Below are 930,792 nucleotides of genomic sequence, written 5' to 3'. Positions count from 1 at the left end.
ATTATATACGTATTCATGTATGCAAATGTACATATGTTTGTATGTACACGTACATCTCCCAAGGAGTTTTTTTTTTTTTTTTTTTTAATTTTAATTTTCTTTTTTCGCAACTCCCACTTTTTGTTTCGATAGAGCTTATCCCTATTTCAAGTGGAGGAAAATGCAGCTGAGCGGTAAAAACGAGAGAAAAAAAAAACTAATTATATGTACATATTTTATTAATTTATAATTAAAAAAAAAAAACGAAAAAAAAAAATGAAAGTAGTCTTCGGTGCTCTTCCTACACTTTGAAAATCACAGACAGAGATCAAAACTACTACCGTTTCGTGTTCACTCGAATTTTTATCTTACACCCCCGCCTTTTTCTTCGTTTAATATTTCAAGTATTTCTTAAAAGTTCTTATTTTTTTTATATTTAAAAGCTTCACAAACTCTATATTCTAAAATTCGAAGCTTCGATCAGAACTATAGAGAACTTTCAAATTACATGCTCTATATTGTGCAAAGCTTAGTTAATAATTGTGTTCGTTTCCCTATGCGGGAAACAAAAATTCGTATCGTTAAGGCGAAGAATAGGTTTTTTTTTTCTTTACAAATTCTAATCATCTACCTTCATCTACAATTTTACAAGAAAACTAGAAATATTACACGAAGAATGACATTTTTTTGTTTTTTAAAACCAAACAACGCTTAATTTTAATCAATTAATTAATTACCATCATGATTCTAATAAAAATAATTATTATACAATAAATATATTAATATAATAAGTATAATATTTTTAATATTTTTTAAGTATTATACATATTATATTAATTATATTATTATATAATAACTGTAAATTAATTTTATACTATAATAATAACAATAATAATAAACATTAATTAATTGATTAATCAGAATAATTAACTAATTCGCCCATCATCAATCATAATTTCTTATCAAATAAAAAGAACTCTAAACATTATTAAATTTTTAAAAATTTTCAATCCAAAATAATATAAAGTTATAGTAAAAAAAAAATTTTTTTTTAATTAAAGACAATTTTTTTAATATCATATTATCAACAAACTTAGAAGAATAAAAATGTAATTTACATTTATCAATAAGAACAATAATAATAAAGAACATAGAAAATACGTTATAATTTTTTTTTTTTTTTTTTTTTTTTTTTTTTTGACAAAAAAAAACATAAGAATAGTTATTTTATATTAAAAAAAAGTTAAATTTTCAAAAATACTTGACAATTTTTGCAAATATTTTACAAATATTTAGCAATAATTGCATGCGTTAATTATTATAAGAGAAATTAAATTTTAATAAAAAAAAAATATATTTATAAATACAATTTCTAATAAATTTTGCTAAAATATATATATATTTTTTTAATAAAGAGAAAAGTATTCTATATTTTGACAAAGAATACAAATATTTATATATTTTTTTTTCAATTAAAAGAATTCAATAAATTAAAAAACATCATGATCCAAATAAATTAAAAACACTTGAAAAAAAAACAAAATTACAATTTCAATTAAACAATAATTTTTTTTTTAGAGAAAAATTTTCAATTGTTCGAGGAACACGATTCCTTTGTCTTTATCAACACAAAACTCAGCAACCGACGTGCATTTTCATCCAATCTTGGATAAAAGCCAATGTCATTTAAAAAAAAAAAAAAAAAAAAAAAAAAAAAGAAAAAAAAGATATTTCTCCTTATATAGGTGAACGCAAAATAATGCAGTTACACCTACACATATATAATATTATAATTATGAACATCTCTATAATTAAAAATTTGTTTTTTTTTTTTTTGTTTTTCATTTGTGTTTTAACAACGGTATGTCGTTTAGAAGTAATTTAGTGTGCATCTAAGATCTGAAAAAGAGAATTACCGAGCTATGCAAAATAGAAGGTCGATTTCTTTTTCTTCCATACACGAATATATACATTTTGTTTTATTTTTATTTTTTTTTAAACGCAGGGTTGTCCAAAAAATATATAATATATAAACACTCTTTTCTTTCACTGCCTTTTTTTTTTTTTTTTTTTTTCTCTAAAATCGGAATTTCCCCCGGGGTGTTCGAGAGAGAATTAAATTAAACGTTTTTGCGAGCGTTGAGTCTCAAAAAATCCGCGACAATCGGACTCAAGGTACAAATAAAAAACAAAAACAAACATAATAAAAAAAAAATACACGAAAAAAAAACGATGGTCGATATGTCTAAAAAAGAAAAAAAAATATTCTATTCTTGCTAACGCAAACTCTATTATCTTAAAAAAAAAAAAAACAGCTTTTTCGACCATCGAAACACAGCCACATGCAAAACCGTAAATCGACATGTAAAGGGGGAGAGGGGGAGATTAAAAAAAAATTTCAAGGAATAAATCTTTTTTTTTCCCGCAAAATCGCGAAAAGGCGGCCAATTGAATTTTCTTTGTCCGTTTTGCTCCCTAAGAATTATGCCGCATTTTCAAAAAATAAAATTACGAAAATTTTTTAGACCACCCTGCTTGCGAAAGGTACCCTTACTATCGAATAGAAATATGCATACGCCAAGTGTTTCACAATATTAATAGTAATATAATAATTAATATAATATAATATAATATAATAATAATATAATAATAAAATAATAAACCTTACTATTATAATAATAATAATATTGTAGTTGTAACAATAATATTGGTAATAATAATAATAATAATAATAATAATAATAATAATAATGATAATGATGATGTCAATAAAATAATAGTAATAATCGTTATTATAATCATATTAACAACAACAAGTATTCTTTGTCACATTTTGGTTGCAGATTCTTACAATCACAAATATATTATTCATAATATAATAGTCAAAAAGATGTTAAATTAAGGGAAAACATGATAGTGCTCTATTTTTTTTCTGTGTACAATAATTAATCCTATTTAATAGTTTCTATGTTCAACAGCCAGTGGTATAGTAAAGTATACCTTTGAGGTACCTACGTAGTTTTTTTTTTTTTTTTTTTTTTCTTTCTTTTAAATGGTACCAAATACAATGCCAACAAAAAATAAAAAAAAAGAACGTAAATAACATGCAAAAATAAGAAGAAAATGTTTTAAAATAAAAATCCTCTTTTTTCAAAAAAAAAAGCTTCCGGGCTTTTTTTTCTGCATTTTCAAGAATAAAACTACTTCACCTTTTTTTTATTTTTATAAGCATTTTTTTTTTCTTTGTACATCCTGAATAAATTCGCTCGGATTTGAACTTCGGAACAACAGCCTTTTTCCCTGAAAAGCTTCTCTTCTTATTTCGAAAAAACAATTTTCCAAGAGATTCTCTTTTTTTTTTTTTTTTTTTTTTTTGGAAAAACATAAGAATTTAAAAAAAGCTAATTTTTTTATTTCTTTATATAGTAAATTTAATTTGTTTTCCAAAAAATTTTGTTTTTCCAAAAAAAAATAATAATTTTTGTTTTACAAAAAACTGAATATACAGTTTCTCGTAAAAAAAATTATTGCTAACAAATATCCTTCCACCAGAAAAAAATTTTGTTTTCCTTTTTAATTAATTTTTTGTTGTACTTACAAAAAAAAAAGTATCCTCTTCAATTTTTTCCTCTTCATTGATAAAAAGATTTTCAATCTCTTGGAAAGAATTTTTTTTTTCTTTCATTTCCTTATAACATGAGAAATTTTCACATTTTCTCAGAGGTACAATTTTTTCTCTTCACATATGGAAATTTTCGTTTTCACGAGAAACTTTCATTTTTCTCTCTCAAAAAAATAATTTCTTCACGCCGCAATTTTTTTTTTTTTTTTTTGTTTTCCTTCAGAGGGAATTTATCGCTTTTTTTTTCTTCCTTTTAAAAATTTTTGCCCGTAACTATAGGATTCACTACTCTTTTTTTTTTTTTTGTACAGAAAAATATTTTTCTGAAAACTTGATTTTCACGGGACAATAAAATTCTTCTCTCGGAAAATATTTTTATCGAAACCTTTTGTGTGATTGTTCGCATTGTACTTGGGGATACGTATTTGTATACTGCTTTTACGTGTAGTATTACATATAATACAATAGTATCCGTAACGTATAGTGTTTTTTTTATGTAATGTAGGTGTGTTTGTATATACTCTTTCCATCACTCAAATATATATTACATATATTTCCTTCATTCGCGAGATGCTAGCCAGCAGTCACTCGGATAAAAGTTTCTGCAACAGTGACGCTTTTGGATCACCTTGGGCCACTTCTTCGATAGTAGTCTGAAATCAAAACCAAAGATATATTCAATTTTTGTTTGCGTTTATTTTTTATTTTTTAAATTAATGCTGAATTTAAGAGAAAAGAAAAAATTTTCTTTTTAATTTTTATTTGTATGAAGCCTGAGACAAGAACAAGGAACTCTATCGTTTTCTAATTATTGCATATGCAAAACTATCGATGAAAAAATTCACTGCTTTCTGCGAAGCAACTAATAGAAACAATAATAGCAGTGTTTGAAAAGCAACATAAACTTTTAGTTTCATGAACCTGTCTTAATTTTTTTTTTTTTTGAAACAAGGTAACGTATCTTTTTTTTTTATTTTTAGTGATGGGAATAATTGTTATTTGGATAATTGTTTATGACTTTTATGAATTTAAAAGTTGTCTTTTTTTTAATTAAATTAATTATTTAACATAAATTTCTAAATTAATTCCATTACTGAAAATTAATTAACTGGTAAAAATTGTTTAATAAAATAATTTAAAACTGTTTTTAATTGTACTATTAATTATTTATTAAGTAAAAATTTTATTATTATTAACTAATTAATAAAAAAAAACATAAATTTAGAGTTCCTCTTCTATTAAAATTTTTTTATTGCTTACCTGTTTGCAAAAAAATTTAATAATCATGCATTTTAAGAACTTATATTTGAAAAAAATAGAAATAAAGAAATAAGCAGTAAAAAAAAAGAATTATCTAATTTTAAAAAGAAAGTGTTACGTTTTTTTATTAAAAATATTACTCAAAAGTTGCATTTTTATTTCTAATGATGAAATAAATGTTAAAGCATTCTGAACCATCACCATAATATTCTAAACTAAAAATTTCATTGCAATAAGAATGTTTAAAAAAAATTAGTGATCTAATTAGAGTAAGTCTGAAAGTTTCCATAAGTTTTTTTTTTTTTTTTAGAAAAACCTTAATTAGTATCATTTCAATTGTCAAAATATTTTCACCAAAGGTGTTTATTCAAATTATAAAAAAAAATTCTCCTTCTGTAGAATTAAACTTTAATTTAAAAAAATATTTCAATTTTCTTTTAAGAGTGAAAACTCTCAAATAAAATTTTATTTTAAAAAAGGAATAATTTCCCAGTATTGAAAATCCTAACGAAAAAAAAAGTATTTCTCAAAATCAGATGAATCTAAAATAAAATAAACTTAACAACCCCTGTCAAAATTAAAAAAAAAAAATTAAATACACATAATTTTTACCAATTCGAAAGACAAAGGAAGATATATTTATTCGATAAAAAATATATCATCTGATACACCCCTTTTCCTATTCTAAAAATGAACCACAAAAAAATTATACGCATAGGAAATGATTATTATCATCATTCTCAAAAAGAAATTTTAATTTTATTAGCAAAAAAGAAAAAAATAAAAATAAAATGAACCTAATTTTTTCGTGTCGCGGATGAAATTAGTACTTTTTTAAAGCTGTTACGTGAAGAAGATTCGCTTTACTGAATTCTAAATGTGAAAACTGAGTGTAAAGCTTGATTCAAAATAGATCTTGTCATCGAATTATAAAAAAGTCTTAAATACAATTAAGAACCGCATATAGCTATGGAATTTCAATTAATGCGAAATTTAATAAAGAATTTTAAATAGGAAGTTGAAAAAGAGATTTTTTTTTTTTAAAAGGCTAAATTTATTTCATAAGAGACTGATTTATTATCAATCACATAATTATTATTATTATCACAGATAACTTATTAATTAGTTCAATTAATTTAAGCAAATTTTTTTAATTCTTAAGAGAAAAATGCAAATTTTTCCCTAAGATTAGAAATTTTCAAAAGAAATTATAATTTAAAAAATACGATTCGTAAAAATAGAAAATTACTATTCTAATTTTTAGAAAAAAGTGAAGCAAAAAAAAATATTGTATCCAAAACCAAAACCAAAAATACCTCATCCAATTTTAATTAAAAAAAAAAAAAATAAAAAAAATAAAAATGTTTTCAGTTAATTGAAATTAGAAAATTAATCTAAAAGTAAAAAAAAACAAATATGAAAACAATGACAATTTTTGCAATTGAAATTAAATCAATATTATTCTAATATGAAATAAATTTTGTCATAATTTTAGATTATAAAAGATAAAAATGTCTCTTATCAGCTATTTAAAACTCAAGCATGCAGAATAATAATAATAAGTATACAACTACCCTCTACAAGTTTTACGCTCAGTATATCTGAAGAAATAATTAACATGTCGTGCACAATGAGTATTGTTTTTTTTTTTTTTTTTTTTTTTCTAAAGCCAAGCAAAGAGGGAAGACAGAGCATACAAAATCAAAAAATACGTAAAGTAATTGTCGGAGGGGTCTTACCCTGGAGGAAGAGGGGGCGCTTCCGGCACTCCCAATGGCCCAGCTCTTTGCAGGGCCATCGCTAACCACAGGCTCACCTGGTTGGGACATTGTAACAATACTTGTTACCATAATCTTTAAACAACTGTTGCCTTTTCTTACAAAATGCACGCATGTTAACACGCTCTATCGGATTCTAAGGCTTTTTTTTGAAAAAAAAAAAAAAAAAAAAAACGCGACGTATTTTCTATATTTGTGGTATTATTGTCTATATTAATTTTTGTACTCCTAATATTCATTAATTTTTTCTACTAACTATATTCAAAATTTAATCAACTCAACGCCCTTGGTGAAAAAACTTTCTTCGTAACCAATTTTCTAAAAAACTTTTTTCTTTTTGGATTTTTAGTTAAATATTTTTTCCTTTAAATCAATGTATCTATTTTCATTTTAAAATGAAGGGTTTTAATTTTTTTTATTTCTATTTCTTTCATTTGCAAAAAAAAACTATACATTCAATAATGTAATAAATTCGATCAAAAAGTTTTAATTTCCTAAAAGTAATTATTTTCGAAAAAGGTCATAAATTTTAAAATCCAAAGTAAAAATTCTCTAATAATTAATAATTTTTGTGAAATATCCACAAGAGCGTAAATTTCAATTAACCCCGAATTTCCCATGTGTAACATTTTGCAGAAATAATTTTATTTCTCGAATTATTTTTCAAATTTCAAATTCTTAAAAAACCGTATAAAATATTTTGTTTTTTTCAAAAATAAAAAAGAATTGAACCTACCTGCAGAAGACATTTCAAACGTAAGTCCAAGAGCATCGAGATCATCCTGAGAAACTTGACCAGACAAGTTATTCTGAAGACTATTAGGCACCCTTTGCTGTTGTTGTTGCGTCCTGGCACCAACAATTGCTCTCAATTCTTGACGAACAAATTCCGATGTCATACTAACAGTACTGCTTGCATTTCCTGAAAACAATTGTTAATTTCAATATTTACACTTTATTTAAATTAATTACCTGTTGTAACGAAAAAAAATTTTTTTTTTTATTTATTTACACTATCCATGAATATTTGCTCGAGATAAAAAAAAATAATATTTTTTTAATGAAAAATTAATTGGCCAATTCAATAATTTAATTAATATAAAATACATATGAAAATTTATAGAGACAAAAAATTAAATCTATAAACTCGTAAATATTAAAAGAATTCTAAAGAGCAAATCCAAACTCCAGAATTTTTAATAAAAATATTTATGGCATTCTAAAAAAAAATTGCACATAATCTAGAAAAATGCAAAAAACTCTAAAAAAAATATCTCATTAATGAAAAATATAGAAAAAAAACAATGCTATCATCTAAAATTCTACATTATATACACATAAAAATCGAGAAAAAATTCTAATTCTAAAAAAGAATTAAATCAAGTTCTAAAAAAAATATAAAATTTTTACATATATATAAAAATGCAATAAAAATACTAAATTTCTACAAAAAAAAAACTACAAAATTTTAAGAAATGTTAAAAACTTTTCATAACGTATTTTCTAAATATAATAATAATGTGTGCTATAATAATAAATATTCTCAGAAATTTCATCATCTTCAACTGGATGAAAAAGTAAATCTGCAATTGTCTATGAAGAAAAAAAATAACAAGAAATATTACATGGATTTTCTTAAAACTATTTGATAAATTTTTTTTTTGAATACATATGACAGTGAAATTTTAGACACTGATGAATTATTGTTGGTTATAATAAAGTTAATGTCACAATATGCAATAGCAACGAATGAAAATGAATTTGAAATAAATGACGAAGCTGCAAACAATTTTTTCAGGATATTGGTGTGTGCACTGACTCTGATTTTTCTTCCAAAAACACTATATACAAATATATATACAACTAGAATTTTTCTCCAACATACATTTCACGTGTTATTATTAATTTTTAATTTTCTCTTTCACTTGAATTTAAGAATATTTTTAATATTAGTAATAAAATTCAATTTTTTATTTTATCATATTTTTTTTATCCAATTTATATTATTTCTGATTAATATTATTTTTGATATTAATAATTGATTATTGATATTAATATTAATTATATTATTAATATTAATATGAAACAATTACATTTTTTTGTTACTAAATTTTTCAAGTAATTTTTTAGTATTAATTTTTTTTTAGTAAATACCTATTTTAATGTATGTTGGACAAAAAAAATTCTGTTAAAATATTACCACTAAATTATCAACTACGTTCAATAATGATTTATTGATTATCGAAAACTCCTTCATTTTTCTATCATAAAATCGAGTGAAGTTCACAATATTTAAAATAACGAACGAATAATATTATACCAAAAAAAATTAATAATTTCGCTTTTTAAATCTTGAAAACTTCAGCTTAATTTTTCAATCAATTGAAAGAACTTCTTTGTTTACATTTATTAATTATTCAATTTTTATTTTTAATCAAATCTGATTTTAATGATAAAAATGAATTTTATCAGAAAAATTAAATAGATTTTTTGAAAAAAAAAAACTTATTTTCACTAAGAAATTCTTTCAATTCGAAAATATCAAGAAAAAAAAATTGAAATATTGCTACGTAAGAAAATATTGTGGTAATTGTATAAATATATGATTATCAGATGAGAAGACAGCGCATCCAGTGGGCATGGTTATGACACATGTGGTGCTGGAAACTGTGAATAAAGCGACATGCAACACGTAATAATAATAACAGTAATAAATTATTTTTTTTTTTTTTGAAGAAGAAGAAGAAGTGCCATTGCAGTTCTAGTAGTTTGTTGTAATTTGCAATTTGTTGACGATACTGCAAAACAAGAAAATGCCTAGAATAATTGATTTTTTTTTTTTTTTTGCTAATTCCTTTCCAAGAAATGATGTCAGGAAATATTTACCAAACGAAATGAATTTGTCTTTTTCTCTCCTCAAGAGAATTTCCAGAATATTTAACGGGATACACATCAGAGAAATAGTTTTGGGGATGATGTATGTAATTGAAGAACTGACAGAAAATCTTCAATTAGAATGATATGATTTGTGTATATAAAAAAAATGACGACACAATCCGACCGTGGTTTATGAACATAAAAAGTTCTAAAATTAGAGTACGAATGTATGTCAGTGAGGTGTAATGATTTTTTTTTTGTTCAGTGAAAAACACGCATTATGGTGAGAAAAATGTAAAAAAGGCCAAAGACCTTGAAAAATAAAAGTTTTATCCAATATTTACATTTTTTTTCAATGAGCATAAATTGCATATTTTGGAAAAGTGCTTTTACAAGGGGGTTAGAAACTCGAGAAGCATGCGAATCAATAATTAATTACGTATGTTTAACTTTCAAAATTGAATTTTTTCTAATAATCAGATTTTTTAAATTCGAATGACTTTCATTTCTTTTAGAAAATTTAGACCTTTCTCTTCTTACGTAAGTTTTTAAAAATTTTAAATGTAATTAAAAATTAATTTCAACAATACAAATAGAAAAATACTTGTAAAAATCTTACGTAATAGCTTCTACCCCAATCCCCTAAAAACCCTTACGTAATTAATGAATAGCCCCTGAATTATTTAAGATTCCAATAAGTCATTCTAATAAAAGTAATCTGCAAAATTAAAAGAAAATCATACGACTAAATTTTTTTTAAAGTGCAAAGTGAGACATGAAAATTTTTGTTCAAAATGATTGTGTTAGCACGTTATTTTAAAAAAAAAAAAAAAACGAAACAAACAGGCAAAATACATCGATGAAGACGATAACACAAGGGGATGAAAAAGAGAGAGAGAGAGAGAGAAAATGAAAAATGTTTCCCCAACAAATAAAATGATGAATTTTTTTAGTTAGGTGGCATTTTTAAAAAAATGAGAGATGATTTTTTGTAATTCGGAGATCCATGCCTGAAATATGCGTGATTTTTTTTTTTTTTAATTAAACAACGAGTGAGGGAATGATGACATAGCGAAGGTCACATGACATGAAGAGGTCACATGACTTACCACCCATTTGGTGACTAGCAGGATTACTGGGAGGCAGAGGCCTAGTGTCCTGCGCATCCCCAGGCCCCATTTGATAGAGTGGAACGGACGTCCGATCATAACAGTACTGATTTTGATTCTGTACGTCAGCAGTGTTGATTGTATTGGCGGTGTTGTGATATATCATAGATGAGTGTTGCTGATTCGAGAAGTGTTGGGTATTGGTGACGTTATGTTGATTATGGGTCGCGGGACAACCCGAATGGGGATGACTAGGTGATAAAAGAGCCTGTTCCTTATTTACTCCACCATAATGACGTGGTGAACCAATTCCACCTGTAACATTAATAATGTCTACCTCCTTTCCTTTTTCCACACACAAAAAAAAAACACAGTAATTCATTAACTTTTATTTCATTTTTCTTCTCGATTCCTTTTTTATCTGGAGACTGTAAAAAAAATGTTTCTCAAAAAAAGAAGTACATCTAATTGGAAAGACCTATTTTTGTGTCCGATATCGCGAAAGCACAAAATACAATTATGAGAAATTCACTTATTTGCTATATATATAAATATGCATAAAAACGTTATTTGACAAAAATTCTGTTTTTCTAATTCATAATATACTTACTGCGAATTAGGGTGTCTACTTTTTTTAAATTATATTTTCATTAAAACAATTTTGTTTATTAAAAAAAAAAAAAGTTGAATAAATAAATTTTATATATCAGTAGACGCCCTATAAAAAAAAATATTAAAAAATCGTGCTAAAAATTGACACACAAAAAAGAAAAGAGCAAGTAAAAAGTAAAAAATCACACACATTTCTCTAAAACTAAAAAAAGATCAATCGGCATTTCAAGTGAAAACAAAAATTGAATGGGGGAAAAAAATTACCTGGCAATTGTGTTGTAGCCGAAGGAGTAGACGTGGTTCGTTGAAGTCTGTACTGCGTGGAAGGGTTGTTAGCATTTTGGATTTGAACAGGGGGAAACTGGCTTGCAGTGGGACTTGCAGGTGGAGGGAAAGTTTCAGCGGGAAATGGCGACTGTCGCGCCGACGCTGGTGTTCCAGGTGAAGGCATCGATCTCTGTTGTTGTTGAAGTTGTTGCTGGGTTGTTGGTTGTTGCTGTTGTCGTACTTGATTAACATTAAACATTCTTGGACTGTTACCATAATTTCCCTACAAGAAAACATTTTTTTTTTTTTTCATTAAAATAATCTTAATCTATCATTAATAAATAAATAAATCTATCATTTCGTTTATTTTTTTTTTTACCTGCGAGACTCGAGGCGACAAAGGTTGAGGATGAGAGAAGGAGAGAATGCCAGCAGGAGAGTGCGGCGATAGTCTCGCCGTCGCGGAAACTTGCTGACCACTACTGAAGTTATTATTTACGGGGCTAAAAATATGTTTTAAATTATATTTCGCTAATAAATAATTTCGAAAAAAGGCAATGAAAAAATAGAACAGAGAGTAAAATAAATAAAAAACATCACTAAAAGAAGGAAATTTTTTTTTTTAAAAGAACTTACTGCTGAGATAACGTGGAAGGATGAGAATAGGAGTGAGCAAGCCGGTGCCCAGAAGGCATTTGGACGGAACCCCCATATCCTGGGGACACTTGCGAATCCGTTACACTTGACCTCTAAAAGAAGGAAACTCAATTAATTTAATTCTTTTAATTTCATTAAATGAATTTTTTAAATGAAATTTTCAAATGGAATTTTCAAATGGAATTTTAAAACGAAAAATTACCTGTAAAGATACATTTGGAGCAACAGTGTTGTTCAATAGACTGTCAATGTTATGAATTCCAGTGTTTATTTGGTCCGTAGCTGTAGCATTGGAAGGTATAAGCAACTGTTGTTGTTGCTGTTGCTGAAGCAATCGTTGTTTCATTTGATGTTGTTGAATAAGATTACTTCTCTGTTGTTGCTGTATGTGTAATTGTTGTTGGGGCGTAAATTGCGCAGCGCTTTGTCTAATTCCCGGTTGGGCATTAAATCTCATTCTTGGCTGTTGTTGCTGTTGATACAATGCTGCCGCTTGATAATTGTGGCTTGTTGTAACAACTGGCGCGTTGCCCAACTAGAAATTGTTTAAAAAAAATTTTTAATTACAAAATTAACATCAATTTTTGAATTTAAAATCACACAAAACAAATTTTCAAATAATAATAGGAAAAAATTTAAATTACCAAAAATTTAAAAAATTATCAAAGAAAATTAAAAATATCGAAGAAATTAGAATAGAAAATTAGTTTCGACGAGAATTAATTAACGAGAGAGAATTTCGTAAATTAATTTACTAATGAAGGAAACGTACCGCTGTGGAATAAGCTGGAGGTGTACCCGGTATCGTGATGCTGGAAGACGTAGAATTGACTTTAGCCTCGATAAGCATTAATGACTTTTGAATGGCGTTGATCGCCATTGTTTCATTCACGACAATGTCATGTGGTACTTCAGCAACACTCAGCAAATCGTTGGTTGTTTCAGACGAATCTGAAATTTCATTACATTTAAAATTCAATTTGAAATTAATTTTCATCAGAATAATTAATTACAAAATCAAATTGCAAAAATAATTTTAAAAAATCAAATATTTCTATATCTATGCAAATATAAATATATATTAATTTTGAAAATTTTACCTTCATTGGTCTGATTGGAAGTAAAGTCGACAAACTGCTCCAAAATATCATTAAGATCGGGATCCGTTGATTGATTATTCCAAATGTTAGGGTCCGTGTTTGGTTGTCGATATTCTCCGCCACTTATAAATTCCGAATCTATTTGTTCTACTTGAGGCCTTTGTTGCTGCGTCTAGAAAGAAAAAGAAAATAAAATTAATTAATTAAGAAGAGAAAGAAGAAATTTTTTTTTTCACACTTTACTTACTTGACTCACTTGACTTAGCATATGACTGAGGTAGACATTGGCTGCTTGGCGAGGTAGTTGTTGTCTAGGTAGATTTTGGAGAGGAGTACGGGCCGAAGTTGCAGTTGTGGTAATAGTATTATTGCCAATTGGCTGTTGCATTCTACTAGCAGTCCATGGCTGCTGCTGCTGCTGTTGTTGTTGTTGTGGCGGTTGCTTCAAGCGATCCGTCACTCGAGGGAGTTTATCCTGAAAAAGGAGCTAATATTTTTTTTAACAAAGGCCAATCGGCAAAAAATATAATTATTTCTCAAAATTTAATTTAATTTTCAAAAAAATTTTCTAATTAAAAAATAAAATTTTTACCTGTGGAGTCGCTGATATCACAGATGCATCGATCGGTGGAATTTTGGTTGGTTGCTCAGGTTGCTTGGCCAATAGTGAAGCAAGCATTTTGTTCTTCTCCCACAAATGTTTGTTCGTTGAAGTTGGAGCAGACGCTGGGGGATGCGTACCGTCCCTTGGTCGTTTCATCGATGAATTCATATTCATCTCTTCACCCGATCTTTTACGCGGAACTTGAGAATTTTCATTTGGCTGCGACGGTGATGGTGTGGTATTTTGAAAACCAAGACTTCTCAACAGAGGATCATCCTCTTGATTCTATTAGAAATTTTCAAAAAAAATTGTTTGTAAAAAAAAATTAGATAAAATTTTTTTATCTAACTTATGCAAGTTAATTCAATTGTTTTTATATTTTTTGGAAGAAATTTAGAAAATTTTGAAAAATTTATATCGAGACTCATACCGTTTGTTCTTTCTGTTTCCTCTCTTCGTCTTGGTTTTTCAATAGCTTTTGAAGAAGTTCATTACTCTTCTTCAATCCAACCCTTGCCTCTTCATCGTCGTCGTCGTTTTTCTCATTTAATAACTTAAAATGCAAAAAATTTAGTATACAAGGATTTTTGAAAAAGAGCAATTTTTCGAAATAAGGAATTAACTTGCAATTGAATTGAGAGTGGGATACTCTGAATATATTAATTTAGTGAAAAATGAAATTTAAAAAAAAAAAAAATAAACGCATTACCTGGAGAAGCATAATGTTGGGCTGTTCCGTGTTTGGTTTTGGCGCACTGCTTGGACTTGTACGCACTCTAGTACTATGTTCCGAATGATATTCATCGTCGTCTTGTTGATTCAACAATGTTTTTAATATCCTATGCTTATTCGGTTTATCCGCGTCATTGTCCTGACTATCCTCACTAGCACTGGCTCCCTTGGTTAACAAGTTCCTGAGCCTAACCGACTCGGTTGACACAACACTATTTTGAGTCTCAACACTTGGCGTATTTGGAGCGCTCGTTCCACTCGTACTTGGACATCCCTTGACGTCCTGATCAATTCTCTTGCAAATTGTTGAGGCGGCAACGGCTGCAGTTGCACCTCCACCACCATTGGCACCGGCGTTCATCGGCGTTGGCGATTCCTGAAGTGGACTGAATGGGAACGAATTACTGAAGGTGTGAGCAGATGTTGGACTGTACGCACGCAGGGGACTGCAGTGTGATGCCACCGCTGAATTTGACGTGAATTGCGTTCCCCCCTGGGGACTTGGAGATGCGGCGGTTGCAGCCGGTTGGGAAGGTGGTCGTGAATTTGGTGGCCCGCTTTGTCTCGATTCGGGCCTTTCAACCCACCCGCTGCTACTGTCCAAGTCCCACGTGGAACTTGGGAAAAGTTCAAATTCCAAGTCCATATTGCCCGAAAATTGATTGAATGGATTTTGCGACGTTAATGAATTGCAATTATCGTTTGTGCTAAATGTTACCGAATTATTTGATGTTGTCGCTTGCGATGATGTCAAACCACGACCACTGACACCACTCACTTGACCGTTTAGATGCGCCACCGACATTAGCGGGCCACCCACATTATTATTATTGTTACCATTATTATTATTACTATTATTCGCACAACGATTACTAGAGTGTCCTGAGCACAATTTGTTGTTGGAAAGCTGACCACCCTCGAGAGGCGTTAAATCATTGTCCCTATCATTGGACAAGAAAACAAAACATTTCATTTATTGACAATCCTCACACCACCATTATCCCATTTTTTTTTTTTTTTATTTTTCTCCCTTATAGAAATTTCGAAAATTTTTTTTTTCAAATCCATATAGAAAACTCAAATTTCAAAATTATTTTTTAATCAATTTTTTTAAAAAAACTTTTTTCTAAGTTTTCGACAAATAATATTTTGGATAACATCTGTTTATAATTTATAATGATAACGATTTTCATGAGCATTCAAATGATACTTTTTAATTCTTTATTTAATGATCTGATTTATTCAATATGTTTATTTAACACAATTTATATAAATCACGAAAACTTTCATTCATAATTTTGCTCTATTAATGAGAGTATTAAAAATTTGAATGTATAAAAAATTAGTATTTATTAATTTTTAGAATTTTTTAAACTATAATTTCTTTGAATTAACTTAGAAACTCTTGAAATATTTATAAATTACACAATTATAAATTATGATGATGAAATATTTTTTCAATATTTATTTAGTTGGAAAAACACGATTTCAGAGGAATTTTTAAACATACATATTATTGATAAAATATTCACGTTTTGAATATGTAAGTTTCCACATGAAGGATTTGAAAAAAAAAAAATGATTTTTTTTCGAACAATTCCATATAGGACATTATCTAGCCATTAAAAATTATTCTTATAGCGAATTCAACCAATTTTTCATTAAATAATTAATTAATTATAAAAAATTATTAATTTTTATTTGTATTTTTAAATTATCAAATTAATATTAAATTATTATAGAGAATTAATTTCATAATTATATGAAAATTAAATTCACTTTCTAAATTTGAAATTTAAAAAAATTAGTTTTATTTTTTAATCATATTTACTATCTATTGTTTTAAATTTATATTATTTCATATTATTAAATAATTCTATTTTCTATTATAAGAATTTAATTTCTCCACATTTAGCTTATTAAATATTTTCATTATCAATTTTTTTTTTAAATTTCCGAATCTTATTACATAAATGTAAAATTTCTTTTTTTTTAATGTAATTAGTCGAATTCGCTTTTTTTTGCTGTTGCAATGAAACTATCTATTAATGAAGCGTGATGTTAAATTTATAGTGCAGACACTTAATTAATGATTACTGCAATTTAATAAAAAAAAAAGCTAATTTTCAATATTTGCACATTTATCACATTTTTCCAACAACTATATTTAAACACTATATTTTTAATTTTCTTCTTTTATATTTCTCGTTTATACTTTCTGTACTATTTTTTTTTATTATAATTTACTTTGTCTTGTTATTAAAAAAAAATAAAAATAAAAAAATTACTAGAAAAGTAAGTCTAATTTTTTTACTCTTAAAATGAATTAAAATAGAAATTTATAATTTAACGATTATTGTAATTACTAAAAGTGATAATAAATAAAATTTACATTTTTCATTCACGCTTCAAAAAATATTTCTCTCCCACACTAAAAAAAAAAAAAAACATCAAAATGAAGAAAATTTCAGTGAATCAGTGTTGTGTGTGTTAAGGCGTCGCATATAATTAAAAGTGCTCTGCATTCATGTCACATTAAAATTAATAGTGAGACTATAATTATTATTATTATTATTATTAAATTAATAAGGAATTTTAAATTACAAAAATTAATGACATATTTTGATGATAAAAAATTATGGAAAATTTCGATTACTAAATTTATAGGAAATTTTTGTTTATTAAATTAAATGTTAATTATTAATCTGAAGATAATTTTATAGATGTAAATTATTAAATAAAGAAAATGTTAATTATTTAATAGAGAATTTAAATTAACCAATTACCAGATAATTTGAATTAATAAAATTTTTAATACAATTAGTGAAAAAAAAATAATTATGAGGGTAAATGATAAATTGCAATGGTTAAATTAACAATCAGCCGTCTAAATTTTCTTGAAATTTAACATTAAAAAATAGGGAAGCAGCATCATAAAAAAATAAAAATAAATAACTGTACACTTGGTTTTTATTTTGCTTTCTAACAGTTTAAGATGAGAGAAAGATAGTTTTGTATATTCAAGAGTGGCCAGATCTCCAACACCGACGAAAAACGCCCTTTATAAATGCATGCAAATTAAATATTATTGCATTTTGTTTCTGTTTTTTTTTTTTTTTTTTAAATTTAAAGCCTGTAAATTAAATTCACCGTCGCTTCAGGCCAGTGTCAATAAGCAGTGCAACGATAAACTTATTTCGAAATGTGAGCGATGGGTATTCCAAAAAAAAGGAGAAACACAATAAATTTTGGAAAAAAAATAAAATAATTTCAACAATTGTAAAAAAAGTATTAAATAATTAGAAATGCAGTAAATAATCAATAATTAAATTATAAAAAAAATTTAATGCTAAATTAATAATTAATTAATTATGTTTCTCCTTTATTGGACGTAAAAAAAGTAGATATTGCAGTAATAATTGTTATAAAAAAAAAAAAAAAAATTGTGTACTGTGCATAAATGCTGTGAAACTTAAGGCATTAAACCCGCGCCGTTTAAAAAAAAAAACACCTAAAACTAGTGCGAAAATTGATGATGAAAAAAACCCTCGGCTGAATATTTGGAGGAACGAGTGGATTAAAAAAAGGAAACCTTCATGCAAAATGTAGCTCTCGCACCACATTGTGTATAAGAGTTTCACACTTATCCAATAAAACGCATTTAAAGTTCTCTTCGTCAGATTCAACAATTTCATAAACAAAAAACAGAATTTTCAAATATAACTAATTTCAAATTTTAATTAAAAAAAAAAGAACAGTAAAAATAGAAAACTATTTTTTTTGAAACAATAGATGAAAAAAAGTGACTTTTTTTTGAAAGAATATTATAATTGAAGAGTGTTCGTGACCGAGGAAGAGAACTTGGCGCGTCTATTGTTCTAATCTCTCGCTACTCGAGATTGGTCTGTCTCCACTTACCCTATAATAGAGTTGATGGACATCACGTAGTCCGTGTCGTATCCACTCATCTCACTCCCTTTGAATAATTTTGAATTTGCTTTAACGTTGAGAAATTTGTCTTGACTGACGCAAAGTCGATACATGGGACTTGAACGTTCGCCGCCTTCCAGCGTGCCCTTCAAATGAGCAGTCAGCTCACTGAGATCAAGCGGGTGACACAAGTCCTGAATTGCAGTTCCAACCAGATCCTTAAAAAAAAGAAAACAAATTATTTCCTTAAATTCAGTTTTATTTTGACAAATAAAATTCCAGGACTTTTATTTTTCTTTTATTTTCAAAAAAAAAAAAGTTTTCCAGGTCTTTAGATCTAATTAAATCCATTACTGATTTATTTAAATTAATATAAAAGAAATGAAAATTAATAAATTATAATTAAATTTAAATAAAAATTAATTTCAATGAAAATTAAATTAAAAAAAAAGAAGTAAATTTTTATTTTACCTTGTTTAGGTACGTAGAGTAAGATTGTGATAACCAACTGTTATCTAATGCGAGAATTTTTCCAGAAGGGTCCAATTTAACAGTGAATTGTTGAATTGCGGTGGTGATGGGTTTTTCATTATGGGGAATTCGTCGGGCAACGCACATCACGCATGGACCAATGTCTGATGATTCTGATGATACATCGCCACTCTCAAGACGATCACTATTATTTGTAAGAAGCGCAGAACAAATTTGCATAGTCTCGTATTTATTTACGCGTTGTTGCTTCTCTTCCATAGTCTCTTCTTTGTCATCGGGAGGCTTCACCAGAAAGCGACAATTGAAAACACGATTCTTTGTTTGCGGTTGAGGCTCGCTCGTCCAGCCTATTGATTTTAAAAAAACAATCAAAAATCTAAATAAAAAAATGTATTTTATAATTAATAATAAATATAAAACATTTATTTAATTCTATTTAAAATTCAGAAATTCGCGTATTTTTTAATTTTGCAGTTCAATTTTTGAATTTTGTAAAAGAAATTGCATTTAAGAAAAAAAAAAAAAAAAGTGTCTCAAGTTAATAGAAATTTTAAGATGTCTTAATTGATAGATTTAATTACGTTTAGCAGAAGCGAGATATTATATTAATAAGGACGGCAAATTCGTAAATCCACCTCTAGGAACTTAATCAAGTTTTCCTCATCAGAACTTATAAATTGTTAAATTTTAGTTGAGCACAAATTCAACTTTATGTTCCGAAACTTTTAGTTTCGAAATTTTCGAAAGAAATAACTTTTAAATTACTGGAAATTTCCAATTATTCAAATTGTTGATTAAAAAAAAAAAAAAAAAATTTTTTTAGATTTTTGAAAATACAAACCTAATGATGACATTGGCAACAAACTAGGCATGAAGGTGTTGTGATCTCCATGATGAATTATATTATAAATATCCTTTCCAAACACATCTTCTTTAGTATAATTTATATACTGGGATATATTATCCGTAACGTACTCAACGCGCCCCTCAGTGTTTACAACAAATAGAAAGCCATCTAACGCCTAAAAAGAAAAATTCATTTTGTAAAAAACAGAATTTTTTTTTTTTTTTTTTTAATTTAATGTAACAGTTAAATAATTTTATTTTTATTAAAATATGTATTTTCCTGATGATAAATCAATAAAATGATTATCTCATTTCTACAGTGATAACGGAAAATAAAAAAAAAATAAAAAATTACCAAAAATAAAATTGACAATTATTTGAATGTTTTTTTTTTGAAAAATGAGAAAACTTATTTTAGAGTTTAAAGACAAGAGAAACTACATATTATGTGTTTTTATTTTCTCAATGGAGAATAAAACAAAAAGAACTATTTAATGACTGAATGATAATATTTTCTGGGTCACTGGCCAAAGGTTAAGAAATTTTTTTTTTTTTTTTTTTGTATAAATGAGCTGCAAGAGAAAAATGTTTATGAAATATAGATAGTTCTCTCTTATCGTTAAACTGTATCTTCAGGCGATTTTCATTTCCTTTTTTTTTTCTTTTTGGTTCTAAAATTTCATTATCAATGCGATAATATTGTTAATTAAATTCAAAATTAATTTAAAAAAAAATCTATTATTCGACAATTTACCCGTAATTTACAAAAATCAATTATTTACAAAAAGAAGAAATCTTGATTCCAAAAAAATAGCTAAGAAAATTTATATCGTAAATATGAAATGAAAAAAATTTTTTATATCGTCCAGATAATAAGAATTTCGATAAGAAAAAAATGATCAATTAAAAAAAAAAAAAAACGTACGTACCTCAAGTAACATAGGGCCAACTTGATCGTTGGAAATAATGTTAGGATTCGACGAGGAAACTTCTCCCTGCTGAACAGCATGACTGTTGGAATTCTCTTGTTGCCTGATGTGCCGAATCTAAAAATAAATAAATTTATTAATAAATTAGTTAAAAAAAATAAATTTATTTACTGTGTAATTTTTTTTTTTTGGAGAAAAAAATATCGAAACTTTCCAAAAGTTCCCAAAACACAATTTCATTATGAAAAATTAAAATTTTATTCAATATTAATAAATAATATTTATTTATTAACTCACAGGACATGACCTTTCTTTCTTACATAATATTTAGCCCTAGAAATTTTCTTTTCTTCAAATTAATAAATAATAATAATAATAATAATAATAAAAATAATAATAATAATAATATTATTATTAATGATTAAAATCAATAATAAAATTAATAATAAATAAATTCATTAACACTTTTAAGCCAACAAAATATTTATAGCAAAATTTCCATATAAATAATTTAATACATATTTTATTTTCTAGGGACCATTGGCCTGTTTAGACTATATGAATAATGCTGATAAGAGGGTTCTGAATTCTTTTCTCATTAATCATCCTCGAGGTATTCCGGTTTGGTTCCGTAGTGTGTTTCCGGGGTGTAACAAAGGAATCGTTGAAATTAATGGTTTTTATTATTATTATTGTTATTATTATTCAATAAAGCTGTCTATTGATTTTAGAATAATGTAATACCTCAAATATTAACCACTCTTAATATTAAATGTAATTTCTTGCTAAAAAAAAAAAGTCCTCGTGTGGTCAATAGCCCCCACATATAAGTTTCAATTTTTTTTTTTTTTGTCAAAAAATAAAAGGGAAATATTCGAAATATAAATTTTTCCAAAAAAAAAATCGTTAAATTTACAAATTAAATAATATCAGCGAATTTCGTCAATATTATATGCGCTTATTTGTGATGTAAATCATTTGGACGTTATATAGCCTTGACTTTTAATTGGAATTTTATCTCAAAAAAAAAAAAAAATTTTTCATTAAAAAATATATATATTATTCAATCTTATAATGAAATTTCATCCAAAAATGAAGGATATCTTCTTTTATTTTTTGTACATATAAATATATTTTTTTTATTTAACTATTTCAAAATTCTCTTGCAAAATTTAAATTTTTGAAATAACAATTTTTTTTTTATTTTTGATAGAGAAAAATATATTTGATTTAAAGAAATATTTTTTTGATGGAAAAAAATGTTTTTGATATTTAAAAAAAAAATGTTTCGTAAATCAAAAACATTTTTTAAACAAAAATAATTTTTTTCGTTACAAAAAAAAGGTTTTATACATAATTCCAAATATACCAAAAACATTTTTTTTTACTAAAAATAATTTTTATCCAAAAAAAAGAAAATGATTTGTAGGTAATTCAAAAACATTTTTTTATTAAAAATGTATTTTTTTTATCCCAAAAAAATGTTTTGTAATTGAAAAACTTTTTTTAAACAAAAATAATTTTTTTCGTTACAAAAAAAAAGGTTTTATAATTCAAAATATGTCAAAAACATTTTTTTTACTAAAAATAATTTTTATCCCAAACAAAAAAAATGTTTTATAATTCGAAAACATTTTTATTTTACTAAAAACAATTTTTATCCCAAAAAGAAAAAAATGTTTTGTAAATCAAAAACATTTTTTTTTACTAAAAATAATTTTTATCAAAAAAAAAAAATGTTTTGTAATTCAAAAACATTTTTTTATTAAAAAAATATATTTTTTTATCCCAAAAAAAATGTTTTATAATTCAAAAACATTTTTTTTTACTAAAAATAATTTTTATCCAAAAAAAAAAAAAAATGGTTTGTAATTCAAAAACATTTTTTTATTAAAAATATATATTTTTTTATCCCAAAAAAATGTTTTGTAATTCAAAAACTTATTTTTATTCAAAAAAAAAATGTTTGATTCAAAAAATGTGTAGGCATTATAATTAAAAAATATTTTTCTAATTAAAAAAAAATACTTAAAAAAAAAATTCTTTAAATTAAAGAATTTTTTTCTTTTTCTACAGCAATAAAAAAAAAATTTTCTTTGATTCTCTTCCCCTTAAATATTCAGATTGCAAAAATTCTTTTCTAAGTAGAATAGTCAGTTACGTCAGACAAGGTTTATTCCTAAGTAGATAAAGTCGTTTTGACAGGGCGACATTCGTTTTCCAAGTAGAAAATGCAGTAACCGTCAGACACGATTAATTCCCCAAGTAGATAAAGTCATTTTGGCAAGCCAAATTCTTTTTCTTTTCTAAGTAGAAATTTTTTTGAATTAAAAATTTGATTTACAAATGAAAAAAAAAAAATCTAATCAAACTGAACCAAAATCAAAATATTGTCAAAAAAAAAAAGAAAAAAAAAGAAATTGCAATTTTTCCCGCAGTGAAAAAGAATGTCTAACTTCGCGGTTAATCTATCTCAGCGGGTCATTGAATCCAAACCTCCCTTTTCCGGAGTCATTGACCCCAGAAATGAAGAAAAAAAAAAAACTAAACTTGACACCCTTAATTGAAGTTCAAAAAAAAATTAATTAAAAAAAAAGGAAATTTGAAAAAAAAATAAGAAAAAAGAAGGAAAGCCTTTTGAAGTCTAAGTCATAAGTTAGCATTTTCCGTAATCGCGAACTCGTTTCGATATATATATATATATGAAGGAAAAGGAGGAGCAGTATAAGAGAATGAGTTTTTCGAGTTAAATGCAATCTCTGCTTTACCGTCGGGGGTTCACGGTCGATTCGAGGGAATGACCTTGAGCTCGTATTTCCCGCGGCCGACAGATCGCGTCGTAATCGCAATGAGTTAACATGTGGCCTCGAAAAGTCGGTGACTTCGCCGATAGTACAAGGAGTTCGACTGGCGGCATGATGCGACGTTGCCAAACACACTATTTTTCACGGCTGCTTATTTCGTGCATCGTTGTGCTGCGATTTTGTGTTGTATAAAAATTCTTCCGGCGTCACCTTCTTTTACCATGTTGTATTTATTCTCCTTTTTTTTTTTGTTTTATTAATCCAATTGTCTAAATAAACTAATTTTTCTATTTTTCAGATCGAGACCAAGTGATTTTTGAAATGAAATATAAATAAAAATCAGGAAGGAAGATTAGATTTGACGTTATTCACACCTGAAAGACGCAATTTTTGTGTGATAAAAAGAAAGAGAAACTTGATAATTAATATTATGACGAAGGCAGAAACAGTTATTATTCAGAATGGCGAATTTTTTTTTTCGTAAGGTCAACAATTTTTGAAGAAATGAATCAGAGATATTAACAAACGAACATTGTTCTACTCCTACGAGGCAGTGTTTTATGAGCGCGTTAACATTTACACTTCCTGTGCCAGTATAACTTGTTTGCGCAATCTGATTATAAATTGTATTCAACTATATATGTAATACAATTACTTAACGAGAGGACCATCATCGTTTTTCAGAATGGTTTCCAGCAAACCATTTTGAAAAAAGATTATATTAGAAAACCGAATCGTACTATAAAATATCATCATTCATTCTGAAGCATTGTTATAATTAATAACAAGAAGTATAATTAACAAGTAGAGAAATTACTATCAAGTAGATTAATTCCTAACAAGTAGATTAATTCCTAACAAGTAGATTAATTCCTAACAAATAGATTAATTCCTAACAAGTAGATAATTTCCTAATAAGTAGATTGATTAGTAGTAATAGTACTAACACAGAAAATTAAAAGGTATTAAAATAAGCTGCAACGCTTATTATTTAAATTATAAATTATTAAATTATTCTTAAATTATAAATTATAAATTTTAATTATTTAAATAATAAGCGTTGCAGCTTATTTTAATGCCTTTTAATTTTCCGTGAATCAGTTTGTTGTAGTAATAATAGAACTAACACTAGTGATTTAACTACACTGAAAAAAAAATTTACTTGATTCAAATAGTTATTTAACTATTATCAAATAAATATTTACTTGAAGCAAGTAATTTTTATTTGAATTAAACAAACTGTATTTGAATCAGTAATTTATTCACTTAAAAAAATTCTGGTTAGGCTATATTTAACATTACTTTCTAGTTATGTTAACCAGAATTCTAGTTGAATTAACTAGAATTCTCGTTAAAATAACCAGAATTCTGGTTAACCTAACCAAAATCAAAATGTTAAATATGCCCTAACCAGAATTCTGGTTATTCTAACTAGAATTCTGGTTATTCTAACTAGAATTCTGGTTATTCTAACTAGAATTCTGGTTATTCTAACTAGAATTCTGGTTATTCTAACTAGAATTTTGGTTATTCTAACTAGAATTCTGGTTATTCTAACTAGAATTTTTTTTCAGTGTTTATTTGAAACAAATACAATTTAATTGATTCAAATAATAATTATTTTACACAAATAAATATTTATTTGATAATAATCAATCGATTATTTGAATCAAATTTTTTTTTCACTGCAGTAGTTTAACCCAAAAAAAGCCCAGTTTCTTTTTTTTGGTAACGAAATATATTTATAATCTGTTATTTTTGTTGAATTTATTCGGGTTGTTTAAGAGAAAAGAGTTGTTCGAAAAAGAATTTGATAAAAAAAAAAATAATTTACCGGGAAAAATTCTTGTCACAGAGAGACAGATGGTGAAAAGAAGAAACGTTCTTCTTCTCCTGCTGCGATTCCTGGAATAAGGAATGAATACTGAACACACACACACACACACAGTCAATTATTAAAAACAACTTGAGATTCGACCCCCGTAGTGGAGGAGCCTTGCTCCAAATTTCATGAAGAGGGCATTAAAAAAATATATTTTTGAATATACTTATTTATAAAATTCCAAGTATCATAGTAGGATGTATTTGGTGACAAAAATACAAATATTAATGCTCAAAAATATAAAACCTACATCGAAATTTTAATCTTATTTTAAAATTGTGATTTTAAAATTTCATTAAGTAAAATCGTAATTTTGACGAAAAAAGAATTATAATTTTACTCAAATTTTCAATATGGACCAATAAATTTAAAATTCTCTTTTCACGACTTATCGGAATTTATCATTCACGCCTTTCCGCCTCAGCTTCATTTATATAAAAGAGGAAAAGAGATTGCTGAAAAGGATACAACCAATTGTCACAACAGCATCGTATTGTGTGAAATTGAACATTTTTCCCCCAGCATCACAAATATTCGCGAATCTATTGATATTTTTCATAAAGTATAAAAAAAAGAATTTTGTTGAATTACACGCAGAGAAATGATTTATTTGAACCAAATAAAATATATTTGAGTTAAATAAACGTATATTTGTCTCAGAGCCTACTAACTTATTTATTTGGCGTAAATAAAAGTTTTATTTGTCAGAAATAAATTTTTCTTTGCCTCAAATAAATTTTTTATTTCAATAAAATAAAATATATTTGCAACAAATAAATGAGTTAGTAGGCTCGGAGACAAATATACCATTTCTCTGAGTGTAAACCACAATTTTTAATATCAAAATTCAAATTTTTATATTACATTATTTTGTAATAAAAATAAAAGGTAAAAAAAAGTTATAAATACAAATTATCTACTTAATAATTAATTGTTGAATATAGAATCTTTAGTGGTTTTTAATTATTATTCTATCTTTGATAGTCTAATTTCAGAAACTGTTTCCTGAATAATGGAATTTTAATTATTAAGAAAAAGAGGACACCTATAATAATAATAAAGAAAAAAAAAATGTTTTTAAAATACTCACATCTTGACTGTAAAGCAAACAATGGAACCTCTCTTCATAAAAAAAATATATATATAATAAAGAGATTAGTCAATAAATATTACGCGTAAAACTTGAGTGACGATAGTTGGATTGTTTCCATGGTCGACACATATATATGCATATATATATGCAACTTTATGAGGCGATAACTAATCATCACTTGATCATAAGCACAATATGTTGCATCGTGAAATACATTTCACTTTTCTTCGTGCTCTTGGGGAAAAATATTTCTATCTCTTTCAACGCTCTCACACGAGTTACTCGATTGGTCGCATATCAGCAAGTATTACGTTGGCACAGTTTCACTATATGAACTTCAAAATTAAGTGTCATAAACGTATACACACACATATATATATATTTAAAAAAAAATATACTTCAAACAAAATTTTACTGTCAGAGAATCTCGTACTAAGAAAAATTTACGAGGTTTTCTTCTTCTTCTTCAAAAAAAAAAAAAATACAACTATCTTTAAGGTCATGTGATTGTTGTGATTTTACATTTAAATATTCTCCGCAGGTTTTTTCGGCAAAATAAATTGATAAATTGAATTAAAAAATTTTGTCGAGAACACAAAAATAGTATAAAAGAATTGCAGAGTATTAATATTTTGGCAAAATAAAATTTATTTAAAAAAAAAAAAAAATAACATATTTTAGAAAAATTCAACATGGCGGCAATGATTTTAGTCATTTCGACAATATTATGCAATTTTTTCAGAACAAATTTTTTTTTACGAAATATTAATTATACTCTAGCATATGACAACGAATAATTCAATTATTTTTGAGTACTATAAAAAATTTTAGCTCAATTTTAAAATTATTTTGCGCGAAAATTTGCGGAGAATATATTTACACGTGAAATCGTCTCACATGACCTTAAAGTCAAAGACAAAATTTGTTTCCAATTATCTTTATACAAAATTTTTTTTCACGTATTATTTTAATAATAATAAATTATTATTAAAATTAAAAATTATTATTATTAAATTAGGAATAATTAAAAATAATTAATTATAATTATAATAATTGTATTATTATTATTATTAATTAATAATATTTTATTAAATATTTATATTAATATTATTTATGAACGATAATAAAAAATAAATTAATAAAAAAAAAATTAGAATAACATCTATTTGGAGGAAATTAAAAAAAAAATTATTGCGTGGGCGAATTATAATTTTTTGTTCTCTCGCGAGTTTGATTTAAGGACCTGCAATTAATTATTTGAATTCAATTCTAATTATTTTCGTCGTAAATTAATAATTATTATTAAATATTAATTAAATTAATTATATAATAAATATTATATATTATTATTCCAGTTTAAGTTGTATATATATTATTTTATATTTATTATAGTTTATATATTAATTTAGTATAAATAATATTATAATTATGTATATAATAATTATATCATAATATTTAATAATTTAATTAAATAAAAAATATTAATTAAATAATAAATATTAGCGAATTAAATAAATATCTAAATTACCGTATTTCCAATTTAATTTTTTGTTAAACTTACAAATTTTTCTAATTATTTAAAAAAAAAATAATTAACTAGTAATTAATTAGTAATATAAATATCAAATCAAAATATTCATTACTTTCCAAAATCAAAAATTTCCTAAAAAATTTCCCCACTCATTTTTCTCTTAATTTAAAAAAAAAGTCATTTAAAAAAATTTTCACATTAAATTCCGAAGAAAATAATTTTCTCGTTAAGAGAGGTATCACCAAGGGAAAGAGAGTGAGAGAGAGAGAGAAGCTGGAAAAATGACGTCTCAACGAAGAGAAGAAAAGTCGTCATGGCAACGAGCCATGATCTCTACTCAATCAAGGACTGTTTACTACTTTTTCTCATGGTCCTCAAAACGCGTCTCGCAAGGATAAGAAAAAATAATTTTTTATTTTCTCAATTTAATTTAGAAAGAAAAAAAATTTTTTTTTTCACAATCGAGAGAGAGAGATTCATATTCAATATATATATATATAAAAAATGTACGTTTTAATAATGTTTCTTTCGAAGAAAATATTTACACGCGTAGTATATAAAAAAAAAAAAAAAATTCATGAGCCCTTTTATCAAAGAAAACAAATCGATTGGGCAAACTTTTTTTTTACGCCCTCACACCTTAATATATATATATATATATAGTATATTATTATTCTACTGCGCAAAAATTTTCATCTCTCGAGATTGTGGAGAACATCAATATATAAACATTATATGGAATATATTAAAAGTATAGTTAATCATATTTGGCCAACGCCCACAACTAAATATCTATGTCTGATGACTAAATAAATAAATGGACGAGCAAATTTTTATATAGGATTATCTTTGGAAAAAAAAATATTTTTAAAAATAAAAACCCTGTTTTAATTTTCCCAAATTCAATATACAATTAATTAATTATTATAAATTAATTAATTATTAATAATTTAATATAAATTAATTATTAATTAATTATTATAAATTAATTATTAATTAATTATTATAAATTAATTATTTATTAATTAATTACTAATTAATTCATAATTATTTATTAATTTTTAATTAATATTTCTAAAATTCGGATTTGAGTTTTTTTTTAATTTTTATATTAATATTAGTTTTTTCTTCTTATTTCAAAATTTGAAAAAAAGTATCAGGAATTTAATATATTCTTTAACGGTGTTAAATAGAAAATTTTCAAGGAGATTAAAATGGGGGGAAAAAAAATTTTTTTTTAAAAAATGATTTTCTCACCTGATCGACGGTTCTCTGGAGGATTTGACATTTATCAGTCTTGCCAGAGCTCATATCCGTGGCGGAAATCAGCTCGGCAAGCTCATCGATATACTGGTTCTCCTGGGTCCGTCGTCGTTTCTCGTTAAGGCACTTGTTACTAAAAAAGAACAAATTATTCAAATGTCAATGAAAATCATTTATTATACAAATATCTTATCTAAATTATATACTGTAACTAATTAAATAATCAGGATAAAATTTCAAATTTTATTTTTTCACAGCTGATAAATTGATTTGACAACATTATCATTTATCAAAAATTATAAAATAATTATTATTATTACAAAAGGACAAATTTATTACTTCTTTTTTAACATTTACTATACATTTAATGTATCTTTTTTTAAATTATTTTTTCTCAAAAAAAAATCCAGTTAAAAAAAGAGGTTTTTAAAAAAAATATATTTTTTAAAATTATCGAAATCTATCAATAGACGATATTGACAATTTGTAATGATTTGCGTCGTAAATTCAGAGTTGGTCAATCGACGTCATTATATATATATATATATATATAAATTCTTTAATAAATAAAAAGAAAGTTCAAGAGAGATCTCATATTGAAATAATCTTCCATACCGAAAGGAGAATACGACTCGTATTTCAATCTTGACAGATGAAAATATTCGAGAAAAATTATTCAAACGTAATATCCAGTTTCTATATCTTCAATGTCACAATGGCATATCATTTCTTAATGAAGCTCAAAGTTCGAACTTTTCTTTTTACAAACAAATATATAATCACAATTATATCAGCAGTGAAATTATAAAGATCATCCCTTTCATTTTTTTTTTCAATATAAGTTCACACAACTTTAAATTTTAGTTCAATTTTTTTAGTTTAGAAACTAATTTTTTTTCATTTAAATTTAATCTATAAAAAACAAAGGTAACATTTAATTACCAGTTAATTAATAAAAAAAATATATTTAAAAAAAATAAAAATATAAAAAAATGTAATAAAAAATATTTCCAAAAATATTAAAAAATATATTTTAAGAAAATGTGGTTTTGAATTTCGAATTTTAATTTTCTACATTGTTTTATATTACTATTGCACGGAAAAAAAATTTTTTTTTTAAACAGCGATAAGTTTCTCTAGAATAACGAAAACTTTTACTGTTTTAGTAAAAAATATCGCTGTTTCAGGTAAAAAAAAATTTTTCCGTGTAATTTCTTAAACTTGAGGGGGAAAAAAATTGTAAAACTTTGTAATAAATAAAATTTTTATTTAAATCAAATAAAAATTTATTTGCAATAAAGAAATACTTATTTGAAACAAATAAAAAAAAAATTTGGAACAAATAAATATTTATTTGGCTCTGAGAAAAATATATAATTTCACTGGGTTTATATTTAAAAAAAAATAAATAAAAAGATCATTATAGAATTAAGAAAACTTGCAAAATTCTTTGTTTCTCTTTTTGAGAACCGTTAATATAGAATTTATAATTTCTCAAAAAGAAAAAAAAAGAAAAAGAATTTTGCAACGTCAAAAGAAATAGAACACTCGATAAAAAAGGAAATGACGTTTCGAATATAATATATATATATATAAAAAGCAGAAATAAGAGAAAAACTTACATTTGTGACTGTGGCTTAGCATCTGATTTCTTTCTCTTCTTAGTGACACTGCCAGTAATTGCACTCATTTTGACCCACAATGGGTCCTGCAGGTCACACGGGCCAGGCCTGCAAAAAAAAAAATGGAAAACAAAAATTAAAATTTTAGAAATACCATAAATATATACAATTTAAATTTCACTTCAAAAGCGTATGCATTTCCATCATTATCATTTACACACACGGTCTTTGATCAAGATAAACTAGTAAAACAGTTTTGCTGTCGATATACCTGGTGCCATAATATACCAGAACAGCAGGTCGATAAATATCTAAAGAATGAATTTTTTTTCTCGTATCAGAAATTTTCCTAAATTTTTAGCACAACTGTAATAAATATTTTCTGCAGCAAATATTTTTTTAACAAATAATCATTATTTTGCAGCTAATTTATTTTTATGTACAATTCATTAAGAAGTAATTTTTTTTTCTTATATTAAAAATATATTTATTATAATATTTGACTAACGAGAAAAGGGATCTTCTAATCAAGAAATATTAGGTTATGTTTAGTAATAGTTTTATCTTGATAAAAAGTTTCTAATTAATTAGATAAAATTAAAAAGTAGTTTTTATTGAATTTTTGCGAATTCACTCTAGCAGTGAAACTAGCAGTCAAGTTCAGCAGCGCCTCATAGTCGTCACCAAACGATTTTCTAAAAAAAACCCAAAAAATTTCACATTTACCCCACGCTGCTAGGCATTAATTCTTGTAATAAAAAATGTTACTATTTTTTTTGTTACTTGTTGTTACCTTAAGTTGACAAATATCGTATTCCGATCGTTTCCTACCACCCTAAATTTTTTTCTACACTCGATTTTCTAAAAAAAACCAAAAAATTTCACATTTACCCCACGCTGCTGGGCATTAATTCTTGCAATAAAAATTGTTACTATTTTTTTTGTTACTTATTGTCAACTAAAGTTGACAAATATCGTATTCCGATCGTTTCCTACCACCCTAAATTTTTTTCTACACTCGATTTTTTAAAAAAAATCCAAAAATTTCACATTTACCCCACGCTGCTGGGCATTAATTCTTGCAATAAAAATTGTTACTATTTTTTTTGTTACTTGTTGTCAACTAAAGTTGACAAATATCGTATTCCGATCGTTTCCTACCACCCTAAATTTTTTTCTACACTCGATTTTCTAAAAAAAACCAAAAAATTTCACATTTACCCCACGCTGCTGGGCATTAATTCTTGCAATAAAAATTGTTACTATTTTTTTTGTTACTTATTGTCAACTAATGTTGCATATTTATATAAATATATGCTCGTGTTTACCAATTGGGACGCCCTTTATATATGAGGCTCATCAGGAGAATTGATACCGGAATCATATGGGAGATGAAACGGATGAATACAAATCAGCGTAATGCGCGCGCGAGAGATAGGGGAGTGCAAATGAAAAAGAGGTCGGGAAAAGCGTTTTGCAAGTGCATATATATATATACATATAACCCACGTGTCGTATCAAGAGCACTAAGCACGTGCCGAATTCTCTCGTTCATCCGGAGTAGCAAATTAATCCATTTCAAAATATAAGAGAAAATTTATTTCAATTGAAAGGATTTTCATAAATGTAAAATCCAATTTCATTTGTAAAAAAAAAAACTCTCTCTCATTTTTATTAAAATCATTAGAAAAAAATTGTTTTCCCAAACAAATAGAAAATTTTCTACTTTTTTTTTTTTTTTTTATACAGAAGTGAACTTTATAAAAAATACACTTTATATAAAATTCACTATAAATAAATATTATATAATGGAATATAATAAAGGTCATCATTTTTTTTATATTTGTATTTAGAATTAGCAAATGATAAAAAAATTGTTTTGACCTTGCGAACAAATATGTGTGGGTGTCAAATTTAACAAATTCATCCTCATCGTTTAACTATTATTTTTATCATTGAATTTTTATGCAATGAAAACAAAAAAAAAACTCGAAAATTGAAATAGGGAGAAAAAAATTAAATATACACCAAAAAATGAAACTAAAATTTAAGAATAAATTTACGCCAATTAAAAATAATTATTTTACTTTTAAAATTAGAATATGCCACGAAAAAAAATCTTCATCTAGAACAGCGATAAGTTTCATTGGAACAGCGATATATTTATTTTAAATTTAGAATTTCGTTTTTTCATTATTAAAATTATCAAATTGATACTTTTTTAAATTAACTGTGAGAAAAAAAAGTTTGATGATAAATATCATTAACAGTGGAAATTTATATTAATAAATAAAAATTTAAATTCACTAATGTGTATGTTTATTTAGAGGCTGTAATTTTTGAGACTCCTTAAAATATATATATATATATGTCCAGTTTGTAAAATTTACGATCAGAAATAAATCAAATAAACCTGACCCAAATCGCATAGTTAAATAATCACGCCACGCCCGGAAGACGATGTGAATATTCATATATTCTCCAAAATACACTTATCAGCAGTCATTATAAAAACCTTCAAAAAAAAAAAATATTACTTTCTTTTCACAAAAAATAATTCGCAACAAAATAACATAATACACTAATTTAGAGCGAAAATAATTATTTTAAAAAAGAGGGGGAGGCGGGGAAGTGAGATTAATTATTATATATCCTATTATTTTTCACATTTTTAAAGTTTTATAAATATTCTCAAAATTTTTGGTTGATAACCACTGCTTGAGAACACTTCTCAGACTAGAAAGGAAGAGGCCCATCAAAAAATCCAGCCTAGATCCCTCTCGCGAAACTCGTCGAAGCAAGCGAGCTTCGTTGATTTTTGGGCCGCCGGAAGCGAGGATTTATATATATATATATTTTTTTTTTACCCACTTTTTATTTAACATTTCGCGAAATACTTTCTCGCTTTCAACCTTGTTTCAGAATTTCAGAAAATAAGACAAACTCTAAGAAATATATATATATTTTTTTTTTTGCCTGGCAATTGCAAGAAGAAAAAAAATTTTGTACGAGACAAAAAAAAATTTTTGCTTTAGGTTATTTGAAAATATAATACACAAAAAAATGTTTGCTTCAGATATTTGAAAATATATAGTATATAATTTTGAAAATTTGGAAAAAATTGCGAAAAAAATACATTGTAATATTAATGGAGTATAAAAAAATAATTAATAATTATTATAACTAATATTATTATTATTATTACATATTATTATTATTATTAATAAGTAATTAATTATTATTATTATTATTATTATTATAAAAATATTATTTAAAAATAGTATAAATAAATATAGAAATAATAATAAAAAAAATTATAATAATAATAAATTAGTCAAAAATTGTATGAAAAAGTTGAAACAATTATTATCGCAATGAAATTATAGAGAAAAAAATTTTTTAAAATTCGATAAACGTCAAAAGAGGATAAAATTAATTTTTTCTCAGATTGCAAATACCTCAAACAATTAATGTAAATGGTGTATAATATGTTTATTGTAAAGCACGCACATACAATTGCGTCCTTACGTGAGTGTGATTATTTCTAATCTAAAATAGCATCTAAGCACACTTATCAGTATATATACGTTCTTGTCTCTTTTATATACATATACAAGACTCGCGAGATAAAAGTTGAATCACAACGAATCATATAAATATATATATGTTTGAAACATAAATTTGAATTTTACATTATTACTTTTAATTCTCATTGTTATCTTTTTTTTTTCTCATTATGCTTTTTAATCAGAAATTAGTTTAATGTTTCATAGCATTCTTTTACAATGCATCACGATGTTTCATTAATCTTCTTTTATAAATATATATATATATATAAATTATATAGAGAGAGATTTAAGATAAAGAGAAGAATCGTCTTTTCAAATTAATCTCTCAGTTTATAAAAAAAATATAATTTTTTAATGCAAAATATAATTTTTCGCCTACATAAGTTGGCTTTTTTTTTTTTTTAATGACAAGAAACGCCCCTTAAAAAAATGAATCACAATAAAGAGTGATAAAAAAAAATTGCTACAAAGTGATATGATATTTAATATATGAAGTTCTTAACCCCTTTTTTTTATAAATCATATGTTACTTTTTCTTTTATCTTTCCGTTAAAATGATCATTAATTTATTATCAACAAACATTCTAGGCCATACTTCCAAGGTATATAAATATATGTTTCTTGTTAGTTCTTTCATAATCACCTAATTAAAAAAGTAAAGGCTAATGAACATTAAGTCCTTGAACTAATTGATTTCAATCTACGCTTAAAAAAAAAAAAAAAAAAAAAAAACAATGTCTTAAACTTTCCTTACATTTTCAAGTTATCATCATTTTGATCAATAAAACTTTTTTCTTAAAAAAAAATTTTTTTGGTAATTTTGTACAATTTTTTATTTTGTTTTTGAGTACATTAAACTTTTACTTTTTTTTTACTATTTTAATTATAAATAAAAGAGTTTCGAAAATTTTTAAAGAACTCTGATTATATATTAATTAGATTTTTACTGTAAACTTTCACTTTTTTTAAATGTATACTGTTCTATACAAAAGTTATTTTTTCATAACAAAAAAAAAAAAAAAAAAAAGAAATTGATGACAAGAGTTTTTATAACATTTACGAATGTAAATTGCAAGGAAAGCAAATTTCAAAGTGTGGCAACAAGAATATATGTCTGTTCATGACTGATTCTTACTACTTTATATTTCTTATGGAATAGAAATATATGTAACAATTTTTTGTAATAACAAAAAATATTATAACATTTTTTCAATTAAAAAAAAAATTAATGTATTCATTTTCTACACTCAGAAAAAAATTCGTTTGAAGCAACCAAATTTTGGTTAAATCAACAAAATAAATGCATTAATATACAGTTAACCAAACATTTGGTTGCATAAACCAAACGTTTATTTAGCTTAATTTTTTTCTTTGTTCAAAAAATTTATTAAAATAAACCAAACAGTTATTTAGATCAAATAAATATTTATTTGAATTAAACAAATTTTGTTTCAACTAACCAAAAAATTGGGTAAATATAAAAAAATGGTGAATTTGGTTCAAACATATCTTTTTTCTGAGTGTAAATTAAAAAAAAGAAAATTAATGTTAATTTTTCTAATTAAAAAAAAAAATAAGAATTAATGTTACTTTTTTTCAATTAGAAAAAAAAATTTATTTGATTCAAATAATCGCTTACTTGACTATTATCAAATGAATATTTATTTTATACAAGTAAATATTTATTTGTATCATATAATTATTATTTGAGATGATATTTGTTTCCAATAGAGAAATTATTAATTCAAAATACAGTTTATTTAATTCAAATAAAATTTATTTGCTTCAAGTATAAATATTTATTTGAAAATAGTAAAGTAAACCAATTACTAAATGAAATAAATTTTTTTAATCATTGTAAAAAAAAATTAATTAAATTATTTCCTCCCCCCCTAAGAATTTTAATTTTATTATATTGTAAAATGTTACACGACAAAAATTCGCTGATATATATATATATATAATAATTAATTCATGGAATTCAAAAGCAATTAAAAGTAATACGAATAAATTAGAAATTCCAATGAAAATTCAAAGTACACGTTTTAATTAAATTTCGATTAATTAAGCGGCAAAATTTTGATTTTCAAAATTCGCTGTAATTAATTTTAATTTCCGTTTTTAATTAATACAAAAAATGATTTTTCACTGAATTAAAATTTTTCCTCAACTGGAACACTTCCAAATGGATCATTTTTCAAAAAAAAAGAGAGGGAAAATTTTCCCAAAAAAAAATCATTCTCTTCTTTTTGAGAAAGAGATTTTTTTTTGGGGAGAAAAACTTTCACTAGGACTATTATAAAAAAAAAAAAAAAAAAAAGCGAAAGAGTGTGTAAATTGTGAACGAGGAAAAAGCACCTTGCATCACAATCCCGGTATACACACGCGGCCGTCACCTAGTTGCTGTAAAGCCTCCTCTCTTTTCGTTTGCATCGGCGTACCACCACCACCACATTTCTCTCAATGCGCCCGCCATCGCGCCACCCCCGCCAACGTTTCTCTCGTCATTCGTTCACTCTCCGTTCTCATCGACACGTCGTCTTGCCACCACTTTTTTTTTTTTTTTTTTTTTTTCAAATTCTCAACAAATTTTCATCGCCCAGGAAATATTTAATCCACTTTTCAGCAAAAAATCCACTTTCCAAAAAAAACACTCAAAATTTAAAAACAAAATCACCAAACTTGAAATTCACATATTTTCTATCCACGTTGTCACTCACACACACACGCGCGCACACACACACAAAAAGAAAGAAAATCAAGTTCATTGAGGAAAAAAAAAGAAAAAAAATTAGTTTGAGGGGTGGCAATTTTCGCGGGGGGGTTTTTTAAAAAAAAATTTTTTTTTTTATGACGTCAATATTTCCGGAGCAACGTGGCCCGCGTTCTCGAGTATGTTGCTTGATACTTACATCATGGTTGGTCCGACTTGTATGCGGGACCTGTACCCGTGTATAATATAGGTCAGTGGGCCAGGGCGATCATGGCAACGCGGACATGCGCGCCTCCGTGGTGGCCCACCGAGGTTTGCGAACCGACAGCGACGAGTGTACACCGCGTATAGAGACTTTCCTCAACTATACATACAACCACCACCCATTCGAATATACCTTTCCTAGTGTCTACCTACGTGTACATATATATATATATATATATATGTAATATATAATGCCTACTCTACTGGCTGATGCCGCCACTCTTTTTTAGCAAATGGACTTGCCTGACTTCTATCCGATCTCAACAATCATCACACAGGTGCACCGACTCAGTGCGCATCACTCTGCCGTCGCTAACACGCATTTTTATAATAAATTTTTATTTAAATATAGTCATACACGCGCTGAAATTGGAAAAATACTATGAAAAAAAAAAAAAAATTATTTCATTCTAATAATCGGTTACTTTAATCAAATCAAATAAATATTTATTTGTATCAAGTAAACATTTATTTGCATCAAGTAAACATTTATTTGCATCAAGTAAACATTTATTTGCATCAACACAGAAAATTATAAGGTATTAAAATAAGCTGCAACGCTTATTATTTTAATCCAATTTTGCTTATTTTAATACCAAAATGGATTAAAATAAGCAAAATTGGATTAAAATAATAAGCGTTGCAGCTTATTTTAATGCCTTTTAATTTTCTGTGAAGTAAACATTTATTTGCATCAAGTAAACATTTATTTGCATCAAATAAACATTTATTTGCAACAAATAAATAATTATTTGTTACAAATAAATATTTATTTGTTGCAAATAAATTTTTTATTTGCTCTCTAAATCTGAATTAGTAAAAATGTTTACTAATTTATAAATTAGTGACTCACTTTTTGCTTTAGAATTAGTTAAATTTTACTAATTGTTAGTAAAAGTTACTGATAATTTGGTAAAATTTTACTAATTCAGAAGCAAAAAGTGAGTCACTAATTTAAATTAGTAAAAATTTTTTACTAATTCAGATTTAGAGAGTGATTTAATTAAACATATATTTGCATTAAATAAATATTTATTTGTATCAAATAAATTATTATTTGATTCAATTAAATTGGACACATGAATATCCCATAAAAATCATTAGCTAAAACTTTCATTTGTAAGAGAATTTTATTTGACAGAATTTCGTTTTGGATGAATTTTTCATTTTTCGAATTAGTACTTGAGTGTTACTTTTGTTTGTAAACGAAATTTTATTTAAAATAATTTTTAGATAGGGTAAGTGTATATGAATTACTGCTGATGCGCCAATTAAAGCGATTTTTAAAAAATTAGTAAAACTTAGTAATTGAGAACATAAAACTGTTTCAAAATAACTTTAAAACTTATTCCAAATAATATTTTTGATATTATATCCACTAATGATGCATATTTCGACTATTATCAAAATATTTATTCAAGTTACAATTAAACCTATCACAGTAATTAGAGCATGCTCTCTAAATCTGAATTAGTAAAAATGTTTACTAATTTGAATTAGTGACTCACTTTTTGCTTCTGAATTAGTTAAATTTTACTAATTGTTAGTAAAAGTTACTAATAATTAGTAAAATTTTACTAATTCAGAAGCAAAAAGTGAAAGTTAAAATTCGATACCTAAAAAATATGTTAAATAAAATTTCGTTTACAAAGAATGTAATTCAAATACTAATTCGAAAAATGAAAATTCGTCCAAATAGAAATTCTATCAAATGAAATTAATACAAATGAAAATACTAGCTAATGATTTTTATGAGATAATTATGCGCCCCAATTAAATGTATTTGTTCCAAATACAGAAATTATTGGTACAAATACAGTTTATATATATTTAATTCAAATAAAAATTATTTGGCTCAAGAAAATATTTATTTGCCAATCAAGTAATCGAGTATTTGAATCAAATAATTTTTTTTCAATCTAGTTTTCTTTTACAAAAAATTTTCCTTGAATTTCAAATTAAAAACAATAAGAAAACCATTTATTTTATTAAAATAAGTAAATTCGAATGGATATTATTTTTGGATACAAAATTTTTGGGAGCGCATTATCCCATTAAAAATCATTCATTAGAATTTTCATTTCTAATAATTTTATCATGAAAAAAAAATGTTCATCTGGTACAGCAAAATATGTTTCTCTGGATTAGCAAAAATTTTCGCTGTTTTAGTACAACATTTTGCTCTTTTCCTAGTCTCGAATTTTAAATTAAAAACAAAAATTTTGTTTTTTGTTAAATTATTAATTAGAATTTTTAATTGATATAATTTTTATAGACGTCGAATTCTCATTTGTCCGAAATTATAAAAATGACCGAACAAACAAAAGATTTCGGCGCAATTTTTCAAAATTGACCAATTCATTGAATCAAACAAAAATTTATTTGACTTAATCAAATTCATTTCTTCATTGGAAAGATTTTTTAAAGAAATCAAACGTTTTTTTTAATAATAAATATTATTTATTTATTATTTATTAATAAATATTTTTTTGAATTAAACTAACTTTGTCTAAATAAAAAAAAACTTTATTTCATTGAGACAAATTTTGTTTTAATTAAACAAAATAAAAATAAAATAAAAAAATAAATAAATTAGCTAAAGTCTGTTGTTAATACAAAAAAAATTGTATATTTGGTTCAAATATATATATATATATATATTTTTTTATGATAAAATATTTTAAAATTTTCTATTTTAAAATACGAATTAATTTTCTAATCGTTGATCATAAATATTGTGGACTTTCAGTTATTGAAATTAGAATAAAATTTCTCTCACAAACTTGATTAAAAAAATAATAACAGAAATTAATTAATTTATAATAATTTATAAATTCAATACAAAATATCACTAACCAGTATAAAAAAGAAAAAAAAATAATCAAATTTACTTAAATTTTCTAAATTAAAATCTTGTTAACTGGAAAATTATTTCCTGCGAGGAAATAATATAAATTTTTTTATTATTAAACATGTGTATGTGTTATTGCGCACGTTCCAAGGTAGGTGCTATTGATTTAAAAACAATCCATAGAATTGAGAATATATTCCCATCAAAAGAAATAAACTTCATATTATTTCAAAATCAATATAGATTCGTATTTAACAAAAAAAAAAAAAAAAAAAAAAATTGCTCCTCTTTTAAAAATATAAACTAAAGAAAAAATAACTTGAAAAATTTACAACGGAATATTTCCCCAATTTCACCGGAACATCATCGTGTGTCCCCCCTCTAAATTGAATTTTATTTCTGATTTATTTTAAAACGGAAGCGGATCTTAAAATAAAATTGTATTTTCTCATGTTCTCAGATGCATAACTGATGATTGTATCACTATAATAGTTATAATATATATATATATATATAGGAAGAGGGGAAATCAATTCAAAATAATATAATTTCTAAAATAACAAAACATTTCCTTATATATTATAAATAATAAAAGAAGAAAAAAAAATTTTTCATTATTTTATAATTGAAAAGAGTTTACAAAATGAGATAATGGACATTTTCAAAACACGAAAGTGTATCTTAAAATATTGACCCAGTCATCAATAATAATAGAAGCTTATGCATTATGTACAAAAATAAAATAATTTTTTTTTCTTTTTTTTCAAAATAATATATTCGCACATTTTTTATAGAAACAAAATTGATAATTTTCCAAGTCATAGGTACAATGAAAAAAAAAAATTTATTTGATACAGATAAATATTTATTTGAATTAAATAATCATTATTTAATTAAATGATAAAATTATTTCAATAGTTTTTGTTTCAAATAAAAAAATTATTTATTCAAATACAATTTATTTAATTCAAATAAAAATTTATTTCATTCTAGTAAATATTTATTTATTAATAGCTACACTCAGAAAAATGGTATATTTGTCTCCGAGCCTAATAACTCATTTATTTGTTGCAAATATATTTTATTTTATTGAAATAAAAAATTTATTTGAGCCAAAGAAAAATTTATTTCTGACAAATAAAATTTTTATTTACGCCAAATAAATAAGTTAGTAGGCTCTGAGACAAATATACATTTATTTAACTCAAATATATTTTATTTGGTTCAAATAAATCATTTCTCTGGGTGTAAGTAAACGATTTTTTGAATCAAATAAATTCTTTTCAGTTTACGTTCACGAATGAAAAAAGTTTCTAAAAATCACGAATTTCAAGGGGGCCGTAAGAGTAAAGTAATTTTTAAAAAATAAATAAATTTTTTTTGCTTTTTGTATATAAAAAAAGAAAAAAGGAATAAAGCACAAAAGAAGAGAAAAATGAAGTTATCATTTAAATGCGAATAATCCTTTTGATGAAAATTTGAATATACATATAACTCTTATTATTATGGGTAGAGATTATCCTTTCAAAATCTCTTTTACTGAGAGCTTTATTAGTGTTAACTGAGCACATTCCACTCTCTTTCTCCCTCGTTCATCACCTTTATGACTCAGTAAAAAAAAAAAAAAGTAAAGATCGTTTACAACACTGCGCGAGAGTTTCATTGCTACCACCACAAAATTTCAATCTTGACGATGTAGCTTCCTGCTACAAATATAAATCTCGTGCAAAAAAAAAAAAAAGAGGCAAATTTTCCCTTTTTTTAAAAACTTGTCTAATTAAAATATAACACATACAAAAATTCTTTAAATAAACTAAAAAAAAAATTTTTTTTTCCCTCAATTCACTTCCTACAGTGAAAACAAAAATTTGATTCAACTTCTCGATTACTTGACTATTTTCAAATAAATATTTATTAAAAAATTAAAAATTTAACTAAAGTCCACATTGTTTATAATCAACGATTAGAAAACAAATTATTTATAAATATAAATAAATATTCACCTCGAACAGCTATATGTTTCACTAAAACAGCGAAATTTTTTTTTTTGCTATTCTAAAGAAACATATCGCTGTTCCAAAGAAAGTTATCGCTGTTCCAGATAAAGATTTTTTTTATTTTTAATAATAATTATCATTTATAAATATTCTATTAGTTAATAAAATTTTAAAGTTAAAACAAATTTTTCCTTCATTTGAAAGTTCAAAATTAACAAATTTTCTGTTATAAAAACAGAAAAAGAAAATTATTCAACTTCACATCTGACATTTTTAATAAGATTTCGAAAACTCTTAAGAGCATTTGAACCTTCGTGACGTCACAAATCATGGCGCATGACACGCAAACTTCTCAGGTATGTGAAAAGCACAATTTTGAATATTTTTTAAAAAAACCTTTTGGAAAATGTTCAGAATAACATAGACTCTGTCTGTTATGTGCGGAAAATTCAAAATTTTGCGTTTAAAACGTTTTTTAAACAATGTTTAAGTCACAAATCATGGCGCATGACACGCAAACTTCTCAGGTATGTGAAAAACACAATTTTGAATATTTTTTAAAAAAACCTTTTGGAAAATGTTCAGAATAACATAGACTATGTCTGTTATGTGCGAAAAATTCAAAATTTTGCTTTTAAAACGTTTTTTAAACAATGTTTAAGTTGGTTGTCACAAGTAAGGAAAAATACACGAATTGCTTATATGTAGGCATTGTTTAAAAAACGTTTTAAACGCAAAATTTTGAATTTTTCGCACATAACAGACAGAGTCTATGTTATTCTGAACATTTTCCAAAAGGTTTTTTTAAAAAATATTCAAAATTGTGCTTTTCACATACCTGAGAAGTTTGCGTGTCATGCGCCATAATTTGTGACCTTAACATTGTATAAAAAACGTTTTAAACGCAAAATTTTGAATTTTCCGCACATAACAGACAGAGTCTATGTTATTCTGAACATTTTCCAAAAGGTTTTTTTAAAAAATATTCAAAATTGTGCTTTTCACATACCTGAGAAGTTTGCGTGTCATGCGCCATGATTTGTGACGTCACGAAGGTTCAAATGCTCTTAATAAAACACAGTTGTTCATTTTGAAGAAACATATTTTTAAACAAAAAAAAGCCAAAAAAAAATGTTCTCAATAAAAAAATGATTTTTTCAAATTGTTTTTTTTGAAAATGAAAATTAAAAACAAAATGTATAGAGAAATAAAAAAAAAGTTTAAAAAACACTCATATAAACAAACAAAAAGTTCACCTGTAACCTAATTAATAATCACGGTGTATAATTGGGAACATAATTTATTATATAGTAATAATATTGAGTAAAATATTTTTAAAAAAATATTACACAATTATAATAGAAAAAATAATAATTGTTATATTAGGAAATAATTTCCAAATATAATACTGAATTTATTTCAAATAATTATTTACTCAAGTGTTTAAAATTAAAAAGTGATGGTAATTTTCACATAAAAACGATAAAAAAAAAAGTTTTTGTTTTCTAAATAATGGGTTTCGGTAACGCAACATCGTTTGAAAAAAAAAAAAAAAAAAATTTTGACATAACCTGTGTATATGAAAAAGGCAGAGAATTACGGCGTTGCCATGTCGACGAGAGCACGACGCGACGTCCCTCTCGCTTCCAATGACGTAACTTGCGTCTTTGCGTCAAAGCCAGAGAGAAGAGAAAAAGAGAAAGGGAGAGAGAAAAAGAAAACTTATTACAGTTGTTTAACTCATAAAATTATCAGAATCACCCAACGTTCTTTCTTTTTTTTTCTCTCTCTCTCTCTCTCTCTTTCTCCATATCAAACAGGGTGAAATTATCTGGATTACCAGAAAGCAAATAAAAAGAAGAAAAATTCCCCCCTCCTCAACAATTTTGTTTGTGTGTGCCAATATTTCCCAGCCCACGCAGAATACCTTTATTGGCAATCAGAGCAAAGTCATTCAGACGTAAAATAACGTCCGATATACGACTTTTTATCTCCTAAAAAAAATTCTCTCAGATAGAAAAACAGTTTTCAATCATGAAAAAAAAAATTTTTTTTTTCTTTGAAATATCAAAAAAAAAAAATTCCCCAAATAAAAATTTTTTAATTATTTAATATTTTTATATTCTTCAAAAAAGGAAATTATTTTTTGACATAATCTCTCTCTCTCTCTCTCTCTCTCTTGGCATTAAATTTATGTAATGATTAGTACTTTCTCGTCGCCTACATACATTTAATTATAAGCAAAGCAAGGTCAGTGTGATTCACTGCTATACGCACTTAACGAGAAAGTACTTTATTGTCATCGTCCAAAAAAATCGGATCTCCGTTCAAAAAAAAAAAAAAAAAATTTTAAGATTAGAAAAAAATTATATTTACACAGAGAAAATTGGAAAAACGAATAAAATAACTTTTACTATACTTTAAAAGTAAAATAAAGTCCAAAATTTCTGCGCATTTTCAGTAATTTTTATTACTCCAAAAATAATAAAATTTACCATTTCCGAAATAATTTTTACTATTTTCAAAGTAAAAATTACCAGAAATGGACAGAAACTCCCGGTTTTATATACTTTTAAAGTAGTAAAAGTTACTCTATTCGTTTTTCTCCATATAAAAAAAATTATATTCCTTTCAAATTCCAATTAAACGTAACAAAAAAACTACACACAAAATTTTTGTGTGTGAATAAAAAAAATTAGAAAAAAAAAAATAATCGAATGAAAGTGCGTAAAACATACACACGTGTGTGTGTGTGGAGAAACGCGAAAGTGTTGCGACGAACCCTGAAATCAGGCAGAAGGGCATATTCGTTACGCAAAAGCGAACATGAATTGTATTGTCGACACGATTATTTTTGGTATCCATTGTAAAAAAGAAAAAAAAAAAAAAAAAAAAAAAGCGCTGTTTGGGCGGAAATCAATGACCCAGATATTTAAAAACAAGAGACATGCACATATATATGAGTCTCTCTCTCTCTCTCTCTCTCTCTCTCTCTCTCTCTCTCTCTCTCTTTCTCTCGTCGCGTTGCAATCTTCAAGAAATGAGAATTTTAATTCTACCGCAATCGTAACAGGAAGCAGATAAGTTTCGTGTATCGCGCGCTTAACCATTGCCGCTAAACTTTAAGCCAAATCATTTAAGATTTAGGTTTTTGATTAGGGGAAGGTTACTATTTTCAGAATTTTCTACGACCACAAAGTTTTCAGTTATAATTTTCCTTCAATGTTTCTTAAATTACAATTGTATGACATTATTACACATATTATTATTATTATTATTATTATTATTATTATTATTATTATTATTATTATTATTAATATCATTATTATTATTATTATTATTATTTTTATTATTATTATTATTATTACTATTATTATTATTATACGCAAAACCTGGAACAGCGATAAGTTTCACTGGAACAACGATATGTTTCACTGAAACAGCAAAAGTTTTCGCTATTTTAGAGAAACATATCGCTGTTCCAGATAAAGAATTTTTCTGTGTATTATTATTATTATTATTATTTTATTTATTATTATTATTTTACTTCAATTACAATTGAATCGTGAATTTCGAAAAGGGCTCAACTCGAAAAAACGTAAGTGTCATTTTCGCATAACAAACGATAGCGAAAATGACACTTACGGTTTTCAGAGTTGAGCCCTTTTCGAAATTCACGATTCAATTATATATATATATATATGACATTATTATTACACACCTAGAGGAATGATTTCTTTGGTTTAAAGAAACCAATTTTTTTGACTTGTTTTTTTTTCATTTAAAATAAAATTTTCTTTGAAACAAAAAAAAGCTTCTTAGTTTCAAAGAAATTTTTTTTATATACAAATATACACTTTGTATATTTATTTATTTATTTATATTATTAAATATATAAATAAATAAATATATATATATATATATATATATATAAATATTATATTAGTATATTTTTAAAAAAATATTTAAAAGGTTTATAAACAATTATTAAATGTAAAAATTTAAAGATTATGCAGTTATTTTGTTATCACAAACAGTTCAAACTATTCAAAAAGTGTTGGGTGATTTGTAAGCCAACGTGGCTGTGCGGTTAGAGTACAAGGCTCGCGTTCCAAGGGTCCTAGGTTCGATCCCCCATGAGTGCGAGATTTTTCCAAAGTGTTCGTAAGTGTTTTTATATGTAATAATCATTAATAATAATAATAATAATAATAGTAATAAGAATAATTATAAATAATAAGAAACTATATGTAATAATTGTAAATAGAATATAAGTAACAAATTGTACTGAAAATAAGAATAATCACAGGAAATAGGTCAATTTATAGGAAAACTGACAAGACAAGAAAATCGGAAAACTTGACACAATGAGTTTTTCTCCTAAGGATTCGAAGATGCACAAAAACCTCAAAGGGCACACTACACTTGCTCTATGAAGAGCCAAAGTGATAGGAAAATCTAGCCAAGTACTCCTAATTTCAATCTCGAAATTGAGAAAGAAAATGTACAATTAAATAAATTACATATAAAAAATTTGAAAGAATAATTAATTCAATTGTTAACATATAAATAAATCGAAATATAAAAATTTGAAAGAATAAATAAAAATTATTTACAATAAATAATTCGAAATCAAGAGGAGAGAAATCAGAATACTGTGTGTGTGTGTGGTCAAAAAAAAGATACCGTAAGGGCTGACCTGCCCTAAAAATCAAGTTGGCTGCTCTTTTAGAGAGTGCAGGAGGGCGACCATGCGTTGCAACTGCATATATGTGATGACCATGTATATATAAACACGTGGCGCCCGCAGCCGATCACATAGATAGTAAATAGAAGGGCACACACAACATATGCAGGGCCGGCACTCACGCAGGTGTCGATCGAGAGATTAAAACACAAGAGGAGAATTAACTTGACTCGCATGACGCATTTCACCAACAACATAAGGTCATTTTATAAACAAGGGAAGGTGGAATTTCCAATCGCATCCGGTTTTTTTTTCTCTTCTTTATATTATATATACATATATATATATATATATAAAAGCAGCATGGTGCCTTCACTTAAAGTGCAATTTGTGCGCTACTTCTTTTCACAAAACCATCAATTTAAAAAAAGTTATCATTTTTTTTTTGTTTTAACATTCTCGCATATATATTCAATTTAACAAATGAGATATATCTAGCGCGGTGAAACTAGCGAGCCGCCAGCCGGCAGACAGCAGACAAAACCATAGGCGTCGACACTACACTAAACGCCACCACTAGCAAATCGGGCAGCAACGTATAAATAAAAATAAAAACAGTTCTAATGATTCACACATTACATTATGATACTACATGAACATAAATATGATAATATGATTAATATAATATGATTATTAATTATAAAATATGATTAATTAACAAACAATTTACACTTACATAATCAAACAATAATAATTAATGAAAAAATATTGTCTGCTACAAGCGGCTGGGGCTGCTGGCTATTAATTTTTCAAAAAAAAATTCTTGCGTATATAAAACTTGTTAATAAACATTCCTAGAAGATTTTCCAAAAAGAAAATCAAAAATTCATTGAAAAATACATTTTTTGAGTCGGTTTTAGTGAAAAAAAACCAAAAAAACGACTGTCTGCTACAAGCGGCTGGGGCTGCTGGCTATTAATTTTTCCCAAAAAAATTCTTGCGTATATAAAACTTGTAGCTTGTAGCAGACAGTCGTTTTTTTGGTTTTTTTGATTTTTTTTCACTTAAACCGACTCAAAAAATTTATTTTTCAATGAATTTTTGATTTTCTTGTTGGAAAATCTTCTAGGAATGTTTATTAACAAGTTTTATACTTGCAAGAATTTTTTTTTGAAAAATTAATAGCCAGCAGCCCCAGCCGCTTGTAGCAGACAGTCGTTTTTTTGATTTTTTTTCACGTAAACCGACTCAAAAAATTTATTTTTCAATGAATTTTTGATTTTCTTTTTGGAAAATCTTCTAGGAATGTTTATTAACAAGTTTTATATACGCAAGAATTTTTTTTTTTTAAATTAATAGCCAGCAGCCCCAGCCGCTTGTAGCAGACAGTCGTTTTTTTGGTTTTTTTTTCACTAAAACCGACTCAAAAAATTTATTTTTCAATGAATTTTTGATTTTCTTGTTGGAAAATCTTCTAGGAATGTTTATTAACAAGTTTTATATACGCAAGAATTTTTTTTTGAAAAATTAATAGCCAGCAGCCCCAGCCGCTTGTAGCAGACAGTCGTTTTTTTGGTTTTTTTGATTTTTTTTCACTTAAACCGACTCAAAAAATTTATTTTTCAATGAATTTTTGAATTTCTTTTTGGAAAATCTTCTAGGAATGTTTATTAACAAGTTTTATATACGCAAGAATTTTTTTTTGAAAAATTAATAGCCAGCAGCCCCAGCCGCTTGTAGCAGACAGTCGTTTTTTTGATTTTTTTTCACGTAAACCGACTCAAAAAATTTATTTTTCAATGAATTTTTGATTTTCTTTTTGGAAAATCTTCTAGGAATGTTTATTAACAAGTTTTATATACGCAAGAATTTTTTTTTGAAAAATTAATAGCCAGCAGCCCCAGCCGCTTGTAGCAGACAGTCGTTTTTTTGGTTTTTTTGATTTTTTTTCACTAAAACCGACTCAAAAAATTTATTTTTCAATGAATTTTTATTTTTCTTGTTGGAAAATCTTCTATGAATGTTTATTAACAAGTTTTATATTTGCAAGAATTTTTTTTTTTTAAATTAATAGCCAGCAGCCCCAGCCGCTTGTAGCAGACAGTCGTTTTTTTGGTTTTTTTTTCACTAAAACCGACTCAAAAAATTTATTTTTCAATGAATTTTTGAATTTCTTTTTGGAAAATCTTCTAGGAATGTTTATTAACAAGTTTTATATACGCAAGAATTTTTTTTTGAAAAATTAATAGCCAGCAGCCCCAGCCGCTTGTAGCAGACAGTCGTTTTTTTGATTTTTTTTCACGTAAACCGACTCAAAAAATTTATTTTTCAATGAATTTTTGATTTTCTTTTTGGAAAATCTTCTAGGAATGTTTATTAACAAGTTTTATATACGCAAGAATTTTTTTGGGAAAAATTAATAGCCAGCAGCCCCAGCCGCTTGTAGCAGACAGTCGTTTTTTTGGTTTTTTTTCACTAAAACCGACTCAAAAAATGTATTTTTCAATGAATTTTTGATTTTCTTTTTGGAAAATCTTCTAGGAATGTTTATTAACAAGTTTTATATACGCAAGAATTTTTTTTGGAAAAATTAATAGCCAGCAGCCCCAGCCGCTTGTAGCAGACAGTCGTTTTTTTGATTTTTTTTCACGTAAACCGACTCAAAAAATTTATTTTTCAATGAATTTTTGATTTTCTTTTTGGAAAATCTTCTAGGAATGTTTATTAACAAGTTTTATATACGCAAGAATTTTTTTTGGGAAAAATTAATAGCCAGCAGCCCCAGCCGCTTGTAGCAGACAGTCGTTTTTTTGGTTTTTTTTCACTAAAACCGACTCAAAAAATTTATTTTTCAATGAATTTTTGATTTTCTTGTTGGAAAATCTTCTAGGAATGTTTATTAACAAGTTTTATACTTGCAAGAATTTTTTTGGGAAAAATTAATAGCCAGCAGCCCCAGCCGCTTGTAGCAGACAGTCGTTTTTTTGGTTTTTTTGATTTTTTTTCACTTAAACCGACTCAAAAAATTTATTTTTCAATGAATTTTTGATTTTCTTTTTGGAAAATCTTCTAGGAATGTTTATTAACAAGTTTTATATACGCAAGAATTTTTTTTTGAAAAATTAATAGCCAGCAGCCCCAGCCGCTTGTAGCAGACAGTCGTTTTTTTGATTTTTTTTCACTTAAACCGACTCAAAAAATTTATTTTTCAATGAATTTTTGATTTTCATGTTGGAAAATCTTCTAGGAATGTTTATTAACAAGTTTTATACTTGCAAGAATTTTTTTGGGAAAAATTAATAGCCAGCAGCCCCAGCCGCTTGTAGCAGACAGTCGTTTTTTTGGTTTTTTTGATTTTTTTTCACTTAAACCGACTCAAAAAATTTATTTTTCAATGAATTTTTGATTTTCTTGTTGGAAAATCTTCTAGGAATGTTTATTAACAAGTTTTATACTTGCAAGAATTTTTTTTTGAAAAATTAATAGCCAGCAGCCCCAGCCGCTTGTAGCAGACAGTCGTTTTTTTGATTTTTTTTCACTTAAACCGACTCAAAAAATTTATTTTTCAATGAATTTTTGATTTTCTTGTTGGAAAATCTTCTAGGAATGTTTATTAACAAGTTTTATACTTGCAAGAATTTTTTTGGGAAAAATTAATAGCCAGCAGCCCCAGCCGCTTGTAGCAGACAGTCGTTTTTTTGGTTTTTTTGATTTTTTTTCACTTAAACCGACCCCAAAAATTTATTTTTCAATGAATTTTTGATTTTCTTTTTGGAAAATCTTCTAGGAATGTTTATTAACAAGTTTTATATACGCAAGAATTTTTTTTGGAAAAATTAATAGCCAGCAGCCCCAGCCGCTTGTAGCAGACAGTCGTTTTTTTTCACTAAAACCGACTCAAAAAATTTATTTTTCAATGAATTTTTGATTTTCTTGTTGGTAAATCTTCTGGTAATGTTTATTAACAAGTTTTATATACGCAAGAATTTTTTTTTGAAAAATTAATAGCCAGCAGCCCCAGCCGCTTGTAGCAGACAGTCGTTTTTTTGATTTTTTTTCACGTAAACCGACTCAAAAAATTTATTTTTCAATGAATTTTTGATTTTCTTTTTGGAAAATCTTCTAGGAATGTTTATTAACAAGTTTTATATACGCAAGAATTTTTTTTTGAAAAATTAATAGCCAGCAGCCCCAGCCGCTTGTAGCAGACAGTCGTTTTTTTGGTTTTTTTTTCACTAAAACCGACTCAAAAAATTTATTTTTCAATGAATTTTTGAATTTCTTTTTGGAAAATCTTCTAGGAATGTTTATTAACAAGTTTTATATACGCAAGAATTTTTTTTTGAAAAATTAATAGCCAGCAGCCCCAGCCGCTTGTAGCAGACAGTCGTTTTTTTGATTTTTTTTCACGTAAACCGACTCAAAAAATTTATTTTTCAATGAATTTTTGATTTTCTTTTTGGAAAATCTTCTAGGAATGTTTATTAACAAGTTTTATATACGCAAGAATTTTTTTGGGAAAAATTAATAGCCAGCAGCCCCAGCCGCTTGTAGCAGACAGTCGTTTTTTTGGTTTTTTTTCACTAAAACCGACTCAAAAAATGTATTTTTCAATGAATTTTTGATTTTCTTTTTGGAAAATCTTCTAGGAATGTTTATTAACAAGTTTTATATACGCAAGAATTTTTTTTGGAAAAATTAATAGCCAGCAGCCCCAGCCGCTTGTAGCAGACAGTCGTTTTTTTGATTTTTTTTCACGTAAACCGACTCAAAAAATTTATTTTTCAATGAATTTTTGATTTTCTTTTTGGAAAATCTTCTAGGAATGTTTATTAACAAGTTTTATATACGCAAGAATTTTTTTGGGAAAAATTAATAGCCAGCAGCCCCAGCCGCTTGTAGCAGACAGTTTTTTTTTTGGTTTTTTTGATTTTTTTTCACTTAAACCGACTCAAAAAATTTATTTTTCAATGAATTTTTGATTTTCTTTTTGGAAAATCTTCTAGGAATGTTTATTAACAAGTTTTATACTTGCAAGAATTTTTTTGGGAAAAATTAATAGCCAGCAGCCCCAGCCGCTTGTAGCAGACAGTCGTTTTTTTGGTTTTTTTGATTTTTTTTCACTTAAACCGACTCAAAAAATTTATTTTTCAATGAATTTTTGATTTTCTTGTTGGAAAATCTTCTAGGAATGTTTATTAACAAGTTTTATACTTGCAAGAATTTTTTTTTGAAAAATTAATAGCCAGCAGCCCCAGCCGCTTGTAGCAGACAGTCGTTTTTTTGATTTTTTTTCACTTAAACCGACTCAAAAAATTTATTTTTCAATGAATTTTTGATTTTCTTGTTGGAAAATCTTCTAGGAATGTTTATTAACAAGTTTTATACTTGCAAGAATTTTTTTGGGAAAAATTAATAGCCAGCAGCCCCAGCCGCTTGTAGCAGACAGTCGTTTTTTTGGTTTTTTTGATTTTTTTTCACTTAAACCGACCCCAAAAATTTATTTTTCAATGAATTTTTGATTTTCTTTTTGGAAAATCTTCTAGGAATGTTTATTAACAAGTTTTATATACGCAAGAATTTTTTTGGGAAAAATTAATAGCCAGCAGCCCCAGCCGCTTGTAGCAGACAGTCGTTTTTTTGGTTTTTTTTCACTAAAACCGACTCAAAAAATTTATTTTTCAATGAATTTTTGATTTTCTTTTTGGAAAATCTTCTAGGAATGTTTATTAACAAGTTTTATATACGCAAGAATTTTTTTTGGAAAAATTAATAGCCAGCAGCCCCAGCCGCTTGTAGCAGACAGTCGTTTTTTTTCACTAAAACCGACTCAAAAAATTTATTTTTCAATGAATTTTTGATTTTCTTGTTGGTAAATCTTCTGGTAATGTTTATTAACAAGTTTTATATACGCAAGAATTTTTTTTTGAAAAATTAATAGCCAGCAGCCCCAGCCGCTTGTAGCAGACAGTCGTTTTTTTTGGTTTTTTTTTCACTAAAACCGACTCAAAAATTTATTTTTCAATGAATTTTTATTTTTCTTGTTGGAAAATCTTCTATGAATGTTTATTAACAAGTTTTATATACGCAAGAATTTTTTTGGGAAAAATTAATAGCCAGCAGCCCCAGCCGCTTGTAGCAGACAGTCGTTTTTTTGGTTTTTTTGATTTTTTTTCACTTAAACCGACACAAAAAATTTATTTTTCAATGAATTTTTGATTTTCTTTTTGGAATATCTTCTAGAAATGTTTATTAACAAGTGTTATATACGCAAGAATTTTTTTTTGAAAAATTAATAGCCAGCAGCCCCAGCCGCTTGTAGCAGACAGTCGTTTTTTTGATTTTTTTTCACTTAAACCGACTCAAAAAATTTATTTTTTAATGAATTTTTGATTTTCTTTTTGGAAAATCTTCTAGGAATGTTTATTAACAAGTTTTATATACGCAAGAATTTTTTTTTGAAAAATTAATAGCCAGCAGCCCCAGCCGCTTGTAGCAGACAGTCGTTTTTTTGGTTTTTTTGATTTTTTTTCACTAAAACCGACTCAAAAAATTTATTTTTCAATGAATTTTTATTTTTCTTGTTGGAAAATCTTCTATGAATGTTTATTAACAAGTTTTATATTTGCAAGAATTTTTTTTTTTTAAATTAATAGCCAGCAGCCCCAGCCGCTTGTAGCAGACAGTCGTTTTTTTGGTTTTTTTTTCACTAAAACCGACTCAAAAAATTTATTTTTCAATGAATTTTTGAATTTCTTTTTGGAAAATCTTCTAGGAATGTTTATTAACAAGTTTTATATACGCAAGAATTTTTTTTTGAAAAATTAATAGCCAGCAGCCCCAGCCGCTTGTAGCAGACAGTCGTTTTTTTGATTTTTTTTCACGTAAACCGACTCAAAAAATTTATTTTTCAATGAATTTTTGATTTTCTTTTTGGAAAATCTTCTAGGAATGTTTATTAACAAGTTTTATATACGCAAGAATTTTTTTGGGAAAAATTAATAGCCAGCAGCCCCAGCCGCTTGTAGCAGACAGTCGTTTTTTTGGTTTTTTTTCACTAAAACCGACTCAAAAAATGTATTTTTCAATGAATTTTTGATTTTCTTTTTGGAAAATCTTCTAGGAATGTTTATTAACAAGTTTTATATACGCAAGAATTTTTTTTGGAAAAATTAATAGCCAGCAGCCCCAGCCGCTTGTAGCAGACAGTCGTTTTTTTGATTTTTTTTCACGTAAACCGACTCAAAAAATTTATTTTTCAATGAATTTTTGATTTTCTTTTTGGAAAATCTTCTAGGAATGTTTATTAACAAGTTTTATATACGCAAGAATTTTTTTTGGGAAAAATTAATAGCCAGCAGCCCCAGCCGCTTGTAGCAGACAGTCGTTTTTTTGGTTTTTTTTCACTAAAACCGACTCAAAAAATTTATTTTTCAATGAATTTTTGATTTTCTTGTTGGAAAATCTTCTAGGAATGTTTATTAACAAGTTTTATACTTGCAAGAATTTTTTTGGGAAAAATTAATAGCCAGCAGCCCCAGCCGCTTGTAGCAGACAGTCGTTTTTTTGGTTTTTTTGATTTTTTTTCACTTAAACCGACTCAAAAAATTTATTTTTCAATGAATTTTTGATTTTCTTTTTGGAAAATCTTCTAGGAATGTTTATTAACAAGTTTTATATACGCAAGAATTTTTTTTTGAAAAATTAATAGCCAGCAGCCCCAGCCGCTTGTAGCAGACAGTCGTTTTTTTGATTTTTTTTCACTTAAACCGACTCAAAAAATTTATTTTTCAATGAATTTTTGATTTTCATGTTGGAAAATCTTCTAGGAATGTTTATTAACAAGTTTTATACTTGCAAGAATTTTTTTGGGAAAAATTAATAGCCAGCAGCCCCAGCCGCTTGTAGCAGACAGTCGTTTTTTTGGTTTTTTTGATTTTTTTTCACTTAAACCGACTCAAAAAATTTATTTTTCAATGAATTTTTGATTTTCTTGTTGGAAAATCTTCTAGGAATGTTTATTAACAAGTTTTATACTTGCAAGAATTTTTTTTTGAAAAATTAATAGCCAGCAGCCCCAGCCGCTTGTAGCAGACAGTCGTTTTTTTGATTTTTTTTCACTTAAACCGACTCAAAAAATTTATTTTTCAATGAATTTTTGATTTTCTTGTTGGAAAATCTTCTAGGAATGTTTATTAACAAGTTTTATACTTGCAAGAATTTTTTTGGGAAAAATTAATAGCCAGCAGCCCCAGCCGCTTGTAGCAGACAGTCGTTTTTTTGGTTTTTTTGATTTTTTTTCACTTAAACCGACCCCAAAAATTTATTTTTCAATGAATTTTTGATTTTCTTTTTGGAAAATCTTCTAGGAATGTTTATTAACAAGTTTTATATACGCAAGAATTTTTTTGGGAAAAATTAATAGCCAGCAGCCCCAGCCGCTTGTAGCAGACAGTCGTTTTTTTGGTTTTTTTTCACTAAAACCGACTCAAAAAATTTATTTTTCAATGAATTTTTGATTTTCTTTTTGGAAAATCTTCTAGGAATGTTTATTAACAAGTTTTATATACGCAAGAATTTTTTTTGGAAAAATTAATAGCCAGCAGCCCCAGCCGCTTGTAGCAGACAGTCGTTTTTTTTCACTAAAACCGACTCAAAAAATTTATTTTTCAATGAATTTTTGATTTTCTTGTTGGTAAATCTTCTGGTAATGTTTATTAACAAGTTTTATATACGCAAGAATTTTTTTTTGAAAAATTAATAGCCAGCAGCCCCAGCCGCTTGTAGCAGACAGTCGTTTTTTTTGGTTTTTTTTTCACTAAAACCGACTCAAAAATTTATTTTTCAATGAATTTTTATTTTTCTTGTTGGAAAATCTTCTATGAATGTTTATTAACAAGTTTTATATACGCAAGAATTTTTTTGGGAAAAATTAATAGCCAGCAGCCCCAGCCGCTTGTAGCAGACAGTCGTTTTTTTGGTTTTTTTGATTTTTTTTCACTTAAACCGACACAAAAAATTTATTTTTCAATGAATTTTTGATTTTCTTTTTGGAATATCTTCTAGAAATGTTTATTAACAAGTGTTATATACGCAAGAATTTTTTTTTGAAAAATTAATAGCCAGCAGCCCCAGCCGCTTGTAGCAGACAGTCGTTTTTTTGATTTTTTTTCACTTAAACCGACTCAAAAAATTTATTTTTTAATGAATTTTTGATTTTCTTTTTGGAAAATCTTCTGGGAATGTTTATTATCAAGTTTTATATACGCAAGAATTTTTTTTTGAAAAATTAATAGCCAGCAGCCCCAGCCGCTTGTAGCAGACAGTCGTTTTTTTGGTTTTTTTTCACTAAAACCGACTCAAAAAATTTATTTTTCAATGAATTTTTGATTTTCTTTTTGGAAAATCTTCTAGGAATGTTTATTAACAAGTTTTATATACGCAAGAATTTTTTTGGGAAAAATTAATAGCCAGCAGCCCCAGCCGCTTGTAGCAGACAGTCGTTTTTTTGGTTTTTTTGATTTTTTTTCACTTAAACCGACACAAAAAATTTATTTTTCAATGAATTTTTGATTTTCTTTTTGGAAAATCTTCTAGGAATGTTTATTAACAAGTTTTATATACGCAAGAATTTTTTTTTGAAAAATTAATAGCCAGCAGCCCCAGCCGCTTGTAGCAGACAATATTTTTTCATTAATTATTATTGTTTTATTATGTAAGTGTAAATTGTTTGTTAATTAATCATATTTTATAATTAATAATCATATTATATTAATCATATTATCATATTTATGTTCATGTAGTATCATAATGTAATGTGTGAATCATTAGAACTGTTTTTATTTTTATTTATACGTTGCTGCCCGATTTGCTAGTGGTGGCGTTTAGTGTAGTGTCGACGCCTATGGTTTTGTCTGCTGTCTGCCGGCTGGCGGCTCGCTAGTTTCACCGCGCTGATATATCTCTCTCATTTCTTCGATTTACATAATTTCGCGATTATCTTATGATACCATAAATGAAAAAAAAAAAATAATAATGATACAATTTGTATATTGTTCCTAAAAATATAATGAAAATTGCTGTGCAATATTGAAGAGAAATACAATTAAGAGTAGTACAAACAAAGATTCAGTTGATTAATACTAATCTCAAAAGAGATAGTGGCTTTTAACCCTGACATGGACAACATCGATAACCGAGAGAGAAATATCAGTATTATCATTATCAATAATTGCAAAACTATCTAAATTGAGGTTATTTAAAATCTTTTTAAGGGTTTTCAAAAAGCTAATGTTTTTAGTGGTAGAGAAAAAATTTACTTAAAAAAAATGGTTATTGATAAAAATATAGAAAAACAAAAATACAGTAGAACCTCGATAAGTTTGACTTACACCTTACGAGGGTTCCAGTGTAGTAAAATACTAATTAATAAAAATTTAGCAATTAAAAAAGTACTTAGATAACTGTAGGAAACGAAAAATACAGTAGAACCTCGATAAGTTTGACTTACACCTTACGAGGGTTCCAGTGTAGTAAAATACTAAATAATAAAAATTTAGCAATCAGAAAAATACTTAGATAACTATAGGAAAAGAAAAATACAGTAGAACCTCGATAACTTTGACTTACACCTTACGAGGGTTCCAGTGTAGTAAAATATTAATTAATAAAAATTTAGCAATCAGAAGAGTCTTTGATAACTGTAGGAAACGAAAAATACAGTAGAACCTCGATAAGTTTGACTTACACCTTACGAGGGTTCCAGTGTAGTAAAATGCTAAATAATAAAAATTTAGCAATCAGAAAAATACTTAGATAACTATAAGAAAAGAAAAATACAGTAGAACCTTGATAAGTTTTGCTTACACCTTACGAGTGTTCCAGTGTAGTAAAATACTAATTAAAAAAAATTTAGCAATCAGAAAAATACTTAGATAACTGTAGCTAACGAAAAATACAGTAGAACCTCGATAAGTTTGACTTACACCTTACGAGGGTTCCAGTGTAGTAAAAAAATCTAAATATTAAAATTATTTTCACCAATCGAATTAAGAGTAAAAAAAAACAATTTTAATGTTTTTCTTTTAAATGTAAAGAGCATTTAGAATATGACAAATTACAAGTTTCCAAAATTTTCAAGGGGTATTCACCTCACGTGGGTGGCAATTTCCGGTATTTGTCAAGAATTGTGTGAGTTCATCTTGCAAATGCATTTTCGACGAACTGTCCTCTTTCTCTGCAGATTTGGCACTAACCTCAGTCACTGCTCTAAGAAACCACGTCATTCTATATACCTTTTAAAACATACTCTAAATTTGAATTTGTAAATTTTTTTTCAATTTTAATTAGTATTACTCTCTTTGCTATATCAATCAGTTAAAAATTTTGCTATCAGTTAAATTTTTTCATTACTTAAATTTTGCCATCAGTTAAATTTTTCTATCAATTATTTAAAAATTGCTGAGAATTAATTAAAACTAAACAATTAGTAAAAAAAAACTTTAATTAATAAAATAAATAAACGATAATTACATTGTGTACAAGAAAAATAAATACAAAAAAATATCTCACACACACAAAATAATTATCACTGTCATTATTAAACCAGCGTGGAAAAAAAAGAGTAACAAAATTTTAGCTTCTAAATGAAGAAACGTGGCAACGTCTTACTGGAGAGCCTTTCATTTTTACAAGTTTGCTTCTCTCTCTCTCTCTCTCTTTCTACTTTACTCAGCTGCTTTAGTTGACAGAAATGTGAGGTTATTAATGTCGAAAAATTGAAATTCTTTTTTTGCCAAATATTTTCCCAAAAAAAAATTTTTTTTTTTTTTAAATCACGTGTCGCACTAAAAAAAAACCTCTTTCTAAATATATAATTTTAAATATATAATATAATCCGAACATTGAACACTTATAATATTAACACCTTTCAGTCTATTTAATTATATAGGCAGAAAAACTAGTTTTAGATTACAATACAATAATATATACACTAATGCCGAGATATATGAGTGGAATATATATTCAAAGACTTTCGACGTTGCCACATTTTATAACTTTTAATAAAAGATAAAATATATATATATTGTTCCATTTTTTTTTATTCATTAATTTATGTAATAATAAAACAAATTGAAAATTTATTGTATAACATTTTAATTTAATTTTAATTTATATTAATATTTTGTAATATTATATAAATTATAATATAATATATATAAGAAACTAAAAATGAAAAAAATTATTTTCTATGTAATAAATCAAAATTTACAAGTTATTTATAACGATTTAAAGAAAAAAAAATTATGTCTAGACGTGTGAATTTTTAATAATATATCTGTTTTTATTGAAAAAGAACAGTTGTCTAAAAGTGTCACAAAACTTTACAAATTAAGTTGTCTCTATTACTGTCAATAATGGTTACGAGTGTTTAAAAATAAAATTTTTCCTATAAATCTCTAACAATTTTTGCAAATGAATATGAAAATTTGTTTGGTACAAATAAAAACATTTATTTGCTACAAACAATTATTTATTTGCTACAAAGAAATATATTTATTTGCTACGGACAAATATATTTATTTGCTACAGACAAATATTTATTTGAATTCAAATAAATATATTTTTTATACTACTACTACAAAAAACAAAACCTGCAATGATTTACACAAATCGGAATAAAAAAAAGAAGAAGAAATCGAAAAACGCACTTTTATACATGAGTATACTTATTAAAATTTCTAATTAGTCAATTTTTGAAAATTGCGCCGAAATCTTTTATTTGTTCGGTCATTTTTAATTTCGGACAAATAAAAATTCGGCGTCGCAAAAATTTGGACAAATTAAAATTCGGTGAATTGAAATTTCTGTCATTAAAAAATTTGAATTCAAATAAAATTCAATTCAATGAGAATTCTATTAATTTAAAATTCAATTAAATTAATATTCTCCTAAATAAAAAGTCATTTAAATTAAATAACTATAAAATAAAATTCTGCCGAACAAAAAATCGGCTACACTCAGAGAAATGATATATATTTGTCTCCGAGCCTACATTTATTTATTGAAAATATATTTTATTTCATTGAAATAAAAAATTTATTTCAGCTAAAGAAAAATTTATTTTTAACAAATAAAATTTTTATTTACGCCAAATAAATAAGTTAGTAGGCTCTGAGACAAATATACATTTATTTAACTCAAATATATTTTATTTGATTCAAATAAATCATTTGACTTGCACCTTACGAGGGTTCCAGTGTAGTAAAATATTAATTAATAAAAATTTAGCAATCAGAAGAGTCTTTAATAACTGTAAGAAAAGGAAAATACAGTAGAACCTTAATAAGTTTTGCTTACACTTTACGAGGGTTCCAGTGTATTAAAATATTAATTAATAAAAATTTAGCAATCAGAACAGCCTTTGCTAACTGTAGGAAAATAAAAATACAGTAGAACCTTGATAAGTTTTGCTTACACCTTACGAGGGTTCCAGTGTAGTAAAATACTAAATAATAAAAATTTAGCAATTAGAAAAGTACTTAGATAACTGTAGGAAACGAAAAATACAGTAGAACCTCGATAAGTTTGACTTACAGCTTACGAGGGTTCCAGTGTAGTAAAAAAATCTAAATATTAAAATTATTTTCACCAATCGAATTAAGAGTAAAAAAAACAAGTTTCCAAAATTTTCAAGGGGTATTATAATATATATATTATAAAAATATATTTTATTTGATTCAAATAAATCATTTCTCTGGGTGTAGATAAAATTATTTTGTTAAGTACAAATTTGTATAAAAAGAAATTCTCTCAAATGCAAATTTGAAAAATGAAAATTCGTCTAAAAAATAATTATTTCTAATAAATTATTTAAAAAAAAAAAATTTTTAACCAGATAAATCTAGTAACAGAACTTTTTTTTCCACATATATGTTTGGTCCGAAATGGACCTTACCGAATATGGAGTGATTGTCTTTTGTATGGCATTAAAACACTCATATTTAAAATGAGAAGTATGTTGTCAGGATGAACGAAAAAAAAAAGAAGGAAAGAGGTGAAAGGGAATATAGACAAGATGTATTTTTTTTTCTCTCACTCTATTTTATAGATAATAATATATAGCGGATGTTCAACCGGTCAACGGGGGAAGCATCTTATAAGAACACTGATTGCATTTGGTGACGAGGAGACGTAAGAATTCCTGGATGTTTGCCAACGTCGCGTGCAAGGATGATAACGGTGTTAAATGCCCTTCTTGGCCGATATAATAAAGAGTTTGCGCGCCGATGGGATCTGGAGTCCATCTGTCGGTCAGGAATAAGGTCACTAAGAATGAGCAGCCTGTCCTGATTCTCTTTTGCATTTGTTTGGCGCCTTCGTTCTGAAATGCGAACGACGGTATAAACGCACGATCGCTATGCCGACTCTATACGAGAAATGCCGGGAGATGCAGAAAAAGAACCCTCTCTCTCTCTCTTTCCTACGTCCATTATATTACGTTCACTATGACTCAACAAAAATATATTTTTAAACATCGGATCAAAAAAAAAAAAAGTGAGAGAATGAAAAAAATTGGATTATTTTTACAAATATTTATACGAATCAAAATCCCTTACAGGGAAAAAACCAAAACTTAATTAAAAATTTTGACTTAATAGAAATTGAATGGTGAATTTCGAAAAGACAGAAAAGTATGCTAGAAATGGTACAAAATTTTTTTGATTCAAATAATCGTTTCACTATATTATCAAATAAATATTTACTTGAAGCAAATAAAATTTTTATGTATCCCCTTAAAAATCAGTTAAAATTTTAATTTTCAACAATTTTATTTGATATACTCTCTAAATCTGAATTAGTAAAAATGTTTACTAATTTGAATTAGTGACTCACTTTTTGCTTCTGAATTAGTAAAATTTTACTAATTGTTAGTAAAAGTTACTAATAATTAGTAGAATTTTACTAATTGAGAAGCAAAAAGTGAGTCACTAATTCAAATCAGTAAACATTTTTACTAATTCAGATTTAGAGAGTAATTTTATAATTTTTAGACGAATTTTCATTTTTCAAATTCACATTTGTTGGAATTTTTTTTTAAAAGAATTTTTTGGTAATTTTTATTTAATAGAATTCTTATAAAACGACGAATTTTTATTTGTCCGAAATTGCAAATGTCCGAACATAGAATCGATAGAAAGATTTCGGCGGAATTTTTAAAAATTCACCAATTTTCTTCGATAATTTGTAATTGGTATTCACAGAAAATTATAAGGTAATAAAATAAGCTGCAACGCTTATTATTTTAATCCAATTTTGCTTATTTTAATACCAAAATGGATTAAAATAATAAGCGTTGCAGCTTATTTTAATGCCTTTTAATTTTCTGTGTAATTTTTAAAAATCGCGACGAAATTCTTTCTGTCGATTGGTTTCTTCGGCCATTTGTAATTTCGGAAAAAATAAAAATTCGGCGTCTTAAAAATTTGGTAGTTAAAAATTTTATTTAGTACAAAATTCATATAAAAAAAAAATCTTTTAATTTTTGAATTTGAAAATTCGTCAAAAAAATAATAATTTCTAATAAAATTCTTTAAAATAAAAATTTTAACTAATGATTTTTATGGAATAATCATATTCATTCTTTTGAATCAAATAAACTATATTTGTATACCAATAATTTCTGTATTTGAAGCAAATACCATCTCAAATAATTAATTATTTTTGATACAAATAAATATTTATTTAATAATATTCACCGATTATCAAATAATTTTTTTTTCAGTGTATAGTTAATGGCACTAAATGGTAATTATAATCGACTGTACTAATTAATATCATAATAGTAGTGTCAATTTCAAAAACAGAGGGTAATTAATAAACTTTACAAAAGTTTAAATATAATTTAAATATAATTAAAACTTTGTCGTTAGAAATTTTCATAAATGGATCTTTACTGTACTATAATGAAATTACAAAAAAGAAAAAAAGTTGCTCGAAATACTTGGAAATTATTTATAATTCTACAAGAATATGAAAAGCAAGGAATGCAATATATGCAAAGTGTTCTATATATAAAAACCGTTTGAGAATTTTTTTGTTTGATAACATTTTACATAGTGTGATGATATTTAATATTGTCCGGTGCTAAAAAAAAAATGCGAAAAATATTCTATTTTTCGTGTTTAGAATTTCCTTGCCAATTGAATTTTTACTCAATTTAAATTTGACTATGACGGAAGGCAGATGGTTTTTTTAAAAAAAAAATATTTCATCCCAAACACTTCCTCTGTTCATAATCTTAAATATGCGGTCTTGATCATTCGCTACTTTTAAATAAACAAATTCTTTCCTCTTATCACGTGATAATTTCGAAAAATTTATTTCCAACACGGAAAAAAATATTTATCTCGAAGAGCGATATATTTCTCCAGAATAACGAAAACTTTCCCTGTTTTAGTGAAACATATCTCTATTCCAGTGAAACTTATCGCTGTTACAGGTGAAAATTTTTTTCTATGAATATTTAAAAAAAAAAATCTAATTTATATTTTTCGGGCAAAAAAATATAAAATTAAATATTTTTTATGGTAGTAAAAAATCTAGTTTTTTAGCTCAATAGTAGAATTTGAAAAAAAACTATATGTTTAACTAGCGTCATGTAAAGGACACAGTTTAAGGTTTCACTTTATAAAAACAGTGCGACAAAAGAACGGAATTCTATTGTTTGTCACACGTGAAAAAAGTATCAGAAAAACACATTCGGCATAACTGTTAAATAACTGTTAATTACTCGACTTTCGATAAAAAAAAAACCACAATTTTCACGTTTAGAAAAAAAATTTTTTTTCAATTTTCCAAAAGAAAACTAAAAAATTACAGATTTTTTTTGTAGACTCTTTTTTTTGGAAAGGAGAACAATATAATGAATATGAATATATTATAGACAGGGGGTTTAGTGAAAAATTGATTCGTTCCTGACTGCGCACTTAAATTCAAATGTTGGCCTCGTATAAGAGGAAAGAGAGGCTACATAAGAAAAAAAGGAATAATTTTTTTATAAAAAAAAAAATTAAAAGAAAAAAAAACAGTACCAAAAATTTTTCCTAAAAAAAATATTTCCAAAAAATGAAAATATATTTCATGAAATATTCTTTGAGACAGTTTTTTTTTTTTTTTAATTTCTATTTTTCCAGGTAATATATAGAAAGGGAAAATTGCGTTAGAATGAAATATACAACAGCATAGGAGGCAACCCCGCGAAAATCCAGTCATGTCTACGTCGAAATCGATACAAAACGCGCACAATCACCACGAAGGGAATTTTGCGGTGGCTCTCTACGGTTGTCAACTGCTCTGGTGTGTCGAGAAAGAGAGAGAAAGAGAGAGAGAAGATAAAATCGAAACTTGGTGTGAATGGTGTAGTAACTATAATGTATGTATGAACCAAAGCTTTTGGTAATTTGTCCGCTGAGTTGACTTCCATCAACGGAGTCAGTTAACTTAGTCACGTGGAAGAGCACGCATCATCGCCTGTCCATTTTTTCATGGAAATTTCTCTATTATACATCAGATCGAATTATTCGCTAACAAACTGCGTCGCCATCGCTCATATAACTATAATTAAACTCTTCACACAGCCTTCGAATAATCGAAAAAAAAAATATTTTTTTACTTTTCATTTTTTATATATATTTTTTTTATCAATTAATTTTAATAATTCCCCTTTTTTTCCCGAATACTATCGCGAAGAAAAATTACACTGACTTGTTAATATAGAACAAAAAAATTAAATAATTAATTAAAAAAAATTGTAATAATAAAAAAATAATTATAAATATAGCTTTGGAATGATAATTTGGATATAAAATCAAAAAACAAATTAAATATGTTCTAAATTGATAAAATTCCATTCGTTTGAATTCTCTCTTATCTACCTTTGAAAATCAATTTTTTTTTATAGTAACAAATATAAATTTACAGTTTTAAAAAGGGACAAATTTTTTTTTAAAAAAAAAAGTACTAAAAATAATACTAGAGAGTCAATTTCTCGCGGAGTTATTGTTTTTCATTTTTAGGATTGTATAGTATTTATCTCATTTAATTGACCTTGAATTTGATAACAATGCTCGGAGCAAATGAAATTCTCAATAATCAAACATGATTGCGTCACTCCGGGATTCGATAAAAATAAAATAGTTACACTTTATAATCACGACGCAACATTGAGAAATCTTTCAAGATTCACATTTCACTCTACAAAAAAAAAAAAAAAAAAATATCTCGTGTTTTATTTTATAAAACCTATATATAAAAAAAGGGATTTTAATTATACAAACCCTTGATTTCATAATAGCGTTTTTTATAGAACAAAAAAAAAAAAAAAAATACTATCCAAACACGTGTTTACTTTTCAAATTGAATACGAATTATAATTATTTATTTTTAGATTGTATTCTATAAATAAACTAGGGGTTTTTTTTTTGTTTTAAAAATATAACCAATTGGAGAAAATTGATACGATAATATTGTCAATAATAATTATTATTGCAACTATTATCGCAATAAAAAAAATTTATTTGATTCAAATAATTTGTTACTTTTGTATCAACATTTGAATTAGTGAGAATTTATTAACTAATAACTTCTACACTCAGAGAAATGGTATATTTGTCTCCGAGCCTACTAACTCATTTATTTGTTGCAAATATATTTTATTTCATTGAAATAAAAAATTTATTTGAGGCAAAGAAAAATTTATTTGTGACAAATAAAACTTTTATTTACGCCAAATAAATAAGTTAGTAGGCTCTGAGACAAAAATACGTTTATTTAACTCAAACATATTTTTTTTGGTTCAAATAAATCATTTCTCTGCGTGTAGTTAGTAAGAATTTTCACTAATTTTTATTAAAATATTACTATTTGATTTAGTAATATTTTTTTTTTACTAAAGTTTTAGTGAAAAATTAGTTAAAAATTTTAATTAATTTTTAGTAAAATATTAATATTTTTTTTATATTAATATTATTTTAATATTTTTTTTTGTTTTACTTAAAAAACTTTAACAAAAAATAAAATATAACTAAATCAAATAGTGATATTTTACTATATAAAAAAAATATTACTAAATCAAATGGTTAATATTTTACTAAAAATTAGTGAACGCATTCTCAATAAAATTCTATTTCGCGAAAAATAAAAAAAATAATATACGAAATAAATTTTATATGTCCTCTCTTTTGAATTAGTAAAAAAAATTAACTAATTTCACTAATTTCACTCCTTGCATTTGAAGTAGTAAAATTTAACTATAATAGTAAAAAAAAAATATACTATCAAAATACTAAAATTTAACTAATAATAAAAAAAATTTACTATCGAATTGAATAGTGAAAAAAAAATTTATTATCATTAATAAAAATTTAACTATTTAAAAATCAAAAAAGTTAACTAATTGAAATTTATTAAAATTTTTACTAATTCAAATCATATTTTTCTCGAGTAATTCAAAAAGGATCCTATCGTGGTATTTTCTCAAAAGAATAAGAAATAAATAAGACCAATATTAATAATAAAAAAAAAAAAAGATCAAGAGAGTTGAAAATCAAAAAAAATTTGTATTTGTCTCATAAAAAATTCAACTAAACAAGTTTTGAAATTTGTGCCCTTGATAACTGGTAGCAGTGTGTCCCAGTGGTACCAACTTGAGTCTCTGGGTAAAATAGAGGGGATATCATAAGAAGGGGTAGTTTTCGGGTATAGAACAAATATATTGTGAAATAGAGAGGGAAAGAGAGAGAAAGAGAGAGAAAGAGAGAGAAAGATAATGGGAGAAAGAAAGAGAGAGATATATATACCAGTACAATATCGATCAGTCTACTCTACAAGAAACAGGCGTGAGTTGAGGGCAGAGGTCAAGGTCGCGGAATCTACCGCGCCTGCCTAGGGTTCTCTCTATCACAATGTTGCTACCATCGTCGTCGTCGTCGTCGTCACCCAGGAAAATGGATTTTTCTCTCCCTCTCTCTTTTTCTCTCTCTTGTGACGTACTCAATTCTTAGGAAAGAACAAATCGCTACTCCATCTATAACACCCCGCCAGTATTGAATTAAGGAGAGAGAAAAAGAGAGAGAGAGAGAAGGGGGGGGGTCTATTGGTCCAGGCCGCGCAGCTCCGGTCACTGACGTAGCCTGCATTTTACTCTGCAAACTTTTATCTCCCAACTTTGCAAATTTTTATTCCCTTTTTTTTTCACCTCAAAATAAGTAATTACCCTATTGGTAAAACAGAACCTTTTTTATTTTTGATTTTACTATTTTTAATTTTCCAATATTAACTAAATAATTGAATTACAAAAAAATGAACGCACAACCAGACAAAAAGAAAATTCCTTTCATTCAAAGAAATACAATTTATCTTTGAGACAAACTTTTCTTTAATACAAAGAAAATTTCTTTCTTTCAAACAAATTATATTTGATTCAAAAAAAAAAAAAATATCTTCGTTTCAAAGAAATTTTTTATTTAATTCAAATAAATATTTATTTGTATCAAATAATTATTATTTAAAATTATATTTGTTTCGAAAGTTTCGAATATAGAAATTATTGGTTCAAATACAATTTATTTAATTCAAAATAAAAATTATTTGATTCAAGTAAATATTTATTTGATATAATAGTCGAGTATTTGAATCAAATAAAATTCTTTTTTTTCAGTTAACACAAATAATATACGTTAATTAAAATACTAAATCTCACGTGAAAATTTAGTTGACAGAAAAGAATAATATATTTTGGAGTTGAAGAAAAAAAAAAAAAAAAAAAACGGGGGAAGAAGAAAATGTCCTAGATTTGCAAAAACCTCTTAAAAGACAATTCGTGGTCCAGCTATTGCTTTGATTTACGCTCCTGACTGTCGGTTATGTGCGGCCTAAAGTATCAGTGAGAGAATGAGTGTGTGTACTCTTGGAATGAAAATTTACGACGAGTACAAAAATACATTCTCGCGAATATTGAGACTATGTATTTAATCTCTTTCCCTCTCATATATATATATATATTGGGGGACTTGGCGGTCCATTCCCTCGTGTTTCGGAAAATTGAAAATCCATTCACAATTTCGAATAAATTATTATCATTGATAAATTATTTTATCAAAAAAAAAAAAAAAAAAAATTAGAAAACTTTATCCCTATCAAAATTTACGCTCAGAGAAAAGTTATTATTTTTTTTTTTTTAATCAAATATATCAATTTTTTTCTTTTGCCCAGGCGCGAAGGGACGCTGGGTTCAGGCTTTTTAAAGACTCGTTGAGCATTGGCCAATATTGACTGAGCCTTGGTCAGTCAGCGGGAATAAGACTCATCCAAGCTAGAATGTAACACCGATTCCGACCTGAAGCTCCACTCTTGATTCAGCATTGGTGACCAAGACTCAATCAATCTTGCCGAATGCTGATTCAGGCTCGCTCAAGACTGCTCCCACTGTTACTTACTATTCTCGCGTTCAATAATTCTTAATAATAATAGTAATAATAATAATCCTATTAATATTTCGTATTATTATATTTATAGATAATATTAAAACAACATTAGTATTCATTAAAAATATGATTTTAATTTATTAATAATAAAGAGATAAGTTGTATTGGAATCTTATAAGAGTCAATACAACTTATTTCCTTTAATTATTATTAGTAATTTCAAAAAAAATGTACTATTATTTAATTAATTTAATCCGCAGTTTTTTACTATTTTTGTATCATCACTTAAGATTAATTAACAACACCTGTCGAAATAACACCTAATCTAATTTGAAAAATCTCGCTCGCACTGGGCACCGAACCCACGACCTAACGCTCGCGCTCGCAAACCTACTACGCTAACCACGGGGCCACGCTGGCTACTTGGCGGCATTCTGTTAATACCTGTGATGTTTTTGGCGCGCCTTTAAGCTAAATTTAAAATTTTCTTATCGTTAAATTACTTATATATTTTTAATATTATTATAAAATTATTTTAATTTATATATTGCTATTAATTTAAATAAATTATATTACAATTTTTTTTATTAATGGAATAAAAAAACTTTGTAATGAATGTATAAACTTTTATTTTTATTAAATTAATAACTTATATATTTATAAATACAATAAAAATATAAAATAAAAGCATAATATAAATTTGAAAATATTTCAACTGTTGTATTTTCAATTATTTGTATTTTTGAAAATACAATTATACTAAATATTATGTTTTTTACGTTATATTAAAGATTTATTATCTTCATAATGTATTAAATAATAATTCTTTAATTATTACAATATTATAGGTATATTATAATATATAATAATACATAATAGAGATGATAAATTATTATAATATAATCTTAAAAAAACAAAATTTATTAAAAGAAATTATTTTCAAAAATGTGTTGAATATAATTATTATGATTTTTATTGTATTTACAAATATAATATTTATAAAATATTTATTTATAAAAAAACAAAGAATACTTTCATTGAAATAAATAGCAATATATTAGTTTAAATAATATTAATTAATAATTATAAAATATATTAAATTGTATTTAACAAAAATTGTAAAAAATGTGTTATTTAATTTGTATTGAACGTATATAAATAATTACTCAATACAACTGTTTTTATACAAGATAATAATTAATATTGAATTAAGCTGCGAATATTAAGTCGAATGTTGATTCAAGATTGAATCTAGACTGGACTCCTAGGCTTTGCTCATGAGGATTCAACTAGTCTTGAATCCAGCATGAGACGAGCATTGGTAACCAATCTTGAACCAATTTTGATCGACAGTGGTATAAAGGCTGCTTTCAGTCTGGGTTACCCACACTGGGCGTTCAATCTACAATCAAGCCTCAACCCATCGTCAGCATTGGTTTTTCGCGTCTGGGTGATACAATTTTTCCTTTTTTTTCAATTCTAAAAGAAAATTTGTTTGATTCAAATAAAATTTGATTATTCTATTAAAATTAAAATTTGTTTGATTCAAATAAATATATATTTTTTTAATGTAAATATAAAAATAATTATTTATAATTATGTAAATAAAAATTATTTTTTTATAAATATGTAAATAAATATAAAAAATAATTATTAATAATAAGTAAATATATATATAATATGTTTATTTTAATAAATTTTTCGAATGAAGCAAGAATTTAATTGAGCCAAATGAACTTTTGGTTAATTCAACTAAAAGCATGGTTAACTGTACGATTTGATCGATTCAAAAAGTTTTCAAAATTTAATTGTTTCAAATAAATTTTTTTTTTCCCGATATAAGTCGTAATTAATTTTTCAAATTTCATACTATACTTAAGAGAACAATTAGAGATCATAATATTTCACTCACCCATGAGAAGATATCATGCCAAATAAGTAGTATCAAAAAAACTCACCTGAAACAAACAAAAAAAAAAATCATTAAATTTTTAAACAAAAAAAAAATTTTCACTAAAAAATAATAAATTTTTAAAGATATAATTTTTGCAAATTCATAATTAATTTGTTACAAATTAAATTTTATTTTAGAAATAAAAATTCTCATTTGATTTTCTAGGCAGACGCGGGGGTTTTTGATATTTAAAAAAAGGTGGCCGGGGATTTAGGGAAAGAAAGAAAACAAAAAAGAAAAAAAAAAGGGTGGGATATGGAAGAGAAAAGAGGGGTATATCAAAGGAAAGGGAATTGCGAAGAAAGTCGTAGGTTGGTGAAATATCCACACTATCGTTGCTTCTCGATGATTTATCGCGTCCTCTAAAGAGATTTGCACATTTTGCTTCGTCTGCTTTCCACACACTCAGGATGAAAAAAAAATGACAACATAATAAATTGATTTTTTCTTTGCATTTATGAAGATACACTCAAAAATTTAACCGAAAAAATATATAGAAACGAAGGAAAAATTATTTTAATTCTTGAAAAAAATATCGATATTGTATTTAATTGAAAAAAATTTGCTTTTAATTAAAAAACTTAGTGAATCGATGCTAAAACTTTTCGAATAATTTCGGTTTTTTCAAAAAAAAAAAAAAATTAAAAAATTTTGAATCGAGGAAGTGAAAATTGGGGAGAGTTAACGAAGAAAGTTACGTACAGAATTTAACAGTGCTTGAAATAAATTTGTAGAGAGCATCATGCCAACTAAGTGTCTGAGTTGAGGTTAGCGACCGTATATTGTCGCATAAATACTGCGTCAGGGATATTATTTATTACTTTGCCATTCTGTCCAATTCTATATCACAGCCAAGATTTTTCACTCCTGTTAGATGAATGCAACATTTTTCCTTTGATTCTCTTTTGTTCCTTACAATATTGTAACATTGAAAATTTCAAAGAAAAAAAATACTCTTTAGCAGTATATTGAGTATCAAATTTTCAAAAAAAAAAACATCGAAAAAAAATTGGAGCTTCTTTTATCCTTAAGGATATCTAGTTTTTCTTGCTAATGGCACATTTGTCTTAAATGTCAAAACATCTTTATAAATAAAGGAAGTGTCATGTCCTGAGAGAAGCTTTTTATTTAAATGGTCTTTCAATATATATATATATATATATATATGTATTGTTGTGACAATGTCTCAGAAAAAAAAATTATAAAAATCATTGGAGTGAGTCGACTATAAATATAAATCACAACAAAGAATAAAGATCAGGTGGAATATTAAATTCAGATAATATTGATGATAAAATAATGTCCAAAAGGTACACGAAAAAAAGTGATTTTCTATATGTCTGAACTCATCAGAGGTCACATGGTTATATTGACCCCAAGGGTGAAGCTTTACGATTGAAGCTGCTATATACATATATATATATACATCTAAAGACTGCTTGACTACTTTGTATAGCCTTCATGATTAAAATGATTTAAATGGAACACTCGTTTGTACGTAATTAAATTTTTCCATACTGCATAAATTATATAACTGCTCTAGTAGAGAATTCTCATTATATGGCGCTAAAGCACATCATTAAAATGGATATTATTATATATATATATATATATATATAGTAATTATTTTCACTTTATGTTATCTAATTCAATTATATTATATATATGTATATAAATTAATTATAACAACAAAAGATAAATTTCATAACAATAATTCAATTAAAAAATAACTTTTTATACTTCACTTTTATATTCTTTAATAGAGACGGAAACATAACCTTAAAAAATGAATTTTACTTTAACGCAAACTAAAATAGAAAAATTAATTTTAATCTTTGGAAGAAGTAATTCTAAATACAAAAATTTATAATTATATAATTTAATAGTTTTATAATTAATTTTATAATAATTAAATTACAGAAAAAATAAATATTTTCTATCTATTTTTCACACCAAAAAAAGACGTGACTTTAGCCAAATGTCTAATTTCACGCCGCAAAAGACGTGGCTTTAGGCAATTGTCTAATTTCACGCCGCAAAAAACGTGACTTTCGCCAAATGTCTAATTTCACGCCGCAAAAAAGACGTCCCTTAAGGCAATTGTCTAATTTCACGCCGCAAAAAAGACGTCCCTTAAGGCAATTGTCTAATTTCACGCCGCAAAAAACGTGACTTTAGGCAATTTTCTGATTTCACGCCGCAAAAAACGTTACTTTAGGCAATTTTCTAATTTCACGCCGCAAAAAGACGTGACTTTAGGCAATTGTCTAATTTCACGTCGCAAAAAACGTAACTTTCGCCAAATGTCTAATTTTACGCCGCAAAAAACATGACTTTAGGCAATTTTCTAATTTCACGCCGCAAAAAACGGGACATTAGCCGATTGTCTAATTTCACGCCGCAAAAAAGACGTCACTTAAGGCAATTGTCTAATTTCACGCCGCAAAAAAGACGTCACTTAAGGCAATTGTCTAATTTCACGCCGCAAAAACGTGACTTTGGCCAATTAGCTAACTGGCTATTTTCACGCAGCTAAAAATGACGTGAGTTTATACTAAGGACTAATTTCACGCCGCAAAAAGACGTCACTTTAGGTAATTGTCTATTTTCACGCCGCCAAAAGACGTTACTTTAGGCAATTGTTTAATTTCACGGCGCAAAAAACGTGACTTTGGCCAATTATCTAACTAGCTATTTTCACGCAGCGAAAAGGACGTGAGTTTAGCCTAATGTCTAATTTCACGCCGCAAAAAGACGTCACTTAAGGCAATTGTCTAATTTCACGCCGCAAAAAACGTGACTTTAGCCTAATGTCTAATTTCACGCCGCAAAAAAGACGTCACTAAAGGCAGTTGTCTAATTTCACGCCGCAAAAAACGTGACTTTAGCCTAATGTCTAATTTCACGCCGCAAAATGACGTGACTTTAGGCAATTGTTTAATTTCACGCCGCAAAAACGTGACTTTGGCCAATTAGCTAACTGGCTATTTTCACGCAGCTAAAAATGACGTGAGTTTATACTAAGGACTAATTTCACGCCGCAAAAAGACGTCACTTTAGGTAATTGTCTATTTTCACGCCGCAAAAAGACGTCACTTTAGGCAATTGTCTAATTTCACGCCACAAATAGACGTGACTTTAGACAATTGTCTAATTGTACGCCGCCAAAAGACGTTACTTTAGGCAATTGTTTAATTTCACGGCGCAAAAAACGTGACTTTGGCCAATTATCTAACTAGCTATTTTCACGCAGCGAAAAGGACGTGAGTTTAGCCTAATGTCTAATTTCACGCCGCAAAAAGACGTCACTTAAGGCAATTGTCTAATTTCACGCCGCAAAAAACGTGACTTTAGCCTAATGTCTAATTTCACGCCGCAAAAAAGACGTCACTAAAGGCAGTTGTCTAATTTCACGCCGCAAAAAACGTGACTTTAGCCTAATGTCTAATTTCACGCCGCAAAAAGACGTCACTTTAGGTAATTGTCTATTTTCACGCCGCAAAAAGACGTCACTTTAGGCAATTGTCTAATTTCACGCCACAAATAGACGTGACTTTAGACAATTGTCTAATTGTACGCCGCCAAAAGACGTTACTTTAGGCAATTGTTTAATTTCACGCCGCAAAAAAGACGTCACTAAAGGCAGTTGTCTAATTTCACGCCGCAAAAAACGTGACTTTAGCCTAATGTCTAATTTCACGCCGCAAAAAAGACGTCACTAAAGGCAGTTGTCTAATTTCACGCCGCAAAAAACGTGACTTTAGCCTAATGTCTAATTTCACGCCGCAAAATGACGTGACTTTAGGCAATTGTTTAATTTCACGCCGCAAAAAACGTGACTTTGCCCAATTAGCTAACTGGTAATTTTCACGCAGCGAAAAGGACGTGAGTTTAGGCCAATTGTCTAATTTTACGCCGCAAAAAGACGTGACTTTAGCCGATTGTCTATTTTCACGCCGTGATTTCATTACTATTTATTATTATTACGATAAATACTGTTAATATATTAAAATTTTGGCAAGTTTGAAAAATAATTATTATCTAATTTTTGTATTAAAAAAGGGGGACTTTAATCTATGATTGTCGTCGCGTCAAGTGTGCAAGGGCCTGTTACAAACGAATACACAGAGATCAGTTTCATAATTTTTCAGTAACGTTACGCACCTACACACACATACACCTGTATAAAGATATACCTGAGGCAAAAAGAAAGAGAGAGAGAGAGGGATCTTGTCAGTTTTTTTTTCTTTTTTTTTTTTTTTTTTGCTAAAAGAGCGACAACGACAGTGGACAACAGTAAAGTCTCCTCTCTCGTAACACTCCTCCGGCTATCCTATAGTCGACACGTAAGCTTGTGTAACGCGTAATCATTTCCACGGCCTTCCAATGTGCAACTTTCTAAACAAAACTGCTCCCAGCAATACACCGTACGATCGTATATCGCATCCTACTTTAGCGCGTTAACGGGGCTATTTGGGATCGATACACACAACACTATACATATATATATATATATATATATATATTGAGAGACCTGGGTTATCGCAGCAAAATGTCGAATCGATAAAGTTGGCTTGAATTCGGGAGAACGGAGCAAGCATAAACCCACAAGAATAATTCAATAAGTCTCGATACTAATGATAATAATAATAATAATAATAATAAATGTCCCTTCATTCTGCGTTTATTAATTTCGACCGCGGATTTAAAGTGATCGTGTCCTCATCGATTGTCCATGTCATTCATTATTGACATTGACAATATCTTTTTTTCTTTCTTTTAACTGACCGTAAAAATAATTTCCACTCGACAATCACGTGAATGTTAATTTAAAAAATAAATTCCCTTTTTCCAATGTTTTTGTAAATATTAATTCAAATTTTCATTAATATTCATTCACTATAATAATAATGAAGTGAATATTGTTATAAATAAATTAATTTATAACCACAAATCTAATTATTAACAGAAACTAAAATCAGATTTTAGTAAAATTTGCTTGAAACTATAGTTAATAAATAAATAATATAAATATTAATATAATATAATAAAAATAAATTTTTGTAATAAAAAATTTATTAATTTTTATTAATTAATTATAATATTAATTTATTATTAAATGATCAAAATTGTCTATAAAATTTGTTTTCCATTATTTTCAATGAACATTGCTATTGTTATTATATAAAATCATTGTTTCAAAATTATCGTCAATTTGTTATCAGCATTGAAACTATCATTGATTGTTGCTATGTTATATTTTTAAAATATACATTTAAACAAAATTAATATTAAAATTTTCAAATAATGTATATGTATTGAGTACATATAAAAAAAGGGCATGTCCCGTTTATTTTTGAAATAAAAAAAAAATTTTTTATCAAATTATATTTTACCTTCAGAATTAATAACAATCGATAATATTTTTTAATCGATGATAATTTTAACAATCATTACGTCATTGAATCTAAAACACTGAAAAAAAAAAATTTATTCAATTCATATAATCGTGGTTACTTGACTATTATCAAATATTTATTTGTATTCAATAATTATTATTTGAGTCAATTATAATATTAATACTAGGTAATAATAATAATAATAATAATAATAATAATAATAATAATAATAATAATAATAGAAATAATAATAGTAACAATAATTTTTATTATTATTAATAATAGTAACCGGTTATTTAAATAAAAAAAAATTTTTTTCAGTGATCTGATTGAAACATAATCAATCAAAGTTAATACCAATTGAAACAACTACTAATTGATCAACTGTTATATATTAACAACATCTATTTGTAACTATTAGTTTTATGTTCCTGTCTATTGATTCACTTTTAACTGTTTTGTTTTTTTTTTTTTTTTTTTTGTTTAAACGTTTCGTCAATTTTTATATTAGGATTATGTAAAAATAGTGATAGGCGATTTATAAAATAATACATAATTAAAATTATAATAATAATATAATTATTATTATTAATAATAATAATAATTATAATTATAATTATAATTATAATTAATTATTATATAATAATTATTATAATAATAATTATTATTAATAATAATTATCTATAGAAAATTTTGTTCAAAGTGAAAAGAATTTTTCCTCTCCGCATATATATATATAATTGAAAATGAGAATTTAATTAAGGTCGAAAAAGAATTTTCATCTAGTTTTGTGAAATGTCGAGTGTCACGAGCGTCAAAATAAAAAGCTAATTGGAAATTGAATAATTGAATTCTGAAATTTAAATTCAATTAATAAATATATAATGAACTTATTCTCAATTTAATATACCTTATATTAATAAATAATAAGAAAAAAGTTGTACAATATGAATCAGTATTTAAAAATGATTTAAATAATTAAATATCCAACTGACGTTGAAAATCGAAATAATAAAATAAAAATAATAAATTATTGAAATAAAAAATTGTTTAAAAATTACAAAATTTTTAATTTTTCAACCATAAATTATTAACACTCAAAGTCAAAATAATTAAATAAAAAATTTAATTGTCTCTTGCAAGTATTTGTTTAAATTTTTTTTTCCTCTTTTTTTTTTTTTTAATTTCTGCCATAAACTGCTTTATGAGAATTTTAAATTTAATGATAAAAATAGTAGAAATATTATGAGTAAAAATGTAAATTCCAAAATGAAAATAGTTCAAGGTCTGACAAGCCTTCAATGGTTGACTAGCAAAAAGTCCTTCTATGATTGCGGAAAAGATTGAGCAATTCTCCCAGTTAGGACAATATTTAAAATTACATTTCACAAAATTCCTATTTCTTTTTTTTTACTAAAAAAAAAAAATTTTACAAAGCTTTTTAAAATTATTCCAACAGTTTTCTAATAAAAACTAGTCTCACTTTTTTTTTTATTTATTTAATGTTTATACTGATCCTTTTCGCTTAAAAAGGCAATAACAAAGATTGCTTTATTTTTCTTAATAAACTTGGCTTTTATTTTCTTAGAAATAAAAAAAAAAAAAAAAAGATAAAGAAGAAGAAGAAGAAAAAAAAGCAAACGATTAAAGAGGATGCTCAACCTTCAGAATGATTCATCATTATTTTCTGGTAATGATCAGTTCAGCAATAAAATTCCTCTTGTGTATATATTCTAAAATTAATTAATTAGAAATATTTGCAGTTGGCAATTATAGAACGAGAAAAAGACATTTCATCTCTATTATTTCAGAACTGTATAAGAGTAGGTTAAACATTAGTCGTTTATTGCAAATTTTTTTTTTTTTTTTATTTTCTTTTATATATATTCCATTAAAATGTTATTAAGCAAGTACAAGTTGGACAATTAAATTTATTCATTTTTATTTCATCTTCAATTATAATTTTATTACTTTCTTCAAAACTAATAAATGTCATCGATTGAAAAATAATTAACAAAACTGTATAATTTTCATTAATTTTACGACCATTTTTCTTTTTATAAATAAATTATTATTTCCAATTTTTTATTTGAAATTCTAGATTATATTTTTTAAAAATAATTTCTTTATATAAAAAATTTTTGTTATTCATTTTTTTATTATAAAAAAAAAAATCTGATTTCAGTCTGTTGACATTCGAACCCAATTATTATGTCTTAGACATGACCCTGTTTGATTCACAAATACCTATATACAATGTGCGCGGCATTGCAAGAATACACGAGATGTAATTCGTTACGTAAATCAAAGCCGCTAAAAGCTAATAAGTAACATTGTAACGCGAGCATTTCTCTCTCTAGATTCAAATAAAAACAAGCAAAAAAAAAATCCACTATACAATTTTTTTTTAATATTATTTTAATCACATAAAAAAATTTGTAAAAAAAAAATTATTCAAAAATTCTTTATTCAAATCGTTTATAAGTTAAATTTCATTTATAAACATTTTAACGACAATTTTGATAATAAAAATTTGGCGCAATAAAAACGGTTTTATTAATTTTTAATTCTGAAATATGGATTTTTTTTTTCAAAGAATCGAACCATCAAAAATGTATTTAATTTTTTAGTACTTTAATAATTTGTATAGAAAATTTACATCTCAATCGCTGTTAAATTAAGCAGCAATAAAAGTCAAACTTATAAGGATCAAGAGAGAAGAAATTTTGCGATTCGACTTATATTTATATGATATGGGACGACAAACATAAACCAATGTATCAGTAAACGCGAACACGTTTTATTGTGCAATTTTTGCGTATATATAAATAATGACAAAACGCATCGATTGGAATATGTATCTGTTAGAGCTGCAACATCACATTACATAAAAGAAATAAAGCAAAAAAAAAAAAAAAAACAATTTATATATATATATATAATTCTACTTCGAAACCGGATCGTAATATGTATACTATAAAGCTTCGATAAACTTTCTACCGATTGAAAACGATCAAAGTTCAAACTGATCTGCATTTTGAGAAACAGATTTATCTCAATTTTTGGGAATTTCAATCTTATTTATATACTCAAATAACATCGATTTTTACGTAATATAATTATGTTCATCAAATTTTAATCATAAAAAAAATTTATTAATAATTATCGTTTATAAAAAATTTATTTGAATCAGATAAATAATTTATTTGGACCAAATAATTTTTTAATTGAATCAAAATAAACTCTATTCGAATCAATTATTTCTGTATTTGAAACAAAATATAGAAATTAAATAATTATTTAATATAAATAAATATTTATATAGTCAAGTAAACGATTATTTGAATCAAACAAATTTTTTTCACTGTAATTAATATATCGGTTATTATTCAGCCGAATTTTTATTAAACACCTTTAATTAATAGAATAGTTCTGCTAAATGGAAATTATGTTCTAAATGTAAGTAATTTAAATAAATATTAATTATTATTAATTATAAATTTTAATTAATACTTTATAAAACTTCAAAATTATAAAAATTCGATTCTACAAATTACGAAATAATGGAAATTCGATGATTTTAAGTTCTCCGCCTCTAAAAAGAATGAAAAAACTTAATTATCAAGAATTTATTACTTTTAATTATTGATATATTCAGATAATTATTGTATCCATAATAATTATATTGCCAAAAATAAATAATTAATCATAGTTTCCATCAATATTATATAATTCGAAATAATTTTTTTCGATTCCCTCACAAAAAAAAGGAAAAAAAAATTGCACAATTAATTCACAAATAAAATAAAAACTTAATTTCTTCCTATAAATCATTTGTGTTAAAATATGCGGTATTAAAAATTAAACTCGTGATTTAAAAAATGCAAGATTACAGCTTTTATATTGATTCTGATTAACAAATGTAATCGATATCTGATAAAAAAAGGTACCAATTTATTGCAATATTGTACACATTTATTTGAAATAATTTTTTTCCAAATTTTACAACTTTTTAAAAAATAGTTTTTTAAATTATTTTTTCTAAAAATATTTTTTAAAAAATAGTTTTTTAAATTATTTTTTCTAAAAATATTTTTTAAAAAATAGTTTTTTAAAGTATAAAAAATTTTATTAATATTTAAAAACAATTTGTTGACCTTTTTTTTTAAAAAAAAAACGTTTTTACGATTCTGAATTCTATTGCAACGTTCTTTCACTTTTACAATGCTTATCTTTTTGGTAATAAATTAAATGATGAACATAAAAATATTCGAAAAGGAATCTTTGCCTTAAAAAAAATAAAAACCTACTGAGACTTTCATACCGGAAAGAATATTTTGGAGATAGGGTGTAAGAGCATCAACGCAATAAATAAATAATTGAGTGGACCTTGACTAAAAAAAAAAAATTGCTCGCATAATATATATATATATATAACACAAACGAATCTTATATTAATTCATATACACACACGAGTTATCAATAAAGAACTTGGAAATTTCAAAGCAATAAATTAATTTTTAGCAATGTAAGTCATATATTCAATTACGTAATTGCATCATTCATGGTCAGTTTAATCATTACGAAACATATTTATAGGGTCAGCAATATTATTGAGCGTCCAGGAGGAACAATAGAAAACTGTAAAAGGGTTAAGATTTCAAATACGATTCGATAATGAATATTTCCTATAATATATACAATAATAACAAAACCTATTATTAACTTTCATAAAAAAAACTTAATAAAACAATCGAATTTTCTTTCTCTTAAAAAAAAAATTCTAACATCTCATTAAGTGTAAAAATAAAAAATATACACATGAACAGAAAATTCCATATTCGAAAAGAGAAATCTTCCCGTATATATTACGAAACAATTATAAAAACATTAAACTTGACTTTTTTGCCAAAAAAAAGAAAAAGTAATTAAGAAACAATAAAGTATTAACTTTTTTTTAAAAATAAAATAAAAAAAAGAAGTCTTGGAGATTCGAATTAAGTAGAAAATGAAAGTAAAGAAAGTTGTCTACCACGTCCTACTTAGTGTCAGCTGAGCCCAGGAAGAGTTTACAAATTATGATGAGGTCACTCGTAAATTGTGGGTGGGACTTTTACATCATTTACATTACTATTCAATACCTACGTAACGTGAGATCATTTAAAATTTCTGAATAAATCCATTTAAGGCTTTCTTTAAATACAACGAATATATTTTCCATATACCATATTGCATTACTTTAAAAGAAAAATTATTATAATATTTAAATTATAAATAATTTTTTTTTTTTTTCAAAAATCACAACTTTCACTTTCTTTTTTCAACTCTTTTCTTTTTGAGAATAAGAGATAGAAAATTGAATATTATTTTCATATTATTACACAATATTTAAAAAGCACAAATTATCCCATAGATCCGAAAATTAAATTCCTAAAATTCAATATTTGAATTATAAAATCTGATTCGGAAGTATTAAAAGATAAAGAAAACTAAATATAAATTAAAATGAAATTCCCAAATAATTCAAAATTAGGAAAATTAAACAGAAATTATATTATTAAAATACCAAATAACAAATATTGGAATTTTTCTTTCCCCTTTTTCTAATTAAAAGTTTCGTCTATAAATAATTATATAAACCTTACGAAATCTTTCCCCCCCCCCCCAAAAAAAAAATAAAGAATTCTTACGTCAATATTAATTACATTTCAAAAATTAGATTGTGAAAGTTTTATAAGTTGACAATTTAAATTACTTTTATTACTGAAATTGATAATCCACTTAATAACTGTCTTCTAAAGAATTTAATTTAGCAGACTCAATTAATATTAAAGACAGTTCTGTCCGAACATTATTCCACGGAATGAAAAAGAGAGAGAGAGAAAAAAAAAATACACGAAACGAAGGAATTTAATTACTAACATTTAATACATGAGGGAAAACTTCATTTTTATGAAAAAGCTCTGTAAAATTGAAAATCACGTTTTACAAAGAGAAATAGTCAAAAAAAAAAAAGAAAGAAACGAATGAGGGCTCGACTAATTTTAAATACAACTTGTTTCAAAAGGCTCATTAACATTTTTTTTTTCATTTTTTTCAGAGAGAAAGAGAAAAATTGGTTATATGAATATTTACGGTTCAACTAATAACTAAAATTATATTCTTCCGCAAAATTATTCGTATATCTGGCCTCGTGCCTCGCGATTGTCGGCGTGCGTAAATTCTTGAACCCAACAAAGTTGCAATTTTATGACGATCAAACGGCTTCGCGATAAGCGACCGAGTCTCCGATGCAAGCCACACACCAGTGGTCAACAACACTTTAATTTGCATTAAGTGTTATATGAATGCATTATACGACTATATTAGCTCGTTAAATAAGAAAAAAAATAAAAAAATAAACGCAATATTGCAACTGCCAAAATTAATTAACTTCTTATATTACTGATAATCTATATATATATATAAATAAATATTTTTCCTATCTCCTATTATAACACGATTAATTAATTTTATTTCATTAATAATTTTCTTTTATCTATACCTTTTTAATTAAATCCTAATCTCTAAATTTAAATCAATGAATTTTTATTAAAAATTATGATTTTTTCCAAACAAATTTTCATTTAACCGAATTTTATGTGATTCAAATTTTTAAATGACAGAAATTCCAATTAACCGAATTTTTATTTGTACGAATTTTTAAGGTGCCGAAATCTTTTCGTTTGTTCGAACATTTGTAATTTCGGACAAATGAATATTCGGCACCTTAAAAATTCGTACAAATAAAACTTTGGCGCCTTAAAAATTCGTATAAATAAAAATTCGGACAAATAAAAATTCGGCGCCTTAAAAATTCATATAAATAAAACTTCGGACAAATAAAAATTCGGCGCCTTAAAAATTCGTATAAATAAAAATTCGGTGCCTTAAAATTTCGTACAAATAAAAATTCGGCGCCTTAAAATTTCGTACAAATAAAAATTCGGCGCCTTAAAAATTCGTACAAATAAAACTTCGGACAAATAAAAATTCGGCCCCTTAAAAATTCGTATAAATAAAACTTCGGACAAATAAAAATTCGTACAAATAAAACTTCGTACAAATAAAAATTCGGCGCCTTAAAAATTCGTATAAATAAAAATTCGGCGCCTTAAAATTTCGTACAAATGAAAATTCGGCGCCTTAAAAATTCGTATAAATAAAAATTCGGTGCCTTAAATATTCGTACAAATAAAACTTCGGCGCCTTAAAAATTCGTATAAATAAAACTTTGGACAAATAAAAATTCGGCGCCTTAAAATTTCGTACAAATAAAAATTCGGCGCATTAAAAATTCGTACAAATAAAACTTCGGACAAATAAAAATTCGGCGCTTTAAAATTTTGTACAAATAAAAATTCGGCGCCTTAAAACTTCGGACAAATAAAAATTCGGCGCCTTAAAAATTAGTGCAAATAAAACTTGGATCAAATTAAAATTCGGTGATTTGAAATTTCTGCCATTTAAAAATTCGAATCACATAAAATTCAATTGAAATAAGAATTCTACAAAACAAAAATTCGGTACCAAAATTTTGTTATAAAAAAATTCGTATAAAAACAAATTCTTTCAAATGCTAATTCGAAAAATGAAAATTCGTCTAATAAATTATTTCTATAATAAAATTTTTTTAAAATAAAAATTCTAATTAATGATTTTTCTGGGAAATTCATTAAAATTAGTAGAAATTTTTAGTTTAGTTTTTTTTTTTAGTTAAATATAAAATATTACTATATTTAATTAAGTAATATATTTTTCTACCATAGTTTTAGTGAAAAATTTCTCTAATTCAAAAAAAGGTTTACTTTCGTAAAAATTGGTTTTTCGGCACGAGATTAAAAAAAAAAGAGTTTCTTTAGAATTTTTTTTAGTGAAAGATTGAGAAGTGACGTAAAACGATTCTGAATTTGGTAAAGACCGGAATGGCTTCTTGGCCTCTAAGCATGACGATTACCTAACCTAGTTCTGTAATACTAATTACTGTGTCACTGCCATTGTTTCTACAGAGAGTGGCATAAGAGATGAGAAGAGTAACGCATTCTCATGTGTATCGTACACAACAAATATTCTCTTCTCTCTCTCTTTTTTTTTCTCTCTCTCTCTCTTTCTCTCTTCTATATCAACTCTCAAACCAAGTCCTCAGCAAATAACAAGAGTTTCTCAAATTAACTTTTACTTCCCTCGTTTACTTTTCCTAATTTATCCATTTTTTTCATTTCTTCTACTATTAGAATTATCTCAAAAAAAAGAAATTAAATTAAAAATTAACTTTTAGTTAAAATTTTTACTAAATTAGAAAATTTAATTTAAAAAAAAAAACATTTTTTCGAACAAAGGAAAGTGAGCTCAATAGGAGAAACTGTAAAGATCAATTTGGAGAAACGTTGTTTCATGTGTGAACTGCCCTTTTGTTGATGCATTAAGAATATAAAAGATTTGAAATCTCTCTCATAGAAAGAGAAAAAAAAAGAGAGGGGGGGGAGTATTTATTTACGAAATTTATATTGAAAAAAAAAATTATTAACAACTGACATATTAACCCATAAGAGGGGGAGGGGGGCAAAGTGTGTATGTACTCTCGACAACGCCCAACAATTTCTTTGTAATTACTTCACGGCCAGTTAGCAATGTGCATTCGTAAAAAGCATTTCTGCCTTCCTGTCATAATAAGGCTTTGTTCATGACCTCTCCAAATAATACAATATGCAAGTGCGCAAAGAAAAAAAATTTGTTAAAAAATTCAATATAAATATTAAAATAAAAATAAATATTTCAATTTTGTTTTAATAAAAAAAACTTTTCATGACGAGAATATTAAAAAAAAATTAAATAACATCAAAATCAGAGAACAATAAGTAAATTAATTTTTATTAGTCATTTGACTTTCGAAAAATATTTCAATGATTTCACTTTTTAGTTTACAAAATATAATTTCACTTTCTTTAATTGAATTTATATATATTTATGACTTTATTTTCTCTTAATAATTTTTTTTTCTCCCACAAGAACAGAAGTTTTTTTTCTCTCTTTCTCGCTATAAAAATTTATGTTTTGGTTTCTTATCAAACAAATGACTATTTTATCTTATCTTTTGTAGAAAATTCTCAAATCTCAGTATTTTTTTTTTTTCTTCTTCTTTTCTTTAAAATAGCGATTGGCGCCTATCTTATATAACTGTTACAACTTTCTTGTGATGACAGTCACGCATTCTATATAATTTCCCAAGCAAGAAAAATACAAAAATGTCTTGTCTATATTCTATAAATAAATTTTATTTTCAAATAGTTCACTAGACAAATATAAGGAAAAAAAATAATAGAAAAGTATTTTTATATCTACAAACAATTTAAAAAAAAAAAAAAACCCCTTAACCAAAAAAATTAAATTTACACCAATAATAAAACTGGTTTTTAATAATAAATTTCAAGTGAGAAAAAGTTTTACATCGGTCATGGGTCGACGCGCGCAAGTAATTTGAAAAATATGCTAATTAAGTAAAATCTGTGTCGACTGTATCAGAAGAGAACCTTCCCTCCCTCCCTCCTCACCAAACTGCCTATATAACACTTGAGAAGTTTCAGTTCGCGAGCTCGCGCGCTTCTATTTTTTTTCTCTCTCTTTCTGCACACTCACAAATATCCAAGGAAATCAGCGTGACCCTTAACATTGTGACGAAGTGTGCTGCTATAATGGAAACTTGGACAATGTTTTATTTATCGGCAAAAGACGCGAGGAGAAAAATCTGATCACGACTTTACGTGCGCTCATTGTAAATGGAAAAGTGGTTCTCAACTTCGAAAAAAAAAAAAAAAAAAAATTCTCCATCAGAAAATAATTACGTGATTTATTTCTATCTTGATTTTCTCAATTAGTATTTATGATGACAGAATTACTTTTTACAAATGCACATATACACTGAATCATTCTTCTTTATATTAAAACATTAGAAAAAAAATATTTAATTCAAATAATTTACTTAATAATTCTTTTTTTCGAAACAAATAATTTTTGAGTCTAAATATACAGAAATTATTTTTTTTACAATTTATATTTGATACAAATAAAAAGTCATTTGATTCAAGTAAATAATCATTTGATAAAAATAAAAAATCATTTGATTCAAGTACATAATCATTTGATAAAAATAAAAAATCATTTGATTCAAGTAAATAATCATTTGATAAAAATAAATAATTATTTGGTACAAGTAAATAATCATTTGATATACAAATAAATAATTATTTGATGCAAATATATATTTTATTTGATACCAATAAATATTTATTTTTAAGTCAACCGATTATTTGAATCAAATAAAAATTTTTCAGTGTAATACTAATCATTAGTCGAAACTATCACTAATTTAAATTACAAAACCAAAAATTATAAAATCAATTTTTATTTCTCAGAGCTTAAATATTTTTTTTAACTATTTTTATAGATTAAAAATTAAAAATGTATATTGTATACACTCAGAGAAATGGTATATTTGTCTCCGAGTCTACTAACTCATTTATTTGTTGCAAATATATTTCATTTTATTGAAATAAAAAATTTATTTGAGCCAAAGAAAAATTTATTTCTGACAAATAAAATTTTTATTTACGCCAAATAAATAAGTTAGTAGGCTCTGAGACAAATATACGTTTATTTAATTCAAATATATTTTATTTGGTTCAAATAAATCATTTCTCTGGGGTGTACCAAAGAAATTTTCCATTTAATATTAAATATAAATAATATTAAACATTTTTCAAAATTTGTTACAATTTTTGAAATCGTCTATGAAAAATTTTTGAGGACTTTCCGTGCGGAAAATTGCTATAACTGTGATAGTGTTTTCGACTATATAACGTTTAAAGTTATTACATAAGTAATGAACAATTGCCGTTATCCGCACACTTCTGATAACAGTAGCAAAGCCGACCGTATATATATATATATATATATATATATTTTTTTTTTAATATTAGAACACAAATTGAGCTTCTTATCTAACACTTCTCACAATCAAATTACTTCACTCTAAATGGTTAATTGCTAATACTAATCGTTTAATTTCGATAATTAAACAAAAAAAAAAACTAATGTAAATTCCAGCAATTACTTTATAATTTTTTTATTATTATTTTTCTAAATTATAGAAATTAATTTTTAATTATAAATAATTTTTCATATATTCAATATTTGAATTAAAATAGTTAAATTTTTTACTAAAAAGATTTTTTCTAAAAAGAAAAGAGATTTGGCCTAGAAATTTTCCGCGACGAAATATTTTTCATCATTTTTGTTGCCAATTTCTACATACTTTGTATAACCACGTGTTTTCCTTCACTGATATATTTTTTTATGTTTTATTGATTCCTAACACACTTTGACTAAATAAAATCATTTCGTAAAGCGATTAACATAAATTAACGTCAACAACCATTTTCCTTTGCTCCATATATATATAACCAAAGAGAGGAAATGAAAAAAACAATTTTTCAAACATCCAAATGACATAATTTTTTCAAATTTAAAAAAAAAATCTCATTAGCAAAATAAAATTCTACACTATTGAGTTACAATTACAAATGAAGTGAAAGACGAGTGATTTGAAATCTTCACGTAAGTCCATGTGTAAGCCTTAGCCTCGATGTATATCATATTACAACGTCTCCCTTATCAAGCGCTCATTATTTTCGTAATTTGAGATGTCAAAAGCGTATATATATATATATATATATATATATATATATACGCTTCGTTGATCTTCCCCTAGTTTTCTTGTAGAGCAATTTACCCTGATCGGATTCGAGGTGATGGGCGCACACACTCACTTTTGTGTTTAATACCAGGAAAGAGAAATAATTAATTCCTCGAATATAAAAAAAAATATATATACACTAACATGTGGTGGTCGGTTCATCCGGACCTGTGAAGAAGAAGAAGCCAAAAAAGATTCAACTTTGGGAGAACACTGGAAGAACGTAAAATATATTGTTACCTAAAATAATACAAGAAAGGCGACAAAGCGAAAAATTATAACCCATAGTTTTTTTTTTTTATACAAAAAGAGTGAAAAAAGAATTGATACCAATTTCCTTCATTTATTATTCTCTCTTAAAAAAAAAAAAAACATAGTAATCGGTGTCCGCTTGAAAATTTCAATATTCAAATCACCTGTATATATTGTTTACTAAAAATGCCTTGAAAAATAATTTATCGCTACGACAATCAAAGAAAAATATTATATTTACAATAACTAAAATCGAAACAAGAGCAAAAAAAAAAAAAAAATTATGTATTTTCATTTTGACGATTGAAAATATGAATTTTTTTTTCTAATTATATTTAATTAAAAATTTATTTGATTACTTGAAACACAAATTTGTTTCTCAAATATTAGTATTGCAAAGAAAATAAACAAGAATAATAAAGCTTATATGATAAATTTTATTTGGAACAATATTTCATGATAACTGAAACAATTTTTTTTTATTTTGCTAATTTAAATGAAATTTAATATTAATTACATTAAAAATTAATTAAAAATTATTATTTAAAAAAATTAAATTACGAATTTAAAAGCAATATAATTTATTTAAATTCTTTTCTTAAATAAACAATAAGATGTATAAAAACTATTTTAATAAATATTATTTAAAAAAAAAAAGGAAACGAACTGTTGCAAATTAAATCAATTAATTTTCATTGTTATTCAATTCGTTAATTTAGAAAATTAAAATTCAAAATATGAAAATTTAATGACAGTCGGAAGACCGTGAATTGCACGCGTATTGCTAATTAATTTTAATTTACAATTTGTTCCACTCTTTAGGTTTTTTGTTACGCCCCTGCCCGTATTCTCTCACATCATGTTTTGTTGGATTCGTATCTTATCCTTTATACGGGCGATCAATGTCGAATTTACAAATAGAAAAACTTTTAATTTAGAATTTAGATATGTATATATATAGTCTAAATCATAAAATTAAAATACAAAAAAAAAATTCTATCTTTTAATTGATATATTTTAAAAATGTTTCAATCTAATTTATTCTTTTTATATATATATATAACTTGATATAAAAACCAATATTAAAAATAAAATTTACTTCCGGATAATCTTATATTATTTCAATTTTTTTTTTAAATTAAATTTTCAATTTAAATTCTTCTAATTAATAATTTTTTTTTCAACTTATTAAAATTTTAATAAAACAAAAAAGAAAAATTTATCTGATAAATCGTTTTTACAAAATTTCGTGAATTTAAAAAAAATCATCAATAATTTTTTCCTCAATTTTTCTAAACGTCTTTTCTCGAATCAATGAACATTTGATGCTAACAACAATTGATATATATTAATTCATAAAAATCATAATAATGATTTCATTAATATTTTGATGAGACTTCAAGATACATTAATTTGAAGACAAAGGTTTAGTGAAGAAAGTCAAAAAGGAAGAAAAATTACATAATTTTTTTTTTAACTATGAATATTTTTTTCCTAAAACTCCGTATAATTGCTACTATATCAATAGTACTAAACTATATTATAGTGTTAATATTATAGTACTAATATTAATTAATCAATTAAAAAATTAAATTAAATAATAAATAATATTCAGTACTAATATACTACACTGAAAAAAAAATTTATTTGATTCAAATAATTGGTTACATAAACTCAGAGAAATGGTATATTTGTCTCCGAGCCTAATAAATCATTTATTTGTTAAATATATTTTAAATAAAAAATTTATTTGAGCCAAACAAAAAATTTCTTTATGACAAATAAAATTTTTATTTCCACCAAATAAATAAATTACTAGTCTCTGAAACAAATATACATTTATTTAATTTAACTATATATTTTATTTAGTTCAAATAAATCATTTCTCTGGGTGTGATTATTAAATAAATATTTATTTGTTTCAAATACAGAAATTATTGGTTCAAATACAATTTATTTCATTGAAATAAAAATTATTTGGTTCAAGTAAATATTTATTTGATAATAGTCAAGTAATCGAGTATTTGAATCAAATAAATTTTTTTTTCTACTATAATTCAGTTTCTAGTTTAAATTAGTCTAAAATTCGTCTTTTTTTACAAAAAAAGACAAATCAAATTCAAACATTAACAAGGGCATTTTGTTTATTTAAAAAAAAAAAGATGGAAGACCAAGGCAACAATGTTATTTTTCCTACGACAGATTTTTAAAAGAGACAGACAAACTTCATCGCACGACACAGTGTGATGATGAGAGAAGAGAAGAAGGAAACGTGGCAACATTGCAACGACGAATCCATATTCCTCAACCGCGGCCACGTGACTCACTCACTATTCGGGAAATATCAGCCCAATAGCGCCTTCGTTTCTTTCTCGACGAATCGTCGTTTTCTTTGTGGCTTGCATTCACACGACGTGCGCCTTTAAGGAATCTCTTGGAATTTAGAAATTAGCTCGCACAATATATCCCAGACAACAACTGACTATTATAAATTTATATTAAAAAAAAATAAAATAAAACTCTTTTTAAAAAGTCGTAAAACGTGTCTCTCTTCTCGCGCACAAAAATACGTCACACACAATTATATTCCAAAACCAGAGAATCCGGAACGAGATTGTAAATAAAGTTGAATTTTCAGGTCCATTAAACTCTATTTAGTGGGGGAGGTAAAAAAAAAATTAAAAGAGAAGAAACAACTTTTCTTCAATATGCAAAACTACTTCTTTTATAAATATCGTTGACAGTTTCATGTTCTAATATTTCTATTTAATCTTGCTAAAGGAATTTTATACCCGAAAATAGCAAATCGGTCATCAAGCATTTCCAAAACGATATATTTTTAAAGGACATTAAATATTTTAATATCGAAATAAATTTTCAAATAGAAAATAATATTTATAAAAAGTATCTCTTCTTATATTTATAATAAATCATTTTTTATCTAATCGTTATTATATATATATATATACTTGACATATATTATAAAATATTAAATTTCAATTGCAAAAAAAAAAAATAAAATAAAACAAAAGAATAGTTATAAACGCATAATAATAGGTCGTCAAAAGCAAATTCGATAACGCATTTAGGCGTTTGATAAGACATTACCGCAGAACTGAACGTGCTGAATAAATAAACAAGTTAATAATCTCTCCGCGGTTAAACGAATTTATGCAACGCTTCGCGAGACAGTTTTGCCTTATATGCGCGAGAAAGTCGAGAGTCGAAACTTGCTACTGATAATAAAATTGTGGAAGATTTTACAAGATAAGGGGACAAAATTCATTTCTTAATCAGTTCATAATAGCAAACGTGTCTTTTTAAAAAATAATAATAATATATTATTACGCAGAATTTTCACTTCCTTTCAAAGATAAGGTATTTTAAATATTTTTTATTCAAAAAAAAAAATCACAAATCAAGTTACCTACAACTAGCGAAATGTTTTATATTTGAACCAAATATAATCTCAAAACCTAATAACCCATTTATTTCGCGTAAATACAAATTTATTTGGTATCAAAATTTCTTTGAATCAAATAAATATTTGTCTCTGAGACAAATAAATCATTTCTCTGGGTGCACTGAAAAAAAAAATTTATTTGATTCAAATACCGATGTATTTGGTTATTATCAAATAAATATTTACTTGAATCAAATATTTCTTATTTGAATCAAATAAATGGCATTTGCTTCAAATACTGAAATATTTGATTCAAATACTATATATTTGATTCAAGTAAATATTTATTTGATAATAACCAAATACACCGGTATTTGAGTCAAATAAATTTTTTTCTCAATGTGTAGAGAAAGATATTTTGATTATAAAAAAATTTAATATGCAACTAAACTTGAAAAACAATTTTAAATTTAAAAAAATTAAAAACAAATTTTTATAAAAAATTGAAATGTAAATTTCAATAGAAGGGATATTAAATTTTTTTTCTATTAATTTAATTTCTCAACATTGTTGCAAAGTTCAATTTCATTGATCAACTCGAAATGATAAGTTACAATGTATAATAAAATGATTAATCTCAACATCTGTGAAAGTGGGATGAACTTCCTTAGAGTATTATATATTCAATGGCAATTTTGTTATTCCTATGACCCATTCTATAGAAGTTTCTAATATACAATCACGATTAATTAAATGTCAAACCGTGGTATTGTTACCGAAAATCTACCAATAAAAACCAATTAAAATAATAGGATTTTTCTCAAAAAAAAATCTCCGCAGATGCAAATGAAGAAAATTTAATTTAATCAAGAGAAAAATATGGCGAGCATTAAAAAAAAAAAAAAAAAAAAAAAGGAGAAAAGTGTAAGATTCTCACAAATTAACCCCAGGAAACACTCTACATGTGAACATATCTCTTAAGGCACACACAACGTCCGTTACGAAGCAGAAGCAAAGCCTAATAGGTTCAAGGACGAAGGAGTCGTTCACACTGGCAACGAAGAATCGTCCGACTCGACGGCGCATAAAGATGACGAACCGACAAAGCATAAACTGCAGTATAAAGTCGCGATACAACATCAATTTCAGTAAATGAATTCTCACTACCAAGACGATACATGATCTGATATTAAGATAGTCATCATTGCATCATTATTGGGCCTATAGTAGAAAAAAAAAAAATTTTCCTCCAAATAATCCAACAAATAAAAATTTCCCTTCGAATATGATTCTATTAAATAATATTAAGAATTCGTTTTCGAAAAACAAAAATATTATTCAAAAGAATGCGAAATATAAGCTTTAACCTATGTTTTACGTCTTAACCTATATATGTATATAATATATCTATTGTTCATTATTAACCTTGACAATTCCCGGATATATAACTTAATAGTGTAAAAAGCAATTGTATTTTTTTTATAACCCCCCTATTAATGAAATTTCGTATATCAAAACTGTTACAAAGTTTTTTATAAAACCAATTTTTTGGTTAATTTTATCGTCACAGAAAATTAAAAGGCATTATAATAAGCTGCAACGCTTATTATTTTAATCCACACTGAAAAAAAATTCTAGTTAGAATAACCAGAATTTTGGTTATTCTAACTAGAATTCTGGTTAGGGTATATTTAACATTATGATTCTGGTTAGGCTAACCAAAATTCTGGTTATTTTAAAAAGAATTCTAGTTCAACTAAAATTCTGGTTAACTTAACTAGAAAGTAATGTTAAATATACCCTTACCAGAATTTTTTTTCAGTGCAATTTTGCTTATTTTAATCCATTTTGGTATTAAAATAAGCAAAATTGGATTAAAATAATAAGCATTGCAGCTTATTTTAATGCCATTTAATTTTCTGTGATTCTATTTTATTAAATTTATTTATTTATTGAGCATGAATAAACGCTAAAACTAATTTGTTAGAATATTGACAGAATTTCTCTAAATTTCTATATATTACAAAATTGTTATACATTATAAACTAATTTTAAATCAAAATTTTTATTTAATCGAATTTGAATTATTATTTTAATGAAAATAAGAAGCTCTAAAGAAAGGGACCTTAGAATGCAAATTATGTTTATGGTAGTTTTACTTTGATTAAAAGTTTATTTTCATATTTATGTAAAATTAAAATCAATTTTTATTGAATATTTTCGATATAATGGAGACTTAATTACAATAATTTGTGTCTATTTTCACTTAAAAATTTCAAAAAAAAAAACCTTTATAATTTTTTTGCTTCTAAGGTCCCTTTCTTCAGAGCGCGTTCCAAATAATAAATTTTTTTAAAATTTAAATAAAGTCCGCAAAATGAAAATTTAAGGAATAATTCTGTAATATATAGAAATGTGATTTAATGGGCGAATTTTTGTTTTGAATAATAATTCGAAATTTGGCTAAATTTACAGATATCAAAAATTCTGTCGAATAAAAATTCCAATAAATTTTAGAATTTATTCATCATACATTTTATTTATTAATAAAAAAAATATGAAAGAAATAATATTCATAATTAAATTTTAGAACAAATGTCAGTGAAATTGTAATTTTTTTGTTAAAAACAAAATTTTTTTTGTATATCTCTTAACGAAATTATAATTTTTTAGCTAATAAAAAATGCATTGAACATGAAAATAAAATAATTTTTTCTTTATATATAAACATGATATATATAAAGATCTCTTATGGAGTCAACAGAAAGCTACATCTATTTCCATGATTTCTGGTGAAGGGCCTGTGGTTAGCCTCCTCTCAATTTTCTCTGTAGTGTGGTGGTCAGTATCGGTTGCATTATATACTATATATATATATATATAATGCATATTACATTTATAATAGCAATTTCACTTGTAAAGAGAAAAAGCCTGAAAAAAACTCTCAACTGATAGACTTTGTAAAACCCTATATTTTATAATTTTCTCGACAGTATAGTATTTTTTTTTAGCATCCTCTTAAGTTATAATAAATAATATAGGGAGTTTAGTTGCATTGTGTGTGAGCCACTTTTGCCTTCTTTTTCAGTTTCAACTTAAAGTCTCTTTAATATACGTGAGCTGTGCGTTGAGCCTTCAACTAAGTTATGTTGAATTTTATCAACTTTATTATGTCCCCCGTTGTGTGACTGTTTGCATTTGAATGCTGCTTGTGCTGATTGTGGGTTTGTAAAACTATTATTTCACTCTCTCTCTCTCTTTTTTTTCCCCCCTCGATGAAAAGAACAACATTTATAAAACTTTTATCAAAATTATATAATTTCCAAAAGATCGAGTAAATAAAAAAAAAAATTAAATAATAATAAAATACAAAAGAATGTAAAAAAATAGCTTTTTTTAAATTTTATTTTTTTTCCGATAAATACTACTATTTTTTATATATTATAAAAAGGATTCGTTTTATTTAAAAATATATCAAGGTCAAGAATAATTTATATGAGTTTTGCCTTGCATTTTATCAAATAGGGCTTCCACTTATAATGAATCATTTTGATTTTTCAGAGGCAAAAGAAAAAAATATGATTCACAATGTATATAGTGAGGGAGAGAAAATTGTGTTCTATCAACATTATATTTTCCATTGGAATTAGATTTTCTTTTTTTTAAATTTATAATAGAAATTCTCGGAAAAATGTAAACCAATGACGTTTCAAATAATAAACAAATAACAATGAACACCATTAAAAAGAGAAAATTTACTTTAAAGAATTCTTTCATCAGAAAATAATTTATAATTTCTATTACGTAATATTATAAGAAAATTAAAAAAAACTAAATTTTTAAATCATTTTTTTATTTTTAAAATATATTTTAAAAATATGCTCAAGCAAATATTTTGACAAAAAATATACCAATGATATCGAGAAGAAAAATAATACTAGATTAAAAAAAATATTTCATATATATTGATTATTCGAAATCCCGGATCGTCGATAACCCAACGTGTTATTCCAAAAATCAAGTTTTGTATTTGAGAAGAGAATTTTTATATTCTATTAAAAGTGAACGAAATTTTTCTGGGAAACACGAAAATCAGCATCCGTTTAGAGTATCAAGTTCAGCATAGAGAGGGAGAGGGAGAGAGAGAGAGAGATGGAAAGACATTTGTTGAGAGTTTAATAGTGTAGAGTCTACCGTTGAATGTAAAGTCAAGGTGCCTCTCACTCTCGTTTCTACTCCACGAAAAGTAAACGCGAATCCATGTAATCAGATACTTTTCGATATCACGTGGAGTGGCGTCACGTAGCGTGTTTCCACCTTAACTCTATGGGGTCCCAGTGGACCCCACGACGTGCCCACGACACTGATCTCCAGGGTTAAGCCGCCGTCGGATCCGGGCCAAGGCTTCCCCTTCCTGGCATTGCCCCCCCCTCTCACTCTTTCTCTCAGCGGCGCCCAACCATCACAAAGTTCCCTGTTCCAATCTCTAATAATTTTCTCTTACCAATCTAATCCACTATATTCATCTGTCCTTCTTTACATTATCATTATTTCTTCTACATCCTTTTCTCGCCTTCATCACTGTAATTCCATCTCTATTCCAAACCTCTTTTTTTTTTTTAAGTATCTTTCGATAAATTCCTTTTCCTTTCTATTCTATCCACATCTAGTGAAATAATTCAATTTATTTGCACCATCATTTAGCTCATATATATATCTTGAGAACTAGTTCAAAACTAGACTAGAATTAGTCTAGACTAGCGTTGCAAAATAAAAATATACTAATTCTTATTCGGAATTAGAACTGTTTTTACAAAAGAAAAAGTAATTTTTACTACTTTCATAGTAAAACGGTAACTGTCCAAAGTTTCTGCGCATCTCTGACAACTTTTACTTCAAAAATAGTAAAATTTACTCCAGAAATATAGTAAAAATTACTACGGAACAGTAAAATTTACTAGAAAAATAGTAAATTTGACTATTTTTCGAGTAAAAGTTGTCAGAGATGCGCAGAAACTTCGGATAGTTCCCGTTTTACTGTAATAAAAATTATTTTTTCTTTTTTTCCGTGTAAATTAAGGTTATGTTAGCCTAATGTTTTTTTTTCTACAGCGCATGACGACTATAAACCACAAATTAAGTAGTTCAAGTTGGGTGGGGGGAAAATTCAAGATGAACGTGATTATCCCATAAAAATCATTAGTTAGAATTTTGATTTCAAAGAAATTTATTATATTTATTTTTTAGACGAATTTTCATTTTTCGAATTAGAATTTGACACAATTTCTCAATATTTTTTACTATACCGAATTCTGAAAACACTGAATTTTTATTTGTCCGAAAAAATTCGAATACGTTCATCTTGAATTTTCCCCCCCACCCAACTTGAACTACTTAATTTGTGGTTTATAGTCGTCATGCGCTGTAGAAAAAAAAACAGTAGGCTAACATAACCTTAATTTACACGGAAAAAAAGAAAAAGTAATTTTTATTACAGTAAAACGGGAACTATCCGAAGTTTCTGCGCATCTCTGACAACTTTTACTCAAAAAATAGTAAAATTTACTATTTTTCTTGTAAATTTTACTGTTCCGTAGTAATTTTTACTATTTCTGGAGTAAATTTTACTATTTTTGGAGTAAAAGTTGCCAGAGATGCGCAGAAACTTCGGATAGTTCCCGTTTTACTGTAATAAAAATTACTTTTTCTTTTTTTCCGTGTAAATTAAGGTTATGTTAGCCTACTGTTTTTTTTCTACAGCGCATGACGACTATAAACCAAAAATTAAGTAGTTCAAGTTGTGTGGGGGAAAATTCAAGATGAACGTAATCGAATTTTTTCGGACAAATAAAAATTCAACGTTTTCAGAATTCGGTTACAATAAAAAAAATATTGAGAAATTGTGTCAAATTCTAATTCGAAAAATGAAAATTCGTCTAAAAAATAAATATAATAAATTCCTTTGAAATCAAAATTCTAACTAATGATTTTTATGGGATCATCATGTCCCATCTTGAATTTTCCCCCACCCAACATGAACTACTTAATATTTAGCTACACGGAAAAAAAAATAGTTCGTGAAACTTTCCTAAACTAGTTGTTTACTTTTGGACGTGCCCAAAATTGGGAAATCTTTCATTAACTTTATTCAAGATTCCACAAATTTTTTTTTGTGCACGTGCGCAGACATTGAAAGATTTCTAAACTTTGCACTGAAAAAAAATTCTAGTTAGAATAACCAGAATTCTAGTTAGAATAACCAGAATTCTAGTTAGAATAACCAGAATTCTGGTTAGGTTAACCAGAATTCTGGTTAGGTTAACGAGAATTCTAGTTAATTCAACTAGAATTCTGGTTAACATAACTAGAAAGTAATGTTAAATATAGCCTAACCAGAATTTTTTTTCAGTGTGGGACCGTCCAAAAGTGAAGAACTAGTTTACAAAAGTTTCGCGAACTATTTTTTGTCGTAAAAAATTATTCAAAAAAAAAATTCCACTATATAACGTATATATTCAGTAATTTTGATAGCTTCAGAAAAGAATCTAGGGCGCCAAAATTTTCCAAACAATTTTTATAATTTCTGTTGTTTTTTTTTTTTATAATTCAGGCAGAAAAATAAACATTACGAATTTCATTGACATTTTTTTGAATTCATCTATCTCATCATTTTCAAAATGAGATGCGAAATCAGCTGTATTAAAACCATAGCAACGATATAAACCAATGGTGAAAGACTTACCCTGCATTTTCAGCGGCAGCAATGGACATGTGCCTCCTCTCATCGAGGGTGGGCGTGGCGTGAAACTCCTAAGGGGTGATCCTTGATAATGGATGTTGAGGGCAAATGATGATCACGTGGTTATCCCTCTCAACGGCTTGACCAGAACCAGAAATTAAGCCAGGAACAACAACAAACACCAACTTTGTTCTCTTAGAGACACTCGCGCACTTTTTTTTTCTTACTATTCACCCCGAATTTCAACTTTTAAAAACTTCACTCAGTTTATAAATCCACTTACACACAAACACATAAGAAAAGAAGGAGTTTTTTTGACGCACCGGCACACTAGTCTGGCAACATTCGCCCTTTTTCTGTTTCCCCTTCTCACTTCGTCTTTGTCTCGCTATTCTGGGCCCTAGGACCAGTATTTCAAGCTAGAATCGAAGCTAGACGGGAGAGAGAGAGGCTTCTCTCTTTTTTTTTAAAAAAAAAAATGGTCTGCCCGTCCACTTTGTTCTTCCTGAAACGTTAGCAACGAAGAATCCTTCCTGGAAGTTTCTCGCCAGATGCGAAGGGAAGCCTTCTTTCGTTCAAAAACCAACCTCTTTCTCTTAGAGGAGAGATAGACTCAATCCTTTTCTCTCTCTCTCTTTCTCTCTTACTCCTTTTTCTTCACCGCCTACTTATTTCGGCTTTTGTCCGCCGGGTATCCAAACGGCCTCTCTCTCTCTCTCTTCTCGTTTTTATTTCTCCCTTGATTCTCTTTAGACCTTTGTTTTCAAAGACGTCGAACCTCGTGAAAAATGAGTTTTGTGTCGTCAGGAAAGATCTCACTTGTCGATGTCCGAGTTCCTGACCCTTCTTCTTCTTTTTTTGTTTTTTTTAACCACACACACGCACACTTTCTTGAATATTCAAGTTCAGGGGGAGACGAGTGTCAATTTTCGTCAATCTCTCTCTCTCTTTCTCTTTCACGGAGGTCGTGATTCTTGTCTTGATCATCAGCCGTTCCGTCTCAGGAAACTTTCAAAAACTGGGATGAGGTACTCTTGATAACGCTTCTGATCCTGTGGATAAGAAAAGAAATTAATTAGCAAAAATTGAATAATAACATCCTAATGGGATTATTTTTTTTCTAATTATTAATTATATATATTCTTTTCTCTTTTTCATCTAACAAAACTATTTACTCTCTAAATCTGAATCAGTAGAAATTTTACTAGTTCAATCAGTACTTTTCATTTGAACTGAAGTTTTAGTTATTTTTTTTTAAATTTACTAATATAATTAGTGAATATGCAAACAATAGAAAATAACTTATGTAAATCAGTAATTTGTATATAACATAACCTTTAAAATTAACTGTTAAATCAGTAGATTTTGCGGCCGTTGCCATATGTTTATATTACTGATTCAATCAGTAATTTATATTTTTCATAATTGAATCAGTAAATTTCTACTAATTATCAGTTGCTCAATTCTCGCTATGCACTGAAAAAAAAATTCTGGTTAGGCTATATTTAACATTACTTTCTAGTTATGTTAACCAGAATTCTAGTTGAATTAACTAGAATTCTCGTTAAAATAACCAGAATTCTGGTTAACCTAACCAGAATCAAAATGTTAAATATACCCTAACCAGAATTCTGGTTATTCTAACTAGAATTCTGGTTATTCTAACTAGAATTCTGGTTATTCTAACTAGAATTTTTTTTCAGTGTGGCAATTAGTAGATTTCTACTGCTAATCAGTGAAATATGACTGATTCAGATTTAGAGAGTATATCCTCTAAATATTTTTGTCAATTCTAATTTTTTTTCATTTTAAAAAATTAACAACTATTTTTTAAGAAAAAAAAAAAATTAATCGCATAAGGTCATGGATAACGGACGAAAAATTTGCCGCAAAACAATTTTTAAATAAGCTTTTTTTTTTAAATTATCTCTGATGTCACTACACAGTGAATGATTGATAAAAATTACAAACACAACATGATAAATAAAAGAAATTTTTAAAAATAAAAAAGAATATATATTTTTTTTGGTTGCCGACATACATTAGAAGAAGCATTCTTTATAATTGATTTAAACGTTTCATCAAGAGACGAGTCATAAATCACTTGACGAATTACGCGTTATCATAATAAACCCCTCTTCTTGCTTAAGTGAAATTAACTGGAAAAATTGACCCACCTAACGTTACTCTATCGGTAATAGAGAGAAAGAGAGTGGGACACAATGCAATGTCTGAGCCGTCGGTCTCTAAGAAGTAAATCTAACGGAGCCCCCCCCCCTTCCCGCCCCCAAGTAGTAGTAGTCCGATATTTCTATCGTCTATCTATGACTATCCCGTTCTACTGCATGAAAATGCGCGACAGTACGATGTTAAGTAGTAACAGTCAGTTGCACCGTTAGAAATTCACTCTATATATCTATATATGTGTCCATGTGCACACTCGTGTTCCAACTCTTCCATTCCGAGTGCAATATCAACAGACTTTTACGATTCGATTTTATGCCTCTTCGCTTCTTGTATAAACGAGCAAACATCTATTTCAATCCATTTCAAAGTCTATACTCTCTAATTCAAATTTACCACTCATTACAATAATTTTCTCCTTTTTTTTTTTTTATCTCCGAAAATTTAGATTAGGGAAACGAAGTTGAAAAAAAATAAATCTAAAAAAATAATTTCATTATTCAAATTACTGATTTAACTAATTCGAAAGCTTTTTTATGCGCGCCAAGTAAAAAAAAAAAGATAAATCCCTTTCTTTCAGGAGGTTTTATTGTCACAAAAGCACCATATAGTCATATAATGCACATAATAGGGCTTAGTAAGCACAAAAGAATTTCAGAGCCTTCGCCGGAAGATCATACACCGTCGTTTCTTGAGAAACTCGTTGGATATCGTGTTCCCTTCGAAAGTACCTCTTTGAAACATGCTGACCATTGCGAAATATCATAGGAAGGTTATCGATAGCGTTTCTAATTGCATTATAGTGCACGTGTATAATACCAACAGAAGAATGTGTTGAAATATAAGAAATCGGAAAACTACTTGTTGATTTAAAAAAAAAAAAGAATTGAAAATAAAATTTTTATTTGAAACCAAAAATAAACAATAATTGCGAGTTATTAATAACTTCTTTTTTTTTTAATAAATAAACTGTGCTTCGTCAATCAAGCCAAAGATACATCGCATAACAGCTGTTTCTTTCAGAGCTCAACACTATAACCTTGAAACGAAATGAAAATGGAAATTTAAAAGCTAAGAACTAAATATGTCTTCCATTTATTTTTCTTCAATTCGGATTCCTTTTTTTTTCTAAAATTATGATTCACAGAAAAATAAAATATTTCCCCCCTGTTAGAAAAATACAGTACAACCTCGTTAAGTTTCTTCTTTTTTCCTTTCCAAACCCTTTTTTATTCAAACATTTTCTATTAAAATACACTGTTGAAAAAATAAATTACAAAATTTAAAAACCGAGGTTCTACTGAATTTGGAAAAAAAAATTCGAAAGGAACTTGACACGTGAGTAAATTTCACTAAAAAAAAAAAAATAGGACAAACCTTATGAAACTCAGGGATTGAATTTTTATAACACACATAATTGTGTACTATAATTGAGACATATAAAGAGTTATCTAACAGAATATACGAATCTATTAAGGTTAATGAGATCTTTAATTATAAAATATTTCCCTCGTATCGAATCAAGATGATCACGAGTTTCCTTAACCTTTGTTTCTAACTTTGATAACGAATAATAAAAATTTTACAATTTAATTGAGTGGAATTATTTTAAATATTTCTTTAAAAAAAAAATCATAACCTCCAAGCTAATCAATTCTTACAATATTGAATTTAAAAAAAAATTGTAATATTACTTAATTTAAATCACCATATTGTCATTTAAATGATTTACATATATGCCAATTTAAATCACCAAAATCTCTTGAAGTTCAAATAAAATAAAATCTTTTTTGATTAATATTACAAAAAAATAGTTAACTTTACTTATCAATTTTTGATTTAATTTTAAAAAAATCACAAACATTTTTCACTTTATAAAAAGAATTTTTACCAATTTCAAAGGAGAAAAAAAAAGAAAAAGCCAATTCAATAGATGAAAAAGAAAAGCAATTATTGTTCCTGCTTATATTAGAGGCGAAGTGACGTTGCTGAATCGTCAACTTCTACGAATCGATCGCAGTATGCAACCTCGTCGCAGTTTTTAGGTTACCCCGTTCTCTCTAATTCTATCTCTATCTGCACTATGGTTGCTTGAATCAAACACTCACCTGAATCTCCTTTGAATTTTACGTCAGCGTTTGCGTCTCTATCTCAACTCCAGTTGAAGGATCTTTTAAAGAAATCACTAATCTTCAGGGGCGCATCAAGTAGATAAAAACTCAACACTATATATAGAAGAAAATGAAAGAAACAAAATATACTAAAAAAAAAATAATAAAAATAATTCAACAATTAGAAGAAATTATATTTTTTGTCGCGCACTCGTTTCAATTTTTGTTCCAAAGCGCGACGAACTTGACTTAATCCTTATCCAGCGACCCGTCCCGGGGCGTACAGGGTCCACGCGTTGTTCTCCTTACGCGAAACACTCGTCTCACCGTTCACAGAAGACATTTCGAAACACATGCGCTTCGTTGCGCGCGTTAATAGTCCTCACAATTCAACGACACACACAACACTGTCAAAATACACGACCTTCTCTCCACGAGCGACAATCTACATTTCTGTCAATCGATTTACCCAGGCCTGCTTGTAGGTTATGGACAATTTTTATTCGCAAAAATGAAAAAAAAAAAAAACCTCACGAATTTAGAGCAATGATAAAATTAAAACTGACAGTTAAAACACGAGGGAAAATTTTCGCGTGTCGTCGATCCCTGGCAAAGAAGTGAGGACGTCGTCCTCTTGGCGAGCGGTATGTTTTTTAGGTTGGACGCCTGCGTGTGAGAGCTGTCCTTCACTAAATAACTCCCCAACTTGTCCTTTCTCTCTTGTATCTATTATTTCTTCAATTCTTATCACTGTATTTCCTTTTTTTTAAAAAACTTTTATTCTTCTTTCACGAAACAAATTCTTTCCTTTTTTATACAATTAAAAACGCATTTTAAACTGATGGTAACACGCGTGTGTCTGTGTGTTGTGCACTTGATTAGCCGTGTGACGTCACGACACGGTTACATTGCTGGCAATGTGTTTTACAACTAGATTAATCAATTTATATACACGAATTAGTCGACATTTTTATTTAACAACACTCACTACGCAATTATCACATATTTTAGGCAATTCAACAACAAAAATTGCTGTTAAACAGCAATAAATTCCCGGTAGAATCGCCTGCGCCAACTGACTCGAACGCAACCAAACGCAACAAACTACAAAATCAAAACGCCACCAGGTGGCTCTGTTTTACATTTATATGTATGTGTGTATTTATGTGGCCGGGATAAAAATTTCTTTGACACACAACGGCTAACGAAGAGTAACGAAAATTAACGAATTCTCACGAATATATTCAATATCAAGTGCACCAACTGCTGACACGAAGTGAACGCTAGCGCCGTCTATTGGCACACTACTGAACTTACATCCGGAAAATTCCTGATTTAAAATTTGCCGCGAATTTTGAATATCTTCTTTTTGTAAAACTAATTTAATAATAACCAAAATGGATTAAATATTTATTTGATTAAACGAAAATATTTACTAATTTGAATAAAAATTCTTTTTTTAAAAAAAGCAATAGAAAAATTCGTTAAAAAAAGGAAAATATCTTTAAAATACTACGAAATAAAATAAAAAATCGATAACGTGAAACGTAATTTCTTCTAATTGTTGATATTTTTGCAAATTAATATTTTATATATATATTAGAAAATTTGTAAATTAAAATTAAAAATATTTTTGCAAAATGTGTATTGCAGAAAAATATTTTTAAATATTCTGAAAATTAGTAATTTTTTTTTTTTTTGAATATTTTTTTGAATACCTATTTTGAATTTATCGATGAAAGTTATTTTTGAAATAAATCAATAATTTGTTGATTTCCTTTCTCCTCGGCTAATTGAATTGATGTACGTCCTTTGTTATCCACAATTTTTAAATCAGTATTTGACATCAATAATTTGCAGACTGATACAAAATTAGAGATGACTGCACGATGAAGAGCTGTATATCCATCTGCGTCACGAATATTCGGATCAGCTCTTGATTTTAATAAAAATTCTGTGATCTCAATGTGTCCTTGAGTCGCTGCTCTATGAAGTGCAGTTGCATGGCCCGATCGAGTTAATGCATTGATATTAGCACCATTTTCTAACAATAACTTACAAATTTTCATATGTCCATTCCTTGCACCATAATGAAGCGCCGTATATCCTGAACAATCTTCAATATTTACTGGAGTACCTTTTTGCAATAGACAATTAACTCGATTTACATCATTGGATTGAGCTGAAAAAAAAATCAATTTTCTTTATTTTCAAAACTAATATTTTATAATTAGTTAAAAAAATATATATTTCACTAATTATTATAATTTTTCCTTTTTTTTAAGTCTATAATTATTATATCATAAAAATTCTCTTACCCGCATGCCAAATTCCTCTTTCAAATTCCATTTCCGATAAAGTTTGTCGAACACCAGAATTATTTTGAGAATTACAGCAACTTCCATCGTGTGAATGACTAGAGTCCATACTTTTTTTTTTTATCTGAAACTCACTAAAGAATCTTTACTTGTATTATTTATTAAAAAAAAAATGATGTATAATATATAATAAAAAAATAGTTTTTAAAAGAAAAAATATGTATTAAATAATTAAAATATAAAAAATATTTTTTTAAGGGTGGAATGAAACAATCGAGTGACATCAAAATATTCAGTATATTGTTACACTTGATATTTGTTAATACAAGCATTAATTAAAAATGCAAAAAAACACGTGAATGATCAATCATATACAATATATTTGATTATGTATTTAAGTGCATGATATTGAATATCAAAATAAAAATATATATATGTCACAAATTCCACAAAATAAATCGAAAAAATAAAAAAATATGATTTTTTTTAAATCAAAAACTTAAAAATACAAAACTTTTAAGTACTTTTCAAATACTTTTTGTTTTTAATTATTAAAATTTAATTCAAATTTTGAGATAAAATCTCCCATTAAATTCATTCTTGTAGAATTTTTTGTAACTTTGATTAATATTTGTTACACTACAAACATTACAAATAAATTATTTCAGGGAATGTTCAGTAATAAATCTTAATTATTTATAAATATTTCATTTCAATGATTATTTAAGACTGGAATGAATTATGAATTCATTTTCGATATTTTTAATTGAAACAATTTTGTTTGAACAAAAAAACTGATAATAGTGAAAAATATCCCAAAAGAGATATTAAAAAAAAAAAAACAAATTATAAACTTTAAATTTATTTTGTAAAACAGAAAAAAATAGTTTCGAAACAAAGTTTACGAAAACTTGTTTCAGATAATTTTCCATTTCATAAAAAACAAAAAAATAATCCTTTCTCCAAAATAGTAAATAGTCAAATATCATAATTTTCATTATGAAATTTTATGAATTAGAAAAAAATCTCATTAATATATTTTTTTTTTTCTATTGCTTTCTAGACTTTCTCTTCAGAAACCATTTTAGTTTCACTATATATTTTAACTAGATTAGTATATTATATGAAATTATTTCTATAGAGAGTAATACTTTATTATTTTAAAACAAAAAACTTTCATTTTTTGTTTTTCCGATAGTCGAAAAAAAAGAGTATATGAGAAATAAATATTTGTACATATAAAATATGAAAAAAAAAATAAAATAAAATAAAGTCTGACCCATATGTGATTACTATTATATGAAATAACAAAAGGTCCTTACTTTTAAATTTAACAAAATATTCTATCTCATGATTCGTTTGGTCCACACACATTTCTTCTGTTTTGTGTAAAATTTTTCTATAGACAATAAAAATTTAAAAACAAAAAATCAAACTATAATCTGATAAATTAATTTCCCCCGCGTACCAGCACGAATTTCTCATTTTTTTTTAAATCATTTCGAAGAACGTCGAGTGCAATTACATTTACACACTTAAAAAAATCAACAATTGAAAAAAAAAATGTAAAAGATTTTACGAAATTTAAATTTCTCTTTGAAGGGTCCATAAGATCTCAGCTTCCCCAGTGGAGCAGATAACACGGTAGCCTAATTCTGCTAAAGCATTGATGATATTTAGTGGAGCTCCTGAAATTATTTAACAATTTGAATTTTTTTTTTTTGAAAATAACAAATGATTAAAACAAAAAAATTGAAATAAAAACCTTTAATTAATGCGCCGTTAATAACATCTGTTCCAGAGTTTGGGAAACGTTTAGATAATGCAAGAATTTCATCTTGACCTAAGCCAAAGACAGTAGAATCGCTGGCAAAAGGAGATCCTTTAACAGCAACGTAATAATAATTCTCAGTACCAATATTTACTAATTTTCCAGACATTTTTCGTCCTTTTCCGTTTGATTGATCGTCAGACATTTAATAGAATTCTTAAACCTCGTTGTCTTTCAATTCTAAAATAAAAAATATTAACATAAATTATAAGCGAAAAGTAAAAAAAAAAACATCTACTCTTCATTTCTTCAATAATTTAGAAACTAATAAAAAGTAATATTTTTACTTTGACCTTTTTTTATTAATAAATAAAAAATTGTAATGTAACAAAAAAATTTAAAAAAAAAATATATATATATGAAGTTTATAGCATGAAATAAATACAAGAATTTTTTTTTTTGAAAGAATTAGAAAAAAATGAAATCGTTTAAAGAAAATACTTACGTCTATATCGTTAATAAAAATATTTTGCCAATTGGAGAATTAAAAAATAATGAAAATTACTTTTTAATTTTGAGGTAAACTTTCCTTTTTTTCTTTTTGAAAAATTAAAATAATTATTTTCCAAAAACAAATGTAAATTATTATATTGATTATCAATAGATAATCAAGAAAATTAATAAAATGTTTTTAAAAAAATAGAAATTTAGGATTTTTAATAATAAGAATTATTGTATTCAAAAAGTAGTATATTCTATGAATTATTGAGTTATACAGTTTATCAGATTTAAGAAATACAATCTGTTAAAACAAAAATTCGGATTATTACGCATAAAGCTTTACATATTATATATAACTTACATATTTTTGCATAATATATGTATCTATCACATAAATATCGATGGGTCCTAAACGAAAATATTTATTGTTCACGAAAAAATAATATAATAAATATTTTTCAATTTTAGTAAAGAATAAAATATCTCAAGTCTCTATGAGAAAAAAAATACAGAAATCTTATTTTCATAAACAATTTCTTTTTCATTTAAAGCCCATTAAAGTACTCTTTCCAAGCATCTAAAAAACTACATAATAAAATAACTTTTTAAAAGATTATTTAAAAAGAAAACTAAAATATGTAACTGGTTTTTTTTTACAAATGATATACAACCATGTAAATAGACCATTTAACTAATAATTCATTAATTATATTAACATCAAAATAATTAATATCAAAAAATTTATGAAAAAGAAAGAATCGTAATTATAATTGGAAAATTGTTGAAAAAAAAAATTTTTAATAGTAGCGAAACTATTAAAATTATTTTTCTATTTAAATGTTTAATTTAGGAAAAAAATTTAAGATTTATTTACTACAACGGTATATATATATAGTGTATCACCAGTGAAATGTAATTATGGAACAAAATTGAAAATGAACAATTTAAGGAGATGACGATTGTAATGTCGTGCAATTTATAATCCGCGGTAATCCAACTCGACTTTGTTCAATTAATTGTCGTTCACGTTCCTCTTTTAATTGCATCATTCTTGTATCATGGGCCCATTTAACTTCACTTTGTGCTTTATCTCTTTCATATTCCCATTGAAATCTCTCAAACTCCATTGTTTTTCTACGTAATTCAAGTTCGGCAATTCTTCTTAATGCACGTTTCTCTAAAAGTTGTTCCTGATAAATTTTACTCTGTAAAGGCGAATGAGTTGAATGCGAACGTGGCGTAACAACTGGCCACTGTGAAATTCTTCTCGGTATGAAAACTTTCCTCTGCGTTGGTCGTGGTTGTTCTTGTGAAGAAGCTGAGAAAATTTTTGTCAATTATTTCCATTTTAAAATAAGAATTTCTATTTTTTCACTCTTGACAATTTCAGAAATTGTAGAAATTCTTCTGCAATACTAATTTAAGCAAAATGAATTCTTTAATAATAATAAATAATAATTTTAATTTCCAAATAAATAATTTTTAAAATGTACTAACCTTTAGAAAAAAAAAAAAATATAAACACCGAATAAGCATTCTTATAAGAATAGCAATAAGAAGCATTTGAATCACAATTGAAAAATCAAATTCAATTACTTTTTCCGAAATTAATCTTCTTTTCAAATTTTTCTCAATTTAAATAAAAATGACAAACCATTCCATGCCCCAAAAAAAAAAAATATTTTTAAAAAAACACATTCTTACCCAGATACTGAAAAATCTAAAAAGAAATTTTTAGTCTATCCAGTTAAATCTGGACATGGAAGAGTTATAATTATTCTTTAAAAAAAAAATTACCATTTGATTGTCCACTGCCTTGGCTAGCTATCCACTCGGTTTTTGTAATTGTTTCCTCGTGTTCGGTATTTTCTAATTCGGTTTCACGGCCAACCCACGATTCATCATCCTGCATGATTAGTTCAACGGTTTGTGGCGCATTACTCGAACCTTCATCTGCATAATTCTGATTTCTGTATTCCCAGTTTTCTAATTCTTCAATTTCGGTTTCGGTAATATTACCTTCAATTGTATTATCTTGCTTCACCCAATTCTCCATCGAATTGCCAAGAATTCTTGCTTTTGACCTCTTTGTAACGCCAACTTGTATGAACTGCATTTTAATATCCTCCGGACATTTTGGACAACGTTCCATATGTTTTTCCATACGTGTTGCATTTTGTGTATAAGATTGATCACAAAATTTACAAAAAGCAATCACTTGTGTACCATCAACTTTTTTCTCAAAATAATTCCAAACAATGCCACGTTTCTTCACCATGATGATAACGTGTAGATTTTTTTTTTTCAACTTTCCTCGTGTATAATTGAAATCAATTTATCGAACCGTCTAAAAAAAATGTTTTAAATTAATTACTATTTAAATTCCAATTTAAAGAAAAGCGAAATTAAATGAGCCGAAAGTTTTCAACGTTCATATGAAAGAAATTTTTTTTTTCAATCTATAAATTATTAAAAATTATGATGACCATGTAAAATAAAACAGTAAATTAAACAATTATTAAATAAATAACATCTTTTTAGATATTTTAAACAATATTTTGTAATAAAATTCGTACTTAAAGAAGTTGCAAAAAAAATTTTATTCATATGAACGTTCAAAACTTTTGGCTCATGAAATTTAAAAAATTGTCATAATTATAGAATTTTTTAGATCCTCAACTTTGCAAATTTCAACTTTATAATTATATTCTAATTTAATTGCAATATAAATATAAGTAATTAATAAAATACTAAATAGAATACTCTCAAAATCGAAACAATATATTTTTTAAATAATTTTTATTTCCTAACATTGTTGAGCATAAGGAAACAATTGTTTATGTCTTTATTTTAACAATAAAAATAAGTATTAAAAACAAAAGAAAAAACAATAATTACTAATCAAAAAGTATCACGGTTTTCTTTTTTATTTACATAATTTATTAAAGCCGCAAATTTACAGAAAAAGTAATTTTAGACAGGAAATTTATTCCTAGCGAAAATAATGCAAAAAAAATTAGGCAAATTTAAAAAATTGCTCTCTATCAGGAAATTTGTTGAAATATTACAAGGAAAGATATATACAATATTCACATAATGGTGGACAAACCATCATTATAATTGTTAAAGATGTCAGAGACTGAAAATTTGTATAACCTAAAAAATTTGCTAAACAATTTTTTTTACATTTCGAGGAATTTATTAATTGAAAAATAAAAGTATTTCTGAAAATTCTTTATAAATTACCGTTTGTACGTTAATGAGAGTATTCGAATGAAGCTTATGAAACATACCTTATCACAAAATTACGGTTTTCAAGCACTTGGAAATTTCTCAGCTTCCACCATTTCACACAAATCGACTCGCCGAGAAAAATGACGCATTTCATTAAGGAACACACAAACACAAAGACGTCGGGGCGTCATGTTACAAATGGATTTCAACCAATCAGAACGTTTAGTTTACTTGAAAGATGTTTTACAATTGGTTGTTCCAATTCCACTTTTGAATATTCAATTTATTTATTTATCAAATGTATTTTTCTTCTTAAATAATTTAAAGTAGACAAAACATTCGAAAATAGATAAGAATAGTCTCATCGTGAAAATCATTAATTTCTTTATTAATCACTATGTTAATGTCGGTAAATATCTTGGTAATTTAACACTTTACCGCCATTTGAAAACTAGTTTTGAGCGCGAAATTTTAAACGCGAAATTCAATTCAAAAATGAAAATTAGGGAAATAATTTACATAAGTTTCATTTAAATTATAAAATACATAAAATATTAATTAATTAATTATCTGTTAATTTCAATTTATAATTTAATATAAAAAAATATAAAATCTGTATTAATAAATAAATAAACCCTAATTATAAATTAAATCAAAACTATTTGAAATGAAAAATATTTTTTAATGAAAAAAAAACAATTTTTTTTGGGGAAAAATGTAATAATAAAAAATAACAAACTCACCAGCCTTTATAACAGGTACAGGTACAGTATCGGTTTCAGGTTCTTCAAAATTTTTTCTCATAGTCCACATATATTCATTATAATCTTGCTTAACACTCGTACTTGAAGAAGCAACAACTTTGTATCCGAGAAGTTCCAAAGCAGTTAAAATCACACAAGGATGTTGTAAATAAACTATCGTCGAATCGTCACAATATCCACCAGAATCAAAACGATTTAACTGCTCCGTATCTTCGGCTGAAATATATTAATAATAATAAATACATCTCTTTTTTTTATTGTAATGAGAAATACTGAAAAAAAATTTTCTAACAAAAGAGAAAAAGCAATTTTTCTAAAATTGTTTTTTTCCAAGTTGAAATAAATTTCAAAGTTAAATAAAATAAGAGAATAAATCCCTATAGATTGAATAATAAATGTGCGATAAGAAATAAAGGTATGGACTAATTTTTAGGATATAAAATGTGCAAGGGGGCTAATGAGAAAAATAAGATAAACAATGGAAAATAAGAGTGCTTCGCAACAAAATAAACAGCAATTTTCAATCGTATCACATGAATACCTTTAAGACCAGATACAAGAACTCTCCAAGGATACCTATGACCATAGGAAGCAAGGTTACCACGTACCAGAATGTATGGCATCTGTGATATTGAGCTACAACAAACTGCAACAATTGCCACTTCTATTTAATATAACAATTAAACGAATTTAATCCGAAAAACGTTGTAATTTTTTCTAAAATAAATATTTATCAATATCCTTCCTTGCACTAATAAGTTGATAATACAACTCTTAAAAACATGTTTAAAAAAAAAAATTAGATGCCATACAATCAAAATGAAATACATAACCTATAAATCCCTTTTTTAATTGAAGATCATTTAATATAAACGATATATAAACTTAAAAAATCTTTGAAAACAGAAACCGATAAAATTGATATGAAAATATGAGACAACTATCATGTTCAATTAAAAGACAATAATAAAGTATTAAATGCGAAAAAATAGCTAAAGTAATTATAAGGGTAATTAAACATAAGAAGTGAAATAATATTTAAATGAGAAATATTCACCATAATAATTACATTATTATTGTCAATAGTAACAAAACAAATCCTAAATTTCCTAACCTCAAAATATACATAAAAAATTTGAGTCACTGAAATGAAAGAAACTTTATAACATACCATAACAATTATATGTAAAATAATCGATAAATAGACTAATTAAATGAAAAATACGAATAGTTTCAATAAATATGTTATAAAATATATATGAAAACTTTTTGGGAGACATGAAATGATATTGGATTTTTGTCATCACTATTTACCTTATAAAAAAACATAAAATTTTCAAATAACTTTATAAATATTGTAAAAGATAATTATAATATTTGTTTCTTACCTGAATTAAATGATTTTATATTGAATAAACATGTGATTTTAATGCAAAAAGTTGTTACAAATTCACGAAATCATCTCAATTGTCATTTTCCTGGAAAAATACGCACCTTCTTTTCATTGGCCGGCGAGGGAGAAAAATAAAAATGGCCGCCACAGTGTTACCAACGTATCATTTTACATTTATTTTAAAATAAAATAAATTATTCTCTAAATTTCTTTAATTTTTCAAATAGCTAAAAATAATTCCTTAAACATTTTAAATTATTTTTTGTATTTTATTTCTAATTTGTTTTAAAATTAAAGAAATAATTTGTACATTTAAAATTTTTTTAACTTACGCCATTTGGGAGCACTGATAGTGTCATGTTTTGACAGTTGCCAACCACTTCTTCTTGGTGACGTAATTTGTGTTATTCCATAGTTCCATACAATTGTTTTAATCATATATATATTTTATTCAATAAATAATATAGAATTATTTAATAGAAAAAATGTCGAATACTAAGCAAAATTCAAAGAAATTAAAATGGGCCCTGGATTTTGGAAGCAAGTATGTTAAAAATGTTCTTATTTTCCTAACCTCAAATTTTTACTTTAATTTTCAATGTATTTTTTATTTAAAAAAAAATATATATTAATTTTCTGATAAATAAACATGAATTTTTGAATAATTTAATTTTCAGAAGTAAACAATATAATGAATTGGCATCACCACCAGGTTTAATTCCTGGATATGCTTTAACTTCAGAAAATATGAGCACGTCAGAGGAAAATGACTCGAATCATTTAATAATTAAAAAGTCATGGGATCTTGCATTGGGACCTTTAAAACAAGTTCCAATGAATTTATTTATTATGTATATGGCAGGAAATTCAATTTCCATTTTTCCAATAATGATGGTTGGAATGTTAATTATTCGACCTGTTAAAGCACTTTTTTCTTTACAACAAAGTGAGTATTTTCTTTTCTTTTTCAATAAATTTAAAAAATTTTGTTTTAATAATATAAGTAAATAATTTTAATTTTTCCGTACAGCTTTTAAAGTAATCGAAGGAACACATGCAATTGGACAAAAATTTGTCTTCTTTCTAGGGCAAATTGTTAATATTGCATTAGCTTTATATAAATGTCAATCAATGGGTTTATTACCAACACACGCATCCGACTGGTTAGCATTTGTTGAACCTCAAGCTCGAATCGAATATTCCGGTGGAGGTCTAATTTATGTATAAATTATAATTTTCTAGATGTAAGAAATTCTCATTTTGATTACCAAAAAAAAAAAAATAAAAAGATGAAAATAAATAATTTATTGATAAGATAAAAAAAATTGTTATCACATTTCTTTTTTATTCCAGTCAAGATTTTTATTTGTCTTTTATTTTACAAAAAAAAAATTTATAAAGAAAACGTAATTATTTATTTATATATATAATTAAAAGCTATTTATGTACAATTATTTTGCATACAATTCGGATTTCAATATATCTGGTCATCACACAATTTTCTATATTTCAATTCTATTTCTTTTTATGATCGTCTGCAAATTGTTTTATTCTTTCAAATATTTTACTAGGTTCATCGACACGAGGCACCTAAAATTATAATAATTTTATTATATTATTTCTAAAATAGTTATTAAAATTTTAAAAACAATATGTAGTGATGACAATACAGTTTCAATAACAATTTGTAAATAACAAAAGATAATCAAAATATTGGAAATTTTTGGTAAGATAAAGAATAAAATCAAATAATTGCGTTGTATTTAATTTAGAAAACAAAACTTACTTCATAATTTTGGCTGATGTAAATTCCAGCATAAATTCCTACTGATAATGTAACCTTAAAAATAATAGTATAGTATTAATAATTCCATAAATAAAAAAGAGGAAAAAAAAAACAAATATATTGTACTTACAATGAATTTAATCATTTTTAAAGACAAAGGCAAAGTGTCACACGAATATTACGAAAAACAATCTAATTTTGAGTTAATTGTATATATACTTTGTTGCTTTGTTAAATCTTACACGAGCTGTCAAAATATTTCCCACCAAGGTTGATATAAAAGTCAAATTTTCATTCCAAATAAAGAATGGTCCATGCTGAATGTATTCAACGAATCAAAAGACGAATCAGCTGAGTTATTTTTTTTGACGTCATGCGCAAAAGGTTAAGATTTTGAAAAAGTGACAAGACTGGTATATATATTGTTTTTTAATATGTCACTTTTGTCAAATAAGTACCGTTATTATTGAAGAAAATTAATAAAAAAAATAGGTTACAATTCACGAGGATATAATTGTTTTTTTCTCCCGTAAATACATTGATTTTGAAAATGATGTAATGTAAATAATATATAACTTACGTCACTTTTTATAATAACCTGCGTGTGTATATCTTTTGTAGTTTCTTATGACGATGCTGTATCATTTGTTTGTTTATAAAATTAAAAAATAGAAATGTTTCACGCAATCTGAGAATATATACTTATATTTGCTGCTGTTGCTTTTCTTTCTCAACTTTGTTGACTGATGGTCAGTCTCTCTCGACATCTAGCATTAAATACCTCAGGAAGTGTGAGTATATTTTTTTTGTTTTAAGAAACTATTTCTATAATCTGTTTAATTTTCCTTTTTTTAATTGATTTAATTATAATTAAATAATTCTAGTTTCTGTCTTTGAGATTAAAGTATGCGTCATTACTATTATAGATTAATAAAAAAAAATTCTAACCTAAAAATTGTGTAGTTATATTTATTAGTAATTTGCTTTAATTTTTTAGTGTATTTTTTACGTATTAGTAGATTTTTATAATTATAAATAAAATTTCCCATGAGAGAGAAAGAGAATTACGTAATTGTTATTTTTTTTTTCCCAGGGTGTTGTGTTTTTTGATTCTTCCACAAATATGGACGACGACGAGTATCTTCAACCAGTTATCTCCTCCGAGGAACAAGATAATTTTCAAAAATTAGAAACTATTCCTATTGTCGGTGTTCCACTTATTTTTAGCGTAAGTAATTATTAATATAATTTGATTTTAATTTAGTTATTTTTTAATAAGTTGATATAATTTTTTTATGCAGGTTGCTCTGGAAATTAGTGGAATTATTTTCGTATCTCTTTGGCCAAAAGAGATAGACAAATGTGAAACTTATTTTATACTTTTATATCTTCATTGTGCCTATTGGATTATTATTATGGTCACTGATCATTTTATAAAAGCACAACATCATAATCTTCGAATATCTGGTTACTTAGATTTTTATCAATCCACGTATCAACATATAAGAACGCCACTTTTTATCGTATCCCTTTGGAATACTATTTATCTTTTTTTGGCAGTAGTTTTACATCAAATTCATAAAGCAGATTATGAAATTTATTGCAAATCCTCGGAATTATTTACGCCACTTAATTATATTCTTTTTTTTACAACTGTCGAAGTTTTCATCATTGTGCCTACATACGTGAATTATATCAGTGAGTAAATAAAAAAATAAAAAAATGTAATATTAATAATTATAAATAATAATAAAAAAAATATTTTATTTTCAGAACGAGTACATAGATTTAATAATTTGAAACCACCACCGGATGTAACCCAAGAGGAATGGTTGACATCATTTAATCAAGATTCGTACGCGGGGGGAAGTGGAATTGGTTTTCATCAACGTGGTTCTAATGTTACAGAACTGCTTGAAAAGCAAGCCGATTTAATAAGGTATTTAAGAGATCATAATGTGAAACTAAGCCATCGAATGATGCTTCTTGCTTCACAACGTTCGGCTCCTCAGACGTAAATTTTTATTATTATTATTATTATTATAATTAGAAATAGAAGTCAATTTTTTAATATTGCAGACTGATAAGACGAAAAGAATCTTTTTTTTATATTTTATTCAGCAAAGCATTTTTTGCTTATTGTACAGCTTTAATTAGAAAATTATTCAATATTTCAAAAGAAATTAGTTTATTAATTTAAGAATTGTGACAAAAATTATTTTGATAATTAGAGTAAAAGTACTTTCAATCCTTCCAAGAATTTTCATTATTAAATAAAATAATTTTTACATTTTTCTTTATTCAAAAAAATAAATTATTAATTAATTTTCATTGCAGGGCGATTCATTAATTAAATATTTCGAAAATTTTTATTATTTTCACATATTTTAATTATGTACTAAACAATTTATCTACGTTTTTAAGCACTTTATTTTTATTATATCTACGTTCTAAAAAATTTAATTGTTAATTATTTTATTTTTGAACAAAACTAATAATTTAGATTACGAGAAATCTTTTTATAAATTACGTATTTTATTTTATAAATTAACAAAGCAATCGTTTTTATACGATTTCTATATTTTTTTTTGTTAACTTTTCTAGAATAGAAACATTATTCTAGTCCCTAATGGCTCATGGACTGGATTTTTAGATATTAAGATTTTTATCTATCTTTCGTAAATCGATTACAAAAAGATTGTGAAAAAAAAACATTTTAATTTTATTTTACTTTCCCGTATAGAGTGAAGATTAATGAAACATAATGTTAAAATACCAAACATAAAAGCAGATCGAGTTTTGATGTTATTAAGATATTTCAGGAAAAAATTTATTGCTGAATGTTAATCATTACTCATTACTGTGATATTATTGTGTATATATATAATTTTTCTAATATTCTTTAAAACTAGAATATGTATACTTTTTTTCATTCGAAATAAAAAATTATTTAAATCTTTGGAAAATTTCTGAATTTGCCTTATTGCTTAAAACAGAAAACAAAAAAATAAGTTTTATCAGTTTTAAAAATATCTTTATTTATTGAGATAAATTTTTTTTTTTTAAGTTTCTTATAAATAACAAAGTATTGCACATTTTATTAACTCACCAAACTGGAAATGATAAAATTTCTTCTAAATTAACATTGAAAATAATCTTAAAATATATTGAGAAAAAAAAAATGAAACATTTCTCGCCTTTAAAAAAAAAAACAAAAAAAAACTCAATATTAAAATAGAGAATTTATTCTATATACTAAAATAGCAATCAATCGTCAATTATTACTTAGAAAAATTGAACGAGAGCTTTGAACTGAAAAAAAATTTGTGAAACAAATCTTTCAAATCGTACATTCTCATATTAATATTTTAATGTACAATATTTTCGTAGAGACACATTAACAAACACGTTATATGGTTTATCTTCTCCATATATATCTTTGCTTATTTTTAAGATAATACTCTTCATAATTTTCATAAAATATATTTTTCACGTGTACAAGAAAATAAACTTTATTTCTAAATAAAATTGTTTAATTGCAAACAAACTAGAATTTGATTTATTAATTAATAAAAAATTATTGTAAAATTCAATTAATTAATAATTAATATTTTTTAAATTTTATTTTGTATTAAATTTTTTTTTTAAATTTCCTTTCTAAATTATTTAACAGTAAAAAAAATTTTTGATTTTTAAAAATGTACTAATCATTTTCTACTTGATATTATTTTGTAAATTATTTTCTAAATACCAATTGTTTTTTGAAATGATAATTCCACAAGGGAATTAGAGAATGAAAAAAAAAAAAAAAAAATGATTTACGAATTGGAGATGGGAAATTTACGCATCTTCATCTTCTGGTTCCTCGACAGATTCTTGACGACTGGAGAAAACTTCTTCAACCTGTGGTGAATCTTCTATCGTTTCAACCATTTCATGATGACTTTCTGGTCCTTGGAAATCGTCGACAATTGGTTCAGAGCCATCGTGTTCAATGTCCTCTTCTCCTTCTTCTTCAACCTAATCAAAGAAAATTGATTTAATTTAATTATAAAAATTGTTTTTTAAAATTATTTAATTATTTTTTTTTCTTTTTACCTGAGTATTGTCTTCGACAGTTGCATCATCTGGATTTTCTTCTCTCTCATGATCGGAGAGATTACGATGAGCATAAGTATCTTCAGTACGATCATCGTATTCTTTAACTTCATCTGAGCTTGGTACAACATTTGTAACAGTGGCTAATATCTCTTCTTCTTCCTGTCGTTGATTGCGATTTTCTTCAGCCAATTCCTTAGCAAGACGTTCTTCTTCATCTTCAGCTGCTGCATCTACAGCATCTCTATACATTCTGCGGAAAAATTCAATCATTCTATTAATTTTTTTTAAAAAAATTTATTCACCTTTCAAAACAATTGAAAATGAAAACAAATTTTCAATTTCAAAAAAAAAAAATTTTTTAATTTAGAAAAAAATGTAATTAAAAACCTTTCTTCCTCGGCTCTTCTTTCAGCAGCTTTACGTGCCTCTTCCTCTAAACGCAATCGTTCTTGAGCTGCTTTCCTTTTTTTGTATTAGAATTTTTGTTAATAAAATTAATTGCTAATTGCTATAATTAAACTTATGAATGTGGTTCAGTAAATGAAAAATTATTATATTACTTTTTTTATGCATAAAATAAAAACAATGCTTGATAGAAATGAATATTATTTTTCATGAATAAAATATTAATAAAATTGCATAATTATAATATTAAAATTTATATTTATCAAGGACAAATTTATACCTTTCGGCTTCAGCCTGACGTTCTGCTTCCAAACGTGCTTCTTCTAATCGTTCTTCTTCGGCTCTTCTTAAAGCTTCAAGCCTTTCTTGTTCTGCAATTTCAGCTAATCGCGCTTCTTCCTCTGCTTTTAATAAAGCCAATCTTCCAGCTTCTGCAGCTTCTTCAAGCCTTTTTTGCTCCGCCTCTGCTGCCAAACGTTTTTCTTCTTGTACTCTGAAAGAAAAAAATTCTATTTATAAAACTGTAGTAATAATAAAATTTTTATTATATTAATAATGTAATTTATCATTTTTTTTTTTTAAATCGAATTATGTCAAAAAAAATTTTACCTAGCTTCTTCAATTCGTTTTGCCAAAAATTCTTGAGCTCTTCGAATTGCTTCTTCTTCTGCCTTCTTTCGACCTATAAATAAAAAAATAAAAAATTAGTCTTTTATTTAAAAAAAAAATTTTCTCTATAAATTGTAAATATAGATTAAAATATATTTTCTTAATTAAAAACTATGACAATTTCAAAAGAATCACAAAAATACAAACATGGAAACATTTAAACTAATTAAGACTTGATACAAACATGTGATTAGAGAACAGAATTCATTTTCAAAAAGAATAACAGGGTACATTTAATATTTTCTGAATTTGTAATTTTTTTTTAAATTTTCCTTTATATAACTTTTCAGGGCAATTTTTTTTTTATAAATACCTTCTTCTTCTTCATTTTCAGCTGCTGCTGCTTCTTCTTCTTCCTTACGTTTCTTTTCTTTCTTTTCCTTCTTTTCTTTTTTTTCCTTGACTTTTTCACGTACGAATTCAATTTCTTCTTGTTCTGGTTCAATTTCTTCAAGTGTGGCTGATTGCTCTGATGCTGATAATATAAGGATGACACAAGGATATGGATACAAAAAAGAAAAAAAAAATTTAAACAAGAAACAAAAATCAATTTTTAATCTTACCTTTTTGTTTCTGGGCAATTGACCATTCGGTTTCTAAGGCACGAGCTAAAATTAAGGGATCAAAATGAAACTCAGTTAAATTACAGACGGTAAATTTTTTTTAAATATAAATTATTTCAGTAATCATTTTCATAAAAAAAAAAATCTAAAAAGACGACAAATAAATAATGTAATATAAAGAAATTAATAAAAAATTACAAAAATATAAAAGTAAAAAAAGAGGAAAGAAATATTATTCATATAGAACATTCATACAGAATTTAATAAAAAAAAATAAGCAACCAAAGATATAAATAGATTTTTACTATTAAAAATAGTACAATTTTGAAAAATAAAAAATAATTTTTTTTAAACAGTGAAGCTACTAACCCTTTCGTAATTCCCTTTCGGTCATAGGTACTTCAGGCACTAAGAGAGAAATTTACAACATTTAAACAATATATTTATACATATAAATAGGCGATTTTTTTTGTGGCAATGTCAAGTTTACCAAAAAAGTAACAAAGCACACAAAAAAAAGAAATAAGAAGTATAGATGATGAAAAAAAAAATGGCGCAAAAATTAAAAAATTAGAGAAGCAGAAAATTTACAATAAAAGAGTAACTCCATAGTAAGAAGCAAAATTTAATTAATTTTTGATTAGATTCAATTTTATTTCAACAAATAATTACGAATAATTGTGAGAAATAATTTTACTATACGCAATTTCGTTATTTTGCTCATTTTAATATATCAAAAAAAAAAAAATTAGGTCAATGATTTATATGAGATTCTTAAATGGGAGTTTTATAATGGTCCATATGAATGATTTTCATACACGCAATTATTTCTTCTTCTTTATTAAAATTTTGTAATTATATTATTTTTTAAATTATTATATTAATTTTTAATTAATAATTAATTAAATTAAAATAATTTTTAATTAATCATTAATTCAATTTAAAAAAAAATTTATTTGAATTGATATTTAATAAATAAGAGAGAAAATTGCAAGATGCCTGAGAAATCTTCAAAAATACATTTTAATGATTAGCAGGTCAGCTGTCCGAAATTGAGATGATGTTTCGTAATTTTATATATATAAATATGTATACTAAACCTTGGAGTCACACTTAATTTTTTCTAATATAGTGGATCCAAAATAAAACAAAAATTACATGTTAAGATGAAAATGTTGTGCCGCTTTTCTACTAAATTACAAATACCCAGGACACTAATTAAGCACATGTAAATAAGCTTACCTCCAAAACGCATTCATTTTCTGAGATATCTTCTATAGCTTCGTGCAAAGTGAGTAAATATTGTCTTCAAATTTTAATGGGTCTTTTCATTTTAATGTCATGTATGTTTTTTTTTTCTTTTTTTTTTAAATCAACTTTCACAAATTTTCGTGCGGGACACATTCAGTGTAATTTTCATGTTAGTGTCATTTTTATTGTTTATTCTCAATATAATTAGAATATTATTTATTTTCAATTTGAGTGTCGTTTTTATTTTCTAGAAAGAAAAATTCTTTTCTTTGAAAATCAATATTATTTTTCAAAAATCTAATAATTTTTTTCGTTTTTTCTTGTTGGGGAAATAATTTTTTCGTTATTAAAATAAATTATAGAAATTTAAATGAAATTGAATTTTGCAATATTTAAATTTTAAAAATCAGATAATTAAGTTACATTGCAAACTTCAAATTCATAAATTTGAAACTAATTTTGTAAATCAATTTTTATTGAAGAAATAAATTTGAAGAATTCAAAATACAAATTTGAATTATTTCAAAGAAAATGATTCTTTCTTAATAAGATACATTTTGATGAAAAAAAAAATATATTAATTTTTCGAGAAAATGTTTCTGTTTTAAAATAAATTTTTTTTTTTTTTTGAGAATAGGTAATTTTGTTTAAGGGCAAAAAAAAAGTATTATCTTTGTGGGAATTAATTTTCGTGAGAGGAGGGAAAATATTGTTCAATCCTCCAAAGGCTCGGGTGGGGCGTCTTCTTCTTTTTTGGATTTACTGGGATCCTCATTCAACTCTGGAACGCGATCTCTCCATCCCTGGCCTGAAATATTTAAAATACCCTCTGGTTCTTCTACTTATATCGCGAGAGCATCCATAAAGTTGGTTGCCTTCATGTTTCGAACTCGTTTTTATTTGTGAATTTCCAATTTTATATTTATTAATTATTATTAATTTTTTTTTCCTTTAAAATACGCAATAATACATAAAATTGTATATAAAGAAACTATAATAGAAAATCCCGGTTTTCCTTTTTCTTTTTTATATCGAAAAATTCAAATCGTCCACATTTCTTCTGCTGACACTTTTTTTTAAATTTTAATTGTTCAATTTCTTTTTTTTTTTTTTTTATTCAACTTTTATAAGATTAAAATTTTAAATATGGGAATTTTGATTTTTTTCTTTTAAATTGAGCAATTATTTTATTAGACACAATGTAACAGAGAGAAAGAGACAGTAATAAAAAACGAAGAAAGGAGAAAAATAGAAAATAAAAAAATATGCACGTTTCACATACACAAAAAAATCTCTCAGACAAGAAAACGTCAAAAAAAAAGGACAGAAAACCAAAAAAATTCACACAACGGCGTCTTAAGGCCATTTTTTTTTCACAAAATTTTCATAATACTGACTGATCATAATATTCTAATCACGAGTAAATTGTCAACCATCATCACGAGTTTAAAAAAAAAATCTTTTTTTTTTAATCTATTTAATAAAAACTCATGAGTATGATTTTATTCTATAATTTCTATTTAAATAATTTCTAAATTAAAACAATATTAATTGATAATTGTGGGTAAAAATTTTCAATAAGCTTTGAAAATTAAGAATTTTAAATTAGTTTAGAGAAATTAATTTCACAAAAAAATATTTGCATCCATTATTCATAGGCGCCAAGTTTTAATGAATAACTTTTTTTTAAATATAATATTTCTTGTTAAAAAAATACTATTTTAATAAGGATTAAACTAATTACCAACAAAAGTTTTTTTTTAAATCTAGAAATAGAACAGGAATAAATAAATTCATGTTTTTTCCTATTTCCAAAATCAAAAAAAAAAAATATTAAATTAATAATCGATTTTGTAAAAATTGATTTTCAAATTAGTTTTGTTACAAATTTTTTAGCAATTAATTAATATTTTAATTTTGTAATAACAATTAATTAATACTTTAAGACAATATTAAATATGAAATATTTTCAAAGCGGATTTTCTCGATAATTTCAGAAATTTTAGGCGCATTTAAATTAATTATTTTTTTCTATCGGATCGCAAAATTCAAATTAGAAAGAATCTAATGTCCATTTATTTTATTAATTGTTTTAATAAATGAAAAATTCATTAATAAAAAAATGAAAAACTCGTTAAATAAATGAACATTGACTTTTTTTTTAGAAAAATAATTTACCCACTGATAAAATAGAATAAATAATATTTGTTTTACTTACAAGCTTTGTCTGCAGCTTGACGATTTTTACGATAATAGCTGAGAAAATTGACATCATTTCTAACATCGGTGGCAGTTAAATCGGCAAGTTTATAATAAGGTCTTCTTTTTGATTGAGGTTTTCCTCCAACATATTTTACACAAGCCAAATGACCTTCTCCCAAATTACGACATTCTGGCGTTTGATACCAAAGATTCAAATATTCAAGATCCTTTCTGATGTGTTCCCTCGTATTTAAAAGACGTCTAATGTAATCACTTCGTAGACTTTCATCGATGTAGTCGCTGCGTGTCGATGGAAAATAAACGAAAAAAAAACGTCTAATTTTATCCGTAAAAAAAAAATTTTCCAAACAAAAATAGGAAACAGAAAAGAAAATATTCTATATCAATATAAATCAAAGTCGAAATTTCCCAAAATTGATAAAAAAAAAAAAATAGTAAGCATGAGAAAAACTCATCTGTGACATCTTAGTTTTTTTTATGATGGCAATAATTATTCTTGTTACTTGATCGACGATGATAGCTGCTTTTGCGTGAATCCTAATTTTTCCCCTCATTATAAGATTTTATTAGAAGCTTCATATTAAAACGTTAATAGAAAATTAATTGAATTTTAATTAAAATCAATTTAAAAAAATTTATTTCAAAAACTTATACTTATTAAAAAAATCTTTTCGTAATTTTAATTATTAGATTGAAAAAATTTTAATTAAAAATTTTATTTAAAAAAACATATTTTTAAATTAATAAATATAATATAAATTATATTTAAATATTTATATGAAGTTTTAAAAATTATGTACTTTGAATGAAAGTATTAATTTATGAGCTTTTGTTTTTAAAACACATTAATGCTGACTCTGTGGAACTGCAGATGTTGAAAATGTCAAATTAGGAATATTAATAATCTGCACAGCTTTCAGAATGAATTTATTTGATTATGAAAATAAAGGAGAGAAAAAAATTTTAAAATACCTGGGCGACGGTTTTGGAACGAAGACGTGAATTCTGCGAAGAAGTGCATCTGCTCGTGCTCTAATTTCTCTGGCTTCATCATCGAATTCCTGGAGGGGAAAAAAAATTAAATTTAGTTATTATAAAAAAAGTTAATTTATATCATTAACATTTTAAATTCCTAATTTTTAATATTATAAATTTAATGCAATTAAAAAGGCATTAATTTAAATAATAGACAGATTGAAATTAAAAACGTGGTTATAAATGGGAAACTAAAATTAAATTTTGCTTCTTAATAAAGGAATTTTCCTAAATTTTTCCTTTTTAAGATGATAAAAATTTGATTTTTCTCTGCAAATTATGACGCTTTTTCTCATATTATCTTTGTGATAATTTTCTTGTTTGTAATTTAATATTTCCTATTAAATTATTCGTTTAATATGAAATTTGAAAAAAAAAAAAAAAAAATGAAAATTCGGATTTGCGATAACTTACAGTGTTTGGTCTGGAGTTAAGATATTTTTCAGTGTACGATACAGAAGAAGGTCTCTGTCGATTCACAATTCTGTTGATTTCTGCTGCGAGGATACTGGGCCTTACTCGCGAATGTACTCTCACAGTTACGGGTGATAATGGAGATCCAGTGTAATAAGTGTGAGCAGGTGTATGAACAATGGTGACGAGCCTCTTATGTGCCACATATGGCAAATAAGGTATTGTCCTCACCTAAAGATTAAATTCACTAAAAACGTTTCCTCATTCATTCGAATATTATTAATTTTTTTGTTTCTCTCTCACTCACTCAAAAAAGTATCCCAACAGCAGCAGAAGCAACAGCATTTAGATCAGTCAGTGAAAAAAAATTCTTATTTTTGAATTTTTTTGGTATACAGATTCAATTTTAAGATTTTAAAATTCAACTGATTGATAGCAAATTTTATCCAAGAAAAAGGTGATTATTTTTTCTTTTTTTTTTCAAAAAGAATCGATGATGAATTTTTGTGTATAATTCGTGTATTATGAGAGAAAAGAAATTTTTCCTGCAAAAGCACAAAAATGTTAGTTTGCCGTAAATATTATAATACATGTTAATTTATGTAATTATTATTGAAAGATAAGAGTAAAAAAAAGCGTCATTATTTGCTAAGCGCATTTTTTCAAATATTCGGAGAAATGAACTTTATTTAAATAAAATTTCTAATTAATTTTAAAAGAATTGCTCGAAAGCTATTTTTTTCACTCACCTGTATATTAGAAGAGATGGGGATTATGTAGGGGGTCTGGACCAAGTTGATCAGTGAAAATCAGTTTTTTTTTTTTTTTTTTTTTTTGAAGACCCGGTGGCGGCGATGGACGAGTAGTCACATTGAGAGGCAAAATGAAGATAAAAAAAATAAGAATACTCTATTAGTATTCAATTTGTTGATTCTATTTCTTCAATATGATGATAAATTCGAATTTTTTATATTATATAGAAAATGCAAATTTTCTTTTTAAATCAGGAATTTTGAAAATTAGTTGCAACTATCCACTTTTATACTTTTTCTAGTTTCAGTAAATGAAATAAATTTCAAAAATTTTCCAAATTTTTGAAATTTTTGGCCAATTTTGCGTTGTGTGTCTAAAATGAGATGATGGGATTTTAGTTAGTTATTCTGATTTGACTAAATCAAAATACAAGTGCTGTGATAATAAAAAGTGAAATGATAATTAATTTTCCAATTGTTTTTAAAGAAATTATGATTTTATTTTTATTTTCAAGGTGTAAAATGGAAAACAATATAAACGTGCGGAAAAGTCATCACATAGTGATAATTTTTATTTCTGCAATTCTTTTTTTTTTTTTACAATCAAAAACATTGGTTATTAAAACTTGCAAAGGACTATTACACAGCGTAAGAAAACATTTTTTTTTTTTTTTTATCATCGTGAGAGAGCCACACGTGAATTAAAAAAAAAAAATCAATTATATAAAAATACAATAATTGCGCTCGTGACTCGTTTGGCCAGTTAGATATTATTATTTAAATTCTTTAATAATAATTCGATTTATATAATAAAAAATAAAAATTTTTTATATATATAATATTCGTTTTATTACTAATTGTATTTTTTTTTTTTTACTTAATTCGTTAATAAACAAATATTTTGTCAACAAAAAAAAAGAAAATGCGTCGCGTTTAGCAAAAACTAGGTTTTAGTTTTTCTAAATGCAGCAAGAAAAAATTCACAAAAAAAAAATCTTGTACGTACATTTCTCACATTTTTCTTGTTGAATTCCTACATTTTTTTTTGTATTTATAAAAAAAAAAGAAATGTACTATTTTATTGCTGTAACTAAATTCGATACTATGGCAATTAAAAACATGTCAACAAGAAAAATGTTTGTTTCGATTTCAAAATTTTTTTCTATTGATCGAAATAAAAAATTCTAAATTGCTCGATAAAAAGTGTTTGTTTTTTTTTAAGTTTTAAAAAGGCGAAATAAAAATTTACAATATATAATTTTTAAAAGTAAAATATATAATGAAATAATTGAAATCGAAAGCAAAATAAGAGAATAAAAGTGTGGTGAAAAACTTAGACGCGGTACGAGAAATGACGATAAGAAGTGCCACCAGGTAAACGACCGGAAGAATGAGTCTCGTATGAGGAATGATATCCTCCAGGGCCACCGCCGGTTGATGATCTTGATGATCTTTCCGTGGAATATGAGCCATAAGGTCCACTATCACGTTTGTAGACATTTTCCGTTGTGTAGGATGTACGTTGAGGACGCGAATAGGGATCTGACGAACTTGATGAATTGCTGTTGGTGTAAGAGTAGCTGTACTGTTCCTGGGCTGATCTCAATCCAGATGATGGATAATCACGGACCACATAGTGTCGAGGCGTCTAAATTCGGAACGATATAAGATGAACTTTTTTTTTTTTTTTTTTTGATTTTTTGAAAGAAGCTATTTCTCGAAAACAAAACCTCTCTAATCACATTCTTACATTTTTTTTTTCTATCATTCGGGCTCTTGTCTTCCGTCTCTTTGTGTAATTTTTTTTTTATGTTTATATTTGTGTCAAGAATTTTAATTGATTTTTAAAATGATAAAAAAAAAGAATAAAAAAAAATTTAGATGATTTTTTAAAAAAAGTATCGTAAACAAGAATTTAATATTGTATTTACGATACTTTTTTTTGAAAATCGATGGTTTCTCAAAATTAATTTTAAAATTGACAATAATAATTTTTGAGCAGCAGGTAAGAAATTAAGCACGATCGAGGCGAAATGAAAATAAAAATGGTTAGTACGTATTTTTATATTGCCAAACGAGCTTTTTTTCACGAATTTTGTATGCAAGAAAAGAGAATTTTTTTTTTCTGTAGACACACAACGTGCGGGCCAATTATAACGCATTAATTTTATAATAAAAAAAAAAAAAAGTCTCCTTGTTGAAATATTCAGGACATTCTGCTACAACGTTAGGCAACTTTTGCATCCCTTGCCAAAAGGTATCTATTTGCTTTTATATAATATATGTATACATTTATAAACGTATGCGATTTAGTGGCACTCGGTGTCTCGACCTGGCATAGATTTTCTTCAATTAAAATTTAGATTAAAAAAAGGGGTATTTTGTTTTGCAAAAAAAAAAAAAATCTCATTTTTCCAGAAATTTTATCAATTTCTTTATTGATTTTTTTCCCTTATTACACGAGTCGCTGATAAATTTATCAATCACTAATAATACATATTATGTTTGTGTGTATGAAAAAACATCTATCAAAAATTTATGGAAATGTGAAGCATCGGACGGCAAAAATTGCAAGCGAAAAAAAAAATGTTCAAAAAAAGAGCACAATTTTTTTTTTACAACGAAAATCAGAAGAAACAAAATCAAATCTATTGAGAGAAATTAAGAATAATAAATGCAAAGCGAAGGGGGGTATTCGATACACAAAACCCCCGAGTTCTAAAAACTAAGCGCGAATCAAAAAAAAGGAGGAAATTGAATGTTTGATTTAGTGTCTATTATTTATTTGACAGATTATTTTTTATCAGAGAAATTAATTTCTGTCGAGAATAAAAAAACAGATAATCTAAAATGTATAGATTTATAAAATGTTTATTAAAATAAAAAAAGAAACATTTTAAATTTAAACTAAAAGTTACGTTTGAAAAAGGCTACTTTAATTAATAGCAATATTAATTTTTAATTTACGGTAATTTAAAAAAATTAATTAATTAATTAATTTAAAATTATTTCTTTATTGGATTTAAATGCTGAAAATTGTTTTTATTAATTATTGATATTTTAAAATAATTAGAAAAGTTTCTTTTCCTCGCAAAAAAGCAATTGTCAAATAAACAATGGATAAAGCTAAATCACGAGCTAGTCAGCTAATTTTTTTGCGATAAAAAAAGGGAGAAAAGCAGCGTTGTCCGAGAATACAAAAAAAAAAATACTTGTTTCGAAGTCGATTTTTTTCTTTCTTTTCTTTTTTTTTTTAGAATCGGTACCAAGACGGTTTTTCGAGAGCCATAATGATCTTGGTGCGAGTGGATGGTGGAATGGCAGGTCGTCGATGACTTGTCAGTGGCCTTGCAAGGACACCTTTCTCAAAGACATGACCCTTGAGAGCTAATTCGGAGGCAGCATCCAATCCAGCTTTTTCAATAGCGCCACTCTCAATTAATTGACGTGTATGATCATCTTTAGCGGGATTTTTTCCACGTACAATTCCCTCTTTTTCACGAATTGTTGCATACTGATAAAATTCCTTTTGTGGATCCTGTTTTTTACGTCCCCAAACGGTGAATGGCTCGGGAACCAAAGATGGCCGAGGAACATCTGGTACCTTGTCCCAGGGGAAGGTGTCTTGCTTCTGTAATCGTAATTTTTTTTTTTGTTTTCGTTGGGATCGTTTTTTTCCATTATTATTTTTTTAAAGAGTATTTTTTTGTTTTCCAATTAGTTCTTTTTTTAGTGAGGAGATTTTTAAGTGTTTTTGTTTTGTTTGTCTCTCGCCTTCAGATGACGTCTTCACTTCCACACCGCACTCTTTTGATTTTAATTATTTTTTTTTTTTGATACTTTATATCAGCTCACACAAAAGTTCTCACTCGCGGGGCTTCTCTCTCTCTCATCGTTTATTCTCATCATGTAAAAATAGAATTGTGAAACGTTCAGAACTCGTTACGTTATAGATCGCATGTTGAGACTCAAGGATAAAAGGAGTTTGAGGCACTTTTTAAATATAGAAATGCCAAACATTAGAACCATTTTTCTACGTCTTTTGTTATTAATTTTTTTTTTTCCAGTAAAAAGATTTTATTTTTGTTTTAAAGATAAAAGAATGAAATAAACAATTTTCTTGTATGGAAAATTTCAATTTAAGAGAAGATTCATAATTTTCGAATATGATTGCTTAAGATATTTCTCATTTTCAAAATGTGCTGTGTAACTTCTTAAATTTGTTGATATACTTCAGCCAACGTTTAAGACGCGCCAATTTATTGCTGTTTCATAAAAAAAACATAATTTTGAAACTGTTTTGCAAGAATGACATTTTTGAAATGAATTTTGACAATGAAAATTATATTCGAAAGTAAAAATCTGAATTGAAAAAAAAAATTCTTTTTCTAATTATTGACTTCAGTGGAAATTTAATTTTTGGAGAATGATATGAAATAGTTTTTCCTAAACTAATAATATTTGACGTGAATTAAAGTCAAAATTTATTAGTTTTACTTACATTTTTTTTTTGATTAACAAGGGCTTTTTTTTGCAAAAAAGAAAATATTTTCTCTTTCCCCCTTCGCGAGTATGAATTTCTCTGACGAAGAAATTGAAGAGTGGGAGAGGCGTCGGGACGCTGTGCGTCTAAATTAGGACACGGTAACGCAACACCGACGTTTGACATTCCTATTACCCCACCGCTCTCAGATGAATACAAAAAAAATTTTTTTTTTTTTGATCCAAAAACCAAACATTTCAATTTATTAGCAATTTCATTTCTTCTTCTGATTCGTTAGTCAATTTTTTTTATTAACTTTCAAAAAAGGTAAATTTTCATCCAATTCTTAGAAATTAAATCAGTTTTATTGAAAAAATATATAAAAAGACAAAAAAACCTTATTTTTTAATAAAATTTAAGAAAATCGTTACAATTGTATTATAAATTAATTATAATTGAAAAAATCGACTTTTAATTTTTTATGAAATTTTAAAAATAAATTTATAAATCAATGTTTGGCATGTTAAATAAAAAACATATGTAATAAAACTTGTGAATAAAGATTTATGAAAATTATTAAAATCAATTCACACCCAAATGGTGTTCAGTAAACAAACCTTGTTTGTTTACATTGAACCGAAATTATTCCAGGATATAATTATAGTAACATTGAGAGAACAATTTGGCACTGACCATGTTATTTAACGATATGGCTCAAATCCACTCTCAGTCGATTTGACGCATCGACTCGAGGTTGAATTGGTGGAATTAAAAGATTAATTTTCTTATTCCGTTAATTCAAGATTTACCGGGTCGTACAACGTCTAAGTTTAACACTTTCAGAGTCCCGGAAAATGGCTCCTCTGCTATGAATAGTCTTTGCTCTGACCCCACTGCTTTTTTTTTAAATATTAGATTTTCTTTCGAAAATTAGACATTTTTTTTCTTCGAAAATATCGCATTTAATAGGCGCGAAACAATTTTCATTGTTTTACTGTATTCGAAAATTTTGCTACTTTAATTTTAGTATAAAAATTAATTTAAATTTAATTATATTTTATATTAATTTATAAAATTAATTTTTTTTTTTTGTAAATAATCTACTGTCAATTTTGAATTTCAATAAATTTTGTTAGCGATTAAATAATAATTTTGTTTATAAATTAAATGTTGATTATAAATCATTTGCGCAATGAATGAGAGCGGCCAAAATAAATTTTTATTAATAATCACCTGTACGCGCGAAACAAGTCGGAAACAATTATAAAGTGACGTCTCATATTATAAAAGTCGACACCCACATCTTCCGGAATGCAAATTCTGAATCATCATTCTCTTCTCGATGCTCTCTTTATATAAAAATTCTATTTTCGGAAAAACTAAATTTGGTTAACTTATTGTGTTATAAATTATGCAGTTCGCATCTCTCTCAAACAAAAAGAAATAAAAAAAGAAATTAATAAGAAGTAGTCATGAAAAATTAGCTACTAAAACAGATAAAAATTCAAAAGCAAACGAAAAAAAAAAAAAATGAAAATCAAATAACTACAGAAGTAAATGAAATTTTTTTTAAAATAAATGTCGATAAATAAATTGAGTATAAAAGCAAAAATAAAAAATTCAAATTTCTACAAATATTCTTGATGAGTCACAATTGTTGATAATTGAGGATTTAAAATCAGGGATTGTTATCACAGCATTATAAAAAAAAACACGATTCAATGAAGTAACATTCTGATAGAAAATTATGAAATTCAAATATTTCATTTATTGAAAATAGAATGAAGTACTAAAGAAAAAGAAATATTTGTGAAATGATATCGAAAATTTCCTGATATTTCGCAAAGCCCAACTGAGACACCGAGTGCACGTTTTGAATTCGGAATAAATATTTAGTAGTGCTAGTAGTAGCAGCAGAATGAAAAAAAAACCCTTCGAATTTTGCATTCATATTTTAGATAACAGACATTTTTTTTAATTTAAATTTTTAAGTTTCAAAAATTAAATGATTTTTTTCAAATATTAATATTAAATTTTTGTTTGAAAAAAAGGAGATAATTAATTAAAAATTCTAATAATGGTAAATTATTTAAATTGTCAATTTAAATAAAATGAAAATTCAAAAAAATATCAAATTCGAAAGTTTTTTTTTTTTTTTTTTAATTTTTCTGGTCAATTGGTAGTAGTTTTTATAAAAGTAGTATTGATGTTGATGATAAGAGTATATAGTGTGGAAGTTGAGACTTCGAGACGCTTTTTGAATTCAAATCTACGAGAAATATCGATCTTCCAATAATAATATTATCATTAATATTGATTTTTAAGGAAGTCGATTTTTCTTCCGCTGATCGAATTCGAGACTATAGCGGTCAACAGAGACGTATCAATCATTTTCAAAATTCATGAAGTCAACGTTTCGTGAGAGATTCCACCAATTTGATTTATTTTCTAATTATAATTTATTTACATTCAAAAATGTATTTAATTTATTTAAAGAAGCTTTGATCTTTTTTTTTGAATCTCTCACGTCGGGGGAATCGTCACTCGAATCTTTGACCCTTTTTTTGATCGCACGTTAACACAAGCTCAAGATGTTAAAAGTTCAATAGCTGATTTGCATCTCTCACAGAAAAAAAAAAACTAAACGTTTATTGAAAAAAAATAATGTATGTAATTTATAATTTTTAAATTAAAAATTTACTTTAATACAAAATCATAAATTTTTAAACTTATATAACTAGAACGAAATAAATAATTTATAATGAAAATTAAAATTTAAAAAAAAAAACCAATCATCTTTTTTTGATTTTCTTTCTTGATTCCAATAATTTTTTAAATTCTTTTTTCAAGATGAATCTTTACAAAAATCACTTGATTTTTAACTTTTATCACAATTCACTTGGTAAAATTAAAATCCGTTTCCTTGATTCACTTTGAATTTTCACTTTATAAATATTTTTTTTTCTTGAGAGATGCAAAAATCAGCTTTTGTGTGAAACAGAAAAATCTTGCAGAATAATAATGATGGAGTACTGACCGTGACGCTGTAAGAAGACACGATTGGCCGCGTGTAGGGTCGTCGGGTCGTGTAGAAATCGCTCTCGTAAACCATTTTCGCTTCACTTGGAAAATTAGGTTTTTCGATTAAAATATGTATTTAATTCGTTTGTAATTTCGCGTGTTAACTTTGTTAGTGGCCTGTTTTTGTTTCCTTTTTTTTTTTTTTGAAAAATTAATTTATATGCAGATGCGGCCGCGATGGAAGTTCGTATGATTCTGATTTTTGAAGATTAGTTCGTGGGGACGCTTAGCGTCGCGACGCCTCCCACCATGAAAAACAGCGCGACGTTAAAATTGCGTCAGACGTGTGATATACAAAAAGTTGATGCATCGAAAGAAATAGAATCGTGTTAAGGTTACAAGAGATATTTACCTCTATTTTTCTTCCTTGTCGTTTTTCCATCTCCCCCTCGTGTTCCTCAAGTGCTTTTTGCTATCCAGAGCTTTTATTTTCTTCTTTTTTTTTCATCACAATTTGCCCACGCACTTTGCTCAGAATATTCGAGGACATCGTTTCACGTTCTCCAGCGCGAGGCTCATCGCAAATCACTCCCTAAAACAATTCAATTTTGAAATAGTACAAAAATATAAGAAATTTGAGTTAATTTTTTTTATTTCAAAAATTAACTGTATAAAAATAATTACGAAACAATGGATTTTTAACTTTCCTTCTGAAAAACAAATTAATTATTAATTTTATTAATCGACATACTTTTTTTCTTTTATTATTACATTAAAGAAATATTATAGTATTATATTATTTATTGAAATAAAAAGTAAATCACTACCTTTTGATTCTTGATTTGATAAAAATATTAATCTTAGTATTGAAGAACAATTTTCTGGCTTTTTTTTAAACAATAAAAATTTCATATTTTTGTCTCCTAGTTTTTCCATCGGGTCATGAAAAATATGACAATAATCTAGTTTCTTGAACTCAACCTTGGCAACTCGTATATATTTCAACAAGAAATTTATGGGACTTTAAATTTGTGTCACAGCCACTCATCGGCAAATAATTTTTAGTCACCAGACAACTCAACAAATGTAGTTATTCATAAAATTTACGAATTGATATTCTTCACATTTTAGCCAAGAATCGATTCCAATCGTAGATATACTGAAAAATTAATGAAAATTTAAAATCAATTTTTAATTTTGTTACCAAAAATTTAAAAATAATTAAATTTTTCTCAATTTTACAATTCTAAGACGAACATGAAGCATTTTTACTTTTCATCTCTTTGTTATTGAAGAAATAGCACAAGGTCTGTGTTGTCTTAAAATTACCTTGACTCTCAAAATATTAAAAAAAAAACAAATTTATAATCGTACAAATAAAACTCTAAACACAAGACACATGTGTGAAGAAATAAACTGTGAAAAAAATTTTTAATATAACATTTCTGATTATATGATTTTTAAATTAAAAATAACAGAAATTTCATTTATACCAAAAATTTTTTTTGTCATAAATTATATAACTGATATAATTTTGACAGAGTAGAAATTATTTGAAAATTTTCTTTTGGAATGTTTGCAAACACGTATAAAAAAATAAATTATTACATATATAAATTAGAATAATTTTCACGCTTATTACGAAAGACTTTATATTACTGCGGGCATATTTCCAAAGATTTGCAAAATAATAATATTTTGGTGGAGTTCCAAAGACCAAAATTTTTTATTCTAAATGCTGATAATATTTATAAGAATTAATTTTTACAAAATTAATACAAAAATTGTAATAAAATAAATTGTTAAACAATTTTTTTGAAATTTAAATTAAAAAATTACTTTAATAAATATTTTTAAATGTTGAAATAATTCTTTAGACATATTTTTCCACGAAAAAACAACGGAAATTGTGACGTCAAAATAATATTTATAGAAAAACGTTCGAAATAAGCTTCTTTCCAAATATAAAATAAATTGCAAAATATATAGGAAGGAAATGTTAAAGAAAGTGAAAACTCAAATTAAAAATGAATTAAATAAATAAAATAATATTACTTTTGACATTAATATAATTTAATTAAATTATGTGTTCTAGTTGAATATAATTTTATAATGTACTAATTATATACAGAAACAAATAAAGCTGAAGAAAATAACAATTCCCATATATGTAAACTTAACCTCTCTAGACAATGTTTACAATGAAAATATTGATTTTCATATTTAAAAACAATCAAAACATTAAAAATCAATTTATTTGATAATAATTAATAAAACAATAAAAAACAAAACAAAAAATAGTATTATTGTTATCGAAAAACTTACCAATACATATTTTGGAAAATTATAAGTTCAAATTGTGACTTGCATCCGAATATTAGCAAGGAGAAAAAAAAGTATTTTTCGAAATTTTATTATTGAGCAGATAGAATAAAAATTATAGAATAGATTACCTTTTTTTTTACTAATTATAATTTAAACTTCTTATATTTTTAGAAAAAATGATAATGTTTACACACGAGAATAATAAACAACAATGGCGTCTTCACCGTAATTCTCGTTAAGAATTTAAAAAGAAAGCTTGCTTCATTTTAATTGGTTGATAAATAGTTTTTTGGACAATTAATTTTTAATTTACAAATAAAAAATTTATCTTCAGAATAAAAGATTTTTTGAATAGGGTTTTGACTTTAGTAGTGACGGCACTGTGATCTAGATGACGTTTTTAAAAATGGCCGCCTTCAGTAATTTTTGACATTTAAATTGGCTAGATAATGTTTACATTGTGATAAAGTTATTTATGGTTCGTAGCCTACTATCTTTGGTGAAATAGAATAAAATCAAAAAATTTGCAATTCAATGAATTAATAAATTATTCAATTTTTTTGTTAATTAGAAAGAAAAATAAAATTAGTTTATCAATTTCTAACCTATAAGTGAATATTTAGAATTTTTATAAGAATTGTTTTCTTACAATCTGTTAAAATAGTTTTATAATTTCAATATGTTTTCTAATTTTATTATTAAACTAATTAATCATCTATTAGAGCTTTTAATGAACTTTTTTTTATTACAATTAATTGTTTAAAAAACAATGTTTGTGTATATGTTTACTACTTTTATAAAGCTACAATTTAAAATAATAATCTACGGATTTTTTTAATTAAAATAGTTTCAATAGTGTGAGTATTTTTCTAATATGACAAATTTATTTACAGCTTCACAAAATCAAGGATGCTTTTGAAGATTTAAATTTCATTTTTATAACGATTATTAAAAAAGAAAAAAATTCAAGATGCGTTCGAGAGAAGATACAAATGTAGTTTTCAGTAATTCTAATAATAGTAATCAAGTCGATTGGTCAAGATATGGTTTACATTCGGAAAATCATAGTGAACAATCACAAAATAGAAGTTATGATGAATTTGGTCCTGAAATGTATCAAACAGGGACAAATGAACTTTTTGCTCAGGAATATGTATGTAATTTTTCTTATTTTTAATATTTTATTTTTATTAATTAAAATTTGTGGTATTAATTTTAATTTTATTCACAGAATGCTGATCCATGGTGGAAGTCAAATTTTTTTATATCTCAACCAGTTTTATTTGGCACATGGGATGGAGTTTTTACTTCATGTTTAATTAATATTTTTGGCGTAATTGTTTTTTTGCGATCAGGATGGATTGTGGGTGAAGCAGGAGCTTTACATGCAGTTTTAATTATTTTAGCAACAGGCAATTATTAACTTTAAATTATCAATTATTAATTTAATTATTAACATAATATTTTATTTTTATATAAATTTATTTTATAAATTATATTCTCTTCTTTTAATTATTAACGTAATATTTTATTTTTATATAAATTTATTTATTTTATAAATTATATTCTCTTTAAATTAGTTATTAATTTTTGTAAATTTATTTTAGTTTGTGTCGCTTTGGTGACAGTTTTATCAGCAGTGGGAATTTGCGAAAGATGTCGAGTTGAAAGTGGTGGAGTTTATTTTTTATTGTCACATGTTCTTGGATCAAGATTTGGTGGATCTATTGGATTATTGTATTGCTTTGGACAGGTAAAATTTGTTTAAAAACAATTTTTGGTATCAATTTTTTCATATTTCTTTTTTATGTTTTTTTTTAAATTTCTGTGAAATTTTTAGGCCGTTGGTTGCGCTTTAAATGTTTTGGGTTTTGGTGAATCAATGGCCGGACTTGTTGGTCTTCAAACACCATGGGCGGAACAAGGTTTCGCGTGTGCTGCAGTCATTTTACTTTCAGTGATAAATGTCGCTGGAGTAAAGTGGGTCGTGAAACTACAATTTATTCTATTGCTTATTCTTCTTTTGGCTGGCGCCGATTTTATGGTTGGCTCATTTACTCACGAAAATCCTGGTACATAAAATATTTAATTAAATTAATTTATTTTTTAATGTTTTATAGTTTTATTAAAATTTAAATTATTGAACTTTTTTTCAATTAGAATCTGGTTTTGAGGGTTGGCTGTCGGGAAATTTGAGAAATAATACTTTTCCCTCTTATGATAAAGATAATGGATGGTTTACGACGTTTGGAGTATTTTTTCCAACAGTTACTGGAGTTTTAGCGGGAATTAATATGAGTGGCGATTTACGACAACCGTCGACTAATATACCAAATGGAACATTGGCAGCTCTAGGAACAGGGTATTTAAAACTAAAAAAAAAATATTAATTAAATTAGAAAATTAAAATAGAAAAATAGTTATATTTTATATTTTTTTTTTTACAGAACGTTCCTGTATTTGATTTTTTCCCTTTTTCTTGCATCAACTTGCACGAGGGAGGTTTTGAAAAATAATTTTATGATAGCTTCGACAGTATCGGCTTTTTCTGTTTTACTTCTTGCGGGACTTTATGTCTCTTCATTTAGCAGCTGTTTAGGAGCAATGTATGGTACTCCAAGAGTATTGCAATCAATCGCTGGACAAAATGTTATTCCTGGAATTAGTTGTTTACAAAGAGGCGTGAGTATTTTCTTTCTAAATTCTTTATATTGCACTTTTTCTATACTAGTAAAATTTTTATTATAAAATTCTTTTTATCGAAATTTCAAAAGAAACATTTTTTTTATAGAAAGGACCGAATAAAGTGCCAATCTATGCAATGTTGGTGGTGGCTGTTATCACATTGGCTTTTATCATTAAGGGACAAATTAATACACTCGCTCCAATTGTAACAATGCCATTTTTGTTGACCTATGCTTGTATGGATTATGCTTATTTTGCCTTAGCTCAAACATTTGATTTACGACATTCAAGGGAACAGAGATTTTCTTCACAAACACCAACTTTTGATAGAAATTATGGTGCTGCCGAGAGAAACGATGGTATAGAAACTGAAAACGATTTAGATACTTTATTTCCTGAAAGAATTCGACATAAAAACATTGCAGTAAGTTTTTCATGTTCTGTAAATATTTGTTTTATAGTATAAAAATAATTTACCCTAATAAAAAATAAATAAAAAAAGTAAGTAAAAAAAATTAATTACATTTTTTTCAGTCAAATCCTAATTTCTCCGACAATGTGAATATCGATTCATCACCAAGTTTAGATGAAAATAGCAGTGTAGCTGACTCAATTGCAAGAAGAGTTCATATTCATAACAAATTAGGGAATTGGTACAGTCCCTTTTGCAATCGATGGTTCTCTCTCCTCGGTGTAAGTTATTTATAAGAATTTTTTAAAAATAAATAAATTAGTTAAAAAAAAATGATAAATTTTTCCACTTTTTTTCTCTACAGGCGCTTGTAAAGCTTTTAATAATGTTCCTCGTCAATTGGGTGTACGCTACAGCAAATATTATTGTTGTTTTCCTTGTTTGGAGTTATATTGGCCACGCAAATCCTGCTGTGAAACCTGGTGTTTCTGCTGAATTTAAACTCTTTAAATGGCTTAAAAATTCAATTCTTAAATTAATGGGGTGAGAAAAATATTAAAACTTAATTTTAATATACAAAATTCAGTTTTCTGTGATATTAAAATATTTAATTTTTTTTTTTTCAGAAGAAAAGTTTACGACTATGAACAAATAGTTGTGACACCAGTTCCACCTGGTGTAGAAACATCTTCTGCACAATTAAATGAAGAAAATGAAGATTTCTCCGAAAGAAGGAGATATCATCAAACTTCAACAGTCACTGGACAATATGTTCACGTTGATTAAGAAACAAAACCAAAAAAAAAAAAGAATAATTAATGCTTCATTTAAAAAAATGGCAATAATTAAATCGGTAACGATTTAAAATTTAATTTGATTTTGCTTTCTCGTAAAGTATTTTAATTTTATTAATTAATTAAATTATAATTAATGTCATAGTTTCCGCACAATTTAATAGACGTTTACGTCTATTGTTAATATTAATTTGCTTTCTCTAACAGAGGATATCAATTTTGAAATTAATATTTTTCATTTTTTATTGTTTTTTTTAATAAATTTAAAAAAAAATTGTTTAAATATAAATTCGGCGTTGCTCTAGTACTTGAAATTGGAATGATTTATTATTTATAAGACATTCCAGACATTTACTTATTTATTTTTTATTTTTTTTTTGAAATGACTTTTAATGTGAGAATTAATGTTAACTGCACGTTGTGAATTTTATAGCAGCTATATATTATTTTATTGAAAATTTTAAAGCACATTCTACAAGATATACTTGGACTGACACATTCTTTGATTATATCAAAGAAGAAATTTGTGAGATTAAGTTTTGTAAGATTTTTAATGGAAAAAAAACAAATTCTACAGACTGCTGACGAACAGAGTTATAATAATAAACTCTTGATTTTCGTTCGTCACTTCAGATACTCTGTACATAAATAATTTATATATTTATATACATGTAGCTTTTTAGGTTTTTATAAATGTCATAACCAATATGAATAAACTGTGAAAAACACTTTAAATAAAGTTTACTTTAATTATTCATAATATTTTATTGTAATTATTAAAAAATTTTATTTCAATTTTTAAATAATTATTTTAATATAAAAAAAATAATAATAATACTGTTATTTTTAGTTTAATTACCAATTTCTATATAAATATTTTATTTATTTAATTATTCATTAAATTTAATTAATTAACCTTTATTTAATTTTGTTCAATACACTTTGAAAGTTGTACTGTTGTTTGAATTTGTAAATATTTGCCGCTCTTTTAGAACAACCAATGAGAACGCTGCATTTGGTATCACGTGTTTTGTTCATAAAGTTCACTTCATTTCCGGTTGAGCGGACAGGCTGAGCACATCGCGTTCCTTTTAGGTGGTAAATTTATTATATTTTTTGTTTAAAAAGATTAATTATTATACAATTTTCATAAATTAGAGTTGTTTTTAGTTATTTTTAATATAAAATACGTGAGAATTGCATAAAAAATTAAGTATATTTGAGTAAAAAAAGAATTTCGCCATGAGACATCGCGTCGCATGATAACCAAACTTTTTTCTCTTGCATCCGTCTATTTTTTTGTAGAATCAAGTAAATTTTTCTATTAATCGTGAAGTATGGTATATAAAATATTAGTAAAAATACTAATTTTTGTAGTAAAATTAAAATTTAATCGTAGGTTAGGCAATTTGTAAAAATTTTCATGTATTCGACGCCATCTTGGTTTTTCGTTCGCGGCATTCATGATCACGTGATTTGCGTAAGTTTCTTCCTGTTGAGCGGGCGAACATCGGACGGAATCCGCTTTCGGTGTTGATTTTACATCATTTTTACTCTAAAATAGTGATTATTTTATAAAATTCGTGAAGTTTTTACAAATTAGAGTAGATAATTTAACTATTGTCAGCATTAGACTCGTGTCGCGTTAGTTGAAAGCATCGGGTATTGGCGTCAAAAGAAAAATTTGTCAAAAACATCATTATTTTGACGACTAATTCGTTCTTTTTCTTTCCATTTCTTTGATTTATTGATAAATTTAAGTAAATTTAGTATTATTAGCAAGTTTTGGTTGAAAAAATAATTGACAAAATTTTATTGTGCAAACCTAACCTAAAAATTTCGTGTGACCTATGAAGGTGTTGAATAAATTGCAATATTTAGTTAACTAACTTTCGGTTTAAGGTTATAATAGTAATAATATTGCCAAATTTCTATAAATATTGGTTTTGTACATATTTTTATTAAATTAATAAGTCTTAAAAAAAAGTAGGCATAGTTTGTGAATTAAATCTGCTCCGATCGTCGCCTTGAAAGCTCGACTGGAAAATTTTTATAAAGTATTTATTTGTCCTCCCTTGTTTTTTTTTGTAAAATTTTAATAACTTGTGTGTAAATTAGTAAATTTTCTATCCCAATTTAATTAGAGTCAGTGAATTATTAATAATTTTACATTGTTATCGAACCTGTTTAAAGTGCATTGTTCTATTCAGAATTTCACCAATTTAGGTAAGCATTTGTAATTTTTATTTATTATATATATATATACATATTATAGCTATAATTTCCTAATGATTTATTACTAATAATTAGTAATATTAATGTTTCGAATAAATACGAGTTTGAATAAATAATATTGTTGAGGTCTATTTGTGAAATTAATAATTAAAAATATAATATGTATTATGTGTATATTATCAATTTCAGTATGATTTCTATTTAAATTTTATTTCTATTTTGATTTTTCTCTTAAATTAGCTAATGTAATTATTTCAATGAAATTAAAAATAATTAATATGAATTTTTTTTTCAGAATAGAATTAGTGATTCTAATTTTTTTAAATTTTCTAGGTTATCTAAGAAGAATTTGGAATATTTTTGCAATCTCAAAGGACTTCCTAATTTAGAAACATGGAAATTAATCAATCTTGGATCATTTATATTTTGGTATTTATGGGAATTAGAGTGAGTTTATTTTTCTACTATAAAATTTTAGTGATATTTTATATTTTATTGTTCATATTGAAATATTTGTTTTGTTTAAAAAAAATTGATGTTTTCGAAACATCCTTTTTTAAAAATTAATCCGTGATTAAATTCAACTAAATCGTTTATTATAAAATTAAAAAAAAAAATCTAAATTTGAAAAATATTTTAGAAAAATAAATTTTCGTTGGGAATTTACTTCCTCTTTTTTTTCTGGTTAATTTTTCATAAATATTTTTTAATATCTTTATCAGTGTTCGACTTTAGTATATCGAAAATAATTTTTGAAAGTTTCAAGTTAATTTTCTTGTATGAATTGTGAGTAAATATATATAAATATAAATAATTCTCTCTTTAAGAGGTGAAATTTACTAAAGCTAATCGAATTTAGAGATTATTTTCGTTTAATCAAGAATTGAGGGGTTGAATGTTAGGTCGAAAGGGGTACACACAGGGTGTTTATGTGTATGTGTGTCTGCCGTTGGGGGGTGGGTTTGTTCGGATCTGTCGGATTCGCGTTCAAACTTCAGTGCGCGACCAACCACCGACGTGTGTATATGTTCGGAGCGGTTCTCGGAGGCTGCGCCTTGTATAATCTTGATAAGAACTCTGCCAAAAATCTGCCAATTTTATTCACTTCTTTTCAACTTCCGCCAGCTGCGGTGAGCCCCAAATTTTCATATATGTTTTTTTTTTCCTCTTCTTTGCCCTTTGAAAATTGAATTTTTTTTTCTGCAAATCCCCCCCCAAAAAAAATACAAGGAATATATTTTTTTCCTATTAAAGAAATTTTTTTAATAAATAAATATTTATAGATAAATACTAGGTTTAGTTTTTTTTGCGAAAATATGATTTAAGGTTTTAGTTTTTAATTTTGAAATAGAATTTATTTTTTTTGAAATGCCTTATCGAACTTGACTGAGAAAATATTATTGAGATTCTAATCTGAAAATTCCTGAAGTGCTTTTGTGAATATTAAAGGTAGTTTTATTTACTTTTGAGATAAATTCCACTTCTGCGAAGAATTTTACGCACGTGCAGATAGTTTTTGCCGGTTCGCTACACGTGAGGATAAATCTTATATACGAATAGTTCTTTTTTTTTCTTAATATAATTCTTAAAATTAAATCGATTATTATGGAATATTGTTTATTATTCTTTTTTTAATTTTAAATCCTATAATTTATTTAATTATTCTTCGTCGGAGAATTTTTTTTTTAGCTGACTATAAAAACGAGAATAGAAAAGCATATTAGAAAAATATTGACTCTATTAAATTTTTATTATATTATTTTAATGAATAGGGAATTATTTTAAAGCTTATTATATTCATTTTATGTATGAAATATATTTTGTTTATTGAAGCTTATAAAATTTATTTTTGATGGTTGAAATTTTGTTTTTATCGGTTAATAATAAAAGGTTTCCTCGTTTACTAAAAATAAAAATTTTTTGAACAAAGCAATTTAGTTTTTAATTTAAAAAAAAAATGCGCGGTATAATACATGGTTTGATTAAAAAAAAAAAGAAATTTATTTTTTCATATTTTAAAGGGATTTTAATTTAATTAAAAAAAAAAAAAATTTTTTAATTATAAAAGGTAGTAAAAATGTGGTTTTAGTATATTAAATATAATGGTAATTATACAGTCAATGACTCTGATAAAGAGGGAAATCTTTTCAAGTAACTGATAATTTTGAACCGATTCTATAAATGTAATAAACGAGTAATGCGAATTTACTTGCGTCTTATTTATAATTTTTTAAATTATTTTTATAATAAATACATAGAGAAAAAAAATTAACATAATTTACGTTTTACATCATTAAGAAACAATTCGAAAAAAAAGTTAATTAGAAGTCATTTTAAACTTGTACATAAAAAAAAATGCAGTAAAATCTTGTGCGGCAGTTTCTTTTTTTTTTACATAGAGGACAGTTAAGAAAGTTGATAGTTGAAAGTTTTCTTAAAGTTTATCGAGTTGTACTTAAGAAAGTACAAAGTGCGATATTTGATTTTATTCTAAAGAGATGTTGGCGCGAAAATTGTAGGTGTGTGAGAGTAATAGTGAGACGACAAACGACTTTGAGTATATAGTGTATAAGTAGTATCGCGTAGAAGGCGATATAGGCGGTGTGGCAAAACGATGGGGGTTGCTTTATAGTAGTGGTGTAGTATTTCATGAATGAACGAACCAACTCACTTTCGCGTAACCGCTAATGGGCTTCTTTCTTGCATATATATATATATACGTATAGAGTAAAAAAAAAATTTATTTGATTCAAATCTTAATCGGTTACTATTTATCAAATAAATATTTATTTGTATTAAATAATTATTATCTGATACAGATAAATATTTCTTCGTATTAAATAATTATTATTTGATTCAGAAAAATATTTATTCGTATTAAATAATTATTATTTGATTCAAATAAATTTTTTATTTGTATTAAATAATTATTATTTGATTCAGATAAATATTTATTTGTATTGAATAATTATTATTTGATTCAGATAAATATTTATTTGTATTAAATAATTATTTCAGTATTATTGTAAATAGTATTTATTTCAAATACAGAAATTACCTTGGTTCAAAAATTTTATTTAATTCAATTATTTAGTTCAAGTAAATATTTATTTGATAATAGTGAATCGATTATTTGAATTAAAAATTATTTTTTCTGTGTAATTTTTCTATTTAAATAAATACCAATTCTTTTTTTTTGTATTAAAATCAATATATCACTAAACATTAAATTTGTATTTAATTTCAAAACAGAATATATTCATTTCAATTTTAAAAATTGTCTTAACCAAATAATTAGAATAAGAGAAATAATATGATCGCAGAGTGTAGAATAATGAAATATTTTTCAAGAATTGACAATCCTTATAGATAACGATAATTAAACATGATGATATTAATTGAGTTACAAGATAAAAATTTTAAGAGAAATAATATTTGCTCTACTCTTGAGAATATAATGAAGCCTCTCTTTTTCTCTTCTTTGTTGATTTTTCTATTTGATTGAGATTCTTCATATATATATATAGATATAAAAGAGACAATTACATTTACGTTGTTTCAATAAGGTTCTTTACCAACATAAAAATTTCCTATTGTGACATTTTGCGGATCAATTTTTTTTTTTTTGATAATTGAAGAATTTATTGGAAATTCTTTTTTTTTTTTATTATTTAAAGTATATGCTAATTGACACCGCGAAGAAGTTGAAAAGTCGAGTGGAAACGAGAGTAGACGACGCAAAGGGTCGAAAGAGTATACAGAGGGTCCATTATCGTAATTAATAGGTACCATTACAATTAACGCGTTGGAGACGCGGCGCCTGGGGCGAGGATTCCTTTTACGGTGCTTTTATCGTGGCTGCAGTTTCACTATATATAGAGAGAGAGAGTTGCAGGCGCGCACAAAATGGACCGTATTCTTTTGCGAACGTATATATATATATATATTCACTTGAAGATTTCTTTTGTTGATATGTGTGTCTCAAGCAGAGTGCAAGTAGAATTTTGGTCTGTCAATTGTTGACTTTGAAAAATTCTTCTCATTTATTAAAAAATTCCCTTTTGAATTATTTTTGTTAGTTTAAAAGAATAAAAAAGCTTCAAAATTTTAGGAATTAAAAATAGTAAAAACAGGACAATTTTTTTTTTAAATGGATATTAATGTAGAATGACATGAGAAAGGTGAATCCTGATGTTTTTTTTATTCTTATTTTCTCTTGATGATGGTGTACAGATGCAGGACCCATGACAGGATTTGCTGCTTAAATATTTACACCATCAAACCCGTCGCACCACTGGGAAACGCCTTCGACTCTCTTTCTCTCTCTTCTTTTTTTTTTTTTTACATCCCTTGGTTGTCCCCTTCCCTACATTTTGCCCTGCCGTCACACTTGAGACCGGGAAATTAGATTTCCCGGGGAAAATGTCACCGGCTTTCGTAGACGGGGCTTCTCCTTTCAAAGCTTCGCCTTCGTCGTCGACGTCGTAAAGGCGAACTTAAAGGCAACTCCCTTCTTCTTCTGCCAATCCAGTGTCCCTCTTTCCTCTTTTTTTTGCAACTCACACCGAAGCTTTTATCCACTCTGGTCATTTTTCTTGATGGTAATAGTAGAAGTAGAAATGGTAGATATTTCTTCTATACAGAAAGAAAATTCATATATGGTTTGGGCTATATCAATTCTTGTTTTCTGATGCTCTAAATATATCAGTAAGGTAAAAGGAGAGAAATTTTATATCACTACATTGAAGAAATGATTTTAGTATACTTGTAAAGCATTCTTTTTATGATGCAATGTATTCTAGGATTTTGATTTTATACAGGAAAAGAAATACGCTTAATAATAGTTGTTATGGTTGGGAATTGTTTGAGCTGTCCTTAAATTAAGGTAACCTATCGTTTCTAGTATTCATTTCACCAACTTCGATTAAAATTGTTAATTAGTGATTAAATCCCTAACCGATTAATTTAACCGCTTATGATTGGTTAGGGATTTAATTTTTTTTTTATCTGTAACAAAATATTGAGCCCACAGTCAAACCACCATTAAAGGGCCACCATTAATTATATTATGAATACAAAATTAGAGATTTATTTATAAACAAAAATAAAATATTTCATCGATTGTACGAATAAAGGAAGAAAGAAAAATGATCTAATTACGATTACATTCTATTATAGATTCTTAACGTCGAGCAATGATATAATCTTTAATAACGCTCTTGAAAGTGTTAAGAGACATCTCCAAAAAGATCTTTATTTTTATCATGATGAAAGCACATTACATTAATTTTATTGCACTTAATTCTTAATTGAAGTTGGTTGAAATAGTCAGTCTAATTTTAACGATTCTGTTTAGTGATAATAATTGATTTCCGCAGATGAGAAAAATATGCTATTGAATCATTTTTAATTTTGAATTTCAATCCTACCCAACTCTGCTTTGGACGAACATATTTTGGACTCTTGTTTTCCGTTTGTTTACAAATGTCATATATGTCGATTATGATATTGTGTAATAGGAAATTATTAATTGCATTAATTGACAACGCATTAGAAATATTTATCAAGCGTGCATTACTTAAATTTTGTTCATTTATAATAAATAAATTATTGATAATTATTTGAACCACAAAAATAATTAAAAATTTTCAAGTGTTGTGATTGTGAACTTAACTTAAATCTTATGTGATAAACATAAATAAAGGTTAGTGGTATCAAATGATCCCATATTCTGGATCATTTCTTGATATTTGGATCAATTTGATACCTTATATCGAATCAAAACGTTGCATTCCAAAATGATACCATCAAGTTTACAGTGATATGTATTTACTTTGGGATTTGGATTTTGTTGTAAAATAAATTTTGATTTAGACTTGGAATATTTGCTACTATAAATACCAAAGTGTCCCTCGACGTGCGTTCACTCAAGTTTTGAAAAAAAAAAAAATCGTTTCGAAAGAAGAGGGTTTCGGCGTGAATCAGGATAATGTATTGAAGGTACATTGAGAGAAAAACGAACGTCAAGTTAAAAATGTTCGTCGGCTAGTGCAGTTCGTTTCCCGTGAGTTTTCCTAAAGAGTTGGAAAAGGATGAAAAGGGGGGGGGGTGGTTTCGTTGGGTCGTTGTTTCCCCTGGTATCGGACTAGGTATATACAGGATACGAGGGATTTGGCGTCTCCATTCGAAGCGTAAAATCGTCCATCGGTGCATTTTATACATCCTCTTCTTTCTCTCTATATATTTCTTTTCTGTCTCTCTTTATCCGCTTTTTTTTCCTTTCTTCATTTTCCCCTGTGATTTTTTTTCAGCCTTCTCTCTCTCTCTTTCTCTGTCACTGTACTGATCCTTTCTCTTCTTTTACCGGAGGCAATGACTTTCCATATTGATTCCACATCGAGAGAGAACCGAGGGCGTGAAGAGGGAAAGAAACATTGAACTGGTTTCATTATCCTCTCTATATGCATGCTTCAAAGAGCATGTGTTTCGACAAAACGGAACAAAATGGCACTAATGACGCTAATCAAAAAGTATAGAGGGGTGGGGGTGGTTAGGGATGTGATGGCGAATTACAATTGATAGAGAATAATAGTCGAGATGAATTTCCATTGAAATATCATACCTGACAGATTAGCTGTGAGATGAATAGCGATTGTTTGGAAAATTATACTTTTACCAGGAACAAAGATATGATTTTATACTAGATCAATATTGTAAAAGTTTTGCTGTACTTTTTTTGAGGGGGAATTTTTCTACATCTCGATGAAATCTGTGATTATTTATTTCTTTTCTGTATATATAAAAATTTGGAGAGAATTTTTTGAATTTCTCAATAATTCGGAAAGGGGTTTTTGGGGGGGATTTGGGTTCGTTTTCAAAAAGAGTGATCATAATCTGTTTATAACACCGCGTGGAAGGTCTCAAACCATTTTCGTTGAACCGCAAATTCAATTGCAACCGGGGAATGCGATTCAAATTGTTGGTAATTGTATTACAACCCACTCGACGGAACCACTAGCTACTCCTTCTCTTTCCCTTCGTCTGCATTTCTGATTGAATTCCGTTCTTCCCACTCTTCCGCTCGATCTCGCGACGTCAAGGTAATCATTGTCGGGAAATGTCTTCTCTTTTGGAATGCACTGATAAACTTTTCCAAATGTATATTTCGTGAACTAAAATAATATTATATATCTGGGCATTTTTGATAATTTTGTTGTATAAATTATAGTATTAGGGATAATAAAAGATTAGTGCGTGAAAAAATAGGGGTAATATGGAACATTAATTTTTCCAATAGAATTTCTGTCATTTATTTGAAAATAATTTTTCTCTATCTTTAATTTTTCTTGAAAATTCCTGTTTTTTTTTCTTGTACCTTTTTTGTAAGTTTGTAACTAGAAAAACTTAAGCTTGATTTGTATAACTTGGGGGGGATTTGAAGTTTGAGGAATTATTTCCTTTTTTTTTTATTTTGGCTCCCTCGCTCTCTCTATTCGTTTCTCGTCATTATTATCTCACTTTCCAGTCTTAACCTAACTTTCTTTTTCTCGACACTTACTCTAAATCACTTCTGTCTTTATATTGCCCCCTATTTTATTTTTATCATGCTCTCTATCACTTTAACAGTTCACCTATCTTTCCCTCTTATTTTTTTACTACCTCAAGTATACTATTACCTATCACCCGTTTTATGCCTCATTTTTCTTTCGCCTTTCCTCTTTTTTCGAATTTGTATCTTTGTTTTATTGTCCAACTTATAGATAAAAAAAACCTGGACTTTTGCAATTCTTTTTTTTTTTAAATAAAATTTATAAAAAATGAGAGATAAGATTTTTTTTTTTTTTAACAAAAGATGATGGGGAATTTTTTTCATAGAAAAAAAAAATGTTGTTTGGTAAATTTCAAGAGTTTTTGAAAAAAAATGTCGTTCATTTTAAGAATGAACGGCACTCCATTGCGCGAGAGCGAATAATCTCGGGGTGTCTATGCGTGGCCTATTGTAAGGCGATACAAAGGAAAAGATGTTCGTGTATATATGCATGTGAGTGAGTAGAAAAGAAAGGAGAACAAGGAAATCAAAGAAATAAAGGGAACAAACGAGAGAGAGAAAAAAGAGAGAGAGAGAGAGAGAGAACAAGTGTCGCGTGTCTGTTCAAACACACTTGGCTTTCCCACTCTTTTTTTTGTATACGTGTATGTGTACTTCAGAGCTTCAGGTATGCCATAGGGTGTCAAAGAGTTTCGACGCAGTGTGAAATTGCATCACATGTGGAAATTTAAATGCATATATATCATGAGAGTTAATTAAAAATGTGAATATCATCATATTCTTTAAATTTATCTTCATATATAGTATTCTTTCATAATTTTGTCAATGTTTCTGAACTTTTGAAAGCTCTTCTAAATATTCCTATATACGAATCAAAAAAAATTTTATTTTCACATTTTTTCTTTTTATTTAGTCAAAAATCGGTTTTTTTTTTGCTGACGATAAATTTTTATACACGGAAAAAAAATTGCTTACAGATGTTAACTGATTTTTGCTATCGGATCTATCAAAATTAGTAACCACAGCTAAATTTTTTTCTATGACAACGAAAAAGTTTGCTGTGATAAATAATATCAGTCTTAATTTTTAAAAATTTACTGTCACAGCAAACTTTTTTGACCCTACAGTAAATTTGTTCGCTGTCTCTATATTAGCTAACGTAATTTGCTGTGACAGCAAAATTTTTCTATGCGTGTATAAAACAAAGAAATCGCTTTCTATTCCCTCTAAATTTTTACTAATTTTTAGTAAAATATTACTATTTGATTTAGTAATATTTTTTTTTAACTAAAATTAAAAAAAAAAAATAGTGAAAATTTTCATTAATTTTTAGTAAAATGTTACTATATGATTTAGGAATATTTTTTTTTACTAAAGTTTTAGCAAAAAATAACTAATAAATTATTTATCATTTTTAATAATAAATAATTGCGATTAGTCAAAATTTTCACTAATTTTTAGTAATATATTATTACACTGAAAAAAAATTTATTTGGTTCAGGTAAATATTTATTCGACAATAGTCAAGTAACCGATTATTTAAATTAAATAAATTTTTTTCAGTATATTTGATTTAGTAATATTTATTTATTTATTCAAGTTTACGGGTTTACAGACACAAGTATATTTTTTTTTTTACTAAAATTGTAGTGAAAAATGACTAAAAATTAGTAGAAATTTTCACTAATTTGAATTAGTGAACGAATTTTCACTAATTCAAAAGAGAGTATATCAGTTTTTTCTAATTAGATTTCATTGAAATTTGCAAAAAAAAAATGGTGTAATAGAGTCTCGATTTTAGAGATGGTAAAAATTATTTGTCCACTTAAAAAAAGATATAAAAAGCCAAACTTTCTCGTATATATATATATATAAAAATAAATATAGTGACGCGAGCGCTAAACGCTATTATAAGGTAAATTACTATTTTACGATTTTCGTGGTTGAATTTTACAACAAAGCGCTAAAACGAATTGCAATGAGAGGTAAATGGGCTTCGTGTGTTGATGTTGTAATAGTTTTAGCAGAGTGCATAAGCAGTGAAATGTTGATGAATAATAGTTTTCTGAATTTAAACACTTCTACATTAAATTTTCAATGAATGAAATAAAAAAAAATTATATTTTTATACATAAAAGGTGTATAACATTTTGAATAGTTTCTGTTTATATACACTTAAATGAATTTCTCTCATATAAATTTATAAAGTAATTAACATTTAGTAAAATACATTAAAATTTTTTTAAATTAAATTAAATAAAAAATTAAATGTTTTTTTTTTGTAACAAAGAATCAATATAATTTCAAATATGAATAGTAAAAATTATAATATAAATTATTTTTTATTTATATAATAAAAAAATTTATTATTTTATTATCAAAAAAAAGTTATTGTTTAATAATTTTAGATATAAAAAAAGTTGAAAATTTATATAGAGAATGCTGAATCGGTTTTGAAAACGAAATAGTAGCAGTGGAAAAATGAAATGTATAAATCACAGTAGTTAGTGTCGTTATTGGTCAGCCGCTTGACTGAAAAGCAATAGGTGTACTTCAAGCGCACCCAATCAACTTTTGATCGATACTGATTCGTTGTGCCGAATGAAAGTCCATTGCTTTTAACTGATAGCAATCGATCTTTGCTACATGAAATTTCCAAAAAAGTAAATAACCAGAGAGAGAGAGAGATTCATAAAGTTGATAATATTTTGCTAATTGTTTATTAATTCAGTTCTATTCCAATCCCTTTGAAAGACAATTTTCAATTTATAAATTTTCATTCAGTAGATTTAAAAATCAATTTTTAATAATTATTTTGACAATTGTTTTTACATGAAAAAAAAACAACTTTTTTTTGTAACAGCGAAAGGTTTCACTAAAATAGTGAAAGGTTTAACTGAAACAATTAAAACTTTTCCTATTCTATAGTGAAAGCTAACGCTGTTCAAATTATTAATTCATATTCTTTTAAGTTGATTAAAAAATAACAAAGCTATTGCGATTGATTTTTATTTTGTCAAATATATGTATTTTATAACTAAAATGAGATGAAGTTATTTTTAATTTACTTAATTGCAAATTGTTATAGAGAAATAAAGATTTTTAGTGAATAAATGAAAATTTTATCGAAAATGAAAGTCACGCAATTGCCTTGAGAGAAAAATTGGCTCGAGGGGGTGTTTCTTAATTGGATCGAATCTAGCCAAACGTTGTAGAGGGAAGAAAAATCACGACTTTCGTTTAACCTCCTAAATCACAATATTATTACGAACCCTTGAATCCTTATCCTTCGCAGTTAATTTCTTAGCTCAGGCTTATACAAACTTTCATTACGTTTAATATATATTTGACTGATCTCTAATTTCACGCTGACTGAGAAAATTTTATATGAGTTTGATGAGAAATTATAAAAAATTTCGGATTTTTAAAATTTAAGAACCTTTGAGCTACAATGAAAAAAAAATTAATTTGGTTCAAATAATCGATTACTTGATTATATAAAAATTTACTTGAACCAAATAATTTTTATTTGAATCAATTAAATGGTATTTGCTTCAAATAAAAAAATTGTTAATTCAAATACAGTTTATTTGGCTTAATTAAAAATTATTTGGTTCAAATAAATACTTATTTGGTTCAAGTAAATATTTATTTGATAATAGTCAAGTAATCGAGTATTTGAATCAAACAATTTTTTTTTCATACTTAAATTTTAGATTTTTGAAAAAATTTTCTGGATATTTTCTCTGTAATTTCTGTTCTGATTCTTTTTCTTCTTCTTCTTCTGCAACAATAAAAACTTTTTTAATTTACTCTATCATGACTCGGGAAATCCTACTGTCGATTTTAATTCAATATTTCAATAAAAAAAAAAAAAAGATATATATCTTTGTTCGTTTCAATTTTGTAACATACGGCAAAAGATAATTACCTTTTTTTTCTGTAACTAATTCGCTATAAGAAAGTTAAGTTGATAATGTTAGAAAAGTTGTCAAAGAAACTGTAAAAACTTATAATTAGTGGAAATTTTTTTTTTTTTTTGCACAAAAGTCTAAAGTATTTTTTGATGTAATTCTTTTATATAATTACATTTTATATTTTTTGTTCATTTGTAATTAGGATATTTTTTTTATACTCTTCGTTTAAAAGAATTCTTCACGGAAAAAAAATCTTTAAACGGCGATACATTTCTCTGGAATATAGCGAAAACTTTCGCTGTTCTAGTGAAACTTTTTGCTGTTTCAGGTGAAGATTTTTTACCGTCCTTTTTAATTTTTTTTCGATTCGAAAAATAATAATAGTAATTAGAAATATCTTTTTAAAAATTCCAATAACATTCTTTTATTTATATCATTAAAGATATTTTGATTGTTTGGGAATCGGAAGTTTTTTTTTTTTGTGTGTTTTCTTATCTTCATTCTACTTTTTATTGGGAATTTTTGCATATACGAAGTTATTGATCATGAAAAAAAAATCTTTTTGTATCCTCATCCAACGTAAACCTATACCTACTTTCTCCCATATAACTTTGCTATCTTCTTATGCTTGCGGAGGTAACGAGCGTGAAGCTTTTCGATGGAGGGTTGAAAGTATATACGAACCCCTTCATAACTGTCAACTGCGCATCGTTGATATTGACATTATTCTACGCTATTTTCAAAAGGACGATAAGGTGCGGAAATTTTGTTATCTTGCGTGATTTATTTAAACGGTTGCATTTCTTTAAAAAAAAAAAAAAAAATCGATCATAGAAATAAAGCTTCATTAACTCTCAACAATGGTTAGAATTAAAAAATTATCTGATTTATAAATAATCGCGGTTACTATCAAATAAATATTTACTGATAAATTTTATTTGAATTAACTAAATTGTATTTGGACAAATAATTTTTGTATTTGGACCAATAATTTTTGTATTTGGACCAATAATTTTTGTACACAGAAAATTAAAAGGCATTAAAATAAGCTGCAACGCTTATTATTTTAATTCAATTTTACTTATTTTAATCCATTTTCCCAGATAGCACGGAAACTTGCAGCAAGCTTGCAGCAAGCTTACCGTGCAAGCTTGTCAAGCTTGTCTGAGCTAGCGAATTGTCCCACCCAGGGCAAGCTTGCCGTGAAAGCTTTCTGTAAGCTTTCCAGGAAAGGTTGCTGCAATCTTGCCATGAAAGATTGCTACAAGATTGCTGCAAGCATACTAAGAATGATTGCGGCAAGCTTGCGTGAAAGATTGCTGTAAGCTTGCTACGTAAGGTTGCAGGGGAATTTCAACAAGCTTCTGGAAAGGTTGCCGCAAGCTTGCTGCAAGTTTCCGTGCTATCTGGGAAAATGGATTAAAATAAGCAAAATTGGATTAAAATAATAAGCGTTGAATTTAATAAGTAAATATTTATTTAAATAAAATTGCCCAATTATTGAATGTTATAAACAAAAATTTTTTAATATATCTCGATCAAATTTACATTAGATATTAAATTCATCTTTTTTTCGTTCGTGAGAAAACAGTGGAAAGAAGATCATAGAGCGCAGTCTTAAAATGATTATAGAGCAGTAATTACATACTTTCTTTTTTTTTCCTTTTTTTTTTTGCGCAAACTTAGGCGCCAAAAGCAAAATTACCAATTCGTGTTATTATACTCATCCTTGAAGCAATTAATTATACGATAGTCAGGAATTTTTTAAAGAATTTCCATCTTCAATTCTTTCTCGGTGAAAAAGGATTAAATTGGATAGTTTTTTTTTTTTTTAAACGAATCAATATTTTTTTTCATCTACTTTCCATAAATTAAAATTACAGCATAGATTTCGGCTTTTTGGTTATAAAATTTAAAAATCTTCTCTTGTAATCAAAAATCAAATTAAAGTTTCTTTTTTTTTTGTCAATTTCAATTAAGACATTCGATTTTTCGTCTCTTGATTATCATTGCCCAGAGCACAAGAAATGCAAATTCAGGATAGAGTTTACTAAATGAGATGACTTGAAGAGAGTGCGATGTAAACAGAAATCGGTAATAAAGTCTGATTACTTTTCGCTTCGATCTATTTATTCTATCAGAGGTTTGTTTTATTCGGATTTTTTACTTTTTGAAATCAATTTATCTACATATATAGTTTGGAGTATAAAATCTGCATCTGGACGGGCGCAAAGGATGTGGATAACGACAACGACGACGACGACGACTTCACTCGACATTTTACAGTGACTGTCGTTGGACTTCTCGAGGGAAAACTTTTCGCTCGTTATTTACCGCGAAACTATTTTGCAATTTAATGCAACCACCCTCCCCCCTTCTTTTTTCCATCTCTTTTTCTCGAACCCTTCAGCAACCTCCGACCGCACACCGTTTTCGTCTGTACCGTTGCAAATGACATTTAATTGCAAATATATATATATATATATATATATATAGTCTAGAAAATGAGTTGTGATATCATATCGCAGACCCGCAGCAATGATAACAAAAATTCAATTGATAATATAAAATCGCCAAATATGCAAATAAATTAATTACATGATCAATATATTTGCATTTTTTCTTATCGGAGATATTATCTTCATTAAAATGAATATATAATTATCCGCAGATAAAGTTATCTCTGTAATTGTCAATTGAATTTTTATATTCATCAGTGACTTTTTTTTTTTATCGATTTTACAAATATTCGAATTCTGTTAAAATACACATATTAAATAAAATTTGGAACAAAAGGCAAATTAGAGTCTGAAAAGTATTTGCATGACTTGATTCAATGGTTTTGTCGTTAGCTATATATATAATTTAATTGGTTTATTTTCATGAATTGTGAATTTCCACCAATAGATTTGATGAATACGCATAATTTTGAAAAAAGTTAATTTTTAGAAAAATATTTATTGAAAGAATAATTTTTTTTTTAAATTATGCATAATTATCTTCAAATTTTCTATGGTTGATTTTTAAATTAATTTATAGTTAATTATTCGGTGGTTGTTTTTTTTTCTTTTTTTTTTTTGATAGTTTCTCGATATTCGGTGAGAATCCATTGTTGTGCGACACACCCTTGAAAAAGGACTATTAATCTACTTTTTCTCTATTTCTCTGTTAGAAGAAAATCTCTTTCAGTGGTAATTTAGCTTCTTTTTTTACATTCCGAGTGTAAAATAGTTAGTTATTTCATTTTTGTTACATTTTCGTAAGAATGTCAAGTATTTTATGTGTTAGAAAAAAATTTATTTGATTCTATTATTAAATAATTAATAAAATAATTAATATTAATAATAATTAATATTATATTAATAATAAATATATTATTAAATAAATATTTACTTGAACCAAATAATTTTTATTTGAACCAATAATTTCTGTATTTAAAACAAATAGCATTTCAAAAAAAAAAATTATTTAGTTCAAGTAAATTTTTATTTGGTTCAAGTAAATATTTGTTTGGTTCAAGTAAATATTTATTTGGTTCTAGTAAATATTTATTTGATAATAATCAAGTAACCGATTATTTAAATCAAATAAATTTTTTTTACACCAAATCAAATAATTTTTATTTGATGAATCAAATTGTATTTAAATTATATTTAAACTAATAATTTTTGTATTTGTAACAAAAATTTGATTCATTAGAAAAAAAAATATTTATCTGAAACAGCGATACATTTCTTTAGAACAGCGAAAACTTTCCCTGTTTTAGTGAAACATATCACTGTTCCAGTGAAACTTATCGCTGTTCCAGGTGAAGATTTTTGTTCTGTAAAGGAAACTGATAATTTGAATCAAGTAAATTTTTTTGCTCCAGTTTTTTGTTTCTTATTTATTTCTCGTTCAATGATTGGAAAATTGAAAAAAATTAGGTCCACTTTTCTCGACATTATTTTTTATATTAGAAAAACAAAAAATTACAATCGTTGAATAATTGGCTGTTAATGACAAAAAACCATATATATTTCATGAATTTTTTTTTGAAAATATAGGAAAAAAAAAAAAATATAAAAAAGAATGACTTTAATTCGTGCATAAATTGGGGTTTAAAATATCGTAATTAAAATGATGTGCCTCCTAGCGCATGATGTGAAAGCATCTCTTTTACGTTCTCGTAACGCTTCAAGCTCAAAACTCTCGTTATTATGAAAAAAGTTTGCGAGCTGCCATCTCGGGGTAGTATTCGCCTATTAATTTCACCGCATCTCTACCCCATGACGTTGTGCGTGCAATTGTGCATATCTCCATGAACGTGTTCAGTTGCAAGTTGCATGTGCAAGCAGGATATCATCCCCACCCTGCAATAAGTACGTCTATATGTATTCATTTAAGTAGATAATACTAATGTATACATGTAGTATTATTCAAACAGATATTTCAGTATTATTATATTATCCACAATTATTATTATTATTATTATTTATATGAATTAATCATTTCCTCTATATATTATTGAGTATATGATACATATGTCATCAACACTCAATATTATCATTTCGAAAAGTTGTTATATATGGAAAAAAAATCATTACATCTGTACTGCGGCAACTTTTTTTTTTTTTTTTTTTTCTGTATATACCGTATCGCTGATTGAGAATGTCGAGAGCCATTCAATGGCGAAATATAAAAACCATATGTAGGGTATATACTCACTCGTCAGTGACAAGATTCTTTTTTGACTTGTAGCAATTTCCAGCTTTTTTTTTTTTTTTGTCAAACCTGACTATCGATTCGCGGGAAATGGGAAATCATAAAAGTAATGAACCCTCTGCTTGACGTTTGCTGGGGGGAAAAATAATTATTTCACGAAAAAAAAAAAATTTCAAGTATCCACTTTGATATATTCTTTATATTTATTTCCTACATGTAAATATTCTACACATTTCGTATATTTTAAATATTTTCTAAAAATTTGCAGAGTTCACTAACTAGTACCGCGCCAGTACTGCGCCAATATTGAATTTTTAATAGGGCAATTGTTCTGCACCCAGAGAAAATTATATATTTGTTTTAGAGCCCAAGAATTATTTATTTGTTGTAAATAAATAATTATTTGTTGCAAATAAATAATTATTTGTTGCAAATAAATAATTATTTGTTGCAAATAAATAATTATTTGTTACAAATAAATTTCATTTAATTTAAGTAAAAAAAAATTTAATTACGACAAATAAAATTTTCCCCTACGCCAAATAAATGGGCTGAGACAAATATACGTTTATTTATAATTCAAATATATTTTCAAACTTGACACTATTCTTACAAAATGTAAATTTTATATTATACATAAAAAATTTTACAACAGGAAAAGAAATGTATATACCTAATTGGAAAATATATTTCCATTTGAATGATTTAAAATTTAAAATAGGGTTCCAATTTGAAATGTTGAACTGCTCTCTCTCTCTCTCTCTTTCGCGCGCGCGATTCCCAACTTTAGAGTGTGTATCTTTAGCACAAGCGACGCGATAGAATCAATATCATTGCAACCCGATATTTCATTCGCTAATGCACTCCATTTTGATTCTGAATAATTTTATATTCAAAAAAAAAAAGAAGAAGAAAAAAATTGAAAAGCTTCAGAATATCAATATTTTTCACTGTCGTGAATTCAGCAAATGGCTTTCTTCCTGTTTTCTTATGCGTTCTGCAATATCGATGAACAAGAAATTCAAAGATACTTGTGCTGCATAAATAAATTTGCAATTCCTAAAAAGAAACAAGTATAATAAAGCAAAAAAAAAAAAAATTTTTTTTTTTATTGTTAAATATAACAAAAAATTATGTTGCTTTGAATTTTTTTTACTTTGATATTTGGCTCTAACCTGGATGAAATAGGGAAAACTCGAATGGAGCCACATCAGGCCCTATAGTCTGGCCTCGGTTTTTCATCGATTTTAATAGGATTAAAATTTTCTTTGGCTTCTTACCCCGGTGTTGAAATTGCCCTACCATGTTCCTAGTAGGGAATGAAACGCCACACCTGATCAGGGCCAAATCAGGGCAGCCAGAAAATATGGATTTTCTAATCAGGGCCACATCAGGCCCTGCGTTTCATTCCCGCCTGATTCGGCCCCGATCTGGGCCTTGGCAAAAATTCTGCACGGGACTAAATTTTTTTTTTACGAATGTGGCCAATTTGCCCCTTATCTGGATGAAATAGGGAAAACTCGATTGGGGCCACATCAGGCCCTATAGTCTGGCCTCGGTTTTTCATCGATTTTAATAGGATTGAAATCTTCTTTGGCTTCTTGACCCCGGTGTAGAAATTGCCCTACCATAATCCTAGTAGGGAATGAAACGCCACGCACCTGATCAGGGCCAAATCAGGGCGACCAGAAAATATGGATTTTCTAATCAGGGCCACATCAGGCCCTGCGTTTCATTCCCGCCTGATTCGGCCCCGATCTGGGCCTTGGCAAAATTTCTGCACGAGACTAAATTTTTTTTTTTTACAAATGTGACCAATTTGCCCCTTATCTGGATGAAATAGGGAAAACTCGATTGGGGCCACATCAGGCCCTAAACGGGCCTCGGTTTTTTTTTGTCGATTTTAGTAGGATTTAAATATACTTCTGTGACTTCTCGACTAGATTTAGTGTTTTTTTTCACGAATTTTGCCAATTTGGCCCTAACCTGGATGAAATAGGGAAAACTCGAATTGGGCCAAATCAGGACCTGATCGGGCCTCGATTTTTAATCGAGTTTAATAGGATTGAAATCTGTGGCTTTTCGAAAAGATTAATTGCTTTTTACGAATTCGGTCAATTTTGCTCTAACGTGGATGAAACAGGGAAAACTCGATCGGGGTCACATCAGGCCCTGATCGGGCCTCGGTTATTTTATCGATTTTAATAGGATTTAAATCTTATATGTAATATGCTAAATTGTAGTGTATTATATTAGGTATATTATATTATAGGATATATATTATAATCTATTTTATATATATATATATATATATATATATATATATATATATATAAAATACAGTGAAACGTGTATAATATCAGGTTCTGTGACTCCCGTGAACAGTGATCCAATTACAGAATGGTGTATAATTAGTATCGATTCTTGCAAATTGACTCCTCTATTTGATTAACTTGATCCTTAATACTGTTTCTCTCTCTCTCTCCCTCTCTCTCTCTCTCTCTTTTCCTCCCCTCTCTGACGATTTCGTCGTCTAAATTTGGCATCACACCGCATGAAATGCGAGTGGATGTTAATCTAACAATATTAGGGGGATAGTTTTGTCGAGTTATCGAAAATGTAGGTCGTTCCTACAGTGCAGCCACCGCGACCATTGAAATAATTACGCTCATTGCCCGTTAATTTTGAGGTTCGCCGCGAAATAGAGGTGTGCAACGCACACACCAATGAATGTGAGTAACACACAATACATATATAAATATATAAAGGCGAATAGTAGTGTATATTCTCGGTGTGCATATTCCGTGAAGGTAGTTTAACTCTGGTTTACCTGTGCAGGTGTTTTGTGAAGCATGCTAATGGTAGCCGCGTATATATAACATATATATATAAAATGGCCTCTCGTTAAATATATATGTATATATGCAGAAATGTGTATGATATTGTCTATGTGTGTGTGTATTTCTGCAAGTGTATATATATATATATATAGATATATTTTCGAATATGTACAAATGTATACATATATATAGACATTGTATGTACACCCGAAAGTGGTATACATCTATACAAAATGCATTGTACAGTATTAAATGCACTCGGACTTGTCCTCGGGGTATCCCGCAATTTCCGCCGTATGCATAGAAACTGACAAAACATAACTAATACATATAATTTGCCTTCGCGCCTGCGATCAAAGACTATGTTTAATAGATATCAATTGGTTAAAATTCAAGTTATTTGATTGACTTCACTCTTATATATATATATATATATATATATATATATATATTTTATATTGTATTGTATAATTTTATTTACACTGTTTTCAAGGAGAAATTTTTATTATATGAATAGATTAGAATTTATGTAAAAAAATTAAATTCAGATACATTTGAGTCTTAATTATTTAAAAAGTATTGTCTTAAATTCAGCATATTAGTGGGGGAAAAAAATTATGATTTTTAAACATGTAACTGTGAATAGTGAGAAATAATGCATAATTTTTTAGTAAATCAAATTGGTTTAAGTCAGACATAATAACTAAATTAGAAAATCAGTGATACAAGTAAATATGTAGTCAGACTTTTTAAATTTTTATTTTATCAGTAGTAGAAGTAAATATTTAGTCAGAATTTCTAAATATTTTTAATTTTATCAGTAGTATTAATGAATATTTAGTTTTTATTTTTTCAGTAGTATAACTAAATATTTGATCAGTTTTTCTATGATTTTAATATTTTATTAGTAGATGAAATCGGTTTTAGTCAGACGTAATAACTAAATTAGAAAATCAGTGATAAAAGTAAATATTATGTCAGACTTTTAAAATTTTTATTTTATCAGTAGTAGAAGTAAATATTTAGTCAGAATTTTTAAATATTTTTAATTTTATCAGTAGTATTAATGAATATTTAGATTTTTAATTTTTTCAGTAGTATAACTAAATATTTAATCAGTTTTTCTATGATTTTAATATTTTATTAGTAGATGAAATCGGTTTTAGTCAGACGTAATAACTAAATTAGAAAATCAGTGATACAAGTAAATATGTAGTCAGACTTTTTAAATTTTTATTTTATCAGTAGTAAAAGTAAATATTTAGTCAGAATTTTTAAATATTTTTAATTTTATCAGTAGTATAAGTGAATATTTAGTTTTTAATTTTTTCAGTAGTATAACTAAATATTTAATCAGTTTTTCTATGATTTTAATATTTTATTAGTAGATGAAATCGGTTTTAGTCAGACGTAATAACTAAATTAGAAAATCAGTGATACAAGTAAATATGTAATCAGACTTTTGAGGTTTTTGTAATTTTATCAGTAGTACAAGTCAATATTTAGTCCAACTTTCTAACTATTATTAATTAACTAATTTATTAATTATCAATTATTGATTATTGATTATTAATTATTAATTAGTTACTATTAATTATTAATTATTAATATTAAATTAATCGTTTAATACAGAAAAAAGTAGTACAAGTAAATATTTAATAAGACTTGTCAAATTTTTACTAATTTTATCAGTAGTAAAAATTTAGATTTAGACATAGTTAATCATTAAAACAATTTTTTGATTTTCTGAGATTCTTTTACTGTCAGTGCTTTTAATCTATGTTGAATTTAAGACAAAATTACATCGTAAAACCAGAATAGAAATAATCTCATTTCAAGATCAGTTAAATTTGTTTAATTTTAATAAAATTATTTCTTGATTTTACCGAAAAATTACATTATTCTTATTTTTATAAGAAAATCATATTTTTATTTTAGAAAAGTTTCTTTTTAGCACATAGGTATATATATATATATATATATATATATATATATATATATATATATATATATGTTAACAATACATCTTTTAGAAAATAAAAATGTAAATTCTAACGCATTCATATTTAAACGCTTTTGCTACTATTTTTTTTTATTATTGCTTTTGTTCATACTCTCTTATTCTGAAAGTCACAGATTTATGAAAAATATAATATATATATATAGAGAAAATATTCTATTGATCGCAGGATACAAAGGCACTCATGATGAACACTAATACGTGAATCATTTGAGAATATACGATGAGAAGAGAAAAAAAAGGAGAAAAAGAGGTTGTGAAAAAAAGTATACTGATGGGATTTAAGAGAAGTATATATAAAACCAAATGGGAAAAATGGGAACGTTGAGTAGGTAGGATCGGCGTTATATATATGTATATATTCGATTGTATAGATCGCAAATTACAAATTGCTAAGTAAACCTTACAAATCGAGCCTCGGGAATAACGTCAATGACAAATATACGCAGTTCGTGCAAACGGCACATTATCCGGTCATGCGAGATTCGGCAATTAATTCCGTAATCATATGCAAAATTTTCACATCAATTCGTGTCATCGAATAATTTCATGTTTAATGCTCTCAATTATTATATTTGCCTATATATAAATATATATATAGTTATTAAAAAATTATAATTTTTCTGTTTCCCTTGATCTGGCGTATCGATGATATTTCATTATTCCATAAAAGATTTTTCTTTCTATTTTTTATCGTATTTTTAGAACTTTTTTCCTTCATATTACCATTAACGATTTTTTTCGGGATTTTTATATATACATTTTTCTGCGATGATATATATACCCTTTCACGTTAATTAATATCATTAATTACTAACGAAAAAAGAAAAATTCTCCCATAGATTTGAAGAGTACTAAAGTTAAGAGTTCATTTCATACAAATCTAACAAAAGGCTTTTGTGATTCGTACACGTAGTTAATGCTAATCTAAGGATCAGTCGTTTCTTATTTTTCTCTTCTTCTTCTTCTTTTTTCACGACTTTACTTTTTTTCCCCTCTTCTTTCAAATTTGCTCTACTTTTCATATTATCTTTCTCATTAATCTCGTGCTGTTTTTTTTTTCGTTACGCCTTAATCTACTTTTTTTTCATCCTCCTCCTCCTCCTCCTATTCGCATTTCTCATTATTTCATCCTTTTGGCAGATTGTTGAAATTTATATTCATTTTCATGATAAACGTTTATTTGTGCTTGAAATGCAAAATTCAATGTTTCTCTTTCGTATCAGCAATGGACCATTTACCCTCTTGCTCTATAAAATACGATTTAGAGAATAATTTTGTTAAAACATTTAATTTTTTATTCATTATATAATTTAATTAGTTGTAGAAAAAATAATAGAATATTTTTATGTATAGGGAAAAAAAAGAAGTTTTATATTAGTTGAGAGAGTTTATTTTTTAAGAAAAAAAAAAAAAAATGAAATCAGAGAAAATTTAATTCTTTGGAAATTATATGACGAATGCAGCTTTTTCAAGCGTGGAATATTATATTGTTGGAAAATTTTTCGAAGCTCTCGCCACTAATGCGAAAAGCAGAAAGCGGAACTGTGCAGGCAAGTGTAGAATTTCCATTGGGTCTGTTAAGTCCTTAAGCGGCTTACGATTTCTCTACTATACTCTAGGAATCTATAGTTGGGTATGGTAACTCTTCCATGTCAGTCCAACTCGACCCAGGTTTCACTACTTAGCAAGGTACAATGAACATTTTACCTTGAAACTCAATTTTCGTTTGTTATTGTATCATTTGTTTTTTTTTTATTTTTTTAATTCGAAACATGAAAATCTTTTCTTATTGATTTGAAAAGTAGCTAGAAATTTGGTTTAATTTAGTTATTTCGTTGAAAATAATTAAAATTGATTATTATTTTATACAATTTTATAAAATAATATAAAATCTAAATTTTGTAGTTATCCATTGAATCCATTGAATTTTTAAAAATATATCCGCCATTTTGGATCCACCATTTTGAATTTTCAAAATCTGACTTCAGATTCGTAATCAGCGACCCCAAAAACCCCCAACTAACAAGTTTGAAGCGAATCCATTGAATTTTTAAAAATATGTCCGCCATATTAGATCCACCATTTTGAATTTTCAAAATCTGACTTCAGATTTGTAATCAGCGACCCCAAAAACCCCCGAGTAACAAGTTTCAAGCGAATCCATTGAATTTTTAAAAATATATCCGCCATATTGGATCCACCATTTTGAATTTTCAAAATCTGACTTGAGATTCATTATCAACGACCTCCAAAAGCATAAGAGTGACCAATTTTTCAACTTGTTAAATAGATTTTTAAACAGAGCTCTGGGCCGATTAACGTAAAACCTCCCAAATGTATAAAACATAATATACAAAAAAAATAGTTCAAAAAAATTCTGATTTAACAAACAGTATCGAGAAATTTAAAGTAAAAGTTCTCTTTGATAGAAGAAAAATATAAATACGAACAGAACTTTCATCAAGTCTTTTATTTATATTTATTTGCAAACAAAATTATATGCAATAAAATTCTCTTTTTGAAAAAGTAGAAAATTTATATAAAGATGAAAGTGCTCCTCATTAAAATTCTTCTACCCTTAAGGAGAGAAAAAAAAGTTTCATATATTTAAGTTGCATTTATGTCAACAGTTTCTTCTTTTGATTTTAATATATAAATTTTCTTTTTCGTGAAAAATTTTATTCAGAAAAAAATATGATTTCAAGTAGTATAGTTACTTTTAAAAAAATAACTATGCCTCGTAGGTGGCGCCACGTGACTTTACAATATTTGATCAGTTATATTTGTTTTTAGAACTCATCAGCTCGTATTTAATCTCTTGAGGAATTAGAGTATATTTTTTTTTTAAAACAGAAATTTAATATTTGAAAAGTAAGGGGAGAAAAAAACCTATTTTTTTCTTTTATAATTATTCAATTCGGATGAATTTTTTTTTTTTATATTGAAAAGAATAAATGAAATAAATCATTTTCTGGAGATTGAGAGTGGAAGTCTAGTGGCTAGTCTGCGTCGGAGTAATGACACGACACGGTGGATCCTACCGCCTTCATGCTCGACCTAGCGTGTATTTGGTCATTGGCTATATCCATACGCTGTGATGGAATGCATGTCCGCGCACATTTGCCCCTAGAGAGCGAGAGAGAGAGAGAGAGATCCATACCTGGCAATCGCATTCATATACGTGGTTGACCACGTGCGCAACGTTTGCCAGAACAGTCTTTTTCTCACATTTGAAAATTTATTACAGCCGACAAGAAAATTTTCCAAATTTTTTTTTCCTTATTAATATTTCTATTTTTCTGAAAATAATTCTTATTAGAAACATTTTGGTTTGATTATAATTTTTCCAGTGATGGAATATTCAGGTAACTATGATGATGGGTTAATGGATTGTTTAATTGAAATGAGAGAGAAGGAGGAGGAGGAGTGTTTGTAACAAGGGGTGGAATCGCAAAGTCGAAAACCATTAGCACATCATTTGTGGTCACTGTGATGCAGGTCAAGTGAGAGAGAGAGAGAGTGAGAGAGAGAGGGAGGGAGGTTCGATGTTGGCCATTGTTAGGAAGCACAATACGTGAACGTTTGATCTACACGATGCCCGTATATATACAACACACCCCGGGATAATTACATCGATATGGCTGCTCCCATCTATACACCCCCTTGTCAGATACGTGTGTGTTTCTGCAGCTCGAATGCTACCAATCAAGTTACTTAATACCTTCCACAGAAACCCGAGATCGTAAATTAAACAATTTCACACGTTTGCCGTCTATTATTATAGGAACGATCTTAAAGATCAATTTCAAGAGGGATATTATTTAATTAAATATTAAATTTTTCATTACTGTGAAGTAGTAAACGTGTGGAAATTTTGTAACAGACTTTCCCATGTTGAAATTTATATTATATTTTGCCTAAAAACGGCTCATTGGGTTTGGCCCCGGTTTGGGCCATGGCAACATTTCTGCACGAATTGTAAGCGCCCAAGTTTAGAATCTCAAAATTCGTGGGAACCATTGAATTCTAGGAGCCACAGAAGGTATTAGAACGATTAAAACCGGGGCCTGACCAGGGCCTTTTGTGGATCCGGTGCCCTGTTTCAGCCAGGTCAGGGCCAGGTTGGCAAGTTTCTGCACGGGTCGAGCTGATATAGGACTCCTGGACCCAACCGAAATCAGTGCTTCCTGTGCAGAAAATTGACAACCTGGCCCTGACCTGGTTGAAACAGGGCACCGGAGCCACACAAGGCCCTGGTAGGGTCTCCGGTTCAAATCGATTTTAATCAAAATAGTGCTTTCTTCTGTGGTACCGATCTGGTTCTCTGTTTCATGCGGATTTGAAGCTTCCTGACTTTGCGCCCTTCCAAAGCCCTACTTGGGCCCTACCGGGGCCATAACAGTCCCTAGTCAGGCCTTGGTTATAATCTATTTTAATTCTACTAAAATCTTCTTCTATTGAATTTAGTTTTTTATGCTCCCTGATTTGGACCCTGTCAAATTGATTTTCTAATCTAAACAGTTTATTTTAATTTTATCATAGAATATTTGAATAATCGAACGTATAATTAAACGTATTTGTATGTGTGTGTATAGTTTTGGGTGCGATAGCGCGTTTGGAAATTGCGATTGAAAGGGGGTCTTTCTAGTCAAAACAAAAGCAGAGCCACGTCGTGGACCAATCAATTGGACTTCGAGATAAAGGTTTTTGCTATTGAAAATGCCTCTGGCTCTCACGAACAGCTAATTCCAGTGAGCAATTGATATACGTCAATGACATACAATTTGCAATAAAGCCTTCTTTTCTTTTTTTTTCCTCCATTCGTATCCTAATTTCGAAAATATTTCAAAAAATTTAAAATGATAAAGATGAATTGAAAATAATTTTTAGGATTAACAGTGATGTTACTATAAAGGGATAAAACGTGCGAGAGAGAAAGAGATGGTTTATGTTGTGGTTTTAGAGTGTTGGTTTTAAACAGATTGATGATAACGGAGCGTAAAGGAGAACAAGAAGCTTATCTTTGTAGTAGAGACATATATATACAATTAGAATTTGCAACACGTTCAAAATGTTGTTGCTTTATAAACACGACTGACGTTTTGTTAGATATCTCGCGCGCGGCAAGCTCTCTGACACTTTTGTCGGTATTATTTTACTTGTGGCGCTTAAACACCCGAGCATTTCTCATTTCAGCGCATTACTTGAATATGCATATACACGTGAATCCCTTCGCGTAAAAGGAAATATTGGCCATTTACTTTGTGCAAGAACATTACTTATGTGACACTAACGATTTTAAAACCATATTTGATGAGAGAGTTACAATTTTCAAATAAATATATGCTCTGTAAATCTGAATCAGCTACAAAATCTACTGATTTAATAGTTAATTTTAAAGGTTTATGTTATATACAAATTACTGATTTACATAAGTTATTTTCTATTGCTTGCATATTCACTAATTATATTAGTAAATTTTAAAAAAATAACTGAAACTTCAGTTAAAATGAAAAGTACTGATTGAATTAGTAAAATTTCTACTGATTCAGATTTAGAAAGTGAATATTTTTCTTTTAAAATTTTTTTTTTCCAATTGGGGATAGAAACATTTTTAGCCTAATTTTAGCCCCACTAGAGCCCAGTGTTGCCTCTTCTTCATTTAGAAAATTAATGATTTTAAATTATAAAGTTTTATTTGAATGAAAAATAAGGAGAAATATTGATAATTATTTTTTGATGTTTCACACTCAGCTTTCTATTTTAACTCAATGTGTTATTTGAATTACACGCGCTAGAGAGGCCGTAATGCAGCATGAACCACCATGCTTTGATTGCCCTTGGGGAACAGTACATGATAAATCCTCCTATTTATGGGTGCCGTGCTTTTGCAGAGGGTGGCAAAGGGTCAAGGGGTCGTACCGTACGTGATTTGGCGTTTAATAGCCCGCAAGCGAAAATTTCGTTAACCACACATATCATTCGTGATTCTTTCGTCACAAAATTGAAAAATAAAAAAGCTAATTATTCCAATCTGAAAATGACAAAATTAATTTTATCATTTCATTTTTAAATGTAGTTAAAAATATTTTATTATTTAATAGTCATTAATAGGTATTTTAATATATTTTGGTATTTTTTGCGAAAATTGTAAATAGGCCCTGGCAGGGCCTAAAATTGGGAAGCCCCAAATCCGTAGGAAATAGTAATTTTGGTTGGGATGATAGAAGAAGATTTTAGTGAGATTAAAATTTGTTGAAATCGAGGACTGAGTAGGTGTCGTGCTGGTGGGGTTCCGGTTCATTCAGGTCAGGGCCAGATTTGTGAATTTCTGCACGAATTTTTGTTACAATTGTAACAAATTTTATCAACACTTTTCTATCGCTACCTACACTGACAAAAGGGTTTGGTATTGACAACCAAACGTTTGGTTGGTATTTAAGCAACCAAATTTTTTTTTGTTGAATCAACAAAATTTTGGTTGTCCCAATCAAACTTTAGTTAGGACAACAAAAATCCTTTTTTTCTAATTTTGGTTGTGTCAAACAAATTTTGATTGAGACAATTAAAATTTTGTTGATTCAACAAAAAAATTTTGGTTGCTTAAATACCAACCAAACGTTTGGTTGTCAATACCAAATCCTTTTTTCAGTGTATTTCTTCTAGAATATTAGTTTATTTACATTTAATTAAAACATGGCTTCAATTAGGTCCTTCACAGTTTTCCCTGTTTGAAATAAATGTAAATAAACTAATATATTTCAGAAGAAATAGAGCGCGATAGGAAAATTTTGATAATATTTGTGTAGAAATTTGCCAATCTGGCTCTGACTTGTACGAAACAGTGGTCAAACCAGGTTCTAATCGGGCAATGGTTTTAATTGGAACCCGGGTAGAAATTTTGTCATGGTCCAAACCTGGGCCAAATCGGGCGTTCATAAAATTGGCATGAAACGCCTTATCCGATTTGGGTCACAAGATGAAGCCATATTTTGACGCTTCCCAGATCTGGGCCTATATTGGGTGAGGCGTTTCAAGACATTTTTGGGTCAAATATGGCAATTTCTAAACGGAAAATTTTCTATCGCTTACAAAACGTATTTAGTGTTTTTTGGGGATTCGAGGCTTCCTCACTTGGACCCTGCTTGGCTCCGATCAGAATTAGAATTTATTTTCTTAGATTTTTATATAGAAAAATATTGTTTCTTGCAAGTCAGGTGAAAATTAGATAAACGTATGTGTCTTTTAAATATTACTGTTGAATAAATTTTCTGTCGATAAGTTGTATGAATATAATTTTTGGCACGTTCGCGTGTACTTCATCAGTATATATATATATATGTGTGCTATACGGTTTTGAACGTACGTCAGAGCGTATATAGTCGAGGAGGGATCGAGTGGACGGTCAATCGGAATTTTAAATCGACAGTCCTGGATGTTTGTCCAAAAAGCTTCCGCCCTGTAAATTATTCATAGTTCCTCCACATACACAGTGCTGTTATATATATAAAGAGAGAGAGAGAGAGACAGAGGTTTTAAGGGGTTTGCGAGAGGTTGGCTTACTCACGAATATGTACGATCAGAGCCTGCAACCGACACGTATTCCTCCATGTTTTACAGTTTGCAACATACCACACGGTATGATACATATATATATATATATGATGAAGAACATAGATAGGACTCAGCTATTCCATGTGTGACGATGAGATATCGAATATATTGAAAGTTCGTTTTTTTTTTTTTTTTTTGCTGAGGATTTGTACGAGGCTGTGATGTAAAATAATGTCAACATTGTAAAAATCAATTTTACTATCACAAAAATAGATGATGCATTTCTGAATAATTCCTTTTGTTTTTTTTTCTTTTTTTGGATGTATGGAAAAAAAACATGCAACAACTTTCCCTATTTTACACTGAAAAAAAATTCTAGTTAGAATAACCAGAATTCTAGTTAGAATAACCAGAATTCTGATTAGGGTATATTTAACATTTTGATTCTGGTTATTTTAACGAGAATTCTAGTTAATTTAACTAGAATTCTGGTTAACATAACTAGAAAGTAATGTTAAATATAGCCTAACTAGAATTTTTTTTTTCAGTGTAGTGAAACTTATTGCTGCATTGAAAAGAAAATTTATTTAACTCAAATAATATTGACTATTATCAAATAAATATTTATTTGTATCAATTAATTATTATTTGATCTGATATTTGCTTCAAATACAGAAATTATTGGTTCAATTATTTGGTAAATATTTATTTAATAATAGACGATTCTTTGAATTAAATAAATTTTTTTTTTTCAGTTTGAAAATATTTTTCCCTAATGTTTGTTTCATTTTTTCACAATCGGAAGGAGATTATTTTAGAATCATATATTTTCCATTGGAAAATAATGTGGAAAAGGGAGTTTTTTCTTCTCAACTTTGAATATTTAATCTCGTTGTTATTAAAAACTGGAGAGAGAGAGAGAGAGAGAGAGAGAGAGAGAGAGAGAAAGAATAGCGAACAATGCAATTTAAAATTTATTATTAGCGTCAAAAAATGGCATTCAATGTATGAGTGAAAAATTAATGATTCCTGTTTCCATAAAGCTTCGCTGGAGATATCATCTCTCTCTCTCTCTCTTTCTCTCTTGTTCACCAGGTAGATTATTGATGGTGTCAGGTACTATTGTGAGTGAAATTAATTTTTCAGAGAATCGCTGCAAATATCATTGTTCACGTATATTTCTGCCGCAGATCCTAAAACACTTTTTCCACAATAATTCAACACCTCCGGTTAGGGGCAGGAGGGTGTTATATTCCGTAATATATATATACATATACTATATATATTATACAGAGAGAAGTAGTTGAAAAATAGGCGTTTTTTTCGAAGTAGTTGCGGTATTAATCAAGCTTTTTTGTGCCCGTGTTAAAAAAAAAGATAACTTTCCGAACAATTGTTCTATTATGGGTTTTATTATTATGAAAACTGTTTTTTTTTTTTTGCTATTTCTAAACTGTGAAAAAAAATTAATGGTTAAAAACACTGTTAATTTTGAAAGTATCAAATTGCAACGAGTTGATACCAAAATAATTTGATCCAAATATTGATATCAATTTGATCCAATTCGGTATCAAATTGATACTTTTAGGAAAACAGTGTAATTATAGTTTTTAGGGTTTCGTGGCCCTGGCCCGAAAGCCTTATAGTTTTGCTTTGGCGTCCATCCGTCCGTCCATCCGTCCGTCCGTCCGTTGTACACTCGTACAGTTGCCATGGTAACAGTTACCATAACAACTGTAACCATGACCCTTTTTTTTCTTAGCAACCGTTGCTGAGGATTTTTTTTTCCTTAAAATCGGTTTCTATGGATTTTTTTTTCATCAAAAAGAATCTTCTCATACAATGTTATAATTAATCATCACCTCTCTATTTTGCAATTGCATTAAATTACGGTTTAATTTATATCAAAACGTGAAATGCGCGCTTCGAATTGGAGCTCATTAAAATAATCATTATCGTTTAATCTAAATACAATCTCATGAAGTGCAATCACGATATATTGGTGAATTAAAAAAGGAATGCTAATTTTCATAATATTACTGAGATTTTAAAAATTATAATTTGATAGATTTTCGGATTTAATCTGTACCGAAAATGAGTCTTCTTGGTTTTTCCTTTTTTTTTGTGGATATGGGAGAGTAGCGCAAGTAGAGAGAGAGAATAGCTCGATCGGTATATACCGTCAGGATCGTAATTCAGCGAGAATGGCCGCCACGCCATCAAACGCGACGATACCATGTGTATATATATAGACGTGGTTCGCACAAAATCGTCTCTCTGTGTGTGACTCTGTCATTAATGTATCGCCACATGTAGGTGGGTATTACCCTATATGTTGGTATTTGTATATGCATGTGGAATATATGTATATATATATATATATATATAGAGAGAGAGAGAGAGAGAGAGAGATGTTGTACGTTGGTACAAACACCAATTCAGTGCCACGGTAAACACGTGGGGGTTTGTGCATTTGTGGCGTGACGCCGTAGTGTGTCGCTACGTAATGAATAGGACATAAATCTCTAGAGGCTATGGCTGGTCGCTGCAAAAGCCCCTGGCATGGTCGTCGCCAGAACTAGTAACCCTGGGGGTGTACCACCCACTTTTCCCAAATCCCCTGACCTATCCCTTCTTTTCTTTCTCTTTCACCCAGTTTCCTCTCTCTCTCTCTCTAACCAATTTTCACTCCAATGGGCCTTTTCTCTTTCTCTCTCTCTCTGTTTCTGTATTTCTCTTTTTGGTTTCATTTAGCTAAAAAGAGTCACTAGGTCTCAACTCTTTGTGTCACAAAACAACCGCGTCCGGTTTCCTCTCGATGGATGGAAAAAAAAATTTTTGCTTTCCCATCCGGACTTGAATTTCATCCCCTAGTGACCAGAACACGTAAATCTCTCTCTCTCTCTCTCTCCGAATCTGCATTCGCTTATCATGAAAATTTCAGGTTTATATAACAGTGCAAACCAGTCAATAGGGAGATTCTTCTTTATCCTCTGTATATATGTGTGTGTATATATGAATATTGAATAGGAAAAAGAGGTACAAATGGATTTTCGGTTTCCTGTATATGACCTAAATTTTTTAACTTCTTGTTTTCCTTCAATTGAGAAAACAAATATTATTGTTATTTGCTTTTAGTGATCATAGATCCCTTTTTTTTTATTGAAGCATAGAATCATAAAATTGAAATGTTCTGTTGGGGTTCTGACTGGGTTTTTTCTGTTCTTTACGGTGAAGAAATTTTGAACGGGCCCTGGAAGGTTTTACTTTGTGAAGCCCCAAATCTGTGTGGAACAAAGAACCCTAGTGGGGCCGCAGAGAAAAGCCCTATTTTAACCCAATCACACGAAAAAAAGTAGAATTTTTACCCCAAAATCGATATAAAAACACAGAAAATTAAAAGGCATTAAAATAAGCTGCAACGCTTATTATTTTAATTCATTTTGGTATTAAAATAAGCAAAATTGGATTAAAATAATAAGCATTGCAGCTTATTTTAATGCCTTTTAATTTTCTGTGAATTACCTGCAACAAATTTTATCCTAGTTGAGGGCGCCACCGTCTATGTAAATTAGCATTGGTAAAAATTACCTGCAACAAAATTTACTCAACGTTTTTTCTGTGATTAGAACCGGGTTCCTAGTGTGACCCCAGTTGGTCAGGGATAGGTTACGATTTTTCTAAATGCCCTATTTAGTGAAAAACTTAGGATCTCGTTAGTTTTCCTTTTCCTTGTCCTATTTCGTAAAATTATTTTTATTTCAAATTAGTTTTTACAATTTTTTATTTTTAATTTATACTTAATATTTATTTAAATATTTATTAAGATTATGAAGTACATAAAACACATGAATAATTTTTTTAAAATCTCGCACGCATGGAGGATCGAACCCATGACCCTTGGGACGCTAGTCATGTACTCTAACCGCACACAGCCGCAATGACTTAGAGATTTCTATTTACCTAAACTAATGTTACAGTTTAGTTTACTAAAATTTTTTTATTTATTTAATTTATCTTATTTTCTAAATAGTTTTTATTAGTATTTTCTTATTGTTGAAACATATTTCTTTAAAATTGAGTAATCCATATATACCATTCAAGAGATAAAATATTTCATTTAGACGTTTATCGAATTGACATTTTTCCACTTTTTAAAAATGCATTATTTCTATATTTAAATTCGTAAATCAATATCACTTGCAATATATTTTTAGATTCAGAGTAAGTGGTCGTTCCAGTTTACTTTTCTCTCTCTCTCTCTCTTTTATAGGGGTCCATCCGCAAAGAGAGAGAGAGAGGGGCAATCGATCGATTTACAAAATTCGCGTTTCGAGAGTTTCTTCCTAGTTGCGCTGAAACGAAGATAGGCCGGAAATTGAAACTGTCGTTGTGCGGCTATAGAAGCGACGAATCGGTTTTTGTATGTGTGAATTCTCACAAGATCGGACCCAATCCTCTTCTCTTGATTTCAATTATTTTCACTCAAAGTGGATTTTATTTTCCTTTAAAGTTAATTTTATTTTCAGTTACAGTTAATTTTATTTTCAGTTACAGTTAATTTTATTTTCAGTTACAGTTAATTTTCTTTTGAAATAGGGGGAAATATTTTTAATTTTCAAAATGATTAAATACAAAAGAGAAATTAAGAATATTAAAAATAGTTTATAGCAATCTGGTCACTTTCATTATCGGTGTAGGGGTTTTAATTTTCTTCTTCTTCTTCTTTTTTTTGCCTTGTCTGGAAAGACGCTTTCTAGGAGAAAAGCTAAGAAATCGTAATGGTTCTTGGACGCTAATCAGCACTTTGGTGAGTAAACGTTGATGAAAAATTCCTTCCAGTGATCTTGCTGCCACTATTACTCTCGTCGTGACGAACAATATCTTTTCTTTGCGACGTTGTAGAAAATCGAAAAGTCAGGTTTAGGGGGGAAAGAAAAGCTGAACGAGTGATAAAAAAGAAAGAAGTGACGTTCTTCATTCAACAGTGGCTTAACAATCTATCCTTTCAGTGCAACATTTTTCCTTCTTTTTTTTTTTTTTCATTAACCCCTGCCAACAAATAAATTTTTACCCTTTCCTAGTCTTGATTTTACCATTATTAAATAATAAACTCGAGAAAAAAGGAAATAAATAAATTTTGTTTATTTATTTTTTTGTCTAGTGAATTTTTCGGTCATAAAATTGATCTGAGGAGATAATGATCTTCTTTCTACCTAATTCAGTTCGTATTTCTTCTTTCCTTATATGCTAATGCACTACCACTATAGATTTTTCTTCAGGACTTTGGGAAAATAATGACGCTAGTCGTGCCTCTATCGCTCGCTTTCAAGAAACGAAAATGGTTCACTTGTAAGGAGAATTTTATTTGTGATTTTTAAGCCAATTTTTTCATTTATTGTTGATTTTAATTTTCAAACGATTGAAAGGTTTATTATTGATTCTACGTTTCTTGTTGAATATTCTTCGATAATTGGATTTTAAAATTTAATTCAGATATAGTTGAATTGGCATTTTTTTTCACGTTTTCTACATGTGAGAAAGTATTTTTTTTATTTAGATATTTTTTAATTTTCAATTAAAAATTTGGTAAATCGGATTTTTTTCAAGATCATTGAATGGAATATTTTAATATTCGATGGATTAAAGCGTAAAATTGTTATTTTAATCCATTTTGATATCAAAAATAATTCTCCATTGCAAAATCGGTATTTCTGAATTTATTTTCAAGTTTATAAAAATAGATGTACTATAGAAGGATTTCGATTTTTTCTTATAGAAAGAAATATATTACTTTTTTCGTGAAAACTATATTTGTAGAAAATCTTACACCGAGAAGTAGTGTATTTATAGCTTCTGGAAAAATCGTTTTATTTTTTTTAAAGTAACTTTTCTATTTTGTTGTATAAAAATATTTTTATTATTTTGCCAATGAAAAAAGAAATTAAAAATAATTTATGAAAAGTATAAACATGTTTTTTTGGAGTATAATTTCTATAGAAAATGTTTTTGAGATATAATATTATATGATAAACCACATTTCGAGGGTAAATATTATGAATGTTGAGAGAAGAGAAAAGCGTGCGGTTATTTGCTAAAAGCATATCGTGACTTGTCAGTAAGGTTTTCTATTCAAGGCAGCTTATCGTATGCATATCCAAAGCTACAAATTAAACCGTTATATGGTGACACTTTTTTTTTTTTTTTTTTTTTTGCGCGCGAAGGGATACACATATATAAAGAAAACAGTGAAAAAGAATATTATCTCATTTCTCCATCTGTTTATACATGAATTCTATGGTTACTTCTCCTTTTTTTAAAAACATTCCTTTTGCGTTTGTGTAACTTTATTCAACCATTTGCTCCAGTGGCGCCTTTTTTCTTTTCGGATGTGTTGTATAGTATCTTCATTTTGTTTCATTTGACGTACCTAATTATCTTGCTTTTGTGCTGTAAAATTTTTAAAAAGCTTAAAATTCGGTTTTAAAAAAAAGTGTAAAAATTGTATTTTTAATTTTATTACACTGCGACCAATTACTGGTTTGTTTCGTTTTCTTCTTTATATATAGAAAGTTATCCAATCGATTTTCAATGATACAGAAGTAGACGTTTCTAATTTCAGCGACCCAACACCCGACGTAAAATTACGTCCATTAAATCGAATAACGACCAATAGCAGTGGCGACCTTTGCCAATAGCAAGAGGGTTGTTTTTTTCTCTCTCTTTTTTTTTTGGTTCTTCTTTTCGACAAAGTAAATTAAATTAAAAGGACAAAAAATACTTTTTTGATATAGTACTTTTTAATTATCAATCAAGAGAATTTATTATTAGCTTTTAAAAATATTTTTAAATTTGTGGAGAAATTTTTATGTTTAGAAAAAATCATGGTAGTCGTGAAAAACTTATATTTTTTTTATTAGAAGTTGAATATTCTAGAAAGGTTGAGCCTCCAAGGGAAGATATACGCGGATCACATTTTAAGTTGAAATGTCCCTTTCTCTAATTCACCTATATAAGCCGATAAGTTAGCACACGTTGAGATTGCTGAAACGAAAATTCATGCTATCATCTTGTAATATAGTGCTTGAAGCGAATCTTGAAGATTTGTTTCCGTATGGTCTGCACGCCAAGGCAGTAAATTCTATTGTAGCAAAGTTTTCAGCAAACTTTCAGCACCCTCTCAAGTCCATATCGACTTTATAATTGAAGGAAGACACGAGTAAATTGATTTTCTTTTTCGAATTTTATTTTTCACTTCCTTTTCTTACTTTTATTTTCTTTTTTATATTTTACAAAATTTTATGTATTTGGATTGGTAGTTTTCATTTTAAAATTTTATATTACATTTCAACTGTCATATTTGCGAATTTGTGTGACGCTTTTATTAACTTTTATCTTAAGTCAAGGTAATAATTATTTTCTGAGGAAAATTATTCTCATAATTATTATAATGAATGTTTTATGAAAAATGAATAGTTTATGAGAAGTTTATTTTCTTCTTAATAAAAACTTGGAAGTTGTTATAATTTTCTAAATTAAGTGGTTTAAAATTTTATGAGATTTTTCGTTTTCATTTGTTTCGATATTTTTTTGCTAAATTAAAAAATACATTGTAAATTATTTTTGTTTTTATTTAAATAAACGGCAAAAAAAAAATTTTTTTTTATTCAAATAATCGGTTACTTGACTATTATAAATTAATTCCTATCAAAAAAATTAACCACTGGCGAAGTACTGCGCCAGTAGTGAATTCTGTCAATTTTTGGTGGGGATATATTTAAACTTAATATCGTTATTATTTTGTAATTACTTTGGAAATTTTGTATATTTTGGAAAAATGTATTTTTCTGTTTTTAACTTTGAATTTTTTTCTTGGAAGTTTAGACTTTGATTTTTTGAGTACTTTTGTACCGTAAACAAATATTTACTTGAACCAAATATATTTGAATTAAGTAAACTTTATTTGAATCAATAATTTCTGTATTTGAACCAACAATTTTTGTATTTGAACCAATAATTTCTATATACACGGTGAATAATGGAAAAACGAATAAAGTAACTTTTACTACTTTAAAAGTAAAACTTAAACTATCCGGAGTTTCTGCGCATTTCTGGTAAATTTTACTTCGAGAATAGTAAAATTTACTATTTCCGGAATAAAATTGACTATTTCAGGAGTAAATTTTACTATTTTTGGAGTAAAATTTACCAGAAATGCGCAGAAACTCCGGATAGTTTAAGTTTTACTTTTAAAGTAGTAAAAGTTACTTTATTCATTTTTCTATTTTTCTCTGTGTTTGTATTTGAAACAAGTACCATTTAATTGACTCAAATATAATAATAATAATTATTTAATGTAAATATTTAATTGGTAATAGTCAAATAATTGCGATTATTTGAGAAAAAAAAATTTTTTTTTTCAATATTTAGAAATTAAAAAAAAAAAATGTACACTCTAAAATATTAAGTAATAATCTCTTGTTGAGGCAAAAAGAAAAATGTCATCTCTGGTATTATAAATTTGAAATTTAAAAATAAGTGAAAATGTTTTTTTTTCATATAAAACTCGTGCTTGAAAATTTTATTACATTTCATTTCGAATGAAATTCAGTGAGTGTAGATGCACTTTTATAGATCTCGAGAACTCGCAGGGACGAGGTACTTAATAAAGAGACGAAAATTCTCATTCCACGTTCGTGTTCTCACCGTTAACGTGGATGGCACTCATTACCGACGGTTTATCCTCTTCTTAATTCAGTAGTAGCGCATTCGCTCGATATGATAATCGACTGAATCGTAGATGAGCCGGCAAACCGAGTTCAAGTGTAGAATGAGAGAGAAAGAGAAAGAGAGAGAGAGAGAGAGAAAAGGACATCACAAAGTGAGACAGTCTGAAGAGACAAAGAGGCTTTATTATAATGCTTGGACCGTGGAAATTGAGAAGCGAGAGAGGGCCAAGTAGACGAGCTTTCAGGATCGTAGATTTTAGAGGAGAAAAGAGGTGGAGGGGGCGGGCACCTTGGGAAAGCTCGCGATTTATTATGATTCCACGTGAACTTTGTGCGGCGTTGGACCTTTTCTTTCGTTCCGTTTTTGCCCTCTCCCTTCTTTCGTATCTCCATTCCAAGAATCCCACATTTTGGAAACTGCTAATTTATATACAGTAGAGAGAAAAAGGTTGTGTAGATAAAGGAGAGATTATTGTTGAAAAATTGCAGTATTTTTTTTTGTTTTTTTTTTTTGGTGCTTGTAAATCGTATTTTTATTTTCTTATTCCAAAATTTAAAAAAATTATATTTAGTTTTTTTATTATAGTGAATTATAAACAATTGTTTTCCTAATTTTTAGCAAAATATCAGTCACTAATTCGTATTAATTAAGATTAAGAGAATATATATTTTTTTTTTGTTTCAATTTCATATAATAAATGTCAATGTAAATTTTTTGTTAATATGAATTTTCAAGTCTTTTTATAAATTGAAAACATTTTAACTGAAAAAAAAAATGAATTTCAGAAAAATATTCGCCTATTTGAAAAAAGAGCCGTGAATTCAAAAGCGTTTTTGTTCGAAATCTGATCGAGTTAAAATGGATTATAAACTCGCGCGAGTGTCGGAAAATTCAATTTATTTAATTCCGGGAAAAAAAATATATATTGATAAATTCAGTATATTTTTATTGTATTAAAAACACACACACACAGATAGATTTTTATTGGAAGTGATTTTTTCCAAAAAAAAATTTCAATTCAATTTTTGAAAAATTGAAAGTTTTATTATTTATTTTGATGACAATTCATGGGGTGAAAAAAATTGAAATAAAAAATGGAATCAGATGAATGATAAATAGAATTTAAATAATGATTTTTCACTTTTTGAAAAAGTTAATAGTTGATAAAAAAAAAATATATATATATAGCTGAGACAGAGGGGAAAAAAGTGAAATATTCAGACGCGAGAAAATTCTCCCCCATGTATATATATATGACATATTTTTTTCTGAATTCTTGTCATCATATACCCTCTGACACGTGCCACCTCGACGCCAAACAATACACTCCATCATGTTGTCACTTCTTTGATAGGAGTATTCAAAAGTAAAAAAAAGAAATAATAATGAGGATAGATGACGTCTATACTAGAGTGCGTTAATGAAACGTACTTTGAAGGTACATTACACTTTGACCTAGTATAAAACTGCGTTGAACCTATTTTGGACCTACATTGTAGTTAATTTGACCCTATTTTGAAGTTTTATTAAAATTACTGTAAGGTACTTTGAACTAACATAGAAACTATTTTGAAATCATTCTGAAACTATTCTGAAACTATTCTGAAACTATTCTGAAACTATTCTGAAACTATTCTGAAATTAGTTTAAACCTAGTTGGAAACTATATTAGATCTAGTTTGAAACTATCTTGAACCTAGTTTGATCTGTATTGAATCCACTTTGAGTCTACATTGGACCTAGGTTGAAACTATTTTGACCCTATCTTGAACCCATATTAAAATTACTGTCAACATTCATTGAACATATTTAATTCTACATTGAAACTAATTTGTACCTCAATTTGAGCCTTCATTAAAACTACTTTGTACTTACTTTGAAACTACTTAGAACCTAATTTTGGCCTAGATTGAACCTATATTGTACCTACTATGACATACTGTGACCAACATTAATTCTACGTTGAAGCTAGTTTGAACCTACATTAGACTTTCCTTGACCTACAGCAGACCTCGATTGCAATTACTTTAAACATTAATTGGACCTACTTCTATTTACATTTGACATACTTTGACCAACATTGGACCTACTTTTAACCTATATTAAATCTACATTCAACCTGCATTGCACCTACTTTGACCTACATTAGACCTCTGTTGAAACTATTTTGAACATATATTGGACTTACTTCAATTTATATTAGCTCTACTTTGGCCTACATTGGACTTACTTTGAACCTACAATAAACCTACATTGGACCTACTTTAAACCTACATTGAACCTGCATTAGACCTATTTTGACCTTTGTTGAAACTATTTTGAACATACATTGGACCTACTTCAATTTATATTAGCTTTACTTTGGCCTACATTGGACTTACTTTAAACCTACATTAAACCTACATTGGACCTACTTAAAACCTACATTGAACCTGCATTAGACCTATTTTGACCTCTGTTGAAACTATTTTGAACATACATTTGACCTACTTCTATTTATATTCGCTCTACTTTGGCTTACATTGGACTTACTTTAAACCTACAATAAACCTACATTGGACCTACTTTAAACTTACATTGAACCTACATTGAACCTACTTTAAACCTACATTGAACCTGCATTAGACCTATTTTGACCTCTGTTGAAACTATTTTCAACATACATTGGACCTACTTCAATTTATATTAGCTTTACTTTGGCCTACATTGGACTTACTTTAAACCTACAATATACCTACATTGGACTTACTTTAAACCTACATTGAACCTACATTGGACCTACTTTAAACCTACATTGAACCTGCATTAGACCTATTTTGACCTCTGTTGAAACTATTTTGAACATACATTGGACCTACTCCAATTTATATTAGCTCTACTTTGGCCTACATTGGACTTACTTTGAACCTACAATAAACCTTCATTGGACCTACTTTAAACCTACATCGGACCTACTTTAAACCTACATTGAACCTGCATTAGACCTATTTTGACCTCTATTGAAACTATTTTGAACATACATTGGACCTACTTCAATTTATATTAGCTTTACTTTGGCCTACATTGGACTTACTTTAAACCTACAATAAACCTACATTGGACTTACTTTAAACCTACATTGAACCTACATTGGACCTACTTTAAACCTACATTGAACCTGCATTAGACCTATTTTGACCTCTGTTGAAACTATTTTGAACATACATTGGACATACTTCAATTTATATTAGCTCTACTTTGGCCTACATTGGACCTACTTTGAACCTGCATGAAACCTACATTTGACCTACATTGAGCCTACATTAGACCTAAATTGGACCTTCATTAAATCTAAAATTGAAAATAATTTACCAAACTGAAATTCCATTTTAATATTACATAAAATAGAGTCGAATGTCAAAGTCACTATCATATTAGAGGGAAGGGATCATCAAAGTCGTGTGAAATCGACAGAAGAATAATAATTTGAGGGTGGAAGATGGTCGTGGTTATATTCAAGTCGATTATCTGAATCGGGGGTGGTGGTGGTGGTGGTTTCCACGAAGGGTTGGAAGGTGAAGGAGAGTGAGAGTTGAACCACGAGACTACCAAGTATAGTATGGAAAAAGGGGGATGGGACGCTAGTAGGGGGGGGGGACAAGACAAGGGAGACCAAGAGTTATGCATTATGATTCGTCGTTCGCCCCCGCCTACCTAATAATATCACTTGTTGCACGAGCCACCGACGACGCCGTGCAAAACTATATTGCCTCCAATTCTTGGCTAGAAAGTAGTACTATATATATATATTAAAAAGACGCGTGTCGTTTTATCGTTTTTTGTATAACTATTCTGGGCTATTTCTGGAAAAACTGACTACCCGTGAAGAAATTTTGAAAGGGCCCTGGCAGGGCCCACGTCAGGAAGCTCTAAATTCTCATGAAACAGGGAATCGGGGCCACAGAAGAAAGTCCTATTTCGATTAAAATCGGGGTCAGAACAGGGCCTAGTTTGGCTCCAGTCGGGTTCCCTGTTTCAACCAGGTCAGGGCCAGGTTGGCGAATTTCTGCACGAGTAGTTCCTGACGCTAGTTGCACTGTTTTTGATATTCTTCTTTTGGGGAAAACTTATCAGGGCCTTGTTAGTTTTTCTTTAAATTGCCCTATCCCTACGAAAAATCGACTATTGTACTGTTACAGTACTACGCCAGTACTGCGCCAGTAGTCAATTTTTAATAGAGATTTTGTAAGATTATTGTTATTTTAACTTTCTGCCTATTCATGTGACATATACAGTGTTCCGTGTAGAAATTACCCTATCAGGGCCCTAGTAGGGAATTTCCTTATCAGGGCCACATCAGGCGTGGCGTTTCATTCTCTAATAGGGCAGCCCGATCTGGGCCCTGTCAAAATTTTTACACGGAGTATAGAATACTTAAAAATAATTTTGAAAAATTTCCCACGTACGGGGAATCGAACTCAGGACCCTCGGGACGTGAGCCATGCACTCTGACCACGCAGCTATGTTTATATTTTCGTTTGAATATTACTTTTTTCAAACAATGAAAACTAGAGGCCCTTATTTTATTTATATTTATATTTTATCTGCTTTAAATAGGGCAATTTTTGCACGGTTTTAAATTAGAAATGCACTCTTTTTTTACTTTTTTTTTCCCTCTTAGTTTTTATGTGAAATGTAAAGTATTTTTTGTTATTACAGAAAAATTTAAAAAAAAATTTATTTTTTTAATTTAACAAACATTTGTTAAATAACGAAACTTATTTTTATTTTTTACTTGAAAACAGAATTTAATTTTCCCGCACATTGTTGAAATAATCGTGTAATAATAGGGAATATTTAGTGGATTGTTGTATATATATATATATATGAAATATTTTATACTTTCGAAATATAAAATTATTTAATGAACATTTCCATATTAATTAAAATAAGAATTTAATTATTGTGAAATTCACTTTGCTCGCGACTATTCATATTATGGCTTTTGTTATATTTAACTGTAAATGCAAAACGAGAAATGCAATTATTGCAGGCACTTTTATAATTAATATATATATATATATATATAAAAAAGAGAAACTTTTTTTTAAAGGGCTTTTTAGCATTGAGAGTTTTAATATAAAAATTATATGACGCAAATCAGGCGCGAGGGTATAAATGATAAGTGAAAATGCCTGAATGAAATCCTTTTTTTTTTGTCCCTTCTCTCTCTATATCCAATTTAGCTTCGCGTGATCATATATATATAAGAAGCATATATAGAAGGGTGAGAGAAAAGCGCTCAGGGCACTTTAACAAGATTTCCCCTTTTTCGTGTGTTCTCTTTATCGATTCTCACGGGGGTTTATACCTTTTCGTTGCATCTCTATGCTTTTTCGCTTTCTTTATTCTTTTCTTTATTTATTTCAATTCCCTTAATCTTTCCACTGTTAATCTATTTTTCTCTCTCTCTCTCTCTGTCTCTCGATAAAGTGACATTCATCTCATTTTTTTTTTGCGAAAAAAAATTACTAGTTATTTTTTTGTTTTCGCAAAAAAAGTTATAATCATTATGAGATTTTTTTTGTGAAATTAAAGAGAAGAATCTTATCCATTATTGGATAAGAATTGCATTTCACAAAAGTTGAGGGAAAATTATTTTTTTTCCCCAGGAGTTATTTTATTATTAAATATTTCATAAATATAATGAATTTATTAAAAGAGTAAAATGATGCCTTTTAAAAAGGGGGTGTCTCTTATTATTGCTGTATATATATATATATTTTTTTTTTCTTTCTCCTCTTTGCTGTGTCTATATAACAAGGAGGGCGGTGACTTTCTTTTTAATTCGCATTGTTAGGGCTTCTTTTATTTCAGTAGTAACCTTATTTATTTTTTTTTTGGAATTGAATTTTTATCCGCCTCTCGAAGAAGCATCAAAAGTATGAAATTTCTAATATATTTCATCGAAAAAAAAAAAAAATTATCAATGACTCTTCGTATATTTGTAAGCTGTGAAGAAGAGTAAATTTTCACATCAGCATAGTTTTTTACTTTGACGATATTTTTTCCCAGTGCTCTGTTTCAGCCAGGTTAGAGCCAGGTTGGCGAATTTTTGCACGCGATTTATTATTTATATTATATATTATAATATACTACATTATATAATATTACATTTTTATTATATTATATTATATTTTTATCCACAGGTTGATAAAAAAAAAATATTCTAAATTTTAATAGAATTTTAAAGTTAAATTTAACAATATCCAAAATGGATAATTGACAAAAGGGGGATTTATATTGAAAAACGTATCATGTACCGGCAAAGGCGATTTGAAAAGATTTCAAATCTTTGTTAAAAAAAAAAAAAAAAAAAGTTCCGTCTTTAGGGGGGTATATAGTATAAGAATTACGTAGATTTCAGTGTTAGATTCGATGCGATTTCGTTGCTCTTTTAAGCTGCTTTTATCGAACCGTGAAAGGTTTTTGCTCAGACCGAGACTCGGGTTTTAAAAAGTCTCTTTCTTTCTCTCTCTCTCTTTCTCTTTTTATGTGTATATATATATATAGGAAAAAAGTATTGCAACTCTGTAGAAATACATCAGAGGCAAGCATCCTCCTTGGGTCTATCGAAAAAATTCTTATCACGACTCTTGCGATTTCAATCTTGAATTCTCTTCACGTGTTGATCCGATTTTCTTTTGATGAAACTGTGTATGTGTGTGTGTGTGTGTGTCTTTTGACGTTTTCAAAAATATTTAAATATCAATTCTTGTTTTAAAATTAATTCCAATTTGGTATAAGAGAAAAATTATTGAAAAAAAAACGATTTTTAAGTATTATTTTTTTAATTTTTTAGTCAGGAAACAAAAATTATAGTGCCTTGTATAAGTAAAACTGATAGAAATTCGCAAAACTGGCCCTAACCTGGCTGAAGCAGGGCAGCGTAGTCAAGCAAGGCCCTGGTCGGGAACCCAGGTTCTAATCGATTTTAATCGAAATAGGACTTTCTTCTGTGGCCCCCCATCGAGTTCTTGGAGCTTCCTGACCTGGGCCCGTTCAATATTTCTTCACTTGGTCGCTATTGATTTCCAATTAGGAGAATTTTCATCAACATAAAAAATATGTAAATTAAAAAAAAAAAATTTAATTATTGAAAGAAAATTATTGAAATTAAAGTAAAAAGTATATAACTATTTTTAGATAGCAGAATAAAATATGTGAATTGGCACGTTTCTTATTAAACTAAAAATTCTCTCTTAATCGTATTCTGTCTGCTCTGGTTATTTTAAATTTTAATCTGAATTTTTAGTTGATCGATATATAAAATCCGTGTGAAAAATATTGTCAGAAAAAAAAATTTTATATCATAAACACATTAGTATGTTAATTAAAGATTTTTCCTTTTTAATAATTTGTTGAATTTTTAGAATCTTTTTCTGAATTTTCATAGTAAAACTGAATTTTTCAGTTTAAGAAATTATTTTAATTTTTTTTTTCGTTGAGACAAAAAAGTTTTAAAATTTTAATTAGGAAAAAATTAAGAGAAGTAATATTTTGCCTTTATTTATGAAAAGAGGCCTTAAAGATCTTTTTTTTTTATATATATATATAATATAAAAAAGGGAATATTTGAAGCGATGAAGTAATTATATCACCATTCAGGAACTCACTCTAGTGCATTTCTGGACAAAAGCTCCAAAGGATAATACGTAATTACAGAGCGAGACAAATAGGTTAATTTCAAAAGCAATGCGGGAAAAGCATATCGAGTTAGTAAAAGTTGCAATTATTATCAAATAATAAAATTCTATTTTGGCAATATTAGTTTAGATAAACTATAATTTAAAAAAAAAATATAAATATGAATAAATAAAAAATTATAAATAATATAATACATGGGAAAAAAATCTTTTTCTGAAACAGCGATATTTTTCTCTAGAATAGCAAAAACTTTCGCTGTTTTAGGTAAAGATGGTTTCCTTGTATTTATTTATAAATTTATTTTTATTAATTATTAATTTATTATTGTATTTTCATAAATATTCATAAGATTATTATAATTTTTTTTTCAAAATTTTTCATTAATAGTTATTAAAAATTATAGAATAAAATTTTTAAATATTGATTATGAATTTTAAAATTCTTGAAAGAAAAATTGTATATCGTTGGTTTCTGGCGATAAAACAAGAATGAGCGAATGAGCGTCAGAGACTATATTTACTCTTCTTTTTCTCTCGCATATTTCCTGGTCCCCCTCCACATTTTTGTTTGTATTTCGCGGTGATCGCAGACCGGAAACGGATGTCCGTGCTGTGAAAAATGGCCGCCGTCACGCTTCCGGTGCAAGCTACATCTCCCTCCCTGGACCATTTCCATTCCATTCTCTCTCTCTCTCTCTCTCTCTCTCTCTCTCTCTCTCTCTCTCTCTCTCTCTCTCTCTCTCCTCTCACTCTCTAGGTTCTCTTTGCAACTGATCTCCAACACCATCCACCATATCCGGACCACCTAGTACCTGATGCAATGCTCCTTCCTTTTGCGGCCAATTCGGCTTTGATATATATATATATATATATTTTTTTATAACTCGGATATATATTTATGTTGCACATGGCTGAGTTTTCTTCTATCAGATATATTTCATATCTAAAGGTACAAGATGTCTTGTATGACTCGTATTTTTCATCCATTGACAGGTTATTTTCATTCGTTACGAGAGATAGTTGCACTTTTCTTCAAGAAATGGTGTAAAAAATTTATTGTGGAAATTTTTAGTATCTTTTTTTATTTTTAGAAAATATTGTTTAAATAACAATTTTAGATAGAAATATTCGTAAGAAGTATTCAATAGCTCGAAGTAGAAAAAACCGTCAATAGTCAGACAAAATTATTTTCTTTAATAAGAAAAAATTGCCTTTACTCTCTAAATCTGAATTAGTAAAAATGTTTACTAATTTAAATTAGTGACTCACTTTTTGCTTTAGAATTAGTTAAATTTTACTAATTGTTAGTAAAAGTTACTAATAATTAGTAAAATTTTACTAATTGAGAAGTAAAAAATGAGTCACTAATTCAAATTAGTAAATTTTTTTACTAATTCAGATTTAGAGAGTAAGTAAAATTAAAAATCGTAAGTAGAAAAAAAAGTTAGACAAATTGAAAAACAGTGGAAAAAACCGTTCATAGTCAGACGAATGTATTTTTTTTTAGTAAGAAGTAGCAAAATCCTTTAATACTGAGACGAAATTATTTTCTTGATTAAAAAAATTTGATTTTAAGTAAAATTAAAAATTGTAAGTAGAATTTTTTTTTTTTGATCAGACAAAAGTAGAAAAATTCGTGAATAGTCAGACGAATTAGTAAAAAAATTGCCTTTTAGTAAAATTAAAAAGGAAAGTAGAAAAAACGATTTGGTCAGACAGTAGTTATGGCAAAAGTAGAAAAGTCGGCCAATAGTCAAACTCAATTATAATTCTTCGATGAGAAAAATTTCTATTTCAGTTCAAATAACAATAATACTTAAATTTTAATTAATTATTGTTACTTGTTATTAATTTTAATTAATTATAATTACTTTTTCTTAATTATAATTACTTTTAATTAATTATAATTTCATTTTTATTATTTATAATTAATTAATTAATTTTAAAAGTGAAATATTGCACATATTTTTTTTCCATAAAAATTGTATAATTTTTCAAATTGAAAAAAATAATGTAGCATATTTGAAACACATACAATTAGTAAATGAGAATTGTTTGAAATATTTCAAAAAAAGGAAATCAGAAAAAATATTTTACATTGATTGCTCTTTTTTATACATATATATATAAAAAAAGTACTTTATATATTTTCTCTGTATTTTTTAAACGTGATTGTGTTTTAATCATGTATATAGCTTCTTTAATTGACAATAAAAATGCACGTAAAACAAAATGGAAAATTAGATTAGATAACATATACATATATGTGTATGTAAAACAGATTGTTATAATAATAAAATTGAGAAGCAATCACACGAGATAATTACAAGTTGATAGTCTCTCTCTCTCTCTTGCTGCGAGAATTTAATATTTATAGTGTACTTATTACTGAGAGTTTGGAAGGAGTCATTCTTGGTGTTAGAGAATAAGGGTTTGGGCTTAATCTAAAATGCAGCGATAATGAGGACTGGTTAAACAGCGGAGAAATCGCCCAACGATGTAATGTAATCCTTGTTTTCTCTCTCTCTCTCTCTTATTGCTGACAAAAACCCTAAGAATTTGCTCTCTTATACACACAATTCATTTCTATTATATAAACTGTTTTTTTTTCTAATGCAGTACAAATATTTAATTTTACTGATTTCACAGAAAATTAAAAGGCATTAAAATAAGCTGCAACGCTTCTTATTTTAATCCAATTTTGCTTATTTTAATACCAAAATGGATTAAAATAAGCAAAATTGGATTAAAATAAGAAGCGTTGCAGCTTATTTTAATGCCTTTTAATTTTCTGTGTTTTTTTAAAAATTTATAGTAATTTTATTTTATCTATCATGGAAAAAAATTTTCACCTGAAATAGCGATAAGTTTCATTGGAACAGAGATATGTTTCACTAAAATAGGGAAAGTTTTCGTTATTCTAGAGAAACATATCGCTGTTCCAGATAAATATTTTTTTTCGTGATATTTAAACACCCATTAGAGAAATGATATATTTGTCTCAGAGGCAAATAAATGTTTATTTGATTTTAATAAATTTTTATTTGATTTAAATATATATGTCATTATGCAAGGAAAAATGAGTATATTTAATAATTTCTAAACTTTTATGATCCCCATTGATTAAAAGTGTAAGTCGTAAGAAGTTCGAAGTTCAAGGGCCATTCCTTACGGCTTTTCACTCTCCTTCTCATAGACTTGATATCTCTCTCTCTCTTTATCTCTCTCTTGACCGCATATTTCCTTTCTCTTATTTCAGGAAACTTTCAAGAATGCGTTGAACCGACCTTGCCTCGTCGAACTTGGACCTCGGGAATGGATTCGACCTCTCTGCTGGTCCTCCTGATCGGTGAGTCAATATATATATATATATATATTAATTTAAAATCCCATATTAATTAATTATTCTAAATATTACATTTTCTCAATATTGAAGAAAACAATTTTTCTTTCTGTCGATTAAAACCCACTTGAAAAAATTCCCTGGAAAGTGCCCCTTGGAGATTCTATCAGAATTCCGCCGGAACTTCCAACGTAATTCCGTCGGAATTATATCGTAGTTCCAAAGAATTTCCGATGGAATTCCGACGGAATTCTGATGGAATTCCGACGGAATTCTGACGGAATTCCGATTAATTTTTTCAAAATTTTTAGAGTCCTAATTCCGTCGGAATCTCATCGGAAATTCTTTGGAGCTCCGATGGAATTCCGACGGAATTACGTTAGAAGTTTCAGCGGAATTCTGATAGAACCTCCAGGGGGCACTTTCCCCGGGGAATCTTTTCAAATGGGAATGGAATATTATTTTATAACACGGAAAAAAAAAATTTATCTGGAACAACGATATGTTTCTCCAGAATAATGAAAACTTTCGCTGTTTTAGTAAAACATATCTCTCTTTTAGTCAAACTTATCACTATTCCAGGTGAACATTTTTTTTTCTCTATATATAGTAAAAATTTATTTTTTTTTTTTTTTTAAATTATTTTTCATATATTAACGAGAAATACAATTTTTCTTTTATTGAACGAAATGTCGTAATAGTTTTACGAATTTATATAGAGAACATAGAAAACTTTGTTTCTCAGCGTGTTTTTACAGTTATTTGAACGATAAAAATGGAGAGGGGGGTGGGGGGTGTAAATATACTTATATATATAGCAGTTATTATTAACCATAAATTTTGTATAGCCACAAGCATATAATCAGGTCTTTTTTTTATTATGTTCTTTTGCGTATACGCAAAGAATGCTGGGAAATATTTTCTTCTTATATATATATATTGTAATAACCCGCGAGTTATAATAATAAAAAACAAGAAAGAAAAGAAAAATTCCAAGTCAAATATATAAAGTTTAACACGATCATTATTTCAGTAATATAAAGGAATAATATTACTGTTATGTTTTGAAAAAAAAAAAAAAATTGCTCATGAAAACATTGTAAGTATAATGGAACCATTATTATACTTATAATGTAAAAAATACTATATTACCACTCTGTATATATGTAAACTAAGGTTCTTTTTCATTTTGAGGCTTAATTTTTTTTTTAAAATACTTGCAAATATTAAAATTTTGAGGTTATGTTCGTTTTTTGATTAAAGGCCAAAGGAGAATAGAAACGTAACTGGAATCGTAACCGGAATAATGAGTTAGAGAAGGACAAACAATATATCTATCCTTTTCTAACTCATTCTTTCGGTTGCGTTTGCGATTACGATTCCGGTTACGTTTCTATTCTGCTAAGGCCTTAAGGGAGTTTAAGGTTATATTTGTTGGACATAGTCTTGAATTCAGCGGAAATCTTAGGGACTTGCGGCTATATTCACAGTAACAATTCATATAAATTTTGAGGTTATATACGCTTATTTGTTATCGGGGGCGATTTACAGACAAAATTTGAGGTTATTTCGATTATAGCCTCGAACTCAGCGGCAATTCATTTGCGGCTGTATTAACAGTCAAAATTCACATAAATTTTTAGGTTATGTTCGTTTGTCCGTTAGGGCGGGAGGTATTTCCCGCCAAAATTTGAACTAAATTTTGAGATTATGATTGTTTCTTAATTAGGGGAGGAATTTCACGTCAAAAATTTTGAATTTGAGGTTATGTTTGTCGAATATAGCCTCGAACCCAGCGGCAATTCATTTGCGGCTGTATTAACAGTCAAAATTCACATAAATTTTCAGGTTATGTTCGTTTGTCCGTTAGGGCGGGAGGTATTTCCCGCCAAAATTTGAACTAAATTTTGAGATTATGATTGTTTCTTGATTAGGGGAGGAATTTCACGTCAAAAATTTTGAATTTGAGGTTATGTTTGTCGAATATAGCCTCGAACCCAGCGACAGTTCTGGGGAATTTCTTTGGCTATATTCACAGTTGAAATTTACATAAATTTTGAGATTATATACGCTTATTTATTAAGGGGTGTGATTTCCCGCCAAAATTTGATATTAATTTAAGGTTATGTCTATCGAAAATAGCCTCGAACCTAGCGGCAATCCCTATGAAAATTTGCTATATTTGTTTTATTGTATTTCTTGATTTTTAAAGATTAAAAGATGAAGTTTCCTCTAAATGTGAGATTAATCACAACAAAACTGTCAAGAATGAAGAATATTTGTAGTAGCTTTGAATCAGGAAAAATAGAAGCGATTCGAATCTTTTTCTCTCGTTCCTCTTAAACCACATGTATATATATATATATATATATATATATACGTATAAGGAGATAGACAAGTCGCACCTCGATTGCTGCCAATTCTCTATTGTCGTTGGCAACTGTCCATTTTCCTTCGCATCCTGCAAACGTGTAACCTTTTGCCCCCCCCCCTTCCTCCTTTGGACACGTTCACTGCACACGTTCGAACGAGGGAATTCATCAGAATTCATTTGATGAGTAAAACGAGCATTGCAGCCGAATCTTCTGTTAAAGGATTTTTCCGCACACTCGTGACACTATGTGAAATGAAGTTTTCACGATCTCTGTATAAAGAGAGAGAGAGAGAGAGAGAGAGAGAGAGAGAGAGAGAGAGAGAGAGAGAGAGAAAGAGAGAGAAGTTCTTTTACGTGTTGTTGTCTCAACGCGCGAAGCACGAGCTGAAAAATATCTCACTGTCCTTATATATAGAGAGCTGTGTGGTCCCCCCCCCTTTTTTTTCCTCCCAACGTCCATAAAGTTCGATAAGTATTTTCCGAGTCAGTGAGCCTGCCACTTCCTTTTTTTTCAGCTTTTCTCTCTTTTTTTTCGGCGTCTCTGGAATTTAGGAGACCCTCGTTTTCCTTGAAATTTCCACTGGACACTCCATGTTTGTCAAGCCAAATGACAAATGGATTTTATTCGTTTTTCCATACAAATGAAGAGTGAAATTTTGATTTTTTTTTTTTTGAAAAAGTAGAATTTTCAATATAATAATTATTGTGATTAAATTTTATTTTATCCATAAAAATAGATTAACTGAAAAATATTTATATCGAAATAATATAAATATAACTTGGTGTTGGTAAAAATAAATTTACGAAGGAATGAACGAATTTTCTCTTGACCGGAATGAAATTGAAGTTTATACATGAGTATTTTAAAGTGGAAAATTTAGAGGAAATTGACCCTAAAAAATATGAGTTTCCCGTAATAGGAAAATTTTTATACTCTTGAGATTTTTGATTTCATGTTCCACTTTTTTTTTCCATATATAGAAGATTTTAAATCTCAAGAAAACTTTATCTCTGATCTGCTTTTATCTTTTTGGAAAATAATTTCATTTTTTGTTTTTGTTCTTTTTAAACATACAACATATATAAAATACTCTAAAATACCTTTAGGTACTATGAGTTATCTTGAAGTATCTTAAAGTACTTTAAATTATTTGAAGTTTTATGAATTATCTGAAGTATTGAGAAGTATTATAAATACACCTTGAAGTACTCTGAAGTATTTTAAATTATCTGAAGTATCGAGAAATATTCTGAAATACCTTGAAGTACTATAAGTTATCTTGAATTATCCTCAAGTACCTTGAAGTACTTTAAATTATCTGAAGTATTGTGGAGTATTCTGAATGCACCTTGTAGAACTATGAGGTATTTTAAATTATCTGAAGTATCCAGAATTATCTGAAGTATCGTAAAATACTTTCAACTGCGCCTCGTAATACTCTGAATTACCTTCAGACATTTTCAAATATCCTGAAGTACCTTGAAATATTTATAATTATCTGTTGTATCCTGAATTATCTGAAGTATCGTAAACTACTTTAAAGTGCCTCTTCATACTTTGAATTATCTTTAGACATTTTCAAATATCCTGAAGTATCTTGAAGTATTTTGAATTATCTGAAGTATTTTGAATTATCTGAAGTATCCTGAATTATCTGAAGTATCTTGAATTATTTGAAGTATCGTAAACTACTTTGAAGTGCCTCGTAATACTTTGAATTATCTTTAGACATTTTCAAATATCCTGAAGTATCTTGAAGTATTTTGAATTATCTGAAGTATCCTGAATTATCTGAAGTATCTTGAATTATTTGAAGTGTCGTAAACTACTTTGAAGTGCCTCGTAATACTTTGAATTATCTTTAGACATTTTCAAATATCCTGAAGTATCTTGTAGTATTTTGAATTATCTGTTGTATCTTGAATTATCTGAAGTATTATGAATTATCTGAAATATCGTAAACTACTTTGAAGTGCCTCTTAATATTTTGAATTATCTTTAGACATTTTTAAATATCGTGAAGTATCTTGAAGTATTTTGAATTATCTGAAATATCCTGAAGTATCTTGAAGTATTTAGAATTATCTGTTGTATTTTGAATTATCTGAAGTATCCTGAATTATCTGAAGTATCTTGAATTATTTGAAGTATCGTAAACTACTTTGAAGTGCCTCGTAATACTTTGAATTATCTTTAGACATTTTCAAATATCCTGAAGTATCTTGAAGTATTTTGAATTATCTGAAGTATCCTGAATTATCTGAAGTATCTTGAATTATTTGAAGTGTCGTAAACTACTTTGAAGTGCCTCGTAATACTTTGAATTATCTTTAGACATTTTCAAATATCCTGAAGTATCTTGTAGTATTTTGAATTATCTGTTGTATCTTGAATTATCTGAAGTATTATGAATTATCTGAAATATCGTAAACTACTTTGAAGTGCCTCTTAATATTTTGAATTATCTTTAGACATTTTTAAATATCGTGAAGTATCTTGAAGTATTTTGAATTATCTGAAATATCCTGAAGTATCTTGAAGTATTTAGAATTATCTGTTGTATTTTGAATTATCTGAAGTATCCTGAATTATCTGAAGTATTGTAAACTACTTTGAAGTGCCTCGTAATACTTTGAATTATCATTAAACATTTTCAAATATCCTGAAGTATCTTGTAGTATTTAGAATTATCTGTTGTATTCTGAATTATCTAAAGTATCCTCAATTATCTGAAGTATTCTGAACTATCAAGTATCGTGTAGTCAATGAATTATTTCGAACTATTAAAGTAGGTGTACACTGAAATTCTGAGTTTATCCTTCGCAAAATTCACCGATATTTATCAATAGGTATTCCTTTATTTCCCAACATTTAAAATAAAGATGAAAACAATTTTGTTTTACGTTTCATTCTTGCGCAAGGATTATTTCACTGAACTCGTGCGGGTATTTCTGGTTTATGAAAGAGAGGCGATCGTAAAAAAATACGTTTGGTTTGGCAATGGGTGGTGGGCGTCGAACACGGGACACATCGGATGACGAGTAATCGATCACGAGTACTCTGCCAACACTCCGCGGCAAAGAGCTCAGCGGCTCTCCACCGATCTTGATTGTATATATATATATAAATATATACAAAAAAAAAAGAAACCCCAATCATTTACAAAATTTTCTATCAGCTGGGAAGGAAAAAAATTAAAGAAAATAAAATATTAAAAAAAAGAAGGTTATTAACCTCAGGTCAAGGAGAAAAAAATAATTTTTTCCTCCCAGATTCAATTGACACACGAGAAGAACAACGAGGAATTGAGTTGAGAACCACGATCAAGAGATATCTGCGGGCGCGTTCGTAATGCTTTCGTGAAAAATACAGACAGAGGCCCCTGGTACCTCCTCCTCCTCCTCTTACCATTCATCCCCCCTGGACCGTCCCTGTATCGATTTCTGTCCGATGGAGTATCGCGATACTCCCTCCCCCTTTGAACCATCCCAGCATCCCAACCCAGAATCCCTCTTTCTCTGTGTGTCCCTATCACACGGTCCTCCGTACCATATATATATATATACGCGTCATGTCCGGTCGAAGTGACCGACGAGGAGGGACGTGTGTGTGTGTTTCCAACACACTAGGAGGAGGCACCGATTTTTCCCCGAGGATGACTCTTACCCTTCGTAACCTCCTTGTCCCATTCCACTCTCCCTTAACCCACCTTACCAACCTTTCTCAATCCCCTGTCCGATGACTTTGCTTCTTCATCGTCTTTTTTTTCCCCCCCCTCTTCTTTTCTTCGAGAGTCGATCGAATCTCGAATGGGACTCGTCGCTCTCTTTTATATATAGATATATATGTGTTTGTATAGTTGCTTTTAAAATAGGGATATATGAATATGTCCGTAGTGAAACTTTGGGAAAAGTGTGATTGCTTCGGGAATTGCTCTCGGAAAATGTATATATCTCTCTCTTCTTTGAATATATATGCGGGAGCCAAAAGTGGATTAATGAGATAATTTTCACGCAAATGTTTTCATTTATTATTTTCTCGAGTTAATTATCAAGGAAGAATCATTTAGGGGTGAAAAATTTCAAATTATAAAATTTCTTTGTGGCATAAATTTTTCTATATAGTATACCGAGAAAAAAGATCCGCCATTTTGAATTTTTAAAATCCAACAAGAAATTTGTAATTAGCCACCCCTAAAACCCTCGAGTAATAAATTTTAAGCAAATCTAATGTATTTTTTCTGTCCGACATATTGGATCCTCCATTTTGAATTTTTAAAATCTGATGTTACATTCGTATAATCATTATTGGTTGAAATATTCAAAATAGTGTAAGAAAAATAGGTTATTGTATTTTTATTTTCGAAAAAAGAATAAATAAAAACTTCAATTAATTTTGAGAGTTAAAATTTTTAAAACAATGCATTTTCGGAATTGAATTCATAAATTGCAGTGAAAATTAAAATGTAATATTCCCTTTTTTTTCTTTTAAAGAGGAGAATTACCATTCTGATGCTGGGAATCAAATCTCTAATTATAATGAATGAATTTAGTGCTCGTGAATTATAATTAATTATGTTGCGCGTATAATTGATGATTCGATTTTGAAGCTCGCAGCTTCTGCACACTAGTATATTAATATGAACCAAAATTTGGCAATATCATATTATTTGATATATATATATATATATGAAATTCTACACTGAAAAAAAATTATTTGATTCAAATAATCCTTTACTTGACTATTATCAAATAACATAATAATTAATAATAATAATAATAAATGACATAATATTTGTTTTAAATATAGAAATTATTGGTTCAAATACAGTTTTATTTGATTCAATTATTTCGTTTTAAAAATTATTTGCTTCAAGTAAATATTTATTTAATAATAGTCGAGTATTTGAAACAAATAAATTTCTTTTCAAAGAAATTTTTTTAATGTTTAATTTTTAAAAATTAAAAAAAAAAATTTATAAAAAATAAATATAAATATAAAATATATATATATATACATATATAAAATATAAATATAAATTTTATAAAAATTTAATTTTTAAATGTATTTGTAATTTTTTGCAATATTTTTTTTGTTTATAATATTTTTGTTTATTAATCATTTTAAAATTCGTACACAATTTTAAATAAGTGGAAACGAATATACACAGTAAATTCGATAAATCTTAAATTCTCACTCGATCAATGAAGTGCCTTTAAGTGCTCAAGCCGTTAGGACGATGAAATTCTTAAGGGACCTTTTCTAATCTCTTAAGAACTACTAGAATCAGCTGTGAACTTTTAGAAGCGATAAAAATTACACTTAACTAAATGAACCAATTGAATATATATGTATTTAAAATTGACAAATTTTGTTTTCAAAATAACATTAAATTTTATTAGTAATTAAATATTTACGATATTACTAAATTCCATTATCTAATTAAAAAAAAAATAAATAAAAGAGAAAGTAAAAATTAAAATAAAGTAAATAGAAAATTGTATTTAAATAATTATTTAAATAATTTCTATAAAAAAAAATTATATTTATAATCTTAAATCTCGTTTAAAAATATCTGTGACCTAATTATCTAAAAAGTATATAATTTTCATTTATTCATTTTTAATATTGTCATATAGTGAATATTTCTTCCTAAATTTCAAAATGAAATTTCTCGTTAATTTATATATATATATATATATATATATAATATTTTACTCTGGCAACCTGATTTTGCTTTTTATATAATATATTATCTATAATATGTTTCATTTCGATGGGGGAAATTTCAAACGAGAAACAGAAAATGCATTATAATGTCAATCCATAAAATTCAAAATGAAAATCTCGGGTCTTGTTAATAAGCTGTTATCCGCACCAAATATTTCACAATATACATTAAATTATTATTCATATTCTATTTACAAATTAATTTATTCCAATGCATAAATTAAAAAATTTCTATTGGTTTACATTAATTCATTATTTAATTGTTTGTTATAATAATGTAGGATAGTAAATTTTTTTTTAAAGAGGATTATATTCGTAATAGTTTTTACAAAAATAATAAAAATTTTTTTGATTAATGTTGCATAAGGGGCAAAAAAAATTGCCAGACTTTTCAAAGGGAGATTTGTATTTGTTTTTTTGAGTTGAGAGAGGTAAAGAGAAAGAGGACCCCCGCGTTTGTTTACGAATTATGGGACAAGCGCTTTTGATGAAGTAAATTAATTGAATGTGTTATCAATTAATAAATTGGGTGCAGGAAGCTCACAAGTTCGGTCACATTTTACACTGTAAACAGGCCACGAAATTGATATTATTTGAAATTCATTTCGAATATTACGAAAATGGATTTTTTTTTTTAAATATTATTTGCGCTCAAAAGCACTCTCATTTTGTTTAATAAAAAACATGTATTTTATTTCATAAATATCGTAATATTTTGAGAAATATTTTATTTCACTACCGACACACATTTTATGTACGTAAATTATTTTATTTTCTTTTTTTATTTATTTTTTGTGTTTTATAGATAATAATTTAATTAAAAATATTAAAATTATAGAATATATAATCACGTGGTTTTGTTTCCCTTAGATTTGATTATTAAAAATATGCTTTGAAATAAAATTAATTATCAGCATAGTAGGTTTCAATGAGTCTTTAGGAAAAAAAAAAAGTTAATTAAACGACGTCTGATATTTCTGGAATTGACAATATTTCTGTCTCGACAGAATCGATTCATAATATTTCATTCTGTTCTATGTCGCTTCGTGATGATGATTTTTTACTTTCGTCATGTACGTTAAGTTTTTTTTTTTCCTTTTTTGCTGCTTGAGAAAAACTATTTCTGAAGTTGTAGGCTTTTTTTATGGCACTAGTTTTTTTTGAAGAATATTTAATTTTTTTTTTTTTTAATTAACAACACAGCTGTTACTGTTATTGCAATTTCTTGTGTCAAGATCCACTTAAACTGATCATACCTTGCTGTGTGAGCATTATTTCATATCTTTCTCTCTTTCTTTTTATCTCAATATATATTGACGCCTGTCGGTTTGCGACAGATAGAAACGAACTCACGCCGGGAGCGTTTCTGGCTCACAAACACTCCAACGAACCTTTGTGTTCGCCATGCGAAAAGATCGTTTCAATCCAGATATTCGGAGCGCTGAAAAGCATTTCCTACCTAGACATGTTATTCGGTCGAGACTCTCTCTCTCTCTTTCGACTACCACTGAAATCTTCCACTTCAACTCGAAAAAAAATAAATGTACCCATCTCATATTTTCATTCAGCAAATAAGTCACATTCACAAGTCACTTTTGGAATTTCGTCTTTTTGCAAAAAATTTTTCAAAATTTTTAATGGAATTTTTCTTACAAAAAAAAAAACCAGAAAATATTTTCCGAAATATAAATTGAAATTGGTTATATATATAAAACTTTGAATAGTCTTTTATTAAATCAATAAAGTTGTAATGTCCAAACATTTCGAAAAGCACTTTTTAATAAAGTAATCAGCTACAAAACTTTTCGACCATATTCGATCAGCACTTGAAAGTTTCTTCTTCTTACCTTTCCAACTGATGCATAAATTACCCAAAGAGACGAGGAGGGGGTTTTTTTTTCTGAAATGCTACAAAGTTTTTACTATCGACTAGACGCGGTACTTTCATCAATCTCTCGTCGTGTTCTACGATTGAACGAAAGAACCATATAGGTACCTATATACATATAGAGTCATGCAAAGTTAGGTTGGTCCATGAAGAATGGTTTTAGCATAGAAAAGAATGGTAACTGTAAAGAAAAGTAGAGAGAGAGAGAGAAAAATATCTCGTTTCTCATGTACGTCCCAATGGATTGATGTGCGGTATATATATACGTAGGGAATGTGTCACACCAACAAATCCCAACCACATATATACACGACAAAGAAAAAAAACAAGAATTCAACGCAGACGCACAATCTGGGATTGGTTAAACGTGCGAGAGAAAAGCGAGAATGCACACATGAGAACTTTGATATATGAGCGATTCACACCGCAAACCGTGTGACTACCAATAATCGAACGTTATTGCGTTACCACGTTGAGATTTCCGTATCCTATCTCTCCATGCAAACAGAAGTGGACAGGCTTTCAAGTCGATTTGTCACCACCTTCAATACTCACTCTCTCTTGTCTTCCATAATCTATTTGATTCGATCCTATATTTAACGAAGTGTATTTGGTCCTTTGATTAATGCCTTTCATTCTCCATTTTATTTTAATGAAATGAAAAAACATTTTTGTATGAAAACACCAGAAAAGTGATTTTTTAAGTTTAGGGTGTGTTATTTGTAAAAAGTGTCATAAAAGGTGTGGTCTCTTCTTAAGGGCGTGTTTCTAGTATAGGATACTCCCTTAGAGGGCGTGGCTTTATAAAGTATACTCCTCCGAAAGGTGTGGTCCTAACTCTAGGGCGTGGTTTTCATACAGGCACACCTTTAAAAGGTGTGTTTTATTCTGGAGGGCGTAGCTTATTTAAGGCCACTCCTGCTAAAGGTGTGGTTTCTTCTTTAGAGGCGTGGTTTTATTAAAGGATACTCCTCAAGAAGGCGTGGCTTTATAAAGTCACCACTCCAAGAGGTGTGGTCTTAACCCTAGGGCGTGGTTTTCGTACAGGACACACCTTTAAAAGGCGTGGTTTATTCTGGTAGACTTAGCTAATTTTAGGCTACTCCTCTGAAAGGTGTGATCTCTTCTTTAGGGGCGTGGTTTTAATAAAGGGTAATTCTCTAGGAGGCGTGGCTTCTTCTGAAGGGCGTATCTTAATAAAGTATACTCCTCCGAAAGGTGTGGTCTTATCCCTGGGGCGTGGTTTTCGTACAGGATACTCCTTTAGTGGGTGTAATTTATTCTGGAAGACGTATCTTATTTAAGGCTACTCCTCCGAAAAGTGTGATCTCTTTAGGGGCGTGGCTTTAGTAAAGGACACTCCTTTAGAAGGCGTGGCTTCTTGAAGGAGTGTTTTAATAAAGAATTATTTTCCGAAAGATGTTTTTTCCGAGGGCGTGGTTTATTCTGGAGGGCGTAGGTTAATCCTTCGAAAGGTGTGGTTTAATAAAGGTTACTCCTCTAAAAGGTGTGGTTTCTTCTAGAGGGAGTGGCTCGTAAAGGACACGCCTATTTATTTTTAATACATCAACTTTCACTACAGTAAAAATTCAATAATAGAAGTGGTTAGAAAAAGTCTCGAAATAGAAGGCGTGGTTTAATTGACCCACCTCTTATGGGCGGAGTTTGTTAAATTACCACCCCCCTGTAAAGAATATTTTACCATTTTTTTTTGTAAATATTACAGAATATATTTTTTTTTAGAGAATTATTTAGTGATATCGAATTTCTTCATAGTTTAGACAGTTTTGCCTGTCTTGCAAAACGATTGGCGGTGATGCCACTACCACACCAATGTAGTTGAGTCTGTCAGCCAAAAGCCATTTGCTGATTTGGCGGAAACTTTTCTTTCGATGCAAGTTTCTTTTCGAATACCTCGTTTATTCTTTATTTTTATGGTGTGCACTTACTTTACCAAGAGGGACACTTCCTGAAAATCGAACTTTCTTTTTGGGGGGGTCAACACAAATATACACCTGTCATGAAAATAACAGAGAGAGAGATGACAAAAATGTTTACGTTATACATGTTTTCATCTCATCGAAATGCATTTTCCCCTGCTCGGATATATAGAGAGAGAGTAAAGTCTAGTGCAATTTGAATAAAATGTTTTATAGATGATAAGAGATGAATGTATATATATATATATATAGTTGGATATGAGCCAATAATGTAACGAAATTCTTCAATTGATATCGATTCAATTTACTCGATTAAAATGTAATTTATGAGTAAATTTAATCAGCGTTGAGGTCACATTGAATATGGATTATTATATTGAATTTTGTTTTCTTGATTAAAATCGAGATATTAAAAAATATTTTTGTTAATTTTTTTTTTTTTTGAAAATTTTGTTTTTGCGAAAAAAATGGGAAAAAAACGATTTCGATTAACACGATAATTTGGTTGATGTTTTATGCTCGTATTGAGTCAAAAGACTGAGTTAATTGCATAAATGCAATGCGTTTTCGGGTTTGCGCATTCATCCGAATTGGAAGCTTATAGTGAAGCTTTCATCTCGAATTTGCCCTCGAATTCTCCTCTTCGTTTCTCCCTCGACCTCGAGAGCAATGTTCTCTCTCTCTCTCGGGTTGTTTTGCCACTCTATCCCTTCGATCCTGTGGCAATGGGGTTCATTGCACCGTTTCGATATAATCGGCTTAGAGCGTCGCAACCTGACGGACCTGTGTGTGGGCACAAGTTGGACTTGATCCTCGAAAGCCTTTGGTATTTGGGCTAACCTATAACGACGCTTAGAGTTGAACCGAAATAAGGACAAGTGATAGGACTGACTCTTGATCCTTGTTAATCTGCTACTCTCATTAATCCTCTATAATATACTTTATGACCCGAGTTTCAACCTATATATATATATATATATATATATATCTCAAGATTAGGATTTCAACTTTTCTCTTTTTGACATTGGTAATAAATAATTATTTTATTACTTTTCAAATGGAGTTTGCTTTTGAAACTTCTCTCTTTGAATAATTGAGGTTCTTAACCCTTTCGTGCTTAGAGAACGTACACTAACGTCAATTAATTACTACCACAAACTCGAAGTGGAAATTTCGTCATTTAATTTAAAAAAATATTCGAGATTTTTATTTATCTAAAAAATATACCGATTTTCAACAATATATTTATTTGAAATAAATACAAGTAATAAAAAAAACAATTTATCAGATTTATGCTCGAAAGTGAGGAGGAAACAGTTACATTTCAAATAAAAAAAAAAGTAATTTTTATTATCCAAAGGAAAATAAAAATACAATTCGAATTAATAATCTTTTGTAGATTTTTTTTTTGTCCTCATTAAATTAATTTGCATATTTCTCTCTTGGACTCTTAATTGAAAAACAATGCAAGTATATAACTAAATGGAGGAAAATTTAAACAATTATACACATAAATTTTGTACAACTTTTATTATAACCATTATAATGCACACATATATACATACATACATACATACATACAGAAAGCTTTAAAAGCCATCGTTACGTTTCAACGTTCTGTGCGCTCTGTGAAAAGTAGGACGAAATCCGATTAGTTCGGATTTGGTTTTGATCTTAATTAAAAAAATTCGCTTAGAGAGTCCAGTGGGAAACGACGTCATAAATTTTGTCGAGGCAGCTGCACGACACTGAAGCGAATAAAATCTGTTTCAATGTCCGTGCGGAATATCCCTGAAATATACGACAACCACGAAAGCTGCGTTTGTATATATATATATATATATGGTATCAAAGAACAGTATATATAAATTCTTTGACGAAGGGAAAATGCAAAAGAGGAGGCACACGCGGTGAAAAACTTTTATATTTGTTCGTTGAATCGTTGCGCGCGAATATCTGTCTTCATTTCTTATACACGTTGATTTTGTATATGACTCGTTATATCAATTCCCCACAGATTATATATAAATATATATATATATATATATATATAATAATAATATATATATATATATATATATATATATATATATATATATATATATATATATATATATATATATATATATATATATATATATATATATATATATATATATATATATATGGAAATTTTCTATAATTTAGAAAAAAAAATTTCTCATTAATTCTCATCATTTGAGAAGATTTTTCCACATTTCTTTGATTTAAAGAAAAGATTTTTGGTAAAAATTCTTTTTCTTACATTTCTTCTAAATTTTTTTTATCTCATTTATTTTTTAGTATTCATTAATGAAATAGTTGGAATTATTCAACTGAATCACTTTAGTAAGATTTGGATTGAAATTCAGATTTCACTGAAAATCAAACTGAATTCTGATTTAAAGTCATCTGTATTGTCATTAATCGGTAAAACAGATTTTAATGTTTTAAAGAGTACAAAAAATTCGACATTATTATTAGTCGGTAAAACAGATTTGACTGTTTTAAATAGTAAAAAAAAGTCCTATATTATCTTTAATCGGTAAAACAGTTTTAACTATTTTTAAAAAATTCTACATTATTATTAGTCGGTAAAACAGATTTGACTGTTTAAATATTAATAAGAAGTCCTACATTATCTTTAATCGGTAAAACAGTTTTAACTATTTTAAAAAAATTCTTTATTATCATTAATCGGTAAATAGGTTTGAATGTTTTAAATAATAAAAAATCCTACATTATTATTAATAATCGTTAAAACAGAATTGACTGCTTTTAAATAGTAAAAAATTCTACATTATCATTAATCGGTAAAACAGGTTTGAATATTTTAAGTATTAAAAAAAATTCGACATTTTCTTTAATCGGTAAAACAGATTTAACTATTTTAAACAGTAAAGATTCTTATTTCCAGTGAAATATAACTTTTCAGTCAATATATCTTACTAAATTGATTCAGTTTTTAAATTTCAATATGAATTTAAAAACTAGATATTAATTGGTGGTTTTTTAATCCCTAATTTTTTTCAATATAACTATTTTATTGATTTTTAATATTTATGAATAGTGAATGAAATGTTTGTTTGTTGAATAAATAATTTTTGCGTGTGAAAGAAAAGAAAAGAAAAAAGAAAAAAATTTTGTGGAATTTGATGAAATTTTTGGTGAACACTGGGTATAGGAGAGAGACTCTTGGTGACGCGTGCCCGCGGGCCGACACCCAGAAGAATAGCGTTGGCGATGGGATCCACGCCCGGAGAGGACAAGCTTGGAAAAGGAAAAGCTTTTTTTCTTTCTTTTTTTTTTTTATTTAATTAGCGAGATGTACGAGCTCAAAGAACTCTCCATTCCATATAATTCCCTCTCTTTCTAGCAACCCGTATTTCTACAACTCCTTTACTTTTCTCACCCCCCCCCCCCCTACCTCCCCCTTCTTTCTTTATTTCTCGCTCATCTCTTCTCGATTCGAAAGTTCAAAGACGATTCTTTTTTTTTTCTCCAATGTCTTTTGCAAATGATAATTTTTTTTTTTTATTTTAATTTTGTTTAACAAGTTTTTTTTTTTCTTTTAAATTTAGAAATGATTTTGTTTAGGTGAAAAAAAATCTTTATCTGGAACAGCTAAATGTTTCTCTAGAATAGCAAAAATTTTCTCTGTTCCAATGAAACTTATCGCTGTTTTAAGTGAAGATTTTTTTTCCAAATAAATATTGTAGAGAATTTTTGCTGCTATTTATAGTTGAAATTTTCAAACCAAAATATTTTTCCGTAATGGTTTTTTTTTTTTTGGGGGAAAAAGACAAAAGTTGGGTATAAAAAGTGTCGAGGTATTTAGATTGTAAATTTTGCTCGGAATAGTTGGGAAATGGACTATTGGGGGGAGGGGAAAGAGGAAAAGAAGAGAGGAAAATGTTGAAGTGTTGCTGCATTTTGCCGCTGTGTGAAAAAAAAATCCAATGAGAAAAAAAAAGAAAGGGAAAAATAGAATTCCAATTACGTGTTCTGACCCTGTGAATTGGCATCGGGACTGCAATTATCCGTTTATCTAGAGTTCGTGTGTATGAGGTAACCTAGCAAGATCTTTCAAATCCCTTCATTCTATGGCTGAGGCCCTATTCGTATTGATTTTGCCATAAAGTCGATTTTCTTGAATAGTTTTCTCTCTCTCTCTCTCTCTCTCTCTCTCTCTCTCTCTCTCTCTCTCTCTCTCTCTCTCTCTCTCTCTCTCTCTCTCTCTCTCTACTATATATTGCTGTGGTTACAAAATTAGAAATATATTCCCAATATATATATATAGTGATTTAATAGGATTTCTCTTTTCAATCGAAAATACATATATTTTATAATATAGAACTTCAAACACTATATTATTCTTTTTATTCAAATTTTCATTATAAAGAATTTTAATTAAATTTTTTGCCAATATTTTTACATTATATGTGAGAAATTATTATTTTAATTACAGTGATTTTTTTCATGATATACGGAAAAAAAAATCTTTATTCTGAAACAGCGATATATTTCTCTAGAATAACGAAAACTTTCACTATTTTAGTGAAACATTTTCCTGTTACAGTGAAACTTACCGTTGTTTGAGGTGAATTTTTTTTTCCTGTACTAAATTCTGTCAAATTTTGTTAAAGTTATTACGAAGAATTTTCCTAGTTATATATATATATCAAAAGAAAAAAAAATCTGATCAAATGATATTCCACTGGGATTGTTTTGTGAGAGTGGAGATTTTAAAATTCATCTCTATTCTTTATGCATTCATTTTATATATAAGAATATACATCATGCTTTATATTCTCCTGTATATATTTTCGGATAAATCTACATTTTTTTGACATGTAGATATACTTTAAGTATCTGATTTTTTTTTCTTTTTTTTTTTTTTTTTTTTGATTCTCGGTGCCAGACTTATTTAGACTATTTTTCGCACTTGTATATATATACAATATGAACTCTTCTTTTGTTTCTGTCTTGCTCCCCTTTTATGCTTTTCATATACACATGTATCTCTCTATAAAGGTCCTCGATACAAACTGCATTCTCAACACGTCACACGTGCGTCGTGGGGGCGTTTCGATTCTGATCCCCACCCCCCCTTATCAAACCGTTGAACAATTGCGATTCAGTTGTCGATCTGGAAACTAAATTCGAGAGAAAGATATCGGTATTGTTTTGCGACGTATTGTTTCGACGTCCCTATCAAGGCACCTCTCATTGTCTCAAGTGGCATTGTTTAATAAATGCACACTATTGTCCTAGTGGTTTATCGGGGGGGTGACCTGAAGTCGTTTGCTCTCTCCCTCACTGTGTTCGACCGACTTACCAGATTTTGTCCAATTTATTTCTTATTAGTCTGGTCGCGTGTCTAACCTCTATATCTTTTATTTTAGTCGATTATATGTATAAAGTCAACTATAATTTTGCAGAAAACTTTTGGCTCGAGTGGAAAATTTATGACCTTTTGATTTTATATTTACTGTATTGTATTAGAAATTGTTATTGGTACTATATTAATTATTGCTATATTATATTAGAGATTACTGTACTATATATTAGCAATTACTATATTGTATTAACCAACACTATACTGTATTAGTAATCACTATAATATATTAGGAATTACTATAGTCTATTAGCACTTATTGTATTGTATTAGCCATTACCATACTATATTAGCAATTACTGTACTATATTAGTAATTACTCTAGTATATTAGCAATTACTATACTACGTTAGTAATTACAATACTATATTTGTAATTAATATATTGTATTAACTAATACTATACTCTGTTATTAATTACTGTAGTATAGTAGCAATTACTATTTTACGTTAGTATTTACAATACTATAATAGCCGTTTCTATATTGAATTAACCATTACTATACTATATTAGCAATTACTAAGTAATTACTCTAGTTTATTAGTAATTACTATACTACGTTAGCAATTACTATACTACGTTAGTAATTACAATACTATATTAGTAATTAATATATTGTATTAACTATTACTATACTCTGTTATTAATTACTGTAGTATAGTAGAAATTACTATACTACGTTAGTAATTACAATACTATATTAGCAAAGACTATATCAGTAATTACTATACTATATTAATCGTTTCTATATTGAATTAACCATTACTATACTATATTTGCAATTAGTGACTAATTACTCTAGTATATTAACAATTACTGACTAATTACTCTAGTATATTAGTAATTACTATACTACGTTAGCAATTACTATACTATGTTAGTAATTACAATACTATATTAGTAATTAATATATTGTATTAACTATTACTATACTGTGTTATTAATTACTGTAGTATAGTAGCAATTACTATTTTACGTTAGTAATTACAATACTATATTAGCAAGTACTATATCAGTAATTACTATACTATATTAGCCGTTACTATATTGAATTAACCATAATTACTATACTATGTTAGTAATTAAAATACTATATTAGCAATTACTATATTGTATTAATTATTACTACATTATATCAGTAATTACTGTACTATAATTAGCAATTGCTTTACTACGTCAGTAATTACTATAGTATATTAGGAATTATTATATTCTATTAGCCAATAGTATACTAAATTAGGTATTAATATACTAGATTAGTAATTACTGCACTATATTAGTTGCTACTTTATTTACTATACAAATACAATTACTAATTATCGAGTTTTATTTCTAATTTTGAAATCACATTGATTTGCATTCAAACATCAGAAATTCTGAAACAGAAAAAATCCACAGTATCGAAGAATCGAACCCTGGTCCTTTGTGTTGCAATTCCAGTAGGGATGCCACTTAGCCATCTCACGTGTTGAGAATAAAAGTTCTATCTAGTTTAATTTCCTCTAATTTTTATGTTATTTTACACTGAAAGTAAATAAATATTTATATTTAATACAAGTAATTACTTATATATTCGATAATATCTATATATAAATATTATATACTTATTTATATATATAAATATTATAATATAAATATTATAATATAAATAATGAAGATTAATTTTCCAAAAAAAAATTTTTACCAATACAGTTGATTAAGAAAAGTGTTTTTAATGAGAGTGAAAAAAAACACGAAAAGTTATTTATAGCGTAAAATTTTTATAATCTACTAATAATAATGAAGATGGAAAATATTTGTAGGAGCTACGTAACGAATCTCTATATTATTAGGAATTCCTGTGAGGATTATTAAGTTCTCCATAATTTCTCAGACTTTCTCTCTCTCTCTCTCACCCTCTCTCTCTCTATTCCTCTCCCTGTATCCAAATAGCGACCACTTCCGACGTCGTGGTAATTCAGACGCGACGTTGGGTGGTAATGGTTTGTGGTGGTAGCCCAGTTCTCAAGTGGAATTCGAGAAACGCGTTCTACCATAATCAACGAGTTTCTCTCTCTCTCTCCTTCTCTCTCTCTTATTCACGTTGCTTTCCTTATGTTAACGTTAACTTGATGTTGCAGCTGTCGCTTTTCCAGTATATGTATACACATATATAATATATCCACTTTCGCTTCGACATTTATTAGGTAATTATTGTGTTCACAGAAAAATTTATTTTTGAAAATATAATTTGTTTTTTGATTCTTAATTTTGATTTTGAAAATAAGAAACTTTATTTTTCCTGGTACAAAAAAATCTTGCTATTGTTATAAAAAAAAAATAGGAATAGTCTATTTTTAGTTCTTGTCATACAAAAAGGAAAAAAAATAAATCCGTGATTCTTTTTTTTTTTTTTTGTGAATAGAAAGAAAATCCCATTGAAGATCATTAATGAGAAATAACGGCGCGCATATGCGATTGGACGCTAATAATAAAGAGAAGGCAAATACGAGGGTGAGTCCGAGTAGTACTGTTATGGAAAACAAAGAGAAACTGCAATAAAAAACTTATTAAGGGGTCTTCACAACGCGAAGACCTGGTAAATATTTGACTGGCCTTTAGATTTTCTCTCTCTCTCTCTCTTTCTCTCTCTCTCTCTCTCTCTCTGACTATCCACGAATCTCCGGACGTTTATGAGGAAACTAACTATTTCTCCTCCTTTTTTTTTCTGCAAAAGTCGCTTGTGTTCCTTATATTTTTTCAACTTTTTCATTCGTTTCTCGTGTTTTTTTTTCTCCTCGCTCCATCAGAAGCACTCTCGTCGTCGTTTGATTCGTTACCTCCTACGCACACGATCCTTTTGATGCAATGTCTCCTGTTCATATGCTTCTTGTAAAAGCTCTCAAAGGTTGAATGCCCGAGCAATTACACACAAATGGAACCTTAACATATATATATCTATCTTGGATTTACATCTCTGCTTATGCTTCATTATTCATGTAATTAATGTGTCTTTCCTTTTTGCTCACATTGTAATTTTTTTTTCCTACGGTATTATATATGAATTATGGACATTGTATAATGTTTTTCTTTGATATGAATTTGATACAATTTTTATATGATTATATTATAAAATTAAAAACAAGGAAATTTTGACAAAAATATAAAATTATATCCCGTGCAGTAATTTTGAAAGGGCCCTGGCATGGCCCAGATCGGGAAGTTGCAAATTCGCATGAAACAGGGAATCGGGGCCACAGTAGAAGCCCTATTTTAGCCCGATTAAAAGCGATTAAAGCCGGGGCCCCTGTTTCAACCAGGTCAGGGCCAGGTTGGCGAATTTCTGCACGGGATATAAATGGAGGAAATGAATTTTTACACTGTTAATTGGTTTTTAATATAGAACTAATAAATCTGATTTGTGGTGACAACAAATTTTTTGTCTACCTAATAAATCTGTTATGTTTCCGTGTAGAAATTTTTCCAGGGCCCAAATCGGGGCCGGATCAGACTGCCCTATTAGGAAATGAAACGCCGTGCCTGATATGTGGTCCTGATTAGGAAATCCAAATTTTCTAGTCGCCCTGATTTGGCCCTGATTAGGTGTGGCGTTTCATTCCCTACTAGGGCCCTGATAGGGGAATTTCTACACGGGAATTGTTGAAACAAATTTTGATGATAGTTGTGACAAACCCAATTTGTTGTTGCTACAATTTTTTGTATTGTTGATCTAACAATTCTGATTTGCTGTGTAACAATTCTGTTTTATGGAACAAATCCGGTTTGTTGTTACAACAATGTTTTTGTTTGTCCATTTTAGTACTTAGCAAAAAGTACTAAAACAGTACCGATTTTAGGCATCAAAATAGAACCAAATGACAATTTCGTACCTGAAGTCGGTATTAAATTAATACCTTTCTTTTTACAGTGAGGGAAAAAAAAGATTTTTGCTGGAACAGCGAAATGTTTCACTATACTAGCAAAAAGTTTTACTTGTTTCAATTAAATCTTTCGCTCTTCTAGTGAAATTTATGGGCTGTTTCAGATAAATCTTCTTTTTTTTCATACTGTACAAAATTTAAAAATTGAAAATATTCTTAATTTTAGTATAAATTGGAGGAAAATATTAATATTTTTGCGCTGATGAAAATTAATGTATTTTTCTAGTAGAATATTGAAACAATAGTGATTATCCTCTCTTTTTCCCTCTCTCTTGGAACGAGGAGGCAATGTCAAATTGATTTTCTGACACCTGTTCATTAACTATTCCGTGGTCTCAATCGCTATTGAGTACATGTCGCCTGCAGGTGACATTGATTAGTTGGCAACTTTTGTATTCCCTTATATATTCACGCACGCACATTATATAAACACACACAGCCAAATATATATATATATATATACAAAAGCAAGCAATTAGCCTGTAGGAAACAAAAGGGGCTTTTCGCGCGCTCGCCGCAGGTAGCACCTCTTCGCAAATATATATATATATATATATATATATATATATTCTCTCATCCACTCGTATATATATGTATGTATAATATTTATCACACCGTCATTAATTATGTGCTCCAATTAAAATTTTTAACGTTACCTTTTTCTGTCTCTTCTCGTTCTTTTGGAATTCCAGAGAGTGTCTGTGTTGTGCGCGACACGTTTGAAAACGTGAAATGACACTCTCTGCAAATTACGAAATTTTTTTTTTTTCTTTTACTTCTTTTTTTTCAACACTCACATACATACATACACACACATTGCTTTGCAAAGCAATCAAGTCCAAATCGATCTCCGGCCTGGACTATAGTTGAAACCCAGGTGGGCAAAGTTGTATAATGGAATTCAGTGTTGGATTAAATTCATCGAAACCATGAATAAAAGTCCTTGAATCGTTTCTTTTTTTTTAGAATAAGTGCCTGTGTAATATGTATGTATGTGTGTAAAGAATAAAAAAAAAAATGTTCTCTACCTTAGTGTGGAAAATATTAATGAAAAGTAATTCAATTAATAAGGGATAAAATTCAATTTTTGGCTGACTGAAGATTTACTTGTACTACTGATAATATTTTTTAAATTCGTTAAAAGCCTGACTAAATATTGAGTTGTACTACTGATAAAATTACTGAAATTCGTAAAAAGTTTGACTAATTATTTACTTACACTACTGAAAAAAGTTATTAAAATGTCTGACTAAATATTGAGTTGCACTACTGACGGATATTAAAAAAAATTATACGAATGCCTGACTAAATATTGATTTGTACTACTGATAAAATTGCAAACGTTATTAGAACGTCTGACTAAATATTGAGTTGTACTACTGGAAAATATTACGAACGTTATTACAATGCCTGACTAAACATTGAGTTGTACTACTGTTAAAATTACAAAAATTACAGAAAGTCTGACTTAATGTTGATTTGTACTACCAATAAAATTATACAGAACTATAACACATACTACTAAATATTTACTTATACTACTGAAATTTTTTTTTAAATGTCTGTCTAAATATTGAGTTGCACTACTGACGGATACTAAAAAAATTATAGGAATGCCTGACTAAATATTGATTTGTACTACTGATAAAATTGCAAACGTTATTAGAACGTCTGACTAAATATTGAGTTGTACTACTGAAAAATATTACGAACGTTATTACAGTGCCTGACTAAACATTTTGTTGTACTACTGTTAAAATTACAAAAATTACAGAAAGTCTGACTTAATGTTGATTTGTACTACCAATAAAATTATACAGAACTATAACACATACTACTAAATATTTACTTATACTACTGAAAATTTTTTTTTTAAATGTCTGTCTAAATATTGAGTTGTACTACTGACGGATATTAAAAAAAATTATAGGAACGCCTGACTAAATATTGATTTGTACTACTGATAAAATTGCAAACGTTATTAGAACGTCTGACTAAATATTGAATTGTACTACTGAAAAATATTACTAACATTATTAGAATGCCCGACTAAATTTTGACTTGTTCCACTGTTAAAATTACAAAAATTACAGAAATCCTGACTTAATATTGACTTGTACTACTAATAAAATTATAAAAAAAACAGTACGTATTACTAAATATTTACTTGTACTACTGAATTTTTTTTTAAGTCTAACTAAATATTGAGTTGAACTACTGATAAAATTCACAAATAATTTTATTATGTCTGACTAAATATTGACTTTTACTACTTATAAAACCAAGTAAAATTTATTTAATCTAATATATTTGAAAAATAATAAAAAATTTATTTTTGAGAAAATTTTTCATTCAGACTGATCTTCCGTTGAAGGTTGTTATAGGCGAAGGGGTTGAAAGGGTGGAAGAAGAGGGGAGTAGGGGGTTAGTAATGTGAGTGAGAGGATGAGAGGACGAGGACCTGGCAGGCGGTCTCAAGTGTCTTGTCAATATGTATAGTGTCATCGATGTCTCTCCAATGGGCGACTATCCTTTCCCACGTATGTGTAGATGCATACACTTATACATATATAAATACATGCTTATCAGTGATGTATATATATATATATATATATATATATATATTCATCTATATGTGTATGTATAAAGAGAGAGAGAGGGATGCTGCAACCTGCATCTGCGAAGCGCAAGCGTATCATGAACACCACCAAGCATAGGATTATCTGTCGCATGCAATCTCCGTCCTTGCTGCCACTAAATAATTCAAACGATTTTCATCCTGACCGAAGATGCTGTTCATATAAATTCTAAATCCTCGACAATAACCTTAAATTTAATGACCCGCGTGATATATATATGTGTGTGTTTTATCAAATTCCCTTTATAGTCAAAATTACTATATGTATCCCGTATAAAATCGCCTGATGAGGAACTAACCAGTTTTCCCTATTACGTCCCCTTGGCTGAAAAATCGATAAGTAAATTAAAATGTTATTTACGTTAAATATGCCACTTATTTTTTAATCATATGAAAATCTGTCGAGGTCCTATTTTGAATCCAGTAAACTTACCCGTGCAGAAATGTTGAAAGGGCCCACGTCAGGATGCTTCAAATTCGTAGGAAACAGAAAAGTCCTATTTCAGTCCAATTAACATCGATTAAAACCGGTGCCCGACCAGGCCATGGATTTGGCCCCGATGCCCTGTTTCAGCCATGTAAGAGCCAGGTTGGTCGAAATTCTGCACGGGTTGTATAAAATCATCTCCTTTAATTGTTAAATTTTTTCTTACCAAATGTAATTTTTAAACAATTCATTTACGTTTTTTTTTAATCTAGGAAAACTGGTGAGGCCCTGACTAGTCCCTCTTTTAAATCTAATAAACATTTGGGGTTTTACGAAAATTATCTTTTATTTACAGTTATTTTTTTATTCAATATACACTTAGCCGAATTAAGTATATATATATATATATATATATATATAGAGTGAGAGAGAGAGAGAACTTGACAACATTCGAACCTCTAAGTAACGACCACGTGTCTGACCAAACATTGACGTTAACTACTTAGAAACTAGGTGTACTCTCGCTGCATACAAAATAATTTAAATTTTCCATCGATTTATGTTATATATATATATATATTTTGGGGCTAAATATAAATATAATTTTAAAAGCCTTTTAATTCCTTTTTTTGCGCCCCGCTAAAAATTATATAAAAATATTAATATTTAAAAAAAAATTTAATAATATTTTTACATTTCTAATTAATATATTTTTTTTTTGTTTCAGGTGAGTTTATTGTAACTAAATTCTCATTTGTCCTGACGTCATTTACGTGAGTATTTTTAAATTTTCTCACAAAACTGAGTATAAAGAAAGAAAATTTAACTATAATTCGTCAATTTTCCCCTGATAAGGAGATAACAGGGCAGCCTGATCCGGCCCCGATCTGTGCACTTGCAAAATTTCTGCACGATCTATTTAATCAACAAATTAAGCTTTGTTAAATTAATATTTGATTAATTATTTAATTTTCAAATTAAGATTTGTTAAATTATCATCACAGAAAATTAAAAGGCATTAAAATAAGCTGCAACGCTTATTATTTTAATCCAATTTTGCTTATTTTAATCCATTTTGGTATTAAAATAAGCAAAATTGGATTAAAATAATAAGCGTTGCAGCTTATTTTAATGCCTTTTAATTTTCTGTGATTTAATTATTCAATTAACGAATTAATATTTGTTTAATATTATTTAGTTAATTTTTAGTTTTTTTTTTTGTAATTTTTATACACGGAGAGAAATCTGGTGCGATTTACGCATGAGCATGTCCTTAGGAATATAGTAACAGACGCTTTCAAGCAAAAATCCTAAGTGAGCGAGGTATTATTGCATGAGTCTCACCTGATATTCAGATGGAATCTTATGGTTTTTGCTTGGAAGTGTCCATGCTATATTCCTATGGACATGCTCATGCGTAAATCGCACCAGATTTCTCTCCGTGTATAATTTCAATATTTTTCCAAGTAGAATATTTACAGCTGTAAATATGAAAAAAAAAATAAGAGCGCGAATTTAGTGTTTTGCCACGAATAAAAACATAGAGGGAGTTCACAGTGGAAATAGGAAAAAAATAAAAAAAAAAGAAAAAAAAACGAAAGTCGATAATGAAAATAAGTCTCGTTAAGTCAGAAGAGAGCGCATCCGATCCGTCCGATAATTGCGACCGCAGGAGTAATTAAGAATTATTTCCTATCGACTACAACGACGACGACTGCTGGGAAAACTTGGCGACGACCGGGATTAGGAGTTGGAAGTCTTCTTGGCCTTCCTGTTTTGCCAAGAGTTCTCCTTTTCCTCGTTATCCAACATTAACGCGGTTGGAATCGTGGGTTGGTCGGGGGCGGCAGGGGGGGGGTCGATGTCAGACCACAAAACTGGAAATTGCGGTAGTTATATTCCACACGTAAATTCTTCTCCCGAGCTAAAGAATAAATATATAATTTATTATTAGGATTATTATTATTATTATAATATTATATTATATTATATTATATTATATTATATTATATTATATTATATTATATTATATTATATTATATTATATTATATTTACTATTACAATTTTATTTTTCTTTTAATGTTAATTGCTATATAATTATATTATAATAATATATAATATTATAATAATTATAATAGACTGTGCAGAAATTCGCCAACCTGGCCCTGACCTGGCTGAAACAGGGCACTGGGGCCAAACCAGGTCCTGGTCGGGTCCTAGTTTTAATCGATTTTAATCGAAATAGGTCTTTCTTCTGTGGCCCCGATTCCCTGTTTTAAGCGAATTTGGAGCTCCTCGACGTGGGCCCTGACAGGGCCCTTTCAAAATTTCTGCACGGATAGTAATTATAATAATTGTTAATTGACAATACAATAATTGTTATATATATTTTTTTTTTTTACAATTATTATTACAATTTTTATTAATTTTTTCTAATCTTTATTATAATTATAATATATAATATAATATTATAATAATATTCCAAATATCGTTTGCAAAAAAAATTTCAACCATTTTTCAGAAATAATTTATGTATTCTTTTTTTTTTAAATTACCGCAGGAAAAATATAGCATTTTTTTTCGAAACGTGCAACTGAAAATTATTACCAGATTTATGGAGTTTTTTTTGTTTTCTTAATTTTTCATCATTTACAATGAGCAATTAGAAACATTTATATTGTATACAATGTCTTTTGTTATATATTTATAAAGTTTACTTTATGTTCAAGACAAGATGTAATAATTTACATAAAGAACATTTTTAAGCTTATAAGAAAACGAAGTGAAAACTCCTTTGAAGAAAAAGAGTGAGAGAGAGAGAGAGATAAAGAAAATGTGAGGGAAGGGAGAGAAAGCGAATTCCAAGCCGCAACAGAGTAGGTAGTCACGTCGACGTGAAAGATCGTAATTGCGAATTCGTTGACCCGCGAGTCGAGTGAGCTTTCCGCGACTGTTGAAAGTGAGTGAGAGAAGGGAAGGGGGTGGGGTGGCACGGACTATGGAGAAGAAGAAGAAGAAGAAGAAGAAAAAAAAGAAGTGGGGGTGAGGGAGGGAGAGATTGGCGACTTGAAAAACGAGAAAAAGAGTAAAGGCGAGAGGCGCGAGCAAACAGACTTTGCAATCGTTTATTTTTCTGGCAATTATATTCTTCCGTGAAAAGAAACCCAAGCCCCCTTTTCACTGGGTATTTATTTCTGTCGTGAATGCATCGTGAAACGTTGGTACTTTTCACTGTCAGTGATTCTCATCTTATTTACATTTATTATATAATATCCTTCTAATTCTAATAATAATAAATTAATTATTAAAACATTATTAATCAACTACTCTCTAAATCTGAATTAGTAAAAATGTTTACTAATTTAAATTAGTGACTCACTTTTTGCTTAAAGAATTAGTTAAAAGTTACTAATAATAATTAGTAAAATTTTACTAATTGAGAAGCAAAAAGTGAGTTACTAATTGAAATTAGTGAACATTTTTACTAATTCAGATTTAGAGATTATTAGTATAATTATAACTATTACAATTATTAGAATAAATTTTATTTCTTGAAAAAAAAAATTTATTTGATTCAAAGAAATTTTAACTAAAATTGTTTTTATTGAAAGAAAATTTTCTTTAATTCAAATAATCGGTTACTTTGACTATTATTAAATAAATATTTACTTGAATCAGAATTCCGGCGGAACTTCCAACGTAATTCCGTCGGAATTTCATCGGAGTTCCAAAGAATTTCCGATGGAATTCCGACGGAATTAGGACTCTAAAAATTTTGAAAAAAAAATTAATCGGAATTCCGTCGTAACACCGTCGGAATTCCATAGGAAATTCTTTGGAACTCCGATGGAATTCCGACGGAATTACGTTAGAAGTTTCGGCGGAATTCTTATAGAACCTCGAGGGGGCACTTTCCGGGTAATCTTTCCAAGTGGGTGTTATAAATAATAATATAAATAATAATGATAAAATTTATTTGATTCAAGTAAATATTTATTTGATAATAATCAAATAACCGATTATTTGATTCAAGTAAATATTTATTTGATAATAATCAAATAACCGATTATTTGAAACAAATAAATTTTTTTTTGCAGTGTATAAATTAATTCCGTAAAAATTAAATCGACGACAAATTGTAATAATTGTTTTTGAAATTACCCTCTTTTTTTGTAATCCAAGACACTAATTTCCTCGTTTTCTTATCTTTTTCATTTTCTTAACTCTTTTTTTTTTTTTTCTTTTTTTTTTATTCTCTGAAACTTTTGCAACGACTCTAAACAAGTATATTACACACACTTTGAAATCAAGTACTTAATTTTACGCTCAATTAAATTACAGTGTCTTGACTTAAATTGAAAAAGTAAATTAAATTTAAAAAAAAAATGAAGTACTAATTGGCAATAAAATTATTATAAGTATTTTTTGATTAGAAGGGGAAAAAAAATTATTTTGTGCAAAATAATAATTTTATTATAGACATATATTTTTTATTTTCTATATTTTTTTTTTTTATTAACAATTTTGCCATTAATTTTTATTCAAAAAAGTTAATTACATTTATATATTTTAGATAAAATACATATTTATATTATAATCTAGATATATGCAAAAAAAAAAGAAACTTTCGGAAACTATAAAATTTCACGCCACATAAATTAACTTATAACGCTTGTTTTTTTTTTTTTTTTTTTTTTTTTCACGTGTTAAAATTCAAAGCTTTCAAATACGTGTCACAAAATGTTATTTCCGTGGCGAAAAAAAAAGCATTGACCGGAAGCATCAGCTGAAAAGAGGGAAAAATCATCTAGTTTAGATGTAAATGCGGTCGAAGATAAAACGAAAAAATTCCTGAGTGGTATTTGCTCTTCGAAATATACGATTTGTTCGTTGTGTATATATTCTCGTATGAGCGAGCGACAAAATGAGAGTAAGAGAAATATATATATATATATATAGAGAGAGAGAGAGGGAAAATGAGGGTAAAACGGTAGCGCACCTTCAGCAAAACGAAAAAGCACTTTTTATCTAATGTAAATAAACGCGAAACCGGATAGGGAACGATTGAAGAGAATCTGAAGTAGCCTCGTAGAGCCTCACTTCCTCTCTCATCATATAAAGAGAGAGAGAGAGAGAAAGAGAGAAGAGGCGTCGGCGTCGTTCTCGTTTTCTCGCTTGTTTACGCCGGGTAAATTCGTTTTTCATTTCGAACGCTCCTGTCCACCGACACATTTTTATCTTTCGTCCGTGACAAGCTCTTTTTATTAAGCTTGAATGTATTTTCAGTGAGAGAGAGAGAGGGGGAGATAGCTGTCCTGCAAATAAATCCCGCATCTGAAAACTTTTTCGGCAAACAAAATATTTAACAGCATCACGTTTCAAATAGCTTTTGTTTTTTTTTTTTTTTAATTGTTTTTTTTGCAGTAAAAATAAAAATAAATATATTGCTTTACGTATATAAGATAAAGTTTATTTCGTAACGTATATATATGTATGTGGGTAATAATTCGTAATTTGTCTATTCGTTTTCCTCTTGATTTTAGAGTTTATTTTGAAAAGAGAAAAAATTTATTTGGTTCATTCAACCAAAATTTTGTTTCCTTCAAACAAATTTTTTTCTACGTGTAGTTTATTCCCTATATATCAAAAATCAGGTTCAAAGCGACTACATCTAGGATTTCGTAGCTTTTTAAATTCAGATCAAAAGTTCTTTGCATATAATAAATAATTTATAATTTAATTATTTGTGAATTGCTATGGATGCTATTGAAAGAGTTGCCATAGTAACGGTTGCCATAGTAACGGTTGCCATAGTAACTGTTGCCATAGTAACTGTTGCCATAGTAACTGTTGCCATAGTAACTGTTGCCATAGTAACTGTTGCCATAGTAACTGTTGCCATAGTAACTGTTGCCATAGTAACGGTTGCCATAGTAACTATTGCCCTAGTAACTATTGCCCTAGTAACTGTTGCCTTAGTAACTTTTGCCATAGTAACTATTGCCCTAGTAACTTTTGCCAAAGTAACTATTGCCATAGTAAGTAACTGGTGCCCTAGTAACTTTTGCCAAAGTAACTGTTGCCATAGTAACTTTTGCCATAGTAACTATTGCCCTAGTAACTTTTGCCAAAGTAACTGTTGCCATAGTAAGTAACTGTTGCCATAGTAACTTTTGCCATAGTAACGGTTGCCATAGTAACTGTTGCCATAGTAACTGTTGCCATAGTAACTTTTGCCATAGTAACTATTACCCTAGTAACTTTTGCCATAGTAACTATTGCCCTAGTAACTTTTGCCATAGTAACTATTGCCCTAGTAACTTTTGCCATAGTAACTATTGCCCTAGTAACTTTTGCCATAGTAACTATTGCCATAGTAACTATTGCCATAGTAAGTAACTGTTGCCATAGTAACTGTTGCCATAGTAACTTTTGCCATAGTAACTATTACCCTAGTAACTGTTGCCATAGTAACTGTTGCCATAGTAACTGTTGCCATAGTAACTATTGCCATAGTAAGTAATTGTTGCCATAGTAACTGTTGCCATGGTAACGGTTGCTATGGAAACAGTTGCCATAGTAACTGTTGCCATAGTAACTATTGCCATAGTAACGGTTGCTATAGTAACTGTTGCTATGGAAACGGTTGCCATAAGAATGGTTGCCATGGTAACACTTGCTATGGAACTATAAGATTTTCGGCCCTGGTCAACGAAACCCTAAAAATTGACTACTGGCGCAGTACTCTGCCAGTACTGGTGCGACACTGGTGCCAGTACAGCGCCAGTAGTGAACTGTGTCAATTTTTGGTAAATTTCGTTAATTGAGGGTTAAAAATAATCGTATTGGTAATTGTAAATATTGATAAAGTTATGTGTCAGAAATTCAATTTACCAATTGATGATTATTACAAATTGTTATAATTGTTGTAATTAATTGTTATAATTGTTGATTGACAATTGTTGATTGTTACTATATTGATGATAGTTGCAATTCACAATATAGTTACAGTCAATGAAATTTATTAGAAACAATTTTCTACATATGTGTGTGTGTGTGTTTCATAATAATAATAATTGATGGTTAAAATTGTCGCGGTATAGGTGAAAATCAATGGTAGTTAAAATTGGATGATTATAATTATGGTCAATAAAATTTTCCGATTGTGTGGTTGTACGGAGTTTGCAATAATAGTGATGGTAGTTTAGTTTAATGGTAGTTTATATATATACACTTTCGACGTTCTATATGTTTCTAATCAGATTTATAAGCAGTAGTACAAGTCAATATTTGATTCGACTTTATATATGTTGTACAAATTTTTATCAGTGGTACAAGTAGATATTTTTTTAAAAATATTTTTAATATAATTTTACTGTTGTCTTATAAGTTAATATATATTCAGTTAGATTTTCTGGATTGTTTTTTGTAATTTTTATCAGTATTATAACTCGTGTTTTAGTCGAACATAGTGTAAAACGTATAAAAACAGTAGTAATAGTAAATATTTAGTCAGACTTTGTTGTTCGTTTTTTATTATTATTTTCTAGGTGAAACAAATCGGTTTTAGTTGGACATGAGAAATAAATTATAAAATCAGTAGTACAGGTCAATATGTAGTTCAACTTTTTAAATTGTTTAATTTTAACAGTAGTGCAAAGTAAATATTAAGTCAGACTTTATTTTTGTATTTTTCTCAGCCGTACAAATTTGTGTTTTAGTTAAAAAATATAGTCAAAAACTAATAAAATCAGTAGTAATAGTAAATATTTAGTCAGACTTTTCTTTTTGTTATTACTAAATATTAAAATCAGTAGTACAGATAAATGTCAAGTCAGACTTATTATAAAAAATTTATCAGTAGTACAAGTAAATATTTAGTCAGACTTTAGAAAATTCTAGTAATTTTGCCAGTAGTACAAGTAAATATACGATTAGACATTGTACGAATTTTTACTATATTCATTAGAGTAGTACAAGTAAATGTTTTTTTTTTCTTAATTGAACAAAAATTACTTTTTAGAATTATTTATTTAAAAATAAAATTATTTCTGCAAAGAAAAAAAAAATTCCACCACGCATTTATAATTGATTTAAAATAAAATTAATCGCACACGAGTATATATAGTAGTAGTAGTAGTAGTTTGCAAATTGGTTGTGCAGATGAGATCAACTGATCTCGAGGACATATAGTAGAGAGAGAGAGAGAGAGATAGATATATAGAGGTGGTGGGTAGGCTAACATTCACATGATGAAAGTGTCAGCCTGATAGTCAAACCGGTGCCACAGTAATCTCGTAGTCATGTTCCATCGCATCGACGTGGTATACCTGTGCATTGATGTGTGCAATTCTGTTTTACGCAAGTGGTGTTTGTGTGTGTGTGTGTGTAAACTCAAATCCTCCTATACATGTTCGGACTCTGTGGCTTATATAAACACACATACATATATTCATTTACAAATATACTTGTGTACATTTATAAGAATACATTTACAAGTATATATATATATATATATATATATACAATTGACAAAAGCGTTTGAAAAGGGCCGAGTATTGTTTTTACTTTGCATTGTCACTGTTTTATATATTTCAAAGCGTGTCAAAAGAGTGTAAATGCGTGATATGTGACGCATTGCCACGATCGCTTTTTTCATCTTGAGTATATCACGCACATTTTTTCTCAAGAGAAAAAAATTGTTTTTTGTCGTATTTGATTTGTAACATTTATTGACGTTTGATATTGCCAAAGTTGAAGCGCAAATTCGATTGGAAATTTGAAAAAAAGTATTTTTTTTTTAGAGTAACCGTTTCCATAGTAACCGTAACTGTATTAAGAAAAAAAATTTTTTTACATCAATTTTTGATTACACGCAAAAAAATTTTCACCTAGATCAGCGATATGTTTCCCTAAAATAGCGAAAGTTTTCGCTATTCTAGAGAAATATATCGCTGATCCAGAGAAACTTATCACTATTAAAGGTGAAGATTTTTTTGCGTGTAGGAATAGAAATATAATTTTGAAAATTAAAAATTGATAAATAGAATTTTTTTTGTTTAAACACTGATAATTTTATGTAATATAAATTATATGATTAATAAATTTATGTTAATTAATTTATATATATATATATATATATATATATATATATATGTAATTTATGTTCGTTAATATATTAATAACTTATTATCATTTTGCAAAACAAAAGATAATGATTTTAATTGAAAATAATTTCATTTATCATTCCCCTAATTGTATCGTTTGCATTTCAATTGTTTCCGCACTCTAAAGATAACTTCATTTGACAATTTCCAAATGAAATATATGTATGTGTGTGTGTCGTCGTCGTATATATATATATTTTCAAGTAAATTTAACAACATGGCATTGTCACTTCATATTTTCACATTTTACATATCAGGCTAAATTTTAATATATACAAAAATTTATGATATTTAAATATAGATTTATGTAAATTTAATTTTTAATTTACCTTCAATTTAACGCTTTTATATAATATAATTCTGTGGCAATATATTTCTATTTATTTATTATATATATTATAATAAATTTATTATAATAAATAATAATCTAATATTTAGTTAGGTATAAAATTATAATTATTATATTATAATTAATATTATATAATAATAATATAATATAATATTATAATTTTATTATAATATATATGGGTTTAGCAAAATTTTATAAAAGTAAAATAGAAATTAAGGTAAAATTTTTCATTCCGATTTTTTATTAAATTGAAAAAAAAAATTAAGAATTTAAAAAAAAACAAATTTTAGTTGAGTATAGTTAAAAATCTCTTGGTTCATTTTTACATTTTTAAATAAATAAATATAAAAAAAATATATATATATATACCACATGTGTCGAAGGTGAAAGCATAAAAAGGACATGTTTCTGTTTTGAAATCGATTTGCAATTTAGTCGCGAGTCACATTCGACTCTCCACCACGCTCTATTAATCGAATCGACGATAGTAACAAAAAAAAAAAAAAGTAAACTTCGTTCTTTCACCCTTGATCAAAAAAAAAAAAATAAAAACTCTCATACGCTCGTTTCGCGTGTGTTTCATTGAAACAGAGATGTAAAGTATTTCGATATACAATAGGTGAAATAAAATTTATATATATATGGAAAATAGATTGAGCTCGAAGTTCAAACAAAAGAAATTTCCCATTCATGTGCGCCTTTTTTTTTTTTTTTTTTACTTCTTCACTGGATTTTAATTTCTGCTTGTCATTGTTTTCAATTAAAACAAAAAATAATAATTTTTTTTGATGAATTTTTGTCACACTTGAAATAATTTTCAATAAATATTTTTTTTATATTAGGTATTATTATTATTAATTTACGATTCTCTATAAGCAATAAAAAATATATTAATAATTTATTAATAGTTAATTTTTTTTTTTTTTTTAAATTTCAAGAATTTTCTTTTTATCTATTTTTTTCGTAATTCGCGAAAAATTTCTCTTTAAAAAGTATAGAATTCTCTGGAAATGAAGACATAAAAAATTTTTTTATAATAAAGATGATATGGTTAACTATATATATATATAGGGATATTTTCAGGATAGGATTTATTCAGTCTTCTTTTCTTGACTTTTCTTTGAATGTTGTCGCGTATATATATTTTTAGCAAGCTGCTCAGGAAAAATTAAGCTACATTCTCCGAGGCTCTGAGCAATGAAATTGATGAAAATGGAAGTGTGCCGTGAAGCAAGAAATTTGCGAGACGGCACAGCTTATAAGTGAAAGACAAACTACAAACATTTTTCTTGACTTTTATATTCTTATATGAAACAAATGAATTTTCGTATTAATATCACGAATAAGCCATTTTTATACTCGAGTGATATTTCAAAAAAAAAAATTTTATCTCGATTAAAATTTTTTTAAACTTCTATTTATTGTAGTTTATTTTTTACGATCTACTATATTAATTCTATTGTTTCTTTATTTGAATTTTATTTATTTATTTAATTTAAAAAAGACAACTAATTTTATTTAAAATTAAATTATTTAATTGAATTTTTAAATAACATTAATAATATTATTGGCATTAAACTTTTTTTTTTTACTATTAGTGTAAAATTAAAAATTATTCTTAATAAAAAAAGAGAGAGAGAAAGACAAAAAAAATACAAAAAAAAAGCTATTTGAAAACTCGGCCCTTTTTAGAAATGAGTCAAGTCTAGTAAACTCTCATTCTCAAATACTTGATTAAAAGATACAAAGGGGAGTTAAAACTTCATAAAAAGTGACTTTCACAGACCTAAGTTTCATCGACATTCGCTACTCGAAAAGTTTTATTGAAAATCTAACAACCCATTCTACCAAGTCGTAAAAAAGTCTTAAAAAAGAATCGTACCTTCAAGAAAACTTTTTCCATATTACAAATCTATTTTCGATTAACTTTCAAATGAATGTTGATCTTCAATGTTTTCTAGTGAGATGTCTCTTTCATTCTTAAAAAAAAAAAAAGAAAATTCACATCTGGTTATTTATTTCTCCAAAAAAAATATGTTTTTCAAATAAAAATTTATAGTACTTTAATAATTATTAAATATAACTACTATACATTTTTATTTGAAAAATATATTTTTTTTTCAATGTATTATAATGTACTAAAAACCATATATTAGATAAAAATAATAAAAATAAAAAAAGTAATAAAAATAATAATTATAATAATGATAATAATGATAATAATAATAATAACAATAATAGTGGTCAAGATGTTAGTTGTTTTTGGTAAAAATCTACATTTTATTTTTAAAATTCTTATTAAATGAGCTATCGCCCGTCAACGTCGGGCCTCATCAGATTTAAATACTGAAATTAAATTTACATTTTTTCACTTTGTTATAAAAATAAAATTTAATTAAATTGATAAACATAATCTGAAAATCACCAATATAGATTTCCACTCTCATTTAATAATTTTAAATAAAAAAATAATTAAAAATTGTAATAGAAAAATAATTTTCCCAAAAAGGGAGTGCTTTTGTGAAACCAAACATAATTCAAATTATGTGGTATGATGTTTATGTGTCGATATGTGTTCTACAAGACACGTGTTTCAATGGATACTAATATAAGTTTAAAAGAAATTAAATTTTGATAAAAAATTAAAAATCTACTTTATCATTTATGGGTATGATTAATGATGTAAAATCAATAATGTTCACATGAGTTGATAACTGAGTGATCTACTATATCACTTTAGTGCTCTCTAAATCTGAATTAGTAAAAATGTTTACTAATTTTAATTAGTGACTCACTTTTTTCTTCTGAATTAGTAAAATTTAAAGCAAAAAGTAAGTCACTAATTTAAATTAGTAAACATTTTTACTAATTCAGATTTAGAGAGTGCGTGTGATTCAAAATTAAATTAAAATAACAATATCAATAATAATAAACAAAAATCAATAATAGCAGCATTAACATCAATTATATTATTAATTATAATACAATCAATGTTGAAATACCATACTACCATATTATCATCATATTATTATATTATAATTGTTATATTAGTATTTAAATCTGCTGAGGCCCGACGTTGACAGGCGAAAGCTCATTTAATAAGAATTTTAAAAATAAAATGTGGATTTTTACCAAAAACAATTAACATCTTGACTAAATTATATAAATCCAAAAAAAAAAATTATCATCTATACTAACCTGCCGTAAAAGTAAAAAAGTATATGATTAACAATAAAAACATTGTTATTTACGGCTTTTTTACTTTGCACGGCAGTAATAACAATAATATTAATAATAAATAATAATTAAAAATTCGTGGTGTGAGATACGCCAGTTGCAATTTTGCAATTTCTCGCCATCTTCCCGCATTTCGCGATTGCTACCACGCTGTCACCCGGAAATTAGAAATTGCGTAATTCATCGAGCTCGGGTTTTAGGTGCATGTTCACTAAACCGCCGTCGCTCGCACAAATCATCGGGTAACGGTGCGAGATTCTGGTTCATCCTGATTATTTCGCCGTGACTATCTCTCTCTCTCTCTTTTTACCTTAGTACTACTTCTACCACATACGCTAATTTTATGAGATTTTGGGAGTAATTATTAAATCTTTAATTTTCATATAATAGAATTTTTATTTAACAGAATTTTCTGTGGCACAAATTGAAAGTAATTTGAATTAAATTAATTTGAAATTAATATTTACATATTTCGCCTTTCTTTATAGAGAAACTAAATAGCACCCTGCAAGTTACGATATATTTTTTTACTGTAACAAAATTCACGATTAACGAAAATTTTTCCAAAATATTTTTGAGTATAGCTCAGCATCCGCTGGACCAATCAAAAAGTGCGCCATACATTTTATGTTCGAGACTCCCGGGTTAAGACTTTGGCGGTATTCCCGATCAATTATCTCGCAAATTTAATTTTTCGAATTTTTATAAAAAAATTTATCAGAGTGTAGCTCAGCATCCGCTGGACCAATCAAAAAGTGCGCCATACATTTTTTGTTCAGAACTTTCTTCTAACTACTTTGGTGGTATTCCGAACCGATTATCTCGCAAATTTATTTTTTCGAAATTTTTTCCGAATTTATTTTCACTGTAGCTCAGCATCCGCTGGACCAATCAAAAAGTGCGCCATACATTTTTGTTCGCTACTTTTTGCTTAAGAATTTGGCGGTATTCCCGAACTATTAATCTCGCGAATTAAATTTTTCGAAAATTTTTTCCACGATTTTTTGAGTGTAGCTCAGCATCCGCTGGACCAATTAAAAAGTGCGCCATACATTTTTTGTTCGAGACTTTTTGCTCAATTTTTTGGCGGTATTCCGAATCGATTATCTCGCAAATTTATTTTTTCGAAATTTTTTCCTAATTTATTTTCACTGTAGCTCAGCATCCGCTGGACCAATCAAAAAGTGCGCCATACATTTTTTGTTCAGAACTTTCTTCTAACTACTTTGGTGGTATTCCGAATCGATTATCTCGCAAATTTATTTTTTCGAAATTTTTTTCGAATTTATTTTCACTGTAGCTCAGCATCCGCTGGACCAATCAAAAAGTGCGCCATACATTTTTTGTTCGAAACTTTTTCCCTATTTTATTGGTGGTATTCCGAATCGATTATCTCGCAAATTTATTTTTTCGAAATTTTTTCCGAATTTATTTCCACTGTAGCTCAGCATCCGCTGGACCAATCAAAAAGTGTGCCATATATTTTTTGTTCGAAACTTTTTCCCTATTTTATTGGTGGTATTCCGGAGCGATTATCTCGCGAATTAAATTTTTCGAAAATTTTTTCCGAATTTATTTTCACTGTAGCTCAGCATCCGCTGGACCAATCAAAAAGTGTGCCATACATTTTTTGTTCGAAACTTTTTCCCTATTTTATTGGTGGTATTCCGGAGCGATTATCTCGCAAATTTAATTTTTCGAAATTTTTCCCGAATTTGTTTTCTAGTTTTGCTCAGCATCCGCTGGACCAATCAAAATGTGCGCCATACATTTTTTGTTCAGAACTTTCTTCTAATTACTTTGGTGGTATTCCGAATCGATTATCTCGCAAATTTAATTTTTCGTAATTTTTCCCGAATTTGTTTTCTAGTTTTGCTCAGCATCCGCTGGACCAATCAAAAAGTGCGCCATACATTTTTTGTTCGCTACTTTTTGCTAAAGAATTTGGCGGTATTCCCGAACGATTATCTCGCGAATTAAATTTTTCGAAAATTTTTTCCACAATTTTTTGAGTGTAGCTCAGCATCCGCTGGACCAATTAAAAAGTGCGCCATACATTTTTTGTTCGAGACTTTTTGCTCAATTTTTTGGCGGTATTCCGAATCAATTATCTTGCAAATTTTTTTTTTCGAAATTTTTTCCGAATTTATTTTCACTGTAGCTCAGCATCCGCTGGACCAATCAAAAAGTGCGCCATACATTTTTTGTTCGAAACTTTTTCCCTATTTTATTGGTGGTATTCCGGAGAGATTATCTCGCAAATTTAATTTTTCGAAATTTTTCCAGAATTTGTTTTCTAGTTTTGCTCAGCATCCGCTGGACCAATCAAAATGTGCGCCATACATTTTTTGTTCGCTACTTTTTGCTAAAGAATTTGGCGGTATTCCCGAACGATTATCTGGCGAATTAAATTTTTCGAAAATTTTTTCCACGATTTTTTGAGTGTAGCTCAGCATCCGCTGGACCAATCAAAAAGTGCGCCATACATTTTTTGTTCAGAACTTTCTTCTAACTACTTTGGTGGTATTCCGAATCGATTATCTCGCAAATTTATTTTTCCGAAATTTTTTCCGAATTTATTTCCACTGTAGCTCAGCATCCGCTGGACCAATCAAAAAGTGTGCCATACATTTTTTGTTCGAAACTTTTTCCCTATTTTATTGGTGGTATTCCGGAGCGATTATCTCGCAAATTTAATTTTTCGAAATTTTTCCCGAATTTGTTTTCACTGTAGCTCAGCATCCGCTGGACCAATCAAAAAGTGCGCCATACATTTTTTGTTCAGAACTTTCTTCTAACTACTTTGGTGGTATTCCGAATCGATTATCTCGCAAATTTAATTTTTCGTAATTTTTCCCGAATTTGTTTTCTAGTTTTGCTCAGCATCCGCTGGACCAATCAAAAAGTGCGCCATACATTTTTTGTTCGCTACTTTTTGCTAAAGAATTTGGCGGTATTCCCGAACGATTATCTCGCGAATTAAATTTTTCGAAAATTTTTTCCACGATTTTTTGAGTGTAGCTCAGCATCCGCTGGACCAATTAAAAAGTGCGCCATACATTTTTTGTTTGAGACTTTTTGCTCAATTTTTTGGCGGTATTCCGAATCGATTATCTTGCAAATTTATTTTTTTGAAATTTTTTCCGAATTTATTTTCACTGTAGCTCAGCATCCGCTGGACCAATCAAAAAGTGCGCCATACATTTTTTGTTCGAAACTTTTTCCCTATTTTATTGGTGGTATTCCGAATCGATTATCTCGCAAATTTATTTTTTCGAAATTTTTTCCGAATTTATTTTCACTGTAGCTCAGCATCCGCTGGACCAATCAAAAAGTGTGCCATACATTTTTTGTTCGAAACTTTTTCCCTATTTTATTGGTGGTATTCCGGAGCGATTATCTCGCAAATTTAATTTTTCGAAATTTTTCCCGAATTTGTTTTCTAGTTTTGCTCAGCATCCGCTGGACCAATCAAAAAGTGCGCCATACATTTTTTGTTCGCTACTTTTTGCTAAAGAATTTGGCGGTATTCCGAATCGATTATCTGGCGAATTAAATTTTTCGAAAATTTTTTCCACGATTTTTTGAGTGTAGCTCAGCATCCGCTGGACCAATCAAAAAGTGCGCCATACATTTTTTGTTCAGAACTTTCTTCTAACTACTTTGGTGGTATTCCGAATCGATTATCTCGCAAATTTATTTTTTCGAAATTTTTTCCGAATTTATTTCCACTGTAGCTCAGCATCCGCTGGACCAATCAAAAAGTGCGCCATACATTTTTTGTTCGAAACTTTTTCCCTATTTTATTGGTGGTATTCCGGAGAGATTATCTCGCAAATTTAATTTTTCGAAATTTTTCCAGAATTTGTTTTCTAGTTTTGCTCAGCATCCGCTGGACCAATCAAAAAGTGCGCCATACATTTTTTGTTCGCTACTTTTTGCTAAAGAATTTGGCGGTATTCCCGAACGATTATCTCGCGAATTAAATTTTTCGAAAATTTTTTCCACGATTTTTTGAGTGTAGCTCAGCATCCGCTGGACCAATTAAAAAGTGCGCCATACATTTTTTGTTTGAGACTTTTTGCTCAATTTTTTGGCGGTATTCCGAATCGATTATCTTGCAAATTTATTTTTTCGAAATTTTTTCCGAATTTATTTTCACTGTAGCTCAGCATCCGCTGGACCAATCAAAAAGTGTGCCATACATTTTTTGTTCGAAACTTTTTCCCTATTTTATTGGTGGTATTCCGGAGCGATTATCTCGCAAATTTAATTTTTCGAAATTTTTCCCGAATTTGTTTTCTAGTTTTGCTCAGCATCCGCTGGACCAATCAAAATGTGCGCCATACATTTTTTGTTCAGAACTTTCTTCTAACTACTTTGGTGGTATTCCGAATCGATTATCTCGCAAATTTAATTTTTCGAAATTTTTCCCGAATTTGTTTTCTAGTTTTGCTCAGCATCCGCTGGACCAATCAAAAAGTGCGCCATACATTTTTTGTTCGCTACTTTTTGCTAAAGAATTTGGCGGTATTCCCGAACGATTATCTCGCGAATTAAATTTTTCGAAAATTTTTTCCACGATTTTTTGAGTGTAGCTCAGCATCCGCTGGACCAATTAAAAAGTGCGCCATACATTTTTTGTTCGAGACTTTTTGCTCAATTTTTTGGCGGTATTCCGAATCGATTATCTTGCAAATTTATTTTTTCGAAATTTTTTCCGAATTTATTTTCACTGTAGCTCAGCATCCGCTGGACCAATCAAAAAGTGCGCCATACATTTTTTGTTCGAAACTTTTTCCCTATTTTATTGGTGGTATTCCGGAGCGATTATCTCGCAAATTTAATTTTTCGAAATTTTTCCCGAATTTGTTTTCTAGTTTTGCTCAGCATCCGCTGGACCAATCAAAAAGTGCGCTATACATTTTTTGTTCGAGACTTTTTGACTATTTGATTGCTGGTATTCCAGTATTCTAATTTTTTTTACTTAACACTTTTATTGATATCAAACTTTCAAAAAAATATAACAAAATATTTATGATACTAAACCAAAAAATAGTTTTAATATTTACATTTTTTGTAAACTATGAAAACTGATAAGGCTCTCTTTTGAATCTAGTCAACTGGTAAAAATTTATCCCCTAAAATAGTTAATAAATTTTTTTTACAAAAACGTAATGTTTATTTCAATTTTTTTTAAAACGGAAAAACTGTCGAGGCCCTGACCTGTTGTTGTCGACCTCTTTTTTTTTATTAATATTTAGAGAAAAAAAAAATTAATATTCTGATATAAAAAATCAGACATGGATGGAATGTCTAAGACGATATCGGTATATAGAGGAGGATCGATTCTCGTTACCTCAAGAGCAGCTTGAAACAGAAATAATTCATCTCAATGAATTATTTAGCAGTGGTTTCGTCCCACCTTGCCTTCACGTTTCTGTGGCTTAAAATTCGATTTGACGCGGCCAAAATTGTACTAACCGAAAATATCATTAGTTATTATTTTACAATATTTACGAGAGAGAGAAATTAAGTTAAAAAAATTTTTTTATTTGAATCAAGTAAAATTTTATTTGGTTCAAAGTAAATTCTTTATTAATTATAACGAAATGTTTATGAATTGCAAATAAAAATTATGATTTTAAAACAAAAGAAATTTTTTTTTTATCTTTCAGCATGGAGTTGGACCGTAAATGGGCAGCAGGGGCCGGTCTTTGTCCTGGAGCCCCCGAGCACTCTTATTTTCTCCAATACAACTGGATCACAATTGAGTTGTTCGGCTCATGGGAGTCCAACACCTGATGTCATCTGGATAACCAGCTCAGATCATAGGTCGGTCACTGCAGTTCCAGGACTTCGGTGAGTTAACTAAAAAAAAGTATAATTTTCTTTTTTTGGAAAAAATCTAATTTTTTTCCAATTTTTATTATCAGTAGTAAAAGTTAGTTATACTGACTTATTATTATTTTCCCGCACAAATAATAAATGTTAAAAAATAGAAAAAAATTTCAAATACATTTTTTCATTATTTTTTATGTTATAAAATGTTCGAGTCAGATGAAAATAAAGAAGGAACTTTACCATTTGCCAGTAATAAATAATTCAATTTAACGTCTGTGGGTATTTTATTGGTCGAAATAACGATTTTATTGGTTGCTATAATTCTTGGACGTTGCAATTAGTTGAAATTACACTTTAATAAATTAACTAACTTACATCCTTTAATTAACTGCAATTGTAACAACAATTAAATAGTTGCCACACGTAATTTTATTGTGTCAAATTATAATAAAAAATAAAATCCCAGTTAGAAATAAAATAAAAAGAAAAATCTGACTTATAAAAAAAAATCCCTGAATAATTGTTGCCAATTTAAAAAAAATTTTATTCCCATCCAGAGAATGATAAGGTTTATGACTTTTCAAGTGATAAAACTCAATACCGAGGAAAAGTAGTAAAGACAAAAATAAAGTAAAACTCTGAGGAAGAGAGTGAGCAAAAGAGAAAAAGAGAGAGAGAGAGAGAGTAAGAAGCGTTTCGATTAACGGGAGGAAATGGTTTTTCCAGGTGCAGTAGTGCTTCAACGAACTTCCGACCTCAGATGTCCTTGCATCTTTCTGGGGACGACTAAAACGAATCTCTATATATTTTCTCTTTTGCAGCTCTCAATGAATAAACTTGACAAAAATTTCATTCATTTTTCATATCTTGTCTCAATTTTGTTTTTTTTTGTCTTTCTCGACTTTTGAAATTTGAAAGTACTACTTTAACTACTGGTACAAAAAAAAAATACAAAATGTAGTGAAAGACTGACAAAATTAAAAAAAAATCCGTCTGACTAAAACCGACTTTTACTACTGATTCGGTTTCTTGTCTCACCTAAACTGCTTTTGTACTACAAAAATTAGTAAAATTTCCATTTTTTAGAAATTTACAATAAGATAATTAAAGAATATTTCGTCTGTCTAAAAATGACCTCTACTAATATAAAATTCGAAAAAATATTTCTTAATAATCACTGAAACAATTTATTTCTTTTTCTCTCTCTTTTTTTTTTTCTTATTTCTCTGTCATTGAGGGTATTATAAAAATTTATATCATCTTTTATTTGAAAGAAACCACCTCTTATGTGGCTCTTATGAGACCAAAAACCTTAGCAATTTTGAGCAGGTTCCACCGTCGTTAATCTCCCATATCACATCATACACACATATATGTGTGTTTTTCCTCAACGTAAGTAGAAAATTCACATACAGAATATAAGTGTGTGTGCGAGAGAGAGAGAGAGAGAGAGAAAGTGGACACATTTGAAACGTGAACACCATCCCATGACTTGGGACAAACATGGCCGCACCTTTCATATCCTCGTGCAATTCTTCTCCGTCCGTACCTTCGTCTTTCGTTCTGTCAAGTGCAACCTCTCACACAGTGTGTTAGTATTATACGTATATAAACGTTAGGTTAAATGTTTGTGCGTGGACACGCTTCTCTCATTACCTGACATGTTGAAAATTAATGACTATCCTCTCCCCTGCCAACAGGAAATTAAACGTAAAAGCCTTGAAAAATTGCAATCTTTTGTATGGACCATTTTTTTTTGTATCTAGTAACGCCAAAGGAGAAATTTTGTACCTAATGAGGTACTGACCAGATTTCCCTATTTGGTCCTTTTTTAGAGAAACTAACTAGCGTTATACAAGTTACGATAGTTTGTACTGTAACAATATTCCCTATCAAAGCCCTAGTTAGGGAAAAACTCATCAGGGCCTTGTCAGTTTTTCCTTAAATTGCCCTATTTCGTTAGGTTTTTTTTTTGAATAAATTTTTTTTACAACGCCTAATGAGGTACTGACCAGATTTCCCTATTTGGTCGTTTTTTTAGAGACTTTTTTTTGTAACAGTATTCCCGATTAGCGCCCTAATTAGGGAAAAACTCATTAGGAACTAGTCAGTTCTCCCTTAAATTGCCCTATTTTGTTAAGGTATATTTTGAATAAATTTTTTTTTACAACGCCTAATGAGGTACTAACCAGATTTCCCTATTTGGTCCTTTTCCCGTGCAGAAATTTCGCCAGGGCCCAGATTGTAACCGGATGCCCTATTAGGAAATGAAACGCTTCGTCTGATGTGGCCCTGATCCTCATTTTTCTGGTCGCCCTGATTTGTCCCTGATCAGGTGTGGCGTTTCATTCCCTACTAGGGCCCTGGTAGGGCAATTTCTACACTGGTTTTTAGAGAAACTAACTAGCGTCCTGCAAATTACGATATTCTTTTACTGTAACGATATTCCCGATTAACGCCCTAGTTAGGGAAAACTCTCACCAGGACCTTGTAAGTTTTCCCTGAAATTACCCTATTTCATTAGGTTATTTTTTGAGTAATTTTTTTTACAACCCGTTTAGAAATTTTTGCCATGGAATGAATCGGGCCTTTCTATTAGGGAATGAAAGACCACGGCCATGATGTGGCCCTGATTAGGAAATACACATTTTCCCCTTGTCCTAATCTGGGCCTGACCGGACGTGGCGTTTCATTTCCTACTAAGGCCCTGATAGGGAAATTTCTACACTGAAATATTTTATTTATATTTTATTTACAATATTTTTTTTATTTTTTTTAACAATATTTTATTCTATTTGAAATTATTACATAGACAGTAGATATAAAACACACGGGAATATTTTCGAAAAATCTCGCAAGCATGGGGAATCGAACCCAGGACCCTTGGAACGCGAACCGTATACGCTGACCACTCAACCACTTTGACTTACAGATTTTTTGTTTTAATCTTTTGAAGGTTTTAATGTAAAAATCTCAAATGTTAAAGATAGATTATTTAAATTTTACTGAAAACTTTCGAGGACCTGATTAAAGCCCTAATTAAAATAGGAAAAATTGTGTTAAATTTTACATGGAATTTAGTTTAAAAAAAAAAAAAAATTTATTTAACATTAGTCGCAACTGATTATTTTATAATTAAATAAATTTTGTTTTCAGTGTGAAAACATTTTTTCTAAGTATATATTTATATAAATTTCAAAAGTTCAATGACCTCAATTCAGATATCAGTTATTTCATCTAGACCTAGAAAAGTTTTCCACGGGGATGATGGCCAATCTCCTTTCCAATCGAGATAGAGAAAGTCCGATAGTTCCGTCAAATCGAATCCTCTATTCTGCTTTCTTAGGTGGTTCCTGATTTTATTTTCCAAAATGGATTTCTTTCAAATTTTATTAAACTCAGTTATATATATATATATATATTTAGGAAGATGGAAAAAATTTATTGATCTCGCAAAAAAAATTTAGTGCTCTCGCATTTTTATATTTTACACTGAATCGTTTTTTTTTTTTTTTTGTAACTCCATCAATATCTTTATTCAAAGAAATGGATCATTGATCTTTATACACCGAGAGAAAAAGATTTCTTTGATTTAAAAAAAATAATTTCTTTGATACAAAAAAAATTTATCTGTTTCAAACAAATTATCTTTAATTAAAAAAAAATTATCTTCTTTTCAATGAAATTTTTTATTTAATTCAAATAAATGTTTCTTTAACCCTATATCAATGTTAGAATTTCTTTGATTTAATCTTTGATTTAAAGAAATTTTAATTAAAAAGCTTTTTTTCAATGAAAATTTTGCTTTTGGATGCAAGAAAATAAGTGAAATAAATTGGTTTCTTTAAATCAAAGAAATCTTTTTTCCAGATGTATCAAAGGTTAGAAAACTATTTTTTTAGTAAGCTTATTTGTCAAAAAAACTGATAAATAATGGGAATATAAATAAATAAAAAAAATGGTATTATTTGAATAAAAAAAATATATATATAAATCAAAGAAAATAGAAATGACATTCATTTTACAATGCACAGGAGGTCGGGTCACTTTAATATCGGAAATAAAGCCCAGATCTCTTCATAGAAACAAAAGCACTCTTTCATGAATGTCCGAGTTTTCCAAAGCTGTACACATACATATATATATATATATATATATATCAGAATGGTCTTTAATCTCCGTTCTTTGAAATTCGATCGCTCATAGAGACAAAATCTTTATGGCAGGATTTTAATTTTCCAAGCTTTGCTTTTATTTTATTACTATATAGCAACTGGCTAAATAAATTATAATTTATTTAGCTTTTATGTGAATTCAATTTTTACAAGACAAAAATTATAATTCACCTAATTTTAAATTGTACGAATTTTTGCGAAGCCAAATTTTCATTTGTCCGAAATTACAAAAAAATAATCGAACAAACAATCGACAAAAAAGATTTCGGCGCAATTTTTGAAAATTGACCAATCATAATTTTCTTGATAATTTCTAATTGGTGAATATTCAAAAATTGCGCCGAAATCTTTCTATCGATTATTTTTTCGGTCATTTGTAATTTTGAACAAATGAAAATTTGGCGTCGCAAAAATTCGGTGAATTTCTGTCCTTTAAAAAAATTCGATTTCACATAAAATGACGAATTATAAGATTTTTCTGTACACTGAAAAAAAAGTTCTGGTTAAAGTTACTAGATGCGTTTGGTTAAAAAATTTCTAGTTATTTTAACAAGAAAATATAGTTAAAAAGACTAAACAGTTCTAGTTAAATAAGTATGGTTAAATTATTCTGGTTAAAATAATTCTGGTTAAAAACGCGCGTTCGCGGACACTGCATAGCGTCTGTTGTTCTTTTTCGAATAGTTTATCGTGCGGATCGCAAGAATGGATGAAAAAGTTAACCAAGCTCTGGAAAATTTGGGTTTGGGAGAATTAAAAGATCTGTTTAAAGGTTGGTTAATTAATTTTATAATATAAGTGAAAAAATTGTTGACGAACGGCAAACCCGTTCGTGTGGAAAATAGTTTGAAGGTTATGTTGAAAACGTGCTCGACACGTTTTATCAGAATTTTAGTTCTGAATAATCATATTTAAATAAACATTATTAAGAGAATTGCAGTGTAAAGGTGTTATTGTTTGATTGCATTTATATGTACATAATACAAATTTTTTTAATTCATATTTTATAATATTTTATAATATAATATAATAATAATAAATTTAATTAATTCTCTGATTAACTAGAATTTCTGGTAAGATCAACCAGAAATTTTTTTACCAAAAATTTTTAACTAGAAAAATTCTAGTAAGATTAACTTGAAATTCTGGTAAAATTAACCAGAATTTTTTAACCAAATTTTCTAGTACTTTTAACCAGAAAAAGTAGTAAGGGTATATATAACTTTTTATTCTGGTTAGATTAACCAGAATTCTGGTTATTTTAACCAGACTTTTTTTTCAGTGTAAATAAAGTAAATAAAATTTTTAATTTTATGATTGAAAAAAAGGGGGGTGGGGGTGAAAATCCTTTTAGTTTCGGTCAACACTAAAAGGATCACTTATTTTTCATTGGTACGTGCGAGAATGATAAGAAGAATGAAATCGATCCGAATGACCATCGACTATCTAATACGTGTCTGTCGGAAGATAAATGACGTTTGGCCACCCGTCACGTTGAGAAAAGAGATCATTAGTCTTGTGTGTGAGAAACTCGCTTTTCACACCTCAACTATAAAAAGACTTTTTCGTTCTCCCTTTTTTTTTTTTTTTTTTGGCAACGAAAAAAAAAATTAATTCCATTCACTTCATTTTTCCTGATTTGTGAAAAGGCGCTCTAGAAAAAAAAGGGAATTCATATAAATAACTAATTCCAGAAATTATTTGGTTCAATTAAATATTTATTTAATAATAGTCAGAAAATGTATATAAAATAAAAAAAAAAAAAAATATTTGTTTTTAAAAAAAGGAACTTTGAAAAAATAGGACTTTACTTTTAGACTAGAAAATGTTATCGTATCGTAAAAATCCATCTGTATAACGTGATACTGTGCGTCATATATATTACTTTACTCAGATTCTCGTTATTTTCGCTTTATTCTCTGCTCACGTGATAATTGATATTTTGTTGTTGTTGTTGTTGTTGTTGATTTTTTTTTCCTCCCATCAAATCAATATCAATTTCAAATTGATGTGCAGTATTTGCATCTCCAGTTTTCATATCGATTACTCATTAATTAATCTTTTCGTGAGGAAAATTTTTATTGCAATTTTACAATAAACAAATTCGACTTTAAATTTATCATCTTTTTTTTTCTGTCGTTTATTTGAAATATTTTTAAAAAATATTCGCAGCTATAAATTTATTAATATTGACGTATTGCGTTTGAAAAATTAATTTAACCGAGAAAAAAAAATTAATTTTGAAATTAAAAAAAAAAAATTGAATTATTATTTTTATATCTACATAATTTCGCGAGATAAAAAAAAATTTTTATATGTAATATATGAATTTAATTTAATTTCACCTTTATGATGAAATATGTTCCATCGAATTTGAAAAAAAAAATATATATGAAATGCTGGACAATGAGGTCTCGTTATAGGGTTTCGTAGAACGGAAAATGTAAAAATGGACACTTTAGAGAAGGAAGGAGGGAAAATGAAAACTAGAAAGAAGAATGCAAGAACACAATGAACCTGATAGAATTCTATACATATTGCAGTGGCATATATAGTACACGACGGTTTTTTTTCTCTTCTTCTTCTTCTTTCTACTTTTTCGTTTCTCCATTATTTCTTTCCACCTGACATTTTTCAGATCTTACATTCTTTATGACGGAAAGGACATCTCGCTTTTTTCTATTTTTTTCTAATTTTTTATTTGACCATTTCACAGACTATATATATATATATATGAGAGGAATGAAAATTTATTTCCGGACATTCAATAGATTTTTTTTGTCTCCCCATTTCTGTTCAATTTGAACTTTAAAATTATTGAAAAAAATTTTCCTATGCTATAGTTTTAGTTGAAAAAAATTGAAATTTACTTTTTTTATGACAATTACTAATACTAAAACTTTTATTATACTACTACTATTAATACTATTATTATTATTCTTATTATTATTATACTATTACTATGACATTACTATACTACTACTATACTACTAATATTGTTACTATTACTATATAATTGCAATACTATTATTACACTACTCCAATTATTACTATTACTGTACTATTATTACTATTACTATTAACTATTACTATACCACAACTATTATACTACCAATACATTTACTATTATTATTATTATTATTATTATTATTATTATTATTATTATTATTATGCTACTACTATACTACTACTATTATTACTATTACTACTATTACTATTAACTATTACTATACCACTACTATTATACTACTAATACAATTACTATTATTATTATTATGCTACTACTATACTACTACTATTATTACTATTACTGTACAATTACTATTAACTATTACTATACCACTACTATTATACTACCAATACAATTACTATTATTATTATTATTATGCTACTACTATACTACTACTATTATTACTATTACTGTACAATTACTACTATTACTATTAACTATTACTATACCACTACTATTATACTACCAATACAATTACTATTATTATTATTATTATGCTACTACTATACTACTACTATTATTACTATTACTATACTATTGCAATACTATTACTACACTACTACTATTATTACTATTAATCTACTATTACTATTAACTATTACTATACCACTACTATTAAACTACCAATACATTTACTATTATTATTATTATGCTACTACTATACTACTACTATTATTACTATTACTGTACAATTACTACTATTACTATTAACTATTACTATACCACTACTATTATACTACCAATACAATTACTATTATTATTATTATTATGCTACTACTATACTACTACTATTATTACTATTACTGTACAATTACTACTATTACTATTAACTAATACTATACCACTACTATTATACAACCAATACAATTATTATTATTATTATTATGCTACTACTATACTACTAATATTATTACTATTACTATACTATTGCAATACTATTACTACACTACTACTATTATTACTATTAATTTACTATACTATTATTATTATTATTATTATGCTACTACTATACTACTACTATTATTACTATTACTATACTACTACTACTACTACTACTACTACTACTACTACTACTACTACTACTACTACTACTACTACTACTATTATTATTAATACTATACCACTACTATTATAGTATTATCACTACTACTAAACTATTACTGTACTATTACCACTATTACTATACCACTACTATTATATTACTAATACTATTATTATTATTACTATGCTACTACTATACTACTAATATTATTACTATTACTATACTATTATTGTACTTCTACTACTATTACTTTTATACTATTACTATTATTATTATTATTATTATTATTATTATTATTATTATTATTATTATTATTATTATTATTATTATTATTATTATTACTATGCCACTACTATTATACTATTACTATACTATTACTGTACCATTACTATACTGGTACTATTTTTTTTATTTATTTGTACCATTTATTTGATTCATATACTCGATTACTTGACTATTATTAAATAAATATTTATTTGTATCAAATAATTATTATTCGAGCTAATTAATTTGTATTTGTTTTAAATAATAAATAAAGAAATAATGGTTTCAAATAAAATTCATTTAATTCAAATAAAAATATTTATGTTTAAGTATATATTTATTTGATAATAATCAACTAATCGAGTATTTGAATCAAATAAATTTTTTTTCAGTATATTATTATTATTATTATTAATATTATTGTTACTAATATAAAATAAAAGATTTCATAATTTAATTTTATTATTCACTGAAACTGTGCCAGTAATTAAATTTACATTAAATATTACATTTTCATGAAAAAAAAAAAAATTGGTTAAGGAAAATTGAGTTTTATTAGAATTAGAAAAGTGAAAAAGTAGAATATATATATATTTTTTTTTTCAATTCGAAGTGTTACATGCAACACACTCATCGCACTTGGCAAACACTGAATTGTCATTTTATGGGGTCGTTTCAGGCAGCTACTCGGAAACGGAACTCTGTCCTTTCCGGCGTTTTTGCCTCAAGATTTCCGAGCTGAAGTTCACAACGCACGCTACAGATGCAGGGCGACAAACTCCATGGGCAGTGTCTTATCACGAGAAGTCACTCTTCGAGCCGGTGAGTCAAATCTTCTTCATTTTTTTTTTAATTTTAATTATTTTTAAAATATAATTTTCTTCTATCAATTATATATATATATATTTCGTTTGTGAAAATATTGATAGAGAAAAAAAATTATATTTGATACTCCACGAGAGAAGGGACCTAAAGCAAAAAAATTTTTTATGTTATGTTTGAGATTTTTGGAGTGAAAATATTATATATATTACTATTTATAAAATACTAATATAATTTAATTTCTAAATTACTATATTTAGAAAAATAATAATAATAATAATTAGAAATCATTTCAAGAGGAAATTGATTCTAATTATGGAATTTTTCTCATTAAAGTAGAGAAAATATTTTTTCTACAAGAAAATTTATAAAGAAGATATAATTTCTTTTTTTGAATCAAAGATAATTTATTTGAAACAAATAAATTTTCTTTGTATCAAAGAAATCTTTTTTTCTCGAAGTAGAAATAATATTTTTTGGTTATATTAATTTTTTTGTTAAATAATTAAAAATTTGCAAATAAGAAAAGTAGGAAAATTTATTATTATTATTATTATTTTTTGAGGGGGGAGGGGAACAAAGTTTTCGTGAGTGATTCTTTATAAGACGCACAAAGTAGCTTCTCTTGTCTGGCCATTCAAAATCTTTCGTTCCTTTTCCCTTATTCTCTTCAACCTACTCGGATGTGCGCGATACTATTATTCGAGGGAGAATAGCGCCGAATACCCTCGTGAATACCCACGCTTGTCCAATAAAGGTTCCCTCTTCGTCAGCGGTTTCTTCTTTTTTTCCCTATATTCGTTTTCTTTTTTTTTTCTTCTTTTTTTTCTCACTTCTTTTTCCTTTCGCGCGCGAAGTAACTTCCTCCTTAGGTTCATACATATGTATGCATAACGTTATCTATCACAAGTACATCGAATAATGTGGATCCGGTTTAGGTTTCTTTTTTTTCTGTTCATGAAAGTGAAACGAATACTATAAGAGATTAATTTTTTTTTTCAATCTTCACTATTTATATTCAAAATCGAATATAAATTTATTTGCTAAAAATACAAAAATTATTTAAACAAAAAATTGTTTATTTCAAGTAAATATTTATTTGATAATAGAAATCGCCAAACTTGGAAAGTTTCCCCGGAAAGTGCTGCCCCCTGGAGGTTCTATCAGAATTCCGCCGGAACTTCCAACGTAATTCCGTCGGAATTCCATCGGAGTTCCAAAGAATTTCCGATGGGCTTCCGACGGAATTCCGATTAATTTTTTTTTCAAAATTTTTAGAGTCCTAATTCCGTCGGAATTCCGGCAGAATTCTGTCGGAACTCCGTCGGAATGTCATCGGAAATTCTTTGGAACTGATGGAATTCCTACGGAATTACGTTGGAAGTTCCGGCGGAATTCTGATAGAACCTCCAGGGGGCACACTTTCCGGGAAATCTTTCCAAGTGGGCGTTTATTGAAATTAAATAAATTATTTTTTACTATATATATATCAAAAGAGGGAAAGTAATATTAAAAAATTATTTTTTTAAAAACAATTTTGTTTAAATAAAAAAAATTTATTTTTTATTTGAAAAAAGCTATTTCGAGAAAATAAATGAAATAATACATTGTAAAATGAATCATATAAAAGAATTTAAAAAATCTTTATTGAAAATTTTCTAAAGAATTTGAGAAATTTAAGCGATTTAATTTGTAAAAAAAAATTTGAGATTCTTTTTTTTTAAAAATACTTATATGTTTAATAAATGCACTTGTGTAAATTTTCAAAGTAAATGCAATGTTATTATTAAAGAATCTTTTTGTGTGGAAATTTTTACAAGAGTATTATAAGAATGTATATATATATATATATATTTTAAAGAGACCTCTTAAAAAAAAAAGTTTTGACATATTTCAAAAAGTATATAGAGTAAACAGAATTTATATATAAAAAGCTTAAAAGATTTTATCGCACATTCTTTAACAGTTTTCCCACTAAGTTTTTAAGTAGTTCACTAAAGATTTAGAAGAAAAACTCCTTTCTTTCAATTTTCCATTAAATTTTTTTTGTTATTAATTACCATAAAATTTTTATTTTTCCTTTTTAATTGAAAACTAAAAAAAAAAAATTAATTTTTTTGAATCATACACTAGAGAAAATCTTCACCTGAAACAGCGATACATTTCACTAAAACAGCGAAAATTTTCTCTATTCCAGAGAAACATATAGCTGTTCCAAATAAATTTTTTTTTTCCCTCTTAAATAAAAATTAAATATTTTAATGCACAGAAAATTAAAAGGCATTAAAATAAGCTGCAACGCTTCTTATTTTAATCCAATTTTACTTATTTTAATACCAAAGTGGATTAAAATAAGCAAAATTGGATTAAAATAAGAAGCGTTGCAGCTTATTTTAATGCCTTTTAATTTTCTGTGTGATTATTAAAAAATCGTATAGATTTTCTATTTTTTTTTTGTAAAAATTAATTAAATTATAATTTCTTAAACAAACAAAAAAAATATATATGTGAAATTTGCGCGTAGAATAATTTTAATTGGAACACATATATATTGGGAGTGTAGGAGTGGGGGGGGAATTCAATTTATATGCATGACGCATTTTTGATTGAATCCTCTTAAAACTTGCACCGATCGGTCTTTGGGCGGCAACCAACTTAACAACCCTCATCTATTTGATCCTCTTTGTTACACCTGATTAAACAGCAATCTATCACAGATCACTCGATTTTACAGTCTACAAATAGAATTCGATGCCATCCACGTTCATCAATTTAATATATAAATTAAAAGAAATTGAATTTATCATTTCAAAAAGGACATTAACCTACAAGTTAATTTCACGATATCGAATTTCAATATAATATTATATATAGCAAAAAAAAAAGTCGACTCATTTTCATCAATTCGATTGAAATATTTATAATAAATTTTTTTTCCACTGTCAAAAGTTGCATCTTGGGAAAAAAAAGATATATATGTTAAAAAAAACCTTTTTTTATAATTTTAATTTCATTTTATGCAAGAAAAAAGAAAATAATATTAATGTGACCTAATTTTGGGAAATTGTGATAATTATATAATAATAGGTCATGTGAATTGTATACAAGTGATATTGTATATGCGGTTTATTTGGAAATAAATCCTGTGCAATTTGGAAATTAGGTGAAATTCAGTGAAACGCTAAGTGAATTAAATCATTATATTTGAATATTGAAATTAGTTGGACTAAAATTTATTTTTACTACTAAAGAAAAAAAATTTGAATAAATTAGATTGGCATGTCTGACTAAAAAAATACTTTTACTACTAAAAAATAAAGTTACAATAATTTAGAATATTCTGTCTGACTAAAACTTACTTTTACTACTGAAAATTAAATATTAATATTTATACTGTACTGTCTGACTAAAAAACACTTGTACTACTCTATCTGTCTGACTAAAACGGACTTTTACTACTTAAACACAAATTACAATAATTTAGATTGACCTGTCTGACTAAAAAATACTGTTACTACTGAATATAAATTAACGAATAATTTATCTTATTCTGTATGCCTTAAAATAAATTATACTACTTTCAAGTCTGACGAAAACTTTCTTCTACTACTGGAGAAAAATATTCCAGTAATTTAGACTGCCCTGTCTGCCTAAAAAATAGTTTTACTACTGAAAATAAAGTTACAATAATTTAGAATATTCTGTTTGACTAAAACTTACTTCTACTACTGAAAATTATTTATTAATAATTTATACTGTACTGTCTGACTAAAAATCTCTTATACTACTTATCTGTCTGACTAAAACGGACTTTAACTACTGAAACACAAATTACAATAATTTAGATTGCCCTGTCTGACTAAAACTTACATCAACTACTGAAAATTAATTATTAGTAATTTATACTGTACTGTCTGACTAAAAATCACTTATACTACTTATCTGTCTAACTAAAACGGACTTTAACTACTGAAACACAAATTACAATAATTTAAATTGTCCTGTCTGACTAAAAATTACTTTCACTACTAAAATACAGTAACAATAATTTATATTATTCTGTCTTTCTCAAAATAAATTATACTACTTGTAAGTCTGATAAAAACTTTCTTCTACTACTGGAGAAAAATATTCTAGTAATTTAGACTGCCCTGTCTGACTAAAAAATAGTTTTACTACTTAAAATAAAGTTACAATAATTTAGAATATTCTGTCTGACTACAACTTACTTTTACTACTGAAAATTAAATATTAATATTTATACTGTACTGTCTGACCAAAAAACACTTGTACTACTCTATCTGTCTGACTAAAACGGACTTTTACTACTGAAACACAAATTACAATAATTTAAATTGTCCTGTCTGACTAAAAATTACTTTTACTACTAAAATACAGTAACAATAATTTATATTATTCTGTCTTTCTCAAAATAAATTATACTACTTGTAAGTCTGACAAAAACTTTCTTCTACTACTGAAGAAAAATATTTGACTAATTTCGACCGCCTTGTCTGACTAAAAAATACATTTACTACTAAAAATAATGTTACAATAATTTAGTATATTCTGTCTGACTAAAAGCTTAATTTTACCACTGAAAAACAAATTATAATAATTTATTATGTCCTGCCTGACTAAAAATGACTTATACTACTTATCTGACTGATTAAGAAGGGCCTTCACAACTGACATGAAATTTAAAATAATTTTACAGTTAAGCCCGACTGAAGCTGATTTTTACTACTGATAAAAAATTCAAAATAATTTATAGTAAATTTAGTAATTTATAATTAAGTCCTAAAACTGACTTTTACTACTGATTTTAAAATTATATTAATTTAATTTTTTTCCTCGTGGAAAAATGAGTTTCCTATTATATGGATAGCGAATTGTTAGCTCTGGTAACTAATATTTAGCTGCCACAGCAAAACATGTTAGCTATACAAGCTAATTATTAGCTATATCAGCTAACAATAATTGCTATCCATATAATAGCAATTGGAATTAGTTAAGGTAACTAATTTTTAGCTAATTTTGCTATTTTTCTCCGTGTATACCAAAAATAATAGAACAAAAAATGTTGAAATTATTAAATGCGTTACTGGTAAAAATATGTGAAAACTCGAGTTGAATGAAAATTTTTAAGTTCTAAAACATTGTTGTAAAAGAGAGAGAGAAAGAGAGAGGAGGAGTGAGAGAAAGACTCAAGAGAGAAATGTTTGTTTTCCTCTTTTTTTTCCACATTATTTTGACTAACGGAAGAGCATTTCTGTATCTTTCGTCGACGCGACAAGTTTCTCATGAGATGTGGGAGTCGCACGCGTGTGCTTTCTTTCATCGTGAGCTTTTGTCCTGTCGTTGTCGTCGCGCAGGAAAGACTCGCGGATGAATCTCTCTTGGGACACACAACGTAGAGAGAGAGAAAGAGTAGTCGTTGCAACTTGAGAGGAGGAAAACACTCACCACAAAAGTTTTTCTTTTGGACTTTCGCCTAACTTCCGGTTTTCTCTAACGTGACACACAACGTTGGGATGAGAGGTAGAGAGAGAGAGAGAGAGAGAGAGAGTCGGATCGTTACTATATCCAAAGGACTATAATACCCCAATGCGATGTGCCGAACATTCACGTTCCAAACATAAAACGTGATCGAAGCATCATAAAAGTTCCTAATTTACTCCCTCCTTTCGTTCGAAGCACGTTTTTATCTTTTGATGGCTTTAGATAAGAATATTTTTTTTTTTTTTTATATTCTTTCAACTCTTCCCATGGAATTCTTTATTTTATTTACTTTACTCTTCATTGTTCTTTTTATTAGTGTCTTTACTATTTTTCACTTTATATTTCTTTTTACCATTTTATTTTTTTATTTTCATTTCCTTATTTTATTTTCATTCTTTTCTTTGCGATTTCGATGGTATTTATTTATTTTTTATTCTTTTTGTTTTATTCGCATTTTATTTTATGTTTTTTTGCAGTATTGTCTTTCTTTAATTTTTTGTTTCTATATTTTTTTCTTACCTTCCATTTTTTTTAATTTTATTATACTAAAAAGTGTATTGAAAATTTTCTTTTTATACAGTGGTCTCTCAATAAGGGTTTGCGTAAAATATTATGGTTGGTAATATTAGAAAATATTACTTTTAAAAGTAAAAACGTAAGTTTAAGTATAAAAAGATAAATACAATGGAGCCTCGATAACTGAGACAGGACAATAATGCAGTAAACAAACGATAAAGCCCCAAAAAAAGTACTCCCCAATTGAAATACGTGATGAAAATAGAAAAAAATTATAAATGCAACCGAAAAACATAAATACAGTGGACCCTCGATAACTGAGACAGGACAACAATGCAGTAAACATGCGATAAAGGCAAAAAAAATACTCCCTAATCGATGAAAATAGAAAAAATTCATAAATGCAACCGAAATACATAAATACAGTGGCCCCTCGATAACTGAGACAGGACAATAATGCAGTAAACAAACGATAAAGGCAAAAAAAGTACTCCCCAATCGATGAAAATAGAAAAAATTCATAAATGCAACCGAAATACATAAATACAGTAAACTCTTGATAACTGAGACAGGACAATAATACAGTAAACAAACGATAAACCCCAAAAAAAGTACTCCCCAATTGAAATACGTGATGAAAATAGAAAAAATTTATAAATGCAACCGAAAAACATAAATACAGTAAACCCTTGATAACTGAGACAGGACAACAATGCAGTAAACATGCGATAAAGGCAAAAAAAATACTCCCTAATCGATGAAAATAGAAAAAATTCATAAATGCAACCGAAATACATAAATACAGTGGACCCTCGATAACTGAGACAGGACAATAATGCAGTAAACAAAGGATAAAGGCAAAAAAAGTACTCCCCAATCGATGAAAATAGAAAAAATTCATAAATGCAACCGAAATACATAAATACAGTAAACTCTTGATAACTGAGACTGGACAATAATACAGTAAACAAACGATAAAGCCCAAAAAAGTACTCCCTAATCAATGAAAATAGAAAAAATTCATAAATGCAACCAAAAAAACATAAATACAGTGGACCCTCAATAACTGAGACAAGAGAATAATTGAGAAACTATAGAAAAAAAATTACGATACCGATTTGGTTTCTTCAAAGCTAGTGAAAAATAAGAAATACAGTAAATACTTAACAATATAATAATACACTAAACCCTTGATAACTGTGTCGAACTTAAAATTCTCAACCTTTGTTGAGTAAAGACAATATAAGGTAAAGAAACATTAATTTTCGATCTAAATAAATAAAGAGACACTTATTGAGGTACGACTGTATCAGAAAATAACAAAAGTCAGAGATAAGAGATTATTAACCGCAGAAAATTAGTGTTTGAAAACCGTGTCTTTGGAAAGTAGGGTTTCGCCTATACCTTTTTTAGACGCACCCTTTTTTATTTTCTAGAGAGAGAGAGAGGGGGGGGTGGGGGTGGTTTCAAGTGGATCGAGAGTGGAACGGCTAAAACCGAAGAGCCGTTCGAGTGGAGTGGCAAGAGGGTCACCTGGCAGGGTCACAAAGAAGGGCGACAATGCCTGCCTCTTCGGAAATAAGCCCTTTGGTGTATTTCCGAGGGTCCAACCGATGTCATTTCAGATAAGTTCCTTCATAGCTTTTCATACAGTTCCTAACTAGTAGAGCTCTCTCTTTCGCTTCATCCAGCCTTTACTCCATACACACATACACAGAGATCAGAAAATGAGAGAGAGTTGCTTACGATGTCATCCTCTCCTAATTACGTATGCCTTTTTTCAAACAAACTCTCGTCTCGTCAAGATTAAAGGGAAAAAAAAATTGTTCATCCAAAAATCATTTTTTTTAACAGTAATGAAAAAAAAATTCGAAAAATCAGTGTTTTAAAACCTTTTTATAGAAATATTTGTTGTGAGTTTACTGATTGTCTCAGTTATTGAGGTTCCACTGTATTTATGTTTTTAGAGTTAAACTTATGGCGTTTTTCCTTTTTTAACACGTATCTAGATTGAAGAGTATTTTTTTGGCTTTGTTAAACGTTTATCGTTTGTTTACTGCATTCTTGTTCTGTCTCAGTTATCGAGGTTCCACTGTATTTATGTTTTTAGAGCTAAACTTACGGCAATTTTACTTTTCAAACAGATATCTCAAATTGAGAGTATTTTTTTGGTTTTTCAAACGTTTACTGCATTATTGTCTTGTCTCATTGTCAGTTATCGAGAGTCCATTGTATTCGTGTTTTAAAGTCTATTTCGAATTTTTACGGCATTTTTTTTTATTTTTAAACAGGTATCTAGAACTTAAGGGTACATTTTGTTAAGAGTTTACTGCATTCTTGTTCTGTCTCGGTTATCGAGGGTCCACTGTATTTCTATTTTAAAGTCTATTTCAAATTCTAACAGCATTTTTACTTTTTTAAACAAGCATCTAGGTATTTTTTGGTATGTTTACTGTATTATTGTCTCGTCTCACTTACCCAGGGTCCACTGTATTTACGTTTTAGAATGGCATTTTTTCCCTTTTTTTGCATACATTTCTTAATAACTGCAAAACAAAATGAAGAATCGTAAGTGAAAATTATTAAATTTAAAATTTTTGTTGTCTCCTATAAATACCAATAGAAAAAAAGAAACTAAAATACAGATAAAATTTAATTGTCCAAAAAGTGAAATAAAATTTGTTTTTTTTTTTTTTTCATTGAGACTTTTATATATAACGTGAATTTACCGCGAGTTGTGGGAAAAGGATGTGTGAGTCGAACAAAGTTAATTTAAAATGATTTCTAGAAATTTTTGCAATGACGAGTGCGAAGCTCCGTGAAATGGAGGAGTGAGGGTGGGGGGGGGAGAATATCGTTGTCCGGATGGAGATATGGCTGGATGGAGACGACGCGCATATTGGCTTCATTTGCACATTTCGTTTCATCCATCCCGTTTCATCTCAATTTGATCGCTGCACGCTCTCTCGTGTGTATATATATATATATATAAGTCTCGCAACGTGCGCGGCTCCCAATTTTCAATGTCCCGTCAAAGAAGTGGAACGATGCCATTCACCGTCAGTCGTGGATCCGAGATAGGAATCCATTTTCCCTAGGTACTTTGCCACATTTTCGCATCTATATATCTCTCTCACTCTTCTTTTATATATATATATATAGATCGTCTTGCGTTACACTCGCAACTTGTCGCAAAATTATTTTTTTTTTCCCCATATAAATATCGTTGAAATTACATTTTTATGTCCTAATATTTTTTTTACTGATTAGCTTGAAAATATATATATATATATATATTTTAATAATAAAATAAACAAATTGGCCAATTGTAGAGGTTATACTGTAATTTGTGAATTCAAGTATTTTTCATCTTTTATTAATATAGACCAATGGTTTAGACTGTAATTTATTAGATTATTTATATAGGAAGTATTTTTAACTTCTTTTTTAAAAATTGGCCAATTGTCGAGGTTTTACTGTAATTTCGAATTTGGTTATTTTTTTTTATTATTTTTTATTCTACAATTTACGTTACTTACATCGAGATTTTACTGCAATTTTTTTTATGGAAAAATTCTCTAAAGAAAATTGCAGACAAAAAAAACAATTATCAAGAGTTGACTGTATCTGATGAATTATTTTTGAATTCGTGTATTTTTTTAATTATTAGTAATTATTTTCTACAATTTACATTACTTACAGCGAGGTTTTACTGCAATTTCATTTAAGAAAAATTCTCTAAAGAAAATTGCAGACAAAAAAAGACAATTATCGAGAGTTAACTGTATAATATAGAAAGAAAATTTTTAACTAATAAAATAAAATTCGACAGTAATTTTTTTAAAATTCCCATTTCCTGAAAAAAAAATGCCCGGTATAATGAATTATAGGAGAAATTAAATGCGAATTTTCCATTCATATAAAAATACGAAAACTGACAATAAATTAATGGATAGGTTGAAAAAAAAAATTATAAAATGTAAAAAGGAAATATAGCGAAATGTGGAAATATGAAAGCTTGATGAATATATAAAGAAAACTGGCTTATAATTAAAAATGCATAATTACCGTAGAGCGAAGGGTGTTTTAATGAATGACATGAAACCACACTACAAACATTTTTCACCTACGAAAAAAGAAAATATGCCACTGATGATAGATGAATGTACCAAAAAAAAAAAAAAAAACATTTTCTACGTCTAAGAAGTTAAAAACTTTTTTTTTTCTAACCGGACAGTTTTTCGAGGAGTGTGATGATTCTAAAAAAAAGGAAGTATCTAAGTTGTAAAAGGATTTCAAGACGCGAGGAAAAAAGAAGGGGTTACATATATATATATTTAAGGAAGTAAAAACTTTTCTTAAGGAGAGTTTCTTTTCTCGATGCAACTTTTGATGTGTATGTTGAGAAAATTTAGTCGATACTTTCTCTTACTTTATAAGTTTATATATATATATATATATATATCTATCTAATAGTTTATATTTATTATATATTGCGGATGACACGTGGAGAACTGGAAGCCAATTAGGCGAGTGTGACATAACTATATACTTGGGGGAAAAATATTTTTCTTCTTCTTTCTCTCTTTTTTTTCAAAATTAACTTTTGATATTTCATATTACATTTTTTTTTCTGAAAAAAAAATTATTTGATTCAAATACTCGATTATTTGACTAATTATTAAATAAATATTTACTTGAACGAAATAATTTTTATTTGAATTAAATAAATTGTATTTGAATCAATAATTTCTTTATTTGAAACAAATATAATTTAATTGACGAAAATATAATAATTATTTGAAACAAATAAATATTTGTTTTTTTATTCTAAAAAAAAGAGAAATATTGAAATTAGGTGTAATTTAGATTGAAGATGATTCTGTCTTCAGGTGCATAAAGCCTATAATGTAATCTCATTAAATCATACTCGATTAGATGGTTCCGCTGTATAATAGAATATGCAGTATAGTAGAGAGCCGCTGTAATATATCAGAAGGCCGGATTAACATTGTCTGACCAGTGATTGCTGTTTCTACTAGTTACGTTTGCACTACTGAAATACATCTAAATTTTCTTTTTTTCCCTCCTGTAATAAAAAAAACAAGTTGTAAATTCAGATGTTCATTACATGAACATTTTGCTTCCTCTTTACGATCAGCAAAAAAAATTTGCTTCCTCGTGGTGAAAGCAAAATTTTATTGACAAAATGTGAATTTTTGATTTTTTAACTTTCATTAATTCTTTAAATTTACCTCAAATGTATACTTTATATATATCGATCGATTCGTCTTGACGTAAGGAATACGATTTTATTATATATAACCTTAAATTTTTCTATTTAAAAATTTTCTCGATTAAAAACAAATTTTTGGAAAAAAGACCATAAAATTTTTTTTTTGAGTATTTTTCAAAATCCTTTGGTCAGATTTGAGATATTAATATGATAAATGAGCCTACTAAATTTTATCTAAATCCATTAAAACCTGTTAAAGTTATCTTTAAAGTTATCTTTGTTTCCGCCACTTTGAAAAGTTTTATAAACGAAAGGACTACAAAGCTTCCTCCACGAGGAAGCAAAATCACACGAACTTGGCAATAATTTTCCAAAAAAATTACATTTTAAAATCAATTGAATCATTTACTGAAGTAAATAGTAAATTTTCATTATTATCAATCGGTAAAACAGATTTTAACTGTTAAATCTTCATTATCAGTAAGTGGTAAAACAGATTTAAACAGTCAAATCACCATTACCATTAATTGGTAAAACAGAATTAAGAAGACAAATCTTTATTATCAATGAGTGGTAAAACAGATTTTAGAAATTAAATCTTCATTATCACTAAGTGGTAAAACAGATTTAAACAGTCAAATCGCCATTACCATTAATCGATAAAACAGATTTAACTAGTCAAAATTGCACTATCATTAAGTGGTAAAACAGATTTAAACAGTCAACTACATTATCATTAATCGGTAAAACAGATTTGCAGTCAAATCGGTAAAACAGATTGAACTATTTCAATCAGTAAAAACAATTCTAATTTTCAGCTTGAAAATCTTAGTGATATTATTTTGAAAAAATGTTAATGTTTGAGAATTTTCTCTTCTCTAAGCGAAATATTATCGCTTTTCAGCAAGATTATTATCTATACGCAAAACAAGTGATTGCCACTTTCGTTTCATTACAATGAAAGCGCGGCATTTATCCCCTTTATTCCAATCTCTCGCCATTTACTGATCTACTTGAGTTTATACGAAAGTGTATATATATATATATATTCTTGAAACTAACCCTATAAATACGAAATCGGCGTAAAAGCGTTAAATTGTAATCGATTTAGCTACGCGAGATAGTTGTCGACAAAAAAAAAAAAAGAAAGTCCAAAGGAAAAAAAGAAATAGAAGAGAAAACAAGAGGAAAAAAAAGGAAAAATAGATAAAAAAAGAGAGACAAAAAAAAGAGGGGGAAAAAATAAGAGAAAACGATATATAAGAAAAAGAAAATTCTGAATTCGAGAACTTCCTTCTGAGACCTTGGAAATAATGACTCTCGGGACAAAACTTAAACGGTTCGTGAAACGTGAGACACCGTTTAAATGGCTGATTTTAAGCTTGGTGCGAATAACACACCATTCCTTTGCTTAATCTCCACACTCTACTTTCATTGGCTATGCCTTCACAGCAAATAACTGTCTCTTGAAAAACCATGGGTACAAGCTTTATCGGCTTTTTCTTCTTTTCTATCTTTTTTTTTTCTCATTTTATCTCCCTCGCCTCTCACATTATTTTTTTTTCTCCTTTTTTCTTAACACAGGTAAACATCCTGTGTGGATTTTTTTTTTCTTTTCAGTGCTGCTAATTTTTACACCTCCCTTTTGCCGAGTTGGCAATTCACTTTTGAAATCTTGTTAAAAGCACTCGATTTGCTTTTATCTTTTTCTCAAAAATTTTTTTTTCACTTTTTTTCCCTCAAAAATTATTTATTTAATTTTAAAATCAACACGAAATGTTTTTTTTCTATACTGAAAAAAAATCGGTTACTTTATAATTGTAAAATAAATATTTAATTTTTTTATTTAAGTTTTTAGTTGAAATTTTGCAACTGAAGCAGTTCAATAAAATTTCCACTGAACTTTAATCATTTTTCACTGAAAATTAGAATGCTTTAAACGATTAAAATTGTCAAATCTGTTTTACCGATTAATGTTATGATGAAAAAAATTTTTACATCTGTTTTACCAATTGATGATAATAGTTTTGAATGGTTATAATTCTGTTTTACCGATTAATGATAATGTAATTTTGACTCATTATATCTGATTGAAATGAAAATTATTTGCCCAGATCGGGGCCGGATCAGGCTGCCCTATTAGGGAATTAAATGCCGAGTCTGATTTGGCCCTGATTGGGAAATCCTCATTTTCTGGTCGCCCTAATTTGGCCCCAATCAGATGTGGCTTTTCATTCCCTACTAGGGCCCTGATAGGTCAATTTCCACACGGGAATATAGATGATTGTTTTTATAATTTTACTGAAAAAAGAATATTCTAATCTTAAGTAGTTCAAACATTTTCTTTTTGAACGAATTGTGCGCAATTTCATTAAAATATAATTGCCGCATCAGAATAATATTTCAATTTAACAAAAGATTTTAATTGTAAAATTTTCCTTGTATATGGAAAATTCCTCACCATAAAATGCAATTTTAGAGAATTATTATTATTATTTGGCTTTTTTTGGAAGGTGAAAGCAATTTAATTATTCTACTAACATTAATATTAGATATAAAAGAGATAGTTTTAATTTGCGAATAATTTTAGAATATTGAAGAGCTAGGTATACTTTAGCTGACAATGCAACAGTATTATAGTACAATGTGCGATAGAAACAAGGATTGTCGAGTACAAATTATACAGACTGTGTGTGTGTAGCAGTGAAGCGGTTTTGGTCAGCCAATCGTCGACAGCGATATATTAGTCACGCGGAATGAATATGATTAAGAGTGAACATTGAACATAGTCCTGAGAGTTTACCCCCTAACCATGATGATACCCCACTTCTAAACCGTCCGGCTGACCTAAATTGCCCATATATATTTGTACATGTAACTGCAGAATTTGCATTCAGCACTTTACCAATTCACTTGCAACATCTGATTTTGAAATGAAAATAGGAAAAGTCATGATCAAAACTAATACACACACGAGACATTTATTACAAAAGTGTAATGAAACAATTAACTAGTAATAACTTGTAATATTTTTTATATTTTTTTTAAATTCCACCAAAAAATGGGCACTGCGTGTCTGTAATTTTGTAGTACCGTGAGTTAGTAATTTTGCGCAATACTATGTAGTTTTTGTGTAATACCTTGTAACATACCTGTAATGAACGGTAATACCCGTAATAACGCGTAATAACGCGTAATAATGCGTAATAACGTGTAATATTTTGAATATATTTTTTTTAAAATCTTCCAAAATAATCGGTATTTTGTTGTACGGTGAGTTTGTAATTCTGCGCAATACTATGTAGTTTTTGTGTAATACCTTGTATTATACCTGTAATGAACGGTAATACCCGTAATAATGCGTAATAATGCGTAATAACGCGTAATAATGCGTAATAACGTGTAATATTTTGAATATTTTTTTTTAAAATCTTCCAAAATAATCGGTATTTTAATGTACGGTGAGTTTGTAATTCTGCGCAATACTATGTAGTTTTTGTGTAATACCTTGTAATATACCTGTAATGAACGGTAATACCCGTAATAATGCGTAATAACGCGTAATAATGCGTAATAACGTGTAATATTTTGAATATTTTTTTTTTAAATCTTCAAAAATAATCGGTTTTTTGTTGTACGGTGAGTTTGTAATTCTGCGCAATACTATGTAGTTTTTGTGTAATACCTTGTAATATACCTGTAATGAACGGTAATACCCGTAATAATGCGTAATAACGCGTAATAATGCGTAATAACGTGTAATATTTTGAATATTTTTTTTTAAAATCTTCCAAAATAATCGGTATTTTAATGTACGGTGAGTTTGTAATTCTGCGCAATACTATGTAGTTTTTGTGTAATACCTTGTAATATACCTGTAATGAACGGTAATACCCGTAATAATGCGTAATAACGCGTAATAATGCGTAATAACGTGTAATATTTTGAATATTTTTTTTTTAAATCTTCAAAAATAATCGGTTTTTTGTTGTACGGTGAGTTTGTAATTCTGCGCAATACTATGTAGTTTTTGTGTAATACCTTGTAATATACCTGTAATGAACGGTAATACCCGTAATAATGCGTAATAACGCGTAATAATGCGTAATAACGTGTAATATTTTGAATATTTTTTTTTAAAATCTTCCAAAATAATCGGTATTTTAATGTACGGTGAGTTTGTAATTCTGCGCAATACTATGTAGTTTTTGTGTAATACCTTGTAATATACCTGTAATGAACGGTAATACCCGTAATAATGCGTAATAACGCGTAATAATGCGTAATAACGTGTAATATTTTGAATATTTTTTTTTTAAATCTTCAAAAATAATCGGTTTTTTGTTGTACGGTGAGTTTGTAATTCTGCGCAATACTATGTAGTTTTTGTGTAATACCTTGTAATATACCTGTAATGAACGGTAATACCCGTAATAATGCGTAATAATGCGTAATAATGCGTAATAACGTGTAATATTTTGAATATTTTTTTTTAAAATCTTCCAAAATAATCGGTATTTTAATGTACGGTGAGTTTGTAATTCTGCGCAATACTATGTAGTTTTTGTGTAATACCTTGTAACATACCTGTAATGAACGGTAATACCCGTAATAATGCGTAATAATGCGTAATAACGCGTAATAATGCGTAATAACGTGTAATATTTTGAATATTTTTTTTTTAAATCTTCCAAAATAATCGGTATTTTGTTGTACGGTGAGTTTGTAATTCTGCGCAATACTATGTAGTTTTTGTGTAATACCTTGTAATATACCTGTAATGAACGGTAATACCCGTAATAATGCGTAATAATGCGTAATAACGCGTAATAATGCGTAATAACGTGTAATATTTTGAATATTTTTTTTTAAAATCTTCCAAAATAATCGGTATTTTGTTGTACGGTGAGTTTGTAATTCTGCGCAATACTATGTAGTTTTTGTGTAATACCTTGTAATATACCTGTAATGAACGGTAATACCCGTAATAATGCGTAATAATGCGTAATAACGCGTAATAATGCGTAATAACCTGTAATATTTTGAATATTTTTTTTTTAAATCTTCCAAAATAATCGGTATTTTGTTGTACGGTGAGTTTGTAATTCTGCGCAATACTATGTAGTTTTTGTGTAATACCTTGTAATATACCTGTAATGAACGGTAATACCCGTAATAATGCGTAATAATGCGTAATAACGCGTAATAATGCGTAATAACGTGTAATATTTTGAATATTTTTTTTTAAAATCTTCCAAAATAATCGGTATTTTGTTGTACGGTGAGTTTGTAATTCTGCGCAATACTATGTAGTTTTTGTGTAATACCTTGTAATATACCTGTAATGAACGGTAATACCCGTAATAATGCGTAATAACGCGTAATAATGCGTAATAACGTGTAATATTTTGAATATTTTTTTTTTAAATCTTCCAAAATAATCGGTATTTTGTTGTACGGTGAGTTTGTGATTCTGCGCAATACTATGTAGATTTTGTGTAATACCTTGTAATATACCTGTAATGAACGGTAATACCCGTAATAATGCGTAATAACGCGTAATAATGCGTAATAACGTGTAATATTTTGAATATTTTTTTTTTAAATCTTCCAAAATAATCGGTATTTTGTTGTACGGTGAGTTTGTAATTCTGCGCAATACTATGTAGATTTTGTGTAATACCTTGTAATATACCTGTAATGAACGGTAATACCCGTAATAATGCGTAATAATGCGTAATAACGCGTAATAATGAGTAATAACGTGTAATATTTTGAATATTTTTTTTTAAAATCTTCCAAAATAATCGGTATTTTGTTGTACGGTGAGTTTGTAATTCTGCGCAATACTATGTAGTTTTTGTGTAATACCTTGTAATATACCTGTAATGAACGGTAATACCCGTAATAATGCGTAATAACGCGTAATAATGCGTAATAACGTGTAATATTTTGAATATTTTTTTTTAAAATCTTCCAAAATAATCGGTATTTTGTTGTACGGTGAGTTTGTAATTCTGCGCAATACTATGTAGTTTTTGTGTAATACCTTGTAATATACCTGTAATGAACGGTAATACCCGTAATAATGCGTAATAACGCGTAATAATGCGTAATAACGTGTAATATTTTGAATATTTTTTTTTTAAATCTTCCAAAATAATCGGTATTTTGTTGTACGGTGAGTTTGTAATTCTGCGCAATACTATGTAGTTTTTGTGTAATACCTTGTAATATACCTGTAATGAACGGTAATACCCGTAATAATGCGTAATAACGCGTAATAATGCGTAATAACGTGTAATATTTTGAATATTTTTTTTTAAAATCTTCCAAAATAATCGGTATTTTGTTGTACGGTGAGTTTGTGATTCTGCGCAATACTATGTAGATTTTGTGTAATACCTTGTAATATACCTGTAATGAACGGTAATACCCGTAATAATGCGTAATAATGCGTAATAACGTGTAATATTTTGAATATTTTTTTTTAAAATCTTCCAAAATAATCGGTATTTTGTTGTACGGTGAGTTTGTAATTCTGCGCAATACTATGTAGATTTTGTGTAATACCTTGTAATATACCTGTAATGAACGGTAATACCCGTAATAATGCGTAATAATGCGTAATAACGCGTAATAATGAGTAATAACGTGTAATATTTTTAATATTTTTTTTTTAAATCTTCCAAAATAATCGGTATTTTGTTGTACGGTGAGTTTGTAATTCTGCGCAATACTATGTAGTTTTTGTGTAATACCTTGTAATATACCTGTAATGAACGGTAATACCCGTAATAATGCGTAATAATGCGTAATAACGCGTAATAATGCGTAATAACGTGTAATATTTTGAATATTTTTTTTTAAAATCTTCCAAAATAATCGGTATTTTGTTGTACGGTGAGTTTGTAATTCTGCGTAATACTATGTAGTTTTTGTGTAATACCTTGTAATATACCTGTAATGAACGGTAATACCCGTAATAATGTGTAATAATGCGTAATAACGCGTAATAATGCGTAATAACGTGTAATATTTTAAATATTTTTTTTTAAAATCTTCCAAAATAATCGGTATTTTGTTGTACGGTGAGTTTGTAATTCTGCGCAATACTATGTAGTTTTTGTGTAATACCTTGTAATATACCTGTAATGAACGGTAATACCCGTAATAATGCGTAATAACGCGTAATAATGCGTAATAACCTGTAATATTTTGAATATTTTTTTTTAAAATCTTCCAAAATAATCGGTATTTTGTTGTACGGTGAGTTTGTAATTCTGCGTAATACTATGTAGTTTTTGTGTAATACCTTGTAATATACCTGTAATGAACGGTAATACCCGTAATAATGTGTAATAATGCGTAATAACGCGTAATAATGCGTAATAACGTGTAATATTTTAAATATTTTTTTTTAAAATCTTCCAAAATAATCGGTATTTTGTTGTACGGTGAGTTTGTAATTCTGCGCAATACTATGTAGTTTTTGTGTAATACCTTGTAATATACCTGTAATGAACGGTAATACCCGTAATAATGCGTAATAACGCGTAATAATGCGTAATAACCTGTAATATTTTGAATATTTTTTTTTAAAATCTTCCAAAATAATCGGTATTTTGTTGTACGGTGAGTTTGTAATTCTGCGCAATACCATGTAGTTTTTGTGTAATACCTTGTAATATACCTGTAATGAACGGTAATACCCGTAATAATGCGTAATAATGCGTAATAACGCGTAATAATGCGTAATAACGTGTAATATTTTGAATATTTTTTTTTTAAATCTTCCAAAATAATCGGTATTTTGTTGTACGGTGAGTTTGTAATTCTGCGCAATACTATGTAGTTTTTGTGTAATACCTTGTAATATACCTGTAATGAACGGTAATACCCGTAATAATGCGTAATAATGCGTAATAACGCGTAATAATGCGTAATAACGTGTAATATTTTGAATATTTTTTTTTAAAATCTTCCAAAATAATCGGTATTTTGTTGTACGGTGAGTTTGTAATTCTGCGCAATACTATGTAGTTTTTGTGTAATACCTTGTAATATACCTGTAATGAACGGTAATACCCGTAATAATGTGTAATAATGCGTAATAACGCGTAATAATGCGTAATAACGTGTAATATTTTAAATATTTTTTTTTAAAATCTTCCAAAATAATCGGTATTTTGTTGTACGGTGAGTTTGTAATTCTGCGCAATACTATGTAGATTTTGTGTAATACCTTGTAATATACCTGTAATGAACGGTAATACCCGTAATAATGCGTAATAATGCGTAATAACGCGTAATAATGAGTAATAACGTGTAATATTTTGAATATTTTTTTTTAAAATCTTCCAAAATAATCGGTATTTTGTTGTACGGTGAGTTTGTAATTCTGCGCAATACTATGTAGATTTTGTGTAATACCTTGTAATATACCTGTAATGAACGGTAATACCCGTAATAATGCGTAATAACGCGTAATAATGCGTAATAACGTGTAATATTTTGAATATTTTTTTTTTAAATCTTCCAAAATAATCGGTATTTTGTTGTACGGTGAGTTTGTAATTCTGCGCAATACTATGTAGTTTTTGTGTAATACCTTGTAATATACCTGTAATGAACGGTAATACCCGTAATAATGCGTAATAACGCGTAATAATGCGTAATAACGTGTAATATTTTGAATATTTTTTTTTTAAATCTTCCAAAATAATCGGTATTTTGTTGTACGGTGAGTTTGTAATTCTGCGCAATACTATGTAGTATTTGTGTAATACCTTGTAATATCCCTGTAATGAACTGTAATACTCGTAATAACGTGTAATAAGCATACAAAAGGTTCTGTTATACAGCTTTAAAACCAGAAAATTCCCTGTCGTTCTTATATTATTAATATTAATTACATTACTTTTAATTGTAAGTAATTTTTTATATTCTTTATATGATTTTTATTTTTAATTATATAAATTGTAACCCATGCCACAATAAGAAAAGTTTAGGTTAAAACAAATTCTTTAAATCTAAATTGACAAATAGTGTAAACAACATAAATCATAGCCAGCAAAAATTTTTAAAACTCTCCGATAAAAGTTCAATTTGATAAACGCGTTTCTTATATTATTTCTTTTTATCAAATACACTTAGGGAAAATTGCAATTCTCTTTTTAACGTTCTCGATACCTATATACATATAATATATAATATATTTTTCTCAAGTATTTCAACGTGAGTAATCCCAAAAAAAAAAAATTTTCAATTGATCGAATTGAAAATTCCATATACATGTATAAAAAGAAAATTCAAGTGAAAGAGAATCAAACAAACAAAAAAAAAGTCAAATTCTCAACAGAACAAGTTCGTTGAGTGGAAAATCGATCAAATGTGTCGCACTAGAGAGAGAAAAAGGGGGTGTTTTGTGACAATGACCGGCGCGATAAGTAGGTGCCACGTTTACCGATCACGCTCGGGGGAAAACAAACCCGAAATGAATGACGGAAGTGTGAAAAACCCGAAGAGGTCGTGAACCTTATATATAGAAACTCCCTGAAGCTTTTTTCCCGGGTTCCTTTTGTTAAAATTCTCTCTCTCTCTCTCTCAATCAGTACAAAAATTCTTTTCTCTCCCTCCGTGGAAAATATAAAAAAATTTCAAGCTCAAATATATATAGTAAACCTTTTTCAATTCGATATTCGGCTGTGTCCATCACTGTCATGAGAATTTACTGCCTTCGAACACATTGATTCCAAAATTACTTTTTCCCAACTTTATCCCTTATTCTCTCTCTCTCTCTCTCTCTCTCTCTCTCTTCTTCTTCTTCTTCTTTTTTCGCTAAGCGTATTTATTTTTATTTCCCGCAGTTTCGTTGGAGAGGAAAAAGATTTCATTTCTCTCTTCTTTAATTACACAAGAGAATCAAAAAATAAGAAACAGAAAAATTTTTATTGGAAAAATGTTTTTCGATATAAAGTGGAAAACATGGAAAATATAAAAATTATTCTTTATAATAGAGATTTCATTTAAATAAAAAAATTTATTTAAACAAAAGAAATATTTATTTATGCCAAATAAAATTTTTATTTACGCCAAATAAAATAAGTTAATAGGCTCTGAGATAAGTTTCACTGAAATAGCGAAAGTTTTCGCTATTCTAGAGAAATATATCGCTGGTTCAGATAAAAAATTTTTTCCATACAAAAAAATAGTGATGAATTAGTAAATTATTATTTATTTATACTATATACATAGTGTTTACATTTTCAAATCCCTTACATAATAAAATACAAATAAAGTAATAAAATTTTAATAGATGTATATTATAATTCAAATAAAAATAAAATAAAACGTAACATTTCTAAATGCTTTGAATGATAATCACACCTTTAAATTTGCTCTCTTGCCCTTCTTTCGAACTCACTTGTATACAAATACAAGCCCACAATTGGCCTTGATTTAAGGCATTGTGCTAAGAAACCCTTTCCTTCTCCTTGACTCAGCCAATCGTCATAGATAAATTAGTAAATAATTTAATTTTTTTTTTTGTAATTTTATAAACTTGAAAATATTTTTTTTTTCAATTTTTGCAGTTTTAACAGCTCCAGGATACGATGTAATGGTGAATAGATCTCCCGTTGTTGTTGGTAATAATGCAGTTCTTTCTTGTACGGCACGAGAAGATGTCAAGGAACATCTCACAGTTGCATCCTGGTATCGAGACGAAGCCATTCTTTTACCTGGGAACACCGATACTGGTAAGTTTATTTATTTTTTCATTTTTCACATAAAATTTTAATATAAAAAAAAAAAAATTACACACCCTCTCAATGAAAAATATTTCCCTTAAAAATTTATTTACTCTCTAAATCTGAATTAATAAAAATATAATTACTAATTTGAATTAGTGACTCACTTTTTGCTTTTGTATTAGTAAAATTTTACTAATTATTAGTAACTTTTACTAATAATTAGTAAAATTTAATTCTAAAGCAAAAAGTAAATCACTAATTTAAATTATTGAACATTTTTACTAATTCAGATTTAAAGAGTATTAAAAACAATTTGTTTAAATAATTGAAACATTTTTTTTTCATTTTTAACAAATACAAATTAATTTTTCACAAATTAGCCAAAAAAAAAGGTTTAAATTAATTAACAATACAATTTTTTTTCAAAATTGTTTACAATTTCTTTTTGCGCTATTTGTTCCTCTTTTTCGTTATTTCTGTTTAATTTGTAAGTTGACGAATTTTTTTTTTTCTATATTGTTTTTATTATCTTTTCATCCTTAAAAAAAAAAAAAAATATTTCTAGTTTACGAACAAATATGAAAAAATATTTTCACGTTGGAAAATTTGTTTCCCCACTGTTATTTAAATAATTATACATTCTGGTTGTGTAATTCCATTAAAATGTGTAAATTGCAACAAATTCACTCGTCCACACTGTGTGTTCACTTGTGCGTGAATCGTAAGCGTTTTATAAAACAATAAACACACACATATATATTGGATATTTGTCCAAAAATCATCAGGCATCGATAAAATATTCTATGTAATTAATTAAAATTATTTAAAATTTGATAACAAATTAAATCAAAATTGACAAAAAATTTTCTTTTCAAATTAATCGGCAAAAAATAAATATTGTGGTACAAAAATATTTTTGTCCTTTTCATAATTTTTGTTTATAATTGAATTTCCTTTTCGGATGTTTGAAAAGTTTTTGCACTTTTAGTTTTTTTTTTTTTTTTTTTTTGATATATTCTTTCACTAAAGTAACATTTTATGATGTATATATACTATAAGTGGAACGGAATATTTACATTTTTAAGAAGAAGCTTTTTACCATGGAACTTCTTAATCTAAATAACAAAGCCATACCTTAACCGAAATTTAAATATTAATTGATGCAAATTCCCTTCGTGGAGGTCATCAGTGAGACTTGAGAACGAATTATATGGAAAAGTTCATCTCACACTTTTCTCTCACTGGACTAATTACTTGAAAAAGTGTAACTGTCTTTATTTACGATTAAATAATCCTCTTCTTCTTCTCTGATAGTTTTTTTTTTTTTTTTTTTTTTTTGAAAATAATTATCATCGTTTTTTTAATACGAATTTTACAGGAAAATTTTTAGATATCCAATTTTTGATTTGGTAGAATATTTATTTTGTGCATTTAATTTACATAATATGACTTTTTAATTAAGGGAATTTTAATTTAATAAAATTTTAATTTAGTAGAATTAAATTTTCATTTTAGGAATTTTTTTTTAAAATGCCGAATTTTTATTTGTCCGAAATTACAAATGACTGAACAAAAAATCGACAGAAATATTTTGGTGCAATATTTGAAAGTTGACCAATTAGAAAACAATTAAGAAAATTGTGATTGGTTAAATTTTTAAAATTACTCCGGAATCTTTTTGACAATTGTTTGTTCGGTCATTTGTAATTTCGGACAAATGAAAATTCGGACAAATTAAAATTCGATGAATTGGATTTTCTGTCATTTAAAAATTCGAATCACATAAAATTTAATTGAATAATGAAAATTCTGTTAAATTAAAATTCGTTTCAATTAAAATTTCTTTAAACAAAAAATCAATTTAAAATTAAATTACTGTAAAATTAAAATTAAAATAAAAAATTTGGTAGCTAAAAATATTTTTTACATAAAAATTCGTAAAAAAAAGAAATTCTTGTCATTTGCTAATTCGAAAAATGAAAATTCGTCTAAAAAATAATTATTTCTAATAAAATACTTGAAAATAAAAATTTTAATAAATGCATTTTTTGGGGGGGGGGGTAATTATGCACTCCATTATGAAGTGTTTTGCAAAAAAAAAAAAAAAAAAATATTTGCTATGAGAAAAAATGTAATTAACAATTGGATAAACGAGGAATGCATTTCATATAAAAAATAGAAAAAATTTAATGAGGCATTGTATAATATGTATGTATTATAATTGAGAGAGAATATTGTGGTCGTTTTGATGAGTTTACTCTCTCTCTCTCTCACTCTCTCAGCGTAATCTACGCTCTACGAGAATGAATCTCTGGGCAATCAGCGGGAAGCGAGAGATTGTGCACATATATATATATATATATAGTCAAGTAGAGCGATGCATATACAATAATATATGACGCGAGATGTGACGATGTGTTTTAGTTAAGATCTAAATTTTAGTACCTGCCACATGCAATTCGTTAGTATAAAATAATATCCCAAGACGCCTCTCTCTCTCTCTCTCTCACTCTCCTTCTCGATTATCGCTTTACATTTATTTTGATTTGAAATTCCATTTTCCACAACACAAAATACTTTTTTTTAATAAAAAAGTTTTCATCAAAAAAGTATAGAAAAAGAAAATTAATTAACTCTTTCATCTTGTAAATTAAATTTTATTTCGATTTGTAAATTGGGTCAAACTATTAAAAAGAAAAAATTAATTCTATTTTCTCAATATTTTTATAAATTAATTACTAAAAATATAATATTTAATTATATTATATTAATTATGAAAAAAATATTTTCACATGATAATTAGTTTACGTCTAGATTTTTTTTTCTTCTTCATTGACTTATTTTTTTATTTTATTTTATTTTCTATCCTCTCTATCATATATATATATATATATATATATATATATAAGGATACAATTCTTAAATCGAGAATATTGTGCAATTTATCATGTCATGTATATATATCTCATATCGAAGTAAATGTCAAAACGTCAACTTTCACGTACAATTCAACGAAATTGCTCATCCCTTTTATAATCCAAAGGGGGGTTAACACTTCTTTTCATTTTACTGACGTGAGACTATTTTTTTCCCTCTCTATCTCTCTCTCTTTTGACATTAATATTTTCCAATACATAAAATTTCATTTTTATTATCTCTTTTTGATTTTACGTAAAAAATATCAGCTAACAATTTTTTACGATGATTTTTATAAATTTATTATTATTATTATTATTATTATTATTATTATTATTATTATTATTATTATTATTATTATTATTATTATTATTATTATTATTATTATTATTATTATTATTATTATTATTATTATTATTATTATTACTATTATTATTATCATTATTATTATTATTATTACTATTACTATTGTTATTATTGTTATTATTATTAATATTTTTTATTAGTAGTAGTAGGAGTAGTAGTAGTGTTAATTAGTATTAATATTATTATTTTTATTATTATTATTAAATTGTTATAATTTATAATAAAAAAAAAATGACAATGTCAAATTTTGCATTTAAAGATTAAATATTCCAAGAGGTGAAATTTGAGAAAAATCAATATAATCAATGACTCTCTTTTATAGTTAATTAAAATGTTGAATGCTGCGCTTTATTTAATTTCCGGCTTCTTTACAAATAGAGATCAGTTTCGTTTTCAATTTGTTGAGAGTAAAGTATAAAACTTGGCATCAGGGTTTCTTCATTAAGTTTCTCAATTTTAATCCAATATTATTATTATTATTATTTTTTTTTTATTTATTATTTATTCATTATTTATTTTATCAACAATTAGATTATTTTAATAAACTATAAAAACAATTATCATCTCCTAAAATTCGATATTATTATTATTTTATTTGCAAACAATTTTAAAAATTATTTTAAACACCAAAAAAAAGGTATTTTTTATTTTTTAAAAACAATTAATTACAAAATAAATAGAAATTAATTTTTTTTTCTATATATATATAAAACGGAAAGAAACGAATTCGTGGCAAACTAATTTTTACGCATGTTAAAATGAGCCAATAACGGGGCGCATGATTATTTCATAAAAGTCATTAGTTAAAATTTTCATTTTAAAGAATTTTATTAAATATAATTATTTTTTAGACGAATTTTTATTTTTCCAAATTAACATTTGATAGAATTAATTTTTTCAACAAATTTTTACTTAACATAATTCTTATATATCGAAATTTTATTTGGCAGAATTTTTATTTGTCCGAAATTGCAAATGGCCGAACAAACAATCGACAGAAAGATTTTGGCGCGATTTTTAAAATCAACCAATCAAAAATTATCCATAAAATTGTGATTGGTTGATTTTAAAAATTCGCGCCAAAATCTTTCTGTCGATTGTTTGTTCGGACATTTGCAATTTCGGACAAATAAAAATTCGGCGTTTTAAGAATTCTGCCAAATAAAATTTCGGTGCCTAAGAATTCTGTTAATTAAAAATTCTTTAAAAAAGAAATTCTAACAAAATGTTAATTTGAAAAATGAAAATTCGTGTAAAAAATAATTATATATGTAATGAAATTGTTGAAAATGAAAATTCTCACTAAAAATTTTTATGGGATAATCATCCCCCCCCCCCAGTAACGAGAAATATTTGCCAAATCAAAAAAAAAAAAATGATAACAAAATGTTTAATAGCAAAAAAAGTTTAGAAGCAAAAAAATTTTTTTCCCTCTGTATTATATCAAAGAAGTGTATTTTGCTGTGACTGCAAACAAAAATTTGCTGCCACAGTAAACTTTTTTCTATGCGTTTGTATAAATTAAAAAATAGAAAATAAAAATTGATTTTTACCTTTTTTTTGGGAAATTAAAAACAACTAAGAATAAATTCCCCGCAATAAGAATGTAAATGAGATATGTGAAAAAAAACTTATATTTTCCTCTATTTTTCCACTTGGGATATTATTTTCATTTTTTTCAATATATATAGATATATATATATATATATAAAGAGACGCGGTCAAAAGCGTTGCAGTTGCATTCTCAAATTCTCCTACATATTGCTTTGGAAAAAATAATAAAAAAAAAAAATAAATAAATAAAATAAAAAAATAGGTTCTGTGTGACATGCACTTTTATCGAAGATACATATATGAATATCGCGGTGATATCTACGTGCCGCATTTCTATCCTTTCGTGCGTTTTAATATCGAGAATGGGGAAAACAAATATGGGCATATGGAAATTCGGTACATGCGGGAATAGTCAGACTCGGCATTGCTATACTTTTCTTCTTCCACCTCTTTTTATTTCATATATATATATATATAAAAAAAAATACACAACACGGAAGAGATAGTAATATAACGCTTCTCCTCTGCCATGTAGAACTATTCCGATTCTATGGTAAATAGTTCCTCTTTTCTATATTTTATTCCGATCCCTACAAAACGTATTTTATATTCCCCACTGTTGCCTCTAAGTCGAATCTCAAATCTAAATATCCTCGCAAACTGACAAAAAATGTCTTTATAAAGTAAACAAAAAATTTTTTTTTCATGAAAAAAATGAAATTAAAAAAATTTTTTTTTTTACTGATTCAATTGTAAATTTATTTATTTTTATTTTATTTATTACACTGAAAGAAAGAAAAATTTTATTTTTTTCAAATAATCTACTTGACTATTATTAAATAAATATTTAGCAAATAATTTTTGAAACCAAATAATTTTTATTTGAATCAAGGTGGAATTTACTCAGGTAGTTTCCTGTAATACTTATGTAATAATGTGTAATACCGTGTAATAATGCGTTATTACAGTGCTGTAATAACGCAAAAAACTCTGTAATATCTCTGTAATAATGTGTAATACTCTGTAATAACGTGTAATACTTAGTAATAAGAGTAATATGAGGTGTAATACCGGTAGTCAAGTGTACACGTTTTTAACTAGTAAATTCCCCCTCGCTTTTTTCATTTCAAACCAATAAAATGTTTTCTTAAAAATAAATTTTTATAAACTTTTAATTTGATTTTTCGTCTGACTATTGATGAAATTTTCTACTTATTTTATTGTTTGAAAATAATAAGTAATAAAATATAAAAGTTTTAAAATTAACTATGCGAAACGAATACGATTTTTTTTAAAAAAAATTTTGAATCCGATTAAATTTTACAATTTCATTCTACAGATGAACGGGTTTTTAAATATCGAAATTTCCCAAGCAATTATTATTCACAGTTAAAATGAAATTTTAACTTCAAAAGCTCTTTTGAGCAAAAATTTTTGTAAGTTTTTCAATTTAAATCACAACCAATTTACAAATAAATTATTCAATTTATTTTCTATGAATACATTCAATGGAAATATATTTCATTTTATTTTAAATTCGCATGTATATTTTATTAACATTTTATATCGATATTAATTAAATTTTATTATTATTAATTTACTAAATTTTAATATATTAAATATAATTTTCCATTAATTTTATAATAAAAGCAAAATATGATAATAATTTTAATATTAAATTTCAATAAAAGTTATGAAAATTAAATTTAATAAAATAAAATTAAAATTTTTTTTTGCAAAAATGATATAATTCTTAATTAGAAAATGAATATAATATATAAAACGCGAATTAAAAAGCGGATTAGACATTCTTCATCATAGAATGGAAATTTAAAGGATTAATAATTTAATCTTCATAAAAGAAATCTTCTTGAAATTGGTCTGATTAAAATTTTACAGTTTCTCTCATCTCGAATTGCAATGGAATTTATTTCAAACCGACACTTTCTTTTTTTTCTCTCTCTTTCTTTCTCTCTCTCTCTCTCTCTCTCTTTGTCATCTCTTTACATTCAACGTTGGAGCTCAAAAAGAATCGATGATTTGAAAGATAATATTTTTTCTATGTTCTCTGGCAATTTTTTTTTAAACTCTCTCTCTATGTTGAGTGCAAGAAGTGAACTTGAAAAACGAGAAAAAAAAATCATCATTGAGTTAGTTTTACTCTCTCGTCATGAAAACGTCGCTATTGATTCAAATTTTTCAAATGTTTATGTTACACTACAAAAAAGGAAGGAAAATAATCTTTTGTATTTAAAAAAAAAAAAAATACAGTTTTTCTCATTTTCCAAATGGGATATTTTTTTTTATTTTATAATTAAAAGGTTAATTTTTTATTTTTTAATTATGGAAAAAAAATTTTTTGATAAGGAACTTTAAACTATTCGAAACTATTAGGCGGGAAATATAATAATTATAATATTAATTACCTAAAACAAAAATAACGCTTTTTACTCTCTAAATCTGAATTAGTAAAAATATTTACTAATTTCGAGGGGGAAGTTACTAGTTAAAAACGTGTACACTTGACTACCGGTAATACACCTCATATTACCCTTATTACCAAGTATTACACGTTATTACAGAGTATTTACACATTATTACAGAGATATTACAGAGTTTTTTGCGTTATTACAGCACTGTAATAACGCATTATTACACGGTATTACACGTTATTACACGTTATTACACAAGTATTACAGGAAGAGTGTACACTTGACTACCTGAGTAAATTCCCCCTCGGAAAAAAGTAAAATAATACCTTAATGTAAAAAGAAATTTTTCTTTTTATCAAAGTATATAAGTTTCACATTATGCGCAATATAAATAAAATTTTCCTTCTTTCAATAATAAAATTGGTTGGTGTATATTTTTCACTATTGGCACAATTTTTTAAAATATATATACATATAAAAATATTCTGTCGTAGTAAATTCAAAAAAAAAAAAAAAAAAAAAATCCACAATATTTTACATATTGAAAGCGCGAAACGAGAAAGTAGTTTTTCAAGTCAAAAAGCACACACGATTCCTAAGGGGTTTTTCTCTGCATAAATGTTGTGAGAACATATAAATATATATATAGAGAATAAAAAAAGCCTTAGGACAAAAAATTTTTTTTTTTTAATAATTTTTAATCTTAATAAAAAAAATAATTTAAAATTTTCGACAAATTGATAATTTAAATAATAATGATAATATTTAAATTAAATATAACCTATAATTTTTTACTTCAAAGGTCCCTTTCTTCAGAGAGCGTCACAATAATAATAAATTTAATATTTAACTAAATATCTAATTTTTTTTGCAAGTAATTTAAAAATTTATTTTTTTAGTTTAAAGAAAAGTTGTATGAGAGAACTTTTTCTTGAAGAAGCCATTAACGATGGAAGAGATGTAAGCTTTTCAAAGTGGTGATAAGTGCGCATCATACTGTCGACAACATTTGATGTCGACATCGAAACGACATTGACATAAAGCTTCGATATACACATTAATGTGTACCAAAAGTCATAATTGTATATATATATATATATAGATTAGAGAGAGAGAGAGAGAGAGAGAGAGAGAGAGAGAGAGAGAGAGAGAGAGAAGCTCTAGAGAATAATGAAAGCTGCAAAGATAAACATCTCCACAATATAATCCTCTAAAGCAGCCACTCGGCAAATAAACCAAGAATTACAAACTTATTTGCTCCTATTATTTCAGTCAATTTTCTCCTCTATAATTTCGCTGAATCATGAATTTAGTATTTTACTACGTACCATATAAATGAAGTAAATTATATATATATATATATATAATATATCGTTCAAATATTAAATTTATATACTTGAATGATAATTAATGGAAAATAAATATAATTTTCGCCTCTTATCAAGTGGAAAAGAAATATTTCTATTTTGAATCATATGTCTGACTATTGAGGTATTTGTTCTACTTGTAAAATAGTTTCTGGAACAAAAAAGATTGTTTTTACTTGAAATTCATTTTGAATTCAACGCTTTTATACTTTATTAGGGGGCCGTTTAAATCCATGGCAACGGTTACTTTGGCAACTATTACTATGGTAATTGTTACTATGGTAATTGTTACTATGGCAACTGTTACTATGGCAACTGTTACTATGGTAACTGTTACTATGGTAACTGTTACTATGGTAACTGTTACTATGGTAACTGTTACTATGGCAACAGATCGTTACTATGGCATTAGTTACCGTGGCATTAATTACTGCGGCATTAGTTACTGTGGCATTAGTTCCTGTGGCATTAATTACTGCGGCATTAGTTACTGTGGCATTAGTTATATTGTGGCATTAGTTACTGTGGCATTAGTTCCTGTGGCATTAGTTCCTGTGGCATTAGCTACTGCGGCATTAGTTACTATGGCATTAGTTACCGTGGCATTAGTTACTATGACAACGGTTACTATGGTAACTGTTACTATGGTAATTGTTACTATGGTAATTGTTACTATGGTAATTGTTACTATGGTAATTGTTACTGTGGCAACTGTTACTATGGCAACTGTTACTATGGTAACTGTTACTATGGTAATTGTTACTATGGTAATTGTTACTATGGTAATTGTTACTATGGTAATTGTTACTGTGGCAACTGTTACTATGGCAACTGTTACTATGGTAACTGTTACTATGGCAACAGATCGTTACTATGGCATTAGTTACTGTGGCATTAGTTACTGTGGCATTAATTACTGCGGCATTAGTTACTATGGCAACGGTTACTATAGTAACTGTTATTATGGTAATTGTTACTATGGTAATTGTTACTGTGGTATCTGTTACTATGGCATTAGTTACTCTGGCATTAGTTACTATGGCAACAGATCGTTACTATGGCATTAGTTACCATGGCATTAGTTACTATGACAGTAGTTACTGTGGCATTAGTTACTGTGGCATTAGTTACTGTGGCATTAGTTACAATGGCAACTGTTACTATGGCAACGGTTGCTATGGGAACTGTTACTATGTCAATAGTTAGTTACTATGGTACCAGTAGTTTTCTACTAGCAATTAGTAGTTTTTTTTTAAATAAAAATTAGTCAAAACTGTTACTAATTCAATTGATAAACGAATACGCACTCTTTCATTAGCAGAAAACTACTATAATTCAGATTTAGAGATTATTAATTGTACATCATGGTGAAATTTTTTTCATTAAAACGCCATATACAATTTTATAAAAGAAATATATCGCGCTATCTTTTAAATAATAAATAAGTAAAGAAAATTCTCTTAGTGGAATGAGGTGTATGTTGGGAATAATTGCTTTTGGAAGGATATGTCGTGAGCCACAGGAGTGTCGTGATGTTGTCCGGAAGCGACGATAAATGTATGTCTCTGTGTTTCTGTTGCAAACCCAAAAGGTATATGTATATATATATATATATATATATGATGCGCACACGTATTATGGAGAACACCTGCTTGATGTTTATTATGTGTGTGTGTGTGTGTTACCCCACCTAGTTACGAAACAAACGTATCACGCCTCGACACGACGTGATGCGCCCTGTGATATCCCAACGTACATACGTTCGCGTATACCTGTTACGTGCAAACCGTCTGGTATAAATATGTATGGGACATGAATGCCTGAGCGTGTACAAGGACGAACCAAGCTTCTAGGAGAAACGCGACTTGAATCGAGAACTCGTACACCGAGAGTATCGTTTCCACTTTCCATTGCGTAAAATATCAGTCAATTCATTATATTATACACTGAAAAAAAGGGTTTGGTATTGACAACCTAAACATTTGGTTGGTATTTAAGCAACCAAAATTTTTTTTTGTTAAATCAACAAAATTTTGGTTGTCCTAATAAAACTTTAGTTAGGACAAGAAAAATCCTTTTTTTTTCTAATTTTGGTTGTGTCAAACCAAATTGAGATAATTAAAATTTTGTTGATTCAACAAAAAAATTTTGGTTTAAATACCAACCAAACGTTTGGTTGTCAATATACCAAACCCTTTTTTCAGTGTATGAGTTTACTCATGGAAAATTGAATTTTATTATTTATTATTGTGTCAATTTTTTTAAGAGAAGTTATAATTTAAAAAAAAAATTTTTTAAAATGTCCTTTTCTGATAAAAAACAATCTACAAGTAGAATGATTCTTCAATAGTCAGACGGATATAGTGGAAAATCCTCAAAGACAAAATTACATGGAAAAAAAATTGCTTACAGATGCTAACTGATGTTTGCTATCGGATCTATTAAAATTAGTAACCACAGCTAAATTTTTTACAACAACAACGAAAAAGTTTGTCTGTGATAAACAATATTAGTTTTAATTTTTAAAAATTTACTGTCACAGTAAACATTTTTGACCCCACAGCAAATTTGTTTGCTGTCCATATATTAGCTAACGTAATTTGCTGTCACAGCAAATAGTTCGCTGCCACAGCAAAATTTTTCTATTCGTTTAACTAATTAAGAATAACTTTGCAATTAATATATTTTCAAGTAGAAAACATTTTTTTTTTTTGTTAGACAAAAATAAATTTAAAAGTAGAATAATTCTCCAATAGTCAGACAAATAATTTTATAAGTTAATATTTTAAGTAGAAAAATCCCCAAAAAAAGACAAAATTAATGAAGAAAAACTTTAGGATTATTTTTTAAGTTATTTTTAACTAGAAAAAAATATTTTTTTAGACGAAGGAAATTATAAGTAGAATGATTCCACATTAGTCAGACAGATGGTTTATATTTTAAGTAGAAAAGTTCATTAATAGTCAGACACAAGTTTGCTTTTGTCAAAAATAAAGTTTGATTTTAGTTTAGAAATTTTTAATTTTAAATAAAAAATCGTTTTGTGCGAAAAAAAATAAATTTTATAAGTAGAATGATTTGACAAATAAATTTATAAGTAGAAAAATCCACAAATAGTCAGACAAAAATACTTCTAGTTAAGAAAAACTTTACAATTAATATTATTAAATTTTTTTTTTTACAGTAGAAAAATCTTTTATGGTAAAATACAAAATTCGAAAGTAGAATGATTAGAGAATAGTCAGACAGATAACATTATAAGTAGAATAGTCTGACAATAGTCAGACAAAATTAACGCATCTTTAGTGAAATAAGTGTAAAATAAGTTTATATTAATTTACATTATAAAAAGTAGAAAAAACTTTTTCTTCGTACATAACATTTAGAAAGTAGAAAAATATCTCAAAAGTCAGACAAATGATTTAAGTAGAAAAGTAAATTAATAGTCAGACAATACTTTTTAATTAAGAAAAAAATGTTGGGAAGTTTAAAAAATTATTTTGAAATAGAAAAAAAAATTTCCTTTGAAGATATATATTAATTTCTAAGTAGAGTGATAACTCAATAGTCAGACCGATAGTTCGTCTTTTAAGTAGAAAATTCTCTTAATAGTCAGACAAATTTTTATAATTAAGAGAAAATATTTTTAAGTTTAAAAATTTATTTTTAAATAGAAAATAATTCATTTTTAGGTAGAAAATAATACATTTTTAGGTAGAAAAATTTTTTTTCCCTGAAAATATATTACTTTTTAAGTAGATTAATAACTCAATAGTCAGACTTATATTTGTCAGTAGTAAAGGCCGAGAATAGGCAGTCAAAATTTTCTAATTAAATATAAAAGTTAGTAATATATTTTCAAAAATAATTTTACTTTTATTTTTAAAAATCATTTTACAAAGTTTTACATAGGAAAATAGTTTTGTCTACCTAATTATTAATGACATTTTCTACTTATACAAATATTTGTCCAACTATTGAGAAATCTATTCTACTTGCAAAATTTGTTTTTTTTAAATACGATTTTTTCTATTAAAAAATTCCATGTGAAAAAATTACCAGAAAAATTCCAAAAGCTATTTCTGGAAAAATTACTTATTAAAAATTCCGAGAAAAACTTTCGGAATGTTTCCGAAAATCCTTTCCACATGGGATATAAATAAAAAAATTTTTTTACTTATGTTTATACATGAATTTAATTTCTAAAATAATGTTTTTTAAATTAAAAAAAAAAATCTCAATTTATTTTTCTATTTTGAATATATTGACTTAAAAAAATAAAATACCTGTAAATTTCTCTTTTAACGAAAATTACTTGCGTAACTTATTTTACGAAGAAAAATTTCCAGAATACAAAATTCGATCATTGATCTTTTGAAGAGGTAAATCGAAAAGCGCGCTCTCTAACTTTGGCTACAAAAAACGAAAAAAAAAAAAAAAAAAAAGTGGCATCACGTATTCCCGTTGCAACGACGGGTCGAGTTAGGAGAATATGGGGCTATTTATTTCCGTATTTTTATTCCGTCCGCGAAGACGATATTAAATTGCTTCTTCGTATAGCTTTTTGCAAGAAAACGTTGCTTCGTCTTCTCTCTCTCTCTCTCTTTTTTCGCAATAGTTTTTCTTATTTCATCCCCTACAGTATATATATATATAGTAAGTTCCTTCTAGAGACGGTACGTGAGGTGTGGGAAGATTTTACCCCATCGTGTTTATGTTAGTCATACACTTGAACGTCAATTTATATGTGTGTGTATGTGTATCGGAAGTGGGGGAGGGAGGGTTGCGGTACGCCAACCTCGTTCACTGGATTAGGTGGCTGTAGAAAACGTTGTTAGAGGTCTATTGATGGGAAGGTGTCGACTATAGTTAAACGTGAGCTTTCTTTCTATTTATTTTATAAACAGGTTTTTCTGAAAAACGTTTTTTTTTTTGTCAGAAATTACAAAATTATTCAATTGACATGAAATTTCTCTCAAATTGCTCCCCTAAGAATAATACATTTCTAATTGTAAAATTTGCAAAAAAAAAAAAAAAAAAAACTATAATCAAATTAAAAATGACCTCCCTTTTATATTTATATAATCATCTTCAAAAAAAACCCTACCAATTGAACCTAAATTGCAAGAGAATAAGAACAATCAATTTTTTTCCATTTTTTTGAATAGAATGTTTTCCTGGAAAATGAAAAAATCCCTTACAAAGTCAAATAAAATTAATCAACATGTTTCTATTATTTTTTTACCTTAAAACAACACGTCATAACCTTCAACAAAACCTACCAATTGAACCTAAATTGCAGTAGACAAAGAATATTCAATTTTATTCCATTTTTTGAAATAGAATGTTTTCCTGGAAAATGAAAAAATTCGAAAAAAATTCAAATAAAATTAATCAGCATGTCTCTATTATTTTTTACCTTAAAACAACACGTAATAACCTTCAACAAAACCTACCAATTGAACCTAAATTGCAGTAGACTAAGAATAATCAATTTTATTCCATTTTTTGAAATAGAATGTTTTCCTGGAAAATGAAAAAATTCATACAAATTCAAATAAAATTAATCAGCATGTCTCTATTATTTTTTTAAGTTAAACCAACACGTAATAACCTTCAACAAAACCTACCAATTGAACCTAAATTGCAGTAGACAAAGAATATTCAATTTTATTCCATTTTTTGAAATAGAATGTTTTCCTGGAAAATGAAAAAATTCGAAAAAAATTCAAATAAAATTAATCAGCATGTCTCTATTATTTTTTTACCTTAAAACAACACGTAATAACCTTCAACAAAACCTACCAATTGAACCTAAATTGCAGTAGACTAAGAATAATCAATTTTATTCCATTTTTTTGAATAGAATGTTTTCCTGGAAAATGAAAAAATTCATACAAATTCAAATAAAATTAATCAGCATGTCTCTATTATTTTTTTAAGTTAAACCAACACGTAATAACCTTCAACAAAACCTACCGATTGTACCTAAATTGCAGTAGACTAAGAATAATCAATTTTATTCCATTTTTTTGAATAGAATGTTTTCCTGGAAAATGAAAAAATTCATACAAATTCAAATAAAATTAATCAGCATGTCTCTATTATTTTTTTAAGTTAAACCAACACGTAATAACCTTCAACAAAACCTACCAATTGAACCTAAATTGCAGTAGACAAAGAATATTCAATTTTATTCCATTTTTTGAAATAGAATGTTTTCCTGGAAAATGAAAAAATTCGAAAAAAATTCAAATAAAATTAATCAGCATGTCTCTATTATTTTTTTACCTTAAAACAACACGTAATAACCTTCAACAAAACCTACCAATTGAACCTAAATTGCAGTAGACTAAGAATAATCAATTTTATTCCATTTTTTTGAATAGAATGTTTTCCTGGAAAATGAAAAAATTCATACAAATTCAAATAAAATTAATCAGCATGTCTCTATTATTTTTTTAAGTTAAACCAACACGTAATAACCTTCAACAAAACCTACCGATTGTACCTAAATTGCAGTAGACTAAGAATAATCAATTTTATTCCATTTTTTTGAATAGAATGTTTTCCTGGAAAATGAAAAAATTCATACAAATTCAAATAAAATTAATCAGCATGTCTCTATTATTTTTTTAAGTTAAACCAACACGTAATAACCTTCAACAAAACCTACCAATTGAACCTAAATTGCAGTAGACTAAGAATAATCAATTTTATTCCATTTTTTGAAATAGAATGTTTTCCTGGAAAATGAAAAAATTCGAAAAAAATTCAAATAAAATTAACCAGCATGTCTCTATTATTTTTTACCTTAAAACAACACGTAATAACCTTCAACAAAACCTACCAATTGAACCTAAATTGCAGTAGACTAAGAATAATCAATTTTATTCCATTTTTTGAAATAGAATGTTTTCCTGGAAAATGAAAAAATTCATACAAATTCAAATAAAATTAATCAGCATGTCTCTATTATTTTTTTAAGTTAAACCAACACGTAATAACCTTCAACAAAACCTACCAATTGAACCTAAATTGCAGTAGACAAAGAATATTCAATTTTATTCCATTTTTTGAAATAGAATGTTTTCCTGGAAAATGAAAAAATTCGAAAAAAATTCAAATAAAATTAATCAGCATGTCTCTATTATTTTTTTACCTTAAAACAACACGTAATAACCTTCAACAAAACCTACCAATTGAACCTAAATTGCAGTAGACTAAGAATAATCAATTTTATTCCATTTTTTTGAATAGAATGTTTTCCTGGAAAATGAAAAAATTCATACAAATTCAAATAAAATTAATCAGCATGTCTCTATTATTTTTTTAAGTTAAACCAACACGTAATAACCTTCAACAAAACCTACCGATTGTACCTAAATTGCAGTAGACTAAGAATAATCAATTTTATTCCATTTTTTTGAATAGAATGTTTTCCTGGAAAATGAAAAAATTCATACAAATTCAAATAAAATTAATCAGCATGTCTCTATTATTTTTTTAAGTTAAACCAACACGTAATAACCTTCAACAAAACCTACCAATTGAACCTAAATTGCAGTAGACTAAGAATAATCAATTTTATTCCATTTTTTGAAATAGAATGTTTTCCTGGAAAATGAAAAAATTCGAAAAAAATTCAAATAAAATTAACCAGCATGTCTCTATTATTTTTTACCTTAAAACAACACGTAATAACCTTCAACAAAACCTACCAATTGAACCTAAATTGCAGTAGACTAAGAATAATCAATTTTATTCCATTTTTTGAAATAGAATGTTTTCCTGGAAAATGAAAAAATTCGAAAAAAATTCAAATAAAATTAATCAGCATGTCTCTATTATTTTTTACCTTAAAACAACACGTAATAACCTTCAACAAAACCTACCAATTCAACCTAAATTGCAGTAGACAAAGAATATTCAATTTTATTCCATTTTTTGAAATAGAATGTTTTCCTGGAAAATGAAAAAATTCGAAAAAAATTCAAATAAAATTAATCAGCATGTCTCTATTATTTTTTTACCTTAAAACAACACGTAATAACCTTCAACAAAACCTACCAATTGAACCTAAATTGCAGTAGACTAAGAATAATCAATTTTATTCCATTTTTTTGAATAGAATGTTTTCCTGGAAAATGAAAAAATTCATACAAATTCAAATAAAATTAATCAGCATGTCTCTATTATTTTTTTAAGTTAAACCAACACGTAATAACCTTCAACAAAACCTACCAATTGAACCTAAATTGCAGTAGACTAAGAATAATCAATTTTATTCCATTTTTTGAAATAGAATGTTTTCCTGGAAAATGAAAAAATTCGAAAAAAATTCAAATAAAATTAACCAGCATGTCTCTATTATTTTTTACCTTAAAACAACACGTAATAACCTTCAACAAAACCTACCAATTGAACCTAAATTGCAGTAGACTAAGAATAATCAATTTTATTCCATTTTTTGAAATAGAATGTTTTCCTGGAAAATGAAAAAATTCGAAAAAAATTCAAATAAAATTAATCAGCATGTCTCTATTATTTTTTACCTTAAAACAACACGTAATAACCTTCAACAAAACCTACCAATTGAACCTAAATTGCAGTAGACTAAGAATAATCAATTTTATTCCATTTTTTGAAATAGAATGTTTTCCTGGAAAATGAAAAAATTCATACAAATTCAAATAAAATTAATCAGCATGTCTCTATTATTTTTTTAAGTTAAACCAACACGTAATAACCTTCAACAAAACCTACCAATTGAACCTAAATTGCAGTAGACAAAGAATATTCAATTTTATTCCATTTTTTGAAATAGAATGTTTTCCTGGAAAATGAAAAAATTCGAAAAAAATTCAAATAAAATTAATCAGCATGTCTCTATTATTTTTTTACCTTAAAACAACACGTAATAACCTTCAACAAAACCTACCAATTGAACCTAAATTGCAGTAGACTAAGAATAATCAATTTTATTCCATTTTTTTGAATAGAATGTTTTCCTGGAAAATGAAAAAATTCATACAAATTCAAATAAAATTAATCAGCATGTCTCTATTATTTTTTTAAGTTAAACCAACACGTAATAACCTTCAACAAAACCTACCGATTGTACCTAAATTGCAGTAGACTAAGAATAATCAATTTTATTCCATTTTTTTGAATAGAATGTTTTCCTGGAAAATGAAAAAATTCATACAAATTCAAATAAAATTAATCAGCATGTCTCTATTATTTTTTTAAGTTAAACCAACACGTAATAACCTTCAACAAAACCTACCAATTGAACCTAAATTGCAGTAGACTAAGAATAATCAATTTTATTCCATTTTTTGAAATAGAATGTTTTCCTGGAAAATGAAAAAATTCGAAAAAAATTCAAATAAAATTAATCAGCATGTCTCTATTATTTTTTACCTTAAAACAACACGTAATAACCTTCAACAAAACCTACCAATTGAACCTAAATTGCAGTAGACTAAGAATAATCAATTTTATTCCATTTTTTGAAATAGAATGTTTTCCTGGAAAATGAAAAAATTCATACAAATTCAAATAAAATTAATCAGCATGTCTCTATTATTTTTTTAAGTTAAACCAACACGTAATAACCTTCAACAAAACCTACCAATTGAACCTAAATTGCAGTAGACAAAGAATATTCAATTTTATTCCATTTTTTGAAATAGAATGTTTTCCTGGAAAATGAAAAAATTCGAAAAAAATTCAAATAAAATTAATCAGCATGTCTCTATTATTTTTTTACCTTAAAACAACACGTAATAACCTTCAACAAAACCTACCAATTGAACCTAAATTGCAGTAGACTAAGAATAATCAATTTTATTCCATTTTTTGAAATAGAATGTTTTCCTGGAAAATGAAAAAATTCGAAAAAAATTCAAATAAAATTAATCAGCATGTCTCTATTATTTTTTTACCTTAAAACAACACGTAATAACCTTCAACAAAACCTACCAATTGAACCTAAATTGCAGTAGACTAAGAATAATCAATTTTATTCCATTTTTTTGAATAGAATGTTTTCCTGGAAAATGAAAAAATTCATACAAATTCAAATAAAATTAATCAGCATGTCTCTATTATTTTTTTAAGTTAAACCAACACGTAATAACCTTCAACAAAACCTACCAATTGAACCTAAATTGCAGTAGACTAAGAATAATCAATTTTATTCCATTTTTTGAAATAGAATGTTTTCCTGGAAAATGAAAAAATTCGAAAAAAATTCAAATAAAATTAACCAGCATGTCTCTATTATTTTTTACCTTAAAACAACACGTAATAACCTTCAACAAAACCTACCAATTGAACCTAAATTGCAGTAGACTAAGAATAATCAATTTTATTCCATTTTTTGAAATAGAATGTTTTCCTGGAAAATGAAAAAATTCGAAAAAAATTCAAATAAAATTAATCAGCATGTCTCTATTATTTTTTACCTTAAAACAACACGTAATAACCTTCAACAAAACCTACCAATTGAACCTAAATTGCAGTAGACTAAGAATAATCAATTTTATTCCATTTTTTGAAATAGAATGTTTTCCTGGAAAATGAAAAAATTCATACAAATTCAAATAAAATTAATCAGCATGTCTCTATTATTTTTTTAAGTTAAACCAACACGTAATAACCTTCAACAAAACCTACCAATTGAACCTAAATTGCAGTAGACAAAGAATATTCAATTTTATTCCATTTTTTGAAATAGAATGTTTTCCTGGAAAATGAAAAAATTCGAAAAAAATTCAAATAAAATTAATCAGCATGTCTCTATTATTTTTTTACCTTAAAACAACACGTAATAACCTTCAACAAAACCTACCAATTGAACCTAAATTGCAGTAGACTAAGAATAATCAATTTTATTCCATTTTTTTGAATAGAATGTTTTCCTGGAAAATGAAAAAATTCATACAAATTCAAATAAAATTAATCAGCATGTCTCTATTATTTTTTTAAGTTAAACCAACACGTAATAACCTTCAACAAAACCTACCGATTGTACCTAAATTGCAGTAGACTAAGAATAATCAATTTTATTCCATTTTTTTGAATAGAATGTTTTCCTGGAAAATGAAAAAATTCATACAAATTCAAATAAAATTAATCAGCATGTCTCTATTATTTTTTTAAGTTAAACCAACACGTAATAACCTTCAACAAAACCTACCAATTGAACCTAAATTGCAGTAGACTAAGAATAATCAATTTTATTCCATTTTTTGAAATAGAATGTTTTCCTGGAAAATGAAAAAATTCGAAAAAAATTCAAATAAAATTAATCTGCATGTCTCTATTATTTTTTACCTTAAAACAGCACGTAATAACCTTCAACAAAACCTACCAATTGAACCTAAATTGCAGTAGACTAAGAATAATCAATTTTATTCCATTTTTTGAAATAGAATGTTTTCCTGGAAAATGAAAAAATTCGAAAAAAATTCAAATAAAATTAATCAGCATGTCTCTATTATTTTTTACCTTAAAACAACACGTAATAACCTTCAACAAAACCTACCAATTGAACCTAAATTGCAGTAGACTAAGAATAATCAATTTTATTCCATTTTTTTGAATAGAATGTTTTCCTGGAAAATGAAAAAATTCGAAAAAAATTCAATTAAATTAATCAGCATGTCTCTATATTTTTTTCACCTTAAAACAACGTAATAACCTTCAACAAAACCTACCAATTGAACCTAAATTGTAGTAGACAAAGAATATTCAATTTTATTCCATTTTTTGAAATAGAATGTTTTCCTGGAAAATGAAAAATCCCTTTCAAAGTCAAATAAATTTAACGGAGTGGCTATTTCGCCCGTCGCGGGCGAACTAATTCATTTCTGTTATTTCGCCCGTCGCGGGCGAAATAGATACGACTGTGTGAACTGGCTATTTCGCCCGTCGAAATGAATGTGTTTTAGAAGACGGGCAAAATAAGAAAAATAGATTATTTCGCCCGTTCAAGATAAAATCGAGTATCTGGAAGACGGGCGAGTATATTATTTCGTCCGTTAAGTATAGACAGCTGTTTTTTAGATAATGAGAAAAAATAATTTTACTTTTTTTAAATATAACAAATAAGATGAATAGAAAAAAGACGTCTGAGTATAGGTCTAATATTATTTATTTATATCTTTTGGAGTATTTGGTTTAATAAAATAGAAGAAATTTAAATAAAAAAAAAGTTCTTAAAAATTCTTTAAATTCTTAAAATTAATACTTAATTATTTTCTATTTTTTTTCAAAAAATTTTATTAATTAAAGTTTTGAGAATATTTGTAACATAAAATTTGTTTGTAATTATTAACTTGAAGATTTTTCAAATATTTATTTTACGCGTTTTTGAGACGTGACTTTAAAGAATAATAATTATTTTATCTAAGAAATTGTATTGGAAAAAAAATTAATATATTTATAAAGGTATTAATTACTCTTATTAAATAATTTAAAAAATTTAATATTTTATAGTAATGGTAAACAAATATAATTAAAATTATAAAAAAATTAATCTAATATTAAAATTATAAATTATAATTATTAAATTTAACTAATTAAAATTACGATTTTGAAGTCGAAAACAATTAAAATTGATCGTCATCGATTTAAAAATATTAATATTTTTTCAAATAATTAATAATATTTCTTAATATTTTTTATAAATTTTTCTTTTAAAAATTGTTGACGAAAAAATTGCAAAAAATTTTTTCTTAAAAATTGAAAAAATCATTTTAAAAAATTTTTTTCATGAAAAATGAAAAAAAAAATTTTTTTAATTTTGTTTATTAAACTTTGGTAATAAAAATTGTGGATTTTAATTTTGTAATTTAAATAAGAATTCAAAAATCGACTATTTCTGAAATTTTTGTATATTTGCATCTCTAAATTCAACGAGTAAATAAAATTGAAGACTATCAAAATAAAGAATGTCATATGAACTACTTTCGATACCAAATAGATTTTCAAACAACGCACCGTCGTTTTCAATATTTAAAGAATATACTATACGGAGTATAATCTCACATTGATATATAAAACCATGATTCTGCTGAGAAAGAAATCATAAAAACCCTTTTTTTTATCGAAACACAAAAAATAAATGAGACCATCAAATTTGTTTATCAAATATATGATATTTAACATAAATTGCAAAATAAAAGTTAAAATAATTTTAGTTTGTAAATTGAAATATACAACAGCTGTTTATACCTAGCGGGCTAAATATTGTATTTTGATTATTTCGCCCGTTTTTGTTTAAACATTTCACGGACGAAATAATATACTCGCCCGTCTTCCAGATACTCGATTTTATCTTGAACGGGCGAAATAATCTATTTTTCTTATTTTGCCCGTCTTCTAAAACACATTCATTTCGACGGGCGAAATAGCCAGTTCACACAGTCGTATCTATTTCGCCCGCGACGGGCGAAATAACAGAAATGAATTAGTTCGCCCGAGCGGGCGAAATAGAAACAGCCTAAATTTAAACAGCATGTCTCTATTTTATTTAAAAAAAATTTATAAATATATTTTTTTTAAATTATTTAAAATTTTTGATTCCTTGAAATGTCTTTGAATTTTATTTTTATACCTAAAAAACCTGAAAAAATTTTTTGAATTTTTTTTTTTTTTATTTGGTCCTTGAATTTTCTATTTTGTGTAAAAATTTGTTTCCAACTGCAAAATTTGGTAAAATAAAAAATACATTCGACTAATTTCCCCACTATATAAATGAGTAATAAATAACAAGGCTTATTTTTAAAAAATTTAAAATTATATGAATTTTTTTTTCAATTTAGCTAAAAAAGTTGTTTTTAAATAAAATAAAAAACATTTTATAAATATTTTATGTCGAATTAAATAATTTTGTTCTTTTTTCTACTAATTCGTTTGATAAAGAATTCCCCTTCCACATATATATATAAAAGCATCTGCACGTACTCATATTGAACTGACCTTGATTTCGAAGGTGGAATCAAGATGAGCTTAAGTTTCTTGAAATTAAATGAAATTTTTATACCTTCGCCGGTAACTTCCAACGAGGCTTGAAAAACTTTTCTCGTTTCGTTTAGTGTCTAGATCTATCGCCGCACTTGAAAAAAAAAAAAGTTCCTTTATTGAAATTCAACACCGCTAAAAGTATTTTTATCCGCTAAGAGAAACGATTTTTTTACATTTGCGGTTCAATTTTAAAATTCTATTCATTTCACAACATATTTTTATTTTTACAATTTAATTATTATCAGTATGAAATTTTTCCTAGGATTAAATTTTCAATTTTTAGATTAAAATAATTTTGAAATATTTGGTATTTTTTTTTTATTTAATAATTTATTCTGGATAAAAATAATTTTTGTTGGTATCAAAACGGGGAAAATAATTTATTTCAATTAATATTTTTAAACTAACGATAATTATTTAATAAAATTAAATTTTTAATTTAAATGTAAATAATAAAAATAATAATTTTAATAATAAATAAGAAATATTTAATATAAGGGAAATTTGTTTTTTGAAAAATAAATAATAATTAAATTTGTTTTCAGGCGGAAGATTTGTGGTGACATCGCAGGGTGATCTTCATATCAGAACAGCGAGAGAAGAGGATGGAAGAGCTGTATATTCTTGTCTCACTTGGCACGCATTAACAGGAGAACGAAGAAAAAGTGAACCAGCAACATTGACAGTCACAGGTAAATAATCCTTTTTTTTTTTTAATCGTTTGCAAATGTGTAAAAATTTGATTTTTTTTCATTCAAGAGACTTTTTTTGATTTTACAATTTGTAAAAATTAATTTTTTTTCCTTCGATGAATTTTTTAAAATTGTTTTCCAATATTCAATATTTTCCAAATTTCAATTTGTAAATATTTTTTCAGAGTTTTTTTTTTTTATTTTACAATTTACAAAAATTAATTTTTTTCCTTCAGTGAATTTTTTTTGTAATCATTTTCTAATTTTTTTTTCCATTCAGAGATTTTTTTTTGATTAGTTCAGTAGTATACAATTAAATTAATGAAAAAAGGATAATAAAAATAAACATAAATTTCTTGTACATTCCACAGAACCAAAGGATCTTTTGCCTCCGAGGCTGATGCAGCGCTCTCAGATCGCAATTTCTGCTGAAAGGGATTCAGATGTGCATCTTACTTGCTCAGCACAAGGAAATCCTCCTCCACAATTTACCTGGTATAGGGATATAAACGGTAAATTTAACCGATATTTTCTATATATATATATATACACATAGATTTCAAACCAGACAATTTTATTACTTATTGAAAATTCTAAAGAGAGCTTAACAATATATTTCTCATTTTTTGTTGAGAAACTTTTATTTTTCAAATAATAGCAAAAAAAAAAAACTGAAATGATAACAGAATGGAATTAATAAAAAAAAATTATTTTTAATAATTTAAATTATTTTTCTAATAAAAATTATTGAAAACGATGATCAAAACAACGAAATTGATATTAATAATATTATAATATAATTATATAATATTAATTTAATTATATTAATATTAATTTATTAATATTATATTGTAATACAATATTAATATAAATTAATTAAGCAATTAATTTTATTCCAATTTTTTATGTTAAATTTTATAAATATAATAATAGGAAACTTATACATAAAACATATTCTATTTTCACCAATATGAATGAATTTACAAAAATTTGTTTACAAAATATTGAATATTATTTTTAAAAAAAATTTTTTTTTTATAAAATGCTAATCTCTATAAATGTTATGATGAGATTTGTTTACAATGGAATTTTGTTTCGCGAAGTATATAACTAATTCATTTAAAAGCAGTGAAACAAGAGAAATCTGTCTGAAAATTATTATCGTCTTTCAGGAAGTTCCGTTCGTGTTGAATCTTACGGTCGGATTCAACTTTGGGGAGATTTGATGCAAATTCGCCGTGTAGACGCTCAGGACGCAGGAAGGTATATTTGCAATGCGAGTAATCAGTTAGGTGTACAACGAGCCGAAACACACCTGGCTGTTACGTCAAAACTCAATGCTCGTATTCAACCACGACTTCAGGTAAAAAAAATTTTATTATTAATTTTATTTATTTTTTTTAATAATTTTTGCTTTTGAAAAATTTTATTTTTAAAATAACGTGTCTATTTATAATAAATAAAATTTTCAGAAGTGATTTTTCAGTAACAAATTAAAAAATTCTATTAATAATTCACTATTGCAAATAACAGAAAGAGCTTTTTAAAATTCATTTTATCATAGAAGTTTTAATCTAAGCCGATAAAAGTTTCCCTTTTTTTTCTGCTTTGAATTTATTTTGAAAGCTATATACACGCAGAAAATGAAAAACATTGTCAATTTATATAAAGAAGATGTATAGACAAATGTTTTCCATTATTTCCATTAGTCTATATATATATATATATAAAAGCTTTTAAACGTTATGAATTATTTTTCATTTTTTAGAAAATTAATTTTGTTTTTCATTGAATTTTTTTAATAATTTTATAATAATTTTATAATAATTCGTATATGATTTTTAATTGAAAATTAGATTTTTTATATTTAAAATAAATTTAGAATTATTTTTGTAAAATTAATTAATATAATGAAAATTATTTAATTTTATTAAAAATTGATTAATTAATTTTTGTTCTAGGTAATAAATTCAGGTGAAACGGCAATTATGAATTGTACAGTCGAAGGATATCCGGTGGAAAGTGTCGAATGGTTACACGATGGTGTGCCAATTTTAACAGCACATGAGACGAGAATACGTTTATTAACACCACTTGTTTTATTGATTGGCTCAGTGGGAAGAAAAGATAAGGGAATGTATCAATGTTTAGTTCGTAGCGATAAGGAAAATGCCCAAGCAACTGCTGAATTAAAATTAGGAGGTAAGTGTTTTTTTTTTTAATAAATCTCTCTAGGATTAAATTTCAGAAAATAGAAATAAAAATTTATTATCTCGTAAATTTTTCCCCTAACATTGCCAAAAATGTGTTGCAATTTGTCTTAAAGATTCATTTTTTTTTGTAGATACCGTGCCAGAATTGCAATATACTTTTATTGAGCAGGCATTAAGGCCTGGTCCACCTGTTTCACTTCGTTGTTCAGCGACAGGTTCACCACCGCCTTCGTTTACCTGGTTCCTTGACGGAGAACCATTGGGCGAAATAATGTCTGGTCATAGGTATTAAAAATTATTTTTCGAATATTTTTCTTATTAAAACAAATTTGTCATTTAGAATTATTGTTTCTTTTTTCAGATATGCTATCGGACAATATGTCGATCAATCAGGAGATGTGATAAGTCATTTAAATATTACATCAGCATCTTCCGAGGATGGAGGTCTTTATTCTTGTGTCGCTTCGAATTCTCTTGCGTCAACAACTCACAAGGCTAGACTCAATATTTATGGTATTTCCATTTTTTTTTTTCGAAATTTAAAATAGAAACGAAAGAATAAATAAATTTGAATGAGTAATTTTTCTTAAAGGTGCGCCTTACATTCGATCAATTGGACCAATTCGAGCGATAGCTGGAGTGGATACAACAATTGCATGTCCCTATTCTGGATATCCAATAACATCTGTAGAATGGTCGAGAGATGGAATATTATTACCTCTCGATATGAGGCACCGAGTGGACAATGGTCACTTGACTATCAACGATGTAGATCCTCACGATGCTGGAATTTACACTTGCACAGTCCGTGCCACAATGGGTCAAACAGCAAGCAGGGATATTCAATTTTTTGTCAGCAGTAAGTATTTTTATTTTTCTTTTTTTAATTCACCTCATTCAATCTTTTAAACATAATTTGAACAAAGCCAAAAAAAAATTCAAAATTTGATAAAAATAATTTTATTTGTTAAAATTAATTAATTGGCTATTGTTAATTAGAAAAAATTAATTTTTCTTTCAGGTCCACCAGTGATGAGTCCAATTTATTTTCCGGCTGATCTTCAAGAAGGCAGCAGAACACAAGTCTCTTGTAGTGTCACTTCCGGCGATATGCCAATTCATTTCTCATGGCTCAAAGACGGCGAACCATTGCCATCGTCTCTTCGTGTAAAAAAATTTATTTAGCAAAAATTTCTTAATTTATTATTTTGAATTATATAATTAATTATTTTATTTGCAGATTGAAGAAAGAGAGGAAGACTTTTTTCACTTTTTGATATTTAAAAATATTTCCTCAAAACATAGTGGTAATTATACATGTATTGCATTGAATACAGCGGCGAAAGTTAATCAAACAGCTGAATTATTGGTTCGTGTTCCACCTCAATGGGTATTTGAGCCACAAAATGTATCAACACTCTTGGGAAGTCTTCTTATTGTTCATTGTCGAGCTGATGGCTTTCCACCACCATCGATAACATGGCTAAGAAGTCGTGGACGAAGTACAAATAATTATCAACCATTGATTGCCGGTCTTGATGGAAGATTGGCAATTTTACCAAATAATACATTATGGACAGCATCGGCTGAACCTCAAGATGAAGGCCATTATCTTTGTCGTGCAAACAATAGCATTGGATCTGGTCTCAGTAAAGTTATCTACGTTTCTGTAAATGGTAAATTTTTTTTAAATTTAATTTATATTTAATAAATTCTGTTTTATTGTTTCTTCTGTTTTTATAATAAAATTTTATTCTAGAACCAGCGAGATTTGAATTTCAAAGCAAGAATGTGACAATTCGTCGAGGTGAATCGGTTACTCTCGATTGTACCGTGATTGGCGATGATCCAATTGAGGTACAGTGGCTTCATAACAACAATCGAATGAATACAAATGGCCTCAGACTGAGCATCAGTCAAGTAAAGACAGATAATGGTCTCAAGTCACAGCTTTCAATTCGAAGTAGCGATCGTCAGGATTCTGGTGTTTACAGATGTACCGCCGACAATGCTTATGGTAGAAGCGAGCATCTCATTTATCTCGCAGTTCAAGGTCAGTAAATTCAATTTTTATCATTAAATTAAATTTCATTGAAAATCACAGATTAAATTTCAAAATATAAATTAAATATATAATTTATAAATAACATTTTATTATCAAATAGAAAAACCAGATCCACCGACAAATCTCGAAGTAATTGAAATTGGTTCGCGATCAATTCGTCTTTCATGGAAAAAGGCATTTGATGGTAATACACCAATTCACAAATATGTTATACAATATCGTCCTCTTGGTCATGGAATAACTGATGATTGGGATCCGGCAAAAGCTCATAATGTTTCATTTACTCCTGGATTATTGAATTTTGAATCGTCAATGAATCCAACGCAAAATGGTTAGAACTTAAAAAGAAAATAAATAATAATTTCTCAACTTGAAAAAAGGAATTTAATTCAAAAATTATAATTTTTCACAGGTTTATCACATTATGAAGTGTCAAACGAAGAACAAGAAGTTGTTTTAGTTAATGGATTGCATCCAGCAATTACCTATACTTTTCGAATTTTTGCCATCAATAATATTGATGCAAGTTCACCGACTGATCCGGTCGTTGCTAAAACTCAAGAGGAAGGTAAAAATTAAATTTAAAAAGATTTAAAAATTTTTTAAAAAGAAATTTTTTTTTTTATTAAAAATTCTTTCAGCACCTACGGAACCACCGCAAAATATCAAAGTCAAATCAGCAGGACCTGGTGAATTAATAGTCAGTTGGCAGGTTAGTTTTTTTTTTTTTCTCTTCTAAAAATTAATTTATTTAAAAATTTTTTATTTATTAATTTTTTAAGGCGCCACCAAAAGAATCGTGTAATGGAGATTTATTGGGATACATAATAACATGGTCTGAGCATTCTTCATCGACGTCAGGTGTTAATCAGAGCAAAAGTTTAACAGTAAACGGTTGGGCGACAACTAAAGTTCAATTGACTGGTTTAAGAAATTATACAAAATATGATATTTCCATTAGGGCTTTTAATAGCATTGCAAGTGGACCGGCAAGTGTTCCTGTCGTTGGAACAACACAAGAAGGAGGTGATTAATATTAATAGTAAAAAAAAGAAAAGTAATTTACAAGTTTGAAAAAATTTTAGACAAAAAAAAAAATTTTGTTTTTCAGTGCCAGGCGCTCCGCCAACTCAAGTCACTTGTAACCCACTTTCGTCACAAAGTATTAAGGTTTCTTGGCATCCACCACCTTCTCATCAACACGGGGGAGTCATTATGGGATACAAAGTTTATTACAGGCCAGTGCCTACTGAGAATAGTGAGTAAATTTTTTTTTCAGAGCTTTTTAAATAATAATAGTTTATATTTTTTTTAAATTATATATTCCTTTTTGTAGAGTTGGGTAAGTCAGAAATATCAGAATCTGCAAGTGGTTCTTCAATTTTAATGATACTTGGTAAAATTATAGCTTTATATAAGAGCAATGTGTAAGTAAAAGGAATTTTTAAAATATCTAAAATTGTAGGAGTTATATCACTTTTAATTTTGATACTGCATTTTTTTCTTTCCTTTATATCTCGGTCAATTTTCAACCGATTTTGATGAATTAAAAACGATTTTTTTCAGAAAATTTTAAAATAAAAATAAAATTTTGTTATTTAAATAGAAAAAAGTAAAAAACAAAATTTCAATTAGATTTTTTTTCAATTTCGACCTCTTTTTTTTAATTTTTAAGTTTTTAATAATATTCCTTTTTATTTTATCTTTAATTTAAAACAAAATTCATCCCGGAGACTTTTTTAGATCTCGTGATATCGTCCTTTAAGTATTATAAGTCTTCATCAATTTGAAAACCGCAGGACTTGCTTCTATCATTACTTTCATTTGTTTGTTGAAATTTTTTATGGTTATGAATAACTATTTGTTTTAGAATCATCTAAAAGAAAGCGCTAAAAACTTCAGCTACAATTTCAGGTTGCATTGTTAAGGTTTCATTACAATTTATTTTAAATTATAAATATTACAAAAAATAAAAACTTTGCTTCAAATCTATTAATAAAATATTGAATTTTCACTTGTTTTAGTCAAGTAATTTAAAAATAAAAACATTATTACGCGAAAGTTTCTAGTTTGTAACAATAATATTATAAAACAAATGAAAGTAGAAACACAAATCTGGATGCTAGTTTTCTTGAGATGTGGATATTTAAAGAACGATATCACGAGATCTAAAAAAGTCTCCAGGATGAATTTTTTTTTAAATTAAAGATAAAATAAAAAGGAATATTATTAAAAAATTAAAAATTAAAAAAAAAGAGGTCGAAATTGAAAAAAAATCTAATTGAAATTTTGTTTTTTACTTTTTTCTATTTAAATAACAAAATTTTATTTTTATTTTAAAATTTTCTGAAAAAAATCGTTTTTGATTCATCAAAATCGGTTGAAAATTGACCGAGATATAAAGGAAAGAAAAAAATGCAGTATCAAAATTAAAAGTGATATAACTCCTACAATTTTAGATATTTTAAAAATTCCTTTTACTTACACATTGCTCTTATATAAAGCTATAATTTTACCAAGTATCATTAAAATCGAAGAACCACTTGCGGATTCTGATATTTCTGACGTGGACTTACCCAGTTGTGAATTTTTTTCAATAGAAAAAAAGAATTTCTTTTCCTTTGTGAAAATCGCTTGTTAACAAAAAGAATATCTTTTTTTTTCCCAGTGGAAATATCGACAATCGGTGAAGTAAAAAAGACTGCAAGCGATGATACGTACCTGCATACTTTGTACAAATATACAAATTATTCAATTAGAGTCTTAGCATACACAAGTGCCGGTGATGGGGTTCTTAGTTCTTCAATTTATTGCGCAACTGATGAAGATGGTATGATTTAAAAAAGAAATAGTTATTAAGTAATTAAAATTTTATTTATAAATAACTTTTTTTGCGCATTAAAATCGAGCCTGAATTTATATTTGTAATGAAAATTATATTAATCGTTTATGAAAATTAAAATTTAAATGTTTAGTTCCAGGACCACCAGCGGGAATAAAAGCACTGGCTCTTACAAAGGAAAGTATTTTAGTTTCATGGCTACCGCCATTACAGCCAAATGGAAAAGTATCACGTTACACTGTTTATAGTAGGGAGGCTGGTTCTCCACGACAAAATAGTCACGCTATGCATGAATCGCCTTTATCTTCGACTGATACACTTACAATGGAATTGCGTGGTTTAAACGAACGGTAAATATTTATTTATTTAAACCAAAAAAAAATCCCGAAGGATCAAATATATATTTATATAGAGAATTTATCATTAAATCACTAATTGTAATTTTTTTATTGAGCTTTTTTTTGAAAAAAATTTTATTGCAATTATTTGTAGGCAACTTTATGAATTTTGCGTATCGGCAACAACAAAACTTGGAGAAGGTGAATCGACAACTATTGTGACACAAACGACAAATACAAATGGTATTGTTATTATCGTATTTTAATTTCCTCTTTTTTTTTTACTATTTTTTTTTTTTTTTTTTTTTGTCTAGCTCCAGCGAGAGTGGCTTCATTTTCTCAAATTTTGAGAAGACCTGTAAAATCCTCAGTTGTTTTGTCATGTCTCGTGGTTGGAAATCCAACACCTCGACCTGATTGGACATATAAAAATAATAAAGTCTCTTCTGGAAGGCATTATGAAATAACAGCTGATGGTCATCTCAATATTCACGGTAAAATTTTTCAACAATGCAAAATTAGTAGCTAATTATTAATTAACAATTATTATTAATTAATAATTAAAAATTTTTCAATTTTAGGCCTAGATCAATCAGTTGCTGGAAATTATACATGCTCGGTGAGCAATTTATTTGGAGATGATTCTATAACGTATACGTTAATTGTTGTCATGCCCCCAAGAGCACCAATTCTTGAACTTCAATATACAACGACTGATAGTATCAAATTTTGTTGGAATCATCCCGATAATGGAGGAGCGACAATTCAAGGTTATTTTCAATTAATGTATTTAAAAAAAATTGAAAATAACATTTGTTATTATTAATTTAATATTGTTTTTAGGATACGTTTTAAGTTACAAAAGAGATCAAGGTGGATGGGAGGAAATGACCCTATCGCCAGAACACACGGAATTAACATTAAGTGGCTTAAAATGTGGATCATCTTATCATGCTCATTTAACTGCCTATAATCGAGTTGGTACTGGAGATCCAAGTTCATTGATTAGCGCTACAACAAAAGGAACAGGTAATATTTATGAATGAAAAAATAATTTTTATTTATAATGAAAATTGAAATTTTTATTTTTTTAGCTCCACTTTTGCCGAGAGAACGTGATATTGTATCAACGAATTCAACGTCAGTACGTTTAAATTTATCAGCATGGCCAAATGGTGAATGTTTAATTCATCATTATACTGTTGAATATCGTCGGCGAATAGGAACGGAACCATGGATTTTGGTTGCGAGTAGAGCAACTGAAAATCTGTTGATTAGAGATTTGAAACCAGCGTCTTGGTATAGTTTACGTTTGACTGCGCACAACGATGCTGGCTCAACTCAAACTCTAATGGAATTTGCAACAACAACTCTCAGTGGAATTAGCATTGGCCCGCCTAATGATTTAATTATGGACGATGATACTGTCAAGGGAATTCCCAGTTATAAACTTCTTTACATTGTTGTACCACTTATTTGCGCAATTGTTCTCATTATATCTGCCATTGTTCTTGGTTACGTTATGCTTAAACGTGGAAGGTGAGAGTTTATATATTTGATTGAATTTTTCATTTTAGTAATTAATAATTTTATTTTTTAGATCAAGTTATTTAGGTGATATGTTACAAGGACAACCACAACCACCGGGTTTAGGATTAAATCAAAGTCATCAATCGCATCATCATTTATCAAATTGTATGTCGACTGTTCAATTGAAATCAACTGCCGAGAGGGATAATAGAAGAAATCATCAAGTTTACACAAGTTCGCCAGTCAAGCAAGATAATCACAAATCAAATGATCATGGTTCAGGTGAAAAATAATAATATTTATTTTTATTTTTTCCTGTTTTAATAAAAAAAATTTATTTTAGAAATGTATGAGATTAGTCCTTATGCAACGTTCAGCGTTCCTGGAAGGGATAATCGTTCGGTGACAACGGCAACATTGGACTATACAATGCAATTTAAAACGTTTGGTCATTTGGAGAATGAGGATATCAATGCAATTGATTACGAGAGATCGAGCGTGGATTTTGAAAGGTATTTTCAAAAAAAATGTGATAGTTTATTTTTTTTTTCTCGGTGTAGTTTTATTTAAGCGCACTCGTCAACGAGATTTTTTTTTCCTCGACCATTTTCCGCACTTATCATTTCCCATAATTTCCCTTTGTCTTTTCTCTTCCTCGTTCTCTTTGTCTCTTACGCGCAGGTCAAAAACACCAAGATGGCATAAACAAAGGTACTTTCCAAGCATCGCCGAAGCTGAGAGTAAACTTCGTTCCAGTCGACAGGGATCTGGTAGCGATACATCCGGCAGTCCTTGCGGCGAATGCGCTGGACCAAGTTATCGAGTTCCTGTTAAGCCATGCAGGGGTAATTTTTATTAAATTTTATTTTAGTTTAGTTTAATTTATTAACGGTATTTTATATTTGAATATTTGCAAATTTATTTCTATTTTAATAATGTTTTTATAATAAAAAATGTTTTTTTTTTTAGATATTTTCTCGCGTGGCGTTGAATCAAGCACAGAATCTAACAACGAAGGCTCTCCGTCGCTAGCGAGAAGACGCAATAGACAGTTGAGCAGGTCCATTCGCAGGTAGCCAAGGTTTGTTTGATTCAACTTAGCACTCACAAGTCCATTTTTTTTTTTATCTCAACGTCAAGTTATCGAAAAGTGTTTCAAACAAAAATTATACATAAAAAGGAAACTAATCGAAACACTTTTTGATTTCGATTCATTCACCAAAAAAAAAATAATTGTTTCAAAACCTTGTCAACTGGGAATTCTGAATATTTAATTTCTAATGTAAAAATTAATTTTTTAAATACGGAAATTACTATTTCGTAGATTTTTTAAAAAATTGTTTATTTGAAATATATTTCAAGAATTCCTTTGCAGTAGAGATTCTAAATCTTGGTACGAATCTTCGTATTAATTTCAGGTGAAATTATAAATTCTTACTTTGGAAAAAAAAAACAATCTGAAGTATTACAAAGATTCTAGATTTTATTTCGCTAAAAAAAAAAGTGAGATATAATTTATTTCGCAAGGAAAAAATATGAATGTAATGGAAAATTAATAATCTGAGCTAGGTTTTAAATTTTTTGTTTTAAGTTCGGTAGAGACGCTGTTACCACCAACTGGATTCAGCGACAGTCGTGAATTGAGCGAGGCAGAATGTGATCGTGATCGTGATCGTGGACGAGGACGAGATTGGCAAAGTTTATCAATTGCCACACGTCATGGTGGTAGTCTTGGCCGTCTTCCTATTGAAGCTGTTGAAACAATGCTTGCAAGGTAAAAAATATAGGTAAAAATAATGTTCCCCGCTTAATTTAATGCCAATAGAATAGAATTGATTTCTGATAATGAGTTGATAAGAAATATTAATATTTCAGGTATCAACAAAGAAAGGAACAAGAAAGGCAAGAATTCACTATTCACGTATGATTATAGGACAAAGAAAAAAAATCATCACACCAAAATCATCGTGCGGTAGTAATATCTAAATTTTGACGAGCTTAGGCAAAATAAATAAAAATTATGTAAGTTTTAAAAACAAATTAAATTTGGCGCACATTTAAAAAAAAAAAGCAACGTTGTTAGAGAAAATAATTTTTTATATATTGGCAATTTTAATTTTTTAAATTTTACTTTAGAGAAAAAATTTATAATTAAATTTCAAAAATGATTCCAAATAGAAAATTCATTAATGGAATTTATTTTTAAAAAAACGTGAACCTTTTTTTGCAAATAAAAAAGGTAAACGAAGTAAAAAAAAAAATAGAGAGTTGTAGAAGAACGTTTTTATAGAAATTACATTTCTAAGAAAACAAAATAATTGTTTATATGCGTGTTTTTAAATTTGTCTATTGACTTTATTAAAAATAAAATAATAAATCGTTTCTTCTATTTGACTCTCAGAAATTCTATTATAAAAAAAAAAAGAAATAGACTGTCCACGATTGGAAAAAACGAGTTTAAAAAAAAAAACTGCCAAAAAGAAACTCGCTCTCCATTTGTAAATATCAGTGTTATGTGCAATGGCACAAATTTCGTATTGGCATATAAAAAAAAAAGTGCGGTACTCGTTACCATGAAAACTACCGATTTCCGTGTCATCGGTTTATTGTATAGATAAGAAAGTGTTTCGAAAAAGGGGAAATAATGAAAATTCATGAGAAAAGACTACAACAAGAATAATATTATTATTAAATGTTAAAACATATTTCAATCATCTGAGACATTTTTTTGCATTTGAATATAAATTAATATACTAATATTGATTAATTTTAATAATAAATACTTTTCTTTACATATAAAAAAAATATCAATTATTTCTTAATAATAATAACAATTATTAATGTTAATTAATATTAGCTGATTTTAATAAAATATATTAAAAAAATTTCCTGACTCGGTAAATGTTTTTATATATTTACAGTTGAAAGACTTTAAATTGTTAAGAAAGAAAAATATTTCTGTTGAACTCAATTGAAACATTCGTCGAGTCAGGTAAAAGCAGATGGACTTTTTTATAACTTGTTTTTTAAAATCCTTTTTCAAATTTACAATTTTGTAAATATAAATTTTTTATACCAACTCATTTTTTTTAAGTCTCGAAAAAGTGGAAAAAAAATATTCTAATTTGTTTTCGCAATTTAATGAGAAATAATTTGTTATTTATTTCGACTGAGAAAAACCCACTGCCAATTTTCTATAGTTATATCGCTGCCAAAAAAATTTTTTTCGTTCGACTATTTGAAGAGATGAAAAAATAATTAACGACCTCTCCTGATCGTTATATTTAATTAATAATATCGTTTTTGATAAACAAAAAAAAAGCTCAGAAATTTTTACTTATTTCCTAGATACGTATTTATAAAAAAAAAAAAAAATTGTATCACGACGAAAACTGGTCAATAGAAATTTTTGACAATCTTTTTTTAATTAAAAAAAAAAACAACTTTGATATATTATAATTATATAAGGAGAAAAACAACGTCGTTGTACAAATTATTATCTTAGGAAATTTACTAAAAAAAAAAAAAAAAAACTTTTCTATTGAATCCACAATGAGATCAACTCTTATATTTATTAGAAATATTTTATATTGATTTATTTAATACTCATTTTTTATGTAAATGAATGAAAAAGAAATTTTACACTTGATTTTTAAAATTTTGTAAAAATATTTTTAATGTTATTTCCAGGAAACACATTGATGGATAATAAATAATTATCATGTGTTTATAAAAGGGAATTTTTTCCTACACTTTCCTGAATAATTTTTAAAATTTGATTTATTATTATTATTATTATTATTATTATTTATCCATTATTTATAATTTATTTATTTTGGAATAATGGTTTTTTGTTTGATTTAAATATTTTTAATTGGATTTTTTATTTTCGTGTAATTTTTCTTTTTTTACATTTTTATGGCGTATATACGATTTCAGCATTTGAATCGTCATCTGTTATAATTATTTTATAATCTTTATAATGCCACAGGTCATCTTCGCGAACAATTGTCCAGAGATCTAGAGCCTTTCTGAAAATATGTGGAATTGATTCGAATCCAGCTTCATGTGCCAATGAATCAAAAAGATCATATTGAGAAAGAAATAATCGGTGAGCGTGTCTTTTTTTGTTTCCTTTGAGTTGCGCGTCATCTAACATAATTTTCCTTGAAGGCAATTGAAATCTTTGTTTTAGCAAGTATAAAAAAAATAATGCCTGAAAAAAGAGAATTCACAAATTTTATTTTATCAAATCTTTTCAAAAAAAAAAAAAATTCAAACGTTTAAAAAGAAATATCAATTTTAATTGCCTTTGGAAATTTATTATTTAATTAACAAACTATTCAAATATTTAACTAATAACTAATTAACTAAACTAATTTAATTTATTGTTTTTCTTTTTTTAAATTTTAAAAATTAGTTAATAAATTTTCAACTATTTGAACTATTTATTAACTAATTTACTGAAATATTTGAATAATTGCATGATCGATTATTTAAATTATTTCTAATTAAATTAGCTTATTAAAATACCTTCACGTGAAACATGGGAAAAGTTATTACATAACTGTTAATTCCCAAAAAACACATTGTTGGTTGATTTATATTAATTGTATGTTTATAAAGTGGATAGACAAAATTATCGTCAACAGTTATACCACAGGATTTATCCAAAAATGGAAATTCCATTAAATATCCTGTACAATACATAAAAACATTGACAGAAACAGAAGTTCCGTCAATGAAAATAATTTTATTTCCCTCCACTCGTTCAATATCCGGAACTTGAATGATAATTGAAGGAAGTTTACTTGTTATTCTGTTAGAGAAACAAAAAAAAATCATTAAATCATAAGTCTAATATTTTTAAAAATAAATTAAATTTACTTTTTTTATAAAAAAAATGACCAAATATTTTAATAATTATATATTGACCTTTCACCTCGATTGCTCATGTAAATGGAATTGGCATAAGTTGACAATTCAACTCCAATGTCAGTAGCCGAAAATGCAGAGCCAAAAATTAATATATCTTTACCGGTAAATTCTTCTGGTTTTCTGTACTCGTGACTGTGTAAAATTTGTCCGGAAAATTTCTCAAGTCCATGTATAATTGGCATATTTGGTCGTGAATAATTTCTATGTAAAAAAAAAAGTTTTCTCTTCTCAAATCTTTATAATTTAAAACAATTGATTATAATTATTGAAAATATTTTTTTTTTTTTTTTTTTAAATTAAACATACCCCGTACAAACCATAATTGCATCAAATTCTTTAAATTCAATTTGCTTTGTCTTCAGATCTTTTATTTTCACATGCCAAGTAGTAATAATTTTGCCATCAGATTTGATTATTTCGGCTCGAACTTGTTCTATTTTCTTAAAAAACTGAATAAAAATTTTTTTTTCTTTAAATCTATTTTTTTGAATTCTTTTTTTTTTCTTACGTATAATTAATTTTTTCTCATACCTTAATGAAATGAAGAATTTGAAAATGATTAGCGTAATCATGTAAATATGATAGAAGTATTTCTCGATGTACTCCACTTCCTTTATTCGCTTTCATTTTCCGAAAATCAGGGAAATTCATTAATTCACAAGGAGCATTGGATCTATAATTAAAGTTTTCTACTTAATATTCGAAAATTATTTTCGATAAATAAAAGAAATTAAAAATATTTAAAACAGAAATTCTAAAATTTTTTAAATGGAAAATAATTTTTTTTTTGTTATGATTATTTTAGTAATTTTAGTAATTATTTTCATGTAATAAATTTTTATTTATTTACTTTTCATTTTGTAGTAATTTAATAAATAAATTAAAAAATTAAATTTAAAATTAAATTTAAAATAAATTTCAAAATAAATAAATTAATAATTCAAACCTAAGATCTCTGTACATGCTGGTGTGAATTGGAAGATCATTTTCATCTACTCCAATTTTTTCAGTATAAATCCAAGTGCCTCCAATTTCTCCAGTTTGTTCGAAAGCTTCAGGCACGAAATAATTCAAATCTGATGATAAATGTCTCAAGGCACATAATCCAGCAGCACCACTACCAATCACACAGACTCTTTTCTTTGAATTCATTTTTGAAAAAAAAAAAAAATAAAATTATATTTTCATTTTTTTTAATTAATAGTAATCGATTAACTTTATATATGAGAGGATGCAGCATTAAACTGATTGAGAATAAATGTTTATTAAAATGTCTATAAGTTGTTCTACATCGTTATCAATAGCAGTAATAAACTTTAAGTTTTGATATCGCATTAATAGGGTCAAAAAAAAAATTAAATAATTTGTTGGGGGAAATTTTTTTCTTTTTATTTCACAGTTCATTGTAAAAATTATTTGAGATAATGATAAAATGATATTGAGAAGAAAAAATTGAAAAATAGAATTAAATTTTTAATAAATTAAATTTTTAATAAATTAAATTTTTAATAAATTAATTTCTTTAATAAATTAATTTTGCTATTTAAAAAATAGGTCAAACAGAATAGAAATTAAAAAAAGGAGTGGCGGGAAAAAAAATTCCACTGCTATAATATATTTTGGTTTATTTCTTATTCTTATTTACAAGGTCCAATATGTATATATGTATATATTTATATATTTTATATTTTCAATAAAATATAATGCGCACTGCTCCGCCAGAAAGTTCGGTAAGCCGAAAGGAAATATTTTAATATAGAAGCGATGTGATCGGCTGTGGAAGTCTGATATTAGGAATATTCTATTTCGAAAACTCGAGTTTATTGGGCAGGGATCAGAAACAATGATTCTTTTTTTTTTTATCATTCATATAATATTGATAATTAATAATTAATTAATTATTAATAATATCAATATCAATGAAATATATAACTCATTTGAATTATTTATGTATTGTCGGATGTACACCGCCATCTTAATATTTTTTTTTTTGTGATTTACCTTCGAACGCGAAAGGTGATAATTCGTTATAATCAATTTTCATATTTTTTTTTCTTTCTGTTTTTGTTAAATATAATATTATATATTTCTTTATAATTCGCTGGTTCGACATAGGAACTAACAAGTTGCTAAATTTTTTTTTTTTTTCATTCATCAAAACCCCTAAAAGGCGAGCCTGCGGATTCGCTACGAGTTTTCATTTTTGAATTTATATTTTTTTTTTTTGTTTTTTGTTTGTTAATAATAACATTTACAACGACGATGACGACGACGACACAGCTAGACATCAAAAACGTAAAGTGTATATGTTTTGCTCTTTGTTTTCTTTTTTTTTTTTAATTTTTTAATTTTTTTCAAGTTTTTTTCTCAATTTATTTTTATTTATGCATGTTCAATCCCTGCAGTCAGTCTGAATCTAATTGACAATGTACGCAAAAAAAGTTCCCGTTGTTCTTGGTACTTTTTTTTTATAACAATGGACGCGCAAGAAAAAAGATCGCGCTTCATTATTGGTCGCTGGGATGATTTTACAATGATGTTGTATCTTCTCTAAAACGTATCAAAAGAAAAAAAAAAATTTTTAATTTTTTTCAATCGGCTTCTTTTTGTAAAAGAAATTTTTTAAATTAATAAATAATTTAATAAATTAATGTTTTTTTATTTTGTTAATAAATAAAACATATTTTCAAATGAGATTAGATTTTTTTAAATATAATTTTCTTTTTTTTAAATAATTAAGTTCACTTATACATAAAAATAAAAAAAAGTTTTAGAAATTTTGTAAAATTTCTTTCAAAAAAAAAAAAGAAGATTGGAAAATTGTTTAGAAAAATTTGCAAAAACAAACTTATAAATTACAAATACGCGTTAATTTGATCGTCAATTAAATGATCAAATTACTAATATCAAGCACCCATGCTTTTTGAATAATAAAAACAGATACAAAAAAAATGAAATTCATTCATTTAATGAAATAAATCAATAATTCAAAAAAAAAAAACAGATTGACAAAAAATTTCTTATTTCAAAATTATATAAATATTATTAATTGTCAAAATTATTAATTAAATAGAAAATTTAATATATAAATTTAAGTTCACAGGTGCTTGAAATAATTTTGATTTATATTTTCAAAAGAATGCTTTTCAGATTGAATTTTTTTTTTTTCTAAATTTTCATAAAATAAAAAATTGATATTTAATTATTGATAAATATACTTAAATTAGTGAATTTCGCCTTCTGCAAAATTGGATATATTTTCCCACTACGTACAAATTGGATGCTTTCTGTGCCGTAATCAATCGATAATGAATAGAAACAGGACCATAATTTTTTTATAAGAATTCTATTTCTTAATTCAATAAATTTTTCTATCCTAATATTTTTTTTTCAATTTTTTTCTCAAATTTGCAACGCGCAACAACAATATATATATATGTTGTAAAATTGACTAGAAAATCAAATATTCTTAATAAGCTAAGTGGTTTTTTTTTTCTTTGAAAAGATTATTTGAAAAATTTTCTAATATAAAAATGGGACGTACCTGAAATTTTCCCGGTACCTTTTTTCTATTTATCACAATGTTTACAGGTACCTGGATTTTTTTAGGTACTAATTGACATCAGACATATTTTTAACGAAACAAAACAAAAACAAACAAAAATTGTACAATAATTGAAAAATCTCAACAAAAAAAAAAAATTTAATTTTTATTTAAATTTTGTTATGGTCCTGTTTGAAGAAAAATTTTTTGCTAATAAATGTTCCAACAAGATTTTTTACAGCAAATATGCAACAATTGTTTGACACATACAGAGATATTTCATATTTTATAACTCACAAGTACAATTAATTTTTTTTTATTATAACAAGAGACCAATTTTTTTTATTTTTCCATTGAAATATAGCAAGAAACTTTTCTTCCATCTTCGATTATTTTTAGCCAGTCGAAAAAATCTTCACACAATAATCATTTCTCATTGTTTTTTTTGTTTTTTGTATCGAGGAACGATCGATTGCCGCTTATTTTTTTTTTTTTTTTTTTTGAACTCGTCGTATGTAAAATATGAACCGAACGAGTCAGATATGACAGTTATTTATTATTTTTGTTGTGTTCGCAACGACACCTTTTATTAGCAAAGTGTTCAATCGCTATCGAACTCTAGAAGGTTACACTAACTTTACATCTTTAGGTTTTTTTTTTTTTTTATATAATAATTATTTAACATAGCGCCGTTTCGCCTTTTTTTTATATCATTTCCATTTCTTTCACATCGACTCTGTTTTTACAAATTCGCATTTAAAAAAAAACAAAGAAGTGGATTTTCTTTTTTTTTCTGAAAAAATTGAAGCGGTGGGATTATAGTTTGAAAAAAAAGAGAAATCAATTTTTTTTCTTTTTATTTTGCTAACTTTGCCTCTTTTTGTTAATAAATAAAAGAAAACTTTGTTCAAAACTCGTAAAACTTCACGCTACAAATATAAAAATTATTCTAAAACTATATATTTATATTTAAATATAAATTAAAAGAAAATCATAAACCAAGTTACATATATGGCACTAAATTTGCTTGAATCCAGACAAAAAATTGAGAAAAAATAAAGAATCTTCCGTATCGCTTCAATTTCCAAACTCACAATTTTTTTTTTGGTAAATTCGATCCACTGATATGATTTCAAACTAAAGAACGCTTTTTAATGCCGGAAATATATATATATTTTTTAAAAATAGTCAAAATTAATTTAGTACTTTAAAATATGTTTTTTTTTTTATTATTTTGCGTTTTAAATTTTAATTTTCCGCATTTAGGAGGAATCCTTTAGTTTGAGGATCGAAAATCCAGAAATTATCATAAAAATATAAAACGAAAGCAGCTCGTTTTTCCGCTTAATTGCAGTTTTAAAGAGACAATTCAAAGAGGATTTTTTTTGTTTTTCTTTTTTTTTTGAGACGTTTACGTTTTAATTAAATTTTTTTTTTTTTTGCACTCGATTCATTTCTACGCCGACGTGCTTTCGGTTGCAGTTAAAGAGCTCGCTTCAAGATTTAAATCGGTCTCGACCATTTATATATATAATATATATTTTTGTTTCTTGACTTTTCTTGCAAATCTACTCTACGGAAAATAGTGTTTCTCTCGGAGTAAACGCTATTTAGTATCACAAGAGTATGTCTAGATTTTTCTAAAATTACATCTCTAGATCTCTAGACATGATTCTAAAATCTTTATTAACACGTCATACAGCGTTTTTTTTTTTCTTGTTTGTGTTTTGTGTGTGTTTGTGTGTTAATCCAAAGCTAAGCTGCCATCTAAGCAATAAATTATTTTGTGCTCTAATTCATTTATTTTCGCGCCGACTTCTCGCTCTCTCTCTCATCAACAAAGCAGGTAAAATGTCCAAACTTTTTTTTTCTCTCTCTCTCTCTCTTAAAAAACTATTTTCAATAATTTCGAATACACAATTTTTTTTCCATATTTTAAATATTTTATTTCATTGAACCTTTTTTTCAGTCTCTAAAAAAAAATCAATTTGTTCCTTATTTTCAGTATTCAAATTAATTATTTTCAATTAATCTATATTCTTTATTTTCAAATAATTTCGTTCGTAAAATTATTCTTTTTTTTTCTTCTATTTTCAAATTTATTTCATTAAAATTTCGACTTTCATAAATAAAATTGATTAAAAAAGAAAAAATCAAAAAAAATATTTAAAAACGCAACAAATTTGTAAAGAAAACAAATTTTATTATTATGATCAAACCAAGATAATTTAAAAACAAAAAAAGAACAACATTCTCACTGGACAAAAAATTTTTAAAATCACGAAACACTTCGTGCTCGTTGATCTGTACATAAATATTTGTTCTAAATAAAAAGACAAAAAAATAATTTAATAAAAAAGAAAAATGCCTCGCGTTTCGCATTCTCGATTATATATAGATATATATATATAAATATTTTTAAAAAAAACGATACAATAAAATCACAGTCGTATGTACAATAAATTTCTCATTAAAAATCGTTAGGCTCGATAAAAACTTAAAAATAAAAATTGTACCGATTTTCTTCTTTTTTCCATATATTTTTTTTTTTTTTTGACTATTTAAGAAAAGAAAACTTTTCTGTTTGAAGAAGAGAGGTCCGAGAGTGCGATGCGAGGCACAGGCGAGTTTTCGTTGTGTGGTCTGTTTTTTTCTTCTTTTTTTTTTTTATGACTCTACGCTTTTTTTCACACGAGCTCAGACAAAAATCTCAAAAAGTACGAAAACAAATTGATCTTCTTGGATTTTTAGTCCTCGCACTAGGCTTTATTTTGTTATTTTTTTTTTCTTTATAAGAAACACAGCAAAATACAAGATATTTGTCTTTTCCACTCAGTGCAATGTTTTGTTTTTTTATTTTTTATTTTTTTTTTATATTTTTTTTATTATTTATTTATACGAATCCTCTAATTATGTATAGCTATATAATCTGTTCAGATCTTAAATAATGAGAAGAGGCACACGCTGGCTAAAATGTCATTTCATTTTTTTTAGAATAAAATGCAATTTTTTCCGCGCGACTTTCTCCGGATTTGTATATAGCGCTCATCGAAACAATCACTGTAACACGATCGTAATGTATGTATATATTTACATTTACTATCTACAATTATCTACACATCGAAAAACAATTAGTTTTGCTTGATTTGTTTTTTTTTCATCTCATCGTGATAGCCGCGACATTGATCATTTTTTTTTTATTTTTTAAAGCATTGTTTGAAAAAAACACTATTTTTTTTTTTAAATAATAATCTCAGAAAAATCATTGGCAAACGGAAGAGAATGAATTTTTTTTCTTAAAAAGAAAAAAAAAATATGATGATGAGAAAAATATCTCTTCTCGTAAAAATAATTTCGTGTGTATGTTACTTGGTAGATGAACGCGCGAGAATATATTATATATATATAGTACAACGCAAGTATATAATGAAAAATAAAATAAATACTGCTAAATTAGAAAAAAAAACGTGAGGAATTTAACAAATAACAAAAGTCTATGAGCCGAGGTCTATCGCAAGAAGAGGCGAGTCTCGCTCTCTTCACGTTTCTTTTTTTTTTTTTCTTGATCCTTTTCTTCGCCAATTATCGATAGGAATAAAAATTGAATTTTTTTTTTGTCGACATAGTATTTTCACTGGGCATTTCAATCCTTCGACAATTGTTTATTTTTCCCCCTTGGTACCGGCTCTTAGAGTCAATTTTTTTTTTAGTCTTCATCTGGTCTCTCCTGGTACTGGGTGCGAGGTCGCCGCTCAAGGCCCTGAATTTTTTCAGGTATAATTAGGCTGCAGTGACGACAAAGATTACGGCGTAAAATTCAAAACCGAATCCTATATGAATGCCCAGCATTCCAATGTTTTCACGACGAAATCTTCACGAGGCGCCAGCGGCTCGTTACCATAAGTGCTGCAGGACTGTGTCCTACCCTGGTACAAATCGCCGTCCAACCATAAACCAAACTTGCCACTATAAAAAAAAAAATTAAATATTTTTTATTACAGATATTCAAACCAACAGAATGTCTACTAACCGAAGAAACCAGAAATTTATCAGAAATTTTATGTCACACTAGTAAGTTTCTTAATTTTTATAATTTCAAAAATAATAAAAATGTAAAAAAAATGTTGAACAATTTAAGACTAATAAAAAATCTTATTTAAACATTGTCTTTAATTATTTAAAACACCTGTGTTGTATTTTTTATTATTTAACCTGCTTTAAAAAAAATCATGTAAATAACTGCGGCTGCCTATATTTTAATATTTGATATTTTAATAGGTTTTGTGCTAAAACTTCGAAGAAAATTTTAAATTTCAGATATTAGGAGAACATGAAAAGTTATAATTAAAGTTGACTGCGCATGCGCCTATTTAAAATATTCATTATTTTGGTACTTTTTCAATGAAATTTTGAAGAAATCTTAAAATTTTAAAGTATCAGGAGAACATGAAGAGGTTGGAGTAATATCAAAATGCAATTCCCGCCAAATTTGGAATTTCAAATATAATAGAAATGCAAAAGCACGTGTTTAAATAAAGAAATTTTTAATTTTAAGTATCAGGAGAACATGAAGAGGTTGGGGTAAACCTATTTTCGTTGATGGCGCATGCGCATTTCGAATATTCATTGTTTTGATAGATTTTGAATGAAATTTATTTAATTTTAAGTACCAGGAGAATATGAAGATGTCGTGGTAATTTCAAAATGCAATTCCCGCCAAATTTGGAATTTCAAATATAATATAAATTCAAAAGCACGTATTTAAATAAAGAAATTTTAATTTTAGGTATCAGGAGAACATGAAGAGGTTGGAGTAATCCTATTTACGTTGATGGCGCATGCGCATTTTAAATATTCATTGTTTTGTTAGATTTTCAACAAAATTTAAAAGAAATTTTTAATTTTAAGTATCAGGAGAACATGAAGAGGTTGGGGTAAACATTTTTTGATGATGACGCATGCGCATTTCAAATATTTATTGTTTTGATAGATTTTCAATAAAATTTAAAAGAAATTTTTAATTTTTGGTATCAGGAGAACATGAAGAGGTTGGGGTAAACCTATTTTCGTTGATGGCGCATGCGCATTTCGAATATTCATCTTCAAAATGCAATTCCCGCCAAATTTGAAATTTGAAATATAATATAAATTCAAAAGCACGTGTTTAAATAAAGAAATTTTTTAGGTATCAGGAGAACATGAAGAGGTTGGGGTAAACATTTTTTGATGATGACGCATGCGCATTTCAAATATTTATTGTTTTGATAGATTTTCAATAAAATTTAAAAGAAATTTTTAATTTTTGGTATCAGGAGAACATGAAGAGGTTGGGGTAAACCTATTTTCGTTGATGGCGCATGCGCATTTCGAATATTCATCTTCAAAATGCAATTCCCGCCAAATTTGAAATTTGAAATATAATATAAATTCAAAAGCACGTGTTTAAATAAAGAAATTTTTTAGGTATCAGGAGAACATGAAGAGGTTGGAGTAATCCTATTTACGTTGATAGCGCATGCGCATTTTAAATATTCATTGTTTTGATAGATTTTCAACAAAATTTAAAAGAAATTTTTAATTTTAAGTATCAGGAGAACATGAAGAGGTTGGGGTGAACCTTTTTCGATGATGACGCATGCGCATTTCAAATATTTATTGTTTTGATAGATTTTCAACAAAATTTAAAAGAAATTTTTAATTTTTGGTATCAGGAGAACATGAAGAGGTTGGGGTAAACCTATTTTCGGTGATGGCGCATGCGCATTTCGAATATTCATCTTCAAAATGCAATTCCCGCCAAATTTGAAATTTGAAATATAATATAAATTCAAAAGCACGTGTTTAAATAAAGAAATTTTAATTTTAAGTATCAGGAGAACATGAAGAGGTTGGGGTAATCCTATTTACGTTGATGGCGCATGCGCATTTTAAATATTTATTGTTTTGATAGATTTTCAACAAAATTTAAAAGAAATTTTTAATTTTAAGTATCAGGAGAACATGAAGAGGTTGGGGTAAACATTTTTCCATGATGACGCATGCGCATTTCAAATATTTATTGTTTTGATAGATTTTCAACAAAATTTAAAAGAAATTTTTAATTTTTGGTATCAGGAGAACATAAAGAGGTTGGGGTAAACCTATTTCGTTGATGGCGCATGCGCATTTCGAATATTCATTGTTTTGATATTTTGAATGAAATTTATTTAATTTTAAGTACCAGGAGAATATGAAGATGTCGTGGTAATCTCAAAATGCAATTCCCGCCAAATTTGGAATTTGAAATATAATATAAATTCAAAAGCACGTATTTAAATAAAGAAATTTTAATTTTAGGTATCAGGAGAACATGAAGAGGTTGGAGTAATCCTATTTACGTTGATGGCGCATGCGCATTTTAAATATTCATTGTTTTGTTAGATTTTCAACAAAATTTAAAAGAAATTTTTAATTTTAAGTATCAGGAGAACATGAAGAGGTTGGGGTAAACCTTTTTCGATGATGACGCATGCGCATTTCAAATATTTATTGTTTTGATAGATTTTCAACAAAATTTAAAAGAAATTTTTAATTTTTGGTATCAGGAGAACATGAAGAGGTTGGGGTAAACCTATTTTCGGTGATGGCGCATGCGCATTTCGAATATTCATCTTCAAAATGCAATTCCCGCCAAATTTGAAATTTGAAATATAATATAAATTCAAAAGCACGTGTTTAAATAAAGAAATTTTAATTTTAAGTATCAGGAGAACATGAAGAGGTTGGGGTAATCCTATTTACGTTGATGGCGCATGCGCATTTTAAATATTTATTGTTTTGATAGATTTTCAACAAAATTTAAAAGAAATTTTTAATTTTAAGTATCAGGAGAACATGAAGAGGTTGGGGTAAACATTTTTCCATGATGACGCATGCGCATTTCAAATATTTATTGTTTTGATAGATTTTCAACAAAATTTAAAAGAAATTTTTAATTTTTGGTATCAGGAGAACATAAAGAGGTTGGGGTAAACCTATTTCGTTGATGGCGCATGCGCATTTCGAACATTCATTGTTTTGATAGATTTTGAATGAAATTTATTTAATTTTAAGTACCAGGAGAATATGAAGATGTCGTGGTAATCTCAAAATGCAATTCCCGCCAAATTTGGAATTTGAAATATAATATAAATTCAAAAGCACGTATTTAAATAAAGAAATTTTAATTTTAGGTATCAGGAGAACATGAAGAGGTTGGAGTAATCCTATTTACGTTGATGGCGCATGCGCATTTTAAATATTCATTGTTTTGTTAGATTTTCAACAAAATTTAAAAGAAATTTTTAATTTTAAGTATCAGGAGAACATGAAGAGGTTGGGGTAAACCTTTTTCGATGATGACGCATGCGCATTTCAAATATTTATTGTTTTGATAGATTTTCAACAAAATTTAAAAGAAATTTTTAATTTTTGGTATCAGGAGAACATGAAGAGGTTGGGGTAAACCTATTTTCGGTGATGGCGCATGCGCATTTCGAATATTCATCTTCAAAATGCAATTCCCGCCAAATTTGAAATTTGAAATATAATATAAATTCAAAAGCACGTGTTTAAATAAAGAAATTTTAATTTTAAGTATCAGGAGAACATGAAGAGGTTGGGGTAATCCTATTTACGTTGATGGCGCATGCGCATTTTAAATATTTATTGTTTTGATAGATTTTCAACAAAATTTAAAAGAAATTTTTAATTTTAAGTATCAGGAGAACATGAAGAGGTTGGGGTAAACATTTTTCCATGATGACGCATGCGCATTTCAAATATTTATTGTTTTGATAGATTTTCAACAAAATTTAAAAGAAATTTTTAATTTTTGGTATCAGGAGAACATAAAGAGGTTGGGGTAAACCTATTTCGTTGATGGCGCATGCGCATTTCGAACATTTATTGTTTTGATAGATTTTGAATGAAATTTATTTAATTTTAAGTACCAGGAGAATATGAAGATGTCGTGGTAATCTCAAAATGCAATTCCCGCCAAATTTGGAATTTGAAATATAATATAAATTCAAAAGCACGTATTTAAATAAAGAAATTTTAATTTTAGGTATCAGGAGAACATGAAGAGGTTGGAGTAATCCTATTTACGTTGATGGCGCATGCGCATTTTAAATATTCATTGATTTGTTAGATTTTCAACAAAATTTAAAAGAAATTTTTAATTTTTGGTATCAGGAGAACATGAAGAGGTTGGGGTAAACCTATTTTCGTTGATGGCGCATGCGCATTTCGAATATTCATTGTTTTGATATTTTGAATGAAATTTATTTAATTTTAAGTACCAGGAGAATATGAAGATGTCGTGGTAATCTCAAAATGCAATTCCCGCCAAATTTGGAATTTGAAATATAATATAAATTCAAAAGCACGTGTTTAAATAAAGAAATTTTTATTTTATGTATCAGGAGAACATGAAGAGGTTGGGGTAAACCTTTTTCGATGATGACGCATGCGCATTTCAAATATTTATTGTTTTGATATTTTTGAATGAAATTTAAAATCTTTTAAGTACCAGGAGAATATGTAGATGTCATGGTAATCTCAAAATGCAATTCCCGCCAAATTTGGAATTTTAAATATAATAGAAATGCAAAAGCACGTGTTTAAATAAAGAAATTGTTAATTTTTGGTATCTGGTTTTGATATTTTGGAATGAAATTTTGAAATTTTTTATCTTCAGGAGAATCTGACAATTTAAGACTAATAAAAAAGCTTTTTGTATTTATATTTTTTTTATTATTTAACGCTCCTGTGTTGTATTATTATTTTTAATTAACTCTTTTTGAAAAAATAAGGGCGCACTCACACCTCTGGCTGCCTGCACAGGCAGCCTCCCACCACGCAGAAAACGTACAAGAGTAAGAGAGACAGAAAATTCAAATTTAAATCTACTGACTCTCTGATTGGCTCTCACTGGCTGCCTGTGCAGGCAGCCAGAGGTGTGAGTGCGCCCTAAAGCATTTAAATACTTGTCTATGCCCACAATTCAAATATTTACTGTTTTGTTATTTTTTAGGCTAAAATTTTACAGTAAATTAGTTAAAATTTTTAACTTTTGAAAGTAAAATTATTTGAATTTTTGTCCAGTTCACAACAATCAGATAACTTTTAGAAATAGTGGCGAAAAATGGTACTACTGAACGTAGGATAAACTGCTAAGCCACGCCTCCAGCGAACATCCCAATACAGAAATTTCTATTTACGTTGAATTTGCATGCGATTAATTAAAATATTTATTGTTTTGATATTTTTTAATAAAAATTTTGATATATTTTAAAATTTAGATTCAATAAAAGTATTATATAATAATATCAATAAAAGAATTATATAAATATGAAAAAGAATTATTTCCATAGAATATAGTCGATTTTCGTAGATATTTTTAGATTTATTTATGTTTAAAATAAAAAAATTTAAATTTGACAAGAATAAAAACTAGGAAATAGCTGGGAAATGACCGGGAATTTTGTTAAACGAAATTAGTAGACATCCTGATTAATTTTTGTAAATTAATTATTTTAAATTTTATTTTATCATTTATTTCTAATCAGTGTGCTTATTTCTGAATTTTTTGTATGATTTAAGCATAGATAGTATATTTATATTTTTTAAAATAATTCGAAATTTAGGGAAAATTGTTCATTAACTTACTCTCCAGCGCCAATTGCTAAACTCTCATTATTTCCTTTAATGAAGTAAAGATTGTCCCCGGTCCAGTTGAAGGCCTGGAACCTTGGTGTGAATCTGAACAAAAGAGACTCCCCAGTTCCATAGAAATGATCACTTACATGTAGAGAACAAGATGTCAAAGCTCCAAACACCTGCGAAAAAAAAATGCAATTTTAAATCAAGTACTGCGGAAAAAAAATCCAATTCAAATTTTTTCTAAGATTTATCAATTTTGATTTTTTGTGATTAAAATTAAAATTCTAATTCCAAAAGTTCAATTTAATTCTAAGAAATGAAAAATTAAATTTTCCTAAAAAAATTTAATTTTTTCAATTTTCTTTATCAATTTTTCTCTTTATATATACATTGACATTATCTTTTGCTTGGGTTATTGGATGTGAAAGTAAAAAGCAACAAGGAAATTGATATGTTGCACAATAATAATCATTATGCAAGCTGACAGTCTATGAGTGAATAAGATGGACTGAATTATTAATTTTACACGCTTTGTTTTTGTTACTTTTCCACTTGTGATGATAATAAATAATTATATGTAAATCTAAAGATTGAAAATGTCATGTAAATCTATACGAGAAAAAAAAACTCAACAGACTTAAATTATTGGTTGAACGCGCTTGAATCCCTATAAAGCTTTCTCATTCAATAAAAAATGAACACGATATTGCATTTATTTGGCGAGGTCAAACGACCTTTTTTTCAAAAAAAAAAATCAATCCTCTCGAGATGATAATTAAACGATTTAAAAATCGAACCAACTTTTAAAGTCAAGTATATTACTTTAAAAAAAAAGAAATTATTTTTAATAAAAAAAACGCCGTCGTTTATAATTAAAATCTGTCGAGTTTTTTTTAAAATTAAAATCAACATTTTACAAATTTAAATTATTTTTAAAAAAGTGTTTTAAAAATGAAACAAAATTTGTTCAGAGAGGAAAATAAAAATTCGGAAGAAATTATCAAAAAAAAAGAAAAAAAAGAGGAAAACTCACATTTCCTTCGGTATCTTCGATAACAAGAAGAATTGGGCTTTCAACTTTGGCCATTTTTCTATACATGCTATTGAGACTGAATCCATGTTGACTCGTGCTAAAAACAAGTGTCCAAACATAGCCCTCCGCCCTTGCTGGCAAATGCCGACAAAGATGTTCTCTGTGATCATCACCGAGTATTTCTGTGGTACCGACTAAATCTGGTACAATAATCTCCGTATCCAGAGAAACTGCACTATTTGCATAAAGGGCTCTTCTGAGCTCTTCACTCATAGACAGCACCTGAAAAATTATCGAAAAATAATCATTATTCTCTTATAATCACAAATTTTTCTCATTCTCTAATTATATAAACAACATTCATTTGTGAATCTTTTTTTAAAAAAAAAAAAACAATTATACATTAAATTTTCAAAATTCGTTATATAAAATTAAAAAATATAATTAAAAATTAATTTATAATTTTTTTATTTACTTTCCAGAAACTTAATATTTTATTTTCTATTATTTATTAACATGTAATTAAAAAAAAAATTAAGTATAGAAATAGAAGATAATAAAAAATTGTTTCCCCCCGCCATTAATTTTATACACAAATTGTGAATAATAATTGTGATGAATTTATCAACTAGAGCAAAATTTTATAATGATGTCAATGCAATCAGTCAATCAATTGCATCAGCGTGCAACGATCGTTTTTTTTTTTTTTTTGCATCTATTATGCGAAAAAAAAATATATTTTAAATTCTATTACTCACTGCCAACGCATTTCCTTATTAGTTTTTAATGTTATTCTTATTTTTTGGACAAAGAAGATAATCTCCTTTATGGTGAAGATTACCATTTTTTTTATCACAGAAAACAAGTTTTTTAATTAATCAAAAAAAAAAAAATAATAATTAAAAATTCGTTGCAGGCTGAAAAAAATATTTGGAGAGACACCTCGAGGATATCTAATTTCTAGGGGTTCACCTAAAAAAAAAGTCTAATTCTAGGTCTCTACGTCTAGACAATAACATTGGCACATCTACTGAGAGCATCAAGTGTCGTGTATTGAAATATTGTCAGTGTCGAAGTAATTTTTAATAACAAGACGTGAACAACAAAAAAAAGTACTTCATTCACATTCGTTTATTATTTATATATAAAAAAAAAAAAAATTTCCATTTATGTAAAAAAAAGGTGAAAAAAAAAAATTTTTAAAATCATTCTCAAAATTCGATTTTTTGGAAAATATAATAATTAATATAAAATAATAATAATTAATGAAAGAAAGTACATAATTAATAAAACAAAATATAATAAAAATAGACGTATCAAGATTGCGATAGAATCGCCTAGGACAACAATAATCATCATCGATAAAAAAAGAAGTATTGCTTCAGATGCGACATTGTTCAGTAAATAACATATATATGTAAATAAAATATAAATTTATCAAAAAAAAAATGTAATCCTTGTATTTTCTCTAAAATATAAAATAAAAATTATTAATTTCTAAAAAAAATCAAATAGAAAATTTCTCAATTGCTTTGTAAAAAAAGACAGTAGAAGATCAGAAGCTTGAATATACATCAATTATCGCGTTATCTTTTTGTTGTCATAATGATAACAATTCCTAGAAAGGTATTCCAAGCAAAAATCATTTTTAACAAAAGAAAATCTACTGAATATAAACAAAAGAGATAAAAAATAATTTTTAATAATTTTATTCAATCGTTAACCCCTTTGAGAGATCTATTAAATATTATTTGTCTTTTAAAAATAAATAATTGAAAAACAATTTTTTTTTAATATTTAAATTAATATTAATATATTACTGAGAAAAAAAAATCATCTAATCTTGTTTTGTATAACCCGTTGAAAAGGGATAATCCTATTCAATGAAACTTTTGCGACTGCAACAAATAAAATTTTTTTTTTTTTTTTTTTATTATGCATTCTCATAAATCTTCCGAGACAGATTAAACAGATCAGATTAGTGTGGTCCAGCTGCATCATCCGCTTATTTGAATATTCATCACAATAGGAAAATTCCCAAATTAAGAGACTCGACATTGTTTATTCTCTTAGAATGGCGTTGAAAAAGAAAAATAAAATAAAGTTTCAGTTCAATTAATGACAATTAAGAATTTATCAAATAATATTTTTGCATTTTGCGTCAAAGATAAATTTTTTCATATGGGATTATGGATTATATTTTTTAATAAATCAGAAATATGTACGTAGTCTATTTAAATATTCGTGTGCAATCTTTAAATTATATAAATAATCATCACGTTCAATGCAATAATAATCATTCTCCTAAGAATTTAATTTTATAATACTTTTTTTTTTATTCTTTATATACACGTGTATGATATTTTTAATTTTAAATCTATTTTAGAATATAAATAAAATTTTTGGATTTTACTATAAAAAAACTAATTGCAAAAATTATTTTTCAATAAAAATTTCTCAGTAATTCCATTTTGTAAAACCTTGATCAAATGAAAATCAATAAAAAAAAAAAAAAAAAAAATTCTATAATCTACATTTTACAAGTTCAAACTGGTAATATTATGGTATTTACATTTTTCACTGATTTTTTTGCCACTTGAACCGCGACTGATTAGAAAATTATTGCGTATACGAGAGTTTAATGTTTACAATGATAAAAATTCGATAACCAACGTGATTATCACGTGTAAAAAAAATTAATAGCCAATAATTACAAAAAAAAGTAAATAAATATAAAAATAAAAATTTAAAAAAGGAAAAAAAAGAATTTAATCAATTTTCGTGACTAAAAATTTATTATCTTTCTTGATCGTGAATTAATTCACAATTTGCGTAATCATGTTAAACGTATGTTAATGTATCAAAGTTTTAAGGTCATGTGGAAGAAAACCACGTGAGCTACTGTTTGCCACTTTCGAATTTTTTTTTTTCATTTTTTTTTGACAAAATTAATATTTAGAATAGCAAAATTCTTTAGACCCTCTTTTATAATCACATTTTTGAAAATATTAATTCTACGAGAAAATTTGAAGACTTGATGGATTTCTCCCACATGGCCTTAAGGTCAAACATTTTGAGTAGCTCGAGTTCATATTTAAATTGACCTTGTTTTTCTTCTCGTTTCATCTCACGGCTAATATAAAGATAAATGACTTCTGATAAAGTGCAATTTCTTATCATTATAACCGTATACTACGTAAATGTGTTATTATTTATCAAAAATTAAAAAAAAAATGATGCACAATATACTCGTTTTGCACGTGTTAAACAGAATGAATGATTTATTAACCCTGACATGAAACAATCTAAGTATTACGTGAAAACAAAAAATAACAATAACAAAAGTAAATAGTCAATTTCTTTCTTTTTTTTTTTTTTACTCTTTTGTGGTTCGAAAATTGGCAATCAGCCAATAAGTTATTTAAAAAAAATATATATATATATAAGATATCAAAATAATGAATAGTATACGAAATTAATGATAGAAAAAAATATATATCACTAACGGGAAAAATATTTTGATGAAATTGTATTATTTTTGTAAACAAAGCAAGAAATTTAAAATAGAATTCAATTTGGCGTGAGAAAAATAATTATATAATTTCTTTTAGAATCTGGAATGTTATTTTAAGAAACAAAACAACAAACCAATTATCTGTACAGACGAGAATTGTCACATCACTGACCTAAGTCACTCACAATATAACAGGTATTTTTCAAAAGACAATAACGCTACTTTTTCTAATATTAAAAAATAAATTTAAAGAAAAGTAAAAAAAAAAAAATTTTTATTATTTTCTTGAACTCGGATTCTATTTTTTAATAAACAAATAAAAAAATTGAGAAACTAGATAAAAATAAAATATTTCTCAAATTTCTAAATGAAATATCGTTAAGAAATTTTAATCCTCAATTGCTTAGAAGAAAAATAAATTTTCTTATTAGTCTCAGCAAAATAAAAAAATAAAAATACAAAGAAAAAAAATTGTTAAAAATCTAAATTTACATTTCAAGAAATTGTCCATCAAATAAAATTCAATTTCAAAAAGAAAAGCAATATTTTAACTCGGGAATACGCGAGCTGAATTTAAAAATATCTATTTTTACTATTATTAAGTAATCTTGGATGTGATCCAACAATTTATTTTTCTCTAATAGAATTTTTGCCTGGTGAATATTATCAAATTAAAATCACATCGTCAATATATATATAAAAAAAAATTATTATAATTACCGAGAGCATTCTCGATGAATGTTGAAAGACATAATTTAAAATTGAGCATGTTTCGGCAGTCATAATTGAAATTAACAAACACAATATTTAAAAAAAAATTTAGGCTTCTCACGAAAAATACAAATCGCAGAGACAAATATCAGATAGATAAATATTTAACGTTTCAAAAATTTACGATTTCACTATCATATATTCATATAATATATATATATAGCAAAATCTTTCTTGCACGAGAACCGAAAATCAACTGGATACCAAACGAGATTCACGGCTGTTATTATTCGACGAAAGTTTTGCAAGAAAAATAACTAAAAAAAAAATAAAATAAATACGAGTTAAAAATAAATAAAAAAAAAAAATATATCCCTTTCCTTCAACTTTCCTTTCACACCCCTTCTACCTTGTGAATACAAGATCAAGAAACTGACTTGGCCTCGGGATTTTATTATAATGTTCGACCAATACACGTTTTATATGAGAAATATTCCCCTTTCGCGGTCAGATATTTTTGGATTCGATTTGAGAGAGAGAGAGAGAAGAAGAAGAAAAAATACCAAATACCTATCCGGAAAAGACGAGGGACACAGAAGGCTTATTTTTAGTAAAGATAACTGCATTTGTGATGAAATTATTTCTTTTCCATGCGATAAGATAAGTAACATAACAACCAAGCAATATTCTTTCGTTAAATAAATATAATAAAAAGAAAAAAAAAAGTTTTACTATATTGAACCAATTTTTGCTCATTACCAAAAAAAAAGAATATAATTTCAAAACCAATTGAATTCTAAAAATTCCATAAATAAAATTAATGAAAAATATTCCCGTAAGAAATAAATTTTCGAAATAAAAATATTTTTCTAAATAGATTTCAAAAAACAAAAATCGAAAAGACAATGAAAAAAAACTGGGAAAATCATTAAATATTTAACTTCAATTGATATGAAAATTGAGGGTTCGAGTTTTTTTTCTATTTTAAATTCTCTTAATAGTTGATAACATATGCAAATTTTTTGTATTAAAAAAAAAATATTACGAGGACCCTAGTATTTATTTCCGTAAATAAAAAAACACAACACTAGAAATTATTATAAATGAATAATAATGAACGAATTCCTAATAGAAACTATTACCAATGGCAATTAAATTCCTTTTTTTTATATTTCAAATTAAATATTCATATGAGAAACAAAAAAAAAAAAAAATGAAGTAATACTATAGCAAATTACGCACTGGGGAAATTTTTTTTTCTAATTTGACATTTAAAAAAAATATACTAATATTTGAGTATTTAGTTAAAATAACTAAAAACTAATTTTTTTTTAATAGGATCAAAAATAAAAGTTTTAAAATATTTTTTCCCAAATAATAGCGAGAAATATTATGCGCAATTTTCTAAAGAATATACAATCTTTTAAGTGATACTAGTTTATAAACGAAATCTGAAGCACGTGGGTGTGACGCACAACGAATAAAATCAGTCCCCCTTTTATTATTATCTGCAATTTTCTAAATTAGATAATTCCCCCTATAAAGAAATAAAATTCACTCGTGACCTTCTTCCTGATTTTTCATTTCATTTATAATAATCATCTCTCCCCCTGTGATCAAAAAACTAAAAAAAAATAGATTGAGACTTTTTTTTTGATTCAATAACACTTTTAAAAAATTGATAATTGATAATTAAATATATTTTTTTTTAATATTAATTTAAAAATAATTTATAATTTCCAAATCACTTGTAATTGTGAATAATATTATAAATTATTATACTATGGTGAATATTAATTTTACGATTGTTCGCGATTTAGGAGCTATTTCTCGTGGGGTTTACGAGATATTCTCTCAAAGTGAAATATCGCCTGGAATAAGGACAATGAAAAGGATAAAAGACTAATTTCCGTCGGCGGTCGGTAAATTTCAGTGTGAAATTGATCGTTGCGACCGCGAAAAGATCGCAAAAGGCACTTGGCAAGTTTCTAAAGTGGCAATTCAAGGAGACCGGGAAGAGATTACCAAAAGTAACCTCAGCAATGTTATTGAAAAGCAACACCAAAAAATACCCAAAAAAAAATAATTACTATTATTATTTTTTATTTTTATTATTAATATTTATTATTATTATTATTAATATTATTAATTTCTAATATTTTATTATTTCCTCGAAAATAGGAAAAAATCTTCAATTACTAAAGGTCAAAAATTAAGAGATTACTTCAATAATTGCAAATTGCTCAAAGCAAAAATGTCAGACAATTTTTTTTTCTTTTTCTTTATTATTGTCCTCGAACTTGAGAAAAATTTCAATTGTTCAAATTAAACGTTTAACTGAAATTAAACTTTTTGATAAATTAGTCTCAAAATGGTGTATAATCAACGTACACTTAAATAATTTGTTCACTTAAATAATTTAAGTTGAAAAATCTAAAAAAATAAAGGTTTAAAAATTTCCAAACTGATTTTAATATAAAAGTCAATATTCGTTTATGATTTCTTTTCGTATAAAATATATATTCTTTTTTTTTGTGGACTTGACGTCAGTGTCACGGAAGTACCTTTTTCCTTGAGCCCTAAAAATAGTATTGAAACACCATAAAAAAATCTTGACTCTCATTAAACGATCATTAACCACAAGAGAGGAGAAAAAAAACTAAAATTAAATTTAGCTGTAAAAAAAAATCTACATTTATTATGCATATATTTTAAAAGTGATGAAAATGGGGCAATATTTCAAGTTCCTCTTTAAAATAGTTACGAAATCTTGTATTTTGTTTTCTCATTATTATCAAAGATCAAGATAAAAATTACTTTAACAGAAAAGAAGGGGTATAAAGTTTTTTGATAAAAAAAAGACAAATTTTTAACGACGCAAAAAAAAAAATTCAACAACGCAATTTCAAATAAAAAAAATACTCGAGTCTTAAAATTTATCTAAATATTTAGAAATGAAAATTAATTTCTCCCGTTATATATATATATGTGATAATTAATTTTTGGTTATTTTTAGTCACATTTTTCTAAATTTAACACTGACAATAATTATCTTATCATATAAGAGATAATGCTCTTTGCTTTACCTGCATGAACAATTAAGCTATTCTTTATAAATTAATAATATAGAAATCTAATTATAGCCATATATCTTGATCACATTTAAGAAAATATTATATACAATGATAAAAAAGAATTATATGGATTCTATTTCTTTAAATCGAATTGATAATAATTGATGTTTCATCATTAATGAAAGATAAAAAAAAAAATTACCAGGGGTCATTTAGTGATTTGATAAAACAAAAAGAAAAAAAAAATATTATACAAATTATAAATAATCTTTGTAAACGAATTTTTATGAGGAAATTGTGAAAACGAATTTCATGAGAATAGAATGATAATTTTTTTTAACTTTTTAAAAACATATTCCGTTTTATCAAAAATTTGATTTATTTCAATGTAAAAGAAATAAATTATTTTTTAATTATAAAATTTGAAAAATTGCTCTACATTTCTTATTGTGACACAATTTCAATAATTCCACAAATATCTTTTGAGCAAAAGTCAATCTTTTTTTTCCTCAAAAGACAAAAATTAAAAAATATTCACTAAAAAGAAAAAAACAGGAATTTTTTTTGATAATTTAATAACGTATAATCGTTATATTAAATTATTATAAATAGTTTAAGCAAAATAGAAAAATTCTTGAAAATACATTTTAAATTGAATTATTTACCTATATTTTACATTTAAATTTTCACGATTAATTTTTATCAAATTTGTATATTTAATTTTTTTTGATAATTGATCTTTTATAGTTTACTAAATATATGTTTTTTTTTTAATGGCAAATAATGCTAGTTAATAAATTATTTTTCAATTGACGTCCATAAATTGGGTATTGATCCATCAAGAGAATTTGCATATAATTTTATTTATTTATTTATTTTTTTTTTTAAATTTCTGCAAGTTTGTATCTCATTAAAAACGAGTACGACATCTTCCTATAATGAAATTCAATATCGAGAGGTTCAACCAGTTTTATTCATGAATTGTTAATAATAATAATCACACATCTGAATCTGCGTATTGAAAAATTAAAAAAAAATCTTCTCTTGACAAATATAAATTATAAAAATTTTAATTATTTGACAAAATTGTTTATTGTAATCAAATATTTTTTCAAATGAAAAACGTTAAAAATAATAATTTCACTTTTTGTTTGATTAGAAATAAATTAAATTTTTTAAATTTATTTTTAATTTTTGAAAGTTATTTTCCAAAAAAAAGGGTATTTTTTTTTTCATTTGCGCACTTGCTGAAAATATTGTAATTTTTTAATAACGAGAAAAAATGTACCTTTGTCTTTCGTTTAAGATATTTAGTAATCTTGGAGATTGGATTTGTAAACTTTGGCCTGGCCATCTTGATTAAATTAAATTTAAAATTCATTGTTGAAACTTCATTGCTTCGACTCGCCGTGGAATGCAATTTTTCCCGTAGCTTTTGCATTTTTATTTTTTTTTTGTGATCAAATTATTCACAACACCACTGCACTTGAATATTTTATTCAAATGGGGGGGGGAGGGAAAACAAAAATTACTAAATTATCCAGAAAATTCTCAATGGCACTATTTCAACAAAAAAAAAAATTCACTTTTTCTTCCATTAATTTAATTTGAAAATTAATATTTTCCAAAAATTAGAAAAAATTAATTAATGTTTATTATATTCGTTAAAAATCAATTACAAATTTTTTTTTTCTTCCGATCAGAAAAATCAATCAATTTGAAAAAAAATGATTGGATATTTTTTTTTTTCTCTAATTATTGTCTTTTGGAGAGATTACATCTCGCAAATGATTTGTAATGACTTTGTTTACTTTTTTTTAATTATAGAATAGAGTATTTATCTTTTTTTTTATTCCGACACACTTCACTTGTCAGTGACTAAAGTCGTACTGAATCTTCTGTTGTCGTTGAATTGATTCATATAGGGGCAAGGAATTGTTAGCTAATGCGAGTCGCGGTTTAAGCTCATCTATCGCGCATTGCCGGTCGCGCAACACGTGTTTATAATCAACTAGAATTTATTTACCCGTGTGACAATGCACGTAGCCAGGTAAATTTTTTTTTGCAATAATTGCCATTTTAAAAAAAAGTGACTCATTATCACAAATGAAATATGATGGTTAATTTTTTTTTCTCATCGCAAATTCGGTTAAGATTTAAAAAAAAAAAATAATTTTTTTTACCCCTGATTATTAAATTTAATTATAATAATGAATTACATTAATTATTGATTAATGTAGCTTATTTCATATTAATTAATAATGTTAACTGTTAATTAATTTCTATTTAGTTCAATAGTTTTTTTTTTAAATTAAAATTGAATTTTAAAAATTGAATTCACAAATAGAAAATGATTTTTTTTAATGGTATTTAAAAAAAAACACATAAAAAATATTAAGCGCAAAAAAATAAATCACACTTTTTCAAAGAAAAGAAAACTTTTGAAAAAGTTTGTTACAAAATGATAGAACTTATCAGAAAGCAATAAATTATGTGACTCACATTTTTATTGTAATTATTCTTTTGTTTAGAGAATAATTTTTTAATAAAATATATATGTTAATGATCTAACCCTGAAAAGTAAACTATTTTCTTTTTTTTTTTTTATCCAATATTTTGAAATGACTTTAAAAGCGAAATAAATTAAATAATGAGACTCGTGAAAAAATAATGTTCATTTTTGAAAAGTTTAACAATTTATGTAATATAAATTGAGGTATTAATTTTTCAAATAATTGAGTCTAATGCACTTGAGATTGCTTTAAAGTGTTTAAATTTCAAAATTTATACGAATTTACATCCAAACAGAATAATTATCGAACGATTCAAGAAACAAAAGGTTGGGAAATTAATCGACTATTCATGAGATCATGTCTGAAAACAAGTGTCGACTGGCAATGAAGAAGTTTTAATCTCTCTCTCTTTCTCGTAATGAGATGATAAATGTCTATTACATTAAAATGAGAACTTCCACCTAGGCAGACCTTGAAAACAATTATTTACTTCGAAATTGTATAATAATAATAATAATAATAATACTAAAATAATAATTCACTAATTATCAAAATTATTTTCGAAATCATTTTTTTTTCAATTAAAAAAATTAAAATTGAAAAAACTATAGGTAATACTTTAAGATAATCAGTTGATTTAAACCAATTATTCAAATTTGTTTAATAGTAATTAATAAAAGACAATAAAACTTTTTAATCTGATTACAATAATAGCGTAAAAGTGACAATGAAATTATGAGGGAAAAAAAAAATTCTCATTTGACCCAGATTGTAATTTGCGATATTTAATGATTATTAAACTAGATTATTATTATTATTATTATTAAAAAATACGCTCCAGATAGATCAAAATCTTCGGAAAAATTGTTTACAAAAACGAAAGTAAAATAAAAAAATAATTTTTAATTACGAATTATCAGCTGATTTTTATGGGTGACAATAAAAAAAAAAAATCAAACTCGTGACAAGTTACCCGAATAAGAAAAACTTATGTATTCGTTTACACAATTACGTATAGAATATGTAAACATTTAACAGAAATATTTACCAACTTGTGAAAAAAATAAATTTTATCAACTCTAATTCTCTTTAAGAGAATATCATTTCTTTTTTTTTCACAAATTAAATAAATATTTAAATAATATCTAATGAATGAAAAATTAATTTGACCAAAAAAATTGTAATATAATATAAATAACGAATCATTAAAAATGACACTAAAAAAAAAAAAATTCGACGCTAATTAGATAGAAATGAAAATAATTATATGACAAATTATATAGCTGCCATATATTATTTAACACCTCTTTGCTAATGAAAGAGAACAAAATTATCTAAATGAAAATTTAAACTACTACAAATGAGTCGAGATATATATATTTTTTTTTCTTTATATCAGAAACAATAGAAACGGAAAGAGATACACGCAAAAAAAAATAAATAAATAATCGCATGTGAGATTGTTACTTTCTTTAACAAGCAGGAAATTGTAACCGGAAATGTTTACAAAAACACATTAATGCTGATATATATTTTAAAAGATGATAGTCAAGTGCATTATTCTCAATGAATGATCAATAGAGATATATTTTTGTTGCGGTAGGACTGGAAAACTAAAACCCGTTCACCTTTCCAAGTAAAGGGGGGGAAAAAAAAAGAAAAACACATCGACAACAAGTGTATAAAATTATTTTAAATAAAAAATTAACAAATTTGATAGAAAAAAAAGAGAAATTTTATCTCAAAGAATTAAAAAGCTACCATAAATTCGGAACTTATAATTTTGTAATTATAATAATTGAAAAAAATAAATTACCAACTAACTATAAACGATAATAACTAATCTATGAAAATTCAGTTAAACTATACTTTAAAAAATTTACTTTTAATTCAGCTAAAATCGATATGAAATTTATCATAATTTTTAGAATCTAATTTATATATCGAATTTTTTATTTTCTGCAATTAAAACTATTTTTTTTTGCTATTCTATTTGTTTTTTCAAATGAATTTCACGCACAAAAGAATCTGTTTTAATCTATAAAACGAATTATCCGTTTCATGAGAAGTATATATATATATATATATACTTAATATAAAGATTAATATTTTTCTCTATTAATAATCGTGCAATTGAAACAGGTCTTTGAAAAGTGTAATGTGTTATTGTTGTTTGTATTCCAGCATGCTGTCCCAAGGCAATTACCTTGGAGCTTAAGTAACGTACAAAGGTTTCCACACACTACAAATCGTATAGTGAAAATGTTCCAAAAGGATAATAAAATGCAAAATTACATCCAGACATATAATATATAAATATTATATAAAAAAAAATATATATATATATTTATATACATACATGCACAACAGTATGTGAAGTGCAATATTGGGCGACGAAATTTTGTTAACATTTTTTTTTTTTTTTTTTTTTCATCAAATTGCCATATAAATATATATATAGCCTGAAAAAGGGGATAACTATCATGTGCGAGCGAAAATCACCAACGGAAGTAAAGTTATGTGGAGAGTTCACGTAAGAATAATCGTTCATCGAGATTGATACTCCGAGAGATATTTTCGTCCATGAAACAATTACCTTGAAATTTCAGGTTAAAAAATATCACATTACCAGATACAAATCAAAATCAATTTTTAAAAAAAAAACAAGCTAATTTACTTTTTCTTCTGTCATCAAAAATATGTTACTCGACAAAAACAAAAAAAAAATTAATTAATACAATTTACATAATAAAATCTAAACTAAAATTTTTATTTTCAACTTCAAATTTAATTATCTTTATTATAATTAGATATTTTAAATGATTAGGTATATAATTAATTCCTTCAAAATAATTAAACAATGATTAAATAATCTCAAAATGAATTATGTAAATCGAATAATTTATCAGTTAATAATTTTGTATATTTAAAAATCAATTTTGTCATTATATCATGATCTAAAAATAGAATAAAAAGATCGATAGCTTTTTCTCGTTTTATTAACAAAAAGATAATTTATTTTTATTTAAAATTCTTTTGTAAAATTAATTATCGTTCGGAGTTCAATCTCGAATTTTTTTTTTTGATGATCAATGAACGATAAAGATTTCGTGAAAGGCATACACGGATATACGTTTACAAAAAAACTAATTTTTGCAAATCAGATCATTGACGAATAATTTTTCTATTTTTATAAAGATGAAAAAGAAATTATTACATTTTTTTCGTCAAAAATTTGAAATGCAAAATTTTGCAGCTAAAAAAAAGAGTGTGAAGTGACATCAATTAATTATTATTAGGGTGCCTTTCGAATAGCCAAAGAGGTTATACCTCTGGATCCTGTGGCTGCTCATAATAGTCGGCTGATGCTGTTGTCTTCAGGATGCTGTAGAGTTTTACGTATGGAGCCTTGATCAGCTGTGATACGAAGGCAACCCCAAATGTCAAATTCATTTCTCTTACAAATAATAATCTCTATAAAATTATTGCATTAAGGAATTTGTTTCTTAAATTTCTTTTTATTTAACTTTTCTCCCTTATTAATTACTAATTATTAAAAAAGGAATTTAGCTTTACATTTTTCCAGAACATTTTTTTATTAAAAAAAAATCGAAATTTTAATTTAGAATAAGAAACAAATTCTCATAATGCAAAATTTGTATAAAAAAAAAAGTGAACATCAGCCAATTTTTTAAAAAATAAAAATTGATTTAACACAAAAAATAACTCACTAAAACGCTGATTTCACTTATTCCTATTTTTTTCTCGTATTTTTCAAACAACTAATAAAAAGTCTTTTTTTTTAAAAAAAAAAAGGATCAAAGAAAAAAAGGGATTCTCCTCAAGGACGTATCGCGAAATAAAAATGAAATTTTTCCTGTCCCGTAAATAGATAAAATTACAGGAAAAAATATTTACGAAATATAAATTAGAATAGAATTTTAAAAAAAGACTTACCTCCCAAGACTCGCGTGTTAATTCAGAAATATCATCACTGTCACTGTTACGATTTTTATCGTCCTCGGTATTTTCACCACCTTCAGCGTCGTGTGGCGATAATTCCGGTGAAAGATCCGTGTCCGTGTCCGACAAAATATAACCACGTTCCCTCCAATAATTCTCGTCCAATTCACCATAAAGCGATGGCACCCAAGCGTGGATAAATTTATAAAGATCGTCCACTCTAAAAAAAATAAAAAGAAATTAATTAAAATTCCAAATAAAACGCAATTCACAAAAATACAAAATATATTAAATTAAAAATAGTAAAATTACAAATAAAATTTCAAATAACAAAAATATAATATTATTTAACAATGATAAATGAAAAATTATTTTCTAAATGAAAAAAAGGGTAAAATTTTGCAAGAAAATAAAATGAAAAATATTTTAAAAATTTATAAAAGAATTAAAAAATAATATGATAATTGTGAATAATATTACTTTTTGGGGGGGGGGCAGAGGGGCAGTTATGAAGATTCTTAAGAGAAACAATTGATGCATTACCTGCGAGTTAAAAACAACTGAGCGTTTCCAACGAAATCTGGCATGTTGAGATAATCATAGAAGCGAGACATTTTCTTGACTGTAATGATCGTCAACGAGTCTATTTTGCGAGCAGCTTTAAATGAATTTACGAGAAATAGAAAAGGATGAATATGTAGATGAAACGACTACGACGACGACGACGACTGCCAACTAATATTAATGTGCACTTGCACGGTTCAACGTCATTTGCATTCCTATGTTATAACTATATTCAAAATCTCGTCTTTAACATGACTTTTTACTCATGCCACGTGACTTGGATTCATTAATAAATATTACATTAACTCAAAATCAATGGCAAGCAAAAGCGCCAACATTAAATGCTAATTTTATTCTAATTGAGACGAAAATTGCCTTTAAATGCGTTCAACACTTGTAATCTTATCTTTTCTCCATTTATACATATCTTTAAAAAAAAAAAAATTGCAAATTAACAATTTTTTAAATACATTATCAATTCTGATAATTCTTTTTTAACAAATTTTTTTATTTCCCCCCCATTTCAATTTTGTATAGAAAAATTTATTTTATAAATAAAAAATAAATTTTATCATTTTAAAAATAAAATTAAAAATCACAATTCGATGATATTTTTTCTTTAGAATTAAAATCGAATTTTTGTTTTTGAAAGAAAAAAATAAAAAATTGTCCAGTCATTTCCCGGATCTTCAATTCAGTGGATAGAAGATAAAAGTCATTTTATTATTACTTAAAATTGATGAGAGAATAAAAATTTCATTGGCAATGGAATATTGTAAAATAAAAATTATAAAATAGAAAATAATATAAATTTACATTAAATATTATATTTTGAAGGACAATTTTTTAAGTTTAATAAAAAAAAATTAAAATACTTTAAGTATAGTGTTAATCTAGGTTAAAACCTGATAATCAGAAAACGATTATGTTTGTGTGAATAATTATTTCTGAATGATCACTGGTTAACACTAATTACATCTAATGACGTCAAATATTAATAAGAGAAAATTTTTTTTTCAACTATTGGAAATGAATTTTATTTTTTGTGTAGAATTTCTAAAAATTATTGACACACGCGTTATCAGAGGAATAACAATCGAACATGAAACACGCGTTACTAGTGAGATTTCCAAATTTACAATTGACGAGAGAACAATTAACTTTTCACATTGTCATTACGTGGCTAACTGATTATACTTGAGTAAATACACCTGACACTCTCACAGCTTTTTCATAGGTTCGTGTGATTCGCGCCAACTTTTAAAATTTGCAACAATAAAAAATAAACAAACAAAATATAATTATAAAAAAATTAATATTATGCAAAAATAATTCTACTTTATTTTATTTATCTTGCCTATTTTAATCTATTATTAATTTTTTTTTTTGCTATAAAAAAATCAAATTTCAATTTTGTTTCCACTTTTTTCAGTAATATTCTTTTAAAGTAGAATTTCTTAATTATATTGAAATTTTAATTTAAAAATGTTGAGAAGAAATGAAACTCATTACAAGTTAAATCAAAAGATAAAAGAACAGTAAACGAATAATATATGAAGAGAGACGAAACTCATTAAATGGAAAGAAAATGAAAAAAGTCACAAAATGAAGAATGAGTATAAAGGAGTGTGATTTTGTAAAAAAAAAAAAATGAGAACAAAATGAAAAAAATATTTTTCTCTTACCTGTTGCGTGGAACACTGAACCAATATTCAGGTCGTAATTTCTTTTTCCCATAGCTCATAATTGGAGTCGATCTTGGGATTTTCTTGTCCTTTGGCCTTCCAGTTCGAAGCCTTAAATATAATGGTGGATCCTCACACGATCGAGCCGGTCGTGGAATTAATTCTATTATAAGAAAAAAAGAAAAACAGAAAATATTGTCAAATTTTTTTTCAATATATCAAAAAAATATATATATTACAAAAAAAACTGAATTTTAATAATCAGTAGCGCATTAGCGTACAAATAATTCACTGAAGCTCACAGCTTTTCACAAGACGTCCACCGAAAACTTTCACAATTCACATGAAAAAAAAAAAAATCCACATTGATCAATAAATATAATTATGTATGTTTCAATAAATGAAATCAGTTTATTTAATATTAATGCACGAATGAAAAAGGATGATGAGCGAAAATGAAGCGACAGTTCTATATTAGAAAAGTAAATGAAAATGTTTAGCACAAAATAAATAATAAGGAAATTGCATATTATAATTCACAAATAAACAACACTGTAAATAAATTAATTATAATTTAATTAAATAATAATTAATTACGCTTAAGTGAATTGAAAATACGCTACTGATAGAGGAGGCTACGATTTTCTAAAGAAACTCAAAACAACGTCTTCAATTCAAATGAAAAAAAAAAACAAAAATTTTTGTTAAATATTACAAAAATAGAAGACGGCAAAATTTCTATATTTAGAGATCGAGTTTACTTATTTTATTTATTATTTATTCAAAATAGGATTAAAACTTTCAGTTTTTTCTATTAAACCTACATTAAAAAAATTCCAACAAAAAAAGAATAAAAATTGTACTAAATATTCATCCGATTATAATACTAAATAATTAAACATATATAATCAAATCGCTACAAATTTCAATTTTAATTACAGTGTCTACAAAGAATTATTTAATCATTATCTTACGTGCCCTTTCAATTGATTGAATATACTAAAGTTCTACATTCGAAAATGATAAATAACTAAGTGCAATCGAGATAATAATACCTAATTCCATAAAATGCAGATTGTGATAATGACAAAGTGAAAGCAAAAAGCATTAGGATAGTACCGAAAACTCATATAAAGAAAAATCGAGCAGAAAATGAGAAAAATTTTGAAATAAAAATTAGAAAAGCAAAAAAAAAAAATATGTTTTATTTATATTTAGTTTTTTTTTGTGCGATTTTATCACGAAATTTCCAAAAAGCGTTTAAAATAAAATAAAAAATCACACGAAGCTCAAAAAAAGAAAAAATGTAATAAAAAATTGACAAAGAGACAAAAAAGCAAAATTTCTGGAACGCAAATCGCGAAAAAAAGGGGGATTACAAATGCAATTACAATATGAACCTACCGAGGCCTTCAAGTTCGGGAAAATTAGGTGCTTGGACTAGAGGGACAACAGAAACAAGATGATATTTTAGCATTAGTAAAATGAAATATAAAAGATCCCACGTTATTATGAAACTTGTTGATGAAATAATGATTCTCTAAAAATGAATTTATCAATGATTTTTTTTTTGTTTTTTTTTTAATAATGTTAGTGTAAAATGAACAACAAGTTTCAAAATATGAAAAATTTAAGAAAATGATTTTCCACATTTTTTTTACCAAAGAATTTCAAAAAAAAAGTCACATCTGCTTTATTAAAAAAAAATTTTAAAAACGCAACATTATTATTCTTCTAAATCCGATTTACTATTTAAAAAAATAGAATCGTAAATGCAACGGAGGATCTAATCGTGAAAAACTGATCTCTGAACAAGATATTAAAATTGAAATATATAAGAAATTTGAAAAAAAAGAGGAAAAAATTTTTTTATCGAAACTCACTGTCAAAACTGACGAAAAGTTCAGGCATATCGTCCACCGAAACCATACTACGATAATCCAATTTTGGTGGTGCTGTCGATGTTTTACTTCCTCGATTACTATCCACACTGCTACTTCCCGATGAATTCAAAGGCTGCTGACGAATAAATGTTCCAACCGAAGATCGTCTGGAAAAAATAAATTCTCAATATTTCTTATATTTAATTAATAACAAAAAAAATTGCACTTCAAAATTACGATTTAATATATTTTTTCAATTTTCATTTTACAGAAATGTTTCTACACATTTTCTACAACAATAACATACAACAACAACAACAGTAAATATTTAAATTAGAAAAAAAAAAAAACTTATTACATTTTATCATTATTCAATAAAAAGAAGTGAATTATTGAAAGCTCGTAATTTTGAAGCTCGATTTAAATAGCTGACAACACTGAATGAACAATGATTGAACAAATTCAATGCCAGCGAGAAAGAATGAAACAAAAATTTACAAATTCGTAGGCAAAAAAAAGCTGTTTTTGTGTCAGCCGTGTTAGTAAGCTAAAAGAAACTGCAATAGTTGCAAGTGAAGACTTACAAACCCTTTGTTTAAAAATAGTATTGTTAAATCATTATTTATAATTCTAAATAGAATTTTCTTAAATTATAAAAATTTTAATTATATTAACAATTAGTTAATTAAAATATTAAAAAAAAATGATTTCCTCCACTTGTAATTAATGCGTAAGCGAAATCCTAGTGTAAGCGCATTGTATTTAAAAAAAAAAATTGTCCTGTAAAATCGTTGTTTTCCCACATGTATTTTTCATTATTTCCAGTTTTATAAAAAATTTCTAATAAAGCCGAATGACAAAACTCAAAAATAGTAAGAACGATGAGGAATTTTTTTTTATTATTATTTTCTATTAAAAATTTTATATCACAAAAAATAAATTTTAAAACTATTGTTCTGTGGTAATTAAAATGAGCTATTTTTTTCTATTACTAAGTCTAGATAAGGTACTTTTCTTTATAGAAAGAAGACTTTTTTTTTTTAGAAAAGAAACGATGTGAAATAACTAAAAAGATCCTCATTTTTCTTCCTGTGGACAAAGTTAACTTGATATAGTTGAGTTTGATATGACGATGAGATTAAAAAAAAAAGAGAGAGGAAAAAAAGGTAGATAATTTCACTGGACGAAGTTGGATGGCGAAACAACTCACCCAATAATACTTGAAGAGATATGAGGATTGCCGAAGGCGTCCTGAGAGAGTGAGGAGGCAGTGAGTGGAGGTGTACCTCCAACTCGACCACCTCCGCCGCTCTCTTCGCTGGGGGTTTTAGCGAATAGGCCCGAGCTAAAGTCACTCACCAGGTTGATCGGCGAGCTTTTTTCCACCACCATTACACATTCTTAGTTATTCACATGATGAATAATTTCGACAGTACTTTAAAAGCATTAATTTGCCCGCTTTATATAACAATAAACATTTCTCATTTCGTTTCCTTATATATTTTTTCTCCTATTTCTTAAATTAATTAATAATAATTCTTCAATTTTATTTATTTTATTCTTTAAATTTTCCTTTTTCGAAATTGTGAATAAAACTCAAAACCAAATGAGAGATGCATTTTTAATAATATTGCTTATTCGGCTTGCAGCGAAGTTCAATTAAATTCAAGTGAATTTGATAATCGCCTCATGCATTTAAAAAAAAAATTATATATTTTTAATTAATGTCAACTTCGTGTCTCGTTCGATTAATAGAGAGAGCAATTTAATAAGGCGCAGCCTAAAATTCTATATAGAAAAATATTTTCGAACGAGAACGAAATTTTTAACAATATTTTTTCGAATTATATTTGCGAATAAGAAAAAATCTCACCTGGAGAAGACCTTGCTAAAAACGGAAGAATGCTGACTGTCGGCACTATTTGGTAGGCTTGACATTTTTTCACTCGATCTACTGTCCTCTTCTTTATCACCAGTTAGGCCCTCCATCCAAGTCAATGGATACGATAGTCGTTTTAACATCTGCAAAAAATTAAGATTTCTATAATTAGAAATTAATTAATTTAAATTAAAATGATTTCTTTTTGGCATTTTTTTTTTAATATTTTGTTTAAATTTTGTTCATTTATTTTACCTTATTTTTCCTTGTCTCTTGTTTATCTTCCTCCTTGTGCTCGTCATCCTTCTCGGTCTCTTCGGTGTTACTGTCTAAACTAAATGACACGGAACTTGCCTTTTTCCTACAAATACCAGAATCAGCGTCAAGTGTTGTTGTAACATTCGTTGGCGCGATCGTAATCGGAGGAACCCAATCTGTTGAGAGAACAATGTCCGCATCCGAATAGACTTTCTTCGATGGAATTTGCTGTACAATTGGAAGAGGAGGATTTGGATCACGAATATCGATACCAGAATCGTGGCACGATTGTTTGACTAGAGATCCTTCTTCCTCGGGAATCGAATTTGGTTTTCCTCCATCCACCTAAAAAATTCAACAAAAAATCAATTTTTTTTTCTTAATGTATCTTATTAATTTTCTTTTATTCAATTAGCGATTTATTCTCTAGCGATTTTAAATTAAAAAATTTTCATTAACAATTTTATTCAAAATCATACTTTATCGGAATTAAGAGAGTCTTGCTGCTCATCGTCCACTGACAACGAACATCGATCTTTGCTAGGAACGGCCCAATGATGGTCCAACATCGAACGCCTGCGTTCTTCCAAAGTTTTGCCCGCCTGACCACCGACAGCCTCATCGCTATTCTTTTCCTTATCTTTGGTCGAATTTTCATCCTGAAACAAAAAAATTTAAATTTAAATATTTATTATTAATTAATTACAATATAAATTTTAAAAAAACAAAGATAAATAAATTTTTTTTTCTTACGGTCTGTAGATTTGTTGGTGTGACGAGATCTCTCTCGAATGCTTTGGGAAAAGCGTCACCTTCACGTTCAGCACAACTGCAAACACTCTCACTATCGTCAGCTGTTAATTCAGGGAAATTCTCATCTTTTCCAGGTGATTGACATTTACTTGCTCCTGATTGTGGAATTTTTTTCATATAATATATTTCTGGTTTTTTATCTTGATTATTTGACTCTGTATGACTGACGCGCATATGTGCAATATCATAATAAATCGCGGCATTCACGACAAATTCCATTGGTGCAATAACACCATAAGATTCCGCTCCATGCTCAATGACAAGTGGATCCGAGACATTTGGATCAAACATCACAGCGTTCGGTGTCACTAATAAAACACCACCAACGACTCCCTAAAAAAAAAAAAGAATATAAATTATTAAAAATTAAAATATTTAATTTAATATTAAAATTTTTTAAATTATCAAAAAATTAAATCTCACCTGTCCATCTGTAATATGACGAACATTGATTTTAAGAAACCTCTCCTTATACGGTCCATCTTCGTCCATGACTGTACTATTTTGAGGTGTTCTAATCCTTTCCAAATGTCCTGGTTTGGGAGAAACAGGTCTCAGGTTACCCAAAAGTTCTACAAAATTTAAAAAAATTTAAAATGACATAATTTTTTAATAAATATTTAATTATTAGTCCATTTTTTTTCATTACTACGTTTTTTTCTGCGTATTTTAAAAACTTGTAACATTTTCGTTTCAAATGAAACTTTATTCTCCATATGGAAAATATTGACAATATTTAAGACTGTTGTAAAGTGTCATACACTGCGTTTTTTTTTTTTTAAAAAAGAGTTGAGTCATAAAACATCACATCTATTTTATGGTATATAAACTGTGCGATTAAACGTTTTGTGATTACGTTTTAACGATTCAACGAGTTGTTGCCTTTTGCAGGTCATTTAAAATTTAAATAAATTAAAATAATTCTCGTCATTATTGGCTTATAAAGAAAAAAAAATTAGAGAAAAACTATTATTTAACAATGGAATGAAAAAAAATTTTTTTTTTTTTTCGTGAAATATAATTTTTCTACTTTTTCTATAATTTTTTTAAATTAAAATTAGAAAAATAAAATACCTGACTTCTGAAACATAACCGCACAGTGTTTCTTATATTGGTCCTATCAGTTGAATAGACAGTTTATGAATAACTATTTCTAGACAATTGTGAGAGAGAGAGACTCTTATCAATTCGGTAGTTATTTGAACAGATGCAAAACAAAACTGATAAGCTTCTGAAGGTGATATATTCACATTTAGAAGAAACTCTACACTTTTGTACTCGCAGCATTCAAACGCAAAGTAACAAAAGATGCCAGTAAAAAGATTTTTTTTTTTTTTTTTTGTAGAATCAGCTGATCGAAACAGAATAATTTCTACTCTAATGCTTAATAATTACGCAATTAGACTCAAAGATGCATAATTAAACCTGGATTTGTAATTTACAAAAAAAAACCTTGCTCAACAATTCTTTTCACGATTTGACACCTGTCGATATTTTCCTACATTTTTTAATTATTTAATTAATTATGATTAATTTTCATTTACTTGTAATTTAAATTTTTTAATGCATTAATTACCAATTGGTATTTTTTTTTATCAATCAAAGAAAGTTGATTAATTACTAATATTATTAAATTAAATAATAATTAAATTTCATTATTAATATTAATCTATTAATTAAATTAAATATTCAGAATAAATTAATATTACCTTGTTAAAAAATAATAAAAACTTAGAATTTTAATTACTTGCATTGTTTACTTTTGTTTAGATCTGAAGTAAAAAGAAAAAAATGTTTTAAAATTGAAAGTAATAAAAAAGCCAATTAAATATTTACTTAATTACACTAAGTTATTACATAATTTATTACACTGAGAATAAATATTACGTTAAAGGCATTAAAATTAACATATTCTAGCCAATATATACAAGAGTCAAGTTTACACTTATCGAAATTTAAAATATAATAGTTCTTTGAAATAATAAAATTTTATGTACAAAATTAGCTTTTTTAAATTATTCAATTTACTAAAAATAAACTAAAATTTTGTCATTAAAATTACTTTCTTTGATTAAAAGAATAAAAAATACCAGAATAAATTATTATTATTCTTTTTATTAAAAACTATAGTTTCAAAAAAAAAAAAAATCTTAAAAATTCGAATAAAAAAAAATTCAAAAATCGGTAAAAAAGAAATTCTACTCAAAAATCACCGAAAAAAAAAATCAATTACCTTTTTCTTCAGGTGGAAGATCATCCTGAGAATCATGATCATGAGCAAGATCAGGACTTGGTGCTTCGGCAGTCGTACCTTCTCCTAGACAACCTTCACCTTTTGTTGGTACCCATAATTGTTGACCGGGATAAATAAATGTACTTCCAAGCCTATTGAGTTTGCTTAATTCTGACGGGGTTGTGTCGAATCTTGCAGCTACCGATGTGAGTGTATCTCTATCGCCCACCTAAAAAAAAAGAAAAAGAAAATATCAATCATCTCTTAACTATTAAATAATTCATTCGGCTCTTTATAAAAAAAAAAAATTGCTTCACAATGTCAAGTTATTGTTTTCAAAATAAACAATTTTTACAAGAACAATAATTCAATAAGAAACTGACAAATATCATAAATCAAATATTAACAATTGCGTCAATACTTTTATCATCTTTTATAGTATTTATACAATTATTTATTAAATTAATTAATTTTAACATTAATAAAACATATTAAAGACAAACAAGATATAAATATAGAAAAAAAAACAAACAGAGAAATAACATATTTATTTAGGGAAAAAAATAAAATATGAGAAAACAAAGCTTTGATTTGCGGAAATCTAAAAAATCGACTTAAGGATTTTTCTTTTTTATATATAGTATTAAAGAATTTTGTTCGGAAATGACCCACAAGTAAATGGACGGATAATCGGATTTAAAGATCAAGCAAAAAGCATCTTCAAATGGCATTAATCCAAAGGTGAATGAATATTTTTCAACTGTAAAATACTGAAAACTTGAATTTCAAATTTTCTTTTTATTATTATTTAATTTAAAATAAAAATAAATCGTTAAAATATAATTTCTTCATTTAAAACAATTATTTTTAAAAATTTTTCAAAATAATTTTTCTACCAGTTAGAAAAAAAAATATATATTTTCAAAAATATTCATCAAACTGTTTCTTTTTATTAAATCAGTAATCAATATTCAGGTATTTTAATGTGATTTTAAAATTTTTTCAACTCTCATCACTCTTTAAAAAAGGAGAGAGAAAAAAATAAAGTTATTATTTAAAATCGAGTCAGGATTCACATTTTGCTCGTTACGTAATGCTATATATATATATATATATATAAATATATTAATTAAAAGTGGACAACCGTTTGATCTGTCAGAATTCACATGCTGAATATCGAAATATATTAAAATTAAATTTGCATCATGACAACTGCAGTGAATAATAATCCATAATTAATAATTACATTATATGAAACAATTTCGTGTTTTCTATAAATGAATTTATATATACCTATATATATATTATATGAAATTATGGTATTCGACGTTGAAAAATCGAGTAATTTCAATTACATTTTAATAAATTTTGCCATTAATTTAGTATCATTATTATAAATTAACGTAAGCATTATTTTCAATATAATTAATATTAATAATAAACTATAATTAAAATAGTTTATTAAACTAAATTATTATACATAGAAATTCATCGTATAATTTAAACAATGAACTAAAATAAATTGAATTAAAGTGAGAAATTAAACACTAATTAAATTGAAATAATATTTTTGATTAAAAATTATTCTCAAAAATTTGATTATTTAAAATAATCCAATAAAAATTTATTATCTTTGTGCGTTTTATTTAGTTCTACATTTAATTTTGATAAACATTTTTTGTAAAATTTTTATTTCATGAAAAAAAAAAAATTTCGAACAGAAAATTCAATTTATGGAAAAATTTAGTTTAAATTCGAACTTTATTTTTTTGGAAAATATTGCGTCTTAAAAAAATTCAATGTCTGGTAATTTTGAACAGCAAACGAAATCAGTACACATCGTGAACGAAATAAAACGACCGAATCAATAAACGCGACTAATGTTCTGTAAACGTAATAATTTTATCCTTCTTGCTGTTAGCCTTGTTCCTATACGAAACTATATAAAAGTCAATAATAAATCTTTCATGGATTCTTTAGCATGCCAACTCTATTCCTCATATCTTTGCGCTGTTCGAGGTGAAGAGCCCGATCCATATTATATACATATATATATTAGAATTCCTGTCCCACATAAAGTCATTGTTAGGAAAATGATGGTCAAAAAGAAAAGAAAACCCATTACTCGAGTTTTTGTGAAATATTTAAATATTAAAGCAAAAGAGAAAAATAGGCTTTAAAGCCAGAAGAAGAAGAAGAAGAAATGGACAACTGAAAGGTGAAAAAAAAAAAAGTTGACACTGCTCTATAAAATAAAAAGACGGAGATACTGTATTATTTTTCATCCCCCTTTTCCCTGCTAAGTTTCACAGCACAAAAGTGTTTCTCTATCTCTGTTTCTATACGTGCAGATTCTCTGAGTCCCAAAGAGAAAAATTTATTATTGAGCGGAAGCCTCTTTCAGAAACATCAGACAATTGAAATTCTCTCGGTGCTCTCATTTTTTTTTTTGCTCCTTCTCAGCTAAATTAAAAAATAATAAATTTTACTGCAATTTTTTGATAATTCTTTCGTGAATATTTTCGGTTATTTAAATTTACGAATAAAATTTTTTAATGTAGTTAATTATTTTTTTAAATATTGTACAATAAAATTTAAAATGAAATTAATAATAATTATTGAAAATTGAAAAATATTTAAAAGAAAATTATAAAAGAAATGTCCCATGAGAAGTTTATTTTATTAAAAATAATAAATTTTAGTGCAATTTTTTTGATAATTCTTTCGGGTTTTTAAATTTACGAATAAAATTTTTAAATGTAGTTAATTTTTTTTTTAATTTTGTACAATAAAATTTAAAATGAAATTAATAATTATTGAAAATTGAAAAATCTTTAAAAGAAATGTCCCATGAGAAGTTTTTTTTTAATTTTAAACAAAAATATAATTTTTAATTTAATAATGAAAATGCCTTGTATTTATAAATAAATAATACAAGGCTTTTTTGTATTATAAATAATTAATCGGTTTTAACAAAAAGAAAATTATTTTTTGGATTAATTGGTACATTTACCATTTTGCGTACTAAAAAAAAATTGGTACAATTTTCTCTAAATAATATTTTGCACGCCTGTCGCAAGGGAATGACGAGGGGGTCTGATTAGTGTAATCAACAGCAATTAATTCATCGACAAGGGAGCATGGCATACGTAACCTAGAAACACGCGGACACGTATTGCAAGGGTCAAGTCAATCCTAATTACAGCTCCGATTAATTAGAAGGGTCAATTCTGTGAATATATATAGATATCGAAATAGCAGATGTGCCTAAATCACAAATCGTAAACGTCAATGACAACCGCGTGTGTTCGTATAAATAGATTGAAAATATCGATATTTTCTTTTTTTTTTTTTTTGCAATCCTAATGACAAAGCATTTTAACTTCCTGCTTTGACAGATTATTTCCTCTCTGATATAATAAATGAAAATATATCCATAATTTTTCCTCTTTTTTTTTTTTTTTATCAATGAGAGAAACGTGTCTCGATAAAATCTCTTTATCAGTGTATAAAAGAAATTCTGTTTTCATCTGCTTATCAAAATTTCATATCTTATCTGTGATTGCAAATTTTCAAATTAGTAATACAAAAGAAGTGATTTCATTTCTGTATATACTTCACATAAAAAAAATCGATTTCTATTTTATTTAATTTTTATATAATATAATAATTAATATTAATTTTTATAAAGCAAATTTTTGTTTCAGAAAAAAAAATTTCGTAAAAATCGAATTTCTAATGGATTTTTAAAAATTTTGCAACAAATTGTAAAGAGGAAATAATGATTGACGAGAGTAGATATATTTTGGTATAATTTTGGCTGCCACAAGTCATACATAGTTCGCGTTCACGTGACATTCCTTGATTCACCCCTTGAGCTCTAGAATTTCGCAAACGCTCTAACGGAAATTTTCCTCGTTCCATATATAACAAGAGATGAACTATCTTAATATTGGCATATGATAAAATAAACTAGAAATTAAATTTCAACTAATTAATTTTCCAAAGACAAACTTCTATAATATAATAAATTTGCTTTATTAAATATTATTATTTAAGAGTTTATTGACTTCAAATTAATTAATCGAATCCAATAAAAAAATCCGATTTTTTAAATCTGTTTTTAAATCCGATTATTTTAATAATTCCTGATAATTTCATTATTATTATTATTATAATCACTGTTCTTGTGATAATTTATCTATAAAGTTTTTTTTTCTCTCTCTTTCTCTTTTTTTTTATCAATTTGATAAATGATTAAAAATAAATTTATCGATGAATCACGAGATTCTGTTTACCAAGTTGGATCGATATAATATACCTTTTGTAATTAATCAATTTTCGTTATGATACGTGTATATATATATATATTTTCTAGGAACGTTCATGTAATCATGTTACAACAAATTATGAGCCGTGTAGCCAGATGTGGAGAATATCCAGCAAAGTACGCAGCAGGTAATTTCATTAAGCAAATTAATATTACCCACGGTCTATTACCCATCCTCTTAACGGATAACTCACATTATTGCGGATTTACTAAACATCGCGCGCTCTCGTCCTATGGCTCCACTACTAGTTATTACTATCTATTAATTCCATGGCAAATACTATTATACTGAACGATGCCTAATTTCACGGAAAATCAATCGAGCGAAAATAGATGTTTTTGAAATTTAAAATTTCTTTTTATTTCAATTTTGATATTTTTTTTGATTTTTTAATTATAAAAAAAAAATTGAAAATTTCGAAAAATATTTCCATCTCTTTTATCTCTGGTTAAAGGAACCAAAAATTTCCGTTCGCCGAAAGGAAATGTCACTTCCTATCAGAATGAAAAAAGCAAATTTTTTTTTTATAATTTATGTTCGAGATTAGAGTACAATCATAAATTATTAAAAAAAATGTAGCTGCTCTTGTTCTATGATTTTATATAATTACTGAATTATTAATTAGCTGAAATGTTATTTTTTTATATACGAAAACAAAAATGGTAGAAAACAAAAAATTGAGTAAAAAATTTCAATTAGTTAATTCTTTTTTAAATACAATTTTATAGTAAAGAATTTTAATTAAAAACGAATTCCATCTGTTTGCCAGGAAACTTTTTGAATTAAAAGAAGCTTTGATGTCTGTTTGAACTTTAGATTAAGAGACATTTCTAAGTTGCGGCCTGGTTGCAGAGAGAGAGAGAGAGGGAAAGAGAGAAAGCAAAATTCTATTGAATACAAAATGATAAAAGAAAATTCGAGTTACAAATTACTCACCGTATAAGCGGTGGTGCTAATGGGTTGTGATACCCGGCCATGTTTCTTTTCTTGGGCTGACGAACTATCCTTGCTGTCATTATCGGAATCTGGAAAATAATTAAACATTATTTTACAATTTCAGAAAAAAAATTTAATTTTTATAATTCAAATAATTGAATATTTTATTTATTATCTTAATATTATTTTATTAATATTATTTATTAATATTATTTATTATTAATAATAATAATATTAAATTAAAAATAATTAAATAACCGTAAATTATTATTAAACAATTCTCCCAATCATTTGTTTCTTCCACCAATTGAAATTAGAATCAGAATGAGCCAAAAATTTTGAACGTTCAAATGAACGAAATTTTTTTTGCAACTACGAATTTTGTTTTAAATATCTAAAAAGAAATTATTAATTTAATAATTGTTTAATTTACTGTTTTATTTTACATGGACATCATCAGTTTTAATAATTTATAGATTGAAAAAAATATTTCGTTCATTTAAACGTTTAAAACTTTTGGCTCATGAATCAGAGAAAATTTTCCGTTATTATTATTTTAATAGAACCATAAAATTAAACTTGTTTATACAATGTTTGAAAAATTTTTTTTTTTTGTGTGATAAACAACAGATGAAGTCTCGTGATGAATTTATATTATAAAATAGTTGATGAGAAGAGACAATAATCTTCAATTTATCGCGGATTGTTTTCTCAATATAAATGAGTAACGATACGTTTTCTTTTGATTTCTGCGAGCACGAGCTTTTGTCATATTATTATTATTATTATTATTTTATACAGGACTGTTATTCAAATGGCAATTAAAATTATTTAAGCGAATGTCCTTCTATTGTCAAATCCATCATTTTCAGGGACATATATTTTTTTTTATTATTTGCAAGTTACATTGTTATTAAAACATAAAAATAATTCAATATTATTGTTTGTCATTATGTTAGGAAAATATTTTTTTCTTTATAACGTTAATTTTCCAATTTTTGAATTTTAATTTTGGAAAAAAATTAAATTTTTCAAATATTTGTTATTTAAAATCTAAATTAGAAAAGTGAGTTATTATTATTGGTAAATAATTTTGGTGATTCAAATTTAAATTTAAATTAGAAATTTAATAAAATCTGATTAAAAAGATTTTTGAATTAAAAAAAAAACTGTAACCATACCGAGATATAAAAAATATTGAGGTGTTCCACGGACTACGTAATAGACTACGTAATTTTGCAATTCTTTCTTAAAGATGTGAACATTCTTGGCCTCATATTCCCCATTTTCCCACTCGGATGCTGATACAGGAAATGTGCAATCCATATTCCTTAAATTTGACCCCCTTTTGTGATAATAATTACATATATTCACCATAAAACACTCACAATTTTCTTATACATTTTTTGATTTCACTTTTTTAATTAAAATTCTTCAAAAAAAAAAAAAATAATTCATGTGTCACAAATTTTTGAATTTTTTTTCTGAAATAAATAGGAAATTAAAAAATTTTTTTAAAAAATAAAATATTAAATTTCCACTTTTAATTTTAAATACAATCTAAAGAGAAAATATTTAAAATATAAAATATTTATTTATATTTTAATTTAATTATTTTTTTTTTAAATTATAGAGAATAAATTTTTTTTATCACACAAAAATTTCAAGTATGGACAAATTCATTTATTTTCTATATAAGTCACATGTGCTTCAGTTGAGAAGTTGAAACTGGGACTGAGAGTTTCTCACACCTCAATTATCAGAAGCAGGACCGTCTCTCACAAAATTGCGGACGAAATTAAAAATCCATTTTTAGATAAATATTCCATTAAAATTATTATTTTTTTTTTACAAATATTTCTATTTAATATGGCGAATAAGAATTTTTTCAATAATTCATAAGAGTAAAAAATATAACATTTTTTAAAAAAAAAAATTGAAATAAAATCACAGAATAAAAATAAAAAAACAGAAAATTTTAAATAGTCACTAAAAAAAAAAAAAATTGTTTAAAATATAATAAAAATTCTTGAATATATTTTTAATTGTCGAATTTTATAATTTAATAAAAATAGAAAATTTCTTTTTTCAAATGAAAAAAAAAAATTCCATTCTCAGTATTTATAATATATTTTACGGAGGTATTTGAAAATTACGAGACGGTCCTGGAGACGTATTAAGTATCTACAGATCTTTTTGCATGCGTCTGTTAATTACAGACGGTATTACTTACAAGTCGATTAGTTAAAGCAGACTCAGAAAATGAGGTTCCTAATTGTTTTTTTTTTCAAAACTATGTATATTACAAAAAAAAAAATTTGAAACAATTTTTTTTTTTTTTGTAGCCTATTGCTAATAATTTACAAAAAAAAAAAAAACTTAACACTTCTATAAATACTGTTTTTTTTTTCTTCGAATTCTATATTTTATCTATATAGAAACGTTCGATAAGATAATATTAAAAAAACGAGGTTACATTATATTGATAATTAAAAGTGTTTAATAGACACGCACTGATAACGATTTCCAATAATAATATAGGACTGTAAAAAAGTTCTAATATATATATATTATTTTATTGATTAGGTCACTGAACTAAAAATCAAAATTAAAACGTCAATTTATAAAAAACAAAAATTACTTGCGTAAAATGTGAAAAAATTAACACGAGATAATAAATAAATAATAAATTAGATTAAATTAAATTGTAAATTTTAATACAGAATTTTAATTTTATTTCCTTTTTTTTTCTAAAACATTAAACGCACGAGGTTATAAAATAAGTCTGGAATCTTTTACAGTGTGGTTATTGAAGAATGACAGGTAAGGTATAACATTTACGATATTTTTAGTTTTACGATCACTTTTAACAATTTAAAAACAAAATTAAAGCATTAAACCTCAAAAATAACGTAAAAATTGTATTTTCTTACATTTTTCATGCTTGAGAAATTTCTTCAAAAATAATTAATTTAAAAAAAATAAACCACTTTAAAATCTAAATTTTAAATCTAATATCTTTTAACTGCAATGCAAATTTAAATCCTGCAGGTGTTGTTTTATAATATGAATATTATTTTTCACAATTAAAAAATATCTCACGTCAATGCGAATATTATAGATAACAAAAATAAAGATAGAATTATTAATAATTAAAATTATTAGAATTAGAATTAAGAATTTTGACGTTAAGTTGTTACATAACCTAAAAAGCATTTATATAATTGTTTCAAACTTATTTATATCTTATTCATTAATTATTTATTATTGTAAATAAAGTAGAAAATTACTAGTGAAATAATGCAAATTATATCCATAGTTAAATAATGTCAGTTCATTAAAAAAAAAAATACAAAAAACAATTTAAAAAAAGAGGAAAAAATTACAAAAAAACATGTTTAAAAACAAACCATTGTTTCATATATCAAAAATTTCCCATAGAATTCTCTTCTAAATATAATTGCACTAAATTCATTTTAATTAATTGAGTAAAAAGAAAACTTGAAAAAAGATTTAAATAAAAAACGTCAAATTAACACATGTGACTTGTTTATAATTTGTTTTGCAAATTTTAAGCATCGATTAAAGCGCCACACTGGGGGAAAATGGCGAACTATTGAAATTTAAAATTCAAAATTAGGACACTAATTAAAAATGATAATTATGTAAAAAAAAGAAAAATGCTTTTAAACACACAATAAAAGCGACTGATAATTATTGAACGATATATATAAATGACTGAAAGAGAGGAGTCACGAGACTTTACACGTGACACAAGATTTGCGGAGTGAGAGCGAAACTTGACTATACTGCTGAGAGAGCAACGAGAACCTTGGCGGCCATATTATATTTTAGAATTACGTCACAATTGGCGCTTTTATTTGATTTTACATTAGTGTGTATGTTTATAACAATGTCACTGACAGTGTATTACTCGTTCGACACTTGACTATTTTTAAAATATACTTAAAACAAATTAACTGGTTAGTCATTCTTATAATAAGTCCAATTATCATTCGATTTAATATAGTTTTAGTAATTTCAGGGCCGTAATGAGTAAGAAAAATTATAAATTAATTTCATGAATATTAAACATTATTTACAATTTACAATAATAAATAATTAAATAAATTTTTAAAATAATTCCCATCCCATGGAAAATTTTAAGTTTTGTCACTTTTAAAACTTGCACTTTTTTTTACTAAATTTATAATAATATATAATTAAATAATTATGTATTATGTAATTAAATAATATTATTATTATTATATTAAATAATTATGTTTAAAAATAATTAAATAATAAATTTTTGAAAAATAAATAAAAAATTATTTTTGAAACTAAAAATTATTATTATTATATTAAATAATTATGTTTAAAAATAATTTAATAATTATGCGTAAAAATAATTCAATAATTATGCTTAAAAATAATTTAATAATTATGCTCAAAAATAATTTAATAATAATGTTTAAAAATAATTAAATAATAAATTTTTAAAAAATAAATAAAAAATTATTTTTGAAACTGAAAATTAGAAAATAGGAGAAAATATTTTAGAAATATATTTTTAAATATAAAGTCAAAAGCAATTTATTTAAAAAGAATTTTTTACTACTATATGAAAAGAATGAGAGTGCTTTAGAAAATTTTAAAACTTTGTAATTCAATACGTGACTTTTTGTAGAGTAACACACGTGTGACTTGGACTTCTGTTTCCAAACAGACTCACGTTTCGTTTTCAACTACGATATTCTTATGAGCCAGACTTTTATTTATATATTTATATACGTGTCAATAGTTATTAAATTTATCACAATCAGTGCAAATATTTATCTTACACTTGATAGCAAATGCAGTTTATCGCATGTGAGAAAAATGTAATCCTTACTTCAATTTTTATTTAATTTTAATTTATTATTATTTATTTTTAATTTTTTTAAATTCGTTTTTTTAAAAATAAAAAATATATTTAAAATTGTAATTTAAAAAAAAGTAACTGCAATTTAATTTAAAAAATTAATTACAGTATTCTTTTTTATCTTTTTGAAAAAAAAATTCTTTATAATTATTGCAATTTTTATTTTCTTAGAAAAGGAATTTTTTTTTTTTTTAAAAAAAAAGAGAGATAATTGTATTTGTACACGCGCGATTTTAAAATATCACAATTTTTTGCAATACTTGGGTATACTTTGCGAAATTAAATTTCAACTTAGTTGATAAAAAATATTTTCAAAATTATATTCTTTTAGGTAAAAAATTAATTTTATTTTCATTTAATATTTTTTCTGATACTATATATATATTTATAGAGCAAAAAAATAATAAATTTCTCCCAAAAAAAAAAATGTTTAAAAAAAAAAAAAAAGAAATTAAATAACTCACCTCTGGAAACTTTGTCGATGGATTCAAATCGTCCTTCAACTTTATTTCGCAAAGAATCGAGATCAAATGGAGTTGTGAATCCATGGTCCACACTGCGACTTTTGCTCCTAAAAAAAAGCACAAATATTATTTTCCATTTTTTTCTTTTTTTTTTGAATTATTAATTTTCATATTTCCAAAATTTGTATACAATAATTTGCTATTAAACTTTCTTTAGTGGTGGAAAAAAAAAATTTATATTAATTATAAAAAATTTTTATAAAAAAATAATTAAAAACTTTTTTTTTTTTTTTTTCAAAAACTAATTTACACTATAGTTGAATATGCATATATAATCAAACTATACGAGTTATTGAACTGAGCTCAACAATTTAATTTATTATCCCCCTAACAACAAACTATGTTTAAGCAATATTACAAAAGCGGAGAGTTTCAACACTCTAATTAACATCGTGGAACGTAATAGTGACCTAATTTTATAAATTAATTTAATATTTTCAGTACCTGCAATAAAAAAAAAAATAATAATTGATTCAATTTTGGAATTTTCAATATATTGATAAATGAATTGATATATATTTAATAGAAACTATTTTTAAAAAAAAAGAACAATTAAAATGAGATAATTAAATTTTGTGAAAATGAAAAACGATTGAAATTAAATTTTTACAATAAATTATTAACTAAACAATTACACGCAAGCAATAATAATAATATATCAAAGGTCAAAAAATAAATTCAAAATTATTGCATCATGCAAAAAAAAAAAAAAATTTATAATCTAATATTAAATATCAAGCGTGCAATATAATTCTAATTTTTATATATGTTCCACAAACCTTCACGAGAGAATGTTTTAAAAATACGAGGCGGCCTATAAAAGTTTAATAAAAAAATATATATATTAAAAATTTCATTTTGTTTTCATTTTTTTTTTTTTTCTATTTTTATCCAAAAGAAAAAAATAACAAGTAATTTTTGTCACTCTTATCATAAAAATGACAACATACAAAGAAAAAAAAAACTAATAAATTTAAAGTCAATAAAAGAATAAAAAAAAGGAATTATAATCTTGTAATTGAATCGAAAAAAAATTTATTGATTCACATTTATTTAAAAAAATTATTAATAAAATAAATCAATGACATTTTTTAACCGAATTTTTAATAAAATATTTATTTTACTGAATTTTTTTTCCATTTTCCAATTGGCTTTATTTCTAATTTATTTTCTAATATATAAAATTATTTGTATTTATTTTTAATTGAAAAAAATTATTTTTATTTATTTATAATTAAAAAAAATATATAGAATAAAATAAAAATTAAAAATTAAAAATTAAATTTTTTTCTAAATTACAAACCTGAAATAAGTTGCTGTGAGATTTTCCGTGGATCTTGTATGTAAGACATCCTGGGACATCCGTCGAGATCTATATGACAACAAAAAATGCAAAACAAAACAAAAGTGAGAAATACATGCTAGCAAAAGTGCAAAATAAAAACTAATTAGAGCAAACTAAATACAAATTAAAATTGCAGACGAAGCAAATATATATATATATATATATATATATATATATATATATATATAAATACGCAGTTAAGTTTAATTAAGCTCCTAGGAAATGCAGCGTGCAATTCCTCTTTATATATATAAATATAAAATACTTTATGCTGTTTTATAATCAACGAATGCAAAAATTATTGGGAATTTTATCCTGAAAAATAATGATCGAATGGTGAATTTTTTTTTTTTTTTGCTCTAAAAGGTAAATGAAATTTAATAAAAAAAATTGTTTTTATCAATTTAAATCAGATTGTGTGGAGTAAAATGAATTTAAATGGGTTTCAGATAAAATATATGATTTTAGAAATACGAATTTTCAAAAATTATTTTCAAAAAAATTATGAATTTTTTTATTCAAATATGTTTTTTAATTAAATATGTAAAAAGTGGAAATTAAAACTATTTTTTAATTTTATTTCAAAACAAAAAATTTTCTTTCGCACAATTATAATTTTTAATTGAAACAAATTAAATTTATATTTGAACCGAAATAAAAATTTATTTGAACCTAATGAAATTTATTTGAACCGAAATAAAATTTATTTCAAGTAAATAAAATTTATTTCAAGCAAATAAAATTTATTTGAACGGAAATGAAAATTTATTTGAACCTAATGAAATTTATTTGAACCGAAATAAAATTTATTTCAAGCAAATAAAATTTATTTGAACCGAAATGAAAATTTATTTGAACCTAATGAAATTTATTTGAACCGAAATAAAATTTATTTCAAGTAAATAAAATTTATTTCAAGTAAATAAAATTTATTTTCACTAAATAAAATTTATTTTTAAACAAATAATTAATTTATCTATTCGAGAGAAGTATTAATTTTTTTTGGGTTTAGAAGAGAAAAAAAAAATTTTTCTATTTGTAAAACAATATTATTATTCTTCAACTATTTTCAGGGTCTAGTGCAAGCACCTTGGTTTTGATATAATATATGTTTAAATTTTCTATACGAAGTTTACCATTTTCGTAATCATTGAGAATTTCGAGATGCCTCGACAATATATGTATATGTAATCTGCATACAAATCAGCTCGTTGTCAAGTTTCATGCATACGAATGTTCAACTCATTTTCCCTCGCACTATTCTTAATGTGGATCTTCAACTTTTAAAATGAAACCCATTAAATTATAATTTCATAATAATTATCAAAAAAAAAAAAAAATTTAAGACCTATTCACCTCTAAATTCATATATTTGCAAAAAAAATTTTCTAAAATTTTTTTCCACTAAATTTTACCAAAAAATTTATTTTCATTAAATACAAAAAGAAATTTTTTTCTACTTTTCAGTGAAACAAAAAAAATTCCAAATTCTATGACAAAAGAGAAAATGGAACATTAATTTTCATGTAGTAATTATACTTAACTAAATTGTCTGCAGTTAAAGTGATTTTATTTCAGCCATTAAAATCGGTTAATGAAAGCTTCTATTAACATTTCAATTCAAAGTCTCTTTTGAGAGAGAGAGAGAGAGAAAGAGCTGATCCACTATCTGAGATTTCGCAGCTTAATTCAATGGAATGCTCAATGGTAGATATATGAAAAGAGAGAAACCAACTGGAGAATTATTGGTTTAATATGGTGTATGAAATTCAAATATTCTACAAATGTTGAAAATAACATGGTTTAATTAGAATTCTAACTATACTGAGAGATAATAAAAATTTTTTAAAAAAATAATTCCAGTAAAATAAGAATTTTTTCAAAAATTAAATTTTTTAATTTCACTTCAAAAAAAAATCCTGCCAATTATTTATTATAAATAATTAAAATTTTTTTTTTTTGTTTAATCTTTGAAATTATTTTTCAAACTAAAAATTATAATTTTTTTGGAAATTATTATTTAAACTAAAAATTATAATTTTTTTGGAAATTATTATTTAAACTAAAAATTATAATTATTTTGAAATTATTATTTAAACTAAAAATTATAATTTTTTTTTTTCAATCTTTGAAATAAATTATAATTTTTCTTTTTTTTAATCTTTGAAATTTACGGTTATAAATCTTTGAAACGTAAAAAGAACGTGACAATGTACTTTTTCATGCATAAATTTCCTGTTACGTCAATATAAACTCGCGAGTTGCTTGAAATAATTGAAAAATACGTTTTTGTTTAGAAGTATAATATGTAAAATATATATATTTTTTTTTTCAAAAAGAAAAAGTTGTCATTCGTGATGAAATCGCGCGTATAACATATCTATAATAACAAGTGAAAATTATCAAATTTGGCATGCATAACTAAATGTTTTGCCAAAAGGAAAATCGATGAGATATAATTTTCTGTGAAAATCTGTTGCTTATTATAAATTACAAAACTTTATTGAATTTATTTTTAGATTTTTTTTTTTTTATTTATTATTAGCTTTCTATTTGTTATTCAAAAAAGCGTTATTTTAAAAATAATTTTCAATTTTATAAAAAAAATATCTGAAATTATTTATTTTATTATCAAATAAATATTTATCTGGACGAAATAATTTTTAATTTTCAAATCAAATAAATTGATAATAGTAAAATTATTAATTTTCTTTTTCTCTTTTTATTAAATTACGTTTTATTTTCAATGCATGTTTAAAAATGACGAAGGAAGAAATTTATAAAATAAATTAAAAGAAAAGAATACAAAAAGAAAAAAAATTAGGTTGATTAAAAGAAAACAGTCCTGTGTTTGAAGAAGAAGAAAAAAAAGAACGATTTTCTGCTTCTTGTTTCAAAAGAAAGTAGATAGTTTCCTTTGATTATCTCTCGTGTGAGAGCAATTTGCTCTATTTTGTCGCCACAACGAGCAGGTGTTTTCAAGAACCTATTTTAAAGCACTCTTGTTTGGAATAATTAGACTTTTTTTTTGTTCATTCTAAATATTTTTTTTTTTTTTTTGAAAAATAAAAATTCACTTTCCAGTAAAAATCCAATACAAAAGGAGAATAGAACAAAATTATCAAAAAAAAAAAAAAAAAAAAAAAAATGTCACAAAAAAAATCTTTTTAACTTCTAATTTAAAATTTTATATAATAAACATGAAAATTCTCTACACAAATTTTAATATGTAAATTATTTTGTCTTTTAATTAACTTTTCATACACTGGGAGAAAAATATTTAATTTCCCTTTGTGTGATAATGAAAAAATTAATTTGAGAGAAAAAATACATTTCTGCCCCCTTTTTTTAAGATTTATTTTTAACACAAAAAAAAAATATTTATTGCAATTTTTTTTTCTTTGACTAGGTATATTATAGAATTAATCAGTGATTTTCTAGAATTAAAAAAAATAAACTAATTATTATTAATAATTAAATATTACTAAATAATTAATTATTATTAATAATTAAATATTACTAAATAATTAATTATTATTAATAATTAAATATTACTAAATAATTAATTATTATTAATAATTTTAATAATAATATTAAAAAAATATCAAATTTTTGAAAAAAAAAAAATATGAAATTTTTCGTGAAAATTAAACGGTAAAATGACATTGTCATTTATATAAACGAGTTACCAAACTTGTTTGACAATATTTATCGTCTTTTTTCCTGTTTTTTTATATTTTTTTTTTTTTTTAAGAAAACGGTGCAGGAAAAAGAATTTTTTTTTATAAAAAAGGGGGAGTACTTCTATACTCTCGAAATTCAAATTAAACTTGGGAACCAGTAACGTCGACCTATTTTGCCATTTTAGAGCGACAACGCATTCCCTCGCAATGCGGTTTAATATTCTCTGCAAATACTGTTGTATTTACACAGAACAACGTACCTCAAGCGTGCCCGATTTTTTTTTTTTTTTTGGTTTAAATTTCACTAGGGATTCATTTCTTTTATAAGGAAAATTTACTTTTCTTATCATCTTTACCAATATATATATATTTGGAAAAAAAAATTTCGTATTTTTAGATAAAAAAAAAAAAATATATTTAATTAATACTTAAATTTATCAGTTAATTAATTAAAATTATTAATTTTCGAAATTGGAAAAAGTTAATTAAAATTTTAAAAAATGTAACAATATCGTATATATGAAAAAAGTCATAGATTTTAATGGATGTTTAGCGTTAATTAAATTAGATGTTAATGTATATAGGGGATTGTTGTCTTTGGTCCATAAATGGAGCTGTGCCATTTAAGATGATGATAATACAAAAACTACAACTAAGCTTATACTCTTAAATATAAATAAACCTACTTTTACGAGAAAATCCAAATGACTTTTTTAATGGGTTTTATAAACTTCATTTTACACAATTACTTTAAATTCTATTGTATTTATTCAAGAATTTTAATCAGGCAAAATAATCAAGATATTCTAATTTTGAAATTCTACCAAAAATATATTTAATAAAATATTTAATAATTAATTTTATTATTAAAAATATTATATATAAAAATATTAATTAATTATTTTATTTTGAAAAATATTAATTTATATAAAATAAAAATTCAATTTTTTTTATATATATATAAACAAAATTTAGTTATTTATTTATTAATTAAGCTTCAGCCTTTCGGTCCAGAAGTGGACTTGGTTTAATACAAAATTAAAAATACAAACAAAATTTAGTTAAAAATTCAACATTTTTTGATTTTATTTCTAAGACAAAAAATTTTATACAAATAAAAATGTAGTTTTTATATTTTAAATGGGAAAAATTTATTTATCCCCCCCACCCCGAAAAAAAGTGTAATCCCGGAAACAAATTGCCATTGTGTCATGAACAAATAATTGAGCTTGTGTGTGACACTGCGCTTCTTTTTTTTTTCTCTCTCTCTCTCTCTCTGCTCGTAAAAGATACTTGAATGAATAAAATTCACCTTTTTCGCGAGGAATAAAATAAGCTCCCTAGACTACTTTGCGGTTATTGCTTCTTTATCCGATTAAACTTACGTAAAAGCGTCCTCTATAGTATGGCAAAAGTTTTGTTTCAACTTAAAAGCACCTTGATTCACTTTTCAATTTTATTCATTTCCCAAACTTGAAATTGTTCTTATTATTTCCTTTATATTTAAACGAAAATTAATAATTTATTCAGATTCACTATAGAACAATACAAATTTAATCGTAATTCTTAAAAAATAAAAAAAACAATATAGTGAAAAAAATTTTGATTTGATTCAAATAATTGTTTACTTTACTATTAACAAATAAATATTTATTTGATACAAATAATTGTTTACTTTACTATTAACAAATAAATATTTATTTCATTCAAATAATTGTTTACTTTACTATTAACAAATAAATATTTATTTATATTAAATAATTATTATTTGAGATGATATTTTTTTTAAATACAAAAATTATTGGTTCAAATACAATTTATTTAATTTCAAATAAAAATTATTTCCTTCAAGTAAATATTTAATAATAGTCAAGTAATGGAATATTTGAGACAAGTAAATTTTTTTTTTTCAGTGTAAGAAATTAAATGAAATATTTCTTAAGATTTAAAAAAAATGATTTTATTATTTTTAATAACTAGTAAAAATGAAAGATAAATAAATATTTTATATTTTATTAATATTTATTATTATTTATTATTATTTATTATTATTTATTATTATTATTATTTATTATTATTATTATTATTATTATTATTATTATTGTAACTATTATTAATTATTATTTTATTATTAAATATTTATTAATATTTTATTAAATATTTTATATAAATAAAAATAATAAAATATAATTAATTAACTAGGCTCTCATATAACAGAAAAAATGTTATGATTAATTTGAAACAGAAATTATATAAACTAGAAAATTCACAGAAATAGAAAATAAATCGCACTATCATTCCTTAACTGCAATTGATTAGAAAATAATCATTTTAACAAAGTGCCGAATAATTCGAAGAGAAAATTCCATTTCGTGTGTGTATATATATATATATATATATATATGTGTACTTTCAAATAAACCGGCACGATGCCAAGAAATTTTCGTCACAAGTTTGTTTATTTACGATTCTATTTTTGAATTTGCATGCAATTTGACGATCGCCAACAGGTGAATGAAACGAAATTGCAATGTGCAAGTTTATCAAATTTCAATGATGAAAAATAAATACAAAAAAAAAAAAAATGAAATTTTTCTACCATTTTTCGAAAAATATTTTCACAAATTTTAAATGATTTCATTTTCTATAAAAAAAAATTCTAACAATTACACGATCAATTTAATTATTACTCAATTATACTTATTTATTACTGAAATAATATAAAAAAAAAATTTTACATTGAGTAACAAAAGTTTTTAACTTGTAATAATGAAATTTAGTTTTTTTTTTAAATACATTGCAACATTCATTTTTTATATGTAAAAAAAAATCATAGTTACGTGATCGGACTCACATCTTACATAGAGAAATGTATCCACAAAATTTTCAGGGTCACATTTTATATCGTGAACGAATCACATTTTAAAGATCAAACTTCAATATAATATTAAAAAAAAAAGAAAAGAAAAAAAATTCTCTTTCACAAAGGAATAGAAATTAAAAATTAACTTATTAATTATAAAAAATTATTTATTTATTTATTATTTATTTCAATTAATTTATAAAAACATAAAATTATTATTATTATAAATTATAAAATATAATAATAAATAAATATAAAATAATTTTTTTTTTTTTTTTTTTCGCAAAATTATCCAACTAATAAATATATTGTCGATCGAATAATAACAAACTGTATATTTGTTGTAAAAGTAGTATAATAGTCCAGTACTCCAGTTAAGCAACACAGTTCTATAGCGCGTTTCCGGATAGCGATAGATCGATATTCCAGTGAAGTTTGTGGCAAATATCCCGCATCAGGTCACAGCGTACGTCAAACTAGATACACTTTGCAATTTCACTTTGTTAACTCAACATTCACTAACCGGAGCGTGATGGATCCCTCTATACGCATACGTAAATATATTTTAATAATTATCCATCCATTACATGGTTTTTTTATTTTTATTTTTATTTTTATTTTTTTTTTATTTTTATAATCCGTTTTTGCAAATTAAACTTTCCCTTCAATTATAATTTAAAAGATACTATTTTTTAATTAATTACTATTTTAATTTCAAATAGCGTATTCTATGCGAAATACTCACGGAAAAAAACCACCGCCAGTGGGAATCGAACGTTGAACCTATTGCGCACGAGTCAAGAGTCCTAACCGCTAAGCCAATTTCTACATAAATTTTTTCTTTCTTAAAAAATGAAATATTTTACAAAAATCGAAGTTTTTTTTATAAATAGTTGTTTTAAATAGTTTTAGAAGTAGTTTTAAATAGTTTTAAATAGTTTTAAATAGTTTTAAACAGTTTTAAACAGTTTTAAACAGTTTTAAATAGTTTTAAATAGTTTTAGAAATAATTTGATAAAAAAAATACCGAAAAAACAAGATGTAAATTCAGATGTTCATTGCATGAACATTTTTCTTCCTCTTTATGATCAGCAAAAAAATTTGCTTCCTCGTGGAGAAAGCATTAACATTAAAATAAACATACATTAATAATATAATCATTTGAGTATACATTTGATTTATTTATTTCTAATTTATTTATTTATACATTTCAGTTAAATTTAAAAAATTAATGGACGTTAAAAAATCAAAAATTCACATTCTAGCTGAAATTTCTAAAAATTAATGAAAAATAATATATAATTTATAATTATTTACAATTATATCGATTTGTTTCAATGCAAGGAACACAATTATTTTATATTTAAACTTGAATTTAAATAAATACAAAATTTTTCAACTAAAATGTGAATTTTCTATTTTTTAACTTTAATTAATTTATTAAATTTACCTCAAATGTAAATTTTATATATACCCTGGAGGTTCTATCAGAATTCCGCCGGAACTTCCAACGTAATTTCGTCGGAATTCCATCGGAGTTCCAATTAATTTTTTTCAAAAATTTTAGAGACCTAATTCGGGCAGAATTCCGTTGGAACTCCGTCGGAATCCCATCGGAAATTCTTTGGAACTACGATGGAATTCCGACGGAATTACGTTGAAAGTTCCGGCGGAATTCTGATAGAACCTCCAGGTGGCACTTTCCAGGGAATCTTTCCAAGTGTGATATAACATGTTTCTATATATAGAGAAAAATTTGTTTCCGACACTTTGAAAATTTTTACAAACGAAAGGAACTAAAAAACTTCCTCCACGAGGAAGCAAAAGAGAAATATATTATTTTTCCAAATGGAGATTTTTTCCAATAAACACTTTTGCCATCTGGAAAATAAACGGAAATAAAAATAGTCTTTTCCATCACTAGTGGGGTTGAATAAATACAGAGGAAAAAAAAAAACTGTATCTTTCGATCATATAGACCATTATATATAAAAAAAAGCCTTTGGGCGAGGCCGAACAAAATATCCGCAAACGAATCAACAAATTGGAGTCGATTACACACGTATATGGGTATTATAGCTTTAATAATAATGGAGATCGTGAAGAGGGAACAAAAATACATACAATATCCATTTCAATATATATAAAAAAAACGAAATGAAAAATCACGCTAAAAAAAAAAATTATAGAATTACAATTTTCCAAATTATTATTCTTTATGTGTTGATTTCGAAAATTAAAAATGGATTTTTTTTTGTTTCATTTTTTGAATTTTTTTTTCTAATCAAAAAGAGAGAAGGAAAAATAAGGTCATATTCATATATAGTTGAATTATTATTTATCTGAGGTCAACAAAGCGGACTGAATTTTAATGTTATGAGCCTTAAATTCAACTGTATATATAAACTATAAAATCGTCTGTAAAATTTAGTTCCATTTACGGGTAAAACCTCTTCCGTAAAGACTCTCTCGCGCCAATCGAGCCATTAAATTAGGACAGAGATTTCCGGCAAGAGTCCTTCGTCTCTCTCTCTCTCTCTCTTTCTCTCTCACTCTGTTATATTTATTAAGGCCAGGTTATGCAAATATTGCTGTCGAAAGACATTAAAAAAAAAAAAAAAATTCGGTCCAAATTCACATATATATTAATTATATTAATTTATCTCAGAATAAAAAATTACCATAAAAATAGCTTTTTTCAATTGTTTTTTTCCTAAATATCTAATCTGAAATACTTTTTTTCCATTCTGCGAAATAAATGTAATATTTACTCGTTTAAATAAATAATATAATAATTATAAATAATAAAAGATAATAATAATAATAATAATATTTTCAAAAAAATTCAATATTTATTTACTCAAAATTAGAAAATTATTTATAAAAAATAGATTTGAAGTCAAAGTGCAATGAGTTATAAGAAAAGAGAAGTTAATGAACTTAATTATCGTTTGATTAACAACTATAGTGAGAGACGAAGGTTATTTGCACCATTCACAAGATTAAAATAGTTATAAGTCTCTCGTGAGAGTTTGAGATTAGAAATAACATTTTTTTTTTTTTGTTTTTTTTTGTTTAATAAATAAAATTAAATATTCATATATAGATCCGTTTTAACGCTGCCAATGACACAAAAAAATGCCATTTAATTTATATTCATCGGTTGTATTCTAATCTTGAAAATCGTTAAATCTCATTAATAATTATAATTCATTGATTCGTTACTAGATCTAGGAAATTTGAAGCAGGTCAAGGCAGACGAAAGCAAAATCACTTACATATTTCATTTATATAAAAAAAAAAAATAGTTATCTAACAATGTTTATATTAATTTACATTAAATAAATTTAATTACTTTTATAAAATTAATTTTATAACATTTTTTTTTTAGAAAATTACTCTTATAAAATTACATTTATAAAAGTAATTTAAAAAAACAATTAAAAACCGATTATAACAGAAAGCAAATATTTAATTATTTCGAATAGATAATTAAAATAATATAGAAATACTAAATATAATAATAGAAATTAATAAATTCAATAAAAAATTAATACACACCCAGAAAGAAATGATGTTTCTCACAGAGCCAAATAAATAATTATTACTTGTAAATAAATTTTTATTTACTTCAAATAAATCGATAATTAATAAATAAATTAATCAAGGAAATAAAAAAAAAAATTATTTTAAAAATAATTCTCATTTCAATGAAATATTAATATTCATAAAATGAAGCGTCGAAGGCTATAAAAAAAAGTGATTTTGCTTTGGTGGCAAAGTAACAGAGTCCAATGACCTTAAATCTCATTTTTCAAAAATGGCACTTTCAATGTTCATTCGAAGGTTAAACGATGAATCATCATTTTTTTCGCTGAGAAATTTTAAAAAGTAATTTTAATCTCTCTCTCTTCACTCATAATGAATCAAAGCCTTCAAGAAAAGATCTTTTACTTCGAACAAAAAAAAAAAAAAATAAAAAATCAAATCAAAAGAGACAATTTTTTTTTTGCTTATGGAAAAAAATTTATTGTGGCAACCACAACTCAAATTCTAAATTAGCAAAATTGTAAAAAAAATGTGCTTTAAACAAAAAAAAAATTGTATTTCCAACAGATAGGTTTCCCACTTGGAAAGATTCCCCGGAAAGTGCCTCCTGGAGGTTCAATCAGAATTCCGCCAGAACTTCCACCGTAATTCCGTCGGAATTCCAAACAATTTCCGATGGAATTCCAACGGAATTAGGACTCTAAAAATTAAAAAAAAAAATTAATCGGAATTCCGTCAGAATTCCGTCGGAATCCCATCGGAAATTCTTTGTAACTCCGATGGAATTACGTTGGAAGTTCCGGCGGAATTCTGATAGAACCTCCAGGGGGCAATTTCCGGGGAATCTTTCCAAGTGGGAAATAATTATTTATTTGCACCAAATAATTATTTATTTATACTAAATAATTATTTACTTGTATCAAATAATTATTTACCTGTACCAAATAATTATTTACCTGTACCACATAATTATTTACCCGTATAAAATAATTATTTAATCGCATCAAATAATTATTTACTTGTTTCAAATAATTATTTACTTGATTCAAATAATATTTCCGATGGGAATCCGACGGAATTCTGACGGAATTCCGATTAATTTTTTTTTAATTTTTAGAGTTCTAATTCCGTCGGAATTCCGTCAGAATTCTGTCGGAATCCCATCGGAAATTCTTTGGAACTCCGATGGAATTCCGACGGAATTACGTTGGAAGTTCCGGCGGAATTCTGATAGAACCTCCAAGGGGGAACTTTCCGGCGAATCTTTCCAAGTAGGTTGGACAAATCACAAACCAAACTTTTTTGTTCACAAAATTTTGTCTTGTTCACAAGTCCGATTTGTGTATTACCCAAAATCAGCTGTTTTGTGAAGACTACAACTACAGTTTGTAGATAACACAAGAAATTTTTTTTTTCCCCGTTTATAATAAATAATAAAAATAAATAGAAAAATTTGAAAATATCAATTTTTGATTCTATTTGAAAAATATTTATATATGTATGTATATTAAGAAAATGCAAATTGATGTTAATGTTACAGTACCATTATTACAATGTGCAATCTTCTACTATAACTTTTCACCGCACAATGTATTTCAAAGAAGCGGAAACAATTTCCATGAACATTTGTTTTTACTGGTCTTTTAGGTTGTAATGAAAAAAAAAAAGAAAAAAAAAACGTTATGGCAGAAAGCTTTTAAGTGAACTTTAAACTTTACGGAATGCAACAATGTTTCATTGCTATAGCTATTACAATAAATTCTTACTTGCGAAATATAATTTTTTCTATTTACCCAAAAAATTGACAATTTTTTTTTTATTTTAATTCAATTTTTTTTTAAATATTTCAAAAATATTAAATTCAAAATATTTTTTAAATAGCAAAAAACTATTAAATTTTAATTCAAAATAAATAAATAATTAATATTTTTAAATAATTAAAAAATATTAATAATTATATAGTAGTATATATATATACATACTACTAGTAATATATATATATATATATATATATATATATATAAATATCATGGAAATTGTAAGATAAAGAATTATGATGTAACGATAAACATTTTTCTGGCTAATATTTTTAAATTTATTTAAAAAGAGACAACGTTTCTCTCTATAAAATTCGACCTTAACTATACACACACATTTATATATATATATATATATATATATATATATATATATATATCTCGAAAAAAACATGTTTAAAAAAAATTAACATATACCCCTAAGGCTATTCCGTTGTGTACTGTGGAATTTCTGGCGCATTCTTATAGACCAAGACAAAAAAAAAAAAGAAAAAAAAATCTATGTCGGGATTTACTTCAAGTTTTTGCATAATTCATAAACCCCTTCAATTTCTCAAAACAATTCTAATTAGAAATTAAAATATTGTAATTGAGTTTTTATGTTTTTTTAAAAAAGTGCTTTGTTATCATTAATAAAAAAGCTGAAATATATTTTTTTTTAACGATTTAAATGAATTTTATTTAATGAAAGTATAGTTTTCGTATATATATATATTAATATTTATGAAATCTGATTGAAATATAAATATATTTGATGAATTTATAATTTATGAAATTTTGTTAGCAGGGGGGGGGGCGTTTTTTTTTAATCGCGTAAAAATAAATGTCAAAAGAAACTTTTGATAAAATCAAATAATATCTTTTTGATATTCGCGGCATAATGTTTGTTAAATAAATATACAGATTGGTTGCTTTTGAACATATATATATATATATATATATATAAATTGAACTGAAATTCCATCTGAATAAATTATAAGTAAATTTACCATTTTTTTTACCTTTTATTAAATAAATAATTAATAAATAAAATAACAATAAATAAATAATAATTTTTTACAATCTTTAAATTAATTTCAATATTGATTACAAAGAAAAAGTAACAAAAAATATTATTTTTAAAAATATTTTTGATTATAAATTAAAATATATATATATACTCTCTACACTCAGAGAAATGGTATATTTGTCTCCGAGCCTACTAACTCTTTTATTTGTTGCAAATATATTTTATATCATTTAAATAAAAAAATTTTTTAAGCCAAAGAAATATTTATTTATGACAAGTAAAATTTTTAATTACGCCAAATAAATAATTTAGTAGGCTCAAATATATAAATATTTAACTCAAATATATTTTATTTGGTTCAAATAAATCATTTCTCTGGGTGATAAATCTGAATTAGTAAAAATGTTTACTAATTTAAATTAGTGACTCACTTTTTGCCTCTGAATTAGTAAAATTTTACTAATTATTAGTAAATTTTACTAAAAATTAAAAGTTAAATTTTACTAATTTTTAGTAAAAGTTACTAATAATTAGTAAAATTTTACTAATTCTAAAGCAAAAAGTGAGTCACTAATTTAAATTAGTAAACATTTTTACTAATTCAGATTTGGAGAGTAATACAAAAATTTTTTAATAAAACAAAATTGTATATATAATTTATAAATTTAATTTAATTTATTTAATTTAATTTATTATTATAATTATATATTAAAAAAAATTTTAAACTATTTGAATTTGCAAAATCAAAAATCACTTGTATTTTTTTTTTCTCTTGTTGTAATGAGACAATTGAATTTTAAATATATGAAAAAATCGTTTTACTTCTTTCAACATTATTTTCTGAATATTCCCAGGGATGCAATTTCAAGATTGAAAACGTTGTTTTATATATATATATGTCATTTCCCAAAGCGAGGGTAAAAGAACCAGACCGTGACGATGTCGCCTATACTTTGGGGACACACATATGCAAAGAGAGATAGAGATAGTGAGAATTTAACAGTTACACGTGAGTCGTATGCAACTGCACGTGCACTTTGCCCAACGAGAAACAACAATAAATTGCCTGGGGCACGCGTGCGACTGACCGTCTCGTCTCAAACGCGCGATATGAGATGATAGCGATAATTATTTTTCTTCACGGGATCGTCGCACGATGTGGAAAATATGGCCCTGGCACTTAATAAATATATATACAGCTTTCCTGAGGCATACAAATTATTATACAAAAAAGAAAAAGAAAAAAAAAATTCCCTCATAAATCACACTTTTTGCGTCACAGCTGTACTTGATGAAAATTCCATTGTAAAAATATTGTCTAATTTTATTTTTTATTAATTTATTTTATTCAAATAATCTGTTGACTAATATTAAATAAATATTTATTTGAAACAAATAATTATTATCTCTTTGTGTCTATCCACTTGGAAAGATTCCCCGGAAAGTGAGCCCTAGAGGTTCTATCAGAATTCCGCCGGAACTTACATAATTCCGTCGGAATTCCATCGGAGTTCCAAAGAATTTCCGATGGGATTCCAACGGAATTCTGACGGAATTCCGATTATTTTTTTTTCAAAATTTTTAGAGTCCTAATTCCATCGGAATCACATCGGAAATTCTTTGGAACTCCGATGGAATTCCGACGGAATTACGTTGGAAGTTCCGTCGGAATCCCATCGGAAATATTATTTGAATCAAGTAAATAATTATTTGATACAAGTAAATAATTATTTGATGCGAGTAAATAATTATTTGATACGGGTAAATAATTATTTGGTACAGGTAAATAATTATTTGATACAAGTAAATAATTATTTAGTATAAATAAATAATTATTTGGTGCAAATAAATAATTATTTCCCACTTGGAAAGATTCCCCGGAACATGCCCCCTGGAGGTTCTATCAGAATTCCGCCAGAACTTCCAACGTAATTCCGTCAGAATTCCATCGAAGTTCCAAAGAATTTCGAATGGGATTCCGACGGAATTCTGACGGAATTCCGACTAATTTTTTTTTTAAAAAAACTTTAGAGTCCTAATTCCGTCGGAATCCCATCGGAAATTGTTTAGAACTCCGATGGAATTCCGACGGAATTACGCTGGAAGTTTCGGCGGAATTCTGATAGAACCTCCAAGGAGGAACTTTCCGGGGAATCTTTCCAAGTGGGAAATAATTATTTATTTGCACCAAATAATTATTTATTTATACTAAATAATTATTTACTTGTATCAAATAATTATTTACCTGTACCAAAAAAATTATTTACCTGTACCAAATAATTATTTACCCGTATCAAATAATTATTTACTCGTATCAAATAATTATTTACTTGATTCAAATAATATTTCTTCAAATCAATAAATTTCTATATAAAATAAAATTGATTTAAATAAAAATTATTTTATTATTTAATTCAAGAACATATATTTATTTGATAATAATCAATCGATTATATTTAAATCAATTAAATTTTTTTTTTCCCACGCATATAATTATAATTAATCGTAAGTAAAAAAAAAAAATTTTTTTTCATATATACAAAAGCAGACACATAAAACAAAACAAAAAAATAATAATTTTTATATAAAATGTTATGTGATGTTTTAAGAAATTCATTATCAAAATGCGAATTATAAATAAATTTCATTGAACTATATTTAGTTTATGAAATATAAATAATAATTATTATCATTATCATCGTTATTTGATCGTAAAATGGAAAAAAAATATTTCTCTCTGATTTGATATGAGACTTTTATTTTAATTGAATGTCGTTTTCTGTCGTCGACCTTCACCGTGAACAATATACTTATATTTCACCGCGTGTATTTTGTCGCATGATTAAGATCAATGATTCTCCATCAGTCTTATTTAAAATGTATTAACAATCTATGCACATGTGTTAAATGTGATAATAATAATAATAATAATAATAATAAAAATATATCATTTTATGATATTAATATATGAGCAATGAGTTAATAATCTATAAAAATTATAAAAGCAAACAATTTTAAATTAAAAAAATATATATATATATAAAAAACCTCCAAAATTGAAAAAAAAATTCACTGTAATAATAATTATATTTATAAATTAATGTATTAAAATATTGATAATTTAAAACCTGATAAATTATTATAAAATGCGAACAATGAGACAAAACGTTTTGATGTAATAATTTATTATAAAATAATTATGTCTGTAATCGAATAGTATATCATTTCGTTATTTAAAGTTCACAAAATCAGAAAATTTATAATACCGAGATAATTGATTATATATCAGTATAGGAATGTCGATAAAATCAATATCAATAATACATTATATATATATATGACTGTCATCTACAATGATATGTAAAATGATCTGTATATATATATGTATATAATAATAATAATAATAATAATAATAATAATAATAATAATAATAATAATATTCGGTTTAAACAAAGACAAAGAATTTACTTGCATATCACACAGCAGACAGTTAATATCGCTTTGGGTGTCCCATTTTCATAGGAAAATAGATTTCCTACCTCTATGACATTTAATTAAATTTTTTTTTATCTGATTCAACGTGAGCGAATTGCTAATTCAATAATTAAATTATATTATCAACACTTATTATACAGCTTGGAGAAGTAAATTCACTTTAATCAAAAACATATTCCCTAAAGTGTCAAATATTCGTCATTTCATTTATAACGAATATAATTAAAAAACAATTTTTACCTATATTTATATTTACAATTCATCAATATTTTAATTATAATTTATCAAAATTGCAATCAATTATTGTTATAATTGACAAGTTATAATTAAAAATAATTATCATGAACAACATTTATAATTAACCTTAGTTATAACTGACTAAAGGTATCATTAATCATAATTATATTTTGACTTTTGTTATAATAAACCAGAATTATAATTAATCTTTGTTACAATCAACCAGAATTATAATTGACCTTTGTTATCATCAACCTAGAATTATAATTAACCATGATTTGAATTAACCATAATTATAATTAACCATAATTTGAATTAACCAAAATTATAATTAAACGAAATTATAATTAGCCATAATTTAAATTAATTACAATTATAATGAACCTTTGGTAACATCAACCATAGTTATAATTAATCGGAATTATAATTAACCATAATTATAATTAACCATATATATATATATATATATAATTAACCATTGTTATAATTAACCATAATTATAATTAACAAGTTATAATTAACCATAGTTATTATTAACCATAGTTATAACTAACCACAGTTATAATTAACCATAGTTATTATTAACCATAGTTATAACTAACCACAGTTATAATTAACCATAGTTATTATTAACCATAGTTATAACTAACCACAGTTATAATTAACTATAGTTATAATTAACGATAGTTACAAATAACCATAGTTATAATTGACCATAATTATAATTAACTATATTTATAATTAACCATAGATATAATTAACCATAATTATAATGAACGATAGTAAAATTAACCATAGTTATAATTAACTTTGCATTTAATTAACCATAATTTTAATTAACTATAGTTATAATTAACTATAATTATAATTAAAAGTAACCATAGTTGTAATTAACCATAGTTATTATTAACCATAGATATAACTAACCACAGTTATAATTAACCAGAATTTTAATTAACTTTAATTATAATTAACCATAATTTAAATTATAATAATTATAATAAACCTTTGGTAACAACAACTCTATTTATAATTAACCATAATTTAAATTAACCATAATTTAATTTAACCATAATTTAAATTAACCATAATTTTAATAAACCAGAATTTTAATTAACCAGTATTATAAATAACCGTACTTTATATTATCCAGAATTATAATTAACCGTAATTTAATTTAACCATACTTATAAAAGACCAGTGTTATAATTAACCAGAATTATAATTAACTTTAATTATAATTAACCATAATTTAAATTATAATAATTATAATAAACCTTTGGTAACACCGTAATTTAATTTAACCTTATTTATAATAGACCAGTGTTAAAATTAACCAGAATTTTAATAATTAATCTTAGTTATAATTAACCACAGTAATAATTACCCATAATTAAAAATAACCATATTTTGAATTACTCATAGTTGTAACCACAATGAAAATTAACCATATATAATTATAGTGAAATCATTTTTCACCTGATAAAACCACTTTTTACAGTTAACAATAATACTTATTATTAATGTAAAAAAAATATATATATATTTTGTGAAAAAAATGCTTCTCTGAATGCATATAAGAAATATGAAACTATGTAATAAAAGTTTTAAAGAGGAATGCGATAAAGGAAAAACTTTTGAGTTCAAAAATGTTGGTTGTAAAGAAAGGATATTAAGATTCTTTGGGGGGGAAAAAAAAAAAAAATTTTTTTTATGACAAGTGCGTTGGACAGAAAACTCCGTATTGTTTATGAATAAAAGAAATAATACTACACCGGTAGTAAGATCGTCTGAGATATTTTGAGACGTGCAACCGGTTTATGTGACTGGCACTATATATGTATGTGAGAGAATTTTACCGTCAAAAGAGATAGGTGCAATGAATTCCCACTTCATAAGAAATTCCGCGGAATGGTCGTTTTTATACTGAACTTCTAAATATATATATATAGCTGTATATAACAAGGAGGATATGTTTGTCATTACGAGCATTATATGTGGTTAGATAAAAAAAAAAAAAAACTCGCCTTTCATACCAAGAAGATTTCTTGGTTCATTCGACTTTGATTGAAACAAAATCAATATATTTTAATTATTTTCACAAAAGAAAGAAAGAAATAAAAATATAAATGAAAATTAATTTTCGATTATAGGCAAATTATTTTCAACGATACAGTCAACCCTCGATAAGTGGACACTTTGGATAACTTGTCGAGAGATTACTGTATACTTGATATTCGCTTACTTTCTAAAATCAATAAAAATCACTTATAAAGAATTTTTTCCAAAAGATAAAAATTTCTAAAAAAAAGCAGTCGTCTCTCGATAAGTAATTTATTTAGTGTCCAACTTATCGAGAGTTTACTGTATACTTGATATTCACTTACTTTCTAAAATCAATAAAAATCACTTATAAAGAATTTTTTCCAAAGATAAAAATTTCTAGAAAAAAAAGCAGTCGTCTCTCGATAAGTAATTTATTTAGTGTCCAACTTATCGAGAGTTTACTGTATACTTGATATTCGCTTACTTTCTAAAATCAATAAAATCACTTATAAAGAATTTTTTCCAAAGATAAAAATTTCTAAAAAAAAAAAACAGTCGTCTCTCGATAAGTAATTTATTTAGTGTCCAACTTATCGAGAGTTGACTGTTTACAAAAATTTTCAATTCTCTAAAAAAAAATGTATAAATAATTATTTCTCTTTTAATACAATATACGAGATAAAGTGACAATAATGAAATATAATTATAATGTCTAAGAAAATAAAGATACTTCAATGGAATGCACTGATGATGATGATGAAAGAAATATATTTTTAAAATACTGTAAGATTTAAGTTTTTCTCTCTCTTTTTTTTAAATAGTAAATAATGGGACCTGTAAAATAATAAAGAGTGCAATCATGATAAAAAAAAAAAAAATGTTGTAATTACCACGTCGCAAGTTTTATAGCACAAATATATTAAAAATGACGTGTAACTTATTGCAAAATGAGATATGCAAGGCGTACCGCTAATTTTCAAGTTGACGGCATTTTCACTTTGCGCCTGTATAAAGTTCGGTGTCCTGACTGTCGACATTTCTCTCGTTCTTACCGACTAACTATATATATATACAGTTACCTCAAACCAATTATAAATAGCTATCACACAAGATTCTCACTCTCAAGATGAGAACAAACTTGTACATATTATAACTCTCAATTTAAAGAATTAAACAAATATAAAAAAAGGGAAAAAGAAAAAAAAATAAAAGAACAAAAAAGAAAAATAAATAAATTAAAAGAATAAAAAAATGACTATAGAAATATTACCAAACTAAGAAAATATTTATTTAGTTTAAATAAAAATAAAAGAAAAGAATAAAAAAAATGAATATAGAAATATTTCCAAACTAAGTAAATATTTATTTGGTTTAAATAAAATTTAGTTAATTTTAAACAGTAAATTTTATCACAATTATTTGGTGGAAAAAAAAATAGAAATCGTCTCGACATGAAAGAAAATATTTGACTAAAGTTCGATAAAAATTTAATCACGAGCAAGATCACGGTTATGATTTCATAGAAAAAGTGCACGAGTCCATTATCTTAGAATGTTTCCACTTGTAAATTAGGTTATATTGCTTATAGTTGAGGACACTGAACCAGTGTGTTAATTGTTTCATATAATCATATATTATGTATACGGAAGATGTATAAAAACTTTCGAAATTGATTATGTGAAAAGTTATAATTTACTAAAAAAAAAACTATTTAAAATACTAGTTGAAAAAAAAAATTATTAAAAAAATAACCATTATTTGCTTTGTAAAATTTTTACAAAAATTTGTAAAAGAAAAAACCAGTTCAATTATAGTTTGGGGAAACAAAAACAATTGAACCGGTTTTCTAAATAAATAAATACTCAATTCCGGGATACATATAACTGTTTTACCAATTTAAACAATTTCTATTTCTATTTTCGTTTATTTATTTATTTTAGTTTCAATAATAATAATAATATGTAATTGAAAAAAAAAATTCCGAAACACCATTTTAAGAAAAAAAAAATTTATATCCGATAATGACGTAGAAAACATTTTCATTTTAATCATTAAAATTGAGAGTACATATATATATATATATATGCAATGTTCATAATTTGTATATGTAATTGATGAATTAAAATTATAAATTGAGGAAAATACGGAATTTTGACCGATAAATTTATGCAGAATAATATACGCGAGCAATTATTATAATTTTGTATCAATATTGAATTAACCTAGTAACATTTTTTTTTACGAAAGAAGAGAAAAATGCATTTCCTGCAAAAAGTGGCTTTAAGAAATTTACTGGATAATTTGAATATGAGGTTTTCTCCCAAGCATATATAAATAAATTTAGATTTTTATATATATCTATAAAAATCGAATTCGAAAAATCAAATTTTCTAAAATATAAATAAATTAATAAATAATAGTAAATAAAATATCATCAGAAAATTTCCGTTTCTGAAAAACAAAATACTAATTCAAAAAATAAACTATTACAATTATGGATAATTAACTAGTTATAATTATGGTTAATTATAACTACAGTTAATTATATGTATAGCTAATTATAACTATAGTTAATTATAATTATAGTTAATTATAATTATAGTTAATTATAATTATAGTTAATTATAATTATAGTTAATTATAATTATGGTTAATTGTAATAATTATACGCCATCATATTTATAATTATAATAATAATAGTAATAATAAACTAGAGTTATAATTAACCATAAAATAAATCGGCTAATTAACCATAACCAGTCGTCATAATTACGATTAATTAAAAAAAAATTAAATTATGATTCTGCTTACTTATAACAATAATTATTTACAACTATGATTAATTATAATAATGGTTAATTATAATTCTGGTTAATCAAAATTATAGTTTATAATAACTATGGTTCATTATAATTATGGTTTATTATAACAAAAAAAATTAATGATAATTATGATTATTAATCATTAACGATAATCATAATCAACTAGTTATAATTAACTACAGTTGTAACTAGAATTAACCATAGTCAGTTATAATAATTATTCATAACTATAAATATTTATAACTATGATGAATTATAATAATGGTTGACATTAATTATAGTTAATTGTAATTATAGTTGATTATAACAAAGATTAATTATAATTATTATTAGTTATCAATAAAGATCAATATAATTAACTAGTTACAATTAACTATAGTTATAACTAGAATTAAACATAGTGTTATAATAATGGTTAATTATAACTAGAAAATTAACCACAGTTAAGTATAATAATTATACTTATCCATAGTTAGAATTAACCAAAGTTATAACTAACCATAGTTAGAACTAACCATAGTTATAATTAACCGTAGTTATAACTAACCATAGTTATAATTAACCGTAGTTATAACTAACCATAGTTATAATTAACCATAATTATAATTAACCATAGTTATAATTAACCATAATTATAATTAACCATAGATATAATTAACCATAGTTATAATTAACCATAATTATAATTAACCATAGTTATAACTAACCACAATTATAATTAACTATAGTTATAATTAACGATAGTTACAAATAACCATAGTTATATTTAACCATAATTATAATTAACCATAGTTATAATTAACCATAGATATAACTAACAATAGATATAATTAACTATAGTTATAATTAACCATAATTATAATTAACCATAGTTATAATTAACCATAATTATAATTAACCATAGATATAATTAACCATAGTTATAATTAACCATAATTATAATTAACCATAGTTATTATAAGCCATAGTTATAACTAACCACAATTATAATTAACTATAGTTATAATTATAATTATAATAACCATAGTAATATATAACAATAATTATAATTAACCATAGTTATAATTAACCATAATTATAATTAACCACAGATATAATTAACCATAGATATAATTAACCATAATTATAATTAACCCTAATTATAATGAACGATAGTAAAATGAACCATTGTTATAATTAACTTTGCATTTAATTAACCATAATTATAATTATAATTAACAATAGTTATAATTAAAAGTTACCATAGTTGTAATTAACCATAGTTATTATTAACCATATTTATAACTAACCACAGTTATAATTAACGATAGTTACAAATAACCATAGTTATAATTAACCATAATTATAATTAATTTGACTAATTAATTAACCATAGTTATACTTAGTTAATTAACCATGGTCAATTATATCAATAGTTAATTACATCTAATGTGAGTTTTAACATATTCAACAAAAAGAAAATATGATGGTTAATTATAATCAAAGTTTACCAAACATGGTTTATTAAAAATCAATTAAAAATATTTTAATCAAAATTATGATTATATCTATAGCATAAAATTATGGTTATACTATAATTTTTTGATAGCACACAAAAGTACCATCTCACTATGATAATAATTAAATTGTCTGAAAAATATCCTAATCATCAGGAATATGTGTGTATAATGTCAATGAGAGATAGAAAAAGAAATGAATTTTTTTTTTTTTTTGTTTTTACCTCACAACAGAATCAGGTACAAAGATATTCCACCAAGATGGTCTCTTTTGTCTCGTATGAAGGCCTTCAGTGCTACCAACATCAGACGGTCCACTCGTGGTGCCCTTTCTCCTTTTGCGATCAACCTTGGGATGTTTAGCAAGTGGATGCCACGATTTCCTTCTTTCTTTTTTAATTTCATTATTATGATTATGATGATCAATTGCCTTTTGATCATCGTCCTCCTCCACAAGATTAATATCACGATTTTCCTCAAGAAGATCCTGCGATACATAAAATACTGAACCACGTCTTGCACCCTCGCTACTTCTTCGTTTATCCTTTAATTTATCCTTATCTTTATCCTTTGATTTTTTCTCCTTTTCATGTGAATTTTCCTTATCCTCAAATATACTACTTCGTCTTGCACGTTGAAAAAGACTATCGCGTTTTGCTTTTAAATCATCAAAAACACTATGTCGACGTGTTGTTGTTGTTGCTGCTGCTGCTGTTGTTGTTTTATTATTTCTCATAATAACAATTGGTGATTCCTTATTCATTTTATCATTGTCAATTGATGGACAACTTTCAACCAATGATGGTATTGAATTTGTTGATGCAAACTTGCCAACTTTTTGGCAAGTTGTATTATTCCTATCGTCACTGATGTACATCCTGCTTTCCATAATACGATCTCAAATAAATTCTATCGGAGGGATGTGTACCTTCCTCAAAGAATTGACGTAGGTAGATTCACGCTGAGAGAATCCTCCCACTCCTCCTTCACTTCGTTCGCCTTTTTAAATTCTACGGCTTGTGTCGCATATTATTCTGAGGGAAATCAGATTTCAATTTTAGAGCGGCTTTCAACTGAGTTTCAGAGAAAATTGCTTTTTTCAGACCCAAAAAAAAAAAAAAAAAAGAAGAAGAAAAATAAAAATAATTTTTAAACCTTCAGATGGGTGACAAATATTTTAGATTATTATCAAAAGGTTTTAGAAACAAATATATATTAACTTGATTAGTTTGAAATTTTTAAAGTTCGACTCTTTGGTTTAGTCGAATTTTTAAATACAATTTTCAATTGACCGAATTTTTATTTGCACGAATTTTTAATTTGGACTGAGCCGAATCTTTAAATATAATAATTTTCAATTGGCCGAATTTTTTGTTTACACAAATCGGAATTTTTTTTGAGACTAAGCCGAATTTTTAAACACCAAAATTTTCAATTAGCCGAACTTTTTATTTGCAAAAATCGGACTTTTTTAAGACTGAGCCGAATTTTTAAATATAATAATTTTCAATTGGCCGAATTTTTTGTTTGCACAAATCGGATTTTGTTTTAGACTAAGCCGAATTTTTAAACACAAAAATTTTCAATTAGCCGAATTTTTAAACATCAAAATTTTCAATTGACCGAATTTTTATTTGCAAGAATTTTTATTTTGGTCTAAGCCGAATCTTTAAATACAATAATTTTCAATTGGCCGAATTTTTTGTTTGCACAAATCGGATTTTTTTTTGCCTAAGCCGAATTTTTAAACACAAAAATTTTCAATTAGCCGAATTTTTAAACATCAAAATTTTCAATTGACCGAATTTTTATTTGCAAGAATTTTTATTTTGGTCTAAGCCGAATCTTTAAATACAATAATTTTCAATTGGCCGAATTTTTTGTTTGCACAAATCGGATTTTTTTTTTAAACTGAGCCGAATTTTTAAACACCAAAATTTTCAATCAGCCGAATTTTTTATTTGCACAAATCGGACTTTTTTAAGACTGAACTGAATTTTTAAACATCAAAATTTTCAATTGACCGAATTTTTATTTGCAAGACTTCTTATTTTGGACTAAGCCGAATCTTTAAATACAATAATTTTCAATTGGCCAAATTTTTTGTTTACACAAATCGGAATTTTTTTTTAGACTAAGCCGAATTTTTAAACACCAAAATTTTCAATTAGCCGAATTTTTTATTTACAAAAATCGAACTTTTTTAAGGCTGAGCCGAATTTTTAAACATCAAAATTTTCAGTTGACCGATTTTTTATTTGAACGAATTTGTCTTTTTGGACTGAGCCGAATCTTTAAATATAATAATTTTCAATTGGCCGAATTTTTTGTTTGCAAAAATCGGATTTTTTTTTAGACTGAGCCGAATTTTTAAACACTAAAATTTTCAATTAGCCGAACTTTTTATTTGCAAAAATCGAACTTTTTTAAGGCTGAGCCGAATTTTTAAACATCAAAATTTTCAATTGACCGAATTTTTATTTTGGACTAAGCCGAATCTTTAAATACAATAATTTTCAATTGGCCGAATTTTTTGTTTGCAAAAATCGAACTTTTTTAAGACTGAGCCGAATTTTTAAACACCAAAATTTTCAATTGACCGAATTTTTATTTGCACGAATTTGTCTTTTTGGACTGAGCCGAATTTTAAAATACCACAATTTTCATAATTTACAAAATCTTTTGTTTGCACGAATTTGAATTTTTGACTGAGCCGAATTTTTAAATACCAAAAAATTCACTGAATTTTAAACACAAATTTTTATTTAATTTCTGATAATTTTGAAAATTCACACCGAAATGTTTATTCAGTAAAAAAAAAAAAAAAAAATCGTATCCTTATAAGAATTACAATAAATTCGTACAAATAAAAATTCAGTGCAAATTTGAAAATTTCACTATTCGGATCAAATACAAACAATAAAAAATTCAAAAACTTTTATAATCAATGAAAAAAGAATTATTTTTTAATCAAATTAAATATTGAATAATAATATGAATAATTGAAAGAAATTGAAAATAATAAAAGTAACGTAATCTTCAATATTATTTTCTGCATTACGTCAAGTTTATTTGCTTCAAACTAAAGTGAAATTTGTTATATAAAAAAAAAAAAAATTTACTTTATTTTTAGTACAGAAATAGCAGTTTTCTTTTATTTAAAATAATATTTGATTTATAATCTATTTAAAATTATTTTCAAAAATTATTCATTCTTTTTCTTTTTTTAAAGAAATAAGATACAATTAAAGTTTAATTGTACATGTTTTGATTAAAAAAAAAAAAAAGAAGAAACAAAATTTATACGTTTTGCATTTGTTTTTTTTTTTTAAATGTCACGTTCACGTTTATAAGATTATATTTGTTTAAAAAACGATAAAATTGACAAAAAAAACAAACAAAATTAATTAGTTATATTGCGCATAAATTATTTCTATTAAAATTTAAAAATTTTGCAAAATTTAAAATTCAAAAAATTACCAAATAATACAATTATTTAAACTTTAATATTATTTCAATTTTGTTTATATATTTGTTTCTATTTTTAAATCCTGTATTTTTTTTTGCTATATATATAGAAAAACACCTTAAAAAAAAAAAACTTTTAAATGTCTCGGATAATCAGTGTTATATATGGTGAAAGCAGCAGCCGCCTCAGCACGACCGCCTTTTCACTTCATGTTAATCCAACAAACAGCGTTAAAGAATCTTAGAGAATTTTTTTTTTTTTTTTTCAAGAGCGAAAAACGGAACTTTATATTCCCGATTTTTGGCACTTTTTTTAAAAAAAGAATTTCTATTTTATTTTTTTTTCTATATACGAGAAATAATGATAATATATCCTCATGTGTGCAATTAATTTGTGTAAGATATAAAAAAAAAAAAAATATTACCGATAAAAGCACGTGTGTTTTAAAGAGACACGGAACTTGGTTTATTCGATCACTAACACAAAGATCATTAATATATATATATATATAAAACACTCGCCTTTTATCAAACAACCTGCGACTTTTCAACCACCTGCTCAATTGCAATCGAAGTAATCTTTAATCCCGTTTGGATAATCCAATTTATTGACCTCAATGTTGATCTCTTTCCTTTCGAATTGTCTTTACTTCCGATATAACTCTTTTTAATGATTTTTTATCATTTCCTCCATTTTAAACTTCCGGTATTTTTTTTTTATCTCTAATTGTAAATTAATTCTTTAGTTAAATTAATCCTTTTATTCTCCTATTTTTTGAGTTTTTTAAAAATATTTTTTTAAATATAATTTTAAAATATTTTTAAAATATTTTTAAAATATTTTTTTTTTAATATTTGTTTTAAATATTTTTTCGCAAATATTTTTAGTTTTGAGATTCATCTGTTTTTATAATAAACTTGAATATTTTTCAATACTTTTCGGTATTAGAATTATTATGTTTAAAATAATTTCCGAATTGTCTTGCAATTTTTTTTTCTTTTCCTCTTGTATGCGTTAATTTCCCTTTTTTTTCTCCTCTATCGTTCAATACTTTCTATTGATTTTCAATACTTTTTCACATTTGCAAAATTTCAAAAAAAAAATTTTATTTGCTTCACTAATTATTATTTTTTTTCCTTCTTTCACAAATAACAAAAACTTCACTGGGATTTAAAAAATCATTATTTCTTCACTATTTCAAAATTGTTCACTAATTTTTTTCCCCCTTTCTTCCTTTTTCACAAAATTTTTTTTTGTAAAATTCACAAATTTGAGTTTTTTTTTTTAATTTTACTAGAGGAATTTTCACCGATTATTTATAATGATATTTTCACCGCCGATCGACCTCGCAATCGGCGAATGTGAAATGCACTGAGTTGGCGACATCGGTGAAGTCGCGCTAGGCAAAAAAAAAAAAAAAAGCGTTGAGATGTACACTTTCCGAATTGCACACTAATAAAAAAAAAACACTCACATATATAAACACGCACACGCGATTTACCGCGGTTCAAGTTGAAGGTTTAAAAAAAAAAATTTTGGAGTAATTTTCTTTTTTTTTTTTACACAAAAAAAACCGAATTTTGGAAAGTATTTGTTTTTTTTTAAATGATTAAAAAAAAGGGGAAGGGACAACAAAAAAAAAAACGTAAAATCGTCGTTTCGTTTCGAGCATGAAATACTACAGAACTAAGAAGCAGCGAGCGAGGCCGCTTGTATTTATACAGTGAGAACGTATAGAGAGACAGTCTCTTTGCTTCGAGTCGCTCTCTCACACTCTCGTGATATCGTGATCTTTTTTACTCATGTTTTAAAAGAGAGTCTCTCCTCTCTCTTTCACGTGCGGACGATACACTATAATATGTGTATATCTATATATATATATATATATATACTCGCACTCCCACTCATTATAGCTTGAGGAAACTATATAGGTTCGTTGAATTTGTGAAATGGTATTTACAATGTTGCCAAACGAATAGTATTTTTGTCTCTGTCTCTCTCTCTCTCTTCTATTGTCAAATTAGGGATAATTTTTTTTTCTCCTTTTTTTCTATTTTTTTTTCTTTTTTTCTTTTCTCTCAAAAATACGACAAATACACATCATTCATCATTATTATAGAAAAAATTTGTTAATTTTTTTGACAATGTTCGAGGTTAAAAAATATTTATACGGAAAAAATAAATGGGTCAAATTTTTTCCTAACTAAAATAGTTTTAAATTTGTAAACAAAAAAATTTCAAAAGAATTCAATCTATTTCAATATAAAATAATATATATTGATTATTAACACTTTTTCACCTTCAATTTTTAATATTGAAATAATTGCGAAAAAAAAAAAATTTTTATATATTTTCATTTAGAAAACGAAAAAATAAATTTCATGTTACAATTTTGAATTATATCATTTTCAGAAAGAATTTTGTCAAATCGAATAAAAAAAAAAAAAAAAAACAAATTAATTTTTTTGAATTATATCATTTTCAGAAAGAATTTTGTCAAATCAAATCGAATAAAAAAAAATAAAAAAACAAATTAATTAATATTCATAAATAGGCAATTAACTTTTTTAGACTTTAAATTATAAATAATTTAATTGGTAAAAGAATCTAAAAAAAATCTAATTGCTAAAAAATAAGGAGAAATCTGCGAAATAATATAGATAATAAATTATAGTCTTCGTGGCTGCGTGGTAATTTACTTGTTCTTCGCCTCGAAGGACCGGGGTTCGATCCCCCATGCGTGCAAAAAAAAATGAACGATAAATAATAATAAATTAAAAAATATTAAATATTTGTATTATTAATAACTAATATTAATAATTAATATTAATAATTAGGTATAATTAATATTATTTATTTATAATAATAATATAATTATTACCATTAATTTATTTTCATGTCCGCTCACGATTTTACCTAATAATTTATAATTTATTTAATAATTTAATATAATTATAGTTATAATTTAATAATTAACAAATTACAAATAATAATAATAATAATAATAATAATAATAATAATAATAATAATAATAATAATAATAATAATAATAATAATAATAATAATAATAATAAATAATAATAATAATAATAATAAATAATAATAATAATTAATTATCTAAAAATAGTAATAGTAATTTTTTTATTATAATTATTAATTTAATTTCAAATGAATAATAATTTTTAAAGTACCTAATTGAATGAAAATGATTATCAATTTTTTTAGAATTACATTAATTTTTTTCCTAAATCACAGAAAAAAAGAATCCTTTAATTATTATTATTTTTAAAATTTAATTTTTCTTTTTTTTAATTAAATTTAATGAGATTAAAATAATTAATATTATTCTTATATTATTATATAGAGAGCAATAATGTTTTAATTTAATAATATACAGTTTTATTTGCATTTCTTTTTTCTTTTTTGAAATAATTTAAAAACGACATATTATGAAGTTACTGACATTAAAAAATAAAGTATGGACATTTTAAGTGGTCACTAAAGTGGGTTAAACTGATAATTAAACTGATTGTCACATTCTCCTTGAAAATAGTGTCTAATTTAATATCCTTGACGATTATTTCATATATTTATATATGTGTATTATTCAGAACAATAATTGACATTACTATACCTTTGCAATTAATTCAAAAAAAAAAAAAATCCAAATTTTAAAACATTATTATTTATATTTTTAAAAATTTTTCATAAAGAAAATATTATTAAAAATATTATATATTTTTATATATATTAATCTAAAAAATTTATTATTTTTTATTAATAATTATTATTAATAATTATTACTAATAATAATAATAATAATAATAATAATAATTATTATTATTATTATTATTATTATTAGAAATATCATATTTTTTAAACAATCTAAAAAATTGATTATTTGTTATTAAAATTATTATTATTAAAATTGGTACTTTGAATTTATTATTGGTCAGAAATATATTAGTCATTGATCATTATTCATAAAAAAGAAAATAGATATCCGACAAGTTAATTTAAAAGATAGGTGCACACAAACAATTTTATTGATAAAGAAAAAAAAAAAAAAAAAAAAAAATTTTTTCTACTCCTTCATTAATGACTCACTAATAAAACATATAGGTTCGTCAATTTATATATAAATTGTGAAAGAGTAATTCATATTTCTATTTACAATGACTAATATATATTATATGGTAAAATAAATTTCTTTCACCTTTATATTCATTTCTTTTTCTTCTACCTTTTCATAAATTTCTTCTTTTTTTTATACACCACCAAAACTATAATGTATATTTTTCCTTGTAGTAATGTGTTGATAAAACAATAATACATTAATTTTTATTTTATGTGTGAATTTTAATTGAATTAAAATATTGACCTTGCGGAATTTAATTAACAAACTAAAGGTTTTTAACCTTAATAAATTTGTTATAATAAAATTGTGAGTGAACATTAAAATAATGTTTTTAAAGTGTTTATTTAATTTATGATTATTTTTTTTTTTTCTTAAAAATTTTTGATGTTTATTTGCTCGGTTTAATTAATTTTATATAATGAAAATTGCACTTGACCGATTAATATATGTGTATATATATATATATATATATAGTCAGCTTTAAATCAAGATTTGCGAATGGACCTTGACGAGCAAGGCTTTCTTTATAATCCCTCGCGAGAATCCCTGACTGGGCCCTTCTCTCAATTTTTTATTTATTTATTTTTTTTTTTAGCATTGGAACATATATAAAGAAACAAGACATATATTTTTATATCTTCATTATAATGAAATGAATTTTTAAATTTTATTTTCTAATTATTATTTAAAAATTTATTAAATTAATTAAAAATTTATTAAATTAATTAAAAAATTAATTACAATAATATTCAAAGCTTAAAGACTTTAGAATTTGATTATTTCTTTTTTATTTTTAATTTTACATTCGGACAAAAGTTACATATAATTATATTTTCAGCTAAATTATTTTATAATTTACACTGAAAAAAAAAAATTTATTTGATTGAAATACTCGATTACTTGACCTATTATCAAATAAATATTTATTTGAACCAAATAATTTTTAAATAAATTTTTCTTTCAGTGTATATATATATATATATATATATAAAATAAATAATAAAAATAAATAATAAATAAATAAATAATAATTAATAATGAATTAATAAAATAAATAATTTAAAATTACCCTTAGGAAAAAATTGAATAATTTTTTTTCTATAAATTTCTAACGTTGCAATGATTTTTTTAAAGTAGATCGAAAAATTGAGGAGTAAAAAAAAAGAGACATACGAGACGAATTTGCCACAGTAAAATTGAATTAAGAGAGCCACTGTATTTTTGTCCGGACAAATACTCTAATTGGTCGTCTACAAATTGACAAATTGTCACGTACGTCTCTCGTTAAAAAACATCATTTAGGGTTTTTCCCCTCTTTTTTTTCCTTTCTTTTTAATATTTCAATAAAAAAAAAAAAAATAATAATAATAATAATTCCAACACTATACTGCGATGATACAAAACAATAATTATACACGAAAATATATATAAAAAAAAAAAAACATACGCGTATATGAAAGAGAGGGGAGGGGGTAAAAACAATAAAACAATATTCGCGCATATAATAGCGAAGACAATAAAGGAATGCAAACGAGGCAATGCGGCTGCAAGACCACGGGATCGTTTTTGTTCAACGGATGCTTGCCTCGCGTTACAAAATGTAGGTCGTTCAATGGCAAAAGGAAATATCGATATTTTATTTGCAAAAAAAAAAATATATATATAAAATAAAAACTAGAAATAAATAAATAGAAAAAAAAAATTTATCAGAAATATGTTCCAGATTTAATATGTAAATAATGTCATGTATTGTTTTGTCCTTCCATATATTTGAGAAAGAAAACTGTCGGAAAAAAACTAAATTTTTTTAAAAGATATCTGCTTTAAATATAATAGACTTTCATTATAATTTTTTAATAAAACCTATTTTTTGGAGCTAAAATTTATTTCTTAAACGGAAAAAAAATTTATCTCGTCCAAATAATCGATTACTTGGCTCAAATAAATATACATATCTATACTTTAGGAATTTGCATCAAATAATTTTTATCTGGACCAAATAATTTTTTGAATCAAATAAACTGTATTCGAATAAATAATTTTTGTATTAAAAAATAAATACCTTAAGTCAAATATTAATTATTTGTTACAGTTAAATATTTATTTGATAATAGTACATATATATTATTCAAAATTTTTTTTTTCTATCACACCCATAGAAAAATGATTTATTTGAACTAAATAAAATATATTTGAGTCAAATAAACGTATATATTTGTTTTACAGAGCCTATATTAATTTATTTTATTTGGCGTAAATAAAAATTTTATTTGTCATAAAGAAATATTTCTTTGGCTCAAATAATTTTTTTATTTAAATAAATTAAAATATATTTGCAACAAATAAATGAGTTAGTTGGCTCTGAGCACAGAAAATTAAAAGGCATTAAAATAAGCTGCAACGCTTATTATTTTAATCCAATTTTTCTTATTTTAATACCAAAATGGATTAAAATAAGCAAAATTGGATTAAAATAATAAGCGTTGCAGCTTATTTTAATGCCTTTTAATTTTCTGTGAGTGCACTTCATGAGATTTAAGATTTAATTTGAAAATAATTTAATAATTTATAATAATTTACTATAATTTAATTTTTTTTTAATTAAACATTAATTATATTTAATTAACAATTAATAATATTAATTAATTAATTATTTATTAATTATTATCAGGTCTCGGATCGACTTTAAGACACAAAAAAAAGTCGATTTATATTCCAAAAAAAGTCGATTTTTATTATTTTAACAAAATTTAATTGGTTAATGAATATTTTACTTTAAATAACTAATGTTATTAGATATTAAATTCATTTTATTAATTCAGTAATGAGAATAATTCTATAAAAATATTATCAAGAAAATTTATTTACAATATTTCACAATTGAACTAATTGTATGGCAAATTTTCAAAAATTTCATTTAAGTAGAACAAATTTCCAAAAAAATTCTTGAAGTTACATTTTTATCATTTTTTGAAGTCTGATTTTAGCAATTTATTCGAATTAAAAATTTTGTCACAGTTTTTTTTTAGTTTTAATGGTCAAAATAATTCAAGTTTTATAGATTTTAAAAAAAAATTTTTTTTAAATAATAATAATTGTGGAAGAGTTAAAGTTGAAATTTTTAGAAATGATTGAATTTCAAAAGAATTGGTTATAATTTTCAGACAATAATTAAATTTTACAGAACTAAAAATAATTTATCAAGTGATTTTTAATTTAAAATTTTTGATGATTTCTGTTACTAAAAAATTTATTAGAAATTAGAAATTACACAAAATTTTAGATGGAAATTTTTAGAAATAAATAAATTTTAGAAAATTTTAAATTGAAATTTTTGAAAATAATTAAATTTCAATTGATATTGAATTGAAATTTTGGAAAATAATTGAATTTTAGTTGAAAATTTTAAAAATAATAAAATTTCAATTGATATTGAATTGAAATTTTGGAAAATAATTGAATTTTAGTTGATATTAAATTGAAAATTTTGAAAATAATGTAATTACAATCGAAATATTGGAAAATAATTGAATTTTAACTGATTTTGAATTTAAAATTTTGAAAATAATTGAATTTCTATTGAAATTTTTGAAAATAACTGAAAAGTTTATTAGAAATTACACAAAAAATTGAACTTTAAAATTTTTTTCATTTGCAAAATGCTTTCAGATAATTGAATTTTCGAAAAATATTATAAAAAATTCTTAAAAATAATTAAAATTTTTGCAAATAATTTAATTTCAAGTGATTTTGAATTAAACATTTTTGATAATTATATTTGCTAATTTTTTTTTTTTTTTTAATTATAAACAATTATTAAATTTCATAAAAAATTTTCATTCAAAAATATAGTTTAAGATAATTGAATTTGTGAAGAATTTCAATGAAAATTATTAAAAATAATTATAATTTAGTGAAGAATTTTAATTAAAAATTTGTTAAATAATTGAAATAAAGAAAATCTAAAGAAGATTTGCATTGTATTCTAAAAAAAAAACGTATTTTGTTTAAAAAATTTTTGTAAAAATAATTTTTTTTAAAAAGTCGAAAAAGTCGCATTTTATTAAAATAAGTCGAAAAAAGTCGTATTTTTGAAAAAAAAAAAAAAAAGTTGGTAAAAGTCGAAAAATTCGTGTAATCCGAGGCCTGTATTATTATTATTATTATTATCATTACTAACTTAAAGAGATAAATTATTAAATATTTAATGAAAAATTGATATTTAATTAATTAATACACTCCTAAAAATGATAACATAATGTAATTTTACATCGAAAACAAGTTTAAAATGTATCTTAAATCTTTTGCACTTGATGCAAGGATGTTAAGTGCACACCAACTAAACTATAAACCTGTTCGTCGAGTTCTCGTCTCCGAGTTTACCCATCCACTCGTTTGGAATCTTGACTTAAATCTCTATATATATATATATATATTCTAGTTTAACTCGATTTAAATGGAAATAGACGAAGCGAGTGTACGTGGATTAACAAACGTCAACTTCCGTGGAGAAAGGGCGAAAAATACAAAATGGGAGAAAAAAAATCTTAGAGAAATATATATATATATATGTATACATCATTTGCACTAAGAGAGAGAGAGAGAGAGAAAGAAATGCGCGAAGAGTTAGTAATTGCGGCGCCAAGTCTGACGTTAACAGTCTTTTCATTGCTTTCTCCTTATTTTCTCTCTTTCAAAAAAAAAAAAAAGAAAAAGAAAGAAAGAGGCAAAAGATAAAAAAGAGCAAAGAAATTCGAAGGGAAAAAAAAAAGAAACAAGACTCAAAACTTGGAACATTGAAGAATATTTATAACACTTAGAGAATTATTTTATGAACAAAAGAAATCACAACTTGAAAAAATGTCCTAGGAAAAGCAACTTAAAAAAAAAATATATATATAATTTGAAAACAAATTTAAAAACTAACGAAACGATTATAATAAAAAAAACTATTATTACAAAAAAAGTGGAACTATTATTTTATTAATCAACAAATATTTGGAAAAAATAAACATAATTTAAATATTATGATTATTTGATAATAATATTAATAATAATATTAGGCAAATAAAATATTAATCCAAATTAATATTTATATTTTTTGTATCAAATAAATATTTATTTGTATCAAAATAAAAATTGTACGAAATAATTTTTAATTGAGCCAGGTTAAATTTTATATAAAATAAAAAATTGTTAATTTATTGAAATAAATAATAAATAAAATTCAAATATAAATTATTTTTCCTTCATATGGAAATATAATAATAGTCAAGTAAACGATTGGATTAAATAAATTTTTTTCTATAGTTTGATTTCTGGACCGATCATTAAAAAAAAAGGAAAAAAAAACTTTATCACAATGTCACATATGAAGAACGCACAAATCAACTTTAAATATCTAGAAGCAAATTACGATATTATTTTTCATGTGAAATTTTTTTTTTTTTTTTTTTTTTATATAGACTTTGCACTTGCATTTAATACTCTGTTATAAATTAAACACATCAAAAGATAAATTTTATTAAAGGTAAATTTAAAAATTGACTCATATCATTATTTAAATCGCGAATCACAATTATTATATCTTTTTTTTTCTTTGGTTATTAACCATTGAGGTAAAAAAAAAAAATTCATTCATATTGTAACTGTAAAAAAAATTTTTTTTTTTTATCCAAATAATCGGTTACTCTTGACTATTATCAAATAAATATTTATTTGTATTAAATAAATATTTATCTGTATCAAATAAATATTTATTTGTATTAAATAAATATTTATCTGTATCAAATAATTATTTCAGTCAATAATTATATAATTCAAATAGAGAAATTATTGTCTCAAATACAGTTTATTTAATTGAAATAAATATTATTTGGTTCAAGTAAATATTTATTTAATAAAACGATTATTTGAATCAAATAAATTTTCTTTCATTGTAAAAATTATTATTTTCTGTATAATAATAATTTCTGTTTTCTATAAATAAAAAAAAATTTTATTTCCTGCTATAAAAAATATTGTTTTCCATATAAAAAAAATTGTATTATTTAAAAAAAAAAAAAAAAAAAAATAGTTCCCTGAATTCGTTGTTAGTTATTTTCTTTTGATTCTATAAATATATAAAGTTTTCCACGGTGTGTTGTCTTATTAGCTTTCGTTTATGAGTGACGTAAAATTATGTTATTCTTTCAGAATGTGTGTGTATTATATATTTATAGTTTAATTTCAAAGAAGTCTCTTTATATATTATATGTGTCTTTAATAATTATAAAGGTATTTTTTTGCACACTTGTCTATATATATACCATATGGAGAAAGTCGATAGAGAAACCAGTCCGAAACTAATGAAACGCGCTCATATATACTTTTGACGCATTTACGCAAGAACTGGAAACAAAATGTATATCCAGGATTAAAATTATTTTCAACAAATTAAATTTCTTTTCTTGCACTGAAAAAAAAAAAAAAAATTATTTCATTTCGACTATCCAAAAATTTGACTATTATCAAATAAATATTTATCAAATAAATATTTATTAAATAAATATTTCATAAAAATATTTATTAAATAAATATTTCATAAAAATTATTTGAAACAAATAAAAATTTATATGATCCAAATAAAAATTATTTGGCCCAAATATAAATATTTATTTGATAACAGCCAAGTAATTGATTATTTAAATGAAATAATTTTTTTTTTAATGCGCATTAATATTAGAAAAATTATTTTTTAAATTGTGATATTGAAAGAAATTTCAATATTTTGAAAGAAGTCTCTTTTCATATTTGGATTATTTTCAAATCAATCACGATATGTAATAGATATAATTTTCAATATTTCATATAGAAATACAGGTAATATAGTAAATAAAAATTATATTACTATATAAAATATTATTGTATGTGTAATAAAAAATTATCTCCATTAAAGTGAAGTAAATAAAATGGAAACAAAACAAAAAAAATCAAAAATTTTTATGGGTTTTTGGGTAAATTTAAAATATACACAACGATGACATTCGGAAACAAGAGTAATGAAATTTTTTTTTTTTTTTTTCAACTGAACACACTTTGTTAGCAGTAATTGGTAATGTTTCAACTGTTATATATGTAATATTCACTAACGAGCTTTGACAATAATAATAAAAATAATTGAATGATTTTTTGTAAAAAAAATTTGTTTTTCGTCAAAAATAACTTTTCTTTTAATTTATCACTTCTCAAAAATATTTTTTTTACACTTTTTTATTATAAAATTGTTTCAAAATTATTTCCGCAATTAAAGTACATTTAATGTTTATCTAATTTATTATTATTATTATTATTATTATTATTTGTTACTATTATATAATTATATAATCTTATATATAGTATAATTATATATTATACAATAATATTATTAATATTAATTAATAGTAATAATTAAAATAAATTTAATAATTTTTTTTTAAAAACCGAATGAAAAAAGGAATTTAAAAAAATTAACATTGAAAATAAATCAAGTTTTTTTTTTCTCAATATTTCGAAAAAAGATTTTGCTGATTCAGGTGATTGTTATTAATTTTTTTTTTTTTAATGGATTGTTATGAGAGTCGTTTAAAAAACAAAACAAAACAAATAAAAGATAACTATTTTCATTTTTTTAAATGACAGATTTGATTGTAATCATATACATGATTCGTGGAATTTGGCACTTTAAAAGCAAAATTTACGACTCTAAAACTAATCTGAAATGCATCAGTTAAGCTATAAAAATCTGTTGCGTAATTCCACATGTGCGAGAGCAGGTGGCGAAACTAATACTTGTTTATCGAATCAGAATCATATACTAGCATTGAAGCAGAAATTTAATAAAAAAAAAAAAAAAATCAAATTATTAAACAATAGAAAATGATCATCAAAATCATATCAGAAACCAACATCCGGTAGGCTGTATATATATATTTTTTTTTTATCAAAAATCTTTATCTTTTATCACATTGATAAAAAGCAATTTCCTCTAATTGTCAAAAATTATTATGTAGTGAAAAATAAAAAAAAGGAATCAACAAAAAAAATAAATAAACCAGAGAACAGTTAAAAATTTTACATCCAGAGAAATCTTTTATTTGAGACAAATAAAATTTATTTACAAAAAAAATATATATTTGTCACAGAGATTTTCTATATTTGTTTTAAATATAAAAATTTAATTTAACGCCAATAAAATTCTGTTTAAAAATTGACTGTAAATCCAAGTAAAATTTTCATTTTATAAAAAAGGTAATTTTTAATATAAATCAAATAAAATTTATTCGAAACGAATAATTATTTCTTTAGAATAAATAAATATTTCTTTGATACAAATAATTATTTCTTTGTAATAACTATTTCTTTGCAAAAAATAAATATTTATTTGAAACAAATAATTATTTCTTTGTAATAAATAAATATTTCTTTGATACAAATAATTATTTATTTGTAATAACTATTTCTTTGCAAAAAATAAATATTTATTTGAAACAAATAATTATTTCTTTGTAATAAATATTTCTTTGCAAAAAAGAAATATTTATTTGAAACAAATAATTATTTCTTTGTAATAAATAAATATTTCTTTGATACAAATAATTATTTCTTTGTAATAACTATTTCTTTGCAAAAAATAAATATAACATAAATATATAATATAAATATAATAAAAATAAATATTTCTTTGATACAAATAATTATTTCTTTGTTATAACTATTTCTTTGCAAAAAATAAATATTTATTTGAAACAAATAATTATTTCTTTGTAATAAATATTTCTTTGCAAAAAATAAAAATATTTATTTGAAACAAATAATTATTTCTTTGTAATAAATAGTTTTTTGAAATAAATATTTCTTTGATATAAATATTTCGTTGAAACAAATATTTATTTAAATCAAATAATATAATATTTGGCTCTGAGACAAATATATATAATATTTTCTCTTGTAAATTTAAATATTCTATTAATGCTTACTTTTTAAATATTATCACAAATTTATATTAAAACAAAATAACGAAGAGTGTTTTTGACATGTATTTTTCTTGTAATTTAAAGTTAAGAAGGTTTTGACATTTTATATTAATGAAAAAAGAAGAGAATATAAAAAAAAAGAAAAAAAAAGAAACTCGATTCAGTTTAGCAAAGTTTTTGAGTTAATGGTTAGAAATTGGCAAAGAGTAACTTTAGTAATACCATCGATGGTATGATGTGCCTGCCAGATACTTGAAAGTTTCTGATATGCTCTCAATGTTCAAGAGTATATATAGGGGAATGTTCACTTGTTCGCTTCTAAACATGTTTTCGAGTTATATACGAGTTTATTGTGCAACAGCTGTGACCATAGAGTATGATTACTTTTATATAAAACAGATTGGTTTGGATCCTATGCGCGCATGTAAAATATCATTATCAATTATCAAACAAATTTTCATCGAAAAAATTGTTTTTCTTTTCTTCAAAATTTTATTACAAAAAATCTGTATTCCTTCAAATTTTTTTTTAAAACAAAATATTTCCAATTTTCATCTTTTATTATATTTTCCCAAAATTAAAAAAAAGAAATTATTTTTTCATTGATTTATATAAAATAGAGGTGAAAAAAAAGAAACAATTCATCATCTCTTTATAAAGGGAAACCAGTGTAACTTTTGTGCAATGATTATTGAGGTCAAGGATTATTCGTTATCGTTGAACATCTGTATTTTTTTTTTTTTTTTTTTTTTAATTATTATTATGCATATATCATCTCATGTGTGAAAAAATTTTAATTATTTTTAAAAATAAATAAAAATTAAACGAAAAAAAAAATGCAGAAATTAAATAAAAAAATATATTTTTGTTAACAAAAAATATGTTTTCCTCTGAGAAAATAAAAATAACATTTTTTTTCGATTCTACGCTTTATTGCAAACAAGAAGAAACACAAATGTGACGACTGGTTTTCCTATAAGATAGTTTACGCAATAATTTTTTTTTTTTTCTTCTTTTCACCCGAATTTATTTTACGATTCCTGATCTTGTGCACGTCTCCCTAAAATCTGTTTTTAGATTTTAAATTTTGGTCAATGAACTGTATATGATAAATAAATTTGAAACAAAGACGAAATTCTTTTTTAATTATTCAAATATTTTTTTTTAAAAATCAGAAAAGCAAAACTAATTTTTACACCGAAAAAATGAAAAAAAAAATAATAATAAATAATTTATTGCTAACGAATCAAATTTTTTGTTGCAAAAAAATTGATAATAATTTAAATTAATTAAATAAAACTACTCTTTTCATTATTTTTATATTAATCTCTGGAAAATTTCCAACACTTGTAAAATCATATCTTTGCTGATAAAACAATGTAATCTTACATGCATTATAGACTTTTTAATAATTTTTCTTCAAACAATCAAAGTTGCTACCTTTCTTCGAATTTGTTTATTCATTGCTTCTGGATTTTAGAAAAAGAAACCAATATTTTCATAAAAAAAAGTACTTTTTGGAAAATTTTGCATCTTTTTTTTTTGAGAAATCAATAAATAAAAACAAAACTATTTTTGCCAATTGGAAAAGAAAAAAATTTGCATTTCTAATTTAACAAATGTCATTAATCTTTTTATTGGCAAGAAAAATAAATGAAGGAGCAAAAAAAAACTGGAAATATCAAACAATAATAAAAATATCAATATTAATTCAAGTCACAAAAAAAAACAAGTTAATGTTGGTATGTTACGAGCTTTGCTTTTATGTTCTACGCAATTTACGTTATGTATAATATTTCTCTATATTATATTTTGTTTCATCTTCATCTTTTTACCCTTGAAAAATAAATCAGAACAAAAGTAGCAATTTTTTTTTTTTCTATATTTCTAACAAGTATTTAAAAAGACTTTAATATGAAGGTCAATATCTATATAAGAATTTAGCAAATATTGTTCGTTTCTTTTATTACTAAAAAAATGAGAGAAAAAAAAACAATTATTTAAAGTATAAAAAAAATTTTCATATGTAAATTAAAAATTAAATAAATTTATAATTTAAGATGATCTGAAAATTATTATTATTATCAAAGTTTTGAATTTTTTTTTCCTGTTTCATAAATAAATTAAAAATTCCAGTAAAACTTTTCAATAAATATGTTAAATACGCAAGTGTTTTACGACTATTGTTTAACATCAATTTATTGAAAAATTCATTTGAATTTTTAATTATAAATTTTTCAAATAGTGACGCAAATATTTTTCAAATAACTATACCAATTTCAAATAATTAAAATTATTATTTTACCTTTGGTAGCACGAAACATAAAGTTCCAATGTTATGCCACTCATTCTTTTTTTTTTTGAAATAAAATAAAATATTATTGTTTATAGGAAAATAAATTATGATTCATAATTGTCACTGAATCAACACTAATTATGAATATGATTACAAATCCTAATCGACATATTTCCTCACGAAACTTAAATAAAAATTCACTAGATAGTATAAACAAAAATTTTTGAAAAAGATCGTAATAAAAGAAAAAAACGATTTTTTTAAATTCAAAATAAAATACTAAAAATTTAATCTGAAACACTAAAAAATGTTAAACTAACAAATATAAAACACCGAAAGTAGAAAAATATAGAAACTAAAAAATTCACCGAGAAAAAAATAATTGAAAAATTTTTCACTAATTTTCCAAAAAAAAAAACGTTTAACGAAAAATTTTGCATACTTTTTTTTTTTAGAAAAGAAACGAATAGAAGGAGTGCAAACTCCTCGGGAATAAATGAATAAACTGCCGAAATTTGCATGAAACTTCTTTATGATAAATTAAATCAGCTAAAAATAACAAAAATTGAGAGGTAGAGTAATGACTTCTCTGATTACACTCGACCATGGAAAAGGGGAGATAGTGATTATGAAAAAAAAAAAAAAAAAAAAATGCCTGAAGATATGTTAACCCAACTTTGAAAAAAAGAAAATATCTCAAAACATAAAAAAAAACGAAAAAAAAAAATTAAAAAAATATTCTCTGTCAGAATACACTGATAATGTGCAAAAAAAAAAAAACTAAAAATTATAATTTTGCATCTCACATTGAAACTATATATTATGCCCGGACAAAAAAAAATATATACTGAAAATAATTTATTTGATAAAAAATAACTATTTTATATAAAAAATTATTAAAAAAAAAATTAATAAATCAAAAATATTTAAAATAATTATTTATTTAATAACAATCAAGTAATTATTTGTATCAAATAAATTATTTTTTCATTGTATAAAACAACAATAATTGCAATCGCACTTATAAAATGATAAAAAATACAGTAATAAAAGTACTCACGAAAAATATGTCAAATGCCGCAGATATTTTAAAAAATGATACTCACCTGAAAAGAAAAAAAAATAATTAGAATTAGAATAATATAGACTACACCCAGAGAAATGATTTATTTGAACCAAATAAAATATATTTAACATATATTTATCTCAGAGCCTATACCTAACTTATTTATTTGGTGTAAATAAAAATTTTATTTATCATAAATAAATTTTTCTTTAACTCAAATAAATTTTTTATTTCAATAAAATAAAATATATTTGCAACAAATAAATAAATTAGTATAGATATAAATATACCATTTCTCTGCGAGTGCGTAAAAAATAAATTATATAGAATTAAATAAATTTATACAGATTATAATATAAGAAATTAAAAATAAATTATAAAATTTTACACTCAAATAAATATAACTAAATGGATTATTTAATTATCCATTGTCTTGAAAATAAACTTCAAGTTAAAGTTAATAATTCTGAATAAGTCTTTGACACATTATTATATGTTTATTTTCGCGCGCACGTTCTCTGAATACGTAAAATCTTTTAAAAGTATATAATAGACACTTGAGACATTTTCCCCCATTATTTGTATTACAATTATACTTCCGACTAAATAATTTTTTTTTCTTTCTCATTGTTTCGTTTTTGTATAATTTATAAAAATATAAAATAGCAATATTAAAAAAAAAAAATTCAATACCATTAAAATGATAATAATATTTTTTATATAGAAATTTTTCAAAATGATATAAAAATAAAAAAGCAGATTTTTTTGATATAGAAAATAATATAATACAGTGGAACCTCGATTATCCGAACTAATCTAGGCAAGGCCGGGTTCGGATAATCGAGATTTTAATTTTTTTTTTTATAATTAAAGTAAAAAAATGTACAGTTGAACTATATATTTAACTCAGAAAATTCGGAAATTTTTAAGATTTTTTGGCATAAATTTGCCAAAATGTCCCGCGAAAATATGAATGATAAAATAAATAGAGAAAATAAAATTTTAAATTCGGGAGACCAAAAAATAGTTCGGATAATAGAAGTGCGGATAAAATGTTTTTCGGTTCGGATAATAGAGGTGCGGATAATCGAGGTTCCACTGTACCTAATTTATCAATAAATAATTCTATTATTTGATTTTCATACACCCAGAGAGGGGCGCATTATTATCCCATAAAAATCATTGATTAAAATTTTGATTTGAAGGAATTTTATTAGATATAATTATTTTTTAGACAAATTTTCAATTTACGAATTAGAATTTGACACAATTTCTCTTTAAACGAATTTTTATTGTACAGAATTCATAAGCGCCGAATTTTTATTCGTCCGAAATTGCAAATGTCCGAATAAACAATCAACAGAAAAAGATTTCGGCGCGTTTTTAAAAATTGACCAAACACGATTTTCTTGACCAATTTCTGATTGGTCAATTTTAAAAAACGCGTTGAAATCTTTCTGATGATTGTTTATTCGGCCATTTGCGATTTCGGACGAATAAAAATTCGGCGCTTTATGAATTCTGTATACAATAAAAATTCGTTTAAAGAGAAATTGTGTCGAATTAAAATTCAAAAAATGAAAATTCATCTAAAAAAAAATTATATCTAATAAATTTCATTCAAATCAAAATTTTAACTAACGATTTTTATGGGATAATCATGCGCCCCCCAGAGAAATGTTTTATTTGAATCGCAAATATATAATATATCTGAATTAAATAAAAGTATATTTGTCTCAGAGCCTATACTATATCATTTATATGGCGTAAATCAAAATTTTATTTGTCATAAAAAAAAATTTATTTCAATCAAAAATTTATTTTTCTCTGAGACAAATATATAATTTCTCGTGTATACTGAGAAAAATGTTTTGTCAGAGCAACCAAAATTTGGTTGGGCCAACAAAAAAATTTTGTTGGTATTTAAGCAACTATATTTGTTTGAGTCAACCAAAAAATTTGGTTGAGTGTTTTTTGTTGGCATAACAAAAATGTTTGGTTAGCTCAACCAACTTTTTTTTGTTAGGTCAACAAAAATGTCGCAACCAAATTTTGGTTAGGATAACAAACGATCATTTGGTTTTTTAGACTAAACTATTTTGTTGTGTTAACCAAATTATTATTATTATTGTCATAACCAAATTTTGGTTGGAATTTAAAAATGTTCAACCAAATAATTTTGTTGACCTAACCAAATGTTTGGTTCAGATAACTCTACGACTTTGTTTCAGCCAATCAAAATTTGGTTACAAGAACCAAAATTGCCTAAACAAAACAATTTTGTTCCAAACACTAAGATTTTTTTTTCTCAGTGTAGTTACTTGACTATTATCAACTAAATATTTATTGAATAATTATTTGTTCGAATCAATATTAAATTGGATTTGCATCAAATACAAAAATTATTGGTCGACAAATACAGTTTTTTTTTTATTTTAATTAAAATTATTTCGTTTCAAAAATTATTTGATTCAAGTAAATATTTATTTGATAATAGTCAATTAATCGATTATTTAAATTAAATAATTTGTTTTTCAATTCAATTTGCCAAAAAAATTTTTTTTTCGATTTTTGGAAAAAAATAGTCGTTTCTGCTCTCGCATCAATTTCTAATGGACTTTCAGTTAAGTTTTCCGCTGAAAAGAAATCGGTTGTGGAGCCGAGAGCGCAGAAAACCGCAAATGTGATATCTCGAGCGAGTTTGGAGGGAAAAAAAAAAAAAAATAAAGTAAAAAAGATCATCAGAGAAGTCGGTGTGCTCTTGAGAAATGCGAACGAACCAGAAGAAGAAGAAGAAGAAGAAGACTTTTGTGCATACACGATTAACAGAGAGAGAGAGAGAGGAGTGCACATTCTCGTAAAAGCCATATAGAGGAACCTGTTTTTAAACCCTACTGCAGAAAATAACCCATTCATCAGGTGGTGTTGGATCCGTGCTATAAATAGAATTCCTGGAATTCAATCGAAGATCGATATCACGTTTATAACATCCATTATCAGTTCTGTGGTTTCAAAAAATAATGACGTTTTTTTTTCATATTTGAAAAAAAAAATTAAAAAAAGAAAAAAAAAAGAAAACTTTTTCTTTACGTTAATTATTTTTAATTACACCCAAAGAAATGATTTATTTGAATTAAATAAAATATATTTGATTCAAATAAACGTATATTTATCTCAGAGCCTACTAAAGTTATTTATTTGGCTTAAATAAAAATTTTATTTATCATAAATAAATTTTTCTTTTACTCAAAAAAATTTTTTATTTAAATGAAATAAAATATATTTTCAACAAATAAAAAAAATACCATCTCAAATAATAATTATTTGATACAAATAAATTTTTATTTAAAATAGTCAAGTAACGAATTACTTGAAACAAATAATTTTTTTTCGGCATACTATTTATTTTATTAAGACAAGTAACCGATTACGTAAATCAATTAAATTTTCCCTTTCGCAGTGTATAAAAAATTTAATTTTTTTAATAAAAAAAGAAAAAAAAATTTACATATACTATAATACAAATTTGTAAATGAACAAATATACTTTTGTAAAAATTATAATACAGCATTAAAAATTGAACTATTTAATAATTAAGACGTAAATGAAGCAGCATATAAGAAATTGGGTTAAAAAAAAAAAAAGGAAACAAGCTTTGCGTGATAATGAAATCGTCTAATATGAACGGTCAACTTTTACGAGGCACATATAACTACGACCAGCATAATTAGTTTAAAAATGAATTCATTTTAGAGTTTAACTTCCCGGAGTAGCGGCAAGGAGGAATTTTTTTTTTCATTCTTTTTTTTTTAAACCGGGTATAAACGTGTTCCTGGTGCAAACGGGTCGTAAACCTTTAAATGAAATTCGCAGCGCGCATTCACGTTTCAAAATGTTTACGAGAGTGCCTTATTATTTCTGTGTGTGATATTTCAAAGAAAAAAAAGGAAAAAAAAACACCTTCGATATATATTATTCAGGGGCATTTCTATAAAAATTATTTTAAAAATGAAAATTCATTAAATATTTTCTTTTCCCATGATTTGCCTTTCATTTTCTTTTAATATATATATAAATTGAAATCTAAAATTCAAGTCGCACATTCTCTTCCTTAAAAGATCAACCACATGAATAGAATATTTCATTTAGTTTTTTTTTTATTTATGTCATTGACTCAAAGAATTTAATTAACTGCGCGCAACTTTTCCTGATGCGATAAAAAAAAAAAAATTTTCTATTAAACTATTTTCATAAAAAAAAATATTTTTCTATTTTTTTTTTGTTATTAATTAATAAACAAAAAGTTAATAAAAAAAAATATTAAAAAAACGAAATACATTAAAGTAATAATAGATTAACAAACAAAAAGTTAATAAAAAAAATATTTAAAAAACGAAATACATTAAAGTACCTAATAATAGATTAACAAACAAAAAGTTAATAAAAAAATATATTTTCAAAATGAAAACACGAAATAGAGTAAAGCGCACTCAATAAATATTTTTATGATTTATTTAAACTTTGAAAATAGAAATAATGATTAATGTGCAATTTTAATGTATAAATATATGTATATATAAGAAATAACTGATGATAAATTCAACTCATCGTCTTAAGAGAACAATGACGACATGTATTCGCAACATTTCATTCTACATCGTAAAACACAGTCGTTGTTAAAGTTTTCTAAACAGAAGCTTCCGCTTGTTATGCTTGGCCTGCTGCTGCTGCTGATCAAATAAAAAGGGTTTTTGAGAAAATTAATTTCTATACCGTGAAATTTTAAATTTTGCAAATAAATTATTTTTCACGACTTAATTTCTAATTTCCAAGAAAAAAAATATATATATATTTTTCCCCAGTTCTCGTAACACTGTTTTTTTTTTTCATTTTGTCTAATTTTTTTTTTTAAGTTAAAGAAACAGTAAAATAATATTTTAATTTTTCAAAAAAGAAAAATTAATATTGAGCAAATTATAATTTAAAATTCAGAGCAGCGGCATTCTTTACCAGCGTTGTATATAATACTTTCTATATTCAGTGCGTCTCCTGTTGCACGATGTGCAATGAATACATTAATAAATTGTAAAATAAAATATAATTCTTTATTGTTCCCATAACTAGCAAATCATTTAAAATTTATTTTTCCACAAAAACTATTCTAAAAATACAAAATTCTTAATTAAAAATGAAATTAAAATATAAAAATTATTTTTTGCTATAAAATACTCTTGAAAAAAAATTTAATCAAAAATAAATATCAAATAAATATTTACTTGAACCAAATAATTTTTATTTGAATTCAATAAAGCATATTCGAATCAAAAAGTATTTAAAATAAATTTGGTTTGATACAAATAAATATTAATTTGTTATTAAACATTTGATAATAGTCAAGTAACCAATTATTTTAATCAAATAATTTTTTTTCAGTGTATAAAAATTTATTTGAACCAAATATACCACTTTTTATATATAAACACAATTTTTTGATTATTACCAACAAAATTTGTTTAATTCAAATAATTTATTATGTAGAAAAATGTTTTGGTAAATTTTTCGATTGAAGGAAAGAATTTGATTGAGCCAAATAAATTTTTTGTTTAATTCAACAAAAATTTGGTTGTTTCAAATAAATTTTTTTTTTTATTAATAAAAATAGTTGTGTAAAAAATAAATGTGGTCAGATTTCATTCAATCTATACTGCAATAGCAATTTCCGATAAAGGGAATTTTTTTTTTTTTTTTTTTTTTTTCAAAAAAAGCATGCTCATTTTTTTAAAAGCAAAAGACGATAAAAAAATGTCTTCCCATATAAGTGTGAAGGAATAGCAATTTATATCCTTGTAAAAGGGAAAAAAAAACGTAAAATGGTTAAAATACGTATGAGAGCGATACTTTAAGGGGGAATCAATCACCGATTCAATAATCGTCCATCTGACCTGACAACCTGTTCAGAATCGCCGGATTACCTTGCCTCTACTCTCAATTCTGTCTCACACGATACATCTATATAAAAAAAAAAAAAAAAAACTAGAAAATCTCAACTCTCGATTATATCCTTCAAAAAAAAAAAAATATTCTCTCAATTCAAAAAGGAACGTCTATAATAATTTATTTGATTTTTCTCTATAATTCAATATTTAAATAAAAAAAAAAAAATTAATAAAATTTTTTTTTTACCAATTATGTGATTCGAATTTTTAAATAACAGAAATTTCAATTAACCGAATTTTAATTTGTTCGAATTTTTATTTGTACGAATTTTTATTTGTACGAATTTTTATTTGTACAAATTTTTATTTGTACGAATTTTTATTTGTACGAATTTTTTAGGACGCCGAATTTTCATTTGTCCGAAATTACAAATGACCGAACAAACGAAAGATTTTGGCGCAAATTTTTGGAAAATTGACCAATTAGAAATTATCAACAAAATCGAATTTTCAAAAAATTGCGACAAAAAATCTTTCTGTCAATTTTAAGTTCGGACATTTTTGTAATTTCGGATAAATGAAAATTCGGCGTCTTACAAATTCGTAGGCAATTAAAATTCTGTTAATATTAAAAATTCGTACAAATTAAAATTTGATTAATTAAAAAATTGGAACAAATTAAAATTTGATTAATTAAAAAATTGGAACAAATTAAAATTTGATTAATTAAAAATTCGTACAAATTAAAATTTGATTAATTAAAAATTCGTACAAATTAAAATTTAATTAATCAAAAATTCGTACAAATTAAAATTTGATTAATTAAAAATTCGTACAAATTAAAATTTGATTAATTAAAAAATTGGAACAAATTAAAATTTTATTAATTAAAAATTCGTACAAATTAAAATTCTATTAATTAAAAATTCATACAAATTAAAATTTGATTAATTAAAAATTCGTACACATTAAAATTTGATTACTTAAAAAATTGGAACAAATTAAAATTTTATTAATTAAAAATTCGTACAAATTAAAATTCTATTAATTAAAAATTCATACAAATTAAAATTTGATTAATTAAAAATTCGTACACATTAAAATTTGATTACTTAAAAATTCGTACAAATTAAAATTCTATTAATTTAAAATTCGTACAAACTAAAATTTGATTAATTAAAAATTCGTACAAATTAAAATTTGATTAATTAAAAATTCATACGCAATTAAAATTTGATTAATTAAAAATTCGTACAAATTAAAATTTGTTTAATTAAAAATTCGTACGCAATTAAAATTCTGTTAATATTAAAAATTGGTACAAATTAAAATTTGATTAATTAAAAATTCGTACAAATTAAAATTCGTCTACATAGTAGGTAATTATTTCCAATAAAATTCTTTAAAATAAAAATTCTGATTAACGATTTTTATGAGATAAAATGCGTTCCAAAAATAATAAATAAAAATTGTAAATTAGAAAATTCGCAAATAAAAATTCAAACTTAAAATGAAAAATATTTTTTCCAACTTTATAAAACACATTACTTTCGTTAACAGGATGAAAAAAAAAATATATTTCACCATATACAGAACTATGTGGAAAATATGCGAATACGGTTTTCCAGTTTTTTTTGAAGTATATAGACGAGAAACGTGTCAGAAATTACCGTGACATACATTATTTTTTTTTTTTTTTTTTTAGTCCAAAAAGCGAGCATATAAACGAAAAGTACAGGAGTTAATGCGCGTCACGTTTGTCCAGTATAGAAAAAAAAAAGAAAGAGACAAGAGGGGAAAAAAGAAAAATTGGTATAAAGGGCGATTCGGAAATTTAGCCACGAAATACCCGAGACAGCAATCCGTTTGAAGGCGTTGCTTTCCCAAGGGAACTTTCATTCAGCACATGTGTGTGTGTATATATATATATGAGAAAAAGAGAGAAAAAGAAAGAGTTTCTCTATAGATTATTTTTGGGGATTCTGCCAAAAAAGCGATATACTAAAAATCGCTCGAGTCCAATATAAATCTGATACAATATTATATAATGCCAAACTATAGAAAATAAAAAAAAAATTTTTTAATCCCAATTTCTCTAAATTCAACAGAATTTTCATAAATAAATAAAAAAAAAAATGATTTATATTTATATTGCAGAAACAGGAACAACGATCAAAAGATAAGGTAACCTTAACTTTTTTATCTTATCTCCACGTCTAATCAACAATATAGTCAATTTTCACGTGAGACACGGTAGGCAATCGTGATTATTATTATTAGCGATAAAATTTTTAAAAAAAATCATATTGCCAATAAAAATAGTAAATAATTTTATTTAATTTTTCTAAACTCCAAAAACAAGTTTGTTTAACAAAAAAATATTGTGAAAATGAAATAAATTGACTACTTAAAAAAAAATTTTTTGCGATAATTAAAATTTGTCGCTACTTTAAAAAAGGAAAAAAAAAATTTTTTTTTTCAAGTGTGCAGTTACCTTTTTAATTGCGAGTAGGAAAAAAAAAAAAAACTAGATGATATTAGATCTCCAATGAACGACCCGAGAGCGGTCGTTATAGTCAGAGAGCATATCCGATGACATCGTACACAACAAAACAAGAGTTAATTAACGCCAACTGTATTGGCATTACGTAACATACGAGGCCGTGTCTATATATTCATTTATTTATTTACATCTTATTTATCCTCACGAGCATTATTTCCATATTGTCATTGCATTTTTTTTTGTCTATATCTTTTTCGTCAAATTTATACTAAATTCAAAAACCAAATTGCCACAGAACTAAATTAAAATATGCTTATACCAAAAAAATATCTTTAGAAAAAAATCAGTCAAAAACAAAAGCTAATTTTATATTTTTGTATTAAAAAAAAAATAATTTTTGGTTTAAAAGGCAAAAAAAAAAATTTTTGTTTAAAAAGTATTTTTGTATTTTAAAAAAATAAGTTTTGGTTAAAAAGTATTTTTGTATTAAACCAAAATATTTTTAATTAAAAATTTATTTTTGTTTTAAAAAAATAATTTTTAATTAAAAACTACTTTTTTTATTTTTAATGACAAAAAATAAATTCTTAATTAAAAAGTTTTCCAGTAAAAGTGGAAGTATTTTTATTGAATCATTAAAAGATGCAAATAATAAAAATTTCCTACAATAAGAAAAAAATTTTATTTTATTTATTATTATTATTATTATTATTATTCTTTTTTTTATTTTATTTTTTGTCAACATTGTTTCCGGAAAATAATTTTTTCCATTAAAATAAAAATTTTAAAAATAAAAAATTTTTTTCTTTATCGAAAAATAGAGAAATAAAAAAAAAATCATATATGTATCAACTTACTGACGGAATTTTATTAACCTAGCGGAATTTTCCCCATAATCTAATAGAGGTGTCGCTTCGTCCGATTCGTCGCCTGAATAAGTATCCGAGTCGTTCATGAATTCGCTTTAACTAAAATCGATAAAACCGATTACGTCAGTCGTAATATATATTTTGACATGTATTTACCCCGCGTGTAGGTATTGAAAATATATATATATATATATATATATATATATATATATATATATATATATAGAATTTCACGTATTTTTCATGCGAAGCAAAATGTCATTGAAGAAAAATTTATTCAATTTGAAAAAAAAAATGTTAGCGAAAAAAAATTGTTATATATATATATATTAAAATTGAAATTAAATTATTAGTAAAAAAAAATTAAGGTTCTGTCACGCGCACTGTCTCAAGATCTTACTGATTAGAAGTTGGCGAATTCTTTTTTTATTTTCTCAACACATGTGTACGAACAAATGTACGTAAAACATGTTTTCATATATGTTATCAAATATATAATACTATATTTATTACGCATTAAAATAAAGATCATTTTGAAAAAATAGTAGAAAAATTTTTATTCAAAATTTATGTTTTTCGAATTCAATATATCTATAAGAGCTAAATAATTATTTATTACAAATAATAAATTTTCTTTAGCACAATCAAAAAATTTATATGCAAAATAAAATTTCTATGTGAAATAAAAAAATAAATTTTATTTGATTAAAATTAAATTGAAATTGAAATTGAAATTAAATATATTTAGTGAAAATTAAATTTATTTGAAGAAAAATAAATATTTATTTGAAAAAAAAATTGCTATTTAGCTCTCCTGAGCAAAAAAATTTATTTTTTTCAGATGCGTAAAAAATAAAGTAATAAATTATTGAAAATTCTAATTTTTTCTCTTTTTTTTCTTTTACACTTGATTATTGCGGTAATTTACAACGAAATATGTTCAAACTAACTGCACTGTTCGCACAACTTTTTAAACGAGAAAAAAATAAAAACGTCAACTAAATATATATTATCAAGTTTCATATATATATATATACAAAAACACGCTGAGTTTGAATAAATTTTCAGATGCGCAAACAAATGGAATTTTTTAACAAAAGAATTTTAAATATTTATAAACCTTTAGAAACTATATCATATTGTTGTAAGATTTCATATATGCATTTTATTTAGATAAATACTGTAACTTATTGTTCTTTGAATTTGTAAATTGTTACCTCGTGTATAAAAAAAAAAAACTAAATAAATATTGTAAGACTAAAACTACACAATGAAAATAAATATTATTATTAAAAAATGGAGAATAAATAAAAAAAAAACCCCAAAAAATAGTGAAAGAATAGTTTAAAAATTAAAAAAAAAAAAATTAAAAACGAAAATATTAATAGAAAATGAATGACCCTCAAAAATATAAAGGAGTGCGTCGTTCGCGAAATGAAAAATAATTGACAATTTCTATTCTTGATCTGTTAAAGGCTATTGAGCGAAGAAGTACAAAACGATTAAGTGAATTACGACCTCTCCTTTATAAAGGAACAATCTTGTTTTATTATATATAGCTCTATCAACAATGAAAACTCAACTCTTACAAAACAATATTGTTATTATTTTTGAAAAAAAAACCAAAATCCTCTTCGATTTTATAAACAGTTTCTGAAAATAATTTTTCATAATCCAAATTTTATTATCCAAATTTCGAAATAAAAAAATAATTTTTATCCTACACATATGTCACTTATTTGCACCTTTTATACAATAAACTTACATAACTCATATCGAATCGTGAACAAGGTGCTTCTAATTATTAAACACAATGAACCATCATGTGTTATACTTTTAGTTTCATATATAAATGACTTATTTTCAAAACACAATAATGACAATTGTATTTCTTAAACAATAAAATACAATTTTTTTTTCAACATTGGAATTCAACGAAAAGAAGAGAAAAAAAAACACCAATATAAATGGAGGCTATTATAAGACAAGAATTTGTATTGTAAATAATAAAATATGTTCAATTTTTTATATTCTAGATAGAAAAAAAGAAAAACCGAAAACTATTTTTTGAAAATAAAATATATTCTATATATATTTTATAGAAATATATATATAATAAAAAATAATAATTATAATAATTCAATAAAGATTTGTCTGACTAAAAGTGTATTTTACTACTACCTTAAGATATATCACAAAAGAATTTTTAAAACTATATGTCTGACTAGAATGGATTTTTACTACTGATGTAATTTTTCAAGAATTTGAAAACCTGATGTCTGACTAAAATTCACCACTACTACTGATAAACTCAAGAATTTGGAAAATTGTTGTCTGACTAAAATTCGCCTTAACTACTTATAAGTACAAAAATTTGAAAAAAGGCTAAAAAGTCAGAAAGACTGACTAAAATTGACTTTTTCTACTGAAATAGCTAAACTAGAAACTATTTACTGCTACACGGAAAAAAAATATATTTTTATACCTAAAACATCGAAAAGTTTCACTAGAATAGCGGAAGGTTTAACTGCAATAAGTAATACTTTTCCTAATATAGTGAAACGTTTCGCTGTTGCAGGTAAATTTTTTTCTTCCATATACCCTTAGGGGTCGTCCATAAATTACGTAAGACTTTCTTCTGGTCATTTGAACCCCCTCCCCCCCCCCCTATGTAAGATTTTTTAAATGCATTAGCGCCATTTTTCCTATTGGTCGTAAGAAATACTTGACCCCCCACCTCCCCCCTAAAAGTCTTACGTAATTTATGGACGGCCCCTTAAGAATTTGTGAAAGCTGACACAAAACAGAAATTTTTTTTAGTCTGACAAAAATCGACTTTTACTACTGAAATTAGAAAAATTCGGCAAAAATTATGTCTGACAAAAAAAGGACATTACCACTGAGACCTAAAGTACAAGAATTCGGTCTAACTAAAATTTATAACAAAATAAAAAAATATATAAAATTTACAAAAATTTTTGAAATACTGAGTCTGATTGCAAAGGACTTTTACTACTGACACTAAAATATTATACAACACCTTAGAAATGTTTTGTTTTAATTAAAACTCACTTTTACTACTGATACTAAAATTTCCAGAATTCGAAAATATTGTCTGACTATAATTATCTTTTACTACTGAATTTCTACTTAACAGAGGGAGGAGTTTCACAAAACTGTTTCTAAAAATCAATATTTCAAACTCCCACATACTTTTAATATCAAAATTAAATGAAAATAAATAATAAAATTATTATAATATTATATAATAATAATAATAATAATAATAAAGTATGAAAAAATACACATTCTTTTAACATTAAAAGAAAATATTTTTTTCATAAAATAAGATTTAAAAAAAAAACTAATAGCAGGACTTTCTTTTAGTTTTTGAAAAAAAAATATCTGGGGAAATTATTTGACTTACTTTATCAAATAAGGCCATCGGTAGGTTATTTTTTTTCATAGGATTTATATATATATATATATTCCGAATATACATCAAGAGCAAAATATAATTCAGACTTGAATGACATGAAACGATTTATCTGGGATTTAAATTGTCTCTCTTTCTCTCTCTCTCTCTCTCTTTCTCATTCTAGTTATTATTATTAGAGAAAGACTGATTTTTTAAAAGATGTAATTAAGATTTGGTTTACTAGATATGAGAGAGTACTTCTATCCAGGCGTGCCTTATCAACCAGAAAGAATCTTATAACCCAAGCGCAAATTTCGGCGACAAAGCAACCATCTCTCTCTCTCTCTCCCTCTCTCTCATTTATAATCATATCTATCTTTAGTATATTTCACCTATTTTCATCAAAAGCTAACATTTATTTACATTAACTTCATACTTCATCAAAAAAAAAATTCCCTTTGAACAAAATTTAATTTACACCGTGAATTAACGAATGTAAATTTGATTCTTATAGTTAATAAAATATTCTTACAATAATAATAATTTATAATATCAATAATAATAACAATAATTAATAATAATAGTATAAATAAAAATACTAACAATAATAATAATTATAATATAGTAATAATAATAATAATAATAATAATAATAAAAATAAGAAATTTTAAAAAATTGAAAAATATTCTTAAAAGAATAAAATTATTATTGTAAAATTCTTTTTTTCTTTCTTTTTTTAAGAATATTTTATTTTAATACGAATAATTTTTCTCTTTGTAATTTTTTTTTAATAATTATAAAAACTACCATTAATTTTTCACCACAAATTGAAAACTATCGCGTCGATTAAATATATATATATGTATAACCGTTTCTAACCTATCATTGATTAAATCCACCATTGATAGAAGTATTTCATGTGAAATCCATTTATCAAGATTTTTACGTGTGTAAAGGTGCAACAGTGCTTTCTTTGAAGAATATAAAACGAAAACGAATAAAGCAAAAGCTATCTTAAGCAAAAGATCCCCGTGTGGATTGCCCCTGATAGTAAGAAAGAGAGAGAGAGCAAAAGAGAGCTTCGGCCAAGAGAAAAAAAAAGCGCAAAAAAGTTACGAAAAAGAGGAGAGAAAATTGAGAAAAAGAGGGTAACGAAAAAAAGGTGATACTTTTATTTTAACGTTTTGCTTTTCTCTCACCTTTTCTCCTCCCCCCCCCCCCTCTCTCTCTCTCTCTCTCTCTCTCTCTCTCTCTCTCTCTCTCTCTCTCTCTCTCTCTCTCTCTCTCTCTCTCTCTCTCTCTCACACATACTTTTTCTCTACACAAATTCAGTTTGAAGAAGACAGGAAGTCATTTTCTTAAGAAAAAAAAAAAAAAAAATTCAAAAGGCTTCTCAATCGTTTGTACGTCACTTTATCGCCTTTTAACTGCTCTCTTTTTACAACTCAATTGTAGAAAAAAAACAGAGAGAATTTTTTTTTACGATCGCGAAAGATTATAACTTTAAATATTATTAATCAAATAATTTAATTTTAATTAATTCAATTAACAATATTTATAATATAATAAATAATAGAAACAATAATTTTCTTACCAAATACTTTGGAATTCAAGCAGGTGTATAGAAAAGACACTTACCTAGAACAGAAATAAAAAATAGTAATTAAAAAAAAGTGCAGAAAGTATTAAGATTTTTTAAAGTATTTTAAAAAAATCGTCAAATTTTTATTATTTTGCAGAATATCTACTGTATCATCAGTCGGTAATATCAAATTCTACCTAATTTTAGTCAAATTCGAAAAATAATTGTAGTGGCATTTAGTTTCGATCGTACATAAGGGAATGCTAAAAAAATTTGAAAATACAACTTAGTTTTTTTTTATACAAACCGCCGGAAACTATAAAATTTTCTATCCTGCAGAATCTCTACTATATCATCAGTCGGTAATGTCAAATTCTACCTAAATTTAGTCAAATTCGAAAAATAATTGTCGTGGCATTTAGCTTCGATCGTACACAAACGAATGCTAAAAAAATTTGAAAATAAAACTTAGTTTTTTTTTATAAAAACCGCCGGAAACTATAAACTTTTCAATATTCTGCAGAATATCTACTGTATCATCAGTCGGTAATGTCAAATTCCACCTAAATTTAGTCAAATTCGAAAAATAAATATCGTGGCATTTAGCTTCGATCGTACACAAACGAATGCTAAAAAACTTTGAAAATACAACTTAGTTTTTTTTTAAAAACCGCCGGAAACTATAAACTTTTTAATATTCTGCAGAATCTCTACTATATCATCAGTCGGTATTGTCAAATTCCACCTAAATTTAGTCAAATTCGAAAAATAATTGTCATGGCATTTAGCTTAGATCGTACACAAACGAATGCTAAAAAATTTTGAAAATACAACTTAGTTCACTTTGAAAAAACCGCAGGGGAGTGTCAACTTTTCAATATTCTGTAGAATCTCTAAGTCGGTAATGTCAAATTCTACCTAAATTTAATCAAATTCGAAAAATAATTGTAGCATTTAGCTTAAGCTAAAAAAAAACACCTCAAAAGTTATCAGTACAAAATTTTTTATTTATTTCTCATTAAAATTCTCCAAATGAAAAAAAAAACAAAAATATATTTTTATACCATTGAAAAGGCAAAGAAAAACAAACTGTAAAATAAACGACAAGATTGCAATTATTTTATATACATATATATATTGCCGAGGAGAGAACGAGAGAGAGAGAGAGAGAGAGAGAGAGAGAGAGAGAGAGAGCGATTGTTTTTCTTTTGAAAGGTTTCGAACTTCAAGTTCATTTAATTTGGCCTTCAGGGTTCTCATCTCTGTGGTCTCGTGCGAACAATGAGCGAGAACACGAGAAAAGAAACAAGAGTTGAGTGCACCAGTTAACACTGATCAAAGTAATATTGGTTTGCCAATACACACACACACAATACAACATAAAGCAAACCAACTTCAGGAAGAATAGCTGGAAAAATAAAATACGCACACAGGATAAAAATGGGCGTGTTTGGTAGTCCTCTGTATATTATTGAAAGCCTCCACCTGTCGATCAATCGGCTCTCTTTTTGTCGCCACTGCTGTGCATTTTTTCTCTCTCTCTCTCTCTCTGAAGAACAAGCGAAGGGCAAAAAACAAAAAGAGAAATAATCAGGGTCAAATTCATTTCGCTTTTTTCCACAAAAAATAAATTTATCCACTAGCTACCAATTTTCTTCTTAAATTTCTCATCATTAACTTTTTTTTCCTCCAGTTATTTATTTTCAGTAAACAATAATTAATGAAAGATAATTTCAGCTGTGTGTGTGTGTGCGCGCCAGATAGAGAAGAAAAAAAAATTCTTTTCCCCTTACCCTCAAGATATGAGAATGTAAATGAGTAATTCATTGGGTAAAATTGGATGGTTCGTGCGTTGGGTAATAAATAATGAGTTCGTATATGAATATTATATGCAATGCACATTTTGTATACGGAAGGAAGGATAACCACCTCGAAGGACTAAAGATTTCGAAAGTTAAATTTTTTTTTTAAAATAGCAAAGTCTATCACACACACAAAAAAAAAACAAGTATGTCCAGTATAAAATTGACCCTGAACTAAATCCTAAAATCATCAGTCAACCTCGGTTGTTTGTGTCTTGTGAGTCGAATTCAGATCTCAGAGACAGATTCGACCTTAATTTCTCATAGTCCTTAAGGATTGCTCGATGATAATCATGATCGACGAGTTTTGGCTTCTCATATAATCGATTTCACGCCACGCAATCTGTATACAATAATTTCTACAATAAGAAGAATTCTTGACAAAAAAAAAACATATGCTTTAAATTGTCAAATATTGTTCAAAATCTGTATTATCAAAACTAGTAATTATTATTGATAATTATAATAAATAACAAAATTTGTAATTTCAAAATTTCTGAAATAATTCTCAACGTCTGATATACTTCTATATGGAATGGTATTAAATTTTTACTGGCTCTATTCTCTGGGTCGTTTGAGATATGAATTATTCCTGTTGAATGCATAGCGCAGCAGTAATAAGAGTGTGAATAATATATGACAGAGTAGTTCACTGTTATGTGTGGCGTAATAATAATTATTACAAGTAGCAATTAGTGAAAATTGCCGAGAGGGTGAATCTATTCTCACTGTGTGAGTTGGGCAGAAATAAGCTTTTGCTTTTGATGGATGCTGTATATATAGAGAAGCAGCAAAAGGAACAATTTCTGAATCCGTTTAAAGACGCGTACGTGAGGGTGAAGACACGACGTTTGTACATATATATAGAGGGATAGAGAGAGAGAAAGCTTACTTTACTCTCCCTGTATATATTCAGGGCAACAAGCCGATGAATATTCACGGGTTATCACAAGCGTACCCAACTCAGGCTAATCCACTATATTGCGCAATGCTGCAAAATCGTTGCGTTGCCTACTCGCGTCGTGTTGGTTCAAACCATTTTCTCTCTCTCTCTCTATATAGTCTAGGAACTCGTGTCACAAGCATCCAAATGAGTGACCTCTTTGAATTTCACTGTACATTTCTCAAATAAATTCAATACAAAATAATTTTCTATACTCAATTTACATCGTATTTCAAAATCAAAATCTATAAATTCTAATTGATAAACTATGAGTTATTAAAGAGTGTAGATTACATTTTGGATTGAATCAGATGAATGGACTATTCTGTTTAGTAAAATGTAAGAAAGCATTTTGTCGAAAACAAAAAAACAGAAACGAAATGCACAAATCTAATTGTCCTAACCAATCAGGTGCATTTCTTTTCTGTCGTTAAATTTTTGTGACAGAACTATACACTGAGAAAAATATGCTATTGAATCAACAGCATTTTTGCCAAAGGTATACAAATTATTGATTCAAAAGCATATGCTATAGAATCTATAAAATATTTTACAAATTTTATAACATATGCTTTTGAATCAATAATTTTTTATACATTTGGCAGAAATGCTATTGATTCAATAGCATATTTTTTTCAGTGTAGTAGTACTTCTGATTCTACATTGAGAAAAATATGCTCAACAGCATTTCTGCCAAAAGTATAAAAATTATTAATTCAAAAGCATATGCTATAGAATCTATACAATATATTTTACAAAGCATATGCTTCAAAATCAATAATTTTTATGCCTTTGGCAGAAATGCTTTTGATTCAATAGCATATTTTTTTCAGTGTAGTAGTACTTCTGATTCTACATTGAGAAAAATATGCTCAACAGCATTTCTGCCATAGGTATAAAAATTATTAATTCAAATGCATATGCTATAAAATCTATACAATATTTTACAAAGCATATGCTTCAAAATCAATCATTTTTATACATTTGGCAGAAATGCTATTGATTCAATAGAATATTTTTTTCAGTGTAGTAGTACTTCTGATTCTACATTGAGAAAAATATGCTCAACAGCATTTCTGCCAAAAGTCTAAAAATTATTAATCCAAAAGCATATGCTATAGAATCTATACAATATATTTTACAAAGCATATGCTTCAAAATCAATAATTTTTATGCCTTTGGCAGAAATGCTGTTGAGCATATTTTTCTCAGTGTACACTGTTTAGTAAAACCTGTACTAATTGTATTTAAGAATACACAACTCCGTGTATACCGAATTAGAAAATCGTAAAAATTCGTCTAAACCAAAAAATTTTATATAAAAATTCACAAAATTCAATCTCTACTGAAAATTCATACTTTACACGAACCAACAAAGAATTTCGCAAATGGAAATGTCAAGTTATAATATTTTATATTAAAAAAAATGTTTCTCTCCGTCATCTATTGAGAATGAAATTTCTCATTATTATGTAATTGGCACGAGGATATATATATAAATCTCTCTCTCTCTCTCTCTCTCTCTGAAAATGAGAACGATGTCAAAAGTTCTATGTCAGGATCTGTCAATAATTCAGACAACTGTTTATCTTTGTGACTGTCACGGAAGCTCTGTAGGCTTTTGAGTGAGAGCTCAAAAGAGATACACTTTAGAAATTCAAACTCACTTCTACCACTAAAAAAAAAAAAACTGACACGGCTTTACATATTCTATTATATATATTGGGCCATTATTGAAATATAACAACATAGCCGAGAATCGTGTGTGGGTCGTATTTTGTACCAACAAATCAAAAATATTGGAAATCACTATCATATATCATTATAAATATTTTTCTCGCTTTGATTTGATTCTAAAAATATATATAATCCGTTAATTGGAAAAATAGTCCAATACAAAAATATAGTTACAATAATTGTAAATTATAATAATAAATTTATAATAAATTTCTAACATTTAATAAAAATATTTATTCATTTAAAAAAATTAATAAATAAAAGAAATGAACTGGGGATTTTATACGACAATGTTATAATGTTCTATAGTCTGCACTTAATCGACATGGAAAGTCCATTAAACGGTGAGGAATTAGTGCCATCTAAAACGAATCGGTCATTTCCGTCTTTCCGATCTTCCAATCTGGTGCAATCAACGCGAAGGTCGAAGAGGTAAGGCATATATAATAATTTGCAAGCGTCGTTTCCTCAAGACCTTCGATTTCGATGATTATTTAATTTACGACTTGGTGCTCTCATCAAAACAATTTTTTTTTTCCCCATGGAAAATTATTTCTACCATTAAAAAAAGGGTGTCAGAAATTAAAAATAGAAAAACTGATTTTTTTCTTTTACTATATCGAAAGGAAAAAAATAAATTACAAAACATCCAATAGAAAATTGTTAAATTAAGTTTTTGACAGTGTTAATAACAAAAGAGTGTTACGCATGAACTGCGCGACTCTTTGTATTATAACTTTTGCGATGGCTCATTGCAAACAATTGAAACCGGATGTACATATATAGATCGATACTTGGTAAAACGATAAAAAACGATAAGCATGCTAATCGGTCAGTTTTACAATATTCCTTCCTTTTATTATTAAGGTCGGCACACCCTTTCACATTATAAACTTTCCCAATGATTCGCTTCTCACTTCTTAATCAAATTCCTCGTGGAAATTAAATCTATTTGTTCTAATTTTTTAGAAACTTTTTTTTCAGGCGGAAAAATTTAGTAAATTAATTTAATTTTTTAAATTTACATTTGTTACACCAAAGGACATAAGTATTAAACAGAAATTAATTAAAAAGATGATCAAATTTTGCGAGCAAAATAAAAAAAAAAAATTTTTTTTCTGATTGTCAAATCCAGACGTTTATCACATATAGAAAAGAGAGTTGATTGAAATGATATAAAGCGGTACTATAAATTTTACAGTAAAAAGAATGAAAATATAGTGAGAGAGAGAGAGAGAGAGAGAGAAATGAGGAGTGCGAGAAAAGAAATAAAAGTTGATATTCGATTAGAGAAGTTTACTACTCTTTTTTTCAGTATTGCTATTCAATACGGTAGTTATTTTCCTCGTAAAGAGATCGTGCTTGTCATTTTTATCGTATGGCACATCTTGAACTTGTTTGAAAAATAGGGTCGATTATACTATATAGAAAATGCAACTCTGTCAAAGACACTCATCGCTATTTTTTTAATTAAATACTCATTAGCAGGAAATAGAATTCTATATATATATATATACATAGCGAATTAATATTTATTTCGAGATGAATTATTTACAAATGATATATACTTCGTTTTTAATTTTTAAAACTACATTCACAAAATTCTAAATTCTAAAAATCTCATTTTTTTATTAAATTGTAAATTATTTTTTTCAAAGAAACAATTTTTTTATGTTTAAAAAATTATTAGAAAGCAAAATATTGAAAATATATTAAACATATATATATATATATATATATATTTATGCATATAGGATAAAATTTTTTTTAAAAAATCAAATTTATATTCAAAATATAAAATTTTCAACAAAATAAATTTCAAAATTTATATAATTCAATTAAATTGTAAAATCTGTTTTTATCAAATAGTTTAATATATTTTAAAGTAAAATCTTGAGAGTTAACTCTCGTGCCATCTATTAGCAATGAGTTACACCTTCTAATAGAATTAACCAACAGACTTTCTGATTTTTTTTTTTTTTTTTAATTAATTAAATTTTAATGAAATTCACTACTCGAGGGATTTTTGGGATTGTTGATTACGAAACTGTGATTCAAATTTGGAAATTCAAAATGTCAAATATAAATTTAAATAATAATAATAATAATACTTAATAATAATAATGTTATTTTATTATAATTGATTATTATTATTATTATTATTATTATTATTATTATTAATATTATATAATATCAATAATTAATTAATAGTTAAGTTAAAAGTATCAAATTAGGGCGCACGATTATCTCATAAAAATCCCATTAAAATTTTCATTTTGAACAATTTTATTAGATATAATTATTTTTTAAACGAATTTTCAATATTCCTTTTAACATATTTGATAGAATTTCTCTTTAAACAAATTTTTACTAAACAGAATTCTTATAAATCGAATTTTTATTGTACAGAATTCTTAAAACGACGAATTTTTATTTGTCCGAAATTTCAAATGCCCAATCAAACAATCGATTTTGGCGCGATGTTTAAAATTCATCAATCAAACGATTGTCAAGAAAATTGTGTTTGGTGAATTTTAAAAATCCCGCCGAAATCGATTATTTGTTCGGACATTTGCAATTTCGGAAAAATAAAAATTTGGCGTTTCAAAAATTTTACCAAATAAAAATTACCTAAAAATTCTTCAAAAAAAAAATTCTGACAAATGTTAATTCGAAAAATAAAAATTGGTCTAAAAATACTTCCTTGATAAAAGTATTGTGAAAAATTATATAATAATAATAATAATAAATAAATTTTCTTTCGCAAAAAACTGTGACGAAACAAAATAATAACCTGTCACAAACGAATATCGCATCAGCCAATCATATAATAAAAGAAAACGAAAATAAAAACTAATCAAAAGTACCTACTATATATTATATATATACTTGAGAAGAATGTCGAGAAACGAAATGAGTATAAAAATTGCAAAAGATCGCAAAATATACTCACTGCCAAGCGAATCCGCCGGTAATCCCTTCCCGAAGGCGATCCTTGAGACTTCGTTGTCTGGAAGGTGTGCCCGCAGGCCCCGTGTGATCCTGTGATCCCGGGGGAGTTTCCCTTCCACCTCCACCACCGGTGAATAACGCCATATTTTTTTCTTTTTAACCCAAACAATTCTAACACTCTATTCAACAACTTCCCTTCATTTCAATAAAAAAAAAAAAAACACAATTTTCAGTTATTTTTCATTTTTCACGTCACGCGCACTTCATATATATAAATGTGGAAAAAATTTTTTCTTGCTTTTTCACCACTTTATAGATTAGTATATGTTTTTCTTTTATATTTATGTATATCTATACTAAATAGACAAAAAAAGACAGGCGCGCAAAATGTTGATGGCTCACATATTTTTGACTCGTTCTTTTGACATGATGCCAATATTATACGAATCACTTGTGGCAATGTTCACGCTAGAATAAACCTCAGAGTAGTTTAAAGCTTAATATTTGAGTTGTTTCTGCGCGGGGTTGAAGAGAGAGACAGAGAGAGAGAGAAAGAGGAGTTTAAACGCAGTTACTGCTTTCTAGAGCACAAATTGCCGGCTACAAACGAGGGAAACAAGTTAGCAGTCACAGCTTCGCTTTTCAACTACGAGAGTGAGAGAGAGAGAGAGAGAGAGAAAAAAGAGGTGTGAGTTTAAAATTTTTTTTCGTTTCCTCCTCTCTTTTTTTTCTCTCTCTCTCACACACACACTTTGGGGAAATTTTATACTCAAGAGAGACACACTTCAAAGTTCCGAATCCCTTAGTGAATTCCTCAATTTGAAAGTTCTATAAGTGATTTACCGTTTAGTATGTCACGATCATTGCAATATTTTTTATATGATAGATTCTTTCAAATATATATATATATATATCATAATGTATAAATAAAAACCATTAATCTTGATTTTTTAAACTAATATTTAAAAGTAGAATAGATACTTTAATTTAAGAATTGATTTCAGTCATTTAATTTAATGCGACTTTTTATTTATAATTGAATTTAAACAGAGAATTCCCATTCAATCGAATTTTATGTGATTTGAAATTTAAATAACAGAAATTTCAATTCATCATCGAATTTTTAAATTAACCGAATTGAAATTTGTACGAATTTTTAAATGATAGAATTTTCAAGACGCCGAATTTTCATTTGTCCGAAATTATACGGAAAAAAATATATATAAACCAATTTTTATTATTTACAAAGTAAAATCTAAACTGTCCGAAACTTCTGCGCATTTTTGTCAACTTTTGCTTTGAAAATAGAAAAAATTACTATACTGAAATAGTATAAAGTTTACTCCGGAAATAGTAGTCTTTACTATTTAGGGAGCAAAAATTGTCAGAAATTATGCGCAACTTAGGATTTACTTCGAAAATAGTAAAAGTTACTTTATTTTTGTTTTCCATTTTTCACCATATACAAAAATAACCGAACAATCGACAGAAAAATTTCAACGTAATTTTAAAAATTGACCAATTAGAAATTATCAAGAAAATCGTGATTATGGTCAATTTTCAAAAATTACGCCGAAATATTTCTGTCGATTTTTTCTTCGGTCATTTGTAATTTCGGACAAATGAAAATTCTTAAAAATTCGTACAAATAAAAGTTCGGACAAATTTAAAATTCGTTGAATTGAAATTTTTGCCGTTTAATAATTTCAATTACATAAATAATAAAAATTCATAAAAAAAACAAGATATTTCATTCACAGAAAATTAAAAGGCATTAAAATAAGCTGCAACGCTTCTTATTTTAATCCAATTTTGCTTATTTTAATCCATTTTGGTATTAAAATAAGCAAAATTGGATTAAAATAAGAAGCGTTGCAGCTTATTTTAATGCCTTTTAATTTTCTGTTATAACCGCATGTTTTGTTCTTTTTTGCGGGAAATTTTGACATTTTTGACTTTCATCTCTAATACATATATTTGAGTGACATGGAAGATACACTTTGAATTTCTCAAAACATTAATGTCACGTTTGCCGTTTGCACTCTCTGGAGTTTCAAGTGTTACTCAAAAGTTTCTACTTTGCTCGTTTCCGAAAACTAGATTTTCACAGTAACACACATAAAATTAGTTACCATTTCTGAAGAGAATGAGAGATGTAGAGACAGAGTAAGAATTTAAACCAAATTCTTGGACAAGAAAGAGAATTTCAAATTTCAATGGAACATTTATTTTCTCATTATTTCGAATATATTTCAGAATCTGTTATAATTATTATTATTTTATTATTTTATTATTATAAATAATAATAATAATAATAATAATAATAATAATAATAATAATAATAATGAAAAATAATTTATTATAAAAAAATATATTATAAACATCAAAATATATATTTCAATTCATGATTTATGCTTCTTTTTTAAATATATATCAATGTATTTATTTAAAATATAAAATTTCAAGATTGAATCTCTATACATTAGGAAGGGAAGTCTCTATATATATTTGAGTTGTATACAATATTTACAACAAATATTTTTCTACAGCTACACAAAGTATAGGGAAAAAAAAGGAAAACATCGGAAGTATTCTGCAAGGGACAAAGAGATTTAGAAAACCTCTCTCTCTATATATACAGTAAGAAAAGTACCATGGTAGTCATAGGAAAGCATGCGTTACGCATAAGTTTGTCTCACTCGCACTCATGGGCTGTGACTACCATGGAACTTTTCTTACTGTATATAGAAGCTGATTATTGGAGGGACGATATTGAAGGGGATCGTTTGATCTCGACAGACGTTCCAGTAGTATGAAACTACTTTGGTCAGCCGCAAGTTCCACGTCAATGGATAAAGAACATCCGATATAAAGTCTATATCATCAAACAGACGCTTGGAAAAGTAACTGATAGGACATACTAAAGTTTCATCATTTTCATATCAACCGGAATTTAATCAACAAATCTGATTGTATTAATAACAATAAATATATATATATATATATATATATATATATATATATATATATATATATATATATATTTAAAAATATTTGTTTTCCAAACAATAAAATAAGAAAAATCTGTTTTATAAAGCAAAAACTGTTTTTTTTTCACGGGTAAATAAATTTTTAAATGCAAATGAACTGTTCGAAATGGAAATAAACTATATTCGAAATGCAAATGAACCATCCGAAATGCAAATGAATTATTTGAAACAACAATATTTTGAATTTGAAATAACAAAAAGTATATTGCTAATTGAAATATTAGGAGGGTTTCCCTAAATCAATATCAAGAAAATTTACTCAGAAAGAAGGTAAAAAATTTCTATTCCTATAACATCTCAAAATGAGATTTTTCATAAGGAAAAATTGCCTTTAAAATAGAGGGAAAAATGAAATTTTTTTTCTAGACTAATAATTTTTCAACAATAGAAAGAATTTTTCATATAGCTTTTTTTGCTATCGATTTTAAAAAAATATAGATATATATATTAAGTTTTTATCCAACTGCGTAAAAAACAGTAGATCTACAAGTGTTTTTGAAAACAAAGGACATAATTTTCATTTAGTGGACAAGGTATATATCGATCCTCGTGAGAGAATTTGGGCCAATAGTAGGCCGAGAATTTCTAATAGTAGGTCAAGTGCAGTGATTAGCAGTATTCTCGCTTCGGCTGTTGTGTATATATATATATATGATGCGGTCGCTATTTTCTAAAGAACTTAATGATTCGAATTGCCATTCAGTTTCAAACATTACAAATTCTACATAATACATAAAAAAAAGCACCTTAAATAAATATTTTCAAATTAATTTTCCATTAATTTAAAGTCAAAATTAATTTTTCCCGCGCGCAAATTATTTTTTTTTTCAAAATTTAGCCCTTAATCTGAAACAACTTGCTAATGAAACTTTTAACTGTTCCATGTAACTCTTTTTTTATATATTCTTAATATTAATATAATTATGTTGACTGAAGCATATAATATATTTAAAAATCGATATCAGCTTTTAAAATTCAGTGAAAAGTTTGCGTCTTTGAGAATGTTAAACACGGGTGATGTGCGCGTCCTTGTTCTAGAAATTTGGTTAGGAATCTCTCTCTTTCTCTCTCTCTCTCCCTCTCTCTTTTTCTGTATTTAAAAGTGAATTAATTGTGAATCAAGTTTAAAAGACTTGAAACTTGATTTAGTTTTCTGAAGAAGTAGTATGGAACAAAAAGAATTGTATGTGTGTGAGTTTACTACATGAAGAGGGAAAATCGCATCTGAACTTGGCAATTTGTAGCAAAGGAGCGAGAGAGTTATATATATATATATATATATATATGCTATTTACAATAGGAAGCTTACAGAAAATCCTAGTTTCCTTTCAGTCATTTTACTTCTCGAGCCTTTTCTCCGTATATATATATGTTAGGTGACAGATGTATGTTTCTATGTCGCTAGAAGTGACCTACTTTTACACTTACAGCATGATTACTGCATGCTTGGAAAATCGGAAAAGTCAGAAATAACAATCGCAAAAAAAGGAAGGAGCAAATATATACCTCATTTTTCTGATATATATATAAAAATACAACTTTCCTCTATCCACAATTTTTATAAATATTCATTTGGAATTTAATCTTTCAGAATCTATGAAAGAAATACTCTCGTAAATACGGTTTGGAAACAAAGTTTGTGTTTTGTTAAATTGGTACAGCCAATGTCTAACATCCGTATGGCGAAAACAATCCATGGCTGTAACAAAATTTATTTGTATTAGCCTAGAATTGTATTCAAAATTTTAGTTTTCTAGCTAAAAAGTACCAGTGTGTAAATATTTTTTGAAAAAACTAGTCTTCGAAGTTAGAGATTTGCAAAAAGTTTTATGTTTACAAAAACAAGGAATTAATATTCTAAGGATTGGTTTTGAGTTTGCACTTGAAGGGAAATCAATACATTGGCGCCTTTCGTTGAAGGCAAAATCACGTTGCGAAAGGACAAACGTAACAGCTGTATGTGTTTTGACCTTGTACTCGAACCCTTTGTGTATCATCAATCCCTGGTGGATGATTAATCTGCCTCATATATGTATCTGCTATACACGAAATTCTATCTATATAGTTGTTGTATGCGGACTCTCACTTTCATATATATGGGGTGCATGTCGTGCACAGAAATACAAATACTACAGATATATAAAATACCCCAATATATATATATATATATATATATATAGAACTCGAGCAATGAATTGTTTTGAAAAAGCTTTCAAACACGATGAAGGGAAGCTCTTCTAAAGATCTATGCGATTACACACAGAAAACAAGATCAACTAGCATAGTCTATTAGAGCTTCAAAGTTTACTGCATTAATCTAGTTCAGTGCATACGTTTAACAATAGCAAGAACTTTAGGAGACCTCTTTGCATAGTCACTTTTATACGATATCCTACAAATATATTCCGAAAATTTTTCTACTATTATTATTCTATTTACCAAATATTAATAAAATCTTTCATATTAAATTTTTAAGAATTAAGATACAACTATTCAGCACAAGTAATCTAAAGTAGAGTAAAAAAAATAAATAAATTTTCAAATCCATTTTTTCAGAAATAAAGCTTTTTGAAATTATATATACCGAATAAGCATTTGAATGTAATACACCTCTCATCTAAATTCCCCTTGTAAAAAAAATTAGCTTGAGAAAATATGGGAGAAATAAATTTTACTACTCAAATAATAAAAATTATGCTCTGAAAATATATAGCAAAGAACATATTTCAATATTATTTCTATATTTGAACTTCTCTTTTACGAAACTTTGCCAAGAATAATACAACTCTCTATACCAATCTCTTCGGGCTAATAATATTTTTTTTTAAGCAACAAGAACCTTTCTTTCTTTTTTTTGTTGAACATTTTTAATAAAATTAAAAGAATTTGTTCGAAATTCTGAAATTTAATTTTATAAGAAAATTTGTTTTTCGAGTTTTTTAAATGTAAATAAATTTTTCGAAACTATAGAGAAATTAACACAAAATGCTCGAAAGTCTAGATTTATATTCGCACGTCTCGGAGGCATTTTCAAGTCAAAAAGCTATAAACTCTAAATGAAGTCAACACTTTTATGGAGTACGTGTCCGAAAAAAGAAGAACAAAATTCACCACTGGAAATTTCTCTGACGAATCATTTTGTCTGAAAATGGTTCTTCAAATAGATATACCGAGGATTAAAATAAAAGTCACGAAGAAGTTATCGTTATATATATTTTGGCAAATTGCCAAAAAAATATTAAGAAGAAATTCAAAATGCTATTCATTATCATAATTTTAATCACCTATATATATATATATATATATATATATATATATATATATGTTTGTGCGCAGATGTTTTAATTCGACTCTCTTTTTTTCATTTTAAAAGGAATTTTTATATTATAATGCCCCTGGCATATTTTATACGAAGGAAACTTCCACGACTCTTTTTCAGTTCTGAAATTGAAAATGATCTTGATCAAAGGAACGTTGTAACGAAGAGAAATCAGAAAACGGGTGCGCGCGGAGCTTTTAGGAATGAGAAAACCAATATTTGCTGCGTCAATCAAGAAACCTTCGGTTTTTGTGGAATATCAATTTAAAGCTTCTGCGAATAACACTTTAGAAAATATATAAGAGCTTATATAAATGCAATTTCCGAATTAATATATTGAAAGCCAAAAGATAAATTTATTATTCTCAATTTTATATTATCTATAAAAATTTAATTAATAAAAATGAAAATATTTTTGATTTTAATTTTATTGTAAGAGAATCTCTCTATAAAAAAAAAAACTTACATTAAAGTTAAGCCACCAATTTAGGAAATTTTACAAAGAAAAAGAAGACATTCCGTTAAATTTGTGAACACTTTGTGGGGAGATTATATATATACGAAATAAAGAAAAAGGAGAGCAAGATTTTATACCGTCGCTTTTCTCACCATTAGAAATAAGGGTCAGTCATGATCGACCGGAATAAGAAACAAATCGTGCAGAAATAATCTAAGGGGACGACTTGACTAAACGACTAAAAACCTAAAAGGAAGATTATCCCCCCCGATCAGCATTTTTCAAGTGAGACGGGTGACAAATAGAATCTCTAGATTACATCTTTAGCATTGCTAGTTGTCAAATGAAATATCTTCAACATGATATATCTTTTACACATAAATTCAAACAAACAAAATATATCAATTCCTTTTATAATTTGTTATAAAATGTTATAAAATTTTATATATGTAAAATAATAAACCATACGGGTAAAAAAAAATTTTACAAAATAATAAACACGTATAATAGCAATATAATAATAAATATAATGGTATAAATAAATATAAAATAAATAATAATATATACAAATAATTATATATAAAAAATAATAATATACAAATAATAGTGTAAATAAAATTTAATTATCTCTCGCAAAATAAAAAGGCAAAATTCAACTTGGCCTTCAATTCAATAAAAATAATATGGAAACAAAGTAAATAAGATTGATTACTATTCGACTGGTATAACAATATCAAAGTCACTTGGGAAATTATTCGGAAGGAGTAAAACTCATCTGAAGTTATATATACTTTTTTTTTCTGACCACCCAGGACCACTTATTCTTTAAGAAAAAGTTCTCGAGTCTTAAGAGAGAGAAAGAAAGAAGTAGGTCTTCTTATATACAGAGAACGAGGGTTTTAGAAGGACAATTAAAGCAATTTGATATAGAAATGTGTATGCCCATGAGAAAACTTAGAACGAAAAAAAAAAAAGAAGGGGGGCCAAGAATCTCAAAAATTACAAAATAATCGGCAATTTAACCATATTTATGCGTCTTAGATAACAAACTATATTTACATTTTTATTCGTCTCTAGAGAAGAGGAAAGTTTAATTTTTAAAACTGTATAATAAAGACAAAGATTATTTTAATATATCCCCAGATAATATAATATACATAAAAAAATTAATTAATTAAATAATTAATTAATTAATAATAATAATAATAATAATAATAACAATAACAATAACAATAACAATAACAATAATAATAATAATGATAATAATAATAATGATAATAATAATAATAATAATAATAATATAATAATAATAATATAATAATAACAATAATAAATATGTAAAAAATTCTTTTAATTCTATAAAGAATGTAAAGAAAAAAATAGTGAGAAATGTTTCACAATTATATTAAAATTATGTTAACTGATATTATTTTTATGTTATTTAAATTGATTTACTTAGTAAATAAATGAAATAAACTTTTGATAATATATATTTACTGGGGTTTGATAAGTAAGAAAAAACTCACAACTGCCTCCGTGGCGCAATGGCTAGCGCGTTCGGCTGTTAACCGAAAGGTTGGTGGTTCGAGCCCACCCGGGGGCGTTCTTTTTTTTTTTTTTAATGAACACTAATTATTTAAGAATTTTACTTATAATTTACAATTAAATTTTTTTTTTAATTCATACATAAATTATTATTATTATTATTTCAAACATAAACGGGTTTCAAATAAACACTTTCGTACAAAGTACTTAATAATACACTGAAAAAAAAAAATTTATTTGATCCAAATACCGGTGTATTTGGTTATTATCAAATAAATATTTACTTGAATCAAATATTATATATTTGATGTAAATAAGAAATATTTGATTCAAGTAAATATTTATTTGATAATTACCAAATACACCGGTATTTGAATCAATTAAATTTTTTTTTTCAGTGTAGTGACATAAAGAGTCATATGAATGCCCATATAAATTGAGTTGTGTAAAGCTAGGTTAAGCTATGATATTTAATGTAAAACAAAGACAAAATCAATTGTAACAGTAGTTGTAATTAATTAATGTTTTTTTTTTGCTTCTAACAAAATTTTATTTAATTATAGAACATATATATATATAATTTGACTTTACAATGCAACATATGCACTGAGAAAAATATGCTATTGAATCAACAGAATTCCAACGAAAAAAAAATTTATTTGATTCAAATAATCGGTTACTTGATTATTATTAAATAAATATTTATATTTGAACCAAATAATTGCAAAATAAAAAATAATTCTATTTTTTTTTTTAAATACCAAAATTATTGGTTCAAGTAAATATTTATTTTTTTTAATAGTCAAGTAACCAATTATTTCAATCAAATAAATTTTTTATTTTCATTGCATGCTCTAAATTAACAATTTTATTTCCAATTTTCATTTTCCTTATTATCCTTTTTTTTCACTCAGAGAAATGGTATATTTGTCGCCGAGCCTACTAACTCATTTATTTGTTGCAAATATATTTTATTGAAATAAAAAATTTATTTGAGCCAAAGAAAATTTTTTTTTCTGACAAATAAAATTTTTATTTACGCCAAATAAATAAGTTACTAGGCTCTGAGACAAATATACGTTTATTTAACTCAAATATATTTTATTTAGTTCAAATAAATCATTTCTCTGAGTGTTGGACATATTTTAGAAAATCTTATCATAAAAATCTCCAAAACAGGTGTACATCCAACTAGTTATCGCTATGGTAATCTCTTATCAGCACGCCTATACATATAAGAGAGGTTTTCGAGGTCAAGGGGGACAGGAGCTTTCACTCTTAATGGGAGGGGAAAGAGGATATATAGTGTTTTACTGGAAAGGAAGTAGGGATATATATATATGTGGGCCATAGAGGGTGTTCTACACGCGTTTAAACCTGGAAATAGAGAATATATACATTCGATCCGTGTGCTTTTTGTCTATATATTAATGTATAGGCTTGGAGACAACAACTGTCACACCAAGAGAGAGAGAGAGAGAGAGAGAGAGAGAGAGAGAGAGAGAATAAGGCATGTTATCTATGCAATTGCAGCCTAGAAGAGAGAGGGAGAGAGTATAGGACTTTCTGATTGTGGCAACAATAATGGCGACGGTGGTGTGGTAGTCGGCCTACTTCGCGAGACAATCCGCGCACAATGCCTGGGGGTGGCTTGTTGCTGGGGGCTAAAAAGCTTCCAGTCTAGATAGGTAGGCCGCTTGGTGGAGGAATTGGAGGAGGGACACACGGGTGCGTCGGTGTAGGTGACGTCAAGGTCGCCGTTTCACCCACCCTCCCCCCAAACCCCTATATTCCATTCCTTCTTGTTTCCCACTCCCTAAACACATCCCCTATCGCTTTTTACCCCACCCACTACTGTCTCTTCCCTCTGATCAACATATAGTACTCTTTTTGACAAGGGTTCAGGTACACAAAAAAAAACAAAAAAAAAAAAAACTTCTCGGATTTCTAATGAAGATGGAGTATAAATCAATCAATTAGTTACAGGCCTTAATTGAAAATCACTTTTGATTGAATACAATCCTAAAATTGAAACTACTTTTTATATTTAATAAAAAAAAATATTCACATTTGCAATTACAAACTGTAGATCATTATTTTGCTATCACTGAAAAAAATTCTAGTTGGACAAACCAAAATTCTCATTATTCTAACTAGAATTCTGGTTTAGGTCACATTTAACATTATAATTCTGGTTGGGCTAATCAGAATTCTGGTTATTTAAATCAAAATTTTAGTTATTTTAACTAGAATTCTATAACTAATTTAACCAGAATTCTGGTTAGGCAATATTTAACATTATGATTATTGTTAGATTAAACAGAATTCTGGTTATTCCAAATTGAATTTTATTTACGGTATATTAAGCATTATAATTCTGGTTATTTAAATCAAAATTTTAGTTATTTTAACCAGAATTCTAATTAACTTAACCGGAATTCTAGTCATTTCAACTAACTGAACAGAATTCTAGTTATTTAAAGCAGAATTTTGGTTATTTTAACCAGAATTCTAGTTAATTTAACCAGAATTCTGGTTAGGCTGTATTTAACATTATGATTCTGGTCAGATTAACTACAATTCTGGTTAGGCAATATTTAACATTACGATTCTGATTAGATTAACCAGAATTCTGGTTATTCCAAATTGAATTTTATTTACGGTATAATAAGCATTATAATTCTAGTTATTTAAATCAAAATTTTGGTTATTTTAATCAGAATTTTAGTTATTTTAACCAGAATTCTAGTTAATTTAACCACAATTCTGGTTAGGCAATATTTAACATTATGATTCTGGTTAGATTAACCACAATTCTGGTTAGGCAATATTTAACATTATGATTCTGATTAGATTAACCAGAATTCTGGTTATTCCAAATTGAATTTTATTTACGGTATAATAAGCATTATAATTCTGGTTATTTTAATAAAAATTTTAGTTATTTTAATCAGAATTTTAGTTATTTTAACTAGAATTCTAGTTATTTTAACTAGAATTCTAGTTATTTTAACTAGAATTCTAGTTAATTTAACTAGAATTCTAGTGATTTTAACCAGAATTCTAGTTAATTTAACCAGAATTCTGGTTAGAAGGTACTATTAAATATATTCTAACTAGAATTTTGTTTCAGTATACCATCATCTAAAACTAAAAAACCACTATATGTAAAACCAAACTTATCAGAAAAAAATTGAATCGAAATTTTTACTGTAATTTCTTGTAACATTGATTGAAATGACCATATCTAAAAGAAAACAAAAAGCTATTGTCCCCATACAATAACAATTGCAAATATTAAAATTTAAACAAAACAATGATAAAAACTATACCAATATCTAAATCTGCATCTTCAATACCAACAAATTAAACTACTCGCAATTGATTCTACAAATATTTTCTAAATTTTCCAACCATTAGCCTTAATAAACTTTTGCTAATAATAATACTTCTCTTTTAAATTAAACAAAAAAAAAAATTCTCTCTGCGTTCAATATAAGTGGATTATAGAGAATATATCTCTTTACTTTAGAAAATGGCTTTTTCAGCGGTATTAACGATATAAAATTTTATGTTGCATTTTGTTAATAGTGAGCTAATTCTCAACTAATGAATAAAAATTTAATATAAAACACATACATTAATATTAAAGTAAAATAATAAAATAAAATGGAAAAATTTATATATATTATATATATAAATTCTAGATTTTATTGAATGTCGATAAACCCCCTCGAAAATTATTAATATATTCTGTTTACGTGTGAATTTATGATTTTGTTACAGATCGAGTAACGATGTAGCATCGAAAAAATATTGACAGTAGAAAGAAAAGTAAACAAGCCCCTTTTGTTTTATCAGAAACGTGGACAGAATATTCGATCACATGAATTCTCTCTCACCGACACATTTTCTATTTGATTTGACACGTAGCAAGCATTTTTCACGTGTATTGAGAGAAAAATCTTTTTTTTTTTTTTTTTCCTAAAGGAAACAAGAAACAAAAATAACTATGAAAATTTCCCCGAAAAAATTAGTTTTATAATTTAAAAATAATACTACAAATAAAGAAAAAGAAATTACAAATAAAAGAAAAAAAAAGGGATGAAAATTGTAAAGAATTTTTTTTTTTCATCCAGAATGACAAAAGGTCGCGACGGAAGAACCTTGAAGAAACAGTAAGAGGATTCATTGTAATCCAATATGAGTCACGTGCATGTATTGCAAGTCTGAGGGGGATAAATGTTTCTCTATTCAAGATACAAACAAAATATTTACATTGACTCAGCAAATGAACGGTGATAGGTCAGTTCAAACAGTCACGTAATCATCTGATGCGCCTTATTCTTAATCGAGCCGATAAGAATAATTGCAACTAAATCCCCTATTGAAAGTAATTTTTAAATTCTTTTTTTTTTCAACAAACAATGAAATTGACGCATAGAATGAAAAATTAAGACAATACTTTTTCAGAAATTAGAAGCTAAATTATTGAAAAATTCAAGAATTATAGGAAATAAAAGTAGAATCTGCTCATTTTCTTGTATAACAAAATTGTTTTAGTCAATTGATTATTTTTAAAAACAAACTGACTTTTTCGATAAAATAGGTAGAATACAATTTAAAATAAAAGTGAAAAAAAAAGCTTTTTAAGGTCTAACTTTCGAGCGACTTTTACAAATATAAAGAACGAAATCTATGGAAAAACTTGTGTCCCAAGAAACTTGTAAGTTCCAAGATGCTTTTTCCAGTTTTGTATCTAGCTGCTTGAGGCTTTTAAAAAAGTATTCATGCTTCTTTTTTATACCTATATATATATATATAAACACAATACTACAAAGTTACCCGATCATCGTGACCTTTTTTCAAGATAATTGGGATTGTTACAATTGCCGAGTTCTTCGTTCTCATTCGTATACTATAAAAGAAACTTTGTGAAAAAAAAAGAAACTAAAAACTCAATAGAAAACTTTCTTTTCTCCCCCTCGTCATAAAAATTCACCCTATATACACTTTCTTCCTCTACTAAATATTTTGCCACTGAAATCAAATTTTTCCTTTCTTTCACGTGTGCTTTCTATAATTAAGGGATTGTGACAAGGTAAAAAAAAGAAAAAAAAAAAAGAATTATATATAAGGGAAACTTTTTCAATATATAGTTATTAGTTTTTCATTATATTAAATGATATATAAGAATTATTAATTTAATTTTGTATTAAATCAAGTCCAATTCTGGGCCGAAAGGCTGAAGCTAAATAAATAAATATAAGAATTATTAAAGAATTAATTAATTAAAAAATCGTCAAATATTTTTAAAAATCTACAACAAATTATATACAATATGTATATATATGTATAATCGTCGCCCTTATTTTATATTTTCCTTTGAAAAATAAAACTACTTTTTTCTCGATCTATTGAAATTCCAAACATTTCTTTGCACCATATAAAAGTTTATAACTATTTTTACACACAGTGGAAAACTTTGATAAAGATAAAATCCCAAACACGAAATAAACGCAAACAATATATCCGCAGTAACACGAAATTTACAAGTTACTATATATATATATTCCTTCCCTTAAATTTTTTTCGCGTTTCATTTTCGATGGAAATCTGACGAAATCGATCTTCAAGAGGAACAGGGTCACTAGGTCGGTGAAAGTGTTTGACATTTTCCCAATCGCGTTTATATCGCGAATCCCGCGGGATATATATATATATACATCATACAATAGATGCGGAAAAATACATCTCTGATTTTATCAGATAATACTAATTTACAAATTCCCTCGCGCTAATTCTATACAACTTAAATTTTGTATTTAAAAAAAAAAAAATATGTAAATTTTAACAGCGGTTTTTTCTACAATGAAAAAAAAAATATTTCATTCAAATAATCAATTACTTTATTAACAAATAAATATATTAATTTGAACCAAATAATTTTTGAGTTAATTAAACTATATTCGAAATTATTTCTGTATTTAAAATAAATACCCTTTAAATTGACTCTAATAATTATTTGATATTACTTATTTACAATTATTTGAGGCAATTAACTAATTATTTGAATCAAATAATTATTTTTCTATGTAATACAAAGAATATTAATATTCTGCCGCATATTAGTGTAATTTTAGATCTAAATCTAATTATTAGTATGTACATAAATCAAAAGCAAATAGTGCATAAATTTTGAATCGAGATTATTCGAAATTTAGTTATATATACGATTAATAATTGTTAGTACAATGTACTGGGAATTATTGTACAAAATTAGTTATATACTACTGCAACAAGTTAAAACCAGTTTAAGAAGAACAACACGACATTTGGCCAGCATATGCTTTGATATATATATATATAATTTAAACACATTTTTTACGATCAAACAAGTAAAATTGTTTGGCATCTAACCAATATTTTCCCTACACATAATGATTGAGATATATAATGAGAGACACAATTGCAAATGTTAATTTGTTGGATAAATTTGACTACTACACTCAATATATAAAAAATTTACCACGATTTTTTTTCTAAATTTAAAGAACACCATAAATAATTAAATAAAATGATTTTTAATTAAAATTTCAACCATTATGAAACCATTTAGGAAAAGTTTCATAAAAGGAATATAGAAAAAAATCTATATATAGTTTAAACTGCAATACAGCAAAAGTTAAGAAAAAAGTGTCAGAACTTTATAAAACTTGCAGGAATAAGTTTTATATATATACAATATATTTTTCATTAGAATCTAAAAATATATACTTTCACGCCTCTTCTATTGTTTTCTCTTTTAAATCGTTTCATAAAGAATACCATTTAATTCATTACACGAAGAAAAAGGAATTGTTAAATATACACTGAGAAAAATATGCTATTGAATCAATAGCATTTCTGCCAAACGTATAAAAATTATTAATTCAAAAGCATATATGCTATAGAATCTATAAAATATTTTACAAATTTAATAGCATATGCTTTTGAATCAATAATTTTTATACCTTTGGCAGAAATGCTGTTGAGCATATTTTTCTCAGTGTATAATAACCGGATTGTAGAACAAATCTGGTTTGTAGTGAAAACGCAAATTTTTGTTGTTAATAACAAACCAGATTATTATGTTTATTATATTAAATTAAATTTATTTATTATTTTCAAAATGAATTTCACGACCTATTTTCTAATTATTTGGTAATTTTTCCTTTTTTTTTTCTAAACGAAAAACTCACTAAGAAATTTTCTTGCGTCGCACAGGGTTATAATGCAATAAATCTCGTCGTATTCGTTTCTCAGAGAAATCGTTTCCGACACCAACCACCGCCATTTCACCGGTCGTTACGTACGGATAAATCCTGCACAATGTGTTGAAAGTCCACAATGTGTACGATAAACTATATACATATATATAGGAATTAGGTAACGCCCTAGAATCCTTGTAATCTAACGAGAATTAGATAAGAGAACGAGAGAGAGAGAGAAATCTAAGATTTTCCCATTACATTCTTTTTTCCCTCGTCAATTTTTTTTTAAGTCTTTGAAAAAAATTTTACTAAGAAAAGATAAACCAATTCTAAAAAATTAAATATATTTCACTCTTAAATTAATTTTGAAACTTTAAATATATCTTACTTTGAATAATTCAGAATAAAAACTGTTCTAGAAAAAAAAAAAAAGTATACGAGAGTAACGTTTTATTTAAAATGAAAGCAATTAGTCTAAGTTTTCTGTGCGATAAACTTTCAATTAATGTGAAAAGTGACGAAGTTAAATGCAACAAAGAGTATATAAAGAATTGCGTCATTAAAGCTCTATAATAATTATCATTATTATTCAAAAATTACTCTACAAATATCAATCAAATATTATACAATATTGTTAAAGCAAAAAATATTTTAACTATTTTTATAAAAAATCTAAGTTCAAAATTTTACAGAACATTAAAATCTACACAAAAAAAGGACTGCCACAACTTTTTTTCTGCTTTATAAAAACTATTCCAATTAAAATTTCCTATAAACTCGAATAATAAAATAGAATAAAATCCAAACAGATCGAAACATGTAGAATTTCTAGAAAAAAAAATCTTTTTTCAAACAAGAATAAATTTACTCTCGATAAAAAGTTTTTTTTGAACGAATATTTCTCGAATATTATTGGATTCTGCATATTCATTTTGAAAAATAATAGTATGAATATATTCCTTGAGGCTCAATATTTATAACAAACCCGCATCTGCTAAAAACCACGAGACATTATAGATACGTTTTATTTGAACCAAATATATACTATTTTTTTTAAACCCAATTTTTTAAGATTATTTCAAACAAAATTATTTTGATTCAAACAAAATTTGTTTTTAGAATAAATATTTGAATAATACGTTTAGTTTATTTTAATGAATTTTATATACGAACACAGATAAAGAATTTAATAAATTTGAAATAAAATGAACATCGTTTATTTAACCTGTATATATACATTTATTTGTTTAATACAATTGAAATTTGGTTATTTCAAAGAAACTTTTTTCTGAGTTGAAAAGCACTGCATTTATATCGGATTAAAAATTTTTTCAAAAGAAATAAGCGTATTTGAAAAATAAACATAGAATGAAAAGTGAGGAGACAAAGATGAGAAGACCATTCATCAAGTGAACCATAATTAATGACCATTATATATGAATATCGAATAATTAATTTCCATGGATGTTTCCTATTCATATATATATATATATATATATATATATATATATATATATATATATGACTATTAATAAGTCCTTTATCTTTATATAAAAAGAACATGTAATTCTTTTATAGAAGCATGACTAAGGATTTTATGCACATTCTCTCATACTTGTTTAGAATTAAAATTTTTACTAATTATATTTAATTAGATTTTGCATTTACTTTTTAAATTAAATTTACCTCAAGATTCTATTAAATTATTTTTTCTTTTTTTTTAATAGAAAAAAACAAAATCATATAAAATTAGAAACAATCCTATCAGAGAGATTTTTTTTCTCTCTAAATCTGAATTAGTGAAAATGTTTACTAATTTGAATAAGTGATTCACTTTTTGCTTCTTAATTAGTAAAATTTTACTGTTATAGTAAAAGTTACTAATAATTAGTAAAATTTTACTGTTAGTAAAAGTTACTTTTAATTAGTAAAATTTTACTGTTAGTAAAAGTTACTAATAATTAGTAAAATTTTACTGTTAGTAAAAGTTACTTTTAATTAGTAAAATTTTACTAACAGTAAAATTTTACTGTTATAGTAAAAGTTACTTTTAATTAGTAAAATTTTACTGTTAGTAAAAGTTACTAATAATTAGTAAAATTTTACTGTTAGTAAAAATTACTTTTAATTAGTAAAATTTTACTGTTAGTAAAAGTTACTAGTAAAAGTTACTTTTAATTAGTAAAATTTTACTGTTAGTAAAAGTTACTAGTAAAAGTTACTTTTAATTAGTAAAATTTTACTGTTAGTAAAAGTTACTTTTAATTAGTAAAATTTACTTTTAATTAGTAAAATTTACTTTTAATTAGTAAAATTTTACTGTTAGTAAAAGTTACTAATAATTAGTAAAATTTTACTGTTAGTAAAAGTTACTAACAATTAGTAAAATTTTACTAATTCAGAAGCAAAAAGTGAATCACTAATTCAAATTAGTAAACATTTTTACTAATTCAGATTTAGAGAGTATGTAAAATTTCTAGTGACACTTTCCGTGCACATACAAAAGTCTGGTTAATGTAAAAGCGTTCTCGTTCGAGTTTGAATTGAGAGGAGAGAAAAGGGAGGGGGGGTGAGGGGGTGAAGGTTATCATCCCCCTCGTTCGAAGTTGGCACGATTTCAAAAGCCAAGTGCATTTCGAGGAGATTTCCCGACGCACTTATCCGCGGATTGAGAAGCTATAAACCTCAGTGCAACTCTCGCCTAGATCTTGTCGATGAATTATTTACCTCTCTCATCTCATTCTCATCTCTTTGGATCGAAACCTATTTGTCGTCGCGCAGACAATGTCCTTTTTCCTATATTTCAACGATTGCATTTTGCTTTCCTATAATAACCTCTTTTATATATAGTTATATATACTAATACCGCAATTCTATATAGTCTCAAGATTCACTTTCCGTCAATTAATTAAACTAATAAAATTCTAGTTACAATGAAAAAAATTATTTGATTTAAATAATCGATTAGTTAACTTAATAAATATGTTTATTTGAACCAAATAATTTTAGATACCAAATAATTGTATTAAATAAACTGTATTTGAACCAATAATTTATGTATTTACTTGAATCAAATATTTCTTATTTGAATCAAATATATAATATTTGTATCAAATATTTCAGTATTTGAAGCAAATACCATTTATTTGATTCAAGTAAGAAATATTTGATTCAAGTAAATATTTATTTGATAATAACCAAAGACACCGGTATTTGAATCAAATAAAATTTTTTTTTCAGTGTATTGACAACTAAACGTTTGGTTGGTATTTAAGCAACCAAAATTTTTTTGTTGAATCAACAAAATTTTAATTGTCTCAATCAAAATTTGTTTGACACAACCAAAACTAGAAAAAAAGAATTTTTGTTGTCCTAACTAAAGTTTGATTGGGACAACCAAAATTTTGTTGATTCAATAAAAAAAAATTTGGTTGCTTAAATACACAGAAAATTATAAGGTATTAAAATAAGCTGCAACGCTTATTATTTTAATGCCTTTTAATTTTCTGTGATACCAACCAAACGTTTGGTTGTCGTTAGGGATCACAATTTCGAATTGTTGGAACAACAAAATTTGTTACAACAAATCAGATCTGTTGGTTCTATATTAAAAATCCAATTGTCACTGTACCAATCATTTTTCATTTAAAAAATCTACCAATTTTTTTTTTTTTGCCTCTATTTTGCAAAGAAGTGCAAAAGTTTATTCGGTTTGGAAAGTTTAATTAAACAAATAGAATAAAATTGAAAAGAGTGTAAAGTTTTTGTTTCTCAAAAAAAAAGAAACAATCAAAAGAGAGTTAAGAAAACAATTTACAAGACTTGATTTTTAATTTTTGCTACAAAAATCTTTAGTTAATTTAAAAAAAAACACTAATTTTTTTTCGTTTAAAATTTTTTTTTTTCAAATAAATACAGAATTTTAATTCTAAACAAGTCAGATTGTTTGTTCTTTTCCTGTAAATTGAATTTAGGACTCAAAATGCATCTATTTTTAGAAATCAATTCGTGAAGAAACCTTATACGTGAGCAAATTCGTATAGTGACGTAAAAAAAAAAAAAAAAAAAAAAAAGAGTAGTAAGTCTTATGTCACAACGTCTATACAGGGGGAAAAAAAGGCATGCAAAACTTAAGTCACAAGAGAAGAATTTTTTTTTTTTCCAACATTTTACTCTTTTTTTTTTCTTCATCTTTTGCCCTTTTTTCCGAGTATAGTTTTCAAAGCTTGTTTCCACTCGAAGTGATAATTGGACGCCTTTGCCGCTTTCGTAATTCGATGATAGTCAAAGGTATAACTATAAAGGGTATAGATATAGGATTATAACATATATTACATCAGTATATATATATATATACGATATAAGGGTATTTGCAGCAAAGGGAATTTTGTTAAATGTATATACGTGTGTGTAAAATGGACGTAATTAATGTATGTATATAGCGATGTGAGGAATAGTACACATATATATATATGTATTATATATATAATGCATGGAGGACGAAATGCTACCCTTGTTACCCTACAGAAACTGGTTTAACTTGACAGAATTCTACTGCAAATGAATCTCACCGCAAATACCTTTAACTATATATACGAAAAAAAAATGAAACAGAATAATCCAACACTCTTTTTTTTACGAATCCGAGCAGAACAAAAATATCAGATTGAATTGTCGTTGTGCAATTTTTTTGAATTTAAAATTACACGATTTTATTTAAATTCTATTCGTCAATTTTCTATTATTATATAATTTTTTTTTTTTTTTTTTTATTTACATAAGAAATATAAAATGAAAAAAAAATTTATTTGATTCAATTAATCGCTTATACTTGACTATTATCAAGTAAATATATTTATTTGTATGAAACATTGAAAAAAAAAAATCTTTATCCTGTTTCTCTCGAATAGCGAAAATTTTCGTTGTTTTGGTGAAACATATATCGCAATATTTTTTTTCCATGGTAATAATTACAGATATTATTGTTTCAAATACGCAGTTTATTTAATTCAAATAAAAATTATTCGGTTCAAGTAAATATTTATTTAATAATAGTCAAGTAACTGCATTTTAATTGAGTTAAATTATAATTTTTTTTCAGTATAGAAATTAAAAAAATATAAATTATTAATTAATTTCTATGCTTTAATATTTTGAGAATAATAACTTTTATCTTTTAAGATATTACTTTTGAGATATATCCTTTTTAAGTAAAATTTACGATTATTATAGTTTAGAAAACTAAATAATACTAAAAGTAACTATAAAGTGAAATTAGCAGTTTTAGAGAAAATTATAATTCAAAAATAAATAAACAAAAATGAAAAATATATACAATTGGAACAATAATTATAAAAAAAAAATTAATTGACTTTTTTTCACTAATTTTTTTTTCATATTTCTCAACTCCGTATTTCTAATTTAAATTAATTTGAAATTATGCAAAAATTAGGCGATTAAAGTACCCTACACTGAAAAAAGGGTTTGGTATTGACAACTAAACGTTTGGTTGGTATTTAAGCAACCAAAATTTTTTTATTGAATCAACAAAAATTTTAATTGTCTCAACCAAAAAAATTGTTTGACACAACCAAAATTAGAAAAAACGATTTTTGTTGTCCTAACTAAAGTTTAATTGGAACAACCAAAATTGATTCAACAAAAAAATTTGGGTTCCTTAAATACCAACCAAACGTTTAGTTGTCAATACCAAACCCTTTTTTTTCAGTGTAATAGTCAAAGGAATAAAAAAAAAGGTTTAGACACAATTTAAAAAAAAATTAATTATAAAAGACTTTAATCAGTCACTAATTAAAAAAGAAAAAATAAACTTTATCTCTCAGGTAAAAATTTAAAATTTTTGACAAATTAGTTTCACACATTTATATATATATATATATATGAGTATAACGATCATGTACAAAGATAACTAATTGCTGCGGCGTGCCGGCACTGATTGCATTATCGCTATCGCATGTTTAACACCAAATTAACACGACATTAATGCAGAAACAATCCCATTATTATCAACAAAGATGTCTCTTAATTTGTTCACTGATTCACACACAGTGTATATGAAAAAGAATATTATAAAATGAACTGGTCTTTAAACACTACTCCTTGGAAAATTATATTCTCATGAAAAATCGATATATCTTTTTTTTCCCCCCCCTTCTCGCCCCCAACCAAGTTGAAAGCTGATTAAAATTTCAAGGACACAGCTTATTAAAAAGAGAATCGGGAGTCTGAATTTTTAGGCCTATTAATATATAGCTCGATTCATGAATTGTGTCATTGGTTAATAAGAAGGTCGTATCGGATAATCGATTTGAGAGCTCAAAACCCCTTCAATGAAAGAATTGAAAAAAATATATATTATATATATATATATTTATAATATACAAAGAGATTTTTCAATAAATTCTTTTCACGCAGAAAAATTATATTTTTATTTATCCTCACTAGAGAGAAGGATCAAATAACTTTTAATCGAGGACGTCAAAAAAATTCATTCTAAAATGTCGAAGCTGTTATTTATTCAAATTCAATTTTATCGAGGAAATAACAAGAAGGAAAAAAAAATGGGTCAAACGAAAGTGTTTTTCCACAGCATCGTGGATTAATTTTCTCGCAAGTCAATCAAAAAAAAAAAAAATAAATAAATTTATAAACATTGCAATGATTGTGACAAGAAAAAAAAATTTCTTTTTTTCCCCCCTTTACGATAATGCTTACCCTATAAGGTTGAAAAATGGATTTTTAAATTCCATTTCATTTTTTTTTTTTTTTTGAAAATGTGACGGGGAGGGAAATTTTTTTTTTTTTTTTTGAGTAAAAAGAGAAGAAAAATCGCGAAAATCGAGTAATCCTCGCGGAATGATCGTCGCGGGGTAACTGGCGTATCTTGAGCCCTCTCGGCAGTATTCAGAGAGAGAAAGAGAAAGAGAGAGAGAGAGAGGTGAGCGGAAGCGCGCAACTCACCCTCATTTTCCAACCCCTCCTACGGATGACCGAGCCTCACCATTTCTCCGTGAAACTTCACGGTAACGGTAACATTACCCAGAGCGACTCTTCCCCCCCCCCACCACCACCTTAAACTACACTCTATTGGACTGATTGTACACAACGTCCGAAGGCCCAACAAGGATATTCACCGAGAGCGATGGTCTAATCAAGTCCAATGGACAACGTTTATTTTCACCTATTCATCACGTTCGGCGAGATAAATGCGTATACACAAAATAAAAAGGAAAAATTAAGTATAAAGAAAACCCTATTTTACGCTGATAAAGAAAAATATATTCAATTCAAAGAATCGTTTAGTTATTTAATTTTCAATTAATTATTTTTTATTTACTTTATTTATTATTTATTTACTTATTTATTATTCATTTATTAATTATTTTTTATTTACTTATTATTTATTTACTTATTTATTTTTTAAATATTTCCTTGAACCAACTAAATTTTTAATTCAATTTATATATAATAAACTACGTATTCGAATCAATAATTTATATAATTGAAACAAATGTAATTTAAGAAAAAAATTAGATAAATAATTGAAACAAAAGTTATTTGCATATTTTCGAATTTTTAAATACAAAAAAAAACAAAATTAAACTTATGTGTTTCAATGTAATTTTATTTTTATCAATTTTTAAAAAGTTGAATTTTATTAAAAAATTATTTATTGTCTATAACACAGCGAAAAAAAATTTATTTGATTCAAATATAATCGGTTACTTGACTATTATATATCAAATTTATTTATTTTTATTGAATAATTATTATTTCAATCAATTAAATTGCAATTTGTTACAGTTAAATAAATATTTATTTGATAATAGTCAAGTAACCGATTATTTGAATCAAATAAATTTTTTTTTTTCCATTTTGAAGTCAAAATAATGTATTTTTATATTTATTTTAAAAATACTATTTTTAACCAATAATTATATATAAAAATAATATTTTTAACAAATAATTATATAAAAATAATATTTTTAACAATTAATTATTGAAAAAATAATTATTTATTTATTTGAAAAAAAATATACGTTATTATTATGATTATTAGTAAACTGATTATTGGGTTTAAATAACCGATTATTTGAATCAAAAATAAATTTTTTTTTTTCAATTTAAAACAAATTAATCTTATTTTAAGATACAAAATTTTTACCCGGTATAGAATTCCAAAAAAACTATCTAAATTCTTTCTTAATTTTTCCAGACACTATTTAAATATAATTTGAGTTTGTTTTTTTTAATGAAAAAATGTTTTTTTTTCGTAATTAGCGAGAGAAAATCGATCAAAAGTACGACAGAACCTCTTCAAATATAGAAGGTCAGAAGAAAAGTTCATTTTTACATCCGAGAGAGAGATATTTAATTTATTTTTGTATTAAAAAAATATATATACAAATTCGTAATTTGTAAAATTAATTTTCAATATCAATTTGAAAATACACTGAAAAAAAAATTATTTGATTCAAATACCGGTGTATTTGGTTATTATCAAATAAATATTTACTTGAATCAAATATTTCTTATTTGAATCAAATAAATTGTATTTGCTTCAAATACTGAAATATTTGATTCAAATACTATATATTTGATTCAAATAAATATTTATTTGATAATAACCAAATACACCGGTATTTGAATCAAATAAATTTTTTTTTAGTGTAAAAAATAAGAAATATTCCTTGCAGAATATATTTTAAAAAAAGAAATATATATGTAGCAAAATTTCCAATTACTGGAAGTGAAGATTAATTTTAAAAAATGTTAAGACACATAAAGAACATATAATATATATATATATATAAGTATCTATAAGAGTAATAATGTTTCTTACCGCACTAGTTCGAAGAAGATTAATTAGGACCACAAAGAAACTTACCTGAAACAGACAAAACAAGAACCATTAAAAATAATGAAGACAAATTACTGTACTTGACGATCTAAAATTTCTAAAAGAAAAAAGGAAAAATACATCTCTTTGAGAGAGATGAAAAATTTACCCCTTTTTCTTTATTTTCTATATTACTATATTAAATGTCAAATATAATAATATTTTTTATACTATTGAAAATCTTTTTGTTCAAATTTTTAAGTCCTACGAATATAATATACACTACGATAAGTATATAAAGAGATTAGCCTCTGAATAATTAAAAATAGACTTGAGGCAAATTAAATGCAAAGTTAATTTTTTTTTTTTTTTTTTTTGAGTGATCGCTTGGAATTGAGTTGCATTTTTAAATTAACGGAAATCCGCTTAAACAATTGTCTTTTCGCGACTATATTCTCGACATTGAAATGACTGGAAACGAATACTTTTTTCTCTCAGTGAGAAGGAGAGAGAGAGAGAAAAAAAAATAGACAGAGAAGAAAGAATTTAATTAAAAATAATTGTCCTGTCGAAATTAAACTTTGTAACTGTATTAACGATTTGATGCTCAAAAAAATGGAGATAAAAAAAAAAATTTTTTTATAAATGAAAATAATCACAATTTATTTTTCCCATAAACAAGAAATAACATAAATACTAAAAAAATATATCAATATAGTGGGAGTGAAAGTTAAAAAAAAAAAATTCTCTCACAGCAAGACACGAGTGATTCAGTCAAAGAGGGATGAAAATCTGGGAGGAGAAAAGGAGAGGGATATATACGAAACGAAGTAGCTAGACTCCGAAAGGCCGAGAAAAAGGTAGAGGGCCGGTCGATGCCGCAAGGTCACTCAGTATCGACGGTCTTGTCCGGGATACCTTAAGCTCAATTTTCGACAAATTTCTTTACCAATTTTTCGAATCATCTTTCATTAATTAAAATTATATAATAATAATACAATAATAATAAATAATTTATCTCCCCCTAAAATATTATCTTTTATGAAAAATCAATATATTAAACCTATATTACGTTTAATACCACAAAATTATATATATATATATATATATATATATATGTACATAGAAAATCAACAGATTTGTTTAGAATTCACTAAATTGACCTACATTCGAAAGCATAATGATCAAAAAAAATATATGACCACTAAACATAATTTCCCTGATAATTAATTAAAAATGTTCTTTACTAAAATTGGAAATTTATTTTTTGAAAATTAGAATTTTTATTTATCACCTTTGTTTTAATAATAAGAAAAAATATTAGTAAAAAAAAATGAATTTGTTTAAATTATTAATAATATAAATAATAATTAATAAAATTAATAATAATTAATTAATAATTAAAAATGATTTTCTAAGGGATAAATTTATAGCACTAATAATAATAATAAAAATAATAATTAAAATTATTCGTTTAAAAAAAGTAGACGATTTTAAAAATTTTTTTTCAAATTCTCTCCAAGTTGACAAACTTCCTACGTGTAAAATTTAAAACGTTACACACACCATGGGAGTAATTTAAACCCAAAAAACAGAGATAGCTATTAGAGAATGTAGAACATTTTTTTTTCTTCTCTCCTTTATAAAGAATTTATATGATATATCATTTAATGAAACAAATTTGCATTTTTAAAAAAGACAATTTTATTTTAAAAAATTGTAACCACATTTCAAAAACTTTTTTATCCGAATAAAAAATATATGAACTGTAAATAACAAAATTATTTATTTAAAAAAAAAAAAAAAATTTATTTTACAAGATTAATTTATTTTTCATCTATATATTGAAATCTTAAAATTTTATTAATAAGCCACGCGTTTATATATTAAAAAAAAAAAAAAGAAAAAAAACGTGATCTCTTTTAAATGAATATGCCAGAAGTAACGTACATATATATTAGGCTCAAAAAAATTTTCCGGATCAACTGTAAGAGTCTTTTCAATGAATGACCATGTCATTGATTGCAATATTGACAGAGGTCATTTCAATCGTGCTTACTTTACTAATTCACATTGATCGATGCAAAATTTTGCACAACGAGCAAACAATCAAGACCGATAGACTAAAAAAAAAAAAAAATAAATAAATAAAAAAGAAAAGAAAATATTATACTTCTTTGAAAACAAAACTATCATCTTTCATATATCATGACGAAAAAAAAAAAATTTCGTTTCAAAAAATAACGTCATCATAAAAATTATTAATTTTTATTTCATTAAAATTTTGCTTCAATATTTTTTTATTTTTTAAATTTCAGAATATTTAATTTTAATTAAATTAATAATAATAATAATAATAATAAAAATAATAATATTAATAATAATAATAATAAAAATAATAATATTAATAATAATAATAATAAAAATAATAATAATAATAATTTAAATATAATTTTTAATAAAATGTTTTATCACAGATGAATTTACTATAAACAAATTTAACTATACTGATAAGATACAAAGAAAAAAAGGAAAGAAAAAAAAATGCAAAGAAAAAGCTTCCATGTCAAAATATGAAAAAAAGAGAGGGAGTCATTGGTGCGAATTAAAAAAAAAAAAAAAAAAAACCCGAATGAGACAAAAGCGTTTTCTCATTTTCTGAATATCGGTCGTGACCTTCGTCGGCCTGGAAAACCGATGGAAAGTCACTCCCGTCTCTCTCGAGTTCTCATTTAGGCTGGCCTTGTCGGTATTTTTTTCTATTTTTTATTTTATTTTCTATTTTTTTTTAATAATTTTTATATACTTATTTGATTTCATCTATAAAAATTAATTCACAATATTTATTATTATTATTAATAAATTGACATAAAAACTAAATTTTTGTTAAAAAAAAAAAAAAAAATATCTTTTCTTTTTAGTAAAAAAAAATTTTTTAAAAAGAGCAGCAGCTACTTCTGGCATTGTATAAATTAAAAGAAATTATTTGAATGATTTACAACCGAAATTCTATTTTCATATATATATATATATAAATATATAATAATAAAAAAAAAATTTACATATAACTCTAAAACCCCTGACATCACGTATTTTCTATGCAGTCTCTCACACAAATGCAAAATTCAATGAGCAGACAAGGCAGAAACTTATTGCATTTCAGCGTGTCTTGCGTAATAAAAGAATCGCAGATGTCTTTCAAAGAAAAAAAAAATGTTACCGAGATAAAAAAAAAAAAAAAATCTCACAAAATATTGAAAATTCAAAATAGTATTCTAGTTTCCAATTCCATTCTAAAAGACGAGATATGAAAAAAAAAAAAAAAAAATGATAATAATTGCTAGAAGAGAGAAAATTGTGCGATGGTTTCCAACCTCTTTTGGCGAGTCCATGCTCGTTTCCCGCGCCCTCGTGGTGAACAATTATTACGCAAAATATACGAGAGAAAAAGAAAGAGAGAGAGAGAAAGAGAGACTTACATTTTTCCAGGTTCTGTCATGTTGTCCGAGATACGTCGTCGTCGTCGTCGATGTTAGGGACAATTGCCTTCCTTGGGTCCAGAATTCCAGTTGATATTTTTTTTTTTTTGCACTAATCCCGTGAATAATAAACACAATTTCACAAACACAAATTTTCTCCAAGACGAAAGCACACACAATGGACGAGAGAGAGAGATAGAATTCGAATAAATATGACTTTTTTTTTCTTTTTCCACCGACTACATATGTAGTAGTATATATTAAAATAAAAACTAAAACGAATTGTTTATCAAACTGATAAGGTATAAACGTGAAACAAAATGTGTTATTATTTAAAAGAAGATTTTAAACGTTAAAAAACAATTGCGATAACGAATTTAAAGTATATGTTATTGATAAAAGTTCACTTATATATCGTCATAGTCAACATGACGTTCTCACTCCGGCACAAATGTCTGCTGGTTTAGTATGTATTTTCGCGAGTCACGATTTAAAGGATTTATAATTTTACGATTTAACGAATGAAGACTATGATTATTATTCGCGATATATTGATAATTAATTAAGAATTTCACTTTATTTCACACTGCTTTTATCTTTTTTTTATCACGATATTTCTTTCAACGAATATATATATATTATAGTTTGCTCCAACTGTCATCGATTGTTGATGGGAAATTTTATTTCCGTTAAAAAAATGGATTGGTGGCGCCATCTCACAGTGAGAATTAGTACTTTTTAGTGAAAGCGACATCTGCTGATAAATTGCGAACCTGTAAACAAAAAAAAAATTTGAATTCAAAAATTTCCTATGAATATAAAAAAAAATACTGAAATAAAAAATTTGTTAAAATTTACAAATTATATATGCAATTAGACGAAAATTACTATAAACTTACATTATAAACATGTGAATGAAAATTAAACTCTTAGCAAAAATATTATCTGCTAATTATTAATCAGTTGAATTTTATTAATTTACAATATAAATTTTAATGAAAATTAAATTTGGTAATTTGAAAAAATTTTGCATGTCTATAAAATACAAAAATTTTATTTTCCCCTGGAAATGTAAGTTTATAGCATTTTTAAACATCTCAGAATTAAATATAAAAAATTATACAGACGGAGAATTTTGATCGTGACAACGTCTTTTTTAATTAATTAAAATATATTTTATAAGATTTTTATTTCGTATTTATTTTTGTACTTAAACACACTTAAAAAAAAATTTATTTAATTACCTCGTAGTAAGACGTTGTCATGTCAAAAAAATTAATTAAAATAATAATTTAAAAACTGAAAAGAACATGAAAAATTGTTGTTAAATTGAAAATAATTTTTTTCAATTTCTAAATATTATTTCTAATTCTTGTTTAGTTAATAAAAATTTACTATTAATTAAATTAAAATACTTCGAATCATTTATATTAATTTACAAAAAAAAAAACGAAAAGAAAAATGTTTCCTTTAATAAAAGTTAAAGAGAAATCTGCAAGTGTTTAAAATAAAAAAAAAAAAAAAATAGGAATAAAAATAATCTTTTCAATACAATACGAATGAATTGAGCTCATGTATTATTTAAATTTTGTACATATAGAATGTTGTTAAGAATTTGTTTTTTAAATCTAATAAAAGAAGTTATGAATATTCTCTCTTTTTCTTTTAAAACTAATATTTTTCTCAAGAAAATTTTGTTTACACTCGCAAATGAAGAAAAAGATTTCTATTTGCGGCTCAAAAATAATAAAATTTGTATAATTTAGTTAAATTTAAATCATTCTAATTATTATATTCATTCATAAAATTCTTTTATTTAAATTTAAAAAAAAAAAACAATCGGTATCTATTTTTTATTAGTCTTTGAGATTTAATGCAAATATCGAAATTTGATGACTTTTTGAAAATTCAAGAACATAATCAGTCTCTACAAAAATTTCATAACTTTATTTATTACCCTGTATGTATATTATAGTTTGAAAAAAATGCAAATTTATCTCGATTTCGAAAACATGTGAAATTAAGAAAGTCTCACATTATTAGGGAGAAAAAATGTCAAACTTTTTTTTCATGTTTAACTATAAAGTTACAAATAATCACAAAATTCTCTATTGAATGATAAATTTTTATAATTTAAAAAAATGATTAAAAAAAATTTTTTCTTTAAATTTTCATCTAAATTCCCAAAATTAGAAACTTATACTTCGATACCAATTTCTTTTAACGAGAATTTTATCAAATGCGTAAATTAAATAATGTGTCAAAATTGAAATAAAAGAAAATGAAAACTATCCAATTTTAAGTAATGTATCAACACGTCAATGGAAATTAATGCACCCATTGAAATTTTTTTTTTTTTTCTTCTTTTTTTTTTTGAAAGAAGAGACTGAAGATGTCCTTGAATAAAGACTAATACCGACTGAGTTCTTAGAGATTGGTGAAGGTTTAAATAGGGATATTAGGTCAAACCAGGATGGAGGGGAGCCAGAAGAGCTTCAGCAGCCTTTAAGTCTTTGAGAACGGTTGTGCAGATGTGATGCATCATCAATTGGTTTCCAACGACGAAGCTAAAAAGCTGAAAACCATCCGATTTTCCAGTCTCATTAAGTGGATTGTCTCATTTTATAATTGAAAGTGTCTCAAACAACTTCTGTTTTCCTCCATCGACATGGATTCCGTCAACAGGTTCGTCAATTTTATCAGTCACAAATTCTGAAACCAAAAAAAAAAAAATTTCTTTATTACAAATCGAAAATAATTAATTTATAATGTAAAATTAAAATTTCTAAAAAAAAATTTAATTTCAAAACAAAAATAAACAGTAAATTAAAATACACAAAAATTTATTACAAATAAATAAAATATACATTAATTATACAATTTTACAAATAAATATTACAAAGATATTTAAGAGTAAATTTTTAATTATCCAACACTTTCGATTAAAAAAATTTATTAATTTTAATTGAAGTTTCTTAAAATGAAACATGAATTTTTTTTTACAAATAAAACAAAATTCGAAACAAATAATTTGTTTTCTTTTTAAAAATAATTGACAATCGAAAAAAAATGCAAAATACGAAAAAAAATTGTGAAAAAAAATATTCAATATCAAAATAATTATAAAGCAATTTTTTTTTCATTATTTATATAAAAAAAAATTATTTCTGAAATTAATCATTAAACTAATGACTCTATACAATATAACTAAAGGGAAACATTTCCTTAAGTTGCTTCAAGAATTTCTCGATTATACCGTTACGTTCGTATTAGTGAGAGAGGAATTATGCGATGCCATAAGAATTACTGAGAAATAAATTTGATTTTTTGTTCAAATAAAAAAAATTCTCCAAGTTTCACGTAAACATGTGGAGATGTCATTAAATATCTATGACATGAGTTCATTCACTAGAGTAAATATTCTCTATTTTAAAAAAATATAAAAACTTTACTAAAAATATAATAAATTTATTAAAAATTTTCTACTATTAATATTATTATTATAAAAATTATAATTTAAAAATTTTTGAAGAAAACTTCTTTGATTGTCAATTTGAATTATTAATAAAAAGTGAATATAAAAATTGGGAAATAATTATTAATCTTATAATTATAATGACTTGAAAAATTCATTAAGGTGAAATAATTAAAAGATCTCAAACAGGAGACTTGTCACGACCTTGAACTCGCTTTCCTTACTTTGATTAAAGGTGAACGTCCGTACACCTGCAAAATGGTCCCTTTTGAAGTCAATGACTACAGAAGACAACACAATATTGCAATTTGGACTTGAAAAAAAAATTCTATAAAAATAATTTATTAATAAAATACTTCAATTTATTATAGAGTCTAAATTGAATTTATCAAAATATAGGAAATATAAATTTTTTGATTAAATATTAATATTACTAATTATTAAATATTAAAGAGAATAAATTTTTTTTAAATTAATTTCTAAATTTAAAATGAAATATTTTAATATTAATTTAGAAAATATACAATTTTTTTTTTCTTTATTCTTCTAAGAGTGAAAAATATATTAAACAAAACTATGGACGCGTAGAATATGCAATTTACATTAGAAAGATGCATTGATTTATTAATGAAGATATATAGTCTTCGAAAAACTTTGTGAGCAAGTAATTTATTATTCTGTTCTATATTTCCTTTTCTCCTCTAATTCAACTTGAATTATATATATACAGAATAGTTAAAATTCTACAAATTCTTTTTAGACTCTATAGAAGTTTGTAGTTTCAAACATATACAGTAAATAATTATTGATTATTCAATTGCTTCATTGATACTAGTTACATAGATATTTTTCTCTACAGTATAAAAGTCATTGAAAAATAATTATTTTAAAAGAACATGTAACAAAATAAAAGTTATTTAAAATAAGAATAAAAATGTTAAATTAAATATAAATTAAGTAATGAATAATTAAATTCGAACCTAATTATTTTTCAATAAATGATATTTTTGAAAATTAAATTTTTTATTCTATTAGGATGGCAACAACAGAATGGAAGACAATTTTTGTAACTGGAGGCGCTGGTTATATTGGTAGTCATTGTATTGTTGAACTTTTAGAAAGTGGATACGATGTAATATCAATTGACAATTTTACAAATAGTGTAAATGAAGATGATGGACAATCAGCGGCTTTGAAACGAGTTGAAAAAATAACTGGGAAAAAAGTTAAATTTTACAATTGTGATCTTCTTGATAAAGGAAGACTCCAAGAGGTTTTTAACAAGGTAACAAAATCAACCATTTTAATTTTATTAAAAAAAAAAAAAAATTAATAAAAAATTTATTTTTTTCAGCACAAAATCGATTGCGTTATTCATTTTGCAGCTATAAAAGCTGTTGGTGAATCTATGGAAATTCCACTTCACTATTATCGAAATAATATAATTGGTGCTATCAATTTGCTAGAGGTGAAAAAAAAAATTCAAGAATTTTATTATATTTTTCGTTTAATTAATATTTTTGCAGGTAAAAATTTAAAGTTATTAATAATTTAATTAATTTTTTAGGTCATGAAAGCTGCTGGTTGTTTTCAGTTAGTTTTCAGTAGTTCTTGTACAGTTTATGGAGAACCAAAGAGTCTTCCTATAACAGAAGATCATCCTACTGGAAATATAACAAACGTTTACGGTCGAACAAAGTACTTTATCGAAGAAATGCTAAACGACATAACAAGAGCCGAAAAGGTATAAAAAAAAGAAATTCAATTTTTTTAAAATAGAATAGAAAATACATTATTACTATTTTTTTTTCAAAGAAATCAGTTTTAAAAAAGAAATTACAATTTTTTTTTTTTATTTATTCCAGAGTTGGAATATAATTTCTCTGAGATATTTTAATCCAGTGGGTGCTCACCCAAGTGGTTTAATAGGTGAAGATCCTACGAAAAAGTATACAAATATAATGCCCTACATATCACAAGTTGCATTGGGTCTTAAACCCGAACTTATTATTTTTGGAGGAGATTATCCAACTGAAGATGGAACAGGTATGAAATTAATAATAAAATTCCAAAGATGAAAAATATTATTAAAGTCCAAAATTAATAATTAATAATAAAAAATAAACTTTAAAATCATAAAAATTAAGGGGATAAAATTTTAATTTTAATTTTTATATCAGGAATACGAGATTATATTCATGTTATGGATCTGGCAACGGGACATGTTGCTGCATTATCAGCACTCTATAAGAAACATATGAGATTAAGGATATTTAATTTAGGAACGGGTAAAGGAGTCTCAGTTCTTGAATTAGTAAAAACATTTGAAAAAGTAACAGGAACATCGGTGCCTTATGTAATTAAAGACAGACGAGAGGGCGATATAACATCAATGTTTGCCGACACAACATTAGCTGAAGAAGAACTTTGTTGGAAAGCAAAATTCAGTGTCGAACAAATGTGTAAGTTAAAAAAAAAATAACAAACATTTTTAAATAAAACTAATTAAAATAATTATTTAATTTTAGGTCGAGATTTTTGGAGGTGGCAATCAATGAATCCACATGGATATCGTTCGTGTATAAAAAATGGAAATTCAGAAAAATAGATAAAAGTAAAAAAAAAAGAAAAAAACAAGTGTCAGTAAAATATACCAAAATGTTCTTGTAGATTTTTCCTTTTTGTCCTTTTACACGTTTTATAATCTAATTTATTGAAAAAATGGAAAAAAAAAAATAAATTATAAATAAAAATTTTACTCACGATATAAATAAAGAATTTTACGTCTTGAACTTCAAACATTTTTATTTTCCTCTTCATTGCGTGTGAAAAAGGCGATATGTTGAAATTTTAAAGCTTCATAACCAAAACTCGTCCAATTGGGCAGCAAATATCGTGCAAAAATTTCCAGACACTTTGGATTTTCCATTAAATATGGAGCGATGATTTCTAAAATTAATTTTACAATTAGTTTTCTAATTTTTATTTGTAAATAATTTATATATATTTTTTTTTAAATTTTATTTTCATATTTTATTATTTTTACCATTGAGAGGAGGTTTGTGAGAATGCATTGCACTTGGTACACTGACAATTAATTTTTCATTAGGAATATCAATCTTTGAATTAAATTCACTAGTTCCTATTATTAATAATTCGTATGGTTGTTTTCCATGAGTTTCATTAAAATCACAGACAACATCACCGGACTTGGTAATCTATTAAAAAAATAATTTATTAGGGAAAAAAAATACAATATTAATAAATGAAAACAAAAAAAAACACTCACTTTTACCCAATACCATTTCGCTAAAAATTTCACGCCCCATGATGGAAACATTTCATCTAAAATACAACGTAAATTACTTGCTGAATTTGTGCACCAAATTGCAATAATTCCATTTTTACTTAATAATTTTCCAATTTGTAAATTAGTCATCTCATTGTTGTACATCATTTTGTAGCTAATATTATAATATTTAATTAAATTTCATTAAAAAAAATAATAAATTTAAAAAAAAAAAGACTTACCTAGATTCAATAAATTTTGCTTTCTTTCTTCGAATAGATTTATTCCACCAAGGAGGATCCATGAGAATAAAATCAAATTGATTATTGAATGATAATTTTTCATTTAAATTACGAACATCGTTGCAAAAAAATTCACAATTTTTGGGAATTACAAATTCTTCATTTTCTAGAATTTTTATCGATGTTTCCTCGATAAATGATCCTTCAATAGAAGAATTATTTAATACTTTTTGACTAGTATAAAATAATTGACGAGACAATGTAAGTGCAGCTTCATTATTATCCGAATTAACAGATTTTGAAAATATCTTCTTTGCCTCCAGGGTATTCATAAAATTGTTAAATATATCTCTCACATGTTTTATCTGAAAAAAGGCAAAAAAAAAAAAAAACAATATATAAAATTTCCATCGTTAAAACAAAAAGTATAATTACAATTAATAAATCAGAATTACGTACTTCTTTCAAAAAATCATCAGGCAGTAAATTTAATTTCTTTCTCTTTCTCGATTTTGAAACACTCAATTCATCACTCGCGTTTTTTAATTGATTTTTTCGTAAAAATTTTGAATTTATATTAAATAAATCTTTATTAAAATGCAATGAATAGAAAAAATTACTTTCGTTTCTATTTTGAACTTTTGCGTACAATTTATCAATATATTGAAGATGGGAAATAATCCAACCTTTTTCGGTTGAATATAATATACTCATTTTTCATTAACGCGCACTATTAGCGTATCGCAAAAACTAAACAAATAATAAAATGAAAATGCCGACTTTTGGAAAACACATGCACCGCATGAAAAAAAAACCCTTATGCAAATTTGCAGTTATAAAATTGAGGTTATGTGTTCATTATTTCCACCAATAATAACAGTTGAATTTAAATTTTAAAAGCTCAACAAGAGAATTTCATTGGTGAAAAAAAGAATAAAGGCCGATTAAAATCAGCTGTAGAGTTTTAAATGGGGATTATAAAAAAAATTACATAAATAATATTTTCGAGAATAGTAAATATTGTTACATATGTAAAATATTGGATAAAAAATATTAATACTCACTAAATTTGCAATTTAAATAATTAAATTAAGAAAAAAAACTAACCTTAAAAATTTGATGCTTCCAAAGTTTGTGAATTTAATTTGTTCTTGCAAATTTAGTAATTGTTAATTACACTTGTTTTAAATTGAGAAAAAATAATTTTTTTTTTTGACATTGCTGTACAATTGACGTGAATTTAACAGCAAAACTCTTCGCGCTCTATAAAATGATGATGCGCAGTGGACACAGAATTAAAATTTTGTTTTTTAATATTTAGATTAATTTAGCTTACCGGTCAAAGAAATATTATTCTCAAACAATTACGGAATATTTTAATTAAAAGATTATCGTATATTTATGCTAATTATACTATATTTACGCTCAGATTTCAACGGATTGGAATAAATAAATTACGTCCTTCACGTACTGCACAGGAATTGCAAATGGCGTCATGGCGTCGGTTCACACTAACGCCACCACAGCGGTAGCGGCAACTTGTAGAACTAAACTTATTTAAAATCCACCATCTTTTTTCCCGCCACGCATTATTTTTGTAAAATAACTTTTTGTCATGGAATTTTTGAGAAAATTATTTTTACTATTTCAAAAAATATTAAATTAAATATGAAAATAATATTTTAATATTAAATAGTAATGAAAAATAATATTTTTAAATTATAACCTTAAATTTGATATTCCACGATATGCGCAAGCGCACATTCAGCTGTCACCTGTCATTTTTGGTTAATTTTATATATATTTACTTTTATAAAAGTATAAATAAAACTGGATTTCTCGATTTATATGTTAAATATAGTATTTATATCTACTTTTACCAGATTTTATAAATTATAGTTTTATTTAACGATTTTAACTTTCTCATGAAAGAGAATATTCCCGAGAATGTTCTTTAGGAAGTTTAGAGACTTTTAATCAGCTGATTAACCCTTTCGTGTATTTTTATTATTTATGTCTTTAGGTCAAATTATGGAATGGCTACTTCATGTTTCAGGTAAAATTAACCATTGTTTCAATAGATTATTTTCAATTACAATTGTTTTACTAATCTTGTTAGAAATTTTCGTTAAAAAAGAATTGACTTTCTGTCTTATAAAATTGCTCAATATATTAGTCAGAAAAATTTCTATAATGTAAATATAAGAATATCAGTAAACAAAAGATTGTTTTTAAATATAAACTAATTTTTGTATTTTTTTTTTTTTTTTATTAATTAGCAATGTGGACGAATATGGATTCGAAAGATCATCAGATTTTGATTATCAAACGTATGAAGATTTTATGTCCGAATATTTAAAGGTATTAGCGAAAAGAGCTAAAAAATGGGCAGAAATAATTGAAAATGGAAGAAATCTTCAACGAACTGCAACATTAAAAAGATATGTTCGAAAAGGAATTCCTGGAGAACACAGAGCATTGGTAAGTTTTTTTTTTTTTTTCTTTTTCGTAATTATATTTGACGCTTTTTAAAATAAATTAATAAATTTTATAATTAGATTTGGCTCATTGTAAGTGGAGGAGAAGAATTAAAAAATGCAACGCCAGGTTTATATCAACATTTGTTAGACGGTCCACATAATTCAGAAGTGTCAGAAATTATAAGAACAGATCTTCCTCGAACTTTTCCCGACAATATTTTTTTTAATAATACAAAAGCCTATCAACTTCAACTTTATAATATTTTACTTGCTTTTGCTCATCAAAACAAAGACGTTGGTTACTGCCAAGTAAGTTTTTAAAAAAATAAATGTGAAAAATAAAATTCAATATAAACGAATGGAAAATTAATAAAAAAAATCTATTTACTATTCTAGGGACTGAATTACATAGCAGGATTATTATTTTTAGTAACAAAAAATGAAGAAACAGCATTTTGGCTTCTAAAAGCGTTAATTGAGAATATTCTACCTGATTATTATACTCCAACAATGGATGGTTTATTAACAGACATTGATGTCTTAGAAGAATTAGTCAGGTGAATTAAATTTTATAAAATCTAATCAACTAAACAAGAAATGATTTTTTTTTTTCTAATCAATTGAAATGCAAAATGAAATTTTAGAATCAAAATACCAGATGTACATCAACATATTACTAATTTGGGTTTACCCTGGGCTGTAATTGCCACGAAATGGTTCATTTGTTTATTTGCCGAAGTTTTACCAATTGAGGTAAATTATTATATTCAATTTAAATGAATTTTTTCATAAAAAAAATTTATAATGAAAATTAATTATTATTTACAGACAACTCTTAGAATTTGGGATTGTTTATTTTATGAAGGTAGCAAAATTATTTTTAGAGTTGCATTAACATTGATAAAGAGAAATAAAGGAAATTTATTAGCCTGTCAAGATTTTGCAGTATTAGCAGGTTGTTTTAAAGAAATTACAAAAGACAGTATCGTCCTGCACTGCCATGACTTTATGCAGGTATTTTATGAAATTAATTTAAAAAAAAAAAGCTAATTAAATAGAAATAAATTCCTATTTTTACTGTATCTGAAAAAAATAAAATTTTTTCAGAGCATTTTCAAGGAGCCTGGATCTCTACCTCGTAGCGCAATTACTAAGTTAAGAATTAGAACCTCCGAGAGACGAATGGTTCTCAAAAAAGCGAGATTCCCTTCTTTTTAAAAAAGAGGGTCAATTATTATACGTAAATAAAAATATATTTAGATCGTATTACTAACTTTCTACGACGTAGCTGAATTCATTTTTCATCATTAATAATTAAAATCAATTTTAATAATTTACTGTCATTAATTGGAAGGGTAAAAATAGGTTTTATGACAAAAAAAAGAGCCATAGAATTAAAAAAAGAGGATTGTGTAACATTTCAGTTTCTGTGAAATTTGAAAACTTAACAAGATCGAAAAAACAAATTAAACAAGCCATAATTTAATTTTTAATTTAACTAATTGATTTAGCTGAAAAAAATGATCATCATAAAAATAGAATTCTTATATAGAACTGTATCTTCCATTTTTTGTTTTGTAATATTTTTTCTTTTCAATAATTTACCTAAAAATTGCAATTTTCAAAAGGAATCTTTTCCTTTTCTTTTAAAAGTTTGAATGCGTTTTTATGAATTGAACAAAAAAAAAGAACAAATATGATACAATATGTTAGCTGTGTCTGTGTGTGACTTTTTTGAGAAACTGATTTTATTGCTGTGAATAATTCAATTAAATAAAATTAAAAAAAAAATGTTAAGCAAATTGAGATATTTGCATTACAAAACCAAATATCAGATTTTTGTGAATTAAGAAAACTAAATTAGAAAGTGAAAAAAAATAAACTTTTTGAAAATGTTTCAATTTTTGTTTAAAATAAATTTTATAGTCTCCATTTTTATTTAAAAAAAAAAAAATCAATTTCTCAATTAAAAAATTGGAAATGAGAGGAATTTTTAATTTTTAACATTCCCCAAATTATTATTAATTTAGGGTAATCACTTAAATCTGAGATTTGAAATATCAATTTTAGAATAATCGACATCATTTTAAAACGTAATATATTTTTCAGAATTAAAGACTGTTAATTAATGAGCAGGCTCAATATTTGAATACTATATTCGTTTTCTAAAATTAAGAAACAATATTAAATCTGAATAAATTACTCTATATATATGAAAAATTGTTCTTTTCTCAACACGACACGCATTTTAATCTAATCTTCCTCATTTTTTTTTTTTTCAGAAAGAAAAGATCAAGTCATTAATTTCACTTAAAATCATAATTTTATAGATTATTTACAACTGAAAAATTTGCAAGGATTTTTTTTTTAACGTTTGTCACAATAGAAATTTTGTAGGAAAAAAGAAAAATTACCTATTTATGATTAACTGTACAATTCTCGGCCATCGGGGAGCAAAAAAAAAAACGTATAGGGAACGTTAAATTCATTTTTCTAGAAGATCTTTAGCTTCATTAATTTTTGCAGCAATATATGGTGAACCACCTCGATCAGGATGATTTGCTATCATTACTTTTTTAAATTGATCTTTAATTTTTGCTTTTGATGCTGTTGGTGAGACTCCTAATATTAAACTCGCTTCTTTTCTATTCATTTTTGGCTCAAAGCCACCTTTATAGTATTTACTGTTTGCCAATGTCTAAAAATAAATAAATAATTTATTGAAAGAATTTTATGTAAAATATAATTATAAGGAAATTAAATTTTAATTTCAACAAAAAAAATACCTGTGAATCTAATTTGGGTAAAGCATTCATAGCATCAGCCATTTTTTGTGACAATGTTGGCATTCGTCTTAAAATATAACGACCAGTGAATCCAACAACCGCAAGTCCCAATCCAGCAGCAATAATACTACTCTGAAAATAAGAAATTAATATAATTAAATAAATATAGTTTTCAATTATAAAGTTGATAAAATTCAATATCATTTACAATTAATTATTTTTATTTTATTAATATGCAACTATTTTGCAATTAACAAAAAATTATTACTTATTAAAAATTAGACATTTGAATAAAATTACGAAATTTAACTATAAAAAATATTCTCAAAGGGAAATATAGACACATGTAAATTTTATAAATATTATAGAAAGAAATTGAAATATTATCGAAATTTCAATAAAATTTAATACCTTAGAAGAATTTGGAATATCGCCTCGATAATTTTGTGCCTACAATTCATGATATTGAGGTTAGAATTACGATAGTGGGTTAAAAACATTTGAGAATAAAAGAAAATTATTCTAACAGTATGTAAAAATTTTAAATCTTACCATTTTTTATAATTTATATTGCACCAAATAGAATTTTTAACCAATGCGTATCACCGAAATAGTGTAATATTGAGCAATAAACAAAATATATAATTCACACAATGCATAATCAAACTGACTTGAGAATTTATGAAACTTTCCTAAACGGTAATTTTTGAAATAAATCGCAATACCAACCTAAATTTTTTCAGTTCTACCAACATGTGCGCAAACAGCGAGGACCTCCGAAATGTGAATTGTCAAAAACGATTGTAGCGCTTCAGTATGATGACAATTTTCAGAAACTAAAATGCGACTCATTTGCATTACATTCACAACTATAGGAGTTTTTTTAAAAATTCCAAAAGAGCATGAAAATTAATTGCAAACATAACCTTCAACATTGAATCTAAGCAATTTTTACAAAGTTCATACGAAATTTGTTTAATTAAAGTTTGTATCTAATTTCAAAAGTTTCTATAAAAACTAACTATTAAATAACTACAAACAAACGCTTTTTGCAATTAAAAAAAAAAAAGTATAAAAAATCATTCAAAATGTCTAGGACTGAAGAAGTAAGTCATACTGAAATTTAACTATTCATTTTTCTTTTTCCCTTTTAAATTTTAGCAAACTGAATATATTTATCTAAAGAAAATAAAAAACAAATTCAAAATATTTACGATATTTTCAGCTTCAATCCGACATAGACGATCTCAATTCGCTTCTTCAACAAGCAAAACGACAAAAGTCGAAAGATCTCATTGGAATTGAAATAAGACGACTACAAACTGAACTTGATACTTTAATAAATAAAAATGAAATCAAAGTAACATCAACATTAGTTCAACAATCTGGTCCAAAAATTTATGAAGTCAAATTAAACAATTATGGCTGGGATCAAACTGATAAATTTATGAAGATTTATGTAACATTAAAAAATGTTCATTCACTTCCAAAGGAGTCAATTATTTGTAATTTCACCGAATGTTCAATGAATCTTCAAGTACTTGGACTTGATAATAAAAATTATCATCTACCAATTATAAATCTTTGCGAAAAAATTGACATCGAAAAAAGTAATTTCAAAATAAAAACCGATCTCATTATCATTTCATTGGCAAAAAAATCACCTGGTAATTGGTCACACGTAACTGGTGTTGAAAAAAGAATCAAAGAATTAAAAAAACCTCTAGTTCCAGAAGGTCAAGAAGATGATTTAAAAGATCCAAGTTCAAGTTTAATGACAATGATGAAAAAAATGTATCAAGAGGGCGATGAGGATATGAAAAAAACCATTGCCAAAGCATGGTGCGAGAGTCAAGATAAAAAAAATTCTCTTGGTGATAATATGATTTAATTTTTTTTTTTTTTTTATCTATTTCTTAAGTTTGTATTACATTATAAATAATAATTTTTTTTTTTAACATTATGTTTTGTATTGTAAAAAAAAGCGATAAAGTAAAAGTGAGTTAATTAGTAATACATCTATTTTTATTATTAAACAATTGTTTTGCTTTTACATTTTTTTTTATTACCTAATAATAAAGATGGTTTATAATTGATATTTCAAAAATATTTTTGAATATTTTAAAATTGGTTTAAAATATTTAAAATATTTAAAATATTTTTAGTCAATTTAGAAAAAAAAATGATATAAAAATTCACGATACAGAGATGAAAACATTTATTAATTTTTTGTTTTATTCACATTTGAGCGATTTGCAAGTGTTAATTTTTCATCAGTGCTTATAGAAATTAGAGCAAGTCCATTTCTTTTCATTTTATTTAATTCTTAAAATTGTCAATTATTTTGGTTACAAATTTTAATTTTTTATAAAATGTAAATCAATTTACAATTTTAATTTAAATAATTGTATTTTCTTTTTGGTAATTTTTTTTCAATAAACTAATCAGTGTTGGGTAATTTACTTTTTTTTTAAAAGTAGTTAGTTTTGCAACAAAAACAATTGTTACAATTTACTTGTTTTTTTTGAAAAAAAAATTTTCCTGTTAAAAACGATAAATAAGTTGATAAGAAAAATAAAACAATAATTGAAATCTTTTTATAAAATAAATTGATTACTTAAGAAAGTAATTGTTTTTTTTTAATTAGGTAAAAGAAACCAATTACTACCCAACACTGACTTACATATAATTACATATAAATTACCAAAGTTAATCGTCAAACGTTTTTAATGGTAACGATAGTCACAGCACATTTCAAAAAAAAAAAAAAAAAAAACAAAAAAAAATGTTGCCTCATTTACTTAACAAATAATATCAGTTTTAAGTCGATTAATTATAAATTTAATTAATCGTAATTAAAATAAAAAATAAATTAATGTATATTATATTTTAATAATTACTGTAATTATTGCAATTGAAAATCATAAATATAATTAAACATTTTTAATTATTTTTTTTTTAAATCGAAACATTATAATTGACTAATGTCCTTGACATTTTTTCTACTTTCAAAATTAAATCAATTTTTCAATAATTATTTATACTCACAAATTGTGATATTGAAAAGTATGAAAAATTCTAAATTTTACTAATACTTTAAAACATTGGTTTCGTAATACTCAATTTATAAATTATTAGCTGATTTCAACAAATCATAAATAAATTTTTATTATCGAAAGAATGTTGTTTTCTTTAAATATTATATAGTTATACGAATAGAAAATTTGAAAAAAAATCTTTTTAAGATTAGATATTGCAAGTCAACTTTGATTTGTGCTTTGACGGTATATAATAATAATTATTTGCATTTTACGAAGTAATTTGTACGATTTACATAGATATTTGGTCATTGAAACGAATCTTTTTTTTTTTGACATAATCGAAATAATAAAAATAATAAATTTTAAAATTTTAGAGAAAGAGGAAGTATTTATATCACGTTAATATATATAAAAAAAAGTATTATTTTCAAAATTATTCTCTTATGCAAGATTCGTTTCGAATGTTAAAAAAAATGTAATGAGATAAAAACTAGAAAATGTTATTTTATTCGAAGACCTTGACATTTTTAAAAAATGGAAATCCCTATCTCTTGTAAATCAGTACTTGGTAAAATTGGATTTAAGTCTTTGGTTCCGTCATGGAGATGTTATAATTATCTATAATAGATATATTATATTGCGTCTCCTTTAACATTATTATTTAAGAATTTATCATTTTTCCTCTTTTCCAAGTTTACCTTACCGTCATTCAATAAATTAAATTTAAATCAATAATTTTGTTATGTATTCGTTGCCAATGATTGTTGTATTTCCAAATTTGTCACGCGTAACGTTTCCATCATCATTTCTTTGGTTTTTTCCATTAATGATTCGACATCATCTTTACTTAAACCTTCCGTTGAAATTGGAGGCAAAGTCGTGATAATTATTCGTCCTAAAAGCAAAAAAAAAAAAAAATTATTCAATTTCTTTTTGCTTAGTGTCGTCAAAATGTAAAAAATATTTTTTTTTATTTATAACACCTTGACTTAAAAGATCGTACATTTTAATTATGCAATCTTTATTACAACTTACCAGAATCAAAACGTTTTTCTTCTTTACAAAGAAAATAATAAGAAGACAATACAACAGGCAGCACGGGTAATTGTGAATTGATAGCAACATAAAAGGCACCTTTTTTAAGAGGATGAATTACACCAGTATTACGTCTTGTACCCTCAGGAAAAAACCATAATTTTATCTGAAATAATTCAATAATAAAAAAATCTATTTATAATTTTTTTTTCGACGTAATTTATACTTTTTTTTATCTACCTTTATAATTTACAAATCATAAAAAATGTTATTATAAATTATTTTTAGTAAATTATTATTTTCTTAGAAACTTTTTTTTTAGCTACATATTTCTAAATGAAATGACTACTTTTACTTTTGAAATATAATATCATAAAACGGATCGTATAGTATTGATTTCAATATTGTGAATGTAATGACAGTTTTTTAATCATATATCGTCACCTGTGTTTATATAAATAGCGATGAATATTATATAGAAAATATTTTAAAAAATATAAATCTTACCTACGAAAAATATATGGAAAAAATTAATTTTACCTTATTCTCTTTGATAGTTTTGATTGATGAATTAATTACGCTACGTGCTTTTTCCGAATTTATTCTGTCAATAAAAATAAGACCACTTAGCCATGCGGCAATTCCAAAAGGCCAGGCGTATAAAATTTCTTTTTTTGCAATAACAGTGCATTTATCCATAACTGGCCATATATCAAACATTCCTAAAACATCCAAGGAACTTTGATGATTTGCAACAATTACACATGCCTGTTCTTTCTCCAAATTTTCCCTTCCCCTTAATTCCCAACGTAATCCAAGTAAATAACTTGCATGATGACAAAAACTCGAAGCAACACTGTAAAATAATTTTTTAATTAATTTAATAATATTATTTAATGACAATTTGACATTTATTATTATTATTAACAATTTATAATTATAAAAAATATACCCATCGATAATTAGAAAATATGTAGAAATAATAAAAATTATACGAAAAAAAAAATAATTTTTTTTAAATAATATCAAACTTTTGTTAATTAGACAGAATTGAATAAACAATTCTAAGGATTGATCAATTTAAACTAGGAAATGTTAAGTGATTAAGTGAATGAAAGGGTCGATGGTCATTGGCTTGGAAAAAAAAAGAATAAGACTATATACGATAAGAGCATAATGAAGCATAAATTATAACAAGAAGCAAAATTATAATTTATTAACGAAACAAGAAATTATCGATTAACGAAGAAAATTATTTTATATATTGCAAAAAGAGTAAAATTTAGCGATAAACATTTTTCAGCCTTGATGATGATGGATATGTGTGATAAAAGTTCAATTATAAAAACTAATAATAGCAAGAAATATATAAAAATAATACAAATGTCAAATTGTCTCTAGAAAAATAATTTTTTTTTGAAATACTTACACCAAATTTCGAACGTTGAAAGCACGGAAACAAAAGAATGGTATTAACAATACCGAATTAAACATAACAAAACCATAATAAATGGAAAACTTGAAATAATATCGGAATGTCCGGCTTGTTTCGTAGAGAAATGGTAACACAAGAATAAAAACAACAATAATCACTTCAAAGCACGATGGAGCCATTTATTCTTCTTTTTTTTGCAAAATGATGATTTATTTTTTAATTTATAAAAAAAAATTGGGATTTTTTCTTTTATTATTTTATTGAAAAAAAAAATCACTAAAAAAATTTTATACGATGAGAGAGACGAACGTCACGCCGCAATAATGTTTGTATTCAAAATGACAGCTGCTCTCTATTATAATAAATTTTACGAGGGGTTCTGCATCGTGCAACATATATATATATATATATATAGGCACAAAGAGAGCTTACCACACACAACTGATATGCAATGTATATATGGCACTTTGCGATCTTTAAGTTGAGCTTATCAGTATAATAAGTTAAATAAAATTTTTTTTACGTTTAACCGACATTTAACCGTACAATTCGGGGGTTTTTTTTTTTTAAATTATTAAACTCACGTTTAATTAGAATAAAAAATAAATCTCTTTGAATATATAATAAAATGTATTGAACATTTTAAAGAATGCACGATGTTATTATATGAACACTTGCATACTATTTTCGAGTTTGCGCGGTTTAACATTACATCCCCCTAAGCTTTAAAGGCAATTTTATTTCTCTCTAATATTTCAATTTGTTGGAAAAATATATATAAAATTAAATAAACTTTGTAATATACAAAAAAAAAAAAACTAAGTCATAAAATGTCTTCATAATCATAATAAGAGGATTTTCCTCAAATTGTTAAAATGATCTTTAAATACATTTATCTCATTAAGAATAACAAAGAAACTTTACTGGTTGTCTCGACAGTTTATCTCATTAAAATATTATTAATTTTAGTTTAAAGTTTTTCTTAGGGAAATTGCATAACTATTATCAAGATAAATTTATTATTTTTACCACCTAATAAAATTTAATAATTATATTCATATTTTATAAAAATTATTATTATATAAAAGTAAATAATTAAAAAAATAAATATATAAATATATGATAATTATTTTCTCATCAATGAAAATCAGAATTAAAATAAATTTTTGTATTTGTAGATAGAGTTAAATGCTTACGATGGAAAAAAAAATTATATGACCTCATGCGTTTGTAAATAAGAAACGCGTCTGGGACTTCTCACAATCAGTTGATATCAAAATTTCATGGTGTTACGTTTATATATTATATGTATCGTTATAACCACGTGAGTAAATTTCTTATAATTTTGTTTTATTTAACAAAAAACTTATTTAAAAAATTAGTAAAATTATAGAAACGCATTAAAAAAAATAATTTACTGTCCTTTTAATTATAAAAATGTAAGTGCAAATTAATAATATTCTACAATAATAATTTTCCTGCATTTGAATACAAAAAAAATTATTTATATAGAAATGAAAAGAACATTTTTTTAGAAATTGTTTATAAAAATACTATTCCAATATTTACTATAAATATACTATTTCAATAAAATTTTCCTCTAAGATATCAAGTTAAACGAATAAAAATAAAAAAAATTATTTTAGTATAGTATAAAATAATTGTTTCGAAAAATATTAAAAATTATACATGTTATTAAAATGTATAAAATTAAGATTAGTAATTAATTCTTATTTTTAAAACAAATTCCGAATATTTTATATTTTTTATATAATTATAACAAAATACCGGCAGTAACTTATTGTTGACGTACATTTTGAGGTTAACTTTAAAGAATGAGAAAAAAATTACATATTTTACATATAGTTTTGCAGTAAATTACTTACATGATAAGAAAAATAGAAAATCTATGATCAACATTTAAACATTATGTCAATTTTGTTCAATTATTTTCATTATTTTGCCTTTTTTTTTTAACAAAACATTATAAACCGAAAAGTTTAAAGTGACAGATATTACTTGCCCATAGACAATATATAATTAAGGTAAGATTGAAATCTATCCAATCACAATTATTATATCATTGAATCCAACCAATCACGATATCCTCCAGAAAATTTAAATTTAGTTGTAATTAAAGTAAATAAAATAAAATAAATATACTAAGATTATAATTCGTGGCACGTTTAAAAAAACTCACAATTGCTATATTTAACATAACTCTTGTTATTTTAATTTCAACAAATTGAATAATAAAAAGAAATACATTTTTAAAAATCCGGAAATTCAAAATTGCGCAAGTGCAGTGTCCATGGTCGTGATTGGTTGCGAAGGAAAAAGAGAAAAAAAAAGTGGGGGTTAATTTAAAAATGGCGAACTACCCACCTCTTTTCTTCATTATTTATTGTGTACTCTTGGTGACAAGTTGTTACAAGTAACACGTGCTATTTAACTCATATTGTTCGCGATTTACATATTTTTCCTTGTAAAAAATTTTAACCTTTGACAAAATATGATTTATTTTTACTGTTTGTTTACTATCGATTAAGTGAACCCAATAGTTTTCATTTAATTGTGAGCAAAGTTGATTTTAAGGTTAGAATTAAACTTTGTTTTTAAATTCTAACAAGTGTAATTATTCTTCGTACTCGTTTTTGTTTGTTTTTTTTTTAATTATTAATGAAAAATGGCGTGCTCATCGAATAGCCGACTTGAAGATGTGATAAAAACAATAAGATCGTGTTTAATTACTCATAAAGGACCTGTAAGCATTCAGGAATTAAAAAAAGATTATCGAAATTTCGAAGAGGAAAATATTCCATTTAGAGAATTTAATTTTAAAACATTATCTGATTTTTTGCGGTCATTAAAAAATGATTTGAGATTTATCGAAAGAGATGGAGAAGTTTTGTTGCGTGTAATAGAATCTGAAAGTTCGCGTCATATCAGTGCTTTGGTTGCTGGTCAAAAACCCGCTAAAAAGTCGAAAAAACGTCAATCGAATGGACATAATTACAAAAATGTAAGTTTTACTTTTTATAATGCTTGCAATTATATATTAATTATTTTTACATCTTTAAGTAATAATTATTGCAATAAAATGTAAATTTTACATTTTTGTTCTATAATGTGGTGTTTACTTAAATAATTAAAAAAAAAACTTATTTTTATTGACCTGTTTAGAAATAAATGGAATTATTTAATTTGTATTAAAAAAAAGTAATTTTTATGTAAATGACTGCAATGCCATCTATAAGTTTGCATACTGATTTGCGAGTATATACCTTTCTTTGTAGTTTATTTTTTTAATGACCATAACAAGCCGCAGCGTGTTTCTCACGTGTCACGTGTATTTTAATTTATTTTATTTTGTTTAAATTTACTTTGTAAGTGTTAAAATAACTGTGTAATAATATTTTTTTTTATCAATGTTTGAATAACGATTTTAATTATAAGAATTATTAATTTCAGTATTCTACGAGAACAATGAGAACATCAAGTTCTTCAAATAGCAATTATAATCATCGTTCTAATGATGATGATTATAATTATGATGATCCTGAATCTATAGACAAGTTTAAACGTAGAAATTACGTTGATCAACATGAAAAACGACAGAATTATAATAATAAAACTTTTGAATCTGAGACATTGTATCAAGAATCGCATCAAGTTTCAACTACTTCCTGTGATAAGAATTATGTTAATGACAACAGTTTTGAAATTGATGATAACAATAGAGAAATGTCAAGTATTTTAATTAATTCAAGAATCGTAGAACGTTTACGTCAATTGATAGAAAAACATCCTAATGGAATTTGGTGTCGAGATTTACCAACAATATATGTAGATACTTTTGGTGCATCTCTCAATTATACGGATATAGGATTTGAGAGTGTTCGTGAATTTGCCTCAAGTCTTCCGAATGTATTTCATTGTGTTCAAATATATAAATGTGGAGATTATAAATTATATAATGCAAAAAATCCACGACCGGCTATTGAAGGAATAAGACGACAGATTGAAATTACAAATTCAAATAATCAGGATTCTATTAATAATAATATCGAATTAAAAGCAATTCCAAGTAAATTGGTAAGTGAAAAGAATATTGGAAATTAATTTTTTTACAATTTATATATTTTTTTTTGAAAAATTTGAACATTTTTTTTTGATTTTAGGAACTGAGAGCTATTAAAAATTTTATTCCCGATAATGTGATGAGTGTCACTGAGTCTGTTGGGCAAATTTTGGTTAAAAATTTATGTAAATCAAATCATTATGAGGAGATTGTGATTTGTGAAGTCTTTACACCATCGCATTTTTATTTTCATTTGATAAAAAATTTAAAATCATTTAAGAATTTAATGCATAAATTACAGTGAGTATTTTAAATTATTTTTTTAGATTACATTTTGTATAGAATAATATTTATTTAAATTTTTTTGTTTTAAATTTTAATTTAATTGTTTTCTTTTTCAGTGAATTTTATGAAGAAAATAAAACAAAGTTCCAAATTGCACCTGTTTTATTGAAAGATGGTTTAAATGTCGCTTGTATTTTTGAGAATCAATGGCATCGAGCTATTATTAAAACTGTAACATCTGATGGAAGAGTCAAAGTAAGTTTAAAAAATTTTTGATCATTTAATTTTATTTTTTATAATTCTTCCAAGTTGCTAAAGATTTGTTGTGTATATTGTTTTAAAAAAAAATCGCTTATGTCAGAATTTAATATTGTATTTTATTAATTTCAGGTTGAATTTTATGACTATGGAACGGTAAAGACTTATGGCGTCAACGACATGTTCTTTCTTCATAAACAATTTTCAAATTTACCAGCGCAGGCGATTTTATGCGGATTACATAATGTAAAACCGATTGATAAAAAAAAATGGGAGCCAAGCATTATTTTCGAATTTACCCAAAAAACACAAAAGAAACGATTGTGTGCGATGATTAGCTCAATAAATGAAGAGGTAATATTTTAATTATTAATTTAAAAACACTTTTTTTACATTTAATTTATTAATAACATTCAATTATATTAAATAATTTTTTTATTGCAGGAAAATTCGTCCGTAATAACATTAGTGAACACGAATTCTGAAGAGGATTTGTATATTAATGACTGGTTGATAGCCGAAGGTTATGCAAGTGTTGGAAGATTTAAAACAAAGGATAATCGAAATTTTAGTTTTTGTCATTACAAAAAATCTCTCGAGCATAAAGGATACAATACAACAAACATCACAAACAATACGAATGAGCCTTTATTAAATGGAAGTTTTAAATTTAGTTGTTCGGATATATCTGTTAATTCTTCAAGAAAAATGGAAAATACAGTTAAACATAATTCTCAGGAAGAACAAAGAAGAAACATTAAGAAAATTCCTTCTCTTTTAGATTTAAAAATTCCACAATCAATCAAAAATAAATTAGCTGAAAAATCAAAAAATTCAAATACTTTGCAATCATCCACCAGTCAACATAATCATCATCATCATCATCAGGAAAATGTTAAAGACGAACAAATGTCCTGTCCTAAAGTTTTAAGACGAACATTGGCCTTAATTTCAAAAAATGAGGAGAAAAAGAATGCGGAAAATATTTTGAGTCCTTTATCATCGTCTGTAAATAGTTCCAATTCTTCTGATTATGTCAATACAACGGAATCATTAATTGCATCAAATACAAATTCATCTACATCGAGTAAAATAACATCAAGACGAGAAATGCTTTTAAGATATATGAAAAGATCTCCACCTTCAGTGGAATTAAATACGACGAATTCATGTGAACAAAAGTCTTCTGTTCAGAAAAATTTAAATGAAGAGAAGAGAGTCGATAATATAAATCGTGAAACTAAAATAAAAGAAATTTCTGAACATCCAAGTTTAAGCTCTTCAACTTCTGATAGTGTTTCACCGCCTCGTACGCCACTTCATTTAAAAGAAAAATCACTAGATGAAGAAATACCCGATTTTGGTACTTTAAGAAGCCAATTAGGAGGACGCGGTCAAATGTTACCAATCGATTGGAATGATATTAGAAGAAATATTAAACAATGTGACATTAAAAATACCGTATCTCAAATTAAATCTAAATTGGTGAATGAAAATAAAGAAAAAGAAGAGAAAAAAGAGGAAGAGAAACAAGAAGAAAAAGAAGAAGAAGAACCAAAAAATTCGATAAAACCTAAAGTCAAAACTTCACTCATTCAAACTGACTTATCCCGTTTTATAAATAATATTAATATTAATTCAATTTTATACGAGAAGAGATTTAATTTTACAACTTCGGCTCATGTTAAATCAAACATTACACCAATATCGCCATCAATGAAATTAGTTCAACGTATACATGGAAATATTTTTAAAAGTACGGCAAATTTAATAACACCAAACATAACGAAAAAAGTAACAGGAACTATTGAGAAATTCGAGGAGAAAATGAAAGAAATTAAAATAATTGAAGAAAATAAGGAAAATATTCAACTTGTGGAAAATAAAAGAGAAACACTCGAAACAAATGGAGAAAAATGTGTAACAAAATTATTATTTGATTTAAAGCTTGATGAAGAAAAAGAAGAAAATAATATTCTTAAAACGGAAATTTCCATCAAAGACAACGTCACAAAAAATAGTAAAATACAAGTTTTAAATAGTTCCGAATCATTAGATTCCGATGATTTTTCAGACGAATTATCTGATTCAGAATCTGAGAAAAAATCCATAAAAAATGAATTGACAATTCATGAAAAATATTCAATTAAAGAAGAAGAAGAAGAAGAAGAAGAAGAAGATGAAGGTGAAAAAAATCTATCCATCGAGGATGAATCAACACAAGAATCATTGGAGAAAAAAAATACAATTGTTGATGAAAATCCATTGTATTTTAATGATATGGATGTGCTTAGTGACAGTGGAACGTGGGATGGAATGAGTTTCTCCGGTGAAATGGCGTCATTTAATATGAAAAGAAGAAAATCTATTTCATCACAGGTATCATCGCGTGTTCCATCGCCGAGACCAATTATTGATCTCAATGAATCGCTCAATGATCAAGATATTATTAATTTTCAATACAATGAATTTATGAGCAGAAAGAAACAAGAAATAAATTCGAATAAAATTACTATCGAATCCATTAATGAATCTGAAAGTAATTCAAAAAATTCATTATCGACTACTGAAAATAATATTGAAGAAATTAAACCTACTTTTCAAGCGCCAGGAAGATCAGGATCTTTAATGCGTATGTTATCAAAAATGAAAAATAAGAAATGAAATTTATTTTTCAAAAAATCTTGAAAGCATGGCACTTTGTTTTTTTTTTTTAAATTATTTTATTTCTCTTTCTCTTTTATTTTCAAAATTGAGTGCTTAAAATTATGTTTCTCTTATTTCAATTAATTTTCTCCTTGAGTGAAAAGTTAATTTAAAAAAAAAAAAAAAATTTTTTTAATAAATACAAGATTTAATATTTTTTGTTTTAATTGAAATAAGAAAAATTGTTTTATGTCTCATAAAAAGATATGTGCCTTAAAAAGTGGGATTACAATTTTGAAGACTGTTTTTTCCGTCTTAATTTTTTCAAATCAGTTACATTCAATTGATTTTTATTATTATTATTATTATTAATTCATAATCTTAATTAAGTGACAATTATTTGTTTTTATTATTATATTAGATATTGTTTATTATGTAAATGCGTTGCATTGTAAAAAAGACAAATTACTATATTTTGTAAATTAATATAGATATATATTTTTTTTTCTACTCCATTATAAAGTTAATAAAAATTATCAAATCAAATTAATAATTATAATTATTAATAGGATATACATATATATATTTTTTTACATATGACAAATTGTTATTAACTTTATAAATTAAATATTTAATGTAACTTTTTTACATTGCTAGAATTTTTTTCAAATTTGTAAATAAATAAATAATAAATAAAAGTGTATTTGAAATTATTTTTTCCACGCCTTTTTTTTTAGAGTCTTGCTGTTTTTGAAAAAGTAAAATATATATAAAATAATAAAATAACTAGAATTATAAAATAAAACAAAAAAAGAGCGGCAAAAATTAAACAAAAAAAAAAAAATTTTTTTTAATGTGGTATGAAAATTTGTCGCTAGTGGGCAACAGGTTGCAATGTCGGAATCAAAATATTCAAAACAAAAACAAAACGAAAAGTTTCCTCTAATCTACTGATAAGAGTTTATTCCACGCTATTCGGCTGTTGTATAAAATTATTTAGTTTCTACATTAAATATCCGACGAAATAATATTTGAAGTATTTAATTATATATAATGTAAGTAATTGAAATTAATAAATTTATATATATATATATATATACAATTTTATATTATTTGTATTTAACAATAAATGTTGTTTTCCAACAAAAGCTTTAATTTGACAAAATGTCTGAGACATGTTTGCCAAGGAGAAAAACAATAAAAGAAAATATCAATTTCTTACAAAACATTCTAAGAAGAAATGAAATAAGAAACAAAAAAATAAAAGTCACTGGAATTAAAGAGGAGATTCATGAGGACGATTTATTAAGCAACAGTAAACAGGTAAATTATTTGAATAAATTAGATTTATTTGCAATTATTTAACATTTTATTTTTTGTGAAATTTTTATTTTCAAAACTTATTAATTATATCTATAAATAAAAAAAAAAAATTTTTTTTTTATGTAGAAAATTAGAAACTAATTTAAATTGCAATTATTTTTACATTATATTTAAAGAAAATAAACCTCCCATTTTCTAATGGGTCCATTATATTATTACCTAATTATTTACTCATATAATTAACTAAGTGGGTCAAACTTCAGGTACTAGTACCAATAAAGTCATTAAAAGATCATTTCATGGGGAAAATCATTTAGTTATTATTTAAAAATAAAATTCTTAAAAGAATTAGTTTAGGATTTTAATCCTTTTGAGATCTTAAATGACAAGAATTATTGTTTATTTATTTAATACATATTTTACTAAATATTTAAATAGTAAAATTAAATAATATTTTATTATCATAATTATTAATTTATTTAAAAAAATTTATTTATAAATAAAAATAATAATTAAATAGAAATTAAACCTAAGATTAATAATAATTAAATTCAATTATTTATTATTTAAATTTTATAAATATATATGAAATTTTTAAATTACCGCGAAATACGCATGCTCATAAATATAAATTCTCATTGGTTGAAATAAAACAGAGCAAGTTCCGGTAATTTGAAACTATATGTATTTATTTATTTAATATTTCATTTTTTAAAACAACACTATATTATGAATTAACAATTTTTCAAATGAAACTTGTTTTAAAAACAATTGAACTAACATCCATGGTTTTATTTGTATTCATTTCCCACTAATTTACATTGCGCGTTTATCTAAATTGAAATCACGTGATTCTTCAATTTTCGTTCCGCTTCTAATTTCACTGTATTTGCACATTTCATGTTGAACAGTGACAAAACGCTGCAAAGATTTATTTCATCATCAAGTTAATGGTAATTTTATTTAGTGTGAAATGTGTTTTATAATTAAAAACAATATAGTTTAATAAACAGTACTTTAGTTTTGCTTGCAAATAAATGAAAATAGTGTAACTTAATAAATCTTTCATAATAATTGAAAATCGAACTTATTTTTGAGGTTAGAATTTGTGCGGTGTTCATGAAAAAAAAAACAATACACGTGTGTAAACAGATTTTTTTTTTTTTTGGTAAATCAAATGTAATAAATGTAAATAATGCCACAACCATCGCAAGAAAGACGTGAACAAGTCGAATCTATAATAAGAGCTATTTTAATAGCACATAAAGAAGATGTGACTATACAACAATTACGTAGTGATTATCTTGAATATGAAGGTGAAGATATTCCATATCGTGAATTTAATTATAATAGTTTAATTGATTTTTTGGAATCATTAACGAATGTTGTAAAATTCATCACTAAATTTAATCAGAAATATATGAAAGCAGTTGACACTGAACGAACACGGCATTTGAGTGCTCTTGTTGCAGGACAAAAAAAAAAACGAAAGCCTATTAGAAAGTCAAAAAGAACTTTTCGTGGTGGCTATGTACAGGTTTGCATTAGTTTATAGGTTTTTTTTTAAAATTTTTCTCAATTTCTATCAGTGATTGAAAATTTTTATTTTTCTTAGTTTTCTTGATTTGTTTATTTTTTCCTAATTTTGTTTCTAAAATCTCTTTTCAGGGATTTTGTGGCTTACATTCAACACGATGGAATTCAGGATCATTTCAATCTTCACATTCTTCGAGATTTAATAATTCATATTCTTCTCCTTCGAGAATTAATAATACATCGTCTACAGCTTCGAGATTTGATTATTCATATTCATCTCCTTCGAGAGTAAATAATTCATCGGCTTCGAGATTAGAAAATTCTTCCGCTTCGTTAAATGTTGACAAACAAGTACCAGTTATGTCGGAAAATAATTGTCAAACTGAATTAAAAGAACCTTCTGTAGTACAATATTTTACTGGTGAAGATTGTACAGAAAAAAACTATCTTAGCGATTACGATGATTATGATGATAATGATGATTTCAGTTATATTTCTATTTCATCTCCATCACCCGAATTTGAGCAAAAAACCAGCGGCAAACCTCTTATTAGATTTGTTGAACAATCATGTGAAAAATTTAATAAGGAAAAAAAAAACACTGGATTATCATCAGATGCCTTTGAAAATGATGTTCAATGTTCCATGAATCATAAAGAAAAATATTCTCCAAATAAGTTAAATTCTTCATATCAAAATATTCAAGAAAATTGTCATGAACAAAAATATTCTAAATTAAATTCTTCAAATCAAAATATTCAAGAAAATTGTCATGAACAAAAATATTCTCCAAATAAATTAAATTCATCAAAACAAAATATTGAAGAAAATTGTCATAAAGAATCAATGAATCATGAAAAATATTACTCGGATGATATTTATAATAATGAAGCCTCGTGTAATGGAATTAATTCGAATGGTTATGATATTCAAGATGAGAATTATATTGAATTTAATGAAAGTAATATTGAAATTAATCCACGTGTAAAAGATCGACTTCGTATTATTATACGAAATCATCCTAATGGAATATGGTGTGCGGATTTACCAAAGATTTATCATCAAGAAAGTGGTCTTAATTTAGAATATGAGGAATTAGGATTTACAAGTGTTGTTGCATTTGCATCACAACTAACTGATATTTTTCATTGTGTACGACCAAAACCAAAGGGCGATTATAAATTATATAATGTACAGAAACCATTGCCCGATATCAATAATCAAGAAATAAATAATCGATCTCAATATTCTTCAGCTGAACAATATCGTATTTATGTTGGCGATGATCCAGAAGCAATACCAAGCCGATTGGTAATAATAAATTATATTTAGAATTTAAATTTTTTTTTTAATTTTATAAATTATAAGAGGCAATTTTCTTTTTTTCAGGATCCAAGCGTAACTGATAGACTATTTCCAGATGGAGTCATGTTACTTAATGAAAGAGTTGGACAGATATTTGTTTCTGAATTATGTGTAGAAAAAGATTACGAAGAAGTAATATTGAGCGAAGTATTTAATCCCTCTTTCTTTTGGATTCAACTTCGTAAGAGACAACCAAAATTTAAAAAATTTATGTCCCAATTACAGTGAGTGAATTTTTTTTTTAAATTCGTCATATAATAAATGAAATAATTTTAATTTCATATTTTAAAAACGATAATTAGAAACTTAATTCATGTAATTTTAATTTTGCTTTTTGTTTTCAGTGAATTTTATCAAGATGAATATTACAAGTATCTAATTCCTGTCATTATCTTGGATAAAGGATTGAATGTCGCGTGTGTTTATGCAAAAAAATGGCATCGAGGGATAATTAAAGCGGTTTTACCTGATGGAAGTTCATTGGTATGTTAAAAAAAAATGCATTTTTTGTTCTTATCTTCGAAATATGTTTTTTTTTTTAAAGAATAATTGTTAATGTTTCATTTATTTTAATTCAGGTGCATTTTTACGATTACGGAACAATCAAGTCATATAAGCCAAAAAGTTTATACTATCTTCATCGTCGATTTTCAAATTTGCCAGCTCAAGCCATACCGTGTGGTCTATATAATGTGAGGCCCTTTAATTCCGATAAATGGCACATGGGCATCACTTGGAAATTTATAGAAAACACCAGTTGTCCTTTAATTGCACAAATTGTTGTAAGGAATGAAGAGGTAATTTTTTAATTTTGATATATTAAATTTTTCAATATATAAAATTAATATTAATTTAATTCTTACAGTTTAATTTTTATTAAATTTTAAATAAATTTAACGTTTGTTTTCAACATTTCTTTTTGTAGGAGAATTCAGCACTTATCACACTGACGGACACGCAAAAAGATGACGATTTTCACTTGAACGATTGGCTCATTGATGCAAAATTTGCTGTTCATGGACAAATGGTTCGTATTTTGGGAATATTTTTATAGTTTTAATTATCGAGTAATTAACCGTTATTATTTGTAATTTAAATAGTAAACAATTCCTTTAACTAACTTAAAGATCCGAAACTCCACCTCCTATGAATCGCAACTTTATGCCTTTCTTTTGAATGACATTTACCCCGAGAAGACGGAATTAATCCTTCTAATCTCCCAAGTAAGCTGTTTTTGTTTTATTCATTCATCATCATTATCATCACAAATCCTCATTTTTTTCTCTTTTTTTTTTTTGTAAATATCATTATATTTTTCTTTTATTTAGAAAAAAATATTTACTTCTTTAAAATATTTTACCTTTTTTTTTTTTTTAGAATATCGACTTCAAAAATTTGAGCGACTACGAGGAGAGTAAATTGCCAAAAAAATATGATTTTCCCGATGAAGAATTATTATCATTCATTAAATCTCAAGAATCGAAAGAAGTAAATTCAACACGTCCACCACCTGGTTTTCAATCACTTCATTCAATTACAGAAGAATCGACAAAATCAAATGATCCTGTTAATAATAACAACAATAGTGTTGGTAATGATTTAAGTCAATTGGAACAACAATTTATGAATATGTACATTAAAATTCAAAGTCAAATGAATCCGGAAGCATCCACAGCTCTTGCACAACGAATTGTTAATAATCTTTCAAATTCACATGATTCATCAATAATCGTATCGAAAATTCTCGATAAAAATGATTGTCTAAATTCAACTCAACAACAAGTTGTCAGTAAATTTCCCATTAGTGTTGAAGAATTATTCCGTCAAGTTCCAAAATTCAACGAAAATATCGAAAATCAGGAAAATATTCAAAAATTATTGAAAGAGCCAAAAAATTCGAGACAAAATTCAACAACAAATAATCACAATGATTTGGAGAATCGTGAAATTTTAAATTATAAAGAGAAATTAATTAAAGAACTTTCTGATTATTTAAAACCAGAATATCAAAATTTACAACCGGAAAATTTGGAATTTTTGAAAAATTTAAATAAAGAAATAAATCAACGTGAAAGTTTAAAAAAGAATTCAATTTTATTAAATTCACAAACACCAGAAAAAATAGAAACAAATCCATTTAAAACAGCGGAATTTAATAAGAAAATTTCTACCAATCCATTTCTCAATGATTTTAATTCAACAAATTCACCAAAACAAATTAAATCATCTCGAATAAATTTAAAAGATTTTCTCGATAATCCCTACGATTCAATGACAAATATAAATGAAACAAAGAACGAGTATTTAAATAAATCGATTGATAGTTGTCAATCAAATTCTGATATTTTTCTATTTAGTGATAAAAAAGATGAGAATAAAAATTCCAATTTTCCCAATAAAACGGAATCAATTCCAATTAATAATTTTTCACCTGTTATTGATTTATGTACAAATCAAGTAAATAGTGGTGCAAAAATATTTTATGAATCAGGTCCAATTATGTATAATCAAAATGGAACTGATGAAAAGACTGATAATTTAGAAAAGAATAATTGGAAGACAATTCCATCGATTGAAACTAGCGGGACTAGTGAATCTGTGATGAAAACTGGTTTTAGTTTTAAGATAAATAAACCAAAAAATCCATCCGAGAGGGCAAACTGTCAAAATAAAATGAAAATTTCATTTGAAAAGGCAAGGCAAAATATTTCAAATATTGGAAATAATATTCCAAATCCACTGATCGAGAAAAAAAATTCTTCAACATTACCAATTAATGTGGCAGTAAATCAGAATTATCAAAAATCATCGACAGAAATTGATCTTTTGTCAGCAGCGACTTTTCCACTTCCTTCGTCCACAGAAAGTTCACGTGCACCAACGCCAGTTTTTGTTAAGGAAAATAAATTTAATGAAATGCCAATAAGAAATAGCAATAATAAATTGTCTAATGATACGAGTCGTGATAAAGGAAATAACATTCCAAATGGAAATTTAAGTGATAATTTACAAAAAATTATTTCACATAACACCAATCCTTTTGTTGGTGATCAAAATTATGTAAATTTCTCGTCAAAATCAATCATAAACGATAAATTGCCAGCTAATGCCGAAATGATCAATCCACTTACAATTCCATCAGATTTGAATGTTGATACTAATTTTAAGCCGTTAGAAAAATCTTCAGTTTGCTACACTTATCGTAAGTAACATTTTTTTTTTTTTAATAATTTTTCGCAAGTTTAAAAACTTTTTTAATTGGAACAAATTTATTGTATTATTAAATTTTTTTTTGTAAATGATTTTCTTTCAGCGATAACAACCAAAAAGATGAGACTTATTGTTTTGAACGTTGATGATGAAGGCTGGTTAATTTCGGATGAATTTGTCGAGGCATTCACGAATTTAAATGGACCGAGTATTATGTTGAGAGCCTTAAATATGGTTAATGTACAAATTCCTTTTAAAACAGTTGACAGATATTCTCATCCTTTGCTTCTAGCTGATCTTGACATGTAAGTCTTATTTTATTTAAATTTAATTATTATTCATTATTTAATTACAAATATTTATTCAATTAAATTAATTGAAATATAAATATTCGTTTACTAATTAAAATCTTTATTTTAATTTATTAAATTAAAAATTGGATTTCTTTAAAAATTTTATTTTTGAATTAAAAGTTTAATATTATTTTATTTTTTTATTAACATTTGTAATTTATTTTTGTTTTTGAATTTCACTGTTTATTTTCTTTTTCAGTACACCATTAAATGTGATTCGAAATGTAGAAAATAAAATTGTTCGACCTGTTCACTTGACGCCTTTAAAATTGGCTCCTAAAATATTGTCAAGTCTCAATATCATCAATCGCTTTGAATTGCATTTAATTATTCATGAAAATAAGTTATCAACAAACACTGTAATTAACGATATTATAGTAAGTTGAATATTTTATATAAACTTATTTAAATTAACATTTTAAAGTTTTCTCCTTTTTTTTTTTTAATTTTCTGTTCAAATTTAAAAAAAAATTCCACTATAAATATATTTTTTTCTTTTTCTAATAAATATTTTATTAAATATTAATCTCGTTTAAATGGAAATTGATGTAATTAATTTTTGCCTTTTTTTTCATTACAGAAATTAATTTCATCTTACAAGACCTACATGACTACAAAAAACAAGGCTCGAAATGTACGATAGTTAAATTAGGAAAAAAAAGTGTTTATCTTTTTTCATAAATAATGACGTATATATATTTTTTTATTTTATATAAAAGTTACACCTGTTCAGTATTTTTTCAAACAATGATGATGAGATATATGTGAAAAAAGTACTTTAATATTATATAGGTATATATATTTTTTTCCTTTTTTTTTAAGTTACGAACAAATTCGAAAAAATGTAAATAAGATATAATAACTTATTCAATATGTTCTTTATGTAAAAAAAAAATGCATATTATATATTAAAGTTAATGAACATGCGAGAAGAATATATATAATTTTTTTTTTTATTTTTCAGTAGAAATTTTAACAAAAAACAAAAAAGCGCTTCACTAAAAACAAAATCATTCTTCATATATTTGTAAAAAAAAAAAAAAAAATTAATCGTTACGTATTATAAATTTGTAATTTGTAAAACTGTTACCAATTATTGACAATAAAACATTCTTTATTGTATTTTTAATTTATTTATTTCAACAATTTCAAATTATGGATAAAGATGAAACAGAGAAATCGAAAAAAATTCTCATGGATTATTTTGATAGATTGCAAAAAATTTCTCATGAACAAATAACAAATTTTTTGGAAATAAAAAAACGTTTACAGACAAAATTTTTTCAAACCGAAGATTTACATTTAATTGCAAAATTTTTTGAAGAAAAAATTATGGAAATAAAAATTTTATCTGAGGAAATAATTAAATCATTGGAGAAGGGAAAAAAAACGACTTATGTGAAAGATTTCGAAAAAACAATAGAAACACGAAGTGACACACTAAAAGAATCCCTTCATTTATTTTTGGAATCTGCTAAGGTTTATTTAAAATACATACATTTTTTTTAAAATTTGTGTGTAAATTATTTTTATAAAAATAAAAAATTTTTTTTAGGAAAAAATTGCAGAAATTCCAAGTTCTATTAATTTTAATGAAGATATTTTAGGTAAAATTCCAAATTTCTCTGAGAATATCAAATTATTATCAATTTCACTTTCAAAAATATTAATCCCGAAAAAAGTGGAAAATTCTAATGAACAAGAAATATCTGAAGGTCCTATTAAAAAATCATCAGTGCCTAAAGAATGATTGTTTATAGTAAGAATTAATAAAGTGTAAATTATGAAACATAATTTTTATTGTATTTTATCAATCGAAATTAATAATTAAAACTAATTTAATTAAATAATTAATCTATTAACATTAATTAAATAATTTACATTACTATTTTTTATTTAAATTTGCTATATTTATTAAAAATTTGAATAAACAATAATAATAACAATAATTATAATCAATTTATAATTTATTATTTAAAAAGTTGTTTTTTCTTACAGATTATAACATTTTTTTTTTTTTATTATAATTAATTCGAGAGAAATAAAATAGAATTGTAATTTTTTTAAATTTAAATTTACCGCCAAAAATAAAATGGATTTTTATTCGTAAATGTGTCACCAATCAGCGTTCTCTAATTTCGCGCTCTGGTAAGCGAGTAAAATTTGTCCACCAATAAGGAATATGCTTTCTCACACCGGAAATTGTGAATAGCCAATCACAGCCAAGAAGGACTGCTATTGCAATACACGTTCATTCCTGTCGACACAAGGCCATGGCGTCCATTGCTCTCAACATGTCTCCGCTGCATTTTTTCTTCAAAAATGGTGAGTATTGCCTATTTACCCATAACTATTGTGTTTTATCTATTCTCCTCATCGAGATGAATAAATATTTTATAAAAGAATGAATAAAATTATGCTCAAGTGGCAAGATGGCGATCGATATATGTTGATTGCATTTTGGCGTGTACGTAAGCGTCATTGTTGCAGTTTGCTAATTTTGCTCATATTTCGGCAATTTTCACGAATTGGTGGTGAAATTGAGCTTGTTTTAGATATTTTTTTAACAATAATAGTGCTTGGTAGGTTAAAATTGTTGCAATATAGATTTTTGCAACAATGTCATTTTTCAAGATGGCGGCCTATGGGGAAAATTGTTGCACATGTTCAACAAGTTTTGTTCATTTTTTTTTTGCAGATTCCTTTGTGGTGGCAAGTCAAAATTTTGAGCTCGAGTCAATTTGGAGACCCACAATGCATTGTGGGAACCAGCGGACTTGGTGGAGTTCAAAAGATTGACGAGAAGATGATCCTGAGCATATATATTGGGGAGTTGCCCGATGATGCAAAGAATCCGGTCTTCTTGTAAAGTTACAATTCAAATTTTCACAAATTTGGATTGTAATCTAGAGAAGGGATCTCCGGTGACTTTGCGGAATCGGAAGGATCGCGAGCTATGAGAAAATCTCCTACTTCGGTAAGTTTCTTTGTATAAAATATCGAGGTTATATATTAACAATTAATTCATTATTAAGAATTGAAATTATTATTATTGTTTTAGATTAATTTTTTACATTTTTGAAAATATTTCGGTTTTTACAAAAAAATAATAGTTTTATAGGTTATGTTTTTTACTTTTTGTAACAAAAAAAGTAGAATGTAAGTAATTATTATTAATTGTCTTTTTTTCTAGTCTTTTTCAAAAATTGTCAATTAGTTAAATATATTGTGCATTGTAAAATAATATTCCTTTTCGGATATTTATTCCGAAGTTGAATATAAAATATTAGTTTCTCAATACAATAGAAATTTGTTATTTGAAAAACAATCGACACAATTTTTGACAATAATTGATATATTATTATTATTATTATTATTATTTTATAGAAAGCATAGAATTCTAACCTATAATTACAAGTTAAAGTAATAATAAATCTAGAATATTATAAAAATATGTAACTAAAAAAATATAACAAAAGTAAAAAAAATTCCAAATTATTAGGTTAGGATTTTTTTCTAATATTTTAATATTTTATCTTTGTATTGTAAACTAAACAAAAATATTTTTTTTTTTCGCAATTTTGTCCTTTCCATCTACTTTACTGTGGCTTTTGGTAATTATTTTGAAAATTAATTGATTTATTAAATAATTTCGAAGTTTCGCCAACTAATTTCGGAATTACAGCAAAAAATATCAGAAAACGAAAGGAATATTTTAAAAATTTAAAACAAATTGAAGTAATAATAAATCTGTAATAATAAAAAAATATAACAAAAATAAAAGAAATTCCAAAATATTAGGTTAGGATTTTTATCTAATATTTTATCTTCACATTTAAAAATAAACAATTTTCGTTTAAAAAATTTGATTTTTCAGTGTCGATTTTGAAAATTGATTTCTTAAATAATTTCAAAGTTTCGTCAATTATTTTCAGAATTACAATAAAAAATATCAGAATTCAAAAGGAATATTTTTAAAAATGTGAATATTTAATTAAAAATTAATGTTTTTAAACAATAAATTTGATATTTTGCAAAAAAAAAAAAATAAACTTTGGTTTGAAAAGAAAATCATAAAATTATTTGCAAATTATTTTGGAAGATTTAAGTGAATTTATATAATCTATTTCATAAAAGTAGCAAAATTATTAAAAATCGCATTTTATATGTATAAATTATGCTAAACAATTAAATTGAAATTTATTATTTAATATTTAAACAATTAAAAAGCATCGTTAACGATAATTTATTTAATTAAAATTATGAACTACATTTAATTCATTCTTTCCAATTTTTAATTTGTTCTGTTTTTTTTTTGTTCATTTTTAGTACCACCTGAGGAAAAGAATAATGGAAGCCACCTTTGATAAAGTGTAGAGTCAGTGTTGCTTTTAAAATATATTTTTCTAAATTTTGCTATAAAGTTTTTATATATTAATAAATGTAGTAATTCTTAAAAAAAATTAAAATCAGTGCGATAGTGTAAAATATTTTAATCATGGAAATTAAATAACAAGAAAAATATATAAATATTTAAAAATTTCATTTTCAATATTACATATTTATTTAATTTTAACGAATTAAATAAATAATTTTATAATTGAATTTTATATAGAATTTTTTTTACGAATTTCCATGATTAAAATATATAAAAATTCGTGTGAGTGCGCGTTTTTAATTTTTCTAAATAAGCTTTCGAATTTCTATTCGAAATATATTAAAAATATTCAAATTCAAAAAGCTTGAATTTATATTTTGTTTTATTAAAATTTTGCGAGTGTTGTGCTTTAATTTAAAGTTTGGAACTTTGGAAGAATTCCAATCAGGTATAATCTATTTCCAACTGATGGACACGAAGGATGATTTATCATAAGGAAAACATGCGGCTCTTGGAAAAGCATCTCTAAATTTAAGGAAGGAATCTTCAATGTAAGTCCCTCCTGTCTCCATAATTTGATGTGGAGGAGGCAAGGTTGAAACAAATTAGAAAAATCTCTCAGTGATCACTAATTAAATCAATTGACTATCAATTTATATAAAAAAAAAAATTGAACGATTTACTTAATTAGTGTGTGGATATAATCATTGTATTATTCTTATTAGATTAGGATAATTCTTTTCTTGGATCGCGCAAAAACAAAATAATTTTCAAATTTAATTAAAATGGAATTATTATCCACTTTTTAAAAATTATATAATTATTATTTTATTAATGACTTTAAACATAAATTTATCCGAACGTTTTATTTAATTAACCAAGAAAAAAATTTTAATTACTTAAAAAATATTATTCTCATATGAAAAAGTTTTTTTTAATATATTTTCTTTTGATTAATTTGAAAATATTTCTTATCAAATATTTTGTGAATCCAATTAAATTAAATGCAATTAATTAATAACTATTAAATTTATGTAATGTGAATTTTGTTCTTTGAAGTAAATTTTATTTATTTAGCATAATTAATTCGCAGGTTTTCTAGAATAGGATGTTACTACATTTTTTTTTTACAGGTTTGAAGGTATTTTTATTTTTTTTTATCAAAAATTATTTATTTAATAAATAAATAATTTTTTATCCACTTTATCACTGGGGGATTTTTCACTTTTTATCACATCTAATTTATTTAATTTGTAGAAAATATTTATTCGCTCCTGTTGGTCTTCTATATATATAGAAATTTAGGAAATTTTTTTCAATTTTGTCTGTTGAATCTGATTTTATTTCTTCCATTTCGTTGGTAAATAAAATTACCAATTTTTTGTTAGGAAATAAATTTTGTTAATTTAACAAAAAAAATTTTAAATTAACAAAACTGTTTAATTCGATTATAAATATTCCTCGTTGTTTCTCGTTGATAGAACATTTCCAAGCTTTCGTTATTTTCTTCTTCTGTGATGATTCTTACAATTTATTATATTTTTGAGTTTTCAAAAATTAAATTTTTTTTTTACATTAATTAAATTTTTTTTTTACATTAACTTAATTTTTTTTTACACTTAAATCTCAATTAAAAAACTTTGTTTAATTCTTTCAAAGTTAATAATTATTTATTTATTTAATAATAAATAAATTCTTAGAACTAATTTAGCCCTAGGAATATTACTTAATAATTAAATAAATAAATAAAATTTATTAATAATTAAATTATCAATATTTTTATAAATCTAAAAAATCTTTGAAAGTATTAAAAAAGTTGAGTATTAAAATTTTTTTAATGAAATTTTATTAACTGAGCAGAATGTTTAACAACAAAAATATTGGCTCGTTAACATTTTTTTTTTGTAAATAAATTTAAAAAAATCGTGTCGTCCGCGTGAAGAAAACAAAATGAATTATCGCGTTGTGAAAAATTAGTTTTCAATTTTCTAATGAAAAATTAAAATCTTTATTAAAGATTTTTTAATATCATTAGCGGATAATAAATAATTTCGCTCATATTTGATATTTTCAAGTAAGTATTAATTTTTGTAATTAAAAATTCAAATAATTCCGAATACCGGAAACCGGATAGTTGTAATTTTTTTCTAGGTTGGTAGTATTGAATTATAGCAGACGACAACGAACGAAAAGAAACGTATGACCATCGTATGACGTCTCAGTCGTCTTGAACATTGCATTAAATTTTTTTTAATAAAAAAAAAAATTATTACTATTTAAATAAATTTTCTTTGTAAAATACACAAAAAATGGGTCATGGAGAAGAAGCTGGTGGTGAAAATCTTAAAGGATTAAATAGAATTTTCAATAGTCAGACTAATTATGGTCGAGCTAATGTAAGTGTAACATAGAAATCTAACCTAAAAATTGTTTTGACGAAAGAATATATTTTTTTCTAAATCACATTTTCTATTTTCTTTTTCTATGATTTCAGGTATCAAAAGCAACTCTTGGTACAATGGCATTAATTGGACTTTATTTATATTTTAAACCAAGTAAAAAAGCAGTTGCAAAGTAAAATTCTTCTGTCATGAAATATCATGAAAATAATAGCGATAGTCCTGTGAGTTCGTACCCATTTTTAACTTATATAATGTTCTCAATTGACGACTTTTGTAATATCATTTGGCCTGAAAAATAAATTTAATTATCTGATGATAAGAGTGCGATGTTAAAATTTATATCAATTTTATTTCATTCATTTGTTACTTTTATGTGCGTCAAAATTGAAAATATTTCTTTGAATAGTTAACAGAATTTTTTGATGTTAAATATACAGTTGAAATATTATAAAGTTTACACTATATTTCTTTGGGAATTTTTTTTTTTTTTAATTCTCTCGCTCACTATCGACTAATTGTTTTGTAATTGCGATTTTGTCGATTACAATTTAAGTTGTATATTATAACTGTATAAGAATAAATAATTAGTTCATTAACGACATTTTGATTACAGATCGTAGTTCCCAATTTTGTTGGCAAGAATTTGATTTTGAATTTTTTATTTTATTTGGTAGAAAAATTTTGATTAGTTAATTTCGTTATTATTGCTAAATTTTTTGCAATTTTTGTCTAGGAATTTTTGTTGTTTTTGAGAATTTATTTTTTATTTGATTAAATTTCATTGTTGTAAAGGATTAGTTTTGATTTATTTTCAAGAATTTGAATTAAAAATTCTATTTTCTTTTTAAAAAATAATCTGTTTGATTTTTTTTTTATTCGAGAAAGTTTTTTTTTGTTATAATAAAACGTTTCTTTTAATTTGGAAATTTTTCTTCGATATTTACTGAGAAATTTTGAATTTTATAAAAAAAAAATTTTATTTCGTTAACGTTTCTGTGAATAAAAAAAAATAGATAAGGAATATTTTTCTCCAAGAAAAGAAATTATTTCTTCAAAATAGAAAATAGAAAATTATTTTTTTATTTAAATAAATTTTATTATGGATGTTTAAAAAAAACACATTTTCATAAAAGAAGTAATTTATTTTGCATTTTGCAATTATTCATTCAAATTTATACACTTTTATATATATAAGATAGATTTCGAGACACTCTTGTAAAGAAGATCTTTAAATACAATGTCTGTTATTTTTTTATTAATATTATTTGATTTTAATATAAAATAGAATGTAATTCGATTGTTTTTTTTGTTCTATTTCATTGTTTTCTTTTTTTTTAACAGAAAACAATATTTGATATACACACACATATATATTTATTAATAAACAGATTGCTTATCACTTTTTTTTTTTAATTTTAAACGAATTTATTAGATTATACACTTTTATATTTTATTTTTTTAAAAAAATAGTTTCTGTTCAGAGAGGATAATATAATGTGTAAAAAATATTAAAACTTAAATCGATTATTAACAATGATTATTATCGGATATTAATCTTAAATTCTAAGTACACACGAGTTGTATGATAAGAAATTTAATAACTATATATATATATATTATATAGATTTGGGTAAAATTTATTATACAGTCATGAGAGCGTTTCGTTTCCCGCATTAATTAATTTAATATTTTTTTTTTTTTTATACATTTATCGTTACGATTATTATCATTGATTTTTTCCACAAAGTATATTGCGATTCTAGAAATATTTATGGTACAATGTATCAGTTAGAAAAAATAATATATTAAGTATACAAATTTTGTTGAAACTAATTTATTTAATTATTAATAAATTAAATAAATTATATTCATTCAATTATTTGAATTTAATTATTACAAAATTTGTAAGAAATTATTAATAATTGTATACATTTGAATGGGATTTCAAAATTGAAATATTTACGATTTTTTTTTTTTTAAATTAAAGAATAGAAAAAGGGACAAATTTTGGGTATAGTTGAAAGAGATGAAAAAAATATTTTTCCATTTCAAATTTTAACGTTTCTGACGAAAAAAAAATGGTGATCAGATAAAAATTCAATTTGCTTAGATCTTTAGGATGATATGGACAATGAATGTTTTTTTATTTCCGTTTTGTAGCATACCTATATTATTTTTCTTATTTTTTTTTTTATTTTTTAATTGAATGTTTGACGATTGAGCAAGTTCAATGAGAAAAATGAAATTTATAAATCCAAAATCAGTCCCTTAAGAAGATTCGACTCTTTGTTATTATTAATATAATAATATAAATATTTATAATAGAAAAACAGAATTTTTTAAAAATTTAATTTATTTTTACAGTTAGTGACTTTTTTCAAATTTTCGAATTTTCTTTTAATTAATTTTTGAAAAAAATTGAAAATACATATTTAAAGAAAAAATAACTTAAATTGTTTTAATTATTTTTATTTTTATTTTTTTTTAATTTCATCTTGAAAAGAAGAAAATGTTTATAAACTTAAAGAGTCGATTCTTCTTAAAATTCTTGATTCCCAACGCACGAATAAATTTTCAACATTTTTTTTTTTAATATTATATTTCATTTTTTTTTTTATATAATTTATTTATTACTAATATATTTGTTAAAGTCTTAGAGAATATGATCAATTTTTATGAAAGGGGGATTTTTTTGGATTATAATGCACAGATATATTTTTTTAATAATTATAAATGTATAATTTAAATTTTTTTTTAAAAAGAACAACTTTTTTTTTATTAGAAATTTATAATAAATTTATTTCATATAATTATCTAATATTTGTAAACAAAATTTTTAATCTTAAATCACGAAATCATAGAAAAATTATATTTTAACCAAGTAAATAATTTTTTTCTATTATAAAATACATTTTTTGTTTATTTTTTAACAAAAATTTGTTTAACCTATAAATAAATATTTGATTCACTTGATTAAATTTTTTGTTCGAAAAAAAAATTTGATTCAAATGAATTTTTTCTGAATTCAATAATAATAATAATAATAATAATGAAATTAAAAATAATTTAAAAAGTTTGAAAATTATGCAATTATAATAAAATGTATCTGTTTATTATTATACGAAAACGACTGTTTTTTTTCCATAAGTTTTTATTAATTGAAATTATATTTGCCTAAATGCGGAATATTCCATTAGAATATTGAAAATATTTTAGAGAAATATTTTATTCATAATTACAAAAAAAATATAATTGTCCAAACTCTAAAAAAGACGATTTTGAAATAATGTAGGAATATTCCATTGGAATATTAAAAGATAATATTTAATAATAAATATTATATTGTTGTGGAATGTCGGAGGATTTTTTAGAATATTTTAGAATTATTTTTGTGCAATTTTGAACGAAATATTGTTGGAATATTTTTTTGTGAATATTGGAATATTTTTTTAAGAATGTTATAGAAATATTCGACAAGAATATTTATATTTTATATAAATAATATTTTAATGGAATATTTGTATAAAATTTTCAAAAATATTTCTATAATATTTCAATAGAATATTTTTCAGTAATTTAAATGAAATATTCCGTATTTTTATATGCAAGAAAAATATGGAAAATTATAATATTATAGAAAGGATTAAATTTTGTTTTTAATTTTGTTTTTTTTTTTTTTTTGAAAGAGTAAGAAAAAAATTTAATTAATTTTTTTTTATATTTACTTGATTCAGTGCTTCTTTGGCATTTGAAAATGTGACTATATAGGATATATTATTAAATGAATATTTACAAAGGAAAAGGGTCCATTTACTTTTTTTTTCAAGTTATTGAAGAGAAGAATCTGCGAACTCGTTTGCCAGCATATCTAATTCGCTGACTAATTATTTCTTTTTTTTTATATATTATTTTTATATTTCTATTTACATAAGTGAAATTTGTATTTTTTATAATACTGATCGTCGGTTTTAAAGAAAGCAAGATTTTACTTCTATAAATGTAATTTTCTCTTTGTTTAGAAAAAAAAAAAAATTTCTGAATCAATTCGAATAATATTAAATTGAATTCTTATAATTTAAACAAAAAGAAACTTAAAAAAAAAAATATTTTTTAATTTAATGAAAAATTATAGAATTTTTAATAATTTTTCAAATCTGTAAAATCTTGTTTTCAAAACATTATCTATCGTTGATGTAGTTTACAAAATTTGTATAATATATACATTTTTGCGCATTAAATTACTTTTTTTTTAATACAGTCATTTTTTTGATGACGATTTTTTTATCTTATATATATATATATATATTTTTTTTTTTTGGTTCGTATTTTATAGCATTATAATTATTTTTCTTTTTTGTTTATATCTTGTTAGACAAGTAGTCAGTACTAATTATTAATTATCAATATTTAAGAAAAATATTGATAAATAATAAATGCGCTGACAATTTTTATTGAAAATTAATTATAATTTTAAATTTTATTGAAATTTGTGATTTTTTCTCGTGCAGAAATTTTGCCGCACTAATTTCACGTTTGGATTTAATGAAAATTTAGCGAAAAAAAAATGTATTTGTTTAATTAAATATTCAAATCAAAAATTTTTTATTTAATTCAAATAAATTTTATTCAAAATTACTATTAAAATTTCTGCACGGAATTTTTATGATCAAATTTCATTTTTAAGTTGCATTGAACTTCCCTATAAAAATATATGTACAATTATTTATATTTTATTGAATAATTATTTAATGAATATATATATATATATATATTTGAAATAATTATACTAATTCTATTAATGAATTCTTCTATAATATGCGATAAAATTTTCTAGTCACGCTCTCTTGCAAATGAGGTAAATTTTTTGTGTTTATTTCTTCCTGGTTCAATGAATGAATATATACGTATATATACATATAATTCAGAGTTGGTCCACAATCAGATTTAGTGATGTGGGATTTCAAGAACGTGACTCAAGATTCTGTTAGGGCTTTGAACTTGTCGACTTTTTTTTTTTTGTCCAAGAAAAGAACTCTTAACTAAATTTATTTTCCCTAAAGTAAATGTCACTTTATTTAATTTAGTTCGAAAATTAATCAATTGGAAGAAAAATTGGGCAAAAATATTTTTTTTTTTTAGTAATATTTAAACATTAAAAATATTTTTGAAAAACATTCAATTGTAATATGATGTAAAAATTATTTACTTATACAAGGTACGAAAATATTTCATTGGAATATTGGGAATGTTTTTAAAAAAATATTTTTTTGCGAATATTTCAGAATTATAAAAATTTCACTGGAATTTAAGGAATATTTGTAAGGAATTGAATTATTATATATTAGGAATATTCCTTAGAAATATTCCCTAGAATATTCCTAGAATATTACATTAAAACAAGATTGAGAATAATTCTGGAAAATAGTTTTGGAATGTTAATATTCTCAAGGAAATATTCCGGGAATATTTTATGGAATAGAATATTTTTTGTCTATATATATTTTGAAAAAAACTTGCAAATAATTTTGATTTATTTTATTTTTAAAAATTATTTAATTTAATAATATTTTTATTTTAATCAAAATCTTTCAATTATGGAATTTTCAAGTTTGAAATTTGTCATTATGAGAGGACGATTTTTCAAAGGTGTGCTATTTGTGTATATGCAAATATTCTTTGAAATTCTATATAAACTTTTCTTCACTTTTAGAAAAAGTTGTTGTGTTATATATGCAGTTATTTGCCAATTTTACCACTAAATTGTTTAACTTTGAGTTTAAAGAAAATATGTAAATAAATTCACCTTTTTTTTTTTTTTTTTTTTTTTTCTTTTGAAATTTTCATGAGGGAAAACTGTGAAGTTTACTTTAAACTTTCAATATTTGAACTCGGAAATGATTATAAAATTAAATGCACTTTGAATTTTAAAGCTTTTAAATGAAAAGTTTTTTTTTAATCTACTATCTAATTTCCAATAATTTAGTTTTTAAAGTACTTTTAAGTAAAAAAAAAAATTGATCTTAGCAATGTAAAAAAAATACACATTATTCTTTCATTATTATAAAACTTTTATTAACAATTTTTTCCTCAAATGAAAAATTTCTTTCTCAAGAAATTCTTGAAATGGAACTTGTATTTAATTAAAAACAGAATTATTTTAATTAAAAGCAATAATAATAAATAATAGTGGCAATTATAATAATTAAAAAATATTTTAATAATTATTTTTTTTGAAAATTAAGAGTTTTTTTTTGTTTTAAAAAAATGTCGACAATTCAGTATTGGAAATATGGCTAAATGGAAATAGAAATTTTGATGAATGATTTTTTTTTTAAATCTAATTTTCAATAATGAAAATAATTTGAATCTAAAGTAAAACAGTCTCGGTTATTTCTTTTTTGCTCCATCCATTTTGTGTCGATATTCGTGAGACTTGACTTGGACTTCGAACAGGACTCCTTGCAGGATAATAAACACATGGACCGGGTCCATCGGATCTTATTGAACCCTTGATACTTTGTCTTAAACTTCCATTGGTCATTTGATTATTATTATTTCGACAAGTATTACTCATTCTATGACTTCGTCTTATTGAATTTTTCAATTCAATATTTGTTGTATTTGTTACAATAGATTCATCGTATGTTTGAAATTCAGGACTATCGCGACCATGACCAAAAATATTACTACTACAAAATAGCTTTAGGAATATCCTTTTAAATTTACGGCCAAATATCACGTAAATTATAAAATTAATACTACTATTAATTGTCACTAGTAGATTTCCTATTTGCACCATCCAAACTGGTGGATTTGTGTAGAGATTCTCGTAGACATTACTGACCATTGGCAAAATGTTGCATATGATGAATACAATGACAACACAAATCAACATCATTGCCAGGCCTATTTCTCGTCGTTGATGTCTAGACATATGTTGCAAGTCTCTGTTTGCCTTTCTGACCTGAAAATCAAATTTTATTTTTAATACAATAGTTTGAATAATTATTAATTTATTTATTAATTAAAATTTCAAAATTCTTGGCAATAAATACTCGAAAAATATTTTATACAGAACTTTTTAGAATTTTTCATAATAAATACAACTCCATTCCTTCGTTCCGAAATATTCAATTGTAAAAAAAAATCCGTAATGTTTCAAAATTTTCGATAACAAATATTCAAAAATCTTTATTAAAACCGTATTGAAAAAAAATTTATTTGATTCAAATATTCGGTTTTGACAAATAAATTTTTACATGAATCAAATAAATTTTATTTGTATTAAATAAATTGTATTTGAACCATATAAATTTTATTTGTATTAAATAAATTGTTTTTGAACCATATAAATTTTATTTGTATTAAATAAATTGTATTTGAATCATATAAATTTTATTTGTATTAAATAAATTGTATTTGAACCGCAATAATTTCTGTATTTAAAACAAATAACATTTTCTTGATTCAAATAAATATTATTTGGTTAATGGTTTTAATAAATAAATTTGTAACCATGTTAATAATTATATATTTTTAAATGAATTAAAATTCGTTGCAACAAAAATGACAATAAATTTCAATTCGCAAAATTTGAAAATACATAAAATACATTAATTATTATAATTAGTTTCGTAAATATTTTCGTATCGAAAATATGTTTGAGAAAATAAAATAAAGCAAATATAAATTTAATTATAGAGAAAATTTTTCGCCAAATTAAATATTAAAAATTATGAATTCGAAATTTATTTAAAATTAATCGATTTATTATTAAAAATGGTATTTATTATTAATAAAATGGTATTATATATACTCAGAGAAAAGATTTCTTTGATTTAAAGAAACCAGTTTCTTTGACATGTTTTTTGATTTAAAAAAAAATTTTCTTTAAAACAAAAAAAAGCTTCTTATATAGTTTCAAAGAAAATTTCTTTGATTCAAAAAAAATTTTTGTTGAATGAAAAAAATTTGTGCATTAAATCGAAGAAATTCTATCATTGATATAGGGTCAAAGAAACATTTATTTGAATTAAATAGCAAATTTCTTTGAAATGAAGATAATTTTTTTTGAATCAAAGAGAATTTGTTTGAAATAAATAAATTTTCTTTGAATCAGAGAAAAATTTGTCAAAGAAATTGATTTGTTTGAATCAAAAAAATCTTTTTTCTCAGTGTAATTTTTTTTTAACGCACGTTAGAAGAAGGGATATATATATGTTGACTTCCAGCGAAGACATGATTTATCGTTTGTTCGAGATTAGCTGGATGCTCAATGCACGTGGGTCGAATTATATAATACTTGGGGAAAATTTAAAGGGAAATAGTATATAACCCTTGCGCTTGAAATGATATAGTAATACAAAAAAAAAAAAAAACAAGAAACTAAACGATAATTTGTGTAAAAACACTTTCGATTAAAGGAAAAACAAATTGTTGACAATTATCGGAAATAAGAGAAAAACCCACGCGAAATTGATATCTGTAACTTTTAATTAATATTGTTCTTGAAGAAAGAATGTTTGTTGAGAAAATACGAAATTAAAAATAACTTGTTTCTTCGATACAATTTTGAAGTAGAAAAAAAACAAAAGAGAAAAAAGAAAAAAGAAGAAAACTTTTCAACAATAATTTTTCATTAATTTCAAATTTATGTATGCGGTTTTCTTTTTTTTTATTTCCTTTATATAAGTTTCTCTAGATTTCATATTAAAGTTTAGTAATGAAGTCGATTTTGATTTTAACATTCTTCTAAATCGTAAGTTATTCCGATTCGCTATTTTTTGTCTCTGTTACTCTCTCTCGCTCTCTTGAAAAAACTGAAAAGAAAAACAAATCTAAAACTTTTCCTTGATAATTTAATGACAGGTGCACTTTTCCTTATAGTAGGAAAATGGTCTCTGAGAATTGTTTCTACAACTCGAGTTTAAAACGATTTGTAAATAAAACACATACTTAGTTTCTTAATAGAAAAAAAATTATTTTAAAAAATAAATATTACAAATTTTAAACAATTAAACAAACTAATAATTATTACTAATTAGTAATTAAATAATAAATTTAAAATAAAATTTTAATTTCAATATATAAAAATAAATTAATATAAAATGGCAAAATTTGATTTAATAAATTAAAGAAAAAATTGTGCAAAACAAATGTTAACATTTTTTTAATTAAAAATTAATTATCGCGTTATGAATATAAATATTCTTTTTAAAATAATTCGTCATATGATGAAGACGTTTTTTTCTAAAAAAAAAAAAAAAAAAAAAAAAAAGAATAACGATGGGAAATTATAAATTCATATTTTTTAATGCTTCAAATATAAATGTAAATTGAAATGGAAAAAATATTGTGAAAAATTCTAGGAGAAAATTTTCTATCATATATAAGAATCTACCTACATTTTACTTTTGAGGAAAATATATGCTTGATATATTATTTTTAATACATCGTTGAAATATGCATTTTAAAAAGTTTAATTTAGAATTTTTTTTTAATTTTTCAATAAATTTTATAAAATATTTCTTTCACTATTATTCTTAATATATAATGTAAATTTTCTTCTCTTGCAAAATTAACAGAGTCACTTTATATAATGTTTCTTTTTTTGTCGTTTGAATTTTTATTTCTTGTATACAAAAAAAAAAAAATTCCCCTAATTTTGTCAGTGTTTATTGTAATAAACTGTAATTACTTTAAAAAATTATGAGGTTTTATATATACTGTTGGGAAAATGTGCCACATGCATTAAGGACATTTGTCAGTGGAAGTTTCTGTTGGCCAAGTTTTAATATAAACTTCCTACAGGAACTATGCTTCTCTTTTTGTATTCAGGACGAATATATAAGAATAGTGGATAATAAAAACATATTAAACGATTATTTGTTTGAATAAATATTTTATAAAATTTCTAGATTTGGCAGATTTTTTTTTCGTTATTGTTTAGAATGCATAAATATTTACAGTTTTTTTTTTTAAATATAGTATTTTACGTATTCTTCACATGAGTTTTGGTTGAAAAATTGCAAAATAAAGAAGAACGTTTGTTCAATAAATTTTGAAAGTGATAAAATATTATATAAGTAGCATGTTTGTGGTTTGGAAAATAAATAATAATAATATCAATTTCTGGAGTCGAAAGATTCTGTTCTTGCATTCAAAGTGGGTTAGCATAGTTTCTTATGTGGAAAGATTTAGCTGGCAAAGCTCCACTTACAAAATTGGAATTGCAGTGAGCAGAAAAAGCATTCATCTAAGCGATATAGAAGAGCTAAAATAAAAACTATATGTAGATGGAGAAAAAAAAAAATTTATCTCATGGCTAAAGTAATTTTTATATTTTCACTTTATTACAAATATAAATAATTCTATTTTTATGATATTAAGTGTTTTAATATTAATGCAGCAGTTTATAAATTTTATTGTAATTTAATACAGAGAGAGAGAACAATTTTCCATCGTTATTCGAATTAAAAAAAATATTTATTTTTTTTCTGCGATATTAAATTTAAAGTCTAATTAAAAATAATTTTACATACATTCTAATATTAATAAATTGAAATTAAATTAAATAATTATTAAATTGATTATTGAGGTAAAATTAAATTTAAATAAAGGTTATAATTAAATTTCAATTAATAAATGAAATATAAATATTAAAATAAACAAATAAATTTATGAAATGAAAATAAAAATAATTAATAAAATGTTTTAATTTAAAAAAGCGATGATAAATTTAAAGGTTTACATATACATATAGTTATCGTTTTTTAATTTTTATATTAGCGAATTCCCGGTGAAAAAAATAATTTCAGAAGTGATGAGTAATAGGGAAAATTAATAAGGAAAGTTTGCATGGAACCTTATCGTTGGATAATAGATAGCTGATAAAAGTTCGTATCCACTTCCCTTTTCTTCCTTCTAAAGTAATCATTTAGAAATGAGAATGGTATTTTCATCAGAAATGCTTCAGGTCATGAAAATAAAACAAGTTTATTTCTTTTATCGAATCAGATTAAGAAAATTAATGTTTTGAAATTTATATTTTTTAAAATTTCATTATTAGATATAATTTTCATTAATTCTAATTTTGTTTGTTCGAATTTTTATTATGCAGAATTTTCATTAAACAATTTTCCATATTACATTGAAAAAAAAATTTATTTCATTCAAATATCTTTATTTGTATCAAATAGATAATTTTTATTTGAATCAGTTAAATAGTATTTGTTTCAAATACATAAATTATTATTGGTACAAATAAAGTTCATTAAATTCAAATAAAAATTATTTAATTCAAGTAAATATTTATTTGATAATAGTCAAGTAACCGATTATTTGAATAAAATAAATTTTGTTTTTCCGTGTATCGAATTTTTATATAACTGAAAATTCACAATAAAATAATAATTGCGTAATTAATAAAATTCGGCTAAATGAAAATTATACCTAATGAAATTGTATTAAATGAAAATTGTAATATTTTATTTTTAGAATCCAGTTTTTTCATTTTACAATAAGAAAATCTATTTCAATAGGGGTTTGGTTATATTACAACAAAATAAGATGTCAATTAGTTAAAGATTTAAGATTTTCATCAATTTAATGATTATAGACACTCCCGAAAGAAATCGAGACTTCTAATATAGATAAAAAGTATTTCACCCCCTTTTATTTTTTTTTCTCTCCCGATTTCTTTCAGTGAACATTTAGGTCAAGACAACTTTAAAAACGTTGTCTTTTTCTTTTTTTTTTTTTTGTTTTATTTCTTTATTTTTTTCGGATGTTGTTAATACTTCTTCTTTTTTTTGCCCCTCCCAACGTTTTTCTTCGTTCGTTTTCTTCTTCGTTAATTTTTGCCGTCAAAGAAAACTTGGCAAATTCCACATATATAAAGACACCAAGTGAGATAACCGGAGACGTAGAAACTTCTAACGGGTTTCTTGAAAAAATAAAAAAAAAAAAAAATAAAATAAAATAAAAGTCAAATCTAATCTAGAAGTAGAGGATTAAATTTTTAGAAGGAGTCCAACTTTATTTCTCAAGTTAATATTAGAAGCTTCTTTGCCACTTTTGGGAAGTTGAAGTCAAAAAAAAAAAAGAATGAAAACAAAAAATACAAAAAAGCTCATTAAAAAAGTTTACTTTTAAAGGAGTTTCAACAAATTTCATTTCTCAGGAATGCAACTAATTTTTATGTCAGACAACGTAACAATTACTTGAGAGACGAGAGAGAGAGAGAAAAAAAAGAATGTGTCCTGTTTTTTTTTCATCTTTATTTTAAAAGAAAATTGATTATAAAAATACTTCTTTTCTTTTTCAAATTCGAAAGTGTTTTTATATTATTATTACAATTCTTTTATGATGTAGTTTTAAAAATTTTAACTTTCCAGAGAAGTTTTCTGTTTTTTTTTTGCATTAATTTTGCATTGGGAGAATTTAATTGCGAAATATTTTGATGTCTCTATTATTTTTTTTCATTTACTTTTAAAATTAATTGTAATGCAGTTTTTTTTTTATATCGGAGTGATTTTTAATGTATTTTTACCCACTGAACACGATTTCGGATTCCAAAATTGTTAGGATTTTGAAAAAAGTGTGAATAATGACTCTAAAAATGTATTTTTGGGATTTTTTCAATTTTTTCTCTTTACTTTCACTTTTCTCAAAATTCTGATATTTTATACAATTTTGGGACTTGGGATTGTGTTCAGAGGATAAAAATACATTGGAAACCACTCCGATATCCCCGCGTGTAGAAATTGCCCTATCAGGGCCCTAGTAGGGAATGAAACGCCATACCTGATCAGGGCCAAATCAAGGCGACCGCAAAAAAAATGTGGATTTCCTAATCAGGGCCACATCAGGCGCGGCGTTTCATTCCCTAATAGGGCTGCCTGATCCGGCCCCGATCTGGGCCCTGGCAAAATTTCTACACAGGATAAAAAAAAATTGAATTTTGCGAAATTTAATTAACTCATGTATAAAAAAATTTAACAATTCTGACAATTTTATTTCAATTAATTTGTTATTGATGAATTTTTGTTTTTTTTATATACAATTAAAAATAGAGGATTAAAACGACATTTGGAACGAATTGTTTAGCGGGAGAAGTGTTGTACACATATATACACACTTTGAAAAATAGTATGTTTTTCGCGCAGAGACATTGAGAAATGCATTAAAAAGGGTATATATATTTGTAGTATATATATATATATATATATATATATAGTAGAAAGTTTGAAATTTACAATGAAAAGAAAATTGGATCGGGATTCTGTAAGCTTGGGGTGATTAAGATTAATGAATTCAGTGGCGTTTCACTGTGCTTACCCGTTTGTAAATGGCGGTGTTGAAGACCACCAGAGCCGCAAATGGACAGGCATAGTAGACGAAGAAGTACAACCAGTGAACGTAAAGTGTAATATACAAACGACTTTCTCGTAAACTGGCTGCCATTACACAATAAACTTTAACTTTTTCCTTCCAGTGGATTTCATCTCTGTATTCCACTTCCCAAAACCTTTAAATAGAACAGAAGTACATTTAAATTACTTTTCTCCTTCATATATATCGTTTACTTTAAACGATATAATTATACTCAGATGGCTTTATTTCTTCTCGAAAATTATTATTTTTTTTTTTAAACTCTATTAGGGAATTTCTCTATTCTTCTAGATTACTCTAATTCAATAAAAAAATTTGATTAAATACTAAATTAAGTGTGAATTAATTAATTGAGGATATTAATCATCGAGGTATTAATATGGAAAAATGTATTTCTAATGTAGACAAATTAGTTCAGTTAATTAAGAGCGAATCAAGAAATATGTATATCTCATTAATTTTCTTCACTCTTAATGTAAAGGTGAATCATTTTATTTTCAAATTTTTCTCTCATATTTAAAATTTACATGAAAAAAAAAAAAAATGATTTTGACACCAAATTCTAAAGTGCATTTTAATGAATATTGATGTTTTAATATAAAATTTCGCCTTGGCAAAAGTTTACCAATAAATTTTATTTCAAATATTGTTTTCGTTTGTAAATTCTGAAAAAAGGAAGTTGAAATTTTTTTTTTATTAATACTATAAATTTTTAGTATATATATAGAATTTTGAAATAATAAAATTTTCATTTTCGATTTTCTTTAATAGAAAAATTGAAAATCGTTTTTATTTGAAAAAAAATAAATTAGACGAATTGAAGTCTCTAACATATATATATATAGTGAGGTGGGAAAAACGAATGAGATTCTGATCTTTTCTAATGTCAGGAGAGAGTGGAAAATACTGCCGACTAGTGAAGCAATAACATTTATTCGAAGTGAATTCTCTCAATTGGAAAATTCAATTCGAAAAAATGTAGAATTATATATATATATAATGAAATAAAAGAGGGGGGGAAAAAAAAAATTAGGAATATGAAAATTCTAACCTGGGCAGGTTATAAAGAAATGAGACGATGACAATGCATATCACAGCTGCTCTTGCACGACCATACGTGCAGAGTGACCTTGCTCTTAAGGGATGACATACGGCTACGTAACGTTCCATGGTCACGGTCAAGGTTAAATATACCGTCACCATTTGCGCCGCCAAGGACACTGGGTACAAGTACTTGACAATTTTTGGAAAAACGTAGAATTTGTAATCGAACATGCAACCGGTGTATGAATAAATTGCTGGCAAACCGTGAATCATCACCTATAACAAAAAACAAATTTTTGTTTTTCTTCAAAAAATTTGAAACACTTAAGGAATTTTTATTTCAAAAATTAATATATAATTTGTTTCAAAATGAGGAAAACTGTTTTTGTTTTACTTTGTCGTACCAGATAATACTGAAAATTAGTATGGACCATATTATTTTGGTTAGAAATTTTGGTGTTTTTTGGTTAGAAACTAGTACGACTATAAGTAGTACAAAAAAAAACAATTTTCCTTATTTTAATTAATTTTTGAAATAAAAAATCTTTCACGTGTATTTAAGCATTAAAATCAATAGTGTTACATTCTATTTTCGAAAGAATTAGTAACTTTAAAAATAAAGAAAAGTGTTTTTCTTTTCTACGGATAATAGGTACATTTTTATCTCCGACATCTGCCTTTCCGTTTCAGAAAAGCGCAACACTTTAGTCTCTCGTTAATCCAAAGATTTATGATCGGTTACAATGCAACCAAGTCAAATCACACTATATACACTATACCAACAAAATGAAAAGCTTCTCTTTTTTGCACAGGCTTAACATTATAATTGATATATACACACACGCTTCAAAAAAAAAAAAAAAAAACCCACTTGGAATTTCGTGAATTTACAAATATCACACTTTGAATAATTTAAATTTTGCGCACACAGTGTTCTCCAATATATATATTTGATTTATGAATACCAGTTAGTCTGATTTATATGTCGTCTTCTCAAATCGATAACTAAATATTTTATGCAATATATATATTCTGAAATGTTTGCCAAAAATAATCCTATATAATACCCATAAAGTTGCATACAAATTATAAGTTTGTAATATCTTATCTATAGATTTGTGAAAATTATTTTTCTATTTATGAATTTTTTCACAAATTTCAAATGGTTCTTTATTTAATTGACCTAAATTCAATAATGTTACAATCGTCGTATGGCCTAATTCTTCTTTGACATAATCTTCGTTTAATTTTTACTTGACCCAATTTAATATTATTTTGGTATAATATTTGTTAATCGATTCCTTATTTTAGCTAATTTTTTAGCCTAACTTTTTTGTAACCTAATTCTTATTTAGCCTAATCTATACATGTCTCTATTCTTAAAAAGAAAGTACTAAAATATTACCGATTTTAGGTATCAAAATAGAATGAGATGAGAATTAAGTACCAAAAGTTTGTATTAAATTAATACCTTCCCAGATAGCACGGAAACTTGCAGCAAGCTTGCGGCAAGTTCACCGTGCAAGCTTGTCAAGCTTGCCGCGCAAGCTTGCTGCAAGCTTGTCTGAGCTAGCGAAATGTCCCACCCAGGGCAAGCTTGCCGTGAAAGCTTGCTGTAAGCTTTCTAGGAAAGGCCATGAAAGGCCAAATCTTGCCATGAAAGATTGCTACAAGATTGCTGCTAAGCATACTAAGAATGATTGCGGCAAGCTTGCCGTGAAAGATTGCTGTAAGCTTGCTACGTAAAGTTGCAGGAGAATTTCAACAAGCTTCTGGAAAGGTTGCTGCAAGCTTGCTGCAATTTTTAAAAAATACATTTAAAATTTTTTTTAAATTAAAAGTTTTAAAATTTTTTTAAAATTTAAAATGTATTTTTTAAAAATTGCAGCAAGCTTGCAGCAACCTTTCCAGAAGCTTGTTGAAATTCTCCTGCAACTTTACGTAGCAAGCTTACAGCAATCTTTCACGGCAAGCTTGCCGCAATCATTCTTAGTATGCTTAGCAGCAATCTTGTAGCAATCTTTCATGGCAAGATTTGGCCTTTCATGGCCTTTCCTAGAAAGCTTACAGCAAGCTTTCACGGCAAGCTTGCCCTGGGTGGGACATTTCGCTAGCTCAGACAAGCTTGCAGCAAGCTTGCACGGTGAACTTGCCGCAATCTTGCTGCAAGTTTCCGTGCTATCTGGGTTTTACAGTGATTTATTCTAATTTTAATCTAACCTATTTCTTATTTGTCCTAATAATCTATGATCTATTTCTAGTTTAGACCTATTTCTTAGATTTGAAATTAGGTAAAGTGATTAGGAATTAGGTAAAATAATTTTGAATTAGGTAAAGCAATTAGCAATTAGGTAAAATTTTTCCATTTTTTGGAAACAACTTTTGTGTACCTACGCAATATTTATAGGGGATGAAACGATTTTGGCTTTATATATATATATAAACGGAGGATGATTAATTACATAAGACGTGTTTTTATATATGTATAAGGAAGCTTTCTCCCCCTCAGAAAAAAAAGTATGAAATTATACTCACAGCTATGATGATGAGAACGCTATCACATCTTGCTAGACCGATAAGAAGGTAATTAATAGAGGACTTCATTTGAGGTCTTGATAAAATGATCATTGAGATTGTATTTCCAAAGATGCCAAAGAGACTCACGAGATTCAAAAGTATACCACAAACGATGAACTCAAATAACCCATCCTTGAGCTCGACCTCGCATTCAAGGATCTCGTTTTTCTTGGTGACTGTTGCAAGATTACGAGTAATGTTGCTGGCGAAAAGATGAACGGTAAAATTTCCGGTGTTGCCGTCGGTGATGTTCCTCAGTGCAGAACTTACTTCCATCGTTTTTAAATCTTTTGTGTGTGTGTCTCTCTCTCTCTCTTTCTCTTCTCTCCACCCTCCCACACAGACCCTTTTACTTTTATCGCCCTCGAGAATTTTTTTTTTCTTCTTCTTCTTCTTCTCTTATGTTAGCATTTTTATCCAGGTTCGCTGTTCGATATCATTGAAACTCTTCTCTTTTTTCTTCTTATCTTATTCCCCCTATTACATATTTTAGTTTCCACTACATTTTGTATTTTATTTTCTGCAATACATTTTTGAATAAGATTTTCCTTTACATTTGCTTCTGAATTTTAGGTATTTTTTTTTTTTTTTTCGAAACTTCACAACCACTTTATTTTTCTTATTCACTTTATTTAATATTTGCAAATTAATATTTTTTAATAATTTAATCGCGAATATATTCTTCAAAATTAGTTTTTATTTCACTTTTTTGTTTCGTAATATTTTAATATCAAGTTTTATTGTTAAAATTTTGGATTTAGTTGAAAATTTTTTGTTTTGTTTTAATTTTGAATTAGTTGGCACTGTTTCGAATACACCACGTGACGAACGCGATTATAAGAAATAATAGAAAGTGTTCGTTCGATCATCTTCGGCGTTGAAATGGAGACTCGCCAAGAAATTATATATATATATATAGTCACATTATTCTCTTTGTCATCTCTTTTCGTTCATTTTCGTTCCTGAACTCGGGAACTTAATTGCGCAAGTGAGCTTGAATAGTTAATTCAATTGAATATAAGTGTTGGCGTGCTAGATACGATATTTTACTTTTTAAATTTTTTTTGCCGAAATCAGAGGCATTTTTCTTTTGCTTTCCACAATATTGATGATAAAATAATTTATAATCGATCTGTCAAGTTTCTTTGGAAAAATCATTTATATTTTTTCCCCATTAGTTTTTCTTGATAATATAGTTCTAATGAGACACAATGACTTGAGCAATGAATTAATAAATATTCAGGAACATTCATGATTTTTTTTTTAGGTGATTTAGCATCGATTTCCTCTCGAATCTGAAATCAGAAAAAAATTAATTTAATCTTTTTTTAATGTAGTAAATTATTTATATTTGTATCACTTTTTATAGATATTACACTGAAAAAAATTTATTTGATTCAAATACTCGATATCAAATAAATATTTACTTGAACCAAATAATTTTTATATGAATCAAATAATTTTTTTTTTTTAGTGTAATATTTGTATCAATTTTTTATAGATATTAATTAATTGAAAAAAATTAAATTTTAATGTATTGAATAATTATCATACACTTCAGCTTGGGAGAATCGTTGACAAATCAAAAATTAGAATGGGAAATTAATTAAGAGGAGTGAGTGGAGCTTTTTTTATTATCGCGAATTTTAATTGATTGGTGTTTCATATCTTTCTTTAATTGGAAATCGAGCGAAGTTTTATTTCGTCCTACAATTAATTGGAATCAATAATTATAATTCGTTTATATAAAAGTTAAAGTAATTAAAATAAAATTGAGTAAAATTAATTTAAAAGAAAATTTTTATTTTCTATTTTCTAATTAAACGTGAGAAAAAAAATTTACTTCGAACAGCGAAAGGTTTCACTAGAATAGGGAAAAATTTAATTGAAACAAATAAAAGTTTCGCTATTCTAGTGAAACCTTTTATATGAAATTTTTTTTCCCGTAAAGTTTGGGGAATTTGAAAATTTACACACATTTGTCAAATATAATCAAAAAGAAATTATAATTTAGATATATTTTTATTTGATAAATGTTAAATGAAAAATATTGTGCAATATTATTTTTTAAAAAAATTTTTTTTAGTAATATAGTAAATAAAGTAATGTAATAAATATTTTATTCTGATTTTAATTGGATTAGACGGGAAATTCATTTTCCCAATTTAATAGTTTGTTTTTGTTGAATGAAGACGGAAAACAATTATTTTGTAACAGTGAGAAGAACGAGGTTTCGTGTTAACTGCAACGTACGACTGAATGAACACTTTAGTGATGTTCCCTTTACCGTTTCAAAAGCCGTCAGTCAAGTTCAGCTCATTGACTCAGCAGTTGCGCTAATTTGCACGCCTCTGATTTCTACCTCGTTGACTTCATTCTGTGACTCCAATTGCAATTCAATCCTTGACAATGTCATCGATAATTAAATTCAATTAACAATTGGATATTGTTTGTTTTATTTTAATTATCATTATATTGTCCAAATTTTTGATATAGAAAAAAAAAATAAAAAAATTCACGGAAACCTTGAGATTTGATTTCTATATCGATTTTGCTTAACTTTTACGATCGTTTAGTTTTTTTATATTTCGGCTAAAATTCATTATGTCGTTTTCTTCTTTTATATAAAGAGAACAAAAATTTATAAGTAATTCATAATTATAAAAAGATTCATAATTTTAAAAATGTATCCTAACACACTGAAAAAGGGTTTGGTATTGACAACCAAACGTTTGGTTGGTATTTAAGCAACCAAATTTTTTTTGGTTGAATCAACAAAATTTTGGTTGTCCCAATCAAACTTTAGTTAGGGACAACAAAAATCCTTTTTTTCTAATTTTGGTTGTGTCAAATAAATTTTGATTGAGATAATTAAAATTTTGTTAATTCAATAAAAAAATTTTGGTTGCTTAAATACCAACCAAACGTTTGGTTGTCAATACCAAACTATTTTTCAGTGTGTTAGTATACAATTTTATGATTATGAATCTTTTTATAATTATGAATTACTTATAAATTTTTGTTCTCTTTTTTTTTGTTTGTTTTCTCTCTCTCTCTCTTTTTTTTCCATTTCATTGAATTTACAAAAAAATGTTATTGAAGTTATATAATAAATGAATGCGGATGAAAATTAACATAAATTATTGTATATGTCAATAAATATAACAATAGAGGTAATTCAGTAGTGTGATCGAAGGGATAAAATAAAGCCGAATGAAAATGAGCGGAAGAGGGAAGTTAGTAAAAAAAAAAAATATGGGTGGTACGGATGCTGGAACCAGTCGCAGTTTGAGAGAAAGGCCATTGCCACTGGTGGTTTTACATTGCTGATTTACATCTCGTGATGTCAGCTAAAATTGTACATTGTGCACAATTTGCAAGCAACGCATTTCCCACACTCTTTTTCTCCACTCGCTTTCGACAGTGAAAATTTATTGCTTTGATTTACCCCGTTTATATATATATATATATATATAAAAATATACTTTCTTTTCACCCCCTTTATATAATAACTTTTTTCTAAATGGAAAATTTTGATATTAAAATGAGAATTTTTATTCTTAAAAATTGCACATTTTTTTCTTTTATTGATTTTAGAAACTGTACTTCATTAATGTAATTAATAATAATAATCATAATAAAAATAATATAATGATAATATAAATTAATAATAATAATTGTAATAGTAATAATAATACTTTTGTATCAAAGTATTACGGAAAATATTAACATTTATGAAGTACCGTTTCTAAAATCAATAAAAGAAAAAAATGTGCAATTTTTAAGAATAAAAATTGTCATTTTAATATCAAAATTTTCCATTTAGAAAAAAGTTATTATATGAAGGGGGTGAAAAGAAAATATTAGTTTTTTAATTGTAACTTTTGATGAGAGAAAAAAAATGATTCACCTTTGGAATTTTCTTAAAGCAGTAAAAGATGATATTTTAATTGAGAATCGTTAGAGATTAATGACATTTAGAAATACGAGGGCATTAGGTAACAATTGGGGTTAACGGTTGAGTGCGTTATAAGGGTAGATATAGAGTTTAATGAAACTCTTTTACGAGTCTTAGAATGTTGCCTCCTTAAACTGAATATTACCAAATAATTCCAGCAATTCATATATCTAAGTATTGCATAGTTTTCAAATTAAAACTTCTTCCATTGAAAGTTTCTTGTAAAATTTATTTTTATTCTATTATTAACTTTAAAGTGTTAATAATGCACTGGAAAAAAAAAATTTTATTTGATTCAATTAATCCGTTACTTGACTAAAATGAAATAAATATTTATTTGTATTAAATAATTATATATTATTTGAGTCAATTAAATAATCAAATAATCAATTCAAATAAAAATTATTTGGTTCAAATAAAAATTATTTAATTCAAATAAAAATTATTTGTTTCAAATAACAATTATTTAATTCAAATAAAAATTATTTGGTTCAAATAAATATTTATTTGGTTCAAATGAATATTTACTTAGTTCAAATGAACATTTATTTGAATCAATGAAATTTTTGTTTTTCATTGTGATTCCTTTATTTTTAATTTTACATTTGCGACAATTATTTTTAAAATAAAATCAATTTTTTAGTGAAATCTTTTAAATAAATTTTACAAAATCTCTTTTAATGGATTTAGGAAAAAAAAAATATATATATATAATTTTTCCTTGGATATAACAAGAAAGAAATTAAAGTATTTTGAAATGAATAGTGAAGCGAAAGTTGAATGAATGTTACAATTAAATCGAGTGTCAGGAAAACTTGTCTCAAGAACTGTGATTCCCTAGTTGCCTGGATTTTCGATGTAATTGGATAGTTACAAAATAGTGGAAGTGCATTAATTAGAGAGAGAGAGGGTGAATTTTCAGACGCGATGTATATAGAGGTAGAGAATGTCGTTGTCAAATGAATAATGTTTTATAGTTATAAATCATATATAAATATAGAAAACAAGCAACATCGAAGGCACGTCTTCTAGATGCGATATAACATATATTTTTTATAACATTGAGTAATGCTTGCTATAAATTTCTCGAATGTCATTAAACTTACTCTTGAAATTATATATATATGTATATATGGAAGCGAAATTTTTTTCTTCCGATTTGTTCTCTAAACTTTTGACATACTGCGGTTGAAAATTATTTAATATTTCAAAAGTCGTTTTTGTTCAAAATGATTAGTCTTATTTTCACTTTCACTTCCACTTTCACTGATAGTAATTTTTACTCATTTTGATTTCTACTTCCGCAGTAATCCTAATTTTGCAGTTTCTCTAGAATAGCAAAAATTTTCCCTATTTTAGTGAAACATATCGCTGTTCCAGTGAAACTTATATCTCTGTTCCAGGTGAAGATTTTTTTCCCTTGTTACTTATTTTTATCTCGTCGTATTAGTGTACCAATATTTTTGACAAAAATGCGGTTATACCGCATTAAATTAAAGTTTTACTTAATATAAAAGTTTGAGTATTTTTAATAATTTTCAATAAAATTTTAATAGTTCAATTTCAATTATTGCGGTATAGTTTTAAAACAATGGTAATTTGAATAGTTGCGGTTCTAAAAGTAGAAAATATAATTTTTTATGATACTGTTAAAAATCTTTTATTGGTTTTCTCATGATTCTGAAAAAAAAGTTATCTTGCCAGTCTGACTAAGCGCGGTTTTTACTACTTCATATAAAGTAGTGATGTCCCACGTTAGTCAGACAATCTCATATAAAGTACGTACTTTCATTTTCTGTTATAGCAATAATTTTCTCGTTTCTTTTGATTTATTCGATACAAATAGTTTTGACATATGATAATTAAAAAGCAATTTTTTTAAATAATATAAATTAGAAAAATAAACGGAATATTAAAATATAAGATGAAAAATCCAATATTTGTAAAGATTGGGTTTTGGTTGGTTGAAAGGATTTTCTCTGACTAATGGTCGATGACAGGATATTCAGCTTTCAGTCTGTAATATCTATACTGTCAACTTGGTGCTAGTCAGACAATTTCTATTTCCCTTTTATCATTGTCAAACAAGAACTTTTGAGGTGCATATATGTATATATAGTCGTTGTACATATTGGATGAAAATTCTCTCTCAATAAATTACAAAAAGTCGTTAAGGGTATTATTGCTCTCGTAAATATACTCTTATGTTATGGGAATCAAATGATTTTTCAATAAATTCAACTTTATTATTATCCAAGGTAAACTTTGGTGGATATATAGATTACAAAGTTGTTGTTTCAAATAAACAATTCTGACTGTAAATTTATTAATTTACACTCAATTCACTTTACTTTATAACAAATTGTTATTTATCAGGGTTGCCACAAATCAGGGGATTTTTTTTCATTAATTAAATTTTGTACTCTCTAAATCTGAATTAGTAAAAATGTTTACTAATTTGAATTAGTGACTCACTTTTTGCTTCTGAATTAGTAAAATTTTACTAATTATTAGTAACTTTTACTAACAATTAGTAAAATTTAACTAATTCAGAAGCAAAAAGTGAGTCACTAATTCAAATTAGTTAACATTTTTACTAATTCAGATTTAGAGAGTAAAAGCACACAGAACAAAAAATTTGTTTGATTCAAATAATCGGTTACTGGATTATTATTAAATAATTATTATTTGAGATGATATTTGTTTCAAATAAAGAAATTATTGGTAATTTATTATTTAATTAAAATAAAAATTATTTGGTTCAAGTAAATATTTATTTGATAATATTCAAAAGTATAATTGAATCAAATAAATGTTTTGTTAAATTTTTTGTAATCTTGTTTTTTTTATATTTACTAATTGCTTTGAATTGTGTGTACCGATATCCTTAGTTATCGAATAGTGGACGAAGTAGTAGAAATCAATTTTGGTCAGACATTACATTCTTCAGGTTTAATACAATTATTCTCGTATAATATTAATGAATAAAAATTGTAGTGAAATTTATTGTAGAAAAATATAAAAAATTTTTATTTGAAAAATTTTCCAGTAGTAGAAGGTCGAGTTTAGTCAGACGATGAATTTCTTTGCTTCAGTTGCGCTGGTGTTTGAAAAAGAAACAATTTTTTTTCGTCATATTTTCAATTAATTTTGTTATAATTTCTTGCAAGACAAATGCCACAAGTTTATTCGCGATGAACAGTCGCGTTCTGTAGATTCCGTGCCAAAATGGCATAAGAAGGGATGGCACTGAGTTTATTTTAGCAGACGATGCTTCTTATTCTATACATTTGTATCAGCAAGTTTCCCTATCTCTTGTGACAAGTGTCCCATTTTGGAAAGATATGAAATTTTATGTTTTCTCTTTACATATTTTTAAAACAATGTCAAAAAAGGCGTTTTTTTTAAAAAACACTTTTTAAATATTATTTACTTATTTTTAGTATAAAAATAAAAATAGAAATTTAATTTTATAATATACTTTACATATAGTTAAATAGTTTTTTTTTTTTTTTTTTTATTGGACTTGAGAAAAATTGTAGGAAAAATTTGTCAGGGGAATTATTTTGAAATATTGCTGACGAGTGTAATAAATGTTTAAAAAATGAAACTTTTCTCTCTCGTGCAAAAAGTAAAATTAGTTGTGTCAGTTTGAAGATGCCTGTGTAAGAATGTAAGGTCATAAAAACCTTGAGTTATGGTTGTAAGAATCGGTCTTTTTTGAAAATGTAAATGTCGCGCGCCAATGACAAGAAACATGTATTGGTTTATACAACCAACATACTTGCATTTTATATGTATATATCAACTGTCAAAAAAATCCAACAGTCATAAACTAACAAGCAACAAATAAAGAAAAAAAAAATGTCCTCGACTTTTGTGTATAAAATATCTGTTTTCGATGCATTTTTCCCTCGTAAACTGCCGAATTCGTTCACAAAATACTTGAATTATGGTTTAACTTTTTTTTTTTTTTTCGTAAAAAAAAAATGACAAAGAATTGTTTGAAACAAAAAAAAAAAAAATTATAGAAAAATTTTTCGTTAAATTTTTTTTTATTCATGTGGAAAAATTTAAAAAAAAATATTTGATATCTTATAAAAAAAAATTTATAGACAAATTTTTGTCATTTCTTTTATTGGCAATGCAAAGTGAAAAGATAAAATTTTATTTTAAAATTTTTATTGCACACCCCATACATTTGGATTAAAATGTCAAGACTGACATCACTTCGTTTTCTTTACAATTCTTATTCTCATATTGATTTTCACCTAAAAAGTATTTCTTTTGCAATAAATATTGAAAAATGTTTTATAGTTTTTATGTTATTGACGGGAAATTTTATTCTCATCTCTCCAGTATTCTTATTTTGTTTTAAATTATATTTTATGGTAGTTTCAGCCATTGTCAACTACAATTTATGGTACTGTTAACTTTTGTTGGATTAAAATTTATATTAATTTTAATAATTGATAGTGTCAACCATTAGTTACATTCTGTGGTAGTGTTAACTTTCTTTGGTTTCAATCTATGGTTGTGTTAACTTTTATTGGTTACAATTGGTATGCCAGTGTTAACTTTAGTTGGTTTCAATTTATGGTATTGTTAACTTTAGTTGGTTTCAATTTATGGTACTGTTAACTTTAGTTGGTTTTAATTTATGGTAGTGTTAACTATCGTTGGTTTCAATTTATGGTAGTGTTAACTTTTATTGGTTACAATTGGTATGCCAGTGTTAACTTTAATTGGTTTCAATTTATGGTATTGTTAACTTTAGTTGGTTTTAATTTATGGTAGTGTTAACTATCGTTGGTTTAAATTCATGGTAGTGTTAACTTTTATTGGTTACAATTGGCATGCCAGTGTTAACTTTAATTGGTTTCAATTTATGGTATTGTTAACTTTAGTTGGTTTCGATGTATGGTAGTGTTAACTTTAGTTGGTTTCAATTTATGGTATTGTTAACTTTAGTTGGTTTTAATTTATGGTAGTGTTAACTATCGTTGGTTTCAATTTATGGTAGTGTTAACTTTTATTGGTTACAATTGTTATGCCAGTGTTAACTTTAATTGGTTTCAATTTATGGTATTGTTAACTTTAGTTGGTTTCAATTTATGATATTGTTAACTTTAGTTGGTTTTAATTTATGGTAATGTTAATCATGACAGATTTAACTTTCGAAAATTATGGTAATGTTAACTTTTGTTGGTTACTATTTATGGTAGTGTTAACTTTTGTAGATTTCAATTTATGGTAGTGTTAACATTTGTTGGTTACTGTCTACTTAACTTTTATTAATTAGAATTTTATGATAGTTTGAACTTTTTTAAATTATAGTAATGTTAACTTTTATTTGTTACTATTTTATGGTAGTGTGTTATTTTGTATCTTCTTTAGTATATTAAAGCAATAACTGATAATGGCATCAAGAAGCCATTACTAAACATATTCTGTAGTATGTTTATGTTGTTTTCGATAAGCACATTTGAATCCCAGTGGTCCCTTTCTTTTTTAGTTGAAAGGTGGATAATAATGGGGAACTATAATTGGAACAGACAAATCTATAGTTGGCTTGCAATGAAAGGAGAGCTTTTCGAGAAAATAGAAGTCATATATTCTTAGTGCAACAGCTGATCGTTTGCCATTCAGACGAGATCTCTTATCTCGAGGGACAGAGTCGACTCTGACCTCACTTTCTACTTCCTTCAATTACAGAAATTTACATAAATTTACCGTTATAACCACGTTACGCTTACCACTGCAAATTTGAATCTCGGAATGCTTCCTAATTCCCAATCCTAACTAAAATGTTGCTAGCGAATTTTTTTTTTTTTTTTTAAATATTTATTTTTTACTTTTTATAATTTATTTTGATTTATGATTTTTTAAAAATAGTTGTATCATTAATCTGAGATACAATTGTTTTTGAAAATTGTTTTTTTTTCTTTTGATTTAACAAACATCTATTTAAAATTTTTAATTAAAAACAACTTTGAATGACATGGTAGTTTGAAATACTGGTATTTTTAAACATTGATAGTTTCGAGGAATAATTATATTGTAAGATGATAGGCATAATTAAAAAAATGAAATGTAGTTTGAACGTATTAAAAACAATAATGATTTGAAATATATAGGAAAAAGGGGTGAAAAAATAACGTGTAATAATTGTAAAGTGCACTTTGATCAATTGTCGGTCCAGCGACAACTTTTCAGATTTATATGCGACGTGAATTTTTACGTGCAACTGGAAAATTAATTGTAGAACGAGGGTAAAAAGAGAAAAGGAAGATATGAAATTACTCAGGAAATGTGTCCCTCATCAGTCATCAGAGTTGACTGATGAGGGACATTTGACATCTGGTTGTCAAAAAAGGGGGAAAAAAAAAATTCATGTTGCATTATAGCTTTTGTTTGTTATTCAACTAATTGACACATGAGAAAAAGATTTTTCAAATTAAATTACAAAATTTCATTTCGTCAACATAAGAATTGACATTTTATTTATTTTTTTCCTTTTTTTTATAATATTTCATTTTAATTTAAAATTAGTTTAATATTTTCAATTAAAAATATTATGATTCTTTCAAATTATCATTTTTGTTTTTCGAAAGTAACATTTTTCGTTGATAAATGAATTTTTCAAACAATAAGTCTTAATATTTCATTCCGGCTAAATTCATTGTATATCGTCTGTTGTAGAAATAAGTGAAAAGGATTTAGTGTAAAGGATAATGTTGAATGATAAGAAAAGGCAAAGAGCTTACTAGAGAAAAATAAGACAACAGTTTTCTACTTTTTTATATAAAGAACTAATTTTTTTCTCAATAAAACTATATAGCACTCGCAAGAGAAATATATTTTTCATTATAGGAAAATGTTGTGGTATATTTTTTTTTTTTTACGATTTTTGTAAATATAGAATTCAGTTTGCGTTGATACTATTTTTGTCTTTCGTATATATTCTTTTATTTTTGTCTTATACGTTAGATTTTAAAATATTTATTGACTTTCGAGTGTTTTTATTTTAACAAAAATAAAGTAAAAAATAAAGTTTTGAATACTAAACAACAAAAATAGTTTATTTTTCGCTTCGAAATCTATTTTGCATTTTATTAATAATTCTTATTTTTTTCTTATACGTTGGATTAGAAAATATTTATTATTATTATTAGAAATTTAGTAATTTTTTCGTTTTATTTTCTTGTTGAAAAGAAAAAAATTACCGAGGTATTTTATCCAATTTTGTGTATATATATATAGTTGAAGATTTTAGCGAGCGTGAATCTTGGCAAATTGTTGGTGTCAGGGTCTCTTCATTTTCTTCATAGATCGTAAAACACGTAAACCATGTTTACAGGCTAGTTGAATGTATAAAACTTGACTTTGAATGAATTTCTCAAATCTTCTTTGTATATATATTTTTATTTCAGTGTAGAATATTTAAATATTTACAGAAATTATCAAATTTTATTTTTTAAAATTTTTATTTCACTTCTAATTTACTACAATTCAGTTTCGCTTCATTTTAATTCACTTCACCTAATTTTCAATTAACTTTAATTCACTTTCACTTCACTTTAATTAACTCACTTTAATTCACTTTCACTTCACTTTAATTAACTCACTTTAATTCACTTTAATTCAGTTTTGGTTCACTTCACTTTTACTTTACTTTAATTCACTTTCACTTCACCCAATTTAACCTCACTTTCTCTTCACATTAATTCACTTTCACTTTATCCACTTTCACTTCACTTTAATTCACTTTAGGTTCACTTCACTTTTACTTTACTTCAATTCACTTTCACTTCACCCAATTTCACCTCACTTTCACTTCACTTTAATTCACTTTCACTTCACTTTAATTCAGTTTTGGTTCACTTCACTTTTACTTTACTTAAATTCGCTTTCACTTCGTCCACTTTCACCCCACATTAATTTACTTTAGGTTCACTTCACTTTTATTTTACTTCAATTCACTTTTACTTCACCCAATTTCACCTCACTTTCACTTCAATTCACTTTAATTTACTTTCACTTCACCCAATTTTATCTCACTTTCACTTCAATTCACTTTAATTCACTTTCACTTCATCCACTTTCACCTCACTTCAATTCACTTTAGGTTCACTTCACTTCACTTTCACTTCACCCAATTTCACCTCACTTTCACTTCACTTCACTTTAATTCACTTTCACCTCACTTTAATACACTTTAGGTTCACTTCACTTTTACTTTACTTCAATTCACTTCAATTCACTTTAATTCACTTTCACTTCATCCACTTTCACCTCACTTTAATTCACTTTAGGTTCACTTCACTTTTACTTCACTTCACTTCACTTTCACTTCACCCAATTTCACCTCACTTTCACTTCACTTCAATTCACTTTAATTCACTTTCACCTCACTTTAATTCACTTTAGGTTCACTTCACTTTTACTTTACTTCAATTCACTTCAATTCACTTTAATTCACTTTCACTTCATCCACTTTCACCTCACTTTAATTCACTTTAGGTTCACTTCACTTTTACTTTACTTCAATTCACTTTCACTTCACTTTGGGTTCACTTCACTTTCTCTTCATTTTAGACCTCGTAAAAAAAGTAAATTTAAAGAAAAGTTTAAAAAATTTAAATAGAAGTGAAGTGAAAGAAAAATGAAAGAAAGGGGAATGAGAAGAAAGTGAAGTGAGATAAAAGTAAAGCGATGTGAAAATGAAGTGATAGTGGTGTTAAAGTGGGTTGACGTGAATATAAAGTGATCCGAATGTGAAGTGAAGTAAAAGTGAGGTGAAATGAATGTGAAGAAATTTGATGTTTTAATCAAAAACAATAGTTGTTTTAAATAAATAAATATATTTTCGAGTTTATAACATAACGTTTTTCATCTCTATTTGCTCGTAAAGAATAAGTATAACAATAGTTTCATACTATACCCCCGATGAATGTGTAGAACATACTAGCACGTATGTACATTGTATGAGTATTTACGACACAATTTAGTGCGCACGCAGAGGGTGCTTGATTTTATCTAACAAACACGTGAGAAGTTTTCTATATTTATACATATTTATATGTTTTATTTAGATGAAATGATATAGAGAAATAAATCTATAGTTCTTTTCGTTTTTGAATTTATAATATATATTATCAGGAATAGAGGGGAAGGTGTATATATATATATATATATTCATAATTCAGACGGCAAGCTCTGGAAAATTGAGAAGGAGAAGATTAGTCGCTTTTCATATCATACACCCGGGGAAAATTGCTTGCCTTAACCATTTCAGCCAGAACAACAGCGTCTTTTACAAAATTATAATTGGATTATACTGCGGATTTATGCAAATTAAAGTTCTGTCAAAATTAAAACATATTGCTAGATTTTTACTACCTTGCAGTAAATTATATTTTAATCAAAAAAAAAAAGAAAAACAGTTTTGTTCAATTAAGGAAAAATGTTTTGTTACACGTTAAATACCATAGATATTATATATAAATATATACTCAAAACGAAATTATTTTATAATAAAACTGTTTGATTAATTGAACTAAATTATTTTTTTTACTATTTGGTGGTTATATATAATTAATAGTAATTAATTATAATTAGTTAAAAAAATAGAAGTGAAGAGATTAATCGATAATAATTATAAACACTATTTGCAAATTGTATTTCCTTTTTCTCCCCACGGAGAAATACACATAAAGCATTATACATTTGTAAATCAGTGTGTCAATTTTGTATATATATATATATATATTTCTCTCATTGACTTTCATTAACTTTCATTAAAATGCAAATTCAATTTTAATCCTCGACCGGAAGGTGATACATGTGGACAAATTCGAAAATTTAATTAAGACCCGACTCATTTATACTTCATTAATATTATTTCAAAGCTTTAAATTTTCAAGTTACGATTTCATAAATTGTATTATTTTTTTTTAAATAATAATTAAAATAATTTGTCTACAAAATATGATTGGAGGAAATTTCCCCTTACAAAACTATATATAAATAAGAAATTTTCTTTTATATATAGAAAAAAAAAAAAGTGTAGAGTCATTTGTCTGTCTCCTATCGTCTGTGAACGCATGAATGACAGTTTCTCTCACACGCCATTAAATCGAGCATATAATACATTTTCATCTTCATTTGCCTACCAAATTTTCTAAATTCTTTTTAGCAAAACAGACACACACGCGATTTTATTAATACTGAATAATATATATATATGTATGTCTATTTAATATATATTTACTTTATATGTAGATAAAAATATTGTTGTATATTATAAACCGAGAGTCTAAAATATTATTATAATGGATGAAAATTATGGAACATTAAAGCCCCTTCAGCTATAAAAATGTGAGATATTTTATTATTTATATGTATTACACGTCGTCGTCGTCATTGGATTTTATAAAATAGAGGATATAAATCAAAAGTGCATTTATATTTGAATGATGTATATATAAATTTTTTTTTTCCCCCTTTTTTGTTGCTAAGTACTTTTACTATACATATAGTGAAGGAAGAAATGTTTTTACACTAGGGAAAATCTTTAAAAGTTCTTTTTAAAGATAATATACATTTTCTTTCTTTTCTTCTTTTCGTTTCTTTTTATCAGGGGTTGTCTTGTATTATTCATATATTTTTATTTCTAATCTTCGAATATCGTTTCATTTTTTTTAATGCCATATATACACTGAGAAAAATGTTTAGTCAGAGCAACCAAAATTAGGTTGGGTCAACAAAAAAAATTTTGTTGGTATTTAAGCAACCAAACTATTTGTTTGAGTCAACCAAAAAATTAGGTTGAGTGTTTTTTGTTGGCATAACAAAAATGTTTGGTTGTCGCAACCAAATAATATAATAATAATAATAATAATAATAATAATAATAGTAATAATTTGTTAGGACAACTCTCTAAATCTGAATTAGTAAAAATGTTTACTAATTGAAATTAGTGACTCACTTTTTGCTTTAGAATTAGTTAAATTTTACTAATTGTTAGTAAAAGTTACTAATAATTAGTAAAATTTTACTAATTCAAAAGCAAAAAGTGAGTCACTAATTCAAATTAGTAAACATTTTTACTAATTCAGATTTAGAGAGAACAAACGATCATTTGGTTTCTTAGACCAAACTATTTTGTTGTGTTAACCAAATTATTTTATTGTCGTAACTAAATTTTGGTTGGAATTTAAAAATGTTCAACCAAATAATTTTCTTGACCTAACCAAATGTTTGGTTGAGATAACCCTACGTCTTTGTTTCAGCCAACCAAAATTTGGTTACATGAACCAAAATTGTCTAACAAAACAATTTTGTTGCCAACACTAAATTTTTTTTTCTCAGTTTATATACAAAGATATAAAACTTTTTAATAACATTTTTTTTTTTTGTTAAAAATAATAAAAAAAAAAAATTCTTTTTTCTATAATTGAATAAAATTTTCAATTTATTTTCTATAGAGAAAAATGAATTTTTCAAACTTGATAATTTTCATGGAAATATTCATTATAGAAATTTATACGCTTTATGGAAACTTGAAAAGGATGATGTGAAGGATATCGTGCATGATGCGAAAGGACTGAGCTTAAAAGGACGAGAAAAATATCAAGTTTGTTGAGAGAAAGAGGGTTCTCTCTCTCTCTTTCATTTTTTTTTTTTTTTTGCGAAAAGAAAAACAAATTTTTATATCGAATAGCAAATATTTTTCAAAGCTTTCAACATTATCCGCGGAACAATTTTTCATAATCTCTTCTTCAATTTCCATATATATATATAGAATCGTTTTCGCGTTTTTTCTTTTCTTTTGCTCTTTTTATGTTTATATATATGTTATTTTATATGACAATGTAATTTTTCATTTATATATTGCATATCACTCTTATATTTTGAGTAAATATATATATATATATATGCTATATCATTCTTAGAATATCTTTGGTCGTTTACAAAACCAAATGTTCGTAAAATAGTTGCCGAATATATCGACCCTAGGAAATCTCCATTTAGATAGAGAAACTATAAAGCAGTCTGATTTGAATAAGATTTCCCTTTCAGAATAGTAGAATTATTTGAATTTTATTATAATATAAATTAGGGTTACCCTTTCACCTATTTCATTATTGGAAAATTGATTAAATATGAATATTTATTTTTTTTTTCGAAAAAAAAAGGAAATGAAGATAAATGTTTCATTTAGATTTTTATCATTCGACATATTTAGGGTGTATTTGTTTGAGCTTCAAAAATTGTATTCTATGTTGAATTTCATCATTATATCAGAATATATTAAAAGATATCAGTTTATCAAATTATCGCTGAGATAATATAGTAATTGAATATTATATTAAGTTGAAACAAATGTTTCTTTTTCCTTTTCATTTTATACTGCATTTTATTGTTAGAAAATCTTTTTAATAGTCAGTTTTTAAAAGAATTACTTTTATTCATGGAAAAAAAATGTAACGAAATTCCTTTTATTTTGTTTTTAAAATAAAATTAATTATGACTTAAAAATAATTGAAATTCAGTATTGAAGTAAATTTTTTTGCCGGTTTTCTTTTTATTAAAAATGTTAAACTTTTTTTTTTCATTGTTTTTATTTCTACAAAATTCTTGAAATACACATATATATATATATAAACATGATTCGAATGCTTTAAAAAGCAGATACAAATTTAATTTTAAAATTTGTGGCTGTGATTTATAAATGTTTGATATTTGTGCAACCTTTTGATTTTACGCTTCCTCACGCACACAATTTTTCATGAAAAAAATATGTCACGAATGAATGAAAGGAATTTCGTTTTATTGAAAAATGTATCAAACTTTAATAAGGTTATTTCATGTGGAAAAAGTTGATAAATTTTTTATATAAACATTTCTCTTTTCATTAATTAAAAAAAAATTGTTTATTCAAATATTTATATGATCTTCTATATTGATTTGAGAGGATATATATACTATATATTCAAGTATAACTTCTTCGAAAATTAGAATGAAACATTAATTCTTTGAAAATTTTCTTATTGTTTTTCATTTGAATCAAATAATTTTCAAATAAATAATTTTTATTTGAATCAAATAAATTTTTCAAAAAAAAAAAATTTTTCAAAAAAGAAGATTAAAAAAAAAACTCACCAATTTTGATTCTTATTTTATTATTTCAATAAGCCATCAGATCTTCAATGCGATTCGTAAATATAGAAAGTTTTCTTCTGGATTTTGCAGTATTTGCGCAGATGGACTTTAGCTGTATAATTTAATAAAAGATCAAGGGGGGTAATATGAGAGAATAGGAAACTAGTAAATTAGCAACTGGAATTTCAAGCTTTCACAAATATTCCTTTTCTCTCTTCTTTGAATTGTTCATAGTTAAAAACTTTTCACTAAGCACTTTCAAGTTCCGTGGAATTTCCTGGTATCTTTTTTCTTTCTCTCTCTCACTTTTTAGATTTTCTCGAGAAGATTAATTCACTTTCTGCACAAGTAGTGAGCAATATATATATTTTTTTTCAGTATCCAAACAATTGTAAGCACTTTTCAAATCTTGAATAATTTTTTTCTTCCATATTTTTTTTTTTTTTTTCTCAATGGCAAAAAAATCGTGTCCCGTGTCACTGTTAGTTCTTATTATTAGTCACTTTTATCTCCCTCATGGGAAAAGTCAAACACCAAGAAATAAAAATGATCGATAGATTCATATATCTCAGCATCTGAAAATTTGTGAAAAAAAACTTAACGACCTCTTTTTTTCACAAAAACGAAATGTGAAAAAAAGAAATTCCAATTTTGTAATTATAAAATTTAATAATTTTATTATTACTACATTTATTATTATTATTATTATAAATTTTTGTTTTTTATTATTATTATTATTATTATTATTATTATTATTATAAATTTTTGTTTTTTATTATTATTATTATTATTATTATAAATTTTTGTTTATTATTATTATTTTTTTATTCTTATTATATTGTAATTATTATTTTTATTTTATTCTATTTGTGAGGAAATTTAAATTTAAAGTTTCAATTTTTTATCGATTGAAAAATAAAATGGAAATAATTAAAGGAATTTGAAAAAGTAATCGGAGAATTTGAATCTCTTTAGAGGATAAAAATAATTAAAATACACTTTATCCTCTTATATATAGACTTCCGGTTTCACTTTGATTTTTTTAATTTGACAAACGAAGAATAACTTACATCTTTTGTAAATGGATGCTTGATCGTATTACTTTAATATATAAATGAGGATGAGATATAATTTAAATTACTAGTTAATTATTTTTTTATTTTGTTTTGTTTTTTTAATCGTTATCGTATTTATTTTTTTTATTAATAATTTTTTTTCACAATTATACTCATTAACGGTTATTATATCAATGGAATTTATTTATATTTATTAAAATTTGTAATTTTATTTTCTTAATTAATATAAATTAAATAAACAAAAAAAATTAAAACTTCTTTGAATAAAAATAATTGTCTTTATAATTTAATTTTTTCATATTTAAATAATTTATTAAATAGAAAACTATATCAAATCCCTTTGATGAGTTAATAATATTTTATTGACTCGGAAAAATGGAAAATTTCAGAGTTTTATTAAAAATTTTACCGAGCGATAAATACATTTTATCAATAAATGAATTAAAATGTCAAATACGCGCTATTCTGTTATAATTTATTGTAACAATTTTTTTTATTTTTTCAAACCAAATTTTTCTTTTTTTTGGTTAATTATTATTATTTTTTTTTATTGATGTTTTTATTTTATTTAAAATTTACATCGAAAAAAAAAGAATGAAAAATATTTAACAATTTTACGATATAGAATAAAAATTCTTTTTTGTGTAAAAAGAATCTATCAGATGATTTTATGACTTCATATATATGTATATAAACTCGAGGAATTATTTTAATGGGAAGAAATGAATATGTGCAGTCGGAATAATAAGTGGCTGTAAGAATTTAAGCAAACCCTTTAAATTCTCTCATAAATTAGTGGTGAAAAATAATGAGATCACGTATAACGAGGAAAATAGTCGTAAAAGACATTGTTATTTTTTTAGAAAAATATTTGTTTTATTTATTAATTTATTTGTTTACAAAATAGATAAAAGTAGTAATATATTAATTAATAAATTATATATATCTAATAACAAATTATTTTTTTTTTACTATAAAAATTTGAATTTTTGGATATTTAAAAATATTGAAAAATATTTCTAAATTAAAAAATGTTTAATAAAATATTTTTTTAATTACGAATATAAATTTATTCTAAAATTTTTCCATATATAGGGGTCCTATGAGTTTAAATAGAGCACAAAACTTGTGCATATCATCTCAATTAATTTAAAATTTAAACTTGACTAATTTGAAATTTCGGCTGCAACTAATTTCAAGTTTCTCTTCCTTAATTCCTCTTCAGTTTGTATATATGAAATTTACAAAGTTCTCTCTAAGATTACATTACAAAGTTCATATATACAGGAACGATTAATTAAATAATTATAAAAAATAATATATTATATAGAAATAATTTTTCATTTAAAGAAAAAAAAATTTATTTGATTCAAATAATTACTTGACTATTATCAAATAAATGCACGCAAAAAAATCTTCACCTAAATCAGCGATATGTTTCACTAAAACAGCGAAAATTTTCACTATTCTAGAAAAATATATCGCTATTCCAAAGAAACTTATCGCTGTTCCAGGTGAAGATTTTTTTGCGTGTGTTATTTATTAAATAATAATGAGTCAATTTGAGTCAATTAAATGGTATTTGTTTGAAATAAATTATTGCTCCAAATTTAAATACAGTTTAGTTAATACAATTATTTGATTTCAAAAATTATTTGCTTTAAGTAAATATTTATTTGATAATTGTTAATTGAATTAAATAATTTTTTTTTCATGTATTCTTTATAATATAGAATTTAATAAAAATTAAAAATTCTGATTTTTTTTATTTATAAAATAATTTAAAAAAAATTTTAATAAAAGGGAAATATTTAAAAATATCATGTTTTTGTAACGCGTATATTTTGTATGAAAAAAATGGGGTGGGGGCATAAGTTTATAAGATAAGTGGACTTGGAAAGATGGTTTATATATTGAAGGGCACTTTTTTTTATAACACAATGATCGTTAATGGTTCAAAGTTGCTCCTAAAGTGTATATATATATATATATAGATAGATAGAACATTGTGACAAAAAGCGATAATGTGAGATTAAGTCGAGACACAAAAGTGACGCAATTTTGCAGTACTTATTTCTTAAAACTTACTATATAGGATTGAGAAAGAATGTGGTATGAAAAAAGTTTAAAGGTGATGAACACATAAAAAAATAAGAGGCGCGTATAGAATCCACAAGGAAACCTCACAGTCCATTAGCTCCCCCTTTTCTCCCCAGTCATTACAGTATCAAAAAAATACAGTTTATATTCATTCGATATTATTATATAATAATAATAATAATAATAATAATAGTAATAATAATAATAATAATAATAATAATAATAATAATATTAATAATTGTTTAATAATAATAATTTGTTTTTGCGAAAAAATATTTTTAAAAAATTTATCTGATTCAAATAATTGGTTACTTGTTTATTATTAAATAAATATTTACTTGAACCAAATAATTTTTATTTTTATATTAAATAAATATTTACTTGAGCCAAATAATTTTTATTTTTATATTAAATAAATTGTATTTGATCCAAATATATGCGTGCGTATTTGAAACAAATACCCATTTGAAATAATAATTATTCAATAAAAATAAATATTTATTTAATAACAGTCAAGTATAACCAATTATTTGAATCAAATATACTTTTTTTTCAGTGCACAATACAATATTTAAAAATTTTAAATTCTTTTTCGCTTTTCGTGGAAAATTTACACTTGAACTGCGATAAGATTTTGTTAGGTGTCGAAGAAAAATGGTATATGAAGAATGACAAAAGTTTACGAAAAAAAAAAAAAAAAAAAACTTCATAAAAGTCTTGAGAACCTCAATGTTTGATAAAATAGGTTTAAGGTGGACTTGTGGTATTTTTTATTAAAATTTGTCCTTTATTCGCTGAAAGAATTTTAAATTCGCGAAAAACTTTTATTCTATAGCTGAATTTTCGACACGGAAATGACGATTTTCTTTTTATTTTCTTTATTATTGAATATTATTTAGTATTTTATTAAATAAATACAATTTTTTTTTTTGAAATTTACTCATTTTTTGTATTGATGGAATAATAAGAGAGAAAAAAAAATGTAGAGAAAAATATACTTGATTTTTTATTGACGATTTAGTAAATAATTTAGGCCAAGTGAAAATTTTGTGACAATGCCAAGTTCTTGTCTTATTCCATCAACAATTTCCAGGTACATATAATCTTGATTCTCATTTTAAATTTGCAACAGTTGTTTGAAACACAAAGGCACAAATAATTTTGTTGGGAGAAATTGACGATAATTTGAAAATTTTTATATTTTCTAAATCAAAAAAGATTTTATCACTTTAGTCACTGAAATTTTTGCTATAAATTATAATTATTTTTAATAAATTAGTAAACGAAAACAATTTCACTAATTTATTGAATAAAATTGTAAAATGTTAAAATCGATATTATTGAGAATCTTAAGATTAAAGAAATTTGCAATAAAAAAAAAGTAAATTTCACAAATATATTTTGTCACGAATCTTTTAAACATTGCCAAATAGTTGCACCGACGCTTTCTGACACTTGAACAGTGACGTCACTCTGTGGTGTGACATATTTTGTCAATCTATTACACCATTGAATTCAAATTATTTTGAAACTTTGCATAAACTTTGATATATTGTCAAAAAATATTTTTTTTAAATTTGAATATTTATATTGAGTTTTTTTTAATTCTTGTGTATTTTTGTAATTTACGTATTTTTAAAATGTAGGTTAACATTCTTTCGTTACATAATTATAGTCATTATTATTAACATTCACTTTATAAATTTTATTTTTTTTTAGTTTTCATGTTTTTCTTGCTTTAAATACTAATTGTGTTTGCTTTAGTAATAATTTTATTTATTTTTAAAATTATTTATTAGTATTTTTTTTGTTCTAAAATTTATTTATTATTATTATTTGTTTTCGAATTAGAAATAATTCATTTTTTTTTTTTATTCAAAACAATTAAATCATTCACTATATGGCAGCGATTTATTTTTCGATAAAAATAAAAATATTTAGCCGCACTTTTATATAGTAAATATTTTTTGTTCCAAGTGCGAATTTTCCTTGCGTGTGACTAACGATTTATACTGTTTTTTTTCTCTTTTTTTTAAATCACAATTTATAATTATGTAATCATTATTGTATGCACGTGAAAATATTTATTCATTTATGCAAATAATTTTAGAAGAGTATGAAAGAAAGTTTAAAAAAAAAAATTTTTTTGTACACTCACTATTGAAATTTTTTAAAATTACAACACTATTAATCACTTGAATGAAAATTTTTTTTGCAACACTTTGTAGTCATTTTTAAAGGATTTTTTTTTCCTCTTATTATAATATTAGATTTTTTAATTTTGGGCGGGAAAATTTTTTAGGTAGGAACTCATATTCAAAGCGCTCGTCGCGCGAAGCGCACTGAGTGTATCGAAACGAATAGGACGAGAGTTAGGCAGCAGGGTGTCAGAAATGACCCTGGCAGTGAGAGTCGCCTGCGCATTGACATTTTCAGTTTTCAAAGCAAAAGACTCCCTTGCTCTTTTTTCTTCTTCACATATAATTTGATACTTTCCATGAAATGTACTTGGATTAATGGACATATATATACTATTCTTTTCCATTCCCTTATTATTTATTATATGTTTCTAATCTCCCTTTTCAAATTCAATATTTATTTTGTTACATCAACAAAATAAAAAGAATTTTAGTTTATTGTCAATTTGTCATTTTGGAAAATTTTCATCACCTCCAAATTTCTGCGATGCATGAATATTTATAAGTTCTAAAAAACAAGTGTTAAAATTTTTTATTTCATTGAATTTTATTAGATTTAATTTTCATTGAGACGAATTTTTGTATTTTTCATCAGAAAATTTTATTAAACCGATTTTCTGTATTACAGAATTTTTATAATATATTTAATTCACAGAATTTTCATTTGTCTGAAATAATTGCAAATGACCGAATAAATAGATTTCGGCGCTTTTAAAAATTAATCAATCACAATTTTATGAATTATTTTTTAATTGGATGATGATTTTAAAAAATTGCGCCCAATTCTTTTTGTTGATTGGTTTGTTCGGACAAATGTAAATTCTATTTAGAAATTCTGTTAAATGATTTTTTGTTTAAGTAAAAAATTCTGCAGTATGAAAAATCGGTTATATGGAAATATTTATTTCATAAAATTTTTCTTGAATCGAGTTTTTGTGTTACAGAAAATTTGAATTTTACGTTCTTTAGAATATTTTTTCAATGTGAAAAAATGTCCCTTTGTTTACATATATATATATATATATATATATATATTTCGATGTGTTTATAAATTTCATATATATAGAAATTCCATTTTGCATTATTGTAAATGTTTTTTTTTTTTTTTTTTTTTTTTTTTTGGGTTTCCGCTCTTATTATTTCAATTTGAAATTTTCACCATTTTTCTCTTCAATATTCGAAAGTGCTTTTGATTTAGGTGAAATATACTTTTTCAAGGTGCATTATTCGCATTTCATTTTGAAAATCCCTTAGAGAAATTCACGTCTTTGTCAATTTTTAGCATTCCAATGCATTTTCAAATTTCACGTGAGGTAAATAGATCGAAGATTGAGGATATAAAAAAAAATATGAAAGAAATAGAAATATTAAATTTGTCTCAAAAAAATAAGAGATTATACGCAATAGAAAATATATATATATTATAAAATTGACATGTTCAATTTATCATAACTATATTTTATAAAATATAAAGATTGGAAAAAAATACAAATTAGTTTTTTTATACGACTTCCTGTTTTCTTTAGTTATTTTCTTGAAGATATAGGTTTTTTTTTTTAAATATTATGCAAGATATTTTTTTTATCTATTGCTATTTGACCCTTCGTGCATTTTTCATATACATATATGGTTATAAAATTAAATACATATATATATATATATTTTTTTTTCTCAAATGTTGCAGTAAAAAAATTAAAAATTATTAGATTTGCCTTTAGTTAATTAATGTTTTTTATATGAGGTTAATAAATCCCTAAAATATTAGCTCAATTTAAAAAAAAAAGAAAAATTGAGGTTAATGTTTGGTCCAGTTGAGCTTAAGATATTAAAAAGTTAATTAATTTTTAGTATAGATTTCTTTTCATCTTGTATAATAAAAATTTGCTATTTTGGAAGAATTCTAAAAGTACATATATATATAGGAAAAAATCATGATCCACTTTATGCCAAAAACACCTCCATATATCTTCGAAAATGAATACGGCCACTCGAGTAAAGCACATGTCATTGAAAGCTTCATTCAAAGACATCAATCTATATATTGAATGTGCTTGATTTCATTCCATTGCCAGTGGTAGTAATAATAAGCCCAATAATCGTAAATAAATTTTGAAAATTTTACTATATTTCATAGGGTAAAATCAACTAATCTTCTCGCTTGAGATTTTTTTTTTATAAATTACAATTTTGGTAAATAATTGATACTTTTTTTTTTTAAACGAAAGATTCTGTAAAAATATCTTAATTCTGAAGGAAAAAATACAGAAAATTAAAAGGCATTAAAATATGTTGTAACGCTTATTATTTTAAATCCAATTTTGCTTATTTTAATCCATTTTGGTATTAAAATAAGTAAAATTGGATTAAAATAATAAGCGTTGCAGCTTATTTTAATGCCTTATAATTTTCTGTGAAATTAAGTACAGATTATAAGCAATTTTTGTTATTAATTTCGGTTATTTTTACTCTCTAAATCTGAATTAGTAAAAATATTTACTAAATTTAAATTAGTACTCACTTTTTGCTTTAGAATTAGTTAAATTTTACTAATTGTTAGCACTGTAAAAAGAAGGTACTAAAACAGTACCAATTTTAGGTATCAAAATAGAACCAAATAACAATTTAGTACCTAAAATCGGTATTAAATTAATACCTTAAATTAATACCTTTCGTTTTACAGTGAGTAGAAGTTACTAATAATCAGTAAAATTTAACTAATTTTAAAGCAAAAAGTGAGTCACTAATTCAAATTACTAAACATTTTTACTAATTCAGATTTAGATAGTATGTTAAAAATTTAAATAGAAAAACAAACACTTATGCATTATAGAAAAAATTCTTCAGATGTTGAAAATTCCCTTTTGATTTGTAAAGCTAACGTCTATATTGGAGTATATAGATAAACGTATAATCTCGTTAATGGAACTATTGTGCATTACGACCTTCGCAGCTTAAGGTTATATAGACTGCATCTTTCATGAATTGAAATATTTTCAGAAAAAGAAAGACATTACGAAAAAAGAATATATAGTACAAAAAAAATACTTAATTTATCATATACATAAAAAAATATTAACCTTCTTCAGATAAAATTTTTTACATAGTGACCCCCAAAAAAAAAAAAAAAAATTGTAATCTGTAATTTAAAATTTTACTGATTTCTGAAAGAAAGATTCTGAAAGGAACATATTCTTTAGACCTATTTTAGAATATTTTATATACTTAAATTCAGTATGTAATATTCTTAAACTGAGAATATATTCTTTAGTACTTTGTATATATATTCTGTTGAGAAATACTAAATAAAGAATATATTTCAATTTCAAAAATCTACTGAATTTAAGTACATTGGAAAAAAATTTATTTGATTCAAATAATCGATTACTATTATCAAATAAAAATTTATTTGAACCAAATAATTTTGTATTTCAATTATAATTAAATTTGTTTCAAGTAAAGAAATTATTGCTGCCGTGCAAAACTGAAAGACCGTAACTTAATTTTTATTAGGTTATGTTGACAGTTAAATTTTCACTTCTATAAAAATAGAGATTAAAATTTCAATCAAATTTTGTTTTTTTTTTTTAAGGTAGAAATAATTATTTCTACCTGATATGGATTTCATAATTTTAATTTCTATATTCTTGCAAAAGGAAAAATGTAATGGTCAACATAACCTATTTGAAAAATGAAGTTACGGTTTTTCAATTTTGTACGGCAGATTGGTTTAAATAGAGTTTATTTAATTCAATTATTTGGTTATTCAAAAATTATTTGGTCCAAGTAAATATTTATTTGATAATAGTTAAGTAACCAATTATTTGAATTTTTTTTTTTTATAAAATATTTTAAAAATAGGTCTCTATATATAGTCTAAATTTTAGAATTTTTTTTTTCGGTATTGATTAGGTTCGGGATATTTATTATGGAAAAAAAATCTTTATCTAGAATAGCGATATGTTTCTCTAGATTAGCGAAAACTATCGCTGTTTTAGTGAAACATATCGCTGTTACAGTGAAACTTATTGCTGTTACAGTAAAACTTATTGTTGTTACAGTAAAACTTATCGCTGTCTTAGGTAAAAAAAAATTTTCGTTCTAGAACTTGAAAAAAAAAATTTCTTTTCTTAAACGAGGTTATTTGAAAATGTACCCATTGTCTTGATATTATTGAGCATAAAATTGTTGGCATATGTGCGGCATTTCTGATACCGTATATACGTATATATATAGTGAAAGACTAAATATCGTTGTTTGCACGAAGTTGTGCAGACAGTATGCATAGAAATGATCCATATATATATATATATACTATAGTTAGGAACGCGTGATTCAAATATGAAACAGCACTTGTGATCAAACTTGTGCGTAAATTATTCTCTTCCCCTCTTGCCTAGAATTATGTGCTTATATCAGCCATATCAGCCAATATAGATCCGCCCATTAACCTAACTTGGAAATTACTGGATCATAGATTTGTTAACTCTCTCCATTCTAGACGCATAATTGCATTATTAACTTCCTTTTAGAATTTTCTAATATTTCTTTATTGGAAAAAATTATTTTTTTCTAAATTTCATTTTGTACACTATGGGAAAAATTCTATTTTCTTTCTAAATCCCAAAAATCTTAAAATTTTAAAGAAAAATGAAAAGTTGTTGAATAAAGATTTTTGTGGTTGCAATCAGAATTAAAAAATTCAAAATGACGGATTAAAAATGGCAGATAAAAAAAATTTATTTGATTCAAATAATCGATTACTTGACTATTATATCAAATAAATATTTACTTGAACCAAATAATTATATTATTTAAGAAGTTATATTCATTAAAATTATTAAAAAATTATTATTATTATTATTATTAATTATTATTATTTATTTATTAGATTTATTGATTTCATATGTATGACCTTTCGGCCTTTTACATTTCCCATACATATTTTTGCAGAATATTTGCAAATTAATTAATTATTATTATTATTATTATTATTAAAAATTATTATTTATTATTAAAAATTATTTGGTCCAAATAAATATTTATTTGAGGTAATTATTAATTATTATTATTTCAAGTAACCTTTGAATGAATTAAATTTTTTTCATCTATTTATCCAAATAATTTTTCTGATTGTTTACAGTAAAAAATAATTTTTGTTTCTGTTAGTGTTATATTTTTAGAGTTCTTGAGAATAAAAAAAAAATATTGAAAAAATTTCGTTAATAGTTTTTTTTTTTTTTTAAATTATGAGAATATAAAAAGAAGGGTCGAGAACTTTTTTTTATTAAATCTTCCAGCTTGTTTTCGTTAAGAAATATATATATATATATTTTTTGGCTCTTATATCTGTAAAGATTTATTATATATAATATTAGAGTTGTTATTTATATGAAAAAGAATGAAAAAAGTGGAATAACTCTTTTTTTTTTTGAAGGACGTATCACATGGAATAATATAAGTAGAATATTTTTTTTTCTGAATCAATAAGATTTAATATTGAGATAATGTCACTTCGAACAAATAAGTTCATATAAAAGAACAAGAGGAATGTATCATGTGAGCAATATTGCTCTTTTTCATTTCTTTTTTTTTTTTTTATTGTTTCGAGAGAATTCGGCATCCTTCAATTTTGCAATCTTACAAATCAAATTCCAGAGAAAATCGTGCAGAAAAAAACATATATATTTACACTCAGAAAAAAATTTGTTTGAAGCAACCATAAATTTTGGTTAAATCAACAAAATAAATGCATTGAGTTAACCAAACATTTGGTTGCATAAACCAAACGTTTATTTAGCTCAATTTTTTTCTTTGTTCAAAAAATTTATTAAAATAAACCAAAAGAGTTATTTAGATTAAATAAATATTTATTTGAATTAAACAAATTTTTTTTGAACTAAACAAAAAATTGGGTAAATATAAAAAAAATGGTACATTTGGTTCAAAGATATCTTTTTTCTGAGTGTACAAAACGATTGATAATAATTAAATTTTTCTTATTTTATATAATAATTTTTTTAACAAATCAATAAGAAAAGTTAATAGTTTTTGTAAATAAAAATATATATATATATAAAACTTTTTTTTTAAATTCGATTCATGTCATTTCCTTGATGTTTTATTAAGATTTGATAATTTTGTTTACGATTCAATCGCCCACTGATTTTATGTCGGCTTTAAAAAAAAAAAAAAAAAAAAAAATTCAAAGAAATAACTCGTCAATAGTCGTAAAATCGAGATTCTTTTTCATAGCCCTGCTTTTTTATCTAGAGACCTAATGGAATATGTCTTTGTAACAAAATTGCCTTTTAATAGTCCACGCTTGTCACTTGTTTCTCTCTTTATGTATTATATATATAAAGAGAGAAACAATATATATATATATATATATATATATATATATATATATATATATATATATATATATATATATGTATGTATGACTGTATCAAAGAGTCTTTAAACGATTTTAATGAAATTTTTCCAATTGGAAAAATCATTTATACACAATGAAATTTTCCAATTTCACAGTGAAAATCTCTGGTAAATTGTTTTCAATGAATTATCGATTTTTCATCAATTAATCTTTTTAATATGCATCATTGCTTTTTGTAATCGGTGCAAATAGAAAAATAAAAATAACAATAATAATAATATAATATTAATATTATTATTAATATATTAATATTATTATTAATATAGTAATATTATTATTATATTAATAATATTATTGGATACTTAATTCTGTTGGATAAAAATTAAATTAAATGAAAATTGAGTTAGATATTCATCGGCTATGTATAGAGATTGTGTTTAGATAAAATTTTGCTAATTAGGAAATTTCATTAAGATTTTTTCGAAATTAGAAATTCTATTCCATTTTTTTTTTTTTTTGTAATTGAAGTTATTTTTAGAGGAAATAGGGTAATTTTACATTTTTGCATTATCATTCTATATATACGTAATGTATTATCGTTTGGGAACAAGAATTTCTATATAACAACTTTGAAAGTGAAATTGTTAAGCTTTTATCTTGGAACATTCTTCTTCCTTTCTCTGATTTTCGGCGACGCATCTCGTCTCTAAAAATCCAAAGCCAAATCCAAAGGCTCCCGTCTGTCTGACTCTGAAATGGCATGATTCATGTAAAATGGTGCTTATTCTTGTCGGTATTATTCGCGTAAACGAATGATGTTCTCTCAAGTCTTATATATATATATATATTTACACTATACACTTTGACTGTACATATAAATTATAATGGCCTGAGAAAATATATGACTTTCGTGTATTTTCTTTGATTCGTTTTAACACCAAGCATATATATTTAATTTTTACACCGATTGAGCCGAATTTTATTTGCAGATTTTTTACAGAATTTTTATATAACTGAAAATTTACTTAACAGAATTTTTATTTGTTCGAAATTTTGAATTTTCATTTGCTCTAATTTTTTATTTTCGTTTTCTTTTAATTTAATAATAATCAATTAATTGTAACATTTTTTTAAAAGTAATTGAAGAATTGATGAAAGAACTCGAATAAAATTTTTTGAACCCTGGGAAGAATCGAACCCGGGTCTTAAATTTATACTAGTTCCAAGCGCCTTAGCGACTGCGGCTATCGCCTATGCACTCAAAGTTTGTTTAATGAGTTTCACTCGAACAGTAGTAATTATTTATTCAATAGTATTTACTGTTTTTGATAATTGAGGAGCCGGATCGTAGAACCGATTCTTCACTAATGCGCAAGTCCCCCGCGCAGCTGAAAGGTGGCTCACTTGAGGGACTCCGGAGAGAGCGAAGAATCGGTTCTACGATCCGGCTCCTCAATTGTAATTATAATTAATAACTATTATAATTAATAATTATTATAATTAATAATTATTATAATTAATAACTATTATAATTAATAACTATTATAATTAATAATTATTATAATTAATAACTATTATAATTAATAGTTATTATAATTAATAATTAATTGAAAATTACAATTCTAATAAATTCTAATCTTTTTAAATAAATTAATTTTTATTTTTGGAATTTTTTTAAGTAAATTTTTTTTTTTTTGCTACTTTGAATAAGGGAGTAGAAGGAAACGATGTTTAATGGTCCATTCATGTAATGAGTGTGAAAAAAATATGAAATTATTAAAATATCCCACTGTTGCTTTTATGAAATGTATAATATTTCATCTTCTTTTTATTATTTTTGCTTTTCTCTTCTTTTTTTTTACCCTACCTATTCATATGATTCTTTTGCGACCTGAAAAGTGGTAAAAAAATAAAAAAAAAAAAAAAAAGAGTCGAGTTTCGGTAAAATTTACTAGCTATGACCCTTTGCTTTGTTCGTTTTTAATCTTTTACACTCTTTTGCCCTATTCGGCATAGTCGTTCGACTCGATTTTATACATATGTATATATTGCCATGCAAATTTCTGTTTCATATGAGGTATTCCACGCCAAATTGGACGCTATTTTGCACTAACTTCTCCAATTTTTTTTTTTGAAACTTTTTTTTCTTCTAGTACTAATTGAGAATACTTTTTATGATTTTTTTTCAATTTTTTTTTTACTAAGCCATTAATGAAATATGAATTTTAAATTTCCGAATTTTAATGCTCGCATGACTTTGAAATGCAAAGTAATTTTTTTTTTTAAATTCTGTGTTTTTATACGTGAAATTTTTGAAAATTCGATACGTAAAATTCTGGAGAAATAATTTACTATATGAGCGTTCAAAAATAAAAAATTATATTAAAATTCAGAAAATTTTGAAAAATTCATATCTCGCAAATGGTTTACTAAAAAAAATTGAAAAAAATCATGAAAGCTAGTCTCAATTGGTACTGAAAGAAAAAAAAGATAAAAAAAAAATTCGAGATGTAAATGCAAAAAAGTGTCTGATTTGGTGTGGAATATCTCATATATATAGAGAAAGCAGTTGGAAAATTTGTCTGCACGACCATTGGAAAACGATATTCGTCGACCTTCACTATTATAACCAAAGTATCTATACCTATATTGATTTTTAATAAAAAAAAAAATTTTTTTTTTCGTTTAAAACATTTTTACATATATACATGATGTGATAATTTTTTATCAATGTATATTTTTAGTTCTTGTTTAAATTAATAATTAAAATGAAATTTATTTTTTCTATGTCAAATAAAAAAATAAATTTCCAGAAGTAGAATTTTGTATATATATATAATTTTAGAATATTTTTTATATGAGACATCACAGAAAATTAAATAAGCTGGCAACGCTTATTATTTTAAATCCAATTTTGCTTATTTTAATCCCATTTTGGTATTAAAATAAGCAAAATTGGATATTCCCAGGTGAAAAAATTAACGTTACTAACGTTACTAATGTTACTAACGTTAGTACCTATAAAAAAAATTAAGAGTTTCTAAAATATATTTTCACGGAAACTTTGCCACTACTTTCCCATTACCACTTTCACTTCCACTTAAACTTTTAATAATTTTCATTCCCATTTCTACTTCTACTTTTTCTAATTCTCATTCGCACTTCCTTTCTCACTTCTACGCTTTCTAATTCTCATTCCCACTTCACTTCCACTTTTTCTAATTTTCATTCCCCATTTCCACTTCCACTTTTTTATATTCATTGCTACTTCCACTTTTTCTATTTTTCATTCCCATTCCTATTTCCACTTCCAGTTTTTTATATTCATTGCCACTACCACTTTTTCTAATTCTCATTCCCACTTTCACTTTCACTTCCACATGTTCCAATTTTCATTCCCATTTCATCTTCCACTTTTTTATTTTCATTACAACTTTTTTATATTTTCACTCCCACTTCCATTCCTGTTTTTTAAATTTCCATTACCACTTTCACCTTTCCTAATTTCCATCCATTGTAATTAAAAAAAGTGTAAATGGTTGTGTAAATGGAAACTAGAAAGAGTTTTAGTCGAAATGGCAACAGCTAATGAAAATTAGAAGTGGAAAAAATGGGAGTAGAAGTGGGAATGAAAATTAGAAAAAGGGAAGTGGGAATAAAAATTAGAAAAAGTGGAAGTGGTAATGAAAATAAAAAAAGTGAAAGTGGAAATGAGGATTAGAAAGAGTGGAAGTGGGAATGGAAGTGCGAATGAGAATTAGAAAAAGTGGAAGTGAAAACGGGCATGAAAATTATAAAAAGTGGAAGTGAAAATGGGAATGAGAATTAGAAAAGTGAAAGTGGAAACGGTAATGAAAATAAAAAAGTGGAAGTGATTTTCAACAAGTTTCTACAAAAATACAATTTAGAAACATTTTCTTAATTTTTTTATAGGTACTAACGTTAGTAACATTAGTAACGTTAGTAATATTAGTAACGTTAGTAATGTTAATTTTTCTACCTGGGTAGAAAAATAATAAGCGTTGCATCTTATTTTAATGCATTTTAATTTTCTGCGATACCAGTAATTAAGATGTTAAAAAAAAAATAATTTTTTTTTATTGTAATTTGCCAATCGATTTGCTGGCCTCAATTTTTTGTTCTGAGAATTTCTGTATATAGAGTACGATTGTGGAAATCGGGTGGAAAATGGCTTTTATCTATTGCACACAGGGGTAAAATATATGGTGTAGTATAAATGTGTGAATGCTAAGGCTGAATATGTTTGGGTGAGTTGAAATCTAGGAATTCATGCGCGAACCAAATCGAATATGAGAGGATGTGCCGTTGATTTTGTGTATATTTAAAAAAAAAAAAGGGTAAAAAAAATATTATATAAGAAAAGAATGTGAATTTAAAAATTTTTGTCTTAATTCTTTTTTTTTTTGTTCTCCATTTCTATTGATGCATTTTCAAGGACTTGGTTCATGACCTCCTTGGCATTCTTCATAATATCTCGGTTCTTCAGTTTTATGCTCCCTCAGGAATTCTTTGATCTCCTCTGATTCCAACGGAAATTCACATCCTCACAGGATCTTGAAGATCTTGCCTCAACACATTAACATATATACTTTGACTCTTTTCATCATCAAAGATATTGTGTTACAATTTTCAATTTGTTGCGAAATAAAATAAAAATGGCAATTTTCTTTTTTTACCGAAAAAATGGAATATACATTTGGCAATTATTTTAGAATATTTTATACTTAAATTCAGTATTTAATATTCTTACAATTAGAATTTATATTTTTGATAAGTATATATATATATACTCTCATTTTAAGAATATTACATATTGAATAAGTATAAAATATTCTAAAGTAAATTCCAACCTACTTGGAAAGATTCCCCGGAAAGTGCCCTCTGTAGGTTCTATCAGAATTCCGCCGGAACTTCCAACGTAATTCCGCCGGAACTTCCAACGTAATTCCGTCGGAATTACATCGTAGTTCCAAAGAATTTCCGATGGGATTCCGACGGAGTTCCAACGGAATTCTGCCGGAATTGGGACTCTAAAAATTTTGAAAAAATTAATCGGAATTCCGGCAGAATTCCGCCGGAACTTCCAACGGAATTCCGACGGAATTAGGAATCTAAAAATTTTGAAAAAAATTATTTGGAATTCCGTCGGAACTCCATCGGAATCCCATCGGAAATTCTTTGGAACTCCGATGGAATTCCGACGGAATTACGTTGGAAGTTCTGGCGGAATTCTGATAGAACCTCCAGGGGGCACTTTCCGGGGAATCTTTCCAAGTGGGAAGTATATATATTCAGATAATAAATTCCACAAATTTAAATTTATTAAAAAAAAAAAAAAAAAACTGTAAAATGTAATGGAGAATGAATTTTTGACGTTTTAAGTCAGACACGTGTCATTTTTGAATTTTTATTTTTATGAAGTGAATTTCATGTACTTTTTTTATGTGAAAAAAAACTTTAAAAATTTTTTATTATTATTATTATTGAAAAAAATGTTGATTTTGTTAAATTGCGCATTTATTCTCTTTTTATTTTAACTGGGTTAAGTTTTACTGTAATATTGATTTTATTCTCTTTTTAAAAATTTTAATATATCTTTACTTTTTGGCAAGAAATAAAATTTTATTTTGTATCAAGAAATTCTATTTTATTTTGTATCAAGAAATTCTATTTTTCAATTATTATTATTATATAAAGTATACATTTTTTTTATTATTATTATTATTTTTCTTCAAATAAAGTTTAAATTTTTTTCTACTTTTTCTTTATAAATTGGAAATAAAAATAAATTGTTGTCATTTAATAGAAAAAAAAATAGACACACACACACGTATTTTGCATAAAATGTTAACATACAAGTTGAGAGAAGTTTAGAGTGTAATGAAAACAAATGATAATACCTACATGTAGAAAAGGGAAAATGAAGATGTTGGACCACGTGGGAGGTCCACGTGGGTAGAATGAATGTGTTATATAGTCCGCGCACTCAGTGACATTTTTTGCGAATAAGAGAGTTTTAAAATTAACAAGACATGTTTTTCAAGAGAAAAACTCCTCGACGGAGTCCTTTATTTAAATTAATTAATTTTATAATACTCTACAGATTCTTTATATTTGAGATTAAATTTTTTTTCTCAACGAATTTGTAATTAATTTTAGTTTTATGAATTTTCTATTTAAAATATTTGGAATTTATTTTCTTTTTAGTAATTTCATATAATAATAATAATTATATAATATTAAATTTTGAGGATAATTTATCTTGAGTGTTTAAAATTGAAAAATTTTCTTTGAGTATTGTTTCAAAGGAGAATTTTCATTGTACACGAAAATCTGATGCTGTATACATATGTTTAAATTGGCAAAGTTTTCACATAAATATAGTTCGTATATATGTATAGACATTCGCCTTATAAAATGAATATTATATATATATATTATATTGTTTCCAATAAAAATACTATAATCAATTATTTTTATATCGTTTAAATTGTATTTTTTTTTACTGCTATTTTTTATGTCTATTTTTTACTTCTTCATTTTATGTATATTTTTTTCTTCTCTTATTTTTCATTTACTTATTCTTCGATTTTTATTTTATACCTTTTTTTCCTTCTCTCTAGATTATTATTAATAAAAAAAAAAAAAAAAAACTACGAGATTTAAGAGTTGTTCGCGATTGGATGCTTGCCAATTTAGAAACAATTTCGATATTGTATACTTCGATGCAATCTGTTTTATACATATATATATATATATGAAATAATCGATGATTATTAAATCAGTTTAGAGAAACAATTTAATTGAATATAAAAATAAAATCGTTACAATGTATGAATTTATATTATAAAATTCATGAAGTTTGTATTTTATATGAAATTGCGTATATTGTACGATTTTCTATTTATTTGGAAAGGAAACAATGTAATATATATCTATACAATGTAATTTCCTGTTTTGTATATATATATATCTTTCTATATTATAAAAAGATTTCGCCGCCGCCGCTGTTTCAGAAATTTTGACCTAGGAGGAGGGAGTCCCCCCTCCTAAATTTTGAGGTTATGTTCGTTTCAAGGCTCTGAATATAGCCGCAAGTCCCCCCCTCCCTCCTCTCATTTCCCCTCCTCCGCCAAAATGGCCTAAATTTTGAGGTTATGTTCGCTTCAAGTCTCTGAATATAGCTGCAAGTCCCCTCCCCTCCCCTGCCTGAAATGGCATACATTTTGAGGTTATGTTCGTTTCAAGGCTCTGAATATAGCCGCAAGTCTCTCATTTCCTCTCCTGCGCCAAAAATGATCTAAATTTTGTGGTTATGTTCGTTTTAAGACTCTGAATAAAGCAGTAAGTCCTTTCCTCATCTCTCTCCGTATTTCCCGCCAAAAATGACATAAATTTTGAGATTATGTAAATTTCAAGACTTTCAATATAGCCACAAGTGGAGTTGGAGTTCCCGCCAAAAATGACTTGAATTTAAAGGTTATGTTCGTTTCAAGACTTTTTAATAATTTATTGGTTTTTAGGCAATTTCATTGAAATTATTTTTAAAAATAATTTCTTAACGTCGATTTTAATTTATTTAATTATTTATTTATTATTAATTTCATTAATTTATTAATTAAAGTTTAATTATTTTAATTTTAATAATATTTATTCAGATTTCAATGAATTTGTAATAAACTTGGAAAGATTCTCCGGAAAGTGCCCCCTGGAGGTTCTATCAGAATTCCGCCGGAACTTCCAACGTAATTCCGTCGGAATTCCATCGGAGTTCCAAAAAATTTCCGATGTAGTTCCGACGGAATTCCGATTAATTTTTTTCAAAATTTTAAGAGTCCTTATTCTGTCGGAATTTCGTCAGAATCCCATCGGAAATTGTTTGGAACTCCGATGGAATTCCGACGGAATAACGTTGGAAGTTCCGGCGGAATTGAAGTTATGAATTTATGTTTATGAATTTGAATTTATGTTCCGGGCACTTTCCGGGGAATCTTTCCAAGTGGTAAGAAAAACAATAACTTTGGAATAATAAATCAAGTAACTTTAACGTCACATATTTTTGACAAAAAAGAAATCAAAATAATTAATTAAATTAAAGCATCTTTTTGATAAATATATAGAATTGAAAATAATTAATTAAAACGTCGCATTTTTTTGAGAAATTTGTATAGAATTCGCAAAAAAATGTGTATATAATTTATTAAGAAAAAAAAAGTAATTTATAAAAATTGGAAAATTTCAAATAATAAAAAAAGATTTTTTTTTTATTTTGTATTCTCGAATACTGTTGCAGAAGAATAATAATAGTTAAAGGAAATGCGTAGTGGAACGTTGTATATATTCTAATCCCTTGACGAAGCGAAATAACGCCTAATCCCATTTATAAGAGCTATATGTCAAAAGGGGAAGAGAGCTTAATTTTAGAAGCTTGATCCACTCATCTCACATACTTGAGATACTTTTTTTTTTTTTGTTGACAAAAGTTTATACAAGTATACATGCATAGGATATTCTATTTTGTTACTTGTACATGAAAATTAGAAATTAAATTAACAAACTTTTAATTTGTTGAATTGTTTAGTAGTATTATAATATTATTTTCCAATTAATTGTTTTTAAATAAAAAGTATGAGACAAAAATATATATTTTTTAATTTAAATTTATTATGGTTTGAATTAAAAAAAAAATTGGTATTAGAAAATAATCGACGGTCCGGATGCAATCCTCTAGGATTTTATTTATAAAATGCCCATGTATAGATTTTTTGACTCATTGGTTGCTTTTCAAGGTGACGAAGTGACAGACAATTAATAAAAGCTCGTGTGTAGGTGTTTATATTTGCTAAGCTACAACCCGCGCCAAAGGCGGTTATTACATCCTGACCCTCAATTAAACATCAATACTATATGTTTACATTTTTTTTTCTATATTATGTTTTTTCTTTGAAAGAAAGATATTTGTGCAAAAAAAAAAAAAAAAAAAGAAATGCATATGCGATAGTCGCAGTCGTTAAGGTGCTTGGACACGGGTTCGATTCTTCTCAGGGTTTAAGAAATTTTATTCGCGAGCTCTTTAATTCGAATAAATAAAAATTCTATCATGGAAAAAAAATTACCTGGAACAGCCGAAAGGTTTCACTAGGATAGAAATTTTTTTTACACTGTAAATCGGAAGGTATTAATTTAATACCGCACTGAGAAAAAAGGTTTGAGCTGACAACCAAATATTTCATTTAATATATGTGCAACTAAAATTTTTTGGTTGACACAACTAAACTTTAGTTGACATCAACCAAAGTTTGGTTGAGACTACCAAATTCTTTTTCATTCTCTTATTTAGTCGTCTGAAACAAACTTTGGTTGTTGTCAACTAAAGTTTAGTTGTGTCAACCAAAAAATTTTAGTTGCACATATATTGAATGAAATATTTGGTTGTCAGCTCAAACCTTTTTTCTCAGTGCGACTTTAGGTACTAAATTGTCATTTGGTTCTATTTTGAATTAAAAGGCATTAAAATAAGCTGCAACGCTTATTATTTTAATCCAATTTTGCTTATTTTAATACCAAAATGGATTAAAATAAGCAAAATTGGATTAAAATAATAAGCGTTGCAGCTTATTTTAAAACCTGATAATTTTCTGTGTTTCTTATTTTTAGTAAAATTTTTCGCTGTTATAGATAAAGTTTTTTTTTCCTATCTAATGGAATTTTATTAAATAAAAATTCTAACGATTTATTAAAAATTATTCATATTTTCCAAAATTAATAATAATTATTCCATTAATTATTATAAATTTTATTGTTCAATTCGAAATTTCGAATGGTATTTGGATGATTAAATTGTCAAGTTGGTGTGATTAATTAACATCTGGTGTATATAACTTGCTTGTTGCAGACATCCTTATGCTTGTCTTGACAAGAACAGTTGCATATCTACTGATGCAATAATTGGAGAAAATATTACTTGGTTGCTAGGACAAAAAATTTTTTTCCCCTCTTGATAAGATGTGTTTCTCAAAAAAAAAAAAGTTTTATTTTGACGTATTAATTATTCAACACTTGCGTTTTGAAAAAAAAAAAAATGTATTTCATGACGATTCAGTAGAGAATATTAAAAAAAAAAGAGAAATAAACTATTGCAGAAAGTGCACTTTGGAAAATTAGAAAAGTCTAAAGGAATGAGTATTCTCTTGGGATGAAAGTTGGATCAAATAGCAACGAAATGAAAGGTTGAAGGTCGTTTCGTCATATATAATAGGAGTTAAAGGAAAAAGGTTGTAGGTGAAGATCTCTTCCAACAATTGATGATTGAATTTGATAACTTCAAATTTCTTGGCATATTTTGACGTCATACATATCTCCTACACTGAAAAAAAAAAAAAAATAGTATTGAATCAAGAAAACCTATGTACTTGACCGTATTTAAGGCTGTATCCACAATAAGAATTTTCAGCGTTGTTCGCGAAAGGTACACGTAAGTTACGCGAATGTTTTGCGGAATTGCCAACTACTGGAAAAAAAATTTAGCTTTGTTTTGAACGTGGATACATAACCTCCAAATTAATTTCGGTAAAGGCATCGAATAACAAACACAACTTTATAATATTATATTATCGTTTATTATTACTATTTTAATTATTAATTATTATTAAAAAAAATATTAATAATAATAATAATAATAATAAATATTAATATTATTAATTATTAATTTATTATTATTATTATTATTATATTTTCATTACCTGAAAGTTGACTTTTATTGTTCAATGTTTACGCATACATATTTTTGATTCACCGTAAAATTTATTTATTACAAATTTCAAGAAAATATTTTTTAGAATTCGATTTTTTAAAAATTCTATATTTATATTAATTAAAATTTTTAAAGGTATGACAAATTAATGACATTCTTTCAATCAGGTAGCGTTATCGAAATTAATTTGGAGGTTATGTATCCACGTTCAAAACAAAGCGAAATTTTTTTTTCAGTAGTTGGCAATTTCGCAAAACATTCGGGTAACTTACGTGTACTTTTCAGCGAACAACGCTGAAAATTCTTATTGTGGATACAGCCTAATACCAATATTTTCTTGATCCAAGAAAATTTATTTCAAACTAATAAAAATTTCTTGGATTAAAAAAATATTGGTGTATTAAATACGGTCAAGTACATAGGTTTTCTTGATTCAATACTATTTTTTTTCAGTGTAGGTATACATAATACATTATTTTCTCCAAAATCAAGAACTTTTCAACAAAATTGGAAATGCAGTCTCTTACGATCAATATTGTAAAATTGTCGAATTATTTAGTTTCGTCTGACACATTGCAATGATAAATGAATGAAACGTTTCTTTTTCATATCTATTCAAGTATTACAGAGATCATTTTCACTGAATGTCTTCGTTCATTCTTTGACTTCTGAGATCGAATTTTTCTCCAAAGAAACTTCCAATTTCAAGGGAGGGGTAAAAAAGTGCTGTAATGACGTCTTTGACCTGATTTCAATATTTTTCTTTATCTTTGAGAATATATATATATATATAAAAAAAAAACAATGTCCCTTTAGAGAATTTTTTTTCTTATTTTCAAATGTCGTAATTCTGAACACTAAAAACGAGAGAGGTATTATAATTTAATACACGGAGAAAAAGAAAAAGTAATTTTTACTACTTTCAGAGTAAAACTGGACCAACTCGAAGTTTCTGCGCATCTCTGGCAATTTTTACTCCAAAAATAGTAAAATTTACTCTAGAAATAGTAAAACTTACTACGGAAACAGTAAAATTTACTACAGAAATAATAAATTTTACTATTTTTGGAATAAAAATTGCCAGAGATGCGCAGAAACTTCGAGTTGGTCCAGTTTTACTCTGAAAGTAGTAAAAGTTACTTTATAAAAGAAATCTTTTTTCTCCGTGTACCGAATTTAGGTATACTTAACATCGGTACTATTTTAGTACTTTTTTTTACGCAGTGCAAATTTTACGAACGTTTATATAATTATTTCAAGAATAAAAAAAAACATTTATTTTCATGTATTTAAAGATTTAAGATGAAAAAGTTGTGCAAAAATTTTTTTAATAAAAGAAAATTTTTTTTTTCAAGTTTCCGGTCGTATTTTAACTTTGTTTAAGTTCGTATAGAGCGCGGGGTTTTATGATTTCTATTTTCGCAAGTTGTTTCGTGCTTCACACACAACACGTCTCAAGTAAACCAAAACTATTTATTATACAAGTTTTGAAATTTTAAAATCTTCAACATCTGGTCATTTCTCACGGTTTATCTCTTTTGTATATAATAAAAAATATTGTATTTCGTTGTATAGAAAATCATTTTTTGATTTTTGATAATTTTTTTTTTAATGCGCATAACTTTTTATTTATATTTAATAAAATTTTTATTTGAACAAATCAAAAATGGTTTGTATAAATATAGTTGATTTGTGATTTTTAATCTATGATTGGCATATATATCCATATAGAAAATTGATGTTCCTTCCATATATTCATAAATATGGATTTCCTAATCATATCATTTTTTTTCCCCCGTTGTACGCGTCATTTATATCGTTACAATCATAATAAGATATATATTTAGATCATTAGGCTAAATTTTTTTATTATCTTATTTCCTAGATAAGTATGATATATTTCCGTTGTTAGTATTAGGAAACCACCCTTACAAATTTATTTTCACTATCTTTTATGTCATATATGTTTATATACATTTGACAATATCAAATATTATACAAAATATATATGTATATAAAATAATATAATTTTTTTTATAAAAAAGTGAAAATTTACTAAAAACAATTATTATTATTATTATTTGTGCAATTAAGATATTATTTTACAGTATTTATTATATTATATTATATTATATTTTTTTATATTATACTAGGGGCTCTCCGCCCCCCAACCCCCCTGTTTTAATCATTTTTTTTTTAATTTTCCATTGATCTTATTTTTCCAAATGAACCACCTATTTCAAAGAATTATTATTCTAAATTCATTGAAATCTGAATAAATATTATTAAAATTAAAATTATTAAATTTTAATTAATAAATTAATTAAATTAATAATAAATAAATAATTCAATAAATTAAAATCGACATTAAGAAATTATTTTTAAAAATAATTTCAATAAAATTGCCTAAAAACCAATAAATTATTAAAAAGTCTTGAAACGAACATAACCTTTAAATTCAAGTCATTTTTGGCGGGAACTCCACCTCCACTTGCGGCTATATTGAAAGTCTTGAAATTTACATAACCTTAAAATTTATGTCATTTTTGGCGGGGAATACGGAGAGAGATGAGGAAAGGGGGAAGGACTTACTGCTTTATTCAGAGTCTTAAAACGAACATAACCTCAAAATTTAGGTCATTTTTGGCGCAGGAGAGGAAATGAGAGACTTGCGGCTATATTCAGAGCCTTGAAACGAACATAACCTCAAAATTTAGGTCATTTCTGGCGGTGGAGGGGAGGTGGGACTTGCGGCTATATTCAGAGTCTTGAAACGAATATAACCTTAAAATTTAGGCCATTTTGGATGAGGAGGGGAAATGAGAGGAGGGAGGGGGGACTTGCGGCTATATTCAGAGCCTTGAAACGAACATAACCTCAAAATTTAGGTCATTTCTGGCGGTGGAGGGGAGGTGGGACTTGCGGCTATATTCAGAGTCTTGAAACGAATATAACCTTAAAATTTAGGCCATTTTGGATGAGGAGGGGAAATGAGAGGAGGGAGGGGGGACTTGCGGCTATATTCAGAGCCTTGAAACGAACATAACCTCAAAATTTAGGTCATTTCTGGCGGGGGGACTTGCGGCTATATTCAGAGTCTTGAAACGAACATAACCTTAAAATTTAGGCCATTTTGGTGGAGGAGGGGAAATGAGAGGAGGGAGGGGGGACTTGCGGCTATATTCAGAGCCTTGAAACGAACATAACCTCAAAATTTAGGAGGGGGGACTCCCCCCCTCCTAGGTCAAGAATTCTTGAAACAGCGGTGGCGGCGATATCTTTTTGTAATATAGGAAGATTATATTATATTATATTTTTTTATAAAGTGATAAAATTGATAATAAACTAATAATAATATTAATAAGAATAATGTAATTGATTAAGTAGATGGATGAGCATATAATTCGATTGAATATAGATAAATATCAATTAATATAATATCATGAAATGGATAATTTAATATATATGTCAGTGTCAGGAGGAATAAATGAATTAATGATACTTGCATTATTATTTCGACAAAACTGGGGATTTCAGTTTCAAATGATAATTCATTGCAAGGTCTGATTATAATATATCGATATATATATTTTCAATATATTCCAAAACCGTAAAACACTTTAAAGTTTATTGCTCCTCTATGCAAATGTTGTGTATATATAATTTGTTGGAAATATAATTTATAAAATTTATCAAATTCAAAATAAGAATCAATTTACATAATTAAATTAATAATATTTTATAATATTTCTCTTGGAATATATTTAATATATTTTGAATTATTAAAAATATCCCATTGAAATTTATAACAATGTATTATAATTTAACAAAAATTATTTTTTTTTTATTTTTTCTAATATTCTAATATTTTTTTCTAATATTTCTAATATTTAGAATTTTTTTTTTTCTCTAAATTTTTATTAAATTTTCTCATCTATTATGATGTCATTTTTCAATATTCAAGAGAAATAATTTTTTTTAGATATATAAATCGGTGAAAAATATAGAAATATATATATATAAAATCAGAGTAAATATTTATATATAATACACCTCTTTATACTCGTTTCAATTGAAAAAATCTCGATATATGAATATCAAATTTCAATAATATGTATATTTTTATTTTCTATAACGTGTATGAGCCTCAATCCATCATTTCAAGACATCCTATAAATAGGAAAATGATACTAAAGAGTTTACAAGAATATACATATATATATGGGGAAAAATTTCTAAAGTGATCCAATTGCAAAAATTGTGAAGTATGGATTTTTTCAATAATCATAATAATTATTGTATTAAAAAGGATGAAAAAAATTTTAAATCCTCGAAAGATTTTTTTCTGCTCTTTCGAATAAACATATTTTTTTTTTTTTAATTCAAAAATTTACCCCCTTTTTTTGCAAATCAAAAATATTTTTGAATATTTATTTTTAAAAAAGACTTTTTTTAACCAAGAATATTTATTTATTTAAAAAATTAAGTTCCTGAAACTACAGTGAGAAAATTATATTCTAAATTTAAGAATATATCTTCTTGGTATTTAGGAATATTTTCCATACATTTTATTCTTACAGTTAGAATATAATATTCTTAAAATAAGAAACACTTTTTTAATTAAGAATATTTTCTTTTGTCATGTAAAATATTTCTTAATTTAAGAAGTGTTACTTATTTTAAGAATATTATATTCTAACTGTAAGAAATATTCTTAAATACCAAGAAGATATTCTTAAATTTAGAATATAATTTTTTCAGTGATAATAAGCCCATTGAAGGGTTGCTACATGCACAGAAAATTAAAAGGCATTAAAATAATCTGCAACGCTTCTTATTTTAATCCAATTTTGCTTATTTTAATACCAAAACGGATTAAAATAAGAAGCGTTGCAGCTTATTTTAATGCCTTTTAATTTTCTGTGTGTTGAATATATTTCGGACATATAAATATATTGCGTAATATGCTCTCGTCTAGGTGAATTATAATTCTATTCAATTGTTATAAAACCATATAAGTTTTATGCGAAATCCCATAAACATGCTCCCTCTAAGATGGGGGGTATTTTATTATAAATCTTTTACTGTATTCTATAGTTGGTAGGGATTCCTTCTATATTAATAAAAAAATAAGAGAGTCGACAATAAATCATTAGGACTATTTGATGTAGAGTTCACAATATGAGTCTTATCGGAATTATATGAGAAAGTCTATTATTAGTCTCTTAATTTATAACTACATATTATCGATGTCTATTTTTTATATCATTTTAAGAAGCTCCTACGAAAAAATATTCATCTAAAATAGCTAATGGTTTCATTATAAAATAGAAAATGATTTAACTGAAATAATTAAAACTTTTTCTAGATTTTAGTGAAAACCTCCCAAAAATTTATTTAAAACCCTATCAAAAATTAACTACTGGGGCAGTACAGCGCCAGTACTACCAGTAGTGGCGCGATATTGGTACCAGTACTGCGCCAGTAGTGAACTCTGGTAATTTATGGTAGGGAAAAATCAAATTTTGGTTGTATCAATTATTGCTATTAAACAAACTTTTGTTTGAATCAACTAAAAGTTTATTTGGCTCTATAAAATTTTTTTCTTTGTTTCAAAAATTTATTAATATAAACAAAATGTTTATTTAGATCAAATAAATGTTTATCAAGATCAGATAAATGTTTATTAAGATCAGATAAATGTTTATTTAGATCAAATAAATGTTTATCAAGATCAAATAAATGTTTATCAAGATCAGATAAATGTTTATTAAGATCAGATAAATGTTTATTTAGATCAAATAAATGTTTATCAAGATCAAATAAATGTTTATCATGATCAGATAAATGTTTATTAAGATCAGATAAATATTTTTTTAGATCAAATAAATTTTCTTTGAAACAATAAAAAAATTGGGTTAATACAAAAAAAAAATGGTTTATTTGGTTGAAACAAAATGTTTCTCTGTAACTCTATCTCTTAAAGAATATAGTCACCACTTTTTTTGGAATCTAAAATTAAGATAATACTCAAACCAATCGTAGTCTTTAAAAAATTGAAAAGAATGAACTTGACCTATTAATAAGTTTGTGATTCACTTGGGGGAATGATTTTTCAAAATCAAAACACTATAAAATCGTGAAATATTTAAGATCAATATAGCAGGTTTAGCAATATCTGTTGTAAATTTTAAAGATGCTGGCTACTATATAATTAGAAGTAGAACGAAGATAAAGGTTCTAATACATAATTGTCAAAAAGATGTCATTTCTTTATAAAGAATTTTATAAATAGAATTTTATAAAGAGTTTTGACGGTTTTGACCTAATTTTAAGGTTATGCTTACTGATTTCAATCTTTTGATATAATAACTTAAAACATATTGAATTTCTGGACATTATGTTCGCTCTTTTGACCCAGAAATTGACCTAATTTTCAGGTTATGTTTGCCGATTTTTATTTAAAACCCAACGTTCTTTTGATAGGTATTAACCTTAAATTTTGACCTTATTTTGAGGTTATGTTCAAGCGGTCGCTTGATTTATGATTTGTCAATGTTCAAGGCCAAAATACTAACTGACATAACCTCAAAATTAGGTCAGTTTCTAGATCGCTGTGAGGTTAAATTTCCTAACATAACCTTCAAATTAAATTAATTTCTATACGTCAAAAGGAAATTAGAGGATTTTTTTTTTCATTTATATTTTTAACTGTTTGCTCTTTTTTTTAAATAACTAAAAATTTTAATATCATTACTAGTGAGAAGTGATTTATTGCCAAAAAAAAAAAAAAAAAGTGCGTAGGGAGTCAAAAATTTCCTTTTTTATTATAAACATATTGCTTATGTTTATTTGTTGCAATAAAGGCACTTTTTTGTGTTCTCTTTTTTTTTTTTTTTTTTTTTTTTATTCAGTCAAAAGAACTTAATTATCTTGGTGCAAAAAATACTGAATTTCATAATGCATCCGCCCCCTTGAATGTAGGATATAACGCACAGATTCCAGTTGCACGAAATAAAAACTCGAGAATATTATAATGCATCTAATATATTGCAGAATATAAAAGTGAAATTAAATTTCATTTTTCGCACAAATAAAAATAATGAACTAATAATTTTTCTTGCACGAAATAAATAATGTTTAACAATATTTAATGTTAATAATAATAATAATAATAATAATAATAATAATAATAATAATAATAATAAAATGTATTATAATAATAAATAATTATTAATGTTTGTATTATTATTATTATTATTATTATTATTAATATCAACAATTATTTATCTTTATTTTTTTATTATTGGCTTTTGATTAATTTATTTATAAACTTCTGCATAGAGAAAAAAGTTAACTACTTTAGCTAAAGTAAATTTCTATTATAAGGATAGCAATTTTTTTGATAGCTGATTACAGCTAACAATGAGGGATTTTATGCTTTTGTTAAAAAAAAAAAAAAAACGATTTTTATTTTGTTCTCCGATGTATGTAACTAACAATTAAAAAGATCGAGGTTACGATACTGTTACTTTTGCCACGCTATTTTTTAAATTGATAAATTAACTTCCACTTGAATTTATAGATTAAATTTGTTTGCAAATTAAAAAATTCGCTAAAAAATTTCAACTTTTCATGAAAGTAGTTTTATCATTATATATTATAATGTGAATTGCAATTAAAATTAATCTCGCTTTGAACGCGTCCATTTATCTGTATTAATTTGATTTATCAATATTTAGGATGTTAAGTTATGTGATTGCATTTTTTTTTTTCATAATTCTTCGCGAAAATTTAAATTCAATTCCATTTAGTATTTTACAATAGTAGCAACAAAAACTTGAATTAAAAATATATTTTATTTAGTTTATTGTTTTTTTATTATTATTATTATTATATTCATATCACTTTTCATATTAAGGGCATGCGAATATTAAGTTTTTTTTTATTTTATTTTTTTAATTTAAATTTTATTTTATTAATAAAATAAAATTTAAATTTAAAAAATAAGGGCATATTATTATCATATTAAGGGCATGCGAATATTAATTTTTTTTTTTAATTTAAATTTTATTTTATTAATAAAATAAAATTTAAATTTAAAAAATAAAAAAAAAACTTAATATTCGCATGCCCTTAATATGAAATTTGAAACATGATTACAATGTTATTTGAAAATTTAATAAAAAATATGATAAAATTTAATATACATAATGGGAGTGGAAAATAGGTTTTTTAAAAAAAAAAAATCATAATCAAATTGTTTTATGGTGTTCGTGTGTGATATCTGGAGCCAATTTACATTGTTATAAAAGTCAGATATGTCGGAGTAAGAGTGAAATTAAACTCCGTCGGGGGAAATTAGTTTGCTAAAACTTTATATATTTGTTGGTAAAGTCAGTTGACGACAAGGACAACTGCCCAATTCGATTCAACGGAGCGTGAGATGAATCTGTGGTATAGTATCACAATTGCGTGACGGTACACCACTTTCATCCAAATGTTGTACTTTTTTTTAAAAAATTATTTTCAACAAATTTTTGAAATTCCAAAAATATTAATTATTTCTCTTAAAATCCATTTTTACCTGGAAATTTCATTTTTTTTAAAGAAAAAATAGCAAATGGAGGAGATAGCTTAGCTTTTTTTTTGTTTATAGAATTTTTCGTTTAGTATCAAAAGAACTTGAGAAAAATTTATTTATAAATACAAAAATTCTTGGATGAATAAATATATTTTTTTATATATAGTATTTTCTATTTCATATTAAAATATTTTTCCAATTGAAATAAAATTCTATTTTTATTTCTATAAACGTATATGATTAATAATTGCCATATTGTAACAAACTGCATTGAATGATTCGTTAGTTCATCATTACTTCACTTTTATAATTGAATAACTAATGATGATTTAAACCTTGATATAGGTAAATTATGATTATTGGATGCTCTGATTTTTTTGACATTCTCTTTTTTTCTTTCTGTTTTTTTTTTAAATTGGATATTTTTTTCGAGTTGAATAAAAAATTTAGAAATACTTTAATTAATAAATTAATTTAATAAGTATCAATTATAGGAGTTACTATATAGTTACACTTGACATTTAACGATCTATTGAATTAGTAATTCTTACATCATTTCATTTTTCAATTGACTATCGAATAATTTGAACTTTACGAGGGTCAATTACTAATTATTATAGACAATGTTATTCAATTAGATAACAATTTATTTCACTTGTTTGAAACTTAATTTCATTTTGATTTAAATAGAAAAATATATGTTTCAAAATTATATCATTCTTTTTCAAAATGGCTTAGACAAAAATTAAAATTTATTATTGTGGATCGATTTGAAACTTGGTAAATTTTATGTTCGATATGAGGGTAATAAATTTCTAAAATTTCAAATCATTTGTGAACAAAATTTATAGAAAATAATGGTATTTTAAATTTATTTTACTTGTAGAATTACTTGTGCACAATATTTTTGTTTATTTGTGAATGATTAGTACCATCTCACACTGAGAAAATTATGCTATTGAATCAGCAGTATTTCTGCCCAAAGGTATAAAAATTATTGATTCAAAAGCATATACAGAAAATTAAAAGGCATTAAAATAAGTTGCAACGCTTATTATTTTAATCCAATTTTGCTTATTTTAATCCATTTTGGTATTAAAATAAGCAAAATTGAATCAAAATAATAAGCGTTGCAGCTTATTTTAATCCCTTTTTAATTTTCTGTGTATGCTATAAAATTTGTAAAGTATTTAATAAATTCAATAGTATATGCTTTTGAATCAATAATTTTTATACCTTTGGCAGAAATGCTATTAATTCAATAGCATATTTTTCTCAGTGCATTGAAGACATAAACACAGAAAATTAAAAGGCATTAAAATAAGTTGCAACGCTTATTATTTTAATCCAATTTTGCTTATTTTAATCCATTTTGGTATTAAAATAAGCAAAATTGGATTAAAATAATAAGCGTTGCAGCTTAATTTAATGCCTTTTAATTTTCTGTAAAAGTTTTAAAATTAAAAATCCGTTTTGAAAAAAAATTTTTAAAATATGGAAGTATAGATATATATTTTGCGAAATCGTCCTTTATTTTCGCATTTATATATGAATACGTGAATTGTCGTGGAAGCATTTTAGGATAATTATTGTGGTTTCAAGAGAATTTACAATGCGGTCTTAACGGCTGCGGGTATTTATTTTAATTAGAGAATATTATGTATGTATATATGTATATCTGTATTTTCGCAGGAGCTTATACTGTTATCTTATATGTCACTGGGAAATAAACAAAAAATAATAATAATAATAATAATAATAAAAAAGTCGGAAAAGGTTTGCCGCTGAAGCTTGTGCGGGAGCTTAAAACCACAATTCTGAGTTTTGCGCCAACAAGCGTGACCTAGAGAAAGTTATAATTGAATTAGAATGTCCGTGGTTGAACCCGCTAAATCCAGTCAAGCGGCTCGGCTTCCAGTGCTTAACCCTAGAAAGTTTATCCGTATAGGATAGTTGAAAAGTGAACATAAGTGAATTATGATTCTTGACTGAGTTAAAAAGCGATCTGTTTCTCATTCAGAAAAAAAAACAAAACAAAATAGGACGTGTGACATTTTTTTTTTTTTTTGAATTTATAATTTTTAGGGTTTTGTAGCCCCAGGCCATAGCAACCGTTATTGTGACCGCTTTTTTCCTTTAGCAACAGTTGCTAAAAATTTCTTTTCCTTATAGCAACGGTTGCTAAGGATTTTTTTTCCTTACTCTCTAAATCTGAATTAGTTTTCTACTAATGAAAGAGTGCGTATTCGTTTACCAAATGAATTAGTAACAGTTTTGACTAATTTTTAGTAGAAAACTACTAACTGCTAGTAGAAAACTACTAATTGCTAGTAGAAAACTACTAATTGCTTGTAGAAAACTACTAATTGCTAGTAGAAAACTACTAATTCATGGAGTAAATCAGCTTACTAATTTGAAATAGTAAAAAATATGACTTACTCCATAAATTAGTAGTTTTCTACTAGCAATTAGTAGTTTTCTACTAAAAAAGAGTCAAAATTGTTACTAATTCAATTGGTAAACGAATACGCACTCTTTTATTCACAGAAAATTATAAGGTATTAAAATAAGCTGCAACGCTTATTATTTTAATCCAATTTTGCTTATTTTAATACCAACACTGTAAAACGAGAGGTATTAATTTAATACCAACTTTAGGTACTGAATTGCCTTTTGGTTCTATTTTAATACCTAAAATCAGTACTATTTTACTACCTTCTTTTTACAGTGAAAATGGATTAAAATAACTAAAATTGGATTAAAATAATAAGCGTTGCAACTTATTTTAATGCCTTTTAATTTTTTGGGTTACTCTCTAAATCTGAATTAGTAAAAGTGTTTACTAATTTGAATTAGTGACTCACTTTTTGCTTAGGAATTAGTAAAATTTTACTAATTACTAGTAACTTTTACTAACAATTAGTAAAATTTAACTAATTCTAAAGCAAAAAGTGAGTCACTAATTTAAATTAGTAAACATTTTTACTAATTCAGATTTAGAGAATAGTGGAAATCTACTAATTCAGATTTAGAGAGTATTAATTTGGAAACATTTAATATTAAATGTAACATAATGTGAAATTTTATTGGTATTTAATATTATATTGAAAATAGTATCTATATTATTCAATTAATGATGTGATGCGTGAATTGAATATGGTACATATGTGGTATAATCGTTTGTGGGAAAAGAATCGTTGCATAGCTGATAGACTGTCTGGAGCCACCATTGCCGCAGAATCCGTTTTCTGCTCTTTTTCTCTTTCTCTCTTTTCCAGCTGAGTTCATATTTTTCTGCACACGCTTATAAATTTACGTTTGTTGCACGTGACGTCATATATTCGTCAAAAAAAAAAAAAATAAAAAAAAATCGGGGTGGGTGAGAAAAAAAATTACATTTGATAAAATATGTTACACTCACGCCACTACTAGAGAGTGAGAGAGAGAGGGAGAGAGAAAAGAAAAATTGTCAAACTATATATATTCAAATTGCCTATCCATGCCAACGAAATTGCGTGTGCGCAAGATCTGGCAAAATCGGAAATTGCCAACCCGATATAATTTCCTATATTTTCTTTTTGATGAGTGCATTTTTCATCCGAATATTCTTTTTTGCCAATATGTATATATATATAGAAGTGATAAGCGAATAGTTCATCAAAAGTTTTTTTAAATATTTATATCTGAAAAAAGTTTTTAAAACTTATATATATATATATATATTTTTATATCTGAAAAATTTTTCCTTTTTAATATGAAAAATATTTTCATTGGAAAGATAGTTTTTGAAAAGATTATTTTTTCTATTAAATATTTTCTTATAAATAATAGGGAAATATTAATATTGAGAAAAATATGCTATTGAATCAATAGTATTTCTGCTAAAGGCATAAAAATTATTGATTCTGAAGCATATATATATATGCTTTTGTATCAATAATTTTTATACCTTTTGGCAGAAATGCTGTTGATTCAATAGCATATTTTTCTCAATGTTAATTTTGCTATTTTTTTGAAAATAAATGTTTTGGGATGCATTAATATTGTCCACATTAAGGGCATGTAAAAGTAGTCCCAAATTTTTTCATGGTAACCTAATATATGATAAAATTGTCACAACTTTGATATGCCCTTAAACTCATTAGAATTTTTGAGGTGTCGAATTAATTTTTAGTTTATTACAAAAAAAAGAAGGTGGCCACAAATAATTATTTTGACAAATTATGTTAAATGAAAATTTATTTTTCGATTATATAAAAATTCTATAATTTACAGAAAATCGGTTTAATGAAAATTAAAAGGCATTAAAATAAGCTGCAACGCTTATTATTTTAATCCAATTTTGCTTATTTTAATACCAAAATGGATTAAAATAAGCAAAATTGGATTAAAATAATAAGCGTTGCAGCTTATTTTTAATACCTTATAATTTTCTGTGTTAATGAAAATTCTGCTAAATTTGATTTTGCTAAATGTATGCGGGAGGAACAATTTTAGTATGGTTGTGTGTAAAATCAGATAATTTCTTTTTTTGTTTTGAAAAAAAAAAAATTCAAGGTACACACTAATTGTAGGTGTTGAAATGGTAGTTTCTTGAAAATTTATAGCATTGAAGTGATCTATTCTCTTGAGCTCAACATACGCGCATTTGAATTATAGCCAAGGCTGAATATATGTACAGTGGAATAAATTACAGATATACAGAACCGGAAACGCGGAAACCCAACACTTGAATGATATTGGGTATCTGTCATGCTCCTCATATTATATTCCCAGTTTCTAGCAACTATCTTTCGAAACTATACGAAACTTAAGTCACTTAATCCTTATAACAGGACACTCCCTTAATATTATAAATTTAACATTTCATATATATGTTCAACATTTTCCATATATAGAAACAGTTTAAAAAAAAAATGATTTAATTTTTCTAAAAATAACCGTAATATAAAAGATATATATTAAAGAGAGAAAAAAAAACAACTGAAAAAATGTTTGAAAAAGAAATATTAATTTTTTGTGAATTTTATTCATCAAAAGAGTATGTAGTTGAAAAAAAAAAAATTCTTTGTCTTAAATAAAATATAAAAATGAGATGAAAGGTAAATTGTCAAAGAGAATGAAAACAATGTGCGCACAACAAAAATAGGAGATAAAAATAATCTCCAACTTTTATTGCAGTTTCTCTTTGGAGAATTGTGAAAGGTCAAGAAAAGTGCAATTGAGTTTTAATATTTGAACACTTTACAATTGAATATCATAAACGAAAATATGGTAAATATTTTTATTTAATATGTAAAGTTTTTTTTTTTTTTTAAATGTTAATATTGAAAAAAAAATTTCGATATTAAAATTCCTGCCTTATATCTTTACATTTATTTTGGAAATTAATTTTTTTTTGTCATGGAAAAATTAGGTACATAAAATTAAAAAATATTTTCTATTAATTCCACGAGTACGGAATTTTTTTAAAAAAATGTATTTGACACACATAAAATTTTTTATTTAAATTGTTTCAGTTATTAAATCAATATTGCATAAGTTTGGAATAATAAAATTTCGTTTTGCTGTGTCATTTTAATATTGATATATAAAATAAGAAAGTAAATAATTGAAACAGCCAATGAAAAAAAATTACGTCCATTATCTATTGTAAACATTACATATTTTACGAATATTATAAATACAGAGTATTTCATAACTTTTTTTTAATAGTTCTAAATATCTTTTATAACAATTACTCAATATTACGCTTCATATATGTAAGTAATTAAAATTTTTTTTTTTTATCAAAAGTAAAGAAAGAACAATTGAAAATCGTATTTTTAATTTGCTTTTTAATTTTAGATTAATTTTTGAAAAATTGGCTATTTCAAAATGGATGTTATAAATTTGCCGAGAACTTTAATTACCATTCGAAATATTTCTATGATCTTATATTTACAAAGGTTGAATAATTGTATGAATCCAAATTACAATTCACATATCAATGACAAAACAAATTCATTTGAAATTATTAATTCATTTGTAACGTATTTGAATGATCATGAGGTTGATAAATTTTCTACAAATTCTTTAACATATTGTTTAATGAACAATAATGTTCTTTACGACAAAAATAATGTAAATATTAATTATAATCAGAAATTTAAAAAAATTTTATTCGATCACATAATACATAGTGTGATTTTCAATGAATATGGAAATATTTACGGATTTTTGGCATATCATGTTCTTATTTCAAATAATGATGATTATTCACTTGATGTTTTTTTGGAAAATGTTAAATTATCATTAACTAGCATGAAAATAAGAACAATTAAACTCGATGAATTGGTAATTGAGAGAATATTTGAAAAAACAATTGTTCCACTTTTTCCACAATTGAGAAATAATCTTTCACTCTATTCAATGGATTTAATTTACTCTCATGCTGGATGTCGTTATTTATATTCATATACAAATACCAATTCAAAAAAATCTAAACATATTCAAAATGATTTTTTTGATAAATGCCTTGAAATGGGATTAGAAATTCAACAATTGGCAACTAATGGAATCATTAAAAAATTATGGCTAAAAACTTTTGCACTTCCAGCTATTCTTCATTATGTTTATGTAAATAAGAAATATATTCATAATGTGAATATGATAAAAGAAATTATTTCTCAACCAATTCATTGGAGTACAGCTTATGAATTTTTATTTTCCTATCTAAATAATTCGGAAGAATTGTTAAAAAAGGCAAAAGAAACTGATCCAAAATATCAATACTACTTGGCTGTATTAAATTTTAAAAATGACAGAACATTAGCAGAACAGGAATTAATGGATAAATGTGAATTTTCAATTGAGACACAATTGAATAATGAAATTGATAATTATATCAATAATTCTACCAATTATAATTGTTCAAGTTTAAAAAATTTAGTGCCTTTAGAAAGAATTCGTAAAGAGCAATTAAGCAATATTCTACACAAATACTTTCAATTTAAAATGGTAACAGATGAAGAAATAAATAATAATTTAATGTTTGATCGATATGAAATTAGTGGTAAAACATTTGTTGATTGTAAAAAAGAATTGAATTCTAAAACGGAGATAAATTTTTACAATCAACATAATATTTTAAATCACAATGAAAATACGTATTGTCTATCTTTACTCTATTCCTGCATTGTTGGCTTCATTGAAAGAAATGATTCACCAAATAATTGTCCAATAAAATTATCAAATAAGAAACAGATTCAAATTTTAATGCAATTTAATCAAATTTATCAACAATTTACAACAAATAGAACTCGTATTCTTTTGTCTCAATATGGAACAACATTGGAAACAATATCACTAATATCATCGTTGCAAAAAATATTAAACAATGAAAAATTATATTTGACGTTAAAAAATATTCATTTAACAAATAATGAAACATTTGAAAATTTAGGACCTCCCATACTTTCAGGAATTGATCATGGATTAGAAATTCAATCTATTCAGAATAAGAGAGATAAATATATAATGGATCGTTTTAAATATACGATTAAACGTAACTGGCACTAACAGGAATAAAAAATAAATTAAATATATAATTATATGAATATAATTTAATTACATTTTTTTAAAATTATTTATGCATGGAAAAAAATGAATACACACGCGAACTTATGTTTGCTATCGGATGTATGAACAGCTACATTTTTTGCTATGGCATAACGAAAAAGTTTGCTGTGATAAACAATATAAGTTTTAATTTTTAAGAATTTATTGTCACAGCATACTTTTTTGATGCTAACTGATGACGCTGATGACGCTAACTTATGTTTGCTCTCGGATCTATCAAAATTAGTAACGACAGCTAATTTTTTTTACTATGACAACGAAAATGTCTGATGTGATAAACAATATCTTTTTTAATTTTTAAAAATTCATTGTCATATCAAACTTTTTTTAACACTAACTGATAATGCTAACTTATGTTTGTTATCGGATCTATCAAAATTTGTAACCACAGCTAATTTTTTTTGCTAGGACAATGAAAAAAGTTTTCTGTGATAAACTATAACAATTTTAATTTTTTAAAATTTATTTTCACAGCAAACTTTTTTGACACTAACTGATAATGCTAACTTATGTTTGTTATCAGATCTATCAAAATTAGTAACCACAGCTAATTTGTTTGCTAGGACTACGAAAAAAGTTTGCTGTGATAAACAATATCTTTTTTAATTTTTTAAACTTGATTGTCATAGCAAACTTTGTTGACACTAACTGATAATGCTAACTTATGTTTGTTATCGGATCTATCAAAATTAGTAACCACAGCTAATTTTTTTTGCTAGGACAATGAAAAAAGTTTTCTGTGATAAACTATAACAATTTTAATTTTTTAAAATTTATTTTCACAGCAAACTTTTTTGACACTAACTGATAATGCTAACTTATGTTTGTTATCAGATCTATCAAAATTAGTAACCACAGCTAATTTGTTTGCTAGGACTACGAAAAAAGTTTGCTGTGATAAACAATATCTTTTTTAATTTTTTAAACTTGATTGTCATAGCAAACTTTTTTGACACTAACTGATAATGCTACCTTATGTTTGTTATCGGATCTATCAAAATTAGTAACCACAACTAATTTTTTTTTGCTAGGACAATGAAAAAAGTTTGCTGTGATAAACAATAACAATTTTAATTTTTTAAAATTTACTGTCACAGCAAACTTGTATGACACTAACTGATAATGCTAACTTATGTGTGTTATCGGATCTATTAAAATTAGTAACCACAGCTAATTTGTTTGCGAGGACAACGAAAAAAGTTTGCTGTGATAAACAATATCTTTTTTAATTTTTATAAATTCATTGTTATAGCAAACTTTTTTTAACACTAACTGATAATGCTAACTTATGTTTGTTATCGGATCTATCAAAATTAGTAACCACAGCTAATTTTTTTTTGCTAGGACAATGAAAAAAGTTTGCTGTGATAAACAATAACAATTTTAATTTTTTTAAATTTACTGTCACAGCAAACTTTTTTGACCCCAGAGAAAAATTTGTTCGCTGTTCCTATATTATATCCAACGTAATTTGATGTGACAATAAATAGTTCTCTACCACAGCAAACTTTTTTTATGCGTGTGGAACAAAATTTCTAAAATGATCTAATAGCAAAATTTTTTTTTTGATAACTATTGTAAAAAAAGGATTAAAATAATTTTTAATTCGAGAGGTTTCTATATTTTACCGCTTAAAATGTATAATATTAATAAACTTTTAGTTATTTTTAATAAAAAAAAAAAAAAATTTATTTCAAGTAAAACAATTCCATGAAAATTGAAAAAAATATTTCTTTTTCAAACAGAAGAGTTGTTTTTTTTTTTTTTGCGAAATTAGAACATTAATTTTTTGAGGAAATTAAATATTTGTTTGAACATTTATGATAAAGGTTTTTGCGGCTGCAAAAAATCAAATTCTATTTTTATCCCCAGAAAAAAATACCCTCCCTCCTGAGTTGAGTACATAAGCTCAATGTATGAATGTAAATAACACATCATTCTAGCATTACGAGTTTCATATACTAAAGTATGATATACTAACCACGATTTCCACATTTCGTGTTCCGGAAATGACTTCGCTTTCCGTACTGTTGGAAGTATGGAAGATTTTTTGAAAGAGAAAAAAGAGAAAATAAAACAGTATCATCCAGTCGATGGGAGTAATATTATAGTTATAAAAGCTAAAAAAAAAACGTAATTTTATATTTATTTCCGGGACAAAATAAAATTCCCCATACATAATTATTTAATCAATATACACTTAATTTCATTTATTTTTTTTTATAACCATTATGTATTGAAAGATGGAAATCTTTAAACGAAATATATTTTCATCATTTAATTAATTATTTTCATTATTTCATTTTCAATTAATCACATTTTTATTTCAGTAAATTTTTTTTTTTAAATTTTATTAATTCTTTTTTTTTATTTAATTTTTTAATGTTAGTGTATTATTTTATTAAATTTTGATAAATTATTTTCATTTACTTTAGATCAATTATTATTCAAAATTTACATATATAGATAGTATATGTAAAAAAAAGAAAAAAGAAATTGGCTTTCGATCGAAAAAATTTGAATAACAATGAATGTTCAATTTTCTTTTAGATTTTTATTAATGAAGAAAAAAAAAAAAAAAAAAGTTGAATGTAGCTCGCGAATAAAAACGAGCCTTTGAATTATGCACTTTTTTTTATGGTATAGTTTTAGATGCAAGTGACATGTCCCTGTTAGCAAGGACCAATCAATTTTAACTCAGTCCAACCACGGATGTTTTAAACTCTTCCAATACCCCCTCCCCCCTTTTTTTGATATCGATTTATTTAAATCAACAAAAACATCACTCCAATTACCTCAATTTATTTTACTCCTGTTGTTCGTTAAATCAACGAAATTATGTTTCATTTAAAACCTTTGTGAATATGTAATTTTTTTTTTTTTTTAAGAATTCACATTTGATAAAAAAGAACAAAATTCGAAAATATTAGGAAAGAAAAATATTGTCCAAGGAAAAAAAAAAGATTTACCTGAAACAGCGAAACGTTTCACTGTAGTAGCAAAAGTAAATTTTTTAGGTAAATTTTTCGCTATTCTAGTGAAATCTTTTTACTGTTTCGGGGGGGTTTCCGTTTATTTTCACATTCTCGATTCACTAGACCTACTGCAAATAGAAATTTCGGTTTTCTTCCTTACCGACTGATGATAAAGTAGAATTTTATATTACCAGCAGTCGGTAAAGAATAAATTTGATTTTTTTCATTGTCGATGGAAGATAAAGTAGATTCTTCCATTGCCAACAGTGCGCTAAGCAGGAATTTCGGGTTTCTATATTACCGGCTGAAAATAAGGTAGAATTTTATATTAACAGCAGTCGGTATGGAATAAAGTTCGTTTTCTTCATTGTCGACTGAATATAAAGTAGATTCTTCCATTGGCAACAGTCCGCAAAGAAGAAATTTCGGTTTTTTACCTTACCGGTTAAAGATAAGGTAGAATTCTGTACTACCAGCAGTCGGTAAAGAATAAATTTCGTTTTCTTCATTGTCGACTCCATATAAAGTAGATTCCTCCATTGGCAACAGTCTGCAAATGAGAAATTTCGATTTTCTACCTTGCTGGCTGAAGATAAGGTAGAGTTTAATGTTGCCAGCAGTCGGTAAAGATCAAATTTTGTTTTCATCAACATCGAATGAAGATAAAGTAGATTCTTCCATTGCCAACAGTTTATGGTATAGTTTCACATTTGATAAAAAAGAACAAAATTCGAAAATATTAGGAAAGAAAAATATTGTCCAAGGAAAAAAAAAAGATTTACCTGAAACAGCGAAACGTTTCACTGTAGTAGCAAAAGTTTTACTTGATTTAGGTAAATTTTTCGCTTATCTAGTGAAATCTTTTTGCTGTTTCAGGTAAATTTTTTTTTTCCGTGTCTGAAAGAAATTTATTTTATTATTATTTTTAGTAACGTCATAATTTAGCAGAATTAATATTACTATTACTTTTTTTTTATTTTATATTTTGACTTGAAAATTCATATATGAAGCTTAAAATTTAGTATAGAAAATGTCAAAGGGTACAAAAGAGGATTTTCAAATGAATGCCGTGACACGAGAATTATATTGAAATATACGTATATATATATAGTATGATAAAGGAAAGTTTGTAATCCTCGTAAATATTAGCAGAGAGTTTGACCATTGATAAACATTAGATGGGAGGGAGAAGGAATATTTTTATTCTTTTTAGGATAAAAGTAGCCACCGAAACTGGGACACTTCCGGTCGAGGACCTTCTTTTATGTCATTTTATGCGCGTCCTCCCACGTCTACTTTACTTCTGTGCTTAAAAGAGCGTGTCCTTAATGAATCGCTTTTCTGTTTTTCCTGTAATCAATTTTCAGAAATACATTAAACTTGCAAGTCTTGTTTTTTATTTATTTATTTTTATTTAAACCAAAAGTGGTAGTTATATATCCCAAAAACGATTCCAATTTGAAAATTCAATTTCTCTTTAAATGAAAATAAAAAGTTGTAATTTTTAAATAAATTTTTAGCAAAAATTAGCATTAGTAATAAAAGGAATTAGTTATTATTATTATTTTTTTTTTTGATGACCGCAGAAAAGAAACATATGAGATTGTAATTTTTTATTGTGAAAATGGAAATTCAAATAAAAAGTCTAGAATTACTGTTCGCGCTCGTATAGAACAATGGAAATTCTGGTTGTTGGTAACAAAAGGCTAAAAGGTCCGCTTGAGAAGTTAAGGGAACAAACTCTCTACTGTTATCTCCTACACTTTCTGCGCTTTTCCCGCAGTTTGCATAAAAGAAAATTTATTGAGAGTACTCTAATAAAACTTTTACTCCTTTTGCGATTTCATCGACTTGTAGGTTCTTTGTGTATAACAAAAAAAAATTAAATCACCTTCTATTCTCTATACTAATGAGAATTTTATCCGATAAACTCTATTGAATTAATCAAATGCATTGTAATACTAATTACAACTTTTAGACTAAAATTTATTAACCCTTTATTTCTTCCCTTTCCTAAAAACAATTTCAAAAAGAATCTTTAAATTATTATTTTTAGATTGAAAAATATTAACAGTGGATTATAAAAACATCTTCCTTACCGACAGCTGGTAAAGGAGATGATAACTTTATCGACAGTCGGTAAAGTTTCCCTCCATACCGACTGGAGGTATTTCTAATTGCTAAAATATTTAAATTTATCTTTTATCTTTCATTTTCAAAGTAATTTTTTTATTTTTAGTTTAAAAATTAAATAGAAGAAATTTATTATGAGAAATTGTTTAAAAAAAAAAAATCAAATCTGACTTATAAATGAGATACAAAAAGTTTTATGATGGACTCGATTTTTTGAAAAGTGGTTTTGACATACGTTATATTGTCGGTAAATTTTTGCAAAGAAGAAAATCGAGTTAGCAATTTCTCATAGCGAGCTCAAGAGCACTTTGTGAACCGAGACCCCTTCAACTGCTTAACCATGAGAAGCTACTTTTCTCGAGTTCGAAGATGGTTAAAAGCAAAGACATTTTTCTAGAGGTCAACTTATATATATATATATATATATATATATATAAAAGCAGAACGACATTTCCAGGACTACGACCCAATTCTACATATATGATTCTTTCAGTTTTTCATTTCCCATTCTTCATGAACTTTTAGTCAACTTGGCACTTTGTCATATATTATATATATATATTTATACATTCAGTCCATGCTTAAACCAAAAAACAAGAATTTTACATCCGGTCACTTTTATTTTTATCGCATTCTTTTCTGTTATCGCAGTGATTTATTCTTTACCCAAAAGAATGTGACTCGAAACGAAATTTTTATTGTTAAAAATGTTCGTTATTTTTTCAAGTATTTATGAATTTTTAAGAATTCATTAATGAAAACTCTAATTGGAGAATTCTGATTTTCTCGGGGAAAAAATAAATGTGTGTGTATATATATATACCTCGTTTCTATAGTAACGCTTAAGTCCTCTGGACCACTCAATTGTCTCGTGGGATTTTTCATCTGCTGAAGAATACATTGGAAAAAGAGAAGAGGAGAAAATGATAATCGAATTAACTAGAATTTCTCTTTTTTTATGTTTACTGAAATGATAAAATTTTCTTTGATAAAAATATATATACCTCTTTCAATATGTAGAGAATAAATTTCATTAGAAAATTTTATTCTATATTGGATGTAAATAATCAAAGTGGATTAAAAAAAATTATTTTTAACAACAAAGGACATTTAAAAAATAAGTTTTGAAATAGTCAAAAGATTTTTCTTTAATGAAATAATTTTCAATTTTTTATATTGTGAAAAAAGGTCCTTTTTTTCGTGCCCTTACTTTTCATTAGGTTTTATAAAGCCTTTATCTCTTTATCAAGGCGAACTTACTTCAAGGCAATAATTGAGAAACAGATCTAAGAAATGCGGGAATAAGGATGAAATACATTTAGACGTGTGCAGCTGCATTTTCTCTGGAGTACAATGAAAGGAAAGTTCCTTCAAGTCCTCTTGCAATGTTCGAAACCAACCCCACATAGTATAGCGTCAATATGTTCCGAGTTTGTGCTCTCCTATGTTACATGTTACACTATACAAGTCTTGCAATCTACAATCTACAATGTACAGGACAACACAAACATTCGTTTGACTTGTCGTACTTGTGCTTCAAGAGAGATAGAGAGGGAGAGAGAGACAAAGAACACGAAGGGACTTTACGAAAGGGGGGGGCGAGACTTGATTGCTAAACCGTTCCCATGGGATAAAGAGCTATATTCTCACTTTCGCCAACTTCTATTGCGCGCGCGAATCAACCTTTGATCGTAAAATGTTTCAATCCTTTTCATTGGACGCTATATACAAAATTAAAGTTTAATTTTAAACTTTCTTTTATATAATCCGTGATAGAAAACTTATTTATCAATATAAAAAGAATTTATAAACAAAATTTGTGGTGTTTTCCGTTTAATTTCACATTCTCGATTCACTAGACCTACTGGAAATAGAAATTTCGGTTTTCTTCCTTACCGACTGATGATAAAGTAGAATTTTATATTACCAGCAGTCGGTAAAGAATAAACTTGGTTTTCTTCTTTGTCGACTGAGGATAAAGTAGATTCTTCCATTGCCAACAGTCCGCAAAGCAGGAATTTCGGTTTTCTATATTACCGGCTGAAAATAAGGTAGAATTTTATATTATCAGCAGTCGGTATGGAATAAACTTCGTTTTTTTCATTGTCGACTGAATATAAAGTAGATTCTTCCATTGGCAACAGTTCGCAAAGGAGAAATTTCGGTTTTCTACCTTACCGGTTAAAGATAAGGTAGAATTCTGTACTACCAGCAGTCGGTAAAGAATAAATTTCGTTTTCTTCATTGTCGACTGAATATAAAGTAGATTTTTTCATTGCCAACAGTCCGGAAATGAGAAATTTCGGTTTTCTTCCTTATCGACTGATGATAAGGTAGAATTTAATGTTGCCAGCAGTCGGTAAAGATTAAATTTTGTTTTCTTCAACATCGAATGAAGATAAAGTAGATTCTTCCATTGCCAACAGTCCGTAAATGAGAAATTTCGGTTTTCTATATTACCGGTTAAAGATAAGGTAGACTTCTGTACTACCAGCAGTCGGTAAAGAATAAATTTTGTTTTCTTCAACATCGACTGAAGATAAAGTAGATTCCTCCATTGGCAACAGTCCGCAAATGAGAAATTTCGGTTTTCTATATTACCGGTTAAAGATAAGGTAGACTTCTGTACTACCAGCAGTCGGTAAAGAATAAATTTTGTTTTCTTCAACATCGACTGAAGATAAAGTAGATTCTTCCATTGGCAACAGTCTGCAAATGAGAAATTTCGGTTTTCTATATTACCGGTTAAAGATAAGGTAGACTTCTGTACTACCAGCAGTCGGTAAAGAATAAATTTCGTTTTCTTCAACATCGACTGAAGATAAAGTAGATTCCTCCATTGGCAACAGTCCGCAAATGAGAAATTTCGGTTTTCTTCCTTACCGACTGATGATAAGGTAGAATTTTATATTATAAGCAGTCGGTAAAGAATAAATTTCGTTTTCTTCATTGTCGACTAAAGATAAAAAAGATTATTCCATTGCCAATAGTCCGCAAAGGAGAAATTTCGTTTTCTTCATTGTCGACTAAAGATAAAGTAGATTCTTCCATTGTCAACAGTCCGCAATGGAGAAATATCGGTTTTCTACCTTATCGATTGAAGATAAGGTAGAATTTAATGTTGCCAACCGTCGGTAAAGATTAAATTTCGTTTTCTTTCTTGCCGACTGAAGATAAAGTAGATTCTTCCATTGCCAACATTTTTTTTTCATCGGCGACTAAATTTAAGGCAGATTCCTATATTATTGATAGTTGGTAATGAAAAAATTGCAGGTTTTTTTTTACCAACTATCAAGCAATTTGAATAATTTAAACATTTGTTAACTAACTTTTACTGAGCAACAATATTTTTGTCTGAGCTCTATTTTGAATTCAGTTATTTTTTTTTTTTGCATAAAAAATTAGAAATTTTTAACTTGTTTTATTTTAAAATTTAATTTCTCGAATATAGGATAAGCAATCGTGATATATTAAAGTTTTCATGCGGTAATTACATAGACATTACAGCTTATTAAACATTTCAACAAGTTTTAAGTAAATTCACTAAGTAATTGAGTTATAGAAGCTTTAGTAGGATTTGTAAAAGTTGAGAGTAAATTGTAAATTTTGCTTTAATATTGTTGTGAAACATTTTATATTCGATTCCATTCTTGTTCATGCGGTATATAAGGATTTATCGAGTTTAGAATTTGTTATAAAGTTTATATTTACTTTTTGTGTTAAAAAAAAAAAATTCGTTTTTAATTTTTAAATTAAAATTATTTTTTGTTCAATATGTAAATGTTAGTTTCTTTTCGAAACTCAATCATGAAAAATCGGTGTGTTTGTATAGGAGAAAAATCAAATTAAACAAATTGGTTTTCTTTTTTGTATAAGAAAAATTTTGTTCATTTTCGTATCTATATCTATACTGAAGAAGATACCATTTTAAGGAAGGACCTTTTCTTATCTTAAAAACCATTGCAACAGTGCGTGACTTTCCTCCAGGGCAATATCCAATGTTAAAAGTCTAGACTCGACTCATCTCATTTTGCAAATATCTGTTGGCCCTTTTTTCTCATGGATAAAATACTTCTAAGGAATTTTGATGTTTCTTCATCTCTCTCTCTCTCTTCAACCGAAGGGGGGAAAAATTTTTCTAATGACTCATTTCGAGAAAAAAATCATGTTTTTTTTTTTCATAAACTCTTTTGCTTTTCTTTTCATATATAAATCATTTTTAATTTTTATTTATTATATTAAAAATTAATATTACAATTGAAAAAAATTTAATTTTTTGTAGTAGTTTATTTTTGAATTTTGTATTTTTAGATAAATCCCAATTTTTAAGAAGAGTAAGACAAATTGGTTTTGCTAGTCTCCCTCTAATCTGTATACATATAGGGATAGTGAATCTCATAAGATTTTTGATTTCTCTTGATTTATATAATATTACACGGATTAAATATGCTTTAAGTTTGTTATCTTCTACTTTTTTTTCTCAAGGGGAAAAAATGATAATTTGTCGCGTATATAAGAAATTAGTTCAAACTAATTTATATTCAGAGAGATGCAGAATATTTTATTTTATTGTGAATGAAATAGTGAAGAAATAATGATTAGATATTGTTGGAAAATTAGGGGAGAATCTAGAAAGGTCTAAACCTAATATATATATATATAGAAACAAATGACAAGAATAAACAATTTCTATTGGCATTCTGCAAAAAAAAATCCAATATATGTGACGCACCATAAAAGAAAAAGGAAATATACAACAAAGAATCAACTCTTAATGAAAAGTTCAATTAACTTTGATTTTATCTAATTAAAAACTTTTTAAGGTAAAACTATAACTAAACATAACCTAAAATTTATTTACCATAAGGTCCCTTTTCTCGTGGAGCGTAACATATTTGAAAATTGTAGTTCTATATATTTCAAAAATTAAATATACTCTCTAAATCTAAATTAGTAAAAATGTTTACTAATTTGAATTAGTGACTCACTTTTTGCTTCTGAATTAGTAAAATTTTACTAATTATTAGTAACTTTTACTAACAATTAGTAAAATTTAACTAATTATTAGTAACTTTTACTAACAATTAGTAAAATTTAACTAATTCAGAAGTAAAAAGTGAGTCACTAATTTAAATTAGTAAACATTTTTACTAATTTAGATTTAGAGAGTAATTTTACCTTTTTATTATTTTGAAAAGTTAATTATATTCATAAAAATTAAAAAAAAAAATAAATCTTTGCAAAATTATATTTTGGACAAGAAAATTAAATATGAAAAAAAGGATTATATCTTTTTCTTTTAAACAACTTTGATTCAGAAGAAAGTTTCAAGAGTTATTACAGATCGTAATTAGTTGCTCAAGGCAGTTTTCTCGAAGCTAATAAAATATCCTCTTCAACCCTCCCTCGTCTTTTTTCAAGTAGTAGATGCTGGTTTTACGTACAAATATATTCTTTTTTTTTTTTTTTTACATTTCTCAGGATTTCATAAACCCGAAGGACATGTTTACTTTTCTTACTTGACCCATTAAAATTACTACGTAAATCAGGAAAATCTAATTATTTCTGAAAAGAATTTTTTTTCCTCACATTTTTAAAATACATTGAAAATTTTTTTTTTTTTTTTTTAATGTACACATCTAGAGAAAGGATATTTTTTATTTGTGGTAAATATATATTTTATTTTACAAATATAATAGAGGGAAAAATATAATTTTAATTGATTCAAATAAATTTTTTTCTATATGAATTTGAAAACAATATTTGAAACAAGTACCATCCCTAATAACACAAGATATCTTGGGATATATTGATAGTATCCCGCAGATATCCTAGGGATGTCCTATGGATATCAAAAGGATCTCTTATGGATATCCAAAAAAGCGGCGGTTTGGATATCCTTTGGATATCCCATTGATATCTTAGGATGTCCACAGGATATCTTTTGAATATCTCTATAGACTTTTTTAAATGTCCTCTAGATATCCCATAGATATCGTCAGGATATCCCAAAGATATCATCAGGATATCCCACAGATATCATCAGTATATCCCACGGATATCCTGCGATATAATAATATCCAACAGATATTTTGTGGATGTCTTAGGGATATCCTGTGGATGTCCTATGGATGTCCCACAGACCGGCGGTTTGGATATCCTAGGGATATCCTATGGATATCCCAAGATATCCTGGGGACCATTGTAGGATATCGACCATTGATATGGATATCCTTTTGTTATGAGGGATTTAATTTATAATAATTATTTGCTATACAAGTAAATATTTATTTGATAATAGTAACCAATTATTTGAATCAAATAAAAAAAATTTTTTTTTTTTAGAAAAACGAAAAAAATAATTATAAAAATTATAATTAACGATTTTATGATTTAATTTGAAATTTGATTTGTCTATAGTATATTTTCATGAGGATTTCCATAAAAAGAAATTTTAATGCTTTCACCCCCCCCCCCCCCCATAAGCAAAATCAATTTTTGTAATATTAAATTTTATTTTTTCATGAAACGTTGCCTGGAATAATTGGCAATTTTCAAGTCCTGATTACCCTATATAAGGGTATTATAAAATGATATATAAAGATCCTTTTACGATTATAACCTCGCTATGAATTATTTCCCTCATAAAATCGATTATAATTAAAAGATCATCGCGCGCGCGCTCCAACTAAGTATATTTCTCGGAGGTAAATTTTTATTTTCATTAAATTCGAAATTATTAAGTTCGTATAATGTGTCCACTATAAAAGTCATGGAAATATCGATCAATGATAGGGGAGGGATCATTGTTTTTGATAAGCGTGAATCGTAAAATTTTATTCTTCACCTTATTTCCTATATCGCATGTGTTGTTTTATGTGTTGCACGGTTAAAAGCGAATTGTCAAGTAAAGCTCTTTTCTTGCAATGAAAGCACGTTTAGAGAAAAAGGAAAATTTTTTTTTCTCTCTCTCTCTCTCTTATAAAAATAACAAATACAAATAATAAAAAGTGTTCACACATTCTTTACAAATAATTGAAAAACATTCTTTAGGTACTCAATTACCAAAAAAATATTCTTTTTTTATTTAATAATAATATGTAAATAAAATTATTAATAATAATTTTTTAATTTTGATTAAAAGAAAAAGGAAATTAATCTAATTTCTTATTTTTTCAAATTAATTTTCGTGTTGAAATTTTTTTTTTTTTTTTTTTTTGGTAAAGATATAGTTTTTTATGATATATTATGAAAATAATTTGAAAAACGATGCTTGAAAATGTATTGTACAATGGTCATTGTTCGGATGTGATGGTTGAAAAATTAAATTTTTGTGCACTCGATTGAATCCTGCATTTGGACTTATATGGTGTTCAGGTGAAATAATCATCTATCGTCGTTTCCAGTCGTTTATCAAATTTTTTTTTTTTTTTTTTCACCTTCCCCCGTCTTTTCTTCTCACCCACGTCTATTTTCAATTCACATTCTATAGTTTTTCTATTTTTATGTGGGTGAAAAAAAAATTTTGCTATAAATTCTATTATTTATTTCTTTTATCTCATTAATTTAATAAATAAAAATTATTTCATTTAAGTATAAATATTTATTTAATAATAATCAAATAATTGATTATTTGAATCGAATAAATATTATTTTTTCAGTGAGGCCAATTTGAAAATACGTCGAAAAAAATAATTATATAATTCTTTAAATTGAAAATTCTAATTAATTATTTCGTAAAGATCAATTTTTTGTGTTAATTGAAAGAAAAAAAAAATTGTTCCCTTAAATGATAAATTTCTGCGAATTTTTGAAGAAAAAATATTGTAGAAAGATTTTATTATTTTCATTATCCTTTTTCGCAATCTTTCGCACTCATCGATGATTGTCGGTTAAGCGTAAGGCGAAACGATTAATCAAAACTTATCAGCACTGCTTTCCTTCCCTCTATATCCCGAGAGAAAGAGTGTGAAACCAAAGTTATCGGAAACGGTTCGTGACTTTTTATTTCCCCCTTGGTTGACTGATTTCTACATGGATTTTTTCTTTTTTTCAAATTTTCCTTAAACCACTCAACTTTTTAGAAAAAAAAAATATTTCATTCTTCGAAAGAAAATATATATTTATTTAGCTAAATATATATATTTATTTTAAATAAATTTTATTTATTTCAAATAAAAATTTTATTTACATCGAATAAAAAAACGAAATTTTACTTGTTAGGGTTTTGTGGACCACAGGCCCGAAAGCAATGGTTTAATAATAATTTTTTAATAAATGTAAAAAATAAATTTTTTTTTAAATAAAAAAAATTTTTTGCAAAAAATTGTTGCTTCTTTTATGGTATTTGTTAAATTGTCTCTGGAGAATTTGGAAATTTATACAGGACATATTGTGGGAGAGAGAATGTTTTCTCGAAATCCCACTTTAAGGTTGTATTAGTTTGAATCGATAGTCAATAAAATTCAAAGAGCAATTACGACGGTAATTCTGTCGATTCAGGAATTCAGGAAATATATATGGGAGAAGGTTTCATATATATATATATATATCGTGTGGAATCTGTATAAATTTCATGCAAAATTACTGAAATTCCAAAAGCGAAAACAAAAGTTTTAAACTTTTTTTAAACTTTCATATTCTAATAGCTTCTTCTTCGTACAAATAACAAATGATTAAAATACGCAACAATTTTTGGAATTTTTCAAATTTTTCAAATAAACATTTTTTTTTTAATTTTTTATAATTTATATTTTTTTTTAACAAAACGATATTATTCTTTTTAAGATCAGAATTCGAATATTTATTCTTTAGAATCTATCTGTATAAAAGTTTAAATTTCTGAAGGACGAAAGGATCTTTTATTATATAGTTGAAAAAAAGGGGAATAAAGGCATTAAACAGGAAGTTATAATCGAACCAATGGGGGTGTGGGTCAATGTAAAAAAAAAAGAAGAGAGTGAAAACAGAAAAGAAAAGAGTGTCACGAGCCACAATAAAAATGGAAGAAAATTGAACGGTTTCTCTCACACTTCTTCCTGAAATCCCCCAATCTGCACTTATGGTATACAAGGAGATTCTAAAAAAAAAAACGAATTTCGATACGACTCTTACTATTTTATTTTCTGTCCGTGTCTATATATTTAAGGCCATGTCTAAAACCAGCAGCGCCATCACATGAATTTTTTTTAAACAACTTTTACGTTATTTTATATTTTTTCTTTATAAATATTTAAACAAAAAGAAAATTTTTTCCCAGGCGTGTTTATTTATTGATATAAATTTTGGAAAACAAAAAAAAAACCACCAAAAAGTCAACCATAACCTGAAAAAAGTGCCCAAAAAAATTCAATTTTTCTTAGGCGGACTATTTTATTGCATTTTCTTGCACAAAATACACCTAAAAGTGTAGAAAAGTGTAGAAAAAAATTGACAGCCCGATCCGAGTAGAGGAAGACACTTTTTACCACCAAAAAGTCAACCATAACCTGAAAAAAGTGCCCAAAAAAATTCAATTTTTCTTAGGCGGACTATTTTATTGCAAATTCTTGCACAAAATACACCTAAAAGTGTAGAAAAAAATTGACAGACAAATACTGCTGCTGATGTTCTTAAAAGAAAAATGTATTTTTTTTTCATTTTAATCTCTTTATATAGATTAATTTGTTTTTTAATTCAGAGGTAACTCATCAATTTGTAATGATCGCAAATTTTATTGAGCAATTTCTACTAAAATTGTTGTCTCATGCATAGTGCATAGATTTCCAACAGAGTGAACAATTCTCCCATGACGTCAATGTGATTTGATGCATATTTGCAAACAAAGTGATATTATGAATAATAATTATTATTAATATTAATTTGATTTCCAAAAACACTTCTCCAATATTGAACTAAAAATTGTTTTTTTAATTAAAGAATCTTTTAATTATGAAATATGATAATTATATATATTAATTTATTATTACTATTATATTAATTATTATTAATAATTATTAATAATTAGAATATTATAATAATATATAAGTTAAAAAATAATATAAAAAGTAATATCTTTTTCTAGTAGTGTAATTTTTTTTTTTGTATTTTTTCAGGACTAAAAAGGATGCGAAGGAGGAATCAATGAAGTGCTTCCGTCATCCCATGAGATAAAAGAATCGGCTAATATTGTAAGTCCCTCCTGTCTCCATATTTGATGTGACGGATGCAGGTTGTAATTAATTTGAAAATTTTTCTAGTGATCGCTAATTAAATTGATTGACAATATTATGTAATTAATTAAAAATAATTGAACAATTTATTTAATTAGTGTGGTGGATATTTGTTTTATTGTCTCATTTTCTTAGATTAGGATAATTCTTTTCTTGGATCGGAAAGAAACATTAAAAGAGAGCTTTAAATTAAATGAAAAAAAAAAAGTTTTATGACTATTCAATGATAAATAAGTATTCAAATAATACATTTTAATTAATTAACGTTTTTTATTACCAAGAATTGAATTTTAATATTTAATTGTTGTGTTTTAATTTTTCAAAATATTTTCTGAATATAAATTTTATATTTTTATATCATTGTAATGTAAATTATATTTTTTGTTTCATTACTTATTAATTAACTTAATTAATTAAATTTCAAAATTAAATTTTTTTTGTAGAAGAGGATGTAACTAATGAAATTTTTTTTACAGAATTAAGGTATTTATTTTGATTTTTTACTTATCAAAAATCAATTATGTGAATAATTGATTTCTGATATTATTTTTATCCACTTTGTCACTAGAAAATTTTTCCCTTATTTTATTTATATTTGTTTGTAAAATATTTTTTCATGGCTGTTGGTAAAAAAAAAATATATTTTTATATTTCAAATTAATACAAATAAGTTATTTTTTTCATAAAAAAAAAAATTATCTTTTTTATGCTTAGGAGGATTTTTTCGCTTTTTGTTTTCTTTTATTTTCTTTCGTTTTCCGTATTTATAAAGATAAGATATAGAAAAGTGTCAGTAATTTTTTTCTAAAATGAAAAAAGGAGATAAGAGACCTGTAATTAATTTATGTAATTTTTGGCCTTAATTTTGTTTAGTTTTTTTTTTTTTAAGAGTTGGTATAAGATTCAGAGAACGATTCTCATTTGCGAAAAAAAAAGTCTTTCGTGTTGCTTACTAAGCTCGACCTGAAAAATTGGCAAGGATAATAAGGGCGTTTCAAGACATTCTCTGAGTAAAGAGAAAATATACTAGACAGTTACAAATAAGCACCACTGGGACCAAAATAAATAGCATTAACTAAAAAAATTTTTTTTTTACATTTTCTAACAAAAAGTGAAAAAATGTTTTAATGAAAAAATTTTTTTTTTCTTTTTTTTTTATTGTAAAATTTTTTATTTATTGAATATAATAATTATTTTTTATTTAATAATTAAAGTAAAACACTTTTTTTTTCCGATGAGGCATAATAGTTTATTGAAATTTTCAAAAAATACACAATTATTAGTTACATTTCGAACTGTATATAGTAAAAAAATATAGAGACTAGAAAAAATTCTTTGGAAATTCTTCAAATTTTATAAACACAATAATAACTCGTAGAATTTTAAAATTACGGTATTTTCACAGTATAAAAATTGACTTATACAATTTATTCGTATAATATTTTAAAGCTTTTTGATATAAATAATATTAAAATCACATAAAGAGTTGTATAATTTTTTATTATTGTAGAAAAGCCTCGTTGTTTAAGAATTTTTATTTAGGAAAAAAAATTCTTAGTTGACCAAATCATGTTTTGATTTAGAAAAATCCTTTTATCGAATACGCAGTATAAAATCTTCCAAAATTTTATATTTGGATCTTCATACATTTTTGTCTCCTGTAACAAAAAATTAATTGTATTTTAATATAATTTTCCATGTAACATTAAATGAAATTATTATTCTATAAAAATAATTAGAATTTTCAATTTAAGGAATTTTTTATATATAATTAATTTTTAAACCAATTTTCATTTTTCGAATTCTTTTTACCCAACTTTTACCCCAAAGAACTCTAATTTAACCGAATTTTTAAAATCGAATTTTAATTTAGCTTAATTTTCATTCAACAGAATTTTAATTGATACGAATTTTGTAGATGTAAAAATTTCTTAATTTATTAATAAAATGTTGTATTTTACCTTTATTTGTTCTGTTTTATGGAGCAGAAAGAACTAAGATGAAATGTTTTCCATCGTCTTGTTGATAACATGATTTTGTTGATCCTCATTAAATGTTTGCTTTGTATTTCGATGGAATTTTGTACTTTGATAGTTGTTCATAACTTTGGAAGCATCCACGTAAATTAATTCTGGTTTAATCACATTTAATTCACTAGCTGATTCTTCAATAATTTTGTCACTTGCTCTTGTAATGCTTACAAATTGAAAACCTTTGCATATATCAAAATTTGGAAATGGATTCACATCAATTGTTTGTTTATTCTTCTTTTCAAAATTATCAGTAACAACACATCCACTTCTATGATTAGGCAAAATTTTATTAAATTTCCCTGGATAATTTGTATATTTCACAACACTAAATTCAGTTTTAATTTCTGATTTTTCAATTTTTAAATCATTATTATTATTAACAGGGAATGATGTTAATTTTGCATATTTTTTAATGAAACATTTATTATTATCATCCGTTTGTTGTAATTTTGAACAGTCCCTTGTCTCCATACGTTTGAGTAGTGTGAGAAATTTATTTAACAATAAATTTTTTGGTAAAATTGAAATTAAATTATTATTTGAATCATTAAATACTTGAATTGTATCAGTGATGGAAGAATTAAATGATTCCTCATCTGATAATGATTCATCTTCATCGGATAATTCATCATCGGATGAATATTGAAGAATTGTTGATGGATTTTTCCAGAGACCATTGATTTTTGCCGATGAATTAATTAATTTTCTGCTTCTTCTTCTTGCTTGAAAATGATTGTACGATGCATTGAGAGTTTTAATGACAATTGTACACTTTTTTTTAACACGTTTTAGAATTGGAGTTAAAAATGGTATTGTTTGTTTTGTATTATTAAAATTGGACGATGATGATTCTAATGATGAATTAAATTTTAAATCAGAAACTTGTTGAATATGACCAGTTAAATGTACACAACATGATCTGTGTGGTGTCAAATTTTTACTATTTTTAGCAAACATTATGAACGCACTTTGTAACAACGATAGTTTTGATGATTATTGTTGAACTGCCACCAGTATTGTGATTCTGATTCTAATTTTGAAAATGATTTCTCAGGTAAATGGGGAGTGTCATCCCTTCCAAGTGAATTTTTATTTAAGGAGTGTGAGGTAATTAGCATTTTGCTGTATATTTCTTTTGATTCCTTAATTGTTAATTCTCCAATGTGATTGGTTGTGAATCAGATTGGTGCAGTAAATATTTTTTGGGGTGGAGCATTCTACTTTCATTTTTCCCTTAATGTTTCATAATATTATTATGAAATAATATGCAAAAATAAAAACAGAATTTCTTGAGAATTTTATTTATTTTAAAATTAGTTAAATGTTTTTGGTAAATTTTACCAAACTGACAGTGAAGTAGCATTTGTATGGGTAAATTTTACTCTGTAGTACTATTTCTTTTACAAGAATATTTCCCTAAAAAAACATTTTTTTTTTAATATTTTTTTTTGGAAATAATTTTTTTCTTTGTCGATTATGCGCGGTAAAAATTTCAAATTTAAGTTCGCGATATATAAACCTCATGTTATGTGCATTTAAAGTCCCAAGCTGTTTTTCATAATATCACCGAAAGTATATGAAAATCTCTTTGGGGAAATTCCTGAACTTTATTTTTCCCTTCGGTAAAAGTGAGCTGAGATTTATAGAACAGCCTGGCGTGTTTCATACGATTCCCGTGAGGATAATTTTCAAATCGATCTCCCGCTTGGGCAGAATATCTAATAAAAAAAAAAAAAATTCCCACAATCGTTATTTTACATTTTTGATTAAATTCTTTTTTTTTTACCTTATTTCGATTTTTTTTTGGGTAAGACTAAAAAAAACAGTTAATTACACAAATAATTAGATTGTATTATTTTCTAAATTAATTTCTAAATTATTGTAAAAATTTGACCCACAAAAGAACATGCAAAATTTTTTTGTACAAAATTATTTGACATTGAAATTTGAGTAATTAATGTTCTCAAACAATTAAAATAATTTGCATGGTATTTACCACCACTTGTCCTGAATTTGAAGACGTTGAATGCATTGTTCAAAGTTGTATTGTAATTTCAAACAATTGAAATTCTGCGTTTCTAGAATCAACAGTTTTAGTAGAAGGAACAATTGTCAAACAATGGCAATAATAATTATTTAATTTTATTATTATTTCACTATTATTAAAATACAATTTAAACAGTAGTCATAACAAACAAAAAATTAAAAGTTAATTATTATATAATTGAAAAAAGAAAAAGATTTTTCCCTTAAAATTTCCCTTAATTGCATATATATATATATGCATTTCTCAGCCTATCTGAGGAATTTAAATTACCTCTAAAAATTTAAATTTACATTTAATGAGATTCTAATTTATACATCCGTAAATTTTTAATATCTTGATTGATGATATTTTTAGTTGATTTATAGTTTGAAACAAACATTTAAAAATTATTTTTTTTTTCATATATTACAATACAACTTTAAACAATACGTAGTGATTTTTAAAACAAAACATTCATATTCCTTTCAGAAGGCAAAATGGATTATAATTTAGGGGATTTTGTTTTCATTTTTATTTTTATAAATTGAAATAGAAAAATTCTAATTTGGCAAATTTTGCTTATCCCAAATACACAGAAAATTAAAAGGCATTAAAATAATAAGCGTTGCAGCTTATTTTAATGCCTTTTAATTTTCTGTGTAATTGTAAAATATTTATTAAAAATGTGAAAAAAAAATTTAATGGAATTAATTTAAATTATTTAATTATTAATTAAATTAATTTTTTTTTTATTGGATTACTTTTGAAATATTGCTCCACATTCGTATATCTAAATTAAACATGAAATGCCGTTTTGCAAGTCAATCAAAATCATGTAATTTCATATTGAATACTCATAACTTTCAGAAAGGTGTGTATACTTATATATATATGTATATAGATAGTAAATTGATCTAACTAGAGTTATATTGGATGCGATGTTGGCGGCATGTAAATTAACTGCTGCTCATGTGTGACAGTACACAGCTTCCCATATCGTACATAAATTCATCCTTTGCTTCTCTACAAGTCCTTCGTATCAAATGATTTTTAAGGGGTGAAATCTCCCTCACTGAAAAGGGAATTGCAAATTCTATTGCAAACAAATCCCAGAGATAATTTTCACTCAACAATATATTTATTATTTAATGATATTCCACACAAGAATATTTCTAAAATTATTTCTCTAGTATTCCATAAAAAAAATACTTCATCTTTGAAAAAAAAAAAATTTATTTAAATATTCCAAAGTTATTTTTTGCAAAAAAAATATTCCTACATTATATTATTATATTATTTTATTATTATAAATTATATTATTATAAATATATTCCTATAATATAATAATATTTTACTACAATATTTCTGTGATATTCCAGAAAAAATTCTCCCAACAACATTCTATGGGAATAAATATTTCGTAGAAATATTCCTAATTATAAAATTAAAAGATTATTTTACAATAATATTTAATTAAATATTCCAAAGAATATTTTACTGGAAAATTTCTAGAATATTCTTATGATATTCCAGAAAAAAAATTTCCTACAATATTCCATGGGAATGTTGCCAAATATTTCTACGAAATATTCCCATAATAATTTAATAGAATATTCCGAGATTATTTAAAAAAAATATATTTCTTAAATATTCCTAAAGATATTTTGCAAAAAAATATTCCTCGAATATTTACTGGAAAATTTCTAGAATATTCCTATGATACTCTAGAAAAAAATTTTCCTGCAATATTCCATGGGAATGTTGCCAAATATTTCTACAAAATATTCCCATAATAATTAAATAGAAAATTTCGCGATTATTTTAAAAAATATATATATATGTATATATTTCTTAAATATTCCCAAAGATATTTTTCAAAAATATTCCTCGAATATTCCAATGATATTTCACTAGAATATTCCAAAGAATATTTTACTGGAAAATTCCTAGAATATTCCTATGGTATTCCGGAAAAAAATTTTCCTACAATATTCCATGGGAATGTTGCCAAATATTTCTACGAAATATTCCCATAATAATTAAATAGAAAATTCCGAGATTATTTAAAAAAATATATTTCTTAAATATTCCTAAAGATATTTTGCAAAAATATTCCACGAATATTCCACTGCGATAATTTATTAGAAAATTCCTCGAATATGTCTATGATATTACACAAAAATTTTGGATAATCTTTCTAAAATATTTTATGTAAAATATTCACAAATACTTTGTTCAAATATTCGCAATAATAGAATAGAAAATTTCTTCGATTATTTAAGAAAAATATTCCTATAATATAATAATATTTTGCTGAAATATTTCTGTGATATTCTGGAAAAAATTCTCCCAACTACATTCTATGGGGATAAATATTTCGTAGAAATATTCCTAATTAGAAAATTACAAGATTATTTTACAACAATATTTAATTAAATATTCCAAAGAATATTTTACTGGAAAATTCCTAGAATATTCCTATGATATTCCAGAAAAAAATTTTCCTATAATATTCCATGGGAATGTTGCCAAATATTTCTACGAAATATTCCCATAATAAATAAATAGAAAATTCCGAGATTATTTAAAAAAATATATATATTTCTTAAATATTCCTAAAGATATTTTGCAAAAATATTCCACGAATATTTCACTGCGATAATTTACTAGAAAATTCCTCGAATATGTCTATGATATTACACAAAAATTTTGGATAATCTTTCTACAATATTTTATGTGAAATATTCCCAAATACTTTGTACAAATATTCCTATGATATTCCAGAAAAAAAATTTTCTACAATATTCCATGGAAATGTTGTCAAATATTTCTACGAAATATTCCCATAATAATTTACTATAATATTCCGAGATTATTTTAAAAAAAAATATTTCTTAAATATTCCCAAAGATATTTTGCAAAAATATTCCTCGAATATTCCACTGATAGTTCACTAGAATATTCCATAGAATACAATATTCCATGAAAATATTCTTCTCACAATATTTCATATGAATATAGAACAAATATACAATTTTAAATAGAGTATTTCTGAAAAAATATTCCCGAAAGATATTCCAGGATTTTTGTTATTATTAAATATTCTCAGACAGAAATATTTCTATTAAAAGTTTACGAAAATAAATAGAATAAACAATATTCCAGAAATGTAAGTAAAAAAAAATCTTTTATTTAACTTGCATTTTACATTTAGCATAAAAATACATTCTTGCCGATGAATGTGTTGGTGAATTTTATACCTGCGTGAAAGAAAATATAAAAGTAAAAGTAATTAAGATAATGAGACACGGTAAAGCGGGAAAAGTATATTATATTGAAAACGAACTTTGAAAACTTTAGAATCAACATTAGAAATCTATGAGATCTTTAAAAGGCAGGCGGGCGGCCAAAGGTATAGAGTGGGATTGTTTTATTACGGTTTTTGGACGACAGTTTAGGTATAAAATATTGAGGTAGGATTAAGAAAAGGTAGAACACGACGCGTCGACGTTCATCGTGTCGACGTTTTGTGAAATTCCCCAAAAACGGCTCATTGACAAATAATAGGTAGTCAAATAGTAATTTAACAAAGAATTATATTATTCCACCAAAGAGGGAGTGAACATTTTTCGAAAAATAGCCTTCGATATACAATATTCAAGTGGATACACTGTAATACTACTTTGTACATTTTGCAAATTATGATTTAACTGCTGACAGCATCTGTTCTCAGCATGTCGTCAACAAAATACAATATATATATATATATATATATATATATATATATTTTCAAAAATTTTTCTAAAGACAGCGCAGAATTGGGATTAAAATTTCCCCACATAACCAAAAGTTGCATATTTTATTACACGGGTATATATTTTTAAAATATCTCTCTATTTCAAATTGGGATTCCCTATACTGAAAAAAAAAATTTTTATTTCAAATGAATATTTACTTGAACCAAATAAATTTTATTTCAAATACATATTTACTTGAACCAAATAAATTTTATTTAAATTAAATAATTTGTAATATAAATATATGAAAAAAAAATTATTTGGTTCAAATAAATATTTGAGGCAAATTTTTTTTTGATAGAATTATAATTGGTCTTTAAATTCAAAGAAACTAAAATTCGATTCTTCTTTTTTGAATTTATTTGAAAAAAAAATTTCCCAATTTTTGTTTTATTTGGCCCTTAAATATTGTATAAAAATTTTATCTTGTATATTCAATCTCCTATATATATGTAAATATTATTTCTATCATTGATAGAGGAAGTAGAAATAATACCGTTTATATGTTATAAAAATCAACTTCAGTTGGTAAATGTGTTTGATATTGCACTTGTATCAATCCTAAACTTTAATCTCAACTTCCAATCGAATTGATTTTTCCTGCGTATTTCAATCTTGTTGTCTCATTTTTTTTTCCTTTTTATGTGTTTTTTTTATGCCAATCGAATAAAAAAACATCATTCAAATAAATATAAATAATTTCCCATTAAATATTTGACTGTAAAAAAAAATAATTCAAATAAAAAATTGACTCTAAAAAAATAATTCGAATAAATAAAAATAATTTTACAAAAAATAATAATACGAATAAATTATTATATTTGCGTGATTAAATAAATAAATAATAATAATTGTCCAAAAAAATATTTGACTCCAAAAAAAAATAATTCGAATAAATAAAAATTATTCTCCTAAAAAATTGACTTCAAAAAAAAATAATAATTCGAATAAATTATTATTACATTGCGTAATTAAATAAAATTAATAATTGTCCAAAAATTATTGACTCTAAAAAAATAATTCAGATAAAGAGAAATTATTTTCATTAAAAAATTTTATTTTCCTAAAAATTTTCCTTCTAAAAATAAATTCGAATAAATAAAAATTAATTGAATAAAAAATTGATTCTAAAAAAATAATTCGAATAAATAAAAATAATTTTACAAAAAATAATAATACGAATAAATTATTACATTTGCGTGATTAAATAAATAAATAAGTAATAATAATTGTCCAAAAAATATTTGACTCCAAAAAAAATAATTCGAATATAAATAAAAGTTATTCTCCTAAAAAAATAATAATACGAATAAATTATTACAATTGCGCGATTAAATAAATAAATAAGTAATAATTGTCCAAAAAAATATTTGACTCCAAAAAAAATAATTTGAATAAATAAAAATTATTCTCCTAAAAAATAGACTTCAAAAAAAAATAATAATTCGAATAAATTATTATTACATTGCGTAATTAAATAAAATTAATAATTGTCCAAAAATTATTGACTCTAAAAAAATAATTATTCAGATAAAGAGAAATTATTTTCATTAAAAAATTTCGACTTTTTAAAAAAAATAATTTGAATAAATAAAAAATTTTATTCTCCTAAAAATTTTTCCTTCTAAAAATATATAATAATTCGAATAAATAAAAATTAATTGAATAAAAAATTGATTCTAAAAAAATAATTCGAATAAATAAAAATAATTGTACAAAAAATAATAATACGAATAAATTATTACATTTGCGTGATTAAATAAATAAATAAGTAATAATTGTCCAAAAAAATATTTGACTCCAAAAAAAATAATTCGAATAAATAAAAATTAATACCTAAATATTTAATAAAAAAAATTGACAAAAAAAAATATTTAATTCCTTTCTATTTATAATTTTAAAAAATAAAATCAATTATTTTAAATAATTTTAAAATTTACTTAGACATTAAATTGAAAAAAAAATAGTTTGAAAAAAAAAATTGCGAATTGCATCACAGGTAGAATGGAATGTAACGAAGCTAGAGGAGAATTTGTTCTGAAAGGCATGTTCATCGGCACAAATAAAATTTCCTCTATTTTCATTTCAAGAATAGATTTCAAGAAAAAAAAAAAAAAAAAAAAAAAAAGAGAGGGAGGAGCGATTTTTCTCGACTAATCGCCGTTCAGACTTCGACCCTTGATCACAATAGACCGAAGTAGTCATTGGCAATCCCTTTTGGAACTCAGGTAGTTCAAACAAGTTCCATTTTCTAAACTTTGAAGGCACCACAACAGTTTCAGTATTCCCACGCTTACACCTTGTTCGACTTCTTTCCAGTTTGTGTGTCCCACTATGTAGATACAAAAAAAAATTTTTTTTTTCAAAATCAGTATTTTTTTGTTTTACTCATTAAAAATTTAATTTATGAATTATCATTATTCACACACACACCCCCCTCCCTTTATTGTGATTTTGTGAAGAAAGTGCAACAAGTGTTTTTGATTCAGTGAAGGTCATAATAAGGAACATATATATTTATATAGTGTATGGGATATTTATTTTTCCTGCTTGAGGGATTAAGTGCTGGCAATCGAAAAATGTTTTAAAAATAATCTTCAAATGTGTACGATGAGGTTTAATATTAGTCGAAAGCCATGAGTAATTCGAATAGAATGAACCAGTTTCTTCAACAAACTTCGAGTAAATCTGATGAAGAAGAAGAAGAAGAGGTAAGTTTTTTTTTTTGTAAAACAAAAATTTAATATTTTCCCTATTGAAAAAATTCAATTTTTGGCAAATTATTTTCTATTTTATAAATAAAGAAGAAAATTTTTTTTCCTCAATTTTTTTACTTGCAAGAAAATAATTTACATAATTTTGCATGGTAAACAATTTGGTTTGTTTTGTAAAATTTTGTTTCCATTTTTTCAAAGTTGAATCTTTATTTAATGAGAAATTAAAAGTCGTATATGTAACATTTTTGAGTATGACTTAATTTAAAAATTTTTATTTCTTTTGTTTGTTTCTTGGTTTCTTTTTTATATTCTATTTTTTTTTTTTTATTAATTTATTATAAATATAGAGAAATATAAAAAGGAATTTTTTTTGCTAAAAGGAAAAAATTGAAGCTTGTGGATTAATTGATTATTTGGCCCAAGCAAATATTTTCTTCATAAAAGTGATCTGCATCAATAATTCAGCACGCGCTGTTAATTTTAACAGTTACGCTCCTGAAATTTTCCAAACATTTTCTTTAAAGTAAAATATTTTTGAAAATTTAAAAAAAAACGTGAAAATAAATAAAAAAATTGTTTATTTTGTTGTAAAAATGCCAAAAAATTTAATTTCTATAGGAAAACACTGTTTGAGGTTATATTTCCAAATCTTCTTTACCGACACTTTCTATTTGTTTATATTTTTTTTGGCAACAACATTTTTATAAATATACCATAAACAATTTTTGAATTCATAAAAAATACCAAAAAATTTTTGTAAATTCTTGCTACAAACTATTTTGGAAATCATAAAAAAATTTTATCTTTTTTTTTTACAAACTTATGCATGGCCTTAATATATATACAGTTTACTTGAATTTATTAATTGCCAAAGTAGAATATTTTATTTATTTCAAAAATAAATATATTAATAATAAATATTTTAAAATACAATTTTGTAGTAAATATTTAAAAAAAAAAATTTAACTAATTAATGGATAAAAGAAAATTTTTGGAAAATTATTTATTTTCTCAAAAATAGTATATCCAGAAAAAGTCCTTAATTTTTTTTTTATGCAAGAAAGAAAAAATTATATTTCAATTAAAAAATAATTAAAATATATTAGTTGTATACATTAAAAAAATATTATTACCCAATTATATGAAAAGTGATAATTACTCATTAAAGTAAAATTAACCGCTCTGCAATTTGATTTTAATTTATTTATTGTAAACATTCAATTATGGAAAATTTTGTTGCCTTAAATTTAGGTTCATTTATTTTTTTTTTGTTTTACAAATATTTGATGTTAAATTAAATTATTTATAATTTAAATTTAATTGTGAAAATTAAATCTTGATTTTTTTTTTTTTTAATGAGTCGAATAAATAAAAATAATCATAAAAAAATTGAAAAATGTAATTTTTCAAAAAAAAAAAAAAAAAATTGTGAAATAATAAAAATTTTTCATTTTGCAGATTTCACCTGATATACAATACTTTGAACGTACGAGATTAAGAAGAACAATATTGTCAAGACGGAATAATAATAATAACAATAATAGTGAAATTGGAAACAGATCATTATTATTATTTCGAAAAAATAGTTTATCAAGAAAATCTTCGTGCAAGAAATTTGCAATTTCCTCTGAATCAACAGCAACGAAGCCAATCAAGCAACAGGAGCATCAAAGTCCAATGAGTTTAACAGGACTAATACCATCGCAAGAAGAATCTTTGAATATATCCTCAACACACGATAATATCCCTTGCTGTAAAATGGAACCAATGAGAAAGTCAAAAACTTTGCCAGCTTCATTAACAAACTCTCATAATATTGTCGAGAATATTGTTCAAGAATTTGAATCGGGTTTCATGTCACCAAGGTCAAACTTTGATTCAGGATCCGGAAACTTTGTCAAGAGAATTGTTGCAGCCTTTGAAGAAAAATATAAACCAATCACCAATATTAATAATAATAATAATAACAATAATAATAATAATCCAACAACATTAATATCGGAACGTGTTCGCGATGATAAATTAAAAGATCATCCACAAATTTATCGACATTCATTTTCAAATATTTGTCAATCACTTCATTTTGCCGCAATTGAAATATCCGATAGTTTAAGTTCAACATCATCAAGTAACGAGGCACTTAAATTTGAATACAGAAGTCCAATGCCATTGAAAATTATTCCTAATGAAAATGAAAATTATGAGAAAAATTCTTTATTAGAAAATAATCATTATATTCAAATGGAATCAAAAATTAATCATTACATTGAAATGGAGCAAAAAAAAATTATTGACAAACAATTGGATTTAAAAATTGATAATTATATTCAAAGAGATCCTAAAATTGATCACTATATTCAAAATGATAATTATGTTCAAAGAGATCCTAAAATTGATCACTACGATCATTATAATAATGAATCTAAAAATGTAAATCAAATGGAATCAAAAATATCAAATTCACAAATTGATCAATATTTAGAGAGAAAAAGTTTGCATAATAATGATGATAATAATGATGATTCAACATTAAAACGAAAAGAAAGAGCTCCAATTATAATTGGTGCATTTCTCAAGAAACCAGTAAAAGTTGAAGAAATATCAGTGAATTGGATACCATTTCCAGGTAAAAAATTACCACGTAAAAAATCATTAAAAAAATTACTCTCAACACTTAGTGGAAAAAAATTGGATTATCAAAAAAAGAAGGAGGTTGTTTTTTCATCACAAGTTAATGTAAATGATGAAAATCGTGAATTACCTGATTCAGGCTATGATGAACAATCATCATTGTCATCGTCATCATTGACATCAATAACATCATCGGAAGTGCAACTACGTAATCAAAAGAAAAACAAAATTGAACATATTTACGCTAACAATAGTGCAATTGGAAATTGGTCAACAATGCCAAATTTCAATCGAAAATCAACAAATCTCTCCACATTTCAATCAATTGTAAATTATGACAATGACAATGATAATCATAATTTTGATAATGGGAAAAAGAAAATATTACTCTACGAAATTCCCAGAGATGAGGTCAAAGTTGATCTTGGACCTTGTTATCCATCGCCAAGTAAAATAATGGTAAAATCATTGGATCGAAAATTCCAAACAAAACTGAAAAATCTACCTAAGCATCCAATGTGTTCAAGAATACCAAAACATCCATTCATCTCGCCAAGCAAAGATGAAGATTCCATGGATGATGATAATGATGATGAGGTAATTCTTCGAAAACCAAGGGAATCATCATTTCATTCATCGGAAAATGAATATGATGTGCCAAGGAAATATTTATCGAGATCAGAGCCTGGAATTTCGGATGTTATTAAATTTTCCTTTGATTTATGTCTCGATGAAGTTAATACATATGATGTTCCAAAATTACGTCCAAAATCAAGTGTTTATGAAGATGCATTATCTTTAAAGAGACGAAATGCAGATTTTGTCAGCGTTTCGGGATCATCACAGGATTATTATTCATCGCCAAGTCCACCTCAGTATGCCACGATTAAATCCAGGAACAAAAGGTATCTTAGTCCTGAGGTCTTTAGATCAGCCGATGAGCTTAGAACAGTTTCAACAAAAGTCACGTCCTTCTAGAGATTCAATTTTTTTTTTCTTTTTTTCGTTTATGTTTCGGATTTTGATAATTTTGGAAAAATTATTTTGATGCATCAAATTTAAAAATTAATACATTGCCATTGTATTTATCAAATTTGTTGGTTTATAAAAATTATTTTCAAAATTTTTCAAAAATTATCCTTATCTAAAGGATTTGAAGGATTAAAAAAACATCGGTTGCTAAAAAAATCAACACCTTAAAAATTCTTTCAACCTTAAATAAATATTTACGAAAATTTTGAAGCATTTTTAGAAATCAAAATTTTCTCCTATTTCTAAATTTTTGAAGATGATTTTTCAGAAAAAAAAACAAAAATTTACTACAATTCTGAAGCATTGAAGAAACATTTTTTCTGAAGAAAAAAAATTCCCTTGTATATCATTTTCAAAATAGGAAAAACCATTTTTAGAATTGTAAAGAAAAATCAATTTTTGAAAATCAAATCCAAAATTCTGAAAGTTAGAACAATTTTTGAAATTCCGAAACAAAAAAAAAACAAAAATTGACAAGAAAGACACCAAAACGATATTATTCGGAATATTAAGATATAAATTATTATAATTCGAAAAAAAAATGGGGAAAAAAAGCAATAGATTTGGCGTTTTCATTATTGTTAATTTCTGTAAATATTTTTTGATAAAAAATTTAAATTATTTTTGTAAAATGCCAAGGCTTTAATTTTTTTTTTCTTTTTTTTTTTTTTTTGTAAAATCTGCACATTTACAGCTTATTTAACAAACAAAAATTGATTTCGTTTTTAGATTAATCATGACATCACAATTTGTTTACTATAAAAAAAAAATAATAATATATTTCAGTAGCTTTGAGCAGTTTTTGGTTCAAAAAATAATGCAGTATTATCATTTGTGATTTTTTTCTCAATGTGATTTTTTTTAAGTGCCATAATTTATTTATTTATTATCATTTATTTATTGAAAAAAAAAAAATTCATTTAAGAAAATAAAAATTTACGCGTTCTCGTATATAAATGTTAATGTGTATTTTTTGAAGAAAAAAAAAAAATTCTAATTCGTGTGTTAAAAAAAAAAAAAATTAACAATAAAAGGAAAATATTTTTAAGTATTTTCTTCCTTGTTATATTGCAATTTTTTTCTTCTTTTAATTTTCCATATTGGGAAAATTAATATTTTTAAGTGTTATTACTCATTTGAAAATCTATTTGTTTTGTAACTGTTTTACTCGAATTTAAAGTATTCAACCTTTTTTTCTGTTTCTTTTTAAATAAATAATTTATTAGAGATTAAAACCAAAAAAAAGATCTTCGAGAATAGAATTTATTTTTCGAATATCTCGAGAGAAATCTCTGCTTTTTTTTAACTTTTTTTTTTTTCTAAATAATTTTTATAATTTTATTTTTTAATTATTTTATTGCAATTTTTTTATACGATTTTAAATTATCGTTACAATTTTTGAAGCATGCGATTTTAAATCGAGATAGAGAAAAAATGATTGAATACTATTTAAAAAAAACAAAAATATACCGAGAGTAAAGCTTTTATAAAAATTGATTTATAAATAAATAAATTATATATTTATGATTGTGATATAATTTTATATATAACAATTTATTTAATTTGAATATTTAATATTTATTGTTCAACTATATATACTGTAATAATTATCAAATTACAAAATAATTTTTCTTCTATTTTTTTATTAAATTATTTACTTTTCAACAAAATTTAAAATAAAATTCAGTTCTTGTGTCAAAATTTGTAAAAAATAAAATTTACTCATGTATATTCATTTCAAGATATCTTGAAAAATTGACATTTCATTACAATGACTACAATTTTCATTTCTTTAGAAATTGTTGATCATGAACTGTAATTGTTTTCTAAATTTAATTTTCTAACGAAATTTTTTTTTTAAAATACATTTAATTTAATTATTTACATTGCTTTGAATTATTAACCGAGGTTCTTTTTAAATAATTAATTAAACTTTTAAAAAATGTAAAATATGTAAAATTTTGTGTTTTTTCAATACAAATAATTCAAAAAGTTTTTAAAAATTCATTATAACGAATAATAAATACTAAATATTAGTCACACACGAAAAAGAATTTCTTTTTAAAAAAACATATTACATATTTTTTTTTATAGCACAAATCATTTTTTTTTTTATTTTAAAATTTTCATTGTAAAAATCATTTCATTCAAATATTTATTTTAATTTAAAATGTAAATTTTTTTTTGTTTTTTTTTTTTTTTGAATGAATAATTGTATAAATTTTAATTTTAGTATAAACAATTAATGTAAAAAGCTTTTCACGGGAAAAATTAAAAGTTTTCCTTCTGTGAAAAACTTGTATAGAAAAAAAAAGAAACTTTAGACTTTCCCTCTTTTCTTTTCTTTATTTTCTTTTAAAGAAGTAAGACGGGTTAGTAACAAGAGGAAAAAAATAAGAAAAACTTTTCTCTTTCACGGATTAATTATTTTTAAACAAAAAAAGAAAAAATCCAAGAAACTAATTGAAAAATTTGTCAAATAAAAAGTCGAGAGAAATTAAAAAATTTTTTTTGTAGATCCAAAAACTGTTTAATTCTGAATGAAAAAAAAAAAAATACTCAAAAATAAATTGTGATAATTTTTAGACAATACTTTTTTACTTAATAAGATTAAAATAATGAAATTGCTGTAAATGACGTACGATATTTTTGCCCCTCTAATTAAAAAAAAAAAAAAAAAATCTTGACTTCTTTGAAAAAAAAAAAAATCACGTTTATTTTTTAAACGAAATATGTAACGACGATTAAAAAAAAATCAATGAAGAAAAGATTATTTTTCATATGTATATTTCATTATAAATCAAGAGTTTTGTTTATTTCTTAAAGAAATATTTTTAACAAAATCTCGCAATAATCAAAACCTGAAAACTATGACTTTCAAAGTTTTTAAGTATTTGATAAAATGATTTCTAATTAAAAAAAAAAAAAAAAAAATTGCCAAATTGATATTTGATTAATAGTTTTTATGTTTAAAAAAAAACAAATTAATAAAAAATTTTACCTTTTATTTTCTATAAGGAAGCAAGAATGATTTTGACTTTTAATTTCCAAACGATTGCTTCATTTTTACTATTAACAGTAATAATAAATTGTGGCAATTTTTTGATTTTCTTTTTTTTTTTACATATTCTCATTAAATTTTTTTTTAAAAGTAGTGCGTGCATCTTTTAAAAAGGAAATTTTAACGTTTTAAATGATTAAAACGTTTTTGAAAAAATTTCTATGTATATTTTTGAGAAATGTGTACATATATATATAGACCATATTAGAAATTAGGGACTAATATTAAATTATAAAGACAAAATATTATACTAAATGTATATCAAAATACGTTCTTCACACGTATTAGAACAATGAGGGCTGTACTTAATATTCTTAATACATAAATATATATTATATTTCTATCAATAAATATTGTATACGATTATTTTCTGTTTATTTTCATTTCCCATATTTTCCCACGAATATTTCATATATATTTTTTCATCATTTATAAGAAATATTTATTTTTCAAAACTAATTTTATATTAATTGGTAAACATAATTAAAAAATTTAACCATTTTCCATTTGTAAATAAAATAATAACTTTTAATTTTTTTTTTTAATTAACAAAAAATGTTTTTTAAAAATTAAAATAATTAAAAATTAAATGCACTGCCCGTAAACTACAAATAAATGAATAAATAAATAATAATAAATAATAATAATAAAAATAGTAATAAATAATAATAAATAATAATAAATAATAATAATAAAAAATAGTTAAATTAAATAATTAAAATTTTTAAAAATTTTACTATATGATAAAATTTTTAAAATAAAAAATAGAAATCACTATTTATTTATAAAAAAAAACGAAAAAGTAAATACTTTAAATTTTGTATACTCTTTTAAAATTGATTAACAAAATTAAATCAAAGTCAAGTTAATTGAAATATTCGAGGAGATAAATGAGAGTAATTTTCTTAAGAATAAAAAATCGAAGGTCATCGTTGCAAAACTCCAGGAAGGCAAATAAATAGTGCTAAAGAAAATGAACTTGATCAGTATTCAAGCTCGATGGATAATACAAAAAAAAAAAGAAAAAAAAAGAAAAACTTTGCAATTTTCCGGAGCAATGGTGTATAAAATAGAGTTTTTATTTATAAACATTATTTTTGGGAAAAAAATTAGTCATAAAGTACAAAAAAAAAAAAAGGAAATATAATGACAAAAATAAAATTAAATAAAATGGAAAAAAAATTATGAATAATTATTGAATATTTATCTTTATTTATATAAAAAAAATTTTTTTTTTCATTAAATTTATATTTTTTTTTTTTCATTACAACGTCAATTCGAAATAAAAATATGAAATTTTCTATTCACTGAACTACCATGTTATACATTTAATATCGTAACCGTATAACCCGAATACGCATTCAACTAGTAAACTGATTTGAGTCTCATGGATAAACGGATTTGTAGTATAGAACTCTTGCAGATCTAAAGAAAAAAAGAAAGTGAATTCGAAATAATATTACACTCACTCGGAAAGGTTTCCATTCTCTATAAAATCCAGATTTGCGGATTCTGTTTCATTTTGAAATTATACCAACTCGGGATAAAAATAATAAAAATATAGAAATCATCGTAAACTGTTTTATAAAACCATAATTTTTTAAAATACTTTTTTCCGTATTTTATTTTTAATCTTCAATTTCTTTTTCTCATTTATCTCCTATTTAAAAAAAAAAAAAAAATTTTTTTAGAATAAAAACTTACCAGGAAAAAAAAATTTAATCTTCATCTAAGGAAGCTGAAGTAGAATTATCAAATATGTGCACAATATTCCTGTAATCTGTAAGAAAAAAAATAAAAATTGTAAATTAAAATAAATTTAATTTTCTTTTTAATTTTCATTTTATTTTACAAATAGATATATTTTTTTTCGCTCACCGAACGCAATAATAGTAAATTCACATAACAGCATCCGGCAGCTGAAAAGTTTAATTTGTAATTTAACAAATATAAAGTGGACTCGAATTTCTGTAACAAAAAAAAAATTGGATTTAAAATCATGATTATAACACAATTTTTATTTAAACGAGTTAAATTTAATTTTTAAATATATGAAAAAAAAAATAAATTTCATTTGATAATTTTCCAACTTACAGCATCGTCATTAAAGACTTGCCACTTTCTCCAATTTAATAAAATATCCCCCAAACGATTAGCCTGAAATTAAAAAAAAAGATTAATTAAATTTTTCTTTCAATTAATTTTAATTTTATAGATACTAAAAAAAAAGTAAAAAAGTTGCAAAATATTTTAATTTTAGAAAACAAAAATAAGAAAAAAATAAATTTTTACCTCATTCGATGTAAAATCACAGGCAACATGCAATACAATAAGTTGCATAACATAAATAATGAACCATCCTGCCAAACAAATTTGAATAATAATATCAAAATCGTGGTCCATAAATGCAGTAATGATAAAATAAGTGTTGCTAACAGTGTGCGAACACAAATTAAATAGCCAAAATAATAATGGCCAAGAATATGCTGAATCTAAATTTCTACTAGCAGTCATTAGATTTTCATGTAATTTTTCAATTACCTGCAAATTTTTTTTAATTTCACAATTTATTTATATAAATAAATTAATAAGTACGCAAAAATAATTTAATGATTCATGTTTGTAATTTTATTTTACGTTTTTTTTTACCGACTATTGATAAGGTAGAATCATACTTTACCAACTGTTGGCAAATCGTCAATTTCTTTATGTACCGACTGATAACACGGTAGATTTCTGTTTTATCGCTCTTAACAACGATTTGTCATTACCGATCGAAAGTAAGGTCTTTCAGCGATAATTTTATTTTCTCGATATAATGACAAGGTAGATTCCTACATTATTATTAGTCGAGACATATTACATTTGGTTCTCCCTTATCGACTGATAGTAAGGTAGATTCCTTTATTACCAGCAGTCGGTACAAGATGACTTTCGTTTTATTCGTCTAAAAATTAGATTCAATTTTATATAATTTTTCATGGTGGTTTTTCCCGGTTAAACAAAAAATTCATGACTTAACTGATTCTTTTTAACTGATTTAATAATTAACTGTTATTTGATGAAATCATTACCGACTGATAGTAAAGTAGATTCTTTTATTACCAGCAACGATAATTCCCTTTTCTTGACTATCAACAAGGTAGATTCCTACATTATCAATAGTAGATAGTTATTAACATTTTATCTTCCTTGCCGACTGATGGTAAGGTAGATTCCTTTATTACCAGCAATCGGTATAAGATGACTCGTTTTATTCGTCTAAAAATTAGACACAGTTCCATATAATTTTTTATCGAGATTTTTTCCGGTTAAACAAAAAAATCATGACTTAACTGATTCTTCTTAACTGATTTAATAGTTAATTAATTTAATAATTAACTGTTATTCGATGAAATCATTACCGACTGATAGTAAAGTAGATTCTTTTATTACCAGCAATGATAATTCGCTTTTCTCGACTAACAACAAGGTAGATTCCTACATTATCAGTAGTAGAGAGTTATTAACATTGTATCTTCCTTGCCGACCGGTGGTAAGGTAGATTCCTTTATTACCAGCAATCGGTAAAAAAAAATTTCGTTTTATTCGTCAAAAAAATGGTTTTTCCATTCAAAAAAAAAATTAATTTAAAAAAGAATAGTACTGTATTTTTTTGATGAAATCAATCTTACTTTCGATTCAATTTTGGGCAAATGATGCCATCCATTTTCATTAGGGCTACATATTTTGGCAATTTTATTCAAGTGCTTGAATCTTGATCCAATAATAATGACAAGACCTGCATATTTATAAACGGAAACACAAGTGGCAATATAGAGCATTAGATAGCTTACATTTTGTAACCATGTCTCAAAAAATGCCAACATTCCCGCTTGATTGATCCATACCCATAATATCGTATTGATGAATATTATACACCATGTTCTAAATTTAGTTCCATTTTCCATTTGTGGGAATCCCAATATGCTCGTGTCATAATCAAAGTCTTGAATCATAGTCCATACTTGAACAATTCTCTCTCTAGTGCACATTGCTACTATAATATTCACTATCGAAGTGCCATAATTCATAATTACCTGAGGGCGAAAATTAAATTAGTATCCTTAAAATACAGTGAGATATTAATCTTCAATTCGAAACAATTTAATTAAATAACAAAAAATTCAATATAAACATATTTTTGTTCGTTATTTTAAATATTGACAATTTTTTTTTTTGCAATAAAATTTTTTTTTTTATTATTAATTTTATTATTAATTTTTATTATTATTATTATTATTATTTTATTATTTTTTTATTATTTATTATTTTATTAATAATTTTTTCATTTGTTATTTTGCATATAACATTTTTTAAAAAAATTAAAAAATTTTTGATGTAAAAATAACAAATTAAAATAAAATTTGTTATGTAATAACTAACAATTTAAAAAAAGTAAAAAAAAAATTCAATTTAGCTAAAAATTGGAAATACCGCTTTCTTTTGATTTAAAAAAATGATCTCTGTCCTTTTACTTAAATTGAAAAAAATCCCCTTTGCCTTTTATCTCGATTTCAGTAATATAAATGAATATATATATATATATAACGTACCTTTAGTTGTTCAGTTACTCCTAAAATTGGTTGATTTCCCTTTATGCTAAATCGTATCAAAACTCCAATTGAAACATAAGAATTAAATAAAAGTCCAATAATAGAAAAAATTAAATGAACATTTGATGGTACCAAACGATCGCCTGAAAAATGATAGGGTCCTAATCCAAAAACGCGAATTATGTAAAATGCTGGAGAAATTGCTTGAAAAAGAGTAGACTCTTCACCACGATATTTTATTTCATTTTTATTATAATTTATAATTGGTTTCATTTTTTTTGGACGGGATAAATTTCTCCATAATTTTTTTCGATTCATTATTATTATTATTATTATTATTATTATTATTTGTAAATTCAATTCTGAAAGACAAAAATCAATAAAATAATTTTTCTTTGTTATTTTTATGTTTATAGATTATTTTTTTTTAATGTTTAATATTTCTTGAAAATATGAAATTTTTTTTTACATTTTTATCGTAGAAAAATGTGGGTGATTTTTAAATAAATAATGTGACAAAAGTGATTAATTATTATAATCTGACAAAACAGAAAATAACTTCCTTTGATGTCATATTCAATCAAGATATTATTGATTTAAACTTCAATTTTCTTTAGTGAAACAAATTTTTAAATTAACATTGAAATTTTATTATAATTAATATATTATTATATTTTGCGATATCTTATTAGTTTGTTATAATTAATTAAATTTTATTAAACTTATTAGTTAATTATAAATAAACTTAATAAAATTTCGAAAAATAAAAATTATGAATAAAAAATTATGAAAAAAATTTTAATGTTTATTTATTAATTAGATTAGAAAAAAATAAATTATATATAAAATTTATATAATTTTATAACAAATTATTTTTGAAAAAAATTATTAATTTTATACGACTGTATTTTTTGTTATAAATAAAAAAGGTTTTTAATAATTATTTATTTATTTGAATAAAAAATCTTAAATAAAATATTTTTTTCGAAAGAAATATTAAAAACTTACGTTTGTTGAAATAAACATTGATGGTCGTTCATTATTTGTTCCTATGGCATTATTAATAATTTTAATGTTTTTTCACAAACAGATGAAAAAATTTGGCAAAACATTAAACATTGAATATATTATTAAAAATTAAACATTAAAAATTAAAAATTAAAAATTAAAAATTTCTATTTAGTTGTCGACTGTCTAATGGAAAGAGCAGTTATATACTATTTTACTGCATATGTTGGAATCGATAAATTATAAAAAGAGAAAATTACACTGTTAAAAGCTCTTCTTAATCACATATAAACATTGGTCAACAATTGTTATTTACCTCTGCGAATCAATAAATCAAATGCGCTTGAAAAACAAGCTACTTTTTTTTTTTTTTAATAATTTCCTTTTTTATTTATTTTTTATTAATTATTAATTAAAATTTTAATTTAACTAATAATTAAATAAAAAAATAATAATAATTAGTCTAATTAATTTTTCTTGTAAATAAATAATAATATCAAAATTATTTATAATATTTTTATAAATATTTTTTTATTTTTAAATAATAAATATTAAAATACTACTTTAAATACTATTTTTCTAATTACAAGATTTATAATAAATAATAAATTAATTATTGTAATAAATTAATTATTATAATAAATTAATTATTGTAATAATTAGTAAACCAATTATTATAGATAAATTAATTTTTATAATAATAGAGTTATTATTAACAACAATAATAATATTTAGTTACAATTATGTTAATAATATTTAGTTACAATTATATTTTACAAGTTGTAATGATTTCTTGAAAAAAATTAATAAGAATCCTCACTCTTTAAAAGAAAACCTAAAACTTATTCAATTAAAAAATTTTTAATCAAATTTCCATGATAATATTAATTAGGAAGTTGAAGTAAAATTATCAGATAAGTTGTCAACAAACCAGCAATCTGGAAAAAATCATTTCATTATCTAAAATTTACGATTCTCACTATAATTATAATAAATAATTCTAATTTTTTTTATAATAATTATAATTTTTTATAACAATTATAATTTTTTATAATAATTAAAATTTTTTATAATAATTATAATTTTTTATAACAATTATAATTTTTTATAATAAATATAATTTTGTATAATAATTATAATTATTTATAATAATAATTTGTTTTTAAATTTAATTTGTTTCTTACAGAATGTGAATTTTTAAATGCAAAACAGATGATTTTGAAAAATTACTTGACCCCAAATTACACAATTCAAACTCACTTTTCGTAGCAGTGGCAAATTCACGTAGCAACAACCGCCTGCTGAGAAGTTCAATTTGTAATTCATGAGATGTATCGTTGATTCGAAATCCTGCGATTCAATAAGAAAAAAAAAAAAAACAAGTCCGAAACAGATTTTACCATTGCGAATAAAATATGTTGTATAGGAAAATAAAGATATAAAGAAAAAAACGGAAAAGAAAAATATGTAAAAATTGAAAAAAAAAACGGGAAAAAAATTTTACTTTTTAAACAGAAATTTTTAATATCGATCGTATTTTCGAAAAAAAATCGAAAAATTATAATCCAATGTCTGATTTTAAATTAGTAAAATTCAATAAGACTTTTTATATCATTGCAAGTAGTGAATATCAATTTTGGTCAGACATAATTTTACAAAGCGTGAAAAATAGATTTATACAAGAATTAAAAAAAATATAACAGTTAATAAAAAAATTTAATAAGAATATTTTTAAAAATTACTCTTTTTGGATCGTGATATGACTGCCAACGTCGCCAATTTAGTAAAATATATCCCATTCGATTGGCCTGAAAAATGAAAAAATGTAGTTTAAATAATTAAATTATTTTTTAATTAATTAAAATTTAAAAAAAAAAAAAAAAATACCTCTGAGCATGTAAAATGACAGGCGTAATGCAATAATATAAGTTGTATAATAAAAGAAATTATCCAACCACCCAAACAACAATAAATTATTAAATCAACAATTCCATCGTCTCTCTTTAACCATTGGATGAAAAAATATATACCACTGATTATATGAAAACTTAAATTAAACAGCCAAAGTAACAACGACCAATAGTACAAAGAATTTAGCTTTTCACTCGCTTTCATTAAATCACTTCTTAGCTTTTCCAATACCTTTGCAAAAAAAAAGAATTTTATTTCCGTTATAAAAAAATATATTTATTTATTACACCTTTAGTAAGATTTAATTGTATTAAAAAAAAAAATTTAATTAAAAAATAAAAAATTTTGTTTTTTAATTTCGTAAATAATAATAATAATAATAATTTTTAATACCTTTTGATCGACTTTTGACGATGACGCACAAGTAGATTCACTTGAACTAGAATCATTGGTAATTTTATTTAAATGTTTAAATCTTTGACCCAAAATTGCCACAATTCCGGAAAATTTAAAAACAGAAAATCCAGTTCCAATATAACCGTACATATAACTAAAATTTTGTACAAAATTCTCCATAAATGCATACATTCCCGTTTGATTGATATACAACCAAATGAGAAAACTGCCAATTAATATGATCCAACTGTAAAATTTTGTTTTCTTTTCATTTTGAAAAAAACCCAAATTATTCGTTTTATAATCAAAATCTTGAATTATATTCCAAATAATTACAAATTGATTTCGCGTCATTATTGTCATTGTCAAATCAAACATCATTGTAAAATAATTAGAGACAACCTAAATTGAAAAAAAAAAAATTATATTTTTTCTTGAAAAAAAAAAAATTTATTTAAAATAAATAATAATTTTTATTATTATATTATTTTAAAAAAATTATTTTTTTTTGGCATAAAGTAAAGAAGTAAAAAAAAAATACTTTCCTTTCCTCGTTCAGTTGTTGTTAGGACAATTTTCTTATCGTCATCATTTAAAAATCGAAGAAAAGTCATGATAGTGACGTAAGTATTAATGAAAATTGCGGAGAATGAAAAAAATAAATGAGCATTCGATGAAACGAGACGATTTTCACAGAATCGATAGGGTGCCAATCCAAGAACTCTGATTATGTAAAAAATGGGTGACACAACTTCAAAGAGGGACGAATAGGGTCCATAGAATTTATCATTAACTTGCCTCTTCGTCCAAAGGCCAATCTGATTATAGTGAAAAATTCCCGTTGATAAAAATTCTATTTCAAGCTCCATTTTCGTTATCTAAACACAAATAATTTTAAATAATAAAAATAATAACAATAAAATAATAATAATAATAATAATAATAATAATAATAATAATAACAATAAAATAATAATAATAATAAAAAAAAACTTTATCGGAAAAAAAATAAGTGATGGGAATAAATAACAAGGGAGAGTTGGTAATGATCATCAGGTGTACGAAGACGGTTACGTTGAGAAAATTGCAAAATTGGCGGAAAAATAGATTTGAATTTCTATAAAAGAATTTACAATTATTGTAAATATATTTTCGTTTTTGTTTTTTTTTATTTTTAAGTTACTCGGAAAAAAAATCTCAAAGCTAAATAAATTATTGTTTCAAAATACATTTTTTTTTTATTCAAATAAAAATTTAGTTAAAGTAAATTTCAGACAAGAATTTTAATTTTATATCAGTGGTAAAATGCAAACAAAATTTTCGAAATTAAAATTTATGTGTTGAATAAAAAAAAAAGGTAATTTTTAATAAATTTATGAAAAAAATTTTTTTTAATTAGAAAAAAGAAAAAAAAACTCACCAAAAATTGTTCCTTTTTCATTACAAATTAAATTCATTTCTTTCAAGAATGACAATAATAATAATAATTATTGGCGTCTAAAAACTTATGTCTTATTCCGTGGTTGTTGTTTCTACACAGTAAAAAGGATAAATAAACGAAAAAAAAAAAAATAATAATAAGAGACGTGCATTCGCGTGTCAGCCTTTCACATGAACAGGAACGCTTGAGTATTACTCTATGTCAGAAGGGATGAATTATTGAACAAGAAAAACAGTCTAAATAAAAACATTACTGAGAGAGTGAGAGAGAGAGAATATTTTCCTCACAATGTGAAATGCCTGGAGGATGCAATTTTCATATTAATTTTCTTCTCGATTCAATTTTCTCTGAAAAATTATAAAAAATAACTAAATAAAATTGATTATTTTTTTTTTTTGTATTTTTTATTGAAGTGAAACAGACTTGAAAAAATTGAAAATATTTCCCAGGAAGCGATTATAAATTTTTTTTTTTTATAATTTATTCCAGTATTTTTAAAATATTACCTAATTTTACTATCATTATAGTAAAGGTATATTTTTTTGAATAAAAATTTTTTTTTTAAATTAATAAAATTAAACAAGCAAAATGGTTTTAATTTTTATAATAAACGGTGTCAGGGTTCGAATTAAAAAAAAAATAAACGGATAAAAATAATGACTTTTGAAATATTTCATCTGAATTTTCTCGAGTCCAACTGGAATTTTCTTGAAATATTTAAAAAATTTCGTTTCACCCTCTGCTTTATAAAGAAATGTTATGAAAAAAAGGCAGGAGTTTCTTATGTTAACCACATATTTTTTTCCGGGTGGTTTTTTTTCAGGGCACGTATATATATATTTTTTATGCATTCAAGTGATATTACGTGCGCAGGATATTTGTATTATTAATTTAATTCAACGATAAATGCAAGGCGTCTGTCAGGCGTCGCGACTTCCAAGTCATCAACGTAATTTCGGTCAACGCTTGATTTAATATAAAATATATATATTTTTTTTTTATTTCGTAAATTTATTGAAAAAATAAAATTTTCTTTATCTTTTCTTTACACTTCATTATTTATTGTAAATGATGAAATTTGATTTATTTTATTACAGATATTAATCTTAAGAGCCTATATAAGGATATTAATACTTTGTTTCCAATATATCTGTTTAATAGAACAAAAAAAAAAAAAAAAGAAGTTTTTATATTTTTTCAAAATATCTCTCTTTTTGAAATGAAAAATTCAAGTTGGAAAACTTATTTTTTGCTCTCTTTTCATTGTTAAATTAATTCTTAGGCGAGCGAGTACCGCTTTTTGTAAAAATATGACCTGGACCGGAACTTTTTTCCTTTGTCTCTTCTTTTTCTTTGAAATTTATTAATTCAATATTTTTAGCTTGAGAAATTAATGTTTGCGTACCAACATGATTTTCCAAATTTTGATTATAATCATTGTGTGATAATGATGATGATGATGGCCCAGGAAATGAATTAGAACCAAAAACATAACTATTCTCATATTTATCGCACCAGTGAGTTTCTGTCTTTTGAATTTTACCCGGCGGTTCATCTTCATCGTGAAGGGGAGAATGATTTCTTTTTTCCAATGTCAAAGGTTTATTGCTCTTCTCATTAATATTGACGACAAATTCTTCTTCTGTCTGCTGACAATTCTTCTTATTATCGTCTAAAACGAAAAAAAAAATATATAAGAAGTGTGAAATAAATAAAAAATTTAATATTGAATTTGAAAATTAGAAAAAATATTTTCAAAATGAACTATAAATTATACCTGACATTTCACAACGAGAGATTGATTCCTTAATTTCCTGTGGTGAATTTATTGTTGTTTCCAAAATAATAGTAAACGTATTTTTATTTATTTTCAATTCTTCTGAAGGTAAATTTGGAATTTTTTCCAAAAAACATAATTCATTGTTGTCATGTTCTAAAATTTTCCATAAATCATTATTATTCTCTTCGTTAGTTTCTAAATTATTCTCCTGTAAATTTTTTGGAATATTTTCTTCTAAATTCTTCGAAATATTCTCTTTCAAATTTATTGGCGAATCTTCTTCCATCGAATCAACGGGAACATTTGTTATTAAATTTTTTTGCAAAATATTCGTCTCTTCCAAATTAATTTCCAAATCTTTTGAAGAATTTCTTTGTAAATTTTCCGAAAATTGTTCTTTACTTTCTTTGGAAATATTTTCTGTGTCTATTGGAATAATTAATTCAGAATTTTTTGAAATATTTTCCTCAATATTTTCCGACAAATCTAAGGGATATTTTTCTAAATCTCTTGTAATATTTTCCTCCAAATTATTTGAAATAATTTCATTTGTTTTTAAATTCATTGAATTAATTTCTTGTAAATTATTTTCCAAATCATTTTCAATAATATTAGTTGTATTTTCAATTTTTGACGATTCATTCTTCAATTTTGATAAATCTTCATCAATTTCAAATACTTCATGATTTGATGTTCTCAAATTATATTTTTGTTTCACATTATTATTCAATTGTTTAATATCATTAATTGAATTTAATTGATCTGATAAATGATCATCAAATGTAACAAGTTTTTTAAAACTTACACCCGTATTTAATTTCTCCCAATTGTCATTAATTATTTCCAAAATTTTATCATCCGATCTAAATGTTGTACGTTGAAAACTTGTGATTATTAATTCCCTTGATATTTGATTCCATGATTTAATAATAGCAATTATCATTTCATTTAATTCCCATTTGGCGTCATCTTGAAATATTTTCTCAGCGTACATCAATCGATAATTCATTTTTGTCGAATGAAAAACATCACGTCTCAATGGACGTAAATGTGATGGAAAATTATTGGGAAAAAAAATTAATTTCACATTAGACAATTTTCTATTTCCAATTGCACTTATTCTATGACGATGCAATAGTAAAAGTATTTGTCGATTTTTTTGTTCCATTATTTCATTTAAATAAATAATCCATTCAATGAATATTTCATCATTTATTGATGAATTTTCATTGTAATAATATTTACAATCATTGCGAGTGATATTACATTTTTCGGGGCCAATTATTAATGGTGGTAATTTATCAGTTCCTGATGAATTGCAACAGAGAAGAATTGAAATAAGATTTGTTGCATTTATTATATTTTCATTATTGTCATTTTGTGAATTTGTGTCAATTTTTAATGGACATACGTCTGAATACATTGTTAATTCGTCAACGTTAAAAATATCTTTATATTTATATTGTGTCAATGTTGATCTCATTAAATCGATCCAGAGACGATAATCTTTGAAATATGGACCTGTACATGTTGTTAGTGTTGTTGAAAATCCATTTTTTTTCAAAAATCTCGTTATCCACTGCTCCGAACATTTGAAATCTGAAAAAAAAAAATTATTTATTTATTCATATAAAAGCGAAAACAAATTACTAATTTTTTATTCACTTTTTGAAAATTTTTATTTTAATTAATAATAATTTTTAATTAATTTACTGATAATCTCGTGTGTTTGAGAAAGTTGCTGGGCTTTTTCTTTCAAAATTTCCCTATCCAGAGGACTGTTGGTGGCATGTTTTTCACAAATCCATTTGAGAAGATCATCTTTGAAATTTTTTTTCAATACTCTCTGCTGTTGCATTTGCTTCTTTTGCAATTTGTGACTAGGCATTTCTTCCTTTTTTTTTTCTTCTTCTTCTTTTTTCTCTATAAAGAAATTTTACACCAAACTGATAAATGACGTTTTATTAGAAAAAAAATCTGCAAGCAAAATTTGCTCTATGAAGATGTTCCTTTGTCTAAAAACAAATGACGATTAATTTAAAAAAAAAAGAAAATTGATTTTAAAATGAAAAAAAAAGGTGGGGGAAATAAAAAGAGATATGGATTCTTAATATTTTATTATTATTATCATTACTATAATATGCATACCAGATTAATAATATACAATAAAGTTATAATTATCACTTACAGATACCCTTAGACATACATCATAACTTTATGCTTTGAATAAAGATCAAATATTTTAATTATAATCAATATATGTTACATCTGAAACCGATTCACATGATTTACATAATATAAACTATTTTCCTCGCATATATAACATGCAATTCATTTAATACTTCCCACCCATTATAGTATCAACATTAACATCATGGATCTTATCAAATCGTATATTATTATAATAATTATTATTATTATTAAAATGACTCATCAATCTTTTTTTTTATTTTCTCCAAATATTTTTTAAAGCATACTCTACAAAATTTCTATCTAACTTGTCTTTTTTTATTATTCCAAGCAAATTTCTTATACATCAAACCGCAGCGTGCTTCTATTTATTATTTACAACACACCATATTATTAACATAACAAATTTCAAAAAAAAAAAGAAATAATAAATCTACGTTCACAGAATTTTTTTTAATTATTATTATAGTTGAATAATACATGGAGTCCAATTGATAATTTATAAAAGCATTTAAATAGGACAAAAATAAATGTCAAAAAAAAAATTGTGACACTTGACAATAACACAAAAACAGAAAATATTAGTTTTAAAAATAATTAAAAAATATGTGATAAAATGTAAAATATTGAGATGTGATAGATTTTTTTTTTTTTTATCTTTAATAAATACTCCATATGTTATTCATCACATTTAACATTGAATTTTTTAATTACAATAATTGCTTTCTTTTAAAATATCTATATAATATATAAACAAGCAATTTACAATAAATTGACAAAAAAAATTGATTTTTTTTTTCGAAAGACGAAAAATTGGCAGTTTCTCGAAAATTTGTTAATTTGTTCTACTATTCAAATTCAGTAATTATTAACGAGAAAGACAAAAAACATTTTTTTTGCCAATAATTGACGAATTCTGTCAAAAAAAAAGAAAAAGAAAAATCACTTCGATTTTTCGCACTTTTTTGTAAAGATTTTCTAATATACAAACTTTCCTTACAACGATGGATTATCGAAAAAATAATGCAATATAATAATTTGTAATGCAGAATATGTTTTTTAAAAAAAAAAATTAAAGGGGAACAAAAAATCTCGATACTGAAGAATATTGTACCTGACGTTTCATTTCATAATCAATTCGGTAACCATCGCGCAACGATGAAGAAAAGAAAAGAACTTTTACACATTACAAACACTTTTTTTTTTTTTTCTCATTAAACGATTATTTATCGTCGATATTGTTCTGGTCATCGTATAAAATCAGACTTTATTTTATGTTTTAATCACGCATCGAGGCCATTATTAACTTGCGCGTTATTAAATTCTCGTATTATAATATTTCATCATCAATTATCATTATTCTAATCATCAGTACCAGTGAAAAAAAATTCTAGCATTACTGGAATGCATCTCTACAAAGAATGCAATGAAAAAAAATATATATTTCACTCAATCGATTAATTGATTATTATTAAAAATAATTTATTTGAACCAAATTATTTTTTTTTTTTTTATTTAAGTCGAAAAAATTGTATTCGAACTATAATAATTTTTATATATTTAAAACAAATATTTAAATTAATTGACACAAATAAATGTTGATAATAATCAAGTAATCTGCAGAATTAAATAAATTCTTTTTCAATGATATTTGATTAATGGAAAGATAACAAAAAAAAAATACCTAATGTAATACATTTTTTTTTTTTTGCATTTTTCAATCGTCGCCTCATCGATTTTCAATTTTTTTTTTCCGACTGGTAAATTGTCCAGCAGCTAAATCAGTCGGCGTAACAATTTTTCTTTTAACACACGTCACATTTTTCACTTCCATTTGACGAATAAGACTGAAAAGAATGATAAAAAAAAAATTAAAAAAGAAACGAAAAAAAAATTAAAGAAAATTTTTTCTACACTAATAAATTATTTTTACTTGTTTATCATTTTTAAAGACTATGTTTTATTTAACAAAAATTTATCTATAGAAATTTGGAAATTCATTCATTTAAGAAAATTTCTTTATAAAAATTAATAATTAATAAAGATTTAGAAAAATTTTTTTTATCTTTCTTTTCTTCAGACTTATTTGGAAGGATTCAAGTCAAACGTGTTATTACAATGTAATATAATATAATATATCTATATATATATATGTTATGAAATTATATATCAACAATCCTAGAATAAAATTGTAGATAGAAATATGACTTTTGAATTGATTGCACTGATTCTTTTTTTGTAAGATTCGAAAAATTGAGAATTTACAAATTTCAATATTCAATGGAATTAATTAAATACATATCTATCCAAAATTGTCTTATTTCTCTCACAAAAAAGGCATAGACATATTCAAAAAGACATTCGGTCTACAATTTTTCGATAATATTATTTTTTTTTCCTTAATAATCGTTGTATAGATTTTTTTTTATGTAAAAAAAAAATCTTTATCGTGAGTGGAAACAATTTTTTTTTTCTAAATCAATATTCTATATAAAGTTCTCTCGTCGCTGTTTTCTACATTAAATTATTTTATGAATTAGTCGATTTCCTGGGGGGAGGGAAGAAATTTGTTTTTTTTTCCTATCGAGGTGGATATCGATTACGATGTGCAGATTTTTGAGAACGATCCTTCAAATCCATAGGATTAAACATCATTGGTCCCTGAAAAATTTAGAATAATAAATATTAACTAAAAGTTCTAAATTAATAAAATTAGAAATTTAATTAACATTTTATTAATTCAGAATATTATGTAAATTATTACAATTCAGTTAATTAATAATTATATTAAATTTATTAAAATGTTAATTAAATATTAATTAAAATTCTAATTAAATACATGAAAATTATTTTAATTTTCAAGAAATGAAAAAAAAATTATTAAAATTATTTTTCACTGATTAAACATAAAATGAAATAAAAATTATTGAAATTATTTTTCATTGATTAAACAAAGAATGAAAAAAATTAATCTTTTTGTTTATTCAGTGAAGAATAATAATTTTGTCTTAAAAAAAATAAATGAGATGTATTAATGACAAGAAGAAAAGCAAGTATAATGAGTTATTGCAGAAAAGAATAAAATAAATAATAAAGCAATTGTATAGATATGAAGAAAGTGAAAAAAAATAGTATTATAAAGTCAAATTATATTTAAATATAATTATTCATCGCGCTTTTACCTTGGTCTATTTTTATTTCTGTTTTTAGTAGAAAATGTAAAATTCCATAGAGAGAGAGAATGGAAGCATTTTCCTAAATCTGGGTAATATAAGGGAGCACTTTTTTTTTTTTTTTTTAGTTAATTAATGTCTTGAATTTAAAATTTAATATATTTAAAAGAACACTATAATCCTCCTTTCATAGAACCGTGCGGTTGTTAAAAAAAAGAGGAGACAAAAGCTAAGAAATATTAAAAACTTTCGTTTTTAATAAAAAAAAAGAAAAATGTAAAAATTACAATTTTTTGAAAGTATTTTTCATAATTAATTACATAGCAAACAGGAGAATAAACTTTGAATTTTAATTTCAACTATTTTCGAAAATATAGTTTTTATTATCATTAATTTTTTTATTTACATTCTTGTTATTTTTTTAGAATTTAAATTTTACTATAAAAAAAAAATGTTGTAATTATTCTATGAGGATTATTTTATTTCCGACGTCTTTTCTTCTTTTCGTCAGACAACTCGTATTATTTATGTATATTAGAGGACAAACTAATCTTTTTACAAAGTTAAGGACACTAAATTTTAATGGTTTACCTTGTCCCGTTGAAGGAGGCGCGGATCTCTCATTGTGTAGCTTTGCACTTCTCGTGATAATGAGCTGGTTGAGCTCCAGCGAGAGAGCTAAATTCCATAATACAAAACAACAATGTTCTCTCACAAACAAATTTTCACCAAAAAAAAAAAAAGCTATTTTTATATCTAATAATAAATTATATAATATTTCACCCAAGGAGCACACAATATCAATTACTATAATTTTTCTAATTAAATAAAAGATAAAAATAAATAAAATTTCTTTTATGCAAAGAAAAAAAAAAATAGAATTATTATTAATTTATTTTATTTATTTATTTAACAAAAAATTTAAAATTTATTAATGTAAATAAAAAAAAAGAGAGAAAATAAAAATCGATATTGCAGGAGCTCCAAGTTTTCTTTAACAACCTAATGTGTTTTTTTTTCAAGTATTTTTATCTTATCGTGTAAATTTCATGCAAAGGTTTATTTTTGATATTTTATAAAACATCAAGTCGTTCTTGCATTTTGTTAAACGCAATTAGAGTGTTAAATTTATACAATAAATTAAAAAAAAAAGTGCTAAAGCAAACAGAAACAAAAAAGCAGAAATTAATGACACTGCACACCATAGTTTTAATGAAACCGTAAAATGCCAACATATATTATAAATAATTAAAAAGTCATTTCATATCCTTCATGCCATAGGGAAATATCATTTTAAAATGGGGCAAAATAAAACACATATGCAAAAAAATATAATGCAATAATTTTTCTACTAAAAATGGTGAAAAAAAACATAGCAAAAAAAAACGAATATTTCGCTAAAAGAGTAAAAAAAACGTTTCCATTAAAAAAAAATCTTTTAGGAAAAAAAAAAAGAATTCTACTATAAAAGAGTAGAAAAATATTTCTTAAAAAATAGTGTAAAAAAAACTTGAACCAAAAATATAAAATAATATTTTTTACAGAATTATGATGATTTTTAGAATTATTTCTATTACTCAAACAATTGCAATTAATTGAAAGCATTGAATAGAGACTAAAAAGTGCCTCCAATAAAGGAAAAGAAAGCAATAAATATATATATAAATATACAAATAGGTATATGAAATTAAATAGAAATATTCTTACAATTGGAAACTTTTTTGTTATTTGGCTACATCATTCTGCTTCCCCGACTGCTTGCAAGAAGAAAACAAACGGAAGTCACATTATGTTCTTATTAATTAGATAAATTATTAGAAAAAAAAAAATTAGTTTTTCAATAAAAAATTTCGTTTTTAAATGAAAATTAAAACATTCGTTTTAATTAACTAATTAACTTATTAACTTATTAGATGTTAAAACATTCTAAATCAAACATTCACTAAAGTTAAATTAATTATTAAAAAAAATGTTAATTCATATCAAATATTAAATTCCTACCTAAAAATAATAATAATAATAATAATGAAAATAAATTATTATTATAATAATAATTTTTGTTAAGAAAACAAAATTTCCAAAAAAAAGGATTGTAAATAATAACAATAAATATTCGATACATTGCTTTCATTTTTCTTTTTGTTCGTGAAATTTGTTTTTTTTTTGAAATAGAAAAATTTCTCAAAAGCAGAATTTCCACCAAATAGAATTCCGTTTCAATTAAGAAATGAGAAAAATTAAAAGTGATATAGCAAAAACTATTTTTCTTTCTTTTTTTTCTAATGAATTTGTAGGAAAATAAAAAAGAAAAACCATTTAAAGCATCTTGAATTGAGCAAGAATCGAGATAACATTGCACAATAAATATTAGAAATAAAAAATTGAATTTTTTTCCACAAACAATAAATCGAAACAGAGACAGTGAAAAAAGAAAAAAACAAATTTTTTGAACTATACATTTTCCAAAGTAACGATATCAAAGGATAAAAAAAAATGAAGCTTACTGCAAAAAGAACTACAGTCGCGAGGGTACACAGAAATTTTTTGAAAAATATTCGTGTCTTTATAGATTTTCTCGATTTGTAATATAACAGGGTGTCTACTACATATTTTCGATGGACTATTTTCATTTTTTTTTCTCGATTTTTTCTAAAACAATAAAGTTACAATAAAGTAACTTTTTTTACAGAGAAGAGATTTTTAACTGTAACTTATTTACAACAATTAATTAATTTTATAATTACTAATATGAGAATAATATATAAATCAATAAAATTTCTAGATTATTTCTGATTATTTTTTGAATTTTATAGTAAACACCCTAATTACATAATGTTCTGTTTTAATGTGTGAATAAAATGATGAGAGAGAGAGAGCTGATAATGATAAAAATTTAAAAATATATAATTAATTAATTTCAATTAGAAAAAAAAACTCACCTCTTGTGGAGGATTTTCGGCAGTTTGTTGCGTCGGAATCGCCGATGAAGATAAAAAGTCCATAGGAGCGTTAGGATCGTTAACTGGAAAAAAAAAATTCAGAACATTTCTTAATATATAATTACAGGCCTTGGATTGATTATAAAGTCGTAAAAAAAAATTTGTTTTAGTCAATTTTTTTTAATTTTAATTAAATTTCACTAGTTAATAAATATTCTACTTTAAACAATATTAAATATTGTTAAACAATTAAAAAATTAAATTTATTTTATTAATTTCGTAACCAAAATAATTCCACAATATAGTAATAAAAAAATTTGACTAACCAGGAGCGGGAACAAAAACTTGAGGCGATGAAGATGCAATTGGTGCCATTGGTGAATTTGCTGGTGTTGGTAAATTTGACGATAATCCCGAACTTTTCCCTCCATTTGGATTCATGACATCGATATAATTAGCTCGCATACTTCGACCTTTTTGTAATTTGTATACATTGCTACCAGTAATCAATTTCGAACTATTCACAGCCATCGATTCATCATTTTGACTATTTGGTGGTATTAAATGTTGTTGTTGTTGTTGTGGTAAATTTCGTTCGGGTGGTAATTGTTTGAATCCTAAATCACTTGCTTTAGGTGGTGGTGCAACGATACCACCACTGACACTGTCTTCGCCGTCCTCTTTATTCATCCATTTACCAGCCACTGAATCCCAAACAATCTGAAATTACAGAAAATAAAAAATTATTTCATTTCAAAATTTGTGAAATTGATCAAAAAAAAAGAAGTTATTAAATAATTCTTTTCTTTTTTTTTTTTGTCTTTATTTTCTTTAAAATAAAAATCAAAAAGAAATTAAACATAATTGCGGGCAAAATTAATTAATTAAATTAGATAATAAAATCGTAAAATATGTATTCTATATATTTTCTGTGATTTGGAAAATTATTTAGAATACAAGGGACAAATATTTGAAAAAAATTGTTACTAAAAATGTTATTTTACGCTAAATAAGCAATTTGTTAGTAAAAAAACAAATTTTTGAAAAATATTTTTTTAAAAATAAAAAATATATAAAAAAAATTATTAAAAATTGTCAAAAAAAATTCTTGTTTGCATTCAATAACTTACGATTATTATTGCCAGCTACCAAAAGTATCTTCCCTTGCCCTTAGTGACAAAAAAAAACTGATTTCTCAGTTTCTTCGAAAAGAATTGTGAATTAAAAATTTAAAAAAAAAAAAAGGTTCCTTACCGATGGATTATTGTCGTCAGGTAGAATCATTTGATTTTTTGGTTTTGGTGCAAGTTTACTGAAAAGTCCACCAAACCAAGAGCTTCCTGTATTAGAATTTTTTTTGTCTGACGATTTTTCTGTTGGTTTTTTACTATCGGCTGATGATACTTTTGCCACTTGTTTCGGTGCATCTAGAGCGTCTAATTCCTCCAGAGGATCGTATTGTTTGCTCGCCGATGGACCCAATGAAATTTGCGGTTGTTGCTATAATTAGAAAAAAAAAGAAAAAATTCGTCAGTGCAGATTCACTTAAAATCGCCTTTACATTCATATTATAAATAAATTCAATTGTTTAGAAATCTAACAATTTTGTAATTTAAATTAAATTTTAATTTAAATTTAAATTTTATAAATTAATTTATAGTTTCCCTAAAGAAATGAGAAGAAAACAATGAGCAAGCTTTGCATGCAATCTAGTAATAAATTTGTTTCTTTTTCAAAATTCCAATTTGTTATTATTATTTCATTATTACAATTTCATCTACAAACGGAACATTCATAATCAGAAAAAAAACAAACAGAAATAAAACACACGGGGATTTTTACCGGAACTTACAAGCAAATACGTCTTTTTTTTTTTTTTTTTTGTCGATAATTGAAAGTCATTTTTCTGGTATTATATACTTTTTATTGATATCATATAATTATATCATTGTTGTCGTATTATATATTTATATATCAACAATTAAAATTAAAAATATTTGTAAAAGTATGACAGTAACTCGAAGATGGATAAAAACTGTAAATTCTTGTATAAACAATGAAATATTTTCATTCAAAGTCGTTTAATTTCTAATTCCTTTAAATATGTACAAAAAAAATAGCGCTTTAATAACATTTCTTTTTATTTTTTTTTAATAGAGAAGAATTGCAATCTATTTTTATAAAATGAAAGGCTCGTCAATTGTTTAGTTTCTAATTTTCTTTTTTAATATTACTTAAAAAAAGAATTAAATTATAATAATCTAAAATTACAAATTAAAAACAAACCGTTAAAAGTCAATGAAAACAAAATAGAGAAAAATAAATCGTAAACGATTAAATTTTCCAATTTAAAGATTTTTTTTTCTTTTTTTTGTCAATTGAATTAAATAATTTCAGTTAATTAAAATTGAAAAACTAAAAAATAATAAGTTAATTAAAATTCAATAAAATAGATTAATTTAAAATTGTCAATTGAAAACAATTGTAGCGCCTCGTAAATTATAAAAAGAAAAATAAATTGCAGTTTATTTTTATAAAACAATAATTTGAGAACAAAAATGCGTTGAATATGTAAATTTAAAGTTCTTCCGATTCATAATGTGCTGGGGCATCAATTTGAAATGTTTTCGGCGTATAAATTGTACTTCTATTATGTGAATTTCTTCCCCTTAAAGGAAAATCAATGGGATAAGTACCACCAAAAATAAGTGGTTTACTTCGCGATAAATTGGTATTAATTTGTGCTTCACTACCACGACTCCATGCATCAACAGTATCGCAAATAACATCTTTACGACGAATATGCGGTGCAACTTTGACTATTTTTTTCTCATCAAAATTGCAATATTGCATCAATGATTGTCCAACAATATTATTATCCATTGATAAACGTCTCTCGCTATCTGATGATGAACTTGACATTGAAAATGATTCGAATTTAAGACGTTTTAATTGAATATCTAAATCAGTTGTTATTTTTTTATTCAATTGAATATTATTAAATTCATCATCATTATTTTCTCTCGATGACAATAATTTGTTTTTTTTAACATTACATTTTTCAAATATTGGCGCATGCGCTAATGGTGGTCTCGATAAATTGGGTGTGATTTTTTTTACTTTTGTCAATTGTTGAGGATGAATTTTATTACTCGACAATAATCGTGGATATGAGGACATTATTTTTGGATATTTTATTAATTTTGGTGATTTTTCAAATTTTTGCGATGATGATTTATTATTATTATTATTATTATTATTAGCGACATGAATTTTATTATCCAAATTAATTGAATTTTTAAATTCATTTTCTGTTGTATTAATTAATCGTCGACGTCGTAGCGATTGTTCACCAAAGATTTCCAAGTGTTCGGGATAACTATTCGAAGTAAGTGTTTCAATACTTACTTCCTGCGTTGTTGATTTTTCATCCTTTTCCGACTGTCCAGACAGCATTAAAGAAATAGGACGATATTACAAATGTTTAAACTTTTTTTTTTATTTTATCATTATTTTAAATCGTCACAAAAATAATTGAAAAAAAAAAACAATTTTTATTTAATAGCGAAATGGAATATTTTTTTTTTATTTTCAAAATTTAAAATAAATTATTTTTTGTAATTTATTATGAAAGTAAAATTTGTTTATATAAAACTAAAATTTTTATTATCTATTAGGTTTTTATTATTATTAAACTAAAAACTGATTAAAATTTGTATTTAAAAAAAAAAAATTTTAAAACGTAATGAACGAATTTAACTGAATAATAGAATTTTAAAACATTCAAAAATTGAAATTAATAACTGAAGTTGCTTCAAAATTTCTTTACGTTTTTAAATGTCCTAAACTTTAACTTCGTACCTTATAAATACTGAATTTTGGGAAAATCATTAGTGAATAAAAATTAAGATGATTTAAAAAAGAATTTAAAAAAATCAGAGGCAAAAAGAATAAAAAGAAAAAGTATAAATAATAATTGAGTAAATAAAAGTAATAATTATAATTGAGTAAAAAAATCATACTTAAAAATGTTAAGTCAAAAGCCTAGTAGAAAATATAATTAATTTCGATTATTAAATATTATAAATTATAGTAATGAAAAAGTAAATTAAATATTCCACTTTACCTCATAACCCCAATTTCCCTGTGGCTGCTGCTGCTGCTGTTGTTGATTATTATCAACTTCAGTCTGATCCGATGAATATTGAGGAGACTGTTGCCAATCATGAGCTGCATATTCCTGTTGATTATAATTTTGTTGTTGATTCCAATAATCCTGTTGTTGTGGATAATGAGAAGAATCAAGATTCGTTCCAGAATATTGATCAGTGTGTTCCGTTAAACTGTATGGTTCTTGAATATTCGAATGTGGAGCCTGCCAGTCAGAATGTTGTTGCTGTTGTTGATCTGCTACTGGAATTTCCATCATTGAATTCGTTGCCTCATTATAATCCGTTTGAATTTGTTGTTGATTCCAATGTTGCTGATGAGCATCATAATGATTCTGATTTGTACCATGCAATTCTGTTGTCGCTTGTGTAACGTAACCAGTTTCTTGGACAATTTCTCCACTCTGGAAATTTTTTCAAATTAAATTAATAAAAATTTACAATATTTTATTAATTCATCCATTCATAACTAATAATTTATATTTTGATAAATAATCAAAAGAAAAAATTTTTAAATACCTGATACTTGTTGACAATTTCCTCGAGTTTATTAAGCCAAACAAGATTTTCAACATCCTCAACAGAGTCCTTGCAAATTGGATCATGGAATTTGATACGATTGCCAAGATTATAAATTTCATTGATAAATGATTTTTTATATTTTATCGGTTCATTGGCAATATTAACGGCAATTTGTTCAATATAAAGTAAAGCTTTTTCAATTAAACCATAATCAATCATTTTTAATGCCAAATGAAATTTGAAATTTTGCAAATCAACAATTGTAAAACCTGGCTCACTTAAATTACGTGCGTATTCATAAATTTCGGTAAGCATTATTGCATCATTATTTATAAATTCAGAATAGGGTTTATTATGATTTGATCCAATGAGAACTAATTTCACGCCATTTGTGCCGTAAGGTCCAAAATCACTTTGAGCTAGAATATAGCAAAAATGTGCTGCTGTTATATCGCCTCTTGCCGCAAGTGTATCGCCAAGAATTGTTATCGATCGATGATTAACTTCGGGATTTTGTGATGTATTTGAAATTATCATTGCCAAATGAGGTCGCCAATCGTCCCAACTTGCATCTGCCACACACTAAAAAAAAAAATTAAAAAAAAATTAACAAAAAATTAACAAAAAATATTCTTTAAAATTGAATTTTATTCATTTTTATAACAGGGCTATCACAAAAATTTCATTATAATTTCCCCTGACTTTCAATAATTTAATTTCTAGATTATTTTTTTCATCTTCGTTTCAAAATGAAATTATTAGTTAAAAACTTACAGTGACGCTTGCTGGCACTCGACCAGAATGAAGTTGATATAAAGTTTGGAGAGGATCGTTGGATGGTAAACTGTTAGCGAAACGAGTCATAACTGAGGCATGAGTTCGTTTATCTAATTTGCTTGCGAGGAAAAGAGCGTGTCCCCAAAGTCCCTCATCCATCGCGTATTCTATTTTTTTAAAAAATGGAAAATGTAATTAAAACATTTCATTGGTTTATAAAAAATTTGAAATTAATAAATTAATTATATTCAAATATTAATAAATTATTTTTAAAAATTGTAAAAAAATAAATAGGTATTAAAATATTTAAATAATTACAAATTTTCAATATAAAAAATAGTAAAATTTAAAAATGTACCTAAAGCTTCTTGTACGAGGCCGTACAGTAAAGTATTTCGAAATTCATCCGTCATTTGATTTATTGTTTTTCGTTGTTTTAAATTGTCTTCCTTATCAAGAGGCGTTGATGTATCGCGTACATTTCCATCTTCCCCAGAACCGGCAGATCTTTGCGATATTGTCGATTCACGTCTCATTGGTTCACGATGATTTTTATTATAAGGATAGGCATCTTTATTTCTTAGCAAAAGCGCTGCAATATCAACTCCGACAACATTCTAAAAGAAAAGGAATTAATTTAAAAAATGTGAAATATTTTTTTTAAATCATAAATAATAGAAAATAACTTACTCCATTTTGTTGAATGAGCATAATCATAAGTTCGTATAGAAGAATATAGGAAGCCCGATCAATCATATCATTATTAATCGCTGCTTTTTTTATTTTATTTTCACAATATTCAATGATGGTCTTTTTATGTGTCACACCTCTGTAATTAAAAACAAAAATTTATTTATTTATTATTAAAATTAGTTTACTTAAACATGCGCAAATTATTTTAATACAAATTAAATAACAAAAAATTGTTTAAAATAATTATTAATTAAGTAGAAAATTTATTATTAAAGATTATTGTTAATAGATTAATTATTTTGAATTTTAATAAAGATTATTCCAAATTTTTTCTATAAATACGCATGCTTAAATGTTTAAATGTTAATTACACTTGCTTAATTAATGGCCCAGGATAAGTTCGAAGTTCACGAGCAACAGGATCATTTTGCAAAAGATTATCAATTCTGAAAATATCCAATTTTGCCCGTTCTCCATCAGCTGGATATGCTGGATGCACATGAACTAAACATCCGATTGAAAATGAGCCTAAAATTGAGAAAAAATTTTATTTTAATTAATTCAAGAAAAAATTCTATTTTTAAAAATAGAAGAAAAAATACCTTTCACATGAGCAGTAGAAAATTTAGTTGGTGTCATACGTGATGTAGCAATAACAGAATCATCAAGTGTCGTTATTTCGCCTAAATTACGTTTTTCACTAGTTGTTCTAAAGTAAAAAAAAAAAAGAAAACAAAATAAATTAAACAGGTAAATAAATTTCTATGTAACGAGCATACATTTGTTTGCAAAAAGTAGAGAATACCGAATTTTCGTGATTTATTTTTCTTAAGTTTCAAAAAAAGCCTTCCTAGCATTTTTAGACTAAAATCTCTAGCGTTTCTACATGGGAAAAAAATTTTACTTCTTCAAATTCAACTACTTGGCTTTTTCACCTATTTAAATTGCGAAATAATCGTCTTCTTAAGGGACTTTTCGCCCATCCGGAACATCCAAAACACGGCACGTACAATGATTTATTTGGCGTTTGAAAGTAAATGCTTGATTTCGTGAAAAATCTATTATTTAATATTAAAATTAATATTTAAGTGAATTAAATTTATTTTCACTGAAAAATTATCAAGTAATCAAAAAAATTAATTATCAAGAAACTAATTATTGAAAAATTTAAAATTTAATTACTAAATTAATAATTTAATTATCATATGTATATAATAATTATATTATTAAGTACAGAATAATAATTATATTTTTTTCGTAAAAAATTGAAAAGAATTTTGAATTTAAAAAAAAAATCGGGGGGTTTTTTTTTTTTACTGACCTATCATCGCATGAACTGCGTCCTGAGTGAACACTGGCTCTATCCTCTGGATAATTGGTACTGATACTGGGTGGATGCTGTGGCTGTCGTTGACTCGCATAATATTTGTTATACCATTCCATATAAGCTGTTGGATTAGTGCGACGCAAATTTTCCAAATAAAGATAGTAATTATTATTATAATTTGATCCATAATCATAGCCCGCTCCATAACCTGAAAATTCATCCTCAATTTATATTAATTGTACTTAAAAAAAATTTTCCAACAAAAAATAAATTAGAAAATTAACAAAAACAAAGAATGCCAAAATTTAATAACTTAGAAATTTCAAAATATTTTTTATTAAAATCAAAATTACCATTGTAACTATAATATGGATCTCTTGATCGCATGTAGTATTCTCGATCTCTGTCATTGTAGGAAGATCTGCTCGATGGTCGTGAACTAAAATATTAATTATTAAAAATTGTTAAAATACATTAAAAATAAAGAAAGAGTTCTTTTTTTTAATAAATAATAAAATACATACGTTCTATTGTAAGGATCATCATAATAATCCCGTCTGTAGGCATCTCTTGGATCATAATCATCAAATTTTCTCGATGAATCAAATCTTGGTCTTCTATCGTCTCTTCGTCTATCAGAAAAATCTCTTTCACCTCTTGTATATCTTGGCTCATAATCCCTTCCCTGTCGATCTCTACGTCTTAAATCATCACGTTCACGTCGATGATCTTCAATTCTTCTTCTTGAATCACGTTCCTCTGTATCACCTTTTGGTCTCATTCTTCTATCAGATTCCTCACGTCCATGACGATCGAGATCATCTCGACTTGCGTGTCTACGATCTTCATCGCGAAAAGAACCGTCTCGCCGATCTAAATCTTCACGTGAATTATAAGGACGATCATAATCTCCCCGGCGACGTTCATAATAATAATCGTCATCGTATTCACGTTCTCGATCGTAGCTGAAATATATATATATGATGATTTTTTAATGTTTCTACAGAGATTGCATTTTGCTATTATTTCTAAATTTGGAAACATAATTACTAATTAAATTTTAATTCTTTACCATTTAGAAATTAAATTTTTTTTAAGTGTTTATTTTTAAACTAGTTTTTTTTTAATTACAATTTTTTTTTTTATTTCTTTGCCAATTAATAATTTCCAAAGTAGTGTGGAAAAATTAAATTAGCATTTTTTTCAATTTTTCTCTGTACTTACTATGGACGATTTGAATCAAATCGTTTGTGTTCAGTGCTTCCTTCTCTTAATCTTTCTCTACTTTCATCTCGGCTATTGGTCGATTGCTCATCATCGCCATCCTCAAAGGAATCTCTTCGATTTTGAGATCTATTCGGCCCTTTTCCTTCTAATGAAGCACCAACAGCCTCTTCGCGTTTATTTCGACTTTCACTGACAGATTCTTGCATTATTGCCAAAGCTAAAGATAAAAAAAGAAAAATTTTTTTTCTTTAAATTCTCATCAATAAAAAAACGAGAACAAAAATAAGCAAATTCAATTAATTTAAAAAAATAAACAGGTGTACCATAAAAAATTCATTATAATTTTTCCTGAATTCTAGACAATATTTTTGTATTTTTCCCTAATATTTTCAAATTTTGTTTGTTTTCTATAAAAAAAAAAAAAAAAATTCCGTGATTCAATTACTTAAAATTTTTTTAATTCAATATAAGAAAATTCAATTATTTTCAAAAATAATTAATTTTATCATTAATTATTTTAATTATATATTATTTAATATTTTAGAACTTAATTATTTCGTAATTTTGAATAAATTACGAAATAATTAAATTCTCTGTAAAAAAGAAAATTTTTTCCCTGACAATTGTGATACAAATTAGAAAATAAAAAAGAAACTCACGAGCAGAACTCATAACTTCCTGTGATCCAGTGATAACACGAGATCTATCATCGATTGTCTGACTGGATTCATTAGGTGAGGCGCCACCAAGAATTTGTCTAAGATCACTATCACTCTGTTGAATTGCCTCTTCAATTTCGTTTCCCCTACCGGGAATTTCGCGCGATTCACTTGATTCAAGTGGTGCTTGAGGAATTTGCAATGATTGTTCTTCGCCCGATGGATCATTTCTCGATTGTTGAGGTGGTGGTGGTGGTGGTATTGATCTTTCTCTACCTGAAGGATCATTTCTACGTTCCATTATATCTGAATCGACTCTTTGCAATAATGGAACAATTCTCTCTTGACCCGGTGGGACATCACGTCTCTCACTTCGATCAACATTTCTTGTTTGTGTTTGCTCTTGACCCGATGGATCATTTCGTCTAGGATCAATAATACGTGCTTGTCCATATTGTTCCTGACCAGTTGGATCATTCCTCCTTGGATCCACGGAACTTTGACCTGGTACCTCTCTCAAAAATGGAATATCATTTGGGACTTCGTCATTTTCATCGTCTTGACTCGGTGGCGTTGGTTCGTGTTCCTCATGTGAATCTGTTAATTCACCAGTCTCGAGGAATGTATTCCGATCATTTGAGGCAAATTCGTAATTATCAGGTGCCTGGAAAAAATTTATTATTTTAAAAATTATTCTATTTCTTATTTTATTGAAAGAGAAATATAAAAAAAAAAAATACCTGCTCGGGTTGATTAATCAAAGAAGGGACTTCGATATTGTTGACTTCTTGTTTAAAATCACGGGAATTTGACTCAGCAATTTTTGGATCATTATCCAATGTTTCTTGATTTATTGATTCGCGTGATCCATAAATATCTTTGACTTGCATTTCAGGTGCAACAACTTCGAGATTCATAAAATCGGATGATTGTTGAATATTTTCGTAATTTTCAACATTTTGCTCAGTGGGCCATTTTTGAGTGTTACGAATACGATCATTTGGATACCAATTATCTTGTGCAATTGATGTTGATTGATTATACCATTGATCGTATGTTTCTCCTTCTACTTGTTGAGTTTCTTTAATAGCATTTTCTGTCTCGACTTCTGGTAAATTTGCTATTATTGATGAATTATCAACATCAGATGATTGTATTTTGGTGGAATTTTTATTTATATTCATTTGACTTAATCCAGTTGTTAATTCCGAGGTCCATTCACTGTCGGCATTCCAATCGAGTTCAATATTCTCCTGATCTTGAAGACTATCCTGAGCGCTGAATGTGGTTTTTGTTTTACTTGGACCAGATGATAAACCAGTTGAATCATTTAAAGATGTTGAACTTGTTGCCGGAGTAATTTTTTTCCTCTCTTCTGTTTGTTCAGTAATATTGGAAATATTTGCTGTTGAACCTGAAGTTGTTGATGTATTTGATGAGGCAAAATGTGCAGCGGGTCTTATTGTTTGCCATTCGCTTGCTGAAATTCTATTTGATTCACTATTATCAAGGGAATTTTCTTTTATGTCCGTTTGTTGCATCCAAGAAGAAGAAGAAGAAGAAGAATTTGTTGGCTGTGGTGGTTCATTTTGAGCAATTTCCTGTTGCCATTGTTGGGAATTATTCTCCGATTTTGGCCATTGATTCGGTTGTACAGCTTCTGAATTTTGATTTTGCCATTGATTTAATGGCGTATTATTTGACCAGCCTGCTCTTTGATCGTGCCAATTTTGTGATGGCGAATAATCGGGAATTTGTTGTGATTGAGCTGAAGAATTTTGTTGATGGAAACCTTGAGCAGGAATTTGATTTGATTGAGCGGGAGTTTGTAATGATTGTTGGGGACTTTGAATTTGAGGAGATTGCTGATGAATCTGAGGACCTTGCTGTTGAAGATGATGCGGAGTTTGCTGTTGAACAGGTTGTTGATGAATCAAAGGCGAATGAACATTCTGCAAAGTTGGAGATTGAGGCGATGAAATTTGATTTTGTGATTGTGTCCATTGATTTCCTCCTCCACTATCGCTCGTTCCTGTTTCTTGCCAATAACCAGAATTTTTTGGCTGATCCTGCCAATTTTGAAGTGAGACCGATTGCCGCTCGTTCCAATTATAATTGCCAACAGGAGGCTGTGACAATTGTGTTTGAGGTGGTAAACTTTGTGGCGAATAGGAAAATTGTTGATCATTCGGCCATTGTGATTGTTGTTCAGACAATGATGAATTTGATTTTGTTGAACTTGGTCGTTGTGCAGGTGGTAATTGTTGATTAAAAGTATAATTTTGATATGAAAAATAATTATCACCATGATTTGGAGTTGATTCACGACTTAAATTTGTTCGCGGTGTAGTTCTACCGGAAGTGGAATGCTGATTGGTTAATGTTCTATTATTTCCATTTAAACTCTTGTAATAATTTTCTTGCACGGGTGGCGTTTGTTTTTGATAAGGAATAAATTGATTTTGTTGCTGTTGCGATTGTTGTTGTTGTGGAGGTGATGAATAATGAGGTTCCGGTTGTTGATCAATGCTCCAATTCCATGAATCATTATTGCCATTATTTCCATTGTCTGTGCCCCAATCCCATGAATCCGTTGATGATTTCGGTTGATTTACACCGGTCGCTTGATTATGGAAGACATTACCCGAAGATGGTACGTTTGGAGGAACTTGGCCTGACATTGAATTCCAGGGATTTTGATTTTGTAATCCATAGCCAGTAGTTGTTTCTACTCTTGCACGAGTTGGCCGTCCACGATATGGATTCTAGAATAATATTTAAGCCAATAAAATAAAATTTTTCAAGCGTCATCTCTTCGTTATATATATATATATAAATGTTCTTATCTATTCAGTCAAGAAATTATACTTACACTCATACTGATAAAGCACCTTTCAATTTATAAATCTATAAAGTATCTGCAAAACAAAAAAAATTTTTTGTTAATATTAAAAAATATTTGAAAAATAAATTATATTTATATTTTTTTAATTAAAAATCTACAAATTGAAGCAAATTGTCTTGAATAATAAAACATTCTTTTTTATTTCTCATTAATTGTATTGTTTGTAATATTAACGCGATTCTCTTTGTATAAATCACAAGATTTCACAATCAAATAAAAAAAAAAAAAAAAAAAAAGATAAGTGCCATGATTAATAGTTTCCCTTTAAATCAAATTGAAAATTTTACAATTTCTTTCACAATATCCATGATAAGAAATTGAAATGATTTTTCTCGAAATGAAAATTCTTCATGCAATTTAAAAATAGACAAAATTTGCAGAAATTTTTAAATAGAAATCGATAATGAAGGAAAAAACATCTGGGAGAAATTTGAAAATAGACAAAAAAAAATAATATATATATATATATATATAAGCAATGAGGTCAAAAACGTCAAGAGTGGAGTAACGCTTATTTACAAACAATCTGTGAAAAAACAAATTAGAGGAAAATTAGGAAAATTAAGCGAAAAACTTCCCGGCAGTGTATAATGTCAATAACCTCAATATTCTGAATTTTAACAGATGGAAAAATTGAGAAGCAGTGAAAAATCCTCTTAGGAAAAGGCGTTTCAAGTCAAAATGGAAAGCATTGAATGGCTATTTTTCTTAAAGACAGAAAATCTAATGAATTTGCAAAGAAATTATGTAATCGAAACGGTGAGGATGCACTTTTTTTTTTTAGTAAACCTCATGTTTGCAATTAGAGAAACATTATGGGAAAATGAAACTTTCTAAATTGACAGAATAAATGATTTTCTACCAGCTGTGTGAAAACTGAAATAGTATCACAAGTCATATACTCACCAAGCTATCGTGTCCTGTATTCACAATCGTGCACTAATAAAAGCATTATTATTTTATGAGCACCTGGGTCCCTTTCACTGATCACACCATTAATTTTATTGTAAACAATTTACTTGAAATTTCACCGAAATGGATACCGCGGCTACTTATTAAAATAAAAAAAAAAATTCAGTACATTTTACACACCAGGGAAAGGGAATTGCGGTTTAGCCACAGCAGCATAAACGTCACAAATTTTTCACAAACTTCTCCTGTCGACCGAGTGACAGACATTTTAATAAGAGGGTTTAATTTTATACCGACAGGTGGCGCGGTCAACAATTTCAACAGTGGTTCTTAAACATTTTTTAAATACCATTAAATTTAAATTGTTTTCATTAATATTTTCTAAACAATTACAATTAATTGTTTTTTGATTATTAAATTAGTTTTTAATTTATATCAATGAGTTGAATAATTTAATTATTTTATTTACATTTAGTTAAATACACATTGTATTAACAAATCAAAGAAACAAAATCAAATGATAGTCACTGATAAAAATTTTGCAAAAATTTAAATTTAAATTATTTTTAAGTGATAAATAATATAAATATAAAACAAAATGATTTTCAATAACTCAATTTAAATATATTTAACTAATTTTATAAAATTGTAGACGCAAATTTTTATTATGATTCAAATAGAGGTTTTTAAATTGTAAAATAAAACTAACCAAAAAAATTTTTATTTTAATAATTTTCAGGAGTTATTGAATTTTATTAATTAAAAATTAAGTGATATATAAAAAAAAAAAATTGGAAATAATGATGAGTTGGAAGTAGAGAAAGGATCTGACGTGGTGCGCTTTGAATGGATTAGTGGAGAATTCATGAAATTCATGTGCGCGCGTGTTAAACTCGGTCGGTTTTTCCCGACAAACTAAAGAATTGTCATTGCAAATGTAATTATTTGTGAATTAAAGTGATTTTTTAGAAAAATTCTATAGTGTTTTTATAATTAAAAAAGAAAACTGTAAATAATAGACATACAAAATGATTTTGTTAACAATGATAGCGAGGATAGGTGATGGTTTACCATTAGCTGCCACTATACAGGATGATGAACAGGTTAGAATCCTGATGAAATGTCATTTTATATTGAACAATATGTTATTTAATTTAAACATTAAATTGAAATAATAATTTTCTTGAAATTCTCTATTTGAAATGATTTTTTTTTTTAAACAAAATTTTTTGTTTTATATTTGTTAATAAAAAATATTTATAAATTCTCCAAAAGTTAAAAATTCAATTTTTGATCTTTTTATTTTTTTTTTTTAAATTAAATTTTTAATTAATTTAATTTTCAGAGTGGAAGAAATATTTTGGAATTTCAAAATCAAGCAAAAATGTTATTTAGAAAACTTGGACCACAATCTCCTTCTAGATGTTCCATTGAAACTGGACAATATCTTTTTCAGTAATTAATAATTTAATATTTAGTATAATAATTATACGTTCTATTAATAATATTATATTAAATTTAATATTAACTGATATTATATTTTTTTCTTTTGTTTTCTTTTAGTTATTTAATAGAAAACGACGTTTGCTATTTGGTACTCTGTGAAAGACATTACAGCAAACGATTAGCTTACAGTTATCTTGAAGATATAGCACAAGAATTCCATTCTCAGTACGGAAGAAGAGTAAATACTGTCACTAGACCTTATACATTTATAGAATTTGGTAAATTTTTCTCTCTTGTGGAGTTTTTTTTTTAAATAATAAAAATTGCTTATTGCATTTAGAAAAGCGGTAATTAATTAATTACTGTTTTTTTCAGACACTTATATTCAAAAAGCAAAAAAGACGTTTTCAGATAGTAGATCTAGAAGAAATATGAGTGCTTTGAATAATCAACTTCAAGATGTACAAAGGATAATGGTTCAAAATATAGACGACGTATTGACAAGGGGAACTGTTCTATCGGGTATTTTTTTTTTTTTTAACATTTATTGTTTGTATAATAAAATTAAAATTATTAACATTTTAAATCGATTTGAAAATTAAATTAATGGAATCATTTTCGAAAATTTTTTTCTAGAATTGGACTCGAAAACACAAAATTTGTCAATGCTGTCCCAAAAATACAGAAAGGACGCAGCGCATTTAAACAGCAAATCAATGTATATAAAAGCAGTTGCCGGAATTGTGGCATTACTCGTCTTCCTTTTATATTTCTTTATTCTTTAGTTTTATCACAACAAAGGCCTATATTTCACAATATTGTCTAGATATATGTAGCGTTAAAAAAAAAAAGATCAAATTGTGTATTCATTATACACATTTTGAGAGCGTCAAAAAAAGCCGGAGAAAAAAGACAAATTTTCATTATTAGAAAGAGAAAAAAAAAAATTTGTAAATTTATCTTTAAAAGTTCTTTCGATGAATTTTATCCCCTTCTCTTTTGTTCTTATTTAAGTACAACTGAGACTGTAAATTTAGTAATAATTATGCCATTTTTGCAACAAAAAAAAACAAATCATCCGTTTATTGAATTTTAGAATAGAAATTTAAACCTTTTTTCACTAAAAAGAATTTTAATCTGAAATTATCAGTTTGAAATTCAAAACATTTTATTTCACTTATTCGAAATAATTGTCTTTTTCTTAATTTTAATAATCATCCGATAAAAGTTGAAGAAAAAAGTTACGACTATTTTTTCAATTTATTAAATTAAATAATCTTGGTAATTTATAGTATTAATAATTAATTAAAATATGTTATGTGATTGTAGGGATTGTTGGATGCAAATCTATATAAATGTCTGAACAATTTTTTTTTTTTTTAGAATATTACGGGGTAGAAAAGATTTGTATTATGTTATTTTTATGTGTATATCTGTATTAGTGCATTCATTATGGAAATATTTACAATAATAAAAAAAGAAAAGAAATTAATTAATATATCACAAACTGAAGTTTTACTTTATAAAAAATATATTTAATTAAATTTATAATTAATTTTAATTATTCATTTTAACTAATACGTTATAATCGGGAATTTGTAATTTTGAATTATTGGAAGTTTCCTGATTTTCAGAAATTGTTTCTTCTTCCGAATCAGACATATAGGCACTAAAATAATTCATTGCTATATTTTGAATTGCAGATTTTTCTTTCTCTAAATTATTTTTCTCTTTTATATTTTCTTCTTTTTTTAATTCGTCTTCATTTTTAATTGAAAAACGTCTTTGAATTGGTTTTTCCTCAGGACCTTCATCTTCTGAGTCGGTAATGTGAGAAATTTCATTGGCAAATTTTTCACCTTCTATTGAATTATTATCAATTGTAGGCGAAGAATTAATTTCTTGTGAATTAATTTGAAGATTTTTATTTTGTGTAATATCGTCTTCCGAATCGGACATACAAATTCCCGTGAATTCTTTCACTGAATCTCGTGTTTTTATAACTTTTTTTGGTACTATTTTTTCTTTTTGATATTTTTGAAATTTTCTCTTTCTCTCGTTTAATTTTGTTTGTTTCTCCTTTGCCAATTTTGCTTTCTCGTCCTCAGAATCAGTGAATTCGGTATGAAAGAGAAAATTTATTGATTCTGATTCTATTTTTTCGTTAGAATTTTCAACATTTTTATTTGCTGGAGAATTTTTATGATTTCCCTGAAATTTTTGCTTGTGTCGGAAATTTTTCTTTTCGCAATTTTCATTTTCGTCATCTAATAAATATAAAATATAATAATATTATTTTCAATTACAAATAAAATTATTTGTTTTGTCTATTAGTTTAGAATCTATAAAAAAAAAAAAAAAAAAAATGCACTCACCAGAATCAATCATTTCGTACATATCCGAATGACTTTTTAAAATAACGTAAAATGTTGGAAATTCAATGACTGATTTTTGTTCCAAATTTTCCGCCAACGTTAAATTTAAATCCAATTCATAAAATCTGAACAAAAGAATTTAATTAAAAATCGTTTTTTTTTTATTTCTTTTCTCTTTTATTTTTTACATACCTTGAACTTGAATTTTGAACTTTTTCTGCTTTCATAAGAACTTTAATTCCATTTAAACCAGTAGATCGATAGAATTGTAATTTATTTCTTAAAATTGATTTTAAATTACAAATTTCTGGATTTTCATTTGCTTTTATTTCCGGTTCCAGAATATTTTCTATTAAAACGGATAATCTTGCTTTTTCGGAAGCTCTGTAAATTAAATTAAATTATTTATTAAATTATTCTTAAATTATTTAATATTAATAATTCAAAAATTGTTTTTGAAAACAATTAGATTAATTAAAAATGTTAATTAATTTAATTTATTACTTTTCCGTAGACCATTTGACATTTTCTGCTTGCGGAAAAATCCAATCAATTCGCCAAAGTAATTCATTTTTATTCCATAAAAATCGTGTTGTATTCTCTTTGTTTCGACTAAAACTACGTGGTAAAAAATCTAATGTCACTCCTCTTTTAAAAGCAGCATATTTTAATTTACGAAGAAACTGAAAATTTATTTTCACTGAGTAAATGATTTTTGAACATTTAAAAATATTCAGTTAAAAAATACGACAAAAAATATTAAATAGTAAATTAAATTTATTTTAAATTTACTAACCATAGGAAGAAAATTATTTACACCCGTACGTTTAAGAGGATCTCGATCATATTTATCAACACATCTGCCAACTTCTTGAAGTAAACAATAGTCTGTGAATTATTATTTAAATATTTTACGACTTTAAAAAAAAAACAAAATATTAACACAATTAAAAAAAAAAAAAAACATACAATAGGCCATAAAAACAAATACAATAATTGTTTTATAATTATATTAATAAATTGATATAATTACCACTCGCTAAATCTAATTCTGTTATTGATTTAATTGGTAAAAATTTCGTTTTATCACGAATTCCATCACAATTAAGTTCTTTTTTGTGAATATTCGAACACGTGAGACTGCAAGTTCTAACCTCACATTTTGGACACGTGTATTTTGCCGTCTCCTTTCCGCATACTTCGCAATTTTCTAATCTGCAATTTTTTTAAATATCATTACAAAAATTAATTAATTAATTCATTTTTATTGGTTAAAATGTTATATTACAAAAAAAACCAATAAATAATCGTACTTTTCTTGAGAAGTAGTCATTGTTTTGTTGACAGCTATCGAACGTTTTTTTCGATACTATCGCATTCGAAAATTAATCGAACTATCGATATAAATAACATAACCTGTACACAACTGTAAAGGCCTAAGCAGAATAGATTCTTGAACGGGAACGCAATCGTAAACGGAAACGTAAGAATGAGTAAGAGAAGGATAGCAAATATATTTATTCTTCTCTCACCCATTCTTACGTTTCCATTCACGATTGCGTTCCCGTTCAAGAATATATTCTGCTTTGGCTCTAAACAATCATTTATATACGGTGTTTAATTAGTTGATTTAATTAGTTAACTTTATGTGTTTTTTCCCTAATAATTTGTTGAATTGTTTGCATAATGTTGTTAAATTGTTTGCAAAAATAATTAATATAGATATAAATGTATGTGTTATTAAATGCCTCTACTGATTTCATTGTGTTGTGAAAATGAATTTTTTGACTTTCCAAGTCATTTTGACTGTTTTTCTAATTCTACAAATTCAAAATGTAATTGGAATTTTACCTTTACTTAGTTTAGGATATGCAGGAGCGGGACTTGCAGGAATGTATGCAGGTTATTCATATTTAAAATGTAAAGTTACAGAATGCTGTAATGATGAATATATTCCAGCTGATATTTGGCGTAAGAATTTTTTTTTGTTATTATTTTTAATGTAAATTTTTTCAAAATAAGAACAATTTCAAATTACTTTTTATTTTAGTTTAGAAAAAGAATTTTTATTTTATTTAAAAAAAAAAACTAATTAATAAAATATTTGTTTTTTGAAATATTTAGATTTGGATAGTATGCTTAGAAAAGAGTTATTTGGTCAGAAAATTGCTCACGAAACAGTACTTAATGCAATTCGAGGTCATTTATCACATCTTCATCCAATAAAACCATTGGCAATGAGTTTTCATGGATTGCCAGGAAGTGGGAAAAATTTTGTTGTTAAAATGATAGCAAAAGCATTATTCAAAAATGGTGAGGATAGCGAATATTTTCATTTTTTCAATGGACGAGATGATTTTCCAAATGAACGAGATATTGATAAATATAAGGTGTGTTAAATTAAAAAAAAAAAAAAAAAATTTCCCTATGAATCGACTTTAAGGCTTTTAATTTTAATTAACAAATTTTTTACTTTAAAAATAACTAATATTAGATATTAAATTAATTTCTGAATAAGAATTTTAAGAGAATATTTAATTAATATTCAAGAAAATTTCATTTCAATTATTTTATTGACAAAATATTATTTAAAATCGCAGGCGGATTTGCGCCAGGAACTTGTCAAGAGTATAAAAAAATGTGATAGATCATTATTTGTATTCGATGAGGTCGATAAAATGCCAGAGGGTGTATTAAATGCATTAGTGCCAATTCTCGATTATACGAGTTATTTTAAATTGGCAGGCGTTAATAAAAATAAGGCAATATTTATATTTTTATCAAACACTGGAAGTCAACAATTGGTGAGACGTTTACTTGAATTATGGGAGAGTGGTAAAAATCGTGAGGACACATCACTTCAGGATTTTGAGAATTTAATAACAATTGGAGCATTCAATGAGAAGGGTGGATTTCATAAAAGTGATACAATTGAAACAAGTTTAATTGATCATTATGTGCCATTTTTGCCACTTGAGGAATCACATGTTATTAAATGTGTTCAAAGGGCATTTCGTGAACGTTTCATTGAATCAACTGATGAAATGGTGAGCGAAGTAATGAAACACGTGACATTTGATCCACCACCACATAATCTTTATTCAAAAGCCGGTTGTAAACGAATTGAACAAAAAGTCGACTTGATTGTTAATCAAAAACGAAGGAATTTTGATCTTTGATAATTTTTTTTTTTCTATCGAAAATGATTTTTAGAAATTCTAATGAGGGTTTTTAATCTCGTTCTTTTTCTCTCGTCGAAAAAAAAAAATGTATAATGTGCTTTTTTATTGTGATTATGAATTTCGTGTTTATTTTGAGAGAATTTAGTTGTTTTTTTCTGATTATAGTGGCTAGACAATAATTTTTTTCCCCGTCTTTTGTTTTTAATTTTTATATATATTCAAGTTATTTTTAACGACCAATTAAAATAAGGCAACTATTTTTTTAACTACTTGGAAATAATAAAATATTTATATTATATACACTGCTTTATCTTCTATTAGAATTTAATTAGTAAATAATTATCAATTTTCAGTTTTATTGAATTGATTTTCATTTCTTTATGGAAATTATTTTAATTTCATTTTTTTTTCATTTTAAATTAAAAATAGTTTTGTAAATTATCTTCTTTAATTCATTCATTTAATGAATGAATTAATTTCTTTTAATTTCATTTATAATAGTTAAACTAATTTTAATAAAGTTACAATTAAAATAAAAATTTGAGTAAAGAAAATGAAAATTATTTTTACATAAGTAGAATGAAAATATAAAGAAAAATCAAACAATTTCTATAACGGTTCGGGCAAATCCCAATTTTATTGACGATCTGTATTGGCACAATTGGAGAATAACGTCTCGGAATTAAAAATATTGTAGACCTTCTCGCTTCTAACAATAATAATAATAACATGAGTTAATGCGCGCGAGTGAAGATACCTACATAAATATATAATATATGCATTTACATGTGCGCGCTATATTTGTTTTTTTTTCATTTTATATTTATAATACAGAATACGTGTTTAAATTTTTCTTTTCTTGTAATTATTAGTTAACACTGCGACGGAAGAGAGCGAATATTTTCTTTTTTACAGAGAAAAAAAAAAAAAATAATACACCGACTGTATATTAATGTCCAACCTTTCTCGCATTGTCCCTCGAAATCCGTTATATTTTTATTTTTTCACAAAACATTTTTTTACAGGGATCTCGCATTTTTTTTTATTTGATTGGACATTCACCCTGATCGTTGAATCATTAATCGCAATAATCATTGGATAGTCGTAATAATCGTTGGATCATAATGACAATTTAAAAATACACAATAAATAGATTATTAAAATTCATAATTTGGTAATAATCACTGAATTATTAAAAATTCACAATAATAATAATAATAATTGATAATAATTAAATTCATAATTTTTGTTAATTTTACAATTAAAAATAAAATTAGAAATAAAATTAATAATGAAATAAATTGATATCATCACGATCACATCGGATCATTTGACGACGATCACATTTGAATCATTCAATCAATGTTGATCAGTGGATGATTAAAATTTAGCGAAATGAAATATGTTTTGAGCATATATCATTTTTTTTTTTTTTTTTAACAATGATTAGGCTAATGATGTAGAATTTTTGTTTTTAAAGGCCGAAGGCTTTTATTCTTCTTCCACGTATTCTTTTGGGAAAAATCCCACTTGATCGTTGATTTTTCCCTTCCACCATCCTTTTGCCTCGCCTTCTTTGCTTAGTACTACAACACGACATCCGCGACGTAAACTCAATTGATTGCGTTCTTCGCCACGAAAATTGTATAAAGCTTTTGCTAAAACTCTCCTAAATGGCCACAATAAACGTTGATCGAGTTTTTCAAAATTTTCAGCGAGCGATGATCTCTCGTAAAATTCAACAAGCTCAACAACACTTTTAAAGAAGCGAGATTCACTGAGATAATATAAATCAGCACCATCGACATCTCGTTGAAATACACGTATATGTTTCACTGTACCGTCGGCTCTGTAATTAAAAATTCAATTAATTGAAATATTTAAAATTTTATTTTGAATTTTTTTTTTCAATATTTACTCACTTTATGCTTAGGGCAAAATTGGTTTCATATTGAAGTCGAGGTTGTCCGGCAGGTCGTAACCTTAACATATAGGTTCCATCTTCACGAGCTTCCAATTTACTGGCAGCAACGTCACGACCCATTACTCCAACGTACCATAATTTATCGGTTAAAGCACGTTCGCAAGGTAAAGGTGGCGGAGGCGGAGGAGGCGGCGGTGCAGGCATACATTTTCCCGAGTATATAATGCATTGTTTATGAACAGCAAGCCCGCATACGTCACATTTATAGCCCTGGAACAAAAAAAAAATTCTTTCCAATAATTCAATTTTTCAAATTTAATTAAAAACAATTTTAAATAAAAATTATTAAGTAAAGAAATAAATAAATTATTTTTTTTTTACCTGAAATATTCGTCCTTTGAGAAATTTTTCACATCTCTGACAACTGCGGGGATTATCGAACGTGATTAATTTAAATTTATGATTAGTGTGACGACATGCGGCTGGATTAACATTATCCATGGCGTCTTGTAATGCTTTTATCCACATTTGTTTAAGATCATCAGTACGCGCAAATAATGTATAAGCCGTTCGCATTTGTTTATGAACCAAAAACCATTGATAGGACCATCGTGAATCGCGACCTAATGTTCGTCTTCCAGTATGATCTTCAATTCGATAATCGTCCAATTTCAATGTTCCACGATAACAATACTGTTCGCCACGCGCTGCTTTACACACGAGTACAGCTTGTTCAAATACAAATGTATATCGCGCTTTTACTCTTTGATCACCGTGTGCTTTCACCTGAAATTTCAAATTATTTTCAATTAGCATTCAAATATATACATATAATTGTAAAAATTAATTTTTGAAATCCGATAGATTTTTTTTTTTTATTTCTATTTGTGAAAAATGAACCTTGAGTTCCCCATCCATAAGCAATCGACCAAAGTCTTTTAATTCGGCATTCTCAGGTACATCCCAGTCGATTATGCATCTTTGAATATCTTTTATAATATCCAAAGTGTCAGAATCTCGTTTAACTTCATTAATATATTGTGCTACATCAACCATAACTTCTCTTGCTTTTGATAATTGACGATGATCCTCATTCCAGTCGCGAGGAGTTTCTTCTACTAGTTTTTCTAATAATAAATGATACTTAAGAATCCTCTGCATTGGCACTGAGAGAATATCACGTAATTTAAATTTTCCATTATTCGCTTCTTGTTGGCATCTCTGTTTAAATATCAAAAAAAAAAAAAATTTAATTTTAAATTAAAATTCCAATCAAACAATAATTATAATACTTACAATAACTTCTTGATTAATTTCCTCATTTCTCGAGCATACATCTTGCAATATTGTTTGAGCGGTTGTCAAATTTGCGCAATAATCACCGTAGATGAGAAATTTTTCTCGCCAATCAAGAAAAACTTGTGCTAAAGCAGCGCCATTTCGTGCTTTACGTAATGAACTATGAAATCCCGCATGAATCTCCGATAGATCTTTGATACCAAAAAAAATTCTTGACGAATCCTCTGGTTTCAACATTGATGACAATGGCCTTGCAAAATGCCTCAATAAATTATTCAAAACTTCCGAATAATTACATTCTGTTTCCACTAATTCTTGAACAACGTAATCCCTCTTCTCACCGCCAGCAATTGCACCCTAAATAAATTAATTTTTTTAATTTCACCAAAATTTATAATTAAAATAAAATCTAAAAATTGATTATATTATATAATTAAAGATATTAATTAAAATTTGAATCATGCAGTGATGAATTGACGAAAAGCTTGTGATAAAACGAAAATAACATTTTTGTTTTTTTTTTTTGAAATCATAAATAAATAAAAATTAATATAACCTGTGCAGTAGACGGAGGAGGTGGAAGATGCAGTCTACACAAATCGTGATAGACTTTTTCTCTTTGAGCATGACTGTTGCAAGCACCATAGCCACCTTCTTCGCCATTGGAATCCTCATCATCTCCTCCTACTCCACCTCCACCTGCCTCATCTCTTTCGCGCCATCTAAATCTCCTTCGACGGCCATCGCTTTCACGCCTTTTTTTTCCAAAATACAAAAAAAAAAAATAAAAATAAACAAACAGCCATGCACTAAATATTACAATGCAAACTAGCAAAAAAAAATAATAATAGACAAAATTAAATGTAGCAAATCATTTTTTTTTCAGATTTATGGATGAATATTTTTTTCAAGAGGCACTGGCATGAAACACTTTCGGGATTAGGAGAAACAGGTAAAAAGCACCAAATTATTAATTTGATAATTTCGAAAATTTTAATTTTATTTTGAATTTTTAAAAAAATTTGATTTTAAATTTGTTTTTAATTTTCTATTTATTAAAAATTTAAATTTTTTTAAAAGTTCTCAAAATTTGAAAAAATTATTATTTTTCAAGATTTTTGGTGCTTTTTCCCGCATATTATTGTCACATCAAATAGAGGGAACAAAATATGCCAAATACCTCCTCCGCTTTAGGCCAGTCGCGTTGAGGGGTAGTCGAAAAGCAGAGCAATTCCTGATAAACTTGGGAATCGTCTAGGTCCTCACCCCTAGGTTTTATCGTAAATGCAGCCTGGGGGCTAAACCATTTAAGAAAAAAATTTCTTTTTAATTAAGCCATTACCCCACGAAAAAAAACAATTTTCTGCCAAATTATTTTTCTCTCATCACAATGGGACAATTAAAAAAAAAAAAAAGAAAAATACACTCACCCAGCACCGACGCTTTGTAAATCCTTGTAAATATCCTCCTGTGATCGTCCCTTCTTCACGACAAATCCTCTGTAAATTTTATTTATGAATTATTTTTCCCAAAAAAAAAATATTTCATTTAGTTTTCGATTTAAATATTATTTCAATAAACATTTAACACTTACGGAATGCCTTTGAGCCTTAAACGAGGTGAATTTGAAAGTGAGCTAAGTGTGCATAGAACTTTGTGAAAATTTGTCAAATCAAAAAGCATTCGCGCCTCAAAAAGATCGGATTCGGCAATATTGAAAATTTGAAAGCAAGTTGATAGAAATACTTTGATATTACGCAGGCATAAAAATTGTGCCATTTGTGGCTTTTGATTGACATCTTTCATATCAATACATCCAGAGTCTAAAATATTTAAAAGATTGCACAATAGTACTCCATCTCGTAAAATATAGGCCAAATCGCGTGCTGTTGCATTTGGCCAATTTGCACGATGATCCGCACGTAATGCTCCACATCTTATCAGCCAACTTGAACATTCACGCCATCCACTTACTAAATCTCCCTCATCGTCGATTTCACTCATTATTCACACACATATATATATATAATATATATTTAATATATATATATACATATATATATGTTACAGTAGCCAAGAATCGACAAAAATTTCAAATTCATTCCATGTATTCATTGCAAGACAGAAAACATCTGAAAAATATATAATAGAAAATTTTTTGATTTCTAATTTAAAATATTAATTATTTTAATTCTTAGGCGGAGTATTATGTACTCCTATTTTTTATTTATAAAATAAAAATTGAGTATAATGTACTTCTATTTTTTATTTATAAAATAAAAATTGATGTACTTAAATTTTAATTTCATCTCTTTTTCAAAATAGACATTAAAATTCCAATTATGAAATAAAATCTAAAATCATTTCTTATCAAAAATGATAACACTTGAACGCTTTTATAAAAGAAACATTTACATATTTAAATTAAAAATTTATATCTAAAAAAAAGTGAAATAATTTTTCTAATACAACTTAATGATGAAACATTCCTTAGATTAAATTTTAATTACGTTATAATTATTAGATATTAATATAATGAATATAGAGAAATGTAGAAAAAAAGAGACAAGATAACTACAATTTTCGAGCACAAAGAACTTTTTAAACACTATATCATTTCCGAACAGAATTTTTATCAATGTTGATAATAAATGCAAGAAATAAACATACCTCTTTTTAGTTGACAATAATAGAATAATAGATTTTATTTTTTTAAAATCTTCTTACAGTATACAGTAAAAAGAATGTCCTATTAAGGAAAATCCATGATATGGTTTTCAACTTATTCACTTCCGCTCTTTGGAAAATTGATATATTATTCTGTGCGATTTTTTCTCCAATCTCATAATTAAACAGGCATTTTGCATAATCACTTAAATTCTTTCATTTTTTGTTTCTTTTTTGTTTTTTTTTTTTTGATTATTTTTTCTTATTGTTTTTATGACGTTCTTCTTCTTGCTCAATGATCTCTATTCATGAACACTCGGCGCCATTTTGAGTAATTTTGGTTCATATATTGTCCACATCCGTTACTATAGCGCTTCTGTTTTGCGTCATTGGCCATTTGTAATTGTGACGTCAGTATACGAAGACCTGTGGTCCCTGTGGAATTTTATCTCATTCAATTATTAATTAAAATTTCAATGTAAATTTAGCTATGAGAAGATTCAAAAATACAAAAATTGATGAATATAAACATTTTGTCATCGATGGGTAATTAAATTTTGTTATTCCATTGTCTTTAATTGTATATAATAATTAATTGAAGAAAAAAGTTTTAACCTCTTTCAATTGCGCATTATGTACTGCGCATATTTATTTGGCGCGAAAAAAATACACAGGAAAATTTGAATATGTTTAGTTCCAAGTTTCGCCGCTTCCGCCCCTAATGGCGTTAGTGTTCTCCTTCAGCGACGCCATTTGCAATCTGCACAGTGCAGAGTTTAGGGAAATTTTTGTTAATCATCTTTAAAAATCTAATCGTAATTTAGCTCATCTATATTAAAAATACCTAAATCGTTTAATATAAATATTTAGTAGTTGATTGTTAATAGTATTTCGGTTTCCAGTGTTCTAAATTACTCAAAATATGAAAGTTAAAATAATCTTTCACCCCCTCATGAAACATTTTTTTTTCTTTTGTAATCCTGTTTTAAAATTGAAATATCCATCTATAAAGTAGAAAGAATCTTCAATATAAATGATAATTAATTGATTATTAATTATATTTTGACAATGAAAATAAAATTTTTGCAAAAATGTCAAATATGAAAAAAATGTTAGTTCCAATTTTCGCCACTGCGCCACCATAGGCGTTAGTGTTCTTTAGCGACGCCATTTGCAATTGTTGCCTTGTCCGGAGCAGAACTCTCTAGGCGCGAATAATTAGTTGCAGCTAAATTCACAGCAAACCAGAATTTCCAGAAGAATTTAATAAAAAGTGCAAAATCTTTAATTAGAAAAAAAAGTATATTTTTAATGTGTGTGTGTGTTGTAAATTTTCATCTTTTGTCGACACTTCAGAGATGCTTAATTTTTGAGGTTAGTTCTTTCTCTACTTTATAGGATTTTATTACATTATTTATTTAACTAGTTTGCTATTATTTTTGAAATATTTTTTGTTTGGTAATTTTCCCATGAATGAAATTTATGTTGATAATGTTTCGGGGAACATTTCTTAAATTACGCACATTGCCCCGCGAGTTCTGAGTTTTTTTTTCACGTGTGTCCTCATTTCTTTTCCTCACGATTATTAAAATAAAGTAAGTTTTATTTAAAATTAATTATTATTATTCTACTAAGTGTAGAAAAAGTTTAAAAGATTTAAAGTTTCAAGGTTAAATTTGAATATTTACGTAAAATTTAACCTTAAACTTTTGACAATAACAATATGATGGGTTTTACTTTTCTTTGTTATGATTATGTGATTACATTATAAATTTTTTCTATTCTTGCTTGATAAAATCGCATTTGATTTTTTCTTCTATTATGTGATAAGCAATAGTAGATTTATTTTTTTTATAAAAAGTGAGTGTTTCTTATTTTTAACGAATAAGGGTCAAAATTCATTAATCCCATGCGTTCGTTTAAAAAAAAAATATTCAATTTTTAGAAAAATATAAAAACGATTATTTTTCTGCTTCACTGCAAATATAGTTATATTGACTATATAATTATTTTCTCAAAAATATTTGAGTTATTATATTTTATATATTTTTATATTTTTTATATTAACAAAATTTTAATCAGTGAATCAGGAGTGTTTTATTATTATCATCATCTATTTCAAGAGAAATTTAATATTAAAGTTTTTGTTGTGTATTATTTATTTTTTTTTTTTTATAAAAGTGAAGGATTAATTATTTTTCATTTCTTTGCAAGTAAGTTTATTAAATATTTTTTTATATTGTTTTTAACTGTTTTATAAAATTTTTGACGCAATTTTTCATGTATTTTTTATTGTTAAATGGTCAGTATCTTAACTTATAAATTAAGATTGTTAACATTATAATTTGCCATCATTAGGTTGATTTGTTTCAGTCAATTGCAAGGTCAAGTTTATCATATATATATACAATTTCATAGAGGCACATGTTTTCATAGTGTGGATTTATAATAATTTTATCCTTTATCATGACGCAGTTGGTTGTCCAATTGAAAATATAAAAGATCAACATTTTAAAGAATTTATAATTAAATTTAAAGATATGTATCAATTATCTATTTTCTTACTCCTTTGTGGAATTTGTTTAACGATAATAATCGTAGATGGTTCAAGACAATGTAGAGGAGAAAATAATCAGCCTCTCGATTGGTATGTTGAAAAAAAAAATTGTAACTATCGATATTTTTGAACGCAAAAAATAATTTTTGTTCAATATTTCTAAAAAGAAGGAATTAGTTTACTTATTTATTTGATTATTTTTTGCAATATTTAATTTAGAAATTAAAAATTTTGCTTTTTTAGGTATGTTCTTTATAAATTACCAAAACGTCCAGAGAGTAATAATAAATTGATACAAAAAGGCGTTGCTTATCTTTATTTGACTAGTGAGACAACTAGTCAAAGTTGGACATTATCAGAAAAGGATATTAGTTCAAAAAATTCTATTCCTGGAAATACTTTGGCTTCTTTGTATGATAACGTAAGTTAAATTTTAAATTTTTTTTTTTTTTACAAATTGTTAATATTAAATTTAATTAAAAATAAAATGCACAAAAAAATGAAAAAGCAAATTAAAAAAATTATTTATTTTTTACTAATAAAAAAATTAATTAAATAAATTTTGTTTTATAGAAAGAAGAGGATGATGAATTATGGTTATTGTACAATGATCAACCACCAAATCGAAGTACGGGAAGAAATGGACATGCAAAAGGAATTGTAAACGTTGACAATAACAAGGGTTATTGGTTAATACACAGTGTTCCATATTTTCCACCAGCACCAAATGGTGGTAAAGAACCACGAAAACGTACAACAACGGATAATACAACGATACAACAAATTCCTGATGGCTCTTATGATTATCCTGATTCAGGCAAACAAAATGGACAAAGTTTTCTTTGCATTTCATTGGGTTCAAATCAATATGATTTGGTTGGGAAACAATTGAAATACAATCAAATTACCGTTTATAAAAATAATATTCCAAATGATTTGGGACAAAAATTTAAGGTTCTTGCCGATGCGGCTAATCAGGTTCGAATAAAAATTGCCCCTTATAATAATTCAGCGATACTTTGGTCCTTGGAACAAACAAGATTTATTTCTTTTGCAAAAAGCGCAAAGTGGAATAAAGGTTAATAGTTTTTAATTTAATTAAATTTTAATTAATTTGAATTTATTTTCAAATTAACTAATGTTAAGAATTTTTAATTGAACCTTTTTTTTTCATTACAGATTTATATGACGATTTTGTTGCACCAGAACTTAAATCTGATTTATTGACGGAAACTTGGTTAAATGGACGTGGAAGATTGCCATCGGAATGTAATGGTTCAAGGTAGTAAAAAATTTATGAAAATATTTAAATTTATAAATAAAATAATGAATTCATAGAAATTTAAAATATTTCTTTTTTTAATTGTCTTTTCTTCAGAGTACTTAATGTTGAATCCGTTTATTTAAAAGAAGTTGATCTTAGTTTTAATAGTAGTCATGATCATTCCAAATGGGCTGTGGCTTCTGAAAATAAATTAAATAAAAATTGGGTTTGTGTGGGTGATATCAATCGAGCTGTAAGTTTTTTTTTTAAATATTATTATTCATATTATCATTATTTTTGAATTAAAATATATTTAATTTGAAATAAAATTTCTTTTAGAATACTCAATTTACAAGAGGTGGTGGAACTGTTTGTTTAAATTTGATAAAAGTTTGGAAAAACTATCGTAATTCCGTTGCTGGAATTGAGCCATGTCCAAAACAAAAAAAGATATCATTTTTCCAAAAATTGAAAAATTGGTTTATTTAACATTAATATTGTAATTTTAAATATTTTATTTTTATTCATATAAATATATGTTGATATTGTTGTTTTTTATATATATATAATACTATTAGATTAATCTAATTGTTATTAGAAAAACAATTTGTTATTTTTTACAAATAGTGCAATAAATATTTGATACATTAATTTTTTATTTAATTCCCAAGTCGTTAAATAAGAAAAATAAAATGATTTTCTTAAATTGAAATTTTTATTTTCTTTTTTAAAACAAAAATTGATCTTTATTTTAAATTTATCCGCGAATTTGTGATATTTACCGATAGTTGATAATTTTTTTTTTGTCGGTAAAAAGGAGAATTTTTTTTCGCTTGTGTGTATAGTTCTTAAGTGCATTTATAATGGAGAAGATGCATAACAATTTATTAAACAAGAAATTTGATAATATTTGTCGCATTTGTTTAAAAGAATGTAGAAACATGTTATCTATTTTCAAAAAAGATGATGTTAAATTGGATAATTATTTATCTTTAGCAGATAAAATATCGTCTATCGCGGAAGTTCAGGTAAATAACAAGTCTCGATTTTTTTTGGTTGCGTTCAATATTTCTCTCTTTTTTTTTTTAATCTCATTTAAAACATTTTACCAAATTACAACGTGTCCATTTAATTTTGAAAATTGCTCATTTTTTTGAAATTAGTTTTTCCTTTCATTGATTTTCTTTTATTTGCAAATTATTTTACAAATATGTTTTGTTGTATCATAACCTCAAAATGTAGAATAATAAACATTTATATTTTGTTTCTTATAAAGAATTATTATTGAAAATGATTAGAAATATTTTATAATTCTGAATTTTTAGTTTAAAAAATAATATTTTATGAAACAAACGGTTACATTTGTTTTATTTGAGAATAATTTGTTTACTAAATGTAATTTCACATAGTTGGAATTTTTTTATTAAATTTTACGTTTTAATTTAATTTTTTTAGATATACGAGGGAGATAGATTGCCACAATTAATTTGTAATCCATGTAATTTTCGAATTGAAAAATTTTACGAATTTCGAAAACAAGTGAAAATTTCTGATGAAACATTACGTTCAACTTTGAGTACAGAAAGTAATTGTTGTAAATCAGAAAACAGTGAATATTACAAAAATTTTATTAGTGACAATCTTTCTGATGATCCCTTGAATTTAGGTGAAGTTAATACAATAATGGTACCTGAGGATGATGACATGGAAGTGGTAAATAATTTAAAAACTTAAGTTTCTATTTAAATTGAAAAAAAAAATGTAATTAAAAAAAGGAAAATTTTCAGGTGTGGAAAATTTGTAATGTAAATAAAGAAGAATCGGAAACAATGGATTACGATGAATCAATTCTCAATAATTTTGAACCGTATGAAAATGAAAGTGAACAGGAATTTGAAGAAATTTTAAAAATGTCAACAGAAAAATATTCAAACGATATTATTGAGAGAAAAACAAAAGTACAACGTTTAAATAATTGTTGTTCACAATGTAATAAATGTTTTCATGATAATCAAGAATTGGCTATTCATTTACATGAGCATGTAATGAAAAATGAGGGAAATAGTAATTTAAACGATGAAACAAAATGTGAATTGTGCTTTGAACAATTTTCATCGTTAGAAAATTTAAAAATTCACATACAAGATCATTTTTGTGATACAACACGTGATATAATTGATTCTGTGAATATTAAATTGGATAATAAAAAAAATAATTATCAAATAAATGAAGAATATCATTGTTCACAATGTAAAAAAGAATTTCTCACCGCTGATGAATGTTCTGAACATATTAAAAAGCATAAGGTAAAAAAATTATTTATGTGTGGAATATGTAATAAAGTATTTACAAGAAATTCATCGAGAAAAAGACATGAATTGAATCATGCTGAAAAGAGTTTTAAATGTCGTCAATGTGGAAAGACATTTAAGAAAAAAACAGAATTAAGGTAATTTTTTTTTTTACTTTATTTTTTGTTTTATTTAACAATTTTTAAAAATTAAAAATTAAATTTTTCAGGTACCATATGAGTTGTCATGTGACAACACCGCCAACTTGTGATGTTTGTCGAAAAACTTTTCAAAATCGACAATCATTGAAACTTCATATGAAACGTCATACTGGTGAAAGTACATATGTATGTGAAATATGTGGGAAAAATTATTTTTCCAATTCAGAATTAAATCGTCATATACAAATACATTTGGGAAGAAGAGATTTTCCCTGTCCATTGTGTAAACAATCATTTTTTTCAAAACCCGAACTCACAAGGCATGGTAAATATCATCGTGGTGATAAAAAATTTAAATGTCAAATTTGTTCGAAATCATATTTTGAATCGGGACATTTGAAAGTACATCTTCGAATACACACTGGAGAGAAACCATTTATCTGTGAAATTTGTGCCAAAGCCTTTATTTCTAAATCAAAACTTGTTAGACATCAAAAAATACACTTAAAATCAAATCATAAAAAGTTAAATGATAAAACAAATGTTTATGAAACGCAAGTTTAATTATATGAAATATTGATTGGTTCAAGTTTGACAATGTGTTATGTTTGATGAAGAAAAAAAAAAATGTAAAATATTTGTAAAATGTTATTTTGTATAATGGATTTTAAGAATAATTGTTTTTATTAAAATGAACAAATTATACGAAAAAGACAAATGGACTTGTTATTTTTGTCTTTTTTTTTTTTTTTAATAATAATTTTTAAATTATTAATTCTTTCTTTTGGAATAAAATTTTGTTTCGATTTTTTGAAAATATTGGTTTATGCATTCGGAAAATTAGAAATAGAAAAAAAAAAATTAGAAATATTTCTTGTGCTTGAAAAATTGTTACTTATGATAGAAAATCACTTTAAGGATTCAACGATGCGCGCGATCCGCGGGTCGATATGGTCTTGGAATTCGAGATTACGAGTTCGCGACGTCAGAAAATGCAATACCATTGTGTTTTTTTTTAGTCTGTACGCGCGGATGACAGATGTGAAAGAATAAAAATAAGGGAAAAAATTCCAAATCGAATGGAAAGTTTGATGAATTTTTGTTTTTCATCATTTAAATTTTAATATTTGCTAAGATGAAAGTCTTATTTTTAAAAAAATACTGAATAGGAAAATTTTCTGACAATTTTTTTTTTTTTGAATTAATTATTTGTGTCCCTTTGGAATAAAAATAAATTTTTGGTCTGGATGTCTATTTTTTTTACTTGTAAAAAATTACTGGATGTGATTGAAATAAATATTTCTTTTATGTTTTGTAATGTTGGAATCAAATATTTCATATATCTATATAGTTCATATATAGAGATGAGGACTGACCAATATTCATGGTTGAGAGGAACATGACATTTCATGTTTGGAGAGAGCAATAGGTCAGGTCTCGCTTGAGCCTGTTCCAATTTAACTTATTGAGGGTCGGGAGGTATAGTTTGGTTGAGGGCAATGTTAGTTAATTACGCATCAGTCCCCTTCAATTCAACTGGAGCACCAACTAAAAGTTTGGTCTCACACGTAAAATAATGGCCCTTTCGTCAGACACTGGTTTCACACACTAAACGCTTTGCTTCATTCATTTATTTAATTAAATCTGTTTCTCGATTTCTCATCTTTAATTAAAAAGTCTTAAATTTTATTTATTTATTTCAAAAATTAAACTTTTTCACTTTTTAAATAAATGGAAATTTTCCCAATAAAATTGTTTTCATTTGAAAATAAAACGTAAACAAAAATTAGATCAGTTATAATTTTTTTGGAATATTTTTTTATTTTCCAAATGATTTATTTTTTGTAATTTATTTTTATTACAATTCTTACTATAATATTATTAATTTCTTTATTTTTATGTATTTGTTTTTCTTTTTTTATTTTGTTTAATATTTTTCTCATTCTAAGTAATTATATATTTTTTTTTTTGTTTCAGGAATATTGCAAAATAATGTCACAGTTGCCAACAAAATAAAGGAGTAAATGTTTTGCCAATGAAAAGTATGTAAAAATTTTAATTAGCCTTATTATTTTTTCGTTTTTTTAAATATTTTATTACGTTGTTAATTACCAAAAGTTGGATATTTAGCTATATGAGAAAAAAGCAGACACAATGTGTTCATTTTTATACAAGAATATATAGTAACCACAGGAAAAAAGTAATTTTATTTTATTTCTGTTTGAAGTGTTTTTTGTGTTATATACCCCGAGTATAATTTTTTCTCTTTTTTTTTTGTAAAATAATTACTTTTTTTTATCATAGTGGAAAAAGTTTTTAGTTAGTGATCAAAAATTTTTTAAAAATATTATTTTAGGAATATTTAGGTACATAATGTAATTTTTGGTAAATTAAAAAATTATATTTTTTAAAAAGGTTTTTAGTATATAAAAGCTATGTACTTTTGAATGTTCTGATTTGATTAATATTGAAAATTTCTTTAAAAAAAAATTTTTACTTTCAAAATATTGTAGAGTATTTTTAAAATTCAGTTCATAAAATTGATAAAAATAATATTTTTTTAAAATGTTGGTTCCAACGCATTTATAGAAAATTTAAAATGAAAATGCAGGTGCATTCAAAAGTGAATGATAAAATATTTCTATTATATAAAATTTTTTTATTAAAAGCAGAAAAAAATTTATTTACTTCTTAAAGTATATTACATGAAGTTGAATTATTTGCAAAAAAATGAATTGTAAATTTTTAAAAATTCAATTATTTAAAAAAAATATCAAAAATTATTTAAAAAATTCTTTTCAATTTTGAAAAAATTTAATTGAATGAAATTTAACAAAATTTTTTAAAATTCAATTATTTCTAAAAATTTCAACTGTAAACTCTTTCGAAATTCAATTATTTTTAATTATTTTTTAAAAATATTTTTCAAAAATTCAATTATTTGAAAGATTTTTTCAAGTAAAAACTTTTGAAATTCAATTTTTTCTGTATATAATTTCTAATAAATTCTTCAGCAACAAAAATCATAAAAAATTTCAATTATTTTCAAAAATCTAAATTTTTAATCGTTGGAAATTCAATTAATTTCAATAAAATAATGTTATTTAATTTTTTTTTAATAAATTATTTTCATTTCTGTAAAATTTAATTATTGTTTATAATTTTTTATAAAAAAATTATTATTTTTTAATAGCTTTAATAATTCTTTAAAAATTCAATTATTTAAAACAGTTAAAAAAAAAATTTTTTTTTTAAATTTACATTAGTTTGAATTTGTAGAAAATTTATTTCAAATTTTAATCTTTTCCAATATAATTATTTAAAAAAAATTAATTTAATAATTTGTGAAATTAATTATTGTCCGGAATTATTTTTGACTATTAAAACTAAAAAAGTATGCCAAAATTTTTAATTTGAATAAATTGATTAAATCAGATTTCAAAAAATTTTTAAAATGGAAGGTTAATAATTTTTTTTTTAATTTTGACTATATTGAGAATTATTCTTATTATATTATTATTATTATTATTATTATTATTATTATTATTATTATATTTATATTAATTAAATTTAGTTAAAATAAAAAAATAGATTTTTTCGAATTTTTTGCGCTTTAAAATCGATCCAAGGCCTGTAATGTTTTGGAAATAAAAAGAAAATTTGTTTTTTAAATATACTCTCTAAATCTGAATTAGTTGTTTTCTACTAATGAAAGAGTGCGGATTCGTTTACCAATTGAATTAGTACAAATTTTGACTCTTTTTTTAGTAGAAAACTACACTGAAGAAAAAATTTATTTGATTCAAATACTCGATTACTTGAGTATTATTAAATAAATATTTACTTGAACAAAATAATTTTTATTTGAATTAAATAAATTTTATTTGAAACAATAATTTTTGTATTTGTAACAAATACCATTTAATTGACTTAAATAACAATTATTTGATACAAATAAATATTTATTTGATAATAGTCAAGTAATCGATTATTTAAAGCAAATAAATTTTTTTTTTCAGTGTACTAATTCATCGAGTAAATTGGCTTACTAATCTAAAATAGTAAAAAATACGATTTACTCCATGAATTAGTAGTTTTTTCTACTAGCAATTAGTACCCACTTGGAAAGATTCCCCGAAAAGTGCCCCCTGGAGGTTCTATCAGAATTCCGCCGGAACTTCCAACGTAATTACGTCGGAATTCCATCGGAGTTCCAAAGAATTTCCTATGGGATTCCGACGAAGTTTCGACGGAATTAGGACTCTAAAAATTTTGAAAAAAATTAATCGGAATTCCATAGGAAATTCTTTGGAACTCCGATGGAATTCCGACGGAATCACGTTGGAAGTTCAGTTGGAATTCTGATAGAACTTCCAGGGGGCACTTTCCGGGGAATCTTTCCAAATGGGTAGTTTTCTACTAAAAAAAAAAGAGTCATAACTGTTACTAATTCAATTGGTAAACGAATTGGCACTCTTTCATTAGTAGAAAACTACTAATTCAGATTTAGAGAGTAAGTTTAAAATATATACAATGAAAATGAAGGTAAATAAGAACCTAGAGTTTAAATAAAGAGTCGTTTTTCTTGAAAGAGATCGTAGGTCGAAATAGTACTGGAAACTGAAATTCAGAGTATCCAGGAAGTTAGCTGTTGTGGTTGTTGTTTCTAACCGCTTGAGAGCCAGTGGTCTCGTTTATAGAAAGGTGGAGGGAGTGCTATGCAGTCCTCTTAATCCCCTTTTCGTGACAGCAGCTTGTTTTTCCCTGAGTGCCTACTCCTAGCAAACCATGCTTTCCCTTGTTCCTCGGAAGACAGTGCTTGTTTTATCTTCAGTGCCAACATGTGCGCCACAAACTGATTCACGCCTGACTAAACCGCAACGAAATTTCCTTCCTTTATTTTATCCTTCTTCTCTTCTTTTTTCTTCTTCTTTTTACAAGATATATATAAGATATCACGGATTTGTCTTCTCTTGTTGGAGAGTAATTCTCTATATATATATATACTCCTTTTCTCATATTCCCTTGTAGAAAAGAAGTCGTATTGTATATAGTTTATTAACAGGGAAACTGAGATTTTTCTTGTGAAATTCTCTCATTAAAGGAGTTTCTATATCTAATACTTTTCTAAAGAAAACATTCTTCAACTTCTTTCTTTTTTTCTTCTGTTTTTCTTCGTTGCTTATTGCGCTTGAATATAACCTGTTGATCAGAAAACAATAAAGTTAATTAAGACTGAAGTGGTGCTTTCTGTTGGATTTTATTAGAATGCTGAATCATGTCACGTTTTTGATATAAGATGAGTTATATCGCTTTTATCTCTCTAAATGAGGAATTACCAACAAATCTATTTCTATATTTAGCTGCGATATTATTTTATCTTTTAGCTTATATGTTCAAAAATTTCGATTGATTTAATTCTGTTTTTAGAAAATGAAGGAATTATTAATTAAAATTTATATCTGTAGTTAATTTTAATTAAATTATTTCTGTGAATTGTTATATTTGATATTTATGTTAAAAGATTATTATTATTATTATTATTCTTTTATTTGTTTTTTATTTTAATCAAGTGTCTTTTTTTTGTTACCCTAATAAATGGGAAAATGAAAGCAGGTGGGAAAAATGGTAGTGGATTAGAGTTCTTTTACTTTCATCTTCTTTTACGACCACTGTCTTCTTGTATATAGTTCATTTCTTTTATTTTTTCAAATTGACGATTGTTTTTTATTTTATTTATCCAAATATAGCGTTTTATTGAATAAATTAAATTGCTTTTTCTTTTTTTTTTTTTTTTTAAAAAAGGTCGAAACGAAGAAAAAGATATACTTTTTTCTTTAATAATATCGATGTAGCAATTTAGAAAAAAAGGAAAAGGATTGCATAAAATGTCAGAGGAATATTTTCGATGTGAAAAAGAAATGGAAAATGCCCACGTGTATCAATTTTGTCTCATTGCGGTGTACCGTAACTTGATTCGCGGTAGAAAGGGCGCGCCTGTGCCACGATATGAATACGTATAAGGCAATATTAAACTTGGTATAGAGTTATTCGTGGTGATGTACATACATAGTGTTATCACTATATATATATGTGGACATATAACACAAGGGTCCAAACCATATATATGTATGTGTAGCTTTCGAAGGGGCCTCCGATTTTAGCATGCAGGACAGTTAGATTTTAATGTTGAAATATTGTTGAAACTCTCAACGTTGCCCTATCGTCTTTACGCTCTATAAAACTTTATATCCCTCTTATTTAAAGATTCCACTGTAATTGCATATTATATTTTAATTTTTATTTCACAATTTTTTTTAAATTTCTATACATTAAGGAAAATTTTTTTTTTTAAATCAAATATATTACATAGGTAATTTACTTAAATTTACTTTGTGTAGTTAAACAGTTAAATACATTAATATAGGATTCAATTTTATCATCAAACACTAGGTTTTACCGACTGTTGGTAATGTAGGAATCTCCTTTACGATCAGCCGGTAATGAAGGAAATTAACATTTAGACCTTTTACCATTCGCTGGAAACATAGGAATCTTCTTTTACGATCAGTCGGTAGTAAAATTAACATTTAATCGGTTTATACCGACCGTTGGTAATGTAGGAATCTCCTTTACGATCAGCCGGTAATGAAGGAAATTAACATTCAGACCTTTTACCAATCGCTGGAAATATAGAAATCTTCTTTTACGATCAGTCGGTAATAAAATTAACGTTATCTGGTTTATCTCGACCGTTGGTAATGTAGGAATCTCCTTTACGATCAGTCGGTAATAAAGGAAATTAACATTCAGACCTTTTACCAATCGCTAGAAATATACGAATCTTCTTTTTCCATAAGTCGGTAATAAAATTAACGTTATCTAGTTTATATCGACCGTTGGTAATGTAGGAACACTAGGTTTTACCGACTGTTGGTAATGTAGGAATCTCCTTTACGATCAGCCGGTAATGAAGGAAATTAACATTTAGACCTTTTACCAATCGCTGGAAATATAGGAATCTTCTTTTACGATCAGTCGGTAGTAAAATTAACATTTAACCGGTTTATACCGACAGTTGGTAATGTAGGAATCTTCTTTACGATCAGTCGGTAATGAAGGAAATTAAATTCTAAACGTTTAATATTAATAATTTTAAAAAATATATCGACATTATTTGAATCAATTATACGAAAATTATTAAACGATGTTGAATAATTTGAATTATGTTTAAATATAGAAGAGTATTTAAAAGAGAATTGTGTTTTATTTATAGAAAAAGAATGCCTATTTTATGTATTTAAAATTATATGAAAAAGCATAATATAGTGATTTTATTTGTTTGTTTTTATAACTTTAAATGAAGAGTTATGTGAAAAGTTTAGTAGAACGAAACTATGGGCAAGTGCTTTTATTTCATGGCTGGTCACGTTCCTATGGACAGTCGTTTGAAATTTTTCCGATAGTTGATAGGCACTCGACACGTGTAACTGCGTTCAAATATATATATATATATATATATATATAGAGTACAAAATGTCATAACTTATAACGAGAAAGTGACATACCGTTGTGAATATAGAACGTTAAAGTTTGAGTAGTAGCACGTGACATTATTCCCATTATTTATTTGCTAAAAAAAGAATGTGTTCATGTCTTGAAATGTATATTTTTGCCATTACACTTAATATTCCACTATATCTGCTTTAAACTATTATGATCGTTTAAAACGAAAAAATTTTTAGCGAAATAGATTTCTAAAATAACTTTACAATTATAATTTGTTTTTAATCAAATAAGTTTCAAAAATATACTTTTTTATTTGTTTCAGATTTAGATGAATTATAAAGATGGAAATTCTCTTTTGAAAACTGATGTATTCCTTATAATGGATCATAATTTCGGTGAGTGTTTTTCAGTTATAACAAATCGTAAAAAAAAAATATTTATATTGAGTCTATGAAAATCGTAAGAAAAAATATACTATAAGTTTGAATAGACGCCTTTAAAAATGGGTATTTAAAAAAAAAAAATTAAGCTTTTGTTTTAACTGTCAAAACTGATTGCTTTTTCAAAAAGCAAGTGTCAAATTAAAATATAGCTATATATAACGTAAATTGTCGTGAAAAATATATTTTACTTTATCATAAAATATCAAGTTTTATGCGTGATTCACGATGTCTCTTTAGGTAAACTTGAGAATTGTAGATTCCTTATACTCATGAGCGTTTTAACGGGGAAGAGGTCTAACAATGAGACATGAAGTTTGTAGAAGTTGTAAACTTTTCAACTCCTGATGAACCACTTTCATCCAATGAACCGCGCGCCATTTTAGTAGTTTTAATGGGAAGACCCATATTCTTTAAGAGTTTCTTGGTTTGCCACTGCAATCTAAATTTATTTCACTATTCGTCTTGACCGACTTTTTTTTTTATTATTATTTTTGCTTTTTTTTTAGAAAAAAAATGTCGTTATTTTGTTTTTTAATACTTCGAGTGTTAAAAACTTTTTTGCTAAAGAAGTTTAATTTAAAAAAGAATGCAGAAATATTCCCCACAGTAATTTTGTTTTTTTTTTGAATTTCTATGGTTTTAAATTAAAAATTAAATAATTTTGGTGAATTGAAATTTCTGTCATTTTAAAATTTGAATCATTCGATTGAATAAGAATTCTAACTAATATTCTTTTAAATAAAATGACTAAAATAAAAATTTTTGACAAAAATTCGGTAGATGAAATGTTTCTTTTTTTTTTCTAAAGTGTATTTATATTAGGTGGTGTTCTTTATTGTCTCGTGGTAGTTAATCAACGACTTATCAGTCCCTTCTATGTCAATTTGAGTCACTTTTGGATTATTAGACCTAATCTCTAGAATTCTTTTCACATTGTTCTGACAAGTGAAGTTTCGAAAACTAGATTACTGTTCTCCAGCGCGCGTTTCAACTTGAGTTATATACCTCTTTTGTTGAAAGTTCTGTTATTTGGTTGGAAATTCGTTGAACTTTAGTACACTGAAAAAAAAATTTATTTGATTCAAATACCGGTGTATTTGGTTATTATCAAATAAATATTTACTTGAATCAAATATTTCTTATTTGAATCAAATAAATGGTATTTGCTTCAAATACTGAAATATTTGATTCAAATACTATATATTTGATTCAAATAAGAAATATTTGATTCAAGTAAATATTTATTTGATAATAACCAAATACACCGGTATTTGAATCAAATAAATTTTTTTTTCAGTGTAGATAATTCAAATCGTTGCTGAAAATGCAATGTTGTTACTTAAGTAACAAGTTATGTAATGCAATTAAAAAATTTTGTTTTCCTTTTTTATTTTTTTTTTTTTTTTTTTAAATAAGAACCATTAATTTGTTAATAGTTTAGTTTTTCATGAACTTTATATTTAAATAATTACTGTTTTGACGTGACAACGTCTTACTCCGTGGTCTAGGGAGCCAGTCAGAAAAATTGGCGTTCATATCGCCGTCGATTTCTCGAAAATTATAAGTCATATTTTCAAGCTTTTTGTGTTATTTGATTACTTTCGATCTAATCTCAATGTCAAACTTATTTTTGTCAAATTTGTAAATGAAATTTTTTTATAGTTTTCTATGTTACCGACCAGTTATAGATTTAACATGTTAGTATACAGCGCCACTGCTAACAGTATCCACTATACCTATATATATATATATATATATATGTATGTATAATAGTCAAAATAAACATGGCTGTCGGAGCTGTCACTTTGTTTATTTGTTTTCGTATCGTTATTCGAACGATCCGCGATCGTGTAGTGTAGGCCTGTGTACATAGTATAGTCACAATATTGCCAATTGCTGAAATTTTGCACCGGAATAGTATCAAAACATAACCTCAATCATAGATGTATTCTGTTCAAGAATTGTTATAATTAACTGGTCCACGACAATTCTTGAACAGAGTAAATCAATAATTGAGGTTAGGTTTTGATATTATTCCTGTGTAAAATTTCAACAATTGTCAATAATGTGGCATTTTGTATTGTATATTTTTAAATTTAATTGTTTGGAAATTATTGTCAGTTTATTCTAAATTTATGCAAAAAAAGAAATTTTTTTTTATGGAAAAAAATTTATTTGATTCAAATAATTGGTTATTTTATTATTATCGAATAAATATTTATTTGTATCAAATAATTATTATTTGAGTCAATGAAATGGTATTTATTTCAAATACAAAAAATTATTGGTTCAAGTACAATTTATTTAATTTAAATAAAAATTATTTCGTTCAAGTACAATTTATTTAATTTAAATAAAAATTATTTGGCTCAAGTAAATATTTATTTGATAATAGTCATGAAACTGATTATTTTTTAAATTACTCTATAGGGAGTCAGTTAGAAAAATTGTCGTTCATATTGACGTCGAGTTTTCGAAAACTATTTCAAGATTTTTGTGTTGATCGATTACCTTTGGTTTAATCTCGTTGCCACACTTATTTTTTTTAAATTTGGAAATGAAATTTTTTATAGTTTTCTATATTACCGACCGGTTCAAGATGTTAGTACAGCGCTGACAGTATTCATTATATATATATATAGTGAAAATAAACATGGTTGCCGAAGCAAGTCACTTTGTTTTGTTTTCGTGTCGTTAGGCTGCGTTCATAACAGGAAAAAAAATTAGTAGCATTTCGTTTCAAAAAAAAATTATAAATGTAATTGTTTGCAAATTATTGTTAGTTTATTCAAATTTTATATTTGAGTACAGTAAATAATACTAAATAAAAATTTTATAAAATTAATTTTAATTAATTGAGAATTAATTATTTTTTTGCAGATCTATCCTTGATGGCTTGTGGTGTCACTTCAATGATAAGGGCGAAAGTATCTTATCTTGAATAATTCTCCATACTTTTTAGAACTCGGTCTATTTTTACGATTATTTTTCACATTTTTTTTAATGGAAATTTAATTTGAAAGTAGGGATCTCCGAGGGCTATTTTGTTTGGGAGAATTTTTTTTGAAGCTGAAAATTCGTTATTTAGGTAAATATTTTATTTTTTTGGAAAAATTTTATTATACTAATTTAGTTGTAGCATTTTCTTTTTTGATGAGTAATTTTCCACATTAATGTAATTCAATATTTTATAGTAATACAATATTTATTAAATAAAAATAAAACGCAGTTGCCAATGTTTTTTTTTTTAATTTAAACTTATTTTTATTTTCAGCGCCATTTAAGGAAATAATGTGAATAGTGACAATTAAAATTACAAACATCAGTTATTTGAATTTCATTTATTAACAAAAAGTGACAATTTTTGGTGAATTTTAAAAGAGAAAATTTTTTAAAAAGTTTAGAATCAGTGCGTGTTTTTAAAATCGTGTGAATTTTCCAATCACCTTGGGGGTACTACTTCTAGACAACAAATGGTAAGTTCCTTTTTAATAAATTAATTTATATTTTATTATTTATTTCTCTGTTTTTATTTATTTGTTGAACTTATGATATTTGCCAGCAATTGAAATAATGTTTTCTTTTATGATTTATTATTTTTCGTATAAAGTTATGAAAGATATCCCTTGGATTTGTTTCTATTATTTTTCAAGTTACATTCGAAAAAGTAGGGAACAACTTTGTTTTTTATCTGATTAAAAAAAATAATTTTGGAAATAAAAACATATTTTATAAATTATTATCGACTTAGAAAATACACAGAAAATTATAAGGTATTAAAATAAGCTGCAACGCTCATTATTTTAATGCCTTTTAATTTTCTGTGTATGTTTTTATTTCTAAAAAATATATACATATTTTTTTTTATTAATTTTTTTTAATTATATACTTTTATACATGAAACGAGAGTTGATCTTTGAGGATATATGTCATTATAAATTGTTCTTCGGATAGAAGTCTATTCTCATTTCCGAAGTAGAATTAGTTTCTATGGTTCTGTCATCTTTGTACTCCAAGACTTGATGTTTCACTAGATTAATTAAGCTTCTATTTACATTCGTCTATAGTATTAGCTGTACTAGTTTATAGACTTAACAGAAATTAATTATTTTGCGAATAAATTAGTTTATCTGTGATATATATATGGATTCCACACTGATTCTTTCAATTGCTTTCAATAATTTGAATTATTTATTTTTTTAAAAAAAACCAAGTAAATCGTATTTTCGTAACTATTTTTTTGAAAAAAAAGTTGTAAAAAGAGGGGAAATTTTTTTTTTTTTTGAACACCTATGGTTGATAGTTTCTTGTGAAATTTCAAACGTCTGACAAAATATGATTGTCCTCTGGTGGAGGTCTCTTCTTGATACACGAAATTGTTTTCACAGATGGTCAAGTTGCTTTCATCCGAAAGAAAGACAAGTATTGACTTTTCGAACTTGTAAAACTCTTAAGGCGATTATTCGGTCTGGAAATTTTTCTCCCTTCTATAAAAACGAAAAGTAAAGAGAAATATTTGTAATAATTTTTGAAACACATTATCATCATTCAAATTTCAAATTTTTTGGAATATTTTATTATTATACTTTCATATAATATATATATATATATAGAATATTTATTTGAATTTTTCAATAGTGAACTAAAATTAGAATTTTATTTTTGTGTGATAATATTTTTTTTTGCGCTCAGTTTTAATCTATCAAAATTCGGTAATATTTGTAAAAAAAAAAAAAAAATACGCGATTTGCCGAAAAATATATTGAATTGTCTTCCTTTCATGTGGAACTGCATGGTTCTTCGAGTACGAATAAAATGATTCTAGCGCGAGAGTTAGGAAGAAGGTTTTCAAAGGCAACCTTGTGGAAAGCATCTCGAAATATTGCGATTCCGGTCACAGGTCGACTTCATTGCTAGAGAAGCAAAAAAAGGGGTAAAAAAAAAAAATAGAAAAGAAAAATTCTTGAAAGAAAGGAACTTTATACAAGTCTTAACACTGACGGGATATAAATTATTATCTGTATTACTCTCTTAAATCATTTTAATTGCCCTCCATCTATTATACATTTCTTAGTGAAGAGAATTATTATTTTTTTTTCTTTTTTAATTTTAAAGATTTTGTCAAGTTGATTGAGAATAATTAAATTACCATTCGTTAATATTGATTCAATAATTTTTGAATAGAAATATTTAACGAATGAATATAAAGATTATTTATTTTTATATATACGTGAAAAATGCTCGTTGAGATTTAATCTAATTTAGCGATGATTCTTTTAAAAGAAACTAGGCGGAAAAAAGAAATGGGGGAAAGTGGTTTGAAAAAATAAAGGGGAAAAAAAAAGAAACTCTCTTTCTCGTATGAGCAACAACAGGGCACTTAGCTTGAAATTCCGTGGATGTATGAAATTCAGTCTAACTCAGTGAGTAAAGTAGAGAGAGAGAGAGAGAGTGAAGTTGGGCCTCGTCACTAGTGCCTACTGCAGAGGCTTCGTTAGGCTTTGTCAGAGTCTGGAGCAGCTTTACTGCACCTACTTGAATTATTCTGTGGCGCGTCTGCGGTCGTGGCTGACTATAGCTATACTGTTACTACTGTTAGTTTTTGTAACAGTTGTTACGAATGTAGGTTTTCTTTTTTTTTCCCTGTCATTTCTTTTTTTTTGTCTTTCTTTTTTTTCTCTCTCTCTCTCTCTCTCTTTTTTTTTTCTCTCTCCCTCTTGCTTTTTTCTTTCTCGCTTCTGTTACTATTACTTCTCGGAGAAAAATGGATACTCAAGAGTATACTTAACAAGAAACGGTGTGTATAGGTATATAGGCGTTTCTCTTACGATTTTTTTTTCGCCTTCACAATATGTTGTAGTACATAAAAAAAAAGAAAAAACTAGCGAGACACGTGTTTTTTATGTCTACGAAAAGGTTGAATCTTATATATAATGGGAACGGTGGAGGGAAAATTTTATCACAACAAAAATCAGGATTTTTTGAAATATGAAAAAAAAAAATTCAAATATTCTACTTAACTATTATCAAATAATAATTTCTGTATTTGAAAAAAATACCATTTAATTTATTCAAATAATATTTAATATTTGTTACGAGTAAAATTAAAAATAAATAAAAAATTTTAATTCGTTATAAATAAATTTTTCTTTGGCTTTAATAAATTTTGTTATTTAAATAAAATAAAATATAGTTGTAAAGTAGTTGGAAAAATTTGAATAATTATAATGAAGAAATATGATATATAATTATTTCAATAATGAGAAATATTCACAAACTGAATATATAATATTTTCAGTGTAATTAAAGCTAACTGGATAATGTTGATTACATTAGCAGTGTTTCTATAGGTCTTATTGGCTCAGAAGCGAATGGAATGAAGTTAATTAATCACGCGGGTATAATGCAAACTAGTATTTCCAGTTCAATCCTATACAGACGCGTTTCAGATTATTCGATTTCGATTCAATGCTATTGACTTCGTGTGACGACTAAGAATTTACACGAGGGATGAAAGAGAAAGAGAGATAGAGATAGAGAGATGCGGTCAAACGATGGGACAGACAGAAAGTAATAAAGAGAAAGATGAAAGAAAAAAAAAATGAATATTTAAAAATTAGATATTTACATTTTATATATACGCGAGAATTTCAATATATATGCAAAAAGAAAAATTAAATATATTTTAATTTTATATATTTTCAATTTAATAAAATAATATTTTTTTTCGAACTATTTTTCTTGGAAATACACGAATAAAAATATTCTTTGAGAATAAAAATCTTTACCTGAAATAGCGATAAGTTTCACTGGTACAGCGATATGTTTCACTAAAACAGCGAAAGTTTTCTCTTGGAAAGATTCCCCGGAAAGTGCCCTCTGGAGGTTCTATCAGAATTCCGCCGGAACTTCCAACGTAATTCCATCGGAATTCCACCGGAGTTCCAAAGAATTTCCGATGGGATTCCGACGGAGTTCCGACGGAATTCCAAATAATTTTTTTCAAAATTTTTAGATTCCTAATTCCGTCGAAATTCCGTTGGAATCCCATCGGAAATTCTTTGAAATTCCGATGTAATTCCGACGGAATTACGTTGGAAGTTCCGGCGGAATTCTGATAGAATTTCCAGGTGGCAATTTCCAGGGAATCTTTCCAAGTGGGTTTGTCTTAAAGCCTAGTAACTTATTTATATTTGTCGTAAATAAAAATTTTATTTGTCATAAATAAATTTTTCTTTGGCTCATATAAATTTTTTATTTAAATGAAATAAAATATTTTTGCAACAAGAGTTAGTAAACTCGGAGACAAATTCTCATTTCTCTAAGTGTAGAATATATTCTAAATTTTAGAATATTTTTTTGTCATAAGGTGCTTTATAACTAGAGTTTATGTTATATTTGAAATTAGTTCTAAATTTTTTGAAAGGGTATGAAATATTTAATTACTAAAATTAAATATAGTTTAGAAATGAATTTTTTTTTTTTTTTGAGAGAATTAGATTAGAAAGGTGAAATAAAATCTAGTTTTAAATAGTTTAAATAATTTATTAGTTTAAGTTTCCATTTATAATTGGAATCTTTTATGTCTTCTATTTCAATTGAGTAACTTGAGTATTTCAGAGATCTTAATATTTTGAAAGCTTGATAAAGTTCGAAATTTGAGTGTAACTTCTTTGATATAATTTGAAATCCAAATGGAAGTATAGAATATCCTCATTATATATTGAATTTCCTTCAGTATATACTTAGTAAATCATCTTCCCTTGAGGATTAAAATTTCCTCTCACTAAATGAAATTATTTTTTAATTTTCATTTGGGAATTTCTTTTTTTGGTAATTAGAGAAAAATTTGTAAAAAAATTTTCATTTTCAATTTTTATGGAAAAAATTAATCTTTTGTCTTCTAAATATTTCCTTTTTAAAATTAATAAAACTTACTGCGTACTGAAATATTTTTTGATTATGCGTCGAAATTTGTTAAAACACTTTTTTTCTTCTTTTTTTTTTGATAAATTGATTATTCAATTTCTTTTAGTGCAGCGTGAAAAAAACAACTTTGAAGTCAAATGATTAATTATAATTTTATTTCACAGTTCAATAAACCAGGGGAAAATTTTTACAATTCATCAGCAATGAAATTTTTTTTTTTTTTTTTTATCGTCTATATCTTAAAAATTCTCAAGTTTTCTTTCGTCGCATTTTTCTTTTCTTTTTTATGTGTTTCACGAATCTCAATAAATTCCATTGTGATAGTTACACGATATTATGAAATTTCAGTTTGTGATAGATACGTAAAAAATTATAGGTAATGAAAATCACGCTCGCGATTGAGAGGATTTTTATGAGACTTGGGCGTGTCGTCAATCTCCATAAAAATTCAGACAAACTGGATAAGGGTATTGAAACGAATATATATCTGTATATATATATAGAGAGAGAGAGAGAAAGAGAGAGAATTCGTAGTAGAAACGAAGGTAGGAGAAACAGGGGTAGGTTGAAAATCCGCTCGTGAGGGTGAACGTAGGACATACTTCCCTTGTCGCAGAGACTGAAAATTTATGGGTATCACGTACTACTGTGTGACCACCAGAGCGTCCCTGGCTCTTAACTTTCATCTTACGTTCCCCAACTGAAATGAACATCTTATAGTAAACTTAACTCCGCTCTTCACAAGAAATAATCGATAAACATCTTCCAAATTGAAGAGTAGATGTAAGAAAAGGGTTAACTCAAGGGTTATCGCAAAAAACATCTGCTTGGAATTACTTGTGAAACTAAACTACTGTTAATTTTTTTCAAAATATTTCTCTTCTCACATTTTTGTTCTTTGCTGACTTCGAGAAATTTTTTTTTTAAATTTATAAAAATGTCCAAAACAAAAAAATAAATTAAATAATAATTTTACAACCAGAGAAATATTTTATTTTTTATCAAAAACATATATATTTGTCTCTCAGCCCATTTTATTTGGTGTAAGTAAACATTTATTTACAATAAAAAAATGTTTATTTAGCTCTGAGACAAATATATAATTTCTCTGCGGGTGTGAACTCATGTTTTTATGGATAAATTAAATATTATTTTAATAATTATTTTTGGTTTCACGATTGTCTGGTAAAATAGGGGTCTGACTAAAACTGATTTTTACTACTGAAATAATTCTCTCATCTATTTCGAATAGTTTTTGTATTATTTTTGCCTAAAAATGAAAATTTTTCTGTCTAACTGCAATTTGTTTTACCTATTGATTTTGAAAAATTATATTAATTAAAAGTTAATTAATTAATAAATAAAGCTTTTAATGTTTGCTATAATAACGATGATAAGAAACTTGTGATGATATAATTGCGAACACTGCTAAATTCTCTTGATTAATGAAAATTGATAAATGACTTTTAAATTATGACAGATGTAAACAGCTCAAAGTAAAAGGCGTTAAACACGAGACAGGAATATTTAGAGGCTGATTTAAGTGTCGATTAATTCATCTCAGAGCGCCCTTTAATTCTAATATACGTCTTTACGCGCATTTGCACGCTTACAAAGAACGTCACGTAGTTCCATTATTCTTCATTTTCGTTTCAAGACGCGTCTCTCTTTTGTAGTACGAATAACGACCATCAGAAAAGTTCAACTGGACAAAAATGAACAAATAGAATGCACCTGATGTCCACAACTTATCACCAAAAGAAACAAAAAAAAAAAATTTCTCCTAAATACAAACGAAACAATTTATTTATGTGATTCGAATTTTTAAATGACAGAAATTTCAATTCAAACGAATTTTAATTTGTCCGAATTTTTATTTGTACGAACTTATTAATGAGCGCCTACTGTAGAAGTTACGCCCACTTTGTATACGCCCATTTGATCATAAACGCCCACTGTAGAAGTTACGCCTACTTTGTACACGCCTATTTGATTAGAAACGCCCACTTTATAAGTTACGCCTACTTTGTACACGCCCATTTGATCATAAACGCCCACTTTGTACACGCCTATTTGATTAGAAACGCCCACTTAAAAAGTTACGCCCATTTAATCATAAACGTCCACTGTAGAAGTTACGCCTACTTTGTACACGCCTATTTGATTAAAAACGCCCACTTTATAAGTTACGCCTACTTTGTACACGCCTATTTGATTAAAAACGCCCACTTTATAAGTTACGCCTACTTTTTACACTCTTATTTGATCATAGACGCCCACTTTGTATACGCCTATTTGACTAGAAACGCCCATTACAGTTGTCACGCCTACTTTTTTCTCCTCCCACCTTGGGTGGTCACGCCCACATTGCCTACACCTCTTTTTGTTGTTTCGCCTAATTTTTAAATTTCTTTGTGACATGCCTTCTTAAAATTCTACATATTTTTAAGTCAAACAAAATTTAAAATTAATAAATTTTTTGCACCTGATGTCCACAACTTATCACCAAAATAAAAATTCGAATCACAAAAAAAAGACTATAAAATAAAAATCCAAAAATTCTACCAAACGAAAATTCGGTAGCTAAAAATTAGTGTTATATAAAAATTCGTATAAAAAGAAAGTGGGTGAAATTTTAATAATTTTGTTTCTTTGTTAGATATTTTGTAACATATTCTTTTATCATATTCTTTTGGAATAAAAGAAATCAATCATTTGTCACCGGGAGGGGGGTTTTTTTTTCATGCCTTATTATTCTCATAATCGTCTTTAATTCTAAAGTTCCCCATTTTGAAAGTACATAAAGAATAGGGATATGACAACGACGACGACGACGACGGTAATTACGAAATAAAAGTAAAATTAATTAAGAATGTAATTAAATCTAAAATCTGCGTGTGTCCTTTCTCTTCAACAATGTGCGGGGATAATTTATGACATTACCACCTTTTTCCTTAAATGAAATTCGTGGCGACAATTAATGAGCTTGACGTTAAAAGGGTATATAGCAATACTATGTCGAGATTTTATGACCGTTTTAACTGCGGCTTAAATTGAATGTTTTAAGTCTCACATCAATTGCTCCTCATAAAGAATGAAGTTAATTTAAATTGATAACACCTCCCACGGTTTTCAAATGGCATTTATTTCCAATGTTAATTTCCCATGACACAAATTTCGTTTTGTTGAATGCATTGAATTTAGTTTGTTTTCATATATATGTAATTGTGAAAATAATACCTACATATTTTAACAAAAATTAAATTGTATTTCGTTTGATTGAAAAATTAATTGATTGAATGCGTGAATGTTAATTAGCATAATGAAAGAGAATATATATGTTTAATTACAATATATTCATGATAGCTAGAATCGAAATTATATTGTAATATGATGCGATTTAATTATAAATTTATATAAAAAATTATTCCTATAGAATTAATTATTATTTGATACATTTAAAATGGTATTTGTAGGGTTTTTTGACAATTTTATAGAATAATAAAATTCACTTATTAGAATTTGCATTTGAAAGAATTTTATACGGATTTTTTTTTATTTTACTGATTAGGAGTCTGTTACCGAATTTTTATTTAATAGAATTAAGTTAAATCGGCGAATTTTCATTTGTCCGAAAATGAAAATGACCGAAAAAACATAATCAAGAAAAAGATTTCGATGGGGAATTTAAAAATTGACCAATCGCAATTTTCTGTTACTGTTTACTTTCTGATTGGTTAATTCTTTAAAATTCGCGCCAAAATCTTTTTGTTGGTTATGTCATTTGGATTTTTGGACAAATGAAAATTTTTAAAATTTTGGGGAAATTTTGGTCATTAAAATTTAGTTAAATTATAATTCTTTTGTATAAAAAAAACTGTATTAAAAAAATTTTGTAACATAAAAATTCTGTGAATTGAAAATTCGGTAATAGTGCTATTTAAAAATTCGTTTAGTTCAGAATTTTTATATTTTTAGTTTTTTTTTTTCGTCATTAACAACTTTTGTATAAATTTTAATCCTTCGTTTTAACATTGAAGACAGATTAATGTCAAAAGATATCGCAACTTTGTAGGATTGTTATTTTAATTGGCCTCTCGTTATAATATTATATTATTATAGTAATTTCTAAACATTCAAATGTCAGATGAGTATATATATATATGTATATTTTGCTTTTGAAATGCAGTCGCGAAAGCCGGATTTTAATTTGTTTTTGTATATTATGCATGCGCCAAACGAGAAGCAGTGCAAAATTTATGCTACGGTTCTACCCCTTATTTCCATGTTAATAAACGTTTAATACGTTTCATGCTCGTCCGGCTTATGTACGAACTCCCCAACACATGTTAAACCGGCTTCGCACAGAATATACATAAAGAGAGAGATGTGAATACGTCAAAAGCCATTCGATCCCTCACTTTTGCCACACGCCATATTACTTCCTCACCTCCTCTCATTTGTGACTATACATGTTTATATATATATATATATATATATATATATGAGGTGTCGGAAAATGTGAAAGCGTAATTTGAGTTCTATTGGCAGAACATTTAACGACGTACATACAGTTAACTTGAAGTTCTGAATGATAAATGAGAAAACAAAGTTGCATTGTGCTTCTTGATTGTATATGAAACAGTGGAAATAGCTGTGTATGTATTTACAATTTCGTTGGGAATTATATTTTATTTTAGAATTATTTCTATATATATATATATATTTGTATTTTTGTGAGCTATTTCCCAACAGTTAGATTTTCCTTTGTTTTAATTTATGCTAAATGATTCTTATTTTCGAAAGGGATGCATGAATGAATTGTAAAAATCAATTGTTAGAATTTTCGTTTGATAGAATTTTATTTGATTTAATTTTCATTCAGCCGAATTTTATTTGTTCGAATTATTGATTTACAGAATTTTCATTGAACCGATTATTAATTTTAGTAAATAGAAAATCAGTAGTAAAAAACAGTTTTGGTCAGACAGAAAATTATAAATTTTTCAAATTTTGGCCTCAGTAGTAAAAGTCTAGTTCTAGTCAGACTAAATATGATACATTTTAATAATTAGAAAATCAGTAGTATAAAGTAGTTTTGGGTAAATGGAACGTTATAAATTTTTGTAATTAGAATATCAGTAGTGAAAATAGTTTTTGTCAGAGAGAGAATTAATTTTTTAAAACTGTTGTCTCAGTAGTACAAGTCTCATTGTAATCAGACAGAAGATTATAAATTTAAGTAATTAGAAAATCAGTAGTAAAAATAGTTTTGGTCAGATGGAATAATATAAATTGTAGTAATTAGGAAATTAGTAGTAAAAGTAATTTTTAGTCAGACGCAACTTAGTAGTTTAAAAATCAGTAGGCCATGTAACTTGCAGTCAGACAGAACATTTATATATATATATTCTCGTAAAGTTCGAATCAGTAGAAGAAGTCATTTTTGGTCAGACAAAATGCTTGATTGTAATTATTTGTGTCAGTAATAAAAGATAATTTTAGCCAGACAAAATATTTTTAAATTCTTAAAACTCGAAGAGCAGTAGTAAATGTCAGCTTTAGTCGGACATGATAAATTCACTTGATTTTCTTACAAATATAAATTTTAGAAACCTAAATTTAGACAAACAATTCTTATATTTTTATTGATACCTCAGGAGTGAAGGCAATAAAAAAAATCTTTCTATGTCAAACCTCATTTGACTTTTTTTTAAAAAAAACTATTTTTTGCTTCTAAAAGCATCATTATTTTACTCAATATTTCTAGGGTTTTTTTCCCCCTAAATTTGTTGTGTACTCGTTTATATGAATTCTCGTTTTCCCGATATTCTGTTACGAATATAAATTTTTTTTTTTAATGATTGGTATGATGTGAAAAATGTTGATATTGATTGGCGGGAGAGTATTTTATTATTTTTCCAATCAAAATGGGTTTTTGAGAAAAATTGTATGTGTATGTGTGAAAGGAAATATCATAAATTACACTAACAATGTTTCTGATATTATTCTATACGTCATGGGCTATTATAATACACGCGGTGCTAAAATTCAAATGAATCTATATCATTGTTGAATCTTTATTGTTGAAAGCGAAGAACATTCTCTTTCGAGGCACTTAAAACATTTAATATTAATAGTTTTTGGACTGATCGCCTTTTACAAGGGATATTAACTCAACATAGAAGACAAGCTTTAATAAAAAAAAATTTATATTTTCTTTTCTCATTTTTTACGTTTAGAAAATTTTTTAAGAAAAAAAATTTTGTTTAGAAAGGTTTTTTTTAATCACATTTGGAAATGATATAGTTATTATTATTTTTATAGTTGTACTTGGTATTTAGAATAAAATTTTCATAGGTGCTTGACGGTTGATTCTTGTGGTTTAAGTTTTCTTTTTTTAACTGTGCGGATTTCAACGAGAAGGCGTACAACACATAAAGCGTCCACAAAGTACCACGTAGAATGCGTAACATCGACATCGTAACGAGTCGAGTTGTTACAATATTGTATACTGCAAGAAACGTCAATTTCTTTAGAGAAAAATGAGTATAATTATTAAAAATAATAGGAAAATTTGATTAGAAACGTTCATTGTAGTAGTTACACCTATTTGGTTAAAACGCCCATTTAAGGAGTTACGCCCACTTTGTACACGCCTATTTAATTAGAAACACTCACTTTGTACACGCCTATTTGATTAGAATCGCCCACTTTACAAGTTACGCCCACTTTGTATACGCCTATTTGATCATAAACGCCTACTGTAGAATTTACGCCCACTTTGTACACACCTATTTGGTTAGAAACGCCCACTTTAGAAGTTACGCCCATTTGATCATAAACGCCCACTGTAGAAGTTACGCCTACTTTTTACACGCCTATTTGATCATAAACGCCCACTTTAGAAGTTACGCCCACTTTGTATACGCCTATTTGACTAGAAACGCCCATTACAGTTGTCACGCCTACTTTTTTCTCCTCCCACTTTGGGTGGTCACGCCCACATTGCCTACACCTCTTTTTGTTGTTTCGCCTAATTTTTAAATTTCTTTGTGAAAAAAATTGTTTTTAGGAAAATTTTTTTTAATCACATTTGGAAATGATATAATTATTATTATTTTTTCTAGTTGTGCTTGGTATTTAGAATAAAATTTTCATAGGTGCTTGATGGTTGATTCTTGTGGTTTAAGTTTTCTTTTTTTAACTGTGCGGATTTCAACGAGAAGGCGTACAACGTATAAAGCGTCCACAAAGTACCACGTAGAATGCGTAACAGCGACATCGTAACGAGTCTTGTCGCTATACGTGTCTTTTTTTTATATTCTTTTTTTTTCTACAACACATCTGAGTACCGTGCTCCGCATAATATTTTCGGATTAATGTATTCATTCGGTAATCCAATGTTTATGCGCAATGTTTGTACAATGCGTTACAACTCACTACTTTTTATTTTTATTATCTAAAATGTAATGGGCTCCCAAGAGGACTTTTGCGTTTATATTAAAATTTTCAACATTCTTTCTCTCACGTCCAAAGCATACCGATTAACTTGCAATTTGCATAAACGTTGAAATATTTAATTTTTTTTGTTTTAAAATATTTACTGTTTTTTCATTTTTAAATTCTTTACATTTATGGTTTTATATTGTTTATCTGACTTGTTCATGAATATTTTGCATATTTACATTATTTTGTTAATTTTATTGTTTGTCAGTTGCTTCTTGTTTGTCATTTACAGTCCAACTATATTCTTTTTTTGTTTTTTCAATAGTTTTCTAAATATAATTGACAATTTCAAAATATTGCACATATTTATTTTATCTATTTTTTAAAATTCATTTTTATTTTTTGTATTTTATTTACTCTTTTTTAAATATTTTTTAAAAATTTAATCCTGTTTTTTTAAAACTATTTCTATGTTCGATTTTTTTTCTTTTATTATTTGTTTTTAAAAATGTATTAAATTTCTCGGTGATATATATATATATATATTTTTTTTTTATAACAATGTATTTGAAAAGTGATAAAACAAAATTCAACTTGTCGACAATTTTAGTCTTTTAAGGTTAATGATTTCTTTTTTAATAATAAAAGAAAAATTTATAAATATTTAAGAAAAGCAAAATTCAAATAGTTCGCGCATTTTACAATATTTGTATATATAATATTGTAAAATAAGAAAAATTGCGGAAATGTCGACGATAAATGTGAATTTATTTCTTTCTCGTCAAACTTTGACGTTCGACGATTTTTGTAGACATTTGACGTAAAATGGATTTGCGTCGTTTACAAGAGATGCTTTTGCAATGTCGTGGATTTATAGAGTTAAAAAGTGAAACGACAATAATAAAACGTTGAGTCCTTTGGCATATGCTTTTTTGATTTTATCATTCGACCTGAGAGACAAACTGAAAATTCACTTTGTATTGTGTAACTTAAAGCCGTTAAATTTACAAATGTTCTTTTGCAAGTTTAAGCGCAAGCAAGGAAAATTTTGTAATTCTCTCGTTAGTGAAACGCGTTTACATTAAATTTCACCGAGTGTAGAAACCCTTTTCAAAGGAAATTAAGCGATGCTGTAAAATTACTTCAATATTCGAGATATATATATATATAATATAATTAGAAGCTCCTTTTAATTTAAATTATTTATAATTATATTCTTTTGATATTAAATAATTTCCAATAATTAGAGAAAGAAAGAGAAAATTTTTTTTAACAACTTTGCAAAAAAGGGGATTTATTTTATATATATATATATCTCTCTCTCTCTTATTTTATCCTAAATTGAAAAAAATTTTATAGAACCGTCAAGAGGAACTCGATATGAGGAAATTTTTCAGAAATGATGGAATTAGGGATTGAGAAGAGGGGAAAAAGGTTGAAAATAAAATGGAGAGAAAGCGAGCTGATTAACTTTTCATTTCCGTTTGTCTGGCATTTTTAGGTATATCCGATCCAAATGTCGATTAAATCCGGAAAGCTTCGCATTAAAGATAACGACGTAACGGGATTTAGGAATATCTTAGGAGTGATCCTAGAGATCTCATTACAATCTTGAATGGTTCGAAGTCTTTGAGTTTCTCTCAAGCTGTCAGGCGTCAAGGTGTCTCAATCCCCATCTGTTTCCTCGTCTTCTCTTTTATCTTTTAAAATAGACATTGAATCAACGAGATCGACTATAGGACTAATGCCCCAATCAGGTTCCAATTACATTGAATTCCGTAAAGAAGGAAATAGAAGAAGTACAATGTGTTTTTTTTTATTTTTATTTATTTTTTTCCGTTAGAATCGCAGAGTTCTTGAGGGCTATTCTTTTTATTTTAAGAGGATATCTCTCCACGAGAAAACATATTCCAACTCACTGAGCTAGGCAAATGTGTATTCGAAGCACAAAATCCTTTTCTTAACTGTGTTGTATATTGTCTGCATTGCAATTGTCGTACTTTACTTCCTTTAAATTCCTTTTATTCATTCATTTACCTACAAGTGTCCTATATTTTTCTTCCGAGTTGTTACAATAATGTATACGGTAAAAAACGTCGATTTATTTAGAGAAAAATAAGTGTAATTAAGGAAAATAGGAAAATTTAATTAGAAACGTTCATTGCAGTAGGTACGCCCACTTTGTACACGCCTATTTGATTAGAAACACCCACTTTAGAAGTTACGCCCATTTGATCATAAACGCCCACTGTAGAAGTTACGCCCACTTTGTATACGCCCATTTGATAAAAAACGCCCACTGTAAAAGTTACGCCTACTTTGTACACGCCTATTTGATTAGAAACGCCCGCTTCAGAAGACACGCCTACTTTGTACACGCCTAGTTGATTAGAAACGCCCGCTTCGGAAGTCATGCCTACTTTGCACACGCCTATTTGATCATAAACGCCCACTTTAGAAGTTACGCCCACTTTATATACGCCTATTTGATTAGAAACGCCCATTACAGTTGTCACGCCTACTTTTTTCTCCTCCCACTTTGGGTGGTCACGCCCACATTGCCTACACCTCTTTTTGTTGTTTCGCCTAATTTTTAAATTTCTTTGTGACATGTCTTCTTAAAATTCTACATATTTTTAAGTCAAACAAAATTTAAAATTAATAAATTTTTTTGTTTTTTGGTATCACTTGTTGTTACAAATTACGGTATTTTAGTCAACGGTAAAAAGATTGAATTTAACAATGAAGTAATCGTGAGAAAACTATTTTTTCCCACTTTCTTTTCACATTGCTATACAATGTGTATAAGCACTTGAGTGAAAATGTTACATACTTTCTTTGTCAGGTTATGCATGAAAATTAAATTTTAGAAGGGTCCAATTTAATTATAAAAAGAATATTCTGAAAAAACAAGATAAGGCAACATTTGTGGAGTGTTCAAAAGTGAATATAAGCAGTGAAGTTACGTTGAATACACATTATCTTATTTGCCTAATCTGACCAGGGATTTTGGGAAAATACGAGCAACGCGGACAATTAAAATGCAAAGAAAACATTATTAATTTAAAGCTGAGAATTAGATATTAAAGAAAATTTTTTTTTCTTTAAGGAATATACAAATTGTATTTGTGTTATTCATTTTCTGCTTCTTGATATTTTAGTTTCTCATTATATTTTTATGTTGACTTCCCTATCTTATCCGCTTTTTCAATCAAGGTTTTTCAAAGTTTGTTTTTGTTCTCTCTTTGAGAAAGAATTTTTATGGAATAACGTTGGCGATTTTTTTTTTTTTCCCTCAGTGCAAAAGAATCCTTGGCGGTTTTTTTTATAAATAAGATGAAGATCAAAAAAGTTTGTTTCTAAAAATAAAATGAAATTAGATATTTTTTTTTATGTTTTGAAAAAAAAGTTGAGTTTATGTCGAAGAATATTTTGTTTCTTTTTTTTTAATGAAAAAACTTTAATCCAATATATATTTTTGAAACAAGTTCTTCTAATTCAATATTCTCAGTTTGTGGATTACATCGACTTTTATTCCTTTGCTATCAATAGATAGTCGGTTTACGTCTTTTTCTATTTGATGAAATTCTTTTCGCATATATACCCATATATATATATATATATATATATTTCTGGAGTGAGTGTGTCCTGTCTGGTAACCTTTCATCGTCTTTTCGCTATCACTCCATCGTCTTTCCATCAACTTTCTCAATCCTTCCATCAAATGCAGCTTCGAATATCTACAAAATGAAGGACATGCCGAGGTATCAGCGGAAGATTGAGTTACATTACCCGCAGCATCTGGGGGATCTAGTTGATAGAAAATTGGCGTGTCGCATATAATTCTAATATTTCTCAAGTAGAAAATTAGAAAAAAAAATAATCCTATTATAATACTTAAAAGGAAAAAAATTTATTAAATTTGAATAAACTTTTTCTACATAGACAATAATATTAATTTACAATATTCAATTTCGTATAATATACAAAACAGTTTTGTAAAATGTTTTAAACTTTCAGTTTAACTTTTTGATGTTACTTTGAATAATTTTACACTTTATACTGGTTTTTTTTTTTTTGAAAATTTTACAAAACTTGAATTGCATTTTGAAAATAGATATGATACTATATGAAAAAGTGAAAAAATTTAATAAACTATTTTTTTTTCTTTTATTAAAAGACTAGCTTGTGATCATTTTTTTTTTTGCTCACATATGCTTCACCTGGATTATGTGTACAGAATACTAAGAATGCATTAATAACGTGTCGCTGAGTCTGTATTCTATGCATAGCTTTTTGATAGTATACAGTACGTGCGTAAGGGATTCGTATATATATATATATATATATATATATTCATGTTGTTGATATATGTAGAACCAGAAAATAAAATGGAACTCGAGTATACGGATTACTTTTTATTAACAGAGGAGAGTTCAGTCTCGTGACATCTCATCCAACAGTCAGCTACGATCTTTTTTCCCTTCTGGTCCAACACTTTCCATTCCATTCTTGTCCTATTTTCTCGTTTCTCTCGGGGGTTTTTTTTTCTATTTTTGTCTACTCTCTTTTTTTTGGCGTTATCTTCATTTAATGGGTTCCCGAGGTTCAGGCTGAAATCCTTATATCGATTGTCACATGTTTAGTCCCAATTTGTTGCTTTTACAAAATAGCAGATGTTATTTATTTATTTATTTATTTTTATATGGTTAATTTTTTCCTTTCTTTTAATTTTATTATATTTTTATTTATTTTTACTATATTTTTTGTTTTTGTTGGCGTTTCTTTTTAAAAAGTTTCAAGTCGTTTTACCTTTTTGGTGTATGTGAATGTCGATGTGACGGAAGTCGTGTGACATTTAAAGCGACAGTTGTGGTCGCTAAGAGGGAATGAGATTGCGTAACTTCTTCACACGTTCTAGATGTCTTGAGGGGTGCGGTAATGAGTTTCTCAGTGATGGCAAAACTTTCTCATGTTGATCTATCAGACAAGTTTTCCTGAATTATTTTCTAACTTTTTTGAACATTGATCTTAATTTTATTATAAAATTTAAGTTCTTTTTTTCTATTAATTTTAATAAAATTAAAAATTCTTTTGTTTGAATTTACAAAAAAAAAAATATTTATAGATTCGTTAGAGATTTTTTTTTTTTTTTTTTAATTATCTGTTTTCGCACATTGTCTAATCGTTATATAGGCTATATTGCCGATCAAAGGACAAAGGCGTGGCAAACTAGAACTCTAATGGCTTGGTCGACCGTTAACCGTGATACGTATAGTTCTCAAAGGCAGTTTTACAAGAACGAAACAGAAGCGGTTAATAGTCGGGGGGTAATTTGATAGCAGAAGTTCGATAGTCTGAACAATGTTCGCCTAGTTTATGTTTGGTAAAGATCCTGCGTGAGAATATTCATACACATAAATATGCATCACAAGGGTTGCAGCCAAATTCTTGTTCCTATCATTCACACGCGCGTCATAATTCTTCAAAATAAAAAGAGATATAAACTCTCACGAATAAAATTGATATTCACTGCTTTGTTTACTGAATAAAAATAGAAAATTCTGTTTAAAAATCAAAAAATTATAAAATAAAATTAGTAATATTTAACAAAAAAAAGAGGATTCTACTATACCGACTGATGGTAAAGTAGAATTTTTATGCATCGCGAATGGTAAGAAAAAAATCTGCTTTGCCGGCCAATGGTACTTAGTTGAGAAAAAAAAGTTACGCCTACTATGTACACGCCTATTTGATTAGAAACGCCCACTTTAGAAGTTACGCCCATTTGATCATAAACGCCTACTGTAAAAGTTACGCCTACTATGTACACGAATATTGGATTAGAAACGCCCACTTTAGAAGTCACGCCTACTTTGTACACGCCTCTTTGATCATAAACGCCCACTTTAGAAGTTACGCCCACTTTGTATACGCCTATTTGACTAGAAACACCCATTACAGTTGTCACGCCTACTTTTTTCTTCTCCCACTTTGGGTGGTCACGCCCACACTGTCTACACCTTTTGTTGTTGTTTCGCCTAATTTGTCAAATTCTTGTTCCTATCATTCACACGTGCGTCACAATTCTTCAAAAAAAAGAGTTATAAACTCTCACGAATAAAATTGCTATTCACTCCTTTGTTTACTGAATAAAAATAGAAAATTCTGTTTAAAAATCAATAATCCTATTTTTAAGACAGAAAAATTGAAATTAACAAAGTAATTATAAAATAAAATTAGTGATATTTGACAAAAAAAAGTGGATTCTACTATACCGACTGATGGTAAAGTAGAATTTTTATACATCGCGAATGGTAAGAAAAAAATCTGCTTTGCCGGCTAATGGTACTTAGTTGAGAGTAGAATCTACTTTATTTCTATTAAAGTAGTAGCTTTACTCATTCTTATTCTACGACTTTTTTTCCCCATTTCGACTTATAATATTTGATTATAGAAAATTGAGATTTAGAAAAATATGAAAATATAAAGATGAAAATATAAAAATGAAAAATAAATGTAAGTTTTTATAAAAGATTTTTGTAGTTTTAAATAAAATTAAAAATACACGTGTGCGACGACCTAAATTTTACCAAGGGAACGCATTATATTTAAAATCCCGGAAAATACTTGGAAAAACTTTACTGGTGGCTAAAGTGTATTAACAAACTCCCTAGCCGGTAAATAATGGAGCAACAAGGGAAAAAAGGATTGATATACTAAAGCTGAAAGAGAAAAAGTAGAATGATGGGAGCGCGCGCGAGAGTAAAAGGGAGTTATACGGAACATAGAAAAGTACGCAAGAAAGGAAAATGTTGAAGCTTGTGGAAAAAGGTGGAAGAAAAAGAGAGTGAGAGAGAGAGAGAGAAAGAAAAAAAATCCAGTTTAGTTTTGCATTTTTAAGTCAGGCTTTGTTTGACGACTTGCTTTTCCGGGTAGCAAGGGTATTATAAAAAAATGGTCTCACAGTCGTTGTTCGTGTTTATGTTCTTTCTTTCGTTAATCCAGTCACGAAGTAACGGAAATCCAAGTCTCTTTTAGTGACTGGTTGTTTTTTTCTCTCTCTCTCTCTCTCAATCGACTTTTGTGAAATCTGAAACCACAAGAGGAACGACTATTAAGTTCTGGTTCTAATTCCGGTTCACATTTAGAATAAAAAGAAAAGTAGAGGATGGATATATAGATATATAGAGAAGAGAATGTTAAAAAAGATCTCGTGATCAACGCCACAAAAAAGCCGGTCACGTTTCTTACGAACAATCGAACACGCAAGGAATGATCTTGACTTTGGAAAAAAGAAAGAAAAAAACCCCGTTTTTTTTTTTTTTTAGTAAAAAGAAAATGAAAACCTCTGGGGACACGTTGAATACGAAAGAACGAATTTATTACTATTCCCAATTGATATTTCTTTTTTTTTGCCAAAGAAGTTGTAAATTAGTTCTCTAATGCGACCAGGGGTAATATTCTATAACTTTATTTCACTTTCACTTCAAATTCACTTCACTTTCATTTCGTTTTCATTTCGGGAAATGAAAGTGTAATGAAAGTACAGTGAAAATGTAGTGAAAGTGTAGTGAAAGTTTCTTCTTTTTTAATTTTGTTTATCCCCTTTTTTTTAATTTTCAAATTATTTTTTCGTGTATCAATATTTGCTCATGATGTTTAATATATTTAACTTTTCTTCATTTAATTATACAGTTGGGGATTTTAATCTTCTTTTGAGGTGTTGTTTAAAAAAAAAAAACTAATTTTTCATATTCAATTTTAAATCTACCTTTTTTATTAATTAATTTCAGCTAAATTAGACATTCACATTTCAAAAACAAATTTCGAGATAGAAGCTTTAATAACTGACTGTTGAGTTTGTTTTATTTTATTATTTTTTTCCAAGATGTGCAACCGTATCCTCGCTAATTATCTGACTATTTCATCATCCAGGGAACTCTACCCATTTTTATCTTCTCTCGCTTCAAAAGTTTCCAAATGGATTAAAAAAAAAAAAAAAGAAAGAGAAAAAAAGCATTACCTAAGTGTAAAGCTGCTAATTTTCACACCTTATTTTCTCTAGCGTCCATCCGTTTACGTTTTTCGTTTTTTTTTTGGTTTTTATTCTCCTTAAGCGTCGAGCACAGCTAACCAAATCTCTACCCTTACTTTTACAAGAGCCACGAGAGAAATGGACCAATTATGTGCTGCAAATAAATCACTGAGGCTTTTCGTGCTAACGCATGACTGGTGAATAGTAGAGGGAGGAAGAGAGAAAGAGAGTGAGAGAGAGGGGTCAAAGATGAGAAGGATGCAAAGAGAAAGAGAGTAGGGACACAACTATTGTATTCCTAGCAAATTCTACCAGACAATGGAAAGGGTTGATTTGGCGCTCATGAATGTATATTACATTAGCGTTTCTCTTGCTCAAGGATTTAAAATAACAAGTTTTCGCGCGAAGGAGTCTTTGTTACTTTTTTTCCGCTTGCACCTAATTTTTCTTCTGACTGATCTCGATCTGTCTCGCGGAGAACTCCACCTTTACTGAAAGAAGCGCATTTTTCAGAGTTGATGCAACCCTCCCCCCCTCCCTTTTTCCTTTCTCTCTTGAGTGTTTCTTTTCTAACAAAAGTTTCACACTTTCTGCATCAAATGCAAAATTTTTCTTCCAGATGCGCTTTTTCCCCTCCCCATTCCATATATTGAGACAAAAGATCACTAAGATAAATGATGCTTACTTTTGAGAATATGTATATCATTCAACGTATGTGCCAGTGACAAAAAGATTTTAAATAAGTTGTCACTGTCTTATATTAAAAATTGTTGAAAATGCAATAATTTTAATGCAATAATATTTTATACTTATCTAAAAATTAGAAATTATATTTAATGGTTTTTATTGAGATTATAAGGTTAATTACCAATGGTCGATAATGCAGATTACTACTCTACCATTAGTTGATAATACAGATTACTATATTATCACCTGCGGGTAAAGCAGATTTCTAAATTGCCATTTGTCGGTAAGGCAGGTATCTACATTACCTTCTGAAGTTGATAGATTCCTGTATTGCCATTTGTAGTTAATGTAGAAATCGGCATCGTATGTTGGTAAAACGACTTCCTACCTTATCAAGCCCTAAATTATCACCTAAGCTGACAAAGTAGGAATCTGGATGTCAAAAATTGACTCTTTAGCTACTATTATTATTATTGTTGTTAAATTATAATATATTATAATATGTTATTTTTATTATAACTATATTATTATTATTATTTATATAATTTCTTGATATATAAAATCCTGTATCGGATTTGTATTATCCAAAATTGAAATTAGCTTTCAAAGGTGAAACAAGTAATTTTAATTAAAGAGAAGTGTAATAAAATGAATGTACTTGTTATTTATTTATTAAATTTATTACTCAATACATTATATATTAACCAATGAAAATAATTTCAATTAAATCAATAATTTAAAAGACAAAAAACAGTTAAAGTGAAAATAAACATTTTTTTTTATTAAAATTGAGATGAAAATTTAAATTGATGAAATTATTACTGAAAAGTTGATATGAAAAGTTATTGTAAAGATCCACTTTGAGGTATTTCCTCTGCTCTCGAGCGTCTCTTAAATTTGCTCTCTCTCTCTCTCTCTCTCTCTCTCTCTCTCTCTGTTTCTCTTCTTTTTTCACTCGGTCTCTGTTTCGGGAAAGTAAAGCGGAACCACCACTTAAAACTGATAAAGTGGTATGTACCGTACGTTGCCTATTGTCTTTAATCTACATCGTATCCAGCTTCATCGCGTACCGAGCCGGAGGGTGCACTTCATCCCATCCTCACCTCTCTCTCTCTCTCTATCTCTCTCCTTTTCCTCCAGGGTCCTCCAGCCTCTTTCTAGAACCACTAATGCACCTCGCAACCGAGAGCGCGCGCTACACAAATGCTCTTCGAGTACTTCTGTGTGTTGCCCCATAGAGAGAAGTGATTCGCGTTTGTCTGTTCCAGATTCCTTTTGTAAATACGAACTCTCGCTGGCACTAAAGTGGGGACACGGTTCTCTCGTAGTCTTAGATATAGTCAAGCGAGAATAGGATATCTGACGAGAACTCAGTTTTCACATTTCACAAGATCCCCCCCCCCCCTCTCTCTCTCTCTCTCTTATTTTCTCTCTCCCCACTTCTATCTCAGAGAAATCTAAAACTCCACTTCCGGAAGCTGTTGACTTGCAAAGTCGTTTCGCCTTGGATCCAAGTGGCCTTGCTCATTTTCAAGGACGCATGTTTTTCTCTGATGTACTTTTCGTGTCTTTCAATTGGCTTCTATGCACTTGAAACTTTGTTTCCTTTTTTATTTTATATAAAAATAAAAACATTTCTTGTATTGTATATTTAATAAAATATTGGAAATTTTTTTTACAGATTTATATACAGTGTAATTTTAGTTTAATAATAATTTTTTTAAGTTATTTTGAGGAAAGATTAAAAAAATAATTTATTTCAACGATTTCTTCTCCCTTCATATAACTTGAGATAATAAATATATATATATATATATATATATATATATATATATAAATATATATATATATTTATTATCTCAAGTTATATGAAGTATATATATATACTTTTCTCGAATAAACTTTTTATGCTTTGATTAATTAAAGAAGCGGGTAACTTTTCCTACGTTCATGGTATTTTACATTGAAACATCGATTAACAATATCACTTAGATTTGTTGCACAAGTCTCCAAGTTTCAAAAGGAAATGAAAACGATTTAAAAATAGACAAGTTTCTCATTAAATCAGTTCGAAACAATAAAATGCTTGAAAAAACTTGATAAGAAGTTTTTTGTTGGAAAACTTTGCGGGCATTTCATTGTCAGTGAGATTGTGCCTTTAATTTTTTTTTCTTCTTATTTTATGTTATTTCATAAAGTTTAAAAAGTTTATAGTTATATATATATATATATATCTCATGAGTTTGAGAAATAAAGCAAAAACCACTTAATTTATATTTTACAATGTGTTCTCTTCACGAGAGAGGACACTTTCCACATACATTTATGTACAATGTGCATATATGCTACAATGTTATCTGTGTATAGTATTGTTGCTTTTCCTTTGTAGAATTCCTATGAGAATTTTCAATTTACAAAGGATTCCACTAAAATTTCCACCTATGTCAAAACATTCCTTAAAAACCATCTACACACGAGTAATTTAGTCTAGAGTGTAGTGCATTATTTGATTTGCACGTTCATAGTTAAAATGGAATTTTTTTAATTGTACTTGTGAATTTTTATAGAAAGAATAATGTCTTATTAATATAATCAAAACATTTTGTTCAATAAAAAGAAGCCTATTTTTGTGGTTTATTAAAAAAAAAAGGCAAAAAATTAGAAAAAAAGTTATAAACTTTATTTTTTAAATAGTCAAATAGCGACGCCCATTTTTACTCTACGCCTACAAAGTGTACGCCTAGTTAATAGTTACGCCCATATTGACCACGCCTCTTGATAATCACGCCTTTTTAAGAAGCTACTCCCATTTTTTCTTTGCTTATTTATTCTTCGCAAGCAGATTGTTGCGCCCACATAGTCTATAATTATCAATAGTCACGCCCACCTTCGACACTAGTGTCAAAAGTCTATTGTTTACGCCCTTTTTTTTGTAGAAACTCCCCCTTTCCGCCCATTTGTTTAAATAGTTACGCCCATATTGACCACGCCTTTTTATGAAGCTACTCCCATTTTTTGTCTATTTATTCCACGAATGTTAATTATAACGCCCATTTTTATAGTTACTTTCCGCCTACTTCAATTGTTACGCCCACATTATTAATAGTCACGCCCACCAGTGTTAGTAGCCACTCCTACTTTTGTCAGCCTATTTGTATAGTCATGCCTACATATATTTTTTAACATTTTCTTTTTTCTAATTTTTTTTAGAATCGTCTAGCGAGAATGAAGACAAACGATCAAAGTATTGTCCCAGACTGTTCACAATATTGTCATGAATCTCCGGACTGATCTCAAAGAGGCAACGTTGTTATCACTTCTACAAGGAAATCTGCGATTGGTAAGTCATTAATATTTTTTTTTTTAAATTACAGTGATAAAGCATTATTAATAATATTACATTTATTTTAAATTCACATTTTTTATTATGATTATTCATTTGAGGAATATTTGTGCAATCTTTATACTTTATTTAAATATTTGAATTAGTTATTTTAAATGATATTGGAATATTTATATTTTTCGACAACAAAAAAGCAATTGGCGCGGTGCTTTTAATTTTTCATAAAAATAATCCTAAAAATATCGCAATTTAAATTCGCTTTTTCCTCTTTTTTTCTCCATTTTTATTTGCCCCGTTTCCTATACTATCTTTGCTGTTCATCTAAATTTGAAACGCAAATTGTATTTTGCATTTTCGTCCGCAATAATATTTAAGAAACTTGCACCCCATTTCACGTCTATATATATATATATATTTCGCAGCTGTAAAGCCGATATTGTTCTGCATTCTAAATCACCTTTAGTTAAAAATACACCTATAAGGGCAACGTTTACCCAATTTCACCTCGGGGGAGGACTTTGAAATCCGAAAACGCTTCTGGCTACTGGATAAAATCCTTCGAACAAGCCGTAAACTACATAATGATGTCAGAGCATGCTATTATAGGTGCATAAAGTAGCGCATGTGCTTCATGAACACACATAAATTTGTCGACCTTGCTTCAACCATTTACGTTCTCTCTTACTCTCAAAAGGTAATTTTCAACCTAGATATATATATATATATATATATATATATAGTTAACAATTCCCATTCTGGTGAATATCAATATTTTATATTCTTTTGTTTATTATACTTCTTTTTAACGTAAGAATCGTGTAAGTAAAAAATTATTTTACAAATATTTCAATTAAATATAACAAACTCAGTTGAAGGAACTTGTCGGTTTTTATAGCATATATAGCAGTTTCATTTTGAATCGCGAAAATTCTGAAAGCTTGTAGTTTGTACTTTCTCCCGAGACCTTTCTTCGAGTTGAAGTTGAAAAGGCGCATTTCCTCAGCGACACTTGGTACACAAACGTCAGAAAAATACTATAACTGACGCATTGCGACGCGGTCGGACTAGCGCCATTTACGCAGGCGATGTATCTCACTCTTTCTGTGTGTGTGTGTGTATGTGTGTGTTGGAATAACGCCGTCGCCGCCGCCGGGTTTACTAGCGACTCACTGGTGTGTTGGCTAGGTTACTGCGATAGTAAATCCTCCCCGGGAAACCCCCGCGCCTCCTGCTTCAAGCGGACCGGGCCGCAAACCCCTTTTCCTTCCGGTTTCCATGAACGTATCTACCGCGCTTTTTTCCTGCCTACCTTCCCCCCCACCTACCCATTCTCCTCTCTTCAATCCTCTCTTATCCGCCTATCTTCTTCAATCTCAGTTGATTCTCTCGCACCCCGTCTCTCTCTCTCTCTCTTTCTCTCCCTTTTCTGATCCTCCACTCCTCACAACGGGGTAGTAACGCCACGGGAATGCCGGTCCGGATAAGAGAAATCGTGAAACGGCAAAAAGGTTGCAACCCAGGGAGATATTCGAAAATGCGGTACTCCAGCTCAAAGCAGAGAGATATCCTCTTTTTTGGATTAACTCACCCTTTCAATTCTATTCTTAGTGAAACGCATCTATTTGGCTACCAGAGGGGTGGGGGGATGTAAAAAAAGAAGACTTGCGATAAAAAACAATTTTCCGCCTTTTCAAACGTTTCTCCGAGTTTTTTAGATTCAAATATTCTTTAGAGTGGTTATTTCACTAAACAGTGTAAAGAGTTTTTTTAAAAGGATAAGGTATAAAAAAAACCTGAAAGGAGTTATATTCGCTCTTAGCTTTGCCCCAAACTCCTTTCTTTACATTTCCAAAAAAATTATGTTGTTCTCTTTATATTGGTTACGCCCAAAGTCAACGCCTTTATGAATAGTTGCTGATTCTAGATTTGTTTTTGATTAGTTCAGAAACGCCTTCTTATTATATACTAAGTTTTCTCTCTTAGTGTAAAATTTGTTGAATACATTATTCAGTGGGCGTTACTTTTCTGGGACACGCCTTTTTTTGATATATTTAATCGAAAACCATTTGGAAAAACTTACTAGAAACATTCTTTTTAGTGAGAATATGCCTTTTTTAGTTACACTATTAATTGTGCGTTTTGTTACACACGCCTTTAAGTAGGTGTTATTCTTTTAGATACGCCTATAAAATACTTCATTTAAATACAAAGTGGGCGTTACTTTTGTTAAACACACCTCTAGGGGTGTTATCATTATGTACGCCTTTAAGTTTAAGATTTTGATTATCAACTCTCTTGTCATTAATTTGAAAAGCCACGCCTATTTACTTAGAAACGCCCATATTTACCACACCCTCTTTTCATGCAATTTCTACATCTTTTACAATTTCTCCGCCCATTTCATCGTTAGTTACACCTATAAAAAAATTGTTCATTCAACTACTAAGTAGGCGTTCCTTTTGTTAGACACGCCTTCAGGTGGGAGTTATATAGCCACGCCTATTTACTTAGAAACGCCCACATTTATCACGCCTACTTTTCATGCACTTTATACATATTTTTTAATTTTCTCCACCTATTTCAAAAGTTAACACTTCTATTATAATACTTATACTAAAAATAAATTTTAAATAAGACTAATTGTAATAAATTATTTTTATTTCTATTTTGAAAGATTTACAGTTTAAAATTTGTTTTTAGTATCATAATTAAACTGTAATTCAAAATTTTTTTTTAAAAAAAGAGAAAGTGTAAAATGTTGAATAGTTTAAAAAATCTGTGGCTAGAATATATTATGATCTTTATTGATAAATCACCGACGTTTAAAGCTTGTTTTTGGAGGCTTATAAATTTTGCTTCTTCAAGTGATACATTCATACGAGTTATCGCAACTTTCTGTAGGTTAGCCAACACGGCGGGTATCCAAAGCATCCCCGGCAACCAGCCAGATAGTCATTCGTTCCATAATCCAAGAAGCTTCCGTATTATGCTACATTTTACTCTGCTGGCTAACCTTCCCTGTAGCGAGAAACAGTAAATCCGCACTCCGGAACTCTCTCCCTCACACACACACTCACACACATATATACACACAAAAGGCAATTCTGCTTTTAAGACAGGAATCGACAAATAACGAGAAGATTTCAGTTGAAAAGCTAATTAACTGAGAATGAAAAATTTCACTTTAGAGTTTAATTTTAAAACGTTGAGTAAAAATATATGAAAAATCGAAGAATTTAAAAGTCTTTATATCTTTTAATATTTTAAGTTATTATATTTTTGCAAATTATATTTCTACCACAGTGTGATATTAATTTTAAGTTTTAAATTATCATTGGATAATTCAATTTAAGAGAATCTTTTATTATTTCCTTTTGCTAATAAGATAATTTTATTTCTATCTAATATTTATAGACGGTAAAACAATTTTAGATTACTGTTTAAATATTTAACGATACAAAGCACATCACTTAGTGACTATTTGACAAGGCACTGAAGTAAATAAAAAATTTAACGAACTAAATGAATGTTTTAGTTACAATTGACACTCTGAAAAAATCGCTTAAATCTTAATTAAATATTTAAAATTTAAATACCTGAATAAAATATTATTAAAATATAAGAATATATTCTAAAAAAGAATCAAGTAAATAATAAAATAAAAAGTTTTTAAATTAAAAAAATTATGTTAGAATTAAAAAAATTATTTTTAAAAGCAAACTCTAAAGCAGAAAATATATTGTGGAATTTTGTGTGAAAATATATTAAGGTTGAATGGAGTGTTTCGAAGTGTGACAACTGTCACTGAGTTTTGTCCGTCTGTGCGAACTCATCATGGAGTATACGTGTGTGCTTCAGTTGAGAGACTACACTTCAGACTGTAAAACTTGATCCGAAGTGACGTTCTACCTTATTTTTTACTTGCTTTATCATTCTCTCTTTTTCTTCCTTTGCTTCTTTCTCTCTTTCTCTTCTTATATCTTATGCCTTCTCGTTTTCCAGCTCCTTGAAATTCGTTGAAGACTGTCGCAAATATCCGCGACGACGACGACGACTGTCTCAATTTAAATTTCTCGCCACCTCTATAGATATCTTTCTCTTTGGTGTTTTCAGTCCCTCCCATTCTATTTTATTAGTTGTCTCTTTCTCTCTATTTTATAATAGTTATTTTTCCGCTTATTGGTATTTCGCATTTCCCTTCACCTTTTTTTCCCTCTCAAATAGAACTGCGATAAGTTCTGCTTTTTACCAAACAAAAGAGATACATTCTTAAATTGTCCATTTTTCAGTTTTCTTCTTTTTTTGTTTTGTATTTTATGATTACGTTCCAATGAATTCGATTTATTTTTATTTTATATAGATAAATATACAATATTTATTCGTTCACTGTATATATTAGTTTTTTATATTGATCGATAATTAATTTTTCTATGAAATAATTTAGATTTAGTATAATAAAATGAAAATTCACACTATTGAGTGGGCGTTACTTTTGTTTGACACGCCTTTTAGTTGGTGATTATTAGATCCACTTTTAGGGGCATTTCTTTGGTTAGTCACGCCTTCAGTGGGCGTTACTTCTCTTAAACCCAACTTTAGAGGGCGTCGCTTTGGTTAGTCACGCCTACAGTGGGCGTTACTTCTGTTAGACCCACTTTTAGGGGCGTTACTTTGGTTAGTCACGCCTACAGTGGGCGTTACTTCTGTTAGATCCACTTTTAGGGGCGCTGCTTTAGTTAGTCACGCCTACAGTGGGCGTCACTTCTGTTAGACCCACCTTTAGGGGCGTTATTTTGGTTAGTCACGCCTTTTAATGGGCGTTATTTTTGATAAACAAGCCTTTTAGTTAGTTCTCATCATATTGAATCTTTTATTAGACGTATCAGTAAATAATAATTACAATTCTGAGATTGTAGCAATGTCAGTAATGGTAATTCAATGGTTTTACATAGATTTTTTTTTATTTTTTATATCTCTGGTATTATTTATTTTCATTTTCCTAGCATATTTTTGTGTTATATGTAAATTTTCTTTACATTTATTATCCAGCGCTTGTAATAATAAATAGGGACAATGAAAAAATCAGCACAAGTATATATAAACATGTAACAGGTTTTATTTTACAAGCAGGTTTATTATTTATCGTTTGAATATTTCATAAGAGATGAATATGTTGATAACTGTTTTTTTCTCTTTTTTTTTATTCACATTTGTGTGTCGTCACCCCTTCTTTCTCGCTGTGTCCGTTAAAAAAGTGATTTATTTATTCCCTCACCCACTAAGTTACTCGTTCCTTTATCTTTACAGACATTTGAATTTGAATTACGAGCAGACGAGAGCGCGCGCGAGTGAGAGTAATGTAATTTTTATTTATTACAATAGCTGACATCGTCAATTTCAATATTATATTTAATGTTGGGATATTATTTTTGTCTTTGATGGCTAATAAAAATATTTTTTTAAAAAGCTGATTTGCTTGTCGATCAATTATGGATAAATGAACGATGTAAATAAATAAGTGAGATCATGTTTACTTCGTTGAGCATCATCATAGATAATACCTGTTATATGAAGCTATTTTTTTATACGATAAATAAAATTGCTACAATCTCATGTTTCACCAAAAATAGACACGCGCTGTATATGAAAGATAAAGTGGTTGATAAAAAATTGCTCAGTTATCTTTTTATCGTATTAATCGCATCGTACAATGTAACACGGTAAAAAAAAAATGTTTGATGTAGAATTTTTGCAAAACTTTTCTAAATAAGAGATAAAAATAAATGTGTTGACACAAAGAGCTTACAAATTGTCTTTTTTGAGTGTTTTTTTTTTATATAGATAGCCCTTTGTAGAGCTTTTTTCATTTAAATTATGTATTTCAACAAAATATTGCATGTATAAAGTTAGTATTTTTAATGAATGCTTAAAAATTGACTTTAACTTTGACATGGAAACGCCTCTAAATAAGTATTATCTTTATTAGATACGCCTTCAATTAAGAATTATACATTTAATACTCTTATTTAAATATGTGTTTCTTTTTTTTTACATTTTTGAGTAGGATTAGTTATATTGTACATGCTTTTAAGTAATTATTACATTGTACGGTTCAATTTAAGGCGTTACATAGTCCTTATTTATGTTTTCGTTAAAAGTAGGCGGTACTTTTGATAGACACACTCTTAAGTGGGCGTTACCTCCATTGGTCACTCTCCAGGTGGGCGGTACTTTCATTAGACACACCCATAAGTGGGCGTTACATCAATTGAACATTTCCCAGGTGGGCGGTACTTTCTCTTGCCACACCCATAAGTGGGCGTTACCTCCATAGGATACTCTCTAGGTGGGCGGTACTTTCGCTAGACACACCCTTAAGTGGGCGTTACCTTAATTAAAGGTATTATATTCTTTTAATTTTTCTGTTATTGTTTCCTCTAAGAAAAAACTTTATTTTTGCTTACTATTGAAATTGATTTTCATCTGTTAGAATAGGAATTGTTTGCATTGTATATTATTTCTATTTTCATTTATGTTTTTTAAGAACGGAGAGAGGTTATAAAATTTGATTATCTGCAAAATTGTACATTGGATGTAAATCGATCTTTTTATTTTTGAGATTTTTCGTGATATCTCCATCGATAGTGGTATAGGTAATAAAAAGGAATAGTGCGTTGAAACGATTCGTAGTGCAATGAAACGAGAGTAAATAAATGAAAAATAAATAGGGAGCTTCGGTCCTCTCGTTTTGCATCCGTGTAACCCCGTTGGATGGCACCATATAACCCCCCTCACTCACCCAACCTCCAATCCCCTGCTGTACGTGTTTCAATCCTATCGGAGCCTGTAGGCGGTAAATAACGAGGTCTATCAGTATCCGAATTCAAACCTATATTAAAGAGTTGCCACCATTACGAGCGGAAGGCAGGAACTGGTTTGTTGATAACATAGTTGTGTTACCACCTCGGAAATGATTCTGGTGGTGTTCACGTTACCCATCTGTGTAGAGAGAAACCACATTTGTTTGTTCTTCTGTTTGGATCTTCCATTCGCTTTCAAAGGTCTCTATTTTTCAGTCAATCAAAAAAGTTTGTTTCATTAGAAACAAGAGAGAAAAAGAAAGAATCATTTGGTAATTGAGACAAATAAATGAGAAAGAAAATTTTACGTTGGTTTTCAATTCTTTTAATTAGACGCAAAAATCTCGGGTTTGAAAAAATATAAAACTCTTAAATCAACTGTATAATTTTTAATTAAAATCAGTTTTTCAGGTTTATATGTACATATAAACAATTGCATTTGCCCCTCGTTTTAAAAAATTGCATAATTCTTTGTATTTTTTTTTAAATTTGTAAAGTTTAAATAACAAAAAAAAAATTTATTATTGAATGAAAAATAATTAATGTGAGAGAATTAAAAAAAAAACTATAATTAGTGTGCGAGTTGAACGTGAGCAAGGATTCATTTCCATTAAACTTAAATTGAAGCTGGACTTATCCGTTTGGTAAAAAGTTAAGCTTACAGTAATTCCGTTTTTTCTATGGTTAAAGTACCTTTGCTTTTATACTATCCCAAACCTATTCCTCATAATTCCGGAGAAATTTCAAAGTTACGGTACGTATATAGCGCTTTGGACTTTGAAAGGATTCAGTTCAGGGACTTGTGTTCGTCTTCTTTTCTTTGGTTTAGATTTTTTTTTTTTTTTAGAGGGAATGTTTCAAAAGATTTCACTTGCTGTCAATAGAAAGTTTTTATTTCATCAGTGTAAAGTTTATTTCTATTGATTTCGTTTTAGGATTCAATCATTTATTTTTGTCTGTCTGGCTGAACTCCAAAATATTGACAGCAATATACATAAAGTATATCCTTAATATATTCGATACTTGTATTATATTTTACAAATTTAATGCTTCTCTTGACTTATAGAAAAGTCGTTTATATATATATATACATACAATAATACGAAATCGATAAATGCTTAAATGATTCTATATTCTTGAAATAAATTGATATAATTTTTAGAGTAAATTATTTTTGATTTTGAAAAAAATGAATCTTTGTTAATAATTTTGGTTTTAATAGATGTATATAAGATATTGAAAAGAATCAGATATTCATGTTTTGAAGTGAACCCGATAGTTGGAAGACTACAATATTATTGCAAGCTCTCCTTTCCTTCCAAGTGTCATAAAACTTGAGAGGATGTAATTTTGAAAATATCACGCGACTAGTAGCAATTCAAAGTCTTGAGTGTCTCGTTTTCTTGCTTTTCAACTGACAAATCCTCTTCAAGAGTTAGGGAAAGAGAAGGACCATGGACTGTAGTAGCACAAAAGCGATAAATAAAATCAGTGATGGCAGTCGAGTGTACGATTCTTTCTGCTCCATCTTAGTTTATATTTGGATGACAAGCGAATGAGGGTGAGGAAATAGGAAGCTAGAATGCGGCAGTGTTTGATGTGTATAGACTTGGATGGTTAGCTAGAAGGGAAAAAGTTGCGGAAACAGTGTGTGGGATAGAATCCGAAAAAGAAACCCCCCCCTACCTTTACCCCTCACTCAAAAAGAAAAAAAAAATAAAAATACTGGCTCTGGACTCAATCCCGTCCCTCGACTCACGTCTCGCGTCTGCACGACCGTAAAGAGAAAATAAAGAAAGCTGTAACTCGACCGCAGATAGTTATTTTTTCCACTTGACCTTCCGTCTTACCTACCCTTTATTTTCTTCCCTCGTTTCTCTCTTTTCACATCTCACTCTTGATTTAAACTTGAATTTCAACCTCTAAGAAGAACTTTCAAAGACTTTCTACGTTTATTCTTTTATTTTTTACTTCTAAAACAAGTTTGGGTATTTTACAATTAATGGAACTTGAGGAAATTTCCAAGAAACTTGTAAAATTGAATTTAAACTGTTGGATTTTCCCTAGGCAAACAATGAAAAACGTGAAAGCAGTCAAAGAATGGGAAAAATGGATAGATTATATTTGGAAAGTACTGTAGTAAATTTGAAATGTTCTTAAAAATTAGTTTAGAGTGGATTTTACTTTTGTAAGTTTAAGTTTGAGTCGAATTGTGAGACATATATTTTTGTGGGCGTTACCTTTTTAAGTGGGCGTTTCTTTTCTTAGGCACACCTTTGAGTAGGCGTTACCTCTGTGAATTTTACCTTAAGTGGGCGTCATCATTTTTAATCACGCCCAAAAGTGGGCGTTACCTTTGTGAGCCACGCCTTAAATAGGCGTTATTTATTGCTTTTCTTTTGTCAGACTTTCCTTTAAGTAGGCGTTACCTTTGTGAGTTCTGCCTTAACTGGGCGTTGTCTTTAAAAGTTGGTGTAACCACGCCTAATAGTGGGCGTTACCGCGAATAACCACACCTCCATGTCGATGCACTTTCTTTAACACACTTCCAAATACTATTATTTTTTTAAGTAAAGTTAAAAATGCTGTTTATGATAAATTAGTATAAACTAACTTATTTTCTTAATTCTTGTTATTTTGAAACAATTTTAAAAAGAATGTTTTACTATTGAGAGAACATTGTTCAAATTGCCGTAATTTCGTAAATTACATCTCAATTTCTATAAAACGTATAGATTTCACGACATGCTGTAAAGTGCACCTGTCTGTAGTTTAAAATATAGTGTCAACAGCTTCATGTCCGAAGCAGACATTAACTTATCTTGATATACGATTTAATTATGGTTAGGCACCTTTATGTGTTTTGATGTTAAGAGACCTTAATGTTTCGCCACTTATGCTGTAATCACTGAATTAACACTTCAAATTGCTTCAAAGTTCTTAAGTACCAAGGCAGCCGCCGTTTCTCTTATATATATATATATATATATACGCTCACATGGAAATACGATCCGTATCCTTTAAATGACTGGGACCATTAAGGGTAAAAAATTTTCAAGAACATAAAAATGACTTTTTTTCTTACTTCCTGGCAGTTTTTCTACTCAGTAAAAAAAAGTCGATTCGTTACACAAGATTAACTTGCTTAATTGGATAAATGGACGTTGTCTATTTTCTTTTTCCTTTTATTTTACTAACTTTTATTGAACATAGAAATACTTTCTAACAATTGGAAGTTTTGTATTGGTCATATCTCTAGTGTAAATGTAGTTTTCCGTTGTTCTCTCTTCCCTTCTCTCTCTTTCTCTCAGGTGACATTTATAGCTAACGTAGAAAAGTTAAGTGTCGTTCTTTAGCGTGCTCGGCAAGTGGAAAGTTTACGGAAATCCGAGAGTCACGAATGTAATTAATTAAACTTAGCTTTCGATCTTGTGGTTTGAAATTCTCAACTTTCCTCTCAAATAGTTTCTTATTCCCCTCACATCGATTTATCTTACTTTTTTTGCTTTTGAATCTTTTTTATTTTTCAATGGAACAGAAGTTTTTATAATGACTATTTAGTTAATTATCATGTTTTACATCTCATTAAAGTCGATATCAATATATTTATAAATATTTCAAACTTTTTTGTTATACATTTCAATATCTAATTTATTTCTGTTTTTATAAAATTATTGATTATCTGATTATAAGCATTTTTTTTTTAAATATTGTAAATCTATTTTAATTTTGCAGAGCACGTAAATTAAAAATAATGGAAATAAATGCAAAAAAATAACTTTTTATTTTTAAATTATGTTATAATTGTTCAATAAACTGAATTTTTCAATTGAATTACAAAAATAGATAGACCAATTTTGGAATTAGTAATTTATAATCCAATAATCGGATAAAATGAGACGTCAATCATTAAATTTCATTTATAATTCAACCATAATTTTTTATCAATTTATAATGTCCATAATTGTTGTAAATGTTCATATTATTTCTCAAGACGTAAATACAATATTCCTATTAAAAAGACATTATATCTGGTTCAAAAACAGTTTCCAACAGATTACATTCGATTAAATTAATAATGTATTTCTTAATTAAATTACTTGTTGCTCAGTGAGACATGAAATCCTTAGGGCTTATAAATCTAAATATCGCTACACAAACGGGAATAGGATCTTTTATCTAAAGAGAGGATCCTTTAGTGGAGTTACAGTCAGATTTGGAGTTTCCTTCGCTATTCTGATTCTGCTTAAGAGCTAGATTAACTCACGAATTCCTTGTTCATCGACACAATCAAACGAACAAACAGAACCAAAGCGGAACCACACAGATTTCCCGGGTTCGAGAATCTTGCATTCCAGAAAGTTCTTGCAGTATCCTTCAATGTGTACACACACATATATATATAGAAGCAAAACAAATATAGAACAAACCATTTTCATGGACAGGACGCTAAATGGAGTTTCACGTGAATTTGACGGTGTTTGATTGTTGTCAACAAAGTCCAGTTGGTGTTAGAATAGTCAAAGAAGCTCACAAAGGTTTCAAACTTGATTAATTTTGCTTTATAAAATTATTAATTAATTAATTTTAACAGTTTAAACAATATGTCAGGGTGGTCGTACATCAAAATTTTACTTCTTTCAATGATCGCAGAAAACTAACCAAACCTTACTGATAAATGCAGTTTTCATTTATATTTAAAATTATTACTTTAAAAAACACCTTAAGTAGGCGTTACCTTTTTTTGGACACTCTCCTTAAAGTGGGTGTTACCACTTTTTGACACTCCTTAAAGTGGGCGTTACTATTATAAGACACGCCTTAAGTGGGCGTTACCTCTTTTTGATACTCCTTAAAGTAGGCGTTACTATTATAAGCCACGCGTTAAGTGGGCGTTACTTTTATAAGCCACGCCTTATATAGACATTACCTTTTATTGACACTCCTTAAAGTAGGAGTTACTATTATAAGCCACGCCCTAAGTGGGAGTTAAGTCTTTTCGACACTCCTTAATGTAGGCGTTACTATTATAAACCACGCCTTAAATAGGCATGACCTTTTATTGACCCTCCTTAAAGTAGGCGTTACTTTTATAAGCCACGCCTTAAGTGGGCGTCACCTCTTTTTGACACTCCTTAAAGTAGGCGTTACTATTATAAACCACGCCTTAAGTAGGCATTACCTTTTATTGATCCTTCTTAAAGTAGGCGTTACTATTATATTAAACCACGCCTTAAGTAGGCATTACTTTTTATTGGCCCTCCTTAAAGTAGGCGTCACTTTTATAAGCCACGCCTTAAGTGGGAGTTACCTTTTATCGAGTCTTAAAGTAGGCGTTACCTCTTGCCAACACTCGTTAAAGTAGGCATTATAATTATAAACCACGCCCTAAGTAGGCATTACCTTTTATTGGCACTCTTTAAAGTAGGTGTCACTTTTATAAGCCACGCCTTAAGTGGACGTTACCTCTTTTTGACACTTCTTAAATTGGGCGGTACAATTTAAAGCTCTTTTCGTTAGGTGGGCGTTACTTTTATAATCCACGCCTTAAGTGGGCGGTACAATTATAAATCCTTTTATTGAAGTGGGAATTACTTTTTTTAATAACATATGTTGAATTGTACCTTTATTCTATCTATTTAATGGTAAATATATATATATATATATATATATTCTTTGTGAATATTTAAATGAGTTAGTGGCATTTTAAAATTCGAAGAAAATACAATTTTTTTTCTCGTGAAACTCTAGAATCGAAGATGAAGCTTGTTGAACTACTTTTCTAATTAGTTCTTGATTAACTCGATAAAGTACATTAAATTATGTAACTGATCTAATTTAAAATTGAATTCGCAAGTGGAATGATCTCATTTATGATAATATCTCATGCTTAGCAAACTCTAAAATCATTTCCAAGTCTAAGCTATAACTGTGAAGTTATTTTCGTTATTTCCTGCTGCAAGGAGATTTAGAGGCTATAATTGAGATTTTACAATTTAGATTAAAATCTTTAGGACACATTTTATTGCATTTTGAAGAAATTGTTTATTTGAAAGAGGGAATTTTTTTTTTTTTTAGAAATGATTCTATAATTATTTTGCAATTATAAAATTGTTTAAAATTTATATTATTTATTAAATTATTTATTTATACAATATGAAAAAAAATGTAAATATATTTCTGAAACAGATGGGAGTTTTAGTTGAAATATAACCCGTGTAGTTTATAGGTCAAGCCAGACATTTAATGCGAATTGTTGTTTCAAACTCCATAGTAGACAAAGTTAAGATTATCGAAGAGGGCAGAGATAAGCTCCACAAATAATGGCGAATATTTTAGATACGGTTTGAATCTTGGCCAGCAGCCTATCTCAATTCTTCTTTCTGTAAACCCATTTCTTCGTTTGAAGTCAGCGCTTTTTCCGCTAGAATATCTGCATTTGCGATACCGGAAGTCCGTTTCTTTTTGAAGGAAAGAGAGAGAGAGAGGTCGTCGTGGCAAAGATGAAAAAAAAGTGATGATTTAAAAGAAACTTTAATTTTATTTTAATTTAATTTAATTTAAAATTAATTTTCATTTATTTTATAATCACTGATCCCTTTTTGTTGAAGATAGTGAACATTAATTATTATAAACAGCCACATAATTAAGCTTGAGGTGAAAAAGGGGGTTTAAGGGATAGACGTAAAGCGGATGATCTGAAAGTACAATTCATGCAAATAAGCCTCCACCTCTCTGATTATAGCACTGATTATTATAAATCGAACTTTCCGGTGAAAGAGGAGGGATTGGTGATTAGGAGGATTTTCACAGGGAAAATCTTTGCGAGAGAAAGGAAGAGAGAAAGAAGGATGAGAGTGACATGGAAAGCGAGTCATTAATTTCAAGAATAATAAGGACTTTCTAGTCACTATAAGTAACTAAAATCTAGATAGTTGGTAATATATAGAGTTTTTGTTTGTTCAAAATAAATTGGAGTTTTATGTTTCATTTTATGGAGCAATAAATTTCAGTTAAGGTGATACATAAAAGTGTCAGAATATTGGAATGCCACTTGGCAATTTGCATTGTTTTTGCAATTATTTTTTTTTTTCGTATTTCAATTTAAATTTGTTAGTCTATAATCGACGGTTATTACAATAAATAAATCTTAAAGTCTAACGGTAAAGAAAATTTTTTAAAAAAGTATTTTTCTAAATTAAATATTTACACTATTTTCCAATTAACACTAGAGTTGTTATAAAAAAAAAAACATTAAAAGATAAAACAAAATAGCGAGGATGCTGTAACACATACAAAGTAGAAAAAAATATGAAATGGATAGGGAAAAATGAGCCAAGCAAGGTGGAATTTCAAGAATGCTAAGTGCCTACTTAATTTACTCAATCACTTCAGCTCGTTCTATGCTCTCACACTTTCTTTTCGTCTTTTATCTTTCTCCTTTTCTGAACCCCTCAAGCTCTTCTCCCTTTATTATCACCTCGTCTGTCATTTACTCGCTTTGCATCGTTCGCTAGCTACCTTATCCAATTATTCACTCACTGACACATGCACTCGCCTTGGTGTATAACACACAATGCTGCCATTTCTGTGAATTGTTTATGGGCACGCATGCGAGGATGTCTACGAATGTAATTATGGTTCTTGAAGTCACGTTACCACCCTTGCCCTGTCTGCAATTTGCATTGTTTTAGGCAAACCTCGAAATTTCAATTTAAACTTGTCATTATTTCACAACAACAATAATATATATATATATATATATATATATATATATATATATATATATTTTTTTTTCTCTTGACAATTTCATTTTTAGAAATTGTGACTTGCATGAATATTTTTTAAATCTCATTTGACATAAAATTATTTTTATTTAAAGCAACATTTGACTTAAACAGGCATTAACATAAATCTCATTTAGCATGAACAGGACTTGACATAAATCTCATTTGGCATAAATCGTAATTAACATAAATCTCATTTGACATAAAACTCATTTAGCACAAATCGAACTTGACATAAATCTCATTTTACATTAATCTCATATATCCTAAAAATCATTCGACATAAATCTCATTTAGCATAAAAATCATATAACAGAAATCTCATATATCATAAAAATCATTCGACATAAATTTCATTCGTCATAAATCTCATTTGGCATAAATCGTAATTAACATAAATCTCATTTAGCACAAACCGAATTCGGCATAAATCTCATTTTACATTAATCTCATATATCCTAAAAATCATTTGACATAAATCTCATTTAGCATAAAAATCATATAACAGAAATCTCATATATCATAAAAATCATTCGACATAAATTTCATTCGACATAAATCTCATTTGGCATAAATCGTAATTAACATAAATCTCATTTAACATAAATCTCATTTAGCACAAACCGAATTCGGCATAAATCTCATTTTACATTAATCTCATATATCCTAAAAATCATTTGACATAAATCTCATTTAGCATAAAAATCATATAACAGAAATCTTATATATCATAAAAATCATTCGACATAAATTTCATTCGACATAAATCTCATTTGGCATAAATCGTAATTAACATAAATCTCATTTGTCATAAAAATCACTTAACATAAATCTCATTTAGCATAAACCGGACTTGACATAAATCTCATTTAACATAAATCTCATTTGTCATAAAAATCATTTGACATAAATCTCATTTAGCATAAAAATTGCATTGTTTGTCCTTGTCTCATGCAGAATCTTCTGTTTGTAAGGCGAGGAAAGATAATGCAATTTTTATTATTAATGAGATTTATGGCAAATGAGAATTATATCAAATGAGATTTATGCCAAATGAAATTTATAACATATGAATTTTATGTCAAATGAGATTTATGTCAAATGATAATTATATGTCAATTGCGGTTTATGTAAAATAAGATTTATGTTAAAAAATCTTTATGTCAAATGAGTTTTATGTAAAATGAGATTTATGTTATATAATTTTATGTCAAATGAGATTTATGTAAAATGAGATTTATGTTATATAATTTTATGTCAAATGAGATTTATATAAAATGAATTTTGAAAAATATTTATGCAAGTCAAAAATGTATAACTTTCTTTGCTCGTATTTAGTAAGAATTTTGTCCACAGTTAAACATTTAAAAAAAAATTTATTTTTGTTCCTTTGCCAATGGTATTATTTGAGAAATTTTCCTTTAACTCTTTCTCTCTCTCTCTCTATCTCCCTTTTTAATCCATCTTATATACTATATGAATTACGAATTTTTTTAATAAAATTTTCTGACTAATGAAAATTTTTTAAGAAAAAATAAAAAAGAACGTTTTCATGATTCCTTTGATCTTCAACTATGAGAAATTTATTTTTTTCTTAAAAGATGATGTTACAGGCTTTCTAAAGTTTAATGAAATACAAAAGTATGTTGAATATAATACTGCGCATATTTAATATAATAGTTGTTGGAAAAATTTTTTTTTTTAGTTATTTGTGTTCTTTATATAATTTTTCAGAAATGTAAAATTTTCGAATCATTTGTCTTCTTTGTTATATATGACAAATTGTGCAAAAGTTTTTCTTTTTTTTTGGTGAAAAATTGAAGTTTACAGGTTACATTTTCCCCTTGGCGAAAATGTACCATTTTTCTCTGTTATCTCCGCTGCGGTGTATTCAAATTTCCTTTTCAATGTTTGTACCTGAAATCTTCGTATATTAAGCAGATGGCAATTTTTCATAAAATTACAATGCTCCCCACGAGAATAAATGACGGGTTTCTATATTTCATAACGAAAATGATATAAGAATGTACTCTCTCTCTCTCTCTCTCTGTTTTTTATTTTCATCTTTTACTAATATTTGCTTTACTCATGTCATTGTTATAATATTTTTAATGAACAACTTTTAGCATGTATTTGCATTTAATCCTTTTTAATTTTTTAATTTATATTTTTTATTAATAGAATTATTTGTTTTATTACAGTTATTATATATAAAGTAAAAACAAACGTCGGCTTTAAATTAAATTAATTCGTTGCCTTTTATTATTAATAACAAATAAATAATTATTAATAATACCACTTAAGGAGAAATAAATGAATTCTAAAAGATAATTAGGATAATTAATGGGTTATATAATTTTTATGTATTTTTCATTTTAATTCAAGTATTATATAAACTTCTATTGAGCATTTCCTTGATATAACCCAAGGTACTTGGTGGTTAAGTGGAAGCACTTTCATGGTTTGTAGTAAGAGAGAGAGAGAGAGAGAGAGAGTACACGTAGATCGCGAATAAATGTTAAAATGAAATATACCACTTATTCAACCATAAGGGAACCGTAAGTTCTCAATGTCACAGAGTCCTTCATGACGCGAGATGAGGTTATTCGAAATGCAGATATCTTTCGAAAGCCCTTGCGGTGAAATGACGTCGTGGCTCTATCCTCTAATTAACTGGTGCCACGAATGTGACTTAACTAAGTTCATCATCAACTAGAGGGAAGAAGCTGTAAATGAAATCACCTGAGAATATTCAGAGTGAAACTGATATTAATCAAATTTCCTCTAGAGAGAACAAAATTCTAACAAAATATCGTATCTTTGCGCATGAAAAATTAGTTCAATTTGCATTTCGATAATAGAACAATACGATATTATTAACTCAATTTTCTTTTATAGTGAAATTTCATTTATTGCATATATATTTTTTGTTCTTTATTGTTTTGTGATAAATTTAGTTTTCATTTATATATAAAAATTGTTACTTTAAAAAACACCTTAGGTAGGCGTTACTTATTTTTGAACAATCTCCTTAAAGTGGGCGGTGCACTTTTAAACACCTTTTCTTTAAATGAGCATTACTTTTATAAGCCACGCCTTAAATGGGCGTTACCTCTATTCGACACTTCTTAAAGTGGGCGTTATTATTATAAGCCACGCCCTAAGTAGGAGTTAAGTCTTTTCGACACTCCTTAATGTAGGCGTTACTATTATAAACCACGCCTTAAATAGGCATGACCTTTTATTGACCCTCCTTAAAGTAGGCGTTACTTTTATAAGCCACGCCTTAAGTGGGCGTCACCTCTTTTTGACACTCCTTAAAGTAGGCGTTACTATTATAAACCACGCCTTAAGTAGGCATTACCTTTTATTGATCCTTCTTAAAGTAGGCGTTACTATTATATTAAACCACGCCTTAAGTAGGCATTACTTTTTATTGGCCCTCCTTAAAGTAGGCGTCACTTTTATAAGCCACGCCTTAAGTGGGAGTTACCTTTTATCAAGTCTTAATGTAGGCGTTACCTCTTGCCAACACTCGTTAAAGTAGGCATTATAATTATAAACCACGCCCTAAGTAGGCATTACCTTTTATTGGCACTCTTTAAAGTAGGTGTCACTTTTATAAGCCACGCCTTAAGTGGGCGTTACCTCTTCTTGTCACTCCTTAAAGTGGGCGGTACATTTTAAATCTCTTTTCGTTAGGTGGGCGTTACTTTTATAAGTATAACTTTTTTGTAATCATTAGTATAAGTAAATATTTAATCAGACTTTGTATAATTCTAATAGTAGTATAAAATGGTTTTAGTCAGACATATTAGATTGAATTAAAAAATCAGTAGTATGAGTCAATAATTAGACATCCTTTTTAATTATTATTTTTGTATTTTTATGCAATCAAGTAGTACAAGTAAATATATAATACTTTGTATAGTTTATAAAATTTTATCAGTAGTACAAATTGATTTTAGTCTGACATAATTAATGAAATTGGAAAATCAGTAGTACGTATCAATGTTTAGTCAGGATTTTTAATGAGTATTTTTGTAATTCTTTTGTAATCAGTACAAGTAAATATTTAATCAAACTTTGTATAGTTTCTGTAATATTATTAGTAGTATAAATAGATTGCAGTCGGACAAAATGATTGTCATATTATTGTGATTTTTATCTCCGTATAATAATGAATTTATTCTGTTTCATCTTTAATGGAATTTGCGCAAATGCGGAAACTTTGTTATATATATATATATATATATATAGTTTGATTCAATACCCCATAGCAAAAGACAAGTTGACATTTATAGTGTGAGGATTTTAAATAGACGAATTGAATTTGGAAATTTCTCAAAGCAGTGAATTTTCGCTTGCATAATCGAATCTCAGCGAAACTTGTACCTTACCTTGAAGGAAGTATGTCTCGAGGAACTTTACGCACAGACAATGGAGGCACTTCATCTTCTGTGTCTTGGTGCTTTGTAGATGTTGGTATGTTCGTTCGAGTCGAAACCATTGCTTCCAGAATAGTAGTAGTGGTGGTAGTAGTAGTAGTAGTAGTAAGAGAGAGTGAGAGAAGCCTTGAACAGCTTTATGCTTATGTCACACCACGCCAATTGTCTTAGCACCATTTTACGAGCGTCGCTTAACCTTATGGCACGCTGGAAATTAGTCAAGTCGTGAAATCCTTCCAAGTTCTATATTTAATTTGACACCTCTCCCTCAATTTTCAAATACTTCCGTAAATTTGTTTGATTAAAAGTTTTTTTTTAAAGTTTTATTGTTAATTTATTTATTGGATTTATTTTTTCATAACAGGGTAAATTAAAAAAAAAGCATTTAATTTATTATTATAAATATGGGACGCGTGAAATGAAATTTTGAGGTTATGTTGAACATATAGACTTGCGGCTATATTCACGTGATTAATCAGTAACGGTCATTTATTCACGACCTTCAATTTTGAGGTTATGTTCGTTTTAATCTGTTTTTAACGTATCCAACTTTGATTTTTGAGGTTATGTTTTATTTAACCTATGTTTTTTGACTTATGACCTTTGATTTTTGTGTTAAATTTCTTTAAAAAATAGAATATTATTATTATTATTATTATTATTATTAATATTATTATTAATATTATTACCATTATTGTTATTATTATTCTTATTATTATTAATATATATAGGAAAGATATGGTAATGAGTTTTTAGAAGGAATTTCCTGTTTATGATACGACACGATGCATGTTGATTGTGAATTAATTAACGAGGACAAATTATTATTATCAAACGAATATTAATTTTTCTCTCCTTTTTGTGAGAATTTAAAATTCATGAATATGTTAAAATTTGTAAATTTAGTGATCTTTATTTATAAACGTTGAGTTGTGCCCTCACGTTGTTGAAAATTAATTAATTATTGGCAAAAAAAAGAAGTATAAAAGTAGAAGTAGAAAAATAAAAATAAGAAGAAGAAGAAGAAGAGCAAAATTTATACACCTCATACAAGACTTGTTAACCCCTCTTTTTCCATAATTCACGTGCACACCGTCATGAAACATATTTTTTTCATAATTAACTCGAAACATAAGATTCTTATGTCTTCGTAACTTAAAACTAACTTATTGTTACGTCACTTAATCATATAGAAAAGAAAGAAGAGAACAAGTTTTAGTAAACTGGAAAAAAAAATTTATTTGATTCAAATAATCAATATTTATTATCAAATAAATATTTTTTTATTTAAATAATTATTATTTTAGCCAATTACATTTTATTTGACAAATATTTTTGGATTTAATTATATAATTCAAGTAAATATTTAATTAAAGATTTAATTTAAATAAAAATTATTTGGTTCTAATAAATATTTATTTATAGTCAATTTATTTATTTTTATATTCAAGCAACTTTTTATTTCTTTTGTGTGCAAAAAAAAAAAAAATGAAAATAATTTATTTAAAGAAAAATTTGTAATTTAGGTGTAAATTTTTGTTATTTATTGTTCAACTACTAGGATATACGTATATATATATATATATATTCGTTAAAAAACATTTATCTAGGGGAATTGGATTCTGATGGCTACAGGTTGCATCAGGACAACATCCCCAGCCACTTGAGCCCAGCAATTTGTTAATGGCGTTAATTTAGCAAAGCGGATTGAACACATGTCCCGCACTACATTAATCAACGTTCAGGTCGATTTCCTAGTACGCCTCAGATCCCGTATCAGAGTTAAATGAACATTCATTAACTTTAATATGTCTTTGTAATGTTAAATTAACACTTTTAGTTGAACATTATTTTAAATTAAGTTATTCTCTCGAGTGAAAACAGAATTTCAATACAAAAGCAAAATTACTTTTTTCGTTACATTTTACATATAGGAAACTTTTATTTTAATTTACTTATTTATTACAACATTTCCCGAAGTGCATAAGGACATTAAATACAATAATTTAGTAGTGGTAATTAAAAAAATATTTAAAAAATAAAAAAAAATTTAATAATAATAATAATAATAATTTTAATACTAATAAAAATACAATTTATGGTCCATAAGAACCACGAATAAAATTTATTTGCCTCAAATAAAAATATATTTGTCTCAGAATAGCTTTTTTGTTTCAAAAAGAAATTTACTTAGCATAAATAAAATTTCCCTTAGCAAAAATAAATTCTTCATTTAAACTGAAATAAAATTCATTTTAAAATAAATAAAAAATTTAATTGACTCTGAGACAAATAATATATTTTCTCCATTTTGTGATGAGAATAGATATGATTATAGTAGATTGATTGATTTTCCATTTTCAAAATTTGTTGTATTATTACCGTGGTATTTAATAATAAAACATTTTTTTTTATATCTCTCTGTTCATAAATAAATTTTACTACCATGAATTTAAAAAAAAAATTTTTTTTAACAATATTGTGCAGTGATATAAAATTTTATCGTTCATTTTTTTTTAAATTATACTGAAACTCTGATGTGTTTCACTTAATGAAAATTTATTTATTGACAGATTTTCATATAGCTATATAAATATATATTACACATGTTGAGAATATTATTTTTTTTTTTAAATTACGAATTTCCAATTTCATTTAATTAAAAAAATAAAAAAAAAAAAAATAATAAATCATAAACAAACGATATGAAAAACATAATTTTTTTTTTTAAATTACTTTTAATGATAGAAATAAAAATTTTATTTTTTTCGAACCTTTAAATGCAATTGAGATTTATTAACTGTTGATGCCGTTTGAGTGTCATTTGTTCATATATTTGAATATATATAAAAAAAAAAATGTGTTGGAGATGAAAAAGCAGTTTTTGAAGCTAAATAAAGTGTCAAAGCAATAGGAAATATAATTTCAAAGCATGTGGATTCTATTTGGATTCTATGGGGGGGAGGGAGTGGGGGGTGAAAAAGGGGGATGATGTTCAAAAAAAAAAAAAAAAAAAAAAAAAAAGGTGAAATAAAAAGGGAGATAAAAAGAGAATGGCGTTCATGGAGGTTTCCTGTAATCACCGAACGTTACAACAGCGCGTCACGTAACAATTTTGCTTTGACAAGCACTTTCAAACTCGCTCCAAAATCCGGTTTGAAAGGCATGGTTTTTATTTTCGTTTTTGCTCAGTTTCACAATGTAGGTCGAATTGCAATGTGTATATTTCGGTGAGATATATTAGCGAGAGACTACGAAGACTCTCTCTCTCTCTCTCTCTCTCTCTCTCTCTCTCTCTCCACACGTTTATAAAATGTATAGGATAAATAAAGCGGGATTCAGTGGAAAAACGATAAATTCCACCAGTCCGCTGGCAATTTGCTGAATGGTTAAAAGGAAGAAACGAGAAAGGAAGAGAGAGAGAGAGAGATGAAAGTATATATATATATGGGGTGAGAGGTCAAACGGGAGGCAACTCAGTAAACTTGCCAGAGCGCGAATTCGGGGTAAATAACTTGCATAATGTAGATGATAAGAAATGACGGGATTTTTCTTGGACGATTTCCTCTGAAAGGCTGGTATTAATCTTTCTTGACAGAAACAGTGCCAGCTTCACTACAGTTAATACTTGGCATTTGCAGGCCATTTTTGCCATCATAGAATGCATTAAGTAAAAAAAAAGATAGAAAAAAAGAAAATAAGAGAGAGAGAGAGAAAGAGAGAGAGAGAGAGAGACCCACAACTAGGACAGTGTAAATTATGAATATTCATGCGATTTAAGCTCTATTTGCGCACTCCTCGCTTGCACGTCCCTTCAAATTAAAATGAAAATTCTTCCAAGTAATTTATTTTATGGTCTTATACTTACCACAGTCAGTTTCTTTGAAGCCAAAACAATTTAATTTATTCAGAATAATAATAATAATAATAATAATAATAATAATAATAATAATAATAATAATAATAATAATAATAATAATAGAAATAATAATAAAAATTTGTCTAAAAAATAATTATATCTAATAAAATGGTTAAAACTTCTAATAATTTTTATCGGATAATCCATATATTTATATAATTTTGAACAATATAATTAAATATTTATTCATTAAAATAAAAAGTATTTTCTTTTTTTGCTTGGAAGAATTTAAGTGAAAAAAAAAATGATTATATGAACTGTTGATGATAATTTTGTCGTTTTGTTGAGCGAAAAAAAAAAGTATGAGAGGAAATAGCGTTATAACGAGGGAATGTGCTCGCATGCTCGTCTGACATTATACTGACTGCTACTACTTGGGTTACTTGCCTCCGCCACTTATTCCAGTCTATAACAATCCCTAAGTGCTCATTCTAAACATTTGTGGCATTTTTTTTTACCCTTAATAAGCCAATCCTTTTAATAATGAGCTTCGTTATTTATATTTGTCAAAAAAAAAAAATTTTTTTTTTTATTAAACAATCTATATTTTAAAAAATAGATGTGAAAAGGATGTATTTATAAAATTTTAAAACGCTAATTTTTTTTTTATCGTATTTTATTCTTATAATTATGACATTTAAGAGACAGGATGATGTTAAATAAATTATTTGTACTAATTCTAAAGTTAAAATTTGGAAATTGTAAAGTTGAATTATTAAATATTAAAAATTAGTACGTTAAAGTCACTCGTGTAGAGCATGAAATTTGATTAAGAGTTCTATTTAATGAATTTCATTTAGAAATACACTTTAAAAATACGTTGCATATAGAATAACAATCCAATTAACTTATTTTAAAAAAAATATATATTTTCTCGATATTTTTATGAGGAATAAATCAATATTGACTAATAGAAGAAAATTGATACTTTATGTATTTCGCAAAAAAAAAAAAAAAAAGAGAACAATGTTTTCTAAGAATACAAAGCGCGTAATTTTTGTCTTGACAAGTTTAACTGAGTATTTTCACTTTGCCGCGTTGTAAATATTAAAGTCCAAGATAATAAAATTTACGAGGAACTTTTGTGTATGTGTGAGATAGAGAGAAAAAGAAAGGTTTCTTTTAAAAGAGTTTTATGTGAATTCTTAAAATAGGGTGTAACTTGTTTAGCCTACCGTGAATAAAAGTCTGCACATCGAAGAAATTATCATTTTTTACATAAAAAAAAAGAAAGAAAGAAAGAAAGAAAAAAAAAGATGTGCAAAGAACGGCGCACACGGATTGTCGTTATATATAAGTGTTAAGAAAGTTTACCGTAGTGAAAACTTTTTAAACGCTGACATTCGTAAAGCCACTGACGCACAGTGCCTTAATAACATGAAATTTCCTTGAGAATTATGCGCTTCACCTGACATTTTCTAAGAAACTTCCTTAATGAACCATTCTTGCTCTCTTCAAGCACCCATTTTCGAGTCACGCAACATAGTTTCGTTTGTATGAAAACCTAATGCTTCTTAGTAAAAAGTTCACCTAAATTAATGTTGATAAATCATTTATATTCTCAAATATATATATATATATATATATATATATATATAAGGTAATTTTTATTTTATTCGAAAGAAACCCCTTTTTTTCGTTAATAATAATGTTTTGTTTTCTGTCATATAAAAAAATTACTTTTATAAACATAAAAATGTTCATTGTTTATAAATTTAAGTAGATACGCCCAGTTAAATGCTTTTTTTTTATTGAATTCACACGACTATTTCAGTGAGAAACGACTCAACTATTTGGATATTTTCATTCCCATGCCCAAAGCCACGCCTACTTTTAATGTTTAGGACAATTGAAATAAAAACGCCTACATTAACCACACCTCTAAGCAGAGACTCCCACTTTCACCCCTACCACTCTATTAGTCCCGCCCACATTGTCCGAACATCCTTCAATTGCTCCGCCCATTGCATACATCAGATTCGCTAAATAGTTTTTTTTTATTTTGAATCTTTGACGATTTTTAAGCGAAATATTATATAAAAATTGGAAACGCCTTCATTGTCTATGGCTTCTTGTAAGCCACGCCCTCTTGGATGTATTTAAATACATTTTACACGCCTATTTCCTAAAAATCGCCCATAGTGTCTACATAATTTTAAAAACCACGCCTTCTTTGGTTTGGATTTAGCGTAAATCAACGACTCTTTTTGTTAGAAACGCCTAAATTAGCCTCGCCCTTTGCAGAAATTCCAAGTTAGGCTCCTCCCATTCGGATGACCACGCCTGCTTTGGTTTGGCTTTAGTGTAAATCAACGCCTACTTATTAGGGAACGCCTATTTTAGCCACGTCCTTTACAGCAATTACAACCTTGGCTCCTCCCATTCGGATAACCACGCCTATATTGCCACACCTAAAAAAAACCACGTCTGCTTTGTTTGGCTTTAGTGTAAATCAACGCCTACTTATTTGGAAACGCCTGTATTAGCCACGCCCTTTACAACAATTACAACCTTGGCTCCTCCCATTCGGATAACGACGTCTATATTGCCGGACCTAAAAAAAAACCCCGCCTGCTTTGGTGAAAATCAACGCCTATTTATGTGGAAACGCCTACATTTGCCACGCCCTTTGCAGTAATTCCAACCTTGGCTCCTCCTATTCGGATAACCACGCCTATATTGACACACCTAAAAAACCACACCTGCTTTGGTTTGGCTTTAGTGTTAATCAACGCCTATTTATGTGGGAACGGCTACATTGGCCACGCCCCTTTGTATCAATTCTCACTTTAGCTCCTCCCATTCGAATAACCACGCCTTTATTGCCACACCTTAAAATTCACCCCTACTTTGATTTTGTTTTAGTGAATGTCAACGCTAGTTTAGGTAGTTACGCCTATATTAACCACGCCTATCGGAAGCGACTATTTGGTCCCTCCCACTTGAATAATCACGCCTATATTTACAAAACCTAGTTCAATTGCTCCACCTATTTCATAAATCAAACTCTTATTTTATTTATAAATGTTTATCAGGCATTTTTTTTGAAACTTATGAATTTAATTATTCAAAAAATTTGGATTTGTAGATTAATATTTAAAATGATTATTCTGTAATTTTTTTTTGTTAATTTGGTTTTTCATTTAGATGGAAATTTTTGTTTAATTTCTGAACTCTAGAATTATTAAAGATTATTATAATTTATAATCAATATTGTTATTTATGCTGATAGTGGAAAGTTTTGCTATATATATATATGTATGTATAGAGAGAGAGGGAGATATTTAGCGAAAGACCCCTATTATGACGAGAAAAGTTTTCAAATTAGTTAATAATCCTTTTTGGAACTTTGGATCAACAAACAATTTCTGTGAAATCTATTTGGCTAATTTTACAAAATTTGTATAGCTTTGACAATAAATTCACAATTATATAACGTTTAAATGTGAAATCAAATAAATTTTACAAATTTTAATCAAGAAATGAAATATATTCTTTGTGGAGTATTGACTTCTTATATATAATTAAAAAAAAAAAAGAAAAGCTGATTAAATTCATAAATAAAAATTTCTACGAGGGTAATTCACCGTGATGAAAACTACACTCTTCCGTTCTTTTACGCAGCATTTAATTTGCAATTAAAACTTTATTTTCCTTCTCTAGTATTATACTTTACCTTGCACGATCCTCTATAGACGAAGTTTTTATACAACTCGAGGATTGCCGTTTTTATATCGTTAGTAGCAAAACTTTTCGAAATGGGATTACTTCTCGTGTAAGGAGAGATGTAAGAAAATTGAGATAAATGATGAAATGTAAAAATGCATTGAAGTATGGATAAATGAATTTTTTTTTCCGAAAATCACATTCAAAGTATTTTGTTTACTTTATTTTAAAAGAAAAATCTGAATCCATTTTTTATTCCTCTTTCACTTTTTCCAATTTCCATTTATATTTTTTTTATTCTACTTTTATTTTCACTTACACTTTTTTTCAATTTCCATTCCCACTACCACTTTTTCTAATTTTTACTCACAGTTCAGTTTTCACTTCCACTTTTTACAATTTCCATTTCAATTTTCAATGGAAATGAAAGTGGAAATTAAAAAAAGTGGAATTGGGAATGAAAATGAGAAAAAGTGGAAATGGAAATTGAAATTAGAAAAAGTGGAAGTAGAAATGGAAGTGAGAGTGGAAATGGAATTGGAAATTAAAAAAAGTGGAAATGGAGATGGGAGTGGAAATCGGGAAAAGTGGAAGTGGAAATTTGAAAAAGTGGAAGTAAAAATGGAATTAAAAAAATGGATATGAAAATTAGAAAAAGTGGAAGTGTAAATAGAAATAGATTTACATAATACAACCCCTGTTTAATATGTAATAATAATAATTTGAAATATTTGTTCTGTTTGTATTGTGAATTTAAAATAAAAAATAATTCATTGACAATTGAAAAAAAAAAATGTTACAGCGATTAGAATGAAAAATTTTTCACTTCTACATATTATATAAGTTGGTGACTGCAAGTGGGCGTTTTAGATAAGCATGGCAAAGCTTCTTAGTGCGAAGTGAATTTCTAGATGTCTTGTTTGACCCGTTTTCAACCAACGCGAGAGTCGCCTTTGAAACTTTAACTTTGAGAATATTTTGTGGATTTAAAGAGGCAAAAATGAAATATGCATTTGCAAGAAAAATGTATTGTACAGTCAAGAAACTCATTTGGCTTTTTCTACCCTTCATTTTTCACAAGAAGTTCAATTTAAACAGGTTTCATGAATAAAAAATTAATCGTTGATAAATTTTCCATTATTTTTTTTATTTATATATATATAAACTAAAAAAATATACATTATAAAATAATTTTTTCAATTGAATTTTTAAATATTAATTAAATTTTTACAAGTAAGATTGTATTTTTAAAGTGGAATTGAAATAATTAAAAAAATATTTATTCATGAAATTATTTAACAAAAAGTCATTTATTCTCTGTCTTGTGATATTATATTTTAATTCTATGCATTAATTATTATTATTTGCATTAATAAACTATAATGTCATATGAAGTTGATTCTTTATTAATTAAAATATTAATTATTTATTCGTGAGAAAATGACAATATTAAGGTGACATGTTACGGATAAATCTCTTAAGCATGGAGATTGTGTTGAACCATTAATTAATTAATTACTTTAGCTAAGTTGAATGACATTGTTAGGGGGAAATATGTCGCGGACAGTAACTCTCCCTAGAACACAGAGAGGCTGTTGACAATCCATTAATTAATTATTTCGATTAACATACAATGAAGACTTTGTTTTCCCTTTGGAATGAAAATCCAACAATTTATTGAGCATTGCAAAATTATATTTTTATTTTATTGTATTTCAAATAATTTTTATGCTCCAAAAAAATATTTAAAAAAAATTTTTTCTCACAATTTTTTAAGTAAACAAAACTGTAATTTGTTTGATTCTATTATTTATTATTATAATTATTATTTCCACTTGGAAAGATTCCCCGGAAATTATATCAGAATTCCGCCGGAACTTCCAACGTAATTCTGTCGGAACTCCCTCGGAGTTCCAAAGAATTTCCAATGGGATTCTGACGGAATTAGGACTCTAAAAATTTTGAAAAAAATTAATCAGAATTTCGTCAGAATTCCGTCGGAACACCGTCGGAATCCCATCGGAAATTCTTTGGAACTCCGATGGAATTCCGACGGAATTACGTTGGAAGTTCCGGCGGAATTCTGATAGAACCTCCAGGGGGCATTTTCCGGGGAATCTTTCCAAGTGGGTTATTATAAATATTATTATTATTATTTTCTTAATTTTTATTTATTATGTGATTATAAAATTTTATTTTATTTTTAATGCAAATTTTATTTAATATAGTATATCCTATAAAATAAAAATATTTAATTGTTTGGGTCTGTTTGTTTTCCAGGAATTAAGAAAACAATGAATCACCAGGACTTGTGTTTACATGGTTCGGAATAATAAACTCAGGTATAAGCAGGTCATAACCGGCGAGAAGAATATTTTATTAGGATTCACAAAATTTAATGAAGAGTAGATTTTAAAATCAGTTTACGTGATTCGTCTTAAATAATTATTTTCTAATTTTAATTCATTCTTTTTTGTCGTTTTTAATCTTTAAATTTTTTACCGGGAGTGCTCGAATTTTCTAAAACCGCGTTCGTTTAATAATAATAATAAATAGTATTTAGATTAATTTTTATTATGTTTTCGGGAGTGTTCGAAATTTTTTAAAATCGCGAGTGAGTGTTTTTTTGATCCATCTGAGATGATAAGAAAAAAATGCTGCCATCGCTTCGTTGGAGTGAATCCCTGATTGGTGAGTCGAATTTTATTTTTAAAATAATCTTTGATTTTTAGAACTTATTCATAAGTTACAAATATTTATTTATTTATTATTATTTATTTATTTATTTATTTAATACAATGGTAAACCCGCGGTCTACAAGAGCCATTAGTGGGTTGCACTTAATATAAAATATAATCGAAAAATTAAGCAACAAATAGTTTGTAAAAATGTACACATTCTTTTTCACCTCAAACTCAGAACATATTGATCAACCATTTTAAGGAAAGTGGAAATGTTACAGAAAAAAAAAATCGAAGTTAGTGTTGATACTTTTATAAATTTGATTTAAATGATAACAAGGTAGATAAATAAGATCCATGATCTGCCAAAGTAAAAACATCAAATCTATTACATAATTGCAAATAATTCGAACCACGTTGAGGGTAAATACCATCCATTTTAAAAACTAAATACTTTAAAAAACGTTTTTGAATATAGTCTATGTCGTCTGAGTGACAGTTGAAAAAAGGATTTCAAATAATATTAGCGTACTCAACTTTACTACGGACTTGTGAATTGAATAAAAAAGTTAAGGTATTGGGGTTCCTAAAATCTTTAGTGCATCGAATCAGGAAACCCAAAGCTCTCGATGCATTTATTTGATAATTAGTCAAGTAAATTACTTGAATCAAATAAATTTTTTTCCCATTGCACTTTTTTTAGGCTTAAAATTAAAAAAAAATTAATTCACTTTTTAAGCTATAAAATTAGGTAAATAATTTAAACATTTTTTTTTATTTAAAAATAGAAATTTATATCAACTTTAGTGATAAATTGTTATAGGAAAAATAAATATAATAGCTATATAATGAAAATTGATGTTGTGGAAAATAATTTCCCGATATATATATAGTAGAATTTCGTATTCGATGAACAATGACAGGTCTAGGGTCCGTTTTATCGGATTTATATATATGTGTGTGTGTAAAAAAGTTTCCATAGTTGTTCGGTGATCTTTTTCATTCGGCCTTTTTCTGGTAGCCCCCCGTCGTATTTGCACGTTGCTCGATGGCGGCCATCCAGAATGGGCATATCCCCTCTTCTCCCCCTTTTCCAGATAATCCGCGCCTCACTCGCACAATCAGCACTCCATTTTTCTCATTTAATTCCCGATGCTGCAGTTGCGTTGGTGTTTCATATGTGTAAACTAGAAACGGGCCGATTCACGGGACCGAGATTCACGTCACACACATACGAGATAGACTTAAGCCCCAGGGCTTACCGCACAAAACAGACGTGCTAACAATTTTGGTCTCTTTGTCTTTATAGCGCTGCGACGTTGACGCCTTTCTTCTTCTTCTTCTTCTTTTTGCCATTTTTCTGGTCATCATTTTTCCTTCTTTTTCATTTTTTTAAACTCAATTTATGCTGTTTTTTTTGCTAACACATTGCGATTATTCAATGTTTTGTTAGTGTAACAAATCTGTGTTTGAAGGTGTATAGAATTTATTGGTTTGTTATTTGCAGAATTCTTGATGATTTAGTTGAAACTTTATACTTAGTTGTGGTTTACAATATAATTTTTCAGGTTTATTTTCGTATAAAATTTGGTTCCAAACAATGGTGGTTAGAGTCAGAAAAAGCTACAATTAATGGTAGTTACAACCAATAGTAGTTACAGTCGGAAAAAGTTACAATCGGTGGTAGTTATAATTAATAGTAGTTATAATCGGCGTTAGTTATAATTAATGGTAGTTAAAGTCGGAAAAAGTTACAATCGGTGGTAGTTATAATAAATAGTAGTTACAACATATGGTAGTAACGATTAATAATTGTTACAACCAATGGTAGTTACAACCATAGGTAGTTACAATCGGCAGTAATTATAATTAATGGTAGTTAATACCAGAAAAAGTTATAATCGGTGGTAGTTATAATTAATGGTAGTTACAATCGGCGGTAATTGTAATTAATGGTAGTTACAACCAATGGTAGTTGCAATCGGCGGTAATTATAATTAATGGTAGTCACCACCAATAGTAGTTACAACCAATGATAGTTAAAATCAGAAAGAGTTATAATCGGCGTTAGTTATAATTAATGGTAGTTACAACCAATAGTAGTTAAAGTCGGAAAAAATTACAATCGGTGGTAGTTATAATTAATGGTAGTTACAACCAATGGTAGTTGCAATCGGCGGTAGTTATAATTAATGGTAATTACAACCAATAGTAGTTACAGTCGGAAAAAGTTACAATCGGTGGTAGTTATAATTAATGGTAGTCACAACCAATGGTAGTTACAACCAATGATAGTTAAAGTCAGAAAGAGTTATAATCGGCGTTAGTTATAATTAATGGTAGTTACAACCAATAATAGTTAAAGTCGGAAAAAGTTACAATCGTGGTAGTTATAATTAATAGTAATTACAACCTATGGCAATAACGATTAATATTTGTTACAACCAATGGTAGTTACAACCATAGGTAATTGTAATCGGCAGTAATTATGATTAATGGTAGTTAATGTCAGAAAAAGTTACAATCGGTGGTAGTTATAATTAATGGTAATGACAACCAATGGTAGTTACAATAGGCGGTAATTATAATTAATGGTAGTCACTTCCAATGGTAGTAACAATTAATAGTTGTTATAACCGGTGTAAGTTACAATCAACAGTAGTTACAATAATTGTTACAATAAATGGTTGTTACAATTTATAGCTGTTACAACCATTAGTAATTAAAACAAGTGATAGTTAAAATCAATGGTTGTTGCAACTAATAGTAGTTACAATAATGGTAATTTAAACTAGTGATGGTTTCAACAAATTATTTTGATAATTAAAGGTTGCTTTGAAAATAATCGTGGTTTTTACAACCAGTAGTAGTTACAATTAATGGTTGTTACATGCAGTTGTTACAACCAATTGTAGTTACAATTTATAGTAGGTTTAACTAATCGGAGTTACTAATTGTTACAACTAGTAGTTGTTACAATCAGTGGTTGTTACAATTAATGGTAGTTACAATCAATGATAGTTATATTCTATCGTAGATAGTATTAATGGTAGTTACAATTAATGGTAGTTACAATTAATGGTAGTTACAATTAATGGTAGTTACAATTAATGGTAGTTACAATTAATGGTAGTTACAATTAATGGTAGTTACAATTAATGGTAGTTACAATTAATGGTAGTTACAATTAATGGTAGTTACAATTAATGGTACTTACAATTAATGGTAGTTACAATTAATGGTAGTTAGTTTTAACTATAATGGTTGTTACAATCAGTTTTATGATCTATTATTGCAAACTATCTTTTATCATCGTGCATGGTAGGGATTTCAAATTGTGTGCTGAAATGAGACAAAATCTAGATTGAATTTTAGTTTGGTTACAGTCCGCCAATCATGCGATTGATGAGAGTGTCGCGTGATTAAAAGCATAGCACTGTAGTAACATGCGTTGTTGCTATAGTCTTGAGACTATAGCAACAACTTGAAAACATTATTAACACGCAGAAAATTTGTTCGTTATGATTGACATTTGCGTGCGAATTGTTTTCTCTCCCACCGTTAAGTATGATTATTACAATAGATATTGAATTTACACAATGTTACAGTAAAATAAACTTTAAATTAAAGAAAATTGATAGTTTGCGTAACGTTCTTGAATTTTTCTTATTTCCACAAGATTTTTCCGATAATAAAATTTTCAAAAATTTCTTGTATGTTATAATAATCAGATAGTAAAATTTTCCAAAAAAATTTGATTTAAATGAATTGTGATTATTTGAATTTATTTGTTTCGAATGAATTTATAATAGGAGATAATATTTCGAAGTTATTGATAATATGTTTTGTTCAGTGGAAAGAATATTTATCAAGTGTTTGATGATTTATTGAAGATATGGGTAATATTTTAGATTTAAAACAGATTTTCGTTGTAGGAAGTCACCGTATGTAGTATATATATATATATATATAGGTACTCCCATATTCTCGAAGTGGATCAATAGATTACACATAAATTATATATAATCTGTCGTGCAGTTACGATAACACTTCGAACGTGTGTTTAATGACAAACGCTTCCATGCGAAACATTTACAACTATAAATTTTAGTTAGAAATTCTAACATGACTACATATTCTCTATTAATATGTACCTATTTTTAACCGATTTTTTTTTTATTTCAATATGTATTTTTTTAATTAACGTCATATTCTATTAATGAATTTTTATGTATTTGAAATTATAATTTTTAATGAGTTTTTAATTATGTAGAGTGTATTATAAAATTAAAATAGTGAAAGTAAACTTAAATTTTTATATCACTTAATTTTCAATTAATAATTAATAATAATTAATAATTTACAATTTCAATAATCGGTTTGTCCTTAATCGTAATATCGTTATCAAGTAATTCTTTTCATGTATTTAAAATTAATCTTAATTACATTGCAATTAATGTTCATACATTATTTAATTTTTCACCAATATTTAAAGATGATTTTCTATATTTAAAATTTTAATTAAAAAGCAAATTAAAAAATTATATTCTCCTATAATCGATATTGTAATAAGAAAAGCACATTTTAAAATAATTGTGTAAAAATATATTTTTCTAAACAGCATAATAAAATTATTATTATTAATTATTAATATTATTATTTTATATTATTTATTTAATTATTATTATTTATTGTTTATTAGGATTTCAAGCAAATCTTTTGTCATTTTAATGAACTTTAATTTCTTGAAGTGATGTTGGTCGCGTGGGGTGTTTGAGTTCTTGCGTCGGATGTAGCTCTTGAGCACTAATCGTATTGTCGATGTGAGTGGAGGTTTAGCACGAAATCCGAGGTGAATTCGTTTGGTTTAGGTTAGGTTAGTTTAGGTTAGGCATCGACCAAGCATCCAGTGCCAGAGTGAACAGGCCAAATGCGTTTTGAGGTTAATGAGCGAACGTACGCACTCGTCCTTATCGTGCACCATGACCCGCGAAATGCCCTTTATTCCCCTCCGATTTCGTTGCCACAAAATACTTCTCATTTTTCTAAAAAAAAAAGTTATTCCGAGATAAAGGGATTTTATAGAGAAATAATATTTTTGAAAATTATTATCGTTTTCCTACGCGAAAATTAATTACCAAAATAAGTAGTGAAAGTAAGTTTTAGTCAGACACAAAAAAATTCAAATTCTTGTAAACGAATTTTTAACAAAATTTTTTGGATATCAAATTTTTTTATTTTGCAGAATTTATCTTTTTACCTAACTTTTTATTTATAAATCTATTTTTTCAGTAATAAAAAGTTGTGTAAAGAGAAATTCTGTAAAATAAAAATTCTGCCAAATAAAAATTATGTACGTAAAAAATTTGTAAATTAAATTCGCATTTAACACAAAGTTCATTGTAAAACGAATTTTGTGGCAAATTCAAAAAAATGAAAATTGTAAATGATTTTTATGGGATGCGATCCATTTTTTTGCAACTATTTGAAAAGCATTAATTGTCAGATCAGTGCAATTTGTTTTTTCAAGCTCTATTTGTTGGACAATATATTTTATACTCTCAGGAAACAAATTTCCCAACAGACGTCAAGTCCCATTCATCTTTTCCCACTTCCAATAACGATTTCGACCACAGGAGCCACAAACACACACAAAAATCCCGGTGATCCTCCCATATGATGTAAATGAATCCGAGTATAGTCACTCTCGAAAATCTCTCACGTTCATTTGACAAGTTCTTGAATCTTCTTTGTAATGAGAGAAAGGGAAAACCATTGGAAATTCTCTCAAAATTTTACCGTTCCATGTATAAATCTTAGTAAGGAGTTGAAAATGAAACAGGAGAAAAGTACCTCCCTTACAGGACCGAGAGAAAAGAACATAAACTTCTAAATGTAAAGTCCTTTTAGAATCCTGACTCGTGGGAAATGGCAAATTTTCTAACATTTAACTCTTGTTGGTTCCTTCTATTAAATTTTTTTCCTGTCTATATAATTTAAAAAAAATCTATTTTCTTAAATTTATAATTAACCAATTTAAAGTGTTATAGATTTTAGATTACTTTCATTTTTTCAAATGTTCAATTCTAAATTACAAATAGAGGATTAAATTAACAAATTGTAAATAATTTATAATTATTTAATAAATTAAAATAGTTTTAAATTAAAAAAAATCTATAGAAATTTAAAAACAAGAATTTATCTTATAAAATCAGTGATACAAGACAAGATCACGTTTAACAAATTTCTATAACTTTCAAAAAGAGATAAGATGTAACTTTTAAAATATTTTTTTTATTATTTACCTTGTGGAGAAATATTTTTCAAAAGCCACGAATTTGATGAACGCTTTGTTAGAGAAAATATAAGTTACAATTTTTTTTTAATTTCTTATTTCTATTAAGTAATTGCTTAGTAGAAATTTCGAAATATCTGAAGTTTATTTAAGTATATCTCAGCATCCGCTCTACCAATCAAAAAGTGCGCCATACATTTTTTGTTCGAGACTCCCGGGTTAAGACTTTGGCGGTATTCCCGACCAATTATCTCGCAAATTTAATTTTTCAAAAATTTTTTCCCAGTTTTAGTGAGTGTAGCTCAGCATCCGCTGGACCAATCAAAAAGTGCGCCATACATTTTTTGTTCGAAACTTTTTCCCTATTTTTGTGGTGGTATTCCAGATCAATTATCTCGCGAATTTAATTTTACGAAAATTTTTCCAAAATATTTTTGAGTGTAGCTCAGCATCCGCTGGACCAATCAAAAAGTGCGCCATACATTTTTTGTTCAGAACTTTCTTCTAACTGCTTTGGTGTTATTCCGAATCGATTATCATGCAAATTTATTTTTTCGAAAATTTTTCCAAAATATTTTTTGAGTGTAGCTCAGCATTCGCTGGACCAATCAAAAAGTGCGCCATAAATTGTTTGTTCGAAACTTTTTCCCTATTTTTGTGGTGGAATTCCGGATCAATTATCTCGCAAATTTACTTTCTTAAAATTTTTTAAAAAATTTATCAGAGTATAGCTCAGTATCCGCTGGACCAATCAAAAAGTGCGCCATACATTTTTTGTTCGAGACTCCCGGGTTAAGACTTTGGCGGTATTCCCAAACAATTATCTCGCAAATTTAATTTTTCGAAATTTTTTAAAAAATTTATCTGAGTGTAGCTCAGCATCCGCTGGACCAATCAAAAAGTGCGCCATACATTTTTTGTTCAGAACTCTCTTCTAACTGCTTTGGTGTTATTCCGAATCGATTATCATGCAAATTTAATTTTTCGAAAATTTTTCCAAAATATTTTTGAGTGTAGCTCAGCATCCGCTGGACCAATCAAAAAGTGCGCCATACATTTTTTGTTCGAGACTCCCGGGTTAAGACTTTGGCGGTATTCCCAAACAATTATCTCGCAAATTTAATTTTTCGAAATTTTTTAAAAAATTTATCTGAGTGTAGCTCAGCATCCGCTGGACCAATCAAAAAGTGCGCCATACATTTTTTGTTCAGAACTTTCTTCTTATTCTTGTGGTGGTATTCCGAATCGATTATCATGCAAATTTATTTTTTCGATAATTTTTCTAAAAAAATTTTTGAGTGTAGCTCAGCATCCGCTGGACCAATCAAAAAGTGCGCCATACATTTTTTGTTCGAGACTCCCGGGTTAAGACTTTGGCGGTATTCCCAAACAATTATCTCGCAAATTTAATTTTTCGAAATTTTTTAAAAAATTTATCTGAGTGTAGCTCAGCATCCGCTGGACCAATCAAAAAGTGCGCCATACATTTTTTGTTCAGAACTTTCTTCTTATTCTTGTGGTGGTATTCCGAATCGATTATCATGCAAATTTATTTTTTCGATAATTTTTCTAAAAAAAATTTTTGAGTGTAGCTCAGCATCCGCTGGACCAATCAAAAAGTGCGCCATACATTTTTTGTTCGAGACTCCCGGGTTAAGACTTTGGCGGTATTCCCAAACAATTATCTCGCAAATTTAATTTTTCGAAATTTTTTAAAAAATTTATCTGAGTGTAGCTCAGCATCCGCTGGACCAATCAAAAAGTGCGCCATACATTTTTTGTTCAGAACTTTCTTCTAACTGCTTTGGTGTTATTCCGAATCGATTATCATGCAAATTTATTTTTTCGAAAATTTTTCCAAAATATTTTTGAGTGTAGCTCAGCATTCGCTGGACCAATCAAAAAGTGCGCCATAAATTTTTTGTTCGAAACTTTTTCCCTATTTTTGTGGTGGTATTCCGGATCAATTATCTCGCAAATTTACTTTTTTAAAATTTTTTAAAAAATTTATCAGAGTGTAGCTCAGCATCCGCTGGACCAATCAAAAAGTGCGCCATACATTTTTTGTTCGAGACTCACGGGTTAAGACTTTGGCGGTATTCCCAAACAATTATCTCGCAAATTTAATTTTTCGAAATTTTTTAAAAAATTTATCTGAGTGTAGCTCAGCATCCGCTGGACCAATCAAAAAGTGCGCCATACATTTTTTGTTCGAGACTCCCGGGTTAAGACTTTGGCGGTATTCCCAAACAAATATCTCGCAAATTTAATTTTTCGAAATTTTTTAAAAAATTTATCTGAGTGTAGCTCAGCATCCGCTGGACCAATCAAAAAGTGCGCCATACATTTTTTGTTCAGAACTTTCTTCTAACTGCTTTGGTGTTATTCCGAATCGATTATCATGCAAATTTATTTTTTCGAAAATTTTTCCAAAATATTTTTGAGTGTAGCTCAGCATCCGCTGGACCAATCAAAAAGTGCGCCATACATTTTTTGTTCAGAACTTTCTTCGAACTGCTTTGGTGTTATTCCGAATCGATTATCATGCAAATTTATTTTTTCGAAAATTTTTCCAAAATATTTTTTGAGTGTAGCTCAGCATTCGCTGGACCAATCAAAAAGTGCGCCATAAATTGTTTGTTCGAAACTTTTTCCCTATTTTTGTGGTGGAATTCCGGATCAATTATCTCGCAAATTTACTTTTTTAAAATTTTTTAAAAAATTTATCAGAGTGTAGCTCAGTATCCGCTGGACCAATCAAAAAGTGCGCCATACATTTTTTGTTCGAGACTCCCGGGTTAAGACTTTGGCGGTATTCCCGATCAATTATCTCGCAAATTTAATTTTTCGAAATTTTTTAAAAAATTTTTGAGTGTAGCTCAGCATCCGCTGGACCAATCAAAAAGTGCGCCATACATTTTTTGTTCGAGACTCCCGAATTAAGACTTTGGCGGTATTCCCAAACAATTATCTCGCAAATTTAATTTTTCGAAATTTTTTATAAAATTTATCTGAGTGTAGCTCAGCATCCGCTGGACCAATCAAAAAGTGCGCCATACATTTTTTGTTCGAGACTCCCGAATTAAGACTTTGGCGGTATTCCCAAACAATTATCTCGCAAATTTAATTTTTCGAAATTTTTTAAAAAATTTATCTGAGTGTAGCTCAGCATCCGCTGGACCAATCAAAAAGTGCGCCATACATTTTTTTCAGAACTTTCTTCTAACTGCTTTGGCGTTATTCCGAATCGATTATCATGCAAATTTATTTTTTCGAAAATTTTTCCAAAATATTTTTGAGTGTAGCTCAACATCCGCTGGACCAATCAAAAAGTGCGCCATACATTTTTTGTTCGAGACTCCCGGGTTAAGACTTTGGCGGTATTCCCGATTAATTATCTCGCAAATTTAATTTTTCGAAATTTTTTAAAAAATTTATCTGAGTGTAGCTCAGCATCCGCTGGACCAATCAAAAAGTGCGCCATACATTTTTTGTTCGAGACTCCCGGGTTAAGACTTTGGCGGTATTCCCAAACAATTATCTCGCAAATTTAATTTTTCGAAATTTTTTAAAAAATGTTTGAGTGTAGCTCAGCATCCGCTGGACCAATCAAAAAGTGCGCCATACATTTTTTGTTCAGAACTTTCTTCTTATTCTTGTGGTGGTATTCCGAATCGATTATCATGCAAATTTATTTTTTCGAAAATTTTTCCAAAATATTTTTTGAGTGTAGCTCAGCATTCGCTGGACCAATCAAAAAGTGCGCCATAAATTTTTTGTTCGAAACTTTTTCCCTATTTTTGTGGTGGTATTCCGGATCAATTATCTCGCAAATTTACTTTTTTAAAATTTTTTAAAAAATTTATCAGAGTGTAGCTCAGCATCCGCTGGACCAATCAAAAAGTGCGCCATACATTTTTTGTTCAGAACTTTCTTCTTATTCTTGTGGTGGTATTCCGAATCGATTATCATGCAAATTTATTTTTTCGAAAATTTTTCAAATAAAATTTTTGAGTGTAGATCAACATCCGCTGGACCAATCAAAAAGTGCGCCATACATTTTTTGTTCGAGACTCCCGGGTTAAGACTTTGGCGGTATTCCCAAACAATTATCTCGCAAATTTAATTTTTCGAAATTTTTTAAAAAATTTATCTGAGTGTAGCTCAGCATCCGCTGGACCAATCAAAAACTGCGTTATACATTTTTTGTTCAGAACTTTCTTCTAACTGCTTTGGTGTTATTCCGAATCGATTATCATGCAAATTTAATTTTTCGAAAATTTTTCCAAAATATTTTTGAGTGTAGCTCAGCATCCGCTGGACCAATCAAAAAGTGCGCCATACATTTTTTGTTCAGAACTTTCTTCTAACTGCTTTGGTGTTATTCCGAATCGATTATCATGCAAATTTATTTTTTCGAAAATTTTTCCAAAATATTTTTTGAGTGTAGCTCAGCATTCGCTGGACCAATCAAAAAGTGCGCCATAAATTGTTTGTTCGAAACTTTTTCCCTATTTTTGTGGTGGAATTCCGGATCAATTATCTCGCAAATTTACTTTTTTAAAAAATTTATCAGAGTATAGCTCAGTATCCGCTGGACCAATCAAAAAGTGCGCCATACATTTTTTGTTCGAGACTCCCGGGTTAAGACTTTGGCGGTATTCCCAAACAATTATCTCGCAAATTTAATTTTTCGAAATTTTTTAAAAAATTTATCTGAGTGTAGCTCAGCATCCGCTGGACCAATCAAAAAGTGCGCCATACATTTTTTGTTTAGAACTCTCTTCTAACTGCTTTGGTGTTATTCCGAATCGATTATCATGCAAATTTAATTTTTCGAAAATTTTTCCAAAATATTTTTGAGTGTAGCTCAGCATCCGCTGGACCAATCAAAAAGTGCGCCATACATTTTTTGTTCGAGACTCCCGGGTTAAGACTTTGGCGGTATTCCCAAACAATTATCTCGCAAATTTAATTTTTCGAAATTTTTTAAAAAATATATCTGAGTGTAGCTCAGCATCCGCTGGACCAATCAAAAAGTGCGCCATACATTTTTTGTTCAGAACATTCTTCTAACTGCTTTGGTGTTATTCCGAATCGATTATCATGCAAATTTATTTTTTCGAAAATTTTTCCAAAATATTTTTGAGTGTAGCTCAGCATTCGCTGGACCAATCAAAAAGTGCGCCATAAATTTTTTGTTCGAAACTTTTTCCATATTTTTGTGGTGGTATTCCGGATCAATTATCTCGCAAATTTACTTTTTTAAAATTTTTTAAAAAATTTATCAGAGTGTAGCTCAGCATCCGCTGGACCAATCAAAAAGTGCGCCATACATTTTTTGTTCGAGACTCCCGGGTTAAGACTTTGGCGGTATTCCCAAACAATTATCTCGCAAATTTAATTTTTCGAAATTTTTTAAAAAATTTATCTGAGTGTAGCTCAGCATCCGCTGGACCAATCAAAAAGTGCGCCATACATTTTTTGTTCGAGACTCCCGGGTTAAGACTTTGGCGGTATTCCCAAACAAATATCTCGCAAATTTAATTTTTCGAAATTTTTTAAAAAATTTATCTGAGTGTAGCTCAGCATCCGCTGGACCAATCAAAAAGTGCGCCATACATTTTTTGTTCAGAACTTTCTTCTAACTGCTTTGGTGTTATTCCGAATCGATTATCATGCAAATTTAATTTTTCGAAAATTTTTCCAAAATATTTTTGAGTGTAGCTCAGCATCCGCTGGACCAATCAAAAAGTGCGCCATACATTTTTTGTTCAGAACTTTCTTCTTATTCTTGTGGTGGTATTCCGAATCGATTATCATGCAAATTTATTTTTTCGAAAATTTTTCAAAAAAAATTTTTGAGTGTAACTCAGCATCCGCTGGACCAATCAAAAAGTGCGCCATAAATTTTTTGTTCGAGACTCCCGGGTTAAGACTTTGGCGGTATTCCCTATCAATTATCTCGCAAATTTAATTTTTCGAAATTTTTTAAAAAATGTTTGAGTGTAGCTAAGCATCCGCTGTACCAATCAAAAAGTGCGCCATACATTTTTTGTTCGAGACTCCCGGGTTAAGACTTTGGCGGTATTCCCAAACAATTATCTCGCAAATTTAATTTTTCGAAATTTTTTAAAAAATTTATCTGAGTGTAGCTCAGCATCCGCTGGACCAATCAAAAAGTGCGCCATACATTTTTTGTTCGAGACTCCCGGGTTAAGACTTTGGCGGTATTCCCTATCAATTATCTCGCAAATTTAATTTTTCGAAATTTTTTAAAAAATTTATTTGAGTGTAGCTCAGCATCCGCTGGACCAATCAAAAAGTGCGCCATACATTTTTTGTTCAGAACTCTCTTCTAACTGCTTTGGTGTTATTCCGAATCGATTATCATGCAAATTTAATTTTTCGGAAATTTTTCCAAAATATTTTTGTGTGTAGCTCAGCATCCGCTGGACCAATCAAAAAGTGCGCCATACATTTTTTGTTCAGAACTTTCTTCTTATTCTTGTGGTGGTATTCCGAATCGATTATCATGCAAATTTATTTTTTCGAAAATTTTTCAAAAAAAATTTTTGAGTGTAGCTCAGCATCCGCTGGACCAATCAAAAAGTGCGCCATACATTTTTTGTTCGAGACTCTTGGGTTAAGACTTTGGCGGTATTCCCGATCAATTATCTCGCAAATTTAATTTTTCGAAATTTTTTAAAAAATTTTTGAGTGTAGCTCAGCATCCGCTGGACCAATCAAAAAGTGCGCCATACATTTTTTGTTCGAGACTCCCGAATTAAGACTTTGGCGGTATTCCCAAACAATTATCTCGCAAATTTAATTTTTCGAAATTTTTTAAAAAATTTATCTGAGTGTAGCTCAGCATCCGCTGGACCAATCAAAAAGTGCGCCATACATTTTTTGTTCAGAACTTTCTTCTAACTGCTTTGGTGTTATTCCGAATCGATTATCATGCAAATTTATTTTTTCGAAAATTTTTCCAAAATATTTTTGAGTGTAGCTCAGTATTCGCTGGACCAATCAAAAAGTGCGCCATAAATTTTTTGTTCGAAACTTTTTCCCTATTTTTGTGGTGGTATTCCGGATCAATTATCTCGCAAATTTACTTTTTTAAAATTTTTTAAAAAATTTATCAGAGTGTAGCTCAGCATCCGCTGGACCAATCAAAAAGTGCGCCATACATTTTTTGTTCGAGACTCCCGGGTTAAGACTTTGGCGGTATTCCCAAACAATTATCTCGCAAATTTAATTTTTCGAAATTTTTTAAAAAATTTATCTGAGTGTAGCTCAGCATCCGCTGGACCAATCAAAAAGTGCGCCATACATTTTTTGTTCGAGACTCCCGGGTTAAGACTTTGGCGGTATTCCCAAACAAATATCTCGCAAATTTAATTTTTCGAAATTTTTTAAAAAATTTATCTGAGTGTAGCTCAGCATCCGCTGGACCAATCAAAAAGTGCGCCATACATTTTTTGTTCAGAACTTTCTTCTTATTCTTGTGGTGGTATTCCGAATCGATTATCATGCAAATTTATTTTTTCGAAAATTTTTCAAAAAAAATTTTTGAGTGTAACTCAGCATCCGCTGGACCAATCAAAAAGTGCGCCATAAATTTTTTGTTCGAGACTCCCGGGTTAAGACTTTGGCGGTATTCCCTATCAATTATCTCGCAAATTTAATTTTTCGAAATTTTTTAAAAAATGTTTGAGTGTAGCTCAGCATCCGCTGTACCAATCAAAAAGTGCGCCATACATTTTTTGTTCGAGACTCCCGGGTTAAGACTTTGGCGGTATTCCCAAACAATTATCTCGCAAATTTAATTTTTCGAAATTTTTTAAAAAATTTATCTGAGTGTAGCTCAGCATCCGCTGGACCAATCAAAAAGTGCGCCATACATTTTTTGTTCGAGACTCCCGGGTTAAGACTTTGGCGGTATTCCCTATCAATTATCTCGCAAATTTAATTTTTCGAAATTTTTTAAAAAATTTATTTGAGTGTAGCTCAGCATCCGCTGGACCAATCAAAAAGTGCGCCATACATTTTTTGTTCAGAACTCTCTTCTAACTGCTTTGGTGTTATTCCGAATCGATTATCATGCAAATTTAATTTTTCGGAAATTTTTCCAAAATATTTTTGTGTGTAGCTCAGCATCCGCTGGACCAATCAAAAAGTGCGCCATACATTTTTTGTTCAGAACTTTCTTCTTATTCTTGTGGTGGTATTCCGAATCGATTATCATGCAAATTTATTTTTTCGAAAATTTTTCAAAAAAAATTTTTGAGTGTAGCTCAGCATCCGCTGGACCAATCAAAAAGTGCGCCATACATTTTTTGTTCGAGACTCTTGGGTTAAGACTTTGGCGGTATTCCCGATCAATTATCTCGCAAATTTAATTTTTCGAAATTTTTTAAAAAATTTTTGAGTGTAGCTCAGCATCCGCTGGACCAATCAAAAAGTGCGCCATACATTTTTTGTTCGAGACTCCCGAATTAAGACTTTGGCGGTATTCCCAAACAATTATCTCGCAAATTTAATTTTTCGAAATTTTTTAAAAAATTTATCTGAGTGTAGCTCAGCATCCGCTGGACCAATCAAAAAGTGCGCCATACATTTTTTGTTCAGAACATTCTTCTAACTGCTTTGGTGTTATTCCGAATCGATTATCATGCAAATTTATTTTTTCGAAAATTTTTCCAAAATATTTTTGAGTGTAGCTCAGCATTCGCTGGACCAATCAAAAAGTGCGCCATAAATTTTTTGTTCGAAACTTTTTCCCTATTTTTGTGGTGGTATTCCGGATCAATTATCTCGCAAATTTACTTTTTTAAAATTTTTTAAAAAATTTATCAGAGTGTAGCTCAGCATCCGCTGGACCAATCAAAAAGTGCGCCATACATTTTTTGTTCGAGACTCCCGGGTTAAGACTTTGGCGGTATTCCCAAACAATTATCTCGCAAATTTAATTTTTCGAAATTTTTTAAAAAATTTATCTGAGTGTAGCTCAGCATCCGCTGGACCAATCAAAAAGTGCGCCATACATTTTTTGTTCGAGACTCCCGGGTTAAGACTTTGGCGGTATTCCCAAACAAATATCTCGCAAATTTAATTTTTCGAAATTTTTTAAAAAATTTATCTGAGTGTAGCTCAGCATCCGCTGGACCAATCAAAAAGTGCGCCATACATTTTTTGTTCAGAACTTTCTTCTAACTGCTTTGGTGTTATTCCGAATCGATTATCATGCAAATTTAATTTTTCGAAAATTTTTCCAAAATATTTTTGAGTGTAGCTCAGCATCCGCTGGACCAATCAAAAAGTGCGCCATACATTTTTTGTTCAGAACTTTCTTCTTATTCTTGTGGTGGTATTCCGAATCGATTATCATGCAAATTTATTTTTTCGAAAATTTTTCAAAAAAAATTTTTGAGTGTAACTCAGCATCCGCTGGACCAATCAAAAAGTGCGCCATAAATTTTTTGTTCGAGACTCCCGGGTTAAGACTTTGGCGGTATTCCCTATCAATTATCTCGCAAATTTAATTTTTCGAAATTTTTTAAAAAATGTTTGAGTGTAGCTCAGCATCCGCTGTACCAATCAAAAAGTGCGCCATACATTTTTTGTTCGAGACTCCCGGGTTAAGACTTTGGCGGTATTCCCAAACAATTATCTCGCAAATTTAATTTTTCGAAATTTTTTAAAAAATTTATCTGAGTGTAGCTCAGCATCCGCTGGACCAATCAAAAAGTGCGCCATACATTTTTTGTTCGAGACTCCCGGGTTAAGACTTTGGCGGTATTCCCTATCAATTATCTCGCAAATTTAATTTTTCGAAATTTTTAAAAAAATTTATTTGAGTGTAGCTCAGCATCCGCTGGACCAATCAAAAAGTGCGCCATACATTTTTTGTTCAGAACTCTCTTCTAACTGCTTTGGTGTTATTCCGAATCGATTATCATGCAAATTTAATTTTTCGGAAATTTTTCCAAAATATTTTTGTGTGTAGCTCAGCATCCGCTGGACCAATCAAAAAGTGCGCCATACATTTTTTGTTCAGAACTTTCTTCTTATTCTTGTGGTGGTATTCCGAATCGATTATCATGCAAATTTATTTTTTCGAAAATTTTTCAAAAAAAATTTTTGAGTGTAGCTCAGCATCCGCTGGACCAATCAAAAAGTGCGCCATACATTTTTTGTTCGAGACTCTTGGGTTAAGACTTTGGCGGTATTCCCGATCAATTATCTCGCAAATTTAATTTTTCGAAATTTTTTAAAAAATTTTTGAGTGTAGCTCAGCATCCGCTGGACCAATCAAAAAGTGCGCCATACATTTTTTGTTCGAGACTCCCGAATTAAGACTTTGGCGGTATTCCCAAACAATTATCTCGCAAATTTAATTTTTCGAAATTTTTTAAAAAATTTATCTGAGTGTAGCTCAGCATCCGCTGGACCAATCAAAAAGTGCGCCATACATTTTTTGTTCAGAACTTTCTTCTAACTGCTTTGGTGTTATTCCGAATCGATTATCATGCAAATTTATTTTTTCGAAAATTTTTCCAAAATATTTTTGAGTGTAGCTCAGTATTCGCTGGACCAATCAAAAAGTGCGCCATAAATTTTTTGTTCGAAACTTTTTCCCTATTTTTGTGGTGGTATTCCGGATCAATTATCTCACAAATTTACTTTTTTAAAATTTTTTAAAAAATTTATCAGAGTGTAGCTCAGCATCCGCTGGACCAATCAAAAAGTGCGCCATACATTTTTTGTTCGAGACTCCCGGGTTAAGACTTTGGCGGTATTCCCAAACAATTATCTCGCAAATTTAATTTTTCGAAATTTTTTAAAAAATTTATCTGAGTGTAGCTCAGCATCCGCTGGACCAATCAAAAAGTGCGCCATACATTTTTTGTTCGAGACTCCCGGGTTAAGACTTTGGCGGTATTCCCAAACAAATATCTCGCAAATTTAATTTTTCGAAATTTTTTAAAAAATTTATCTGAGTGTAGCTCAGCATCCGCTGGACCAATCAAAAAGTGCGCCATACATTTTTTGTTCAGAACTTTCTTCTAACTGCTTTGGTGTTATTCCGAATCGATTATCATGCAAATTTAATTTTTCGAAAATTTTTCCAAAATATTTTTGAGTGTAGCTCAGCATCCGCTGGACCAATCAAAAAGTGCGCCATACATTTTTTGTTCAGAACTTTCTTCTTATTCTTGTGGTGGTATTCCGAATCGATTATCATGCAAATTTATTTTTTCGAAAATTTTTCAAAAAAAATTTTTGAGTGTAACTCAGCATCCGCTGGACCAATCAAAAAGTGCGCCATAAATTTTTTGTTCGAGACTCCCGGGTTAAGACTTTGGCGGTATTCCCTATCAATTATCTCGCAAATTTAATTTTTCGAAATTTTTTAAAAAATGTTTGAGTGTAGCTCAGCATCCGCTGTACCAATCAAAAAGTGCGCCATACATTTTTTGTTCGAGATTCCCGGGTTAAGACTTTGGCGGTATTCCCAAACAATTATCTCGCAAATTTAATTTTTCGAAATTTTTTAAAAAATTTATCTGAGTGTAGCTCAGCATCCGCTGGACCAATCAAAAAGTGCGCCATACATTTTTTGTTCGAGACTCCCGGGTTAAGACTTTGGCGGTATTCCCTATCAATTATCTCGCAAATTTAATTTTTCGAAATTTTTTAAAAAATTTATTTGAGTGTAGCTCAGCATCCGCTGGACCAATCAAAAAGTGCGCCATACATTTTTTGTTCAGAACTCTCTTCTAACTGCTTTGGTGTTATTCCGAATCGATTATCATGCAAATTTAATTTTTCGGAAATTTTTCCAAAATATTTTTGTGTGTAGCTCAGCATCCGCTGGACCAATCAAAAAGTGCGCCATACATTTTTTGTTCAGAACTTTCTTCTTATTCTTGTGGTGGTATTCCGAATCGATTATCATGCAAATTTATTTTTTCGAAAATTTTTCAAAAAAAATTTTTGAGTGTAGCTCAGCATCCGCTGGACCAATCAAAAAGGGCGCCATACATTTTTTGTTCGAGACTCTTGGGTTAAGACTTTGGCGGTATTCCCGATCAATTATCTCGCAAATTTAATTTTTCGAAATTTTTTAAAAAATTTTTGAGTGTAGCTCAGCATCCGCTGGACCAATCAAAAAGTGCGCCATACATTTTTTGTTCGAGACTCCCGAATTAAGACTTTGGCGGTATTCCCAAACAATTATCTCGCAAATTTAATTTTTCGAAATTTTTTAAAAAATTTATCTGAGTGTAGCTCAGCATCCGCTGGACCAATCAAAAAGTGCGCCATACATTTTTTGTTCAGAACTTTCTTCTAACTGCTTTGGTGTTATTCCGAATCGATTATCATGCAAATTTATTTTTTCGAAAATTTTTCCAAAATATTTTTGAGTGTAGCTCAGTATTCGCTGGACCAATCAAAAAGTGCGCCATAAATTTTTTGTTCGAAACTTTTTCCCTATTTTTGTGGTGGTATTCCGGATCAATTATCTCGCAAATTTACTTTTTTAAAATTTTTTAAAAAATTTATCAGAGTGTAGCTCAGCATCCGCTGGACCAATCAAAAAGTGCGCCATACATTTTTTGTTCGAGACTCCCGGGTTAAGACTTTGGCGGTATTCCCAAACAATTATCTCGCAAATTTAATTTTTCGAAATTTTTTAAAAAATTTATCTGAGTGTAGCTCAGCATCCGCTGGACCAATCAAAAAGTGCGCCATACATTTTTTGTTCGAGACTCCCGGGTTAAGACTTTGGCGGTATTCCCAAACAAATATCTCGCAAATTTAATTTTTCGAAATTTTTTAAAAAATTTATCTGAGTGTAGCTCAGCATCCGCTGGACCAATCAAAAAGTGCGCCATACATTTTTTGTTCAGAACTTTCTTCGAACTGCTTTGGTGTTATTCCGAATCGATTATCATGCAAATTTATTTTTTCGAAAATTTTTCCAAAATATTTTTTGAGTGTATCTCAGCATTCGCTGGACCAATCAAAAAGTGCGCCATAAATTGTTTGTTCGAAACTTTTTCCCTATTTTTGTGGTGGAATTCCGGATCAATTATCTCGCAAATTTACTTTTTTAAAATTTTTTAAAAAATTTATCAGAGTGTAGCTCAGTATCCGCTGGACCAATCAAAAAGTGCGCCATACATTTTTTGTTCGAGACTCCCGGGTTAAGACTTTGGCGGTATTCCCGATCAATTATCTCGCAAATTTAATTTTTCGAAATTTTTTAAAAAATTTTTGAGTGTATCTCAGCATTCGCTGTACCAATCAAAAAGTGCGCCATACATTTTTTGTTCGAGACTCCCGGGTTAAGACTTTGGCGGTATTCCCAAACAATTATCTCGCAAATTTAATTTTTCGAAATTTTTTAAAAAATTTATCTGAGTGTAGCTCAGCATCCGCTGGACCAATCAAAAAGTGCGCCATACATTTTTTGTTCGAGACTCCCGGGTTAAGACTTTGGCGGTATTCCCAAACAAATATCTCGCAAATTTAATTTTTCGAAATTTTTTAAAAAATTTATCTGAGTGTAGCTCAGCATCCGCTGGACCAATCAAAAAGTGCGCCATACATTTTTTGTTCAGAACTTTCTTCGAACTGCTTTGGTGTTATTCCGAATCGATTATCATGCAAATTTATTTTTTCGAAAATTTTTCTAAAATATTTTTGAGTGTAGCTCAGCATCCGCTGGACCAATCAAAAAGTGCGCCATACATTTTTTGTTCAGAACTTTCTTCGAACTGCTTTGGTGTTATTCCGAATCGATTATCATGCAAATTTATTTTTTCGAAAATTTTTCCAAAATATTTTTTGAGTGTAGCTCAGCATTCGCTGGACCAATCAAAAAGTGCGCCATAAATTGTTTGTTCGAAACTTTTTCCCTATTTTTGTGATGGAATTCCGGATCAATTATCTCGCAAATTTACTTTTTTAAAATTTTTTAAAAAATTTATCAGAGTGTAGCTCAGTATCCGCTGGACCAATCAAAAAGTGCGCCATACATTTTTTGTTCGAGACTCCCGGGTTAAGACTTTGGCGGTATTCCCGATCAATTATCTCGCAAATTTAATTTTTCGAAATTTTTTAAAAAATTTATCTGAGTGTAGCTCAGCATCCGCTGGACCAATCAAAAAGTGCGCCATACATTTTTTGTTCGAGACTCCCGAATTAAGACTTTGGCGGTATTCCCAAACAATTATCTCGCAAATTTAATTTTTCGAAATTTTTTAAAAAATTTATCTGAGTGTAGCTCAGCATCCGCTGGACCAATCAAAAAGTGCGCCATACATTTTTTGTTCGAGACTCCCGAATTAAGACTTTGGCGGTATTCCCAAACAATTATCTCGCAAATTTAATTTTTCGAAATTTTTTAAAAAATTTATTTGAGTGTAGCTCAGCATCCGCTGGACCAATCAAAAAGTGCGCCATACATTTTTTTTCAGAACTTTCTTCTAACTGCTTTGGCGTTATTCCGAATCGATTATCATGCAAATTTATTTTTTCGAAAATTTTTCCAAAATATTTTTGAGTGTAGCTCAACATCCGCTGGACCAATCAAAAAGTGCGCCATACATTTTTTGTTCGAGACTCCCGGGTTAAGACTTTGGCGGTATTCCCGATTAATTATCTCGCAAATTTAATTTTTCGAAATTTTTTAAAAAATTTATCTGAGTGTAGCTCAGCATCCGCTGGACCAATCAAAAAGTGCGCCATACATTTTTTGTTCGAGACTCCCGGGTTAAGACTTTGGCGGTATTCCCAAACAATTATCTCGCAAATTTAATTTTTCGAAATTTTTTAAAAAATGTTTGAGTGTAGCTCAGCATCCGCTGGACCAATCAAAAAGTGCGCCATACATTTTTTGTTCAGAACTTTCTTCTTATTCTTGTGGTGGTATTCCGAATCGAATATCATGCAAATTTATTTTTTCGAAAATTTTTCCAAAATATTTTTTGAGTGTAGCTCAGCATTCGCTGGACCAATCAAAAAGTGCGCCATAAATTTTTTGTTCGAAACTTTTTCCCTATTTTTGTGGTGGTATTCCGGATCAATTATCTCGCAAATTTACTTTTTTAAAATTTTTTAAAAAATTTATCAGAGTGTAGCTCAGCATCCGCTGGACCAATCAAAAAGTGCGCCATACATTTTTTGTTCAGAACTTTCTTCTTATTCTTGTGGTGGTATTCCGAATCGATTATCATGCAAATTTATTTTTTCGAAAATTTTTCAAAAAAAATTTTTGAGTGTAGCTCAGCATCCGCTGGACCAATCAAAAAGTGCGCCATACATTTTTTGTTCAGAACTTTCTTCTAACTGCTTTGGTGTTATTCCGAATCGATTATCATGCAAATTTAATTTTTCGAAAATTTTTCCAAAATATTTTTGAGTGTAGCTCAGCATCCGCTGGACCAATCAAAAAGTGCGCCATACATTTTTTGTTCAGAACTTTCTTCTTATTCTTGTGGTGGTATTCCGAATCGATTATCATGCAAATTTATTTTTTCGAAAATTTTTCAAAAAAAATTTTTGAGTGTAACTCAGCATCCGCTGGACCAATCAAAAAGTGCGCCATAAATTTTTTGTTCGAGACTCCCGGGTTAAGACTTTGGCGGTATTCCCTATCAATTATCTCGCAAATTTAATTTTTCGAAATTTTTTAAAAAATGTTTGAGTGTAGCTCAGCATCCGCTGTACCAATCAAAAAGTGCGCCATACATTTTTTGTTCGAGACTCCCGGGTTAAGACTTTGGCGGTATTCCCAAACAATTATCTCGCAAATTTAATTTTTCGAAATTTTTTAAAAAATGTTTGAGTGTAGCTCAGCATCCGCTGGACCAATCAAAAAGTGCGCCATACATTTTTTGTTCAGAACTTTCTTCTTATTCTTGTGGTGGTATTCCGAATCGAATATCATGCAAATTTATTTTTTCGAAAATTTTTCCAAAATATTTTTTGAGTGTAGCTCAGCATTCGCTGGACCAATCAAAAAGTGCGCCATAAATTTTTTGTTCGAAACTTTTTCCCTATTTTTGTGGTGGTATTCCGGATCAATTATCTCGCAAATTTACTTTTTTAAAATTTTTTAAAAAATTTATCAGAGTGTAGCTCAGCATCCGCTGGACCAATCAAAAAGTGCGCCATACATTTTTTGTTCAGAACTTTCTTCTTATTCTTGTGGTGGTATTCCGAATCGATTATCATGCAAATTTATTTTTTCGAAAATTTTTCAAAAAAAATTTTTGAGTGTAGCTCAGCATCCGCTGGACCAATCAAAAAGTGCGCCATACATTTTTTGTTCAGAACTTTCTTCTAACTGCTTTGGTGTTATTCCGAATCGATTATCATGCAAATTTAATTTTTCGAAAATTTTTCCAAAATATTTTTGAGTGTAGCTCAGCATCCGCTGGACCAATCAAAAAGTGCGCCATACATTTTTTGTTCAGAACTTTCTTCTTATTCTTGTGGTGGTATTCCGAATCGATTATCATGCAAATTTATTTTTTCGAAAATTTTTCAAAAAAAATTTTTGAGTGTAACTCAGCATCCGCTGGACCAATCAAAAAGTGCGCCATAAATTTTTTGTTCGAGACTCCCGGGTTAAGACTTTGGCGGTATTCCCTATCAATTATCTCGCAAATTTAATTTTTCGAAATTTTTTAAAAAATGTTTGAGTGTAGCTCAGCATCCGCTGTACCAATCAAAAAGTGCGCCATACATTTTTTGTTCGAGACTCCCGGGTTAAGACTTTGGCGGTATTCCCAAACAATTATCTCGCAAATTTAATTTTTCGAAATTTTTTAAAAAATTTATCTGAGTGTAGCTCAGCATCCGCTGGACCAATCAAAAAGTGCGCCATACATTTTTTGTTCGAGACTCCCGGGTTAAGACTTTGGCGGTATTCCCTATCAATTATCTCGCAAATTTAATTTTTCGAAATTTTTTAAAAAATTTATCTGAGTGTAGCTCAGCATCCGCTGGACCAATCAGAAAGTGCGCCATACATTTTTTGTTCAGAACTCTCTTCTAACTGCTTTGGTGTTATTCCGAATCGATTATCATGCAAATTTAATTTGTCGAAAATTTTTCCAAAATATTTTTGAGTGTAGCTCAGCATCCGCTGGACCAATCAAAAAGTGCGCCATACATTTTTTGTTCAGAACTTTCTTCTAACTGCTTTGGTGTTATTCTGAATTGATTATCATGCAAATTTAATTTTTCGAAAATTTTTCCAAAATATTTTTGAGTGTAGCTCAGCATCCGCTGTACCAATCAAAAAGTGCGCCATACATTTTTTGTTCGAAACTTTTTCCCTATTTTTGTGGTGGTATTCCGGATCAATTATCTCGCGAATTTAATTTTACGAAAATTTTTCCAAAATATTTTTGAGTGTAGCTCAGCATCCGCTGGACCAATCAAAAAGTGCGCCATACATTTTTTGTTCGAGACTCCCGGGTTAAGACTTTGGCGGTATTCCCGACCAATTATCTCGCAAATTTAATTTTTCGAAATTTTTTAAAAAATTTATCTGAATGTATCTCAGCATCCGCTGGACCAATCAAAAAGTGCGCCATACATTTTTTGTTCAGAACTTTCTTCTAACTGCTTTGTTGTTATTCCGAATCGGTTATCTTGCAAATTTATTTTTTCGAAAATTTTTCCAAAATATCTTTGAGTGTAGCTCAGCATCCGCTGGACCAATCAAAAACTGCGCTATACATTTTTTGTTCGGAACTTTTTGACTATTTTTTTGGTGGTATTCCCAAACGATTATCTTGCAAATTTATTTTTTCGAAATTTTTTCCGAATTTTCATTTGTAGCTCAGCATCCGCCGGACCAATCAAAAAGTGCGCCATACATTTTTTGTTCGAAACTTTTTTTCTATTTTATTGGCGGTATTCCGGAACGATTATCTCGCAAATTTAATTTGTCGAAAATTTTTCGTAACTTTATTTGAGTGTTGTTTTGTATCCGCTTGGACATGTGTTTAAAATCTAATCTGATCAATTGATTTATGAAATATAAAAAAAGGAGGAAAAATAATAAATCTTGTTCTTTGATATAGTATTATTAAATTTTTTTTGTGTAACTTCACTCAATGGAAAATAATTTGTTGACTTTTATTTTAAGAGTTTATTTGTATATATGTATATATTTAAGGAGTGGAAAAATTCAATCTTACTTCTTTTTTACTAGATATATTGATTGAAATTTTTGTGCAATGAAATTAAAAAGAAAATTCAATTTATTCCCCTTTCGTGAATGTTATAAATCGATTGCTACGATGGTATTTAGTCTGGTGTGTGATTGGTTTTCAGTGTAAAAATATGTTGCAAGTCATGAACGATAATAGGACGCGGGGGAATGATGAATGACATATATGGTACAAGAAACTTTTGGGGGTTTTGTGTTGAAAAGTTTTCTGGGGATGAGGAGAAGGTGTGAGGGTATGTGTGTAATCATTTTAAAGGTAATTAGAGAGATTATCACTTGAAATTGGCTTAGATTCCCGTTTAAATACTCACGTCGGTTATTTTGCCCCTCGTCTTTTACCTTCCCTCCAAAATTTCGTTATTATATCGCGGCAGGTGTGAAACGACGTCTGCGGTTTCTGAAATTCACTTGCTTGTTCGTTTGCTAATTACTGACTTGTGAAATGGTATATGTATATATTTATATGAATGCATATTATGCGAAACTAATTTTTCTTCTGCTTTCATTCTCTAGTTTTTGTTTTGGTTGTATTTTTGTTTTTTTTTTTTGTAATATAATTAAAGTGAATGAACTCTTTGTTGAATTGCAATTTAACGTATTTAAATTTCCATGAAAAGCATTTGTGCTATTTAAAAAAAAATTTTCAAACCTCAACGTCACTAGCTAACAATGCAATTATGCCTACAGCGTCCTTTGTACTTGAAATTTTTTTATTGTAGGTAACTTAATTATCATTGTCTGCTTTTCTACTGGCAAACAAACGAAATAAAGGACCAGTATTATTTTACATGTTAATTTTTCATATTTTTGCTGGATTTTTTTTTTTATTTATGGAAACGATTGCTATGGTAACGTTACCATAGCAACCGTACGAGTGTATGACGGACGGACGGACGGACGTCAAAGCAAAAATATAATGCTTTTGGGCCTGAGCCACGAAACCCTAAAAACTTGAAATTTTATTATCGTGAACTCAGTCATTTGGGAAAAAGGACATTCGAGAAAATGGATTTAGAAAAATAATCGTAAACGAAAAAAAATCAACACTCAATAAATTAATTATTACTGTTCAGATTTTTTTAACTGTTAATAATTTTATGAGAAATAAATTTTTACGGTACTATATATATAAATATACGGAATTTTTTAAATTAATTAATTAAAAAAAAATGTTATTTAAAAAAAAAAATTCATTTTTTTCTCTCTCAATATGTTATCTTTTAAAAAAATATTTCATTAATTCGAAATTTTTGTGAAAAATTAATAAATGATGCGCGTTCATATTTTTCGAAGGTTTCGATATATATGCAAACGTTGACTGAACTGTTAATTTGCCAGTTTCAACATACAAATTTATATCGTTGATTAAAGAGAATTAAAAATGTGGTTTTCTTTTCGCTTGATCGTTTATATACCTGAAAATTTAAATCTCTTTTGCATTTTTAAAGGCAAAAATGTTCTGGTTCAGCAGAACACACACACATACACACACATATACATACACACAATTTTCATGAATATGCAATTAGCCACGCGAACTTTTTTTTTTTTTTATTTCTTTACCGTGCTAATGAAATAAGTTTGGGTTAATTTCCAAGCTTACTCTTAATTCGTTCAGGATCCATTAGAGAAGCTTCGTATATGTATATATGTATATATATATACGAAGCCTACTACGTCGACTTATGATTTTACTTCTCTCCGAACTTCCGCTCGTTAAAGATGATTTACTACGTGTGGCGGGATGGGTGGGGGGAGGGTTTCACGTTTTTCGGTTCAAAAAATTCATATATAAAAGATATTCGCGACAGGTAAGTGCGCGTCATGGGAAGAGTAAAAATTTTAAAAACTTGAAATTGAAAATAAATATGTGATAACAAAAAATAGTGTCAGGTGTGTAAATTTTTGTTGAAAAAAAAGCATTAAAATTTTTATGACTATTTTATAAAAATAAAAATATTGCAGGGACGCATGAGAAAGTTTTAAAAATCAAATTTTAGAATTTTTATTTAATAGAAATTTCATTAAATATAATTTTCATTGAGCCGAATTTTATTTATTTGAACGTAAAACTTTTTTAAAACTTATTTTGTCTTTTTTTTGTAAACTTAAATAGTTGAATTATTAATATTTTTACCTCATTTTGCGGGTATAATTAATTAAAAAAAAAACAAAAAATTAGCACACATTAATCTTTTGAAATATATATATATATATATCTCAGTTTGTTTGGTCATTGTAAATATTAGGTTGGAATATTTGAGAAGGTTTTGCGACTCACAAAAGTTGCTTTTCAATAATTAATTAATCAAAGATTTAGCATATGCCAGAAAAACATAAAATATAATGTAAAAATTAAAATCCTCTTTTTTTTCTAAAACTATATATAATAAAAATCGGAAAATACTTTTGAAATTGTTTTCTATTAATATATTAATTAATTGATTTAATAATAGTAAAATAAATGAATTTTTCTTAATTAGTTAATCGAAAAAGTTGAAAATATATATTATATAAAACAATGTGAAATACAATAACAGATATCCAATATTTTAAAAAAAAGTTTTGACAATTTTAATGGAGATTGAAACTTTTTATCTAAATTAATTATTAAATTTGATGGGAGAGAAAAAAATTTAAATAGATATAAAGAAGAAGAAAAAGAATGTTTATGAAATTTTATTTTTTAATAAAACAATTTCTGACAATAATTGTATTCATAACTACTTAAATGGTAATAATCACATTACAAATGAATGAGCTTAATGAATAATCAATACACACAATGGGGATATTAAAGGGAATATTGGTCTTGAAATAGAATGAATTAAAGTACGTCTGACCGCAACAATGCTTGTATCACTTTGTTAAACATTTCCTAAGTTCAATGATTTCAATTACATGTTTGCGGTTAATGAAAATATAATTTCGTTTTACATTTACAAATACCATTTCACAAATTAATTGAAACGATGTAAGGTGGTTTTGTATGAATTTTAGAAATATTATTATTTTTTTGTTAGGGGATTTTTAGGTTTTTTGTTTTTTATAATTTCTCTATTATTAATAACTACAGTGATTTTTACTATTGGAAATGATATTTACAAAATAGTGATTTTTTCATAAACAAGGCCCTGAACAATAAAAAAAAAAAAACCTTTTATAAATGGAAGAAAATTAAATCGCGAGTATTAGGAGCGATGCACGCTTTTGGGAATAGATTTTGTCTGACTAAAGCTAGACCTGTTTCACTAGAAGTTGCTTTACATTCGCATCGTGTAGACTTGTATCACTTTAAGTGGAAAACAGACGTCTCTAGGTGATCCATCTGATACACACACACTCGCCAGGAGTTTCTCCTTTAAAGCAATCGCAGATTTCAAATCTCTCTCTCACTCTCGATTGAGAGCTACTCATACGCATTGAAATTTATAAAGACACATACATGTGATAGAGAATATATATATATATATATATATATATATATATATATATATATATATATATATATATATATAGAGCTTCAAAAGTCGGTGTAAACTTAACAGGAAGAAGGTGGCTAGTGTGGCAACACGCCAACACTAGAGGAGATGAAACCCCCTTGCATCGATCGAATTTGTCTCCTCTCTTTCTTTCTATCATGCTATTTCACTTACCTTTATTTCTCATTCTCTTTGAGCTTTCCTTCTTCTTTTTCTGTTTTTATTAATTTTTCACTATCTTATTCTGTTTCTTTGAGTTTTATTATTTTCCATTTTCTACTTTCCACATTCTACTTTTCCATATTTAACTTCCTGTAAATCCGTTTTTCATATCCTAGTTTCTACTTTCCAGTTCCCACTATTCATTTCCTACTTTCTACTTTCCTCTTCCCAGTATTCATTTCCTACTTTCTACTTTCCACTTCCTAGTGTTCATTTACCACTTTCTATTTACTACTTTCCACCTCCCACTTTCTATTTTCCAATTCCCACTGTTAATTTTCTACTTTTCACCTCCCACTTTTCTCTATTCCACTTCATATATTACACTTTCCACGTTTTCATATCCCATTTTCTACTTTACATTTCCCAATGATCATTTCCCACTTTCTGTTTTACAATTTCAATTGTTCATTTCCCACTTTCTACTTTCCACTTTTCTCTATTCCACTTTCCATTTTTCATATACCACTTTCTACTTTACACTTTCCAGTGTTCAGTTCTATTTACTACTTTCCACCTCCCACTTTCCATTTCCCTCTTTCTATTTTCCAATTTCTACTGTTTATTTCCCACTTTCTACTTTCCACCTCCCACTTTTCTCTATTCCACTTCATATATTACACTTTCCACTTTTTCATATCCCATTTTCTATTTTACATTTCCCAGTGTTCATTTTCCACTTTCTACTTTCCAGTTCCCACTTAAAATTTTTCACATTCTACTTACTATTATCCATACTTAAATTCCTACTTTCCAGTTCCCACTTTAAATTTTCCATATCCTACTTTCTACTTTCCATACTTAATTTCCCACTTTCTATTTCTCACTTTCTACTTTCCACTTCCCAATGTTCATTTCCTACTTTCTACTTTCCACTTTTCATATACCACTTTCTACTTTACACTTTCCAGTGTTCAGTTCCCACTTTCTACTTTCCAGTTGCTATGGTAAATCCTACTTACTAAGTGAAAACAGTGAAAAATAGGAAGTGGAAAATGAAAAGTAAAAAATAGGAAATGGAAAGTGGGATGTGAAGAGTGTAATGTGGAAAGTAAAAAATAGGAAGTGAGAATTGGGAATTAAATGTAGAAAGTAAAAATGGAAGGTGGAAAGTGAAAAGTAGAAAGTGGGATTTTCCCTCTTAATATAAGAGAATATTCAGAACAAGAATAATATTTTTTCTTTACATTTCTCAATAAAATGTAATTGAGTCTTAATCAAAAAAAAAAAAAAAATGAATCGAATTTAGTTTCAATCACAGGGTAATTTAATGAATCAGTTTTGTATTCATTTGTATTTATTGAGTGCGTGTTATATGGTGCTTTTTATTTATTGTATCGTTTCGAGAGACATAACTCATTCAATGACAAAGCACGTAGTTTCACTTGATAGGTGCATTGTATGTAATACCATATTTCGTGAGAAAGAACATTTTCCAATTTCGATGTTCATTCATGCAAAAGTGAGTTTTACACTTCGACAATTTCGAATAAATATGCTATTTTTCTTCGTATAATGAAATCCTATATTATTCATCATATATGTATCCTAACTATATATTTATGTCAAATGTGTGTGTGTGTGTAGAAAAATAATAATTACATTTTTTCTGTTATATGTTTTAAGGGTTCTCTTTTTTTTAACTATTTTGTAAATATTGTTTTTTCAGTAGTAACATCCAATTTTAGTCGGACAAATGTAAATCATTGATTATTTTTTTTTTTTAGTTAATAGAAGGTTAACAACGTCTGAATAAATTGGTCTTTTACTACTAAATTATTTAAAGACATACGATGAAAATCCATTTGTACGTCGTTAAAAGCAGACATATTAATTGATTAACTTTACTTCCATATTAACATTTTTTTTTTTTTTGGAAATATATTCGAGGCAAATTTGATAATTATACTTGTAATAATATTGAATGTTTAAACTAATAGATTTTAAATAGTGAATAAATAATTACATTGCCAGAGGATTTAAATAATAAATTAAGTAGTTAAAAAAGATTTTAGTCAGACAAATTGAAATATTTTAATTGGTTATTGATAGAAATATATTTTCGTCAATTATGTGAAATTAAAAGAAAAATTTCTAAAAATAAGTTGAGATTCGAAATTATACAAAGTCTGAATTAAATGAACTTCAACTAGTATAAAATTTAATGTCGTTCGACGACAATTCATTTTTACTGCTTTGAAAGCAAAAATTATTAATTCTATTTCTATTTTTACACATTTTTAAAATATATTATTAGAATAGATTATATTTTAGAATTTCTAATTTTATTAGTAGTACAAGTTGATTTTAGTCGGACTAAATTAGAAAATGATTATAGTAAAAGTAAATATAAAATCGAACTTTAAATTTCTTTCATAATTTTATCAGTAGTACAAGTAAATATTTGCTCAGACTTTAATTAAGTATTAAAAAACCATTAATAAAATTAAATTAGTAAGATTTGTTAAACAGTAATCTTTTATCAGTAGTAAAATTTGAGTTTCTTATTTAAAAAATTCTATTTTACGTTTATTGTTAGGTTATATGTATATAGAAATAAAGGTTCGTGGAGAAAAAAAAAAAGTTTGACAATATTGTAAAGAACACACAATAGAAACGTGTTTCGCTACAATACCCAATTTTACAAAAAGTCAAAGAATATCAAAAATAAAAATTCCATCTAAAATGGATACAGATCCCCTCATGCGATTGAATATCACGAAATAATATATTCTTCAATTTCGCAACGATTCGATTTCCAATTACTATATACATATACATATATATATATATAGAGTTTGCGAGGAGAAATCGCTAAATACACAAAGAGAAATTGATAAATATCGTTTTCTCTTTTCCCCATAGCGTAAATAGAATGTAACGGACAAAAAATCAAAAGAGAGAGAGAGAGAGAGAGAGAGAGAGAGAGAGAGAGAGAGAGAGAGAGAGAGAGAGAGAGAGAGAGAAGTAAAATGAAAAAAAAAATAGAAAAAGAAACGCACTTAATCGAAATTCGTTTCGCAGCCAAGTAGAATAAGACACATAAAGAGTCGACGCCAAGTGACGCCATGCAATAGAAGAAAGATTCCGCTCTCACAATAAGACTGTCTTGAGACTAACACACGGGGAACTGCTTTCTACTTTCTATTTTCCAACCTCTACTTTTCCAGCTATAAGAGTGTCAGTGTAGCCAAGAGGAAAGTCAGACCGGGTGTTAATTACATCAGTGTGTGCTGGCACGTTGCCCGTCTGTCTCTTCTCTCTCCCTTTCTCTCGCTAAATATATATATATATTTTTCACAGCAAATGCACGCGGGTGCAAAAGAGAGTCTAGCCTCTTTCAATGGTGAGCGATGTCGAAATGGAAAATACGGGAGAGAAGGAAGAGGAATAGCAAGAAAGAGGGAGAGAAAATAGAAGTGAAAAGAGAAGGAGTCCATTCCGTAATTTTTTCACTTTCTACTTACTATTTTCTACTTTCTACTTTCTACTTTTCACCTCCCACTATTACCTCTTCCACTTCCTATATTCTATCTACCAATTTTCACATCCCACTTTCTACTTTCCACTTCACAATGTTCATTTTCTACTTTCAACCTTCAATTTTCTCTTCCTTTTTTCCACCTCTTTCTTTCCAACCTCCCATTTTCCACTTTTCATTTTTCACTTCCTACCTTCTACGTTCCACTTACTACTTTCAATTTTTCATTTCCCACATTCACTTTCTACTTCCTACTGCTTACTTTCCACATACTTTATTTTTACTTCCCTCTTTTTACTTTTCACATCCCACTTTCTATTTGTAAAAGTGAGAAGTGGAAATTGGGAAGTGAAAAGTGGGAAATGGGAAGTGAAATATGGAAAGTAGAATGTGGAAAATTTAAAGTGGTAAGTAGAAAGTGTAAATGAAAAGTTGGAGGTGGAAAGTAGAATGTGGGAGATAAGTGGGAGGTTGAAAATAGGAAAAAAGTGGGAGGTGGAAAGTAGAAAGTAGGAAATAAACAGTGGAAAGTGGGAAATGAACAGCAGGAATTAGAAAATAGAACGTAGGGAATAAAAAGTAGGAGGTGGAAAGTAGAAATTGGGAAATGAGCAGTGGGAAGTGGAAAGTGGGATATGAAAAAATGGAACATGGAATATAGAAAGTAGAATAGAGAAAGTGAGGGGTGGAAAGTAGAATATAGAAAATTTATAGCGAAAATTGAAAAATAGAACGTGCGAAATAAAAAGTGAAAGGTGGAAAGTAGGAAGTGAGATATGAAAACGGAAGGTGGAATATAGAAAGTAGAATAAGAAAAATCAGGAGGTGGAAAGTAGAAAGTGGTAAATGAACAGTGGGAAGTAAAAGTAAAAGTGGAATATTAAAAATGGAATGTAGAATATAGAAAGTGGAATATGGAAAAGTGTAAGGTAAAAAGTAGGAAAACAAAAGTGAGAGGTGAAAAGTAGAAAGTGGGAAATAAGTGGGAGATGGAAAATAAGAAACAAAAGTGGGAGGTGGGAAATGTAAAGTGGGAGGTGGAAGTAGGAAATAAACAGTGGTAAGTAGGAAATGAACAGCAGGAATTAGAAAATAGAACGTAGGGAATAAAAAGTAGGAGGTGGAAAGTAGAAATTGGGAAATGAGCAGTGGAAAGTGGGATACTTAAATATGGAAGATGGAATATAGTAAGTAGAATAGAGAAAGCGAGAGGTGGAAAGTAGAATATAGGAAATTTATAGCGAGAATTGGAAAATAGAACGTGCGAAATGAAAAGTGGAACGTGGAAAGTAGAAAATGAAAAGGCGGTAGGTGGAAAGTAGAAAATGAAAAAGCGGTAGGTGGAAAGTAGAAAGTGGTAAATGAACAGTGGGAAGTGAAAGTAAATGTGGAATATTAAAAATGAAATGTAGAATATAGAAAGTGGAATATGGAAAAGTTTGAGGTAGAAAGTAGAAATAGAAAAATGAGAGGTGGAAAGTAGAAAAGTAGGATGTGATAAGTCGGAATTAAAAAGTGGGATGTGGAAAATGAGAAATACCAAGTAAAAAATGAGAGATGGAAAAGTTACGAAACCAACTCCCAGTACTCTCAAGTTAAGAGGACATAATTTTCAGCAATATTCTCAAAGAAAATACCCACAAAAATAATAGGAATCCTCCCAAAGCAATATTTTTTTCGATGATGAAAAAAAAAGTGAATTAGAAAATATAATTTCGACTGGGAAATTAACAATTTTTTTTTATTGCTTTAATATCCCATTTTCCAATATATATATACACAACTGATGGAAATTTTATCGATTCCCAACATTATATATATATATATATATATATATATATATATATATATATATATATATATATATATATAGGATAAATGGATTCAGGTTGGGCAGCAAGCCACTGATGATTGTCCCCTTTGGCATCGGAGAAGGAACTATTAGACGCCTAGTTTAGTGGTTACCGGGTGTGCTGACCTCGTCTTCATCCCTTGGGAGAAACTGAGAATTCGAGGTAGACCCAAAGTTAGATCTGCTGATCCAACGAATGGTCGCCATAGGGGATAAAAAATGTTGACGTGTTACTACAAATCGAGGCCCACATATTCACGCCTCGATTTTTCTCACTCTTGGAAATATTTAATTTTTTTATCACACAGTAAATAATTTATTTTTTTTTTTTATTAAAAAATCGAGGATAAAAATATTTACGCTAAATAAATATTTATTTAATAAAAATAATTATATGATATAAATAAAGAAAAATTTCGAGGAAAAAAAAAATTCATAAATAGAATAAATGAAAATTCTCTCTTTCATTCTGAAATTAAAACGTCGAAAGTCAAGATACTTGAAGTGGGACGTCCTAATTTTCGCGTCTCAAGGAGTATAAAACAAGCAAGTGAAGACTAGAAATGTCGAAAGGGTCGACTAGCTATTTAACTCAAGGAGCAACAGTAAAAAAGGGCGTGACTCTAGCACATCCAACCTGGGTGAGAGTGGAGTAAGCTGGGAAGTTTCCATTCCCCCGATGCAATCGTCGAAAGCGAAAATTGCCCCCATGGCAATCCATCTCTTTCTCTTCGAGGCGAAACGATCCAAGGGGCTCTTCCGGTAATACGAGCTCTTAGAATTAATTATCTTCAGTAATGATCCACAATCTGGTTCTCAAGATTCATCCCCCTTGATTGACTGTCACAACCGCGCTTTTAACCAATAAAAAAATTATATTACACATTAAAAAAAAAAAATTAAATATATATATTTTTTTAAATTTTAATCAATTAAAAATGTAAATTTAACAAAAAAAAAAAAAAATAAAGTAATTTTGTAAAAATTACAAAAATTTTCGAACTAAATATTGACTAGTACTACTGATAAAATAAAGAGTTCTGAATGTCTGACTAAATATTGACTCGTACTACTGATTTTTTAAATCAGGAAGTCTAATTTAGTTTCAAACTAGGCTCAAAGTAGGTTTAAAAGAAGGATAGAATAGGTTCAATGTAGATTGAAAATAGGTCGTATGTAGGTCCAATGCAGATCCAAGGTAGGTTCAAAATAGGTTGTATATAGGTCCAATGCAGATCCAAGGTAGGTTCAAAATAGGTTGTATATAGGTCCAATGTAGATCCAAAATAGGAACAAAATAGGTTGAATATAGGTCCAATTTAGAAGCAAAGTAGGTTCTATATAGGTCTAATTTGGGACCAAAGTAGGTTTAAAATATTTTCTGCATAGGTTCAGTGTAGGTTGAAAGTAGGTCTAATAAAGGTTAAATAAAGGTCCAAAGTAGGTTCTACATTGGTCCACAGTAGGTTCAAAGTAGGTTCTATAGAGGTCCAATTGAGATACAAAGTAGGTTTAAAATATTTTCTATTTAGGTTCAATGTAGGTTGAAAGTAGTTCTAATACAGGTCGAATGTAGGTCTAAAGTAGGTTCAAAGTAGTTCTATATAGTTCCAATGTATGTCCAAAGTAGGACCAAAGTAGGTTTAAGGTAGGTTTAAAGTAGGTTCTATGAAGGTCTAATTTAGGTTCAAAGCAGGTTTAAAATATTTTCTGCATTGGTTCAATGTAGGTTGAAAGTAGGTCTAATAAAGGTCCAATGTAGGTTCAAAGTAGTTCTATATAGTTCCAATGTAGGTCCATAGTAGGACCAAAATAGGTTCAAAGTAGGTTCAAAGTAGGTTCTATAGAGGTCCAATTTAGATACAAAGTAGGTTTAAAATATTTTCTGTTTCAGGTTCAATGTAGGTTGAAAGTAGGTCTAATAAAAGTTAAATGTAGGTCCAAAGTAGTTACTATATTAATCCAATGTAGGTTCAAAGTAGGTTCTATGTAGGTCGTATTTAGGTCTAAAGTAGGATTAAAATATTTTCTGATTAGGTTCAATAGAGGTTGAAATCAGGTCTAATAAAGGTCCAATGTAGGTTCAAAGAAGTTTGAAAGTAGTTCTATATAGTTCCAATGTAGGTCCAAAGTGGAACCAAAGTAGGTTTAAGGTAGGTTTAAAGTAGGTTCTATGAAGGTCTAATTTAGGTTCAAAGCAGGTTGAAAATTTTCTGCATTGGTTCAATGTAGGTTGAATGTAGGTCTAATAAAGGTCCAATGTAGGTTCAAAGTAGTTCTATATAGTTCCAATGTAGGTCCATAGTAGGACCAAAATAGGTTCAAATTAGGTTCAAAGTAGGTTCTATAGAGGTCCAATTTAGATACAAAGTAGGTTTAAAATATTTTCTGTTTCAGGTTCAATGTAGGTTGAAAGTAGGTCTAATAAAAGTTAAATGTAGGTTTAAAGTAGGTACTATATTAATCCAATGTAGGTTCAAAGTAGGTTCTATGTAGGTCGTATTTAGGTCTAAAGTAGGATTAAAATATTTTCTGATTAGGTTCAATATAGGTTGAAATCAGGTCTAATAAAGGTCCAATGTAGGTTCAAAGAAGTTTGAAAGTAGTTCTATATAGTTCCAATGTAGGTCTAAAGTAGGACCAAAGTAGGTTTAAAGTAGGTTCTCTCTATGTTCAATGTAGGTAAAAAGTAGGTTCAAAGTAGTTTCGTCTGTTAAATTTTTTATATTAAAATTCATAAAAATTATCGTGAAATTTAAAAAGAAAACAATTGTTCTAAAAATTGTCGAATAATAGAAATAATGTTGGAAGTGATGTAAAATTAAATAAACATTTTTTTTTGTATTTATAGTCGCAATAAAATGTGAAGATGTTATGTCTGAGAGTCATATAGGGTACATGGTTAGTGAGAGAGAGGACAAATACACACTGGCTCTCAGACAAACACATTTATAAGAGGGCAGACATGAGAGGGGACTGAATATGCGGGTCCTTGCGGAGAGTAGACAAGAGGGCCACCCTACTATTATATACTATTCTCGGTTTCCTCTAAAGGTGGAGGTCGACATACTTTGTTTGGTATGTATCTCCATCCACAAACTATATAGTAAATACTAACTAGCTAACTAACTGCAATTCTCCAACTAATTGTACATATATATATACTCTCCGAGGACTTGCTCATCCTTGAAATTCATTTTCTATTCACGTTAATAAACATTTTCCCATTCTTTCTCATTCAATCTCGCAAATTGAAACATTTCATAAAATCACAATGGCAGTAAACAATATTTGACAATATGTTAAATATTTTACATAGACTATTATTATAATTAAATGGATAGTAAAATAAATTAGAATTTGCATGCTATGATTCACTATTTTAATATTAATAACTTAATAATTAATTATTATATTATTAATATTATAATTAATAATAATAAATTATTATGTCAATAACTTGGAAATATAATTCAGAATTAAAATTAAAATTTTTCAATTTTCTCATGTATTATTGATAACAATGTAAAATTTAAGGTCTAATTTTTTTTTACCTCGGAGAAAAAATTTCTCGTGTTGATTTATTCCGTGGAACAAAAAAAAAAAAAAAAAAAAAAATCTTCTGTGGCATGAATTAAATGACTTTGTTTATTATTCACTGTTTACGGAGCTTAATTTTATCTTCTTTCCTCCCGGAGGCTTTTGTCAAGGCCGTGGACCGAGTTTGTCATTTGAATAGTTTACTTCTTTTAATTTGATTCTCCGTTGTAGGGATGATGATGATGGTTTTTTTTATCTTCTTCTCTTTTTTTTTGACATTTGCTTTTACCCAACTTTACTTAGACTAACGAAAGCAAAGTTCGATTTCCCGAGAGTGAACCATCCGCGCACAACTTGTGAAAGTCTTTCACAACTGTTTCCTCTTTGCACCTCCCCCCTCCCTTCTTCTATCTCGCGGAAAACCCTTTTTCTCCGTTTGTCAAAGAGGCAAAAGAAGATGTAAAATACGGTTAAATAAGCGGGCGGGTTTCTTTGATCGTTTCTTTATATATATATACATTTCTTGTCAGAACACTTAACTTTGTTATATATATAAGAAATAAAATAAAAGATACAATTATAGTTCAGAGCATCTTTCACGGGAATCGTTTTTGATAACCTTTTGGAGATAACTTCTCTCTTTTGGCGTTAATCAAATCAAATTAACTTATTATACAATTAGTTATTCCAGAGAATTCCCTCTTGAATTGTGTAAACTCTGCTGTTTAAGTGTTTAAGTTACGATAAATTATTTTATTATTTAATAGAATTGAATTATTTATTTTTATTTTCAAATAAAAAAGAAAATTGAATATTTTTTGCAATTGAAATAATTAATAGATCTGTTATAGGTTCAATATGGGTTCAAAGTAGGTTCTATATAGGTTTAAGGTAGGTTCTATGTAGGTTCAAAGTAGGTTCTATATAGGTCCAAGAAGGTTCTATTTAGTCGTATATAGGCCCAATGCAGGTTCAAAATAGGTTCTACGTAGGTCCAAAGTAAGAGTAAAGTAGGTTCTATGAAGGTCTAATTCAGGTTCAAAGCACGTTTAAAATATTTTCTGCATCAGTTCAATGTAGGTTGAAAGTAGGTTTAATAAAGGTCCAATCTAGGCTCAAAGTAAGTTCTATATATGTCCAAAGTAGAACCAAAGTAGTTTCGAAGTAGGTTGTATATAAGTTAAAAGTAGGTTCTATATAGGTTAAAAGTAGGTTCTATATAGGTTAAAAGTAGGTTCTATATAGGTTAAAAGTAGGTTCTATATAGCTTTAAAGAAGGCTTAAATTATTTTTCGTATAGGTTCAATATTGTTTCATAGTAGGTTCAATGTAGTTCTATGTAGGTCCAATATAGGTTTAAAGTAGGTTCTATATAGGTCCAAGAAGGTTCTATATAGTCATATATAGGCCCAATGCAGGTTCAAAATAGGTTCTACGTAGGTCCAGAGTAAAAGTAAAGTAGGTTCTATATACGTTCAAGGTAGATTCAAAGTAGGTTCTATGAAGGTTCAATTTTAGTTAAAAGTAGAACTACTATAGGTCTAATTTAGGTCTTATATAGAACCAAGAAGGTTTAAAATATGTTCTGTATAGGTTCAATGTAGGTTGAAAATAGGTCGTATATAGGAACAATGCAGGTTCAAAATAGGTTCTATATAAGTCCAATGTAAGTCCAAAGTAGGACCAAAGTTTTTTCAAATTATGTTCCTAATTAATTATGTTCCTAGGTCCAATTTAGGTACAAAGTAGATTTAAAATATTTTCTGTACAGATAAAACTAAAAATGTAAAAAATATTTTGTTTTCTTTTAAAATTTTTTCAAAAATATTGTTAACAAGAAAGTATTGTTTTTCTTTTTTTTTTTTTTTTTTGAAATTCAACATAAATATTAAACCATGATTGATATTAATCGAGTGTCGTATTCTTTTGTGGGGGGCGGAGGGTGAGGTTAGAAAAAGGGAAAATTGTTTCTGCCATTCGTGATCGCGTTTTCAAGGCGGTTGACGAGTCTCGCTTGGACGACCTCGTTTCGAAAAACACGCGGTAGCACAAAATGCTCTTACGTGATGCGAGAAAACGAAATACGAGCGAGAATTCTGTCCTCTCTCTCTCTCTCTCTTTCTCGTCCGTTTTCGGGGCTCATTAATTTTATCACGTCCCCGCGCGGACTGAATATTTTCGGCTGAATCCGCGAATTCCTAAAAATGCGAGTCATATCGTGAAGAGATTCCCAGGAAGAAAAATGAGAGGAAAAGAAGTTGGAAAGAGAGAATATATATTTGGTTCTTTATTTAAAAAAAAAAATATATTTTTTTTTTAATTTATAAAAAAAATTAATAAAATTATTTAAATTAAATAATAATAAGCATAGTAATACTTATAATAAATTTAAAAAACATTTTTTGTTAATATTATAAATGAGATAATTTAAATATACATATATAAGGTGTTAAAGTATAGTGTGTTCGACCTCTCACATTACAAAAGCAAGTTTCCTTCACCGCCCAACGATTTCGTTGTACCGCCAACTTGGTTGCACCATTAGCCCGTTTCTCAAAACCACTCCATTTTCTTCCTGCGAAACTCTAATGTGGTTTATAAACTACCTTATTATCCGAGAAAAATTGCCGCATTCCTTTGTGTGTTTTAGGAACTTTTATTTTTATTTTCTATTTTTATGACTATGGAATTTCATTTTTATTTCGAAATTAAATTCGAAAACTTTTTTTTTAAATATATATATATTCTTATTTTAGGAACTAAATGCAACGAATTTACAAATATAAATAATTAACAATTCTAAACCAGATTCTATTTTGTAGGTTTTAGGTAGATTTAATGTAATTATAAAGTAGGTACATTGTAGCTATAATGCAGACTTAAGGTAGATTCAAAAAGGGTATAAATAAGGGTTAGAGTAGGGTTAAAGTAGGGTTAAAGTAGGGTTAAAGTAGGTTTAAATAAGGTTTAAAGCAGGTTCAAAGTAGGTGTAAAGTAGGTTTTTGTTTAATGTAGATTAACAGTAGCTTTACTGCAGGTTTAAAGTAGGTTCAAAGTAGGTCCAAAGTAGATGTAAAGAAGGTTTTAGTTTAATGTAGAATCCAAGTAACTACTGTAGGTTTAAAGTAGGTTCCAAGAGGGTTTAAATACGGGTGAAAGTAGGGTTAAAGTAGGTTCAAATAGGGTTCAAAGCAGGTCCAATTATGTTTTAGTTTAATGTAGATTCAAAGTAGGTTTACTGCAAGTTTAAAGTAGGTTCAAAGTAGGTCCAAAGTAGATGTAAAGTAGGTTTTCATTTAATGTAGATTCAAAGTAATTTTACTGTAGGTTTAAAGTAGGTTCCAAGAGGATTTAAATACGGGTGAAAGTAGGGTTAACGTAGGTTCTAAGAGGGTTCAAAGCAGGTCCAAATTAGGTTTTAGTTTAATGTAGATTCAAAGTAGGTTTACTGCAGGTTTAAAGTAGGTTCAACGTAGGTCCAAAGTAGATGTAAAGTAGGTTTTAGTTTAATGTAGATTCAAAGTAACTTTACTGTAGGTTTAAAGTAGGTTCCCAGAGGGTTTAAATAAGGGTTAAAGTAGGTTCAAAGCAGGTCCAAAGTAGGTATAAAGTAGGTTTTAGTTTAATGTAGATTCAAAGTAGCTTTACTGTAGATATAAAATAGGTACAAAGAGGGTTTAAATTAAGGTCAATGCAGAGTTAAAGTAGGTTTAAATTTAGTTCAGATTCAAAGTATCTTTAATATATGATTAATGTAGGTTTAAAGTAGACTCACAGTAGGTTTAAAGTAGCTTTTAATGAAAGCTTAAAGTAAGTTCAAAGAAGGTTTAAATTAGATTCAAATTAGGTCCAAAATAGGGTTAAAGTAGGATTAAGTTTACTTTATTTTCAAATTAACTTTAATGTGTTAAAGTAGGCTTAAAAATTTTAAGTTCAATATAGACTTAAAGTAGCTTTTATGTAGGCTTACAGTAGGTTCAAAGTAGCTTTAATGTAGGTTTCAAGAAGGTTCAAAGAAGGTTTAAATTTGGTTCAAAGTAGGGTTAAAGTAGGTTTATGTTTAGTTTAGATTCAAAGCAGCTTTAATATATTTTAAAAGTAGGCTTAAGGTAGGTTAAAAAAGGGTTTAAATTACGTACAAAGTAGGGTTACAGTAGGTTCAAAGAGGGTTCAAAGCAGGTTCAAAGAGGGTTCAGAGAAGGTCCAAATTAGGTGTAATGTAGGTTTTAGTTTATTGTAGATTCAAAATAGCTTTACTGTAGGTTTAAAGTAAGTTCAAGAAAAGTTCAAATTAGGTTCAAGGGATGGTTCAAAGCAGGTTTAAAGTAGGGTTAAAGTAGGTTTAATATTTCAGATTCAAAGTTGATTTAATGTTAAATCACAGAGATAAATATTAATTGAGATATTTCTGTTTTTCTCGTATCGAGACAACAATTTGTCAAAAATATTTTTTCGCCGAGGGAAATTAAAAATTGAAAAATCCAGATACATTTTTGTAGCTTTATATATAGTACAAAGTGAGCTATAGACTTGAAACATAAATGGGTTTGAATAATAACAGGATTAACGGTTTGATGGTAACCAGTGAGTCATTGACAGAGCTGGTAACGACACGCGTAATACGCTCGTAACATGTTTGCCAAGAATGTGTATATATATATATATATATATATAGTGAGAAAGGTATTTCGTGTTAGTTTGCTACATTGACCGAGAGAGCAATATTGTAATCTGTCACATCCTCCCCCTTCGTCCAATTCTCGCATGTTTATGAATAATTTTGAATGACCCGCTGGCGATATATTTATATATATATTGGCAACATTCGCAAGACCAAACATTAATGTTTCCCTACTCTTTGCGCTTTATAGAAATGATCTATCTTAAACGCAGTGACAAAAAATATTCTTGTTTTGAGAAAAAAATTTCATTTTCTTAAATTATTATTTTTGAGCAATATTATAGAGAGGAAAATATGCATTAAAAATTTTCATTTTAAGGAGCAAAGAAAATATTTTGTAAAAAGTTTTTCATTTTTATTTTACAAAAAACAAAACTTACAAAAATTTAAAATCAATTCTTATGATAAACTTGGTTTAATGCTTGTAAGAAAATTTTTATTGTGTACAATTTAAAACGAAGTGTTACAGTAAGAATTAAAAAAATTTTAAAGTATAATAATTATATAGTAGTAGCAATTTTACATTTTTTTTAATTTGAGTTAATTAATTATTTGATTCATTATCAATATAGATATTTGCATCTTTTGCAATATGCATTAAGGACATTACATTTAATGTAGTCAATGGATTTTTTTGAAGAAATATTTGTTTCAAAACTGGTGCATTTTCAATTGATAGTTGATCGAAATTTGTAAAATAGTTTAAGTTTAATTTCAAAATTTTAAGATTATTTTGTGGTTTCATCCATTCATTAGGAAGATTTTCAAGTATATTATCAGATAAATCGAGTTCATCCAAAGATGGTAGATTCATAAATGATAATTTTTCCACATTTTTTATCAAATTATTGCCTAATGACAATTTCTTTAAAGATTTTAATTCAAAAAATTGTTTACTATATGTACTATTAAGTTCATTATTATTGAAATTCATAATTTCAATTTTTGAAAAAGAAGAAAAATCTGGTAATATAATTAATTTATTGCCATTAAGAAGTAAAATTTTAAGAAATTTTATCTTTTCAAATACAATATTACTAATAGTGGCAATTTTATTTTCTGAAAGATCTAAAATTTCTAAATTAATTGTATCGTGAAAAGAATCTGAAAAAACAGTTGTTAATTTATTTCTTGCTACAGAAAGATATTTTAATTTCGTCATTCCGACTAAATTTAAATTACAATAATCATTACACAAATATTCAATTTCGTTGTTTTCTAATTGCAGAGATTCTAAATTAGAAAATCGTGTACCATTAAAAGTATGAATTTTATTATTGTCCAAATAAAGATGTGATAAATTAAAATAATTTTCACCATTGAAAATATTATTCTCCGAAAATATAAAATTGTCTGATAAGTATAGGTATTTTAATTTTTCCAATTTACATAATGCAGAAATACTTTCTAATTTATTTTGTCGAATGTAAAGATTTTCCAAATTATAAAAACAATCATTGAGAATTAATTGTGAGTTTTTGTCTATAAGATTATTGTCAAGAATAAGTGTATTTAATTGATTAATTGTTGAATATGGATTAAGATGTAATTCATTTAATTCTATTTGATTATGTCCAAGATTTAAAACTTTCAATTTTGGATGATTTTTAATGAATGAAGGTGCAATAAAATTGATGCTATTTTTTGAGAAATTTAAGCAACTCACGTGTGTATTTTTTATAAAATTTTCATTAATTTGAATCATGCCTGTATATGATAAATTTAAAGAAACAAGATTTTTCGTTTCGTCGCAATCTCCAAATGGTATGGAAAGAACTTCATTGGTAAAATTTGTTGTTGATGTTGAATAATATTGATTTACACTTGTTCCCCTTGCAATTAAAATCATAAAAATGAAAAATTTCATTTTGCTTAATGATCTGAAAACAGTTGAAATATTTTTTTTTTTTTACTGAATATTGTTATTTTGAAAATATTAGATTTTAATTTTAAAAAAAATTTATAAATATATTTTAATTTATATTAACATTATTTATAATTTATAATATTAAAAATTATATTTGGAACTCACTTTTTTAAAATCACACAATTAGTTCTCTACTGATCGACAACTACTGAGACTCTGTTGACTTTTTATTTAACTATTTATATTCAGATTAATTGAATTACTGTGCAGATAAAAGACAAAAGAGTCTTTCTGTTTAATAACGGAACTTAAATATCAAAAGTGATAACAAGTATATATATATCTTTAAAATTCACAGAAAAAGAAAGTTTATTTTAATAAAATTAATTATCATTTTATATGATAGGGATTACTAAAAACTATAATTTTTTATCTTGTTCAATATTAAAACAGTTTGTTCACTGAATATAATCACGAGAATTATAGTTATAATAATATAATTATAATTATTATTTCATTAAATTAAGGTAGTTATTAACCATTTAAAAATTAAAAATTTTGATAAATTTCAAGAATATTCAAAATCTACTGATGAGAATCTAAACTATTTTGACTGGAATTTTTTTCCTGCGCACAGTGGTGAAAATTTTAGTTTTTAATTAAAATATTTTCCATCTCTATTATTGAATTGAGAATAAATAAAAAAAAATAGTTAAAATATACAATTGAAAAGAAAGGAAGATTAAAATTTTTTTTAAATATACATAAATGTATAATTCTAGATTAGAAAGTGGCTTTCAATTTTAAATATTGATTTTCAAAGAGACGGTTACAAAAAAAAAGTGTAAAGATTGATTAGTTCACTTTATTGCACTTCAGTCGATATTGCAAGCATAGAGTGTGTCAAAATTGAAAATTGATTGGGAAAGAGAGAGAGAGAGAGAAGAACGTTCTGGATTTACAATTGATATTACGTCAGGATATGAACAGTAGCGGATCATATTGGGAAAATTTGCAACCCATCATATTGATAATATAGAAAAGCGAAACGTTAAATCGTGTATATATATAGTGAAAATCATTGTTCACTTGTCATTTTTGCAAAAAAAAAAAAAAAAAGAAGGAAATTTACGTTTCTCTCATCTGTCAAATGTGACGTTTCACGTTGTCAGAAATTTCTCGCGGTTAGCTTCAAAGTCACTAACAATCAATTGTGTAATTTCGCATCGTGAACGCTTGTTTCTCACTAAAGCGTGCGTCAACCAATTTGTAAAGGTTCGACAAATTACTTCGATATGCACCACGGCGTTGATTCATAAATCCTTATTTTCTGATTTTACCGTTAAATTATTAACGGCATTAAGGGAGAAATTGAAAAATTACATTTCTTTTCTTCATTATTTCCTTCACTTGGAAATTGATTTCAACGTGTTGAATTTTGAAAATTTTCAATACAAAAAATTTTCATTATTATTTTTTCTACCAAAATTTTTCTAAATTAAAATTCGATTAACGGCACAGAAATCTACATTACCGACTGTTGGTCGAAAAAATTTCAAAATAAAAAAAATTCTTCCTCTCTTCACCATCAGTCGGTAATGTAGATTTCTATGTTGGTAATTTTTTATGTCATCATTTGCCCGTTTTATCATCAGTCGGTAATGTAGATTTCTATGTCGGTAATTTTTAATGTCATTTTCCTGCTTTTACCATTAGTCGATAATGTAAATTTCTGTCGATTTTTATTTAAAAAAAAAAAATAATTTTTAACCTTGTATTAAAAAAATATTATTTTTTTTTTGATAACATTGAAGGTTTTTTTTAACATTTGTGGTCTACCATGTTTAATATTTAAAAAGTGCCATACGGCATCAAAAAATAGCCAAAATTCGCTGTAATTTAAGTCCATGTAGAGATTATTTTAATTAAATCTATTTTGAGCAGAGGGGATGTTTTTTTTTTGACAAAGAATGACCCATTTATATTTTACCTTTTTATTTTTTTTTATATTTACCTTTTTACATTCTCATTTTTTTGTAACAAAAAGGTAAAAATTCCAACGAATAATATCGTTGAAAATTTAAAACAAGTCAACGTTATTTTTATTTTCTTTTTTATAATTGAAATTTTAGTTATTTATAATACTTTTTTTTTGGCAAGATTTATATTATACAGAATGTTCTTTTATATGTTTATAAATTTTTGAAAAAATTGTATATTTATTTATATAGACGTTTTCCTTTATTAGACTCCTTCTTTTTTTACGCAGACGCGTTTATCATTTCAAGCTCCCATCGTTCGACGCTTTGAATTTTTTAAGCCAACGAATTACGCCCGTGGGATATCTCATGTTGGTCGTTTGAAAATGAAATTTTCAAGTTTAATTCCGTGAACGACGATCTTTGAAATCAAGCAGCTTTTCAGCTTTGCAAAAGAAACACACACACAAACTAAAAGCAAAAGTGCATGTGCACTCGAACGAGATAATAGACAAACGGGAATGTAAATTTATTAAAAAAAAAAAAAAAAAAAAAAAAATGAGGAGAAATTTAAATGTGAAAATATCATTTATTTCCTGTTTTTATTATTATTATTTTTTTTTTTTGCTAAAATGTGTAAATTATCATTTTTTGACAATATTTTTAAAAGGAAAATGAAAAAATATTTTCGAAAACGTGAATATTTTTTTGAGTATATATGTTTCTGCTTCTTTATTTCATAAATATGAAATGAATATTCGAATATAGAACATTCGATCCATGGTCCCTCTCTCTCTTTTTCTATTTATGTCAATAATAAATCGTAAAATTCACCTCCGCTTCATTGCGTTAGGAATAAAAATTGGAAATTGCTCCAATTTTATATTCGCAGTCAGATCCATGTCACATGCAGCTCATATATATTTTTTTTTTTTTCAAAAAACAAAAAAAAAAAATATGTCCTGCATTGCTCATTGGAACCAACGAATTGAATATATATATATACATGTACCCGTATGTGAAAATCGAGTCAGTAAAAGTTATTTTTTCGACACGTGAAACCTTTTGGAAAAAATGTCTCTGACAAGTGTCAAATAAATAGTTAATTTTTTTTTTTATCGGCTCAAATTTCCACAAAACTTTCTCTTTTACAAGTGATTTTAATTTAATACAAATTCTTTCATTGAATTTTAAATGACAAAAAAGTTTTGTTTTTTTAAGTTTTTTTATTAGGAAAAATAAATAAAATTTTTTTTTTTTTTTAATCATTATGAAATAGTTACTAAAAGTACACGAAACAAGTAGATAGATATATGTAGTGTATAACTATGAAATGCAAAAATTAATGACCCTCCAAAGAATCGTAGTAATTTCCAGACGCTTAAGCTCTTCGCATCTAATAAAAAAAAGGAGCGAGAGAGAGAGAGAGAATTAAGGAAGTTCCTCTGCGAAAATGCGATACGATTAAGGCAACTTGTAAGGTTGTAAAACATAGCGTCGCATATTAATTGCGAACAAAACAAAAGAGAACAAGTAGTGATGAACGAGAAAGGGTGAATTTAGGGAAATAAAATTTAACAAATTAAAAGCAATTGTAGAGGAGGAATAAAAATTTTCTTAGTATTGAAAGAGAGAGACAGAGACTAGGGGATCGATTATGTAAATCCATTTCTATTTCCAATTTTCAATTCCACTTACATTTCCAGTTTTTCAATTCCATTTACATTTCCAGTTTTCCAATTCCATGTCCACTTTCTCCAGTTTTCAATTCCATTTCCACTTTTCCATTTCCAATTTTCAATTCCATTTAAATTTCCAGTTTTCCAATTCCATTTAAATTTCCACTTTCTTCAATTTCCACTTTCTTCAATTTCCAATTCCATCTTCACTTTTTCCAGTTTACAATTCCATTTCCACTTTTCCAATTTTCAATTCCATTTACATTTCCAATTTTCCAATTCCATTTCCACTTTTTCCAGTTTCCAATTTCATTTCCACTTTTCCAATTTTCAATTTCATTTACATTTCCAGTTTTCCAATTCCATTTCCACTTTTTCCAGTTTCCAATTCCATTTCCACTTTTCCATCTCCAATTTTCAATTCCATTTACATTTCCAGTTTTCCAATTCCATTTAAATTTCCACTTTCTTCAATTTCCAGTTCCATTTTCACTTTTTCCAGTTTCCAATTCCATTTCCACTTTTCAATTTCATTTCCACTTCTACTTTTTCAATTTCTATTCCCACTTTCATTTCTACTTCCTCTTTTTCTAATTTCCACATAATTTTTACTTTACAGAATTACCTTTTATCCAAATAGAAATTGAAATGGAAATAGAAATTAGAAAAAAGGGAAGTGGGAATGTAAATTGTAAAAAGTAAATGAGGAAATTGGAAAAATTGGAAGTGGAAATGAAAGTGGGAAAGGAAAATTAAAAAAGTGTAAGTAGAAATAGAAATTTTAAAAAAATGGAGGGGGAAATGGAAATAGAAATTAGAAAAAGGGGAAATGGAAGTGAAAGTGGAAGTAGTAATGGAATTTAAAAAAGTGGAAATTGAAATAGAAATTGGAAAAAGTGGAAGTGGAAAAAGAAATTAGAAAAAAATAGAATCAGAAATGGAAATAGAAATTAGAAAAAGGGAAAATGGAAGTGAAAGTGGAAGTAGTAAAGGAATTTAAAAAAGTGGAAATTGAAATAGAAATTGGAAAAAGTGGAAGTGGAAAAAGAAATTAGAAAAAAAATAGAATCAGAAATGGAAATAGAAATTAGAAAAAGGGAAAATGGAATTGGGAAAGACATTTAAAAAAGTGGAAATGAAAATTGGAAAAAGTGGAAGTGGAAATGGGAATAGAAATTAGAAAAAATACAAGGGGGAATGGAAGTAGAAATTATAAAATGTGGAAATGGAAGTGGAAGCAGAAGTGGAAATGGAAGTGAAAATGGAAGTGGAAATGAAAATGGAAGTGGAAATGGAAACGGATTTAAATAATCGACCCCCAGTTGTGTGAGACACTTGCAATTCTTACAACCGCCCAATTCCTTTTTTTCCAAAAAAAAAAAACTTTGAAGCTACCTCCTGACAAAACCCCTGTTTCCTTCTTTACTAAGAAATACCTTTTCCTTTCTTGCAATTTTTTTTTTTTTTTTTTGCCTCTCGACATCCACGTAGCAACGAGCTTCTCGTTCTCTTAAACTACTTTTACTTGGTCCAGAAAGAAAGGCGCACAGCATCACTCCCCCATCCTCTCTGTACTTTTTATCTTGCGCTCAAGATCTAACTGCCCTCTCTCTCTTTCTCTTGTCAATCTACAAAACACTCTTAAGCTCTGGAATCTTGGAAAATAATTAATTCTTCAATGAAAGACAGCTTAAAATGAAACAAATTGTCTTTTCTCTTTTGCTTGGACCGTTATACTAACTTCATATTATCTTTTCCTTTTTTTTTTGTTCACGATTTGTTTTTCGATAAAGAGTTTTTTTTTGTGAAAAAATATATATTTCTTTTTTTTTACTGCACTATTTTGAATCTTACGAAATTATATTTCGAAAATATTAATTACATATTATATTTAAGAGGTATTTTTAATAAAAAAAAAAAAATAATAATAATAAAATAATCAAAATATCTTTTATATCTGAAAAATAACTGAGAGCTATTTTTTATATTTCAGTTTTCTTTGTGGCTGTACTTCAATCATCGGACATTATGTGAGTAACATTGTTTTTATTTTTACATACTCTGATACTAACCATTGTAAAATATTTTGTTTTTACCATTTGAATTTAATTTTCTTTTAAACTCTATTTCAAAATAATTATTTTAAAATCAACGATCAAAATTTTCCCAAAAAAAAAAAAAAATTTTAATATAATTTTTTTTATTTAAAAAAAGTAAATTAAATTTTCGAAAAAAAATATTTCTTTCGGCGGCTAATATTTTTCTATCATAAAATTCTGATTTAGAGGGAGGGAGAGGATGATAAGAAAGCCATAAAATCATAAGAAAGAGAGGCTAATGCTGAAATTTCATCGCTCATACTATACTTTGCCGTAAATCTAATCTGGATTCCTTTTATTTCAATGGGCGGAACCTTTTTTAAAGACCTAACATATAAAGAGGCAGTCAATTCAGCATTATATTGCCTGTTTTGCGAGAGAGTAATTGTGTTATTGAAATTTTTTTTAATTTTTATTTTTCAGTAGAAAATATTTTTTTATTAGACAAATTTTTATTTTTCGTTTCCCCTTATTCTTTCTCTTTCACTTTTTACTTTCATCATTCTACTTTCACTTTCACTTCTATTTTCATAATTTCACTTTCACTTTTACTTTCATCATTTCATTTTCACTTTTATCATTTTAGTTCCCCTTTCACTTCTATTTTCATAATTTCACTTCCACTTTTACTTTCATCATTTCACTTCCTCATTTCAAATTTATTATTCTATTTTCACTTTCACTATCACGCTTTCACTTTTAATTCTATTTTCACCTTTCCATATAATTCCCTTTCCACTTTCGTGAAAGTGAAACAGTGGAAGAGGAAGGGTGAAAGTGGAAGTGGAAGTGGAATAGTGAAAATGGCAGTGAAAGTGGAATATAAATGGTGAAAGTGGAAGGGAAAGTGGAATAGTGAAAATGGCAGTGAAAGTGGAAGTGGAAAAAGAAGAGTAAAAGTGGAAGTGGAATAGTGAAAATGGCAGTGAAAGTGGAAGTGGAAAAGGAAGAGTAAAAGTGGAAGTGGAATAGTGAAAATGGTAGTGAAAGTGGAATATAAATGGTAAAAGTGGAAGGGAAAAGGTGAAAGTGAAAGCGCAATATTGGAAGTGAAAGAGTTAAAGTGAAAATGAAATCGGCCCCTTTCTAAAATAATTATTTATCCAATTCGCTCTCTATAAAATCTGAACGAATTTATACAACTATCACTCTATATGAAAATAAATATTGACCTCGTGTAACATCATAAGGTTTCCCAACAAATTACATCTCATATTTCTCAATTTTTTTTTTTATGACTATTTTTTGCAATTTTCCCTTCTTCTTCGCCTTCCATGAAATTCCCAAAGCCAATGCGCGTCTTTAACTTTCCGTCTCACCTGATATTCGTATTCGCGGTGGTTCAAAACTTTCTAAAAGCCTTCGGGGCCAATTCGTGACGAGATTCCGATTTCCCCGTAGAATTAATGCCGCTACTACTACTTCGATTTCATCGTGTTCTTTCAACTATATATATAGTGATGGCGGCTATCTTTCCGCAAGTAATCCTTCATTTCAACGCGCGCGCCAAAGTCGATGTCATAGAATTTACAGACAGTGAAGAAAGTTCAATTTTTCTCAGACATTGCATGAGATGGCAAAGAAAATTCCGAATATATTGAAAATTGGTTTCAATTTTCCTCGGTGTCAATTTAATTCAAGAGAATATATATATTTTTTTTAGTATTTTCAAAAAATGTGTAATAGAAAAAAAAATTCCATTTCGATATTTAATTTTCAATATAATCACAATTTTTTATTTAAATCAATTAAAATTCCATCTCTTATGGTTAATACACTGAAAAAAAAATTTATTTGATTCAAATACGCGATTACTTGACTATTATCAAATAAATATTTATTTGTATCATATAATTATTATTTGACACAATTAAATGGTATTTGTTTTAAATAAAAAAAATTATTGTTTTAAATAAAATTTATTTAATTCAAATAAAAATTATTTGGTTCAAGTAAATATTTATTTGATAATAGTCAAGTAATCGAGTATTTGAATTTAAATAAATTTTTTTTTCAGTGTAATAATATATTAATATAATCAAAATAATAAAACTAATTAATTGACTTTTATTTTCTATTCGCAATAAAAAAAAAAAAAGAAGTTTTTAACTAATTATCTGCCTGGATTATTTATGCAGTTAATATTCTAAAGAGTCGGGGATGGAAAATTCATGCAGAGTGGAAATTATGATAAAGTAGAACCAGGCATTATTTGTTACAAAAGCTTGACGTCATTTAAACGTCAAAATTAATTAGTATAAAGTCAACGAGAAAATTTCAGCTACACTAGCAAACAAGTAATTAACTGTGCACAATATCAAAATCAGGTGAAAATTATATATATATATATATATATATATATATTTGCAGCGATTTTCACACATTAAATATATTGTCAAAAATTTGATTCCCCCCCCCCTCCTTAATTTTTAGATAAAAATTTAATTTTATTCTAATGAAAAAATTTCATGTTTTTAATTATAAAAAAAAATTAATTTTTAGAAGAAAAATTTTGAATTAAAATTTATAAAAAAAAAAAAAAAATAAATGGTGAAAGGACGAATTTTAAGGGATAAGAAAAAACAATTGACAGTTAATGTTCCTCTTCTTTTTGGCCTTTATACTATAGAAGATAGTAAAATGGAAAATCTTGAATGACATATCAAAAGAAAAGGTAAAAAGTCATCATTCTCTGACGATAAAAGAAAATCAGATTCGCGATAACAACTTTCCGCTAACATTTTCAACAGTCATTTCCCTTAAATCGTTTTTTATCCTCTTTTTTTTTTAATACAAGCCTTCTCCCTTTTCTCCTCATCACCACCTTTTCTTTAGTGACAAACCTATTCCTAGGTTGCATCGTTTCCATTTTTCCCTCATTTTCTGCCCTTTTCTCTCTTTTTTTTCTTTTTTTTTTTTTGTCGATATTAATCCCTTGGTACAACCTTCTTCTAATTGCTTCCTGCTGGTAATACTTTCATTTCCTCGCTTCTTCAACGAAATAACGTGTCTCCTTTTCGCCAAAGTACCCACTTCTGGTAACTATATACTATATATATATCAAACCCCCCCCCCTCTTGCCCCCAGGTGCTTTGCCTTTGTTCTATTATAGTTATAATTTATATTGGCCTTCATTATAATGCCTATTAAGCAACATTTATGGTTCAATCGATGTTTATTTGAGAAATTTATTATCACTTGAAAAGCTTATTGTTGGACACTTTCCCTCCCCCATACTTAAACAAACACTCTCAAGTTGAGTTAAGCCATGAAAATATTTATTGAAAATACTTGACTTATTTTCAACTTGAGTGTGTATTTTATCTAAAATTGGCTATTATTATTTAAATTTTGTTTAGTCGTTATTTTAATTTTACCTAATATTTATAAAGTCTATTTTTTATTTAAAAATAAATAAATTATCTGCCCAAAAATTTAATTTGAACAAATTTTTATTAGGCACAATTTTAATTTAATATAATTTATATTGTAATGTAATTTTTATTTGGTAAAAAATTTGGTTAAATGAAAATTAGATAACATAGGAATTAGGCTAGCTAATATTAGCCTAATATTAGGCACAAATATTAGGCTAACAAAAAATATTGTAAACTAAAAAATTAGTCAAAACAAAAACTAAACAATGTTTCCATAAAGAAAAAAATTTGTTTTCGCCACTTTGAAAAGTTTTATAAACGAAAGGATTACAAAGCTTCCTCCACAAGGAAGCAAAAATTGATTATTTTTATTCTACTGCAAGTTAGGTTCAATTGGTAGGTTTTGGTGAAGGTTATTACGTGTTGTTCTAAGGTAAAAAAATAGTAGAGACATGCTGATTAATTTTATTTGAATTTGTAAGGATTTTTTTCATTTCCCAGGAAAACATTCTATTCCAAAAAATGGAATAAAATTGATTATTCTTAGTCTACTGCAATTTAGGTTCAATTGGTAGGTTTGGTGAAGGTTTTTACGTGTTGTTTTAAGGTAAAAAAATAGCAGAGACATGCTGATTAATTTTATTTGAATTTTTTTCGAATTTTTTCATTTTCCAGGAAAACATTTTATTTCAAAAAATGAAATAAAATTGAATATTCTTTGTCTACTGCAATTTAGGTTCAATTGGTAGGTTTTAGTGAAGGTTATTACGGGTTGTTTTAAGGTAAAAAAATAATAGAGACATGCTGATTAATTTTATTTGAATTAGTAAGGAATTTTTTCATTTTCCAGGAAAACATTCTATTTAAAAAAATTGAGTAAAATTGATTATTCATAGTCTACTGCAATTTAGGTTCAATTGGTAAATTTTTTTTAAGGTACTACGTGTTGTTTTAAGGTAAAAAAAGTAATAGAGACATGCTGATTAATTTCATTTGAATTTGTAAGGGATTTTTTCATTTTCCAGGAAAACATTCTATCTAAAAAAATCGAAAAAATTGATTATTTTTATTCTATTGCAATTTAGGTTCAATGGGTAGGTTTTTTTTGAAGGTAATACGTGTTGTTGTAAGGTGAAAAAATAATAGAAACATGCTGTTTAATTTTATTCGACTATGTAAGGGATTTTTTCATTTTCCTGGAAAACATTCTATCTAAAAAAATCGAAAAAAATTGATTATTCTTATTCTATTACAATTTAGGTTGAACTGATATGTTTTTCTTAAGGTATTACGAGTTGATATTAGGTAAAAAAAAAATAATAGAAACATGTTGATTAATTTTATTCGACTTTGTAAGGGATTTTTTCATTTTCCAGGAAAACATTCTATCAAAAAAAAGTGAAAAAATTGATTATTTTTAATCTATTGCAAGTTAGGTTCAATTGGTAGATTTTTTTGAAGGTAATAAGTGCGTAATAATAGTGGTAATAATTACGTTAAATATTACGATGATACCATAAATAAAAATTAGAGCAAATTAAATATTACATTAATTTGAAATTTGAAAAAAAAATTAATGAACTATCTTAAAATTCAATTCAATTATAATAAATTATTAAAAAAAAAAATAAAATATAGAAACTTTTCTTTTAAAAGAATTAAAATTTTTTTATCAATTAAATTGTCATAGTAAATGGAAATGTTGTTTTCCTTACTATATTATTTTTAGTAGAATGATTAAAAAGTAATTTAAAAAAAAATCCATAGTTCGTTGAAAATGTAAAGAAGTGAAGAAAAAAAAAATTTGATAGAAAAAAAAGTAGATTGACCTAAAAAGAAAAATATATAGGGAACAAGGGAGAAATTGGTTAATGAAAGAAAACAATCTGTGCGTAGAAAACGAAGAACCTTCTTTTTATTACATTCGTTGTGAGTGTGTACATTTCTATTGTAAACAGGGGTATTATCCCTCTTAAATTGAGTCACGAGGTCTGTACAATCGGCTCAAGGGAATGAAAACAATTTTTATTCGCTTTCAATCTATAGTCTAATTAGCCAATTTTTTTTTTAATATATATATATATATATATATACCTTATATTGATCCTTCTCATTTTCTGAGTATTTTTTTTCTTTCTCTCTCTCTCTTTATATATATATTTATATTTTTATATGAAAATCGGTTCTTTCTTTCATACATTCTTTCATCTTTTTCACTTATACACGATATGTACCAACGGATAGATATTTCATATACATAGTATTTATATTGTATACATTCTATATAGTGTAGCTTTTTTTTTTTTTTTTTTTTTTTGTTGAATACATGAAAAATTCCTCGTCTTCTTTCATCTATTATTTTTTTTTTCTTTTCTTGTTTCGTCAATTTAATTACCTTTTTTTTATTATATAAATATGTATCCATTTCATCATAATGATTCTATCGAATTTATATATAAAAATTTGTTATGATAAAAAAAACATGACTAAAATTTAATAATAAATGGATGAGTAATGTAATATCATATGATTTTTTAGAGTAAAGATATTATTAGTATTAAAATACTAATTCGCTACATTTATATTATGTAAGTTATTAGAAAATATTTACAATATATATGCCAATACCATGGAATATTTCATTCACATTAATTAAATATTTTATTCACATTACTGGAATATTCCATTAAAACAGGAAATATTCCATCCGAATTCCAAAAATACTAAAATATTCAAACTTTGAAATATTTTATAAATATCCCTTTGGAATATTTTAAAGTATATTTCTTTCAAATATTGTAAGTATATTCCAATTGGAATATTGTTCCGGGAATATTGTAATATTCCTTTGAAATATTAAAGAACCTACTAAAATATTAATTTGGAATATTAAAGAAATATGTAATAGTTTTAGAATATTCAAATGGAATGTTGTGGGAATATCTTAATGGAATATTGAGGAAATATTTCATTGGAATATTGTGGTAATATTCAAATGGAATATGGATAAATATTCCATTAGATGTGTGTGGTATTATATCTTTGGAATATTGTAAATTTGTAGAAATATTATTATACATATTCTAATGGTGCGTATTCCTATTAAATATTCCTATAATATTCCAGTTAAATTTTACCAGAATATTCCAATTGAATATTTCTACCATACTTCAAAGGAATGTTCCTTTTAATAATCCAAAGGAATATTCCAAATAAATATTCTAAAAGTGAGAAATTGTAATATTTCTATAAAATTCCAAAAGATAATATTCCAAATAATATTCTAAATAATACTCCAAACAATATTCCAAATGATATTCTAAATAAAACTCCAAATAATTCTCCAAACAATATTCCAAATAACATTCCAAATAATATTCCAAATATTATTACAGATAATATTCCAAAAGATAATATTTCAATTATTATTCTAAATGAATATTAATTACTTTTGAATATTCGAAAAGATAATATTCCAAAATATAATATTCCAAATAATGTTTCTAAAGATAATATTACAAATAATATTCCAATTAATGTTTCTAAAGATAATATTGCAAATAATATTCTAATTAATGTTCCAAATAATATTCCAAATATTATTCCAAGTAGTATTCCAAATAGTATTCCAAATAATATTCCAAATAATATTCCAAACAATATTCCAAATAATATTCTAAATATTATTATAAATAATATTTCAAATAAATATTAATTACTTTGGAATATTTTCAATGTTCCAATAAAATATTCCAGTAATGTGAATGGAATATTCCACTGCTATTGAGGGTTGTAAATAATATTTTTGCGCTTCACACATTTAGTTTGAAATTTTTTTTCTTTTGTTTGTATAATATTTTTTTTGTGCAAACAAAAATTCAATATTCGAATATACGTAGTATAAAAAAAAATAACCGATATTGAAACGAAATAATTTTCTTTCGTCTAATATTATATTTTTCTGTTTTACTGTACTTTACAAAAGGTAATTAAATTTCGAACTCTTCTGGATATTCTGACAAGCATACGGATATATTTTTTTTTTTTTTTATTTTCTATATTCAGCTATTAATGTATATGTTGCGATCAGAGAAAAATATTGTGAAATAGGGAATGGATTTTATTTATTTTTTCTTTAATCGTAACATATTTTGAAAAGTAAAAAATAAGTAAAATAGTAAATACTATCTTTTTTTTTTTAACCGCATGTACATTCAATTTTCCGTAGAGTTAAACATTCATTTCATATATAGGAGAGTTCATTCTTATAAATTCTGAACGAATATTTTTTTTATCGATTTTTTTTTTTTTTTTTTTGAAAAAGTTACAATTTATTAAATTATGAATTTAATATATTCAAAAGATGAAAAAATTTCTTTAAATTAATTGAAAAAAGAGTATTATAATTAAAAAGTTTGAAAACATAAAACTTGCATGAAAATTTTTTCTTGAAAGGAAAGAAAAAGTTTTCAATGAAAGGAAGAAAAAAAATTCCACTCATTTTTAAGTTAAAAAAAAATAATAAAGAATCTTGAATCAATATAATTTAGAAAATTATATTTAAAATATTTCGTTCAGTAAACATTTTTTTTTATTCCAATTTTTTTCGCATTGCATTTGTTATCGATATATATATATATTATTTAAAATCAAAAATATTTAACACTTATATATTTATAATATCCAAATTCACAATACAGTGTACTTGTAAAAAACATAATACGGTGCAATTGATAAAAAGTCAATTGAAACGTGCGCTTATATAGAAAATAGAAACAATTATTACAAAATACACAACAATTGTATACAAAAAGAATATCTCGCGATTATACAAAAAATTTTTTTTTTTTTTTTTTTTGTACAAAATTAGCATTTTTACAAAAAATTATTTTATTAAATTATGCAAATACTTTCTGGATACACATTTTTATTTATTAATTTTGAAATTTGTTTTTTCAAACTGGAAAATTGTTTTTTTTTACATTAAAATTAATAATTATTATAGTAGAATTAATTTGATGCGTGTGTTTTTTTTTTTTCTAAATATTTGGTTTATAGTTAAAGAATGGGAAAATAGATATAGAAATATTGAGAGAAAAATTTATTCATAGATGCCAGAATTTTAATTTCTGGAAATTTTCATTTTTTTTATAAACAAAACAATTAATTAATAAAAAAAATCTAATTAATAATAATAAAGAGCGAAATTATTGATTATTAATTATTAATTATTAATTAAAATTTCAGAATATTGAAATAAAACAAATTCGTTATTAAAATTAATTAATATGATGAAATTTTTGGAATTCGGTATTTTTTTCAGAAAGGTGAAATTTTTTCCTTTTTAGTATATGGAATTCCTTAAAAAATAGAAAAAAAAAATTTCCTCGATAATAAAATTACAAATTAAGTATAGATAGTGAAGTGGAAAAAAATCGCATAGTTGCTGGACAAGGCGAGTTTAATTGAACACCCTTTTCTCAGCCTTTTTTTTTTTTTTTTTTTTTTTTATTTCTACCCTTTTTCTTGAACGAGACTCCTGCGAGAGGGAGAGAAAGAGAGTGTGTCGCTAACCTTTGTGTCGCTAACGTTGGTCGAGGAAAAATCGGTAATAGGTAAAAGTAGAACAAGTCTGACGGCTGTGAAAAAACGAGGTACAAAGAAATTCAATTTCCAATTCCGCCGAACGCGGATCAAGAGAAGACTTTCACACGCAATCGAGCGACGAAATTAATTAACGATTAACGTCGTCTGTGCGTCCGTCCGTCCAATGTTATTCGCCACCATCCGTTCTTGAATTAAATCGGATCATTTTGATCCAACACGTGACTTCCGGAGTTTTTAATTGTCGACCATATATATATATAGTCAAAATGAGAGAATGGGAAAGAGAAACAGAAAAGAGAGAGAGAGAGAGAAATAAAAACGAACAATGGTGCTTGATTGCGGGTGAAAGAAAAAAAAAAAGATTTATGGTCTTAAATCCATACGATTTTTTATTTTTTAATCGTTTCAAAACTAAAAGTAGTTGAATTTTTCAAATAGCCAATAATTAATTTTAAGTATCTTTTTGTTGAATTAAATTTCACCTGGAAATTTTAAATACTAACACGATATTCAATTTCTGAAATATTCCATTGGAACATTGCCAATACACAAAAGGAATATTCAAATGTCCGAGTTTTAAAATTTTTTACGAATATCCCTTTAGAATATTCTAGGTATATATTTCTTTTAAATATATTAAGTATATTCCCATTGGAATATTTTTGGAATATTGTAATATTTCTTTGGAATATTGGAGATAATCCTAACGAATATTACAATACAATAATTGTAATATACCTAACGAATATTTCATTAGAATATTAGGAATATATATAAAAAACATTCCATTGGAATATTAGGAATATATCTAAAAAAACATTCCATTGGAATATTAGGAATATATCTAAAAACATTCCATTGGAATATTAGGAATATACCTATGAAACATTCCAATGAAATATTATAAATATTCCATTACAACATTGAAAATATACGTAAGGAATATCCAATTGGAATATTGAAAATATTCCTATTAATACAATAAAACAATAAAAATATACCTAAGAAATATTCCATTGGAATATTAGAAATATTTCCGAAGTTAAGGATAATTCCTGTATACTATTGCAGCGATACTCTTTTTAAATATTCCATGCTTTTTCCTTTGGAATAGTATTAAAATATTTTGGAATATTATAATTCAATATATTTATAATATTCGAAAAGAAAAATTACGGAATACCAAAAATATTGTTGGAATACTCCATAGGAATTAATAAAAAATTCCTTAGTAGTGTTCCCAATATTAATGTGAAATATTCCATAGTCTGATTCCAAAGGAATATTCTCACCCCTTTTATATATTTCCTCAATATTCCTTGTAGAATATTCCTAAATTATTTAAATTAAATACTCCCACAGTATTTCAATGGAATATTTCAACAATGTATTCCTTAAATTCCTAAAATATTTTAATTAAATATTTTCTCAATGAAATATTCCACAAATATTTTTTATTTAAATAATCCCAGAGTATTTCAATTGAATATTTCCAAAAAGTTACAATTAAACATTCCATTAGAACATTGGGAATATAACAAAGGAATATGCAATTGGAATATTGGAAATATTTCTAAGGAATATTACGATAACATAATAGAAATATACCTAAGGAATATTCCATTGAAATATTGAAAATATTACTGGGGAATATTGCATTTAAATATTAAAAATATTCCTGAGGAATATTTAAGGATAATTCCTCTAAACTATTGTAGCGATACTCTTTTTAAATATTCTATGATTTTTTTTGAATATTACAAGTATATTTTATGTGAAATATTATTTAAAATTGTAAATAAATATATTTATAATATTCCAAAAGAAAATTCATGAAATTACAAGAATATTGTTGGAATATTCCATAGAAATTTTCCTTAAATATTCCTTAGTAATATTTCTAATGTTTTAATGAAATATTCCTTCGTAAAATTCCCATTGTTCCAATGTAATATTCCTTACGTATATTTCCAAGATTTGAATGTAATATTCCTTTGGCATATTTCCAATGTTTCAATGAAATATTCCTTATGTATATTCCCAAAATATTTGAGTGTAATATTCCTTTGGAATATTTCCAATGTTCCAATAAAATATTCCTTACGTATATTCCCAAAATATTTGAATGTAATATTTCTTTGACATATTCCCAATGTTTTAATGTAATATTTATTTAAGAATATTCCTTATGTCTTAATGAAATATTCCTATACAATATTCCATTCCAGTAGTGGAAAAATTTAATATTCCTTAGGGTTATTCCTTAATATTCCAATGGAATATTTCAGGAATATAAATAATATAAATAAAAATAAAAGAGGACAAAACAAAATAAAAGAAAAGAAGAATAGAAAGTAGAAAAAAAGGAAAATAAGAGAATAGATGAAGATTGAAATAAAATAAGTATACAACTTGATCAGTTGGTTCATATATATATATATATATATATACGTTCGTTGAGTATAATCCTGAAGTCTTTTTGTTTAATCAAAGCAAAGTTGTGTCAGGTAACACTGAGACTGAGTGAGTCGATGTCAGAATGGCAGGTCAGTGTGAAAGCTCGACTACTATGCTTCCTCTTGAGGAGACAATGGGTGATCCTGAAAAGAGTGAATCTCAAGTTTTTCCTTTTTCCATCCATCTTTTGTCTACTCTCTCTTTCTCCCTCACTTTACCCCTTATACAGGGTGTACTTATACATATATACAACAAGGGACACTATTCTTTTGTGACTCGTATTTCGAGCAATTTTCACCAGAAGCACCTCCTCGTTAGTTTGTCAATAATTTTGTAAATCATTGGCACATTGTAACGAAATTTTCCACAAGAGAAACCAGGTGGGGATTTTTTTTTTTTTTTTGTATATAATTTTTAAGAATTTTTAAGCACAAAAGTGTAATTGAAAATTGTAAAAGAAAATTCTTTTTGCATCAATTTTCTTTGAAGAATTTTTTTTTTTTTTTGTTTTATCTTCTCTATAAATTTTTCGTTAACTTCCCCTCTTTATCTCTCAACAAACCGGAAATTAATTTTCATAGATTTTTCAAAGTGAAAAATAGTTTTCTTGTTCAGTTTTGAGTTATATTTAATTCTTTCAAGAATTTGAGATTTTAAATGAATTTTTAAAATTAATTTTTAAAATAAAAGTACTTTACATTTTATTTTAAAAAAAATTTGTTATAATTTAAAAAAAGAGGAAAAATATTTTTGGACGATTGAATTAAATTTTAAGAGATAATGAATTTTTTACAAATTTAGAAGTTAAGAATTTTGAGACACCATTTTTATATATATAGAAGTACTTCTTTTCCCTAGTCCGACGAAGCATCCTTGAATAAGACAAGAGGATACTTTGTCCAGACAAGGGACTCTTTAGTCGAGCAAATATCTAGCAAAAATCCTCGAGTAGCTGATTGACAAGAAAAAAAAATTTTTTTTTTTTTTACCCAACTATTCGAAATGTTAAACAGAGAGACAGCAATAGAGAAGGAGAGAGAGAAAGCGAAAAAAAAGAGAGAAAGAGTGAAAGGCATTTCTTGAGCGAAGAGAGCCTCATTAAGATTCATCCATTGTATGCAAAAAGCACATGGCAGAAAATTTCCTCCGTTTAAAAGCAGAAATTATTCATCTCTTCTCTTTTTCAAATCTTGGAAAATTTTTAATTATCCCAAATAATGATGATTGAAAACAATGGAAAAATGGAGACTAAACAAACAAAAAAAAAAAAAACTTCCCTCTCAAGTTGTTCAATTTTCCAATTAATAATTGAAGAAAATTTTTTTTTATCAATTTTGAAAGAAATTTTTTTTCTATTTTGAATATTTTATTTAAATCTAGGTACTAAAATTATTTTTATATATATCAAATAATAATAATTAAAATCTCGAAAATCTTCCAAAAGGAAAATGAAATTCCATTGGAATTCCTATATAAAATTCCATGTAAATATTCGAAGAATTTTCTAATGGAATTTTTTCTAGAATATTCCAATGGAATTTTTTCCAGAATATTCCAATGGAATTTTTTCTAGAATATTCCAATGGAATACTTTCAGAATATTCCAATGGAATACTTTCAGAATATTCCAATGGAATATTTTCAGAATATTCCTAAAGTTTTCTTTATTCCAATGGAATATTGCCAGAATATTCCAAAAGTTTTCTTTATTCTAATGGAATATTGTCAGAATATTCCAAAATTTGTATTTATTCCAATGGAATATTCTAACTGTATTCCAATTGAATATACCTTAAATATTCCAGAAAAACGTTCCAATATTAGGTATTTTAATATTCTTCAAATATTCCTAATGTTCCAATAAAAAATTCCAAGAATGTAAATAGAATATTCCATGCTATTTTGGAATTAAATATTTCTACAATATTCCTTAAATATTTTAGGAATATTTAATTCTACAATACTACGGAATATTATATTTACATTTCTGGAATTTTCCATTGAAACATTTGGAATATTCGAAGAGTATTAATAATACCTAACATTGGAACGTTTTTCTGGAATATTTTAGGAATATTTAATTGGAATACTGTCAGAATATTCCATTGGAATAAATACAAATTTTTGGAATATTCTGACAATATTACATTGGAATAAAGAAAATTTTTGGAATATTCTGATGATATTGCATTGGAATAAAAAAAACCTTTTGGAATATTCTGGTAATATTTCATTGGAATAAAGAAAACCTTTAGGAATATTCTGGTAATATTTCACTGGAATAAAGAAAACCTTTTGGAATATTCTGGCAATGTTTAGAATATTCTAATGGAATTTTATTTCCCTTACGAAAGAATACAAACATTACAATATTCCTAAAAAAAATGTTAATTATATTTAATCTTTAAATCAATTAGAAAATAAATTTTTGAAATTAATGTTTCTACAATTCCATATATATATAGGAAATATTATGGGAATATCTGTAAAATATTCCCTGCTATTAGAAAATTTGAACAAAAATGAAATTTTTCCATAAAAAGTTTTTTTTTTTTTTGTTTGTGCTTCTTGATCTTTTCTCGCACTTTTAACATTTCTGTTTCTTTCTTATTTTTTTCTACTTTTCTCCTGTTCTTATTCTTCTCCTTTTGCTTGTTCAAGCTTTCGGTTCAAGCGATTAATGACCGGAATGTAATTTAACGAAAAGTATGCCACGCAAAGAGAAGCTTCCAATTTTCTTTTTGGATTCTGAGGAACGAGAGAAAAAAAATGCGCGTTTCAAAGAGGCAAGCCACATTTATACCAAGAAAGGAAAAAAGTATCTCAAAGAGTCTCTCTCTCTCTCTTTATTTGTCAAGACTCTTAGCAATCTTGAATATGAATAGAAAAACAGAGCCTAATTGATGTTAACCCCCCCCCTCTGCCCCTCTCAACTCCTCCTTTTTTTCCGCATCTGTGTCAAAAAGGCAACTTCGAATTAGTTGCCAGTAATAAGGAACTGGAAAACGACCTCTTGAAAATGGCAAGATTCTTTGTACAACACTTGCGAATTTTTCTTCTTTTTCTTCTTCTTCTTCTTCTTAAGTCTTTTTTTCTTCTTTTTTCCAAAAAAAAAGCGAAACGTGATGTTCTCATATATAAAGAACTTTATAACAAATTTAATTTTCATGTGAGGAAATTTTATTTTATTTTTTTTTTTTTTTTTTTTTGCTTTGATTTTATATTCCTATCATATTTCGGCAAAAATTTCTGTAATATTTTTTATCTATAATTAATGAATATTCCAATTGCAACATTAGAAATTTTCACCAAAAAAGAATATTTCAAGAATATTAAAATGTTTTCTAGGTATAAAAAAATATTCTCTTGGAATATTGTAGGAGTATCGCATTGAAATATTTTGGGAATATAATTTTTAAAGAAATATTCCTTAGAAATTGTGTGATTGTACCATAAGTAAAAAATATTCCTCAGGAATAATTTTACATGGGACATTGAAATATTTCCTTAATATTCCATAAAATGGAACATTAAAATATTTTCTTAATATTCCAATTGAATATTCCATAAAGTGGAACATTAAAATATTTTCTTAATATTCCAATTGAATATTCCATAAAGTGGAACATTAAAATATCTTCTTAATATTCCAATTAAATATTCCATAAAGTGGAACATTAAAATATGTTCTTAATATTCCAATTGAATATTCCATAAAATGGTACATTAAAATATCTTCTTAATATTCCAATTGAATATTCCATAAAATGGAACATTAACATTTCTTCTTATTATTCCAATTGAATATTCCATAAAATGTAACATTAAAATATTTCCTTAGTATTCCAATTGAATATTCCATAAAGTGGAACATTGAAATATTCCTAGAATATTTAGAAATATTTCAAAAAATTTCAGTGAAATTTTATTCTTTTGTCTAAATATTTATAATTTTTTCTTTTTTTCCTTTCAATGGAAAAATCACAATAATGAATTATATGATAAATTTTCTCGAAGAAAATGGTCTTTCCATATCTTTTAAAAGAGATTCTGAATTCTCGTTTCGCTTTTACATTATTTTTGTTCTTCTTCTTCTTCTTCTTCTTCTTCTTCTTCTTCTTCTTCTTCTTTTCCTTATTCTTTCAAGAAAGAGTGTAGCATTAGTCGGGTTTATCTCTTAAAGATACTTATTTGCGCGGCCTATCTTGAAATTTTATATGCTATTCTTATGGGCAAAGATCGCCATCGTTGAGAGGAAGAGAACCCACCCTCCCCCCCTTCTCTCTCTCTCCACAACTTGAGCAATGGTACAAAATTATCTCTTGAAAATGTTTTATTCTTTAATATACGCATTTCTTTACTCACCAAATGGCTTCACAATCTCGAAGGTTCTCGCTTCGATGGTTCTTATGGGGAAAAAATACCTTTTCTTTTTTTTTTTTTTTATTTGTTTTATGTAATTCCTACCCTACCCCCTTTGATGACACACTCCGGTACAGTATTCCCATTCCATTACAGTTGTATACGATTTTTTTTTTTTTTTTTTTATTAAACATTTGTGCATACTTTTTTTTTTTAAAAAAAAAGTTAGTTTTTTTGAAAAATGGTACGCCATGAGAGTGTATATTTTGGACGGGATGCCGGTACTTCATAAATAACATGGAATATTCTATTAATATTTCTGAAATATTCCATTAGAATATTGGAAATATACCTAAGGAATATGACATTGGAATATAGGAAATATTTCTAAGGAATATTACAATAAAACAATGAAAATATACCTAAGGAATATTGAGAATATTTCATTAAAACATTGCATTAGAACATTGCGAATATACCTAAGGAATATGCCATTGGAATATTGGAAATGCTAAGGAATATTACAGTCCAACAATGGGAATATTCCATTGGAATATTAGAAATATTCAATTGAAATATTAGAAATATTCCATTGGAATATTAGGAATATTCCATTACAGAATTCGGAACATTTTAATAGAATATTATAAATATTCCTAAGGAATATTATAATAAAACAATTGAAATATACGTAAGGAATATTCCATTGGATTATTAGAAATATTCCTGAGGAATAAGGATAATTCTTACATACTATTGCAGTGATACTCTTTAAATATTCCATAATTTTTTTTGTAATATTACAAGTATATATACTTTACGCAAAATATTTTGTAAAATTGTAAATAAATATATAATATTCCAAAAGAAAAGTTCATGGAATAACAAGAATATTGTTGGAATATTCTATAGGAATTGTCCTGAAATATTCCTTAATCATATTTTTAATGTTTTGATGAAAAATTCCTTCGTAAAATTCCCAATATTTCAATGAAATATTCCTTCGCAATATTCCCAGTGTTTGAATGTAATATTCCTTTGGCATATTCCCAATGTTTTAATGTAATATTTCTTCAGAAATATTCCTTATGTCTTAATGAAATATTCCTACAATATTCCAAAGGAACATTACAAGTAGTGGAAAAATGTAATATTCCTTAGGATTATTTCTTAATGTTCCAATGAAATATTCCAGGAACATGAATTAATTATTCCATGCTATTTTGATTGTTACGCGATAACAAACTCATTGTTTCTTATCAATTGTGTAATCGGAACTTGTAGCTTTTTTTTTCTTCATTATTTTCTTGTAAGAGAAATTGTTTATCTATATTTAAGGAATAATGTAATTTTAGTGAAGAGACAAATTTGAAAAAAATTAACAATTTATTTTAGGGGCAATATTTACAATTTTTTTAAAAAATTAATTCTTATTTTTTAAAAACAAAAAAAAAACATGTTTTTGGCATACTTTATATTCACTTATTGTGTTAGCATTATTTTTATTATTATTATTATTATTATTATTATTATTATTATTAGTATTAGTATTACTATTATTAGTATTATTATATTTTAGAAGTAGTCGTTAGTGTTTTGGAATATTTTTAAAATACATTGAAAATTTTTAATTCAAATATTTTTTTTATAACATTTAACAAATTTTACAAAATATTATGATAAAATCAAAATACTTTGCAAAATGTTGTTTATATGTTTTGAAATAGTTTTTTCATCTATTTTTGGAATTTATATTTATAATATCCTGGCACCTTAGAGAGAGATTATTTTGTAATATCTTGTAATAGTCATTAATATATTATATTGAAGAAAATCTTGTTGTATTCTATAATATTCTATATATATGGTATTTGAAATAAGTTTACCGTACATTTTGCATTAAATTTTAATGCTTGGTCATATACCAAAATATTCCTATAATAATATTTCAGTATCATGTGAGAATATCTTGGTATGTTTTTTTTGTATACCCTGTAATATTCTTATATTCCTGAAATTTTTACAGAACATTTGGAAAAATTTTTTAAAATTATGAAATATTTTGCAAAAAAAAAGAATTCCAGAAGCAAATATTTTAAGATATTATTTAATATTTATATATATTCCAAGTTCTTTTGCAATATCTTAATACATTCTAAGATATTCTGGAATATTTTGATCTATTCCAAGATATTATGAAATATTTTCTTTATATATTCCAAGGTATTCTGAAATATTTTGAAATTTTCGAAGATATTATGGAATATCTTGATATATTCTGGAATATTTTATTATATTCCAAGATATTATGAAATAGTTTAAGATATTTTAAACTATTCCAAGATATTATGGAATATTTTGATTTTATTTGTGATATAGAATATATTCCAAAATATCTTTATACATTCCAGGATAATATGTAATATCTTGATATATTGCAAGATATTATGGAATATTTTGATTTTATCTGTGATATTATAGAATATATTCCAAAATATTATGTAATATCTTTATACATTCCAGGATATTATGTAATATCTTTATATATTTCAGGATATTATGTAGTATCTTGATTTTATCCGAGATATTAGAGAATATATTCCAAAATATTATGGTAATATCTTTATATATTCCAAGATATTATGGAATATCTATATGTTCCAAGATATTTTGGAATATTTTACTCTATTCGTAAGCATTCTAGAATATCTCGTGATATTTCAAGTATATTTTGCCGCAATTTTTCACGTCTTTAGATAGAAAATATTATTTCGAAAAGTGAAAGACGGCAATTAATACGAAAAACACACGCATCATTTTTATTTTCTTATTATTATTTTAAATGTAATTTACACAACATTATTTTTCATTCTCTTTCTCTCACTCTTAATTTTATTGTGAGTAAGAAAGTTTTATCATTGGATTAAGTTTAAGTGTTACTCTTAATTTAAGCTTACGAAAAAGATTACTTATGAAATAGTTGTAATCTAAAAATGCGTCGAGCTCAAAATTTCTCTGAATTCTTTCGTTCCATTTGATGTCACTCTCTCGTTCTTGTTCTCTTTCTCTCTTTCGATCTTCATGGAAGGCGCGCAGATCTCTAAGGATCTTATCTAAAGACTAGCATTCGTCCTGCGTTGACGATGGATGCATTAGGGCCGCTACTCGCTCGGAAATATCACCTGAATTCCCACACTGTAACATTAAAAACAAAAAAAAGAGATTGTAATTTTTTTAATTAAAATATTTTATGCAAAAAAAAAAATTTTTTTAATTTGTCAAATATATATTTTAGAGATTTTAATCTAAATTTTTTTTTCTTTTTCAATGTTTGTGATTTTAAAAATTATTAATATCCTTTGATATTATTAATATTATTAATATCCTTTGATATTATTAAAATATTCCATTGTTTGAGATTACATCAGAATATTAGTAGAATATCTTTTGATATTTCTTTGGAATGTTCGTAGAATATCTTTGGAATGTTCGTAGAATATCTTTTCATATTTCTTTGGAATGTTCGTAGAATATCTTTTCATATTCCATTGGAATATTTGTAAAATATCGTTTCATATTCTGTAGGAATATTTCATTGGAATATTTGTAAAATATCGTTTCATATTCCGTGGGAATATTTCATTGGAATATTTGTAAAATATCGTTTCATATTCCGTGGGAATATTTCATTGGAATATTTGTAAAATATCTTTTCATTTTCCATTGGAATATTTAAAGAATATTCACAATATCATAGTTAAATTTTAACGGAATATCAAAGAAGATATTCCTAAAATATCTCTGGGAATATTCGTCCAATTTTAGTAAAATACTCCTAAAATATTCCAAATTATAAATTGATCAATATAAAAGTAATTTTTACTTAACAAATTTCAAAACTGAAAATTTATTATTTATTTTTTTTTTGAAGTGAAAGAAATGTTTAATTTTGAATTCTATTATACTTTCATTTGATATGTATATTTACTGCTCATCATGAAATCATTAGCCTCGAAATTGTTGAAAGCAATTAAGGCATAATTAATGCATATATAATTATCGCAATGACGATTGAAATTCGTTTGTCAATTAAAAAAAAAAAAAAAAAAAAATTTAACCAATTGTATAGTAGTTTATTTATGTTAAGAATGTTGAATTAATTTGACTCACAATTTAATGATTTACTTAATTTATAAAAAAAAGATGACAAAAGAAATTTCATGTATTTTAGGTTAAATTGTAGAATGTGAACGATTAAATATGAATTTTGAGGTTTATTTGAGAGCATACATGACGTTTGATATTTGCTGTTAAACATTCATGTTCGATTATGCCAATATATATATCTCTCTTCATTCGCAATGAGTCTCTTGAAGTAATTAAATATTCTAATTAAAACAATTCCAGTCACAGAAGTGGAAGGTTTATATTTCAAATTATCAAAATGAGATATAAACTGAATTTTCAAGTACAATTTAATATTAACTACTTATTGATTATTACTAATTATAATTAATTATGACGATTGTTATTGAGCATCGTAATTGCTGTAAATTATTAATGTCACTCGACTCGATATGAGAATTATCATTGATTTAATATATTACTCTTTTTATTTTCAACTAAAAAGTAGAAAATAATTTTTTATAATATTTTTATCGATATTCCAGGAAAATTAATATAATGGTTTTATTTTTTGGAATTCCAAATTTTTTATCTGTTTTAAAATATTTCTAAATATAATAATTTGATTTTGATTATAGAATATATTCCAAAATATTATGTAATATCATGATATATTCCAAGTTATTCGGTAATATTTTGATATATTCCAATGTAATATCTTAATATATTCCAAAATATTATGTAATATCTTGATGTATTCCAAGATATTATGCAAATTTCTGAATGTACTCCAAAATATTCTGGAATATTTTCATTTTATCTGAGATATTAGAGAATATATTTCAAAATATAATGTAATATCTTTATATATTCCAAGATATTTTGAAATAGTTAATAATATTCTAAAATATTTGGAAATATCTAAAATATTATTTAATACTTTTATTTTATTCGAGATATTATGGAATATATTTCAAAGTATTAAGTAATATCTTTAAATATTCCAAGATATTTTGAAATACTTTTATATATTCCAAGGTATTAAAAAATACTTTGGAAAATTCAAAAATATTCTAAGATATTCCAAGATATTATGTAATATTATTTAATATTCCCACATATTTTGGAATATCTTAATATATTTTGTGATAATTTTATATATTACAAGATAGTTTAGAATATTTTAGTGTATTGTATGTTGTTCCAAAATATTTTGAAATATTCCAAGATATTTATGAATATTCTCAATATTACATTATCTTTTGGAATATTTCTACTGTTATGGCAAATATTTTTGATATTCCATGATATTATTAAATATTTGTAATATTCCACGATATTCCAGAATATTTTGCAATAATGCAAAAAAAAAAAAATTTTTCCAAACTTTCTTTTTTTTATAGTAAATTTTTAAACAATATTTTTGAATTTTTTTTTGTTCTTGTATAAAACATGTTCTGTTGGAATTTTTCTCTCTTTTTCGCCACATTGAATATTCCACATGCTGACCAGAAAAATACACCGAGACATTTACATAATTTGTTGATTTATAACACTTTTTTAAAAGTTGTTTTTTTTTTTGAAAAATTATTTCACGAACTTTATATATATATATAGTAATGTAAAAAAAATGAAAATAAAAATTGCGCATCGCTGACAGATCCGGGTGCCGTGAATTATGCACTTCGCAGTGAAAACACGAAGGGGGCGAGAATGAAACTGATTCCAGATGGTGAGACGTATTTTTTTTCTTCTTTTTTTTTATCTCTCTTTTTCTCTCTCTCTCTCTCTCTTTCTCTTCTTCAGTAGAACGTAATGTAACCCTTGGGACAAAATGATGGTGGGTCGGTGGTTTGAGGGGGGAGGGGAGGAAGGGTGAAGAAGGTAAAGGGGGTTGGTTCGAGGAACGGAAAGAGAAGAAAAGAGAAAACGAAATGGAAGCATCGCTCTCTCATTCCTCTCGTTGGTGCAAATTAAAGGGGCGCGCGTGCAAGCGAAAGCTTGACACTGGGATGAGAATAAAAGCGGCTCACCCGGAACCAAATGTGGAATGGGGATAAAAAGGAGATTATGAGCGCTTGTCGGGTCAGATGAGAAAGTTGAGTTCTTCGTGGTAAAACACCTATAAAGGCCACCCATTGAGGCGTAACATCCGGTTGTGAGGTGGAAATTTGATGGTTGCAGGAGGAAAATTTCTACTACAGACATTTACCGCAGTTGCATTCAAGTGCTTCTTCTCCCGCTTTTTTCGCCTTATAACCCACTTTTCTCGAGTTTAAAGTCGCGTTTCTTTCAAAACATTGCATTGCCAACACTGAAAGAGAATCGTAATATATTTCATTATTTTCAATATTCAAAAAAAAAAAATAATAATAATAAAGCGGAAACAAATTTTTTATTTTTCTCTATGATTATCGCAAAAATATTCAAATATTTCACAAGAATATTTGTAGAAAAATTTCCTAAATTATTCCATATGATATTCCTAAAATATTACAAATCAGATTCCTAAAATATTTAAAAAACATTTTTTAAGTATTCCCAAAATCTTCCAAAAACATTCCTAAAGTATTCCAAACAGTATTTTGAACATATTCCAAGAAACATTCATAAATTATTCCAAATAATATTCCCAACATATTCTAAAAAACATTTCTGAAGTATTCCTATCAGATTCCAAGAAACATTTATTCAACTATTCCAAATATTATTCCTAATATATTCCAAGAATTATTCCTAAAGTATTCCAAATAGTATTCCCAAAATATCCCAAAATATTCTTAAAGTATTCCAAATAGTATTCCCAAAATATTCCTAAAGTATTCCAAATAGTATTCCCCAAATATCCTAAAAAATATTCCTAAAGTATTCCAAATATTATTCCCAAAATATTCCAAAAAATATTCCTACAGTATTCCAAATAGTATTCCCAATATATTCCTAACGTATTCCAAACAGTATTCTCAACGTATTATAAAAAACATTTTTAAAGTATTCCTAACATATTCCAAGAAACATTCCTTATTTATTCCAAACAGTATTTCCAAAATATTCCAAGGAACATTTCTAAATGATTCCAAATAATAATCTCAAAATATTTCAAAATACATTCCTAAAGTATTCTAAATAGTATTCCCAATATATTCGAAGAAACATTCCTTAATTATTCCAAATCAAATTCATAAAATATTCCAAGAAACATTCATAATGTATTATATTAAGTTTTTCATTAATATTTCAATAAAATATTATTTAAAATTATAAGTAAAATTAATTATAAAATACTGGGAATTTTTTTATCAAACAATTAGAAAATTAAAAAATTATTTATCTTTGATTTAAAAATAGAATAAATTTCTGTTTGTAAGTTTTTTTTTTAAATAAGTTTATAAATCGTTAATTCAGTTCCATTGCGTTTGAAATTTTTTTTTATATTCTTTTTTTTTCCCTTTTATTTCATGTTTTTTATGGGATACAACATACATTAAGTAGTAAACTTCAGATGTGGTTGGACCATTAATAACCTTCTGCTACGCGAGATATTTACGGTACACAATCCGTTGATTAATTTTATATAACGATACTTTTTATTTCATCATAGCACACTGTCGTCTCTAATAAATCATTCTTAAGGTTGTTGTAACATTTTCTTTTCAGCAGTAATTTTTTGTTATTTTGAGTAAGATACTAAATTTCTTCAAAAAAAAGTATATATATATATATATATAATTTGTAATTATTATTTCTATTATTTTTTAATAATTACCTTATATTTAATATTTATTGCATATATGATATGCAATTTCCTGTGCAATTATTGGAGAAATTTTCATTATTTATTAATAGTTGCCTAGTTTTACTTGCTTGCTACTTCCTGTCTATATATGCGATATTAAATATTCAAATGATAGTTATCATACATGTATATATATATATATATATATATATATATATATATATATATATATATATATATATATATATATATATATATATATATATATATATATATATAGTCTAACTGTTAATAATCTATGAAATTCTCTACCATATACTGAATGTAAATTTTCATTCTGATATTGAATAGTTAAAAATAATATTTCCATATTCTATAACAAGAACTTTAATGGAGAACATGTGATTTATAGAAATGAAATATGCAACATACAATACTTTAATGATATATGTATGAATGTAATTTTTTTTATTTTAGTTCGAGACGTTGAATTTTACATTAAGAACGAGATTAAAAGTGACGTTTTTTTGTATGCAGTTATGCATTATACAATTTATATTCTCGAACAAAGAAAATAGATGTTAACGTTATCATTTCTTTTATTAATAACACACACATAGTTATTTAAAAATATTTCATAAGAATTTTCAAATATATCTCATAAAACAGAATGTTATTTTTTACATTTTTTTGGAATAGTTGAGGAAAAAATGTGATTTTTCTATTTAATTAAAATTTGTTTATCGTTTAAGGGAATATTCATTTCAAACCTAAAGAAAGTCTAATTGAACTAATGGAATATTTCTTTCAAATATTGTAGCATCATTTCTTGGAATATTTCAGGAATATTTCTTGTAATATGTTCAAATTTTTTTTGAAATATTTCTTTAAAAATAACTTGAAATAATTAAGGCATATTATTATTTAGAATACTTGAGGAATGTTTCTTGAAAAATTTTTTTTGAAATATTACAGAAGTACTATTCGGAATATATTAGGAATTTTTCCTTGGAATATGTTGGGAATACTATTTGGACTACTTTAGGAATGTTTCTTGGAATATGTTAGAAATATTATTTGGATTAGTTAAGAAATACTTTAGAAATATTTCTTGGAATATGTTAGGAATAATATTTGGAATACTTTAGGAATGTTTTTTAATATGTTAGGAATACTGTTTGAAATACGTTAGGAGTGTTTTAGGAATATATTGGGAATACTATTTGAAATAGTTTAGGAATGTTTACTTGTAATATAACAGGAATACATTAGAAATGTTTCTTGGAATATGTTGGGAATATTATTTGGAATACTTTAGGAATGTTTTTTGGAGTATTTTAGGAATGTTTTTTGGAAAATGTTAGGAATAATATTTGGAATATTTAAGAATATTTCTTGAAATATTTTAGGAATTTTTCTTGGAATTTGTTGGGAATACCATTTGGAATATTTAAGGAATGTTTTTTTCTCAACATTTTAGATATATTATTTGGAATATTTTACTGAATATTGATTAGTATTTTTGTAAAAAAAAAAATTAGAAAGTCTGACTAAATATTTTCTTTTACTACTGATAAAATAACAAAAATGTTGCAAGTCGAACTGAATATTGACTTGTACTACTGGCAAATCTACAAAACGTTTAAAAAGTCTGATTAAATATTTACTTTTACCACTGATTTTCTTGCATTATGTCTGACTAAAACCGACTTGTACTACTGATAAAATTCAAGAAAGTAGAAAGTCTGATTACATATTGACTCATACTACTGAAAGAATTGCAAAACATTCAAAAAGTACTGATTACTTTTCTTTACCGAATACAAAAAAATTATACATAATTTTTTTATTTTTATTTTGATTATTTTTATAAAAATGATAAATTTTTTTTTCAATTAAGTGAAGGTGGCGGGGTGACTATTTAAATTTACGACAAGGATATTCTCGCTTCTTTGCCCGAAGGATAACACGTGCAAACGTCGAGACGGATATTTTAGTTTGAGAAACATGACTTTAACCGCTTGGAAGGGATTATCCCGGTCAGTAGAAAGTCTAAATTTGTTTTTCCAGGCGTGCATCGCATATCCTAGGTATAGTAGCGTTGCGGGGGGTCGATGCCACGACAGACATACATATAACGGCGTTGAATATTTAAGCTTCTTTTTTTTTTTTATTTTGCGATGCCAGCAGTCGAGTTTCAAAAGTCCCGTGGGGTGGTTGGTTGTATCCGTCCCTTTTTACCCCCGCTTATATACATCCTACCAGTATAGCTATTCTTCTCCTTTTTTTTCTTCTTCTTCTTCTTCTTTTTCTTCTTTTTCTTGACTACTCTTATTCACGAAACTTGACTTTTTCTTTTCTTCTACCATCGGCTAGGTCAATGAAAACTTTAAATTTCGTTTTTCGACTCCTATATTCTTGAAACTCACACACACACATACTTACGAATCAAGTGAGTGAGAGTATTGAGAATCGTATATAGCTTTCGCGACTTGGCGCTGAAAGCGCAGCAATGCTGATTTCCCAACGGGTATCGTCTGTCCGTCTATAAATCCATACCCATGGGTTGTTTAGTCGGCCGACACGTGTGTTGCACGATCACGCAAGAATGCTCTGTATTTTTGATCGCGAGGCATGTCCGGCACGAAAGAGAGAGAAACAGAAAATCGAGTCATCGAAAGACAATGGGAAAGAAAACGACGAATGTTATATATAGGTAGAAAGCTTACGAGGTATTAAAGAATAAACGAAGTGCACTTGTGAGCAAAGAGAGAACTCCAAAGAGATGAGAATACTCTAGGGAATGTGTGGGACGAGTTAAGATGAACAAAAAAAAGTGTTGAAAATCGCTATCGAAAAATATATATTTTTCATTCGTTTCAAAAATATAAACAAAGGAATTTAAAATTTTTGGAAATTTAATACTTTAAATATTATCTAGAATATAAGGAATATTCATTGAAATATATCTTTAAGTATTTTCAATTAAATTTGTAAATTAGTTCAAGAAATAATCCAAATAATATTTCTAATATATTTAAAAAAATATATTTTAAGTATTCCTAAAGTATTGAAAACAATATTTCTATTATATTCCAGGAAATATTCCTAAAATATTCAAAGAAACATTCATAAAGTATTCGAAATAGTATTCCTACCATATTCCAAGAAAAATAGTTCTAAACTATTTCTGATAATATTCTTAACATATTCCAAGAAACATTCCTAAATTATTCCAAATAGTATTCTTAATATATTACAAAAAACATTCCTAAAGTATTCCAAATAGTATTCCTACCATATTCCAAGAAAATAGTCCTAAACTATTCCTAAAAATATTCCTAACATATTCCAAAAAATATTCTAAATAGTATTCCTAAAATATTCCAAGAATCATTCTTAAAGTATTCCAAATAGTATTACGAATACATTCCAAAAAACATTCCTAACGTATTCCAAATAGTATTCCCAATATATTCCATGAAAATAGTCCTAAAGTATTCCAAATAGTATTCCTACCATATTCCAAGAAAATAGTCCTAAACTATTCCTGATAATATTCCTAACATATTCCAAGAAACATCCTTAAATTATTCCAAATAGTATTTCTAACATATTCCAAGAAAATAGTCCTAAAGTATTCCAAATAATATTCCTAACATATTCCAAGAAACATTCCTAAAGTATTTCAAATAATATTCCTAACATATTCCAAGAAACATTTCTAAAGTGGTCCAAATAGTATTCCTAACATATTCTAAGAAACATTCCTCAACTATTCCAAATAATATTCCTAACATATTACAAGAAACATTCTTAAAGTATTTCAAATAGTATTCTTAATATATTACAAGAAACATTCCGAAAGTATTCTAAATAATATTCCTAACATATTCCAAGAAACATTTCTAAAGTATTCCAAAAAGTATTCCTAACATATTCCAAGAAATATTCCTAAAGTATTCGAAATAGTATTCGTACCATATTTCAAGAAAATAGATCTAAACTATTCCTGATAATATTCCTAACATATTCCAAGAAACATTTCTAAAGTATTTCAAATAGTATTCTTAATATATTACAAGAAACATTCCTAAAATATTCCAAATAGTATTCATGCCATATTCCAAGAAAATAATCCTTAAGTATTCCAAATAGTATTACAAATAATATTTTAACAAATTCCAAGAAATATTGCTAAAATACTCTAAGAAACAATTGTCAGTAGTGAAAGTAAAGATTTTGTCAGACTTTTTAAATGTTTTGTAATTTTTTCAGTAGTACAAATCAATAATTCGTCAGAATTTAAAATTTTTTTGTAAGTTTATCATAATTATAATTAGTATTATCATTAATATTAGTAGTTGTGCTACTGGTACTATTATTAATGATCAAAAATATTATTAATATCAAAGCAAATGAACGAGGGAAATGATAGGTAATGAAATAATTGGTATATATATATATATATAAGGCAAAAAGTAATTAGTGAATAACATGCCGTTTGAATTCGCGCATTTCCGGCTAAAATTGAAGTTTAGAAATTTAACGTGATCACGTTCTATATATAGGAATTTAATTTTCGTTAAATGACATTTAAATGTAGAGAAATGACAAATTAAGGGCATTTATAAAATTAAAGGGGTAAAATGTATAATAACGAAATAACCAGAGAAATGATAATGTTCATATATATATTTAAACGTCAAAATTACTAGAACAATGAAATAAAAAAATTGCGAACTGCGATATAAACTAAATAAAAGCTTTTGTTGAATAATTAAAGCCAAATAATATGGACCAATCAAATCAAAGTATACGTTTAAAACGATTGTAAAAACATGGAAATTGTAATCTCGTCATAATAATACGCTGCACCCCCCCCCCTCCCTCAAATTTTGATACATTTTCGCCCAGAATTCAGTGGAATATCATTGTCATGCGTAACGTTAATTATATACCAATTAATTCACACGCTGAAATTGTTTCAGTTACTTTGAACAGGATTTAAATTTTCTAATTTAAAAAAAAAATATCTCTCAAATTGTTACATTTCTTTTTTTAATTGATTTTTTAATATTAATATAAAGACATATATTTTTTTTTTTGTAATATATAAGAATATTCCATGAGAAAAAAGAAATTTTTTTTATATAAATTAAAAAAAAGGGGAATTAAAATTAGTTAATTATATACAGATAAAAGAAAGAAAATTAAAGAGTAAAATTAATTACAAGGAATGGCAAATTAGAGACTAATAAAATTAGTTTTCCTTTAAAAAGAAAAATCGAAGATTCATTAAAATAATTATATATTTTAAACTCGAAATATTCCCAGTAGTAGATAATCAAAAGTTTAAGCATGTTGAAGATAAGGATTCTTATTTCCTTTCTCTAGCATATAATTTATCTTAAAGAACAATAGCAATTTTAAAACTAAGCAAAATTTAAGTTTTAAATTACATATATTAAAAGAAATTTTTTTTATGTATTTCTTTCTCAAAAGAAATCACATTTTATAATAAATTTAACTACTTCTAAAAATTCTCAAACATGAATTGAAGTTATCTATAATTTCAGTTTTATTCCAACATTACCATATTATATTAATATATATATTTATAAATTATTAACCAAAAGCTTTTATATATAATAGTTAACAACATCTCGCGTTGAAATCTGTTTTTCATAATCCATATCACTTATCACGTCAAATTTTCATTAATATTTCATTAAAAGAATCGAAAATACTATCATAAAACGAATAATTAATTACATTTTTTAAATATTTATATTTTAATATTTAAAATTCTTTAGTTTTAACAAATTTTAATATAAAATAAAAAAAAAAGTCATATTGATAGAAGAAAAAATATTAATTAAAAAAATTGTAAAAAAAAGAAAAAATAATTATTAGACTAATACTAAAAAAAAAATAAATTATAATAACAATAATGGTAAAAATAGTGTCATGACAAGAATACTTTTATTTTCTCGACTTCTTTCAACTTTATCCAATTTAAACGACGTCCCATCAACCCTCGTTTCTTTAGTTCACATGGCGCTTGAGAAAGAACATCTACGTATTCAGAATAAGGAGTTAACTGCGCGATTCCACGGGGTGTGAGACGTGCGCGCATCAAAATTGATAACTTCCGTAAGAAAATATATATATTCCACTTGCAAAAATGTGCATATATGAACCATTATGATAAAAATTTGAGACGTATTTTTAAGAAAATTTCACATCCCCTCATGTTTCATGGCAACGAAAATTGTTGCATTATAATAATGATAAAAGAAAATTGTAACAAAAAAGAAAATTTTCTTTTATTGATAAAATAGATAACTTACTATTTATTATAATTAACATTAAAAGTAACAATTATCAAAAGTAACTATTATTAGTTGCAATTACCATTAATTATAAATTCCGTTAATAGAAACTACTATTGATAACTATCAATACTACTATTACTACTAGTGGTAACTATTGTTAGTAACAATTATTAATAGCCGTTAATAGTTACTACTAAAAGTAGTTACTACTATCAGTAGTTACTACTATCAATAGTTACTACTATCAATAGTTACTAGTATCAATACCTACTACTATCAGTAATTACTAGTATCAATACCTACTAGTATCAATAGTTACTAGTATCAATACCTACTAGTATTAATACCTACTACTATAAATACCTAATAGTATCAATAGTTACTAGTATCAATACCTACTACTATCAGTTATTTCTAGTATTAATACCTACTACTATAAATACCAACTAGTATCAATAGTTAGTAGTATTAATACCTACTACTATCAAAACCTACTAGTATCAATAGTTACTAGTATTAATGCCTGCTACTATCAATAGTTGCTAGTGCCAATGTTTAGTAGTATCAATAGTAACTATTTTGGTATTAATACTAACTATTATTAACTACTATTGATAGTTACTACTGTTAATAGTAACTACTATTATTAGTAACAAATATTAACAGCTGTTAATAGCACCTACTATCAACAGTTACTATTATTAATAGTTCTAATTGTCAATAGTAAATAATTTTGATAATAAAAACTATTTAAAGTAATTACAATTAAAAGTAATTATTATTAGTTGGGATTACAATAAATAGTAACTATCGTTAATAGTACCTACTATTTTATCATTAATAGTAATTTAAAATTAACGAAATTTTATTGAAAAAAAAAGAATGAGAGAATAAACGTTTACAATTAATGGATAAAATAAATAATATAAAGCATCCTGATAAAATGGTTATATTTTATTTAAGCAAAAAGAAAAATATAATTTTCTTTTGCAATCAAGTTGAGGGCTCTATTGTTAAAGAAAAGAGATAAATTATTTTTCACCTTTGAACTTGCCAGAATTATTTACTTGATGCGATGCTATCCGTCAATTTTTGCTTTCAGATCAACAGGTATAACATTCTATAAGAAATGCTGTTTAAACGCTCATTCTGAATTATTGATCAAAAAAGGGCATTGTTCGCGATCGTGTTCTTTATTCACTTTCTTGATGATAATCAATCTTATCACATATTGTATTACTATCTTTATTAATAATTTTCTTTTCATTTTTTTCTTCCATTTTCCAAAAAAAATATTGTTTAGTTATTGAGATGTTGAATTTAATATAAAAATTATCTATCGTATTAATACATAATTATAATTTTTTTTTTATTTCTCTAGTCATTATTTTTTTTATTTATATTTATGTGATCAATTAATAAGTTTGAAATTGTCCTGGGAAACTGAAATTTCTCCCTCTCACAGATATATATATGTGTTGTATATCTGAAAACGATTTACACACAAGAGACCAAGAATGACGGATTGAATACTAATTTATTAGATAACTTGGTGATTAATTAAAGCACTTAGCCCCTCTTCACTTATCTATATATGTATGTGTGTGAATAGGAAAGGTCTCTTCTCAATCAGAAACAAAAACATTGAATTCACTTTCATGAGAATCGACGAGAGAGTCAGTCAAGTAGTGACTTGACTTTGCTGACAGTCGACTTTGAGTGGTAGTTTGGCAATTACACGTTAGTAGGCAGAATCCCGATAGGGAAGTAGCACTTAGCTTCCCATCCTCAATCCCCCCCTTCATTTCACTCTCACTCCATTTGCCTGTTCTCCACGTGTCTCAGCAACTTTAGTGGTGAATAATGACTTGTCCATCTAATGCTAAGCATTTCCTGGATTTCAACCTCTCAACACGAGAGAGAGAGAGAGGGAGCAAGGAGGAGGTTTAATACCCATTCAAATTCAATAATTAATTTAATTTGTGTCCAAAACAGTGATGTGAATATATATTCAGATAAACAAAATTAGTTTGTTATGTTTAAAATTTATTTTACCTACTGTCGGTAATAAGTAACATTGATTTTGCCTACTGTCGGTAATATCCACAATTGACTTTATCTAATATAGATAATAACCACCATTGATTTTATCTACTGTCGGTAATAACCACAATTGACATTATCTACTGTAGGTAATAACCACCATTGATTTTTCCTACTGTCGGTAATAATCACCAACGAGTTTATCTTCGGTCGGTAACAATTACCATTGATTTTACATACTGTAGGTAATAATCACCATCAATTTTATCTACTGTCGGTAATAACCACTATTGATTTTATCTACTGTAGGTAATAATTAACATTGATTTTACCTACTGTCGGTAATAACCACAATTGACTTTATCTACTGTACGTAATAACCACCATTAATTTTGTCTACTGTCGGTAATAATTATAGTTGGTAATAATAGCCACCTATTATACTTACAGTCAATAATAATTACCATCTATTTTACCTGCAGTCGGTAATAATTACCATCGATTTTTACCTACCGTCGGTAATAATACCATTGATTTTACCTAATGTCGGTAATAAGTGCTATTGATTTTACCTACTGTCAGTAATAAGTACCATTGATTTTACCTACTGTCGGTAATAAGTGCTATTGATTTTACCTACTGTCGGTAATAAGTACCATTGATTTTACCTACTGTCGGTAATAAGTACCATTGATTTTACCTACTGTCGGTAATAACTACAATTGACTTTATCTACTGTAGGTAATAACCACCATTAATTTTGTCTACTGTCGGTAATAAGTACCAATGATTTTTACCTACTGTCGGTAATAATGACCATCGATTTTATCTACGGTCGGTAACAATTATAGTTGGTAATAATACCCACCGATTATACTTACAGTCAATAATAATTACCATCCATTTTATCTGCAGTCGTTAATAATTACCATCGATTTTTACTTACCGTTGGTAATAATTGCCATCGATAATAATTAAAAAAATAAAAAAGATATGTAAAATGAATTTTTTTTTAAATTTGAAATAAAATTATAACAAAATTTAAGAGGAATAAAAAATATAAATTTCTCGTGTGATGAATAATCAAGTTGGAAATGAAGATTAGCATTTGTAAAGTAAAATTTTGTAAATTGACGTTCGCATTACGTGTGAGGAGGCGATATAATGACGGTGAGCACGAAAAGTACCGTACCGGAAACTTCATCTTCTTTGACTAATTTCAAAGTTAAGTAAAATTCCCAAAGTTAGGAGTTTGATGCACAGTATAACGTCTCTTCACCGTAACTCAAATGATGTACGTTTAATATTCAAGGACTGTGAGTCAATCTTTTTAATTTAATTTAAAATCAACTTGCTCTACTGCTTAAGAACGTTACGTGGCAAATTCTTCAAAAAAAAAACTTTTTTCAACTGCCATTCAAAAAAAAAAACAGAATAATTTTTTTCTATATCAAATAAATAAGTGAAAATCAAAGGCGCAATTAAGGAGAATAAAATAATATAAAAAAAAACTTGCTTTCAAGCAATTTGTTCAATATAAAACAAGTGAAATTGATAAAGTAAAAAAAAAAAAAAAATTCTTTAATATGAAGAGAAAAAAAAGTGTTGAATAAGCGTAATATTGAAAAATGCACTTTTCAACGAAATCGGTTGAATAGAAAATGAGAGTTTCGCGTTATTCGATTTATTGCACCAATACATGATGAGAAGTGTGTATAAAGACTCATTAAAAATGGAATACAGTATTCAATATTCACTGGCACCCCCCCCCCTCCATATATATATACGAAGCACGTTGAAATTCATCCGACTGACGATCTCACTAATCAGATTTTGCGCTTACACGACAGTGCATCAAGATCCAGTGAACTGAAGTCATTACAAACTGTCAGATTCAATGTTCAAGTTTGACAATCCCCAGAGAGTGTGTGAGAGAGAATTGAATGTATGCACTGTTGATTGAGGCTTGTCTCACCACCTTCTGTTGTTCGACTATTTTTTTTTCCTATTTTTTTTTTCATCTTATCCCTCTTTACATATAATATACGATATTATTCTCTAACCTTTTTTTCCCCTCCTATTTATAACTCCACTAAATGACCCTCTTTATTCATTCCCTCATTTTTTATTCGATCGAAAATATCTTCCATTTTCTCGTTTTAGCTTTAGTCTCAAACCATTAGTGGATATAACTACTGAAATATTAAGTGGCTTTTGAATAAAAGAGAATATTTTTAATTAGTTCAACCATTAACGCCAAGTTCCATTTTCAGCATTACTATTATTATTTTTTTTTTTTTAAATGACAACATGAAAACAAATTATTTCTTCAATTTAAATTTTTAATTTATAATTTTAATTCTGTTTTAAAAAAAATAAAATTCAATGTCGATTATCATCGACAAAAAGAAGTTTTAATTGATACCAAGTGTAGGTATTACCGACAGTAGATAAAATCAATTGTAATTAATACCTGTAGTAGATAAAATCAATGGTAATTGTTACCAACGGTAGGTAACGTCGGGAACCACTAATATCATCATTATTTACTCAGCAGTAGTACAATTTTCTCAGTAGTATTGCTCAGCAGTAGAACAATTTTCTCAGTAGTATTACTCAGCAGTAGAACAATTTTCTCAGTAGTATTACTCAGCAGTAGTACAAATTTCTCAGTAGTATTGCTCAGCAGTAGAACAATTTTCTCAGTAGAATCACTAGGCAGTAGTACAAGTAAAAATTTAGTTGGACGGGTTTGCAATTTTGTTAGTAATACAAGTAAATATTTAGTCAGACATTCTTGATTTGACCTTCAAACGACCTTGAATGACCTTGACTGACCTTGACTTGACCTTCAAATGACCTTGAATGACCTTGACTTGACCTTCAAATGACCTTGAACGACCTTGACTTGACCTTGAGTCATGCTTTTCTCAGTAGTATTACTCAGCAGTAGTACAATATTATCAGTAGTATTGCTCAGCAGTAGAACAATTTTCTCAGTAGTATTACTCAGCAGTAGAACAATTTTCTCAGTAGTATTACTCAGCAGTAGTACAAATTTCTCAGTAGTATTGCTCAGCAGTAGAACAATTTTCTCAGTAGAATCACTAGGCAGTAGTACAAGTAAAAATTTAGTTGGACGGGTTTGCAATTTTGTTAGTAATACAAGTAAATATTTAGTCAGACATTCTTGATTTGACCTTCAAACGACCTTGAATGACCTTGACTGACCTTGACTTGACCTTCAAATGACCTTGAATGACCTTGACTTGACCTTCAAATGACCTTGAACGACCTTGACTTGACCTTGAGTCATGCTTTTCTCAGTAGTATTACTCAGCAGTAGTACAATATTATCAGTAGTATTACTCAGCAGTAGTACAATTTTCTCAGTAGTATTACTCAGCAGTAGTACAATTTTCTCAGTAGTATTACTCAGCAGTAGTACAATTTTCTCAGTAGTATTACTCAGCAGTAGAACAATTTTCTCAGTAGTATTACTCAGCAGTAGTACAATTTTTGCAGTAGTATTTCTCAGCAGTAGTACAATTTTCTCAGTAGTATTACTCAGCAGTAGTACAATTTTCTCAGTAGTATTGCTCAGCAGTAGAACAATTTTCTCAGTAGTATTACTCAGCAGTAGAACAATTTTCTCAGTAGTATTACTCAGCAGTAGTACAAATTTCTCAGTAGTATTGCTCAGCAGTAGAACAATTTTCTCAGTAGAATCACTAGGCAGTAGTACAAGTAAAAATTTAGTTGGACGGGTTTGCAATTTTGTTAGTAATACAAGTAAATATTTAGTCAGACATTCTTGATTTGACCTTCAAACGACCTTGAATGACCTTGAATGACCTTGACTTGACCTTCAAATGACCTTGAATGACCTTGACTTGACCTTCAAATGACCTTGAACGACCTTGACTTGACCTTGAGTCATGCTTTTCTCAGTAGTATTACTCAGCAGTAGTACAATATTATCAGTAGTATTACTCAGCAGTAGTACAATTTTCTCAGTAGTATTACTCAGCAGTAGTACAATTTTCTCAGTAGTATTACTCAGCAGTAGTACAATTTTCTCAGTAGTATTACTCAGCAGTAGAACAATTTTCTCAGTAGTATTACTCAGCAGTAGTACAATTTTTGCAGTAGTATTTCTCAGCAGTAGTACAATTTTCTCAGCAGTAGTACAATTTTCTCAGTAGTATTACTCAGCAGTAGTACAATTTTCTCAGTAGTATTGCTCAGCAGTAGAACAATTTTCTCAGTAGTATTACTCAGCAGTAGAACAATTTTCTCAGTAGTATTACTCAGCAGTAGTACAAATTTCTCAGTAGTATTGCTCAGCAGTAGAACAATTTTCTCAGTAGAATCACTAGGCAGTAGTACAAGTAAAAATTTAGTTGGACGGGTTTGCTATTTTGTTAGTAATACAAGTAAATATTTAGTCAGACATTCTTGATTTGACCTTCAAACGACCTTGAATGACCTTGAATGACCTTGACTTGACCTTCAAATGACCTTGAATGACCTTGACTTGACCTTCAAATGACCTTGAACGACCTTGACTTGACCTTGAGTCATGCTTTTCTCAGTAGTATTACTCAGCAGTAGTACAATATTATCAGTAGTATTACTCAGCAGTAGTACAATTTTCTCAGTAGTATTACTCAGCAGTAGTACAATTTTCTCAGTAGTATTACTCAGCAGTAGTACAATTTTCTCAGTAGTATTACTCAGCAGTAGAACAATTTTCTCAGTAGTATTACTCAGCAGTAGTACAATTTTTGCAGTAGTATTTCTCAGCAGTAGTACAATTTTCTCAGTAGTATTACTCAGCAGTAGTACAATTTTCTCAGTAGTATTGCTCAGCAGTAGAACAATTTTCTCAGTAGTATTACTCAGCAGTAGAACAATTTTCTCAGTAGTATTACTCAGCAGTAGTACAAATTTCTCAGTAGTATTGCTCAGCAGTAGAACAATTTTCTCAGTAGAATCACTAGGCAGTAGTACAAGTAAAAATTTAGTTGGACGGGTTTGCAATTTTGTTAGTAATACAAGTAAATATTTAGTCAGACATTCTTGATTTGACCTTCAAACGACCTTGAATGACCTTGACTTGACCTTCAAATGACCTTGAATGACCTTGACTTGACCTTCAAATGACCTTGAACGACCTTGACTTGACCTTGAGTCATGCTTTTCTCAGTAGTATTACTCAGCAGTAGTACAATATTATCAGTAGTATTACTCAGCAGTAGTACAATTTTCTCAGTAGTATTACTCAGCAGTAGTACAATTTTCTCAGTAGTATTACTCAGCAGTAGTACAATTTTCTCAGTAGTATTACTCAGCAGTAGAACAATTTTCTCAGTAGTATTACTCAGCAGTAGTACAATTTTTGCAGTAGTATTTCTCAGCAGTAGTACAATTTTCTCAGTAGTATTACTCAGCAGTAGTACAATTTTCTCAGTAGTATTGCTCAGCAGTAGAACAATTTTCTCAGTAGTATTACTCAGCAGTAGAACAATTTTTTCAGTAGTATTACTCAGCAGTAGTACAAATTTCTCAGTAGTATTGCTCAGCAGTAGAACAATTTTCTCAGTAGAATCACTAGGCAGTAGTACAAGTAAAAATTTAGTTGGACGGGTTTGCAATTTTGTTAGTAATACAAGTAAATATTTAGTCAGACATTCTTGATTTGACCTTCAAAGGACCTTGAATGACCTTGAATGACCTTGACTTGACCTTCAAATGACCTTGAATGACCTTGACTTGACCTTCAAATGACCTTGAACGACCTTGACTTGACCTTGAGTCATGCTTTTCTCAGTAGTATTACTCAGCAGTAGAACAATTTTCTCAGTAGTATTACTCAGCAGTAGTACAATTTTTGCAGTAGTATTTCTCAGCAGTAGTACAATTTTCTCAGTAGTATTACTCAGCAGTAGTACAATTTTCTCAGTAGTATTGCTCAGCAGTAGAACAATTTTCTCAGTAGTATTACTCAGCAGTAGAACAATTTTCTCAGTAGTATTACTCAGCAGTAGTACAAATTTCTCAGTAGTATTGCTCAGCAGTGGAACAATTTTCTCAGTAGAATCACTAGGCAGTAGTACAAGTAAAAATTTAGTTGGACGGGTTTGCAATTTTGTTAGTAATACAAGTAAATATTTAGTCAGACATTCTTGATTTGACCTTCAAACGACCTTGAATGACCTTGAATGACCTTGACTTGACCTTCAAATGACCTTGAATGACCTTGACTTGACCTTCAAATGACCTTGAACGACCTTGACTTGACCTTGAGTCATGCTTTTCTCAGTAGTATTACTCAGCAGTAGTACAATTTTATCAGTAGTATTACTCAGCAGTAGTACAATTTTCTCAGTAGTATTACTCAGCAGTAGAACAATTTTCTCAGTAGTATTACTCAGCAGTAGTACAATTTTTGCAGTAGTATTTCTCAGCAGTAGTACAATTTTCTCAGTAGTATTACTCAGCAGTAGTACAATTTTCTCAGTAGTATTGCTCAGCAGTAGAACAATTTTCTCAGTAGTATTACTCAGCAGTAGAACAATTTTTTCAGTAGTATTACTCAGCAGTAGTACAAATTTCTCAGTAGTATTGCTCAGCAGTAGAACAATTTTCTCAGTAGAATCACTAGGCAGTAGTACAAGTAAAAATTTAGTTGGACGGGTTTGCAATTTTGTTAGTAATACAAGTAAATATTTAGTCAGACATTCTTGATTTGACCTTCAAAGGACCTTGAATGACCTTGAATGACCTTGACTTGACCTTCAAATGACCTTGAATGACCTTGACTTGACCTTCAAATGACCTTGAACGACCTTGACTTGACCTTGAGTCATGCTTTTCTCAGTAGTATTACTCAGCAGTAGAACAATTTTCTCAGTAGTATTACTCAGCAGTAGTACAATTTTTGCAGTAGTATTTCTCAGCAGTAGTACAATTTTCTCAGTAGTATTACTCAGCAGTAGTACAATTTTCTCAGTAGTATTGCTCAGCAGTAGAACAATTTTCTCAGTAGTATTACTCAGCAGTAGAACAATTTTCTCAGTAGTATTACTCAGCAGTAGTACAAATTTCTCAGTAGTATTGCTCAGCAGTGGAACAATTTTCTCAGTAGAATCACTAGGCAGTAGTACAAGTAAAAATTTAGTTTGACGGGTTTGCAATTTTGTTAGTAATACAAGTAAATATTTAGTCAGACATTCTTGATTTGACCTTCAAACGACCTTGAATGACCTTGAATGACCTTGACTTGACCTTCAAATGACCTTGAATGACCTTGACTTGACCTTCAAATGACCTTGAACGACCTTGACTTGACCTTGAGTCATGCTTTTCTCAGTAGTATTACTCAGCAGTAGTACAATTTTATCAGTAGTATTACTCAGCAGTAGTACAATTTTCTCAGTAGTATTGCTGAGCAGTAGAACAATTTTCTCAGTAGTATTACTCAGCAGTAGAACAATTTTTGCAGTAGTATTTCTCAGCAGTAGTACAATTTTCTCAGTAGTATTACTCAGCAGTAGTACAATTTTCTCAGTAGTATTGCTCAGCAGTAGAACAATTTTCTCAGTAGTATTACTCAGCAGTAGAACAATTTTCTCAGTAGTATTACTCAGCAGTAGAACAATTTTCTCAGTAGTATTACTCAGCAGTAGTACAAATTTCTCAGTAGTATTGCTCAGCAGTAGAACAATTTTCTCAGTAGAATTACAAGGCAGTAGTACAAGTAAAAATTTAGTTGGACGGGTTTGCAATTTTGTTAGTAATACAAGTAAATATTTAGTCAGACATTCTTGATTTGACCTTCAAAGGACCTTGAATGACCTTGAATGACCTTGACTTGACCTTCAAATGACCTTGAATGACCTTGACTTGACCTTCAAATGACCTTGAACGACCTTGACTTGACCTTGAGTCATGCTTTTTTCAGTAGTATTACTGAGCAGTAGTACAATTTTCTAAGTAGTATTACTCAGCAGTAGTACAATTTTTGCAGTAGTATTTCTCAGCAGTAGTACAATTTTATCAGTAGTATTACTCAGCAGTAGAACAATTTTCTCAGTAGTATTACTCAGCAGTAGTACAATTTTCTCAGTAGTAGAACAATTTTCTCAGTAGTATTACTCAGCAGTAGTACAATTTTCTCAGTAGTATTGCTCAGCAGTAGAACAATTTTCTCAGTAGAATTACTAGGCAGTAGTACAAGTAAAAATTAAGTTGGACGGGTTTGCAATTTTGTTAGTAATACAAGTAAATATTTAGTCAGACATTCTTGATTTGACCGTCAAAGGACCTTGAATGACCTTGAATGACCTTGACTTGACCTTCAAATGACCTTGAATGACCTTGACTTGACCTTCAAATGACCTTGAACGACCTTGAGTTGACCTTGAGTCATGCTTTTTTCAGTAGTATTACTGAGCAGTAGTACAATTTTCTAAGTAGTATTACTCAGCAGTAGTACAAATTTTCTCAGTAGTATTACTCAGCAGTAGTACAATTTTCTCAGTAGTATTGCTCAGCAGTAGAACAATTTTCTCAGTAGTATTACTCAGCAGTAGTACAATTTTCTCAGTAGTATTGCTCAGCAGTAGAACAATTTTCTCAGTAGAATTACTAGGCAGTAGTACAAGTAAAAATTTAGTTGGACGGGTTTGCAATTTTGTTAGTAATACAAGTAAATATTTAGTCAGACATTCTTGATTTGACCTTCAAAGGACCTTGAATGACCTTGAATGACCTTGACTTGACCTTCAAATGACCTTGAACGACCTTGAGTTGACCTTGAGTCATGCTTTTTTCAGTAGTATTACTGAGCAGTAGTACAATTTTCTAAGTAGTATTACTCAGCAGTAGTACAAATTTTCTCAGTAGTATTACTCAGCAGTAGTACAATTTTCTCAGTAGTATTGCTCAGCAGTAGAACAATTTTCTCAGTAGTATTACTCAGCAGTAGAACAATTTTCTCAGTAGTATTACTCAGCAGTAGTACAATTTTTGCAGTAGTATTTCTCAGCAGTAGTACAATTTTATCAGTAGTATTACTCAGCAGTAGAACAATTTTCTCAGTAGTATTACTCAGCAGTAGTACAATTTTCTCAGTAGTATTGCTCAGCAGTAGAACAATTTTCTCAGTAGAATTACTAGGCAGTAGTACAAGTAAAAATTTAGTTGGACGGGTTTGCAATTTTGTTAGTAATACAAGTAAATATTTAGTCAGACATTCTTGATTTGACCTTCAAACGACCTTGAATGACCTTGAATGACCTTGACTTGACCTTCAAATGACCTTGAATGACCTTGACTTGACCTTCAAATGACCTTGAACGACCTTGAGTTGACCTTGAGTCATGCTTTTTTCAGTAGTATTACTGAGCAGTAGTACAATTTTCTAAGTAGTATTACTCAGCAGTAGTACAAATTTTCTCAGTAGTATTACTCAGCAGTAGTACAATTTTCTCAGTAGTATTGCTCAGCAGTAGAACAATTTTCTCAGTAGTATTACTCAGCAGTAGAACAATTTTCTCAGTAGTATTACTCAGCAGTAGTACAATTTTTGCAGTAGTATTTCTCAGCAGTAGTACAATTTTATCAGTAGTATTACTCAGCAGTAGAACAATTTTCTCAGTAGTATTACTCAGCAGTAGTACAATTTTCTCAGTAGTATTGCTCAGCAGTAGAACAATTTTCTCAGTAGAATTACTAGGCAGTAGTACAAGTAAAAATTTAGTTGGACGGGTTTGCAATTTTGTTAGTAATACAAGTAAATATTTAGTCAGACATTCTTGATTTGACCTTCAAACGACCTTGAATGACCTTGAATGACCTTGACTTGACCTTCAAATGACCTTGAACGACCTTGACTTGACCTGGGGTCATGCTTTTTTCAGTAGTATTACTCAGCAGTAGTACAATTTTCTCAGTAGTATTACTCAGCAGTAGTACAATTTTCTCAGTAGTATTACTCAGCAGTAGTACAATTTTCTCAGTAGTATTACTCAGCAGTAGTATAATTTTCTCAGTAGTATTGCTCAGCAGTAGAACAATTTTCTCAGTAGTATTACTCAGCAGTAGAACAATTTTCTCAGTAGTATTACTCAGCAGTAGTACAATTTTCTCAGTAGTATTACTCAGCAGTAGAACAATTTTCTCAGTAGTATTACTCAGCAGGAGTACAATTTTCTCAGTAGTATTGCTCAGCAGTAGAACAATTTTCTCAGTAGAATTACTAGGCAGTAGTACAAGTAAAAATTTAGTTGGACGGGTTTGCAATTTTGTTAGTAATACAAGTAAATATTTAGTCAGACATTCTTGATTTTACCTTCAAACGACCTTGAATGACCTTGAATGACCTTGACTTGACCTTCAAATGACCTTGAATGACCTTGACTTGACCTTCAAATGACCTTGAACGACCTTGACTTGACCTTGGGTCATGCTTTTTTCAGTAGTATTACTCAGCAGTAGTACAATTTTCTCAGTAGTATTACTCAGCAGTAGTACAATTTTCTCAGTAGTATTACTCAGCAGTAGTACAATTTTCTCAGTAGTATTGCTCAGCAGTATAACAATTTTCTCAGTAGAATTACTAGGCAGCAGTACAAGTATAAATTTAGTTGGACGGGTTTTTTAGCGTAAAATAATTAAATTAACAATTCTTTGTATAAGTTATATATATATATATATATATATTTATTATTTTTAAGTTATATAATTTTTTGTATATTACAAATTACTGTATTTTTTTCACATCTTTCTCTTCTTTTTACAATTAATTATTTATTGTTAATTGCGATTTTTATTGTAAATTTTTAATTTTGTACTGCAATTTTTTTCGTAAATTACAATTTTTTTATTATTAAATTACAATTTTTCAATTGTAAATTGCAATTTTTATTGTAATTTACAATTTTTTTGGGAAATTGCAATTTAATTTATAAATTATAAATTTTGCATTCTTTATTTTACAATAACTATTAGAAGATTTTTTTTTGTCAATTGTGTGAAAAGAGGAACTTCCTTATTAACATTTTTTTTTATTTTTGTTGTTGTTTTTTTTTTTTTTTTTTTTTTTTTTGACGAGCTCAGCTCGTTTCTGGATAATTTGTTATATTTATAAGTATATATGAAATTATAGTCTCAAGTCATTTATTAAAATTCTTTGATCTCTTGAGTGATTTTTACTCTAAACATTATTTTTTTTCTCTCTCTAAAATTCTAGTCGAGTTCAATTTTCAATTTTTCCTTTTTTTTTCTTAATACCATTTACACTAACAGGTAATTGCTTATTGCAATAACTGAAATATTGCAAATATTAGGTAAAAGATAAATATTAGGTAGGTAAAAGCAATGTTAACATAAATGTCGTAAAGGTAAAATGCAGGTAAAATCCCCCTAAATTTTTTTTTATTATTATTGTTCTTTTAAATTTAGAAACTTTAAAAATAAAAAGTTTTTAACCGTCAATTTATGGTCTTAAAAATTTACAAGACTCCTTAAATATAATTTTTGATAGAAAGTCTTTTTTTAGGATAATATTGAAAATCTCTTTTGTAAAGATTCGGTTTTTATAAAAATACGATTAAATATAGTTGAAAATTCAATCCTCAGGGAATTGAGAATAATGAATTCTAAGGCATTATCCTGCATCGTCATATTTTGTCTGACCAGTATATTATATTTTTTGTCTGATAAAAAAGATGGAGTAAATGTAATATTTATTAATTTGGATGTAAAGGTAGCTTTCTTTCTTTTTTTTTTTTTTTTTTTTTTTTTGATTCAGTATAGTGGTTTAGAGCCATATGTTTCTTTGGGAAAGTATTAGTATATAGGGTCCATGGTTCGGTTAAGTGAGTCTGACCGAACGGGATGCTGAAGGCGAACGAAGACGCAGCGCGTTGAATAATGTATTTGTTGGATGGTTGTGTTTTTGCTATATTGTGTGCTACTACTACTACTACTTTTGTGACAGAAAAAGAGACGAGTGAAAGAGAGAAAGAGAAAGAAAGTTGTCGACACAATACTGTGCCGACTCACCATTACGAAGCAACGTTTTCTTTTCCATTGATATTCCACCCCCTCCCTCCTCCTTCTCCCACTTTCCTTTCCATAACCATTGGGTCCCTTTAATATTGCTGCTATTCGTTGTATTTTCCACTGACTTATTTTGAAAACTACTTTTCTCGGACCAATATCATCGTGTCCAAAACAGTTTCATTTCTGAACACTCTATTTCCCATTGAACTTGGTTGTCTTGTAATTGACTCACCCAAAGCACCTGCTGACAAACTTTTCAATGCTTCAAAATTGTTTTTATTTTCTAAGGTTAAAAATATTTACAAAATTTAATTTAAAAAAAAAAAAAAAAACACAAATATTTTTTATTATTCTCATCACTGAATAGACATCATAACGTCTGACTAAAATTTGGCTTAACTATTTGAAAATAAAAATTAATTAGATTTCTGTCTGACCAAAAACTATTTTGTACTACTGACTCCTTAATTATTTCCTTAACTATGCGGAAAAAAAATCTACGGTTTAAAATATATGTATTTCGTCTGACTATAAATAGTTTTACTACTGGACAGTTAATTACAAGAATTTATATAAAATACTGTCGGACTACAATTGTCCTTTACTACTGATTTTATAACGTTCGGTCTTACTAAAACTGGCATGTACTACTGATTCTTGAATTATTGGAATTTATAACGTTTTGTCTGATTACAACTAGTTTGTTACTACTTAGCTTTATAAAAGGTGTAATTTAGGTTCCATGCTTGTCTAAAGTAGGTTCAAAATAGGTTTAAAGTAGGTTCTAAGTAGGTTCAAAGTAGGTTCAATGTAGGTTCAATGTAGGTTTAAAGTAGGTCTAATATAGGTCAAAAAGTAGTGACAAAGTTGGTTCTAAACATGTTCTATGTAGGTTCAAAATAGGTTCTGAATATGTCCAAAGTAGGTTTAATATAGGTCTAATGTAGGTACAAACTAGGTTCAAAGTAGGTTCTGTATAAGTCTTAAGTAGGTTCAATATAGGTCCAAAGTAGGGTAAAGTAGGTTCTGTATACGTCCTAAAAAGGTTTAAAGTAGATTTTGTATAGGTCCTAAGTAGATTCTGTATATGTCCAAAGTAGGTCTAAAGTAGGTTCTAAACATGTTCAATGTAGGTTTAAATTAAGTCTAATATAGGTCCTAAATTGGTTTAAAGTAGGTTCTATATATGTCCTAAATAGGTTCAAATTAGGTTCTGAATGTGTCCTAAATACGTTTAAAATAGTTTCTGTATGGGTCCAAAGTAGATTTAAAGTAGGTTCTGTATGTGTCTTAAATAGGTTTAAAGTAGTTTCTGTATGGAACCAAAGTAGGTTCTAAGTAGATTAAATGTAGGTTCAAAGTAGGTTATGTATAGGTCCAAAGTAGGTTCTGTATATGTCCAAGGTAGGTCTAAAGTAGGTTCTAAATAGGTTTAATTTAGGTTTAAAGTAGGTCAAATATAGGTCCAAAATAGGTCCAATTTAGGTTCTGTATATTTTCTAATTAGGTCCAAAGTAGATTCTGTATATGTGCTAGGTCCAAAGTAGGTTGTGTATGTGTCCTAAATAGGTTTAAAGTAGTTTCTGTATGGATCCAAGGTAGGTTCAAAGTAGGTATTGTATAGGTCCAAAGTAGGCTCTGTACATGTCCTAATTAGGTCCAAAGTAGATTCTGTATATGTCCTAATTAGGTCGAAAGTAGGTTTTGTATATGTCCTAAATGGGTTCAGAGTAGTTTCTGTATAGATCCAAAGCAGGTTCTAAATAGTTTCAACGTTCTGTCTGACCAAAACTAACATATACTACTGATATCAAAATTCTGAAATTAAATAAAAATTTAAAATTTAAAACCAGTTAAAATGCACATTTAGAATTTGTCCAATAATACTAATTTCTACTAGTGGGTGGTAAAAAAAAAAATATATATATATATACTTTTGCTCCTTAGTCACATTAAAATGAACAACACAATGGAACATAATTTTCGCGAACGGAATGAGAGGAGAAATAATACAGTGACAAAAATGGACAGAAACAAAGCGAAATAGTGGCAAGAAAATTTCGTGGTGTTGAAACATCACGGTTGAGATAAATAGGTACTGCCACGTGCTCTCATGTTGAAAATTCAATGGGGGTAGGAAGGCGGCGGACAATGGAAAAGTATATACTGAGTGTCGACACAGTGCAAAAGCGCGAGAGTGGATTCCCAGTAAAAGAGGTTAAAGAGAAAGGAAGAACAATCGGACGGAAAATCTGGATGAGACAATGGCCTCAAAAAAAAAAAAAAAAAAATGGGGGAGGGGAAAAATAATAATAATACACCCGCAGAATTTTTTTTTCTTTCGTATAGGGATTTTGGGGAAAGTTGTTGTTTTCTGTTTTTTTTTTTTACAGAGACTAAAATATGCGACAATACCAAAAAAAAAAAAAAAAAAATTGTAAAGTAGTGCTGTGTCTGTGACTCGTGTCTTGTTCTTGTTCTACTTGTTGTGGGTCGGTAGGTCTGATGTCAGTTTCGAGTTACACTCTTAACATCGATCCTTCATTTCAGTTTGACCTTTTGTAAGGGGGCGCTACTAGCTTTCACTCTTCGAGGTTTAATTGCTATCGGTTAGTCCCTAATTGTGTTATTTAATCGATAAATTCACAGTACAGTTTAAATACTGTTAAATGTTTCTAAGATCTATTAAAGATAATTAGAATTGTCAACAAATTTCTAGAAGAAAAATTAAGAAAAATAATTTTTCTTCAATTTTTCTGATTAATAAATATATATAAATTTATTATTTTTTTTTAATCTTTTTATTTAAACTAACCTAATGCACTACTTTTCTTTTTTTTTTTTTTTTTTAATAAATTTTTGTGAATAACAAAAAATTCTCTATTTACAAAAGATGGAAATTCTTTTTATAAAATTTTTCCACAAATTAAATATGAAGAATATGATATTAAAATGTAAAGGGGGAAAATGAGTTATACTTGTGGCATTTAATTAATGAATACTAATTTGATTAAGCCGGGAGGTATTCATATAATAATAAGGTACAACACACAGGTATATATAGGGATTCTGTCCCTTGTCATTTTTCTCGCTAACCAGCACTGAATTATTCATGAGCAGTTAAAATTCCCAATGTAACTGACCTATTTCAAAAGTTGCGACCAAATATATATATATATATATATATATACATGTGTGTGTATGTGTGAGGGAGATTTTCAGTTTTCACCAAAGCAAAGTTAGGAAGATTCCGGCGCTGAAATCCGAGAGAAATCGATTCACATCAATTTGTCAGTATACTGAGAGGATATTCTGCTTACCACCAATGATTTCCATCTCTCTCTCTCTCTCTCTCTCTCTCTCTCTCTACTTGTTGATAAATTACATGGAAATTTATCCCTTCCGACACATTTTAGTCCATTGCAAAAATTATATATTTATCGATTCTCAAAAAAAAAAAAAAATTAAAATTTATTACTATCTGTTATTTGTTCATTTTTGTGAACTCTGTCGTATATAAATCTGCAAATTTTGTCGATATTTATAGAAAAGCAATATTTGACATTATAATGGTAAATTTAATATGATTTTTTAATATATTTCACTTTTATCATTCCTTTTTTTTTATTTAAAAATAGAGATTTTTTAAAAATCTATTTTTATTAATTTTATACTTATATCTTAGCATCGGTTCCTAAGGATTCTTTTTCCTTAGCAACGGTTGCTAAGAATTTTTCTTTCCTTAGCAACGGTTGCTAAGGTTATTCTTTTCTTAGAAACGGTTGCTAAGAATTTTTCTTTCCTTAGCAACGGTTGCTAAGGTTATTCTTTCCTTAGCAACGGTTGCTAAGGATTTTTCTTTCCTTAGCAATGGTTGCTAAGGCTTTTTATTCCTTATCGACGGTTGCTAAGGTTATTCTTTTCTTAGCAACGGTTGCTAAGGATTTTTCTTTCCTTAGCAACGGCTGCTAAGGATTCTTTTTCCTTAGCAACGGTTGCTAATGTTATTCTTTCCTTAGCAACGGTTGCTAAGGTTATTCTTTCCTTAGCAACGGTTGCTAAGGATTTTTCTTTCCTTAGCAACGGTTGCTAAGGATTCTTTTTCCTTAGCAACGGTTGCTAAGGCATTTTATTCCTTATCGACGGTTGCTAAGATTATTCTTTTCTTAGCAACGGTTGCTAAGGATTATTCTTTCCTTAGCAACGGTTGCTAATTATTTTTATTCCTTATCAACGGTTGCTAAGGTAATTCTTTTCTTAGCAACGGTTGCTAAGACTTTTTAATCCTTAGCAACGGTTGCTAAGGTTTTTTAATCCTTAGCAACGGTTGATAATTCTTTTTATTCCTTATCAACGGTTGCTAAGGCTATTTATTCTTTAGCAACGGTTGCTAAGGTTATTCTTTTCTTAGGAACGGTTGCTAAGAATTTTTCTTTCCTTAGCAACGGTTGCTAAGGAATAAAAAACTTTAACGACGGTTAGATTAGAATTTGTTTTCCTTAGCAACAGTTGCTAAGAATTTTTTTTCACAAGCCACGAAATCCTCAGAGCCAAATAAATATTTATTTATTTCAAATAATTTTCATTTTGTGTTAAGTAAAATTTTCACTGATTTATATAGTTTTATATATATTTGTATATTTGTTGTATATTTGTTGTATATTTGTTGTATATTTTTTGTATATTTTTATATAATTTTCTTCTATTTTTTTTTGTTGCAGGGAATGTTTTATAAAGCATCTTGGAATTTCATTACTGAGAGGGGAATTTTTTTTTTTTTCTTCTTCCTGTTTTAAGGTAAGTCTTCGACCTTCGAGTCACTAAACCAGGTACTCATTTGCTAAGTAAATGTGATTAACGTTAAGATTTAATTGGATTATAACACGTTTAATTAGAAAAAAAGGTGCACATTAAAAAATTTTAATAAAGCGTTGGCTTCACAAATTGAAACACAGATTCTTTTTTTTTTTTTTTTTTTTTTCTTCGTTTCATTGAAAGAAGTCTCGAATATAGATTCATAGGATAAATTTCCCGTTAGAAAAAAAAAAAAATTCGAAATAAAACTTTTTTTTAAAAATTAAAAAAGGGGTAAATTTCATAAGTCAATTATTTGTATCGTGAAATAAAATAAAAGGGACAATGCCGTTAGAATGGAATAGAATTTTTAACGAGTTGTTAGAAAGCATATATATATATATATATATATATGTATATATAAAGTAACGTTGGGAGTTCAATTGACAATTTAACTGCGTAGTGTGTTTGATGGTGAGACCGGAAATTTATTCGACCGAGGCAATCCAACTTGTAGGTCGTTATTGAATTTCAATGTTTCCGTGTGTGTATGTGAAAGAGAGAAAAGAGAAAGAGAGGAAAGTATACAGAAGAAGTTTTAGGAAGTACAACCTTACTCGTATGCCACAAGATCCATCTCTTGTTTCTTTCTTTCTTTTTTTTTTTTTTTTTGTTTTTTGTTTTCCTTCGTTTCTCTTTTTTTCCTTGTTTTGCCTTCCACTTCGTTTCCTTCGACATATTACGCAAATAGTTATATACATATATACACACACACGATTGTTGTATATATATATACTGAGGTTGAATTCATGCTTTCTTAGTGTTTCCGCATATTTTATTCCTCAATATTCATTTTTCAAATGAGCCCGAGGCGAGGAAACAATACTCTCCTGGACTAAAGGGAAAATAACTTTCTTTTTTTCGAGCAGGGTAAAAATTCTTTTATATTAAAAATTATACTGTTGACCTCGTCCCTTAAAATGGGAATTTTTTTTGTGTGAGGAAATTTATTTTATCTTTTTTGATGTGTACCTTTTTTTAATAAAAAAAAATTTTTTTTGGCGTCGTTTTTAAATTTTTTGTTTTCTTCCATATCTTTTTATAGTTATTTGTTTTATTTTTTTTTTCTTAGAGGAAAAATTCTCTTATCTACCGTTTTTTTTCTCAGAATTTTACAAACCACTCTTCTCATTTCGTTCCTTATACTTCTTACACTAAAATTATTTTTTTTTTTACTCTATTACTCATTTTTTTTTTTTACTTATTCACTTATATGAAAATTAATTTTTCTAAATTGTCACAAGTACAAAATTATTTTTTTATATCTAAAGTTAGAAAGATTTTTTTTCTCCCCAAAGTTAGTAGGTCGATTTTTAATTCTAGGGTTAGAAAAATTATTTTTCTCCCTAGCGTGAAAAGGACCATTTTTATCTCTAGGGTTAGAAAAAATATTTTTGTCCCCAGTGTGGAAAAGTCAATTTTCTTCTCTAGAGTTAGAAAGATTATTTTTCTCCCTAGTGTGAAAAGATTCATTTTCATCTCTAGGGTAGGAAAAAGTGTTTTTGTCCCTAGTGTGGAAAAGTCAATTTTTATCTCTAGGGTAGAAAACAGTGTTTTTGTCCCTAGTGTGGAAAAGTCAATTTTTATCTCTAGGGTAGAAAAAAGTGTTTTTGTCCCCCTAGGGTAAAAACAAACAATTTTACTCCCTTAAGCCATTACTATGGATATGTACAAAAATAATTAGTAACATATTGTATAAAATTTAACATTTTAAAATTGAATTCAAAATTTAAATTAATTTTTTTTACGATTAAAATTATAAATTAAAAATAGAAATAATGAAATTTTTTTTGATAATATAATATGAAATGAAATGATCGAACAACAAGGACAGAGATGATTTAGATATGATAGGGCATTAGATGAGTCAATTCGATATGATTGATCCAACAAACATCGGATACTGTCGACTATTTACTGTCATAGTATGATTTCCAACCCATTAAGCAAAACAAATAGGCATCATGATTGCCTTTGGGCCACATGCAATGTGAATAGAGTTTATGATCGCCCTTTCCCCCTTCTTTACTCCGTCTCCCATCATTCCAATAAGCAATACATATATTCTATATATTCTAACTAAATATCAAAAAGTAAATAATTAATTTAAAATTGTAAATAAAAACAATTAATTCCAATGTAAGTGAAAATGTAGACAATTTCAATGTAAGTAAAAATAAATGGACTTTTTCACACTAGTGAGAAAAATAATTCTTTTCAAGTCTAGGAAAGAATTTTTTTTTTTTTTTTTTTTTACTGAAAAACCATTAATTTGTATTTTTAACAAAAAAAAATGTGTCGATAAAAGTCAAAAGCAAGTTGAATCGAGTGGCATTATATTTTGATGAAAAGTCCTAATGATATTGCGAATCTGTTTTCTTTTCTTTTTTTTTTTTAATACATTGTGTGATGCAAAGAGAAAAAAAATTGGAGTCAAGCCAATGCATAAACGTAAAAAATATATGTATGAAGGAATATAATGTGATGCAATTTGATGCAAAATTGCACTTCCGATTTGCTCCAAAATGCAGCAGACAACTTGCTGTAAAGTGGATCATAAAAACATTTGCCAGACTTTAGAACAGTTCTGTATTAGCACTTTCAGTGGACAATGAATTCTCTCTCTCTCTCTCTTTCTCCGTTGCAATCGAATAAATGCATTAGACACTGAAATTTAATTTAAAAAAAAAAATGAAAAATAAAATTCTAATAGGAAATAAAATAAAATTTTCTTTTAAATTAAAACAAAAAATAAAATTTTTATAATAATAAAAAATAGTGAAATTAAAAAAAAATGTGTAATATTAAAAAAAAATACAAAGAGAAGATATACAGTTAACTTTAAAATCAAGATATCGGTATTAAAGCCAATATTAAATATTACCGTTGTTAAGAAAAAAAAAATACTTAGCAACCGTTGCTAAGGAAAAAAAATCCTTAGTAACGGTTGCTAAGGAAAAAATACCGATTGCCATGGAAACGTTAACTGTTTTTCCATTTATTATGAATGTGCAACGAATGTGCAACGAAATCGTCGCACATTCAGTTTTCGATCCGCCTGAGTAGATAAAAAAAAAAATCTAATATGAAAATTTGTTCGAATATAAAATCTACTTTTATTAAAATTAGTGGATAAAAAAACAATGTGTAACAAAATAAATTTTAGCGTAAGATTTCTTTGTATAATAATAATTGTTTTAGTTATTTCATCATAAGTAGTGACATTATATTATCTTTATGAAATACATAAATGAAATGAGCTGAGAGAGGTATGGTATGTATTAGGTGAGGATTAAATTTCTCGGTTTCGGTATTTGGGCACTCGAGAGAGAGAGAGAGAGAGATGGTATAGTGAAAAGGGTTATAGGGGGTTAGAAGCGAGACTGGAGGAATCCTTGACTCGCTCCAAAAGCCATTCTCTTAATTTGAATGTTCGAACTCCAACGCCCTGTGTGTATATGTAGCTCTTGGTAAGAGCCCGGGCAATTATCGTTAGCGGTTCGCAGCCTTCTTGTTACCAAAATTAATTCAATTGCCTGCCGGCAGCTCGGGTACCGTGTACGACGCCCTTCGAGCTATTAGAACAACAGGCTTATCTCCATATCGCGGTGAATGCTCCAATAAGCCCACTACTCTCTGAAATTCCAATTAAGCTTCCCGCCGACACGACGGACGTTCAATATATGTGTATATATATACAACAAAACCCCTTCATATTATTTAACATACACACACACACACAAGCATTTCAACTGATTGTGAAATTTTTTTGTCACATACATTTAATGAAAATTAATTTCTTTTTTAGGGTTTCGTGGCCAAGGGCCGAAAGTCTTATAGTTTCGCTTTGGCGTCCGTCTGTCCATCCGTCGTACACTCGAATGGTTCCCATGAAAACAGATACCATAGCAATCGTCTGTCCGTCCGTCCGTCGTACACTCGTATGGTTTCCATGAAAGCAGATACCATATCAATCGTCTGCCTGTCCGTCCGTCCGTCGTACACTCGTATGGTTTCCATGGCAACCGTTTCCATAGCAATCATTACCATGGCAACCGTTTCGATAGGAACCGTTTCCATAGTAACCGTTTCCATAGTAACCGTTTCCATAGTAACCGTTTCCATGGCAACCGTTTCCATAGTAACCGTTTTCATAGTAACCGTTTCCATAGGAATCATTACCATGACAACCGATTCTATAGGAACCGTTTCCATAGTAACCGTTTCCATAGGAACCGTTTCCATAGCAATCATTATCATGGCAACCGTTTCCATAGGAACCGTTTCCATAGTAACCGTTTCCATAGCAATCATTACCATGGCAACCGTTTCTATAGGAACCGTTTCCATAGTAACCGTTTCCATAGTAATCGTTTCCATAGCAATCATTACCATGGCAACCGTTTCCATAGTAACCGTTTCCATAGTAACCGTTTCCATAGGAACCGTTTCCATAGCAATCATTACCATGGCAACCGTTTCTATAGGAACCGTTTCCATAGTAACCGTTTCCATAGCAATCATTACCATGGCAACCGTTTCCATAGTAACCGTTTCCATAAGAATCATTGCCACGGCAACCGTTTCTATAGGAACCGTTTCCATAGTAACCGTTTCCATAGCAATCATTACCATGGCAACCGTTTCCATAGGAACCGTTTCCATAAGAATCATTACCACGGCAACCGTTTCTATAGAAACCGTTTCCATAGTAACCGTTTCCATAGGAACCGTTTCCATAGCAACCATTACCATACCAACCATAGCAATTAACAGTGTCATTTGTAATTATTTTTTTTTAAGAAGAAAAAATTTTATAAAAAGAATACTTAGAGTTCAATAAAAAATTTTGTGTGATTCAAACATAATTGATGAGGCAACAATGCATATTTAATCTCTTTTTGTTTTCACAGAAAATTAAAAGGTATTAAAATAAGCTGCAACGCATATTATTTAAATCCAATTTTTCTCATTTTAATACCAAAATGGATTAAAATAAGCAAAATTGGATTTAAAATAATAAGCGTTACAGCTTATTTTAATGCCTTTTTAATTTTCTGTGTTTTTTACAAAATGAATTTAAGTATATATTATATTTTATTCTTTTATTTCTTAAATGTTTGAAATTTTATCAATATTAAAAATGATGGTATACATTAATTATAAATATCTTTTGTGGTTTAACAATATTAACACTTTGTGCTTTTGATACCTCAACCAATTTTTTTTTTTTTTTTTTTTTCATAACGAATAATTTTTAAATGACTCTCGCACAAAACTATTCAAAGATATATACTTAAACTATTCAAAAACTTTCGGGAAAAAAAAAATCAAATTCCAAAGCTCTAGAGGACATTCACTGAATGGATCTATTGTATCTTTTCTTCTCGATAAAATATAGTCAATCTCGAAAAAAAAAAAAATTTCTCCTTTTTTTGCAAACCTTTCTATTTCGAGGTATATTATCCTTAAGGTATACTGTCATATATTTCTTCTTTGGGAGAAAAGAGGGGCAAGATGGGAGGGGGAGGGGTAAAGAATACTATGAATTTCTTTACAGCTGAGAACGTAAGAAACGTTTCTTCATAAGCTGCTTTTTTGAGAAAGAGAGAGAGAGAGAGAGAGAGAGAAGAAGAAGAAGGTAATAATATACTATTCTTAGGAATAAGTAAAAAAAAAAGAATTTTTTTTTTGAAAATAATATATCTTTAGCTATTCTTTTGCGTTTTTTTTTCTTTTCTTCATATGAACGACGCGTCACAAGGGGGGAAAAAATGGCTTTTCGCGTGTACGTGTCGAGAACGTTGGAAAATGGTCCTCAAGGATAGTCTTTCTCTCTCTCTCTCTCTTTTTCATTCTTTTTCTTCCGTTGGACCACGACACGTAACAATAAAAGCCAATAGAATATCGCGCACGTACAGCCAATACATATTGCATGCGGGGACTAAACCACTTTTGCCCTTGCCACCAACGTTAACCCACACACTGTATTCGTAACCCTGTACCACATATATCACCTCCGAAACCTCCCCCCACCCCTCCCCTCTAAATACCAAGACTATTTCTCTCTTTCTCTTTTTCTCGCGAGCATTTTCTTAAGAAATCTACACGACCCAGAAATACAGAGACAAAACGTTTTCACTGATAAATGAACTCGATTCTCGCTGGTCAGATCGACCGTTCTCTCCTCCCCCCCCCCTTCTATTTTTCAAGACACAGAAAAAGGTTCAATGAAATCTTTTAAATCAATTGAGAAAAAGGAGAGCACTGCTTTTTATTAAATTACTGCAAGTCTTCTGCTGTAATGGTTATTTTTAACTTAGTTTTTTTTTATTGAAAATCCTGTTTATAACATACAAGAAAACAATTTAATTAAAGTAGAAAAAAATGTCTTTTTATGATGCTGTTTTCTGTAACTTGATTTTACCTATTGTCGATAATAGTGGTCACCGACATTACCTACCGTCGATAATAGTGGTCACCGACTTTACCTACCGTCGATAATACTGGTCACTGACTTTACCTACCGTCGATAATAGTGGTCACCGATTTTACCTACCGTCGATAATAATTGTCACCGATTTTACCGACTGTCGTTAATCATTACCATCGATTTTTACCTACTATCGATAATCATTAGTCGGTAATAATTGTCATTGATTTTACCGACTATCGGTAATAAATACCATTCACTTTCACTTCAATTTCACTTCACTTTCACTTTACTTTTACTTCACTATCAATTTATTTTCAATTTACTTTCACTTTCACTTACAAAGTGAAAGTACAGTGATAGTGTAGCGAAAGTGAAATGAAAGTGAGGTGAAAAAAAGTTTATTTGAAGTAAAAGTGAATTAAAAATGAAATGAGAAATGGGCGAAGTGAAATGAAGGTGTGGTAAAAGTGAAGTGAAAGTGAATTCAAAATGAAATGAAAAATGAGTGAAGTGAAGTGAAGTAAAGTAAAAGTGAAGTGAAAGTGAAGTGAAAGTGAAAGTGAAGTTTCAGAATACAATTTTTATTTTAAAACTTCTTAATAAAAAAATATTTTAAAATATACAAATTAATATGTGATAAAAATTGAGAAATAGAATTTTTTTTTTTGCTTCGACAATAAAGTGTTTAATTTAAAAAAAAAAAAGAAACTGGAACTATTTTAAATTCTCGCTTTTTTTTGATAAAGTGAGTGCAAATCCTCTATCTGTACTATATAAGGACAGTCAAGATTTTGATCCAACAGGTACCCACTTATGCTTTGAATAATCTTTTCTACTTTGGGGATTTGCTTCGAGTGTCCCGAGTTTCAACCCTCGATTTTTCTATAGCGTCATAATGGTCGAATGCACGACAGTGGAAGCCGTTTTGAAACTTAAAATGGGAGTCTGCGTGAATCGATGTGAAAAAAAGGAGTACCCCACGAGAAAAACTTTTCCCTGACCAATTACTAATGCTTCTTTTTTTTAGTAAAAATACTAATTTTCGAAAATTTACTCCACACAAAAACTAAAAGAAAAAAAAATATATATTTAAGAGTATTAAAAAAATAATAGAATTTGAATTTTTTACGATTTACAATTTAGAGTTATATGTTCAGACAATTAAATTTGACGGTCATAGTTTTTTTTTCGTGTTACCTCTTTTTTTTGTGTGAATAAAAATTCGCGCGCTATAAAAACGAATTTTTCTTTGAAAAAAAAAAAAAAAAAAAAATTTCACTCAAAGCTTGAGGCTTAACGATCGTAATAAATATGATGAATGAAATCACGAATTCAATAAACTATTCTGTACACAAAGCCACACATTGGGCGGGGAAGGTGAAAAAAAAGTGTTATTCAGCAACTCTTTCATTCTAGACACGTTGAGGAATAAAATCTTTTTCCTCCTTTTCATGACCTTTGTCGATAGCAGTATTCTTCCGATTTTCACTCATTTTATATAGAATCCCTTCGAGAATTCCGATATACGTCACACTTTACAACGGTGTGGCGATCGGAAATCAACGATCGCCGAGAAATACGATACTGTAATATAATTGTATTCTTAAATGTAGTCTGCCCAAAACTGCCTTTTACTACTTTTATGCATATATGTATTGAGAATTATATACATTTATAATATATTCTGTTACTAAATGAAAAAAAAATATTTTCAAACATTAACATTACCAAAGGTAGGTAAAGTTAATTATCGACGGTAGGTAAAATCGATGGTAATTATTATCGACTGTAGGTAAAATCAGTGGCAATTATTATCGACGGTTGGCAGAATTGATGGTAATTATTATCGACTGTAGGTAAAATTGGTGGCAACTATTATCGATGGTGGGTAAAATCGATGGTAATTACTATCGACGATTGGCAGAATCGATGGTAATTAGTATCGACTGTAGGTAAATTCGGTGGCAGTTGTCAAATTATTATTGACACTAGATAAAATAAATGGTATTTCGTACCAATAGTCGGTAAAATCAATGGTAATTATTATCGACGGTAGGTAAAATCGATGGTAATTATTATCGACTGTAGGTAAAATCAGTGGCAATTATTATCGACGGTTGGCAGAATTGATGGTAATTATTATCGACTGTAGGTAAAATTGGTGGCAACTATTATCGATGATAGGTAAAATCGATGGTAATTACTATCGACGATTGGCAGAATCGATGGTAATTAGTATCGACTGTAGGTAAATTCGGTGGCAGTTGTCAAATTATTATTGACACTAGATAAAATAAATGGTATTTCTTACCAATAGTCGGTAAAATCAATGGTAATTATTATCGACGGTAGGTAAAATCGATGGTAATTATTATCGACGGTAGACAAAATTGATGGTAATTATTATCGACTATAGGTAAATTCGGTGGCAGTTGTCAAATTATTATCGACACTAGATAAAATAAATGGTATTTATTACCGATAGTCGGTAAAATCAATAGTATTTATTATCGACGGTCGGTAAAATGAATGGTAATTTTTATCGACTGTAGGTAAAATCGGTGGCAATTATCGACGGTTGGCAGAATCGATGGTAATTATTATCGACTGTAGGTAAAATCGGTGGCAATTATTATCGACGGTAGGTAAAGTCGATGGTAATTATTATTATAAAATAATCCAAGATTGAGAGATTAAATAAAATTAATATTAAAAAAGAAATTTTCTTTTAATTATAAAGAAAACTGATAACTTTTTGTAATAAAGCGTAGAGCCAATTACTAAAAGACAAGAGAGTATGGTGGACAAATGATGATAGCAGTAGGAGGAGTAAAGGAAATCTGTAACAATCAGTATGCATCGCGGATCCAGGCGATAGAGTTCCACAAAGTTGCACGAGCTGTGAAATCATTGGGGTCGCGGATGTGAGGTTGTTGGTAAAGAGAGCAAGAGAGAGAGAGAGAGAGAGAGAGAGAGAGCCAAAAAGGGGCACACTGTCAGACAGGATGGTTTTGGTCAGAATTCGTTCTCGATCGAGGCACGAATAGACGTAGAGCGCAACCAGAATGCTTAAGTGAATTTTCGTCTGAGCCGCAATCGTACAGAGTTAAACTTGCGAATTCGCGACGTATGTGGCGGTGTACGTGCACTTATAATACATAAGCGATGTAGCACAGGTCCTGTCTCATTAACGATAAGCTGAGAACTCCGTAATTATTCTCCAGGGCTCTCTTTCTCTCTCTCTCTTCTCTCTTACTCTTGCGAACACTGCAACTAAGTACATGAATGAGAAATTTCTCAACTACTTTTGTTTTAAAGTAGAACTGACAATATAAAGTCGAAAATTTATTTTGATACACTAGATTACCGTTTAGTGTAATTGCTACCGAATTTGGAGAAAAGTATTATGATTTCAAATTTTATTAATTTAACATACCGTCGATAATAGTTGTTACTGACTTTTACCTACCGTCGATAATAGTGGTCACCGACTTTACCTACCGTCGATAATAGTGGTCACCGATTTTACCTACCGTCGATAATAGTGGTCCCCGACTTTACCTACCGTCGATAATAGTGGTCCCCGACTTTACCTACCATCGATAATAGTGGTCACCGATTTTACCTACCGTCGATAATATTGGTCCCCGATTTTACCTACCGTCGATAATATTGGTCCCCGACTTTACCTACCGTCGATAATAATTGTCACCGATTTTACCGACTGTCGTTAATCATTACCATCGATTTTTACCTACTATCGATAATCATTGGTTGGTAATAATTGTAATTGGTTTTACCGACTATCGGTAATAAATACCATTAATTTCACCTACTGTCGATAATAATTGCCATCGATTTTTATCTGTCTGCAAATATACAACTCCAACTAAACACTGAATTTTCTTTCACGTTTTCATGGTAAAAAGAAACTGTTTTTTTTTTTTATTTGAAAATGAAATCTAGTGAATAAGATTGTAAAGGGCAATGATGGGCTTCGAGTAAAGTCATACAAATGTTGTCGTTGAAAAAAGGAAAGATACTTGGCAAAATCGTAAATGAAAAGAGGAGAGTATCACTTAAAAGATATTCTTTTTTTTTCACCAAGAAAAGATGATAAATAGCAAGAGTTCTTCTTGGGTAGTCGATAAATCACCACCTACAGTGCATCGATATGTTTTGAAAAAAGAAAATACTTCTTAAGGTGGTATATATAGGTATTCTTCGTCAAATTCCAATAGAAGTAAAGGGAAACCTGTCCATGTATATGTTAAAAAAAAATTGACAGGAAAACATTTTCAAGCTCTAGAAGAAAATAGAAAAGTTTCACATCTCACAATTCACACTTTTCCGAGAAGCAAAAAAAAAAAAAAAAAAAATATAGCGTTCACGTACGCATTTTATATCGGATTGTTAAAATTTTTTATACCATTTCTATCTCAATTTTTTTTTATAAATTTCAAAATAAAAAAAATGTTGTAGAGAAACTTTTTCAAAAAATATATAATTTATGAAATCTTGATAACTTAGAAGAAATATGATAAAACTATCGAGTATTCGTTTAGTCAAATTGATGAAATCTAATTATATACGAAATATTTCTCGTTTTATAAAATTTTCAACAAATTGAATTTTTCTTTCTATATCGTCTGGTTTATATAAATGAAGGATCCAATAAAAATCTTATTCAATTTATAATACTGTTCATTTCCATTTTGAACATGAAAATTTTAAACAAGACAGATATGTAGAATTATCTTTATTGAGTTCATGATGAATATTCAACAATATACATGATTAACAAAAAATGTATAGCCCAATTTTTTTTTTATATAAAATTCTGATATAGTTTAAAAGAAGTGGATTTTATTTTTACATATCATTGAAATTTAATATTAAACTACATAGGAATGTATAATATTCTAAAAATGTTCCATTTTAAATCAATTTCACACATTTTTGATAAAGAAATTTAAGTTATTATCGGAGAATGATAATTTAACAGTTTTAAATTGATCTTTCGATTTAAATATTTTATTTTCATTAATGCTTGTAATTAAGATATTGGTAGATTTATTTAAAATTATACTATAAAATGATGTTATTATAGTTAATTAATTAGTTAGTTCATTAAAATAATTTCCGTTTAATGAAGTAGAAAAATTAAATTAAATTAAAATAGAAAAACGAAATGAATTTTAAAAATCAAAGAGAATGCTTTAAATGTTGAACTTTTAAAAGAGGATTCTTTAAATCAAAGAGAATTCTTTAACACAAAGAAACGTTTCGTTCAATAGTGTACGAAAGCAAAAATTTTCTTTGATTGAAACCTTGTTTATTTAGTTAAAAAAAACTTTGTAACTGACTTTTTCTCCTTCCTTAAAAAAAAATAAAGAAAAGAAACAAAAAAACAATTCTGAATCTCCACTTCAAAACAGAAGAAATTCAGAAACTTTTGTCATTACTTTACGAATAATTCAAAACAAAAATAAAATATTTTTAAATAGTAACTTTATATTTTTTTTATATTTAATTCATTTTACTAATTTTTAATACATATAGCAAAAATTTTATTGCACACAATTAAAATGTATGTTGTTTTGTATATGTTTCAGGCTTCAACATCAAGGCGACTTGGATTCAAGACATCAGAAGATAATGAAAACGACAATTTTTAAATGAATAACATAATTAAATAATAAAAAAAATTATATAAATTAAAAAATTGTATTGGAAACAATTCTGTAAGGCCATAGGAAGCTAATTCCCTATGAATAAATAATAAAAATTGTAATTTTTGTCATCGAAGAATTCAAATTTGAATAGGTCATGCGCCAATTGCAGTAAAGTAATACTTTCAACGAAAAATAATAAAAAAGCAAAAACATGTATGTAAAATAATATAATACTAATAAAACACATTAAGCAAAAATCTTTTTTAATTATATAAAACTCCTATGCTGTTTTTTCATTCATTAATCCTTTTTTTAAAAAAATGATTAAAATAACTGCGCAATGCAAACATACAAAACATATGATATTTTGAATTAAGAGAACATAACGAGCGAGAGGTGTTCTCAAAATTCTATTTACATTGACTGCGGTCGGGGTATTCTCAAATATTAATTCCCTCTAATTTTCAAATCCGAAAAATAAGAGAAATGCAAAAGCACGTGTTAAAGATAAAAATTTCTTTAAAATTTTGTTGAATATCTATCAAAACAATAAATATTCGAAATGCGCATGCGCCATCAACGAAAATAGGTTTACCCCAACCTCATCATGTTCTCCTGATACCAAAAATTAAAAATTTCTTTCAAATTTTGTTGAAAATCTATCAAAACAATGACTATTTAAAATGCGCATGCGCAGTCTACGTAAATAGGAATACCCCAACCTCTTCATGTTCTCCTGATACTTAAAATTAAAATTTCTTTATTTAAACACGTGCTTTTGAATTTATATTATATTTCAAATTTCAAATTTGGCGGGAATTGCATTGTGAATATGAATATTCGAAATGCGCATGAGCAGTTAACGAAAATAGGTATACCCCAACCTCTTCATGTTCTCCTGATACCAAAAATCAAAAATTTCTTTTAAATTTTGTTGAAAATCTATCAAAACAATGACTATTTAAAATGCGCATGCGCAGTCTACGAAAATAGGAATACCCCAACCTCTTCATGTTCTCCTGATACTTAAAATTAAAATTTCTTTATTTAAACACGTGCTTTTAAATTTATATTATATTTCAAATTTCAAATTTGGCGGGAATTGCATTGTGAATATGAATATTCGAAATGCGCATGCGCCATCAACGAAAATAGGTTTACCCCAACCTCTTCATGTTCTCCTGATACCGAAAATTAAAAATTTCTTTTAAATTTTGTTGAAAATCTATCAAAACAATGACTATTTGAAATGCGCATGCGCAGTCTACGTAAATAGGAATACCCCAACCTCTTCATGTTCTCCTGATACTTAAAATTAAAATTTCTTTATTTAAACACGTGCTTTTGAATTTATACTTTATTTCAAATTTCAAATTTGGCGGGAATTGCATTGTGAATATGAATATTCGAAATGCGCATGCGCCATCAACGAAAATAGGTTTACCCCAACCTCTTCATGTTCTCCTGATACAAAAAATTAAAAATTTCTTTTAAATTTTTTGAAAATCTATCAAAACAATGACTATTTAAAATGCGCATGCCCAGTCTACGTAAATAGGAATACCCCAACCTCTTCATGTTCTCCTGATACTTAAAATTAAAATTTCTTTATTTAAACACGTGCTTTTGAATTTATATTATATTTCAAATTTCAAATTTGGCGGGAATTGCATTGTGAATATGAATATTCGAAATGCGCATGCGCCATCAACGAAAATAGGTTTACCACAACCTCTTCATGTTCTCCTGATACCAAAAATTAAAAATTTCTTTTAAATTTTGTTGAAAATCTATCAAAACAATGATTATTTAAAATGCGCATGCGCAGTCTACGTAAATAGGAATACCCCAACCTCTTCATGTTCTCCTGATACTTAAAATTAAAATTTCTTTATTTAAACACGTGCTTTTGAATTTATATTATATTTCAAATTTCAAATTTGGCGGGAATTGCATTGTGAATATGAATATTCAAAATGCGCATGCGCAGTTAACGAAATTAGGTTTACCCCAACCTCTTCATGTTCTCCTGATACGAATAATTAAAATTTCTTTATTTAAACACGTGCTTTTGAATTTGTATTATATTACAAATTTCAAATTTGGCGGGAATTGCATTGTGAATATAAATATTCGAAATGCGCATGCGCAGTTAACGAAAATAGGTATACCCCAACCTCTTCATGTTCTCCTGATACCAAAAATTAAAAATTTCTTTTAAATTTTGTTGAAAATCTATCAAAACAATGACTATTTGAAATGCGCATGCGCAGTCTACGTAAATAGGAATACCCCAACCTCTTCATGTTCTCCTGATACTTAAAATTAAAATTTCTTTATTTAAACACGTGCTTTTGAATTTATATTTTATTTCAAATTTCAAATTTGGCGGGAATTGCATTGTGAATATGAATATTCGAAATGCGCATGCGCCATCAACGAAAATAGGTTTACCCCAACCTCTTCATGTTCTCCTGATACAAAAAATTAAAAATTTCTTTTAAATTTTTTGAAAATCTATCAAAACAATGACTATTTAAAATGCGCATGCCCAGTCTACGTAAATAGGAATACCCCAACCTCTTCATGTTCTCCTGATACTTAAAATTAAAATTTCTTTATTTAAACATGTCCTTTTGAATTTATATTATATTTCAAATTTCAAATTTGGCGGGAATTGCATTGTGAATATGAATATTCAAAATGCGCATGCGCAGTTAACGAAATTAGGTTTACCCCAACCTCTTCATGTTCTCCTGATACGAATAATTAAAATTTCTTTATTTAAACACGTGCTTTTGAATTTATATTATATTACAAATTTCAAATTTGGCGGGAATTGCATTGTGAATATGAATATTCGAAATGCGCATGCGCAGTTAACGAAAATAGGTATACCCCAACCTCTTCATGTTCTCCTGATACCAAAAATCAAAAATTTCTTTTAAATTTTGTTGAAAATCTATCAAAACAATGACTATTTAAAATGCGCATGCGCAGTCTACGTAAATAGGAATACCCCAACCTCTTCATGTTCTTCTGATACTTAAAATTAAAATTTCTTTATTTAAACACGTGCTTTTGAATCTATATTTTATTTCAAATTTCAAATTTGGCGGGAATTGCATTGTGAATATGAATATTCGAAATGCGCATGCGCCATCAACGAAAATAGTTTTACCCCAACCTTTTCATGTTCTCCTGATACCAAAAATTAAAAATTTCTTTTAAATTTTGTTGAAAATCTATCAAAACAATTACTATTTAAAATGCGCATGCGCAGTCTACGTAAATAGGAATACCCCAACCTCTTCATGTTCTCCTGATACTTAAAATTAAAATTTCTTTATTTAAACATGTCCTTTTGAATTTATATTATATTTCAAATTTCAAATTTGGCGGGAATTGCATTGTGAATATGAATATTCAAAATGCGCATGCGCAGTTAACGAAATTAGGTTTACCCCAACCTCTTCATGTTCTCCTGATACGAATAATTAAAATTTCTTTATTTAAACACGTGCTTTTGAATTTATATTATATTACAAATTTCAAATTTGGCGGGAATTGCATTGTGAATATGAATATTCGAAATGCGCATGCGCAGTTAACGAAAACAGGTATACCCCAACCTCTTCATGTTCTCCTGATACCAAAAATCAAAAATTTCTTTTAAATTTTGTTGAAAATCTATCAAAACAATGACTATTTAAAATGCGCATGCGCAGTCTACGTAAATAGGAATACCCCAACCTCTTCATGTTCTCCTGATACTTAAAATTAAAATTTCTTTATTTAAACACGTGCTTTTGAATTTATATTTTATTTCAAATTTCAAATTTGGCGGGAATTGCATTGTGAATATGAATATTCGAAATGCGCATGCGCCATCAACGAAAATAGTTTTACCCCAACCTTTTCATGTTCTCCTGATACCAAAAATTAAAAATTTCTTTTAAATTTTGTTGAAAATCTATCAAAACAATTACTATTTAAAATGCGCATGCGCAGTCTACGTAAATAGGAATACCCCAACCTCTTCATGTTCTCTTGATACTTAAAATTAAAATTTCTTTATTTAAACACGTGCTTTTAAATTTATATTATATTTCAAATTTCAAATTTGGCGGGAATTGCATTGTGAATATGAATATTCGAAATGCGCATGCGCCATCAACGAAAATAGGTTTACCACAACCTCTTCATGTTCTCCTGATACCAAAAATTAAAAATTTCTTTTAAATTTTGTTGAAAATCTATCAAAACAATGACTATTTAAAATGCGCATGCGCAGTCTACGTAAATAGGAATACCCCAACCTCTTCATGTTCTCCTGATACTTAAAATTAAAATTTCTTTATTTAAACACGTGCTTTTGAATGTATATTTTATTTCAAATTTGGCGGGAATTGCATTGTGAATATGAATATTTAAAATGCGCATGCGCAGTTAACGAAAATAGGTTTACCCCAACCTCTTCATGTTCTCCTGATACGAATAATTAAAATTTCTTTATTTAAACACGTGCTTTTGAATTTATATTATATTTCAAATTTCAAATTTGGTGGGAATTGCATTGTGAATATGAATATTCGAAATGCGCATGCGCCATTTACGAAAATAGGTTTACCCCAACCTCTTCATGTTCTCCTGATACCAAAAATTAAAAATTTCTTTTTTTAAACACGTGCTTTTGCATTTCTATTATATTTGAAACTCCAAATTTGGCGGGAATTGCATTTTGAGATTACCACGACATCTTCATATTCTCCTGATAATTAAAAATTATTAAATTTTATTCAAAAATTTCAAAACATTGAATATTTGAAATGCGCATGCGTCATCAACGAAAATAGGTTTACCCCAACCTCTTCATGTTCTCCTGATACCAAAAAATAAAAATTTCTTTTAAATTTTGTTGAAAATCTATCAAAACAATGAATATTTGATATATGCGCCATCTACATTAATAGGAATACCCCAACTTATTCATGTTCTCGTGATACCTAAAATTAAAATTTTCTCTGTTTTAACACGTGTTTTGGCATTTCTATTATTTTTGAAACTACAAAATTGGCGGGAATTGCATTTTGAGAATACCCCGACCTCTTTATGTTCTCTTGATACCTAAAATGCAAATTTTCGTTGACGGCGCATGCGCATTTTAAATATTCATTGTTTTGATAGATTTTCAACAAAATTTAAAAGAAATTTTTAATTTCTGGTATCAGGAGAACATGAGAAGGTCGGGGTATTTCTATTATCGTAGATGGCGCATGCGCATTGCAAATATTCATTGTTTTGATAGAGTTTCAAAAAAATTTGAAAGAAATTTTTATTTTTTGGTATCCGAAGAACATGAAGAGGTTAGGGTAAATTAAATAAATAAATTTGACACTTATAATTTTTTTTATTATATTTTAAACATTTTATTATAACAAAGCATTTCATATAAGCGCGCAAATTTTAATAATAAGAGAAGTATAGTTGTCCAAACGCAGTTGCATGTGGTGACTGTTGTCGTCTACTCTGAAGTTATGCACAATATTGGATGGTGTGTTAATGTAACATTTGTGCTAAAATTTTCCGAGTGTATTATTTTCATTTTTCTGTCCCACTTTATTTGATGTGATTTTTTATTGTTGTACATAACCTTAATGAGGTTGATTATAATTAATTCTGTTTGTAGTATATATTTCAAAAAATTGTTATTATAGTTTTTCCTTTTGTGTTATTTCTTCTCTTTAGTGACTGAAAAAATATAATATAATAATTATTAATAATTAAAAATATGCAAATAATTGTGTAATAGGTAAAAATATATATTGATATTAGAATATTGAAAAAGCTCCCCTTGTCTTTATCGTGTACTGTGTCTTTTTCTCTAGCCACACGAATTTGGTTACATTTCTCGCCAATCAGTGTGTATCAATTCTAAACTTACACATATAAAGGTAAACACGTATTCGACATTTACTGTCACATACATGTATATATATACACACCTAGAGAATGAACGCACGAAACTTGCCACTGTTTGTATCGACTTGGTTGGTACATGTCGAGTGAATGCATTTGTAGCCGGAAAGCTCGATTTGTTAGACCCTCTGACGAATAACACGTTTAGTTAGAATACACACACACAGACAAACAGACAGGCTGACAGACACACTAATAAAATGCCAATATGTGTGGGATGCACTTGAAGCGTACACTGATGTATTTCGCATTTCAGTACGACTAACGACAGTTTGAACTCTCGTCATGATGATGCGTTTTCGTACTCATCGTGATGCCTATGTGCATACGAAAGGCGTTGATGCGATCAAGAGAAGGGGGATTGAATATGAATAATTTCCACTAATCTGAAATCGTTAGGCTTCTTGTCTTCATATTCATATGCTGAATATATTGAAATCTCTCCTTTTGCAAAAGTTTATTAATCAAGTACATTTTTCTTTAACCATAATCTATATATATATATATATATATGTTTATACACTAAACGAAATTTTAATGTCATGTCTAATATTCATGGCGCTTTCTAAATTTATGAACAATTTCATTACGTTTAATATTCCGTGCTCTTTTAAAAAGTATTTGATGAAAAAAAAAAAAATGTATCTCCTTTTTATTCCCTACGAAGCGCATGTGGAAACCAAAATTGAAACCTTTATTTAAAAATTAATGGCAAAATTTATTCTGAAAGTAGAAATCTAAAACTTTCCCTTTATATGATTATTCTCTATATAAAGCGTATTTTGACTCGAAAATTATCCACGAAGTTAAATTAAAAATTGATGTATAAAAGGTTTTTGAATAATAATTGAGAAAAAGTTTTAAACGCTATACTCTCTAAATCAAAATTTGAAAATAACTAATTTTTTTTAGTAAAGATTTATAAAAAAAATAAAATATGACTTTTTTTTAGTTTTGATTTTGCAGTCAACAATAGATAAAAAAAAAACTCTCAAGAATTTTAATCGTATTTAAAGCAAAAAAATTCTTTAATTAATTCAGTAAATAAATAAAATTAAAAAAAATTTTTTTTTTTTTTTTTGAAGTATCTAAAATCATTTATGTAGAATCCAAAACGATCTCGTTTCCAATTCCTGGGAAAAGCGAGCAAGATAAAGTGAAATTGGATCGAATCTTTTGAAAATATTGCCGGAGAAAAATTGTAATGAAAATCGAAAAACATAAAAAGTTATAAAAAAAAGAATGAAAAAGAAGAAAAAAAAAACGTAAAAATAAGTTTTCATCTTTTCTTTTATAGTCCGATTTTTTTTTCTTTTTTTCGAGTGTTGAACTTAAATTTTTGATGGACTTAACATTTTTTTTTTCATTTTTCCAATTTTATTTTTACAAAGAGAAAATATATTAATAATTAAAAAAAAATGATCTTATTGGTAACAACTATTTTCCTCTATTTGGAAATATATTTTTGCATAAACTTTTATTTTAATAAATATTTTCTAAATTAGAGTATATTTAGAAAATAAAATATTTAACCATGTTGAGAGTATAAAAAATTGGCTTCATTTCATTTATATATATATGTGAAATAATGTTAATAATACAGATTTTGTGTAATGATATACGATGTGGAACATCGTGGAACTCTATAAAATCCTTCTTAGAAGGATTTATGTCCCGAATGGAAGAATATGACTATCATCGGGTAACATCGTTTTATATATATGTATATGTATAAATTCTCGACGAACGGGGGATAAGCAGATGAATAGAAAAGACCGAGAGTGAAACGAGATAGATAGATAGATACCAACATATAAAGTTTAGCTGCAGTTACTGGAAAATGTAGAGTGAGTGGTCCAACCTCACGCCAAGAAAATGTGTCCACAAAACTAAAACGAAGATAGAGAGAGAAATGCCAATCTAAACTTTCACAGCTCCTTCTATCCAATTTTCTAACTTTCAATTTTCTTTAAACATTTCCTATATTATTTCCGTAAACACGTTTTTATATATATACATATATTTATTGTAGATTGAAAAACAGATTTTTTTTCAATTCACTTTCAAATATACAATCAGATTAATGATAATTTGAAAAATTTTACAAAAAAAACTTTTAAAATTAAGAAACGATGTAAATTAAATTCCAAAAAACAGTATTAAAAGTTCAGTTAAATATATTTTTTATCTTTACATTTGATAAACAAACGTATTTCGCAGAATCCGTGACCTAATCTTACGAAATCCGCAATCTAGTTTCATCGAATTCGTGATTTAATTTCACGAAACTTATGATCTAATGTCACGAAATTCACGACCTAGTTTCGCGGAATCCGTGATTTAATTTCACGCAATCCGCGATCTTGTTTCGCAGAATCCGTGAACTAATCTCACGAATGCCGCGACCTAGTTTCACGGAATCCGTGATTTAATTTTACGAAATCCGTGATCTACTTACGCGGAATCCGTGATTTAATTTCACGAAATCCGCGACCTAGTTTCACGGAATCCGTGATTTAATTTCACGAAATCCGCGACCTACTTTCGCGGAATCCGTGATTTAATTTCACGAACTCCGCGATCTTGTTTTGCAGAATCCGTGAACTAATTTTACGAAATCCGCGACCTACTATCGCGGAATCCGTGATTTAATTTCACGACATTCGGGATCTTGTTTCGCAGAATCCGTTAACTAATCTTACGAATGCCGCGACCTAGTTTCATGGAATCCGTGATTTAATTTCACGAAATCCACGACCTACTTTCGCGGAATCCGTGATTTAATTTCACAAAATCCGCGATCTTGTTTCGCAGAATCCGTGAACTAATTTCTCGAAATCCGCGACCTACTTTCGCGGAATCCGTGATTTAATTTCACGAAATCCGCGACATAGTTTCACGGAATCCGTGATTTAATTTCACGAAATCCGCGACCTACTTTCGCGGAATCCGTGATTTAATTTCACGAAATCTGCGATCTTGTTTCGCAGAATCCGTGAACTAATTTCACGAAACTCATGATCTAATGTCACAGTATCCACGACCTAGTTTCGCGAAATACGTGATTTAATTTGTCGAAATTCGCGATCTTGTTTCGCAGAATCCGTGAAATAATCTCACGAATGCCGCGACCTAGTTTCACGGAATCCGTGATTTAATTTCACGAAATCCGCGACCTACTTTCGCGGAATCCGTGATTTAATTTCACGAAATCCGCGACCTACTTACGCGGAATCCGTGATTAAATTTCCCGAAATCCGCGACCTACTTACGCGGAATCCGTGATTTAATTTCACGAAATCCGCGACCTAGTTTCACGGAATCCGTGATTTAATTTTACGAAATCCGTGACCTACTTACGCAGAATCCGTGATTAAATTTCCCGAAATCCGCGACCTACTTTCGCGGAATCCGTGATTTAATTTCACGAACTGCGCGATCTTGTTTTGCAGAATCCGTGAACTAATTTTACGAAATCCGCGATCTAGTTTCGCGGAATCCGTGATATAATTTGTGACAAACCCGTTGCGAGATTCAACTTGTCTTAATTAATTTAATTAATGATTATTTACGCAGAATTCGAGTTGCAAAGTAAATGAGAACAAAGATTCAAACTTACCAACGATGATAGTAGATTATTGATTTAAAAAACGTTGGATTCCTGATAAATCGTTATTCTACGATATCCAAAAGATTTAACTATTAAATTAATTCACAACACAAAAACGCTGTTGTTATTATTATAACAATATTATTTAATTATCAACTCAATTATTTGGACAAAAAATAATATAAAAAGTTGCAATAATGCACAATGTGCACATAAATCTTGTAAAATTGACTCACTTTGACGAAATTTCGGCAACCTGACAACGGCGTGGTTTCGTCGTCTGCTAAGAAATGCAATGCGCGCCATCTACAACTTGATGGCGCGTTAATATAAATTGTATGATAATATTAATTAAAAATAGTAAATTTAAGAGACGAAAGGAAGCGGTATATTTAAATAAAAATTAGATTTAGTAAAAAAAATTCGTTTGTTACGTATTATAAGAAATCCGCAACATTATTTCGCAGAATCTGTAATTTAATTTCACGAAACTCATTATCTAATATCACGGAATCAGCGACGTAGTTTTGGAAAATTCGTGATCTAATTTTACGAAACTCATAATCTAATTTCGCGGAATCCGTGATATTATTTTACGAAATCCGCGATCTAGTTTCGCCGGAATCCGTGAACAAATTCATAAAATCCGCGATCTATTTTCGACGAATCAGTGATCTAATTACACGAAATTCATAATCTAATGTCACGGAACCCGCAATCAAATTTTGCAGAATCCGTGAATTAATTTTACGAATTTCGCAATCTAGCTTCGCGGAATTTGCAATCTAATTTCACACAATCCGCGACTTAGTTTCGCTGAATCTGTGATCTAATTTCGGCCAAAAACCGTGAAATAATGTCACGGAATGCGCGATCTAGTTTCGCAAAATCCGCGATCTAGTTTCGCTGAATCCGTGATCAAATTTCACGCAATTTGTGATTTTCGTTGAATCCTCTACTTTATTTCGCGGAATCCGTGATCCGCGAGTAGTAATGACCATTTTTTGTTAGATTATAATTATTCTGTAAGTAGTAAAACTAAATTTTTTATTATATACTACTTTTTAAAATTCTTCCAATTTAGATTCAAGTAGTAAAAGATTTTTTGGGTCAGACAATGCAGTGTCTGTTTATCTATTATTCATTTGAAAATACCTGCTATTTATTTTGTTTCGTTGTCCATAAATATCTTTTTGAAATTTCCTCTGGAGTTACGTGACAATTTTTTTTTTTTCATTTTCTGTCTACATTTATATTTTCAATCAATATTTTTTTTTGTTTTTATTGAAAATTCTTTTTCTTCCATTCCACTCTCCTGTGTCTATATATTTTCTCATCATTTCTATATTTCTTTTCTATTATTTCCTAGTAACATCTATACATATAGATATATGTATTCTCCTATTTTGATTTTGCGTCTCATTCTCAAATGGTCATACAACATCGAGGTCCATAAACCATTGGATCCCTGTCACGTACGTGAATATAAGCCGAGCCAAACATCATATGTGAGTAACAGAATATACCATTTCGAGCTTTTGTTACTCGGCAAGGACAATGATATGGACAAACCAGATCAACATGACGTTTTGACTGTTGAAAAAGTTTAGTCTCACTATATGTTCATGTGGTTTCCATGCAACGGGATTCGATCTTTCGTTTGACTACATATATATATATATATATATATATATGTGTGTGTGTGCCTCTACACTACTACATTTACAGAAATATGATATTTGTGAATCGATGCGTCATTCCCTGTCGCAAATTCCAATAAAATGTGCTTTTATGACAGAATTCTCTGTTTAAGTCAAAAACCGACAATGTTTATTAATGAAAAAGTAATTACTCGTTAATTAAATGAATTATTGTTTGCATTCATATTGTTTGTCTCACATTGATTTATTGATGAAATTTCCAAATATATTATATTATTTTCTCTTATTTTTCTAATCACGTATTATAATAAATCACAGAAAAAATTATAATTAGTGTTCAAATTACTTTTTGAATCTAAATTTTCATCAAACAAAAAAAAAATATATATATTCACTGACAAAAGAAAATATAAAATCTAATTAAGAAAAATAATATTTCAATTTAAATTTTGACTCTGTAAAATAATTTTCTATTTTTTGTTGCTTTAAAACATAATTTATATAAATACATTATTAAAAGCTAAAATCTGGAAATATTTTTAAAAGCACATTACGATTCAATAATATTTGAAAATAAATAAATCAGTGATCCGATAGTGTTCAGTCAATATTTTCAGATCACTGATTTAAATTAAATTTCTCGATTCAATAAATACAAAACTCTGAAAATCTGTGCAAAACAAAAATCACTTCACAAAAATATGTAAGCAAAAGTTATCCAAAAAAAAATAACATCATTTTTTTTAAATCAATTAATGTTGGCATACAGATAGTAATTTTTATTATATTTCAATAACAGAATATATATATATATATATATATATATATATATATAAATTTCTATACATCAAACACAATAAAATATTATCTAATTAATTTTTTTAAAACCTGAACAATAGGAAGTGGAAAAAAAAGTTTTCGTCGACAAACAATAGAAATTCTTTTTTGGTTTAATATTTCACGATGAAATCTGATATTTGTCAGTTAAAAAAAATTAAACTAAAAATTCACATTTTTGTTTCAATCGAAAAAGCAAAAAAAAAAAAATTGGTCAAGTACGAGTTATACTCACTTACCTAGGATTCCGTTCACGACTATTTAAATTTAAATATTTAAAACTTTTATTTCAAAAAGATTAGCTATATTTTTCGTAAAATCTACGCTTAAAATTAAACATCTGTACCAAATTTAAGCTTCTTAGCTCCAAAACTCCAAAAAAATTCAATTTTTCTTAGGCAGACGATTTTATTGCAAATTCTTGCACAACATACACCTAAAAGAGTAGAAAAAAAATTAACAGCCCAATCCGAGTAGAGGAAGACACATTTTATCACCAAAAAGTCAACCATAACCTGAAAAAAGTGCCCACAAAAATTCAATTTTTCTTAAGCAGACGATTTTATTGCAAATTCTTGCACAAAATACACATAAAAGTGTAGAAAAAAATTGTGAGCCAAATACAAGTAGAGGAAGACCCTTATTACTGAAATGTCGAGTTTTTGGAATATAATAATATTTAATTATATTCCAATTGGTTTCGTTATAATTTTCCTCTAATCTACTCGCAAAAATACGTATGTATACCCAATTTGAGCATCGCAGCCTAATCGTTTAAAATGGCTCGATTTTTGAAAAGGGGACAGTATTTTGGGACTGACATGAGTGAAACCATAAGTATTCCGTTTTAATTTACTGCGTGAACGGAACCCTAAAAAGAAGAAACTGTGGGAAAAAACCATCCCAACTCTTCTCTTAATTGAATTTATATTCTTTTATTTTATTTTTTTATTGCGCCTTATGATTTATAATAGGTGAAAAAAATGAGTCCACGTGACTTTCAAAAGAAAACAAAAGAATATTTAAATATACACAAAATGTTTGGTGTAAGTGTGAATATGTATATATATATATATGAATATTCGTGAAATTTAGTGGAATATTTTAGAAATGTTGGTAACTATCTCCGGTAGTATTTCATCTTCCAGAAACTGACCACTCATAAAGTGTTTGTACTTTACTTGCATTATTTATGTCTTACTAGAAATGCATGCACAATAAGGGGAAAATAAATTTTTTATAAAAAAAATCTTGAATTAAATAATAATTCTAATTTTCTACATTTGAATTTCCTATTTCCACTTTTCTACTTTCTACTTCCCACTTTTCTATTCCTACTTTTCCACTTTCTATTTTCCACCTCCCAATCTCTACTTTCCACCTTCTAATTTTTTATCCCTACTTTTTCACTTTCTACTTTCCATCTTCAATTTTTCTATTCACACTTTTCGACTTTCCACCTTCTACTTTTACTATTCCACATCCCCATTGAACCTTCAACTTTCCACTTTTCTGATCTCACTTTCTCCTTCCTAACTTCAAATTTTATTTTCTTACATTTTTCTATTCTACTTTCCATATTTCACATCCCACTGTTCATTTTCTACTTCTTATTTTTCACTTTCCACTTCTTATATTCCACCTCCTACTTTTCTTTCTCACATACCACTTTATTTTTCATTATTTATTTCTGGTTAAAAAGGTAGGAAATAGAAAGTGGACAGTGGGAGGTAGAATGTAGAAAAGTGGGAATAGGAAATTCAAATGTGGAAAGTAGAAAGTGAAAAGTGGGAATTGAAAATTATAAGGTGGAAAGTAGAAAGTGGAAAAGTGGGATTAGAAAAGTAGAAAGTGGGAGGTGGAATATGGGAAATTGAATAGTAAAAATGGAAGGTAGGAAGTAGAAAAGTGGGAGGTGGAAAGTATAAAATGGAAAAAGGGAATATAAAAGTCGAAGGTGGAAAGTAGAAAAGTGGGAATAGAAAATTAGAAGGTGGAAAGTAGAAAGTGGAAAATTGGAAATAGAGAAGTAGGAGGTAGAAAGTGGATATTGGAAAGTGGAATATGGAAAGTGGAAAATAAAAAGTAGAAAATGAAAATAGAAAAATGGAAAGTAAATAGTGTAAAATGTGAATGTTACCGAATTGACCCCCTATACTTTAATAATCCAAAAATCTTTAACTATATTCTTCGAATAAAATGGAATCTCAATTCTTGGAAGTCGTTGGCACACCTTTTTTCTTGCCAATAGACACAAAATATCAGCTTCCGGGTATAAGAACTCGTTGAAGCAATTCTCATTGGTCTTGAACCTCGTTACAATCATAGGGTCTCGGGGTAATAAATATCCACAGGACTTTATCAGGGTTATAAAGAGGGGGAGAGAGTAGAGAGGGTCAGGGCGAAAAGGCGGAGTCAAATGGGAAGAGGAGAACTGTAGAATCTACGTTTTGGAATGGGAAACCTATATATATGTATATATATTGGAGGTTGGTGGATATACCCCAATCCCGAGGGTTATAATTTGGCTCTATTACCGTGAGACACGCTCGGCATAAGCAACCAAGGTTCCCCAGCATCTGTAACCCGCCCTTGTACTTCCTTTTCTTGTACTGCCTCACACAATGGGGCGAGACCAAAATTTACTGGTTCAAATAAGTCCACAGTCTTCAATTGTTATCCGATTTTAACAAAAAAAAAGAAAAATTTTTTTTTCAAAAGAAAAAATAAATTTAAGATTGGAACGCATTAATAAGTTTATTAAAATAACAAATTTTTTTTCCCCCTAAGTAAATGTAAATATAGAGATTTAAAATTTTTGAAAATTTTTTTCTTGACATATTCAACTCAAAAACCTTTCGAAATATATTTCACCACCCCTGCTCCTCCTCCTCCTCCTTCCCCCCTTCTCTATCACTCTTTTAGAATTGCTGACGGTATATATTTAAATTTCAAATAAGTTGCACTGGAAAATGCTTTTCCGTTGACATTCCGTGCTTCCGAAAGGTTGTCCACGAAAAGGCGACGTATCGTGTATTTTTCGCGTCGCGATGGTAATATCGAGGCATGCATTGAACATCACAGCCCCCCTTTTCCTTCTTCCCCCCCCTCTCGCCCCACCTATCCCTTTTACCCTAACCTATACAGACTCAGGGAATACTTAAGATTTCTCGGCTTTTTCTGCTATTTGAAAAGCAACGCATGTCTCTCGTTGCTCTTGGAAAAAAATTTATTCTGAATCCACGATCGTATGTTTTATAAAATTTCCTGGACGAGTTTTACATGATAGAGCATTGAACATAAATTTTCATGATATAATACTCATTCCCCTCTCTCATTCCGTGAAATAAAAAACGAAAAAAGAAAAATTAATGAACATTTTAAATTTTGTATTTTAATTTCTTTTTAATTAAACACCGCAAAAAAAAGAAAATTTTATTTGAACTAAATAAATATTTACTTGATTCAAATAAATATTTACTTGAAACAAATAATTTTTATTAGGGTTTCGTGGCCCAGGAATAAAAGCCTTATAGTTTTGCTTTGGTGTCCGTCCGTCCGTCGTACATGGTAACCGTTTCCATGGCAATAGTTATTTACTATGTCAAAAGTTACTATTACAAAAGTTACTATGGCAACAGTTACTAACTATGGCAATAGTTACTATGGCAAAAGTTACTATGGCAACAGTTACTTACTATGGCAATAGTTACTTTGGCAAAAGTTACTAGGGCAATAGTTACTATGGCAACAGTTACTTACTATGGCAAAAGTTACTATGGCAACAGTTACTTACTATGGCAAAAGTTACTATGGCAACAGTTACTTACTATGGCAAAAGATACCATGGAAAAAGTTACTATGGCAAAAGTTACTATTACAAAAGTTACTATGGCAACAGTTACTTACTATGGCAATAGTTACTTTGGCAAAAGTTACTATGGCAACAGTTACTTACTATGGCAATAGTTACTTTGGCAAAAGTTACTATGGCAAAAGTTACTATGGCAACAGTTACTCACTATGGCAATAGTTACTTTGGCAAAAGTTACTAGGGCAACAGATACTATGGCAACAGTTACTTACTATGGCAAAAGTTACCATGGCAAAAGTTACTATGGCAAAAGTTACTATGGCAACAGTTACTTACTATGGCAATAGTTACTTTGGCAAAAGTTACTATGGCAACAGTTACTTACTATGGCAATAGTTACTTTGGCAAAAGTTACTATGGCAACAGTTACTTACTATGGCAATAGTTACTTTGGCAAAAGTTACTATGGCAACAGTTACTTACTATGGCAATAGTTACTTTGGCAAAAGTTACTATGGGAAAAGTTACTATGGCAACAGTTACTCACTATGGCAATAGTTACTTTGGCAAAAGTTACTAGGGCAACAGTTACTATGGCAACAGTTACTTACTATGGCAAAAGTTACCATGGCAAAAGTTACTATGGCAAAAGTTACTATGGCAACAGTTACTTACTATGGCAATAGTTACTTTGGCAAAAGTTACTATGGCAACAGTTACTTACTATGGCAATAGTTACTTTGGCAAAAGTTACTATGGCAACAGTTACTTACTATGGCAATAGTTACTTTGGCAAAAGTTACTATGGGAAAAGTTACTATGGCAACAGTTACTCACTATGGCAATAGTTACTTTGGCAAAAGTTACTAGGGCAACAGTTACTATGGCAACAGTTACTTACTATGGCAAAAGTTACCATGGCAAAAGTTACTATGGCAAAAGTTACTATGGCAACAGTTACTTACTATGGCAATAGTTACTTTGGCAAAAGTTACAATGGCAAAAGTTACTATGGCAACAGTTACTCACTATGGCAATAGTTACTTTGGCAAAAGTTACTAGGGCAATAGTTACTATGGCAAAAGTTACTATGGCAAAAGTTACTATGGCAACAGTTACTCACTATGGCAATAGTTACTTTGGCAAAAGTTACTATGGCAACAGTTACTTACTATGGCAATAGTTACTTTGGCAAAAGTTACTATGGCAACAGTTACTTACTATGGCAATAGTTACTTTGGCAAAAGTTACTATGGCAACAGTTACTTACTATGGCAATAGTTACTTTGGCAAAAGTTACTATGGCAAATGTTACTATGGCAACAGTTACTCACTATGGCAATAGTTACTTTGGCAAAAGTTACTAGGGCAATAGTTACTATGGCAAAAGTTACTATGGCAAAAGTTACTATGGCAACAGTTACTTACTATGGCAATAGTTACTTTGGCAAAAGTTACTATGGCAACAGTTACTTACTATGGCAATAGTTACTTTGGCAAAAGTTACTATGGCAACAGTTACTTACTATGGCAATAGTTACTTTGGCAAAAGTTACTATGGCAAATGTTACTATGGCAACAGTTACTCACTATGGCAATAGTTACTTTGGCAAAAGTTACTAGGGCAATAGTTACTATGGCAAAAGTTACTATGGCAAAAGTTACTATGGCAACAGTTACTTACTATGGCAATAGTTACTTTGGCAAAAGTTACTATGGCAACAGTTACTTACTATGGCAATAGTTACTTTGGCAAAAGTTACTATGGCAACAGTTACTTACTATGGCAATAGTTACTTTGGCAAAAGTTACTATGGCAAATGTTACTATGGCAACAGTTACTCACTATGGCAATAATTACTTTGGCAAAAGTTACTAGGGCAACAGTTACTATGACAACAGTTACTTACTATGGAAAAAGTTACCATGGCAAAAGTTACTATGGCAACAGTTACTTACTATGGCAATAGTTACTTTGGCAAAAGTTACTATGGCAATAGTTACTATGGCAAAAGTTACTATGGCAATAGTTGATTTCCGTACCAACCGTTTCCATAGCAACCATAGCAATTCACAAATAATGTAATTATAAATTATTTATTATATTCAAGTAACTTTTGATCTGATTTTAAAAAGCCACGAAACCCTAGATTCAGGCGCTTTGTGCCTGTTTTTTTTCCTGATTTTTTTTTACTTCCTTTTCCTTTCTATGTAACAATTTTCCTCCCTTTTAATAATTTATTCTTAAAACAAAGAAAAATATTTTTCATTTTTCCTAACGCAAAAAAAAATTTAACCAAAGAAAAATATTTCTCAATGTATTTTAATTTACAGAGAGATTAAGTATTATTTTATATATATATATATGAAAAATAGAATATGTCAAGAGCTTTTTTAGGATGAAATGAAAAGCGAGATGAAAACATCTGTTGGGAAAACTTTTAGAAACGATGGAAGGTAGGAGACATTAAAGCTTATACCTCGAATGGAAGATCGAAGGACAAGAGAGAGAGAGAGAGGAGCAAAGCTGACCTTTCAAAGTTTCACGTTAATCACGGTTACCGCAGGAAGTGCCAGGAAGGACTTACCAACCGGAAAGGCAAACTCGAGACTGATCGAGACGTTAATCCGATCTCAAGATCGAACAAGCCGTTACCACGAACGTACCGGAAACAATACCAATAAAACAACTGTAACTACAACTACTTCACGGTCACTGACAATTATTCAACAAAATTTACATTGCGAAATAATTATTTTTAAGAATCGCAAACATATATAGAAAAAAAAAAATTTCCAAAGAGAAAACATTCAAAATTTCAAGATTCAATGAATGTCAATAAAAAATAAATTTTTTTTTGTCCGATTAAAATCTCGTATAAAAATATAAAGTCTGACTTATTATTTACTTTTACTACTGATTTTTTATTCTGCAATTTAGTCTGACTAAAATCGATTAGATCTACTTGTAAATAATACAAAACATATAAAAGTCTGATTAAAAATTTAGTTTTACCACTAATACAAGTCGTGTCTGACTAAAACCGATTTATACTACTTAGAAAATTGTAAAAATAAAGAAAGTCTGCTTAAATATTTATTTGTACTACTGAAAAACAACAAAACACTTAAAGTCTGATTAAATATTTACTTTTACCACTGATTTTCTAATATTGCAATTATGGCCGACTAAAACTGACTTATACTACTGAAAAATTAAAAAAAAAATTCAATGCCTGACTATATACTTATTTTTACTACTGATACAAATTTTAATAAATTATTTAAAGTCTGACTAAGTATTTACTTTTACTACTGATTATTTAATAAATTCATTTCAATTAAGTAAAACTAGTAAAATTGCAAAAAGAAAATAAAAAGTCTGACTAAATATATATTTGTACTACTGTTTTTTTATTCTGCAATTTAGTCTGACTAAAATCGATTAGATCTACTTGTAAATAATACAAAACATATAAAAGTCTGATTAAAAATTTAGTTTTACCACTAATACAAGTCGTGTCTGACTAAAACCGATTTATACTACTTAGAAAATTGTAAAAATAAAGAAAGTCTGCTTAAATATTTATTTGTACCACTGAAAAACAACAAAACACTCAAAGTCTGATTAAATATTTACTTTTACCACTGATTTTCTAATATAGCAATTATGGCCGACTAAAACCGACTTGTACTACTGACAAAATAAAAAAAAAATTTTTTTTTAAATATCTGTTTAAATATTAATACAATTTGTTAAAATTAAATTTGGAAAATCGTAATATTTTTTTGTTATCGTGGATTAAAAAAAAGTGGTGAATAATTTTTTTTTGTTTGTTTGCATATAAATTCGTTTATAATTTAAATATAAATAATAAACAGCCATGTTATTTTGCATTTATTTGATAATCAAATAAATATTTGACGGCAGTTGCAATATTAAATTAAATCCGATAAAATTCATTTATATTTTGAACATAATATGGAAATTTTGTTACAGTGAAAAATGTCAATTATTAATTTTAATATATATATATTTAACATTCAATAAAAACAAAATTCAGGCAAAGAGTTTCAAATTAATATATAATGAATGCAATTTTTCCCATCTCAGTGAACTGTCTATCTCAAATAATAATAAATATAAAATTTTCAATTACACTCAACTGGATAAAAATAATAATTCATTTATACTTAATATTAATAAAAATAAAAATAATAATAATAATAATAATAATAAATAAAAATAATAATAATTAAGGGAAAAAATAATAAAAATTATGAACCCCATTAGTTTATCAAAGCACGTTTATTAAAACATATATATATTAAACATAAATAAACGTTAGTCAGAATAAATAATTTTGAAAAAAAACGTTAAAACTGAATTCTAGTAAAAAAAAAGAATTTATTTCTCCAAGCTGTAATTCAAGTATTCGCTTTCACATTTTCAAATGCAATGAGTTATTAAACTAGAGTACTCTTTTTTACGTTTGCGAAATTAAAATTCCATCTCTCTACGCAATGTTTTATCACGATCAATTTATTAATTTATAATTCTTTCCATATTAATAATTTCATTTTAATAAAAGTAATTTTTCCCCCATTTCATTAGTGAATTTAAAAAAAAAATTCAATTATTTCACATATACTTATTATATAATTTTTTCGTTTATTAATAATAAATGAAAATAAATTTTTAATTTTTTTTAAATTTAAATAAATAGTTTACTAAAAAATTCACAATTTCTAAATAGGTAAATAATGATAAAAGGAGAAAAATATTAAAGACACTAAAACTAAAAGAAGAATATAGAGAAAAAAAAGAAAAAATTTCCATCTCTTCATAACCATTTTCTTTGAGGAAGTAAAATATTCATAAAATGAACATAGTTCTTTAATAAGAAAAAGAGAGTATTTTTGTTCTTAAAAAAAAAAATATATTAAAAAATTAAAAAGTAATGTCATATTTTATTTTTATATTTTTAATTATATTTTTTTATTTATTTAATAATAAAAAAAATAGAAATTTTCTAAAAATTAAACGATAATAAATTTTTGACATAAAAATAGTTTAAATCAATCTATATTTATTGGTTCGGAAAAAAAAAACAGAAAAAAGGTTATAAAAAAATTGTACTAAATTTTCTTTGTCTAAAATTCAATTCACTCAAAGGCAAATAAAATTTTGAAATATTCCATCTAACAAGCTAGTTCATCAATTCAATTTGTTCTCATTATTTCAAATTTTTTAGTTGATAAAAAAGAAATACCTTTGTCCCTTTTATATTCTTTTGACAAAAGATATACTGAATTTCAATGAAAAGCATCAATGTCATATTTGTACAATTCTTAAAATAAAAATGAACTATCTTTTCTCCAATTTGCAATATCAATAATTTCAATTTTCCCTTTCATATTTATTTTTCAAAAAAAAAAAAAAAAAAACCTCTCCAACTTGTTATTCATTAAAAAAAAAAAAAAAAAATAAAATTCGTTAAAAAATAAAATTTCTTTTTTGTAAAAAAATATTTTTGATAAATCTTGGTATTAAATTGGTTCAATTTTAATAAAAACTAATATCATTTTAATTTTTGCCCCAATTTTACGTAATAGGAAAACGAAACAATTTTAATTTTTACAGAATAGTAATTTTGCAGTAAAAAAAAATTTTTACATAATTTTCATTTAACCGATTATCAATGTTAAAGAATTTTTTAAATTAGAAAAATAATATACCACAAAATAAAATTCTATTAAAATATAATTCTAAAAAAAAAGAAAAAAAAATTAGCATTTTAGTCCTTATTCGTGCCTGACGAATGAAATAAATATTTTTTTCTCAATGTATTAATACATTTACCCTATATTTCTGCAAATAGAAATCGCTAGTGAGGAAAACGATATACATATATATATATATATATATATATATAGTATTAGTGTTTCGGGTACACTTTATATTGAAGAAGCTAAAGTTAATTTCTAATGTTTGCCAAGTCGACAGTACCATCTGGTACGACTGGAGTTTCTGTTCTCGGATTTAGCCGATAATACACAGTGGGGAAGGTACGTGAGTTTGTCATTCGTGACACGCCAGTGTCTCTCAACAATATATATTGTCGTGGGTTGAATGACTCATTCGCAGGAAACTCCGTTTCAACAGAGAGAGAGAGAGAGAGAACAGTATATATATATATATATATAGAGAGAGAGAAACATCTCTCGGAAAAGACGAATTCTCCCTGAAATATGAAATATGTTTGAAAGGTGCTTTAATTTGTGAGCTACAAAGAGCAGCTTTATTATTTATTTCACTCTGTCCTATTGTTTGGAATGTTAACATTCATCCATTTTACAAATGCTGACAGAAAATAATGAAAACACTCAAAATTTATGTTCTCCAATTACCTCAAGGCCTTGTGAAAATACTTTTCAAGTGTCTCGAATATTATCACTGAAAATACTTTTGCAGTTGAATTATTATTATTATTATTATTATTATTAAATAGTTGAAATTTAACAAATAAAGCAATTTAGTAAGATTTAAATTAAAATTTACTTGTATTTTTATTAAAAATCAATGGAATTTGCTTTACCGATATAACAGATTTCTGATTTACCGATTAATAATAAAAACAGATTTCTGATTTACCTACTATAGATATAAGATTTAAATTACCAATAAAAGACTTCTACTTTACCGACTATCGTTAAAACAAACTTCCATTTTACCAATTACCGATAAAGCAGACTTCAATTTTATCGATTACCGATAAAACAGACTTTCATTTTACCGATTATCGATAAAACAGACTTCAATTTTACTGATTACCGATAAAACAGACTTCCATTTTACCGATAACCGATAAAACAGACTTCCATTTTTACCGATAACCGATAAAAACAGACTTCCATTTTACCGATTACCGATAAAAACAGACTTCTATTTTACCGATTACCGATAAAACAGACTTCTATTTTACCGATTACCGATAAAAACAGACTTCCATTTTACCGATAACCGTTAAAAACAGACTTCCATTTTACCGATTACCGATAAAAACAGACTTCTATTTTACCTCTTACTGATAAAACAGTCTTCAGTTTTTATTGATAAAATATAATTTTAATAATAAATAAAATTCTAACTAATGTGCATATATTGCTAAATTCTAATCTATTTTATTGAGTAAAATTTCATTAATTCAAAGAGATATTTGTGTAATAGAAATAACTAAAATATTTCAATTATATAACGGAATATTAATTTTGAAAGGATGTTCCGCATGACTAATTCAGATAATGTTTAAATGAAAGAACCACATATATGAATAAATATATATATATACATTTGCGAATGAGCAATGAACGTATATATATTGAAGTGCATCCATTTACAAATTTCAGGCAAATACTTAAGCGTTCTCACCGCGTAGAGATGCGGTATGTTCCCGCGGTGGGAAGATGTACTACAAATTTCAATCACGCACACACTTATGCATGTGCGGATAAATTCTCTCTCTCTCTCACTCCCTCTCTAAGAACACTTTTACACATTCCAGAAAAACCAATATTGCCAGTGTCATTATTTACACTATTTTCAAATTATTTAACTTAATATGTCGTTTATTGATTTTCCATGAATCGCAATGACAATAATTATTATCGACGGTAGGTACAATGAATGGTAATTATTACCGATAGTAGTTAAAATCGATGGTAATTATTACTGACGGTAAGTAAAATGAATGGTAATTATAACCGATGGTAGGTAAAACCAATGGTAATTATTACCAACAGTAGGTAAATATTTATGGTAATAATTACCAATGGTAGGTAACATAGATGGTAATTATTATCGACGGTAGGTAAAATCAATGGTACTTATTACCGATGGTAAGTAAAACCAATGATAATTATTACCAACAGTAGGTAAATATTTATGTAAATTATTACCTATAGTAATTAAAATAGATGGTTAATTATTCCCGAAGGTAGGTAAAAATCAATGGTATTTATTATCGATGGTAGGTAAAACCAATGATAATTATTACCAACAGTAGGTAAATATTCATGTAAATTATTACCTATAGTAATTAAAATAGATGGTTAATTATTTCCGAAGGTAGGTAAAAATCAATAGTACTTATTACCAATGGTAGGTAAAATCGGTGGTATTTATTACCGACGGTAGGTAAAATGAATGGTAATTATAACCGATGGTAGGTAAAACCAATGATAATTATTACCAACAGTAAGTAAATATTTATGGTAATTATTACCTATAGTACTTAAAATAAATGGTTAATCATTTCCGAAGGTAGGTAAAAATCAATGGTACTTATTACCGATAGTAGATAAAATCGATGGTATTATTACCGACGGTAGGTAAAATGAATGGTAATTATTACCGATGGTAGGTAAAATCAATGATAATTATTACAAACAGTAGTGTTAACGACAGTAGGATTAAAAAAAATATATGCTAATTATTACCGATTGTAGGTAAAATCGATGAATATTACCGACAGATAAAAAAAGTATGGTAATTATTACCGACCGTAGATAAAATCGAAGGTAATTACCGATCGTAGGTAAAATCGATGGCAATTGTTGTCGACAGTAGGTAAAAACGATGGTAAAATCAATGTTAAAATTAACGGTATGCCTTTTTTTCATAAAAAACAAATTAAATGCCAAAATTTATATATCTTAAAACCATTATTAAAAAAAAATTTGATATAATCCACGAATATTTGCTCCCTGAAAATTTATTCAATATCGAATAATATTATTTTCTATAATGCGTTTGTGAGTATTTTTCGATTTCCCTGCCCCCCTCGTCTATATTTTGTCTATAGTTTCGGCGTGGAAATATCCTAAACCATATATGTGTGTGTATATATATATATATATATATATATATACGGCTGTTTGCCGCAGTGCAAAGTAATAATCCTGAATTCCGACGAAATGCATTAATTCACACGGTACATTAGTAGATGCCCTGAGGGGTTGTCCTAGCGCATTAATGGAGGTGGTTTCTGAGGTTAGGCTACCTCCGTCAGGACATTCCATAAACCAAAAGGTTCCTTTCACACACACATATATATTCTATTATGAACGCCTATCGTGCTTCCTGCTTCTGCTGATGTTAACGCATTCTCAGAGAATCCCGTTTTAACATATTCATTGCACTTTGATTGAAACTTCATTAATAACGACCAATTTTCAAATTAGCCGCGAAAATTGATAATAATTCAAATCTCGAATCTTATAATTATTTCTGAAATGAAAAATTTCAGCTGAAATTCAATAAAATGAAAAATTTAATCAATGAAAAAAAACAAACAAATTTTTTTTTTGTTTGTATTATATTTCTATTCTACTTTTTTTTAACTCTTTATACTATAATCAAATTACTCTGAATTTATTATATTAAAAAAAAAAATTATATTTCAACTGCACGGTAATTATTTGATAAAATAAGCTCCGAGTTTATATTTGAAATGCTCAATAAAATACAACTCACGTATATAGTTGTTATATATATATACATAGTAAAGTTAAAACAATATCAAATTTTTCCAACGAATTTCCAAGTTTTGTCAGATCTCAAACTTATTGTTTTTGATTTAATTCGCAGAACAAACAAAGTTCGAGTTTTAACCACAATTACAAACTTTTCATGTTTTTGTTTTGCAAAAAAGGCATATTGAATTTTAGACACAATTATTCCGTGAATTTATGCGAAAGTCTTTATATATACAAAATTTCCTTGCGGCAACGATGAAATATTTTGAGAGTTTATAGAATCTTAATAACTCGATCTCTTTACCAGAATACTTTTCATAGTTATCTTAATATTAAACTACTTTTCTTTCTTTTATTTTTTTTTTTCTGCAAAAACAAGCAATATTTAATCTCATCCTTTAGTATATACAATTTTTTGTGTTTTTATATAAAAAAAAGAATAAATGGCATAAGTCCGAATGAAATAATAATCTACAAATTCTGAGAGTCAATTTAGAAAACCAAATGAAACTAAAATGAATAAGAGAGTTGAACTTTATTTGTCTCTCGTGTATTTCATTTTCTTTCGATTCTATAAATAATCATTTTTATTGCATGCTTTAGATTATTTTTTTATTTCATATATTTCTAGAAATATCACACAAAAAATATTATAATTCAAATTCTTATTTTTTTTTTTTTGTTGAAAAATATCATTAATTCTCCTCTATGTTTTCTAACAATAAATTATTAATGAACACAATTATAAAGATACGGCAAAAAGCTTCTACAATGAAGTTTAAATCAGCAAGTTCCTGTTTAATAATGCATATTCTTGATACTGTTGTCATTCCTACATTATTCATTACTTCAAATATATAAAACAATGTGGTACAATTGTATAAATAAAGAATGAAAAAACTGGAATATTTTCTAGAAGAAAATGTATAAAGAACTGCGACAATTAAAATCAGTGGAAGTAAAAAATTAGAACCAGTGTAAGTAATTATTACCGACAGTTGATAAAATCGATGGTGATTATTACCGACAGTCGGTAAAATCAATAGTATTTATTTCCGACAGTAGATGAAATCGATGGTATTTATTACCGACAATTGATAAAATTGATGGTATTTATTACCGATAGTCTGTAAAATAAATTGTATTTATTATCGACAGTAGGTAAAATCAATGGTAATTATTACCGACAGTAGATAAAATCGATGGTACTTATTACCGACAGTAGATAAAATCGATGGTATTTATTACCGATAGTCGGTAAAATAAATTGTATTTATTACCGACAGTAGGTAAAACCAATGGTAATTATTACCGACAGTAGATAAAATCGATGGTATTTATTACCGATAGTCGGTAAAATAAATTGTATTTATTATCGACAGTAGATAAAATCGATGGTGATTATTACCGACAGTCGGTAAAATCAATAGTATTTATTTCCGACAGTAGATGAAATCGATGGTATTTATTACCGACAATTGATAAAATTGATGGTATTTATTACCGATAGTCTGTAAAATAAATTGTATTTATTATCGACAGTAGATAAAATCGATGGTATTTATTACCGATAGTCGGTAAAATAAATTGTATTTATTACCGACAGTAGGTAAAACCAATGGTAATTATTACCGACAGTAGATAAAATCGATGGTATTTATTACCGATAGTCGGTAAAATAAATTGTATTTATTATCGACAGTAGATACAATCGATGGTATTTATTACTGACAGTCGATAAAATCGATAGTATTTATTACCGATAGTTGGTCAAAACGGTAGAAGCTATTATCGACAGTAGGTAAATATTTATCATAATTATTACAGATGGTAGGTAAAATGGATGGTAATTATTACTAATGGTAGGTAAAATCAATGAAAAATGTTACCGACAGTAGAGTTAAAAAATATATGCTAATTATTACCAATGGTATTTTCTAGAAAAAAATGTATGAAGAATATTATCGACAGTAAATAAAATAGGTGGTAATTATTATCGACTGTAGGTAAAATCGATGGTATTTATTACCGATAGTCGGTAAAATCAATGGTAATTATTACCGACGATAGATAAAAATCGATGGTAATTATTATTGACTGTAGGTAAAATCAGTATCATAATTATGGGTAGGTAAAATCGATGGTATTTATTACTGTTGGTAGATAAAATCGATAGTAATTATTATTGACTGTAGGTAAAACTAGTAGCAATTGTTACCGACAGTAGGTAAATATTTATCGTAATTATTACCGATGGTAGATTAAATTGACGGAACTTGTTACCGACGGTAGGTAATGTCAATGGTAATTATTACTAATGGTAGATAAAATCAATGAAAAATGTTACCGACTGTAGAGTTAAAAAATATATGCCAATTATTACCAATGGTATTTTCTAGAAAAAAATGTATGAAGAACTGACAATAAAAATCAGTGAAAATGAAAATAACATTGAAAACTAGAATCACTAAGTAAAAGTGAAAATAAAATTATATAATTGACCGATTTGTTTTTGTTTACAAAATTATAGTTGGCCTAAGTTTTATTTAACATTGTCTAGAAATAATTAAGAAAAATTTCTTTTCTATTGAAAATTTAATTTTCTTTATTTTAATTATTTTTTTGAAAATTCAGAAGAAAAATTTTTAAATGTCTTTTACAGGTGTACGAGTGTTGCGCCCTTATTCGGCTGAAATGATCGGTCTAAAATGAAATATATTGGTCTCGTATCAGAGGCGTGCCTGGCACGGCTGGCAGTGCAATAAGAATCGAGAGTTTCAAATACATAAAATAGATTGCGTGAATAAAATGACTGTCGTCTGTTACATTGTGCATGTTAACATACACACACGCACATTGAAATAAACTCAATTTCTGATATTACGCAAAATATTCAAAATTTCGATATTTAATTTTTTTTTTTTTCATCTTCAGTCAAATATAAATTCTATACTATGAAAAATATGGAAATTCTGTCAAATAATAAATTAAAACAAATAAAAAATACGGCTAAGAGAAAATTCTATCAAATAAAAATTCTATCGAATGAAATTTGTAACGATTTTTAGATACTTATTCATGTGTCCCTTAAAAATTAACACTAAAAATGTTTTATTATTTTTACCCAAAATAATAAATGAAAAAATATAACAAACAACCCAAGGGCTATTACAAATATTTTCAAAAAATGATTTCCAATTTTTTCCAATATAAATATTAATATCTAAAATTTAAAAAAAAAAAAAAAAAAGGAAAGTCGAGATAAATGAAAAATGTTTTTTGTTTCTTAAGGGCTGCAATATGATTTGCTAGTTGTGTAAAAATTGAAATGAGTTTTTCATAGATGCACCAAATGTACATATATGTTTAGGTGGAAAATTTGACACAGACACACATTATATTTGCACATTGAAACACACCAATGAATTTGTGTGTGTATGCATGAATAGAAGTTGCTAGACATTCAACGATATATTTTCCTCGTGTCCCGAGTTTCCATGAAACGGAACGTTGATAGACGAGCGCATAATTTCTCTCAACGTGTTTACGTTTAATGTATATATATATGTATATATATGACACATGAAAATAGTGTGGCAAACGCAACGTGTGTCTTGAAAATGAGTTGCTCTCTTGAGAAATGTATATATATGTATATATATATATATATATACGCGAAAAGTTGCCAAGACAAAAAAAAAAAAGAAAACTTTCGAAAAAAGAATACAATTAAAAAAAAGTGCTGATAAAAACTCAAGAAAAAAAATCTCAAGACAAATAAAAACGACCAATAAAAAATGAAATATCACCAACATTATATAAACGAAAAGAAGAATTTTAAAAAAAGTAAGAAAATACTTATAAAATTTATCGTTTTCACAGTAAACAACTTTCATTATAATTTATTTATAGAATCATGAAAAAAAGAGAGAGAGAGAAAGAGATGCACTGATTGAGAATACTTTCAAACAGCGATCATGAATATTTCATAAAACTCATTTGTTCGAGTCTTTAAGTATTTTATAAAATTTATAATGCTGAATTTTTATTACTCCCGAATTTTAGGAAATAAAATTTTCAATTAAATGAATTTTTTATTTAAAAAAAAATCTTTATTTACAATTTTATTTTAATTAAAAACAAATTTTTATTTAAATAAATTATAATCCATGAGAATTTTTTTCAACGATGGGTAAAATCGATGGTAATTATCGACTGCACGTCAAATCTATGACAATTATTATCGACAGTAAATAAAGTAGGTGGTAATTATTATCGACTGTAGGTAAAATCGATAGTATTTATTACCGACGGTAGGTAAAATGAATGGTAATTATTACCAACAGTAGGTAAAATTATGGTAATAATTACCAATGGTAGGTAACATAGATGGTAATTATTATCGACGGTAGGTAAAATTAATTGTACTTATTACCGATGGTAGGTAAAATCGATGGTATTTATTACTGACGGTCGGTATCTATGACAATTATTATCGACAGTAAATAAAATAGGTGGTAATTATTATCGACTGTAGGTAAAATCAATGGTAATTATTACCATTAGATTAAATTAGTAGATAAACATTTATGGTACTTATTACCGATGGTAGGTAAAATAGATAGTAATTATTATCGACGGTAGGTAAAATCAATGGTACTTATTACCGATGATAGGTAAAATCGGTGGTATTTATTACCGACGGTCGGTAAAATGAATGGTAATTATAACCGATGGTAGGTAAAATCGATGGTAATTATTACTGACGATAGATAAAATCGATGGTAATTATTATCAACTGTAGGTAATATCGGTGACAATTATTATCGATAATAGTCGGTAAAATCGTCGGCAATTGTTATTGGCTACAATGATCATCGACAAAAGATAAAATCTACGACAATTATTATTGAAGAAAACTATTATTTACGGTAGGTAAAATCTATGGCACTTATTATCGACGGTAGATAAAAATAGATGATAATTATTATCGACTGTAGGTAAAATTTATGGCAATTATTATCGACTGTAGATAAAATTAATGGTAATTATTATCGACTGTAGGTAACATCAATTGTAATTATCGAGTGTCAATTTTTTTATTGATTGTTATTGAAATTTTTTTATGTATAACATAATTTGCGTGTATGACTACTAGCATTTTCTTGTTTAGACTTTTTTTTCCAAGGCAGAAAAACAATTTTCAAGCAAATGTAAGGAGAGTGTATTTGAAAAGAAAGCTTTCACGTTTTTCATAAATTTAATATCTTTCATGAATCTGAATGCAGTTGAGAGTTGGTAGGACATTCATCTGAATTTTAAGCATTCTCTCTCTGTCTATGTATATATATACTAACAGCAAGTAGCTTCGTTGGTTTCAACTTCTTGTGACCCCCTAACTTTATTTCTGCTTCTCTACCACCTGAGTTTTCCTTCGAAGTCTTGGTGAATGATTGGAAGTTATAATAAGAAAAAAAGAAGAAGAAGAATTGATTTGCAAAAAGAAAAAAATAAAAGAACGAGGCACGTCTTCTTCGTCCACGTCTTTTGCGTCATGCATAATTTGCCAAGTTAAAGATGCTACTCACACAGAACTTTCATTGATTGAAGTTACTGGGGAAAAAAACTTTTTATTTTTAAGAAAATTAAATTTACCGTATAAATTTTTTTTTACCCTACGAAAAATTTGTTTGAGTAATTTATTTTTAATTTAATTCTCAAGGATCATTAAGTTTTTCTTCTTTTTTTTTTTTATTAAATGGAAAAGAAAAAATTTTGAGGAATAATCGAAAAAAACAAATTCTCCTATATAAGTAATGGTTGCGATCTAATTCAAATTTCAAGAATACGAAAACGACTCTTAAAGTCCATACGAGGTTGAAATGTTGAATTACAATTTCAGAAGAGACTGTTAAAGAAAAGAAATGACCAAATGTCTAAAAGAGTTTTACGATGCTGACGTGATTTATGTTGAAGATACTCTTTTGTTGTTTGAACGGTTGAAAGTCTTTTCTCGTCACTTGGTCCAAATGGACCCTAAAACGGAAATGCACCGTTGACCAAACTGGGACACGAAATGTTGGGCACTTTCTTGATTTTACGATTTAGTTGGGGAAAAAGAATGAGAGTCAGAGAGACTTTTAAAATTAATGCATTTCCTTCGCCGAAAATTACTTCAATTTAACCTAATCCTTTTAGCTGTCGAACTATTCTTTAAATTCTTTCAACTCTATTTTCAAAACATCTTTCAATTTCATTCTCCTAATTTCATAGATAAAATCGATGGTATCTATTACCGATAGTCGGTAAAATCGATGGCTTTTATTACCGATAGTCGGTAAAATCAATGGTCTTTATTACCGATAGTCGGTAAAATCAATGGTATTTATTACCAATAGTCGGTAAAATCAATGGCCTTTATTACCGATAGTCGGTAAAATCGATGGTATTTATTACCGATAGTCGGTAAAATCAAGGGTCTTTATTACCAACAGTAGATAAAACCGATGGTATTTATTACCGATAGTCGATAAAATCGATGGTATTTATTACCGATAATCGGTAAAATCAATGGTATTTATTACCTTTATGGTTGCACCCACATCTAAGTTGTTGAAAAGTATCTCCACTTACCTAAAACATAGAAAAAAAAATTTATTAATTATAACCAATCAATAATGATAAAAATATAAATTGTCTCAAATAATAAACAAATATTTAAATTATTTCTTGTTTTTCATGTTAAAAATAAAGTTTAAGGTTAACGATTTTCAATGCGACAGGTTAAACATAGAGATAAAAATATTAGAAATACAAATGTTTGCTCTGACAATATTGAATGATCGATTCCTCAATCTGTAATTGATCCTATAGGACCTCTACACTAACCGTCAAGGACATTAGAGTCCTTCTCTCATGTCCTAAGGATTAGAATCGTTTGACACTTGTCGGTGAAGAGAAGCCCATGAGCAAAAATTGTGTCACAGTAAACACGATCGTTTATCACAGAATGAAAGATGTTTCTAAATTTTTTTTTTCCTTTTAAAAGCTTTTTTTTATAAACGTCATTAAAAAATAAAATGCTTTATACATATCAGAAAAACGGTTGTATTTTTAAACAATTTTTTTTTTAACAGCATACAAATTTTTTTTTTTTTTTACCAATTGCAGAATAATTTAATATGAAATTCTCAGGGGTAAAATAATTTTACGCTTATTTTGAAAATTATAAATAATTGATTGTGAGCAGATTAATTTAATTTCTTTTTTTAAACAGATGTAATTCCCAATACAACGATTTGGCGAACCCAAAAAATTTTATTGATTCTGCTCTTGTATTTATGAATGCCAAAATGTATATATATATATATATATATATAGAAATACTATCATCATTTTATGGAATTTGTTATTATATTCACGATCTTATCGCGATCAAACGCACATAGCGCGTATAATGTATAACCGCACGCCCTAATGCAATTCCGTTTTTCAAATTAAAAATTCATTAACTCGGAAATGTCCAAACCGATAAAACTGACATAGACTACTCATGGGAATGATTAATGGGATTAAGGTCTTTCTAATTATACACCCGAGTCGAAATATATATATATATATATATATATATATATATATATATATATATATATATATATATATATATAACGAAACATCTGAAATAATAAAGACGTTAATTTTTCAACGTTTCTTTATTACTAAATTAATTGAATATCCACGCGGAGATAAATTCTGATTTAATGTGAAACAAAAAAAAAATGGTTATTAATAATACAGGCCTGTAAAATAAGTTTTTTAAAAAATTTTCTCCGCTTAATACGATGCTGGATCCAAAAATTGTCTAGCATATCAGAATTTTGAAAAAAGACCCAAAAACACGTTTTTTGAGTCTTTACCCCCACTTTTCTCAAAATTTTGACATGCTATACAATTTTAGAACCCGGAAACGTGTTCAGCGGACAAAAATACATTGAAAACCACTCCGATATCACTTTTAGATCCACATTCGCAGGACCAAAAAAAAATAGAGAATTTTTAGAAAAGTGGGGGTAAAGATTTCAAAAAACGGTTTTTTTTTTTTGTTATTTTCGATATCGGAGTGGTTTTCAATGTATTTTCGTTCGCTGAACACGATCCCGGTTTCCAAAATTGTCTAGAATATCAGAGTTTTGAGAAAAGACCAAAAAACCCGTTTTTTTGAGTCCTTACCCCCACTTTTCTCAAAATTTTGACGTGCTATACAATTTTAGAACCCGGAATCGTGTTCATCGGACAAAAATACATTGAAAACCACTCCGATATCACTTTAAGAACCACATTCGCAGGACCAAAAAAATAGAGGATTTTTAGAAAAGTGGGGGTAAAGATTTCAAAAATCGTTTTTTTTTTTTTTTTTTGTTATTTTCGATATCGGAGTGGTTTTCAATGTATTTTTGTTCGCTGAACATGATCCCGGGTCTCAAAATTGCATAGCACTCCGAGATTTTGTGAAAATTGGTGGTAAAGACTCAAAAAAACATGCTTTTGAATCTTTACCTCCACTTTTCTCAAAACTCTTACATGTTAGGCAATTTTGGGACTCAGCATCGTGTTCAGCGGATAAAAATACATAGGAAACCACTCCAATATAAAAAATAATCAAAATTGTACAAAAAAAAAGAATTGTTTGCCAGTACCAAATGTTTTTTTTTCACTGTATTAATTCTTTCCTTCTACGTTCGCATTTACTGAGACGGAAATTAAAAATTCATAAAAGCAGAAAATAAGCAATAAATAATTCTCTTTGACGATATGATTTAAGGACGCGAGGAAACATTGTGGATGCTGTGGTTCCGTTAACATTTGGTTAGAGTTCGAACCGACTTTGGTGGTCAACAGTTCAGGTCACTTCGAACTTGCAAGCTTCCGCAAAGCTCAAACCACAAAATTATGTACACTTTCTCCCTCTCTCTCTCTCTCTCTAGGAATAATATAGTTGGCTTTTCGTGGACCTGTTAATTATACACGTAACATGATGATCTGACGACGTAATCTCTCCTAGAGACTCAATAATTATCTTTTGAATAATAATATTCAAAAAATTACAGAATACAATCTCAAAGATTAGAAAAAAAAAAATCAATTTCCACTACTTTAATAATAAAAAGAAAATGAGAATTTAAAAAATGAAAAACTATATATACTAAGATAATATTTAATCACCATGTATTTTTCTTGGCATTGCAGGGATAATCATGAGAAACGATCTCAATTCGTCATATAATCGTAAAGAACTAAAAGTCACAAGAAGTGAATTACTCGCGAAGCTCAAAATGAAATTGGAACCGTATTTCAATCGACGATTGGCCATAAAGGGTATATAGGAGAGAGTGAGAGGGAACAAGAGGAAAAAAAAAAAAAAAAAAAAAAAAATGAAAACTTGACGTGACATCTCCGGTGGTGGAATCTTTGCTCGTCGTAGTCGTAGTCGCTTGAGAACTCGAGAAGAACACGAAATGGGTTAATTAAAATTTTCCGCAGAATTCCCGATAATAAATTCTCTTTTTATCGTATAAAGGTCGAAGGCCTCATCGGATATAAATTCCGGTGTATAAGAGGAACAACCCTCACCCCCCCCCCCTGGAGAGTTTAATAACGGGGAATCGACCCAAGTTTCTTAATTACTCCTGAGACTGGACCGGATTGCCAGTGGCACTGAGGAAATGGAGACGAGAGAGAGAGAGAGAGAGAGAGAGAGGCCTGAGGCATTCTTACGTTTCGCTATGCCATGTTGTTTCATCGTTATCCTGTCCAGGACACCTCGTTTACTCTCACCTCTCTCTCTCACTCTTGCTCTGTGTTTCAGTCCTACCCTATTTCTCCTAAGAAAACTCGAATCCTTCCTTTTTTTAAAGTTATGGTTTTTTCTTCCGGCGAAAGCTTCAAATTGTCTATTTTACTTTTTACGTCAATCGTTTAACTTGCATTTGATCATAAACTAAAAGACACACACGAGAAAGAATCAAACAATTGTATTTTTAACCTAAGTGCAACTCATTTTACGACATAATTTGATAAAGTGTCTTCCTCAATTTTTTTAAGACAAAATGAACAAAAACTGCTTTCAAACATTATTACCGACGGTAGGTAAAATCGGTGGCAATTCTTACCGACAGTAGATAAAATCAATGGTGATTATTTCCGACAGTAGGTAAAATCGATGGCGATTATTACCGACAGTAGGTAAAATCAATGGTAATTTATAACCGACAGTAGATAAAATTGATGGCGATTATTACCGCCAGTAGATAAAATCAATGGTAATTATTACCGTCAGTAGATAAAATCGATGGCGATTATTACCGACAGTAGGTAAAATCAATGGTAATTATTACCGATAGTAGGTAAAATCAATGGTAATTATTACCGATAGTAGGTAAAATCAATAGTAATTATAACCGACAGTAGGTAAAATCAATGGTAATTTTTTACCGAGAGTAGGTAAAATCTATGGTATTTATTACCGAGAGTCAATAAAATCAATGGTATTTATTATCGACAGTGGATAAAATTGATGGTAATTATTATCGATAGTGGATAAAATCGATGGTAATTATTACCGATAGTAGGTAAAATCAATGGTAATTATTACCGATAGTAGGTAAAATCAATGGTAATTTTTTACCGACAGTAGGTAAAATCAATGGTAATTATTACCGACAGTAGATAAAATTGATGACGATTATTATTGACAATAGGTAAAATCGATGGCGATTATTACCGACAGTAGGTAAAATCAATGATAATCATTACCGACAGTAGATAAAATCAATGGTAATAATTACCGATAGGAGATAAAATCAATGGTAATTATTACCAACAGTACATAAAATCAATGGTACTTATTACCGATTATCGGTAAAATCGATGGTAATTAATACCGACTGCTATGATTATCGATGGTAGATAAAAATTAATTACCAACTGCAATAATAATTGACCGTAGGTAAAAACGATGACAATTATTATCGACGATAGGTAATTGGTTGTAAAATTGTTACTGATTGTAAAGATTATCGACTGTGGTGGGTAAAATCGACGGTAATTATTATCTACTACAATAAGTATCGATAGTAGGTAAAAATGTCTATAGTAATCATTACCGACAGTAGGTAAAGTCGTTAACTATTATTACCGATGGTAGGTAAAGCCAGTAACCACTATTATCGACGGCAGGTAAAATCATTGACCACTATTATCGACGGTAGATTAAATCTATGCTAATTATAATTTGTAATTATTTGTAATTATCAACAATGTGAATTAAAAAAAAGATCTATTTTGAAAATAAACTTCTCTTTTTATTTTGAGGGCGATGTTTTAAAATATTTCACTCGAATGCAAATGAAATTGAACGCTTTTGATTTCCATTACAAAAGCTTTTGAACATAAAAGCAGGCTGAGCTTAATAAGAATTAATATAAAATGAAATTGAAGGACAAATCTTTCATTTGGAAAACCGTACATTAAGCATTCGATAGAATCATTTTTAATTTATCGAATATTTTTTGAAAGCCTTCGATATAAAAGAGAATAATTGAAATTTAAAAAAGAAAGTAAAATGAAGGGTTTATATAAAAAAAAAAATACCGACTATAAAGTTAATAAAAAAAAAAATTGTCTTGATAAATATTCTAGTATTAGAATTTTTTTTTAGATTTTGCATAAGAAAATTTCTTTTTTTAAATTTTATTTATGTATAGTTATTTTTCTTCTTTTTTTTTCTTCAAATATGGAAAATTATCATTTTCTGTGAAACAATCTGGCTCGTTAGGTGCAATTAGAATATACTATACACACGTTAAATATATGGTTTACCCACATATATATGGAAGCATACGAATTCGCTGATCTGCATAATATCAGGGAGCTTTGCTACGTCAATAACGATCTTAACATCTCGAAACACCCCTCGAATGTTTGGTCTAGCAAGTTAAGTGACGTGTGAGAACTTTTACTTCGATTCACAACTATGCAGATTTGTTTTATACACTCAAGGGAAAAACTTGAAACATTCAATAATTGAAAACAAATTTAAAAAAAAAAAAAAAAAAAAAAAATTTGTCATTAAAATATGTAAAAAAAGAATTTTATTCCTTTTTTTCATTTTAGCAATATTTATAAATATAAAAACTGTTTGCCTAAAAGAAGTAAGATTCGGGATTCTTACAAATTTTAAGAGTGATATCTCAATTTTCTCTGATTTTATATTTCTGAAGAGGATTACATTTCCAAAGAAATTTTTTTTTTTTTTTCTTTTTTTTTTTGCTTTGCCTGCTGTTGCTCGAGGGAAAAGTATCAAGTGAAGAAGAAAAAGAGATGAAGCACAGAACATTACATTGGTGAATTTCCCCTGAGAATTTGTTAAGAGATGGCAAAAATGGCAAATGGTACACATCACAGGAAATGAGATATTAAACATAAGTGTTTGATACTACTCTAATGAAGACATATTTGTGCCCAAAATTAATTTAATCGACGTGTTGTCTCCTTTGAGAAATATAGAAGAAAAATTGGCTAAAGTTTCTTTTTTCTTTTATATGTTCGAAATAATTTTTTGGTTTAAATTTACCAAAATAGAAAATTTTCTACTAATTTCAATTATAGTGAATGAATTCTCAATTAATTTTTTATAAAATATTTCTATTATAATAATTTGAATGAAGAAACAATTTATTTCAAAACATATATATAGTATACTACATTGATCTCGTTTGATTATAGCCAAATATTTTGTTAGTCTAACAAAACATTTGTCAGGAATAATCAAACGTACTGTAATCATACACACCACTACAAATATATATATAGACTCAATTGGTCCTTATATAGATTAGAAATAAATTATTATAAAAAACAAAATCTATATTATTTTCAAAATTCTAGCAAATTTACAACAAAAGAAAAATTTTCCGTTTAAATATTTATCAATATAAAAAAAATAAAATAATTTTTATATATATACAAAATATAAAAAAAATTATATATATATAAATAAAAGAATTTTGTATAATCTATAAAGTACACACTATCGCAGTGAAGCATCCTTTCTAAAACTGATCCGCAATAAATTTTATCCCGCGATTCAATCGAAAGCTTCCAATGGATTTTATTCAGCTAAAGTTTATTTATTGATCAGAAAATCTAGTTTGAATTATTCAGAGTGGACGCATAAATCTTTTTGCAAAGTGTATAGGTGTATTTGTGTGTGTATATTGTATATATAATAGTATAAAAGAAAATATGCATATGGAGGAGATATTTCGCAAAATTATATAAAGAAACATGAAATGATATTTTAATAAAAGATAAATGAACCCGGGTACAATTATATACATATAGTTTTGATTTGATTGGTTAAGTATTTACGTCAAACTTTACAATCTGATTGGAGTATTTATCGACACCGACCAAAGCTCTCTCTCTCTCTCTCTATCTCTCTCTTGGTGAAGATTCACATTTAATCCTGGAATAATGTCCAGCACAGTGAGAAAGCCCACAGGCGCTGGGTACACAATGCGGCGTGTACATAGACTAAATCTTGCCCCGTTATATAGCAAGCTTTAATCCTCAGACGAGCCAAGATATCCCGGTTTGCACAAATTTTCGATAAATCATAACAATAACACATCAATGAATAACGAAAAATAACTTCAAAAATCATAAACTCAATATTTCACATAACTCATAAATTTATAATCTATAACTCATAAATTCATATTATCAATGAATTTTTAGTCATAACTGAAAAAAAACTCATTAACTCATTATACAGTAGGTAAAATTAGTGACAATTATTATCGACTGTTGATAAAATCGATGGTATTTATTACCGTCACTCGATAATATCAATGGCAATTATTACCGATACTCGGTGATTTTAAAGGTATTTATTACCGATTGCAATCATTATTGTCGATGGTAAGTAAAAATTCGATTATTATCGACTGTAGGTAAAATCAATGGTAATTATTACCGATAGTCGGTAAAATCTATGGTATTTATTACCGAGAGTCGGTAATACTAATGATAATTATTACCGATAGTCGGTAATATTAAAGGTAATTATTACCGACTGCAATCATTATCATCGATGGTAGATAAAAATTCGATTATTATCGAGTGTAGGTAAAATCAATGGTAATTATTAACGACAGTAGATAAAATCTATGGTAATTATTACCGTTAGTAGATAAAATCGATGGCGATTATTACCGACAGTAGATAAAATCGATGGCGATTATTACCGACAGTAGATTAAATCAATGTTAATTATTACCGACAGTAGATAAAATCGATGGCGATTATTATCGACAGTAGATAAAATCAATGGTAATTATTACCGACTGTAGATAAAATCTATGGCGATTATTACCGACAGTAGGTAAAATCAATGGTAATTATTACCGATAGTCGGTAATATTAAAGGTATTTATTACCGATTGCAATCATTATTGTCGATGGTAGATAAAAATTCGATTATTATCGACTGTAGGTAAAATCAATGGTAATTATTACCGATAGTCGGTAAAATCAATAGTAATTATTGCCGACTGCATTGATTATCGACAGTAGGTAAAAAGTATAGTATTTATTACCAATAGTCGGTATAACCAATGGTAATTAAATTTATGGTAGATAAAAAAACGATGATAACTATTACCGACTGCAATGATCATCGACAGTAGGTAAAATCGGTGACAATTATTATCGATGATAGGTAATAGGTTGTAAAATTGTTACTAATTGTTACAATTATCAACGGTGGTGGGTAGAATCGACTGTAATTATTATCGACTGCAATGAGTATCGATAGTCGGTTAAAAAAATCGATAGTTATCATTACCGACAGTAGGTAAAGTCGGTGACTATTATTATGGATGGTAGGTAAAGTCGGTGACCACTTTTATCGACTGTAGATAAAGTTGGTGACAATTATTATCGACAGTAGGTAAAATTTATAACTATTATTATTTCAAGAGTCATAATTACTCCTAAAAAAATTAATACTTTACAAAGTTATTAGTGACATTATGAATTTTTGAAATTCATGTCCAGTAACTTAAATTATGGACTGTAATAATTTGTTGGATATAAAACAAAATTCGAAAATAGGGGAAAAAAAAAATATGTGAGGGAAATTTCGCAAGGGGAAAATTATAATGATTTTCTGGCAACCCTCAGTAAATACAGAAAGAATACTCATAATTTATAATCCTGATAACGTTCCCAAAAAAGAAATTTTTTTTCATTTGGTGTGCAATAATGCCCTAACATAAAGCACGTCCGAATTTTTTTTTTATTTTTTTAATAATATGTAAAACATTAGTCATGATGAAAAAGATGGCGAGAGCATCAACTGAATTTAAATTTTAGCCGTTAAATTTTGAAACGCTCACGTTTTGCCAGTCGAAATTATTTTTTGATGACACGACACTGTGATATTGTTTTTCACAAGAGGCACCTGAGAAATTATTGCTGATGATATGAGCCAGTAAAGCTGAAAACGATGGAATCTGGTCATCGACTAGATTCCCATGTAATCGGATTTTAGTAATTCGCACAGGTATATACTGTAAACTATCGACATGCACGTTCAATGCACATACAGTGGTTGGAGAAAGGAGAATGAGATGGGGCGGGGGGGAGGGAGGGGGCAAATACTCGAAATGTTCACTGTGTTGGGTTATTTCGAGGAAATTTAACGAACCTCAGTTCGACCTGGCCTCTTTGAAACGACTCGTAACTACGCCAGACTCTTCGAACTTTAATGTGTAATGCATCCCATGTAATTTCATGGTGGGAATAAGGCAAGTAACGATGTAAATAATCGTTACTGGAGAACTGATGTAGAAGGAAATGCAGCACCTGACTCAATATAAGGTCGTATAACTCGAATATATATATATATATAGACATAAGTGTGTGTATTTATACACAAGGCACACTTCTGTGGTAGATGATACCGGAAAGCGAGTGCGAGAACTCCAAAAGGGATTTCCTCGGGAATTTGAGAACACGTCCCATCCGGCGCTCGATCCCATACAAACTTACTTGTATTTTATTTACAACGCAACGGAGCGCGATTTAACGTGTACTTTGACAAGTGAGACTCCTGAAGGTGCATTAAATTCCAGCGGAAACTTAAGTGCAATGGAGTTTTGTGTATATATATATATATATATATGTATATAATACTTCTGTCAAACAAATTTAGTTCTATATAACAAATAAAGGAATATATAGATGTTGTAAGTAATTCATCTTTGCTTTATAGTTTGCAAATAAAATACTTCTTGAGTTATCTAAATGTATGGGAGAAGTACACAAACCAAAAACTTTACAACCATGTATACGTTGCGCGAAAAGTTTATTTTACATAATATTATTTATGTTTTACGACTCGAAAATTGGTAATAAAAATTTTCATTTCAAATATTACTAACCCCTTTTTGATATTTGCTAAAAGTCATTAAATTTTTTTTTTAAGTTACTCAATAAAAATTTGATTTTCGTAGAAAGTCTGACTAAATATTTCCTTCGACTGATTATCTAATTCATTACGTCTCACTATAATTGACTTTTACTACTGATAATATTTCATTGATTTCTGACTTAATATTAATTTCTTCTACTGTTTTTATTTATACCATACGTCTGACTATATATTTACATTGACTACTACTAATGGTGTAAATAGTTCATGCTGACAGCAGTATAAATAGCAGTTTATGTTGTAAGTAGTTTACAATAGTAATTTAAGTCGTAAGTAGTTCATACAAACAGCCGATTTTGCTAATCAGTAGTTTATGTTGCGAGTAGTTTATGTTACAAGTATATACAGAAACTTAGGACAATGGTAGTTTATGCCAATAGTAGTTCATGTTAACAGTAGTTAGTGTTGACAGTAGTTTATGTTGTATAAGTAACTTAGGTCAATAATACTTTATGCCAATAGTAGTTTATGTTAGTAGTAGTTTTTAATGTAAGTGGTTTATGCTAACAGCGGAAAATACTCATAACAGATTATGGTTTAAGTAGTTTACGTATTATGTAGTTTATCGTTTTCGTAGTTTACGTTGTAGTTTATGGTTTTCGTAGTTTACGTTGTAGTTTATGCAATATGTAGTTTATGTTGTAGTTTATGTTCTAGTCTATGTTGTAGTTCAGGGTAACAGTAACGTTTGCTAATAGAACGTTACATTATCAACAGATACTGTTTGTAAGTAGTTTATGTTACAAGTATATACAGAAACTTATGACAATGGTAGTTTACGCCAATAGTAATTCATGTTAACACTAGTTAGTGTTTACAGTAGTTTATGTTGTATAAGTAATTCAGGTCAATAATACTTTATGCCAATAGTAGTTTATGTTAGTAGTAGTTTTTAATGTAAGTAGTTTATGCTTACAGCGAAAAATACTCATAACATTTTATGGTTTAAGTAGTTTATGTATTGTGTAGTTTATGGTTTGAGTAGTTTACGTTGTAGTTTATGCTATATGTAGTTTATGCTATATATAGTTTATGCAATATGTACTTTATGTTATATGTAGTTTATGCTATATGCAGTTTATGTTGTAGTTTATGTTCTAGTGTATGTTCCAGTCTATGTTGTAATTCAGGGTAACAGTAACGTTTGCTAATAGTACGTTACATTATCAACAGATACTGTTTGTAAGTAGTTTATATTACAAGTATATACAGAAACTTAGGATATACATTATGCCAATTGTAGTTCATATTAACAATAGTTTAACCTGTCAGTAGTTTATGTTGTATAATACAGTAACTTAGGTCAATAGTACTTTATGCCAATGGTAGTTTATGTTACGAGTAGCTGATAATGTAAGTAGTTCGTGCTAACAGCGGTAAATACTTAGCAGTTTATGGTTTAAGTAGTTTATGGTTTTAGTAGTTTATGCTGTAGTTCACTGCTGTATGTAGTTTATGGTTTTAGGAGTTTATATTGTAGTTTATGTACTTTATTTTATAGTTCATATTGTATGTAGTTTATGGTTTTAGGAATTTATGTTGTAATTTATGCTGTATGTAGTTTATGTTGTAGTTCATGTTGTATGTAGTTTATTATAGGAGTTTATTTTGTAGTTTATGCTGTATGTAGTTTATGTTGTAGTTTATGGTAACAGTAACGTTTGATAAGAGTACGTTGCATTATTATCAGATTCTGTTTATAAACTTGTTTATGCTATAGCAAAAGTTTATGTGATTTGAATAAAATTTTGATTTTTGTAGAAAAATGTAGAAAATCTAAATATTTTTTTTTCTAATTTATTCATTGTATCTGACTATACTAATTATCAAAAAAAAAGTAGATGAAAAATAGTAAATTCAAAATATGTGACGTATTTGTCATTGAGAGTCGAGTAGAAAAATTACAAGAGCACATTCCCTTGAAAAGTTTCCAGCAATTATTCGCTAGCAATCAGATTCGAGTGCCGTAACTTTTGAACAAGGGGGAAATTGGAATTCTTTTGGTTTTCAAGATTTTTTCAATCGCGGATATATACCAACCGCAATGGAAAGAGGAGGGAGTTTGAACTAAAAATTAGAGTTTCACAGTTGTCCTCCTTTAAACGGAAGTTCGTGCTTTTGTGATCATGGTTTCATGACAAAAAGAAAAAAAAAACAACAACCCCCGGGAATATCTTTTGTTTGAGTATAAAACCACCGCTTACTAACGCTACTGGCGAAAAAGAACAATAACGTTTACAGGGATCGAGCGCGGCTGACCGCATCACATTGTCTGACCACTAGTACCAGTTTTACACCACTTTGTCCGTGACTGAACGTATAACTGCACTTCTATTTCTTTTTTTTTTTATTTCAAGCGAGACCGAAACTATTCGCCACGTATTTTTTATATATATAAAACTTTTAGACCTGTCGTTTTAGAATTCTTTCTTTTCTTTCTTTTTTTTTGCGAAACGACCTCGTTTTCTTGGAATACGGCTTGCGCTTGAATAAATAAAAAAAAAAAAAATTAAAAAAAAATGGGTGAGACAATTAAAAATGTTCTCTGAAATGATTTTACTTTAATTATTCTCATATAATTTTTCTTTTCTTTTTTTTTTTTTTTTGTAAAATGCCTTTTATATTATCGACGAGTCAGCTCGCATTTCATTCATTGAAAATTCCATGGCACTTGAGAGCTCTTTCACTGAAAAATTAGTGGAAGCCTTATTGCGAGTTTTACCACCAATAAAATTCCCCGCCTGATACGAGGGTAGATAAAACTCGATGGTTAATAAAATTAGGCTACCGGAAAACAGGTGATAAAAAAGTAATGAGGAAAGATAATCAACTATTGTATACTTTACATTATTATTTCAATACTGAAGAATTAGATCAAAAAAAAAAAAAATGTTACCTTTTTTCTTTGGATGAAATAAATTTATTATATTAATTAATTAATAAAGAATTAAGCTTTTAAAGTATTATAAAAATTCAAATTGATCTTGATCTTAAAAAAAAATATATTAGCGTCTCAATAATTTATTCTTGGATCCAATTAAAAAAATTCAAAATTTTGATCGTTGTCAGAAATTAAATAAAACAATTGAAATTTACAAAAATTTCAATTTCAATTGCTGCAAAAGAAGAGGAAACCTCTTTTAATGAGAATATATTTTGTTTTTTGTATTCAGAAATAAAAAATCGACTTTTTTTTGCGCCTTAAAATCAATCTGAGGCCTGCATATATAAAAATCAATTATTCGAGCTTTCGACAAAAAAAACAGGAGAGACAAAGATAAGGTAAGATTAAATTTACTTGAAGCAAAGAGAAAAAAAAGGGTAGGGGAAAAAAAAAGTTTGACGTTTATTTCTCGCGATAAGAGAGCCAAAAACATTTATCAAAGTCAAAGATTTTGTTGTTGCGCCTCTTATCGGTATTGTATCACATGAGTGTTACATGAAGGCATTCGTGCTTGACAGAGTGAATTGGCAATCTCATTTTCGAGCATGACGTTCCTTTCTTATACCTATATATATATATATATATAACATTTCCTTCGGGTGACCGGCGTGGCGCGCGCGCGGAAGCAGAATGTAAATTTTCCAAGTTATGCTCAAACAATCGTGACTTCCGTGGTACTGATAATGACTCTCGACAAAAAGGACAATTACCGCTTTTGTATAAAGTTCGTTATTGCGTTTGCCCAGCAATTTGGAACTTGTACAGATCAATTAAGAAAATCTAATAGTTTCTTTGCACGCAAAACGTTTGTCGTTTTCCTCACCTTTATTAAAGAAAGCAAAAAAAAAAAAAAAATTAAGTTCACTGCTTTTATTTTTCTATGTCTTTATGACATAGAATTGTTTTGACTTGAAAGATTAAATGATTTTTAAAAGTGCTTGAAAACATGTTACAAAAATTGGACAATTAAATGATAAGCAACATTACAGTTTTAAAGTGTTTCTTAATTTTAGATATAAATGTAATAGTACTTTATGTTAATAGTAGTTTGTCTTGTAAGTAGTTTACGTTGTAAGTAATTTTAGGCTCACATTAATTTACGCTAATAGTAAATTATGTTATAAATAGTTTATTTTAACAGTAATTTATGCACTCAGTAATTTATGTTGTTAACAGTTCATGCTGTCAGCAGTATAAATAGTAGTTTATGTTTTAAGTAGTTTATGTCGCTAATACTTTATGTTGTAGTTAATGTTTTATTTAATAATACTGTAACTTATATCAGTAATACTTTATGCAAATAGTATTTTATATTGTAGTGTAATTTATACTATTATAGGTAAATGCTAATAGTAGTTTATAATGCAAGTAGTTTATGTTTTAAGTAGTTTAAATTTTATTTAAAAATACAGTAACATAAACCAATAAAACTGTACATCGACAGTAATTTTCATTGTAAGTAGTTTGCGACGATAGTAATTAAGTCGTAAGTAGTTTATGCAAACAGCAGTTTTTGCTAATTAGTAGTTTATGTTGTCAGTAGTTTATGTAAAAAGTATATACATGAACTTAGGTCTATTATACTTTATTCCAATAGTAGTTCATGTTAACAGTAGTTTGTGTTGTCAGTAGTTTATGTTGTATAAGTAACTTATGTCAATAATACATTATGCCAATGGTAGTTTATGTCACGAGTAGTTTATGCTAACAGCGGTAAATACTCATAGCGGTTTTTGGTTTAAGTAGTTTATGTATTATGTAGTTTATGCTTTTAGTGGTTTATGTTGTAGTTTACGTTATATATAGTTTATATTGTATGTAGTTTATGTTGTAGTTCAGGGTAACAGTAACATATGCTAGTAGTACATTACATCACCAACAAATACTGTTTGTAAGTAGTTTATGTTACAAGTATATAGAAAAACTTAGGATATACATTATGCCAATGATAGTTTATGCCAAGAGTCGTTTATAATGTAAGTAGTTTATGCTAACAGCGGTAAATACTCATAGAGGTTTTTGGTTTAAGTAGTTTATGGTTTTAGTAGTTTATGTTGTAGTTTATGTTGTAGTTCAGGGTAACAGTAACGTTTGCTAATAGTACGTTACATTATCAGTACAATAGTAGTTTATGTTAACAGTAGTTTTTGTTGTTAGTAGTTTATGTTGTACAAGTAACTTAGGTCAATAGTACTTTATGCAAATGGTAGTTTATGTTGCGAGTAGTTTATAATTTAAGTAGTTTATGATAACAGCGGTAAATACTCATAGCAGTTTATGATGTGAATAGTTTATGTATTATGTGGTTTATAATTTAAGTAGTTTATGTTGTAGTTTAGGGTAACAGTAATGTTTGCTAATAGTACGTTACATTACCAACAGATTGTGTTTGTAAGTAATTTATATTAATAGTAGTTTATGTTAAAAGCAGTTTAATTATGAGTAGTTCCGGTTATAAGTAGTTTATGATAGCATTAGTTTATGTTAAAACTACAAATATTTTCTTTTTAATATTTTTTTTTCACTTTAAATTCCAATTTCACTTAATTTTGATAAAAATAAATTTTAATTTTTCAAATCAAAAATTGTTTCAATGAATTAAAATATATACTAAGTTTCACGTTCGGTAAACAAAAATATAATAAGCATTTTGAAATTTCAATTTAAAACGAACAAACGAAAAGCAACTCCCAAGGGATAAGTTTCATGCCAACTGTATATATATAGACTTTTCCCAGGCAATATCAATTTTATCAACATCATTTTAATTTGTCGTTGAAATAAAATTTTTCACTCGAGAGAAATGAAATTTTTGTTTGAACAGAATAAAATTTGTACATTTCCCTTTAAGGGGAATATGATTTATTTCAATTTTTTTTTTTTTTTTTTCATTTTAAATCGAAAGTCACATTTCACGATATATACCTATATATATATATAAATATAAAACGCTCTGGGTTTGTTTGTAAAGCATTTTTTGAACCGGAAATTTTTGTCCCCAAACTTTTTCTGTAAATATAAAAAGCAGCCTTCTGGTATCACGCATATAATGAATATTGCACTTGGCATTTTTGCAATATTGCACACAATAAACGTCAAACGTGTACAAAATGACAGAAAAACTTGGACAATTGGCGAGGAAAAGTTTTACAGAATAACACACACACATACATACAGGAAAAAGTTTTACACCCAAGAAAAAAAGAAAGTTCCCGCAAGGAATATTATGAGACTTGGGTCCCTCGTTCATAATAAAGTTTCTTTCAAAACCACATACACACTAACACATACATACACACAACTCTTTTTTTCAAACGATTCTAATTTTGTTTCAAGCATCAGTTTTCAAGTATAATATAAGATTTTTAAAAGACAGTTAACAAACGAGACGTGACGGCAAGGGATGGACAAAAAAAATTGTCTCGATAAATTTTGTTCAACTTTTTTTTTTTTTTTTTTGTTCAAAATTAGTTTTTAATAACTTAAAATTGATCGATGTTGAAAAGATGACCGCACCATTCGTGTTTGACGTAAAAAAATAAAAAAAAAAACTTTTTCGTCACGTGTATTGCAAAAGTAACAGAAAAAGAATTTTTGAAAAAAGTTACACGACTATATAGGTATATTTATATATATAAGTAGGGGTCGAACGTCGATATACGCGTCAGGGCAGAACAGGAAGAAAAAGTCGAGAGATGAGAATAAAATAGAGAAAGAGAGGGGGGGGGGAGTGAGGGGAGGGGAGGAAAAAGAGAGGAGAATAGTTGGCTCGCGAGAAAGACTGAAGGTGAAGGATGAAAACTTGATTGGTCGATCGAATCCAGACACTCCAAGTCGTGGCACCTTCGAAAATGAGAAATCGATCTTATATACAAGGCTACTCCGAAAGACTACAAACCAATAAAGGCGCGTGAAAAAACAAGAGTAAAAAGCAAAGCAAAAAAAAAAATGAATAAAACTAGGAAAAATTGTAGCAGAAGGTGAAAAATCTATTTTTCCCTTACTAGATTTTTTTTGCAATATATACTTTACATTTTCTAAATCAAATACAAAAAATGTATTTTTAAAAAAATTTTGAAAAAAGTTTTCATTTTTAAGTTATCTCAACAGTGGTTTGTGTTGAAGTAGTTTATGTTCTAAGTAGTTTATGTCAAAGTAGTTTTTGTTTAAGCAGTTTATGTCAAAGTAGTTTATGTTATAGGTAGTTCAGGTCAAAAAAGTTAGTGATATAAGTAGTTTAATTCAAAGTAGTTTATGTTATATGTAGTTTATGTCAAAGTAGTTAGTGCTAAAAGTAGTTATTGCTACAAGTAACTTATGCTATAAGTAGTGTATGTCAAATTAGTTTATGTTGTATTTAGTTTATGTTATAGGTAGTTTATGTTATAGGTAGTTTATGTTATAGGTAGTTCATGTTATAGGTAGTTTATGTTATAAGTAGCTTATGACAAAGTAGTTTATGTTATAAGTAGTTTATGTCAAAGTAGTATATGTTACAGGTAGTCTCTGTCAAATTAGTTTATGTCAAAGTAGTTAGTGCTATGAGTAGTTTATGTCAAATCAGTTTATGTCAAATTAGTTTACGTTATAGGTAGTTTATGTCAAAGTAGTTAGCGCTACAAGTAGTTTATGTCAAATAAGTTTATGTTGTAGGTAGTTTATGTCAAAGTAGTTAGTACTATAAGTAGTTTATGTCAAAGTACTTTATGTTATGAGTAGTTTATGTCAAAGTAGTTTATGTTATAAGTAGTTCGCGTTAATAACAATTTATGCTGTACTATGTAGTTTTAACAATAAGTAGTTTGTGTAATAAGTAGTTTATGTGAAAAGTAGTTTATGTTACAAGTAGTGTATGTTATATAAGTAGTTTATGTTATAAATAGTTTATATTAACAGTTTCTTTTATAATCAGGTTATTTGAAGTAGTTTATGTTTGCACTACACGATGTTAGCAGTAATTTATGTCAATTATAATCTTGTCTGTAGTTTATGTGGACGGTAATTATAATCACTACTTTAATAACTATATAAAATGGATCAATATCAATTTTTTTTGAACGTAGTTTATGTAATTAATTTTTTTTTACCATTTAAATCTAATTGGTTATTTCATCTTTCTAGAGTAATTTATGTCATTGGTAGTTTATGCTAATGGCAATTCTATTCAACAGAGTATTTACAGTACAAAATTTAATAAAACAAAAATTAAATCTCAAATAATTTCCTGAAAGAATAATATATTTTGATTTCTAAACGTTTTGTGTTTATAGAAACGCGAAAGTTTTTCAAATGAAATTGCATTTTACACGTTTTTAAGAGTGTAAAAAAAAAAAAAATAAAATAAAATACAACGATGTTATGGGCAAACCGCAAGATGCCTGAGGCCAATTCAAAAAGTCGTTCACACCATTGGCGAGTGAGAAAACCTTTAAAAAGGTGCTGAATTTACAGGCAAAAACCCGCACTCAACGTGCGCGCAACGATAGTCAATCCTTTGCACTGGATTTCTCCGATAAGATGAAAGTTTAGATTAAACCGTGAATATTTAAACCCAAGCCTCGTTGAATTTCGAGACTAAAGTATATGTGTGTCGGTGTGATTTTATAAACATGTCTGGGTGAGTGGCGCGAGGAGATTATGCAAGTTTGTTTAACGGATTAAAAAGGGCGGAGCTTACACCGTTAGGTTGGTTTTAAATGAATAAGAAACAGCGACTTTGTCGTTGCCATTCAATTCATTGCTATATATGAAAATTCACAAGCCTGAGGTTACTGGGAGCTACATTTATTATTCAATTATAAGAGGGATGAAGGGGTCAATATACTATAGAGAGCAATTGGAAAAAAAAGAAGACGTTACTTCTCCCAAAAGATCGATAAACGGAGGAAATGTTTGTTTTTATAAAGAAGAAGAAGAAGGGTGAGGAGCTTGGGGTTAAAGTTCGTGCTTAATCGCCAGATTTGATACGACACTGAGCACTTGTTAAACACTGAGAGGATTATGAGAACTGTGCTCGATATTTATTTGCAAGATTAATGCTCACTCGTAAATAAATACTTTGGATAAATAATAATGTAAAATATATATAGAAATTGTTGTTTTTAATAGCTATATAATATTATATATTCCATGAAAAAGAATCATAAATTCTTATTACGAACCTATTATTAAATGTAAAAAAAAAAAAAAAAAATGTAATTAAAAACTGATATTGAAGATAAAAATGCTTTTAATTATCAAATTTCATTATTCTAAGAATATATTTCTACTTCTATTTATAAATATAAAAAAAGTATCATTCTAATTAGAATAAAATGAGAAAATAATTTTTTATTTTTATAAAATAAAAGTAAAAAATCATATACATTATTAGAATCATATAATTCCATCAGTAAATAATCTAAATTTTTTTTTGATATTTTCCTCTTATTAAAATTTCCATCGCGTATGAAAATATTGACATTAATTTGCAATAAATTTTCTTTGATAATAATTAACAGTTTATCCATTATATATATTGTATTGTTATCTTGTAATTAAACATTTATTGCAAAAATTATATTTTCTCTTGTGTAAATATATATCAAAATTTTTATCATCTATGAGATAAAATTTTTTCCTCGAAATTAAATAAAAAAAAATTTTGCATCAATTTCCGAAAATGTTTTTTTTTTTACTTTTGTTACTTTACTTTAAAATAAAATGTAAGATTTTACAATTTACAAAAGTTAATAAATTACAAACATTATTAAATTTTTTTTTCTAATATTATTACTATTATTTATTATTATTATTATTATTATTATTTTTATAATATATTATTGTTATTTTATTATTATTTTGAAATTTATAATTTAAATTTTTTAAATTTATATGGGCATTTTTAAATTTATATAAGATTATAAAAAAAAAATAAAAAAAAAAATTTTCATTAATAAAACAAGATATTATAAACGGTTAGCGAGCATTTTATGAGATTACTGGAGGAAAAAAATAGATAAATATAAATTTGGATCGATATCCATGAATGGTCAGTGGCCAAATCCTTTCACATCGTTTCCGTGGTGTAGTGGTTATCACATCCGCCTAACACGCGGAAGGTCTCCGGTTCGATCCCGGGCGGAAACATTTTTTTTTCACATTCACTACAAAATAAATTTATTTATAATTAAATAATATTTATTTTATATTATTATTATATTATTTATTTAATATTTATTTAAAGAAATATATATATATATGGGTAATATATAATTTTTTTTTCTATCCAATAATAATAAAATAATAATTTTCATATCGCGTATTATTTTTTAATTTAAAAAAAAAAAAAAAAAAATTCTCAGAATATCATTATATAAAGGGCAAAAATTAATACCATAATTACATTTACTCAACTTTTTCCCTAATTAGTGAAAAAGATTCTTTTTAATTTCAATGTTTGTTATCAAAAAAAAAAAAAAAGCATAGCAAAAGCAAATCACATTACAAAAAATGAGATATAACTATTCATAAAAATAAATTAATCTCGCGAACCATAATGTTTTAAATTTAATTAAAAATGATAACATTTTTTTATATACATATATACGTTTTTCCTACATACAAATAATTTCCAGAATTTTTCGCATTGTTTTCAATAAAAAATATATATATATATATATATTTTTAATATAAAAATTTTTTTAATTTAAAAAAAAAGAGAGAGAATATTTGGCGCAGCACCAAAAAAAAAAAAAAAAATTATTGCTTTATTTGGAACAATAAATATTATTTTCTCGACGTTTGTAGATGACATGGTGCCTGCGGTCACGTTGTCAGTAATGAATTCCTCTTTCATCCATTTACCTTTCTCGATTATTCAAAATTACGTGGGCGCGGGGAGTTCATTATCAACATAAATATTCATCAACGTCCAAGTACCGGTGATGGTAAAGGGGAATGGAAAAGAGGTGGCGGGGGGGGAGGGAGAGAGAGACACGTATATGATTTGTTTGACGGAGGAATGGGTAACTTGTACACACACAAACATTTCCCAGTTGGTCCATATTCGGGAAGAGAATGTAGAATGTGAGAGGGAGGGAGGGGGGAGAAGTGTTGTACAACACAATCGAGTGGGTATATAACGTGGTTGCATGCGATCACACTTGCCGATTAATATTAATCATGAGATTAGGCTGTGTTGAAGCACGCACATAATCATGTATTGCATGTAACGAGCGAATTATATCGCCGACACCAAGCTAGGTTACGAACAATCGAAATCCTTTGTGAAAGTATTTAATATTCATATGTGTAACACACACATACACATAACATATTGTTTACAACTATATGTATATTTATATATATATATATATATACTTGAAATCATATTATCATCACTTTCGGACATAATGTCATTGAAACAATCAATTTTAATAAATACCTCGTCTCCTCTATCTTCATTAATAAATAATATCGATAATTGAAAACTCATTAACACTACGATCAATTTCATTTCCATCTATGTAATGAAAGATTTCTATTATTGCGGGTTTTCAAAAAAAAATTTTCTCTTTACTTCCATTTTTCTCAAAATCATGATTTTCTAGATAATTTTAGAACCCAGAATCGTGTTCAGCGGATAAAAGTACATTGAAAACGACTCCGATATCAAAAATTAGGATAAAAAAAAATTTTTTTTTGGATCTACCCCCACTTTTTTCAAAATTTTATATTTTTTTTTATTATGCGCCTAAGAGTCTTAAAGTGTACGATTCAAACTTTTATTGAAGTCCTCATGGAAGTCTATAGTATGTCAGGTTAGAGAGAAAAAAAGAATATTGAAAATCCAAAAACACGTTTTTTACCCCCCACTTTTTTCAAAATCGTAATTTATTTTTGTTCTTACAATATGGGAGTCGTTTCCAATGTATTTTTCTATGCTGAACACGATTCTTCATCCCAAAATTGTTTATCACTTAAAGATTTTGAGAAAAGTGAAGGTAACGATCTCTAAAAAGGTGTTTTTGGTTGTTTTACCCCCATTTTTATAAAAAAAATTATTAATATGTTATTGTTATTATATTTACTTTTATTCTCTTTAACTGTACTCTTTTTTAAAAAAAGTATTTTCTTTTTTTTTCTATTTTTGAGGGTATTTAAGAATTTTTTTCTCTTTACTTCCATTTTTCTCAAAATCATGATTTTTTAGACAATTTTAGAACCCAGGATCGTGTTCAGCGGACAAAAGTACATTGCAAACGACTCCGATATAAAAAATTAGGATAAAAAAATTTTTTTTTGAATCTACCCCCACTTTTTTCAAAATTTTATATTTTTTTTATTTTGCGCATATGGGTCTTAAAGTGTGTGATTCAAGCTTTTATTGTAGACCTCATGGAAGTCTATAGCATGTCAGGTTAGAGAGAAAAAAAGAATATTGAAAATCCAAAAACACGTTTTTTACCCCCCACTTTTTTCAAAATCGTAATTTATTTTTGTTCTTACAATATGGGAGTCGTTTCCAATGTATTTTTCTTTGCTGAACACGATTCTCCAACCCAAAATTGTTTATCACTTGAAGATTTTGAGAAAAGTGAAGGTAACGATCTCTAAAAAGGTGTTTTTAGTTGTTTTACCCCCACTTTTATAAAAAAAATTATTATTTTATTGTTATTATATTTATTTTTATTATCTTTAACTGTACTCTTTTTTTAAAAGTATTTTCTTTTTTTTCTATTTTTGTTTAAATTAAAATTTTCAGTAAAAAAGACTGTGACAAGTTTTATAAATATATATATATAAAATGGATTCTCGAGAAAGTTTTGCGATAAGAAAATGTTTCACGTATTCGTGTTAGGTATTGTAAAATATACGTGATCACGGAAGCATAAAAACAATAAAGCAATGTACGTTCTCCATTTGTCGAACCGAAAGCTGTTTCAATACTTTAGGTATAGAAAAGCCACAGGGAAAATCTCGGTGGTAGAAAAGTTAAGTTTTGATCTCACACTACTGTATATATATATATATATATCTATATATATAAAGATGCGAGACATCCCGAATGTCCTGTGAAATCCTGTCTTAAGTTTCTTATTCTTTCTGTCTTTTCCCCCTTCTCTGTCTCTATTTCTGTATACGACTTATTGTCGAAGAAAAAAAGAAAACGATGAAAACGCATTGCTGTAAATCTGCCACTACCTATCACAAAACTTTGGTTACTTGAAACTCTATTTTCTGATACATACATTCTCATTCCAAAAAAAAAAGAAAATAAATAATACCAACTTCCTCCAACTATAGGGAATTTAAGCCAAAAAATAGTAGAAAAAAAATTATACAAAAAAATTACTTCAAAAAAAAAAATTATACAAAAATTCTTATCATTTTGATAAAAACCATTTATATACATATATATTTATTTCTTCCTTTTTTTTCTATAAATTATAAATGCCGAATATAAAAAGAATTAATCATTGAAATTGGCTTCTTTTCATTTCCACTTTTCGCTACTCGATACTTTTAAGTACACTTCACAAAACGATCGATGGTTTTAATTACAAATTCTTGGATTAAATGGGACAAATAAAATTGGCTTCGACTCAAGAGTTTCATAAAAAAAAAGAAAATTAAAAATAGAAAAATACTCGAAAAACCAATTGTTCTTATTAAATTTTTATTAAAAAAACTTCAAACAAAAATAGAAGTGAAAAAAAAATGTGAAAAGGCGATTTTGTGTGACAAAACTATTATTATACTTATTTACAAATTAAATGAATTACTTTTATTACTGATTTTCAAATATTTTACAAATTTAGAACAAAAAATTAATTAAAAAAAGCAGATTTTTTATGAAAGTGGGAATGAAACAAACAAAAACACTTTTTTTAGAAGTCTTTACCTCCACTTTTTTCAAAATCATCGAGTGATAAACAATTTTGGGATGGAGAATCGTGTTCAGCATAGAAAAATACATTGGAAACGACTCCCATATTGTAAGAACAAAAAAAATTACGATTTTGAAAAAAGTGGGGGTTAAACTCCAAAAAACGTGTTTTTTGATTTTCAATATTCTTTTTTTCTCTCTAATCTGACATGCTAAAGACTTCCACGAGGACTTCAATAAAAGCTTGAATCGTATACTTTAAGAACCAAAATTCGCAAAACAAAAAAAAAATATAAAATTTTGAAAAAAGTGGGGGTAGATCAAAAAAAAAAATTTTTTATCCTAATTTTTGATATCGGAGTCGTTTTCAATGTACTTTTGTCCGCTGAACACGATCCTGGATCCTAAAATTGTCTAGAAAATCAAGATTTTGAGAAAAATGAGGGTAAAGAGAAAAATATTCTTAAAAACTGTCATAAACACATTTTTTGAGGTCTTTTTCTCCACTTTTCTCAAAATCCTAACGAGTTAGACAATTTTGGGACCCGAGATCGTGTTCAACAAACAAAAATACATTGAAAACTACTCTAATATGGAAAATAAAAAAAACTATACAGGCCCGTGTAATAATAATAAAAAAATAATAATTATTATTATTGTTATTTTATAACAATAATAATAATAATTTATTGTAATTTATTTCCACACTAATTAATAATTAAAAAAATGATGGAGGATGTAAAAAGAATCGTAATGAAATGAGAAAATCTTCTAAAAAGCAAAGGTGTAGGAAGACTATTCATTATTCCTTAGCCACATCTACAATTCGTAGTTGCACTAAAAGCCCTCGTCTAAATAATAAATTGGTAAGGCTAAAGGCAAAAAGAAAATAAAATAAGGTATATATATAGTATACACAAAAGTGGAATGAGGTACAAGAAGATGAGTAAATTAATTCGCATCTCATTAAAGATCAGGTCGCAGTCGACTGTACTCGTAATTGTTTCTGTAAATCATTCTACTTCCCTTTCTTTCTCTCGTATCAGTTCAAGAACAGAGAGCAAACAAAACTTGGAGAAAGACTTTCGTTGACTCGATGTAAAGCAGTTCGCCAAGCAGAAGAACAAGAAGATAATGAAGATGGGAAGTAAAAGATGGTATAGAAATGAAAATTTATCACCGTTTCAAAAAAAAAAAAAATAATACTAATAAACTATTTCAAGTTTTACTTTTTGAAAAAAAAAATTTGTAACTTTTTTTTATTTCTTTAATTGGAAAAAAAATATTAAAATTATTCTTTTTTTTTATCCCTTGGGAGTAAATTTGACATATTTAATCATAGTAAAAGAATTTTTATTCATCTTAGGAATTAAAATGACACCTTTAAATCTAGAGAAGTAAAACGACCCATTTTTAATCCTAGAGAAAAAACTATTCTTTTTTTAACCCTAGAGAGTAAAATTATACTTTTTTTTAACCCTAAAGAGAAAAACTATTCTTTTTCTAACCCAAAGGAGTAAAAACTATATTTTATTTAACTCTAAGAAAAAAATATTCTTTTTTAACCCTAGGGAGTAAAACCATACTTTTTTAACCCTTGAGAGAAAAGCTATTATTTTTTAACCCTAGGGAGTAAAATTCCCTTTTGCAATCATAGAAGAAAGATTTTTATTAACACTTGGTATCAAAACGATCCTTTTTTAAGTCTAGGGAGTAAAAAGACACTTTTTTAAGTCTAGGGAGTAAAACGACACTTTTAAACCCTAAAAAGTTCTAGGAACTTTTTTTTAACTCCAGGGAGAAAAATTAACATAGATGACACTATAATTTAAAAAAAAAACTATTTAAGAAAATCATTTCAACGTTATTTAAAATCGAATTTCAAACATCAGGTATAAAAAAAAAAATAAAATTGGAAGAACAAAGATAAAAAATAGAATCTGATTATTTTGATTCCCATTTTCTCAGAGAGAAAGAGTAGATAGATTCCTAATACGATTTGGAAGGTAAAGAGATTGTTTTTTTTTTTTTGTTGTTGTTGAAGATATGGAAAAATAGAGAAAATAATAATAATAAGTGAAGATCGAAAGTAAAAAGGAATATAACCGGAAATGGAGCCGTTGGCGATAGTCAAGGCACATTTTCCCTATCTCAAATACAAAGTATTATAAGTTGCAAGCTCGATAGCTGCAAGGAAAGTCACTTCCTTTTCTCAGACGCTCAAGTCACAACTCCACGTGTATCTGGGTCAATCCTTTATCGTAAGAGACGAGCTCCACCCCTTGTGTTCTATCCTCGTCTATTCTGAGGCTCGTCCGAATCCTGGCCTTCTGCCCAGGAACGTATCAATTCATTTTTTTTTTTAACACATCTTTTTTTTTCTTATTTCTTAAATAATAAAAATTATCTTAGAAAATTTTTTTCAATTATATAATTATAATTAATTTAATTCCTAATTTATCATTTATTCTTAACAATTTGTTACTTATTTAAAAAAAAAAAATTAATAAATTATTTGCGTTTGAAAAAAAAAATTTTTTTTTGTAATTAATAGTACATAATTTGTACCATTATTATTTAAAAAAAAAAAAATTTTTTTCTGTATTAAAAATAAAAGAAAAATTTAAGCACACTATAGGTCAGATTTTGTGATACAGAATAGTTTTTTAAAGGAACGTTGCGATTTTATGGAAAGAGATTTTGCCCCATAAAAGTGGCTGTGCAAGCAACAAGGTTTATTTACATTTATGGATCGCAGCCGAGTAGGACATGTGAGTAAATCGATAAAACTGGCACGATTCCCATGGAAATGGGAGTAAAATTACTTTTCAGCACATCGGATCTATTTCAACGTGGGGGAAAAGTTTTTTTTTTTTTTTTTTTTTTGACCATCGCGTCCTTTACGGTTTACACTCATGTCGTTTACAGCTATGTACCCGTCACCGCGCGCTCGCTTCCGGATTCTCGGATAATCTTCCAAAGCGATTCAGTTGCTCCATTCGTCTATAAAGATACCAACGCGATTCGGTAAGGGATGGAGAGAGAAGAAATTGTGCTCACAAAAAAATGAGAGAGAGAGAGAGAGAGAGAGAAGGAGAGTAAAGAATTTAGCCATAGTTAAGAATCATTTTAATCGCAACATACATTCATCGAATTTTTTCAATTCATATTTTACGATTTCGAGAATTTAAAATTTTTTTTGCCTATTTTAAAAAATTTTAATATTGCAAAATTATTTTTGAAATTAGAATTCATAAAAATATATAAATATTTTTGAAATTTAAAATACAAAACAATTTCTGAAATTTAAAATTTTTAAATTATAAAATTTATAATATTTATAATTGTAAATAAAAATATTTAAATATTTTTCTGTTACAATATAAAATTATTTCTAAAATGTGATATATATTTTAATTTAAATTACTGGCACAGAAATCTGCATTATCGACTATTGGTAAAAGCAGAAGAATATTGATATAAAGAATTACCGACGTGGAAATCTACATTACCGACTGATGATAAAACAAATTTTAAAATGAATTTAAAATTCAAAACTATTTATGAAATTTAAAATTAAAAAATTATTTCTAATATTTGAAATAAAAAATTATTTCTGTTTAAAATTATAAAATTTGAAATATTAAAAAAAATATTTTAAAATTTAAAAAAAAAATGGTAAAAATCGAAAGAAGACGAATAATAATTTGAAGCGCAAAATTTCTGATAAACATAATTATGATACTTCTCATCTTTCTCTCTCTCTCTCTCTCTCTCTCTCTCTCTCTCTCTCTCTCTCTCGCTCTCCAGGTCGAGAATTTAACAAAGATTCGTATAATACTTGCAGCCAACGAATTAAGCCAGCTTAAGTAGTATTTTAGGTGGCGCTTACACCTCGACTGATATTTTACAGCCACTTGCAGTTTTTCTATCTCTTTTTTTTCATGGGATATATAATTCTCTTAGTCGAAATCTCGAGAAACGAAATAGATTTTTGCCCCCTGACTTTTTTTTCGCTATTTACAAAGGAAAACTTTTATCAGTGATTTTTTTTTTTGTTATTTTATTTTCCCCGGGAATAACTTTGATGAAGAAATACTTCAGGATACAGAATTCAACGTTTTAATCTCCTTAAGGAAGTTTTAAAGTTCTAAATGCAATTCTACTCGCTCGTCTGTCGCTTTTTTTTATTTATTTATTTATTTCGTCGTCTTTTCTTTTTTGCTCAGATAAACGAAATAAGTTTATAATATAAAAATGTAAAAAAAAGAAGAGAAAGGGAGGAATATCACCTTTTTTTGTCTATTTTTTGATGCCGTATGGCACTTTTTAAATATTAAACATGGGGGATAACAAATGTTTAAAAAAAAGCCTTCGATTTTATCGAAAAAAGTAATTTTTTTTTTTTTTAAATTAAAACTTATTTTTTTAATTACAAATCGATTACTGGCACAAAAATCTACACTATCGACTGATGGTAAAAGCAGGAAAATGATATAAAACATTACCGACATAGAAATCTACATTACCGACTGATGATAAAACAAACTTTAAAATAAAAAATCTTCCTCATTATCATCAGTCGGTAATGTAGATTTTTATGTCCGTAATTTTTCATATCATCATTTTTCCTGCTTTTACCATTAGTCGATAATGAAGATTTCTATGTCGGTAATTTTTATACCATCATTTTCCTGTTTTTACCATCAGATGATAATGTAGATTTCTGTGCTGATAATCGATTTTTACTTTAAAAAATAAGTTTTAACTTTGTATTTAAAAAAAATATTACTTTTTTCGATAATTTTGAAGGTTGTTTGTTTTAACATTTGTGGTACCCCATGTTTAATATTTAAAAAATGCCATACGGCATCAAAAAATAGACAAAATTTGCTGTAATTAAAGAATGTTTTGTATTTTTACATTCGCTTTAAATGTTAAATTCTTTGCGTTTAAATTATAAATAGTGGTTTTAGAAAACATATTAATAGCCTCTTGAGAATAATAATAAAATCTTTTGTATTTATTCAACTAGCGCTCGTGAATCGAGTATTAAAGTCAAGATATATAAGAAGAGGTTATCATCGAGCTAAGAACTTGTACATAAGATTTGAGAGCCCTCGAGTGCTATTTAAAGTTAAGTTTCTACGCCTCGGATTTCAAGAGTATACATACCACTGTATATCATATTCAGTCTCCAGATACAGATGGTCAACGATACCGGGGATAACTTTCCCAGTTTCGAGTTTCACAAATTCACCTAAATATATCTATATCTATATATACATCCCCACAATACGAAAAGGTAATTCAATAAACAGTCTAACTAACTTTACTAAACAACCAACTATTCAACAAAGACCTCCAATTACAATAAACGAAACAATATTCCCAATTGAATATTTCTTTGAAAAATTATATTCTATACAAAAAGTGTGACTTTTGCAAAAATTTCCCTCCAGTCCTTAATTAAAAAAATTAATAATTAATTAATAATTTAAAAAAATGGTTAAAAAAAATTTTTTTATTATAAAAATTCAAATGTTTAGGGAAAAAAATTTCTGATTTGCATACTTTATATAAAAGAAACTGAGTATTTATATATAAAAAAAAAAACAATGTTTGAAAAGTAGTAAATAGTGCTTATGGTATTTTATTGAAGTTGTTTTTTACAATAGATAAATTGAATAAAAGGTTAACAAGACTTTTCATTTTAAGTTTTAATTCAACTGTAAAACAGTAATTATCGAAGGCGACGAAACTCATCAACGCTCGACTACATTAACTCGCGGGACTATCACTAGATGCAAAATTAAAAAAAAAAAGTCTGGTAATTAACTTTTTCCATTACTACGCGAAAGCGACCGTTTAATTATACTCAGTTTTATAATTTTTTTTTTTTTTTACAATTTTCCAGTCCACTTGAAAGTCATTTTAGAAAAACAAAAAAATATTGAAAATTCTATTCTTTTGATTTTGTATCTTGAAAAAAAAAATACATTTATCAATTTAGAAATAAAATATAAGAAAAAAAGAGAGAAAAAAATTATAAATTTTTAAGTTGAGAAAAAAAAATATATATATATATATAAACAGAATAAATAAAAAATTAAATTATGAAAGAAACTAGAAATCAAATGAAAAAAAGATTTTTTTTTTTGATCAAAGAGAAAATATTATATCATTTGAAAAGATTGCTTTTGAAGTAGAGGATGTCTTTTGAAAAATATAAGATATCTTATCAAAACACACATTCAAAATATCTGTAAAATCAAGTACTTTTTCTACTTTCCTCTCGAACAGAATTCTTTCTCAACATAAAGTTTCCTAAAGGAATCTTTGTACAATGAATCTCAAAGGAACTATCTTTCCTTTCTATCGCAAAAAACAATAAAGAGAACTCTTAGTCCAATATAACATTGTGTTTATTTAATATAATGAATTTTTGATAAAAAAAAAGAATTTTTTTGGTAAATATTTTATTTATCTAAATTTAAAAAATTTAGACAAAAAAAAATAATTAATAATTAATTACTCATGAAAAAAATCTAAATTCTTTGTGAATTTTAAATGTTTTTAATAATGAACATCAACTATTCTTTTTGATATTATTTTTAACTTAAAAGGAAAAAAATTGAAGGCTATAAATTTAAAAATAAATTCTTTGTAAATTTTAATATCATTAATATTGGAAATTAATCTATTTAATTTTTTATCATTATATGAAAAGTAGATTAATTAAAAATGAAGAAAAGGAATAATTTATAAAGAAAAAGGTAATTAGAAATGAGGAAGTAGAAATTCTTTATTATTAAATTTTTTTTTTGCGTTTAATAATAGAAAAAAGTTTTAAAAGTACTATTGCAGCAAAGTAACAAAAACAGTGCAGAAAAGTACAATTTTCTGTATAGCATGCAGCAAAATTATAAAACAGTGCAGGAAAGTACACTTTTACGTACAGTATGGAAGAATCATAAAAACAGTGAAGAAAAGTATATTTTTCTTCACAGTATATCAGAAAAGTAATAAAAATAGTGCAGAAAAAATACACTTTTCCGCATGGTATTCAGCAAAGTAACAAAAACAGTGCAGAAAAGTACAATTTTCTGTATAATAAACAGCAAAGTGATAAAAGTGCAGAAAAGTACACTTTTACGTACAATATGGAACAATCATAAAAACAGTGAAGAAATCTATAATTTTCTTCACATAATACTGTAAAATTATTTTAAAAAACCAGTGCAGAAAAGTACACTTTTCCGCATACTATGCAGCTACCAAAAAAACCGTAAAGAAAAATATACTTTTCTTCACTGTTACATAACTTTGCTGGATACTATAAGTAAAAGTGTAATATTCTGCACTGTTTTCATATTTTTTTTCTGCATATTATAAAGAAAAATATACTTTTCTGCACTGTTTTCAAGATTTCTGCAATCTATACGTAAAAGTATACTTGTCTGCACTATTTCTATAACTTCACTGCAATACTATGAAGAAAAATATACTTTTCCGCATTGTTTTTATGGTGGCTGTAAACTATGCGGAAAAATATACTTTTCCGCATTGTTTTTATGGTGGCTGTAAACTATGCGGAAAAGTGTAATTTTCTGCACTATTTTTATTACTTTATTGTATTTTATAAAGAAAAATATTTTTTTCTCCACTGTTTTTATGGTTTTTGCATACTGTACATAAAAGTGTAATTTTCTTCACTGTTTCTACAAACTTTACTGCATACTATATGAAAAAAAATATACTTTTCTGCACTATTTCTATAACTTTGCTGCATACTATTAAGAAGAATATATTTTTCTGCACTGTTTTTATAGTGGCTGTAAACTATGCGGAAAAGGGCACTTTTCTGCACTATTTTTATTACTTTACTGCATTTTTTAAAAAAAAAAAATTATTTTCTGCACTGTTTTTATGGTTTTTGCATACTGTACATAAAAGTGTAATTTTCTTCACTGTTTCTACAAACTTTGCTGCTAACTATGAAGAAAAATATACTTTCCAGCACTGTTTTGACGATTGCTGTATACTATGTGAAAAAGTGTACTTTTTGGCACTCTTTCGAATTAAAAATTCTAATACAACTATCTTATAAATGAAAAATTACTTTCAAAAGTCTTATTTCACAGAAAATATCAACTTTTTTGAAAAAAGAAACTCTATACATAAACTACACGACAAAAATTATTTTCCGATAAATCTAAAAATAACAAATATATATATATATATATATATATATATATATATATATATATATATATATATATATATATATCTTTCGTCAAGATTGGAAAACAAGAACAAGAGGTTTTTAGATAAGGTACAAAATGCCATCTATATATCGTTGCTTGGGTCTTGTGTATACGCGTTAAAGTAGAAGTGCTGAATAAGGTAGAAGGAGGTGGAGGGCATATCGCACGGAAGCTGGAGAGAGAGTCTCTGCTTAATCTATGATCTTGAGGCTGTACCTTGAGGCTCTCAAGCGACAGGTCCGTACCTTGATATTGTATATATATATACACGCACAAGTCGTAACACTCATATATATATACACATGAGAAGAAGTGAGCTAGGTGAAAAGTATATCTTCAAGCTTAGTAAAGGGTATGTAACATACTTTCACTAAACTGATGCCTTACACCCTTTGCTCATGAGTAAAGAGAGAAGAGCATTTGGGAACAGGAAACTCCAAGAGATATTCACACGATTTATGTTCAGGGAATGGGTATGCATATAGGTGAACTTTTGTTAGTGTGTTGCTTGTACTATATATATATATATATATATATATATATATATATAAAAGAGAGAGGGGGGGTATATGAACAAGGACAAGTTATGCATGTGCATTTGCGACGCATTGCGCTTCTACTTTAAGAGAAAAGTATTATGCGAGACGATAGAGTTCCTTGTACAAACTTGCTTGAATCATAACTTTCAAAGTCTCATCATTGTCCAGGTTCGTGGTTAAATTATCATATTTAATAGAGCCCTTAAGAAGCTTCTGTCTATTTTACAAGTTAAGTTCTTTGGATTTATAATATTCTGTGTTGCTTGTTATTGTATTAAAATGTTAAAATAATAACATTGTTTGACTGACTTATGTAATTTTAGAGGAACTTTAAATAAAAATTTTTGTTAAAAAAATTATTTTAAAAAAACATTTTTTTAAAAATCAAATTGATGCTATTTAAATTCAATGTTGTATTATATACTGTGATACTATTCTGTAACTTTAATTTACCTTCATTTCACTTTCACTATCATCATCACTTTTACCAGCACTTTTATTATCATTTTACTTTGAGTCCACTTTGACTTTGTAACGTGATAGAGAAGCGATAGTAAAAGTGAAAGTGTAGTAAAAGTGTAGTGAAATTTTAGTAAAAACCGAAGTTAAAGTAAAGTGATAGTGAAATGATAGTGAAATGATAGTAAAAGGTGAAAGTGAAAGTAGAAGCGAAGTGAAAGTGTAGTGAAAGGAAGTTAAAGTAAAGTGATAGTGAAATGATAGATATAAATTATAGTGAGAGTGATAATAAAAGTGAAAGTGTAGTGAAAGTGAAAGTATAGTAAAAGTGAAAGTGTAGTAAAAGTGTAGTGAAATTTTAGTAAAAACCGAAGTGAATGTAAAGTGATAGTGAAATGATAGTGAAGTGATAGTAAAAAGTGAAAGTAAAAGTGAAAGTAGAAGCGAAGTGAAAGTGTAGTGAAAGAAAGTTAAAGTAAAGTGATAGTGAAGTGATAGATATAAATTATAATGAAAGTGATAATAAAAGTGAAAGTGTAGTGAAGTGTAGTGAAAGTGAAAGTGTAATGAAAGTATAGTAAAAGTGAAAGTGTAGTGAAAGTATAGTAAAAGTGAAAGTGTAGTAAAAGTGTAGTGAAATTTTAGTAAAAACCGAAGTGAAAGTAAAGTGATAGTGAAATGTTGTAAAAAATGATAGTAAAAAGTGAATGTGAAAGTGAAAGTAGAAGCGAAGTGAAAGTGTAATAAAAGGAAGTTAAAATAAAGTGATAGTGAAGTGATTGATATAAATTATAGTGAAAGTGATAATAAAAGTGAAAGTGTAGTGAAAGCATAGTAAAAGTGAAAGTGTAGTGAAAATGTAGTGAAACTGAAGTGAAAGTAGAATAAAAATACAGTATAGTTTAATTAATTTAAAATAAAACTCAAGTAAAAAAAAAGTTTTTTCTACTTCTAATAAAAATTCACAGAAACAGAAATAATAAAGTTTTTTAAACAATTAAAAACATATATAAAATCTACATTACCAATATGTTGCAATTAAATGATCAATAATTACTCTGACTCACCTGAAACATAAAAAAGAATCATTCATTATTATTATATCAATACTCCAAAACATTTTATTAATATTATACTCATGTACAATTTTTCTCATTACTTTATTAATATAAAATATTATTAATTAATTTTATATAACGAGCTTTTTACGGTTTTAACCAAAAAAAAAAAAACAAACAATTTTAACAAAAAACAAATATATTTATTAAAAGTAAATAAATTACTATTATTTTAATTTAAATTTTTATCGATTAATTTCAACTACCACCGATACGATACAAAATTAAAAGCTTTTTCAATCCAAGATTGTTTACATTTGAATTCCTTTTTTTTGGGGGGGGGATGGGGGGTGGGGTGAGAGTAGTGAAGGTTGAGAGGTTTTACAGTCTAAATCTAGCATCGACTATTAACCTTTCCCGTCTGCCTTTGTGCACTTTTTTTTTCACAAAAGTTATTTTATATTCCAAGCACGTCTAGAAAAAAGTGTAAAGTCTGTGCTACAATCACCTCTCCCACTGAAATCCCACCTCTTTCTTCTCTTCACTCTTTCCCATCTGGAAAGTTTTCCTGCCCTTATTTCAAGCTCAAGATCTTCAGTTCTTAGAAGGAGGGGAGGGGGGGGGGTTGAATGAAGGGGAAAAGGTGAGATTCCGTTGGGAAAGTTTATTTCACACGCTCCCATGCGAGACTCCATTTTACAATTTTTTTTTTTTTTACATCTTTTTGTGCGTTCGAGTTTAAAAGGAACACACTTTTGCATTTATGTACAACATATACACAGCCTACTTATTTCCAAACTATTTTTAAAACTGTAAAGGCAATAAACTTGTGCAATTTTTACCATTTTCCGTGCAAACAGTTTCACATAAAAGTACTTGAATATTCTCTCGCGCTCACTCTTAAAGTCTCGCATTTCAAATATTGGCGAATGACACAATAATGTATATTTGAATATAAAAAATGTAATTATATTTATTTTTGTTTTTTATAATAAATACATAATTACTGTTTTGTTAATAAATAATAATTTTTTTTTTATAATTTAGTAATCAGTAATAGAAGTCGAGTTTAGTCAGACATAAATTTGAAAAGTCTGACTAAATATTTACTTGTACTACTTAAAGAAGTTAGAAAAATATAAGTCTGAATAATTTTAACCTTTTTTTAAACTGTTTTTTTATTTTATTTCTTGTGTCTGACTATAACCAACTTGCACTACTTATAACATTATAAAAATATAAGTTTGATGGAATTTTTAATTAAACAAACATTGACTTCTATTTTTCTAATATTACAAGTAGTACAATTAAATATTTAGTTAGACTTTCAAAATCTATATCTGACTAAAATCGACTTCTACTACTGATTTTTAAATAGTTAAAAAAAAATTATCAGTAGTAAACATCGATATTAGTCAGACATATTTTTTTCAACGTCAGTAATATTAAAATCAGTAGTGAAAATTTCTTTTAGTCAGACATATATATTTTTCTAAATTTTAGTAATTTAAAAATCAATAGTTAAAGAACATTACAGTTAAACAAAAACTGTTTAATTTCTATAATTTGAGAATCAGTAGTAAAAATCGGTTATAGTCATATCCAATAATTTAAAAGTTAGTCCACTTGAAAAGATTTCCCGAAATGTGCCCTCTATGGAGGTTCTATCAGAATTCCACCGGAACTTCTAACATAATTTCGTCGGAATTCCATCGGAGTTCCAAAGAATTTCCGATGGAATTCCGACGGAGTTCCGACGGAATTAGGACTCTAAAAATTTTGAAAAAAAAATTAATCGGAATCCCGTTAGAATTCTGTCTGAATCCCATCAGAAATTCTTTGGAACTCCGATGGAATTCCGACGGAATTACGTTGGAAGTTCCAGCGAAATTTTGATAGAACCTCCAGGGGGCACTTTCAGGGGAACAATTTCGCAATAACTGAGTTTTGTTTTAGTAGTAAAAGTGATTTTTAATCAGACATAAATTTTCTCTTCTTAATTAAGAAATCAATAGTTTGGGTAATAATAATAATAATAATAATAATAATAATAATAATAATAATAATAATCATCATTTGTAATAATAATAATAATAATAGTAATAATAATAATAATAATAATAATAATAATAATAATAATAATAATAATAATAATAATAATAGTAGTAGTAGTAAATAATAAAATATTGCTATGATAATAATAATATTAATGTAAATTCTGAAATCGCGTCTCATGAATTTAAATAAAGATCCATTTGAATGGAAGAATTCAAAACAGATTTGCAATGACGATTCTCGCGCTCGCAAATAAATCAAGGGAATTTTGTGTCATCTCCCGCTATTATTCTCTTCAACGACTCTAACATCGCCTTGGTTTGTGTTCTTCTATTCAAAGTTGGCAGCCCTATATGCTTTCTTCCTTTAACAAACCCCCTTGAATAATTCTAATGAGAATGAAACAACCTATACTGACTTGTATGCAATTTTGGCATTGCGCCATATTATGCATAATAAAACAGATAAGATGTTAATTAAGTTTTGACTGCATATATACCGCATTGTTTAAAAAAAATTTTTTTTTTCCAATCTCTTTTCCTTAAGAAACAAAAAAAGAAAAAAAAAAAATTCCACCCCTTTTTCCAAGAGTTAAAATTTTCATTTACTTTTATTTCTTCTCTAACTTTTTTTTACCTCTATTGGGTATACAATATTTCTCTAACATAATTTACGATTATTGAATAAATAATTTATTTTTTTTTTTTAATTTTTGTATAAAAATTTCTTTTCTCTTCTCATATAGAATAAAAAAATGAAAAAATAATATTCTATAGAAGATACACAGAAAATTAAAAGGCATTAAAATAAGCTGCAACGCTTATTATTTTAATCCAATTTTGCTTATTTTAATTCATTTTGGTATTAAAATAAGCAAAATTGGATTAAAATACTAAGCATTGCAGCTTATTTTAATACCTTATAATTTTACACGGAAAAAGCAAACTTTTATGTGGAACAGCAAAATATTTGACTAGAATAGTGAAAAATTTAACTGAAACAATTAAAACTTTTGTAATTCTAGAAAAATCTTTCGCTGATCTAGATGAATATATACATATATTTTTTTTCCGTGTAAAATTTAGAATTTCGTTTTTTTTTCAGTTTACTTTTTAATTTGTTGAGAAAAATTTGAATTGAGGTCATGTCCAAGGGTCGAGGACCGAGATTATAAATAAATTATACATTGTATCATGTATTTTTGTTAACCGTTGAGTTCCGTTTTGATAACGTCAATCGTATAACGAAACAGTGTGTATGTGAGAGAGAACATATATTTCGAGGCATGGTCTGACCATAGCGTGACTCGCATCACTTGCTATTTGATTTAAATCTAAATCGGACTTTCATTTGTGTGTGCTCGATTTCTCCAGATAGATGAAATTACATATAAATCTACTTATATGTACATATATCTACCTATATGACAAAAAAAACCGGCCGCCGCTCCTGTTTCAAAAGATTTGTTAGTATTTTGGCTCTGATTTTAATCTCAAATCCACCGGCCTCACGACCCAGAAATTAACCTAATGAGGTTATGTTAGCCGATTTTAAGCTCAAACCCAGCGTCATCTATGTCCTTAACATTTAACCTTGAACTATGAGGTTATGTTTGCCTCTTTACCCTAACTTATCACCTAATTTTGAGGTTATGTTTTCAGGTTTGTTGGAATTTTGCCATTAACATGTTGTAAGTCAACCGACCGGTTTAAACATAACCTTAAAATTAGATCAATGTTCAGAAAAAAAATACAATAAATACTACACTAAAAAAAAATTTCTTTGATTCAAAAGAAATTATCTTCATTTCAAAGAAATTTTTTATTTAATTCAAATAAATTGGTTTCTTTAAATCAAAGAAATCTTTTTTTCTAACTGCACTATAATACTAAAAATACTATAAATACTATTAAAAAAAACACTATAAATAATAAATATAAAAAAAAAACTATAAATTTCTTATATGAAAAAATAAAAATCAGTAAAATTAAATCAAAACTCAAAGCTAAAATACGAACATAACCTCAAAAATTTAAGATTTACGTGAGCGCAACTATATATATATATATCATATCGCATTAACAAAAGTCACGAAATGACGATAGTTTTGCAACAATGATGATGTATAGAAAATGAAGAAGCTGTCATTTACAATTGTTGAAAATCATGAGCATTTTCAAGAATGATCCTGATAGGATAGGTGAGATTGGACACGGAATTTGATTGGCTGGTTGCTTCGGCAATTGCGTGACCGCAACCACTCTAATGCCTCTCCCCCATTAGTGCTGACTACGGTTCTTCCAATATCTATATATATATATATATATATATATATATATATATATATATATATATCTCCTACGTTCAAATTACTCAGGCATCGAGTTCAAATGGACACCGACAATCCCTCTCGAGTTCGTTTCACGGATGATCAAGCCGACGAACGAGCAATTATGTCGTTTCATTCGTTGCGTCATTCGAAAACACTCACTTCAAACTACACCAGTGTATGTACTACACATATATATATATATATATGTGTGTGTGCATGTTTCATCATTCTATGCATAATACAATGCGAACACTTCAAATCATCACTCGGGAATTTACTTTTTTTTTTTTTTTTTTTTTTTTTGTAAACCCTCAACAAAATTTCAATATTCTAGTATATAGCTTCACTTTCAATGAAAATCAAAATGCCCTGTAATTCCATTCATACACGACAAAGTGGAATATTATCTCAAATTTTTTTGAAAAAATAAAATAATAAATACAAATGTAAAATAAACGAACAATACTAGTTTCTAGATAGTTGAACTATATAGAAACTATTTACAAACTATATGGAAACTATTTTGTTTCCATTCTATTACGGTACAGGTATGCTATTTAGTTTCTAGATAGTTGAACTATGTGGAAACTATCTAGTTTCTGATCAGGTACGGAACAGTTAATCTACCTAGTTTCTTGAAGTATGTGGAAACTATCCAGTTCCTATACACTTAACTTACAGATATACTATGTAGTTATTGGATAGTTAAACTAAGTGGAAACTATCTAGTTCCTGTACAGTTACGGAACGGTTATACTATCTAGATCATAGATTTTTTGAACTATGTAAAAGCTATCTAGTTTCTTTACAGATACGGTACAGTTATACTATCTTGTTCCTAGATTCTAGAAATATGTGAAAACTATCTAGTTTCTATACAGAAACGTTACAGGTATGCTATTTAGTTTCTGGACAATTAAATTACGTGGAAACTATCTAGTTTCTATACAATTACGTTACAAGTATACTATCTAGTTTATGGACAGTTAAACTATGTGGAAACTATCTAGATTCTTCCCAGTTACGTTACAGTTATACTATCTAGCTTCTGTACAGTTACGAAGCAGTTATATTGTCTAGTTTCTGTACAGTTACGAAACAGCTATACTGTCTAGTTCCTAGATTCCAGTAAAATGTGAAAACTATCTAGTTTCCATACAGTTACGTTACAGGTATGCTATTTAGTTTCTGAACAATTTAACTATGCGGAAACTATCTAGCTTTCTCAGAGTTACGATACAGTTATATTATCTAGATCCTGTACAGTTCAATTATGTAGAAACTATCTAGTTTCTTTAAGGTTACAATACAGTTATACTATATAGTTTCTGTAGACCTATGGAGCACTTATACTATCTAGTTTCTGCAGACCTGTGGAGCACTTATACTATCTAGTTCCTACATTCTAGAAATATCTGCAAATTGTCTAGTTTTTATACAGTTCCTTTACAGGTATGGTACTTAGTTTCTGGAAAGTTGAACTATGCGGAAACTATATAGCTTCTTTAGAGTTACGATACAGATATATTATCTACATCCTGTACAATTACAGAACAGTTATACTATCTACTTCCTAGATTCTTGAACTACGTGAAAACTAACTAGTTTCTGTACAGTTACGGAACAGTTATAATACTTTGCGTCTAGATTCTTAAAGTATGTGGAAACTATCTAGTTCCTATACACTTAATTTACAGATATACTATTTAGTTTCTGTATTGTTGAGCTATGTTGAAAATATCTAGTTTCTAGACAGTTACGGTACAGTTATACTATCTAGTTTCCGGAGAGTTATCGACTGTTATACTATCTAGATCATAGATATTTGAACTATATGGAAGATATCTAGTTTCTTTACAGTTACGGTACAGTTACATTATCTACTTTCTGTACAGTTACGGAACAATTATACTATCTAGTTCCTAGATTCTTAATCTATATGGAAACTATCTAGTTTCTACACAGTTACATTACAGGTATGCTATTTAGTTTGTAGATAGTTGGATTATGTAGAAACTATCTAGTTTCTATACAGTGACGGTACAGTTATACTATCTAGTTTCTGTACAGTTATGGAACAGTTATACTATCTAGTTTCTTTACAGTTATGGAACAGTTATACTATCTAGATTCTAGATTTTTGAACTATGTGGAAGCTATCTAGTTTCTTTACATTACGGTAGAGTTACATTATCTGGTTTCTGGACAGTTATGGAACAGTTATACTATCTAGTTTCTAGATTCTTGAACCAAATTGAAAACTATCTATAGTTTTTATACAATTACGTTACAGGTATGCTATTTAGCATCTGGACAGTTAAACAATGTCGAATCTATACAGTTTCTATACAGTTACGTTACACGTATGCTATTTAGTTTCTGGATAGTTGAGAGATTAGATAAAAACAAAACAATATTTAAAAAAATAAAAAAAGAAAAGAAGCGTAAGATAAAAGTGTTTTGTACGATCTTGTAGGATCGAAGTGTATTTGTATGTCAAAAGACGACGCGAGAGAAGATTGCTTTACCGTGGCTGATGAAAAGAAGCAGTGCATTCGTGCGGGATAAAAGAAGCTCGACGTCCTTGAGAGCTTGTTAGTACGGACCGCTCTTGAAAGACACTTTTCTCTCTCTCTCACAGACACTCACACTCTCTCTCTCTCTCTCTCTCTCTCTCTCTCTCTCTCTCTCTCTCTCTCTCTCTCTCTCTCTCTCTCTCTCTCTCTCTCTCTCTCTCTCTCTCTCTCTCTCTCTCTCTCTCTCTCTCTCTCTCTCTCTCTCTCTCTCTCTCTCTCTCTCAGTCTCACCCTCGCCAAACACGAGCTTATTCAACACCCCAATCCAATTCCTCTTGTTTCTTGCGCGTCGTACGTCAATTTTGGTCTGTTCAATGTATATATATATATATATCTACGAGATGAAGGTAAAGGAGCAGAAGCTGCACGTCAAGTAAAACATCCTCTATAGGTTATGGATGAGCATTGGCGTAAGATTAACGGCTGTTCTCAAATCGAGGGTAAATGCTATGGTTGAACTGATCTTCCTGGCAAGGGTTCGGGAATACATGAGGGGGGGAGAGAGAGAGAGAGAGAGGATGTTGCTTCAAGTTGAAGGGAACTTTATCGCTTTGAGCTCCATTGTGAAGTGAGCTATATATCGATGAATGGTTGAGGTGATAGAAGCAAAATGCACTGATGGTTAAATTAAGGCGCGAGGCGCGCAACTTAGTTTCGAGATCACGTTTATTCCGCCACATACACACATACACACAATAAAGTTATATAGTAAAGCGAAGAACATAGTTTTGACATTTCTCTACTATTCAACTTGAAATCACTGCGACTAAATGACGATTGCAGGAAGTTTGGTACGCGATTGCTTAGTGCGGAGAGGGGGGGGGGGTGGTAGAAGATGAAGAAGAAGAAGGTTCACTAAGATCAGTCGTTGTTATCAGTCCGACACTCCTTGCCAACTACATTTCGCTAATGACATCAAACGATGCTCTGATACTAACGTTAAGAGCTGGTTAAGACGATCGTAACTATTTCAGTGTCAGATCGTTATCATTTTATAGTACCCGTTACCATTCAAACCTCGCTATCGCACTGTTATACATATATATAAATTGCAATTAAGAATATATAATAATTTTATCAAATCTCATCTAATATTTAAAAAATACAACAATAATTTTATATTTTTATACAAATTTACATTTATCTGAATATTAATGACGAGCTAAAGAAATATTTCAGGTTTCTATAAAGTTTCGGTAAAATGAAACAATCTAGTATCTCGTTAGTTGGACTATATGGAAACTATCAAGTTTCTAGAAAGTTGGACTATATGAAAACTATCTAGCTTGTGGATAGTTAGATTATATGGAAACTATCTAGTTTCTGGATAGTTGGACTATATGGAAACTAACTAGTTTCTAGATAGTTGGACTATAATGGAACTATCTACTTTCTAGATAGTTGGATTTTATGGAAACTATCTAGTTTCTGGATATTTAAACTATATTGAGACTATCCACTTTCAAAATATCTAAACTATATTTAAAATATATGGTTAAACTATCGACTTACTAGATAATTGAACTGTGCAAAAACTATCTAGTTTCTACACAGATACGGTAGAATTTTACTATCTCGTTTCTAGGTCCTTAAACAATATCGAAACTATCTAGTTTCTAGATACTTGAACTATGTGGAAACTACCTACTTCAACTATATGAAAACTATTTTGCTTCTATACAGCTACGTTAAAAATATACTATTCAATTTCTGGATAGTTAAACTATATGGAAACTATCTAGTTTCTGAACAGGTACGGAACAGTTAATCTACCTAGTTTCTTGAAGTATGTGGAAACTATCCAGTTCCTATACACTTAACTTACAGATATACTATGCAGTTACTGGATAGTTAAACTAAGTGGAAACTATCTAGTTTCTGTACATTTACGAAACTGTTATACTACCTAGTTTCTAGATTCTTGAAGTATGTGGAAACTATATAGTTCCTTTATATGTAAGTTACAAATATACTGTTTATTTTCTGGTTTATTGAACTACGTGAAAACTATCTAGTTTCTATATAGTTATGATACAGTTATACTATCTAGTTCCTGTACAGTTACAAAACGGCTATACTATCTAGATCATAGATTCTTAATTTATGTTAAAAACTATCTAGTTTCTTTACAGTTACGGTACAGTTACATTAGCTACTTTCTGTACAATTACGGAACAGTTATACTATCTAGTTCCCAGATTCTTGAACTATGTGGAAACTATATAGTTTCTATACAGTTCCGTTACGGAAATGCTAATTAGCTTCTGGACAGTTAAACTATGTCAATCCTATCCAGTTTCTATCCAGTTACCTTTTAGTTTCTAGATAGTTGAACTATGTGGAAACTATCTAGTTTCTGAACAGATACGGAAAAGTTAATCTACCTAGTTTCTTGATTCTTGAATTATGAGGAAACTATCCAGTTCCTATACACTTATGTTACAGATTTACTATATAGGTACTGGATAGTTAATCTAAGTGGAAACTATCTAGTTTCTGTACAGTTACGAAACAGTTATACTACTTAGTTTCTAGATCCTTAAAGTATGTGGAAACTATCTAGTTCCTTTATATATAAGTTACAAATATACTGTTTATTTTCTGGTTTGTTGAACTATGTGGAAACTATCTGGTTTCTATACAGTTATGATACAGTTATACTATCTAGCTCCTGTACAGTTACGGAACGGTTGTACTATCTAGATCATAGATTCTTGAACTATGTGAAAGCTATCTAGTTTCTTTACAGTTACGGTACAGTTACATTATCTACTTTTTGTACAGTTACGGAACAGTTATACTATCTAGTTCCGAGATTCTTGAACTATGTGGCAACTATATAGTTTCTATACAGTTCCGTTACAGATATGCTATTTAGCTTCTGGACAGTTAAACTATGTCAATCCTATCCAGTTTCTATACAGTTACCTTTTAGTTTCTAGATAGTTGAACTATGTGGAAACTATCTAGTTTCTGTACAGTTACGGAAGAGTTATACTATTTGTTTCCTAGATTCTTGAACTAAATGATAACTATCTAGTTTCTTTGCAACTACGTTACAGGTATGCTATATAGTTTCTGGATAGTTCAACTATGTGGAACCTAGTTTTTCAAAAAAAAAAAAAAAAAAAAACAGTTAATGAAGTTTATACAGTGAAACTATACAGAATTTAGACAGTATCGGTATAGCTTTACGTGCCAAGTTAAAAGAAAGATTTACTGTACAGTAACTATCTTGATTTTAGTTTACCAAGAAATTTTTCCACACCAATGACAGATTTCACGCTATTCATTTACTTCTGACAGAGAATTCATTGTCCCTGACACCCGGTGGCTATTCGTTTAATAGAACTACTCGATATTCCCTATGTGTGTGTGTGTGTGTGTGTGTGTGTGTCGCGGAGACTGTATCACACTCAGCGTGCGTGGCATTACTCGGTGAAAAAGCGTCAGATTGGAAAAGCAGTGAAATGATAAGAGAATACAGCGTGAAATCATTGCTTGTGATTGACACGTCATAGACGAGCAGTTCTTTGACACATAGCTAAATGGAAATGAAAAATATATTTCTATCAACTGACAGAATCGTTAGTGAATGACAAATCCGGAAAATTGAGGTTCACAGTAATACATGTGTCAAGAGTTAACAAAAAAAAAAAAATCCTATTACAAATGTCATTTATTTACATCGATGATCCTCTATTTCAATCAATTTGAAGAAAAAAAAAATGTCGAAAAAACATTTTTTTTCAAATCGTTCCTATATAAAGTGTTTGTCTACTTTATTTTAAATGACAATTTCAGTTATAAAAAAAAAAATTAAAATTAAAAAAATTTCATTTATTTGCGAAAATTGTTATAGAAAAAAAAGAAAAGAATAAAAAAAAAGAAAAACAATATGAAAGGTAATTTAAAAATGAATTTAAAAAAGAAAATTTGTCTGGTTCTAAAGGAGAATGAAACACATTTTTCTCAGTGTGACGACACATCTGAATTTAAATGACGGAATTAAAACTTCATTTCCTTGAAGCGTTGCCATCTAAATACAGTAATTTAAGTTTACAATTTTGTATCATCTAGTTATTTCAAATTATCCACTCAAGACTACTTTTCTCCAGTTTTATAGTTTTCAATTTAGAAAAGACTTATTCTCCTTTGTCTTCATTTAATTACTTAATTATAATTACAAAACGGGTAATTGCATTTCAAAAGGAATATTATTCTTTTTCAAATTATACACGTTTCATATATAATTCCACTAAGATTTCTCATTTTTAATATATTACGCTCCATGAGTTTAAAAATGAAACTTTATTACAGTCTCATAAAAAATTATTCAAACTATTTTTAATATCGAAATCAAAGTTAAAAAAAAAAAAAAAATTTCATTAGGAAGAATCGAACCCGGTTTTTTTTTGTTACAAGTCGAATAGGGTATCCACTGAGCTATCACACGATTTTCAATGCGAAAAAAATGACAAAAAAAAGCTTCTGAATGTAAAATTCAAATTCATAATTAAACAAGTAGAGTGCAATGTGCTGTCAACGAGGGAGCTCACGAGACGTGCCTGTTGATTGTATATATATGCGTTTCGCTGTGCGGAATTAGTATATTTTAAATACTTAATGTCGCCGCAAATACCACGAACACAACATTCGCCAAAGTGTTAGTTGCCTGCGGTTGTTATCACTGAATTATTTTCGCGCTCGACGTTAATCCGTCCATGTTATCGATTCCGTGATGACTACTCTACGACCGAAAGTCAATTCCATTAGCGTAAATATATATATATATATATATATATATATATATATATATATATATATATATATATATATATATATAAATAAAATTCTAACAATATCAATAGAGGAATGTATATTAATTACCATTTTTATTATATTTTTGCAAATATTTGCATTCCATTAAACAATACTTTATTCATTTTAAATTCCACTGTATAAAATTAATAAAATAACTGCTGTGAAATCTCAAAAATAGGTTAGAATAACAGACAATTTCCCAAGAATAATTCCATATAATTAAATGATATACTTATTTCTGTAACTTTATTTTGGTATTTTAAAATCCAATTAGAAAGATTTAAAGAGCATTAAAACAATTTCGTCTGAAATGAACTCGAGTAGAAATTGCCCTACCAAAGCCCTAATAGGAAATGAAACGCCACACCTGATAAGGGCCACTTGCGGCTATATTGAAAGTCTTGAAATTTACATAACCTTAAAATTTATGTCATTTTTGGCGCGAAATACAGAGAGAGATGAGGAAAGGGGGAAGGACTTACTGCTTTATTAGGGTCTTAAAACAAACATAACCTCAAAATTTAGGTCATTTTTGGCGAAGGAGGGGAAATGAGAGGAGGGAGGGGGGGGACTTGCGGCTATATTCAGAGCCTTGAAACGAACATAACCTCAAAATTTAGGAGGGGGGGCTCCCCTCTCCTACGTCAAGAATTCTTGAAAAAGCGGCGACGATATCTTTTTGTAATATAGGAAGATTAAGAAAAATTAAAAATTATATTAAGAACGATGGAGGCCCTAACATAACCTCAAAACTGAAAAATAGTTTTTAAAGCAAATAAAAATGATAAATCAAACCAATTTTTTGTTCTCAGTAATTAATTTTTCATTCAAGGTGTTAAAAAAAGAGAATCAAAAAATAACCATTTCCTAAAAAAAAAAAAAAAAAAAAAAACTTTCATATACAAAAAAACAAAAAAATCTAAACTATATTAAATGGGATCGCATGCTAAGAAAATGAAAACTATGCAACTCAATTTTCGACAATTACACATCCCGAAAGGAGTCCAGAGCATGGTTTTTGCGCTCGATATTATCATTTAATTATTATTTTATTTCGCCAGAGGCACGATAAACTATATAAATTTTAGGCGCATACAGTTTACACAATATTAAAGTCACCAAAACTTTAACTTTGTATATATATATATGATTTTGTCTCTGAGGAATGAGAACCATGAAGGAATCACATTCGTGCTCAGATGTTATCATTCAATTACCCGAGTAGATTTCATCCCTCACGCGCGCGCGGACCAACCATGAAGAAGTGTATACTATATATTGTATATATATATATATATATATATATATAGACGCGTGGATAGCGTTAGCAATTTAGCATCGTTTCACCTTCATTAAATTACCCTCTCGCAACCGCAAGAAAATTTATACTCGCACTCAGATTGCGATATGAAGCGCATACAGTTATCCTATTGCGGTGAGCTTGGGAAATTACTGGAGATCCTCATGCCGGGAAAACTATTTAAACTCTTGCCTCTCGGTTCAATATTATACAAAGGTAAAACAGAAAGAAGCAACGGAAATGAACGATGTATTAAGGAATAATAATATAAATCAAATATCGTATTTTCGTAATGAAAAAAAAAAAAAAGGTACTGAAAGATTAAAATTTTTTATTCCATTTTTTAGAACTGTTTTTTTTTTTAATTTTGATAATTAAATATTCTCCTTTAACAGTGTTAAAGATGTTCGATTACTCATTTAGATTATAGTAAAAAAATATTTTCTTATTTTAAAAATATATTCACGGAAAAATAAAGTTTATCTAAAACGAGCAAAAGATTTCACTAGAATAGAGAAAAATTTAACTTAAACGATTTAAACTTTTGCTATTTTAGTGTAACCTTTCGCTGTTTTAGATAAATCATTTTTTCCGTATTCTATAAAAATATATTCTTATTTTAAAAATATTACATACAGTGAAAAAAAAAACATTTATTTGATTCAAATACTTCGATTATCCTATCAAATAAATATTTACTTGAACCAAATAATTTTTATTTGAATTAAATAAACTGTGTTTGAACCAGTAATTTCTATATTTGAAATAACCCTCACAGCACCAGATATCCTAGGATATTCCAAAAACATCCCTTGGATATCCTAGGGATACCCCAGGGATATCCTAAGGATACTTTAAGGATATCAAAGTAGCGGCGGTTAGGATATCCTAGGGATATCTAAGGATGTCTCTAGGACGTCCCAGGGATATCCTAATCATTTCCCCGGATATTATTAGGATATCCTTAGAACGTCCCAAGGATATCCTCAGGACATCCTAAGGATATCCCAAGGATATCCCTGGAATAATTAGGGATGTTCTTAGGAAGTCCTAAGGATATCCACAGTATGTCTATATTATCTTAAGGGTTAGAATATCCTTGAGTCGTTCTAAAAATGTCCCTAAGTTATCCATTAAACGACCCTAACATACAAATTAATGAAATAAAAATAGACGTTTTCAGGATATCCTACATTAGTTTAGGATATCCTGAGGATATCCTCAGGATATCCTTTTGTTGTAAGGGAAATATCATCTCAAATAATAATTATTTGATACAAATAAATATTTATTTGGTCAAGTAATCGATTATTAGAATCAAATAATTTTTTTTTTCAGTGTACTGAATTTAAGTATAAAATCCTTATATTCTACAGAATATTTTTTTTACAGTATAGAATTAATCTAAACGAATAAACAAATATCTTTAACTGATAGAGAACACGAAATATTTATTAACAAAATTAAATTTTTTTCTACATTTTAAAGGCAAAAAAATAGAATTATTTCTTTTATTATAATTTACACTTGGAAATCGAAGTTAAAAGAAAAAAGTTATTCAAAATCAAAGATACAATTTCCTTTTCTATTGAAAAAAAATACTTTACAATAAAAAAAAATTCTTTAAGTATAAAATTTTTTTTTTTCAGTTTTACATCCCAGACACCTTATCTTTTTAAAACAGCTACCACTAGTTGCATTAAACATTTTAATGTAAATTTTGAAAGCGATAAAATTTAATGCTAACATAAATCTATATTGACCCATATTTGGACCGCGATTCATACGCAAGAAAAGTTCACGTATTAGAATATCAGAAAGCATTTTATCTTTTAGAAAAATATTCTAATTTCAATCTCTTTTTTTAACTTTTCTTTTTAAAAAGAAAAATTTGGCAAATTATTTTCTACCTAAAAAATATTTTAAATGGCAAAATGTAATATTTCAAGAATTTAAGTATAATAAGAAGTATAAAAATTTTTATTTAATTCAAATAATCGGTTACTTGGCTATTATATTAAATAAATATTTACTTGAACTAAATAATTTTTTATTTAAAGTAAATAAATTTGTATTTAATTAAATAATTTCTCTACTTAAATACCATTTAATTGACTCAAAAATTGTTTATTTATATTTATTTGAGTCAAATAATCGAATTAATTGAGTCAAATATTCGAATTATTTGAATCAAATAATTTTTTTCAAATGATAAATATTCCAATTAAAAAAAAAATGTGTATCAAAAAAAAAAACTGTTTTTGTCCTTTAATTACACTTTTATCAAGTCATTGCGTAAAGTTACTAATGTTTCTAATTATCAACAGTAACATAATTTATCATTATTGCATTACAGAGAAATTCTCACGAACGACAAAACATGATTCGTTCTGTATGTCCTAAAGTTAAATGTCACGTGCAAAGTTTTAATTGATCCAACTTCTAAGCCACGTATTCTCAAAATTTTCATACATATTATCACTAAAATATAAACTTTTAATACGAACAAAACTGTTAACACTATATATATATATATACGTTAATGCCATATATACGCAAATCTAAGAAGAAATTATCAATTTACGAATTATTATAAATTTCCTATGGAAAATTAAATATAAAAAAAAATAAACACTAAAATAAAAATTTAAGCAAAAAAAAAAAATAGATTCCATTTGAAGTGGATTTGAAATAAAGGAAAAATAAAAAAGTTTGATAGCTGTATATGTCAGTTCAGCGAAAAAATTTTTGTAACAACGAACACCCAGAAAAATCAGTGAAAACTGCCTCTTGTTCAAATTTTAATTCCCAGGATGCTGTTTCATGTGCTCTATATATATTCCAACACACAGACAGAGATAAAAAAAAAAAAAAAAAAAAAAAAAAAAAGTGCACACGTATAGGGAAACCTGCGTCAGAAGGTGATTGATACATGAACCACACAAATCTACCCACGCATGCACGTCATGCACAAAGACGAGCAGAGATATCCAACGCATGAAGCCATAATTAATGGCAGTTAACTTCACTGCCTCCGCTGATGGGTCAACGTATACAGTATTACAATTTCGAATTTCCAAGGCTTTCGATCAAAAACCATGCCACATTATGAGCCCCTCATTATTGCCCTGTATGTCCATTCTACCGAATGCAATTGATTCCTTTGTTCATATTTCACGTGTGCGCTATCATCAATAAACTATTTTCATAAATATTTAATAAGATTTCAATAGAATAGATATATGAAATATATTACGTTTCATGGGAATATGTTATCTAATATTATTTGTTTAAATATGAAAATTATTATATTAAAATTACGATAGTATTTAGTTTTAACTAAAATATTGCTTCTATTTTAAATTGGACCTAATTTCATATTATATTGAGTCTAAATTAAAACCACTTGAAAGCTATTTTAAATCTGTAATATAGATTTAAACAGGTTTAATGTAGATTCAAAGCAGATATAATTTAGGGCTAATGTAGGTTTAATCAAGGTCTAATAAAGATCTAATATAGGTTTAATGTAGGTTTAATGAAGGTGTAATAAAGATTTAATGTAGGTCTAATTTAGGTCCAAATTAGACCAACATTTAACCTATATTGGACCTACAAAAAACCTACATAAACCTACTTTGAACCTACTTGGAAGCTAGTTAGAACCTTCATTAGACCTTCATTGAACCTTTATGGAACCTACTTTGAACCTACTTGGAAACTAGTTAGAACCTTCATTACACCTTCATTGAACCTATATTGAACCTACTTTAAACCTACTAGGAAGCTAGTTAGAACCTTCATTAGACTTTCATTGAATCTACATTGAATCTACTTTGATCCTATTTGGAAGCTAGTTAGAACTTTCATTAGACCTATATTAAACATACATTAAACCTACATTGAACCTACTTTAAACGTACATTAAATGAACTTTGAACCTATATTTATCCTTCATTAAACCTATATTAAACCTACCTACCTCTAATAAGGGTCTAATAAAGGTCTAATAAAGATCTAATAAAAGTCTAATGAAGGTCTAATAAAATTCTAATTAGAAGTTCTTAAAATCTAATTAGAAGCCACATTAAACCTAATTTGAACTTATATTGCACCTACTAAAAACCTACATTACACTTACTAAAACCTACATTAGAACTACTTTGAACCTATTAACCTACACTAAACTAACATCGAACCTACATTAAATCTACATTAAAGCTAATTTAAACTTTTAATACAGATTCAAAGCAGGTTTAATGTAGTTTCAAAGCAAATCCAATAAGGTTTAATGTAGGTCTAATGTAGTTTCTAATTAGAACAGAATTGTACCTTCTTTTAACCTACATAGAACCTACATTAGACTTCTTTGGAACCTAAATAGTACCTACTGAGAACCTACATTAAACCTACATTAAACCTACATTAGACCTACATTAGACCTACATTAGACCTACATTAGACCTACATTGAATCTACTTTGGACCTACATTAGACCTACATTAAATCTACTTTGAACCTACATTGGACCTACATTAAACCTACTTTGAACCTAGTTTAAGTCAACATTAAACCTACTTTAAACCTACTTTAATCCTACTTTAAACCTACTTTAAACCTACTTTAAACCTACTTTAAACCTACTTTGGACAAATGTTGAACCAACATTATACCTACATTTGACCCACATTAAGTCTATATTGAAACTATTAAACCTGTTTTAGACCTATACTGACTCTGCATAGATCCTTATTAATTCTAAATTGGATCTATTTTAAACCTATATTGAACATAGCCTATATTAGTGCTACTAGGAGCCTACATTAAGACCTTCATTTTATTGGACAGTGGACCTCCATTTAACCTCCATTAAAATCTGTATTGAACCTAAATTAAACCTTAATTAAACCTAAATTAAACCTGAATTAAACATACATTGAAACTATATTGAACCTGCTAAAAACCTACATTACATATATTTTCAACCAACTTTAAACCTAAATTGGACCTACTTTAGAAACTGAATTTTCATCTTGCTGAAAAATTTTTAGAATTCAAATTCAAAATTCTTTACATTTGAATCGCCTATAGTCAAATGAAAAAAAAAAACCGTCTCCACAAAAATTCATCTACACCGCAAGAGAATCTAATGTCCCTGGTGATGACATCTTTTTCTAGCCTTGAGAACAAGTCAAAAGTTAGCGATGCTTTGAAGCTAAGCCGCGTACATCACGCTGTTTCTCCTTTTGAATTTTATTTCATTGCTCGAGGGTTTTTTTTTATGTACCATTCGCTTTTAAAATGTTCTATTTTCTTTTATATATATATATATATTTTTTTTTTTTTCATCAAAAGAAGAAGTGAATTAATTTAAATTAAGCGGATTTCATTTGTGAATATCATCTTGAAAATTATGCGCACGAGTTGTGCATGTACTTTAAAAGCTCGTTGTGAAAACGTGTTTATAAAACAGAGTGTTCCCATTGAGGGATTAAAATTATTCTCATTCACTAAAAACAAAATTTAAAAAAAAAAAAGAAAAGAAAATTTCTTATCTATTTTCTATATTTTTACTCGTATTTTTTTTTGCTTATTAAATCTTTTAATTTTACTATTTAGTTTTTAGTCGTTTATTCTCGCTTTAAATTAATTTTTTAATCAAAATTTTATTTGTAAATATAAACAATTTGTTGATTTGACGTGTTCCGCAAAAACCGCACATAGAATATAATCGGAGAGAAAATAGAACAAAAACAATTACTGAAAATTGATGGTTTCTGTCCTTTGATTGATTTTCAAAAACCTATTACAAAATCAAAATACAGTCATACATTTATTTTTAAATTTTTTATTTTCGCAAATAAAATCCAAAAAAAAGAATATCTTATCGCAATATTAGAATAATTTTTACAATTGAAAAAAAAAAAATTTAAATCATAAACCTTTTAAGTTAGTTGACCACTTAAAATTTTTTATTAAAAATAAAAACTTCTCTCGCTTATAATGAATACTCTCACTCGCACAACTTTTGAGTGTTGAAATAAAAAAGATAAGCATTTGTTTAAACATAAACCATGAAGAAAAGTTTCACAAAAATTTAACTACTAATATTGTTATCCTAATTAAAATCTTTATTCTCTCTGATTCGCGACACTATTTTTTTTTCTTCTTTATTTATTCAAAACTCTTTAATTCCATTGTATCATTAAAGAGGAAGAATGAAAATTTTTTTATTAAAAAAAAAAAAATAATAATCATTAAAAAATGAAGCTCCTCTAAAATTTTCAAGATTTCTAACCAAGATTTTCATGCAAAAACTACGTGTAATTTCACGCCGGATTACATACGGAGAACTCTTTACATAAGTTAATGCGAAGCGTATGTCGAAAGAGGAAGTTTGCCTGGTATATCGTACCAAGCGCATGTACAAAGAGGAATCTTATTTAAATGCTAAAACAAGCGCCGTATTCCTAATGAGAGAATTAACTAAGCAGTAGTAACCCGTACGTGGTCAGACGAGGCGAAAGACTAGTCATTTCTAAGCACTATGCTCAAGTATACGAATAGGGATATATGTACATACATGAAAAGACTGACAATGGAGAAAGACAATGCACAGGATCTTTAGAAAAGCCTAGACTTGGCAATTTACCCCAAAAGCTCTTTAGCAATAATGTTATCATCTGCGTTTAAATATTAAAGTAAAAAAAAAAAAAAAAAAAAAAAAAAAATTCTGAGCATAATATTTGATGAGAAGAATAATATTTTAATGATTTCCAAACACACAGAGAGAAATCAAACAATTACTTTAAATAAATATCATTATCTAGAATTTTAATTTAAGATATTTAAATAATTTTTAAGGGGTTTACATATATTAAGAGTATCTAAAACCGACTTGTACTACTGAAAAAATTAAAATGTTTATAAAGTCTGACTAAATTTCATTTGTACTACTTATTTTCTAATTATTACGTCTAACTAAAACTGATTTGATCTACTGGGAAAATTAAAAAAAAAAATAATAAAAAGTCTGTAGCACTAGTTATCTAATTTAATTAAGTCCGACTAAAACCGACTAGCACCTTCTAATAAAGTTACAAAAAATAAAAAGTCTGACTAAATTTCACCTCGTACTACTGATTATCTAATTTTATAATAAGTCTGACTAAAACCAACATGCACTACTGAGAAAATAAAAAACGTTCCTAATGTCTAATTAATATTAGATCTTATCTTTTATCTTATCTATTATCTTATTAATATTATTTATTATTATTATTATTATTATTATTATTATTATTATTATTATTATTATTATCTGATATTTAATTTTACTATAGATTTTTTAATTTACCCTTTATGTCTGACTAAAACCAACTTGTTCTACTGGCAAATTTAAATTTTAACTTGTGATACAAGTAGAAATATTTAGAAAGTCTGACCAAATATTGATATTTACTACTGTTTTTATACTTTATGTCTGACTAAAATTCACTTGTACTAGTGATAAAATTACAAAATTTCTAAAAGTCTTAATACATATTTACCTATACTGCGATTATGTTAAAAATTTATAAATTCTGACTAAATATTTACTATTACCACTATTTTTTTGTATTTCATTTATTCTGCCTGACCAAAATCAGCTAATACTACTGATAAAATTTATTTAATGAAAAAAAAACTAATTTTAAAGTAATTATTTATACGAATTCAATTTTTTTGTTACTTTCACTACTTGTTGTATAATTTATTCATTACGTCTGACTAAAATCAACTTGTACTACTGACAAAATTTAAATTTTGACTTATACTACTGATACAAGTAGAAAAATTTAGTAAACTTATACTAATAAAATTAGAAAAATTTAACAAGTGTAAGAGTAAATTAAAAAATTTTCTAATTTTCATATACTTTAATATGTCTGACTATAATCTACTTGTACTACTTATAACATTATAGAAAAATGTACATTAAGAGAAAAAAATTTTGTTAATTCAAAAAAAATTTTCTTTAAATGAAAGAAATTTGATACATTAAATCGAAAGAACTTAGTAAATTTCCAACAAAAAAAAATTAACAAGTATGACTAAATATTTAATTGTACTACTTATAAAATTAGAAAAATCTAAATATTTTGACTAAATTTATACTTTTTCTACAACTATTTATAATGTTTGACTATAACCAATTTTTATCCCACTTGGAAAAATTCCCCGGAAAGTGCCACCTGGTGGTTCTATCAGAATTCCGCCGGAACTTTCAACGTAATTCCGTTGGAATTCCATCGGAGTTCCAAAGAATTTCCAATGGGACTCCGAATGGAATTTCGATTAATTTTTTTTTCAAAATTTTTAAAGTCCTAATTCCTTCGGAATTCCCTTAGAATTCCATCGGAACTCCGTCGGAATCCTATTGGAAATTCTTTGGAACACCGATGGAATTCTGACGGAATTACGTTGGAAATTCCGGCGGAATTCTGATAGAACCTCCAGAGGGCACTTTCCGGGGAATCTTTCCAAAGGGTATACTACTGACAAAATTAGAAACACACTCTCTAAATCTGAGTTAGTAAAAATGTTTACTAATTTAAATTAGTGACTCACTTTTTGCTTTAGAATTAGTTAAATTTTACTAATTGTTAGTAAAAGTTACTAATAATTAGTAAAATTTTACTAATTCAGAAGCAAAAAGAAAAAAATACTAATTAAATAAATAATAGTAATAATAATAATTAAATACTAATTCAAATTAGTAAACATTTTTACTAATTCAGATTTAGAGAGTATAGAGTCACACGAAATATTTACTTTTAAAAATAAATATTTACTATACTGATACAAGTAGAAATATTTAGAAAGTCTGACCAAATATTGATATTTACTACTGTTTTTATACTTTATGTCTGACTAAAATTCACTTGTACTACTGATAAAATTACAAAATTTCTAAAAGTCTTAATACATATTTACCTATACTGCGATTATGTTAAAAAATTATAAATTCTAATTAAATTACTATTACTACAGTTTTTTGTACTTTATTTATTCTGTCTGGCCAAAGTCGGCTAATACTACTGATAAAATTTATTTAATGAAAAAAAAACTAATTTTAAAGTAATTATTTATACGAATTCAATTGTTTAATTGTTTAATTGTTTATTTGTTTAATTGTTTAATTGTTTAATTGTTTAATTCTTTAATTCTTTAATTATCATATAAATTCCAAGTTATTTTTCTACTAACTAAATATTTACTTTCACTACTGTTGTATAATTTATTCATTATGTCTGACTAAAATCAACGTGTACTACTGCCAAAATTTAAAAAATCATAAGTCTGACTAAATATTTACTTTACTACTGATTTGCTAATTTACTTATTATGTTCGTCTAAAATCCATTTGATCTACTAATAAAACTTAAAAAATCACTAAATATCCTTTTACTACTATCAAAATAACAACAAAAAATGCATAATTTTTACATATTAATTTGTGTATAATTATTTTTTTTCTAACACTTAAATGAAACGTAATATTTTATAGAAAGAAAAAAAAGGAGTTCTCTATATCTCTTTTAAAAATCAAAAAGAAAAACCTTGTCTTATTTGAATCACATAAATTCCTTTTATAAAACTCAGGATAGAAAAACCTCTTTTGATCTACTGGGGGTGAAAAAAAAGTAAATCTAAATCCTTTGAATTTGTAATGAATGAAAGATATATATATATATTTTTTTTCTCTCTTTCTCTCGCAACTACAATTTAAAACTTTGAATAAAAATATTTTCCTGTTTCTTTACCTCCCTCTTATATAACAAGGTTTTAAGTGATTAAAGCAATTAAAAGAATTTTTCTATTCGACAACGAGAAGCGCGCGTGAAAGAGAAGAAAAAAAAAGAAGGGGGGAGGGAAGGATAGAACACGATCTTTGAATAAAAATCATTTCCTCTAACGCGTGTGCAGGGGCCACTAGTTTTGCGCGCACGTAAAGTTGAAAATCGTCGGGAAACAAAGTGGAACTGACGCGTGACAGCCTTGAAAGCGGAAGTAACGCGTGACAGTATAAGGTTCCTATATATATATAGTACCAAACCAACAACCAGAGTAGAAAGAGGATGAAAAACGAATATCTGTCTGAAAATAAGAAAATTCTTCTGCAAGAGGAAAACTCTGTCTTCTTCTTTTTTTTTCTTTTCTTTTTTTTTTATCTACAAGTCGCGTTTTATTAAAGAAACTGATCTTGTGAACTGTCAGCTACTTCTCAGAATATTTATGAGGGATTACAGAGACAATAATCACCACTCTTCATCCCTTAAAAAAAATTTCAACAAATTCAATTTCTCATAAATTATTCAATTTTATATCTTACATAATTATACACTTTATATAATTTTAAAAATATAACAAATTATTTTTTTTGTAATTCTCGTTTCATTAAAAAAATTACAATCTATTATATTCACTGAAATACAAAATTTACAAACAAAAAACAAATACTGAAACCGTTAACATCTTAAAAATAAAATGTCTGGAAACTAGTGTAATTTTTATCTTAAAACTAGATTAAGTCAATTTTAGGACTTAAAATAATTCACTCAAGGCTGAAATTCAGTAAAAATAGTTCTAATGTTAACGGTTTTAGTCAAATGTGAACTGAAAGTAAGTATTATTTTTTAGTATGTACTTTAATATTATCAAATAAATATATTTTGAAGCAAATTAATTTTTAATTAAATAAATTTTGATCAATAATTTTTAAATTTGAAACAAATATCATATTTTTAATTGACTCAAATAAAAAATATAATCAAATAATAAATTAATAGAAATAAATATTTATTTTGATAATAGTAATGGATTATCAAATAAATTTTTATCATTGAATTATACTTAGAATAATAATAATTATTTATTAAATTACATTGAATAACTTAATTATAGAATAAAAAATTTTCTATAGAAATTGTGAATTTCTTTATTTTTTTTTTTCACTGAAAATTGCTTTATATGACAATGCAAATTTTCTTCTAACAATGGAACATAATTAAAAAAGATATCCTTAGTTAAAATTCATGAAACTACTCTACATCTAATATTGCAATAAGAATGCGTTTAATTGTCTTTACCGTTCACAGTGGACAGTTAATTTTTTTCTTTTTTTTTTGTCAACCAAGTATTTTTTAATTTGACGTGCACCTACATATATATATATATATATAAACGCAAAATAGAAAAAAAACTGGCACTTTCTTTCGCGATATTAAAATTCCACCGGCGTTCTTTTAGAATAGTTTAATGATATCTTTTCGTTTTTTCGATACCCTACTAGTATTATTTTAACCGATAAATTGTTATTTCGATTACAAAAAAAAATAAATACCCAGTGGGAAATATACTATTGGCAAAATAGTGGCCCAATATTGGACCATCATTGTTTCAGAATGGCCCAATGTTTACCATTGGCAATTTCCCACTGGATAATTATAAAAATTATCATAACTTATAATAAATAAAATATAATAAAAAATATAATAAAAAATTGCTACAAAATATGTAATAAAAAATGTAATAAAAAATATACCAATAATAATATAAATAAGAAATAAATAATATAATTTTTTAAATGAAATAATAAAATTCAATTGATATTAGTTGAAAGCCTTTTTTTAACATTTCACTTTTGAGAAACATACGTAAATGAAAATTTTCCATTTCCGGCGAGTTGAAATTTATGTGTACGCATTTAACTTTATAATCTGAGAGCTTTTACAATTACGCAAATTACAAGCTTTTAATTTTAAATACTTTTGACTTACAGAAACTAGTCAAATTTTAATAATATTTGAATAAAGTTTTTTCACTTTAAAAGTTTTTTTTTTTTACATCCGTTACATATATATTTTACTAATAAAATATCTCAAATGAAATTGTTATTATCTTTTTTTTTTTTTTGAAACAATTGTTAGAAAATTTTGACAAAAAAAAATTAATAACTAAATAATTAAATGACTGAAAATTAATTAGTTAATTTAAATAATTAAATATTTAAATAATATAATTTTAATCATTTAACATTCTTTTGAATTAGTTAAAAGTAACTATAATTATCTATTTATTTCCCACTTTTTACTTTCCATTTTCCAATTTCCACTTACCATTTTTCACTTCCCACTTCCTAGTTTCAAATCCTACTTCCCAATTTTCACTTCCTACTTTCCACTTCCTAATTTCCACTTCCTACTTTACACCTCTTACTTTTTACTTACTACTTTCCACTTCCTTCTTTCCACTTCCTACTTTACCACTTCTACTTTTTACTTACTACATTCCACTTCCTACTTTCCACTTCCTAATTTCAAATTCCTACTTTCAACTTCCTAATTTCCACTTCCTACTTTACACCTCCTACTTTTTACTTACTACTTTCCACTTTCTACTTTCCACTTCCTAATTTCAACTTCCTACTTTCTACCTCCTACTTTTTACTTACTACTTCCTAATTTCAACTTCCTACTTTCCACCTCCTACTTTTTACTTACTACTTCCTACTTTCCACTTCCAACTTTACACTTCCGAATTTCAAATTCCTACTTTCCACTTCATAATTTCCACTTCCTACTTTACACCTCCTACTTTTTACTTACTACTTTCCACTTCCTAATTTCCATTTCCCACTTTTTACTAATATTGATAAAAAAATAAAGTGGAATGCAGGAAAAGGAAAGTGGGAAGTGAAAAATAAGAAGTGGAAAGAGAAAAGTAGGAAGTGAATATTGGAAAATAGGATGTGGAAGGTGGAAATTTGGATGGAAAAAGTGGAAATTAGGAAGTAAAAATTTGGAAGTGAAAGTAAAGAAGTGGGAAATGAAAAGTGGGAAAAGGAAAGTGGAAAGTAGGAAGTGGAAAGTGGGAAATGTAAAGTGGGAAATGGAAATTGGGAATTAGGAAGTGGGCTGTAAAAAATCGGATATACGAAATGAAAAGAAGGAAATGGAAATTAGGAATTGGAAAGTGGAAAATAAAAAATAGATAGTGGAAAGTGGAAAAAAAAACGGAATTTACCCCCTAAAACGGACACTTCTCTTTAAAAAATAATTTTTTTTTGCAATTTTATATACCATATAAAATTATATTCACGTGTTAATTGTGTAAGAGAATGAAAACCTAGTTAAGTTTTTACGAGTCTTTTCTATATACCTACACCTATATGCAGCGACTTTTTTCGGAAAAGTTGACCGAGGTCGACCATAAGAGAGGTAGTTAAACAGGATTTTAGCGTCGAGAATATGCGTTCGAACACGAGCTGACAGCTTGCAAACAATTGTTTGTATCTCGCTTGTTCGTTTTGCATTCAAACAATTTCTCTCTTTCTCTTTGGTTTCCGAATGTGTGAACGTGTGGTAATTGAGCAAATGAGAATTTGCCGAAACACCACTGATTCGCAAACGAAATTTACATGTGGGACGGGCGCGTCACAATGTTGAACGAGCACAATCCCTACCTCCCTCCCCCCCCTTCTCTCTCTCTCGTCTCTATACATCTCGTACTTCTTTCTTGTCCTTCATTCACAGAATTCCAAAGTAAACGAGATTTTTTTTTTTTGAAAAATTTTTTTCATCTCTTTCACAATATTCTCCCGACGACCAACGATTTTCCACACAATTGAAATTCCCTGCACTTATCATTGGATTCTTGTAAATAGACTTTTCTCTAAATAGAAATATTCTCTGTGGGAAAACTATGTCTATTTCTACATTAAATTGCAACTAATCACCAAAAAAAACTATTCTCAAATTGAAAGGGTAATTTTGAAATTCAAAACTAATTTTAATAAAATAGTAAAAATTCATAAAAAAAAATTTTGGCAAACCGAAATTTTTGCTTTGGCAACTATTTTTTCGCTCAAATTTGAAATATTAATTATATAATATTTGATTTACATTACCAATTTGTTGTAATCCGTTCAAGTCATCATTTTTAGCCAAAAAAAAGGACTTACCTGAAACATAAAAATTAAATATTATAAAAAAAAGAGCAAAAGAAAATTTTATAATAAAATGTAAAATAAAATTTTTAATTAAATAGTAAAAAATTTTAATTTTATGACTTTTATTCATTTGAGACAGTTCTAAAGAATCTTCTTTTAAATAAATCTATAATTATAATTTAATTTTTTTAATTAAAAATATATAAAATTATAATTTTAAAATACAATTCTTAAAATATTATATTTAACAAAATTTTAAATTATTGTGCACGTAAATTTATAAGATTATAAATAAATTTCTATAATGTTTAAAATTATAATTTCAAAATACAATTCTTAAAATATTATATTTAACAAAATTTTAAATTATTGTGCACGTAAATTTATAAGATTATAAATAAATTTCTATAATGTTTAAAATTATAATTTCAAAATACAATTCTTAAAATATTATATTTAACAAAATTTTAAATTATTGTGCACGTAAATTTATAAGATTATAAATAAATTTCTATAATGTTTAAATTTATAATTTGCATTTAAATTTATGACAGTCAGTGACGAGTATAATGGTTGCGAGATACCTTCATTAATATTATATTTCCCACGGAATTGAATACCTTTGTATAATTTCTATATGTTGAAAATAGATTATGTAAAACAAGAATATTACACTTCTGAAATTCTAATCAAAATTAACCAAATCCTTATTATATATATATATATATATATATATATATATATATATATATATAAATTGATAGCTAAAAATAACTGAATTTGATAAAATTATTTTTATTTTAAATTCTAATTTAATTTAATTATTTATCTAATATAATAACTATTAATAATTTCATTTTGATTTCAAAATATTTAATTACCTATAAACACGAAATTGATATCACTTTCTATAATTATTTTCAAAGTGAAATATTATTTTTAAAAAATAATTCCCGATTACCTTTGCGAAATTATATAATTCAATGAACAAAACTATTATCACTATAATGCAATTATCGTTTATCAAATTGTAGATTAGTTTCAAATATAAATATATCCTCTTTTTAGGAATACAACAAACAATATTAAATTTCATCTAATATTAAATTAGAGATATTAAAGAGAAATAATTTTCGAAGCAATTATTCAAATATTATAGTCAATTAAAATATTTAAAAAAAATCTAATTTTCCACAAAAGAGTTTATACTCTATAATATAGGAATTTAGTTTCAGTAGAGAGAACTAAAGGGTTTTGAAATTTAGAAGAGTTTCTCTCAAGCGACCACAAGAAAATTTGGCATAACACTGACAGCACAAAGCATTCCATTCAAGAATGAAAGCTTCCTTGCGGTTATATTGCATAATAATTATTCGACAGGATCATATTATACAAGAAAATAGAAATTAAAGAAAAGTTTAATAATTAAAAAAAAAAAAAATAGAAAATTCCTTAAAATATTGTTTAAGAAAATAATTTAAAAAAAAAATTTTTTTTTTCTTTATAAAAACAAAACAGCAAAACAATTATGAATAAAATATGTTTGTAAAACTAAGCTCAAGGAAGAAGCTTTTTACATTTCCAGGAAGCTAAATAAAAGGATAAACAAGAATGGAAGCTGGTTATTCCGGTAATGCTTTTCCATTGTCCTGCTAAGAATACCGTGATGGATGTTTGAGCGAAATATATATACTGCCCAAAAATACAACAAAATAAATTCTTAGAATAAAAAGAGGAAAAAAAAAAAAAAAAATTCACACAAGTTGACACTTCAATTAATCTAAACAGATTCATTTTTCTCTCACAGTTATACAATTCTTGCAAAAAAAAAAAAAAAGGAAATGAGTTCGAAAGATCTCGCGTGTCCCATGAAATTTATGCTCAACTTTTCTGCGTGACGAAGCAAAATGATTTGTCGGCTAAGAAAATTTTCTCCCCCGTTTACGTGTCTCGTTAGCTTTTTCATCCTTTGATTTTCTTTTTTTTTCTTTGCTTCCTTTACTTCACTTATCTCGTACATTTAAACTAGTTGCTGGTTAATTTGAGAGGTGAATTCAAGGAATGAAACTTTTAAGGAAGGATTGAAAAAAAAGAAGCACAGGAGCTTTTTACTATATCAGATGCTTCTTTTCTGCTCATTGCAGCGATCGTAAGGAGGGAAGAAAAATTTTATTCCTCGTATAAACTTATTTTAAGATCCGTAAAAATATTACTTTACTATTATTGATTTGTTTTCTCTTATTGTCAGTCACTTTAGTTTGATGATCAATTTGAAAAAAAAAAAAAAAAAAATGCCTTCTACTTTTTTACAATAAGTATTCACCAACTGGAATCTAATATCCCACTTGGAAAGATTCCCCGGAAAATGCCCCCTGGAGGTTCTATCAAAATTCCGCCGGAACTTCCAACGTAATTCCGTCGGAATTCCATCGGAGTTCCAAAGAAATTCCCCTGTGATTCCGACGGAATTAGGACTCTAAAAATTTTCAAAAAATTAATCAGAATTCCATCGGAACTCCGTCGGAATCACATTGGAAATTCTTTGGAACTCCAATGGAATTCCAATGGAATTACGTTAGAAGTTCCGGCGGAATTCTGATAGAACCTCCAGGGGGCACTTTCCGGGGAATTTTTCCAAGTTTGATTATTTAAACACAACAATTTATTATAAATAATTAAAAATTAATTAATTAAAATTTTTTTTAATTTATTAAATTTTTTTTTAATTAATTAATTTTTAATTTTAATTAAAATTAAAAGTTTATAAGAAATGAATTTCTTCAATATTTTTTTTTCTGCAAATATTTGTGCAAAAAATTTAAAAACCTTAAAACAACAACAAAAATTGCCTTTTATCAACAAATGAAAATTTCTTAAATTGTTAATAAAAAGGAAAATATTTCGAAAAGAGTTTTTCTTTTTTTTTTTTGGGAATTGAATGCGATAATGGTTTTTGAGAACAATTTATTGAAGCGAATTGCGAGTATCGCTTTACAAAACAATGAGCTCATTGTTTCACGTGTTGGAATTCATTGTTGCAGCAGTTTCGTTGAATTGGTTTTTCCTCGTATTGTTAGTTTGCATTCAAAATATCCAAATGCAACACGTTCTAAATATACAATAGGGATATAAATGCTCAACGAGGATCCTCAATTCGGGAGGATGAAAAAAAAAAAAATGAACGATAAATATAAATTAATATTTTACTATATAATATCCAATTCAGTACACGATAATAGAATCCCAAAGTTTTTTTTTTTTTTTTTGTAGTGGTTTTTCTCATCGTTTATTTCAAAAATTAAGTTTTTAGGGATTAAGTTTCTTTTTTATTGACGAATTTTATTGCTAAACAAATTTTGTTCAGTCAAAAAAAAAAAAGTAAATCCAATTTAAAAAGCATATTTCAAAAAGAATCGACTTTTTTTTTTATTTTATAAAGAGAAAAAACGAAAAAAACCATCATATATGCGACATAAAATCAATTTTCGTAAATGTGTCATATATGCCCCAAGGGCGTGATGGGTTTGAATAATTCCAGTTAAAATTCAATTTCATCAATAGACGAAAAAAAAAAAAAAATAAAAATAGATGACAATTTTTGCAAAAAAAATTTGTTCATTTGTCATAAATGGTTTACTATTTTTAATGATAAAAATGAATAATTAAAAGAAGTTTAGAAAAAACGCTTAAATTGATTTTAGTTGTTAATTAATAAAATACTATTAAAAAAAAATAATATTTACTGAACTAGTACTGCAATTGTTAGTAACAAGCAAGTATTTAAATACAGAATTAGTTCTGAATTTTATTACGGATAAAATTACCGGAACCAATACAGAACCAAATTATCAGTACTGGAAAATAGATTCTGAATCAGTAGTAAATCAATACTGATTGTAACTACTAAACTAATTCTGTTAAAAAAAATACTGGCAAGTTAGTTCTGCAACCAGAACCAATACAGAACCAATAATGGTTACCAGTACTGGCTAATCAGTTCTGTACTAGTAACCAGAACTCCTACTGAACCAATAGTGGTTACCAGTACTGAACAATTAGTTCTAAACTAGTAACCAAAACCAAATTAGTTCTAATTTAGTAACTAAAACCACTACTGAACCAATAGTGGTTGTCAGTACTGGCCAATCAGTTCTGAACTAAAACCACTACTGAACCAATAATGGTTACTAGTACTGACCAATTAGTTCTGCAATAGTAACTAGAACCATTACTGAACCAATAATGGTTACCAATACTGAACAATCAGTTTTGTACTAGTAACTAGAACCAATACTATCAAATTAGTTCTGAAGTAGTAACCAGAACCACTACTGAACCAATGGTGGTTATCAGTACTTGCCAATCAGTTCTGAATTAGTAACCACAACCAATAGTGGTTATCAGTACATGATAATTAGTTCTAAACTTGAAACCAGAACCAAATTAGTTCTAATCTAGTAAATAAAACCACTACTGAACCAATTGTGGTTGACAGTACTGGTCAATCAGTTCTTAACTAATAATCAGAACCAATATAGAACCAACAGTTCTTCACAGTACTGGCAAACTAGTTCTGAAGTATTAACCATAACAAATACAGAACCAATAGTGGTTACTGGTACTGACCAATTAGTTCTAAAGTAGTAACTAGAACCATTACTGAACCAATAATGGTTACCAGTACTGGACAATCAGTTCTGAACTAGTACCCAGAACCAATATAGAACCAATAATGGTAACTAGTACTGGCAAATTAGTTCTGAAGTATTATCCATAACAAATAAAGAACCAATAGCGGTTACTGGTACTGGCAAATTAGTTCTAAAGTAGTAACTAGAACCATTACTGAACCAATAATGGTTACCAGTACTGGACAATCAGTTCTGAACTAGTAACCAGAACCAAATTAGTTCTAATCTAGTAACTAAAACCACTACTGAACCAATAGTGGTTACTAGTACTGACCAATTAGTTCTGCAATAGTAACTAGAACCATTACTGAACCAATAATGGTTACCAGTACTGAGCAATCAGTTCTGAACTAGTAACCAGAACCAATACTGGCAAATTAGTTCGGAATTAGTTACCCAATTAGTAATCAACCTCTACTGAACAATTGGTCGTTATCATTACTTGCCAATAAGTTCTGAAGTAGTAACCACAACCAATAGTGGTTACCAGTACTGGCAAATCGATTTTAAACACACAATTAAAACCAATAACCAATAATAGTCATCTGTACTGATTAATCAGATTTGAACTAATGCTGAACTACTATTATTTGGCACTACTAAATCAGTACTGAGCCAATACTAAATGAAAAATAAATTTACAGTACGTCAATTCTACTCTTCATAACTGTGACAATACCAGTACTGCGTGACAGTATTTAAATTCCAATTTTTTTCTCTCTCTTATTTTTCAAAACTCACCGTTCTCCTGAGGACAGTTCTGACAGTCTCAACTTCCTGTGTTGGCCAACGTGCATAAACGACCGCTGACAATGCAAGTACAAAGATTCCTATCCAAATTGTCCATGCCATTACATTCTTTGACCTCGTAAGAAGCTTCCTTGCCGTCTTAGTTGAAATAACTTCCTGCGTTGGAATCTCCAACTTTTGTGCCTTTCTTAGAATGTCTTGCAATCGCCTTTTGGCCTGATCAACGTCAGGAATCCCCATTCTTGTGTCCTTTTCACGTTTGCCTCTTCTCTACTTGAATCGTGAAGGGCAATTCTTTCACAAATGAAGCACACACTATCTCTTCAGGACGGAGGCATTGGAATAAAGCTTCAAAGTCAAATTCTCAATAGACTTTCTCTCTCACTTTCTATTTCGATTCGTATAAAAAGATTCTTTCTCTTTTTCTTTTTTCTCCTTTATAAATGTGTCGAATCTCTGTAAAAAAAAACCAACCCAATCGTGATCCTATTCTAATATGGTGTGGCACTCGTCAACGCCTGGGAATGTCTGGTAAGGAATGAAAACGAGAATATGAAGGAATCATCTATAATCGTCCATTTGAATTCAAGTCACGTAAAAAGAGTTTTAATGGAAGAACCTGCTCTCCTTTATATGTATATCTATATTTTCCTTGATAATTAATTCACAATATATACCTCGTCGTCTTAGATGGAGGAATTCCATCGATATATATTTTTATATATATATATATATATGAAAAACGAAGACTATAATATCGAAAATTAATGTGACATGAGATATTTGCCGAAATATCGCGTAATCGAGGAAAATTGGAATGTCATTACTCGGCTTATCAGTATCGATTAATCTGATGGTAATTAGAACAATTTCGATAATCTCGAATACTGCCACACTGATAATAATCTGCGCGCGAGTATATATATATATATATATATATGGAAGGGAGAAACTCGAGCCAATTTCAATCATGACAAAAGTAATTTCTGGGTCATCAGAAACAGTGAACACACAATGCCCGCAATTGTGGTAAATGGTAAATGAAAGTGTCATACGTTTTAGTCCCTCCCCAATACAATGCACACATTTAAGTTCAACTCTAACTTTTATTACAATATGCATATATATATATATAGTAACTCGAATATTGCAAAATTTCCTATATAGAATCCACTTCAAATCTGACAATATTATTTCCTCTTTTATACATATATATATATATATAGAGAGAGAGAGAGAGAGAGAGAGAGAGAGAAAATTCCACGCAACAGGACGTTGCTTTTAACGAGATTCGATCCGCAAGGCGCATCTGTCTTCATTCTCTTCTTGAAAGGATTTCATAACCCAACTATGAGAAGACATTTATGGCACATAAAAACCTTTTCTTAAAACCTTTTTAGAAACGTCTAAGAGTTTTAATTAGAAAGATCTAAAATTATATCAATTACTGCTTGAAACAATAGAATCCCTTCTTTCCAAAAAAAAACATCTATTTTTTCGAAATAAAAAAAAAATTTTTTTGCTTTCAATATAATATAATTTTATAGTTTTAATAAAGTTTGAAAAAAAAAAATCTTTTACCGATAAGATTCCCTGGAAAGTGCCCCCTGGAGATTCCATCGAAATTCCATTGGAATTTCATTGGAGTTCCAAAGAATTTCCAATGAAATTACGATAGAATTCCGCTGAGATTCCGATGGAATTCCAATTAATTCTTTTTTAATTTTTAGAATCTTACATTAAGGAAATTATTATATTATTATAAAATAGAATTTTTATCATAGAAACCTTACTAAAAAAAAAATTTTATTTTTTATGAAATATTTATCAGCAGAGCTAGAAATCAATTGGCTTTCCATTGTCCAGCATTCATTTGAACAAACATCTAGAAATTTTTTTTTTAATTTCTCTAAATTATTAATAATTTTGATAATAATAACAATAACAAATTGAGTGCAAAAAAAAATAATTTAAATATTTAAATAAAAAAACTAAGATAATATTTCATAAAAAAATAAAATTTTTTAGTAAAGTTTCTATGATAAAAATTCTGTTTTATAATAATAATAATAATAATAATAATAATAATAATAATAATAATAATAATTTTCTTAATGTAGGATTCTAAAAATTAAAAAAGAATTAATCGGAATTCCATCGGAATCCCATAGGAAATTCTTTGGAACTCCAATGAAATTCCAACAAAATTCCGTTGAAAGTTCCGACGGAATTCTGATGGAATCTTTCCAAATGGGGAAAAAAAAATATTCTCAAAAATAGAGGAAAATTCCTCTCTTTGCGAAAAATTCTCTTGTATCGAAAATATTACTCTCAATTGAAAGAGTATTTTTCTCTTATTCTAAGAGGAATATTCTTGAATAGAGAATAATCCTCTTAAAATAAGAGAATTTGTGTAAGGAAAATATGCATTAAAACAAGAGGAATCCTCTTTGCAAACAAGAATATATTTTTTTTTCAATGTAATTGGAATCTATTTTAGAATATTTTATATGCAAGTAATATACTAATTTTAAGAATATTTCACACTAAATTTAAAAATTCTTTGTCCATTCATTCAAAAGTTAATAAAATAAAATTTTTATTTTTTATATCTCTAAAAAAAATCATTATTTAACAAAAAAAAAAAATCAGAATTGAAGAGAATCTTTTAAGGAGAAAAGAAAAATTAAAATTTGAATTAAAAATTTAAGAAAATCTTTCAAATAGAAAAATAGAGGAATTTTTAATAATGTACATAAAGAGAAAAATTTCATCAAAAAAAAAAAAAAAAAAAAAGAGGAAGAATCCACATTACTTTTTTCGTGATTAAAAAAAGGAAAAAACCAATATTAAATAAAGATTTAATTAATTATTAAGCTAAATTCAAAAACAAAATTGCCGAACAAAAAAAATAATATAAAAAGAACAGTTTACTATTATTTTCTCTTATTTTCATTTTTTTTTCTTTTTTTTCACAACGTTTCAGTATTTTAAAAATTAAGTCATGAATTTTAATTACAACACATGAATTAAATTCCATGCACGTTACTTTCATTTACTACGGTAAAATAAGTTAAATTACATATTACATACGTAATTTAATAACTAATTCACTTTTAATTTAAACTACCGCAAATTTTTTTTTTTTTTAGTAAAATTCTTTAAATACCTGAAAATATTTTTATCATCTCTAAAATAAAATTTTAATTTAAAATTTTTTTTTCCATGAAAAAAATTTGTTTAAAATAAGTAAAAAGAAAGAATTAGAGGAAAAATTTGCAAATATTATTTTATACAACATCTCTATCAAATCTCTATCTAGATTAAATCTCAAACAATTAATAATCAATTTCAGTATTATATATAGACTTTGATTAATGAATACGTAAAATACTCATTAATTATAGAAAATAATTTAGATATATAGTTAATTGAAGTTTCAAAATTAACAAAATTTATTATCTATATACGAGAATATAATAATTGTTTAATTTTTTTTTTTTAAAATGCATTCAATATTTACTAAAACTAATTAAATATTTTTATATTTTAAAAAAAAAGTATGTTTAAAATTTTTGTATGTATATTTTTAATAACTTATTTTTCCATTAAATAGTTTAATAGAACAAATATTATTACTGCGAAAAAAGTAATTTTTGTGAAAAAAATTTATTAAATCATAAAATGCAAATATATATATATAAATATATACATTGGAAAAACATAAAAGTAAATAATCAAATTAAAATGTAATTAAATTTTTTATTTTTAGAAAGGTCAAAAGTTTAATAGCACAGTTCACTGAAACATTTTAATTCAAATTTCATCAGCAGATTGTTATTTTAACGAAAAGTTATTAAAAGTTACATTGTAATTTTAATAGACTGAATACTGAAAACTTTTTCAATTAAATATACATATTCAGTTCCAATTCGTTGGTAAATCAGTTTTTTTTTCATTTTAATAAATTCGTTGTATAAAAATAATAAATCATTGATTTTTCACAAAAATTTGAAATATTTTACTAAAAAACAAATTGTTCTATTTTCTTTTTTTTAATTAGTAAAAAAATAATCGCATAAAATTCCTCTATTTTTTCCTCTTAAAATAAAAATATTTCTTTTTTTCTTTCTACAAAATTCTCTTTATTTTATTTTTTTTTAAATTAACCTAATATTTAATTTTGCATATTTAACAATTTTTAGTTTATGAATAAGTAAAAGAAAAAAAAAAAAAAAGAGAATAACAATTTTTTGTGTAAAATTTTTTTTTTTTTCCTTGAGAAAAATATTAAGAAAGGTGGAATAAACAGCTGTTATGGATATGCACCCTGAATAATTCTGCATGAATGAATAGGAAGGTCAAGTTAAGCAAGAGGGAAAATCCCACTGAGTCAGATCAAAGTGGTGGGTTGGTACGAGAAGTGGTTCACCGCGTCAGAATTTCTATTGGCAACTTGACAACCACAATACCAATTTGCCCTTTGGGGATTTAAATCTTAAAATTAAATACTTCTTCACTGACAATTTCATCTAGAGAAAAATATAAAATTCCGAAAAAAATATAATTTTGATATCTGTTATATATTACAATAAAATTTATTCTAAAATCCACTATATAATACTCTTAACGTAAGAATATATATATATTTTAAATGATAAATTTATTCTTAATTTAAGAATATATTCTGAAATAAGAATTTATTCTACAGAATATATTCTAAAATATATGAATATCTAAATTTAAAAATATATATTCTAAAATATAAATGACAAGAAAAGGGACCTTAATAACAAAATATTTTAGATTATGTTTGTAATTTTTGTACTTGACAATAAAAAAAATTACAAATTACTAATGTTTATATCTTCATTAGATCCAAAATATTCAATAGAAATTAATTTTGATTTTATACATAATTAAAAATGAACGAAGCTAAAACTATCAGTAAACATAACCTAAAATTTTTTGCCATTAAGATCCCTTCTCTTGTGAAACGTCATAAAAAGAAAAAAAAATCTCTCAAATAAAATGCAATTAAAAAATAACAAATACCAAACAGAATTTAAATATGAAATATCAAAAATATATTTATAAAAAAAAATTCCAACCACCTAAAGTAAAAAAATCAACAAAGGTTTTTTTTAAAAAAAAAAAAAAAAAAACAGGAATTTAAAATGAACAAGAGAAAGAGGAATCTACCAGCAGAATTCCGAGTTCAATATCAAACGGGACGATTGATCAAATTGAATAGAAGCCAATGTTGAATTTTCGAGTCTTCATTCCTCGAAAATTAATCAGAGATATGCAGACAAGAAGCTAATTAACTGGAATCCAGAGTCGCGTTTTGTTGAAAGTTATCTCTCTCTCTCACACACACACACACACACACATACATCGATATGGAGCATTCCAAGATTTTTTCGAGTGTGAAATTTCACGCTCTATCTGCTGTTCCAATTTCGATTCTCTTTAATAACTTGCAATCCATTGGGCGAAGATTTACTATCGAAACGAAAATGGGAAACAGAATCTATATATATATATATATAAATATAGAAGAGAAGAGGGCAATATTCTTGTTTTATCTAATATTACCCTTCTGCCATGAATATCTTATGATTACAATATACCGCATTCTATATTTTCATTATGGAAATGGGTTCGAGGATATTATCTTACAGTAGAGTATTACCAAAACAATGATCAATATAATATCTATTTATATATCTACTAAACGAAACAATACAAATTTTTACTCAAAAATCAATTATATAATTTTTATATTTATTTTTTTATATCAAAAAAAATTTTATAGCCCATTATTACTATTTTTTTGACACTAATTTTTATTGGTACATATTTATCAATAATTAATGTTAAACTCTAAATTTGAAGTCAGTGAAAATATCACTGATTTAGATGTAAAAATAAATTGTACTTAACTAAATAAACTAAATTTTATTTGCTTGCCACAAATTTGTATTGTTACACAAATATATTACTTAAATAAATATTTTTAATATGTACAAAATTTTACTGTTATAACAAAATTTTATCGTTTCTTACAATAATGTATTTTTAAAACAAAATATACTTTCTAAATCTGAATTAGTAGTTTTTCTACTAATTAAAGAGTGCGGATTCGTTTATCAATTGTATTAGTAACAGTTTTGAATCTTTTTTAGTAGAAAACTACTAATTGCTAGTAGAAAACTACTAATTCATGGAGTAAATCGTATTTTTTATTATTTTAGATTAGTAAGCCGATTTACTCCATGAATTAGTACACTCAGAAAAAAGATATGTTTAAACCAAATGTACCATTTTTTTTTTATATTTACCCAATTTTTTTGGTTAGTTCAAAACAAAATTTGTTTAATTCAAATAAATATTTATTTGATCTAAATAAATGTTTGGTTTATTTTAATAAATTTTTTTGAACAAAGAAAAAAATTAAGCTAAATAAACGTTTGGTTTATGCAACCAAATGTTTGGTTAACTCAATGCATTTATTTTGTTGATTTAACCAAAATTTGGTTGCTTCAAACGAATTTTTTTCTGAGTGTACACTGAAAAAAAAAAATTTATTTGATTCAAATAATCGATTACTTGACTATTATCAAATAAATATTTATTTGTATCAAATAATTGTTATTTAAATCAATTAAATGGTATTTGTTTCAAATAAAAAAATTATTGGTTCAAATACAATTTATTTAATTCAAATAAAAATTATTTGGTTCAAGTAAATATTTATTTGATAATTCTCGAGTATTTGAATCAAATAAATTTTTTTTTCAGTGTAATTTTCTATTACTCTCTAAATTTAAATTAGTAAAAAAGTTTACTAATTTGAATTAGTGACTCACTTTTTGCTTTAGAATTAGTTAAATTTTACTAATTGTTAGTAAAAGTTACTAATAATTAGTAAAATTTTACTAATTGAGAAGCAAAAAGTGAGTCACTAATTCAAATTAGTAAACATTTTTACTAATTCAGATCCGCAACCGTTTCATTAGTAGAAAAACAACTAATTCAGATTTAGAGATTAAATAAAAAGAAATTTAATTTCAGATTTGAACAATACAGATTTGTTGTTGCGATCAAACAAAATTTCTTGATTCCAGTTTTAGTAAATGTTTGTTAATATATTTGTTTTCCCATCTAATAACTAAAGAATTCCGATGAAAATCTAACTAGAAGAAAAATTAACTGTCATTCAACATTAAAGAAATCTTTAAAATCACAAGTGTGCGGAAAAATCTCCAAACCCCATGTGTTTGCACATGGGTCATTCGAAATTCGATCAAATGCCTCCCTATCATCACGGTTATTGATCTCCCATCATGTCATCACTAATCACATAACGATTGATTTCACATCACATAAGTGACCTTTCTCATAACAAAACAAATCTACCTACCACAATAAAATAATTCAACTTTTTTTGGGGGAAAAAAAATACCTAAATTTCCGAAACCTATCCAAAAATTCCAACAGGCGATGATAGTGCTTTTTTTTTTTTTTTGATATATAATTTCGAATTTCGAACCCTCTCTGACCTTTTTCTCCAAATATCCGGCTTTTGGTTTGTGAACATCTGCACTGCGGTTCGTTAAACTATTTCGTTATAATATTTTTTTTTTACCCAAAAAAAAAAAAAAATAAATATTTAATCAAAATAATGGATTCCACAAATATGAAAAAAAAAATTTCCTCAAAATTATGAAAATACTTTATATATATATATATATATATACACAGAGAGTGACGAGGGATAGAAAAGTGAAGGAATTTTGTTTTTATTTCCTAGAGAGTACTTGTTCGACAACTACTCCCGGGACCCGCGACGGGTGCGAACTAACCATCTTCAACGAGGGTAGCTACCCTTATAGATAAAACAAAAACGTAGCGCAAGCGCCACAAAATACCTCACAGTAGGCGCAAGCGTCATTGTGGAAATCGTAGTTAAAGCCTAAAAACCGTTGTACGAAATACATACACACACACACACATATATATATATATATATATATATGTATATATGTATGAGGTATTATATCTCAAGTCCAGAAGCAATAGTGAACGGCGATTGGACGTCGTCCAGTTTCACTGGGATGCTCTCTGTTATAAATCTCTATTAAATTCGGTTCTCGCGCGAACCAGATAATGACAGCGGCGGCGGTATATAAAAGGGGTACAATCGGAACCGAACGCTCGCGATATATGGATTAATAACGGATTCCTGTCGAAAAATTTAGAGAGTCAGGGGAGATGCGGACAGTTTTTACATTTCTCGTGTGAACGTACAGAGAGATATATTTATGGGAGTTTCCTCTGAATGGATCGAAAAGAGAAAGAGAACTTTTTATTTTTTTTTTTTTCCTTTTTTTTTTTTATCCACGTCATAACCGGAAACTATGGGAACCAAACGCGGGGAATAATTCATTGACACTCTACTATTTTTTTTTTTTTTTTTTTTTTTTTTTTGTAATTGAGGAAATTGTAAATATTGACAATCCAATAAAAGACAAAAAATTAATTCAATAATAGTAAAATGAAGTAACATAAAAAATAGTTGAAATATTAAATATTATTTAAAAAATTGAGCGCATTGTGTGAAAAATTAGAGAATTTTTATTTTTCCAATTATTCATTTATATAAGGAAATATATATATATATATCAATTTGAAAAATAATAATTCGTCTTAAAAATAATTTTTGAAAAAATTTAATTTATTCCAATAATCGGTTATTTGACTATTAACAAATAAATATTTACTTGAATATAATAAAAATTTTCTAATTTAGTCTCTAGATGTCTGACTAAAATTTACTTGTACTACTGAGAAAATTACAAAATTTGTATAAAGTCTGATTAAATATTTACTTTTACTACTGATTCCATACTTTAGATAATGTGTCTGACTAAACCCGACTTTTACTACTAAAACAAGTAGAAAATTTTTAAAAGTCTGACCAAATATTTAGTTTTACTACTGATTTTCTAATTTATTCATTACGTCTGACAAAACCTAACTTGTACAACTGAAAAAATCACAAATTTGTACAAAGTCTAATTACATATTTACTTTTACTACTGTTTTCATAATTTAAATAATATGTCTGACTATAACCGACCTTTACTACTAAAACAAGTAGAAAAAATTTAGAATGTCTGACTAAATATTTAGTTTTACTACTGATTTTCTAATGCAGTAATTCTGTGTCTGGATACAATTTACTTGTACCAATGATAAAGTTACAAATATATAGAAAGTCTGACAAAACATTTACTTTTACTACTGTTTATATACTTTAAGCATTATGTCTGACTGAAATCGACCTTTACTTGGATCCAAATAATTTTTGTAACCAAATAAAAAATAATTGAATAAAATAAATTTTATTTGAACCAACAATTTTTCTATTTGAAACAAATACAATTTAACTGACTAAAATAATAATTATTTATTACAAATAAATATTTCTTTCATAATATAGTCAAGTAACCAATAATTTTAATCAAATAAATTTTTTTTTCAGTGTAATTAAAATATTTAATTTCTTTAAAAAAAAAAAAAATTGTAAAATTTTTTTTAAAAACGCTATAAATTCACGACAAAAAAAAAAGTATAAATTACTAAGAATAAGAAGAATCATCTTTTGAATTTTGGTACTGACTTTAATATGCAACGTCAATAATTGAGAACTAGAGTGGAACAGTAGAGAAAAGTTTAAGCTGATTGTAACTTGGACAGTTTAATGGAAATTTAATGACTTGTGAAAGATTATCGGTTTATGCTACTACTTTGTGTAAAATTTTCTGCAAATAATTACGATGAATATTAAATTTCTCTTAAATGTTACAATTCACACCGAAAATGTACATTTACTAACAATAAAAATAATAATTTTTTTCTAACTTTTTCATATAATAAATTATCCCAAAAAAAAAAATATTTATTTTACTCTCAGTTTCTATTCTATTTTTATTATAAAACAAATTACAACTAAAAAATTGTTAATGAAATAACAAAGTTAATTTACATTGAAATATACAAGGAAAATGAGAATTTTAATAAATATAAAATGTAGAAAATAAAAAACGAATGAAATAAAAAAAGAAGTGAATAAAATAAAAAATAAACTAAAAAATGAGTAAAAAAAAATATATATAAAATAAAAAATATATTACCTAAAGATACCCTAGGGATAATTTTAACGAGATATAAAACAATAAATATAAAAAAAAAAAACAAGATAGTAAAAATCAAAAGTAGAATAATAATAATAATTTGTTTGATATTTTTCAGGAAAAAAAAACAATATGAAAGTCTAATAAAAACAAATCGAATTGAATGTCCGTAAAAATCATAACCCTCATAATTTCTTATTTTGCCGAGTCGATACTTTAAAGAAGAAAAGGCTTCTATTGCGAGTCGATAAAGTCAGGGCAATAAAGCCTTCGGTAAAGTTCAAAGAAGTATTGAGCTTCCTCAATATCACCTCAATAAACTGACTCTACCTTTTCGGGCCACAAGTGGGTATCTACTTTTATTGGCGGATTAAGAAACGGATTTTCAACCACCTCTTTCTTTTCTCTTCATCTCTTTTGTGTATATATATATATATATATATATATATATATATATGTTTGGTCCTTTTTCTCCGGGTTGTGCTCCCTTTTTTTTTTACTTTCTTGTATGTATACACAAACGTATTTCGAAAGAGGTTCAAAGGGTCTTTTGCCTTAGGAGGGTCTTTCATCGAAAGAATTTAATCGAGAGAGTCTCGCTGTCAAGGGAGAAAGTGGTTTGGACCACAGGTTTAAGCTTCTTGAGATTAGCCTTGTTCTTATATATATATATATATATATATACGAGAGGAGATGAACCATGTGCGGAAATAAAGAAATAAAAAAAAGAGAGAGAAAAATAAATGTGAAAAAAAGGGGGACCATGAGGTCAAAATGGCACACGACGAACGAGAGATTAATGTACCCTCGTGGTCTAATTCGAAACTTCAGGATTTAGACAGGGATTTGTGTTTCTTTTCTACAGTCACTAAAGATTTAACGCCAGATTAGTTTCCATGTCCAATACACACCACTATTCCTGTGATTTACTTCATGTTACAATTTAAATTCTACATCGGAGAAAATGCCAATGAAACGTTTAAAAATTCTCTAAATTTTGTGAAAAATAACGTATCAAGTTTATTTTACAATTTTAAAAGTATCAAATTAATACCAAAAATATCAAATTGATATAAAAATTTTAATTTAATATTTTCTGTATTAATTTAATACTTTTTTCTAAATGAAAAGTTAAATATTTTTTTATTATAAATCATTTTAAATTTATTACTAAGAGAAATAATATATTTTAATTTTTCCATTAAAATTCTCTCTTTTATATATATATATATTTAATGCACTTTTCTATAATTTACTTCAACCTTTCGTGAAAAGGAAGAAACCGAGGAAAACCACACTGAATGTAAACAGTCGTCCTTTTACATTTTAAGTAATAAATATTTGAACTTGAAATGTTCAATCATAAATTTTCTCACGACTTTTAAGTTAACCTTGCGCTTCTAGAATATAAATGATTCTTGATTTTAAATATTCAACGTTACATGTGTTCTTTGAAAAATTTAGTATATAAACACGAACAAAAAAAAAAAAAAAAATTTGCCTATTCTAAATGTCACTTTCTTTTCTTCTTGCATATTAAAACAATTATGTCTGACTAAAACAGAATTTTATCACATAAACACGATATTATGTCTGACTAAAAATGACCATTACTACTGATACAAGTAGAATTTTTTTTAAAGTCTGACTAAACATTTAGTTTTACTACTTATCTGATATTATAATTATATGTCTGACTAAAATTTATTTCTACTACTGATAAAATTAAAAAATTATAAAAAGTCTGATTAAATATTTAGTTATACTACTGTTAGCATATTTTAGAAAATGTCTGACTATAACCGACCTTTATTACTGATTTTTTAATACTATCTATTTTTACTAATTTCTATACTTCTCATAATATGTCTGACTAAAACCGACCTATACTACTAAGACAAGTAAAAAAATTTTTGAAGGTCTGAATAAATATTTAGTTTTACTACTAATTTTCCAATTTCTTTAATATTTTTTTGAAAAAAACGTAACTTGTACCACTGAAAATATCACTAAAATTGTACAAAGTCTGATTAAATATTTACTTTTACTACTGTTTCCATACTTTAAATTAAATGTCTGACTATAACCGATCTTTACTACTAAAACAAATTAGAAAAAATTTAAAACGCCTGACTAAATATTTAGTTTTACTACTGATTTTCTAATATAGTAATTATGTACCTGACTAAAATTTACTTGTACCACTGATAACATTACAAAAATTTAGAAACTTTGACAAAACATTTGCTTTCACTACTGTTTTTATACTTTAGGCCTTATGTCTGACTAAAAGCAACTCTTACTACTGCTACAAGTAGAAAAAATTTAGAAGATCAAAATAAATATCTATTTCTAATACTTTCTTTACTTTTCATGATATGTATGACTAAAACCGACCTATACTACTAAGACAAGTAAAAAAAATTTTGAAGGTCTAAATAAATATTTAGTTTTACTACTAATTTTCCAATTTATTCAATATGTGTCTGACAAAAACGTAACTTGTACCACTAAAAAAAAATAACAAAATTGTACAAAGTCTGATTAAATATTTACTTTTACTACTGATTCTATACTTTAGATGAAGTCTGACTAAACCCGACTTTAACTACTAAAAAAAGTACGACATTTTTAAAAAGTCTGACTAAATATTTAGTTTTACTACTGATTTTCTTATTTATTCATTACGTCTGACAAAACCTAATTTGTACCACTGAGAAAATAACAAAATTCTATAGTCTGATTAAATATTGACTTTTACTACTGATTTGCTAATTTACCCTTTATATCTCACTAAAACTTTATTCAAAAAAAGGTGGCTTTTAAACCAAAAAAAAAAGAATCTTTTTCTGTTCCAAATAGTAACTAAAGAAGAAATATAAGAAACTAATTAACTTTTTTTTATAAGGTAGCTTTGAAAAAAAACAAGATTTAAATCAAAAAGAATTTATAAAGAGAAGAAATAATGAAAATGGTAGAAGGCGTTGAATCGCAAGACAGTATACGATAGGATATTTCTCTACGGATTGGTTGTGCGCGGAACGATTACACGAGAAATTGGAAATCAAGTATTCAATTCGCCAGTGAGCAAATTTACACTTCAAGACAAAAGTACTTTCAATTCTCTCTAATGTAGACAACTGACAGCACAAGTAGATGATGCATTTTCTTTTTTTTTTATTTAACCAATTTGTAAACATATTGCGTGTCAAGAAAAAAATTGATTAAAATAATATTTCTAATTTAATTTTCAGAATTCATTAATTTCGATCAAGTACTAAATTTTCAAAAATGAAAATTATCCAAATTTTTCAAAAAAAAAAAACTAACAAAAATTATAGTAGAGTAAAAAAAATAAGGGAAAGTCATCCAAAGACCTAAAATAATTTCGAAGGGAAACAAAGACTATTTTATCCTTTTAAAAATGATAATTCAAGAATACACCTGGTTTAAAACACACAGCTTCAACTTTCTCTCTCTCTTTTTTGCATTTTTACTCTACTTATTTGCCCTCGAGTCCGACATACGTGAAATCTGTTTAAACATTCAAAGACCAGTCTTTGCGTATTTTCTTTTCGTCGAGTAAAAGCTGTCTCTTCTGACAGGTACAAACAGCATATGCTGTTTTTTCTTGCCTTACTGACGTACTTTAACCAAAACCATCTCGTTTCGGTCTTACTGGATAAATAATGAAAAACATATATCACCGTGTCTGATCTTAAATGAAAAATTTCTATTCATAAAAAACATAACCATATAATAAGGCAAAAAAAATATCACAAAATAAGAAAATTTCAGTCTCCCTTTACAATTGCAAAAAAAAAAATTATTTTCTATATTTGAAAATTTTTTTTCCACGTCTTCGTCATATTTCTTGAAAAACCACACACAAACTGAAATCTGTCTCCGCAGATAATAATCGATTATCAAATGTAAAACGTAGTTTAAAAATATATAAAATACTATTAATAAAATTAAATAATTATAGAAAGGCTGACAAAATATTTACTTTTACTACTTATTCTATACTTTAGATATTATGTCAGACAAGGAATGACCTTTACTACCGATACAAGTTGAAAAAATTTAGAAGATCAGAATCAATATCTATTTCTACTATTTTCTATACTACTCATAATATGTCTGACTAAAACCGACCTATACTACTAAGACAAGTAGAACAAAATTTAGAAGGTTTAAATAAATATTTAGTTATACCACTGATTTTTTAATTTAGTCTCTAGATGTCTGACTAAAATTTGCTTGTACTACTGAAAAAATTACAAAATTATAAAAAATCTGATTAAATATTTACTTATGCTACTGTTAGCATATTTTAGATAATGTCTGACAATAACCGACCTTTACTACTAAAAGAAGTAGGAAATTTTTAAAAGTCTGACTAAATATTTAGTTTTACTACTGATTTTCTAATTTATTCATTAGGTGTCTAACTTAAATTTACTTGTACTAATGATAAAATTACAAAATTATAATTACTAGTAAATTTTTAAAAATATTAGCAAGTATGACTAATTATTTACTTGTACTACTTATAAATTCAGAAAACTCTAAATAGTCTGACTCAATTGATACTTTTTCTACTGCTAATTCTAATGTTTGACTATAACCAACATTTACTACTGATAAAATTACAAAAATTGTAAAAAGTCTGACGAAACATTTACTTTTACTACTGTTTCTATACTTTAGGCATTATGTCTGACTAAAACTGAACTATACTACTAAGACAAGTAAAAAAAAATTTGAAGGTCTAAATAAATATTTACTTTTACTACTAATTTTTAAATTAAGTCTCTAGATGTCTGACTAAAATTTACTTGTACTACTGAAAAAATAGTAGAAAGTCTGATTAACTATTTACTTTTACTACTGATTCTATACTTTAGATGAAGTCTGACTAAACCCGACTTTAACTACTAAAAAAAGTACGACCTTTTTAAAAAGTCTGACTAAATATTTAGTTTTACTACTGATTTTCTTATTTATTCATTACGTCTAACAAAACCTAACTTGTACCACTGAAAAAATCACAAAATTGTACATATTTACTTTTACTACTGTTTCCATAATTTAAATAATATGTCTGACTAAAACCGACCTATACTACTAAGACAAGAAAAAAAAATTAGAAGGTTTGAATAATTATTTAGTTATACTACTGATTTTTTAATTCAATCTCTATCTGTCTGATGAAAATTTACTTGTACTACTGAAAAAATTACAAAATTGTAGAAAGTCTGATTAAATATTTTCTTTTACTACTGATTCTATAATAAATAATAAAATAAATTAAAATAAAATAAAAAAAAATAAAAAAATAATAAAACCGATTTTTACTACTAAAATAAGTAGGAAATTTTTAAGTCTGACTAAATATTTAGTTTACTACTGATTTTCATACTTTTTCCACTACTATTTATAATGTTTGACTATAGCCAACTTTTACTACTGATAAAATTACAAAAATTGTAAAAAGTCCGACAAAACATTTACTTTCACTACTATTTCTATACTTTAGGCATTATGTCCGACTAAAATCGACCTTAAGTACTAACATATGTTGAAAAATTTTAAAAGTCTAACTAAATATTTAGTTTTACTACTGATTTTCTAATTTATTCATTACGTGTCTAACTTAAAACTTGTAATAATAATAAAATTACAAAAATTTCTTCTCATATAAAAAATAATAACGCAAAAAAAAATCACAAAATAAGAAAATTTCACAGTTTCCTTCTACAAAAAAAAAATTATTTTCTATATTTGAAAATTCTTTTTTTCCCACGTCTTCGTCATATTTCTTGCAAAAACCACACACGCAAACTGAAATCTGTCTCCGTAGATAATAATCGATTTTCAAATGTGAAACGTAGTTTAAAAATATATAAGAGTCAGAATATTTCTTTAAAAATAATGTGATACACGAGGGAGAAAAATAATATAGGATACAATAAACAAAAGTGCAAAAACTTCCAATAAAATTCTATATATATATATATATATAGTATTCTGTCTATTTTTGCACATTTTATTTTCTTGCTTTTTTCAATTTTTTTTTCTTTTTTATTTAGGGGAATAAAACATTGCCCTCATCTGACGAAGACACGTAAAGAGGTGAGACGCAAATCAGAGTGCCTTTTGGTGAACGATGAGGTGGAAGAGAATTGCCAGGATCGTCAGAA

At 26.7% G+C, this 930,792-nt stretch overlaps 35 protein-coding genes, 5 long non-coding RNA genes and 2 other non-coding genes across 100 annotated transcripts; 21 read left to right on the top strand and 21 right to left on the bottom strand.

Moving 5' to 3' along the window:
- Positions 1–1,673: 1,673 nt before the first annotated feature.
- LOC127280078 (nuclear receptor coactivator 2) lies at positions 1,674–103,483 on the bottom strand. 10 transcript variants are annotated; one of them, XR_007842774.1, is made up of 23 exons: positions 102,385–103,482; positions 98,096–99,144; positions 30,989–31,096; positions 29,361–29,499; positions 20,794–20,910; positions 19,860–20,040; positions 18,998–19,365; positions 18,515–18,744; positions 14,574–15,537; positions 14,295–14,417; positions 13,853–14,149; positions 13,508–13,747; positions 13,261–13,432; positions 12,933–13,111; positions 12,363–12,695; positions 12,140–12,252; positions 11,883–12,006; positions 11,501–11,786; positions 10,625–10,939; positions 7,375–7,560; positions 6,600–6,676; positions 3,577–4,253; positions 1,674–3,278 (listed from the first exon to the last, which is right to left on the bottom strand). XR_007842774.1 is itself a non-coding variant. In XM_051302846.1 (22 exons), the coding sequence occupies exons 2-22, from the start codon at positions 98,122–98,124 to the stop codon at positions 4,185–4,187; spliced, it is 4,650 nt and encodes a 1,549-aa protein (XP_051158803.1). In that variant the 5' UTR covers positions 98,125–99,144; positions 102,385–103,482; the 3' UTR covers positions 1,674–4,184. The 10 variants fall into 10 exon arrangements, 9 of the variants coding, with proteins under 9 accessions (XP_051158803.1, XP_051158804.1, XP_051158810.1 ...); XM_051302846.1 differs by having other exon boundaries at positions 1,674–4,253; XM_051302847.1 differs by having other exon boundaries at positions 1,674–4,253; positions 13,508–13,735.
- LOC127280097 (ankyrin repeat domain-containing protein 39) lies at positions 102,617–112,522 on the bottom strand. Its single transcript, XM_051302893.1, has 4 exons — positions 112,364–112,522; positions 110,955–111,191; positions 104,706–104,839; positions 102,617–104,569 (listed from the first exon to the last, which is right to left on the bottom strand). Exons 3-4 carry the CDS (start codon positions 104,812–104,814, stop codon positions 104,130–104,132), a joined length of 549 nt encoding a protein of 182 aa, XP_051158850.1. The 5' UTR covers positions 104,815–104,839; positions 110,955–111,191; positions 112,364–112,522; the 3' UTR covers positions 102,617–104,129.
- Positions 107,891–110,423, bottom strand: LOC127280091 (uncharacterized). 2 transcript variants are annotated; one of them, XM_051302884.1, is made up of 4 exons: positions 110,271–110,423; positions 108,997–109,324; positions 108,775–108,930; positions 107,891–108,295 (listed from the first exon to the last, which is right to left on the bottom strand). In XM_051302884.1, the coding sequence occupies exons 2-4, from the start codon at positions 109,253–109,255 to the stop codon at positions 107,922–107,924; spliced, it is 789 nt and encodes a 262-aa protein (XP_051158841.1). In that variant the 5' UTR covers positions 109,256–109,324; positions 110,271–110,423; the 3' UTR covers positions 107,891–107,921. The 2 variants fall into 2 exon arrangements, with proteins under 2 accessions (XP_051158841.1, XP_051158840.1); XM_051302883.1 differs by having other exon boundaries at positions 108,775–109,324.
- A 203-nt stretch (positions 112,523–112,725) lies between the features above and the next one.
- Positions 112,726–113,693, top strand: LOC127280098 (ER membrane protein complex subunit 4). The gene is made up of 3 exons (XM_051302894.1): positions 112,726–112,912; positions 113,046–113,314; positions 113,399–113,693. Exons 1-3 carry the CDS (start codon positions 112,854–112,856, stop codon positions 113,593–113,595), a joined length of 525 nt encoding a protein of 174 aa, XP_051158851.1. The 5' UTR covers positions 112,726–112,853; the 3' UTR covers positions 113,596–113,693.
- Positions 113,694–114,875, bottom strand: LOC127280100 (uncharacterized). The gene is made up of 4 exons (XR_007842778.1): positions 114,735–114,875; positions 114,285–114,471; positions 114,155–114,208; positions 113,694–113,958 (listed from the first exon to the last, which is right to left on the bottom strand). It is a non-coding gene; the product is annotated as an uncharacterized LOC127280100 (long non-coding RNA).
- On the top strand, positions 114,798–117,120 carry LOC127280092 (transmembrane protein 192). Its single transcript, XM_051302885.1, has 4 exons — positions 114,798–114,945; positions 115,248–115,382; positions 115,456–115,852; positions 115,928–117,120. Exons 1-4 carry the CDS (start codon positions 114,901–114,903, stop codon positions 116,170–116,172), a joined length of 822 nt encoding a protein of 273 aa, XP_051158842.1. The 5' UTR covers positions 114,798–114,900; the 3' UTR covers positions 116,173–117,120.
- Positions 117,121–117,947: 827 nt separating this feature from the next.
- LOC127280082 (uncharacterized protein CG45076-like) lies at positions 117,948–133,373 on the bottom strand. Of its 8 annotated transcripts, none has more exons than XM_051302863.1 (13): positions 133,088–133,371; positions 125,565–125,600; positions 124,816–125,046; positions 124,339–124,427; positions 123,362–123,645; positions 120,262–120,300; positions 119,893–119,937; positions 119,643–119,804; positions 119,270–119,342; positions 118,941–119,153; positions 118,643–118,717; positions 118,253–118,505; positions 117,948–118,174 (listed from the first exon to the last, which is right to left on the bottom strand). In XM_051302863.1, the coding sequence occupies exons 1-13, from the start codon at positions 133,160–133,162 to the stop codon at positions 117,995–117,997; spliced, it is 1,755 nt and encodes a 584-aa protein (XP_051158820.1). In that variant the 5' UTR covers positions 133,163–133,371; the 3' UTR covers positions 117,948–117,994. The 8 variants fall into 8 exon arrangements, with proteins under 8 accessions (XP_051158820.1, XP_051158819.1, XP_051158824.1 ...); XM_051302862.1 differs by having other exon boundaries at positions 123,362–123,681; positions 133,088–133,370; XM_051302867.1 differs by lacking the exon at positions 124,816–125,046 and having other exon boundaries at positions 123,362–123,681; positions 133,088–133,373.
- Positions 133,374–135,758: 2,385 nt separating this feature from the next.
- LOC127280081 (solute carrier family 12 member 8) lies at positions 135,759–140,026 on the top strand. The gene is made up of 11 exons (XM_051302861.1): positions 135,759–135,874; positions 136,290–136,549; positions 136,628–136,808; positions 137,004–137,149; positions 137,237–137,468; positions 137,557–137,758; positions 137,844–138,078; positions 138,188–138,505; positions 138,616–138,774; positions 138,858–139,036; positions 139,120–140,026. The coding sequence occupies exons 2-11, from the start codon at positions 136,367–136,369 to the stop codon at positions 139,277–139,279; spliced, it is 1,995 nt and encodes a 664-aa protein (XP_051158818.1). The 5' UTR covers positions 135,759–135,874; positions 136,290–136,366; the 3' UTR covers positions 139,280–140,026.
- Positions 140,027–140,943: 917 nt separating this feature from the next.
- LOC127280107 (cell adhesion molecule Dscam2) lies at positions 140,944–300,556 on the top strand. 10 transcript variants are annotated; one of them, XM_051302914.1, is made up of 34 exons: positions 140,944–141,513; positions 141,856–141,969; positions 189,784–189,873; positions 232,634–232,817; positions 241,970–242,112; positions 263,962–264,126; positions 287,338–287,484; positions 287,856–287,996; positions 288,657–288,847; positions 289,446–289,686; positions 289,829–289,982; positions 290,059–290,210; positions 290,290–290,556; positions 290,719–290,864; positions 290,938–291,373; positions 291,457–291,750; positions 291,863–292,093; positions 292,175–292,330; positions 292,404–292,474; positions 292,545–292,788; positions 292,874–293,020; positions 294,431–294,592; positions 294,738–294,954; positions 295,097–295,185; positions 295,257–295,436; positions 295,524–295,712; positions 295,786–295,971; positions 296,037–296,481; positions 296,543–296,754; positions 296,816–296,984; positions 297,154–297,317; positions 297,442–297,544; positions 298,064–298,246; positions 298,331–300,152. In XM_051302914.1, exons 3-34 carry the CDS (start codon positions 189,840–189,842, stop codon positions 298,446–298,448), a joined length of 5,961 nt encoding a protein of 1,986 aa, XP_051158871.1. In that variant the 5' UTR covers positions 140,944–141,513; positions 141,856–141,969; positions 189,784–189,839; the 3' UTR covers positions 298,449–300,152. The 10 variants fall into 10 exon arrangements, 9 of the variants coding, with proteins under 9 accessions (XP_051158871.1, XP_051158870.1, XP_051158872.1 ...); XR_007842785.1 differs by lacking the exons at positions 140,944–141,513; positions 141,856–141,969 and adding exons at positions 142,525–142,652; positions 300,464–300,556 and having other exon boundaries at positions 298,348–298,494; XM_051302913.1 differs by lacking the exons at positions 140,944–141,513; positions 141,856–141,969 and adding exons at positions 142,525–142,652; positions 300,464–300,556 and having other exon boundaries at positions 298,331–298,494.
- LOC127280110 (uncharacterized) lies at positions 300,338–302,723 on the bottom strand. Its single transcript, XM_051302938.1, has 6 exons — positions 302,357–302,723; positions 301,942–302,083; positions 301,717–301,859; positions 301,408–301,611; positions 301,006–301,291; positions 300,338–300,688 (listed from the first exon to the last, which is right to left on the bottom strand). The coding sequence occupies exons 1-6, from the start codon at positions 302,560–302,562 to the stop codon at positions 300,389–300,391; spliced, it is 1,281 nt and encodes a 426-aa protein (XP_051158895.1). The 5' UTR covers positions 302,563–302,723; the 3' UTR covers positions 300,338–300,388.
- Positions 302,724–305,433: 2,710 nt separating this feature from the next.
- On the bottom strand, positions 305,434–446,176 carry LOC127280108 (TLD domain-containing protein 2). 11 transcript variants are annotated; one of them, XM_051302929.1, is made up of 19 exons: positions 446,032–446,176; positions 443,563–444,335; positions 350,777–350,845; positions 349,414–349,520; positions 344,029–344,117; positions 338,762–338,990; positions 336,952–337,100; positions 336,469–336,861; positions 336,195–336,374; positions 335,713–336,060; positions 335,452–335,600; positions 334,789–334,953; positions 333,579–333,745; positions 331,696–331,858; positions 329,441–329,666; positions 328,814–328,900; positions 315,672–315,953; positions 314,645–314,814; positions 305,434–308,920 (listed from the first exon to the last, which is right to left on the bottom strand). In XM_051302929.1, exons 2-19 carry the CDS (start codon positions 443,580–443,582, stop codon positions 308,785–308,787), a joined length of 3,129 nt encoding a protein of 1,042 aa, XP_051158886.1. In that variant the 5' UTR covers positions 443,583–444,335; positions 446,032–446,176; the 3' UTR covers positions 305,434–308,784. The 11 variants fall into 11 exon arrangements, with proteins under 11 accessions (XP_051158886.1, XP_051158888.1, XP_051158878.1 ...); XM_051302931.1 differs by lacking the exon at positions 350,777–350,845; XM_051302921.1 differs by lacking the exons at positions 443,563–444,335; positions 446,032–446,176 and adding an exon at positions 374,060–374,869.
- LOC127280117 (uncharacterized) lies at positions 310,564–312,690 on the top strand. The gene is made up of 3 exons (XR_007842786.1): positions 310,564–310,841; positions 311,433–311,714; positions 312,308–312,690. It is a non-coding gene; the product is annotated as an uncharacterized LOC127280117 (long non-coding RNA).
- Trnan-guu (transfer RNA asparagine (anticodon GUU)) lies at positions 423,956–424,028 on the top strand. Its single transcript has one exon. It is a non-coding gene; the product is annotated as a tRNA-Asn (tRNA).
- Positions 445,117–451,404, bottom strand: LOC127280111 (N(6)-adenine-specific methyltransferase METTL4). 2 transcript variants are annotated; one of them, XM_051302939.1, is made up of 6 exons: positions 451,028–451,403; positions 450,569–450,933; positions 450,327–450,501; positions 450,084–450,255; positions 449,801–449,986; positions 445,117–446,274 (listed from the first exon to the last, which is right to left on the bottom strand). In XM_051302939.1, exons 1-5 carry the CDS (start codon positions 451,280–451,282, stop codon positions 449,832–449,834), a joined length of 1,122 nt encoding a protein of 373 aa, XP_051158896.1. In that variant the 5' UTR covers positions 451,283–451,403; the 3' UTR covers positions 445,117–446,274; positions 449,801–449,831. The 2 variants fall into 2 exon arrangements, with proteins under 2 accessions (XP_051158896.1, XP_051158897.1); XM_051302940.1 differs by lacking the exon at positions 445,117–446,274 and adding an exon at positions 447,023–447,288 and having other exon boundaries at positions 451,028–451,404.
- Positions 446,099–449,829, top strand: LOC127280112 (UDP-glucose 4-epimerase-like). The gene is made up of 7 exons (XM_051302941.1): positions 446,099–446,247; positions 448,073–448,322; positions 448,392–448,505; positions 448,605–448,781; positions 448,903–449,083; positions 449,218–449,499; positions 449,566–449,829. Exons 1-7 carry the CDS (start codon positions 446,231–446,233, stop codon positions 449,643–449,645), a joined length of 1,101 nt encoding a protein of 366 aa, XP_051158898.1. The 5' UTR covers positions 446,099–446,230; the 3' UTR covers positions 449,646–449,829.
- A 922-nt stretch (positions 451,405–452,326) lies between the features above and the next one.
- Positions 452,327–454,317, top strand: LOC127280113 (growth hormone-regulated TBC protein 1-A). The gene is made up of 7 exons (XM_051302943.1): positions 452,327–452,624; positions 452,848–453,049; positions 453,127–453,357; positions 453,445–453,605; positions 453,693–453,801; positions 453,877–454,062; positions 454,156–454,317. Exons 1-7 carry the CDS (start codon positions 452,605–452,607, stop codon positions 454,264–454,266), a joined length of 1,020 nt encoding a protein of 339 aa, XP_051158900.1. The 5' UTR covers positions 452,327–452,604; the 3' UTR covers positions 454,267–454,317.
- Positions 454,318–455,352: 1,035 nt separating this feature from the next.
- LOC127280116 (mitochondrial import inner membrane translocase subunit TIM14) lies at positions 455,353–456,550 on the bottom strand. Of its 2 annotated transcripts, XM_051302946.1 has the most exons (4): positions 456,387–456,538; positions 456,246–456,284; positions 455,835–455,966; positions 455,353–455,746 (listed from the first exon to the last, which is right to left on the bottom strand). In XM_051302946.1, the coding sequence occupies exons 1-4, from the start codon at positions 456,387–456,389 to the stop codon at positions 455,534–455,536; spliced, it is 387 nt and encodes a 128-aa protein (XP_051158903.1). In that variant the 5' UTR covers positions 456,390–456,538; the 3' UTR covers positions 455,353–455,533. The 2 variants fall into 2 exon arrangements, with proteins under 2 accessions (XP_051158903.1, XP_051158904.1); XM_051302947.1 differs by lacking the exon at positions 456,246–456,284 and having other exon boundaries at positions 456,387–456,550.
- Positions 456,551–456,724: 174 nt separating this feature from the next.
- LOC127280115 (calcyclin-binding protein) lies at positions 456,725–457,850 on the top strand. Its single transcript, XM_051302945.1, has 2 exons — positions 456,725–456,940; positions 457,060–457,850. The coding sequence occupies exons 1-2, from the start codon at positions 456,923–456,925 to the stop codon at positions 457,723–457,725; spliced, it is 684 nt and encodes a 227-aa protein (XP_051158902.1). The 5' UTR covers positions 456,725–456,922; the 3' UTR covers positions 457,726–457,850.
- Positions 457,851–458,028: 178 nt separating this feature from the next.
- On the bottom strand, positions 458,029–463,377 carry LOC127280114 (1-acyl-sn-glycerol-3-phosphate acyltransferase alpha). The gene is made up of 5 exons (XM_051302944.1): positions 463,232–463,377; positions 461,340–461,697; positions 460,451–460,766; positions 459,911–460,076; positions 458,029–459,770 (listed from the first exon to the last, which is right to left on the bottom strand). The coding sequence occupies exons 2-5, from the start codon at positions 461,522–461,524 to the stop codon at positions 459,616–459,618; spliced, it is 822 nt and encodes a 273-aa protein (XP_051158901.1). The 5' UTR covers positions 461,525–461,697; positions 463,232–463,377; the 3' UTR covers positions 458,029–459,615.
- LOC127280109 (epidermal growth factor receptor substrate 15 homolog) lies at positions 462,554–469,178 on the top strand. Of its 3 annotated transcripts, none has more exons than XM_051302936.1 (6): positions 462,554–462,669; positions 464,817–465,440; positions 465,527–465,726; positions 465,828–465,966; positions 466,102–466,323; positions 466,414–469,176. In XM_051302936.1, exons 1-6 carry the CDS (start codon positions 462,652–462,654, stop codon positions 468,631–468,633), a joined length of 3,423 nt encoding a protein of 1,140 aa, XP_051158893.1. In that variant the 5' UTR covers positions 462,554–462,651; the 3' UTR covers positions 468,634–469,176. The 3 variants fall into 3 exon arrangements, with proteins under 3 accessions (XP_051158893.1, XP_051158892.1, XP_051158894.1); XM_051302935.1 differs by lacking the exon at positions 462,554–462,669 and adding an exon at positions 463,740–464,367 and having other exon boundaries at positions 466,414–469,178; XM_051302937.1 differs by lacking the exon at positions 462,554–462,669 and adding an exon at positions 464,660–464,731.
- A 333-nt stretch (positions 469,179–469,511) lies between these two features.
- On the top strand, positions 469,512–477,533 carry LOC127279982 (uncharacterized). Of its 4 annotated transcripts, XM_051302648.1 has the most exons (12): positions 469,512–469,670; positions 469,765–469,938; positions 471,607–472,785; positions 472,864–473,063; positions 473,184–473,322; positions 473,418–473,636; positions 473,765–473,866; positions 473,967–474,062; positions 474,217–476,041; positions 476,153–476,354; positions 476,602–476,779; positions 476,983–477,533. In XM_051302648.1, the coding sequence occupies exons 2-12, from the start codon at positions 469,780–469,782 to the stop codon at positions 477,043–477,045; spliced, it is 4,362 nt and encodes a 1,453-aa protein (XP_051158605.1). In that variant the 5' UTR covers positions 469,512–469,670; positions 469,765–469,779; the 3' UTR covers positions 477,046–477,533. The 4 variants fall into 4 exon arrangements, with proteins under 4 accessions (XP_051158605.1, XP_051158607.1, XP_051158603.1 ...); XM_051302650.1 differs by lacking the exons at positions 469,512–469,670; positions 469,765–469,938 and adding an exon at positions 470,829–470,891; XM_051302646.1 differs by lacking the exons at positions 469,512–469,670; positions 469,765–469,938 and adding an exon at positions 470,841–471,475.
- Positions 477,534–478,534: 1,001 nt separating this feature from the next.
- On the top strand, positions 478,535–480,897 carry LOC127280242 (uncharacterized). The gene is made up of 3 exons (XR_007842815.1): positions 478,535–478,727; positions 479,101–479,379; positions 480,732–480,897. It is a non-coding gene; the product is annotated as an uncharacterized LOC127280242 (long non-coding RNA).
- A 2,066-nt stretch (positions 480,898–482,963) lies between these two features.
- On the top strand, positions 482,964–483,781 carry LOC127280241 (uncharacterized). The gene is made up of 2 exons (XM_051303139.1): positions 482,964–483,176; positions 483,275–483,781. The coding sequence occupies exons 1-2, from the start codon at positions 483,090–483,092 to the stop codon at positions 483,356–483,358; spliced, it is 171 nt and encodes a 56-aa protein (XP_051159096.1). The 5' UTR covers positions 482,964–483,089; the 3' UTR covers positions 483,359–483,781.
- A 5,577-nt stretch (positions 483,782–489,358) lies between these two features.
- On the bottom strand, positions 489,359–522,840 carry LOC127280059 (FMRFamide receptor-like). Its single transcript, XM_051302810.1, has 6 exons — positions 522,655–522,840; positions 517,321–517,895; positions 500,154–501,490; positions 497,626–497,894; positions 496,521–496,710; positions 489,359–490,146 (listed from the first exon to the last, which is right to left on the bottom strand). Exons 3-6 carry the CDS (start codon positions 500,469–500,471, stop codon positions 489,550–489,552), a joined length of 1,374 nt encoding a protein of 457 aa, XP_051158767.1. The 5' UTR covers positions 500,472–501,490; positions 517,321–517,895; positions 522,655–522,840; the 3' UTR covers positions 489,359–489,549.
- Positions 522,841–554,171: 31,331 nt separating this feature from the next.
- LOC127279961 (uncharacterized) lies at positions 554,172–558,213 on the top strand. Its single transcript, XM_051302619.1, has 2 exons — positions 554,172–554,190; positions 554,276–558,213. The coding sequence occupies exon 2, from the start codon at positions 554,306–554,308 to the stop codon at positions 555,986–555,988; it is 1,683 nt and encodes a 560-aa protein (XP_051158576.1). The 5' UTR covers positions 554,172–554,190; positions 554,276–554,305; the 3' UTR covers positions 555,989–558,213.
- Positions 558,214–572,749: 14,536 nt separating this feature from the next.
- LOC127279984 (uncharacterized) lies at positions 572,750–574,404 on the bottom strand. The gene is made up of 2 exons (XM_051302652.1): positions 573,329–574,404; positions 572,750–573,025 (listed from the first exon to the last, which is right to left on the bottom strand). Exon 1 carries the CDS (start codon positions 574,355–574,357, stop codon positions 573,362–573,364), a length of 996 nt encoding a protein of 331 aa, XP_051158609.1. The 5' UTR covers positions 574,358–574,404; the 3' UTR covers positions 572,750–573,025; positions 573,329–573,361.
- A 6,994-nt stretch (positions 574,405–581,398) lies between these two features.
- Positions 581,399–585,574, top strand: LOC127279989 (putative uncharacterized protein DDB_G0291812). Its single transcript, XM_051302659.1, has 2 exons — positions 581,399–581,934; positions 583,399–585,574. Exons 1-2 carry the CDS (start codon positions 581,860–581,862, stop codon positions 585,547–585,549), a joined length of 2,226 nt encoding a protein of 741 aa, XP_051158616.1. The 5' UTR covers positions 581,399–581,859; the 3' UTR covers positions 585,550–585,574.
- Positions 585,575–590,346: 4,772 nt separating this feature from the next.
- On the bottom strand, positions 590,347–593,575 carry LOC127279979 (uncharacterized). Its single transcript, XM_051302643.1, has 6 exons — positions 593,260–593,575; positions 592,339–592,743; positions 590,957–591,205; positions 590,759–590,821; positions 590,543–590,632; positions 590,347–590,444 (listed from the first exon to the last, which is right to left on the bottom strand). Exons 1-6 carry the CDS (start codon positions 593,530–593,532, stop codon positions 590,394–590,396), a joined length of 1,131 nt encoding a protein of 376 aa, XP_051158600.1. The 5' UTR covers positions 593,533–593,575; the 3' UTR covers positions 590,347–590,393.
- Positions 593,576–595,086: 1,511 nt separating this feature from the next.
- Positions 595,087–598,113, bottom strand: LOC127280138 (gustatory receptor for sugar taste 43a-like). The gene is made up of 7 exons (XM_051302982.1): positions 597,994–598,113; positions 597,114–597,452; positions 596,572–596,976; positions 596,155–596,409; positions 596,010–596,075; positions 595,528–595,617; positions 595,087–595,205 (listed from the first exon to the last, which is right to left on the bottom strand). Exons 1-7 carry the CDS (start codon positions 598,012–598,014, stop codon positions 595,152–595,154), a joined length of 1,230 nt encoding a protein of 409 aa, XP_051158939.1. The 5' UTR covers positions 598,015–598,113; the 3' UTR covers positions 595,087–595,151.
- Positions 598,114–599,038: 925 nt separating this feature from the next.
- On the bottom strand, positions 599,039–601,798 carry LOC127279977 (MATH and LRR domain-containing protein PFE0570w-like). The gene is made up of 3 exons (XM_051302641.1): positions 601,508–601,798; positions 599,792–601,393; positions 599,039–599,686 (listed from the first exon to the last, which is right to left on the bottom strand). Exons 1-3 carry the CDS (start codon positions 601,680–601,682, stop codon positions 599,286–599,288), a joined length of 2,178 nt encoding a protein of 725 aa, XP_051158598.1. The 5' UTR covers positions 601,683–601,798; the 3' UTR covers positions 599,039–599,285.
- Positions 601,799–601,896: 98 nt separating this feature from the next.
- LOC127280206 (uncharacterized) lies at positions 601,897–621,528 on the bottom strand. Of its 6 annotated transcripts, XR_007842805.1 has the most exons (22): positions 621,282–621,528; positions 620,343–620,388; positions 618,211–620,235; positions 617,471–618,134; positions 616,809–617,028; positions 616,109–616,549; positions 615,938–616,023; positions 615,579–615,792; positions 614,860–614,966; positions 614,629–614,785; positions 614,255–614,393; positions 613,923–614,181; positions 613,562–613,731; positions 612,785–613,369; positions 612,223–612,669; positions 611,505–611,537; positions 609,351–609,596; positions 608,423–608,816; positions 608,097–608,179; positions 606,865–606,911; positions 605,749–605,835; positions 604,551–604,645 (listed from the first exon to the last, which is right to left on the bottom strand). XR_007842805.1 is itself a non-coding variant. In XM_051303092.1 (21 exons), the coding sequence occupies exons 2-20, from the start codon at positions 620,346–620,348 to the stop codon at positions 606,882–606,884; spliced, it is 6,306 nt and encodes a 2,101-aa protein (XP_051159049.1). In that variant the 5' UTR covers positions 620,349–620,388; positions 621,282–621,528; the 3' UTR covers positions 601,897–604,645; positions 606,865–606,881. The 6 variants fall into 6 exon arrangements, 5 of the variants coding, with proteins under 5 accessions (XP_051159049.1, XP_051159045.1, XP_051159046.1 ...); XM_051303092.1 differs by lacking the exon at positions 605,749–605,835 and having other exon boundaries at positions 601,897–604,645; XM_051303088.1 differs by lacking the exon at positions 606,865–606,911 and having other exon boundaries at positions 601,897–604,645; positions 621,282–621,527.
- Positions 621,529–622,125: 597 nt separating this feature from the next.
- Positions 622,126–624,231, top strand: LOC127280209 (vesicle-trafficking protein SEC22b-B). Its single transcript, XM_051303095.1, has 5 exons — positions 622,126–622,390; positions 622,633–622,742; positions 622,851–623,011; positions 623,109–623,255; positions 623,370–624,231. Exons 1-5 carry the CDS (start codon positions 622,316–622,318, stop codon positions 623,516–623,518), a joined length of 642 nt encoding a protein of 213 aa, XP_051159052.1. The 5' UTR covers positions 622,126–622,315; the 3' UTR covers positions 623,519–624,231.
- On the bottom strand, positions 623,570–626,563 carry LOC127280208 (uncharacterized). Of its 2 annotated transcripts, none has more exons than XM_051303093.1 (7): positions 626,422–626,563; positions 626,142–626,323; positions 625,905–625,996; positions 625,613–625,791; positions 625,301–625,492; positions 625,109–625,233; positions 623,570–625,000 (listed from the first exon to the last, which is right to left on the bottom strand). In XM_051303093.1, the coding sequence occupies exons 1-7, from the start codon at positions 626,439–626,441 to the stop codon at positions 624,291–624,293; spliced, it is 1,500 nt and encodes a 499-aa protein (XP_051159050.1). In that variant the 5' UTR covers positions 626,442–626,563; the 3' UTR covers positions 623,570–624,290. The 2 variants fall into 2 exon arrangements, with proteins under 2 accessions (XP_051159050.1, XP_051159051.1); XM_051303094.1 differs by having other exon boundaries at positions 625,905–625,978.
- A 103-nt stretch (positions 626,564–626,666) lies between these two features.
- LOC127280002 (torsin-1A) lies at positions 626,667–628,588 on the top strand. Its single transcript, XM_051302683.1, has 3 exons — positions 626,667–627,079; positions 627,233–627,498; positions 627,709–628,588. Exons 1-3 carry the CDS (start codon positions 626,884–626,886, stop codon positions 628,285–628,287), a joined length of 1,041 nt encoding a protein of 346 aa, XP_051158640.1. The 5' UTR covers positions 626,667–626,883; the 3' UTR covers positions 628,288–628,588.
- Positions 628,589–629,252: 664 nt separating this feature from the next.
- Positions 629,253–634,520, bottom strand: LOC127279995 (protein vav). Of its 2 annotated transcripts, none has more exons than XM_051302671.1 (9): positions 634,184–634,520; positions 633,108–633,645; positions 632,944–633,012; positions 632,694–632,811; positions 631,511–631,870; positions 631,115–631,435; positions 630,596–631,000; positions 630,213–630,484; positions 629,253–630,139 (listed from the first exon to the last, which is right to left on the bottom strand). In XM_051302671.1, exons 2-9 carry the CDS (start codon positions 633,515–633,517, stop codon positions 629,782–629,784), a joined length of 2,313 nt encoding a protein of 770 aa, XP_051158628.1. In that variant the 5' UTR covers positions 633,518–633,645; positions 634,184–634,520; the 3' UTR covers positions 629,253–629,781. The 2 variants fall into 2 exon arrangements, with proteins under 2 accessions (XP_051158628.1, XP_051158627.1); XM_051302670.1 differs by lacking the exon at positions 632,694–632,811 and adding an exon at positions 632,070–632,268 and having other exon boundaries at positions 634,184–634,519.
- A 101-nt stretch (positions 634,521–634,621) lies between these two features.
- Positions 634,622–705,177, top strand: LOC127280006 (uncharacterized). The gene is made up of 7 exons (XR_007842762.1): positions 634,622–634,726; positions 642,431–642,495; positions 648,285–648,357; positions 651,286–651,493; positions 651,680–651,881; positions 675,719–675,848; positions 704,812–705,177. It is a non-coding gene; the product is annotated as an uncharacterized LOC127280006 (long non-coding RNA).
- Positions 635,314–638,652, top strand: LOC127280001 (plancitoxin-1). Of its 6 annotated transcripts, none has more exons than XM_051302681.1 (7): positions 635,314–635,554; positions 636,656–636,827; positions 636,981–637,158; positions 637,311–637,815; positions 637,917–638,019; positions 638,116–638,254; positions 638,341–638,652. In XM_051302681.1, exons 2-7 carry the CDS (start codon positions 636,721–636,723, stop codon positions 638,488–638,490), a joined length of 1,182 nt encoding a protein of 393 aa, XP_051158638.1. In that variant the 5' UTR covers positions 635,314–635,554; positions 636,656–636,720; the 3' UTR covers positions 638,491–638,652. The 6 variants fall into 6 exon arrangements, with proteins under 6 accessions (XP_051158638.1, XP_051158634.1, XP_051158636.1 ...); XM_051302677.1 differs by having other exon boundaries at positions 635,315–635,554; positions 636,554–636,827; XM_051302679.1 differs by having other exon boundaries at positions 635,315–635,554; positions 636,539–636,827.
- LOC127279997 (zinc finger protein OZF-like) lies at positions 638,829–641,175 on the top strand. Its single transcript, XM_051302672.1, has 4 exons — positions 638,829–639,029; positions 639,457–639,714; positions 639,789–640,450; positions 640,522–641,175. Exons 1-4 carry the CDS (start codon positions 638,865–638,867, stop codon positions 641,015–641,017), a joined length of 1,581 nt encoding a protein of 526 aa, XP_051158629.1. The 5' UTR covers positions 638,829–638,864; the 3' UTR covers positions 641,018–641,175.
- Positions 705,178–747,358: 42,181 nt separating the features above from the next.
- Positions 747,359–749,130, bottom strand: LOC127280000 (toll-like receptor 6). Its single transcript, XM_051302676.1, has 2 exons — positions 749,060–749,130; positions 747,359–748,907 (listed from the first exon to the last, which is right to left on the bottom strand). The coding sequence occupies exon 2, from the start codon at positions 748,892–748,894 to the stop codon at positions 747,572–747,574; it is 1,323 nt and encodes a 440-aa protein (XP_051158633.1). The 5' UTR covers positions 748,895–748,907; positions 749,060–749,130; the 3' UTR covers positions 747,359–747,571.
- A 20,135-nt stretch (positions 749,131–769,265) lies between these two features.
- Positions 769,266–922,232, bottom strand: LOC127280005 (uncharacterized). Of its 2 annotated transcripts, none has more exons than XM_051302687.1 (3): positions 921,950–922,232; positions 914,376–914,840; positions 769,266–773,649 (listed from the first exon to the last, which is right to left on the bottom strand). In XM_051302687.1, exons 2-3 carry the CDS (start codon positions 914,622–914,624, stop codon positions 773,575–773,577), a joined length of 324 nt encoding a protein of 107 aa, XP_051158644.1. In that variant the 5' UTR covers positions 914,625–914,840; positions 921,950–922,232; the 3' UTR covers positions 769,266–773,574. The 2 variants fall into 2 exon arrangements, with proteins under 2 accessions (XP_051158644.1, XP_051158645.1); XM_051302688.1 differs by lacking the exon at positions 769,266–773,649 and adding an exon at positions 821,148–821,484.
- On the bottom strand, positions 789,255–797,542 carry LOC127280007 (uncharacterized). Of its 3 annotated transcripts, none has more exons than XR_007842763.1 (3): positions 795,505–797,542; positions 791,186–791,259; positions 789,255–789,524 (listed from the first exon to the last, which is right to left on the bottom strand). It is a non-coding gene; the product is annotated as an uncharacterized LOC127280007 (long non-coding RNA). The 3 variants fall into 3 exon arrangements; XR_007842765.1 differs by lacking the exons at positions 789,255–789,524; positions 791,186–791,259 and adding exons at positions 792,252–792,402; positions 793,945–794,039; XR_007842764.1 differs by lacking the exons at positions 789,255–789,524; positions 791,186–791,259 and adding exons at positions 793,302–793,452; positions 793,945–794,039.
- On the top strand, positions 867,726–867,798 carry Trnav-aac (transfer RNA valine (anticodon AAC)). Its single transcript has one exon. It is a non-coding gene; the product is annotated as a tRNA-Val (tRNA).
- Positions 922,233–930,792: the final 8,560 nt, after the last annotated feature.

Source organism: Leptopilina boulardi, unplaced genomic scaffold (assembly GCF_019393585.1).
Source record: "Leptopilina boulardi isolate dan_hultmark-lab unplaced genomic scaffold, ZJU_Lbou_2.1 LbouV2_229, whole genome shotgun sequence".
NCBI classification, from domain to species: Eukaryota; Metazoa; Arthropoda; class Insecta; order Hymenoptera; family Figitidae; genus Leptopilina; species Leptopilina boulardi.
The sequence above is the reverse complement of the archived record's forward strand: the minus strand, read 5'-3'. Positions and strand labels throughout refer to the sequence as shown.

Coding starts and splice junctions, on each gene's coding strand:
- LOC127280097 (XM_051302893.1), bottom strand. CDS start 104,814: ATGGACTCTAGTCATTCACACGATGGAAGTTGCTGTAATTCTCAAAAT. Junction 104,570..104,705: donor AAGAGGAATTTGGCATGCGG/GTAAGAGAATTT, acceptor TTTTTTTTTCAG/CTCAATCCAATGATGTAAAT.
- LOC127280206 (XM_051303088.1), bottom strand. Junction 616,024..616,108: donor GATGATCCTTACAATAGAAC/GTATGTATTTTA, acceptor TTAATATTTTAG/TTCACGACCATCGAGCAGAT. Junction 613,732..613,922: donor CCTCGTACAAGAAGCTTTAG/GTACATTTTTAA, acceptor TTAAAAAAATAG/AATACGCGATGGATGAGGGA.
- LOC127280241 (XM_051303139.1), top strand. CDS start 483,090: ATGGGTCATGGAGAAGAAGCTGGTGGTGAAAATCTTAAAGGATTAAAT. Junction 483,177..483,274: donor CTAATTATGGTCGAGCTAAT/GTAAGTGTAACA, acceptor CTATGATTTCAG/GTATCAAAAGCAACTCTTGG.
- LOC127280138 (XM_051302982.1), bottom strand. CDS start 598,014: ATGAAAAAGGAACAATTTTTG. Junction 596,410..596,571: donor CGTCAAAAGTCGATCAAAAG/GTATTAAAAATT, acceptor TTTTTTGCAAAG/GTATTGGAAAAGCTAAGAAG. Junction 595,206..595,527: donor ATTTGCCACTGCTACGAAAA/GTGAGTTTGAAT, acceptor GATTTTTTCCAG/ATTGCTGGTTTGTTGACAAC.
- LOC127279979 (XM_051302643.1), bottom strand. CDS start 593,532: ATGAAACCAATTATAAATTATAATAAAAATGAAATAAAATATCGTGGT. Junction 590,633..590,758: donor AAGTCTTTAATGACGATGCT/GTAAGTTGGAAA, acceptor TTTTTGTTACAG/AAATTCGAGTCCACTTTATA. Junction 590,445..590,542: donor ATTTACTATTATTGCGTTCG/GTGAGCGAAAAA, acceptor TTTTTCTTACAG/ATTACAGGAATATTGTGCAC.
- LOC127280209 (XM_051303095.1), top strand. CDS start 622,316: ATGATTTTGTTAACAATGATAGCGAGGATAGGTGATGGTTTACCATTA. Junction 622,391..622,632: donor CTATACAGGATGATGAACAG/GTTAGAATCCTG, acceptor TTTAATTTTCAG/AGTGGAAGAAATATTTTGGA. Junction 622,743..622,850: donor ACTGGACAATATCTTTTTCA/GTAATTAATAAT, acceptor GTTTTCTTTTAG/TTATTTAATAGAAAACGACG.
- LOC127279997 (XM_051302672.1), top strand. CDS start 638,865: ATGGAGAAGATGCATAACAATTTATTAAACAAGAAATTTGATAATATT. Junction 639,030..639,456: donor CGTCTATCGCGGAAGTTCAG/GTAAATAACAAG, acceptor TAATTTTTTTAG/ATATACGAGGGAGATAGATT. Junction 640,451..640,521: donor AAGAAAAAAACAGAATTAAG/GTAATTTTTTTT, acceptor TAAATTTTTCAG/GTACCATATGAGTTGTCATG.
- LOC127280001 (XM_051302681.1), top strand. CDS start 636,721: ATGTATCAATTATCTATTTTCTTACTCCTTTGTGGAATTTGTTTAACG. Junction 637,816..637,916: donor AAGCGCAAAGTGGAATAAAG/GTTAATAGTTTT, acceptor TTTTCATTACAG/ATTTATATGACGATTTTGTT. Junction 638,020..638,115: donor TCGGAATGTAATGGTTCAAG/GTAGTAAAAAAT, acceptor TCTTTTCTTCAG/AGTACTTAATGTTGAATCCG.
- LOC127280107 (XM_051302913.1), top strand. CDS start 189,840: ATGGATTCGACCTCTCTGCTGGTCCTCCTGATCG. Junction 189,874..232,633: donor TCTGCTGGTCCTCCTGATCG/GTGAGTCAATAT, acceptor TTTATCTTTCAG/CATGGAGTTGGACCGTAAAT. Junction 288,848..289,445: donor GTATTCAACCACGACTTCAG/GTAAAAAAAATT, acceptor TTTTTGTTCTAG/GTAATAAATTCAGGTGAAAC.
- LOC127279977 (XM_051302641.1), bottom strand. CDS start 601,682: ATGCCTAGTCACAAATTGCAAAAGAAGCAAATGCAACAGCAGAGAGTA. Junction 601,394..601,507: donor TCAAACACACGAGATTATCA/GTAAATTAATTA, acceptor TTTTTTTTTCAG/ATTTCAAATGTTCGGAGCAG. Junction 599,687..599,791: donor CTCTCGTTGTGAAATGTCAG/GTATAATTTATA, acceptor TTTTCGTTTTAG/ACGATAATAAGAAGAATTGT.
- LOC127280002 (XM_051302683.1), top strand. CDS start 626,884: ATGAATTTTTTGACTTTCCAAGTCATTTTGACTGTTTTTCTAATTCTA. Junction 627,080..627,232: donor TATTCCAGCTGATATTTGGC/GTAAGAATTTTT, acceptor TGAAATATTTAG/ATTTGGATAGTATGCTTAGA. Junction 627,499..627,708: donor GAGATATTGATAAATATAAG/GTGTGTTAAATT, acceptor TTAAAATCGCAG/GCGGATTTGCGCCAGGAACT.
- LOC127280059 (XM_051302810.1), bottom strand. CDS start 500,471: ATGGAAGTAAGTTCTGCACTGAGGAACATCACCGACGGCAACACCGGA. Junction 497,895..500,153: donor GCGTTCTCATCATCATAGCT/GTGAGTATAATT, acceptor TTTTTGTTATAG/GTGATGATTCACGGTTTGCC. Junction 496,711..497,625: donor TTTCTTTATAACCTGCCCAG/GTTAGAATTTTC, acceptor TTCTATTTAAAG/GTTTTGGGAAGTGGAATACA.
- LOC127280078 (XM_051302846.1), bottom strand. CDS start 98,124: ATGTCCATTGCTGCCGCTGAAAATGCAGG. Junction 19,366..19,859: donor GTTGCCAATGTCATCATTAG/GTTTGTATTTTC, acceptor TAAAATCAATAG/GCTGGACGAGCGAGCCTCAA. Junction 14,150..14,294: donor GGAAACAGAAAGAACAAACG/GTATGAGTCTCG, acceptor AATTTCTAATAG/AATCAAGAGGATGATCCTCT.
- LOC127280114 (XM_051302944.1), bottom strand. CDS start 461,524: ATGGCTCCATCGTGCTTTGAAGTGATTATTGTTGTTTTTATTCTTGTG. Junction 460,767..461,339: donor TTCAACGTTCGAAATTTGGT/GTAAGTATTTCA, acceptor ATTATTTTACAG/TGTTGCTTCGAGTTTTTGTC. Junction 459,771..459,910: donor AGAAAAACGTTTTGATTCTG/GTAAGTTGTAAT, acceptor TTTTGCTTTTAG/GACGAATAATTATCACGACT.
- LOC127280208 (XM_051303093.1), bottom strand. CDS start 626,441: ATGACTACTTCTCAAGAAAA. Junction 625,493..625,612: donor GTCAAATGGTCTACGGAAAA/GTAATAAATTAA, acceptor TTTAATTTACAG/AGCTTCCGAAAAAGCAAGAT. Junction 625,001..625,108: donor GTACGAAATGATTGATTCTG/GTGAGTGCATTT, acceptor TATATTTATTAG/ATGACGAAAATGAAAATTGC.
- LOC127280113 (XM_051302943.1), top strand. CDS start 452,605: ATGGCTACTTCATGTTTCAG. Junction 453,050..453,126: donor CTGGAGAACACAGAGCATTG/GTAAGTTTTTTT, acceptor TTTTATAATTAG/ATTTGGCTCATTGTAAGTGG. Junction 453,606..453,692: donor GTCTTAGAAGAATTAGTCAG/GTGAATTAAATT, acceptor ATGAAATTTTAG/AATCAAAATACCAGATGTAC.
- LOC127280005 (XM_051302687.1), bottom strand. CDS start 914,624: ATGGGGATTCCTGACGTTGATCAGGCCAAAAGGCGATTGCAAGACATT. Junction 773,650..914,375: donor GAACTGTCCTCAGGAGAACG/GTGAGTTTTGAA, acceptor TTAATGTTACAG/TGTGGGAATTCAGGTGATAT.
- LOC127280111 (XM_051302940.1), bottom strand. CDS start 451,282: ATGAGTATATTATATTCAACCGAAAAAGGTTGGATTATTTCCCATCTT. Junction 450,502..450,568: donor GCAAAATTTATTGAATCTAG/GTAAGTCTTTTT, acceptor TTATAATATTAG/CTACAAAATGATGTACAACA. Junction 449,987..450,083: donor TCACAAACCTCCTCTCAATG/GTAAAAATAATA, acceptor AATTAATTTTAG/AAATCATCGCTCCATATTTA.
- LOC127279961 (XM_051302619.1), top strand. CDS start 554,306: ATGGATGTTATAAATTTGCCGAGAACTTTAATTACCATTCGAAATATT.
- LOC127280098 (XM_051302894.1), top strand. CDS start 112,854: ATGTCGAATACTAAGCAAAATTCAAAGAAATTAAAATGGGCCCTGGAT. Junction 112,913..113,045: donor GCCCTGGATTTTGGAAGCAA/GTATGTTAAAAA, acceptor TTTAATTTTCAG/AAGTAAACAATATAATGAAT. Junction 113,315..113,398: donor ACTTTTTTCTTTACAACAAA/GTGAGTATTTTC, acceptor TTTTCCGTACAG/CTTTTAAAGTAATCGAAGGA.
- LOC127280110 (XM_051302938.1), bottom strand. CDS start 302,562: ATGAATTCAAAGAAAAGAGTCTGTGTGATTGGTAGTGGTGCTGCTGGA. Junction 301,612..301,716: donor GCAATTATGGTTTGTACGGG/GTATGTTTAATT, acceptor TTTTTTACATAG/AAATTATTCACGACCAAATA. Junction 301,292..301,407: donor ATGAGCAATCGAGGTGAAAG/GTCAATATATAA, acceptor TTTCTCTAACAG/AATAACAAGTAAACTTCCTT.
- LOC127280082 (XM_051302862.1), bottom strand. CDS start 133,162: ATGGTTTACGAGAGCGATTTCTACACGACCCGACGACCCTACACGCGG. Junction 119,938..120,261: donor CGAAAGGGAATTACGAAAGG/GTTAGTAGCTTC, acceptor CCTTAATTTTAG/CTCGTGCCTTAGAAACCGAA. Junction 118,175..118,252: donor CTGTCGAAGACAATACTCAG/GTAAAAAGAAAA, acceptor TTCTTTGATTAG/GTTGAAGAAGAAGGAGAAGA.
- LOC127280108 (XM_051302921.1), bottom strand. CDS start 374,724: ATGGAAAGCAGGATGTACATCAGTGACGATAGGAATAATACAACTTGC. Junction 333,746..334,788: donor ATCTCTTCAAGTATTATTGG/GTGAGTTGTTTC, acceptor TATTTTTTCCAG/ACGATCTTCGGTTGGAACAT. Junction 331,859..333,578: donor ACTTTTCGTCAGTTTTGACA/GTGAGTTTCGAT, acceptor TTCTTATAATAG/AATTAATTCCACGACCGGCT.
- LOC127280000 (XM_051302676.1), bottom strand. CDS start 748,894: ATGAAATTTTTCATTTTTATGATTTTAATTGCAAGGGGAACAAGTGTA.
- LOC127279984 (XM_051302652.1), bottom strand. CDS start 574,357: ATGTTTGCTAAAAATAGTAAAAATTTGACACCACACAGATCATGTTGT.
- LOC127280109 (XM_051302935.1), top strand. CDS start 464,032: ATGGCGTGCTCATCGAATAGCCGACTTGAAGATGTGATAAAAACAATA. Junction 465,441..465,526: donor AAGCAATTCCAAGTAAATTG/GTAAGTGAAAAG, acceptor TTTTGATTTTAG/GAACTGAGAGCTATTAAAAA. Junction 466,324..466,413: donor TTAGCTCAATAAATGAAGAG/GTAATATTTTAA, acceptor TTTTTATTGCAG/GAAAATTCGTCCGTAATAAC.
- LOC127280112 (XM_051302941.1), top strand. Junction 448,506..448,604: donor GTGCTATCAATTTGCTAGAG/GTGAAAAAAAAA, acceptor TTAATTTTTTAG/GTCATGAAAGCTGCTGGTTG. Junction 449,500..449,565: donor ATTCAGTGTCGAACAAATGT/GTAAGTTAAAAA, acceptor ATTTAATTTTAG/GTCGAGATTTTTGGAGGTGG.
- LOC127280092 (XM_051302885.1), top strand. CDS start 114,901: ATGGTCAGTCTCTCTCGACATCTAGCATTAAATACCTCAGGAAGT. Junction 115,383..115,455: donor GTGTTCCACTTATTTTTAGC/GTAAGTAATTAT, acceptor TTTTTTATGCAG/GTTGCTCTGGAAATTAGTGG. Junction 115,853..115,927: donor TACATACGTGAATTATATCA/GTGAGTAAATAA, acceptor TTTTATTTTCAG/AACGAGTACATAGATTTAAT.
- LOC127280116 (XM_051302946.1), bottom strand. Junction 455,967..456,245: donor ATATTCCAAATTCTTCTAAG/GTATTAAATTTT, acceptor TCTTATTTTCAG/AGTAGTATTATTGCTGCTGG. Junction 455,747..455,834: donor TACCCAAATTAGATTCACAG/GTATTTTTTTTG, acceptor ATTTATTTTTAG/ACATTGGCAAACAGTAAATA.
- LOC127279995 (XM_051302670.1), bottom strand. CDS start 633,517: ATGAGTGAAATCGACGATGAGGGAGATTTAGTAAGTGGATGGCGTGAA. Junction 632,269..632,943: donor TTACAAAGCGTCGGTGCTGG/GTGAGTGTATTT, acceptor TGGAAAAAAAAG/GCGTGAAAGCGATGGCCGTC. Junction 631,871..632,069: donor CTCCTCCGTCTACTGCACAG/GTTATATTAATT, acceptor TAATTTATTTAG/GGTGCAATTGCTGGCGGTGA.
- LOC127279982 (XM_051302646.1), top strand. CDS start 471,134: ATGCCACAACCATCGCAAGAAAGACGTGAACAAGTCGAATCTATAATA. Junction 473,867..473,966: donor TTGCTGTTCATGGACAAATG/GTTCGTATTTTG, acceptor ACTAACTTAAAG/ATCCGAAACTCCACCTCCTA. Junction 476,042..476,152: donor TTCAGTTTGCTACACTTATC/GTAAGTAACATT, acceptor ATTTTCTTTCAG/CGATAACAACCAAAAAGATG.
- LOC127279989 (XM_051302659.1), top strand. CDS start 581,860: ATGAGTAATTCGAATAGAATGAACCAGTTTCTTCAACAAACTTCGAGT. Junction 581,935..583,398: donor ATGAAGAAGAAGAAGAAGAG/GTAAGTTTTTTT, acceptor TTCATTTTGCAG/ATTTCACCTGATATACAATA.
- LOC127280091 (XM_051302883.1), bottom strand. CDS start 109,255: ATGGTGAAGAAACGTGGCATTGTTTGGAATTATTTTGAGAAAAAAGTT. Junction 108,296..108,774: donor AGGCAGTGGACAATCAAATG/GTAATTTTTTTT, acceptor AAATTTTCTCAG/CTTCTTCACAAGAACAACCA.
- LOC127280081 (XM_051302861.1), top strand. CDS start 136,367: ATGCGTTCGAGAGAAGATACAAATGTAGTTTTCAGTAATTCTAATAAT. Junction 136,809..137,003: donor TTTAATTATTTTAGCAACAG/GCAATTATTAAC, acceptor AATTTATTTTAG/TTTGTGTCGCTTTGGTGACA. Junction 138,775..138,857: donor GATGGTTCTCTCTCCTCGGT/GTAAGTTATTTA, acceptor TTTTCTCTACAG/GCGCTTGTAAAGCTTTTAAT.